At 45.2% G+C, this 959,383-nt stretch overlaps 54 protein-coding genes, 10 long non-coding RNA genes and 5 other non-coding genes across 266 annotated transcripts; 40 read left to right on the top strand and 29 right to left on the bottom strand.

Annotated features, from left to right (window-relative positions):
• Positions 1-4,756: 4,756 nt before the first annotated feature.
• On the top strand, positions 4,757-14,649 carry ADORA2B (adenosine A2b receptor). Its single transcript, XM_015880429.3, has 2 exons — positions 4,757-5,503; positions 12,109-14,649. The coding sequence occupies exons 1-2, from the start codon at positions 5,175-5,177 to the stop codon at positions 12,800-12,802; spliced, it is 1,023 nt and encodes a 340-aa protein (XP_015735915.2). The 5' UTR covers positions 4,757-5,174; the 3' UTR covers positions 12,803-14,649.
• Positions 14,650-14,802: 153 nt separating this feature from the next.
• On the bottom strand, positions 14,803-24,584 carry ZSWIM7 (zinc finger SWIM-type containing 7). 10 transcript variants are annotated; one of them, XM_085522105.1, is made up of 8 exons: positions 24,435-24,459; positions 23,586-23,683; positions 21,838-21,859; positions 19,779-19,888; positions 19,530-19,632; positions 17,673-17,838; positions 15,353-15,457; positions 14,803-15,128 (listed from the first exon to the last, which is right to left on the bottom strand). In XM_085522105.1, the coding sequence occupies exons 3-8, from the start codon at positions 21,851-21,853 to the stop codon at positions 15,071-15,073; spliced, it is 558 nt and encodes a 185-aa protein (XP_085378231.1). In that variant the 5' UTR covers positions 21,854-21,859; positions 23,586-23,683; positions 24,435-24,459; the 3' UTR covers positions 14,803-15,070. The 10 variants fall into 10 exon arrangements, 8 of the variants coding, with proteins under 8 accessions (XP_085378231.1, XP_085378232.1, XP_085378230.1 ...); XM_085522106.1 differs by lacking the exons at positions 19,779-19,888; positions 24,435-24,459 and adding exons at positions 19,947-20,011; positions 24,164-24,203; XM_085522104.1 differs by lacking the exon at positions 24,435-24,459 and adding an exon at positions 24,164-24,203.
• Positions 24,227-27,866, top strand: TTC19 (tetratricopeptide repeat domain 19). 6 transcript variants are annotated; one of them, XM_085522090.1, is made up of 10 exons: positions 24,227-24,451; positions 24,530-24,587; positions 24,722-24,832; positions 24,906-24,944; positions 25,348-25,404; positions 25,672-25,733; positions 26,263-26,357; positions 26,538-26,692; positions 26,992-27,154; positions 27,560-27,866. In XM_085522090.1, exons 3-10 carry the CDS (start codon positions 24,731-24,733, stop codon positions 27,691-27,693), a joined length of 807 nt encoding a protein of 268 aa, XP_085378216.1. In that variant the 5' UTR covers positions 24,227-24,451; positions 24,530-24,587; positions 24,722-24,730; the 3' UTR covers positions 27,694-27,866. The 6 variants fall into 6 exon arrangements, 5 of the variants coding, with proteins under 5 accessions (XP_085378216.1, XP_015735913.2, XP_085378217.1 ...); XM_015880427.3 differs by having other exon boundaries at positions 24,511-24,587; XR_014936484.1 differs by lacking the exon at positions 25,672-25,733 and having other exon boundaries at positions 24,511-24,587; positions 24,722-24,944.
• Positions 27,867-30,480: 2,614 nt separating this feature from the next.
• NCOR1 (nuclear receptor corepressor 1) lies at positions 30,481-86,135 on the bottom strand. 7 transcript variants are annotated; one of them, XR_014936457.1, is made up of 47 exons: positions 86,008-86,135; positions 73,950-74,127; positions 72,026-72,168; positions 70,172-70,367; positions 68,894-69,076; positions 68,004-68,117; positions 65,485-65,541; positions 64,662-64,714; positions 63,713-63,779; positions 62,679-62,851; positions 62,360-62,450; positions 61,658-61,836; positions 61,135-61,189; positions 60,264-60,365; positions 54,692-54,822; positions 54,226-54,443; positions 52,705-52,767; positions 52,063-52,202; positions 51,205-51,331; positions 50,278-50,839; positions 48,861-48,987; positions 48,297-48,492; positions 46,434-46,607; positions 45,562-45,722; positions 45,076-45,196; positions 44,851-44,952; positions 44,598-44,695; positions 43,779-43,947; positions 43,114-43,254; positions 41,949-42,032; positions 41,215-41,471; positions 40,494-40,854; positions 39,764-39,988; positions 38,899-39,108; positions 38,116-38,265; positions 37,639-37,812; positions 37,034-37,199; positions 36,397-36,753; positions 35,685-35,792; positions 35,352-35,512; positions 34,885-35,108; positions 34,337-34,474; positions 34,061-34,203; positions 33,854-33,907; positions 32,336-32,557; positions 31,968-32,150; positions 30,481-31,736 (listed from the first exon to the last, which is right to left on the bottom strand). XR_014936457.1 is itself a non-coding variant. In XM_015880409.3 (47 exons), the coding sequence occupies exons 2-47, from the start codon at positions 74,055-74,057 to the stop codon at positions 31,549-31,551; spliced, it is 7,617 nt and encodes a 2,538-aa protein (XP_015735895.2). In that variant the 5' UTR covers positions 74,058-74,127; positions 86,008-86,135; the 3' UTR covers positions 30,481-31,548. The 7 variants fall into 7 exon arrangements, 5 of the variants coding, with proteins under 5 accessions (XP_015735895.2, XP_015735897.2, XP_015735896.2 ...); XM_015880409.3 differs by having other exon boundaries at positions 35,685-35,813; positions 36,257-36,753; XM_015880411.3 differs by having other exon boundaries at positions 32,336-32,524; positions 35,685-35,813; positions 36,257-36,753.
• Positions 86,136-86,397: 262 nt separating this feature from the next.
• On the top strand, positions 86,398-142,386 carry PIGL (phosphatidylinositol glycan anchor biosynthesis class L). Of its 16 annotated transcripts, none has more exons than XM_015880432.3 (9): positions 86,950-87,034; positions 92,233-92,332; positions 123,382-123,472; positions 124,634-124,781; positions 125,902-126,031; positions 129,007-129,074; positions 136,854-136,885; positions 140,488-140,621; positions 141,779-142,386. In XM_015880432.3, exons 3-9 carry the CDS (start codon positions 123,409-123,411, stop codon positions 141,911-141,913), a joined length of 711 nt encoding a protein of 236 aa, XP_015735918.2. In that variant the 5' UTR covers positions 86,950-87,034; positions 92,233-92,332; positions 123,382-123,408; the 3' UTR covers positions 141,914-142,386. The 16 variants fall into 16 exon arrangements, 10 of the variants coding, with proteins under 10 accessions (XP_015735917.2, XP_015735918.2, XP_085378225.1 ...); XM_085522094.1 differs by lacking the exon at positions 86,950-87,034 and adding an exon at positions 87,558-87,649; XM_085522095.1 differs by lacking the exon at positions 86,950-87,034 and adding an exon at positions 90,571-90,709.
• Positions 142,387-143,404: 1,018 nt separating this feature from the next.
• Positions 143,405-146,313, bottom strand: CENPV (centromere protein V). Its single transcript, XM_015880436.3, has 5 exons — positions 146,042-146,313; positions 145,170-145,268; positions 144,282-144,351; positions 143,933-144,047; positions 143,405-143,647 (listed from the first exon to the last, which is right to left on the bottom strand). The coding sequence occupies exons 1-5, from the start codon at positions 146,278-146,280 to the stop codon at positions 143,523-143,525; spliced, it is 648 nt and encodes a 215-aa protein (XP_015735922.2). The 5' UTR covers positions 146,281-146,313; the 3' UTR covers positions 143,405-143,522.
• Positions 146,314-146,346: 33 nt separating this feature from the next.
• On the bottom strand, positions 146,347-151,650 carry LOC146757392 (uncharacterized). Of its 4 annotated transcripts, none has more exons than XR_014936496.1 (3): positions 147,659-147,797; positions 147,250-147,351; positions 146,347-146,486 (listed from the first exon to the last, which is right to left on the bottom strand). It is a non-coding gene; the product is annotated as an uncharacterized LOC146757392 (long non-coding RNA). The 4 variants fall into 4 exon arrangements; XR_014936497.1 differs by having other exon boundaries at positions 146,453-146,587; XR_014936495.1 differs by lacking the exons at positions 146,347-146,486; positions 147,659-147,797 and adding exons at positions 146,518-146,657; positions 151,511-151,650.
• Positions 148,690-158,347, top strand: LOC146757391 (uncharacterized). Its single transcript, XM_085522103.1, has 4 exons — positions 148,690-149,241; positions 150,192-150,340; positions 157,403-157,557; positions 158,209-158,347. The coding sequence occupies exons 1-4, from the start codon at positions 148,989-148,991 to the stop codon at positions 158,276-158,278; spliced, it is 627 nt and encodes a 208-aa protein (XP_085378229.1). The 5' UTR covers positions 148,690-148,988; the 3' UTR covers positions 158,279-158,347.
• UBB (ubiquitin B) lies at positions 151,704-153,839 on the top strand. 2 transcript variants are annotated; one of them, XM_015880426.2, is made up of 2 exons: positions 151,704-151,794; positions 152,546-153,839. In XM_015880426.2, the coding sequence occupies exon 2, from the start codon at positions 152,552-152,554 to the stop codon at positions 153,695-153,697; it is 1,146 nt and encodes a 381-aa protein (XP_015735912.2). In that variant the 5' UTR covers positions 151,704-151,794; positions 152,546-152,551; the 3' UTR covers positions 153,698-153,839. The 2 variants fall into 2 exon arrangements, with proteins under 2 accessions (XP_015735912.2, XP_015735911.2); XM_015880425.2 differs by lacking the exon at positions 151,704-151,794 and adding an exon at positions 151,925-151,985.
• Positions 158,325-184,416, top strand: LOC107322411 (transient receptor potential cation channel subfamily V member 2). 8 transcript variants are annotated; one of them, XR_014936469.1, is made up of 24 exons: positions 158,325-158,462; positions 160,117-160,413; positions 161,052-161,185; positions 161,436-161,588; positions 162,036-162,176; positions 162,726-163,024; positions 163,267-163,443; positions 163,757-163,915; positions 164,036-164,131; positions 164,651-164,721; positions 165,431-165,596; positions 166,100-166,166; positions 166,249-166,556; positions 166,858-166,976; positions 167,774-167,868; positions 172,871-173,095; positions 175,061-175,193; positions 175,851-176,004; positions 177,383-177,520; positions 179,063-179,183; positions 180,265-180,624; positions 180,735-180,846; positions 181,135-181,235; positions 184,278-184,416. XR_014936469.1 is itself a non-coding variant. In XM_032448425.2 (16 exons), exons 2-16 carry the CDS (start codon positions 160,172-160,174, stop codon positions 168,724-168,726), a joined length of 2,358 nt encoding a protein of 785 aa, XP_032304316.2. In that variant the 5' UTR covers positions 158,325-158,462; positions 160,117-160,171; the 3' UTR covers positions 168,727-170,506. The 8 variants fall into 8 exon arrangements, 5 of the variants coding, with proteins under 5 accessions (XP_032304316.2, XP_032304319.2, XP_085378174.1 ...); XR_014936468.1 differs by lacking the exon at positions 184,278-184,416 and adding an exon at positions 182,806-182,930; XM_032448425.2 differs by lacking the exons at positions 172,871-173,095; positions 175,061-175,193; positions 175,851-176,004; ... (4 more) ...; positions 181,135-181,235; positions 184,278-184,416 and adding an exon at positions 168,596-170,506.
• On the top strand, positions 169,820-170,717 carry LOC146757390 (uncharacterized). The gene is made up of 2 exons (XR_014936505.1): positions 169,820-169,956; positions 170,661-170,717. It is a non-coding gene; the product is annotated as an uncharacterized LOC146757390 (long non-coding RNA).
• Positions 182,046-185,915, bottom strand: HASPIN (histone H3 associated protein kinase). Its single transcript, XM_015880414.3, has one exon. The coding sequence runs from the start codon at positions 185,771-185,773 to the stop codon at positions 183,338-183,340; it is 2,436 nt and encodes an 811-aa protein (XP_015735900.2). The 5' UTR covers positions 185,774-185,915; the 3' UTR covers positions 182,046-183,337.
• A 37-nt stretch (positions 185,916-185,952) lies between these two features.
• On the top strand, positions 185,953-204,348 carry P2RX5 (purinergic receptor P2X 5). Of its 16 annotated transcripts, none has more exons than XM_085522073.1 (13): positions 185,953-186,343; positions 191,572-191,653; positions 193,324-193,474; positions 195,214-195,285; positions 196,306-196,381; positions 196,728-196,824; positions 197,262-197,342; positions 197,909-198,047; positions 198,523-198,659; positions 199,002-199,095; positions 199,605-199,670; positions 200,533-200,615; positions 201,044-204,348. In XM_085522073.1, the coding sequence occupies exons 4-13, from the start codon at positions 195,235-195,237 to the stop codon at positions 201,117-201,119; spliced, it is 900 nt and encodes a 299-aa protein (XP_085378199.1). In that variant the 5' UTR covers positions 185,953-186,343; positions 191,572-191,653; positions 193,324-193,474; positions 195,214-195,234; the 3' UTR covers positions 201,120-204,348. The 16 variants fall into 16 exon arrangements, 14 of the variants coding, with proteins under 14 accessions (XP_085378199.1, XP_085378200.1, XP_032304330.2 ...); XM_085522075.1 differs by lacking the exon at positions 185,953-186,343 and adding an exon at positions 194,107-194,262 and having other exon boundaries at positions 191,438-191,653; XM_085522074.1 differs by lacking the exon at positions 191,572-191,653.
• A 281-nt stretch (positions 204,349-204,629) lies between these two features.
• EMC6 (ER membrane protein complex subunit 6) lies at positions 204,630-205,461 on the bottom strand. Of its 3 annotated transcripts, none has more exons than XM_015880407.3 (3): positions 205,405-205,461; positions 205,260-205,318; positions 204,630-205,175 (listed from the first exon to the last, which is right to left on the bottom strand). In XM_015880407.3, exon 3 carries the CDS (start codon positions 205,131-205,133, stop codon positions 204,801-204,803), a length of 333 nt encoding a protein of 110 aa, XP_015735893.1. In that variant the 5' UTR covers positions 205,134-205,175; positions 205,260-205,318; positions 205,405-205,461; the 3' UTR covers positions 204,630-204,800. The 3 variants fall into 3 exon arrangements, with proteins under 3 accessions (XP_015735893.1, XP_015735894.1, XP_085378240.1); XM_015880408.3 differs by having other exon boundaries at positions 205,260-205,315; XM_085522114.1 differs by having other exon boundaries at positions 204,630-205,318.
• Positions 205,462-205,541: 80 nt separating this feature from the next.
• Positions 205,542-209,183, top strand: TAX1BP3 (Tax1 binding protein 3). The gene is made up of 4 exons (XM_015880404.2): positions 205,542-205,616; positions 206,940-207,059; positions 207,332-207,409; positions 207,686-209,183. Exons 1-4 carry the CDS (start codon positions 205,578-205,580, stop codon positions 207,821-207,823), a joined length of 375 nt encoding a protein of 124 aa, XP_015735890.1. The 5' UTR covers positions 205,542-205,577; the 3' UTR covers positions 207,824-209,183.
• A 203-nt stretch (positions 209,184-209,386) lies between these two features.
• On the bottom strand, positions 209,387-217,192 carry CTNS (cystinosin, lysosomal cystine transporter). 2 transcript variants are annotated; one of them, XM_015880389.2, is made up of 11 exons: positions 217,026-217,192; positions 216,568-216,677; positions 216,120-216,198; positions 214,860-214,944; positions 214,666-214,769; positions 213,604-213,735; positions 212,514-212,613; positions 212,300-212,419; positions 211,138-211,308; positions 210,645-210,762; positions 209,387-210,290 (listed from the first exon to the last, which is right to left on the bottom strand). In XM_015880389.2, exons 1-11 carry the CDS (start codon positions 217,028-217,030, stop codon positions 210,160-210,162), a joined length of 1,155 nt encoding a protein of 384 aa, XP_015735875.2. In that variant the 5' UTR covers positions 217,031-217,192; the 3' UTR covers positions 209,387-210,159. The 2 variants fall into 2 exon arrangements, with proteins under 2 accessions (XP_015735875.2, XP_015735879.2); XM_015880393.3 differs by having other exon boundaries at positions 216,604-216,677.
• On the top strand, positions 216,565-224,850 carry SHPK (sedoheptulokinase). Of its 7 annotated transcripts, none has more exons than XM_015880385.3 (7): positions 216,565-216,699; positions 218,846-218,987; positions 220,828-221,026; positions 222,010-222,162; positions 223,089-223,264; positions 223,354-223,554; positions 224,432-224,850. In XM_015880385.3, the coding sequence occupies exons 1-7, from the start codon at positions 216,673-216,675 to the stop codon at positions 224,824-224,826; spliced, it is 1,293 nt and encodes a 430-aa protein (XP_015735871.2). In that variant the 5' UTR covers positions 216,565-216,672; the 3' UTR covers positions 224,827-224,850. The 7 variants fall into 7 exon arrangements, 5 of the variants coding, with proteins under 5 accessions (XP_015735871.2, XP_085378185.1, XP_015735870.2 ...); XM_085522059.1 differs by lacking the exon at positions 216,565-216,699 and adding an exon at positions 217,246-217,605 and having other exon boundaries at positions 220,843-221,026; positions 221,542-222,162; XR_014936478.1 differs by lacking the exon at positions 216,565-216,699 and adding an exon at positions 217,444-217,605 and having other exon boundaries at positions 220,843-221,026; positions 223,127-223,264.
• An 11-nt stretch (positions 224,851-224,861) lies between these two features.
• TRPV1 (transient receptor potential cation channel subfamily V member 1) lies at positions 224,862-238,593 on the top strand. Of its 4 annotated transcripts, XM_085522037.1 has the most exons (19): positions 224,862-225,689; positions 226,748-226,910; positions 227,556-227,590; positions 228,906-229,221; positions 229,762-229,928; positions 230,158-230,310; positions 230,707-230,847; positions 231,318-231,616; positions 232,266-232,442; positions 232,648-232,812; positions 233,077-233,172; positions 233,708-233,778; positions 234,324-234,489; positions 235,212-235,278; positions 235,714-236,030; positions 236,564-236,691; positions 236,944-237,059; positions 237,612-237,768; positions 238,441-238,593. In XM_085522037.1, exons 4-19 carry the CDS (start codon positions 228,920-228,922, stop codon positions 238,451-238,453), a joined length of 2,535 nt encoding a protein of 844 aa, XP_085378163.1. In that variant the 5' UTR covers positions 224,862-225,689; positions 226,748-226,910; positions 227,556-227,590; positions 228,906-228,919; the 3' UTR covers positions 238,454-238,593. The 4 variants fall into 4 exon arrangements, 2 of the variants coding, with proteins under 2 accessions (XP_085378163.1, XP_085378162.1); XM_085522036.1 differs by lacking the exons at positions 224,862-225,689; positions 238,441-238,593 and adding an exon at positions 227,707-227,769 and having other exon boundaries at positions 226,773-226,910; positions 237,612-237,954; XR_014936464.1 differs by lacking the exons at positions 224,862-225,689; positions 234,324-234,489; positions 238,441-238,593 and adding an exon at positions 227,707-227,769 and having other exon boundaries at positions 226,773-226,910; positions 237,612-237,954.
• A 5,781-nt stretch (positions 238,594-244,374) lies between these two features.
• On the top strand, positions 244,375-264,652 carry TRPV3 (transient receptor potential cation channel subfamily V member 3). 8 transcript variants are annotated; one of them, XM_085522042.1, is made up of 19 exons: positions 244,375-244,794; positions 246,637-246,892; positions 249,936-250,058; positions 252,713-252,817; positions 254,319-254,405; positions 254,765-254,922; positions 255,575-255,751; positions 255,853-255,993; positions 256,365-256,645; positions 257,305-257,481; positions 257,572-257,730; positions 258,070-258,171; positions 258,697-258,770; positions 259,349-259,514; positions 260,009-260,075; positions 260,443-260,714; positions 261,166-261,278; positions 261,879-261,949; positions 263,794-264,652. In XM_085522042.1, exons 3-19 carry the CDS (start codon positions 249,940-249,942, stop codon positions 263,850-263,852), a joined length of 2,328 nt encoding a protein of 775 aa, XP_085378168.1. In that variant the 5' UTR covers positions 244,375-244,794; positions 246,637-246,892; positions 249,936-249,939; the 3' UTR covers positions 263,853-264,652. The 8 variants fall into 8 exon arrangements, 7 of the variants coding, with proteins under 7 accessions (XP_085378168.1, XP_032304323.2, XP_085378167.1 ...); XM_032448432.2 differs by having other exon boundaries at positions 262,528-264,652; XR_014936467.1 differs by lacking the exon at positions 263,794-264,652 and having other exon boundaries at positions 260,443-260,608; positions 261,879-262,012.
• ASPA (aspartoacylase) lies at positions 262,209-271,815 on the bottom strand. Of its 5 annotated transcripts, none has more exons than XM_015880401.3 (8): positions 271,614-271,815; positions 270,932-271,025; positions 270,055-270,317; positions 268,338-268,533; positions 267,264-267,357; positions 266,523-266,630; positions 266,065-266,174; positions 264,584-265,753 (listed from the first exon to the last, which is right to left on the bottom strand). In XM_015880401.3, exons 3-8 carry the CDS (start codon positions 270,291-270,293, stop codon positions 265,541-265,543), a joined length of 960 nt encoding a protein of 319 aa, XP_015735887.1. In that variant the 5' UTR covers positions 270,294-270,317; positions 270,932-271,025; positions 271,614-271,815; the 3' UTR covers positions 264,584-265,540. The 5 variants fall into 5 exon arrangements, 4 of the variants coding, with proteins under 4 accessions (XP_085378219.1, XP_015735887.1, XP_032304336.1 ...); XM_032448445.2 differs by having other exon boundaries at positions 270,932-271,015; positions 271,614-271,629; XM_085522093.1 differs by lacking the exons at positions 264,584-265,753; positions 270,932-271,025 and adding an exon at positions 262,209-262,346 and having other exon boundaries at positions 271,614-271,768.
• A 446-nt stretch (positions 271,816-272,261) lies between these two features.
• SPATA22 (spermatogenesis associated 22) lies at positions 272,262-284,635 on the top strand. Of its 10 annotated transcripts, none has more exons than XM_085522085.1 (9): positions 272,262-272,331; positions 272,915-273,007; positions 273,360-273,482; positions 274,167-274,227; positions 274,364-274,459; positions 274,843-275,197; positions 275,495-275,624; positions 276,146-276,243; positions 276,629-276,945. In XM_085522085.1, the coding sequence occupies exons 2-9, from the start codon at positions 272,965-272,967 to the stop codon at positions 276,818-276,820; spliced, it is 1,098 nt and encodes a 365-aa protein (XP_085378211.1). In that variant the 5' UTR covers positions 272,262-272,331; positions 272,915-272,964; the 3' UTR covers positions 276,821-276,945. The 10 variants fall into 10 exon arrangements, with proteins under 10 accessions (XP_085378211.1, XP_085378210.1, XP_015735880.2 ...); XM_085522084.1 differs by having other exon boundaries at positions 272,912-273,007; XM_015880394.3 differs by lacking the exon at positions 272,262-272,331 and adding an exon at positions 272,410-272,497 and having other exon boundaries at positions 272,912-273,007.
• LOC107322403 (LHFPL tetraspan subfamily member 7 protein-like) lies at positions 278,611-334,114 on the bottom strand. 2 transcript variants are annotated; one of them, XM_085522102.1, is made up of 4 exons: positions 333,758-334,114; positions 325,256-325,394; positions 286,126-286,242; positions 278,611-281,594 (listed from the first exon to the last, which is right to left on the bottom strand). In XM_085522102.1, exons 1-3 carry the CDS (start codon positions 334,043-334,045, stop codon positions 286,157-286,159), a joined length of 513 nt encoding a protein of 170 aa, XP_085378228.1. In that variant the 5' UTR covers positions 334,046-334,114; the 3' UTR covers positions 278,611-281,594; positions 286,126-286,156. The 2 variants fall into 2 exon arrangements, with proteins under 2 accessions (XP_085378228.1, XP_015735888.1); XM_015880402.3 differs by lacking the exon at positions 286,126-286,242.
• LOC146757389 (uncharacterized) lies at positions 303,232-314,385 on the top strand. The gene is made up of 3 exons (XR_014936506.1): positions 303,232-303,326; positions 311,979-312,081; positions 314,284-314,385. It is a non-coding gene; the product is annotated as an uncharacterized LOC146757389 (long non-coding RNA).
• Positions 334,115-335,031: 917 nt separating the features above from the next.
• On the top strand, positions 335,032-350,114 carry AKAP10 (A-kinase anchoring protein 10). Of its 7 annotated transcripts, none has more exons than XM_015880373.3 (15): positions 335,032-335,639; positions 338,162-338,209; positions 339,079-339,261; positions 339,586-340,137; positions 341,304-341,402; positions 341,801-341,885; positions 342,211-342,334; positions 342,874-343,010; positions 343,703-343,847; positions 344,318-344,491; positions 345,889-345,998; positions 346,825-346,907; positions 347,452-347,504; positions 347,956-348,051; positions 348,671-350,114. In XM_015880373.3, the coding sequence occupies exons 1-15, from the start codon at positions 335,564-335,566 to the stop codon at positions 348,674-348,676; spliced, it is 1,971 nt and encodes a 656-aa protein (XP_015735859.2). In that variant the 5' UTR covers positions 335,032-335,563; the 3' UTR covers positions 348,677-350,114. The 7 variants fall into 7 exon arrangements, 5 of the variants coding, with proteins under 5 accessions (XP_015735859.2, XP_085378178.1, XP_085378177.1 ...); XM_085522051.1 differs by lacking the exon at positions 335,032-335,639 and adding an exon at positions 336,327-336,531 and having other exon boundaries at positions 339,590-340,137; XM_015880374.3 differs by lacking the exon at positions 335,032-335,639 and adding an exon at positions 336,327-336,531.
• A 729-nt stretch (positions 350,115-350,843) lies between these two features.
• Positions 350,844-358,495, top strand: NLE1 (notchless homolog 1). Of its 6 annotated transcripts, none has more exons than XR_014936475.1 (13): positions 350,844-351,312; positions 351,395-351,612; positions 351,697-351,776; positions 352,034-352,110; positions 353,167-353,264; positions 353,356-353,494; positions 354,899-355,091; positions 355,226-355,361; positions 355,755-355,785; positions 355,965-356,167; positions 357,062-357,221; positions 357,312-357,382; positions 357,489-358,495. XR_014936475.1 is itself a non-coding variant. In XM_032448435.2 (13 exons), the coding sequence occupies exons 1-13, from the start codon at positions 350,868-350,870 to the stop codon at positions 357,499-357,501; spliced, it is 1,449 nt and encodes a 482-aa protein (XP_032304326.1). In that variant the 5' UTR covers positions 350,844-350,867; the 3' UTR covers positions 357,502-358,495. The 6 variants fall into 6 exon arrangements, 3 of the variants coding, with proteins under 3 accessions (XP_032304326.1, XP_015735863.3, XP_015735862.2); XR_014936474.1 differs by having other exon boundaries at positions 355,755-355,801; XM_032448435.2 differs by lacking the exon at positions 353,356-353,494 and having other exon boundaries at positions 350,844-350,876; positions 351,169-351,312; positions 355,755-355,801.
• A 36-nt stretch (positions 358,496-358,531) lies between these two features.
• LOC146757388 (uncharacterized) lies at positions 358,532-363,525 on the bottom strand. The gene is made up of 3 exons (XR_014936504.1): positions 363,325-363,525; positions 360,719-360,865; positions 358,532-359,035 (listed from the first exon to the last, which is right to left on the bottom strand). It is a non-coding gene; the product is annotated as an uncharacterized LOC146757388 (long non-coding RNA).
• A 137-nt stretch (positions 363,526-363,662) lies between these two features.
• Positions 363,663-400,642, top strand: ULK2 (unc-51 like autophagy activating kinase 2). 2 transcript variants are annotated; one of them, XM_015880366.3, is made up of 28 exons: positions 363,663-364,330; positions 365,574-365,666; positions 366,841-366,882; positions 375,419-375,451; positions 375,818-375,854; positions 377,693-377,866; positions 378,958-379,031; positions 379,821-379,922; positions 380,240-380,298; positions 380,585-380,667; positions 383,168-383,218; positions 383,566-383,654; positions 384,011-384,182; positions 384,634-384,694; positions 384,944-385,036; positions 387,601-387,738; positions 388,843-388,988; positions 389,351-389,431; positions 391,923-392,209; positions 392,356-392,549; positions 393,014-393,123; positions 393,777-393,929; positions 394,672-394,880; positions 396,168-396,346; positions 397,100-397,218; positions 397,588-397,745; positions 398,586-398,721; positions 398,808-400,642. In XM_015880366.3, the coding sequence occupies exons 1-28, from the start codon at positions 364,241-364,243 to the stop codon at positions 398,873-398,875; spliced, it is 3,231 nt and encodes a 1,076-aa protein (XP_015735852.2). In that variant the 5' UTR covers positions 363,663-364,240; the 3' UTR covers positions 398,876-400,642. The 2 variants fall into 2 exon arrangements, 1 of the variants encoding a protein (XP_015735852.2); XR_014936463.1 differs by lacking the exon at positions 394,672-394,880.
• Positions 400,643-402,829: 2,187 nt separating this feature from the next.
• On the bottom strand, positions 402,830-404,062 carry LOC107322407 (uncharacterized). Its single transcript, XR_004309315.2, has 2 exons — positions 403,929-404,062; positions 402,830-403,168 (listed from the first exon to the last, which is right to left on the bottom strand). It is a non-coding gene; the product is annotated as an uncharacterized LOC107322407 (long non-coding RNA).
• ALDH3A2 (aldehyde dehydrogenase 3 family member A2) lies at positions 403,165-411,659 on the top strand. 7 transcript variants are annotated; one of them, XM_085522056.1, is made up of 12 exons: positions 403,165-403,344; positions 404,575-404,759; positions 405,204-405,435; positions 405,528-405,613; positions 406,363-406,571; positions 406,711-406,828; positions 406,957-407,098; positions 407,215-407,381; positions 407,832-407,931; positions 408,074-408,309; positions 408,819-408,942; positions 409,263-410,339. In XM_085522056.1, exons 2-11 carry the CDS (start codon positions 404,598-404,600, stop codon positions 408,897-408,899), a joined length of 1,533 nt encoding a protein of 510 aa, XP_085378182.1. In that variant the 5' UTR covers positions 403,165-403,344; positions 404,575-404,597; the 3' UTR covers positions 408,900-408,942; positions 409,263-410,339. The 7 variants fall into 7 exon arrangements, with proteins under 7 accessions (XP_085378182.1, XP_032304327.2, XP_085378180.1 ...); XM_032448436.2 differs by lacking the exon at positions 403,165-403,344 and adding an exon at positions 404,173-404,313; XM_015880381.3 differs by lacking the exon at positions 403,165-403,344 and adding an exon at positions 404,409-404,447.
• A 603-nt stretch (positions 411,660-412,262) lies between these two features.
• LOC107322584 (multidrug and toxin extrusion protein 2-like) lies at positions 412,263-417,888 on the bottom strand. 2 transcript variants are annotated; one of them, XM_015880760.3, is made up of 18 exons: positions 417,528-417,888; positions 417,167-417,313; positions 416,957-417,058; positions 416,742-416,810; positions 416,430-416,578; positions 416,304-416,346; positions 416,177-416,221; positions 415,814-415,911; positions 415,556-415,653; positions 414,783-414,896; positions 414,631-414,698; positions 414,316-414,424; positions 414,151-414,226; positions 414,012-414,081; positions 413,611-413,743; positions 413,236-413,330; positions 412,860-412,989; positions 412,263-412,768 (listed from the first exon to the last, which is right to left on the bottom strand). In XM_015880760.3, the coding sequence occupies exons 1-18, from the start codon at positions 417,864-417,866 to the stop codon at positions 412,566-412,568; spliced, it is 2,088 nt and encodes a 695-aa protein (XP_015736246.2). In that variant the 5' UTR covers positions 417,867-417,888; the 3' UTR covers positions 412,263-412,565. The 2 variants fall into 2 exon arrangements, with proteins under 2 accessions (XP_015736246.2, XP_015736247.2); XM_015880761.3 differs by having other exon boundaries at positions 417,400-417,634.
• On the top strand, positions 414,108-417,049 carry LOC116654238 (uncharacterized). The gene is made up of 3 exons (XR_004309284.2): positions 414,108-414,246; positions 415,803-416,024; positions 416,912-417,049. It is a non-coding gene; the product is annotated as an uncharacterized LOC116654238 (long non-coding RNA).
• A 508-nt stretch (positions 417,889-418,396) lies between the features above and the next one.
• LOC107322585 (multidrug and toxin extrusion protein 2) lies at positions 418,397-426,190 on the bottom strand. Its single transcript, XM_015880762.3, has 17 exons — positions 425,959-426,190; positions 424,697-424,798; positions 424,149-424,217; positions 423,743-423,891; positions 423,488-423,530; positions 422,918-422,962; positions 422,401-422,498; positions 422,062-422,159; positions 421,613-421,726; positions 421,305-421,372; positions 421,086-421,194; positions 420,619-420,694; positions 420,371-420,440; positions 419,993-420,125; positions 419,783-419,877; positions 419,460-419,541; positions 418,397-419,163 (listed from the first exon to the last, which is right to left on the bottom strand). Exons 1-17 carry the CDS (start codon positions 426,067-426,069, stop codon positions 418,925-418,927), a joined length of 1,701 nt encoding a protein of 566 aa, XP_015736248.1. The 5' UTR covers positions 426,070-426,190; the 3' UTR covers positions 418,397-418,924.
• LOC146757387 (uncharacterized) lies at positions 422,491-423,352 on the top strand. Its single transcript, XM_085522113.1, has 2 exons — positions 422,491-422,650; positions 422,945-423,352. Exons 1-2 carry the CDS (start codon positions 422,491-422,493, stop codon positions 423,208-423,210), a joined length of 426 nt encoding a protein of 141 aa, XP_085378239.1. The 3' UTR covers positions 423,211-423,352.
• Positions 426,191-428,022: 1,832 nt separating the features above from the next.
• On the top strand, positions 428,023-428,927 carry LOC146757386 (uncharacterized). Its single transcript, XR_014936507.1, has 3 exons — positions 428,023-428,126; positions 428,215-428,286; positions 428,790-428,927. It is a non-coding gene; the product is annotated as an uncharacterized LOC146757386 (long non-coding RNA).
• Positions 428,928-429,772: 845 nt separating this feature from the next.
• NXN (nucleoredoxin) lies at positions 429,773-477,067 on the top strand. The gene is made up of 8 exons (XM_015880764.3): positions 429,773-430,118; positions 460,953-461,070; positions 462,435-462,568; positions 462,945-463,045; positions 463,313-463,419; positions 470,568-470,747; positions 473,184-473,308; positions 475,868-477,067. The coding sequence occupies exons 1-8, from the start codon at positions 429,801-429,803 to the stop codon at positions 476,048-476,050; spliced, it is 1,266 nt and encodes a 421-aa protein (XP_015736250.1). The 5' UTR covers positions 429,773-429,800; the 3' UTR covers positions 476,051-477,067.
• A 1,813-nt stretch (positions 477,068-478,880) lies between these two features.
• MRM3 (mitochondrial rRNA methyltransferase 3) lies at positions 478,881-481,480 on the bottom strand. The gene is made up of 4 exons (XM_085522082.1): positions 481,211-481,480; positions 480,694-480,938; positions 479,729-479,884; positions 478,881-479,546 (listed from the first exon to the last, which is right to left on the bottom strand). The coding sequence occupies exons 1-4, from the start codon at positions 481,459-481,461 to the stop codon at positions 478,978-478,980; spliced, it is 1,221 nt and encodes a 406-aa protein (XP_085378208.1). The 5' UTR covers positions 481,462-481,480; the 3' UTR covers positions 478,881-478,977.
• Positions 481,481-481,560: 80 nt separating this feature from the next.
• Positions 481,561-485,245, top strand: GLOD4 (glyoxalase domain containing 4). Its single transcript, XM_015880767.2, has 9 exons — positions 481,561-481,671; positions 481,862-481,911; positions 482,435-482,555; positions 482,966-483,110; positions 483,318-483,454; positions 483,714-483,800; positions 484,040-484,153; positions 484,234-484,320; positions 484,588-485,245. Exons 1-9 carry the CDS (start codon positions 481,582-481,584, stop codon positions 484,651-484,653), a joined length of 897 nt encoding a protein of 298 aa, XP_015736253.2. The 5' UTR covers positions 481,561-481,581; the 3' UTR covers positions 484,654-485,245.
• A 49-nt stretch (positions 485,246-485,294) lies between these two features.
• GEMIN4 (gem nuclear organelle associated protein 4) lies at positions 485,295-492,668 on the top strand. 2 transcript variants are annotated; one of them, XM_015880759.3, is made up of 4 exons: positions 485,295-488,725; positions 490,881-491,008; positions 492,170-492,398; positions 492,477-492,668. In XM_015880759.3, exon 1 carries the CDS (start codon positions 485,430-485,432, stop codon positions 488,631-488,633), a length of 3,204 nt encoding a protein of 1,067 aa, XP_015736245.2. In that variant the 5' UTR covers positions 485,295-485,429; the 3' UTR covers positions 488,634-488,725; positions 490,881-491,008; positions 492,170-492,398; positions 492,477-492,668. The 2 variants fall into 2 exon arrangements, with proteins under 2 accessions (XP_015736245.2, XP_085378150.1); XM_085522024.1 differs by having other exon boundaries at positions 492,160-492,398.
• On the bottom strand, positions 489,136-493,926 carry TLCD3A (TLC domain containing 3A). Its single transcript, XM_015880768.3, has 5 exons — positions 493,754-493,926; positions 493,563-493,646; positions 491,694-491,907; positions 491,135-491,230; positions 489,136-490,981 (listed from the first exon to the last, which is right to left on the bottom strand). Exons 1-5 carry the CDS (start codon positions 493,873-493,875, stop codon positions 490,712-490,714), a joined length of 786 nt encoding a protein of 261 aa, XP_015736254.2. The 5' UTR covers positions 493,876-493,926; the 3' UTR covers positions 489,136-490,711.
• A 163-nt stretch (positions 493,927-494,089) lies between these two features.
• Positions 494,090-542,038, top strand: VPS53 (VPS53 subunit of GARP complex). 5 transcript variants are annotated; one of them, XM_015880699.3, is made up of 22 exons: positions 494,090-494,204; positions 495,729-495,809; positions 496,760-496,809; positions 497,620-497,686; positions 507,983-508,069; positions 508,300-508,415; positions 509,403-509,522; positions 513,936-514,014; positions 515,096-515,239; positions 515,927-516,069; positions 516,378-516,519; positions 518,002-518,103; positions 520,894-520,988; positions 524,677-524,919; positions 526,020-526,167; positions 526,324-526,406; positions 528,471-528,549; positions 532,601-532,749; positions 536,134-536,203; positions 537,570-537,707; positions 539,287-539,391; positions 539,748-542,038. In XM_015880699.3, the coding sequence occupies exons 1-22, from the start codon at positions 494,121-494,123 to the stop codon at positions 539,916-539,918; spliced, it is 2,496 nt and encodes an 831-aa protein (XP_015736185.1). In that variant the 5' UTR covers positions 494,090-494,120; the 3' UTR covers positions 539,919-542,038. The 5 variants fall into 5 exon arrangements, 4 of the variants coding, with proteins under 4 accessions (XP_015736185.1, XP_085378164.1, XP_085378166.1 ...); XM_085522038.1 differs by lacking the exon at positions 497,620-497,686; XR_014936466.1 differs by lacking the exons at positions 536,134-536,203; positions 537,570-537,707; positions 539,287-539,391; positions 539,748-542,038 and having other exon boundaries at positions 526,324-526,650.
• Positions 542,039-544,465: 2,427 nt separating this feature from the next.
• RFLNB (refilin B) lies at positions 544,466-547,859 on the top strand. The gene is made up of 3 exons (XM_015880712.3): positions 544,466-544,738; positions 545,322-545,431; positions 546,122-547,859. Exons 1-3 carry the CDS (start codon positions 544,517-544,519, stop codon positions 546,450-546,452), a joined length of 663 nt encoding a protein of 220 aa, XP_015736198.2. The 5' UTR covers positions 544,466-544,516; the 3' UTR covers positions 546,453-547,859.
• On the bottom strand, positions 547,258-549,479 carry LIAT1 (ligand of ATE1). 2 transcript variants are annotated; one of them, XM_085522111.1, is made up of 3 exons: positions 548,907-549,479; positions 548,661-548,762; positions 547,258-548,368 (listed from the first exon to the last, which is right to left on the bottom strand). In XM_085522111.1, exons 1-3 carry the CDS (start codon positions 548,944-548,946, stop codon positions 547,962-547,964), a joined length of 549 nt encoding a protein of 182 aa, XP_085378237.1. In that variant the 5' UTR covers positions 548,947-549,479; the 3' UTR covers positions 547,258-547,961. The 2 variants fall into 2 exon arrangements, with proteins under 2 accessions (XP_085378237.1, XP_085378238.1); XM_085522112.1 differs by having other exon boundaries at positions 547,511-548,365.
• A 59-nt stretch (positions 549,480-549,538) lies between these two features.
• Positions 549,539-575,457, top strand: RPH3AL (rabphilin 3A like (without C2 domains)). Of its 9 annotated transcripts, none has more exons than XM_015880710.3 (9): positions 549,539-549,620; positions 553,483-553,566; positions 554,354-554,497; positions 555,433-555,562; positions 558,459-558,545; positions 564,423-564,597; positions 568,631-568,738; positions 568,903-569,034; positions 573,872-575,457. In XM_015880710.3, exons 2-9 carry the CDS (start codon positions 553,490-553,492, stop codon positions 573,904-573,906), a joined length of 888 nt encoding a protein of 295 aa, XP_015736196.2. In that variant the 5' UTR covers positions 549,539-549,620; positions 553,483-553,489; the 3' UTR covers positions 573,907-575,457. The 9 variants fall into 9 exon arrangements, with proteins under 9 accessions (XP_015736196.2, XP_085378196.1, XP_015736195.2 ...); XM_085522070.1 differs by having other exon boundaries at positions 549,618-549,718; XM_015880709.3 differs by lacking the exon at positions 549,539-549,620 and adding an exon at positions 549,778-549,872.
• On the bottom strand, positions 571,410-572,285 carry LOC116654259 (uncharacterized). Its single transcript, XR_004309353.2, has 2 exons — positions 572,155-572,285; positions 571,410-571,590 (listed from the first exon to the last, which is right to left on the bottom strand). It is a non-coding gene; the product is annotated as an uncharacterized LOC116654259 (long non-coding RNA).
• Positions 575,458-584,244: 8,787 nt separating the features above from the next.
• Positions 584,245-601,850, top strand: DOC2B (double C2 domain beta). Of its 2 annotated transcripts, XM_085522081.1 has the most exons (10): positions 584,245-584,789; positions 590,607-590,686; positions 591,500-591,523; positions 593,115-593,189; positions 594,204-594,313; positions 598,163-598,289; positions 598,430-598,587; positions 599,164-599,245; positions 599,402-599,498; positions 600,304-601,850. In XM_085522081.1, the coding sequence occupies exons 1-10, from the start codon at positions 584,459-584,461 to the stop codon at positions 600,438-600,440; spliced, it is 1,221 nt and encodes a 406-aa protein (XP_085378207.1). In that variant the 5' UTR covers positions 584,245-584,458; the 3' UTR covers positions 600,441-601,850. The 2 variants fall into 2 exon arrangements, with proteins under 2 accessions (XP_085378207.1, XP_015736186.2); XM_015880700.3 differs by lacking the exon at positions 591,500-591,523 and having other exon boundaries at positions 584,259-584,789.
• A 788-nt stretch (positions 601,851-602,638) lies between these two features.
• Positions 602,639-604,594, top strand: LOC107322561 (pinopsin). The gene is made up of 5 exons (XM_015880711.3): positions 602,639-603,025; positions 603,126-603,308; positions 603,487-603,632; positions 603,846-604,085; positions 604,451-604,594. Exons 1-5 carry the CDS (start codon positions 602,683-602,685, stop codon positions 604,592-604,594), a joined length of 1,056 nt encoding a protein of 351 aa, XP_015736197.2. The 5' UTR covers positions 602,639-602,682.
• Positions 604,595-606,458: 1,864 nt separating this feature from the next.
• Positions 606,459-639,074, bottom strand: TEX14 (testis expressed 14, intercellular bridge forming factor). 13 transcript variants are annotated; one of them, XM_015880905.3, is made up of 31 exons: positions 638,713-639,074; positions 626,666-626,780; positions 626,264-626,429; positions 625,930-626,066; positions 625,328-625,409; positions 624,820-624,950; positions 624,319-624,432; positions 623,836-623,959; positions 623,283-623,461; positions 622,780-622,931; positions 621,851-622,041; positions 621,475-621,625; positions 620,151-621,136; positions 619,477-619,583; positions 618,977-619,056; positions 618,150-618,416; positions 617,536-617,636; positions 617,047-617,214; positions 616,656-616,698; positions 615,892-615,982; positions 614,516-614,578; positions 613,904-614,031; positions 613,525-613,715; positions 612,423-612,474; positions 611,910-611,981; positions 611,031-611,108; positions 609,557-609,674; positions 609,244-609,357; positions 608,476-608,585; positions 607,650-607,713; positions 606,459-607,443 (listed from the first exon to the last, which is right to left on the bottom strand). In XM_015880905.3, the coding sequence occupies exons 1-31, from the start codon at positions 638,840-638,842 to the stop codon at positions 607,407-607,409; spliced, it is 4,542 nt and encodes a 1,513-aa protein (XP_015736391.2). In that variant the 5' UTR covers positions 638,843-639,074; the 3' UTR covers positions 606,459-607,406. The 13 variants fall into 13 exon arrangements, 9 of the variants coding, with proteins under 9 accessions (XP_015736391.2, XP_015736392.2, XP_085378143.1 ...); XM_015880906.3 differs by having other exon boundaries at positions 609,244-609,354; XM_085522017.1 differs by lacking the exon at positions 638,713-639,074 and adding an exon at positions 627,448-627,565.
• Positions 627,776-627,988, top strand: LOC116654260 (small nucleolar RNA U3). The gene has a single exon (XR_004309354.1). It is a non-coding gene; the product is annotated as a small nucleolar RNA U3 (small nucleolar RNA).
• On the bottom strand, positions 628,917-629,129 carry LOC146757385 (small nucleolar RNA U3). Its single transcript, XR_014936614.1, has one exon. It is a non-coding gene; the product is annotated as a small nucleolar RNA U3 (small nucleolar RNA).
• Positions 631,998-632,210, bottom strand: LOC146757384 (small nucleolar RNA U3). The gene has a single exon (XR_014936621.1). It is a non-coding gene; the product is annotated as a small nucleolar RNA U3 (small nucleolar RNA).
• Positions 634,893-635,105, bottom strand: LOC116654268 (small nucleolar RNA U3). The gene has a single exon (XR_004309364.2). It is a non-coding gene; the product is annotated as a small nucleolar RNA U3 (small nucleolar RNA).
• LOC146757383 (small nucleolar RNA U3) lies at positions 637,993-638,205 on the bottom strand. Its single transcript, XR_014936620.1, has one exon. It is a non-coding gene; the product is annotated as a small nucleolar RNA U3 (small nucleolar RNA).
• Positions 639,075-639,134: 60 nt separating the features above from the next.
• Positions 639,135-655,296, top strand: RAD51C (RAD51 paralog C). 11 transcript variants are annotated; one of them, XM_015880915.3, is made up of 11 exons: positions 639,135-639,278; positions 639,973-640,231; positions 640,411-640,577; positions 641,119-641,252; positions 643,879-644,010; positions 646,248-646,314; positions 648,068-648,158; positions 649,494-649,554; positions 651,490-651,550; positions 651,669-651,709; positions 654,985-655,082. In XM_015880915.3, exons 1-9 carry the CDS (start codon positions 639,161-639,163, stop codon positions 651,541-651,543), a joined length of 1,083 nt encoding a protein of 360 aa, XP_015736401.2. In that variant the 5' UTR covers positions 639,135-639,160; the 3' UTR covers positions 651,544-651,550; positions 651,669-651,709; positions 654,985-655,082. The 11 variants fall into 11 exon arrangements, with proteins under 11 accessions (XP_015736401.2, XP_015736398.2, XP_015736400.2 ...); XM_015880912.3 differs by lacking the exon at positions 648,068-648,158 and having other exon boundaries at positions 654,985-655,296; XM_015880914.3 differs by lacking the exon at positions 651,669-651,709 and having other exon boundaries at positions 654,985-655,296.
• On the bottom strand, positions 644,929-663,859 carry LOC107322656 (uncharacterized). 8 transcript variants are annotated; one of them, XR_014936498.1, is made up of 5 exons: positions 663,729-663,850; positions 662,702-662,779; positions 660,006-660,102; positions 656,851-656,885; positions 644,929-645,061 (listed from the first exon to the last, which is right to left on the bottom strand). It is a non-coding gene; the product is annotated as an uncharacterized LOC107322656 (long non-coding RNA). The 8 variants fall into 8 exon arrangements; XR_014936503.1 differs by lacking the exon at positions 663,729-663,850 and adding an exon at positions 663,377-663,631; XR_014936499.1 differs by lacking the exon at positions 644,929-645,061 and adding an exon at positions 652,974-653,104.
• Positions 663,860-663,886: 27 nt separating this feature from the next.
• On the top strand, positions 663,887-721,693 carry PPM1E (protein phosphatase, Mg2+/Mn2+ dependent 1E). The gene is made up of 7 exons (XM_015880615.3): positions 663,887-664,446; positions 709,932-710,050; positions 713,005-713,204; positions 714,668-714,856; positions 715,622-715,765; positions 716,077-716,170; positions 716,419-721,693. The coding sequence occupies exons 1-7, from the start codon at positions 664,064-664,066 to the stop codon at positions 717,480-717,482; spliced, it is 2,193 nt and encodes a 730-aa protein (XP_015736101.3). The 5' UTR covers positions 663,887-664,063; the 3' UTR covers positions 717,483-721,693.
• Positions 721,265-743,559, bottom strand: TRIM37 (tripartite motif containing 37). Of its 6 annotated transcripts, none has more exons than XM_085522023.1 (25): positions 743,345-743,559; positions 742,982-743,083; positions 741,813-741,853; positions 741,199-741,315; positions 740,493-740,580; positions 739,308-739,430; positions 738,497-738,620; positions 737,134-737,201; positions 736,831-736,955; positions 735,450-735,500; positions 734,951-735,032; positions 733,861-733,937; positions 733,218-733,397; positions 732,914-733,028; positions 732,502-732,714; positions 732,011-732,147; positions 731,235-731,335; positions 730,083-730,283; positions 728,272-728,583; positions 727,715-727,840; positions 727,022-727,202; positions 726,253-726,371; positions 724,539-724,691; positions 723,641-723,725; positions 721,265-721,349 (listed from the first exon to the last, which is right to left on the bottom strand). In XM_085522023.1, the coding sequence occupies exons 1-25, from the start codon at positions 743,363-743,365 to the stop codon at positions 721,265-721,267; spliced, it is 3,027 nt and encodes a 1,008-aa protein (XP_085378149.1). In that variant the 5' UTR covers positions 743,366-743,559. The 6 variants fall into 6 exon arrangements, with proteins under 6 accessions (XP_085378149.1, XP_085378145.1, XP_015736100.1 ...); XM_085522019.1 differs by lacking the exon at positions 721,265-721,349 and adding an exon at positions 722,557-723,238 and having other exon boundaries at positions 727,022-727,226; XM_015880614.3 differs by lacking the exon at positions 721,265-721,349 and adding an exon at positions 722,557-723,238.
• Positions 743,560-743,790: 231 nt separating this feature from the next.
• SKA2 (spindle and kinetochore associated complex subunit 2) lies at positions 743,791-750,523 on the bottom strand. 2 transcript variants are annotated; one of them, XM_085522101.1, is made up of 7 exons: positions 750,460-750,523; positions 746,785-746,874; positions 745,924-746,147; positions 745,596-745,682; positions 744,842-744,881; positions 744,309-744,441; positions 743,791-744,225 (listed from the first exon to the last, which is right to left on the bottom strand). In XM_085522101.1, exons 3-7 carry the CDS (start codon positions 745,996-745,998, stop codon positions 744,099-744,101), a joined length of 462 nt encoding a protein of 153 aa, XP_085378227.1. In that variant the 5' UTR covers positions 745,999-746,147; positions 746,785-746,874; positions 750,460-750,523; the 3' UTR covers positions 743,791-744,098. The 2 variants fall into 2 exon arrangements, with proteins under 2 accessions (XP_085378227.1, XP_015736107.1); XM_015880621.3 differs by having other exon boundaries at positions 745,924-746,100.
• Positions 750,524-750,529: 6 nt separating this feature from the next.
• Positions 750,530-754,926, top strand: PRR11 (proline rich 11). The gene is made up of 10 exons (XM_085522429.1): positions 750,530-750,669; positions 750,835-751,166; positions 751,308-751,573; positions 752,081-752,203; positions 752,433-752,684; positions 752,816-752,914; positions 753,376-753,485; positions 753,621-753,683; positions 753,771-753,864; positions 754,537-754,926. Exons 1-10 carry the CDS (start codon positions 750,530-750,532, stop codon positions 754,603-754,605), a joined length of 1,548 nt encoding a protein of 515 aa, XP_085378555.1. The 3' UTR covers positions 754,606-754,926.
• A 392-nt stretch (positions 754,927-755,318) lies between these two features.
• SMG8 (SMG8 nonsense mediated mRNA decay factor) lies at positions 755,319-759,951 on the top strand. Its single transcript, XM_015880612.3, has 4 exons — positions 755,319-757,028; positions 757,636-757,781; positions 758,132-759,007; positions 759,535-759,951. The coding sequence occupies exons 1-4, from the start codon at positions 755,324-755,326 to the stop codon at positions 759,730-759,732; spliced, it is 2,925 nt and encodes a 974-aa protein (XP_015736098.2). The 5' UTR covers positions 755,319-755,323; the 3' UTR covers positions 759,733-759,951.
• A 466-nt stretch (positions 759,952-760,417) lies between these two features.
• Positions 760,418-773,887, top strand: GDPD1 (glycerophosphodiester phosphodiesterase domain containing 1). The gene is made up of 10 exons (XM_015880620.3): positions 760,418-760,644; positions 763,975-764,017; positions 766,115-766,250; positions 766,727-766,772; positions 767,431-767,549; positions 767,987-768,076; positions 768,628-768,761; positions 769,463-769,522; positions 770,318-770,369; positions 770,785-773,887. Exons 1-10 carry the CDS (start codon positions 760,509-760,511, stop codon positions 770,905-770,907), a joined length of 939 nt encoding a protein of 312 aa, XP_015736106.1. The 5' UTR covers positions 760,418-760,508; the 3' UTR covers positions 770,908-773,887.
• Positions 773,888-775,103: 1,216 nt separating this feature from the next.
• YPEL2 (yippee like 2) lies at positions 775,104-805,235 on the top strand. 2 transcript variants are annotated; one of them, XM_015880937.3, is made up of 6 exons: positions 775,104-775,182; positions 782,498-782,686; positions 785,214-785,526; positions 798,791-798,834; positions 799,390-799,498; positions 800,824-805,235. In XM_015880937.3, exons 3-6 carry the CDS (start codon positions 785,410-785,412, stop codon positions 800,911-800,913), a joined length of 360 nt encoding a protein of 119 aa, XP_015736423.2. In that variant the 5' UTR covers positions 775,104-775,182; positions 782,498-782,686; positions 785,214-785,409; the 3' UTR covers positions 800,914-805,235. The 2 variants fall into 2 exon arrangements, with proteins under 2 accessions (XP_015736423.2, XP_015736422.2); XM_015880936.3 differs by lacking the exon at positions 782,498-782,686.
• A 467-nt stretch (positions 805,236-805,702) lies between these two features.
• Positions 805,703-827,286, top strand: DHX40 (DEAH-box helicase 40). Of its 8 annotated transcripts, none has more exons than XM_085521995.1 (17): positions 805,703-805,721; positions 814,006-814,151; positions 815,415-815,534; positions 816,650-816,880; positions 817,074-817,140; positions 817,729-817,860; positions 818,528-818,627; positions 819,079-819,165; positions 819,673-819,855; positions 820,298-820,378; positions 820,973-821,130; positions 823,158-823,272; positions 823,561-823,669; positions 823,986-824,080; positions 824,594-824,663; positions 825,057-825,285; positions 826,809-827,286. In XM_085521995.1, the coding sequence occupies exons 2-17, from the start codon at positions 814,059-814,061 to the stop codon at positions 826,946-826,948; spliced, it is 2,010 nt and encodes a 669-aa protein (XP_085378121.1). In that variant the 5' UTR covers positions 805,703-805,721; positions 814,006-814,058; the 3' UTR covers positions 826,949-827,286. The 8 variants fall into 8 exon arrangements, 5 of the variants coding, with proteins under 5 accessions (XP_085378121.1, XP_085378120.1, XP_085378123.1 ...); XR_001559021.3 differs by lacking the exon at positions 805,703-805,721 and adding an exon at positions 813,690-813,910 and having other exon boundaries at positions 825,136-825,285; XR_014936446.1 differs by lacking the exon at positions 805,703-805,721 and adding an exon at positions 813,690-813,910 and having other exon boundaries at positions 820,646-821,130; positions 825,136-825,285.
• Positions 827,287-828,517: 1,231 nt separating this feature from the next.
• On the top strand, positions 828,518-857,836 carry CLTC (clathrin heavy chain). 2 transcript variants are annotated; one of them, XM_015880464.3, is made up of 33 exons: positions 828,518-828,693; positions 835,603-835,810; positions 837,332-837,600; positions 837,694-837,855; positions 838,631-838,744; positions 839,143-839,316; positions 840,228-840,425; positions 841,092-841,292; positions 841,567-841,719; positions 841,996-842,118; positions 842,380-842,517; positions 842,797-842,961; positions 843,079-843,259; positions 843,721-843,884; positions 845,162-845,287; positions 845,851-845,993; positions 846,336-846,570; positions 846,919-847,041; positions 847,131-847,276; positions 847,443-847,626; positions 847,960-848,152; positions 848,615-848,772; positions 848,962-849,126; positions 849,216-849,323; positions 849,436-849,603; positions 849,761-849,910; positions 850,177-850,308; positions 850,476-850,586; positions 851,293-851,463; positions 851,769-851,990; positions 853,110-853,130; positions 856,074-856,149; positions 856,826-857,836. In XM_015880464.3, the coding sequence occupies exons 1-33, from the start codon at positions 828,652-828,654 to the stop codon at positions 856,948-856,950; spliced, it is 5,049 nt and encodes a 1,682-aa protein (XP_015735950.2). In that variant the 5' UTR covers positions 828,518-828,651; the 3' UTR covers positions 856,951-857,836. The 2 variants fall into 2 exon arrangements, with proteins under 2 accessions (XP_015735950.2, XP_015735951.2); XM_015880465.3 differs by lacking the exon at positions 853,110-853,130.
• Positions 857,837-859,322: 1,486 nt separating this feature from the next.
• Positions 859,323-860,583, bottom strand: PTRH2 (peptidyl-tRNA hydrolase 2). Of its 2 annotated transcripts, none has more exons than XM_015880479.3 (2): positions 860,380-860,583; positions 859,323-859,963 (listed from the first exon to the last, which is right to left on the bottom strand). In XM_015880479.3, the coding sequence occupies exon 2, from the start codon at positions 859,942-859,944 to the stop codon at positions 859,429-859,431; it is 516 nt and encodes a 171-aa protein (XP_015735965.1). In that variant the 5' UTR covers positions 859,945-859,963; positions 860,380-860,583; the 3' UTR covers positions 859,323-859,428. The 2 variants fall into 2 exon arrangements, with proteins under 2 accessions (XP_015735965.1, XP_015735964.2); XM_015880478.2 differs by having other exon boundaries at positions 860,530-860,583.
• Positions 860,584-860,696: 113 nt separating this feature from the next.
• On the top strand, positions 860,697-916,030 carry VMP1 (vacuole membrane protein 1). Of its 8 annotated transcripts, none has more exons than XM_085522007.1 (13): positions 860,697-860,808; positions 861,740-861,926; positions 867,256-867,357; positions 869,054-869,189; positions 871,192-871,282; positions 872,621-872,731; positions 883,353-883,520; positions 887,858-887,989; positions 898,761-898,841; positions 901,728-901,844; positions 904,207-904,268; positions 913,923-914,025; positions 915,217-916,030. In XM_085522007.1, the coding sequence occupies exons 3-13, from the start codon at positions 867,282-867,284 to the stop codon at positions 915,358-915,360; spliced, it is 1,221 nt and encodes a 406-aa protein (XP_085378133.1). In that variant the 5' UTR covers positions 860,697-860,808; positions 861,740-861,926; positions 867,256-867,281; the 3' UTR covers positions 915,361-916,030. The 8 variants fall into 8 exon arrangements, with proteins under 8 accessions (XP_085378133.1, XP_015735956.1, XP_085378134.1 ...); XM_015880471.3 differs by lacking the exons at positions 860,697-860,808; positions 861,740-861,926 and adding exons at positions 864,719-864,955; positions 865,497-865,586; XM_015880470.3 differs by lacking the exon at positions 861,740-861,926 and having other exon boundaries at positions 860,697-860,766.
• Positions 876,967-877,776, bottom strand: LOC146757382 (uncharacterized). Its single transcript, XR_014936456.1, has 2 exons — positions 877,560-877,776; positions 876,967-877,272 (listed from the first exon to the last, which is right to left on the bottom strand). It is a non-coding gene; the product is annotated as an uncharacterized LOC146757382 (long non-coding RNA).
• A 905-nt stretch (positions 916,031-916,935) lies between the features above and the next one.
• Positions 916,936-946,079, top strand: RPS6KB1 (ribosomal protein S6 kinase B1). Of its 6 annotated transcripts, none has more exons than XM_085522001.1 (15): positions 916,936-917,071; positions 934,470-934,519; positions 935,556-935,676; positions 935,839-935,907; positions 936,307-936,454; positions 936,658-936,715; positions 937,332-937,432; positions 938,212-938,302; positions 938,443-938,533; positions 938,848-938,955; positions 939,221-939,283; positions 939,767-939,844; positions 941,422-941,529; positions 942,123-942,235; positions 942,759-946,079. In XM_085522001.1, the coding sequence occupies exons 2-15, from the start codon at positions 934,488-934,490 to the stop codon at positions 942,994-942,996; spliced, it is 1,419 nt and encodes a 472-aa protein (XP_085378127.1). In that variant the 5' UTR covers positions 916,936-917,071; positions 934,470-934,487; the 3' UTR covers positions 942,997-946,079. The 6 variants fall into 6 exon arrangements, 4 of the variants coding, with proteins under 4 accessions (XP_085378127.1, XP_085378126.1, XP_015735952.1 ...); XM_085522000.1 differs by lacking the exon at positions 916,936-917,071 and adding an exon at positions 930,654-930,792; XR_014936447.1 differs by lacking the exon at positions 916,936-917,071 and adding an exon at positions 932,142-932,461 and having other exon boundaries at positions 941,236-941,529.
• TUBD1 (tubulin delta 1) lies at positions 918,210-931,981 on the bottom strand. 8 transcript variants are annotated; one of them, XR_004309289.2, is made up of 11 exons: positions 931,858-931,981; positions 931,439-931,633; positions 930,648-930,795; positions 930,036-930,252; positions 929,193-929,424; positions 928,265-928,429; positions 927,460-927,600; positions 926,763-926,946; positions 925,612-925,775; positions 924,283-924,413; positions 918,210-920,621 (listed from the first exon to the last, which is right to left on the bottom strand). XR_004309289.2 is itself a non-coding variant. In XM_015880468.3 (9 exons), the coding sequence occupies exons 2-9, from the start codon at positions 931,608-931,610 to the stop codon at positions 925,673-925,675; spliced, it is 1,362 nt and encodes a 453-aa protein (XP_015735954.2). In that variant the 5' UTR covers positions 931,611-931,633; positions 931,797-931,981; the 3' UTR covers positions 925,389-925,672. The 8 variants fall into 8 exon arrangements, 6 of the variants coding, with proteins under 6 accessions (XP_015735954.2, XP_015735953.2, XP_085378129.1 ...); XR_001558945.3 differs by lacking the exon at positions 918,210-920,621 and having other exon boundaries at positions 923,130-924,413; XM_015880468.3 differs by lacking the exons at positions 918,210-920,621; positions 924,283-924,413 and having other exon boundaries at positions 925,389-925,775; positions 931,797-931,981.
• A 1,164-nt stretch (positions 946,080-947,243) lies between the features above and the next one.
• On the bottom strand, positions 947,244-952,955 carry RNFT1 (ring finger protein, transmembrane 1). 6 transcript variants are annotated; one of them, XR_014936450.1, is made up of 9 exons: positions 952,874-952,955; positions 952,346-952,751; positions 951,963-952,039; positions 951,509-951,609; positions 950,927-951,080; positions 950,088-950,182; positions 949,252-949,317; positions 948,311-948,412; positions 947,244-948,121 (listed from the first exon to the last, which is right to left on the bottom strand). XR_014936450.1 is itself a non-coding variant. In XM_015880476.3 (9 exons), the coding sequence occupies exons 2-9, from the start codon at positions 952,707-952,709 to the stop codon at positions 947,987-947,989; spliced, it is 1,158 nt and encodes a 385-aa protein (XP_015735962.1). In that variant the 5' UTR covers positions 952,710-952,751; positions 952,874-952,955; the 3' UTR covers positions 947,244-947,986. The 6 variants fall into 6 exon arrangements, 3 of the variants coding, with proteins under 3 accessions (XP_015735962.1, XP_085378138.1, XP_015735960.1); XR_014936451.1 differs by having other exon boundaries at positions 952,878-952,955; XR_014936449.1 differs by having other exon boundaries at positions 952,914-952,955.
• Positions 952,956-959,383: the final 6,428 nt, after the last annotated feature.

Here is a 959,383-nt window from a genome sequence, read left to right as displayed (position 1 = left end):
GAGTTTAAACTGGTTAAAGAGAAACTAACAAGACAAGAGAATTAAAACGAGAGCAAGTGTTTTTCCAAACCTGCTTTGTAGCAAACAGCCCAGCACAGAGGAACCTGCTGTAATGCCACTGTGACTGGAAAAGGACAATTGCTGATATGAGCCGCAGGGAGTGGAATCCAGCAGAAAACACCTCCTAAGGATGGCTCTCCTTAAGGACACTGCTGCCCAACCCCCTTTGAAGGAACCTGCAAAGATCTGAATTTCTGCTTACAGTTTCCTTCCCTGGAGGGCAGTTACAGTGAAAGCAGTGTGCACAGTCTATTCCTATTTGTAATGCAGCTTCTGGTGTTTGGTTCCCACAGCCCCATGTGTCTGAATAGCACAGCAATATCATATGCATAGCTTAGCCCTTGAGAGTAGTTGTACTGCTGAGACCCTGGAGAGCCATTCAGGGATGGAAGAGTTCATTTTGAAGCTTTGCAAAGGGACTCGTAATGCCGGTAATAAATAACACGCTGGTCCACGTTCCAGGTTCTCCCCTTCACCTGGGATTAACACAGCACTTTCTAAGCAATTAAATGAGGGTCTGAAAAGTCATGCAGGGACAGACACCAAGTTACTGTGTCCTGAAGGTGTTTAGCAGCAGGTTTATGTAGTGCTTTTGCAAATGGACAAACAGGGTCTAGAGGAACGGAGGTTTCTGCATAGCAGTGCCCAGCCTTTGAAGGAAGGTGGCATTCGGTGTGTCACCTCCAAGGGCTGGACCCTCCCGTGCTGGGCACATTCTTCTTGTGATGGAGGAGCACAACAGGGGCTGTGCTAAAGATACTTGGAGTCAAACAGGTTTTGAGCACAAATTCAGTGTTTGCCATGTTGAAACAGTGAGACAGGAAGGCTGTGGTACTTCCTTCATGTTGCCTGACCTGATTTTTTGTGCCTATCCTGCAGATTTCACTGTGTCACAGATAAGGCACCCTTTAACTCCTTAGAGGCTGCATGGGTCTGCCTGTGAAAAGAGAGTGGGCATTAGATGGCTCCAAGGTCTCATGGGACTTGGAACATGATGGGCTTCTATATTCAGGATGGCTGTGTTGCATTAATTCGAGTTTCCTCAGCCTGTTCAGTTGGAACTCAAATGTCCCGTTTTTGCATAAAGCTGAACAGCTTTGATCTCTGGTGTAAATTTCTGTGCCCTGTCAGAGTTTGGCAAGGAGCAGAATCACTTCTCCTTATTGTTACCCTGAAGTGTTGATGGAAAGCAAACTTCTGAGTTATGCTCCTGGAGCAAACCTTTAGCAAGGCTGCGTTGTTAGGGGCAAGAAGCCTTGAAGGCTTTGCCCAGGAAGCGCTGCCTGTGAATGAGGCAATGTCGGGTTGTTTGAATTGCAAACTGCGTCGCTGCCTGTCCTGCTTCACCCTGGGCTTTCCACTGCTGCTGTTGGCCTGGAAACAAAACGACACTTCCTATGGATTTCTCTGGGGAAGTTGCTGTACCCTCAGCACAAGTGAGGCAACCCGCACCCTGCAGCTTTCGGTTAGAACCACTGCTGGGAAGGGTGCTTGGCTTTGTATCATACAAGGCACTTAGTAAGTAAAATGGAACACGAGGGGAAATGAAAATATACTTCCAAATGCTGTCCTCGCTGCCATGCCCCCGCTCAGCCAAACTCCTTCCTTCTTAGCTTCTCTGCTCTTAATAGTTTATGTTTTCCAGTCTTGTGGTGACTTCTTTTGTTTCCTAATGAAAGGTGTAAGAAATAACTCACCGTTTATGAAGAACTCGCACACCTGTGTTGTTGTATGGATGCAGGTAATTTAGGCACTGGTTTTATATTCCAGAATAATTTCCATGGATTATCTGGATTTCTATGTATTATCTGCAGTGACCCCAGATCTTGGAAAACCCAGCTTTGTTGATCTGCACTTTACGATCTTGCCATCGTTTTTAGTTTTATTTCCCAAGCACTTTGCAGACTTACTGAGGTCTCCAGCATGGAAATAGTTTTCTCTGGAGTTTTGCTCCCTTTTGCTTTATTTTCCCTTCTCTTCTGGAAAAACACCCACAGCAACACAAGGGAAACCTCACCTTGCACCATGCACATCAAGAACTTCAGAGCTCATCCGGATCTTTGACATGCACAGAGATGAATATTCTGGCAGAGCAACACTTCACCTGCTGCACACACTGTATTGCCATCAAAAATGGTGTTTCCTTCCCCCAGCTCGTGCAGGCAGCGTGCAGCTCAGACCATCAGTGGAAGCTCCACTTTGAAGAGGACTCCTGTACCAGCCGTGTGGTTTGCAGGTTATATTATGCCTTGGGAACCTCTCCTTGGAGCCAAGATCAAGGCAAGCTGTGTCTTGTCCTGCAGAGCAGTTCAGAAGTGCCAGTGGAGACTTGAGAAGCAGTGGGGCCTCAATTCAGAAGGCTGTGCCAGTTCTGCTGGGCTGGCAGCTCACACCAAGCAGTCAGACACAGCCTCACACAATCATTAAGGTTCAAAAAGACCTCTGAGGTTCATCTAGCCCAACCAACCTAAAGCCAGTTTCGTTCACTAGTCCATGAGCAGCGCATCAGCACAGATCCCACTGGGTAATGCAAGCAAGTCAAAGAAATGTCTCTCCCCAGGAGGTGTGGACGTGTTTGGAGATCTGTGCTTGAAGGCTGGGGGGAGAGAGAGAACCTCTAGGTCTTCGTGGTCATCAAACTTACGTGTTCAGCAAGGGACAAGGAGCTGTGGCAGTGTGGCCATCCGCAGCACCTCAGCCTATCTGGCTCACTGCCTACATGTCCGAGGGCTCACTAAGCCACGATGCAGGGCTCTGACCAGGCTGAGAGCCCCAAAGGTGTTAAAACAGAGATGACCAGAGCAGCCCTCAGCCCCAGCCTTGCACAAAAGATCACAGGCAGCTGCCTCCATCATGGCGGCTCTGCTCCCCTGGGAGCGCAGCGACAGAGGAACGGCACGTAGGAGCTGCAAGCCCCTGCCAAGCCATAGCCCAGCAGGGTGCTGGGTTTGTCTCCCACTGTATCACACTCGGCACGTGTTTAAAGCTGCTTCCCTCTGAACAAAGGAGCCCGAGTCGTGCTGGCACTTGAAAGGAGCAGCTCACTGCTGGTGTCACTTCCTATGGGAGCACTGAGCAGCCAGGCCCTGGAGATGAATGAATCCAGGATCGTAATGGTGGTGATGATTTACTTGTCACTCAGTGACATCTTTGTGCCAGACAGTGCTCTGTTCTTACTGCGCTCCAGCTCTTGAATGGATTCTGTAGCCTGTGGGCTGCATTTACCTATGTGGCTGCATAGAATCAGAGTATCCTGAGTTGGAAGGAACCCATAAGGATCACTTACAGACTCCTGTAAACAAACACACACGTTTTCATCTAAGGATCCTCATCCTCATGGCCACGGGAATGAGTTTCACAGTGCCTGCTCGGCTGGTTGCTTTACAAGGCCAGCATGCCCCAGTAGTGTTTGATGGTAGGTTCTATGGTGTTAAACTTCTTAAAACGTGGCTCAAAGAATGTGGCCAGAGGGCAGGGGCTGGGAGCTGCCTGTCTCTGGCTGGGAAGGGGCTCATCCAGCCAGTAGGTTTAACTGCATTTGCACAGCAGAGCTCAGCACTCTTTGGCCATGCTATATACAGCTATATAACAGCAGCAACAGGCTTCTGTTGGCACATGTCTTAGAGCTAGGAAAACAGCGTGTAAAAACCCTGATGTAGATCCATTGCTTTGGGGTAAAAAGTGCTTTTCCATGACTGTTAACCTTTGTTTACATGATTATAACAGCCTCCCCACGAGCAGAGCTCCACTTATCCCCAAATAACAAATAAACCAAACCAGTGCAGGCAGGTTCAGGACCCAGGCAGGGCTGGGGAGGACCTGAAGCACACGGGAGTATTTCTATTCACTCCACAAACTAAGCAGTTATACAGTATTTTTCCCACGTGTTTTTGCTCTGCTTCAGCTTCGGATCCCTAGAAATCTTTCCCTCTCGCAGGATTTACTTGCAAAGTTTGCTTTAAAAAGGCAACTGCAGCTTCTTTTACTTTCTGTTTGCTATGGCTGGACCTGAGGTTGAACATCAGTGCAGTTCTGCGGCATCCAGTAGCGCTCAGCCAACAGGAAGGACAGAGATGCCGACCCCAGCAATTCAGTTTGCTCAGCCCCAGCTCTGGCTGCGTTTTGATGGCAAACACAGCGTATAGAAGGTGCAGTGGAAAGGTGTTATTGGGCAGGTGCTGTATTTCAGCCCAATGCTGCAGAACAGCCCCTTTGCTTTGGCGATTGCCTCCAGGTTTTGATGTGTTCCGCACTCTGCAGCCCCACACTCAGCCCTGTGAGTAACAGTCAGTTTGGTAACCGTTATGTCTTACCACTTCTTACATCATGGAACGTTACGCTGTGTGATAACGAAGCGCTGTCATGATTTATGAAATACTTCTTGGTTTGGTTGTTTTCCCCCCAACTCATCGCTCCGTTCGAGGGGATTTTCCTCCGTGTGGCAACACGGCGCGGCGGTGTCAAAACGCGTTTAGCAAAGCGCGGAGCTCAACGTCGGGGAGCAACTTTGTGCTCGGGGCACCTGCGGGGCGGCCGGGGGCAGCGGCCGGGGCCGGGGTCGGGGCCGGGCGGTGCGATGCGGTGCGGTGCGGTGCGGTGCGGTGCGGGGGTGCCGGTCCGGGGCCCGCCCGCCTCGGCCAATCGTGGCCGCTCCGCACACTCCCCGCCCCGCTCCGCTCGCCCCATGTGCAGAAATAGCCGCGGCGGCGGTTTCCGCACGGAGCGGGGCGAGCGGGCGGCGGCGGAGCATCTCCGGGCGGAGCGGAGGGACCGTCCCGTCCCGTCCCGTCCCGTCCCGTCCCGTCCCGTCCCGTCCCGATCCATCCCGTCCCAACCCGCCCCGATGGCCCCGAGGCGGCCGGGCCCCGCGGTGGAGGGCGGGCGGTGATCGCTGCCGGCGAAGCTCGGATGCCCCCCGGGGGACGGGGGCTGCGGGCAGCGGGGGGCCGAGGCGCGGGGCTCGGCGCGCCCCTTCGGCCCCCCACGGCCCCATCGGTGGGGCCGGACATGGGAATTGGGCTCTGGGAGCCGCTGCCCCGTGGCCTGCCCGTACCTGCGGCGGAAAGTCCCTTCTGCTCGTGAACCGTTGGAGCTCCTCGCCCCGGGCTCTCGCCATGAACACTATGAAAACCACCTACATCGTGCTGGAGCTCATCATCGCCGTGCTGTCCATCGCTGGCAATGTCCTGGTGTGTTGGGCCGTGGCCATCAACAGCACCTTGAAGAACGCGACCAACTATTTCTTGGTGTCTCTGGCGGTGGCCGACATCGCCGTGGGTTTGCTGGCCATCCCTTTCGCCATCACCATCAGCATCGGCTTCCAGGTGGATTTTCACAGCTGCCTGTTCTTCGCTTGCTTCGTGCTGGTGCTGACCCAAAGCTCCATCTTCAGCCTGCTGGCGGTGGCCATCGACCGGTACTTGGCCATCAAGATCCCCCTGAGGTAAGAGATCCCACACCTGGCAGCTGCCCCATCCCACCTTTCCCATGGGAACGTCCTGTCTCTCACCTTTCCATGCTGTCTGCTGCCCAAGGGTGATGATGGTGAAGGTGTTGGTGATTCGCCATCACTTGCTCTGGGGTCGGGTTGTCAGTGTCCCATCTCTTGCTCAGAGATATAATTGTGAGCTTGGTTGCTGCAAGTTATTTGCCTTGGGTGGGTGGCTCTGCAGTAGTGCAGCAGTGAGGGACAGCTCCAGCTCATCTATGGAGGTATTTGTACAGCCCCCATTCCTGTGGTATCCAGGCTTCTCTGGCTCATTAAGCACGAGAGCAGCCGCTCTTTCTGCCACTTCCCAGCCTGATAGAGAGCAGCTGTGCAGGCTGCTCCCAGCTCGGGTCATGATACCTTCAGCAGGGATGAAATTCCGCCCTAGGATGTGGTATAACACTGTGCATGCTTCACGTCATTAACTTGGACTGAATCTAATGAGGCTTTTTCCACTTAGAAAGTGCAGTTTGTTGCAGCAGGCGCTGGGTGCTGTGTGTTTCTGCACTCACACATGGGCCTGTTCCTTCCCAGTGTGGACACCAGGGAATATCAGGAGCTGTCAGCTCTGCTGCGAGGGGGGAGCAACAGGGGGGCCACACTGTGGTTTTCAGAAACACAGAGTTTATGTTTTTATCCAAGCGTAGTGTCAAAGACAAGAATCAGTTTCCTTCTAGTTCATGGGACGCTGCAGTGCACTGGGAGAGTGTGTGAAATATATTTTACAGGTGCTTGCCCTAAGTGCACCAAAACCTCAGAGTCTGTAGCACAACTGACCACAGTCTGTAAGCCAGCCCTCCTGCCCCCCCCCCCCCAGAATCAGACATCAATGCAGCCCCATGAGCCCCAGGACCGCAGTGTTGCTGTGCTCAGAGCAGCTCCGGCACAGGGACCTCAGCTGAACTGCACCAGCTGCAGCTTCCCTGGGCTCTGCTCTCCTCTGGCTTCTCTACACTAGTGATGAATTCATCCTAAAGTGACTTAGGGGACTCCACCCTCCCACCCTCTTCTGGCACCTTGCAGCACACAACTCCCATATGTGGGGCAAATCTTAGTCATCGGGGAGATGACAAGACTGGGTGATGGAACTGCGTGTACCCTGAGTGGTTCTGTGTCACTAGAGCCTGGAAATTCCATGGGATGCAGAGTGTTGTACAGGGGCAGCAGGGCTCAGCTCTTGCACACCACTGGCTCTGGTTGCTGAGCTCCCAGCGTCCAGAATGGGGCTCTGTCTGGACAATGCTTCGGTGCCTGATCCATCTGTTGGCATCGGGGCTCTTGTAGTGGACTTTGACAGCACAGAGCCCCTCTGAGTAGGGTGAGAGTGGTAAAACCTCATTACAAGGATGGGAACAGGGCAGTGCCTCAGCAGCAGCAGGTTTAGGGTCTGTGCTGAAAGGCTGTATTAGTGCAGCACAGGTTGGTGCCCAGCTGCAGCCTGCATCACTTGAGCTCAGCACACCACATTCCCTCTGGAAACCTGTGCAGGGACGCTGAGGACGGAGCCTGCCCATAATTCAGTATTATTTAAGGGATGTGTCGGCCCACAGAGGCCAGGCAGGGCTGCGGGCAGAGCCGTGCATTGCAGCCAGGCTTGTAATGGATTTTTCAGTTCTGTGGCTGAGCCGAGAAATCCCATGGGGGAAAAGGCAAATTGCTTCAGTGCGACTGAAGCAGCAGCAGTTGGGGGTGGCAGTGAAGCTGAGGGTCCCAACCCACCGTGCAGGTCACATTGGAGCTGCTTGTCCCTTCTGCTGCTGCTTTCTGAAATGGAGGCACATGAGAAGGAGCTGATGAGCCCCCACCTGGAGTGCAGCAAAACAACTGTTTTGTTGAATCTCAGACTGGTGTTTTGGAACCGTCCCTTGTCTGGCTAAAAATATTTGCTGGATTTGGCCACAAAGTCATGAATTCTTTCTGTCCCTTGAAACTCTATTTTTTATTTGTTTGTTTCTCAAATTTACTATTTCCCGAGGAGCCCCCTGCACAGTTCCAACATGTGTGGCCACAGCCCTGAGCTCCTTCCCAGCTCCTTTCTCCCCAGGATTCAGCTTTTGGCTGCATCTTGTCCTGTTGTCCCTGTGCCCATCAGGGCTGCCCTGGGGCACACAGCAGCGCCTCTGAGTCCTGGAGCGCTTGCTTTCCCCAAGCAGAATATCCAAAGCTGGTGGCTGAGCGTGGGCCAGCAGCAGCAGATCTGCCCTGCAGAGCCTTGGGCATAGAGCGGAGCCAGGCTTTGCTCTAAGGGTTGCATTTCACCCTGGGATGACACCGACCCCCATGTTTCCAGCAGCCCAGAGGAGACTGCAGAGGGGAACCTGTGGCCAGAGCGCGGTGTCCTTGGCTGAACTGCGGTCGCCTTGTGGCATCATCCTGCTCCTGGATCCCAGACCCCGAGCAGCACTGCATACAGTGCTCATATGGGGCAGTGCAGCTCCTGCATCCCCTGCCTGTCCTGTTGGTGTCCAGCCACCATTACTGCTCATTTATAACCTCAGCGTGCAGCAGGCCTGGAGAATGTGCCCAGTGTAGGGGGGAAATAGCAGCTATTTTTAGGTGTGAACAGTCTGATTTCCTAAAATATGTCCCAAACTTTTCTATTTTTCCTGCACCTCAGGGGTCACTTCCCTCCCTGGCAAAGAGCAAAATCCCAACAGGATGTGAATTGTCCCCGGGACCTCTGCACTCCTGGAGCAGCTGTGGGGGCAGCAGGGATGTCAGGGAGCACACAGCTGCTTCCAGGCTGCAGCTCAGGGCACAGAGCTGGGCTGAGCCACGAACCGGAGCCTTGGGGTTGTTCAGGGCTTCTTTCAACTCAGGTCAGCTCAATCTGTTATAAAAAACCCCACACAAAATAGCGTTAATTCTAATTCTGTTGATTTTTGTGCTGTTACAGACTGTCTCTTAGGGCTGTGCTGCCCTGTCCCTGGTGGCAGTCACCCTGCAGTGGGGTGTAAGGCTCCAGCGGAGCTTCGTGCAGGGTCAGTTGCCAGCTGTGCCATCCCCATCTGCTCTCAGTGTGCCGAAGGCTGGCGGGGCTCAGGGAATTTGCACGCGCCCAAGAGCGGATTATCCCCCCATAATCCCACTGCTGCCTTCGGGCCTCCATGAGCCATAAATAACCCACGTCCTGCGTTGTGTCCCTGGGGAATGGCTGTGCCTTGCCAGCACCGCCTGGTACTGGGGAAGAACTCAGGTGCTGAGTTGCAGGGCAGCTATTGTACCCCTGTTCTGTAGGGGACAAGGGACAGCGATGGCCACATCCTCGCCCCCCAGTGCGGAAGTCCCTGGTGCCTGCTGTGTTACACAAGAAGCATCTCACTGCCTTCCACCACCTTGCCCTTATCTGCTATCTGCATGTGCAGGGCTCCCATGCGTGGGAGGGGTTGCCTTGCTGCCCTATATACGGGTTTGCACTGACACAGGAGCCACAGCTCCCATCTCTCTTCTGCACCGCAAGGCGTTCGTGGGGGCTGGGAAATCCTCAGCCCCAGGCACAGAGGGGTTGATAGCAACACCCCAGGACGGCCGGGAGGGGGGATGCTGCAATGCCAGCTGCCACATGTGGGCATGTACTCAGCACAGCGCTCATTGTTGGCTGCCCTCACCGTGCCCCCCTCAGTCCCATACCCCCAGCAGGAAGGCCGAGAGCACAAGCGGGGGATGCTGCCGCCTTCCCATGTGCACAATGGGGACAGATGCAGGAGGAAGTGATTTGTCTGCCGCTGGATGTGGACGCGCACAGATGTCCGGCTTCCTCGGCTGATGCTGTAACTCCGATCCGATTTCTCATCCTCGCCGCCAACTCCTTCCTGGTTGGACAGCACCGCTTTCTCCTTTTCTTTTTTAGTTTCTTCCCTCTCATGTGCAGTTTATGATTCATTTAACACGTCCTGCCGGGCTGTGCTGCCTGCTGGGTGATCTCCAGCAGCACTGGTGCTTCTTTTGTGCTGAGAACTAAATCATAAGGGAGCGTGATGCAAAGTGCAGCTGCGAGTGGCTGACGGGGACACAATGCTTGGCAGCCCGGCAGCCCTCACCGTTGTGAATGGAGGTGTCTGTGTGTTTTTCTTCACACTTAAAATAGAAACATGTAAATTATCACCATGTGTTTGTATCGGAGCACCTGCATGGGATGAGCTGCGACTCCCAGCTGCTCGTGTCCCTGCGGCCGGCCCTGGGCACACAGCACAGCACTGCAGGCATGGCCCAAAACAGGGACCCAAAGGGCAGGACAGGGGCTGGGATGCTCCTGGCTTTGCTATAAAAGGCAGCGATGTCCCCATCAGCAGCAGCAGCCCCATGGCACAATGTCATTAGAGAAATTCCTCCTGATGGGAAAGGTAAAGCTGCAACGTCAGCAGTGTGTTCCGTACACAAGAGGAGCATTTAAACACTCAGCGGCTCCACGTGGCTTTCACATCTCAGGTGTTCAGTGCAACTATTTGAGAACAGGTACCAGTAATGGGGTGGCACTGCAGCTCCTGCAGTGTGCAATGGGCAGCAGTGGGCGGGAATTAATTAGCAGTCTGACACTGATTAGGCCAGGAAAGAGACTGTGCCTGCTCGTGTGAAGGGAACTAATGCATTGCTGGGTTATTTAATCTCAATAAATCACTTTAAAATATTCCGCTGTTATTTACATTCGAGCAGCACTTGATGCCTTTTGGCAGAAGCATAGAGGAGATTCAATATTTGTTGTCCATTAATTGAGCAGACTTCAGCGAGTAAATTTACTTTAATCGTTTCTTACCTAATAATATTAAGCCTAAAAGAGCAAAGGAGGAATTTAGAGTGGAAACGCTTTGGCTCCCCACTGCCTGCTCACATTCAGTGTGCCCAGGGATCAGCTCGGCCTTGCAGTTGCTGCTGCCTTTGCTGCTGCTGCCACTGGTTTATGGTGGCTCAAGGCTTTGACCTTGACAAAACTTCCAGGGTTTTGCCTCAGATTCAAACCAGGTTTCAGAGCAGGTTGAGCTCCTGAAAGTGCAAGCGCGGGGCTTTGAAACAAAGGGCTTGGCCTCACAGCTGCCCGCTCTGATAACTGCCCAGCTAGAAGGAGAGGAAGGTGCAGGGGCACCCAGAGCTGCCCTGTGAGCTCCATGGGGTGTGTGTGCAGCCCTGCAGAGCTGCTGCCTGTGGCGGTGGCTCCCAGCAGGGAATGGCTGCGTGTGCACGGAGACAACGGCAGCGTGATTCAGATGCACAGCTGTGGGTCTGTGGGAATCCAGCCCCCCCCGCCTCACGGGCCGGAAGAAAATGAGAACAAGCGTTCTTAGGAAAGGAGGAGCAGAGTAATGGAGCCAGAGTAAACAAGCACTGAGAAGGGGGTGTGGGAAGGGGGGACATGTATGTCAGCCCGTGGATGCTGGCTGGCAGTGGACAGGACAATAATGGGTTTCTCATGTTGTCTTTCTGGCACTTACTGAGCTCTTTGTATCCCCCAAAAGAGAACTGAGCAGCGCTTTGATGCTGCTGTCTGTTCTAATTGCACCCAACTAGCCTGTCCTTCCTGCTATTCTACTGCTCTGTGCACCTGGGCTTGGGGGAGCACTTGGCTTTCCTAACCCAGGATTTGGGGTAAGGAGGTACAGGGCAGCACACGGCTCTGTGCCCCTCAGCACCACACCAGCTCGGCCCTCTGCCATGGCTGAAATTACTTATAACTCATGAGAGCCCAAGGAAAGCATCTGCTTAGAAATCCAGCTTTGTGCAACCACACAGGAGCAGCCCTGGTGGCCAGGGGAAGCTGCCCACACTGATGAGGGGGGCAGGAGGAGGGAGAAGAGCCCAGTGTTCCTGGCTCCCTGCTCCGTGCCTGGATGCAAGTCTCAGAATAGAGACACAACTTCTAAATCTGAGCAATCCATCATTAGCAGATGCTGGCTCAGAGCAGTCTCCCAGGGTGTTTGTTATCCAGCCACAACAGGCTTGTGTGGGATGCAGCCTGGCATGCGTAAGCCAGCAATCGCCTGTTTGGGAAGCTAATAGGATCCGTGGTTTCCAGAGACACAGATACTTCCCACGTTACTGTACGAGGCAGCACGGGGACGGACATCACACTACTGCACCGTGGCAATCTCCAGTCAGCCAGCATTGCTGCAGGCCTAAGAACAGCCCAAGCTGAAGCAAGCAGCCCATGGTACAGATGCTGTGAGACCATGTGGTGATGCTGGTTGGATTTTAGCTGCCCAGTACAGAGTGCAAGTGAGAGCCAGCAGCAGCTCAGCCCCACAGCTCAGGTAGCCCAGCAGCAGGCTGGGACGTGCCTGTGCTGGGTGCTGGGAGCCAGGTGCTGTCTGCAGTGCTCTGCACCCTCCTGGTGGGTCAGGATCACACAGTGACAAAGCCTTTTTCTCAACTCTCAGTCCTTACCTCCAGCTGAAGGCCGTGCTGGACACCCCAGATCACCTCATGTTGGGGCAGAGCTCAGGGCCATCACAGAGATGAGGTTTGTGAGGGTACACATAGGCCTCTCCCAAAATGTCCATGGCTTGAACTGCAGTGAAGTCACGAGTGCTCCTTTAGTTAATGGCTCTGTCCTGGTTCTGATGCTGCAGGTACAACAGCCTGGTGACCGGCAAGCGGGCGAGAGGACTCATTGCTGTGCTGTGGCTCCTGTCCTTTGTGATCGGGCTGACCCCGCTTATGGGATGGAACAAAGCCATGAGTGGTTGCCCCAACTCCACCAACGAGACAGGGGCTGAGCGTGGGGCAGGGCACCACGGCTGCTTCATCTCGTGTCTCTTTGAGAACGTGGTGACTATGAGCTACATGGTGTACTTCAACTTCTTCGGCTGCGTGCTGCTGCCGCTCATCATCATGCTGGGAATCTACATCAAGATCTTCATGGTGGCCTGCAAGCAGCTGCATCAAATCGAGCTGATGGGCAACTCCAGGACCACACTGCAGAAGGAGGTTCATGCGGCCAAGTCTCTGGCCATCATCGTGGGACTCTTTGCCTTCTGTTGGCTGCCCCTGCACATATTGAACTGCATCACTCACTTCCACGAGGAGTTCTCCAAGTCCAAGCCGGAGTGGGTGATGTATATGGCCATCATCCTCTCACATGCCAACTCGGTCATCAACCCCATCATCTACGCCTACAGGATCAGGGACTTCCGCTACACCTTCCGCAAGATCATTTCCAAGATCCTCTGCAAAACGGATGACTTCCCCAAGTGCACCACTGACAACAACCAGCACCTGACCGTCACCAACGTCAACGCTCCAGCCGCCTCGGTGACCATATGATGTCGCACGTCCCGCTCCTAGCCTGTCCCCAGAGCCACCCTTCCCTGTGCCTATGTGAACAGTTACAGCCGGCTCCTATGGGAGCGCTCAGAAATGACCACTGTGCAGTTCCGCAGCTGTATTTTGATGTTTGTAATTAACACAGTGCCTCCTAGGGGGATAACCTGACCGGGGGGGACTGAGTGCAGTTCACTCTCTGCTGTTAACCAGGTTGCGTGAGCGCTGGTGACCGTGCTGTACTTCCTTGCCAGGTCAGGTGCTGCCTGTGGAAGTCCCACCTGCCGGGGGTGTTTCCCCAGTTGTGCTGCTCATGTCAAGTCCTCGGATCTTTATTTGAATTAATGTTATTATTTTTTAATCTCTTGATTTATAGGAGTTATAATTTAGTGTCTGGGTTGGTTTTTTTTTGTTTTTTTTGGGGGGGGTTGTTTGTACTTGACAGCACTTTGGTAATACCCTAATTATTCCATCAATTGTTTGATGCAGCTAGTATTCTCTGATGGGAAAAAGTCTTAGCCCAGTTGCTGGTGAGAAACCGGATCCGTGTTCCAGCCTCCGAGGGACACGACTGTGCTGATGGCAAACAGATCACACCTGGCCATATTTTTGGCCTCAGAATGAGAGCCCTACTTACTGAAACAGAGAACTTTAGGGAAAGGGCTGAGTGAAGTTTTAGAACAGTTTTATTGCCTTTGAGTCACTTTGTTCTATGGTATATACTAACTCGTGCAGCTGAATGCATCAGGTTTGATTTCTTGTTATGCAGAAGGCAGATGTGCCCCAGCAGTCATGACTGCTCTGCTCTGAAGACACCGAGGGCTATGGAAACACTTCCTTGGTGACAGGACCTTTTTTATTTCCTTCCAAGTCAGTCCCAGTGCTCACCTCGCCCAGAGGCCAGTTTGCTGGAAGTGGTGGATTTGGCTCCTGTACAGCAGCCGAACCATCAAAGCCAGCCACAAAGCTTGGTGAAGCACCAGTGAGCTCTGACGGGGTCTGTGCAATGCCCACACTTGGCTCAGTATCTTGGCATTTTCAAGGTGAATCTAAACAGTTAAAGCAAGTCTGAAGGATTTCTCTTTTAGTATCTCCATTCAGTTTTGCTGCATCTGCCTTGGTCACGGTCCAGCTAACACGTGTAGCCACCTCCTGCCATTTAGGCAGACTTTGGCTCTCCTTTTAGTCCTTCCCTTCACTATTATCTTTGGCTGCGTTCCTTCCGTTAATCATGGCTAGGAACAAGTAGAGTTTCACCTGCAGGTCTGGCAGTGTTGCAAAGTGGTTGCAAGCCACATTTATCCTTACAAAGAAGAATGCAATCCCTCCTCTCATGCGGGCTGAAAACGAACCAAACTCTAAATGTTACAGAGCAGAGACAGAGCCAGTCCCAGGACACTGCCTGTGTGTGATGGCACTGCAGAGTGGCACTCACTACTGCTACCTTTCATGTGCCACTTATGAGCCAACAGTCCATAGACAGACAGGTTGCTCCCTTTATATGAACGAGCTACTGAGTTATCAGCCATTGTTAACTATGGCCTGGGTCACCATGGCGTTTAGGCACACCAAGTGCCTTCGTGGATCTGAGCCAAAGTCATTTCAAGGACAATAAGAACAGGACACCCTCTCACCCCTCCTCAAAACATGCTCTGAACATTACTATAAAAATGTGAAGTGAAAATGGCAGAGGAACTTTCTGTAGAGTGTAGCTGTGGGCCCTCAGCTATCGCTCCTTACTGCTCTGATGTACATAGGACGGATGTTTTCCTCACGTTGCTCAGATTTTGTATTTGCCCTAACTTTGTTATTTACATACAAAATGCTTAATTTACCACCTACACAACCTGTCTCAGCCTGTGTGCAGTCATTGTGTTCGCATGGTGTGTCACACAAATCTACACTGGACCTGGAGAGGAGACCAACCTCAGAGCAGGGCCAGGAGTCATAGAGCTCCTTCCTGAGAGAACTGCTTCAACACCTCCAGAAATCCCAAGAACAGCTTAATGAAACTGAAGCCAGCACTGGCTTCTTACCATTTATTATACATCAGTGCAAAACTACTAATTAAGTCACACTTGGTTACAGCACAGGAATAAACCTAGCATCCGCAATGGACATCTGACAGCCTTGTAGACAAGGAAAGAAGCTGGCTATGCAGCCAGGAGGTACACAGAAATCACACCTGCATGTGATCCAAATCCTTCATCCTTCATCCTTCCTCCTCTTCCTCAGCCAGTAAGATGCTTGTGAGCTGCTCCTCAGAGACAGTCAGCTCCTGGCAGGCTCCCAGGGCCCGGCTGAGGTAGACAGCCAGTATATGTTTGCACTGCAAATAACAGCATGGAAAAGTTAATAGCGAGAGCAACACAGAAATGTCAGGCCAGAATGCACCTAATGAAGTTCTCAGCTCGCAGGAACACAGCTCCCTCTTGTCACACCAAACCCTGGTACAGCCTGCAGTTCCAGTTTCCCCAGGTCAGCCTTCCCAGGCTCAGGGGGGAGAGATCACCCCGCTCCCTGCTGCTCCCCAGGTTAAGGCAGACAGCTTACCAGAAAGCTCTCACTCTTCTGCAGTACAGTGAAACCAAAAGCGGGACACGTGCAGAAGTGGCAGGAACTGTAGCAGGTGTAGAGTTTGCCTGAGCTCCCAAGGACCTGAAAGAAATGCAGTAGGTGGAACTCAGGATGAGCATTCAATAGAATCTGACTCTCAGCCTGTGTGTGCCCTGATGTCCTTTCTACAGAAACTCAGAGCACGCAGCAGGAAAGCAGGGGCCACAATATAGAAGGGGCCTCAAACACTGCAGATATCCACACTGAGCTTGAAACTTCTCAGCTTTCCATACCTTCATACACTTCCCTCCTTGCAGAAAAACACTCCTGTATGTACACCCACAGATACATACAGATCCCTGTATGTACACCCACAGATACATACAGATCCCTGTATGTACACCCACGCTCCCACCAGATCTCAGGTCCAGTGACTTGTCTGGGGGAATAAGGTAGTGCCACAAAGCACTGAGCCCCATCCCAATCATCCAGCTTCCCTCCAGCCAGCCTCCTCCCTGTACTGGTAAACACTGGATGGTCAAAGGTGACCAAAACTCTTTGTCGCAAATTCCCATGGGTGAATTCAGGGCCACTGATGACACTGGGACTGAGCAGTAAGTACTTGCACCAAGGCTTTTTCCAACCAGCTCCAGGGACTGGAGGCTGCTGTTCTGCTCCCAGAACAGCTGCAATGACTGGAATCCAGATTTGTCTGAATAAACAGAGCCCAAGTCTCCAGAGAAGAAGCCTCCCTGCTTCATCTCTGGTTTGGGAACAGCACTGCCTCCTTTTACCACATGCAGCTCCTCCACAAGGCCGGTGCTGAGGCATATTCCCTCCATACCTTAAATGCAAACATTAAACTTGACAAAGGAAAAAGCACAATTCTGCAGAGCTTTGCTCTCCTCCAGGAGGTACCAAACATTCTTACAGCCTCACACTGTGTTTGCTGTCCCTGTCCCTGCATTTCTCTGCAGCCCTGGCCTGGTGGTGTTGTCAGGTTGGAGCTCTCCCCCCACAGGTGCCTTTGCCTCTTATCCCTCATCACTCCTGGCAGATCAGGACATGAGATCCACACGATAATTTCAGGGGAAACCAGGCTTTTTTCAGAGCCTGGCCTTTACCCTGGGCCCTCCTTAGACTCCAGGCTGAGTTTGTTTCACTTGTAATAACTCCGTTTATCTCTATCTCCTTTGATTGTTTTTTCCAAGATGAAGTATTCTGATGCTGCTTTTTCTTCAGAAGTGTTTTCCTTTGTGGGGGAGGGAGGAGTCACAGACTGCTAGATTTGGGCTAAGCTCAGAGATCCCCCATTCTGATCTAGATGGCAAGAATAGAGCTTCTGCCTAACAAGGCAGAAATTTAATCTTCAAAAGTGAAGAGAAAAAGGTGCTGTTTCTGCTCAGCTGTGGTCAAACCAGGCACTGAGTGGCTTCCTTAGCCTTGAGATGCTGTGAGATTTCCTCCTGTGCCCTCAACTCCACGTGCTCGTTGGATGCAGAGAGAGGAAAAGCCATTTTGAGGTGTCCCTGCCTGTGTGTGGGGATGCAGGAGAGCCAGCTCTGCCCCTGTGGCAGCTGGTGCTGCCCTCACCGCACTGCCAGGCAGCACCATGCTGTGTGCCAGGACCTGCTGCTCTAATCCTCATGATGGGACAGGCTGCCAGAGAGTACTAGAAAATCAATTTTAAAAGACATATTTAAGAAGAAACCAGGATGTGAGCAACAGAAGTGACAGCTGACAACAGGGCTACAGCAGATTCTCTCTCTGCTAACTGCCTTCACTCCTGCAGATCACAGCTTTGTCACAGTGTAGGCAGAGCCAATGTGTGCCCTGACTGCTGCTCACCCTATAACATCCAATGTGCTCCAACATCAGCCAGCAGTGGCCGCTCTGCAGCAGATCAGCTGTATCACTGACCTGGAACACATGGGGCTGGCTATAGCCTGTAGTATAGGCAGATGCTATACAAGCCCTTCTAGGATGATTACCAACTGCGAGGTAACAGCCTTCGAGTGCCCAGTCAGCGCCACTCTTCTATTAAGTGGCAAGAGCATTAATGTCTGGGCATTGAAAGACAAATCAATCTTCACTTGAATGAGGGTTTTTTCTACTCCCATCTCTGTTCCTGAGGGCAAAAAGCTGCCTACACTACAAAGCGCAGTCTTAAAGCTTGTCTGAGCAGAGGTATTTTCCCCTGAAGCAGTGCCCGAGATGTGCTGTGTGATATGGAACGCAAACAGCATTTTAGTCTGTGAAGTATCAACATCTCAGATTTGGCTATGAGGACCCGGAGGAGTTTCACAACAGGACCAACCTTATGGCCACAACAAATAGAGCTCCCTGGATCCAGCTGCAAGTGAAGGCACATTCCAGTTCAACCACATCTGGGTGCAGCCGGGAGGGCAGAGCTTTCAGGGCAGTGAGATGGATGTGTGCAGTCACAGACATCTTTCCACCCCCACTGTGCTGGGCGTGCTTCTCTGCAGAGGGAGAAATGCACACAGCTGGGATCTGCACCATACACAGACAAGAGCTGAGGGCCGATGACATTACCCAGCCACCATGTGTCCCACTCAGAGCTTCGGGTTCTACAGCCCCAGCCTGCACTTCTGTTAGAGCTCCAGCTAGTGGCCCTGGGGAAGGCTCTGCTCTGTTTCTGCATCTCAGACAGATGTGCTGTGGAAGAATTGTGCAACAGGACCAGCCTCACGCCTCCAGAGAAAATAGCTTTTCAAATTCTTCTCTAAATGATCTCATCAGAGTGGCCTTAATCAGCAGGGTGAAGAGGAATGCTGCTCCAAAGCAGCACAGCACAGCTGTGGGCAGGGAGCACTTCCTGCAGGCCACAGGTCAGCCCCGGGGGTTGCAGGCACACACCTGGATGATGCTGGACACCCACACCAGAACCACAGTGCCTGGCTGAAGGCAGGGCCTGCCTTGCATGTTAAGAATGGCCCCGTCCAGAGCAGAACAGCCTATCAGGGCAGTATGTGGTACACCAAAACCCTCTCACCATGCTTCTCTGATCTTCTCCCCATCTCAAGAGGCTTCCTCCATCAAATTTCTTCAGATGCAGATAACTCTGTCATGATGCAGAAAAGCCAAGTGTATGTGGGCATACACGAGATGACCAGAGGCTCTAAGTGGTCCCCTTTGTCCTCCACACAAAAAAGGGGAAAGTGATGACTGTACATCCCCACCTGCCACGCTCTGCTTTAGCCCACAAGGCCTGACAAAGCCCTGCCAAAAGAATGTGGCCATTTTCTGCTCAGTGACATATTCAGCTGAGAAACAGTAAAAAAAGAAAAGCCATTAAGCATTCAATTAGGCAGCTGCTTCTTAGGCTTTACCAAATACCCACAGGCAAGCCCTCATTTCAGATTGAAGCCTGTGTTCTCGAATCCTGTGTGCTTATGAATCATGCCTCTTTGGAGGGGCAGATGCCCCCTCCAAGCTCCCAGGAGAGATGAGGATTCCATGCACAAAGTAAGCAATGCAAGCTCTGAACACGTGAAAAATCCTTGTTTCATTACCCAGGACCAGTTTCTCAACAAAGCCTTTCCCTACAGCTGATGAGCCTCAGCTCCACCTCCATCCTGTACAAGGATCTTTATCTTCAGGACTAATATAAGCTCTTCTGTCTACGCTGCTGTTTTATGAAGATGCTTCTGTGATCCAAAGACTTTGCTACAGTGAAATAGAATGAAAGCCACGGGCTTGGCCTTCACTGCTTCCTTCCAGGCAGCGAGGATCCTACTGCCAAGTGGAGGTCACTGGTATCTGGGACAACGAGGATTTGAGTGCAACAAGGAAAGAAACACAGTGACTGCAGATAACACTTCATTGTATACAGTTTGTCAGGAGCAAGAACTGCCTTTGCTGGGTAGGATGAAAATAATGCAGCAAAATCAGCAAATCCTGGAAAACCTCTCTCCGACCCTGATGCTCACACACTAATCAGAAACCACCTCTAGGCAGGAGCTGTACAGAAAACTGTAGTGCAACATGCTGTTCTTGTTCCAGTCTGTGGTTACTGCTCTCTGGTATCACTTGAGGAGTTTGTAAGGCACTGATATTGACTCTGTTTATCTAATTAGTCTGTAGTTGTGTAAAATGTCAACTGGAAACCATCCGAAAGTGAGACTCAGGAGGAGAAAGATGGTGTGCATACCTGATACACAGTCCTTCCACTCGGGGACACGACTCGGGTGACGGAACGTTGATCCACCAAATCCAAAGCCGGGACAGCAGATGGGCCAAATAAGAACTTCAACCTGAAAGAGGAAGTGTCTCTGCTTAGGTCACACCACTAAAGGAGCCCACCTGGCCTAGTTAAAATCCATAGGACTTAGCCCTATAGATGTCTGTAGGCAGAGGTTCTCTCTGCATCCCCAAATCCCACCAGTTACAGCTCCACTACCTGCACTACCAAACAATGTGTCCGTTTATCATTCTCAGCTTTGCTGCCTTTCACCATTGACTGCCAATCCTGGCCCACCTCTGAGACAGCCCCAGATGACAGCCTTGCTCCTAGAAGACACAGTTCATTCCTTTAGGACTGAATCTGACCATGGTTCTGAGCACCTACGTGTTTTTGGATATTCTTAAGAGAGCTTCCACAATTCCAAGCTGCTCCCAAGCAGTCCCACATCTCTGCAAAACCCAATGCAAATTTAGTTACAAGGTATTTTGAGGATTTGTGTTTACATATAACATTATAGTTCATGTGTTTCTTCTTGAGTCCTATGACCCAAGCACAGCTGTGACTGACTGCTGCACTGACAGGACATGCAGCGGTTCCTGTCCTGAGCTAAAATGAGTCAAAGTGCATCAGAGACACAGCAGTGAGGTTTGTACCTCAGCCTCTGACTGCGAGGCAGAGTAAGCCATGCAGGTGAGAAGAACATCTGACAAGCTGTACCTTTAGTCTATTGTCCAGACAGCTCTTATTGTAGTTATTGTAGGCCTGCACATGCAGCTGCTCTGAGAGCATTCCAAAGAGTTCAGGGGCAACTGAGATAATCTTTACAGTCCTTTTAGATTGGTTGCAAAGGTAACCAACAAGAGAATCAGCAGCGATGAAACGACAGTACAAAACACGAGCAGGAGAACAGGAGAAAGGAGAGGAAAGCTTCCAACTGCCAAGGAGCTGAGGCAGAGCCGTCCCAGCAGCGTGGCTGACCTATGAGGCTGAGTCAATCTCACTGATGACAAGCCAAGCAGGCAGATTTATTCCAGGAAGAGCAAAACTTCAGCCCCATTTGAAGGGCTGAGCAGCGGTGGGTGGGAGAACACTCAACGTAAGACATTCCTTAATGATTAGGTTTGGGATATAAGAGGGCTGAGTTGAGTGAGTTTCAGTAACTCAATTTGAGGGAATTCTTTTTTCATGTATATAATGTGATCGGTCTAACAGGAAATAAGGAAGGGGAATGCCCAAAGGAAACTGAAGTTCTTTAGGTATCTGGAAGAGATTCAGAAATGAAATCAGAACACTTCAGATCCCTTGGTTACAGATAACTGATGGAAATTCAGCTGCCAAGAGCTCCCACCCCAATGTTACTAAACTTAACAAGGGAATTTATCTTCCTCTTTACTTTCATGACAAGAAGGAAACAAAAAGCTGAGAGCTGTCAAATGAAATCATTTGAAGGCCTCAGCACAAACACCTTCCCAAAGGGAGACCTTTCACAACTGTTATATTAAGTAACTTCACACCCAAGGTTAGTAAGGCCTGAAGGGCTCCTGGTGATCTCCTCCCCTGGTTAACCTACAGGCGGGCAGGGACACAAAGTTAAATAGGATTTGAAAGAAAAGCTTTTCTCATTGTAGTGCTGCCTTCTCTCTACCTCTGTCACCAATTAGCGAGGACTGGAAAATGTCCTTGTGTCTGCCTGGGTCTGACACATTCATAAGCTTCAATCAGTGCATGGATAATGAAGCTGACCTAAGAATTCCTCTAGAGAAGAAACCTCCCAGTGCAATCCCTGGTGACAATTCCCTGGTACTGAAGGGTGGAAAGTTGAGCTTTCCTTTTCCATCACACGTATCTGTATGACTCAAACACATGAGGGGATGGCAGGAAGCTGTTGTGCTCACAGTGATAGGAACACAGAGGAGATACAGTGTTCCAGTGGCATGAATCACTGAAACACTGAATCGCTGCCACGGAAAACTCATTATGGATCTGAGGGTGGACTCAGAGCTCAGGTTAAACACTCTGGGTTTCTGCACGCTTTACTCACCCAAATCAGTGCACATCATCACAGGAAATTCAGTGATACAGAGATAGTTTCACACATGTGGAAATACCCTTGACATACCCTCATTCCTACTAGAGGCAAGAACACTCAGCAGCTCTGCACGAGAAGCACTACTAGTCAAACACAGGGAAAAAAGAGCAGTGCTGCACTGACAACAGATTATCAGCTGTCCTTTAGCAGAACACATGGACAAGAAGCAAAGCAAAAGATACTCACCCCAGCAGCAGATCATCAGGGACTGCAACAAAAAGCAAACAGGGTGATTTTGTTAGCATGAGCCACTGCAAGAAACATCACCACAGGGAAGAGAAGCTCTCCCTGATCTGCCCCCAGAGGCCTCACAGAGCGCAGCCCTTCCAGCCCTGAGCCTCCCACATCCTCCTCTGAGACCAGACCCTCTTTACACCACAGCACTGTCTCTTCCCAAAGCACATGGAATAAACCCACATCTTGCTCTGCTGCTTTAAGAAGTTGGTTAAAAATACACGCATTGTTTTCCTTGAAACCCTCTTGGCATCAGCTGAGAACTCTGTGGCATTATAACTTTAACAGTGTTGTTCTTTTCCCAGCATAGCCTTTGAGGGCCCTGCTAGTTTATAGCCCTTATTACAGCACACAGAAACATAACATTTTCACTTATTAGAACTTCTTGTGAAGATGGAAAATCGCACTTAGGAAAGCAGCCCCTTTTTAGCTTACACCCTGACCAGCCAGTCTGACGTTGCTGTTATCATCACCAGCACACAGTGTACCATCTCAGTACTCCACTATGAGGCTGGAGGACTCCTAACTCTTAAAGTCCTTTCTTCCAACAGTTCAAAAGGTTTTCTATGACTTTCGCTGTTGATTTGACTGTTCCCACTTTCTTCTGGTTTTATTCTCCATAGAGGCTGCCCAGCCTCCTCCCACTGTCACATCCCAGCACTCTGCTTTGGTGCTGTAGGGAAAAGTGCTGAAGGAACACGGACTTTTTCCTTGTTTACAGAGGGGCCTATAAACTGCTTTAGAAAGTCACAAGTACATTTGGGATCTACTCTAACATGATAGGAGCCATACAAGTACAATAAAGAGCAACTGAGGTGACCACTCTGTTTTCATACCAAGTCTTTTTCCTTTCTGCACTCCAAAGCAGTACACAGCCAGGCTTCCCTGAATGTTGATTTGGTTGGTTTTAGCACAGCTAAATCACTCCTCACACAGACACTTTCCTCAGGAAGAACCATTTTGCACTTTTTACCCAGCAACAAAGATCAATCTTCTTCCAGCAGACATTACAGAACTGATTCAGTAATCCAGAACACGAGGAAGGGAACAGTTCTTAATTGGCTGCTAGAATAGACCAAGGTGTTGGCTTGTGCCTTCTTTGTGCAACATGAAAGCTGCTCTTTGCCAGGCGATGGCCCATATTGTACCCTCTACTGGTCTCATGAAACACCATCATTTTTAGGAAGATTTCCCTTTCAGTTCTGACTTTGACTCCATAAAAAGGAGCACTGTGGTAGGAATGACAAAAAAAAACAAACCATGGGAGGATGGAAATGATCATCTATCACACTACAAGCTCTGGGCAAGCAGAATTTCCCATGGTGGAAAACATCCAACTGAGTGTTATTTTTTAAAGGGGTGCTGCTCCTCATTATCTCTACTTCAGAGCCCTTCGTGTTGGTTCCAGGGTGGGACACAAAAGCTGGGAACACCCCATATGTGACAGCAATGGCCACTGCTGTGTGACAGCATGCAAAGGACGCAGACAGGGCAGAGCACCAACACTGCAACATGGGGCCCTGGGCAACCTGGTTTAGTAAATGTGTATGTTTGGTGGCCCTGCTAGGCAGGGGGTTGGAACTACATGATCCTTGAGGTCCCTTCCAACCCGGGTCATTCTATGATCCTGTGCTATGGCAGGTCTGACAGCACCCAGACTGCCCACCAGTGCTGGGATGGCTGTGCTGCTCTTTACGTACCGTGGGAGGTCTCCTGAAAAGCCTTCCTGATCTCTTTCAGAAGCTCTTGTGCCACCGCTGGCAAGGTGCTGTCCATCTCACAGGCACTGCCCTCGGGACTGGAAGTGAGACAGAAGAGATCAGGGAGGTGCTGGGAAACCATTGAGGTCAGGGCAGATGTTGTAAGGCAGGAATGTGACCGAGCAGCGCTTCATCTCAGCCTGACACGAGGCCAAGGAAAGGGCAGCCCCAGCAGAACCCTGAGCTGTGCTCTGTGCATGTTCTCAGCACAAAGGGCTCCTCGAGGTGACAGAGGCCTTTCGGACGGGCCTCACGCATAAACACACTCCGTGGGAGGGAAGAAGGATAACGGATAGGGAGAGGCCCACGCCTGGGGCAGCCCGGCGCGGGGCCAAGCCATTCCAGGCAGAGGCGGCCTGGAGCAGTCCCGGCTGCCCCCGGGGAGCACGGGGTTGTCTGAGGGGAAGCGGGCAGATGGCGGATCCCAGGAGCCGCGCTATGGCCGCCGCAACGGAGCCATGCGGGGCGGCCTGGCCTGGTCTGGGCCTGCTTTAGGCCTGGGCCTGGTTTAGGCCTACCTGCGGCCTCGTTGCCATAGGAACAAGAGCGCCCCGCTCCGGCTACGCAGCGCCCCTCGTCACGTGATGCGGACGCTCTCTTAAAGGGCCCGCTCCCATTAACGATGCTGGCCGCCGCTGTACCGCGGGCGCTGTCCCGTTTAACCCGGCGCTGCCCCGCGGGGATCGCGCGACCCCGGCCCGCCTGGAACGGAGAAACCCGACAGCAGCGGGGCGGCAGCGGGACGGGGTCTGCCGGGCGGCGGTGGGTTCAACAGGGCGCCGGGCTCACGCTGGGATTCCTCGGAGGTGAGGCCAGGCGGGATGCGGGCGGGCCGGGCCGGGCGGCGGTCACCTCCGGCCCGCAGCTTTCTCCTTGTCTCCCAGGGACGACGAGCAGGACGGCGGGGAGGACGCCATTATTGTCCTGCTGAAGAAAGCCAAGGTGAGGCGCTGAGAGGGACGGAAATGGAGGCCAAGCGGTGTCTCCTTTTCTCCCGCCGGGTGGGCCCGGAGCCCTGCAGGGAAGGGCCGGGTATAAAGGGTTCCGGCCGCTCTGTGCCCGCTCTGTGCCCGCAGCTCAGCGTCATGAAGGGTGAACTGAGTGAGGCCGAGCGGCTGCTGCACCGAGCGCTGCACCTGGCGCACCAGGCCGACAACAGGAGAGCCATCATCTACACGTACAGCACGGTAACGAGACGGGTTGGAGAGCGGTGGGAGCCCAGAAGCAATGCCGAGCTCCAGCGCTGTGTGTCTTTTCCAGATGGCAAACGTGGCCTTCATGCAGGGACAGCTGGACAACGTGAGTAGGGCTGTCGGCTGTCGGTTTTGCTTCTGGAGGGGCTGACATGATATTGAGCCTTGGGGCCGCGGTATCGCAGAGCTGCTGAGTACAAAGCTGGGTGTTGAGCTCCAACATCCACCAGGATTCTTTCTTACTATTGAATGCCACAATCCTTGGCCGCAGGAGAACCTAGGGAAGTATTAAAGAGCCCCAGATGTGATAAGATTGTGGGCGTCCTGCAGTAAGAACCTCAGCAGCTGGCAGTAGCTCCAGGCTCTGGTTGGCCTTTCACTTCTCGCCACTCTTGCTAATAACTGTGGCAATACAAATGGCCAGAGTTTGAGGCAGGTTTCTCACAGCAGTAGAGATGGTTTATCATCATCATCATCCTCCAATGTCCTCTTCAACGTTCTCATTTCAGGCAGAAAAGCTCTACAAAGCAACGATGAGCTACTTGCTTGCAGGAGACACGAAGGAGGTGGGTTCTTTCGGTGAAGGTTTTCAGCCGGGAGTATGAAGTGAGGTGCTCAATCCCTCGCTCTGTTTGTTGCGATGCTCTGCCTCCTACCGGTCCCTGGCAGCACTAGCTGTGAGCCTGCCAGCTTTAAAGGAATTTCTTTAGTGGAAAACCGCTCTGGAAACAACAGGATGAGCACACTGAAAGTCTAAACTTGTTCTCTGGCAAAGTAATGGATCTACGGGGAAGATGCAAAAGGAGTAACAGTTGCATTGTGTGTCCTGGCAGGATGACAATGCAATCCTTGAGATGTCCCTCAAGCTGGCCAGTATCTATGCTGCTCAGAAACAGTGAGTTCTCTGCTAAAGGCATGTTTTGCTTTAATCTCAGCTACACGGTGGTAATGGTGGCCAAGCAGAGGCTCGTGCCTCTAAGAACAGAGTGTCTGTGGAAGCTTTGATGTGATAAGATCCCATCAGTGTATGAAAGTTCTCACTGGCATGAGGTTGCATCGTGCAGCACAGTGATTGCTATAAGGACCCACCCAGCTTAGGGCAGGAGTAGCTGTAGAGGCCACACTAAACAAGACATGCTTTTGAATGCAGTTGGTGTTTGGTAATTTGTAGTTTCTTTTCTTCACAAAAGAGAGCATTGATGTGGGCAGCCTCTGTTGGCCTTATTATTTTATTTCTTTTTGATGGGGCTCCTTCCTCCCTCTTGGTTCCCTTTGCATATGGGTCAGAAGGGCATAGAACATAATCGAGGAGCAAGCATTGAAGGCAAGAATGGTCTGGTGGAAGAGTAAGGGATAAGGAAGGTATTCACATCCATCCCTCTAGGGATGGAAGAAGCCTTGCACTGCTGACTTGTACATTGCAGGCATAAATTAGCCCTGGCTGGCTTTGAGTTCTGCATCCTGACCTTAGAGGAGAAGATCGCCAAGCAAAAGGACTTGCCTGAGGATGTCTTGTCAGGTGAGAGTGCCTCATCTGCCAAAGGCTTCTTTCTTGTTTCTTTTCCGTTTCTCTGTCCTTGCTTAAGCACCACCTTTATGCCAGTCCCTTGTCTTCATACTGCTTGGTTTTCCAGCTCTCACAGGATGTGAACTCATGTTTCATATTGCAGTGTTCATTTCCACTCCCTTCTATTTGCAGCTGAAGAAAAAGCCAACACTCGTCTCTTGCTGGGGATGAGCCTGGACTCCTACGCTCGCTATCTGCAAGACATCAACCAGCTCCCAGTGGCCCAGAAAATGTATGAGAAGGCTCTGCAGATATCAAGTGACGTTCAGGGAGAGACTCATCCACAGGTAATGTGTACAATGGGAGTTAGACTAGTAAGTAAAGAAAGGCATAACAGTTATGAGGGATCAAACAGGGGAAGGCAGTAGCCTTAAGAGCAGTTTTGCTGGCATTGAATGTAGACAGTACTGTTTTCCTGACAGTAACAGTGAGCATTTATCATGTTAATATACAGGTAAGGCACTTCCTTACTAAAAGCTCCACTATGAAACACTTTCATTAGTGTAATATATGAGTGGGGTGCTGCTGTTGGCTCAAAGTTCTACTTGAGTTCTGCTCTGAGGATTCCTTTTCTGTCCTGCTGCAGACTGTGGTCCTCATGAATGACTTGGCAACTGTATTGGATGCTCAAGGACACTATGATGAAGCATACTCTCGTGTGAAGAGGGCAGCTGAACTGGCAAAGGTGACACAACACCCTGAGGAACACATGGTGCTGAATAACCTGGCAGCAATTCTGATGCATAAAAGTAAGTAAATGAATGTCCAGTGTCTGTCACTTTTGTGCATTCCTGTTTTTAGCTTAATTAGTGGGCCTGCTGACTTGGGGTAGGCAACCCGTGTTGCATTCAAACCAGTCAGCTGCTGAAAGGTCTGGTCCAAGGTGAACCAGAATGTCACCCAGAGGGCCCTTGTTTGCCTTGTCCTGTACGCACAGTAGCTGTTTGAAAAAGGACAGTTTCAGTGAGACTTTGGTGCTGAAGCAGCACCTTGTGACACATCATTATAGTTGCTATCTGGCTTTCATAGTTGGTGGCATATACTGAATGTTTTCCAAATCCCCCTGGTTCTCTAAGTGTTCCAGGTAAGTCCTTTGCTTGTCCCCTGCATGTGGGTGATGTGGCTGGTTATAGACGTACCACTTCTTCCTACAGAAGACTATCTGCAAGCAAAACAAGTGTATAAAGAAGCTCTGAAACAGGCAGAACAGAAGGGAGATGCTGATTCTGTCCGGCACATTCAGGAAGAATTAGCTGAACTGGCCAAGAGGAGAAAAGGCTCCAAGTGAGTTTGGCCAAAGAGTCCAACAGCAGCAATGGTGGGTGAATACAAGCAGTCTGGGACTAGTTTGGTACAATTCTCCAGAGGAGCAGCAACTTGGAACTTAAGGACGGCTTAATAAGAAGGGCTGTTATTGCCTAACTGTTAAGCCCAAAATAAAGTTCTGAAATCTTAACAGTATTTGAATTTGTGGTGTAATTATGGGTATAGTGATCTTAACTGCCAGCACCCGCAGTTAGTCAAACAGTAGTCATTTGCTATTCCTGACTTCACAGTATTCAGTTTCAAAACACGTCTGTCCTAAAGCTGTGTTGTGAAGAACAGAACAGCCTGCCATGAGGTAGCACTGGCTTAAATTTCAGACTGAGGAAGGAGGATCCAAGCTAAGGCAGGATTTCTCACTCTTCACATTGCAGCCAGCACAGCAGGGTGTACTTACCAGTGCTACAGTTCTCTGTGTATTGCCTTCAGTAGAACACTTTCCACCACGTACCTACATCATGACAGAGCTGCAGCTTCCTCATGTTATTTTCAGGCAGATTGCCTGAAGATCAAATGTGTGTCTTCAAAACACTTAGCATGCAAAGATGGAGCCTGCCTTCTCAGAGGAATAAGACTGTGTTTCTAAACCAGAGCTAGAATGCTAGGGCTTCCTACTGGAAAGGATGATATGTGACAAGCATCAGGCTTATAAATTACATGTCATCATAGGGATTGTTCATCATAGTATGAACAGCCTGCTTAATCAACAGCATTTCTCAGTTTTTCCCTGTAGGGAAGCCTAAGGTGAAAGACAAAGGAGAATTAAACAAGGAGTCAGCAAACTGTTGTTTATCTAGGGGTACAAACTACATGTTGCTGTCACTGATCATTTCAACTGCTCAGCTGTAGGAACTACAGATGTGCAATACAACTCTTAGTGTTAATCACATCATTACTAATTTACTTACAGTAGCATTAGTAGTGGCTCCAGCTCTTTGTAAATGTAATCTAAGAGGCAGCACATGAGTTGGTGTTCACTGAAGCCAGGAATTCACTGTCACATATACAGCACTGCTGTCAGCATGCTAGGAAATAAGAAATAGAGATGTTACAGGCACACTTCCACCAACGAAGAGGCTCTAATACATTAGAGCCAATTTTTCTTTACTATTTGGATTTTGTTTTTAGGCACCAGCAGTGCCAGCTGGGAACCCTGCAGCATCCCCTAAGGGAAATGTTTTTGCCAGTTCTCATGAGCACAACTTGATGCTGCAAAACAAGAGGGAGACAGGAAAAATCAAACTGAGAACTGATCCCCTTTATTGATTGGTCTGAAGCCAGAAGTCACTGTCTGCTAGAGACACTGCATGGGAAATAAAGCCTGGAGATACGAAGCATGGGTTTTTCAAGTCTTAACTGGTTTCAGATCAGAACGATGAGGTTAAGAGAAGATGACAGCATTGCAAAAGCACTGACCAGAAACAAGCTAAAAATTCATAGCAGACCGCAGTTTGTAAACGTGATTTATAAACACCTCCCTGTTTGAAGCAGGTGAGATGTAATTCTGTTCATGAAGACCACTGGAATTCTGTTCAACTCTAACTTTGGCTCTGGAGAGAAGTTAGAACTTGGGTAACAAACAAAAGCAGCAGCAGCAGTTTATGTGCAAACACCACTCATGTTGAATCTTAGGACTTTCCTATTGTGGCTATCATCACTTTGCTGCAGCACAAAGAGTTGTGATGAACGTGCTGTTCTTACCATACAGTTAGCAGCAAAGACTTTTGTCTGTTTGTGCCTCTTTTGTGTTGCATTTGTTACACTAAGAAAATGAAAACAATTGATTTTAGAATGAAACTTCACTCTCTGTTCCAATCTAAAAGCTCCAAAATAGGCAGACGAAGGGTGTTAGAGAGCACGTGTTGCTGGGGGAACAAAAAGGGTCTAAGACCAGGATGGAGAAATCAGTGCTTTAAGCCAGAAGGGCACTGCCAGCTGCTCTGTGCTCATGCAGTGTTTAAATTAAAAAACAGAAGCAAAGCAATTCTGTATCGTCAAGTTTTCAAATGAGTTCCCTTCTCATTTCCCTACACTTAGGGCAAAAAGGCTTTCCTCTATAAAACAGTTTGCTTGAATAGATTTGCTATTGGTAGCAATTCTGTCTTGGTTTTTAACTGGACCATTGAGCTGTACGTCTTATGGAAAGCCTGCACACAGGCTGAAGGTTACACAGATACATGATACCTTCCATAAAACACATCACAGATACAGGGTTAAATTTGTTTTGACTGGAAAGTAACTTTAAGCAAAGACTGCTCTGTGAGGTGCAAAAGCAGTTTGGAATCTGCCAGGCCACCCAACCCCCCCAGCTCACTGCTACCTGTAAACAGTCCATCTACCCCAGAGATTTAAATCCATTTTCCTGAGGTTAACGTAGCAGAACAGAAGATGCTCCTGAAGATGGATGCCAGGAGACTCTGTAACATCAGACCCAGATGCACACACACAGGAGCTACAAGCAGACCAGAGCAGGCAGCGATAGATGAATAATTGACTCTCCCAGTACCACATACATGATTAAGAAAAGAGAATAAATTCACCCTAATATGTATTGCACACTTCAGGAGTTATGCCAAGCGTTTGTAAGGACTTCCACCAAAAGTTTCCTTATAAAGTTAGGAACTGGGATTTGAACACAGGCTTCAAAATTATTATTACATAAAGATTTTAGAATCAGACTGAAGGAAGGTAAGAATCACAGTACCTATTTCAAACTGGTCGTAACAGAAGCCAAGTAGCTGACTCGTGTTGCTCAATTATTCTATAAAAGCATTTTGTTTTTATTTCAACTTGGGATGTCGAGTTTATCCTTCTTGAAGGACTTATCAATCCACCCAGAGCCTCTGTCCAGGAAAACCATTCACTGTGGTTAAACACGACAGTAAGATTTAGTAGCCTATTTCAACTGCATACAATGCAGAAACACAGAACACTAAGGTTGGCTTTGGGGGCACAGTTGAAATTCCCAGTGTGCATAACAGTGAGGTACAGCCTCCAGAAGCTGCTCTTCTTGTTGGTTTGTTTTTTTTTTATCCTTTTTAAAATTAACCATAACATACCCATGCAATAATATTTCTGCAGTGTTGCTAAATAAAATCAACTGCACCAAAAATGTACAATGTGGCAGAATTCAAAATTCAAAAGAAATATATCATCTTATTCCAGCGAGCTGGGCTATGTTCATGTACAGAGTTCAGTACGGGGTCAGTCTTAAGAAAAGAAAAAAGAAATCAACATCTTCACAAGAGCTTGAACACCACTGAGAAAGTGTGCCTAGGGGAGAAAAGAGAAAAGCACAACGCCTGCAAGAAGTGGCACAGCATTAAACGGGCAACGATGCTAGGCTGGCTGGGAGGTTTGGGTCTGGTTAAGGGTAAGCTGGGAGGGAGGCCACGGTTATGAGGAGTACACTGAGAAAATGCTTAAAAAAAAAATTACAAAATGACCCCCAAAGTTTAGGCAATGATTTGAACATAAGTACACCAGATACTATAGCAAGGGAAAAAACACTGCAAAAAGTACTCTCTATTTACAGAAGAATGATTTAAAGACATTATGGTTTTCTTTACAAATAGATGTAGAACAGGAATAGTCCACATTTTTAAAAACTTTGTACATATTTATCTTTAGTAAGTCAACCTTCTTGATCACAATCCTCCAACACACAGCCTGTGCGGAAGGCATTTAACAGACTCTCCATTAATTCTTCATTGTGTGGCCCTCGCTCTCTTGGAAAGTCTCTCTGGGCACAAGTCAAAAATAAAATCTTTTGTTTTGACCCGCAAATTAAAAAAAAAAAAACCCAAAATATCTGCATAGTTCAGTCATCACTGTCAGACAGAGTCTCATATTGTGCTGAAAGCAGTGGTGCTGGCTCTCGTTCCCATATCCTGTTCTGTTGGTGAGTGGTTGCTTGGCTCATGGACGGTGGGGCGCACGCGATGGATGTTGGCGGCGTACTGCTGAGCATCCGCATTGTCAGTGGGTTGTAAGGAAACTGTGTTGAACCTGGATGAGAGAGTATCTGCAAGTCAAACATGTGCCATTCTGAGAAGTTATCAGAGAGCTGCATATTCAGAGATAGTATGGCTTTGGTTGTGATGACTATGAGAAAACAATCAGTTTCAGACAATGAGTGCGATCTTTAGATGAATGCACCAGTGCTGTATGTCTGCATCTGGCTGTTCCATAATTAACACATCTAGTTCATCAAGCTGAAAGAAAAGCTGCATTTCTCACCTGTTGATGAAGGCCTGTCTTCCCAGGCCCACACCGGGGTCTGTCTGTGGTAGTCCCCTTCTGAATGTACAGATGAGACAGAAGAAGGTCTTTCTGATCCTAGATATCCCTGTCCAGGAATCGGAGACTTTGACTTCCTACTATTTGATTTGCCAATTAACTTCTGCTTGCTGACTGCTCCTCCTGGAAATAGAAGGGACAGGTTTTCAAAAAGCACTACACTGCATTTTAGCCTCTGTATTTGTTCCTATAAATTATCACTTAGCACCAAACAGGAGTTGATGCCTCCAGTCACTAAAAACACTGCTGATAGATATGTTTTACATTATTTTAAGATCATTGAATTTTAGGGAGCTGAAACGCCTCACCTGAATTTGGTGATGGATTGGCTTCTTCCCTTCGTGTCTCATTGCTTGCTGATACCACAGCACTGGAATTGCCAGGTGCTACTGCAATGGATTGTGACATTACAACTCCATGATCCTCACTCTTGTCATCAAAGTTTCCCATCAATGCTTTCCTAATAATGTCTTCTAGACCCAGATTACTGGCAGGATCTGCAAAGGAATGACCCCTAGAGCTGACTGCACCTGGGAGATAAAAAACATACATGGAAAGGTGGGAGGGGAGGCAAAAAAATATATCTCAGAAATTACAAAGGGATGAGGAAGATGATTTTAGAGAGAGGCAGAAAGTTAGGAGAAAAAAAAGATTTATTTTTTTGAATGCAAAACAGCTTGCTCCAAAGTAGCTCACAATGGCTGCAAATTATATGTGCCAGCAAACACCAAATATCCACAATAGAGTACATTAAACATTAATGAAAAAAAAAAAACAAACAAGCAAATGAAGCTGAACATGCTGATTGTAAAAACAGTTTAGGTCAAAATCTGCAACTACTCATCAGCTGTAAAAGAAGAGACAAGAACACTCCTCACATTAATGATCCGTGCTAACTCATCTTATGAAGTATGACTTGTGGCAAGCATTTATTCCAAAAGCCTGTCTTTCCATCTAATTTGATGGCAATCAGTACCTTCACCACTTGCATGATAGAATCGCTTTGTGAGAAGGGAAAGTCGCTGGCCAAAACCACTTACATGCAATCTGCAGTTCAACTCAGACTCAGATTTACCAGTTCTTATCTCCCATATTTCCGTTCAGTTCTCTTTCACTGATCACTTTATCACCATAACGCATGGTTTACATTCAATGTTCTTGTGACAGGAAGTTGGGGATTTTAATTTATTTTATTTTCCATAGGAAAAAACAAAAAAACCCCAAATCTATGTATTTAATAGAATCATGGAATTACTCAGGTAGGATAAGACCTCAAAGATCATCAAGTCCAACCACAGCCTAACCATAGTACCCTAACTCTAACAACCCTCTGCTACATCATCTCTCTGAGCACCGCATCTAAATGGCTCTTAAACACATCCAGGGAGGGTGACTCAACCACCTCCCTGGGGAACCTATTCCGGTGTTTAACTACTCTTTCTGTAAAGAAGTGTTTCACATATCCTGGTTTATAAACTACACTTCATTTGATGAACTAAGCTCAAGTTCTGTTGAGCCACCTTGTATGTAAATTCTTTTTAAGTTAGATGCTAACCAATTTCATGGCTTCCTCTCTGTAAGATTTGCAGACAACACAAAACTAAAACATTACGTTCCCAATTTAAATATTTTCTGAGATCTTCAATAGGTTTCTGCTCCTTCCTATAACATAGGAAACTTTTTTTTTTTTTCCCACATGGGACATTACTTCCCAAGTTTTATTTCATCTTCTCACTTCCTGCATTCCTCAAAGCAGATACATTCAATATATTGCATTAGTTTACCTTTTCCGAAACATAAATAGTTTTCTTTTCTGAAAAGCTCACCTGAGGTAGTGACTGCTGGCAAATTGAATATTTCAGTCCCTGGCTGAGCAGTTGCTGCAATTGAAATACAACATTTAAATGAGTTTTCCAGTATATATTTATGTTCATTCACGTTATTTGAAACATACTGATGTTAGAACATCCGTGGACAGCAGTCATACAACTTTCCAGTTGGAAACATTCAGTAAAAATGCAAGTTCTGCATACCCATGTCAGAGTCGCCTCCACCAGATGAGTTCAGCTTTCGAAATATCTCTTGTTTCTTGGATTTTACCATGGGTGAAGTGTTCTCAAGTTTGGTGAAAAACGAAGGCAGGTAGCTTATACCGCCCGGAGAGCGAGAGTCAGTCCTGTCAACATCAAGTGCCAAAGAAATATTCTTATCATCATACACTTAACTTCTTTCCAAAAGCAGTCACAAGTAGAAACTTCCAATATTCACATGCTTTAAGATCTCATTTAGGATCTCAGTTCTACACATACCTCTGTTCAGTAGGCTCAGCTCTTTGGGAAAGCAATAGAACATTTTCCTGTTTCTCATGTACAACGGGGACCTGAGGGGGTGAGATTGGCTCATAGGGCTCTGAGGAAACATGACTCCTCTCCGGAGATTTTCCAGGTCTACATTTAGAATTCAGAGATGGATAAGTAATCTTAATGCATGTAGTACAGCAGTTAACACACGTAAGTGCATTTTGACTGTTAAGTAACTATTTATGTGTATTCATATGTGTTACATACTTCAGTATACTTGATCACAAAAATATGACACCGAATTCTCTATAATTATTCCAGTAAGTTCTAAGTGATTAAACATCTTCACTTCTCTAAAGATTGGAAAACAAGCATTGTTAGAGAAGGGAAAATGTTTACAAGTGTTATTATGGAACCAAACAACTGTCAAAAACATTGCAAGACCAAAGGTTACTTCTATTTCTGATATTCTGATCTACACAAGGATTACCACACAAGGTTTTGTATTTACCATATTTGAGAATTAAATTTGCAGTTAAATCAAGTACACACATTACCTTCCCCGGGACTTGTCAGATAGATTCTCAGGTGACACTCTGGCACCTGGCCGCTGATGGTGGACAGGCTGTGACTGTGACTCAGGGCTGTAGCGATTTGATGTTTTTGCTCTGGTAGAAACAGGCGTTGGAGCAGGGGTAGAGTTCTGGAATGTAGTGGTGGGAGGCTGCAAAGAGGCCTGAGAAGCTGCCTGGTTCCGAGCAAAGTCTTGTGTAATAATTTGCTGATTGCGTCCAAGAAAAACAGAGAGAGAATTTAGTCAGACATTGGTTACAGCACAGTATTCAAAATCTGTGAACAAGACAAGTATGAGACTAACTGCAACACATGAAACAACTGTAAGTTCAGATACACTATTGTCTAGTATTCCCTATACCAATTCTATAATTACTACTTTTTATTAATGTTCCAAGATGTATGTTTTCATAACTGAAATATAACTTTTCATATCTGCAAATAAACCTACACAGATGTGATCAGCAAGGGTGATAAGTCGGTGTGTCCTGGGCACGTGTGCCATCCCTTCTGCCTGGGAGGAAGGAGGTGGAGGTTGCTGGGGTGAAGGAGGAGGCTCCTGTTGTGCCCTGTAACGGTGAATCGTCCCCTCATACTGCCTGTTTGGGTCGCCTGGTTGAAGAGGAAAAGGGCAGTCTTAAAGGTCAGTATTACTAAGTTTCAGGGTTTCATAGCTCTTAATTCTCTTGAGTTAAAAACTGACATATTTTAACTATGTTTTGAGTTCATGATAAAGATAAGGAAGATAATTGTCAGCACGTTTGTATAAGCAGATAAAACTTACTCTCTGCCTGGCTTGGTTTAGGTGTCTCCTGTTGATAGGGTTGTAGCTTTTCTTGAGTTGGTATCGGTGAATTTGCAGGACTGATCACCTCAATGGCATCTCCAGGAGCTTCATACCGGTGAGAAGATACTGATTATCAAGCAGAGGTTATGGAATAAGGTGTAAATATTACAGATTTTTGTTGTCTATAATGTAGCAAAAGTAATGCTTCCATCAAAATGACACCAGTAAAATGGAAGTCAAAATACTGTCTCTTTTCCTAATTGCAGTGAAACACAATTTTCCACAACAGAGCATTCTAACAGAAACTTGGTTATTTTACATCTCTTGACTTCTGATAAGGTTATTTCTAATACCCCACACTTCATGATGCAGCATGGAATCTGAAGAAAGCTATCAGCTACAATTTTGCAAGAATCTTCAATCACTACATGCAAAAATTGTATTTGTCTATCAAGCACATGATCTGTGCAAAGCTGAATATTCTATCATTAAGTGCCAGAATCACTTCACATCTTATCTCCCTAAAAGGCTAAGACAGTAAAGAAGTAGATAGTTACTAAGATACGTACAACTACTGGAAGAATCTGAACTTTGAGAGCCCCTATCTCGTGCATCCTTGTCTGAAGCAATCTGTCGAGTGATGATCACATCTATGAAGTTAGCAGCAGTAATTGTGGTCTTTCCTCGAGTTCTCAGCTCTTCCTCGTACCTGGATTTAGGAGGAGGTCCTTTCTCTTTACCAGCCTCTGAATAGACTACTGTTGAAGACTGTCCCTGGGATTTGCCACCAGAAAAATTTGCAGATGTATAGGGGCACTGGACAGCCCTCTTTTCTACCTCCAGTGTTTTCTGTTCCATCTGCTGCTGCTCAGTAACCACAGCTGATCTGCGTCCCACGTTCTCTTCTATCCTGGTTCCTTCATGCTTGGCATCTTTTGCTTTGGCGACTTCCATCTGCGGAGCAGAGGCTGCAGCATCTACTAGTGCAGCGAGGGCATCAGCAGCAGTATTGTAGCGGGAAGCAGGTAAACCTTGAGTTATGGAGGGAGCTCCAGGGGTGAGCTGCCTGTTGGCAAACATTGAATATTCCAAATTATATCACATTGAATATTTTGAACTATATCACACAAAAAAGGACCAGAGTCATTTCATGAAGGAAACAAAAGTAAAGCTTTTGTGACACTAATCTCTATCCAAACTGAACTGAGTGAAAATATAATAAATTTAAGAGCCATAAGACAGCAGCACATCCTAGTCTCTTGGAATCTTCCTCAGACTAGATGAACCTTTTAATAAGCTCAAATCTTAGAACAAACATCACTGGAATAGTAACTTAAGAAACATACATGATACGAAGCTGAGCAGCAGGATCCAAAGGTGTGATTACGCTTGTCCCATTGGTTCCTTGGAAAATACTAGGCCTTTGCTGCAGTATGTTTTCCTGGCTTCTAACTGAAGGAGATGGGGACCGAACATATCCATGACTGCCAGGTCTGCCAGGCTGCTCTGTTCCTGCAGAACATACAGAAGAGAAGGAAAGACAATATATAACTATTAATAACTCTTAGAACAATACAGAACTACATATCAATGTTTTCTCCTCAACATTCTTTCCCAACTGTCACCACTACTGTAGATATAATAAACTGAAGTTCGTTATTAAGGTTTTAAATAGCAGCAATTTGAATGCAAGTAGGAATAGGCATGGCTGAGATTAACACCTTTCTCTGGGTTCTTCATCATTGTGACAGAAAGATGAAGCAGCCTGGTAGTTGCTGAAGTTTTAAATACAATCAGAACTACAAGATGTTCGAAATCACCATTCAGTTTAAAGCCAAACAATACTGAGCAATTGTGTTGTTAACAACTGCATATTGTTTACAGTTGATATAGAAAATGAGCAGTAACAGTCTACAAGAAGACTGATCCAAATGCAGCAATGCACACTCACCTGGCCGAAGATAAAGTTCAGCAGGGACTGAAGTTATTCTCTCCCTTTCTCGCTCCCGTTCTCTTTCCCGCTCTCGTTCTCGTTCCCTCTCCCTTTCCCGCTCCTTCTCCCTCTCTCTTTCCCGTTCCCTTTCAGCACTTGCAGCTGCAGAAGCTGCCAGGTGTGTAGGGTGTCCTGGAACATCCACAAGATAAGAAGTAGCAAAAACAAATACTCAAGCTAAGTTTGATGTAAACACTATCCGATACATTCCACCTACTTGCAACAAGTTTCCCAAATCCATATTCTTTCCAGTCAAGTCTAACTGCTTATTTAGGAAAGCAAAAGCTTAACACAGAGCCAGTGGAAAGCTGAACAACTTTTTACTCAAGGGTTTTCTCTATAGTTAGAAACTAGACAGATTAGAGACCCAAGTTCCACCCTTTAACACACCATTTGATGTTAGTGAACATAAAGTCAATTTTTAACAGATTATACCTGGTGACAGAGAAGCAGGATTGTAAGGCCTAGGGGGGAATGTAAGCTGAGTACCAGGGATGTAAGTGATTCTCTCCATGGGTGGTGTGCTTGTTCCTCCAGGATGAGGCACTAAGATAGTGGGAGCCATATTGTTCAGGTCAATAATTCCTGTCAGGCGATAACACACATAAAGACTTTACAATGACAGATCAAAGGCCCACATGTTGAATACGCTGTTCATTGATAACACCCTTTTCCAGACTTCTTATATTCAAAAAATAAAACAAAACATTAAAAGGCACAGGACACACTGGAACTCCAGTATAACTTCTACTATGAAAAACACTTATCCCTTCTTTTCCAACTAATTAAATCGCTGCAAGAGCTGGTATCTTATCCCCAAGATAATTAATTATCTTACTGGACTAACTCCTTCACATTTGTTATATTCCATTCTATGAATAACTACCCAAACTGATTTAAATGACAGGCAGATTACCACATCCAGTAGTCAGGCTCATGGCTGAGCTGTTTCCTGTTATATCTCTAACTCCTGGAATGCCACATAATCCCAGCAATTAGTAACTATTTGTTTATTACTTTGGTCTAATATTGCACTTTACATTTCAGTGTGAAACTCTTCTTCAAAATCACGTTCCATCTGAAAATTGTCACAGAAACCTATGCATCTAAGAAATCTAAATCCCTCCACAGTGAACAGAGCATTACTTCTGAGTTCTGATCATGCTGCATATCCAACATACGTTTTAAATAACACCAGACAAAATCCCATAGGCATACCTCTTGCTCCTGCATATGGGAGAGCTAAAGTTTGCTCTCTGGGAGATAATCCTCTGGTCACATCAGGACGTAAATTGACTTGCATTTGCTGTGAGGTAATGTAGTCATTTAGGATTGTCTGTCGTGTATTCTCCATTGCGTAAAGCTGATACTGGCTTGGGTAGCCTGGGGTGGGTGAGAGCTGCCTTTGGAACAGGTAAGCAGCAGCAGCTGAGGGTGGAGGAGGAAAAAGAATATTTAGTGCTCAAGACACAGAACCAAAGTTTCAGATGTTTATATAGTTTCAATTAGAAGCGCTATCAATTCTCTCAGCACCAATGAATTGAAATAGCATTTTAATGCTAGTATTTCATTGAATTTAAGCACTGAATGTGGACAGAAAAAGCTAAACAAATCCACAATCTCCCAGAGAAGAGACCTGAATAAAATCATATAGTTTTGGGTATGAAAGGCTGAAACACCTGAAGAAGGTTACAGCACCCCACGAAGGTAGACTGATAGAATATATTAAATAGAGATCTACTGACTTAATATCATCAGAGACAACCTGGTAATCTCTCAAGTTAACAGCAGAGTTCAGATTACACCTTCATTCTGTGGCATCTTCCACATCCTTATTGGCACAGTTTTCCTTAAAGCTTTTAGTACATTTCATAAATACTTTTTAAAAAATACTATCTGAAGCTTCCAGAAGAAATATTACAGTAAGTTTCCTGGCTAGATGTCAAGCCACAGTAGTGTATATATAACCCCTTCTAAATTGTATCTGCCCATCAATAAGAGTTTTGTTAAGACATCTTTCCTGTGCCAAACACACAATATTTCCAAAAACAAACAAACAAACAAAGCCAAAATACAGATTTACCAGGATCCAGAGCCCTGTGAAATGGCATAGCAGGATCTAAGTGAGGAGGGAGGTGACTCCTATAGACTTCAGGAGTAGCCCCTCTATGATGAGGGTCAAAAGGACTGTGAGCCACTACAGGATCAACCCCTGGGACTGGAGATTTTGCTGGCACGCTCTCTCTCTGTGTGGGAGTAAGTGTGTTTTTCCTTTCATGATTTGCTGACTTCCCAGAAGATATTCCAGCTAATAAAAATAAGGAAAAATCCAAACTCAAAATACATATTTTCAATAGGAGATACGGCCATATGCATACATGTTGCAATTAATTACAACAAATCACAGAGAATATTTTATATCACAAAATATCTAGTGAAAATTCTAAACCCTAAAACTACATTTGTTTGCACTATGTCATATTATCTTCCTCTCGTAGGCACTGCTAATACAGGAGTAGTTTCTGCCCTCAGTACATTATGCTCTTAGATAGATAGCATTACCATAAATTCCAACAGAGACTGAACTACTTTTTGGTGTCCATGTTACAATATGGCAGGTTTTCATTTTCTTATTTCAATTAATAAGCTACAGCCTTCTTAAATTCCTTCTAACAAACCTCCAAATCAAGAGGAACCATCAGAGTAAAAATAAAGTACAACAGATTACAGGAAAAAAAAAAAAAAAGAATTAAAAATACATTCAAGTGAAATTATTCAAAGTTGTTTTCTTACTGTGGATCAGAATAACATACCCTCACTAACTCTATTCATCATAGGTGAACTCCTAGACATTGGACTCTGATAGTTCACAGGTGTTCTCCGTGCATTGGTATCATCATAAATCCCAGGGCTCAGTTGTGATTTAGGAGTTTCATGAAGAGTTGACCTGAGAACAGAGGGACCAGAGCTGACTACTGACGTGTGACGGGAACGTACTGCATCCCCGGTCTTCACATCTTCGTATTTTCCTCGCTCCACCACCTTCACATTTTCTGGCACCATTTCCAGCTGAGGCATTCCACGGGGTAGCTTGCTTGGTCCAGTGATTAATGATTTTACATTGTGTTTGATGGCAGACTGGCCAGAATTGCTTTCATATTTTATGGGTGTACCCTGAGAAGGAAAGAAGGATCACGTAAGGTTATCCTGCTAAAAAAATGAAAGAAACATTTAAAAAAAAAATAAAAAAAAATCACATGGCTGATTGCTGCTGTCACAGCACAGAACACAATTGGATTTTAGCCACTGTTACTTGTCAGTTACATCAGACTTGCTAACAAGTGTGCTCCCTGCAGGTCAAGTGTCAAGATTTCTCTACTACACAGATTCTTTAAGCTTCATACAATAGCAGCTTTCTTGGAAAAGAAAACAAACAGAACACCTATACGTTTGTCCTTACTCAAATATCTGGAACTGAATCACAGCTGACTGTGTAAGCAAACATAAGATTCTATTAGTGCTTTCTATATTTACCTGAGATATGGAGCCTTCTATGATTGGCCTGGCTGTCTGCACGATTTCAGGAGTCTTGCGACTCTCCTGGCTTAACAGGTCCTGTCTTGGGATCTCATGGATGGAACGGCCCATTTCTTTGATGGTAGTGACTCCATCATATGGCTTCCCTTTAGTGATGGCTCCTTCGAATGCCCTTATGGGAGGTGACTCCCTCTTAATCTGTTTAGGATATTTCAAGCCTTCCTCGAAACTTTCAGATGTTGCTCTCGGTGTGCCTTTTATAGAAAGAAAGTCACATCAACTGTGTTAATTATCACTACAACTCCTTTCTCATAAGCAAAGTAACTAACTATTAGAATTCTGATTGGCTGAGTCTACAATAACACATCACAAGACTAAAACTATGTCACAAAAGTAACAATGAACAAACTTTCAAGTTACTCAAAGTGTCCCAGGTTATTTCAGATGCTGAAATAAAAGCAGCACCTCACATCCTCAGAGGTCTGAGGGAATTATTATTGTCCATTAAGAAAAAAAAAAGCAAATAGGAAAAAGTGCTAAATACTGACAATTTGTACTAAAAATATGTTTGTTTAAAAAAAATAATCAATACTTATATATTAGCTTCACATATGGTATATAAGAAAGTGTGCCTAATATAACGAGCTCTACCCTTAGCACAGCTACCATTCTTAATAACGGATTTCTGGGAATGTAAATAATGCCTGCCTTCCAAACTAGCAAAACTTTACCTTGCATTATAGAGCCAGACAACACTGTTCTTTCTTTAAGTTCAGCATGTGGGCTACCCCTAGGCAGTGCACGGCATATTAAACCTGAAATTAAAATGAACATAGTTTAGAGAATTAAATAACAAGTGTTCAAAAATACCCTCCTCCTTCTTACATAATTACAGATATTATCTGTAGAGCCCAGAGCTTTGCCTCATTATGCTAGAACGATTCTGCACGAACATGTTAAAAGACCATCTTGCCCTATGAAGTTCTTTGGTTCAAGTATTCATGCTATTACACCACTGCAAGTTTTAACATATTTCAAATCAGAAGGTTATTTTACAATTAAGCTTAACTCTTGTTATAAAAACTTTTCTTAACACTTCCCTTTATTTTCCAGAAGACAAACCAAGTGCATGAGAAACTAAAGGGCATCACTGAATTTTTACACATCGTTTAGAAACCTCTTATTCATTGTTCAATCTGATGAAAACGAACCAGAATGTTCTTCAAGGGCTATTCAAAGATGGGACAAAATGCATCGCAGGGGTAAGATTCCAGAGTTCAGGTAAGAAACATTTTCTTGATATTTTGTATTTTACAAGACGACCATGAATGTTACATAATGGTCTGCCTTGATCTTCACAAACATAACCTGATTACAATTTGTTAAATCAAAATAACGGTAGGGATGCCCAGAAACAGAATACAGCAGCTGTATAAATCTGCTTGGCATAATCTAGGGCATCTAGTGAAGGAATGCAAAAGGTCATAACAACAAGTTATGCTACTATGCCCACAGCTGAGAAGTAATATTGAATTGAGGAGCTGTTCATCCATGCAGTCAATGCTAGTATGACTCAGTACTATTTGAACTTTGCAACAATTCATTAGAATTGTGAAGTCAGTTACCTCTCTCAGAAAACCTGACACCTGTAAGTGCCAGCTGAATCACCTGCAGTTATGGGGACCATTCACCAGCAAAAGAAATAGGAAATCTCTAGTGCATTAATAACTAAAGCATGCTTTTATTGTAGTGGTTATTATACGGATTTAGTTAATGTCTTAAGATGTAAACATAATTCCTCTTCTGATTTGCCCCGTAAGACAATTCTAGGTTATCTTACATCAACACAGAAGACCTGAATAAAATACAACACAACTCAGAACAAGCTGCTTCTACCTTCCAGTGGTGCAGATACTGGAGATTCCCGCAGTGACATTCCTTGTTTTATATTTCCTTCCATTGTATCATAACTTCTTTTTAAACTAATTTCATGGGTGGTTCTTGGGCTCCTTGTTCCTTCACGAACATTTTTAATAGCTGGCAACATTTACAGAAGTGTGGTTAGAAAAAGCAGAAAATAAAAAGTCATGAGCATTACATTAAATGAGACCAGAGGACATTAATACTTTATTAACAACTTTGATGTAATACTGAAACATTAATTTTCAAGCTTAATGATCTTTCATGGTTTGTTAAATAAAGTACTCCCAGTTACCTGTGTTTCAGTACTTCAAATGAAGCATGAAGTTTAAAAAAAAACAACAAAAAAAAAACCCAAACCTGTGTCCTTCATTTTAATATAGAGTATTTTAAACTTAGTTGTCTCAAAAATATTTCAGGACATAATAAAAATAAGCAGCACAGCAATTGAAGTAACTATATTTTATCTAAGTATACAGGATACTTATCAGAACACAGACAATTTCTGGATCATTTTAGTCTTTATACCCACAAAAACACACAGGTAGGTCAGTGCTTCTTCCAGGAGGCACCGCAGCGACTGAGGTTTATATCTATACATCTGGAAGCACACAGACTTCAACAGCACAACAAATACTTACCATCATAGGATAAAATATGCCCACTTTTGCCTTCATAAATAACATGGCCTTTGGCTGAAGCTTCCTCTCTGCACTTTTCTGGGCTGCTGTCTTCTGTAGCTAGCCGGGTAATAGTCCCCTTCAATAATGCATCAGCTGCTATGCCAGACTGGGACAGAGCTGGTGTACCCTGCATTTAAACCAATCAAATATAATTCAGACTATGTGCATTTATACAAGAAAATAGGCAGCCATGAAGGAAAGTGTTTTATTTTCAAGATCTAGAACACCAACCACAAAAACAAGCAGCATCGCTTAAAATTCTGCCTATATTATCAGAAATTTAACCTAAATATTAATAAGATTATTTGTAAGCAATTCTCACCATTATAAAAAAGCACATAAAGCAGAATAGGGAGTACAATATTACGGAAGTATTTAATGACCTAGAACATTTAAACTATAGTACCACCTGGGGGAAAGACAGCATACTCTACATGCTTCCTGGAGCCATTAAGATGTATCTCTATCTACAGTAATGAAATCTACCCTTTTGAGAATAGAATTGTTCCTAATGCTGCCTGTAACTAAGAGAGATCCCAAATCAGCATTTAAAACAGCTTAAATATCCCTTGTGCAAGACATGCTACAACTGATTTTAATACTCAAACTCAGGGATGATGCTGTTTTTCACAGAAGACGCTAATGATGTAGGTTGGATGATACTAAGAAGCCCTCATGTATACTAAAGGCTCCAGCAATTTATTTGACAAGTTAACAATCACAATGATAACTTAAATACACTGTCATGCTACAGCCTTCTGAGTAAGAGGAAAATACCTGAGTTATGGAGCCTCTCAAAGAAGGAATGGTCTCAACAGAAACTTTATTGGTTGGAGTTCCTCGTGTAATACTTCCCTCCTGTATGGTTGCAGTACCTGATTTTAAATAAATATATATATAGATAAATAAGCCTCAGAAAAGAGGGAACATATTAATGTTTAAAAATAAGACTTGAGAAGCTTAGGCTCAAATTTTCTGTTCTACCGGGCTCTTACAAAATTTCTTTCTTAAACTGTATGATTGATATTACCTCGAACAACACCTTCATGCTGTGCCCTGACCAGAAGTCCCTCAGGCTGGGAATTCTGACTTCTGGGAGAAAATTCTTCTTGTTTGATATAGGGCAGAGAAGCTATTGAAAAGAAAAAATATAAGGGTTTTTTTTTTTCTTTTTTCTGATTTTCTCCCCCCAGTCATTTAGTTACAAATCACTAAACAAGCCACACAAAACATATGTCACCTTCTCTTTTCTTACCAGATTTGACTGACTCCTGCTGCCTTGGCAGTCCAAGTGATATGGAACCCACTGATGGTTTCGCAGTTTCTTGTGTATAGGAAGCTTGACTGTGAGATGTTAAGTAAGTTCCAGGTGTTCCCTGAAACAATACATTATGTTTATTGTTGTTTCTGGAAAAAAGATTCACTTCTGTGTTTGAAGGAGACTGCTAAAACTACTATGATCCTAAAATGCTACAGAGCATTACTGCAAAATAAGCATAGAACTATAGAAGTCCAGAGCAGATATGCAGTTCACCTGAACGGTGCATCCTCAACTATGCTAATGAGCATAAACAACTGAAGCATGTTTTATTTTATAAGACACCTCCTGGATTTTTAGAGATAACACGTATAGTTCTTTAAATGTTAATGCTGTGAACATGTAACTGAATACAAGATCTTGAAGGTTGGCAAAAGGGAAGAAGTGTTACAAGCACAGACTTGCAATGAATAATTCTCTTACTTGTGAGATTGAGCCTCCCATAATGAAAGAAGGTTTTTCTGATGGCACACTTGTTTTGGAGGATGGAATGAGTGGTGGTGGTGGTCTGGTAGGTCTGGTTGTAGGAAGGCGGACTCCTTCAGGGATATTGGTTATTACTTGGTGAGGAGCTGGCTGGAGAACTTAGGGAAAAGTTGTACATTAAACATGACAGTCTGTTTCAGCTCTATTAATCAGCACAGAGACAAGAATAGAAATTGTATAGCTCATCTGAAATTTCCAGTAAGAACAGCCCTGCAATACCCAAAAGCTATCATGCTGTATATCCAGCTCTGTAACTCACTATGTCCAAATATATGTTATGCTTTAAAAATCAAATGGGTAATACCTAACCTTGCAATTGCATTCAAAAAAGGCAGAAGCTGCCCACTAGAATCACAAACTCTTAAAAATGAATTTTTAAAGCTAACAATCCAGGCTACATTCGTGTTTTTCTTGTTTTCCTCTCTTCAGATGAAGTATTCTATTTAAAGAATAAGAACAACTGAGCAGAGTTTAATTTAGGCTTCTGTCAGCTCTACCTGAATATGACAGTATTTGTATCAAGCTGAAAAAACTCTTGATGACTTTGTCCCTATGCTGTTCTAACACTTTTCAGATCATCCTAATTGTTTAGTAAAATACATGTTAGCTAATAAAACAAAAACCAGGACAAACAAAACTAAAACCTCACTGGAGACAGAAAAATACAGAACACCTATCTACATACACACAAACAAACCCTTTCTTCTGTTAGTTCACAAATCGTTTAGAGAATAATTTGATACTGCAGAAAGTAAAAAAAGTCCAGCTTCCAAAGACCAGACATTGCTGATACTAAACCAAACATTTACCTGGTGGGACGCTATAGCGAGCTGCATTCATATCAGGCTGAGGAGAGGCTTTATTGACTTCTCTTGGAGATAGCCTGTATGGTGATGCTGACCTTGTTGCTGTAGTTTGCACTTGTGCTTCCTGTTCTATTGCTCGCTTGACCTCAGCGTAGGGCATATAGGCCACTGGTTTTCCTATTGGGGTTAAAAACAGAAAAGAATCCTAAGATTAGAAATTGGAGCCAAAAGGTCCAGTAAGCAACACAATTTTAACAAAGGGCCTATTACAACAGTCAGGCTGTACTCAGCAGGTATAGATGTTTGAGTGCAAAGATGTAATTTGACTAAAAAGGAAACAACTGCTTTCAAAACATCACTTGGCTCTGAAATAACAGAAAAATTCCAAAGTTGGGCATATAGGCTCTTTCTGAATGAAAGGGATAAACAGTTCTACATTTTGAGGCACAAGGATAGCAATTCCCATGTCAGTTTCCTGGCTTACAACAAGTAAGCAGCAACCTGAAGCAGAAGAGGAGTGTATTTAGCACTGCTATCTTTCAGGTAATCCAGATTCGTGCATTTATTTTGAAATCAATGTACACATATACATACATAAATTCAACCTAGAATACTATCCTTGGCAAAGACTGCTGGCTCTTTTTAATTAAGTTACACACTGGTATCAGGCTGCTTTCCAAAATAATTAGAAAACTGGATTAAAGGTACAACTTTAATTTATTATGTTCTTAGGTCTGTACCTTTATGTCCAAAATTTTGAAGAACTCTCATACTTTGTGGAAAAAAAACCACAACAGTACTTGGTCCCTTTAAGTCTCTTAATTGTCATAGTTTCAGCAACAGGTCCTTTAGTCTGACTGAAAAATCTTAAGATTTTTAGACACTGTGCGCTCCCTCCTACATACAAGAGTGGAAGGACAAACTCACATGCAGAATGTATCTTAGAAGTAGCTACTCTAATGATCTGATGACCAGTCAGCCTCTTTAATTTGCAGATGAAAACGTCCAGGCTTGTAGAACCCATTTCCATTAACCACATTACCTTCCCCGTCACTACTTCAGTAATACTCTTGACTTTTGTGGGCAGACTTAATGCTAGAACTTTCCCACAGCTTATAACGTAGTACTGCCAATGCCAAGATTTATTCAGGTAATATTTTAGCTAAATGGTACTTCTGAGCAAACCCTGACTTCCCACCTAAAGAAGCAAACTCCCAAACCCACAACCTTATATCCACCTTCTCAGTGCACAAACTCCTTTCTCATTTTAACACAGAAAAAAATAGAAAAAAGAAGGTATGTTTCCTTCTTTTTAGGTAGAAGTAATTAAGATGAAGCATTTTCATAGCATATTTTTAGAACTTATGCATGTTGAATATAAAATACTCAAATTTAAAAGAACACGATAGTCTCTGTTGCTAACACTGTGGAGCCACCAGGCACAATGCACAAGGATATTAAATCAAAGAATGGAGAATTAAACATTGACGAGGGTATCTCTAACATTGTAGTGTTCACACACTGGCGCCTTACTGGTTTTATTTCTCTGTTACAGTGTATTTTCTGGACCATTTCCTCCTCCAGTAAAGAATGTTGGGTATTTAGAGGTAACAGCTACAGGGCAGAACTGGGGCTCCCATCTCACCCCAACGGAGCCAGTTTTGCCTTATTCAATGAGGCTGTGAGGAAGTTCCCTAACCTCCCTAACCCTAACTGCAGCAGGATCTGTTATAATAGACTAGTTCCTTCAATCAAATGCCTTAAGAAAGCAGGATTTAATCAACAGTACATTCAATTTCCCTTCTTAAATGAGGCAGAGAGGTGAACGCGTGATATACAGCAGTACAGAGTTACTAAACCACCTACCTTCCCACTCAACATTAGGGCTTTTGGAAGTGCCACATGGGCTTACGGAGCTTCGATACTCCATGTCCAGCTGTTCTTGCCTCTGGCGCTGCTCCTCCAGCAGTGCTGACTCGTGCATTGCTTTAATGTGCCGCTGATAGAGTGCATAACCACTCACCGGTGTTCCAACAGGAACAGTACAGGGACTGCAAGAAACCTACAAAGAGGGGAAGATGCTCACAATGGGCAAATTAATACTAAGTATTTTCTGAAATATCTTGTTCAACCGCCCCATTGCAGCAGGGGTATAGTCTATGTATGAGCACTTCAAATGGTGTACTCCTCTTTTTAGGCCAATACTTCTCTACTTGTTTCTATTTAATTTAATTCACTCTTGAAAAGTAACATGATAAGAAAGTAAACAATATATTTCTTTGCTTGTTTCAGAGCTATTTGCTGCTTTAGCAAGGGGGGGTTGGACTCGATGATCTCTAAGGTCCCTTCCAACACGCATGAGACTGTGATACTGTGAAACTAGTTATCAGGAAAACAAATTTTCTATCAATCACTTAAAATAACTCATACCATAGGTGGTATGACAGCTGCTCGGTGATGAAGCTGTTGTAGGTCCATCTGCCCTTGCTTTATTGTAGGTGACACCAGTATTGATCCAGCTGGGTTTAACAATGAGGGCTTTGACTCCCTGAAGATACTGGAAAAAGAGAGAGAGGGAAGGGAAAAAGTATCACCAAAAAGACCAAGATTCAACATGCTGGACAGCACTGAATAAATAAAATAAAGACTATTTTGTTTGTCCCAAAGCTCATCAGGTAGAATAAGCAAGAGATGTTTCTATGCTGTAAGATTCACAGAAATAACAAAAGTGTTCAGAATCTTCAGAACTACATATTTATGTATGCAGTTTCCATATGTCAAGAATGCAGCCTTCTTTATAAAGCCTTGAAAAAAGAAATAGATGGGAAACACAAGATCTATACATAAACAGTAGCACATAACAGTATTTCCACCCAGAGACCTAATACACTTGTGAAGTGGAGAGATATCTGAAGAGGCAGAGAACAGAAACACCATCAACTGCACTCTTCAAAACAGCACATGCAGCACAATGACACTGGATCCTTTTGACATTTAGCAGCTATCCTTGGTACTGCGTGTATATTAAGACTGCTGGCATGGAGGAGGCACTGGCTCTGAAGCAACTCTATGGTTACAGGGGAATCTCACCAACAGAACACACAGGGATGGATGAGGAGCAGACCAAGCACTTATGGGTCAGGATTAAGGAAAGCAGAGACAGGTGACATTACAGTGGGAGTCTGCTACAGGCCACCTGATCTGAAAGACCAATTGCATAAGGCTCTCTTTAAGTGGAGCAGTCTCATATCCACAAGCCCTGGTCCTTACTGGTGACTTTAACCACTCCAATATATGTTCAGGGGACAATACAAGAGGGTATATGCAATCCAGGATGTTCCTGGAAGACACTGATGTTAACTTCCCTTTTCAAGTGATAGAGAAGCCAACAAGGAGAGGTGCACTCCATACCGTGTTCTCACCAACACGGAGGGGCTGGTGGGAAATGCAAAGCTCAGGGACAACCTTGGCTGCAGTGACCATGAAGTGATGTTCAAGATTCTTAGGACAATAAGGAGGGCGCATGAAAAGTTCACTACCCTGGGTTTCAGGGGAGAAGACTTTGGCCTCTTCAGGGACCTGCTTAGCGTAGTAACATGGAATAAAGCCTTGGAGGTAAGAAGGGCCCAAAAAAGCTGGACAGCATTCAAGAATCACTTCCTTCAAGCTCAGGAGTGATGCATTCCAACAAAGAATTTGGGTAAAATTAACAGGAAGTTTGCATGGTTGAACAAAGAGCTGAAAAATGTCACTCCTTATGACAGTTCTTAACCACTGCTAAGTAAAACCATATTTCAAACAGCTTTTTAAATATGGAAGTTTTTGAATACTAAACAATCACACTCACTCTTGTCTGTCAGGCTCTCCATCAACTTCCTCATCAGCACTACAGGTGGCACTTGAATCATTATCTGAATGGGATTCTTGTCTTGCTGAATTAACCTGCTGTGACAGACTATAGTCCATTTCTTCAGGTTCTGACTTCTCCTTGGGTTTCTCCATTTCTCTCTCTTTGGTATCACTCTCTATTTTCACTTGAATATTTTCTGGTAGCCTCATTTCAGTCTCTACAGGTTCAACTTTGGTATGCACTGGAAGATTAAGCACAGGCTTAGCTTCAACTGAATGGCTTCTACTGTCAACCTCCATAGGTTCTTCTGCTTCATTATTTATTTCTTCCTTAACCTGCGGCTCAGAGGTCTGACTTTGACTTTCAGCTGTTGATACACTTTGGGTTGTTAAGGAGGGAGATGTGCTGGCTGCAGGTTTAACAGTAGATTCCTGTTCTGCTGCCTCCTCAGTGGCCATTTTTGAAGCAGCACTCTCAGATGGAGTTTCTTCAGTCGGTTTAGCAGTTTCTGCTGGAGTTGGAGATGGAGCACTTTCTGTATCAGAACTATTTTCAGCACCTGAAAAATAAAAAAAAGTTTTAGAATAAAGACTCAACATTAATGAAATCCAACTAAACTTCAGTCAACTGCTGCTTAGTATTTACTATACTAACGAAATATATGTCTGCTATTCCAAAAGACAACAAGATAATTGCCTTAAGAGCTAGCAATATTTTATATATATATATAAATAGCTAGCAATGATTTGCTTCAATTTCCAGGCTGCTCAATACCAAGACTGCTTTTTCCTCTCCACATACAACTAGTGAAGTCAGTTCCAACAGCTGAAAATCAACTGTTTGACATTATGAAATGGAATACAGCTTTCTGATCAATATCTTTTCCTTTCAGTGTATACAGGTGTTACCTTCCCATGAAGTTACCTTCACTGTCTTCTGGATTCTCTTCCTCATTAGATGCTTCTATGTCTTCATCCTCCTGAGCTGACACAGTCGAAGCTACGCTTTCACACTGTGATACATCTCGCTCCTCACGGGGCCTTCGTGAAGACTGATAAATACATGGCATTTATATTACACTGAAAATTTAAAAGTATTCTTTCTTTCTAGATGCAGTCTTATTTTTTAGCCTCAGGTTGAAACAAAAGGCACAGAATCTCTTTAGTACAGACTCATCTACAAGGACAAACTCTTTCAACCTCTGTACTGCTTTTGCTTCTCCTGACCAAAACTAAGTTTGGGAACAAACCAATGTCTCCATACTTAATTATTTAGGGGGAAAAAAGGAACTACTGCAGCAAACAGAAAAACTGATGGTCTTCACTTCAGTGGAGAGAAGACTAGGACTTAGTCTTAGGACACTACAACTTCCATTTTAGATGGCACAAAACTTTCAGCTCATGGTCTTCTATTAATTCTTTTGCTCTGTTCTGTAAGGTTAGTGCTTACTGTGCACTGCGGCATTATTTCAAGGTAACTTTTCCACAGACATATCCTGAACTTTATCTATAGTTGCTGGTGTGCAAATAAAAGCACTAAGGAACTCTTCAAGCTTGAGCATCCCACCCAACAAACAATTTTGTATCTCATTTTAAAGCATTAAGTGTCTACCATCATAGGTCAGTGAGCATCAGTCGCCTTCTCTAGCCTTACACCACAACACAAAAACAAGCAGTAATGGAAACAAGTGGTGACTGCAAAATAGTTTTAGTGAAATGCAGTGAATTACTTCAGAGATACTAAGCTTTTCTCTGCAAAATATGCAGTGTCCACTGTATTTACCTTCTGTTTGTGCTGTTGAAGGAGACTATCCAGATTATGCCTCCTTTTATAGTTGAAGTAGAAGTTTTTACACTGAGCTTCACTTTTCGTCCCAACCATTTTGGCAATTGCTGCCCAGTTGCGTCCATGTTCCACAAGGCCTGTTCAAACAGAAAGAAACAGGCATTTGCTATAATAAGTAATTCAGAGATCCAAACCCTCATAAATGGAGCAACACAACCAGTGGGAAAGGAAGGTATTAAAGGATTCCTGCCCTTACACATTGTCACAGTGAGAATCCTTATGTGACCATAAATCATGGGGATAAAAAAACAAACACCTGTCCATCAAAATGTCTGCTAATGAAGCCTTCAGATTTAACTCTGCTGTTGCCAGTACATAATACAAAAACATTGATTTCATGGGTAATATTTACAGATGACATTATCTGCCAAATAAATAGACAACTTCCAAAATACACCAACTTTTCTGTCAAAGGAAAGGAATTTTTCTAAGTTGTAAACACAAAAACACAGCAAATTTCAAATTTACTGTAGTGCTGCACAGAATTGCAGCACTTGTAGAATTCAGAAGTAAATCTGCAATAATTCAGTAAATACTGCAATCAGAACTAAATCGTTTTGTTTTTTAAACAAAGTTTACCTTTTTTAGCAACTTCCATTTCTTCTTCTGTCCAGCGGGATGTCTCCACAGGCTCCGTAGAAGCTGAAAGAGCAAATGACAACTGATCAGAAAAAAAAGAACAAGAGTTACTTGCATACATCCTATTATCTATTACACTAATGCTTATTCAAGTCACACGGGAAAGCTGCTCCTGTCAGTGGGAAATATTCTTCATTAAACCAAGACAGAAACATACACTCCCAGCAAAACCCTTTTCCCTCCCTGTGATCCGTTTTTTTCTATTTACCCACCAGGTTTCCACAAGTTCAGATGTTATTACAGTAATATAAACATGTTACATCTTTTAAAAGATCACAAAAGAACTTCCTGCACTCTTGCTGCCCACGTGATTATCTAAGTTTTCAGCACATCAATTACTGCAGTGGCTGAACAACAACAACAAAAAAGCAACAAACGTTCTCAGTTATAATTTAACCGTGACCTCATAAACCAAGTATATAATAAACTCAGGGTAAAACAAATCAGCAGTATCTTGTTGTTTTAATATGCTTCACAACTGGAGGGAAGCACAATACTGCAGCTTCTTTAAAAGGTGTTCTCCACATTTCTCACAATCCAAGAAGCTATAGAATGGTTCCATCTTATTTCACTGATTACTATGGAATGAACTGAAATATCTGTTTAGCAATTAGCAGTTATCAAACCTACTATTCTTATACTGATAAAGTTTTCTACTTGAGAAAGAGAAAAATAAAAGAACAGAAAAAATAAAAACAAGGAGGAAACTAACTATGACTCATGGCAAAATATTTTTCATTCACTTCTCCTGATTTGACAACATTCTGCTTAAGTTTTTCAATGGCATTAAGTGGCAACATCCTCCATTTCCTTTTCATAAAATCTGCCATTAAATACAGCATGCAATGTGGACTCTCCAACAGCTTCCATTAACGATACAAGTAAGATGTTACGAGAGGATCTGACCTGCCACAAGGCATCCTGTTTGCCAGTATTTCTGCACCACCACAAATTATGTCAGAAATGCAGTCAGTTCTCTTTTCTAACATGCCACTGGAGTAACATTTCTATTTCAAAGAATTCTCTTGCCATCTAATGCAGAAATGATAACAACTTGCTGGGATCTATTTCAGACTATGAAACTTCCCAACATACTCAAATAACAAGTCTGCTTATTTAACAATAAGTTCTATGAACTATAGCCTCTAAGTCAATCTCTGCCAAAGACATTTGGATCTGCATGGATCCATCAATAAGCCTGAAAAACAGAAAAAGTAGTTAACACAAAAGCTTAATTGGCTCCTACCATACATGGTTTTAAGAGTCATCTGAGTACAGCTAAGACATTCAGTTGCATTTATGAAATTTAACAGTATCAAACAGACATAAAACTATAAGCAGGCTTAAGAGTAAAGATGTAATACTAAACAAACCAGTCCCAAAATGTACTCCACGTATAGAACACACAGAGATGAGCATGACCACAGATGGGTCCCCAGGTGTCCTATCAATGCTACTCACAAGGTTCTGGCGGGGGTGGAAGAGGCGGTGGTGGCTCTTCAGTGGCTGCAGCTGCAGCAGCACTTGCTTGTGCAGCTTCATTTGTCATTGATCTGGTGATTCTGCCCTTACGACGACCTTGACTATTTGCAGTTTTTCGGCCCCTAGGAGTGGCCTGCTCCCTTTCCTCCGTTTCCTCTGTGGCAACCTCAGTTTTGTCCTTTTCTTTGGTATTCTCCCTGAGAATAGTTTAAAAATAATAATAATACATATAAATAAAGTTATTATTTACACTTATTCAGGTTGCCATTATGAACAGTCTGATCAGATCAGTTCATTTTTCTGAACTATCTTGTTTGATGCATGAGAACTAAATAGGAGCAAGGTGTCACTGCTGGACTGATGGCAATTCTGTTCTCTATTAAAAAGAAGCTACATAAAAGCTACTGCAATCTAGATTAAGTACGTTTTCTGTACATAGACTTACTTAGATTCCTCCTTCTCATCCTTTTCCTCCTCATCTTTCTTTTCCTCATCTTTTTTGTCTGCTTTTTCTGCTTTATCCTCTTCTACCTTTTCTTCTACTTTTTCCTCTTGAGAAGGACGAGCAATTTGTTGCTGAAATACAACAGAATTTACATGTTTTAATCAACAACTGATACACAGAGGAAGAGAAGCTCAGAGAAGCACAAATGCTGATGTTACCCTACCTGCAAATTATATTTTAAGCTATAATCACCACACATCTGTCCATATAACAGTAAAAGTGGGTCAGGAATTTAGTTCGGTTCTAGTGAGTTTATGTTGTGTAGAAGGGAAAATACAGTCCAGATTATTATCTTTTTTAATGCTACCCCTGTATCGAAATTATTGCTCTGCAAGCACTTAAGAACTGACAAAAGACAAAAGGTAATTACCATTACCCATTATTGTTCTACAGAGAACAGCACAAAATACTGTTTACGTATAAAGGGACACTCACTCGTTCAGAGTGAATCCAGATGACTGCTACATGGGAAAATCTCATTTTAGAAAGCACGTAAATTTGATTTAAACTTTCCAGAAGAAATAATCTAGTTCAGGACAGGAATTAATGGAAGAAACATCTGTTACTTCATATGATCACATGGAATTTTACCACTGCTAGAAAGTAAAAATTTCATTTTTAAAAAGTCTCAGAATTGTGATGAGAATCCATGGCATTGGTTTTGCTGTTACCTTGCTTTGCTGAACACTTCCCTTCAGACCCTTTTTAAACCACTGACTGCTATCCAGGTAAAATGCTGTTCAGTTCAGCAGCACTCAACTTTGCTACACAGGCCACAAGTCTTGTTAAGCATGACGAGGAGCCTAAATATTGTTTTTGCCACCCACAGTGCTCAACCTGCACATGACAAACACATCTTATGCTTTTCAAGCAAGTCATGAATGCAAAAATTCATCAGTGTTGGAAATTCCTTCTTCTCCAGATTAAAGCATCAAGCAGCAGTTGGCTGCCATGAAATTAATCACGTAACCCACTCCCAAAATTCACAGAATTCCTACATGCAATCAATGGCAAGTGAGTGATTTCTCCTGATGGGCCTCAAAAGCCAGCAAGTCCACAGGGAGTACGGAGAGCTTAACACCGCATCCAGATATTCATGATGAACCTTCATTGAAACAAGGTGATCCTCCAAGTGCCACAAGAAAATCCAAGCCTGCTTTATTAGGCACGATACGTCAAAACTGGGAAAATAACCAGCTTCAGACTGCAGACGAGTTGGAGCAGGAACAGCTCCAGCCAAAGGTGAGGAGGGGAGAGGGAAGAATAAAAAAGAAAACAGAGTTTCTCTTCCTCCTCTCTGAAAACAAGTGTTTTCATAACGTAACTTAAATAAATGATTACAGCTTAAATGCTTTTGTAAGAAAATGTAATATATACACAAAGAGTGGGAGTTAAGAAATAGCCACACAGAGGGAACCATCAGCTGGAATTTACACTGAAGGAGCTTGAATGGGTTAAACAGACCACCTCGGCCAGAGTCACTGATGCCAAAGAACCACTGCACCGAGGTGGCTTTCCACTCACATTTGGGTTATGCAGAACAGAGCCGGTCCTTGTTGGGTGTTACACTCTGCAGATCAACTTCAAAAAGCCAAGTACACATAGTATTTATATACAGCTAATTTTATATGGGGCTACTTTTCACATAAATGCCAAACACTCTCTTGGAAATCCATAGAAAGTCAAGGACGGGGATCTAGAAGATGCTGATTTAGAACCAGCCATTCAGTAATTGATAGCCCACTGAAAAATTCCTCAAAATAAGCTTTTTTACTGAAGAACCTTCTTGTAAGCATAGCAGCAGGTGTCACTGTTCCATTAGCAAAGCTGAGGCTGGAAGTAGTCAAGAAAAGGGTTTGTTTTTGACATTTTAATAGCGAGAACTGGAGCAGAAACCCCGAACACTAACCATTATTATCCTGCAAATTAGAAGCACTTAAGATACTAGTGTTACTTGGTGACCCAAAACATTCCTTCACAAAAATGTCAAGAGACAGGTACTAAGGTAATAATTTCCACTGCCCTACACAGAGCAGCCTTGAAAACAAGAAGTTAAAATCTGCATTTTCAGAAGAAAAATTGTATTTTATAATTAATCTAATCATAAAACAGTTGCTGAAAACCCTCAGCTCTTTTTGCCATTTGGTTAATATCGTAATTTTTTTTAACATGCATAATTGATAGGTCAAGGGCAGGTTAAACACAAACCTTCAAACAGCTGAAGCCTCAAGTCAGCGACGTACCTGCACATTCATCTGTTGATTAAAACTTTTACTATCCAGAGAAGGGGACGGGCTTTAGTTCAGGGTAAGATTCAAAAGGACAAAACCCCCAACAGCACCGACATCACACGGCTCCTGAGCAGCAGCTGCCTGACCCAGCAACATGTTTATTCCAGGAAATTGTGTCATTCTGCCACTTAAGCTGCCCGCAGAAGAGTTGCCCATCTCACATACAACCTTCTAATCTCGCTGGGGTCACGCGAGGCGATCCCATCAGCTCGGCATGATTGGCGGCCGCAGGAGCACAGTGAATTTCTGTCTAGTCAGGTCACCGGGCTGGGCCACCTGCTGCAAACCACAGCCTGCAGACACTGCTGAGCAGGCAGCCTTAGAATCACAGCCCGGCTGCTGCTTTGCTGCTGAATGTCAGTGAGAAGCTTTACTCAGATCCTCCTTTCAACGAGCTATTTAAGGAATTAGCAGTAATGAAACCAGTGCAAAAACACTGACTTCTCTGCTCCAATTCCCAACTTGCAAAACAACAACCCTACTAACCACCTGTACCTGGAATGCAACTCCCAAACAGCCAAAAGCGTAGTCAGGGTTCGCTCTTACAGCCATGCTTCCTTTGAATACTATGTTAAAAGATCTGCACTTTGTTTAATAATTCACATTTGGTTTAAGGCACACCATCTCCTTGCCTCTGTGAGCATTCTGGGACAGTTCATGCAGTATTTGATAACAAGATCCTTCTAAGCCTATTCAAGGACAACTGTATAACAGAATCCAATAATCTTTACTTCTCTTGACTTTATGTGCCTTAACCTAACAGTGAGCTTCCGTAAGTATAAGCCTCCACTGAAATTTGAGTCAAGCTGTACTCACTGAAGTTCTCATAGCAATTCCAACATTGTTACCATGATTAATATATTCTCCACTGCAACATTCTGTTTACTTGCCTTCTACGTGATAAAAATACATGAACTCTCAAGAGTTTAAGCCGAAGCACCTGCTATTGGCATAAGCATATCTTGGAGCACATCATAAATCTTCACACCTTGGGTTTGCCAATCAGCAAGGAAGTTTCAGGTTGCCACTCAGAGATAGGATCAGCTTCAAACAAAGCTGGAGTGAGGGAGGGACAGGGGGAATTAATTACATTCTGCAGCCGTAAGGTAAGAGTTCTGGCAAGCAAGGCACTTCAACACTCTCAAGTCCTCTTTAACTAGTTTACATAGATGTCACTAATCAATCATCAATAAAATTAAGAGCTGGAAATATGATTCCTTACTTCAGTGTTACTAAACACTAACTGTAACACTCCTGAGTTTAAGCTTCAAGAAACAGTAAAATGCCCACATTTGGCATGTTTAGAGTATGTCCTAGTCTTTACATGTATGCTACAGCAGTCATCAGATCGGTAAAGTCTGACACTTATCCATGTCCTTACCACAGAGCACATCTTAAGTCTGTGCAGCAGCTGTCCATTGATCTGCTGTTGTGTTTTGTGGAGCAACAACTAGCAACTAAGATCCACACGTGTCAAAACTCTAAGAGCGAGTAATCTGAGTCCAAGAACCAACTTCAACAGCTCCTGTGCTCATCTATGTACTGTGACTTACATATAGGTGGTATTCACAGGAGAAGTCACAAAGCCAGGCAAGAGCACCTTCATTTTCCTTTTAGCTAATTTCACAAATCTGTGCACTTTTGTACCAGACTGTAATTCAAACCTTCCTAGTTTATACATGTTATTTGAGGAAAGAGATTTATAGATGGAGAAACCTGTTCAAATTTTGAGTTCTACCAGTTTTGATGTTCTAAAATGCAGCAAAGGAATTTAAACACAGTTACGATTTTCTGAATACTTCAAAACTTAAAGTTCTGCTGTGATACAGATGGAGCCAGCTATGTCTCCTCCTTCTTGTTATAGCTGCAAGAGAACAGCTTATGGCAAAGATATCACTCAATATACGTGTACTTACTAACACCATGCCAAACTCATACTGAACTCTAAAACAGAGCCATTTATAACAGCAGTGTTATCTGTATTTACTTCTTACAGCAAATTTTGGACAAGTCTCATTTATTTTCACCTTCTTTGTATTTGCCATACAATCGTAACTAATTTTTTTTTTGCCTTCACTAGTCACACAACAATACATTTTTCTTATTATTAGGCCAAAGAAGTCTAATGTAAGTTCTGGTAAAATACAGAATGTATTTCATTTATTTCCAACCACTGCCATTGTCAGAGCTTCTACCTGGGCTAACTGCCAAGTCCTCTACATAATGAAATTATTTTCTCCCATCAATCCGTAATTTGTGGGGGTACAGAGAAATGAGTCCTTGTTGGCACAGCCTCTTCTGTCAGAGTATCAAACAATAAGTTAAAAGGCTTAAGTGCAACAGCATCATAGAAGTACAAAGCATTGTTTTTAGCCAACAAGATCAATTTGTCAGCTGAAGTTGCATTACGCTTACTGGGACTTGCACAAAACTTATTATTAGATAAGAGGATATGTACATATATAACCTTCTTTCCTAACCTCATTACTCTGTCATTCTATTTTCAGAATGCTGTTAGATGCAAAAGGAAATCAAAACAGGATGAAAAGGAACACGTACAGTGAATATACAGCACTGCTCCTTTTTCTAAACAAGTCTGAGCATTTTTGTTTTCCTAATATCCACATTAAACCCAGCAGCCTAGCAAATATATATATTTTTCATTATATGCTGCTCTTTCCCCTTGAAAACCCTTCCAAAGGCTTCCAAGACTTCCAAGTGAATTATTCCCGAATCAGTAGAATTTTTAATTTGCATTCATTAAATTTATCTCTTTCTTCTTGCTATTAAGTTCCAGTTTGACTTTGAGCCTGACCACCAAGAAACCAGCACTATTAATTTCTGCTTTTTGACAAACGCCGGCATTACAAAGTGATTATATATTTTCCACTGCAAGTCACATTCAAAACCTTATTTCTGTTGGCTCCACCATGGAATTTAATAATTATGGATTTGACCTCCATGTCTATGGCAGAGTCCTCAAATAAAATGAGTAAAAAAAAGAGAGAGAAATGTGCAGAGGAAGAAGACACTGCACAGAATTAAGAACTAACCAAAAAACCTTTGATGACAGGATTTCTTAATTTTAAAGGGAGGTAAGAATGAACTACTGGAAAAGGAGCTTATTTTTTTCAACCTCATCCCTTCTATATAGGATATCAATATAGCTATAAATATGAAACAATCAAACAATATTTAAGTGAAATATCTATTTTAGATACCTGGTTTCTCCCTCTGCGTTTACCATAATTCCTTCGCACTAGGGCTTTGTAATTCTCATTCTTCTTAGTCAAATAATAGTAGAGCACACAGTCAGGAACATTCTACAATGCAAAGAGAGAAAAAAAGAATATTTTTATAACAGCAAGAAAACCCCCACATTGTTACTACTTAATTTCCTCCAACATGTAAAAACACTCATCCTCCATAGACTACGAGCTACTAGATTTGATAGTTACATCAGTAGAAATGTAAATTTATACACAAATGTAACAAAATAACCATGCATAAAATTACCATGTTTTATAAATACAAGTCTCATATTCATAATACCCCTCAACTATGTCAGCTAGTACAATTTAACGCATACAAGTCAGTTTGCAAATTTGTGAAAGCCTCTATTTATAATAGTAGTCCTAAATAGTCAAGATTCTTATGTCTTAATAAAGCACAATTCTCCATTACTTCTTACATGATCTCTGCAAAGTCAGTTCTAAAGACTAATTCAGCCAGTAGTAGGATTCCACTGACCTGAACTGTGGAGGCAAGTTTCTTAGTTAGCAAGGTGGCACAGCAGATCCCTTAAAGATTTATATCACTAAAGCAGCTTCTCTTTCTCAAAAGTAAAGTAAATCATAACTAATCAAAGCGTCACTTACTGCAATCTATAGTGTCATTTCACTAACTTTTGTTAGATGCTTGCTTGTGCTGATCGCGTTACTGTTCAAGCACCACAAAATCCTGTCAAAGCAGTAACTTTTTTCAGAACTGCAATTTTTTCCAAGATGATAAAACAATGCTGGAATAAACGACTTACATTTGGAAAGTTAGGGATCCCACCCTAAGCTCTACATGTATTCAAAAAGGTCTTACCTTTCGTTCCAGGTAGGAAGCAATTAGACCAAAGTTCTTGGGATGTTGGACAAACCTTTTACAAATCAGAAATTATTTATGTTTAACAACATAATACATATCAAATTAACAAAGCAGTCTTCTAAACAATCTGCACCATCAGCAAACTCTTGATTTCTACATCTGAAATGAGTCTATGAAGTCTAGTTTTCAAATCGTTCAAACTTAGAGCAAAGCACTTAAAACCAGCTAATAACTAAAACAATGAGATCATATACATAATCCACTAATTTTCATCTTATCAAAAAACTGAAGCGTTTTAAAAAATAACTTCTGATGTACAGCCTAACTGGATGCAATTGAAAGAAACACAGAGCAGTCTAAAACTTCCTGCAGTGTTTCATTCATCCAACTAAGAAAGTTATCAATGAGTACTGCATAAAAGCTTCAGTTTTTCCAGTTTAACTGAAGTTTACTGTGGAGTTACAGGTATTTGTCTGTCATCAGCAATGCATAAAAATTAAGAGATAAGAAAGCCCATTACTTTTCTTTAAAAATCTCTTTCTCGTGGTCCGTCCAGACATTCATGAACTGTCTGTCTTTATAAACTTTCATGGGATCCTCCATCAGACCATTCATATTAATAAACTTCACTCGTCTCTGTTCTGCATCAAACATCATGGGAGGAATGACTGAGAGCTGACGCATTTGTTTTTCATTATTCTACAGGTAAAGAATAAAAGAAAAAGTAAAAAAGGCAAATAAAAGTTGTTACAAATGTTTACATTTCTCAGTTTACACAATTCATAGAAGTTCCACCACAGCAGACATTCATGGAAAGATCTTTCTGTTGCCTTCCTAACTTTTCAAGTTGTTCATTGGGACAGTAACATTTACACAGTCAGCTAAAGGAAAAGGAGAGTGTCTCACTACAGAAAATACAGAAAATGAAATAGGACAGGGCTTTAGAATGGACGACTTTTCACGTCTCCTGCAGCTGTGGAAAAATTGGGTTGTAGCACACCTGAAGTGAACAGACAAATGAGAAAAATCTAGGATGGGTACAATTAGGAAACACAGTCTTTAAAACAGAAGTATTTCTCAGATTAGTTTTAAGCCAAAATTTGCATTGACTCTCCCAAACCAGTGCCTCAAAATGTTTCTCTTCCTATAAAAAGAACAAAACAAACCCTCCGAAAGAGACCTTTCATTTGCATAGTCACAAAGCAAAGCACAATAGCCTCACCTCCTGCTCAGAAAGCCCATCAATGATTTCAGAAATCTCATGTTCGCTTCTAGCAATAGTTGCTGAAAGTCCAGCCCCTCTTTGACCAACTCTAGAATGAGGAGTAAAGAGAAGTAGAATTGTGCTCAATGCCATGAAACACAGTGAACAATGCACTTAATTATAGAACAAAAAACGTTTTACTTTGAATGGTAAGACACACTTATACGAATTACCACATAAGATAACCATTAAGCAAAAATCGATTTCATTATAAATAATTCTAAAAACTAAGTTGTTAGAGATGATTTACAAGAATGTTCCAAATCCACAGTAATACCTCTGAAATCGTTCTTGTTGTTCTCTCTGCTTCCGGATTTCTGGGAATTGTTTCTCATAGTACTCTCTTGTTTTGCTCTCCTTAGCTTTCCTGCGTGGATTATTTTCTATCCTGTCAACTTTTTTCTCCCATGCTTCCATCAGCTGATCATAACGTTGGCAGATTTTCTGTTCCTGTTAAATTCCAAAAGCAAAGGTTGAACTCAACAGAAACACACTGAGTGATCAGTACCCCTAAACTGGGTAGGCTCTAGGAATTAAGAGAAATTCTTCCTGCAGCACTGACTTTCCATTTTGAAAATGACATACAGCCAGTTTTCAACAGAATGGTCTTCAGAACTTATACCAGAGAAAGATACACTATTGTTCTTCCTTATATATCATAATGATACTTAGTAACTGCAGTTCTTTCTAGAAATCTCACATCTCCAGGAACCATGCTTTGAGTTCATGGAACAGAATTGTTGTGACTTGTTTTTTTTAATATTTAAACTTTTGCTAAACTTAACAGAAATATGCCTTTGGATGTCACCCAAAACAACTTTGCATGCCACTTGCTATAACAGTACTCAGGGTTAATACTGGTGTTTAACATGCAAACATTTGATTAAAAATTCTGTCAGACGTCAGCATCAGATCTGCTCCTTTTCTTTCAGATACTGTAGCTACTATACAAGATAGGTGCAGAGAGAGGCCAGGATAAGGCCAGTTAAGGATTCTTCACTGGCTTTCTTCCATTCATACTCCAAGAAAAGAACAGAAAGGAAAAGCAGAAGAGGGGGAAAACAAAACAAGACAAAAAAATATATATATATATACCCACAATATTTACCTAATTGCATTTTAGGATGGGTTTCAGTTAAATAATTAGCAAATTGCATCCATAAAATATCAGTTTCTTTTCAAATAACTTGATTTAGTTTTAAGACATTTTTCTAATCAATTGAATTTACATGACACGCTGGATAAAATACAGCAAGGATTCAGATAGAAAACCAACAACATCCTCTTTTCATAAGAACACAATAGCATTACCCGTTGTTTTCTTGCGTGATTTCTTCTTTTAAAAAATAGTATTAGCTTTTTCCTCATCACCTGGTTTCTGGAAAACAAAATTTGAGATGTGAACCACATATGATACAAGAAATTCAAAGTTACTCAATCAACTCCCTGTGCATTACGGATGCCAGATTGTTGTTACAAAGAATATTTCCAGAGGCAGAAAAACTGGGAAAATTCCTAATGAAACAATCACTGAACTTACACGGTATTTTATCTGAGAGAAAATAATCTCGAAGATGGCCTGAGAGAGACATGAAAGCTCCCAATTTCAAGCTGGATGCTCTCCTAGAGATGCTAAAATGATTAAGTTTGGAAAGATTTTGTGCCTTGGAAAAAAGAAAAAATGCATATTTGCAATTCAACCCAAAACATCATAAAAATTTGGTAGAAGACAACCAGCTTGTTTTGGTAGGTGATTTTTGTTTGCCCCAAGTAACAAATAAGCATAGCAACCAGCAACCCTGCTCTCACAGCAGTTGACATGAAACAAGTATGTGATGAAATCAATTAATAAATAACAAAAAGGCAGGACTCCTGCCACTTTGTGACAGCAGTAACTTTTGAAACAGTTCTTTGAAACAAGCACCCTTGGGAAAAGTTGACAAGGCACATCTAGGTCAAATGTGGTATTTCAGGCTTTGAAAAATACCAGTGTTACCAACTCGAAGAAAAATAAGTTTTATGACTTATTTTTGTCTTTAAGTTACAATGCAAAGTTACTGTTTGCCATCACCTGCAGTAAATACAGCTAATTCTTTGCAACACTGTTTTATAACATGAAGTCTGAAGGTTACATGGGCTGGAAGAATGTAAATGCTGCTGAAGCATACATGTCACAATTGGAAATAGAAGCAATTAAAAATTTGAATCGTTAAGTCCAGATCATTTAAAAGGCACAATAAGAAGATATTAAAGCACTCACGTTTTGATGTTTTCATGGTAGACCTTTGTGTCTGACGGCTGGTTGTAAAGCGGCTACAATTTTGGAACAGAAAGATAAATTTAGTACTTTCAAGTGCACATAAAAGTCTATGTAATACATTTCACTGTACTAAAATATTCTGCTCACCACGAATTCATTCTGAGTTGCAGCAATCTGAAGTGACAAGTTTAAGATGCTCAATGCCTACAGCACTGATTTTATTACTTTAAATTAGATCATTATAATTATTTACATTTATAACAGTATTTCAGTGTGGTTCTATTTCAACCATGTCCTCTGAAATAGATTCAAATCTATTTTTAAAAGTCATACTTACACATCCAGTTCACTCAAGCCCTAATCCATGAGTGTATTTAAACACATATTAACATATTAAAATAAAGACTCCAGAGGATTAATTGCTTTCTTCAGGATTAAAGATGAATACAAGATTGAACAAATCTTTTAAAATGCATTGTCTGCGATTTCAGGAAGACAACAGGACAACACATATTTAATCTACACTCTCATATATAGCTACACTACCTAAATCCCTGATTCCACTGTTTAATACCTGAGACGTTCAAACAAATTTTTGACTGTGAAATAGACAGGCAAAGGACTTCCAAACTTCTATAAAATATCAGGCACCAAGTGAAAAGGAAAACAAGTCTCACCCCCTCCCTACCCAAACCAAAAGATTGAATCACCCTATAATGTTCTTTTATACACAAACACAAAACAACATATTTACCACAGCAGAATTACAGATGTGAAAGCTACACTGGCAACACAGTAAACAGAACAAAAACAAACCACTTACCAGTTCAACTTTGGGACCAAGACCTTCAAAAATCTTGTGAGCTTCTTCTGCTTTTTTCTGTAAACAAGATTTATTTATTTTTAATATGGTCTCTGTTGTTCATGTGTGAAAAGTATCTCTGAACTTTCACTCAGTCCAGCTGCTAGACCCATCTCAGGACATTACATCCTCTTTCATCTACTCCTGCAATGCTGCCTCAGTGAAACATGAAGCCTCTACCTGAACTGTGCTGCTGTGCTCTCACAACTCAAAAGCATTGGAAGGTGTTCAGAAAAATAGAGTATACTTCTGAATTAAGGACAAAAATTCTTCAATTGCAAAGTCTGCGATTGTTAATTAACATGTGCATGCACATACAAGTACTACACCAAAGATCTTCTTTCTCTTAAGGTAAGCAAGGACTCCAAAGTAACTCCAGCCCTAAAGGAGGCAGCACTGGATAACACAGTTTGCTTTCAGAAATTCATTTCAAGCCAGTACAGTTTCCCAAAGCCCTTTGTCAGAAGACAAGGCTGTCAGAAAAGACCCAGCAGACTAATTCACATTTGCTTCTTTCCCACTAATGGTTATATGCACTAGCCCTAAAAGCAGATGCCTGCAAAGAAAAATATAGGATAACTAATCCACAAAGTAGTTATTATTAGAAAGAGTTCTGCGAAGTTCTAACATCACATGTAATTTAAATCTTGAGATGTTCTTTGGAACTCACAGCTGAACACAATAATTGCATATGGCAATATTACAGCATAACCCCGCTAGAATGGTTTGTTTGGTTTGAAAAGCATTTAAAAATGAACTCCAGCCCTACTACACCAATCAAATTTTAGCCAACTGTAGTTGAATATTAGAAGTAATTATCCCATACTGCATTCTTTTAAGATGAAAGCTGCCAAGGAAACTGTCCTCCTAGTACGACTGCAGAAGACACCAATCAAGTATTGTGTACAGGAACGGCCTAATACTTCTTTAATGACCATTTAAAATAATATAGTGAGTACTGACACACTATGTCCGTATTAAGTCTCAATGACATTGTCATTGTACAGTAAGAGCAATTCTTGATAACAAGGGCTTAAACCAAGTGCAAAGTGGACACATAATTGCATCAAGCCTGGTACTTCCCCTGCTACAGATGTTACTACATGGAGGGCTACAAGGACAGAAGCAGCTGGCACATGAACACACTAACACTACTCCACTCAGATAAATGGATTTCCTTCCACCTACTGACATATACACAACACGGGACAGCAACAGTAACTTCAAAATTCTCTGAAGCCACCAGCAACCACAGCTAGCAAAGGAAGAACTTATGCAGCCCACTGAGGCTTCTTCAAACATGACCTAGTTCTGCCAGCTAGGCATGACAAAACTCACTTTAAGAAAGTTTTTCTAAGGTGATTATATGTATTTAATGCTTTTTAATTACATTAGTGTGAAAGAGACTTAAAACAGCAGAACTGTTTCATAATCAGTACTTAAGTGATTGCTGTATGTTGGTTATATCAGTCTGTGTAACATAATATATGTCCTCCTGTATTAAGTAAACACAACAAAGTTCAGAGACAGACTAGGGGAAAGGAAGAAGAGGAACACCTAGGGCACAGTACTGCTACGTATGATCTAGTATTGCGCTGTGTGTTTGGTGTTCCACCATCTCAGATTGTCAAAAATACTCTACTGTGAGAAGCTACTTATTCCTCTGCACTACAAAATAGAATTAGGTAATTAAACATTAAACAAATGTCTACCAGTCTCATAAAACCTCAGAACACTTATTACTTTTAAAATCAACTCCCCAGCCCCAAACTACCATGAGGAAGCACTTTGCTATCACTGCTGACACTACTGAGCTCCTATGCTTTATTCATCCATTATGCAAAACAAGCTCAGAATTCACCTAGATACTTCTTGATATTTGCTCATTTATCCCAAATCTAAGTATAAGAAAACAGAGTTTAAAAAGAAAGCAAAGAATCTTAGAACACCATGCAGGTTTTTATTTCCTTCAGCTAATTTAAATGATGGGTCTTCATCCAAACTCATTAGTATTCAGTGAGTAGAAAGGAATTCAAAACAAATTCCTACAGCATTTATATATGTATATATATATATACATACCCACATATATGTATATATATATACACACATATATACCATATATACATACACACACACATATATATATATACCCACACATACACATGGGCACACATACACATTCACATAAAAATATACACAGATGTACATATACACATACAACACATAGGGTTAGAGATGATAGCCATCAATGTATTTTCAGTAGACTATTTATAAGATAGGATAAGGATCTCACCATCAAGAACAAAGATTTTGTGCAAGTTTTTAAAATTAAATAAGTAAATAATATAAAAGGAGGGTGAAGACAAAAATCTATAAAATAGAAATAGTAAAAACCGCCCCACAGTTGTGGATTAATGACTTCCAGGAAACTTGTTAAGACTCACAACTACACTCAGTCAACTGAATAACATGCTTACCCGATTTTCATCATAAATAATTTGGACAATACTGCGGTGCTTCTGTTCCACTGGAGGAGGGGAGACAGGCCTCTCTGGCTCTGGTGGTTTAGCAGCTTCTTCTTCGAGTTGTTGCTAAGAAACCAAAGAAAGAAAATCAGCCATCCGCACCATGTTACCCTTACAGTAATTAGTCACCAGAGATAAAATATGCATCTGATCAACAGTTTGCACTGTCTGTTATTCCTCTTTTTAACTGACTATGAATGAAATGGTTTTAATGTCCATAGGGATGGTAACAAGACTACTCTGAGCTATCAGTAAACTGAATTAACTGTTTACAAGATTCGCCTCCATTGAATCAGACTTGTTTCAGCTTGACACGTAAAGCCACTGCAGCATTGTATTTTATCAGTATTTAACTTTAAACAAGAACAAGCTTCAGAGAACATTTGCATCAAACCCATCTTCCCATTATCTACAAGACAGAAAAATTTCTAGGGGTCATTATTACTATTTTCATGCTTTATAGAAAGGTATATAAGAGATTCTCCACTTGCACAGGCCATGAAATAAGAAAGATGATAGCCATCCCCTTAACCAGTAGTCATTCCTTAAAGCTGAAATTACAGTCACAGTGCCCTTATTTCACTTGACATCTAACAAGAGTTTAAAATACAGTCATCTGCTTTTGGTATTCCTACATGGCTTTCTCTTATTTTCACATGTTTAAAATTGCATTACATACATCCAGCCTATTTAAATATTCCAGGTAATTTGTATACACAACCTTCCCTTTTTAATCTGCTAATTTGGTTCACATAACCAAAAAAAATCATCACTAACACTAGAGAAGTTTTCCCACATACTTTGCACTAACAGATAACAACAGTAGTGCCTGCTGTGCTTACTTGCTTTTTCTTCAGTTTAAGGATTTGCTGTTCAACCTTCGCAATTTCACGATCCACGCGGTCCATGCTCTGTATCAATTCTTCCTTTGACAGCTTTGAAGGTGAAGCATTCTGGTCCTCCCCACACGGTTGGCCAGAAATTGGAGAAGATGGTCCCTCATGCTTTCCTCCAAATCCTGGGTCCTTTCATTGGGACAGGAGGCGGGGCAGAATTGAGCAAAATCAGTCATATTAATAACATGCAAATGAGTGCTCGGTAACTAAACTAGCATGCATGAATTAAACAAGAATTTCCAGTTATTTATAGCTTAGGTAGCTCTTCAACAGAGATAAAGTTTAAGATTTCAGATTATCAGTGCTCTAATTATCTTAGAATTAACTGACAGCCCATTTATGTCACTACAATTTCAAAATCTATCTTTTAATATGGAAGCATGATGTTTATTATTTTTCCTCACAAAACGAAAATCAGATCAAAACATTTCCCTTTTAAAAACATATCCTCTTAAATATAAATAGTAACTTCTATTTTGAAAGGTAGGGTTACTTGAGAGACAACCCTCAGCACTCTGCACATATACTGATGAAAATACACTTGAACATAAATGTGATGAGATAAGAGTACATCTGGAGTTATGTGCGTTCCCTTGGGGAGATGCTTTGAAAGGACAGGTCACTATTCATTTGGCTTTGCTTTTTCATCACTGTTTTTCCCCATGTGTTTCCAAACAACATTAGAACATGGAACACACAGAAATATGTCTGCACTATTGCACCTTGATTTTGTTCATATCCTCAGGAATCACGCTCTGCAACTGCTTAGCTGGTAAATGATAGCTCAGTAAATGCATCACTCACTCAAGCCAATCTAACCAAAAGACTGTTCCTGAATGCCATTTCTCAAAATAACACTGGGACATATTTCTCAACTGAGGCAGTAGATTTCTACATGTAGTATCTGGATAAAAATTCAGTAACATAAATGCATGTTAACACTGTATGCCTTAGTTTGGTTTCTCCAGCCCCATCTGATCTTATCTTTGCTATGCAGCCCAGCAAGTTACTAAGAGATAATGTGCTATCATCATTTTACTTTAATTCCCAGATAGCTTTACTTACTTGATAACAGGAATGGTGAAGACAATGCAAGACAAGTATTCTACTTTAAAATCAGAATCCACGTGCTAAATGTTTTCTTTAATGATAGGAGCTTAGAAACTTGAGCTCACCATAATGCAGAATTTATACTTTCGGTATTATGAGAGAAAATGCCTTTACCTTCTTAATATCTGCAGATCTCAACCCTTCCTGCAGAGGATGTACTAAAGGCAAGACAGTAGCAGCACTGACACGTTGAAAATGGGAATCAGAAACTTGTTCAAGACGCGGTCGCTTAGATTCCAGTGAATCATGATCTGTCTGAGATGGACCTGGATGAAACTGCTGTTCATATCCAGTTCTCCTTTCCTGAGGCCTAGCACACAGAAAAGATTGTACACTATTAAAATACATATTTTTATGCAAGAAATGTGTTTTTTGTTCCTCAATCCTTACCAAATGTACAGGAAAGGCAATTTAGCAGAACTCTTTCTGAACAGTAAAGCAGAAAAATGTTTTTAAATGCAGTCTTCAAAAATGTAATAGTTAAAAATCCATTGAAAAAGAGCTGAATCTTAAAAGATGCTGTTTAAATGCATTCCTATCATTGCAACCACTTAAAGAAACTGCTGCTACAATGATATTGTTCAAATCAAAGCCTTGATTCAAATTATAAACATAAAAAATCCATGAGATAAAGATAGCACTACATTCTATGAGCACAGATGGCTACAACAGCTCCTTTATTTCATTTTTGCAATCAAATCATTTTAAACATACACAGAATGCTTGAAATGAACCAGGAGCCTATGTGGAATTTGATCTACAGTCAAATACTATTCAAATGCAGATGGAACTAGGGATCTTTAAGGTTCCCTCCAATCCAAGCCATTCTATGAATCTAGGTTTCTATGATATAACTAAAATAAACTGCTAAAACTGACACAGCACGTGAAACTACTCCTAGCAGATACATGTACTAAAATACCAGGAAAGAAGGTTGCTACAATCAATAAAACCTGCTTAGACTTTGTACACCAGCATACTAATACACTGAAGAATCGACATACACAGATCATGCAGTAGCTTCACCCTTAAACACATACATAATCCTGCTGATTTACTACAGCCCAATTCATCTCACTTTGATCTGATACATGCCAAAACCTTTTTTTTTCTCTTTTTGGAGTCTATCAGCTCTATATAAAATTAATGATTGAACATTCATCAATATTGATTGTAAAGTAACCTATTTTACTGAGAGGATATTGGCAATCTGACGCTAAATGACAATATGTGATTCACTGTAGCTGTTCACCGTATCTGTCCTCAGTTAACCTACCAGACTCAGATCATTTGCATGCATTTACACAGACACAGGAATGTTACACCAGACACGTTCTTATCATTTAACACAAATGATAAGAAGCTGTCAAGTCTCATGCCAAAAGCAGCATACTTTAGTCCCATTTTTGTGCCACAATTTGGTGTTCTATGATTCCTGTAACTCAAATACCCAATTAGCTCCATTGTTTATTTCTTACCCAGGAACACAAGTGCCATCTGTTGAATATGCAAACCTAAGAATTTATTCCCACTGTAATCTAGGAAATACAACTAGTCATATTCACACTGTTAATGATTCTTGCATTTGTTACTCTGACTTTGTGAAATCAAATTATCCAAAGATGATATTTTGCATACTTTTGGCCCGAAGCTTTAGAAGCTTGCAATATGCAGCTGTATCCTAGGAGCTTTCTGCAGGCAGAGTGCAGCAGATTGTTACTTCCTGTCTGTGAAGCAAATGTAATTAAAGCAAAGGAACTAAGGAATTACACAGCAGATGAAAACCAGGCAGACCTACAACACTCAAACTCAGGAGACCATAACTGCTCAGCAGCGGAGCACTGATAACTAAGATCATGTGCTCAGGCAAAATTGGAAAACTCGAGATGTTTCTATTCAGAAGTTACAACTCACTTCACAGAGACACAGAAGATTCCTCTCCACACACATCAAAAAGAGAATCCTCACCTGTCAGAGCCTGGGTGAAATTCCGAAAGCAAAGAAGGCCGGCGCCGAAGCTGCTGCTGCTGCTGTTGCTGCTGCTGCTGCAAGAGTTGGGTTGCCTGACTGACTTCCAGGTGAGACGAACGATAATCAGGAACTGCAAACTCCTAAAGGAAACATACTTCACAAGTTAATGAATGCAAACGGCACAAAAGACAGGATTAGAAGTGTTTGATGTTATGGAATGATCATTTCTCCATACTTTAAAAACAGACCAAGACCAGATCAGCAAAGCCTTACTGAAGCTCAATAAGTTCAATATATAAAAGGTGGTGCTGAACTTTAAATGAACACATTCTTTGAAAAGAAAGGAGGAGAAAACAAAAAAGCTTCAGATTTTGAATTTCCTTTTCTAAACACAAGAGCAGAGCAAAACAGATCCAAATTATCTGTAGCAGGAGGAGAATTTCATTTAAATAAGGGAAACCTGAGCTGTTCTAGAGGCAACAGGCAATCCTCCAGTGTACAACGCCACAGAGAGCCCACAATGACAGAGCACATGCTCAGAAGAAATGAGCAAGTCAGAGATCCTTAGAAATCCATTCCCCCAATTCTGGCAAGCAGAACACAGCTGGCTGGAAGCACTATTGCAGATGCAGAAATAATTTGGGGTAAAACAAATTGGTACGTTTTAGATTCACATTCTCCAGCTTGAATATTGATTTCTGTCAAGCACAAGATCAGCTTAGAGTAAATCTAACCCAATGATCCTTATGTACAGGTTTACTTTTGCCCTCTCGGAACACTCCTGAGCCTAAGAGGAAATTTCCCATATAAATTCAGCACTTGCCAATGCCCCAAGAGTCCATCCAGAGATCTGTGACACCCAGAACCCTTCATTCATATTAAACACACAGTGACTGGAGACAAGTTATTTGCAGATTCTTGGAAAATTACTCCCATCAATGCATATGGACTCAGCAACACTTGCATTGGCCAAATTTAGTACAATGACTAAACATTACTGAACTGAAGCAAAGCTAAACCAAAAGTTTATGAAAACAATCCACAGTGAATTTATTCAAGCCAGGAGAAACCAATGATAAGAACAGGAATTTAATATTAATTCTCCATGGCAAAGATACAGAACTACAAAATTCAGATTTCCAATGAAATATATACAAATAAATAAATGGAGAGAGGCAGGGAAGACATTTATATGCCTAAATAACACGAGCAGCAGTTCTCCTCAGCAGGAAATACACTTCATTTGCCACTTCAAAATTATTTCACTTCTGATTTCTCAACATTAAAAAAGACAAGGTATTTTAAGACAGGCCAATTCTTTACAAAGTGTTTTGTTAGTTTTAGTAGTTTCATAAATGTTAAATAGTGCAGGAAATGCTGTCAGGCCAAAATACTGGCCAGGGTTTTATTTAGGGTACCTTCATAATTTTATGGAGAATTCTTAATTTTAGTCTGCATAAAAACAGCTGGAAGGGAGCAGAGGGGGAACAGGCCAAATGTAAACTATAAAGAGCCAAATCTGAAGCCAAGGATTTCAGCAATTTCATCTACTGTATTGCAGCAAGGCATAAACCAACAGGTAATTATATCCTTTCAAGTTAATACTTCAGAAGGAATCACAGTACCTAATTACTACAGATTATACTTTCCAGAAGTTATACCATAGTCAGACCCTCATTCAAGGAGGAATCGACTTGAACAAGGTGGTCTGTCAGCCTGGATATAAGAGCCAAATTTCAAGGCTACAAACAACATGGGTGCACAGACTTCTTCAGTCAGCTTTACCTGGGCGTACTGGTCAGCAACTGCTTGGTTTTCGGATGTGAAGAATTCATATGATAGGGGTAAAAAGAAGCCCCATTTGGCACAACAAACACCTGAATTTCTTCTTGCTAAAATTGTAACCCTTGTGGCTCCTTACCTGCTGGTGTCGGGTGCTAGGGAAGGTGTACTGGACAGAGTGGGTAGGGTAACGACTCTGTTCTGTGCTGAATGCTCCTTGGTTAGGAGGGTAGCCTGAACTTGACATTATCAGAGAAGAAGTCTTCACAAAGCTGTGAGATCAAGACCAGCAAGCAATCATGTTTCTAGGAAACCGCCTAAAGGAAAAAAGATCACTGATAAGCACTGAAGTACCAGATGTACCCACAATACATTACAGCCATAGTCACCTAAGCAAAACAACCATTACCAGTAAAAGCTTTTTCCTGATGTATTTATTTAATAGGTTACTCTAGTCTGAAACATGTTAACGGGTCTTAAATGGGCTCACAAACAGGTATGTCAGCACTGTCTACACAAAGATTTGAGGATTATACTGTCAGAATACATCGTTTTACCAGCTACCAATTGAATTAATAGGATTTTAAAGAAAAGTAGGTCACTTAAATAGGTGTTATAGTAGTCCATAGATGGAACCCACAATATATAGTAAGTTTCTTTAGCTCATTATGAAGTTCACTTTCATTTCTACTACAGTTTTTGGATTCTATGAACTCTTTCCTACTTTCAGGTAGACTTAGGGCTGCTTGACTCAGTGCTGCCTACAGTTCATTAAACCACAATGCATTAGTCAAGCCATAAAATATTATTACTACCTAAGAGTGGCTTGACAGAAGTAGTACTCAGAAAAGAAAAAAAAAAAGCAGTCACAGAGGAAAAGAAAGCTCATTCAGTTCACAGCATGCATAGTGTGCCCCATACGGGATGCCAGCAACTGAATATACTATGGAGCCTTGAAACAATCCTGTTTAGTAGACATTCAATGACAAATTTTCCTCTACTGCAAATTAGCTGCAAATCAACAGTGGAATGTACTGACAGGAGGAAGATGAAAACACTAGGGAAAAAGGAAGGCCACTACCAAAGTTCAAGCGTCCATAAAGCAGCATATAGCTTTATCTGCCCAAACCATCCACTGAAGATCAGAATACAGCAACCAAACACGAAAGCTGCCCATCAGTGCTTTGAGCACTTCACTATGCAGGAGAATTACAGGATTTCTTTTTTTTAAAGCATAAGCTGTTTCTTCCTGACAGCACAGAAGAGCTGATCCTTGGAACCTTAAGTAGTAAATACAGAATTCTATCAGACCTGTAGCAGCCTCTGGTCTGGAGCCCAGCAAACACGCAGACTTTCAAACAAAGTAATGCTGTTCCCTGCCTAGATGGCTTCACTTTTAAGCGCGTTCAACTGCAACTTTTCACAAACACCAACATAAAGTTGTACTTCTGAACTGTGTTTTCCATTAACAGTCAATAGACAAAATTGGCTCAGGAAAAGATCTGACACAGCAAAGCTACACAAACAGATTTTCAAGTTTATCTAACATATTTGGTCACTACTACCCTGATTACTTTCTTTTCCCACCTCTTCATCAAAGAAACCACCGGAGTTCAAGCCTTTCTGTCTACTAGTCCTTAACAGCTTTCTCTTCCACTGGTTCATGCAGCTGTTTGCTAAAGCAGTACAAGTTCTAGGCATGCACAATCACTCTTTGCACTTCTCCAGCTCAGTGACATCTTGCATGAGAAACCACCAGCTTTTGTTTGCTTTGGACCTGCAACCTTCATTTGGTATCTGCGCTTTTGGCATTGGAACAGACCAAACATCTAATTTCTATTTCTTTTTCCCCACCACACATGGGATTCTGCAGAATTCTTTCATATCCCTTTAGTCATATCTTTTCCACATTGAACAATCTTAGTCTGCTTGGTTCCTTCTCAGCTTGCTTCAAAACCTTCTCAATTTGCAGGATGTCCACTCTGGAGCACAGGGTGCCAAAAATGCTTGCTGTGTTCTGGGAGAGCAACAAAAACCATTCTCTATTCCATTCCCTGGCATGCTGGCCACGGGCAGATCCAAAGAATGTGGAAAAGCAGACAGGGACCAGGGGAACAGCCACCTGAAAATAATGCATGAACATTGGCCAAGTTCTGTGTGATTCAAGGTCCTCTCTAGTTCATCTCTGTCATGTCACATCTTATTTTCTCTACATTCTGGCAAACCAGCAGGTTGATCATTAATTCAGGTGCTGAAAGTTCAATTCAGGCTCACTTTGTATGATACTGTAAAGGCTATTTCTCCATTCATAAGAACTTCAGTGTACAAGTTGTTAGGTTCGTGTTATAATTGTCAGTCCTGATATCTTCCCACCTGCCTATAGCTAGTAAACCATATAGTTATCCACTGGGAATAACCATGAGTGGTAAAGACACCCAAGACCCCTTTGCTTATCTAACAAGTATATTTCACCCAGGACGGGAGGAGAAGTAGAGTAATTTACTCATTCAAGAGCAATGAGAAGTCCTAACTGTTGCTCCAGGGGCAGCATGGGGACACAGCACAAAAGTGTGAGCACCCTTCATCAACCTAGCAACACAAAAAATACCCCACACATACTACATAAAAACTTGTAGATCAAGAGATACGAAAATATGCAGTCTAATGGCCTTCCAGTTGAGAACTGGGCCTATGAGCACTTTTGTAGCAACAACTCAAAAAAAAAAAAGAAAGTGTGAAACAAAATCTGCCAACAGCAGAAGGCAATAAAAACAGCAATACAGCTTGGAATTGAGGTCAGTGGGAGGTGGAAGTGAAGAAAGACAAAAGAAAAGCAGAAGCTTTCAGCAGTGGGGGTGCACCACCCGCCCTCACTCCATCACTGGAGGAAGAGATAAGGGCAGGATCAGCAGAGGAAAATGTGTGGTTACATAGTGATGCTGGAAAGGTGCAGAGGGAACCAAAGGATGAGGATTCTGCATAGGACTTCATTTCATTCAGGACAAAAATGACATTGTAACACAATACATAAAGAGACACTCAAGTACAACATTCCTGCCTCTCTACACCTCCCATTCCCATTAAAAACATTTGTGTGCCTGCACACTCTCCTCATCTGACCTCTTTACATGCCCTGCAGACCCCACTTTATTTGCTTATCTTAGTATAAGCACGTTTACATTCTGTCATATTGGGCCATGGGAGCTTGCTGGCATTTGCCCATGGAATTACCACCAACATTGTGCACCTCCCTCCCTGTTTTATTACCTTAAGCCTGCAATCGTGGATGCACATACGTGAGCTCAGCTATTATTTCTCTGCAGACCACTCTACAGCCGCCCACCTGCCTCCCTCTTCAGTGCTTGCTTACATGTGTCCAGAGCACAGATTATTCCTCAACAGCCCATATTCTGGTCAGTGAGGGCAATGCCAGCCTTCTGCTCTAACTTCTCCAAGTCCCCCACATTCAAACTAGATTTAAATACAATCTTGTTTTGCATCAAATTATAACCATGTATACAGACCACAAACAGTCCCATCCACGCTTCCCTCACTGCTCTATTTTCTCTTTACTCATGACAAGTCACATCTCAGTCTATACAAAACCAATCAGAACTCTCCTGTAAAGCCCACTGTTATCACGTACATCTGCCCCTCAGATCCTTCCACCATTTCCTTCTTCCATGCTGGACCAGAAGCTGCTCGCCTTCATTTTTAGCATCCTTGGAAATCAAATTCCAAATCTGCTCAGTCAATGACAGCAAAATTATGTGTTTTCACTTAGTACTTTCATACCTTCCTCTCATGTTCTTCTGCAAATCTCAGAACTTGCTCATAAAAACATTCATAAGAATCACTGTAGACCTTGGAATTGTGCCTTAAATGTCTGACAACGATAAAGCCAGGTCATGAAAACTTCCACACAGCCGCCATCCATGCTGGCCAACTGTCCGTCTCACTGACGGTCAGAAGGGAAAGAAATACATATTTCTTGTTTTCTACTTCATAACCCAGTCCATTCTTCTTGCATCCCAGCCCATGAGTGACAATCTCAGACTGAACGTCCAAGAGAAGGGGAAACGCAGTAGTATCAAATAGCTAATATATAAAATAAATTGAAAAAATACAGAGGAAGTCAGCATAAAGAGACCAAAAAGATACTGTTAAATCTAAAGATACCTAGCTGAGAAAAAGCAGTGACACCTTTGGGAACTGAGGGTACACCCAGGAAGTGTGATAATTCAAGTTTTTCAAGCAAGGAATAATTTAACATTGTTCATATCCAAAGGTATGACAACATATTTATTCATCCAGCTCTTACTGAAACTTTGCCTCGCACTTACATTTGTCCTATGCATAAAATATTGAGTAAGTCATAAACAATCCTGAATATTACCCAAGTTATTATCGAAGTTGAAGGAGGGAAGATTTAGGTTGGATGTCAGGGGGAAGTTCTTTATTAGGAGAGTGGTTGGGCCCTGGAACAGGCTGCCCAGGGAGGTTGTGGATGCCCCGTCCTTGGAGGTGTTCAAGGCCAGGTTGGACGGGGCCCTGGGCAACCTGGTTTAGTAAATGTGTATGTTTGGTGGCCCTGTCAGGCAGGGGGTTGGAACTACATGATCCTTGAGGTCCCTTCCAACCCGGGTCATTCTGTGATTCTGTGATTAGAAGAGCAAGAGTCACAGTGTAATTTCAGAGTCGGTTCTGAGAGGCCACACTAATTTGAACAGTACCTCTAGATCTGCAGGCCTGGAAATGCTTCAGAAAGAAGCAGAACTATGTAGTAGCCTCAGCACCCGCATGGGAAAATGAGTCACTGAAAGGTCAAGGCATCATCAAAGAGCACCCACGAAATAGTCAATGACTGAATCAGAAATCAGACTCACATCCCCAGGCCTTGGCTTGTGGATTCGTGGCATTTGAAGTGGACAAAAAGGTGGCAGTGCCCCAGAGAAAAGTAGTTCTTCACTTGGAAAAACATGGTTAAAAACCGTCACTATTTTTAGCAGGCCAGTTCCCCAATTCAAACCATTCAACACGTGGCCAGACAGATGTTTAGGGCAACAAGAGGGAAGGTCAAGAGGGCAGGAGAAGGGCAGCCATCTCCTTGCTATGGAAGGTCTGCTCTCCGGTCCTCTAGGCTAGACTCAATTTTTCTTCAGACATACAAAACAAGCTGACACTCCTGCATTCAGAATCATTTCTGTGCCATCTTGAGTTACTTAACCAACATTTGCTAATTAAATTTCACATTCTTTGGGGAATTTTTCTCATCTTGTTTTTGAGCAACCTAAGCGTGATAGCGAACACAAGGGGTGAGATTCCAGCCACAGAAAGCTTCTATCAAGTTGTTTAAAGAAAAATCTGCAGCCTCATTAAAGTGTGCTCTGATGTAACAAAGCTGGGGCAAAACAAGGAAGGCTCTGCCTGGGGCAGGGGGTCTACGATGTAACACAGAACTCATTCAGGGTTATCTAGTCAAATTTAATCCAGCAAGAAAATGAAGAGTGAAGAGAATGTTTCAATGGTGGTTATTCCAGTGGTGGTTAAAAGGGATTTATCCAAAGCGTCCTCAAAGCTTGAGGCCTCTTCCACCCTTTAAAAATCTCCTTCCATTCTGCTTTATGTTGCAGAACACTCTGACAAAGCATATGAGCACACACTGTTACAGCGAGTGAACAGAAACAACAAATGTTTTCTTTAGGTTGAAAACAATTAACTGCCAAACATTCATGGCAATTCTTCATGAGCAAATGCTTTTTTTCTTCTCTAAAGAAGTTTTGAATATACTATAAATTCTTGAGACTAATCTCGCATAGTTGCACTCCCTCTTTCCATAAGACTCTTGACGTAAAAAAATTGCTATTTCTATCCCTACTAGAAACACATTTTTAAAGAAAAAACATCTGTAGGGCTTCGTTTTACTAGCAGCTCTAAATAGCATTCTCTCCATTAATTCCTAATGTTGTGAATCGAGCCATAAATGCTGCAGTGGGGATATCTGGGGAAAAAGAAGAAATAAAATGCAGAGAGAAGCCCAAACATCTGAATGGGACCTTTCCTCGTACCCTGAAATTTCTACTTGCATATGTTATTGCCTTATTTCTGAAGGTCCGAGGCATTAACTCATTGCACCACACAGTGTCTGACTTATATTCTTTAGGCTATGGAAGCACAGGATACTTTAATTCAGCCAATTAAGGAAGTGACAGAAGTCAAGGAGCATTACAGTGGCCAATTCAAGATGTCACATTCACTCTCTATTAGTGTGACTTTTCCATCTGCATCAAGGTAGAGCAAAAATGAAGACAGAATTTTACACCTCAAGTGTTAATAGAAGAAGGTTTTCCATTAAGAGTCTTCCAACCCCTCAAAGTACTTTAAGTAATAGCTTTTGGAAGATTAAATATTGAATATGTTATAGACGAGTACTTCAAAGGGATTTCTGTTGCCATACCAAAAGATGAGTAAATCTTACTTAATTGCTCATGCGATTTGCAACCAAACTATGTCACCAAATCTCAAGATCACATTTTGATAATTCATCTTTAAAAATCAGTTTCCCCTGTTCGTAGCTACAAATACAAATAGAATTAGTGCTCTTCTAAATGGGGTTGATCAAATTCAGCTGACAAGCTACTCTTTTCCAGGAAATTCTATTTTAATCTCTCTTCTGTAATTTATGAGCCTAAAGAAAAGTTGCTAATAAGTGATACCAAGGCCCAGGCTATGCACGACTTGGCTATTATACGGGGGATCAGAACAGGACAAACTAAGGCTGCATTAACATTTTAGGAAGCTTCTAATTAGCTACCCACTGCCCCACAAAAAAGTAAGCATTAAAACGGTGCAGAGCACGTAGGTTTTAAAGAAAAGCACTTTGGTTCTGAGTCTGCTCACAAGTTGCTTCAAATCTAACATACAAGTGGATCGGATTCATTCTCTAATTTCTCGCTTGCTGAGATGAGAACTTCTCCCTTCTGAGTTATGTCTAGGAATCACACTTCTCAGTTCTGGAGGAACAAATCCAGCTCTCTTCTGCCAAGGAAGGTCAAAGGGACACCAAGAAAGAAGGAAGTCTTCATTCACAAAATGAAAGCGAGGGACTTGCATGTTCCTTCACTAAAAGAACTGTTGAGAAACAAATTAAACCAAGGAAGGTTACAAATCTCATTAGGTGTCCCGGTTTCAAAAATGTATCTTCAGAATATAAACTGCCTGCTTTTCTCCTGAAGACATTTAAAGCATATTTTGGTTTTCTCAGAACCACCAGAGGCTGATTCCTGGTTGTCCCAAAACAGCAAATATGAGGCACTTAGTGAACACCACAAGAAAATGCCATGAGCCAAAGACCAGAAACCAAACCTCCAGAGTTGCCTGCTTAAAATAGCATATTTTCCCTCTCCTAAGATGACTGCAGCAGCTCCGAAACCCCCTTCTGAAAGATCCCATCTCTGTCACACGGTAATTTGACTGATTATGAAACATCATTCAAACTTAACCCACAAAGCTGTAATATGAAACAGAAACCACCCCGAGCATCCTCCAGTGAATCAGTTTGTAGAATGCAAGAGGTTCAAGAGATTCTACGCCCACAGCAGTGCTAAGCACCACCACACCTTCCTCAGCAAGTCATCCTCACTCAGGAGACTGTGCTGAACAGTCACTGAAGTTTACTTCAATGCATCCAATTCCTCCCATTTCACTTACAATTAAGATTATCTCAAATTTCATGGCTACCATACACTGTGCATAAAGTATTATTGCAAGATGGCAATTTTTGCTTCTTCATCTGGGACTGAAAGCATAGGTGCCACAAAAACAGCTGCTGCACATTAATTTGTTCCTTCACTGTTAGGTCTGCTGCAGCTAAAACTGCTCTTTACATCACTTCGCATGCAAGAAATTGTGGCCACAACTTTTCATTTCCAGCCTCTTCATGCAGATCATTCATCAAAAGTGTATCAGGAGCAGCAGCTTTCCAGAAGAGCTTTGGTTTGGAATAGGAACTACAACCTGACTAATCCATACTAACTAAACCCACAGCTCACAAAATATGATGTATTGAAAGAGAAACCAATCCTTCTATCTAAAGGGTTCAACTCCCTCCTCAGTCAGCTGGGTTCATACAAAAATTGCTCTCAATGTGAACTAAAAGGACAGTAAGGTTAAAATAATCTCCTTTTACTGTACACAATAATGTCTAGGTCTATTTAGATCCTCCATAGGATAAGTAAGATGGCCCTCTGGAAACCAAATTTGTGATTTATTTATGTGTAATTGTGATTTATTGACATTTACAATGAAGTTTGAGATGTTCTACTACACAGAGAATATGACAGATAAAAATACAGTCCTTGCTGAAGCTCATAGAACAGCCTCTAGGTCACAGAAAATGGCAAAGAATGGAAGGGATCTTGTATTACAAATGGTAGAACCACCTCTGTTTTAGGGGGAGGGTTCCAGATGGGTACAAGACTCTTTGAATCCATGGTGAAATATCAGCACCTACAGAAATAACAGCCAGAGGTAAGCGGCTGCTTCTATCAAGAAAGGTATTGATAATAACACTCGGAGAAAGGTAGAGTGTATGGGGGAGCTCCCACCCTCCTGACACCCCTCCTGTGTCAACAAAGCATTTTAAACAGCATGAAGAGCAGAAAAATGTAGGTGAAGACTCCAGCTGAACTGTAATAATACACTCTGGTTTGCTGAACAGCACTTGAACTTCTAATCAACTTTATCTTTTGGGCTTAATTTTCCAATAGTGACAGAGATGAAAAAATAGGTTCATGAGAAGAAAGGGGCAAGTGCATTTCCTAATGGATTCTCTGTATGAAAACATGATTTACATCCACATTTGTAGGACATCCTCCTCACAATCTGAACGCACATGAATTCATGCAGGAGAGCACTGCCCAGGGATGCCACACGCAGCCCATGCCCCACAGCCAGGACAGATATGCCCGACTGCACAAGGGCTACAAACAGAATTAACCGCACGTACTTTCCCCGTAAGGCACAACTAAATACATGGCACGAGAGGAAGAATTAAAGAGACATTCTATTAGTTTAAGCATATTTTATAATTTATCTCGTCTTTTCTCATTTATGGGTCATGTTCCCCTCGCTGACTTTGTGAATGCAGTTTTATTTTCAGGTTTACCCTGGGTCAGTTTACACACACAATTTCTAAGTCCTGGTCAACAGTCTGCCCAGATAATGTCTGCACAAAAACTTAATTGCCCAGGTTTCTTAGTGCTGAGAATTACAAACAAGAGGGTTTTTCAGAACGGCTTACCTTCCTCTGTACCAACACAGCGACTTAATTTTGCAATAGCCTTTGAAATCATAAGCAGGTGAAGTCATTGACTTCAAAACCACACAGACCAACATCCTCCTGAAGCCTGAAACAAAACTGCCTATCAAATCAGTCGGGGAGTGGCAGCGCTACATGAGCGGTTTAGATGTGAAGCTATTCAAGGACACAGAAATCTCTCTCAGGATACTGGGAGGAAACATAGCTCCAAGGTAAGTTTGAGCTTTCCGTGTGCACACCAACTTAAGCCCTTGTAGGCCCAGACTGTGGACAACACATATCAGACAGCAGACAAAGGCTGATCTAGCACGGAAGAGGGAGGAAGCATCACAAAGCATCATCATTCGATGGAGACTCGTTGAAGGAGAAACTAAAACTGAAGATAAATTCAGCACGTTCCTGGATATTTCCATAATTTTAGAAGTAGTCCAAAGTAAATATTTACAGCCAGCATTCTAGGCAGGTCAGAATTTTTCCTTCAAACATTTATAGTACAGAGAGCAGGTAGCAGGTTGCTAATTGCTCGCCATCTAAAACACTGATTCAGATTCGACTGAAGAACATAAATGACACGAAGAGTTCAAGCCTGCATCCAGGAAACGTTTGTTTGCATTATGAAACCGCTGTCTGGTTAGGAGCCTGTTCTCAGGATTGTACTGTGTTGCACAGCACCTGCGTGAGGCAAAGATCTGTTCCAACTTAAACAACTGTTAATATCTTAAACTTAAGTGACTACACATGCAAGAATTTCAAATAGTATTTGTGGCCATACAAGTAAACCTTCACTGAAACCATTTTGTAGGAAAGCACAAGGAAAAAAACAATAAGGATTTCAGCAAAACTTTGGCTGACAGCTTTGAACAAATTAAATATCAATATTAAAAATATAATTGTAGAGAAAATGAATACTTTTCTCTGATACACAATATTGTCCTGTTACTTTCAGACATTTAACAGTAGTTGAAGCAGTCGGCTTCCCCTCCCTGTAAGCATCTCTCACTCATGCTGTAACTGAGAAATCAGATAGCTTAGAGGATGCAGCAACACAACCACAAGGGCACCAGAGGGAGGAAACTGAAAGGAAGCATTTACATCTGTCACTGCTTTTACCTCCGTTTTTGAGGCTCCTCACAATGAGAAACACCCAGAAAGAGCAACTGAAAAGAGTGATTATGAGACTAAAATGTATTTGGAGTAAATCAGCAGCATAACGTAGGATAATGAATATACTTTATACATTTAATCCAAACTGGAAGAGTTAGTTTTAGTTAGTTCGTACCTAAAAAGCTAGAGAGAACTAGCACTTGAGGAAGCAAACACTTGCAGTATCCTCTCCATACACATACACTAACAAATGGCATTTAGAAAGATTTCAAAGTGCCACCCTCTCCCATATCACAGTGACCAACATCAAAGAGCGTATTACAAACAGACAAATCAAACTGCATACAAAGCACAACAGAATTTTGTTTCCTAAGCAGCCCATATTCTATCACAGAGAAAAGCAATGTCAAGACAAAAATTAACCATGCTATTGCAAAAAGGGTCACTGCAGTTGGCTTGTTTCCTCTGAACTTTTGAGAATGAAGGTCTTTCATCCCCCAACATGAGACACTAGATTTTAGCTGGTTAGAAATCCACTTCAAAGATTACATACTCCCTTTCCAAATGTCAAGGCTCTTTAGTTAATCACGAACGACATCCTGCAGAGTAAAACTCCAGTGCAGAATTTCAACAGATCTGCACGGTCCCTACGTGCAGTGACACAACGCTGAGTTTCCACTTGTTTGGACACCTCAGCTGTACCCAGGGCCTTCTTATACACCGCAATAATATTCACAATAGAACCATTTTCCTCTTAAATCAAGCATCAAATGAAAAGCCATACCTGAGCTCGAGCAGTATCTAAGTGTATTACTATACACAAAGATACTGAATAATACAAAAATAGTGCCACAAAACTCAAAGCTAGACATCCTTCTCATTGCAGCGTTATCTTTATTATTATTACATTACAAATATATTTATAGACCATATAACTGACACATGAAAAAGCCCATTTTGGACAACAAGATGGCTCAGACTCACAACTTACTTACTTGAACCTGCCTAACAACCCATGGTCCATCTGGAACCTCGTCCAACCAGACACTGACCGTTCTTTTAGACACAGAGAGATCAACAAGCACAACGTTCTCTACCACTGAGGCAGAATGACTCTAGAAAAGGCCACTTCCCCAGTGCTCTCCGGTAGCCCTGAGATGATGGGGGCTGTGGGATGTAGAGGCTACTGACAGGTCCTAATGGGGTAACCCAGCACAGCAGCTGCCCACTGACAGCCACAGCGCGAGCAGAGCATCCTCGGGAACTCCTCAGGAACGAACTCACTCCTGCCCCACGTTCCAGAAGACCGACTTCCAAGAGATTCTAAAGAACGGCCCTTTTGCTTTAATTATTATTGTGGTTGGGTGTTGTTTTTTTTTGGTTTTTTGTTGTTTTTTTTTTCATATAGCGCTTCTCCCCGCAGCAGGATCACGGCAGCCCCCGCCCCATCGCTGTGCACTTCACCCCCAAGTTCCCCCCTCCCGCAGCCCCACACACCCCCAGCCCCAAAGCAGCACCGAAGCCGCCCCCCCCTCCCCATCCACCGCCCCCCATCCCCCACCCGGCCGCTCCCTCAGGACCCCCCCGTCTCCAGCGCCCTCCCCTCGGGGCTCTGCCCGACGAAGGAAGGAGGAGGGAGGATGGCCGTGGCCCCCGCCTCTTCCCCTTCCCCCTCCTCTTCCTCCTCCTCCTCCTCCTCTTCACAGTGGAGGCTCCAAAGCCCCGCTGCTCCCCGGTCCTCTCCTCGCCGCCCCGCCAGGCCCCGTTCCCTTACCGACAGCGCTGCGCTGGGGCGGCGCGGCCTCGGGTTCCAGCGGGGTTGGGCGGTCGCGGCGTCTCACCTCCGCCTCAGCTCCACCGCTACCGCCATCTTGCCTCCCCTCCCCCGGCTCGGAGGACTCCGCCTCCTCTCGCCAGGTCCTGGCAGCTACCAAACAAACGGCAGAGCGGTGTTTCGGAGATATCTACCGATCGCGAGGACTCGCCCCCTTTTTCTCAACGTGAGGCCAACGTAGCGTTGCACTGGAGCTGTCGGCTCGCTAGAAAATGAGGGCGGGCCCTAGAGTAAGAAGGAGGGTTGCTATGTTCCTTCCAGGACCCGCTGGCCGGTGCGGCGGAGTACGGCTCCCTCCCCCCTCCCCGCTGAGGGGCTCTACAAGGGGGGGGGGGGGCGGTCGCCATGTACAGCCGTGTTACTGATCGCAGCTCCATCCCTTTATCGGCTCTATAATGGGAGCACGCACCGTCAGCCAACATTTAAGGCGTCCCATTGAGGAAACGTGCTCATGTTGCACAGCTTCCAGCCGGAGTCACAACGCGGGTGCTCTCAATGTGGCAAAGAGACTTTCCCTCGTTAAACTCGCGTTTTATTGGCAGCACAGCTGAGCTCCGCTCCGTTAACTGCTACATCAACACAGCTCCGGGCTGTTTGTAACCCCACTTACAGCCCGCAGCTCCCTTCCAGGTATCCAAGTGAAGCCCGTGAAGGAGCCGCCTGTGTTTTATGAGCTGTTTGTTCTCCAGCTGCTCAATTCCTCTCATTTGCTCTCCCAGTTTGACTCTTTAAGCCGAGGACGGCCGAGCAGCACAGCTCCCCAGCCACTGTTATCTCATTGCCTGCCCCTATTTATTCCCTGTCTCCTTTGGCTCTGTAACACCTCCAGCACTTGACTTCACCCTGAGCCGCATCCAGACGCTTTTATTCTTATTCCGCAGCGCTCAGCACAGCAGCACAACCTGCCTCTACAGTCGCTTCTCTCTCCCCGCTCTCCAGATCTCTCGCTTCCCACAGCCCCGCACAGGTAGGGCTGCCAGAGCTCACTTTATTTCTTATCGTCCCATTTCTCGTTAACCGGATCGCTCCCAGCTCACCCCCAGCCCCCTCCCGAGTTGAGCTCCAGCACGGCCGCACGTTTCCGTGGTCGAATGGCCCCGCCCCGAGGCGGGGAATGAAAGGGGGGAAGTGAGGAACCCCCGGTAGGGCGGAACCTTTGATAGGCCGGAACCTTTAGTAGGCCGGAACCTTTGGTAGACCGGAACCTTTGATAGGCCGGAACCTTTAGTAGGCCGCAACCTTTGATAGGCCTGAACCTTTGATAGGCCGCAACCTTTGGTAGGCCGGAACCTTCGCGCTTGCCGTCCCCGTTTCCCGTTGGAGCAGCTCTCGGTGCTGTACGCTGTGGCTATGGCAGCGGTGCCGTGGTGTTTGGGCCTGGCCGTGCTGTTGCTGTTGGCCGTACTGCGTTCCGCCGCTCGCCGCCTGCGGAGCCGTTCCGCCTCGGGACTGTCGCGGGATGATGACGTCAGAGCTCTGCTGGTGACGGCGCACCCCGATGACGAAGTGATGTTCTTCGCCCCCACGTTGCTCCGCCTGGGCAAGGCGGGCGGCCGCCTCGCGGTGCTGTGCTGCTCCGCAGGTGAGCGGGGACACGGTGAGAGTGACGTATCAGCGCGTGGTTGGTGCGGCCTCATCGTGGTGTGACGGTGTGACGTCACCGCGGTGCCACGCGTGATGTCATTGCCGTGCTGAGCCACGAAGGAAGGAGGGACAGGAAGATGATCAGGGGGCTGGAGCACCTCCACTATGAGGACGGGCTGAGGGAGTTGGGTTTGTTCAGCCTGGAGAAGAGAAGGTTGTGGGGTGACCTCATTGCAGCCTTTCAATACCTGAAGGGAACCTATAACCAGGAGGGGAGTAAACTCTTGGAAAGGGCTGATAATAGCAGGACACGGGGAAATGGTTTTAAGTTAAAAGAGGGAAGATTTAGGTTGGATGTCAGGGGGAAGTTCTTCACTAGGAGAGTGGTGAGGCCCTGGAACAGGCTGCACAGGGAGGTTGTGGATGCCCCGTCCTTGGAGGTGTTCAAGACCAGGTTGGACGGGGCCCTGGGCAACCTGATCTAGTAAAGGTGTATGTTTGGTGGCCCTGCCAGGCAGGGGGTTGGAACTACATGGTCCCTTCCAACCCGGGTCATTCTGTGATTCTATGATCCTCACAGCGCTTTGGGTTTCTGCAGTGACTGTGGGCATCGCTGAGACTCTGTGTGTGTGTGGGGGGGTTGGGAAGCTAATGCAGCACTGAAGCAGAGCACACAGACTCTGCAACCTCCCTGGAGGAACCGAAGCACAAACCAATTATCTCTAACAAATAGAGACATTGTTGATGTTGCTTTCGAGCTGGCTGATGGGCAGCACAACCTCAGGTTATCTTCAGAGCTATTTTTCCATGATTAGACTGTTTTGCAACCAACATTTTTAGATCACAGAATTATCAAGGTTGGAAAAGACCTAGAAGATCATCTAGTTCAACCATAATAGATGTGTTACTGTTGGGGTGTCCTGTCTGTGCCTGAGGGTGGCCTCACGTGTGGGTCTTCAGCCAAAGTGCTGCTTGTGACAGTTTTGTTAGCTGTAGTTAAATCTTCTGTATCTGAACCATGCACGTGGTTTCACAGTCAATTCTCACGCTGCAGCACTGAGATACTTGGAAACTGCATGGAAATGTCATTAAGCTGCATAAAAGCACTCGTTGCTAAAGTTTTTGCATTTTGTAATTCTCTGGTCTTTTAGAGAACTTGCTTTGGATGATCCAGTTTTGATATCATGTTATATTTGCAGTAACACACCTAAAAATGTTGGAAAAATAGCTCTGAAGATAAGCAGAGGCTGTGCTGCCCACCAGTCAGCTTAAAGACTAGACCAGACTAAGCTGCACAATTTCTTTCAGTCTTTACCATAGTAATATTCTCTAAACTTCTGATCATACTCTTTGCACTCCTTTGGACTCTCTTCCATTTGATTCACATCTGTTTTTGAAGCACAGTAACCAAGAACTGAGGCCTTTCTGGGCCTGAATCAAATGAAAGACTCTCATAGGAGAAATCTCACAAGGAATTTTCACAGCATACTACACTCCTATCTTGTGTTTCTCTTATTATCTACTAAAGCTTGAGATAATTTATTTTTTTTAATGCACAGCCTAATCAGTTATTCTTCCTGTGAATTCAAGGCTGTACTGTTGTGTTTGATGAAACACTGCAGTTTTGTATTTCATTATCATTACTTTTTTCAGTTATTTTGGATGTAGGAAGCAGCCTCGTGTTAACTGATTTATCAGGCCATACATATGGCTGTACCTGAATTAATGAGCCTATGGTGAAAACTTAGTGTTTTAATGTTTGTTCAGAGGAGTATTTCAGGCTAAAAAGATGTACATCTCACACTCACAGCTGCTTGTATTTGGGAAAAGGGACTGCTGTAATGTTGAAATCTTCAGCTTGTTCACTGCCAACTTTTGTATTCTTTGTTCTCACACCTTTCTGTCATAACAGGCAATCTAGGTGAGAAGACAGGGATTAAGCCATTGTTGAAGTCTAACCGTACATTGATTTTAATGATCGCTTCATGCTCCCCATTAAAGATTTAGTGCAGAGCTTTCAATTGTCTTTCCTGAGGGACAAACGTCTGTTGATCCCACTTGGCATTTTCACAGCTGTGCTGAGATTACTGACATGCAGGTCTGCCATTTCAGTTGTCAGGTTTAAAATAGTGCTGCCAGTAGTGAACTTTCCAAAGAGGAGTTGTGTTTCTTTTTTATTTAGTTCAGATTCTCTTTTTTATTATTTTTACAGTAGTCTTGCTTCAATGCCATGATACATTAAATGCGCTTGAGACTGTCTCCTGTTGCATGTCTTGCACATCTTTGTAATGGATCTAGCAACCCATATAGGAAAATGCATTCACTGAACTAATGGTTTTCTCTCTGCCTCTTAATGGCCTTTTGGTGATTCAGGTGGTTTATCCTCATTGTTTGTTTGATTGATGGTGGCAGATGAGTTGATCAAAGACTCTGCAAACTGTGAGACTGAAACAAAATGACGTAGGAACTGTTGTATTTGCAGTTCTCACATATCAGTCAAAATGCCACAGAAATGAATCAGAATTACAGCACCATAAGGGAAAAAAAAAACCAAAAACAACAGCCTTCTCCATACTGAGTAGTCTTTGAATTAATAACTCCATATAAATGTGTTTTGTTCCCTGTAGTAGCTGACTCTCTATTGTGAGTGCTCAATGGATGAGTTCCAGCAGCATTTGCTATTCAGCTGGTTTTGCTTTCAATAGCTGCCCGTTTTTTCTTGTTAGCATTTATATATTCCTAGTGTCCAGACACGTTTCTCAGGCTGGGGAAAGTGGATCTGTTCCTCTGAGTTCAGTAGAAGTTGGGTATTTTGAGAATAATGGCACCACTTGGATCAAACATCACCTGCAATCAGTTACTGTGCTGTGTTGCGGCATAACTTATCTTACATTAAAACACTAGTATGGTTAATTCCCAAGCAAGAAATCGATCTAAAATGAAGTACTCATGTAGTCCATCTGAGGAAGGCACACAGTTAAATTTCTTCTTCTGAAGCTGGAACTTTTGATCCAGGCTGCAGACTGCCAAGCTGATGTGTTTCTCAGCAAACCCACAGGTAATGATTGTCACAGTCTTATAAAATCATTCACTCACAGCTTGCAAGAAGAGGAGTTGTTTTTTCTTCTGGCTGTTGTTCACCTCTTTGAAAACTGTACAAAGCTTCCAGTGAGTGCTCAGATTGCAACATTTCTTTAGAGAAATGCTAGATTTAGATGAGTCATCCCCAAAACAATACAAAAAAATTCTAGTGTAATTCAAGACAGCTGACTGCAGACTGGAATCAAATGTTAATACACAGCTAAGTTTTATCATCTTGTTGCTTCAAAGTTAAAGTTGGGCTGCAAACATTGTCCTGCATAGGGTAGCATACTGAAAGGGACCATTGCAGTGCTGGCATAGACTTTGCATGACTGATTCTGAGGGGGAAGAAAATAAAAAATAAATTGTAATGTGAGGACAAGATGAGAAGAAAAGATTTCAGAGGAGGAGACAGTGCTTTAAGTGTTTCCCTACTGGCTGTTGGGCTCCAAACATCGATCACATTTTAACTTTTCCAAAATACCTTGTATGTAGGACTCTGCCTTTTTTGGTTCTGTAAGTTCTTTGCAATTGTAGCTTCTGCTGGAATTTCCTCTATGAATGATGCAGATGTCTGAGAAACCATCACAAAAACAGATTTTTATGTTGGAATTCTTCATTCCCTAAAATCCTCTTAATTTCATCTCTGTTCTGTTGCAGTGTCTTAGTGTTACGTGGTGCCTACTGTTCATTTGAAGTGGTCCAGAGTATACTATAAACTTTAACCACTTAAAGAATACATCTCAGGACAAGCTTTCCAAGTGTTGTCCCAGCAGTTTTTTCTGAGGACTTTGGCCTTGCTGCTCAGCCTGACTCTGTGGGCCTGTGCTGTTAAGAGCGCAGGAGAGAGCCCATGGTACCATGCCTAATAGTGAAGGAGTTCTTTGGCCCTTTCTGAGGAGGTTAATTATGACTGATTTGTTTTGAATACTTCTCTTTAAAGTGGATGAAGGTCCCACTAACCTCTTTCATGGAGACAACCTGGAAATTTGCCGGTGATAACAGTTTCTAGTCACCTCACTGGAAAGGCTGTTTCTTCTGTGTTTATGAAAAGATCTTGCACAGTTGTTTTGTAGTATGTTGGTGACTTGCATTCAGATAATTTGTAAAAAAGCGTGTCCATGTTGATGCCCTTAGAAAGCTCCTAACCACCCCCCCACCCCCAAAGCAGAGTTAGCCTTTCGAATTCACAAAAAAGAGAAAAAAACAAACCCAAAACAGAAAGCCCAAACAACAACAAAGGAAGAGCTAAAATGTTGGTGTGAGCTTGATTGGAAAAGGCATCAGAAAGGGCAACATCTAATCAGACCAGTTGTCCAAGCAGCCCATTATCTTCCTTTTAGTAGTAGTCAAAGTCATGCTTCTGCTCAAGACATGGGAGATCTTCCAGACAGCAGTTCTGGAACAGCCTGCTTGGGCAACTGCTTCTAAATGTCTCTTTGAGCAATAAATGTCTTTTTTTCTCCATGCTAAACTAAACAGCATTGCTGTTATTTGCAGGAAACTATTACAGTCAAGGAGAGATTCGTAAGAAAGAACTGGAACAAAGTTGTTGTCTTCTGGGGGTTCCTGCATCCAGTGTAACAGTCATTGATCACAGGTAACTAGATTTTATTAATAGTATTATTTCTATGCAGGTTTTAAACAAGAAATGAAGTTGACTTTCATGTTCTATGACAGCTTATTGTATCACTCTATATGTATCGTTTTGAGGACTGTCAAAAAAGATCATATGAGATATTTATGTAAACTGTTAACTAAGGAAATCTAATTAATTCAGAAGGTAATTCAAGAATATAATGGGGATAACTGCCTTAGAGTAAACTCTGTTAATACAGCATTTCAAGTGATAAAACGCTCTTGTAGGGGGTCTGGACAGTGTGTTTGAGCAACATGATCACTCTTTGTTACAGTTTTTGCAGTGCTATCCAAGACACTTAAAAAGAAATCTCTGAATTGCCAGAGGCAAGTTTGTGCTGAAAATAAAACTGTTCGGAGGATTGGCAGTACCATTACATTGCAGTTACTCTCCCACGTGATTATAACATAGTTGCAGATAGTTGAAGTCTGTGTTCTATGATAAGATAACCATATAACACATCAGCTGTTGTGCTGTCTGTAAAACAATGCAGTGCCAGTGTTATTTTGATAGTCATCAGAGCACTTTATAAACTAAGAATCCTGTCAACTTTAGCCAAAGAAGCCATCCTGACAGCAGAAATTCCTGAGGGTGTATTTTGGGGAGACAGAAAAATAGAATTGTTTGGAATCTGTTTGTTCATGTGTTTGAGTGGTTTGTTAATTCCCAACAAGTTTTTCATCTGCGGGTGAGCTGGTGATTGACCACGTTTAATGGGATGGTCTGAAATGGATAAACTCTCTTCTCTGTCTTTTGCAGAGGAGGCTGCTGCTTGCAAAGCTGTGTGTAGTATTTCCCTTGCTCCTAAGCGTTTTATTTTAAGACTTCAATTAATTGTAAATTAAATTATGTGAATAGTTTGAAATCATAGGCATTAGTAGAAGACTTTGTGAAATGCAACATAACATTAATTAGATTCATTTAAGATTTTATTTTAAGTAAATGTTTTAAGTCATGAACTTGTAGTCACCTCTTTCATAGGCTAGTCCTTACATGGCTAGTGTGTGATACTGTTATATATATAATTTGGTTTAGTACTGGCTAAAACCAAAATGCACTGTGGTGTTAAAGGCCGTACACAGTAGTAGGTTTCTTTCAACTGAAGCCTTGCAGTATTTCTCTATGGTTTTTTTTGTTTGTTTGTTTTTAATATGTATTTTTTTAGCGCTGACTAGTTGTGGAGGTAGGTGATAAAGTTGACGCTTCTTTGTTTTGGAACTAACTTGGAAACTGCATTAATGGAAGGTGATTTGACACTTGGAATCAGTAGAACTCAGAAGGTAACATTGCAAGGCCTCTGAAGTTGCCCAATCTCTGTCCATCTGGGGTTAATGTTCATTGAAATAGTGATTTCTAGCAAACACAGTACAACCAGTTGTTTCAGTTGTAAACAACTATCATGAAATTCATAAAGAACGTTTTTGTTTACAAAGACTCTTTAATAGAAACAGGCAGTTTTAAAGCCACAGCAACAAGAAAAGTCAGAGTTGAAAAAAGCCTGGCTCCAGGCAGGCCCTTTTCCCATGAACATATTTTCCCTTGAGCTAAGGCAACAGAAACCACAGTCCAGAATATGAATCCTCTTGAGTTCTTTGCTTTTTTTAGCTTTAGGTTTCTCTCCAAGTTTTCAGCTCAGTTAGGAAAACAGCACAGGAGTTGTTTTTCCTTTGGAATGGAAAGAGATGTTTCCGTTTGCTTCTCATGTTGGGTATCTTCATGTTTTGTAGTACAATTATATGATAATGCCTGGAACAACTTCTGGGGGAATAAGGAAATAAAAGCTGCTAGGCTTTGCTGAGCATAAATTTGCTAAATGAACTGTCTTTTGCAATTTACACCGAGCCCATAAGCCCACTGGTCTTTCATCCTCTAAAGCACTGTGAGGTTGGTTGCTCTGTGATGCAAGTTTCCTGATACTGCTTAAGCATCTCCCAGCACACACAGTCCACTGGACTGCTTTGTGCAAGTAGTACTGCGGTTTGCTCAGTAGAAACGCGAGGGTGATTTCAGAGAAATAACTTTGTATCATTCCCCTTTAGTACTTTCCTTGTTAGTGTTATGCATGTTTATGAAATTAGTGACTAATGTGTGATTTCTGCTAATAGATGCATTGCTTAAAAAGACAGAGCCACGCCATCGCCCAGAGTTCTGAGGCACAGGCATGTAGTGGCAATGCTAAGTCATGTCTTGAAGCAGTGATGGAGCACCTGGTAGGAAGGCAGGGCCAACCCAGGGGAGCTCAGGTGCAAGCAATTCTCCTGAGTGACCAGGAGGGGTAAAGCCTTCTCAGACCTTATTTAAGGGCTGGCAGTGGAGGGCAAGGGTGTCTTGTTGGAGAGCCTTGCCAACCTGAGGCCTTCTAAGGGTAAGCAGCTTTTTTCCTTTGTTTCTTTGTCCTTAGCTGCTGCATTTGGGCTTATCCTCACTTGCTGCAGCCTGAGGCTTTGCTACCCCACTATAATTGCTGTGCTTTCTATTGCATCATAGCATTACAGGTATATGATGCTGTTCTGAGAAAGAAGTTGAGATATGAGGCCTTTGTCTGAGAGATTAGGTTGCAGTTAGATAACCATCAAATCATCTAAATTTGCTGTGCATTGAGGGAGCCAACCTGAAGTTCTTTCTGTATTTAGATCAGAGCTTGTTTATAAAGAGAAGTTAAGTGTGTTTACAGTGCATCATTTGCTCAGCAGTAACTTGCCATGTGGAAATGCTTCATGAAAAACATCTGTGGATCAGGTGTTTGCAGAATGGTAGGAGATGAGGAATAATTTTTAGATGGCGCTGAGTTTTTGAAGTAATTATATTTTTGGAGGTTTAGGTAAAGCACTGGGACTACGGTTCTTTACACTTACTCAAAGTTTTCAGATTCCTTATGGTCAGTAGCTTTCTTGTGCCTCTGCTACCCCTTCTCTAATTTACACATAATACAAAAATATTTGCCACTATGGTATGATGAGAAACATGATAAATTTCCATGGAAATTAACGTATAGGGAATACAGATTGTTAGACTGTTCTTATCAACGTTCTGCCATCCATATGCATTCTCTAAGATCCAGAGCCCTTTGGCTTTTTTTCATTTTCTTTCTGACTCTTCAGAAGATAATTTTGCATTTGTGTAAGGAACTAGTACAGTGCTTAAGGACTGTAGCTGGCATGCTACCAACTAACATTGCTTATGCAAACACTGGATGCTTTACATTATCCAAGCTGCAGACTTGTATTTTGGAAAGGAAAGCCCAAAGGATTGCTAGGTCTGGATCTGCTCCAGCCATTGTAGTGCAGAGCTGAGTCATGCTGTTCCCTCCTCGCTTTGCATAATCTACGAGTGAGCGAGTAGAAGTTTCAAGATGTAGGAAGGAATGTATCTGAAAGACAAGGTGATTGATTTGCTCTGTCATCTCATTCGGCCAGGCAGATATAAAGCCAACGTGACACTGCAGTTACATGTGAACCTGTAAAGAGAAACCTTCAGTTAGTCTGTCTATGATGTAATCCATGTTAAAGACCCAGCCCTTATTAAGCAGTCACTTTCCTTAAACAATGACTATCTCAAGTGTAGCCAGGATTGATAGGGCAGGACTAGTTCAGTCTCTATCAGACAGCTGTTTTGCATTGTTTCTTTAATGGGTGTTTGATATAGTTATGTTTAACAGCGTTTCAAATCTTCTGCACAGAGCAGCAAACTCTTCCTCCTGGTATATGGAAAACATTAGCATCTAATTGATCTAATGAGAGGAGTTAGTTAAGCTCCCATTAATGTTGGGCACATCTGCCAAAGCCCTTCCAGTCTGGAGCGTAGCATGTAAGCAGGAGATGTTTTCTAAGCTGTTTTCACTTTCTGAAGAGGATAAGCAAAAACGAAGCCCAAATGACTGATTTTTTTTATTTTTTTTTTCCTAATGTCTGTTTTGGGTTAATGGAAAGATAAGTATCAGGCATTTTACTGCAGCTTCTGAGTCTTTTGTTTGTGATTGGAGTGGACAGAGAAAGTAGGACTAATTGCATCTTTTATATGACAGAAAAATATTTGGAGCTGTATAAACTTACTGTCAAGAAAATAATAGCTAAAAATGGTGTTAAGTAGAAAATTTTCCACTCACAGTACAGAGACTTATGGCAAGTAACATTACGTCTGGTTCTGTGTTCCCATGGAAATGGCACCGCATACACTTCTCTTATTACTTCACTTAGGTTCAGAAGGGCTCTGGTTAGACTGCACAGTAGAGAAGGCATCTGCTTGTACAGAATTACAGGTGAGCTGTGAGTATTTTTTGAGGCAGCACAAAAGCTCACACGTTTTTGGGATTTTTTTTAGGTTTTTTACTAAATAAAAATTATTTGGTTTTGGCCTTGGGTTTTCTGTGGGTTTTTTTCCCCATACAAGGTAAACAGGCTGTATTGCACTTCCTCGTGTTTGACTTGTAACAAACTTCCTTCTACAGGCTCCCCATGTCAGAGAAGTCAGTCTGTAAGGTCATGGGAAAAATATACCCTTAAATAAATAGTGGGTGTGTCTGACTTAAACAATGAGGAGGATACAAAAATGCCTGAACCTTTCAGAGAATTAAACATGTAACAGCCCTTTGATTAGAGTTTGATAGCTTACACATGGACGGTACGTCCAGTTGATCCAGTTTGGTTTTTGCTGTGCTTAGGTTGTTTGTTGATGGCTTTATGGATTTGTATGCAGGGTGCTGAGTGTGTGAGAACTGTGTGTAAGCTGTCTAGTGAGAATATGTACCGTAATGAAGAAAGCCTGCCTGCAAATGGAGGACCTGAAATGCAGCAACAAAATCCTGGCCTCTGAGTCTCCTGGGAAGACTGGCAGCAATTTCATACCAGTTTCTGACTCACTCATTTGCAGACCTGTGTCATCTTGCTAAATGTATCTGGGATTTTTCTTACAATTGCTTTTATTCTACATATGGTTTTCTAATCAGGAAGTTTATATTATTCCCTGATCCTTCTTCTTTCCTTGTTCTTATATTTTGGGCTCAGTATTTAATAGTTTTTATTCTGCTATAGTAATTGTGGTAATTAGTTACGTGATGTCTTCCTACGTTCCTCGTGGTATTGCACTTAGGCATTCTGTTATGCTGCTAATTTAGAAGCACTGAGCTATGTGCTGATTAACAGTGCTGCCACGCAGTTCTTCTAGGAGAGCTGTGTATTTCAGCAGTGAATGATGGGATTCTCTTGATCTTACTTATGCCAGAAGCACTGGGAAGGTCTTTTTTTATGGATTTTTCTCTAATTAAGAATGGCATCAGGGAATCAGAAAAACTCAGATGGAGATTGGTTGCATATTCAGAGTGTATTACAGTGAAATCAATCTATATTTGAATACAAACCCTCTTTATCATCACAAGAAGGCTGTGTCAGTCAGATGGCTGCCTTGATGTTTATGTAAAGACCATGCACAAATTTCACTCCTATTTACTTATGTTCTTGAAATTGCTGTCTTTCTGTGGAGATAAAATAGTTGGCCACATGCTCTTTATTTACTTTCAAATCAATAGAGTTTTCTAAAACGTTTACCACATGGCAGATTATACTCATAATTTTAGGTCATTGGAGCACTTTATGAAAAGGCTTACATAGCAATCAGCTTTTGGGCGTCTGCTATTGTAAGTGTTGCTCTATGCAATAATTTAAGAGGAAATACTTCTGGGGATTGAGATGTCTGCCTGCCTTCCAGGAAAGCTGCTTTCTGAAACAAAGTCTTGTATTGCTGTGTGTTAGGTTTGGCTGTTTTGTCCTAAGTTAGATATTTTCCTCAACAAGGAAATCTGCCCTTCAGCTTCCTTGGGGCTTCTACGAATCAGGTCCTTTTTCAGTTTCGTAGCATAATTAACTTTCTTACAGTATATAAAGGGGGAAAGGTCTGTAGTGGAAGGGAAAATGATCCTTTTGTTGCTAAAGGGATTTGCCCCCCAGATCACTTCTGCAGAGGGATGAGCAGTGGTCCTTCTTAAAACATCGAAGGATTCTCCTTCATGTGTCAACAGAGACCTGTCAAGCCACATGTCAGTGTTGTCACAGCAGGGTCTGATTAGGAGCAAGAGGCTGCCTGAAGAACCCAAGGAGACTGAATAAGTGTTGAGGGAAGGAAAGAAGTGCTGGTAAAGGACGAAATGTCTTTATGGAATTCTAATCAAAATACCAAGTGTCAAGATTTATACTTAAAATGTTCAAGATTATTTTAGCAGAATGAAAACTTCGGTACTGATCCCAAAACATGAAATATGGGAGTAGGGATCCCAGCCATCTCTCTAAGCTGATGGGATTTGATTCTATTCAAAAACCATCAGTGCTGGGTAAGCTGATAGTGAGAAAAGAAGTCAAACTTAGTAAGTTATGATTCAGAAGTCAAAAAAGTGACTAAGGCTGGAGACAGGAAGATCACTAGAATGGGGCGAACCACTAGGAATCACTTTTTTTTTTGTTCTTTCCAAATTGTGCCTTCAGAAATGCCTTTTCTTATTCTTTTGCTCATGGCTTTTAGAAGTGCCTTATATTCATTAAAGATGGGTGTTTTCTTGGAACAAAGCTTCAGTGACCCATGCTGAATTTGCTGGTGGTTTGTGTCCTGTCCTGGCTGTATCCTGGTAACACAGATATGTTACCAGGACTAGAGCTGCTGTGTAATGAGATCGCTTGTGTCCACACAGAAGGAGGTGGCCATGTGTTTGCTGGTTTCCAGTATAAAATGTAAGTTCTAAATATTTTGAGTGGACTTTGTTCATTGGTACTAGTAAACTGAGCTACCAACACAGACGAACACGGTCATTAGATTAAAATTATTATCAGGTTATACCCAGAGTCAGCTTTTAAACATGATAAACTATCTCAGCCTATTTATTTGCCAGTTGTGCAGTGGAACAATACAATGTGCTTTGCCAACAGATGCTCTGAGGGACTAATGAAGAATGACAAGCATTTCCCTATTGCCCGTGGAAGGTTTGCTTTGATAATCCATACTGCAGTGCCCAGCACCATCTCTGCTAATCACTCTTTTAACGTGCTGCTGTAAATGCCTTGCTGATCGTTATGGGCAGACTGGGGTCTTTTATGAGAGAGGATAAAATGGTGAACTCTTTCTTAAAGAGGAGCAGTTAGACAGGAAATTAATTAAAGAGGAGAAGCAAACTAAAGATATTAGCATGAATTCACCTTTTGAATCTCTACATTGGACTCGGTTTACTTAAGGAAAGTGTTTGTTTTTTTCTACTGAGAACGCTTAAAAACTTGCTCACAGTGATGGATTGAGGGTTATCACCTTGTTCGCAGGAGCTGTAGTTTCTTTCTGTTTTCACGTAATGTTGCTTTAATTGTAGCTACAATACAAAATGCTGAGTGCCTCAATTACAACAGGGCTGTGACAGCTGAGGCTATCAGTGACAGTTTCAGTGTGTCCAAGGGTCTCACAGCATTAAAAACTTGTTGTTTTACCCCTGTTTCCTTCAACTAACTTTGCTAGTTCTGGCAGCCACCAGAGGAATGACGGAATAATCAATATCTGAGTCTTGGGAACTTTATTAGGCTTATAAAGCACTGAATGTTTCCAATTACAAAGCACAGCACTGAAGGCAGTTGGGCCACTTTAAATGCCGTGATATTCTGTCTTGCTGAATGCCAGCAATATAATCCTCATTTCTTCAGCTCAGTTTCAACATCCCGTTGAAGTCAGAAGGCATCTCCTCCATTGGCAGCCAGTAAGAAAACTTGAGAAGTGGTGTGTGCAGTGCCTGAGGGATGGGTGGGAAGCATCCTCTTCTGTGATAGACTCAAAGGGTTGAATTGCTGAACTGCAGAAGAAGGATGTCCTCAATACTGGGGCCTTTGAGACAGGATCATGGTGTGAGAGAAGTTCCATGCTATTTCCCCCTGCCCTAAAAATGTCAGGGCATTTGGTCAGATCTTTCTGTCTCTCTTTAAAAATAAAGATGGTGTGAAAACAGGAAAAAAATAAAAAATAAAAAAATTGCAAAAAAGCATTAGTTACATCTTGATCAAAATCATATTTTTCATAGGAATAGCAGTGTTTGGACTGGAGGTGCTGTAAAGGCTCAGTGGATTTTTGTGATGATGCTTCTGTTTACACAGACTTACAAATTCCTTGTTTTAATACAACATGTGCTTGGGTCTCCATCAAGTCAAATTTTCTGCATAGATGGTAAAACTGGAGCTGTAGAAACTTGGATTTGATTTCTTTTTTTCCTCAGAGCCACCTTCTGGTCCCATCAAAATGAGTAGGAGTTGGCCACTCACTTCACTAAGACCAGAAATTGGCATTGGAACAGTTGACAACAGAAGACAAAGTCGTCCTCAAAAAAATGTTAGGATAGAGAAAGTTGGAAAAGCAACTGTACAATGGGCGTTGTGTAAAATATGTTTCCTCTTAATGACTTTCCAGTTCAGATTGGCTCTGTTTACATACAAATCAAAAGCTGGTTTGTCTAACTGCCAACACAGCAGAACTCAGTCTGGGATCTGAATATCCAGCTGTGTCTTTTGCCTCTGACATCCTCCCAGTAATAAAAGTTGTGTGGATGGGATTTGGCTCGAGTTGCCGATGATGTGTGATCCAGAATTGAATTCAGGCTGCTCTTCCTCTGTAAGACAATGGAAGCTAAAATTTGTTTTTGTCAATAAAATAGGCATGTACAACTCAGAACTCCCCCAGGGATCTGTTATGATGAATAAGATGCTCTTTTTCCATCATGACATTTCTGACCCTGACCCATGTTAGTAATGACTCTATGAGAACTCAGAATTTTATTTTCTTCCTCATTTGGAGCAGAAACTGTTGTAGTATTTACCTGTGAAAACACAGCATCCAGATAACAGGCGTAGTTATGACAACTTCTGCAGACCAATTAATTCCAGTTTCTTTTATTATTATTATTTAACTCTCAAACTGCCTGAAGGGCACAGCATTAGTTGTGATGCACTGTGCTATGTGCTTTATAAGCTTGTCTTCTCTTAACAGCTTTCCTGCAGTTAGACTAAATGAGAGAGCAACTTCATAGGTGAAATGGTACAGTTAGGAGGATGCCTTTTAGTTGTCACTTTCCACTCTTTTTTTTTTTTTTTTTTTCTTTTTTCCAACGGGCTATTAGTAAATGAAGGGGTATCTTCTGCCTTCACAAAGCAAAGCCTCCTAAACTTCTCACAGAGACTGATAGCTTGCCACGACACAGCTGCTGTACCTTGCAGATGCCAATGGACCACGTGATGATGAAGCAGTTTCAGGTCCTGGGGATTCATATAATGTTTGGGGGCAGGAGCTGTCTCAGTTCCTGGAGGAGCAATGTATAAAGATACTATTTACAGCACAGCCTTCTTGCTTGTAATGATGATGAAAGTGCTGGCTGCAGCACAGAGCTCTGTTAGCAGTTTTGCTCGCAAGTTGTGCTTTTGCCACCTCATTGTAAAAGGCTGCTTGTAAAGCTGTTTAGCAGTTAAGCAAAGCATTCTTTTTAAATATCTGTTCTTTCCAAAAATAAAGCCCTACTTGATAAATGATTGAAAGCTTCAGTTGTGAACTGGTGAAGGTGGTCTCAGCAGTCTGAGGCTCTGCAGATATTTCTGACTGACTGCAGTGGGGTGCTGCTTTGTAGGAGTGTGATCCAGTGCTGCCTTTTGAAGCATCCTACAAGAGAATTCCCATCTGTATTTTCTTGGCTCGGTTTGTTATGACATGCCCTGTTATTTTTTGCATTCTGTGTCCATTCTAAATCTCCCCCAGGCATCCCTTTAAATGAAACATTGCATCACTGAGGAAGTGAAGCCATTAAAAGTGAATGCTTTTGCCAAACACTTGGAGCGAATATAATCAACTCTCATCTACCAGAAAATGACTTGCACGTTGACATTGCAGAATTTGAGAACAATAGACTTTTTTGAGTGGTTTGATGGAGCAGTTTTTCAGAAAGCTCAGCTGCACTGGGACTCCTTTGCCACGTCATGATTGAAGGTTTTATACTTTCTTAGAGAATACATAGAAAAGGGTTATCAAGCAATGGTTAAAGCATGGAGTTTAACACTTTGAAATCTCTTTGGAGGAAGAGATGTTTTAAGTTGTGTGTCTCACTTTCACCCGTTAGTAATTACTGGGGTTTTCTTGTAGACCCATGGGGATGGCCTAGTTATTGTTAATATACTACTGTAGTGATGTGCAATGTTGCATAAGTATTAAAGCTCATCATTAGAGTTTTCCCTTCTAGCCAGAGGGTTAATTTCTTTCTCCAAAGAAGGAGATCAGATTTAGATTTGGAATGGGAGGAGGGAAGACAGAGGATTTTGTTCTGCAGCAAACTAGGTCAGCGGGTTTTTATTATCATGCTTGACAGCCCAATGTGGTTTGCATTTAGGAGTGAACTCGGTTGACATTGTGTTTGGTCGATTTCCTCTTCCCAGAAAGCAGGACTCAGACATCGCTCCATACGATGGCTTTCCCAAATTGAAATCAAGATTATTTAGCTACAGGGGAGAGCTGAAGGAACTGTGAGTTTGTTAGGTTCATTTTCAAAGCTGTGTATGTCAGGAGTGTCTCAGAAGCACATAAGGAAGTCCAATATATTTTGGAGATGAAAAACAGTAGGGATGGAATCTTTTCAGCCATTGAAGTGCTTTGGAATCACAGAGATCTTGACTGTTTGTAGAAATCTATAGATAATAGTTCTTACAGTCTTTACTGTTGGTTTGTTGCTTGAATGCAGCCAGATTCTGATCCTCATCCTGCCAAAGTAAATTTGGAGTAATTCCCTTGTTTTCTCTGAAGCGATGGCAGTATGTCGCAGAAATCACAATGGCATAAATAGCATTTGGATGGGGAATTTTCTATTAAAACTCTCAGATCATGGCTGATACAAGATCATATGAAATCTATTTCAGTCTTACAGCTTTCTTGCCCATAAACTCAGGCTGACTTGGAGAACTCTACAGTCTACTACAGTCATGTCAACCTTACTGAATAATCAAAATCCAAGTGCTTATAACTTCAGAAATCTACTTTGTTTTGATCATAGGGATCAGGTAAGATGGAGCTTGGAAAAGCTATTTGTAGGTTTTTAAAAAAATTGAGTAATAGAATGTAAGGCTGAAATCAATTTCCAGTTCTATATTCTTGCTGTTTTATGAACTTTAATGTGATTTAATGGCTTTTCAGTGTAATAGAAACATCCAATTCTGTCCTGTTCTAGTCTTTATTCAGTTCTGGCATTGAGAACGCCAGACATTTTTGCAAACCAAGTTTGGCTTTTAAAGCTGAACAAGGAAAATACGGGCAATACTGAGAACAGACAGCAGTAAATTGCCAGCAATTCCTGGAAATAATGGAGTTTCACAACCGTTCCCTGCAGATTGGACATTTAGGGAGGAAAAATAACTTTGTGGCTTGCACAGACAGAATAATGAAAATGCAAAGGCTGTTGAGAAAGTTTATTATGGTAAAATTGCCATTCTTAGATTAAAACCAAAGAGCAGAATACCTAATGCCTCGAAATAATGATAGCATGGAAATAGCAAAGGTCAGAAAATTGCATACTGTCTCTTCTGAGTGTGCTTTTAGTGTTGTGCTGGGCTGTATATTTTAGTTGTTCAGTGCTTTTGAATCTTTAAACACTTCTGGCTGCAGGAAGTGTGCTCATACAGTCCTCTTTTGAAATGTGTAAATGTTACACAGGGTTGAGAAAAGCTGGTCCTTCTGTAATACTGTTGTATTCTTCCACTGCGGGCATCTATGACTGAGAGCCAAGGAAGTGACAGCACACGTCAGACTGGGAGGCATGGGGAGGGCTTGCAGTAGGCAGGCACGTACACACCACAGAGATCTGCGCTGACACAGCATTTGAATAGTGCCTTCTGTGTGATGAAGGTGGGAGGGGTTGTAGGAGAATCTCCACAGCTTCATTCAAGGATGAAGAATTCCTCCATTCAACTTTGTAGCAGCTCAGAAAATGTCACTGAGTTGCTGGAAGGCTTGGATCGTGTTCCTTCCTGTCTAGATTGAACTAAGTTGAATTCAGCTCTTAGCTCAAGAAACGTCAGATGGAAGAGACTTTCTGGGCTGTTTATCTTCTGTGCTCTCCTGCATAGTCAGAGCAGTGTGATCTCCATCCTGCTGAGGATGGGCTGTTAGGGGAAAGCTCTTAGAGGCTGTCAGTTATGTGAAGCTTCTGGGCTGTGACTCACAGGGTATAGGAGTTTGGTTGTTCCTGCTGTGAATAACAAGCGTAAAATCCTCTTTATTTACACAGGCTTTCTCCCCCCCCCCCCGAAATTATTAGCATGTTGGAGATATCACTGAAAATACAGTAGCTTCTGGGTTGAAACAGCAATCGTTAGTAGCACTCAGTAATACCATCCATATGAAAAATGCTGTTGTGTATTTGTGCTCTTTCAAATTAAAAAACTGAAGTTTCTGGGCTGAAAATGAGGTTGGTAATGCAGAAGAGCAGAGCATCTATGTCAGCGAATGAACAGATGCATGCAGAAGACTGCAGGATAAACAGATGCCAAGTAATGCTGGTGTATGAAATAAGCCATTTGTGCCCATTTGGGAGCTCTGCTGCAAAAAGGATGCAGTCTGCAAATTTAAGTAGGTTATGATGTTCTCTCCTATGGCTGGGGTTAGAGGCTAGTGCAGTTAACTGCAGAGTAGTTGCTCTGTGGAGCAAACATGAGAACACTAAACTAAAATTGTCTTTCAAGTGAACAATGGCTTCATATAGGTGCATTTCTATTTTGTTGTTCAGTGTAATCTTTTAGCAATTAAACTAACTATTTAATGGTTAGAATATGATTTCTGAGCCAGGAGCACTTTGTTTATCCCTTTTGTAGGATAAAATATATTTAGCCTTGCATTATTTGTAGTTGTTACTCCTGCTTAGCATTCTAACCGGTAATTAACCCTATCCTTTGATAGTTGTTTACAGCTGGGAGCGGGCTGACTAGAATGGTGCTCTTTGTTCTGCAGTAAGGAGGGAACAGTGCCAGGTAACTATCCTGTGTCTGTTTTCCAAACCCAGGTGGCCATCTCCTGGGGCACCTCCTGCACTGGGAGAGAGGGAACAGTGCTCTTAAACATGGCTGCTTGCTGCCAGTCTGTTCTGAGACTGGGGATCGCTTGGGTGTTGATTCTGGTGAAAACCAACTGCAGGTAAAGGTGAAAGCACAGGTAAACTGTAGGTACAGGTCTCACACAGTATTACTCACAGCAGAGTAACACCCACACTGGTGCTTTTTGGTATATTCTGTCATTACTTCAAATTGATTGCTTGTATCTGCAAGAAGATTACCATCCAGTGTGATACAACTTTCAGCCTCTTTCCTGGATGACAATAAGAGGATTAATTAGAACAGGGCTAAAAATGTTTTGGTATTTAAGGGAGATATATTCTTTCCTGTGCTGTCTCATCTCTTATTCCACCCCAATCATTTGTGCACTATGTTTAAAGAGGAATTGTAGAGCAGAGCTGAAGCTGTATAGACCCTTTGTACAGAGTTCTCAGATAGCTTCTGCTACATTTAGTGCTCTATCTATCTACAGAGAGGTAGGGAAGGACTTTTTGTCACATATTCTAAGAGAACAGATGTACCAGATTATTCTTGCAAGAGTGTAATGCTCTGCCAGAACAGGATGCTTGATGTACAATGCGTTTTGATACACGCTTCTACTCTGGCTCATTCTGTTGATACTCGCTGTATCCTTCCACAGTATCCTTTCTAGCACCTTCATGCCACTTAGAAGTGAAGCCTGGCTTCACAGCAGCAGTAATACCTGAGCAATCTCCAGCCAGTCTTTGCAGCTGGACTTTCCCCGTGACCTATATTAGTTAGAAATGGCTGGGGAGTTTTCCTGTTTCCACCATTCTGCTTTTGCTTGCAGCTACAGTAACCAACTCCTGACATTTGTACCCAGCATGTGCTTTGATGGCTGTAGCTTGGTGCCTGTTTGCACACGGGGCCTTCTGATAAGGCAGGCATTTGACCTTTCTATTCTTGACTCATTAACATTTAGAAGAGCTGCTCTCCTCACCTCTAGAGGCTGTGCTCCTCCCCCCAATATCCCTGTTCCTAACAGATAAGATTACTCCTGGGTTATATATTGATCTAAGAGCGGAGTGCCAAGTGCAGCTCGCACCAGTTCAAGGGCAAATACTGAATCCATACGAGTGAGTTCACGTGCTTCAGTTCAGCAGTGGAAAAGTAAAGACCAATGGCTGTTTTTGCCCTCTCAGCAGAACCAGAAGAAAGATGCAGGGATATCAGTTCTTTATCTCACCAGTAAAATGAACTTCATGGCTGCAGGAAGTACGTATCCAATCTGCTGATGCTGCATCTTGGAGCTGTTTTCTCTTCTTCACCAGCACCCACAAGCATTTAAACAGATAAAGGGGTTGAAGTGATGATTATACACACATTTGCTTGTGGCAGTGTTTTCAGTAACCTGAACATGGAAATGAGAGCCAAAATTCCTTTATTTTTCAGCCAAGCTTAGCTCAGTGGATGTTTTGCACTGTTGCTCTTAAACAAATCTCTTCACCTGTGCGTCTGTGTTTCCCCTGGGTGCACTGACTATATGAAGTGACACTGAGAAGCTCTTAGGGAGTAATTGCAGATAGGCAGTCAAACATGGTCTCCCAGTGCTGTAATGATGATTGTGGATGAGATCATGAGAGCAAGAGAATAACAGAAGTTAGAGGGAGCAAAGGTAAGAGGGCTGGGGAAATGGTAGGAACTCTTCACATGTTTGGGAGTCTCTTGTTCTGCTTCTGCAGAGGATCACAGAATCATTAGGGCTGGAAAAGTCCTCTAAGATTGCCTGGCCCAACCATCCCCCTTCCACCAATATTGCCCCCTAAATCTTGGTCTAAAGTCTGTATCTCAAAATTATATGTTGATGTTTAGATGGTACTTGGGGAACAGTCATCAGGAGGATGATGGATGTGGAAAATGAACTTAATAATGGGATATCTAAAATGCTTGATCTGTATCCGTGAAATGACCCAATAATGATACAGGAGAACTTACATGAAGAGATTTGTTGGCTGAGGTCTGCTTGGCTGTTATGTAGAACACTGAGTGAAAGATATGACCACAGTGGTCCGAGCTAGCTTTAAAAATCAAAGGTTAACTTTTTGTAAGGTTTTCCATCTATTTCTACAAGTCCTAATAGAATTTTAACTCCAGCTTCCATCTCAACTCAAAACTGTACAAACTGTGAACAGGAATTTGCCTAATGGAGAAAAATACAACACTCCCTGCTTGCTAATAAAAGAAAGCTCAAATTCTATGCTTAGCTACTCCTATGCTTAGTGAACTTTGGAAAAATCCTAAATTTAAAATGTGTGGAACTGAATCGTCCTGCATTGCACACAGAGGTAGGTCGGAATTTTGGCTGTGTGTGTACTGCTGGATTAATCCCAGTGTTTCTGAATTTCCTTGTAAGTGAAAAGCAGCGTGGCTCATTGTTGTGCTTTGCACTGATGTTGCTGTTGGAGTCTGCCTGTAAGGCACTTCTGCAATGTCACAGATGATTGCTGGCCATGCGAGCAGCCTGATGGAGACAGACAAGCTAGGAGCTGCCATGCTCCCTGCAAGTCTTTTTGCTTGCTTTTAGAGATTGATTCACGCTGGCTGTTTTTCTTTCTTTTCCCTGTTCTTCTTCAAATGTTCCATGAAGTAAATTTTTGCTCGGTGACTCAGGGCAAAAGAAAATTTCAGATTTTTGTGATAAGATATTAGATGTCTGGGCAAGCCTTCAACTTAAAATCATTTTTGGCTTATCCTGTGAACTGTACATGCTGAGATATGAGTGTGTGATCCTCTAGCTATGATTAAATACTGAAGGCACAGACATGGGAAGCAATAAAGTATTATGCTGGGGAAGATTCATCATTTTTGTGACTTTGTTTAAAGAAAGCCCAGATGTGGGAGTAGATATCTACTGCATCAATCGTTTTCTAAGCCACAGATGACCGCAAAATTAATTAAAAAGAAAAAAAGAGGGAGATTAGAGAAGTAAACCTTCAGAACTTAATGTTTAAACAATGTAGCCCAGATTAGGTTGGCCTTGAAGCGATCTTCATTAGCAGTAATGTATTTGGGAATGTTTAACCCTCGGGATTTAAATTTAGGAGATAGTTGTGTTTGATGGTTGTGGGCTTAAAACTAAGCAACAGCACTGCTCCAGTTTGCTTCTGCTGTTGAGTGTGTCATGTGAGACATGCGAGCCTGTGAGCAAATCTCCAGGACGGAACAGAATGTTTGCCTTTGGCTTCAGTGGTGGTAGGTCTTCTGTCCTCTCCAAGTCACATTGTTGCCATATAGCAACATATATAATGTCTGCTCTGTCTCAAAAGGAGGGTGGTACAGTGGCTGTGTATTCAGCAAAGCATTTGGCAGTGGCACATTATTATGGAAGCCTTCCTTACTCCTATGAGTGCCCTTTCTCTGCTGCATTAGCACAGCTCAGTGCCCAGCTGCCCTGTGCTGCTGCAGCAAAACTGTCCTGCAAGAACTAATTATGCTATTAGCACACAGATCTCTGTGCCTCTCTTCATTAAGAGCTTTTTACATATTCTTTCTGGTCTTGTGTGTCTAAAGCAAGATGGGCACAGAAGATGGTCATTTTTTGTTCTATAATTTGGATATACTCCTGCTAGCAACAGGTAAAAAGAGAAATAAAATACTTAAGAATACTTAGTCAGACTGTCAATACATTGCCTGGGTCAAGGTACTTCCTAACAGCCCAATAGAAGCACTTCTAATAATACCTTGTAAATTTTATTTTCTTTTTTTCTTCCTGCCTGCCCTATTTACAGTCCTTGTCCTTGCCCTTAATGCATTTCAGAAGATGTTTTCATTTTGATTCCGAGATTGCCCAGCAGCACATTTGCCTTAGCACACGAGGACAGCTGTGTTGACAGTCTCTCCTGCCTCAGGGCGTTACTGGGCTCTGCAATCAGCTGAGATCTGTGCATGCTTCGGTGCCTTGGCAGTGAACTGAAACAACCTTTGTCTGTTTGGGATGGTAGAGGAGAGGTGGCCATGTTGAGAAATTTGGCAGTAATTCTGTGAGATCCTCTAAAGGATCTGCAAAGCCAAGTAAAGGGGACAGGAGTCAGCTGTATGAAAGTTCATCATGCAGCGCTTTCCCAGCCGCAGAGCACAGCTCTTTATGTATGCATGAATGAAATTCGGATGATTTGAAGTTAACTTGTAAAAACGTGTGGAGGAGTTTTTGTGTAGCACCTGTCCCCCCATACTCAGGGTGATGGTTCTACAGCAATACCTGTCTGTTTTCTGGAATGTATCGCTGTCACACAGCACAAAGGAAGAACTAGAAAAGTGCAGCTCTTTCAATTTGAGGAGTCTTAGGATTTATTTGTAGTAACGGGAGGCAGAAATGAGATGTGCCATTTAAAATGCAGTTTGCATAGCAATAGCAGTGATCAAATCTCCTTTGAACAGTAGCCAAAAGTATCCATTGGAGTGCTTTATTCATGCTGCGTGACAATGCAGTTGACTCTAGCCTGTATTGATTCTATTCATTACAATGTGTAAAGCATCTCCACTGAGCGTTTGGGGTGATTGTTACAGGGATAATGTCCACAGCTGAATTATTGTACAGACAAAGGTGGCCTTTAAATGTTACCAGATTTGAACATGCTTTAACTTAATAAATAAAACACGTGCTTCACCTTGTGCCTTGTAACCAACAGACCATCAGAAGAGATGCTGGAATTGTGACGTATTGACAGTAGGTGTTTATAACCTGACTGCTGCCGGTGAAAACCCCAGGGAGTCTGTAAGCAATAAAGATGTAAAATCAATGGCACATAGTAAATGTTTATAAGTTACTTAGGTGAATAAACGTTCAAGGCAAAGACAAGGTTATGAACGTGATATGCAGAAGTTTGAGTAAGTCTGTTTAGTGGAGTAACCTACTTTAATTAGCTCTGCCATGTGCTGCAATTATCTCCTCCTGCTTATGATGATTAAGTCACTCTGATCCAGGGTTATTCTCACCTGGGTCAACTACAGTGTCACCAGTACAGCTAAGTAAACTCCTCGCTGCCCTTGGGTATTGTCAGCCACAAGGCAGAGTGCTGACAGTGTTTGGGTATAATAGCATTAAATGTCTCACCTTTCTGTTCTATGGCTTTATCCAGTTGTTGGAAAGGAGATGTGATGGATCAGAACCTCAGTTCTTTGTACGTACAAACTCTTGTAATAGCTAAAGTATTGTTTAGGTCTCCTTGACAGCAACACCCAAAGTGGATCAGATTCTTCAAATCGGGCTGTATGGGACCACACAAAGATCCTGAACAATATAGTATGTGCTTGCCCATAAGCTTGCTTACATGCCGGAAATAGAAAGCACTATCTGGGCCTACAGGCACTGCTTGCTACTTCAATCGGTTTCAGGAAGGAGTTAGAGCTGCAGGTGGGCAGAATAAGAGTGGTGGACCTGTGGTGAAAAAACTCATTGACACATTCCAATCCAATTAAACATCTTTCTGTAACAGTCCCAGTTCCTGTCTGGTAAGAGTTTTCTTGATGTATGCTGTTAGATGGGAAGCAGTGAATGAAGGAGAGCCCTAACTATCGTTAAAAAAGGGAAGGGGGGGAAGTGAAGTCTAATCTTTTAAATCCCTGTACTTCATTTCCTCTTAGATCTGTGCACTCTTAATTACATTGCTAAGGAAGCCTTTCGTTTGTACTCATGGAAGCTAAATGGTTTTATTTCCTTTGGCCTTAGTTCAGTTGGTATACATGAAATTACAAAGTTTTTCTGTAGGCTTGAAGTAGAAATTGGTGGGAGCAGTTCTTCACATTAGAGCAAACTAATCAAAAGAATAAAATCCTTAAAGGAACAGTTGTTAGGCTGAAAGTAAATTTAACGTGGTTCCATCACCAAATAGGAATTTTGTTTGAGAGAATCCAAAGCACCAACAGAGTATGCCAGCAATGTAGAATTTCCAGTATGAAACAACTATGAATAGAACCCAGTACTCTATTAGGAGGTAGGAGGTGCTTGATAAATTGTTAAGAAAACACAGATGTTTTCTTTATAATGAATAGAATAGTACAAAAGATACCTAAAATAACGTCAAAGGAGCGGGATTGGATTTACTGGTTTGGTCATGGAGTTTTACTGTTGTCTTGAGGGAAATACTAAAGCCAGTTTTGAGTATTTGCACAACTCTGTGAAAAACACGATTGCTTTGATGATGCAACAGCAGCTTTTTTTCAAAGGAGAAAGCAGAACTTGAAGCCAATGGGAAGTGTGTGTGTTTTTGTTTGTCACAGACTCATGGTACACATTAGGGAAAGTATTTTGCAGGTTAGTGAGTTTTATGATCCATAACCTCAGCATTATATGCAACTTACAGGAATGTGGGGAATGAATTCTTCTCTGCACACCTTTGAGCATCTTTCCTTGTTGTAACTTCTTCAGTCATATTTGATTAAAAGGAAGAAAAATCTATTTCAGACTGCAGTGTAGGAAACCAAAGTAGGTTTGGGTTGAAGATTTTGTTTTCTGATCCTTCTGTACCAACTGAAGTGTGAAATGCAAGCAGTTTGATTATGGTTCCATGCCAAGTCATGCCCCTTCTAACAAGTCATGTATTAACTCTCACTCTGCCATACTCCTTGCACAGCAGTTTCAGTGCTCTCTCATTTCAATGCTGCAGTCTAATTCTCTGCAGTTATTATTTGCATTGCATTCAGTTGATCACATAGCATTCCCTTCATGCACATTCTTTAGTTTCTGTGACTGTAAGCTTGACAAATCTTGGCTGAGTTATGTGCATTTTCTCTTCAATAGTTAATATCTAACTGACTTGTACTAGAAGTATTCAGTCTGTTTTCAGATGATGGATGAATGCTTTCCTGTAAATCAGTCTGTAGGTCTTCTGAGCACTGAAAAGTCTGGCAAATGTTTTGTGATTATTTTTTTTCAAGCATTATGTGCTCATTTTGGAGTACAAAATGGCAGGCAATAGAAGAGGGCAATTCACTATTTAGTCTGGATGTATTCTTCATTGAGTTCATGTCATTGCACAACATTAGTGAGATTAGTTCCTCATATTAGAAGGGTCACATCTGTAATAAATTATGGTCTCGTTTAAACAGTAGCATTGCTATAAATGTTTTCTTCCTCTATTCAGAAGCCAAATACTTGGCATTTCTCATATTCTCATAAATAGCCATAGGATGGGCTGCCAAGGCTGCTTTATCATTTGCCTTGGAAAAAAAATATAATATTGCGAGATGAAACATTGGCAGCCAGTGGTTTGGTCTGAGCTGCAGAATATGTGCTAAGAGGGTTGAATGGGAGTGTTACATGCAGAAACTCATCCATCACTATCTGAGAATTCAGCTGGCCTTACTGGTAAGGGGTGGAGAATGATCCTCTTTCGGTCACAGACTCTCAATGTAAGATTCAGAGTTTTGCAGTGTTTAGGTCTGTAGCCAGATCTAACTTAATTTCCTTCCTATGTTTGTAACGAAACATTTGTATTTAGGTGTAACTATGGATGAATAATTACCATAACATCTAGCTGCCAGGGAGAGTTCTGCTACCAAGGGGTTCCTGCTTTTCAGTGCTGTGTCTGCGGAGTCCAGCCTTGTTATAATGAATTGGTCATCACAGCAAAGGAAAGAAATCCATACAACTTCTTATGGGTATAATTGAGTTTTACTGGAGAATGCTGTATTTCAGGGCCAGGCTACACCTGGGTAAAAAGAACACAAGACAAAGCAGTCTAGAATATTAACAGAAACAGTCATCCAGGGCTGTGTCTTATTATTGCAGCCCAGAGTGATGCAGAGGTCAGCATGCTGACCACTGATGGGCTTTTGGGGGGTACTTTAAGTAGCTCCTATGGTGTTGGTGCAGCAGTGGTTAATTTGCAGCTGGAAACATGTGGTGATTAAGAGATTTTCTGTGCAATCTGCGTACACAGGAAGACATGAGCTTCTGCAGAGCTTGTTGAAAAGTGGGTTGTTGTTTGCCCTAGGCAATACAGTGTATTCCTGGAGTGAGTGTGGGTGTTGCAGCTCTGCTGTGTGGGGACTCCTGCTCCAACCCGGGATCTGCTCCCACTCAGTTCTGTGGCCTCAGGCTCTCAAGGGAGAGCTGTGTGAGCTCTTTAGTTCCTCGTTATAAAATGTGGAGGTTATTGCATGCTTACTGCCCTGTACCAGACTTGTAAGGGGTTTAGTTAATGAGTGTCTGTTAACGTGTGGAAAGAAATGATGTGCTAAAGTATTAGTGCTGTTCACACGGCTGTGTGGCTGCAGGTTGGTTATCTGCAGCCTTTTGTTACAGGATTGTGCTGTAAGGTTGCAACAACTGTTTTAATCAGGTGTTTGCTGAGCACAGCTTTGTCTCCAAGGAACTCTGTGCCTTCTGGTATTGGTAATGTGCAGCAGAGGCCAGGGCTCAGCCACTGCCATTCACCAATAGTTTCCTGTACCCCCATACAATGCAGGTACGTGCAGTTCCTGGCACGCAGTGCTCTATAGTGTATTATTATGTTCCCAGCTCATTATCCTCGCTCATCTGTGACTTATTAAGAAGAAAAGATACTGTTCCCTACTTTTAAAGCTTATAGGTTTCCTTACCGCCACCCCTTGCTGAGCATCTTTGTGGGGGGAGCACGGCTCCCGCTGGGCAGCTTCCTTTCTCCGGGCCCTTTGCAGGCACCGCTGGATCACAAAAGCCCAGTTCCCAAGAGTTAATCATTTCAGGCCTTTGGCAATGTTGGCCTGGTCCTAGAAATCCTGCTGGCTGTTGGGAAGCTGCCAGGAACCTCCCACTTGTGAGCAGCGTAAACAGGCCGGAGCGCGGTGCCAGGCGGGTGGGAGGCTCGTACCCGCGACTGGGCCAAAGTTCAGCGGCTGCACGGCGGTGTGCGGTACCGACGGAGTTACTGCCGGTCATGGAGCCGTTGCTATAGCAAAACCATTGCGTAACGTTCGCATTAAGTCCTAGCGAGGAGGAGAGGAAGGCCAAACGATAAAGGTCATCGCATTGTGCTGGTTTTGTTCATTGTTGCTGAGTCCCACTTAGCTGCTGCAAATTGAGTTCCGAGCATAGTTTCTGGGCTGGCTGCCGTGTGGGTATTCAGCAATTCCAGGGAAAGAGAAGGGACTGGCTGAGAGCTTGCTCATGTAATCGTTTAATTAGGGCATGCACATGAGTGGGGCTGACAAGACAGTGCCTGCAGTTTGCATGAGTTGGAACTTTGCATGTTGGTAAAGTTTGTGGGATCCGGCTCACAATTAGAGAGATGTTTAACTTCTAGGTACAAGCTGTCTTATAAAAGGAAGTGAGTTGATGGCTGTAACAAAATTAGCACCTAACGAGGCAGCTCCAAGTGTCCTCAGCATTACATAGTGTGATTACACCAGGATTTCAATAAAAAATGCTCCATTATCATTGCTGAGGTCAGAGGGGTTGTAGGAGATGGTTGCTGTGGGAGCCTGGGGATTCGGGAAGCCTCTTTTTGGATGGGATTGGTATTGAGAAGCTGACATGTTGTGACATGGGAAGCTGCATTTGGAATCAGGCCATCGTCCCATTGAGATCTCTGCTGAAGTTGCAGATACATGAGTTTTGGCATGAGAAATAAATGTCCCTAAAGCAACTATTCTATGTTTGCTTTCCTAGATGATTAACTGAGGTGACTGAGGGACTGATTTGGCTGCAGGCTTTCTCTGGTGGTTTCTGACTGCTTTGCTTGTTACATGGACTAGATCAAGGCCCATACCTTCAGTAAAGGTAGTTATACTTCCAGCCTTCCTTGTTTAAGAGTCCAGCCTGTGCCATTAAGGCAGCGTCAATGTTCTGATTGACTTACTGAGGCAGGATCTAGACTGCAGTTCTTGGCTGTACAACACAAGAGCAAACAGATTCACTATTAATGCTGTGATGAAATGGCACCTACGTGTTGGGGTATTTCAGCCATTTGCCTCTGAAGGATTTTGCTGCAGGGAGATTTTCTGTTCCTTCCCTTGGCTTTGTATCCTTTCCACTGGGCACGATGTGATGTGTGTCAGGAGCTTCATGTGCCAGTGCTGTAGTTAAATCCAGGCTTGGAAGAACATATTGCAGCCTCACTCCACCTGTCTGCTTCCTGCAGCCCTGCCAGGAGAATGAGCCCTCCTGCTCAGCGTTCTGAAGCCGGGGCTCTGCCCTTGATCCAGCAGTGCCTGGATTTGTGCAGGCAGCTTCTTGATGGTAGGAGTTGGCTACTCAGTGTATGGGTTAATGCTCCCTGTCCTGAGCTGTGCTGTACTGCTCTGTTCTTCTTTCAAACCATTTTGCAAATCAAAAGAAATGAGGAAGGGAAGATTGAGGTCCTGTGGTCTGCTCCTCAGAGTCCTCCTGTTGCTGGTGGTTCATATTTCAGATGTAAAACATAAGTTAGAATTGTAGGGTTGCTGGACCTTTTGTTCCCAATCAGGGCATCATAGACTATCAGGCTCCAGATTAATTCCAAGGCACTATGGCAAGGACATAGTATTAATGATGAGAATGTGAGCACTGTTATGAGCTATTCTAGAGCTAAGTAGTAATTCTGTACAGGCCATGTGATGCTTGTTAATATAGTACAGGAGATGATTTGAGGAAAATGTGCTGTGTTTTTCTCTGTGTTGGAGAGTTCTTGCTTTTCTGGGATGTTTTTCTGAACTAGGTAGGAACTTTAATGATCTACATGCCTCTCCAAGATATGAATGGAATTGACTGCGTTTCACACTGTGCTATTGTCTGCTGCCCAAACCACATTTCAGTGGGCCAGAGGAAGAAGTGCTGACTCATAATTCAGCATGGCAGCCCCAGCTCTCCTGACACTACCAAGTCTGGCTTCTGACTGATGTTTTCAGTGAACTCTCTAATGACCCCCAACGGATCATGCAGAAGTCCAGCTTCTATAAAATGAAAGGGAAGCTTCTTGCCCGGCACTTGGTAAAATACTGCAGGTTCACCAGCAGTACTGCAAACTGCAGGTTGTGCAGGAGCCACGTTCAACAGTGACTGGGTGAAAACGTGCTCCTTATGTAGGATAGGTGGGCACCTATCTGGTACATGTTGTATATCCTGGTCTCATCATGGCTATCAGGGGAAAAGGGCTGTAAATGGCCTGGGTTTGGCAGGTTGTGGATGTTCAAAACGCATGCAACTCATATGTGAGTGAAAATTGGGAATGTAGCTTAAAACAACAGCACCCAGCTCAAGGGTGAAAGATGTCTTGATTTTTGACTTTTGTTACAGTCAGTGTCACCAGGGTTCCTGATACACCCCATTGTACCTCATTATTCTCTGCGTATTTCTGCTTAAGCTGAAGCTGGGGCTTCTCAACATAGGTTGAAGCAACTGAACTAGAGGCCTTTCCTTTTGCTGGCAGCTGTATTCGAAGCTGAGCTATTTGGTGCTCAGTGCATTGGGCAGCTGGTCAATCAGTAATGATGACTACAAAGTTCCTGAGCACGTTCAAGCAGCACGGCTAGAACATGAGTGTCATGCACTGTGTGTGACTATTGCACAAGATTCCCAAATCATGGATCTCTTCTTGCAGGTCGTGTATTTGCATCCACAGCTTTGCTCCATCCTAAGTGCATGTTTTCCACTTGTGTGATTTGCTGCGTGGGGCCAGACAAGGAGCTGCAGACAGAACTCTCATTCTCCAGCAGTATGACCCTGAGGAAGGCAAGTTCCTTAGCTGCAGTGTTGCACTGTGACACTTTGCAGTAGGTGATACACCCAAATTGCCATCATGTGGTTTGGCAAGCAGGGTCTCCATTGTTGGGATAGCATTTGGCCCAAATAACTCATGTTTCTTATGTGCACTGAAGTATCTGGGGAATATTAAACTGTAAGTAGCACTATGTTTCTGCTAGGAAGGATATGTTCCAAGGAGTATTACTGATGTTTTGGGCCATAGCACTTCTCTTAGAAGGTTCTCAAACTTAGGTAAGTAAGTGTGAATGTAGTATTATTATTTCCATTTCACAGAACTGAAAAGTGGGAGATAGGAAAGCTGAGACAAAATCAGAGGTTAACTCACAATTAGTTGAGTTGAATGTTGTTTCCTGTCCTTGCACAGCTGGGCCTGATGCCATCTGAAAACTAGGTTTAAACAAGTTACTTCTTTAAAACTAGCTTTTGCCACTGTCGTTTCTATGCATTTCTGTTCTTGAAAGGTACCATCAATTGTTTTTGATTAAAGGCACTGAATATGAACTTGTTCCTACAGAGCTTTGTGCTGTAATTTATCAACAGGGCACCGAGGCACAGACGTCAAATGAATACCAGATTTCAAATTATGATAAGCAATTGTGTCATCTCTGTGAATAGACATTAAACTCTGCTGAGAAATCATCAATAATTCATTAAAAAAATACTGAGTACAGGGACATTTGGATAGACCTTGCAAAGAAGCAGTTCTGTATTCTCTAATAATTCCTTTGGATTTAAACCCAAAGGATTCTTATTTCTCAAACAGGAACACATGATTGTGGCCAGGTCAGAAAGTTTGCTCCCTGGTCACCCAATTGCCATTGACTGCTGGGGAGTAATGGAGGTGCTTGCAATGCCATCTGCAGAGATACAGCCTGCTGCAGGAGCACACAGCTTGCCTGGGAGGAAGCTGAGCTGAGTGCTGCCTGTCTTTGCGTTCTTGCTCTCAGTGCATGACTTCAGCCTCACATTAGTGAGGTCAGCACTTAACCTGTCTTCTAGGCATCTAAAGTTTCTTAATTTGCCTTTGAAATGTGTATCAAGTAGGTCTAACATTGCACATTGCAGAAGTTAAGCTCAGGAGAGGAGGAATATGTCTATTCTGCTTTCTTTGTTTTTAATATTTGAAGCATGTTTTATTTCTAAATATTGCAGTCTGTGATTGTTAGCATCCTGCCTTATTCTCTCACTCTCCTAAATGGTAGATTGTTACATTCCAACAAGCACACAGCATCTCTTCTCTGTTTTACGTGATGTTTTAAGATGCTGGTCATTTGTCTAAGTGGGATCTTTTCATTTGAATCAGAGATGTACATGCAGCCAAATAGCACTATTTCCCTCCTGTCTGATTTTGTTCATTACAGGAGAAATTGATGAATATAAATTATCAGTGTAAGGCTTTAGATGCTCTGCTTCAAGATCTGGGCCTAGTATGACTTAACTTACAGTAGCATGATCTCAAAACTAAAAATTCTCTACTCTACTTTATGGAGCATGAAATTATTTCTGTTTACTTGTGTTTTTTATAATTACTTTGATGCTGTGATATAAAGGTCACTGATTGCCTCTAGTCATCATGTGGTTTTTTCACTGATTGTGAGCTCACGTCATTTTGTTCTGTGGGATCTTTTGCTTTTTGATCCAGTTTCAATTGCCCAGATGTTCATTTTATCCAGTTAAGTCTACACAAAGGACATGCTTTATTCCAACAAACACATTGTGGTCATTGTTCTTAGCTGGGAACCCATTGCACAGCAGTTCACCTGTTTCCTATGTAATCCACCATCCATCTCCCAACCTTTATGCTGCCTTAATGTACAACCATTCACTGGGGAGGGGAAGGCTAAGGAGAAGAAACCATGCAAATTGTTTCCTGGTCCCTAGCTTTGGATTGGTTAAGATCATGGATGGAAAAGCAGTCAGAAATGGGAAAACTCCTTCATCTTTATTTCATTGGTGTGTAGTGGAATGGAGGATCATGTAAGTACCTTGAAGGATTTTTTTTCTTCAGAATGTATTAATGGTGGATAACTAGGCATCTCCCAGAAGGAATCCTGCTGCTGCTGCTATTCTTCCTTCTACATAGTCACCTGCAGAGGCTTCGCTTCAAGGCAGGGGTGGTATTTGCCAGACCCCATCAGAAAGCTGCCACACAGTGGGAGGCACTGCTTCATAGTGCACCCAGGGGCCTGAAGATTGCCCAGTTCAGCAGCTTACAGGAGGGACAGATCTCTTGCTGCAAGTATCCCTTCCAGGACAGCCCCTTTGGTCTTTGCAAAGTTGTGTGGATGTCACATTGACTAACTGTTCGTTTAACTTAACCTTCAGAGTAGTCACGAGAGCTTAGTTCACAAACAGAATGAATTCCATGGAGGACTTTGAAAGAGGATTGAATGTTATAAATGCATTGGCTGTTGCTAAAAGACCTGTGGAGGATAAGCAATGGAAAATTGGACGGGGTGGAGCAGTATATCATATAAGAAAGGTGTCACTTGGCAGTACAGACCTTGAAGGTGTTTAAGTTTCTAAAGACACCTTCCCAATGACAGGAACGTAGCTGTCTTCAGCCTAAAGATTCCTAGAAAGATGACCGAACAAAACTGTCCAGGCTACTGGCAGGGACAGTGTTATTGGCAACGTGCACAGGGTGTTAATGGCCAAGGCTGAGGCAGAAGATGAGCTGTGCTCCACAGCCCACAGCAGGCAAGAGGAGGCGGCCTGGAGAGGAGCTGGCATCAAGCAGAGATTTTTAACATTGCTTTCATTCAGCCAGCTGTAAGGCTGCTGGGCAAGATCTGCTCAAGGTTGAATGTTGCTTTAACTTGCAGAGGGAGGCACAGCAAATCATGTGAGCGTTGTGCTTCCTATGCAGACCTTTGGGAAAGGGACTGTAGGTACCAGCACCTGCTTTGCTGGTCTAGATTGGCAAGGAGGAAGAAAGGAGGTGTGAGAGGAAGAAAACCAGAGGTCTTGTCTGGTTCCCACTACTGGTGGTGGCATTGGGTGGACAAAGGCAGAGTATCTGTTTTCAAAAGCACAGTGTTTCCTGTGACTGGGTCTGCTGAAATCAGCAGAAACCTTCACTGTTCTGTGCTGCAACTGCAGAATAATTCTGTTTCTCTCTCTCTTCAGTCTATAGATCACTTGGCACAGCTGTAAATTCCCTGTACAGTGCGCAGCACAGTTTTCACTGCAAACAGCTGGTAAAACATTTCTGGAGGGAAATCTCATTTCATTAACAATTATTTTGTTGCCTCTTCTATGCATCACTCTATTTTTCCCTGGTGGCCACCTGTGCTTGCCGTCAGTCACATGGAATGCCCATAAAGATCGCTTCCAGGCTGTATTGGTTGGTGGAAATGAAGCCAAGTGACCGAACCTTCTTACTTCCCCCAGTGGTGCTCTCCAGCAATGACCTGGGAGTGCTCTGCAGTGCAGGATTTATATCTCGGTCTGGTTCAGTGACTAACAGCAGCAGCAAGAAGCTCTCTGAGGCAGAGGATGGGGAGATAGAGCACAGGGAATGATTCTTCCTGGGACAAGCTCCAGTCAGCTCCAGGGAATGTGCTAGTTTTCACTCCTTTGTAGTCCTTTATCTCAGCGCTTTGACCTTGAGCTCAGGGGCATTATCAGCCTTAGCCAGAAAGGCAGTGTGGAATTAACTGTTGAAATGCTGAATGTTCTTGTACTAAGCCCTAATAGTAAAAATTAAAAACAAACAAACTAATGTAACTTATCTGAATAGTCCAGGTAGTCAGTGGACCTTTCAGATTTGGTGAGCACTGATTTAGAATATTAGGAAGAATGTTTTGTACACAAAAATAGGTGATTTTTGTGAAGCACAGCAGCTGTCAAACTTTGTCTGCTTCTACCATGCAGAGGCCTCCTGTAAGAACATCCCTCATGCACTGCTATAAAGGGTGTATGAACTTGGTTTTCTTAGTCACGTTCATCCTTATGTGGGCTGAACTTTGTTACTGATTTCCAGAGCACAGGCAGAAAGCTGTTGAGCTCATGCTTTCAGCAGGGTCTCTACTATCGTGATAACACCCAAATATTTGACTTTACAAAGTATTAAACTCTTAGCAAAAATAAAGAAGAATAATCTCGAAGTGATTTAGGTTGATGTGTTGGCAGTTCTACTGCTGACTTCTCTGGGTGACTTTGGACATGTCATTTAAATTGTGTGTCACTCTTCACGTTTGCTGAATGAGCTAAGGATGTCTCAGTGGACTGTCACAGCTATTAGTGAGTTATAAATATGCCTGTGTGTATTTGTGTCTGGTTTTGCAGGAGTGGCTTCTCTAACTTTGGTGCTTGATGAATGACATTATGCAGGGAAAAAGTTTCTTTTTCTTACTGGGAATGAATGAGCAGCAGCAAGTGGGTAGAAGCAGATTGTTTTTCTTGCAGAACATTCCCATTTAATCACTTTGGTGTTCACTGAGTTAATTTGCTCATGCCTTCAGATTGTTTTGTTTCCAGGGATTTTAAACCCTTGCCTCCAGCTGTTCATTTCCATTGCAGGAGGATGATCTTTATCTGTCTGAACTAGTTAAAACCTGCTCCATTACCCGGCAGCCTTTTTGGAGGCAGCCCAATAGAGAGCAGCAGCTACAACACCAGGAGCCTCCTGGACATTATAAACACCAAGCCCTATTTTTTTCTGACCTCTTGCTTTTGGAGCACTCCTCCTACTTTAATGAGACTTCCTCCACAGCTCCACTTATCCACTGTCCAAAACAGGCAACAGTATTTGCATTCTACATGGCCAGGAGAGAATCCATTAGACACTGATTTACCACTCCAATATTATCAGATTAAGCCTTGACATAACCTCAGAGGTAGCATTCAATCAACTGGGGCACTCCTACTCTTAGACTCCTCTCGGTGTGCACACTCTTGGGATATTTTGAAGCATGTATTAAAAATATGCTCCACTCAAAGCTTGCTGCATTGTGGTGGGACTTGAAGTGGCCCTGAAGGTACTGCATCTTCAAACAGAAGATGGGAAAGTTTTTTGTCTTGAGCAGATTGGTTGCAGCTTTGTTAACTGGATGAGACCAGCACTGGATGTACTGAAGGATCTCTTCTGTGATGAGAATTAAATGCCTTGTGTAACATGCTAATGGTCAGTTTGTCCTTCAGGCTCCTCCTTCTACTACCACTGCTATCAACAGCAGTGGGAAGATTTGTGGCCAGGAGTTTTCTCATGAAGACCAGGGCTGGGAATGAGCCAGGGAGGCACTGTCCTGTTTTGCTGCAGATGTTACAATCCTTCCGTCTTGGGAGTCAGTGAGGCACGAGAAGGGAAGTGGCTCCCCTGCTCTCAGCAGTACACAGCTGGATTGGTTAGAGCTGAAACCTGTGTGTCTGTGAGAAGGCTGTGAAGCTGCTTTTCTGTTCAGCCACCTCATAGCAATTATCAGAGTATCAGAGGATGGAAAAGGTCTGAGAAAAGGACCAGTCATCATTGGTATTCAGCAGCTGCGTGTTTTGCTATTGTTACAAATAACCTTTTTAACTTTGCAAGCAATGTTTTCTTGGCATCATTCATGCGTAATTACTGAGAGGTCAAATTCAGCTGTCAGTTGTGTAAATATGGAATAATTCTGTTGGCTTTCTTGTTTTGCATTTGGATTGTGGTCCCTGCCCATAGGAGCCTGCAATCTGTAATACCTAGGTGGAGCATTCTGTCATAGATGAGTTAGTATGCAAAGCAGTTAAAAACAGATGAGCTACTATCAAATCCTCACGATATAATTACAGCTGTGTTGTCCTTTGGTTGAGGTTGATGATTTATTCCTGTGAAAACAAGAATAGACTTTTGTTAGTTGTTTTTCATATGTAATTCGCCTGTAGATTACGATTAGGCCTTTTGGGAAAACGAGTTTTAAAAGAACTTCTAAATAAATATCTGCTAGTTATTTCTTTATGTGTAGAGAAATTTGACTGGGACAAATACAGAACAAGAATCATGTGACAGAATGGATTCTGCTTGAAGTAGAGCAGCCAGGAAATCTACCATAGAGTTCAGAAGAAAAGGAGAGCTTGGCAATGGAAGGTGTTGGAACTGCTGTTTCCCTTCCAGCCCCCCCAGTATGTAAGCTTGTAGGACTCTAAGTAAGGTTTAGTGGTTTTATGTGGTCAATAAATGTATCTTGATTTCAGTCTCTTTTCTGGCATGGTTCTTATTAAGTTTTTCAGGGTTGAGGTGACTAATTGCACTTGTCTTTTTTTAGGGATCTTCCAGACAATCCATCTGTTGAATGGGACACACAACTCCTCGCCTCCTTTGTGCTGAAGCATATAGAAGCCAACAACATCAACCTGGTAATGTGAAACTTCTTACCACATAGGCAGCACTTTTGAGCTGGTGTTTTAGGCCTCTCCTAGCTGGAGATCTTTCTTTGTTTCTCAGTTGGAAATAAACAGTGGAGAGGTTTTGTTTTAGTAACTCCTCAAGTGTTTCTTATATTTGTAAAACTATTGTTTTACCCTGTGTTGCTAAGTTTCCTTGCTAAAAAGGGCCTACCTGGGCTTTAGGCATAGGTTTAGGCTTAGATTTGAAGGACATTGGCAGACATGTGTTAGAAGGCAAGATTAGTGAGGTCAGGTTTGAAGGTTGTTAAACCAGAGTTCCTACGAATAGAGTTCTTTCCACCAAACAGGGAGGGGAAAAAAAAACAAAACATGGAAAAAAATGCTGTGTTCTTTCCTGTTGACCCTTGCTGTGATCACACGTGTTACTGTCACACACTGATGAGCAGCAAAATCACAGAAAACTTCAAAGTGTTTCAGCGGTGTACAAAACAAGAAGCTGAAGCTCCTGCAGCATGGAAGCCCCCTGAGCATGAAAAACAGCATCACGTATCCAACTCTCTATTGATTCTGTAGCTAATTTTCCATGAAATACATTGCTGTGCACAGTGACAAATCCAGTTTTCCTGCAGTCCTTTTGTGCCTTTTGGTCTGGTGAATAGATAGGTTTTAATCTAATCTGAAAGCTCCTAACACAACAGGATTTGTATTGCGTTTTAGTGACTCTCTTGGGCACTAGGACAAGTGCACCAGAATCCCAGTAGAAATTCTGAGAACACCAGAACTTTCTACAGATGGTTAGAGAGGGTTAGATCTTTGCCTCAGAGGAAATTAAACTCAAGCTGTTCGTGCTGGGAAGCAGGAGTCTGGCACTAACATAGCGTGAGCTGCAAAATCAAGTGTGGGGAATTGGAAAGCAAGGAACATGCCCAATTGCCAGTACTTGCCCTGCTGTGCTGCTGGTATTATAGGGTGTAGCTGTAGTAATGAAGAGCGCTGTCTCAGGGCCCATTGCATTCCCCTCAGCAGTTCCCTTGGTGGCAGTGAGGACAAATTATTCTAGCAGAAGCATCTTCATGGGAATGGTGGTAGTGAACTGCCCTGTAAACTTGCATTACTTTCAGTGTCACAGGTAATCACATGGTCTCAAATGTCTGCTGTAATACCTTTCAGGAAAGAGCAGACCTAGTTTGCCAACAACAGAAAGCAAACGCCAAATTGCCTTTGTCCAACTTCAGCATTCTGAAACTGTAGACTTGCTATCTGTATGCCAGTCTGTGCTCATCTCTACTTTCCTGAGACAGAAACCTTGTCCTGAAAGGTAAACTGAGTCTCTTTCAGTAATGATGGAATTGATAGGATTATCTTAATGTAATAGAAGAGCTTTATCAAAGTGTAAGTTAACAGGCACATCCAGCCAATTAATTGAATTTAACATGATTGGAAGTAATATATTGTCTTAGCTATCCCCATGGGAAAAATTTCTCTAGCTTTCCCTGTAGTCTTATCATAGAAAATGGTATTTTTTTGTTTACAGAACATGTGTCATGTGGCAGTGGAGAAGCATGCTGCAATTCCAGCATGTCTGAAAGGGAAGATTGCAAGGCACCATGTTAGGCATCGTTTCTTTCCATTGCGTTGTTACTCATTTCCGCAATTGTGCTGGAAGTCCAAGAGTAACTCAATCTTGTTGTGAGCTACAGGGACATATTTCATGAAGCTTCACGCTAAATAGAGCAGACACAAAAATTAATGGCTGGTGTGTTCAAAGCCAAAACTAATTTATGGACTAAGGAAATTATTTCCTGCCTGCTGGATTTATAAGCAAAAGCCAGTGGTGCTGGGGGAGCAGCCAAGGATAGTCAATTTTGATCCAGATTAGAAAGTATTTGGCATATAAAGAATGAGGCTACAGAGTATTGTGTGGCCCCCAGATTATGAAATTCTACTCTTCAGGATTGTAGGTTTGGTGACAGCAGAGCTTGGATTACAAGGTGACATTCAGACTGTGCATGGGGCAGATGCAGTGCCAAGACCAGAATTGAGCAATACGAGGTTCTCATAAGATGCCTTCCACCACAAACTGCTGGAAACATTATCCATTCAGCTGTTTGCAGACAAGTCTCATTGTCTTTGCTCAGCTCCAAATCAGTCTGGATAGCCAGACCCTTGGGCCTATGAAATGATGCCGTTAGAAATGGAGGTTCTTGCTGTTGCACTTTATGGGATGGCCCTTTTTAAAAAGAAAAGACATTTCTATCCCTGGCAATGTACTTGAGTAGATGTCTGCTCTGGAACACTGTATGGTGCCAGGAAGAGTGAGGGAGACCCACAGCTTCTCCAGTGCACATAGCGTGTAGAGGGAGCATGGACTCCCGACCTCTCAGGGGTTTTCTGTTTGTAACTGAGTAATTTCCTCTGTGCTCTCCCCACTCTGGAAGAGATTTCTGGACCTGTTTGTCTTGGCTACTGCTCTGGTTTCCATTAGTGAAAGCTCCGTTTCCTAAATACCAAGGTCACCCAGAAGAAAACCCAGCAACACCAACAGCAGCAGCTCCCATTTCAGAACAGGTGTGTGTGGGGGGGGGGGGGGGGGGACTCCCTCTTGCCCTGAAGATTTCATTGAGCAATAATTTCCACATCAAGTGTATTTCCTATCCTACCCTTTTGCTCCCAGGACTTGCTAAGCCTGTTTTTTAACCCTGAGTTTCAAGATGTTCCGGTTTTTTCATCCTGCCCTGATTGTTTGCTTGATTTCATCATCCGCCTGGTTCAGGTTATGTGTTTAAAGGAAGCACACGAGCTGGCTGAACCGTGTGGAGGAAGTGAATGCTCCCATGTGAAAATCTCTTCAGCATGTGAGAAAGAAATTCAAATTTTCTCATCAATGAAATTAATCCCTGAAGCTTAAGGAATATATTTACATGTGATTGCTGCCTGCTATAAGTCATGAGCACCGCAGTGATGCTGTGAAATCAGTGCTCTGTTTTAGAACACAGACTTAGAAGCTACACATTGGATGGTGCCTCAGTGAGCCTGAAGGGTCTCTAAGAACAAAGGTGACCTATCTGCACATAAGGTAAATGCTGCTATGGCCAGGTCAGTGTGCAGGTACCTTAGGAATTATGTTTACAGATTTCTATAGTTGAGGAGACAGGCTATTCAGTTGCAATTGTCCTAACAGTAAATTAGACTGTATCAATTGAAAGTGAACTCTTTGTAATCTTTTTACTTGGTTCAGATGTTACATAACCACAGCAACACAAAGAACAGCAGCTCCTATTTCAAAACAGATGTGGAGAAGGAAAACCTCCAAAGGTGTTTCTGAACAGATAATTTCCATGTCAAGAACATTTCCTAACCCAGCTTTGTGCTCCCACAGTTGGCCTGAGCCAGCTTTGTCAAAATAGTGATTAGCTTATTTAGTCTGTTCACTGTAGTCTCTTATCTTGGTCTTTTAGTTTGTTCTCCTGCGCTCGCTATAGAAGGGAAAATGTGTGTTTTGGCTTGCCTTGAGTTTATAGTTTGGTTTCCCAAGGAAACAAGTGTAATGCAATTGTATTTGTGTGTGTCATTTGTGTGTTTCAAAAGACTTCAGAGCCCATTGGCTGATTTCAACCACATTTTACAGCAGGGTGGTAATCTGGAAGATGTTTTACTTATACAGTTTACATGAACATAAATTATCAGGTAGAAGAGACAAAGCTCACTCTGTCCCCGTATAGTTAAAAGGTTAAGTGAGAGTCCAGTCCCTATCAGACTCACACTGTTAATCACCTGCTTAAGAGTTTATTCTGCCTGTGGAGAGTGGACACGTTGTCATGTTAGGAGACTTTCTCTATAGGAAGAAGTGACTTCAGAGCATGCTTTCTCTTATCTGTAGAGTGCAGGGTGCCGTGCTGGTTCCTCAAGCCATACAGAGTTTATTTAATAACATCTTTCCCAGATGAGCTACTCAAAAAGCTGATAATCTTAAGGAGGGCTGAGCACTATTCTAGACTGTGCAGTCTCCTCAGACAGCCTGTGAAATAGTACAATAAAGCAGCCAAAGCAGAAGATGTTTTTTCTTGTTATAGAAGGGATAACAAGGAAATGCTTCCTTGTACCTGAGCAAAACCAAACTGTCCCACAACTTCCTGCTGGCAACGAATAACCATGCTGCTTGATGGCAACACAACTACAGCCACTGGGCAAAGCGGAGAGTCTGTCTGTGAGCTCGTATTTGGTGGATGGGCTTGTCATCAGGTTTGCCTGGAGTCTGTGGGATTTAAAGTGTTTATCACTGTCTTTGTGTTTCCCACCCTTTACATGGTATCTCCTGTGTGTGAGAGGGCCTCTTCTGTTGGAGGGTGGAGTAGAAAGTTGCAGGATGGGCAGGGTGGTGTTAGATCTTCCTTTGATCCTTAACCCAGTATTTCAAGCCTTGCTTAGAAAATAGATTTTGAGGAGGGAGCTGTGGTGACTAAGCAAGGCCAGTAACATTTTCTTCCCTCGTGAAAGAATGTGCTGGCAAAAAAGCAAATATTGATTGAAATGTAGGGAGTTTGATTCCTTCCTAGTCACAAAAAAAAAGGAGCTGTGAAGAACTCTGCTGCTTGGCCTCTTACAGAGTGAAAGCCTAACCAGGTGCTGTTGAAGGGCTGTCACTTCCACCTTATGGAAACCATACCAGTACCAGCATATATACCCTGTCTGCTCTACACTTTGTGCTGCCAGTTTGTCTTCCAGATTGGTAGCAGAAGCCTTTTGATACCTACTTCTTAGTACCATGCAGAATGAGCCCTTAGGGTGGATACTTTGCCCTGATACATTGAGTGGCTCTGAGGACTGAGAGCCAAGGGTATTCCCTGCTTTGGTTAGTGACTTGTTAATGCTACTTTCACATGTTATTTCTGCATTAAAAAGTCCTTGTTTCTTCCTGTAGGGAAGGGTAAAGCAACATGAACTTCTCATTCAGCTGCCAGCCTGACTTTGCTGTACAAAAATGGCAGTCGGCTGATTCCTTAAAGGTTTATTCTCATATCAGATTATCAACTATTGCTATTATGTGATGAAGTCTCATTCACGACAGTAGTGCATGGCTGTGTTGCTTTTATTAGAGCAGTCTGTCCTAATGCACAGCAAGCTTATAGTCTCACCCTGCAATTCACAGGCATTCTGGTATGCTCTCAGATCCGGGATAGAGTGATTCATAGAGCTGGACTACTTGGGACAAGAGCGAGTTTGCGTGAGGTTACTTTGAAAGTAACCTTTTGGCTATGTAATAAGTAACAAGAGCATCTTGCCATTGGGAACGTGATACTTATCATTTCTCTCTTGTTTAAGCTATTAGACTGTGTAGTCTTTTAGTTCCAGACTGTCCTCACTTATTTGTTTAGTTGTGTTTCTGTAACTTGAGTTCACGCACAAAGGCTACATTGTGCAACACAAAAACAACTCTTTGGAGACAGTGGGCTGGGGCAGTGCTGTGTTGGATGTCAAAGCTGGTTATTGCATTGTCTCTTTATTCTTCAAAATGTTTACTGTTCTGTGGTTTTATTTTGCAGGTGGTAACTTTTGATGCGGGAGGAGTGAGTGGTCATGCTAACCACATTTCTCTTTATACTGCTTTAAGGTACAGTGTTCTGCGTGATTCGTTGGATGCCTCATGTAATGTTACAGAGTGAATGAGGTGTTTGTGTATAAGCAGTTAATTACTAGCTAGAGCCAAGAGCAGTATTAACTTTGTGCATACCTGTGTGCCAGACCATGGATATGATGCTATTTGGAGCAGCTCCTACAGTGTTGTAAATGACCTACAGCATCCCTTATTATTCCACCTGCTCGTGCTTTGCTAGTCTTCCTTTCACTGAGGCATCTCTTGAATTTTGGAGAGGCCTGTACTGTTGTTCAAGAGGATGTTGCTGTCCCATCCGATTATCTGAATTTACTACTCTGGGCAAAGGACATTACTCGTTCACTTAAACTGTCCCTATTTACTGATCTTTCTAAGACAGTTCATTGCTTTATCACTTCATTCTTTAAATTCTGAAAGCCTTTTTCTCTGTGTTGTGATGTAGGAAGGGTGCTAGACAAAAACTACCCTATTTTTTTCCTGGCAATACAGCTAACCATATTTTATTTTAACTCTGCTCATTCAGATTTCATTGTGTCCTAGAGTGATTTCCCTTAAAGCTGTCCCTGCCTTTTCCAGGCGTGAGAAGAACTCTTTGCAAGTTTATCTTTTTAGCATCTATTTGTTTTCTAAATCATCTGTGCAATTCAAGTGACTCTGAGTCTCCAACATCATAGTCATTTCTCTTTCTTAATTGTGTGAAGAAAACTACAGAGCTTCATAACCCCTACTGGGACTTACTGAGCACCTCTGGGAAGATGCTGAGAATCTTTAATCCTATCTGATGGCTGGAACTCGGTGTTAGAGGAGATCATGGCTTTTTCCCAACACCTTTTGAAATATCCTAAAAGAAAGAAGGGAAGTAAATGATGCATTTGTTTGGACTAAGTGGTGAGATGCTTTCCAGCATGGTGGTGTTTGAGGGGTGAGTGATGGACAGAGGTTGATGGCTGATGCTTACACATTGGCACAGACAGAGCAGAGAGCTTCCGGCTGCCTGGACCCCCAGTGTTTGCTCAGACAGTTAGTTGCCATAGGGCTTGCAAATAGAAATAGAGGATGGACTGTTAGATATCCCCCAATGTCCTGAAGAGATTTGGGGAAAACAAGGTAGCAGCTGATTCAGCTATTATCTTAACTCTGCTTTTGTCTCACTTTGTACCTGTGCAAAAACCACTTTCCCACCTACACACTGTAGGTTTCCTATGTAGGCACTGAGGCTGTTAACCTTTTTCTTGTCTCAGATTGTCTTCCTGAGAAGTATTCTTTATCTGCAAACCCCCTTGAACCCAGATCTTTGCATTAGTCCTTAGCCTAAGCAGAATATTGCCCTGAGCTGATGAGGTGCTCTTGCTTATATCAGCGTATGTAAGCAGCTCTCTTTAAGGGCCAGTTTGTGTCTCATCTCTTTTCTGGTCCTGAATTAACAGAAATAAGCATAGCAACTCAGTCATCTGTATGTGGCAGGAGTGGTGCTGTGGTCACTGAAAGGTTAAATTTATCTTTAGCATCTTGCTTGCTCTCATTATTTTTCAGTCTGTGTCATGGAGGAAGTAGAGCGTGACTGTACCACTCCTGATTTTCAGTGCCCTGGTGAGTTCTTGCTTACTGGCTAGTGCAGGCAGCACCGGGAGTATATGCTGGGGCTTCTCACATACCCCCTGCTAGCAGGGCTTTACAGAGCAGAGGATGCTGCCCCCAGGGCCTGAGTGCTACATGGCAGCAAAAAGACAAATGAACTCATTTCTGTAGGTATTGTGGATTGCATTTATTTATTAGCCATCTTTAAATGAGGACTGCAGGACTCTGCCTCCACTATGACAGCAAGTAGGAAGGGTGAAGCAGAAGCCTGATGCAGCAACACTCAGCTCTTTTGGATGCTCCCAGTCTGTGAGACTAACCTTATGCACACTAAGAAGTTGCTTGCTGCAACAGCAGAGGTAAAACAGGTCATATGATCCATCCCATAGGTCCTTGCTTCAGGAGATGCAGATTATTAAACAGCTGCAAGGAGCACAGCAGTTCAGGAAATGGTCATAACCGAGCGGATTCTCAGCATTATCTGCCAAGAATGTAAATAACCTTCCTAGGATCTGGAACAGAAGTTATGTTCAGAAGAGCAGGAACTATTCAGAAGCAATGTTCCCTTCCACGTGCATCAAACATCTTTTGTGGCACCTTGCAAGGAGTCTAGATGCTGTTGTATGCATAGCCTTCAGATCTGTGAAATGCCAAGGTTTGAGGGTGAGTTTCTTATTTTGCAAGGGAAAAATACTAAGAACTTCCCCTTCCCCCCACCCCCCAAAAAAATAATAGGATGGGGGAGGAACACAAGTTGCCATTTGATTTTGGTCTCCCCTGGGAGTATTTCAGTTCTGCCTTCCAGACTGGAAAAAAAAAAACATCAAAAAGCATCAAAAGAAACAACAGAAAGAAAAAAAAAAAAGGCAGTATAGCAAAGAAGAGGGAATTGAACACAATTCTCTGTAGCTCTATTTCTTTCCCTTTGGCCCTGATTTGGCAACATAATTCTCCTTTATCTTCAAAGTAGGAGCTTTCCCTGTGGCCAAGACTGGACCCTATACACACATTCACAAGGATGAACGGGTCTCAAGTGACATCAAGGTCACTTTATACCCTTTCTCAGTATTTGGTCAGTCACTGAAGCACTACAGTGATAACCATGGTAAATAGTACGTGACAGGAATATTTGAGAACCTCTCTTTCCTGCACTTTGAAATGACAGTGTTTGCACTGAGATCACATGTAATATCAAGGAGTTTTAGTTTAGCATGAGTCATCTTGCAGTTTGATTTTTATACAAGCCTTCTCGCCTAGCAAATGGAAGGCTGTTGATTTTGTTGTTTGCTTGCTTAAGGTGGGGAGAAATGGCCACTGTGAGGGGGAGGAAGGACTGTAACGCTTGTTTTCTTCAGTGAGCAATCAAATCCATTTCATCCCAACTAGAACAGAAAAGAATAGTCCTTGTCTGCTTAGGGCAGAGCAAACTGAGTGGAAAATAGGAGCTACTATATTTAACCGTGCGTTATGTTGTTATAGCAACTGCATCCATAAAACTTATATCAACGATGCCATATAAAAAGCTACATCAAAGAATCATTAGCTGAGCCTATTCTCATCAGTTCGATTTAGAAAAACGCCTCTTAGTCTTGCAGGATGTTTCTTAACATCCATCAGTTCAGTGGTAGGTTGTAAATGAGGCTGTGATATTGCTGCAGAAGTGATATTTGGGAACTTAATGCTTTATCTCTCTTGAGTTGATTGTGATGCAGTTTGAGTGCCACCAATGCCTTTTTGCACTTACGTGTCACAGCTTGACTTCTGAGTGCCCCATTTATGAATGCTGTGGTACATAGCACTGTGAGGGTGGATTGCACCAGGATTTCCTCAAAGAGGAGGGCTAATTAAATGCCAGTTTCAAATAAGTGTATCAAAACAACGATCAGTGTTGTCCAGCTAAATCCCATGTATTTTGTGGGTACTTATTCCAAAAGCTGCCAACTGGATTACACCTCTTCAAAGCATGGTTGTGCTTGTATTGAATTATTAAGTTCAGGTCTTTAAGAACATGTTGAACAGGAAACAAGCTGTTTCTATGATAATTAGCTTGATGATAGTGTATGGGACCCATCTACCATTTTTATTGCAGATCAGTGCCCCTACAGTCCCCCCCCTGCAGTGCAGGGCTGGAATGGGTCTTTTATCCCTCATCCCATTTAAGCAGCTGAAGCCCACATGTTTCAAATGGGTGACATCCCATTTATGTTTTCAAAGCAGACTACAGTCTTGTTATTACCCTTGCTTTCTCCCAGAAAATCATTCTTCCAAACCAGCTTTTATTTGCTCCACCTTGGAAAAGGATTTTTTGTGTCACTGATGTGTATGTTTGGGATTCTTTAGGCCCTAACAGAGTTATAGGGTTCCTGCAAAATAAAGAGGATTGAAGAAATAACAGGTTGCAGTATCTTATGTTCCAGTCTGAAACTTCACAGTCCAGCTCACTTCTGGTGTTTTTATTTTAACAGTCAAATGTCCTAAGTAATGGAGGACTTTGTGAATGGTAGCTGTGGTTGGACCCAGTCTCTGTCTGTAAGGTCAGGAAAGTTATGTCCTCTAAGTCTGTCTTTTCCCCTCAGATGACTGCCCTATGCTTGCCATACATTATTTTGGAATCTAGCTGGGTATTTCCTCCTAGATTTCATCTCATTCCTTAATTTGACTAAGCTCGTTTACCCCAGTGCCCTTAGTCACCTTAATGGTGAGAGCCATTAGGGTAAGGTTGCACACAGGGTTCTGAATTGTTGGTATCCAGCAGGGATTCCCCTCCACCAGTAAGTTTGGTTTGGTTTTTTTTTCTTTGCTGAAGAAATGGCCTCAAGGAATGTCCTTCCCAGCATCACTAGACTGCTAGCAGCGTGACTGGAGCAGTGACACTGCACATTCTTCTCCCAGTGCAGACACCTAAGCACAGAGCCAAAGAGAAGCTCTGTCAACTGGAAAATCTGAGTCGCCGCTTTTTTTTTCCCTGGATGATGGAACCATCTTTTACCACTGTGATACATGTGAGTACTGAGTGCCTGAATAGTGTTTAAAAACCTGCATGTTGTTACGTGGTGTAGATCAGGGTGCATGGAAAGGCAGCCAGAAAGTCCAGTTAGGGAGGGAGGAGGTGTTCCAGATAGTAAACATTCAGCATCTGGCAAGTATATCCCTCTAATGGCTCAGTGATTCCCAGGAGACTGACTGTTCTTCCTCTTTCACATCTGTTTCATCAGATTAATTGGGCAGATTAGGGGGTTAGGATCCTAAATGGAGCCCCAAAGTATCTTTAAGGCATCCATTCTTTTGCCTTGCTCTTGAAAACAGCATTTCCCTGGGGCTTGACAGCATCCAGCATAGCACAGTGAAGGGTTTTGCCTTTGGCACCAGATTCTAATTGGAGAGTGAAGTCATTGATTTCAGTGAACAATTTCTCACTGAAGAGAACATCACCAAAGCTGTGATCCACCCCCATGAGCATCAATCCCACTTGTAACCCAGAGCAGCTCTGTGTTCCCTGAGGCAGAGGTCCCAGCTCCATCTTGACCTATTCCTTTTTGCCTCCTCAGACTGGTATCAGGGGTCTGTACTTTAGAGCTTGCTTTGCTGAATAAAGGCAGAGAATTCAGGAGCTGACTCCATTCAGCAGTTTGCAGAATGGGATTTGTTGGCCACTTCAGTTTTTCTGCTGGGCAGATGCAGCTGATAGCTACAGCCAGGAGTAGCTTTCAAAGCTGCTGGTCCTCGAGGGATGGTCCTTGCAGTGAAGAAATGGTGAGTGCCATCACAAGTCTCACAGTATTTTGGAGTTCTCTGCAGAGAGTTGCACTTATTATTTCAATCTGAAACCCACAAAAGGTCTAACGGAGGGGGTGCAGTGAGAGGTACCTTGAAATCATCTGGCCTTTGGGATTTAGTGAGTGGATGGGAATGAGCTCTGTATTTAAAAGAAAAGAATTTTTATAAAAGGCCTCTTTGGAAGAAAAACATAAAAACAGTCCTAAAAAAAGAGCCTGTTTGTGTTTGACTTGTCAAGATTTTATGCCAAACTCTTTCATTTCGCCCAAACCACAGCAAGTCCAATCTATAAAACAACATTCCCAAAATGGCAACAACAGACAGCTGCAACCTCTCCCCTACTTGGAAGTGTCCCCTGGAGAAAGCTTCAGCAGGGTGGAGATGGGAGCAAGAAGATTGATCTGGGGGAGGTTTGGCTGGTTTTATGAACGTGTTGCTTTCTTTCTCTCTTCCTCTGCTTCTCTCTCTCTCTCTCTCTGCAACCACACAGTTCATTGCCAGCTCTAGCCTGAGAAATACAAATGAGCAAGGCTGCAATTCCTCTGCACCTGGGTGGAGTCCATTCCGAGTGCTCTGCACAGAGCTGGCTCAGGACTAAAAGGATAAGGAAACGATCTGAGTTTTTCTATGCCTGTTTGTCCTGATCAGTATTAAGTCTCTCTGGCTGCAGTGTTGATTCCTTAACCAGAATATGTAGTTTGTGCATCTCTGAATCTTCACATAAACCCCTTATTTTTCTACTGGATCAAACCTTCCCTGCTGAAGGTGCTCCCTGCTCCTGCTGAAACATTTCCATATGAACGGAATCTCTCTTTGTTTCTATTTCTAGTGGCCAGAAATGGTGATTATTAGTTCACTCTTGGAGCAGCTCTTCACAGCCTTTAACTTGCTGTCAGTTAGTGCTTTGACAGTCTCTCCATACAACAGCAGCGCACCCAGAACAGGCACTAGGATTTGGGATAGGTAGCCAAATTTCCCAACCCCTCATTGCTTTCTCTCTTTGAGTTTATTTTAAAATAAGTTCCCACCCTGCGAGCTTTACCGAGTGCTGAATCACCACTTTGGGTGGCCAGATTCTAGCTGGAGGGGAAGAAACTTCTGGCAGAAGAGCAGAGCACACATTAATGGAGATATTTAAATCTTTCCTTTGCCTCTGAAAAATTGCTGGTAGTGTTTGCAGAGCAACACTGACAACCCTGCTCTGTACAGTATGACTTGAGTAGTAAGGTATAGGGGGCTAGGTCAGTATTACAGGGCAACTGTTTAGTAGAAAATGCTTGTTGATTTTCAGCTCTGGAGGAGAACATTGGCAAGAGACTCTATTTAAGGCATGTGTCTTCTGATTGCTGTTTGAGTTCTGCCATGACCTGCATTTCTGGCTTGGCTTTTGCTTTGAATTGCTTTGGCTATTCATATCTCAGCGCTTCCTATTTTGTCTACTCCTGTGTAGCTAATCCTTTTCCTTGAACTTAACCAACAGCGAGAGATAATCCTAGTTTGAAAGTGACTGGAGAAACATAACAGTTTACATATAATGTATGTTTTATCCTGGCTGATTTACACATGAACTGTCATGTTGTCCTTTGTTAAATACACCGCTATAAGATGATAACAATCTTTTTAAATATTACTCAGGGTTAAATAACTTTCCTTTTTTTTCTTTTTTTTTTTCTTTTATTTAAAATTTCTTTTCTCTTTTTGGAAAATGTTCCGTTGTTTGGATATATTTTTTTCTAATGGAAGAGTAAGCCTGGGTGTGGGACAGCTCTGAGTGCCATCTGCTGGAGATCTGCTTCCTCCCATCCCTGTGATGGGCCAAATCTGGAGGCATTCAAATGGTGATGTGAGCATAGGTGCTGTGTCACCACAAAGGTCAAAGCAGGGAAAAAAATTGTCCTTTGGAATGGGATGAGGGGACGTGTTTTTGGCACAGAAATTTCCCAGGTAAAAGTCATGAACAGATCAAAGTCTTATTGAGCAAAAAGTTGGAGTAAATTCTTGGATGTCCCAATGCCAGCATAGGTTAGAAAGAAGGAAGCTGGTCCCCAAACAGGATCTGTCAGCTGTGTTCCTGGTCAGCAGATAGAGACCCATAAGAGCAAACTCTATCAGAGGTAAATAACCTTTGGCAGCCTCCTACAGTTCCCCTTAGTGCAACAGAAGTTTGAGAGTAAATTGGGTTTATGAAGCTTATTTGTGCTGTGTCCCCAGCAGCCAGCATAGAAGTGTCAGATTAACGTGAGGATTGAGGCTTACTACTGCCTGACATACACATCCAATGACTGCTCCTTAACTTTCTTTTAAGTTCAACTGTTGTCAATGTGTATTAAGAGAAAGGGGTTAATACAGAGTCCGTGTCTGTAACAGCAAGATTTGAGTAACTTCATTATTGTTTACCTACACGTATCTCTTCATTCACAGGTACCTGCATTCAGAGAGGAAGTTACCTGAAGGTATGTCACACAAAACACCCATGACTCTGCACACATTAGGCAATCTTTCACATGCCTGTTCTGTCCAGGGCTTCATCTGCCAAACCCACCTCTATTTGAAATGCAAATGAAGCCCACAACTGAACTCTTCGTTGCTCTTTGATCTCCCTGCAGCCTTTCACCAGCTAAGGCTCCTCTGCAGTCACTTTCCAGTCTTGTTTGGGGAGTTTATGCCTTTCCTGTCCTTTTGGGTTGTCCTGTATCAGCGGTGTGATTCTGCTTTGTGATTCTTGTGATCTTGCTTGAATACAAGTGCAAAATGCATTTTATTCGCTAATAGTAGCACTTTGCAGACCAAGATCCATTGGAAAGAGCTGGGGCCAAGATGGCAAAATGCCCTATAACTGAGCTCACACTCTAGTCTCTTCAATTCTGCCATCTAAGAAAAGTGGTGTTAATGCCAACTCCTTTCCTAGGAACACTGAGATAACAGCAAAGAGCTGTGTTTGTGCCGTATGCAGGACAGAGAGAGAACAAGGAACTGCAGTGGTAGATATTGCTGCTAGATGTCAGGTATTATCTAGACCAAACTAGCTCCATGCTCAGTTCATGCTGGTTTGTTAGATATACTGTAGTCCTGAATAGGCTGGATGGGCTGTGCCTCAAATTGGTTCAGGTTTGAAACTGACCCACATGTAGATAGCATTTCCATTTCTCTAGCAGCATCATGAAACTCCTGAAGCTATATGAAAGCCTTGCTGCTCTGATTACATCACATCTGACATGACCTACAAATGCCAAAGGAACGGGGAGCTCCCATGCTGCTGCTTACGCTAAGCCTTTCCAAATATAGTTCCAGTCTCATTGAAATTCCTGGTATTTATAATTCGATCTGGCAGGCGTGCAGGGCTGTGCATCAGAGGGGCTTAATGAAACAAGACTGATGCTGGGATTGAGGCTGTCTGGATAGAGCTGAAAGGCATGTTCAGGCCATGGAAATGTCCTGCTCTGCTGTTGGTAAGAGGGAAGTATTTGTGGCAGAACCCGTGTAAGCTCATGTGATCAGGGAATCCAGAGAAAATCTCTCTGCAAATGCAAAAGCCAGCTAAGCCTTGCATTGCCTCACTGATATGCAAATGAGCACCCTAAATATCCTGCTTTGCTTTCTAATGCCCTTAGCCAGCATAAAGACAGCAGGCTTTTTATAATCTGTAATCAAGTTGTCCAGGCCAGGCACAAGCACGTAGGCTTGTTTCAAGAAGCCAAGACAGCTGCTGGTTTGAATCCACCCCTTTTGCTGGCCCTGTCTGGCTTTAACCACCACTCTTTCAAAAGAATTGGTGTGCTAATGTCTGTCAGGAGCAGTACAAGCCCTTAGCATGTGTAGATCTGCTAATAATCTCATGCTAGGCATACTTGCTGCATAAGCAATTTGGAAGTAGAAAGCCAAGCCAAACAGGCTTCATGTGCTTCTATTCTAGGCCTAATCCACTAGCTATATTGATCTTGCCCTTTCTGCCAACCTAGAGAGGTTGTATTACACTGTTAATCCTGTCCTGCCCAGGTCACAGGCACAACAGGCTCTGAAGAGCTTCACCTGCTGGTGTCACGGGAGTAGACTCATCAATGGCAGCACTTCTCTTACCCTGCTTGGCAGGGTGCAGTCTGTTTCTCTCAACCCTTTTCCATCCCTCACTGAACTGTACATTCCTTCCCTGCTTCACTTCATCTCACGTTCCCATGCAGAGCAGCCCTTGCTGTCAGCATGTGGAGATCCTTGTCATATCACTGACACAGAAGGCTCTTACAGTGCCCTTCATTTGGTGAAGCTTGAATGCCCACGGCTTTGCCTGATCTGGCCCATGGGGGCCCAGGAGGCCCAAGTGATGAATAGCAAATATTGAATTTGGTCGCAGCTGTTTGGGGAACTTACTGCTGAGATTTGGGGAACAGCAGGAAAACAACCTGCAGGCTTTGCTGCTGTGAGGAAGAGGGCTGGCGTGTTCTAGAATTAAAAAGAACACAGATTTGCTGCTTGGAAACAAGAAATATCTTTAGTGAGAGTAAAAGCTGTCAGGACTCTTCTGCATGGAGCAGCAACACACTTGTCACTGCAGGGCATCCTTTGTGGCAGCAGGCTGGAACCTTATGGCAGCTAAACAGCAACTGCTCAGTCTGTGACGTGTCAGGGGGGGCTGTGAGCAGCCAGGCCGTCAGGAGGTGACACAGGCCACCCGGTCACCCAGCTGCCTGCGTTCCCGCACGTCCCAGGGACACACTGCAGGGAGTTTGGCGCTGCTGTCGGTCCTTTCAGACAGCATGGCACAGCTGCTGCTCCACAGGGACCCACACGGTGACCTTGCAAGGTTGAGCAGCTGAGGCTGCAGCAGGGAGCAGCGACGTGGCACAGCAACAACACTATTCCGACCACAGGGCCACCAGCACAGTAAGGGACTGCAGTGACCCAGCCAGGCTGTGCGTTTGCAGCTGCCTCGGGCCGCCATCTGCCGGCAGCTGCAGGAGGACTTTGCTCCCTTCTTTTGAAGGAGAGAGGATGGAAAGGGATGGAAAGGAAAGGAAATGTGTTGGAGTTGGTCAGGGCTGCCGTGTGCTGTCAGCGTGGGCTTTGGTTGGGTTAAAGCAAGACTCGTTGCAGCAAAGTGTCACTAAAACGATCCATTACGCTGCCTTAATGGCAATTCAACATTGTTCTTTGTCTCACTGGAGATCTGATGGCTTATCTGACTGCATGTCTACAAAGCAACTTTGGCCTTTCTTGTTGGACTTCAGTACAGTGTGTAAAGCATGGAGTGTGATCACAGCAGGTTCTGAGCACAAAGAAATCCCAAAGCAGCTCTTTTGAGAGCTACAAGCTCTTACTGGGACCATCAGTAGCTCTGAGCTCATCAGTGAAGACAGTATAACCATAGTTTAAAAAGAATAAGAAATTAAAAAGCAATTAACCTTTGAGTTCAGTGGTCTCTTCAAAATTAGCAAAGAAAAGAAAAATCTAGTCAATATAATCTTTATACACTCCATTCATCTACTTCAGCACAAATATCTGAGCAATGAATTCAAGAACTCTGATGAAGTGTAACTGCCACCCTGAGTTAATGTTTGATACAGCCCTTCTGGAGTCTTGTATCTTTTTTCTGTAACTAAGAATTGGAGTGGAAAGAGGAAATCTTGTGGTGGTGTTTGTTTGTTTGTTTGTTTTTAATGAACCAGAGACAGCTATTTTAGATTCCCATTGTATCAGGCACATCCGACCTGTAGCCTGCTTACCAGGGAGATGCAGCCCTCCCTTTGCAGTCACACCTTACTCCTGGCACTGCTTTTTGGCACTACATAGGTTTGTGAACAACTGTTTTCAAGGGCGAAGCATAGGAAGAGTAAAACTGCATCAGAAATCTGACAGGTGCTGTGAGAGCTCCCTGAGAATTGCAGCCATTGCTGTTGAACCAGGCTGATGTGTTACTTCCTCAAAAGCAAAATTACGGAGCCCTTTTGTGCAAAACTCGAACAATAAAGGGGAATCTGCAAAGACCTGCTGAGCCTGGAGAGATAGATAGTTGCCTTACAACAGTTCTGTTCTGAAATATTTATCCTCTCTCTCTGTTTAGGGTGCCGTGTGCTTGTCCTTGAGTCAGTAAATCTGCTGCGGAAGTACATCTCCATCCTGGATGTGCCCCTTTCCTGCCTCCTGCCCAGAGATGCGCTCTTCATACTCACAGAGGAGGAGACTGAACAAGCCAGGGTGAGACTCTTTGCACTTGCTTAACCTGTTTGAATCACTCATCATCACTGCAAAAGCTCTGGTCAGAAGGTTCAGGTCATCATCACAGAGAGCTTCACAGATAATTGTACCTGTAGGTTATAAATGTCACTAGTGGGGGTTATAAATGTAACTAGTGGGCAGTCTTTAGTGATTTGTGAAATATGAATGGGCGAGTTGCTTTGCTTCATGTGCTGTGTGGATCGTAGGACAGGGCCGAGCGGATTTACAGCTCAGAGATGTTGTGTTATCAGAGTGCACTGAATTTTGTGGTGTCTAGGATATTAGGTGTAGGATGACACTGAATCCAACATGCAGTATTCTGAACATGTGAGTGACCTGTCTCAAAATGGTAGGACTGCATGCCAGGAACTGTGTTCTTGGATCGTAGCTCTGACTAAAGATGGAGACAGCTCGTGGTCCAAAGCTCTTAACAGGCCTCCTTCTCCACTGTGCATTTTTACTAATTATTTTGCTGCATGTGATCTCAGAAAATCAGTCTGCAGTTCCCATACGATCAGCTCCTCTTCCATCGCATGTTATCATTTACCCAGCAGTCAGTCCTGTTAGTCCACAGATAACATACACAGAACTTATCTATTTCTGAGGCTCCTAAAAGGTTATGCTGCGTATGTAAATTGCTCTGATAAAGGTGGCATTGTTCCCTTGTGTTTTTTGTTTCTGAAATCTGACCATTTCAAGCTGGCACACTATAAACAGATAAAGTTTAGTTTCAGCTGACAGCATGTGATCAGAAGCAGCATGCTATGTGTTCACAGATGCACACCTATCATATTTCTGCTTCCCCAGTGTGTGAACACCCAGGCATGAGACCATGCAGGAGGGAGCAGTTCCATTACAAAGAAGCTGTCATAGCATCCACCTGCAGCTGGTAACATCCTTTCTAGCAGGACCTCTCAACAAGAGGCAGCACAGCACCAGTCACATAGGAGCACAGCTCTCTTCCTGCCCTTTTGCCTCAGAGTAGACAACCTTGCACTCCTACTGCTGCTTCCTTGCTCACTGAAAGCAGGCAGTCCTTTACATTGGCAATAAAACTAATGGGAGGCCCTGAAAACTGCAGTCATATTAGGTCAGGAAGGTGTCTCTAATGGTTTCTTAACTGTTTTTCCTTCTAGAGAGCAATGCGGTGTCATCGCAGCCAGCTCCTCTGGTTTCGCCGCATCTATATGCTTTTCTCACGTTATGTGGTGATCAATTCACTCCACCTTCTAGAAAAGACAACGCTTACAACTTCGGGAGTAAAAGAATGAGTCAAAAAAAGACTGTGCCAGGACAACTGCTAAAGAAATCTCAACTGTTAGGCACTCAAGGGCAGGATTCTCTCTGTGTAGTGTTCTTTCAGACTACGAAAAGCAGGTTGTACATAGACTTTCTCCTGTATTTTGTTGCTTGAGACATTAAGATGAAGATGGTTTAACATCTGCTCTATTTTCTCACTTTATAAGCTTAAATAGAATATGAACATTGAATTAGCCTAATTAGGAGTCAAAAGAAGGAGTACTCTGCGTTAGAGAAGATACGGCACAAACTATTTTTCCTCTGGAAGACACAGTTAAGAAGACAGCTTTGGAACTTTATCTCTGAGTACTTTTGTAAAATCCAAATGTTAGGAGTGACTTTTATAAGATCGTTCTATCTTCACAGGTATATACAGAACCATGAGACCCGTCATACTCAGAACTTTAAAAAGCCAAAGCTTATGAATAAAGCATTAGAAAGTGTACAGTTTTCTTTAATTGCAGTGATCTTTGCTGCTGCTGCTTTGAGATGCATTGTGTTGCAGGCTCCCCTTTCCCAGAGCGTCCCTCATGAAATACAAGCATTTCTTCTTGCTTCAGAACGTGGGGCTTGAGATCAACTCAAGAGTCTTATCAGGATCTAAGAATGAGTTGGAAGAGACCTAGACTGTAACTAAGTCTTTTGTAGAATACAGCGAGAAAAATAGCAAGTGATGCTTCAAAAGTTGTTCTGCATATGTGAAACACAACTGCAGGAGTTATAGATCCCTCACCCTTTGCATTAAAAGGTAAGTGAAGATGTCAGCTTTCAGTGATTAATTCCTTCAGATACACAGGGATTTCAGGAGTGATTTGGGATTCTGTTGGTTACAGTGTAGAAAATTCAGCAATATTCCATGTTTCTGTGGGCTTGTCTGCTGGCACATCTTCCCTGCATCTACACTGCTAGCCATTGCACAGTGTCAAGATGAGAACTCAAATTGCCAGATCCTGCTCCTTAAGACAGCAGATGAGTTCTGGGTTGTACTGGAGCACGTGTCCGTTGTTAGAAGAGTATGACTACTGAGTTCAGTTTGCTGGCCTCGTCATTGCTTAAGCATATGCTGACTCAGCCTTTAAACCATAAGCAGGTTCAGACTTAAGCAAATCAGTACTTTTAATCACATGGATAACTTTAGTGGTCCTTCTACTGCATGCATCTAAGCACCTGTATAACTGCTTTACTGAACCTGAGCTTAGTAAGCTCTTTCAAACCCCCTTTAACTCTCAATCCATGTTAAGTTCACTGAAGTTAATAGAGAAAACACAGCATAAGCTAGTACTATGTCCTAAGCAGGAGATTATCTTATATAGGAGACTTTACATAGGGCATTTTTGTAAGCCAGACTTCATTATTTTTTAAACTTTGCTCTGTTTATAGTGATTAAGCTTTACCATAGCTAAGGGTGAATTACCAAAGTCCTGGGGTGGTTTATTGGTAGCTTTAAAACTCAGAGTCACAAATGAATGGCACAGGCAGAATAGAAATATTTATTTAAGAAACAGAAAAATAACAACACTCAGAAATGCCTGGAGTGCAATTCCATGGCAGTGCTCCAAGTTCAGCTGTTTGAAGAGTACATCAGGGTTTTGACATGTCTCTGATGGTCTTATGTTCCTTTACTGCCTTCTCCCATTCTTTGCCATTGATATCCTCTGTAACAATGCTGTGCACAGTGCCATCATCCAGACAATGGGGCGCTATCCCTGAAGAAAAAGAGAGTACCCAGAAACCTGCTTTTCACTGCTAAAGAGTAGGAGATGCCTGCATCTCTATGCTCTGCAGATGGGGCACCTCAGAGATTATCAGTAGATGCTGTCAGCTCAGCTATTGTTGTTAGGGCGAGAAAACTGTCATGGGCAGAAGCCCACGAGTCACCAGACACACTGCTCACAGCTCTCATGTTAGCAGCCAGTGGAATCTCCATCCAGGCTTTGCTTGGTGGTCAACTTTTGTGACCACAGTTTGCCAAGTTTACTCTTTCTACCTACCGTAGCCATCTGGATTAGAGCGAGGAGTGTAAAAGCTTTGTACGCCACAGGTCTTGCAGAATGTGTGCTGGGCACGATGTGTGTTGAAGGTGTATGTTGTCAAGTTATCAGCACCCTAAGCAGAAATAAAAAGCAATGCAGATTTTCCACATAAATAGGTGTATTCATTACTTTCTATGAACTAGCTAAGACATAAACATCACCTAATTGTCTCTACTCAAGATAAAGAATTAGGGCAAGAAAACTGGGGAACCACTCACATCTTGTACACTAGTAATAGATTATATGGATTAGGTAATTTCTTTCTGTTAGTGTTTATAGGCAGGTTCTTACTGTATTCTTACTCTACCTTCAGCAGCTTGAAACGTGAAGCTGGGACAATGAAGTGCCTGTTCTGCTTCTTTGTGCAAATGCTGCAACTGTAAAAGAAAGAGAAGGCCTTTCTAGAAGCAGCAGATGAGTTGTAATACAGGAATCAGATCAGATCTAGCTCAGACCTCTTGATGACGGATATTCCACTAAGAGCTAAAATGCTTCTTTAGCCTCAAAGAGGTAAGTGACAAAAGTGGACTCGTACGTATCAGTAGTGTTTGCTAAGCACGCCCATAGAACAGACTGACCCTATGCAAGTAAGCAATACGGCATTCACCTCTAGGAAGCATTATATGCTTTATTTTTTCCCCATGTGCAACTTTCAGTAGACTTACCAAGGATTAACTGTGGCCCTGAGAAATGCGTTTAATCTTTCAGACCAGTATGCCAACTTTTCTAACATTAATTAACTTGCAAACAAGAAAGTGAGATTCAAAGGTTACCCATGAGCTGGAAGCAAACTAGTTGTAGGTGGGGGAAATGCTGTTGAAATCAGACACTGCTGTAGTGTGCACTCCTGGTCAGAAATGTAACATTTGCCAAGTTAAAAGGGGATTGATGTGCCTTGAGCACACTGAGCTTAGAGGAACGGAAAGCAGGTGGTTGATTATGTGTTGTCATTAGATCTTTCCCAACACTTTCTGCATGAGCATGGATGAGGGGACATGAAGTCCTGCCCATAAGTGCATCATCTGCAATCACCTCTGCTGGTCCCATATTGGATCAGCACATAATTAGGCACATACTGTATGGAAACAGAGCAGAGGATGTCCTTCCATTTTATTACAGTCTTTTGTCTATGACGTTGACTGGAAATGCATATAAGCTCTTATTTATTTATGAGGACAGTGAACCAAAAACTCACTTGCAGTTAAAAACATGCAGGTCTGCTGAAGCCCAGACCTCAAAGCGGACGGCCCCGCAGTGACATCCTCCAGTGTGTTTGACCAGACCTCTGTGCTCACTGCAGAGAAAAGCAACAGGCAGGTTATGTGAGCAAAGACTTTTTTATTGGCCAAGGAAACATTTGGGCTACTCTATTACTCAGTTTTGCTTTGAGCACTTGCAGTGCACCTTAAAAAAAGCACCTCCTTAAATGTATTAAAATTAAGAGCTCCCAGGTGGGGCAGAGAATCGGTTTTGTCTATGGCCAGAACAGCCCTGGGCAGAGTTCTGGCCTCAGTTACAGCACTAGCCGTGTCCAGCAATGCATAGACAGCAGCATTCTCACAGTGCAGCCCTCTTGGAGCTGGGAAATGGCTTTTCCCACGTTTTTTCCCCCAGCTCTAACGCTGGTCCATGGTAAAGCTGGGAGCGGCAGAGATAAGCGCATTCTGCGTCCTATTTGAAACGTTTTATTTTGCATGTTAATTGTAGAGGAACTTTACGATGAAGGAATCTCTGAACCTCTCCCTCTCCCCCAGGGTGCATCCATAGCAACTCTGCAGCCTGAACACGGTCGACTCAAACATTAAATGCAGAGGAAAACCCATTTCCTTTCAACTTTCCACTCCCGCAGGCAGTTACTGGTTACAGCCCAGTGATGATGTGCTGCGGACCGAAAGAGCAGGAGCTGGGTGCGCATTTAGGAGACCCTCGGCTCCCACGCGAGGGAATCTGATCCCCCAAAGGCATTTGTGACAGGGGAGATGTGAATTAGGATAAAAAGCCACTTTGTGCGGGAGGACCCACCCCCTCCCCGGCCCCGTGCTGGGCTCTAACCCGTCCCGTACTCACTAGGCGTCCAGCAGCAGCCGCGCCGCTTCCTCGCAGCTCAGCCGGTGCCGCTCCTGGAAGGCGGCCCAGCGCTCGCTCTGCGCCCCTAAATCGAAGGTACCGGCGGGCAGCGCTCGCTCTGCTCCCCGGCAGCCGCCCGCTTTCCTCCCTCCATCCCGGCGGTTCCTGCCGCTGGGCGAAGCGGTGGCCGCGCTGCTCCGCCGGGAGCGCCGCGTGTTGCCCGCCGCAGCGCGACCCATGTGCTGCTCCCCGCGCTGCTGCCCGCGGCCGCCAGGGGGCGCTGTCGCTGTGTGGGATACGGGGCGTCCCGGGGGGCGCTTCGTCTGCGGGTACAACCGGGAATGGCAGCGAGGAGAGTCCCGCCCTGTGCTGTCAGCTGGTTTGCCCCAATGGAAAGCGAGTTTGTGCTACGTTTGGTAGAGATTTGGGTGCAAAGACGAGGCTTCTGTTAAGAAAAACAGCCGAGGAATGGTCCAGCTGAGGGTTCAGGGCAGCAGGTGAATGTGAATTCATCCCGTTTGTGGAATCTAAGCCCTAAACCCAATGCTTGAATGAATATGGTTAGTTTGGATCTGCAGGTTGTGAGCTCAGGGTGCCAGCTGGCCTGTAACGTACCCTACAGTGGTAGAAATGCTGGTTATTTGCAAGCATTAGCGCAAGGTTTTCTCTTTAATTATAAACACTGGGTGCCTCGCATAGTCAAGGTTGTCAACTGCTTTGCGGACCTGAACGTGTTACGTGACATGTCAGCTATGCGCCCTCCCTCCTTTAAAAACAAGGCTGCTGTTCAACAACACTCCAGTGCATCATTATGCACGTTTGAAGTGCAGCGAGGCTCCATCCTTCCTGATCTGTGAATCATGATGGCAGCTCTGCAGAGAAATGGGCTCAAAGGCTCCTTTTTTTCCCCCCCTCTGTCACCAGAGTCATTAAGTGAAAAGGGAAACAAACAACATAGTAGAGCCCCTAAAATAAACACAACCTCTGCTGGTAAGTGACCTAGAAGAGATTATTTACAAACATCTGTAGGACAAAGCTGCTTCTGGAGTGAAACTATTCAACGTGGGGTAAAGGAGAAGAACTTGTGTCACTCTGAGGCTGAATTTGTTTTGTTGGAGCGACAATCAATAGCTTGTATTGGCAACAGTTCTTAATGCCTCACTCTTCTCTGGAAGTGGAACAGGGTGAGATGTAAACAAGTGAGTTACCAGTCTGGTATGGGGTAGAACGGGCACCAGGGGGTCACGTCTCATCCAGGAATATAGCAAAGCAACTGGACGATGATGAAACGTCCATCAGCACTCTCTGGTCTGGAAAACAGCATTAAAAACACGCATCTGCAACATGTGGGCTGCCTCTCGAGTTGGCACGTAGCAGGACTCAAATAACAATCCAGTGGCTCAGCATCACCCTTCACTGATGATAGGAAGGGATACTGAGTTACAGTTTCCTGTTATTCCCCATCTGAACCTCTGGACTCATTAGTCACTCTAATAGAACCATTTTAAACATGCTGCTGTATGTGACAAATTCTGGCCCGTGTCAGCATGTTCTTCAGGAACGCCTGATCGCGGCCCCTCCCAGACCTTTAGTCACACTCAACTTCATGTTAGTCACCTTATATTTTGGGAGGAAACGTCACTCAGGTGAAACTGGAGACTGTGAGTTGAAACCGAGTCTGTAGTGTAGTTTGCAGTGTGGTTTTATCTGCCCTAGGTGTGCAGCTTCAGCCTACAGCGGTCTGTCCTCTAAAAACAAGTAGTAAAAACACAAGTAAAAGGCAGAGCATGTTCTGGGAGCTGCTGGTGGATCAGTTCACAAACAGCCACCTGCCTGCTTGGAGGGAGACACATTTGTACACCCTCCTAAAGCAGTTCCTGGGTGAGAACTGGAGAGTGTAGTTTATGTCATATGCACAAATCTGTCACTTTCTACTTACCTCCGCTATTAATTCACTGTGTTTTAAATGTAGAAAGCATTTTGAGAAGCTAAATTCTGTTCCTTATGGTGTTTCAAGGTAAATAACTACAAGAAAAGCAAAATGCAGTCATTTCAGGAGGTTACAGCAAAAATATTCTTCCTCCTTTGTCACTTGTTTCAAAGGACTCAAAGCTCAAAATTGGGCCCTACAGAAAGAAACAGTGTTAGAAGGTTATAGCAGATCTGTGGCTGATGTTAAATTTTACTGGTATTTTGATTGCAAGTCCTAAATTTCAGTGGCTGCAAATAGGATTGGGGGTGTATGTGTATGTATGGCTGTAAGGTGTTGCCCGGTGCCTAAAGAGTAACAGACCTCACGCTGATTATTTCCAGCATTTACCAAACGTTAATGGCAGGAGAAGATAAAGATTGTTTTCTTCTAAAGCTTCTGAAACAAAACAGAGAAGGAAGAAATATTCAGAAAGAGGATGAGAAAGATAAGAGGAAGAAAAGTCCAGTAAATGACTGTTCTCTTTGGGTGTATGGTGATGTTCAAAGTCCAACGGCTGACGTGTTTTAGTGCTGAAGTACAAAGGTGTTTTTCTGTGCCATGCAGCTCTGCTTGTATAACAATGACTCAGCTATGCAGACCTGGCTTGCAGCCTGCATGGAGATTCTGCCTGTAAGGGCATTTTCACTGCAAAAGCAGCACTAAAAGCAGCAAAATGTTTCTGGGTTTAAGAGAAGTAGAAACTGCAGGTGCTTTTCATTTAACAAACAGGGAATTAGAAGCATTTTATAGCTAATACCATGCTTACAGGTGCTTTTCGTCTAACAAACAGGGAATTAGAAGCAGTTTATAGGTAAACACCTTGCTTAAAAGCACTGAGGCATTTAGATTACACAGTTTGTAAAGGGGAGAAAAATATCAGCATTTGGATTTTAGTCTTAATGTCATGTGGGGGGACCTATCCCTTAATTAGGGATCCAAGAAGACAAAGGGTCTGACGGACAAAGGCCATTCAGAATGGCCTTCATGGTGTTTTTGTTTGATAAAAAAACGTTAATGATTATTCACAGCATTCTAAACTTGCTTCTTTCTGTTTTTCAAGATGCTTCTTTGCTATCCTGCTGGAAATTCCCAGCCCTGAAACCACAAGCTAAATCAGCTCAGACGCAGCAAAGAAAACACAAACAAAGAGAGCTCCTTCACTGCAGTGCAGCTTGGACCAGCTCCAACAGGCTCGTAAGCAGGAGACAGGCTGCAAAGACACAGACATGTAATTTTTAGAACAGACCCAAATCTTGTCGCTTTCACTGGCGCTGTGTGCAGGCACAGCGCTGGGATCTCAGACCGATGGCGTCTTTGGAAAATGCCCTATAAAAGTCTCCTGACATCACTTCATGTGTATCATTAAGAGGAGAACAAGTCCAAGCAGGTTTATGGTAGCAACACAGCTCTTAAAACAAAGCTGTATATCCCATGTCCTACAAACTCAAGCTACGCTTTAAACAGACAGGGGGACAAAAAAGTATTGCCCAATTTCCGTATTTTATTACAAGCCCAGCTGGTTCTTCTTATGAAGTTTTAAGCTCCCGAATTTGATGGCTTATTAAAAACTTTGCTTATTTAAGTTATTCTTAGCATAAGGCTTAGAGAAACAAAACAAAACTCAGAGTTCTTTTTTTGGTAATGTCATAATATTACAGTCCATCTTACAGTGCTTTGAACTGTGACTTGTTATTTCTGTAACACTCGAGCTTGGCTGTACAAGGACAAGCAGTAACACACCATAGCTCTGTTTGTCTTGTGACCGGGCCTTATTGCGACATGGCAGGTTTGGGGAGAAAATATCTTATCTCCACAAGCATAAATAGATAAATGTAATTATCCTATGTCATATACAGTAAGGTAAACCCGAGGTACATGTGAGTAATTTTATGAGGTAGGGCAATACGCTGTTTTTCCTTATGGCAAGTAGCCCATTTTTATCTGGACAAAGGAAAAATACTGATCTTGCCACGCATACATGAGTCCTGTGATTGTCCAGCTGCCCCGAGTTAAACTCTTGTAACTAAAGATAAACAGATTGCTTCATTTCGCATTGCTCTTGTGGCAATGCTATGCTGTTGCTAAGATGGTAGCGTACATCAAAACAGACACCGTGTTCTAGAATGTTCAGATTCATTGGAAACATTTCTTTGACCCCAAGTTTTTCTCTTCTGAAAGCAGGTTGCTTTGTACTGCTGCCCAATGACCTACTTCTGAAATTGCTGGCAAGAAACACGTGTCCTCAGCAGCAGGCCCTGCACCCTGGCAAAGGCTGGAACCACCTGTGCAGTCAGTCCAGTCACAGGATACACGTCCTGTATTTACAGGTTTGCATTTATTTATACACAGTCCAGTCAGTTGCTTATTCACATGGAGCTACTGGAGGAAGCGCAGTATGTGTGCTAAGTACTTAGATATATTTAACTAGAAAACAACTGCTTTTGTAAACAGTCATAGGATTTGGCAATAGTTTTTTGCTTGTTTGTTGAAGGGAGGGCTCTGGCATTTTCTGAAAGTGCCGAAATCCTTCATGCAAACCCAAAACACCCAGGGCAGACTTTAGCTTAGCGTTGTGGTTAATATCCAGTTTAGCAGCTGTGGCCTTTCACATCTGTAAATATTATTGCTAGTTTCTCATGGCTTTCCTCTCAGAGCTCCTTGTTTAGCTGCCTTGGCTCTAACCTCTGCTGCTTTGGTGCTATGTACACGAAAAGAACCTATTGGAAACAGTGAGCAAAGCTGGCAGTGTTAAGGAAACAGCGTTGCTTAAGTACGGCCTTTGTCCTAAATCTACATAGTCCTAAATCTACGTAGTCCTAAATCTACGTAGTCCTAAATCTATGTAGCTGAATAGTATCTCCGAGGTTTCCAGTTACTTTTCCTCCCTTCCCGTCTACATTCTGAGTAACTGCTGGGAAGATTTATGTCCTTTTTACTGTAAACCAAGTGCTGAGCAGTCTCAGGCCTTGCTAAAAGAAATGAAAGCTCTCTTTTTAACTGGGGGAAATACAGCTCTGTGTTCAGTCCTGCTATTCACACACACGTTCATGCTTCCTAAGCAGAGGATTTACCAGCAAGTTCATCTGTGTTCACCGAGCAGTAAATGAAACAGCAGGGAAACCTTCCTGCTTTCTGCATGCTCTGGTTATGATATAAGAGCTGTTCTGAAAGGTATAATGAGCTTTAATGAACACAAAACACGCCGCCACGTCGGCTCAAAGCAGGAAGCTGCTGTGTGACCTGTTCAGTGCTTCCTGTTCTGAAAGCAGCAGGGGGCCTGCTGTGGTTACAGGGTGTTTTTGCCCCCTTTCTCCCTGTCAGACCCTTCCCTAAGCAAATAACAGGCAAAAAGACGCGGCCTAAACACAACGTCCCCATGGGCGCGGGGCCTGCACGGCCTCTCCCTGCCCCCACTCTACGGCACAGCGCATGCGCACACCCCCACCCCACCGAAATCTGCCCCCACAGAGCAGGGCCGCCCTAGCAACAGCGCTGACCTCACCGCGCACCAATCAGAACGCTGCAACGCTGGAATCTTCCAGAGCTTTCTTTACAACGGATCTCTCCTTAACAACCAATCAGCAGCCACCTTTCTTACTGCTGCGCCAATCAGCGCCGATCTTACCACCGTTGGGATTAGACCGTTTCATTAGGCCGTTTCACCGCAGCTCCAGATCCATCCGCGCCCTTAGAACTTTTGGGGTTTTGAAGGGTCTCCTCTCTCTACCGAGGACATCACGGACCCCATTACTCCTGGAGGAGGGATTGGAGCGGTAGAGAGGTGAGTATTGGTGGTACCGGGGGGGGGTTCGTTTGGGACTACTTTGAGAGGCGGAGGGATACGTCAGCGCATTGAGGGCGGGGACTGTGCGGCGCAAGGAGCATAAATAGGGGCGGCGCTGCGTCACAGCGCAGAACACAGCGACTGGGATCGGGATTGCATTGATCGAAGCGGAGCTCAGGGCCGGAGACGTGAGTTGTGTGGGGGGAGCGCTGAGGGGGGGGAGAGAAGGGACGGTGGTTTTTTGTTTTCAAGGAAGAAGGGGTTGGAGTGAGTCCGCTAGGGGTTGTATTTGTGAGGGGAGGTGGTTGTGGACGGTCTAATCCGGTCTAAGGGCGCTTGAAGAACGGTGCGAGGGGGGTGGGGGGGCAGGGGAAGCTTGTGGCTGAGGAAGGGGGGTGTTATAAAGATGGCGGAGCGCGGCGCTGTGCGGCCCGGAAGCGGGAGCTGAGTCAGCGCGGCTGCAGCCGTTGTGCCAGTGTGAGAGCACTGGGGGGGGGGAGGGGGTGCCCTGAAGTTAAAGGAAGGGGGGTGCTGGGCTCGGCCAGCACAGGGCATTCAGAATTATAGGGTCCTACCTCAAGGAAGAGGTGGGGAACAGGAATAACAGGGTTAGTTATAGCTTACTGAAATCCTAAACGACATAACGTAACACAAATTAGTAAGTTGTTTTTTTTTTTTCTTGTTTGTAAAGTGTATGTGGACTTCAAGTGCTTTTTAGCTAAGGCTAAAATTTCTGTATGTTTTTCAGGTAAACATGCAGATCTTTGTGAAGACCCTGACTGGCAAGACCATCACCCTTGAGGTTGAGCCCAGTGACACCATTGAGAATGTGAAGGCCAAGATCCAAGACAAGGAAGGCATTCCTCCCGATCAGCAGAGGTTGATCTTTGCTGGCAAGCAGCTGGAAGACGGGCGCACCCTGTCTGACTATAACATCCAGAAAGAGTCCACCCTGCACCTGGTGCTGCGCCTTAGAGGAGGGATGCAGATCTTTGTGAAGACCTTGACTGGTAAGACCATCACCCTTGAGGTTGAGCCCAGCGATACCATTGAGAACGTGAAGGCCAAGATCCAAGATAAGGAAGGCATTCCTCCCGATCAGCAGAGGTTGATCTTCGCTGGCAAGCAGCTGGAAGATGGGCGCACCTTGTCTGACTACAACATCCAGAAGGAATCCACCCTGCATCTTGTGCTGCGTCTGAGGGGAGGGATGCAGATCTTTGTGAAGACCCTCACTGGTAAGACCATCACCCTTGAGGTTGAGCCCAGTGACACCATCGAGAACGTGAAGGCCAAGATCCAAGACAAAGAAGGCATTCCTCCCGATCAGCAGAGGCTGATCTTTGCTGGCAAGCAGCTGGAAGACGGGCGCACCCTGTCTGACTACAACATCCAGAAAGAGTCCACCCTGCATCTTGTGTTGCGCCTCAGGGGAGGGATGCAGATCTTTGTGAAGACCCTGACTGGCAAGACCATCACCCTTGAGGTTGAGCCCAGCGATACCATTGAGAACGTGAAGGCCAAGATCCAGGATAAAGAAGGCATTCCTCCCGATCAGCAGAGGTTGATCTTCGCTGGCAAGCAGCTGGAAGACGGGCGCACCCTGTCTGACTACAACATCCAGAAAGAGTCCACCCTGCACCTGGTGCTGCGCCTCAGAGGAGGGATGCAGATCTTTGTGAAGACCCTCACTGGTAAGACCATCACCCTTGAGGTTGAACCCAGCGACACCATTGAAAATGTGAAGGCCAAGATCCAAGACAAAGAAGGCATTCCTCCCGATCAGCAGAGGCTGATCTTCGCTGGCAAGCAGCTGGAAGACGGGCGCACCCTGTCTGACTACAACATCCAGAAGGAATCCACCCTGCACCTGGTGCTGCGCCTCAGGGGTGGCTATTAGTTGTTGTCAGCAGTCTTGTCGAGCAAGATGCACAGCACTTGTGTTTGCACTGTAGTCTTTCTGATGTCTTAAATTAAACGCAAGCTTAAGTAACTGCTGATCTGTATGTTGAAATGCTAATAAAGTTTTCTGTTGCACATTACGTTCTGTTGTCTGTCTCAGTTCAAGCTAGTAAACCCAGTATATATAAATGACACATTCCTTTTGGCTTTCTTCCATGGTGGTTTAAGCATCTTTATGTGGGTTGTGGAGGTATTTGAGGGTGAATCCTAACACGGATTAAAGTCTTAAGTCTAAGCACTAGTACTGTGTCACTAAATCTTGCTAGAATTTAACGTGATTCTGTATTTTCAGAAAGGATACAGTGTTCCTGTAAGGACTTCAGAAGCTGCTGTCCATCATTAAGGCTGTAGGACTAAGGTAGTGGGAGTGGGTTGTACACTGCACTGTGTTACAATGGGTGGTGCTGAGGTTCCATTACCTCACTCAGGTGTGACTTCTCAGTGTCCTTGGTGCAGTTTTAGACTGGTGCAGCGTTTAAAATTGTGTTGTCTTTTGCAGTCACATGAAGTGGAAGGAGAAAGGGGTGTTTTGTTGTAGGCTTAACTACATCAAACCCTTCTTACCTGGGGAAGGCCTGTTTGGGAGGCCTGCTTGAATTGATTACTCTAATGAAAATGGCTGCCTTAAATACTGCATAGCAAAGGGGTGGGAGCAATGGGGTCTGTACAGGTTAAACACTGACCTTCACAAAATCATTTGGAAATGATTACCCTCCAAGCAAACATTGGGAAACATGAGGTTTGGGTTGATAGTTCAGCCACGTCATAATGGGCCTTACAGCATGGATGTCATTGACCAAGTGCCTTTTTATGGAAGCTTAAGCAGCTGTAAGGGTCATGGCTGTCAAGACCTTCATCTGTTGAATATTAAGAGCTGCTTAAGTGTTCAAATGGAGCCAGCATCCACATACTCAGTGCACTTTGTTACTGCTCATGTAGATGGTGCATAGTGTGGGGTCTCGTCTCCCGCTGTGCTGCAGCTTCCTCTCAAATATGATTCTCACTGAACAATGACTGGCACAGCAGTGCTGCCACTGACAGTGCATTCGTAATATGGGTGTGAACACGGGGAGATTTAACCTGCTGATTGTAGGTGATTTAAACGTGCTTCTGCTGGTTACAGCTGTGGTTGGTATTATTTGCAGCAGGTTTTGATTCCCTGCTTTCCTTAGTACATAAATTCCCTGTGTAATTCACAGTCCAGTGGAGACGTGGCAGTAAACAGATTTACTTTTTTTGCTGATTATTTGCTCCACAGTGAAATCAGCTGCTTTGTCTTCTCTGGTTCATAATTAAGCGATGTCCTTTCTCAAGTTCTTTTAATAATTAAACAGTGCTGCGTGGTAGCAGTTACAGTAGCTAACTGATCAGATAGGCAGACTGGGGGTTCAAGGGGGGGTTGTTTTCTTTGGGTTAGGAACAAGTCTGTAAGGGGCGGGTAGTTCTAGAGCCAGTTACTGAACGAGAGCTGTTGCTGAAGTGTTTGAGTGCAGCGTGGAACCCAGATTTCCTAATTGCCATTAGGTGCAGCTGGCTTCATGGAGAGCTGAGGTTGGGGTCCGGCCTGCTCTGCAAGAGCAGAGATTCTGAGAACGTGATATGTAGACATGGGTGGGTCTGCACCAGCTTCCCCTGTGTGCACTCACTGACCACAGTGCATTCAGCCCAGACCAAGCTGTGGTGGTGGCTGGGGAGCAGCTCTGGCCTGTTCTGCACAGCCTGGACTGGTTGTATGAAACAACCTGTGTCCACGTGCTGTTATCCCAGCCCACCAGCTGAGGCTCATACTGCAAGTTAGTTATGGCACAGAACAGCGGAGGTACAAGAAGTGAAATTCAGAGGTGCTGCCGTGTTGCAGAGCTTCCCTGGGTGCAGGACGATGTTTTTCCTAAGTGTGTACACTTGCAACTGCGTTTGCTGTTTTTCGGTGTTAAGCAGCAGAAATTCAGGGTCATGGAGTGACCACCGGGTGTCACTGTTGCTACATAGAAGCGTTAATTCGAAGCGGATTTGGTGTTGTGTTGATTGTGTGACTGTCAGTGCAGCATTTCTTCAGGCTGTAACCACGTAGGAAAGGATTCATTGAGTACAAAGAGAGTCCCGCTGAAGGAATGTGAGAAGCTGACAGTTCCTTCAAAGGCCTGAATGGTGATATGGACAGGAGCATTTAAATGAAGCGATGCAAGACCAGTAGTTATCCAAGTGCTGTTGTGTATGTAATTGAGTTAGTGGGGCAGTAGCAAGTTTTGAAAAGTAATCATATTTAAGAATATTTGGACTTTCAATTGGGACCTCTAACGCTATAAGGTTCCATCTGTGCCATTATAATAAATCACAATTCATCCCTCCAGTGTGAGTTTGGTGTAACAGCCGTATGACAATTCGGCACTGCAAAAATACCTGACATTTCCCCAAGTCTGACAGAGCACTTTTAAGAGTAACAGTCTTCTCTTTTAGCCTCGTGACCTTCATGAGGTCAGAATGAAATGCTCACCCACCTGTTGCTCCAGAAGCCTTTTAATGCTCCTCTCTACATGCAACTCTTACAGACTTCTTTCTTTTGTGAGGGTGATTTTGAGCTGCTGCCCCGTACAGTGGCTACAGATCAAAGCTGTAATTAAACTACAGACAAAAGTAAGTGACTTTTTCTGTTTGCATCATACAGAAAAGATGATATTAATTATAAAAGCATTTTTCAGTATTTGGTACAAATTGGTGTGTTCATCTCTACTCAGTGTATGATCAGAGAATACTTCAGGCGATGCTTGTTTGCATCTCTTCAGAAAGCTGTCCTCCCTTCTGCTTCCTGTTGCATTCTGTTTGATCAGGTTCGAGTCATTGTTTTTCCTGCCATGAGTTACTGTGCTTCTTCATACAACATGTATCATCCATTCTTGTGCCTCAGCTCTCATCTTGAAATGCATTCTTTCACTCAGAGTTTAGCTTCTCTCTTCATGGTTTGGAGTTTATTTGTGCCTCGCTATTCCCTGCTCCGAAATGGAAATGCAAATGTCTGTCAGTGTCCTCCCTATGAAACACTGTGCGCATGTGTGTGTGCATACCAGTGTTTCTGTGTTCTCCCAGCAGCTCCATGTTTCTGTTTTGTTGACCTCCCAGCTGGCAGTGATTCCTTTCCCAGCAAACTGCACATTCGCCTTCCTCTGTGTAAACTATTAAAACCAGATGAGCAGAACCAAATCTGTTATGATGCACTTTTGTAGGCTGATTTCATTCCTGTGTTATAATGGTGGGCTGACTCATGAAAGCTGGGGGAAGGAAGTTTATGCTAAACTATCCAGCCTGGTTCTACATCTCTTGTTTCCCAAGTAAATTCATGTTCCAGGGAGCCCCACATTGTCCAGCCGTCCTGTCACATGAATATTGCTTTGAGTTCTCTGTAGGCTTGTGGTAGCTTTGGAAAAAATCCATAGCCAGAGTTCAATATGTCACAATGTGACGCATCTCAACATCTTTGGAGAGCTTGTTAACTAATGCGTAGCTGCCAAGCTGTTGGTTAAAAGAGTTATATATCATTTGTTCATTAACGAGATTTGCTAGAGGATTTCTAGATCACATATATGGCTTTGTAAACCATCAGTACTTCTCAGAGGGTGAATGACAACAACTCTTTGTGCTTTGGAAGGCCATTGAAGGTGCTGAATATCATCCTGCACTGTTGCTACTGGGAAGAATGATGGTGCTGTGTCCTCTGGCCTCAGTTCTGTTAGGAGAGAAAGCACTAAGACACTTCATGTTGTCTGATATCTTCTGTGTCCCAGGGGTCCTGTTTTCAGAGTGGTAAGTGAACAGTTCTAGTGCATGTGTTAGCTACAGTCTGTTGTGTGGATGGCCACCTGTGCTCCCAGAAAGAACCTTTCTGAGACTTGGTGTTCCTTCTGAAGAACAAGCCCATCAAGAACTGAGCACCAGTGGCAAATTAAGTAACCAGTGGTGTAAGTGGTTGTGCAGTGGGTCTGCTTTGTGAAGGCTCTTGTCCTTGTGATGAGCAGCTGATGCTTGCTCTAACATTCTGGCTAGTTTATCTGCTAGGGTTTGCTTTGCCACGTAACGGTGCTGTGTGAAATTGTGTGAGAGCCGACTTCCCACAGGAACAGTCGACTTCAGATGTTTTCATGCATTCTTGCTTTTCTTGGGGCAGTGTCTTGTGACAAACCTCACAACTGAACCACAGGCTCTGGCATTGCCAGGGTTTGATCATCCCCTGCGGTCTAAATGGGCTGTTGGAAGCCACAAGATGTCTCCTGTGCAGGAAGGAGTTAAGCATGATGAATTTGCAATAGCCAGCCTGCTTTCCCATATAAGAGCAGCACATTCATTGGCTCTCTTTTACTGAGAAATCTATCTAGTCATTTCCTGTGCAAGCCCTTCTTCACTTTGCAAAAAGCTCTACAGTTGAGTAAATAATCAGTCAGTTATTCCTTCTTGCAGGCTGGATTCTTTGATGGACCACCAGCGACTAGGAGTTCAGTGCCGTGCCATCATGAGAGTGCTGAGATGAGTGTGGTGGTCTCTGCAGAAGAAAAGAGTCCTCATGCATGGATGTAAATAATCTGTGGGCTGCTTTCATGCTTATTAACACATGTTATTTGACATCATTTCTACGGGGAGGCTATTTGGCTTCTGAAGGATCAGTTGGGACTCCCTGTGAGATCAGTTCTTGGGTGGAGCTTGCAGTAACTCGGGTAAGTGCTCTGTGCTCTTCCTCTTTTGACAGCGGGGCTTTTTTTCTATGCTGCACTACTCAAAAAGGCTCGGTGAAGTTGCAGAAGGGGACAACTCAGTTGATGAGAAGTTAAAACTGAGCTGACAAACACAGAGTGCTGCCTGTTTCCTAGGAAAATGTGACTTGGATGTCTTTTTTATAGGGTCTTCATTTTTGTTTTGTTTTTAAGGACCATTTTGCTTTTGCTTTTAAGCCAGACACTCTGTCTGTAAACAGCTGTCACTAAATAACTTTCTTGAGGCTGTGGAGAGGTGGAAACTGCAACTGAGAAATGACTAGGGGGAAAGGAAGACAGAACAACAAGCAAACTATTATGGATGTACAAATAGCACTCTGAAGGATTGGCAAATGTACCAGTAAGTGTTTCTGGGGGAGAAAATGAGACTGAAATGGGATTGTAGGGCGTGAGCCTGTGCGTGCAGAGGAATGTTTGTCAGTAAAATGCAGACTAAACAGAATGGCTGAATTGTAATGGTTTGTCATGAAACCAGCCTTTGGACTTCTTACTGTGAGCTGCATAAAGATATTCTGCAGCTGCTTTCTGCTTAGAGCTAACCATGCTGCCTTGCATCTAATCTAAACCAGAATCCTTATGGTGTGTCTACGTACCTCTTTACTGGTATAGTCTATGGAGTCTGGCTTAGTCTCAGAAAGGGAGAGAAAATCTGTTAACCATTTGGAGGGAGCACATGTGAATAGGACAGAGTTATTAAGCTCTGGTTCAGGCTGGTAGTTTTGGATGTTTCCTTGCTGCCTCACAAACTGCAGCTGTTCATCTTGTGCTGGCTGGAGACAGCTTGCACTGGGTGTGGATCTGGGATGTATCCAGAAAAGTATGAACAGATGTCTCAAAAGGGTAAAAATACGAGATGAGGCAAGTGAGCTGGCTGGGTGCTGTAATGGGTACTTAGGTTCTGTGCACAGCACATCTGGGTACAGCATTGCTTATGGGAGAGCTGAGCTGTGTTCAGGTTCTAAGGGCTATAAGTGTCCGCATGGCAGCCAGCGTGTGTGTGTGCCTGTGCTATGGAGCTGGAAGTTGGAAGCCTGCACTCACATGGATAGCCAACATTTGCCCCAGTGCAATGCAATAATACAAGAGAGGAACGTTACGTTTGCAAATGTTTTCCCCTTGGAAACAGTGCCTTTCTTATCACCAGAGAACATGAACAAGCTTATTGCTCTGTTTTTAAAAAGTTAATCTATAGTTAATGTTATCTTTTGGCCACTTAGTGACTGGCCTGTATTGGCTGCACTGAGACGAGAACAATGATCGTAGTCTCCTAAAGATCCACTCTCTTTGCCTTTTATGTAAGGAACCCGTGCTGCTGCCAACAGGTGAGATCATCTCACAAAGGGGGTTCAGATGATCTATCAAGGATTTGTCTGTATTTCTTGTACTACTGTTCTAGGTGTTTTCATGCTTAAGACATTGATCCTTTACTCAAATGCCCCCAATTGTGCAGAATTTTATTGAATCTCTTTTCTCAAGATACCCACAGCCAGCTGTAGGAACACTGGACCTGGAAAAATGCTTTCCTCTCTGTCTGTGCCATGTGGCTCACATTCTAGGTTTGTGAACAACTCGTGTTAATTCTCCCATGCCCTTGCAGGTTTGTTCTCCCAGTGGGGAAAATCTGGTGATCTTCAAGGCCATCTCTGCTAGAAATGGATAACTTCACAAATAATCCAGCAGGCCCATGTCAGAGGAACAGGTTGGCAGGACTGCTAGAAACAGATGACAGTATCCGGGATAATAAGCCTGCATCTAGTACAAAGGAAGAAAGGTCAGGACAATATGGAAAGAAGGGAGAGCCCCGGCCCTTGGAGACACCTTACCAGAAGGAAAGCAGTGACTACTCTCCCAAAGTCATGATTAATCTGAACTATCGGCCAGGACTCGTAAGCAAGTGAGTAATCATTGATTGTTTGACAAGGATGGGATTGCTGTTAATCTGTACTGACCCCTGCCTATAAACTTTACAAAAGCTGAAACTAAAAGTGGCAATGCAGAAATATTGCAGCTGTCTGATGAGAGGTAAATAAAGGTAGAAAGAGGACATGTTAGTCCTTCCTCTCTGCACTTGGAAGGTGCAGTGTGTGTTGTTTATTTGGGGTATATTTGAACCAAATCACACCAAATAAGCCAAGCTGGGTGTAAGAGCAACTTAGCACGGAGCTCTATACATCTGAACTGTTCTTGCCAGGAAGGGATGTAAATGAGCTCATATAGTGCTTTATGCCATGTGATGGGACGGATTCTGATCCTGCTGCTATCTTGGGCTTGTCTGTGCTCTGGATACATTCCAGGACTGCACATCAGATTGGATCTGGGAAGAGCTCCAGCTGATGGAAACAGCAATCACTTAAGAGCATTATGGGAAATAGCTGTCTCTATTTTTCCTTTGACTCAAAAATACGGTTGTTGTTATTTCTTGACAAACTTTTTTACCTCTTTCCTCTTTTCTTATGCAACCAACTAGAACTTATTGCATGCTCTTGTTTTATAGTCTCCGGAACTTCTTAACACTGTGCATTTCTTCTGCAGCCAAAAGGACCCCAATCGCTTTGACAGAGACAGACTCTTCAATGCAGTCACAAGGGGCTGCCCTGAGGCACTGGATGGCTTACTTGAGTACCTAAGGAGGACCTCGAAATTTCTCACCAATTCTGAATACACAGGTAGGTTCCTGCTCAGTACATAATAAACTGGGTTAGCGGAGGCAGAGTTTGTTTATACAGTATAGGGAAGTGCCATGAGTTGCATATTTCCTAAGGCTTTTGCCTCTGCTGAAGACTGAAAATACCAAGGCCTTTAAAATTACTGGGTTTGGTCCTACAATGACAGTTAAGTTCTGGGCGTGCTGAATCGGGTAATGTAGATAAGTGCAAGGCACATCCACAACCGACTTGATACTTTTTTCCCTACTAGATGCAAAGACTGGGAAGACTTGTTTAATGAAGGCCCTGATGAATTTAAAAAATGGAAGGAATGACACAATCCCTGTTTTGCTGGAAATAGACCAGAAGACACAGAATCCCAGGCCTCTTGTCAATGTGGCGTGCTCTGACTGTTACTACAGAGGTAAGGTTTCAGCTGATGTTGTGCCAGATGCACCTTCCCACCAGAGAGGTGAGACACAGGTACAAGAGAAAGGAGATTTGGTGTTTATGTAGCACTGCCTTTCCAGAGCTCTGGTGCAATTACAGTAACAGCCTGCTCATCTTTCCACTTCTGATTTCTGATTCTGATACTGTCTTCCTCAGCCTTCACTTTTGCATCTTTGTTCTTAGCCTACAAAACAGAAATAATGCGTGTTTAATACATCCACAAATATGAGAGAATCTGTGTAGCAAAGTTTAGAAAGCATTTCTGAAAGTGAAAAAGAAATACTATGAAGCTGTTAAAGAATGAGTTCTGCTAGCTGAGTTATCCTTTACTGTTTTAAGAGTGCTTTGCCAAAGAGCCCTTTGCTTGTTCTCTCTGATATTGGTACTGATTTTTTTTACTGGTTTTTGCTTCTTTCCTTAGGCCAGACAGCACTCCATATTGCCATAGAGAAAAGGAGCCTGGACATAGTGAAAGTTCTAGTAGAGAATGGAGCTGATGTCCATGCCAGAGCTCATGGTGAATTCTTCAGGAAGAAGAAAGAAGGAGTTTGCTTTTATTTTGGTGAGTCTGTGTGGAACACATTTCTTTGGGTTGTTTTAATGCCTTGCTGTGTCTGATGCCACTTGTTCTAGCTGGGTTTGTCCATCTGTGCACGACTTCCCTGTCCTGTTATCAAGGAACTCTTCACTTATTTGAATGGCTGAATACTTTCACAGACCAAGGTGTCCTAAAAGCACTTGCTGTCATGTTTGATGTTATGTATTTGATCCTCTCCTAACATCGGGGTTGGGACTAGATGATCTTTTAAGGTCCCTTCCAATCCAAGTCATTCTATGATTCTACCTGAAGGGCTTCAGATAGAGACAAACACAGGGTTTGTGCAATCAAATAAAAAGACTGGAAAAATGTTTTGGCTGCTCCCTAATATAAGGAATTACTGTTCACTGGGGAGCTTTTACTAAATTCAGGGATGCTGGAAATTAATTTGTTCTGTGTTCCAATAATAAAACTACAAACTAAATGTATTTTGCCAGAGTTGTGTTGTTATTGCTTTCAATTTCTTTTCACATTTCCTACTGCCCCTCCCAACTACTGTCTTCATCTCTTCAGGTGAACTTCCCCTCTCTTTGGCTGCCTGTACCAACCAGTTTGAGATGGTAGAATATCTTCTAAACAACCCTCACCAAAAAGCCAGACTCCAGGAGCAAGATACACTGGGCAATACAGTCCTCCATGCCCTAGTGATGATTGCAGATGACACTGAGGAGAACACCAAGTTTGTGAGCACAGTATATGTTGAAATCCTGAAGGCAGGTGTGAGGACTGACCCAACAGTGAAACTGGAGGAGATCGCAAATTATGATGGATTAAATCCCCTGCAACTTGCTGCCAAGACGGGCAAAGTGGAGGTAAAGACACATAGAGGGAATTCCTGGGAAACAATGTGACAACTGCAGCATATATCCTCAGCATAACAGCAGGGTCTGATGTAGCAGCATCTTGTCAGATTTTAACCACATAGTCTGGTGTTTGAATACAACTCAGTATGTAATGCAGAAAGCAAGGTATTTATCTGAAGGTGATTTGGATATGCTTGGGTCATTTTATATCTTAATTGCATACACATTTTTTCTGATATTTCTCTCTTCAGATCTTCAGACACATCATCCAAAGAGAGATCAAAGACCCAGTGTACAGGCACCTGTCCCGCAAGTTCACTGAATGGACCTATGGACCTATCCATGTCTCCCTCTATGACCTGTCTTCTCTAGACAGTTTTGAGGAAAACTCTGTGCTGGAGATTCTGGCATACAGCAGTGACACACCAGTGAGTACTTTATTCACTAAAAGTTAAGAACAGCAACAGTTTTTGCACCACCTTGAGGTGGTTTTGATCCTATGGTTATCCTAAGCTGAGGTTTATCCTAAGCTGCTTGGCTTTTCTCATGAAGCCAAACAGAATTAATTTCCAATGGGATGTTTAATGTTTTTCATACTGACAGCCATAACTGAATAAACCCTTAGGGAAAGCCTAATTTCAGCCACTGAACTCCAACCCTGAGAAAGATAATCCTCTGGTGAATTCATTTTCTGTTGATACTTTGATGTTGTTGATGGTGGCTTTTCTACCTTCTTCGTAGAATCGGTACAAAATGGTGGTTCTGGAGCCACTGAACAAACTGCTTCAGCAGAAGTGGGAGACATTTGCTTCCAAGAGATTCTACTTCAATTTTATCTCGTACTTGTCATTCATGATCATCTTTACAGCCATTGCCTACTATCAGCCATTAAGGGTGAAGGTAAGCCCGATGTTCTTTTATCTAGAAGGCTTGAATCAATGGTGCTGAGTTTTAATAGGCTTGGGGTTTTTATCACAACTACCAGTGAAAGCATTTTGCTTCTTTGTCTTCATTTTGCAGCCTTCATTTCCAGTGGAGTTCACAGCTGGAGGCTTCCTGTGGGTCTCTGGGCTGATCATTGTCTTGCTTGGAGGTGTATACCTAATTTTGTCTCAGGTATGTGGCTCTCTTATCTAATCTCATTGTGAGAATGAAAACAAGGAAAAAAAGCTGTCACTGATGTGGAGGCAACAGATTTGGTTCTCCTGAGGTCAGAACATGTGTGAGTGGATGGCAGGAGAGAGCCCTGCTCTGAAACACAGATCAGTGTGATCCTGTAATGACAGGAGTGGTATAGGCCAGGCTCCCGGGCAAGAGGAGGAATAGGCTCACAGCAGTAATTAATTAGGAGTGACTTGTGATTTATGGTTATAAAATGCATCCCTAGCATTTAATGCTATTAATACTATTAATAAGGACACAAGGCTGAGCCATTATTTAGCCTTTGTTTGTACTTCTCCTTTTACAAATAAGGCTGTGGAAGAGCGACTAGCTGAAAATTTGGATCTTGAAAGCACGAGGAGGAGCTTATGGAGTGAAGCTCTCTCCCATACAATAGGCTATGCCAGGCAGGAATCGATCTTCATGATGTTCTGTTGCACTGATGAATGGCTACCATTGATTTTTTTCAATTAGAGTCTGTATCTGCGGAGGAGACGCCAGTCCCTGAAGACTATGTGTTCTGACAGCTGTGTTGAGATCTTGATGTATGTCTCTTGAGGTTTTTTGCGCAATGAAAGCACGGGTGAAATTGGTTCTCTGCTGTGTGCTGCTAAGTTGCCCTAACATTACTAGAGAGATGGTGAGCAGGAAAGATTGATTCTCTGCCGCTGTCTCCTCTTTCCATCCTTTCCCTGCTTGTTTCTCCTACCTGCTGCATCTTGTCATAACCTGTTGCTGTAATAGACTTAGTGGGGTAGAGCCTGTCTTTCGATTTGTGGTGGAACACAGCAAAGGGCAGATCTTCAGTTATTCCACAGTTTAGAGCATGTACCTGTTAGAAAAAGAGCTCAAGTTTTGAATCATGTCATCACCATGGATCAAATTTGATCAAAAAGAAAAGAGACTTTGTATTTGTTGAGGACAGATGTGTAGATGCATGTGTTTGCATGGGTGTGTGCATGTATTCAAGAGCTATAGTTATTTTATTTCCTATCGGTTACATGAGTTGCATCAAGCTGTTAAGAGCTTCCATACTGTGAGATTAACCAGTTCATAACAAAACTGCAACAATACGCACATTTGGTTATAACAGGATTTGCTTATATAAACTATGTGCCTGGTTAGCTGTCACTTTATATGCTCTGTGTAGCCTGGTAAAACGTGTTCACTTTCCCTCGCAAAACAGAACCCAAACTGCAAAGGGGCCGTTTTGTTGAAGCACATCACTGTGTCACTCATTCTGCTTCTCTCCAGCTTCATCCAGGCTTTCGCATTGCTGTTGTCAGCAGTCCTGTATGGCGCAAGTTCAGAAAACTACGTGGTAGTGATGGTGTTCTCCCTGCTCCTGGGATGGGTGAACATGCTGTATTACACTCGGGGCTTTCAGCGCATTGGCATTTACAGTGTCATGATACAGAAGGTCAGTACTTGGGAGACATTTTATGTAAAAAACTTGTATGTGTCAGGAGCTAATAGAATTCCTGCCATTACTTTTATTCTCTCAGGACCGTGAAACATAAAATGAATTGATATATGGACTTGAAATAATTTGCAGAAGGATTTTTTCATGTTTTTTTCTTCAAGGAAGTGCAGTTGTGGCAAGCCACTGATTTGATATCTTTGAATCTGGCAAGTTAGAGCAGCTGACATTTACATGTTGGTCAGAAAGTGATAAAAGCAGCAGTCAAAGCCAGTGTAAGTTCCCTGGAAAAGTTGTGCTTGGACTGAGAAGTGTTTCCAGATCCATGTGAGAGTCTGGGACTAGAAAGGCAAAACAAAGCAGAGGTGAGATGAGAAGGGAAGGAGTCTGATATCTACTTGTGTGAAACCCAGTGAGGATAGAAGAGAAAGAGCTACATGCATTGACATAATCTGGAAACGGCTGCTTGAGAAGGAGTGATGCTTCCTTCTGCTTTATTTCAGACTATCCTGAGAGATCTGCTGCGTTTCCTCTTGGTTTATATGATCTTCCTCTTTGGCTTTGCTGCAGGTGAGGACTTAATGAGCATCATGTTATAGGCTGGGCTGCAAGAAGTAATGCTTATCTGAGGAGGATTCTGTTTTTCTCGTAGCTCTGTTTACGCTGATGGGGGACGCTCCTTCGCTCTCTCACAACAAGTCTGTTGCTCAGATGGAGAATGCTGGGAGCCATGCTATATACGGTGGGCTGCTCAATGTCTGCCTAGAGCTCTTCAAGATCACCATTGGGATGGGTGACCTGGATTTTCACGAACATGCCAGATTCAGATACCTTGTCATACTTCTGCTGCTGCTTTTTGTGATCCTCACTTACATCCTTTTGTTCAACATGCTCATTGCGCTCATGAGTGAGACTGTCACTGATATTTCTGGTCACAGCAAAAGTGTTTGGAAGCTGCAGGTGAGACACAGTGTTGCTCAGCAGTTATCATGGTCCAGATGATAAAATCCAACATCATTTTTAAGTATATTTAAAGCTCATGCTGTTTGCCTGAGTACTGGCCTGTTCAGATCCAAGTGTACAAGTAACTTGAGTGAATTACTATTTTGGTCTGATACAGTTAAGCTAAGGAACACTTTGAGGCTGAACTCCAAAGATTTTTCCAAGTCAAAGTACTTGCTGAGTGGGGAAGATTTAATGAAAATGAGGGACTGGGCTCTGCATGGCCAGTTTTCCTCCTGACATGGACTTCTTCTTTCAGAGGGCTATTGCTATCCTAGAAATAGAGAAGGCCTGGCTGTGGCGCCAAGGAGGAAAGAGGAGATCCGGCTGCTTGATGTCAGTGGGCCTCAATAAAAAAGATGAGAGGTGGTGCTTCAGGTAAGACAAATGTGCTGTTACCCTTAAACTTAAACTTCACCATGGTGATGGATTCCTGTGAGTGATAAGCTGGTAACCTTGCTCCACCACAGGAGTTTCAGCATTGACTTGGCTGAGCGACTCAACCACATGTTCCTGGTATATGCACACTATCTGGTGATTTCACTGCTGAAAGTCTGAGAGCAAGTCACCAAGATGCGTGCTGTTTAACCCACATCTGTGGATGTGGTTCTGGTGGCAGGCTGTCTGCAACAATGCTTTCTTCACTGCTGCAAGTAGCTGTGCCTGGAGTTGGCTGTGGTGGTAGAGGTGTAGGTGTAGGCTGGTATCCCCTTCCCTCAGGAGCACGCAGTATGAGTGCAACATGAAAAGGCAATTCTTCTCCACCTACAGAGGGGCACAGGTAAACTTTTCTGTACTCGGAGAAACAAAGTGCCAGCAGCACTTCTGTAGCTCCAGGGCTTTCTGTGCAATGAAGCATGCAAAGAAAAGAGAGTGTAAGAGGTTCTTCTGTGTTAAGTATGGTCCCTGGGAGGAACTGGAGTATTTTAGAACAAACAAGTGGCATAGGACAGCAAACCACATGCAGAGGGTAGATATTTACCTCAGAGAGTAGATACTGTTAGACTACAGAAAGTCTTAGCTCAAGAAAAAGCTCTGTAAGGTGCTGTTGCTACAGCCAAAGTATTAAACCTGTGTTAACAGGATGGGGTTGAACTGGGATGCTGCAGGACAATGAGACCTGGATGAAATGCTGTGCTTCATGCATCTGTGTCTCTTGCGTTTTGTTCCTGCAGGGTAGAGGAAATAAAATGGACAAGCTGGGCAAAGGAAGTGGGAGTTCTTAAGGAAGAGCCTGGAAACACCAATGATTTGGAAATAAATCCAGAAGGTAATGTCAAATAATGAAGAAATGTCCTGTGTGTCCTTTTGGCTTCTTGCTCAGCCACATTGTTCACATATTATGTCTTTTGGTAACAAATTTTAGGCCAGTTTGCTCAAGCAATTGTTTCAGAGTACTGAATAGTAGCAACATCACTTGTGAGCTGAGCACATAAAGAATTGGTTGGAGTTCAGAAAGAATAATGGGAACAAAGGGGAGGCCATTCCTATTTATCTCTGTTAGAAATAGGCAGGAAGCACTGCTGAGAGGAGCACGGGCTCTTTTTGCCTTTGGCTTAGATCAGTATCCCAAATGCATGTTGCTTTTTGTAGATAAAAAAGCCAAAATGTGGACACACTCATTCTACAGGTGCTAAAATCAAAGCTTTTACTGCATAAGTCAAGGCACTCACGACTTCGTCAAATTCTGCCTTAGATCTAATTGTTTGCTTCCCTCATTATAGCTGGGAGGCAGCTCTGTGTGCAGAAAGAGAGCTGTTCATTTCTCTGTTTTGCTCAGCTCAGACAGAACCTCCATCAGAATTACACAGCTTCCTGCTCTTTCAGCATAGTCTCTTCCTAGATGCCAGCACTGCAGGAATGGGGAGGTTTCAGCACTTGAAGAACTTAATTGGGTGTATGTTGGGTTTCCCTAAACCTGCATTCTTCTTAAACCTGGATCCCTTTGTTAGCTTCCTGCTGACAAAGGGCTGCTGTTTTTATGTCTCCTGCTATAGAGACGAGATCACGGAAGCAGGTGCCACAGAAACAACTGAGATCAGCTGTTTCAGAGGAGCAGTCACTGCTGCAGCCCCAGCTATCAGCAACTGAGATGATGCTTCTAAAGGGACAAACCAGAAACCTTTAGCATGTTTTCTTGTTTGCAACTTTGCTTCCATCTTCAAAGGAGTAGTTCTTCCTGTAGCAGCTGGAAGAATTGAAGGCATTATCAGTGTTAAAGTGCATTTCATCAATGACTGTGGTTCACCCTGTGACTTTAAATGTTTTCATGCACTTTAATTATGAATTTTCCTCTGAAGAAACCGTTTTTTTCTCAACCTTTTCTGACTGACACTTTCCTATTACTATGTTTAAAGGTGCAAGAGAAAGATCATAGGGGCAGTGGGGAGTAGGCTTTGAGAAGGCAATGCTTTCTGAGCTGCATAGAAATAAAGTTGTTTGCCGTAGAGGAGTGAAGAATGGAGTTCACCTATTTAAGAATGGGTTAACTTATTCTTTTATCACAACACAGCAACCTGCACTGAAGTGCTTTGGAATGAAGAGTATTTTGGAGGCATAACAAGTTGTTAATGGCAGAACTGGCTTCTCTGGTGTGAGATGTGAGTGGACAAATATTCAGGTTTCAGTCCTTGTGAGCCATGCTAAGTGTTTGTCTCAGTACTTGCAGTGCTGGGATCACACCAGAATTCCCATTTTACAGTACAGTAATGAAATCATTTGCACAATGTGCACATTTGCTTAAGAGCACAAAAGTGATGTGAGTTTTCTGGGCCTGTAGCTTCACCAGGTGAATTTCTGAAGCATTTGTCTTTTAGAGATTGCATAGTTTCTGCAGAAAGCAGCAGCAGAATTTAACACATTGCTTCTGAGGGATAAGATGGTGCAGAATGCTTCATGTGGTTAACGTTTCCTGTCAGTCTTAGCGAGCTTCTTTCTGTAATTGACTAAAAGAACCTCATTGCTTTCTTGTGTTGTGCACACTGCCTCAGGGTGGGAAATGTCTTAAGCTCTGAAGAGGAGAAAAAAATGAGCTGCCTCACTTTTAACCTACATTTAACAATAATAATAATGTACTATTCTGCAAACTATAAATATAGCAAGTTTACTTAATTGAAAGTGTTGATCCTTGGATGTATTTTCAGAACATCAACCTCTCTCAAAAAGAAGTTGAAGAAGTGATCAGTGTGGACTACAAGGTCTAATCGAATTCCTGATCATAATTCACCCAGTACTGTGCTGACCTCATTGCTGTGCAAGTTAACTCTTGTTCTTTATGACCTCTTATCAGTTTGTGCAGCCACATCTGAAACTGTAACAGGCTGTTGTTGCATTGGATGCATCTTTCATAGAAGGAAAGGTTAGTGAAAAACCTGAAAAAGCTGCAGTCTGCAAATGGTGGTGGCACCCTCCTTTCTGTAAGATAAACTGTGCAACTCAAGATCTCTCTCTTGTTTCTACTTTGAGCAAGTGAATCTAGAAGACTTGTCTTTTGGATACAACCATTTTAATCCTGTTGCTTATTTACATCGATGTGACTGGCAGCAAAAGTGCTACTTTTATAACCTGCTCACTGTCAAATCAAATGGATTCTTCCCCTGTGCTGGATGATTTCCTCTGCATCTTCACTGTGTTGGGTATCTGAATTGTAACTGACTTTTCTCACTCCAGCTTCTGATGTTTTCTTGCTTTGTAAAACCTTCAGCTGCTTTTTCCATCTATGGCTTTGTCCTAAGTGTTCCCAAGATTTGGCAAAGTGCTCATGTTGCACAAAGAGATCATCTGACATGGTAATATATTGCTGTGCGTGGTGCTTTGCTGTAACAGGGGCACTTTGAGATTCTCAAGGAGTGCAGATTCAGATATGCTATCTGTTCCTGGAGTCTTAATAAACAACGAAAGAAAATTCATGCTTGTTGGTAGTGGTTTTGATAGGTGTGGGCTGTGACAGCTTGCTTTCAAGGTAACCTGCTCCTTGAGCCTATTTATCTTTAAATCACTTTCTTAAGCTTTTGGTGTTAATATTTTCCATCTGCATTACATTTTTCCCCCCAAAAAATGTAGTGCTCTCTGTGAAACAGGACCGTGGTATTCCTTGTGTTCCACAGTCACTGCACAGAACAGCAGCCCTCTAAAACTCACAAATGAAGAATGATGGACAGCAAACAGAGAGGGGCAGATGCAGCAAACCACTGCATCAAGTTGGTCTGAAGGTTTAGCAGTGCCCAAACTGGTGTACACAGTTCTTTTTGCTTGTGGACAAAGGGAGAATTGTGTGGATTTACTTTTCTGCAGGGGGGTCCTTCCTATAAAGCTGAGGTGAGTCTGTACTACTGAGGTTAATAGCAGTAACCTTCCATTTTTGTGTGTCCTCAGTCAATGGATAAAGCTCCTCTTTCATTTTACCAGCTGAGCCACTTTGCATTTTGGTCATGTAGCAAACAGGAAGGCTGTCTGGGACTGACTTTGCGAGATGTCTGCTGTACCTTCCATAGGAAGGACTTAGAAGGTGGTTCATGGCTTTGATGGCCCAGCAGAATTTTGGAAACCACTCTTAAGAGAGCGTAATGTTTTGTCACTGAACCCTTCAGTCACAAGAAATTACCCAATGGTGATGTACCCCTTCCCTTCTTCTCCTTGTGTTTTCCTTCCCACCTGCATCAATCCTGCATCTTAAATCCATCTGTGTGCTAAGTGGGAGGCTTGGCATTGCTCTCATCTGAGAGAAAAGAGAGAAGATATTCTCAAAGCCCAGTGAATGACCAGCTGCAGTTTCTCTCCTCTGTCTACTCTGTGTGTGAACCAGAAGACCCTGAAGGCCCATCCATGCTATGGAGAGAAGACACCAGCAGCTCTCATTATCTTCCATGTAGGTTTGTGGGTACTGCAATCCTCTCCTGTGCTATTTGGTCAAGGTTGCCTGGTCCCTCGCTGGGATGGGGGGTGAATGCAGACTGTATAAGCTCCCAAACTGCGTCTCCTCCATCACACTCTGCCAGGTCATTGCTTTCAGTGGCACCTATACCAGGCTTCAAACATTTCCCACTGCTCAGTAATCCTTCTCACTGCTTATCAGTGTCATTTTCTTACAATAAGCTTTGCTCCCAGTTTGTGTGGCTCCTAAGGGGTGGAGGTTGAAGCAAGTTTCTCCTACTCCCCAAATACTTTGTACATTTTATTGCTGTTCTTTTCCCTGTGGCTGAAGCCAATATAAGGAGGTGTATATATCTGCGTCCCGCCTGATTCCTTCTCTCTTCATGACCCCATGTGCATCTGAGCATATTTTCCATTGCCTCGTTAGCTGGTTGAAGGAGTCTTTGAAATGTGACAAGCAAAAGGGCTCAGACAAAGAACAGATACTTTATATAGCGGCTACGTGAGCTGCAAAGAGTTGTTTCCAAAGTGAGGAGGCTGGTGGATTTGTCAGCTGGGCTGTTCCTGTGATTAGTGATTACATTTGTTCTTCTTCACTGTATTTTAAAATCTAAATATCCAATTTATTCCTCTGGGATTAAAAAGTAAAAAAAAAAAACCAAAAAAAAAAGGCAGCCTTTTAAAGAAAACTCTTCCTCTTTTCCACTTCTTGGCTGCTCCAGCAGCAGTGCATCAGAACAGTGTGTGGCTGTGGCTGCCTCACGGCTGGCTGCTGTCATGTCAGTCTGAGCCCAGAGTGTTTGCTTTGCTCCTGGTGTCGATGCCATCTTTGTCAGGTCTGATATGTGAGACACTGAGCATTGCAGCCTTTCTGGACGCTCAGGCTCTGATGGCTGTCAGATGTTGTAAACAGAGAGAATCCTTTGAGGATGGGAGTGGGAGGCAGCTGGGAGACTATTTGTGACCTGTTGTGCTCTTGTCTAAAGGAGGCTTGGAAAATGTACGTCTACTGGGCGAAGAGCTCCACGTCTCTCTGTTGGTTCTTCTTCCCTTCCCCAGTCCTCACATTCCCAAATGATTTTCTACACAGTTGACTTCTCTGATTGCTCAGTGTTTGCTCATTCACCTCATTTGTCACTTGTAATAACACACCCTGCATACAAGTAGCACTTGTTACGCAGTGCTCAGTATGAACTCTCTGGGGGTAACTGTAGACTGCTCTGCACCAAGTGAAGGTCAACAATACAAAGAGATGAGGGATCAGTAAAAGCCCAAGAGCTGTTGGTAGAGGGGGCCTTCCCAGACATACCCTTTCATGCTGGGTGTACTAAAGGCACTGACAGATGCTAAGGAAAATGTGAAAGTGTATTTCTTGGTAACACAAGTTTGCCTTTCAGCAGCTCTTTGCACCTGCAGTTTTATTTAAGTGGCACCACTGAAACCTTAGACACTTCAGCTGGGAAACCAACAGTAGAGTCCCCATCCCTGTGAGCAGTGAGGTGTGCTGAGCTGGGAAGTCAAAAGAGGAAGAGAGCTGCTTCTGTCTGGCATCTTCAGTCCTCCTCCCTCCTTCATCTCAGAACTGGGAGCACTGATGTCACTCTTGCACCTGCTCTACCTGATGAGTGAGTCAAACCCAAAGCCACGTTTGTCCTTTTGTCCTTGTGTTTGTTTGTCTGCTCATCATGAAGTAGGTGAGAGGGGGGTGGACTTTTCTGTTCCTCTGCTTTCTTATTCAAAAGACTTGATGCTGCATGTATCTACTCCATCTGTCCATAAGGAACACTGGTTAAGTATTCAGTGCATGCCTTGATCAGCCTCACAGACTTTTTGGCAAGCTTTGTGCTTCTGATGTGTTGGGGAAAAAATATTATCAATCTTAGTATTTCATTGAGATGTCTATCAAGGTTCTCCGGAACTTCCTTTACTATTTTAGATTTAATATCAGGGTTTATGCTCTGCTCTTTTCCTTCTTTGCATTTGACTTTTACATGTTAGATGGTGGTGTCTTATCTCTGCTAGTGCCTCTCTTCTCATGTTTGTCCCAGCTTTGTAAACACATTCTTAACAGAGATATCCACAGAACTTTCAGATCTTGACCTTTCTCGATTTGGCTTATGGGAAATAAAGGTGGAGTAATGGGTGGAGGCTGCTGTCCTCGTGTACTTCAGTACTTCACTCTTCCTTGTGGCAGCATTTTTGGCATTTGGTAGCTCTGCTGCTGAGAGTTTCAGTGCATCTGCCTGAGCTGGTGGGTCTCAGGTTCTTGAAGCTTATCTAACAGATCTGTGCTGATGGTGTCTGCATGTGAGCTCCACAAATAATTTGCTGGTATAGTTACTTAATCTGCTGCGTGCTTCTTTTTCACCCTTGCTTTTAAGTACAGCACATTTAATTGGAATAACTGAAGTGCTAAAAACTGAGTCATCTGTGTTGGAAATCCCTGTGAGCCAGAAGTTTAAATGCCTTGGCTTTGCAGCATGACAGCAGCAGAACTAGGTGCAGAGTTGAGGAGTCTTTTGTTCCCAGACCAAATTCCATGTGAGCGCAAGAATGTTCATGAGGGAGATTAGCCCCATGGTGATCATTTTTTCTCCTTGTTGCTGCTTGGGAATTGCCAGTTACTCCAGAGACAGATGAATGTTCCAGGGAACTTGGTCCAACATATCTGGAGCTCCGTTTTTGTTTTGCTTTGAAGGAATTTTGCTGGAAGCCTTTGTAAATGTATGGAGTTGTGAGGCTGTTACCAACTTGGAGGCCAACGCCTTCAGCCTGGTGATACCTCCAGCCTCTCTCTTTTCCTCAGCTCAGAGCTGAAGCCCTGGCTGACCTGATGGCAGGGGGGCCTCATCAAGGGAAGCACAGCTTGCTTTCTTACTCTCACTAGGAGGCTTCCAGTGCTGTGCAGGGGACGCTGAATGTTTATTTGCCAGATGGCATCTTCAGTCATCCTCTGTCTGTGACTCCGCTCAGCATTTGTTGGCCTTACCCCTGCCCTACAGGCTTGCCTGCAGAAGCATCACCAGGCCCTCACCACTGCAGAAGACATGAATGGAGTCTGTACCCTTCTCACTGCCAGTAAGATGTTAATAATACAAGGAAGAGCAGGGCAGAAGAGCAGTTAGGAGCTGGTCTTCATGCCAGAAGCTTGCCTAGATGTTCTGCTGGGTGAATCTCCCAGGGCACCTTGAAAGAGTAGACCTAAAAATGAGTGAGGCTTACAAGACATTACTTTAAATCATTTAAAATGAAGCTTGATATTTGGGGACAAAGTGAGGCTGAGCCGTATGGTCACAGCAGGTCTGCCCAGATAGATAAATCCAGAAAGTTATGACAGAGAAATCGTTGTTGTGAGCCAAAAAAAAAATAAATTAAAAAAAAAAATTAAGTCAGTTCCAAACAGGATCACCAGAATACAAATGTGTGATAGAAACGGGGATTAAGATGGATTGTCTGCACAGCATTTGCAGCTGGTGCTTTCTGCGTCCATGCAGTCAAGTTTGGGACTAAGCTCAGTGCTCTGAGGGACTTAGGGAACCAGCCTTACATCTTGTATAATCAGCTCTGGCTTTGCCATCTTCTTCCTCCAGATGAGGTTTGCTGTGGTGCAATATGGAACACAGACCTAAACTGAACTGAGCCTGCAAGAAAGCTGCAGCAGATTAACTGCTCTCTTTGAGGTCCAAAACATGAAGCAGCAGAGCTCACACTGCAGCAAGTACTGTAAGTTTTCGTGTCTCAAGAAGCTCCAGGAATGCTCAAGTGATTCCATGTGTTTCTTATGCATTATGCAACCCTTAGTGCCTCCTCTCTGTTCTTGATCTCTCACCTTCAAAGCTCTCACTTTTAGTTTTCCAGTGCTTTTTGTAGTGACGAGTTCTGCCAATAGAGGGCTGTGAATGAATCTGGCTGGTGGTCTGTCAGATCTGACTCTGGCATCCACAAGGAGAAATTGCCAAGAGGCAAAGTGTGTAAAGTCCATCCTATCTGACATGGGGACCTCAGAATGAAAATCTTGCTCAGGGCATGTGTTCATTCCTGATCTGCTGCACATTCCCCTGGGAGTCGTGCTTTCCTCCTTGACTCCTTTTTCTTCCCAGTAGCATGGCTCTAGTAATAACAAATACTTCATTGCAAAAATGCCCCTTGTGCTGCTTGTGAAGGCAGAGCTGTCAGCTGTGGAAAGCCGTCATCTCTAGGAAGCATTAACCCTTGTGCACGTGAACGTGCACGTCTGCCTTGCGTGTCTGTGCTGAGCAGGCTCTTGTGTGCTGAGAGCTCAAAGAACATAAACACCCTTCAGCAGCACTGACATTTCTAGCTCTGAACATGTAGTTTGTCCCATAAAACAACTCTCTTATTTATTTCTTTCTTCCATAGGGATAGAGTCTTTAATGAAAGCCATGACTCCAGACTGACTGATGACAAGATAATCATTGCCATGGTATCTGGGCAAGTGTTTCTGGAAAACCATTGACTGAGAAATGTGCTGAACACCCTTGAAATGGCTGAGGTCAAACTCTACGTGCCTGGGGTGAGTAGGGAGCAACATCAAAGCCATGTTTGTTGTCTCTGAGCTCACATAAGAAGAAATATGTTTCCATTCAATCCCTGTGTCTGCTTTTATGCTTTAGTGGTGGGTGGAAGAAAAAGTAGTCTTGCATTAGATATGCAGGATGTCCATTCTGAGATGCCCTGGCTCTCTTGATTCAATTAGGCCTCTGTCTTCTTGATTCCAGAGAACTTACTTTGAAGGCAGTTAAGGAGTAAGTCCTAAAGATGCCTACTTTGTACAAATCTTGTCACTCAAGCTTTTTTATTTGCAAATAAGGTTTTTCTGTAGAATCAAGGATCCCAGCTGCATTACCCAGCTTTCAGAAAACCCCCTTTCAGATTGTCATATAATCACATGAAATATATGAAGTGTCTGCTCACTCTCTTCAATGTATCTATTATGATACTTACACTTCTGCATGTACTCAGAGCAGTTTGTTGAACTGTAGCTGTAGTTTTAAGATGAAGATCTGATCCCCACAGCCCAAAACTCACAAATACTTCCATAGCACCCATTCTCTTGAACCTATTTACTGACCCACAATATTCTGCAGTGGCATTCAGGTCAAGTGGCTACACACACCTTGTTTGTTCAAACAACAGCCATGTTTTCTCCTCCAGACAAATGTACATGCTTTGAAGAAAGAGTAAATCCATTGTAATTGTTTGAATAACTCAATTAGCTTTACTATTGCTGTGAAACAGGCTGTGGTCAGGCAGCCTCCACTCATTCTTCCTGTGCACCTCCCTGGCTGAGAGCATTTCCTGCCTTTTTTAAATGAGATCTGTTGAGGCCTCATCTTCTGGGAGATGCTGCTCAGCTGGGTAAATGATCAAAGCTCAGCTGCTCACATCAGGCTGCTGGAGGCCACGTGCTGTCACTACACCATGTTTTCTTTGGTTAGATACCCCACAAGTAGCAATCAGGGAGCTGCCAAGCATCTGGTTTAGCTAGATGTGGATTATACAGCCATCACTCCATGATGCTTTGGGAACACCAGAAGAAATAATCGAATTTGAAAAAAGACTGGGAAGGCATTTATCTAAATGGAGCTCATGCTCTATTTGTGTTATGTTCTCATGGCTCATGGGAAAAGACGTCACCAACGATGCTGTTCTGCCTTTTATTCTGTCAGATTTTTGAATAATGATTTGGGTTCTGTTACGTTGGCTACAGGACCTGTCCCTGAGGATGGCAGAAATGTAATAAATAATAGGGAAGTGATCCACATATAAGTAGATATGTGATGTTTTGTTCTAAAAATTGCCTTACTGTTGCACAGAGCTAATTCTACAAAGCTATATATAGAGAATTCCAGTGAAGGAGCTGCTTGTTTGTTTTTTTTTCTGGAGCCCAGGTTGGATCTTATTTTGGCCCTGAACTTTGCCCATTTGGTGTGAACTGTGATGGGGTGACAGATCTCCTTGTTGGAGCTCCGTTTTATCACATCCAAGGAGAAGGAGGAAGGGTTTACGTCTATTGCCTGGAGACAAAGGTAAAAACACTGGTAGCGTAAACAGTCCATGTTGGGGATTTTCCAACCATGCCTAAGTAGTGACAAATAAAACATTCCTCCTTTGTGCTCTCACTGAATGTGCTCTCCCTGTATGGTAGAGGACTGCAGGATGAAGCCAGCGATCCTATCTTAGCTGTTAGAGTATAAAAAAAAAGGAAAGAACTATAGAAATAAAAGCATTCTGTACACGAGATATACAGATATCACAGTGTGATAAAACCATTTCTCCTGCTTGTATGTGGGTAATTTGTTGGTGCTGACTTTGATCTGCCAAGCAGTGTTCTTTGCAGCGTTTATAACAATGTGTGGGTAGCTGCTGCAACTTTGCCTCTTGAGGCTCGTAGAAAACAGAATGTTTTGAGGGCCCAGCTGATGGATCCAGTGTAAAATATGCAGGAAATTATTAATTGCATCATTCCGAATGACAACTGAACCTTCTTTAACAACAAACCAAGAGAAACCCACTTTGGTGCTCTGCTAAGTTTCGTTAGGGGCACGTTCCAAATGGTGGGAAGCAGAAAGCAGCCTGAGCATCCATTCCAAGTCGAACAACTTGCACCCTCTGGTGGTTTATTTCTGTTATGCAGTGGAGAAATAAGCTCGTCTCAAAACCAGCCAGGCATCGACTCCATCCGTGAACAGTTTACATTGAGTACTTCAGCATGTCCTCTTGTGTAGGGCTGTCTGGCCCCCTGCTGCTGATGGAGGGTCTGCATGTAGTCAGTGCAGAAGGATCGGCCTTCTGGCCTGAGAATTAACTGGTATGTGGAACCTCCAATTATACTGTTTAGAGCTTTATTGTTCACCTGTAAGCATTGTGAATGTGCAGTGAGGTCTGTCTTTTTTTTTTCATGTATGATCTACTCCAGTTATAATTGCTGTGAAGGGATTTGGTTAGTGGGTGTTTTGCAGTGGTTCATTCCCCTTGGAAGGATGCCTAAATGTGCAGTGACCACTCCTTTCACAAGGTTTGGGTTTACTGTGGCCAGTGTTGGAGACATCACTGGGGATGGATATGAGGATATTGTGAGTGGAGGCCCCATGAAGATCAGCTTTCAAACAGTTCCTCTTTCAGCACCATTGATGTCTCCAAAGGTGATAAAGACAAGATGGAGAGCTTTTTCTCTGGTGTCTTGTTGGGGGTTGTGTCCAGTATGCTTTGAGAAGGAAGAGCTTGTGTTTCTGGAGCAGGAGGCTGATAGGAAGGACTTCCACATTCCATTACCATTAATGAATAAGAAATTTGCAGATGTTGGATGGTGTGTGGGACTCACAGGTTCCTGCAGCAGAGATGCTCCTTATTGTAGTTACTTGTCTGTAGGGAAGGGAGCAGGAATCATGTGCTGCCTGGAAAGCAACCCACTCTTTGCAAACCTGTCCACTCATTATAGGATAGTCAAAACTTTGCAAGTCAGGAGCACCGAGGAACCAGCCTGACAGCAGCTTCATGAAAGGAAGTGTGTTTTTCAGTGGATGAGAAAGAGATCTCAACTTCAATTTGTTTCCCTCCCCCCATTAAAGAGTAAAAGCCCGTGACATTTCATCAGTGCTTTGGACAACCCACCGATAGTGGCTTTGATTGCACTAATGATGGTCCCCAAGATATCACAGTGGGATGACTGGAGGATGTAGCTGTGCTCTGGTAGGTAACGAGTGCTATTTTTTAGTCTATTGGGAAAATGGTTCAAAGACAAATTTAGAACCTGCGTTCCAAGCACTGTGTAATGATTCTATTTATAATGTGGTATCAGAGCTACGTAAAAAAAAAATCTTTCCCAGTGCTAGAAGAAATAATAATAAATGTAAAGTGCTCAGCACGCGTTGCTTTTGCCTTTGAACTTCTAAAGCTTTGAGCAATTAATGAAGTCTAACAGATTAATGCAGGTCTTAATGTCTGCAGTTCAGCAGTGATGGTTGAAATCAGTTAGACACAGGAAAACCTTCTTGGCTGACCATGCCTTGTTTTCAATCAGATGTCTGCTAGCAGAGTGACTGGTGGAGTTCACCAAGGAGAGGAAAAGATGGACGGCTTCAGTTCTGTTCTTGCATTTTTTATTTGAAAACACAGTGCAGATAAAGAGAATTTGTACCACTGGATAATGAGTTTATCTAATGGAAACATAAACAGAGGGCTTGATTTTGAAACTCTCTCTCCATCCTGGTGTATTTTGGCTGTTCGTTCCTTCAGACTGACGTGGTTTTGCATTCCCAGCAAAAAGTGGAACTTCTGTAAATAGACCAGAATGGCCCAGGTGAAACATTATGGAAAAGCTGAGCACTTCTTAGACTTGCTGCCAGGATTTCTTAAAGCCTTTTTGATAAGTTTCTTGCTTGCTCTTCATTGACCAGTTGTTTGCTCTCAGCCACTTGAGATTCAGTCCTGAGCGAATGCTAATGTTCCAGAACAGCAGCATCATCGAAACTACACTTCAATATAATCCCAGCTTTCCTGGTGTCTCAGCAAAGTGATAAATGGGAGCTGTGATCAGACTGCAGTAACTTCTGGTACCTCCAACAAAGCATTCTGTACATCTCAGAGCCTGAACTGTCAGAGCCTCTTCATTTCATTTCATTTCATTTCACTTCACTCACTGCATGGGAAGCTGTTGGGAATCTGTCGCCATGTTTTTTTATCTCCTCTGTGAATGCTGGAGCTGCAGATCAGAACTGTTACCCTTCATTCATTGCTTTGCTCTGAGCAAAATTCCTGTTTGTTCTTCCAGTGTTTTCAGTTTCCACAACAGCTGCAGTCGTCCTAAAAGCACAGCTCTGACGTTTGATTGGCACCACGTGGTTCTGTTTTAGCCTCATGCTTGGCACAGCTCTTCAGCAAAGAGTTGTTTGGTGTTCACAGCTTTGGACAACAGTGCAGACATCACTTCATTGTGAAAAGCTACCCCAGAGATTCACAGAACAGCAACTCAAGTGGAACAATGTTTAAAAGCTGTGTTGATGTAAAACAGAAATGGAAAAATGTTATTTGAAGTTTGGAGATGGTGCTTTAATGTTAAGAAGGAAGCATTTTCCTCCACACGTCTAATAATACTGAATAATCATCTGGGCTGCCTCATTATCCGGTTTGTGTAAGTACTTGGAGGGAGCAATTAGCAGAACAAGATGATTTGGGTCACTCAGTTATGAAATGAGATTAGAAAATACATCTAACCCATCTCATTTTTCTGTCTGCTTCTAGAGAAGTAGTGGTGGGCCACTCTGAGGAAACGAATGCTCTGCAAACAGTGGAGATGACCCACACGTGACAACCATGTCTAGAACCATGTCCTAAAGAACTCCATTTTAAGAAGGTGATGGCTGAGGTCAGATTGCAGAACAGCCAACTATTAATTTAGGGGCAGAATGCTCAAAGAAAACAGCTCAAGCTCTTGATTCATTTGCTACCCAAGTAAATGCTGAGGCAGGTCAGTGTAAGGACAGCATTTTGGTTGTTAGACTACAGCATGAACTTCTGATTTAAGACTCCCAGTCTTTTATTGGGCTACATCCACCTAATTCATTTTATGGAGGCAGACGCAGTTGAATTTCCCCAATCTATTTTTATTCAACATTAAAGAGCGTTCCTATTCTGTTGGCAGCCATCCTCTCCTGCTTTCACTGTGGCCAACCAATACCATTCACTTCTGCAGACTTACCCTTAAACTGCGGAGTTGAGCATCCAGCGCTGAAGAAAACAACTGTAAGTAGAGATTATTACTTTCATTTTTTCCTACCTCTAAATGGTACTTTGAGTAGCTGCTCTTGCTGCTGTATCTTTACAGTTAGGCCCTGTGTTTGTTCACGTTCAGCCTGGCACTCTCATGCATTTTCTCAAGGCAAGAGATAATTCCTTAATTCCTGCACTTTAATGTTTGTTCTGGAAGGGGATGCCAAACACAAAATGCATCGTGCTTTAACAGGATCCTAGTGAGTTAAAGAGTATTTACAGTGTAATCAGTATTCTGCTGTTGACTCCTTTTCCCTTAAAACTGCCCAACTCCTCAGTGATTTGGCAATTAGGTGAAAGCGTATTCTGAAGTCAGCCTGCAATCGTTTAATATCACTGAGTATTGCTATTTTCACCCCAAAACATGCTGAGGACTGAACAAGAAAGGCTGGATGTGGCTCTGGGCAGCCTGGTCTGGTGCTTGGTGACCCTGCATGTAGAAGGGGGTTGAAACTGGATGATCATTGTGGTCCTAATTATAGCTCAAACTTCATTATTTCAGTAAAAAATAGAACAGACTTTAGGGTCAACATTTAAGAGCAGTGCATATTTAAAAGCTTGTGCTTACTGAACTGGAAAAGCGGGTGCTCAAATCCTCCTTCCAGCTTAGCAGAGAAAACAGATGAGTAACATAATCCCGTTTTGTTCCAAATAGAGCTTTGATTCCAAATGATTGGAACAAGAACAGAATTAGGGCATTTTTCTTGCTCAGGGGCTTCTCTGTGTGTTACGGTTCAGATTCCTTCCTTGTCACATCCCTCCTATTAAAATATATGGAGCTGATTCATACACAGAATTTTATTAAACAGAAATTTTAGAGGAAATGCAGACTCATGTGTGGCAGCTGCGCCTCCCTCCAAGCACAGCTGAAGGCAAAGTTTTCTACATCAACTTAAAAGTCGAAGCTTCCAGTTTTGATGAATGAAAGCAGCGTTACACATCGACAGATCAACGCTGCTTTGTGGGGAAACATCTCAAGGCAATGGAAGCTTTCAGAGACCATGTAACAAACAGCAACTCCAGCACTGCTGTACATCACCCTGCAGGGCAGCAGGCTGGCTCCTCTCCCTTTAACTGCCACTTTCCATCCTTCTTGTACAGCCCATGCTGGCAATTCTGAAATAAAGGACCAATATGGGCAGGTAATAGTTGTTTTATCCATTCTGCCTTTTTTCTTTTCAAGCCTAAATGGCAAATAGTACCATTCTGACTGAAGAACGCGTCCTTGATGTCAGATACGCATTTACTGCAGCCCTTACTATGTTTTAAAAATATTCAATTATGTTCCATTAATTCAATCAATTAGAGGAAAAAGGATGGAGAGGATTCCTGGTAGGACTCCAATATAATTTACACCTTCATAATTCCAAGCAGTGCAGATTGTCAGGTTGCTTTCTGTAGCTTAAGATAGCAAAAGTAAAAGCCTAGAAGATGGGGAGGTTCTTCTTCCTCATTCCTTAATGCACCTGGCTCATTGGAGGGACTAATTTTCAATAATAATTAAATTGAATGTTCACTTAGATTGATTTATCTTCCTCTGCAGGCCAGTCTCTATAATGTATGTGAATGTTAGCCAAGGACTTCTTGAAAACAAAGAATTTGATATGACTTCAGACTTGGTTTGTCTCACCCAGCTGCCATCAAGACTAAAGAACCCCCTGCGCATATTCTTCTCTAGATAAATGGCTTAAATGCCGCCATCAGGTTACAGCTTTGGGGTCCTGTCAGCATTCAGGGTCACAGCTGTCAAAAAGAAAACCAGCAGAATGAGGAAAGAACTTTTAATAACCTAAGTGGAACTCAAAATGTGAACTGGGCCTGAAGGCATCTCCCCCTCCTCCCTGAGGTTGAGCCCATTTCCTTTCCCCCCCTCACCCCTCAAAGACAGTTTATATGGGAATGTACCAGAGCAGAAGACTTTTGTGTGTGTGGTTTTTTTTACACATTTGATAGTTTACTGTACACACTGCTAACTGATGTTAACACCTCATTCTGCTAACATTCAAAAGACCGTACATAAAAAACAGCAAAGGAGAAGGGCAGCATCAGTTCTTGGAAGCCCTGCACTGCCTCACTCACTGGAAGAGGCTGCTGCTGCGTAAAACTTCACCGGCAGACCCAAAAGTCAGTACTTCTTTATGAAACTTTGTGAGCTGCTGCTTTATTTTTCTCATGGCAGAAGTCGATTCCTTTTTCTTGTACACCACATTTTTCAAAAGTTTATCTGACAAGTAGTGCAGCCAGAGGACGTTGCTGTGTGGATGATAGTCAGTCCAGCTGTTGGAGTTCTCCGCTTTCATTTGCCTGTAGATATCAAACTGGTAGTCCCCTGTGCCTTCAAACAGCTCTTCATCAGTGGAAATGTCACAGAAGACAGTTAACCCATCTTTCTCCAGCCTAGACAAGGTATAATCGATGATGTTGACGTGGATCCCTGCTGTGGGGATCGTGCACGTAGTCCCATTCAACACGTAGTTAAGCTCCTTTTTGTCCGTTTTCTTTACCAGCACGTTCCCCCAGTGCAAGTCTCTGTGCTCAAAGTGCAGTTCCTGTTCTGCCACAGCCAGTGAAGCAGTCACCTGGTGCAGAATGCTTTTTGCTGAAGCCACACTAGTCAGTTTCTTTCTCATGTACTCCAAATCGTTTCCTCCAAATTCAAACTCCAGAACCATGAAGAGCTGCTCTTCCCCAAACAGGTCTGGCCGATCATTTTCTGATCCCATTACCTTTTTGTATGTGTCCCAGGCTTTTAGGAGATATTTAGGATAAGCCCCTTGAACACAGTGCACGGAGTACAAGCTGATGAACCCTACAGTCCTATTCGTGGACTCTTCAGACAGAAGACTGAGTTCCTTTGAAATGATTATTTCAGGTAGAATCTCTCCAAAGCTCTTTTGAGCTTCATCGTTCACCTTTTCCGTTCCTTCAATGGGAATTATTTTTAAGGCCACAGGTCCTCTGTCACTGTCTATCTGGAAAACCTCTCCAAACACCCCTTCTCCAATTTTCTTGCAGTTTTTCGTCTTATCTAAGGGAATGCAATCCTCAAAAGCAATGGGTCCCTCCTGCTGGCATTCCTTAAACACTTTCTCTGCGTCTGTAAGCGTGACCTCCAGGACTGAAGAGGAATTCATGGGAGCCAACAGGGCCACAGAGGAAGCAGACAAGGAGTAGCTCTCAGCCCTAGAAGACAGGGTTGCTTGGTGCCCTGAAAGCTGGGAAGTCACAAAGGGGTTACAAAGGATGCTGGCATAGGAACTGTCATCTGAGAACACTTTCTTTTTCCTGTGGAAGGACAGAGATGCTCGAAATCTACCCCAGCGGAGGGAGCTATTGAGGGACGAGCAGTCGGTGTCCTCTGTCCCTACTGACATCTGAGCACCCTTGTTTCTTCCTCTTGGTCTTAATCGCGGTCTGAGCACAGAGGTGCCCGTCTGCTGCTGCCTCTTATTTTTGCGCCTGATGGGATTGAGCCGCGGTTGCCTCCCCCAGCGGCTGGCACTGAAGCCGCTGATGCAGGCTTTCCTGCAGGTGCTGCCCTCCCCGGGAATCACTTTGGTACTTTTATGTTGGTACTTCGTGGTTCCTTCTCGGCCCGGAGGGGACGCCGCCTTCCGGCCGCTCAGCCACAGCGGCACGTCCCCTCGGTCCAAAACCACCACCGGCATCAGCTGGCACTCGGCCGCGTCCCCGTGACGGCCCGGGCTCCCCGCTGTGTCATCGCCCGTCACATCCCCGCGGGGCTCTTTCGACAGCCGCGGTTCATCATCGAGGTGAGCGGCGGCTGCGGCTCGACGCACGGACGCCCTGAGAACCCTCCGCGCCGTCGGTGACCGCGGTCCCGGCTCTTTGCTCTCTCCCGGTGCCTCCGCACGGGCCGCTCCCGTTTCCCCGTCCCTCCCGCTCCCCGTGCGCGGCGACGGCGTGATCCGCTCCGGGCCGCCCCGCGATGCTCCCGGCGAGTCTGCGGCGCTGCAGAGCGAGGCGTCGTGAGACGAGAAGAGCTCCCGGCTGCAGCACAGCGCCGGGCCGCGCTCCAGGCTGCCGCTGAGCTCCGGGAGCGGCTCTACCGGGCTGCGGGACGGGCGGGCGGCGCCGCCGGGGGGCGCCCAGTGCGGGGTGCTGCAGAGCAGGGGGCGGCTGGAGCCGGAGGGAGAACCCTGGAGGCGGCGGCGGGAGCAGCGCGGCAACGGGGAGGGAGACGGGGAGCTGAGCGCGGCCGGGGGACGGTTCTCCTTCTCCGCCCCGCGCCGGCTCCGCAGGTACCGGGGGCGGGCGGGGCGCTCACCCAACGGCTTCAAGCGGCGTAACTTCGGCGGAGAGAAATCGGGATCGTCCGAATGGGCGGAGGGGGCGCTGGACAGATTGTTGGCGGAGAGAGCGCTGGAGGCGGCCGAGGAGGAGCTGAAGAGCTGCCTGCGGTCCTGAGGGGGAGAGATCCAGCGCTCGGGCTGCGGCAGCGCGCGGAGGTACCCGCCGCGCCGAGAGTACGTGCGCAGCATCCGCGGCATCGCGGCCGGGCCGCACTAGGCCTCAGTAGGCCGCACTAGGCCTTACCGGGCTTTACCGGGCCAGGCCTGAGCGGGGTTCCGCGCTCCCGCCGCCGTTTCAAACAAGATCTCGCGAGATTGCGAGAGGTCGGAGGGCGGATACCGAGCGGTCGCCCCGGGCGGTGCCGCCATGATGCCCCGCCCCGGCGGGCTGTGGGATCGGGGATGGGGGAACCGAGGGACCGCAGAGGTGGGGTCGGCTGGAGCTGCTCGGTGTGCTGCCACGGATGAGACAAGAAAGGCCGTTTTGTGTATACACACGTATAGTGATGTATGAGCATATATATGTTCTGTAGCACAATGAATTGCGTCTGTTTTTGAGAATAAAGTCTCGCAAAAGATCCCAGCCTGTGTAAGAAGAACGCCCTGATGGCTGCAGGCGGCCCTAGTGTCGTGTTGGACCTTCCCATGACGGTGTGTGGCTGCTGCCCTTCACTGCTCACCTCACAGCAGCCGGCCCAGCAGCCCTTCCCGTTTGGTACTGAAGTGGTAGGGAAGCACACCGAGATCTCTGAAGCCTGACCATACTGGGTAAGTCATGGCACAGAACAGCTGCTGGGAGCTCTTTGATGGCTTTCCCTTAGGAGAGGTCATTAATTATGATATTAGGAGGAAGTTTTCCACCCAGAGGGTGGTGACGCACTGAACAGGTTGCCCAAGGAGGCTGTGGGTGCCCCATCCCTGCAGGCATTCAAGGCCAGGCTGGATGTGGCTCTGGGCAGCCTGGGCTGCTGGTTGGTGACCCTGCACACAGCAGGGGGTTGGAACTGGATGATCATCGTGGGCCTTTTCACCCCAGGCCACTCTATAACTCCATGAAGTTGTCAGAATCTGTGCTATGAATTAAGTTGCAAGTAAAGTTATCTCTTCTGTCATACAACCTCGTCATACTCCCAATCTCTCTCTTTTTTCTTCTAGTTTCTTCTCTGAATTAAGAATCATTACTTAATCTCTTTTGTCGTCCCTTATGGCTCCCACAAAGGTCAGCCTTTGCAGCGGGTTATGATGTTTTCCTTTTGAGATGTTTTGTTTTCCCTTAAATGCATCGCAGAGCTCTGTGACTTGTAATTTCCAATGAGTGCCATTCGATCATTTAATTCTTCACGATTGCTGTAGTGGATGCCAAACGCATTTGCAGTAATTGGATGGCACTTAAGGGATTAGTGAAGTCATCCAAACCACAGATGGTTTTTTGTGCTGTTCCCATGGAAATCTTGCCATGTCTGCTTCTAAATTTATTTGTGATCTGAGTTTTGAATAAACCCCCTGTACAAAAGCCTTGTTGATGGTGTGGCCGCACTGTGTCGCCTCGCCCTGACTTTAATTCACTTCCAGTGGCGCAGTTGTGCCGTCTCTCTGAATGAGAAGATTTGCAAATGACTCATTTGGAGTCATTAATATCTGAGCCCAGCCAGGCTTGGAGGGATCTGCTGCTTTGCCTTTGCCTCGCTCTCTTGGGGAGAGACAACTGACTGATGTTGAGTGGTCTGGTAGTTCATAGGGGGTAAGTAAAGTGTAAGTCTGTTCAGCTTATCAGAGAAACACCATAAGTAATCCTTCATTTAGTGCTGGGTGCTGATGGAAGATCAGATAAAAGCAATGAAGTGTTTTACTTGAGAGCCTATTGGGGCAGGTTTGTTTGGAAGCTGGCTGGATTACAACCTCACTAGAGATATTTCCTGGCCCATATAACAGGATAGATGTGCTGGAATGGAGTTGTGCTGCTGCAGGTAGGTTGCTCCTACTCTGTTACTGCTGTGTGCAGCGTGGCTCTGTGTGCCTGCACACATCAGCCTCTTGCTGGTGGTAACAGGGAAGAGCTTAGATCAGCATGTTTTCCCAGTAACTCCTGATAAGATGATTTCCTTTGTGGCTGGGTATGCAGGGGCACATAAGAAAGCTGCATTTTTGTCACTGTTTCATTGGCAGGTAGTAACCTATTTCTTATTTACACTGCAAAGTCAGCTTAAAAGGGAAGCTGAACTGAGCAATTTTCACTGCAGGTGCCAGACGTGTGTCTCGATTCTTGCAATCAAGTTCATCGTTTCCTGAAGGCAGTTTGTTTTCTGTGTGAAGGTGTGAGTTCTGTGGTTTGAGAGAACTTCCTTCCTCGACCTGTTGAACTCTTCACCTTGTTTTTCTTTGACATTGTTCTAAGGCTGTTTACTGTGAGAAAGAAAAATAAAATGCTAATGAAGAGAGCTGACCTGGCCTTTTCCACTGTTCATTTCCTTACTAAAATAGTTTTATCTATTTACACCCTGTACTCTTTGCCTCCTTTCTATTTTCAGTACCTGCTCTGGCACCTCTCTGGATGATGCATTTGCAGCATTTGGAGCACTTCCAGTGCTTTAGAAATGGCTTCGTGTTCTATGAGTCAGCTGTCCTGCACATGGGAGGTGATGTTTGCTGCTGCACTCAGTAGCTCAGTAAAGAGTGGAGCGGGGGTCACTGGGAGCAGCAGTGTCTGGAGGGCCATCGTTTGGAATTGGAAGGGAACAAGTGCCTAAAATGGTACTTCCAGCAGCAGATTCCACTTGTGAATCACTGCACTGGCCAAGGTTGTCTGCCATTGCTCACTGTCCTCTGGGTGTGACTTAGAGGTAACGTTATACAGTGATACTGGGCTGAACATAAAATATTTCTATCTTACCATGCCTTAAGGAGACAGGTGTGACCTTGTTACGTTCTGAATGCCTTCAGGTCAGGGCAGGGATCAGAGGCTAATTTCCTCAGTCCCTGTATTTGGCTCATGGCTGGACTGAGCTCAGCTCCGGGATGGATTAACACCAGGGAGCTACTGACAGGTGGAGAGATGTGCAGAAGGGTCTGAGCAGAAAATAGACGTGCATCTTATGACTACCTGTGAGTAACAAGAATGCAATTACTGTATGCTGTACAAGTAGTTATGTGTAGGTGTAACGTGCCAGGAATAAAGAGAGAAGAGAGAGAAAGAGACAGAGAAAGAGAGAGTTTCAGTACAGGACAAAAAACCTTCCCCATGAGAATTTCCAGATGGAGTAAATGGCCCTCATGGGGAAGGAGCAGAACTGCTGGTTTCCATGGGAAATTCAAAGTGTTGGACTGGAGAAGGGAGATATCGTGCAGAAGCAGGACAGCCTGAGTCCCTGGAGAAGGACAAACTGTGTTTTTGCCTTGAAGTGATGGTTAGATTTTAAGTTATTTTCTTCCTCCCATGTGAATTAGACTCTAACTTTTGAACAGTTCACAGACTCTGAGAAACACACCAGTAATTTTGCCTTCCAGGCAGGAAAAAAAAAGTAAGGGAATGAAAACTAAAAGATGGTGAGAATGATACCTGCAAAAGGATGCCAGCAGCACTGCTGTCAGCATTAATTTTGCCTACAAGGAGTGATATTCAGGATGCTCTGAGGTTTGCTTGATTCAGAATGAAACTTTGTGTTTAAAAACAGCATTTGCAGCAGTGCTTCTGTTTGATGGGTCCAAAAAAACTTAACAGTCCATGAGAACAGATGGGGTTGGTGTTAGATGGTTGTTATGGTCTCTGCCAACCTAAGATGTTCCGTTAGCTTTACATCCTTTTTTTTTATGTGTGATCAGATCTCATTGATGCCTTCAGGTCACAATTATAACAGGAAAACCTCTCTGTCAAAACGGTGTTCTTTTTCTAACCTGTGTAAATCCTTTCTTAGTTTAACTGACCTGGAAAGTAATTGCAAACACTCACAGCAGACCTTTGTCTGTGTCACAGAGTAAAACCAGGCCAGGAGGCAACACAGTGCTTAACTCTTAGCGAGTCTATAGTCTGATCATAGGCTGTGCAGTCACACAGGCAGATAAGGAGGTGGCTCTGGGGGAGAGAAGGATGGACAAAGAGATCTTTCTACAGTGCTATATGGGCTGGCTTGTCTTCACTGATGCTTTGCTATGAACTTGCATGCTTTTATTGTAATAGGAGCAATGCTGGACGCAGCTGTGAGAGAACAGGGTACGTATCACCAAGACATGGGATATACTTGATATCTGCTCCAGCCTGCAGGACCAGGATGAGCAGATGGTGTTCATGTGGGGCTGTGGCCCATGATAAGATGTGTTGCTCAGCTGTCACCCACTAGATGGTACCTGCAGAAGTGTTTGAACTCAGAGCAGAAGGTCAGGTTCCTTTAGGATGCTCCTGTCTCCCAGCCCCACCACTCATCACTTGGCTGTGGGCTCCAGGCAGCAATGGGGCAGGTAGGCTGGGCTTGCATTTCTTACTTGGTTGCCTTGCGCAGAGCTGTGCTGTGAAACCCTCGTGCTGTGGAGCTGGAAGCAGGGAGTGCAGCAGCTGCTGGGTTAAATTGCTCCCCAGCAGATTTCTGTTCCAGTTTTGCAATTGAGGGAGAAAGCTTTAATTCACTTTGTAGTAGGAAACTCTAGGGATGTCTGTAGGATGAGGGACAAAATGAGGTATTCTGAGGATAGAGGGAGGAGAAGCGTGTGCTAAAGCAGCCTTGGTAACGTGGCAGTGCTCTGCATATGCAGCGTGTATCTGTGACCTGCTCTTTGGTCCTGTGCTCAGCTGTGCATCACAGGTGTAACGAGTGATCTCAAGAGCATTTCTGGTCCTGGCAGAGCCCTGTGGGCTGAGTGTGTGCTCAGGTGTGAGCTAATTACACAGAACGTGCTCCTGCCTGAATGCAGAAGACCCTGCAATTGATACCTACTACAACACCTCACATCTCTGCTAAATGTTTTCTAACAGATTCAGCCTATGGACAGTCTCATTCCTGAAAAAACCTGACACTAATCCCCCATTAGTGCACCTGAATGGGATCTTCCTTGCAAAGGACATGCTCTGGTTCACATCTCAGATTGCTGCTGGAGCTTCTGGTGTGGCAGGTCAGGCTGCGCTGCTGGGAGATCCCGTCTTACTTCATTTTCTACCTCAGAGCTCACTCTGTTCTCTCTGTAGCCAGGGGGACAGTGTCCTCCATCCTTGCTTTCAATAATGGTTACTTCATGTTCTTGCAGACACAGGTGTCTCTGTTACACCAGGTGTCATCTCTGTGCTGCTGGGTAGTAAACAGCTCTCATGTCAGCGGGGTTAAATCTGCCTCTCTCCCTTCGGTTCTGCACCAGGTGACACGTCCTGTATCTACTGCACCTGGCTCAGCACTCGCTGTGCATTTGGATGATTGTGAGTGATCTCTTAACCACATCCACGGACAGAATTTAGTTTCTAGTTTAAATCGTTTTCTTTTGGCAGGATGGAATGGCTAAGCAGGCATTTTGAGTGGTAAGGGCTCAAGTTCTTGTCACTCATGAGAACGCTTAAGTAATAACAAATTTAAACTGCTGTTTTGCCATCATGCGAAGGCTGAATGCAGGCTTTAATGCTTACCAGTGAGATACTATAGCTCTGCAACACAGCTTCATGCTATAACGTGTTTCACTATAAACATTTGGTGACTGGGGGAGAGAGAATGAAGCACATGAGCTGATCTGAGGTGGGGACTTCCCCAGAGAATGGCACGTCTGCAAAGCAGTGAAGGAAGGATATGGTGTTATTGCAGCTGCTGGTTTCCAGCCTGAGTGCTGCTGCTGGCACGCAGCTGACAGGAGGGAGGAGATCAGCCTTTTGCTCTGAAGGGTTGGTGCGTCAGGTTTCCCCGCAGAGCACGTGCAGATAACCGAGCTGCAAACACTGCTGCTCCAGCCCTCAGTAAAGGGAGCTGGGAGAATGGGGCAGGTGTCCTGGAAGGGTTTATTCCTATCGCTTTTTGATTACAAAACAGAGAAATACGTCATTGCGAAGAACAAGAAGGTTGGGATTCTCTATCGAGTGGTGCAGCTCTCCATCCTGGCGTACCTGGTGGGGTAAGGATCACCCTCTATTAAACGAAATGCTGTGGTTGCATTTGCTTGCTGTGTAGTGATAGAGATCAATGTGAGATACTTCAGCATGCAGTGATCGCTTGCTTTGGCGTATGATTTTAATACAGATAACTGTTTATTTCTAACGCTGGGATTTTGTAATACCTAATAAACTCTTATCTGATTTTTTCACTGGCTGGAGATTGCTGGATTTATCTCTACCTTCCAGATTAATGTATGATTAAGAATGGATCAAATGCCACCATAGCTCTGTACTGCATTATTTACTCTGTTATTTCTGTATTTGGTAGGAAAGGTGCCAAGCCTTAACAATTGACTTGTTAGAGACAATAGCGTGCAGGGCCAAGGTTGCTGAGCCCTGGGACAAACCAAGCTTGTCTGCATGAAATGTTTGAGTCTGGATGAGAGGGAACCAAGCACAAAGTGACAGATCTGCTGGAGTGAGCTGCAGCAGCTGGGATTGTGGAGGATGCAGCAGCGTGCATGTCAGCTGCCTTGCATTTATTTCTGAGCATGGTTGGCATGGAGATAGGCAGAGCACTTCTCAGAAGAGATTCTGCTGGAGGCAGACACTGATATGCACTGAACACGGCCGTACTCCTTGCAGCACGCAGGCTGAGATGTGGGCTCATCCGGCCTGTGTGATGCCTGGGCCATCGCTTCCTGAGTTTCTGAGGCTTTCTAGAATGTGACTGATAAGTTTTTACCCTCTGTTTGAGCTTTGGAGTCCTCTCACTTTTCTTTCGCCTCACACTTTCACCTATTAAATATAGTAGAGTTATTTTTGCATTCCGCATTTATTTATGGAAAGGTGTACAGTTTCAGAGCTTCAGTTAGTGGGACAGCAATGCAGCCTCAGTGGTCTGGTATGTATTAGCTGCTAAAGGAGGAGTTCTATAGATAACATTGCTGAGACCATATCCTGCATCCAAAAGGGACAGTGCATGAGCAGTGACTCTGAAAGTCCATAGACATCTGCCGAGCTTAGGTGCTGCCTGCAGTACTGTGCCTGCAGTGCCTCCTCTGTGGCTGGGGATGTACAGTTTGTTATGGAAGTGGTTGGTATTAGCCTGGTGCCTGCCTGGCTGTGTACAGCTCCCTGTTCGGAAGCTGTCTGGCCTGCGACCATCAAACTCCTCTGGATTGTTCCTTATGTGTAGCTGCCATTTCCTCACAGATTCACTGAAGAAAACTTAAGACTCTGCTTTTGAGCCCTTCTCAGGGAGTAAATACAGTGTTCTTGGAGACACAGGGAAGTGGGATGCTTCATAGGAGTGGGGAACGTTATTGCTCAGGTTTGGCACAAGTAGAAGGAGAAGAGCAGTGTGTGTGAATGCTGCTCGGCTCCTGAGATGGCTGCCTTTGCTTTCTGCATGCCCTAGTGCAGTCCAGGTCTGTGCACTGCAAAGGGGAGCTGTGCCAGCAAATGCAGCCTGTGTCCCTCTCCCAAACTCTTCCTCCAGAGCTGTAGGTAAGTGCAGCCTGTGTCAGTTCATTCTGAATTTAGGAGTACATCAGTAGTAACAGAGGCTTTGGTGTCATTCACATGTTTTGATCTGTCCTTAAAGATTGCTTGGCCTTGGTTTAAATCTCTGCCTAGATTATTCCCTGGTTGCACTCACTAACATTGCTGCCTGCTCTGCTCTTCCCAGGTGGGTGTTTGTTGTCAAGAAGGGCTATCAGGACACGGACACATCCCTGCAGAGCTCTGTCATCACCAAGCTGAAAGGGGTAGCGTTCACCAACACCTCGGAGCTGGGAGAGAGGCTGTGGGATGTTGCAGACTATGTCATCCCTCCACAGGTGGGAATCATGCTGCTTCTGTTGTGTCTGCCATTCAGGTAGAAGGGCATGTGGCTGCTGGTGCAAAGGCTACAGTGTTGTATTCAGGTCTTTCCGTGGAAAAAAACAGGAGGTGGGCTACAAGCCAGCAGTGTTGTGCCTCCTCTTTGGTCTTTTGAGCAACTATATAGGGAGCCTGTCTTTCCTACAAAGGACAGTATTTGATAAACTGAGCCCTTCAGCAGCAGCCTGGTGGATTTCAGTGGGACTGCTCAGCTCAACCTCCCCGAGTGGGCTGGAGCAGGCAGACATGCATGGGGCAGCCCAGAGGAGGGAGGAGATGGAAATAAATGTGTTGCAATTTGGGTGATGAGGCTGGATTGAAATGGATCTGGTTAATCTTGCCTTGCTGCTTCCTTGGCTTAGACATAGCAAGATGCAAAGTTGATGCTTTAAGGGAAAGATACCAGCAGATGGGGCTTGGTCTTATGTTGAAAACTGCTCAGCTGCGCTTGCTAGGGGCTGTTGTGTGCTTTCCTGCTAGCAGCTGGCATGTGTGCATGAAGGGATATGAGAGGGAAATCAGGGTTTTGGGCTGAAGACTGCAAACCGAACAGTTTGTCTGTACGTAAGACTTCACCTTCCTTCTGCAGCTCACTCAGATCTGTGGGTTTGTGCTGCATCTCCACCAGTTTTAATGCAAAGCCTCACTGTCAGCTGTTGATCTCCAACCAACACGTGCTGTGCAGCAGGAAGGCCGGGCAGCAGGCTCGTGCTGAAGCTGTGTGGGACCGTGGGACCCTTTGCAGGTGGCTGGTTGTGCGTAACCAAAAATGAAATGGTGATGCTGACCAGTATTTTAACTTGTCAGATGTTTCTCCTGTGACTCAAGTACTGGGTTCTTTATCGTGTGTTGGCCCGCTGGGAGTCATTGTAGTGTGGCACACTAGGTAAAGATAGCTAGCTTTGCTTCTGGGCTCCCTAATGTGGATAACTTGTACTGTGGCATCATGAATTCATATGTGGCTGAGCAATCAGGCTACAATATTGAATCCAATATAATAATAGTGATGTCAGTCTTTGGGCTCGCAGTGAAACATGGGAACTTCCATAGGCTGTGAATGCAGATATGGATATCTCGTGGAGCTTTGTTCTACGAGCTCAGGCTTGTAACAGCGCAGCTGGGGCAGCCAGCCTGACCCTGCCTTAGAAATGTTCTGCAGTGGGATGGAGCCTGTGGTCCCTGGTCAGGCACTGTGTCCCTTACTGAGAAGGATGGTAAGTGCTTGCTGAGCAGACAGGCCAGGCTCAGCAGTGCTGCTCACCAAATTAATGCAGTTTCTGAAGCAAAACACCTAATGCCACAGAGACCCACTAAGCTGTATGTCCTTCCACACAAAAGTTGCCTGATAAGACTTTTCATATATAATATTTCACAAGGTTCAAAGCTGTATAATAGAAGCAACTTAATCTAGTGGATGATAACACCTTAACTAAGACAGCTGCAGCTAGCTTTGCTTTCAGCCCTCACCTGCTTGTTTGTGACTAATGAAATCACTGCTCCTCTCTGTCAGAGCTGTGTGTGAGACTGGCAGTATCCAAATTCAAGCAAACAAATACTGAAACAAACAGCTCTGCTGTATCCTACCTTGAAAAGCACCAGAAGAGAGGAGGGAATTGTTACTGTTCTGCAGAGAACTTGCAACAGGTTCTTTAAAATAGGTTTTTCTAACCCTTCTGCCTTGCTTTGTTTATTCTAGGGTGAAAATGTCTTCTTTGTCATGACAAATTTGATTGTGACCCCAAACCAGAGACAAACCACGTGTCCTGAGGTAGGAAGAACTGAATCCTTTGGCTCCCAGACCCCTACAAAACTGGGGGTAAGACCTGGCAGAGGACACAGCAGCGAACATGGGAAGGATAGAAGGCAAACACTTTTTGTCTGTAGTATACGTCAGTTAGGAAAACTGCACTGATCACTTAAAACCTGGATGGTTTGTCTCTCTTAACTTCAAGGCACTGATCATGTAGAGTCTTTAACTAAAGGTGCTGGATGTCTGCCTAGCTGGAGATGAGACTTGAACAGTGGTAGGTCAGGGTCAGAAATGGCTGTGGGAAAACAACTTAGAGGTAATTCATTTTGGTTATGAGCAAAGGAGACACTGTTAGAAAGCCTGCTCTGGGAAGGGCTGAACATTCAGGCTTTCACTATCTTCAGGATGTCTAAGAATGCTTAGTGCTTTCTGGAATGTGCCTTACATTTTAACATGTTTACACTTAAATATTTGTTTAAATATCCTCTCTGGAGTCATGGTTCAAAATGGGCTGGAGCTGGGGGGGAAGGATGCTGGCATTGCAAGGAGTGTTGCTGGTAAGGGGCAATGATTAATTTTCCTTCACAGAAACATGGGGTAATCCAGGCTATCAGCACAGCTTGACTGTAAAGGACACAGCTGTCCCCTAGTGGCTGCATTAGCTCAGCATGCAGCCAGGAGCAGTGAAATTTTGGGGCTCACAAAACTTGCAACTTAAATCAAAGATACAATAGTTTCTTAAGGTGAAATATGGTGGCTGTCTGCTTATTTTTGGTAAGAAGTGGAAGATGTTGCTTGCTTGGATTCCTCCACAGCTTGTCCTTCTTTAGATTGAGCAGAGACCAAAAGCAAGACTTCATAGCTGAAGCATGATGTTGCTGGTAGTGTGACATAACCATGTTATTTGCACACTGCCTACTGCTAGTGCTCCAGCTGCATGTTTTCACTGATCACCATTCTTTAGAGGATTCAGTGAGATGAACATAGTTCTGTCGTGTCCTGCCACAGTTCTCACTTCTGTCCTCTTCTGCTTTGCAGAGTGCAAACATTCCTGATGCCTTGTGTTACGAGGATGAAGACTGCCCTGCAGGGCAAGCAGTGGTGGCTGGTAATGGTAAGGAAAGAGCCCCTCCTCCTGTACTGCTTCTGGTACAGGCAGCTTCCTTCAGAGATATCAGCCGGGTTACAACCCCAGAGATCTTCGACTTCAGACAGCAACAATCATTTTCTTTTCTTTAAGACAGTTGCCTTATTTACAGCTCTCTGATGGCTGGGCAAAAAGCACCCCAGGCTGCTTGTAGAAGCAACAACAGAGGGGCTGTTCCAGCTAAGAGGGGCTTTTCACAGCAGGGAGGAGGGCTTAGGTTGGCAACAAAAAGCATCTGATTTTCATTCTCCCTGCAGGCAAGGAGAGGGAGCAGCTGCTTTGAATGACCTTTTCTGTACTGTCTGTGCTACAGGGGTTAAGACTGGCCGTTGTTTGAAAGACAGGGACAGCATCAGAGGTTCTTGTGAGATATTGGCCTGGTGCCCAGTGGAGAAAAGATCCAAGCCCAAGTACGTGGCTGTCCTATGCTGTTTCCGAGCTTGAGTTGCTTGGCTTATGTGTCATTCAGGGCGATGTCTGGGTTCCCTCTGCTTAGTTGCTTGCTTGAATATTGGCTGTTTCAGTGCAGGAGGGAGCCCTGCTTGGCCCCCAGCAGGACTGGCTCTCTGCTCACCTGCTTGGCTCACTGCTATCCCAGGGCTGTGTCCAGCTGCCAGTGCTACCCCTCACCTGCATGCTCCGCACTAACATCTTGCTGGCACTGTTGAGAGCTGGGACCAGTCGTGGAAGTGCAGGGTGTGTCTGCTGAAGCCCTGTGCTCTGAGCAGCAGATTCACCCTGTGGAAGCAGCACAGGATAGTACTGAGCTGTTTCTTAAATGGCAATGTCAGTCAAACATGTGAGCAGAGTACAAATGTCAAACATGGAACAAACCCTTCTGTTCCAGGAAACCACTTCTCGGCAGTGCAGAAAACTTCACTGTTTTCATCAAGAACTCGATCCGGTTCCCCAAGTTTAAATTCTCCAAGTAAGTGCAGGTGCCCAGAGGTCCCTGTATCTTCTCCATCGCAGAGCCAGTAGCCTCGTTTTGCTCCATTGTTCTTCTCCTGCCTGTGGCTGGAGTGGGGAAATGAGTGTTTCCTCTTCTAAAGCTTAGAGGGAGTCCTTTGGCTTGGGGTGGAGCATCTCGAGGAACAACTCAGATAAGGATGTTACCAAATGTGGTCTGTGACAGCTCCTGCAGCATGGGATGCAGTTGGGGGAGAGCTCCTAAGGCAGTGGGTATGTTTACAGCCATAGTTAGGGTTCTGAGCTGCTTCTGCTCCTGGATATTCCTCTTCTGTATAAATGAGGATGTGGCCAAGGTTGGGGAAAATGCAAATTTAAAGAACTGTTTGCATTTGCTGCTGCAGCTCTTGCTCCATTAAGACAGAAGTTAGGAGAGTAGAAAGAAGTGTGGCTTTGCTATTCTGACAGCCTCAGACAGACTGAAGTATGCTGAAGAAATCTTTTGTCTCTGCAGCCTTGGGGTTGTAGGCTGTGTGGGCAAGCAAGGAGGGAGACAAGATGCCTTCCCCTCTTCCCCACATGTAGGATGAACGTGCTGGCCACCAACAATGAGTCCTACCTAAAGACCTGCCGCTACAGCACGGAGCATCCCTACTGCCCCATCTTCCTTCTGGGGAACATTGTCAGATGGGCTGGGAACGACTTCCAGGAAATGGCTTTGGAGGTAGGAGTGCCCTTTGAGCTTGAGTTTCTCCAGCTTGCTGGGTGGCTGAGGAGAGCCACTGGTGACTACCCAGGGATCTTCTTTCCATCCAGGCCCAGGGAAAAGCAGAGATGCTGTTTCTTAAAATCATGCTGGTTCCATTTATGCTGCCCCTGGGGAATGGGAGATGGGACAATGTGGCTTTTCTGGAAGAAGTAGAAGGGCCAATTTTCTGTTATTTAGAGCTTACCACCTGAATTGTTACAGCCACTTAATGAAAGCAGGATGAGAAGCCTCTTCCTAAGATACCAGACCAGGGTTGTGCGTAAAGTAATGTGCTTATTATTATAAATATGAACTTAGCCCATCCAGAAGCGTTTGACCAGAAATGCATCCGTTCTTGTCCGTGGGGAAATCTCGCTCAAAGACTGGACAAAGTTGAAGACAGACTAACTGAACTAAGCTTAAACTTACACTGTCTCTCTCTTTCATTAAGGGTGGTGTGATAGGAATTCAGATTGAATGGAACTGTGATCTTGATAAAGCCCCTTCTGAATGTAATCCCCACTATTCTTTTAGCCGTCTGGATAACAAGTTTGCAGAAAAGTCTGTCTCTTCTGGGTACAATTTCAGGTAAGTAGAAAGGAGAAGAGTATCAGTTATCACTTCTGGCAGCCCCTTCATAATTGGTGTTACCCACTGCTCATCTGTCTGACTCCCAGTCAATTAATTGCAGACAAAACCCACAGGCTCGGGCTGTGAAATCTCTGTTGCAATACATTTTCTTTCCATGCTCTGTGTGGCAATGAGAAAGGAATGTCCAGAGAAGTTGTAACTGCTTTAACTATAGATAGACACTTCCCAGTCTGAGTGGAGGAGGAATAGATCCATTGGCACTGATGGGCGAACTCAGATGGGTTCTTGTGTGTGTGGGGAGCAGATGATGGAGTTAAAACTGGTATTCTTCCATTTCAGGTTTGCTAAATATTACCGGGATGCTGAAGGGATTGAGTACCGGACCCTCTTTAAAGCATATGGAATCCGTTTTGATGTGATGGTGAATGGCAAGGTGAGGTTTCAGGCCAGAATATTTATTAGTCTGGAGAAGAAGCAGGGAGACATTTCTCCGTTACAAAGCAACACTGGGATGAGAGCAGCCTGTCTGGCTTGTTGTAGAGCGCTTGCCATTCACCGTGTATAATGAAGGAGATGACCAGGAGTGCAGACGAGGTAAAGGTCAGCAGTCTGCACCTCTTATACCTAAAAACATTCTCATGTGAAGTCCAGCAAATGTAAAGATGCCCCACAGACTTGTTTAGCATGTCTGCACTAGTGAAAAAGAAGCCTAATCCAGGGATGATGCAAGCTCAGAAATGCAGCCATGAGCAGTTGGAGCTGAGACAGGCAGACCTTTAGCCTTGATGACTGTTCACTGCAAATCCTTCTATGGCTGTGCCTGCCTGTTGCTGACATAACACACCCACAAGCACCAGCAGCTTCCCCTGTCTCATACCAAACCCTTACGTTTGTTTCTTGGGTTGTTTTCAATGAAAACTTCATGACTTGCTTTTCTTTTAGGCAGGGAAATTTAACATCATTCCCACTGTCATCAATATCGGTTCAGGGCTGGCTCTCATGGGAGCGGTAAGTCAATATATTTTCTTAAAATAACATATTGGGACCCAGAGCTGCCAGTTGGCTGTTCTGAGGATAAAAAGGGACAATTTGTTTAAATTCTCCAGCAGCATTTTTGCTACTTTGGCTGCTTGGTGAGGTTTGTGTCTCTGTCCTGTCTCAAAGGCATCTGTTAATGTACTTTGTACTCTAAATACCCCTGCTGTTACATGGTACATGAAAGAAAATGCAGCTCCTACAAGTTATTTTTCTTTAATTTTCATTACAAATTAAATCTGAACACTTCCTTTTCTACTTTAAAGATGAAACATGTTAGTGGGGATAAAAAAAAACCAAACCCTGAACTGTGCTTATTGATTACAGTGCTACCATGGTGAGGGCAAACAGAGTTAAGTGTGATGCACTCAAATACTGCATCCTGATGACCCTGAAATACTGCAGGCACAGTTTTTCTCCATGCCTGCCTTCCAGTTCCAGTTATGCATAATCTCTGAGATATTCCAGAATTTACAGCTCACCTGGAAACTCTGGCTTTTTCAACGATGCCTTTTTCAACACAAGCAATTGAAGAGAAGGTTGAGGAAATAAAGCATTTGTATAACAGCAGGTCTAAACTGTCCCTGCTTGCTAAAGTGATCTTCAAATGCAGCGCAAAGACTGTAACATCTAAGCAGCTATGGAGAAAAAAAAATGCCTGAAAGAGAACCTGGAGCAAGCAAGGATGAGTAACTGCAGGCTGAGCATGATAGCCAGGAGGAGAGCTTGTCAAATGTACAGGCTGGAGAGTTTGGAGGCAGGGATAGTGGTGGCCATTGGGAGAGGGAGATTTGTTCCTTGTTAGTAGCCATGACAAATTCTTTCTGTGTTGCAGGGAGCTTTCTTTTGTGACCTGGTGCTGCTCTATCTGATTAAAAAGAGTAACTTCTATCGAGGCAAAAAGTATGAGGAAGTAAAGTAAGTGCCCTTGGCTTTTGTATTTAAATGTAATGGCTTTGTGACTAATAGAAATAGAAGGAGATAGTGGAATACAATAAACATTAATGGCAAACAGAGACTAATTCCAGGAAATTACATTCCTCCAAATGAGTTTAGCCAAGTTACCTCCCTCCCTCCTCAATTCATCACTGCAATTAGCAGGGAAGAAGGGAAGTTGCTGTATCATGGTTGGTCTATAAATGGCCTTGTGTTGTCAGTCCATAATGACTGCGGATGGAACTGGGCTGGCTCCAAGGTCTCCAGAGCCTCATGAAACAGAACTGGAGCTTTAGCTGTGATTGGTTTTGTGGTAAGGGGGGACAGACCGGCTGGGAACATCCTCCTCACATTGTCTCCTGCAATGGAAATAGCCTGCTTGCTTTTGTCGTCTTTGCTTGTTTCCTCAGGTCCAGCTCCAGGAAGTCATTAACTAGCCCCACTCTGAATGGGAGTCAGAGCCCAGACCAGCTTGATGGGCTCTAGTCATGGTGATGGGTCGGTCAACTGGAATCACGTTCCAGGAAAACTACACAGGTGTGAAATGACGCTGGGACTGGGAGGCGGAGCTACCCCAGATCAGATCTACCATCTATTATTGGGATTTCCAGAGGAAAAATGTCCTTTAAAGAACACCCTGTTTTCCCTGAGATGTTCTCTGGTATCTCGAGCTTGCAAAGACTGTGTTCATCACTATGGATTTAGAAAAGGATTTTGTAAGAGGAAAAAGAAGGCTCCAAATGAATGTTTTTATATCTACTGATAGATATATCCGTGCCACTGTTATGCTGTGGCTGTGCTTTGCTTCAAGTGCAAAAGAGAAGTGTTGTGAAACACCGCTGACATTTTGAGGAGGGTCATGGCCAACAATCAGCTCTTCTCCTGCTCCGCTGGCTTGCAGCCACAGCTCCCAACTCTCGCTTTTGTTATGTGCAAGATTAGATATAAAGCAGCAGGACTGCTCTTGTCAGGAAGCGCAACGAAACGCAGCATTGCCGAATTACAGCAGCTGTGTCCAGAAGAAAGTGGTTTATTATCCTGTACTGCTCAATTAGTTTTACTGCCCTGTTTTTGTTGTAACCATCAGAGTTAGGAGCAGTGCTCCTCCAGGGAAAGCCTCTACAGCTGCTGTATAACAAGGTGCTCTGCTCGTCTCTCCTGGGAATGTCCACAGCAGAGTCTGCCACAGCTCTGAATGGAGAGTCAGTTTCAGCCATGGCTGACTCCCCGCTACCTCATCTGCCACACAGATTCTCCATTTACAGTTATATCCAAATAACCATTACTTCAGAGGACAGATAACAGCTTGCAGAGGAGTATTTTATGGACAGGGAGAGTATTTTAGTGTACTGAAAAGCAACGCAGCTCTGAGCGTGTGCATGGAGATGGTCCTCGTTTCTCCTTTCTTGGTTAGTGGCTGGTTTTGTTTGCTAGGAATTGGTCTTTCTGTGTTGCTCGTGGTGGGCAGAGATCTGGACAGGCCACTTCACATTTCTGCCATTGCTTGATGTACCTTGGAAGTATTAGTGGTGCTGTAGAGATTGAAAAGCAAAACTCGTCAGGTCAAATAGACTTTGCTGGGTTCTCCCAAATGTAACAACAGAAGGAAAAAGTAGAAGACAGACATCCATTACTCCAACACTTCAGTATCTTCCAAGAACCACAGGTGCTTTGTTGTTTCTCAAGAGAAAACTAAGTCACTGCAACCCATCTTGTGAACTTATGCTCAAGTGGGGATGCGATTACTCTAAGAGGAGGAAAATGCTTACAAAATAATGTTATTCTCTTTTAAAGTTTGGATTTGTTTGAGCTGATATGAACCGACTCACTAAGGCGGTAGGTGAATATTCCTCTCTTTGAAATATCAGCCCTTTCACAAGGTTTAAAGGCCTCCTGCTGCAGTGTCCTTGCAGGGACAGATGTAGAGAGGATGGCATTGCAGGTAGCTGCTGTGATCTGCTGTTATACGCAGCTGGAATCAGCATGCAACACCTACCTCTGCTCTAACATCTCAAAAGCATTTGTTCTGAGCAACATTTGGGTTTTTTTCCTAAATGAAAACTCACCTTTGCTAGAAGTGGCAAACTCCCAGTTCAGCCATTAATAGCAAACCCCACGCAGTCCAGTCTGCACTTCCTGCTCCCACTTCTGAGCAGATGTGAATGAATATCAACTAGTCAAACATTCAGCTGGGAAATGGAACTAAACACTGGAGTGACAAGAATTTAGGGTAAGCTGTGGGCAAATGGTGCTGAAATTCTCCTCTCTGACCCAGAACTCTTGACAGATATGCAGCACCCTGCATATAATGGACAGATGACACTAGCCATGCCAATGGAAAAGCACAGACCTTTTTATCAGGGTTTAATTGTATTTAAATAGCTTCTAGATGGTAAAACACGTAGTAAGCCCCATACGTGACATCAGGCCAAGGTGCAAATCAGAGACATGGCAGCTCACCATAACACATAGAGCTGACTGTGCCCAACTGAACCCAATGCTTCAAATTGACAGAACAATGTCCTTGTTAGACGACCAAAGCTTCTTCCTGAATTTAAGTCTACAGGGGATTCAGCATCCCCAAAACTCACTAGAATAAATATCTCCCTTAGTTTTACCATTCAGTTGCAGTTAATAAAACATAAACAGCTTTCCCCTCAGGATCTTGTTTGATATATATATATTTTGTGTTTGAAGTACAGCAATAAGGTTTGTCACAGAATCACAGAATGACCCGGGTTGGAAGGGACCTCAAGGATCATGTAGTTCCAACCCCCTGCCTGGCAGGGCCACCAAACATACACATTTTTTGTCACTTTGGGGCAGTGCTCTGTTAAGACTCTGTTGTAAAACAAGTTATTGAGGTTACAGATGCCAGCTTCCTTTGTGATACAGGCTTATGCAGAACAACCTAATGAAGAGTTCAGAACGTATTTCAATAGCGCAGGTGTCTAAAGACATCAGTTAATGTGCAAAAAGCAGCAGATGGCATGAAAAAGCAAAAACTAATGTACTAATGAAGGAGTTAAAACACTGACTCTCATTTCTTCCCCCAAAAAGAAACATGAGTGAGGCAATGCTTACAGTACCAACTCCCCCCCTTCCCCTTTGTACAACCCTGTTTTACCAGAACTTTGTTTTTCTGTAAAATAATTTTGAATACAGAACCTGATGTTGTCAGATCTTTGTATAACACACAGGTCATATTTTATAGCGTTCTGGTAAAGCAGTGACAGACCCAAAGAGGAGATGGCACCAGGTGTGGTTGTAGAATACTTGACAAAACCCTGTCATTGTACAAGCGTTTGCCTTTCATCTGAAAGCAGCGAGCACTAAACAGCGTTTGAGCAGCTCCAGAGCAAAGTGACTGACCTGCTCTAGGAGGTGATCAGACAGAGCACAATGGGAACAGCTGCAGAAAATACCAGTGGCTGTAACAAGTGGGTTCAGCACAGACTGAGCTGCAGGTAATCAGACACTGGGTGTATTTGGGTGCCTGTATTTCACTGGACACAATGGTATTAAAACACTGATTGACTTGGCAGAGCATTACTTAGTGACTTCTGTACGTGCAGTGAGGAGCATCCGTGACAATGTCATTTATTTATAGTGTGAACATACAGCAACTGTGGGGGTTAACGTTTACACTCGCATTTCAAATACATCTGTACCAAACCTTTGCATACATTTCATTACATGCTACTGTGAAACCCTTCCTCGTGTCAGTGGCTTATTTTTATAGTGCTCTATTTGCACGTAGGGGCAGGCAGCAATTGGTATTTCTTATCCATAATGCACAGGACGCAGGGAATGAAGGTAGGGAATGAAGGTAGGGAATGAAGGTAGGGAATGAAGGTAGGGAATGAAGGTAGGGAATGAAGGTAGGGAATGAAGGTAGTCAGAACCTGCAGCTGTGGCTGCAGTGAAGGGCAAAGAGTCATTGCTCAAACAGTCATTGCTCTGCCACCAAACAGACATTCATGGGAGGCATCCGAGTGCTTTCACATTCAATTTAATGAGACCAGTGCTACTGATTCATTGTACTCGGACATAATGTACAGACAGCGTTAAGGATACAAGCCATGAACAGGTTTAAAAGGTGGCCCGGTTGTGTGGGTGATGTTTGGCAACAGTCCTCCTGCTTCGATAAAATCCACCGTGGCTGCTTTAATAGACGTGAACCATCCCGTACAGGAAAGTCCAGAACAAGACGTATGTGAATAGCCCTCCTATCAGCCCCCCCGTGAACAGCGGCCTCCTGGATTTAAAGTACTTATTCCAGCGCCGCCCGGCCTTCAGCACCAGCAGCACGGAGAGGAGGACGGACGCCATCAAGTAGAAGATGAAGCCGTGCAGCCCCGTCAGGCCCAGGATCCCGGCCGTGGCTCCGGACAGCGCCGACACGGACGTGCGGCAATAATCCAGGATGGCCGCGTTCCCTCGCACCGCCGCCTCGCTGATGAACTGCGGCCCGTCGCGTTTGGCCACAACCGCGGCCATGGCTGCCAGGCGGGCTCGGGGAGCTGCGGGCCGCCAGCCGGGCTGTGGGGAGCGCACACGGGCTGAGCCCGAACCGACACCGCACACTGGGCCCAACCGGCACCGCCCGCTTGCCCCGGCCCGTACCTCTCATCCACGGCCGCACGATGCTCCGTAGAACTCTCGGCCTCACGCCTCGCGCCCTGCTGGGAACAGCACACGGTGTTTGTTACCACAGGCCGGGCCCGGATTTATGGCGTTGGGAACCGAACCCGCTCCGGGCACAACTCACCCCCGGGGCGGCACCGCGCGGCGCCCTGCAGGAAGCTCCTGTCCGCCATCTTGGAGCGGGGAGCGCCGGGAAAGCGGGCTCACTTCCGGAGCGAGCTGCGAGGCGGCGCCAGGGGCGGGGCCGGATCAGCAGCTTTTGTTCGGGCGGCGGCAGCGACGGGCGGGAGTGGGGTCATGTCGTACGTGCCGGGACAGCCCGTCACCGCTGTGGTGGTGAGAGCGGGCGGGACGGGACGGGACGGGACGGGACGGGACGGGGTTCGTAGTCTCATAGTCTGGTGCGGGTTGGAAGGGACCTGAGAGATCATCGAGTCCATCCCCCTGGGGTTCGAGCCTCTGTGCAGCAGAGCGGCACTTCGACCACTTGTGCCACAGGGGGATTCGAACCCGGGGCCTCCGGTGTTGTAACGCAGCATTCCTACCACTGCGCCACCGGGGCACAGCGCTGGTTCGGTTCGGTTCGGGTGGAGGGAGGGAGCGGGGCCGTCCTGGGCGCAGGAGCGGGAGGAGGGCGCGGTCGCACGGGCGGTGTCCGTCTGTGTGTCTGTCCGTGTCTGTCTGTGTGTCTGTCCGTGTCTGTCTGTCCGTCCCGCGGTTGGTGCAGCTGAACCGTCCCTTCTGTTCCTCCTTTGAGACCCTTAGGAAGGAGGAAGCTCCGAGCGGCCCCGTCCCGCTGGTTGCTGTACTCAGAGCGGGGAGTTGGGCTGTCGCGGTGCCGGATGAGCCGCTGGTTGAGCGCCGTGTGACAGCTCCCAGCGAGCGATGCTGCTGCTTTGTCGTGTAGCCGCAGGACGCGGATGGACCTTAATTAAAGCGATACAAGCCCGGTCTGTGCGCGGCTTGTGCCCTCGTGGCTCCGGGCACGCCCTGCCCTTCGGCTGCGAGTTACGGCAGGACTTTGTCGCTGTGTGGGTTGTGGCTGCGCCCTCCCGTGTCAGTGTGCAGCCGCAGGAGCCGCCCGATGCACCGTGTTATGGGCAGCTCTGTGTTACAGACACTGATAACGTGCCTAAGGGAAAACATCCTATTAATAGGTCGGTACTGACAGGGGCAGGGTGAGGAGGAACGCCGGGCAGTGATAAAACCAACGCTGGTTGGGATGTGAGTGATGACGGGTCGATGTGACTCATGTTTAGAGAGAACTGTCTCCCCTTGTTTCTCGGGGTGTTGGTGACAGGCTGACTCAGCTGTATGTAGTGTGAGTGCCCTCCTGCTTGCAGATGGTTCCTGCCCTGCTGTCTTAGTGTAGGGCTGAGAACGGCTCGGAGCCAGTCGTCACTTCAAGGCTGTATGTGACCAACACGTAGCAAACACTGTGTGATAGTGCTGTGCTGTATATGGCTTTTAGATCTGTTAGTCAGCCATCAAACCTGCAGCTATTGTAAGTAAGAACTCCAGCTGAGGCTGTGGTACAGCCTCCTCTCCTATAGTTACCTGGGCTTTGTGGTGTCTGTGTTAGACAATAACAGTCTGAAGAGGTGTTGAGATTTCTGTCTGTAATCACAACACAGTTACTTTGTCATCTTCTCTTTTTAGCAAAGAATTGAAATACATAAACTTCGCCAAGGTGACAATTTGATCCTGGGATTCAGCATTGGAGGCGGCATTGACCAGGATCCTACCCAAAATCCTTTCTCTGAAGATAAGACTGACAAGGTCAGAGCATGTCAAATTCAGCCAGCAAACACATTCTGTCCTCTCACCTTGTTGGCTGCAGTTATTTTGTTGGTATCCTTTGCAGACTGAGCCCATATTTGTTATCTCTCCTCAACTTTTCTATTCTGCATCACTGGACAAACCTGTTTTTATCTAGAATGCTGTAATATCCTGCCATGTATTTTTGCACTGTTAGTAGAGTGGTTCTTCTGTAAAGTAAGTTCAGAAGTAATTCACAATAAGTCAATGGTTTTTTTTTTCCTTTTCCTCAGGGTATTTATGTGACAAGGGTGACAGAAGGAGGCCCAGCAGAAATTGCAGGACTACAGATTGGGGATAAGATCATGCAGGTAAGCACAAAGACAAGTGCTAACCCAATACCATGTGCACACTACAGGCAGATTTCTGTCTTCTGGGTACTTTCCAGGGCAGTTTGTAAGGCTTACAAAGTAGTTGTGGTCTAGAACTACGTACTAGATATGCTTATAGAGCAGTTAATTACAGGACATCTATAGGTCCACAGCTTCTTTCCATAGCCTGGATTTTGAGAAGAGCTGCTGGGTGTAGGTCATCGACAGGCAGCCAACAGCCTCTTTGTGTTCTGAAGCCTCATGTTGTTCTCCTAGGTGAACGGCTGGGATATGACAATGGTGACCCATGACCAAGCTAGGAAGAGGCTGACTAAAAGAAATGAAGAAGTGGTCCGGCTGCTGGTGACCAGGCAATCTCTGCAGAAGGCTGTGCAGCAATCCATGATGTCCTAATTGGGGATCAAGCTGGGGAAGGGTTAGGGTGGGAGATGCATAGACTGGATATCAAGTGAGGAAGGATTGTCTGGAAAAAGTACATGTTCCAAACTGTGGTAAACGCTATTTTTACTTTCTCTGGTATAATTAACAGTAGTTAAATTTTAGTCACCCCCCAGAGTGCTTCTATAAAGTTTTCCCTGCAGGTACATGGGAAGATCTTATTATAATCATGGCTTCCAGGAAGACAGACCAAACCCTAACTGTCTAAGGAAGCGCACAGAAAAGCTTCAGTTCTGGTAGGATTCTTCTATAGCACAAAGATTTCCTATTCAAGAGGAATTTGGCTTCTGCCAAGCAAGATAAGAGGATTTACTGTACTTAAGCTTTTAGAATCGAGCTGTCCTGTCCTCCCATGTTATCTAATTAAAATGCCTGGACTAAGAGTCGCACGCTGCTGTAGGAAGGAGCACTGTACTCATCTCACATTGTGTGCTGGTTAGACAGAGTATGCTGAAGGTTTGGGGCATTGTGGCTTACTGCAAAGAATTGCTGTCCAGACCAGCCTACTCAGCCAAACAACTGAGCATGTTATTAATACCTGTTAGATTTAGCACACTAAGCAGGTATTAAAAGTTTTGAGACACTACAGTTCAACTTTGGTATTGAAGAAAACTTAATTATCCTTGTTCCTAAGTAATTTGTAACAAGTGAATCAAGTTAAAATAAAAGATGAACCAGGATGAGCAAATTAAGAAAATGCTGTTGCTAGACTTACCAAAAGAGCTGCTTGTATCCAGAGTCTTCAGTTCTTCGCTTCTATTGGAGTTGAAGTGGGAAGGAATTTTAGTCTTTCTATCTAGAAGATTGTTTAAATGACTGATTTATTGATGGAAGAGATGAATATGCCAGTAAATTGTCCAAGTGCCTCTTGACCAAATTTAAACTTCTGCACAAATAAGTTAATTACGTGGCATATCAGTGGTTCATTAGGTAGCTTTACAATCATCCCCAAACTGGAGTTTTTAATCCACCTCAGTTGATTCATTTATCTATACTCTCCTTAAGCAATCTTCAGGTAAGCTTGTAAATAGAACTTGAGGTGGTAGTCTAACTTATTCAGTACATTACTGCTGTGCCATATAGGTATGTTTTATTACTGGATCTCAGACTTCTGTACACACGTGCAGATGCCTGTTTACCATTTTTATATCTATTGAATTACTCCAATACTGCTTTTGAACTTTGTAACTTAAGAATTCAGTGGTAAATTTTAAGGTTTTCAAGCTGAAGTTATTTTTGTTACTGTAAAAATCGCTCCTATTTGTACTGCTATTTCACTTGACTTTACACAATAAAATGAAGTTGGATAACCTGAGCTGTTTCTCCTTGCATTTAATAATGCCATATCACTCAAGTGCCTCCAGCTGAAGCATCAATTCTGCCTTCAAGTGAGAGGCTTTGGACTACATCATTTCAGTGCAATCAAGGTTAGCAAGTTCTGATTTCATTGTTGGGTTTTTGTAGCAATTTCTTCCTAGAACACACAACATGTTGCAGAAAGTTGCACAGGAACAAAAATGTGTTTAAGACCTTTAATTAGTGGGCTGTTAATTAACACGATCCACTTCAAAACAACACCTTTGACAGTCTAATCCATTACCATCCACAGCTTAGAGTTCAAGACGTGTCAGTGGAACCAAGTAAAGTTGTGTTAGTGCACTTGTCTTAGCACCTTTGAAAGAGGCTTACGTGAGCTAAGAATACAGTTTCTTATTATCCTCAGTGCTTTTTTTTCTTCTTCCTAGTGAAAAAGTCGTAACATCTGTAGTTGTGTTTTCTTTTTCCCCCTACCAACTTCATTACTCCTTCAGTTACCACTACTGCTGCTGCCAGCCACTCTGAGTGGTGTTCTACTGTGGTTTGGTCTGTGAAGAGTCAGCAGCAGCAGAACTTAAATCCACAGACCTCCTTTGGTTCTTAAGATATTCAGTGGTTACTTTAATATGATCTCAGATTTTTGGAAGCCCAAACTTTGGGAGTGGTGCACAATTGGAAAAAATGCAGTTTTGGTTTCTTTCCTGTTAGTTGAGAAGATCCGTGTGCTGCTTGGACAGCTCAAGCTAAAGCTGGCTTTGCAGCTTCCACAGGCATGAGTCTTCCATCTGCAAATGGAGGCTAAATAGCTTGATGTCCTTAAAGGTATTTGTCAAGGCAGCCTGTATTCCAAACCAGTGCAGATTAGAGTATAAACAGATCAGAATCAGTATTTCTGATAAGTGGTAGTAGGCATCTTCAAATCCCTTGGCCAGGAAGGGGCAAGTTCAGTTTAAAGTTTTTAATCTTCAGAGATGTTATTCACAAGGTTCATAGCCCCGTCTCCTATAAAGGCAGTAGTGCTGTACCATAAAAACAATATCAAAGATGATGGAGAAGACACCCAGGCCAAACTTGGTTGGATCTCCAAAGATTAATTTCCACTCATCTGTCAAACACAAGATTAGAGGTTAAGATTAACTTGATGAGTTAGTGTCATCTCAAGACTGCAAGACCACACCATACGAATTAGAGAACTTCACGTTTATTACCTACATTACTTCAGTACTTGAAGACTGACTAATAGACAGTTGGTACAAAGCAAATACTCTTCCTGTTGTTTCTTCAAAATAGCTACATTATTTTCTATCTTCCAGCAATAGAAACATTCTTAATACTTAGTACAAGGACAGCTACCACAGCACAGTCTTCCAAGATAAAACTCTGTAGGTTTTTGTTTGCTCTGTAGCAAGTTTCTCCCACCCCACAGAAAGAGGCCCCAGCAGCAGAGATTCAGCCTTACCATTGTTGTATGACTGCAAAAACATCTGCAGAAGGCTAAAGCTTCCACCGATGAAATCTAATAATACGTTTCCAATGCTCCATCCCTCTGTACTCTTCCGGCGGAAATTCATGTATGCCTGAATGTGTAACAAGAAGTTCAGTGTGCCCATTACCTGTTTGTTTCAGCACCTAACCAAGACTAAGACAACACAGGACTCTGCTGTGGTATTGTGTTAGAGGAAATCTTATTCCAATCTTCAAATAAGGTAAAGATGTTCCTAGCTGGCAAGAAAGTTCACAACTAAGGTAACTTTGGGTTTTTTAGTAGCTGGGCCCTGGGCAATCCTAACAAAATAGTGAGCATTTATGATACATACTATGTAGGAGCTTTACATTATTTTCTCAGTAGAAGGCCAAAAAACAATTGCTCATTTAGTTCTGGCTTTCAAGAACATGTGCTTTAGACTTATGTTTCTATCACCCTAACATAAACCAGGAAAGGTCAGGCTTACCTGTGGAAAATATTTTATCAGTGTGACTGCTAACTTAATGTAAGAGAAGCAGAATAAGAACTGTAGCCATGTCATCTCCTCAGCTGCAGCAAGAAACAATGTTGTAAATGTAAAAATCCATGCAAGTGCCAGTAGTCCAACAACAGTTTTGGATACTTTCTGACCTGCCCGCTGAAAGAGAAATGCAGATATACTTAGACTGCCCTTGGTCGTACATTCCCAGCAACTTGTTAGATAGGAAACAAGCTCAGTACTACAGAAGGTTACAGTTCAAAACCCAGTAAGGCTCATACCACAAGGGAATTCTAAGCAATCAGCTGTAGGTTTGCAGAAGCTTACATGCAATATTCAAAAGCATTATGCAGAATGCTATTGTTCATAAGAAAGTAGAGACATGTTGCTGCAGTATTTTTGAAGATTTATGATGCCTCTGATTCAGTGCCACACCTCTTGTATTTAGTCTGACGATATCAACTGTTCCTGTGTATGCAAGAGGCCGCTAAACACTGCAGTAAAAGAGTTGCTGTCTCCCCATTCTGTATTAGAAAATGATATTGTTTTCAACAATGGTGATAAACATGCTGATAGAGTTTCAGGTTTAGCATCAACAGAGGAAGCACCTCAAATCAGAAACAGTTACTAAGTAAAACAAATCACCTGTTCAGATCAGAGCTTTTATGATGACCAACTGTTAGTGATCAGTCTCACCTGAGAAGTGGGTGATAATTATAAATGGGTCTCTGCAGCTATTTTAGGTGGAGTTGAGGGAAGTTAAGCTGATCTGCCTATCCAATTGTAGGAGATCTCCTAGTGCAGAGAATGCTTTGAAAGGTGAGGAATCAAAACATGCGTGAGTATTTGTACTGTGTAAAATTATGGTCTATGTGCTGGCTAGAGGCTGATGTAGAAACTTTATAACTTGCCTATTTGCCTTAGTTATTTTGGGTCTTTAAAGAGTTAACTTGTAAGCTTAGAATGTTCATGAGGCTGAAGTAGCAAAGCTTGCAGGAGTGGCTACTGGCTCGAAAATGATAAGGCTGCTGGACTGTGAAGGCCACTGAAGGGGAGGGAAGACAGATGGCTTTGGAGTAGGCTGTATAGAGTGAGTCCAGCAGAGGGAGCACTGCCAGAGCTACCCGAGCAGTACAGCGTTGAGTCTTACCTCATAAATACAGCACTGGATTATGGTGAGGAGTGTTAGTGCTACTGCATGGAGACTGAAGAAAACATCATTGATAGCCACGGGGTTCAATCCACTGGGGTAACTGTGCAAGAATTCTTCCTAAGTGTAAGAGAAACCAAAACCAGCTAAGTGTCATAAGTCTCTTATGTAGATACCTACACTCCTAAAAAACAGTAAAGAAAATAATAATGACCTTAATTAAGGGAATCCAGAAGAGTCCAACGTTAAACACACTGTATGCTATGAAGCCAGTAAGGTTTAGTGCTATATAGTCCAAGCTTAGTCCAACAACACTAGAGAAGGAGAAAAATACAATTAAACTTAAGGGATTACTTATCCCTAGAATAGGGATACATAATGTAGGCAATTATTTTTGTTGAAAGCCAAAGCTGCAGGTGTTGTGACAACATGATGCTGAGTTCATTAAGTAGTAAGGTGAAATGCACTGGCATTTACAACTGCTCTCACTGCCAAGCTTGTTACTGTCTAATTTTACCTCTTCTTGAGCTCAGCTAGCCTGATAAAAATCATGCCAGTCTGTATGAGAAATTGGTAATCACAGCCTGAACCTCTGATTAATCAGCTGAGGTAAGTGTTGGGTCAGCTGTGGGAGCACAGGTGAGAGTAATTTAGCAGCTTGACTCCACCTCCTCTAGACCTCATTTAAGGGCTGACCACCACTAAGGCAGCATCTCTTGAAGATCATTTCCTGGTGGAGATTGCCTCAGCATTTCCCAGTGAAGGCATCCATATTGGTGAGTATTGGTTTATTTATTCTTATAAATAACCTTCTGAATATTGGTTAATATCTTTGTATCATTCCACCTTACAGAGTCTCAACTCACAAAAGCAGCAGTGCATCTTTGCCAAAGTTACTGCTTCACTTTTCACACTATAGTTTTCCTACTTGCAGCCTTTTTGTTTAAAAGGGAGTTAATCTAACGATAACTCTACAAATTGCTGCAAGCAGCTCACAAGGGAAGTAAAGTTTAAGCATGTCAGCACAAGTGACTTGGCCAGATGATATGTACAACATGACATCACAGGAAATATGGAAGCCATCCTCTATCAGGAGTTAATACTGGATGGCAAACTTCAGAATTAGTTTCTCCTGATCTACACATGTAAAAGCTCACTGGTGCTGCATAAATTTAGGCCCAATCCTTATTCTTCTTTTCTTCTGTCTCAGTTTTTTCATGTGTTAATCCCAAGAACAAAGACTGTCTCTGAACCTATGAACTTGATTTTCAGAAGTGTTAAAGGGACCTGCAAACACATCTTACCTTTTTCGTCGCCAGTTCTCAAACAGTTGAGGATAGAAGGAGATAGACCAAGCAAGGAAATAGATCCATCCAATCACTTCATCAGCGTATTTCACTATGATGCTATGAATCACTTGAAATTGAATCCTTGGTCTGAAGGTTAGTACAAGCAAATGGTTAATTTGTCTGCTCCTTCATGGTCTTTTGACTTGCTCTGCTCATAGAGGAAAAGCAAGTAGAGTCCAGGCACTGAGACAAAACAAAGATTTAGAGCTGGTTTCCACTGGTTTCTCCCTTTCTTTAGTGCTCCTGTTATATTTAGGTACTTCCCATTCCTATACTCAACCTATCCTTTCCTTTCTCTTCCACTCTTTCTGTTCTACATAGAAATCTTCAAAAAGGTCATGTTGTGCATATGGTTTCCACAGTCTAAGCACAAGGTCTATTATGCAAGAGCGGTTTCAATTTTTATGCTCTGCCAGCAAAGCCCCATGATCATGTCTGGCCTGTTGATCACTTTGCAAATGTGGCTACCTCTGCTTTTATTGCAAGTCTTAAAAGGAGAAGTAAAATGAGGAACCAACACAGGAGTATCCTGTTGATAAGTAGCATCTGGGCAATGTGGAATTAGAATGTTTTCTCCCTTTTGCTAGACTGTGTTCCTTGTAGAGAGGACTGGAACCTGTGAACAGAGGGCTCCCCTAACCAGAGAGCAGAACACCTGCACCTCCTGATGATTATGTGGGTATACAGCATTAGCTCTCCAGAACAAGCTCTGCACAGTTTCCTGCTAAACATTGACAAATGTTTCCTGTATCAGAACATGTATTTTTGAGATTTTGGGGATAGGTTATTAAAAGCAGACTAAGAAGGCATAAGAGCTCACAGTCACCTTGGTATAAGTCTAAAATATCATTATTACCACTCCTCATAGTTATCTGGCTACCTTGAGAGTTGCTGGAAAGTCACTACATCTTCACAACTATATATTATCAATGTCCAATTAGCTACAGGGAGGGAGTTCTGTGAAGTCCAGTTTCTACAATGCAATATATTAAGCAGAACTAAAAACCAGTTTCTCACCCAGTCAAGTTGGAATTACTGGTATAAAGATAAACTGTTACTTGTCCAACATCATCTGCTTTTGCTTGAAAGTCTGCCTTAGTGTGACCTGCAGGCAGCTGAACCTGCAAGGCAGAGGAGGAAAGAATGAGGAAAGTTGCACCATGTCAGCTACAGGCTTTTGCATAGAGTCAGAAGTCTGTTCTATCACTTACTTCATCTGGTAGCTCAACAATGGTGCTGTGTTTTGACGAGTGTGTGATATTAAGAGTTATCATTAATGTCTCATTTAGTGGAGCCCTGTAAAGATGGAAGAGTTAAGTTAGAATGGTGCCTGAGTTCAATCTCACAGCCCTGAAACAACCTTTGCAACTGCTAATTCCTCAGAGCTGCAATGAGCACAGCAAACAACTTGTATGTAGCAGTACCTACTTAGTACTTAAAATAACAGCAACACCATATCAGTAAGCACTGTACTGATTTTTTTTATCTGAACTAATGACAGGCACTGAACAGTTACATGGCCACATTTGGTCTCTGTTCCATACAAACGGCATAACAAAGCCATTACCTGAAGGGGTAGGATTTTGGGGACTATGAGAGGCACAAAGGATAGACAGTATCGAGGTAATAATAAGTAGAAATTACAGTAGTGATATAAGATAAAAGTTCTGAACAGCTTCATACAAGAATTCTTCCAAGCATTTGTCCAGGAGGTCTTACTGTATAGCAGTACATGCAGTATCATAAGGTTCAAACACCTGTAGCTGTCTGTGAACAAAATTGCTACATACATCTTTGCAGAAATAAGAGTTCTACACTATCACACCCATGATTTGCTGTTTTCCTCTTCATTGCACTTACTACACTATTATCTGGATATTCCCTTCACATTCATCTCTGCCCTTTGGAATCTTTAAGTGTAAGCATTTAACATTCTTTTCCTGGGAAAGGCCCAAGATAGCAAAAACACAGCTAGAAAATGTGTTGTATCGAACAGTGAGGCTGCTTCAGTTCCTAATCTGAAGTAACTGAGTTTCTTTGCTAAAAACAGCAAGTTCTGTTTCTTGGTGAAATTTTGTGGTCTTACTAGTAAATGTAACTTTCTCTTCAACTTTAAGAAGTGGAAGAGCTGTATGTTCACATATGAAAGGCGTTTCAATCAGCTAATACAAGGTAGACAGTATGAAATACCTTCTGCTCAATTTTCCATACAAATGGTAAAGGACATTGCCAGAGACCAACTATATACGGCCATTTCAGATGCTGTGGCTCTATTTTGGTCCAAAGTGATACCTAGTGAACTCATGGTCTAGAAGTGGCCAGTCACACACGCATCAGGTTCTCTAAGCACAGTTAACCGAGTCTGTAGGGAAGTTTATGTACGTGGTGAAGTTCTACCTTCTTTCTCCTCCCAGTTTCTTCAAGAAAAAAAAAAAAAACCTACAAAACAAAGTTTCCATTCATCATTTTACCTCAGAGATATCGTGACGTTTGTTGAACTGCCATTTTCTAACAAAACCACCTCGGGGACAGAGAGTACAGTGACTCCACCTGAGGGGGGGAAAAGAAATTGGTCCATTACTATTTGCAGGGTGATGTTAGAATAAGTGAATAAATAAATCAATACTTCAAGGAGACTAAAGAACTTAAAAGGGGAACTAAATAACTGTCAAACACATCACGAGGAAGCAATCTAAATAGTTGATTTGCAGTAAAAGTTCACTACAAGAGGAAGCAACAGGGCACTTTAAACAGACACTGTGATGTGATCGCAGTAACTTGGTGGTTATAGTGCTTAAAATTTAGTTTAAAATTACTGCTTGATGTGCATGAGGTGCCCAGATGTTCAATGGGAGCTGATGGAGGTGAGGTCTCCCCTGTTGTGTGAGGTGGGTGATGCCTTGGAGCCCCCTCACCCACCTCCCTGGGTTGGAGCGGTGATGACCGAGCACTGACCGCCAGATCTCAGCAACACAAGTATGAGGAGCAGCACAGGAGGGAAGAGGCGTCCCATCCTCATGGTGGATGAACTGCAGGGGAAAAATAAACCCAGTGAGTAGGCTTTTCTCAGACCCCACAAACTCTGGGAGGGCACCAACCCATTCACAGCTCTAAAACAGCCCCAAAAGGCGCTAACCCTGTCCATCCCCATCTCCCCACAGCTCTATCTCAATCCCCACCAGCCTTTACCCTCCTCCCCCTTCTCACCCACCGCCCCCTGAGGGACCACAGCCCCGGAACTACAAATCTCAGCAGCCACCACAGCCCCGCAGCGCACACTGGGACTTGTAGTCCCCTTTCTCCTCCCCTTAGGGGCACGGTGAAGCGGAGCCATCCCACTCTTTATGGTGTATTAATACGCGGGAAAGGGCGCCTACCTCATTCTAGCAGCTCCGCTCGGTCCCACACAACCCGGCTCTTCCCTTTTCAGCTCCTCACGTGAGGTGGCCGCCTGTCTCCTCCTCGCCTCACGCCCCGTCACGCCGTGTCCCGCTGTGGCAGCTCGCGGGCGCCATCTTGGGCGCGTCCGAGCTCTGTGGGCTCCGGGCTGCGGGGGGAGTTGAAGGGTTTGAAGTTGGGGCTGTGAGGTGGAGCTGCGCTTTAATGATGCGTAGGGCGCTCGGCAGGGCTGGGGAAAGGGGAGTTTTGCGATATTCAAGATGGAGGTAGCACCCATGCGCTGTGAGGGTGAGACGTGCTCGGCCGGAGTCTTGAGGGCAGAGTCCAGGCCGTTCCCTTAGCTGTGTAGGCTGCTGTGTGGTGGGCAAAGTGAAGGCTGTCTGTCTGCCAGCAGCCATGGAGGGTGGGCCTGATTCTGCCTGTGTGCTGGGCATAGACCTGGGTACAACCTCTGTGAAGGTTGCCCTGGTGTTAAGGACAGAACAAGGGCTTGTGGTGGCAGAGAGCTGCTCCAGGGAGACCCAGGCTTACACCAGCAGTGTGGAAGCTGGGCTGCAGGTAAGGGTTGGAAGTGCTGGTGGTTCCAGGATGGCTGCCTTGTATTGGCTGGGTTGTGTTGCTGGCTTATGGGGAATCTGATGGCTTTCTTGGATTTTTTTATTATCATTTTTGTGCCTGGAGTGATAGAGATGCTTGCTATGTGTTTCTGGGTATCTGGAATTAGAATTAAAGTGCTGTTTGCTTGCTCTACAAGTAAGCAAAGCAAAGCTATTTTAAGGGAAACACAAACTTCTGGTTAAGTACTGAAATGGTCAGGTTACAATAAGAATAGTAGAGTCTGTGTGAATAGTAATTCTACAAGAATTTATTCCCTCTTTTTGTTCAAAGTGGAGGCAGCTGCTTAAGTGGCACCATAGAGGCAAATGAATTGCCTCTGCTTGAGCCTCCCACATGTCTGAGATAGTAGCCCAAGCTCAGTGTTCACTTCAGAGACATTGCAGACCTGCAGAATGTCTGCTTCTGCTTTTGCTGTAGTCTCAGGTGTCACAAAGCAATCTAAACCTGTTCTCCTGTAAACCATCGCCTTGTCTTTGATGCTGTGAGTCAGCAAATACAAGCATTTGCCAAGTGGGAGGGTATTTTGCACTTCAGTGTGAGATGGAATCCTAACTGGAAATTCCCAGTGGAAATAACCAGGAGCACATACACCTGTTAAAGGTCTTTAGTTCCATTGTGTTGGTCAATCAAATAAAGTATGAATCAGGATCACAAACATGAAGTATCAGGGTTCTCTGGGCTAGTGCTGTGCTTCCAAGGACTCATTTCTAAGTAGAGGCACCGAACAGGCCAACCTTTCTACCTACACCCATGTTTACACAGCTATAAGCTTATATGCATCCAAGAATGCACATCTGTATATCTATAAGTAGGCTATATTTAAAAACTTTGGCTTATAATCTTCATTCTGGTCTATCAAAGTAATCTAAGTCTTCAAAAGCATGACTTCTTTTTCTTTTTAAAAAGGTAAATTTGAGTATTGTGTCTTAAGAAATTAAGAATTATTTGACCTGCGGTGCAAGATGTAGTTATCTCATTCTCAACTCACTACTATTGGTTTCGGGGTTTTGTGGTTTATTTTGTATCCTTTCTTTCAATTTAGTAGTGAATATTATTCTAATGCATGCTATTAAGCTAAATGAATTCTGTTCCTTGCTTCTGACTAGAGTAGCCTTGTTTAATAAATACACTGAGTGAGTCCTAATGGCTTCGTGCTCAGGATAATGTTTCATGATTACAGGGAATGGAGCAGGACAGCCGGAGGATAATAAGAGCCCTGAATGAATGCCTTGCTGCTCTCCCTCAGCAGCAGCTTCAAAGAGTCAGTCACATTGGCATTTCAGGGCAAATGCACGGGATTGTATTTTGGAAAAGAGATCAAGGTAACATTAATTTTTTGGCATTCCTGTGTAGTGTATTATGTTGCAGAAAACAAATGTTGAGCACTGAAGTGATCTGTAGGAGACTGCTGCATGTTCACCTTCATCTTTTTCTATGGGGAATTTGTTTTAATTACTGTAATTGCAGCTACTGACTATAAATAACCATGTTGTTTACACAGACAGTTTGGAGGGTTTAGTCTTGTGAGATCCCTGCAGAGTGAGTGCAGTTATAAATGTGAAGGAGGAAGTACCTGTATGTGAACTGTTAATTGTTTGTCCATCATATGATACCTGTGTTATCTGCTGCTGTTTGAAAGAACTTCTAGACCACATGAATTACCTTTTTATGAGGTGAATGACATTAAAAAGAGCAACACTTACCTACTTGTTCAGTACCTCAGTACTTCTCAGTGATTCTGCAGAAGCAGTATTAACAGTTCCGTGTATGCCTTGGAAAACAAGCTATACTTGGTCTTTATGCTAGAATGTGTATAGCAGTAGCTATTCAACAGGGAATATTGCTGTGCTAATTTGAAATGCTGCTTGGAAGCGCAATAAAAGAAAAACTGAAAATCAGTAGTGAGGAGATAAGCAAAGATTTATTGTAAATTGCAGAAGAAATTTTCCAAAAGTGCCTATCAAAAGTTGTCAGAGTTTTAATTGCTTAAAGAGACACGGTGCTATTCATTACTGGTTGCAGTTTTACTTTAAATACTAAAATGATTGCAAAGAAAAAAAATCCAGAGGCTGATGGATTGAAGGAGCTGTTGCTTGCTTTCCAGCTGTCCCAAGGGCTGTATAACAGAACCTCCTGGGTTTGTGATAGACACAGATGTTTATGTGATATTAGTTAATATTTTATTTCCTAAAGCCACATGCTACTTCTGTTTCATTTCTATCTTGTGAAAGAGGATGTTTGCTCTCATTTGTTTGAGTAGACTAAGTGAATTCATGCACTTTGGGCTACAAATTAGATTTTTAATAGCATCCTTTAGGGTTAGATTTATGGTTAATAATATTTCTTTGAATCCATTTAGGACTGGGCATTTTGAAAATTGTTTCAAACGGATTTGATAGAACAGGGAATTAAGGCAGCAAGAAAAGGCATCCATTTGCTTGTTGTGTTTCTTGTAGTACTTCCCAGCTTTCATTGCTGCTTTTTACTGTGTGTGTGTACATTCAAAGCCCTAAGTCACTTTTTCAGTCATATTTTTCTAGTCAGTTAAGCAGCCAGGTCTCTACTGTGACCTGTAGGAAAAGTGGCACAGCACAGCTTGAAAGCCTCCTGCCACACCTCCAACAACACAACCGAAACCCTGCCTTGCTTACAGGACCAATTGAAGTCAGCACATGGCCTGTCCCATCCTTACATTGTGGCCCAGCATTAACTGGGAGAGCAGTAGCTGGCAGAGGCTGAAGCTGTGCTGTGGAGTGTACTATGTGCAAACATTACAGGCAAGTGCTGGAGCTCAGCCTCTGCTTGGTTTGCTGCTCTGAAGTGTCTGTAATCTGCCTTAGGAGTGCTGATGGGAAGCAGGAACCAATGCAGACATTGCTGAGAAGGCTCTGTGCAGCAGCGAGAAGTTGCCATAATTTAACTGATGCCTTTGCATAGAAACATCTGACAGCTTAACAAAAGGTGTAGTGGTCTCTGTTGAAAACTAAAGAAGTGCTGGACTGATAAAACCGAGTTAAATCCTTTTCTACCAACTAATTTGATTATAATCACTATTGGCTCTGTTTCTGCTCTTTTTTCCATTATATTTGACCAACTCAGAGCATCCAGAAGTAAAGAACGCCAGGCAGAGAGTGCGTGGCTGGTAATTACTGGATCTCTCAGATGCTGTTGTTTCAGGTTGCAAGTGGACAGAGGGTGCTACTGGCCCTGTCTTTGAGCCGGATGAAGTCAGTCATCTCATTACTTGGCAAGATGGCCGCTGCAGTCCTGCCTTCCTCTCTTCTCTTCCTCTGCCACAGTCACATATCAGCTTGGCTACAGGATTTGGGTGTGCCACCATCTACTGGTATTTGAAGAAAAGGTACATTGTTTCTCAGAAGGGTAGCTGTGTCAGCCTGTTTCACTTATGGTTTCTCGTCTTGAATTTATGTGACAATTAGCATCCCTGTAGCGTGTTAATACAACTATGAGCTCAGGGGCTCGTAATCATAATAATAGGTAGTCAGAGAGTATTTATAATGGCAGTTTTTAATATAAACTGTGCAACTGAGCATGCAGGTCTCTCTGACCTCATTAAAAATACTGCACGTCTTTTTAATAAAAGGAAAATATTTTGACTACATAGAAATAGAATAATTATAGTCCAGCCTACTGCTCAAAGAAGGTCTGCTAAAATAGCTTGAATGCCTTAACTTTGGCTTGTGCAGATCACGCAAAGTACAAACATGCCTAAAACAGTAACAGAGGTGCTTTGGCTGGTTGCTGCCAGATGTTAAAGAAACAATCCCTAAATTAATTTCAGTTCCTCCCTTCTTTAGACACCAAGGTTCTTATGAGCTGTTACTGATGCTCTGCTTTGTTGTGGCATTTTTGCAGAGGATGCAGTTTTTCAGTTACGACATTGCAGCAGAAGGATTTGGTCTTCAGTTTCATCTGCAGGATGCTACGTTTCTCAGAGATGATGTCTTCCTCATCCATAAGTTGAGGCTAAATAAACAGAGGCAAACCTATTAGATGTTGTTTACAGTCAGTATGTTTAGTAGACACCTGGAATGTGATGTGATTTTGCTTTAGAGCTGTGCAACTCACTAGCCCAATGTCTTTGATTTGTTGCTGTTCTGTTTTTCTACTTGGTACACAACCGTTTGTATAAATGCTATACTACAGGAATTTACTTATTTTTCTCAAATGCTCTGGAATGTGACATTTTTGTACAAGTAATCATTAACCTCCTTATATATTTTTATTTTTTATGAAGTTCCCTGTAGTACTGAACATAACCTTGCTTCCAATGTCTAAAATCTTCCTTTGCTGATTTTCTTTTTAAAACATTTTGTTTAAAAGTCCAGACTTTCTGAAGTCTTACGATGCAGCTGGTACTATCCATGATTATGTGGTTGCCATGTTGTGTGACTTGAAGAAGCCACTCATGTCTGTCCAGAATGCTGCCAGCTGGGGATATTTTAATTCCAGAAACAAAAGCTGGAATACTGACATGTAAGTGCTAAGGCCATTCCGGTGGGTTTTATGCCTTGTGTCAGGCAAAGTGAATGCCATTTTGGGCCCTAAGTATGAATGTGTTACAAGTAGAGTGATTCAAAGTTGTTCTTAGTTGCGGTGTGGCTTGTGCTGTTGGGTTTTGGAAGTTATATATGTCTGAGTTATGTAAAATCTGGCATTGTGTTTTTCGAAATATCTAAGACAGCATAGCTGGGAGGCTTATTAGAGTTGTTCTCTCTTTCTGTTGTGGTGGGATGGGATGGGAATGCTGCATCTAAGGATGTGATAATAAAACGCTGTTAATACTGTTTACTTCTTTTCAACTGAGCTCTCTTGTAACTGTTGAGATTGATTAGTGATAATGCTTTCAATTTTCTAGGCTACCGGATGTCTTGAAAGAAACGGGATTTATTTAACTGTGTATTTAAGGGCATAGGTTAGGCCAGGATTCCAAGATCTTCTCATGAAGGTAAATTAGCGTCTAATAGTTTGAAAGAGTGTCAGAAACTTGGATTTGGCATGCTGAACTTCCACTAACCTCCTGTTTTTGCTGTAGCAGATTAGTGTGCCTTGCCGTTTATTTAGGTAAGGAGTTTGTTGGACTTAACTCTTTGTGATTTGGTTTGGAACCACTAACTGCATGACAGCTCAGAATTCTGTTGAAGAGTTTAAAGCTGAATTTTTATGATTGTCTCTTGACTGTGGATCTGCTTGTCTGTCTGACTTTTTACACAGGTATTGCTATATCATCTCAGGTAATTACACTGTATGTAAAGAAAAGCTATTTGTTCTTCCAGACTCTTCTATTTCACTCAACCTATTGAACTGGAACACTGCACAGGACTGAGCTTTCTGAACAGATGAAAGCATCCGTAATTCCAGCAATTATATTGTTTCCTGCAATGATATTGTTCTGATTGCAGATTGAAAAAGTCTGGCTTTCCTGTTCACTTGCTTCCAGAGGTGGGGGACCCTGGCAGTATTGCAGGCAGAACAATCTCTGCATGGCATGGAATACCCAAGGGAACAAAAGTAGGAATTGCTCTGGGAGACTTCCAGTGCTCTGTTTACTCATGTCTGACTGAAAGAACTGATGCAGGTACGATCATTTGGTATCTTACTTAGTTTTTTCATTGTTCTCTTTCAGAGTAGGACTGAAAACATTTAATTTTTGACTTTTTGCTTTAGTTCTCAATATTAGCACCTCTGCTCAGCTGACTATCTCAATGCCCTCGGGCTTCCAGCCTCCAGAGACACCAGATCCTTCCTCAGCTGTCACTTACTTTCCTTACTTTGATGGTGACTACTTGGCAGTGGCAGCATCGCTTAATGGGGGCAATGTGCTAGCAACATTTGTGGACATGGTGGCACAGTGGACAGCAGAGCTAGGTAAGTTAATTTAAGGGTAATTAAGGCTTAAAATTGTGGTTGATCAGCAAAGTAAAGGAACAAGCTTAGGGCTGCTTTGTCATGCCATGTAAGGAGCAAGGATGTAGTGCCTGGGTCATGCTTTCTAGATGTTTGGAATTCCTTTTGGAAGATAGTGAATGTGCTTCGACAGTCATCTTTGGGCTCAGTGTTCACATTGCCTCTAGATTTGGGGGTTTATTTTGTTTTAATAACAGAAAAGTATGGTTTTTTGCAAGTTGTTTTTTAAAAGGAAAGGTCAGTAAGTTCTAGAACAGCCAACGTTTTTGTATGGCTGTAGTCCAAAGGAGTCCCTTGACTTTTGTCTGTTGATTTTAATGCATATTTTAGAGCAGTCTGGATTTTAAGATTTAAACCCGTATATTATCATCTAAGTGCTTTAAATGTGGCGTTTATGGTTGTGGTTTTCTGGTTTTCATTGTTGTTGTCTATTTTTTCTAATCTCCTGGGTTCTCCAGTACAGAAATAAGCTCTGAAATCATTCTTTCAGTGAGATCTTGAAGTGAACTCAGCATTCAGCTTCAGTGGCTGAATTGTGTGTGAAGGCTGCTGTTAGTGCCTTTAAGACGTGCTGTTTTCTGGGACTTTGCACAGTGTAGGCAGAGATAGATAGTGTATTACTAGAAACAGCCATTTCTTCAGTCAGAAGAGGTTTTCTGGTGGATAAATTTGCATGAGAGAACTGAGTTTGTAATCCTGGAAAAACAGTTACCTTTGTCACAAAGGAAGAAGGTATACACCATTTTTCTGAGCAAATAGCTCAATATCCATTTTAAGTCTCCATGTGTAACATATACCAGCCTCTTCAGAGTAATAACATGGTGTTTCTGATCTGCAGGATTTCGGATTCAGGAGTCTGCCATCTATGCGAAGATAATCAAAGCAGCCTTGGGCCAAAACGACAGCAGTCTCTCAGTCCACCCAACCATATTTGGAGAGAGACACACTCCTGAGCAGTTGGCTTCAGTGACCAGCATCGCTGCCTCTGAGCTCTCCCTGGGCCACGTAACCAGAGCTTTGTGTCGCGGTGTCATTGAAAACCTCTGTTCCATGTTGCCAGTGCAGCGCCTGATGGAGACAGGAGTGCGGAGAGTTCTGGGGAGTGGGAGTGCTCTTGCCAGGAATGAAGTGCTGAGGCAGGAAGTGGAAAGGATTCTTCCATTCCCTGTGGTTTATGGGAAAGATGTTGATGCTGCTGTGGGGGCTGCCATGGTGATGTTCCACAGAAAATAAATTACTGTTTGGAATGGCCTGAAATGTCATCCTTTTTTTTATTATTATTTTTTATTATTGTTATTTTTGTTCTTGGCTGCTTGGTGTTTCCTTTCAGTTCCTTGCTTTTTCTGGAGTTGTATTTAATCTGCCATCTAACTCATCACATTGGAAAAAAAAAAACAACAGCTTGCATTTATTATCTGTTTCTGTGTGTGCACAGGGTCCTCCCTTTCCTTGTTCTGTAATTCTCGTTTGTGAACTGACAAGTAATTATCACATTCAATTTGACTGGGTGACTAGGAACTTTATGCTTAAAATAAACTAGGACTATAGGACTTTATGCTTAAAATGATACTTCATGCAAGGCTTATTTTCCTGGTAGGAAGTACGTTTGAAAGGACTAGAAGAAACAAGCAGCAACTTAATACGATACTTTCATTAGAGACTTTTGATTCTCAAGGTCTCCCATAATATACAATATACACAGCATGACACCAGAGCAGGATCTCAATCTTATTTAAGGAGCTCAGTGGCACCATATAAGGTTATGGGATGCAGACCCAAGGAGAGGGAATAAATTTCTTGTTTGTTACTCCTGTTTTTGATCAGCTTTGGCACATTCTGATGAGCTTACACCTTTTCAGATGGTCCCTATGGAGGTAGAATATGTCATCTCTATTGCAGAAAGTAATGGAGTTGCTGCTGGCAAGAAAGAAGTAACATCTTCACAGGGAACAGAAATCGAGCATGCTGATGAGGGAAGACATCAAAGCTCAGAAAGTGCCAGAAAGCTTCCCAAAGTGCATACATCAGAGCATGACAAGACTGAGGAGAGCTGATGCTGGAAATGGGAGGAGAGAAGGAACACTTAGCAAAAGCAAGTATCTAGAGACTGAATAAGATAAACCTTTGCTGGGCCATGTCGTTTTCTTACTAATCCCCGCATTGAAGATAATGAAGGAGTTAATCATAATGCTGGAGCAGATGCTCAGCTCAGCAAAGTTCCAGGAGGACCATTGGTAACCTGTATTTATGCATTAATATATAGGCATTATATTTTGTTTGAGTATGATTCCACAGGGTATTTTAAGTAGTGTAATTATTTTGCTGTTGAATAGACAAATATGTTATTCTTTTATATATGGGTAGATGGTAGAACTAGAAAGATCTCTTACACTCTATAATTTCATTGAATAATTTAATTATCTAACTCCATAGCTCTAGAGATGGAACTTTGGAGGTTTTTTCTGGCCTGACAGCTGTAGCCTATCGACTTAACCTTCTGGAAAAACTCTAGGCAAGTCTGACAGAAAGATCCTATATGAATGATGCATTTAACAGTATTTGACATTGTTCTTCATTTGTGAGGGTATTAGATCCACTTTTGTTTCAGTCTTTTTTGTTATTGCTGTTGTTTTCCTGATGACAGTGATATTTGAATGCTTACTGCTCCATATGTATGATTTAAATCAAAGCGCAATAGAAATATGGAATGATAGATCATCCATAGGACTTACAGTTGGGTTCTCCCTCAACTCTTGAGAATCAGCTTGTACTTTGTAGGGCTTTGCTGCAGCCACCCAAGAGGGCCCAGAAAGATGAAGAATCTCACAGAGGAACTGCGGCATATTTTACAAAGTTTTATAAAGTGAAATGAAGCTGTGACCCACAGGAACAATTGCTGTTTGATGGTTTGGGTTTTTTGCAAGCTTGAGTGTGTTTACAAAGAGGAAATCTGTAGAAGAGGATCCATTACTAAATGCAATTAGTGGGGGGGAAAAAACAACAGCAACTTGCTGTGATTCTTGTAAAGAGCTTTGCTAAGCTCCTGGGAATAGAAGCTACTGATGCTTCTGGTTCCAGCACTGTTCTTAATGGTTTTATTACTCTATTCCCTCTTCTACTGAACTTTCCTTGATTCTAAAAAAAAAATAATCAGCTGCGCATAGAACGACTTTGCAGACAAATGAAGTGGAGAAGCAAACTCTGGAGTCTTTGCAGCCCAGGAGCCTAGGAGGAGGAATCTCTGGCACCAAATTCCTGTAGAACAGAGGGACTTCACTGGACTGTTTTGCAGAAGACAGGAATTTTTTGCAATACTTGTAAGTTCTGTGCATGTATTTGAGCAGTATGCTTGTTAGTTATTTGTAAGCTCTCTGTATTATTTATCTGAAGTTGTGACTCAGACATTCTAAAACGGTGCTTCCTGATTTATTGGCTCAAGCTTTGATGTACGTAGGCTTTGAAGATTTAGGTGGGTTACCAGGAGGTATATATTTCTTCAGGAATATTTCTCTAGCATTTAAATGTTATCTTTTTTTTGTGCAAATTCAAACTTAAAAGGAAGCGCAGTGTTGTCTTCATTATCAGAGATACCAACAATGGGCATTAGAAATAGAAGCACGTACAGTAATTGAGGCAGGTTTGAGTAAATGGCCAGGAAGACAAGATTGAGGCTGTTTTGCTTTGTCTAATATATATTCTATGGAAAATACATGGTGCCATTTTTCATATCCATCTCCCTGAAGCTTTTGGCACAATCCACATTGATTTAAGTGAGACTAAAATTAAAAGTCATACATGTCTGTACTCCTACTCTTTTTTTCCATTTTTCATGGGAGTATGTAACTTTTTACTTGCTCTGCTTGTTCTTCTGTACTTCTGGCATCATAATCTAAAGGAGAATATTTTTCTATAGATAACTTCTTACTTGCAGAACAGTTAATAAAATGTTGTTATTCTTTCAGGGTGACTGGATACGGGGACACAGAAAACTTGAAAGGTAAGCCCAGAAGATTCAGCAATTTAAATTGCAGTCATTAGTGTTTCATCTGTGTTGTTTTGCTTCCAGTTACTCTAAATGTGCAAATTGCTGTTTTATTTTCATGTATGTTGCAGAAAATTGTAGGAAATCAAATACCTGACAAATGTCTCTTTCCCATCTTGCTTGGAAAGGAAAAAGTAAGTGATTCTTAGCGTAAATATTAATTCATGACGTGCATGAGTTAAAATGCAGCTTTAGTATACGCTGTAGGTTTGCAGATGATCCCTCAGAAGATTTTTGTGAAAAGAAACAGCCTTGAAGCTTATTTATGACATTGTTGATTTCAAGCTGAATGTACAGAGATAATTATTGATGACTGGGATTGGTTTATGATTGAAAGCCTTTTGAAGATTTTGTGACACTGATGTTCAGAGTGTTTGAAGCTGTAAGATTTTGTAGCAATCTAGAATTTTAGAATTTGATTCTCAATCTACCCAGCTCCCTCTTAAAGCCAGCTACGTAGCAGCTCTGGTATGATGTATTCCTGCCTCCATCAATGGAGTTCCAGAATATTTCACATTCAGTTACATGAATGCTGATATCCCTGTTCTACCTTTAGTACAACATATTTGTTAACTTGTGTCAAGCTCTTTGTGGTTGTAAATCAGACAAGATCAAACCTGTGGTCTTACAGTCATCTTTTATCTGTGGTAAACTCTTCTATTTCCTAGTCTTGTGTTTGAGGCAACCCCAATCTCACAAGAGTTACAAGCCCCAGTTTTCATCTAGCACTGCTGTAACCCCAGTGAAGCCACTAAGTGATACTCTTCCTATAAACAGGAAGCCTCTGCTCATGATCATTAAGATACAATTACAGCACAATATATCAGGCTTTTATCACAGGCTTGATGTACTCCTGGAAATATATTGTGGCACAAATCAGTTAGAAAAGTGCACATAAGTGCAGAGATTATTTGTGGTCTGAAGTTGTTCAGGCCTTGACAGAAGTTGGAGGAGGATGAGGCTGATTTTAAGCAGAAGTGACTGACTTTGCAGTGAGGTGACTGGCAAGCTCTGCTACACTCTGGCTTGCTTTCTCTATTCTGAAACGAATGGGGCAGTGGTAAAAAAAACAACCAACTAACAACAGCGTAGGGATAACAACATACTAACCTGCTCGAACTCTTAAGCATAGTGAATTTGTGTCCTGTTTCATTTCTGAGATGAGAACAACCTATTAATTCCCAGCTGTTTTGGGAGCATAGTTCTAGGCAAAAAGGGACTTGTGGCACTCTGAAGTGCTGACTTGAAGTGTTTGTGTGGTATGTTGCAGGCTGTCTGTTCATCATGTCTTCTATTCTTGAGAAGATGAAGAAATTTGGCAGTTCTGACATTGAAGAATCTGAAGTGACAGATGAACACACAGATGGGGAAGACTCTGCTCTGGAAACATCTGACAACCTCCAGGGTGCATTCAGCAGCAAGGTGCAGCCATGCAAAAGCAACATCTTTGCAAGACGTGGACGGTTTGTGATGGGGGATAGTGACAAGGACATGGCTCCAATGGACTCCTTTTACCAGATGGATCACCTGATGGCACCGTCTGTCATCAAATTTCATGCCAATTTGGAGAGGGGGAAACTTCACAAGTAAGTTTGCCTTTTAAAATGTGGTTGAAATGAGTACATTTTGGCAGTTGTAGGCTGTGCTACTTAAAGCAGTATTTATTGTCTGCACATTTGCATGCCTGTCCTCTCAGTTTTGCTATTTTTGGTGCCTAAAGTAAGGAGTATTTTACCTGAAATTGATAGTAGCTCTCATCTCTTGGCATCTCCAAAAATCCATTTTGTTAATCTTAATGATAAGATTTAGTTCACATGCTTGAAACTGCTCAGTTAATGAACATTGCTTGGAATAAGAAGCTGGAACTGCCTGGATCCCACTCTTACAGTTAGACTATTGTATTTCAATGCAACTCGAAGTCTTGCTTTCAACATTTCAGCAGTAAACTCATAATTTTATCAGGACAGTTGCTATCAGACATTATTGATCTTGTGCATTTTGCAGATCCATCTGTATTAATCAATAGTACTTACTATTTCACACAAGCAAATGAAAAATAATATTATGGTAATTTATTAAAAGCCTGCTAAATGGCTGGTTTCGGTAACTAAAATTTACCCTGTTAGGCTCCTGTCAACAGATTCCATCACAGGCTGCTCTGAAAAAGCTTTCAAATTTTATGACCGCAGAAGGATCTTTGATGCTGTAGCCCGTGGTAGCACAAAGGACCTGGATGATCTGCTGCTCTATCTTAATAGGACCTTGAAGCATCTCACAGATGATGAATTCAAAGGTACTACATAATGTCACCTACCTTAAATTGCCCTCTGACCTGTAGTTCCTACTGATTAGGTGTTCCATTGATTGTAGGTACAGGAGAATGCAGAAAAGCAGAAAATTTCTGTGGAACTGTGGCTAGGTTTTCTTGTCTTTTCAAAAGAACCACATTAATTCTTGCATGCTTGGAAGTGGATGGTAGGTTCCTGAGCATTTCTGTGTAGCTTTGATTTTGTTCATTATAGAACCAGAAACTGGGAAAACCTGCTTACTGAAAGCCATGCTGAATCTACATGATGGGAAAAATGATACCATTCCCTTGCTGCTGGATATTGCAAAGAAAACTGGAACTCTGAAGGAGTTTGTAAATGCAGAATATACTGACAACTACTACAAGGGTAAGAGAACAGTGGATACAGTTGAAATAGTGAATACTCCTGCAGATGCAGATAAGACTGGAGATAGGGATAGGCAGGGCTCTCAGTCTTCTGTGTGAGGTGTTATGCTTGAGGAGGCAGCACCCAAAGTTGTAGTTTGTGATTAACAACCAGTGCATTCATGGTCAGTCTGTTTTGTTAGACAGGTGCAATATTCCACCCTTTGTGACAGTGATTTAACAGCAAGTTCAAGGGACTTTCACTTGCTGTTTGTGCCATCTTTTTTTGTTTAATTCTAGAGTTTTTTCAGTCTACAAAGATCTCAGTTCCACCCTCTTATATGAAACTGAATGAATTGTGCTGCTTGAAAGCTCTCAGTTTGCTTTAAATGTTGAAGATTTCTGTCTGTCTCTGTAGGCCAGACTGCACTCCACATTGCCATTGAGAGAAGGAACATGTACCTGGTAAAACTCTTGGTCCAGAATGGAGCAGATGTTCATGCAAGAGCATGTGGGGAGTTCTTCAGGAAAATCAAAGGGAAACCTGGTTTTTATTTTGGTAGGATTAAGCACGTTATGAGCTTTATTGAACGAGTTATCCTATCGTTATCCCAAGTGAAAGGTGTTAAATAATCCTGTTTATGTGAGACTGGAGGCCTAAAAGTTGTAAATGATTTGATCCATTACTTATTCCAGATATTTACTCCCCAAACATGAGTTTATAAAGAAACACAGTTGGTAGCCGATGGTGTTCATTGTCAGATTGGTGTCTACCTCATTTTATTTTTTGAGCACTTTTATTTTGAGAGATTGTAACCTTCCACCAGTCTTTATTTTGTAGTATTTTTATAAGCATCCATGTTTGTGTAGTGCAGTTAAGCTGAAGAAAAAGTGGTAGCTGTTTGAACCATAAGAATTCAGCAGAGAAGTCTACCTCTTCTTGTCATGGTGAAAGCTGAAAATAAAATGGTCTCTTTTCTGTTTAAGTATGCATACTAGGCGTTCTGACCCCTTCTTTCTTGTCCATAGGAGAGCTGCCCCTGTCCCTAGCTGCTTGCACCAATCAGCTCTGCATTGTGAAATTCCTCCTTGAGAATCCCTACCAGGCTGCTGACATTGCTGCTGAGGACTCCATGGGCAATATGGTCCTGCATACTCTGGTGGAGATTGCAGATAATACTAAGGATAATACCAAGTTCGTTACCAAGATGTACAATAACATACTGATCCTTGGTGCCAAAATAAATCCTATCCTGAAGCTGGAAGAACTCACCAATAAAAAGGGGCTGACTCCTTTAACATTGGCAGCCAAAACAGGGAAGATAGGGGTAGGTGAGCAAATGTGTCCAGCTGTCTGTTACTGTGTCAGGTCATAAAGAGTACAGGAGAAACATTTATGCAGGATGGATATTATCACTGCTTGTTGCTGAGTCCTTTCTATTAAGAGGAATCAATATTGCAGTTTAACATGCAAAGCTGCGTAGTGCTTAAAACCTTTGAGGAGTGTGTGTGCACGCATGCATCTGCTCAGGTGGCATTACGTATATATTAGCAGTATATAAGACAGCCCAGTGGAAACAGAAAGTGGGTTTCTGCTATCTTCTGAACAAGAGGCCTGTACTTTGATTGATGAACGGAACTCGCCATCTGACAGACTCTATTCAACATGACTGTATGCTCAGATGTAGAACAGATATCTCTTTTTTTCTCTGGTAGGTTTGAAATATGGATAATTGCAAATTTTATGTGGTAGAAAGCAAAGAAATGAGCTTTATTCTACATCTGCATTTTCCTCCAGCATACAGTGAGAAAATTCATGTTTTTTACTTCAGATTTCAGTCTCCTTCATGGTCCAGTGGATTGACTTCAGTATAGTTAAAATGTGTTAATCTAAAGTATTCTTCTCTTATGAAGATACCAAGGAATTAGAAGTCTGTTAGCACTGAAATGTTGGTTGTATTGTTCTTTTGCAATTAGATTTTCGCTTACATCCTCAGACGAGAGATCAAAGATCCTGAGTGCAGACACTTATCTAGGAAGTTCACTGAATGGGCTTATGGACCTGTCCACTCATCTCTTTATGACCTGTCCTGCATAGATACATGTGAGAAAAATTCAGTGCTTGAAATTATTGCCTACAGTAGTGAAACACCAGTAAGTATGTACTTCCTTGGAGTTTATTTGCAGGCTGGGGACTGCTGGAGATGAGCTCTGTGCTCTACACAGTGTATTTTTTGTACCATTTCTGTAAAACAGTGATCTGTATTAGAGGAAACGTTTGCTGAAGTGTCATTTACTATTTTTAAAGCTCAGAGCATACTGAACCTGTCAAGATTCTCCTCTTTATCCTTCCACTTAGAATCGTCACGAGATGCTGCTGGTAGAACCCCTTAACAGGCTGCTGCAAGATAAGTGGGACCGGTTTGTCAAGCACTTATTTTACTTCAACTTCTTTGTGTATGCAATTCATATCAGCATCCTCACCACAGCTGCCTATTACAGACCTGTGCAGAAGGGGGAAAAGGTATGTTACTTTGTCACACTCAGTGCATGATATCCCAGAGCAGCCTCCTATTTGCATGCGTGCTCCTAAGGTCAGTTTTCTTCCTTTCCTGAACGTGGGAGGAAGACTTTGATCTTGCTTGCTTTTTAGGCAAGCCTTGAACCATTGCTGCAGCACATTCAGAAACCTGTTACCTCAGAAATGTAATTGTTTTTGGCCACTGGGAAGGACAGGTCTGTCCTATCTCTAGCTCTGCTGAATATCTCTGTGCTCTGTTTTACACAGCCTCCCTTCACTTTTGGTCACAGCACTGGGGAATATTTTCGAGTGACTGGAGAGATCCTGAGTGTATTGGGAGGACTGTATTTTTTTTTCAGAGGGGTAAGATATTTGAAACTTTTCTGCTGTAAGTGCAAGTGAGAACCAAGCCTGCCTTTTGAATTGGTTGTCAAGATAATCCACATTTTTAATCCAGAGCTACAAAGCTTTTTCTTTGCCCTGGTTAGGAGATATCAGGTTGCTAACAAACCCTTGGTCTAAGTAAGGTAGAGTTTTATCTGTTTTACGAAGAGAGACCTAAGAAGGCAATGAGAATGAACAGTTAGCTTGGCCAAAATTTTAGGAATGGAGTATTGCAAATAGCCAAGCCTACATTAAAGATTAACTGTCCTAATTTAAAGTCAGTCACCCTCCTTCTGTTAACTAGTAGAGAGTATGCAGTGATTCAGATATCCTCAGACCACTAACTGAATAGACAGGCATCACCAAGTGTTCTTTTAACTGTTCTTATCAGATGTTGTATGGGTACCAGCTCCCTGGTATAGATACCAACACTTAGCTGATGCATTCACATGGGATGTTTACTCTTTCCTTTTCCTTCATTCTTTTTTCTTTTTTCTTTTTTCCTTTCTTTCAGATACAGTATTTTGTGCAGAGACGCCCATCATTGAAGACACTGATAGTGGACAGTTACAGTGAAGTTCTTTTGTAAGTGCTTGTGTCTGTGATTGTATTTCAGTGTGAAGCAGAGGACTGCATGAGATCTGTTGCTTTGGCTTAAACAAAATACTTGCCAGTGGCTACTGTAGCACCTAAGCAAGTGTGTCTGGATCAGTAATGTCCTGTGGAGGTAAAGCAGATCAAGCGTTTAGAAATGTAGTGATTTCATTGTGCAACTGAGTTAGGAATAGATCTCCAAGAGGGACTTGCCAATACAGTGTATGCACTGGATATGCAGATATACTCCCATTCCTGAGAGGAATTTTACATGATTTGGGCCCTTTGTTTCCTTTGTTTCATTCTGTCCAGTCAGAATGAAGAGCAAGAGTATATGGAAGTTCGTACATGGGGAAACTGAGTAGCTTGCAAAGGAAACTGTAGGACTGGCGAAGGAAAGGAATGAAGGGAAAAGAGGAGAAGGTTCTGCCAAGGCTTTAGTGTGTTCATTATGCTATATGTCTCATGTTTCTCCTCTGTTCGTACCACTTATAACCGTCTCAGCACTCTGCATTCAGAACATACTTGCCTTTCAGCTTCGTTCACTCGTTACTCCTCCTGAGCTCTGTGGTGCTGTACTTCTGTGGCCAGGAACTGTATGTGGCTTCCATGGTCTTCTCCTTGGCTCTGGGCTGGGCTAACATGCTATACTACACCCGTGGCTTCCAGCAGATGGGCATTTACTCTGTCATGATTGCAAAGGTCAGTCCAGTGAGTGGGTGGTGAGACCAGCAAAGTGCTCACAAGAGGAAACTGCCACCAGTACGTGGGTTTCTAGGAGAGAAGTCACCAGGTGCTTTCATGATGCCATTGAGGAAGGGCCCATCAGACAACCATGCTCAACTTGTATTTTCTGAGCAAAGAGATACACTTTTTAAGTCACAGAAAAGAACACCTGTTCCACATCAGGGCATTTTGTAGCAGTCTTGATACCTTCTGTTACTGTTATGCTTCAAAGTAACTCTACAGTTGAGTAGATGTGGATGTAAATTGACTGAGAACAGTATAGAGCTTATCTGGTGTGAAATAGCTGGAAATTTCCTTAGGAATAGTCTACACATTACCAAACAGAGCAATTAGGTAGGAGGCAGTAGCTGGATGATAAACCTCTGTGTATGATCTAGCCAGCTAGTCTGAAAGGGGAAGAAATAGACAAATAACTTAATGTGGTTTATACTCACAAAGATGAAACTATTTGTTCAGCATATGTCTTGCACACATGTGTAAACTATTGCTTGAATAACAGAGAAAAATGTTTTCTGTATTAAAGTTGATTATCTTGGCAGGAAAAACAGCAGCTTAATGCACGAGCAGCCATTTCGCAGCAGTTTCCTTCTGGAACTGAAGGAATATTTTCTACTGATTTTTTTGCAGTTTATATTCAAGGTTTTGCAATAGAAAAATGTTCCATTTCTATGTTACAGATGATCCTAAGAGACTTATGTCGCTTCATGTTTGTCTATCTAGTATTCCTCTTGGGATTTTCCACAGGTAATATCAAACTTGGTGTTGTTTTTTTTCAGTTGTCTTAATGAATCTCAGAAAATAATATTTTTCAGTTGACTTAAAATTTTTATTTTCAACAAAAAAACTAACAAATCAACCTTGCTACAAAAGTCTTTTCAGAATAACAACTATATTATGTGTATATATGTGTATGACTGCTTTTCACCCCTGGGTCTCAGACTGCTTAACAAAGCTGAATGGATAGACAGTCATCCTGTTCTACATAGGCAAACCTGAGACAATGCTTACTGAAATGTGACAGTTATGGGGACTATTTTATATAGTGATTTCATTGAGTACAAGGTGCCGTGAAAATATTTAGTCTTGTCTGATACTTTTATGCTCATTTTTATTGTTTGTGATATATTTATGATCTCAAATTATATTTTCATCTGCTGTGTGATTCTTCTTTTGCTACAGCTGTGGTGACCTTAATTGAAGATGACAATGAGGGGCAGGACACAAATAGCTCTGAATATGCCCGATGCAGCCACACAAAACGAGGCCGCACATCCTATAACAGTCTGTATTATACCTGCTTAGAACTTTTCAAGTTCACTATTGGGATGGGAGACCTGGAGTTTACAGAGAACTACAGGTTCAAGTCTGTGTTTGTCATCCTTTTGGTTCTCTATGTCATCCTCACATACATCCTCCTGCTCAATATGCTTATTGCGCTGATGGGAGAAACTGTGAGCAAAATTGCACAGGAGAGCAAGAGCATCTGGAAACTCCAGGTATCTTGGTTCTGTGAGGCTATTCAAGATGGAGGTTGTGGAGAATCGTAAATTTCACAGAGAGTATGTAGAAATTGACATGTTTCAACATAACAGGTTCCTTTTGTGCACATACGTGATATTTAGTCTGAGCAGATGTTCTCTGTGTTGCACACATGTTCAAAATTTAAGAAGAGGACTTCTGCATTTACACTGAATTATTTGAGCTCTTAATTATGGAAAATCCTGATCAGAGTATGAAGACAGGATTATGAAGGGAAAAGTAAAACAATCTTTTCCAGAATCTCAAAGGCATACTAACTTTTGTTTGGGGGTGAGAATTGTAGCTTGATGGTTCTAATCACAGGGCAATAACTCAGAATTTTAAATGTCACGCTAACAGAGGTGATGTTTCATAGATGGGTATGATGCATGCTTTATGGTGGTGATAACAATAAAATCTCAAGGTTTCTTTTTCTAATTAAGGGCAGAATTCAGGATTTGCATGAGTGAAACATCAGGTTCTTAGTAGTCTGCTTTCTTTTCCCTATTAGAGAGCCATCACGATCTTGGATATTGAAAACAGCTACTTGAACTGTTTGAGGCGTTCATTCCGATCTGGAAAGCAAGTCTTGGTGGGGATCACACCTGATGGCCAAGATGATTACAGATGGTGCTTTAGGTAACCTGCTTGTATGTCAAATGAGCAATCTGTTATAGACAAACAGTATTAAAGTATTTGATAATGGATAATGGGAAGAAGATCTTTCCCCTTGGAGCACTCCTCCAACAAGTCCCATACTACAGCAGTCAATTTAATGTGTTTTCTGGGTCAGATCTGTGGCTTGAGAGGTGGCAGTAGGTGATATAAACTAATCCTGGGGTTCTCTCTTAATGCTTAGAATAGATATTGTTTTTGTTGTTCTCTCCTCAGAGTTGATGAAGTGAACTGGTCCACGTGGAATACTAATTTGGGCATAATCAACGAAGATCCTGGGTACTCTGGGGACCTCAAACGAAATCCCAGTTACTGTATTAAGCCTGGTAGAGGTGAGGGTTTCAGAGATGTAGTTTCTAATGATAGAAGCCGTACATTCTGTTTGTTAAAGGGCAGTCTGTTTATACACTTAAGTATAATGATGGAAATTAAGTTTATGTCTTTTTCAATCAACAAAAGAATGTAAAGGACAACATGGGCTTACTGTTCACATAGCAGCCTTATTCTCTGGAAGGAAAGTACTATGGATTCAGTGTTCTGACAGTTGAGTTTATAAGGCCAATAATATGTGCAAATCCTGAGGGCTTGTGACAGTGTATGTTGGCAACCACCACATAGCCAGAAAGCTGCTTTGGGGGCTGCAAATATGGCTCCTTTGGGAAGCTTTTTTGGGATTCCAGCATCCAGCATGGCATTATTTAACTCTAAGACAATCTGCTGTGCTTGCCAGCTGAAGTATGGAAAACTTGGGGAACAGAATGTGGAAAGAATTCTACAAAGCCCTTTCTTCCTGCCTTTTTTCTTTCATCAGCTTCCTGTTCAAACCACTTGTATATTTCTGTTTTTGTGGAGGAGAAGAAGTTAACCATTTCTTTCCTTCTTAGTTTCAGGGAAAAACTGGAAAACTTTGGTTCCACTTTTAAGAGATGGAAGCAGGAGAGAAGAAACACAAAAACTACCTGAAGAAATCAAACTAAAACCCATTTTGGAACCTTATTATGAACCAGAGGATTGTGAGACATTGAAGGAATCGCTTCCAAAGTCAGTCTGATCTTCTCTTGTTTTTAAGAAGGTTAATTCTAGTTGTTTGTGTTGGTTCTTACAAGGAGGACAATTAAAGCACTTCCTTCATAAGAACAGGGATTTGTGGAAAAAGGCCAAAGAAGTTAGGAACTGACTGTGTGCAAGGATTCATTAAGCATCTTGAATAAACTACCAGTTGTTTAAGCTCATGTCTTCATGGTTATTTTTAATATAAATCTGAAAGAAAGTAGGTACTTACTGCTTGATTTATATTTACTTGGCTAGATATTTGTAAGTCAGCCTACATGTGAAGTGTTAGATAATTCTTATAGTTTGATGTGGGTTTGTTTGCTTTCTTTTGCTTTGCTTTACGTTAAATACACTGAGAATTTCCCACAGTTCAGAGCTGTCTGAAGTGAGCAGTTTTTTCCTGCAGATTTTTTTCCCAGTCTTCACTTCTTTCACTCTTTGCAAATTCTCTCCTGCATTTCTGAGGTCAGAGCTGACATTCTTCTTGTTGGTCCTTCACTAAGTTTTGCAGATTGGTACAAGTGGCCAGTAATGGTGAATGTTCTGTTGATTCTATGAAAATAACAAAAAGGCCTATAGTTATCACTTGCCTCTCTGCACATAGTAGATTTCATACTTCGTCTACTTTTAGATTCTTTTAACAAGTGTTTCTCTGAGCAGCTGCAGGCCTTGATTTCATGATTTTCCAGCCCTGAAAACCAACTAACTGCGTTAAAATGGAAATGGGTAAGAGCAGTAAAAATTACCAAGCGACCAGAGGTAGGTTGCTGTGAAGAATGTTTCTTGGAGAGGAGATAAATGGGGACACACTGAGGGTAAGTAATGAATCATCTAAAGATGTTGTTAGTCTTATAACAGAAGAACAAACATACTCTGAAACTGTAAATGTTGGGTAGTCAAAATGAATAAAATGTTTCTTACAGAGTCTGAGTAAACACTAGAATACACAGTTACTGTTACTGAGGCTGAAAGCTTAACAGTATCCCAAATTTGACATTTATTTATATAACAGATGAACTTTGCATAAAGTAAGAGAGCGCGGCTATATAGACTGTATGTTTCAAAGGTCAGGTTTATAATAATGAGTAACAGTAATAATTTTGAAATCAGAGTTTTTATTCTTGGCTTCAACAGCAATGGGAGGAAAGCAGCTGGTCAGAAAGGAAGGATGAGAAAATCTGTGCTCAAGAACTGACCCAATGATCCAGTGCTGGATCTATGCAGCTGTGATGGGCAAGAAAAGGTAAATTACCTTCTTTTCTTTCTATGTATCATTAAAGCACATATACCTAACAGATTTACTGTGCAAATACGGTATGCACATACAAGTATCCTTAAGCCAGTTTCAGTTTGAGCTTGTGTGTTGTTTCTGTGGCTGTGTTCAAAGTACATCTGTTCTAAAGTGGTGTGCTGGATAGATGAGTTAGGAAAACTGGAATTCAAAGAGAAAATTGTGGCAGCCTTTGGAAGATAATTTTCATCAATTCATCTCCACAGTAGTGCAATACGAAGACATTCGCTGCTCTTAAAAAGAAGCAATTATATTTACCAGCAGACTTTTCTCCACTGCTAACACTGTCAGGTGAACAACACAGGGTGTTTCTAGTTAGTTCTTTTACTGGGGTCAGGACTTCTCTCAGTGCTAGTTTCTCATAGGTTACGTGTAGACTTCAGTAAAGTTTGCAGGCATCCAGCTTATTTGAAATGGTAGCACCATCTAGAGGACTATTAATTCTTGATCCTTCTGTTAACCACATCGTTCAGTGTGAATGTTGCTTTTTTCATAGAGTTTTGCAGAGTGCAGCCACAGAAACTCACTAAAGAATTTGAAAGAATTATTTAACAAAAATCAAAGTTTAAACTGAACAGGCTTTGTATCTCGTGAACAGGGAGACTACAAAAGGTGTTCAAGGCAGGGATGTTGATTGTCATACCACACTAAAGGTGCGTCTCTGAACTACTGCTAGCAGGCTCTAGAGGTTCCAGTCAATACTTCCTTATGTTTCTTACTGAATATAGTAAGAGACCATCTGTATGTAAAACAAGTACAGCTAAGTAAACAAGACAGGCCGAGACAGTGAAACTCCAGCCATTAATAATAAATGTAGAAAGGGGCCAACAAGAAAAACACAGGTCACTGTCTCCATGCCTCTCTGTGCCAAAGCAAATTTACACTTGAATGCACACAGGGAACTTAATGTAGCTGGAAAGCATTTGTGAAGTTTCTGTATTCCCTGTGAGGGACCCATTTGTCATAATTATCTGCCTGTATAGAGACCTACTCCTAGTGGTTAAATTCCATCTTGATTTATATCAGGTGCCTATCCAGAAGGATTTATTTGCTTCCATGGGTAACCTGAACAGAAGGTTGTTGGCCTGTGCCTTCCTGTCTTTTTCTGCTCCAGCAAAATTACAGGGAGTGCAGGGGACTTTTTATTAAAAGAAAGATTGAAATGCAGGGTGAAAACACACATCTGTATAATGAAAATGTAAATGTATTTGTGGGATAGGGTTGGTTGGTTTTTTTTCTTTAAACCCTCAGCCGCCTTTTGGAAGCAAAAAAGAAAAATCTCATTTTTCTCACATAAGTTATTACTAACCTATCAGAATTTCTAGCTATATCACCACTCAGTTACTGCTGGAGGCAGGAATTTGTTTCCCACAGCTGGGGCAATATAGCCCAGCAGGGTCTCTAACCCAGTATCACACATGTTTATTTGGACTCAGCTAACCATGGCTGTGCCACAGTTTACTTCCTTCATCTTCGTTCCATCTAAATGCATGGAAGTGCTTTGAAAATGAAGGTGCGTCTCTGTTAAGGCAGACTGGGTGGGATGCCTACGGGGGACACGCTGGTTCTGAAGAGACAAGGAACACAAAGCCTTAGTGGAGGGCTGTGGCTAACCCCCAGGGAAGAGAGGTGGCTTGTCAGGAAGTATTTGTGCTTTAAGAATAGCTTTGCTAGGAGCAGTGCACTGCCATTGGTACTGCTAGACAATTCCACTGGCTGACAAGGAGCATGGCTTTACAATAAATTAATCTTTATTTCTATTTCTGGAGTGTAGGCTCAGCTCACCTTGCCAGTCATGCTGGCTCAGAAGCAAAGGAAATGGAGTTGATGTGCTCACCTCATCTGTCTGTGAGTGACTGTAATTAGCAGTAAGTGTAAATAATGAGTGTAAATGTGCATATGATGGGATTCAGCAAGAAGTGGGTTCATCTAAGGTGAGTTGGGCTTCATTTTACTGGGGATAGAAAATGGGCTGATTAACATGTGTAAAAGCCAAATGTTGATCTCAGTGTGCTACAGTGCTGCCTAGTCAGTCACATAAGCTGCTGCATCTTTCAAATTCCAATAATTTCTGAAGAATTTGAGGAGAGTATATATATTACCTGAAAAATGTGGAGCCACATAACCTGTATTATATATTGTTGCCTAAATATCACTTGTCCTAATTAAACTCTCAGTGTTAATCCCTTCTCAGGCGGCACTTTGTCAGTTTTTGGTGGGCTCCATGGGAGACTGCACAGCCCACCAGGGGGCTCCCACGCTGTGTGCAGAGATCCTTATGCAGTCCCGAGGTACCCCATAGCTGACTTGCCCCAGGAAAACCCCTCTTGCTCTGACACCTCTGTCTTCCTATACTGCCTCCAGTCATATTCATCATGCAGGATCACATTTATCTTTGCCAAAAGCCAGGTAATCCCACTGCCCTTGTGTGGCAAACATTTGTGAGGACAAAGGTACTTATGAGTCTTTCTTGCTCTGTTAGGCAGTAGGCAAAGATGTAGCAGGGCCTGAAAGGAATGTCTTAATCAATGCTGCCATATGCAGCACAGGTACTCTGGGTCTTCTGTTGTGGTTACAGAGCTCTGAAGTGCTTCCCATCACCCACACCATGCGGACTGGGATTGCTTCTGACTCTGGTATAGTTTCTACGGAGAAAATATGGACCCAGTTTCATCAGATATTAAACTGTACAAAACACTTCAGAGTGGATGGTGGAGAGTATGCTATTTTTTGTGAAGGAAAGGAAATCAACTAAATGATCTCATGAGACTTCTGCTTTTTTGATACTGTGTTGGTGATACTGTGGCAGAGCTACATCACTATTAGTAATGCTTCCTGTTTCAGTCTGCAGAAAATGAGTGGGTATGAGGAGACATGAATATTTACAAAATCACTGAGGTTTTCAGACTCCATCATCAACCGAAATTGTACTTGTCTGTCATTGTTTTAATCGGCCTCCCTGAACAGTTTAGTCACCTGAATGTTGACAGGAAAGGTCATGACACCTGGAATTGCCATGTCAGCCGACTGTGGAGCAGCCAAGGAAAGCAACTCCCAGTGACAGGAACCGGGAGGAAGTTTGTCCTACTCACTCAGCCAGTAGGAGCAGTTTTAAGCAGTGTCATCAAGTGGAAGTCATTTCTTTCCAAGGTGGTATAGTAGGTGTAGCTCTTATTCCAAAGGTGAGTGTGGATAATGAACCACCCAGGGAAAAGGGATTGTGTCCTCAGTTTCTGAAACTCAGGAGTCTTTAATTGACATAGAGAAAGACACAAAAAAGCCAGTGTTCCTCATTAGCAGCAGGATTCAGAATAGTGAAATTGAGGGCTGGAAATGGGTAGAGGGCTCTCAAGAGGCTGGTTTGCAATGACAGATGGAATGTCTGTATTTTAGCTTAGGGACTATATGACAGAAAATGGAAGCATTGACAAAAGGGGACACAATCTGCAAAATAATAAAAGATATTTTAATGGGAATAATGGTTTGAAATTGAGACAGGAAAATGTATCCTGGAAAGATGATATGTCTATGGGGCACATATGATGTGTATCTGCTCGGAGGACGCCCTTTGGAAACACTGGAAGGTTCAAAGCTCAGCTCATGTGTACAAATACATGCAATGCCATCCTGACTGCAGCCACATGGGACCTACATCTTTTAGTTCTCTTATTCTGGGGGTTTATTTCAATTGTTCAATGTTCTCCTTGAATTGTGCTTCATTTATTTCCCAGGAACAGCTTGACAGCAAGTGAAAGGGGCCTGCAGGGACTTCATTTTGTTGTAGTTAGTGAGCATCTGATAGAAGTGCTACAGGTGATGCGAGGTTTAGCTCTCAGTGGAAGACCTGAGAGTGGGTGAATTTTTGTTTCCCTCGTATTATCTTTATACAGCTTTAACTAGATCTTTGAAGTGGAAGGAACTGTTCCCCAGGCTTAGATGGGTGGAACCAATGAAAGTACTTTCCTTTTAAATGAGGAGTTTTGATGCTTCTTTGACTGAAGCATCAAATGGACAAGCAACAATTCAGCCTAACATTATTGTAATGTTACTGTTTTCTCTTCAGCTTTGGTGATGAGCCCCTAAAGGCTCCTTGAGTCAAGCAGCAGCAGAACAGACTTGAGTAAAAAAACTGTAGCATATAGGTGGGGCATGCTTTGTTCACAGTGTATTCCTTGAGGCATCTTCATATTGCTTAATTCCCCAGTGCTGTTTAGTGTTACCAGAAACCGTGCACCACAACTGAGGATTGACTGAGGGTACAAACTCACTCTGAAGGAGCTGGAGACCAACCTTGACCTAGTTGGGACTTTGAGGCTCAGAACAGCCAAGTAGAGTTTTTTGCTGTTGGTTTGAGTTGGTCTGAGTTCTGTTTAGAGTAGCAATGTGACCATGCTGTTGTGACTTTCCTATCACTCTTTAATGTCTCTTCATCTGGTTAAAAGTCAGCTGGAAAATCTATGGGAAAGTGATAGTATCTTCTCCTTTTTAGCATACCCTACAGAAGTGCTCTTCATGTGGTTCTTCATTAAGTGTGTATACATTCTTTTAAGAGCATGGTCTGTGGGATACCTTGTGGAGCCTTCCCACAACAGACCAATAGTGCTTGAATCCTTTTCCACAGATACAACAAGAATTTAGGTTCACTTTTTCCATTAAATCATGAGAGACCCTTGTGAATCAATCAAACACTGTGCTCGGGGGAACTGGGCTGATATGGGTAGTTGGTGTGCACAGTGCTTCAACTTAGAAGGACACTGGGGAATGGAATACTGACAATAAGTAATTTACAGTTACTTACGCTGTTGCCTGTTAATGTTAAGAATGTTTTTTAGATAATAGCTTTTCCTCCCAGTCATTACCAGCTGGAGTACCAAGATTCACAGAATTCAATGTGAAATCAGAATAACTTCTTAATGCAAGTTTGACTCGGATCGTGTCAGCAGAACAGAAAATGCAGTTTGCTGCTGTCAGATGGCGGATCTCCAAATCCTCAATGCCTCCCATCTGGGGCTTCCTTCATCTTGTTCGTTTTGGTTTCTAGTGAGTCTAACAGTTGCTAGAAAAACAAAATAACGAATGCCAGATAGGGCATCTGCTGCTTATTGGTGCTGTGCACGCCTTCCAGAGCTAATGTGTTCCAGTCAGTTTTCATAGGAGATACATGTCTAGTTTTTAATGTTTTTAACCTTTATGGTGTTTCTTTAAGTAAGTGAGACAGCTGGTAGCTGATGTGAAACTCTATAAAGTGATCTGCACAGCCATGATCACAGAATCACAGAATTATTAAGATTGGAAAAGACCTAGAAGATCATCTAGTCCAACCATTACCAATACTTCCCAGCTAAATCATATTCATCAACATGCCTGCAGCCATGATGCAGCCAATTGCAAAATCCTCATGGCTTGTAAGAAATCTGAGTGGAACAGGTCTGGGAACATAAGGCTGAGTGGGTTAATGATTAAAACTGTAAGGAAATGTTTGCACAGATGTGACTTTGTGTAGTTCTGCTTCTTATTTCCTGGCTCTTTAGTCTGCCCTTGAAGTAGTTCTGTTCAGGCTCACAACACCCATGTGCAGCACATGATGTTTTTACCTGTTTTCAGGAAGACCAGCTAGGAATAATCTGTCCACACGTCTTCTAAATCTGACAATGACATGGAAAAGGCCACACTATCAACTTAATGTCCTCATAACGGAGGGAGAAGCTGTTAACACATTTCAGGTAAGATGAAGTGTAATTCATGGGCATGTGAATTGTTAGAGCTCTCATAATCTTCTATACTTTTTCATAGTCAGATCTGATACAAGGCTCTGACTCTTGCTGTAGCTTGTCCCTGGTTTTCTTTTTGGCTAACTGCCATGACATTGTAAATAGACCACACTGATAGGTCCTGTGTGCTGCTAAGCCGCGCAGATCTGGGTACTTTCAGATATAGCTGCTTTCTAAGTTCAAAGTACAGCTTGCTGCTGAACTAATTTTCCCTTCTTTGCAAAGGAATTTAATTGCTCTTCTACTGTGGTTTTTAGGAGAGTTAAAGCAAGAGTCCTTAAATGCACCTTCACCCAGATTTAATCTAACTTTGCCTATTTTCACATGCAGTACTCCAGCCTCAGAGTGGCTGCAATTAAACAGTTTCTCGTAGTTAGCGTGGAGAACAAAGCCGGTGTTCTTCCAGGGAAGATTAAATGCCATTATTCAGTTCTTGAGTGGTTAGACCAGCAGCTAGGAGACCATCAAAGCAACTGACTCCAGACTGCAGCATATTAGCTTAGGCAGTCATTTGACAAGGCGTGAACAGCTTTGCCCAGCGCAGGGTATGGAATATATCATCACTGGTTTGGAATATATCATCATCAGTTTGTGTCAGGCAGAGCTGGATGTGTGCTTGGCTCATCCAACCAAAGCTCTCCTAATGCCAAATGGAACTGGTGTAGACATGGACCTTTTCCCTGTGCTGTACTGTGGAAGCTGATTCATTACCAGAAACAGCTCAGTGTTCCTGGTGTTTCACACCAAAGGGCTGGCCTTGATGTGGTGTAAAGATAAAACCCAGCAGTCCTGTTCTTTAAAGAGATCTGCTTGAGCAGGAGAAGTTCACCTACACTTTGTAGATGCATTTTAGAGTCTTTTTTTTTTCTGTTTCCAATGCCTGTTCTAAATCTGAACATCCTGAAGGTATTTTATGTTTTCATTTCCTTTTCCCTCAAACATGACTCTTTCTTCCCCTTTTTACAGTGGAGAAATGTTTTTGTTTTTCTGGCCTGCATTATTCCCTTGAACTCCCATTTATTAATCAAGTGAAGGAAAGGAGAGTTCAAAGTTTGTATTTTAGGCTTGCAAAGACACGCAAGTTTTTAAGTGCACCATTTATGCTGGTAATGGAAAGACTCCGTAGGGAGAGCAGAAGAACTTATGGTTCCTTTTCTGGCATGTCCCAAAACAGAAGTGTGCAGCAACCATTGCTTAACAGCTTAAAACCAGCAAAGCTGGAAAACACTGTTCCCTGTAGTTGGCAGAGCAAGAAGTCACATCAGTGCTGTTTCTGTGAAACACAGGCATGTTGTATCCTCACAGTCCCTAAGGGGACACATTCATCAGAAAACATGCAGACAGGGAAAGATCTAAACACACCCACCATGTTTTCACTGACATTATTGCTATGAAAGTAGAGGATTTGCTTAACCCATCTCTACTTTTTCATAGTAATAGCAGAAATATTTGCTTTCTGGAGCACTTGGTATGATTGTTTACTCATTTTTGCTTTGTGCTCTCTGAATAGTTCCATAATATATCATAAACTAAGCACGACATAAAGGGATGTCATTTACAACCCAAATGTGTGCACATAACCATTTTCTTTTGAATACAGCATGTAAACTGCAGAGTGCTGTGATCATTTTAGATATTCTGCTGCTACCATTAAGTCATCCGTGAGCGACTCAGCTTTAGTAATAATTTAGTATATAATTATTGCGTGTGTGTATGTGTGTGTCATCCCACTTTGGCAGCTGTGAAGTAAAGAGTTTGTTGTCTAGCAAGTTTCTCTCTGCTTCCTAATTTCAGATGTAAGAAATCCTGTAAGGCTTCAGTGCTCCAGTGCTGCACTTACGTGTGCTTTCCAACAGCCGAGGAAACCCAATGACTGAAGAGGGGGTTTTGTGCACTTTGAGAATCGTTTTAACCCTGAATCTGGTTTTACTCATTTGGAAGATTCCTTTTATTGGATGTTGTCGAAACATCAGCGGGCCCCAAATCTGAGCTTCAATTGTACAATTTGGAGGCGCCTCCTCTACGCTGCCATGCAGGTTTTGTAAACAGGGTAAGTTCTCTGAGGGTTCTGTGGGTGTTCGGAGTAGATGGGATGCTTTTCCAGAGAATGAAATCTGCTAAGCTATCCTCACTAAGCCCGGCTTCCAACCAGAGAATGCTGTTGTGGTTGTTGCTTTTTTCTAACTTATTAATCTGTTTTTCTCCCAAGGTGTGCCGCACTGACTCAAAGGCATTCAGATATTAAGATGCAGCTTATTTCATTTCTATTTCTCTGCTTGATGCACTGTGACACTTTCTGTGCTGAGGGCATCCTAAATATACCGGCATAAAGGCTGAAGTTAAAAATGATGTGTTTACCTTCTACTGAGAGATTCGCTCACTGTAGTAACTGTCAAAGGCAGAATAGCTGGCGTGGTAGAATAGTCTTTATTTCAACTCTCTATGATGTCCTCTTTTTATCCAATTTGGAGATAAGCAGGAAAATAATTTTGAAGCATTTTCCTCACAGAAAAACATTGCTTTTCACTGAGACTTCTAATATTTCAGTTAAGAAAAACTCCTGTGGTAAAATAATATATTCTCCCCAAGAAGAAAATGACATTTTCGTAGTGCCTGATGTCTACCGCAGCCCCTCAAAAGACTGAAAATCTTACAGGAAGGTTAAATTCTTTCACTGAGGTGTGACTTTCTGCTGATTGGATGTATGTACCATAAATAATGCACAAAAATAAAATGGAAGTTTTATCATCTTTCCTCTGGGGGAGAGGACTGTTTTATGGGTTAGTAAGGATCAGCTGTGAATGAAACATCTCTTGGTGGTCACTGCCTCTCCTCTGCCCCTGAGGGAGAAGACCTTTGTCCCACGATAGTACAAATAATTGTTTATGGTGTCATTGAGCTGGTGAGGTATAAAAATGTATGATTTTTCTCAGATAAGTGGAAGGTGAGTCTGATATTGTAAAGTCCTATTCAGCATTACAGACAAATGCATTTCTCTTTTTCTCCCTGCCACAATGGAGGTGAGATACTACATCTATAGAGTCCTCAAAATCTCCTCCAAAGCAGTTCTTAATGCTGTAAATCAACACAGTATTTTTGTCTCACTGCCCACTTCAAATAAAGCACCTCTCTGATGGCGTGTAAGTAACAATTAAATAGATAATGAGACTCAAAAATAGTTACAACTAAAGATGACACTCTGTATCAGGTTCCATAGACTGTAATAATTATGATTTGACATTCTCCAGACTGTTCCAATATTTTTCTCTATATGTCATAGATTACATGAAATGATGATGAAAGCGGTTAGTCATTAAAATAACAAGACAGAGGGAGGAAGGAGCTGATAAGCCTAAAAAAACTCAATTTATTTTCATGACATTTGTATGAATGTACCCAAATAAGAACTGAGTTCAGTAAGTGCTATTGTCAAAAGCCTGGGCTTAATTTTCATCTGGGCTTGCAATTAATAGTGATTAAAAATGAGGAGCAGACACTACATCAGCACTGCAGAAAGGTACTTTTACTGTTACACCTGCAGTTATTTACTTGTGCGGACTCTGATATCTCATCTGAAATAGTCTCCATCAGGTCTTCAATGTGGCTTTGGAAGTAGTATATAAAATGACAAGAATATACAGAAATGAACCATTCCTCTTTTTCCTCTTCAAACTCTTCCCTTAAATCACTGGTGGTTCAGTAGTCTTCCGTCACAGACTGAGAGATCAGTGTTATCTTTGATTACTTTCACCTCTCTTAAATGATGTTTCCTGCTCTCAAGACAGTGCTAAAATGTCTGCAATGACAATTGCCTGCAGGTGGGGCTTCTGACATACTGCCCTCATGGATGTCCCATGCAGAAATGTGGATCAGCTCTAGCAATGCTCACCATTACAAGCTCTTCCCTGTGTTCATTGCTTTACAGATTTTAACTTTAGCTTTTGCTTTTTCCAGCTCTGTGACCGCTCTCTGACCCCTCCAACTTTCACACATGTACCAAGTGTGTTTTTCTCAAATCAACAACTCCTTTTGCTGACACATTTTTTGACCTACTGGTCTGTTTCCAATGATTCTCTTCCTCTAAAATCACTTATTTTGTAAAGCTGTTTGAAGCCCATCTCCATTTCATTCTAAACCCATTGTGTGTGATTTATGCCAAGTATCACGTTGCCCAGCACATTCAAGTTAAGGCTGTGATGTGCCTGTCCCCTTTTTCATCTGTGTTGTCAGGTCTTTTCAGACATGCTTCACAATCTGCCTTCTATATGTCGAGACAGGAGTAGAAAATCTGTATGTAATTTTGTCACATTAAGAGAAGTGGATGTAGGAGGGGGAAAAATCATCGTACATGGTGTTCAGATCTGTTTGGTTTGTCCTTAGCTTTGGAGAGCACTTCTGCAGTCTGCTTGGGAATGGATCCATGACCTTGTAAAACTTACCGTTCCTGCATTCAGTTAACTTTACGGGATCCTAAATCCACCTTCCTGCTTTCACGTTATTGTTGGTGATTTAAAATCATGCCCGTGAGTGTTCTGTTGAGAAATAGGAAGATGATGATTATTATTACTTACAGAAGTGGTGTTGTGAGTGTTCTTAGGCAGAGAACGTTCATCTGCATCTTTTTGTGCCGCATGGTGTTGGTGGTTCCCATTCAGCAGAGCCACAACTTATTCTTTTTTTTTTTTTCCCCTAAAACATTGAGAAATGTCACCAGCACACAAAGGTCCTCGATGTCACCCCGTGGTCATTTGTTTAGCTGAGATCAGGCTGGACACTGTTCCCAGATACTGTCCTTGTGACTGATGAACTCACTTCAGTTTAACTTAGGCACATACTTATGATTACTGTTCTCCTGGATTTATAGTATCACTCTTAATGGCCCTTTTCTTAGAATGTAATTTAAACAGTCTTGTCTATAACCCTCTGGCCTTGACACATGAAATGACACGTGTGTGTGCCTAATAACTGAAAAATGAAGAACTTTGATAAGAAGATCAAGAGTTTTGTGCTTACTTGTAAAGAGATTGTAAATGGGTAATTTGTTCCCTATACTTTCTTGAAGTGTTGAGTAACCGTGATTCTACTTACTGCAGAACCATGATTAAAGATAACAAAGAAGCTGTTCCACTAATGGGCAAGAAAACAAATCCACCTGGTGCACCTCCTTCAAACCAGCAAGAGAAGAAACCAGCTGAGAGCACTCCCACCAAGAAAAGGTAGGACTCTAACTCAGTGTAAAACGTTGTATCTCCCTTTTAATCTCTCTCAGTAGATATTTGGAATGCAATATCCCCAATATCTTTATTCATGCTGTATGTATGAATGAGATAGACCAGACAAAAGAAGATGTTTTCAAAAAATGGAGGGCTTATGCTGTTTGTAAGTGGAAGAATATTCTCTTTAGGTAGACATATGTGTTCATCCTAATAACGCTCTATCTTAGAGACATTGGATGTAAGCACTGGTCTGTTAAAGTTTTCTGCCTATCAACTGGACTGTCTGCATCCATTCTACATACCTTTGTGAGCTTACAAGAATTAGGTCTAATGATGATCAGCATTTCAGCAGGAGAAGGTAAAATGGGCTTTTAAAATGGATGACATGGCGGGGCACACCAGGTTTTGTAGCAAAGATGTATGGCCTGGAAAAAAGGAACATTGCAAACAGCAGCACAAGGAAATACAGCAGTTTATGGGGGGGCAGAGGTGGAATTAAAGAATGAGAGCCATTAGGGCAGGAGGTTTGGGATATCCTTATTACAAACAGAAACCTACGTTCGTTCAATTTTTCATGATTCTGATTAATGAGATTTCTTACCTATTTTATTTTATTAAATAAAATATTCCCTTTCATTCATATTTTATGCTAAGGACTTAATGCAGTGATTGAAAGTTTTAATTCAATGTGAATACTGTAATAAAAGCAGTAATTCATCCCTGGTTCTGTGTTATTGAAATCACTTAAGTTACTACAGACTGAGGATGAATTTCATTCATAAACTTTTCACTCTGGCTAATTATTAGCTATTATAGCAACCCATGAAGGTCCAGGCAATTGTGGCTGTTCTAACATTTATAATTTCTTAATAATCAGAGGAATCACTTTCTCTATAGAAATGCTGTTGGAAGTTATTTGAGACCCGCTGCCTGGTTGGCCCAATTTCTCCTTCCAGTGCTATATTCAAAAAGAGAAACTCTTTGTTTGAATCATTTCACTTTGCTTGTCGAAGGGGTCGGTGGGGTGTCTGAAGAGCTCATAATGCAGCTGGTACGGCAAAAAGGGGCGATTCCATGGAAGATTTTATAGTTAAAACAAATACTGGCAAATACTGCACTTAATTACTTAATCTCCTAACTCCCATTCTGCTTTGTGGTATCAGTAACAGTAACCCTGGGGGTTTGCCATCTCTCAACCAAGAGCTCAGGGTGTGGCCAACAACATTCCTGTAATAGAAGGAACGAAGATCACATGAATTTTAATGCAGTGGTTTAACGTGTTCTATTAATTACATGTTTCTAAGCTGCTGTACTTCTGTGGGTTCAGAACTTTTCCTTCTGGCGTATGGTGCCACTGCGCATCCAGTGCAGCTCCATGGGTAGCATTTCTCACTTTGACAAGTATTGTCAGTATATACTTGATGAAAATACATTTACTTCCCGTTCCTGAAGCCCCTGGTGTCTGAGTGTACCAACAATATGTGTACAGGAAAACCAAGAGACAGGATGGGAGGAGCACTGCCAGCATTGTCAGAACCTGATAATGTCTGTGGGCAGAGCTCCTGACAGTGTGCACCACGGCCACGTAAGCACTTGGGTATTTTTTGGTAATTGTCCACTTGCTTTGCTTGGTGGATCTTGCTTTTTATTCTCCCTGTGGTATCCCCAGATAATCCACATGTTGGCATAGGGTGGGTATGTTGGTTTCCAAAACAGGCACCACTTCATAGCTGCTGTACAACTACTGCATGCCAAAATCTTCCTTGTGAACACAGTGCTGGGAGAGATACCAACCTGCGGCACAGCGCTCCTGGTGTGAGCAGCTGAGACAGCCCAGCTGAGCCTGAAGAGCAGCACTTCTGGCTTTCTGGAAATGCACTGTAGCCTCCAACAGCTTTTACCTGTTGGGGCAGATCCTGCACATTATAGTCAGGGAATGCAGAAAGCAGCATGAATCCTGGGCATTTTTACTCTATAGTCTTTCTGCCAAGCTGAGATCCCATTGAAGCAACAGTGATTTACAGCAGCTGTGAGTGTGGCAGAAATGATGGCAGTGGTCCTCCTTCTGTCCAGACTTTTCCTGTACTATGAGGAGCACCCCATGTGTAGGTAATTGCAGGGATGCTCTGCTGACACATCTTAGATGTTAAAAGGTCGTGGAGTTTGAACAGCTATACAGAGTGAAATTAACACTTGGATTGCTGTCTGTCACTGCTGATGGGTTTGAAATGATCTACTGTGATGGCTACTGGCTGGAGAAAGAGGGACTAAAGGTAGCAGATGAAGAAGCATAAACGTACATGCGTGAGTGTTTATGCGTCTGTGTCTGGTATTGCATTCAGCTGTGGGCACAGAAGTGAGGCTCCTTCTGGGCTGCTGGTGTCAATGTTCAGTCATGTCAGGATCTGATGTTGTGCCCTCTAAAAATATCTCGGGATCTTTTGCCCATCTGCCAACATGGAAGTGTTCAACTGAGGGCAGAGGCTGGGATCCTTCCAGGGAAAAGCAGCCAGCATTCTGTTAGACAGGTGCGATGGCAGAAAATATGGTCAGTGTTGTTCCAGGTACTTACTTGTTCCAGGTATAGAATTCTGCACTTTATGGTTGAATTTGATCTTTTTACTAATAACTTCTCAATGCAATGTGTCCGACAGTTCACATTTTTTTCTGGAGATCGAAGGTTTTGAAAGCAATGCGACTCCAAATAATACATCTCCCCCTGTGTTTTCCAAACCAATGGATTCAAATATTCGTCCATGGTAAGTTATCGATGCATGTACAACAGTCATTCTGCGGGTATATCTATTTCATTCTCAGCAGCTGCTCCTTCTCCCTCCTTAGAGCTGAAATTTCACATGGTTTTATGTAGATTTTGGTCACTTCAAGGACAGAGATTTGTTGTTGTTGTAGTTCAGTTGTTGCTGGGTTATTTATCTGTATATACTTCTATCATTGACACTGAATAAATCAGGCCTCAAATACGAATACATTTAAAATCAATGCTAACTTTTCTTTCCTAAGCATCTGTTATTTGTGATAGATGGGGACAAACTCCACGCACCCAATTTTCCGATGCAAAAACAGCAGTTGAATTTAGCAGGCCGTGTTCCCAGCTCTGTGTGCTGCCATCCTCACTCTGCTGTTCATTAACAACAGAACAACATGTAGATGTTGAGTCTGAGATATTTAAGGCAGTTATTTATGCTGAATGAGTAGAGAAAAATGATGAGTAGAATGCACCAGATATTTAAAAATGAAATGGTTCTGAATGCCAGAATTATGAATTAGGGAAACGTGAATCAAATGGAGAGTAAGCTCAGAATAATCAATTGTTTCTGTGTTTGAGAGGTGACTGCTCAGCTTCCTGCAATTGTTGATGGTTTTATTGTTGTATCAGAGGAAACGTACCCAAATTTTTCCTTCTCATTCAGGAACAAACCTGCATGAGCCGCACATGCACTTTGTCACTGGATTTTCTGCAGAGAAGTGATGGTCTGAATAAGAATGGACCCTGAGCTTCCAGCTTTGTTTCAAATAAATATCTGCAGAGCAATGTTGAATCCTTGCATTCTGTCCATACATCCATCTTGCCAATAACTCAGAGTCCAGGCTCCCTAATTTATTGACCTGTGAGAGTTCATCAAATCCAAACCCCATAGAAAACAAAAATACAAGTGAGAAAAACGACCGTCGGTCAATTCTGCTGTGAGATCTGTACTTGGGAATGTCTAGAAATGCCATACAGAAATTCCATAATACCAATGCCACTGAAATCCTTTAAATTTATTACCTAAATATGCAGATAGGGCCCAGGCTTTAGTTTCTTTTAGCTGAAATCTCCATTTCAATCAGCTGCAGAATGTTCTTGAGTTGCCTGCAGTGCATCGTGTAGTAAACCTTTCAATGACATTCATTGTGTGCAACCCGTGCAGGATTACTGCTTTAACTCCTGCTTTGTGGTAGGGGACAAATTAAGTCTGTGAGGAAGATGGTGCGTTTCAAGGTGCAACACCGAAGATGTTGCACAAAAGGTGTTAAACACTGAAGAAAAAGATCCTGCAGCTTCAAGATTTCAAATGAAGTAATGCAGAGTAAACACAAACAGGACTTTGTAAATGTAATAAGATTCTTTGTGTCTCTTCCTATTTGCCACTCCTTTAAAACAGTCAGTCCTGGCACTGACTGGTTCTTAGTGCAGTTTGCCACGATGTCTTCCAGGACCTTCCTGTCTGAGCAGTGATGCTTTTCTTATTCCTACAGTGCATCTGCAAATGGGGAAGACATGGATTCCCCACAGTCTCTTCAGGACGACGTGACTGAATACAGCCCTAACGCAGACAGTTGTTGGTGAGTGGAGATGGGGAGTATTTCTTAGTGCCTTTTCTACAGCTGAAATCTACAGTAGTGTAGATGTTACCAATTGTGCTTTCTTTTTTTTTCTTTCCAGAAATGAGGTATAAATGCTTTTCTGGATCTTCAGTAATTAAACTTTGAAATAAGCAGCTGTAACCTTTGCTTTTTCAATAACATTTTCTCAGCAAATAAGCAATGTACAGAAACATATTGAGAGATCCATACCGGGACACCCATGTGGAAATGGGGCAAGTCAGTGTAGTCTGGTGCATGTTATTGTGTTTCCTTTTCCTCGAATGCAGAAAATAAAGAAAAGCGACTCAGCAATTTCATTATTGTTTTTGATCATTCAGTGCTAACACGGCACAAGGACCTGATCAGACGAGAGCCCGGAAGAAGCTGAAAAAATACATATTTCGGGCAGTTTCTGAGGGGAATATTGAAGAATTGCAAAGTCTGCTCGCAGAGCTGAAGGACAGATCAAATGTTTGTACAAGCATGACTGTGCCAGGTGAGCTGTGGAGTTATCTGATGGAAGACTCTTCTTCTGGCATTGCATGTGTGTTCTGCCAGGAGATACCTCAGTGCAGCCGTGACTGGTGTGTGAATCTGAAGTCGTTTGTTTGCAGTCAAATGGATGTCGTTTCTTATTTCTAAATGAAAGTGTATTCAATCAGCTGCTTCCTTGCTACCTCTGAAGCAGCACTGGGGGGTATTTGTCTCTTATTTATGTTACCCTGTGCGCTGTATTCCCACAGCCATACCTGAGCTGGCTTCTGCAGCATGAGACTCAAAGCTGATGTGTCTGTTTATTCTGCAGTCAGTCTGGTTGTGGTACAGCCACAGTTTGTGAGGTGTGTAGCATGGCAGAGCAGGCAGGGAAGAAAAGAGAGTTTGGATCTGTCTGGAGTTACGGTGCTGGTGGAATAGCTGGAAAAGAAAGCAAACACACTGGCTGTCTAACTAAGCACCACCACAGCTCTGTACCATCTCACAAAGTACACATAGCTCAAACACAGAGTGAACAGGTAACTGCTTACCAAGTAATTTCTGTTGGTATGTATCCCTCAGGTTCTTCTCCAAATAAAGATTCAAACTATTTTCCATCCATTTAATAAATAACGATGGATGCCGTGATCTAATCCCAACATTTACTCTTACAGATTATCTAATGAAAAAATTCACAGCTTCAGATACTGGGAAAACTTGTCTGATGAAAGCTCTGCTGAACATAAACAACAACACAAACGAGGTAGTGAATATGCTACTATCCTTTGCAGAAGAAAATGGTATTTTGGAGAGGTTTATCAATGCAGCATACACGGAAGAGGCATATAGAGGTACTGCTGTCTGAGACCATTTTCAGGCATGTGACTGAATATGCCATCAGTAACGGTAACATCAAATAATTAATGCTAAATACCTGTGTCTGCTGTTTCAGGTCAGACAGCTCTGAATATTGCCATTGAAAGAAGACAATTTGAAATCACTCAGACCCTCATAGAAAAAGGAGCTGATGTCAATGCTCACGCCCAGGGTATTTTCTTTAACCCCAAACATAAACATGAAGGCTTTTATTTTGGTAAGTAGAAATGGGATTTCTGCAGCAGTTAGGAAGGAATACCCAGAAAAGTAAGACAGCATAGAAAGCAAGCAAGTGTGGATCATTGCTGTCACTGAACCTCGATTAAGGAACTTATGGCACAGTGCCTCTTGCAAAGAGATTTGCTTGAGTCCAATGTATTATTAACACTTGGATGTACTGGTAAAACGGCTGTTGAATGCTGAATGGCAAATTGTTTTAAAGGTTTTTCTAAACCAAGAGCTAAACCAAAAATAACCTATAGTGATACATGCTTTTAAATATGAAGATATTTAATACTGTCATTCCTATAATAATAGTTTGATTGCTTGTAGTAAAACATGAGTACATTTCATATTATAATTCTATAGGTGAAACTGCCCTGGCTTTAGCTGCGTGTACCAATCAACCAGATATAATCGAGCTGTTAATGGACAACACCAGGACCAACATTGCTTCTCAGGATTCCAGAGGAAACAACATCCTACACGCATTAGTTACTGTTGCAGAGGACTTTAAAACTCAGAATGACTTTGTAATCAGGATGTACGATATGATCTTGTTGAAAAGTAAAGACAGAAATTTGGAAAAAGTGAAGAATAAGGAGGGTTTAACACCGCTACAATTAGCTGCAAAAACTGGGAAGTTGGAGGTGGGTGTTATTTCAATGGTATCTTTAAGTGTCAGGAAAGCATCCAGACTGACCATGTACACAGATGTCAGTGCTCTGTAATGCAGTTTTCCATGCTTGCTGTACTGTATACAAGTATTAGACCAGTTTTCCACTGAGCTAATTGGGTTCAAAACAAAAGCAGTGTTGCTTCTACCCTCCAAGGTTTTCCTCTAAGAATGCCCCTCTGTAGAAAATATACACATGATATTAAAGGCAGCCTTCAAATCCTTTCTGTTGTACAGAAACTCAGAATACTAAATATTAATGTTAAACGATGAATTAATGAACGATGAATTCATATTAAATTAATATTAAATGAATGAATATTAAGTACTAATTAAATATTAAATATTACTCTTAGACAATACAAAATCCTCAGATCATTTTAGAAGACTTTCCAGGGCTGCTCTGTTACGCTGCTGTCGCATTTGTCTATCATAGATCATCTGTGTGTATGTGGTAATGAGCTGACAATGCGATCATTTAGAGAGTAATTCATTAAGTTATAAATGTGAACACCTGGAAAATTGTGCTTTAGAGAAAAAAATCTCTTTGAAAGAAAATCCCGAGACATTAAGAAAACTGTATTTATTCATTAGAAGTTTGTGATCTCCAACAGCATTTATTTAATGTTTCAGGTTCTGAAATACATCCTCAGCAGAGAGATAAGAGAGAAACCCAACAGAAGCCTGTCAAGAAAATTCACAGACTGGGCTTATGGTCCTGTCCAATCTTCTCTTTATGATCTGACAGAACTGGATACCACTGCAGACAATTCAGTACTGGAAATCATTGTCTACAACACGAATATCGGTGTACGCTGCCTATTAATAACACACACACGTTATCTCGGTTTTCTTACAGGTGGAAAGTTCCAATCTAAAGAGGCTTTTTTCTTTCTACAGAATCGCCATGAAATGCTGACACTGGAGCCCCTGAATTCACTCCTGCGAATGAAATGGAAGAAATTTGCACGGCACATGCTGTTTATGTCATGTTGCTTTTATTTCCTGTACAACGTAACACTGACGTTAGTTTCCTACCACAGACCTAATGAAAATGAAGTGAGTACAGTAACTTCACACATTTTACTGCTTTAAGATGCAATAGTAACTTCTGGTTTGTTTTTAAAATGCTGGTCAATACAAAAAACAATAAGAAAGTGCCCCAAAATGTATCAGAATATCAGACTGTAGTGAGAGCAGGCTCTCCCACATCAGGTTTTCTTATCTAGAAGGAACCGTAGGAGAAGTTACCTGTGAAAGTAACCTGAAAGCTGCATAATACAAAGACAGATGGTTAAATTGATTACCCAGAGAGCTACGCACATGAGGCTCCCACTTACTTTGCCTTTTACCCTTCAGATATGGAACTCAGTCCTTCATGTTGGCCTTGTCTTGCAGGCTCCTCCTTACCCTTTAGCACTGACTCGTGGTGTGGGATGGCTGCAGTTATCAGGACAGGTGATGGTTATGATAGGAGCGATATTTTTAGCCATCAAAGAGGTGAGCCTTTGAAATAACAAATACGTGACAAAATAGGTAAAGAACTTCTGTAGGTGGATGATGTTGGCCGTGTGTTTGCAGTATCGATATCGTTTGTCTGACATCTGAAAGTCTGTGGTGCAGTGCATCGCTCATTCTGAATGATCCTGAGTACTGGTTTGGTATAACTGTGTTCTCTGTAGAACAAATAGGACTTTTTCTTTTGAACTCTCAAGGCAAAATGATTTTACATTTATATAACACTAAAGTTGACAAATGACCAAGTTTAAGGACAGTGTAGATTTAGAGCCTTTAATAGAATAACATGGGTGTAATATTTAAGAAATTAGAAGTTGTTAAATTATGCCAAAGATGACAAATTGAGTCTCTCAGGTTACAGCCCTATTTTTAATTCTGGAAGCTATCGACTTATCAAAAGAGAGATTTCTATAGATTAACTTCATATTCATGATTCTGAAGGACTGATTTTGACCCCTGCTTTCTCTTATTTCCATTCCTGTGTTCCTTCTTTACCTCGTGATGTAGAGTGTTGCCATCTTTCTGCTCAGGCCCTCAGACCTGCAGTCAATTCTTTCTGATGCGTGGTTCCACTTTGCATTGTAAGTCTGTCATGCATATATTTTATATGGTATATATCATACGTATCTAATCCATGGTTACAGAGAATCATTCCTTGAGCAGATGCACAATTTGCTTTAGATTATCAGTTTGCTGAGAGATGGATGTAATCTTCCATGCAGCTTTTCCTGAGCGCGTGCTCATGCTGTCACTGCTCAGTAGTAACACTGGGGATTGATGTGTACAGGCTGCTTTCCACAAAGTGCAGCACTGTCTTATTTCCTTCACATGCTGCATCTCTTCATGCTGAATACAGACAAATACGTTTAAGAAAACTGATTAATAAACTGAATTTAGTTTTCAACTCCTGGAAGAAAACACAGCGTAAAGCTGGTTCAGCTGGCTAGTGGCAGAATCCCATCAGCTGGTCTCCAGAAAGCAGTCTTTAACTTATTTACTTTATTGTTAAATTATTTTGGTTACATTCATAAGGGAGAATGGGAAGCGATATGAAAGTAGAGTTGGAGCTTAAGAAGCAGTTGTTGTTGTATTTCTTCATTACGCTGTTGGTTTTGTGTTAGCAGTTTCCCTTTTACATACGTGTGTTTTTTCTTAACAGTTTCATACAAGCCATGCTTGTGATCTTCTCTGTCTTTCTGTACTTGCTTTCCTACAAAGAACACCTCGTGTGTCTTGTTTTGGCAATGGCCCTGGGATGGGCTAATATGCTCTATTTCACCAGAGGTTTCCAGTCCATGGGAATTTACAGTGTTATGATTCAAAAGGCAAGTATGTTATTTGTTATTTATTATCGGTGCTTGCTTAGCTGTACACTCCTAATGAAGCTCGTGTAACAATTCAGGGGTATCATTCATATTGAATTTTCTGATGTTTTTTATTCTGCTGAAATATATAAAATTTACCATATGACTTCAATAGCAGAAAGTAGCTTATATCTTAAAGGCGAAGATTGTATCAAATATATGAGTAGTTTGTGGGGTTTTTTCTGCTTAGAGACTTCTATTTAATTGCATCACATTCCATAACACCTGTTGTGCAGTTACTGTCTCTTGGAGGCACACAACTCACCAGGCTCTCATTCACAACAATAGGCAGAAACCTCCTGCCTCAGTTTGCTCTGGGTTTCCCAGGGAGGCAGCGATCACTGCCTAACGAGAGTGATCTGATGCTGCAGTGTGCATCACGCCCCCACAGGATACATAAGCATAAAGGTAGCTCTCAATTTTAATTCCTGATAAATGTTCCATTTAACTTTTAGGTCATCCTGAACGATGTGATAAAATTTTTAGTTGTCTATATCGTGTTTTTGCTGGGATTTGGTGTAGGTAAATATCACTGGAGAAAAGCACTGATGCTCTGTGTGAGTAAACATTTTGGCATCTTTGACTAAGAACCCTGTTATCGCGATGGGAGCTTTCTTCTGGAAATAAAAAGCCCTGTTTAGAGCTTTAAACTGCCTAGAGACTATCTGAACAGATAAGTAATTTGGCTCTTGCTCAATTGCTTGCAGTTTCATTTGGACGTGGGCTCTTTCTGCTTCCTTTTGGTTCCCTCTCATCTGGCTGCTGCTGTGGACGTTGCTGGGTAGCTGTAGCTCTTTATTATGTAGCTCATCTTGAATTCTTTAGGTTAGAATGCATTGTATACACAAAGCATTATCGTGATGAAAATTGTCTCATGCTTTTTTCTCAGCTCTTGCTGCATTGATTGAAACTTGCCAAAATGGTGGTGAATGCCATTCCAACAGCAGTCTGGGACCTGTTCTGATGGATCTTTTTAAGCTCACCTTAGGTCTGGGTGATCTGGAGATCCAGCAAAATTCCAAGTATCCTGTGCTATTTCTTCTGCTCCTTATAACGTATGTTGTGTTGACTTTTGTTCTTCTCTTGAACATGCTGATTGCATTAATGGGAGAAACGGTGGAAGATATTTCTAAAGAGAGTGAGCACATCTGGAAACTCCAGGTTTGTTTGTGGTTAGCTTGTTTAATGGAGTGCAGGAGCATTGGTCAGGTCTAAGCTGTAGCTTTGGTCACTTATCACACTGATAGAAGGGGATGGGTGTTATCTGTGAGAATCTCTGTTTGCGTGTGTGTACAAATAATGAACATCTGTAGGTTCAGTGTAAGAGTATCCTAATAACTTCACAATGACCAGCTATCCTAGAGCCAAGCTTATGTCTCAGATTTTCACCCTCATGTAGGGACACTACAGACCTTTGTGACTTTAATTCCCTTGGATGTTTCACCACAAAGGTGTGTTTCATAGTCTGACCAGGAAGCCTGCAATGCTATTTCCTTCTGTTGCTGTCTCTGCTGATCACTGGTGGTGATCTGGTCTGTGCTGGTGGATGAAGGATGTGACGTAAATGCTGAGTATGGTTAACCACGTTTCCGTTCCTGTTCGTTGTTAATAGAGAGCCAGAACCATTTTGGAATTTGAAAAGTTCTTACCAAAATCCTTGAGGAAAAAATTCCAACTGGGAGAGCGGTGCAAAGTGGCTGAAAACGACACACGGGTTTGCTTGAGGTAACGTTTGAATGCTGTGCTATCAGTGCTGTCCTATGTGCCTCCTCAGGGTTATTCCTCCCCAAAAGAAGCTTTAAAATACTTTGTCTATTTTGGCCAATTATTTTCTGCTTTGAGCAGAATAGAGAAAAGACACAGGATTCTTATGTTGATAGTTTTTAATAAGAAAATGGGTTTTGAACCTCAGAGATGATTTTAGTATACAAGCTCTGCCTGCAGGAGACGGCATTTTTCTCATAATCCCCTGCAAGTGGTAGCTTAAAAGAAATTCTATTTAGAATTGCCGGCTAATTAACATGGTTATCACATTGAAGATAATGTTATTGTGCTGTTTAATGAAAAATGCTCTTCTATCTAATGTGAGTTTCAAGACTGTACTCATAATGTGTGAAACTGCAGAACAATCTGAGTACCATTCCCATCTGCACGCGGTACCTAACACTGCAAGGCACTCATTGCAGTGTGTTTCTGTACTGGTAGGGCAGGTGCTGATGGCGAACGATGGCCGTCACAAGGAGTGAGGAAATAAAAGGGGGAGTGCAGCTTTGTAGCAGGGTAATAACGTATACTAATGACTCAATTTATATACACCGTAAACAGGATTAATGAAGTGAGATGGACTGAGTGGAAAACACATGTTTCGTTTATTAATGAAGATCCAGGGCCAACAGGTACTGCTGAACTTCACACCGCCGCATTTGTGAAATCCCTGTTCCTTAGAATTCCTTTGGTGTCGTTTTTGACCTGTAAGAATGTCAGTGTACCTAACTAGATATACAGCTGCTCTGCTTACTGCTAGGGGAACTCACGGCCAGCATGGGGGGGTGTTAAAACATTTGAAAAGGGTAGTGTGCTGTGTTTCAGCCCTAGACCATTCCCGGTGTCTGGGATATGCACTGGATGACAAACTGCTCCTCGGGAGTGGTAGCAGGAAATTCAAGACAGCGTCTGCTGAGGGTGCTGGAAGAGGTGTCAGATGTCCTGGCAGCAGCGTCAGGGTTTGCAACAGGGGCATGTGAGGACCTGAGATGTGTTTGCAGTTTGCTCTTCAGTCAGTTAGCACTTACACTGCGGAGCAGAATGAAGAGAGGCGGAAAGAAAACGTTCAATATAAGATATGGTAGCAAACTGACAACTTGCTGTTTAAATACATGTGTGTTTTTTAACATAAATTAGGTGTGCAGAAGCTTGATCTTGCATATACAGTTTCTACCATATCCTGTTATGTTTACAATGCATTTTCTTGCAGATCCAAGCAAAGTTCAAGATAATTCAAGAACTAATAGCAAAAACACCTTGAATACGTTTGAAGAAATGGATGATTTGCCTGAAACTTCTCTTTAGTTGTTCTGTATTTGATATGTAGATGTTTGTAAAGTTAAAAGCGCCAGCGGCTGATGTTGGAAGGTTCTTTGTTATTTTGGACAGCTGTAAGCAGCTGGAGCACGAACGGACAGGGATGAGGTCTGGGGACTTGAACCCATTGAATCAGGGCAGCTGAGCTACAGCAAAATGGACTATTGCTCTGGTTCAGATCTAAGCCTGAAAGCTGCTGCTGTCCCAGCTCATGTGCCTACTGAAACTTGGCTCTAGACTGCTCCGAGATGGGTCAGATGGGAGATATCTCTTCCTTTTGTGGGAAATTAAGATCTTTGGGATCCTGATCTGCTGTCTGTTGGTGTGGAATCTTTAACTCCTGGGAAATATTTTGTATTCTGAGAAAAGAAAGGCATTTCAATAGGTCTGCTGAATGAAGTCTGTTGTTTTGAAACAGCATTTGCAACTTTTCGTTTTGCTGGTCAGTGTTACCGGGGGTTTATCCTGCAAGCTGGAGAAAAGCCTCTGTGCCAAGCGGCCTCTCCAGGTCTTCTTTCCTTGTGATCAGTGCGTGGTGCCTGCAGTGTCACATGCGCTGCACTGCTATTTGTTCATTATTTGTACAAAGCCTTCCCATGAAATAACGGGGCAGAGACAGAATTCATGATGGAGAACATTTCAGAGGCGCTTCTGAAGTCAGTGGTTTTGTTTTTCCAGTTGCTGCCTGGCTTCCCCACACTTGTGCATCTTGTTGTGCACAAACTGCTGCGTTAGAAGATTTCAGGTGTAATTAATTTCTACATTCAGCTACTTCAGGAAAATTAGCAATCAGCATTTCTCCCCCCAGAGACAAAAGGAGTTCAGTACAGTGCAATGGTGGAGTTCTTATTGTGGTTATTTTTTTTATCCAGAGGACAGTAATGCATTTCTGTAGCACTCCTTATTTCATTACTTGGGACGGTCCACTATTTTAAGTTATTTTTTGTTGTTGTTTTCTTTTTTATTTGTGTATGTATAAAAAAGATTTGCTCTGTGAACCTTCAGATTTCAATTAATGCAATGCATGTCTTCCTTGTCCTGGGTTTTCTTCATATGCATGTTCCTTTGGTGCCTGTTTTAAAGATGCCATGTAGGAAACGCTCAGGTAAATTCTGTTCTGTGTTTGAATGATAATATGAACTGCATTGAATTCCTACAGCTAAGCCTGAAGTGCGCAAACTGACCCCAAAGACTTTCTTAACACAGAAGAGAGCGTGAGCGAGCTCTGCAGAGGAAGGATGAGTGCAAAGCAGTTTGCAGGGATGTGAACACGGTTCTCTCTACCAGCTCATCTCCTATAGATGCCCTGTCCTTGTTAGCTACCGTGCACGGCCCAGACGGACGGGATCAAACTGAAATCTTCAGTGACTGTCTTACAGTGCAGAGGAATTATAGTGGAAGGACGTTCATGAGTCTCAGTAGTTTGACCTTCTCAGTAGGATATGTGAGTATGAGAAGAAAAATTCCTTTCTTCCCGGAATCTTTCATCTCTGCTGGTTAATTTTGCATTGAAGCTGCCAACAAAGAACATTGCCATAGGACAACACGGTTCTGTTTGGACTCTTTCCAGTGCCAGTTTCTGTACAAAAAAATACCTCATTGCATATACTCAGGAGCCAGGAAGAAAGCCGATCTGCTCTGTGGTCCATATTGCTACGGACAGACTTGTCACTGAAAACGGGTTCAGCTGTCCCTGTACTGTACTGAGGTCACTCTGTAGGCACAGCCATAAACAGAGAAGGCACAAAAAATGTAAGGAATGTTCCGTAGCCGCGTTCAGGTACAAAGCTGTGTGCTAAAACTGAGGGAGGAGGCAGGGGTTATTCGATCTCAAAGTCATTCAGTGAGAAAATACCCTGCTTTCTGGCCACTGAGTCCTGCCAGAACACGCATCCAAGCATCTCTCATCTCAAGGCTTTTTTCAAGAACACTGTAATGACTGCAGCAGGTCAATCTGTAATTTTTATTCAATATTTATCTGAGTATAAAGAAATAAAACGTGTAATTCGATAAACATCTCTTTCTGTCCTGTATTTTTACTGTATTGCCATAGAGTTCCACAAAGTGAGCTAAAGAGATTTTGGCTTAGTACTCTTCAAGGTGTGTATTTTTGGGGGTTGTGTGGACAATGAACCTTTCAGTGCTGAATTTATTCATTGGATATGCACTTCTTTTTTCCCCAGAATACAGCTTCGGGATCTTTCAGACTGCTGGAAACTTCTGAAATTCAGCCCCTTTTGTCTTTAAATGATAAATTGGGATCGGTTTAATTGATCTTGTAATAATTCAATTTACACAGAATTTATTTTAGTGTATTTCTTTGTTGGAAATCACGCTCTTAGATATTCTTCTTCAGTACAAAACCAAAACAAACCCTAAGGCCTCAGCTTCTGTGCAGCAGGAAGTAATAACACACACACCTCTCAGTGTTTCTTTCCCTCTCACTTGTTTCCTTTGTCTCTCACTTCATGTGGCTCCGCTGAACAATTAATTTATGAATGGTTGATTGCTGGATGTTTTGGCTTAGCAAGTTAAAATGCTGTCATTTTTATGTTATTTAGCTGGGTGATAAAGTTTTACTTTCTATGTAATTCTGCATAGATGCTTTATTGCTACTCATTGGTGTATGTGTTATGTTGTTTAATCCTTTTATATAGCACAAACTATCAAACTTCATAAAAATAATGTTCTTGGTATCTATAGTGATCTTTACAAACAAGTGAATAGAAGCCATAATTAGCATTATCTTATTACAATATAGTGCATATTAGAAGTTCCAAAACATTAATTAAATTAAATTTTAAAATTAGATTCTGGGTTTATTTAGCCCGTGAATAACCACAGACTGATACTGGATTTCACAGAGAAGAAACCCACTTCTTGTATGGAAAATCTGCCATGAGCTTTTAGGAGGTGTTTGGAGCTACGACTGAGGATCTGATGTGTTCTGCAGTGAGTTCCATTTTAACTGTTTTTACAAAAGCTTGTTTCTTTTCATAATACGCAGCTTCATTAATAAATGTTGGATAGGCTGTACAGTCCCCTTTATAAGTAATTACTTCTCCATCAAGAGTCAAAAACAGAGGATCACCATTGTTCAGTGGCTGCCAATCTTGATCCTTAGATAAAGAAAATAAATAGAATATGTTTACTTTCATTTTTCCTTAAAAGCTTCCAGGTGTAGAAATTTAGAAATAATTTACGCTCAGTAATTGTATTTCCTGCAGTTTATGGCAAAAGCTTCTAAAATCATTCCTTGCAATTTTCATTACACAATTTCAGGTTTGGGGGGGAAGTGTGAAGGCCTCGAGTATTTGGTGAACCCATTAGCGATAGTCTCATTGTAAGTATTTACTGAATATTAGAATGTAGCAGAAGCAACACAGGAACACTTAAAAATGGTGTAAATAGAAGCTACTGTGGAATTTACCTGCAGGTTTGGGTGAATAATAGCAATAACTTCATCGTTTTTATTCCTGGGATAATCTACTTTCTCCATTATCTTATAAACCTCAATTGTACAGGGTGGAAATTCTTTTCCTAGAAAGAATAAATGCAATTGAATGTCAAAATGAGCAACTGCTTGTTAGAAAGCACAATGCATTCCTAACTCACTGCAGAATAGCTTAAATTATCAGGTTGTACACTGTTAACATTTACACACTGGTGCGTAGCTCATATATCATCAAAACGCGTAGATCCACATCTTTCTTTCCCTAGAATCCAAGCTGTAGAGAGATAATCTTGTCATATATTGCATTTTGTTGCATTCAAAACGCTGCCCACCCCCGCAGTGTTACCTGTTCAGCTGCAGAGAGCTGTAGTACAACCTGCTTTGGGAGAAAACACTCATGACATGATGCAGGGAGCTTGCTTTACTTACTCTACCTTCATTAAAAAGGTGAACAAAATCAAGGCCATGCTTGACAATCTTCCTCATTTTGTCCAAAATATCAGCTCTGACAACACCTTGTGGCTGAGGCCCCACCTCCACACCTGTTTACAGATGAGGGAGATTATTAAGTTAGCTGTAATATATCACCTTAGATCATACAAGAAAAATACATGTCTGGTTGTGTCTGAGTTTTAGACGTTAAGATGGATTTTAAACTACAGCTGTGTTATTTGGAAGGCAAATAGGAATGTAGCTCATGAGTAAGAATCAGTTCAAAGAACTATATAATCATTTCTGTGCGTGCTACCAGGATGTGGGAGAGTCCCTCTGCATGCTCTTTGCCCTTTTTCTCTTCCTTTCTTTCCATGATGTCTTTTACAGAACTCATAAAAACCAAATGTTGTTGTGCTTTTTTTTTTCCTCCCTGCCTGTGATTATGGTTTTGTTTCTATAAATGTAAACGTTGACAACTTCCATGTACCAAATCATTTTCTCCTTTGCTACATATTTTCTATTCCCCTTCCTGGCTTGCATCCAATGCTTTGTATGCAAATGACGGATCAGTGCTCTTTAGAAGAGAAAATCATAAACATGTGATTCCGTAAATGCACCGTCAAACAAACAGCAATTAGTGATCAGAGCACACTGCAAAATGGAACAAACTGATCTGGAAACAGGCATCATTTTAGATTATTTCCGATAGGTTAAAAACGGTGTCTATATTTCATATTTACCAACAGGATGTTTTGCTACAGATCGGGTTGTTGCATATTTCAAGTGAGGATGTTCAATCAGCAAAACAGGAACGGGCTCTGGAGCCAAAGCGTTCTGTGGAGATCGTTGTAAAATGTTTTTGTTATGCAAATGCTTTAAAATGTTGCGCCTTTATGATGCAGAAGTGATTTACACAATGTGTTCAATATGTTGCCTTTATTTCATGGTGCTCAAAGAAGTAGGACATCTTTAGAAAACACACAAAGCTCTGTTTGTTGGTCTCCCTTTCATTAACTCTTGCCAGGCATGGTCCAATGAACTTTGCTGTCTCCTCATATAAATGAACTCAGTTCAGTTCTTAAATTGCTAACAGGAAGAAAAACTAAAAACTACCCAGCGGTGCTGCAGAATTTATTATCTAAATACTTTAAGGCAGATTTCTATGCAGATTTATTTCTTGTTATGCTTAGATTATCTTGTGTGGACCAAGATTGGGAGCTAAGCCTTCTCTTCTTCAGCATTTTTTATTTTTTGACAAAGAATCCCATTGCAGATCTCCTCCCAATTACTCATTTCTGGGCCAACAGCGCTTCTGCAAACATCACTCTACCATTATTTATCAGGAACAGCAGAGCCAAACAGGTTTCAAACACACATCACTGTTCCTGTAGGTAGTGATGAAGGGAATGTTTGTCATTACTTAATTCCATCACTTTTTCCATGTCTTTATTTCATGAAATTAATGTCTAACTATTTAGCATGTGTGACCCAAATGTATCCACGTTCCTGACAGATCAGTGAGGAAGCAGATGAAGTTACATTTATTTTCATAGATGTTATTCTAAGCATTGCTCTCTGCCCATCAATCTTACTACAGTCATTTTAATACATGAATATTATGATGAGTTGAAAGCTGAATTACCTGATATTATAATCAAATTATTAATTACCTTTGATTTTAAAAAGCCATCAGTGATTATATATTTAAAACGGTTTTGCTGAATAAAAAATAGAACATTTGAAGAAATGACATAATATATAGTCATACGCTACAAACAGTAATCTGGTTTAATAGTTCATTAAAGGAGTTTTACCTTGATATAATGACACATTTGAATTGTAAAGTCATCCCTGGAGTTCTCAAGAATAAGGGTACCACCCATGTTAGCAGTGGTGTTGTGAAGGTCAAAAATAAGGTCATAGGCATCATCACTGCCTTTGGGACCAAATATATGGTTGATTTCCTGAGCCCTTCTCACTTCATATGGAATATCTTCCACCACTGTCTGTCTGTTAATATTAGTACAAAGAAATCAATCAACTCATTCCATGACTTTACATTCGACAAAATATCTCTATCCTTTTCTTTCACTTTATTTCCATAACTGCCCCATTACATTACCTGGCTTAAAACAGGTAATAACCTTAATAATCTTTGTGCTGGAACAAAGTAAATACGATTATGAGTGGAAAACAGTCTTGTTTTTATGTATCTTGTGCAGAAAGGCATTACATGTTATTTAATCTGATTTTTGCAATAGGGTTTGTACTTCTCTTATTTGTATTTAATTCTAGTACATACATCTCAACATTTCCCTCTATCAACAGCTTCAGCCACCTTCAGGCCTGAGTTCAGCTGCTGGTATGGGTATGCCCTATGGTATTCTGGTATGGGTTCATGCCCTTTTACCTTGGACCTCATTTACAAGCTCTTTCATAACCCTGCTTCTCATGCTCTGCTCAGATTTTCTTACAGTCTCTTGATTCTAAACCTCTTGGATCTCAAAGAAGATTTTCCACCTCAGGTGCCTTCATCCAAAGTTTTAATGCTTCCAGTCTCAGGTACCAGACTGGCACATAAGACATGGTCTTAGCCTAAGGAGTGGTCTGAGATCATCGGCTTCCTGTCTGTAGAGGGAACATGTAAGTAAGCAATGAAGGAATGGTCTTAACACTTCAGTGTTAAACAGTCTGACCATCTTCTATGTTAAATCCAATGACAAAATTGTTAGATGAAAAGCCAGGTGAGAAGGCATTCAGGGTAAGAGTAACCATGATTACAAAGTAAATGTGACACCTATTTCTCTCAGTAATATTCACTTTTACAATTAAGGCTGTTCTGATACTTAATTACCCTTTCAGCTTACAGCTCTACCAGTCATTGAAAAACGTTGTTTCATACAACAAAGTGCACCTCTGGCATTATGGATGTCTCAAAGCAGAGAAACATAATATCCCATTAAAACATGAACTCAATTACGACTGTACAGTAATTATAGATTACGTTTCTTCTAAAATAAGGAGACATTTCTGACATTTTGCCATAGAGCGCTTTAATTCTAGCTTATAATTTCAAGTTTTCATTTTTTATCCCATATGACTGTAATTAAATACACTTCCCACCTTGTATGTCACTTTTTCTGTACTGAAGTCTACATCTAAATTGCTTTGTGTCTTCGTATTTCATAACTGTATTCAGAAGAGCTCCAAGGCTGAATTGCACAAGAAGGCATGAGAAACAGTGACTTTGCAACTCAAAGCAGCAACTGAAGTTTACACAAGCACAGCTGTCCTCTCACACGGGTTTAAAATACTCTGTTCAGGGGTTATGTGTTGGTTTGAGGCTCATTCTACCAGTTAGCTTTAAAATGAAACAACACGCACAATTTGTTCTTTTTGGGTAAAAGGTCAGTAATTTCAGTTATGTGACTGCCTGGATAGCACAGAAGTGGAATGTTTTAATCTGGAAAGGAAGCTGCTTGCAATATTAAAATAAAGAAAATTAAAACAACAAAGTACAGCTATTCTTACCCAAGATTATCAGGGTCAAAAACACGGTTCAGATCACAGTCAATGTATCTAGTACACTTCTTCACAGCTCTTGGGTTGGTGAGAAATGGTTTCACTTCCATTCCTGCTCTTTGAATCTCAGCTCCATTCTCTTGCCAGTGCTTGACCAAAAATATCCCTGATAACTCATTGCCATGAGTTCCTCCAAAGATAGCAACCCTTCTTACAGGAGGTTTTGGAACAACAGAACAGGAAGTCATGCTTTTCAGCAGCTTTAAGGATTGCTGAAAGCAAAAGAAAACAATAGTGAAGTAAAGCTCGTGTCTCCGAAAAAGAAATAGATTTTTCTTTTAATGGGAAATTCTTTATGTCTGTTTAGGTCAGACGGGAATGGAAGGGAATTAACATTTCTCTAAGTTTCAGATTCCGGTTGCAAGGCGGGGCGTTGCTCGTCCCACTCTCCTCCCTCCCCAGGAGCCCTCCCTTCATTTCCCATATTTAGTAATCCTCCCACTCTGTTACTGTACTGCTACACAGTTCAAAAATTAACTTCTCTAGGCGATCTCTATTAGTATATGAGATATGGGTAAATACTGTGCCAAAGAAAGGGTGCAAAGCTTGCAAACTCGGTGTGACAGGTCAGTCCGTGTACGCTTTAAGTCACAAAATCATTACCGCACACATGAGCAGAATGATTTAAAGTGAGTAGAAGCAGTAAAATACGAATCACATCTTGGCTCTAGATCAACACGTAGTGCTGAGACATGGAGTGCTTTCATCTAAAGAAGCACAAACAGCTGAGTTCCTCAAAGCACGCCGTGGCTCGTATGATCTCTGTTTCAGACTATCAGAACAGTGCTTAGGAGGGACAACAGCTGAAATAAAAGCTGCATTTTACCTGGTATTCCTGGCTCTGGATGCGTCTTGGGATCTGCTAACACAGACCTCTATTGGAACAACTTAATGGTGACCCTTCTCAATTCTGCAGCCCCCTTGCAAATAAAGGGAAATTGAAGCAGGTCACAATGGGACAAAAGTGGTGTTCATCCCTGAAAGAAACCCAGCCAAGAAGTTGACTTCTGCCAGTTCAGAAAGCATTCCAGTGGGTTTTCTGGACAGAAACTCAAGCTAAACAACAGCCAGAACTTCCATCATGAGGGCTGATATGTTTAGATTCAAAACCAAACAATTTCACTGATATTAATGATAGAATTGTTCAAAATGGGCATCTAGCACACAAAATAAACATAAAAATGTACTCCTGTTGTACTTCAGGCTGTCAGCTATTCAGTCACAGTAAGTAATGTATTGAGCAAAGCAGCAGAGCCGTGTTGTACAGCACAGGACAGTCTGCACCGTCCTTTGACCTTGGACCTTAAGCAAAGGTGGGTGCCTCCATCAGGAGGAACAGCTCATGGTCCGAGTCATGCTCTGTTGAATTTAAACACCACAGCAGTTTGAAGAATAAACTGCAAAACTCAGCTACACAGTGCTGGGCTCATTGCTATCCTGCAGTGCCAGCGGGGATCGGTGACCATTCCTCACAGAAAGCTGAAGCAGAGCCAGCGCTGTGCACTTACCTCACTTAGCATGCACGGAGTTTGTCTCCTGAGCGCTCTGGTAGGGCAGACACGGTGCATTTCAAACACGAGGTTTGGAACCAAAGCTATGGAGGCTTCTTTTATACCCTTGGAGCAAAGTAACTTGCAGGCAGCGTTTAACTCCTGGGCTGCCAGCACATCACGGGGGGCACGATTCCCATTTTCCTATGCTTGGCCAGTGCTTAATTATACAGGAACATATTTGGTTTATTAAGAATTCAGCACTGATTTTGTGGAATTTGCAATGAGTGTTTTGACTTTATCACCGAGAAGAGGAAAATATAATGCTTATAAACAACATCACACAGCGCACAGTTCTTAACACTCCCCTCCTTTCTTCTGAGGTGACCTGGCCTAAAAGCTCCAAAAATAGAGATTTGGGAATTAATCTACCTACAAGCTACTATTCAACACAGAAGCCCACCAGACGCTGCCAAAGCGCCTCACGAAGCCCCACAGCCGCTCCTGCTCGCTCACTCCCTCTCGCGGCCAACGGCAGCTGCAGCTCATGGCGCCTCCCGCCCCTTCCCGCCCTTTTCTCCCCTCACACCTGAGGTGAGGGAGCGGCCGTTTGGGCCGTTATTTTTGGCGGGCTTCTACTCAGCGCTGTTACCTCAGCGTGTGGGAGGTTCGGTTCGGTTCGGTGCTGCTGTGTATGAAGCAGTGCACAGTGTTAGCTTGCTGTCACCCATTTCTTGTTTTATTTATTTTTTTTTTCATTTTACTTTCTTTTCCTTGCATGTTTTAGCTCAGGGTTGTGCTTTGCTCGCCTTCAAGAGAAGGATAAAAAAAAACCAACAAAGCCGTGCAGAAAAAGCAATCTTATGCAACACAAAAATTGGCTTCGGGGGCTGCAGCGTCAGGTGTGAGAGGTTTCGTTTTACAAGCGCTGCCAAATATTTGCTAACACTCATTAGCCCTTTTAGCACCTCTATAGGTACAAATCAGGTGGCAGCGATGAGCTGCTGCAGTGTTGTCACAGTGCGGTTAACGTGCATCGCTGAATGCTTTTAAATTCAGCAGTGAATTCAGTATTATTCCTGCATGCTAAGAATATAAAGAATGTAACTTTTGCTTTAATGATTAACATTTCGGGCTATGGATCCGCTCGGGATCCCCGTGAGCCTTTTAAATTCAGCACAAATCCTCACCCATTTGAGGTTTGTCTTGAAGGGATGCATGCAGCAGGTTAAAGCACTAAGACAAACTGCTGTAAAGTTGCGGGTAATTTGAATGTGTTTACAGCATTAATTAGCTCACTTTACTTACCTTTCAAGCAGTGAATTCGGAGTAACCAATAAAGCGCTGGCTATTAAAGAACAGCACAGTCATGAAAAGGAGCTCAGCTGATACTGCAACCCGCAGCACAGCAGGTATTATCCATCCTTTTACGCTCTACAGCTTATTCATCGTTATGCTTATATCCTAGGGCCCGTTTCCCAAGTAGACTTGTATGGATTTCTGTTATTACAGCACAGTGTAAAGTTTTAGAGGCATGGGGTAATATACATATTACTGAGGTAATATGTACAGCTCACAGGCTAATCTGCAGGATAAAGGGCTAAGCCTTGTGAAGCAATGTCTGGGCTATGCTATGCCGTGTGCTTATGAACTCCAAATGGTAACGTAAATAAAACAATTGTTAGATAATCACTTTTTACATACTTTAAGTATAGATTGCGTAGGCTCCTAGTGCTGGTATTAACATGTGAGTTTTAATTTTAGGTTGTTTGCCTGTGCCTCTCTTCAATCAGAAAAAGAGAACTAGGCAGCCCCTCACTTCAAATCCTCTTAAGAACGAGCCAGGTTCCAGTTCTGCGACTCATGACTTTTCTTCCACACCACTGGGTAATTAAGATGCGTGTATTTCTGATGGCTCTATATCCAGTTAAATGTTAATTTCATTCTTGTATTAAACGAGATATTGTCCTTATCAAGAACTATATGCATCCTTTATACTTATTTCTGAAAAGTCCATTGTTTAAAACATGTCCTCCAGGAAGTTTCTTTCTGTGCTATACAATTGAGCTTTTTTCCTTCATGCCTAGAGGGAGGTCAGTGCTTTGTGTGCTACAGAATGAAGTAGCACTGGCATTTAAGTGGTCTCTTGGATATCTGACCTTTTGTTTTCAGTTGATTTCAATCAAAATTCAAGTCCACTGTTACAAGAAGAAACACTTACAACATGTCTTTCTTTTAATTGAGAACTTCTGTTCTTCAAATTGTGTTTTGAAAGAATGGCGCAGTTTTCAATCACTATTATTTTCCTTGCGTTTTTCTTGTAACAAAAATGTGCCTGTGTTGGTTAGAAAGCAACGTCTAGCAAAGCAATCTACTTGCTAGAAGTTGCCTTATAATTGTAGATATCAAAAAACACATTCCTTTTTCTTATTTTTTCCTTTTATTCCTCCCTCCTGAGACGATTTGTGGAACATAGGTAGGGTCGGAGCCAGAAGTAGACTTGGTAGCTTTCAATCTTTTCACTTTGTATCTTTTCACTTTGTATCCACACTCAATCTCTTGTCTTTTGAGAATCAGGTTGGGGAGCTACAAATCCAGAAGTCAATGAACTACAGAAAGCAGCAAATGATGGGTAAGTATGTTGTGTTACTCGTTGTATACCTGTTTTTATTTGGGCACTGTCATTTGTTTCACAAGCTATGAACTATATGCCTGTATGAAAATAAAGCTGCTGCTGTGTCACTGATATTTTAACTTATCTTTGAAAGCAGAGCAGATGACCACATGGCTCCTTCCCTTAAGAAACCAGCAAATGCACCAAAGTCTAATTTAGTCAAAGCTGGAACAAACACGTTTACCTACAGGTCAGTAAAATTTTAATTATTTTTAACCAAAATCATTCTTACGTGAGAGTACATCTCGTTGTATATTCTAGTGGCATTCAGGAACACCCTTTTAATTTCCAGGTAATAGTTGTAGTTCTAAATGATTACATTCTGCCTAGGAACCAAAATGAACTGAAATGGAGCATCAATTCCAGTGTACCTAATCCTGGTTCAGAAGGATTTAAGCAAGTGTGTAATGGCTGCCCTGTACATGGATAAATTTAATTGTTTGCTCTTTGAATCTAAAGAGGTATCAGATGTTAAAACTAGAACAATACATACTGCTTTTGTATACTGTAATTGCTTATTTGAGTATTCAGGGTAGATGTAGATACTGAATCATATCTTACATTACACTGCAGGGCAGAAGAGAAGACTCCCAGTACTAAAATTTGGAACAGAAATGAGCGTACCCCTGCAAGTAACAGAGCAGGTTCAATATCTGATAGTGGAACTACTCAAAAGTTTGAGAGCCGCTCAAATAATTGGAAACCTCGTCAGCAGCAGAAAATACCTGATAGCTCTAATTCATCTCAGCATATCAAAGCAACAGAAAGTAGCCAAACACGTTCCACTAAAGGACAGTGGCCAGTGAAACCTAATGCTACATCAGGAAATCGGCAGGATTATGGCCTGGCATATAAATTTAACTGCAATAGTCAGCAAAATAGCATGAGTGAAAAGCAATTTGATTGTGTTCCAGAAGACAAAAGTCAGGTAAGTTTATGGAGAAATGAAGGAAACTTTAAGTGAAAATGTGGACAGATGAGGTTTCTCTCAGTCCCAGCTGCCTTAACAAACCCTTAAGTTTGTAAATATGTAGAACTCAGATTTTCATATTTTACTGACCTCCAGTCCATGTCATGATCATATAAATTGGCAGGGGTCATGTGCAGAGTCTGAACAAATACTTTAATGGAAATATTGGATGTATAATAGTACATGAACACCTACATGCTTTTAGAAGTCTTCAAATGCATATCTCTAACTCAAGTCTTCATCCTCCTCTGGAAGGATATTTCTTCATTTCAATTGAAACTTAAAGAAAAAAGGAATTCTTTGCGAATCATATCTGCAGTCATTGAAAGTATGAAGCATTGGAGCCAATATTCTTACAAAACTGCGCTGTTATTTGAAGTTCTAGGTAAGCACGTAGTGCTTCTAATAGCAAGTGTCTTACTGTGTTTCACTTGGCATTTTAACTGACATTATCTGAGAAAAGAACACGGTAAAACACAACAGAAATGACTAAACATTAAATTGAGGTGAACGAAAGACGCAATGCAGTGACATCTCAGGAAACTATTATTGTGACAGGGCCAAGATATTTGTAACGCTTAATGTTGATTGGCTCATGAGGATCAATATGAGAATTGTGTTCTACTCTCGTTAACAAGGGAATAACCCATTTACCATGACTGTTATGAAAATGACGTTCTGTCACTCCAGTTAGGCAGATTTAAAATCCAGTTTTACTATTAGAGTATGCAAAGCCCATAACATATTGGAACTTCAAGGGCTGTCAGCACAAATTGTGACAGGAAACTAATGCCGATTGATACACCTTTGTGCTTTTGTGAAGTAAACATTGTCATGATACCTTGATATCCTATTTTGTACTGCTCTGATGTTCACATCATGGCTTGGTTTCGTTACATGCTGTAGGCACGCTTGATTCTGCAGTCACATCTGGAGGATACAGAGCCAAGAATTTTCTTTTGAGAGATGGAGAGGAGAGCCTGCCTTGTGTTTTTTATGAAATTGTAAGTATTCCCATGTCTATACATAACAAAGACACCACTGCATGCAATGCCTTTAGGAAGTTAATAATGCACCATTCTGATAAAACAGAAAATTGTTTTGTAAAAGGAAGGCTGGGTGGTTATTGTTCCCAAACTGTTGTAGGGCAATAATGCAGCCACTAATTAGGCACCCACAGACTTTGGTTTCACCAACAATATTGAAGCTACAGGTGGGGCTTTCAGTTCAGCTCCTAAGTAAATGTTAATAGCAAAAAAGATGACGTAAATTCCTTCAGTGTTTGATGCAGCTTTCAGAAATGCACTAATAACTAGAAGTCAGACATCTAGAAAACTGCCATGTTAGAAAGGTGATGGAGTTTCTTTGTTTATTGTGCTTTTGTTGAAGGATCGTGAGCTTCCAAGACTAATTAGAGGTCGCGTGCTCAGATGCATGGGAAACTATGACGCAAAAAGGAATATTTTCAAGTGCGTCTCTGTAAGACCAGCGACTATTCCTGAACAAAACACTTTCCAAGAATTTGTTAAAATTGCAGATGCTGAGATGACAGCCTATGTAAAAACAATGAATGAAATCTGAATGTGAAGGTTGTATAAAATTCATTTACCCAAACCAGTGCTGAAAATGTGATCACATAATTGAAAACAGTACTCTGTTATTTTGTTTCCACCATCACTTTCATAGTTTATTTTCTCTGGCTATCTGTGCCGTAACAGCTTTTGTTGCGTAGTTCATTAGATTTAATGGAGAAATTCTGAATTAAAATGTTGAAGTTGTTTATATGTACATAACTTATTTATATGAATTGTTCCTGCTTAACTAGAGTGAGCCAAATTCTATTTTTTTGGAAAGGAATAGACTGTTTAATTAATTTTATTTAAAAGCAAACAAAAATCCATGGAGCTTTTCTGCTGTGAAAGCTGCAGGGAGTGTCCCTCATATCTCTTTCGTCTGTGTATGCATCATTAAAAGCAGACCAGGTTGATTTGTGGCCTACTATCTCCCCCAGTCAGTGAAGAAAAGACTTGATAGTAAAACTTTCTCCTCACGCCCCAGTGAAAGAAATGAGGCAGAGTCACAGGTGGTTAACGAGAATGAAAATGATATCTCCTTTTTCAAGATGGCCTAAGCCTGCAGGAGTTCTCCAAAATGTTTTGAGCATTTCTAAGGGGATCAAACACGCGCTTCTCTTGTCTTCTCAAGTAAATTATACTTGAAGTATACATGTACTACCTACTACATATATTATTGAATAGTAATATACATAATATAAATTATATTGTACCTTCTGGTGTGGTTGGTATTTGTTTGTTTGTTGGTATAGAAACAAGCAGTCAGCCTGGACTTTTACAAACAATTTGCTGAGAGTGAACGTTTTATTTCTAACGTCTTTAATACTTGGCCACACAAACTTGACTCTGACAGTAGTTCAAGTGTCAGAAAAAAGATATTGTCCGTACTAATTCACACTGCCATTGCTTCTTATCTTCAGTTATTAGAAATACCTTTGGTACCTGTTTCAGATTGTTGACTGTGGTTGAGTGTATGGTCAAAGTTTAGTGGCTAACAAACATCAACAAAGATTTTTTCTGTGTAATTTCATTAAAATTGCTCTTTGGTAGAAAGCAAGATAGTGTGTCCTGCTTCAGTTCCAGTTTCCTTTGAATAGCAACAACATGTGTAAAAGCTCTTCTAGGAATGAACATAACAGACATAGCCAAAAGATTTCACAGGATACAGCTGTATATATTAGGTATTCATATGGTTCCCATTGCTACACCATCTAATTATTCTTTTCTTTAAAAACAATGAATCATTATAACACTTGTTTAAACGAGCAGCATACCCTGAAGCTGGAGGAACATTGTTCAAGGGCACGTAGGAAGCTGGAAAGAAATAATTACTTGAACACAGAACTTCCTTGCCTTTGCCATAGGAACATCCTGTGAGGGATGGTCCACATACATTTGTGTCTTTGCCTTCGAACATTTACTTTCATGGCTTATTCCTGTTGTTTCCATTTCCTTTTCCCCTTACTTCAACACTTTGTTCTGAATCTGTTGGATTTTTTTTTTTTTTAACTAAAAACAACAAAAAGAGATGTTAACAGTGACTTTTTTTTTCAAATTTTTTTATTATACAGTGTTGGCAATTGGAAATTTCACATTTAAAATAATTGAAGTATTGTATCCAACAAGTCAAATACAGAAAACAGTTAATATTCTAAAAAGGAGCCAGCTAGTCAATGCAGAAACACATTAATGGAAAATACAGCTTTTAGTTACACTTAGAAAATTATATATTTAGAATAAAACTTGAACCTGATCCCATAAATTGTTTGACTTTTAACAAGAAAACGCTTTACACAGTTCAACTCGCAGACAGTCTTTATTTTAAAAAGTGATCTGTCAGTGTTAGCATATGTATTGTTAGCAACACCCTACCAAAGCTGTCACTTGAGGAGCTAAAGCATATGCTTGACTAACTGTGCTAAGAATCCTTTGCTTTATCTCCATCTTCTGTGCCAAGCTGGTTCTGAGCATGGATGTTCAAAGGAAGGTTTTGCCTATCCGGTTATGGGGGTCATTTACATATGCTCAATTTCTTTAATATATGGTAAAATATTAATAAAATTTCTAAATGGAGGCATTAGTTTGGTTCATAGTAGGAAATAGAACCTGACAGCTCTCACAGCAAAAGGGGCTGAGTTTAAAGAAGTAAAAGACATGGTACAGCAGTGTTGTAAATTGTAGAACTCCATTAAAACGGTAAGTTATAAAAATTACAAAGGAAGTTTGAGCAGTGGGGCCAGAATTGCAAGTGTGTGTGTGTGTGTGTGTTCAGCATCACACAAGTGCTGTAGTCCTTAGCAATTTTGGTTGAATAATGGTTCCAGTTCTGCATATGTTAAAGTTAATAAGCAATGACAGGAACTGATTGTTTGTGTTTGGCAGGTATGGCATGGATGTTAAGAAAAATATAACATTTTACTTTTGGTGTTTAGGTCCTTGCAATTTTTCTGCACACTAACAAATCACTTTTCTAGTGGAACATTAAGTGACAGTCTTAAACATTACACAAAACAGAAAAAACCCTACGTAATACAGTTTATACACATCACACGTTTCAGATGTTGATTCTTTTTAACCATATTGATCCTGTCTTGTCTAATGGTTCTAGAGTAAAGGCACAGATTGGTTAGGAAAGAAAAGCCTGCATCTCTGTCTCTCTCTACTTTGTGGTTATCAATTTCATTTCACTTGTTGGTTGTTATTCCTCACTTTTCTGCCTTTTAAACAAAAACGGTCTGTTTTAGCTTTTCATTTAAAAGATGTTACTGGGAAGCATGCTACTATACAGAAATGATGGAAATCAATTCTGCTTATTTTTGACATTCCTTCAACCTAATTTGTGAAGTATTTGGAGGATGTCATCTCTTATTCACTGAGAGCAAAAACGCAGTATTTCGCTCTCAGTTCTTATTGTCCTTAATTCTACTATGAAATCTGTATTTCTAAAGATTACTGATGAAGCTTATTTCGTGTGCAGAATTTGCTTTTGGAGTGCATGAAAACAACAGATCATTATTTAGGTAAAACAGTGCAACAGTCCATTGAAGTTCAGAAGTGTGAGGAATGTAAACCAGACTATAGAAGTCTTTAACGTATTAAAATTACACAGTGATTGTTCTATCTGTTTGCATTTTCTTACACATCCTCAACGTGTCTCTGTCTGTTCCTTCATGTACACTTTCCATTAGCAGAACAACATAAAAACAACACTAACTTCTGGAATTAGTTGGGCTCAGATAAGTGAAGAGTAAGGAACCTGATCACTTAGGTTGTGCCAAAATGCAGAACTGAGAAGTACGGCTCTGAATTAAATATAATCTATGTGATTGTTAATAAATAATACAAAATAAAATATAAGATTAGAATTCAAATTTTTTTAAATGCAACACATAACAATGGGGAGAGTTTGGAACCCAATGTTTCCCTTCCTTGAGGAATCAAGTGCACTTACTTCAATCTTTGATAGTAATGAATCCAATGCTAGTGAGGAGATTAGATGGATTTCCCACATGAGCCCATGAACTATGGCCATGTGCTGGTTCTGATGTGGAACTGGATTCTTCTTAGTACTATGCAGTAACACTTCATATGTATGTGTGTTACAATAGCAGGATCTTAAAAGGATTGGATATATTAGAAACTGGTTAATTCTGGCTTGTTCTGCCATTACACATATGGGCTATAGGGCACATACTTTTTGCAAATAGAGATTGTTGTTTATTGCCTTAAAGAGCAGCAACAACAAACCTACAGCTGTCATAGTTCAAATCATTTGGTGAAATTCCACTTAAAATGAGAATTGAAGAAACATGGGAAAAAGAAGCATTTTTTTCTTCTTAACCTGTTACATCATCATGAGCCTTTGGATGCAGCTACATCTCTCTCTGTGTGATCTTCATGAACATGACTGTAAATCTTGAGGATTAGATCAGAATGAAAGTGTCTGACAACTGACAATATGGAGGTACTACTAATACACAGAGATTAAAAAGAAAATTTTTCTGTTACACACTTTTAGTTATCAGGCTTAATTGTAGGCCATGGCTACTAGTAGGCTTTTTTTTTTATTTTTAATTAACCAAAATAATTATAACAAAATATTGTCATTGGTTTTAAAATTATTGGGTTCACAAAAGTTTTCACATCTAAAATATATAAAAAGTGGATTGAACTTTTAAAAGTCTTAAGGTTTAGAGACACAAAAGAAACAGCCTGGGAGGTAGACAGATGTTTTGAGGATAAACAGATATTAGTTTTTGTCTCAGGCCTGACGCTGTGTGTTCAGAGCAGTACAAAGGCTGCTGATTCATCTTAGTTTAATTCCAGAGCATTTGCTACTCGTGTGTACGGAAGACTATCAATGCACTTTTGGTCTTTGTGAATCTGACCTTCTCTCCCCATCTCCTTTTTTTTTCTTCTTTTCTTTTTTCTTTCTTTTTTTTTTTTTTTCTTTCAGTTTTTCTCTTTAGCAATACAGCTAAATGGAAGTGCTATAATAACTGCTGCCCATTGCTTGTAGACAGGAATGTTCTGTTCTTAAACAGTAATAAAATACTATAAAATAGTAGGTATTGGAGTCGGAGATATGTGCTCTTTTGGTGCATATTTTGCAAAGAATGGTAAAAAGACAGACAACATGACCCCCACAATTGCCAGCATATACCCCCATCCAATCTGGCAGTCTCCTGCATAGTAGATGTCTGAATTCTCACAGAATCTCTTCACAGTAGCAGAGTTGAAACCAAAAGGGTAAACCAAAAGCCCAGAAGCCATTATGAACACTGGAGAGGAGAAAAAAAACCACTGTTACTACTGAGCTTTTAATTCCTTTGAAAGAATTCTTTGTTTTAGAAAGGCAAATGTGTAACATTAAAAACAGCGAGCAAAGTTATAGCTTAAAAATTGCCCTTCTGATTGTCAGAGCATTTTTCATAATTATGTCTGATAATTAGGAGTCGTTTCACAACGTGGCCGTAAGTCAGCATTGGGATTTTTTTGCGTGAGAACTGTTGCTCATTACATAATGTCTGGAGTGTTGCAGTAAACATCATTTAGCCATTTAAAAAGTGAGATGATCCTCAGATATAATGGAATCCAGAGAAAAGTTCCTAAACCTGCAAATCTTTTGATTTTTTTAAAAATTAAGGCTGAGGGTTGCCTTATTATCTCATTTGACAGCTCAGGGACTAAAAACATGGAATAAAGATACGCTGTAGGAATCTCAAGTTTCAGTGTCAAGGCACAGAGTTAGAGGAAATCTCTACTCCTTCAAGCTAAATACACCAGCAGATTAATCCGGTGTATAATGAGGAAATATGTCTAAAATACAATAAAAGCTTAAGCTGCTTCTTGATGTTTCAAAGCCTGACGCCCCCTGCAATTACTCTGTCTGGATTATCTTTTAATAGAATTTTACAGATTTTAGTCATTAATGAATGTGTGTTATGTTTAAATGTATAGTGTGCAATTAATGAAGAGCAGAACTATTTTTCCTGCTTTGAAAATAGGACTGCCCGAGGTATAGATGATGCCTCTGATACAGATATACTAAAGTACACGTGCAGTGCTCAGAGTCTGTTTTTGTCCACCATGCAAGTCAACAGGGGCTGAGGCTGATACAAAGGGCTGTGTCACCCCTGCCCCTCTATGTACCTCTTGTTGGAAAGGACACTGAGAAAGATATATTTTTAGTTTTATGGTTATTTTTGCTGGTGGTGGTTTTTTGTTTTATTTTGGTTTTGCTACTAAATTAGTGCTGTATTTACTATCTATAGCCTATTTTTATGCTTTATTTTATGCATCAGAAAGATATTTTGAGTCATTCCTTATTCCCACATTTATTAAAATTCAGGGTGAATTGTTAGTAACTCAAGAATAAGAGTAAAGATGAGTAAATAGTTAATCCCTTGTTAATAATAATAATAATAATGAAAGCAAACAAAAACAAAAGAAATAATAAGACCAAGAAAACAGAAATTCAAAGGAGAGAAACTGGAACAGAAGCAAACTTGCATGTCTGTTTCCCTCCAGGGTAATTCGGGGAAGGGTACAAAGAGAAACTGCCTGCCGCTAAGTGGAGTTCTCTGAGAGCGAGGCATTTACCTGTGCTTGTTCCCATCACCACTTTTTCCCTTTAAGCCCTTGAGAACATTAATTTTTCAGAGGTTCACAAGGAAAGAACGCTCTGGCCTTCCCCTCCTTCCAGGCTTAAGGTGCAGCAGTTAACAGTTCTACATGCAAGGTCTTCCCCAGCACACACAGCACCTTGAGCACACCGGGGAGCACAAGATGTAGAGCACAGCACAATTCTCAGCGGCTGTGTTTCTCTAATACAGAAACTGAAGCTAAATGCAAAAAAAATATATTGTATGATCCAGATCTACCTTAACTGCTTATGTATTAGACTGAAATAGCCATGCAGGAACATCTTGTCTAGCAAAGATTACTGAGCTTTCCCAAAAGAAGAAAGAAGAGCTAAGGGCCAGCCTGCTTCCTTTGCTCAGCAGCACAGCCTGCAAGTTGAGTGACTCTTGCACACCCAGGAAAATTCTGAGAGCACCACTTCCATGGAGAGGGATGGAAAAAGTGACCTTGGAGAATAAACAGGAAAGGACTTTTCCTACTGGTATTGTAAAGTTTGAGTGTTAAACCTGAGCAGAGCTACAGACTAAACCACAGCCGGTCCTCAGATCTATGTGTTCTATAGCTCTGTGCTCTGAGCAAGAAGCAGGTCTGAAAATAAAATTTCTGTTATTTCATTTGATTCATCTTTTCAAAGTCAAAATAGTCTACACATCTCATCCAGCTCCAACCCATCACACACAATTGTAAGCAATCTTTTTACCATAAAATCCCTTTAAACTTTGCTGTTAAACTTAGCTGTTTTTCTGTTAGTATCTCAACCCCTTGCTCTCCTCCTTGTCTCTGTCCATATGTATGTTTTCTTTTTGGTTGGGTTATATAGAATATTTTGAAGGCTGTGCTTTACAGTGATGTTAGTGTTTTGATTACCACTTGGTGCTCATGTTTTATAGTCTGGTTTAATGGAAGAAGCTTTTCTTTTTTTTTTTTTCCTTTTGTTTTGAACGCTAGAAATAATCTGTCACAGCAGAATGTAATGTGTTCACATATCAAACGGGCTAAAAAGTTACCCATGGTTTCATATCCTCAGGCATGTCACAGAATGACCTCATTATTCTCATTTAGGTGCCCTCTTTCTTACAAAGGCTCCAGATATTGAATAGCCTGTTATTATCAGCAGAAGCCAAGCTTTCAGACGTGGTGCTAATGACAGCGTAATAGTGCTGTCCATCAGCAGTGCAGTTAGCTGGGAGAACACACAAAGAAACAGTGGGGCTCCATTTAGGCTACTCATAGGGCACTTACACTTCTGCACGATTTTCCAGCAACAAACAACTCTTTACAAGGTGTCAGAATACAGCAGTGAGTTTGCATTACCATGATGTGTAGTGTAATCTCACTGTCAGAAAAGATGATGAGAAAGCAAGACAACATACTGGGGCCTTTTCGATAAGTGAAAGCATATGGAGTTTAGAAAGGCCTTGCTGGTAAAGTGGATAGCTGGATTGCTTCTTTTAACACAGCTTGACTGGTCATTTGGTTCCTCAGACTGTTGACACTCATGTCCCATAACCCACTGGGTCTTGCTAAAAACATGCACTTTTAATTGTTGCTTTAGTATCTGATATGTGGTATTTGTTATTGCTAGGACACCATCAGCTGAGATCTCATCAGTTTACTCACAGCCACAGCTGAATACAAGGCAGTTTATAGTCAAGTCGACGTGCATCACTTCAACTGTAAGTAACTTTTAATATCCACTTTTTAATCCTCTGCCCTGTCAAAGAGTTACAGTCTCACCTTCTCCTTTCATTCTTACTTCACTGGTGTCCTTCAGTCAGATGGCAACTGGCAGTTCTCTGATGGCTTTGCCAGCCAACACAGTACTTTACAAGCTGTGCTCTTGCTCCCCTGCAGACCTATAGCTTAATACAATGCTGGTTCCCTCCTTTTTAAAAAAGTTACCTGAATTTGTCAATTTCTAAGTAGAGTAGCTTTAATTATCAGGAAAGAGTTATTATTAGAATGGAGGGTCCCTCTTCTTATTGAGAACAGAGCATTTATTCTAAAAAGTTGTAAATTGGTGGTGGTAATAATACCAAACATGTCACTGCCGCCCAGGGGAATGCAGCTTTTGCTACTATTTAAAAATATACGTATTACAACTTGCTGTCATTGCTCAGGTTTATTTATTTCATTCAGCTCTTGAAATACCATTCAAGTATTTAAACCAATTACAATGTGTTTTTCTGTTTGTTTTAAACCAAACTAAAGTAATGCAGTTCTCTCAAATATGTGCAGAGGGCACCAATGTACAACCATCTCAAATGCCACACATAGAAAATGGCTATTTCCATTCCCACTTCTTTCCCCAGCATTCCTGAGTTATCGGTGTAGAAAACAAATAATTGAACCATTGCCTGTACAGTGAGGCAGGAGTATGAAAACTTGGTTAACCTCAGGTATATGCTACAATATTTCTTATGTTTAAACTGAAAATAGCTTGGGATCAAAATCTAGAGATGGTCCACAAATATTAGAGACCAAAAAGAGTCATGGAGGGGAGATTGTTTTATTTTATTGTATTTGTTAATGTGCTTAAATGATGTGTAATAGTAGTAATGGTTACACACTGTGCATGAATTATCTTGCTGAAATTACCTGCTTTAAGAAGATTATTTGGTCTTAGAAATTTAAATTGCATATTTTAGGAGTACATTGTATTCCTGACACTTATGACTATGATGGATTAATTACGAGAGTGTGGGATATCTCAGGCAATCATGGGAATTAAGGCTGAATTGTAGGCCCGCAAGAGTGTTCTTCCAGACCTATTACAGATTGCTTTACAGTCTTATCTATTCTTGGAACATTTTTTATTGACAAAGTTTAATCTACCAAGGCAGTTTCTCACTCATCTCATCAAGAAGTTTCCTCTCACACATAATCCATTTTCTTTCTCCTTAAAGCTGGCAGTTCTTACACACACTCAATTGACTTTGAATAACATTTCCTTGAGCTCATACAATGTTCTCTAATCATTTTATTAGCTCATCTTAAGCTTTTATTTACATTTATTTTATTTTACTAATATGATTTTAAATGAGAAAGCAGATGCTGATTGAAAGCTACAGATACCCTAAACACAGAGCCAGAAATGCAGCTCATATCTGAGCAGCACTGGGAAAACCCTTTAACCAGAACTCAGCCAGAAATCTTCAAAAACATCACCTCTTTTCCTGCTGCATTGGCTTGACTATTCTTAATAATTTCCAGCACTCTTCCTAAGCAAGTATTTTTGTAGCATGCCTGAAGGGTCGCCAAATATCAGATATTTTGCAAGTTCCCCTGTATGAAAAGGAGATAAATATAAGTCTCTTCCAACAACTGGAAGCCTAAAGACAATGCTAAGTAAAACCCAAGGTCAAAGCTATTGGTCCCTGTGATAATAACTGCACCTGAGTGTGCAAACAGAAAGAAGGCAAGGAGGAGTGAATTTGATAAAAAACTGAAATATGTCTAAAATCAGCAGGCACCATTTAAATGCCATTTAACTATTAATAACATGGTGAGGGAAGTGACTTGTCAAAGATAAAACTGAAGCAGACAAAATCCTACTGTTATGGAAACAAATCATTTTGGGGAGTGAGATAAACAGGAGCCATCATTACATTCCCTTCTTTATGGAACTAGCAGGTGCAGGTGAGGTACCCATAATTCAAACTCTTGAAAGCAGCCCTAGCAATTATTCCCTCCAAAGAAAGCAAAATGGAGAGCTGGGAAAAGGGATAATAGCACTCACACACGTGGTATGAAAATCAAGCTATCTTTCCCCATACAAAGAACTGGAAGTCATAATAAGGATACAACTGCTTTAACATACTGCAGTTCAGCTCTTCTCCTTTTTTAAGAATTATTCCACTGGCTTCATTTCAGTCAAACACGTTGTGAAGAGCTCACATCAGTCCCAGACTGCTGCCAAATATGCAGAAGATTATAACAATTCCTTTCCTGTTGTTTTTTGTTTGTTTTTTTTTTTCCTAAGTGGTGCAACTCACAAGTTAGCACTTAGCAGCTGTAAAATGGATGTGGATATAAAGAAAGCTACATAGCTTGTCAAAACTCTGTCTTAGCTAACAAAGGAGATGTAATGGTTCGTACAGTGTCTCAGGCTATTTAATTAAATGCTAAGTATGTGACTACACCTGGGCAGGCAGGGTACTGCATTAGGCTTGTGTTTCTACTGGGAGACACCTGTGTGCAAAAAGCTGGACCATGTTACTACAGTTCATCTGGATTCAGCTGAGGTGGAATAGGAAGGAAGAGGTTATTTTAAATAAAACACTGAAATGAGTGCCCACACACCTTCTTGCACACATCTCATTAGTATTGCTTAAATACCCTGTTCCCATTCTTTGGCGCAGCCTCCTCATTCAGACAGGCCCTTAGTGCACAAATAGCCTGTTCCAGAAATGTCTGGCAATTGTGCAGATAGCTAAATCTACCCCACATTTTAACTGAAGAAAGTGGAATCTAACTACCGAGACTACAGAAAAGAAATCCTCTGAAGGCTGCACAGGGGTAATTGGGCTTGGTAATTGCTGCATTAGCTACAAGTTTATTGAGGGCCACAAAAGGAAATGCCATCCTGGTGACCTTTGAGGTTGCATTTCACAGCATGTTTTCTACACAAGAACAAATGATGATACTTCACTATTTCTGCCAAGCGAGTGGTAGCTACGGGGAAGATTTATGGTTGTAATCTGGTAATCTATGGGCCTAATCATGCAGTTATAGAGTTGCATGTCGTTTACTCAGAAAGGCTGAAATGATATGGCGCTGTGTGGACTACAGTGAAGGAGTGCATTTTGTCACCTGCAAGGTTAGAAGATATACAGCCTATTTAGCAGACTGTGAAAGGGGGAGACAAGAGCAAATGTTTCTCAGGATAGCAGACTGTTAAACAAAATTTTAAAAGACTCAGAGACTGAAGACATGGGGACTATTGGATGCACTCTAATTTGGAAGCCAATACAATTTTTCATTATTTTATTGCTTCAGTAATTATATATATTTTCTATTTAATTCATTGGGAACCATGTAAGTTATGCTCACTCCATCTCTTTCAGAACTCCAAACATAGAAGCAGAGTAGAAAAATAATACTGACACATTTAAGTGCAGGATCCTTTAGATGACAGCAGCACATTCAGCATGTATTGTACTTGCAGTGTGCCTGTATTCCATTCTCTCTGTTACATTTTATTCAAAAATTTAAAAGTGCTAATAAAAAATGCATATTTCAATTGCTCTATTTTAGGTAAACATAATATGGTACACATTTTCTAAGCGAGTCAAATTGGTTAGCCACTCAACTCCTTTTCTACTAATAGAAATAAAGGTGGCAAATGCCTTGCTTCTTCTCTTAATTAACCTATCCCTGCCAGAACCAGCACGCTCTCCAGCATAGACAGGCAATGAAACTGATAACTGAAAATTTAATTAATGCTTCTTGTTGTGATCCTTTGGCTAAGAACAAATGCAGCTTCAATTCATCATGCAATATGTTCCCTATCAAGAGCAGTATTAACTTGAGTCTTAGCAGTGAAGGAGCTGACATGTCTCCTTGCAGCATTATTGTCTCTGCAGAGGAGCCAGCCCACTTGGAAAGGAGAGATTCTGCCCAGCCTACAGCAGGTCTTTGCTCCTGCTCTTTCTGTCAATTCCAAGTTCATAAATAGCTATTTAGAGCAGGGGATGTGGTCCAGAAGACAGGCGGTGATGTGTAGATCACCTGAGATGTCATGATTTGACATGACACATTTGCTTCCTTCTCTTCCCAACCTGCTCACCTCACAGGACTGTTTTAAATCACTTTTTTCACCTCTTCCAGGACTCCCAGATGCTCATGAAAACAGATTTCTAATGAAGCTGCTAGCCATTAAATGCTAGCCTAACATAAGAGGTGACCTTACTGCGAAGGTGTTTTACAGTGAATTTATTTTAACTTTTCACATTCTGTATCTTGTCTCCCGCATCACTGAGATGTGCCATGCAGAGCTGCGTCAGGCTGATGCCTGAGAGCAATGCCCAAGTCTCACATGGTTACAGTCGCACTTCGCATCCCAACAGTCTTTAAGCCTCAGGGATACTGCATTCATTACCTCTTTCAGAGACAGGAATTTTACATAAATGGCTGAAAGGTGACTAGAATCCCTGACAGAATAGCATTTTATCTGGGATGCAACCATGAAAAATACATGCTTAAAACAAAAAAGGCATCCCTACATGCTTCTTCTAATTGATTTATGCAACAATGACCAGCTTCCATTTCCCCAGGACACATGAACTACCAGGAAGACACAAATTACATGTTTTCATATCTTCTAACAAAAACTCTTTGACAGGGGGTTGAAACCAGAGTTCTCTGTTTCTCAGACACTCTAGTCCTGTGACTGTCATCACTCAGCAGATACACACGTACTGCCACCTGATCATAACAGTTCTGCAGCAGCCCTCATTTCACGCTACTGACTTCAATGCACCACCAATCAGCAATGCCACAAGTAATGTTGGGAAGAATTGTCTTCTCCAGAGCTCCCCCTTTTTACAGCCCAGGTGTCACACAGCTGTAGCCATGTAGTTGGATACATCCTACTGAAGTTGGTTATAGCTGCACATCCCAACTTTGAACACTACCTGTGTGCTTGGAAGGTTTTTAATACTGCAAACTGGAAAGGTGCCACTTGTACCCAAGCAGTGGTTTTCCTAACCTTTAAAAATGTTGTAAAAAGAATCACCCATAGCTTAACCCTAAGTATTCTATAGGTAGGAAATGAGAGCACAACTGCTAATTCACTGAAAGCTGCCAGCTCATCCCATTCTGATCCTCTGATCCTCTGATGCCAGACAAGTCTGGCAGCATGCTGCACTCTGACCTCTCCTCCCTTTAGTCAATGGACTTTTAGGTTAGAAAATTAATGGAAAAATCCACAGAAGTGATAGGAAGGCTGAAAATGACAAGCTAAATAAAGCTGATTTGGGATATATGATCGTCTTTTTCAGGTAGGCTCTGTTCCACAATTTCCCATCTTCAGTTATAATAAAAGGACCCATGCTTCCTCCTTCATTATCGTGTTTGAAGGATTTAATGAGTTGCTTCATCAAGTTAATAAATCCCTTCAATAACTTTATTACACTTTGATACAATTATTCAAGTGGTGCAGCTAACAAACTATCATCATTTATATTTTTTGACGGAATAAATTAGTGTATATGTATTTGGACCATGAAATGCAAAATCTATAAATAAACCATGGGGATGACTGAAATTCTTTGTGGAGGAAGGCTTTTTCTATCTCCACTTAAGATAGCATTGAAAATCCTCTCTCTTTTGCAAGTGACTACAGGCACGAGCTAAGGAGGCCTGCAGGAGACTTCTGGCAACACTCTGCATCCCACCGAGTGCTTAGGAAGGAGGTGAGCTGCTGCAGAACGTGTATCACTGCCTGTAAGCAGATCAGATCTCTTAAAGTCAGAGGGGACATAACCTGTATTTAGTTATTTTTAACACTTTATCATCTTTAAAATCCAGCTTCATAAAGACTGTTCCATTTCTTAAGGTTAAGATCTTCAGACAATGTTTATAAGGTGCAGTGACACCATCAGAAAATAACATCACATTCTGGAAATTATTTGAAAACTAAATTAAATTGGTTGCCACGCCATTTGTTTCTCCTGTGGCATCATAGTAAATGATCACATCAGGAGAACAACCTAAGGGGCAAGGATGTTTTCAGAATCTTGGACCTCTAAATGGCCAGCAGTATTGCATCTTCCTATTACCAGAGTAATAATATTTATGGTGGGTAGACTGCAAGAATGGAACCATCCCATTTATTTACTTACACTTGATAGCCACCCCTGGCAAGAACAAATTTGCCATTAATCACCATCTTATCTCTGTTAGAAACAGTTACTTTCAAGGACATCTGTATTATTACCTTTGTTTTATTAATACAGGAAATAGTGTTGCCATGGATCTTCTGACACTGAAATGTATTTGTTTTCTAGACTTTGTTTTTTAAGAGAGATGACATTCTTAAATAAAACAAGCATCAATCTTTCCTAATAAACAAACTACTTAAGACCCAGACCACAGAGAGGGACACGTACATTTGGAAATGTCTGAATATATTTATAAGTAAAGAAGCAGCAGATCATTCTCTTTATTCTTTTTTATCTGCTGCAACTCCAGGTATGAATTCTGAGTTTCTCCTGGGAGAGCAGATGACCCTGTTAACATCTGAGAATGCCAGAGATGCAGTGCCCTCCAGGCTGGGAGGTCAGGGAAGTGAAGCCAGTTTTTAAGCTCAACCTTTAACTTGTAATAAAAGTCTTATTTCTCATCTCTTATAGACAGCCTTTAGTTAGCATCTATACGATGGCCTATTACATTGAGTTCCAGGTTGATTTGTTTTTCTAATATTTCAATAGCACTGCATCAAGTATTTTTATCTTTTTAAAAAAAAAAAAGAAATCAATATCAGCCCAGCAGGGAACAATATCTGACAGCCAAATTCTCTTTCATGTGAGAAAGACATTAATGGAAAGACTTCCACGAGATGAAATTTGTGGAAGATTCTCTCAGTCAGCAGATTTGGTTCTGTTCATTTTCCTGAAACAGAAAATAATCGCAGCTGAGCAGAGGTCTCGGGTCAGCTGGGAAGGAGCAGAGCTCTTCCTCTAGCAGCAGATGAACTTCTGTGCAATCTGCTTTGAAATAATGGAGCTGTGGTTTCCCATTTCCTTTCATTTTGGCTCCAAGTGCCCCACAGAGCTGAGGGTGGCTGGGCCACTCAAGCGCTGTGATTGCAGAGGAGAGCAGGCAGCATTTAATGGCTGCTTTCCTGTGCAGCCCCCTCCCAGCTCTGTCTCAGCAAGTCATAACTGTTGGCAGCACAAAACAGTGATGCTCACATATGTTAGACACAGGAAAGCAAATGTCCTGCTGCTAGCCAGCCCTCTGCCCTCTTTCTCTCCACCTGTCTCAGCCCAGGACACAGAACTTGCACTAGCTGTCCCATGAGAGCCTGCTGAAATGTGCCTGCCCACCCTGCAGGCCTGAGTCCTTTCCATAGAAACCAGAGCTTGAAAATGGAAGAAGGGAAAGAAAGAACTGCTCTGTGCACTCTGTGGCACAATGGCTCCTCTTCAGAAGTGATCAGGTTCTTGACAGAGGAACAATATATGCTGTTTCCCAAAAGCAAATAGTCTGTCTTGCATTAGCACGAGCCATCTTGCAGCACAAGAATCAGGCAGTTGCACTACTGCAAGGTGGATCCATTTCATTTGCTGTTTAATTATGTATCCAGTGCCTTGCAATGGTGAGATGCTTCCTTGGATGGGATGAGCCATCTAATTGTCAGCCAAGCACACAGACATGCCTTCTAAACCCAAGTGCTGCTCATACAGCAATTACTCTGGAGTCTGTCAAATGTGATTCAACCAGTAATTTGCTTGCAAAGTGAAAGCTGTTCTTTGCAGTATAGCAAAGGGCTCTGTCCTTTATCCTGCCCTTGTGCCTGGGCTAGGCTCAAGCTATGCTTGTCTTGCCAAGGATGCTGCCAACCTCCACTGTCCTGTGTGAGATTTCAGGTGGACAGGACAAACTGAGCCAGGAGCAGTGGGAGCTTGGGAAACCCTCCTGTGAATCTTTGCTGGAGTCTGGCAGGTTACAGCATGTCAGCAGGTGTGTAAAGATGCTGCTGGGAGGATCACCTGAGATGCAGCTGGGTTTTCCTGACTATTTGGCGAGCAGATCTTAGCCTAAGGCAGCTGTTTCTGCTCAGCTCCCTGCCACCCTACGGAGAGCTGGGACCCCACTTTGCTGCAGGCACCTGCAGTGACACTGCCAGCCACCCTACACTGCAGGGAGAAGCACTCCAGGCAGGCACTTCCTTTAGGGATGACAAAAATAACTCCACTGCGTCTCCATCTTCCTGCGTGTAAATGTTTGAGTTAATAACATTTATGGTGAAGCACAGAAAAAATAACTACATCATTTGTCATCTCAGGACACCAAGTAACACTGTAACTGTCTGAGAAATAGAGAAATGTTTCTAGTAATATAGTAAATTTTACACAATTTACTTTGCATTTTCCATATGCTGTAGCAAGCACAGGACAGTATGGCTTCTTAATGATCAGAATGGATGTCCAAAAAGAGCAGTTCCCTGAGGACTACTGATTAATCAGGGCAATATTCATCTGTTCTGCCAGGAGTGATGTGCATCAAGGAAGGACAAATGATGAATCCTAAGTGCATACTGCAGCCATCCAGGGCCAAAAGTTTCCATTCATTTAACTGTTTTCCTTTCAAAGAAGAGAAGTTCCAGCACAGCACTAAGACATAACAGCACTTGTTCTCCATCTGAATTCCTTTAGGGTTTTGTCTCATAAGGCATAAAGAGGCCCCACATTCATTTCAGAAAGTATAAATGCATGAGAGTCAGCTTCCAAAGTAAGAAATCACTGCCCATTGCTTAGAGACACTGTTCAGGGGATGACATAAGGTCCCCACTGCAGAATCTGATTACAGGGAATTAGGAACAAGTTAGAAGATTTGAAGGATTTTTTATCAGATTTTTAGTACTCAGGAAACCCTCCATGCCTACTGACCGCAGCCCTTTCTACACTCTTTCAGTCTTACTGATGTTGTGGTTTGGCACATGTTTTGCCACCTAGAAGTTTGCTACCTGGTGTTTGCCGGTATCACCTCTCAATTTCTCTTGTGTTCATTTGCAAATCAACTACAAAAAGAACAAACTAAAAGCAGATGCGTCATACTTTTATCTGAACATTTGGAAGCTCAATCATGGAAATATCTTCATCAGAAAGATGAATTCCAGCTCACTGGGTAAAATAGATGCAATGAAATACTTGTTTGTAGAAGAAGCCCCTACAAAAATGTGATCCAATAACTCTTCAAGGAAATTGCTGTGTAAGAGATCCAACTTTGAGGCTTACCTCAGGCTTTTACATAAGATGATAGTTAGTACTTTAAATTGGAGAAAATGGGATGGGATCTTTCAGCTTTTTTCCACTCACTTTTTTCACAATTTCGTGGAATCAGCAGAAAGTGAAGGGAACCAAAGCTGAACAAAAAAAAGCTAAGCTAAGCTTGTGGCTTCAGCACCGCCTGAGCACACAGCAGGGATCCTTTGGCGGGGAAAGGAGTACGTGTTCCCCCTCCTGAGAGCATCTCAGAATTGCCAGAAAATGTGGATTTGAGCTGTTTTCAAAACAGTGTGAGAAAGTGGAAAAACAGAAATAAATGGGAAGGCTGAAACCTAAGTGGAAAACAGCAGTTATTTAGTTTGGCTACCGATTTATTAATGTGTTATAGCCATGCACTCAGGAATAAAACCTCACTTTAAAATGTTTTTCAGTTCTAGCAGGGATTATTTACAGGAAATAAAAACAGTTTGAGGGTTGGAATGAAACCCTGGCCATACCCAACCGACAGAAGTGTTGCCACTGACCTCATTAGGCCAGTTTTGCCCCCAGATATCTACAGAGAGAGCCCCGATTCTCTCGCACTGTGACGAGCAGATTAACATTCAACAACAGCAGAGGCATTTTAGAAGCCACAGAGACAAAGTACTAACAGCTTATCTTCCCTGCACAATCCTTTGTTTTTCTTTGGCTGGCCTACAAACTCTGCTCCACCGTTTTGCTTTTTAATGCAAGACAGACACTGATCTGTGCTGCTTTTCAGCCTGTTTGCCTAACATGGCCACTCCCACTTTGGCTTAAGCACCTTCAAAAATTATTATTTTCCCTCTATGTTCCCTATAACATTTTTTCCCACTGAGGTATCTGCTTTTTCAGCAGCAACTTTAAGGCATTTTGGGCTTCTGAAGAACTACAGAATCATCAGTGTGCCCAGAGATGCCATTTAGAACAAGCTTCTTTAATCCTGTTTTTCAAAAACCCATAAGCGTTTGCTGTACTTCAACAATTTGCCATATGCTTTTGCAAGGAACATTTTGCACCTGTCACCATCATACAGGAAAAGCTCCAGCTTTGCAGGAAAAAACATTAACTAATTTACACAAAGCCTTAGGTGGTCTATTAGCCCTGCATAAAAACAAGAACATATAATTACTAGATCTACAGACAGAAGTACATTTGATTGACTACAAAGAAGGAAAGAGTGGAGCAATTAACAACAAAACCCAAGAAAACTCCTTTGATTGGGAAACCAAGACCTGGCTGAAAGATGCTGATAGCACATATCTCTCTCTGCTGTCCCAACAGATGTGTCCAAGGAAAACATTTAACTCCATGCAAACGGTTAAATTTATATCAACAACAGTGCTCTGTTATATGCAGCTATAGAGGACTACTGTGGATTATGGAAAATACAAATCAATGACCATACTGCAACTGGTCAGACACAAGTGCATTTTTCAACTTGGGGTGGCAAAATCCATCCAAAAGAAAAGCATCGCCAATTTCTAGCTCCTTGGCCATGTTAATTGCACATATTTTGCTGGTGCCTGCGGTAAGGCAGGGAGCTGGGGTGTTTCTGTCACAACTTCCATTCACGATTTGATTTAAGGCCCCATGTGAGCAATTGCATCTCAGTGCTTGTAATAAGAAAATGTCATAAAGGTACATGCTGCCTGGTCCAACATCTTTCGGCTCTGACAGTTGAAATTTACAGCTTTAATTCAGCGTTCTGGAAGCCTGGTATTCTGTACACACTTAGTGAAGGGCTGCAGGAATGATATTTTACAAAATGACTTACCTGTGTTCAGTGACCCATGGAGGATCAAAGCCCTCAGCCCTCATGCCATGCATTGCAGACAAATTCATAGTCCAGATTGCCCAGTGCCAGATTACAAAGTTAACCTCCCACCTGGAGGCCCTGACTCAAATGTGTTGTCTCCATATAGTTGAAGAGCTGAACTTTCAGCATCTTCATTGAACAAGCCCTGCTTGGGTTCTACCAGCCTCTTACATGACCCTCTCATGCTTGATTTCTTAACTATGTATACTGGAATACACAACTTTCAGTAAATCCACCAGCACCTGAATTACCCTCGCTACTTTTTTTGGACAACTTCACAGCAGGATGACTGAGCACACAAACCACTCCTTGCTCCTTTTTGCAAATTCAAATTTGAATCCCACATTGTTGTTGCTGTGTTCCCAGGGGTGACATTTGGGGCTGTTACAAAATGCAGGCACACCAGCATTTCAGGTGTCCCCAATCATGCAGCTGTTTAATGAGGCCTGCTGTCATTACAGCAAAATGACTCACGGACTTTCCTAAAAAAGCCCTGTATTTATAGTGTCATAGATTACCTTAATGCCTTTTTACTAGGAGAGGATTGGAAATACTGTGCAAACATTACGAGATGGTCCTGAAATAATGTGAATTTAAACAGAACCCAACAAGGAAAGCACAAATACTCGATGGAAGAGAAAGCATTAGCTGAAATTGTCTGAAATCTTCAGCAAAGGAATAGTTTTATGAAAATAAGCACTTCTGATCTGGAGTTTTATAGGATATCTTCCACGTGGGATTCAGGGTGAATGAATTCCTGAAGGAGAGATCTATGTGCTGCGTGTAAAGATTAGTTTGAATTTTTGCCTACAATCAGAACTGCCTACAAAACATCACAAAGCACTGTCATTATTCAGCCCTAATCTTCCTGCAGTGGATGATTACAGGTGGAATCTTAAACGGAAATGTATTTATCTTCTGCTGGTACCCTTCCTGCCAAAACTCAAACAGCATCAAGGAAATGAAGTCATAATGAGAGGTTCCATTTAGCCTCCAAATATTTTTTTCTTAGGTATCCATATTTTAATGAAATTGATATGGTTTTTAATGTAGGAGACATTTTGATGATCTTAAATACAGTCTCTAATTACACATTCTGTAATTAAACTTCTTGCCGAGGAATTAGAGCAAGCATTATGCCTCCAGCTTAAGCCGTACTTGAACTCAAAGACACACTGGGAAGATGGTTTCTAACAGCAGATCTCATCTGATAAAGCAGTCCTGGGAGCAAAAAGCTGCCTCTACACCAGAGAGCCCATACAGCTGCAGTGGGGTAAGAGCTCAGGAGGGCTCCCACACTTGTACCAGTTCCAGCTCTTCTGCCACAGGCAAGGCTGCTAGCCACCAGATCAGGCTGCCCAGGGCCCCATCCAACCCGGCCCTGAATACCTCCAGGGACGGGGCACCCACAACATCTCTGGGCAGGCTGTGCCAGTGCCTCACCACCATGTGAGTAAACAGTTTCTTCCTAACATCTAACCTGAACTCCCCTTTTTTAGTTTAAAGCTTTTCCTCCCTGTCCTATCACTATTAGACCATGTGAAAAATCAGTCTCCCTTCTGCTTCTAAGGTTCAAGTACTGGAAGGCTGCAATGAGTCTCCCCGGAGCCTTCCCATCTCCAAGCCGAGGCCTGAATGTCTTCATTCTCGTGCACCAGTGTATGCTATTTCATCCCAGAAAAACACATTTAAAATAATAATTTAATTCATTTGTGGAGGGTCTGTCTCATAGATAGATCTATGCTATATTCACCTTTGTTTGCTTTATCTGTAAAACATCCAATATTTTTCCATGGTACGGATGATCTTGTTTCTGTCACTTTACCTGCAACACAGCGTTATGTTCATTCCTCCTTATAAAATTTCTGACAGAGAAGCAATTTGTAAGAATGACAGAAAAATGGCTTCTCATTTGTGTACCCCACAGCAACCTGACACAGAGAGAGGCTCTGGTGAGATACACAAACCCTAATTCTTACCGAGTTTCAGGCAGCCCAGATTAAAATAAAATCACGTCAACCAATTTGATCATAAAGATTCTAATTCAGCACAGGTTAATTGAGAAGTCAGATTTCCTGCTATCACTTCTGGAGAGGAGGGAGATAAGCGAACACAATGACTCTTTATCAACAATATGGGGACTTCATTTAGGGAGAGAGCATTAGGTTACAGGCTAGAAGATTAGTAGCAATCAGACTGCTCTCAGAAAAGAAAATGCACTGGGTAATAAAGATAGAAGGCACGAGGCTGGATGCATAGAAATGAGGTCTGATGCCAAATATTACAGGTCAAATCTGAGCTATCTATCAAGTTGGCACTGATCATTGCCAATGCACAATTATTATTATTCATCTGTGATCAGATCATTTACCACCATCAAGTCAATGGCTCCTCCCACGTATTCCATTTGAGAATGACATTTAAATGAAAAAAAAAAAATCCATCTATTATCTCTTTGCAGTCCCTGACCATTGTGTTATAGCATGAAATGCATTTACTTTCTCCCAGTCACCCATAAAAAGATATCCGCTGTTATTCTGTTTCTTAGCCATAACCCCATAAATCTGAATGCAGCTTTGCATTTAAAGGTGGCAGGCTTATTTTTCCTTTTTCTTTGTGTGCCATGTGTTTTCCATACCAAAAAGTGCCTGTTTTGTTACAAGTGACAGAAGGAGAATTTAAAGAGATGCTGGAGGATCATAAAGGCTCCCTTCAACCCAATCCCAGGATTCATTCACCTTATTGTTCTGCTGACTAAAGAATTAGAAATTGTTAATATTGTCTCCGCTGGCAGGTCAAAAAAATACTTGTTCTGTAGTCGAGTAGATTACTCTGAAGGGGGAAATAACCCCACAGAGCCCTGCAAAAGCTGCCGTCTCACCAATCTGTTTTCTAAACCCAGATGTTTTCAATCTGTTAAGTGTTAATCTCATGATATTTCTTTTTATGCCTATTGAAACAATTTTATCATGTGCTGAGCTGTTAGAGAATTTGTACAATTACTACAGTTATTACTCTTTATGAAGGGGACTTTTAAAGGAAACCCTTTCTGTGACTTTGTCAGTCATTTGTTCCCATTAATTATCAAGGCATGTTAGGACCTCTTGCCATTAGCATTCTGATGGGCTCTGGATGTGATCCAATTTCAGCTACCCTTTTCAAGGGAACACATAGCAAAGTCAGAGGCAGCGCAATACTAGGTAAGTACAGATTAAACACTGGCATTCTTCCATGATGAGAGCCCAAATGAACTGAGATTTAGGCTTCAAAGAAGATGACTGAAGGGCCTGGTCCAGGGAAGACAGCAAACACTTGTCCCTTCTGCACAACAGAGAATTGTAGATGCTCGTTGCCCTCCCTCAGGGGGTGAGCCAAGCAAAAAAGTTAAACTACAAAGCAGTTATTACAACACTATATCTGATAACTAACTGAGGTTCTTGGGCAGATCAGAGCAAGTGGGCAGAGGTTGAAGTTAGAGGTACTATTCTGCAGAATTCGTGACAGGCATGTAAAACAGGTTTGCAAATGAAAGCACTGGAATGTAGTCTTGAATTTACTCCAGCAAAAACTGGGCAACTATGAAATGTAGTTCACCATTTTTCCTGAAAACTTGAGAGATTTTTTTTCTTCTTCCACACACTCATCTTACGTCTTATCTTGGCATGACTTTGGTCTCCTCTGATAAAGAGCTGTCTTGAAATAAGACAGCTAAACTGGAAGTTTTAAGCCAAGACCTCTTGCGTGACAGGTGCTGATGGGCCCTGTTATCTGGGCTCACTGTGTGAAGAATAATGGCTTGTGAAAGGAAGGTTACAAATGCGGTCATGAAACAACTCCGGAAGCCTTGTGTTTCATGTCAAAGATCTTAAAGGTTAGGGGAGGGCTGCAAAAATTTTCCTCTGGGGCTTCTAACTGATAGACCTGTGTCATGATTGTAACCTGATTTTGATTAATTATGCCGATCTGCCATTGGCAGAGGCTTCAAAAGCACAAGTCATGCATTCTTGTGAAATAAGAGATCAAATCCATAGGAATAAAAAAGCATCAGAATAAAATAATAAAAAAGCATCTTAATAAAATCCCAGATAGCTGCCCAACCTGCAAGTTCTGCACTGGGAGGTTTTGCTCCAGTTCCACAGAGGCAGAACCTCTTCCAGTTTTGTGACCCTACACTGGCACCCCAGCTGTCCTCCTGACCCCTTAAGCAAAGCCCCTTCGCATGGCAATCAGGCCGTCCATTTTGTCTATGGGAACTGACTAGTGGAGAACAAACGTGGCTGCAGGCAGCTTTGCTTGCTCATGCAGGGTGAGGGGCTTATCATGGGCATTATGCATGCTTCTTTCATAAGTTTGGTGTGAGATGAGGGTGAGGAATCAGTCTAGAAGTAAAACACAGATTTTTCAGCTTGTCTTTAATATTTATAGGGCTTGTTTTGCTTCACAGACAGCTCCTTAAAGAGAAGATGGAAAGCTGTTTGTCCTTATTTCTTGTGCCTTTGGTTCAGATTTTCATTGTTTATACCACTCTCAGCAAAATAACTGTTGTGGAAATGCAGTCATTTACAAAATCCAACCTGCTAAGCCTTAAACAGCAGAGATGTGTCCTGCTATGTTTGTTCCTTTGTTGTTGCTATGGCACTACCACACATTTTTCTATGTAGGAAAGGAAATCCCAGGGAGACCAGATAATAAAGGCTTGGATTTCCAGGGCACAGAGTCCGTCTCGCCTCTTGACCTGTTTGACACCCTCTTTCACCAAACCTCCTTTCACTGAATCCAGATAAACAGCCAGCCTTCAAAGGAAATGTTTTAAAAGCATTGCTTATGGCTAGCCTTGATGAAATATACATTGGGAAACCTGCATTTGAATCATGTTTGGAGTTCTGCATTTCAAAAATGGTTTTTGTTTAACTACATCAGACTTGTCACTCAAGGAAGTTTCCTTCCATAGGATGCCTGCTTTGAAAAGTCAAGTTAACCAAACTCAAACAAATTTCCCAGGAGGCTGTAACAATTCAGACAAGCATCTCACCCGCTCAACGTCTGACCTCTGCATCACAGCAGGTTTATCTGCCTGCTACTGCAAGCTTCCGAGATGCTGTGTGTTTATACAACACCACCAATTCCCAGCAAGGTGCCATGAGGTTTCATTGAGATATCCTCACTACCCATTGCTTGCTGGGACAGCCTTGGTTTAGACTCTTCATTTGGTTTGATGCTACTTTACAAAGATTGTCCCTGCGTCCTGACCCAAATATGCTCTGCTTAAAGCCCCTGGCCATTTGAGGTTGCACAGGATCACTGTGCCTTGTTTTATTTTAGCAATAAAATCTTGATTTTAGCTAAAATTATCCTTTCTTATCCCTTGAAATCGATGTGTTAACACAAATTCATAAAATGGTCTGGGACATTAATCCTATGTGATTTTTTATTTGGACTAATGTAGAAGGAAGTTGTTACACCCAGTACCACTGATCCTCAGCTTATTTTATTACACATTGTATGGGAAATTAGTAATCACAGCCTGAACCTCTGATTAATCAGCTGGGGCAAGTGTTGGGTCAGCTGTGGGAGCACAGGTGAGAATAATTTAGCTGTGCTCCTGGAACGGGTGGAGCTCAACTCCAACTCCTCTAAGACCTCATTTAAGGGCTGACCACCACCAAGGTAGCATCTCTTGGAGATTGCTCACTGGTGGAGATTGTCCCAGCTTTTCCAGCCAAGGTATCCATATTGGTGAGTTTTCCTTTACAAATAACCTTTTGAATATTTGCCAGCATTTTTTGTTACTATCTTCATATCATTCAACCTTATGCACATATAAATGTATGAGTTGTGTCCTTTGTTGAAAACAGGGAATGGAAGGACAAACAGTTCACAACTCACTCAAGAGTGAATGCTTCAGACTCAAAACTGCTCAGGTGCACAACAGCACAGTGTATTTTGGCCTTCAATTTGTGTCTGTCTTGCACTGCTATCATTTTTGCATAACATAACCCAAAGGCACTGGCCTAGCAATCCAGGTATAGTAACAGTGCCTTGTATTCTCTCAGCTTTTGAAGCCATACATTCATATTGCATGTAGAATATCCAGCCAGCACAGGTTAATTTGCCACAGGCAAGATGCAGCTTGTGGCCTTCCAAATTCTTCAGATAGCACATGGAAACAAAAAGCAGTATTACAGACTTAATGGACTTTTAATGGATTTGATGGATTCTGCATCAGCAGTTTCTAATGGAACATCTAAAGAGGAGGAAATTCTTCCCCATAGAGATTCCTGGGAGAAAGTGAACTGAGAGCGTAAAGGCACTTTGCTGTGCAAGAGAACTCAGTGACAGGACCTGAGGTCTTTGGAGAAGTCAGTGAATTTTCAGGGGTTAGTAACTGAGCCATGTCCGTGCTATAGGCTCATCACATACTGCAGCACCAGAAAACCCCACAAAGCCCTGACCTTGATCAGGGCCATTTGACTCAGCCCCCTGTGGCTGGTGAGGAGGGACTGCAGAAACTGAAGCTGGAGTTCTGCTGCTGTTCCGAGAGGGTGACTGAGGTTTTAGACTGAGAGTTGTTCTGCAGTGATCAAAAACAAGTCAAAGGCTAAAATTCCTTTGAATCCAGGCAGAAGAATTAATATTTTCCTTCTAGTCATATATCTGTTTACTTTGTTATTCCTGCAAAATCTTTTCATTTCAACCACTGTTAAATAAATTGGTTTACAAATCAGAGAGTAAATCACCATTCACCACTGAGCCTATCATTTGTAAGGCAGCTTTCAGGCTTGCTTTTTAATCACTTTGTTTTGAGGTTCTATTTTCCTACTATCATCTGAATGATTGTATAAAATATTTTAAGTCTAGTTGTTGCAGTTTCTTGGATGCTGTTGCTCTTGGAGGTGCTTTCTCCAAGTAGAACATTCAGGTATAGATTTTGTTCTCAGTTGCGCTGATACAGATTCAGCCATCACCCACTGAGATCAAAAGGGCTTTCCTCAGATTTACAACTGTTATGAGTGTTTAAGAAAACATCTGAACAGTACTTTACACTGAGTATGCCAAGGCACATCACTATCTCCCAGCAGCACACTTAGGAGATGGGGTTAACCCACTTATCCTCAGCAACTGAACCTGCTACTTCTTGTTGCAAGGGATTATCAAGTGCATTCAGCTGTGGTTGGGCTGCTTTAGCCGCAATATGTCAGTAACACAGCCCTTTGAGCCGGGTGGATTTTCTAACATTCACTTTCCAAGCTTTCAGATGCACTCAGCCATTTTCAAGCAGCTGTGTTGGATATACTAAAACCTCAGCAACTAATTAAAGCAAGTACATTAGTCCCTTTTGATGGCAGGTGTTAGCTGCTTTTTTTTTTCCTTCTTCTTGTGAGAGAGCAGGCTACCACTGATGCAGACCTGCAGCTTTTAAGCCTTTGCTTGCAAAAACTGTCTCCATATGCCAAAAACCTTGCCAGTTATTACTCTCCATTTCACAGGTTTCTCTGATCTCTCAGCAACTGACTTCACACCTGAGTTTGGAACAGAGAATGTGTGAGAACAAGAGCTTTGTTGCTAAGGAGCCTTTGGTATGTAATTTTGCTATTTTTTTCCTCTGTACTAAGTAATAGTTCTTTTCTCAGGAAAAAAAATGTGTGATGTGGCCTGAGGCAGTTGTAGGTGATGTGTAGTGGTCACATGAAGGAGAGAGAGAGAGCAGTAACTGTAATTTTCTGTTTGGCATTAATTTAATTGGGTTATGGCTGCCTGGACTTGGGTCACTTGGTCTGGTGCTCAGCTCCTCTGTGTGCACAGTGTCTCGTCAAGGCCAAAACCAGTGCCAGAGCAGCAGCAGGACGGGGGAAGCCTCGGCAGGGAGGCTCTGCCACTTGCAAGCCAAGCAGATTTCATTTTTCATCTCAGCACATGGAAATGGTATGGTTAATTTGTATGACATGGTTGTGACAACAGAGAGCTGTGAAGATGACGGATGTCACAAAAGCTCTTACAGGGCAGTTTGTCAAAGATGACTACAAACACAGCACAAGGCAAAAGGTACGCATTTGTGTGTGTGTAAATGAGGCAATTACAACCAGAGGCATGCAGGGTGCATGCCTGCAAAACTACACCTCTCTTGTTTGAAGCTGCACCTCTCAGCTGTGTTACACGGGGCTTTCCAGGCATGTCTGGCTTTGCATTCAGACCAAAAGGAGGCGGGACCTGCATTGCCCTGATTGATGCTTGCACCACTTGGCCAACACGTTTTGCAGGTGCTCCACAGAGCCAGGCACCACTCCTCCCTGTCTGAACCACAAAGGTCTCAAAGACCAATCCTTTCTTGGGGGCAGGGAGCCATCCTGCACAAGGCCTTCAAGAACAAATTGTCCTTATTTAGAAAAGCATGTTACTCTAATGGTGTACCATGCTAGGCATGATACAATTTAAATGTTCTTCACTGGTTACAAATGTGACCTTCATTAACTCATCTTTGTGTGCCTAGATCTACAGGAACAGCTCATTGCATTTTCAATTTAATTTAATTTGAATGATAATTTAAAAGTTGTTTGATGCAAATGCGACCATCTGCATCCCTGCAGCTGACACAGTTTTTAAAAATGAGTTTGTTGGTGGGGTGAGGGAGAGCTTTGATAAAGGATGAGAGCTGGGGGCCATGCAGGCACCTCTTGGAGCCCCCCAGGAGCAAGCTGTGAGTGCTGGGGGCACAAAGTCAGTGAGAGGAGCTGTTACGGGTTTCTAGTGCTATGCACAGCCATGTAAGTATGGAGGTATGATTGCAAGTCATCCAGCAGTTTCAACTTATGGTGCTGCTCATCGTGAGAACTGCCCTATGCACCTGTTAGCCAGAGCTGCTCTGACCCTGAAAAGTTGAACTGACTCTTCTAGAACTCAAGTCTGGATTGACTACTGACTTTGTCCTAAAGTGGAATGATAAAAATGGCATCTGTATCCAAATTAAGCTCTTGAAAAGGAGCCAGCGGAGCCATCTTGCCTCTAATGCTTCCTTGCTGGCAGAATTACTCATATAGGTTGGTTGGGCAGCTCCTCATATAAGGTAGGAGCACCAATACCCTGCACCTCAAGAGCCATGCTTAGAGAGCAGCACCCCATGTGGGTCCACCAAAGCTTATGGGAACTCCACTGAAAGGGCTAGTAAAGGGGAGGGAGCTGTGGAGGAATTTGAATGAACTGCTTTCTGTCCTGTATTCTGTATTTCAAGTTGTGCCTTTTTTTTTTTTTTTTTGGCACCTGTTTGCAACAGCCACTAAACTAGTGCTCATGGGAATGTCATCCAAAGCTCTTAAGTACATTTGCATGCATCATCTCCCTTGCCACTGTGAATGTGAATGAAGGAAATGAGAAAAATGACCCTTTCTAATAAGGAGTGGTCAGCATTGCACCGTCTGTGGCTCAGGAGATATGGGATTAATTCCAAGTACGGCCCTATGTTCCTGTGAGGCTGAATTCTCTCTTCTGCAGCATTACCTCTCCTGCAAGAGCTGACCATGCCCATCTCTGCTCTGTTTTAGGGATAGCACTTTGTGCTGCTTCTCAAAAGCAAAGAAAGTTGCAATACTTCAGATTACAGAGCTATTAGTGGGGTGTATGCCAGAGCTCCATCAAGGAAGGCACAGGTCCCTTATTAAAATGAGCATGCATGATATGAACAGTAGCTTATTGTCTTAAACTTGGGTACTGGATGAAATATGGCTAGGAAAATAACACATCAGCTTTCTGTGGCAAAGACTTAACTACCAATGCATTTATGCAGCATTTTTCTTGCCTTTCATTTAAAGCCACGTTTTCTGCCATTTCTCTCGTGCTCGCTAAACTGGGATGTGAGAAATTACAGCATTTTTTGACAGCAAGAGTGATTGCTGAGAGCTCCTCATACGGCTTTGTTTTCTTGTTGTGTGGTGTTTCAGGTCCCTCTGGGACACGTTAGAAGTCGCTTGGGAACAACAGAGCTTGGATATGCCTGCCTGGCTGCGTTTTAGGTAGAAAGATGCACAAATGACTCTTAAAATTGATCCTCCTTAAAGTTCACTTTACAAGCAGTCTGTCAGTGCCATTGGCTCTCAAACTGGCAGGAAAAAAATTGGAGCAACCTGATTTCTTCATTTGGAATGGATGGCTCTTACTCTGTAAGTTGTATTTGAACTGTACTTAGGAGCATTAAAAAAAATGTGATCTAAGTCAGCTTTTGGAAACAGGCAAGGGATGCTCCCATTGTTTTTCTAAGAGGGATCAGACTGCATGAATAAGGCACATAGAGTGGCTACGAAGGTGTTTGGGAGCACAGGCTGTGAGCTGTGACTGTAGGGCTGATTTCTGATCCTTTTGCTCTATGTCAGTATTGCTTCTCACTGAACCCATCAGAGAAACACTTAACAGAAAAGGTGACCCCCTGGGACAGCCTGCTGCCTCCTGTTGAGATTTGGAAGAAGGCTCACATCTACCCATTAGGAAAAAGTACTTTTAGCTTTCAAGTTCATATTATGGATCCAAACAACATATGCTAGAACTGAACACAGTCTTGCTGGGAGGGGACTTGCCAAATCAAGGCTGCTCTAGCAATAAATAATAAACCTAATTAGGCTCCTTCCCTCTGGAGCATCCAATTTTGCAGTAGTGATACAACAGGACATTGGCGCCTCTCGTAATAGATATTGGGAACAGCACTGAAGCGTAAAAACAAAAAACAACACAAAACAAAAGCAAAATAACCCCACGCTCCTCTCGAGAACAGCCGGTTGTAGGCAGTTATGTTATTTGTGGTTCTGTTTCCCTGCTATTGTATTAAACAGCAGCTGGTCTGATCATGGTGCATTGCTATGCAGGACAGGGAAGACAGCTATTTTGTATGAATACTGATTGCAATGTGAGAAAACTATGGATACCTTATTTTTCTCACAGTCCTTAGTTTCCTGGTATCAAATATCTCTTTGATAGAAGCCTTATAGTTTGGCTTTCAAGAGGCAAAATCACTTTAACTGGTGTCTTAGAAGGACTGCAGTTTTCATCCATCACTGCAAATCCTTCTGTGCTTTCTCTACCAATGCACAAACATCAAATGGTGGAGCTGTTCCAAGGCTGTCAGCTCACATAGCTTTTCTGGCCTAGAAGATGCTCAAAATGGGGAGTTTCAGTGAGAAAGAGGTTAGAGGATCACATTTCACCACCTTCACTTTTGCTGTGAAAACTTCCACTATGTGCATTGCCCCTTGCTGTTGAAAGATCTGTTGAAAGAATGTTTCCCTTTTTGATCTCCAAGCTTTGGCTCTTCCTTCTGCACAAACCTTGAAGCCAGTCAGAGGAAATGAATGGTGCTTTTCCATTTACAGATCTGCCAAACTCAACCTTGCAGCTTAGTCCAGTGAGCAGCCCCCCAACAGCTTTGTATCTGAGCCCTTTCCCCCTTTGTGTCCTCATATATTAAACATAACAGCTGTCTCCTGCTTCTGCAGACAGCTATATTCTAATAAATCATGTAAATAGAGTCTCAGAGACTCACTGCCCTTTATTTCACTCTAGTCCCTTAACTCAGATGTTAATTGGATTTGAGTTATTTCACCACATGTTAGCAGTGAAAGCAGGATCCAGGAAGGTCCTCTCTGGAGCACTAACCTATAGCATGGCCCTCTTTGTTTTGCTTCTCTCCTGCCTTCAGGAAGAGAGTAGTGAGGCAGCACAATCAAGCTAAAGACCTATTTCTTTCCTTGCAGCTCTTCTGGGAAGCCTCTTTGGGCCAGTGGTGCTTTGGTGCCATTTTAGGCTGTTTTTTGCAGCAGGGCTGTCCCTACCTCCAGTCCCAAAGCAGCAGCTCCCAAGGAGCCTGGCAACGTGTAACCCCTTTGGAGCAATTACACCAGGCTGCTGGGGCTGCTCTAACCACCAAAGGCTTCATCTTAACAGTGACCCTGTTTTTCAGAAAGATATCAGAATGTTCTGGTGGTATAATTAACATAGTGCTGCTTTTCAGCTGGGAGTCTTGGAGACAGAAACAAACATTGGATATACGGTCAAAAAGGCATTTGAAGATCCTTTCTCTGGGGTTAAATGCTACATCTTCTGTGTCATCTCTTGTCTAGAAATCTGCTTCTCTGGCTGTGTCCTGTCAAATGAGTGGCTTTGGCTGGGATGCAGAGCTCCCATCCTGCTGTGCACAAGCAGCATCAAACACAGGGCAGTGCCTTCAGCTGCCCCACACCCTCTCAGGTCACACCAGCCAGCCTGCAGCGGCTTGGCTGCTGATCTTTGTGTCTGCAGCCTACCATGAACCAGTATCTAGGAGCAACAGCAACTTAATTAGCTTTAGCAATTAGCACTGCTTAACTGAAGCTGCTGCAGAGTAAAGGCACTTTTTTTAGACTGCAGAAGCAGCAATTAACGTTTCCTTAAAGTAATGAGCCTAGCTAGACTTCTGAGCCTGACTCTGTTCATCTAATTTGAGGATCCATCAATAACTCAAGGGAATCAAGAGAAACGCATTGGTTCTTTCTCCACTGTGACTGAAAAACCCAACTGGGAAGCTATAGGAAGACTTATTTTTGTCTTTTCTGGGCTGGTTAATGGTCATAGACATCTTGGTTCATGGGAGGCACTGCTGGAAAGCACTGACTGTAGGAAAAAACAGATGGGCGCAATTGGCTCTGTATGATTGGAACTGGGGCCTTTCTTGGAGGCAGAGGTGGCTGAGGGAGGCTCTTCCAGACCTGGCTTTCAAATCTCATGGTAAAGAAAATATAAGCAATGTCTTGGCTTATTTGTGAACATCCTTTTCATTAGTTTTCTGAAGGAGACTATTTGGTTTCACGTTTTAGTTCTCATTCCTGTTTGAAAAATGTGTGCATTGGGAAACAGGCTCTTTTTTCCCTTCCCTCTTGAAGCCTTGCCTGCAGCTGTGCCCTGGTGTTCTGTTCACCTGAAAACTGAGCTCAGTTCTGCTGGGAGGGGCAGGGGCTGGGACCTCTTAGCCAAGAGTCACTGCTGTGCCATTGCTGGGCACAGAGGAGCTTGGATGGCACTTATCTATTATTTGCACTAAGACTCATGCACAGTGCACAAGTGCCAGGTTTCAAAACCCATTAGCTATAATGTGGTGATTCACATCTTGTCAAAACATCTTTTGGATGCTTTCATTATTTTGCATCCGTGAGATGAGTCAGTGACCTTAAGAATATGTTAAAGTTGTTCCTGCTCGTACAGTCTTATTTTCTTAATTGATTGCTTCTCTTTCCTATCTTTCTTCCTTGAAACACCCAAAACATGAGAAACACAATACAATGTATTCTTTTTCAGTGATTTTCATGATGAAAATCACAATGCAGCAGTTCCTGTCCCACATTTCCCACAGGCTTTATGATAGTATATGCGCCACATCACCTTGCCTTGTGAAAAACACGTTGTCCTTTGGCTTACTGATAGACTTCAAACTAGACTGGACAAACAAATGAAAAAAACTCCTGCAAAACATAACGTTTCCTGATAGGGGGATGAAATCTATTTTAATAGGTATTTCTGGTTTTGAAGGTCCAGGATAAACACTTACAACATCCATCCCTCCCCATTACCATTCTCACATATTAAGCTCCTGCTAACAAACCAAACAGTATTTAGTGGTTTTGCTAGGAAATACCATTACAGAATCAGCATAACGTACCTCTTCTGACCTCTGTTTGCCATAATAAAAAACAAAACATTCTGCTCTGAAGCTTTCTTGTATTTTAAGGGTTGGTTCATCTGATTAGATAGCAGGTTGTAAGGAAAAGAGACTAAAAAGTTCTGTGCTTTACTATAACCAGTTAATCCCCGTAACTTGGAGGCTTGCTAAAAAGAAGTGGGCGCAGAGCCATGCTCCCAGCAGCCTTCTGCTAAGGAAATGGACGTGTCATATCAGGAAAGCGTTCTGGTTGCAGCCAGTAACCAAGGAGGGCTTTGGTGTCTCTCTTCTGAATCAGTGCTTCTTGGGTCTGAAGAAAGCATCCTCTGTGTACTTTGTGTTTCCATAAGGACTTTCTCAAAAGAGCGTATTTCTGGATATGCCAGAGAACTAGGAATGCTTTCCTGTATACAAAAACTTAAGGAAGTATGTTCTGCCATTCACTGCTTACTTGCACAAGAGGTTTTTATTTGTGGCTCCACATCTGACTTGTGGGAATTTTCAAGGGGGAAGAATAAGCCAAAGGCATCTCCTCTGGCTCCCATGAAGTTTTTGCCACTGAGCAGAGCAAAAGGAGCTTGGCAATGGATGCCCATTTTCCATCAGGAACAGTCTCCCTTCCTGGGACGTTTATGTTCAACACCCACTAAAACTCTTTGACCTCAGCACTGGTCACCATCAGCAGTGTTTGTCACAGCTAATTACACAGCAGGCATTTGGAAGCCCAGTGACCTTTCCCAGGAGAGAAAAGCAATGACACAGGCAGAAAAGCAATGACACAAAAGAAGAGAAAAAAGTGTTGTAGGCTTTAGAAGAGAAATAATTGAATGTTATCATGATGGAAAACACTGGGTAGACAATAAGCAGAGACAAAGATTTTTGTTTTAGTGTTGGTTTGGTACGTGTGGGGTTTGGACAAATACCCAGGTTCAGTTCCCCTTCCTGACTATGCTTTGCTGCCATGGAACTTCAGATGGGGAATGACTCCCAGGTCCCAGGGACATTAGGGCTTAGGGGACCTGAGCACCTCTGTGATGTACTGGAGCAAGGATCAGAAGTGGGAAAACTAAGGCCATGTTACATAGCTTCCTTCTGTCAGGCAGAAGCAGCAAGAGCCCTAAATGTGAGATTTCTGTTCCTATTCAAGGATTTGAGACACATTTTCAGCTTTTCTCCTCAAAACTCCCCAGCTTCCATAGTGGAGGAAGAGAGTTTGAGGGTACACCCAGCTGTGCCTCCAGAGCTTCTTCTTCAAATAGGTCCAGGTTTCCAACCATCTTTTTCCACCCTTCATTTCTCTTCCAGTTTTTATTTAATCTGACTTCTCCAGTCTCCTGAGACAAACTGATTAATTCTTTTCCCCTTCACCGTCCCCTGAGTCCGTTGTTCAATCTTTCCTGCCTCAGTGAGATCTTAATAAATGCTGTCTGTGGCTGGAAGTGAGATTGGGTCTCGGAACTGTAATTAATTCTTTACTTCCTCCATTGCTTCAGTGTGCTATTTGCAGCCGTCAGCCCATGCAGAAGCCGAGGTGTGCAGACTGCATCCAACTTCAGCTGCCGATTAATATGTTATGTTCACTGTTCTTCCTCCTTCCTTTCTTAACGTTTCTTGCTTTGCTTTGTAGCCACTTTGTTCTTGGCTAATGAAAATGCTGATAGGCTTCCATTGAAAATGTAATCCCAGGGACAATAACTGCCAGTGTTCTTTGTCCATGCAGTTTTTTGAAAATAGCAGTGGATTTCAATTAACACAGGTATAACTGTTGAATGTGGGGAGCTGCTGGCCATGGGAGCTTCCTCTGTCAGGGCAACAAGCCCAGCACTGGCCATGCTTATTACTAAAGCAAGTGCCTGGCCCTCCTGCCCCAAACCTGCTCAGGGTTTCAGCAGTGAACTGGAAAACTGCATTCAATATGCCAGGAAGGGAATGAATGCAAATTTCCTTCTCTCTTTTTGGTGAGATTTATGCCACCTCCACATGCGCAGCCTCCTGGCAGCAATAAATCACAGAGGGGGAGGGAAAACAGCGAGGAAACAGTTACCCTGCAGTTTCTGTATGAGGGGCAGAGAGATGGGATGTGTGGGAACTGCATGTAGACCCCACCTCGCCAATCCAGTCCAGTTCTGCTACTTCCAAACAACCACACCAGAGACCATCTCTCTGAGCCAGGGAAACAGATAAGAGATTTGCTTTTCAGTCAGCCACCTTCCTTTCCCTCTGTGCGAGTGTTGTATGTGTGCCAAGACACTGGAGGCTGGGACAACCTCAGCTTGGCAGATGGGTTTATTAGAGATGATGAGCACTTTGCATGCTCTGTGCCAAAGTCCTCTCCAGTGTGTGATGAGCTGGGCACCCCCCAGGCTGAGGCTGCATCACAGACCTACAGCTAGTGCATCACAAATCCTCTCACCCCTTGGGACTCATAAAAAAAAATAAGTCTGGAAGTTGGAGGTCCTGGTTCTGCCCAGGCCATAGCAGAGCACAGCCCTGGTGTGAGTGGAAAGATGGGAATGCTGCTTTGCCCTGGTGATGGGCATTAAATCTGCTCACCCTGCAGGTCTGCACAATCTCCATGATCTCTGTGCTGTCTGACAGAGTTGTCTAGATTCATCCTGGGGAAAGCTGAAGAGCCACAAGGAGCAGAATAGACATAAAGCAAAGTAAGTAAATACACTTGAAGAGTTGCTCTCATTTGGGACTGGAAAAGCTCCAGTGACACCTCTCTTTGTGCTCTGTCAGTACTGCTTTCTGCTCTGCAAAGGGGAAATGGAGGTGAGCAAGGTCATGGATGTACTCAAAGCAAGGCAGGTTCTACAGGAAAGCTCCTAGTACCATACAAACCCTGCAAGGCTCAATGCTCTGCTCTGTTTCGTAGCTGCCTGGCAAAAAGTGCCCAGCTCATATCTTTTCTTGTCTTTCTGTGTTAGTCTCAGCCATCTCCCAGCCTTACCTTGCAGCCCCCTGCTCCTGGGGCTGGCCGGGCAGCTGTCAGGACTGGAAATACAGGAGAAGCTGAGTTCCCTTCACATTGGCCAAAAGCAGCAAGAACAAGAAGACACAAAAGGGACAAGGTTTATCCACCATGTCATGCTGAGCTCAGCACACTCTGCTGCCCCACTGCTGCTGCTGGGACTGAAGGAGCAAGCCCTGCTATGCAGGGTCTAGGTTCAACCTCGAGAAAGGTATTTGGCTGCTGCCTGTAAGCACCTGACCGTGGTTTAATCCACTTTCAGAGCAGAGCTCTGATAGGCCCCAGCAAAACTAGGACAGCTAAAAATACTCAGTGCCTGAAGAAAATAGTCATTGGGGTAGGACCAAACCCAGGTGATTTTTCTCCATCCGGAAAGTGCAAAAGGGCCAAAAGGTGGCCTCACAGGTCAAGCATTGGAAAAGGAACAAAGACATGAGCCAGTCAAGGGCTAAAAAAAGCAGCAAGATCACAGCAAGAGCAGCAGAGCCTGCACTAGTGAAGCTTGTGAGGGAAGTGTATGCCCATTTCCCCACCATATGCTGACTTTACCTTTACTGTCAGTCTAAATTCTGCCAGTTATTAAATTATAACTTGCAGCAGGAATGCAGTTAGATGTGATCCAAATGGTGTCACTACAATTATGGTAATTATCTGAAAACAAGCCAATTACTTCCCTCCTTCGTGCCAGTTGGTACCAAGATAGCAGCTGTTCGAAGCAAATTTGTTATCGCATTACTGTACATTTGTGAAAGGTTGAGGTTATAGATTTTAGTCTTCTTTTAATGCTATAAAGTCACAGAGAGTATAACTTACTAGGATTATTTTTTTAAAATGTCAGGGAGAGAGAAATTTCATTTGTATGCCAAGAGAACTGATGAAAAAGTGATTTACTAATGACTCCTAGCTGGAAATGTATACTTTGCAATCAGCATACAACTGAGCTATAAATTAACCTGTGTCACTTTGTTACCTCTGCCTATGTAAAATGAGCCAATGCATTTTCATAGCATCTCTTACACTCCTTCAGTTTTGGCATTTGGGACCACTCAGCACATGGGGAGGCATCTCACAGGGTCAGACCCTCCACTGGATTTGTGTTCAGCAGTTTGTTTGGCTTGTCAGGTGTTTGGACTCACTGACTCACGTGAGAAGCTGCCACGTTCTCTTATGGGGACTGAATGCCAAGGATGGTTCAGCCTCACCTCAGTGCTGGGACCAGCAGCTCTGCCTCCCAGCATTGCAGATCTTGGAATCATTAACTTTGTTGTGTGCAAAACATTGTTTTCAATAAATGTCAAGGGCAGATTAAAGAAAATTAAACAGCTGAAAAAAAAAGAAACTACCAACTTTTGGCTGGAAGAGTATTTTCGTGACAACTGAATGAATCATCTCTAAAAAATGTGTTTCCCTCTCTGTGCTTCAGGTACATGCCAGTAGGTTCTGTTTATATCTGTGGGTTTAACGTACACCTTCATGCACCTATAACTCCCTGTAGCTCATGTGCAGCTATGCAGCCAAAGCACAGGGTAGAACCTGGTTCCTGGAAGAAGGTTCATGGTATAGGCCTGCCACTCTGCTTGAGATAAGTAACCTTGCTTGCAGATGACCTTCACAGCAAGCCCTAAAGGCTGACAGATTTGGGCTATGTTGGAGCAACAGAGAAGTGCATTCCAGAGTTCACCTCCTGGAGCCATCCTGTCTGCTCACCCAGCTGCCAGTCCCCAGGAGCTGCAGCTGGGCATCATGGCACCCACCCTGTGCAGCAAGAGAATTCCCCATATCCTGTGGGAGAGGCTTGGATAGCAATGGGCTCCAGCGCATCCCTGGACATCACTGGGACCTTCATGTTGTGCTTAACTGACACCATCTGCTCTCTATTTTCCTTTTCCAGAATGCCCCCTCTGTTGTGAGAGAAACATGCCAAGACTCCTTTCTGTACTTGGGGTCATTCCTATTAATTTGGCAACATGTGAAATACTGCTTCGCCCAAAAGAATGTAGGTATGTTGTTCCTTATCACTCGCTTCTTGATTCTAAAACTTTATCGTTTGCCATTTACTTATTGCCTTTGTCCTTCTGCTTCACATGAAGCCAATCCTATATTTGTATATCCATTTAAAACTGCCCTGTTCAGATTTCTCCCTGTACAGCAGCAATGAGACCTTCAGCCCCAAGGATTACATTTGAGAGAGTGTTAAAAAAATAATCCTGGCAGTCCCCTGCTCGACTGCAGCATTAGCTGTGAGCGTGTAAACAGGCTCCTGCTTATCAGTCCTGCTGCTATCTTCTACACACAAATTGCTCAGCCCACGAAATCCAATTTCCAAGCGGGTAGAAGTAGTGTTTGCAGAAACATGGCAGTACAGATCTCCAAAGCTACGGCCCTCGTCATGCTGATGTTGAAGGGAGAAATGCTGCTTGACGCCTCCTGGCACACAAGGGTGACATTTACTGTTCTGACTTTGGTCAGAGTCAGCTCAAATTTGTCACGGAATCATTTCCTCATTGTTTTCTTCACGATCATCACCTTCTGTATCCCCCAACCAGCCTGGAAACAACTTAGAAATGCTGGTCACACAGGCAGGAGATGCAGGAACACAGGCATCCAACACAGGGTGTGGAGTGAGAGGACAAGCTCCCACATTCAAGGCTGCGGTATTTTGCACAGGATCTGTTGGTGGACTGATGCTGCAGCTCTGTCCAACAGGAGCTGAGCTCCCTGGCAGTTGGGAGGAAGGGACGCAGCACTGGGAGCACTGCAGCCACTGACCCCACAGTGGGAGGAATGCAGGCAACAGCACTCTGCAGCACCCAGCAGCAGCAGGGCAGTGAGATGCAAAAGGCACGAGCTCTTTGTTCATTTCCAAATTGAGCGATCAGGCAGCAGGCAGCCTGCCTCCGCTCCAGCGCTCCTGTAAAGGGCTGTTTGTTGCCCAGAAGTTCACCGCATCGCTAAAAATGCAAACTGTAAGCTGATTAGCTATTCATAGTCTTTCTTGATTAGCTCACCATTAATATTTCAATGTCAGAACTGGATGCACAGTGCCTCCCAGCTCTCTTCCTTCCTGCTTAATTAATTTTGACCACCGCCAACAATGGTTTCCGACAGATAGCAGAAATTAAAGTGGGCTGTTCCGTGACTTTGGTTGCTGTAAACAGCTATTTGCAATTCCTTTTCATACATCACCCACCTGCAACAAAGAGATCACGGCAGCAGAAAATGAGTCTTCCTCATAAGGACTTCAGAGCTCCGAAAGAACATTTGCTTATTTGATGAAAATAATCAAAATGACAATGAGACAGGCACGACTCAACAACAAGGTTTGCATCTCACCTAGCAGTCAGATGGGTGTTATGCCATTTAAAAAAAAGAATAAGGAAGGGAGAGAATGGTTAATTTATCTCTAAACAGAAAGGGCCTTTGATTTAGGGGAGCTCATAAAAGCTGCGGTTTTGCCCAGCTGTGCGGGATGCGATGATTGCTGCAACTCCAGCACTGGGACGAGAAGGTTGCCTCATAAAATGCACAGCACACACAGCTGATAGCACAACAAGCTGCTGATAGTTGGTCTGATTTTACCGCCTTGCTCAAAATGTGCCTACCTGGGACCACAGCAGCACTCAGCCTGAGTTTACAGAAACACAGTTTTTGCCTCTTTGCTGCTACATGAGCTGTATGCCGATGCTGCAAAACGAGCCCTTCTACTCTCAATCCATTGCTGCAAACCATCCTGCCCCATCCTCCAACCTCTCTCTCTTCACATGGAATGCACCATGACAGCAGCCCAAGGCAAGCGGAAAGGCAGGAGCAGAACAAGGCAGCCATACTCAACTCCATCCCCTCCACACAGTAACTCAGGCTGTTAAATGCCTGGCCAGAGCTCACCATCTGCTCCCAGTCTTCTAGGAATACTGCTGCGTAATTCAATCAAAAAGGAGAAGGTCCTTGTTTCACTGAATTGTAAGTCACTCTTCAAGTAATTATATTTTTATGCCCCTATCAGGAGGCAACAGGGGCTGTTCATTTTATGGGCTCAGCCAAGGTCACGGCTGGGTGGGGAACACAGCATCACATTTCCTCAGCCACCAGTAAGGGCCAGCTCCTGCTGCTGTGTCCTGGGCTGAATGCAGTTCCCAAACCCCAAGGCTTATTTATGTTTTGACTTTCTGGTTAGGCAAATGAACAAAGCCTTGCTGGGGCAGGGCTGTAGTCCAGGAACAATCAGAGTTGTCACAAGTGCTCTGGGTGAGATGAGAAGAGCTGACCAGCGTGGTCCTCCCCTTCCCAGTTGCTACCCAGAGCCTGGATCTCCTGCTGGCATTATCAGGATGGGAGGTGAAAATCAGAGAAGCAAGACTAAACCATCAACACAAAGCTGATCCTCAGTGGCACAGACGTGCCAATCCTGCCCCTCCAGGGCAATGCACATAACAGCTGCTGCAGTTCAGTGATTGCTGCCCAACTGGGAGCAAAATCCTGCTTATCCCAGCCACTGGGGGTACACAGGGCTGCATCCGCTACATGCTGCCTTAGGAAGGTCAGATGAGATTAGTTCAGGGCAAAAATCTACCAATTTGCTCCATCTAAAGTGCCCAGTATACAACTCATGGGGGACACAAAAAAATGAATTAAACTTTAAAAGATATAAGTGAATAATCTTGCTGGAGCCTTCTGTGTAATTCCCTCACTGCAGACACTTCTGTTATCCTACAGTTTGTGCCCTCTTCTCAGACAACTTTCCCATAGCACTGCTGTCTGTTCTTGGGTCAGCTCCCCACCTGCTCTTTCACTGCCCCAGTATTTTAAGCAGATTTATTCACTTGACTTTGAAAAGGGCTTCACCAACTTTCCATCTGTGTTTACACTGTGTGGGATAAATTTATCCTCCTAGCAGATCTATTCCTTACCAGCAAAGAAATACATCTCAGACTGGAAGGCAGAGCAAAATGCTTCCAAACATCACTCACTTGGGAGCTGCTCTACGTACCCACACACAGATGGAGTCCTCTGCCAGGCCTACCTGCATTATCAGGCTGTGCAAAAAGGAAGCTGGATCTGGCCCAGAGCCACCACTCACACATTTGCTGTCAGAGCTGGCTGCCCAGTCACCCAGCAGCCCAGGTCACAGAGCTCAGGATGCTGCAGCCAAATGCTCATCTACAGCAAGTGAGGCAGCACTGAAACATCTCACGTCCCACCAAATTGTTTGACCCAGCCAGGATTGTGCTGCAGGCCAGACGGGGCTGTAACTATTAGAAATACCCATTTGTCAGCTCTCCCCAGCTCCCTTCTTAGGGAAATCCTGTATCTGTGCGTGCCTCCTCTCAAAGCAGGACTGACTGATGCATTAATGCGGCCATTTCTAACTGCCTGGGCAATTTGCGACACAAAGGACACAGAGCAGCTGCAGCTCAGATTTATCACCTTTCTCACCAAGTCTAGCCAGCACTTCTCTGATGAACAGCAAGAGCTACCAGGGCTGGTAATGACTTCCCACACAGATCTACAGATCGCATGAGCTTCATCTAATCTCAGGAAAACAGATTTTGAAGCATTCAGGGGCTTCACCTTAATCTGATATCAACCTTCACGTTTTGGGACATCATGTTGCTGCTGGTTAATGCATGTACGTGCTGCTCTCACTGCTACATGCTGCTCCTCTGTACACTGACACATCCCTGCCCCCCTGTTAAATTACAGCCAGAATCCCACCGGCCCAGCAAACATTTGTCTGACACTAAGACTAGAGACTGTCTTCTCTGGTGCTAATACCAGTTTAGCACACCATACTAAAAAGCCAAACACTTCCAACATTGACAGAAAATCAGATGGCCAGGTTGACAAAGGCTGCCTAAAATTAATGCATTCTTCTGAGCAAACCAAACTGCAAACAGCCCATGCTGTTCTCTATCTCAGAGAACTATCTTAGCCTCAGAGAGGATGAGAATGGTCTGTTCCTGTTTTACAGTATATGTTCAGTCCAGACAGACGAGTCAATAAAAATGATGTGGCCTCTACACAATTGCTTTGAGATGCAGGAAGCTCAGCTAGGACCTCCATTCATACAGCAAGGAGATTAGGGTGACCCTGCAGGGCTTTGCAAGGGTCTGTGTCCATCTTCCCAGCAACAGGAGATACAGATGTGAGCCAAACCCAGGGGAAAAAGCAAAAGTCAGATTCCCCCAGAAAATGAAGCACGGAGTTTCTCACCTGAAACATGTCTGGCACAGTGCTCAAAGAAGTACTTTTGGAGCCCCAGTTGGGATGGTTTCTTGTTGTTTCCATTTATTACAAGCACTGCTATTTCTAACAAAACATACACTTTAAGTACAGTTACAGCATTCAAGTGCAATAACTGGTCTAAGCTCAAATCCCTTGGAGAACTGTTGAAAGAGAAGCTATTCTACCACATATTAATATGACAAGGATTTCCCCAGGTTTAAGGGAATAGAAAATACGTTTCGTACAAGTGAACTAGTCTTTCTTATGGCACGAAACTGCTCTTTTCCAATGATAGCAATGAAAGGATATTGCTTCTGTCACTGATGCCACTGGAAATGTATTGCCCCTCTCCAAGAAACCAATGAAAGGACATGGCTGGTTTATTCTCTGAATGAGGCTATTGAGAAATATGCTGCTCCCGGCACTAGTCCAGGCACACTGCTGCTGCTGCATCCCCAGCCCAAAGGGCGGGCAAAGGCTCTGTGTAAGCATCTTTGTGTCAGATGGCAAAACTATGCCTACAGATAACCAACCCAGAGTTTGAGGTCTAAGCAGAGGAAAGAAGCTGTCCAGGCATCAGATGGAAATGAAGCCCTGCCTTACCTCACGAGGCTGGGATAGGGCTCAGCTGCTGTACAGCATGGCCAGGATCTGTCCCCTTCTTCAGCAGCTCAGCACCTTGTGTGAAATGAGCATACAGCCCAGGGAAGGCCAACCCAGCTTTACCCTGTGGCAGAGAGCCTGGCTGTTAGGAAAGCTGCTGGCCCCTCTCTCTTTTACTGCTAAGTTTAATGGTCTGGCTCTGTGCTGAAAATTCCAGATTTTGAAAGTAAAATCACGAAACAGCTCTCAAACCAAAATGATCTGTCACTTGAATGCGCACACTGAAGTGAGCGTGGAGAAAGAACTCTTACAGCAGCCAGAAATTTCCTTCAGTGAAAAGCCGGAGGCAAGTCAATGTTTGTGGTCCCACTTTCATTGCTCATCGAACTGCAGACCTGGCAAGGTTGTCCTGCTGGGTGGCACCAGTTGGAATGTAGATGGAAGAAAAGCCAATTGTTTACAATGTGGCAGTCACCCTGTCTTTAAAAACACGGAGATTGATGAACCTACATCATCCAGGCCTTGGCACTGGTGCCCGGCACTACTGCAGGGCTGAGTGCTGACCCTGCTCCAGGACATGCCATCTTCAGGCCCATGATGGTGGGAACATGAGCAAGACAGTGGAGTCTTAGGCTGATAGAATGGCTTGGGTTGGAAGGGGCCTCAAAGATCACCTTGTTTCAATTGCCCTGCCATGCAGAGGGTTCCTGGGCCTTGTAGTCTGCTTTTGGCTAACTGAATGCTTGAGCAACTTGGCAAAAAAAACCACAACCCAAAAGCAGCAAACTGGAGAACTGCATCAGTGTGAGTGAAAATAGATGAGCGGGGGTATGTCAGGTGTGAGTGACACCAGAACCAGAGTGAAGTAGCACATGGCTGCACTGCAGCGCTGGGGCTCAGCACAGTGGCATGGGGCCCTGCCCACAGGTATTTATCAATTGTGTCAGGAATCAGCAGGAGCTCACTGGCTGAATAATAATGTGCCACAGGCAGTTCTTCAGCTTCACTAACGTAATTAAAGCAAGCAGGGGGAAAAGCCTTGTGCAGGGAAGGAACTGGCACGTCCAGTGTTTTTGGCTACTGTCACTATCACAAGGATGAAATGGGAAATGTGGAGGGGAGAGGGTGAAGCTGGCAATGGGGACCTGAGCAGTGGCAAGGACCCTGCCATTAATTACTCCCAGCTGTCATGGGAGCACTGCTCTTTCCAGAGAAAGACAAAGGAAAAGCAGAAGAGCTGTCCTTGGGATGCAGGAACTGGATCTATCTCTGGGTTCAGATGTGAAGCTGCTGCCTGGACAATGCCAGGACATTAGGGTGCTGCTCCCCTCTGCTGCCACCACCAAGTTCCTAATTAGCCTCCTAATCCCAAGGCTGTCTGCCGACAAACAACCCTCAGTGTCAACAGGATGGGGCTCCCGGGCTGCCAGATGCCAAAACATCCATCAGGAAACCAGTGGCGTCAGGCCTGGGCTGGGCTGCGTGGGAGCAGGGTGGGAAAGGCTGTGTGGTCGGCGACTCTTCTTGAATATTTTTAGCCCTGAGCATTTCTAACGTTGCTTGAAGCTTTGATCCCCCAGTCTCAACCCATCCCCTGTCTGGACAACTGCTTGCTCCCTTTATATCTCCTCAAAGAGGTGCTGCTGTGACATTGCTGGCACTCTGGGAGCAGTGAGCATGTTCCCACTGTCAAGTGGCCCCATCAGGCAGTGCTCCAAAAGCATTTTGTATGGTATTGAGGGCAGCAGGGAATGAAGGATCTTTGGTTTTAATAATAGGTCAGCAATTAGGAGGCAGCCATGCCCCCCCCCCCCATTTGCTGCCACCCTGGAGATTCTAGCAGAGGTTGGAGTACCCACACACAATCTTGGTGCTATTGTTATCTAAGTCACTAATTACACATTACCTATATGTCACCAGGCTGATCGATACTAGTCTGAGAAATCAATAGGGATGTGGAGGACGGTGCTGTTTGCCATTCTGTGCAAGCTGGGAAAAGCAGGGCACCATCGATCCCAAAGGTGCCACTGCACTGCTTCCATCAGCAAGAGGGACTTCAGCTGCAAACGCAATCAGATTTTGCAGGAAGAAGCTCTCAGAACTGCCACGAAACTTGGGATTTAAATGAGGTTAAGTAAAGGAATTGCATAACTAGAGGCTTTTGCCTGTCTTGTGAGCCTCATGACTGTCCTGATTCTGTCGTAGCAATGCTGGGAAATGGCTTTTTGAAACTACAAGAGCCTTAGAAAGGCACAGGGAGGTCAGGATCATTTGCCCTCAGCACTTGGCTTGTCTTAAGCACTTAGCTGATGGTGGTGGGATTAGACAGGGAGCAGCGTGGGGTGAAAACAAAACCCTCCCCAAAGGCTTTGCTTGTGCTCAAACGTGCCTGTGCCCTCACCAAGGTGCAGAGTTCTGCAGCTCCCTCCTGCCATGCTGGACAGGTGTTGTGCTTTTAGGGGTTGACGTCAGTATTCCACATCATAACATCTTGTAGTGTGCTGGGAGTTAAGGAGTTCCCTCCCAGCTCCTTGGCCACTCCACCTATAGCCTTAGAGTAAGGACTTTGGTTTTGGAAACTGTCTCTCTTTTGCATTTTATTTGTTTGCTTCAGTTTCAATCTTACTGTATTATACTGTATTATCTCACATCCTGCTACTACATCTAGTTATCTTTTTTCCTTTAGCTTGTTTGAGGCCCATCCTCACCCTCACCATCCACATCCTGACCTTTTCCCTTTTTTGCCCCTCCCTCCCGGGGCATGGACCCATGGGTCCCTTTGCTTCCTCATCATAGAAACCATGCCGACCTGTGACAGCAAGCAATGGGAGAGCTGGGCCAGGTGGGGGTGCAGCCAGGCCCCAACCCCCAGCAAATCAGCCCCTGCTCCCTGGCAAAGCAGGAGATCTTTGCCTGGAAAGCATAGGATGAAAAGCTTCCAAGCAGCCGCACTAGGGCTCTCATCAAGCTTTTAGGACAGAAGGCAGCAGAATGAGCTCTGGGTAGAGGCTATTGGTCCCCACATCCACCTACAAAGACCTGTTGCTTTTCCTAAGCAGCAGATGCAATCCGCTTTGGTGCCAGAGCACGTCTGCCAGGAACTTAATCCAACAGCAGACCCATAATCCTTCCTTTAGTCCCACAAGCCCCAAAAGCAGAAAGCTGACAGATTTGCTGTTTCATGGGGTTTACTCAGCCTTGGTTGCAATCCTTGTTCCTGCTGGCAGCCCGGCCTCATTCCCCACAGCACTAGAGAAGTTTGCTTTGGGAATGATGTAGGAATACTGTCGGAGGGGGTCCCTGCCCCACAGCTTGCACCACTCTGCAGCTCAAGCTTTTGGCACTGACAAGGGGCTGTGTTCAGCAGAGCAAAACCTGCTTCCAGTGTGGATAGAAATGGAGAAACACTGCAAGTTGCAAGGCTTTAATTTTTTCCCTGATGCGGCAATGCTGCTGTGGACTATGTGGGCTCTCAGACCGGGAGCTCCTCAGGACATGGCTGATGAGTGAAGCTGGCATCCCCCAGCCCTTCCATTACAACTTATCTTAAGAGACATTTCCCCCTGGAATTAACCCCTAATTTTAAAATGCCAGCAAAGAGGCTTTTGCTGATAAGGGACCAGGACAGGATTTCAGCTGTGCTCTCAATTTGCTCTCCCTGCCCCTCTCTACCAGCAATGATGGGCTGCAGCTGGGGAGCTGGAACCACTCTACTGACCTCATATATAAATGGGGCCAGGTAGCTGCCTGGCTCCTAAAGATGCTGCAGTGTGGGCTGGAGATGAGGCACTACAAGAAATTGAATTTTAGTGAGATGGCACCATGCTTGGTGAGTAAGCCACGTCTCTAATCTCACATAGGCAGCTTTGGCTTTGTGCGAAGGGTGTGAGAGCTGAGCAAATATTCCTCTCCCTGTTGCTTTGCTGCTCATTTGCCCTTTCATTAGGAATCATCCTCTCATTATTTTTGTGGATGTGGATTTTTCTGTTGTTGTTTTTTGTTTTGTTTTTATGCAGTGTGTACCAAGCATCAGAAGTCACGTGTTCAATGAATGGTGGTAATTAGCCTCACTCTAACCCTTGATGGCATGCCTGTGTCTGCAGTTAATACCCTGCTCTGTGTGTATGAAGTTTCTATCTTCCATCTAGGGCTGGCAAGGCTGGCTCTCTAAAGTTAGCAGGAAAGCACTGAAGGTGAAACCTAAGTCCCACTGCCCTGTGCTGTGAGCTGCTCTCAGGCTGTGGTTTGTGTTGCTCTGTGTGGCTCGGGATGCTGTGCGATGCAGTACAGAGGCTGTGGGGCTGATTTGGCTCTGCTGGTGCCTCTGCTCATGCATTTGGTGGCAGGCTTTGTGTTCCTGGCTAAGTGCATCTAGGATATTGGATGGAGCTTGTGCCTTTAATGATCTGCATAATTCCCCGAGGTGGGAATATGGGAGCAAAATTCTGATTTCAGGGGGAATAACTCAAGGCAGACAGGGATGGCACCTGTGGAGTTTATGATGCTGAAGGGAAATCTGGGGGCTTGGGAGAAATACAGCCCTATTCTCTGTCCTACCCTGTTGGCATCTCACAGGGGTTTTACTCCAGCACTGCCAGAAAGTTGCTCTTATTCTGCTTTCCTTCTCTGCCATGTAAATTCATCAACCCCCCCTCCCCCCCCCTCCCCCCCCCCCAAATAACTGCTGTGCTCTGAGATAATGTGATTTTTGGGGAGGAGCTTCCCTCGCTTGTCACCCAGCTGCTTGCAAAGCTGCAGCTGATTTTTAATGAAGAGCTTCCTTCTGGAGAGAGGCAGAGGGGGAACAGGGATAGAAATTACAGCAGAGAAAGGGACAGCGTTTCTGAATCCAAATACATTAAACCACTTAATTCTGTTGACTCAGGGCTGCTTACTCTGAATAGGAATTAATCCGCAGTGAACCAAAATTAAAAAGTGCAATGCAAAATGCTTAGCGAGGCACCACCAGGGCTTAAAGCAGCCCATTAGCTTGCTCGAACGTACCCAGTAAATTTTCATTTGTCAATAATGCTTAGAGCCTACAATTTATTTACAGCCTGTTCAATACTACCAAACCCCCTCAGAGTGCCTCATCTGTATTTATCTGACACAGTCAGCTTCCTTTTCAGGGATGCTTCCTCACCGCTTGCTTTGCCCCTGGTTTGTCTCTCCTATTGCAGATCCAATCCCTTTGGGCAAAAGAGGTGTAGGATGTGTGAGCCCTTTTCCATCTCAAATGGAGATCACCTGCAGGGCTACCTCAGCCAGCTGCCAGGTGCTCAGTGCCATGGCTGGGGCTGAGACCTCCCCCATCCTGCACCCAGGGAACAGGGGGAGGTGATGGCAACCTCTAAACTGTGGGATGTGTTGGTCAGCAGTGATGGGATGATGGGGAGGGGTGTGAGCAGCTGCCTCTGCCTGCCCACGGTGTGGCTGAGCTCCAGCAGGGCCCTCCATCTGTTCCCAAATCGGCTGCAGCAGGGACAGCACCTAACAGGATTTCCTCCAGAAGCAGCTTGAGTGTTGTGGGGCTGATAACAAAGCCTGGCCAGCCCAAGGACTCTCCAAAGAAAGGAGTCATGCTTGGGCACAGACATGAGCGGGTGCTTTGTATTCCCAGCACAGGTCACAACCAGTTGAGCAGGTGTGAGGTGGTGCAGGAGATGGCCCATCTTGGGTGTAGAGCTTATGGAAGGAATTTGTCCAGAGGTTTAAACAAGAGGGGCTGCACAAGTGGGATGGCAAACTTCCCAGGGGGCACCAATCGTACCCCAGGAGGTGCAGTGGCAGCCTGCTCTCTGCTGCTCACCACAGTCTCCTACATAGGAGTCTGTACAGAGGGCAGTGAGCAGGACCTGCAGCCCAGGCTCTCTTACTTAGAGGCAATTTCTAACAGATATAAGTGTGCATGCAGCAGTCAGTTGGTAAAATGAAGGTCCATTTGCTTCCCTCCCAGCATTGGCTAGTGTTTGTAGGCACTTCTTGCTGTTGGGGAAGCCCCGTCCTTCCACCCCAAAGAGCAAATCCCCATCACTTGCCTGCTGCTGTCTGCATGTAGCCGGCCAGGGTGCAGACTTTCCTCTCACAGGCTCCGCTGGGCAGCAGGATGGCGACGATGGCCAGCAGGGAGCTGAGGGCCAGCAGGGCACAGCCACCCGCACACAGCACGGCGCTCGTCTGGAAGGACACACAGGGCAGTCAGCAGGGCAGTGTCCTGCCATCCCCACAACACCTCCCCGCCAATTCTCTTTCTTCCATCTTGGGGTAAGAAGTGGGGGTTCTGTGCGGGTGCTTCTCCCACTTCTCCCTCTTCCTGTTGCTCAAATTCACCATTGAATTGTGTTTACTCATCACATGGTCCCAGCGCTTATTAGTGTTTGGGTGATGGTGATAATGGCAAATGTGTTACATGCATGGAGGGCTACGTCACTAATAGAAGTGCCATTAGATGCCTGCAATGCGTGTCAGTGCCTCCACTGAGAGCTGAAACAAATCTCCTGATGGTGCCCGCCCCTGTGAGCCCAGCAATTAGAAAGTGTTTTGCCAGTTGATGCTCCATGGTGGGGAACCCATTGTCACAAAAGCTTAATGGCAGTTGGTCCCACCAAAACACTCTCTGGACTTTGATTTAACTGCTTCTGCAACAGAGCTTGGATCTTTAGGGCTGGTATTCAACCCTGTTCATGCTGTGTGATGTTTGCTGATGGCCAGGGGAGTGTCTGGTTAGCAGTGTTCTCTGGATGGGCAAAGAGGAGGCAGCGCGGCCTGCAGCTGGTCCCAGCCACCACCCAGCTCTATCTCATATTCTGGCCATTACATGCAAATGGCATCAGCAACTAAAACTGGGAAAAGCACTAAATTGCAACAAAAACAGCTGAGCCTTGCACGCAGGTGCCTGATAGCTGCACTGCTGCATTTTCTGCTTCCACTGCAGGTGGTATTTCTGCCTCTGTCACCAGGGTGGTGCTGGTAGTGAGGCATCCCACAGCATCAGGGACATGTATGTGCCAGCATGGTGTGGTTGGGGTGGGGAGGATCCACGGCAGCTGCCTCCAGCACTCAGCTCCTGGCAGCTCCTAACACTGCTGCTGGGACACTCAGTCCTGTTATTTCACAGCCTACATCAGCTCTGCTGTGCCACAGAGGCGTGATGGCTCTGGTGAGGGTGCTGCCAGGCATCACCCTACTGAGAGCACTTCCCCAAGTGCTATGAAGCTATTAAAAATCAGCATCTTCTTTATGGGCTATTTTTACACAACGCAAGCAATGCAAATGCTATCCTGGCAATAAATTAATTCCTGACGTGTGATGGAAATGACACAGCAGTGCAAGATACAGCTACTAAAAGGAACGGGGAGGGTGTTTAGGCAGCAGTGGTGCAGTCTGCTCCTCTCTGGTGCCTTTGGAGACACACAGAGACAAAATGCTGCTTTAGGGCACATAGCCATGGCTGACTGCTGGCCCCGTGCTCACCCCGGGAGCGCCCAGAGGGCAGCAGAGCTGTGGGGAAATGCGAACTCATCAAAATAGGACTGCTCTGACCGGTGCCTGAATTTTATCCTTCACCCAACAACATGCAAACCACCCTCCTTTGCAGGGACCATTAATTATTTAGAGCGATGAATTTTTCAGCAGAAAGGGGTCTTGTGAAGCAGGTCTGCTTCTCTCCTGTGTGAAGCACATTGTTTTTAATGATCTGGGTATATAATTATGTTGGCACAGCTCCCCTAAAAACTTGCAGCTCCTGCTGGAAGCGACCTACGAGCTGCTGTGGCTGCTAAACCATGCAAAAAGGTGCAAGGGCACAAAGTATTTTCCAGTGCCAGCAGAAAAGGCACAAACTGGGGCCATGCAGGTGTGTGCTGTAATGAAACAGGAGCCAGGTCTGGTCCAGGAGCTGCCACTGGGGTTTGTACAGGTTGAATACACCGATGTATCCACTGAGCAGCCAAAAAATGACCTGATCCAACCAGTCCCTTTGCAAAGGGGATTAAGGTCATGCTTTGAATGAGCATGTTAAAACTCGAGAGGGCAGGAGGCACGGGTAAATGGTGAGCAGGCTGACACTCAAGGGCAAGGGATGCTGACCTCCTTGGGGCAGAGGGCATAAAAGAACAGAGCGGTTTTGTGGTGTGTTACAAGTGATCACAGTGCTGCAGCTGCCCAAAATAGGTGGCAAAAGGAAAAGGCTGAGGGAATTCTGGGGCAGGTTGTGAGCAGCCCCGCTGCAATCTGCTGGTATGCAGTACTCAGAGCTGCTAAAACACAGGCTGTGAGCTTCTTTCTCCAACACGTTGGTGTTATCACCCATAATCCTGGATATGTTCTTGTAAAACAAAATTTCTGCTTTTATTGTTCCCTTTGCAGGTGCCTGTCTGGGAATGGAACCCAAGTGCTTCTGCCTGGTGCTGGAATCGCACCTGTGCATCAACAGCTGCTTCCTAAGGAAATTAAACCCAAAGCTGCTAAGAATTCATGGAGCAAAGGTACCAAAGCATAGCAGCTAAAATGCCTCACCCCTAATGCACAGCACGCCCTGTCTGCTCTCCGTGTCTGCTGTGTTTTGAGAGGAAAGGAGAGGATGCAGGAAACAGGACGCGAAGGCTGAAAACCAAAAATAGATGGGAAGCAAGGAAAACAAACACCACGCATCAGGGCCAGCGGGCGGCGACAGGAAAAAGCCCATTTATCACAGCAGAAAGCACAGCTCCCACCGCAGGGCTGCACATGCAGGAGCAGCGCCTCGTGCACTGCAGCTTCCTCACCCCGAGCTGAGGGCAGCTCTGCCTCCGCCGTGCCGGGATACAGAAAACCACGTCGGATTTTCTGCTCCCACCCCGGGGAGATTAATTGTTTATCCCCAAACAAATGAATAGTCCCCTGGCGGGACTGTAAATATGCCTTTATGTAGCGTAGTAAATTCTGATTAACAGCGATTCCCTACACATTATTTTAATATTTTACAGGTCTGACACGCGCTGTAGCTGTGCCGTTCGCTGAGCGATAAATCTGCTGAAGGCGCCATTTCATTCACCAAAAAGTCACAATTAAAATGTCACACAACAGCCACCCTGGGAGAATCGCTTAATGTCCTTAATGAAAAGTTTAAAGTACAGTTAGCTCATCTTCTGAAACCAGCATCCGTGATCTTTGCATCTTCAAGTGAAAAGGGCAGAAGGGGAGAACAAATTCCAGTGTGTTGGTGCTGAGAAATGGGATCCAGTCTTAGGTTTGACAGAGATAAACAGCTCTGTCCTTTGCATTGGATCCTTCCTGCTGAGGGGGAAGCTGGGCAGAGCTCCTGCCATCGTGTCCTGCGTGCTGGGATATGCCATGCCATGCATTTGTTCATTAGTGCCATTTATTAATTGCAGCTTGACCATCCCGAGGGCTGTCATCTCCAATGGGGGCCGTGGTTTGCAGCAGCAGGCTGAAGGCAAGGTCACAGCCCTGCTGAAGTGCTCAAGCATCTTTGAAAGGAGAGCAGAAAGTAAATGCAGGTAATAATTAGGAAACAAAGCCAGCTGAGAAAAGGAAAGAAGGATGCTGAGCAGTGGTTGCTGGTGCTGGCAGCAGGGCCCAGCTCTGCTGTGGGGCCTGAAGTGTTGATGGGTGGAGGGAGAGGCACCAGCAACACTGTTGGAGAGCAAAGGAAGAGGGTTGAGGGAATCCACTGCAAATGCTCAGACTGACTGGTGTCTCTGCAGGGCAGCAGCAGCGCTGGAGCAGCAGAGCAGCCTTCTCTCCATCCCAGTGAGCTCTGCACACTCCTGCACCCTGTAAGTTGCTGCCACCAGCACCACGTGGCCGTGAGCTTTGTCACTTCTCCCAGAAGTTTCTGTGAGTTTTGTACTGGACTGTGAAATCCCCGCTCTGCATCCAGAGCAAAGCAGGTGAGGCTGCCCTGTCCTGAAACAGCAGTGCCTTTAACTTGGACAAATGCATGAGAGGGGGTCTTGGTAGGGAACTGTGAACGTCCACCTGGGCACAAGTAGGAGACATCTGTCCTACGGGTGGGTGAATCAAGGCTCACAGCTTGTTTGTGTTTCCCCACACGAGTCACAGAAACCAACATCCGCCATCTGGCCAGCATTAAAGCGGCGGCTGGGAAGGATCTCACATGTCCTCATCTTTTCCTCCCCAGCAATTACATCCTTTTTGCACCATCTGAGAGCTTTCTCCTTCCTATTTGATATTCCGGCTCCATCCTGCTCCCATGCAGATGCTGTTCCCTGCCCAGCAGCACTGGCAGTGCCTGGTGTCATCCAATGGGGATGTGGGAGCAGGTCCAACCTCCCCAAACCGGCCCTGCAGTCACATGGGGCTCGGGGCGGACTGGTCTGATATGGGGCATGTGTTGAAGCACAGGGATGGAGAGGAGGCAGTGAGTCTCCAATCCTTTTTTCTTTCTCTCTGACTGAAGGTTTTGGTGGATGGGTTCTGCTCCACAGCCCCAACTCAGCTGCTTGCACTCAAAATTCAGCAAAACCCCCGACAGGAGCTGCTCAGCCAGTCCTGGCCTTTCAGGTAACCTTCCCACTTGTAAATTAATCAGGGCTTTCAACAAAGCCCCAGAAAGTTTAATGCTGATTGAAGAAAAAAAAAAAGAAAAAATGGCGTTATTTTAATTAGAGAGAGAGTAAGAGACAGATAATAAGTCTGATGAATTGCGGCTGTCTCTCTTTCCAGTGCCATTGCATCTGGGGACGCTGGAAAGCAGCTCCTAATGGCACTGCTTTATCTAAGAGGATGATGGATAGTAGTGAAAGAAGGGAAAAAAAGGGGAAAAGTAAGACATTAGCACATCAATGGTGCGCCTGTGACCTCCATCAGGGGATGCGAACCAACTTAATGAAATTTTAATTAGGCAGCAAGCAGTGCGCCGTGGCTGGGTGCTGGATCAGACCTTCTCACCCTCACTCAGTCATTATCTTTCCTTGGGATAAGCTCTTTTCCAGCACTGGCAGCAAAGCCGAGCTCCTTTTCTGGGGCCGGGAACACCCTGCGGGTCTCCCAGCTCTTCCATCTGCTTCTCCGTACAAAGCTGGTGGGAGAGCAGACCAAAGGCAGAGGTGCTGCAGCCTCATGGGAGATGAAGGGAATGTCATTGCCATCAAAGCGTCCTGCCATGTCACTGCTGTCCTGTATGTGACCCTACTACGGGCCTCATGAAGACCAAGGGCAACGTTCAGCCCCCAAACATTCCCAGGTTATGCCCTACCCTAAGTGTGAGGCCCGGGGCCCACTGGGTTTGTTTGTCCCAAAGGCAGCTGAGCCAGAGTGAGCTGCTCATCACTGTCATGAGTGGCCATTTCTCAGCTGATCACATTGGACAACCCAAGTGCACATCAGGAATCCAGAGCCTGAGCTGAATAAGAAACTGGAAGTGAAGGTACATTCAGCCTTTCGGCATCTTCTAACAGAAGGGAAAGCAGTTGTTCTGTGCATTTTCACGAGGCTTCCCTGAATCTTTTCAAGCCCTGCTATGGATGAGAACCCAGAAAACACCCACCCTGAGAGCTCATTGGGCTGTGCAAAGCCCTCACCTCATCCTAAGTGGGTTATTTTGTGCTGTGTTCCAGCAGGGCACTCACTGGCTTCATAAACAAATGGTCAGTGCGTTTTTCAACCTGAATATCATGGGCCGATCAGCTCCTGTTATTTTAGATTATGTGCTTGGCAAAGCCTGAAAATAATTGGAGACTATCTGGAGAAATAAAAATAGAGATTTGAAATGAAGCAGCGCTGGCTTCAGAAGTGCAGCACTGACAAAGGAACGCATGAGCCAAATGCTCCCACTGAAAGAAAAAATAAATGATCCCCGCCTAAAGCACTACTCTGTGTGCGCACACATGCAGACGTGGATCTGGCACAGAAAAAGAAGCAGTGAGATGTGGGGAAGCAGCTCAGGGCTCCAACACTTGCCTGTTTTCCCCAGCTCTATCAGTTGGGCTGCAAAGAGCAGCCAGTGCCCAAACCCTCACAGCATCCAACAGCTCCGAGTCCTCCCACAACAGATCCTCCTTTCCATCCCTTGTTTGTACACATCAGCATCGGTCCCTGCATTGTGCCACCTCCTCGCCTGGCTCCCACCAGCCCCCTCTGGTTTCCATCAGCCCCTGGAAGGTCTCATCCTGCGTGAGCTGCCCCGTGTCATCCACAGCATCTCTGGGTGTTGGGGAGGGTGTAACACCCCCACAGCCTGAGCAAGGAGGGGGTTAATTAAAGGTGCCCCTCACATTATAAAAGGCAGCAGAAAAAAAGCCAGCAACCCTAAGCAGATATGAAGGCCCTCTTAAGAGAAAAAAAGGCATGTTAATTAACCTCTAGACATGATTCAAAGCATCATTTGTAGCATGATTACCATAATCCCCCAAGTGCAAACACACAACTAGCATTAACCATGGCTGGCAGAGCTGAACGCTCCCCCACCCCTTCCTCACATCAGCACGTTTGAGCAGGGGATGATGTGACACGGGGGACAAAAAGAACCTCATCACCCAGAGATGAACATCACAGAGTCACAGAGCTGTAGGATCACATCCCAGCTGTGAGCTGCTGTCACCCTACGCACTGCATGTGGCTGTGCTCCCAGGTGTGCTCTCGGCATCCCCCCAGGTGAGCCACCATCTCTGCACTGGAAGCCCCCGAACCCAGTGTCAGTGTTCTTTGCTTCACTCCCCAGAGCTGCAGCTTCAAACCTTTCTTGCCAGGCTCTGCCACTCCATCAAAGAGCTGGCGGTTGCTATCAAAAGCTCCTAGATTCTCCTCCGCATGAGGATCTTGGCTTTCACTTAAAGGAGCTGCCCACAGGATTGCTTAAAAGGATGGAAATGGATGTCACGAGTTCTGAAAGCAAAGAAAATAAGAGCCACGGATTCCCTGAAGAAGAATCTCCTGCCTGATCTCACAGCTCTGCTCAGCTCTGCTGGGCACCAACACATGCAGGCGCTCACACCAGGAGCCAACGCCAGGGTCTGCCAGAGCCAAACTGCCAGGGACGTTTTACAGCGCACACCACCACGCAGCCACCAAGCTGGGAGGGGAGCACTTCTCCCTGCAACAGACAGCGCTGCTTGTTGTTCATCCATGTTTGGGTGGCGTTAATAAAAGGTGACAAAGACACATCACCAAAATCCCCTGTAAATCCACTCGGTACCACAGCATTGCTCACCCCAACCCGGGCAGCTCAGGGCTCTGTGCTCCATCCCATCCTGGCTGCGGGGCCGTGTGATGGCCGGGGCTGCGTGGAGCTGATGCTCATTGCAATGAGTCACTGCTGAGCTTCCTCCTTATCTTGAAAGTTTGTTATTGTTCGGAAGTGTTTGTCTGCATGACGTTCAAAACAACATCTGAACAAAGGCCGACTATCGGAAAGGATGGCATCGTGGCATGGTTTTATATGAGTAGGAGGGATTGGAAGCAGCCGGTTCTTCTCTTACAATTCACAACATTTGTTTTTAATGACAATTTAAGGACTGTGACAGGACTGAAGCATCGCACGCAGACCTGGAGAACAGCAGAGCTTCACAACAGCTGAGGAACTCGGCTGCTGACACACATTGTGCCACAACCTCGCAGGGATTTCAGCCCCGCAGTGGGATTTGCACAGCACTGCGCCCTGGGCTGAACCGGAGCTGTTTGCCTGGAGCAGCAGCAAAAACCTCTGAGTGAGAAGCTCGGAGTAAAAGAGCAGAGGAGGATGAAGGGGCAGAGGGACGAGCAGCTGTGTGTGCTGATGGTCCCTGAGCACACAGACAAGGGACAGGCAGCTCTTTGTCACACCAGGACACCACACGGCCATACAGCCAAGGGGGGCAAGTGGAGGGACCTCGGCCTCCCAAAGCTGGCAGAGGGGGTTGGACGGGCAGAGAACAGCGGCAGCCCCCACACCCAGAACTGGTTTGTGGATCCGCGTGTTGTGGCCGGCAGCCCCGGGCAGCGTGCGATGCCCAGAGCCTCAGCGGGAAGCACCAAACCCGGTCAGTGCCCGACTCCCTCCCACACGAGATGCAGCAGCTCACACGGGCAGTCGGGGTTTGAGCACCGCGCGGCGCTGCCCGCAGCCTGCACCAAGGAACACGGCAGGTTTCAGTGCGGTGCCCCGAGCGCAACCCAGAATCCCACCACGGAGATCACCCCGAGGTGATCGGGGACACGAGAGGGGGCTGCGGGGGATGGACAGATGGTTGGGAGCGGCACGGGGAGATGCAGGGATGCTCAGAGGAATCAAGGGGTCTGCAGGAGGTGCCGGCGTGCTCGGGGCAGCACAGGGATGCTGGGGCAGGTCCGGGGAACGGGATGCTGGGGAGTCTGGATCGGAACGGAGAATGGTCAGGTGATGAAGGGGAGAGGATGGAGCGGCGAGAAGGTCAGAGAGATACCGGAGAGCCCGGGGCAGGTCCGGGGGGACGCAGAAAGGATGACAGAGGGGACGCCGGAGAGCCCGGGGCCGGGCTGGAACGTGTCGGGGAGGCGACGGGAGAACGGCGAGGAGCCCGGGGAAGGACGGCGGGGCGCGGCGGGGCGGAGGCGCTCACCTGCCAGGAGCCGGACGGGATGTCTCCGAAGCCGCCGGGACCGGCGGAGCCGTGGCAGCCGCGGGGCGGCCCGGAGCAGCGCCACAGCAAACCGAAGCCGGCGGCGGCTCGGCCGGGAGGCAGCAGCCAGGCCGGGGAGAGGAAGGCGGCGGCGCAGGCGGCCAGGAGCCCCGCGGAGAGCAGCGCCCAGAAGCAGCCGACGCCGCTGCACATGGTGCGTCGGCGGGGCAGGGAGCTCGGACCCCGCGCCGCCCCCGCGCCCGACACCGGCACCGGCACCGACAGCATCGGCGGCGCCGCAGCGCGGCCGCGCAGCCGCCGCGGCGCGGAGCGGCCGCCGGGGCCGGCAGCGCTGCCCGCGCCCCCCGCGCGACTCTGCGCGTCGCTCCCCCCGAACGGGGCGCGGCTGAGGCCGGGCGCGGCTGCGACACCCGCGGCGGGCGGGGCGGGGAGGGGGGGAGTCCCGAGGGGGGAGCGGAGCCGGAGCCCCGTCACCTGCGCGATCGTTCGGGGGGGTCACGGCGCCGCGTCGCCGGAGCCGCAGTTGCCGTTTGTGGCGATAGAGGTGGGATTTTCAGCGCTCAAAGCGGCTCCGGGGCTGCACCTTCCCGGGGGGGCCGGGGGGGATCCCCGCTCTGTGACCCCGCACCGCTCAGCTGTTCGCGTTCCTCGCGCATCGTGAAGCGATTTTGGGGCGCTCACACGGAGCTCGGTCCGCTCGTCCCCAGCGCGGAGCAGGGACGGCGCTACTTGACTACAGAGCGCCGGGAATCGGGGCTTTGAATCCCAGCGCTGCGGCTCTCAGCGCTGCTGGGCTGTTTGAGCAGCCACTATGAAGGGAAACTTCTCGGATCGGGCAACTTTGGTTCTGCCCCGCAGCTCCCGCTGAATATCAGCTCCGTCCCGCAGCTCCGGCCGCTCCCATCGCCCCCCAGGAGCCCCCAGCCGGGCGGAGCGCTCTGTAAACACGGCACTAAATGGTTTATTCTGCCCCACGCTGCAGGCGGTTATCGCACATAGAGACGGAACAGAGATGGGGGCACATGGACGGATTGTTGTGGAAAGGGAAGGGAAGAAGAAAATAAAACAATGGGAAAGAAAGGAATGGGAAAGTAAAGAAAAAAGAGGAAAAGGAACGGGGGAAACGGGAGAAGGGAAGGGGAAAAAAAGGACCTTTCCCTTCAGAGCTGGGCGGGTCGGTTCGGTGCCCGCCGTGCAGCCCCGGTACCGCCCGGCGCCGCGCTCCCTCTGCCGGTACGAGACGGGAGCGCCACGGAGCGGAGCGAGGAACCGACGGCGGGACGGGACCGGGGACACGGAGCCGGGGATGCAGCGCCGCGATGCTGCCGGGGACGCGTCCTGTCATTGAACAGCGCCGTGCGGGAGGAAAGTTCACAACCTCCTGCGGCACGAGACGAGCGGGGACCGCGATGTTTGAATGGAAGCGCTTTGGGTTTAGTGGGATAATCGCCTCCCTCTGAAATCACTGCGGCACCGGATCCCCGGCCCCATCAGGGCAAACGGGCCGAGTAAGGCGGGCTGGAATCCAACGGGAGCGGCACGTGGGCGCTTGTTTTGGAAGGGCTGTGGTTGCAGGGGCAGCTTTGGAACCACATGATCCTTGAGGTCCCTTCCAACCCGGCTCATTCTGTGATTCTGTGTGATCACCGCTGTGATGGTGGCACCGGGACCGTCAGCCGGGTCCTCTCAGCTCCACGGCGCCTTTCCTGCCCCCGCCATCAATCCCTGCCTTGACTCACATTTGAACGGCTCGTTTTATAACGGCTCCGTCTGTGACGCTGCGCAATGACCCCATCCCCGTTACAGCCACGGGGGGAGAGGGGGAGGAACGGGATGGGAACCCGACAGCGGGACGGCAACGGTGAGTGAGTGAGTGAGTGAGTGAGTGAGTGAGTGAGTGAGTGAATGAATGAATGAGCTCTGCCCCGTCCCGGCTCCATTCACCCCGTTGTTTCGTTCCCCGCAGTTCCGAGCTGTCTCTGTTGTGCCGGCAGCGCCGTGCGGTTCGTTATGAGTCAAAGCTCCGTCCCGTCACACAAACAGCCGCTTTAATAACGGCGTCCAACGGGCGCACCGCACACAGCCCGTCCCCTCCATCTCTCACAGCCCCGTGTCCCGGCGCTGTCCCACAGCCCTTAACGTAACTCGGCCCGTTCTGTCCGCTCAGCTCCCGGCTGTTCCTTCGTTACCGACCGATTAATTCATTAATTCGGCTCATTATGGAAATCATTTCCCTCGAGCCGCCCCGGGGCACATCACGGAGCATCAGCTGACAGCAGCCGGACCCGACCCGACCCAACACAGCCCGTCCCGTCCCGGTCGCTCCGTTAACGCCATTAACGCCGTTATCGCCTCGTGCTGTTCCGCCCGTTTCCCATCGGACATTTCCCGCCCCCCCCGCCCGGGCCGCGCTCCGCCCTCAGCCAACATGGCGGCCCGGCCGCCGTGCCCTCAACCAAGATGGCTGCCAATCACCGTTGATTGGCGGGCCGCCCTTGGGCGGGGTCGGCGGCCGCATCCCGTCACGCCCCGCGCGCCGCCGGCCGGAAGAGGCAGCGGGGGTTGTTGACAACATGGCGGCCGGCGGCGCGTCCGCGGGAGGAAGAGGCGGAGGGAGCGGCGGCGGCGGGCGGGGGAACGCGCCTCATTCATAGACAGCACGGCTCGCTGCGCGCGGGCACCGCCACAAACAGCCCCGTCCCGGCCGCCGCCTCGGCCCCTGCCCGGCACCATGTCCTTCTTCAGGAGGAAAGGTACGGACGGGCCGCGGGGGGGGCGGGCGGGACGGGCCCCGAGTGGCGGCTGTGCCGGTTCTGCCGGCTGCGGAACCATGAGGCCGGAGCGGGTCGGGCGGAGCGACGCGGGGACGCGGTGCGAAAGAGGAACCGCGATGTGCTGAGCTCGGGATCACAGCGACAGGATCCAGCGCCGGGCGGGGCCGGGCGGCGTTGGGCGGATGTGACACGGAGCCGGTCGGGGCTGGAGGGGCCGCAATAACGGGCGGCGGGTCATTGCAGCTGGTGTGAGCGCCACGATTCACTATGGAGCTGCAGGTCGGTGCTGTCTGTAAGGAAACTAAACAGAGCTGCTTCTGCTGCGCCCTCAGTGCCGGTGATGTGGGGCCGGTGATGTGGGGCCGGTGATGTGGGGCTGCTGGTCCCTCCTGTGCCGAACCACCAAACAGCCTCAGCTTCAACGAGAACTCCCCCCCCCGAGCAGCGCTGTGTGTCAGTGCCTGCACTTTGCTTTGGTATCTGAATGCCCCACAGGGACGCTGTTAAAGGCCGGAGCTGAGTGAGCTTTCATCCAGGTTATACACGGGGTGGGGTTGTTTTGTTTGTCTGCATTACAGATACTTGAGGGAAGGTCTCAAACTGCAGCAGGGAGAGCAGCACCAGCTAAATGCTGATGGTGACAGTGCAGGTGAGGGCCAAAAACAGACAGAAGCCGTGCAGTCTTAGTGTTGGATTCCCATTCTTTAAGGGGATGGATGCAGTGTGGGCTATAAATGAAACCAAGTGGTTTGTTCTCAATGAGATCACAGCAGCACTGAGGGGCCGCAGTGTGACCAGGAGGTTGTGTTAGCAGCGGTGTCAATGAGGGAGTGCTGGGAATGAGGGAGCAGCCGAGGGAAGGGATGAGCTTATGAGTGCAAGGTGCACGTGGAGGGTCCCTGCTGGAACATGGGGGTCGTTGTCTGAAGTGAAGGTTCAGTTTGATGAATGAACCCTTTGAGTCCTTAGAGACGGAGTTTGTGGTGCTGCACGTGGTTGCCTCATCTGTGTTGTGGCTCCGTGTTATTTCAGATGTGGGGATTCTTAGTGATGCTTCTCCTGCACATCAATGCGCTCCAGGTTATGTAAGAGCTGGTTGTTGTCGCTGCTCGTGCTCAGGTTGTATTTGGCTGCAGGCGGTTGGTTCAAAGGAATCCATCTCTTGTGGCTGCAGCCAAAGCTTTTCTGTGTTCGGGAATGTGGAAACCTCCAACTCCGACCTCCCTGAGCTGCCCCTGCGTCGCCTGCATCACCCGCTGCCCGTTATGTAACCGGAGCTGATGGTTCCCTTTCAATTATTTAAAACACTTTGGTAGGAGCTGGAAGCAATTTTTTCTTTGTGTCCGCTCATGTTTTGTCGTGTAAATGTTTGATGGGGTCAGTTACTGTCTGTGGGTCTGTTCGGGAGCTGCCCATAGACTTATGAATGAGAAGGGTTTGCTTTGGAAATCCATTAGTTCTGAATGTGCAGGTTTAAGGTCCTTTTGAACAAGGTGATGGTTTACATCTTCCTCTGACACTTGGTGGAGCTGGAAACTTTGCATTCATTCTCTGTCGAATGCTATTTGTCGCCCAAAATAACAGCAATGTTTCCCTTTGTGTTTTACAGTGAAAGGCAAAGAACAAGAGAAGACCACAGATGTGAAAGCAATTAAAAGTAAGATCAATATTCATTCCATGTGTAGAATCAGATCTGTACTGTCATCTGCCGCTTTTGCTTTGGCTGGTGGGATGGCTTCCTTATGGGTGAGCCTTAAACACGGGATGGGCCCCGCTTGGTTCTGTTCCTCACTGCTGGTAGCTCTATTTCCCAGCCCATCTGCTGGATCTGTACATATGAACGTGTCAGATGTGAGTTTTAATGCGCTCACCTGGCGAGGAGCAGCTGCTCCTTGTCTGCACTGAATTCCATGTGAATTTTCGTGCTTATTTGTTGTGTCCTGTGCAATTTCGATGCTTAGATTCAGAACAACTTTGTCTCAGCGATTAGTAATGGATGTTTCAGTGCTCCTGCACTGCTGCTTTGGGTTATCTGTCACAGTGCTTCTAGGTGTGAAATCATCAGCTCCCATCATCTCACATCACCGAATGGGGAATAAAAATAAAGCGGTGCAGCATGGAAGCCCAGAACACCAACTTCCTGACGCCTCGGTGGGGCTCAGTGCTGAGATAACGTCATCTGACTGGCTTTATTTTTAACAGCAGAGGTGTGAGGTGTCCTTGCCTGACAGCCGGATGAAATGCTGCTTCCCAAGAGCTTTTGAAGCCGGTGTTGCTGTGCCATGTTGCTTTTATTCCAGCTTTGTCACCGAGCAGTGATGAGTTGATGCTTTAATATGTTTAAGTTCTGAATGAGGAAACTCTTAGTGCTCTTTTGGCTCAAGTAGGCGGCCATGTTCTAAAAGAGCCGAGGGACGTTATACTCTTACAGCCTCTCTGCTTCGTTCTGGGAGTGCTTCACGTTGGATAATGCATGGAAATGGTGCTCGGGTTCTTCTCTTTTAATTGCTGCTGTCTTGATTCCAGCTCCAGTACCTGTACATTCCCCTCAAAGAAGCACTAGGAATCATGCCTTGCTGGAGGCTGCAGGACCAAGCCATGTGGCGATCAATGCCATCTCTGCCAACATGGACTCTTTCTCTAGCAGTCGGACAGCTGCCCTTAAGAAGCAGCCAAGTCACATGGAAGCTGCTCATTTTGGAGACTTAGGTAAGGCTTCATCTGTTCTGCAGGACTGTCAGCAATTCCTTGTCTCTTTTCACTTTCCTTTACTGGCGTGTTCCTTATTTGTTGGTTTTCAGTCAAGTAGGTTACATAACTAAAAACTTCCTCTGCCATTTCAGTAGTGTCTGTGTGAGCCTGGAAGGGTTCTGAGCAGGCAGTAAATTCATCAGCTGTTTGGTTTCTCTTACAAGAGGTTCCTTTGCCTTGTGGACCATTGGTTAGAATCACCTCTTTGCTGCCCGTGTTTCTGTATTGAATACAAACATCTGTAGCACAGTACGGAGTCATTTCCTTGCTGTTTTTCTTTAGGCAGATCGTGTCTGAATTATCAGGCTCAAGAGACCAAATCAAGCCTTTCAAAGACCCTCGAACAAGTTCTGCAGGACAGTGTAGCCCTCCCTTATTTTATCCAGTTTATGGAACTGCGCAGAATGGAACACTTGGTTAAGTTCTGGTTAGAAGCTGAAAGCTTTCACTCCACGACGTGGTCCCGTATAAGAGCACACAGCCTGAACACAGTTAAGCAGAGTTCACTGGCAGAGCCGGTGTCGCCCTCGAAGCAGCAGGAAGTTGCATCTTCTCCCCCTGGATTGCTCGAGGAGAGACTGGAGGATGTTGGCACTGTCCGTCTGCTCAGGACCAGATCAGCGTCTCCAGACAAGAACGTCAGAACTCGCAGCAGCCAGAACCACGTGCTCTCGGGCCAAGAGAGCGATGGTACCAGCGTTCTTTGTCTAAGGAAATCCGAGACAGGGACACATTCTGTTCCAGCTGATCCTCAAGAATCTTCCAAGCTTACAGTATCAAATAGAAACAGTCCCTCATCCGCACTAAAAGACTTGTCGGGAAAACTAATGAAAAGTAAGTGGTGTGTGTTCCCTTTCTTGAAAGAGGCGAGGAGTTGGGGGACGTGCGAGGTGAGCTGCCTGGCTTCTCACATCTCCTTAGTAAGCACAGTGTGATGCTGTGAGGAGGGAGATGGTTCTGTACGTCAGTAAGTCGCTGTGTGAGAGTCCATGTGAGCGGTGTGTATTTTTTGACTGGTTGTTTAAAAATAAATGTGCTGCTGAAAAATCATTTCATCCTCTGAGCCTTCACGTGTGACCGTAAGAAACAAAGATGAACGTTGTGCTGCCTCGTGTTTCCCTCACTCATCCCCCTCCACAACTTAAGAGAACTGTAGGAAATGTGGATAATGGGGCTGAGAACTGATGATAGACTTTTGATGGAAGGTAAATATCCCGTGTAATGTGAAATGCTGGTTACAAAAGTATTCGCTCCTACTTGTTTGTTAGAAAAGACTGGTAGGATGTTGTATGGAGCGTACTGTGCTATTCTCAGATTTATTCAATAGAGCTCTTCCCCTTGTAACTGATTATTCTCATTTGGAGTCCACCTCTTCAGAGGCTACTGGAAGTAAGGATGCCCTTAAAATACCTCTATTTCATAGTAAGCTACATGCACAGTAACCTGTTTCTTTACTCTGCGTCTGCTAGGTCTTCCCTCGTATTGTGCAAGTCCACAGTCAAAAAGGAAACACTCCTTTCTTCATAGTGGTTCCTTTTGTTTGCTCAGTTGTTTCCTCGTGTTGCATCCCTTTCTCTTACTGCTTGCCTTTCTCATGTAGCTACTTGTCATATCCCTTCAGAATACGTAACCTCAGCCCCAAAGTATCTTAAGCAAACAAAGATACTCTAGAAAGCAGAGTTGTTACTGCTGGGACTGAGGGGTGCAGCCAAGGTTGAGGGCACTCTCCTGTTTGGTGGTAGGGAATTTGGAGCTGTGCTGCTGCATTCCGCCCCACTAGATAAGTGCTGGCTTTGTTGTGGCCTGGCTGGAGATGGCACAGCCACAGCAGGTTGCTGATAGCAAAGTGTGGAGAAAGGAACTGAAAGCTTCAGGGGAAGGATGCTGTCACTGCTGGTTTGAGACTCGCTTTTCTGAAGAGCGGGTTTGTGTTTGTTGTCTGCTCCTTTTTCAACTTGTGCCAGTAACACAGAATTTGATTCTGTGTTTCTTTCTTGTAGGTATAGAGCGGGACGCAGTTAGTACTTTTACCAAATATATTTCTCCAGATGCTGCTAAACCAATACCTATTACAGAAGCGATGAGGAATGACATAGTTGGTAAGGCTGCATTCTGCTTATTCATTTTACACAGAATCACAGAATGACCCGGGTTGGAAGGGACCTCAAGGATCATGTAGTTCCAACCCCCTGCCTGGCAGGGCCACCAAACATACACCTTTACTAGATCAGGTTGCCCAGGGCCCCGTCCAACCTGGCCTTGAACACCTCCAAGGACGGGGCATCCACAACCTCCCTTTGGGATTTTAGAGCTTCCCCATAATGATCTGTTTCAGGCATCTTCAGAAAGTAATGCCAGTGTCTCTTGAAAGGCCTTTTTGCACAGTCAGGCCCAGCTGATTCTAGCAGGTTTGAAGTGCAGTATTTCATGAATGTCACCTGTCTTTCAACTCAGTAAACCAGCTGTGTGTTACAGCCAAGCTGTTCTTCCTTTACAGCAAAAATCTGTGGGGAAGATGGACAGGTGGATCCTAACTGCTTTGTTACAGCACAGGCCATCGTGTTTAATGCAATGGAGCAAGAGTAAGTGGCGTGTTGTCCTTTTGCAAAAGGTTTCCCATTAATAATGCTTATGAAGACATAAGGCGTTGCATGATTGTCATCTGCACTAATAACTGCCTTCAGATCTCTGCCTCCAAATCTGTTCTTGTGATTGCTTGCTGGAGTTGTGTTTGCGTGATATTACTGCAGCCTTTGTATTGTTCTCATGTTGTTTGTGCACCCTGTGCTGTTTATGGGCAGTTTTACGTTTGTCTGGCTGAAGGTTTCTGGGGCCAGAATGGAACTGGCTCATAAAGTGCATTTAACGCTGTTGACCCTTAATAACAAATTGATGCTCTGCCTGCAGGCACTTTAGTGAGTTTCTGCGAAGTCATCACTTCTGTAAATACCAGATCGAGGTGCTGACCAGTGGGACTGTTTATCTGGCTGACATACTTTTCTGTGAATCAGCTCTGTTCTACTTCTCTGAGGTGAGTGTTGGGCGTTGGGTTTGTGTTCCTTTCTGTCCCTTTCTGCTCGATAGAAAATAGCTCATTCCTGGATAGCTTTGATAAAGACACCTTAAATATAAGCATAGAGATGAGGTGTATCATTCTTCTGGATTATGTTTAAATGGAGTTGCAATGCACTGTACTGTTCTTGTCCACGTGTAGAACAATTTCATGTGTCCAAAACTTGATGTTGTATTGTAGGATAAGTATTTGTATGTTCAGTGTAGTGACCACGTTCATGTGACTGCGCTTTGTAGGAGCTCTGACGTGGACTTCTTAATTGTGCCGTATGAAGCAGTGACTTGGAGAGCATTGGATGTAGATAAAGAAAAGTTCTAGTTTTACTGTTTGAGGAGAGTCCTGGGCTGAATGATTGTACACTTGTGTGGTCCCGTGCCAGCCCAGCATGAAAACAGATTGTTGTGTGTCTTTCATACATGCAAGCAAGCAGTGGGATGGGATGGGTTTGTGTTTCTTGTAGTTGCTTGCTGAAACTTTTCTTTACCTTTCCCTTCTAGTACATGGAGAAGGAAGATGCAGTCAATGTATTGCAGTTCTGGTTGGCAGCGGATAACTTCCAGTCTCAACTCGCTGCCAAAAAAGGCCAGTATGATGGGCAAGAGGCACAGAATGACGCCATGATTTTATATGACAAGTGAGGGAGTTTAACAGTTATCTCTCTGAAGCTCTGATTTTGTCTCATACTTCTGTGTTGAACAGAGAAAGAGGAGCTTTTAATTTTCAGGCAGCACTCTGCAGTTTTGTGCTGCTTTGCTGAAAGGTGTTATTTAGATGGTCTCTGTGTGTTATTACGTTGGTTTTCAGCTTAGCAATAGTGCTGCTGGAGGATGGGTGTAAGAACTGCTTCTGGAAGCCTACTTGTGAGCCTTGTTATCAGAAGCTTGTTGAGAACTTATTCTAATATGAAGTAAAATTGAAGAAGGAAAGAACATGCTTGTGTTAATTCTGCTCCCTTATCCCCCCCCTTCATCAACCAACTCAGTTTTTAATGAGCAAATGATGCTTCACAGTTGTGGATATTTTCTGCTTCATGCCTGTTTCTCTGTTGCAGAACTGTTTAAGATTCTGCTCATGATAATCACATTATGCTCCATTTATTCTATCTGTACCTCCAGGGAGAGGCTTTATCAAACCTGTTTCTGTGAACTGGGGACTTTTTTTCCTCCCTGCCCTCAGTTATTATGAGTTGTGTGCAGGTTTTTGAAGCCAGCACCATCTAGTGGCTGCAGCGGCGTTAATGGCCTCTGGTGGAAAAGGGGCGGGTGTTCAGAACTGGCCAAACTTTGCAAAACCTTCTGTGTTGTCTTCTCCTGTCTGGTGCTGCAGGTACTTCTCCCTTCAAGCCACGCATCCTCTTGGGTTTGATGACTCTGTGAGGTTAGAGATTGAATCCAACATCTGCAGGGAAGGTGGTCCTCTCCCAAACTGTTTCACCACTCCCTTACGGCAGGCCTGGACCACCATGGAGACGGTGAGACACCCTCAGACTGGTGTTGGCAGTTAGTGGGGATGATGGGGAGATTCCATGCTGTCAGACATTCCTGTTAGCATCTCTGCCTCATCCTGTTATTTTAATGACTTGTGTTTGCATAGGTAATACAGCACTGTTAATGAGGTTTGATAGCATGTTTTCCCCAGCAAGGTGTGGGTTGAGCTTTGTAGCAAACTGGCTGTGAGCCTGCTGGGTGCTCTGGCCTTTCCAGAGGAAAGAAATGGGAACTTCAGTTCCTGTTTGTGGGGTTTGGTTTGTGTAGCAACTTGTTTCATTTTGTAGTAGGACTGAAAGTAACACAGTAATTAATCCAGCCTAATTCATTGTGAGGACACCTGTACCATCCACACAAAGGGCTGAGGTGTTCCTGTGTCCCTACTGTTCTACAAGAGACCTATGGGAGTTGTGCAGGACAACCTTGATTAAAGAGGACTTCTTCTGTCTCTCAGGTTTTTTTGCCTGGTTTCTTGTCCAGCAACCTTTATTACAAATACTTGAATGATCTTATCCATTCAGTTCGAGGAGATGAATTTCCAGGAGGAAACATTGCACTGAATATTCAAGGGCCCGGTGGCTCTCCGGACAGCGATTCCATGGGGGGCCCGGATGGCTCTGCCTCCCAGGTAGGAGGAGTTTTGTTCTATTCCCTTCTGTTGAACACTGCTGTCGTGTTGCCATTGCTGGGCAGGGCACACTGATAGTTTGTTAACCATAACTGGAGCTGTGTGCTTGTTCCTTTGCAGTACTGTGTAGAAAAAGAAATGTGACTTGGTTTCTATTGACTTTCTTACACTTTCTTACACAGTGCACATCTCAGTGACTCGGGGAAGGCATCTGCCCTATGCAGTGCCTTCGTTGTGGGTCAGCATCTTTTTGTGTTACCTTTTGGGGTGCTGCTTCCTTAGAACCATGTTCTTCCATGGGCCCAACTTAAGACACAGGCAGTGGAGCACATCCCATTCTGAAACCATCCAAATAGCATCAGGGAAATGTTTTCAACCAAGGGTTGTCTGTTCCAAAAGTTCTAGCTTTTCTTAATTCAAATGTGGATAAGTGAGAAAATGAGCAGATTTGAGATTATCTGTAACCAGGTCAGCTTGCAAATGCAGGCCCAGCTGAGAGCAGAAAAGCCAAGCAAAATCTTCTGCTGAATTGAATTCTGCAGTGCTACCAGGGGGTTCAGTCTGGTATGTAGACCAGCCATCCTGACATGCTGTGTTTCCAGCAACCCGGAAGCAGTAGTGAAATTAGACACTAATTTTGTACCTCGTGGTGAAATGGAAGCAAAATCTTTGTTCCAACCATCTTAAATTATCCTGCTGTCTGATAGAAGGAGGAGAAACTGCTTGCAGCTGACTTGCTTGGAGGGTTTAGGGAGTGCTGTGTCTTGTGCTGTGCATTCCTACATATCTGAGCAGGAGAATCTCCAGTGCTCTGCATGTTTCTGCATAAAGAACAGCACTTACACAGACCAGCAGGGAAGGAGTTTGTGGGGCAGCTGCTGTAATGTTTGTTCTGAGTTACGGTGCTTATAGATTGCTGTGCATTCATGTTCTCTCTGCTGGTGCTCAAATGTTTCCTTATTTTATTTTTTCATAATCTTATATAAATGCTCCAGGCTAAAAGATAAATCTTTGTTCTCTGCTTATGGGGGAAGCATAGTGTGTTTGGGAATTGCTCACCAAGGGCAGCTTTTGAAGCAGACCAGTGTTAATACCCACAATCAAATAATGGCCCTGCACACACAGATCTGTTTGGTTGATAATGCTTAGACAGCAACCTGCATGTATGTGTGTGCAGACCTACACGTTGGCTCTATGGAACTGCCGTCTTCTGTTTAAAAGCAGTGCTGTGCTGCACAAGGGACTCACCTTGCTGTAGGTGCTCTCTAATTCTGCTGTGCTTGTATAGAGATGTCTGGAGGTGTTTAGCTAAGTGTAAAAGCTCTAAAGTGGTGATTGTGGTAAGAAGCTGCTGGTTGTTTGCACTGGGCACTAATGCTTAGAATTCTTGTTCCTAGTCCAATGTCAAAAAGGCTAATGTTAAAATCCTGAAGAACTTTGATGAAGCAATAATTGTAGATGCTGCAAGTCTGGATCCAGAATCTTTATACCAACGAACATATGCAGGGTAAGGTTCATTCAGTGTCTCATTCTTCCTAGCATGTGTTTCTTGTCTCTCTCATTTTTGCCATGTCGTTCTGCACTGAGAATGCACCCAGACCCAGAATGTTGCAATCTTAGTGTATCCCAGTGTTTGAAAGCAAATTCCTGTAGTGTTTCAACACCGATGTCACAGTAAATGCTTCTCTGACCAGAATGGCAGCCAGAAGTATTTGCATTCGGATTTTCCTCCAGCTGTTACTCCTCTTGGAGTCAAAATATAGCAAAGCAGTTCTTGTTTGGATTCCAACAACAACAAAAAGCATTTGATGCTGTAATGTACCTTTGATTTCTCCCTGCTTCCATAGCAGAGAAGGGCTCGTACTTCATTAGTGGGTTGCACTGCTGTTTTTCTGTTTAAGTTGTTGTTATAAATCTCTTTTGCTCTGTGTGTCTCATGCAGAAATTTGTTTCTGTGACTACTTTTGCTTTTCTATTCCTTACCGCTCTTCCATCCCCTTAAGTACTGTAAGCTGTTTGCTCCTTAATAACATTTTATAAGAACATAGAGCGCTTGCTGGCACTGCCTGCTGATAGCATTGAGTCACAACAGCATTTGCTTACTTCAAGTTTTAGAATGATTTTAAATATAGACACTTACGTTCAGATACACAGGAAGAAAGGGAGAGATTTTTCCCCAGCGTATCAATTATAGGTGGTAACTGGTAAAATGCCAGATTTTCTGGCACAAGTCTGTATAGCGCTGACCTCTTTTGTTTTCCTGACGGATAACTTTCCCTGTGCTGAAGTTCTTTTGGAGACCTGTGTGGTTCCATTCTTCCTTCTCTCTTCAGGAAGATGACATTTGGACGAGTCAGTGACCTGGGGCAGTTTATCAGAGAATCTGAGCCGGAGCCTGATGTCAAAAAATCAAAAGGTTTGCTTTCAATGTCAGTAAACATCCACAGCACTTTTCCTTCAGTCGATTCTTGACTCTTTCCAGCTCTGTTTGGAGCCAAATAGAGATGCTTAGGGAACTGTCCTGCAAAGCCCATCTCCAGCCCTGTTACCTATCCAGGTCCTGCTTTTCTGGTCCAGCTGTACAGCTGGGAGTGGGAGCAGCCTGTGGGAACTGGAGCTCTCCATGGAACCTGGCAGGGATGAAAGCCTCTCGCAGCTGAGCTGATCAGACCTTCAAAGGTTTGGTCTCAAAATGAAAAAGAACTTCAGCTCGCCATGTGTCCCACCCGCTTTGGGATCTGCTGTTAATGCTGCTTTTCAACTCTGCTCTCTGGTAAAAAGGAATGATTTGGACTTGCTGCCTAGAGAACCGTGGCTCCCTCTGTTCCCTTGTCTTTCATGCCTTTCTTGTGTTCTCTGACACCAGCAGTGCAGGCCCTTCAGAAGTGTAGAGGGAAGTAGTTCCTATAGGGATGTGCCACAGAGCTTGCTAATAGAGCTTTTTTTTTTGTCTCAACTAGGGTCCATGTTTTCACAAGCAATGAAGAAATGGGTTCAAGGAAACACGGATGAGGTGTGTCCTCTTTTGTCTGGTCCTCGTGACTTACTTTACGGTTTGGACTGGGGAATTTAAGTGTTCAGGTTCAGCAGGGGGAGGCTATTGTAGTGTCTTTATTAAGAGTAGCAGTGCTCATGTTTTTTTGCTTTTTGCTGTGAAGTGACCACTGTACGTGGGTTCCAGGCTGCATTTCTCCCCTCCAGAGGGGCTTGGAGAAGTCCCCAACAGATAAATCTAAAAAAATCACCAAACTGCATCAAGCAGCAAATATTCCTATTAATTGGATTGAATACAGTACATGGAAGCCAGGTCCATTTGCATCAAAGAAGGATCTGCTTCCTACAAGTCACTGTATTGCAAATGTTAAGTGTGTGTCTGAGGTTGAGAACATGAATTTTGCTGAGAATGCTGTATTCTCATTTAAGATTTTCACCTGTCTGTGTTTGGGATGTTTTTTCTATGGCAGGCTCAAGAAGAGATGGCTTGGCGGATAGCAAAGATGATAGTCAATGATGTCATGCAGCAGGCACACTGCGAGCAGCGCCTGGAGAAGGGCACCAAGGTAAGAGGTGGAAGGAAGGCTGCGCGCCTCTGTCTGGCCTGAGCCAAGGTGCGGGAGGAGCAGAGCTCTTGCTTGCTTTCCTGGTACCTCTGATATACACACTGCCAGGAGTTCAGACCTGTATGATGTGAAGAACCAAAGGTTGCACTCCTTTCAGCCTACATGCAATGCCGTAGGAGTTTTCTAATAGACAACTTCAGTGGTTCTGTGCAAGTCTGTAGCTGTGCTGATAAGCAGTTTAGTGTTGCATGTTGATGCCTACAGACTAGGCTTGATTCATTGGTCCATAGTTTCACTATGTGACTTTTTCTGCAGCAGTTGTTTAAATAACTTGCATAATAATTTCAGCTAATAGCTTGGCTGCAAATCACATAACTCCAGTCAGACTAGATGAAAAGGTCACTCAGCACAATGTTGGGAAATGTCAAGTGGCTGCAGATGTTCTGGATTCAATTAAGCAAGTTACTGTAAGCTGAAGACTGAGAGGAGCTTTTCTTTCTTTCCCTCACTCATACGCATACCTGGCTTTGACATTTATGAACACAAAATGTCTCTGTTGAGTGACTGTTGTGTGTGTTTTAGGGTACGATGAACTCTAACCCTGCTCTTCCTTTTCCAGCTATGATTTTAGAAATGCCAGAACAGGAAATCCGGTTTTCTGCGTTGAGAATGAGTGAACTTTCCCATTTGGTGGATTCTTTAACACAGCCAATAAAAACAAAGCACTGTTACTCCAACTGCTGATAACTCCCTTGTTTATAAGGAAGAATTAAAGGAAGCAATCCTGTACCTCCACTATAAAGCGTGAAGAAACACTTTTTCCTGTTGTATGTGGCATTTACCATGATGGTTTTTAGAGATGAAGAGGCCGTTGCTGAGCGTGTCACTGAGAAACTGTGATCAGCTTCACAAGTACTTGATCCTGTCTCAAAAAGACTCCTAGCAAAATATCTGGAACAGGCCATGAGCTGCAACAAGGAGGGGGGAGTTTTGCTGTAGTTTCTAGTTCTGCAACCTGTGATTCTGAAACACGTCACTGCAAAGGCCATGGAATGTGTCCCTGATATTGGCCATTGGAGGAGCAAACCTGAAATGGTGAATTCATTCGGCATTGAACGACCTAAAAAGTTTGAAGTTTTTAGTTTTCCTTACTTGAAGTAGATGAGTATTCAACTGTAAGATAAATGTATTTTACTTCATAACTACATTAACTTTGAAGGCAGCGTAGGATGATGAGGAGCAAAACCTGGACAGTGTAACTCTTCCTTGTCAAGCTCTGACACTTGCACACACACAGTCATCTCCTGCTTCTAAGACGCAGCAGACTCGAGCAGACTCTAAATCTTACGCTTGTGCAGCCCTCTGCTCCTGAGTGCTGTGAATGCTCACCATGAGATTCTACCCGGTAGACTGCTCCATTTTTTTTCCTTTCCATCCCCTTAGCAAGGAAAAAAGTAATTGCTGCCATGTGTTACTGCCATTCTGCATAGCTTGTTGTCCTCAGACCAACGTAGTATCTAATTCCAGATGTTTGGTTTACAAAATAACTTTAATGGCCTCTGACCGCCTTTTTCCTCACACTGTCAATACTTGCAACATGCAAAATGTTTAAGTAAAGGCACAATATGACACAGCACCTCCATTTTTCCCAACAAATTGATTTTTAGAGTATCAAAAGCACCGTGTGCAACTCCGTTACCACATGGCTGCATTTTTAGTACACAACACTTGTACTCTGGGACTTTTATTTTACTCACGATTGCTTTCTTTTTCCTGAACTTGTGCAAAAAAAATCACTTTGCAAAAGAATTCAAATCATCTCCAGTGTTCCGAATATTTTGATTGACTAGCAAGTGTTATTCTGTTGCAATATTTGATTGTATAGAGAGACACTGTATTGTCTATATATAAAAAAAAAAGGCAAAAAAGGCTGTGTATAGGTTTTTGGTACTATGTACCACCTCTTATTTCTCTCATGCCCAAGTATTCATGTACTTAAAGCAACTATATTTAATTGTGTTTTGATTTAAAATATATAAATATTAAAATTTGTGTCAATTTTCTGCTTGGATTGGATTTGAATTTACATGTTGGATTTTTCATGTAGATAAAACACTGTAATGTTTGCCCTTTATGTTTGCAAACATTTCTTAATCTTGTCATGAACATCTATAAATATTAAGCCAGTTTTTGGGTTGAGGAGGCTGGGGGGAGCTGTATTGGGTGTCTCACTGTTACCATGCCTGATATCTTTTGATGTGTGGAGAGCTGAGAGAGAAAACCCAAGTCTGGGAAGGCAGAATTCTGGCTGCTCTGTGGTTCTGCATGTTACGGGAGCACTGGTGGCTCTGGACCTGTTGTACTGTGAAGTACTGAAGGAATCCTTTCTTTCTCGACCCGTTTTGCATGACACCACCGTTATTTCTGTTTCTTACCTTGGCCGCTTTGCTCTCCTAGCAGAGCACGTTTACAGATTACAGGCCCCAGCTCTGGGCTCCGATCACGCATTCTTTCAGCAGCTGCGCTGCAGACGAGACAGACAACACGGAATGTATCGCTTGCTTCATGTCGGGTTTGCACAGCGGGGCTGAGTCTTTTTCCAGACCAGCTGAACCGTATTTCGATGGAACCTCCCAGCACCGCCCGACCCGCAGCTCCCACCGCCGGCCACGAGGGGGCAGCAGCGCCGCGCCCGGCGCCTCTCTCTCTCTCTCTCTCTCTCTCTCTCTCTCTCTCTCTCTCTCTCTCTCTCTCTCTCTCCCCTCCCACCGCCCCGCACAGCGGCCGCTTCCGGCCCACGTGGGGCGCTCGGGCACATGGCCGCGGTGAGCGGGGCCGGCGGCGGGACCGGGGGGGGAGGACGGGACGGGACGGGACGGAGCTGGGTTGGACGGGCTGCGCCCGCACACAGAGCCTGGAGTGGGGCGGGGCTGTACGGGACAGCAGGGATGGGGCGTCCCGCTGATTGCTATGGAGTCTCCTACAGGGCTCCTCCGGTCTCTTGGGTGGGTCCCTGCCGGTGCAAGGCTCCCCCGGAGCGGCTTATCTCCCTGCCTGGGGCCGAGCGCTGCGGAGCTGCCCCTCCCCCGTCCCGGCCCTGAACGCGCTGTCCCGCAGAGCATGGAGCCTACCGAGGATGCGGAGCGGCTCCTGATCCAGTTCCGCGATGAGGCCGGCGAGCCGCTGGGCTCCCCCTTCGACGTGCCCGTCAGCATCACGCCGGACAAGCTGCAGCTGGTGTGCAACGCGCTGCTGCAGCAGGTGAGGATACAGGCACGGGGCGAACTTATCTCCTGGTGCCCGGAGCGGCCCCCTGTCATCTCTGCTGCGATTTCACCTCCAGGACGAGCCGGTGCCTTTGGCCTTTTTCTTCCACGATGCTGAGATCGTCGTTTCACTGGAGAAGACCTTGGCAGGGCAGGCAGTGGAGACGGAGAAGGTTCTCGACATCATCTACCAGCCTCAGGCCGTGTTCAGGGTGCGGGCGGTGACGCGCTGCACCAGCTCCCTGGAGGGTCACACTGAGGCCGTCATCTCCGTCGCCTTCAGCCCCACGGGAAAGTACGATATTCCGGCTGTGGGAGGGGCATGTCACCAGGTAACAGCCCCCAGCGCCCTGCCCTGATCCTACTTCTTCCATCCCAGGTACCTGGCGAGCGGCTCTGGGGATACCACCGTCCGCTTCTGGGACCTCAGCACAGAGACACCGCAGTTCACGGCCAAAGGTGGGTGCAGGGTGTGCTGGGAGGGCAGCCCCTCATCCCACTCAGTGGGATAAACACAGTGGGCTTTGGGTGCTGTGTGAGCTGGGACTGCTCTATGGGAGGGAGCAGCTCTTTTTGCACCGAGTTGAGGAAAAAGAGGAAGAAGGTCCGGCTGGGAGCAATAAAGGATTTGCCCAACTCTTGTCCTGCTGTTGTAGCTGCTGCATCCCGGGATGGTGGGTGCAGCTCTCTGCTCACACTTGTGCTCTGTCTGCCAGGTCACAGACACTGGGTGCTCAGCATCGCCTGGTCACCTGATGGCAAGAAACTGGCCTCGGGCTGCAAGAACAGCCAGGTAGGTCCCTTGGTACGATGGCAGAGGGTCTGCAGTGGTCAGCCCAGGAGATGCAGCTGTCCTGTGGCAGACCCTTTTCCCTCTGTATAGAAAGAATCCAGGATCTGGATGTGGTCCTTGGCAGACAGTTCCATCACGAGGGAGATGTCTGGAGCAAGAAGGGGTATTGCTTAGCCAAGCCGGGGTGACTGTGTGTGACCCAGACCTGCAGCAGCCTGTTTCAAAGTGCTCCTGCTCAGACACAAGCCAAATTCCTTCTTACAGGGATGCTTTGGGGAGCTCTGCCCCAGTTATGGGGCAAAACTTGTGTGCTAAACATGCTTCCAGAAATGCCTGGGGAAGGAGGAGCAGGTGGGCACAATTAAAAGCAAGTCAGTAACTTGCCAGTCTGCGGCAGGATGTTGGCTTTTGAACTGCCCGGGAGTGAGGACAGCAGCCACAGAGTTGCCGAGTGCTTCTGACCTGGGCTCAGTGTCTGAGCAGCTGCCCTGTGAGGCCACCGTGCTGTGAGCCCAAAGAAACAAGTGGGTTCTGGCTTTAACCTAACCCAGGGAGCTGCTTGTTCTGTTTTTGTTGTTTCTCCGAGTTTCTTGCAGCATATGACTAATGCCTTGGCTCTTTTGATGAGCATTTATAGAGAGAGAGAAAAAGCAACAGAAAACCAGCATGTGTCCCACCCACAGAATCCGATAATACAGAGCGTTTAGCCCGCTCTGGCTTTCATCATGCTCTGCAAACATTCACCAACTCTCTGGCACAGGCTGTAAGGCTTGGGCTGGCTTTCTGGAGAGCTGGGTTGTTTTGGGGCTGGGACAGATATTTTTGTAGCAGCAGCATCTGAAACACAGAGGAAGACGATCAGGTCTCATGCTTTGAGGTGTCAGCTGATTGTGGCTGGGATCAGCAGAGGCATCCAGTTCTGTTCCCCTCCCTTTCTGCTCTGTAAATCCCCACAAGACTGAGGATACCTATCATTTCTAAATGGAGCCCAAACCATCCCTGGGATTCACATGACACGCAGCCTGATGCAACCCTCTTGCTTCCTCTCTTGGGCAGATATTTCTCTGGGACCCAGCCACCGGCAATCAGATCGGCCGCGTTCTCACTGGCCATTCCAAATGGATCACGTGTCTGTGCTGGGAGCCACTCCACATGTAAGTGAGGGGCCAGCCCAGCCTTCCTTCCCCTTTACTTTTAAGGCAAAGATGAGCTTGATCTGAAGGGCATTCCTCTTGTTTGCTTTAGTCCTGTTATGGTGTGCAGAGAGAGTGTGTTCGGAAGAAATGGCTCACAAGGTGGGGCAGGAAAAATGCATCCAGCTCTGGAGTCCCAGCTGCTGCTTGTTGTTGAGCTGTGCCTCGGATTCCCTCACCCTCCTATAAAAGTGAGACCTGTTGATGCAAACTGCTTAATGTTTTGATAGTGCTGCACAAGCTGCCCACAGTGCTGACCTGCAAGCAGGAAAGCCTGTGGACACAGAGCCTGAGCTCAGCTTCTGCAAAGCTCTGCCTTTCTGATGTCCTGCATCCTGATTGCATCTGTTTGTCATGGGCGCTGATTAGCTGTGCAAGCTCCTTATCCCAATCAGCTAAAGCTCTGTCTGGGAGAGATGAGTGGAGGGGGATAGTTGTAGTCTATAATCCAAGACATTACAGCAGTGATGGGGAAAAAAGAAAAGAGGGGGGTGGGTCCTGTTAGAGCAGAGCCCTGTAAATTGAATTTGCCAGTAGGAAACTCCAGCAAACAATTAATTGGATTTGCAAAAACTGATTATAAAGGAAGATCAGGAAATGGAGAGGAGGGAGATGCCCTTGTCTGGGCTTGACTTTCCTGCCTCCAGCTGGCTGCACTCTGCTCAGTTCCTGCACGAAAGGATGGGTTGTGCTCTTCCTCAGCCCTGCACTGCCCTCACGCTGTCCATGTGGCCGGTGGTGCTATCAGTTGTTACTGCATCTCCTGACTGCTTGGCACAGTGCTGTGTTGCTCAGTTTTGCTTCTCCTTTGAGGACAGTTTGTTGTCAGCAGCCAGCTAAAGGAAAACAAAGCTGGTGCTCTGGCAGCTCCCACTCCTGAGAGCTGCGATGCAGCAGGAGGCAGTGAGTGTCCTTTTTCTACCAGTGCTAAAGTGCTGGTGGTTATAGGAGTCGCTGCCCCAGGGAGGTGTGGGAACTGTTGCTGGTTTTGGAGCAAGTCATTAAAAAGGTGTTGATAAAAGTGCTGTGCAAAAGACTGGGGGCCATTTGTTCCCCTGTTCTCATTGGGTGCTGCCCAGCAGCTTCCAGCTGTGTCCAGTTTGCTCTTTCTGAAGTGTGAGGATGGACTTTTCAGCTCTGTGTCACATTGCAGGTCAGCACATCTCCTGCCAGACACAAAGTGTGGTGTAGACAGGGGATATTAGATGGTTTGTTTTCGGTGGTCTGTGCTGCTTGAGGAAGTCTCCGTGCCCAGGGTAGTTGCCAGTTTGTGGTCCCCTCATGTCAGTGGGCTAAAGCTGCCTTCTGTAATAACAGAGTAATTACTGAAGGCACAGGAGCTGGATTTATACTGGATCAATGCTTCCAAGATGCAGCCCACCAGTCAGTTTGGAAGGATGCATCTGCCTGCTGTTCCTCTACCTGCAGAATCTGGCTCTCTGTAGCCCACTGCCTGGCCTCTCTCTGGTCCTAACCCAAAAGAGAAAGCTGACTTTACTGACTTCTGGGCCCTTAAATCCTCTGGGGCTGATGCTGGGAGATCTCTGTGGAGAAGTGTGTGCTGTGCAAATGGATTTTGTCTTCTTTTTGCTCAGAAACCCAGAGTGCCGCTACCTGGCCAGTGCTTCCAAGGATGGCAGCATCCGCATCTGGGACACGCTGATGGGCAGGTGTGACAAAATCCTCACGGGCCACACGCAGTCAGTGACTTGTGTGAAGTGGGGCGGCGATGGTTTGCTCTACTCCTCCTCCCAAGACAGAACTATCAAAGTGTGGAGAAGCCAGGATGTAAGTGGGGCAGGTAGCCCTGCAGCCTGCCAACAAAGGTGGCTGGATGCAACTTTGCCTGCACTTCCTGGCACAGGTTATAGCTGTCTGTCTGTCTTGCCTGTCCCTCTCTAAGTGTGTGGTTTTGTTTCCAGGGTGTCCTCTGCCGCACCTTACAAGGCCACGCTCACTGGGTGAACACCATGGCCCTTAGCACCGATTACGTTCTCCGTACTGGTGCCTTTGAACCTGCTGAAGCCACCATCAACCCACAGGATATGAGTGGCTCCTGTAAGTGCAGCCTTGTGTTGAAGTGTGGAGGAGATGACAGGGAAACCTGACATCACTTCTTAATGCTACCGTGAGCGGAAGCAGTCTTGAAATCCAAGAGGAGACTGTGTGCTAATGTTGTTCACTCTGTCAGCCATGATCTTTCTGGTGTGTGCATGGAGTTGAGCAGTATGGGAGCTGGGGAGGCCATCATGAGTTCAAGGCTACTCTGGTCTCAGAGTGGCACTGGTCCCAGAGTGGCCCATAGCAAAGAGAAGCAGGCTGAGAGGTCACAAATATGTCTGCTTGGCCTACAAAACCGGGACCATATTTGTCATCACAAGGTTATAAAGTTGCTTTTCCCCCAACAATTTCCAGTCTCCCTTCTTACCCTTCTCCTTTTCTCTCTTCCAGTGGCAGAACTGAAGGACAAGGCACAGCAGAGGTATGATAAAGTCAGGGTAAGTCCCGTTACAAAGTTTATCCTTGCTGTGGTTTGGTAACGCTAGTGCTGGTGGAAGCAGTAAACACACAGAGTTAGCTGTTGACCCCAACACTGGGTGTGTTTCTAAACATTCCACAGCTGGATTGTACAAAAATTGAGTTCTTTCATCCCTTTCTCAGGGCCAGGGACCAGAACGACTTGTCTCAGGTTCAGATGATTTCACCCTGTTTCTTTGGAGGCCAGCAGAAGACAAAAAGCCACTGGAGAGAATGACAGGTCACCAGGCATTGATAAACCAAGTCCTCTTCTCACCAGACACCCGGATAATAGCCAGTGCTTCCTTTGACAAATCAATAAAGCTCTGGGAGGGCAGGACAGGAAAGTGAGTTTTCTTCTTCTGTTACAAAGGTGGTGTTTGGGTCTGCGTGTGATGCACAGGTTATGCAGAGATCAGCAGTGGTTCAGCATCTCAAAGATATTCTGCTGCCTCTTTGCTCTGCTCCTGTCACTCTCTGCCCTTGATAGGTCCCGTGTCTGGCTCCTCATGTATTGCGTGGTCTGTGCTTGGCTGGGTGTATGTGGCTCTGCTTTTACCCAGGCACAGCACTGCATCCAAGTGGCACATGCTGTCTGCTGCAGGGATGGTTCTCTGGGGCAGGCATGGCTGTAGCAGGGTGGGATGTTCCACTTGACTGCTCTCCTGAAGACATGTGCACATTGCACATTGTAGAGTGACCCAGTTTAAACAGTGTCCATGCCAGGGAACAGCTTGTTCTGGATAAAGGAAATCTGTGTAGCTATGAGTGATGCTGTTGGTGTTTGGATGCCCCAGCAATCCACCTTTTAACCTCCTGACAGATTATTGGTGAACTTCCTGGGACAGCAGTCCTTCCCTTGTTCTGTCTTTGTACCTAAGATGTCTGGTTTTGTGTCAGTAATCTAGTGGTCTTTCTGAGTCTAGGTATGTTCTTGTTAAGCTAGAGGGAGGAAGGACACACCAGTACAGTGAGGCTGCAGCATTGCCTGCTGGTGGAGGAATTCAGGTGAAAAGTCTGTCCTCTAGAATGGTCTGAAGCTACCTGACAGAGATATAAGATTCTGCATTGGCTGCCCTGTGTATGCAGGATTGGAGTGTGCCATCCCATGGCAAGCCTTGATTGCAGCTAGAAAACAATGATTCTATGATGAAAAAGTATGAAGGCAACACAAGAGTGGATTTGAGACAAACCTGGGTGCCTGCTCCTCTAACAGCTTGGTTGTGCCATCTCTGCTTCAGGTACCTGACATCACTGAGAGGGCACGTCTCAGCCGTATATCAGATTGCCTGGTCAGCCGACAGCCGCTTGCTGGTAAGTGGGAGCAGTGACAGCACGCTGAAGGTCTGGAATGCTGAGACGAAGAAACTGGCCATTGATCTTCCTGGCCATGCAGATGAGGTGAGTGTCCGGTCAAGATGGGGTGCGGGAAGTGGGGATGACTGTTCTTTCCAGGACAGCAGGACTAACTGGGTCTCTCCTTAACTCTAGGTTTTTGCAACAGATTGGAGCCCCGACGGACAGAGGGTAGCGAGTGGAGGGAAGGATAAGTGTTTACGGATGTAAGTAACCTTTGCTCCCTCCATAGAGGCACTCCACAGGCACTCCATGTGTCCTTCAGAGCTGCAGTTTCCTTGCAGAGACTTGACAACTCTTTCTTATCTGCAGATGGCGTAGATAGGAGCAGCAACACGAAGCCACCAGCACTGTGCTAAGCTGGCCTGCCTGTCGACTCAGTCTGCCTGGGAGATCTGCAAGGCAGCGGACAACATGAACACGTCTCGTTGTTCCTGTCAGCTGCTATCCCTCATGGACTCTTTCCTTATATTTATTTAAGGAAATTTTAATTTCTGTTCTTAGCAAGAGCTGTGCTTTGCAGGATCATTTTCCTCTGAGCATTACAAAAAGGATATCTCATCTGCCTCCATCTCAACTCCTTTTTATTGAAATTTCAGCCTTGTAGTAGCCTCACCCTTTGAAAAGGAAAAGCATAGGGTGGGGATATGTCATGCTCTTCCTTCCCATGTGAAGAATCCTGCATGCAAGATGGCTTTTAGTGGGAACAGAAAGGGCTGTCCTTGCGTGACCTTCAGAGGGGGTGAAGAGGAGGAAAATACACCACATCATTACAGTGCAGACTTGAGCTCGGCTGCATGCCTGGGACAAAGATCTGCTGAGAACATGGTCTCAGGGCTTCTCATTATTCCAGTAAGGTTTTGCCTTTCCACACGGCCTGTTTACTTGTGAGCTGTGCCAAGCATTATCTGACAGTGATTCTCCACATCCACAGCAGCTAACTCATTCACCCATCCATTCGGGCCTGAGTGCAACAAGCATCAGCTTCAAATTGCTCCAAGAGCTGCATGGAGTTTTCAGGTCTCAGTGGCTCTTGGAAATGCAAAATGGAATCACTAGTGCCTTTGAATAGGGTGCTCTTTCCCTTCCCTTCTGACTTGGGGAAGAAGGGGTGGGGAGGGGGAAAGATGGGGCAGCATGTTGGGTTTTGTATGGCCCTTGCCCTGGATACGAGCTGACAGCAGGGCTGGGGCTGTCTCAGTAAATGGCAAAACTTACACTGCACAGAGTTGGCTCTGGAATTTCTCAAGTGTATTTATTTGCCCAGTGGGTAAGAGGAATTCACTCTATCAGTAATAAATTTGTAAGCTTGCCTGTGAGCCTTTTTATAAGTCAGTTCAGTCTTCCAACAAGCATGAGGCAAATAGATCTGGATTTAATTATTATTTCCAGAATGGTTATAAAACAGTGAAAATTGGGATATGATTAATAGAGAGCAGGGAATATATTAGAGAATATATTGTCAGATTTCATTGCAGCAAATTAGCGTGAAGACCAAAACATTCTGCATAGCTTTCATACTGTGGTTGATACCCAGTGATTACTGCGGCTCAGGAGTTTGTTTCCCAGTTGTAGAAAATGCATTTTAGAACTTTATTCCTGCTGACAGGATTGCTTGGGATAATTAAGAGTGGATTTTGCAGTCATGACTATTTGCATCACTGCAAGTGTTCAGGTCAGCAAAAGACTGGAACAAAATGTTGCATCTTTAGTATGACTGAAAACATGGGTTGTGGTTCCTTTGGTTGTATCTTTTGGCTCTGTCTTTTGGGAAGAGCTCAATATCCTGTACCTGCTTGTTCATCCATATGCTTCCTCTGGCTGATTCTCGCTGGAAGTGAAGGCCATGTTGTGTCCATCTGTGTAAACAAAGCCTTTCAAAATTTGCTAAGGTAAAGGTTAGGGCAGAGGGTGATGTAAAACTGTAGCTGCTAATTCTGCCCCATCCAGACTAATGTGCCCTTGGGAAGGAGGAGAGCATACTTGTGGCTGGCAGAGCTCCTGTCACTGCCAAGAAGTCTGTTATGCATTTTCATAGGGGAAACAACTCTTCTTCCTGAGGCTGGCTCTCCCTTTGTCCCCTGTGTTGACTTGCTGAAAGCAGTACCTTCTGCAGCTCTTTCTGTAGAAAGAGCATTGTTTTCTACCTCCTCTTGCAGGGAACCGTACAAGGTTGCTATGCCCCACAGATCCACAATGTGTTTTGTGTTAGAAGTGGTGATTTATCCAAGTTGGGGAAAGTGTTTCTGCCTACCAGGCTTGGTTGTGTTTGATCACTTCCATGTCCTCCAGCTCCCAAACCAAAGCCAAACTCTGTCCATGCTCCTGACCTAGGTTAGTTCCTGCCATCCTTTCAGCGTCCAATTCTATGATATTTGCCATAAAACAGAGCCCAACTAAAAATCACCTCCTCAGTAGTAGTGAAAAAAGCTTTTCCAAAGCAAAATGAGACCTCTTGAAAAAAGAGAGGGCCTGCAAGTTTACACCAAAATGTGCTACCTCAGTCTTAACTGTTTTTTGATCTAATAGTGTGTAGATTTTGAATAATACCATGTGATGAATTCACACGTAGACAAGCAGTATTTTCCTATCTAAGCAGCTGCTCCTATTTCTATCATTTATACAGTACCAGCCTTCATGCATTCTAAGTGCTGGCTCATTTCCAGCTGCATTCCCAAGCAATCCCTTAACACTCCTCCCAGTTTCGTTTGAAAGCAGCATTTCTTGGGCTTTGCTCTGCAGTTTAATGACTTCTCTTAAGTGCTGGGAAACAGCTGCTGTCTTTCCCTTCGGGTCAGCTCCTTTCTGGCTGGTCACAAAGTAGCACTTGCTCCTTTGGTGACTTAGAGCTTTAATTAGCTAGTTTTTAGAATTACTGTTGCAGGTTTGTGTTGATGGTGTTGTTAAACAGGAAAGATGTTACTTCTTATTGAAGGACAAATCTAGAATGTAGGCTTGAGCTCTCTGATTGCTTTGTACCTCCTCAGAGATCCACCTAGTTACACTTCGTAAAACTACACCATTGTACCTGAAGTTTTCAAATGCTGTGTGTGTGATAGTGGCATATACTGAATTTCCTGTACTTCACTCAGGTTTCTTATTCAGTGTACCACCTGCATGTGCTTACCAGAAGGACGTTATTTTTCACTGATGCTGTAAGAATAGTTTCAAGGATATTTAGCTGACATGGTGCTTCTCCCACAGAACCATCTGACACTTTCTCCTTTAAAAGCTGTGATAGCTCAGCTTATGCCACCATTAATATTGTTTGAAATCCCCAATAGGAGGACAGTGATGATAAGGACTGGGAAGCATGCCAGTCCTCTGAGAAAGGTTTAACTGTTTTGATTGACTTCCTTGGTATGCTGGAAGGACAGGAGAGAAGAAAACAGTGAGGCACCTGGAGTGAAGTACATTGTCTGGATTAGAGCTGTATGGAGTATGATAGGTGACAGGGTTCTGCCTCTTGGATGTAGATTTAGATAAGTGAGACCTTTAAAATCCTTCTGAAGATTGTTCTCAGGGCTGTGTGTTCTGCTTACCCAGGCAGGAATGCTGGCTAAGTGGTGTGCAAGTTGTGCTCCTCAGATCCTGGTTCCTTGCAGCTACGTGTTTATGTTCTCTTCGACTCAGCTGATTTCTTGATTATTTTCCCAGATCAGTTTAACTTCCATGTGCATACTAATTGCCTGGGGAGAGAAGCAGAAAAAAACCTTTTGAATGGGAAGAAAGTCAACATCATCTTTATAGTAGGTGAGCATTAGGAAAGGCAGTCTTCTCTCTGCTTCTTGTTGGGACAGCCTGGGCACTGTTCAGGTAGTGTTTCTCTCTCAGAAATGGCTGTTTTGTTGGTGGAGCTGAAAAGGGCTTACTGTAAAGACCATTATTGCTTTTGAGGGTAAAAGGAGGTATGGAAACTCAGAACAGCGATTTCTGTATAGTGCTTTCATCTGGCAGGAGTTCCTCACATTTCCCTTGTGCATTCAGACAAGCAACTTGGACCGTGCTATCTCCCTCCCAGATCTCTGCCTTTTGTGATCAAGAGTCCCACATCTGAGGGGCTAATTTGGCCAAACCAATGTACCGCAGCCAGGGAAGAGCTGCAAATGCATTTTCAGTAATGTTATTTGATGTTTTCTTTTCCTTGACCCTGTAAGCTGGTTGTCCTTGCTGAGCTGCAGCTAGCTGATGGTCTGTATAAATGTGCTCCTGCTATTGCACAGTGTGATATTAAAGAAATAAACTCAGCATGCAGCACTTTGTGCTTTTGAAGAATCACTGTGGTCTGTCTGACCGCAGTGCTGGTGCCCATTGCCTGGCCATGCTATTTGATAATTTATTGTCCTGCTGCATGGCTTGTCAGAGCAGAACAGTGCATCCCTCTGAGTGCTGCAGGGCTGCTGCCGCCTGTTAGTGCTAAATGGTGAATATCTGTGTGTATTCCATGGGGGAGGGAGGAGCAATGTAACCCTGCGGGTTATTGTGCACTGCTCTCCCAACATCTCCAGTAATTAAGCTCCCTTTAGGAGAGGCGGGCAAATACTGTCAGCTCCACATCCATCCTCTTTCAGCATCAAAAGCAAGCAAAGGTGCTGTTTGTAAATAGGTTTGCTGTAGTCTGATAGCACCAGAAACGTTGACACCTAGAAACTCTCCCAGAGACTAATCGAAGAGCCAGTTCAAACGAGTGACCTGTATGCTAATCTCACAGCCCTTCAGATCCTGTTCAAATCCCAACGTTATGCCGATGTATTTAGTTATTCCAGTCAAACCTCCTTACTGTTTTGTCCTTGCTGTGCTAAAACAAACCTGCTCGAGGGCTCCAGCCTGATTACGAGGACGAAAGGACGGCAGACATGCTGCTATCAAAGGGAGATGTGTCTCATTTTTGAAGTGTAATGCAGACCGCGTGGCTTAGAAATCCCTAAGGTGGCTTTCTCAGGTCAGAAGGGGTCAGTCTAAATCTTTTTAATATTCCATAAAAAATGCAGTTTGTGTGTTAGAATTTGGGGGTGAAGATACATGCTGATACTGGGAGAATTGATGCTGAATGTGAGAGTCTGTGGATGGCAGAAAACAGCCAGTTCTGAGAGAAATCATTTTCTGAGTCAGGATTTTTATCACATTGAGACCTGGGTTTCTTTCCTGTTTTTAAGGGGGCATTGCAAATACTTACTTGGTCAGCTTCACTTCTTGTTTATTTGTTAACGTTGCTCAGAACTTCAGAAATTTAAAGTGGGATTTGGTCTTGAGGGTTTGTTAAAGCCCTTTACTTCTCTGTGGCAAAAATAGAGTCTTATGATCCCTCTGATGCCTCTATACAACATATAGAGCTTAAAATGTCTTCCATGAAGCTGTCAATATTCCCTTAAATATCTTTTGTTAAATATATTTTTTTATCTAGGTCCATTGCCTTTGGAGAAGTCTTTAGCTATGGAGATTTTGGCACACTACTCCCATAGTTCTTGGTTTTGAGTTACAATAAGCAAAGCGAGATACAAAGAATAATGAGAGAAATAACTGCATAACTCTGCTCGGTCACTATTTCCATCCAGCAGCACTGAGCACAGACCTTATATTATATCGTGGGAGTGCTGAGCTCTGACCCTGCAAGCTCATGAAGTGCACCGTGTGATGCCTGTAACTGAGTACAGCCAAATGCGCCACAGCAAAACCCAGGTAGTGCCAAGGCATTCTGCCAGGAGGGTTAATCATTGTGTGGCAACTGGAGTGCCAGCGGGATCAGGGCAGATGGGGATATCTGGAAGGCCAGAAGCGGCTGGTACACGTGAAGGCTGGATGCTGAGGTGGCACAAGGGACAACACACAGTGGAAGTGAAAGTAGCAAGGAATGGAAAGCAAAGGAGCACGGTTATGTAGAGCTGGAGGTGAAGGTCAAAGGCTCCACATGACTGATGGGTGCTGGTGGTAGCTTTGAATGTATTGCTGTAAGTGGCCCAAGGCTATAAGTGCTGTGGAGAAAACGAGTGGCTGTTCTCTGTGTAAAAGGAGAGAGCAACCTGAGGAGTGTCTATGCCTGACAGCATTTACGTCTATTAGCATTTTCCCTGTATATTCCCTCTCCATTGAAGCTCCCTGGGTTAGGCCTGACGCTTCCCGAGGGAGCAGCGCTGGGCTGCGCTCCTACCTGCCGTACTGGGACCAGCCGCCTCACAGGGCCCCGCTCCGCTCCCGGCCGCCCCTCAGCTTCACCCTCCCGCAGGTGGAGCTGAAGCAAAACGTACGAGGCGTTAAAAGCCGTTTCCATGCACGGGGAGGGGGTTGGAACTCGAGTTTGGGCTCCCGCAGGTGCCGGTGTGAGGATGGAGGTACCGACCCCGCGGGCCGTGAGGTGCGGAGGAATTCCCGCCCCGCGCTCCCGCCGGGTTACGCGGGGTGAGGCACTCTTTGCCGCCGGCGGAAGGAGCCGAACAGCCGAGCCTGCGCGATGCGGCCTACAAAAGGCGCGCGGCGGAGCGGAGGTGCGAGCAGTCGGAGTTGGAGCCGCTGGGTGCCGAGGGGTGGCGGAGCGCTGGGAGGAGGCCGTCGGCGGCCTGAAGGACTCCGATCTCCCACCTCGCTTCTCGCTTCCTTTCCGTGGGGGTGCGGCGACAGCCCCGGAGCCGCGGGCCGCGCCTGCCCCTGCCCTGCTGCATGCTGCTGGGCTCGCTCCCTCAGGGGACCCGCAGTCCCCGCGGTGTCGGGGTGATGGGGGCGGGCGGCTGCAGGGCGTGGGGCGGCTGAGCGGGCCCTGAGAAGGCGGCCGTGCCTCCTCTCGCACCCCCGAGAGCCTCCCTCCCTTCGTCTCTATCCTCCCCATGCCAGACGGAGCCCCTCGCCTCGGAGACGCCCCGCTGCAGCCCCTTCGGCCCGGGGGTGCGCGGCCGCCCCCGCGCGATGAGAGGAGCTGCCCCGCTCTCCGGGGGCCGCCAGGACCGGGGCGGGCTCCCCCTGCTTCACCCTCTGCCCTGAGGAGGCGGCTGTAGTGCCTCTGCCGGAGGAAGAACCGACCCCTTTTGTTTTCCCTCCCCATCCCGGGGCTTCATGCCCACCCCCGAGGGAGGATGGAGGTGGTGGGAGACTTTGAGTATAGCAAGAAGGACCTGATCGGACACGGAGCCTTCGCTGTGGTCTTCAAAGGTCGCCACCGTAAGGTAAACAGCGATGGGGCGGTTACACAACCCCTGTGGGGAGAAGCCCCGGCTCTCGTTGGGGACCCGTGATGGTGGTGGTGGGGTGTTATGAGATGGAAAGGGAGCGGGGTGGCTTGAGGGATGGGATGGGGTGAGGGCGGTGGGGCCGGGCCCGAGGCCGCGGCCTGCGGCGAGCTGCTGCCTGCCGGCCTCTGAGCACGGTCATTTCTATTCAAGACATAGATCCATCAGCTTAGCTGTGTGCTCAGCTGTTGGGTCGCTCCTCGGACGTAAGGGCCAGCGGAGAGGTGCAGCTGCAGGGAGGCTGAGCCCTTTGTTTGTCAGGAGGTCATGTTTATTTCGCTGGGTTAGGAAGGGATCTGATGGCAAATTGTCTCCTTTGGGTTGGGCTGAGGATTCCTGAAGTTCACAGGGGTCCGGTGTCCTGCTGGATATTCATAGATAGGCAGTGGTTTCTTGGTGCTGTGTGAGTTATGTGCCTTAAATGCAATGCTTCCACAAAGCAAACCTCTGCTTCCAGTCCTTTGGAGCATTGGGAGAGCGCTTGCAGCTCCTATGGACACAGCACAAACAGAAAGCATTAGAAACTTCAAAGGTTAACAGAGATGGTTCCACCTTACACATAACTAAGCATTACAGATAACTTCAGGTTGGATAGTAGGAAAGATTTCTTAGAAAGAGTGATCAGGCACTGGAATGTGCTGCTCAGAGAGGTGGAGGACTCGCTGTCTCTGGGGCTGTGTAGATGCAGTACATAGCAGGATGGTTCAGGGCACAATTTTGGTGGACAGTTTGACTAGAGCTTAGAGGTCTTTCCAACTTTAATAATTCTCTTAACAGGCAGTAAGCAGGCAGTATTTCTACTCAAAAACCAAGTGCTTGTGTAGTTTCCAGCTGTGGGGATCAAGAAGGCTGAAGTTGGGAAGTCCTTAAAGAAGAATAAAAGTAACTTCGTCATTGGGAGGGGACTGAAGGACAAACGGGATGTGATTATTTATGTTGTAATCTTTTTTTTTAAATGCTTTTGAACTCATGAAAATGCAGTCTGGCAGCAGCTGGATTTTAATAGCTGCCTGAACTACTGTGGAATGAAATAGTTTTTGATGGTGTCATGTGATGGAGTAATCAGTGGTGGGTAGGGTAGGGATGATCTTGCTGTTTCTTTAGTGCTTTGCTAGCTACTTGTTAGTGGATGAAGTCAAAAATTAAAGCTGATAATACTTTTCTGTTTGTTTGCTTGCAGAAAACGGATTGGGAAGTAGCCATAAAGAGCATTAACAAAAAGAACTTGTCGAAATCACAAATCTTACTTGGAAAAGAAATTAAAATCTTAAAGGTATGTTAATTGCAGTGATTTTTAAAGCTGCTTTTCTTGAAAAGGAGAAGAGGCTTTTGATGCAGTTCATTTTGGGTCACGAGTGCTATCACTGTAATTGTTGCTTTACCTTTTGCATCTTTTGTTTGCTTCAGACAAAATACAGAATTCAGGGGGCCAAGAAAAAAAAAGTTCTTTAGTTCTGGAATTGGTCTCAGAGCACACTGAGGGCATGTTTTTATTACAGGTGGAAGATTGCTGTAGAATCAGTATCTGTGCTCCACTTCTTGCACATACAGAAAGGTTTGTCCTTCAGGATGGGTAGTGTTGCATCTTTCCCAGGCAGTCCCTGTAACAATAGTTATAGCAGAAGTTAAAACATCAGTCTTCCATCATTCTTCATCTTTTATTTTTGGTCAGAGATGCCTTGAGACCTGAGAGTGATGTACTGAATGTGATTCCTGGGGCAGCCTTCCCATTTCTGAGTTAACTGACTTCTTCATTAGTGCCCCACTAAACTCTGAAAATAAAACAGAGTGTCATATAGTTCTAAAATTCTGCTTGATGGAAACACGTTCTTAGGTATTCTATTATTTTCCATTCTCTAAACTTCACCACATCTCATCTTACAAAGCTTTGTGGCAATAATTAGTGCTAATTTCAATGTTTATGATGTTTCTAAGCTTCTTGAGGTGCATTATTTTTTATATGATAGTACGTATATTCTAGTTTATATGTTATATGCTAGAAATAGTAGTGTTGGATATGTTAATATGCAACCAGTGCTTAACAAGGAGAGATACTTTTGTTTTAAGCAGTTTCAGATAATCCCATGAGTTGTCACACAAGTTGTATTTGGTGTTATTTGGCTTAAATTTCATTTTATTGTAAAAGAAGAGGGTTGGGTTGAAAATAGTGTTACTTCCATAAGCACGAAATGTATTAGACTATAAATTCAGCAGTCATTGGAGGATTTTGTGCTGTATTACTTTCTATAACAACAGACAGAAAATGAATTCTGGAAACAAATGGTATTTGACCTGTGAATATATCATGTAACTTCTTATTGCTGTGAATACAGTCTAAAGATTTCCACCATCAGATGTAGAATGTGGTTCTTTTTGAGCATTACCTGCCATATTACATTTAAAATAAGAACGGGCTATTTCCATAATACAAATATTTTCTTCTACAGGAACTTCAGCATGAGAACATTGTAGCTCTCTATGATGTCCAGGTAAAATATGTCTTGATGCTTTTTTCTTCATTAATTTTATTTATGCAAATATGAAGCATATATGTAGTAAGATCTTTTTAAGTGATCAGTTATTTTCTTACTGCTGTCACTTCGGTATTTAGAAAAGGAAATCCAGTTCCCTAGCAGTGGCAGGGAGGGTTCTGTCATATTCAGCATGCTACATGCTTGTTTTATATTGACTCTGTTTATCCATTGGGGTAGCTGTGAGGAATCTGGTTTGATTCCAGGCAGCAGGGGCAAGTGGGAGCCTGCTTATCTCTGCAGAGGGCTGTTTGTGGAGTCTGGTCCTGTCCCCAGTGAAACAGCACCAGCTGCCTGGGCTGGGAGCTGGATCAGTGGCCGTAGCTATTCTGAATTAGCGTTGTTTCCTTGGTTCTATAATTTAACTGGGAAGTAGGTGTTCGTGGCTGGCAACTGAATACAACCAAAGGAAAATGTACTAGTAGGAGTTGATCTGAGAGGATGAGGCAAGTGACATTTAGAAGTCAACATAACTGAAGATACTGTTGTAGAAAACCATCTCTACTGCTGCAGAGATGTCTCAAAGGCAAGGAAATGTATTTTATTGCCCTTTGTTTTGGTGAGGGAGAGCCGAAGGAAGCAGGAGATCATTACTATGCATGTATATGTTGCTGTTACTTAAACTGTGTTCAGATGGATGGCATAAAGTATAAAAGTCAAGCAGACATATGGATCTTTTCCATAGGTGAAATGATGACTTACATCTAGACTTTGCACTGTCTTTTTATTCCCAGGTTCTGTCTGACTAGGTGAAGGAGTTACTTTGCTCGCCTATGCAGGGCATTGCATTCTACTTATCAGGAAGTACATTTCTCATATTGTAAGGCTTGCAAGTGCTGAGTAAAGCTAAATATGAGATTATGTAAGATATGCAGCCCTTTGTTCTATTTGAGCTATACGTTTATCTCCTGGGCTCGATTCTCATCTTAAATACAGAAATACATTTATGAATAAAATTACTAAGAACCACCCTCGGGGCACTGCATAGTTAAGGTGGTGCAAAATAGACACTTCCACGTTCTTCACCATTGTCCTTACATGTTTGCATCCTAAAAGATTTTCAGCTTATGTGTAGTTATGTGTCTTGTGTAGCTGCAGAAAGCTGTGTTCATGGGATATGTGCTTGGCACCATCAGGTTTCACTGTTTATAATGCTGTAGGACACGAATTAACTTTTGCTGACCTATGATTAAAAGTGGTGGTTTCATGTGGTGACAGACTGTGCTTCAGAACTTCCCATTTGGACATGTAGACTCTTTTCTGAGTCCTGGCTTCAGAACTCTGCCTTTTGAGTGATGCAACTGAGGGGGAAAGTGCATTCTCTTGTAGAGACCCAACCTTCCTGAGTAATGCTAAATGGAAACAGTGTCTCAGCACCCTAAATTTAGTGCATCTGAACATCTTCAAAGAAACGGGAATTGTTGACTGAGAGTGCTGGTGTGTGAGTAAGCAGCTGAATTTTGGATTTCTCATTTACGGTTGTTTGTATGTTCAGATTGCTTTTTAAGCTTTGCAGCTCAACTTGAAGGTAGTTGACTAGATGCACTGTGTTTTGATGATTTAACATGGTTCATCTTCCAGCTTTGCAGAAGCTTTTGCTGCTTTTGATTTCCATACAGGATGCTCACAAGGGAAGAGAGCACAGATCTGTGCTTTTATTTATTTACCTAAAAGTAATTTAGAAACAACTTTCATGCTTCACTGCTCTGCCACAGGAAACAGTGCCTACAGAGTTACACTCCCTTGTGAGTGTTTGGTCCTGTATTCTTGTTTTGAGAAGGGGATGGTCCTGCTTGTCACTGACCATTGCACCTCAATAAAAACAACAGTTGAAGCAAAGCGAAAGGAAGAACTCTCATAAATTGGATATGTTTCAAATAGGTTCATGGCAAACATCAAGCAGTATGGTGCTACTTCTGCAGAAGAAATGACGTTGTAAAATGTAGTCAAGAGAATATGATGCTTGCACAAATAAGTCTTTCTGCACAGGGCTTGGTTTGTGAAATATCATTAACTTATGTGATTGCATTAACTTATAACCCAGCAAGAATGAGCACCATGCAAGGCTGGTAGGCTGTTACACCTACAATTTTTCCTTAGCATTTCATGTCCTAGCATGTACTGCTGTAGTATTGTAAATGTGAACATAATACAGTAGGTAAGACTTGAGGAATCCAGGCAACTTTTACAGTCTTTCAGACAACAGTACGAGAACATTTGATGCTGCTGTTGCTTCAGCCTAGGTATGAACACCACTTTGATGCATTTCTTAGTACGTATAGAGCCATTTCCATTACTGGAAATAACCATTTGTCTGGAGTCACCCCCAGATGAATTAGTGCACTATTAGTGTTGTATATGTATCAGTCAGCATTAAAATCTTTTGTTCTGATGCCAGCACAATAATTGTCCTTGATTTCCGTAAGGTGGGTACATGCAGTGCTGACAGGTTTGACCTGCAGTTAAGAGATTTATGTAAGCAGAGCATATTGCAGTTTGTGCCATTGCAGAAGTCTAGGGATCTGCACAAGGCAGTCTGGAGATGTGTGGTTCTAAGGCTTGAGGGTGTTTGTGCAGATACTTATGTATGAATTTTCTACCTATGAGAGGCAAATATCGTGCTGTAGATCTTTGAAAAACAAACACGTGCAACTCACCTCTAAATTACTTGTTTTCTGAAGCACAGTGCTCATGCAATAAATGGATTGCAGGACAGAAGCTCTTGAGACATTTTTACTCATCTTTTTGGGCGAGAGTTTGGTTTTTTTTCATTCAAAGAAAAAACCTCCTGAATTGCTAAAGTGGTATAAAAATGGCATTAAAATGAAGCTCTTTGTCATTCATCCTGCAAAAGAAGATCAGAGAACCTCGGATCATATTAACTGGGGAAATGGAGCCCTGTTTCTCAAAAACAAAGAGTCTAAAATAACCTTTAACTCACCGGTATGAAGTGCATTGAGGTCCATGGATAGAGTAATATGCAGCAGCGGGAAGGTGTCAGTAAGTTATTTGGAATGTGATATATTTAGGCCATGAATTTATGGTGGTTTTTTTTTTTTTTGCAGTTCATGATCCCAAGTGCATGCTGAGTAGAACTAATCTCACATGGTGCCAGACAGTGCCTGTTTTAGCAAATAATTTGATTCAGAACCTCTTTAGAATGTCAGCCGTCAGAATGAAAGCCTGTGATGTATCTCAGGGATAGCGTTTTAGAAGAATGAATTAATCTTCACTGCATGGAGTCTGAGGTTTGCTATTTGAACAGTAGTTTAGCAAGAACTAATTTCTAGTTTGTTATTGGAAACAGTGTCTGAACAGAGATTGTTTCTTGTCTTAGTTTGTTGGCGCAGAGCAGACAAAATAGCTGCAGCTGCTTCTGTCTCTGAAGGCAGTGAAAGCAAGTGGGAGCCAAGCCAGCAATCCCTTGGTACCTATAGCTCAGTCTTTCCCTATATGCAAGTGCCCATGATTTCTTACTAGGGGTGTTGGTGGATGGAGTGGTGCGTATCTTTACCTGCTATTTATCGGTGTCATTAAGTACTCCTGTTTGCTCAAGGACTCCAGCTGGTCTGGTGGTATCATTGCATGGTTTCTGAGGCAGTTGCTTCGAGTGTTCTGGAGCATATTCTTTATCTTGGTGTGCCACAACTCGTGTTGCCTCTCAGCAGAGCTAGTTCTGATCCATCATTACGGGTGCCTCAATTTTATTTTTTTCTCCAACTCTTTTTATTTATCAGTATCCATCTTTAACTGCATATGAAAAAAATAATCCTAACCATTTTTCTAGGTTTATTCTCCCCTGCCAGGTGACAAATGTTTTCATACTAAAAGGGAAAACAGACCATTTAGAAAATATAAAGGTTTTGAAATACTCCTCCATGCCTTTCACTTAACAATTGGTGCAAAGTGAAAGGCTGACAACAAGCATATTGGATAGCCAGGTACAACACTAGCACAGGTGCTGAAGGGATAGGGACAGCCAATTAGCATTTGCTTTGACCAAACAGTTTACTTTCACCATCTCTCTTACTTGTTAGTGAAGTGCAGCATTTCACATACCAGGAAATGAGTGATGCTGCTATTATGGTACATTTCCTGTGGTTGATTGCTCTTTTATGTGAATTGTAGAATCACAAGGTTGGAAGGGGCCTACAAGATCATCTAGTCCAACCATCCTCCCATTACCATTCGTACCACGTATCTCGTAGCTCCTCACCCAGATGCCTCTTGAACACTGCCAGGGACAGCGACTCCACCACCTCCCTGGGCAGCCATTCCAGTGCCTGACCACTCTGAGAGAAAAAGTTTTTTCTTATGTCTGCTCTAAACCTCTTCTGGTACAACTTGCAGCCATTTCCTCGGGTCCTGTTTGTTGCCTGGGAGAAGAAGCCGAACCCCTCCTCATCACAACCTCCCTTCAGGAAGTTGTAGAGTGCAGTGAGGTTTCCCCCGAGCCTCCTTTTCTCCAAGCTAAACAAACCCAGCTCCATGAGCCACTCCTCATAAGACTTGTGCTCCAGACCCCTCACAAGTTTTGTTGCTCTTCTCTGGAGCTGTTCCAGGGCCTCAGTGTCTTTCTTGTAGTGAGGAGCCCAGAAAGGAGCACAATACTCAAGATGCGGCCTCACCAGAGCTGAGTACAGGGGGATGATTACTTCTCTGCTCCTGCTGGCTGCACTATTTCTGATGCAGGCCAGGATGCTGTTGGCCTTCTTGGCCACCTGGGCACACTGTTGGCACATTCATCGAGTCACTCAACCCCAAGCCTATAGTGCTGCATGGGGTTATTGTGGCTGAAGTGCAGGACCTGGCACTTGGCCTTGTTGAACCTCATCCCATTCACCTCAGCCCAGTGATCCAGCCTATCCAGATCCCTCTGAAGAGCTTCCCTACCCTCAGGCAGATCAACACCACCTCCCAGCTTGGTGTTATCTGCAGACATACTGAGGGTACACTCAGAATAATTGGCAGCATGCAAACTATGTGAATCCTACAGGTACATCAACTGACATTCAGTCTGAGATTACATGTTTAGTAAGAACCAACAAAATGTTCAGTCCTTTAGACGTCGTAGGAGCTGAATGTGTTAGAAGCTGCTGCTGCAATGCACTTGCAGAGCAAAATGAGTGTAATGTAACATGCTGAGAAATAGTCTTAAGAATATGGACCAGTCCATTTTACTAAGTCATTAGAACCTTTGCCAATTGTATCTAATGCTCAAAAAAAAAAAAAAAAAAAAAAAAGAGAGGAGCATTTCCCTAACCAGTAGATAAATAAAGCAAATACAGCACAAGTTAATGTCAGGAAATCAGGTAACAGCAGTGCACAAGCTGTCATGTGAACTCTCGTTCTCTTGGGACTGGGATCATAAAGTGCAATTAAACAGAATCCACAAAGTTGCATTGAAACCATAGTAACTGTCCTCACCACAGCTCCTCCTTCTGCAGCTCACTAAATGCTCATTGCAGACTTTCATCTTTTTCTAAAGGAGGGCTTCCTAACCAGAAAGAAATTGAGGGTATGTTTCTGCCGGTGTGCTGGAGTTCTAGCAGCAGCTGTCACAAGCAACCATGAATGTTTTGACTTCTCTTTCAATTAATGTCTTTTAAGTGGAACTATTGCACTGAACCTGTGATTTGGGTTGGAACTTCACATCCCCTGAGAGAACTGTGGGAAGTCTGGGATTAAAACACAGCAACTTATGGCAAATATGTGGCCTCTTCATCTTTTTCTAGTAGGCTTACCTGTTGTTTCCTATTAACCTTTGCTATCTTTTACTTGCAAGTTGAAATGAAACCTGGATTCAGAGTAAGAGGAACAAAAGTAGTCTTTTTGTCATGAAAAATTAAAATAAATAAAGCAAGATGTGCTGAGAAAACAAACCCAAAAAGTTCCATAATTGTTTCAACACAACATACATTTGTTTGGCTTGATTGTTTTTCTAGGTAGGAGTATTGGCCAGAACAGCTCCAGTTGCAGTAAGTTTATGATCTGTATGTAAATGTAAGTTTTTGTAAGCTTTGCTATCTGTTTCAAGAAGCAGTTTAAAATAGCTTGCTAGGTCAGCTCTATTCCTGAATGTTCCATCTGAAACGTGGTGGTTTGCTCATCTTTTCCTTTTTGAGCGCTCTTCTTTGCTTAGCAAGTCACCAGAAATTGTTCTTCTGGAGAATGATGATAGTGCTAGCTTTATTTTTCAGCAGAGTAATTCAAAGGAGAAAAATGCATCTGCAGAATTGCCTCGTGTTTTCTCCCACAGTGGAGACCACGTTCCCAGTCAGTCTGGCCAACAACAGTAATCTGAAATGGGAACAACTGTGAAGGGATAAACAAATTCAGCCATTTTGAACTAAAGCTTCATCGGTGGGATATTGAAAAGTGTGTGTGGGTATGAGTTAACTGGAGAGGAAGGGGGGATGAGGGTTGTTGTGACAGCTCATCAGCTCCTTGTTTCTTAAGGGAGCAGCTTTGTGTGAAAGGACTTTGTTTCCAAGAGAGTCCAGAATTCTCTTAGTTCTGGGATGAATAAATGTCTGTCATGAGCTGAGCATTACAGACTGCTTTAAGCTGTTGGTTTTGTACAGTGTGTTGTGTAGCTGAAGCACTGACGCTGTGGAACATCTATTTCTGATTCATGGGATTGCTATGTTTGGGTGGAAATCCAATAGCTGAGCTTTCTCCTTGTCACTGGAGAGCAGACAATTTCCATGCTTCTTAGCTGTGTTATTCTTTTACTCAGCACAGTTGCCCTTTAAGTGAAGTGGTCCCCAGCTGCCAGAATTTGCAGTTTGGTGAAGGAGGATCTCAGAGTATCCACTGTGATCAGTTTGAAGAGAGGTTAATGAGTGGTGATAGCCTTTTGTTTTCTTAGTATCAGCTGTGTTCCACTTTGCATTGTGCAAATGCTGAATTTCTTCTCATGATGTCTTTGTGTTGAATTTAGAGCAGTGGAGATGGGAGTGCATGCAGGTGTCTTGGCTTCTTCCTTGTTTCTTCAACTCAGGACCAGCCTTTGCTGGACAAACTGATGCAAGTTATTTGGAATTGGTTTAAATAATGCTAATAGACAATTTGGAAGCTGTGGTTCTGGATGTGGATTGCTTTTTTGGAATCCTTAGACTTCCTGAAAGGCTGTGGGCTTCTGTCTTGGAATAAATGGTTGCACAGGATGAGTGTATGATATTTACACAGTGGGTAGGATTTTTTGTGGTGGGCATTGTTTTTTTCCCCACTAACATATTACCTTCCCGATAAAATGCTTTTATAGGATTTCAAATTATAGTTCACGTTGGCCACAGCTGTTAGAGAAACATTGAACAATCAGGACTTTGTGAAATGTGATCTGCTGCTGCTTTAGTATTCTATATTGGTTGGAGTTCACCCTTCGTTCCCAACAGATTTGCCTGACATTCCTAGAAACTTGCTTTCTTTGAAGCTAATTTCAAAATGTAAACAAATCTGTAAAGTGCTTGAATGTTCGGAGCTGGGAAAATCCTCCAGAGCCTTTCTCCAACGCAGATGAGAATGGCTGAACTAAATGCTTCCAGAAATGAGGCAGTCTCCTATAATCTCAACCTTAAAATGTGGGATTCGTCTTACACTGCTTAAACTCAGTCAGCTCTAAAGAGGGGAGAAACATTTTTTACTTTTTTTAAGATCTCTGAATGTCTCCAGCTTTGTAGGCGCAACAGAATTACATGGGAAGCTGGAGACCATCGTGTTTATTATCGACAAAAGCACTTCACACACAATTTGTTTTGTTTTGTAAAAGAATAGTTACAGTCAGACCTCAATACAGAGGGTTTTACTGCATTCTGTGCAGTGTGTAGCTAATTTACAGTAGTAACTCATTTGTCTTTTAGTTACCTCTCACTCAGTTATGAGGGGGAATTCAGGTTGCAGATGGGTCAAAGAAGGTCGTTGCTTTGGAAAATCTCAATGGGACTGCTATATCAAATCACATCTTTCCATAAAGCATTCAGGTCCATGACATGGGCATGCTTCTGCCTATGACTCATCGAGGGTGATATTTTACAGAAGTGTGTATGAATCATGATAGAAGCATCCTACAGAATAGCAGTGGGAATCACTTTATGCCAGGCACAACTGTGCTGTGATTACTACATGAGCTTCTGCTTTTCAGATGGCAGAGCTCGTTTTACCCAGGAGGGAACATAACCTTGGAAATCCTCCTCTAGAAAAGTGGGTTTTGTAGCCAGTTTGTCTTGCTCACCCTTCTAAATGCTATCTGGTGTGATGAAGCATTACTGCCCCATTACCAATGCATTTCAGTGATGTACAACAGTAAAGGTATACTCACTTGTTGGGGCTTTTCATATAGAAGATGCCTTGATAGAGAAAACACAAAGCAGATGAAATCTAAAGGAAATGTGAAAGATTATTTTACTTCACGATGTTCTTCTTACACTTGGTTAATGTAGGTATTAAAGGCTCTGTCTCTTCACATTCTTAAATGGCATTTCTTTTCTTTTAGGAAATGCCCAGCTCTGTCTTTCTGGTGATGGAGGTACGTGTTTGTATATATGTTTCCTTCTGGTTAATTTTTAAATACTTTTTGGAAAAAGAAATAATATCCTTTGCACAGCTGCAAAATAACTGGTAATTAATAATAGGTAATTAACAATAACAAGGTTATTAATTTTCTGTGCAGTGCTAAGTTTATCAGCAGTGTTTGTACCATTTTATGTTTTATGATACTATAAGCATTAATGAAGCATTACACCTCAAATTGGTAATTAGAAATAGTTGAGAAAACAAAATTAAACAGCTGGAAAGGGTCATCTAGTTGCAGCGACAGGATAACAAAGTAAAAATTAACACACAGGATTTCAGAGCTTGTGTTTTAAGTAAAAAAACTCTTTCTTTTTAACAGTACTGCAATGGTGGGGATCTGGCAGATTACTTACAAGGTAATTGTTTACTGTGTTACCTTATTGGGAAGCTGTTGCATTACATGTTTGTATTTGTGTGATCTGCTGCTATTTCTCTGAATTCGTTTCTTTGGATTTAAATATTTTCCTGTTCATGAAACGTTTCTAATTCTGCAATGCTTCCTCTCCCTGGTGTGATTTTTAGAGTATGAGATAAACTGAATGCACTCATCAGTTCCATATTAGCTGTTTGTATGACTGGTATTGAACTGATGCTGGGAATGTTGTATTCAGAGGTTTTTCAAGATAGAGTGGATTTGTAGAAATTTTGGGTCTGTCCTTCCTGCTTTTTTTTCCTCTCTCCTCAGAAACATAATTAGAAAGAAGGTACAGCTCCTGTATATTATAACACTCTGGTTGATCTTCAAGGTTCGTGAATGCATTCTACGATGCCTACTTCTTGGCCTTAGCTCTTATGAGGGTGAAAGGATGAGTGCTTCAGAATAGCAAAACTCCAGTCGTACATGTTAAACCAGAATTGCAAACTGGGGTTGCTTTGTGTACAGTTGACAGGTAAACAGAGGTTATACATATGTTTCGTACAAAAGACTATTGTGATAGAAAGATAAAGGGAAAAACGCTCACTGATGTTGAAGGTTCGCAGAAAATTCCACAAAGGAGCAATTTCCAGAGGAAGAGAGATCATGCCTTAATGGCAGTCAGCCCTTAAATGAGATCTGGGAGAGGTGGAGCCAAGCTCTACCCCTTCTGTATCACAGCTGAATTACCTTCATCTGTGCTCCCACAGCTGACTCATTGATTGCCTCAGGTGGTTAATCAGAGGTTCAGGCTGTGATCAACAGTTTTCCATACACTTTGTCACTTCTGTCACTCACAATTTAAAGTAAACACCATTAAACTTGCAACAAAAAATGCTTCTTGCCACTATTTAAAAAACAACTGAATGTGACATTCCCATATTTGTAAACGAGAGAGATCTGTATACGTAACATGCTGAAAAATGTGGCAAGTCTCTGTTTCTTCAATTGCATTTTGGGGACTGCTCCCTGTGTTTGATTCCACCTGCTTTCTTTCTCACCCTTCAAACTAATCCTTATTACAAAGAAAATTTTGAACAGTTATGTTAATCTCCAGATTTTTTCTGACAAATATATTCTGCTTGCCTCATGTCTGCAGTATGTTGAAGGGATCTTTTTGTGAGCAGCTATTGTTATGGTAACTGAGTATATTAAAAGCTTAATTCACTTCCCATTAAAATCCTTGGAAAGGCTCATCCTGCTCCAGCATCCAGTGCTTTCTCATACTGCAACATGAGCTAATACCTTCTGAAGAGACTTTGAAAAGTGCATCTTAGCTTTTCTCCTCAAAACAAATTTTGTCATGGATGAAATTTGTGAGTGGAATGGTTTCTGTGTCCCCATATGATTTGCTGGAGGAAAACTAGGTTTCCAGCTTCAGACTGTAATGTGATTTTCAGATAAACTTAATGTTGCAAACTGTAAGAGTTCCTTAATGTTCCTGGCTCCTGTGGTTATTTGCCTTTCAGAGACTTTAAGATTTAATAGTGGTTAAGATATTGTAGAACTATTATGCTACTGGGTTGAATAAACTACCATAAAAGCAGGTAATTCAGGGTACAGTAAGTAATGTTAAACTGCGGAGATGGGTATGTTATTTAGAACACATGTTTTTGTAGAAAAATATTGGAAATTAGATTGTTTTGAATAAAATTCACTTTAATTTGATCATCCTTATTGTTTCCACAATTGATCACTGTGAATTTTTTTCTGGTATTTTATTGCCCAAGGATAAAAAATGCTTATTTTGTCATTTACTATTGTGTGTGTTATTTTCAGCTAAAGGAACTCTTAGTGAAGACACCATCCGAGTGTTCCTCCAGCAGATCGCTGCCGCTATGCGTATTCTACACAGTAAAGGAATCATTCACAGGGATCTTAAACCACAGAATATTTTATTATCTTATGCCAGCCGTAGGAAGTCAAGCGTCAGTGGCATACGCATCAAAATAGGTCAGTACACTTTACTCTGGTATGAAGGTAAATCATCACTATTTGGTTGTTTCCCTACTCATAGAGTATCTTTGCAGTTAAAACATAGAAGCTGTTTTGGCTGTGTTAGATGTTAAATTGATGTAAATCAGGACAGTGAGCCCAGAATGATCAGCTTTATGTTGTGATGTGGATTTCCAGTGTAAAACATATCAAGTTACAAAGTCATTTTGGGTCAGCAGAAAAAGGCTGCTGCTAAAAAGCTGATGTTTCTAGTACTAACTGTGTTAACTGGGCACATTTGTAAGCTTTGAAACACTGAGTAGCCTTTAGCCCGTTTCAAAACATCATGCAAGTTTCCAAGCACAATTCTACCTGGGCTTTCTTGTTGTAGACCTTCCCAAGAGTTTTAGAAAGGTTTTAGCCATGTAGGTTATAACCTATTTTGTGACAGAAGGAGGTTCAGCATTGTAACTGAGGAGAGCTGTTAGTTGTTAAAGATGCAGTCAAGCTCCAATTTATGAGGAACTTCAGGAGTTTCAGTCTCTCATTGCTCTCTCTGTTATGTATCCATATAAAAAGACTTTGGTTTTGCCTTGTTTCTTTTTGTGCTTTTCCTTAAGCAAAATCTGAGGTCTGCTCTAACTCGGTCCATCTTCTGAACACCACAGAAGAGACAAAACTTATTTCAGATGCTGTTCCCTATGTGGAAAATTCAGGCATCGGAAGCTTAGTTTCTAGAACTTTTGCCTGCTGTGATTTCACTGAAGCAGATAGTATGCTCATCACTCTTACTGAACCATTTATCTTTAGAAACTGACTTTGATCCTTGCTTACTGATGCCAGACAGCATGTTCTGCAGCTGTGGAGATGGCTGAGCAGCAATTTGTACAAATGATGCCACTGCTGCTTTCTTGTCTTGCTATTTGGAAGATGGTACATTATTCTTTCAGTGTTTAATATAAATTTTGCTGTTCCAAGAAGATGGTTTGTACCTGTTTTCAGCTCTCTTAACTGATAATTGTAGCAGGTTTCAATAAAAGATGATCTTTGGATTATAAACATTTGAAAATTGTCTTTCTTTTTGTTGACAAATGTGTTTCTTTCTATAGCTGACTTTGGTTTTGCTCGTTATCTGCATAGCAACATGATGGCTGCAACTCTGTGTGGTTCTCCAATGTATATGGTGAGTGATTGCATTTCACTGTTAAAGGCTTAAACATTCTACTACCAGAACAAATAGTTGACTGCTGGCAGATTGCCAAATTCCTGAGGTTATTTTGGAATCATTAAGGACTGTATATAGTTTTTCTTTCCATACTTTTACTAGTTCCCTTTTATTCTTGTGGTTTAGAGATCATGATTGTTAAAACAAAAAGAAATGTGAAAGACACTGAGTGTTTTTAGTGCTGTTTTCTTAACATGTTCTCTGTGCTTACCCCACACACATACCTTTTCCTTTCTTATAAAACAATTTGGAGTTACTTGCCATTATTTTTTGCTAAGTGGTGGTATTTATTTCAGCACTAAGATGTCTGTCTTTGCACTGACACTCCCATGCTATGTGGTCGTGGGAAAATCATTTTGTTTTCCCTTGACTTGTTTTTTATGTGTGAAATGGTGATGATGGTATTCCTTGTGAAATCCTTGCTTGTTTATCTACAAGAAGGACTGCATAACCAAGTAAATGCTGCTTACTTTGTGTGTTCCCGTACATGCAGATCATTAGCTTCTTTCTTAAGAACATTGGCATTTCTAGTTTTTTATGTTTCTGATACATAACTTTCATTTTAGATAGTGTAATATAATTACCTTTCAAGTAATGATGCAGACTAAAATCCCTTCATTTCCTATTAAATATTTTACTCTTTACAAGTTTATCTTTTAATACCACTCTGACAGAATTATTGTGTAATTCATATTGTAGTGGCTTTGTCTTTTGCTTTGCCTTCTGAGATCTTCCTTTACTTTCCAGGCCCCTGAAGTAATTATGTCTCAACATTACGATGCTAAAGCAGATCTGTGGAGCATAGGAACTGTGATTTATCAGTGTCTTGTTGGAAAACCACCTTTTCAGGTAACACTTTAATTTCTGTTTCCCTCTTTATATTACCCTTTACAGTCTCATGGAAATTCCTAGAGCTTTTACTTCCAGGCATGAAAACAGAGGGAAATTGGGATGTTTGAATGCTGGTGCTTGAAATGCCATATAGCTTGAGGATACCAAAGGAGAAATTGCTTGTGCTTCTTTTCTGACAACAGTGTGTTCAATCCAAGGCAAATGTAGAAGGACACTCATACTGAAATCAGTGCTGTGCTTGGTGTATGTGTGCATAGGTTCAGAAGTTACTGTTAAACTGAGCTTATTAATTAATATACATTTTTGTTTGACAGGCCAATAGTCCTCAAGATTTGAGAATGTTTTATGAAAAGAACAGGAATTTGATTCCGAGGTACGTCACCATGATCTTTCCTGTCACTTATGTTTGTTGACTGAACACTTTTTCCTCTTTGGCAATGCCTGGGATGCAGACAAATATTTTGTGTTGCTGTCTTGATAAGGAAGCAGTATGATAGCAGTGACTTACATTGTGTCTTACCTTCACTACATTGATGAGTTGAGTGTCCTGTACTAAGGCTATGGAGCACATGTAGTGAAAATTTAGGGACATGGCAGTATGCTGACTTCCTGAAATTTTTGTGAAATGTAATGCGTGTTTAAATTCCTTTTGTTTACAGTATACCTCGAGAAACATCAACTTACCTGTCTGACCTGCTGTTGGGTTTGCTTCAGAGAAACCAAAAGGACAGAATGGACTTTGGTATGTAAGTTTTCCTTATGCCCTCTTGGCTTGACGTGTTAGTTGTTTACATGTGACGAAAGCAATTGTCCTCACCTTTCGTCTACAGGCTATCACATGAAAAATAAAGTGTATTTTTCTTCCATGTTACCATGAAGGAGGCACTGTAATAAGAAACAATCAAAAATCCTCAACACAACAAATAAACATTGTTAGTCAATTACTGACAGTAATAAGTGAAGCATATAAATTATTACTTTGTTGTTGAGAAGTGAAATACAGTTGTGGCCTCCCTCTGTTCTCTTTACTGGTATATCTTAAATTTTGTCAGTAATTTTTGCTATTTTTATTGTTTTATCCAAAATCAGACAGGTATTATATGCCAGGTTATTAATGGTAATTGCTTAAATTAATTTGTTGCACAATTTTTTATTGCAGTTTTATCCCAAATCCCAGGAAATGTTAATCTTAAACATTTAACTAAATGAAATTAACTTTATATAAAACAATGTGTTTTATATGGAGATTTCTTTTAGCAACAAGGTAGATGATCTATCAAATTTAATTTGTGGGATGGCGAGAGAGAGCCTAAACTTAGAATCTCTTCAGGCTCTGTGTAGGTGAGGCAGAGTTCTCTCCTTCCCTTTACCATTAGATCTCGTGATGCTGAGATCCTTGGATGAATTACAACCCTGAGACATGCTCAGTTTCATTTCTGCTCACAAAGGTTCGCACTGCTGTTTAGTTATGCATGCAAGCTTAGTTTTGTTGCAGCTCTGAAATGCACAAAGTGGCTCATTCACTTGTGGTCCTCGTGTAGTTGTGAAAAGATTGTATTCTACAGGCTGCAGTGAGAGGAGGATTTGAAAGGTATCTGGGATGTTTACTTCAAGTTCAAGCCTTTCCTGATTGTGTTGTTTTAAACTTTCCAATTGCTGATGCTCTGGAAACATCAAACTTTTAAAAATAATTTGAAATTAAAAGCACTGATTCTGGAGTAATTGAATGTTGCTACTTTGATAATTTTGCATGGTTTTTTTTAATGTAGATGTAACACGATTTAAATACTGTACATAAGAACTTTGTTAGAAATTAGATATAGAAAAAAAAACAACATCTGAATATTTGGTCAAAATGTCACAGGTGACTCTGACAGTATTGGATAAATAGAAGAATTAATGTGTCACAAACATGGATTTTGATTAGTGAATTGAACCCACACTATTGGCATGCTGATCTTCATAGTTTCTTCAAACCTGGGAAATACACTGTAGCATTAGGGTACTATGAGAATGCATTTGTGCTAAGAAAGAAAAACAGAAAGCAGAATGGTAGTGAAGAAAGTCGTGTTTCCCTTGGCTGAGTCGCTTGAAGGGCCTCAAAGGGGCTGCTCTGGAATGTGCTTAGCAAGGGGAGTGAAAGGGAGAGTGTATAACTGAGCCCAGTTGCCTGTTGTTCAAGTAAAAAATAGCATTGGAAATCTTGCTTATCTTTTAGTAACATCACGTAGAACAGCAGGTGTTGTAGAAAGGCTCAGAACACCTGATCCTGGTGTTAATCATTATATTGTTCTGGTGTTATTGCTAACCTCCCTCCCCTATCAGTTTGTGGAAGAAAGTGTTGTTGAAGGAAGGAGAGTGCAGACTGCAGGGTTTTTTGAGGTACTGGCTTGTTTTTTTCTTTCTTTCTTTGTCCCCATTGTTATTTGCTTAGGTCTGATAAACAGTGTTGTTTTTCCTCAGCTGTTAGAACATTAAAGCTCACAAAGTTCAGCAGTTAGTTTTCACTCACCATCAATTCTCCCTCATTTAAAGGTCTCATGTTTTAGATGTTTCCATGTGAACTGTTGGCCAACTGGTTACACTAACTCATCCATTTCAGAGTATCCATTTACAACAAAAGTAAACGTTTCTATTGTTTGAACAATAACAAGTTAGCTAATGAAATTGTTCAAGAAAGTGGTGTTTACCCCTTCTTTAAACTGAGCCAGCTGCACAGGTTTCTGTTCTTCCATTGGTAATTTGGAAGGAGAATGGCTGCTGCTCTGTTGTGATCTTCAGCCTTTGAAGGAGTGTCATTAAATTATTTGCAAAAAATAAGCATTGGTTTGTGGGAAAGGCAGAAGTGAAAATACTTTCAATGTTTGATGCAAAAGATGCTTATCATTTTGAAGAGCAAATCAAAACCAAATTACTAACATATTGTACATAGCAAATGTAATTTGTTATGAGTATTGGAATGCCTCTTGTATACATGATCCTTAAGTTCAGTTACAAAATGTCCTTTAGTGATTGTATCTGATTTGTCTTGCTGGCTGTTATTGGAAGTTATTAAATTGATGTCATTTCCTTTCCAAATGCTGTAGCAACATATAACATGGAAGGCTTTAATCTGTTGCAAGCTTTTCATCCTCTGGCTATTGATTGTGGGAAGGCAACCATTTACCACTATTCGCATTATAGTCTAAAAATTGTGTCATTTGTACATCAATTCTCAATGGTGGTTGTTTCTTGTTCTACAGAAGCGTTTTTCAACCACCCATTCCTGGATCATATTTCAGCAGTCAAAAAATGTAAGTCGTTTTGGTATTTCACTTATTTTTGTAAATGAATGTTGAGGCCTGGCAGAGAATTAAAGTCTGCCGTGTTCCTGAGATGCTTCCTTAAGTCTGACTTTTACATTCTACTGAGAGCCTCAGAGTTGAATCTTTTTTAGTACTGAGCTATGCTGACACACAACACTTACTTACTGATTCACATTCCAGCTTCACTTAAAAACCCATGTGTGTTTAAGGATATGTGCTGTTTATAAGTTCATATAAGTGTTTATAGAAGAAAAGTAGCGAGGAAGTGAGTTTGTTTGCAATTCAGGCTTTTAGAATGCTAAACCCATGTTTTTGTTTGGGTTTTCCCCTTTTAGCCTGTCCCGTACCAGTGCCCACATATGCAGGCTCAGTCTCTGGCAGTTCCTGTGGTAGCTCACCTTCCTGCCGTTTTGCTTCTCCTCCAGTAAGTTCCCTTTTTTACAAAACAATCTCTAGAAAATATTTTCTGTAACGCTTGGCCGAGAATTAGCTCTGTAAATTCTTGCACACAGAATAGCTCTCAAGTAAATCATGATCTTTTTCTAGAAAAATTCTTAATGTTTCGGTTCTGTCTTGCTTCTTGTGTTGTACTTTATGGATGTTTTTTGTTGTTGTTTGTTGTTCTAAAGATTTAAAACATGATCCAAAATGTAAAATTCCGTTGCTTATTTGGCCTATGCTGGTGATAATTCCTACTTCAGAGGCTTTATTCAAGCAATTTAACCTTATGAATCAATAGATTTGTAGCAGAGGTTTCTTACTCCTCCCTCCCTGCTTCAGTCTCTTCCGGACATGCAGCATGTTCAAGAAGAAAACCTTTCCTCCCCTCCATTGGGTCCTCCCAACTATCTTCAAGTGTCTAAGGACTCTGCGAGTACCAGTAGCAAGAACTCTTCCTGTGATACAGATGACTTTGTTCTTGTCCCACACAACATCGCTTCAGACCACTCCTGTAAGAACCTTCCCTATTTTTATAGTTTAAAATATTTTTCACTGATCGCATGTCTTTGTCTTGCTACTGATTGTCTCTCTTTTCTCTAAATATGTCTCAGTTCATATTGGATCTAATTTATTCAGTTTTATTTACTTTTTGAAGGAAGACTGTTTGGTATTTGACCATGTCCAACTGGGACATTTTTATCTGCAACTGAGTGACCAGATACGCCAAAGGTTTAAGTAATGCCCATTTTGAGTCATGGGCTATGCTGGGCTTTGCCAGTAGAACATTTGTTGTAGGTCACATTTGAGGCATTTTCTAACGTAAAACAACTTATAGAAAAGTTTTATGTGTGTACACAAGTTTGTCAGAGGTGTTTATTCTTGTATCAGTAATATTGGGGAGGTTGTTTTTAAGATTCTGCCTCATGATGTGGCTTTTCAGTGTGTTCTTCTTTTTGCTGTAGATGATATGCCATTGGGAGCAGCTGGCAGGCGGGCTTCAAGCGAGTTCTTGATGTGTGGAGGGTAGGTGTGCTAAACTTCATCCAAAAAAAGTCTCATGTTCTAAAATGGGTACTGTAGCTGTAGAAGATGTTGCTGGGGTTTTTTGGCATTTGATGGGTTTACATAGCTGTGAGTGAACTAAAGATTAATACAGCAAGTTGAATTTAATATGAATATGTAAACAGCTTAAATCCAGAAAGCTTTGCTGCAAAGCAGGTAGTTTCTCTGATGTGAAGAACAGCCTTTTGACAGCATTTCTTGTTTTCGCAGTCAATCACCATTAACTATTTCTGGAAGCTCAGGAACTGTACAGAAACCATCCTCAACCTCTTCTCGGAGTACTGCTTCTGGCACAACTAACAGGTGAGCGATGAAGGCTTAGTATTTCCTTCTTTAAATACAGATTCTTTATTACTGTATGTTTGATTGCTGCAGCAAACTGGGTTGATATGGCTACATGTAATTCATTGTAGTGGTAATGGCTGCAAAACTGACTTCTGGTTCAGATACACCCCAAAAAGATTTCCTTGATGAAAGTGAGCGCTATTCCATTTGATTATAGTTTGAACTGTCTAAAAGCAGAAACTTCAGAGACAGAATTAATTTGTCCTTTTTGTGTGATGGAGCACAACATGTTCCTGGTGTAGTGAGTCAAGATGTTAAATGTAGTTTACTTTTCAGGAAGTAGTTGTGAGAAAAGAGGAATTTAAAGCTCATTTTGCAATGGTTTTGTGTCTCGTGCATAGATTGTCTTGTGCTTAATACTTGCTTGCCGGGGTATGGCTTCTGTGAAAGCATTTACTGTGGATTTCACATCTGTGGCTTGCAAGATACTGAAGAAGCTACATGAAACATGTCTTGCAGCTTTTTAGTTGGCAAGGCTATTAACAAGGGCCCTTTCTGCCTCACTGCAGACCGACTTTCTAATAGTTTGAAATGAATTTCATCCGTAGTGACTGATATCTTTTGTGTATTACATTGGAAGCTTGATTCTGATGTTCAGCTATTTATGTAAAGCTAAACAGAAGGTGTAGATTTGACTAAGTAATAAACTCATAATGTTTTCAATACAAAATAGAGGGTGAGTGACTAAATGGGGAATAAAGCTATTACATTGGGTGTATTTTTGGCTTGCACTACTACTAGGGGGCTGAAAGTCAGCATTATTTGTGTAGAAATGCTTGTCACAAGATAAGTTTGCTACTTTGCGCTGATCTTTTTGCAGTTTGTGAAAAAACTGCTGACATGGGCTATCCATGGAGCTGTGGTCTTACATTGTGTGTTTAAGGGCAAATAATCTGAATAGTTTGGTTGTGAAGATCCATTTGCTCTGGATTGACCATTTACAAAAGAAAAATGCATTGTAATTTTTTATTTTAAGTTGTTACTCATCCCAGTTTCTAGAATTGCAGGTATTATGAAAATATGCAAGTTACATTTTCTGCATGTTACTAAGTTAAGAGCTGAATGGTTTGTGGTTAGAGACAGGTGCCTGCTGGTCATATTTTCAGTGGCTGTATTTACAACAGTTTGATTTAGTTATTGGTTGAATAAATGCAGTAACTGACTGCTTGGCACGTCATCTCAAGGCGGCAGTGTGTGTATCTAATATCTACCAGATGCTTTGGTTTTTGGTTATTTTTTTGCTGTGAAACGTTCTTTCATAGCATGTGATTTTTTTTCTGAATGTTGTTATGCACTGCAAAACAGTGAATTTTTCTGATTAGCTGATGAAACTCTATGAATCGTATCCATAATTAAGCTGCTCTGTGGCAAGTAGAGGAAGCTGAGATGCTTCTCAGGCTCCAGGCAGAATAAGTGGAGGCAGTTCATTCCTCTGTGGTTAATTCCTGCTTTTATTCTCTGTGCTGACAAACTTAGTGAGTATGGATTTAAAATCAGTGTTACTCATGAGGCTGTGAAAAAGTGTTGGTGCAGATTAATTCAGATGTGTTCAAGCTGGCTTTCAGCTTACTCAGTATCTAGGAACTGGGTGGCAATAAAAGGACAAATTGTTTTCTTTTGCTAAGGGAGAACTGTGTGCATTAGGAAGTTGTAATTCATTCTCAGAGGTCGCAAAGGGAGTATGACAGAGTCATAAATCCAGATTTCTGTTCAGCTGTATCCACATAGTGGTGTAACCACTTGTTTTCTAGAGCTCGTGGTAGAACTTTTTCCATATCTCCTCTGAGAATCACTGACCTTTGCCTTTCTATTCTCTGAAGTGTTGATCAATACAGGGCCAGATACTGAGCTGATTATCTTCCAAAAAGTCCTTGACTTTGAAATTCTTTTTGTCTAAATCTTTTAAAAGTGTTGGTAACTGATTACACTGTGGCGGTTTCATTCCCTTATCTGGCAGTACACTGAGGTGAGCCGGGTCACTGACATATAGTTGAACTTGGGTAATACTAATCTGCAGTTTGCGTCTGTGGATTAATGTTCAGGTGTGTGGTTCTGGTCGTTTTGTCAGGGGTTGGTTACATAACATGTTTTCTTTTTGTGAGTTCATTCTGTCTCATGGGATATCTCTGTGCTTTAGTGGCTTTTGTACACATTCCAGCCCTGCTGCTGAACTTCCTGTCCTTAGTGCAGAGGGTTTTCCTAGAACGCTATTTTGAAGCGTGGTAAACAGAGCAGGCGGATTGGCAGGAAGGCAAAGGAATCTGTAGATTGCTGTGATGCATAACAAAGTGTGCAGCACTTTCAGCCTGTGTAAGAAAGGCAGTTAGTAACAAACAGTTCTCAGCTGCCTTCTGCGAAGTGCCGGAGCTAGAGATCAGGCAATAAGATCATGCTGCATGCAGGGAGCATTGAGTCAGATTTTCCGTTTCCCAGATTTTTCTTGAAATATTGAGGATGGTCCAATTCAGTGAAAGACCTGCCTACCTCTGTTCACCTCCTCTCTTTGTACCTTCCAACTTCAGGCATTGCCAGCCTTCTGTATCCCCTCGCAGCGAAACAGCACCTATCCCAGTTCCTACTCAGCTACGGAATTACCAGCGTATAGAACAGAACCTCTCCTCTACTGCCAGCCCCGTGTCAAACCCCCACGGATCACCAAGGTGAGTTTTCAAACTCCTTTCCTTTGGTTCTAGTTAGTGTTTGTACCCTAACAGATGTCCATGCTTTCTTATGTCACTTTTTTCCCAACACAGCACCATAATAGAAGGGCATTTTAATGAGAAATAATAGTCTTTGTTGAATGGGCAGTTGACATTTTTCAGTAAAACAAAATGAACTTGTTCCTTTGCTCAAATGCAATGCGAGAAGATAAAAAGATGAAGTTTTGCTCTTTTTGGCTTCTCTTTGTGTAATATGTGGTGTCACATCATATACTAGAAAGTCAGTAATAAGTTGGGTTCTGTTTTCATGCATGCAGAGATGAGTTGAATGCATTGTTTTGTCAAATATCAAGGAAACAATTTTTTTTGCATGCTAATTAACTAGCTTGTCTTAATACAAAGCTCCAGTGTGCTAGACTTATTCTATGCCTCACAATCAACAGAACGGGGATGGTAAATGTCAAAGACTCAGGAACAGACTGCTGAGAACTCTGGAGTTCTTTACAAAAACACAATTCCTTCCTTTTTTTTTTTTTTTTTTTTTAAACTTCTATTTTCATGATCTGATTTTGCAGTTATTTCTACACTTGAGAAAGTGCCTTTCTCTAAAATATCTCTTGGCAGTGACTGAACTTTATACCAAGTCTAATACTTAAAACTTTGTTATAATCTTTACTGTAAATTCCTTCCTTTTCCTACCATAAAGATGAGCATTTACCTCAATGTGTGTCACTCAGTAGTAAAATTCAGAATTTCATGTCTGAATATCAGGAATCCATGTCCTCAGAGAGAACTGTTTAAAGTTTCTCCATTTAACAGGCAGAATGCTGTGACTTAGTTTATTTTTGTTCTAAAAAAGGGCAGCAAAACCTCAGTATGAACAAAGGGAATGGTATCTTGTTTTCAGAATTGGAGGCTTAACATATTAGCTTAATAAGCCTCAATTTCAAAGCTTTCTGTTTAAATATCAGTGTTGTTTGTTATATGTTGTTTCTTAAAATTGATCATTATACTCCTATGGGAATTCAGAACCTTATCTCAGGAAACAACAGTTGCTACAGTGTGTTAAACAACTACTTTCTTTTTTTCTTTTCTTTTTTTAAGAGCTGGGGTTGTGAGGCGCTCAAATACCAGCCCAATGGGCTTCATGAAGATGGGCTCCTGTTCTCCAATACCAGCTGACACTGCGCAGGGCGTTGGGCGTAGGTTATCCACAGGGTCTTCAAGACCGTATTCTCCTTCGCCACTAGGTAAGCTCCAGTTCTAATTCTTACTCATTCTTAGTAATTAGTGAGATTTTAGGTGGAGCAGTGATTCAGAAAACAAATTCTTGTTTAAAGCTTAAACTAAAATTTGCCCAAATAGATCATAGAATCGTGTAGATTGGGAAAGGCCTTCAAGATAGTAGAATCCAACCATCAGCCTGACCTACCAGATCTCATCACTAAACCACGTCCCTTAGTACCACGTTTACATGTCTCTTAAACATCTCCATGGCTGGGGGGCACCATTTCCCTGTACAGCCCATTCCTGTGTTTGATCACCCTCTCTTTTAAGAAATATGTAGGTGAAGTATAAAGCATAACTTCACACTTTGCTTTTATTTATTTAGTTGGAACTATACCTGAGCAGCTTGGACACTGTTGTTGTGGACAGCTTCAAGGACATGAGTCTAGGAGCAGAAACTTCTCAGGTAAGAGACTTTAGACAATAATGCAACCAGTACAGTTTGGATTAAACCTTGGTAAGCTGTGCACTGAGTTTCTGCAGAAAGGGATGAAATGGGATAGATGAGATTATAATGAATGATCATAACATGTTCCTCAGAATCTGATTTTGATAGACCAGCATTCTCATGCCAGCACTTAGAAAAGGAAAGAACTACCAGTGTACAGTGTATGGCATGTTCTCATCACTACCTTAGGGAATTGCCAGGAATCTGATGTTTGTATTGTTAAGCTTTGAGTGAGCTTTGCAAGTTGTACAGGGTAGGAGGGTACTTTTACTGCACACACAACTTAGATGCAAGCACTTCTTTGTCTAGAATACAAGATATGCTCTTTATTTTAACCTTTTAAGAAATAGTGTTTAAACTACAATGTGTATTATTTTTCCTGCTTTGATGCTTCCAAAATTCTCCGGAGGTAATAACCTTCATTTCTTGGAGTTTATATTTCAAATATCTGGACATTAAATAAGTTTTATGACATGCCTTAAAAATGTCTCTCGTAATTGTTATGTCCCTGGCAATCTCAACAAAAGACAAGGAATGAGTAAAGCCTCAGATTTGAAATAGTCTCTTGTATTTTAAAAGAAAAATAAAAAAGCTTAGGGGAAAATGAAGAGAAAACAAAGCAGCGTGTGCTCTTTTGTTCCATCTTTTGGGATAGCTCTGTTTTTGTGTCTCTAAGTATATTTAATGTTTCTTTTCTTTGTTTCCTGCAATCTATTCCTATTTGATTTTATTGTTTCTTAATTTCCAGTGACTGCAGTGTTATTTCTGTTTGTAAAATACCACAAATTGCAGCATGTCTGCTTTTCAGCATTTAAATGGGTAATTTGTTTTTGCTTCAGGGTGAAGTGAGATCATCTGTACAGAGATTTTCTAGGGACTAAAGATGTCTGTCTTAATACAGCTTCTGAACTAATTGAGTTACCCTTTGCCACTGGCAGCAAAGGAGAGAGTCTGAATTCAGTAGCCTACCCAGTGGTGGGAATGGCGCTAGAACAGCAACCAGGGAAATTTAAGGCTGCCTTTTGAAACAACAGCTGGAAAGTTTAAATCTTCAGCTGGCAATATAGTTACTGCATTTTATTCCTGTTTTAAATGGAGACTGGTGAATGTCGCTTCAGACTGTCTGTGGGACAGTAGAGTAGACTGGAATACTCTGCTGGAGCTTCGGGCAGAAAGTCAATACTAAAGCACACTGTTTAAATGGAGAGGAATGGAATCAAAATGGCTTATATTCAAAGTCTAACTACCAAGAGCAAAAGCTTAAGAAGGTTACAAAATGTGGCTTAACAGCTGGGCACTTACTGAGCAAACTGCAAGAACTTTGAGATTGGCTCTACTTCACAAATATATGCTTGAAGAACAATCTTGGAAGGTTGCCTTGGCCAGCTCTTGAGAATTTTGCATACTAAGTCATGGTACAGCCTAGGAACGAATAGTTAGAATAGTTTAAACTTTGCCATTTTTGTTTCAAGGCAAGTGGAATTTTTTTCACTTCAGTGTCAGGTCTTTGAAGTTACAGTGGTATATATTTTATCTGGAAAGCTGTGACCGCAGAGCTGAAGTCTTATGTGTTATTTGTAACTGCACCGTTCCTCTTCTTGAAACTTAAAAATACCACAAGGAAGAGATACCATTTTAATCAAATACTGGATTCTTTATATTGAAAGATGGAGAACCTTTTGGGTAGACAAGATGTTCATAGGAGTGTTTCCCTAAAGTTCTCTGCTTACATGTTTGACTATAGTTCTTCCATTTGATTTTCTTTATGTGAAACTTTGCATTCATACTGAAGTGTGGACTTTCTTTGTACATAATGAGCTTTCGAAAAACATGATCTGACAACCTAAAAATAAATGGATGCCCTAAGTAATGATCCCAGAATGTTTCATTTGAATAATTTGTTTAAGGTTTTTGCTTTTTAATACCTATTTTTCTTAAAGGAACGGTGAGAGAAGCAGCTTTTTATGTCTGCAGATCAAATTATTACAAACAAAAAGGATTCATTAACATGCAGCATTGTATTCATGTGTTGTTTACAAGAATACAATTGCAATACTTGAGAACCTCTTTTCAATCTAGATTCTTGGTGGCTATGCTTGAAATTTTAGCATTGGTTATGCCATTCTTGCTGAATCCAACAACTTTACTTGTCTTGATGTAGGTTGCCAGAGGTACTGCAGCTGCCAGTACAGCTGTCACCCTGCAATCTTGCCTCTTTGGCAGCTTGAATATGAGTGTTGTCTCATCAAGTGTATGTAGCCCTAGTCCATATAGTCAACATGATAAATCCATTCTGTTTGCCATTTAGTGAGCTGATAATCAAACATGTATCTCAGTAGAGCATCCCCACCTCCTTCCAGATTAATGATCTCTAGTATCTTTGAGTTTGGTTGATATGTTTCCAAGAACTGCACGTAGAAATCTTTTTAATTGTTTTTCATTCCTACAGGTTCTCCAATACCACCATCTCAGTCTCCACAGTCACTTCTGATGGGAGCCAGGTTACAAAGTGCACCTACTCTCACAGATATTTACCAAAACAAGCAGAAGCTCAGAAAGCAACATTCAGACCCAGTATGCCCATCCTATGCTGGGTACGGATACAGTCATTCTCCACAACCAAGTAGGCCAGGTAGCTTGGGAACATCACCCACCAAGCACATGGGATCATCACCGAGGAGTTCAGACTGGCTGTTCAAAACTCCATTACCAACGATCATTGGTTCTCCAACTAAGGTTGGTTAAGTTTACCACTGTTTGTAAAATACAAAGTGGTAGCACCTCATTGGGAATGGTTTCAGATGTGTTAACCTTATGGTTTTTGTTGGTGGTGGTTTGTTGTTTTTTTTTCTAATATATTCTTGGTTTTTTTATTCTTTAAGGCAACAGCTCCTTTCAAAATACCTAAAACACAAGCATCCTCAAACTTGCTGGCCCTGGCTAATCGACAGGGATCTGTTGATGCTCCATTGCAGCCTAAAGACATCAGTGAACCAAGGGATTTTGCACACTTTCACTCGACACAAGGAAGTGAAAAGCATGCGGGAGAGCAGCACAGTAAAGCTACATTTGGCAGGTAGGCATTGCAGTATTTATGACCTGGAAAGCAGAGTAAGTAATTTGAGAGAAGAATGTACATTCCATGCTGTGAGGAGATGCTGATATTTAGTATATACAACAAACTTTTTGTACTGCATATAAATATTGCAGAGACTTCCTGAAGCACTTTGTGTTATCTAGTTTGTTATCTAGTCCCTTTTTGTTTTGATCATCTGACTGTGCAAGTCGCATCAACTCTCAGAAGTCTGTTTAGTTTTGCTTCAAAAGTATATATTTGGAAAATTGGCAATATTCTTTTTTAAGATGAAAGGGTTCCTCTATATTTATCTCTATCTCAGTATGTCCATGATTAACAGTGAGGTTTCCAGTCATTTTGTACTTCTGTTGAAAGCTTCGCTGTAACAAATACCAAGAGTCTGCTGCAAATTAGGAAAATTTTACCCTAACTTTTTACTGAACGTGCATGTTTTTTCTGCCTAGATCTGTTAGTACTGGGAAGCTATCAGATCAACAGGTAAAGACTAACCTCGGTGGCCAGTTATACCAAGGCAGTACAGACAGCCTGAATACAGAGCGACCAATGGATACAGGTAAGGAACAGAGGGATGAATTTCAGTGGTCCATATATAGTATAGATTTTTTTCAGCCAACCAGATAGTTTTGCTTCCAACTTCAGTTGTTGAGTGAGACACTTAAGCTTTTTTAATTATTATATGTTCCAGTTCTTTAATATAACTTTTAAAATAAGGGAGACAAGAAAGCATCAATTTCTGTGTTAAGTAAGAAATATTGCTGCGTCGTGGATTGGCTACAGGGTTTTGTTTTTCAGTACATTTGTGGCTGTTTCACTTCCTAATTCCTACTTGTTTTCATCTGAAAGTCAGCTTAGGTAATTCTGGTTCTTTTTTCTTTACTTTGTTACCTTCTCCTTCCTCCCCCCAAACAGCCAATACCTTGCCACAAATGGCCAACAGGAGATCTGGTTTTGAGCAGTTGGAAGGAGTTCTGCAGACAGGGCTGTAGTCTTTAGACCTGCCAGACCTGTCTTCAGAGTTTTTCTGCTGCAGCTTTTGCTGCAGGACTGATGTCACTTGACTTGTTTTATTTGCTGTCAGAACTCCTTACTAGAACAAGTCTTGGATCTACATGTATGTTGCCTTGCAGTACTCTAGTTTTCTATATATAATTGCTAGTCTGCGATTGCATGTAATCGGGACTAACTTGTGGAAATTTTCTCTTCCAGCCCCAGCAGGGGCCTATGGCATTGCAGTGGCACCTCCCTCCATGGGAAGTGGGGCAGGTTCCCGGGCTGTCATGTTTACTGTTGGGTCCCCTCCAAGCAGTGCCACCCCTCCTACCTGCACCCATATGGTCCTCAGAACAAGAACCACCTCAGGTAAGTCTTCCTGCTGATGGCTGTTGTCAAACATTGTTCAGACTTGCCCATCTCTTGGCAGCAGTAACCTGCTTGCTGCATTGCACAGCAGGTCCTCTGGGCCATACAAGAAAAAGCACTCTGAAAGAGTTGAGATGTACATTAGATTTCTTCTGCCTTCTGTCTCCTTAAAAAAAGGGCCAGAGGCACCATTTACCATGCAGCGGTGCGTAACATCTTGAGTGCGCTGTTTTGTTCCCCTATAGGGATGTTTTAACAGCATTTATGGTAAAAGTGGAGAGAAATGATTAGATTGTGTATTTTTGCCCACTGCAGTACATTATACTAGAAGCAAGATGAAAGATGTGTGAGCTGACTTCATCTCAGCACGTTGGCTATATTGTTAAATAACAAAAATGTCAAGGTAGAGGCCTGAATCCGCTCAGGATGAGCAGGACTCTATATCTGCAGCACTGTGCTTTCGTGAGCTGTAACAAAACCTTTGGCCTGTACTATTGGACTGTCTGCCTTGGAATCCTTGACAGCCAGTTTTCCAGAATCCATTTTATAAATCATCACTGTACGTTAAAAGCTGTAGCCCTTGCATTATCTACAGAGTGATGCAAGGAACAATGAAGAGAGCCTCCAAAGAGTGAATCTGTGGTCCCTACTGATTTGTCATTTGCTATTACCTGCAGCCCCAGAGCTGTGAGATGGAACAACCTATTAGACTGAATGTGTGTGTGTGTTATTTTTCTTGTAGTTGGATCAAACAGTTCTGGAGGTTCTCTCTGCTCTACTAGTGGCCGTGTATATATGGGTTCGCCTCCTGGTATTTATATGGGTTCTTCTCCTCCGGGAGCCGAGGCAGCTCCAAGTCTGAAGTACATGCCTTATGGTACTTCGCCTCCCAGCTTAGAGGGTTTTATCACTTTTGAAGCTCCTGAATTGCCTGAGGAAACTTTAATGGAGGTATAGAAAAACAATTTAATGTTTTATAACGCAGTTAAAACAGAGACCTGGTAAAAATGTGACTGTTCAGTGCGCTTGGTAGCTGCTGCTTCTCTATCTCAGATACTCCTCATTAAAATCTTGAAAATACTCCTGTGTCAATTGTAACTGTTTCTCTTTGGTAGTTATTCCTGGCATTTCTTGTATTTTAATAGGTAACCAAAGGAGCATAACTGCTTTTGTTCACCAGAGCCCTCCAAAGAGGCCTCTGTTTTAATGCCAGGTCTCTGGGTGTGGGTGCTGACAGAAGCAATGTCCCTCTGGATGTTGTTTCTAACTGCTTCTTCACAGTCAGTAGATGACGTTACATCCTACTTGTGGGAAGAGTATTCTATTTTTATTTTATTTTATTTTTTAATCTGTGGTGGAATGTTGCTTTAAAAACACACATTGGTGTGGTGTTCCACCAGAATACTAGCCTTGATCTATAAATTTCTTAGGACGGATCGCTGTTCTATTTTCTTATTCACATCTTGCTGGAAAGTGTTTGGATACTTACCAAATCTATATTTTATAATACGGATGTTTGACAATACCCTGTATTCTTCCCACAGACAGAGCTTAAAATGTATTTAGACCTGCATTGCTCATGAAAAGATGACAAATACTGCTTAGATGTGTTTGCTTTGTTTTGAAGGTTGATTTATTATTTTTTAACAGAATCAATGCATGTAGTGTCTGTTTTAGATGTCAATAAACAGTGAATTGTTGGCTCCAGTTTAAGTGGCAGAATTTGGCAACAGACGCTTTTCAGTACAATGTAATTCTAGATTTAACTGTAAATTAGAGCAAAGCAGATAAGTAAGAATCTTCAGATTGATTCTCTTATAGGTATCAAGTCTGTTGTATAATAAAAGTCGAATGTTCCTCCTGGCTTCTCACACAAGTGCTAAGCATACTTCTGGGTTGCTGATAATATAATAACAAGTAATACATCCCACTTGTGATTCTCTTAGTTGCTCAGGTTTCAAGAAACACAGAACTCTGTCCCAGTTCCTCTGGCTTTTTAGAAAGACTCTGAAGTATAAGCTCCAGTATCTTGAAATCATTAACAAAGGAAGAACAAATAAGTATCTGTTGATCATTTTGGACTCGTTTGATTCTGACATCTCTGCTCCTGACTCTGTTTTTTTTCTGCATAGAATTAGCATACCAAAGGAACCTCAAGTGGTTAAAAAGAGTTCTAAGTGTACTTACTTGCCTTATGACTTACAGTGGTTAAACTGCTGTTTTGTTTCCTTTTGACAGAGAGAACATACAGATACACTGCGTCATCTAAACATGATGCTGACATTCACAGAATGTGTTCTGGATCTAACAGCATTAAGGGGTGGAAACCCAGACCTGTGTACTTCTGCAGTGTCACTGTACCAAATCCAAGAGAGCATAGTTGTTGATCAGATCAGCCAACTAAGCAAAGAGTGGGGGTAAGTGCGTGCGACTGAAAGTACATTAGAAGTATATAGCAAAGAATACATTTGCTAGCAGATAAATAAGAGAATTCTGTTCTCTGATCTACCACAAAGCTGGGGAAAGCGATGAGGATTTGCAGGTTTGTGCAGTAGTGTCCTTCTGAATCTGGAAATAAGAGTACTATCTGACTTGAAGATCTGAGCCCTCTGTGGTCCTGCTGACCAGGCTGAAATAGCTGTGCCGAAGTAAAGGCTAAAAAGAGGAGAGTTGTTTTCAACCTTGCCCTTAAATCAGTGTAGCCCTAAAATAAACTCAGAAACAAGGAGAGACAGGAGAAATTTGAAGTGGTGGGAAAGGGCAGTTCCACTTCCTGCCTTCTTCCTGAATTAAAAAAAAAAACAAACACACTGCAAAGTGTGTTTGCTTTCCACAGCTGTGAGGATTCCATGGGCATAGGAAATGACAGTGCAAGAAAAATACACCCAGCTGCTTGTGGTACAGCATTGACTTCAGGCAGTGAGCCACCACAGAGATGTGTTCCATTAAAAAGTGCCTACATTAAAGCAGATGTACTCTCAACCAGTGACAGGGTGTTTGTGGACGGAAAGGAGGGGTGGAGTTGCATTCTCAATGTCTTCCTTTTCTGCTGCTGTTGGGTCCTGTGTAGGATAATGATAAAATTGGAGTCTGCCTGAGGCTTGAATGGCTTGAATGTGTTCAGGAAAGGGTGTTTTTTTTAATACATAATTATTTTTATTTCCCCCCAGACAAGTAGAGCAGCTTGTGTTATATATGAAAGCAGCCCAGTTACTGGCATCTTCTCTGCATCTTGCCAAAGCACAGGTCAAATCGGGGAAACTGAACCCATCCACTGCTGTTAAGCAAGGTAGGTGCAGCATAACCTCACGTGCTTTACTTGAGAATTTTCTTCAGTGATACATCACTCAAAAAGCTTAAGTTGCAACATTTTTGTTTTTCTTCTATACAAGAGAATAGTGGGATATGTACAGTTGCACAATTCTGATAGTAAACAAAGATACAGCTAACAACTGCTAAGAAATGGACAGTTATTAACTTGAAAAGGAAATGGTTTGATATGTTCTTCATTATTAGAAATGGCAGAGTAAATAAATGTTAGGATAACAAGTTTAAACAGATTAACTTTGCCCAGTGCTTGAGCAAGTTGAACTTAGACTCTGTTTTTTGTTTGGGCTTTTTTTTTTTATTAATTTCTTTCAATTTTTTTTTTTTTCAGTTGTGAAAAGCCTCAATGAAAGATACAAATTCTGTATCGGTATGTGCAAGAAGCTGACTGAAAAGTTAAATCGTTTCTTTTCGGACAAGCAAAGATTCATTGATGAAATCAACAGTGTAACTGCAGAGAAACTCATCTACAGCTGTGCTGTAGAAATGGTAGGTCACTCCTTTTACCTAAATAATAGCATGTTGAGATCAATTTCTGTTCATGGCCATTTTTGTTAGTCTTTCACTTTCCTTCCTGCCCTCCTTTAACTGTGGCTGAAGTCCTTGGCAGATTCTGTCCCTCAGGGACCTTTCCTCTACATCAGCACATCTGATACATAAACACCAGGAAATGAAGCCATACAGTCTCTAAAAGTGTGCCCTCTGTGCTGACGTATCATCCAGTGAGGCATACTGAAGCACAGAAACAAGTAGCTTCCTCAATCCACCAAGTCAGTTTGAGGAACGTTTCTCTTGTCCCTACAAAGCAAAACCAGTACCAAGCACATAAAAGATTTTTGTGTGTGTGATCAAGAAACTTTCTACCCATAATGGAGAAGATGCAGTGAGTTTAGAGGAAACTTCATCTAAAAAAGGAGTCAAGTCTTTTTTTAATATAGACATCACACAAAAAGTACTGGCAGATGTTGTGCTTAACCCTGACAATGGTGTGATCTTGCACAGTTGATTTATCTTCTTTACATGAGAATGTAGGGATTAGAACAAGCGTAATTATTCATTTGTTGTCATAGTTTCAAAATATGTTTTAACACACATAACCACAAGATCAAAAAGTACTTTTACAGCTTATGTGCAGAATATCCTTTGCTAACACAGCATGTGGGCTCTGTTTTCTCAGGTTGTTTTGTTGTCTTACTGTCATAAAAACAGATTGGCTTATTTAAGGCTTAATAATCATTTATGATGACACCTTAATATAATCCATTTTGAACTTTTCATTTCAGTATTTGCCTAAAGCAATTTATGTAACAATCTGCTGAATGATTCTAGGTTCAGTCAGCAGCTCTAGATGAGATGTTTCAGCAAACTGAAGATATTACATATCGATACCACAAGGCAGCCTTGCTGCTGGAAGGACTGACTAAAATACTGCAAGACCCTGCAGATATAGAAAACGTGCACAAGTGTAAGTTTAAGCTGAACTGTTGAAAACTAAATGGAATTATGAAATAACACTGAAGTCATCGTTATTTTTTATCATTCTGTTTTCAGATAAATCTAGCATTGAGCGAAGGCTTTCTGCACTCTGCTGCAGCACAGTGGCTGTATATGAGCAGTAGAAATATCCCAAGGACCAGATGGTGTGAGCATAAGGGACCACATCAGTGATACTGCACTTTTATCACTACGGTTTAATTGTTGTCCTTGTTCTGCCCCATGTGGAAAAGGATTCTTACATTTCTGTGGTGACTTACCAAAGAAGCAGCAGCGTATTCAAAGAGGAGAAATTCCAAAAGTACATTTGTAGAAAACCTGCCTTACAGATCCAGAAGCTCCTTTTTTCTTCCTAGCAACAGAATTTCAAAGAATCTGTCTTCACATTTCAAACTGATCCTTGAACGTGTGCTTTGACTTGAATGATCAGGGTTTTTTATTTTTCCTCGTGAATTCTATAGAGAGTGGATCCTTCTGCATCAGGTACAAAAAGACTTTTCCCTCAGAAGAATCCATCAGAAGTTTGTGAGAAATGTTTTTAATTTGTCAGTATAATGTGGTCAAGTGAATTTGGGGAACCTGAACCTTGTGCAAGAGCTGGTTGGAGCTTTTGGGGCTAAGCTGGCTTGTAGCCTGTTGGCTCAGCTTGTCATATGAAGGGATGATGAGAAAGCACTCTTTTACACGGGGGAAAATGGTAATGGGAGAAACTGAGCTCCATCTTTGCAGAATCCCCAGTGGGTTTTCAGCTGATGTGGATACAATTTGAAGATCTTCTTCCAAAACACTTTTATTTTGCACTAATTTACTAAAGCAACTGTATATTCATTTTTGAAGAACTATACTAAAAAAAATTAAATAGAAGGCACAATGGACTTGGCTGAGTTTCATGTACATAAAATTCTTATCAGAATTTCAAATGTAGCTTCTAGAAGACTTTCAAACAAACTGTAAAAACTTGTATTCATGTGAACCTTCCCATTTTATACCTATTTGTCTAATACTTGAGTAACTACTGCTCTGGACTTTTACAGTAATAGCAATGTTGAGTTGCTGGTTGTTCGCTTTTTATATAGATTTGGTTGAATCTTTTGTGCATGCAGTTATGTGCATTAATGCCTGCGGTCCCTAGGGGTGTAATGACTCTCTAGTTTTGTCTCTTGGGCAGTATTACAATAAATACTGTAAACTGAGAGGTTCCGCGAGGAACCACACAAAAGCAAAGTAATGTTGGAATTTGAGATGCTGATTAATTGATGTAGAGTATCTACATTGTGTGTGTGCGTGTGTGTGTGTGAAAAATCAGGATTATTCTGTGTGCATTCTGAGGGAGAGGTGGGAAGCTTCATTTAGCCTTATAGGCATTATCATTTCAAGCATCCCATGCGATTATCAGGACAGTGATTTGCAAAGCATTTAGGCAGATCAGCTTCTCTGGAAATGGTTCCTGTACTTCATTTCTGGGACTTTTTTTGTTACTCAACTGCTCGAATACTTGAATAAACCATTCTCCAGGACAGAATCATTTTAATCCTCTTAAATACAGTGGTCTGAGCTATTTGACAAAGTTGTACAGGGCTTACACATCAAGATATTCTTTCAGTGTTCGGATAACCATGTGTTTCCTTTTCTTTGACAGAGTAATGTACTTTTTATCTTATTTATCTGTATGAAATTCCAACAGTTAATTTGAAAGTGTTTGTTTATATAATGTTTGTATTTTTAGGTCTTTAATACGGTGTTTCTACCTCTCCTTTGTAATTGCATGCATTATTCTTGAAATTAGGTAATAACTCACTGAACTGTTGTGTAATAGCCTTTTTATTATGGCCTGTATAAATGTATATTAAGGTAAAATAAATACTGACACTAGAAGTGTTTCTATGGTAAAAGTGAGTTTGTGTGTCTCTGTAACCAAAGATCAGTGGTGTTAAATCAATCACTGAATGCTCATGTGCCTCAACAGCTGGATGTACCAGCAGGGCTGGATAGGGTGTTTCCTTATATCTGAATAGCTTTGGAACAAGGTGTCCCCAGTTCTGTTTTTGGTTGCTTTAAGAAAACAGCAAGGAATGCTAATGGTATGTCTGAATGTGAATTGAGAAACAAAGCAAAGTCTTACTGCTCACGTCTAAGACATAGGCTACTTATCCCCAAAACTCAGCTTTTCTATTGGTGTTCTTTTTTCCCTCAGGATTCAAGCTCCTTCTTCCATTCCTGCCAGCAAGACTACAGGTACACAAACAGGATGAGAAGGGCTGTGTTCGCTTGCTGTCTTCATGGGGAGACCAACAGTCATGGCTTGTTTTTCTGCATAAACTCATTCCACCAGGATCCTGAAGCTGCCCTCTGTCTTCAGCTCTCCACACTGAACAGCAAGTGCTTTTTTTTCTACCGAGTACTTTTCTTTCAGCCTCTTGGAAGCTAGAATTGGAAAGGAGATATTTGATGTACTGCTTTCTTTGCTCACACAAGAGCACCATATTCTGTACTTCCACGTTTTCACTTTCTCTATAGCGTTTAATGTCAACTGAGGAATCTAAAATATATTTAGATTCTGACATTTACTGCTTTTTATATGCAAGCAGTTGAATTTCTGAGCCCTTCCTCTGATACAGAGGATAAAATCTTGATAATTTAACTTGCAGCTAATACATTACTTTAAGAAACGTTTTTCATCTGAGCTGTTGGTCCTGAGGCTTGCATTGCTCTTGCTACTCTCTCGTAGAGCACCATCCATTGTCACCTATGAGTCCAGAGGCAATAATTACTGTGATCCTGATGTCACAACACTGCAGTGTACAGCCCAGCTGCACTGAGAGAAGAAGTAGATCAAGTAAAGCTGACTGTTGTTGCTTGCAAGGCTTGTTGTGGCTTTAAAATTCAGCCAGGCTGGCTTGTGACCTGTTTCTTCTGACTCCTGCTTCCTCTCCTGTTTTTGTTTATTTGTTTTGCTTAATTGTGATCCTTTGACTTCTTCATCTGCTCTGAACTCTGCTTGCTGCTGCCTATTTTCACTGTCTAAGATGCCTTGCACTTTCCTGTCCAACTTGAGCCATAGTCCTGGCTCTGGCTCTTTAATAAGTGCACACTTAGCTCCTCCTTTCTGCAGATCAGTGAAGTATATCTTAGTAACCCCTAGGAATCACTTGGAGCCCAGTCTGGCTAACTATTGTCATTGCTGCTTTGGACAAACACCTTTTGAAAAGCCTTTTGTATGTTGCAGGCTCCCCCCTCCGCTTCAGCTGAAAGCAAACTAAATGCCAGTGGTGCTGTTGAGTCCTGTTGCAGTCTTTGTGCCAATCAGTTTCATTGTTTCTTTGTGGCCCTTTCGCATTTTCCACGCCCCAGCTATGTCTACAATGCAGCCCACAGACCATGGCTTTGTACTAGAAAGTATCTTGTTCTTGCAAATGTGAGATCAGCAACAGCTTACACAAACAAGCAACGCCATAAATGAACTGAGCTGCATTTATTCTCCTAGGTTGCTTGAAGCTGCTCCCTGTTGTTAATCTTCTGTAGCTGCTTTTGTTTTGATGGAGTGCTGTTTGGGCTTCTGTGTCTGTCTGTCTTGTGCCTCTGGCTGTGGATTTTGTGACTTTTTGTACAACACTTGGAGCTGTACGTGGACTAGCCAGATATTTAAGCAGAAGCTGAGCATTGCCAGCTTTGCTGAAAACTTGGCTGTGTCAGCATGCTGTGTGAGCTAATGAAACATTTATTGATTAGCCGTGTCATTCTGTGGACTCCTGAAATGAGATACTGCATCGCTTATCTCTTAAACAAAATTCCTCCTTCACCAGGCTCTGCTGAATGCTTTGAGAGCAGGGCAAGGAGCAGCACAAAGACATGTTGTTCAAGCCTAACACAGGGTAGGAGTCTGCCACCGTGGTGCCTATAATTGACTCCAGGAGAGAAGCAGGAGCAGGAGGCTGCTGCAGTGGAGGGAGGAAGGGGGGATCTGAAGCTCGGTTTCTCAATAAAATGTCTTCTGCTGCTTTATGTAAAGCCCTAGGGATTAGACAGCCCCCAGTACTGCTTACCTCCTGATTCTTCTGGAGTTAATTACTTTCCCCATAAATAGTTCCCTCCTTATTGTTTCTTAGTGACTGAATAAAAATAGCAGATGCTGTCAGCTCCAAGGCGTGAGGAGCTCGCTGCAGACCACGCGTTGTGCTGGGTGCTGCCTGCAGGGTTTCTTCCATCTCACTCCAGACCCCAGGCTTCTCTTCAATCCATGCATCTCACCCAGCTGCTCCAGGGAGGCTCAACTGATATTTTGCACTGCTGAGAGAACACTCTCAGCTTGTCTTCTGACCATAACTGGCTAAATGATGGCCCTGTCAAGGACCAAAGAATGGCATCATACTTCTGTTCTCTCTTTCCTGCCAATGCCGAGGAGCCTTAAGACCAAGTTTCTGCAAAAGCATGGCACAAGACAAACCTGGATTAGACAGGAGGGGGGACGTTTGCCTGCTACGTGTGATGCCAAGCACAAGAAGCACTGCAGTGGGAATGGAAATGCTCAGGCTGGAAGCTGAGAATTCTACATGCAGAAGGGCAGACTGGAATACGACCATGGTGGAAAAGAGAGGTAGGTAACAGCCTCCCTGATCTTGCAAGCATCCCCTTGGGGGTGTGCTGACTGCAGAGGGTAAGTTGCATCATTGCCTCCCAGGGCACAATGTATTGCCCCACTCTGAGAGTTCAAAGACTTTGACTCGAATTGCAGCAGTGTTAACTCCTTATCTCATTACTGTTGGACTTTCAGACAGTGTGGGGCATGTGGCAGAGTCAGTGTCACCTCTGTGCAGGGATGCTAACAGGAGCAAGGCGAGCATGTTCCCATCAGGTGATTCTCCAGCAGGGAAAGTGGGAACTTGTGTCTTTGTGAGTGCAAACCCAGCTCCTTCCCATGTACCACAGTGCGATGGCTCCATGCAGCCCAGCCTGTTTTTCTCTCCTGCAAGCAAGTATTGCCAGATGCTCTTGTCATTCCTTTCCCCAGCAGCCTGTTTACAGCTGAGATTTGTGCAATAGCTTGTGCAACGTCCCCGTGCTGGCTGGGCTGCAGCGATGCCGTTTGCAGAGCCAACAACAGCCATCGGGGGAGCAGCGCAGAGGGGAGGGAGCGGCTGTGGGTTCAGCTGGGCATGGGTTTGGCTGAGCAGCACTTACAGTGATAACGTGGCCAATGTAGGTGTGTCAGATACGTGGCCTCAGGAGCTGCTGGGTCTGAAATGGGAGCGTCGTTTCCAAATAATCCCCGTGCATTTCTCAGAGGAACAGGTCGGGGCAGGACTAAGTCACTGGAATAAGCCCAGCCTCGGCTCCATTCCCTGCCCCGTGTATCGCACACGGTGCTGCATTGCGGTCATTAACCCGGCCGTGTCACTGTTGGGGCCGTAGCACAGCACGGAGGGGGCGGCCCGGCACTGCCCCATTGAGATAACGGGCCAAGGGTGGAATTTGCCCCGGGTAAAAGCACCGGGAGCTCAGCCCGGCGGAGCTGACGGACGGAACGAAGGGAGCGAAGCCTCACGGTGCGACCCGAGGTGCCGAGGTAGGGCAGGGTGAGCAGGGGCCAGCACCCCGTTCGGTTCCGTTCCGTTCCGCTCCGCTCTCCCTTCCACTTCAGCTGGGGGGGTGGTGCGTGCTGCTGTCACGTGACCGGAATACGGAAGCGGCCGCTCTGAGGTGAGCGGGGCGGGGGGCGCTGAGGGAACCCCGGGCACCGAGGGACCGTCCGGTCCCGGCACGGCCCGGAACTGTCCGGAACTTTGTCCTATATCTCGTGTGATCAATCCTTTAAACTTTCTCCAAGACACCTGACAGCGCTCAGCGGTCATGGGGAGGATGGCGGAGGTCGTAGGCCGGGCCAGAGCCGCCTTCAGGTCAGGCCGGAGCCGGCCGCTGGAGTTCAGGCTGCAGCAGCTGAGGAACCTGCAGCGGATGGTGCGGGAGAAGGAACGGGAGATCCTGGCGGCCATCGGGGCGGATCTGCACAAGGTGCGGGGTTGGTTTGGGCTCGGAAGGGCTGATAACAGCAGGACACGGGGAAATGGATTTAAGTTAAAAGAGGGAAGATTTAGGTTGGATGTCAGGGGGAAGTTCTTCACTAGGAGAGTGGTGAGGCCCTGGAACAGGCTGCACAGGGAGGTTGTGGATGCCCCGTCCTTGGAGGTGTTCAAGGCCAGGTTGGACGGGGCCCTGGGCAACCTGATCTAGTAAAGGTGTATGTTTGGTGGCCCTGCCAGGCAGGGGGTTGGAACTACATGATCCTTGAGGTCCCTTCCAACCCGGGTCATTCTGTGATTCTGTGGTAGTGCTGCTTTAAGGTCCCCTCCTATACCCCCCTTTCCTGCTGTAGGGCAGCCTGGTTTCCCCCGTTGGGCCCGTTTGGCTGTGGGAGGTGGGGGCCTTTTGGGTCTATCCTGCTCCGTGTCATTGCAGTGCGGTCACAACGCGTACAGCCACGAGATCATGGGGGTGCTGGGGGAGCTGGCCCTGACCATGGAGAAGCTGCCATCGTGGGCGGCTCCTCGGCCGGTGAAGAAGAACCTCCTGACGCTGCGGGACGAGGCGTACATCAACCCCGAGCCGCTGGGGGTTGTGCTGGTGATCGGAGCCTGGAACTACCCCTTCGTGCTCGTCATGCAGCCTCTGATAGGAGCCATCGCTGCAGGTGGGAGCCACCAAACCCACATCCCACATGGGGGCTGCATGGGGGCACCAGAGGGGCTTGAGAGGAGCACGAGGGCTGTGCGTGTCTCCTAGGCAATGCGGTGGTGGTGAAGCCGTCGGAGGTCAGTGAGAACACGTCCCAGCTGATCGCCGACATCCTCCCTCAGTACCTGGACCCGGTGAGTGCAGTTCGGTACCTCGAGGAAATATCTGCCTTGGTATCATGTGGTTGATGTGGGTTAGAGTTCAGTTATTTGCCCCTTATCAACAAAAGGGCGTAGGTCGGTGAAAGGGAAATATTTGAACTGGTTGTAGAGTATGCAGACATACTGCTCTATTCCTCCTACTTTCGTGTAATTTATTGTGCCTTCATAGTCTTGCTGCAGCAGGGCCCTATTTTGATGCTCATCATGGCATTAAGGGCTGTGCAGGTGTTTCTGTCTGCACTAACTCCTTTTTGGGATGTGGCTCTTAGGCATGGGTTGGTGCTGTTCCTGTGAATTAGGCTTCTTGCTTAGCAGCACTCGGCTCTGGCATTCACATCCTACTGTGCTGGTAGCCTGGTGTGTTTTCCCTTCTTCTTATTTGATATCTGTTGCATTGTTTCACTCAGACTTTTCCTCTTGACGGCACAGTCCCAGTATGTGTGGTTTTTTTAGGCAGTGAGAGTTTAATCTGGGTGTGGAGTGAGAGCTGAGGAAAGGGAGTGCCTGCTGGTCATTTATGCTCCAGGTCTTAAAGTTTAGAAGCAGCTCCTCAGCCTGACTCAGCTCTGCTCTTGAACTCAGGGATTTTTTTCAGTTTCTTTGGGATAAATGAAATTTTATTTACCATGCTAACTGGAAGGAGCAGAAGGTATGGCCTTATGGACACTTGATCTGATTGCTTTAAATCAAGGTACATGCATGGCTCTTGTTTGTCCATACAGGAGCTGTACCCGGTGGTCACTGGGGGAGTGCCTGAGACCACAGAACTGCTGGAGCAGAGGTTTGACCACATCCTTTACACCGGGAACTCCACTGTGGGCAAAATTGTGATGGCAGCGGCTGCCAAGCACCTGACACCCGTCACCCTGGAGCTGGGTGGGAAGAGCCCCTGCTACATCGACACCGACTGTGACCTGGCCGTTGCTTGCAGGTCAGCCTGCTGTGGGGCTGAGCTGTGGGGCAGGGGGATGTGTGTGGGCTCTGAGGGACCGTAGATTGCTGAGTGGTGCTGCTGACATTGGTGGGATTAGAAGGGATGAGGCAGAGAACCCCTCTCTGTTTTTCTACAGGCGGATAACATGGGGCAAGTACATGAACTGTGGGCAAACCTGTATTGCTCCAGACTACATCCTGTGCCACCCGTCCATCCAGAGCAAGGTGGTGGAGAACATTAAGGCGACGCTGCAGGTGAGCATGGTGGTTCTCATGCTGTGGCAGTTGTCCCTCTCACCAGAGAGGTGTCAGTTTCTGTCCTGGCAGCCCCGATGCTGCTGCTAAGCTGAATGAGTGTCAAGTGCTTGGTTGTGCTGTGGCAGGAGTTCTATGGCGAGGATGTGAAGAAGTGTCCAGATTATGAAAGGATCATCAACAAGCGTCACTTTAAGAGGATCATGAGCCTGTTGGAAGGGCAGAAGATCGCTCATGGGGGAGAGACTGACGAGGCCTCCTGCTTCATAGGTACCTGTACTGGGTGTTGGCCGGGGGAAGTGGGGGTTGGCACCCAGACAGCAACCCCCCAGTCCTGTGTTGGCCCCATCTGTGGCCCTGCTCAGTGCCTCTCCTGCCCACATCAGCACCCACCATCCTCACGGATGTTACTGCGGAGTCCAAGGTGATGGAAGAGGAGATCTTCGGGCCGGTCCTGCCCATTGTGTCTGTGAAGAACGTGGATGAAGCCATCGAGTTCATCAACCGTCGGGAGAAGCCGCTTGCCCTCTATGTCTTCTCTAATGACAAGAAGGTGGGTCAGGGCCGTGCTTCTCCAGAACGCTGGCTCTGCACGCTTTGGTTCTCCATGCAGCAGTCCCAAGCACAGCTCCCCACAGGACCTGCATTGGTTCCTGTTGTTTGTGTGTGGATTGCAGTATTTGTCTCATGTGTTGTGTTCCCAGAGCTGCCTGGTGCATGCTAAAGGACTCTGGATTTGCATGACATTATGAAACAGAAGGATAGCAGCTGAATTTCCTGTTTGGTGATCAGCATGTTGTGTTCATGATTTTGATGTTTTTAGTATCTTGCTGTAGAGAAGAGCTCTAGTCCTTCCAACTTCTACTTTTCAGTTAGCATTGCATGGAGAGGCCTTGGCTTAATTGTCAGCAAGAGAAAACGTGATGGCCCATAATCCCCTTCCAGTCCTGCTTGTCTCTCCTGGACCTTTGTAATTTTTTGCTTTTGTTTTTTCTTCTTTCAGTTAATCAAGAGAGTTATCTCGGAAACCTCCAGTGGAGGCGTTACTGGAAATGATGTCATCATGCATTTCTTCCTCTCAACCTTACCTTTTGGTGGTGTTGGTAAGTTACCGGAGCTCCTCCTTAAGCACTTTGACTTGCTGCCTGTTGGAACAGCAGTGGCTGATTTGCTGGTGGCCACAAGTGGCCTAAAGTTGTGACCAGCTGAGGCCACAGTGTGACCTGGCCATGCTTTGTGTCTCAGGGAACAGTGGGATGGGTGCCTACCACGGCAAACACAGCTTTGACACCTTCTCCCACCACCGCTCCTGCTTGATCAAGGACCTGAAGATGGAGGGCACGAACGCAGTCCGGTACCCTCCCAGCAGCCAGAAGAAGTTGGATTGGGCCAAATTCTTTATTCTGAAGCGATTTAACAAGGGCCGTGTGGGACTGATCATGGTGGCCCTGCTGGGCCTTGTAGCAGCAGTGGTGATAAAGGTGAGCTGTGGCTCTTTGCTTTCTACTTGAGTGCACGTGCAATTTGTTTTACCTTCTGCACTTCCTCTCTTTGTGATTTCAGCCCTATATTAGATCCTGGCCTGTTTGTTCTTTTTTTCTCCTCACGTTTATGCTTGGCCCATCTGAAATGATCAGCATCTGTTTCTCACTCTTGCTAATGACACCTAGAACAGAAATGTCCTCAGAGAAATCTCCCTGCCTGCTGTACTATTTCTGTCCTGGATGGTGACACCTGTGCAAAGCTCCCTGCAGAGGCAGATAGGGGTGGTCTGTTTTTCAGACAGCTCCCCTAGATGTGATTGTGGTTTCAGGGCTTCCTTTATTAGGGCCATGCAGGAGGAAATATCAGCTTCCATAGCTGAGTCCAGGAGGAGGTGGAAGAGCCAATGGCTGGCCTTGAAGTAACAGCTAGGGAAGCAAGGTCTAGGTGAAGGCTTCAGTGAATGGGGGGAGCTCACAGCATCTTGAAATCATTTGGGTTTTCTCAGAATCACCACTCTGTGCTGAAGAGAAAAGCTCTCTTGGTTTTGCTGGCTGTTGAGAGGCGGGGCTGGCTCAGTGTGTGGTAAGGAGGAGCAGGTTTCAGAGCTCTGCTGTTGCTGTTACAGTGAGGTAGGAGCCTTTCTCTTTTCCCGTGTGCAAACGTAGTTGAGGTTGGGTGAAACGTTGTTAGAGCAGTGGATGTGGGGCATGGGGAGGCTCTTCCTGGCACTGGGGAGCAATGCCTTCCCACTCCCCAGCTCACATAGTGTCTGATATAACCAGCAGTGTGTGCATGCCCAGGGGTGGAGGCAGGTGAGCTGGATGTGGTGACACCCTGGTGACATCAAGGGGAGAGAGGGAGGGGTTGCTTCAGACTGTTCTAGGAAGGAAATTGGTCTTGTTTCAGCAAACCCCTTACAGGTGGCTGGTGTTGTGTTTTGCTTTCACAGATGGCTTTCTACTGAGGAGAGGAGAAGATGCCATAACCTGTGTGCAACTCGTATTTTGGGTGCTCACTTCATGTCTATTTCTTTCACTTCAATCCTGTTTTTCTTTTGAGCTGGGTTATTTCTGTGAGCTGCTGAGCGCACAGAGCAGCCTTGGGGAAGGCACTAATCATGAGGAGGTCTGGACTCCTGCTTACTAACAAGCCACACTGAAACAGAGGGACTGCACTGAAACAGAGGGACCAGTGGATACAAGCTCTCAAAAGGAGAACTGAAGAGCAAGAAATAAAGCACCTGACACCACCCTGTGTGCTGCAGAGCCCTGCTTCCAGGAACACACACCCCATGTCTTACACCAAACTGCCTGACTCCATCCACTGACAAACAGGAGCTCGTGTTTCAGCTGTAATTGGTCTGGCAGTGTTTTCCCTGCAGATCTGGGGACAGTCTCTTCTGTTGTGCTCCAGCCAGCCTTGCTCTTGGTGACAGGTGTGAGACAGGCTGTGCTGCTGGTGTGCTGGCTCATGGTTGGTTCTGATAGCGTTGGTTATGAATAACTGGGGTGAGGTTCCTGCTTGCCATCTATTTGGGGTGAAATATTCCTGGATCCCCATCAGCCAGAATCATCCACAGCTGTTGGGTGGTGTGGGCTGACTCCTTCTGGGGGCTGTGGGGCACATCACAGCAATTATTTGCTAATGACAAGACTAGAAAGAAGATACGTGCCATGTCTGTATTTTACTAATGACAAAGGACCCCCAAACAGGGGAAAGCAGTTGCTGAGAGTGTGTCCCCCAATGTGTTTGAGCTTCTGGCTCTGCTGTGGTCTTGCACTGGGTTATGACATGGGACCTGATCTGACTTGGGGAGATGACAGTGGGGAAATTGAATGTGGAAGGACCCTGCAGACATTCTCTAAATGAAATCTGGAAGTGATGACTGAATGCATTTCTTAGCAAATTATGATCCCTGCGCAGTAGGTGGGATTTCTTCGCACCTGGTGGAAATCCACACACGCTAAGGCTTTGTAACGAATTATTTTACAATTACAAAATAAATACTAAGAATTTAAATAACAAAGCAGGTGTGGTAAGTGACTGCAATCTCCTGTGGAATCCTGCCTGTCCGGTGCCACCCCATGGTACGTGTGTTCAGGTGGCAGCTGCTTCACGTGCACCTACAGCAGCACAGCAGCACAGATCACAGCGTGGTGCTCTCCTGCTGTTGGGAAGGATCACTAAGACTGGCTGGGTGCTTCTGCCCCTGTTCTGTGCCAATCCATCCCATAAGTGTCCCACCTGCACTCAGTCTGCCCTCAGCAGTAAGCAGTGGTGCGGCTGGGTGCGGTGCTGGAGAGTCCCCAGTGCTTGAGCAGCACTTCCATCACACAGAGCAGCAAGCTGTGATTTGATGCTTGTGATCTCACAGCACGAGGGGATGGCTGGGTGAAGGGAGCATTGTATGGGGCAGAGCCCTGGGCTGGGGCCAAACATCCTGCGGTGGGAGGAGAGCGCTGTGCAGGAGCAGGGCTTGTGCCTGCTTGCCTGGGAAGACCTTGGCTGGCGCACAAACTGCTCCAAGGTAACTTTCTTTTTCCCTTTCTTCTTTTTCTTTAACCAATCAACCACTTCCTTGGCCAGCATCTGTTAAGCAGCTGTGGCAGAGGATGGGGAAGGGTGAACTGGGGTGGGTGTGAGGGAAGGAGGAGAGCGGATCCTGGCTTTGCTCCGTGTGCGACATCACTCAGCGGTGGCATCATGTTGAGTGTTCCCTGTGCTGCCCTGCAGTTTGTGCCCAGAGGCTGCGGTGTGATGGGTTCTGATGGGTTCTGCTGCTCTCCCTGCAGCACTGAGCAGCCATGGGGAGGGTGGTGGAGGTTGTGGGCTGGGTAAGAGCTGCCTTCAGGGCCAGAGCCGGCTGCTGGAGTTCAGCTTGTAGCAGCTGAGGAACCTGGAGCGGGTGGTGCAGGAGGAGTGGGAGATCCTGGCGGCCAATGGGGTGGATCTGCACAAGGTTTGGGGCTGTGCGGTTCTCCCTTTGGCTGCACGTGGCTGGTGGTCAGCTCTGATAGGGCTGCAAGGGTTCAGACCCACTGAGGCTGCGGTGTGACCTGGCCATGCTCTGTGTCTCAGGGAACAGCGGGATGGGCGCCCACTATGGCAAGCACAGCTTTGGCACCTTCTGCCACCGCCACTCCTGCATGTTCAAGGACCTGAAGATAGAGGGAGAGAACAAAGTCCAGTGTCCTCCCATCTCTCAGAAGAGGTTGGATTGGGCCAAGTCCTTTCTTAGGAAGCGACGTAACAAGGACCACACAGGGCTGATGGTGTTGGCTGTGCTGAGCGTTGTGCTGGCAGGTGATACAGGTGAGTGGTGGCTCTTTGTGTTCCTTGAGCATCACCTGACCCCCACCTCCACCCCATTGCCATGTGGGGCTCTGCTCCCTCAGGGGGTGCTCAGCCTGCCTGTCCTTCTGGAATTTGTGGCTCTATGGTAAGGATTTCCTGCACCCAGCAGATCCATAACCCATCATTTTCATCCTGCGTTCCTATTGCTGAACTTTTGATACAGTTTCTTCTCTAAGAACTGACCAGGTAGAAGTGAAGGAACCCCAGGTAACTCAGTCTGCTGCTGTGCTGTTGCAGCCTGAAATCATTGGCCATGCCCCAGAGGTGCAGGTGGAAGGGAGCAGTTCCTGCCCCACGCTGCAGATAGGAGCCCATGGAACCTTGGGCATGGGGGAATTGTGTCGGAGGAAGCTCAGTCATTACTGAGCCTGGCTGTGTAACATGTCTATGTGATCCCTACATAAAGCTGCCTCTCGTCAGCAGTGAGCCCAACAATGTGTGCTATGGACAGGACAGCCCTTGGCTGAGCAGCTGGCAATCTCACCTGTAATGGGATTTCTATGGACTGCAAGCCTGATCCTTGCTGAATAAAGCCTTGTTTCACCACAGAAGGTGTCTGGGTGTCCCAAAGGCAGTGCCTAAAGGACAAGCCCGGCTGAGTTCATTCTTTATTTGGCACTGTCAGAGCAGCGGTGTGAGCCACACTCAGCTCCGATCAGTGGGTGAGAGCTGCAGCATGGGCAGGAAGGGGACGCCTGCATTGCTCGGTGTAGCAGCCTGGAACGGTGCTTCTGGCGTTGGAGCAGCTGCAGGGCCGTTCCCAATCAGGAGCCGATGAGACGCCGCCAAAGGCTGAACCCTACGGGACGTGAAGGTGCAGCCCGGTCTGTGCTTTGCGCATCCATCAGCCAAGAGGGGCTTCGGTCCCCAAAGCCAAGTCCCTGAGCCCTGCTGCAGGTCAGTGTTTGCTGGTCACGAGCTTTATTACAACGCCGAGTGCGAGCACTGCGATGGACGCTGCCGCCGCCAATGCCCGGCGCAGGATCAGCCCCCGGCTGAGCTCAGAGCCCCGCATCGCTCCCCGCGGCTCCTCCTGGAAGTTGGCACCCTCCGTCCTGGTGATGCCCGTGAGCACCACGCCGTTCTGCGCATCCACTCCCGCTGTAACGAGATGGGAAGGGATCACCGTGAACCTCCGCCAGGGATCTGCACACCGCAGGCACGTTGCCGTCATCCCCAGACCCGGCCGTACCTACGCAGCCCCGCACCGCTGCAGCAGGAAGGTGAGTGTGGGGCATCAGGGATGGTCCCTTGTTGTGGGGCTCGGGGTTCTGGTGCTGCTCCTCAAGCTGCTGCGGGGTCACTCCTGCACGGCGCTGAGCCTGAGGGAGCAGAGGGGTCAGAAGGGGGGGATCCCCACCTGCAGTGCCTATGTGTGTTTTGTATGTCCAGAAATAGGGAAGTAAAGGACTCCCCCTGTGCCCCAAAGCTGGTGGGAACCTCAGAGCTGGTAGCATAGAGGGGCAGCTCGAGGCACGTGCTGGGAGGAAGCAGAACATGTGGTCCCAAACACAGAGCCCTGGGGTTTTGCCATCCCGTCCCACTGTGTGGGTGCAGCACACGGTTACCTCCTCGGCTGCCTTCCTCCAGTCCATGCGGCAGATGTAGATGAGGAAGCAGGTGCAGAGCATGGAGACACAGACCAGCATGCTGAGCCACAGCCCTGCAGAGGGCACGGTGCTGTCAGCTGGGCACTGTCACCAGGCAGACCCAACTGAGGAGGGACAGCGAGCCAAGAATGGGGAAGTCACCAGGGACGTGGGGATGGGGATGCCCAGCAGAGCTGCAGGGTATTTCCCCAGGGTGATTTAAGGCACTCAGTGGTGCACTGTGACTGTCCCAGTCTGCCCCGGTGCTTCCAGTCCCCAGCAGCACTGCAGAGCCAGGCAGAAGGAGCCATAGGGAGCTGCATCCACCTGGAAGGGTTGGGGGGGAGGCAGTACCTATGACACCGATCCTGGCCACGAAGAGCAGCACGGCCCCCAGGGGCAGTCCCACACCATAGTAGCTCACAGCATTGAGGATGGCACCGAATTTCTGCTTCCCTGCACCCCTGAGCACCCCACCACAGGCACACTGCGGGGAGAGGGAGCAGGATGGGACTGAGTTTGGGGCTGTGAACCAGCCCTGAATACAAGACTTCCCCTGCCTCCCATCATAGAATCGTTAAGGTTGGAATAGGACCTCTAAGATTATCTAGTCCAAGCATCAAACATCACCACCATGCCCAGCAAACCATGTCCCAGTGCTCATTTCTCTTTGCCCCATCCTGCAGGTTGGTCTCTTTTCATACACTCAGCACCAAGATCCCCTCCTGAAAGTAGCAGCATCCCCAGGGACTTACACACGTGGCTTCAAACAAGTGGAAGACGACGTAGACAGGCATGACCCAGGCCACCAAGTCGATGATCTCCCTGCAGACAAAGAGCCAGCAGTTTCTTTTTGGGAGCAAACATCCATGGCCAGGAGCTGGGGGCACTCACTTTTCATTGGTAAAGATATATCCCAGCACGTCCTTTGTGGCAGCTAAAATGGCTCCTACAGCAATGCAAAACCCCCCTGGAAAGCAAAACAAGGAGGTGAGTGTATCCTGATGGCAACAGGGAGCCTGGGGTAGAGAGAGAATGGGGCAGAGCATTGCTGCTGACCTGTGCAGAGCATGCTGGTGGAGGAGGACCTCTTGGCCACCTCGATGTCACCGGCACCCAGAGCATTCCCCACCTGCACACTGGCAGCTGTGCCGAGCCCCAGGGGGATCTGCAGCCACAGGGGGTAAAGACAGTGGCAGGAGGGACAATGGAGCATCAGGCTTAATTTTGGTCATCTACTCCATGGGAAGGGGAGGCAGGATCAAGGAGGGACTTGAGCACAGGGAGGGGGGATGTAGAGAATGGAGCTGAGCTTTGGCTGTATCTGAGCTGGGACTGACCCTAGGGAGCCTGATCTGAACCCCCATCACTTACCATGAAGGCAACGACAGACACCTCATAGATCACAGACTGTGCTGACAGCTCCACGACACTCAGCAGCCCTGGGGGCAGGAGGTTCAGGTGCTCAGCCCCTGTGATAACCGCAGTGCCCCATCTCACCCTGGCAGCCCCCCCTCTCTGCTGACCTATCAAGAAGCTGCCGATTTCATAGGTCCACCACTCAATGCACATCATGAGCATGCTGGGGATGGCCAGGGAGGTGAAGCTGTCCCACTCCAGCAGGCACTCTTTGGACCAGCCTATGGAGAGAAGAGAGGATGGAGGTTGGATATTAGGTTGGATATTAGGAAAGGTTTCTTCTCAGAAAGAGTGGTGATTTGTTGGAATGGGCTGCCTGGGAGGTGATGGAGTCACTGTCTCTAGAGGAGTTCAGGAAAAGATGTTGCACTGAGTGACATGGTCTAGAGCAATTGCAGCCATGGGTTGGTAGTTGGATGTGGTCTTACTGGTCTTTCCAACCTTAATGACTCTATGGAGGAGATGGTCCATCCTGATGGAAGCCAGACTGGCCAAATATCACCCCCAGGAGCTATTAGCAGAGCCCCCAGCACAACTCTCACGGGCTCCATGTGACCTCTAGCTGCGAAGCATGTACATACAAGCTGAGCTGCAACACTCAGCTCATCCTTCCTGGACCAGAGCACCTGAGGACAACCTCATGCCTACGCCTGCGCTCATCCGGCTCTGGGGCCAAACCCTACAACGCCTCGACAAAGGGCTTCCTTCCTCCCCAATTAATGGTTACCGCCAACGCATGCCAGGCTGCCACTGGAGCAGCACAGTGTCCCCAGGCTGGGGTTAATGTTTTCCCTCCAGCACTAACAGAGCTCACTCAAAAGAAACAGCAGAAGACTGATGAAAGCACGTGTAAGGCAGAAACTGAAGGGAGATGCCTTACCTCCCCAAGTCTTCTCATGGAGCTTCTTGCCTACAATGTACAGGAACAAGAAAATGGTTTGAGAGTACTGAGCAATGGTGTTGGCCCAGGCAGAACCCCTGGAAAGGAAATGAGAAAGGCTGTTGGCATCGTGCTCACATCTCCGGGGTGTGGGGTGTTGGAGCGTGATGGCCCTGGGGGCACCGGCTGTGGCTGGTGGTGTGGTGTCCCCAGAAATGACCTTTTTGTTTCATTTTTCCCCCTGCAGGCATTACTCACACAATCCCCAGGTGGAACACATAGAGGAAGATGGAGTTGGCGATCACATTGACTATGTTGCCGATGAGCCCGCTCAGCACCACAGGCCACATGATCATCTGTAACAAGGGGTGAATGGGAGCTGTCATCTGCCATAGCTGAGGGAAGACCCCACCAGCCAGCACCCCATCCCCACAGCTTTAACAGCGAGAGGAATCTTCTGGCATTGAAGGTATAGCTCCGAGATGGGGACATTGGATGGGACGTCCATTGGGAAGAAGGATGGTTTTCTCTGCAAGGGCTCCCCATGGTGTTTTATGGGTGTGGGGTTATGGGAGCCCTCAGCTGTGAGGAGCCTGGATGGGCACGGGGTGTGGGACTCACCTGGTTCTGCAGGTACCTGGTCTCCAGGTTATACAGAAATACCGCCTAGAAAGCAAATGGGTGCATGAGCTGGGGCCAGTGCTGGGACAGAAGGGTGTAAAACACATGGCCAGCAGCCAGGGCTTACTGGGAGAGCAGGGACGAATGCCATCACATAGAGCTGGGTTAACCTGGGAGACACGAGAGGCACAATCAGCGAGGGACATGGCCACCAGCACCCCACCAAAGCAGCGTCCCCTGGAGTCTGCCCAACCTGGAGACTTCGGGGTCCTGGCGGATGAGCAGCAGGAGCTGCTCGATGTTGATGAGCACAGCACAGCAGGGGAAGCAGCAGAGCAGGAGGATGAGGATGGCACGCTGCAGGATCACCCCCACGCGCAGCAGGTTCCTGCTGCCATAGGTCTGAGGGTGAGAGCACGGCGTGAGCTCTGCTCCTGGGAAGGGCTCAGTATTTCCTCTGGAGTTCAGTGCTCCCGGTTATGGGATGGCTGCTGGAGCTCAGCAGCATCAGGTGATGCTTGAAACCCCGGTGGGTGGCCCCAGGGCACGTGGCAATGACACCCACCTGCGATATCAAGGTATCACATGCTGAAGACAGACCGTATCCTACAGAGATGGCAGTGACATTTATAACCTGGAAATGGGAATACAAACTGAGAGGAGTGAGTATTGAGGGCTTTTAAGTGAGCACAGTTTAAAGGAGGCTGAAATCTCCTCTGTTCCCTCTGCCTGCAGGTCTCAGCCACCCGTCCCCATATCCCAGCCCCATAGCGTGCTCACCGCGATGGCCAGTGTGACAGAAGCCAGCTCGACCTTGCCCAGGTGCCCACAGAAGATGGAGCTGACCAGGTGGATCAGGAAAATCAGCAGCTGGATCAGGATCTGAGCGTGGAGAGCGGAGATGCAGAGGTTAGAGATGGAGATGGGTGGTGGGGACGGGAAGGCAGCGTGTCCTGTAGCCCTCGGCTGCTCCCCTCCCTGGGTCCTTACCAGTGGCCCCGCCAGCACCAGCAGCTTCTTCGCATCCTCCCAGAAGCTGGCTGGGATCAGGCGCCGCATCCAGCGGCATTTCTTCCTGCTGCCACCAGCTGTCCCGTCGCTGATGCCGTTCTCCTCGGGCCGCTTCATTCTGCCGCTCTGCCGGGAGTGAAAAGTTCCCTTTTCTCCTCGCTCTGTTAAAGCCGCCGGGTGTCACAGCCCGGACAGGGCGAGCAATGTGTAACCTGGGGGTGAACTTCAGCCTGGCCGGCAGCGATGGGCAGGGCAGGGAGCGGGGCTTTGGGCAGCGCAGATCCCGTGTCCCACTGCAGAGGAGCCCAGGAGCGCAGTGCAAACCTGCGAGCCCTCGTACCCTGCTCTGCTGTGTCCGGTGGGCAAGAAGGTCGTCCTCCTGTTCCAGCAGAGATGGAGTGTCGGTGGGTCCGCCCGCTGCTGGCTGCTGGCTCTGAGTGTTCTGGGCCGTTCTCATCCCAGTGCGGCGTTGGCCAAGACGAGGCGGCCCCATTGGCTCCAGCTGCCTGCCCCAAACAGCGCGGCCGCGTCGGGTTTCAGCAGCACCGCTCTGCCAGGCCAAATATAGAGTCCTGCCCGGACCCAGCACAGGGTGCTGGCAATGGATGGGAGCTGCTGCCCTGGGAGCTGCTGCCCTGGGCGCAGCCCCTGCTCTGCACAGAGCAGATAGTGGCTCCATGCTCGTCCTACTCTTCCTGGGCTGTGACGCCAAAACAACAGTGACTGCAAGCAAGGCACGACCTGTCGCATCCTCCCACACCTGGGGACAACCCACTGAGGCTCTGGTTAATGCCTGCTGAGAGCTCCTGTATGACCCATCTCACCCACAGGCACCCGGTGCTACATGCCAGGAGATGCCTTGCACCGCTGGAGGTGCTGTTTGCTTCTGAGGGCTGAGCACCGGCTGCACACAGCATCACTGCTGCAGGTAGGAGAGCTCATACAGGGGGCAGGCAGTGCTGTTAGCACACATGGCATCCCCTTGGCAGCACCACACCACCATCCCCAGCTAGAACCAGCAGCAGCTGAGGCGCACAAATCCCTGACTGCTTTTGCAGCCTGAAACCCCGAGGCCAGGAGTTAGGGGCCGTGTTTGAGGTTATTCTCATGAGAACTGGTCATGCACACAGAGCAGCACACGCCTCCCCTCAACCAGCTGGGCTGTGCCAATGACCGGGGTCATGCTCACACCCTGTTAACAGCACAACATTTACTCAGAAAACTTTTATTGTATCAAAATCCCACTTTACAAAAGTGCAAAGAGTTGCTCTAGGCCGTGTGCCTGTCATGCAGGGCTGGCGCCCAGTGCCCCAACAGAGCAGTCAGCCCATTTCCAATACAATGGGCCTTGCACAACAGTGGGCTCCGACAACCTGAGGTGCTGGTGTGCAAAGGACCACACTGAGTCTGGACCTCTGCCATTAGCAAATGATTTGGACAATAACTCCCAGCAAGAAGAAAGCAGGATGGCAGCACGAGGTCCCTGTCTTCACCCCTGGCCACCCCAAAGGTAGGTTCCAGCCTCCCAGGGTGACATCCCCCAGGCAGTGCTGGAGAAGGGACCAGATCTCAAGCTCAACCCCTTTAAAAACCATGTGCGTGGGATAAGATAGGATCAGAAATGGAGCAAAGTGAACTCTGTAAGGGGCTGAGGGAGAATTACTTCCTGCACCATCCTCCTGGGGCATCACTGTGTGCCCTCCTGCACAGTTCCATGGTGGCACATCAGTACAGCCTTTAGCTGTGGGCTGTCTGGAGCCGGACCAGCACACCCACCAGCAGCACAGCAAGGGCAGCAGCAGCAGCCAGCACCCTGCAGACAATCAGGGCCCTCCATGCCACAGCAGGAGGAGTAGAGACATTCGCTGACTCTTCCTGAGTGATGAGCTGGTGGTCTGGGTGCCTCTCACCTCCTCCCACCATGCTGTCAGGCAGCACCATGGTCTCCACGTTGTCTGTGTCTACAGAGATGTAATCTGTGCAAAAGAGGTGAGTGCTGTAGGGAAGCTGAGCTGCAAAGCCAGGAGCTCCCATCTGCACCCCACCCAGTCCTGAGGGTCCTCTCCAAAGGCTCCGGGCTGAAGGGAGATGCAGGTGTGTTCTGTCTCTCCCCTGAAGCAGCCAGGGTGGTGATAAGGGTAACGGGGACCATCACCAGACACTGTGCTCATTCCAGCTATTGGGGCTGGAAGGACAGACAGCACAGCGAAGGAGAGGAAGGGCTGGGTGGAGGATTTGTGCTCATTCCCTGTTGTGAGGTGTGGGTACGTACCTATAGCAGATGTTTTGTTAGCAGCTGTGCCATTGGAGTTCACATCTTCCAGCTGTTTTTTCAGACCCGCTCGGACCTGAGCCTAAAAGCACACACAGAAATGTTGTTCTCAGAGCAGAGATGTGCTGCCCAGCCAAGCAAACCCGAGCCTCCTCCCTGACCCTCCCAAAGCAAGCACGCTTAGCACCAAACTGCTCCAGCACTCCAGAAGAGGACAGATCTGGTGTCACTTTAGCTCCCCACAGACAACTTCACTGCTTTTCTGGGGCAAAAAACTGGTATAACACCTACTAAGAGCTACTGCAGGGAAGCACAAGTCTTACCTCTTCTGCAGCTTTCTTCCAGTCCATGCGCATGACAAAAGCAGAGAAGGAGAGGGATTGCAAAGAGATACAAACGATCATCCCTACCCACAGACCTGCCAGAATGGAAATGAACTTTAGTGAGCGCCGATGGAAACCCCACTGCTGCCAGTCAAGGTCAAAATGCCATAGAGAGCCAACCCTGCACTGCTGAGCAGAGGGTGCACATACCCAGCACCCCCATTTTGGCTGCAAACATCAGTGAGATGCCGATGGGCAAACCGACAGCGTAATAACCCACAGCGTTGGCGATGGCACCCAGCTTCTGCTTCCCTGTGCCCCTCAGCACACCACCACAGGTTGCCTAAGGAAAGCAGCAGAGAAGAGGGAGAACTTGAGAACTACAGAAGAGTTGTTTTGCTGCAATGCCAAGAGGCACCTGCAAACACAGGGGACGTTTTGGTGCTATGGGTGATGCAAGCTGCTGCTGGGACTGTTTTTTTTCCATCTTGCTTCTCTGTATCATTGTAAGAGATTAAGAAAGAGATAAAGGTAGCTTGGCACGCTCCATTGTGCTCTACTTGCAGCTCCCTGTGCTGGGATACTCACTGCTGCTGCATCAAACAGGTGGAATGGAGCAAAGATGATCATCACTTTGGACACCAATGTAACAATCTCCCTGTTGGAAAGAGGTATGTACTGATCAGGGAAAGCAGCACGGCATGTTCTCAAGGCACTCTGGTTCTCACACATCCCCTGGGCCAGCTGCAAAGCCTGATCCCAGCCTCTGAGCTGCTCCTGGGCAGATCGTGTTACCCCAAACGGTAACAAAACTCCAAAGAAAGCTGCCAACCCACTTGTCATTGGTGAAGATGTAGCCCACCACGTCTTTGAGGGTGCCCAGTAACGTTGCAACCACCACAGCGAAAACTCCTGAAAGAAAAAGAAAGAACTGAACCTCAAAGGCTGCATGTACTGCTCCGGAGCAGGTCCAGACCTCAGGGGCTCCATGTGATGGGGACGGGGCTTGGCAGACCTCTATGTGTTACTGCAGAACAGGACAAGGCTGCTGTCCTTACTTTTCCCCTAGATACTCCATCCACCAGCTGGAGGTGGAAGACAGAATGCTCAAGTATGTTTTATCTATCCAAGCCTTTGCACTGGGTTCTAACAGTGCAGAAGAGCCAGAGTCTCACCCTGTCCAAACAGAGTTATTTGAACAAGTGGGCTCAGGCTGCTGGGGGTGGTCACCAGCCCCGTGAGAGGTGAATAGAACCTGTTGCTAATAATTCTTTTATTCCCCTCAGCAAGGACCTGGGCTGACCTGCGCACAGCAGAGCAGTGATGCAGGATGTCTTGGCTTGCACTGCATCCCCTGATCCCAAGGCATTGCCCACTCTGACACTCACGGCCACGCTGAAGCCCAGAGGCACCTGAGTAGCAGCAGATAAAGAAGAGGTGAGTGCCAACATCCTGCAGCAATTGTCTTCTTCCCCTGTAGGGAATCTGCAGCTGATCCCAGTTCTATGCACCCAGTCCTTACCATGTATGCTGCAGAGGAGAGCTCATAGATGATAGACTGAGCACCCAGTTCCACCACGCTGAGCAACCCTAGAAAAGATTGAGCACTTTGTTAATTAGGACAAAATTAGCTTCATTAATTTTTCCTTTGCTGACAGGGATGCAGTGACCATAGGGTTCCCATCTAACACGTGTAGCAAACTGCAGAATCAGCCCTGCAGAGGAGGCTGCTGGCAGGAGATGATCAGGGACACACTCAAGAGACAGCCACCAGAGCAGGCATGGCTGGAAGATGCCCTAATGAGCCACAGAAAGACAGTCTGGACTCACCGGCCAAGAAGCTCCCGATCTCAAAAGTCCACCACTCAATGCACATCATGAGCATGCTGGGCAGCGCCAGCTGGATGTAGGAGCCCCAGTCCAGGAGGCAGTCTCTGGTCCAACCTACACCATAGGGGTGAAGGAACATGAGTGCATGATCCTCTGTTTCCTTGCTGAATGGGAGCCATGAGGTTATGTGGATGCTCTAAAGACAGCATTCCAGCCACAGCTCCTTGGGATACTGTGGGACACCAGCCTAGAGCTGCTGTACCATGGAGCATCCCAGAGGTGGGATGATCAGGAATGGTCTTGAGGCCACAGTAAAGGACCTGAGGACTATCTCACATAGTGAGGAGATGGTAATCCCTTTATCAGACCCACACCCTCGGTGCTGGTGACAGTGCCACATCCCCAGGGCCAGGCACTGGTCTATTGAAGGGTTAAGCTCTGAAGAGTACCTCCCCATGTCTGCACGTGGATCTTCTTCCACCACACAAAAAGGAAGAGAAGGATGGCTTGAGTGTACTGTGAAGCAGTGTTGGCCCAGGCTGAGCCCCTGGGGAGAGAAACAGGCTGATTATTAACAACACCCTCACCCCCTGTTCAGCTCCAGCAGACCTGCTGGCAGGCACCTATCCCTTGTGCAGATATGGACCAGACCCCCCCTGGCTTGATCTTTCCATGCTGATTGGCTGGGGACAGCAGGTTGCCGCACATGGTACCCAAGGTAAACCCCACAACCCAAAGCAAAGCCCTGCACACAGAGAGAGGCTGTCACCACCTCTGCTCACACTTACACCATGCCCAGCTTCAGTGCATATAGGAAGACGGCGTTCATGGCCACATTGAGGATGTTGGCTGCAACTCCTGTCACTATCTGAGGCAAAATGATTGCCTGGAAGATAAGGAGAGACTTTAGACTTTGCTTCTCCGGCAATGCCCAAGATCCCAAGCCTGCAGCCATGACCCAAGCTACCATCCAGCAAACACTGGGAAGACCTTCAGCAGTGTCTGAGGAGAAAGCCAAGAAAGTGGCTCCTGTTTCAGGTAAGATCAGATTGTATTAGACATGCATTAGACAGTGTGCAAGGCTCAACAGCTGGTACAGTCAGCTCAGTGCAGAGTTCAGAGGTAGAAGCAAGAGAATGGAGCAACCCAAAGGCAATTCCCACGAGCTCCTCCTGCCCTGCAGAGCCAGCTGGAGGCTGTGGATCTCACATTCCTCAGCCCAGCTCTCCCCAGGACAGGATGAACTTAGATCTCCAGCCTTATCCACGTCCCTAGGAACTGGCCCACAGCCCGGTTACACAATACCTGACTTAGTAAATATCTTGTCTGCAGCTGGTACAGAAACGCCGCCTGCAAGAGTCAGAATTCACCTGGTCAGCACTGCTGTACTACGGTTCAGTGGCCAGCTACAGTTTAACACCTACAGAGAGGTACTTCCCACTGCTCTTGCACAGCTGTGTCAGGGTGCCACAGCACAGCATGCTGCCCACGCTCCCGTGCCTGTGCTTGATTTTAACCTTGGAGTACAGCTTCAGCTTAGAGGAGCTTCTCCAGAGAGGCAGATAACAGCTGAGAGCTCAGTGGCTGCATGCGTGTGAGCTGCAGCCTTTATCACAGAGCTGACTGAGCTTTGCAGCACTCAGTTCCAATGTCCACAGCTTGTAACTTGTTGTGCAGAGACGTGGCCTGCAGTAAAAGCCTCTGCACACTAATATGAGGGAATGCATGTTTGCTGGTCCAGCAGCTGCTGGCCAGTGCACATCCATTAAGGCTTAAGAGACTCAAAATCATGCTGCCTTGTGATCTACAGAGCAAGGACCCTTCCTCCTTTCCCCATTTGTTACTAAGCTTCTAAGAGTTTCAGCAGCAACTTACAGGAAGAGCTGGAATGAAGATCATCACGTAGACCTGCGTTAACCTGGAAAGAGAGATGTTCAGCCAGTTAGTGAGGCAGGAAAGCAAGAGCCAAACCAAGCAGAGTTGTATTTGAGCTCCACAGAGCCTTGATTTCAACACTATGCAGCAACCCAGCCACAGCCAAACACCCAATGCAGATGGGCCTGACCTTCAGGGCCTGCAGGGCTGATGTGCTGCTGGTAAGAGAGGGGTCACACTCAACCTTGCTCTGACCTGGAGACCTCGGGGTCCTGCCGGAGGAGCAGGAGGATCTGCTCAGTGTTGATGAAGATCGCCCAGCAAGGGAAGCAAAACAGCATCAGGATGAGGATCCCTCGCTGCAGGATGGTGCCCACTTGCTTCAGGTTTTTGCTGCCATATGTCTATGTGAGGACAGAGGACCATAGTAAGAGCTGTGGGGAACTAAAGGGTCAGGGCAAATGCTTGAGGCTGGGACATCAATGTAATTCCCCTTCTTGCTCCCGGCAGTGGCCACCACCAGGCTGGTTGGGTTTATCTGGCTCTCAGGTGGATTGTGCTTCCTTCTGCTACCCATCCTCCCACCTTTTGTGTCTCAATCCACACTGCACAGGAGGTGAGACACTGCCAACCCAACAAGGAACGGGGAGCTGCCACCAACCTGGGACATCAGTGTGTCACATGCTGAAGCCAGACCAGAACCAACGGAGATGCCGATCACATTGATGACCTGGAGGAGACACAAGTGAGTTGGGTAAGTGAGAATCACAGGGAACGTGGCCCAAAGCACCACGTCCCTCCCAGCTGGGAACAGAGACCGTCCTGCTGTGAGATATTTGGGAAGCTTCCAGACTTCCTCTGTTTTTCACAGTAATACCTTCGCATGACCTAAATAGTCCATTCCCTGTTATGATGTGAAAAGGAACATCTAGCAAGGGATGAACAGCTAAAGGTCTGCAAACAGTGCAGCTCCCCACCACACACACAACTAGGTCTTGCTGGCCTTGCACAGCTCACATCTCCTGCCTCTGCTCAGGGCAAAGGAAGGAATGATTTGGTGGATGCAATCTTCGTGTTGCATCAAGGCTGTGAGCAATGAACCCTCAGATCAGCATTCCTACAGGACTTTTTTTCCCCCCCTTCTTCTTTTCTATTCCCCTTTTTTTGATGTCTCACCATTTTCATGTTTCAAAGCAGAGCAATACGTACAGACACAGCCAGAGTCACAGCATCAAGCTCAGCCTTCCCCAGATGGCCGCAGAATATGGAGCTGATGACACTGATCAGGAAGCCCAGCAGCTGGGCTACAAACTAGAATGGGAAGAGGAGATGGAGAAGTGAGCACCATGGGCACAGAGGAGCACTGCCCTTCCCCTGCAGCTGGGCCACGACCAGTTGGGTTTGAACCAACTGCAAGCTTCCCCAAGGCTGCTGGTGGCTTTGTCCTTAAACCCCAGTGGTATTTTGGTGTTACAAAGCCTATCTGCTACATGTCCTTGTTTAGCTGAGGCTTAATGGCTCCCCTGGAAAGTTTCTTTTCTGTCACAGAAGCTGAGTAGAGAAGGAAAATGACAACTCCCAATGCTTTCTTGCACTTCCATGCATCTAGGGAAAGCTCAGCTCCACAGAATTCAGTGTCCTCTCCTGCACCTTCCTCTTCAGCAAGGAGTGGTGATGCTGTCACAGACAATGAGCTCAGCACCTCACTTTTCCTTGGCAAGAGGTCAACCCCAATGCAGCACGGAACTGCTGGATGTTAAGAGCAAGAGACCCTGAGGCAGGTGGGTACGGCTGGGGGCTGCTCACACTTCTGTCTTCCTTGCAGGCTCCAGAGCTGCTGGAGAACTGGCTCCTGTGAGCCCTGAGGAAGAACCAAACCAAACCAAACCAAACCTCTCGCTGCTGCCTGCGGATGCTGCACTGTCTCAGGCCTCAGCACGTCCAAGCAGCTGTGAGTAATCCCTGCAGCAGAGCTCTGTACCTCTGTGACTGCTCCAGCACAGGGCTGGACATGAGAGCTACACCTGGCAAACAGCACTAGGTTTGCTTTGAGGTTCTCTGTGCCCACCAAGCAGGGGATGGAGGCATTGAGGGGCTGATGGGCACGGAACGGAAACCGCTGTGACTTCCTCTGCTGCACCGTCGGGTCGGGGCCACGTGAATGTCAGCGAGGACATCTCCCCATTTGGTCCTCGTCTAACGGTAGGGCTGGAGGGCTCGGGACACGCAGCATCGGGCCAGCAGCAAGGCCGGGGCTCCCAACGCACTGCCGGGGGGGGGAGATGGCTGGAAGGAAACCCCCCGCGGCTGGATGACGGCTAAGGGATGAGCCGCAGCGCTTTGACTCCAGCCGAGCCCCGTGTTGGCAGGCGGCACCGAAGCGTCTCTCAGCAGCGCCGGTTCCGCTTCAAGCTCCGTTCGGGCCCTCCCGCACCCCGCGCCGCTCCCCGCCCCGCAGCCCCGGCTCTCACCACCGGCCCCGCCAGCCGGGCCAGCTCCCCGCTCTCCCGTCGGATCCCCGCGGGCAGGAGGCGCCGCGCAGCCCGCAGCCACCGCACCGTCAGCCCGCCCGGCTCCGCCATCGGGCCGCACCGCCGCTCCGCCGGGGCCGCCCGCCCGCCCTATGGGTACGGCCTCTCCGCCCCCGGGCCGTGGGGCTGCCGGCTGGGGGCGGTGCGGGTCGGCACGCTGCGGGGAGCGGGGCGTGGGGCTGAGCCATCCCCCCCCTTACACACACACACACTCACGTGTAGGCGGAGTCAGAGCCCAGAGGGCTTTATGGGGAGGGGGGCCGTCCGTACATGAGGACCCCTATATCTGTGTCCCCCCATCCCGCAAGCAGGAGGATGCGGGTTTGGTGGCCAAGGTTTGCCCATGGAAGACAAAGGGATTTATCAGCACATCTCCCGGCAATGTCTCCCCTGCCATCATCACCCCGTGGATTCCCCGTTGGAGAAGATGTCATTACAAAATTACAAAACCATGACAGAAGTCCTCTAAGAACCTTAATTCCAACCCCACTGACCACGTCCCTTAGTGCCACATCCCCACGGTTCCTGAGCACCTCCCTGAGCAGCTGTGCCACTACCTGGCTGCTCTCACAAAGAAGAAACGTTTGCTACTGTCCAACTCTGAACATCCCTTGGTACATCTATTGCCCTTCACCTCTCATCCTCCAAACCAGGGATCCCCCATCCACCCAGCTGCTGTTGCCAGTGGTGGGATCATACTTGAACTGGGATGATTCTGTGCTCCTACAAAGGTGAAATTCTGCCTGCATGTGCTTGGAACCAAGTAGCTGTTCCTGAATCTATTTCCAGCACATGGAAAATTACAGTGGGAAGGGAGGATTGCTTATACGTAGAAGCTGTAGCTGCTCATACGCTGCCTCAGTGACCTGCAGCTGTGATGTCAGCTCCCAGAAATGGAAAGGCTCGTTAATGTTTCACCTTCCCCTTTGCTCCTTTGGCTTAGGTGTGACATCATGCAGTGCTGTGCAGCGGTGGTGAATCACAGCCTCCAGGACTTTATGTGCCTTAATAAAATCTGGGCATCGCAGTGTCTGATCCCACTGTGAGCTGATCCTTGAGATGGCAGGATCTGCAAATCTGCACCTTTGGGGCAGCTGTGAAGCCATAGAAGTCAGCAGTGGGTGATGGCCGTCCCTCCTGGAAGTCACAAACCCACTGCTGGATGGACAGGGGGTTCCTGTGGTGCTTGGAGGTAGAAGGGATATGGACGGTGCCAGCAGCCCCATGGTATTTGTGGGGCCCATCTGCTGGACCCCCAGCCAGATGGTGAGGGTTAAAGGTATGCTGGCCTTGAACCCGGCTCCCCCAGCAGCCCGGATGTGTTGCAACACAAGGGAGATGAATTTGTAGGGTCAAATTCCTCCAGAGTGTAACGTCATTGACTGTGAGCAGCTCAGACCCCCAGCACTGTGCTCAGGCAGCCTGATACCTCAGCATGGACGTGTTTAAAGGAATTAATGCGTGACTGGTTGGAAGGAAGCCCCTTTCCTTTAAGGGACATTGCTGCTGGCTGATGTCCAGACACTGTGGGTTAATCCTCCCCCCACCCTGAGTTCAAAATACAGCTCAATTAGAAACTAAAGAGCCCTTTGCAATGAAATGGAGTTATGTTTAAGCATCATGCCCTGGCTGGGGATGGATGGAGCACACAGGTTTGGCACTGCTGTACAGGGGACATCCCAGAGCAGCCATCTCCTCATGTGTAACAATCTGACTGCTGAGAAAGTTGCTGTTTGTATGTATATGTATATATAGCAAAACATGCTAATGACTGTAGGCTACAGTGAGCCCAGCTGCAGGGCAGCCTCTTGATTGGGTAGGAAGGGGCAGTTCTTGTATTTAAACTCACATAAGTGCTCTCCCATGACCTCCAGCACTGCTGAGGCTGCGCCTTGACTATGTGTTCACTACAAGAAAGACTTGGAGGCCCTGGGATGCATCCAGAGAACAGCAGAGCTGTGAAGGATCCAGAGCACAAGACTTGTGGGGATGGGCTGAGGGAATTGGGATTGTTCGATGTGGAGAAGAGGAGGCTCAGGGGAGACCTCACTGCTCACTACAGCACCCTGAGAGGAGGCTGTGCTGGGGTAGGAGTTCTCTGCTCCCAGGTAACAGCGGTGGGATGAGAGGGAATGGCCTCGCGTTGCACCAGGGGAGGTGCAGGTTGGATGTAGACTCTATAAGTTCACCCTGCAGGTCTCCTGGCTTCTATGGATCCGGATGAATTGGTGTTCGGCTGCTGCTCGCACCGCCAGCTATTGAATAAAGGTCAGAACATCCGACAGCTCAGTGCTCGGTTCGGCTCCGCATGTGATCCCGGTCTCAGTTCCGCCTGCAGCCGCGAGGTGACACCAGAGGACCGGGGACTGCGCTCCGTGCGGAGCGGGCCTGACCGGGGTCCGTTTCCGAATGGATCCCATTCTTCCTTCGATCCGGTTGCTGTTTTAAGAGCAAGAAACGCTTTTTAGTCGCTCCGTGTCCCTCCAGCTCGGTTCACTGGGTGCAGGTCAGGCCCATTGACTGCAGCTGTAATTCTTTCCAGCAGAATCTTTATATCGCTGCATGGGTTCATTTGAGTTCAGGGCCACAGGCTCAAAAGCAGCTCCCCTGCCCTAATGAGCCCCGGTCCTTAATTAATGCAGATAAGGCAGGACAAATAAAAACAAGGCAAAACTCCTCCGGCTTTGAACCACCCCGAGGGAGCGGGGCTTGGCGCAGGAAAAGAGAGATTGTAATGCTGTAATAACAATGATAATTAATTGTATTTATAGAGCATCCCTTGACGGTTCTGGATGCCGTAGGATTTTAAGCACCGCTGGAAGCAGCAATAACAGGAGGCCCAAGAAGGAAGAGCTGTGGGAATCGGTGTCTGCATGGCAGCCACTGGGAGCCGTCCCAGGAAAGTGAATGGGGATAAATGGGGATAAAGGGCCAGGAGGGAACATCTGGGCTGTGAGGAGCAAACCTGCTCTGGTTCCTGGGTTCTGTGTTATGACCCGTGTGTTGCTTCCTCTCTGTACTGAAACCAGGTGGAATAGAGACTGGAGGAGACCTCTGGGTCCGATGGTGCCCCTAGCAGGAATCCTGCCTGCTAACTCTGCCCCTTAGCACCACATGGACCCGGACCTGGAGCACCCGCACGGATGGGGCTGTCCCAGCTCTTTGGGCAGCCTCTGCCACCACATCAGCACTGATTTGGAGGAGAAACGTTTCCTAATATCCAACCAGATCCTTCTCATCCCTGCAGCCTTCCAGCCACTCTGCCCTGCGCATGGGGCACCTATTGCCATCCCTCTAACTGCGGGCAGAACAGTGGCTGGTCACTTGGCTGCAGCCCATCCCTCCATCCATCCCTCCATCCATCCCTCCATCCATCCATCCATCCATCCATCCATCCATCCATCCATCCATCCATCCATCCATCCATCCATCCATCCATCCATCCATCCATCCATCCATCCATCCATCCCTCCACCCATCCACCCACCCACTTCGGGATTCCCTTTCGGGTCTCAGGCTGTGCTGTGTCCGCACCGCACTACGTGTCGCCATTTGGAAAACAAAAGAACACTTTCCAGGCTTCCCTCACCCCTCACCCTGTCCGCTCCGACCCACCGGGCCGAGCAGGTCCGTCCATCACCCCCCCATCCCCACCGCCCCCACCCGATACCCCGCGGGGGCCGGGCCGGGCTCGGTGGGGGCGGGTCTGTCCGTACAGCAGCGCCCCCTGGCGGGCCGGGCGGAGCGGAGCGGCGCAGAGCGGGGTCGTGGAGCGGCTCGGGATGGCGGGCGCCCTGTCGGAGGTGCTGGGCGAGGTGCTGGTATCGGCGGACGGCGAGGAGGTGTCGGTGTCGGCGTTGTCCGCCCGCGGGGTCTCGTTGGTGGGGCTGTATTTCGGTTGCAGCCTCAGCGGTCCCTGCGCTCAGCTCGGCGCCAGCCTGGCCGCCTTCTACGGGCGCTTTAGGGGGGAGGCGGCGGCGGCCGGAGCTCAACGACTCGAGATCGTGTTCGTGTCGGCGGAGCAGGAGCAGCAGCAGTGGCAGGACGCCGTGCGGACCATGCCGTGGCTGGCGCTGCCCTTCAACGAGAAGCACCGCAAGGTGAGAACCGGAGCCGGGGGGGGGAAATAGGGGCTTTGTCCGGGGGGGGGCGGCGGGGCCGGAACGTGGCGATGGGGGGGAGGAGGTTCCGGAAAGTTCTGCGCCCCCCGAGGTGGGCGGTGGGGTCCGGGGAGCTGCGGTCTGTATCGGCTGCAGGGGGGGGTTGGGTGGGAGGGCTGGAGCCGGGCTGGGTTTGTTGCTGGAGGTGGATGGTTGAGCCGAGCCGGTGCTGCTCGGTGTGTCCGTGTAGCAGCTGGTACCTGCCGTGTGCTACAAGTTACGGCCCCTCGTCTGCAGCTGAAAGAAATGGCAGACACGGCTCCGTGCAGCACGCACAGCTCGGGTTAGAGGCACAGAGCAGCTTCTTACATACAACGAGTTCCCGGCTTTGGTATTTAAGAACAAAACCCACCGAAGCAACAACAACAACAACAAAAAGAAGTCTCTACAAACCGAATCTCCCCTGAAAGCCATTGAGCAATAAGGAGAAAGATGGAGCCCCGCCGTGTCATTTCCCAGCGTCTTGCTGGAGTGTAATTGCAGCTCCTGTCTGGGTGCTGTGGGCGATGGGGAGCTTCACCCCAAAGCTTTGGGGCTGGGTGCTGCAAGGTGCAGCTGTGCTGGAGCATCCCCAGTGCAGAGGAGGCTCCTCCATCCCAAGTGGGATCTGAGCCCTCTGTCTGTATCAGCACAGACATCTTTGAGATGTTGGCTGCCATCTGGGCTCGCTGTTGGGTGTCCCCTTATCCTTAGAGGCGTCAGTGGTGACATTTCAGCTCCGTCTCCTCCCTTCAGTGCTCCTTGTTTGGGTGCTTCCCCTGGAAGCCAAAGTGCTGCTGTGTGAGCTCTGGGGTGGGTTTGTACAGCGAGGAACTTGCTTTGTCCCTCAGAGGAATTGCAGCCGAACGCTGCTGTCTTTAAAGCCAAAAGCTCTCAGTGCAGGGCCACGAAGGGTTGTGGTTCCAATTAGAAGCTGGCAGTTTCCTTGCAGAACAGCACACATTGTTTACACGGGGGGTCTTTCTGCCTGCCATATTTGCTTCAAAGCTCCCACTACAACAGAGTTCAGCTGTTGGGATATAGGCAAAGTGGAAAGTGTGGCATTAGCTTTGTATTCCGGTCAGCACTTCCATCTATTATTATATATTAAAACATGACATTAAAAGATTGCAGGGTCTTAAATTCTTATTCTAAGAAACCCCGAGTTAAATTCAGGATTATTTCTGTGCGGAGTGTAAAGTAATGGAAGCTTGTCTGTGTGTTTTCAGAGCTAAGCAGATGTGATGTGGCTTTGGAGGAAGTTTAATCTGCGGATAACAGAGAACCTATTTGTAAGTTATAAGGGCAATTACGCCAGGAGATCAGATTTCTAAACAGGAGATTTATAATCTGTAGCTCAGGCAGCTCCAAGTCTGCTGGTATAATGGGCTGATTTGTCAATATTCAGCCTAACGACCTGGCTTGTCTAGAAAAGCACAAACTTTCTATGTTTCAGATGCCAGCAGGAGCCAGGGGTGTGCGGTGTATGGGCACAGCCTTGCAGGCTTTGTTTGTCTTCAAACAAAAGCATTAATAACCAAAATGCGGACCGTCTTCTTGTGTTATGGCTCTTTGGCTCTGAAGGCTCTTCTTAAGCTGGGTGTGAGACGAGCCCTGGTAAGAATTTTGTAGTTTTAGTGGCAAAATGGCATTGTGTGGATACAAAACAGGGATGAGAGTGAGGGAGATTTGGGCAGGGAGCTGAACCTCATCCCTCAGTGCTCAGCCTTGGCCTCAGTGCATTGCTGGGCAGTTTGGGAGAATAACTGTGTGTTGGTGTGTTGGAGGCTTTGGCAGCGTTGGGTGGAGATGAGTTACTGTCCATATTGCTGCTGCTTGGAATTACTGAATATCCTGCCTTCCTGCTTGTCAGACTGCTGGTTGCCTGGTACATCTGTGGCTCTGGGCAGCCTGGGCTGGTGGTTGGTGACCCTGCACATAGCAGGGGGGTTGGAACTGGATGATCATCGTGACCTTTACCAACCCAGGCCGTTCTGTGATACTCTGTGTTTTATTTTTCCCTACATTTCTCCTTCCTCCCAAGCTCAGGCTCTGGATGCAGATAGGGTTGAAGGACCAGCTTCTTTTCAGGGCTGGCAGTAAAATTCCCACAGCCTCAGAGGAAAACAGCATCTTGCTCCCATGGCAATTGGAACAAGCAGTGTGGGCTGTGAAAGGAAACAGCCACTCCTCGTGGAATTCCTCAGTAACTCAATAATGCCAGGCTGCAGATAGCAGGGGTGGAACGGTCCGCAGCGACCGGTTGAATTGGGGTAACTTCAGCATCTAGCAATTTCTGTCTCCAAACGAGTAATAAAAGAGAGCGGCAGAAGTCAGCAAACATGTGGATGTGGGGAAAGCCTTTGATTAATGAGGAGGATGGCACCGTGCCTCTGTCTGAGCCACAGACAGCCACGTTATTGGCTTTTATCAAGAGCACCGAATGAGATCGGAGGCCTTGGGCTCTTTATACACATCCCTCAATGAAGAGGTTCATGTCTGGCTTTGGGGACAGATACGCAGCTGTTGGTGATTGATTTGTCTTCTGGTAGTGCCTGGGGTTGCTGAGCAGAGCATGAGAGAGGGATGTTGATCTGTGCCTTTGTTTTTTTGGGGCTTTTGGTTTAACATCACCCTGTCGTTATCTGCTTGCATGAACAGCTGCTCAAGTTTTGGAGAATTGCTTTAATGATGGCAGTAATTGCTGACCGCTGCCCCAGCTCGGTCATGTCAGCAGCCCCATCTGCCTACGTGCCTTGGAACGGAATGAGATGGGATGGGATGGGGCAGCAGCCCCACCACCTCTTGGGACCATCTCTATGGTCCCCCCAGCTCCTGTCCTGTGGGGTGAATTTAGGAGCTCGTGGGATGTTTATGGCACAGAGCCTCATGCAGGAGCATGCCATGGATATCAGGAAAAAGCAGGAGGGGTGCTGCAGTGGCACAACTGCCCAAGGAACTGGGGGAGCTTTGACCCTGGAGGGGTTCAGTACCCATGGGGTTGCAGCACTGATGGATGTGGTCAGTGGGCAGAGTGAGGAGGGTTGGGGTTGGACGTGGGGATCTGAGAGGTCACTTCCAACCTGAGTGATTCTGGGATTCTGTCGCCCCCATCTGTGTGTCCTCTTAGTGTTTTTTGCTACAAAACTGCCCTGTTTTGGTGTCAGGTAGGTGCTGTCACACATCCCTATAGACGGAAGCATGGCAGACTGCCATGACTGCCAAGAGACCATCCAAGTCATCACTGGGAGAGAAGCGCTGCATTTTTTGCTGTTGTTTATTTGCCCTTGCTTTTGTTTTTACTTGTTACTTACTTGGCGCAGTCACTTTTCTCACTCCTTTTAATCCTGGATTTCCTAATTACACTGTGTTGGCGCAGCCATTCTGAGCACAGCACTGTCTGTTCTGTGCTCTGCCTCCCAGTCTCTGTTTTCTTTCCACTGTATTTCTCCATCTGCTTCAATGTTGCCCATATGAGTCCTGGGAAGGCAGAACTGCTTCCAGCAGTGCTGAAAAAGTTCTTTTCTGGTATTAAATAAATGCAAAGCACATTTATTACATTTCTGTGATTGCTCTGTAAAGTCTCTGAAAACAATTTGAAGCTCTTTCTGCTCGTGCTGGTAAATATGTTTTGCTTGGTTTTCCTTTATGCTGAGGCTGGATTTGTGTGTGCTGGTCTGTATGTTATCTTCCACACCAATATGAAATGTGTGTTCCATGGCAGAGAGGCGTGTGGTCTTTCTCTGTATGAGAGAAAAACCTCTTCTCTGTTTAGCCGTAAGGAGGTGGAAGGAGCTGAATCTTCCTTCTGGATGCTGCTTTAGTGGCTGGCCAAATGCAATGGACTGTCTGCTTGCTTTCTGGGGAGGTGGGGAGCCTCCAACCTTTGCATCCAACTTAAGATATAGCCCAATTTTCAGGCACTTTCCTCTTTGCAGTCACCATCTGCTGAGGTCTGGGAGGCAAAGTGGTCAGCACAGATGTGGGATTTGTCTGACAGAAGATTTGGTAAATCACTCGAAGCAGCTTTTGAGTTTCATCACATAAAAATATCGAGTTAATAACTTTCAGCTGGATCCCTGACTTTGTGTTTTCGGGGTGGGAATGTGTATGAAATGGTTGGCTCGCAGAGACGTAGATTGGAAAAATATGGACTTTTCATGACATCAGGCTGTTGAGTAAGAAACGAGGCATTTGCAGCACCAACTGATTCTTTGTTTGCTTTGAAACTGACCAGTTCTGAAGCGAGGGAATGGGAGGTGTATGAGAGCAGCAGTGAGAAGCTCATGAGCTTGAAATGAAAACACTTGTTAACAAATGCAAGCCTGACAATTTCATTTGTTGCTTTCAGGTTGCAGAACTAAGCGAGGCAGCTTTACTCTTTAAACTAATCAGCACAGTTCCAACAGTTGTATTCTTTTAGGAGCTGAACTGCTTGACAGGAGAAGGTGCAGAATTAAGGTCAGTTCTCAGAAGTACAGCAGTGAACTTTAACTATGACTCAGGAATGGCGATTCAGTATTTCCACATGGTGAGGATGGCACCAAAGCCAAAACATTCCCTAATTTCTGTTGATGATGCTTTTCCAAATGAATTCTGAGCATGTTTTAGACAGCTTCGCGGTTCTGCACTGACCCTCACGGTTGTGCAAAGCCCTTCATCTTTCAATGGAATCCTAGCCAGTGTTCTCAGGCTGTGGATATAATCCAGGCCCTGCAATACCTCTTCTGAAGTCCTTGGAGGTTGGGTTTTGCCATACATCCAAAACGTGGCTGTCTGAGCACTCGCCCAGGGGAAAATCCATGTTGTGCATGTCTCACTGATGTGTCATCTGCTGTGTTGTTTGTTGCATCCTTCAGTCGATAAGCGCAGATAGGCGAGGTGCTGCCTATGGGCACCATTCCATAAACCTCAGGGGTCTCTGGATAAGGCCCACGCTCTGCTCAGATCCTCCAATCTCTGCTGGCATGCAGCTGGGTCTCGTGCTGGCCTTTCCTTTGCATTGTGACCCATCCCCACCGCGCTGGGCTTTTCAAGCAGCTTGATAACATTTAGATTTGAAATGCTCATTTTTCAATACTGAAAACACTCCCATTGTACCATCACCTGTATCTTTCTGCAGGTACTTCCTAGAGCTGTACAAGGTCTGTGTGAAATGTTCATTGTTAGCAGATAAAAGTTTGGAGAGTGTCGAGGGATTGGGGGAGTTTTTTTTGATCCTTTCTCATGGACATATTTGTCATGTTTCAAAGCAGCTCATGGTGAGGTTAGCTCACGCTGGCCGGGATAAGGTTTCACTTCTGTGTTTTGCATTCTTGCTTTTTCAGCAACGTTCCCAGCATAGAAGTTGGGGTATGGTTTTAATCGAAGTATAGTCGAAAGATACAACACTTCATGGTGAGCAGACCGGCCCTCCTCCCCAGCAAGGCAGACTGAACAAAGCCGTCATCTGCTCTGCATGGTGCTGCCGGATGGAGGGGTGCAGGTGAAGCGGGGTGCTGCTGGGGCTGCAGTGCACCCAGCTGAGCCCAAGAGAGCAATTTTGGGCAGCATCTGCCTGCTGAGAAGCTGCTTGCTGTGCTGCTCTATGTGGGTTGCTTCCTCCTCCTTTTTTTCCTTCCCCTCCCATTTTTATCAGAGAAATAAGTTCCAAGCAAAATATTCCAAAGTGATACTTAATTACTCTTTAAAATGCAACTATTTGTCTTTATCAGCCCTGTGGATTCGTGTTTGCTGCTTTGATTTGACAGTTAGTAGTTTGTCATTTCTAAAAAGCTTACACACTCCAGGAATCTGTGATTTTTATGCTTTTGAAAGGGAGAGATGTTGAATTAACTGCTGCTTTGAACTATTCATGGATAATTTCAGGCCCCCTGCTTTCAGCAACTAACAAGCTGACTCCTGAGCTTTCAGGCTGGGTTGAATACTGAATAATCATGACTTTGTAGCTGTATGTGTTCTTTAAACCAGTTCCATAACACATCACAGCGTAGCGCGCCGTGCTTGAGACGCTCTCTCGACAGATCACTTTGTGCTAATGCCATCTCCATGCACTAACAATTAGGGAAGGGAAGAGTAACGCAAACATGGTGAGGGTGTTTGGATTCCTTGTGACTTGTGCTTTCTATACGTTAATTTCCTTTAATTTCTTCCCCCCTCCCCGGCCCTTTCTGGTCTTTACGCCTTAACTCTCTACGTTGGGTTTTATTTTAACTTTCAGCAGGGGACATCTGATTTGTTTGAATTCCAGCCGTGCCATACAGCCCTGCTATGGGATGCACTTTATCACAGTCATTTCAGAAAGGAGCAGCTGCAGTTGTAGGCACTTGAGGGACCCGTCCATGGCTGCAAAAAGCAAATCTGTGCTGCTGTGACACTTAACTGCCTCCCAGCCTTGGTGAGTCTGTGTTTTGAACAGGCAACAGGAACAAAAGGCATGGAGAGATTAACAGCCCACAGAAGTCATACAGGAAATCCATTCCAAAGCTGGGCATCTAATCTGGATACATTCCAGACTTGTGCCTTCAGCCCAGCATTATCCCCTTCCCTTGGTTCCCTTCCAGGGGATCTGGGGTCTCTGTCCCATTGGGCTGCAGCAGTGCTGGGAGTGAGGTGAGGAGTTGATGAATGGGCAAAAAGACCAGTGGAGTAGCTCTCTTTCCCACTAGAGAATTTATACAAGTATCCAGAATAAAGCATGAGCATCTTGTGCATATGTTCTGCTGTACGACAGCTCAGCAGATCATCATCTTAAGTTTTCTGAAGAAAATGTAGTGTCTTGTTTGGGTTTAGAATACACGGAATTAATGGAAGGGTGGAACTAAACAGATGCAGGAATGTTTTCAGCATATTCTCATGCCTGACTTTCAACGCCATCAACAATTGAGATCAACAATTAATATGTAAAGAATTTGTGGTCTTTATTTAGTTTGACTGCCTGCCTGCTGCTGTTGCGTCAGAGCATTAGTGGAAATGTTGCAATATGATCAGCCCCCTGCCCGGAGCACAGCAAGCCCTTCTGCTCTCAAAACAAAGACGAGAGAGCTCTGAGGATGCTCCTGCTCCCTGTGCTGGCATGGTGAGAACCTGGTCTGTGGAGCGAAGCCCTGAGTGCTGCATTTCAGGTAAGCTGTGCCATGGTCACTGCAGGGCAATGGGCTGTGCTGCCATGCACATGAGTGTGGGAGCCCCTGCACTGGAAAAGCAAGCTCAAGGTAAAGCAAATCCTGCAGTGCTTGCTCAAAGCCCACGGAGTGCATGGAAGGAGGAATGCAGCAGGGTGAGCGGAGCCAAAGAACTCCTATGCTGCCTGGGGCAAGGGCAGAGACAAGTTTCCTTGGCAAAGCAGTGCAGCAGGAGGGCAGTGTGTGATTTCCACCCATGCAGGGCTGGAGCTTGTGCTGTCCAACCAAGGGGGAGAGAGTTCAGAGTCCTCTGGAAGCATTTTGTCCATCTTTACAACTGGGGCTAAATGAAATGTGACTTTAAAATATGTTAATGGAGGAATAGTGCAAAGGTCTCTGGTTAAAATCAGTTTGCCAAAGTTACCAGCTTTTTGTTTAGTGGCTGAGGTATTCAGAAGAACTGGCTGGTGGCATCCAGGTGTGGTTGGGGACAGCTCAGAGTGACCCCATAGGGCACTGAGAAAGGAGCCTTGTTTTATGTCTCGGTGCAAGGATTCAGGAATCTGGGTGAGAATTAGGTAATAGTTGCAGAGGAGGGTAGACTACAACTGGAACTAATTGCAACTGTGTGATTGAGCTGCTGAGAGAAATTCTACTTCTCCCGTGTTCCCAAGAGACTTACACTGGAGAGATGAAGTCATAGCCATTACTTCATGAGCTTTAACTCGGATGCTGACAAATGAGCGCTGGTAATTAGTGCCTGACCAGTTGGAGAGAGTGTTGCCCCTGGCTTTTCCCCCTGCCTCTGCTTGGAGGCTGCTGCCCTCCGCTCAGGGCTGGCAGAAGGAAGTGCTGACGCCCACGACGAGCTAATTCCCAGCTCAGCATATTCTTCTGAGCTGTCAGTGCTTTGTCAGGCGTGCCAGCTCTCAACCGGGCAGCTTCAGAGCCAAGTCACAGCAGCTTCCAGCAATTGTACAAGGCAGATGGAGCCTTGGAGAGACGGGTGGGCAGGCAGGCACGAGCAGCTCCCCTTGTAATGGCCCGAGTGCGACTTGCCAGAACATCTCCTTCAACACCCGAGTACCCCGTGCAGGGGGTGTTAATTGTACCCAGTGGTCTGAGCCCAGCTTCCAGAGCAAACAAATGGGTTCAGGATCTCACCCCTGCAAGTCGCAGCATCGCTATGAGGGTCCCTTTTGGAAAAAGTGTGAAATTTATGGTAATATGTGCTGAGGATCTTATGGCAGGTCTGAGCTGCTAAGTCCTCTAAACCTGAGCCCGCAGCTTCATTGACAGGGCCTCTCACTTTGCTCTGCTCCAAGCTTATGGTTTCACTGCTCCAATATTTTTCCATACATGGAAGCATTCCTGCCCCAGCCTGGGCTAATCCTGACATGCCACTGTATCTGGATGTTAGCTCATTTCTTGCAGCTGACACTGTACAAAGGCTGATCTCTGAACTGGCTTTTGTTTAAATAGATTCAAGTCAACCAGCAGAAGTCTCACCCCATAGGTAAGCAGGAAGAAAAAAAGACAGTGTGGTTATCTAGTTTACCTACCTTGCAGGGCTGTTAGGTGGATGAACTGGTCCACAGTAATGCTGTGCTGTGGAAATGTGTGGTATGTAAATGCCAAAGGGAACATGGCTTGTTCTATCCAGATCTTAGTTCCCTGGCACAAGGCCCCCAGTTCTGCTGCAGCAGCTTTGCTTCCCTCTTCTCTGCTCCGAGCCCATTCCTCACTGGGTCCATCCCCTTTCCCCACCTTCCTCCTGCTCCCCGAGGCCCCCCCTGTGCTGCTTGGGCTGTGTTTGCTGGGTGCAGAAGACATGGAAGTAGAGGAGCAGAATCCAAAGGGCTGAGTCTGAACCACTGTTGGTTCTCCCCCACCTTCTATGGTGGTTAAGAAGGGCTATTCTGACTCTTCCAGAAGTGTCAGTCTGATTGTCTGAGCTGTGAAACAGCCTAAACCATCTCTGCTTGATCATTTCAGATCTGGAGAAGTGGACCAGGAGGAGTTTGTGGGCAGGGCTCCTCCTTTACCTCATTGTGCACAGTGTGGCTGGATGATGTGAGGGGCAGCAGCGCTCCTGTGTTTGTGCAGGAAGGGACTTTGGAACTGTTGCTAACGTTGTGAATTATTATTTTTTCCCTTCATCAGGTTTTTCTGGATACAGCTCTGGTGCTCTTAGAACAAATGGAAGGGCACCAGGCTGCAAATCCTGCCATACAAGTATTGCCTGGCTGCTTAGCTTACAGGAATGCACTTCTTTTATCAACTGATAGCTACTGTTTAACAGGGCGAGGAGCTAGGCTGATTTTACTCTAAGCTGATGACTGTATGATCTTATTTTTAAGGGTGCTCCCTCTTTAATTCTGGTTTGTGGCTGTAGGGCAGAGATTGCATTGCTGCCACATTACAAGCTGCTTATAACTACCTCTTGCCTGTAATCTTTGTGCTCTGGGAGCTCTCTTGGTGCCATGGGCTTTTCCAATGTTGTTGTAGCTTCTCCACTGCATGCAATGTGAGCCTGGCCAGCACTGTCTGCTGCCCCCCGCTGCTGTGCTGCACGCTCCCCAAATCGCTTCGTTCCAGGGTTAGAAAAGACCCATTTTTGTGTCCTAAGCACTGGATTTCACAGATACATAAGGGGAGAGGTCTTAACGCCTTGGGCTTGATCGGCTAATCGGAAAGCATGGGAAGTTTTTCATAGGAAGATTTGCTGCCCGGCTTTGCGGTGCAGGTTTGCACAGACATGTTTTATTCCTGTAATGCAGCAGAGCAGCTGGATGCCTCCCACCAGGATCACTGCTGTTCAGGTCTTTTGATTTTGGTGGAGACACAGAGAAGTAAATTAAATGAGTTGGGGGGTTCCAGGGAGTAGTGCAGATGGCTGGAAATTAAGGGCAGAGGCTACTTAAGTACTAATGTATGGCGTAGTTTGGACTCCTTTTTATTTAAAGGAATGGAAGAGGCTGTGTGCTGCTGACCGGCAGCTCTCCTTGCACTGAGCCTCAGAGCTTTGCAGGCCACCTCTCTTGCAGTGCTTTCTTGACAGTCACTCTCATGCTTCCTGGCTGCAGGTTTAATTATTTGATGTGACAGGAGCACGCAGGGCCTCATTTTGCAGAAGGTGCCTGCGCACAGCAGTCTGCTCCCAGGACAGGTTTTTGCCTAGAGAGGCAGTTTCCAAGCCAGTTAATTGCCATGTTGTGAAGCAGAAGGGGATGGGGCTGTCCCTGCCTTTCCCTGCAGGCCAATTCCTGCTGTCTGCATGGTGACAGTGGCTCTGGAAGAGCCTTGTCCCATTGCCAGGACAGGCTGGGGAAAGCATTTTGCATAGCAGCAGGAGGAGGGTGGCAGCAGTGCCTTGGCTGGGATGTCAGCCTGACTCTGAACTGCAAGGAGATTTTAGTCTGTTTTAAGAACAGAATGCCCCATGAGCCGTGTGTGCTGTGTGTTGCTGTTTGGCTTTGGCTGTCTGACCCTGTTCTGGGCCCCATCCAGCATCTTTTTGATGTTCGTTCTCTGTGAGTTTTACTGCAGCTTTCACAGCTGAAACAGTGGAGTCTCTGGTGTAAAAACTTTGCTGGGATAAAACTTGATAGGATGAGAAGCCTTCGAATGCCACCTCCATCTGTGGCCATCCTGCTAATTACCAAATTAACACCCTGAGGCATTTTGTTACCTTTTCTTCTTGGTGATTAAAACTGAAGATCTGATTTACAGCTCTGGGGGGATGCTTGGGGGAAATAAGTTCCATAAAAACTGCTTATCTATTGGTGATGTATGGCTGATGGCACAAAACACTTTTGTTACAACAAGAAGCAAAGGATCTTCATAGCTGCCGTCTGGGCAAGTGCATCCTGAGCTGCATCTGGCCATTGGGTCCTGGAGTGGTGACTGACTGTAGCCAGCCTTACAGTGAACCACAGACCCCTGGGTTGGGCACCCACCATGTTACTGAGTGATATAGAGCAAAGAGCAGAGCCCAGCATGACACAGCCATACTGCTATTTGCAGATGGTGCCCCAGGTGAAGATAAGGAGTTTTTAGGGTTTCTTTGCCAGGAAGTAGCAGCTCTCATTACCAAGCTTAATAGTGAAGGATCTAAAAATGTGATTCATCCCTCAATCGGCGTCTGAAGGATGTGGTGGTAAACTTAAATCTGTGTATGTTTTGAACGCTTCCTCTTAGGGGGTTGAGAAACCCTTGGGTGCAGCATTTGTTACTTGACTTAATTGGGATTGAAATACCGAATGCTCAGAACATGCTCGCTCATGTCTGTGGTAGGAAGAGCTCAATTGCTCAATAGAAATGGCTTTTCATCCTGCCACACTAAAGAGAAAATAAGGTCAAACCTATTGAGAAGAAAGATTATTGATAGATTATTTTTTGTCATCCGCTCAGATTGCTGTTCAGAGCCGTGGGAATGGCCTCACGGGTACAGCTTGTGGTGAGGGAAGTCCTGTGTGTGAGACAGCAAGGCAGTTCAGTGCTGATGCTCACCCCTCTGCTATTTAGCCTGGTCTTTTGCTTTTTAATTATTACAGCAATTAGCGCAGTTACAGAGCGTGCCTTGCCATTGGTGTTCTGTGAACTGTTAGCAGTTTTTGCCAGCCATGGGAAGAAAGCAGCTTTCAACCAAAGGACGTGTCCACTTGGAAAAGGTACCATCAGGTGCCTCACTGTCCACACTGTGTGTGCTCACATCCATGCAGCCTCGGATCTGAGTGGGATGCTGACAACTCATGCTCTGTGCAAGGACATGGGGCTCTGGGAACTGAGCACTGCCAGAAAGGTGTCAAGAAGCAGCCAAGCATGGGCTTTGGCAGTCACTTCTATTGTTGTTCTGTTTGTTTTCCCTTGTCATTATCAATGGTGTTTGCTTTGTCCAGAGTTTCCAGCCACACAAAGCATGGGTGCTGTGCAGGGTGAAGATGCAGCAGTGCACAATTCCCATTGAGGTCATGTCATGCTGTGCAGAGCCAGCAGACAGACAGCCTCTGATTCTGGACTTGTCACTTATTTGCACTTTTCCAATGTCTTGCTTCTACCTTTGAAAGCAGAGAGATGGCTATTTATGTGGTAAGCACCAGCTGCAGCGCAGAGCTTGTTGTTCAGCACATCCTGCACTTACAGCTCTTGTGCGAATGAATGATTGTGCTCCAGCCTTCCCTGCTAAGAGCCATTGAAGAGCACAGCAGGTTCTTTCACCTTGCTGAACTAAACGTTACTAAAGAAAATAAGTTTAATCAAATCCAGACCTTTTTGCAGGAGTTGCTGTGCTCTTCCCATTGCGCCGTGACATCTTGGGCTGCACTTCCCTGTTGTGCCGGTTGAGCCCTGCCTGTTTATGGGGCTCAGAGCCCACAGAAGAAAGGAGCAAAGCCCTGTTAGTCTGCTTGCCAACCCCCTGTCCCCCTGCCTGTCCAAGATCAGCCTGGCACACCCCAGTCGAGCTTTGTTCTTGTTCAGGTATGAGCTTTTTTCTGTTCTGTTTACGCTCCACTTACCTAAAGAGCTTGGAGCCAGATGGTTTTCCTGCGGAGGATATAATTTCATTGGAGAGAAGCAGGGGTTTGTAAAACAATCCGTGGAATTAGTGGCACCTCAGCTCCTGCAGGGTCTCCCCGCCCCCCTTCTGGAATCTTATTTCTGTTCTTTGAAAGCTGAAATTTCCATTGCTGTTGATGCCCTGCCAGGCGCTCTAGCAGGGTTGCTTTCCCTTGGATGCAGTTCAAGAAACCATTGTTCCTTTTCTTTATCATTTGTCATCAAAGCGAGAGGAGTTTTCCCTGCACTTCCCTGCTGCCTCCAGCACTGGGGAGTGCAGACGGCGTGGCCTCTCTTCAGACCTCTGACACCAGGAACACCAATTTGAAAAGATTTCGGTAATAGACAAGTCAAAGCCTTCAGATCCTCAAGAAAATATACTTCAGTAATATAAAAAATATGAAGCAAAATGTGCTCAGGGTATTGGCAGAGGTCTTGCTGAAAGCCCTCCTCCACAGATGCAAAGATCTGAAGGTGAAGACTTCACCCAGCACTGGGTTTAGGATTTGGGCTGACCCTCTCACATGATCATAGCGTGTAGATTGTATAAAAGCCAGAAGTATGTTCAGGGAGAAGAAAGGCTACAGTTTGCTTTGTGCTGCATGCAGGAGGAGTTGGCTGCAGGACACGCTGCTTTCTAGCTTTGATCTTGGTAATGTGTATGATTGAAGTATACTGCTCTGGTTGAAAGCATTTGGTGGTGTCTGCTTCTGCACGTCCACTTGGATATCCCTGCCATCTCCAGATGCCATTTCACATTGGCATAAGGAAACTACAACAGTGGCGTTGGGTGGAGGAAGAGTTTTCCTAGAGAGAATATAAAGGCTCCCTGGGTGCTCAGAGGAAATGTATGAGCGTTACTGACAGGAGAACTGGCTGAGCAAGTTAGCAGTGGGTTTGAGATAATAGCTCTGTGGCTTTTGTCTACCAGAGCTTGAGCAGTATTTGATGTGCAGACATGTTTTCAGCCGGTTTCTCATAGTGAAGGTGTTGGCAGGTCTGTTGTTAACACTCCAGCCTTTAGGCCAAACTATTGAAATTTCAGGTTCAGCTTGAATCTAATTTCAAATGGTTTGGAAGGCTGCAATCTGATGGGCTGAAACATCTTGTCCAACTCCAAACCTTATTAGAAACGTGGCCAAAGCCAAATAAGGGGGAGGGCAAAAAAAGCAGTAGAATGGAACCAGAAATGTGCATCCAATTTACAGTATTCCTCTGCAACCTTAATTCAGCCCCCTGCATGCATTACGATTCGGTTTCTAACTATGGGATTCCGTCCTGTTTTTTTCCATGGCACTCCTGCCCTTGCTGCTCACAGGACAGAGCTTGGGGAAGGAGATAAAAGCAACCCAGAAAGGGATTCAGCTGTGTGTGTGGGATGTCTGCTCTGGATGGTGCAGCATTTGGGGTGAGCTGTGGGAAGCGAGGAGGGATAAAACCACGGTAAAGGAGCCTGGAGACCTGTTGGCTTCTGCCACAGGGTTCTTGTGCAGCGTGGGGCTCTTCAGGCACAACCAGTGCCTTCATTTCATGGGTCCCAATCCCAGGGCTGCTATAGGAGTGCTGCGTGCTCCTGCTGCAGATGATCTCATGGGAAGTTGTACGTCAGACATTGAAGGCACCGCTCGCTGCTGTTTATTTTATAAAAAGCAGGCTGGAGGCTGCTTCTGGAACTGCCTCTGTGCCTCTTTTCTTCAGCTATAAAACGGAGGTGTTATGAACACAGCTCTCGAGGTTTTACTGAAAATAAATGTACGGTCCTTTGAGAAGAATCCCAGCTCTGCAGTAGCAAAACGCCTTCATTTTTTACCTTGGAGCAGCACATGAAAAACCTGAAGATTGCTGAGCAGCACACAGCGAACAACTGGAAACAGCTTTTGTTTTCTCAAAGCAAACCTGAGTGGTTCCTTGCTTCTGAGCTCAGTACTGAGTGCATCAGGGCTTCGTGCACACGTGGGCTGTGTCCATGCTGTAAAGACCATGCACAAGTGCACCAGAGTAAAGCTATAGAGAAAACTTAACTTCCAGCTCATCCTGCCTGTTTAGGGCTTGGCAACCTTAATGCAGCCCTACAGATATAATATGGTATAAATTACAGGGCTGGGTGAGTGAGAAGTTGTGTGTGGAGGGTACGGGCATGGTACGGGCATTACAGGGAAGCTTGATCCTGAGGGTGGTAATTCATTTGCTTTTCTGACCTGTAGCAGAAAGTGGGATGGTTTTGGACCCTCCAGGAAGGATCCTACGTGCAGTTGAGGTGGCTGACGCCAGATGTCTGCTTTTGGCATACTGGCTGTGGTGCTGGTTTCATCTTTAGGCTGGGCCACTGCTGCGTGTTGGAGCCTCGCTTGCAAAGCAGCTCATGTGTCCATCGAAGTCAGAGGTTGAGGAAGTTATTTTTTCTGTGGTTTTCTGGAACTTTATACTGTCGTCTGTCTCTAAGGAAGATGTGACGCACGATGGCTTTGCAACTATGCAGCTCGATGGAGAGGCGCACAGCTGCTGATGCTGTAATAGGGATACTATGGTGAGTGGTTTGCTAAGTTGAGGGGCAGCTGATGCTGTCATAGCAAACCTCTCACCAGAGTATCCCCAAGTTGAGGGGCAGCCCATGTTTCTCCTCTTTCATCCCAATCTCCTTCTCTCATAGTGTGGGTTAGGAGCTGCAGGCTCTGTACAGGAGAAGCAGCACTGGCCGTGCTGCTGGTTGAAGGGCAGCACTCAGCTGTGCTGCTCCAGGGCTACGTGAGGTTCTGGGCTCAGTGCTCTTAAATCAGCAGATGTTTTCAGGCATGCACAGGCAAAACCTTGCTCTCATTCACTAATTACAAAAATTCCTGGCAGAAGCTCGGTGTGAGTCAGCTACAGAAAAATTACTTAGGAAAAAGAAAAGTTGATGGTATGAGGCTGAATTTAGCACACAAAAAGGGAAGTCGGGGCTTTCTGTAAAAGCCAGAGTTAGCCCACCATGTGCATGTGTGGAGAGAGAGGTGATGGGAGAAGCTGGGAGGGGGCAGCTGGAGGGTTTGTCCTGTGTTCTGCAGCTGGTGGTGTGCAGGGATGGATGGATGGATGGATGGATGGATGGATGGATGGATGGATGGATGGATGGATGGATGGAGGGGTTGTCCTTCCTATGGCCACAGAAGAGCTGGTGCTGCCCAATGAACCAGCAAAGCAGGCTCTTCCCTGCAGGCTTTGGGGCTGAGCAGGAGGCTGTTGCCCACTTGGGGTTCTTTTCACCTCATGAACAGCTCACCCACAGCTCTGCAGTGGCCAGAGAGAAGCCTCAGACTTTAACAGGTCTGGAATGATCTGCAAACAGCGCAGTGTATTTGCAGCACGGTCGGCTACAGACGTTGTGTTGGGTTTTCTTTTTCCTCTATAGAACTTTGGATTTTATTTTTGTTATGAAAACCACACAACTAATTTCCCTTGGAATCTTTTGCAGGCGTCTGTTCTGAGTGTGTTTTGGCCTCACTGTCCATATTGCTGGGTTTGAATCCCAGTCCCAGCGGTGAGAAGTTTTAGAATTAATGCCAGTTGTATTTTTATAATAGAATCGCAGTGTCCGCCTGTGGGGTTTAAACAAATATCCTTCACTTTGCATTTTTTCCTGCAAGTAGACAGGATCCAAAGGATATGCAGCCAACAACAGTGCTTTGGCAGGGATGCAGCATTTCCCCTTTGTCAGTAATGTCTTTGTGTGTCTTTCTGTAAGCTAGCATGCACTGCTTGGGTCCTGCTGCTCTACCTGGCTGCTGCAGTCCCTGCAGGATCCATGTGTTGTTCTGGGCTCCCAGTGGGAGGTGTGTGCAGTCCCCATGGGTGAGTGGTTGAAGGTTACACTGTGGGGAGCACAGTGTGGTCCCAGTGTGGTGTGGTGGTCCCAGGAACACTCAGTGGTAGCAGTTGGTGTTATTATGGAGGAAGGTGGGGGTATAAAAACGCTCGGATTTGGAGTGTTAGAGGGAAGCAGAATTCCTGCAAGCAATTTTTTTTAGCTTCTTGAGGCTTCTGAACCCAAAAAACCATCTGTATCCTGGAGGAGGTTTGTATTTATTCCTTGGAATCCAGAGTTTGCAGAGCATGTGCTGGCCATGCAGAATCTCAGCTTTGCCATAAATCTGCTTTTTGGCAGTGCTTGTCAAAATGCCATATTATCCAGATAGGAATAGATAGGGGATTAAAACAGAATCCTTCACTATTTATGGACTGCCCTTGGGAATATGCTGTATTATTCTTTTGAATTGAATAAAAGGTAACCACAACAACCTGCTGCACGTGCTAAATCTTTTCAGTGACCCTCCTTAGAGCTGTGGAGGGTGGAAGGGGGATGCTTTGAGAGATTCCAGCCCACAGACCTGCAGCCATGTGCGTGGTTCAGACCTCAGCAGTATGCCACCTGCTGAGTGCATGGGAAGCACGAGGTGGAAAGCCTAATTCAGAGCAGAGCTTGGGATGTGAGCTTGTTTTTTGTTTAAATTGCTTTTGTAAGTCTGAGCTTAGAAGAGATTAATCATTTGATTCTAAGGGGGAGGTGTGTAGTTGGACCCCTTGTGCCAGTGGGGCTGCTGGCTCCTATGGCCAGCAGGAGCTGACCCCAGAAGTCCTTTCTCCTCCTCTGTTTGGAAGCTGTACGTGTAGGCCATCAGTGTTGCACAGCAGCTGGCCCCATTTGGGTTTCTAAGGGAATTTTCTGTGTTTGGGTGTTTGCATGATGTGCTGATCCCATAGCAGCCGCTGGGGCACACACACATCTGCCTGCTGCAGGGCAGGTGGGAGCACTGCAGAATGCTGGGGAATGCTGCTTTCCCTTACCAATATCTAAGTCTTGTTTGTATTCAGGAGCAGCAGGTTTACCTGTATGGGGAGCACACCTCACTTCCTTCATGGTCCTTTTATCTGTGTATGCTGTGAAACAGTAAAGCCTGGAGTACCCGCTTGGCCCAGCACTCTTTCTCCTTCTCATGCCTGGTTAATTGGATAATCTGCTTGGCCTTGCCTTTCTGTTTACCTTAGCATTTGTTATGACAAAGAAGATGGATTTTTCCTGGCTCTCGCATGTACTGTATGTAAACCAACAAGATGCAGTACATGGGTCAGCATGCAGTCTGCTGCCAGCAGGGAATTGGGGCACTCAGTGCTACGCTCTGCTGTCAGTGTTTACTCACTGCCTTGTGCCTGTGGTTTGCATTACACCTCCGCAGCTCGGCTCCTCCACGTCCCCAGCCACTCACTAGCACACGCAGGGCTGTTCCAGACAGCTTTTTTTCCATGGAAATAGAGGAATCTAGGGGAAGAGCTACAGCTAAACCTTCAGTGTCCGCCAAACCCTTTAGACTTGATGAATTCTTGGAAATGAGAAGGAATTTGTCTTCGGCTGTGTTCATTCTTCACTTATAGTCCAATCAAGTTGTCCCTGAATCTCAGGTCAGTTTTTGCACGGACTTTCCTCCATTGTCTTCTTAAATCCTGAGTTTCTCAGCTCTTACATCCCACATAGGGAATTCCTTTTCTTTTTCCCCAGACCTCTTCGTTATGGGTGTTTGTTGTAATTTATCAGCGCTAGCTTGTCAGTAGAGGCTTGGAATAAAAGGCTTTGTGGTGTGCTGCTCAGCTGGCTGTATAAACATGAAAGCACTGGGTCTTTAACTAGCTGGCTCACACGGCTTTTCCCTACAAAGCTTTTGCCAAAACACTTTGCTAGATAAAAGGGCTGCTGAGAAAGACCAGGTCACTACCAGATTGTCTGCAAAGGAGGATAACAGTTGATCTTTGTTTTAGTTTTACTTTGGTTTCCTTTAACGTCTCAGGAAGAGCAGGGACTGAGTATGAATCATGTTCATCTCTTGGTCAGAAGGGTGCTGGGCTGCCTGGCAGGAGCTGGTGAAGGGGAGCCCAGCTGCATCTCTGCTTCCTCACACCCTGGCGTTTCCTCCTGGCAGCCTTATCCCAGCTATGGGGCAGTAGGATATGGGGGGATGGAGGCTCACCCAGCCTTGGGCTGCTTCCTATTCAAGTTGTGGGGCAGGTCAGGTAGAGCAGGTTGTACCAGTGCTGTGCTTCTCTTAAACAGGGGGGTCCTTTCAGACAGCCAGTGACAAGTTATGCCTGGCTCTGTGCTTGCTGCAGTGAGAATGAGGGAAGCCTTGTTTCCTTGATGTTTAGGTTGTGATGATGGTGCACTGTCTATTGCAGAAGGACACAGCAAAAACTGATGTTCCCAAGTCTTTCTTCCAGGCATGTACTGAAAGAACACAACCATTTCTACTGCAAACCATGCCACCAGCAAAGCTAAATCTTTCGTGCCTCTTCAGCATTTACCAGGGAAAGAGAAGTTTGCACAGCTGTCGGGTGGCTGTTTGGAAGAAGTTACAACTCAGCATCTCTTTGATCTGGCTTCTCGCAGAGTGCCAGCTCTGCCTGTGCTGTGCCAGTCCCTGTCACAGCCATCTCTTGGTGCCACCAGGCTGCAGGACCAGAGCACGACCTTCCCCAGGAGGTACAATTGGACCTGGGCAATTGTAAAACTGCTGGTGCTGCGGGCTGAACTCCAGTTCTGCTCAATTGTTTGTGATGGGCTGAGCACAGTTGTTGCAGAGCCCTGCCAAAGCACGATGCTGTTTAATAGCAAAGTAGCTCCAGGCCCAAACAAGTTTCATGCTTCCTGCTTCCCTTCCCCAAGCTCCTCTTTAAATATCTGAGCTGGTGACTTATTGCCTTGAGTTTGCTGAGCTCTTTGAACTGGAATAAATGACAGGCTCTGGGGATGAGGTCTTTGATCAGGCGCTCACCTCTCACCTCTTCGGGCAAGGCTTTGAGTCAGGTGTGGGATTAAATGCGCAAGGTTTGGTGCCCTGCAGGTCACATCCTGAGCAGTCTGCAGAAGCTGGATGGTGTTTGCAGAAGCTGGCTTGGATCTGGAAAATGTTGAGTTTTAGATCCCAGTATCATTCTGGAGAATTTGAGGGTAAACCAAAGGCAAAGGGGGCTTTGGGTAAGAAGCAGCGCTGTGTTTGTGTTTAGACTTTAGGATTCCAGGGTCTTAGTTTGCTCTTTTTTATGCAAGATTTCACAGAACAGGGAAATATTTCTGCATCCTGTGTCATGGTGAAGTGCAAAGGGATGGGAGCAGGGCTGGCTCTCACCTGCCTGGTGTCCATCAGCAGTGCTTATCACTGCTCTGGGTAAGTTGTTCTGCTACTTGTGCGAGCAAGTCCTCCCTGTCCTGCCTCCTGGATCAGCCTCTTGTAAATGATAGAAAGGTTCTTGGCACCGATCTCTTTGCATAATGTTCTCTTAATGTTTTTGTTTCATTAATGAGTGTCTGAAGGTGCTTTATTGGAAGGTACACACTCTCGGCGCAGCTGGGGAAGATGCAGGTCGCTCATGTTTGGCTCAGCAAACCTGGGTGCAGATCCTGGGGGAAGTGCCTTTCTCATCCCAGAGAGATGCTTAGCATCCAATGCATGGGGCTCCCTGGGAAGGCTGTAATAGCAAAACTTGGACTGTGAAGCATCAGGAGAATTCCCTACAGAAATACATTACTGCTTTTTACTGTCACTATCTCTGTTGGAATAGCCCCTGGCTGCCTGCCTTGGTAGCGTCCCTGAGGGGACAGAGGTTGCAGAAGCCACATGGCAAAATAGGGCACATTGGGATCTCTTGGTGGTGTTTATTTTCTGAAAGTCTGAGTTGGAATCAGAGTTTGAGCCTTGGCAGGACAGAGACCTTTCTGACTGTCCCACTGATGGCAGGGTTACCATTCATAAATCCCAGCATCAGGATGTCCCCAAATGCCTGACCTGTATCTCTGTTTCATAGTCCCTGTTGGTTACAGAGTGGTGTTTTATGATGATGGGGTCCCAACCCCATTTAATCTGCTTCTGACTGGGATGATGCTGTTTGGCATTAGGGCAGATTTAACAGTGATGCATCCAGAGCACTTTGTCCTCAGGGTCCCCAGTGGGACTACGGAGGGCTGGAGCCCGATCTGAAGCTGGACAAGGTCTGGGGGTCTCCTGCTGAGCTCCCTCTGCAGCCAAGCCGGTGCTTGGAGGTGAAAATTGAGCAGCAGCTGCTGGATAATGAGCCTCTGGATTTAAGAATTTCTTCTCTCTCAGAAGGCCAGTGCAGGGCTATTGCACAGTGCAGCTTTGGGGTGGCTGTGGGCAACTCCAGCAGGATGTGTGCTGGTGTGCATGGTGGGATGACTGTCCCAAACTTCCTGGCCTTTGATGTGCTGTGTGTGTAATGAGCATCTGCCCTCTAAGAGAAAACACATTGGAGTTATAAATTTGGAAAAAAAAGAGGGAGCAATTTTGCTTAATCATTTTCACACAGATCCGCAGGCATTTCTAGGAGAGTGAGCAGCATCTGGTTCAAGAGTTTGGGCTGCTTTGAACTCTCGTGTAGCTTCTGCTGTCTCAGGCAAAGAACGATGCTCCAGATGCTGTTCCCAGCAATCAGATCAATGACATCCTTATTCTGGTTTAAATTTCTTAAAAAAGGAAAGAAGTAGATCACACTTTTGAAGCTAACCTGAAGTACTGGGGGTCTGCAAGCATTTCTTCCCTCTCTTACTGGAATAGAGCACTGCAAATGATTTCCCCATTTATAGGCACCATTTAGGAAGCAGGAGAAAGTGAGCTGCCTCCTTTTATAGATTCCTGTTCCTTCCAGGTTCTTGTCATTGCATGAAATACAGGAATTTTAGTACTTAAAGATTTGACTTCAGGGAGAAAAGATGTAATGCAGCAGTTCCCCTTGTGTGCAAACTTTTGTGTCTGTGTGGGAAATCACTGAGCGGCAGGGAAAGTGCTTTTGGGAATTGATTTAAGTCCATGAACACCCCTCCTGGTCAGCTGCTGGTGCAGGAATGTGACTGCTCTGTGCCACTTTGCCAGTGGGATTTGCCAAATTTACTCTATACCTGCTTCCCATCTGTAAGAGTGCTGCCAGCCTCATGGCATCAAGTGTGTTATTTCTCAGGCTGAGAGGTCTTCAGGGTCACCAAGTCCAAGGTTTGGATGTAGCATCTCTACAGTGGATCTGTAAGGATTTCCACTGGACCTGCTCTTTCGTCTCCTGCTTCAGCTGAGATCACAGCTGCAGGGTTTTCCTTGGGATGCTGTGGGATGCTTTGGTTGTCCTGGAGAGAAAGTTTCTGATTTCTTACCTGTAAAAGCCTCTGGGCAAGAGAAGAACCCACACCTCATCCCTCACAGAGCTGGTGCTTGTTCATAGTCTGATGGCTGCACAAGATACAGAACAAAACTCCACAAAATAAACCCCAGATTTTGTTCTCATTAGTGTAAAATCATCAAATCTGGGTGTTTCTGATGTTGCTAGAGAGAGAAGGAGAATTAACTCCTGGTGAATGTAACCAGAGGATACTTAAAAGGCAAATTGTTCACATACTTTCTTTAAAATTTGCATGAGTGTAGTAAAAGGTCATCCTAAGTGCTGAATCTGCTCCTCAGATCCTCGCCTGCTGGCGGCTGATTGCAAGAGCCTGTTGCTAAGTGTTCCTGGAAACGGAATAAAGATGAAGCAAGATAATTGAACAAGAAGGAGGGAGAGGGGAAAAAGCTTGGAGCTAATAGTCTAACTGCAGAGCTGCCAAACGAGATGAATATGTCGGAGTTTGACTCTGTGGCTGCATCTAATCAGCTCTGACTGAGGGCTGGGTGGGAGTGCCCAGCCTGGAACTTCATGGTGGAGCCTTGGAAGGAGCTGCTCAGACGCCAGCAGCAGATCTGGTGCATTTCCCAAAGCTCATCCAACTCCAAGCGTGCTGCTTTCTAACGCTTAGTTTAGAGCGAAGGGCGAGAGAGCAAAACAGACTCGGAAGATGGTTTGTGTTATTTCTGTGTATAAATACACTGTTCCTGCGGTGTGCATTTTGTTAACCTGGGATCTTTATCTAGACAATCAGTAATCACAAAAACCAACAGGACAAAGCAAAAACACAAACAAATCCAGAGCTCGGCTGAGCAGCTGCAGCTCCAGGTGACCTTGGAGGGGGGTTTTCCTGCTGGTTTTGCAGCAGGCTCCTTCACACTATGTCAAATAGGGATCAGCCTGCCTGGAAAAGCACTCCCTCCTCAGGGTGCCCAGTTTGTCCCAAGGCTTCAGCTTGTCTCAGGTCAGTGGTTTGCATTTCTGGAATCAAACCCCAGTGCAGCTCCTGTTTGTTGCCGAAAAGACAAAGAAGCAAAACTTGCTCATCTGTGCTATTTCTCTGGTTGTAGCTTTTGTGAAAGTGCAAAACTTTCATTGTCTCCGTGGATCGATTTCCTGGAAATAGTTTTAGGAACTGTTTCTGGAGTGATTTTTATCAACCCAAAGCATTTTACAACCTCTGAATTTAGTAACAGCTGAAAGACAGCCACATCTGAGGGAGGCTGCTGCCAGTGCACAGCAGCATTAGGCATTCCATAAAGGAACACATGCTTGGCTCTCTTTTTTTTTGTGCAGAATCCTCCTTATTCTGCCAAAAAGACAAGGCTGTGCTCTACCATTCATCCCCTTTGGGTTCAGAGCTCAGTGGAATTGCGGCACACCGAGCAGGCTGAAATCTTTCCCCCTAGCTTCCAGCTGGGTCTGGCTGGCGGAGCAGGTAATGAATACGCTGCATCTTATCTGACATTTCAACTGCCCCTGTGGGATTCATGGTGTCATTGGTTTCTGACAGCGGCGTCTCGTTCCTGGCAGGTTCCCTTCGCACCGTGCTCAGTCTCTGTTTAAAATAGCAGCCTGGGGAGAAGGAGGCTGCTCAGTGGAGTCAGTGGTGGGGGATTGGTGTCCCAAATGCCATGTTGTGTCTGCGCACTGACTGATGGACTCCCTTCTCCAAGAAGCCATCAATCTCGTGACTTCATGACTCAAGCCAGGATGGAGCTGGAGCTTCTGACCTTGCTACTGATTTATCACTGCTCCTTTTCTTCTTTTTAATTGGTTCGGCAGTCTCAAAGCATCACTTAAGGCTGAAAATGGAGGTTTTCAGCCCCAAGGGCAGCCCTGATCTCTTGTCAATGGATATGAGATTGTGGTCCCCAGCCCCACTGCTGGGTGTTGCAGGAGGGCTCCAGGTGCCATGCACAACTGCAAAGCAAAGCTCCACCCTGTCCCTCATTGCTTTTGGCTTCTACTCTTAGCTGAATCTGTAAAGAACTAGAATAGAGGGTTTAATGGGCAAGCCTGTCTTATAGAGGAGCAGTCAGGTGAGGAAAGGGTTTCTCTTGTCTTCTCTACACTGGCTTTTGCTGCTGTTTTGGTACTAGCTTAGCCAAAGCTGTGTTTAGGGTTATTCTGGTCTGGTTTTTAACATGTGCAGTTGATTAATTACTAATGCTGGCCTCGCGGTTGCATTTTCGTATTTAGACGTCACTGGCTTGGCTCCTGTCGGGTTTACATTTCCAACCTGCAGCCTTACTGAGGAAGGATTGGATTTCAGCTTGGGACAGAGGAGGAAGAGGGGAGTGCAGCAAGCCTGCCCCGTGCATCCTGCTGCAGCTGCTGCCTTGAGGTGATGGCTGAGCCCCAGGTTACAGCGTGCTGTCACTGAAGGGGATTGTTTGCTGCATATGGGGCTGGTTAACTGAAGAATACTGAGATCAGAGTATGGTTGCAGAGTGTATTTCTTGGGGAGGCTGCAGTGGATGTGACTGGTGGCTGGACCCAGCGTGCTGTGATCACTGAAACTCCTGCAGGAAGCTATTTTCCCTGTGTCCCTTTGGCTAGACATTAGCATAGGTGAAGATGCTACGGCTGGACAACCTGATCTTATTGTAGCTGTCCCTGCTCATTGCAGGGGACTAGATGACCTTAAAGGGTCCCTTTGCGGCTCATATGATTCTGTTGTTCTATCTAGCAAAATACTCCTCCCTTGCTTTGGTAGCATCCTCATTCTTCAGAGGCCATGTGAGCGTGGGAGCGGATCTGTGGAGGATGCTGGTCTGTGGCGTGTCCTGGGGCAGCTCGTGGCATCCTGAGGTTGTGGCTGCCCCAGGTTCCTCACAGCACCAACAAATGCTCTATTGTCTTCTCAGAAGGGTGTTTTTCTGTTTGTTTGGGTTTTTTTTACATAGATTGATTGTGTGAAGTTCCCTTTCGGATTAAGTGTTAAAAACAAAACAGAAACCACACCAATACCTCATTGTGTTTATTAAACAACGACAAAAGATTCCTATGTCCCTGCCGATTTCAAAGGCTTTTGTGTTTGGTGGGAACTCTATCTAAACTTTGGGCTTTTCAAAAGTGTTTTCTTTCTTGATGATCTGGGATTGCAGGGCATTCAGCCTCCAGATTACTATCTGCACTACATACTGGCTGCCTTCAACTGAACAGTAGCAGCAAAAGCGAACGTGACCGATAGGAAATCTGTGCTGCAATGCTGAGGTAACTTTGTCAGCCAGATGATAGATGAGACCTGGGACTAGGAGAGACTCTGAACTTGTATTTGACGTCCCAAACCAACCACCCCACCCTTTCCCTTTCCTATAAACGGATGGAAAAATATCCCTTCCCCACAGAGAGAGAGAAATTATTATTTTTTCTTATTACCTTTCTGTTTACATAGCTGTTTCTTACTTAGCGCTAGTCATCCGGGGGCATAATTTATAGGGGCCATGTATGATACACTTCTGTGTGTGTCTTGAATTTGTCTCACAAACATTAGAACTCCCTCCATCCTCACTGCTCTTTGTGCACGTGTCCTGCTGCCTCCTGCTTAGAGCTCTGCAAATGGGATGGCAGAGAGCTGGCAGAGAGCTTAACCAGAAAGCATTGAGACCCTTTGGCTGCCAGTCCTGGCATGTGGCTTGTTTGATGGGTGTGCTGGGACCATGAGCAAAATATCTGGGGATACTTGGGTATAGACCTCCTGTTAAAAGGTAAAGTCATGCATGTGAAAAAATAAGCCATTTTTCGTGGGGAATGCTTGTAAGAATATCTCGTGGTGTATGAAGCATGGATAGAGCAGCCTGTCCTATAGTATCCTTCCTAAGTGAGCTGCTGGCTGTGTTGTTATCTGGGCATTCAGATCTACCCTCTGCTCACTGAGCACAGCCACTCATTGAGGCCTGCACACAGGGCAGGCTGTGGCTCCAGGCCCCGAGGCTTTGCTTGCCATAGATCATGTTAACTGCTCTTAAGTCCTGCTCAAATTAAATGTTTTCATATCAGATGTGGGTTGTGGAAGATCCAGTCTGTCAGCCTGAATGTGTGTCAGGAGGAAACGAGGCAGCTTGTGCTCATAGTCTGGCATGTGCGCCAAGGGCCTGGCAGCCATATGCTGCTCTGCCCCGACAGAAAATGCTCAGATCTCAGCCGCCAGGGCTGCTTAATCCTGGAATTACTGCAGTAAGTGGGACACTTGGTTGGGAGCACAAACATATGTTATCACCTTGACGAAGGACGGCAGGGTGACTGAGGGTCCAGGTGGAGCTGTGATGCAAATCCCATTGGGACTTAATGTGTGCAAAGCAAAGCGTGGTTGTCCGTGGCCTTGGGATGGGGCTGGTGGTGGGGACAGCTGCCATGTGCAGAGCCTTGTGATGGTGGTGCTGGAGCAGTGACTGGAAAGCAAGAGTGGTCAGAGAGAGGAGAATGGAGGGAACGATGCAATGGGAAGCATAGGGTTGTGCAAAGAGCCCCTCTTTGTTCATGCACTCCTTGGAAATGCATAAAAAACAGTGCTCTGCTGGCAGGGGCTTGGCCAGAAAACCCTAACGAAAGGGATTCCTTCCACTTCACCTTGGAAGCTTTTGGCCTTGTGAGTGGCAGGGAGGAACAAATGCTGCAGGCAGGCAGTGTGGTGGTGCTGGGCTCAGGGCTGAGGCAGCCCCACAGCTTGGAGAGGGGCAGCTCTGACATGCAGCCTTTGGGGCTTTGGTTTTGGTTTTTGCTTGCACAGCTCACGCAGTTGGGCCGCAGCCAGCAGGGGAAGTGCATACAGTTGCATTTACAGCAGTCTTGTTGACTGCAATTCCAAATCCTCTCTCCTCGTTTTATTAATGGAGGAGACAACATCTCTCTCACCATTGTGTTTTGTAATTAGGTTTTAATTTCCTTTTAGAGAGAAGCAGCAGCACCACAATCATGAATTTATCTCAAGCCCACTTGTTTGGTCTCCTGTGTGACAAGATCAGACCCTGGCAGGCACCATCTGCCCTAAAACTCTCCCTCCTTTACTCAGCTGAGTTTTGTTCCCTCACCATGCCCCCTTCCTCCAGACTGGAAGGGAAGGGGAAGCCTTCTCTTGAGCTCAGCCTGAATTGCTGGGACAGGCGTTAAGTGGATTTAAATCCATGGGGTGAGGGAGCTGCCTGTTGTTCTGCAGCCTGTTGCTCTTTGCAGAGCCTGGGTGGCCCCTGGTGCTTGTAAACCCTTTAAGGCACGCTGTAAAAGCTGTGATTTAACATGGAGAATGAGCCAGGACAGAAGGGTCCCTGCAGCGCGGGGCGGTGGGGAATGAGGTTGGTGTGGGTTCCGAGGGGCTGCGATCTCCACACTGTCCCTCAGCCACAGCAGGTTTCCTGGTTGTTATTCTCATTTGCCATAGGAACTTTAGTCACCTTGAATGGCATGTGTTGGTCAGCTTTACCTCCTGGTTCACTCATTTGTGAACTGATGTGCTTTGGAGTGAGGACTGGGGAGGAGAGGAGGAAATCCAAACAGGATTAGTTATGGTATCCATGAGAAATAACGAGAGCTGTAAGAGGGCTGCAAAACACACAGAATTAATCTTTCTCTTGCTGTTGGCACAAGCAGGTATCGCTGAAAGCTCCCACTTCTGGCTGCAGGCAGCTCTTTAAGCTATGGAGGATGGAAGTGCAGCATCTGTTGCAGTCCCAGTTTGCACAGCAGTGGAAAAATGCAGCTACCAGGGGACTGGTGAGCAAACCTGTGAAAGCTGTGCTGCATCCCATCCCCTCGTGTTGCACTGCTAACAGTTGTGTTTTATCTTTGCCAGAGTCAACCACTACATCTCAGGGTTTATGTTCCTAAGTTAATGCGACCAGGGCTGATAAATCAGTCAGCACAACCAGAAATAGCGACCTGCAGCTGTTAGGAGAAGGAGTTCCCTTTCCCAGCAGTGTGTGTTGGAGGGGATTTCATCTGCTCCGGCCAGATTCCAGCCATTTTGCTGTGAACAAAGAACAGTGGTTTGCTAGTGGGGAGACCTCTGGTTTGACACCTTTGTTAGGAAAAATTACTCCATCGTGCCTCAAGGTGAGACATTTCCAAGTCTTCCAGGGATGAAGGATGTGGCACTGGTGTGTAGAGCTGCTTGTGACCAACGTGGGTACTTTGTACTGCTGTAGTGCCTGTAGTCTGAGATCACCATCACCTGCCAGAGGGTAACGAGAGCTGGTTACAGCATTGCTGGTTACATCCCTCCTCAGGTCCCAGATGGCTGGGACCCTCAGACCTCAAGTAATAACTGGTGGTTCTAAAGTCTCTCACAGCTGGTTGTGGATGGAGGCACGGAGAAGCCCCAGGGCTGTGGTTTCCAGCTCTTCCAGCATGGCGTGGTGATGCTTTGCATTACGGATAAAGTTACTAGTGGAATCCAGTGACTGTTTTTTCCACTGGACTTCTTGACTTAACCACCTGCACAGGAGCCAGATAGGTTTCTGTAAAGCCAATCAGCCTACATGGCATCTTAAGAGAGGCTCCTTTTCCAGCAGGCGTTTGGGGTTGAGTGTTGAATTCAGCAGGCGTGCACAGTGATCAGCAGTGAGGAGCGCTCGGAGAACCAGCTGATTTCAGGCTGAGCAGTCTGTAGATTATTTCCACATCTGTGTTAGCTTTGGCTTGATCCCCCAGATTTGCAACAGCTGTTGGGAAGCGGAGCAGAGATCCCCTCTTTAAATGCATGATCAAATCCTCTGAGTGTGGAGTGTGTTATTTCTATGTCATCCTCTTCAAGACAGGAAAAACAGCTTTTAAATGTTGCTGAGGCAGCACTCAGCTCTGCTGCTGAGCTATCACCCGATCTCCCTGCGGTTTCAGAGCCAGTTGTAATTTGCGTTCTGCATCCCATGCCTTGCCTGACACTCGGCCCTTGGAGAGGTGTACATCAGCCTGTCTTTGCCCAGGTACCTGCACAACAGCTGCTGCTTTTCTCTTGAGCTCACCTTCCTGCACATCACCGACATCCCATGTTGTGCTTGGAGAGTGACCAGCTTCATGTCTGACCTGCGGTACAAAGAACCATTAGGCTCTGGAAGGCTGAGCCTGTGGGAAGGGCCATCTCCATGGGAGTGGTGATAAATCTTGGCCGTCATCCTTCAGAGCATGCAGTTCTCATTTCCAATCAGCTTTCCTAATACACAGGAGGACCATCAAATCAGACTGCTCCAATATTAACAGTGCATTCATGTGCTTTCTGATACAGGCATCAAAATTAATATGGTTAATGCTTTAGGACCATTAATTTGCAATTCAAGGCTTTTATAATTGGCCTTAAAATGGCAACTTGATTCAGGTCATCCTACAGGCAGTTATGTGTTTGTTCATCTGTGTCAAATAGTGGCGTAAATGACAGCTCCAGGGGTGTCTATAGCTGAACAGCCTTTCTTCAGTGGGTGGTTTGTGTCCAAGCTGTTGATGTTGCATCCTCAGAAGCCCCCAAGGTGGTTGCTTGATAAGAGCTGTCAGGTCAGCTGGAGACTGAGGACCAACAGCCAGGTGTTTGTGCTCTGTCCGTCCCAGCCAGAGTGGGTTTGGTTTGGTTTGGTTTGGTTTGGTTTGGTTTGGTTTGGTTTGGTTGGATTTGATTTGATTTTACCCCCTGCTCTGGCTGCTTCATCCCTCTTCCTTGGAAGCGCTGAGCTGATTCTGCCAAACCAAACTACTACAACACACAGCAGTGCCCTAAGGGAGCTCCTTTCCATATACAAAGGGCTTGGCGAGATGAAGTGAAATGTAAGCAACTCTTTGAGGAGAACTATCCAATTGCTAGTTGTAATTTCCTTGTTGTTTGCAGCACCCTATTATGTGCTTGTGATCCTTATAAAGAGCTTTCCCCCACCCTTTAAACTTCACAGGACTGGATTTTACCTTCTGTGGTTTGACCACACTCACTGCAGGGGGCTGGTTTGCATTTAGTATCTTTTATTTTTTCCCTTCTATATGCCCAAAGCTATTTGGTTTGTGAATGAGGATTATGAATGAGTTGGCTTCTCCAAAGAAATGTGTCTATTGGAAATTCAGGGCTGGTGGGCCAAGCACAAAACCATATATTTCTCTAGATCCTGGTAAATGGAGATCAGTAGCATCTTCTTCGATTGGTGTTAACACTTTCCTTCAGAGCCAAGAGGATTTGGAATACACTGAAAGTGTGTTACTTCTTGTAACTCACTCAGATAGCTTTTATAAAGAGATGTTGGAAAAACTATTAAGTATAGTGCCAGTGAAACCTAAATGTGCTGCATGGACTCAAGTGTGCTTTTGCAAAGCAAAATGGCCAGGAGACAGCAAAATCTAGATTGGGACTTGCAGTGTGCAGCTGTTCCAGCCTACAGGGCTTTTGTTTGGGATGGGTAGAGGACTGCAGGCAGGCTGGCAGCATGCATTGCAGCCCCCAGTCCAATGCCAAACCCATTGAGTGGCTCCTGGGAACAAAACTGGGGAGCTCCAGTTAAGCAGAATTGTGTTTCTGTGTGTTGGCCCCTTGTTTTCAGCATGGCTGTGTCTTGGCAGAGGTTATTAAATTTACTTAATGAACATCGAAATTGGAGAAGAGAAGCAGCCAGGAAAGCATTACAAATTGCTTCAGAGTGGTGGCATTAAAAGTATTTGTGCTTACCATATCTTCTAAACAAAGCCCTCAAAGGACAGTACAGGGCTGGTAAGTATTATCCCCTTTGACTCACAGAGAGGCAGATGTGGTTGAAGAAGCCTGTACCTACATCCCTGCTCAAGCCTGCAGCAGGAGGCAGGCAGCGTGCAGTGGCTCCAGCATTGTCCTGCATCAGCTCTGTTTCTTTGCTTATCTCTGAGCCCTTGTCTAAAAGATGGTAATGCCCCAAAGTCTTCCTGTTCACGCTGCCAAGCTTATCTCTTTTCTCTCTTCTTCTCCCCTCCCTCTGTGTTACAGCTGAAACTGTGGAACAAGTACAGAGTCTCCAACATTCCTTCCCTGATATTTATCGATGCCTCTACTGGGAAGGTGGTTTGCAGGAACGGCCTCCTGGTAATCCGTGATGACCCAGAAGGTAAGACCTGGAGTCGTGTGTCCTAGAAACATGGGTATGCAATTGCCTTGTTATTTTAGCACGTTCTGCATTGCCTTGGAGGTTTAAAAATACAACAACAACAACAAAAATGGAAACAAACAGCTATTGTCATACTTGACTAATCAAGGCACTGTATTATTTTCAGTATAACATTTTCTGCATCATTCCTGCCAGATCTTGTGTTTTGGTTTTCTTGTTGAGAAGAACAAAGACTTCCCCTGCAGGTTTTTTGTCTGAAGTGCTAATGAGGAAAAAGACTGAGTGAAACACAAAGTTTAGGTTTTCTGTGATGGAAGCACAGGGATAGACCCTGACTTTCTGCACCTCAGGAGCAGTCTTCCCTAATAGTGAGTGAGTGGGTGCTTATCACCAACATCACAGCCTGACAGGGTAATGAGTTCCCCATTATTTGTAAATGAGGCTGAAAAATGCTATTGTTCTCATTTCCCTAAGTTGTGTTGGGAGTTAATTTTAAATCCTTCCTAATTAAATTTGCAAAGACCTACATGTGCAAAATGCGTGCCCTCCCTCACAGATTCTGCAGACCTGATGTTCAGCTGTTAACCTGCCTGTGCAAACGTTCCTTCATGCAGCAGATACTGAATATGGTGTCTGCTGGCAGGAACTGTGCAGCAAGTACCAGTTTTGGCCTGGGCCATCTGTGATGCTTCCTCATCTCTGGCTGAATATCTCAGATCAGTTTCTGGCAGCAGATGATTCTGAGCTTGTGTTTGCATGTATGCACACATGCTTTATGTAGAGCAAGTTCTAGAAGTTCATGTGTGTGTTCAACAAAAAAAATCAGTCCAGTGCTATGGTTAATTGGTATGGTTAAAGCCTTAAATTTAGAGGAATTAGGGCTGTGATGATGTGTCCTGCACCATCTGCTTCCCTGTTTAGAAGGGCAGCTGGCTGGGAGGCAGGGTGGGTGCAAGGACTGCAATCAGCAAAGTGGCTTTATCTGTAAGTGGCAAACAGGCTGCCTGCATTCCTGAGCACGTACCACCTTGCCTCAGTTGTTAAAACAAACATTGTGGATAAGGAAAAGATGTGTTATCAGGCACAAAACCAGAACCGGCAGAAGTTGCTCTGACTTGGGCAAGGATGCAGGTACTTGTGGAGCTGAGGTCACTCTGGATGCACGAGGCAACACTGTGGTGGTGCCAGGGCAGCTGAGTAATTCTACATTCCCCTTTAATGGAGTGAACCTCAATAGGATCCCTCAAATAGCACCTCAAATGGCAGGATGGCTTTCAGTGGAACTTTTGAATTTGTAAAGGCTCCGTATGCTTCCTGTTTTGTGTTTTGTTTTTTATTCCCACTCCCATCCCAACCCTCTCTAGGTCTGGAGTTCCCATGGGGGCCAAAACCCTTCAGTGAAGTTGTTGCTGGACCTCTGCTAAGGAACAATGGCCAGACACTAGATAGCAGTGCTCTGGAGGGCTCTCATGTCGGGGTCTACTTCTCTGCACACTGGGTGAGTGGTGGGTGCTCTGCAGAGCTATTGGGGTGAGCTCTGGGCAGCCCTTGGGTGAGGTGAGGAATCACTGCCAACCTCTGAAGGAGGCTGGTTGGTGCATAAGCAGTTACGATGCCCTGGTCCTTTTGGAGGAAGCCAGCAGCATTACAATTGCTTGACATCCTCATCTGACCCTGCAGAAGGGGAAGAATTTTCGGATTTTCAAAGTGGGAGAGATTTTGTCAGCAGTTTCAGGAGTCAGTGACCTCCTGCCATAAACACCAGCCACATCCAAGGCCATTTCCTGGCTCTCCAGAATAGAAGAGATCACGTTTGGCTTTCAGTGATGGCTCCATCATTTAGACAGTGTGCCCATGTGTGTGTTGTTTTGCAGTGCCCACCCTGCCGAAGCCTCACACGGGTTCTGGTGGAGTCCTACAGGAAGATCAAGGAAGCTGGCCAGAAATTTGAGATACTCTTCGTTAGTGCAGACAGGTAATGAAGTGGTGCCTCCTGGTGCAGGCAGAGCAACCAGTCCTGGAGATATTTGATCACAAAATGCATGCTGCAGACCCTTTCTTAGGAAATTTGGGCTTGAAATTTAGTCCAGCTCTCCCCATGTTTGTGTGTCCTAGCAGCAGTTGCTGGGGGGCTTAGTGCAATGGGGAAAGGTCTTTGTAGGCTGAGTCTATGAAGAAAAGGGGAAATGGTGCTGCAGGTAGAGGGGCTGCACTGAGGATCCTGCACTGCTCTGTTGCACAGGTCAGAGGATTCCTTCAAGCAGTATTTCAGCGAGATGCCCTGGGTAGCTGTCCCGTATACGGATGAGGCCAGACGGTCACGCCTGAATCGGCTCTATGGCATACAAGGTAGGAAAGGCTCTTCTGATGTGCAACTCTCCCTTCTGTTGCTTTTGTTGAACATTTGTGATGTCTCCTCTTGTTTAACTAAAATAAGAAAATGGTGAAGCAAAGCACAGTGCCCCCAGGCTGAGCTGCTTCACGTTTCTGCTCTCCGCAAAGTCACATTCCTACCACCTGCCAGGCAGACTGTTAATCGAAACAGGACTTCCATAAACAACCTAATTCTTCCTGGAAACTTGGAAGCTTTTTTTGGCTTGGATGTTTTTTACCTAATTACTGATTTATTTATTTTGTCTTTTCTTGAAGGTTTAAGTTTCATTTTCTTGCTGTTTTATGTAATGCAAAGGCAGGCGATCATTCTCTGCAGAGGCTGAGGAAGATGGCATCTGGTTTATGTTAGCAACATGAATTACAGAAGAGTGCATGTTTGATGTAAACCATGGCTTTGCCTTTACTGTATGCATCTGTGCCAGAATCCAGCAGCCTCAGCTGCTCAGAGGGCAGGGGAGAGGCTCACTCTGTCTGCGTGTTTTGAGAGTGTCCCAGAGATGATAGAAGTTCCCAGCAGCCCTCCTGGGAACCAGTATGTTGTTTGTACAAGAGATGTGGTGCACTGCAGAGATGTGCAAGGTAAATAGCTTGCAAGGAAGCTTCCATGTATACATAGAATTTCTGCTTGTGCTTAAGGAATGCAGAGATAAAGAGCTGCCAGTCTCGCTGCAAACTGTGTGTTTCTCATTGTTTCAGTGCAACATCAACCAGGTGGGTGCAGGCTGAGGCAGGCAGAGAAGCAGGAGTATTACCAAAGGTGCTCAGGGGCCTGGGGACATCAGTGGGGGTCTGTGGACCATCCTGGTGGTCACGTTTTGCTCTCCTGTATTTGCCTGCATTGCTTTTGCAAAGCGTCATCAACAGAGAGGTCCCGTAGTGGCCAAACCTTTGAGTGTGTTCATTTCAGCTTATTTGTCTGCGTTGACTTTAGTGGGATAGTTTTGCTGATATGAGCATTTGGCAGAAACCCAGTGAGCAGGAGGAATAATCTCTCTTCAGAATCCTCCCTGAACACCCCTTGTGGGGTGAGCTCAGGTGCCATCGCTGTGCTCTGTCCTCTAACCTCACATCAAGAATAACTGTTAGCCTGCTTTAAATAGCCATCATTTTGCTTCTTAATGACCTTCCCATGAGGCAAAAGCTTTCCAAATTCATCTGTCTTTTCCCTGGCCTGCTCACAACCTTCTCCAGTGCTGGTTTCGGCAGAGCCCTGCAGGACTGCTGCCAGTTTCACTGGGACTTTCTGTAAATAAGGTGTCCAGACATGGATACTCAGCACTGAGCATGCTGTAGCCAAGGAAACAGTAACAACAGCTTTCCCTTTAATTTCAGCCGCTGTCTCCTTAAATGTCTCTCTTGGTTGTGTGCTGACCTGAAAATGTAAATATTTGCTGTTCCCATGTGCCCTGACCCTTTCCTCGCTGACATAGCTCCCATTTTACCCCTCGTATTTCCACATGATAGGGATGCTTTACTGGGGACACTGACATTGGGATTTGGGCGTGTTTGACTGCAAACCCTACTTCATCACAGCTTTTGCATGTAGTAGGAACCTCCCTGCAAGGATGAAGTGTGATGGGCAGTCACACTGAAATGTAGAGGACTGGTTTATACTGTTTTGGGTTAAACCTTTTCTCTGCTCACAGTGGCTGCTGGGTGGTTGTTGCTTATTCCTGCACAGGCAATAACTCCTCATTCTCACAGAGCATTCTAGCAGTTGTGCTCTATGAGTGTCTGCTTGGCTTTCCACATTTCCTGCTAAACTTGGACAACACTGTGCTGCTCCTGCAGCTGCCTTTGTTCTCAATCCTCACAGCTCTGCACAGGGAGCAGCATCCATGCAGCCCTGTGCAGCCCTGCTGGCCTCTGGCACCAGGCAGCCCCAATGTAGGAGCACGTGCCTCAGGTTGTGTCTGCAGGGTGGCTTTTCCTCTGATTTTTCTAAGGCCAGCAGAGCCTTTCCTGGAGCTGGAACAACAAAAGAACTTGTCTTCCTGAACAGTGCTATGCTGCTGGAAAGCAGCAAGACAGTCAGACCTCATGTTGTTTTAGTCCTGTGTTGGCCCCTACAGCACTCAAAAAACTCAGTGTAAAATGTAAGTTGAGTTATTGGCCTTTATTTGGGTTGACTTGAATGCCTCTATTCATAACCCACGTGCAGTCAGTGGGCTGTACCATACCCACCTATATTAAATTGCTTCTGGGTGCAGCACTGTCTTGAAAGAGAGTTGTTTCTCATATCACAGCTTCTTATAAGAATCCACCATTGTGTGCTTCCATGTGGCTGTCATAGATGAAGTCTCCTAACTCTCCTCGTTGGGCAGGGGGTGGTAATGAATGCTATACACAGATGGGAATTGCCCTTTATTGCATCTCCTAGGAGAGATGTTGTGATCCTATGAGTTCCCTGTGGGATGCATTACAGCACTGTGAGATTTGCAGTTACCTGGGGGAACTTCACAGACCTGTTGTTTCAGCCCTGGGCTCTGTTCCAGACGCCCGCTGGTCACTCCACAGCCCAGCAGGGAAGTCATGGCCAGGAGAGGTTTCCTGTGCTGGGTTTGTGAAGCTTTCTGCTAAAGAGGTCAAAAAAAACCCCAACCCAGCTATAAAACCCAGTGTTGTATTCTCTGAACGTTTTATTCACGGTGATTTTGATTGCTCAGCCAACAGACTTAATGCAGATGAGATTTCCATGTCGGATATGGGTTTTAATATATAAATAAATGCGTTGCCAGGTTCAGTAACAAATCATTTGGCCCCCGTGTTTTCGCAAAATGCTCATCTCGTGGGAACTGAATCCATTTTCTAATGCGTAGAGTCAAACTGAGCCCGTCTATGCTAATTCTCATCTAAAGCTTATACAATATTCATTGCAGAACGTCTGATCTATGATTCTTCTTGATAACTAAATTCTGGTGTTATGACTCACGGCAATTACCAGAGCCCCCAAAAGGCACTAAAATAACACGTAGTGGCTGTAGGTGAGTAGGGAGGGGGGGAAGCACCCGGCTTAGCAGGTGTGGGTTTGGTTTAAGGCTTGATGGTTAAGGATGCTCAGCCGGAGATGCAGGGGATGGAGCTTAGGAGACCAAGAGTCAGTGTGCTCTGGGGTGGCTGTGGCAACAGGGGCAGATGCACTGCAGCAACCTCAGCCTTCACCACATGGATCCAGAAAGGAAAGCAGAGCTTTGTGGTCGATGAGGAGCCTCTGATGCCAGATGAAAGGTGAAATTTATGGATCCTGCACGTCACCTGCCTCTTAACAGGCTGAAAATCATGAAATCAGCCTCGAGTTTTCAGATGTGTTATTGGCATTTCCAAACACGTTAAACACAGGGTGATTTATCTTAGAGTCTTATTTTCTGAGTCTGGGAAGTTTTAGCAGCTGGGTGCTTTGGTGTGTGTCTGCATATGCAAATCTAACTGCTCCGAATAGGAGATTAAATCACTGGTGTCTGTGAGATAGCACTGACAGAATGACCTGTGTCTAAAGCAGGCCCTGAATATTCCCAGGTCAGACAGGCTCCTTTGCAGCCTGCTTCAGTCTGCTGGATCTCAGGGCTGGCTGGCCAAAGGAGGTGCAGGAAGGGCTGTAGCCTTGCTGAGAGCTGATCCCACAGACCCAGTGCTGTGGGCTGGGCTGGCTGCATCTCAGATAATGCCTGTCTGGAGGGGACCAAATGGCATCCTGGGTGGGGATGGGAATCGTAAATGAATAAAGACCTGAATTATGTGGGGTGCTGATCATCATGTGCTTCTCTTGGCTTCAGTAGTATTTTGTGATGCTTTGTGCCTTGCAGGATAGGGCCAGAAAGAGTTTTCCTAATTCCTTCCAGTCTGTTTAACCTCTCCCTGCCCTGGAGCTATTTTGAATACCAGAAGGTAATGAATAAGCCTTTCTGTGATAGAAAATCACTTTCTTGGCATTCCCTTAGGATTTGCAAGCCCAGCCATCATGCTGTGTTACTGTGCAGCTCCTGCAGCTGACCCAATGAGTGCAGCCCCGTGCATGGGAGGAATGTGAGCAGCGCTGTCTGGGCTGGAATGAGGGGAATGCAGCTGCTGCCTGGACCTGCAGGCAGGCTGGGACAGACAGACAGCCGTGTATTTCCTAGAGAAATGCCTAGGATTCAGAGGGTTTGTGAGTAACCCACTGTTGTACAGGGGGGCAGTGCCAGGAGGCAGCAGCAGCATGCTGATTTCTTCTGCACAGAAAGAGAGTTGATGGAGTATTTCTAACAAATGTGGCTTAAGATGAACCTTTGGGCTGAGAGGTGAGGGTAGGAAGGTCTGTTGTCTCAGTTTGCTGCTGTTATTCAGAGGCTGTTGCTGGGTGGATGAGGAAATGACTGATAGCAATTGGGTCAAGCACCGAGTGATGAGGATCTGACAGCAGAGCCTGGTGCTGACACTGGCTGCCTGGCCGCTGTCTCTTGGGGCCCGGTATCAAATTGTCTTCCTCTTCCTTCCTTTCGGGATGTTTTTTTGTGTCCTTGATGACAGAATAACAGTGTTTTTCCCAGATGAAGTCACCAGCGTGAGCCATTCCTGTTGGCTTTGACTGCCAGCTCCTGCCACTCCATCCCCCCACAGGTCAGGGGCAGCCATCAGCCATCAATGCAGAACCAGCCTTCCCTGCAGGTGTGTCCCAAAAGCAGCATCTCACTGATACTCAACACCATTCACCCCCAGGGCCACACTGCAGGAGCTGCCACAAATGTCAGTTCTGGAGCCTGGAAGCCTCCTCTGTGTGCTACTGGCTGGGACAGTCACCAGCTGGTGTCCCCTGCACAGTGCCCACCCAGACAGATGTCAGGAATTGACTTGTGCTAAATCTCAGCTGCGTGCAACCACTCCTTGCTTTGTCCCAGGGCCGAGGTCCCGCAGCCTGCAGAGCCAGCCAGCCCTTTGCCTTCTGGTGAAGCCTTGCTTCTATTCCCAACAGTTTGACTTGCGTGTTGTTAGTGCAGAGCTGCAGCTGGTCCTGATGTGGAAAGCTGCAGTTCTTCTGAGCCTGTGTCTCATCTGCTGTGTTTTTGTAGCTCGTGCTTAAGGCTTCATGGGAGACCAGTCTTAAGACTGCAGCCAGGTGGAATGAATGAATGCCTCATTAAAGCCGTGCTCTTTGTAACCAAGAAGAAAAATCTCTTAGCTATTGCTGGGATCCCTTCCTCTTCTCACATCCATCCTGGCTGGGTTTTCAGGGTCTTGTTTTAGTGTAGTACTCGAAAGGCTTTTATTTTATCCTGGGGCTTTCCAGCCCTATAGCTCTGGGCAGAATGGTGCTCTGGCCTAAATGGGGACTCCACAAAACCCATAGCCTTATTATTCTCAGGAGAGAGGGGCTATGCCACATCTGCCCTATCCCTCTTTATATAGAGGGACATATTTAACTGATTATTTCTCTGGTTTTGGTTTGTTTGTTTGTTTTCCCTGGGTGAAGCAGAACACGTGTTCCTCCCTCTTCCCAAGGGCTGCTGCAGAAATAAACAACTCAGGACCCCCATCCTGCAGGAAGGAGGGCACTCAGCCTGGCTGTAATGGGGCTGGAGGAGCTGCATTGTGCTCAGCAATGAGAAGCTCTGGGCCCCAGCTGGGGAAATCAGCTTGGATGAGTGCCAGTGATCTGCAGGCTCGCACTGGTGTGAGGGATTCTCAGTTTCCCCATCTGCTCCCATGTTGTCCCCTGGCAAGGATGTGGCCCCTGCCCAGAGGTGCTGGCAACATCCTATGGGCTGGCAGCATGGCCAGGGAAGGCTCAGTGCATCCGTGTGCATGCACTCATCCTGAGTCTTGTAATTCTGGTGTGCACCTACATCTGTTTGTTGGATGTCAGCTTTCTGCCCTAGACAGAAGGCACTTTTTTGGGTTAAGGGCACAGCTCTGCGTGGTCCCCAGACCATCTGGTGTTGCTCAGCTCCAGGGGACTGCAAATAATGGTGTGTTCTGCGGTCTGAGCAGCTGCTGGTGCACACACAGCTGGAAGTGCAACATGCAAACCCACCAAGACAGCATTTTTAATAGCTTAGGAGCTGGCTCCAAAGCAATAAAAGGTGAAATAATTACCTACAGAATTGATTTGAAGTGCAGGAAGTATCCAGCAGCTCTGCAGCTCTGTGCCTGCTGAGCTTTCCCCACAGCCGCAGTGCCGTGCTGGGGCAGGAGCTGCACAGTCATTGGAGCAGGGTCACATCCCCTTGGTCTCCTGGGGACTTGAGGAGGGAAGGAGCAGCACAAATGAATTAGCACTGAGCTTAGCTTCCTCTTCTCTTAACCACTGAGCTGGGCTGATGGTGCCGGCAGAGCTGCCCAGCTCTGTTCCTGCTCCTTGGGGTTCCTTGGGGTGTTCCCAACAGGGACTAGTAGCCCTGTTTGGCCATTCAATTCAGTGAAGGCTGTGTTTGTTGTGTAGCTGCCTTCTGTTCTGCAGCCTTTCATCAGCTGGGGACCTCAGGTGTCCCAGCCATGTAACATTCACAACCTGCTGGACCCAGATGTGTGCTGTGAAAATGATGGGACAATTGCTTCTATATTGGAAGGGGTGTGGGGGTTCATGGAGGAGTTCATGGCTGCTAAAACGTGTGGGTTTCTGCTGGGAACAAACACACCCTGCTTCCTGGCTGCTGCTGCTTGCAGTCTGCTCTGCCACAAGGTTTGTTTGTGATGCTTTGGACCATGTGTCTCCAGGCTGCGGTGGTGGTGTCTGGCTGCTGAGCTGTGCCATGCATATGGGAGACACTTCAGTCCATGCTTTGTGGGCTGCAATGAGCTTCTGAGCAGGGTCCTGTCTGCTGTGCCACAGTTTGTGTGCAGGAACATTGGCGTCAGGCAGCAGTGAGTGAGCTCTCCCTGTAGTCAGACAGGGAAGGAAGGCGATGCCAATGCCTGTCTCCCAGCTTCCTGCTCTGGCTCCTCAATTACAGCTCTCCTTGAACAGAAACAGGATCTGGGGATCCCACTTCCCACCACATAAGCTGCAATGGCAGCACTGACGCTGGCCTCCTGCCAGATCAGAGGCACTAGGATGGATCCTTTTCCCCCACACCCTTTTACTCCCATATTAGCACTTTGGCACTAATCCCTGTTTTTCTCTGTCACAGGCATCCCAACGCTCATCGTGCTGGACTCCCAGGGCGAGGTGATCACCCGGCAGGGGCGGGTGGAGGTGCTGAATGACATCGAGTGCCGAGAGTTCCCCTGGCACCCCAAACCTGTGCTGGAGCTGACAGACTCCAATGCCGTGCAGCTCAACGAGGGCCCCTGCCTTGTTCTCTTTGTAGGTACGGAGCTAAATCCTGCAGGGAGGGGTCTGTGTGCTGAGAGGGCTCTGCAGCTTGCTGCCTCCCCTTCAGGGACTCAAGAGAGTGACAGTCCTGCTGGCTTCCTAATGGAGTGTGAGCTGCTTGCAGCTCACAGGGGTTTGCCAGAGCTGTGCCTGTGACACAGCTTGTCCATGTCTGCACCTCTGCAACTCCAGCCCTGCAGTGAGGGATGTGGTGGAGCAGCTGTTTGCACTAGAGAGGAGCTTCAGTGGTGGCTGTGGAGAGGCATGCTGATTAACTCTGAAGAGTGCTAGAAATGCACTGGTGGTGGCTGGGAGGAGGAAGGCCTTTTCTGGAGCTTAGGAGGCAGAAGGGTTGCAGCTGTATGCTGGCAGCTTCAGATCAGGGCTTGAGTTCTTTGGCTGAGCAAAGTTCACTGGTTCTTGAGTGTCCCCTCTAACTGGGGGGCTGGCTGCAGGATAGAACAGGCTTCCCCTCCCAAGCTGGTGTCCCTCTGCTGCTGCTTACCCACCCATTTACTCCAGCTGTGGCTGGGGATGGGCCTGGAGCACAGCTGGGTTGTCCCAGTCCTTCCTCTCCAATGAGAGATAGTGAAATCTCACCAGTGCTTTGACTTCTGTGGTCTGTGCTCCAAGCACAGCATCCTGATGAGCAAGAGAGCCCAATGGGAAGCTGCAGTTGCTGTGATCAGAGTGCAGTGAGGTTTGCTGAAGAGCCTGTGTTACCCTGAGCCTACTTGCCTGGCACTGGAGTGTGCTGGGGGCTGCTGTGTCAGTCAGGGCTTGTGTCCTGCTTCCTCACACACCCTTTGTTAGCAAAAAGCCCTTTTCTGCAGCGTTTATGGTATGTCTCTTGCTCTTTCCCTTCCTCCCTTTCAGATTTCCTTTTGACCCTGATTATTTATTCAGTAGAACCCAGCAGGGGATGTGAGCACAGAGCCAAAAATACTCTCTTCAAGCTGGGAGGACTCGCTCTCCACGCTGAGTGTGATTGATGGGGGCTGTCACTGCAGGCCTCGAGAAAGAGTTATTTTTGTCTTGCTCTGAGCAAAGTTTTTCTATCACCTTTCTGCAAAAAGCGGCCAGGGCTCTCGCTTGGATCCAAGAGGATGCTCAGCCTTGGTGAAAGCCGCTGGTGTTGCACTAAGTCATGCACTGGGAACGTGGGGATGGAGGCTTCTGGCCAGCCTGTGTCTTGCTGAGAGACCCCCAGCAGCAGTGTCCTTGTCCTTGCTTTTTGGGGCAGTATGGAGCTCACTTGTGCTTCCTGTGTTTGGCTGATGTTGGGGTCACCTGGAGGCAGCAGCACCCCCAGAAAGAAGCAGCCCGAGGCACTGGGAGGGATGTGGGGTTTGCTGAGCGCAGTGTGTGAGGTCGGGGCTGTGTCAGTGGGCTTAGCAAGAATCGGGGGTGAATAAATGCTGAGCGATGTACATCTGCCACTGGAGAGTTTAGGGCTGGGTTAGCCAGAATGTCGAGGGCTGGCCTGGAGTGCAGCCAACAGCGTTTGTTAGCAGAAAAATCAATCACTGCATAAGCCCCACAACTCTATGTATTTATCTCTGTCATCCACACAGGACTCATCCAGCAATGCAGCGTGCGGTGTCCTTAGCATTCCTGTCTTTGCTTAGAGAAGCAAAGGGAGGAGGTAGGGAAGCATTGAGTAAGGGCAGGCAGAGCTCTGGGAGTGGGCATTGCCCGCCAGGTGGTTCCAGGGGCCCACACGGGCTGCACACTGCCAGGCAACCAGGAATCTGTTTTCTTGAGGGTTTTTTTCTTTTCAAACTATTCATTATTTTTTTGTCATGCTAAAAGTTGTCCCCAAATTGAAATCCTTTCATCTGGGTGCTGCTCAAGGACGCTGTCTCTCTTCTTTCCAACTCAGTATTTGAACTTCAGTGGTGGCTGGCATTTGATTGATGTTTCCATCTCTTTCTACTCTACCTCTGGCAAATCAAAGCTGCCTTTACAGAGCTGCCGCCGTGGAGACTGGAGCAGAAAAGCTGCTGAGCTGCCGTCCCAAGGCGGAGGGATGTTGGGTGGCGGGCAGGGTGGCAGGCAGCCTCAGCACATTCGTTTGGTCTTCAAAACAGCCCAAACCTTTTCAAGCTGCACGTCGGCTTTGTTGCATCTGTTTGTCCCTATGCTGCAGCAGCAGCACCAAGGGAGCGAGCAGTGAAATATTTTGGGAGCGGGCGCTGCTCTTCTGTTACATGTTTCCCTGTCTCACATGAAAAGTGCAATTCAGCTGCTCCCTAATTGCTACACAGCCGCGTGGCTTTGAAGTTGCTGCTGTGTGTTCGGACTCCTATTTCCTCCGTTGTTGTTGCTGTGGGGTAGAGCTGCCCGTGCCCCGGGCTGTTTGCATCTGTTTGATCCTAACCTCCTTTTTGTATGTCTCTTTGCTTCGTCTCCCCACGTCTGTGCCCTGCAGATTCAGAGGATGATGGAGAGTCGGAGGCAGCGAAACAACTGATTCAGCCCATAGCTGAAAAAATCATTGCCAAGTACAAAGCCAAAGAGGAGGAGGCACCGTTGCTCTTCTTTGTGGCAGGCGAGGTAAGCGGGAGGGGAATGTGAGAGCTCCCTGCAAGCACAGGGCTGCATCCTGCACTGCTGGGGCTGGTGGAGACAGGGCAGCTTCCATCCCTTGTGCTGCTGAGCCACGGGCCTCAGGGTCTGAGCTGGGTTGGGTAATGTCATCTCTGCTCTCTGGGTGCGTAAACTGAGACGTGGAGCTCAGCTGAGCTGAGTGCAGCCTGGGCTGGATTCTAGTAGCTGAGGGGTTCTTTCCCAAGTTTTGCTGTAGGTCGCCCTCAGCACTTTGAGTCTTGGGCTTGTTCAAAGGTGGAAAAGCCTCAAGGCCAGGAAGGGAACTGGTGGGGACAGGCAGAGATGAGTACTGGGAGACAGGAGCGGGTGGCAAGCTCCCACGCTGGGGCTGCCAGCCCCGTGCGGCCACTTCAAACACTGGGGCTGTGTGTGCTGGCTGCTCGGGCAGCAGTCCCAGTCAGCCTCTGCTTTCAGTCCGTGTTGGCAGGCAGGTTGGCCTGGCTGTACTTCCCACCTCACTGCAGTGCTGCTGCTTTTCTTGCCACCCTGAGTGGAGGGAAGGGACCAGCACTCCAGCCTCTTCCCTAATGGGTTGGCAGCCTCCCAAAGTCATCGTGGTGGTGCCAGTGCGAGCTGGCGGCATGGGCTCTGCTGGGAGCTGGGCCAGGCCAGCCTGGGCTGCCTGGAAGGGGAGAGGCTACAAGACCAGAGCCCTCCCACGTCGCTGGAGAGGGGTTCCCTCATTACAGCTTTGAAGTGAGGGACCCCAGGGTACACTCGCCCAGCTGATGGGACAGCCCCTGGCTGTGTTGCAGGGGGAACCTGGCCTGCAGTCGATTTGCGTTCTGCCTGCCCAGTTCCTGTGGGGTTGGATGATTTCTGTGCCGTGCAGATAATGTTGGATGAAACTCCCTTTGGGAATGGGCAGGGGCTGCCTGGGGAGCAGATCTGCAAGGCCTGAGGCTTGGCTGCTGTGCTGTAAGGTGCTTTGTCACAGCTCTCCCTCCTCTTGGGCTTCACGTGCCCTGTGGGAAATGTGTGCATCCCAAGCTGCTACAGTCCTGGTGGCTGGACTGGTGCTAGGAATGTGGTGCAGAGTGCTCAGAGCCAGGGTTCTGCTGTTGGCCTTCAAGCAAACGGGACTCTTTTGTCCTGTGTGTAGTGCTTCACCCTTCTACAGGCTGCAAACCAGAACGGTTTTACGTGAGGCTCAAAAAAGCTCCTGGCTCCCCTCCTGTGGGACCCAGGCAGGTGGGAGCCGCCAAGCTGCTGTGCGCCTGCTCGGCCTCCACGCTCACGTCACAGCCGCATTGCGCACCAGCGGGTCCCCCGGAGCCGCCCAGCGCACAAAGAGTCCTGCAATGCCGCAATGGGCTCCCCCCTCACTGAGCCCCCACCACCACCCACAGCCCTTTGGGCCCCTTCCATCCAGGCACTTGTGCTCCCACGGCCGTGTCAGGTCTCTGAGTGGCCCAACTCAGCCCCTCACCCTTGAATGAGTCCCTTGTTGGAAGGGCTCTATGGGGAGGGTCTGGGAGCTGCCCCCCTCCCCCAGAGCCTGCGAAGCGTTTTCCTCCTGCTCGCTGGCTGCAGCTGAAACATTGCTGCTATTCATGCAGCTCCCGACATCCCTGCGGCAGCAGGGCCAAAGAATGGGGAGCATCCGGCACGTCCCATTCATCCGTCACCTCAATAGCCCTGGCTGCTGGCCTCGGGTCTCCGCCGGCCCCAGTGCACAATGCAGCCAGGCCGCGGCCGGAGCAGGCGCCTCCCATTCCTCTCCCAGCGCCTTTGGGCCGGTTTTGCATGGATTAGAAGGTTTCAGTTGCTTTGCAGCGATCGTATAAAGGACAAGGCATCCCAACACCTCGGCTCTGGGCTGGTCCCAGAGGTGGGAAGTGTTGGGGGCCGAGGTCACGGGCCCATCCCTGCTCTCCCTTCCCTGCCACGTGGTCCTGCGCCAGAAAACCCTGCAGTGGAAGGGGAGGCGCGATAGGAACCACCCTGCCGGCCACCGCCCTGTGCTGCATTGCTCCCAACCGCCTCTGGATTCCTTTATTTCCATTGCTGCTGTTGGAAAACTGCTCAGAGGAATGCCTGGTTTCAATGACCGTGCGATCTGGACATGGCCCCGGTGTGTCCCCACGTCTCCCTGCCATGCTCAGGAGATGAATTGCCCCAGCACCAGTGTTTGAATTCCACAGCCCCAGCAGTGACAAATGAGTTTTCCCCTTTGCCCAGAGCTGTGATTTGTCTGGCTGCTGAGCACGTTGCTTGAGTTTGCTGTGTGTTCTGGGCCTGCACTCACACACTGTGGGTCTGCCTGTGGGGTGAGGGGTCCTGGAGGTGTGAGGCAGAGGAGGGAAGAGGCTGGAGATGGGTAAAAAGTGGTGCTGGGTGAGAGCAGAGCCTGGGTTTGCTTTATGGGTAGGTGGTGGGGCTCAGCACAGCCCAGCAAGGTGCTCTGTGTGATGTGTGTGGGCTGCACCACTTCATGGAAGCAGTGCTGCTCCTGGCTGTGTAGCTCTGCTGATGCTCCTCTCTCCCTCTTGTTTTGGCCTCCAGGATGACATGACTGACTCTCTCCGGGATTACACCAACCTGCCTGAGGCTGCGCCCCTGCTCACCATCCTGGACATGTCAGCCAGGGCCAAGTACGTGATGGATGTGGAGGAGATCACGCCGGAGATCGTGGAAGCCTTTGTCAGCGACTTTCTAGCAGACAAGCTAAAACCCGAACCCATCTAAGGCAGCTTCTGCACCAACAGACATTATTTAAAACTAGGTCTCTCTTCCGCCGCTCATGGATTCTCCAGCGTGTTCTCACGCCTGACCCAGTATCCAACCTTCTTGTGGTGCCTTGTTCTACGCAGTGAATCCTTCTCCTAAGCAAAACTCCTTGAGATGCACTTTCAGCAGGGAGTCGTTGGCGTTCAGAGACTTCGCTTGTGCTTCATGGTGATATATTCTCTAATAACCAGGCCAGAACTGTTACCGTACTTATTTTATACATGGCACTAGCTAGCAGGCAGATCTTTTTGCATGGTGTTCTTCCCAACGTATGCATCAGGCGGTGGATGGGGTTCTCGGGGCTCTTTTCTTTTCCATGTCCCCTTTCTTTCCTCTCCTACAACCTCTGCTGACTAAATTACTTCAAGGAAGCAATAAGGAAATGGTCCCCTTTGCCCCCGCCCCACCTTCCTTCCCCCACTCGAGTAACAGTGCCCTGATGAGGCCAAACAAAGTCTTAACTGCTGACAACCTCTGAAAGACCACAACGCAGCCAGGCTTCTCCTCGGGGTGAGAACTTCCCAGGTAGTTTTCCCACCCCACACACCGACAGCCTTATGCAGCATTGGCTGCTCACATTGGGGGACATCCAACCCCCCCTGTGGCACACAGATATCCCCTCCTGCACTGAGCCAGGATCAGAACACCACCAGGCTGCCCTCGTCTCCCCGTGGTCTCTCCCTTGTGCTCTCCCCATCCCCTCTCCCTCCTGCTCCTTCTCTCTGGTATGAATTGTCTGCCCCTCTATGTTAGTTGGTTTTTGTAGGTGTGTCCCAAAGCTGACAGTAATGGTGCTGTTCTTTAAAAAAAAAAAAAAAAAAAAAGAAAAAAATTAAAAAAAGAAAAAAGAAAAAAAAGAATAAAAAGATTCCTCCCCAGTCCTTATAGCAGCACAGCCAAACCCCCCAGGAAGTGACATTGTAAAAACTGTACATGGTGATTGGAACTTTGTAATAAAACCGAGCTAATAACTGAGTTGGGAGGTGCCGGTTGCCGCAGCCCCCCCTTCCCCCCCATTCTGTTTCCATCAGGGCGGTGTCCTGGAGCTGAACGCGTTTCCTTTCAGCTGGTTTGTGGCAGCATTACAGCCTCTCCCTTTATCACTGTTACAGCAACCCACCCTGACAGGAGCAGGAAAAGCAACCAAGTGTGGAAAGGCAGAGATTTGCATAAATCTCTCTTGTTGTTTTTGCACGTTTCAGATTCTCTTGTTCGGGGCTGGTTGGCTGAGCTGTGAGGAGGTCTGTTAGCCACAGCTCACTGCCCTCCCAGCAGCAGGCTGGAAGGTGGGGGTCAGCCCTGCATTGTAGCACAGCTTCCATAGCAGCCCTGATGAGCTGAATTAACTCAGATCCCCCTTTACTGGGGGCTTTTTGAAGGAATAGCCCTTTGGGGTGAGCGACCATCCACCTCAGGGTTAAGGGAGTGTGTGGTGCGATTGCAGTCCCAATTCCTGCTGCCTGTGAAGCAGCTGAGCAATGGAATCACTTCCAGACCCCACTGCCACCTAGCGCGCGTTGTCTGTGCACTGCAGGTTCCTGCTGCTTTGGGGGCAATCTCGATGTGTTTGTGGTTTGAAAGACAATTACAGTGAGGCTGGAATTGGAACCACGGTGTCTGTAGTGTTTGGTCATGCAGCAGAGGCTGTTGTTTGTAGACAGGGAGAACCCATATTCGTTTCCCTCTGGACACTGTGGTTTGGGGCTCCCAGAGAGGCAGCAGTGCCTGCCACAGTCAAACTGGTTGTTTGGTAGGAACTGGAGCAAAGCAGCAATTTTCTGCCCTAGAATTGGGTTGTTTGGGGTCAGTTTAATGGGAACCAGGCAAGAGCCAGTTTCTGGGGATAGAACTGGTTGGCTGGAGCAATTTCAGCTGTGAGCTAAAGCCTGCTTAGTCCTCAGCTCCCAGAGCTTAGGCATGGAGGAGGCTGGCTGCCTCTGGGTGTCTCACAAGGAAACCTATCAATGACCTTTCAGAGGAAACAGGAGCCAGCAGTGGGCTGAGCGAGCAGCTCATGCAACACACAGCCAGTGAAGGCAGGTGGCAGCCAGCGCTGTCACAGGAGTTGTCTGTCAGCACACAGCTGCTATTGGAAGCTGAGAGCATGGTGCAACATGGGCAGGAGCCCCCAGTCCTGCATCTAGGGAGGGTGTTACTGCAAGTTACTGCTGTCCTCAAGGAGATACGGACAGGGCCCCAGGTCTTATTCTCCTCAGTTCACAGTGAGCAGCAGCGCCTGCAGCTCCCCCTTCCTGTTCCTCATTCATAATTTATCAGTGCTGAGGCCCAGCTGCCAGAGCTGAGCATCTCATGCTCTCTGTATGGAGCAGGCACTGCCACCTCCTGGCAGCAGCGCAGTTCCTGGTGCTCAGTTACCCTGCACCGCAGTGGTGCGCCTGATGAGGGCACAGGGTTTGTGTAAGCACAGGCAAAGCTGCAGCCGTCAGACATTCCTGACCCGGAGCCACAAGTACAGTGGCTCCTTGTTGTCCTCAGGAGCAGTACTGCTGGTTGCACAGCCTAAGAGCTGCAAGAGGAATGACATGCTTTGCCAGCAGCATCCTGGCCAGGTTAACACTAATGCTGCCACAGCAGCTATATGGGATCTTGTGTGAATGCAGCTCTGCTCACCTGTCTGCAGCCTTCCTGGTGAGGTGCAGGGCAAGCTGTGTCCCTCATCCCACCCTCAGCGCACACACATACACAGGTAAGTGGGGGAGCTTATGCTCTGCTTGCACTAGCACGGAGCAAGAGGGGCTAGCTGCAGGCACAGCTATTTGACACTCTCTTAGCAAACAACAGACCAGGCTGCTCTTTTATTAATTAATTTCCCTGTGGAGTGCCAAAGGAAAGGGGTAATGCTTCAGCACCCAAGTCTCAGCAGTTTATCCCACTAATGGAAACTTCTGCCTTTCATCTTCTTGCTTGTGCCTCCTCTGCTGCAACTGCCTCTTCCCTTCGAACAGCACTATGGCAGCAGCTACAGCAGAGTTCAAACTGTCCACACCACGCACCACAGGGATGACCAGTCTCTTCCCACCTGTGCTGGCTGCGAGGTGAAGCGCGTCTGGGCTTAAGCCGTGGGTCTCTCCACCAACCACAACTGCCGCAGGGGACTGTATCCAGTTCTCATAGTAACACTGTGCAGCAAGCTCCGAGGGGCAGATGCCCTCCGTTCCCTCCTCATCCTCATATTCAGGGGGAGCAGCTTTATGTTTAGCTTTTACAGGAGCCTTTGGGTTGCCAGAATGGGAGCCAGACCTGCCAGCTCGTTGGGACGTGGGTTCTGTCTCAGCCTGGATGCCTTGGTCTTTGTTGTCAGCCACACAGACCCGCACACCAGAAGGAAGGTTGCTGGGAACAGATTCCCAGTCCAGATTGGCAACAATGGGCACACGGAAGTGAGCTCCCATACCTGCACGAAGCACCTTTGGCTCCCATGGATCCACACAGCCTGAGACAGGGGAGGAAAACAGTGACAGTGCAGCAGCTCCAACAGAGACGCACTCAGGAGCTGCTTCACACAGCAGAACCTGTCTGTGCTGGACACAGCTTACAGATTCTATGGAACATCATCTTTAAGCTCTGCCTTATCCCAGAGATATGTCAAACTAACACTGGGAGAAAGGCCCTTACCTTTGGTGAGCAGCACTTTTTCACAGCCTGCTCCTGCTGCAGATCTCAGAATAGTCCCCAGGTTTCCTGGATCCCGGATGTTGTCGCAGATGAGGATTATGGGCAGCTGGGCAGTGGGGTAGGACATCTTGGTATGGTCAGGCTTGGAAAAGATCCCTGAGGAGACAAAGTGCTGATGAGCTTTGGGTGATGTACCACGAGGAGAGGGCTGGCTGTCATAGCTGTAGATGTGCTGCAGAAAACCTTAGGGAATCACTGAATCATTAAGGTAGGAAAAGACCACAAAGATCCGCAAGTCCAGCCCCACCTCATTCCCTCTAGGCCTCCTCAACCATGTTCCTCAGTGCCTCATCTTCATGGTTATCAAATGCCTCCAGGGATGGGGACTCTCCCACCTCCTGAATCAGCCTGTGCCAGCACCTGACCTCTCAGAGAATAACATTCCTAATATCCTGCCTAAGCATCCCCTGGTGCAACTTGAGGCCATCCCCTCCTTCTATTGCTGTTACCTGGGAGCACAGGCCAACCCCCACCTTACTACAACCTCTTTACAAGTCACTGCAGAGAGCAGTGACACCTCACTCATGAGGCCAAGGGATTTGAACCATCCTATTTTCCGCTCCCCCTCAGACTTGTGCTCCAGGCTCAGCACAGCTCTATTGCCCATCTGTGGACACACTGCTTAAGGGACATTTGTGAAGAGTTTGTCACTCCACAGTGACAACTGTTTCCCAGCAGAGCTAAAGCAGAGTGTGGGACAGTGCTGTGACAATCCAGCATTAGCACTGTATGACTCCAGCAGCTGCTTTCACAGCTCTCACAGCAGGCCCGATGAAAGGGAGCTGTCGACTGATGCTGTGTTTGACACATTGACAGAGCTGCTAGAAGCCAAAGACAGCTGCCACCTACTTATTAGCCATGGAATGGCATCCTATGAGCACTGCTGTCACTCTATCACATCTCACCTATCATCCCCTGTGGGGCGACCACGTCGGACCAGCACTTGATGTCCTCGAACCTCACCCTGACCAGCCGGGCTCCTTTCAGCGGTGCTGGCGGCAGCTCCCTCAGGTGCAGGGCGGTGCTGAAGAACAAAGCCCTGGGCACGGCACCCGCCTCCAGCGCGTCCCGGATCAGCCTGTGTCCCTCCAGCAGCACCTTCCCGTGGCGGTCACGGAAACTCCGCGATTTCGCGATGGTCACCACTTTTCTGTGGAGAAATGGAGGCATAAAGGTGAGCTGAGCTGAGCGCTGCGGGTTCACAGTATCACAGTATCACAGTCTTGTGCGGGTTGGAAGGGACCTTAGAGATCACCGAGTCCAACCCCCGGGATTCGAGCCTCCTTTGTAGCAGAGCGGCACTTCGACCACTTGCGCCACAGGGGGATTCGAACCCGGGCCTCCAGTGTTGCAAAGTGGCGTCCTTAACCACTGCGCCACCGGGGCACACAGGGTTGGGCCGCTGCCGCCATCACATCTCACCCCAGGCTCTTGTCACCGGGCGACGCCTTCTCGTACCACAGCCCGGGCCCGGCCGAGCCCCGCTCCACAGCCGGTTGGGGCGGATGGTGCTCTACGGGCTTCTGCTGCGCCTCAACCCGCTCCTTCCGCGGGGGCAGCACCCGCACGGGGCTGCGCCTCAGCGCCCGCACCCAGCGCCGCCCCGGGGTCTCCCCGCCGGGCCCCGCCAGCGCACGAAGCAACAGCGGCACGACGCGACTCAGCGCCGCCATCTTGATCCGCGACGTCAGAGCTGCGCCGCGATGTTAGCGACGTCATCACTATGCGCGGCGGGAAAGTAGGATGCTGTGACGTCATCTGGCTGCGCGGCTGAGAGAGGAGGAGGAGGCAAGATGGCGGCGCGGCGGGCCTTGCACTTCGTGTTCAAAGTCGGCGACCGAGCGCAGACCGCGCGGTTCTATCGGGAGCTGCTGGGCATGAGCGTGAGCACCGGGGTGGGGAGTGCTGAGAGGGAGAGCGACCCTCAGCCCTGAGCAGACAGTGAGCTGTGGGAGGGGGGGACCGGGCAGGATGGCGTTTGTTCTGTGAGACAGCATCGCCCCCAGCTCGGCCTGATGTAACATGTCCGTGTTTAACTCGGGTCTGTTACACCTGTGTGTGTTTGAATCTCAGGTGCTGAGGCACGAGGAGTTCGAGGAGGGCTGTAAGGCCAGCTGCAATGGGTGAGTGCATCGCCTGAACTGCTCGCTTCCCATAAGGCACCTCCTAGTTCTGCCCCGTTATTTTATGCGTGAATCCACACAGGATTAAAACAACCCCCCGTGGAGCCAGCGGGGCCATTCCTGTGTCAGCGCGGGGTTTGCTTGGTGTCACCGTGGGGTTTGCATTCAGCACTGATGTAGCTGTATTGTGTTCTAATACTGAGCCTCCAGAATAGAACTGTTGGGGTTGGATGTGGGGATCTCTGTTATCTTCTCCCACCTGAATGATGCTGTGATTCTACAGCTTTAACCACAACAGCCCCAATAACTCTCCCTTAGTGTCTCTCTAAGCTCCTTCCAAGTGGGAGCTGCCAGGTTGGCTGTGCCATTTGAACTGATGTTCTAGGGTACTATGGTTAGGCTGCAGTTGGACTTTATGATCTTCAAGGTCTTTTCCAACCTGTGTAATTCTATGATTCTATAATTCATGGTTGTATCTCTTGGTGTTTGTTTCTCATATTCATTCTGAATAAATATCTTCTAGACCTTACGATGGAAAATGGAGCAAAACAATGGTGGGCTATGGGCCAGAAGACAACCACTTTGTTGCGGAGTTGACTTACAACTATGGTATTGGAGAGTATCGCCTTGGCAATGACTTTCTGGTATGCATCGAGTTCAACAAAACCTTATAACGATAAGTGCTTTTATTTTCTCGTTAGGAGTCTCTTCATTATATAGCTTATAACAGTTTGTTTTTTTTTTAAATTCTGTTTGATTCCTTGAACTCTTCTTATTCCTGCATTTTAACTGTCCCTAAGCTGGAAGAGCAAAAGGTAGAGGAGCTTTGTGTTCATGTAGGATCATGGAAATGCCTCCTTTAGCATTTCTCTATCTGTGGTTGCTGTGTGTTTGTTGGCAGATTTAACTTGGAATGGTCAGCTAAGAAGGATTGTGCTGTACAGAAACAGACATTTGTTATTACTTATTCATTTGGTTTTTGCTTGCTAGGGAGGTGGCTTCTCAGCTGTTGTTGCACCAGTGAATTTAGCGTTGTCTTTTCTGTCCTTGGCAGGGCATAACCCTGGTGTCCAGCCAGGCTGTGAGCAATGCTAAGAAGATGGGGTGGCCCCTCAAAGAAGTCACAACTGGTGTGTTTGAAACTGAAGCCCCTGGTGGATACAAGTTCTACTTGGAAGACAAGGAACAGAAAAAACAAGGTGAAACGTACACATGCTCTTATTTGTGTCCAGAAGATCTTTACAAGTTGGGAATTACGGTTGGATGTGCATTTGTCTCCATGGTGTTTTAGGAAACAGGGCCTGTGTTGTTATTCCTTTATTACTTTTCTTCTCAAGATTATAAAACTATGTGTTTAAAACTATGATTTATCTTGGAACTGTTCTCCGTTTACTGCACTCCTACAGATCCTGTGCTGAAGGTAACCTTGGGTGTCTCCGATCTGCACAAGTCTGTTCATTACTGGTCTCATTTGCTTGGGATGAAAATATATGAGAAGGATGAAGAAAAACAGATGGCTTTGCTGGGCTATGCAGATAACCAGGTTAGTTCTGTAGAAAGCCCTCCAGTCCTTTAAGAGTCACCTCATAGAAAGCTCTCATTTCATGAAAACAGGATCTAAATCTTATGATAGGAACAACTGTGCACTTCAGAGCCTGCATGCTTTTATTTAACTGCTTTTTAATTATTTTTTTAACCAAAAGCTATGGTTTTCTCTGGGGATTTTGACTAAAGCTGGAGCAAACATGGCACTGAGAGCAGCGTTCCATGCAAGTTAGTTAGGCTTTCTTGTTTTCCTTCAGTGTAAGCTGGAGCTGAAGGCTGTTGGAGGAGCAGTGGATCATGGAACAGCATTTGGAAGGATTGCCTTTTCCTGTGCCAAAGAAGAGGTAATAATCCTGCTTTCCTTACCCCTCTCATCATCCTGCTGAGTACTAGGAGATACCTGTCTGCTCTCAGCCAAATCTCTCAGAGCTGATCAAAGTAACGCTGATCAGATCCTTAGTTTACATTTCTCACAGTGGGAATGCAATGAAGTTGCAGATAGCAGGAAACTATAAATGAGAACAGCCTGAATATGCCCTGGCTTCACCTGACTGAGGCTGATGTTATTTGTTTTCTCTTTAAGTTGCCAAACATTGAAGCACTGATGAAAAAGGAGAACCAGAAGATTTTAATGCCTCTGGTTAGCTTGGACACACCTGGCAAAGCTACAGTGCAAGTGGTCATTTTGGCTGATCCTGTGAGTAGCATCAGAAACAGTAATAAAATCAATGTCTCTGTCCCGTTTATCTGCCTGACCTGCTGTTGAATTGGGTTTAGGATGGCCATGAAATCTGTTTTGTGGGAGATGAAGCATTTCGAGATCTGTCCAAGGTGGATCCCAATGGTGTCAAACTGTTGGATGATGTAAGTAATGCTCTGCCTTTTGTTTTCATCCTGATCACAGCCACCCATAGAATCAAATATTCTTTGCAGCAGAGAATATTGGCTTTCAGTGTCTGTTTTTGTTACTAATATACAAGAAACAGCTTCCTAATCAGGCTGGCTTTGCCCCTTGATTATAGAGCCTTATAATCAGCCTGTTGTTGTGGGGCAGGGTGGTGAGAGTGGGCAGCTCAGTGTTTGGAATGGCAGCTGAGTCAGCCAAACATGCTCGTGTTTTCCTTTGTTCAGGCCATGGCAGCTGACAAGAGCGACACGTGGTTTGCTGCCCGGAATATGAAGAAGGTGTCTGCATAGCTGGAGGAGGAGCTGGGCTGGCAGGTCATCATGCCTTGGTTTTCATCTGAGCTGTGCTGTCCATCCCATGGGAGGGCTCAGTCACGTCCCATGCTGTTCTGTTGGTTCCTTTTCAGCTTGTATCTCTTTCATTTCAAGCTCCTCTTTATTTTCAATCAAAAATCAGGTGCAACTTCAGACGTGAGTGTAAAGCAGGGAGGATGTTGGGCACGTGGCTTGCAATGCTGGAGCTGCAGGTGAATGCCTCTAGTGCAGTTGCACTTGAAGGAGAAGTTGCCAGGTTGATTAGAGTATCCAGATCTGTCATGAATGAGCTGTAGCCGTCCTGACTGCAGCACAGGGCTGAGGTTGGTGTGGTAGCAGCAGCTGCAGTGCCCGGTGCTGTCGGGCAGGCTGCTCGTTATTGATCTCTTGATGAAAAGCAGCAGCATTAGCAATGCCTGCAATGAATAGTCTAAATGGGAACAGTTCTCAACGTGCCGGTGTTGCTTTGGCGTTGATGCAGTCAATAAGTCGGGGTCGGATCAGTGCTGACGGTGATGCCGTTGTTGGAAATGAGCCTTGATGTGAATAAATTTTTATGTGAATTTTATGCAATTTTATGTGAATTTTATGCAATTTTATGTGAATAGAAGCACCGCGCGGCTGTGTGCGCAGCGTCCTTCCAACCGGGGGCAGACACCTCCGCTCCGCCAGGGGGCGCTGTGGGATCGCGGCGGCCGCCTGCTCTGCCGGAGCGGAGCGCGGGCTGCGTTGTCTGCTCCGCGGCGGCCGCCATGGAGCCGGGCAGCGGGGAGCGGGTCGGGCCGTGGGGCGTGTGCGAGGAGACCGCCATCCTGCACGGCGGCTTCCTGCTGGCCTCCAGGCTCCTGCAGCCGCGGCCGTTGAGGGAGCTGCTCAAAGCCGAATGGCCGCTCGTCGGGCCGCCCATCACCGACGCGCTGAGGGAGATCGGGGCCCGCTGCCCTTCACCGCGGCAGCACGGGCTGTGGAAGAAGGAGGCCGTGGCCATCGTGTGGGCCAAGGTGCTGCTGCCCGCCCCGCCCGCCGCCTCCCTGGACCAGGAGTGGAAGGAAGACGCCTTTTTCTCCGTGGGAGCGATGATCCCCGACGTGAACCGCACCGTTCTCTTCGAGCTGGTGAAGGCCCTGGGTGCTCCCCGGCTCTTCGTGCAGTTACTGCTGGCGCTGCCCCCCGACGTGAGCCGGGCTGAGCTGCGGCACCTGGTGCGGTACATCAGCCACGAGACAGCCCCGTCAGATGTCACATTGCTCATGGATGTGTGGTGGGAGGCGCTGAGACAACAGCCGGATCCGGAGGACAGCACGGTGGCTGCATTCGGCTCCCTGGTGCGTGAGCACGGCTGTGAGTGCGCGCTGGATGACGGCTTGCAGCCCCCAAAGAGGTTCAAGGGGGACCCCAGCTCTCTGAATGGCCCTCCCGCTGCAGACAGCCTGCTTGGGGTCCTCATAGAGGGGTTAAAGCAAAGCTACGGCAGCATCACCTCACCCCGCATGAAGTGCTACGCCCTGGGCAACCTGGTGGAGCTGCTGTCTGTGTTCACCGAGCTGAAGCCACAGGGCAGCCCCCTCCCTGTTGCAGAGTACCTGGCCAAGGTCAGCTCGGTGGTCGGCCTCTGGAGCAGTGACACTGAAAGCCAGCACCACCACAGCGAGCTGGATGAGAAAGTGAAGGAAGCTGAGAGGACCATGAGCTTCTCATCCATGGCCAAGCTGTCGCATGAAGAACTCATAGCTGGCTTGGACTTTCTGTACAGCTTGTTGTGTGCCTGGGGAGAGGAGCTGCAGGGCATCCTGAACAGCTCAGAGAATCAATGCTATGAGAGCTACTGGCTCCTTGATACTCTTTCCACCTTCAGGAAGATCCTGGTTCGCTTCTCTGAGACTGGAGACCTGAGTGAGGATGAGATGCGTATTGCATTACAACTGGCACAGACAGTTGATGGCTTTCTCAAAGAGATCAGCACCACCCAGAAGAACAAGGATTTGGACACCAGCCTTGAATCCTCAGTTGCCATGATAATCATTGAGCAAAAGCTGCACCGGCACATGGAAGTGTGCTCCATTTTTGCTTCTGAAAAGACCTGGGCCTTTTCAAAGGGCTGGGTTGACTGCCTTGTGAAAAACAAGGTTCTTTTCCAGAAACCAGAGCTGGTTTGGAAATTGCTGGAGACTCTGGTGAACTTTGCCACATCCTGTGAAGGCCGTGAGGCCCGGGAGATGCAGATGCAAATGATCAAAGCCATTGTGGAGTGTTACAGTGAGCTTCCATTAACAGACAAAAACAAAGTGATCTCGGGTGTCCTGGAGGCTTGGGGTGGGCCAGGGCTCTCCCTGAACTTGCAGGTTGTCATGGATGGGTTCCAGGAGGACCTCAATGTGACTTTCAACCAGATCACTAAAAGCTTATCTGATGAAGGCATTACCAGGGCTGTGGCTGCTGTGGCTAGGCTTGCTCTGCTGCACCCTGAGGCCACTGTGAAGCAGATTTGTAGTCTTGCTGTAGTCAACCTAGGAGCACATCAGTTCCTGGCGCAAATCCTCTGCTCTTTCCCAGCTCTGAGCTTCCTGGAGACTCATGATGGTCCAGGCAGCCTGGTGGTACGGTGCCTGAAGGAGGCAGCATGGGAAAAGCTTTCCTCTGCAAGGGAGGAGGAACAGTTTCTTGAGTTTTTGGCCTTTCTCCTGCAGCCAAGTTCAGCTGCCCCACTCGTATCACCTGCAGAAGTGACCAAAGCTTTTGTCCTTCCCTATTTGAAATCAGACTGTGCTCAAATTGAGCTGAGCCTGCAGATCCTCAGTAAAGTTTTGGGAATACAGTCCTACCCAGAAGAGCACTGGATCAAGTCCTGCCACCCGTTCCCACTTCTCCTCAGCCTCTGCAAGCTTCTAGATGGCTACACAAAGTACTGGCATCAGCCTAAGGACCAGCTCTTCCCATCCCTGGAGATCAAAGACTTGGTGCTGAGTGTCCTCAGCCAGCTCTGTGAGGTCGTGGCTCCAGAAACTGCCCCTTCCCCAGAGGTTTGGGTCCAGTCTCTGGCCTGGCTTCACAGGAAGGTAGCATCGCTGGACTGGACCATTGGTCTCCGACTGAAGAAGTTTTATGGAGACCACTTCAAGAATGAGGTCCCAGCGACGCTATTTGAGATCTGCACGTTCCCTGAAGATGAATGGACATCCCAGCCTTTGCCAGCCTACGGGCCGGGCAGTGGACTGCTGGCATGGATGGAGTGCTGCTGTGTGTCCGCTGAGCTCAGAGAGACGATGCTCTCACTCCTCATGGTCAACGTGGACAACCCTGAGGAAGTGAATCTCTTCAGCAAAGGCTTCCTGGTGGCCCTCATACAGGTCCTCCCTTGGTGCAGCCACGGTGAATGGAAGAGGCTTGTGCATGTGGTCACAAACCTGCTGGAGAGGCAAGTGTTGCACGTGCCGTACACACTGGAGTATGTGCAGTACATGCCCCTGCTGAACCTCCGGCCATTTGCCTGCTACCTCCAGCTCTCCGTGCTCTTCCTGCGGGGCTTCCAGCTCCTCTGCAGCTCCAGCTGTTCCAACTGGTTGCCACCACAGGCTTGGCTCCATGTGGTCCAACTGTACTGCAGCAGCCTCACAGACCTGCTGAGCTCCATCAAGAGCACCACAGGGCCCCCCTTGCACCCTGCTGAGCACAGGAGCTCTGGGGAGGAGGTGTCCTTTGTCTGCATCCAGGTGTTTTGCCACCTCCTGCACATTGCAGCCATGCTGCCTCCAGACAGTGAGTGTAGTGAGCCGCTGGTGGTGGTGGCCTTGGAGGTCCTCTCTCAGTACGAGGTGTTTAGCTCTGCTGATACGTCCCCCAGCAACGTACTGAGGAGAGCCAATGAGAAGCATTTCCTGGAGTCCATCACTGACAGTATCAGTGACAAGGCTTTGCGCAGCCCCCTCCTGCAGAAGCTCAGCAAGCTGGGTGCTTAGGGCAGCCTGCTTGGCCAGGGACAGCATGAAGAGCCGAAGGGAGAATCAGGAGAGCACTGACCCTGCTGCAAGGGACCACTGTGTGGAAAGCTGTAAGATCCGTAATAAACCTCATCTATTTTTCACTTTTGAACTAATTTCTTCCCTGCTCTGTTCCCTCCAAACCTGTCTAAACAGCAAAGCAGCCACATAAACAGCTGTAGACACAACTATTGCTGCTGCAAGCTGCCAGTCCCTTGGCCCCAAGCTTGTCCAATAGTTGTCTGGAGTTTCACTGTGCTCACAAAAAGCCTCTGGCACCAGGAAAGTACTTCTATCAGGCTGTCCTCTCCTCACTGTGGCTGCACTGCTGTTTGTGCCAAAGCAGGATGCTCTGCGGGATGAGCAGGCACCTTGGGCAATAGGTGTGGGCTGCTGCCCCAGGGTGGGTGCACAGTGGCAAACTGCTGCCTAAATGCCTCCCCACCCAGCAATGAATGGCACGTGGGAGGGAGGCATCCGGTGGTGTGACTCAAGAAAGAAGTCTTTATTGATCTCTTCTGATAGGTACAGTAGTAAATAGGGCAGTGTTAGTGCAAACTGAGATGCCTCAGTGACTGTCTTTACATAAGGCACATTATCTGTAATAAAAACAGCAATATACAAATATTTGCAATGGGTAGCAAGCGGTTTATAACAGCAGCTTGTCTCAATGGTTAATGTAACAGTAGTGCTTGTGCAATAACCGACTGCATGCTGGAAGGGGCTTTTGTAAAATCATTATTATTCTTTCCAGCCTGTACAGCCATGGCTGGGACAAGATCTGACACCCACAAGAAATGGTTCTCCCAGCCTGGGCCCCTTCCAGCCATCCTTTTTAGCTTTTAGACAGAATGAAAGGCACAGAGTGGGTGCTGGTCTATCAACTGCTGGTGCAGCTGGATGCTCTGGAACAGAGGAAACTCCAGGCTTGTGCAGGAGGCTGTGGGGAGGACCTGGCTGCTCAGTTTTATGCTGTGTTCAGAGAAAGAAGGGCACCTGTCCAGTTTGTGTATGTCTGCTGGTGGTGCTGGTTCCTCACGCACTGAGCAGTTCCTTCCCTGCCAGGTTCAGGCAGGTCTCCCTTTGTAGGGGACCAGGATGGGGCAGGAAGGACAGAGCTGGAGCTCAGGCTGTACCCAGAGTGCTGCTGGTGTCAGCTGAAGGGAGAGCAGGGGCAAGGAAACATGTTGGGCTTTCAGTTACCTGATAGAGGTAATGAGGCAGATGAACCCATCCCCTTATGCAACTGCAGCCAGGCAAGGGGGTTGAAACCAGCCATCACCTGCCATAGAAGGGCTCTGTGTTGGTGGGATAGGGACTTTGCAATCTCCTGCCCTTCAGTGATGGCTCTTGCCTGCCTGGCTTGCTCTGACAGAGTGCAACCAATCCTTGGATCCTGCTGGGGCTCCAGAGCTGCCCTACTCCCTGTCAGCCACAGACATCACAGTGGTACTGAAAATCCCCTTCGAGTTAAGTGGAGAGTCCTAAGTAAGCTTGAGCCCAGCAGCAGCGAGGTGTGGGCAAGTCAGAAGCTGAATGCAACTGTAGTGTAAAGGCACCATTGGGGAACAGGCTGTGCAGAATCACAGGGCCTGGTTTTGCTCCCTGCTGGAGGAGCAGATCTGAGCCCAGCAGGGACAGCACGCAGCTCCCACATCCCCAGCACTGCTGCTTGGGGCTGGGCATGCTCCAGCATCGCCTACACTGCTGCATCCACTCCACGAGATCCTTTGTGCAATGCCTCACTCTGTGCTGCCATCAGCCCTGAAAGATGAGGGATCTGTAACAGTCCCTTCTCATGTAACCATTAGTTAGGTGCTGCAGCATTGAACCCTAGAAGGAATGTTATGCTTATGGGGAGACCTCTTCCTTGCTCAAGGTGCAGGAGCAGCGTGGGAGGAAAGTCCCCCTAGTTGAGACCAGCACTGCTGACTGCAGGGCTGCCGCATGGTATCGATGCTGCTGTGCTCCCACGATGGTTCCTGCAGCTCTGACTTTGCAGGCAGAAGAGCTGGGGGGGGAACAACCCTTCTCCAGCCCTTGTGCTCCGCCAGCCATTACCTGCTCTTGTCAGCAGGTGAGCTGCCGTAGAGGCGAATGGCTTTGCGGCAGATGAGTGTGAACCAGTAGAGCTGCGGGGCGATGAGGGAGGCGTTGGCTATGTTGCAGTGCAGGGGGATGCGGAAAGGCACCATGTAAACAGGGATTCCCATCTGCCTGCCATAGGCTGCGTACATGAAGGGGAAGAGGAGAATACGGCAGAGGAAGAAAGTCACCAGGATGAGGATCCCGTTCACCTTGTGCAGCAGCGTGTCCTGCATCTTCAGCTGGGAAAGGAAGAAGGCGAGCATAGGGTGAGTGCTGTGTGAGCAGTGCAAGGGGGGGATCCTGGGGTGGGGAAGGGGTGCAGGCTCCCAGAGTCCCCTGGAGGCAGCAGTGACCCAGGCACCCACCCCATGGCACCCACCCTCCTCACATACCTGCATGAGGATTTTGCCCAGCGATACAAAAGGAGTGCTCAGCTCTGCTGTGAAGATGCAGCCCACGAAGAAATCCCCCAGCTCTCCCCTGAAGTGCTGCAAATAACAAGAGTAAGCACGGGACCTTCCCCACTGTGACATGTTTCATATACAAGGCTCTGCTAATGGATCTTGCTGCTTTCAGGTTAGCTGGGAGCTGATACTGAGCACCTCCACATCTCCTGGCAGGCAGAGATGCTTTCCAAACTCAGCTGAAATGGTGTTGACTGTGATGCCAGCCAAGTAACAGGCACAGATCCAACACACACAGCTTGAGGAAAGCTTCCTCTTGGTCAATGTATTTGGTCTCTGCTGATGTCAGTTCCTTGCCCTGGAGGCGTTCATGAAACAGGGAGATGTGACACTGTGGAATATAATTAGTGGGCATGGTGGGGGTGGGCTGGGGTTGGGCTTGGTGATCTTAGAGGTCTTTTCCAACCTTAATCTCACAATCCCCCCAGGCAGCTCAGTGTTGGGCTCCCACCTGTCTGGGTTCACAACATCCATGCCTGGCCCTCACCTGGGTGATAGGGGTGAGCACGATGAGGATGAAGAGGTGGTGGGTGACCATCAGCCGGTCCTGCAGGAGGAAGCTCCACACACTGGTCAGCGAGTGCTTCCTCTCTACTATGCCTTTCTCTTGGCTCTTGTGCCAGTGGCAGAGGTACATGACGTAGATGTCATAAGTCATGTAGGGAACCAGGACCCAGACGTATTCCACAGCCAACCAGTGCCTAAGGAGGGAGAGCACAGAGGTGTAGCAATGGGTCTGGGAAGCCCACAAGGTAATGTTCTCACACTGTGTGCCACGGGAGGTTCAGGTTGAATATCAGGATAATTTATTCTCTGGAAGAGTGTTCAGGTAGTGGCACAGCTGCTTAGGGAAGGGGGGAGACCCCATCCTTGGGGGTGTTCAGGAACTGTGGGGATGTGGCACTGAGGGATATGGTCACTGGGCACAGTGGGGTTGGACTTGATCCTTGAAGTCTTTTCCAGCCTTAACTCTGTGATCAATGAGCTCGGTGGGTTTATCTGGACAAGGAGCCTCAGCTCAGCCATCCCAGAGGAAAGCTATGTGAAACAGCAACAGTACAATGGGTGATTCCTGAGTGCAGGCACTGAGTGGGGCACGGCTGCCTTTATCGAGTTGGTGCCATTCAGTGCCTGCCCGAGCCATGCAATTAACCCTGCATCAGGAGCAAAGCCACAGTGCAAACAGCACGAGGTGAGGAGCACCCTGAGCCTGGGGCAGGTGTTTGCTGGGGCCGTGGCACCTCCCCAGATCAGTGCTCATCTGCTGCAGGTAATCCTCTGTGCCCTACGCCCTGCATCCGGAGCTGATGGTAGGAACAACACCGTGACCGTCTGTGTCAGCTGCCCACCCAGGTGAGTGTTTGTAACACACCCAGAAAGCTGAGTTAATGAAAGATGCCCAGGCTTTGGAGAGTGAAGTGCAAAGCTTGTAATAGCGGCAATAAATCCCTGGGAGACGTTTTGTCTGTTGGGAAATAATTGCACGCAGATGCCTGTTCCCAAAGAATGTCGGAATCCCAGTTGCACAATGTGGCAGCTGTAACCCCTGCTCTGCAGGAAGCCTCAGAAAACACCACGTGAATAGGGCTGGTAGGGAACTGCTGCTGGAGAAACGTTGCTCGGGGCCCAGCGAACCTTCCATTGCCTTCCTGCCATCCCAGAGAGATTCCCCTGCATGCGTTCCTGCTCTGAATCTATTGGAGATGCAGAGCAGGAGGGCTGAGCAGACACCGCTCAGAGGGTTTTGGAGGGCAGAGGCAGTGCCAGCAACGTGACGGCTCAGCCTGTGTCAATAAGCTGGCAGCCTTCGTGGTGCTTCCTGTCCCGCTGCCATTCTGAGCCCTCCCCTGCTGAGCGTGGAGCTGCAGCTCGTCCAGATTCAAAGGAAATCTGGGGCTCGGGTCACGCTTTTGCACAGAGCCACCAGCCTTATTAGCAGCCGGGCTGGGGCTTCTCATCTGCCCTATTGGTACCGCGTGGGGCTGAGTCCAACACTGCCGCAGCAACGGGACCCTGCACAGCCGGGTACCACCCCACCTCCAGCTCTGCTGTTCTTAGACGCCATCGGTGTCGTTCCGTCCCCACCAGCAGCACACACAGCCCGGCCCGCTGACCTCCCCCATTTCATCTCCTTTTCCCAGCAGTGATTTCTCATCCCGGGCTGCTCAGTGCGCAGGAAGCGGGAGCTGCCCCATTCCGCTCCATTGTCACCGGGCCTCCTCCATCCCCATGGCCGGAGATGCTGCACTCCGCGCTCCCTCCGCCTCCCGCACGGTCCCGTTACTCCCTCGGCACCGTTTTCTATGTGTTTCCCGCACTGACCCCGGAGGGCAGGAAGGTCCCCCCGCCCCGTTACCTGTCGTTCACCACATCCCGGCAGCTCAGCACCACGGTCAGGCCCGACACCGTGGCCATCGTGGCCTGCACAGTCGACACCAGCCTGCAAACAGCAGATGGGAACCGAGTCAGGGCCAACCGGGTCAGAACCAACCGGGTCAGAGCCAACCGGGTTAGGGCCCATCCCTCCGTTCCCCGCCGCTCCCGTACCTTCCGCTGAGCAGGACGCGGTCCTTGATGCTCCATCCCGGCGCTGCCCATCGCAGTGCCCGCACACACAGAGCGAACAGCCCCGGGAAGAAGGCGGACGCCACAACCAACGTCCGCCACATGGAGCCCGAGCTGCCGCCACCGCCCGCCGCGGGACCACGGCACCGGTCGGCGGGAGCCCCGCCCCAGCAAGCCACGCCCCCTTGATCGAAGCCACGCCCCCTTGATCGAAGCCACGCCCACTTTGGAGACGCGGCTTTTCTATAGGCCACGCCCGGAGCGAGGCCACGCCCACAGCCCGGCACGAGGCTCCGCTCGGTCCTCCAGTATCCCAGCGTGCCCCGCGGCCCGGAAGCGGCGCGGCGCCATGGAGGAGGACGAGCTGGAGCTGACGGCCGGGCTGGAGGCGGCGCTGGAGTTGGGCCCCGCCGTGCAGGCCGCCATTGAGCAGGTGCGGGGATGAGGGAGCCGCTCATTGCGGGGCCGGGAGCGGAGGGGCAGCCGGTAACGGGCAGCCGGTAACGGGCTGCAGGGCTGTTAATGTGCGGGGCCGCGCTTGGCCTCGGCCGCTCGTCGTTGTGAGATGAGGGGCAGCCCCGCTGTGCTGTGGGCCTGTTGGTAACGCTGAGCTCTCTCAGTGCCATTTAAAGCCGAGTGGCTGCGGCTCACACACATTCAGGCTGAACCTCAGCCTTGGTATTGGTGTCTGTCTGAGTTCTGAGAGCAAAATCCCTGCTGGCCTTTATCTCCCCTCCCATCTCCCTGCTTCAGCTGCTGTTAGTGCTTATGGAGCTTTGGGATGAGCTGAATGTGCAGGGCTGGGTGTGTTCCTGTGGTTGTGCTCTTGGAACAGGCTGATGTCAGAGCACTTTCTGACCTCGTGTGTACTTAACAGGTTCTTGTTTCTATTTGGCTGCCACACAGATGTTGTATTGGGCAGCTGGGATGGCAGCAGTCTGTCAGTAGGTTGTGGAAGGCCATAAATCTTAGAATCGTTGGAAAAGACCCTTCAGATTCCCCAAGTCCATCCCCAGCCCATCCCACAATGCCCACTGATCATGTCCCTCAGTGCCACATCCCCACGCTTCTGGAACACCCCCATAGAAAGGGACGCCACCATCTCTGGGTTCTCCTTTAAGCATCCTCGTAAAGACACTGCTTTTATTCTCTAAAGGGTGTACAGTGTAAGCAGTGCGTGTGCCCAGGTAGCAGGGCTTTGTGGAGGCTCTGAGTGCCTGCAGAGGGCTGCTGTGTTTGCTGGGTGTGATTTTGGCCTCAAAGAGCAGAACTGATGGCTGTGTAGAATGGACTAAATATGGTACTAGAAAAGGGAATGCAGCATGTTTTAGCCTACGGAGACAAAGAGCAAACAAAGCCTGGCAGCCGCATTGGCATTGTTTGAGCTGTTCTGAGGACAGATCAGATCTGTTTGCACTACAGCTTCTCCCTTCCATTTCCCATAAGCAGCAGGAATCACTCAGCAGATTCTGTTTCTCCCCTTTTTCATGTGAGAGGGGCAAACCCAAAATCTCTGGACAACTTGTACAACCATTTCTCAATTTATCACGTTCTGCATTACATGACTGCAAAAAGGAACTCCTATCTGTCAACATGGAGCCCCCAAAGCCCAGGCAGAGAGAAGGGCAAAGCCTCAGCAGGGCTGTCACTCCCAGACAACAGAAAAGCATTGGAAGATGCATAATTAATGGCTCATTTGTCCTGGGAGTTTCTTGCACATGATGGATTGTGCTCATGCTGGCTGTAGAAGCATTCATGTGCATTATCTCTGTGTTATCAGGTGTTATAATAGGTTGGGGACCCCTGGAGAACACTGCACTGCTGTTTGTGCAGCCTTGTCACGATGGTGCTGTTGCCCAGCAGTGCTCCATAAAGCAGTGGGTACTCCATAAAGGTACAAAAACTAAAGCTGATGTGGTGTTGATTGTTCTTTTTTCCCCTTCCTCTCACCTTTCAGGTATTTCCCAGCCAAGACCCCCTGGACAGAGCAGATTTCAATGCTGTGGAGTATATTAACACTCTCTTTCCCACTGAGCAAGTAAGTTGTGCTCACAGCATGTTCCTCTCCTCAGTTTGAAGGGTAACCTGGCATGATTAAACCTATATCTAAGCATTTTCTTCTAAATGATACTGTGTGTAGGAATACTATGACAATAATTAATTCTTAAATTTGCATTTAACGATGTTCACTCATTATGTTGTTTCTTTATATGCAAATTGTTTGCTGGAATAAAAGTTCTGCTTTGATCTGTAGACATAAATTAGCTTTCTGTACATACTTTGGCAGTACATCTCATAACTTCCTTTGTGTTATTCATTAGGAATCCTCAGTGTTTTTTCACCAAATGAGGCAGTTGTTGGGTGTGGGATGTCACCAAAGAGTCATCTATGTTTGAAACCTGTTTCTTCTGTGGTGTAAAGAGTGAGGTGACCACGGGGTCTTTATCCACCCTTGGTCTTCCCCACATCAGCCCCAGGGGCAGTTATGAAAGGAGGCATTTCCCAGCTGAAGGCTGGACTGGGAAGCAGCTCCATTGCAGGTGTTACCGTGTTTAAGACCCTCTGCAGAGCTGCCTCTTTGGTTTCCATCTGTCTCTGTTCAGTTTCCTGGTGGTGCTGGCTCATCCTTTTTCCCTTTGCCAATGAAGAGCTATATTTCCTCCCAGTAATGCCCCCATATCTCCAGCAGCCTCCTGCACCCAAGTGCTGGGTGTTGGGGTTCAGCAGGAGGCCAGGGAAGGCCAGAGCTCTGTACTGTCCACTGGAGGTCACTGTCACCACAGCATTTCAGGGCAGCTCCTGCTGAGACACAGCAGGAATCACAAGGGCACCCTGCAGCTAAGTTGTTTTGTGTCTTTTTCTCCACATGTAAAAATCATTGCTCTCCTTTTTGTAAAGTGTGGTGCATGAGAAGGGGTGAAGTGTCACAGCTGATGTGGGTTGGAAGTTTTCCCCTTGTAATATTCCTTTTTGTTTTTCTTCTTGTAGTCTTTGGCAAACATCGATGAAGTTGTCAACAAAATCAGGTTGAAAATAAGGTAAGTGTTTCTCCATTTCATTGCATCTCAGATGGAGAAGCCACCGAGGCCTCATAAGTACAGCCTATACTGTAGTTAATTGGAGTTAATTTGCTTAAAAGACAAAGACAGGATCAACCTCAAGTCTAATAGAATAAGAAATGAAACTGTATCGCTAATTGTAAAATATTTTGCTCCTCTTTGTAATGTGTCCCTTCAGGTTATTTTAGCTGGTGAGTTGCAAAGTAGACCTTTGCAAAGCAATGAGTTGGATAGCAACATATACCAAATTTTAATACAATTGGAGGTTGGAAGGACAAACTGTCCAGAATATTTGGTTGCTGAGAAGTTTATTCTGTTTGTGAGATCAAAATAGGAATTGTTAAAAACTCTCCTTTCATGTGGTTATTGTTGTTATTCATATTGTAAATATAAAATGCCAGCAGGAAAAAAGCCTTAGATTTTCTATTTAGTTTGGCATTGCCAACCTTAAAGAACTGAGACTGCTCTTTGCTATATGGAAAGAAGGAATTGAAACTGACAAGGAACAACGGACAGTATTGCTTAAGGGGGGAGAAATGCTAGAAGCTCCAATTAAGTTAGGTAATGGGGTTTTATTTTTGCAACAGGAATTTTGTATTGTGTAAGATATTGATGTCCCACAGAGAGAAAGAGGGAGGAAGAAATATGAGTTTGCCGTTAGTTCGTAGCAGCAGCTTTTTGGTTTTTAATCCCTTTTGTAAGTCTCAAGGTTCCCAGAAATTGCTCTGATCGGGCATATTGAGAATGGATTTGACATGATAGGGTTTTGGGTTTTTTTTTTTCCTCCAGGAAGTTGGATGACAACATTCGAACTGTTGTGAGAGGACAGACCAATGTGGGGCAGGATGGCAGGCAGGTATGTGCACCTCATCTCAGGCAAAGCCAATAGTTCTCATCTTCTAATGCTGAACTGAGGATTGCCTTTGGCGGGCAGAAACCTGCTCTTATCATGAGGGGGGTGTTTCTGCTGCCTTTTGCCCTGCTGTCTTCCTGAGGTGCTTATGGAGCAGCTGTTCTAACCTGCCTTGTGATTACCCTGCAAAGGGAAGCAAATGAGAAATCAATTTCAAAAAGCAAGTGTAAGAACTGGAGGCTTGTAGTTGTGCCATTATGTGGCTAATTATAAACTAACTGGATTAAACAGGTACAAACACATTTGCTATTGAGTAAGAATCAATAAAAGGATATTTTGCCTTTTAACTAGGTTGTTTGCTGAAGTATCCTGGGCTGCTGTGACTTAGCTTGATGACTGACTGCCAGTTCATCTTATGTATCTTATTCAACTGCCAGGTTTTCATTTGGCTTTGTCTTGACAAATGTGTTTGCTTAGGGTATGGTATTGACCAGCACAGCTATTGCTGTGATGTTTGTGAACACTGAGCTTGGACTCTGTGATATTGGATTCTGAGTTATCATTTGGTGCATCTGTATTTCCTGTATCTGCTCAGACCAGGAATATTAATGTCTCGAATCATCCATCATTCTACTTTCTTCTGTGTAAACAATGATTCTTGTGTTTTAGTACTGGATTTAAGAATAGGTTGCTGGGTTGGGATGGTAATTACCTATTCAGAAAGGCTTCTCCAGCAATTCCACTCCCTGTTGCAGTAGAAATTGGTGTATATTTGTTCTTTTCTTGTGATATCCCTGGCTCCGGTTTCACTTTCCTTCCCCCTTACAAAGTCTGTTGTGTTGAAGGAATAATTTCTGTGCAGACTGGATGTTAAGGCTGAGCAGGTAGTAGTGAGAAGCTCTGTGTGAGGAACAGAAACAACTGAGATTAAAACATACCTAATTGGCTGACCTCCAAGAGGCTGTTTGTGCAGCCCTGTAATCCTTTGTTTTGACATATTTTCACTCCTTGACACACTGGGGACCCAAAACAGTGCAATCCATCCTTTCCTTGGAAACCTGTGCTGTGAACAGAAGTGCCCATGAACCCTGCTGTTGTATCTGCTTGAGCTTAGAATGCTGTGTGGTTACTGAGAGATCAGATCTGGGAGATGTTTTGCAAATACTTCTTGCCTTCAGTGATGTTCTCAGCATGCAAATGCACCATGCAAATGGTAATCAGAGTTATCTGGCTGCGTGGTATCAGAGCTGAAGGAGCTGTACTTGTCTGGTGGGGGAAACAGTACCGTTATTGTAAACATCCTTTTAATCTCTGACTTCCCAGGGAAACAAACCTCCGATGCAGGGGTAGGACAGCAAAACAGATCCTGTTTGACCCCAAGTGAGCTAGCAGAGGTTCCCTGCCTTCTGTTCCCTTCTGTTCCCTTCTGTTCCCTGCCTTCTGGTTCCCTTCTGTCCTGTGTTAGCTGTGCTTTGCCAGCACTGGGTGTGTGTGGGGCACCCAATCTGAGCACACAAGCAGCTACTGTGCTTGCAGAGCACATGCCATGGAAGAGAAGCTGATTCAGGGCACTCAGCCTTGGCTTTTCCATCTCCTGCCAGCTTGTACTGCCAAATGGAGGACTGAGAGCCTCAGGCAGGCTGTTGGTTCAAGTACTATCCAAATCCCTGGGATTATATATAATTTTGATAGCGTATCAGGAAACCAGTGATACCAGGCAGGTCCCTAGTAGACAAACCAAGGCTGTTTAGCCTCTAACAGCTTGTATTCTCTCTGGTTGTCATTTACCAAAGCTGTCAGCAATGTAGCTTTCCTCAGCCTTGCTGAGAGCTGCACCTTCACAGCTGTCCAGGAGAGGGGAGCCCAGCCTTGCTTTTCAGAGCAGAATGGTGTTTTGCTGATAATTGAGTGCTGTCTGAATGCAGAGCTGTCTGAATAGCACTGTGTGCCGTTCTCCCAGTTAGAACAATCTGAATCCATCAGGCCCAGTGGTGAGTACCTGGAATGCAGCTGTGGAAATGTGCTCTCCGTGCTCCTTAACCAAAAGGAGACTTCAGGGTTTGCAAGTTCAAAATCAATTGCAGATTGAGCCCCTGCACCACCAGTGTTTGAGTCCCCTGTGCTGGTGGGGTGGCAGTGGGTGACATTTGTGCCCCATCTCTGGGGTGAGACAAGTGAGCAAGTCTGGGAGGTGAATGGTTGGTGTGGGAAGGATGCCAGAGCAGCTTTTTATCATCAATCTTTTAAACAGTTTCCCAAGTAGTCTTCATCACGTGTTCGTATCAAATAGCATTTAGGTGTTGGGAAAAACACCTTTTAAATCCACCAAAAAAAGTCAAATAAATGTGGCCCCAAAGAGTTACTTAAGTGGCTCTAAAGACAGGAATGCTCTCTCGTCTCTGCAGAGCGTTATGTGTCTCGGTTCAAAGCATCTGCCTTTGAAATTTTGCCCTAGAATTTCCTCCGAGTGCAGGAGCCTTAAAATAGTCTGGCTCGTTTGGCTTCCCCTTCCTGGTGAGATATTTCAGTGGAGAAGTCTGCAGACAATACTGTGAACTCCAGAAATTAACTCACTAATAATCCTTCTATGGGAGGAAACAACAGTCGTGGGTGGAACATTCCTCTGCAGGGTGTAACAACGTTTTCCTTGGGAGTCCCAGACTTGGGCTATTTCTGATGCTTTGGGAGAGGCTGGGAATGCAGAAGCTGCCATGGTTCTGCTGTAGCAATCCATGGTTCCAGCTGTGCCTGCAGATTTTGGGAGCCAGCACTATCCTGTTTTCCCTCAGTAAGGTTTTTCTCAGCTCTGCTGCTGAGCTGGAGTCTGAGCTGACCTTGCTGAGAGCCCTGGTTGTTGTGGCATAATTTCCTCTTTGCCCCAGGGTGTAGTATAAAAAGTTCCCATAGCTTTTTCCACTGGATGTGTAATGTGCTCGGTATGTTTTTATTTGTCACTGTTTAGTTGTGTTTATTGCTGAACCTTCTACATCGCCTGGCTGTAATTTTTTTGACAGCTGCTGACATGCCTGTGCTGTTTGTTTGGCTGAAGCTGCTTCACCTATCATGCACTGCCCTTGTAACAAGCAGTCTCTGCATTTGCCATCTAGCTTCATTAACCCTTGGCTGCATCTGCACAGCCAGACACAGGTGCCCGCATCAGCAGAGGTGAGGCAGCTTTCTGTGCAGACCATCTGGGGAAGGAAATGAGAACCCAAGGGGAATTCTAGCATCCCCTCTGGTTTTGTGGCTTTATAGTTTGAATCTTAAAACAATAATAATAATAACAAACCCTTTGGCTCTGGTCCACCTTCCCTTCCTAACTCGTACTTAATTTGAGTAGGGAAAGACTGTTCTAAAGAAAAGCTTCGCCATTCATAGGATGGTTGCATTGGAAGGAGCCCTCCAAGACCACCTAGTCCAACAAGCTGAGCCCTGCAGGGCCAAGCAGCAGTGACAGCAGCACGTTGCTCATATGCCTCATAGCACTTTGCATATCCTGGTGCATTGGAATCCTGGCTCTGTCAGTGCTGCACCAAAGTGCTGAAGAGGAAGTGGAAGTGCCCTGGGCTGGGAAAGCCTTGCATGTTTCTCATGGCTGAAGATAGTAGCTGATAGCTCAGATTGCTTTGCTTGGCTCCCGCTTCTTTGCTTTGCTTCATGAGAACAGCTAGTTGTGTGTTGTTATTTTTTCTGAACTACAACAGCGCAGAAAAGAGGTGGCAGCTGCTGTGGTTAAAGAATACAAATATATTCTTGCTGCCCAGCCTGAACCCAGCACAGCAGTAGACGGCTTAATTAGTCATCCCATACTTCGGTAACCACTGCTGTCTTCCTTCACTGCATGTAAAAATAAACATGTCTGAGCTCTGCAGCTGTGCTGAGTCCCAGGCAGCCCTGTGTGCTGCAGCCTCTGTGGAAGGAGGAGATGCGTCTGGCATAGAGAAATGCCCACAGTTATTGGGATTGACAAGGTCATAGATTGGAATGATGTGAAATACTTCTTTTTTGTTTTAATAGCAAGCAGGAAATGTATTGCAGAACCAGTACAGGGAGGAAAGGAGAAATGAAGATGAGCAGCGAGCAGAAAAAGAGGGTGATGTGCAGATGCTGAGGATGGCAGCAGGAGGATGGTGCTCCCCTTCTGGTCATGTCAGCCTGGCTACCCAAGTCCTTAGTGACATGGCCACTGGTGGGTGCAGCAGAGAGCAGGCAGAGCTGCCTTTGTGCAGTGCCTGCATTGCATAACCATGCTTAGCAAGCAGCACTGTTGCTTCAGGTCCCTTACCACCCCCACCTGTTTGTGTTGGGGCTTGGTGATCTTCGTGGTCTTTCGCAGCCTTAGTGGCTCTTTGAATGTATTCTGAAACATGAATAGTCAATTGATAGGTTTCACTGTGTGTTTTGAGGTGATGGATGGATGAGGGTTAAATTGCTGTGTCATTTTTATATATTAAAAAGGAAAAGTCATGCCACAGGTTCTCTAAGATTCCAGCCAGGCAACTGAAGTCTCGATGTTCTTTCATAACCAGTGAATAATCACCAGAAATTGAGCTGCCAAAATGAATAAAAAGTGAGAATCATTTACAGCCATTTCCCTAGTGAGTTGTGACAGTTGGGCAATGTCCTTCCCCTTCAAGAGGCGTGGAGCTTTTTCTAGCCCAGAACATGTTTACTGAGAAGGATTTCAGGTGGATGGCATGCCAAGAAGAAATAGTGCTGTTTATTATCCTTCTGGCTCCTGGCCATTAAAACTGGCATCTGCAACTGCCCAGAGAGGTCGGGCAGAACTTCTGCCATCTGCCATAACGCTTGGTTTGAGGCAGGTCTGTGCATGACCTTGCCTTGTGCTCCTGTGTCAGGAGGTGGTGGATACCTGTGTCACTGCCCTGCCGCCCTGGGCTGGGCATCAGGTTGTGTTTTGTGCAGGCAAAAGGCATTTTGTTTGTGACGGTGCAAGCTGCAAAGTGAGGCTGGGCTGTGCCAGCAAAGCGAGAAACCCAGTCTGGAAATAGCAGTCCTGACAACAGGCAGGAGATTGTGTTACTGTGGATCTTATTAATTTTCATCTTTCCCCCTTTCTTTTCTTTCCTTTTTTGTTTTTTTTTGTTTTTTTTTGTTCTATTTTTGATGTCTGTTTAGGAGTTGAGCACTATGTGAGCTATCACCTCTTGCTTCACATCTCATGTCTGCCAGCGTTTGTGCAGCTGTTCTGAGCACAGGTTTTGATTTCTAAGCATGATTCAGGGGTTAAGTGAAGGGACAAAAGCAGCAATTTTAAGCTTGGTGCAGTCTTGGACATAATCTGTTGATTTGAAGCATCCTTAGTGCAGCCTCAGTGGTCAGAACTAGAACTGATGACAGAAAATTGTATTCTTTAGCAGGGACTGTGGTAGTTACATGGTATTTGATGGAGTCCTAGGGTTGAGATTTGCTAAAATCAAAGCCAGGGGTGCTGAGCCCATCAGGTTTGTCTGCCCAGTGAAGGATCTGGCTGGCTGTGTGCTGTCAGAGGGCGCCCATAGACCAGCCCCTCTGCTTGAGTGCTGCAGCTAGAGCTGCAGTGGTTTATTCGTGGCTGTGAAACTTAAAGTCTTCTCTAAAATGAAATGAGGATGAGAATAAAAAATGTATTTCCGTGCTTTCTCTGTCTGGAGGGATTCTTTGTATGAGATTTCAGTGGCAGAAATTAGGAGTCTGGTCACAGTAAGCACGAGTTGCTTTGAAATCTCTGCAGCTGAGGCTCTTTTGAGAGTTGGGGATGGGAACTTATTTTCAGTCATGGTCCATAGACGTTCATTGATCAGGGCTGTAAGCGTGGCAGCAAATGAAAGGAGCGTTAATACACTGTGTTCAGGAGTGGGGACCAATCCAAGAGCATTAAATTCTCAGCATCCTGACCACAGCCCGATTTGTAACATTAAAAATACATTTGAATGCTGTGAATTTGGCAGATGTGTCAAGTGTCTATAAAGTACTTAGCAGAGGGCAGCTTTCTGATGTGAGTAATGACATCCAATTGAAATATATATTGGCCAGAATCAAATAAAAGGAGCGTGTTTCTAGCACACTGCCAGTGAGCATATGGAAGCTGTCAAGGTATTTTAACCATTACTGGGACAGAACAAAGCTGACTCAGTCCTAAAGCTCAGAGTTCCCTAAGCAAGCAAACTGCCTTGGAAAATGTGCTCCTTCCCCAAATGAATGACATCTGGTAATAACACTCTCCTTTAATTGCTCTGTTGACTTGCTCCAGTGTAGGGACACGCAGTGCATGGCTGGGAGGGATGGGACAGCACCGTGGCAGATGGTGAAGCTGTACCTTGGGTGGAGTGGGGGATCATAGAATCATAAAGATTGGAAGAGACCTCCAAGATCATCAAGTCCAACCATCGCCCCATCACACCCAATAAACATGTCTTCAAGTGCTGCATCTACATGGTGTGACCTGGGCCGTATCTGCTGCCCCACTGTGATGACAGCCACCATGGCTGTGTCCCCCTGCAGAGCTGTGGGGATTTGCAGGCTGTCACTCAGGCTTTGTTTTTTGGCTTTACCATTGTTGTTATGGCTGTAAATCCGTGCAAGGTTAACTTTCAAAGGAGCTTCACTTTGAAATACCGAATTAAAGTTCATGTTGGTGGTGCACTGTTAGACTCGGTCTCTTCCCACCTCTCATTCAGGTTATTTAATTTCCCCATTTTGCTGGTTGGGAGATCAAACTGAAAGATGCTACAAGAGATGATGCCCTCAGAACTGCTCGGGTCAGTGCCAGCGAGGATGTTTTGTAGGCAATTTTTTCTTAGTGATTCATGCTCTACCTTTACTCCCCTATTGTTTTGTAGTGTGTTTGATGGGCTCGCTCCTGTTGCATGTCAAGGTGAAGAGGTTTAAAGAGCTGTGGCTGCTTGGTTTGCTGTGTTTTTTCCCTCTTGCTTTACAGAATGTGATGACTTGTGGAGCTCACTGTCTGTCTGCCTTACCTGGGCTCTATGCAGTTGTGCTTTCCAGGTGCTATGTGAATTTCTCAGCATTCTGCACCTCATCCCTGCTGTTAACCCAGGAGCAGAGGAGCTTTGTTTCATTAACACGGAGTGGCTGAGAAACAGGGCTGGGTAAAAGTGCGTCATGTTAAATGGAAAGATCCTCTTCTGCACCTCAAGAACTGGTAGAAGAAAGCCAGAGCTGGAGAAAAGCAGAATGCCCAAAGCGTGTTGCTTTGCCTTGCATGCTCTCCCTGCAGACTATTGCTGTGTTGCTGACCTCTTTCCTGAATGTACCACTGCTGGGTGCCCTGGGACGAGCAGCTGTGGCCTCTCTGAGCAGTGGGTTCCTGTCAGGGCTGTCCTCAGCTGCTGCTGAGTGCTCGGGGAGTGCAGGGGTTGCATCAGGTTTCATAAATAATGCCGATGGGTTAATTGTAGCTTGCAGGCTCAGTTGCTGATTAGAGTCATATGATGTTGTTCCAGTACATTGCAACCCTCATTTCAACATCCTCGTTTCATATAACCATGGGTAATGACGTATCTGTGTATCTCTTCCCTTATTAGTAGTCTTCAGTCCTCGAGATGCTTTAGGAGAGAAAGAGCAATAACTTCTGTAAGTCAGCTGGGAGTGCCATCAATTTGCACATAGGGTGAGGAGACAAATTGGTGCGGCACAGCATCAAGCCACTGCGTAAGGCTGGTTGCTGCTCTTGATCATGTAAACCAGTTCTGTCCTTGAGAGCAATTCCTATTCTCTTGGTATTGTTCTGCTTTTAGAATTTCTGTCCAAAAACAAAAGTGGTAACAAAATGCTTGTAAAGTTTGTGATTTGCTGCCTTTACAGGAGCAGAGCGTGGCTTTACTGGAAGGGAAATGCATTCCCCTATATACTATATGCCAAAGTATAAAGTGTAGTCTTTAACACATCTGCAGTTTCCCATGTCCCATTTTTATAGCCAAGAAAATAATAATTTATATAAAATGAAAGAAATTTCTTTATTACACCTTAAAGAATTAGACCTGCTTTCCTTCCTTAGATTGTCAATTCCTTCTCCGTGAGTAAGGAGCACCACTGATCAAATAGGAGTTGGTTTTGCTCTTCTCTGCTTTTGCACTCAGCAGAGCATTGGAGTGATTTGGTGTAATTTATTTCCTTCCCACACATGCAGTCTTTTACTCTCAGATGCTGCAGTTGAAATGTTGCAGCCAACGTTTTTCATTGGTTTCCTGAAAGAAGAACCATTATGAAGTTTAATTAGGCTCTGCAAGCTGAGTAACGCTTGCAGTTCATTCTCAGCTTCCCCTCAGATCTGTCTCAACAGTGCCCTTCTGGTTAAGAGAAAGGGATTTACGTATGGTGTCACCTTGGGCAGATCTGCTGGATGCTTCAAGACAAATATTTTCATCTTTATTATATAAGCTGTATTAAAAAAACACCTGCGAGCACATTGATGAATTAGTTTCTTCTACCTCGAGTAAGGAACATACAGCTCATTCAGGGGAGCAGCCCCTTGAACTAGTTGCAGCTTTATGTCTCGATGGCTGGACAAGTTTTTGGAAGCAAGTTTTCACGAAATGAAACGGGTGTTTATGAGCAGTTCTGCTTTACTCAAGCCTGCTTAGTTCTCTGCTGGGTTCTGTGTGTGGTTTTAGTTTTTCTTAGCAGCTATAGGAATGCATGTCCTCCCTTGAGAGATGCATGCACAGCATGGATCTGTCTCTCCCCATGTTCTGGTCCTGCTGTTTGCTCAGTGGCAGGAAGCCTCAGGGCATGTCATCTCCTTTGTGTTTATCCAGAGACTGTGAGGAGGTAAAAGCAACGAATGTCAGGACCAGGTGATGACACTTGTTTGCCTTCTCTTTTCAATGTACAAGAACAAAACCCTGTTTATTTTGCCCAGTGCAATGTGCTTGTTTCCTCTGGAGCGCAGAAGGACCACATGCCTCAGGTACGGAGCTGATATCTTAAAGCAGACCCTGGGAAAAGCAGTGCTGAGTGCTCAGTGGCCCACACAGGCATGTGCTGCAGCTGGGGGCTGAGACCAAGCGCAGAGGCTGTGGTTAAATATGTTGAAAGGAGAACTCTTTGGCTTGTGTTTAATCCACGTGCCTTCAAATGGGATAGCAAACCTTATTCCAAGAGGGGGCCAGGCTGGAGCCAAATGAGAGGGTGGTGGTGTTCATTTCTAATGGAGCTGTCCCTGTACCGTGGTGGAGTGCTCATTTCACTTATTGAACATGCCATGTGATATCTTGGGACACTAACAGATAAAGTGTTAACTTTCACATGATTCAAAAGATATTTCAGAGGAGACTTCTCCTCTGGAAAATGAATTATCAAGTGTTTCCAGCTTTTAGACTTTTTATTGTAATGCAGCTTCATTCCAACAAAACCTCCTGGCGGATAGTTTGCTTATGCGTTTTTAAAGGAAAGTGTGCTGTGTTTCTTTGCTGGAGGAGCCTGCAGCTAGCACCATAACCTTGGTCATGGAGCTGGATGGAAAATGAGGGACAGAAGCCTTCCTTACAGCAGGAAACAGTGGAGCTGGAGCTGGAAACATTACCAGACCAGGAAAGCAAAATGGGATGAGTTACTGCAGAAGGCAGATTGTGAACATCTGATTTTTGGATGTGTGGCTCCACTTTCTGAGTCCACATGGATCTTTGTGGTCTGGATGAGGGCAGATGCACCATGGCTGCGTGAGGGGGACCAGAAGCTTGCAGGAAAATAGCACAGAAATCCAGACCAGCTCTTTTCCACACTGGACCTCTGTAGGTACTGCAAAACCGTCCTGAAAAACCTTTGCTTGCATGCATGGAATCAACAGAATAGGCGCTGGTCTTCCAGCAGGATGATATCCTGCTAACAGTACTCTGTGCTGTGTATGCTGTGTATTTTTGATTGAGAATTGATTGAGCGTAGAGCTTTTGTTTGGAGGTTTCGTTTCCTTGCTCTAAATGCGTATTGATCAGGAGTGAGCTCTGCTTATTTTTCCGCTCTTAGCGAGTGGACATACACTGCAGTAACCTTAACCCTAATGGATTGTATCACCAAGGTGCTCCCATGGAGTATCTCAATCAAATTTTACAGAGCATTATTGTGAAGTGGATACGGAAGCACCAGTCCACTCAGGCTGTAATCCCACCCTACACATGGTTGTAGGTTGGCTTTTCTTGCGCTGATGATCTTTTCTTTGTAACAAAACAGCTCCCCTCACTGACCCAGCCCAGGCTGCTGTGAGGAGCAGCTGTACATTCTAAAGGTGTAAACTATTTGTGAGCTTTCTTTCTACTCTGACCTTGTTTCTTTTTTCAGGCCCTGGAAGAAGCCCAGAAAGCCATTCAGCAACTCTTTGGTAAAATTAAGGATATTAAAGACAAGGCTGAAAAATCAGAACAAATGGTGAGTAACAGTTTAGCCTTTAAAAGGGATAGGACACTGATTTTTTTTTGCTTCAGTCATTGTTAAGAAGGGAATGTTTTTGTCTTTGGTATTGAACCTGTACATTTGTTCTCATGTTAACTTGACTGTAGAGCTAAACTGGAGTTCCTAAGTGAAGAGAGAGCCCCGCTTAGCTCCCTACAGTTTTAGTGCTTGATATTTAGCCAGATTCCTGTTCTTTCATTCACTAGGTTAAAGAAATCACACGGGATATCAAGCAGCTGGATCACGCCAAGCGCCATCTGACCACCTCCATCACCACCCTCAACCATCTGCACATGCTGGCAGGAGGAGTGGACTCACTGGAGTAAGCACATGAATTTTAGTGGCACTTTGACCCCACTGAGTTCTTGATTTCAGAGCAGGCCTATAACAGCTGCTTGTATCTTTGGAGGGAAGTTTATTTAATAGATTGGGAATGAGAGTCTGGCTTCATGAAAGTGTAAGGCAGTCTGTTGAGTTAGGTGTCATCACCAAGGATGTGCTTTGGGTGATTCTTAGCAGTCTTAAACTACAGTGGGATCCTGTTTCTGAGAGGTCTGCTCTAGTTCTGAAAATGAGTTCAGAGAAGCCTTGCAGCTTGTGCTGTGTACAAAGTGGGATTGGATGTTTCTAATAATCCTTCGTGGTTGTCTTTTTTATTTTTTTAATGTGCTTGAGGAACGCACAGGCTGAGGAAGTTCAGCTTTTACATGTTGCATCTGTGGAGCTGCAGAACCCAAGCACAGCCTGTTCTTGGAGTGTAGCAAACTCTGCACGAACGCTGGGCTGTCAAGTGGTCAGGATTAAATTTTACTTGGGCTGCTGTCTCGGATGGAATGATCCTAAAGGTTGAAATAAAAATCAAGTTTGTTCTTCTATCAGTTCCCTGTGAAAATTATTAGCAGAAAAGCCAGTGCTAATGGCTTTTCAGTGTAGCAGTTCTCCCTGTGAAGCTTTAAGTCACGCTTTGTGTGCCATGATGAACGGCGTAACTCAGGTCATTACAGTGAAATAGCATTTACTGCTTCCAGACCCATACTGGGAAGCGGATGCATTTGGTAGTTTACACGTTCTTTGCCAAGTGTTGGTTTGGACATTTATGTTTTCTGAAGCGTTGTTAGATGTGTGCTGGATTGGTTTATTTTAGCATCAGTTAAGTGAAGTTTTAATGCTGTATTGGAATGTTAATGAAGAGTTGTGTATTTTAGAAAACTGAATGTCAGTGGAGGCTGTATGGATGAAGTAACTTGGGGAATTACCACCCAAGATTTTTATCAAATCCCCCTTTGTAAACCTTTAATTTCCTCTGCAGGGCTATGACCAGGAGGAGACAATACGGGGAAGTTGCCAACCTTCTACAAGGCGTCGTGAATGTGTTGGAGCACTTCAACAAATACATGGGGATTCCACAGATTCGACAGCTTTCTGAGAGGTAAAACAATCAAGCACTGAGTGCGGTGCTGGCAAGTTAGACAACACACTAGGCAGAAGCACTTCCTAAGGGTGGTGGCCCTTTGAACCCATGGTTGTGGTAAACCCTGAGGTGAAGCTTTCTTTGCTTTCTTACCCTGAGGGGTGCAGTTGGTTACAGGGTGAGTTGTTGTGCAGATCCAGCAGCAAGTGTCCACCGCTCTCAGCAGTGGCATGTGGCATCTCAGTGTGACAAAGCCACCAGCTCTCTTGGGCCTTGGTTTTGATTTGTGACTTTGCATTTGGGTTTCTCAGGAACAGGGCCATCCCTCTTCTAGGTCAATGTGTCTGTCCCAGCCCAAACCTACTCGTCCTGCTTTACAGCAGGCTTCACTTTGCTTGCACCACATCCCTGACGTTTACTTAACAGCCTGTCATAGTGCTGAGCACAGCTCAGAGGTAAAACCCACTTATTAACATTAGGGATGAGCCTTCTTAATAATGCAATCATATCTGATAGCAGTTCTTTTCAGCTTGCAAATTGCACATCTGTCACCATTATGCTGTTGATACGTGAGGTTACTTTGCTCATTACAGAGGTGGCTGGAGGAGTCTTCCAGGCACTAATTAATAAAGTGGTGACTCCCTTTGCTAAGATGGCAGCTGCACTGCGATGTGATAAAAACATTGTTTGAGTGATAGCTCTGTAATAATTCTATGTCAGTCTGCTGGACTTCCTTTGCGTTATGGATACCTCTTCCAGAAAGCCCAGATGGAATCCGTGACACTGAGCGAAATAAAGATCCACCCTAAATCGAGAGGGAGAGGTGGAGCCTTGTTTTAGCAAATTAAGCATTTGCTTAAATGAGCATCAAAGAGAGATAAATTCAAAAGAGCAATGACATTTGTTTAGGTTGTTGTCTGTTCTGACCTCATGCTCAGGAAGATAACTCGATTAATTTTCTTCCAGATTGGTAGTGACAGAAAGCTGCTGTCATTGGCCATGGCAAGGCCACAGATAATTGAAGCCTCAGTGCAGAATTCTGGCTGGCTTTTCCCTTCTAATGGACAATTATTTAATGCTTTCATAGTTGCTGATAATTAAAGAGGTATCGAGTCATGCCAGAGAGACTGGCAGTGGCATGGAGGAGAACTTCTTTTCTTTTTGTCTCTTCAAGCTGAGGATCTGAAGAGCTCAGGGAAGTCCATTCTCCTATTTTTAGTGCTGCCTCTGCAGGGCTTTCCTTCCAGTGTTTACACAGCACGAGTTGCACCATCTGGTAGTGATAGAAGACACTGCTGGTGGGGTGAGGAGGGCTGCACTGGTGGTGCTGGGAGCTCTGCACTGCTGACACCCAGGGCATGTTCCTGCAGGGAGGTCTGCCCGAGGCCGTGCCTGGTTGCAGCTTGTCTCCATGTGGAAGTAGGAGGGCCCAGCTTGGAGCTGACTTTCTTCTCTCTTTGCTTGGAGACACTTTCCTGATTCATGAAACATCAAAGGAAGTTTACCGGGCTTCACTCAGTGCTATTTTCAGGTTGAAATTGCTGGGGTTTGGTATCTCCTGGCGATGGTTTAGTAGTGCAACTGAAGGCTCTTGTGAAGGCAAAAGTGCATGGGTAGGTTTTGGCACAGACAGTAACCAAAGTCTATTAGATACAGTAAATCTATTATATGCATTGCTGAATGAGCAGATTCTCTCTTTATTAAAGAGCTTCTCTTCCTTGGTGTGGATGGAGCAAAGCCAAATATAAATAGGAGGCCATTGGAAGAAGTGCCTGCTTGCTGTTGTTGGATGGGAGCTTTGTCATGAGGTGCTCAGTTCAATTGAAGTTCCTGCTCCTGGATTTTGTAAAACTAATGATGTGTTTTCAGGGTTGCTTTCCACCTGCTCTGTCCCCTTGAAAACAATCAAAAATCCCATTGTAAGTATTCATTGGAAACCTGGCTCAGTTGGGTTCTTGCGGAGGTCCTGTTGGGTATTCATGTAGAAAATGACACAGTTCACATCCGAAAGTGAATATTTTCTTAATGATATTCCTAAAACAACTTCAGATTTGGTGTAATGGAAGTTGTTTGTCACAGAAGAAAGTGATATTTGGTTCTCAGTTCCCTTCTGTTTTCCCTCTGTAGAGGGAACATACAATTAGTGGTCACCAACCCACCCATGCACATTGCTGAAGCCTGGCAGAAAGTGGAGAAAAGCTTGGAAAGTATTTCCAATAAAGATGATGCTAAGTTTGCCCCAGCAAAATGGGCTCGCTCAGCCCCTTTGCATCCCAGCAAGCTGCCAGGCATGGTTTAAGATTTCTGGTAGCTTTGGCTGAAGTACTTGTGGTTTCTAATAATTTATGTCATTTGAGATTTAAGTGTGAGGGGTTTTTTGTTGTTGTTGTTTTGTGGGAGCTTTTTTTTTTTAATTTGATATTATTATTTTTGTGGTAGAGAAGCAGAACAAAAGCCACTAATAGTAAAACAAAAGGCAGGAAAACCAAAATGTCAACCCTCACATCACCAAATGCTTCAGGGGGGAGGTTGGCTGCATGTACCTAAAGCTCTGGCTGCTTTGATTTCCCTGCCCTATCCTTATTGTGCAAAGCATGCAAAAATATGCTGAAACTTATTTTGCCGTTTTGCCATCAAGAGATTATTTTTAAGCTCAAAAGCCTTAAGCTTTAAGGTTTAAAAAAGATATTTCTCTTAGCGTCCCAGCTCAGCAAAGCATTCGTGCAAGTTTCTTAATTGAAGAATATGAGAATCCCCAATAAGAATACCCTTAAGTACTTTCCTGAATCAAAGCCTAAAATAACAAAGCCTGTGGACAGGGCTTTTAACTGCCTGACCGTGCCTCTTTTGGGTTTGTTGAGTCTTCAGGAATCTGGCTGCTCTGCTGTTCAGCACTTGCACTGCAGCTGCTGCCTGATGGGGAGTTCCACAGCTAACGGCTTCAGTTGTTTATACAAACTCATTCATTCCTGTGATATTCAAGACTTCTTGTTTCTTCATTGAAAAGATGCACTTTTTCAGTCCGTGTTCAGCATTTGTTTTGCTTTGTTTTGGAGGAGGATGAGAGGGCTTTGTTCTGTGATGCTTTCTTACATTAATTGCTGGGGTTTACTTGTACGGTCTAAGCAGGATTAGGGCTGTAGTTGTGGCTGCTGGGCTGAGTTCTCCTTGCTTCAGTTTCTTGCTCCTTCTGTTTCAGCATTTAGTAAATCTCTTTTGTTTTGCTGCTGTGAAGTTGTTAGCTGTGGATCTCTACCTGGAAGGATATTTGGGTTTCTGAACATTCCTGTGAATCAGGGAGCTTAAATGAGATTTGTGTCTGACATCACAGGCATTTTCAAGCAGAACCTCCACAGAGAAATCCCAGATAAGACAGGTCGTACATACAGCTGAATGACTTGTAAAGTGATATTTCAGCCATAGCTTTGGAAGGACTAGAACTTTCTGTATTTGGCAGCAATCAGCCAGGCCTTTCTCCAGCATTGTCAGCTCAGCTCGTGGTGTTCCACTGCAGAAGAACCTGAAAGGGGCAGATTAAACAAACAGGTCATTCCTTGTTGATGTTGAGGATTCATAAACAAAAAAGAAAGCAAACAACAAATTCTTCCCACAGTCTGAATAAATGCCTTCACAGAAGCCATCCTTTGAAACATATCAGTCTCAATGGAAAAATCTGCTGTTTCGAGTAATCAGTTCAGTCCTTCAAGTGTTTCCAGCATTATAAAAAGCGATGGAAGAATTCAAGGGCTGCAGAGGGGTGTGAGGGCCTGACTGTTTGTTTTGGCTCTTTCCAGCACGTGTAGGCATTTCCATTTCCCTCGAAGTATCAATTAAGCCGTATTGACTTTTATTTCTGGAAATTGGAAGCCTTATTCTCTCAGCTAAATAAAGAGCGTGATTGTGGTCTCCGTCAGACCTCTTCATCCATTTCATACCTTTGCTCTTATGCTTCTTAAGTTGGGATTTATAGGATAAAACTGCAGCCAGCACTACTCACATGGATGCATTTAAAAATAGCTTGGTGCACCTGGAACTGTGAAAGGTTCGTTATGAAGACTGAGGCGTTCGTGTTAGAAACATGCTTTCTGAAACTCGATCAGCATCCACAAATGTAAAGATCTGGCATTAAAGGCACTGTGCTGATTTCTCAGCTGATTAACTGGCTGTTATTGAAAGACTAAATTTCAGCAGCACGAGAGCATCAAGGACTTGTGTTGATGCTGTACAGATGGAGTTGTCATCCAAGTGTCGTTCAGGGAGGAAATACTTTCACAGTTTTGACATAATGCCTTCTTAGCGTGGGTGGTTTTTTCTTTCACGCTGCTTTTTTTGTCCTTTAAGAAAACCTTGTGGAGCTGCTAGCTTTTTCAGTCCCCCTCATAGCAAGGTGTGCAAAATGGAGCAACGTTGTGTTTCTTCTGTCTCCATCAGGGTGAAGGCAGCACAAAATGAATTGGGACAGCAGATCCTGGCTGACTTTGAGGAAGCCTTTCCTTCCCAAGGTACAAAGGTAAGGTTCTCACATACTGCAAACTAGCCAACAGAACTGTCCTCAGCTTCTATCTCATTTTACTTCTGGATCATCATGGTGACTTTCAAAGTCAGACTATTGTTAGAACACACCTGTTGCAGTGAGGCCTGCAGGCTAGTCAAGGAATACCCCAAACACTGTGTGTGACCATGTAGACCACAGTGGGGCCATGAACCCTTAGCATTTAACCCAGGTGTGTCTCCCCACATTATTGGTTATTTGTCAGACACAAAAGGTCAGTGCATATCTAAGGGAAGCCAAGCACCAGCTGTCTGTTGACACGCTGCCATCAAATTCATCTCTGGTTTACTCAGCACAGATACAGATCTGGGCTAAGGCTAAGGCAGAAAGTGTGCTTCCCACAAACTATGAATCCAAACGTTTGGAGCAATATGGGGGTAGGTGTGAAATAGAATTTATTCTAAAAAAAAAAAAAAAGCTAGTTCTGTCTTCCAGAATACCAGCTCTGCTGCTTTCTTCACAAGTCTAACAGAAGCACAGAAAGGAGGAAACTGGTTGGAACAGACTCTTGGTGAAGGGCAGATCTGTGTGTACATGGAACAGCTTCAAAAGAGCATTGTTTTAGTTGTTTTTTGTAATGCTTCTAAATCTTCCACTATCATCATCATATGGGCCAACACAGACCAGCAGGTGCTGCTTTGTATTGCAAGCTGATCATCCTTAGGCTATATTTTCCACATTTACTTGGCCTTCCTTTTGCAGAAAAGAGGTTGTCCCATGGCAGCCCCTTCCCTTTAGCTGCTTTTCAGAATATCTAGAACAATGAAAGGATTTGCAGAAGAGATGGGATGACTGTTCTTATTTGTGGAAGGAGGTTGCGGTACTTCTGCAGTAGTTGAGCTGCAAAACAACTTTTATGGCCAGGGAAATGGAGGGAGCTCAGTTTTCATCCAACAGAAGAAAGATGCTTAACTGATAACGCCGAGAGCATGAAAAGAGGATAATGGAAAAAGGATTTAAACAAGATAACTTGGATGCAGTACGATTTACAATCATCCGTTCAGTTGTTTAACCTTAAATCATTTGTTTGTTTTGATAGAGACCTGGTGGACCCAGCAATGTCCTGCGTGATGCATGTCTTGTTGCCAATGTCCTGGATCCCAGAATCAAGCAGGAAATCATCAAGAAATTCATTAAACAACACCTCTCAGAGTATCTGGTCCTTTTCCAGGAAAATCAAGATGTAAGGAAAGCACTGTGAGCTACATTGGGGTTTTGTAAACGCTCCTGCAGAGCAGAGCAAAATGCAAAGCTCGTGTTTCCGCAGCTTCCTGTTGGCAATCTGGGTTTGACCTGAGAGCTGGGAGCACTGACACGGACAGGCTGATGGGTTGGGAGGCTACCAGAATGACTTCCTCTCCTCTTAGAGCTTAAGTTCAGAGATCAGCACTGTGACAAATAAATAAATTCAAGTTAAATGTGCTTTCTGCCCTCTGAAGTGTTGGAAACTTATTCTGATAGTTGCAAACCCAAAAATCTTAAAAGTAAAACAACAAGAGGAGGAAAAGGGGGGTCGGGGATGCCAGGAAATGGATCGGTCTTTGTAGCTAATTTTTAAGCTTCTTGTCCTGATGATGGAAACATTCCATCCTGTGCATGTTGCAAGAGCTCCTTTAGAAGTATGTAGGAACACAACCCCAGAGTTTGAAAAACAGTTGGGTTTTGGGAATCCAGGAATTCCTGCATTTTCATCCCGCTGTTCACTTGAACCTCTCTGCAAAACAAAGCGGATGGTAAGACTGAACGGATTATTATTGGGCCGAGTTTTCAGTGGTACCTTCGTGCTAGAAGAGATTTTCAGTCTGTCATGAATTTGAGCACTTGAATTATTAGCAGCTGCTGCTGTTAAAGGTGGTGCTCTCCTTCTCAGGTTGCCTGGCTGGATAAGATCGACAGGCGCTACGCGTGGATCAAACGTCAGCTGGTGGACTATGAGGAGAAGTACGGGCGCATGTTCCCCCAGGAGTGGTGCATGACGGAGCGCATCGCTGTGGAGTTCTGCCACGTCACCAGGTAGGCTCGTGGTGCTCCCCAGCAGAACCACCTTCCTTGAGAAGAAGATTAGCTTGTCTTCAGCCAAACAGAGCACACAGTCATATGGCTTTCAAGGTAGCGTCCAAATAACTATTTAGAATTGCCCATGGTTAAGAGCAAGAGTGGGAAAAACCTGAGAAGTTGTTGAAGAGAGCATCTTAAGAATTAGCTTGATTTATGTGATGAAAAGCGTTGCTAGGGAATAGAATGAGTTACCATCTTAAGTTTTGGATCTTTCTCTTTATAGAAACCCACGTTGTTTTTCCTGTTTTGTCACTCTTTTTCAGAACAGAGCTTGCCAAGATAATGCGTACAAGAGCAAAGGAAATTGAAGTGAAATTGCTTTTGTTTGCAATCCAGAGGACAACCAACTTTGAAGGACTCCTGGCCAAGCGCTTTTCAGGCTGCACTCTGGCTGATGGCACAGTGGTAAGGGGATTTCTAAAGAGCAGACCCACAGATTCCTAGGGGGGAAAGAAGGGCCCAACTCACACGTAGCTGTGGTAGTGGGAGACCTGAGAAGATGTCACCTGCATCTTCCCTTGGCAGCCTGAACGTTTAGTGTGACTGTGCTCAGTGGGTTGTAGTTGGGAAGGTGATTGCTGACCTTAGAATGTGGCAGAGAGGATAGCACGAGGCTCACAGATTGTGTACTTTTTTGGTTCTCCTGGGCACTGCTGTTTGCAACTGAAGCCACATTGGTATGGAGAGCCATATATATACAAAATAGTCGTGGTGTGGTGACCACATCATAATGTTTGTTTTCTGCACGTTGATGACACGTTATAACCGAAAGTTGTCTCTTGTCCATTTCTTGTTACCACACGTTTACCACAAGGTACCAGCTTTCAATCCCACATTCTCTTGGGTTAGTTTTTCTTGTAGGGCCATTGGTAACTTCCATTTTTCAGTGTCTCATTTGGCAGATTGTAAAGGCAGAGCCAAGAGAACCTCCTTGGTGAATATCTCTGGGCTCATCTGTGCTTTTTCAGCCTGAAATCTCAGGCAGGTGCTCTGCCAGCTGAGTGCCCTGGGAGAATGGAGCACACGTGTGACTCAGAAGCTACTGCTTTGAGGTTCACTGCACAGTCCAGCTGGTGTCTGGAAGCCTACTTGGATGTGCTAATTCTCCCTACAAGATAAGCCTGCTGGGCCTGGTTGTTATTTGCTGTGGATCAGTAGGTGCCACTAATTAAAAAAAGGAAGTCCTGTAAGGTTTTCCTCCTGGCTGAATTTAAATCTCTCAAGAATGCGGCCTTACTTTTCTGACAAATTTCATACCAAATTTGCAGCTTTAATTAGATTTACTTCACTGGTTTGTTGTTATCCCTATGGAAAAGATAGGCACAGAAGCTTTTGTAACAGAAAAACAGAAGGGGGAGGATATAAGTGCCTTGAAAAAAAAGAGAAAGAAGGGAAGCATTTCCTCTTCCCTGGATGTCTAACTGCTTATTTGCCACTAGCCCACACCAGAATTGTTTCCTCATGAAAAGGTGCACCCACAGCTCTGAGCACTTGGTCCCCACTTGGTTCAGTGCTGCTAGGCAGCTTGCTCACAGTTGAATGCTTCCATAGCACTGGTTCTTTACTAAGGAAAAACCACAGGCCAATGCTCTGCTGCTGCTTCTTGAGCATTCAGGACTGTGGAGTGTGGGCTTTGAGGGGGTGGAAATTTCTCATTCATCAAAATGCTCCTTCCAGGGATGATTAAGTGAGTGAGTGTGAGCACAGAGAGCTTCACAGCTCAAATGCTGAAGAGGAGGTCTGCATTCGCCTCTGTGCTCGGAGAAGTCTGATTGCTGTACAGTACTTTGAAGGGCTCAGTAAAGCAGCATGCAGCTGCAGTGTGTGGACAGGAGGCAAAGCAGGCTGTTCTCTAAGGAGCTTCCTTTTTTGGTGTGTTCTTTACAGAAGAAGCCAGAAGCACCTCCTCCTTCCACCAACCCGTTTCTAGAGGATGAAACTGGGACAGAGACAGATGAGATCGTAATTGAAAAAAGCGATACGGATAAAGTAAGTCTGCAGAGCTTTCCACTTGTCTGCCAGTCAGTCTCTGTGTCAAAATCTCTGGTGGTACCTAAGCTTTTCCAATGACATTGATTGGAAAGGTTTGTTTTCACAGCAATTAATTTAGCGCAGTTTTGGTTCCCTGGGAAGCATACTAGCTCCCAGTACAACCGATTTGCTGCGGCTCATTTCACTGAAACCAAAACAATCTTTATTTCAGTTAATAGTGCAGGGACAGTCCCACCACGTGAGTGGGATTCTGTTCTAGCTCATGCAGCAACAGCTCAAATGTAACTGCAGGATTTCTGTTGAAGAAAGAGGATCTAGCATAGCTGGGTTTTCAGATCTCAGAAAGACCTCCTACTATATGGAGCTGCAATTCATATTTTGCCTTGTCAGCCAAGGAAATCAAGTCTGGAGTCATCAGACAGCTCACTGAACTTTCAAATGCCAGTTTTAGGTTTTCACTCCAAAGATAGTACTTCTAGGATTTATATTTGTGGTGTTTTTCATCCGCTGTCTCTGTGTTGCAGGTAACACCTAACTGCTTGTAAAAGCACTGAGTTTCCAAAGCCCTCTGCAAATGTTAAAGGAGTGGATAGTAAGCACTTTTGTTTTAATTGGCATTGATATCAAAGCCTGTCAGCTCTCTTGTTTTTTTAGTCAGCAGACGGGCATTTTCTAAGCATTCAGTTCTGTGTTGCTTGGGACAGGTAAACTCTGTGCTCAGTGAGTTCACAGTGTATTTCCAGGTGGTATCCTGGTCCACGATGAGGGCTCTAGGACCAGCTCTCACATCCATGTCCCAGTAATCCCTGGGGTGGTAGCTTACCTTTCAGCAGAGCTGGGTGTAATCCATCTGGGTTTTCACATAAGCAGGGCAGTCTTCTGCCCTCCACCAAACACCTCAGTACTTAATTCCAAAATGCCAGCAGCTGGTTAGTGCTGGTGGGTTAATGGTGGACGACTCATCTGCTGCTGACACCGGCTGAAGAAGAGAAGGGAGAGGAAGGGTTGAAGATGAGGAGTTCTGAGTGGTAGAGCTGCCCCAAGACACCAGTCCTGAGAATTCACTTGTGAGTGTAAGAGGGAACACAAGAGTGAGGGGGGAAAAAATCCGTGTTAAAAAGAACCTCGTTGAGTGATCCTAGCAGTTAGATTTAAACTGTTTACTTTGGATGGTAATGAAAGGAAACTGGGCCAGCTGCAGCCCTCCTTACTGTGACAACAGTAACCTTTTATTATTTCCATCAAACTCGAGGAGGAAATAGCTTAAACATCTGCAGCTTTTGGACAGGATTGCACGCACCAAAATACAGCTTCAGCGCTACTGTTAAAAGATTTAGTATTCTCTCCACCAGCCGTGCTGGGAGCAGCGTGATGCAAAGACACGCTCACTCACACAAAAAAGCAGTTATGTTTTAGGATTCGGCTCTTCCAGCATGATAAATCATAAACGTAATGAATGGGCGACCTTGTGCTGGCACTGCCATTGCTGAGTCTTGGCGGCTGGAAGGTTTCTGTAATTACCACCTATTGTTTTCTTTCCAGCTTTGATGAGCACGTGCATCTGGCAGGAACAGGCAGGCACTGGCAGAGGGCTGGGGTGGGCAGTGCTGGGCAGTGGCTTTCTCCCACAGCTGTAGAACCCCCATTCTGCAGTCCTGCTGCTGCTAGAAAGGTAAATGAAGCCAGGCTGCAAAGGGTGGTCTGGCCTCCATGAAGCCATTCTCTTGCTTTAAGTTTGCAGCCATATGTTCCTATCTGTTGTGTCTTTGAGTCTTAATTATTCCTGAGAAATCTGCACCACCATTCCTGTTATTGAAGAGAGGATGTCCTTTAGGCTGCCTTGTTTTGCTTTTTTAATGCTTTTTCAAAAACAGCAACAAAAGAAAACATCAGCTGGAAAAATCATATCTTCATTGGCTGGGAGCTGAGCCTGTCTCTTTGGAATGGAACTCTTGCCTCTCTGCACAAAGTTCTTTGCAGGCAGTGAAAAACTGTCAGCTCGCCAGCAAGCAACGAGGAGAATTGTTTGTCATCTCAAAAATGAAATGTGGCTGTAGGGCGAAGCTTAAAGCCTCTGTCCAGTCTGATGCTTCAGCATATGCATGTTTCGGCATGGGAGCAGTCCTAGTGGCTTCAGTGAGATGTGCTTGGCCACTTTACAGAGCACAGTGCTAAACTAAAACTCAACTGGATGGCTCCCAAATGGCGTATGTGCTTAATACTCTAAATGTGACTTCAGAGTGGAACTCTGCATCCCCAGAAACATGTTTTACAGTGAAAGCAATCCTGTAATGTTGCCTGGATGATTCCAAGTGCAGTAATTACATTCCGTTTATCTAAATAACATTCATTCAGATGAAGTCTGTAGTGTCAAGTTATTTTCCTTAATGTTCCAAAACAGGGATTTTTCAAGGTTACTTGCAGATAACTGCTGCATTTCATTTCAGAGGTGACTACATCTGCTTGAAAAGTGCAGTGTGGTTTCCTTATTTACAAACTGCATTAAGCTTTTATTCCCTACTGAAATCTGTTAGCATGGAGAAGTCTTTCCTTGAAGGATAGAGGGTACTTTACGAGTAAAAGAATAACTCTCTGGAATGCTGGTGGCTCTTTCAGAGCAAGGGAGACTGGGACACACTGACCTTGTCTATTCTGCCTTTGGTTATTTGTCAACAGATTTCAGTGCTGTATTTCTGAATGCTCAGATCCTCCGTGCTGCTGAATTACGCTCTCTCATAAGTCTTGTAGAGCAGATTGGAAACCAACACTGTAATTGCTTTCTTACAGCCAAAGAAGCCAAAAGTCCCGGACAATCCTTTCCATGGCATTGTTTCCAAGTGCTTCGAGCCTCACCTTTATGTGTATATCGAGTCCCAAGACAAGTGAGTAATGGCATCCTCTTCCAGTTTTGTTTGCTTTTGAGCGTGCTTTGCCATTGCATTGTTCTGGGTTCTGTACACAAGCTGCAGAAGGTGCATTTCTTGAAAGTTTGCTTTCTGATTTTCAGTTCATGAGCAGAACTCCTGGTTGGAGGACAGTAAAGAAAAACTGAGCATTCCGAGGGCCGTGGATGTTGGTTTCAGCTGTAATTGCCAAAGCCTGCAGGAATGATGCCCGCTGCCTGTCTGCGGAAGAGGCTTAGTGTTTCTAAAATTGCTTCTGTTGCCTCTGCAATTCCCACTGCAGACACAGGGCTTCCTTCTGTCTCACATCTTCCACAAATAGTAGGTTTGCAATTTCTGTAAAATACACAAGTGGCTCCGTGGCAGAGGAGCTTCGAGGTTTGCTTTAAAGAAAGAAGTTATTTGAGATTTTCAGATGAAAGCTGCTGTAGATGAGCTGGCTGTGAGATAACATTATCATTGGTCGCAGATTAGGGCTTTGTCAGGGCTTTTAATCCCTAGAACCCTACTTCATTTTCCTCTGACTTACAGCAAAATAACTTCAATGAAAGGAGCTTTCAGTTGCAACTCAGAGAAGTTTTTCAAACTCTCACCACATTTCTTTTTTGTGCAACTCGATTCACACCAGGATTTAAAATCCATCTCTGTGACAACTGCAGTGTCAGCTGGAAGAGGAGATAGCTGAAAAAGGTTGAGTGCAATCATTTAGTCCGGATTAGTGGCTGGAAGAATAAAATCAGACGGCTGCCTCGTGTACCTCAGCTACCTGTGCCCTTCTGTCTTCCATGAATTTACACACAAGTGTGCAGAAGTCAAAGCTCAGTGTCCTGATTTTGTCCAACTGTGAGATAATCATCTTGAGAAAGGCTTCTCGTGCCCCTCACACCTTTTATGCCCACTAATGAAAATTACAATTGCACACCATTGTTTGTTGTGCTGAGGTTGGGTTTCACTCTCTTGTAAAACAAAAGGAAACAGATTTTTTTCCTCCTTCTCAGCAATCCAAGCACCAACTTGTTTGAATATTTCTGCCCATCTCCCTGGGGGCCATTTTAATCCCTGTCTTGGTAATTCTACCCCACTGTGCTCCCAATCCTTTCAGTTGCTTTTATTTTTTTTCCTTTTCCTTCTGAATCCTGAGATGTTTTATATTAGCTTTATAGCCACAGGCTGCAAGGAGTTCAAAGAGAAACTGCCACAGCATTCCCCCATGCTGCCCCGGCTGCCAAAAATTGCTTTTCTTTGATTCTTCACTCTTCTTCCCCCTTTGAAATCGTGAGGAATCTGTTGCTGATGTCTGAAAACAAGGAGTTCCTTAGATAACTGTATGCTGGGGTTCTGGATAGAGGAGGCGGTGTGGCAGTTCACTCTTGGTTTAAGTCGGTGGCAGAAAGCTGCCTGGTCTTTTTCTACTGAAGTTTTTTTTCCATATCAATTGAAAGAAACACGGTGCCAAAATCTTTCAGGTGTCTCCTGTTAAATTGCTATAGAAGAGCTTTAAAGATGCTGTTCTCCACTCGTAACTGTGTTATAAATGTCAGATTTCTTAACAGTGAAGCAGATTTCGTTTTCTCCCCCACTGGGATTCAGCTCTTCTTTGTGATCTGCTGGAGCAATAGATGTGTACGTGTGTGAGCTAAGCCCTTCTGCTGGAGCAATGGCTCTGTCAGCTCTGCAGTGCTGAGAGGATGCAGAGCTGTGTGTAAGCATGATGAAGTGCTTGTGTTCATTCAGATTGTGTAGAAAACTGGCACTTTCTCTTTGCAGCATCATGTGCAAGGGGACTTCCATAACACCCAGCCTGTGGAAAATATGCTGCCATTGATCCAAGCTATCTCAGTGCTGTTGCCCTTCCCCCTTGCCCAACTGACGCCAACTGTTCACACCACTCAACAGACCGAGTGACTGAGCACTGTGTTCTTCTTCCTGAGGAGCTGCACAGTTCCTCTTGTGATGGCCAGAGAGGCAGAAAAATCACTGAATAGATTGAGTGAAATTTAGAAGAGGAATCATAGGAATGGAAGGGCTTGGGAGGCAGAGTACAGTTCTGTTCATTTCATGTTTTTTCCTGGTTGAGTTTGGACAGGTCTTGCTCCCAGGAGATGCACTACTGTTAGGAATATCACGTCTGCACTACCAGAGATCAGAGCCTTTTTGCAGAAACTGCATGGAGTGAATACTCATTTTCTGTAGCTCTCCTGCTTTCTTTGTGTTTCCCAGTAGGTTTTTCTGCCAAATGGTTTATGCTTCCGTTGTCCAACCAACACATTCACAAAAGGCTGTCAGCCTTCACATTGTCTTTGGGCCAACTGAAACTAAGGAGAAAGAGTCATTGACATCAGAATGGGGTGTGCACAGTATCCTGATGTTTTGCTTGTTTCCACCTTACAATAAAATGAGCACGTGCTTTGCCTTTGCCAGGCACTTTGTCCAGGTTAGATCAGAAGAAGCACAAAGCTCTGGCGTTTCTCTCCCAGCTATTTTGGACAGCTGCGTTTGCTTGTGCACCCCATTGACAAGACCTCAGGGGGGGAACCAGAAAAAGGCAGATGCATTTCACTTTGCCTCAGAGTGGAGGAGAACATGTGGAGTAAACATAACGAAAAGACATTGACATTCCTCACTGTGCCTTGAGAGCCTGAAAAAAACACGTGGCTGGTGAGTGCTAAGAAAGCTCTGCTTTGTTGCACAGATGGAGAAAAGCACAGATGCAGAGGTAGAGATGCAGCTGTTTAATTTAGTGGGACTTTTGACAAGGGGTAAGCCATGTCTGCTTTGCTAGGGAACCTGAAGGAATGCTGCAGCTCACAGCACATGGGAGCCCTCCTGCAGCACCATCTGTGTGGTTGGCGTACAGCCATGGGGGAAGGGAGATTTTGCTTCGTTGTGGTCAAGTGCAATCAATGCTTTAGTTCAGTGTTCAATTGCTTGTGCCAGCGTAGAGATCTATCGCGTCAGTTTAGCAGCCTGAGATGGTTTTACAGTTCTTGTGGGAACTGGAGTCAGACCTGAAAGAAGTCCTCAAAGCAGAAAGCAGCCTTCAAGAAAGAGGCTACCTGAATAGCTTCTGAGCCTAGTTCAAGCTTGAGAATCTTGCTTCATGCTTTGGAGCCCTGGTATTACCAGCACAGCTCTGTAGATTAGCTTGGCCAAGGCAGATCATCCGTGGCAGGAGCTCATCCTTTTGGTATATCAAAGTATGTTTACTGGGAAAGTGTCACGTCACCTTTTCCTTCTGGACCTCTGCCATACTTAGAAGCCTTTATATCACTGTGAAACATTGGAGAGAAGCTTACTGTTGCCGAAAGACCGCAGTGTTTGAGTAAGGACCAGGTTATAACAAATCACTGTAGACAATAGTAGGTGGTTCCAAGCAGAGCCATGTGATGGCCAATGGTGTGCCATCCCAAGCACATCCCTTTGAAAGCTGAGTTCTGGGAGCCACTGATCTGTGAAGTTTGCCTGCTGTTTCTGCTGGTGCTGTGAATTAAACCTGAGCATGACCTTCATGCTCTTGCATCAAATGCAGTCCTCATTGCTGCACGAGGTTTGTGCTGAGATGAGAACGGGCTATAATACTGGACTGCTAGAATGTGTTTATTGGTGTCATAAGACAGGGCATCTCCCCAACATTTTAAAGTATCTTTCCATTGTTTCTCTGTGACAGAAATCTCAGCGAGCTGATCGACAGGTTCGTGGCTGACTTCAAGGCCCAAGGGCCTCCCAAACCCAATGTGGATGAAGGAGGAGCCGTCCTGCCCAGCTGTGCAGACCTCTTTGTGTACTACAAGAAATGCATGGTGCAGTGCTCCCAGCTCAGCACAGGTGAACCAATGATAGCCTTGACCACCATCTTCCAGAAGTACCTTCGGGAATATGCCTGGAAAATCCTGTCTGGGAACCTGCCCAAGTGAGTTGAGCTTCCCAAATGCTGCAGCACAGTCTGGTGAGACATTCCAGTGAGGAGCAGATACTTTGTGAAGATAATTAACAAATACAGGCTTGTTAACACTTAGTTTTTGCTGTCACAGAAACCACGTAGCAGCAGTGTGGCTACGTTTACAGCAAGGGACCAAATGGTCACTCATGGCATTGGGTTTCTTTGTTCATTTTAAGGTTTACTAGAAGTTAGCTTCGTATTTGGCTTTCAGATACAGTCACCTTAACTACAGATAACTTTGTGTGCTATTTGCCATCTTCAGTTTGTTTCCTTGTAAACCGGAACCATCAGAATGAGTTTTATGAAGCCAATGAAGTCTTTCATAGATGGAAGGGAGAGGGTTGCATCCAGAGAAGTGGAAAGATAAATTTAATGTGCATTCTCCATCAGACATCAGTTGCATTCTTTGTGCACATATTTTTGGTGTGCTCCATTTTTGCTGTCCAAGATAAATAGTGGTGTCCTATTTATTTTTTAATGGATTTGGATTATTAATCATTGAGGGGTAGGGAATTTCTTGACTCTGAACTGTTAGAGTTCTTTGTTGATACACAGCAGTTAATCACTGGAGCAGAGTGGAAAAAAGCCACATCTTCTATCATCTACTGTGTTGATATCATCAGTTTTTTTAAAATGGATTACCAAAGTTTCAAATGTGTGTTGACATCTGTTTGGTATTGAGAAGATAAATACGAGAGGGAACCCGATAGGCATTGAGATTTCCCTGTAATCTTTAATTAGATTTTGAGTAACTGACAGCAAAGGTGAAGTTAGCTGGAGAAAGCTGCATTTGATCTACATCCTCACCTAACATGTTGTGAATAAGTGAATTGTCCTTTTGCCTGAAGTTTTGATATTAAGTTCTGTCTGTCTTTCTAAAAGACACTCCCTAACCAAAATAGCAAATGCATGTTTGATGCACGAAGAATTACACAGTGCCCTTTGTTGCATGAGGCATTGGATTTGATGGTCATGAAGACTTTATGGCACTGAAATCTGTGAAGTAATTTTGCAGCATGTATCTATCTGTGTACACATGAAAACCTTACAGCTTTTGTCTTTTTTTCCAGGACAACTAGCAGCAGCGGCGGGCTCACCATCACTAGTTTGCTGAAAGAAAAGGAAGGCTCTGAAGTGGCCAAGTTTACTTTAGAAGAGCTCTGCCTCATTTGCAGCATCCTTAGTACTGCAGAGTACTGCTTGGCAACCACACAGCAGGTGAGCTTTCCTCTCTAGCACTTCTGAAGTGACACCCAGGGTTCATTGACTGAGTTGTGGATGCAGTTTGATCACAGCTTAGGTTTTAAGAAGCTGACTTTTCCAGGATGCAAGTTGGAATTCTCATCTTTCTGTTGCTTTTTTGTTTTCTAACAGTTGGAAGAGAAACTCAAAGAAAAAGTGGATGCAAGTCTGGTGGAGAGAATCAACCTGACAGGAGAGACAGACACTTTCAGCATGTATGTAGAGCAGATGCATCCTCCCACAGTGTATCAAACATCCTCGTTTGTCAGCCAGGTGGTGCTGGAGTAATACAACCCAAAGATCCCCGTGTCATAGGACCCACCCAGACATGCAGTCTAGGTCTAGGCATTTCCTCAGTGAAGGAATGGTCCAAAGCTGCAGTACTACAGACATCAGATGTAGTTGTTCCCCATCATCCCAGCCAAAGGAACGAGAGCACTGGAAAGAGGAGAGGAAATAGTGAGTTTCCATTTGAAACATCATTTGCATCTTGGCAGCTCTGTGAGGTAGCTGTTACATTTCAGAAAAGGAAGCTATTTCAGTACATTCCTTCCTGCTTGAACTTCCCACTGTTAATCAGCAGCCTTGTCAGTATGATCAAACCCCATTTCAGATGACATAAAGGACTGATTCAATCTTACATTCAGGGATAGTAATTGGGAGAAGATTATCATTCATTAAAATAACTTTTCATGTAATGATGCTAAAAATATTCTCCTCTAGCATCATCTGCTCTCCACTACCACCAACATATAGAATATGTTTTGAGAGAAGTAAATTGAGGCAAAAAAAAATATATTGTTTTGCCTCATGTCAGACAAAAGCAAACCTTGGCAAAGATGGGATAATAATCTGGATTGCCAGTTCTAAGATACAGCCCCAGTAGCAGCAAGATTATGGTTTTTTTTTTCAGAAGGCTTCCTTCCTGTGATAGCTCCTGTCTCACTCCAGTGGGCAGGATCTACTGAATCTCCATCCAGATTTTTCACGTGGTCTTGGGCTGCATTCCATGCTGCACACTCCCTTTCCTCTAGATAATTCTCAGACCTTTTTAAGAGTGAATCCCTGACTGCAAACTAGGACTGCTATGTCTTCTGAGCCGAAGCAAGCGAGGTAAATGGGAGTAGAAATAAAATAACACTGTACAATGGGATTTTTTGCTAGCATGAACAAGGCAAGAGTGAATTTTGCATTTCCTTGTTACCTGTCAGGAGCTATTTTGTGTCACTGCTCAGTTTCAGCAGTGGCTGCCATTCAATGAAGTTGGTCCTAGGCAACTAATACTGCATGTTTTGGAAGCTGCTTTAACGTACAGCCTGTATTTGCTGTTTTTAGACATCTTTAAACTGTCAGGCCTGATGTGATGTATCTTGTAGCAAAGACCTTTTAATTGAGGTTCAGTCTGTTCCAGAGGAGAGCACTTTGTTCAGTCTGCTGTCAGTTTAAGTCATAGCTATAAAACTCTCTTTGGCGTTCGCTCCTTCAACATCAAACAAGTTGTTTCTCCTGAGATTTGACATCCTGTTACTCAGGGTCATAAAGAAAATAAAATGTTGCTGCTTATGTACCCTGGGAAGGGTTTATTTCATCACAGATAGTGTGGAGCTACCACAAACACTTTAACAGCAGCAGGCTGGGAGGGTTTTACCTGCTTAGTAGGTGAGCATTTTTGGGGGGAGGCTCCTCCTGAAGCTCAACAAAGGGAAAATTACTGTCCTTTAAATCTGTGCCCTGCTCTCTTGTGAGGCTGCAGGTGGCTTTTAGAGCCCCTTTGAAGTCCCAGACTTTGTAGGCTCTGTTAGAATGCAGGCTGCTTGCTTGTGGCCTGGGCTTCCCTCTTTACAAGCTCCTACGTATCTGCCTGGAATTGTATGGGTTTCATTCCCTGTTGCTGAAGTACTGCTTGGTGCTGTCTGGAGCAAAGTTTTCAAGTGGCTTCCAGCATAACTAGCATCAAAGCTCCTGTGGCTTGTTGTGATGCATTGCATTTACAGCACATTTACTCCTTTACAGCAGGTGTGTTTATTTTGAAGTGTAGGCAAATAGGTTTCTCTCCCCATTTGCAACCTTTTGGTCAGCTATTAAAATATCCTCTCTTGTGCAGCTCCTGATGAACAGCATACAAATTTTCCTGGGTTCTTTTCAGTACAAGTTGTAGCCCTGTGAATTCACAACATAATGCCAAATCTGTCTAATAGGTTTTCTTCTTCCCACAGCCAAAGAAACCAGTTCTGACACTGAATGCTATCCTAAAACTTATGCTTGTTTTTTTTCCCCAGTGTGATTTCCAACAGCATACAGCTGCTAGTGCAGGACCTGGATGCGGCCTGTGACCCTGCCCTGACTGCTATGAGCAAGGTAAGGCTGGATTTGTCTGGGGGAGGGGTAACCTTAACATGCACATCATGTACTTAAGGGTTTTGTTTGCTGCAAGTGCTTGACTTCCTTCTTTACACTGAGTTTTATCCATATATATATATATATATATATATAAAGCTTATTACTTCTTGGAGCTGCAATTACTGTAGCTATAAATACATCTTCCACTCCAAAACCTAAAATTCATGTTAGAGCTATCATTCTTTTGCAGCACATTAAACACACAAACAACTGAATACTTGTGTATCTATCTCAGACTTCCCAGTGCTAATGCTAGTGAGAGTCCTTAAGATGCAGAGAACTTTTCTGAGCATTTCAGATGTACATTCTTGTTTGCTGCCCTGCTTGTTGGCTGCTGGTTTGTGGCTGTTAGGTGGAGGCAGTCAGAGGGTAACGTGGAATTGGGGTATTGAGCCCTATTGCTTCTGTGCTCATCCTGAGGATGTATGGAGCCATTCCTAGAGAGGCCCACAGGAGCGGAGCTGAAGGTTTTGATTACAGTTATGCTGTTGGCTTTTATGTGTTTGAAATGCAGAGCTGTCTTTTCTTGCCAAAGTATTGTGAAAACCCATAGGGCTCTAGACAAAGGTGAAGACAACAAAAGCGAATTGAACTTTTTGTTTTTATATCAGAGATATTAAATGTAGATCTCCATTTTGTTAGGATCGTGCCTTGCTGCCATGAATTTTACTAACTTTTTGCTTTATGATGTATTCCAGCTGTCACTAGTCCCACCACCTCCAGCTAATCTTGGAAGTGGAATGCAGCAAGCAAGAGAGCTTGCACATGTCCCCCACAGAAAGGGGTGTTTTTTTTCCCAGTAAAACAACACCATTAGGAAGGGCTCAGAGCTTCAGGTGTCGCTTGTTTGCCATGACAGCTCCTTAGATCCTCCTGAACCCACCCAGCATAGCAGTGCTGGAATCACTCTGCTCTGTTTATACCCAAGTAAACCACAGCCTTGGGAAAGCAGCAGCTGGTGAGCCATTTATTTTTGTCTTTGGAAAACTAGTAAGATGCAGCATATGTGACGGGACTGTTGATTTATAAACAAGCGAAGTGCTATGAAATTAACTAAATAAATACTTGTCACTCGTGCACACATTCCCTTATTCGTTTTATACGAGTTTTACTAGACCTGGGTTTGGTGAAAGAGTTTTTCCTTCACCATTCTTTTCCCTTTCTTTAACATTTGGAAGTGTGAAACCTCAGTCTGTATTAAAAGGAGTAAATGCTGTTGGGCCGATCCATCCCAGGTTTCTGTAACTTGAAGGTGTGTCTGTCTCAAGGCTGCTGCTCCACTAGGGCTCTCCTGTTGTTCAGTGCCTTCTCATTTACCTTGCTCTAATGTCCAGCCCTGATGCCCAGGACTGAACACTGCTGATCCTTTCTGTGAATCTGATGTACATTTGTGAATAGGTGATGGAAATTCTGCCAAGAAATGGCTTACTGCCACACAGTGCTTCTTGTGGATAACAAGGCGCTGTGAACATGTTGTGGCATTTAATTACCTGGTGTGCTTTTTAATTGTTGGGATGAGGAACGGTTAATCTGCAGGAGGTAATTTTGCCCCCGTTAAGCTTATGGATTGCACTGGATAGGGTTTCATTTATTTGCAGAATTAAACATTGATTTATATGTAAAACTGTACGCATAACAGGGACTGGGGAATATTTTAGTGACTTGAGTAGATCGCTTGCTGCTTTTAGATTTTGCTGAAAGCCTTCTGGCACAGCTGTAATTTCCCACTTCCTTACAATGGAATGGACAGCAGCGAGCCTTTTAATATCTGCTTTTAATAACTCCAACGCATACAAGGAAAGCCCAAGAGCAGAGCGATCAGTGCTGCCAGCTTCTAATTAAAGTCAACATGAGCACCTTGCAAGCCTGGATCCAGATGCTTCCTGCCCCCTGCCTTCACTTTGCTGCCTCCTTCTGCATTGACCCAGGGCTGTAGGTGCTCCCTGTGCCCAGTAATGCTGAGATGGCAATGGGATGCTGCATAGAGAAATGTGGTTCATCCCCAGTGAACCCACAGAGTAACCCGTTTTGCTGCAGACACAGGATCTGGTGGTTCCTCTGCTTTCATCCCCTGGGTGATTTTCAGCTAGTAGTGTATGTAAACTATGGATATCCCAAGAAAAACATGGGATGGGGGAAAAAGAGGTATAAATTGAAAATGTCAGGAACAAAGCTTTACCAGAAGAGTTGGGCTCATATTTCTTTTGATGACTTTTCAGTATGCGTATGATTTCTTGCATTGCAGCTACTGGGTGTTTGTCTTTTTTTTTTTTGCTGGTAAAATGCACATGCAAAGAACTATTTTTACTGTCCGTGCTTTAAAAGTCTTGGTTGTAAAGTATTGCTTTTGGAGTGAAAACCAACAAAATGAAAAAGGTTATTCTGTTGTTGCTGTAATCATTCAGCTCAGCAGTCCCTTCCCACTTTCTGGCCATTCCTACATATGGGGATGTTCATCTAGAACTGCTGTCTGCTGAGAAGGGCCAGCACTGAGAATGCCCAAGTCCTTTAGGAAGATAAGTACTTCTTCTCAGAGCAGTGCTGCAGTGGCACAGCTGCCCAGGGAGTGGGGATGTCCCCATCCCTCAAGGTGTTCCAGATCTGTGGGGATATGGCAGGAAGGGGATGTGGTCATTGGTGCACAGTGGGGTGGGTTGGGGTTGGCACTGGGGCTCTGAGAGGTCTTTTCTATTCTATGAAGCAGTTGTCTGCTGAGCAGCCTTCCAGAGAAAAGGAAGAATTTAAGCCTGCAGAGCAGGTGATAGGAGAAATATCCTTTCTGAGTATGTGGCTCCTGGGAGATGAGCAGTCTGGGTTGTTGCTTGGTTTATTTACATAAGGACAGCCTTGGTAGGATGCGTGCAGACTGTCAGACACTGTGGTTTTGTAAAGAATTTGGCTTCTTTTGCCTGTTAACTCACTGCTGCTGCATGTTGTTTGGATGGGATTGAATCAACTGGGTGGCGGGGGACAAAGGAGCTGTAATTAAATTAAAAACAGGAATAAAAAAAACCTCTTTACATGCAAAATTCAGAACTCGAGGAGGAATATTTGAGAACAAATGCCCAGTCAAAAGAAAGAATAGTCACCTTCTGCATCTGTCCAATAGTCTGTCCCGATGGTCTCATTTTCCTCCTGTTCCATCTCCAACAGAGCTCCGTGGAGCACCGTATGGGGTGCAGCACCTTTGAACAGCAGCCGTGCTGGGAGCACTTTGCTTGTGTTCCTCATTGAGACTCAGTTTTGTTTGCAGATGTTTTTCCAGGGCCATCAAGGTCCAACCCAAGTGCTTCTTTTTTCCTAACATCTCACACTGTGTGTTCTCCCCATGTTTTTTTCACATAGAGCTCTGAGAAAGCCAACAGAGTCACATCTTGCTGACAGGGGATGGTCTGTTGTGTTTCTGCTGACAGTAAACGAAAACAAAATGAGAGCTTGAGTAATTTTTTTTTCCTTCTATGCTTGGGCTGAGCTGAAGTTGGCATCCCAACTGGTACAATGAAAGTGTTTAGTGCGAGTTGTATTGCTCTATGGTGTTTTGGACTTCGTTTCTACCTCTTCCACCTATCTGTCATCAGTCTCTCCAGTATTAAAGCCTTGGCTGCCATGCAGGAATCCAGACTTTGCAAGCTTGCAGTTATTTTCTCAAATGCCTGTAATCAGGATTTTTATGGGCACTTCATCCCAAAAAACTGGGAGCTGTTAAATATTAAGGCAGCCCAGGGTGCTCCAAAAGCTTCTTTTAGTGCTGGTGCTTCCCATTACCAGTCATAATCTCTCTGCTCTGGTGCAAAAAGGACTGTTCTGGGTTTTCCTTTTTTGTATTTGTTCTATTTTTGCATAGTCAATACAGTGATGAGGGGTATGACCTCAACGGTGGTGAACTGCAGAGACAGTCTCTTGATAATTCCCCAGAGATCCTTCTGTGCAGGAAGCCTGTACAGTTTTCCTTACGTATTGCTTGAATCCTGATGAGCTAAACTGCTTGTTTTATCTCCTCTTTGTGCAGATGCAGTGGCAGAATGTAGAACACGTTGGTGACCAGAGTCCTTACGTCACCTCAGTGATTCTCCACATCAAGCAGAACGTCCCCATCATCCGTGACAACCTGGCGTCCACCAGAAAGTATTTCACTCAGTTCTGTATAAAGTTTGCAAAGTAAGTTATCAATATGGCACGGAATTCCTTTGGTTTTCACCAGTCTGTCTGTGCATGACCATTGTTTGTTTCCTAATGTGCAGGCAGTGCTTGGGTGAAGACCCTTACCATCCAAGAACATGGGGTAGGGCAACAAATGCCTTCAGGTTGCTGGCAAAGTTTAAAGATACTTCAATTTCATGTCTCAGGAAAGGTCTGGAAATGTCATAACCCCCAAAATGCGAATGTCCCAAGTGTCTCTGAGGCAAATTGTTTGATGCTGTGAAAGTAACTGGAAAATGAGACAGAAAATTCCTCTTGCCTTTGTATTCGGGGCTGGGGGTGTAGTGCTCGAGCACTTCTGGAAATCTAAACTTTGAAGCTGTGTATCCAAAACTCAAATTCAGTTCTCTGGGAAGATGCTTTCAACTCTTCCTTGCTTGCCTGAGGCCAGTTGAGCTCTGCACAGAGGAGGCACAGGAGGAGCTGGCCCACTGTGGCTGCACGTGGCTATCATGGTAGAGCTTTGGGACCAGCACCATACATATCATGTGTCTCCCTTTAAAATACTTTTAACATTTCATTCAACCATAATAAGCTAATCATCCTGAAATAAACCGTATGGCCTGGCAGTTACTGTGTGGGTTTGAGAGCAGCGCTCCAGTTCCTGCTTCAGCAGGAAAAGCTGCAGTAGGCTCTCCTGAGAACCATTAGCTTTCGCAGCGGGGAGGCTGGCCTCAGAGTTTCATTCCCCCTTTCTATCTCTGGGTACTCATTAGTTTGCATTAAGGAGCAGTTACTGATAAATCATATTATGACATTGGCCATAATCACTGTTTGAAAAGCTGTCCCAGTGAAAATGTATTGCACTTAAGCCTTTTATGTGGTTACGCTTGAATTTTTATATTGCTCACATAGTGATAAATAATAATAGAAAAAAAATTTACTCAGCTGTTCACAGCACACTCATAATACCTCAGCTTAGTTGTCTCCCTTTTAACTTTATTGCTAAGCACATACCCAGTAAGCTCCGGATAAAATACCTCACTCTCACATACGAGAGGAGTCCAGATCTGAAGTGTGTGCTTTCATCAGAGCTCATTCCATGGAACGCCACAGAAAGTTGCATTCTGTATGTGTTAATGCCTGCATCTTTGTGATCTGCCAGCCACTTCTCAGCTCTGATGGATTGCATTGAGGGCTGGGGTTGAGTTACAGGACCACGGGGGAGGAGGCATCTAAAGTCACCAAATTTAAAAGAGAGATGTGAGCCAAGTCTGGAAGCAGAAGAATTACCGTCAGGAATTGCATCAGTCCTCTCATCTCATCTGTCATTTTTGCTTTGTTTTGACCCATGTGCAACCCTCGCTGCCCTGAATTAGCAAGAGGCGTGCAGCAGCAGGCCCTGGGGGTTACATGAAGGAGGGCTGCGGCAAGGAGCTGTGTTGGTTTGGAAGCAGAAGGCTGAGCTCAGCCTGGGCGAGTCCACAAGGGCTGGGCATGGCGTAGTGCAGCACTGCGGTGATGCAGTGACACCGGGCTGCTTGGGATGACATCCCATCATTGCTCATCTCCCTGCCTGCCCTGCTCAGCACATCAGCGTGGGGGATTGGGAAAACGCAGGCTGAGCCCCTCCCATTGAATGGGAGCCTCTTGCCTGCTGTGATTTCTGTGCTTTAGGTTCCTCATCTGCTTTGTTGTTACACTGGGGACTTGCCTGCTTCGATGGATTCGGTTTTACAGCCGAAGCTGTAAATGATTTCTGGCATCCAGTGGAGCTCTGTGGATGTGCAGGGAGTTAAAGGCATTCAGAGCACAAAACTCTGTGCTGAGCACTCACTGCTGAACGTGCACGTATTGCTCACATTGGGTTTGCCTGCAAGAGCCAAACTCCGAGTCCTACACAAGGAGTAGAAGTGATTTTTTTTTTTTTCTTTTTTTCCACTTTAAATGCAACTGCTCTTAAAAAGAAAAAGCCTAAAAAACCAGAGCAGCCCTTGGATCTCATGGTTTGTCTCGTCTGTCCTGCCGGAGCTGAAAAGCTGTTTCCAATAAGACAGCATGAAATAACAGGCATGCAGGGATGGAAGGTCGCTTTCTCCTTCTGCACTGATTGTGGGTGGCCATCCTAAAAGGCCTGGGAATGGTTTTATGTGAGGCTGAGTTCTGGCTGGGGGATACCACGTGGTTATACAGTGCTAAAAAGTTTCTCATGCACAACGTGAGCATCAGCTCCATGCCTGACCTTACAGAGAACATGAGCATTGGACCCACATGCAGATCAAAGGTACAGGAACCTTCTGTCTTCTTCCTCTTGGACACACTGCTGCACCCGGAGCTGCTGGCATTGCCTGAGCTCCAGCTGTGCTCAGCACTCACTAATTGCCCTGTGGGAGTCATTCACACACCTGAAAAATGGACTTCTAAGGTATAAATCTACCTCCAATGCTATCTCTAAATGCTTTATTACAGGAGGAGACAGGGCTTGTTTTTCTCCTCTTATTTACATTCTCTTGCCAAGGCTGTTTCTCCAGTGGCCAAATCCAAAGTTGTTTGGGGCAGCCCAGTAGCTGGTGCTCAGCAATGGTTTGATCTTGTTCTACTTGATGCCTCTCCAGGAAAGGATGATTCAGTGAGAGAGGTCACAGCTGTGTTTGAGTGAAGGGAAAGGGAAAGAGATTTTGCTTGAGAAGGCTTTTCCTTGAGCCATTTCATGCTCTTTGCTTAGCAGCTTGGCATGTTCTATGCCTGAATTATGCTTTTGTCATTCGTTCATGAGAAAGGGTGAAAAATAAAAGCCCTGGCTTGGAAAACAGGTGTCAGGACAAACAAGATGCTGGCCGTGCTCCTTCCCGAGTCTGAAAAAGAGTAAAATAGGAGAATGGCGTTTTCCTTTTCACAAAACTTTGTGCTGTCCTGACTGTGTTGGCTGGAAGCTCTCTGGAAGGATGCCGTCCTGTGTGTGTCCCTACAGACCTCCAGCCCTGGCTGGACCTCAAGTTCAGTTTGTAATATGCATGTTATGGAATTACTAGTGTGCAGTAAAATGTCAGTTCTGGATACAATCTAGATGCTTCCACTCCATGTCCATGAATAGCTGTACTAATCCTGGTGTATAGAACATACCATAGTTTGTTTGCTTGTTCTCCAACTTGTGCTGTAGTAATTCATATGTAATTTATAGCGGTTCATTTATGTGCAGCTTCTCAATTTAATGATCATTGTGGATTAAAGCTGAATAATTAATTTCTATTTATTATTCTTAATGTGCCTAGAGTCAGCTAGAGAACCATGCGCTACTGTGCCTTTGTGGAAAGCCATGTGCTGTTGTGGTCCTGCGTGCTTTGTTAGCCCATATGATCCAAGTACTGACTTTAATTGTCATTTTGTGTCTCTTCCCTGCAGCTCTTTTATTCCCAAGTTCATCAACCACCTCTTCAAGTGCAAACCAATCAGCATGGTGGGAGCAGAACAGGTAAGAAGTAGCAGTTGTCTTCTAAGTAGTATTTCACCACTTCTGTGTTCAAGAAGTCCATACAGATGTTGGTAAAAGTGGCAGAACTTGTGTGCAGCTCAGTGCCTGTTCAGCCATTGAGCAGAAGGATGCCACATCCTGCAGGGGCTGTGCCCACTGGCCCCAGTTGCTGGCCCCTTCCCCTGTGAGGAAGTGAAGCTGCAGGAGCCAGAAGGCTGATGACAGAGTTTGTGTCCTGGCCAAACAGATTTTTGCCTCCTACTGTTTTTCTGCTATGTAGGAATGACCATCATCTTCTCTCCTCAGAATTACAACAGGAGGTTGGGGTTGTGGTCACAAAGTGGGATGTTTTCTCTGTTTTGTCCCCAAAATTGCCAAACCTGAGCTTGGTGGGAGTCTGGAGTCTTGCTAAATGGGGGCTGCTGAGGAGCCTTAAGGCAGAATGGTTTCCTTTCCATGTAGGTGAGCACGAAGTCTATGTGGGAAAGAAAATTCCTCAGCCAGGAAAAAAATCCACAGGGTCTGTTAGGATCTGCAGGAATCCTGCTCTGAGGGACAACCCAACACAGCACCAGGCTCAGCAGCTCTTCTGTGCGCAGAACTGCTCCTTTGTGCTGTGGTTTCCTGGCTTCCCAGAACCATACTGATAACATCAGTTCATCTCCTGCAGTTTCTGACCTTCACCTCTTTAGACATATGGGAAGAGTCCATTACTGGGGCTAATTTCACTCTGAGACATCCTAATCCACAGGACTTGATTGTCAGGCAGGGGCTGAGCAGTCAGTGCTGAGCACAGGGGCTGCTGCATGCTGCTGGTCTGCTAAATCCACCATGCAGCAGGCTGAGAGCTGCAGTTAGCACAGGATGTTGTGCAGTTCTTAGGGTAGCAATGTTGTGTTGTAATTTTCTTCAATGTGGAAAAACCATTGGTTGAGTAAATGCAGAAAACTTGATGTAATTGCTTGTTAGCTGCAAGAGGAAGTGTGGTGGTAATTCATTTGACCTTGGTTTTTAAATAATGATCCTGCTACAGGTAATCAAGATTGTTTGTGCTGTTTGTAGATCTCAGTCCATACTGTCAGAAGGAAGAGGAGGGAGGATTGCGGGCTGTGTGTGCCAGGTGCTGTGCTGCCCCAAGGCCACAGAGCAGTGCTGTTAGAGTCAGCAGCTGGTGCTGATAAATAGCTGTGGGTGATCTTGTCTCCTTGAAGTGCCATTACATGGGTCAGCCCCTCCTGTCCCTGCAGGCCCATTACCAGGATGCTTTCAGCGTGAGAAGTATTAAACTTTTGGCGTGTTGGATTATAGGAGCTAATGGAGCTGTGTAGAAGGGAGCCACGTAACGGGGTGTGATTAACTATTGCAGCTGCTGCTGGACACTCACTCTCTGAAGATGGTCCTCCTGGATCTGCCCTCCATTGGGTCCCAAGTGGTGAGGAAGGCTCCTGCCAGCTACACGAGGATAGTGGTGAAAGGCATGACTCGGGCTGAAATGATCCTGAAGGTAACTCAAGGCTTTTGATAACCTGCCAGCCAGACTGCTGGCCTGGGAATCTGAGCGAGCAAATTCCAGGGGGCCCTTCCTCTGAACACAGCACTGCAGATTGCACGTGAATGTATGTGTGCTTGTATGGGTGTGCTGCCAGCTGCTGCAGAAACCTGGCTCGTTGGCCTTGGTTCTGACACTGCTTCTCTTTTAACACCACATTTGGGGTTTTGTCCTCATTTTTCAAGATAACTGAGTGCTCAGGTTCTGCTTGCTGGGAGAGCTGAGGCAGCAGGTTCCCTTGGGAGCTTGTGAAAATCAGAGATAACATCCATGAGTGTCTGTCTTAGGGCAGACCCTCCAGTTCAGGTTACTCCCGGCCTTTGTGCAGACTTCATCCCGCAGGGGAGCCAAGCTGTGCTTGAGTCACCTGTTTACTGTCTAGTGCAACAGCCAGTGCAAACATGTCTGGGTTACTGTATTCACCAGAGCCCTTTTTCATTTTCCAGACCTGGTGCCTGGAAAATGACCCAAAAGCTGTGTGTTGTCTTCATAAAAAGTAACGAGCAAAGCAATCTCCCCCTGCTTCCCCTTCCCCCTCGTTGTCTTTCTACAGCAGGAAGGTAGGTGTGAGCCCAGGAGAAGCCAAGGGAGCTCTGCAGCTGTGCTGTGCTGGGCAGTGGGTTTGTCCCCTGCTTACTGACCACACTGTGAAGATGTTTCTGACAGTACTCAGTTGCTTCTCCATGTTGCTTTGCTCACACGCCCCAGGCAATGTCATGGATGAGTTTGTGTTCTGGATTCCTAAATCAATTCTGAAGTTCTCTGCTATTGGGATGAAGTGACTGAGGTGTTGGTGGATAAGTGAAAGCAAGTCTAAATTTTTGTAGAAATAACCTGAATAAAAATACCCTTTTATTGCCAGCAAGAGCAGGGAACGGTGATACCTCTGTTGTACACAGTGCCACCATACAGCACTGTGTCCTGGCTTGTACCCATGGAGCTAATTCAGTGGGAGGATCATTAAGCCCATGGATGGCACAAACAAGTTAATTCAGCTAAGCTGCAGAAAGCTCAGATGTGAGCATGGAGGAGGGAGTCAGGGAGTGCACATCCTGCAGAGCTGTTTCCTTTCTTCTCTGGCTGCAGTGTCTGAAGTTCCAGCTTTTCATCTTAGCATCGGATTTTTACAAGGGCTGTAAATTAAGGATTTATAAGTGTATACACGGCTATGATGTTTCATTGGTCTGAAGTGCAGCAGAAGAAAGAAATGTCTCGGTGACAGAATGCAGCGTGGGGTGAGATGGGTCAGTGGAAACATATGGAAACGTTTTCAGAGAAGGGGAAGAGTCTGGTCCTGTGCTCTTCCTGCCCTACATGTGTGCATGCACATGCATGCATGGGCTCCTGCTGCCTGATCCCCTGCTGGGCAGGGGACTTCCACTCACATTTACCTATTGGCACATGCAACATCTTACTTGTTCCTTAAACATTGTCTTTGATGAGAAACCAGTCCTGCTGTCACTCTCATGCCTGAACTCAGCACTGCCTTTAGTTCTTAGAATTTGTCTGAGCTTCTCTGTTCTTGCCTTGGCAGGTGGTTATGGCCCCGCATGAGCCCCCAGTTGTGTTTGTTGACAACTACATCAAGCTCCTTGCTGACTGCAGCACAGACACCTTCCAGAAGATACTGGACATGAAGGTTAGAAGCAGTCCTGCAGAACTTCTGCTTGTCTTTAGAACTGCTCTGAGATTGTTGGTGACTCTCTCAGTGGAAATAGAAGGGATTTGGGAATGGGAAGGATATTTTTGAAGGCAAGTGTGTCCTCTCTATCATGAAAGTGTGTCAAGTTGCTCCTATAGAACACCTCCTCAGTTTGGTTAGCATGCTTATAGCTATATAAGCTACATATAAGTGGCTGAGCTCAGATGTTGCTGTGTCACTGAAAGATCTGCTGTTTGGGGGGTGAACAAAGATCTGAAATGAGTTTTCCTGCGGTCACCATCTCATGTGCCTGCTCCTAGATCTAACCTCATTGCTCCCCTTTGCTCTGGCAGGGTCTGAAGAGGAGTGAGCAGAGCAGCATGCTGGAGCTTTTCCGCCAGCGCCTCCCAGCACCGCCTTCTGGGGTGGAGAACAGCAGCTCCCTCTCACTGAGCACCCCAACACCTGAGCAGGAATCCTCCCGGATACGGAAACTGGAGAAACTCATCAAAAAAAGACTTTAAGCAGAAGAAAACTGTTGCTCAGGACTAGCTGCGGGCACCGGGAAAGCACAACTCTTGGGAGTTAATATTTACAGAATGCTGCTGGAAGATCTGTGTCCCGTCACTCTCATGCCGTGTGATCTGTTGCCCGTTGTGTGCTGTGGCACTGCTGCTCCATTCAGACTGAGGGAGAATCTGACCATGGTGTTTGCCCTGAGATAGCTTGGCATGGATGAAACTCAGAACACTGCGGTGGAGAGAACAGGAGCACCTGGAAGTCAGCAGCTACAAAAGGGGTTTAGGTGCACAGAGCATCTGGCTGTGACGTGCTTGTCCCAGCCACCGGCCCAGTGATGCTCTCCTGCTGCAGCACTATGGATTTTGCCTGAGAACTTGGTGTTACTGCTCACTCCCTGTTGCAGAGCTGCTCCTCTGTTTCATTATTTATTTGGGGATTGGGAGGGGGATAGAAAGAAACAAAACTAATAATAATGATAATAATAATCTTTAAGAACTGGGATCCAGGCATCTGAATGCTCCACTGCAATGGTTGGAAAGGCCCAGGTCAGAGATGTGATGCCAGCACACAGTAAGATCTGTTGGGGTGTCAGCATCCCTGCCCTGCCCATAGTGTGTCCCAGAGGAGGCTCAGTGCAGGCACACGTCACCTCCTCTACCAATGCTGGATTTCCTCCTGGACTCCTTTGTACCCTTCTACTGGGACTCTGAAGCTGTGTGCCCACTCAGTAGATGATTGAATCCCACACAGACTTCTGGGCCAATAGACCAGCTGTGCCTGCTTTACATTAACTGAAACTTCACAGGTATTTGCAGGAAAAATGTCATGTAACGGTTCTGCAGGTGAGGAGTGAACGCACTATCAGGTGCCTTCTGGGTGGGGTTCCGACCTCACTGAGTTTGGGTCTTATGACTTTAATTTTTAGGGGACTGGTCACCGTGGATGTGTCACTGTGGACATCAGTACTCACTGCTGCACAGCTGGGAGGGAGGGGATGGGCAGACTACAGGAAAATGAGCTCGGTCCACCCAACCCTTGAGATTCACTGCAGGGGGGGAAGTGAGAAGTTCCCAGCACAGCTGCCATTCCCTGCAGGGGCCGTATTTTTGGGCTATGGCCTGCACCCCTTCCTTCTGGCCATTTGGTGATGGTGGGAAGGCAGAATGTGTGCCCAGCATGGTAAAACCCTGCATTCCCTTCTGCACAGCCAGCAAGTCAGCCTGCTCCGAGCAGTCAGGAGATGGTCACAGGATTCGAGCAGAGTGAACAAACCCACAGAGAGGAGATCCTTGCTAGGCAGGTAGATACCTAACAGCTCCATGCACCCTGCAGTGAGATGCATGCCAAGAGGTGAGGTATCACTTGTCTCTTTTGACTGTGTTTCTGTGGTCCCCAGGCCAGGATCCTGCAGTGGGAGGTAGCAATGAGGAGGGACAGGACAACATTACAGATCTCCTCAAGCCCATTTATTCACTTATTCTCCTAATTTCACATCAGGTGACAAAAGCAGAAGGGTGTTGGAATGCTTGTTGGGATTGTGAGCAGCCCTTCCTAAAGGAGGACACATTATCTCAAGACACAGCACAAACTGTTGTTGGATGCAGTGGTTGGGGTGGGGGGAACGTGGTGCTGCAGAGATTCATTATTCCCAGAGGGGGGGAAAATAATTTATTTGAGATACATTTTCTCTTTGCTATGTCTGTGGATGACTCTCTCTCTGAATTATGAATAGCTAATGATGATGTTCGGGTTATCGTCATGTGTCTTTCCCTGAAGGCTTCTCCTGTTTCATTCTCTGTGCTTCATTCTGGAAATAAGAGGAAATAAAAGTTATAACGGGTTTGTAGTTGCAGCCCTTGAGGAGTGCTGCAGGTCTGGATGTTTTGAGTTCCACTTTGCATTTTCCTTTCCAGTTTTAAGGATTTTGTCCCCCTGACTTTTGGGTATTGATGGGGTTTGGCACATCTGGGTGTGCAATGTGTGTCAGCTTGTGGCATTTCCATCTCTGGGGAATAAAGGAAGGTGTTTTTCCTGTGTAAAGTACCACTTTTAACGTGCTTTGGCCGAGGTGTAATTCTGGCTGTATGTTGGACTGTGACACTAAATTAAACGGTTACTGGTGTTCCGCTTCTGGATGCTTTCCGTGCAGCTGCACACAGCAAAGTGCAGCAATTCCTCACCCAAAATGTGTTGTGTGCTGGGGGTGATGCTCTGCATCGCTTTGTCTCCCTGGCAGCTCTGCTCCCTCCTGGCTTTCTCACCTTGCTGGCCCCAGCTAGGACCTTGCTGCAGATTTAGCCTGGAGAATTAGTGCCTCATTTGCTTTTCTCTGCAACTGCTGGGTTTGACGCCTGTGTTCGTTCATGGATCTCAGCCAGAGCAGCTCTGCTGGCCCTGAGCTCCCAGGTGTGAGCAGATGGGGTTGGATTTGGGGCTTTGCCAGCTTTTGCTTTGCAGAGAGCTGGTGCCAGCACGATTCAGTGCCATCACCATCATCCTTTGAGAGAAGAACCTGAATCCCAGGGCTGTGCAATTCCCAAATCCCTGCAATTCCTGCTGCTTCCAAGTGTGCCTGCGAGCAGAACTTGGTGTCCAGCTCATTTATGATCTGCACCCATGGGAGCAGCCTGCTATTTCCCATCATTTGGAACTAATTTGCTATCGTTATCAAATAACACAGCATCCTTCTGATTTGTTTCACCAGCCTGCAGGGATGGCCCCCCGGCTTGCTGTCAATGCAGCTATTGTTTGATTGCTGATTACGCTGAGCTGGCCCAGCCCTGGTGGAAAGTCCTTTATAGAAAGAGGATCTTGATAAGAGACTCAGATCTGCTTTGTCCCAGCCCTGGGCAGGCAGTTAAAAAGCAAATAATGTGGACAAACAGGGAAAAGATTTCCAGTGCCATTGGGTGATGCACGGATCCACACGGTATGAAAGGCTTTCAGCGAGTGTATCCTTGTTATCAGACAGCTCCAATTCTGCTTAACCCTTTAACTTTCACCCTGGTAAAGAAGTAATCAGCCCTGGATGTGGGCTGCAGGGCTGCTCAGACTGCTCTGCTTTAGCTGCCAAACCCAGAAACAAGAGCCAGGAGGGGCCCAGCACCATGGGAGCAGCACTGGGGACACCTCCAGCCCTGCAGGCAGCTGCTGGGGTAATGCCACAGGTCGTCCGTACTGTAAGCAATGCTGGCTCTGTTACTGGCAGAGCAGTCATAGCCCAGGAGCTCCACAGCAGCTCTGAAACAACAATTGTGTTCATCTGGAAACTGCTCCAGAAGGTTTGGAGGCATCTCGTTTCATAAAGGGGCTTTTATGGGAGGTTTTGGAGCGAGAGGAGATCGGCTTTCCCCTTCCTCTTCATGGGGAATGTGTTTAAATGGAAAGGAACCGAACACCTGCCCAGCACATTTGCTCAGACCCCAAAGATTTCAATCAATTCTTTTTTTAACATCCTTTTTTTTTTTTTAGTTTCCATCTGCATTTTTCTTTCTTGCTTTTTTTTTTTTTCCAGCAAAGACAAACAGCCTCATAGTATTTCTTCAAAGGAATGTAAATTCCTTGAGGAAGTATCCGGAGTTCCCAGCACAGCATAACTGCAAACCACAGACGCCTACGGCTGCGAGCTCTGCTCTGCTTTCAATTTGGGGGCAGCAAAGGAATTCTTTTTAAGGGGTTGGGTTCTCTGGTGCTGGGCCCATCAGGCCAGACAGCGCGTTCCTGCACGGGGCTGTTTGCTTTGGCTGCATGCAGGCATTGCTTTCCCTCCACACCGAGTATTCCCCCACCGAATCTGATGACACGGCGCAATTACTTCATTAGGATTTTCCAGAAACCCTTCCTTGAGTCTCATTGAGTGCTGGAAAGGTTTCTTCTGTTTTCCTCTTTCACCTTTATGCAGCTTTGCCTGAATAATGTGGATGAGGGCGGTAGCGCTGCCCTGTGGCTCCAACCCTGAAGGCAGCTCTGTGATGGTTTAAGGCTCTTTGTTTGAAGCCTGTCATTGATTCCATAGCTCCGGGACACCTTATTGCTCATTGTGGCTGGGTGGAGGTTGGTTTGTTCTCCCAGGTAACAGTGATAGAGGTGATGGCCTCATGTCACGCAAGGGAGGGTCATGTTGGGTATGAGGAAGCATTGGCTCTCAGGAGCGGTGCTGCAGTGGCACAGCTGCCCATGGAGGAGGTGGGGTGTCCCCATCCCAGGAGCAAATCAGATGTGACATTGATGGCTGTGCTTAATGGGGTGCAGCAGGGCTGAACCTGGGGATCGGAGAGGCCATTTCCAACCTGAATCACGCTGTGATTCCCCGGTGCTGAGCTGGATGTCCTGCATGCTGGATGTGGGAGGCTGGTGGCTGGTGACGCCCCGCAGCGCCTCGTTCCGTGCCCGCTGCGGGAGCTGCGAAGCCCACGCCCGTTTGCTGTATCCACGCCCCCTTTCCTATTTAAACGCCGTTTCTCATGGGCTACGCCCCTTCAAGCCACTCCCATTCAATGTAACTACGCCCCATTTCGTGACCGCGCCCCCATAGCCCACGCCCCCTCTCGCCGCTGTCCGGGCACAGGGTGCGTTGCGGGGCCGGGCTGGGGGCTCCAACATGGTGGGGCGGCTCAGCCTGCGGGACGTGCCCGAGCTGCCCGACGCCAGGAAACGGGGCGACGCGGGGCTCGACAGCCCCGACTCCGGGCTGCCCCCCAGCCCCGGACCCTCCCACCCGCACTGGCCGCTCTCCGCCGGGAGCCCCGAGCGCGCAGCGCACAACGGACTGACGGAGCCCGAGATCCCCGCAACCATCCCCGCAACCATCCCCGCGGCTGCGGTACGTGCTGAGTTCGAGAAGGGGAGGGAGGTCCGGCCCGAGGGAGCGGCCGGTGGGGCTGGGGCTGGGGTCTGGGGTCTGGTGCCGTGGGGTGTTGGCGGCCCCCAGCCCGGGGCAGCTCGGTTCCCCCCGTCGGGGTTGGGGTCGTGTGACCCCGCAAAGCCCCGTGGAAAACGGCTCGCGGTGTCCCGAGACCGTCCCGGAGCCGGAGCCGATGTGCCAAAGCGCTCCCAGCCGGCAGCAGCATCCGAGCGCGGCTGCGGGCAGCGCTGCTGTGCGTTACTGCTGATCGATCTGCAAAGGGAGTCGGTCCTTCCCGGTGTGGGACCGTACGGGACCGGCACTGCTTCGGTTTAATGCTTTGGGTCGGTGCTGTGGCACGGCAGCCACGTGAAGCTCGTTCTCTGCCTTCCCTGTGCCCTGTAAGGAGCACTGCACCTTCCCACCTCTTCGGGGTGGTGTTGTGCCCTATGGGCTGCACCCCCAGCACTCTGCCCTGCGGATTCTCCTGTACAAAACAGGAACCGCTACAGAATATGCCAATGCTGTGACTTAACAGGCTTTATTTTTACTTTCCTTGCAGAATTCCACGTCCTCTCCCAGCCCTGCTCTCTCCAGCTGCCCTCCAAGACTGTGTCCTTTATCCTTTGGCGAAGGCGTCGAGTTCGACCCTTTACCACCAAAGGAAATAAGGTAAATACCGTGTTACACCATCGCAGGGTGGAAGGAGTCAGCACGTAAAGGAGTAGCTGGGCCTTATCAGTGCTGTGAGTCAAGTTAATTTATTTGCAGAGCTGTTGCTCACGCAGCTGTACATTCCTGGACCTGGACATTTGCACAGACCGAAGGAGTGTTCAGCCTCTCTTTAATCCCATATGGTTTTTTTCCAGGAAGACTTCCTGTGTTTTACAGCCCTGCTTTCACTCCTAAATGCTGCCTCTCAATTCATTAACCAGGAGAGGACATTCATAGAAGCCACCTCTCTAGTAATGCTTTATTAGGGGGAAGGAATCGTCCTCTGCCTGGTGCAGGAGGGGCTGAAATCTGCAGGCCTGGAGGTGGGAAGGAGCCCAGCGGGGCTGTTTGCACCCAGTGAAGGCCAACCCAGAGCTGCTGCAGTGTAAAGGTGAAAGAAGATTCTTAACGGTGGAAAACAAAGAGAATAAAGTATGGACTTGGCACTGCACAGAGTAGGGATGCTTCTGTGCAAAGCCTAAGGGTGAATGCAGTGCTCCAGAGTGAGGCACTGATGGCTGTAGGCTTCCCACACTCTGACCTGACAGTGGGGGTGGGGAGGTGATTCTCAGTGCTGGCAGTGGGGCTGAGGAGCAGCATTGATATACGGAGCTCTCCCACGTCTCTCCCACCCTCTCTCCACTCCAGGTACACCTCCTCAGTTAAATACGACTCAGAGAAGCACTTCATCGACGACGTCTACATGCCCGTAGGCTTCAGCCTTTCCTCCTGCAGCCAAACCATCGTCTGCGTCCCCGACTGCACGTGGCGCAGCTACAAAGCCGAGGTGCGTTTCCAGCCCCGCAACAAAGCCCAGCGCTTCACCAGCACCACCATCGTGTACCCGAAGCATGCCAAGACTGTGTACACCACCACCCTGGATTACAACTGTCGGAAATCCATGCGGCGTTTCCTCTCCAGCGTCGAGCTGGAAACCTCCGAGTACTTCGGGAGCGACTGTGTCCTGGATGGCTGCTGAGCGGCGGCCGTCCCCGATGCTCCGATCCATCCCGGTCCCATCTCACCGCGCTATCCGCTCTCTGTTTGCTGCGCTGGGTGCAGAGCCCACCTTTGCAGTCCTCACCTCTTGCTCAGCTCCTATTCCTGCTTTAAGCATCAGAACAGCCCGAAGGAGGTTTCCAGTGGGGGTGCGACTCAGTGAGGGATTTCTTTCCCTCCCCTACCCTGCAGTGCAGATGGAAAGAAGGGGAAGGGTTTTCCCAGAAGAAATAGAATAGAATGTGGGATAGCATTGGGCTGGGGGAGGTGCACTGGATGCTTTGTGGGGATGTGCAAAGATAAGGGCAGTTCACTCTTGCAGATAAACCACCAGGTCGCCGGGTTTTGTACAGCTGGAGCTGTCATTCATTTTGGTTTAGATTGTGGGACTCTCCTCTGGCAGGACAGTCTCCTGGAATCTGCTGGGAAGAACTAACAGAAAGATCTGTGCTGAGCAGGTCTGAAGTGTTATCCAATGGCAATTCGTGTCTGGTCTGATTGTGTCATTTGGAAGGAAGCATAGAGCAGGAGATAAACTGCTTTTGCAGCTTCAGGCAGCAGAGGAGGGATGAGGATGGGGCAGCAGCTTGGGCTGCAGGGACCCGCTGCGATGTGCAGCAGGAGAGTTGTGGGGCCAAAGGGAACAACTTCAGGTGCAATGGCAGCTCTCGACCTGCATCTAATGAGGATTTAATGAGTTAAGAGACCCAGGAGCATGTCCTGGAGCTGTGCTTATGGTGTGGATGTGCACGTGGGGTGGATGGTGTGGAAGTGTATGTCAGCATGAACTGATCTGGGAGACTGCAGCAGGGAAGCGGGCGTGAGTTGGTGCTGTTTGATCGTCCTTTTGGTTTTGTCCTTATTTATTAGCTCAGAACAGAACGTCCTCCATCTTTGCTCCAGATACCCGAATCCCAAAACACTTCCAGGTTGGCACATGGGCTCTGCTCCAGGTTGAAGAGCAGCACGGTGCTGTCGTTGAACACATCGGCTTCACACGACAGCATTTAGAGGGTGCATCTGAAATCCACGCTGCAATGCTCCCATACCCACAACCCCAAGGTCCACTTGTGCACGAGGTGGTTTTTATGAAGCAGGCTGATGCCTTTTAATGTATTTTAACAAATCGAGATACTTTTTACACTATTTATGCTCCAACATCTGCAAAGCTCTGGTCAGCTCTGTGCAAGCGCTCTGATGGCTGTGGAGTTTGTCCCCCCCCTCCTCTCATTTTCAGTTGTCTTTTACTTCACTGTTAATAAACCACCTGAAAAGCTTAACACGGGGAGGCCTCGTCATCTTTAGTTCTTTTTTCACTCAAAGCTTTTCTGTGGTTATTACAGTGTTTGCATAGAAATAAATACATAATCTATCCTTCCCCTGCAAATCTCTCATTCTTTGTGTGCTTGTAAACCGGTAAGCAATGGGTGCTGAGCTGCAGAGCTCGCTGAGAGCTGCTGAGGCTGAAGCTCAGGGCTATGGGGCTTCCTTAGTATTTAGGAGCTGTTTGCTGCCTTGGAAAAGAACTGCAGCAATGCTGTGTGTGATGGGAGCGCGGTGATGGGGGCTGCCTGGCTGTGGGGTGGTGATGCTGCAGGTACAGCCCGTATCGCTGCCTTCTGTTCAGCCTGTAGGTTTGCAGCCTCTCCTCCTCTGCTGCAGGGTCCTCCAGGATCCCATCCCACCGCAGGCTCTCATTAAACTGAGCAGAAAGGCTGAGCTCTGTTGGGCCAGAAATGGTGGAGGCTGATGATGAAACCGTGCTGACCTTTGTGCCCACCTGAGCCCCTTTGCTGTTTCTTCGGGCTGAGTCAGAGCCCTTCCCATGGCTGAAGTCCTCATGGTGTGCAGCAGAGCGAGCTTTTTGCTTTTTGGCTTTGCCGTGGTGTTTCCCTGCTGGTGTGATACCAACCCCATTAGCCCAGATGTAATACATTGCACTGAGGCTTTTCTGCTCTTCCATTCTAACAAGGATGATGAAACAACCCAATATTGGCTCACGTGTCCATTAATAAGGAATCAAAAATGCTGCCAGCGTTTGGGAAGCACAGATTTGTCTGCTAGGTTAACCTAACAACTCCTGTACCGTGCACTTACATACCCACATGGCCATGGATGGAGCTGTGTATGCCCACATCTGGCCCTGAGCTGTGGCTGTGTGATCTCTCACCTCCCCAGCCCATCTCACCTCCTCGCATGGCAGCGCTGCTCTGCTCTGCTGGCATCTCCAGGCCCCGTGTGCAGCCCTTGGCTCCCCGACGCCTGCCTGGTACCGTGGCAGCCCCTGAGCCTGGGAAAGGAGGGGGGGGGGTGTTCAGTTTTGGGGTGTTCCTGCCCCACAACCCCAACCACCTGCCCTCAGCACTTCACCTCCTCTTCCCCAACCCCTCCATCTCAACCCATCCCCTTCCTCCCCATCCACCTCTCTGCTCACCTCCCCGTTTTGTTCTTCTCCTCGGTGCTCTCCTCTCCATCTCTCTGCGTCCTTCTCCTGCTCACTGATGTCTCCAGGACGGCCATAGAGACACGGCCGGCCTGGGCTTGTCCTGTTGGCTGGGACCCAGCGCTGGTCTGCGCATGGCAGTGACACACAGAGGGACCACAGCTCAGCCATGGGGCACCAGGGGGCTGCCATCCCCTCGGTGATGGAGGGCTGCAATGGCAGCTGGGGGACCACAATGGGCCTGGTGGAAAAGCATGCTTTTTAATTGCATTTATTGAAGCAATGCACCTCCAGCCACCGGGTTGGCATGAACTCCTTTCATTGTGACAACATCCAACTTTCTGGCCCCATTCCGAGCCCTGAGCTCTGCACAGAGCCCCATCAGTCGTGCACACAGCCAGCACGCTCCCACTCAAGCCGCCCTTTGGAGCTTCATAAAGTTGCTTTGCTTCCTTCTATTTGCTTATTTCGGTTCTCTTGGTTTATTTTGATTCTGTTCGTTTATTATTTGCCTTCACTTCGTTTACTTCGGTTCTTCCCCTTCTTTCCCTCCCTTCTTCCTGCTCCCCCCCTTCCCCTACAGGTGCCCTTCCCTCCCTCCCACCTCCGCCCCGCCCCGCTCCTGTCCGGGGCGGTGCAGCAGCGCGGTGCCGCCAGGGGGCGCTCTGCTCTCGGGGGCTCCAGGAGCGGCACGGAGCGGTGCAGGTGCGTCCCGTTCGTGCTGCACCCCCGAGGGGACGGACGGACGGACGGACGGACGGACGGACAGACAGAGGCTCCGGGAGGGGCCGGAGTTGCGGGTGGTGGGGCTGAGCCCGGCGCTGGGAGCGGGACTTCGGGCGGAGCCATCGCGGTTAATGGGCGGGGTGCCGGTCCCCGTGCTACCGCTGGGAGGAGGCTCCGAGGGCGGGAGGGTGTCCCGTCATCTGCTGCCAAGTTTGCCTGCAGCGCGGCCGGGTGACGTGCACGGGGGCTGGGAGGGAGCGGCGGAGGGTCGGGGAATGGGCGAGAGGTGCGGGGTGGAAGGCAGCGCTCCCCGCGAGGCGCTGGGCTTCGGGGACGGCGGTGTGCGGGGCCTGTCCCGGTGCCGCTCCTGCTCCTTTGGGCGCTGCGCTGTGCCCGTCCCGGGGTGTTGGGTCTGCGCGCATCCCCAGCGCTGGGTCAAAGTCCGCGGTTCCCTCTCGTTCTCCCCGGCAGCGGCCGGGTGTCTCCAGCAGCCGAACCCGGCGGGGATGTTGTGACCTCGGGGATGCTCAGGTGGCGTTTCCCCAGCGGCTGGCGGGGCAGTTCCTGGTTCGTGCGGGGTCAGCGCTGGGATGGCACGCGGTTCCTTGGCTCTGCCTTCACTGTCTGCGTCCAGTTCTTTCTAAGAAACTCGAGGCTGGAGCTGCGGGTTCTGCCCGGGCCTCCCGTGCTGGGCTGAGTGTATCAGCATAGAGAAATTAGTTTCTCTAATTGGCCGTTTAGATGCTAATTTGCTTCTCGGAGCCCTGTGCCAGGTCAGCCTGCTCCAGGACGTGACTCAAATTGCTGAGCAGCGTGAATTATGCACCCGGCAGAGCCGAGGCTGGATGGGTACGGACCCACCTTGGCAGGAGCGGTGCTGGCTGCCCTCCCCTGCACTGCTGGCTTCAGGGTAAGCAGATCTGCTTGGACAGAGCCTGCTTCTTTGTGGCTCACCATATATCAAGCAGCCACTTTAATGGGCGCCTCTCATTAATACAGGCACGTTGGTACCGTGTGCTGCTTTTCCTGTAGAGCTGATTTTATCTTCCCCCTCCTAGGACTGGCATGGACCCGTAGGGCGTTTTGCTTTGTAATGTCTTTAATAAGCACCGTCTTAATGCAGTTGGGCTTCTGCCATTGCTGCTGTGCCTGGGGAGCAGCTGTGGGGCATGGGAACCTTCTGTTTTATTCCCTGTTTGGAGGTGTCTCAGAGCCGTGGGGATATGGTCGGGGGGGGGGGGGGGGGGGGTTGGACTTGAGGGTCTGAGAGTTGTTTTTCAGCCTTAATGATTCCATGGTTCTGTGACTATGAGCAGCAAAGCCCCTGATTGAGGCTGGTGTTTGGGCATAGTCACACCACTTGTTGCCTTCATGCAGCCTCATGGCCAACCAAAAACCCTTCCTGCACCAATGGAGCCCGGCCCGGTGCCCTTATCTCCCTCATTTCTCCTCTGTCATAGCAACGGGAGCGAGCACTCACTCAGTTGCTAAGGTTATGGGGATAATGGGGTCTGGTGCCGGAGCAGAGAGTAATTACAGCACGTCTCTGAGGGAGTGGCTGGAAGGGACACGGGGCTGGGATGGCACCGATGTGTGTGATGGTCCTGGGGGAAGCCATGAGCTTGGAGCAGGAGAGGTAATGAAGGTAGATGGGATGTGGGAGCTCAGCCCTGTGTGACTGCTTCGTTTTGGTTTCATTTTAAAGTATTTAAAAGAAAGAAAAATAATTGCCTAATTAATTTCCTATAAAAACAAATTAAAACAGATTGGGAGCTGCTTAGCTGAAATAACCAGGCTGTGAAAGCTGGCTGGGGAGCTGCTGATGGGTCTGTGGAGGGTGTTGTGGTGTTTGCAGGGCTGTGAGTTCATGCTTGTGGGCACCTGCAGGCAGCTCAATGTCAGCAAAACCTTTCAGCTTTTGCCGTGATGTAGCCACTGTTTGAGGTGGAGGATGGAGCATCCCCAGGGCTGCCCAGCAGGAAGGGACCCCAGCACAGCCCTGCTGCTTCCCCTCTGCTCTCCATTGGAGCTGCAGAGCAGTGTGGTTCTACATCCCCCCCTGATGCTGCCAGCTCACTGCTGAGCACAGCCAGGTGCACGCAGCTTTAATGAGGATTTGTTCCGCCTGATTTCTTCCATCAGAGGGAAAGGAGCAAACAGGTGGAGGGCTGTTCAGCAGGTCAGAGGATGATGGGAAGGAAAGGACTCCCTTGCAGGTTGTGGAGATGGCTCCCCAGCCCAGCTTGGTTCTGCTATCGGTGTTTCTGATTAGGCTGATTGTGCTGCACTCTGTGTCCTGGACGGAGATAAGAGGGAGGATGCTCTGTGCTGTCCCCATTCTGGTATCATCAGCCCTTTGGCTGTGTGTGTTCCTTTCTTTCCAGCCCTGTTACTGTTCCTGTTCCCACCCAGCAGAGCCTGCAGTACTACAACGTTCTCATTTCCTCCACTGATACACTTGCATCCAACTGGGCATCTTGCAGAAGCAAAGTGCGGAGCCATCTGCAACATTTTGACTTGCCTTCAGCCCCGCTGGAGCAGATAAAGCTCTGCAGAGCAGGGTGGGATGCATTCAGCTGTTTCCCACCCTGTCTGTGCAGCTGCTGGCAAAGCAAAGTGCCCATCCTGGGGCTGACTTCCAGATGGGCACCTGCAGGTGCTGGGCACTGTGGTGCATGGTCTGTGCTTTGCCCCACATGTGCCTGAGCAGGAGGGCAAGCTGGGCTGGAGCAGCTCTGAGCTCCTGATGGAGCTACGGGTGTCTCTGCACCTTACAGTGAGTTGGACCAGAGGGCCTTAAAAGTCCCTTCCTACAGTGCTGTGATCTAGGGCTGACCCTTCAAGATGGGCTGCAGGTCAGCGCTCTGTGCCGGGGCTGATTGCAGCATAGGGCTGGATCGATCTGCACGAGCTGCTGCTGCTATAAAAGGGCCAAGGCTGTGTGTGCTGCGGGGCTCTGTGCCTGGCACGGCAGCTCGGTGTCAGCAGCAGGCGTGGGTGCAGGCGCAGAGCCACAGTGCTGGGTGAGTGTGCTGTGAATTGAAGCTGGAACATGTGTTTTCTTGGGAATTACGGCACGGTTGGCAGGTGGTGGGACTCGCTGCTGTTGGATCTGATGTGTTGTTTGCCAAACAGCATTAAGCGCGTTATCTCTGCTCAGCAGGTATGGTTACAAAGCTGGCATGTGTCTGTTCTGGGGAAGGTAAGTATTAATACTTGGAAATGTGTGCATTAAGGAGCAGATCCAGCTGGAGGAAGGCTCGGTGCCTCGCGGTGCCTCTGCTAAAATCTGCTGGCTGTCCTTCAGGGTGCCGGTGTGACCTCAGGAGGAGCAATGCTGGGAGAGGTGCTGCCTCCAGCACATGCAAACAAGCTGCTATTGTGGGCTGTGTTATAAATATCTGGCTCTTAACAGCAGCAGCTTTAACGAACGGAGCGACTTGCCACTGTTTGTGCTGATTATCGTGTGGGCTTTTGTTTGTTACCCCCATTAAGAGGTGAAAACCCAGCAGCCGCCACGTCCTCCTGTCCTTCAGAGCTGCTGCAGTGCTGGGGCTCTGGAGGTGACGGGGCAGAGATCGTAGCAAACACCACTTTCCTCTGGCTTTGAAATGAAAAATGGCAGCAGATCTTGACAGCCCGTGGCCTTTTGCAGAGCGCTATAAAACCTCGGCTCCCGGCTTTGTCTTCGGTGCGGCGTTAGGAGCTATTTATTGGCGTGTATTTCATGGTGATGATGGCATGCTTTTATTGCTGTCTGCGGGTGTGTGACGCCAGCGGGTCGCCTCTGGGACGTGGCTTTGGGACGGGTTGTGCCTCACGGTGCTTTTTCTCCTTCCAGGTGTGCCATGGCCGACACCATTTTTGGCAGTGGGACGGGTCCCTGGGTGTGCCCCAATGACCGGCAGCTGGCTCTGCGTGCCAAGTGAGTCCCAGCTGGCTGAAGGGAAGAGCAGCACTTCTACAGCTGTATATATACACCCTCTGTATTGCTGGGAGCATCCCCCCAGTGCTCTTTTGTTTTAGGATCTTGTCACTTGATCTAATTTCCCTCTGAAGTTAAATGACTGTGTAACCTAAAGATGAAGGGATGGGGATGAGTCAAGCGCCACAATTGCCTTTCTTTCTCAGATGCTTTGCTTCTCTGGTGCTGCTACTGCACCTGGCTGAGCCCTGGGGTCAGCTGCTGGAAGATTATGGGTCGTTCCACGTCTGTCTGAGTACTTCTGCCTCCACCTGAGTGCCTCATTACAACAGCCAGGCCTGATAGTGCCATAGTTCTGCCAGCAGCCCTGACTTTAGCCAGTGACCTCTAAACTCCTACTAAACAGTAATTAATTGAGCTGTGAAAGCTCTGAGCGAGCCAAGGAGAAATGTCAGCTTTGTACATAGGCACGGAGGGAAGTTCCTAAAGGCTTCAGACACTGGAAGGAAGACAGTGCACATAGTCCTTGTGTGCTGCAGTCTACTGAGGGTGTATGTGGTATTCAGTGTCCATCCCTGCAAAGACAGGCTGGGTATCAGGCAGATTTCTTCTCTGAAGGAGCAGTGCTGCTGTGGCACAGCTGCCCAGGGAAGGGGGAAGCCACCATCCCTGGGGGTGATCATGAACTGTGGAGCTGTGGCACTCAGGGATGTGGTTGGTGGGCATGGCTTGGCACGGCGGCGTTTTGCTTTCACAGCTCAGTTTCTCTGTCCATCCCACCCCACAGGCTCCAGACAGGCTGGTCGGTGCACACATTCCAGACAGAGAAGCAGAGGAAGATGCAGGCTCTGAGCCCACAGGAGCTTGAGGTCATTCTGGAAGTCATCCGCAAGGCAGAGAAGCTGGACGTTGTGGAGCAGCAGCGCATTGGGTACAATTGCTTTTTCCTTCCCTATGGAAACAGTGCAGATGGAGGTGCAGCTCTCCCATCGCCTGAGCTCAGCCTTCAGCTCTTAGAGCATCCCTTCAGCTCATTTTCCTCCTGCCATGTTGCTTGTTTAGAGGCAATGGACACTGGCAAGGATGGGAGATGGTTTCCTTTGCCCTCCTGGAGCCTTGGGGCTTGCTGTGGTTGCAGCCACTGACCCAGTGCCTGTGCTGGGGCAGTGGCTGTGGAACGTGCTCAGGGAACTGCAGAGCTGTGCAGCTGCATCATCACTGCTGGTGGACAGCATGGCTCCGTCCCTGGCAGCACGCTCAGGTTTTCCCTTGCCTGCAGCAGCAGCCCTGTGGGATTTTGCCTGGAGCAGTGAATGGATTTGTGTTCTACTTGGCTGAGTTCTCTGGAAGGGGTTTGTTAGCTTGAATTATTTCATTTACTGGCACCCTTCCCCTTTTTGCTGCTGTAGATTTCTATTTGCTCTCAGTCCTGCTGGAGATCTGGCCTCAGCTGGGTCTGCAGTCAGCCCAAAGCAGGGACACCAAGAGCCAGCTCATAGAATCATTCAGGCTGGGAAAGATTTCTCATATCCCCAAATCCAACCCCACTCCATGTGCCCACTGACCACCACCACCCCCCTCACTGCCACATCCCTGCAGTTCCTGAACACCTCCAGGGCTGGGCACTCCTCCACCTCCCCGAGCAGCTGTGCCACTGCAGCACCACTCATCCAAAGGCAAAATACTTCCTAATAACGAGCCTGAGGAAACAATTGAGTACAGAGACTGAAGAGAAAGCACGTTCAGTCCCAGCCAAGGGCCCAAAGTTGCACAGGGGAGGCTGAGTGGGGCACATACCCACAGGTTCTTGCCATGCATTCTTCCTGTAGATCTGGAATCGCCTCTGCTTGGCTTTGTTCCCTGCAGGCGCCTGGTGGAACGGCTGGAGAACATGAGGAAGAATGTGATGGGGAACGGCCTGTCGCAGTGCTTGCTGTGCAGTGAGCTGCTGGGGCTGCTGGGGAGCACATCAGTTTTCTGCCAGGATTGCAAAAAGGTGGGTTTGCTCACAGGGGATCCTGCCTGGATCCAGCAGGGCTCTGTGAAGGTGGATAGATGGATCTGTCAGTGGGGTTCTCATAGTTATTGGTGCTGTCAAGCTGTAGGGTTTTCTCTGCTTACCTTGTTGCTCATGATCCTGGAATGCCTGACCTATGAAAGGTGGAGATGTGGCTCATAGGGACATGGTTAGTGGGGATGGGTGGGGATCTGAGAGGTCTTTTCAACCTTCATGATTCTGTGATTCATGTTCTAAACTAGTGTGAAGTTTCTGACCCTGACACCTGAATTGCTGGGTGTGATGACGGTGGGAAGGCTGTGCAGATGCTGGAGAATCAGCATGCAGAGGAAACCACTGTGTTTCCCACCCCCTGCAGGATGTGCACTGCTGCCTGGGATCCCAGACAAGCAGGGGTTAAGCTTCACTGCTGTGGAGATGATGATCTCCAAGGCAACCACCTGATCCTCCCTCCGCTGGGAGGCTGCTCCTCCAGCACTTGAAGGCCATCTTTGCCAGGGGAGATGTCTCTGTAAGTGGCTTTTCCTCAGTGTGGTGAGGGCACTCTGTGAGTCCCAGAGGAACTACAGCTAAGGGAACTCTTGCTTATGCCACCCACCTCATCACTGAGACAGTCTGTGGATGCTCTGAGAATATCTTGTTCCTGTCCCATGTGCTGGGAACTCCGTGGTTGGGCAGCTGTGATGGAGAAGCTCCTGCAAGGTGCCAGCATCCCTCCATACATGCTGCATTTGCCGGACTGAGTCTGCTGGCTCCTGCTTTCAGAAGTGGCTGAGCCTGGGGTTATGCACAGGATCAGGCATAAGGCAGTGGTAAACACCCAGTTGTGACCCCCTGGGTCCTCAGCTGGGAGGGAAGCAGATCTTATAGGAAGGGCTGGGAAAGGAAGCAGCAGAAAGGTACTGGGGAGCAAAGGGTCTGGCATAAAGGGGATCTTCAGGACAGCTCTTGGAGAGGAGCGTGGGCTCTGTGCAGACGTGCCTGGGGAGAATAAAGGGCTGCTGGGCAGACAGGAGGCGGCTGGCTGCTTCCTGCTTTTCAAGCATGCAGAATAACAGGATGTGCTGTATTCCTGCCTCCTTCCCGTGGCCGTTCTGCTCTCACCTGAAGCCAGCTAGGTCATGTTGCTGCAGAACTTGCTAACCTCTGCCCTGTGAGCCCTGTGCACTGATGCATGGAGGCAAAAGCTGCAGGGTGCCCTGGGCTCGTCCCCTTTCTGCTTTGGTGTCAGCCAACAGCAGCCCATCCTTCAGCAGAGCACGCAGAGCAGGCTGGTACTTAAAGCTCATCCCCAGCCCAGCAATATCCATCACTGATGCAGTTTTAGCACTATAAGCAGTGGATTTTATAAGTTGGTATTTTTCTTGCTAGCTTTGCTCTGTTACCATCTCATTGGAAAGTCATTGCAACCCATTTAGCCCAATGACAGGGACTGCTGTAACGATACATCTGAGATGCAGCAGAGGACTTATCTTCCATGAGTCCCTTCTGCTGAATAGGGGCTCTATAGCTCTTGTTGCCTGATGGATTTTCTGAGTGCCACTTCCTGCTTCAGCATTTATAGGTCAAAATGAAGAACGATTTTAATATTGTTTTTTTATTACCTCGGGAATAAATGCATTATGGCAAGACAAAGATGCTTGCTAACACAGACGTGTTAACATTAGCAGTAGTTAGAGCATAATGTGCAGTTTACCATGCGGAGGGCATCAGGACCACACATAAAAGAAGTAGGAGAAGAAAGTGCTTTATCTTGTGTTTAATTAGGAATAAGGCTGTATTTAGTGCCCTTGGTTTTTATGTCTTCTGAGGCTGTGGGTGACACTCAGTTTTCCAGCTAGGCTGCACAGGGAGGGGAGGTTCCAATATTTATGGCTGGGAATAAAAGCACTTGGAAGCTCCCACTAGAGGGAGTGTTTGAATGTCCTATATGTGCAGGATTTGGGATCTGTTGGGTATTTATGGCTCAGGAGCTCCCTCAGACTTTGATTTGAAAAAGGGAGAATTTGGGGTAGTTGTGAAGGTGCCTCATAGTTGCAGTACCACTTGCAGCCTGCACTTGTTGGCTTGGGCAGCACCATGTTGAATATCCATGCACCAAAGCACTTAGGCTTCCCCATATTCCTCTGCCATTGGATCTCTCTAAGCCAGCCTTTGCTCTCTAGGCTGTGAGCAGCTTTTGCTCTGTGAGAACCAAAGAATTCATCCCATTCCTCACCCCACTGCAAGCCAAGCATGATACACATCCTCTTCATTATATGATGTGAAGCGATTGGGGTTGTAAATGGCTCATAATGCTGGTGGAGACGTGAAAGTTCCCTCGTGCAGCAATAAGCTGCCATGTGCTGCTATCAAGCATTCTGCTCAGGCAATGTGCATCCGTGCCCGCTGCCTCGGCAGCCACAAATCAATACTGCCAAGCTGCTGAAACCAAAGGGAAGCTGGGGGGTTTCAGGCTGTACGTAGGGAAGGGTGGAGAGGATTTATGGTTCTGCACAAACTTGTGCTTGTTTTGTGCTTGGTTGCAGCTGCTTTCCTCACCACAGCGACTGGGCTTTAGGATTTGGAGGAATAGAAAAAGGCCCTGGGAGTGTCTGTAGGTTGTGAGGATTGATTTGTGCTGGTTCTCTTCTCACCCGCAGCCAAGGGCTGTGCTGTAAGTTCGCCTTTGTCTTGCACCTCTATTGACATGCAGCATCTTTTTAGATGCTCTTATCCAGGATAAATAAGAGAACTGTGCAGTGTTTATTTACTTTAAGGAATGCATTAGAACAGATCTGGTGGGGCAGGTGCTTCTCAGCCTTTCTCTGCTGAGGGCTGTATGGATGTGGGCAGTCACTTACACCACCTTTTTTTTCCCCCCCTTTTCTTTCAGAAAGTTTGCACCAAATGTGGCATCGAAACCTTTGGAGCCCAGAAACGTCCCCTTTGGCTGTGCAAGATCTGCAGTGAACAGAGAGAGGTAAAATGCAGCAGTGTGCTGAGAGAGCATGGGCTGCACTGGGATAGAGGTTTGGATGGGGCCTTTGGACTCAGGCCATGCACGTGGTGGTGACAGCTCTGAGATGGGATGGGGACAATAAATGCACTGTCCCCTGCCCCATGTGTTGCTTTGTGGAGTTTCCTGTTTTCCTTCTGGCTCCATGCAAATAAACCTGGCTAACGTTGGTTCTTTAGTACATCTGGAGAGATCTATAGTGTAGCTGTAATATTTGTCCCTCTAAAAATAACTCAACTGCTGCTTTTAGCTCTGTCCCCCCCACCCTCCCAAACCCTGCCTGTAAAATCCTATTGCCACTGTGTGAGAATTCTAATGCAGGTCTCTGCATTTCTATATCCTTCATCCTTGACTTTGCACTGCCAAAAGTAATGGCCTGCCTCACCCTCCTTCTTCCAGCCATCCCCAGGGCTCGCTTCTCTGTCATTTGATGATCACAGAAGGATTTTCCCCTCCTGGTCCTTCAGCATCCACCCAGTCCCATCTGTTTCTGAAGTGCAGTGAGATCATTTCTGCAGGTGTTTGAGACAGAGAATGTTTCTGTAGGAGTTGTGGGAGCGTAGCAGAGCTCAGGTTTTAAACAGGAGGAGATGATCTGTGTGGGAGCACCTGGAAAGCTGCTGTGTGGGTAGGATGAGGGCTGTGCCCACCTTTGGTTGCTGGGGCGTACAGAGGGCATCCTGCTCCCTGGGTGCTGCTAATTGCTTAATGAACTGACTCATCCAGATGTTGTGCAATCCAGATGGCCATTCTGAAGTGTGGTAGGTCAGGGCAGTTTCCATGTTGTGCTGGGAGATGGGGATGGAACTGAAAGTTACCTCATTTCTTTTTGTATCTTTTTTTTCCCCTCACTCCTCAATGTTTAATTGCTTTTTTTTTTTTCCCTTTCTTTCTCTTTTGTTCCACTTTCTTATAAAAATTATGAGCAGCCACAGACAGAGAACATTATCCAGTGTTATGTGTGGCTGTGTCAGGGTACGGTAACCTTCAGAGATCTGGCCAGAGCACTTCTGTAATGAAAATAGATGGAACTTTCCCCCTGAGACAAGCTCAAACATACCCACATCTTACCTCACAGCCCTCGGCTTCGTCTGTCTTTTTCTGAGTCCTTTAAAGGTCAGTTCAGGTCAGTCTCCTTCCCTCTTTGCAGTGGCCTGTCTCATCCCTGAAGCCATTTTGGGTGCCACAATAGGACAGAGTCCATGCAGAATAACCAGGTTACTCCTGAGCTTTATGTTCACCACCAGTTCCTTGTCACTGTCTGTCGCTGTGATCTGGATCTGCCTTGTGTTGCCATCTGCTCTGGACCAAACCCATTTGGCCATGCTCATTGCTGAAGGTTATATTTGCCATCAATGAGTGCAGATGGACACCTGTTTTTTGGGATCGCACAGTCTTGTTTCTGTCTGGCCTTTGAATTGGCCCAGTTTTGTTTCCTGGGATCCAGACAGGAGCCCATAAAAGCACCTGGGGTCATGTGATGCAGTAGCAAGCCATTGTTACCCTTCACCACTTGGACTATAGCAGTCCCTTCAGCCCCTGCCATGCACCGAGGGAGCAGGTTGTGGCCCTTCTTCCTTCCCTCCCTCTGTGTTGTATTGCCTTCCTTGGCTTTGCACCTTGCATTGCCTTTCTGGTGACCAAATGTGGGGGCTGATCCTCCTGGAACAAGTCAGACTCTGCAGACAGGGAGGTGGTGTTGGACATTCACATACATGAGCTAACAGCCAGAGCATTCAGCTCTCATCCTTCCATCTTCCTTGTTGTTATTTATCCCTGTAGGCTTGGCTTAAGCTGGTGAAAATGGAGTGACACGGTAATTTGCTTCGCTCCTTCATTGTGTGGACAAAATCTGTGCTGGCTTCAGTTGTGATTAAACCATCAGTGTGTGGCTGGGGTCAAAATGAAGACTAAAGTAACAGGCTGTTGTTTACATCAGTTTTTCAGTGGGAGTCAAGTGTTCGGTGCCCACAGATCCCATTGGGAATCCTGGCCTCGGCAGCTCCAAAGTGTTCTTTGCTGCTTTGTTTCCTTGAAAACCTCCACTGGGAATGCTGTGCTGCATAGCAGAGAGAGCTGAGTCGCTCTGACACTGTCTGATTTTCTGAGTGGAGGTGATGAATGGATTCTGCTCACTGCCCGCATCCCAGTCATCCAGAAGGGAAACATTGTGCTGGGTCTGCGTGGTGTGATGTGTGCATGTAGAGGGAAAGCACTGCATTGACACCATGCTGGGACCTGGCAGAGCCTTCTGGCAAAGGGAACGTCCCCAAGGGCAGCAGATTCCTCTGAAATAAGACAGTCATGGCTAAGCCAGGAGCAGCCTATTGGAGAAGTTGCTTGTCCAAGTGTCTACAGAAGCATTCATTAAAAAAACCCTTTTGTTCTTCTAGGGCTCTGTGGGCATTTTCCTTTGCAGCATCCTCTGAGTGTGGCAGAGCTGTTGCCTCCATGGCTTGTGTTTTGTTGCTCATGTGAGTGAGGGAAGAGAAGCAAATTCCATCCATTAGAAGTCTGCTTTTGAAGGGATAGAACCTTCCCTGTGTACTGCATCGTCTTTCGTGGCTTTGCACCTTACATTGCCTTTCTGGAGACCAAATGCAGAGGGTCGGGCATGCATTGTTTGCTGCATGTTTTGGCTGATAGCAGCAGGCTGTGCACAGCACCTCACTGAACCACCGCTTCATATAATGGCTTTTTTTTTTCATATCCATAATTAGCGATGCTATCATCGTAATTAAAACCCTCTTGGAAGCATTCATACACATTTACATTTGAATTGACACATCCAAAATTGTAGTGATAATGAAAACAGTTAAAGTAGGGTGGGGGGAGATGGCTTTTTTTAAACCCCATCAAACATGAAGGAGAGTGTCAGCTCTCGGGACCTGCTCAAGTTCTAATTTGCCCCTGTGTTTCGTTTTCCCTTTAATTTCTTCTCCTTTGCTAAATGACATTTTCATGGCTGGCTGCATCTCTGGGTTTATCAGAATAAACCGTGCAGAGGAAAGGAAGATTGCTGTGCTGGAACAAGGAGCCGTCAACTCCCCTTTTGCCCCCAGGGTTTCCCTTTTCCCCATGTACACTTTGAACATCATAAAGTAACTTAGCTCAGGGTTATTCCTGCCTGGCATGACCAAGCACTGTGCTGATAGAGGGGAGTGTTTATTTCAGGTGGCTCTGGATGGAATGGATGTGCACCTGTTTGCAATTCAGAGGGCTCAGCAGTAGATAGCCATGTTATTTTGGGGGGGGGGGTGGCAGCAAGTGGGTCGACTCAAAATAGTGTCCTTAGAACAGAACCACTGGGGGGGGGGGGAATGGAGTGTGATTGAGAGAGGAGTGATAAATGGTTGGAGGATGGCAGGAACTGCTGCTGGAGGGACGTTGGGGTCGGAGGTGAAATGCGTTCTGCTATTCCAGAAACAAAGCTCCAAACAATTGCAGCTCCTTTTAATTTTCTTCATCCTCAAGTGCCGAATGTGGGAGTTGACAACAGATTGCTGTAAATAATGTAATTGGAAAGCTCTGTGTTATGGAAAAGCAGATGAATGCAAATAACGAGGCTGAGGAGCGCGCTCTCTTTCTCCCTGCCAGCGGTTTGCTGCGTGCCGGAGCCGTGGCAGCGGGCGGGTGGGATGTGCTGCGTGAGGGCAATGGCAACGATGTCCTCCTGGGCTGCAGGTGTGCTTTGTTCTGCTGACAGAGCCCATAGGAACTCACAGCAGCATATTCCCTCTTGCATGATGGGGGCTGCAGAGCTGGGGGTGTTGTTTGTGGGCACAGTGGGGTTGGGTTGCTGGTTGGACTGGGTAGAGGTCTTTTCCAACCTTAATGGTGGTGTATGGTAGCCCGAAGGCTGGGCCTGGCTGGGAGCTCATTCAGCGCCCACATGTTCAGAGGGGGTGGGGGGAAGGCAGAGTTCTGCAGAGCCCTCAGTGGGGTGTCAGCAGGACCCGGTGATTTTCCATTTGCCGGCTGTGCTGAGCATGCTGGATAACGTGTGCATCTGCTGCTGAGTGCCAGCATGCAGCCTCATCCTGTGGCTGTGCTGGTGGATCGGTGCAGCTGTGATGGGGGTGTTGTTGGGGTCACAAAACGCATTGAGCTCTCCAGTCTCGTCATGGCTGTTGAATCGTTCAAAGCAATGCAAAGAGGATCTCTTGCTTAAGCAGTTCCTTTCCCCCACACTTTGTTTTTGGGTAGATGAGGCATCAGGGGAGGCAGAAGGACAGCAGCCTGCAGGCAGTCGATATTTAGCATGGATTTCTGTTGTGCTTGGCTGGGAAGCAGCAGGATTGCTCCTGAGCCACTGCGTGTAAGATCCTCTGTGCTCCGGGCTTCTGCGTCCTGGGTTGGGGTGGCACTGATGCACATCTTTGTTCTGTCAAGGACTGGTGAGAGCAAAACTCTTCTCTTTGCAAAGAGCAAACCTGCTAATAAACAGGACTCTGAAGCACCGTTATAGATGTATTAATTTAAAATCAAGTAGGAGCTTTGCTGTTGGGCCACTCTGGCAATCAATGAAACGAGCATCACGAGCAGTCAGCGGCATCGATTCGTTGTGATGGATGCAGGCTGAACCCAACCTGCGTGCCCAAGTGCAGAACAGCACTGGAAACGTGTGTTATTATGTGGGGGGAGATGGGCTGGAAACCTGAGGGGAGCAATGTGCTGAGTTACTGCAGGGGAGAGCATCTCCCTAAAGCTGCAGCTATTTCAGAGCTGATCTGAAAACAACTTCAGTACTGCTGTAATGAGAGCGAAGTATTAGAAGTGAGTCTGTATGCATGGAATTGATGTTATATTACTGGATAAGAGCTGGGCGTGTTGTATCACTGAACTCTTTTTCTAGCTGGGCTCGCTTTGGGGGTAATGGGAGAAGCCTGGGGGTGACCAACCTTTCCTTACCGCAGTCCTCGCTGTGTCTGATTGGTTTTATGTTCTGCTGAAATTGTAGTTCGCCTGGAGATAATAGGTCTCTCCAGTGCTTCAAATTAAATTACAGATGTTGCAAGGTCTGTTTGGATAACAACTGTCAAGAAAGGCTGCTTCCTCCCCAGCACTGCCCTGCAGGGACCGCGCATCCCTCTGCTCAGGGTGCACACTGCTTTCACCTGGGTTTCATGACCCCGACCATTCTAGCTCTCTGTGTTGATGGCTCTGCAGGAGGAACCAGGCAATCTGCTGAGTGATCTCCTCCCATCAGTGAGATGGTGATGGCAGTGCTCCACTTTCTGTGCCTGTGTTGAAAGAGCTGTTCGTGAGCGCCAGGTGTTGTCGCTACCCTCTGCTTTGATTAAGCCCTGTGGTTAAAATGCAAGCCGCAAACTTATTGCTGTAATTAGGGATATCTGCATTTATACCTGCTGCCATCGTGGTGATGCTACATATAAAACGCTTTGAGAACTTGAAGTAGAAACCCTTATGATCTCCTTTGCTCTGAACAGAAGTACAAGGCTTCTACACCCTTGCATGAAATAGTAATATTAACTTCTTTTTACCCTGGCTGCCTCATTAGCTCATTATTAGACTGCTGGAAGGCACAAAAGAATTAGGTTTTTGGAGACCATTTCTCCTTGTCTGAGCTACCATCTTCTCTCCTTCCTCTTGGCTCGCAGCAGGCTCTGTATTAAATATACTTAATAGAGCTTCTTCATCATGAGCCGCATTAAAACTCAGTTGAAGAGTAGGGGGTGTTCTTACAGGATATATTATAGTCCAGCTCTCAGCTCACTTTGTGCTGCAGGGTCAGATTGAGTGTTCGTGTTCTGGGGGTTTTCAGGCGTGCTCAGTACGTACAGCACTTGTTCATCCTGGTTGTGTCTCTGTCTCCAACAGGTCTGGAAGAGGTCCGGCGCGTGGTTCTACAAAGGGCTGCCCAAGTACATCACACCTCTGAAGAGCAGCAGCAGAGCTGGTGAGGTGCCCTCACAGCCCTGGCAGAGCGAGGCTGCTGTGCTGGAGACAGGGAGCGTGGGGACAGGCCGCTCCTTCACCTGGGCCAGGGGTAAAGGTTGGTTGTGTGCTCCTCGAGGACAGCAAATGGTAGGGACCTCGGGGAGGGGGCTGAGCTTTGCAGCTGAGTTATTCTCCATATACACCTTGGAAAAGCTGTTTAACTTATCAGGGCTGGGGCTGGAGTGCCGACAAGCCTGAAAATTTGTCAGCTCCAGCACTCCCATCCTTGTTCTTTGAGGTAGACCTTGATTGAAGTAGACCGATTTATCACATGTGGCATCTTGGATCGCTGCCCTATCGGTTCCCATTCACAGTGCTGCCTTGTAGGGCCTTTCCCCCCCCCTCGCTTCCATCTGTCCGCCCTGTCATTGCTCGTACACCCACTCCAGTGCTGTGCCTGGAGTCAGCTGGGGGGAAGCAGCACGGCATTGAGGAGCTGAGCATTCAGGGTCATTAGCACAGCGGTGGATGGATGCTGCCGAATTAAAGCTGCTGCCAGTCTGCTTTGATTTCTCTTCCTTTCTTGCTGGTGTGCATTAACAGATCTGGCTGGCCTGTCTCCCCTTCTGTCTTTTGCTATTAGGCCCCTTCAATTGGAGAAGACCTCTCCAGTGTACTGGCAGCGTACGCTCTTCCACATCAAGCTAAATCTTATCAGTGTTGCAGGGGGAAAGAACCTTTTAATAGAGAGGACTCCGGAGGATCAGGTTTACAAGGCTTCTCTTTAGGCTCCAACTAGGAAAGCACTCCCAACCCGACTGTAACTTTTGTAATTAAAGGCAAATTAGATCAACAATAGGCGGTTGTGCTTCCCTCCAGGAGACACTTGGAAGGGGCTGTCTTAGCAAATGAACTGATTGATGAGGCATTCTGTGTGCACATGATGAAGAAAACATCACGAGTCAAAGATCTTGAGCTCAGACTTGTCCTGAGTTGTAGCTGAGCCTTGTTTTGGGGGAATACTTTCCCATAGAAGGTGCAGGTGGGGACAACACAGTTACCTTTGGTAAGCTTTGGTGTGAGTGCTGAGCTGTCTTTCTCCCTGTGCTCCAAGTTTTGGCTGGCTGCTGTTTTATGGGTGGGATGATACTGATTTATGGGCTTATTTTGTGGTGTTTTCTTCCCTTATTATTCTCTACTAGGCTGTCCGTCCTCTGGGTGGCTTCCAGTGGACATTGGTGGCTGTAATTCATCCCTGGGATACACAAGCTGGGAGGTTGTACATGTCACTCCTCCTTTGAACCTGCTCTTTGGCTGTGATGAGCAGAGGAGGTTTTCCTTCTCAATGTAGATGTGATGTAGCTCTGTAACAAGCAATATGAGGAGAAGTAGTGGCCTCACGTTGCATCAGAGACGGTCAGGTTGGATATTAGGAGTAAGAGTGGTGCTGTAGTGGCACAGCTGCCCAGGGAGGTGATGGGCATCTCTGGAGGTGTTCAGGAACTGCAGGGATGTGGCACTGGGGGGACATGGTCATTGGACCTGGGGATCTGAGGGGTCTTTTCCAACCACCTTAATGATTCTATGATGTCCCCTGGCAAGCCCAGGAGAGTGGAGCAGTGATGTCCCTCCACATGCAGCCTTTCAGCAGGGGCAGGATGACACTTAAGTGCCTCTTTTTTAGGGGAAGTGATGGTTGTGGTGTTCAGGAAGTCCCCACTGTGCCTGCTGCTGCAGGACTGAGGGACTGCAGGAATGTGCCTATTGGGAGCAGAGCCAGCCCACCAGGAAGAAGTTTTATTTTTATACACCCATTATTTCTCTCGCTCTCGCTAACGCTGGGATTTGCCATTGCCTTGAGTTTTTCTGTAATAAACAAGCAGTTGCCATGGGAACTCTGCTATTAGTTAAGGCACAAATGTATTGTCGTGGGGAGAATAGCAGTAATATTTCTGGTGCTGGGGGAGCAGCTCTGCTCCATGTGGTGGAATGTGGGTGGGATTCTGCACCGGGTCAGGCGGGATGGGGAGCAGCCAGCAGCAGGGCTCCAAGCTCTGAGTTCTGCAGGAGGATGGGAGGCAACTGCATGGAAACAGGAAAATAAGGAAGCATGATCCCTAAGCTGTTGCAGTGCTTGGCATGAGGACTGCATGCAGCCATACTCATGCCAGATGCATGCATTTAACACAAGAGCTGAACCCCAGCTTATTTCTCCCTTCCCTGGGTGCTGCCTCCCCAGCCCAGCTGTCCCCATTGCTCCCTGTGCTGCTGGAGGCTGAGGTGTGTGTTGGAGGGAGTTGTTCCACTGTTCCCAGCTCCGTGGGGATATTGCTTTTGCTGCAAGCTGAATTTTGGCTTTTTTAGCATTTTTTTTTTCTAATTATTCTTATTTTTATGAGCTTTTTTTCTCCATCAGCTGGAGATGGAGGGGAATAAATCTGTTCTGTTTTCTAAAAGTACAACGACTCTTATTGATACATCAGCAACTGCTGGTGGAGCAGATTTATGACTTCTGGGCTCTGGGAAGTGCCAGCAGAAGGTCTGGGAGCTTTGGGAGAAAAATTACCTTAAAGGGAGACATCGGTGCAGTGGGTAAAACACATTTCTATTGGCAGCAGAGGAAATGAGAGCAGGCAGGGCTGCTCCTGTGGTGCAGGTGCCTCCTTGTCATTAATATCTTTCTCCTCTTGCGCTGGACCACTCTGAACTGCTGAGTGGCAGAAGGGTAGGCAGCTAAAGTCACCTCTATTGATTCATTGGGGCCTTCTCTAAATAAATCCTGACTTCCAGCATTTTTTGAGAGATTCATGGAGGAAGGAGCTGTTGGGAAGTGATGGGTGTTGTGAGTTCTGGAAGCAAAAAAAGAAGAGGATTGGAGTCAAGATCAATCTGGATGCCTACCTGTGTAGGACCTACTGTAGGGAGCCTGCTTTAGCAGGGGCTTGGAGTGGGTGACCTCCAGAGGCCTCTTCCAACCCCTACAGTTCTGTGGCTCTGTGAGTGCTGGGCTGTGGTAAAGGGCTTGCAGCTCAGCAGGCTGCATGTTTAGTGCTGATGAAGAGGGGTGAACTGACGCCTCTACCTTTGCAACCACAGCCCTGCAGCAGCATGAATCCAGGCTGTACCAGTTACAAGGTGCAGGGGCAAAGTGGGTACCTCCATCCTCAGCACTTCTGTTCTGAGATCAGGCTGTTAGCAAAGCCTGGGAGCTGATGGGAAACACCTTTCTCATTTTGCACTGAGAGCTGGCAGCCCAGTTATCTGTAAGGAGGGGAGAGGTGCTCACATAACAGCATGGAGAAGTGGAAGCAAGTTGCTGGTCTGGGGGTTGTGTCTGTTTAAATGAAGCTGTCAGCCTTTGTAGAAACCATGGAGGGCAAGAAGCAGCAGGAATAGGGCTGGGATTCATGGAAGCAGAGAGACCTTGGAATGGGAGGAGAGTCACCTTGAGGAAGAGGAGATGCTGTTGCCTGGGGGGCATATGAGCTGGGGGGCATATGAGTAATGTAGCTCTGGGCAGCATGCAGAGAGGGGTGGGCTGATAAGGTTGGGTTCTTTGTGTCATCACTGTGGGGTTTTCTTGTTTGATGTGCTTTGTATTTACCTGGTGCCTTCCTTTTAGATCTTGGAGCCTCTGCAGGGGTTCTGCAGCTTAGAGGAGCCCAGGGCTGGATCTGCAGCCTGAATTACCAACTATAAATCCTCTTGCTGTGGAGCCAGGACCCTGCCTTGTACCCAGTAGCATAGAATGATGGAGTTATTAAGGTTGGATCAGGCCACTAAGATCAGACAGCAAATTGCAGCAGGAAGGGGCTCTCTGGTGTGCATGTGAGTCAGTGGGAGCAGTGAGATCCTGGATGGGACCACGAAGGGAGCATTGGTGGTGTGTGCACCTGCTGCAGGTGCTGGCACCGCTGGGGTGTGTGCTGCTGAGCTGTAAATCATCTGGAAAAAATATGCCTGGTGTTTGAGAGGAAGCACAAACAGCTGTGGGAGAACTGCAGGTAGCGCTGCTTTTGGAGAGGGAGATGTGATCAGCGAGTCAGCATTTGTTCGTGTTTTATTTGGATCCATCTGGCACCCTCTTGGTAAGTGTTATGAACATTGTGAATAACTGTCTCTCTCCTCCCCCCTCATCTTTCCCACAGTGGTTTCTAGCGACAGCGACTCAGAGCTCAGCTCTTCCAGCCAGGAGGACAGACCTTCATCTGCAGGGTCAAAAGACTCTCCAGGAGGAAAGCAGCAAGCAGGACAGGGTGAGGAGCTAATGTTCCATATGGGCTTTGCCACTTGGCTGCCACTGGTTGCAGGAGGCTGACCTGTTATCACTCAGCAGCAGTGGGTTGGACTGGTGGTGGGTCTCTTAGGACCTGGCCCCATCTGCTTCTTTCCCTGCTAAACTCTATGTTGTGTCCCACAGTGCTCTCCAGGGAGCCCGGCTCTCCCATGAGGGTGTCTGGGAGCCGCAGCAGTGCAGGCAGCGAGCAGGGAGAGAGCTGCCATAGTGACCAGGCAGCAGATGGGCATGACAGCAGCGGCAGCAGAGCCCCAGGTAAGCAGAGCATTCCCTCTGGGGCATGTCCCTGACTGGGGTCTGCCGTCCCCCTAAGCTGAGCCCACTGTGAGGTGCAGCTCTGTGGCCTGGCATCATCTCTCCCTGCTGTGCTGGTGGCAGGCGCTGTCACGGTGTTACAGCTCACTCCTTCCCTCCTCCTGTTGTGCAGAACCTATTCTGCAATGTGAGTAATGGCCCGGAATTAGAGCTGCCTGCAGCCAGCCCAGGGAGCACCAGGAGCCTCGAGCTGTCCCCTGCAAGGAGCTCACATCTGCACAAAGCAGAGCACAAATCCAGCAGCTGTATGAAACTGAAGGAAATTCTTCCTAATGTTACATAGCTCTTAAAGATGAGCGTGGCTACTTCCAAAGATCTGCAGTGAAAGGGGAAAAGAATAAGACACCTTTCCCCCTTGACAACCTTGGAACAATTAAGTGACTGCAAGAGCAGAGCTGCCATCACATCTGATCTGGAGCAGCTGAAAGAGATGCAAATGTGCTCTCTCTGCGGTTCCTGCTAATGTATTCCATAACCCTTTGAGTTATCATTTAGCACTGCTCCCTCCAGAGTGCTCCTGTACCTTGTGAGCTGCCACTGCTTTGTTCTTAAGCCCTTCTTGTGCTGCACGTGTTGGGGTATAAATTGGATTGGGGAGCGCAGGTTTATTTATCCATAGAGCTGTGGTTCCCCTCCCCATGCTGCCTGCTAGGAATAGCCAGCATCAACTGAAGGCAAATTTCAGGGATTTGCAGTTCTCTTTAATTTTAGGGGGTGGTTTTTGTTGTTTTTCTTTCAAAGCAATTCAGCTGAGTGGTACTTTTGCTCCATCCATCCTCTGGATTACATTGCTGCCCCAGACCGGTGGTTTATTTTTAAGCCCTTGCTGGCTTTAGGTTCCCATGGAGTGCTGGTCTGTGGGCTGCTCTGTGGGACGGAGGGCTGTGTGACCCTGCTGGTGGATGTTCTACTTCGTGGTGCTCTGTGGCTGTGCTGTGATGCGGGTGATGGCTGTTTTGGGTGCTGTCTGTACAGGGTTCAGCACTTCGGAGCTTTCCTGCTGCTTGAGCTGGCTGCTGCCTGGCCATGACGGTGCAAACAGCAGCTCATAGGCAAAGCTTGGCAGAAGGAGTCAGTGCTTTCCAGTGGGATCACTCATTGCTGGCAGGAGGGAGCTAAAATGCCATGCAGTGTGGATGTACATTAAAAAACCTGAAAATCGTGATGCTCGCTTGAGTCGAGTTATAACAACCCCTGAAATGCAGAGGGCACCCTGCTGGGGAGAGGGTTAAATCAGCCACAATATTGGTGGAGAGCTTCATTCTGGCTGGGGCTGTTTATGTCCCAGATGCTGCAGAGGGGCTGCTCAGCCCAGGGCCTGCAGGTGGAGGTGCATCACACTTTGTGCTATGTGGCACCATGAGGATGTTAAAGGCAGATCTTGCTGTAGCTTCTTGTCTCTGAAACTTTGTAGTGCTATCTGGGGAGCAGTTTTTGCTTTATATTAGCACCTCAGGTGTTGTTTTGGTAGTGATTTTCTTCTTCCTTCTCATTCTCACCTCTGCTCTCATTCTGTTTTCAAGCACAATGTGGCAGAACCATTCAGCACCCTTAAATCTGAGGCTGTAGGGAGTGATGCTGCAAGCAGAGTCCTGAGCTTTTCAGGTCCAAAGGCCAAGACAGCAATGTGGTCACGCAGCCAACATGGCCAAGGGAAGACAAGGAGCTGTTAGGAAGAGTTCTGCAGGTTTCCAGCACGGTGCTCCAGCCCTGGATTGGTGAGGCAGATAATGAAGCCTGGGCTTTGTCATGGAGTGACTCACTGTCAGCGCTGCACTGGGATTTAGGCAACCTCAGCCCTTGAGCCAAACTTGGAGAAGAGAGCAGTGAGTTGAGAAGCTGCCAGAGGCTGTTGTGTTTTTTTTTTTACTGCTTGTTTTTAGAGGCGTTTTCTGGGTCCTGATGTCTCTTCTCATTGTGAAGCTCCAATTCCTGCAGGTGAAGACCTGCGGATGTGCCCTCCAACCTTAAGCACTGTGCCTGCTCTCAGGCTGTTCTCCCTCTTTCTGTGGCTCCTGCCTTCCTTTCCATTGAGCACCATGGGTGGATGGATGTAGGGGAGGTCATGCACTGGTTTTGCTGAAGAGTGTTTTATCATGAAGAGAAGGAAAATTGCAGATAAGAAATGCCTGTTCTCCCTTTTCCCCTTCCTTGCCCCTGCCTGGCTGGGTAAGACTCCTTTTCCTTTGGCTGCACAGCTGATGTGTTGTTCCCTTGATGGGAGAAGAGCAAAAAACCTCCCTGTTCTTAATTACGACGTTTTTATTAACGAAAGGGAAAATTAAACAGCATTAAACAAAGAAACCAGCCGTATATTTTGATGGATTTCATTAGCCCACAGAGAGCTTTTAATGGAGATTACAGCTTTGGGTTGGGGCTTGGCTGCTGCACGGAGCTGATTAAGAGCACAGGGGATCGGCTGCAGTTCTTCTTTGGTGGGTCCTCACTGCAGGGCACAGGAGTGGGTGAATCCCAAGTGGGGGTCACTGAGGTGGTCTGTGGGCAGAGTAAAGTGAGAGGGTTGGGTTGTAGGGCTGGAAAAAGGTGAATTTTGTACTTCCCCTCGGTGTGGCAAAGCAGCCACAAGACGAGCTAATTAGTAGCACGCATCTGAGTGCAAATCACAGTCTCTCCATCTCTGCTCCTGTGCCAACATGTTGTCTAAATCATTAATACTTAAAGAGCGGTGCTGCAGCTGGCGGTTAAACAGAGCCACATGAAGTGTATGGGAGCTGAGCACTGATGGCAGAGCCAGGTGGGCTCTGAGCAGAGCCCTTCTCCCCATGCACTGAAGCTGCAGCTTGGGGTGCCATCCCTCTGCACGGGGCTGGGCAGGGAGCACTGCTCCATCACTCATCCATTGGGGAGATTTACTCCCCACCTTTCAGGAACTGATTAGGTTTAGGAAGGAGGTGGTGTCACTCCCTCTGTGCCTCAGTGCCTCCTTGGTTGGGGTCAGAGTCAACATACATGCTGCTAATACAGGAGATGGGCAGAGCTGCCCTGTCTCATTGTGGCAGGGAATTCTCAGACCACGTTTGAAGTTTAAAGCATTACCACCTTCTTTGCCTTCTCTTCTGTCTCTCAGGATGCCCGGTTTGCTCCCTCAGGGATGATGGGGAGGTAACATTTCATTCCATTCATTCCATGCAGGGGAAAAAAAAACAACAACAAAATTATCTTGAAATTAGGCTCTAAATGAAAGAGTAATTTCTGTAATGACTTTCTTGGTGACAGTCTTTGGGGAGGTGACTTTTGTTTTCCTGTGCTTGGCAAGAAAGTTGCTGCCATCTCTTCCCCATTTAATTGCTCTCCCACCCCATTTGTGTCCCATTGTCATGGGGTTGAGCCTTCCTGCTGCTGAGGATGAACCATCCCTCTTCTGCAAGCAGAAAAGACTGAATTGTGCCTTCATGGCTGAGAAGCTTTGAGCTGTGTCTGCCTTCCCCTATCGGTGCTGCAGAGCACCAACCCACCCCGCTGTATTGATAAATAAAACATGTCTTCCAGTAGTGACAGAGCTAGGAAGTGATTCAGGGTTTGTGCTTTAGGTACAATGTGCTGCTTAATAGGAACCTCAGAAGAAGCCAATGTCCCCCTTCCATGCTTTAAGGAATTAAAATGCTTTCATTTTCCAGTGGTAGAACCAAAACATTTCCAGTGCTTTGAGCCTCGCCTTGAAGTCAGGTTCTCAAGCCTTTCTTTGCTTAAAAAATAAATGAATTACTTTCACCATTTCTGTAATTCTCCATGGAGTTTTAAATTGAAGGCTTTTCCCTTGAAAACAGAGGAATGACAAAGACTCATTCTCTCATCTCTTTCACACAATATATCTGGAAAGAAGTCTGCAGCTGGAGATTAAGCTCCTGTTTTTGTGCCTCTCCCATGCAGTGCCTAGTTGTCTCTCCTTGAACCAGCCTAATTCATGTCCCATTCAGCTCAGAGAAGGGCCCTTTGGGCTCCATGTAGAAGAGGGAATGGTCTCAAGTAGCCACTGTGGAAGCTTCAGATTGGATATTGGCAAAAACTTCTCTGAAAAGTCACAGTGGGTTGGCACAGCTGCACAGGGATTTGGTGAGGTCCCCATCCCTGGAGGTGTTGAGAACCATGGGGGTGTGCAAAGAAGGCTGTGGTCAGTGGGCATGGTGGGGTTGGACTTAGGGATCTGAGAGGTCTTTCCCTACCTGAATGATTCTGTTATTCATGAGCCCTGTTGTCCTGTGCCCATCATCCCACACACATGCTGGCCCAGCTGGGGCAGGGTTGGCTCCCTGGGTGCTGTTTGGAAACCTCAAGGGCTGAGTTTTGGATTTCTGCCTGCCCTGAGTGATGTACCAGAACACCAGCTCCATCAGCACCGCTTTTTCTTTCTCCTCCTTTCCCAATTTGCCTGTCTTTTCTTTCTTTAATAAAGTTTAATGGGCCCTGACTGCTGACAGCGTGCAGAGTAATGATGCACAGACATTCTCTTCATTATTATTTTTAGGAAGCTCTTAAAATGGCACCGAGGAGCTAAAAGCAATCTCAGATAACTTTTATCAACTCTCTCCACTCCTTCTCACACAAAGAAGGGTAACAAGGCAGGCAAAGGGGCTGGAACATAAGAGTGGGCGACAAAGCAGTGGCACAGCTGCCCAGGGAGGTGGGGTGTCCCCATCCTGCAGTGACCACTAAGGACTGTGGTCACTGCATGGACCAGGATCAGACATGGGAATCCCAGAGGTCTCTTCCAGCCTTAATGATTCTACATTAACTTCTGCTTGTCTTTATTTTGAAGGCAAACGGCGCACCCACACCAGAACACGGTGCTGACGGAGGTGAAGATGGAGCTGAGCTGCCTGAACCCAACACTTGCCCCCTCCTGTAGGCCTCACTGTGGACATTGCCTGGTGCCAATGAGGACTGTGATGAAGCCAACTCTGCCCAAGCACCAGCAACACAACAGCACACATCTGCCTGTCCTCCCTGCCCCAATGCCCTGCCTCCTGTTTTGGCATGGTGAAGCAGCTTCATCACACCCTGCACTGTAGGTAATGCAGCAGGACCAGGAGCAAAGCACACGCTGCAGCTCTGGGTGGGAGAACACCCCCCTACACACACACACACACCCACAGCTGGCTGCCCAAATCAGCTAAAAGCTTTTCAATTACTTTACCTCTTTAAGCTCTGCAGATTCTCCTCCCACGTGCGCACCTTGTAATCTCCTGCACAAACAGGGGCCTGTGTTGTGCCTTTTTCCTGGAAGTCTCGAGCATCTGGCTGTAGTGGTGGTGTCAAGATGAGTCAGGCTGAGAGCTCTGCCCCAGTCCTGCTGCTTTCCTGGGATGGACAATCCCCCTCTGAGACCTGGCTGATGAAAAGAATCAAATTACCCGACATTTCTAGAGCAATTAGATCCTTAAAGGCTTGAACAAAAGCTCACTCGAAGCAAGTAGGAGTCTGTGCATTTTGATGAAATGCTTTGGATCTGACCTGTGTTTTGCTGAAGAAATGAAGGATTCCAAAAAGTTCCCTCTTCAGTCGTGGATTTAAAAGCAATTCGTGCCTGTTAATGTCAGCCTGTTCCCTTGGTTATTACTCTTTTGTTCAGTACTCTTTTGCTGCTGGGCTCTCCGTGTGCATGTAGTATATGCTCTTACAAATGGCTGCAGTATGAAGATAAATGAGATCGGGTGCTGGAATACTCTAACAGGAGATTGGAAATCAATCCTTGACTTTCTTTCTAAACAAACCTGGTCCAGCAGAGCACTGTTCCCCTACTGCTTTTCCAGCTAACGCTTCTGGGAAACACCTTCCAACTATTCCTCCGTGATGCTTCTGCCCTTTGGTAAATGAAGGTGAAGCCTTTGGGTGACATAGATTGCAGGAAGAGAAATGTCTGGACATGGATTTCACAGCATTGGTATTGAAGAGAGCAAGGGATGAGCTTGTTCTCCACTGAGGGATGCTCCCAGTGATGTGGTTGTTAAACCTGGTCATCAAGACCATTCTGCCATCTATAGGAAGATTCCTCGTGGGTCAAGGGAAGGATCCAGCCCAGGAGAACATGACCTGGGCCCATCCCAATGGGACTGATGCACACACTCAGCAGCGTGCGTATCATTTCTATTTTAAACATCTCCTTCCCTTTTGTTGCAGCTCTCTCTGTATTATTCTGTAATTCTGGTTGGAATATTGTCCTAAAGTTGCACCAGTTGATGTCTTTTCACTTGGCTCAAGGGAGGCAAGAAGGGCTCAGCACATGGTGCTCAGTCTACTCCAGTTGTTTGTGTTGCTTTTATTGTTTTGTTGTTCTCATCTCCCTCCCTTATAACCTTTATGTAGTGTTTTACTACTGGAAACAATAAAGCTTTAGCTCTGGAACAACTGCTTACCATTTTTGAGACAGGAAAGCACTTTTTCCATCCCCAGGTTGCAGATGCTCTCCAAATCCTTTGACTGGCTCCAGCAGGGAAAGAGAGCAGCCCAGCCATGGAACAGTGGTTCACACAGCAGGAGTGTAATTGAATTCTGCACTGAAAGTTGTCCTCTGTTGCATTGCCCCTCTTTGGTGCCTTGGCACAGGTCTGCTCCTCAGCCCCTCTGAGAGAAAAGGTTTGCCATGTTGTCACTGAGCATAAACCAGCACTGGATGTCATCCTGTCAAGTGCTGTCCCTCGGCTTTCCAACACTTGTCACTTGCTCTGGTTTGGCAGTCAGCTCAGGGTAGTGTCTCTGCATTGCTTACTGAGCATTCACAGCCCTGGTTGCTCAATCTTCCCTTCCACCCTGCGTTCAGCTTCAAGATTTCACATGGCTTTTCCATCTGTTTGGCTTTTCCCATTCTAAAAGCACCTCAATGTTTTCTGTTAGGATTGTTTGTCCAAGGATGGAGAACTCCCAGGACCCTCCAGCTCTTGTGCCGTTCTGTCCACGCTCTGCTTGCTGTGACAACAACCAGCATGTGAGAGAGTCAGCTGTGGGATCTCAGAGCTGAAAACACTGGGTGTGAACTGCCAAGTTCAGGTTTGCATTGTGCAGCTACAGACTGAAGGGAAAGGGAACCCTTCCTATCCAGGAGCTGCACATGGTTCAGCATAGTGGGGCACATAAATCCCAAATGGCATTCAGACGGTGTGATGGAAGGTTAGGAAGCTGCAATCAGTAACAAGCTTTCCAGGAGGCACAAGATGCCAGGTGATGGGTGAGTATCTCACAGGAGGCTCCTCTCTAGAGCTGTTGATTCTCATTCCTGACCACAGGCTGATTAGCAGTATGTTCAGGTAGCACTGAGATGCCTGCGATGCTCGAGAGGCAGAAGATGATGCTATTGCAGCATACACCCACAGCAGCCTGGAGGTGGGAGCAGGACGTGTGCTGCCTGCCAGCACCCAGGCAGCCACACACCCAAACCCCTGCTCTGCACCTTCACACTGCAAGAGTAATTCCTCTTACTGCCTTCATAGCAGAGAACCAACAGAGCCAACCCAGCTGTGTGACACCAAGGTCCTGAGCTTTAGTTTGAAGGCATCCCCATTGCATTTCTTTTCCTTCCCCCAGTCACTGCCTGGCACTTGGAGCTGTTTGTATAACATTAGCATGCATCAGATATGCAGCACCTCCACCCTTCCCCACTCTCATCACTTGGCTGGGGGAGAGCGAGAGAGAAGCACCAGGGTACTGCCAGTGGGCCTCCCCATAAGGGCTGCAGCTCCGGGCAGTTCTCACTTCTCCTTTCACGCAGTTACAGACTCCTGCCCCATCCTGCTGTTCAACAGGAGCTGCTGCCGCCTCTGGGCTGGGTCTGCACCGTGGCCATCCTCACACTGCCTCAGAGGATGGAAAAATAGACTGAGAAATGCAAATGAAGGCTGTAAATCTTCTTGACGATACCTGTTTAATTAGCATCACCGAGCTGCCTTGATGTAGTAAGTGCTAAGTAGGAAACACCAATTTCTCCCTGTTTTGATGGCAGATGACTTGCGAGCTGTTTGGATTCCCACCTTGTGACTGTTTTTTTTCCTGCTCTCCCCATAATTGCTGCTTGCTATGCAAGGAATGAGCTGCCAGGCTCATCAAATGCCTCTGCACCAGGAGGAGCTGCCCCAGCCCTCTGCACACCTGCATACACAGGACCTAAGGGGCTGCAAAGCTCTTTTAACACACCCAGGACCCCACTGCAGTCAATGTGGTGCTCTAAGGGTGGCTCCTGGGCACAGCTGCTTTCTATGGATCTTTTTAACACCGATGATGCCTTGAGCTATGGGATGCTTGGCCTTGACCTGCTGGAGCTCCCAGCACTGCATTGCACTGCTCCATGCTGACCCATCTCTGCAGGAGGCAGCAGGATTAGGATGATGGAGTGCTCTGAAGGGATAAACAATAATGATGCTACATCGGTGCCGCCCAAACAATGCCTCTCTCTTTCATGTTTTCTTTTTCTGCTCATTTGCCATTCGAGTATAATAAGATCAGCGCGGATAATTTGTGTATTCATACGGAGCATCATTTTCCCTCCTGTGCCTCACCAGCTGCACTGCAGTCAGAAAGGCAAATGCGCACTTGCTTCGGCATGGTTATGAATGGGTGCATCTGTTTCTCAAAGGCAGGGAGAGGAGAGCAAGAGGGCTGCAAAGGGAAGGCAAAAATCAGATGTAGCCCATCTCAGTGCCTCTGGGAAGCGTACGGGACTCTGATTTTTGCAGCATGCTCCATATTGGTGTTTGGTGCCAGTTCTGCTCTTACCATGGTGACTTGTCTACTCCATGCAAGGCTTTGGGAAGAGCTGGGCTGGGCTCTGACCTCCCCCAAGTACCAGTAGCTGTGTCCCCTGGTCTGTGTCCACCAGGCTCTGTCCCAGGGCCCTCACAGCATCCCCAGCACTGCAGAAGGAGAAGCAGGTTGTGAAGCAGCAGGTCTGATTTACTAGGCTTGCCTCCCTCCCTGCTTTTTCTTTTCTGAGATGTCCAATGCAAAGGGGAGGGAGGGGAATGGGGTTAATTTGCTGCTGTTATCTGGTGCCTCCAGCTGGGAGCCATTCTGACAGCCCCAGGCTGATCAAACACTCCAATGGTCAGCATCCAGCACCCCATCTACACAGCCATAAATCACATAGGTGCTGTGCCCCACATCCCAGCAACGATGTAGGAGTGCATCCCCTGTTTCTGGTGCCGTGCTCCCATCTTCACTGCCTGCAGCCCTCAGTATCTGGTGGCAGCCATGCAATCATGCTCTTCCTTTGAGCCAGAAATTCTGGTTTTCTTCCTCTCTCCCATTAAGATCAGGTCTGTCTGACCTCTCAGACAGGTTTGTCTCCATTTCTCATACACAAGTCCAGAAGTTTCCAGGTACTGAGGCTGTTTTGAGGTGAAGTACCATGCATGCCAGCAAGAGCGTGGGCTGCAAGCTCACCAAAGCCACGTAGAGCTCCCAGCTGCCCTCCAGCCACTGTTCTTGACATGTTTGTTTAAAGTCTTGAAATATCCCCCACTTTAATAGCTTGGGTCATTAAAGCAGAGGGATGCTAACTGGCAGGGTTTGAAGGCTCAGCGGAGGCTTAGAGCAGGTGGGTGGGAGATGCTGTGGCTGAGGCTAAATTCCTCTGCTCTGTGCTGCAGCACCAGGGCTGTGCTTCTTTGCTGCTGGGATGCAGTGCAGCACAACATGCTGGGGAGTGGGGTTCTTCCACCCCTGAGATGCTCAGAGCACAGCACTACATTCCCTACAGAAATTGCATTTCATGCCTTTTTCTTTGCTTTTCAATTTCTTCTAATCAAGAAGAAAAGATAAGACAAGCAGATATCTCTAGACTCTGTTCACCCAAACCAAGTACATCAAGCAATGGGATTGGAGAAGCTCTCCTGTCTACATGGCAGCATTGTTACCTGCAGCAGCTGAGCACTGCAGGCTGTACTCACACTCTTAATCCCAATAGCCTTCCATGTGAAGCTGTGTGCATCTCACAGGCCTGCAGATAACCCCCTGTTATTTGCAAAGCATGCAGTGATGTCCAGGCTGCAGGTTGCATCTGGAAATAGCCTGGACAGAACAAGTTGGTCCTCTTGCCCAGTTTTATCAGTGTTTAAAATAACCCAGGAGGAACACAGTAGCAGCTTTGGACCAGGGCTCTATAGTGTGATAGAAATTACAGCAATACCAGCAGGGTGGCACAACCCCAGGCTACAGCAAATGAGAACAAACACCAACAGAGCATCCACAGAAGTACAAACAAAAGAAAAAACTCCGCTTACCTTTGGAAGGCCTCTGGTAGGCAGGGATCTCCAGCAAGATACCTTCACCTCCACAGCCAGCCCTTAAATGAGGTTTGGGAAGGGGTGGATCCTGGCTTTACCCCTTCTGGTTACTCAGGCATATTGCTTGCACCTGAGCTCCCCTAGGTTGGCCCTGCCTTCCACCAGGTGCTCCATCACTGCTTCAAGCTGTAACTCAGCATTTCCACTACAAGTGTATTAGAAAGCACTCAGGGATACTCTGGAAATCAGGAATCAGGAATCAAATAATAGAATCTCATTCTTCCCTTCCTATACAATCAAATCATTGAATCAAAAGACACAGGTTAAGATTCCAGGAAGAGCTGCCCACACATATGGGGCTGTGCTGACCCTGTCCCCATCTGGGCATTCCCATGATATGGTCAGAAGAGCTTCATTGGGATGCAAATGGATGTAAATTCATGTCAACATATGTCCTGGTGCAGGTAGTGACTCGTGCCCAAATTATGCAAATGTTCTAATCCAATAATGCTAATGTCATGATTAGCCAGCAACACGATGTTCATTGTATGGTTCCCTGGCTCTTACGCCCATCACTGTCAGTGTGATTACACCGAGCAGAGACCTGTGATGTCTGACCAGAGTGGTGCTGCCCTGGGGATGCTGGGAGGGAAATGGTCTCTGGGAATGTGGTCCTTCCACCCCCAGGGAAGCTGGGAGCAGGGAACAGGCTCAGGAGAAGCCCTCAGAGCATCAACATGAGCATTTCAAAGCATCCATGCTGTGATCCGATGAGCAGGACTAGCAGGTCCATCTAGTGACTCCTCTGTCTGCTTAATGACCTGGGAGGTGCCTCCCAGATGGGTTTGTTAGAACATCTGGTTGAAACCTGCCCTCCTCTCCCCCCATCATCCCACCCATGGGACCTTGCAGGTATGACACTGAGCTGGGAGGGAGCCCTGCAGCGTGGGGCCATGCAGCACAATGCAGCACAGAGCTCTGGGGCTGTGATGGGAACCTTCAGCACCAGCCAGGGGCTCAGGTTGGATCGTTTCTGGCAGGATATCAGCCTGATGTGTACGTGGGAGAGGAGCTGCTATAATGCTCCGTAATGCAGCCCAATTGCTCTTTAACTCTGCCAAACTGATACGCTGTCTCACAGATCCCCAGAGCTCAGGATGCTGCTGGTGATGGGTGGCCTTTCCCTCTGCTGGCATCCAGCTCCCTGCCCAAAATGTACGACGCCCGAAATGCCTCCTCCCATCGAAATGCCAGCAGAAAGTCTATCAATTTCCATGGCAACAGGGCCAGGCCCTAAATGCTGATGTTAACTCTGCTCCTGGACACGAGCTGAGCCTGAATTGCAGCCCCAGCTGAGGCTCTGCTGCAGGATGGATGCCAGCTCTGCTCCCCATCACCTGATCCTGCTGGGAGAGGTAAACAGGGACCAGCATAGAGGCGAGCCGGCTGGATAACCTCAGAGGATGCTGACTCCAGCTCAGAAAGGCACTGGGAGCAGATAACATTAGCCTAATAGGAGTTGATGCAGCACAGAGCTCTCCCTTTCCTTGGCAGTGAGGGATCAGCACTGGGTTCGGTGATGCAGCAGGTGGTGGCTGTGCTTCCAGGTAGCAAAGTGCTGGCACAGCTCTGTACCTGACCCCAAATCCCAGTGTGCTGCTGTGTCCTGAGCCCATGGAGTGAACAAGGCACTGCTGCCCTGCATCCTCACAACCCGGTGCTTTGAAAACCACAAAACGAAACACCAACTATTTTGGGATTCACATGGAAATGGCAACATATGCTGCATGTTCAGCATCACACCCTGCCTAAATCAGGCTGTTCTGGGCATCCCAAATGGCTCTGGATACAGCCAGGGAGCAGCCACCCCTGCTCCTCCAGAAGCTGTGACACCAACCAGGATGGAGCTTCTCAGCACAATTCAGCCCCATTTCCTGGTTATCATTACCATCGTGGCTTTGTTTAGAACACACAGGGGGTGATGGAGCAGGTGGGGGCTGCAGGATGTGACACACACTTCCCTGGAGCTGAGGGCAGCATCTCTCACTGCTGCTGCTGCTGCTGTGGGGCTGGGCAGTGGGCAAGCATCACCCATCAATTAACCCCCTTCTGCAATCATTTGAGGAAAACCAAATGTGTTTTGCATCAATTAACAGGGCAGGCTGAGGATGAGGCAGGTCCTGAACACCCCAAGGGCATGGGGGGGCTGGGGGCCTGGTGTCCTCTGCTCCTCCCACCTTGAGCAGGCAACCATACTGTGCCTTAAGTCAGGCCTAAAACTGATGGGGAAAGAGCAGAAGGGATGCCTGAGCTGTGCAGAACAGGGCTGCCCTGTGTCACAGCTCTGGGCTCCAGCAGAGCTTTGGTTCTGAGCTGACAGAGTATGAAATAACCACAGGGTTGGTTATTGAGTCTCTGATAAGCGATGGAGATGTGCTGCTGCGTCGCCGCACTTTCCATTTGGAAAGGAATGGATTAAGCAGGAATCAGCTCTCAATTTTGCCGACTTAAACCTGGAGTTTGACAGCAGAATTGGATGCTTAGCACTTGCTACAGCTTTGGCTGAAGTGTGTGCTGAGGGCAGGCTGGATTTTCGGGTGCTTGCTTCATTTATGTGCTGCCTCCTCCCGTCTGTGCAGCACTGCAGAGCTGTGTGGTGCAGGGAGAGGCTGGGATGTGTGTATGCCATGCTTCTGCTCCTTGCTCAGAACAACAATGAAATTAAGCTGAAGCCATCCCAGGACAGGATCAATCCCTGTGCCAGCACTGGAGCTGGGGCAGCTCCTGCTTTCGCTCTGCATGGGGAGGGGTGAGGGATCACAGCAAGTCACATTCCATGGCATTAGACAGACGGTGGGAATTAAAGGCTTTACCTGGCAGTGGGCTTTGTGTCCCCAAGCCCTGTGGTTGTCTCCCAGCCCGGTGCTATTTCTGTCCCATTACCTGCTGGCCAACACGTGAGCCCACATGTGAGAGCCTGCAGGGCTGTGCGGCCCCCAGCAGGGTGAGCAGGTGGGAAGGGGCAGCTTAGCAAAGGCAATCTGCTTTGGTTTGTGAGGTGGGGACTCATTAAAAGCCAAAGAAATTCTCCTGCTGCTTTTAGGAGGCTCGGGACCTGACGGAGACTGGAAATTCCCACCTGGGCTATTAACCTTGTTTTTGTTTCTTTCCATCTCTGTGTCTGGGGATGGGGCAGCCCATGGGACCGGTCCTGTCCTGGCAGCAGGGAGCTCTGCCCACCCCAAGTGCTGCCTTTGCTTTTCCCCACATGCAGCCTCCCTGTATGGCTGCACCCCAAGGAGCTGAGCATCCCCCATTGATGCTACCGGGGCTGTGAGATGGGTCAGAGCTCAGGGCCTCACCCCAACCCCACAGCCTCTATTTCCTGACCCAGCAATGCAATCCTTCCTTATTTGAGTCGTAAGCTATTGGAGAAAGCATTTGAAATAATGATGCTCGTGTAATGGCAATAACGACATTAGGCGCTGGTACGTAACTCGATTTTATTTATTTATTTATATGCCCTTTCTTTAAGAGGGAATTTGCTGTTATTTTCTGGGCATTGGGCCCAATTTTTGCTTCTCTCTGCCTGAGCCACATCCTGAAGGCTGAGCCCAAAGATGGAAACTGAGTGTGGGAGCACCTCCAGGCCGGGCAGCAAGAAGCCTCCCCCCTCACCCCCACCACCACCTGGCTGCAAATCAAAGCACTGGGTATCCTGGCCCAGGATGCTTTATGGTCCCAGCCCAGGCTGGGCACTGTGTCCATTTACAGGGCAATGACAAGTTTGGATGCTTCTGGAGCAATGGTTTGTTTCCAGGAGAGGAACGAATGAGGGGAGTTTGCTGAGTGTCAGAGCACTATGAGTCAGGGAAGTCCATTAACATTTACCAAAACCTGAATGAGAAATGGAATTTTTCATTAGACAAAGAGGTGCTGCGTCACTTTGCTGGGTTCGGGGGGAAGATCTCCAAAGAACGAAGCTTTATTTTTAGGAGACATCTGCACGCCAAGCTGCAGGAGCCCGCAGTTCTGTGCACATTGGTGTGGGCTCTGCATGCTGTTGGGTCACCTGGAGGTGTTACCCATGGTCAGTGTGACATGGCTGTGACACCTGGAGTGTTCCCATGTCACACCAGAGCCAGCAGTGCTGGAGCTGCCCTATCACACGCAGGGGGAGCTTTGTGTGCCACGCTCTCATAGCTGTTTTTTTCCCTTGCTCAAAAATCCACTCCTGGCATTGCATGGATGTATCGATGGAGTGCAGGAGTTGAGCTGGAAGCACCAGTTGGGGCAGCTTGGGCAGCACGCTGCAGTGCAACCCTGCTGCTGCCTCACTGGGCAGCCTGTCCCTGTCCCTGTCCCTGTCCCTGTCCCTGTCCCTGTCCCTGTCCCTGTCCCTGTTCCAGTTCCTGTTCCTGTTCCTGTCCCTGTTCCTCCCCAGGGAGCATGGGGACATCACACCACGATGCTCTCCCTTGTTCTGTGCCACGAGCATCCAAGCACCACGTGTTGCTCCGGCCCCTGGTGCAGGCATTGCTGCAGGGGGCACAGACAAGGCTGAGCGCTCAGGACGTGGCATAGCTCCTCCTGGGCACTGCCGTGGGGCACAGGGACGGTGCGGTGAAGCCGGGTCAGCTCCATCCCCGGCCCACAGCCGTGGGGACGCAGCACAGCGGGGACGTGGCTCCTTGCGGTGCACTGTGACCTTCCTTCTTCGAGGGGCCCGGGGAACAGCGAGTGCTGCAACCGAGAGCCAGGGGAGTCTATGAGGGCTCTCAGCCCCCCGGGGCCGTGCTGGGGAAGGAGCAGTGACCAGATGCCCACCCCATCGTCCGGGTCCGGCCACAGCCCTCATTCCTCCGCTGCCGGTGCCGCTTTGTTGCTAGCTGGTGACATCACCCAGAGCCCACCCCCTGCCTCCCAGCCGTCGCTCCGTCTCGCTCACTCCTTCGCAGGCAGAGCTGGCAGGATCGGGGCTGTGCGAGCGCCAGGGCGAGCGGCAGCAGCATGCGTGCGGCGGCCGAGGCTGAGGGCACGAGAACCACGTAGGAGCCCGGCGGAGCCCGTGCCCACCGCCACCACCGTCGTGGCCTCCTCGCTTCTCCGGGGACGCCGGGACAGCCGCATGCATGACACTCCGAAAAGGAGAGAAAACGACCATAAGTATCCAGGAGCACATGGCTATCGACGTCTGCCCCGGCCCCATCAAACCCATCAAGCAGATCTCCGACTATTTCCCCCGCTTCCCCCGCGGGCTCCCCGCTGCCGTCGGCCGCAGCGGTACGTTGCGTCCTGCGGTCAGTCAGCCGTCGGTCGGCCCCACCGAGACGCCCCGTGAGGATGACGAGGATGTGGACCAGCTCTTTGGGGCGTACGGCACGACGCCCGCCCCGCCGCCAGCCAAGTGCCCCCCAGCCGAGGAGGCGGTGGACCCGGAGGGCTACGAGTCCGACGACTGCAGTGAGTAGCCAAGTTGGTGCGGGGAGTTTGCGGGGTGCGGGTCTGTGGGTTGGTCCCCATCTCTCTGCCCTTCCTGGGTGCCCACTGCCTGTCATGGCATTGCACTGCCGCGGTGACAAACCCTGTGCTGTCACCGTGCTGCTGCCCCTTGGGGATGGGGGGTGGTCCTGGGAGCATCCCTGCCGCAGCCAGGCTGGGCGCTGGACCCAAACTGGGGAAGTCTCTCGAGAGCCACCAGTTGCTGCATTTGCCGGTGCGGCCGCTTCCCTGCCTCAGCCCCGCTCGGCTCCTTGCCCTCCCCGGTGGCTCCTGGCTGGGTTTGGACCCTTCGCTTCATCCCTGAGGGGTGCTCAGGCAGTGATGGGCATTGCCCGGCTTGGAATGGCACCCACTGGGAATCGCTGCCCTCAGCCTCTGCAAACTCTGCTCACCATTCCTCACCCACTGACACAGCGGCTGCACCACAGGGGCTGGGGGCTTCCAAGCCCGGCTTCAGCAGATGCAGGTGTTTGCAGCTCGGTTTAACCCCTCCCCACCCAAAATGTCCTTCCCACCCAGCTCGGTGCAGCTTGCAGGCTGCAGAGCAGCTGCTGTCTGGCTCTTCCAGCCGTGGCGGTTGGGGTAGCATCACTGCCCTCCAGCTCAGATTTAAACCAATGTCTCCACTCAGCCCAGCCCTTAGAAGCCAGATCCTGCCCAGGGCTGAGCACAAAGTTTGCAGCCTGGAGGTGATGGAGAAAGCAGGCAGTGCTGCTGAACGGTGCCGTGTGCCCATCCAGAGGGAAGGGGCAGGCTGAGCTCCCACTGAGCAGAGCTGTTTACGGCCCCATGCCAGGCAGGCGCTGGCTTTTCCTGTGCCAAATATTCCAGCCCCACCTGGGCATCGGTCCTGGTGCTGGTTGGCTGCCAGTTGGGTCCTGAGCACTGCCCTGACAGTGAGCTGCTGTGCCCTGCACTGCCTGCAGCTGGGGGATGCTGGGCTGCGGGTGTGAGCCCCACACAGGCACTGCCTCCTTCCCAGCCCCGCATTGGGGTCGTGTCACCCTGTGAGGAGGATGAGGAGGAGGAGAGCAGCTGTATGCCCGGGGAGCCATTCCCCACTAAGCCACCTTTGTCCCAGCCGGGCAGTTAGCAGCGACTTTAACCGGATTTGGGTTATTTGCTGCTCTAATTATCAGATCGCCTTGGCTCGTGCTGGCAATAGGAATGGAGACAGCCAGGCTGTAGAGCAGAGGTGTGTGCAGGAGCTGGTGTGCTCAGGGCCACGTCGCTTCCACCAGCACACATGGGTGCTGCCATCCATGTACTGGTGGTGCTGTGAGCTGTGAGCTGTGTGTGGGGTGCTGGCACTGGGAGCAGCGTTCCCTGCAGTGTAACAGGTGTCAGCCACACTGCTGGGCTCCTTGGCCAGATGTGCTGGGTCCTCTCTTGGCATGGCAGGCTCTCAGCTGAGGCACAGAACAGGGTGGACCCAGCTGCTATTGGGACAGGAAAGCATGGGGTGAGCCTATCCCTCCTCTGGGGTCAGCAGCCATCCGCAAAGCCAGACAAGGGCTTGCTGGCCCTGTTTCACCACCGGGGAGCTGGGTGGGGATTTGTGCTCAGCTGGGCTGGGGAGTGTCTTGCAGTCCCCCACATCCTCAGTGGGTGATTCAGGGCTGCATTAGTCACCTGCACTGCGCATTCCCTGGGAGCCCATCCCAGTGTGGATGGCAGGCTGGTGGCAGTGGTATGGCCCCCATCCCTGATGGGTATATAGCAGTGCTGGGGCTGGGACAACACCCATGGGCTGCCCAGTGCCCAGGTGACACCTCTGTGGATATCTTAAGTGCTCACATCTCCACCTTGGCCTTTGCTTTGGTGCAGCCAGGCTGGGATGAGCTGTGTATCATTCTTTAGGGATGCTCCAGACATCATCCCAAGGGATGCTCCCTGCATCACTCCATAGAGATGCTCCCTCCCAGTGCAGCCCCACAGAGGTGTGGGGTTTGTCCCATCTCCCCACGGGTGTCTCTTCCTGAGCACAGAAGCCACAGTGCTGGGAGGATTCAAGCTGCCTCTGGTTGGGGAGGTACAGCATTTATCCAGGTTTTCCTACACATATTTCTGCCTGGTGTAACATCCACAGCTCCAATCCATGGCCGCTGTCCCTCTCCATCCCTTTGCCCATCCACCAGCTGCCAGCCACGGATCCCACCCCATGGAAGCGAGGGGGCTTAGTCTGCAGCTCATGTCTGGGATCAGGGCACTGGGTTTATTTAGGAAGGCTCTTCTTTAGCACAAAGTTATAATTAGGGAGGCAAAGTGATAACGTGGATATTAATTACTGGCTGCTTAAGGACAGGCAGGATAATGACGGTGTTGTGGGGCGCCCAGCAGACGGGGGGAGCAGGGGATGCACGGAAGGGAGACGCGCATTGTGGGCATGGGGATATTTACTTCTGATCACAACTCCTTCATGTATTTATAACCTTTGAATCATCTTTTCGATCTGGAGAAGGGCAAAAGAAGTACTGGGGTTTTGCTCAGCAAACTGAACCAACCCTCACCCGGCTCAGCCCAAATCACACCCTGGTTCTGCTGATGCTGATGGCACATGCGCTGTGTTGGTGTCATCCTCAGCATGGGGACTAATGGGGTTCTGGTCAGCATCCGTCCTCCAGGGAGGGCTGGTGCCAGCAGCAGGGGCTTCCTGCATCTTTCATCTCTGTATTTAACTCTGAGAGCAATTTATTTATGTTTTTTTGGGGGGGAGGTGTTATTAATTGCAATACTGTATTTCATTAAAGGGAGAGAGAGGGAGAGATTTGAAGGCCATCTCCAAATTGAAACTGCTGAAAGTCTAATTGCTGCTGACATCAGGGACCATTTAGTGCTGTAAAACATAATTGCATCTCTGAACTGTTCTGAGCAGATAAGTGTTCCTCTGAACACTCCTCCTGGAGAAGACAGAGGGGCTGATGAGCATCCATCAAACAGCTTCAGGAAGGAGCAGCTCCCTGTGCCAGGGATGAAGAAATATCGATTGCTGTCAATTTGGGGGGGGGGGAACACCCCATCAAGTGGGCTGTTGTGCAGGGGTGAACCCAGGGGCTCTCAGAACCCACTGGCCATGGTGATCCATGGCTGCCCAGCTTGGAAATGGCACAAATCCTTTCTGTTCTTCCTGTGGAGTCATTTGCTGACATTTTGCAAGGGGCTGGAAGCGCACAGAATCACTCGCTGCCTTTCAGGACCTTTAAAGCGATCTCCGTCGCGGAAGGAAATGAAAGCAATGGAAGAATGGGGACTGATCTTTTATAACACATTAAAAAATACCCAGTTTGAAGGTTACTGAACCTGTGCCTTCTGTAAGGGAGCCCTAATCCAGACAATCCCCTGCCGTCTCTTTACCGCTCCGCTCTGATCTCCCTGGCACAAAAACCATGAGCAGATTATCTTGGGAGCACCAGTGCTGATAAGCAGAGGGACTTAAGGCCTTTGGACTTCTCTTTAATTAGTCCTGTAGTGGGTTTTTTGCACTTTTTCGCAGCGCGCCGCTTTGCTGGTCTTCCTAATGACAGTGGCGATGCAGAAGGTTCCTCAGTTTTAGAAGAGAAAATATCATCACTGCCTTCCTCTGTGAGCTGTGCCCAAGTTTCTGTGCTGCTCTGGGTTCACCTGCACCCAAAGGTCTGTGGTGGAAGATGCCACATTCCATACAAGTCAGATTTGGTTCTCTTTCTAGCGCCGTTGGTGGCACTTTCCCATCCATCTCTCCCACTTCGTGGCTGAGAAGTAGGGTCGGAACCTGCTAATGAGTTCACAGCTCCTAATGGTTATTTTATCACCGGAGCAGAATAATCGTAATAATAACGATACCTCCTGCCTGCTGTCTGGTGAGCGCTAAGCTGCCTTTCTAATGCCTGACAAAGGCATTTATTTACTTCTTTTTTTGTATTATTTGCAGTCTGTGTGATTAGAGGGCAGCATTCAGAATAGCCCAGCAGAGTTAAATATGTCTGCTAACAGTGTTTCTTGTCTAATTGCTGCCCTTTTCTTTTTTAGGCACTTGCTCCCCTAATTAAAAGCACAATCCACTTCCATCTCTGCTGCGAGGATGGCTGGGAGGGGGAAAGCAATAAGCACAATAACAGCAGCGAAAGCAATAAAAGAAGACAGCTCAGTATCTTGGGAATCAAAACTGACTTGCTCCTGTACCACCAGTGCTCATCCTGCAGTGTGAAGCCACAAACAGCATCTTCTGCAGCACTGCATGGCTGCAGCCCTGGGGCAGGTTGCTGCACTGAGGGGACAGGAGCTCCATTGGGATTTCCCAACCAAACCCATTTTCCATCCCAAGCCTTTGATTTGTTTTATCATTTACCAAATCCAGCCGTCCGAGCTGCAGCCTCTTTCTGTGATCAATAACAGTGTGTGCTGGGGTTGGGTGAAGGGCAGATGGGGATGGAGAGACTGTGAGAGTGGAGGGTTCATCTTCCATAAGGAAAAGGCTGGATTTGTAAAGTTTGGCTTTGGCATAAGCCCATGGTTTCGGTGTCGATGTTTCAGATGGTTTGGATAGATTGGGTGGTTGGGATGGTGATGGCTTGTGGGGTTTGATGGCTTGTTGGTTTGAGTGGTGATGGTGTGGATGGTGGAGTGGGTGGTGATGGTTCGATGGTTTGGGTGGTGTGTTGGTTTGGGTGGTGGTGATTTGGGTGGTGATGGTTTGGATGATTTGGGTAGTGATGATTTGATGGTTAGGGTGGAAGCATCTTTTGGGCTAAACCCATGGGGGACTCAGGAGTTGTCGTGGGTTCAGCCTCGCCCTGCATTGCTGCCATCTTCCTGAGCCCTGTGAGCAAACCCCACTGATTTATGACTTACCTGAACTGGCAGCTAACGTGCCATGAAATTACTCCAGAGCAAAGGAGGTGCATTACTCTGGCAGAAACCCCTCTGAATATTTGCTTTCCTTTGAAGGAAAAATATTTGCTCATGATCTGTGATTTCTGTTTGCTAGCAAGCAAACCTGTAGCTCGCACGGGGCCGGGCTGGAAGATGGCTGTGAAATTGCAGCACAGTGCTTTCGGTCCCCTGCATGGCCACCACCCCCACAGAGCTGCTCTGCAGAGGCTTTGCAATGGGAAGAAAAACCCCAATTTCCTGCCACACTCTTTGTGCAATTTACCTCCTGGGCAGCGAGCCCTGCCTTGGTGTTAAGCAAAATTGCTCTGGTTTTTTGGTTGTTGTTTGTTTGCTTTCGGGGGGATGCAGGGAGGTCGGTTGCTGTGGTTTTTTCATTGCTTCCATTGGTGTGACTTGCTCAGTACAAATCAGTTCTCAAATCCATTTAAATCCTGCTGCTGAGGTCCACACATTGCCCTCCTGCCCCCTCCCCTTGGACCCATGCACTGCTGCAGCCAGGTTGCCAATGCTGTAAGGGAACACCGCTCTATTTGAAAGTTTTCTTATCTTAATCATAAAAGTATTTCCATTCTTGCCGGGTTTAATGTACAGTTTGGAACTGAGAGTAGATCCCACTGTCAGCTCATTTATTTAAAGGTGTCAGCATGCAAATATGTATGAGGGGCATGGCAGCTGCGCTGCGGGATGTGTTGAGTGTGTGTCCCCATGGTGACTTGGCCACACTGCCCAAATCTTCCCAGGAATGGGGAACAGCCCCCCAAGAGCCCGTCTGCTTTGTCCCAGAGCTCGTTGGATGATGCTCTGCGTCCTTCCAACACTTTCATCCACTCCTTTTGCACTTGTTGGGTGAGAAGCCAGGTCTTACTGGACCTCTCTGGTGAATGACACCCCATGTCTCTCTCACAGCTGCTCTGGGGACACTGGATTTCAGCTTGCTCTATGACCAAGAGAACAACGCCCTGCACTGCACCATCAACAAGGCCAAGGTACGTCTCGGCACCGGGTGAGTGAGGAGCAGTGCTGTGGTGGGCACTATGGGGCCATCAGAGCCATGCTGAAAGCATGTGGCCCTTCCCCATGCCCACATCCCCTCCAGCCCCAACTCCATCCCATGCCCACATCTCCTCCAGCTCCATCCCATGCTTGCACCCCCTCCATCCCAGCCCCATCCCAATGCCTCACTGGCTGCAGCAGCTATTTATGTCTTTTTTAGCAAAGCGCCCAACCCGATGTTGTTATTGACTTAACGCTGTGACCGGCTGTCAGTTTATAAATGGCTCTTTTAAATGCTGCTAATCACTGCCACAAAGTGCTCTGCCTCAGCTCCTTTGCCGTCTGCGTGATTGAAGCAATTAGAGGTTGGGTGTTTTGTGGTTCTTTTTTTTTGGTTTGGTGTGGGTTGTTTTTGGTTTTGTTGCTTTTTGGGTTTGGGTTTTTTTTCGGCACATTTCAGAGCAGAACATCCAGCAGAAGACCTGGCTGTGCCTATGAGTGCTATGAGTGCACCGAGGAGCATTGGAGCACTGCTCAGCTCCTGGCCTTCACCCAACCCTGGGGCCTGGAGGGGTTGGGAAGGGCTGGGGCTGCTGGGTCAGGATCCCCTTCCATGCCCTGAGTTTCCCTCTGTGCTGACCCTGCTCACGGCATCACCCCGCTCATGGGGCGGGACACCCTCCCGCCACGCTGACATTCAAGCATTGCAGTCCTGTTCATTTCCATTCTGCTCTCATTCTCCCATTTTTCTCTTTTATTTACATCGCCATCTGCTCGCTCTCATTTCATCTCTCGCCTGGGGAAAGATGCCAAAACTTGACTACAAAAAGGTAAGGGCCAGGACCCCGCGGGCGGTGCTGGGCAGGAGCTGCAGAGCTGTAGGGTGGTGCCGGGACATGCATTGCCCTGGGCTGGGCTATGCTGTGCTGCTCCAGCATTTATCTTCCTCCCATAGACCACCACCCCCAGACACTCTTCTCTCTTCCTTTTGATTCTCCTGCTTCTCTAGTTTAATTCCCAGCAGTTTCATATCAGCCAGTGTTCCTCCTGAGTCCTGTTGTTGCTGTGCAGGGGGTTCGTGGGCTCTTGAAGGCACCAACCTGGGTTAAACCCAACCATCTGTGGCCCAATGCCCCTTTTCTGCTCTGCAGACATCAACTGTGCTGTGCTGTGCAGGAGCTCAGGGCTCATCCTTACAGGCATTGCCCTGATGGGGCTTTTTGTGCCTCGGTTTCCCTAACAGGGCACAGTGATGCCTGCCTTGCCATTAAATCCAACTGATAATCCCTCAGCTCTCTCAGAGCAGTTTTATGGCCTTCCATGCAGTAAGGATGATGGCATTGTCACCCCTGGGGTCCTCATGTTACTCCCAACCTCTCACTGAGCTAGATATAGCATTGGGACCCATTTTGCAGGCTCCTGTCACCCCATCCTCTATAGCACATCTGTTAAAAAAGCCTTTAATAGCCTCCTCAGAAGGTAATTTAATTGCACTGAATGGATGGGTGAATTACGGAGCTGCCTCTCTCTCCATCCATTTTCATGGGAATTCGCTTGCTCGCTTTATGATTTCATTTGCCATGCAGCATCCGGGCAGGTGGGGCACGGAGCAGACAGGCAGCACCCGCTTCTCTCTGCTGTGAATGAGCACTCAGCCCTATATTAGGTGCTGAGCGCATGTTGGGGCCATCCCCATGTGCCATGAGTGCCCACGGAGCTCTGTTCTCCCTGACCTCCCCATGGCAGAGCTGGGGAGGTGACCTGAGCTGTGGTGCTGTCGAGGCAGAGCCATGCAGCCTACATTCGCTGCTGATATTTTTATCCTGCTGGCTCTGGGTGAGAAGCCAAATCCTCTTTGCTGGGCACTGTTTGGCTGCAGGGCAGAGCCCTCCCTGAGGTCAGCACATGGTCCCTGAAGCCCCAGGCTCAGCAAGTTGCGTTTGGGGCCCAGATAGTGTTGAAGTGCTGCCCCATGCACCTGGATCATGCAGCCATTTACCCATCTCCTTGCTTCCCCCCACCCCAAAGCAGCCCCTGCCTGTGCTCTCATCCCACACGGCTGTAGGGGCACAGCTCTGCCAGCTGCAGACATGGAACAGCCCTGCATGGCTCCCACACAGCCTGGGGCATTTCTGTGGCTGATTCCCACCTGGGAGCCGAAGCTCTGTTTGTTGTGCTCCTGCATTGCTTCCCTTCCCTGTGGAAGTGGCTTTGTGCAGGTTTGGGGCATCACCCTGACATCACTTTCAGCCCCATGGAAGCCACACACAAAACCCATCACCAGTTGGCACTGTGAGCACAGCCCGGTGACCGTGCCATGGCTGTGCTACTCTGGTGAGGGCAGGGAGCAGCAGCACAGCCACAAACAGAACTGGGGAATGTTAGCTGCTCTAACCCTGCTCATCACTCTCCCCCTCCCAGGGCCTGAAGCCAATGGATCACAACGGTTTGGCTGACCCCTATGTCAAGCTGCACTTGCTTCCTGGGGCCAGCAAGGTGAGATGCACTCATTTCTCCCTCCCTTCCCATCACTTTCCCCTCTGGAGCAGTGAGGGTTTCCCTGCTGGGAGCTGGGAGAAACCCTGCTTTGCTTTGGTTTCTTCTTTCATCTTTTGCATGTTGAGCCCCTCCGATCATAATAACGCGTGGTATCACTCGTAAGGGAAATATTTCCATCTCCCAAAGTTCAGCACTTGCTGGAGAGAAGAGTAATTAAAGATATTGATGTGTAGTGAGAGCGTGGTGTAACTGATGGGGATGCGGAATTTAAATGCTAGATGTATGTGTGATGAATATTAATTACGCTCTCAGTTTACCACCAAAGGAAAGACCTTTTGGGAGGAGGTGTGTTTACTCCTTACGGTTTAGCCGTATTAATTCATAACGTTCAGGGCAGCAGAGGGAGTTTTTAACCACATTCTGGGTTCCACGGGATATAGGAGAGCTGTCAGCGCTTCCATTGCGCACCGCTCCCCTTCTTGCAGGCACACAGCTTAGGGGGGCTGGGCAGCACTGGGGCCATGCAGAGGGGAGAAGGAACACACACCATGCCCTACTCTTATCCCTCCAATCCAGGGTGAAGTATCAGGGTCTGTTTTCCTCTCCCCCGCCCCCAAAGTGGGGGTCCCACGCTTATGCTGCTTATGCGCAGAGCTGCAGTGCTGGGAAGCGTTCCCCCCGCTAACAGAACGCATTAGAAGGAAGTTATTTACAGTTCTTATTTTGAGTCAGCCAGGGCTGGGAGCTGTGCTGGAAGTGGGAATGCAAAGTACCAGCCAGAACTGCAAATTGGTCGTTTTTAATGAACCTGAAAAGACGTGGTGATTTTTTTTTCCCACCCCCCCTCCTTGCTCCTGCTGTATAAATGCAATCCCAGCTCCCGCTTGCCTCTGCCAACACTCTGCTGCTGGGCTCCAGCAGGGGCAATGCAAGGCTGGGTGCTTTGGGAGGGGATGGGGGGGGCTCCCTGTGGGTCTGCCCGGCTCCCACTCACCTCCATGGCTTTTCCAGGCAAATAAGCTGCGGACCAAAACGCTGCGCAACACTCTGAACCCCACCTGGAACGAGACCCTCACCTACTACGGCATCACCGACGAGGACATGATCCGCAAAACACTGCGGTAGGGCCTTGGGGACCCCCGGCACCTCTCCCTGTATCACCCATCATTCCCCTTTAGAGCCATGGGTTCCTCCTGTCCCAGCTTTTGGGAGGGAGCAGTGAATTGCTGCGATAAGAGATGTGCATTTGGATGTATTTCTCATCATCTGTGGTTGAGGTTTGGTCCCTGCATGCTCAGCATCGCAGCGCTGGGAGAGCATCCCCATGCAGGCTGGGAGATGGGGATCTGTGTGCAGACATATCCCAGCCCCATCCCATCGTGGATCCATCCCACAGCCAGAACCCAGCCTTGCTGCTCCAAAGCTGCCCTTGGAGCTGATGGTTTCCCCTGTGCCCGCAGCGCAGCCCCGTTGGGTGAGCAGAGCCCACCTGTTGTCACAGTGTGTGTGCAGATGAGGAATTCAGCGCCGCAGGTTATTATTTCACATGGAAAATATTAGTCATGCTGAAAGTGCCGCAGGCTCGCCGGGCTGGAAAGCCTCTGGTTTATTATTATTAGCAATGGGGACTGTTTTATTATTTTTATTCCACTGCGGGCTTTGAAGTTTGTAGCCTCTCTCAGGTGTGGAAATCGGTTTGGGGGAGATGTTTGCTGAGATATGTGCTGAAATGCAGCAGGGAGCTCAAAGCCCCCACCTGCACATTGCAGTGCCGGCTCCCTGCATGGCTGATGCAGGGATGCTGTGTTCAGTGCTGTGATGTCCCTTCCTGCAGCCTCCTGTGGTCACAGCTGCACCCTGGGATGGTTTTTATGCCAGGAGAATGGAGAGATGGAGTGGGGCTTTTGCTTTGCCTGGAAGTGGCTCTGGAGAAGAACAGCATTAGGGTAGAAGAGGTGCCCTGGCTGGGGCTGCTCCTCTGCTTAAACAAAGCTTTGGGCTCCCGTGGCTCCGTTCTTAATCTTGCATGGAGGAACCAGCACCCAAAATTGGAGCTGTTTCCCATCCTCCTGTTTCTTCTTCTCCACCTTCACAGCAGAAGGTATTGGTGTAGGAGTTTTTCTTTATCCAGAGGCGCGTTTAGATGAGGCGCAGCTCGTTACAAACCAGGCACAAGGTAGAAAGTGCAGCTTTTGGTGTAACTCCTCTCTGGGATTTCCTGCTTTTTGGAGGAGGGGATGTTCAGTCAGGCAGAAGGTGCACATTGCAGTGGATATGGAGGCAGATGTGTCTGGGTGGCAGCGCTGATGGGATGGGACCGATGGGCTCTGGGCACATTGATGCTGGGGCTGCAGAGGGGCAGAGCTGTGATTGTGGAATCCCTTCCATAGAAAAACAACAGTGTGGATCAAAGCACCTCAGTCTTTGCCTCCCAGCTGCCTGGGGAGCATGGGGCTCCAGGGCTGGAAAGGGACTCTCAATGTTCCCTGCCCAGCTGGGCTGCTCCTGGCTGGGAGCCCAGCACCAAACGTGGCCCCGTGGGGCAGCAGGGATATACGAGTGATGAGCAAGCAGCATTTTGTTAATGAAGCAGCCCCCTCAGACTCCTCCATCCTTTGGGTTTCAGGAAATGCAGCAGGTGGGAGGATCTTGAAAGGTCTCATCCATTCATCAAGCAAAGCCCCCACGTCCAGTCCCAGCCTGAGCAGCGGGAGCTTCCTGCTCTATGGGGCCGGGAGGACATGCAGGGAGCAGTGGGGCTGTGGGTGTGGGAAACCAATAGGGGCATCAATGTGGGCAGAATGCGATTTAAATAATCCCATGTAATAGGCAGTAAATAGATCGCATTGGTAATAAATACCAGAGCTGGCCGGGGACAGGATCTGATTATTCATATCTAGATATATTGGCAGAGCAATGCATTATTCATGTGCTACTCAGCGTGCCCGCGAATGCCAGGAATTCTTTGTTTAATCATGTGTTTGACAAACATCATGACTCATTACATATATTATTCAGAAAATAGTACTTGATCAGGTTTGAGAGACACAGCACAGCTCCATGGGCCGTGGGGTCCCGGGCTGCTCTGTGCTGGAGCTGTGTGGGAATTGCACTGCTGTGGTTTGTGTGCTCAGATGCAGAGCTGTTGGGATGGAGCCCAGCAATGAAATCTCACTTTGTTCCATGGAGAGCTGGGCAGTCTCGGGTCGCTGTCTCTTCCTATGTTCTTTATGGCATGTAGGCATCATCCATGTCCTGCACATCTGCTGAGAGCCAGCCAAGTTGCTATAGGGACTGCACGGGATCTTAGAGATAGGCACAGCATCTCCGGCATCTGCTGCCTGCTCTGTGCATGCAGAAAAGGGTGGGGGGCCCCAGATGAGATCCTCACTGACCTCACCCTCCTCTTTCTGCACCAGCAATAAGGCCAGAACCGCTCCTTATGCAGGATGATGCTGTGAGTCAGCAGTGGGGCGGCCAGAGCTGCAGTGAGTCAGGGCCGGAGCAGTGGGAGGGCAGCGAGCGGGGATGCTTGTGGGTAACCAATGCCCCATCACAGTGCTCCCACAACCTGGAGCCCCCACTGGGAGGTGTCAGAGCATGAGGAAGGGGGTTGTGCTGAAGGGAGAGGCGTGAGGGGGTGATGTTCTCGTTCAAGGGCTCACGCAGGGAGTGAGGGCGGCTGCTGGATTCGCTGTTTGTCATAGAGCTGATTTTCTAACCCAGGGCATACGAATTCCATCACAACGATTCCTTGTAATGAAATTCAAGCTGGTGTAATTGCATTATGCCCATTTCCAAGGGCAGGGCTGGGCTGGGAGCTGCACAAATCTGACTCACATTTCGGCGCTGATGGGGCAAGGCACCACCAACCCAACATGGTTCAATAGAGAAGAACCAGGGCTGGGGATGGCAGAGCTCCTTTGGGTGCTTTGGGGAGGCAGTCAGGAGGGTGTGGGCAGGGAAACGTGTTACTCACATTGTCAGAAGGTAAAATCTGCGTTGGCTTGGTGTAAGAATCACAGAGCAGAGCTGGCTCTGCTCTCAGTGCTCCCTCCCCACACACACAGGTGATTGCCTCTTGTCTGGAGTTGCTCCTCTGCTGGTTTGGGTCTCTGAAAGACAGAGAGGAGGATACGGAATAAGAAATAGCGTGCCTGCATTTCAGATTCTCTTTGAGGATTCGGCTGTTGCGGTGGGGTGTTCTTCTCCATGAGTATCTATAGTAACGCTGCATTTGACACTGGTTTTCTGGAGAGTGCTTTCCCGGTGATAAAAGCCCTTGGCCTTTCTCCCCAACCCCTCTCCCTCTGCCCACTGCCCTGGTCTGGTGCTCCTTGTGCAGCACTGCTGAGCCATCCCTCGCTGCACCTCTCCAGGTCCTTGTCCTCTGGTGATCAAACTGCCAGTGGATGAACCACCCATCCACAGTGAAACAACCCATGGATAAACAGCCCACACGTCAAACTTCCATGGAGAAATCATCCATGGGTAAATCAACCCTGAAGAAACCAACCATGGAGAAACCACTCATGGATAAACTACCCATTGATAAGCCACCAACAGAGAGATCATTCACCCATGGATAAAACTCCCATGGACAGATCCTCCACCCATGGACAAACTACAGTGTGCTATGTGTTCCACTGATGTGGGATTGAACGGCACTATTTATCTGTAATTAAGTTTCCCTCACCCATATAGATCCCATTTACCAAAAGCTGTTAAGGCCAAGAGCAGTCCTGCTGGCAGAGGTGAGAGATGGGCAGCAAGGGGAATGTCTGACAGAGAGGTAAACAGGCAGTGAAAGGATGGGAAGCTTGTAGGAATGTCTATAAGGGGGAAAAGGAGAGACTGGAAGAGAAGGGAAACATTGGTGGGAGAGGAGGCAGAGGGACCCCCCCCAGTGCTGTCCCCAGTCGCATGGACACAGAGTTAGCCCTGCTCATGATGCCCTGTGCTCCTCCCAGGATCTCTGTCTGCGATGAGGACAAGTTCCGCCACAACGAGTTCATCGGGGAGACGCGGATCCCGCTGAAGAAGCTGAAGCCCAACCAGACCAAAAACTTCAGTATCTGCCTGGAGAAGCAGCTGCCGGTGAGTGGGGTCACACTGATGTCCCCATGGGGCTGCGTGACACCAAAAGTGCATTTCAGCAGCTCTGGGGCTGGTTTTGATCTCGGTGCACACACATGGAGAGGGCGAGCAGCCCCAGACTGGGCACATTCCCTCCCCAGATAGACAAAACAGAGGACAAATCACTGGAGGAGCGCGGCCGGATCCTCATCTCCCTCAAGTACAGCTCGCAGAAGCAAGGCCTGCTGGTGGGCATCATCCGCTGTGCCCACCTGGCTGCCATGGATGCCAACGGATACTCCGACCCCTACGTCAAGACGTGAGTGATGCTGGCAGTGCACCCCCACCCTGCCACTCCACAGAGTGGAAATTAAGTGATCTCATTAAGGGATGTAACTCACACCCATCCCTCAGCCCTGTCCCCTGTGCTCTGACCCCAAAATCAGCACTTACAGGGATGGTGTTTGTTGGGATGATGCTACTGAGATAAAATGCAGCCTGTGGGAGTGCAGTGATGGAGTTTGTTGGCAGAACGCTTCCAGATTCCTTAATTGCTGTTCAGGAGTGGAGACATTTATATAAAAACCCACCCCTTCTTTTCTGAATGCTCGTTGGAGCAGCTCCATCCCTAAAGCAAAAGAATGAGTCCTCATTTTTCGTGGCATTTTGGACGCTGCCGTGCACATCACAGGCAGTAGATCGTGTCTGCAGGGCTGGAAGCTGAGCAGACAGACAAGGGATGTTCCTCAGTGCAAGCCCTAATTTTTAATGATGAGCATGAAGTGGAAAGTGGTGGTAGCATGGGAACAGAGCTGGGGCACAGCGATGGGGAGGATGCTCCTGCTGCCTACTGGCCCTGTGGCTCATGCTGATGTGGTGAGCCATTTCCTTGCAGTTATCTGAAACCAGATGAGGACAAGAAGTCAAAGCATAAGACGGCAGTGAAGAAGAAGACGCTGAACCCTGAATTTAATGAGGTGGGTCTGCGGTTCTCACCCAATGGGCTTTTCTCAGGGATGTGAGTGAAAGGGAAAAATAAACCAACTCAGTCGCTGTGGGAAGGGATGGAGATGAGCTCCGTGGGCACTGGGCTCTGTGTGGGTTTAGACTGAGCACTCGTGGTCTCCCTGCAGGAGTTCTGCTATGAGATAAAGCACGGCGACCTGGCCAAAAAGACCTTAGAAGTCACTGTGTGGGACTACGACATTGGGAAATCAAATGACTTCATAGGTGAGTGTGGCCCCTTGGAGCACCAAATGTCTTACAGCTGTCAGGGAACAAACATTCCTTGTTTATCACTCCTTTCTTCCCTGGCTTTTCTCCCGATGGAGAAGCTGTCCCAACTCTTCCCCCTCACCTGACAACTCCCTTTTCCTTCTCTTTGTGCTCCTGCTGCCCCTGTGCCGTGCTGCTCTCCACATCACCCCCCTGGTACCTCCCATCCTGTCTCACCACCGTCCCTCTGTCCCAGCTGCTTCTTTCACGCTTCCATTCTTCCTCTTGCTGTTCTCCATCTGAGGTTCCTCTCCTTTTCCCACAACCTTTAGCTCTTCTCACACTCATTTTTTTTAATCTCCATCTCATATGCCTTCTCCTTTTTCACCTGCTGCCCTTCTCCATCCTCCCACTTTGTGCTCCATCCCCACATGCCTTCCTGCTGCGTTTCTGCTCTGCTTTCCTCCTCTTGTGCACCTGAGCCTCCTCTCCCCGACCTGAGCAGGCAGCAGCAGCTCATCCCCCCCTCCTTGTTTCCAGATTATTTTTCCTGGAAAAAAAAAATAAAGAAAGAAAAAAAATCCAATTGAACAGGGAGATTTCATTTGTCTCTGTTGGATGTCTGGGCTTCAAAGTACCACCGAAGCGATGCTGTTAGCAGCTGCGGTGATGTGTTGCTAACAGGAGCCCGCTACCTCTGCTGCTACAACTGCAAATGGGAGCTGCGAGTGGGACCCTGGGGAGGGCTGGCATTGCTGCGTCCTGCTGTGCCCCAGTGTGTCCTGTCACACACCCACCTCTTCTTGCTGTCTCTCTCAAGGTGGAGTCGTGCTGGGGATCAACGCCAAAGGCGAGCGGCTGAAGCACTGGTTTGACTGCCTGAAGAACAAGGACAAGAAGATTGAGCGCTGGCACACGCTGACAAACGAGCTGCCGGGGGCCGTCCTCAGTGACTGAGCACCCCGCACTGCTGGGGCTCGCGGGGCTGCAGGGCTCAGCTCTGTGCTGGAGAAGGGAGCGCTTCCCAGGGAGCAAGGTGGAGGCAAACACACTCTGCTCGGTGGGTCCCAACCCCTACAGCTTTTCCAGAACACCTCTGTGCACCTTACACACACACACACAGGCATGCACACGCATGCGCACACACACATGCACAACCTCGTGTTTGCACACACACATGCACTCAGCACACACCTGCATGCACACAGGTCTGACTTCTCTCCCAAACTCGTCGCTGTACTGACTTACCTTCTCGCTGCCTTGCAATTCAGTGGCAAAAATGAATGCATCCAGTCTTCGTTTGTTTATCTACTACGAGCAAAAGGCGTCACTAAAACATGAGACTATTTTATTGAGGCCGCTGTGCCCCATCCCTGGTGGTTTGTCAGTCTTTGTGGTTTGGGCCTAAACAGTCTTTTATGCATTTAAAGCTCCTCCATTGGAATGACTGCGTTCTCTGCTGACATGGGAAGGCTGTTTGCTTTTCTTCCAGACAATTTGTGTTCATCCTCTCTGACAACGCAGCTCGGCCTCTCTGGGATCTGCCACGAGGAATAAAGCAGGAACCGCTCCTGCTCCCTTCTGCTCTCCCCTCCAACCCCTTCCCCGGAGCCTCCCAGCACATAGAACCCAATGAGGCACCGGCGGGTGAGAACTCTGCCAAATGCTGCACCTTGCCAGGAATATCAGAAGCCTTTAAACCACAGAAGAGCTGCTGCCCCATCCGGTCTCCATCTCTTCCCTACAGCTTCAGATCCGTGTAGCCGTGTGCGCGTGGGTGTCGACGACTTCCTTTCTGAAAGCAATCAGATCTCTGCAAACCTCTGTTGACTTTTCCAAGTTCCGATAGCGTTACACCATGTTTGATATTAGGGGGGAAAGAAAGGGGAGAAAAACGTTCATAGGGTCTTTTATAATAACTTCATATTTGTAATGCATTCTAACAGATATGCATGGATTTTACTGGGATGCCAGCAGTGTGCCCATTGGGATGCTCCTGCTGTTCCGGCCCTGTGCTGCTGGGGCTGATTTTGGGGTGCAGGAGCTCATGCTAAGTGGCTGTCAGGAAGCGATGGGATGGAGCACATCCTGCTGTGGCACGTGGGGTTCCTCACTTTGTACTTAAGCCTTTTCTAAGCGGACTGTCCGTGCATCCCAGCTGCATGCAGAGCGGTGGTCGTCGCGCCCGCCTTGTGACATGTTTGATACCGATGTTTTGCTACCATGTGAAGGCTGCAGAAATTGTCCTTACCTGCATCCTAAAGGGATTTTGTATTTCAGTATTATCTCTCTGTGTACTTTTTGTCAGATTTGTTAATATTTATAACGAGAACCCAAAATAAAAAGGGGAAAAAAAAGAAAACAAAAGAGGTGCAGCTTATGAGTCTCACTTTGGCCATGTCACCTAATGCTTCTAAACCCATGCACGGGGATTGTTCTGCACTGTCCACTCCTTTCTGCTGCACAGATCCCCAAAGGGGACTTTACAGGGTGTGGGATTAGGCAAGGGAGGGTTAGATAACAAATCTCTGAGCTCCCATTAAGGTTGCATCGCTCAGAAGCTCTGCATGAGCAGAAGGCCATTGGGGATGAGCCATGCAATGCCCTGTGCTGCATTCAGGCCACGTTCTGCATGAATTGTTCCATTGCAGGTGTTGTGAAGGAGCAGACATATCACCCCAGCCCTGTCCACACTGTATATGTAGAGCTATAAATATATGACTTCATGTATTTGTAGCAGAGTATATATATATATACGCTATCTATTTGTACTCTATATCAAACACAGCGTGGCTATATCAACTGTATACAGTGTGCTTATTGCATGGCTTTACAGGCTGCCCCAGCTGTGGGCTCTGGACCATCACCCCACACCCTGTGCCTACAGCACCGGGCTGTGTTGTCACAGCAGTGCTCACGTAACCAAACCTATTTACTCGATTAGATGAGGCAGAAGGCAGGCAGCAGGTTTTTGGCTTAAGTCACCTTTTATCCCCTCTGGAATAAAGAGCTGATTATAAAAAAAAAAAGAAAAAAAAACCAAAAAAACAACACACAAAAGGAGGGTGAGCTATTTGGATTAAAAAGAAAAAGCTTAAGGTGTTTCAACACAAAGCTCCTCTCTGGGGCTTTATAAAGAGGCGGCTTTTGGGGAGAGTCATCTGTTGGGCTCCACAGGCGCAGTGCTTCAGGAGCATCCATGTCCTCCAACAGCTCCCAGGCACCTCCCAATGGGACCCCAGGGCCTTTTGATGGCCCCCAGTGGCCCTACCTGGCTCCACAGAGCACTTATGTGGGGGTGGCTGTGCTGATGGGCACAGTGGTCACCTGTGCCTCGGTGGTGAACGGGCTGGTCATCGTGGTGTCCATCCGCTACAAAAAGCTCCGCTCCCCATTGAATTATATCCTGGTGAACCTGGCCGTGGCTGACCTGCTGGTGACGCTATGCGGCAGCACCGTCAGCCTCTCCAACAACATCAATGGCTTCTTCGTGTTCGGCAGGAGGATGTGTGAGCTGGAGGGCTTCATGGTCTCCCTGACAGGTAAGGACACGGAGCTCAAAAGCCTGGGCTGGGTTGGTACAGCCCACCCATCCCAGCACAAGGTCTGCTGCTGGACCACTACCCCTCCTCCTCTCCCCAGGCATTGTGGGGCTGTGGTCGTTGGCCATCCTGGCCCTCGAGCGCTACATTGTGGTCTGCAGACCCCTGGGAGATTTCCGTTTCCAACGCCAGCACGCGGTGAGCGGCTGCGCCTTCACGTGGGGCTGGGCACTGCTCTGGAGCACCCCACCACTGCTGGGCTGGAGCAGCTACGTGCCTGAAGGTAGGAGGTGGACATCGGGTAGTACCAGCACTGCATGGCATCCATCGCAGCTGTCTGCAAGCAGGGAAGGGGTTGGAGAGCACACAGCAGCTCATGTATGGAGATCGTTTGGAGAACTGAGAGGTGGTTTGGAGCTTTTTCACTGCAGTTTGTTAGTGTCAAATTTGGTTTGTTCCAGGGTTGAGGACATCGTGCGGCCCTAACTGGTACACGGGTGGCAGCAACAACAACAGCTACATCCTGTCCCTGTTTGTCACCTGCTTCGTCCTGCCGCTCGGCCTCATCCTCTTCTCCTACACAAACCTGCTGGTGACCCTGCGGGCGGTACGTGCTGCTGTGCAGGGCAGCTTTGGGGCTTCTTTAGCCAGGGTTCACACCCCCTTCCCAGGCAGCGCCCAAATAAACACATTATGTGATGCGATGCTTTGGGTTCTCTCTTGATACGACACAACCCCGTATCCCCTTCTCACTGGGGCTTGCAGTTCTATCTCTATGGGCTCTCTGCAGCTCCTCTCCAACATCCCCAACTCCCCGCAGGCTGCAGCACAGCAGAAGGAAGCTGACACCACGCAGCAGGCAGAGCGGGAGGTGACACGGATGGTGGTAGTGATGGTGATGGCCTTCCTGCTCTGCTGGCTGCCCTACAGCACGTTTGCTTTGGTGGTGGCCACCCATAAGGGCATCGTCATCCAGCCGGTCCTCGCCTCCTTGCCCTCCTATTTCTCCAAGACGGCCACCGTGTACAACCCCATCATCTATGTCTTCATGAACAAGCAGGTAAGAAAGCCTTTACCTGACAAAAAAAGCTTCACTGGAGCTCCTCAATGGTCTCATAAAATGAGGAGGGACTTCCCACCCTATCTGGAAGCACAGACAGGTTCAGCCCATTTGGAATAAGATGGGACAGGATTGTGCCTCCTAACCCAAACATCAGCTCATTTTCTGCTTCTGCAATTTTATGGGATCAGACAATTTTGGTTTAGACCACAAACTGCTCCCTGAACATGCAGAACATCACTTCTAACATCAATAAACTGCTAAGTGTCTGCAATTAATCCCAAATGAGTCCCCAGCAAACGCAAAACACGATAGACTGAAGCCAGATCCCATCCCAACACCTAACCCTTCCCTTCCCTACCCAGTTCCAGAGCTGCCTGCTGGAAATGCTGTGCTGTGGTTACCAGCCCAAGCAGACAGGAAAAGCCTCCCCAGGGACACCCAGGTCCCACGCAGGTGTCACTGCAGGGGGCCTGAGGAATAAAGTGATGCCAGCACATCCTGTGTGACCGCTGCCCACTCCTGCCTGCAAAAACCTCTGCTTCAGCACAGCACGTCCTGCACAACCTCACCAATGTGGGCACAACGCAGGGCCAGGGAGCAGTGCCTCATGAGGACCCAGCAGCCCAGAAAAGCACAACATTGCCTTCTTGTGTCAGAAGAGCCCCTGGCACAGGGTGAAGCACAGGCCTTATTTCACCCCTCTCCTACAGCTTCTCACCTCAGCACATCAGGAAGACAAAAACTGCTGCTGCTTTTCCTCCATGCAACAAATCACAAGCTCAGCTTTGTGCAGTCTGGCTTTATCTGGCACCTGCAAAGCATTACATAGCAACAAGACATACATCTGCTGTCTCTCTATAGACTGAGTTGTATATTTGTTTTGTCCAAGCTTGCTATGAAGCCTTAGGCCACAGTACAAGAGTCAATCAGGTATGTTTAGGGGCAGACTGCATTAATAAACAGTAACAAAAACTTACTAGCTCACCTTCATCTGCTTTACCATAGAAAATGTTTTACCTCCAGCTACTACAGCCGGCATGACTGCTCTCATAGCAGGTGCCACAGACACTCACAAAGGGAAAGATCAACATGGCAAGTTAGATACAAAGGTATTTATTTATATTTAAGGCAGTATGGAAAGCTCACTGATCTCCCAGCAAGGTGGACTAGCACAGACTATGATGAGATTTGGGGTACAGAGCTTTTTCTTCCCTGAGTTTCAGCTTCAAAACAAAAACATAACCAACCAACAAAACCACACCTAGAAAAAAAACAAGTACAACACGGTGACAGGTACAAAGGAACTGAGGACATGGCTGCTGCTTATGGAACAAGCAACTGCTTCTGTCCTTGCATGCCTTCACTCAATGAACTCCCTGCAGGGCTCTGCAAGGGCCTCTAAAGCTACATCAGCAGGGAGACAGGGCGCCCATCCTCACCCAGTTCCAAGCCCCCTGTCCCAGCTTCCCCCTGGGAAACCTCCCCTCTGGAGCCTCAGAGAGAATCTGAACAGCTCAGCATCCTGTTTTAATTTAATTAATTGGCCTCCCATTCTCAGGGAAGCTGAAAAGCAGCATTAGATGGGGCCGCCTCTGATCTTTTCTGCTGCCTTTCGTTGGTCCTTGTTTTATGCTTCCTGTTAATTACAGCTTTTGTGTCCGTGCTTTATGTTATTAGGATGATTTACATTCATGCTAAACTTAATTCTGGAAAAGTACAAGCAGCTTAACAACCGAAATCTCCAACTGCTGTGTTCCAGTCTTGATAAGGAGAGCAGACAGGCTATGGACTGCTAGAAAGGTTCTCTAGCAACAGAAATAAAAATTCTCCACATTAAGATTAAAAAAAGATAGGAAAATGGTTCACAGTCTGCTCACCATTTGGTCTGATAGATAAAGCAGGGGGGAAAAAAAAAGAATCCAAGGAGCCAAGGAAAATCTCACATGTTGCAAACCAAAGTGTTCTTAATTACGTGCATTAGAACTCACGCGTGCTTGCTCCACTCCGCTGCACTGCTGCAGACCAGCAAGTTTTAGCTGTTTTTCCTTTAATTCATACACAAAGACAATGCATAAACATTGTCCAAAGCAAGAGGTAATGGTCCTCAAGCACTTCTCAGCTATGGGTAACAGGGGCAGGATCACACAGCAAACTTGTGATTTAACTTCTGCATGCATTTGTCACTACCATACATTCCTTGCTGCCACACAGGGCCCCCCACAGCCCCCTGCCTGTGCAGAGCAAGGTCTTGTTGCAGCAGTTTGTGTACCAAGAGTATGATGTTCCTCTGCCTGCAGCAAGGATGCAGAACCCCTTGAATGTGGAGGAAACTACAAGTGAAAAACAGAAGAATAATCACATGGCGGCACATTAAGTGTAAAGATTTTTATTAGTATCATTAAGCCAAATTAACTAACAGTTACAGATTGGCAAAATTTCCCTCCTTGATCAAGGAGGAAAGGGAAATACATGGTACACAAAACTGTAAGAATGCCCATAGAATCGCACTGTGTTCAATATAGATAAGGACAATCCTTACACGTTCTGCACCCAGACAGTGTTAATCAGTTAAACATGACCTCGCTGTGCCCAGCAAAAGCCTGATCCAAAAGTCAGTTACTTCCCAGGGACCTTTTTTGGACCAAAGAAGCGAGGTTTAATTAAACAACAGCTATCTAGTAATGCTAACTTTTCTATCTTCTTGTTGAATGCTGACAGGGAAAATATCATATAATGCATCTCTGAAAGAACACTGCTTTTTTCTCATTAACTTTCTGCACAGCAATTAATTCCCTTTATCAGTCAAATCGGTTCAACACTAGATCACAAAAGCACTAAGAGAAGAGAAAACAAGAAATTAGCCTTGTTAAATTTAATGAGCAAGGAAAAACATACACCACGTGGGCTGCAACACAGCACTCCACACTCCAGCAAGGAAAAATTAGATGAGTCTGAGCAGTAACAGCAGTTACAGAATTACAGTCATTTTGTCTAACACTGAAAACTGTGTAATGCAAAAGAGCGAACAAAGTATTTTGCTTATGAAAGTGTGCATACAGAAAAACAAAAAGCCGGCTTACTAGGCTGCTCTGTTCAGGAAACAGATCACCTTTGCAGTGTAACTGATATAAAACGGTGGCAAAAAACAGCATAAACTGCACTATAAAGTAAAGCACTGCTATTTTGTTCAGTACTTGCTGCTGCAGATAAAACAAGACTGAGCATTAAAAGTCTTCATGACCAAAATAGGGCTGCAGTTCGCAGGCTGAATACTGTACCAGCAGTGATGTATTAAGATGTATTCACTGTCCATTCTAATCACGTAGGAGAACCATCCTGATCCAAAATAATTACCCTGTAGGAACAAAAGGAAGGCACTGCTAAGGAAAGTTACACAGCTGTGGTTTTTTTTTCCCCTTGTATCAGACCAAGCGTGGAAGAGAATGGGATTTCATATTGCCCCTCCTGCCTCCTGGGTGTGAAAAACAAGAATGAATCTCACAGGGCCAGAGGACACAAATTTCTGTTTAAATCCCAATTGAAGTCATAGAGTTTCCTCACCTGAATGGAGAAGCTGAAGACTGGTGTTCCCGTAAGCGGAATCTCTGATCTTCAGAATGCTTGCCTTAAAAAACAAAAATAGACAATAAAATTTTACAAGCACATTTAAATAAACCAAAACCACACACAGTCACAACACTTCAGAGAGAAAGCCCCGGTTTCATCAGCACTGCAGATTCCTTTGGTTAGGCCAGAAACCTGCTTGCAGAATGATACCTTAGCTGCCAGCCGTGTAAAATGACTTCACCTCTGACACAGACAATAGAGGAAGCTCTTCTATTTCATCTCATGTCCTCCCTCCCTGCTTCCAGTTTCTATTAGAGGAAAGCCTGGAGAGACTAGATTGAAAGACAGCTGTTTTAGGGATCTGATGGCATTGGCACATGCCACACAGGTACATACCAAATGAGGGTGCTAACAGACCAAAGTGCTCACAATGTGAAGTCTTTAGATGCCTAAACCAGGCAGGCTGAGGACTAAATGGGACACAGGTGCAGTAATGTGAACTGTCCTTCATTGCTCTGGAGAGGTCAGTAGAGGAAACTGCACCCTCACAACCAGACATACATACATTTCTGCAAGCATTCCAGAGCACTGTCAGTCTAAACTGATTTAAAAAACAAAAGTTTCTAAGCATCTCTGCAGAGCTCAAGCCTGCAGCAGCTTCCTCTCTTTCAAAATCATGGGGTAGAAGCAATAGCCAGATGGAACAAATGAGGAAAAGCAAAACACTACACTGTGCGTGCTTGACAAATTCAATGCTAAGAACATAATAAATGAGACACTGTCCAGTACAGCACCCAGCAGCTTTACAGATGAAAAGGACCTTCTGAACTCCCAGCGCAGCCATCTGCCCCACTGCTTCGTGCCCTGGCTCCACCTTCCTCTACTTTCTTCTTCCTTCCAACATCTTGAGGATCTCTCAGGCTTGCAGCCCTTAAATGACAGAGATTTACATATCATCTCATTTTCTTTTAGAGAGGATGAATACAGAGTACTAAAAGAAAAGCCAATGGAGATGAAAGATGCTTTTTTACTTTTGCCCTGGGCTGCAATGGGCATCTGACCCCACCCAACCTTAAAATAATCTCTTCCAACTAAATCTGCACGTGTGTTTTACCTTTACATCCATAATCAGGCTCCAGTGATTACACAAACGTGGTTTGACTGTGAGTGAGAATGGGCTTTGGACTGAGCCATTTATGAATACAGACGCATATAAAGATATGAAAACAGACTGCAGCAATCACACTGCCCTATCAGGGAGACTCTCCTGGTTACCCTGAGACTTGCCTTAAAAATAAATAAATCCTAATCCTGAACATCAGACTATCTTGTGTTGCATAGTAAGACGCGCTGCCTTCCAGGCCGATTGGAAATGGCTGCTTTCCACTTACAGGAAATTATCTTAACAAAAATACCCTTTTCTCTCTCAATTTAGTACTGACAGTTCTGATGGATGCCTCCAAGCAGACTTCCTCGACGCTTTACTGCCTAAAGAGCAACAGCCCATTTTCTGACAAGTCCAACACAGGTCTGAACACAGAACATAAACAAGACAAAGTTATGAATAATGTAGCAATTATCAGCTAACCCGAGAGCATAGCCCTGAATTTCCTCATCTTCTTCTTGTTCTTGAACTTGCTCATCTGCAGGAACAGCACAGAGCATTCTTTCTAAAGCGTCATCAAGAGTGGAGTGAGCCCTGCTGAATAAGAGAGTTTAAATGCATGCTGCTATGTTTAATACTACACCTTTTCAAAGAAAACAGTCCAAATGATCACAGTTCTTACAACAGCTGATTTACTACAAGCACTGGATCCTGTTAATGATACATTGGAACCATTATTCTATATCTTCGCAATACAAAATGATGTACGCTGTTATCATCCTTGTGTTTTTCATACCTTTCTGTTTCCTCTGCTAGATTAAATGTCTCCATAGACTGCACACCACAATCACACTCCTCCTTTATCTCCATTTCTTTTTTCGTCTCTGTGCCTTCCATTCTAATTTGACCAGAATCTGCTCACAGAAAAGATTTTAAAGTCAAAGGGATGAAAGGAAAACAGTAAATAAACTGTGGTTTTATTTACTATGCTCAGGAAACCTGCAGTTGTCTGCTGTTGAGCTACTCCTCCCTCAGCCATCTGATCTTCCACCAACTAAGGAAATCCAAATTATTTACAGTGATAGATGGCCAACAGCAAGATGTATACAAGCATTTGATGGCAGTGCATATTTTAGGCTTGCAAGAGCGAACATTTTGCTTCATACTTAAATGAAAAATGCATGTGGAAATTAATCTTTAATCTTCCCCCTTACAATCCTAGATACGGAAGAAAAATCAAAAGAAAACCTGTGGATGTTAGCTTTGTTACCCTATTTAGCAAAATCCTATGATATTCTCAACTCCCCGTACTTATCTCACTAAGTTCTGTTCTCTACAGCATGTGAATATATTCAGCCACCTTCTGCTAAGCTACGATAAGCAGGAAGCAGTGGGCTGTCACAAAAATGGAGTCTGAAATAGCTGTACTTTATGCAAATACAACAAAACCTCCGTGATTGAAGAGCGAGTAATTCTTTGCCACCTAAAACCAGGGAACTCCTATGAATAAAGTCCCAGTAGCTTCTACCCTTTGGGTAACCATTTTACATGGGAGCAGATCCAACCAAGCTGGAGGATAACACAAACAAGTACCATTCTCAAGTGACCATACTATTCAGCCAACTTTCTGACTCATTAGAAACAAACGCACAGTGTAAAGACAGGTTTTCTGACATTACTACACCTAAAAATGATTCCCACTACTACATGCAGTTTCAGAAGCAACATGCACCACTATCTTTGGTACCTTTGTAACAGAACAGGAAACACAACACTGATTATCCCAACAGATGCTATTTCCTTATGCCGTAAGACCACAGGCATTATTTCATTACGGTGAATCAGGAGCATAAGCAGTTGGTGTGCGCTGGCTGCTTTCAATGGAGCATCTTACATCAGCTGCACATCACCACCACCTTTGTGTGTTTCATCACCTACGTTTGAACACAGCATGTATTACAGTGATGTAACAAAAGCGGATTAATTCTGATAGTTCAGAACTCAAGCCTCCCATATCAGAACTCAAGAGGTGATTGCACAGAGAAAGCCACTGAACACTGGTGGAGGAGGCACTGTTTGTGCAAACAGCCAATATGGTCTTACTGAGCAAAGGGAGATCCTTCCAAGTATCTGATGCATTTTCCAAAACAGCTACAATTCATAAAATAATCTTAAAATCTGGATATGCCATGACAAGTATTCAAGTAGTTCTGCAGTAACACAGAAGTTATTTGTTAATCCATAGTATTCACTTTAGGGCTCTTACTAACCATTCCTTTGCACTCTGCAGTCACACAATCCCTCTTCCATGAAGTCTCGAGCATTGGAATCTTGCTGCTTTAAACACTCTGTTAGAAACAACATTTCCTTACTTCATACAACCTGACAAACCACTTGTCTTTATCCACCCAAACACAGATTAGAATTACTTTGTCTATTGATGTTATAAACTGCCTCTGATCATTATTTATTTACTTGATGACAGTCTCTACACGTTCCTGTTTTGCTAAAGGAGGAAATAAAAGGATCAGAATTGCCCAGGTGCCTCCTTTTCAAAAGAGCATAGGATCTATGCACATTTAATTATCCTTATGTTTGCTTAGGAAGAGTTTATGGCTGCAAAATAAATCAATCAATGAAATTCTTTCCTGTAATTTACACCAAAAAAAAACCCCTTTTTGTTACATCTCCAGACAACACTGTAAAAATATGTGACTACAACAATAAATGTAAATCATTGAAGCTAAGCTCTGCAAAAATACCTAAGGGATGCAGCTCCCTCGTCTGCATTGGTTTTAATGAACAACACACGTAGCTCCATGACACCTTTGAAAACTTCAATCTACACAAAATTTGTTCCAGTGCTTAATTACATCTGTACTCAACAATCAAGCTGCAGTCAGCAACAGCAACTAACCATTATGTGAGATGCAGAAGCTTCAAGGACAAAAATAACCGAGGGTTGTTTAAGCTGTTGATGCCTAACTTCCTTTTCTTATCATGACCTGACTGCAACTGATTTGGAAGCTCTTGTATATTTTAGTAGAGAATGATTTGAGGAAAAATCGTGATTGTGTACTGAAGGACTGTCCTTGGCTTTAAAACGCAGCTGGCACATCTTGTATCATTTTGGGTGAAGTGACTCTTACCAATTTCATCCAGCAGCTCTTGGGCTGGTGCAGGGAGCTCATCCAGGAGGTGGATAGGTGCCTGAGCGAGCACTGAAATGGGGGGGGGCGGTGGGAAAGTTAATTAGCAGTGATTAATTCTTAATCACTGAGATATAAACTCAGACTGTGACAGCATCTTGCTGACACATTTCATTTATCAACCTTCACGAGCCCAGCTCATTCACACTTTATCAAATATCTTTAAGTACTATCAGAAAGGAAAAATTATTCGGAGCTGGACTTGCACATGCAGTTCTCAATTTTGCATTGCTGATTTTAAGCCAATAAAAGGTCAGATTAAAGGTCACAGTTCTTAGCCTGCAAGGGCAGCCACATGATTCCTTATGTCACAGTCACTAGCAATACACAACTGAGTTACCCTTACAAAAAGAAATGCCCAGAAATAAAAGAAATTCTACAAAACTCCTTTCAAATCCATTTACCCATTTACTGATCACTCTATTTGGGCTGGGGGTGGGTTGAAAGACTTACCAGGTGCCTTCCTGGTGCTTCTCGAGGATGAAGCAACAACTGACAATCCATCCTGTAGGACCATACAGAATGGAACACAAGGTAAACTGAAGAACTGCCGCTCCCCAACTACCACCTTAACATACCAAGTCAAAAATGGGATAAGATATTAAATAAACTCTTATTTAAATTTCTAAATAAGCTTTGCAGTTATTTCAGAAGATGACAAAATAGAAAGCATTCAGGCAAGCCAGACATGTCAGAAATTCTGCTTAGGCTGCTTGTTCCTCATCTTTTTGCTAGTCATAAAGATATGGTCAGCTACACAACATTCATTTAGTTTGATGTTCTGTATGGGAAGTTGGACAGCAGTTCTCTGGAAAGACAGTTCTGACAACTCCTATTTTCTCATTCTGTTTGGAATCTTTACTTATTGAAGCCACATACATTCATTTACCAAAAGAACCCCCTAAAAATCTGAGATTTGTAATCAAAGGTCAGACTTCACAGACTTCAAAATGGAAGCAGCTACTTGAGGCACTTGGATCCTAGAAGCCAATTCTAGACAAAGAAGCAACACAATCAATTGTCTGTATAACCAGTCAAGGCACAATGAGATGCTAATGGGCTTAATGAATTTCAACAGTTTTCTATGCAAGCCCAAAAACACAGAGCTGACCTGATGACACTGAACGCAGTCACTACTGTTCTGGCTGAACAAATGCTAATTTAATAACTAAACGACAACTCCATCACAGAATAAGAAAAACATACTAACAGGCAACTGTTTTATATACAAGCTGACTGGAAAGACAGTTAAGATAACGCTGTGGCTACACCATACCTTCAGTGCACATAATGCACGGTTCAGTTGTGAATTCTGAATGGTTCTGGTAAGCCACCAGCTGCTGACACACCAGAAGAGCACTGTGCCAACTCCCTCCTCCAATAAAACCAGTCTTTTCTACCTCATAATTTTGCCAATTTGCATTGCTTTGGTATTGCAAGATCACTGGATCTAATGCTGAGAAGCAGCAATTCTTTATCACCAGGTAAGGCCGCTTTGATGCTGGTCAATGTTTACACTGAGTTAAGTGCAATTTGTTTCATTTCCTAGACTTACAGGCTCATTCAATCCAGAGGAACAAACACCTGGAGAGGCAGAGAAAACTTCAGTGCTCCTTTCCCCTTCATAGGCTGTGTTGAACGTCCTGGACACTGCAGAGGAAACCTCTTGACAAACACATGAGGAAGAATCCAGAACTACTTCATGGCAGCATCTGTGCTTCTCAAAGGCTACTGGCATTTTTTCCTCTAGCATTAAAAGGAAAAAAGAAAATAAGATGGTAGCAAAGCTAGAAAACGACATTTCTGCATTGGTGCTACATGAGTGGAGATGTTGTGATCCATACAAACAGTTTTTACTTGGCAGAAAGGCCTGGCTCCTGGCATAAAACACTCAAGCAATTAACTTGTCCCCTACTCCCCTGTTCTGCAGTTACCTGCGCTGATGGGAGTGCTGACACTTGGTGGTGCACGACTCACTCCAGGCGTTTTACAGTTGATATCCCCGTAATAGTTCTCTTCCTTACAGGGAATACTTGACAAATCCTGAATATCTGTCACTGATCTGAAGTATGGAAAAACACTCTGTCAGTTACTACAGCCAGTTCTTTTACTTGTAAACCACTAAACGGTGCTATTTTCAGGTTCTTTATGTTTCACTTTTGTTCAGTCCTGTCCAGTCTTAGAGAAGACAATTGCTTTGATATGCAATTTATTTAACTACAGACTAACAGTGATTTTATTTTGTCTTTGTAACATGCATGAAAGAACCAAGGAATCACAACACTAACATAAAGAGGTACATGCAAATTACACTGGGTTAATTACTTGTTACACTGATTTAATTACTTGTAAATATGAAAGTATTCTGAACTACGCTAAGGACAACTACACGATGGCCCTTCCACATCCATCTCCCAACTTCTTCCAGCATTCCAGTCTTCCAGCTCCCAGTTTGTCACACCTTCCTGCTACACGTCAACACTGAACTTCTACAGTGGCAAAAGCCAATTTGCAGCAGTTTCAGCATAGAATGCTGTGGCTCTTACATGTCTTTTTCTTTGGAGTCTTCCTGCAGCTCAGTTGATATCATTTCTTGTGCTGCTTCAGTACTGGAATAAGGGAAGAGAAGGTCACTGTCATCGATCTTCTCAGAAAAATTAGGAAAATAAATGTATTTTGTTTCTTCTGAGAAGTTTAAAGGATGACCTTCACCCTGAGGCAGGCTGCAGCTCATACAAACTTTTTGCTTAAAACCTTAGATATCAGAGAAAGAAAGCTAGGAGAAAGACATTACCTTAAGCACACTGCATCCAGTAAATAGAAAAAAAACCTACATGGCATATATTGCTTTCAAAGCAGACTGAAAGTGAAATACACATCTGCAAACATACATCTCTACGCTGCTTTATCTTCATTTGGTTAGTCAACATTATAAGCTGTTCTCTCAAACTGTAACGATCCCATTCAGGGTCAAAGAGGCATCAGTCTGATGGTAAGAGAGCAAAAGGCCTCTGTGTCCTGATGGCCAACACTCAGTTCCTAAGTGACAGAGCAATTGGGAACATTACCTTTTACCTTTAGGCCAATTATTTATATTCTTGCTACCTACCTACAACCTTAGACACTGGACATTCATTTCCTCCATTGAAGAGGAGCGAGTACAAATACTGACAGACAGTAAAAGCAGTTGTCACCCCCACACTCCTGAGGAACAGAAGCTGCAAACTGGGGGAACACAAGGCAAGCTGACTACAAGGAGGCTACAAGCTTTTAAGAAGCCCAAAAACCACCGCTGAAAGGCCTTCAGGGGGAGGACTGTTTCTTTTTAAGGGACAGCACTCCTTGCAGCACGGAGCGGTGATTCTGGTGGACATCTCTGCATACTGCTGGAATACAACATTTACAGGAGTAATGGACAGAAAAACCTCAATGCTTGACAAGTGAGACTGCAAGTCCCCCAGCACAGGCTAATGTTATCTGCAGGCAAGATGCAGTGAGCGTACTTGCATCAGACCCTTCCCAGACAAGGGAAAAAGGCACATCATCTCCATGCCACTCGAGCTCTGAAACCACAGCAGAACAAAATTAAAACAGATGACAGAAGCCATAATGTGAATTATCTTTGCTCTGTTTAAAACTGCGTGAGTGTAAAAGAATTTGTTATATACATGATTTACTTTTCCTATTTTACTCCTTCATTAAGCAAGCAAACAAAAAGAAACAGAGTGAACACAGTGAAAAAACAAAACCCCACGAGACTCATGAAAGCCCTTTTATTATATTTTGGCAATGAACTACGTTGTGTAGATGATGATTAAAAACACCCTATTTGAATATTAGATATTTAAGCAGATTTAGTAAAGAGAGCAGACTTTATAACTCAATTTATGCTTGGAGTAACAATGAAAATAAGTCTGTCTACCTGGCTACAGGCATATGGCTAAGCTGATTCACTCCTCGTGTGTTATTGCCAGAGTTCTGTGCTGCTGTGCTGCAGAATAATATTTTTCCTCCTGAATACAAATAACAAATGTTCCCAGTTATTGGGTTTTGCAAGTACAAAGGAAAGTGACACAACTCATTGAACAGGAAATTGCAGCTTTATTAAATTTTTTAGCTCTTCTGACCTTTGTTGTTGTCAAGAGACAAATGTGTTTTAAAGATGCATTTTCATAAACATACCACAGCTGCCAGACAGTCAACCACTAAAGCACCAGGGAATATCACAACATTTACACGTTTGAGCTAAGACAAGCAGCAGCCTGGAGAAACAAAGATGATCCCTACATTACTCTGCACACAGAATGTCAGCTCTTAAAGCTTTTATGCTCAAGATACTTTTAACAATATTAATGTGTGAATACAACTCAAATTCATTTCCCAGCACCACAGCAAGTTGCATGAAAACAATAAACTTAGCCTTGAGGTATAAAACAAAGAGTAGGATTTGCCTGCTTGCTTCATCAAACAGCAAGAACATAATCATTGCATTAAGTGATATTTCAGTGACTGCAAGGTCCAAATTCCATCTTCCAAAATCCTGAGCATTCTGAGCTCTCAGTGTAACAAACAGAAGACTCCAAATGACCCCAAGCAACCCAGCTTCACCTTTCTAACAGGAACGCTGCTGACAAAAAATGACTGCAACAAGATTTGGTCTCTCTGACTTCTGAAGAGCAAATTTACCTGATACCTGAATACCTGATCCTGCCCCTTCAGGCATCTGTTTCTGTTAAAAAGAAGAAAAGAACAAAACATGAGTGCCTGCTGATCTGCCTCCAGGATTTGAGGTCTAGAGCAGGGAGCAAAAGGAAGCAAATGCAACTTCTCACTGGGAAGCTGCAACAAGTAGGACGACTCACACAGGATGATGTTCACTATAAGCAGAATGGAGAGAGCTTTTCAAGAGCTCACCAGCAAACAGCAAGGACCAAGGTCAGAATTTTCTGACTTTTAGATCCATTTTCACTTGTAGATATTCCTTCAGGAGACAACAAAAACCTTACTCTCACATTTTCTACAGCACTTCTTCAAATTAAATGGGAGCGTAAGATAAATCACATGCAATTCAACTTACATCCAACTTTGGTGACACAGACCTCGTTCCTGCTGTGTCTGTGTCTTCTACCTTTAGTTCTGAGCGTTCCTGAACAGCAGGAGGAAGGAAATAATCATCTGGAGTCAGGAATTCTTCAGACTCACTGGGATATGAATTTAAGGAACAAGGTAATTCTCTTGAATGCCCCTGTGAAAGACACTAGCATGTAAGATGCTGTCTCCACTCTCTATTGAATATACATTTTAGTCCATAATGTCAAACTGCATTAAATGCTATGATACATAATTTGATCATTATGCATTTCAACCTCATTCCTACTCTTTGTGTTACTCTGACAGCTCATAGAAGAGGAAAGAAAAGAACAAAAAAAGTCAGGATGACTGCTGGTCAGATCAGAACTAAAAAGATGGCTGCCTCAGTAGCTTGATGAGGAACAACAGGAGACTGTTCTAAACTGTTTTACAGGTGAATAGCAGCAACCAGATTTGTTGGAACACTTATACATACCCTAGAGACAATCTCAATTTGTTGAGAAATGACTAAATTCTTATGATTAGATGATCCAGATTCTGCCTGTTCATCTTGCAATGATGACTGGCAACTTCCCCCTAGAATGTCAAAATAGAATACAACGATTAGGGCAAGAATAATAAGAAATGAGTGGTCTGATGGAATAAAACTGCACTGTCTCAAAAAAATATGAAGAAATAAGTTAAAAGACATTAATCAAAACGGGCAAAGTTTTTCTTATTCCTTTATCCATAACCATTACAGAAGCACTGTCCAATACTGCTGATAAAGCAGAAAATTGATAGCAATCCAATAGAAAGAAATAAGAGTGAGAGCATATTCAAAGATTTAAAAGCTTCAGCTCTCACATGCTGGTATGTGGTCATCAATGATCATGAATGGTCTCCAAGCTCACTGAACATTTCATCCATCTATTAATGTACAATATTGAAGTGTAGGTTGCATTCACCACTGACTGAGCCACTTGGCTTTGCTTTTGGGGAATGACTCTGGAAGAGAAATGGCCAATCATTCTAACAAAAATCACAGAAGCTGAAATCTGATGGGAAATAGAGACCAAAAAAAAAAGAAAATCGTTTTTTCAGTCTTACCTCCAGAACTTCTGAATAGAGAGTCCAGATCACTCTCCTCAGATTCAGATTCATCCTCACAGTCCACATTCCAGGGCTCAGCACTGTCCCTTGTATACCATCTATACCTGTGTTGGTCTTGACCTTTTTGGGCTCTACTTGTGACATGTTGAAATGCTTCCTTAATACTCTCCACTTCACTTTCAGACGTACAGTCACTGGCTAGATGTGGAGCAATCAGTTCTAGTCGTCCTGAGGCCACTTTTCTAGCCATTTGCCTTACTTCAGCTACACAAAAAGAACAAAGTTAGCAGCTCACACAACACAGTCTGGACTCTGAAACCTTTCCCTGTGTTTCTCTGTGTCTGCATACTTGAAAATGCTGAAGTTACAGCCTGTGCGTTCCTTTATAGTGAAAAGAGCTGGAAGCTTCCTTCTATTTAAGTTTACAACCTGCATAAACCATACAGATAAGCCTCTTTTTATGAGCAATCTCTGTTAGTTTGCATTCTCTATTATTCATTCTGTACTGCCATCCACTGGCCATTGCTATGTTACCCATTCTAAACTCATGTTCTCCTACCCTTACATCCTTCTAAAAAGAGACATATATTCTTCGAGCTTTATAATCCAACTGTATTAGTGTGGTTGTGATTACTCCATCTTTCCAGTGTGTAAGACACAGGATTCTACTAATTTGCTTTTTTCCTCCAAAAACAGACTCACAGAGCAACAGCAATCAAGGCCAACAGACCTTTCTTAGACGACAAAAATGTATTAAGTTTTAATGCACTCCACTGCATTAAAGTTTGCTGCCGTGAATGCTGAGTCAACACTGATTTACTTACTTGTCCATTCTGGTTGCATCATCCTTCTCTCCCCATTTTTTTTCGCGCTGTGAATTTCAGGTGCTGGTTTTGGATAGCAACTGTAATAAACCATAATAAGACATGACAGGTTTTTGTCCCCCTAAGGTAGGGCCGAGTCCTACACCTGTGAAAGCTACAGTGTTCCTACTGAGAACTGAATGAGGCTGTGTACAGAGAGAAGAACCCTTACTACTAACTTCAATATTAGATTATTCTCCTTAAGCACGGTCACACTTCCATAATGCTGACCTCCAACAGCAAAGCATTTGCAATTTGAACATCATTTTTAGAAGTGCTTGCCCAGTTGCAGCAGTTACCTTCTCAGCCCAGCAGCTGACAGTGAGTCACAGAGCAGTCCTAATAGGACAGAAGGCTTTTGCCATCTTCAATCCTGGATGTATCCACTCCAGGGTTAGGGTTGTGGCTGTGGCAAGATGAATCTACTACACTTAATTTTTGTGAACACAATCAAAACTCACCACCTCTCTTCTTTGCTTCCACTTGCAGCAGAATGTGAGTTGTTCCCTCTCTGATACCGAAAGTTGAACTTATTTTCCCATCTAGCAGATATACGTGGGAGTAAATGCTGAAATGAGTCCAACAAGCCGTGATTCAGCACACTGGGCACTCCATTACTGTCTATGAGATATACTAAAAACTGGACGAGACAAACTTCATTCCCTATGTTTCTCTTTGCTGAAAGGACAGCAATTCCAGAACTTAGCCTTGCAAATACTCTCCTCTAGATTTATACCAGCTTACATACACTTAAATGACCCAAGATTAGTCCCATAGCAGACAACACAGACTTCTCCTTCTTTTTTACTAAGCATATCAACTGTTTATTCTTAATAATGAAAATGATCTAGAAGTCTTTATGAAGTGACAGCTTATATGCTTGTATCTCCTTCAATAAAAGAATACCAAAAGAAAACCAAACAAAAAACAAGCCCTCACACTTTCCCATTTTAACACAAGATTTTATTCCCTCCTCAGCCACTGTTACACATCTATCTATCTATCTATCTATCTATCTATCTATCTATCTATCTATCTATCTATCTATCTATCTATCTATCTATCTAACTCTTCCCTCTTCTTGAACACCATTCATAACCACATCCCTTTACCATAAACCTGCTCCAAGTTCTACCTCGTGGTCCAGGTCCACTTGATCATCGAGGCTTTTCAACTCCCTGAAGCTGAGATCATGCTGGCTGTTTTCATTTTTACTTTCACTCCTCTGATGAAAGCACTTCCACTTTTCATTCTGAACTGCCCACATTTCTTCTGTCACATTTGAAACAGACTGGAAACTATCTCCACACAGAGCTCCTTGTGAATGGCACGTCACCAGAGGTGGAATATAATCCCTTGATGGCGGACCTTCTGCCTTCCATAAAGAAGTGTTAGCTGCAGAAAAAGGGCTATTGGTATTTTGATAAATACTATCAGATCTGTTACAGGGTGTGTTGTGAAAAACTTGCTTAGAGAGCCGACTGTTCCCAACCTCCTGCAGAAGCTTCTTTTGCTTTTCAGCTGCCTCTAATTTGTCCAGGTTCTTCTCTGTTCTGGACAGGGACTCTGCCACCTGCTGCAGCATGCTCTGAACAATCTTCAAATCAAGGACACATTTACTGATGTGATGTTCATTTGAGGGCAGAGTAATCCTCCTCCTGCCAGCATCACCTCTCACCTGTGCCAGCGTGCTCAGGTCAGAGGCCTCACTTTTTCTTTCCTCCTCTTCTGTAGTGTATTCTGCAACTGACTCTGAAACGCCTCCTTCCTCATCAACTGGCTTCTCCTCACAGTACATCCCAGGGGACAAGAACATGTCTCCAAGGACATTCTCATCTTTTTCCTTTTGCTGCCTTTTTTTATCATCTTCTGTTCGATTTAATTCAGCTCCTTTTTCCAGGAAGCCTTCATGAAAGTCAGGACAACTGGCAAAGACTTCATTCATTTCGAAGCTACAGAGGCTGTCATCCACATCACTGACGCTGCAGGTCATCTGGGTTTCAGAAGCTGCATCATCAGTGTTTTCCTGTGCATCCAGCTGCACACTGGTGGGTGCCTCAATGTCCACTAAGGTATTATTCTCTTCAGGAAAAGCAGGGCACCTTGGGGCAGCAGAACTGGCTGGAAAAATGTGATGTTAAGGTTTAGCTATTGCTCCAGATGTCCATCAGACACAATAATTTTATACTTTTAAGGAATCGACACCTTTGAGACATTACATAAGCAGCACTTAACACCTCTGTTGAAAGCAGTGTGCCTGAATTCCAATTATTAACCAGACAAAGAGCCTTGAGTTTACATTAATTATTAACTAGAAGTCAAGTCTAAACGCTTTCTTTACTCAAACTATGTCACAAAATCTCAAGATGCTCACACTTTAATTATCCACATCAGATCTCCATGGACTGGGGGAGCACACAAAGTAAAGGACACACAACACCTTGCTAAAAGAAACTTACCAGCCCCTGTTGACCCTCCTTTGTTCAATTCCAGTGTTCTCTTCCGGTAGCTGAAAGTTGACGACAAACAGATGTTTATATCTGCAAAAACAGCAGGTCTCTGGGCTTTTGCCATTTCATCAGCATGACAACTCTGAGACTTACTCAAGTCCTGTAACACAAGAATCACTATTAAAGACTTCTACATTTGGAAACCTAGTGCCTCTACCTTCTATTTTCAGGTGGTTGGCCTCCATCATCAAAGAAAGATGCTCAATGTTCAGATTTCACATAAAAAAAAAGCTTCCCACGTAGATTTAAGCAGAACAACTTAAATCCGAATGGACATAAAACCACCATTCAAAAACCAGAAAAAGGACATAATTCTACGAGTCACCTTTAAATCATTTTTCAGCGTGAACTGAATGTCCTGAAGGTTCATGGTGCGGTTCCTCTGTTTAGATTCAAGCCCTGACTTTACAATGTCATAATAGGGTACAGGAAGTCTGACATCTGCTTCCAACTGCTGTCCTGAAATCACGAGCTGTTTAATTACTGAGTCTTCAATACCATTCCAAGGAAGGGTCTCTGCAATACACAACCAGACACTTCATGTCACAAGTTGTATCTTAATGTTAACGGAGAGAGGGAGAAAAGAATCAAAGGATTATTACTGTCTGCACGTCCTGTAATTTATAATTAAAACTATATAAATCTAATTACTATTTGTAAAACTACTACATTTCACTAAAATAAGAACAGCACTCAGTCCAGTCTGGCATCTCCTCTCTATCTTAGTCAAACACAGACCCATACAGGGAGCTGTGCAGAGGACAGTAACACAGTAACCCACGCTCTATATTGTTCATTCCCAACCAGCTCATCTTCTAGGTTTAATTTCCAGGCTAATTGCTCCACTGTCAAAACAGTCAAAGGCAACACATATTAGAAGTTTTCCTATATGAGAAAATCTATAGAAGCTCATCTTATACATTGCAAATAATTAACTGAATGCTTTGCTGTCCTTGCACAAAGGAGATAAACAGCCCAACAGCACACGTAAGATTTTATCTCTGTAATACATGCCATTAATCTCATTCTTTAGTTAAGCAATTTAAAGTTTTTCAGTGCACTTTACAAGTCTCCAACAGTCCTTGCCACTGCCATCGACATCTGCTTTTTGCCAGGAGTGTTTCTCCCCCACCTTAGCTCTATATGCACAATAACTGCAAGGTTTTATGCAGCAACATAGGGAAAATAAACAGCCTGCTCTGAGAACATTCAGTGAGCTACCCTGCTGACAAAAGCCTAAGCCTACACACATACCTGTCAAGGCTTCTTGCATTACTGTACAGAAACTATAAATATCTGATTTCACTGTGACGCTCTTTTCAAGGATTACTTCAGGAGAGCACCATTTATACAGCTGGGCTGGCACAGGAATGCGGGTCAGATCACTGTGTTCTCCACCATCCTTGCTACATGAAAGGGAAAAAAAAGTCAGTAAGTGTTTTTGCTCCAATGGAAATATGCAGAAAGGAAAATGTTGTTTATTGCCTATTTTGCTCTCAGTGAAGTCTAACTGATCTTTGACTTCCTTCCTAATCAGACTTCACCGCAGGAAAGAAGAAAAAAAAACTAAGTATAAAGTAGTTTACCTCAATAAAATGTACAGTGCCCCTCAAAAACTGAGAACGTCTCTCTCCTATAATTCTTTTGCCTGACTCAGAGGCAGAAGAACATCCTTTTTGATGATTAGATATCTACTAATCGCTTTCAATTTAGCACTAACTTTGTCCTTATGTTTCCACAGTAAGGCAATCCTCTACCTCTCTATCATGTACTCCATGTTGCATAGCTTTGCTTCACCAGAAGAAACAATCTGAATAGCATAGGAGGAAATTGTACGGTGGATAAATCCACGGGAGTGCAGGAAACGCAGAGCATCATTAATTTGAAGGAGAATGTGCAGGATTGTCTCCATGCGCAGCACTGGGAATTCTGAACGCTGAAAAAAACCCAAACCAACACTATCATTGATTTTGCACTGCAGGTCTTCGAAGCCTGATGTAGTGAGAAACCACTGTTGTATGTTAGGAGGCAAAGAAAGCAAAATGAAACATAGTACTTGAAAAAATCACATGAACTGCACCTGCTGAACAGTGTTCTGGGTACCAAACTATACCAATACATTAAGCAGTAATTAAGATAAGAGATACTGACTATGTCAAAATTCACCCTGTAGCACAATCTGCTCTTCAACGCTTCTGCCTTTAGCTGCAGGCCCTGCAGTATCTTACAATATATATTACAGTAGTAATACAGCTGCTTCTATTCAAACACTCAAACAAGTACTGTTTAAGAAGCAAGTATTCCAATTACCCTTTCATGGAGGATGCTGTACAAAGAACCAAAGTTGACCCTCTCATACACTAAACGGGTTTTCTCCAAATCACTGGACAGACAAACAGACATCAACTGCAGCAAATGGGGATGACGGAGTTTACTGCAAAGGGAAAGGAAATAAGCTGTAGTGAATCTGAGATCAAAAGAGACAGTCCTGCCCTTCTAGGTCTTTTTAACAATAGTACATGAATCCTTTCAACTTATCATCTAAACAGACACACTGTTGCTTCTAGGGGAATCTAAGTAAGCTTTGAATGAAACATGCAGTGAAGCATTTCCTCTGTATTTTACATAGGGGAGGAAATGGAGTAGGAAGAGATAGAAGAAGAAAAAAAATACTGTATCTCTCATTTGGAGAGAAACCAGAAATGCAGCCTGACAGCTTGAGGTTAATCACACTTTCTCCCATTCACACACCCCAGGAGCACTGACAGCCACTGCACATTCATTGCCTCTTACCTACTGTGCTCCTGCTCTGCAATGAGAAGATCAGCTAAGCGTAGCTTACTACAGTTCTGATGGGGCTGAAAGCTGAGTTCCTTCACTGTCACTCTGCTGCTCCCCCACATCAAGCTACAAGGAGAAGAGTATCTGCAATATGCTCTTTATAGAAGTTCTTTTTTTATAAGTACCACTTATAAAGACCTTCGTGAGACTCCTGATGTTAGAAACAATGCCCTTATTTTGATCACCCATGCAATAGTATGGGTGAAACAGCAATGAAACACTGATAACAGTGAATAACCACCTATGTGCTGGAAGGAGCAAGAGCAACCCACAGATACCAAAGGAGTCTAAAGACAACCAGTGGACTGCAAAGTAAAAACATTGTGACAGAAAGTAGTGGAATAGTATAGAACACACAATGAAAGCAATCCAAACAAAGCACCTGTTTGACAGTTTGCTGCTTTATAGTAACAGCTGCACACAAAGGGCTGAAGTCCCTTTGATGCCACTCACTTTGTCATGATCATGTATGGTCCAACACGGTAAGAAAACGTTGGTTCATCATCTGCCTGAACCACTTCTTTTTCCCCAATGATAGGGAGAGATGCCAAGTACCCCAGATGGCTGCTGCCTGCAAGATAGAACTGAAACAACACCAGCACATAAACCAAAAGTGACATTCCAGAGGCATCACATCTACCACAACGCAGCAAAACCTTTGAAGCAATCAATGCAATGGGAACGTTAACCAAAGCACTGCAATAAGATCTTAAGGTATCTAGTCTAAAGCTTAACTTTCTGGTGAATATGACATTAGGAAAGCAGAAACAGTCACAGCAAAGGTTTTATTCTTTGTCCTATATCAGCTTCCTCCAGTAAGGCTAATTAATTAATAGAGGTCTGAATATCAGATTTCTACAGCTTTTTTCCCCCTCCACAGGGCTTTCCTGTGAAGAACACAGAACTAAAAATAATAGAAACACTATTATCATTAGAAAAAACATTACCTATAGCATCTTACCTTCCCAAATCCAAAGCTATAGATGCTCTTAGCTGCATTAACTCCACCTTTCAGAAATCTACCCAGAGGACTGTCAGCATTCCTAAGTATCAAAAACATACAAACAACAGGAGTAACTAATATGTTGAGGCAAAGAAAGGGCACAGAAACAAAGCAGCAGCCACGTATTTCCAACATCATGCCTGGTCCCACACAGCAGGTGTAATGCAAATGCTGAAATCCCAAACTATTGTGCAAGTAAGTAAAACCTTGAAAAGTAGGCTGTTATGATAAGTATTTGTATATACCATATATACGTCAGTAGTGCACACACATATATATAGACACCCTGCACCACTTTTTCTTCACTAGCATGTATTCTTCCTAACATCTGAGATAAAAGCTCATGAGTGGTTGGAAACAGTGGCCAAAAAGGTCAAGAAATAAGTGGCTGGTTGACTGTAAAGAGGAAAGGGAACTGGGGTTTCCTTTTACCTGGTGTAGGGAACCTGCTTTGGCAGAGGGGTTGGACTTGATGATCTCTGGAGGTCCCTTCCAACCCCTAAGATTCTGTGTGATTCTTTTATGATAACACGGAGGAAAACAAGAGAATATATTCTTACCCTTGAACAAGGCCACTAAACCTGGATGGGCTGGAAACCAGGGCTTTAGATGAGTAAATCTTTCTCACTGGATCATAGGGAAAATTCTGAATGGCAGCCTGCATGTGGAATGTGCAGCGCTGTATGAATTCCAGCATCTGGGTAGGGGAGGGAAGGGAAAAGGTTACTTGAGAAGTTCAAAACCAAGGTGCTGTCATGCTCCTCTCATACAGGTACATGTGATGGTCCTAACACATACAAGCCACCTATTTCTCCCTGAAACGCTGGAAATTCTTCACTTTAAGATGTGAACCCAGCACATACTCGACGTACACACACTCCAACCAACACCCACCTGAGCACTGCTTTCTTTCCCAGCTGACATAGCCCAGCACTGCGGATTTCTCCCACCTTCATCGTGCACTCTCAGATCACCTCCTTCATCCAGTAACTTGCTGAGAATCCACTGACTGCCTGAGAAAGCTGCTGCGTGGACTGGAGTGCTTCCATCATAACAGCGACTGGAGAGCAATGAAGCAGAAATGTTACAGCCAGGACATCCCACAACCAAACAGCTGAGGGGAAAAAAGCCACATACCTACAGTGTTTATGTATAGCAAAGCAGGAACATGTACCACAACACAAGGAAAATTAAGCGTTTGCTTAACTTTGAGGAGCTTTGCATAATGCAGACTAAAAAATCTAACAGATTCACTATTAGCTTCAATTTAAATAGAGAAATATTGGTGTACTTAACTGGTTAGGGTCCGAGCCATAATCCAACAGCACATCCACTATCTTACCAAGGCCCAGCAATGCAGCAGTGAAAAGAGGGGTCTGGCCCAGGGAATTGACAGCATCAACAGAAGCACCTGCAAGGAAAACAGACCTGAATGGGAGCGAATTGATCCCTATAGGAAAAAAGCAATGAGTGGATTGCTAACAAGGAAAGTGACTGTTGTGCCCCTGTTGAGATACAGGGAACAGCCAACAATGACGATCTCAAGGTCTGTTTTTTACCACTTCATATAAGGCACAACCCACTCAGCCTGTGTTCTCTCCCTCCCAGCCCCAACTCATGGGACAGGAACGGTCATCAATGACGAGCGGCTCCCGCACAAGGGAGACCCGGCATTTGTTCTTGTTGAACCTCATCCCGTTGGCTTCAGCCCAGCTCTGCAGCCTGTCCAGATCCCTCTGCAGGGCCTTGCTGCCCTCAGGCACATCCACACTCCCAGCCAATTTGGTGTCACCTGTGAACTTACTGAGGGTGCACTCAGTGCCCTCATACAGGTCATCAATAAAGATGTTGAAGAGGACAGGTCCCAGCACCGACCCCTGTGGGACACCACTCGTGACCGGTCACCAGGGTCCCTCTGTTCTTTAATTCCTGTGCAATTCCAGCGAGTCCCCCCGTCCAACCCCCAGTTCAGGGCCCATCCTCGGGCTCCTGCCCGCACTCCCGGCGCCATTTCCCAGCCCTGTGGCTCATCCCGGCTCTCGGGGCGGCTTTAATCCCGGCTGTCCCCGTTATCTCACAGGGTTGTGGAGCAGCTGCTCGCTGTCAGCGCAGCCCCCGCTCCCGGCTGGCTCAGTTCCCCGCCCCATCCCGAGAGCGGCGCTCGTGATTGGTGGAGAGTGTGATGAATATGCAGATGAGGGGGCGTGTCCCCGCCCCAGGTTCCCGCGCCGCTGTTGCGCGGTTCCGTTGCGGGGCCGGGGGTGGCGGGAAGCGGCGGGAGCGCGGGTGTGTGCGGGGAGGGGCGGGGCCGGGCCTGGAGCGCGGCTGTGTGGCGGGGCGAGCGGCGTCCGTGAGTTGTGGGGCGGTGGTTGTGGGTGGGGTGGTTGGTGCCGGGGGTGCTGGGTTAGGACTATACTTTCAGGGATCATTTCTGTAGTTGGTAACTAGAGGAGTGTGATCGAAAGTGTCCGGCGTCACAAGCCACGAGGAGGAGCAGCGTGTTCTCTCCTGAGCGCGAAGCGGGCGGGCGGTGCTGCTTGTGCGGGAGCCGCTCGTCATTGATGACCGTTCCCGTGCCACGAGTTGGCACTGGGAGGGAGAGAACACAGGCTGAGTGGGTTGTGCCTTATTCGTGGTTGAAGAGCAGATGCAGTTGGGAATGGGATTGTGGCGGCACGGAGCTGTGTGCTCTGCTTCCTAGTACAGAACATGGAGCTGCACAACAGCGCTCATTCACACTCCCAGCACTAACAACGTGGGGTAGTTGATCTCTGCTCTTGTGAGGCCCCATCTGTTGTACTGTGTCCAGGTGTGGAGCCCTCAGTACAAGACATGGAGATTTTGGAAAGGGTCCAGAGGAGGGACAGGAAGATGATCAGGGGGCTGGAGCACCTCCACTATGAGGACAGGCTGAGGGAGTTGGGTTTGTTCAGCCTGGACAAGAGAAGGTTGCGGGGTGACCTCATTGCAGCCTTTCAATACCTGAAGGGAACCTACATCCAGGAGGGGAGTAAACTCTTGGAAAGGGCTGACAATAGCAGGACATGGGGAAATGGTTTTAAGTTAAAAGAGGGAAGATTTAGGTTGGATGTCAGGGGGAAGTTCTTCACTAGGAGAGTGGTGAGGCCCTGGAACAGGCTGCCCAGGGAGGTTGTCGATGCTCTGTCCTTGGAGGTGTTTAAGGCCAGGTTGGACGGGGCTCTGGGCAACCTGATCTACTGTATGTGGGAGTTTGGTGGCCCAACAGGTACTGAAAGGCTGCAGTGAGGTCACCCCACAACCTTCTCTTCTCCAGGCTGAACAGGCCCAGCTCTCTCAGCCTGTCCCTGCCAGGCAGGGGGTTGAAGCTTCATGATCCTTGAGGTCCCTTCCAACCCGGGTCGTTCCGTGGCCGGTGAGTCTCACCTCTGTGCCTGGGAAGATGAGGGAACAGATCGTCCTGGACAATATGCTCTATCACATAAAGAATGAGCATGTGATCCGAGACAGCCAGCACGGCTTCACCAGGGGAACGTCATTCTGCTCTTGAACCGCGAATAAGGCACAACCCACTCAGCCTGTGTTCTCTCCCTCCCAGTGCCAACTCGTGGCACGCGAACGGTCATCAATGACGAGCGGCTCCCGCACAAGCAGCACCGCCCGCCCGCTTCGCGCTCAGGAGAGAACACGCTGCTCCTCCTCGTGGCTTGTGACGCCGGACACTTTCGATCACACTCCTCTAGTTACCAACTACAGAAATGATCCCTGAAAGTATAGTCCTAACCCAGCACCCCCGGCACCAACCACCCCACCCACAACCACCGCCCCACAACTCACGGACGCCGCTCGCCCCGCCACACAGCCGCGCTCCAGGCCCGGCCCCGCCCCTCCCCGCACACACCCGCGCTCCCGCCGCTTCCCGCCACCCCCGGCCCCGCAACGGAACCGCGCAACAGCGCCGCGGGAACCTGGGGCGGGGGCACGCCCCCCTCATCTGCATATTCATCACACTCTCGACCAATCACGAGCGCCGCTCTCGGGAAGGGGCGGGGACAGCCCTGTCAGCGCTGTTCAGGCCGCACGGAGTTGCTGCAGTTCCCGCACTGCGCATGCTCACTACACACAACGGACGCTGTGCTGTGTGATGTGCCCCGGGGAACAACCTGCTCTATGGGGTGCGGGATCCCGGAGCTTCTTTAGGCCCCTCCATGTCTGTGATGGTGATTCTGCCCGAACCCTCCTGTGTCACCAGCTCCAAAAGCTGCCCCGATCCCAGGGCAGCGTTACAAGACCAGGAACAGCCACAACAGCCCCCAGGCGCTGCCAGAACACAGCACGTTCCAACCATCCGTCCCTCTGCAGAGCATAAAGCACCACACAGCGGCCATACAACTGACAGCCTGAACAGAACCACCCGGGTTGGAAGGGACCTCAAGGATCATGAAGCTCCAACCCCCTGCCTGGCAGGGCCACCAAACTCCCACATACACTACATCAGGTTGCCCAGGGCCCCCGATCAACCTGGTCTTGAACACCTCCAAGGACGGGGCACCCACAACCTTCCTGGGCAGCCTGTTCCAGGGCCTCACCACTGTCATCAGAGAATCACAGAATCACAGAATTATCAAGGTTGGAAAAGCCCTACAAGATCATCTAGTCCAACCATTCCCAATACTTCCTGGCTAAATCATATTCATCAACACAACATCCAGACGTTTCTTGAACACTCCCATGGTCGGTGACTCCGCCACCTCCCTGGGCAGTGCATTCCAATGCCTGACCACCCTTTCTGAGAATACTTCCTAATGTCCAGCCTGAATCTCCCCTGGCGCAGCTTAAAACCATTCCCTCTAGTTCTATCATCGACTACACTTGAGAAGAGGCCAAGCCCCAGCTCACTGCAACCTCCGTTCAGGAATTTATAGAGAACAATGAGGTCTCCCCTGAGCCTCCTCTTCTCCAGGCTGAACATTCCCAGCTCGCTCAGCCTCTCCTCATACAGCCCCATTGTGCTCCAGACCCCTCACCAGCTTCGTCGCCGTCCTCTGAACACGTTCCAGGGCCTCAATGTCTTTCTTGCAGTGAGGGGCCCAAAACTGAACACAGCACTTGAGATGCGGCTGCACCAATGCCGAGTACAGGGGGACAATCACCTTCCTGTTGCTGCTAGTAACACTGTTTCTGATGCAGGCCATGATGCCATTGGCCTTCTTGGCCACCCGGGCACACTGTAGGCTCACGTTCAGCCCAGCATCAATCAGTACCCCCAGGTCCGTTTCCTCTACACAATCCTACAGCCACTACACCCCAATAATATTGCACCGCCTGGGGTTGTTGTGGCCAAAGTGCAGGACCCGGCATTTGTTCTTGTTGAACTTCATCTCGTTGGCTTCAGCCCAGCTCTGCAGCCTGTCCAGATCCCTCTGCAGGGCCTCGCTGCCCTCAGGCACATCCACACTCCCAGCCAATTTGGTGTCACCTGTGAACTTACTGAGGGTGCACTCAATGCCCTCATCCAAGTCATCAATAAAGGTATTGAAGAGGACAGGTCCCAGCACTGACCCCTGGGGAACACCACTCATGACTGGTCTCCAACTGGATTTAACTCCATTTACCACCACTCTCTGGGCCCGGTCCTCCAGCCAGTTCCTTACCCAGCCGAAAGTGTATCCATCCAAGCCACAGGCTGCCAGCTTTTGCAGGAGAACAGCATGGGAGACAGTGTCGAAGGCTTTGCTGAAGTCTAAGTAGACCACATCAACAGCCTTTCCTTCATCCATCAGATGGGTCACAGTATCGTAGAAGGGGATCAGATTGGAACAGGAACAACAGTTTCCAGGCACTGCCAGAACACAGCACGTTCCAACCATCCGTCCCTCTGCAGAGCATAAAGCACCACATAGCGGCCATACAACTGACAGCCTGAACAGAACGACCCGGGTTGGAAGGGACCTCAAGGATCATGTAGTTCCAACCCCCTGCCTGGCAGGGCCACCAAACATACACCTTTACTAGATCAGGTTGCCCAGGGCCCCGTCCAACCTGGTCTTGAACACCTCCAAGGACGGGGCATCCACAACCTCCCTGGGCAGCCTGTTCCAGGGCCTCACCAATCTCCTACTAAAGAACTTCCCTCTGATATACAACCTAAATCTTCCCTCTTTCAACTTAAATCCATTTAGCCTTGCCCTGCTGTTATCGGCCCTTTCCAAGAGTTTACTCCCCTCCTGGATATAGGTTCCCTTCAGGTATTGAAAGGCTGCAATGAGGTCACCCCGCAACCTTCTCTTGTCCAGGCTGAACAAACCCAACTCCCTCAGCCTGTCCTCATAGTGGAGGTGCTCCAGCCCCAGATCATCTTCCTGTCCCTCCTCTGGACCCTTTCCAAAATCTTCATGTCTTTCTTGTACTGAGGGCTCCACACCTGGACACGGTACAACAGATGGGGCCTCACAAGAGCAGAGTAGAGAGGGACAATCAGCTCCCTATCCCTGCTGACCACCCCTGTCCTGGTGGAGCCCAGGATCCCGTTCGTGGCTGTAGCTGCAGCACAGCAAACAGGGTCAGGGAGCAAGACGGCCCCGCTGTGACCTCCAACACGAGGCAGCAGCCAAACCCACTCTGCTCTTTCACCGTGACTAAGGCACAACCCACTCAGCCTGTGTTCTCTCCCTCCCAGTGCCAACTCGTGGCACGGGAACGGTCATCAATGACGAGCGGCTCCCGCACAAGCAGCACCGCCCGCCCGCTTCGCGCTCAGGAGAGAACACGCTGCTCCTCCTCGTGGCTTGTGACGCCGGACACTTTCGATCACACTCCTCTAGTTACCAACTACAGAAATGATCCCTGAAAGTATAGTCCTAACCCAGCACCCCCGGCACCAACCACCCCACCCACAACCACCGCCCCACAACTCACGGACGCCGCTCGCCCCGCCACACAGCCGCGCTCCAGGCCCGGCCCCGCCCCTCCCCGCACACACCCGCGCTCCCGCCGCTTCCCGCCACCCCCGGCCCCGCAACGGAACCGCGCAACAGCGGCGCGGGAACCTGGGGCGGGGGCACGCCCCCTCATCTGCATATTCATCACACTCTCCACCAATCACAAGCGCCGCTCTCGGGATGGGGCGGGGAACGGAGCCAGCCGGGAGCGGGGGCTGCGCTGACAGCGAGCAGCTGCTCCACAACCCTGTGAGATAACGGGGACAGCCGGGATTAAAGCCGCCCCGAGAGCCGGGATGAGCCACAGGGCTGGGAAATGGCGCCGGGAGTGCGGGCAGGATATCAATGCTGCGTTGCAACACCGGAGGCCAAGAGTTCGAATCCCCCTGTGGCGCAAGTGGTCGAAGTGCCGCTCTGCTACACACAGGCTCAAGTCCCGGGGGCTGGACTCGATGATCTCTAAGGTCCCTTCCAACCTACACGAGACTGTGAGACTGTGATGATGATGATGATATGACCTGGGAGGAGTCACGCTCCTGTGTCCTATGTTATTCTCCTGCAGAAGCTGCAGCACGTGGATTGGATGGATACACTCTGGGCTGGGTAAGGAGCTGGCTGGAGGGCTGGGCTCAGAGAGTGGTGGTGAATGGAGCTAAATCCAGCTGGAGATGAGTGGTGTTCCCCAGGAGTCTATCGGTGCTGGGACCTGTCCTCTTCAATACCTTTATTGATGACCTGGATGAGGGAATTGAGAGCACCCTCATTAAGTTTGCGGATGACACCAAATTGGCTGGGAGTGTGGATCTGCCAGGGGTTAGCAAGGCCCTGCAGAGGGATCTGGACAGGCTGCAGAGCTGGGCTGAATCCCATGGGATGAGGTTCAACAAGACCAAATGCTGGGTCCTGCACTTTGGCCACAACAACCCCAGGTGGTGCTATAGGATTGGGGCGGAGCAGGTGGAGGATTGTGTAGAGGAAATGGACCCGGGGACACTGAGTAATGCTCGGTTGAACACGAGCCGAGAGTGTGCCTGTGTGGCCAAGAAGGCCAATGGCATCACGGCCTGCATCAGAAACAGTGTTGACAGCAGGAGCAGAGAGGTGATTGTCCCCATGTACTCAGCACTGGTGAGACCGCACCTCGAGTGCTGTGTTCAGTTTTGGGCTCATCAGTACAAGAAAGACATTGAGGCCCTGGAACGTGTTCAGAGGAGGGCTACAAAGGTGGTGAGGGGAGCACCCCCAGGTCCTTCTCTACAGAGATGCTCTCAAGGACCACTCCTCCCAGCCTGTACAGGTGCCTGGGGTTCTTCCAGCCCAAGTGCAAAACCTTGCACTTTGCCGTGTTGAACCTCATTAGGTTCACCCGAGCCCAGCTTTCCAGCCTGTCGAGGTCCATCTGAATGGCATCTGTTCCTTCCACTGTATCAACCGCACCACTCAGCTTGGTGTCGTCAGCAAACTTGCTGAGGGTGCACTCCATTCCCTCATCGATGTCATTAATAAAGATGTTAAAGAGCACCGGTTCCAAGACAGACCCTTGGGGGACACCACTCGTTACCAGCCTCCACCTGGACATTGAGCCATTGACCACCACCCTCTGTCTGCGGCCTTTCAATCAATTGCTTATCCATCGAGTTGTCCACCCATCAAATCCACTTCTCTCCAATTTGGAGATGAGGATGTGATGGGGGACCATGTCAAAGGCCTTGCTCAGGTCCAGCTAAATGACATCAGTTTCCTTCCCTTCGAACACCAACACCATCACACCATCATAGAAGACCACAAGATTAGTTAAGCATGACCTTCCCCTGGTGAAGACGTGCTGGCTGTCTTGGATCACATGCTCATTACTTATGTGATTGAGCATGTTGTCCAGGAGGATCTGTTCCATCATCTTCCCAGGCACAAAGATGAGATCACTGGGCACAGAACGACCCAGGTTGGAAGGGACCTCAAGGATCATGAAGCTCCAATCCCCTGCCTGGCAGGGCCACCACACTCCCACATACACTAGATCAGGTTGCCCAGGGCCCCGTCCAACCTGGCCTTGAACACCTCCAAGGACGGGGCATCCACAACCTCCCTGGGCAGCCTGTTCCAGGGCCTCACCACTCTCCTACTAAAGAACTTCCCTCTGATATACAACCTAAATCTTCCCTCTTTCAACTTAATTCCATTTCCCTTTGTCCTGCTGTTATGGACCCTTTCCAAGAGTTTACTCCCCTCATGATTATAGGTTCCCTTCAGGTATTGAAAGGCTGCAATGAGGTCACCCCGCAACCTTCTCTTGTCCAGGCTGAACAAACCCAACTCCCTCAGCCTGTCCTCATAGGGGAGGTGCTCCAGCCCCCTGATCATCTTCCTGTCCCTCCTCTGGACGCTTTCCAAAATCTCCATGTCTTGTACTGAGGTGGAGCACACCTGGACACAGTACAACAGATGGGGCCTCACAAGAGCAGAGATCAACTGCCCCACGTTGTTAGTGCTGGGAGTGTGAGCGCTGTTGTGCAGCTCCATGTAGGAAGCAGAGCACACAGCTCCGTGCCGCCACACTTCCCATTCCCAACTGCATCTGCTCTTTCACCGTGACTAAGGCACAACCCACTCAGCCTGTGTTCTCTCCCTCCCAGTGCCAACTCGTGGCACGGGAACGGTCATCAATGACGAGCGGCTCCCGCACAAGCAGCACCGCCCGCCCGCTTCGCGCTCAGGAGAGAACACGCTGCTCCTCCTCGTGGCTTGTGACGCCGGACACTTTCGATCACACTCCTCTAGTTACCAACTACAGAAATGATCCCTGAAAGTATAGTCCTAACCCAGCACCCCCGGCACCAACCACCCCACCCACAACCACCGCCCCACAACTCACGGACGCCGCTCGCCCCGCCACACAGCCGCGCTCCAGGCCCGGCCCCGCCCCTCCCCGCACACACCCGCGCTCCCGCCGCTTCCCGCCACCCCCGGCCCCGCACCGGAACCCCGCAACAGCGGCGCGGGAACCTGGGGCGGGGACACGCCCCCTCATCTGCATATTCATCACACTCTCGACCAATCACGAGCGCCGCTCTCGGGATGGGGCGGGGAACGGAGCCAGCCGGGAGCGGGGGCTGCGCTGACAGCGAGCAGCTGCTCCACAACCCTGTGAGATAACGGGGACAGCCGGGATTAAAGCCGCCCCGAGAGCCGCGATGAGCCACAGGGCTGGGAAATGGCGCCGGGAGTGCGGGCAGGAGCCCGAGGATGGGCCCGGAACTGGGGGCTGGACGGGGTGTGCCCCGGTGGCGCAGTGGTAGCAATGATGCGTTGCAACACCGGAGGCCCTGAGTTCGAATCCCCCCTGTGGCTCAAGCGGTCGAAGTGCCGCTCTGCTGCACACAGGCTCGAATCCCGGGGGTTGGACTCGATGATCTCTAAGGTCCCTTCCAACCCGCACGAGACTGTGAGACTGTGATGATGATGATGATGATGATGATATGTCTTGGGAGGAGTCACACTCCTGTGTCCCATGTTATTCTCCTGCAGAAGCTGCAGCACGTGGATTGGATGGGTGCACTCTGGGCTGGGTAAGGAGCTGGCTGGAGGGCCGGGCTCAGAGAGTGGTGGTGAATGGAGCTAAATCCAGCTGGAGATGAGTGGTGTTCCCCAGGAGTCTATCGGTGCTGGGACCTGTCCTCTTCAATACCTTTATTGATGACCTGGATGAGGGCATTGAGTGCACCCTCAGTAAGTTTGCGGATGACACCAAATTGGCTGGGAGTGTGGATCTGCCAGGGGTTAGCAAGGCCCTGCAGAGGGATCTGGACAGGCTGCAGAGCTGGGCTGAAGCCCATGGTTCAACAAGACCAAATGCCAGGTCCTGCACTTTGGCCACAACAACCCCAGGCGGTGCTATAGGATTGGGGCGGAGCAGGTGGAGGATTGTGTAGAGGAAATGGACCCGGGGACACTGAGTAATGCTCGGTTGAACATGAGCCCACAGTGTGCCTGTGTGGCCAAGAAAGCCAATGGCATCATGGCCTGCATCAGAAACAGTGTTGCCAGCAGGAGCAGAGAGGTCATTGTCCCCATGTACTCAGCACTGGTGAGGCCGCACCTCGAGTACTGAGTTCAGTTTTGGGCTCCTCAGTACAAGAAAGACATTGAGGCCCTGGAACGTGTTCAGAGAAGGGCGACAAAGCTGGTGAGGGGAGCACCCCCAGGTCCTTCTCTACCGAGCTGCTCTCAAGGACAACTCCTCCCAGCCTGTACAGGTACCTGGGGTTCTTCCGGCCCAAGTGCAAAACCTTGCACTTTGCTGTGTTGAACCTCATTAGGTTCACTCGAGCCCAGCTTTCCAGCCTGTCAAGGTCCCTCTGAATGGCATCCGTTCCCTCCATTGTATCGACCGCACCACTCAGCTTGGTGTCGTCAGGAAACTTGCTGAGGGTGCACTCCATTCCCTCATTGATGTCATTAATAAAGATGTTAAAGAGCACCGGTCCCAAGACAGACCCTTGGGGGACACCACTCATTACTGGCCTCCACCTGGACATAGAGCCATTGACAACCACCCTCTGTCTGCGGCCTTTCAACCTATTGCTTATCCATCAAGTTGTCCACCCATCAAATCCACTTCCCTCCAATTTGGAGATGAGGATGTGATGGGGGACCATGTCAAAGGCCTTGCTCAGGTCCAGATAAATGACATCGGTCGCCTTCCCTTCGTTCACCAACGCCGTCACTCCATCATAGAAGGCCACAAGATTAGTTAAGCATGACCTTCCCCTGGTGAAGCCATGCTGGCTGTCTCGGATCACAAGCTCATTCTTTATGTGATCGAGCATGTTGTCCAGGAGGATCTGTTCCATCATATTCCCAGGCACAGAGGTGAGACTCACCAGCCTGTAGTTCCCCGGGTCCTCCCTGCTCCCCTTCTTGTATATGGGAGTGAGAAGAAAAAGACCAGTGAGACATGTCAACATTGCTATAGTTACAGTACAGCTGGGATAACACAGCTGGGTGTGTAGTTAAGACAATACTGCTGCGTACACATAAGGGAAAGGGAGCCAAACTCCCACATACACTACATCAGGTTGCCCAGGGCCCCGTCCAACCTGGCCTTGAACACCTCCAAGGACGGAGCATCCACAACCTCCCTGGGCAGCCTGTTCCAGGGCCTCACCACTCTCCTAGTGAAGAACTTCCCCCTGACATCCAACCTAAATCTTCCCTCTTTTAACTTAAAACCATTTCCCCGTGTCCTGCTATTGTCAGCCCTTTCCAAGAGTTTACTCCCCTCCTGGTTATAGGTTCCCTTCAGGTATTGAAAGGCTGCAGTGAGGTCACCCCGCAACCTTCTCTTGTCCAGGCTGAACAAACCCAACTCCCTCAGCCTGTCCTCACAGGGGAGGTGCTCCAGCCCCCTGATCATCTTCCTGTCCCTCCTCTGGACCCTTTCCAAAATCTCCATGTCTTTCTAGTACTGAGGGCTCCACACCTGGACACGGTACAACAGATGGGGCCTCACAAGAGCAGAGTAGAGAGGGACAATCAGCTCCCATCCCTGCTGACCACCCCTGTCCTGGTGGAGCCCAGGATCCCGTTTGTGGCTGCAGCTGCAGCACAGCAAACAGGGTCAGGGAGCAAGACGGCCCCGCTGTGACCTCCAACACGAGGCAGCAGCCAAACCCACTCTGCTCTTTCACCGTGACTAAGGCACAACCCACTCAGCCTGTGTTCTCTCCCTCCCAGTGCCAACTCGTGGCACGGGAACGGTCATCAATGACGAGCGGCTCCCGCACAAGCAGCACCGCCCGCCCGCTTCGCGCTCAGGAGAGAACACGCTGCTCCTCCTCGTGGCTTGTGACGCCGGACACTTTCGATCACACTCCTCTAGTTACCAACTACAGAAATGATCCCTGAAAGTATAGTCCTAACCCAGCACCCCCGGCACCAACCACCCCACCCACAACCACCGCCCCACAACTCACGGACGCCGCTCGCCCCGCCACACAGCCGCGCTCCAGGCCCGGCCCCGCCCCTCCCCGCACACACCCGCGCTCCCGCCGCTTCCCGCCACCCCGGGCCCCGCAACGGAACCGCGCAACAGCGGCGCGGGAACGTTGGGCGGGGACACGCCCCCTCATCTGCATATTCATCACACTCTCCACCAATCACGAGCGCCGCTCTCGGGAACGGGCGGTCGCAGCGCCCTCTGCTGGTGCCGCTCGCTCCGACACCCGCGTTGCTGTGCGGGTTGATGTGGCTGAGCGGCACCGCCAGGGGCCGGGTACGGGTGAGTCACTGAAACAGCACAACGTGATTTAACGGCCCAGTAACATATAGGAAAACTTAACTTCAAGCCTTTTTCCCTTTTATCATCAGACAGGAGCATACGGCTCAAAGCAGAGCTTTCCCACAAGTCCCTAACCGCGTTCTTACCTTTCTTCAGGATCTTCCTCACCGTCCCGCAGTTCCCGTCCCGCACACTGTGGTGCAGCTCCGCTTCCAACGAGTCTCCTTTCAACGTGCCGAGCTGCACCGGGCAGGGGATGGGCAGCGGGTGAGCCATCCTTAGCACCGCAAGGCGAGGCTGCACAGCGCTGCGGCTCCACTCAGGCTCCAAGAACCTCAGGCGGTGTGTCCATCAGCAGTGCCAGCCCTGCCCGCACACACAGGATCGCCATCACTGTGCTGTGGTGCCCGCACACCGAGGCCCCGCCATCCCGCACCGCCTCGCACCCAACGGCCGCGACCCCCGGTCACGTGCCCACGAGCCTCGCGCCTTTACAACCCGCGCGTGCGCAGACACTTCCCTCACCCCCCCATACACACACACACCGCGCATGCGCACGGGGCGCTCCGTCAGCGCCGTGTGTGTGTGTGCGGGATGCAGCGCGATGTTGGCACTCTGCCGCTCAGCCCCGCGCTCCGCACCCGCCTCTTGGCCGCCGGGTTTCAAACAGCGCAGGAGCTGCTGGACACCGGCCCGTGCGGGCTGAGCAAAGGTACCGAGCGGGGCGGGCTGTGCCCGGCTGGAAGCGGAGCTGTGCGGGATTCGGGCCTTAATGCGCCTTAAGCAGCTTCAGCGTGTTATCCGTCATGGGGTTCGTGCTCTGAGAGCTGCCCCGGGGCATGGGGCACCTCCGGCAGTGAGATGGTTATTGGTTGTACGTGTGCTGAGCGATAAGCTGCACACGTTGCACTGAATGAACATATGGGAGGTTATAGGAGCTGCTTTTCAGGAGTGTGGCCATCAGTCTGTTCTGTCCGCTTATACATTATAAGTATATGAAGGTAGGAGCAGGCGTTGCTGTGTTGCAGGGTGGAGCTGTGTGCTGTGCTCAGCCCTGTGCTGCTCACATTGATCCTCCCAACCTGCAGCCCAGCTTCTCCCAGGGACTTTCTTGCTTCAGACGAGGTTAATCCAACGTCACTCAGTGAACAGGTGAATTGCTCTCCCTGAAGGGCCGCTTTAGCATCCATTTGCAGATTGCTCATGTCTCAGTGCATCCCTGCTCCAAGTAGTGCAGATCGGATGGTTAGTTCTGCATGTGTTGGCACTTTATACTAAAAAGATTCATAGCACTGTGTCACACAGCAGAAGTACCAGGTCCTGCCAAACAAGCTGTGTTTGCTGTTTGTGTTTCAATAAACGCCTTGTAAAAACCAAGTAACATTTTGTGGTGTTGTCTCTTGTAGAAATTGGGATCTCCAAAGAAGAGGCGCTGGAGGCGTTACAGGTTGTCAGGCAGGAATGTGCTGGTGATGCTGCAAAGACATCAGGGGGGTCAGGCAGCAGCAGGATGTGCACAGCTCTGGAACTTCTGGAAGAGGAACAGGCTCAGGGCTTCATCATCACCTTCTGCTCGGCGCTGGACAACATGCTGGGAGGTGGCGTGCAGCTGACAAAAATAACTGAGGTCTGCGGAGCACCCGGTGTGGGGAAAACACAGCTCTGGTATTTCTTTCTTAGATTACTTGTGTGCAACCAAGTATCGCTTTTCAGTGTTGAATTTGAGTATGGTGAGAGTTTGTCTTGTTATCGTGGCCCTATTCTGTAGCAGAAACGTAACTAGTTTGAAGGGGGGAGATTTGTAAGGTATTTATTTAGCGTTTTGCCTTTGTTTCCTATGACAGTATGCAGTTGGCAGTGGATGTCCAGATCCCGGAATGCTTTGGGGGTGTAGCTGGGGAAGCAGTGTTCATTGACACCGAAGGCAGTTTTATGGTAGACAGAGCAGCGGATATCGCAGCTGCCTGTGTACGGCATTGCCAGCTTATAGCTGAAGCTCATCAAGAAGAAGGTATGTTGCTAAATCACTTCTTTCTGTCCAGTGGGCTGCTTCCAAAGAGAGAATTGTTGCAGTTGAAGGGTTTCAGCAGCAGTGCTTGCTTAAGCAGTTCTTGCTGCCAGCCTTTTACTTTCATCTCTATGTATCATACCCAGAACTGCGTCAGTGTGACTGTAGAGCCGTACTGCACACTGAGCTGATCTCATCTAAGGGTAACTATTTTTTTCTGTGTGGCGTTTCATTGTGCTGTTCTGGTTTGAAAGTGATTGGAAGAGTTCCTTTTTCACAAGTTAATTTTTCATTTCTTGAGCGCTCCCTTGGAGGCTCCAGCATGTGTGTGTGCTAATGCTGGGAGAGCATCTGCTCGCTGCCTTCCTGACTTTCAGACCAGATGGAAGATATGTTTCCCACACTCTTTACCTTCGCTGCTTTATCTTAACAGTGTTTCTGGGAGGTTTGCTGCTATTGTTGCATGGAATGGTAGCATAATAAGGGTAGTGGTATGATGGTACCTACAGATGTTTGACTTGGATATTCATCTGTTTATTCTCAGATCATCTAAAAGCTTTGGAGACTTTTTCTCTTGAAAGTATCCTTTCTCACATATATTACTTCCGTTGCCGTGACTACATAGAGCTTCTAGCACAGGTCTATCTCCTCCCAGACTTTCTTTCAGAGCACTCAAAGGTAAGAATTACTGCGGAACTTAAAGATGAGGGTTATCATGGAGTTACATGAAGATAAGAGTAACTCATTGGTACTTCATCAGCTTGGCAATAATGTATTGGTTGATGCCAGAGTACAAACATAAAGTTTGCTTTCTGTTCTGGTCCCAGTGACTCTTGAGAGTAATTAACTTTGGTTGCCAATGCTGCCACCATCCTGAATCTCAACTTTCAGGCGAAGGTACTGGTTCTGTGTTGCCACAGAGGTTATATTTCTTCAATCAATAAGTTATAAATCAGCACAAAGCTTCTCTACAGGAGGCTGAGCTGTGTGTGTGTGGCCACTGTGCAGGGGATCACAATGACCTGGTGCCAGTTTTTCCTTCCCAGAAGATCACACAGAACCAAATGCACCCTGCATATCTTGGCATCCAGAAAGTGACTGATTTCTTTCCAGTACATCTTCTGTTGCTACAAGCAACGAAAGCCTGCAGCTTAACTCTTGGGTGGACTACAGCCAAAAAGTTGCCTAGTATCTCATTCTTAGTGGAATGTTAAAGCAAGGCAGATTTTCTCCACCTCCTTTCCAGATTTCTAGATTCTACACAGCAGATCTCTATATAGCAGATCACTCCCTAGCAGGATTTGGGGGAATAAAATGGCTGCCTCATTGCATCAGAGCACAGATCAGTGTTGTTTAGTTAAATTGGTTTTTGCATCTCATTTCCATTTTTGGAAGCTGTTATGATCTTGAAAGCACAGATGGGAGTCTTACTTTTGCTTAGTATAGTCTGGTATTTCCCTTTCTCTGCCAGTTACTAACGGTGCCCTGTTGTGTTTGCTCTTGTGGAAAGTACATGGCTTCATTAGTGCAGTTATACTGGGCTGCAGTTCTTTGGTGCCATCTGTGCTGATTATCAATGCTTGGCCTGGAGCCTGAAATACTGAAGGTTGCAGGAAAACCATAAGACCTTCTGGTGATTCCTTGGACAGGCTATGAGTGACTTGACAGATTGCTCACTGAAAACCAGATCTCATTAAAATTAGTGTGATCCCTCTGTAGATCTGGAGCTGCAATTGGAGCTACTGGAAAACCTCCAAGGAGAGGAGATGTAGTTGTTACCCATTGTCTCTCCCTTACATTCATTACTTTGAGATCTTGTTGGTATGAGAAACACCAATAATATGAAAAAATAAGTTAGAAAATGTCATTGTCATAATAAACAGAATTCATTAGGTCATTAAGACAACATGATGTGACAGGCGTGTGTTATCAAGCTTTCTCAAGTAGATCTAAGGCATTCAAAAAGTAGGCCATATTATTTGCTATTTTGTAGCAAACGCAACCAGGAGAAAGTAAACCAAATTACATTTTACCTCAGCACATTAATCTGATAGGCAAGCAATTGAACTATGTAAACATTCCATTCTCATTTGAGTCATGCTCAGATTGTTAAACTGATTGGTTTTTTTCCAGTCAAAAAATTACAGCAGAGGAAGATGAACAGGTTCCTAGAAATGAATTTGCAGTAAAGGAGACAAAATCGATCAGCAGAAGGTCATAGTTGAGTTCCAACTGCTCCGTGTTCTTTGGTTTTTTGTTGGTTCTTTTTTCAGTTGGAGCCTCAGGACCATTTCACAGTGTGATATTTGTTGCAGGCTTGTATGTTCCAGCCACAAAGCTACTTTTCCAGTAACAAGTGAAATCAATAATACAGAAAATCAGAATGTTCTTGTTTCCAGCTTGTCTTGTACGTTAATGCAAGAACTTGCAGATATTCAGGATTTTAGAGACAACATGTGAATGCTGAAGCAATCCATCTCCCTTCTGTATCTCAGACAAATTTGGGTCATCAGAACAGCTACAACAGATGAAGTTAGTATAAATCAAAATCCCAGACTAATGTTTGTGTGGTGTCTCGAGTGTGATGAGCCTGCAGCAGCGTTTTATTCTACCTTCAACTAACGATTACTACAAAAGCAATAATTCAGCACAGCAAACATCTCCGGGCAAGGCAGATACTCAGCTCCATTACACAGCATCTGCAGTATCTTAAGGCATCTGTTAAAATGCATGTTTCCAAAACAGACGGGACCCATAGAATCTGATGATCTTAACAATGACTGCAAACAGCATGTTTTCTAGCTATGGTTTGGGCTTTGTTTTTTTAAGGGAGAAGGTAAAATTAAATAGTATTCGTGGAGAGCTGGCAAAAGTAATCTGATTTTTCTCTACAGCTTTTCTTCAAGGCCTTAAGTCCAGCTTTGTCATTTTGTATTCTGCACCAGAGATAAGTGAGCTTTAAGTGAATGAGATTTGAAACTGGAAAGAGTTGGAACAGCAGCTCTGTTCTGAGTTAAATAATGGAGAGGCTTAGAGCAACATTTTGTTGCTTGTGTCTGCATAATGCAGTACTGCACTTACCCGGTGTGCTTGGAGCTTATGGCTCTTTACCCTGCACTGTTTCGTGTGCTGCTGTTTGTCTCCAGTAACAGTAAGTGTTATGTTGCCACACACATCAGAGCATCAAATAACATATTACCTTATATTAAACATTCTGAAGCTCTTAAGAAGGAATCTTACAGCTCTTTATTATCAGTTCACAGGAAAGTAATGGTTGTTTTTTTTCCTTTTATTCCGTGTTTAGGTCCGACTGGTGGTAATTGATGGAATTGCATTTCCCTTTCGCCATGACTTCGAGGACCTCTCACTTCGAACACGACTTCTGAATGGTCTGGCACAGCAGCTGATCATCATAGCAAATGATCATAAATCAGCGGTAGGTCTGGGACAGGGTTGCATTATAGAAGAGTTACTTTGGAATAAATGCATAACAAAAAATGAAGCCACTGTGATCTGTAATGGTCTACAGACAGCAAATTAAAGCTGAAGGGATGGCCTTTACTATAATGTTTGTCAGTTTGATTGGGAGTATAGATAGATAGCACAGGCAAAACTGGATAGATAGAAAAATTGTGGTCTTGCCAGAATAAGTAAAAAATGAATAAAAAGCATCCTGGGAATTTTAAATCATTTTTTTCATGGTTTCATATAGTCTTCTTTCAGGACATGGTTGGAAATAGAATGCTTCTTTACTATTTTCTACCTGTGAAGCACACACAATGAAATACATTGGAATATTTAGCCGTTACAACTACCGTTAGTTTAAAAATAAACTTTCTTAGTGGAAGATCTGTTCTTAGGAAGGAAAAACAATCTGCTGGAGTTTGCTTTGCTGTTTTGGCACCCATGGAAACCCACTGCTTCCTTCCTGGGCATTGTTGCCATACCATTTGTGCTTGGCCCACCAAGGTGCAGCCAGGTAGCCAGCAGATGGCACTCAGAAGCTGCATCTGTTCCAGGGGTTGTTTTGACAAGTCTTTTGAAGTACAGGAAAGCATTGTTCAGGAATTAGAGCTTACACAGTCTCAAAATGGTGCTTGCTCCTGTAGCTGTTTCCAGGTGATTTGCTTCCTTGTCGCCCACAACTCTCTCTTTCAATTTGCTTTTGTTCATAATTGCTAAAAATAAGCCTTCCCTTGTGCATCCTCTATTAGCTGCAGGAAGAGAAGGAGCTCCACGTTCTGCTTTGGTTCAGTGATTGTGCTTACTGCTGGAAGTGTTCCCCCTCTCCTCCATGATGTGAATTACGAAGGTTCCTCCTTTTGGTGTGGGCACCAAGGGAGACAAATGTTACGTGACAGCTTCGCTTGCACAGCCTCTTGTTTTGAGTGCTTTCACTCATAAATTGGGTACCTGGTGACCTTGAAAGGGAGTGGTTGTCATTGTGTAGCCTTTTTTCTTCTTTGTTCAAGGGAAACATAAATTTTCTGTTGAACAAGTGAGCAGTTTAGCACAAACAGTAGCTAAATAAACACTTGATAAAGAAGTGATCAATCACAGGGCTTCAGAAATGGTTTAGTTCAGTGACCTTCTTGTTAGTATTTGAGTTAGACTGTTTGCAAGCTATGTGGAATTCAATTCAGCTGGCATGCCAGAAATTGTTTAACTGGAAGCAAAGCTGGGCAGCGTAAGTGCTCTGATATGGCACCAAGTGGGTTTCTGTAGTTTCTAAAGCTGAACTCAGTGGGCTGTGCTGGAATGCCCAGAACAACCCTTCTCCAGCAGTGAGATGGGAGACTTGGTGGAATTGCTATCATCTGTTCAGGACGAGGAACCTCTCTCAGATGTGCAGTGTATGTCTCTGGGCTTTCAGCTATATAAACATTTTGGCATGTGCCCTGTGTGCTCAGTGCTGTTTTTTGACTGTTCGAGGAAGAATCATACAAGCATATCAAACAGTGAGAATCCCTAGAGTTTAAGATAGATACCAATTTTTATTATTTTTCATTTTTAATGAACTTTGCAATTAATATTCCTGGCTCTTTTCTGTCTCACCCACCCTCATTTCTACCAGAGATCTAACCTAGACTGTCTGTGAACCTCCTACGAGTGATTTGTGCTGCGAAAACACTCCCCCGCTCTGTCTGTTCACTTCCATCCTGCTTTGTATTGTACTCTCTTGTGCATTTTTAGACTATAAGGTGCAGAAATTCTGTTAATCACTAGGTTTATACACGCTTTGTGCAGCATCAAGGTCATTTAAACCACAGTGACTGAACTGTTATCACTTTATAAAGGGTTAGGACAAGACATGTGCATCTAAACGCAGATCCAAATGGCATTCAGTACAAATACAACGGAAGATACAAGTTATGTCCCTTGGAAAGGGGGAGTTGATTTTGTTTTTATTTTTGTTTAACCCTGAAAGCAATATGTGCTCCTTTCGTGCAAACTGAAAATATATCTTACAGAGCTTTCTTATTTTGTTTTGGCTCTTGAGGAGCAGATGAGGCAGCCTTATATTTTCTTGTTAACACAAATGCTTCATTTCAATTGGCAAGAGTTTTGCTCAAGTAACTACTTGATTGATAAAAACTTCTGAGAAGTGGCAGCCTTCCCTCCCAGTGCTGTGTTTGCTTTCTGGAAATGTTGTTTGTTTGTTTCCTCTTTCAGGTTGTTCTGACAAACCAAATGACGACAAGGTTTGGACAAAACCAGTCCACGTTGGTGCCTGCGTTAGGTAGGTGTTGAGTTTTGCATTGTGTGTGACTTTTGGCATCAGGAACAAAAAGTTTACTTGTAAACTCTTAGATCTCTCAGTATTCTTTAAGAAGACAGTATCACACTCTAAAGAGAAGCACGTGCTACTAAGAATAGTAGCTAGATTTAGACCTGCAGCAAATGTGTTGCAGCTTTCCCCTGGGGCTCGTATGCTGTGGAGGTATTCCAGCTGCAGCAGTGTCAGCTAAGGAGGCCACCAGCCCTGCTGGAGGTTGCTGCCACATCCTTTGTGCTGGCTGAGCTGTTTGTTTGATTGCATCCCAAACCATTTCTGCCACAAGTGGGCCAGGTGAGCTTCAACTGTTTAAATAATAAGTAAGCTGCTGGTAGATGACGTCATTGAGATGAAACTTGCTGGTGATGGATCATACAAAGAATGTAGGAATGGAGGTAGGGGCTTTAAACTTCTACCAGGACGACTGTGATGAATAAGTTAAACAATAACAGAAGAACACATGTCCACAGCTTAGTGGTCATACATGTCAAAGTAAACTGCAGTTATCCTGAGAATCATCCACTGCCTCTCCAATGCATTTTAAATTGCTTATTTTGCCATTAGCTTGAACATATTTCCATTTATTGCTTGCAAAAGTGTTTTATATTTGGTGCACAGCTGGAATGATCTACCCGTTAACCTCTGCAGTTAAGATACAGAGGAAAGTTCGGTGTGGGATCCTCAACTGCAGCCTGCCCATAGTGAATTTAAGTGCTCTTTTTACAGACTATTTTGTCCTATAATGAGCAGAGTATCTCACACCTCAGTCTTCTGCTGTGGTCACAGGGGAAAATAGAACAGTTCTTCTGAAGTAAAGATCTAGACAAATTAGGAGTTAAATGCTGAGCTTTTCCTTCTTACAGGTTGTAACGACATTATTTTGTGATGCAGTCAAAGGGCACAAATTATCTGTCCACTGCTTCAGTTTCTGTGAACTAAGTAATGAACCCCTTGTTCTGGAGAGGAAGGAGAGAAAGGAGATGGAACAAAAGCAGAGTCGTTTTCAGTGTCTGTACAGGCATTGAACCATTTGGCACAGATGTAAGATAAGATGAACAAATACAGATCATCTCCTTGGAGAATGTGGAACTTTGAGCTGTGCATGCAGATAAAGAACCAGCTTTCAGTACCTGACCCTTTTTGTCGTTTTTGCCTCTTGCTCTCTGAAGTATTAGTTATTTTTGGCAGCCTTTCTGGCTATAAGCTAAACTAAAGCTGAATAACGAGCAGTGTTTGAGATCTGTTGTGTTTAAGTCATAGGGGCAGTAAGGAGTGTGAAAGGATTCAGTGTAGGCTGTAACTGAAAGACATCAGGTATTGTCTGTTGCATGTTTTTATTTTTGCAAACGTGTAATTTGACATAACTTCCTATTGACCATAAACTGACGGTGACTCTCACCAGAATATGCATAACCACACGGTGTAGCTAAACTAAATAGGATGTGCTCTTACAAAATTAAGGGTTTGTAGTAGCTGGTAAAAGATTCAGGCGAGGAGGTATTTGGCTCATCCTAAACAGCAGTATCTCACATTGAGTACTTTGGAGTGGTCCAAAGCTGTTTTCTCTTGGATGTGAATTTATTCCAAAGACTCAAGTGCAAGCGTTGAGCTGATGGATTACAGGATGGTTTTTATGACCCATTCTTAAGGGAGGCTGCTTTAAAAACCTCATCATAAAGGCTGAAGATCCTCATACTTTTTCTATGGTTCCTTTTAGCCAAAGCTGTTAAGGGATGGGTCAGGAGCCAAACCCCAAGTAAAACCAATCCTATTGCCTCCCCTGCGTATTTTTTCCCCCTCATTGACTGGTAAGCTTTGGAAATTTCTAAGATTTTACAAGAACATTAATCTCTAAACTCTTACTCATCTTCCTAGCAGAAGGGAAGTTCTTAATTATGATGGGGAAAAAAAGCACAGATGCTGCAAGGTATTAAGTCAAAGCCTTATGGAGGGCAGCTCTTTCTCACTAGTGATAGCTAAGCTGGCTGTTCCTAGACATTTCTGCTTGATATATTTAGAAAAGAGGTCAAGTATTAATCTGCAAGCAGTTTTAACTCAGAAATGTCTCATTTTACAGTAGCGTTTTTTCTCCCATATTCAATATAGTTGGAAACATGCTGGTGTGGAATTTATACCCATTGTAAAACGTGTTTTGATCTCTGACTCAGAACCGTATCTGATAACCAAAATCTCTAATCTCAATTTCAATATAATGGAACAGAGTCTGGCAAGATGCCTAGAGGGTCCAGGTCTTCCCTATCATTGAATCGTGTTTTTTCTTCTCCGTGCAGTAACGAATAGCAGAGCACACAGGGCATCTGGGCCTGTTGACGTGATGGAGATCCAGCAAATAAGTGATTTAGAAGCTAGAGCTGTGTGCAGGCTTGCAGCACTTGACCCAAACGACTCTTATAAAATCTAATCCATCTTCACACTGCTGAATGTCTCATGGGATAAACAGAGAAAAACACCCAATAAATCTGTCTGTAAATTGTCTGAGCTTGCCAGGTGTGAGCTGAACCCGTAGGACCATTTCCCATGAAATACAGCACCATTCCAAGTGTTCCTCTGTTTTCTTTTCCATTCACTTATGATTGTGTTCGTTTGCATTCTTCTGTCAGAAGTACAAGACTGCTTCAGGGGCCCTTAATACTTTGATAATCGTTGACTTTCTCCCAAAGCATGTATCCCAAAGGGAGCAATGTTTGCTCATAATTACGCTTGAGAGACAGAATGCCACGATTTTGAAGTAAGATTTAGACATACTCCCTGGACTTCTTTACGGCAATAAGGAAGATCTTTTCTTCACAGTGCCTGTTTCCAGGCTTCATCTAGTACCTGTCCTTTATTAGGCACACATACATTTCTTTTACAGATACTAAGGCACTGCATCAAGCTTTCTGTAAAACACAGAGATTATTCATTGTTTTGGTCGATGTGATGAATTAAATGTGAAATCCGTGTATGTATGAAAAGGATGAGAGTTGTTACTGCAAGAAAGATGCATGTGTTTAATCATGTTTTTTTTTTGTTGTTGGTTTTTTGTTTTATTTTTTGAAGACTGGTTTAATTTTGGTTCAATTTATGAAGCTGCCATTTGTTAAAGGAGATGAATAAAAGGGCCTGTCATTTCTGTTATGCAGGAGAAAGTTGGGGACATGCTGCTACCGTGCGTTTAATCTTTCACTGGGACAACACTCAGAGGTGAGTGAGGAGTATAGGCCAGTAAAGGTAACGCAGTAGGACTGACAAGTGTGACACTGGAGAATCTTTTTCAAATAGGCTTTTATGGCCAAGCAGGGTATTATTACAAGCTTATTTCTATTTCTTGGTCATTTGGGTTCATCTTGCGTTATATCACAACGCTACAACTTGGGACCTATGAAGCCTTTGTTTGATTTCTTAATCCTTTTGCAAACAGTGAGCAAAAATGTTGCTGGAATGTTGTAGTGCACGGTTCTGCTTGTTGAACTTGAAGGGCAGTGACACTTTCTTGTGGAATTTTGTTTTTTTAAATTCTAAGAATTCCAAGGGTGAAGGCAATGCAGCACCATTACAGCTGGCTGTTTGGTTTAGAATTGAATTAACACTGATTAGCGAACAGTCTTTATAAGGGAGAAATTGCATCAACATGATGATGATTACAGAACTAAGAAAAGTTAATTTTGTATATCAGAAGCGAAGAGCTTTCTTTTCTTTCCTTCTCAACACAGCCAGTGGTTTTGGAGGTGTAGGCTCCAGAAATAAAACCTGAGACAGGCAGACATGTTTAATTTACTGCTGTAAATATGCGGCTAATATGGAGCAAGGCCTGCCGAAGCATAGCACTTTGGATTACAGTGATAGGTCTGTAAAAAGCAGGAGTAGGTAGATTCTGCTGCATTTGTAACATAAGCTACTTGGGTCTTATCGTCTGTTGTGGTGATTCTTGTTTTTATATTAGGTTACTGAGGTGCAAAGATGACCATTTGAGAATCCATTTGTCTTTTTTTACTGCGCTTTGACTAAATATGATACCAGTCTCTTTTCTTTGCTACTGGAAATGTCAGAGCTTAATTACAAGGGTTCTCAGTGCAGTGAGGAAAGATCCTTTTGAGTCAGAGTTCTGCGGCAGAGCTCCAGCTGAGTGCTTGTAAAAGCGTGGCTTCTGCAGCTTCGGATTTAGGCTGTTCTGCAAAGTACAACCCACCACTTAGATGTTCTGAGGAATTCCCTGTGTAGCTAATAGGAAGTGGCAGTGTTCCTCAGGCTGTAATTACGTGCTCTCTAATAGAATGGCACCTCAGGGAGGAACAAAAGAAAAAAACAAAAATAATTAACAGGATCCTTGGCAGGCTGTCCTGGTACAGAGAGAACACTTTCTGTATTGGCTTTGCATTGGAGTAGTTTTGTGCAGGTGGACGCGGTGCAAACTAACAGCCTTAGAAATGGTTGGAAAATCTCTTGCTATTGAGGTATTTTGCAATCTTCTCTCTGTATTATGCAAGTACCTGTTGGGCTGCGTGCTGCATAAGCTCAAGTCAAGATGCATTGCTTAGACTCCAAATACATGAAGTCAAGGAAATGTTAAAGAAATAGAAGAAAAGCTATTTACTCCAGGTTATGCTGTATGTTGCTGGCAAGGTCAGGCTTAGAAATAGAACATTTTGTTCTCGTTCTGCATCTGCTGGGTTATATTGCCAGGCTATGAAACACCTCGGAAAAAACACTCCCTGGAAGCTTTTGAATTCTTGAGGGTATCTCCCAGCGTTGAGAGGCCAAGCAAAGAACAGTTGCCTTATGGAGTAGTACTGTGCTTTAAACAGTTTTTGTTTGCATTTTAAGAAAGTGGCATTTGAAATTAATTCAGAATTAATATTGTTCCAAGAATGTGAGGAATTAACTGTAATGAAACAAGGCCAATTAATTGCTCTTTGGTAGCAGGTCTGAATTGTATTTGAGCTGACAGGTCGCACAGGGATGGGATTTTGGCATCCAGAGGTTACACGACCACTGTGAAAATACATGCAAAAATTCCACTGGTCACCTATCAATTAATGGTGGGAAAACTCAGGTCTGGTTTTTTGGTTACTTATGATTATGATTAAACAGACAATAATTATCTTCTTTCTTTCTTTCTTTCTTTTTTTTTTAAACCAGGTTGGCAACATTGTACAAATCCCCGAGTCAGAAGGAGTCAACCATACCATATAACATTACAGTTAGTATTTCTTTTGGGATGGAGATACAGAGATGGGAACAAAGTGTTGGAAGTAAAGAAATTGTCAGACACAGGCAAACCTGAGAATGCTGTTTGCTTTCTTCAAGTTGCCTTTCAGCTTCATCCTGAAGGTAGCCAGGAATACCAGGATGTCTCCAGGTTAATGATCAAATTTACAGGCAACCTGTTCCCATTTCTGCTTGTCCTACTGCTGTGTATTTTATCTGCCCTTCATGTTAACTCTTGGCCTAAGTGCAAGTATAGAGGAGAATCTTGTACTCGAAGCCTTCCTTCAGGAAGCCAAGCTGCTTTCTGTTGTCAGGTTGTTTGTTTCCCTAGTGGCTCTTCACTGCATCGGTTCCAATTTGTCATTTTTAGGACAAGGGTGACCAGAATCATTCATAGCATTCTAGAGATCTCTGCTTTGAGTACATTGCCTGATGTAACAGAAGTCTCTCGTAGCCTTGTCCTACTGCTGACCCTATGACCAGGCCATATATACAGAAGCATATATTATTTTCTTCTGTTGTTACTGTGTGATGATATTCCAGCTGAAGTCCTTATTCAGCCCTAGGTAAATCCTGTGATTGTTTTCTTTTGTTGAGTGCTAAGATACATATTAAGAATGTATATTGTTTAAGCTGTTAAAAAACAAGCACTCAGCTCTTGTGTCTTCAAATGACAGATACATAGGTACATGCCATAACTATTTGCTGTGTGTCCTCATGGAAACACGTTGCCATAGCATTTCCTGCAGATTTTAATGCTGCCCTAAAATGAGGCCCTCAAGCTATTGAGCAGAAATCAAGGGTTGGTTTTCTTTTTTCCACTTCTAAATGGACCTACTATTTTTATTTATTTATTTGTCAGTTTTATAAAGATTGGACAAGAAAATGGGACCTCATCCCAAGGTTGTTTAGATCATGTGATGCAGCTGCGCAGCCTTCTCTGTGCAGCTGCCAAACAGATGGATTCTCTTAGTTTAATTGCCATTTCAGCTTTATACATATTACAGAACAGCTATGCTGTCTTCACCCATGTGAATGTACACAGTCTTGAAGTACAGTTGAGAGTGTGTCCTAATCAAAGATTAGTTATAACTTCAGATTATCCCTGTGTTTTTTCCCTTAATCCTGTTGAGCTGCTTCAGCAGATGTTTCTGGAAGTAAAAAAATGTATTATCCCTGTTTCTGTTATGAAAGGCAGGTCTGATAGTAATTGTTTGCTGTTATCATTTCTCATTCTCATCTCAGTAGTTAAACTGGAAGATGTAAATATGCGTTCAGTGCTTCCAAGTATGATGCTGAATATCGTGTATAACCAGCAGACAGTTTAAAAAACAGACATCCAAGATGCTTAGGCTTATAACTGCTATTAAATTCAATGCAAATCAGATGGTTTGGTACTTCTGACAACTGGCTGATCAGTTCTTGTAGACTGGTGGAGAAGTACGGGACCAAGTGCCTGAAGCTCCAGTTCTTTTCCAGCTGTTTCATTTCCAGCACATTGGTAGGTCAGCCACCAGTCCGAGCAAGCGTGGAAGCTACGGAACACCTATCAAATGAAATAATAGTTCTTTCACAGGCTGGTGAGGATTCATTCTTAAGAGCAGAGTATAGAAATGTAAATTGATTTAAGCACAAGGGAGTAAATGGCTCATCTGATTCATCTGAATTTCCCAGGTAATATGACCTGGTTATTTGATGATGAAAAATAAGGATCCAGAACTTGTATTCTGAGTAAGAATTGTTCATATTTCCCTGAATTTTGGAGGGTCTGTCAGACTAACAATGAGAATGTCCTCAAAGTAATAAAGGCATCAGTTTTGATGCAGTCTGTGGGTGCAGGAAACACTGAAGAACAACCCAAGATGAGTGCAGCTATGCAGGTCCAAGTGAGCTTTTCTCCAGCCTTAATTCTGTTAGCCATGTTTTCTCCATATAAAACTGTTAACAAGCTTTGCATGTACCTACAAAATTCTTGTTTTCTTTCTCACTGGAGAGAGGCTGTATACATGCCTTTAACTAAATGAAAAATGTCCATACTAAGCAGCCTGCTTCATCATGTTCTGGCCTTTATAGCCACTGGAATGCTTTTACTGAGAGTCTAGCATGCTAGATTAAGTGGATTCTTGGCTTTGATCCACCTTTGTGCCTAAGGGAAATAGCAGAGATTAGATGCAAGCAGCAGTGAAACACTAAACTTGAAGATTTCCCATTATGCTATTTAGAATAACACTTGAGTTGCTTAAAATAGCAGAGGGACCTCACAGGTTCTGCCCTTGTGGCACCTCTTGCTGTTTGTTCCTTTCAAAACATAGGCTACGTGAGGTGAGGCATTTAGAAATAGAAATACAGAGATGAGACACAAGCAAAACATTCTGATTGGTTTTACCTTGGATTCATCTCAGTGCAGGACATAGTGGCATTTGGAAAAAGTCACACATCTGCTGGTAATTCGCCCTGATTTTTCACACTGCACTAAGCTGAAGCGTCAGCCTTCCTGAGGTGTGCTCAGCCCTGCCTTGTCTCAACCTGAGCACTTAGGATCCTCACGACAATTTCTGATTAACACTTTTTCCTCTCTTAAGTCTGCAGTACAGTGAGTCCTTCACTGAGCTGTCAGCAATGCTCCCTACACAGCATTTGGAGATAAGGCAGCTGAAGGTTTCACATAACATCTCAGTGTTACGTAATAACTGATGACATTTAACTAACTGATGTTTCAGATCTTCCATCTTTTAAAATCTTTTAACATCATCAAACTGTGAGGTAATGTGACAGAAAATACCAGTGGTACCAAGCAAAATAGATCACCCTAAGCTCTCTACTATGTAGCAGCATCTAGTTTTCAATTCTGCATTTAGGTTTTGGCAGTTAAAGTACTTGGCCCATTGTGTCCCATAAATCACTATGTTGGGACTGTCTCTGCTGAATGCAAAGGCCAATTCAAGTATCCACTTCTCTTACACTGTCTCCTCAATGTTTTCAGCTCGTTAAATAGATGCATGAAAAAGAAAGAGTTCTTTGAAGATTTTCAGTGTTGTTTCTGAAAATGGCTGAGGCAGTGAATCCAGTGGTCATCTCCTTGCTGCTGCAGGACTTTGGTTTGAATCCGGGCTGAAGGATTTGACGTTTAGTTTATTTAAATAGGCAGCATAAGTTAATTTGCAGAGGAGCACTGCTACATAGTCATGGGGTTGTTATAGTGAAATGGAAATGGTAGCCTCGTTGGTGAAAGGAAGCAGACAATAACCAGTGGCCACGTGTGTGGAAAACCTTTCAGTTCTGAGCTTAACCTCATCTAGAAGCATTCATCTATTCATCTAAAATAAATGATAGCATCATGCCTCATTCAGATCTTTTGGGAGCTAGAGTTACTCATGCTCTATATCTATAGAAGTAATATCACCTGATTTTACTTATATATTACAGCCCCAGGGCTTCCGAGATGTGCAGCCTCCACCTGTCACCCAAAATGCAGAAGGTATTGAAATGAACCCTCGCAAACGGCCACGGAGAGAAGAGGAAAAATAATAGTGATTCAAAAGAACTATCCCAGAAAGCTGCGCTGAATGGGGACATCCATGTGGAGAACATGCAGCCAGAGGCAGCCTGAGAGGTTCTTTAAATTCCCACTCTGGACTTTATTTTATTGTTAAAACTATAATATGAAATTTTTTGTGGCAGAAAAATTATTTGTGTATGGCATAATTTTACTTTTATAATAAAATCTATTTTATATAACGAGGCCTCAGCTTTTTTGAGATGAAGGATACAACTACTTGGGGTTAAAATAAAAACAACAGGAAATGTGAGCATCCAGTGCAGTATGTTTAATGACACCGTTCTTGATCAGTCATCTGTTTCTGTGTGCATCTGAATTTTAACAAGGTTTCATGCAGCAATCTGCTCAGGTGCCTCAAATCAGGGCAGAAAGCTGTGGAGCTGCTGAGAGATGCTTGAAGATGAATGCACACTTTAATGCTATGCCAGATTGGGGCGTTAGCCCTTACCTGCTGCAAAGTCCTTGATCAAGGGCAGTCAAGCACTGTTTTGAACTTCTCATTTATCTTGTGTTGATAACAGCAGAGACAAAAAGGCTCGATTGGAAGGACAAAAGATTTAATGCAATTTTATGTTTCTATTTTGGTGAGAATGTTCTATCACTACTCAAGCTTGAACCAAACTGCTGTTCAGCCCTTAGCTTTCCATATCCTCCTTTTACCAAAGCATCCAGAATGAAAAGTCTGTAAATGGAACGTGCTTTGTTTGTGGCTTTCATTTAACAAAGAGGAGACCTGGGCTTCCTAGCAGTATATTAGCAGCTTCAGAATCTCAACTAAATGAATGATTATCGACTGAAAATAAACAGCTGGGATTTGTCCTTTTTTATTAACAGAAAAATAATAAGTTTTATTAGACGAGAAGGAAGGGACTATAGTGCAAAATAGTAATTTCTTCAGTTGTGGGAAGTGTTTGTGGGTACACATGCACACGTCTGACCCCCTTTCTGGCACAGTTTGATGTTGTTATAGCTGAGGAAACTCAGCCAGAAGAGTAAATGGAAAATTCAAGTTGTGGGAGTCGCTATCTTTAATTTTTAATTTAGTGACGCTAAACTGACTTTGCCTTGAAACAAAATTCGGTGCAGAAGCTGAGTCACAAAAGCTGCAATAAGAAATAAATAAATAAATAAGTGGCAGTGATTTCTGGCTCATTATAGTATTAAGATGTGATTTACATAACAAAATATTAAAAGGAGAAGCAGTCAGCTGCCATGCAGCAAACTGGGCTGTATCAACATTTTAAAAGCATGAGTCAGGGAGAAGCTCTCAAGCAAACATGACAGAGAGGAAGAAAGACAGCGGGATGCGTGACTCAGGCAAACATTTCAATGCAGGAGACACAGGCAGACAAAAGGGTCCTTCTGCATGTGATGTCAGCAAGCAAATGCTTCATTTGGGAATAATAGCTTCCTACGTATTGCAGCGCAGGAGGGGGAGCCAGCACAGTGCACATGCCTACGTAGCCACAAGGAAAACCATGCACTACGAATGGCGTAGCGATATTCAAGGAGCGCTGCTGGCTGCTGGTGATGGCTGCTACCTAATCTGTTGGGTATTTATGAAAAAATCCATTTCTGTCAATTTATTGTTTTGATTTAATATCCTCAGCATATACTTCCATGTGCGAGGACGTATCCAATATGCTACTCATTTCATCCGACTGTTCTTTTTATTTTGTTTGCAGTGGAATAGCAGCCAGAAGCCCCAGCTGAACGCTGATCCTGTTACATACCAAGGCAGATCCTTTTGTCCAAGCAAATGTTACATCTTCCAGTATTCCAGATGCCATAGATGCCATTGTTAAAAATAAATAAATAGAAATAGTAGTTATTTGCTTAACGGAGGGAGTTATGAAACATCCAGAGAAATATTAGGAGCTGTCTAGGCTGAGATTTATTTATATATTTACTTTAATTGAAGTTATAATAAAAATCAGCTCTGCAGACCAGAACTAGAGAGAAGGATCTGTTGGCGGAGACAAAATTAGATTAAATGAGCCAGATTTTGTTCTCATCTGCTGGAGAGAAGGAAGGAAGCTGTTCCAGGCTTAGAATTGCGTATAAAGAAATAATTTGACCACTGTCTTACTATAAATCTTCCATGGCAAGTTGGTATTTTCTTACATCTGCCTGGAATTCTGCATTTCAGAACATCAGTGCACAACAGTGAGCAGCAGAAGAGAATCCTATGACTGCACAAGAAGTAAGATTCTAGCTAGTTACTTCGTGGCAATGAATCAAAACTAAAATAGGTCGTCGGGTTTGCTGCAAAAGTTGCACTGTTCTGAAAAGCAGCAGCTTTAACTATCATGCTGAGTTTAATATTGTTCAGTTTGGTAGGGTTGACATTTACTTTGTGGTGCAGGAACTTACTCTGTCACCACAACAAGAACACAGTATGTACCACAAGGCCTGGCAACAAGAAAACACTGTGGTTAGGAGATTCTTCTTCTCCAGCCCAGAATCCTGCTCTGAAACTCTTTGGTTTGGATACGGAAAATAGTTTATTTCTTCTTGATTTCATGTGTTCTGTGCCTTTTCCACACTCAGAATCCAACCAATTTCTTTGTAGAAGAATATTAAGAAAACCTGGCGAGGAAATAGCCTAATGGAAGATAAGAAGATGTAGCCAAGGTTCAAGTTACGCAGCCAAACAGCCTTGCATTAAAGTCAGTTACAAACTAGTTGACTAATGTGGATGGTTGCTCAGCTGCTAACCCAAATGGCAAATACAGCTTGGAGAGAAACATCTATTTTTCTGCTGAATTTCAGTCACTGTTCCTTCAGTCATTTTGAGTGAGACTAAACTCAAGAGTGAGATTTATTCAAAGGCATTTCATGAACTAATGACAAAGGTGAAATCTTTACTGCCTACTTTTCCATGTCCGCCCTTTTTCTGAACAAGAAAAGATACGTGAGCTGGAAGGACAAGTAACTGTGTTCCAGCTTCTCAGAAGTGACTGCCTCATGTTCAGGATCATAACGATTTAGAAAGGCACATTAAGTTATATTATATTGTTTTAACATATATTAATTTTATATGACTTAATTTTAACTTGTGGTTTGATGCTTTCTTGCCCTATGATGGAGTTCCTAGAAGGAAATTAAAGAGTGCTTACGTTGCAGTAATACAAATATTACAACAGAATACATAAGGGAAATAGTACTTCTCTTCACAGTACTAGAACTAGAGAAGTTAACCTGTGGTTCCCAACCATTCCAAGTGCCACGGTAGGGGAATGTGAGCCACCGGCTGCAGAATTTGGCAGTGTCACAGGGCTGCCAAGCAGCCTGCCCAGGCCTCCTCCGCACCAGCCCTCCCTGTGACTGGGAACCAGTGCCAGCTGCTCCCTGCTCATGGTCTTCCCCTCTCCCTGGCTCCCAAAGCTACGCACTCAATGTCTTGTGGCTCCCAGCCATAGAGTGATTTTGGACCATTAGGGTCAGGAAAGCTGGCTTGCGTTCGCAAGGAAAGATTTCTGCATTGATGCTCTATACCGAAAAATGAAATCACTGGGAACTGGCTCACTTCCCAGTTCTGAATTTCACCCATAAATGCACCCACTGTTAAATTGTAAGCTACCATTTTGCTCCCTACAAGCAAGGAGTATTTGTACAGTATGCCCAATCTATTTATTAGAGCTAATAAGCTCTACGCAGTTGTAACAATCTACAGAAATAATAAATGGCATTAAAAGCAATCATTCAATCACTACATAAGCATTTAAAGTTAGATTATATGCCAAAGGGATGCATTGAAAAATGCATATTTTACTGAAGTCACACTTCAAGAATTACAGCTAGTAATGTTAATTTATTTCAATTAAAAACTTGCCACTGATTTAAATGGAGCTTGAGAAGCATCAGGATAAAAAAATCATTAGATTTCATTTTCAAACGATGAGAAGGGATGGTGTTGGAATTATAAAATATCAAGTAACGTAGATAGGAACAAAAAGCAGAAACTCTCTGGGCCACACTAAATGGTTCTAACTGGATGTGGGTGTTTTTTTCACAGCCTCCAGGCACGTTGTTTGAATACACACTCAGCGTGGTATCTCACATGGCATTATTTTGGACTTCCCAATTTACAACTTGTGTACTTCTAATACTCTAATTTATTTAGCGCGAACCGCTGCACTTTTAGCAACGTAGTTACAACTACATTTCCTTAGTGATTCAGTTTTTATTACATATGTTGCTAAAATAAAACGTTTTGGGCTGAAGAACAAGTTGTCTCCTTAGCATAGAAATGATGCCTATACAGTCAGCAGGAGATTGGAACATTATTTGTCACACCTTTTCTCACTATACAGGCTTGCTGTGCATTTGGCTATAAAATGTTATGGGAGGCAATACATAAATGTCTCTCTTTAAAGTCATTCATTCATTTATTTCGTGTAGTTAATCCAAACTCCTATCACTGAAGCGTATTATTTGAGGTTGTTCAAAGGAAATTAGCATACCCATTTTCAAGTCTGTGAATCCTGTTTTTTTAACTATACTTTTATAGCATGCATATTGTAAACATAATGCTTGGAACCACAGTAGTAGTAGTGGTCGGTGGTACTCACGTAAGTCAACGATATTCTTTCTGTTCTTTCCACTTTTTAAGAGGCATTTCTAAGTAAGTGACTGTAAAATTTAAAGTCTTGCGACAGGAGGAGGATATCACGGAATCAAGAGTTGAATCTACAGTAAGATGTCGATAAGTCATTTAAAGTAAGCCTTAAATCCCACTAGGCACCTTAACGAGTCTGGCTTACACTTTGTTTTCATTTTAGGTTGAACTTCACCTCTATCCTGAAAGGGCAGAATATGCACACACTGTGAAACCCCCAGAACAGAGTGTAAATGTGATTTAAGTACCATACAGTCTTTTTATTACCTCTGCTGAAGAAAAGTGTGCTTCAGGCTTAGACATTCCAGGAGTGCCACATTCACACAGTATGGTGCTGTCGGACGTCAGCTGCAGATGAAGTATGCTACAAAAATGGAAAGTATAGGGGAAGAGCCTGGCACAGGAACAACGTCAGTGAAGTCTGTTGTTTGCTGATATCCAGGAGGTCTGCGCCCTTCAGCTCCATTTAGCAGTAAAAGGAAATTATGATAATGAAGAGTGACTGATAGCTGAAGTGGATCAACCTTAACAAGTTATTGGACTGTGGTGTGCTCCTGCCTGCAAGATATCTCATGATTTGACAACATCCAGACCACATTATTGTTACGTAGTCAGCTGTGTTTTGCTGAGGTAAATCCATGGGCACTAATCTACATGCACACTTCAATCAGTCAGTCAAAGATTTTATGAGGTAACAAATGACCTTTGTTAATGGGAAATAAGGTATGTTGTGCTGTATCTTGCTGTGCCTGATCTGAGTGTTCCAGACACGTCCCATCGCTGTGAAGGGCCCAGCTTTTCATTGGTTCTTTATCGCACATATTTTTCTCCAACAGATTTCCAAGTCCAACTAAACAGGCACAGAATAATATCCTACTTCTCATTAGGAACCCCTTTCCTAAGCAGGGGTATGAGTGGAATACTGAAAATGGAATTTTCCTTTAGAATGGGACTGGAAATTTCCATGATAGCTGGAAGTGGGATTCAGGCCTGAAATCCTGTATTTTGCAATAAACGTGGTTATCTCAAAATAGTCAATCAATAATAAACTTAAAAAGCTGACTTGGCCCCAAAAACCATTAGAGGGAGAGAGACTGTGGTTCATAAGAACATCTGAATAGAATAACTGTTAATTTATAACTGTTAAGTCATTCTATGATGAAGGTTCCGGTGCAATTGTGGTGTCTGAAGATACTGTGCTTTTTCAAATTGCAAAGGAGCAAAGGCTGAAGCTAAGAAAATCAATTAGAGTTTGATGAAGCTTGTTAACGCGAGCCTTCTCACTGTATTCCTTCTAAATTCTCACTGTTCTTACTCTTAAACAATGAAATTATTTTAGTGAAGCTGAACAATAATAACATCGAGTTTTAAGGGCTATAACAACAATGCAGACTTGTATTCACATTCACAAGGTGACAGATATTGATCATATGAATACACAGAATTTTAAGCTCTTTCAGCAGCATATTACAAGTATAATTTCATATATTATCCCATATACAGCACTGCAGGAAATCCAGCAGTGGAATTGCCTTCAAAATGAGAGCAGTCAAAGGCTTTGAAATACATGCATGGTTTTATCTGACCAGGAAAACAGAACATAGCTTCTAAAATTACCTCTGGTTTACTACAGAAGTCCTGCATTTTTAAGAGATCCCCTTTGACTGCAATTTATTCACCATTAGGTTTTCCTATTATACTCCTTTGTACAGTACCAGAACATACAACATAGGAATATTATTGTCAAACGCTTTTTAACAACCCGTCTTTTTTTTCCCCTACTTGTCAGTGCAGAAGAATGACTTCCAAAGGTTACACAGAATTAAAAAGCACTTCTCCTTGCACTCCATACTATTCAGGTCACCTCCCAGAGGCCTGCTTAAATCCTGCTTATTTCTTACTAGTATAACGAGAAAGAGGAAGATACGTTTTCAAGACTAAAATAAAAGAATCTTTTTTTTCTAACACAGGACCATAAAACCCTCTTAAAACATGACATGATGAAACTTTTCAGGTCAGGTATGAGCCTTATCTTCTTTTGACAGTAGTAAACCAATTATTTCAGCCTCAAAACTTTATGAATTGTGAGTTTCTTCCATTCACCTGACCTCAACACATAGGAACCATTCATGCTGCTGCTACCCAGCAACCCAGAGTGCAGGCAGGCATTCTAATTTTAGCTTCCAGAGTTACTAAACACTAAAAGCATTCTATAATAGTACCAAACTCACCTCTCACCGATTAGAGCTTTACTTGATAATACGTTGCACATAGAGCTTCCTATTCTGGACAGAGCACTGTGGTACCTTCTGTGGCAATTGCCCACCCTGCTGTCTCTGCACAGCAAAGTGAGAGCAGGTTCCTGGCTGCCTAACTCAGCCCAACCACCCACAGTCACCATATGTTCCACATTGCAGGTTAATAAGTATGGTTTTTCACCTCCCCTCCCAGAAACAAATGTGGGCATGGCTTAGGGCCATAAGTTCTTGACTGAATACCAGATCAAAACAACACTAACGTGACCACAAGGCTAAAACTCGCCAAAGCATCCCGAGTACAAAGTTCTACTCTATTTCATTTTAATTAGTGTCCTCAGCAATCAAATGACAAAAAGCACATGGGACTGCCAAGATGAATCAAGGACATCTGGTAACTAACATTTCAACATGAAACAGAGTAGGTATTTACTCTCAGATACTCTCGAGTTTCAAACAATTCAGAAATACACAATTAAGAAATGGAGACTATCTGAAATGCTTTTAAATTCTTTTCTTGGGTAGGTTAATTGCTTTTTGTCATAAAACATGAAGCTTATAGATACATCTTGTGCTTCCTAGGAAATCCTTGTAACCAGAGATTTTGGAATTAACACCATACTCCTTGAAGATCATTTAGATCACAGTTTCTTGGGAACTCCAAGTGCCTCCGAATTACTACTGAGTAACACCTAATAATGAACTTACAAGTGTTATTTCGGATACTCGCACTGAAACGCATTCATTCTCCTGAGGGCTGTGACTCATAGATGATGCAGTACAAACCTAAAGGAAAAAAAAGAGAGAAGAAAGCAATGATGTCATCAGCTGCAGCCACGGGCTGCCTCTTCAGAAAGAGCTGCAATCATTTGTACCCCTCAGCTCGACCTCAAAGTAACGCTACACTGAAAATACGTAACTGGCAGAGTGACAAACATACTCCGAGATCCTTTGGGGAGCAGCCGTGCCATTTGCTGCCGCGTTAAGAGCTTTTGGCAGCGGAAAAACCAACTGTGACGGTGGCAGTTTTAACTCTCGGGGCTTTTACATATTCACAAGATCGCAGTGCGATCAGTCCGTGCAATCACTGCAAACAATCTACAATCAGTTCGGCTCTAAAGTAACCGTGCCCAGCACGGAACAGGGGCACCACAGCAACTCCTGCCAGGCGGAGAACAGGTCCCTCACCCCGATCCGTTCACAGTTGGGCACAGTTTTACAAGTGACCATTATTTCAGGGCCCAACAGACTTTCGGGCTGTCATCCAATCCCCCGTGAGCGTGTTGTTTCAACCGCGCGACCATCAGAGCTGCTCAGCTCTGCTATTTACACAGCTCTGTACAGCTTTCTGCCGGCACTAAATAACAACAAGCCGACAAACACCTTCCACGAGCGGCCGGCGCTTCTCAAGCGGCAGCGGAGAGTGAGAGCGCCCGGATCGCGTCACCGCCGTCCCCTCAGGCGGAGCTCAGCGGGGCGGCCGCTCTCCGACCCGGGGATGTCCCTCAGCCCCCCAGGGCCTCCAGAAAGGCCGTTTTTCCTCGTACTGAACGCTCTTTTTCCTCACAAACTCGGCTCTGCTCGCACAGCCCGCTCTGGAAGGCGGCCCTGAGGGGCTCCGCTCCGCTCCCCTCCCCCGCCCCGTCCCATCAGGGCCCGCGGTAGGCGACAGCGGCTGCGGAAACGATGAGCGTAGGGAAATCCTGAGGCGGGGATTAGGTAATAAGGAACGCACTCTCATGTTTCCTCCGGGTTCCTGTGAGGAACCTACGCGTCTGGCTGCCTTGGCGTGACTCATCACATCGGCTCGGCCGCGCTCCGTCTGCTCGCCCCCATCCCTCCCTCCCCTCCCTTCCCGCCTCCTCCTCGCCCCCCTCAGCTCTCGGCCGCGTTCCCGCCTCCGAGGCGCGCGCTCCTCTCCCCCCCCCGCGGCGTGCGCGCCCCCGCAGGTCCGGCTCGGGAGCGCGCGCGCAGGCGGGCGGGCGGGAGGCGGCAGCCGGCGGCGTCGGGCAGGAGCTCTCTGCGGGCGCAGTGCTGATCCGCCGGCGGGCGGCTCGGGAATGCGAAGCGATGGCCGCGGGCGGCTCGGGCAGTAGCGGTGGAGGAGGCGGCGCGGAGGAGAAGAGCTACCGCCGCTTCCTCGAGCTGTTCTTGGGAGAGTTCCGCGGGCCATTCGGGGCAGAGCCGGCTCCGGCTGCCCCCCCTCCCGCCGCCGACACCGCCGACACCGCCAACACCGAGGAGGATCCCGGCGCTGAGGGAGAGGGAGAGGGACAGGCCGCCGCCGCCGCCGCCGAGGCTGAGGAAGGAGACGCCGCGGACCCTCGGCCGCCCACCCCGCCGCCGCCCCCCCCGCCGCTGCCCCCGCTGCCCCGGCCGCTGTCGGAGTACATCACGGAGGAGGAGGTGGAGGGCGAGTGCCTGGACCTCTGCCTGCAGCAGCTCTACAAGTAGTGAGTGCGGAGCGGGGGGGCGGGGGTCCGGCGTGTGAGGGGCTGAGGGAGCCGGGGGGATCCCAGCAGCTCGTGGGGAGGGCGCGAAGCCGCCCCGAGGGGCAGCGGGGCTGGAGTGGCCGCGGGGCGAGGGGAGATGAGCGGAGGCAGCGAACCAACACCAACCCCTGAGCACAACGAGCCGGGACGGAGCGGAATGAGCGGGGCTGGTGGCTGGTGGACATGGAGACCTTCCCTGTCTGAGGGATTCCCAGTGGGGAAACCTCCCCAAGAGCGACGGGAGGGGAGAAGCAGGGCTGGGCAGTGTCCCCAAGGCAGAGCCGTGAGGGAGAGCTGGCCGCTGCTCTGCCTCCGATCTGCAGTAACGAGGGAGCGGAGGGGATCCGAAAAGTCGGAGAGCTGAGGATGAGTTGCGTTGCTTTGTGCTGCGCTGGGCAATGAGGGCAGCAGGAGCGGCTGGCAGGAGCGTTTCTTTGGGAGCCCTGTTCGGCTGATGCCACAGGATCGACAAATGAACCTGTGACAATCCGCGCAGCTCTATGAGCTGATCATTGTAACGGGGAGGTGTTACTCGGTGACCAAAAACCAAACAAACAGGGGAAGAATCGGGTTTTCCAACTGCTAGATCCGCTTCTGTTCTGTCCTGCCCTGCCGGCGGGTCGCACAATGGGAGCTGAGCACAAAGCGCTCCGCTCGTCCCAGCGCAGCAGCGAAGTGTCGTGTAGCAGCCGGGGATGGTGCAGGGTGCGTGGGGAACGAGGGCGCATCCCACCACCTGCTCAGAACGCTTGATTTCCTTTAAAGGCTCCTGTGAAACCAGATCAGTCCCAATAAAGTTTTAGATAGAGAACCTATTGTTTTAAGATGCTGTTTAAGGTGCGTCTATTTCATAATGTTGAATGTGGCTCCGTGTGTGTCTTTCACTCTGCGTGTCCCCACAGCCCAGGACAGGCAGACTCCGCTTCCCCATGTTCTGGGGTCCCTCCTTGTTCATGCATTGAATTACTGAGCAAACGACCTTTTGAGAGGGTTCCTTATGTAGGAGCAGTTCTTGCCGGGGCTTTTGTGTTGTCGTTGTGGTTTTGTTTCCCCCTCCAGCATTTATATGATGGTTATTGAATGACTGATCTTCGTGGCTTTGTTTATGGTGAAACCAGAGCGGGCTGCCTTCTGCGGGCATCTGCCTCGAAATAAAGGAGCAGAGGGTCGTTTGGGAAGAAGTTGTTTGCCAGAGGCTTCAATACTTTGTTCATGTTTGGAAAACGCATTTTCAAACAGTAAATTGATGCGTTTTATCTGGTGATCAGTAGGCATTGATTTGTATACAGCCAGCTGAGATAACTGCAAAATAAACCGAATCTAATGCAGGGAGCTACACTGAGGTAAGTATGAGTCTGAAGAAGTGTTCTGCAGGTGAAGCTTTGACTGTGCTCATCAGAGTAACTTACGGCCCTCAATGCTGACAGGAGGAGAATGATTCCCCCATTTACAGCACGGGGTTCCAATGGTCGGATGGCCACAGGGATGAGAAACTTGGTGCATGTGAGCAAAGCCTCTTGTGTCCAAACGGTTGTGGTTTGGTTGAAGTAAACAGCAGAACAGAACCCAAGCAAACTACAAACAGTGCCCACGGAATGCGTGCAAAGGGGATGTTTTATTTGGTGTGTTAATAGCAAGGCGGGCTATATTGGGAAGGCAGCTTTCTGTGGCTGTAACAATGTATTAATCAAATGGCTGCTGTGCATGGTGTGTATTATGAGCACAAATCCTCCTTCTGTGACAAACCCAACAGCTGTTTTTCAGCTATTTTAAGTGCGCTCCTTTGGTTCTTTTTTTAAGGCAAGTGAAACTGCTTCAGGAATGGAAGCACATTGTCAAGCATGACAAACATGTAATAGTCGAGTGCTACTGTGCAGATCAGTATGAGGAGTTCCTATCTGTGACATTGTCCTGCTGCTTTCCAAAGGACTCACAGCCCCCACTGAGATTTCCGCTTCCTGATTTCCTTCTAAAGGCAGCATATGCTTGGAAAATTAGATTAATGTAATCTTTGTGCTGTCTAAATGCCACAAAATGTGTACAAGCATGTGAGCTTTCTTAGTGATCCTTAGCAGCGTGGAAGTGATTAATAGGGAGGATGGTAGATGAAGGAAATGAGCAAGAAGGGAATAACTTTGAGGAGTTGCATTGGAACATTGGATGATAACTTGAAGGTGGGGTGTGTTTGTGTGTGATTGTCTCGTGTAGAGTCTTACTGCAGAGAAAGCTGTGTGTTTTACACCATGTCAGTGCAGCAGCCAATATATTAAGGACTTAATCCCACATCTGTTCAGTGAGCCCCCATGGCTTACTTGCACTGAGTCAGGAGTAGGCGTCATTACTGGCTTCTTTTAAAGGGAGAAGTTACTAACTTGAAGTCAAGTTGCTTGTTATGATCTTTTATATTCCTCCTCCTATGCTGCTTTATTAAGAGCAATGCATTGAAGAAGCAGCTTGTTCACAGGTCATCTGAGGAGCTGATCAATGAAGCTGTGCTTGCTGAGGCAGGACAGGGCCAGGCTGCATGGAGTCACACACCCTTACAGGCCGTGCCATGGGGAGGAACAAATTTATCTTGCTGCTACATTTTTTCCTGTATGAATGACATTAAAATAATTCCAGTGCTGTATTTTCCGGTCTGTCCCTCAACTCTTTTTTTTTTTTTTTTTTCCCCCTCCTTTTTTTTTCTTCTTTTTCCTCCCTAAGCTTTGCTGGGAATAGAATCTGTGCCATTTGCTGGATCAGGTTTACTTCCAGTAACAATGGCGGTGCTTTAAAGCATTCATTCAGAACCGTCTTTCTCAAACTGAGGGAGCAGACCTATTTCTGCTGCTTCAAATCTGAAAAAGATCACTTGGTTAACAAAGATTTAAAAGTCATCTTCATTGCTTAATAAAGAGCTGGTGGCAGAGAGCTGATCTTACTATTGGAAAATGAAGAGAGGTGGGCATTGCTCTCCTAGAGCTCTTGGCAGAGTGCTGTGCATGAATCCCAGGGTATCATAGATCCCAGGATAGGGATTAAAAACAATGAAAGAGTTGGTGGGATTTTTAACATCAATCTCTTTCTTTCTAAGAGCAGGTACATTTTTACTTAGGTCTGAGTAATCCGTTTAGCCTTGCCATGAAAGATCAAGCATAGCAATGTAGGCTTGGAGTTATGTCAAATATGGACACTGAATCAATGTCTTTTTTTCCCCCCTAAACTTGCAGTGTTAAGTTAACAAGGAAGAACATTTCACGGTGTGTGTGAGCAGAAATCTTTCTGTAAAGCACACTATTGAGCAGAAAGCAGAAGTTCTCTCAGCTGCCTCCATCACTGGTGAGCAAAGAGGCCGTTTCTTTCCTCAGAACAAAGCAGACGTGCATGTTTTTAATTTACTTTCTTAACTGCTGTTGTATGAAGCTGGCATTGCTGTCAATAGCTGTGAGCTGCAATTCAGGAGTTGTGCTGGATTTTTTTGAACTTCACACTAAATAGGCTGTGATGTTCTACTCTTTTATTTGTCTTTCATCACCTCTTCTATTGATTGCAATCTAAAAGCCCTTATAGGAAATATAATTATGCTACCAGCTGCCTAATATTTGTCACACACACACACACACACAGTAAATGCCATCCTTTTAGGATGGTATTTATTTACTCTTCCTTTGTGTGGTTTTACAATGGAAACCATGATAGTGGTGTTGGTCCATGTTCACAAGAATGACTGAAGTAACTATTGGTTGCGCCTCTTTTGGGGAGTTTCATGCTGGTTTGTGTGGAGGTTTGATAAACCAGGGCTTCACCCACAGCCCTGCTGCAGTCCCGTCTGTATCTCAGCCTACTCCTGTATGGCAGCAGGGCTGTGCTGCCCTGTAACCATTAGGAACCAGTGCTGGGCAGCAGCAGCAAGCATGCAGCTCTGCTGTTGAGGTGGGGACATGGCTGGGCTGTGTGCCTCACACTCATGGGGTCTTGGTCCTATAATTCCCTGTGCTGCTACTAAATTCTATCCATGTTCCAGATGATGGTGGTGTGTTAGAGTTCAGTGGTGAGCATGTTTCACACACCTTAAACTGGAAATGATTATACTCTGCAAGTAGCTATTTAGTGATAATCACATTCAGAACCCAATGATGATCCCCACAGCAAGAGATTCCTGAAGTCAGTTCCAAGGCATCTTCAGTTCACGCTCCCACGCGTTCAGAGATACGGAATGGAATCAGATATTTTGATCTGCCTTCTAAAAGAAGTGCATCCGCTAAAATGAGCTATTTAAATTGCAGATTTACACTTTGTAATGGTTAACATGTATGGTGACATTTCCAAACTTCTCGCTGATTTATGAGTAAAAGGATGCAGAGCTTTTCAAGTGCAATGGTGACTGCCTGGAAGCTGCTTTATATAGCACTCAGAAAACTCACTCTCAGTGAACAGATTATGGGACTCTTTTACTTCTCTGAATGCTTCTAGTACAACAAACCAAAGGAAATTGGTTTTATGAGGAACCAATTCACACCAAGGCTTTTTGGCCCAGATACAAACAGATCCTGCTGCTCCCAGTGATGCTGTTCGCCTTTGCACATATATTAATTAAGCAATTAGTCCCATGTTTATGCATTCTTTTGTTCAATCTTGTATAAGCACTGTCAGAACTAGCTTGGCTTATCAAGAAAAAACGTGTTTTTGAATGTGTGTGATAACATTTATTTGTGATATGGTACTTTCATTTGGTTGGGTACTTGGAGACCTTAAACTAAAATCTGCTGTCTGTATCCTGAAACAGCTTCTAACTGATGCTGGGATGTGATGAGCAAGTAAGGCTCCATTCCTTTGGAGTTTGTTTGGTGATTCAGCTCCACTGCACAAAGCTCCATGTGCAGAATGTTTTTGTCCTTGAATTCCTCCCTGTGGTTACCTTCACCCGTGGCAGAGAATTTCTCCACCTCAATCCCTATTTCTCCACCATCCCCTTTTCTGTTGTGGCTCTTTGCACAGAAGACCCTTTAAAATTATATTTCTTGATGCTGAAATTAAATTCCAGTTTGCTTTTTGTTACGTTAATAGAACTTTCAGTGTCTTGACTGCTCTGTCGCTGCAATGTGTTTGCATTCAGTTTTGGTTGTCTTGCTAAATTGCCTACATGATCGCATTAAAAGCAAAAGCAACAGGGCATGTAGTAGACATAATGAGAATTCCATTTATTCCTCTATTTGATGTCATTCTGAACTGATCTCTGGCTGTTCTGCATCATTCTTTTCTTCATGTGCTTTTATTTTTGCATTGTTTTCTCTTTGTAATATACTCACTGATTAGCAAAGATAGGTGAAAAAATGAGATGGGGTGGAATGAATGCTTTAAAATATCTTTGTACCATGAAGCAAGGCTGCCTTATGCAGTGCATCCATAACTATGTAATGCCAATGGTTACAAAATTAAAGTGCCCTGGTCAGTTTGTGTCCATGACATGTTGGGATCCTATGACAGCACCAAACTACACATGGTCATTCCTGCATATCAGCGCGTGGCTCCTCATCCTCCATTGAGATGAAATCAGCTGCTAAGGAAATATTTTAGATTTTGGTTGTTACGACACATTTAGTGATTAGATGAAATGAATGCAGATTGTGGCCTTGTTTGGCAGCAACGTTTCTGCTGTGCCTTTGTACTTCATTAGGAAGAAACAACATCACCCACAACTAATAAGGCATTTTATAAAGAAGCAATCATCACTCTCGTGAATTAGAACTGGAAGGGAAATAGATGCCCCTGGGTACTTCAATAATTAATACAGAAGTTAAACGAGCTCTCTAGATTGCAGGATTACCTCGGTTTATGTTTATATTGGATGGAAAACAGCTCAGGGCAACCAGTGATTGAGTAACTGAACCAATGTTTCAAGCTGCAGAACTGCTCAGCAGTTGTGAATGCTGCTGGGGAAGTCTGAGATGTGCTGTGATGGAGCACGATTCAAAGTTAGCTGCTGAACTTTAGGCATCGGAAGACTGTGCTTGAATGCAGGAGAGTTTGGATTAGGAAACGTTTGCACTTTCCTGCAGCAGTAATTACAATACAAGGAATATTAGATTAATTGGGTGAAATTGTGGGTAGCTTCTTGAAGTTCATTTTCCCAGAGGGTGATTTTGAAACTATTTTTGCTGATCTTTTACGACCCTATAAGTTCTGCTAAGTTGTATCTATTATTATTTGTTTTCATTTAGTTTCTTTTGCTCCTGCTTTGCACAAAGAATTTGAGACCTTTCACTCGTTTGAGAGTGTGGTTTTGTATGGGCTAAAAAAAGGAGCAGTGTATAAAAATAGGGCTTGGCATTTGGAATTCTTGGCGCTGATTCTGGGGCTGTTCCTTTAACCTCAGGCTGTGACCTTTGTACTGAGGTTCAGCAATCTGAGATGAACACGATGAGTTATTTCTCATTAGTGTTACCAAAACAATGCATTCTGTGCGTTATATTAATTAGCTTCCAGTGGGATTCTTTTACTCTCAACCCTAGAAACTAGAAGAGGGCCCAAGCCCCCACACTGCAGCCAAGACTTCAGCAAACAGTCATGCTTTGCTTTTCCTGTTTCTCAGGAGATAACAGATCAGGCAACTACATTTTTTTTTCCATGTGTACCAACGTTACACACAACACATTTTGGTCCCTCAGCAATTGCTTGACTCCTTTTCCTTTCCAGTGAACGTATCCATGTGTCTGCACTTTATGCACACAATGTGGGCTGTTCTGACTCGTGCTGTCTCTCTGCATGATACTCCATGAGGAAGAACGGAGGTATCTCTCAGCGGATGAGTTTAATCTCACCTCTTATGCTCCCAAAAAGTTGAGTCAGATTTTACAAGGAAATAAATGGTTAACATTCAGATGTGAATTGTTACTCAAATTACTCCGGACAGAAATGAGTGCTGGTGTAAATACTGCACCGAACTACCAAGATTAGTCCATATTTACTTGAAAAAAACATCTCTGACAATGTCTAAAAGAGATAGGTCTTAGATTATTATTGAATATTATGTGACTCATAGGAGTGATCCCAAATATTGAAGGCTTCCATTAGTTCTCATGTACCCCAAAAGGATGAAATCTGAGTTAGATTTTCTCCTTAGAATACAAAGTAAGATGTGCTGTCGGTTCATAAGGTCTCTCTGTCAGAACAGCTTCATTCTCTCCCCCAGACCAAATACTGAACATCTTTATTTGTTATTTGATTTTTAGAGTGAGCTCATCTCTCTGGCCTTTAACCTTTTCCCTCAATATTACCAACCACGTACAATTCATGGAAAGAGTCATCTCTCAGCTAACTAGTCTAACTAAGTTAGACTTATCTCCGTGCAACACTTGTGCAGTTCCCATTGAAACGTGGAGAAAAGAAGCTGGGAGAGAAACCCCCCAGCCAGAGCTGCTGGTGAGAACTGGGCCCACATGGAGCAATCTGAGCATCTCCCCGGTGCGCGGCTCAGCTGAGAATGAATTTTAAGTGCTTTAAATTTTCCTCTTTGGTGTCAACCTTTTTTACTTTGGCTGATTATGAATGACCCAAATGATCATATAGAATATTTAAAATCTTGCTAATTACACTGTACACTAATTTTAGGATAACGATTGTGGGTATTGGATTTTTTTGATGTAGCATCTCACAAAATCGAGTTGGTGCCATTTGCGCTCAGTTTGTAAGTGTTGCTGATGTTTGACGTCCTTTTTAACTTGGGATCTCAAAGTTAGAGGGCATTAGAGAAAATCTACTTTATCCAATGAAATACCCAAACCTCCTAAAATTATTTTCCCCCACAGTCGTACAAACTCTCAGCAACTGATCAGCGCCTTTATGAACAGAACTGACTTAACCAAGCAGAAATTTGGAATACAAAGGGAGTGAGGAGCTGTTTTCCAGTCTCATCCTCTTTATGATGGAGCAGAACAAAGTGTTAATTCTGGGACTAACTCCTTGTATATGGGGTTATTGGCTGTTATCAATTCTGAGAACACTGGCATCTGAAACAGAGATAATGAAAAACATCTGTTGAGAAGCGGAGAAAGGAAAAGGAAAGCACTTTGAGGAAGTCTGTTTTATATTTGATTAGGTGCTTTTTGTATCTTTGCAGGTAGCATGAAATAATAAAAGAGAAAGAGGAAGAAAGATGTAACTGATATCAGCATCTGACTCACCCGTGGTCCTTGCATTCATTTTTTAGAGACTTGTTGTCAGTCTGTGAAATGGACCTGTAAAACAGCAAACCTCATCAAAGGTCCATTTGACAGGCTTCAAGAGCTGGTTGTGCGCTGCTGTATTTATGTTTGCTTCAACTGCGTGGAGATATTCGGGCTGTGCCATTGCTCTAACTTCTAAGTTAGAGATCTGATTCTTCCTCATGCTCTTGCTTCTCTGTGGGGTTGCTCTTAACACCCCGTTAGCAGTTACAGATGCTTTTCAAGGAGCTGTTGTAGGCCTCAAACTTTTCTTTGGAAGGACTGAAAGGCAGCTCAGCTGCTTCCTCGTAGTGCTGAGAGGGGGGGCAGTTCCGTTCTGCATCGCCTGTGGCTATTTAGCAAGTAGAAAGGAGAGTGTTCTGAGGTGTTAAATCAGGGGAGGAAAAACAAAGGCTGCTCCTGCGTGGGAGCGAACCTCGCATTTCTGTAGGCTGGAAAATGAAACGTTAGGTTTGTTGGAACTAACAAGCAAATACTAGCATAAGATCACATACCATTTTAAATACAGTATGGCAGCAGCATGTTTTCCTCATTTTCCAATATGTTCACTGCTGCAAAAAATGAAAAATCCCGTAGGTTCATGTTGTTCTGTTAGCCCTGTGGTGTGTTCTATAATGGGATCTTGTGATGATAGGCATCTGAAGGTTGTATTCATACTTTCAGTAGAATAAAGAGTCAGAGAGTTTGCTAGAAAAAAAAAGAAGAAAGATTGGTGTAAAATAGATCTTGTGAGGATAATGAAGGGAATGGATCAGGCTAAGCAGATCTTTCACTAGAAGCAGTGTCACACAATTGGATCTAACTGGAGAACCTGTGCAGGCTCTTCAGAACACTGAACAGGAACCGGTGTATTTACTTTTCTTACTTGCTCATTTTTGGTAACCAAGCAATGCTATCCGTGCAGCAGTTGCTAGTCTCACTTAGAACAAGGTTAAGTGGCACGATAAAACCATTAGAGTGAGAAGTCTAAAACAGCCACCCTTGTAGTAACACCGGTGGCAGCAATAAATGTGGAAAAATTCAGGAAGGTGCCAAACTAGAAAACGTGTGTGGAGCTTAATTTGCATTTTCTGCATGTCAGCAGCTTCCAAGTTGTGTCAAAGGAAGTTTGAGGTAGATTAAAAAGGAAGAAGATGAGACCCTCAAAATCTGCTGCTTTTGAATCCGGGAATAAACGAACGTCCTGGAGTTCCATGAACTTGCATGTTTCAGAACTTCATTAATTAATCTCCCACATATTAATCCTTCTGCTGGAGTAAAAGATATGTTTAATTTCTCCATTCTCTGAATAAGGAAAACTGAGTACATAAAGCAGGGCAAGAGGCTGAGAAACTTTGTAATCAAAGCAGAGCACATTCGTCTTGATTTGAAAGTAACCATTTCTAACAGTTCATCTCTACTTAAGAAAACCAGTTTCTTTCTGAATCTTCCCCCCCACCTTCTGCCCCTCCTTCAAACATGTTGTGTCTTTCTGTAGACATGATATGCAGTGCAGGTACGTGCCTGTGTGCCCCATGTGTTTGTTTGTGGCTAAAGATGAAGGTCACTTTCTGCCATGTATTGATGATGTGGGGAGCACTGTAGAAATGGAAGAAGATGATACGACTCAAGGTTCTGTATAATTCAGGATTTGGGAACTTTTTTGGATGTTTTTCTGACCTGTAGGTCTTGCAGTGACATGCATTTTCAGTGGTATAAATTTAACTCACCATTTCTGTGCACAGTTAAAAAATCAATCCTGGTGCTATCCATGATAACAGTAGATAGTGCTGATATGAGTAGAAGTTACAAGCTGTTGCTCTCAATATAAGGGTAAGTGACATGGCAGAGCACAGTGTGGTGTCCAAACTACATGACCACAGGTGACTTTAAACAACATCCCTGTTTTCCCCAGGTTTGAGTTTATCCTCGACCATATTTGCTACTTTGATGATGCACAGAGCTGCTGCCTTCCTCCTCCTGGAATATATCTAAACTTGAAGAAACAAATCTGGATGGTGTATAATCCTAAGTAGCCACATGGAATTGTAATTCTTCTATCAGTTATCTCTATTTGTATGAGTAAGTTTCATTCAAGCCCTGTAGGGTTGAAATTATAGATTCGCTTTCATTAGCTCAAGGCAAATTAATTTCAAGGCACTGCAGTGGGTTGTACTTGCATTCTGTTAGCCAACTTGACAATCAGGTTCAGTTGGAATGCAAAAGTGCAGCAGCAGGACTGTATCCCAGTACCTTCAAGTGACAGCTAGCAAGGGAATCAGTTCTTGAAGCAGAAGAAGGGAAACTGGAAACATTGAGGGGGTGGATGCAGACAGATATGACAAGAATCTAAGAACCTGGGATTCCTGACAGCGTAGGCCTTCAGAGACCGCCCACTGAGCTTTGGCAGGTAATAATCTAGGAAATTATAACACATTTATTTTAAATGAAGCTGTTGAGATGTTTGATCTGAGATCTTCATTACACATACAGTAATGCTTTTACAGCTAGAGCTCTGTTATTTTACCAAATGGTATTGAGGTTGAGAAGAGATTTCAGAATGGGTTTTGTAACGATGGAACATTCAGTTTAGTGAGGAAAAGTGTGACCAAGTTCTATCAGAGCTGGCATTATAATACTCTTACTGAAGAGGAGGGTTCAGCCAGCTTGATCTCTTGCTGAATGGTACTGGTGAGAATCCTCACGCCTTTGTGTTCTGTTTTGGATGATTACATTGTAATAATGTTAAAATCTTTGCAACTAAAGATGTAAGACCTAATCCGCCCCCCAACTCTAATGTTCAAAATAACCTATCAGAGGAGAAACACTATGCAAAAGATGAAAATTACTGCCTTTTTGTAAACACCTTGTGTTAACATTGTATTCTGTAGCTTTATGCCTTTGTCACAAAGCCACCAGGCAGATTTTCCTTGTGCAGCTAAGCAGGTGAAGTGTGCTGGCTGGAACACTGCATGCTATTACAAAGGATCCCATCTGCTCCCCCTCCCATCCCACCATGCCTGATCTCTTCTTTTGGACCTTGAATATAAAGCAGCATGTGCTTAATTGGGGAAAGGAATATATTTATTGGTGGCAAGGGAGTTCAGCCTCTACCGAGGGCAAATGGTAACGTACATAATGAGGTTCATAGTGTAAGATTTAGTAGCATTTTAAGGGAATTCCTGTCAGACCATTGCTGTGATAGGACTTATCAAAGAGTACTCGCTACTTATCTATCTTTGGCAGAGGACTCTTAGCTCCATTTAACTGTCAGTGCATCTATAATCCTTCCTAGTCTGGAATAGTTGATAGAGCACCAGCTATCTTGGATTACATTTTGTTGGACAGAGTAAGAACTGTGTTTGTAGAACCAAAGAAGGCAAATCTAACTCTTTAACCAAATAACACTGAGCTTTTAATATGGCATAGCGTAAGCTCAGACTTTTTTTTCCATTTGGTAATGAGCCATTTCAGTACTGTATTGGAGATAAGATAGGGAGATAAAGAGTGTTGCAGACACAAACCAGCTATTTTGTAGTTGTTCTTGCAGGGTGGAAATCTTAATACACTGACCTGTGAAATGTTCTGGCCATTGAGTACCTGTGTGGTGTTGTGAAAGTGGTGTTAAGATACACTGAAGAGAAGACAGTGTTAGAGCATTCAGCAATTAAAAAGTAACAGAGAAGAACAAAACAACCCAGTACTGAATGGTGTCCTGCAAGCAGGTCAGTTCTTGCTCTCCATCATGTCAGCTTGCTATCTTAGTTTTTAAAACATACACACATGCTCTATGAAGAAAAGCATTGTAATGTAGGGCTGATAGAGACAGTTGTTTCTTTCTTGAAGCTGATGTTTTTTCTTCACCTGTATCACAGACCTCATGCAAACAGCTCCTACAAGCTCAGATATTTCTACATTTCCTTTTCAAGTCAAGTGTAATAGAAGTGAAATCTAGTAAAGTAAATGTTGATAGATGGAATTTATTCCTCATGTCAAACTAAAATTCCTCATGTCAAACTAATGAGGCATCACAAATATATTTCTGAATGTGTAAAATCCATTGGGGGTAATTGCTGCAGTTGGAAAGGAGATGCAGAGCCTTCCTGATGCACTTGTCTTTAGTCAGGAGCTCACAGAGCGAGTCACCATTGATGGAGATTTTTTCATCCTGCAATGGTACAAATAGATTCTTCTTCAATATTCTCCAGGGAAGAGATGTGACAAAGCAAACCTTTTGTTTGTTGGTTTGTTTGTCCCTAAAGATGCAATAAAACTATGGAAATGGAACCGTGTGTTGAGAAATGCAATAGATTAACATTCCCATTTCTCTGCAGCAGACATCCATTGTTTACATGGTCTTGGCTGAGAGTGCTTCTGTGACTCATCAGTGTAGTTGCTTCATAAACTGGATTGCCATCCAATGGATTTTTCTTGTGAAAAACAAGCAAAAGGTTACCTGGGTGTGTTACAGAGTATATCGATAATGAAGCTGGTCTCCATCTATGCATTGATGTGCAAGTCTGCAGTCAGTGATTAGAAAATGTCTGCTAGTGTTTAGAAATGTTTGTCATAACACAGCGAATTACAAAAGCAATGGGGAGGCTGGAGTTCCTTTCATATGGAGTTCTCATTTACATCTAAACAGGACACTTCTCTTTAGAGGAAGAAATACAGGTGAAAAAAACTGGTTAAAATTAGTTTGTTTTGCTTCTGTGCATTGCTGTTCATTTCTCAAAAACTTGGATTGGTTGAGTGAATATTGCCTGTCAATTATCAGTATTATTTCTGCAGTGACAAGCAAATTAACCTTTAATTGCAAAACCTCACAATGGTGCATGTGTATTAAATCAGCCAAAGGTTTGTTACTCATGTTGGTATCTTATGGGGATGTTCAAAATTCAAAAGAATAATAGTTTAACATCACATTCCTTTAGATACAGTGGTCTTTCTTGCTAGTTAAAACTTCCTGCAAGTTGAAATGTAACTTTTAATGTCATTGTTTGTTATGCGTAAGTATGAGAAGAGGAAGATGATGCATTTGTAATGGAAAAGAGCATTGCCATGAAAAACACCAGCAGAAATTGTTCCTGTCATGTATACAGAGGTTCTGATGTCAAGGTAAATATCCTGGTATTAAATGCTGTGGAATTTATCCAGCTGTAGCAAATGCTCTTAGTCCCAGTTATTATCTCTGGGGATCGGCTTATCTGACTTGGAGCTAAATTGTGAGAACTTGACGCTAACATTTATTGTGGACAGGAGACCCAGGAGCAAAATCAGTGCAAGTGGCAATGTCCTGACTTGCCAAGAAAATGTCCTTGCTCTCCTTCCTACATTCAGGTTTTACATCATTGTCCTGTCTTGGGGAGAGTGTGCAGGTGTCCTCCTAACCACAGGCATAGTATGGACAATTACCTGTTATAATAACGTTCCTTCCATTAGTTTCATTACCCCTTTCTGTACTTTTTCTTGTTCTTCTGTGTGTGTGTCCATTCGGTGGGGGAATGAGGGCAATTGAAACTGAGTCCCAGTCAGACATTGCATTCAAGCTGCTTGCACACTCGAGGTTTATTAAGCTATATAATCATGTTTCTATTTCTAGTGATTGCTACCATTCTATTGCTTTCTTTTGCTTTAGTGAAGAGTAAGCTGGCATTTTATAGAGTTCTTTATTATGGCCTACAAGATGTTTCTCCTGCGTGGTAATAGACAGTTCAGAGCCCACTGTTTGCTGTATGCAGTTGGATATTTTCCCCCATGTGCATCCCTTTACATTCTCCAAATACAGAATTGTCTGTCACTTTGTCCCCATCCTCTCATATCATGACATTGCTGCATCTAACATTATTCTATGCCAAAGAAACATTGTATTAACATATGTCATTTAAGAGCAGGTATATATAGCGCTGATTAACTTTCAAATGCTAAACAGATCAAAACAGTGAAAATAAATTGCTCCTCTGTTAAGTATAGGAGAACGCCCATGAATTTTAAACAACCGGCCTCAATTATCCTTCCTGCTGCGGTGCGTTCATTCAGATAAGCCCGCAGCGAAGCGCTTGGCCTAAAGATGTTTCTGCGCTCTGGTCTCTCCATGGAAACAGTCTTAAACCATAGGAAACAATTCAATTCTAAAAAAGCCCAATCTCCTTTCCTGTTGGCTCCTAAAATAGCTTAATTCAGTCTTACATGTGCTGATGGCAGGTTAACCTGGCAAAGGCTGAAGGATGAGGTTGGAACCATTTTAAAAGAGAAAGCTCAGGTCGTGGTTTTCCTGCCATTTCACTTATACCTCAGCTAGGGCTCTCTAAAAGAACAACCTGGCTGTTCAGTGCTGAGTTTTCGTGCTGCAGCCCTTTAGGAAAGCTGAGGATTGTGAGCTTTACTAAAGCTGTATTGTGGACTCCTGCCCTTAGCTGGCTATTGCTGTTTGTTGGTTTGCTTTCCCCAATTGTAGAAATGACAGCAAAGGTTCCATTTTCAAGCTCTTTTGGCAGCTGTGTGTCTGGTTGATCTGAACGCAGTTGTTTGTATTTTCCTGTTCTCTACAGACCAAAATATTTTTTTCTGAGAGATGGAAGAAGGAATCAACAGTTCGTTTTAGTCATAATTATCCCAAATGTGATCCCCAGCAAGCAGTTCAATCACTATTACAATTGCAGTTGTCTGATAGGTTCCTTTGGAACTGCATGTTTGTTAATTTTACATCCTTTATTTTTTTTTCCCTGTATATCTCTCACATGGTACATTTTCTTTGAAAAATGATCACATATGAGCAAACAAACCCAATTATTCTGGCCATATGTCAGGGCTGCTCAGCAAATTATAGTTTGTTAATGTGACAGCTCGATCCAAAGGCATCAGAAAACCATTCCTGCTTTAGTGATTGTAGGTAGTGATTACAGCCGTGAACAAATGAGGTATTTTGCTGGTATGCTGATGTCATACAAAACCCCCACTATTCACAGGACTGGAGCTGGGACAAAGAGATAAGTCAGGACTTCCCTGAGCGAATGCCAAATCCTTTGTGAACGGTCTGAAATGCTGCTAGTGAAATGACTAGATGATGCTGATTCCTTATCACGTAGAGAAACAGCAAATGCTATACAATTGTTCCAGTCATGTTGCCATGACATGACCTCCTTTGGGTAAATTATGCTCTCTTTTCCAAATCAAAACTACTTTTATCGTAATTTTCAGCGCTCTCCTTATCTTAGTCATTTAGTCATGTTTTCCCTCTCTGTTCATGGCCTGTCCCGCCCCCCCCTGCAGTCTGATGTTGCCTTGTGCAGCGGTCCCTCTGTTCACCTTTCAGACCCTCTGTGCCCATTGCATTTACTCTGCCCTTGAATGATGCTCTGTTTTCCTCTGGTATGTCAGCTCTCTCTTCAAGGTTACTGTTTCCATCCTCCTTCTAATACTCTCTTCTGATCTCTAAACTGACTTGCTCCACAACTGTAATATGCCAACCTGTGAAAATTTATTTACTTGACAGAGAGAACAACCAAGAAATATACAAATAATTAAAATAACATAATTTCCCTTACTGCTCCGTGTCTGTCAGTTGTCCTCCTAATTAAGCTAAAGATTTAGCCTATTTTTGTATGGATAACTGCATGTATCCTGTTATGGGCCAACAGCTGAGGCAGATGCTGAATTTCACTCTTTTTATTGAGATAACTGCACTTTCTTCAGAGGGTCCATGGCTACTTTCCCTTCTTAAAATTCTGTGCATTTTTTTCTAGTGGTTTTTCATCCCTCAGTTTTCAAACTTATCATACATCTTCCTGACTATTCACACTTCTCACATATATTAAGGTTTTTTTCTTGAGTCTTAGCATGGGAAGAAATGTAATTCCACAACTGACTGATTTACCAAAGCCTCAGCACCAGCCTGGGTTATCCTGATTTCCTATTCCTGCTGTGAAAATTTCTCCCTTTGCCAAGCTAAGGCATGGCAAAAATCCAAAGGGTTTCATGTTCTCAGTTACACAATTTTTAGCATCTTTTTGGTATCATAGGAATATTTTTTCTTCTACTCTGAGATACTTGAAGAATTAAATCATATTGTTACCCATTCCTCAACCTTGACCGCTTCCTTCTTACTGAACTTCCGTAACTGCAAGGTAAATCTGGGCAGTACAGCTGTCAGCCTGAAGTACGTGTTGGGTCTGGGTACAAGTGATGGATGATATGTTTGTGAGTAAGAATAGATGCTTCATGTTCTGGTTGTATTGCACAGATGTGCTGATATCAGAACAGGACATGGCAGCAGCCAACGATGTTTACATGTTTTCGGGGTGTTTTTCCATCCATATGAGCTGCCTGGTGGCAGAATGTTCTGCAGGATGAAGAATGTGATTTATCTTCACTAAATAGATTTCCTCAGTGGTTTGCAATTGAGAGGTAAAAAACTGCCTGGTACTGTCATATAATGGAAGGCAGAAGCCAAAGTGTTTGATCTCTGATAGTTACTGTGGCAGCTACAGCCATCTGGAAAGAGAGATTTCAAGTCTACAGCAGAAGGATCAGCAGAAGACTGCTGTATCTGCGAGGAGCCTGAGAGAGTGGCTGACTGGAGGCACCAAAATGTCTTGCTGCATCTCTGCATTGGGCTGTGAGTAGAGTGCTGTGGAGGTAAGAGGAAACCTGTACAGCTGGAGCTGCCCTTTAGATTAGTATTGTGTTTTTCAGGACTGTCAGACCAGTGCTTTTCACATGCTGTAAAACTTAAAACAAATTTGGAAATATTTCAGATTTGTGAGTGTACACAGTCTAATCTGTTTAATTGCCGCCTGACAATATGAAATCAGTTTTGAATGTATATCATTCAGTAAAATAATAATTACCATAGCAACACACACTACATCCGAAACATAGCACATCCCTACAAAAGCCCAGAATCAGAAAGCCTGAACTCTTCACACAGCACTAAGAGCAATTAGTGAGGTTTCTTCTCTTTTTTTTTCAAATCACTGTATTTGAAAGAGGCCAACAGATGTTGAAAGGTAAACAACAATCAAATGTTCTTTCTCTCCTTCATCTTTAATTAGGCAGAAATCAGTATATTGCGTCTCTAATGGCAGAGATTGTGAGTGATTTTTGTGCACTGAAGATAAAAGCTCAGTACAGACAGGAAATCAGCGGGGGGGCATCGTGATGGTGTTTAAGTCTTTCTCACCCTCAGCCCAAAGGATCAGACAGTGTCCTGAGGTTGTTTCCCTCAGGGTTCTTTGCTGCAGCCACCCTTCTGGCTTGGAACCAGCAGCAAAGCTCCTCAGCAGCAGGATTTGGTACAGGGACTTTCACTGCACGTTAGAATTTTAAATTTGTTCTTAAAATACGGTGGGTCAAATAGAGATGTCACAGTATTTTATTGTGGCTCTTCTGCGGTCATTGATATACGGGCACTTGGTTCTATGAGTGTGTAGCTTGCAAGTATGGGAAAAATACAGAGAGGCCATCTCTGAGCATCCTCACTAAATGCGGTAAAATCTTGTTTGGAAGGGGAAGAAATTGTCGAAGAAAGAATAGAAGGGTAGATGTGGTCTTAAATGCTTAATTTGTTCCCTTCTGTAGTTTAAAATGACAGAAGTGAAGATGAACAGACCATGCCCTGCAGGGAGTAAAAAGCTATGGAGGTGCTTGACTGATAGATGACTACACTAAAAGTGGTTTTCTTTCTAGCATTAATTTAGAGGTCACTGGGTCTATAGTATGAAATCCATGCTCTGTTGCCTTTGGTTTTATTTGTATATGTCTGTATTCTATTTTTTAAATATTACTTTTGTGCAGAGGAGAAGCTATTTTCAAAGATGAGCGTATTTACAAAAGCATTTGGTGGATGTGAAGCTGCTTTTTTGCCCATTCCATCAGCAGCAGAATTGTTCCATAGGTGCAGCCTGAAAATACATACTGAAATAATGGAGGATGTACTTGCAGTCGTTGTTGCAAATATTTAGGAACAATGAAAAACCAACACTGCAGCTTCTAATTCTGAATTTATATAAACATGTGATCATTGCTTCAAGTGAAAAATCTGTTTCCTTTTTTCTGGCACTGCACAAAGGTGCTTTAGTGAGACCCAAAGGCACTTGCATTTGCTGCCTGCCTGTAGCAGAAAGTGCCATTTTCCCCCATTCTTCAATAAAGAATCCGTCATGAATGCTTTTCTTGCTGTCATTGAGAAGTTCTGGCATACCTGGCCACTGTAGATGATACAGGTACATCAGAACACACTGCTAGCTTGACTCATTTGTACCATCTCATTAAGCATTACTTAAGGACAGAATTAGAAGTTGAAATTCAATTCTGTTGTCAGCTGTGCGTGTAAAATTATTTAAGGTTATTTGTTGATATAAATAAGGACTGTGTCAGAAAATATTTACTTTCTTTTTAACGTGAAAAGGGCTGTGGGCTAATAGATGGTGTCAGTGTTCACGTTCTATTCTGGACAGTCAGAGGAGCTTCATATAAATCTATCTAGCCACTTTTTAATAAGTGTTTTATATTCAGAGAAGGGAATTATTTCCTTGGCTTCCTGCTCAACGTGTATGAAATGCAATAACAAATGTGAGGGAGGAAAAAATAAGTATTTTTATCCAGGTGAATGCAGAATTATGTTTTTGTTTTTTAACATAATATTTAATTCACCAGCTCATGACTTAAAACAAGCATCCAAAGTTATTGCATCTCAGCAATCAAGTGTGTGTGTGTGTGTGTGTGTGTGTGTGTGTGTGTGTGTGTGTGTGTAAAACCAGTTTGATGACTGTAGTGCCAATGCTGTCATGGTTTGAAGCAGTGATGGAGCACCTGGTGGAAGGCAGGGCCAACCCAGGGGAGCTCAGGTGCACGCAGTCCACCCAAGTGACCAGAAGGAGTAAAGCCAGGATCCATCCCTTCCAAAACCTCATTCCAGGTCTGGCAGTGGGGTGAGGGCATCTTGCTGGAGATCCCTGAGTACCTGAGACCTCCCATAGGGAAGCAGTTTCTTTTTTCCTTTGTTTCTATGTCCACAGCTGCTGCTGTTGGGCTTTTCCTCGTTTGCTGCAGCCAAAGACTTTGCCACCCCACTATTATTGCTGTACTTTCCATCACATTATAGCATAACAGTGACTCTCCCTGGTTCTTTGTTGTTTGTCCTGTTTGTTATGCTGCTGTGGATTTCTTATTTTAATTTGTGTTTCTGTGGGGAAGGTTTGTAGTTTTCAGTTGCTTAGTTCCATAGCAGCAGCAAAATTCTTTGGAAGGACTTTTTTGGGAAGCAAGAGCATGCTTATATTTGCAGCCTAAATTGCTCCTTTATTCACTTCTCTTTTTCCTAGCCTTTACTTTCTGTGTTTCCATAACAACAGGAAAACTCTTTCTTTAGTAACTTAGTATTTTTCAGCAAAGTACTTGTTTTGTTTCCCCTCTCTTTGCTCTTCTTTGGATTGATATCAAAATGGGTACAAATTGGAAGCGACAGTGGGGAAAAATGGTTCTCTTTTCTCTCCTTATAGAGCATTAGTAAGGTATTCATAGGTCAGGATTGCTTCTGACTGCTGTCATCAGATCTGCCTTTTTTCCAGGGAACATGCCTATGATCTTCACATTTTCCACCGTTTTTCCTTCTCATGCTGTAGATGTAAACCATGGCAACTCAGCCTTCAGCCAGAGAGCGCTGCAAAGAGCTGCCAGTGCCTCCCTGAGCTCTGGCAGGAGGTTGTGCCTTGGAAAAGTAAGTGGCAGGTTTCAGAACACCCTCTATGCATTGTCATATTCCTAACGGGCAGATTGGCCTGACCTTTGCTATCAGTGGCAAACTGTAGTGAATGCACCTCTTGGCCGTGCTTTCTGATTAAAAGGGTTTCATTATATTATTTTTAGGTGCAGTTGTCAGTTTGAAAGCATTAATTTAATTTTGTGTGTGTGTATTTCTGTATCTCTAGGGAGACCATTAGTGACACGAAGGATAAAATGCAGAGAAATTTCATGGCTTTTCATTGTTGGGCTTTCTTTTTTTTCTTTAAGCCATTCCGTTGCTATTTTTCTTTGAAATGTATTTAAGCCTTAGCTTTCAGAACTATTAAATTTTTATAGCAGCTTTCATCTGGTCTTATGAATCATACAGTAACTGCAAACAGCGCAGGATCACATCGAAGTTTACCAGGTTCTAAACTTTTGCTTTTAGATATTTACCAAATCACCTGGAAAACCATATGAACAAGACTGAGTGTTAAATATGATTTTACTTTGATCACTAAGAACTGATTCTGTCTATGAAAGGTGACTTTTTAGGATTTCAGCTTGTAGGAGATCAGTGTCACTTATCATATTTGGATGCTGGTGCTGAAAAACTGTGGTGTGTCTGTAGTGTGTTCTGTGGTATCCAGCAGTGCGCTGTCATTGCAGTGCCCTGGCTTTTGATATCAAACATTTGAAAAGCAGAATAGCTAATGATATGTAATTCTGGGTTGTTTTTTTAATACCGATTTGAACGTGGTGTCTGTTTATTTTCTATTGCATAGGGTCTGTTTTATACCGTACCTTTAATATCGAGTAAGGCATCCACCTACTGGTCAGAAAACCAGTTGGGAAGGCTGTGTTGACACAGTAATATTTTTCCTGATGCTTTTGCATAGTTCTTACTTTTTATTTTTGAAATCTTCCATATAAAGTTACTGAAGTTATGTACATAGGCCTGTCCTTTTGCTGTCCACTTCCTCCTCACTTTATGTGCCAGAGCTGTAAGCCCACAGGCTGTATATTACAATGTTTTGTTTAATAAAATGCATCACAAGATTTCCCTGGATGCAGATCTTATTTCATCTGGTAGGAAAATGTTTCCCTTTGGTGTAGTGGTTATTGAAACCTTCTCCACTGGACTTTAGCACTGATCGTTATTCCTTACCCCATTTTATTTTCCACTTTCACTAGCTTCATTAAGTATCTCTATATGAGGTTTAAAAAGATGGGTTGGAGGTCACATCATCCTCACCAACTTGTAATTATGTCCCTATTATCTCTAAAATCAAGACTTATCTTATTAAGTAAGGAGATTTCCCTCCCACTCCCTTGGGTATGCTAACCTGATTAACACAAGGTCACTCTCATATTCTTTAAGTTGCTTGAACTACTTGTTTTTTTGCCTTATCCTAACAAATATTTTGCCTTCTGTTCTGTACAAGTAGGTTGCCCAATGTGTCACACCTCCAAGTTCTGCATACTTTACACACTGGCCTCATATCACTAAGATGGGTACAGCGTGCTGCAATCTCCAGGTTGATTGGTGGTCCTTCTGATCAGCCTGAACATGGATGGTGACCCCAGAGCAGAAGCATTCTGTTATGTGTTGTCTGTGTTCTGAGGCTGTTCTGTTGTGGGCTTCCTTTATTTCCTTACCTAATAACCGCACAGCATCTGGGTGTGCTCATTGGTATTGCAGAGGTCACAGAGCTGTTTAGCTACCAGTGCTTCCAGGCTGGCATCATTTCCAGACATTGGGTTTCAACTGTTTCAGTTTTCTGCTCTCTTCTGTTTTGTTCTAGAGAGTTGTGGAGAAACTACAGCCTTGGGCCATTTGGTCTGTGCTTTCTGTGATTCTTCATGCTTTGTATATTAAACAGCGTGGAATTTGTTCTTAAGATCAGTACCGTGTCCAATTCTCCGGCATACAGCTTAAACACAGATTTCAGAAGGTCTGCACAAAAGATTGCCCTTCAAAGTATGGAATTCTTCTCCGAGAGAAGAGCAACACCAAGAATGTTCTTTGATATTTACCGGGTAATTGAACGCTTCTCTTTTCAGGAAGCTTTCCAATAGACTAAGCTTAGAAAGTGTGAACAAAACTATTGTCCACCCCTGGGCTGTAAATACTCCAGGCAACCAAGTTATATCCAGTAAGCTTCTCCAGCATATAGCAGGGCATTTGACTGTGCTGGGCAATCAGCTGGAAGCAAATTATTAACAAAAAAAACCTTAAGACTGGTTTTGCCTTTTTTATTGCTAACTGTTGCCTTAAGCTGTAGGCGTCTGTGTGAATGTGAAATGTCCCAGGCTAAAGCACTGGCAATTTACCTGTCTCTGCATGACATTAGTAATTATTGATCAGCAGATGCAATATGAACAATTCGGTGCTGTTTTAGAAGCAGTGTAGGCGTTGGATGCATTTACAGTAATTGCGTATTTACAGCTAAAATCAGAGCAGGGAGAAAATAGATTCAGGAGGACCCTGCTCACAGAATGTCATGCCCTCCCCTTTTGTGACTGAAAAAGTATAGCAAATATTCTTGAGATCTGCGTTCAACAAAAGTACTTGCACTTATTGCCGCTGTACAATGTACGCGTTGCCTATTTCCAACACCGCAGTGGAATCTCTTATTTGTGCTTTCTGTTCCAAAGTAACAGGTCTTTTTGGAAGCAGTGGGATAGGATTTTTCAGGAGTGCACACAGTGCTTTGTGACTCCTGGTGCTCCAAAAGACTTTGCACTGCTGGAGGTTACCTCTGCTGGAGGAGGGCAGGGCTGTGGTCTCACCAGGCTGCTCAAAGCCCTGCTGGCTATGGGAGCAGTGGTTTATAATAAGCACTAGGATATAATCATTCCTTCTCAATCTTCATAGGCAATGAACAGTTCACTTTAGCAATTTGCTGTAATAATAGGATATTCCTAATTATGGTGTGAAAGTAACAAATACGTTGCTACGTAGAAAGTTTTAAAATGAAGTTTTCAAACTCAGACGTCAATTTTTGCATTGCGTAGCTGTCTGATCTCCATTTTATGTATGATTAAGACCAGAGCTCCTCATGTCTATTTCCAGCCATAGAGATATATGTGATTTGGGGGCCCGATTCTGCAAGGGGATGTGGTATATCAGCTTCTCTTGCTGTGAGTTTCACACCTCCCCTATGAGGAAGCATGGTGCTCCACAGACACACTTGGTTGTTAGCAAATATACTGACACAGAATTCCCTATTTCCTGTTGCTACGAAATCTGTTGAGCTGTAGCATGTATGGAGCATCAAACTTTGTAGAGGAGACTTTCCTGAAGCCTGTTGAGACGTGAATCCTAAAGACAAGTTTGCTGCTGTATTATTGTGTTCTCAAATATTGATCTTCTCAACTCTGATGTAGAAGTAATTCACAGAGCTCTTCTTTCATAACTTCTCTGGATTTTAATACAGTATTTTTCAAAATGATATAGTATTGCTTTGGGTCTGTATCCTTCACCTGGCTGGTAGCACTCAGAAGCAAGGGCTGAGGGATGCATGAGGTGCACAGGAGGAGGATCCCTTACTGCAAACTGCTGCCTACATTTCCTTATTATTTTGAGCACCAAATATCTTGAAACAATTCTTTTGGAGAATTCTGGAAGTTCGATGCACTTTTTATTTGCCATTTTTAATCGGATGGGAAAGTTTTGTAGAGAAAGCTGAGAATGGTTTACATTTGTTTGGCTGGCACAGCCAAATGCTGCTTGTCTCAAGCTGTCATGCTTTGTTCTACAGAAAATCACACATCAGCTTCTTGGTGCTCTCCTGTATTGCTAAACTTTAGACAAATTTAGAATGTGAAGGTGGTATCTCTGAGATCAAAGATCTCAGTTATGAAGGCTTGTTGTGCCCTTGTTGTTCCAGTGCCAAACTGGAGAGGAGGAGGTGTGTTTGTATGGGGAGAGTGTGAGACTCTCATTGCTCCGAGCCAAATTGTTGCTCATTTTGCAGTTTTCTGCATGTTTTCTTTTCTACCAGAGATTATTCAGCTCCCGAACCTGCTGGACTCTGACATTTATCATTATATTAAAAGCTTATTCAAAAGAAGAAAATAAAACACCTTTTTTCTTATGAGTGAAATTCAGACAGACAAATCCAGCTGTTGCATGTAAAAATAACTGCAGATGTCCTCAACTATAAAAGGTTTTCAGATGTTGTTATAGCAACTGAGATTCAGGAGAACTTTAAGATTAGATGTGGTGTGTTTTTTATATGGTGTGGGTTTTCCCCCAACTTTTAGTTTGAAAAGCATGCCAAATAATCAGCTTTTTTTTTTTTTTCTTACAGATTACATGGAAAGAAATGATTCGGTATATTATGTAATTTCAACTTTCAGTTGATAGCTGCTATTTTTGCATGATCTAAAACATGAGCTAACTTCTGCTAATGTGTGGTCAGCCTGAAATATGCTTCCCATTACCTGCGTGGACCTCAGAGCATCTCTTGATGTGGGACATCTGTGGCACTATGCACGCACAGGGAGTTGCACAATCACACTCTTAAAAGAAATAATGCATCGTGGCTGGAGGTTCAGAGATGTGTTGAGGAATTTATTCAGATACTTTGCTTTTAACAACTAGGTTTTTTGGCTTGAATATATAAATACTGCTCCATGATTAATGGATTTCTGTAGCAAAGCAGTGAGCCTCTGTTCTTCATCATCATGGTTTGCATCTGGTGCACTGTCCTGTGGTTCCCTTCCCTAAGTTCAGAGCACTGACACATGACAACAAGGCACAATTTCAGTAGAAATCCTTATCATTCTGAGTACTTATTGTTATCATTGTTCTTGTATGTTTTAGGCCACTGTGTTTGTAAAGTGCCACCCATTATTGGCTTCCATTTCCATCTGTGCTTTATCTGTGCCAATTTACTAATAATATAAACAACATTTAAATTAAAATCCCATGTACCTACCTGTGGAACTAGTTTGAGTGGCAAATCATTATCCTTTTCCTGCTGTTAATACTTCTTGCCCTTCTTTTTTCTTCATTTGACTGTCAATTTAAGTGTTTCAACTATGTGCTCTTTGGGTCAGGAAACATTTTCTGCTGTGCATAGTAACTATTATTTGAAATTCTACTGGAGTATAAGAAATGACTGTCCAGACACTGAACCTCCTGATCTGTCTTGGTTTATTTCTGTACATTCATAGGGGACTAAATATAAGCGTTGCCACTGAGGACTGTGTGTTAAGTAAGCCCTTCATTTCCAGTCACCACCACACTTCTGTTACCACCATTTGTTGCTTCGTGCTTTGCTTTTGCTGCTGCTTCATCCTGCTCAGCCTTTGTGCCGTGCCTCCAGACTGCCCTGCTTGACATGCTCTTTCAGTAGCATGGTAGTGCCTGGAATGCTGTCCTCAGCAGCACTGAGCAACAGAGGAGACACAATGGGGATTCTAGTTACTTGCATGGGATTGTGGAAGGAGCTGAGCAGCAGCTGGAGGAGAGCACAGGTAGAAAGCAGCGTGCAAGGAGGGTGAAGAGGTAGCATAAGAAATGGGCAGTGCTCTATTTCATTCCTGCAGTGTAATTTCTTTGCTGTGGCCCTTAGCTATGAAGACACCTCAAGAATTTGATGGGAGGGGGGAAAAAGTACCAAAAAAACACCAAAAAACAAACAAAAAAACCCAACAAATTAATTCCTCTGAAATCTGCAGTTGCTGTAACTGAGATGATGAATGGAGCGAATGGTAACGTACCAAACAGTTCTTTAGATGTTCTGTTTGCAACAAGGGTCAAAACCCGAGGAGAGCAAAGCATGGCGTTATCTCTTCGAACTTCTCAGACCTTGAAGTCCCAACCTACTTAACATTTTCTGTTTCTTAAAGCGTACGCAAATCCTGAGTAAGCACAGGAAGCCATGGCTGACTCATGAGATTTCCATCAGTGTTTAAGATCTGGTTCATATCAGGATGGTCCATTAAAGCCAGTCGTCCCAGGCATGTGATAAAATGGTATCCTGTCTGCAAAGTGTCCCAATTACATAGAAAATGATTTTATTCTGTAACCTGGGGTGGATTTTACCAGGTTCAGTTCAGGAATAGACCATCTTATTCTCAATCATGCATTCCCTGCTTTTATTAGCAAACAATAGTCCAGTTTAAACATATTGATAAATATTCCCATGAAAGCAGCAGCCAGTAAGTCAGTATTAAAATCGCTTACAATTAAATGTAGTTTCAGTTAATACCATCATAGTCTATCAGAGGGACCTTGCCCAATACTGAACAAATGGATGTGAGAGCTTTCAGAGCAGAGCTCTGAATTGTCTGCCAGACTTCCCATTATTCATAATAGAGACTTTTTTTTTTTAATAAGTTGACCTGTTTAAGGATAAAAATGCCTGTGAGTATAATTAAATTGAATTCAGTGCTTCGAGTGACCCTCTGATTCATGGGCATTTGCAGTAGGAAGAACAAAAATAAAATTAAAGCCTTATTGAAAGGTGCAGTAATTAAGTCTCTCAGTTACCAGCTGGGATGAGAGAAGTCTATAGACAAAAGAATATTATTCAAGCAAAGGGCTGCCCCTGTGATGTATCTAACGTCTGTCTACATGGGGGGGAATAAGTTCTTATTACAGAGTCATGGTGTTGTGTTGTTTTTTTACAGACAGATAGAGAAGTGTTGCTTCTAGGCTTGGTTCTTCACAGTCTCATGTCTTTCTACAGCCACATATGAGGAACCCCATCTGAAGACTGGCTGTATCACCAGTGTTAATGTCTGGTAGAATTTGCTTTGCTAGAAAGAGAGTTGTGTTCTCTTTCTTTGAGCGTTAAGTGAAAGGCTGAGACAGGGAGGCTCTGCCCCTGAGAAAAAGGTGCATTTTTCCCAAGAAGCCAATCTATTATTTGGTGCCCATTTTGAAAGATAAAGCAATAGGAATCACTTAAACTGATTCTAAAGGCATGTTTTTCTGCTGCTTTGGACTAAGGGGCTGGTTATAATTCTTAGTTACTTGCTTAAATACCCATTGATTTCAGAGAGAGTTAGGACACACTGATATCTTTGTTATCGAGCTCTGAATTCTGTATCCGGAAGACACTCTTATATAGGACAGATGCTGGAAGGGGCACACAGCATTGCACAATGTTACTGCAAGTTACGTTATGAGGTTAATTAATAAGGGCTATGCTCTGGAGATAACCTGTTTCTTGAATTACCCTCTTTCCTTCTAAGGAAAAGAGCTAAGGGAAATTTCACATGTTTTTAATAGAATAGAAAAACCGTAGAAAATAGGGCTGAAAAGAAGCTCAGGAGGTCATTTCTCCACATTTCTACCTCAAGGTAGAACAAGCTGAATCTAAACCATGTCCTGAGAGGTACTTCTCTGACCTCCTCTGAATTTCTGGCAGTGGAGATCCCACAGCCTCCTTATGTGGGATATTCGCTTCTCGGTGCTTTTACTTACAGATGGGAGGTTTTCCTCGACACCTATTCTGAATCTCCTGCTGTTTTTATTTATTTATTTCAATAATACATGCCCCTTTCTCACTAACACAGAAGGTTATATAAAGTCTGTATCTGCCTTGTTGTTTTGCAAGTGAGTTTTCACATTTCCCTGTGCCTTGTCATGGGTGATATGTTCTAAACTTTTGGTCATTCTCATTGCTTTCCTTTTATTGTCCCTCTGCCATGTGCTGTTCTTAAGCCAAGCTCTTGCTGCTGAAGTAGCTTGGCCATTATCTGACTGAAGGAAAAAAAAAAAAACAACAACCAGAAAACAGACATTGCTCCTTGAACCCAATGGGCATTACAGGATGAATGCATGTATATCCAGAGTGGCTGCAGCTTGAGAGTTCTTTTAGTGGTAACTTCAGCACAGTCAGGAAAACAAATGACTGAGCACTGGCTGGGGGGGGCTCTGCTGGCGTCACTGCTTTGAGTGCTACCAGAGGCCCAGAAGTGAACTGAGGCGTGTGTGCTCTCCTTGGCCATCTGCTGCTTTTTGTCACTGCCTCTGAATCCCTCATTCTTTGATGTTTTTGAAAACTTTTTTAAAATGATCCTCTTATTTTCAAACTTTGTGCAGTTTCTCTCAAATTAAGTTAGTGTTTTAGTGATGTGTGTAAAAGGGGGGGGTGGGGGGGATAAAAACCTGGTGGTCAGAAGTGGCATGGAGTCAGATCTCAAACTTATGTGCCAAGGATGGGATGGACTTCATGTTTATTTGATTACATCAAGATAAAATAATAACACTGAGATAACATTGTGCATGAACAACTGTGAATAATGTGCCTATGGTAGTAAAATGATATCTGTAGAATAGCTTTAATAATGTATTCTGAAGTTAAATTCAGTGTTTTACCTGAGACTGAGGGCACTTCCAGAGGAAGCCTTGCCCACCTCCAGGCAGGTCTGGCTGGGAGACTCTGCTGGAAGGCTCAGCCCCGGTTCAGTCTAACAGCAGGTTTTGGTCTTGAATGTATGTAAATCTAAGTGTCTCCCACTTACTGAGGGATTCATCATGTAACAATCTGTTGTGAGAGATCTGCTGCCTTAGATTCTTAAAAATAGGATACTCCTGCATGCCCTTCATTTCCAGTGCTTAAATGTTGAAGGATTATGGGAACACCCCATAGTACAGCCAGCACTTTTGTTCCCCTGGTTTCCTCTGGTTCCTGAGCACTTTGTGTTTCTTTTCAGTATAGCACAGCAACTGCATTTGTAGGAAACACCTGGGGCATTCACATCATAAGAAAGATGAATTTAATTCTTATAGTAGCAGGTATGCAAACTGATCTCAGTCATTCTATTAAAAAAAACTGGTTTTCTTTCCATGGTCAGGCATGGGAACTCTCTAACCTGAAGAGATTTCAGTCTTGTCTTACTGTACACTGCTGTTTTCTTTCCTTGCAGACCTTCTGTAATCACTGCTGAACACAGGAGGAAACTTTGATCACTGAGGTGTTAAAATCAGTAAGGCTCGCTATTGTTTTCACTTGGGATCACAGTAAATTCAGCATATGGACTAAAAAAAGGCAGATATAGTCTCATCCTTTTCCAGCCTAAATGCATTTTGCTGTCAACACAGACATTTTCTTTGTACCAAGACTAGATCTATACTTTAGAAGTTACTGTAAATGCAAATATTTGTTTGCAGTTTGTCTTTTCCTTCTCGCCATTTGCTAGGGTGGTTGGGGCAATATAATTTGCAGGAGGACATATATTAAAGGAGCATTCCTTAGGAGGAAGGAGCGTAGCTGAAATCCAAAGTCCTCCATCAAATGTAGAAACTGCTTTTCCTTCTGTCCAGGACTAGGAGTGTTTGTCACACCACCCACTGGAGATTAATTAATTTTTCATAGTTTATATAATAAGAGGAAGATGAGAGAAATGAGTCAGTTACTTAAAAATATTTATTAAACTCCCCCCCCCTCCTATCCCCCTCCACCCCCCCAGATCAGAAACTCTAAAAAAAAATAAATAATAATAATAATAATAAGAAACTCTTCTGTGTTTACTAAACTAGGCTCATTTTTCCTGTTATAATGGTGACTCATAGCTAAAAGGCAGAAGAGACTCCGGAAGAATTGTGAGGTACTGCATTGCCCTTGACAAGCCATGCTAAATATCAGGAATTAATATAAAGATATAAACAGGGGACCCAGGCAGTTTTCCTTATTGGATTTTTCAGACTTCCTGCCACAGGCTGTCCTTGTGGGTGGAAGAGCACATTCTGTCCTGGCTTTTAGCAGCAGAGCTGGTCCAATTTGCATTCTTGTGGGCACTGTTTTCCCTTTCTTTGTTTTGTGGTTACTTGAGCTTATTTATCTCTTTTATTGTCACAACCATTTTCTATTCCCACCGTCTAGCCTTTATGAAAGTGTATCAGCACTGAGGCTCCAGCCTTTCTGTATTTTATTTGGGAATGAGTTGATTTTCTATCTGTCTTTGGTACTAATAAAAATCTATAATTTAAATGAATGATTTCAGCAAAAACATGGCATGGCTGATGATTATGTAACCAGTTCTGATCAGAAAGAACAGATTGAATATTAGAAAATGCAGAGTTTTGGTACAAGGATGACATATTTGTCACAGAGCATTATTGCTTTATAACAGAGCTCTGAAATACTTGTTTAATTTCCCTGTCTCTGAGGGGCTCCCATTGCTTTTGCATTCCTTCACCTTTGGTTTACTACTCTAATTTGACTTAGTATTTATGTTTTCAAATAGAAAAGCCGAGGTAATGGCTGTATGTCTAACCAGTAAAGGCAATGTAGGATTGAATATGCCCTTTTTCTAAAGGCAGGAAAGTCTACAATATTTTACACTTGTGAAGGTTCTGAAGGTTTTTCTTTTTGCTCATACTGAAAGGAAGAACTGAGCTTAATTACAGCAGGTGCTTCATTAAGATTTCTGGAAGCTTAGAGCATCAGATCCAGGCCTCTTTCCTGTCATTCTCAGTAACTTCAGGGAACATTTGGGCCCACGTGACTCCCTTGTAGTTTTTCTATCTGCTTTTCTAGTACTTTTTATGGTAAGATTTTAGAGTATTTGTGACTATGTGGACGAAGCAGGTTTCTTCATACATTTTCCTTATAGGTCTAGAGCAGCTGCATAGCACTCTGCCCCACAGTGCACTCGTCCTACAACACAACCTGAGCCAAAGAAAAGTCCTGAGGCATTGTGGGGCCTGGAAATTGAAGCAGGAGAGCATGAGAGAGAGATGAAGAGATCACTAAAATCAAACAAAGGAGATTCTCTGTTTCACTGCAAAGGTTGTCCCTCTTTGCTGCCTGCCACTGCTGCACACCAAGGATCCTAATTGCCACCTCTTTACTATCACAGCTGCACATGCTAGTGAGGTGTTGATAGTATTTGTGTGTTAAAATCTCCCACAGTCATGCGTGGATTTGGCTGTATAAAAATAACTAGTTTTGTACTGCTCCATATGTGATACACAAACAGGAATTATGCAGTGCTTACCGTGTGCAGTTGGTTTATGAGGCAGTATATTAGTAGTGTGGTAATATGGTGTCCTTTCCCATCACCTTCTAGCCAAGGATTAAAACACAGTTTCCAGGTATTAATGAATTAAATTTCATGGTGTTCCTCCAAAGCTTGAAGGCAATAAACTTATTTGACACCCAGATAGATGGATGTGTGGAGATTAAATGATTTGCTGGAAGAAGTGTCATTTGTCAGATGCAGAACTGGGAGCAATGCTTAGTCTCCTATCTTGTTACATCTTCCAATTTACTACTGCTGTGTTATTATAACTTAAATCTTGCTTTAACAGTTACTTCTCCTGCATTATCTCTGAGCTCAGCTGGTGTTCCTAATCTTTCTTTTCTTGGTGTATTATTTTCAGTCTAACCAATTGCAGTTGGTCGCTGTCATATCTCTTATGCTGACTCTGCATCAGTAGGAGCTCACTGGTGCAGGTGCAGCACCTGTATGTTTGTTTGAAAGCTGCCCTCAAGGCAATCTTTGTACTGCCTGACTGTACTTCTGATACATCCAGTTGCGTGTTATTAGCAGTCTCTTACAACTACACCCAACAAAATTCATTGCTATTTTTCAGTATGGATTAAAATACCAATTTGGGGTTTTTTCATGTATTTGGTGCTCTGTTGGCAATGAGAAATTCTCACAGTCCTGGCTCGTTTCATGGCCTGTCTACAGTGCCACAGAATTCTCTGTTCCAACAAAGAAACCGCATTTGGATTTCATCTGCATGTGATTACTTCCTCCTGACTTGGCATTTCATGGTTATGTAATTGCTATTTTAATTTACTGTTATCCTTAGTCCCAGTCTCTGCTTTTTGGAGCCCTCTATACATTTCTTTGTCTCATAAAGGCTGCTGCCATTGGTGGGGTTGGTGCTGCTGTGTGTTTGGGAAGCAGACTTGATCCAATTTCTTCATTTTCAAAATACTGCTTGGCACAGTGTCTTAATGGTGTCATTTCCGAGCTCACTACGTGCTTTTGTGTGACCTGATCTTCTGTCTGCTTTAATAATTTTCCTTCTTGTCCCACAGAATCTGTGCTGACTGATCACATTTAAAAACACACCGACACAGATGTGTCTGCCTGTGTTTCAGTTACAGATGCTGAGTGTTTACTTTCCAGTCAGTGTTAATAAGAACGATGAGAGGATGGTGATGTTGTTTGGGGGATGAGACATCAAGGGATGCACGAACCTCATTGTTTTCATTTCACGGAAAGCCCTATCATGGAGTGTTCAATCACGGGACATTCACATTATTGGGTTAAACTTTAGCTTGGAGAAGTCCAGTTCCTATAGAGATTCCCTCTTGTTTCCAGTGTGGACTCTTTTTTTGCTGGTTGTTCAAAAAAGCTGTGTTGTTCCCATCCATAATCAGAGATTTGCTGTTTTTCATCCAATGTAACCTGTGTGTCTGTAGAAAGTACAAGTGATCACTTCCCTGTAGATTATAAATCCTTTGGGTATACATAAGGCACTGTAGGTGTAGAAGACAAACATTTGTCCCCAAAGGTCCCTTATTTTTTGTTAATATTTTGATTTCACATCCTCTCTGCATATCACTCCCTGCACATGCAATTGACGATGTGACTCCTAAGCACCTCTCCTAGCTGCTGATTCTGTGATGTGTCTCCATTTGAAGAAGCTTTGAGCCCACTCATCCCTGTGGGTGAGTCAGTCCTCAGCAGTGTATTATTTACAATCATGCTTCATGGAGCTTCAGACAAGTTCTTGTTTGAGGAAGATGTCTTCTGATCTGAGCAAGTTTGTGCTAGATGCTGAGCCAACCTCCAGATAACATTGCTTGTTTGCATTTGTTTATCTTCTGTAAAAATAAAACCCAAGTCTTACACACACGTTATGTGATTCCATGTTCTGCTCTGCTTGGCTGTATGCAGCATGGATGCAGGTCTAGGCACTTGGTGACAGCAGGACAGTAACACAGACCTTCACCCCTTCCTACCTTTCCATTACACAGGGTCATGTTGTCTACAGGCAGTTGTGTGCTGCTGCCTTTCTTGAGGTATTATGTAACAGAGTCTTTTTTATATTTAGAGCTTGTCTGCCTGCTGAAGAGATCACAGGTTTAATAATAAACTTAATGGAAAAGACAACAATCTTCTTTAAGAGAAGCAGAGAGAAAGACCAAGTGTTGGGTTATTTTTGTCAGCTGCCGTGGAATGGGGGCAGCTTTATTGCCCTGCAGTGGGTGAGATGAGGGGGTCAGTGCAACGTGGCTCATACAAAGAAACATGCCACAAATGCCACTTTAAGAAAAGACTGGTTCATCCACTTTGTGATGAATGGACAGGTGGAATACGAGTTGTATTGAGCAGTCCGATATAGGAGAACTATGTCTGTAATCATTACAAGATTTACTTTGTAATGCCATTGCTGTGAGAGATGGTAGCTCTTATTTTCACCTGACCTTATAACAGATTTGTCTTTAAGTGGTGCTGGAAATAACTTTGGAACATGTTTTCCGAGTTTTAAATAATTCACTGTCTCTTTCAGGACAGGAGCGAGGCTACAGCACAGCAGACTTGTTGGAAATCCTCAGCTTGCTCAGGATGGATACATGCAGCCTTTGTGCACAAAAAGAGCTATATATAGATGTACGCTGCAGGCGAGCTGTTATGCTGTGCAGGCTCAGGACCTGCTTTACCCAAAGCAAAAGCCATATTCTTCTTCTGAGCGTGGTCACTCCTGTGTCGTATGGTATCCTCAGCACAGCTGTCTATGAAATCACAGCACAGGTTTTAAATGAGCCTTTGAACAGGAAGATTGGAGGCTCAGCTGTGGAGGGGAGTGGGGGCAGCACAGAGAGCTGTGTCTCTTGAGCCTGATGGTTTGGATACCGTGGCTTATCCCTACAACCTACATGTGATGGAGCCAGTTTCAGATGCCTTATACCCTCACATGAGCTGAGATTGACTTTTTCCCCCTGTTTCTTTAGTATTTGTGTAGATAAAGATTACTGTTCTTCTTGTATTTGTTTAGGGTTGTGGTTTTGTTGGTTTTTTTTTTTTAACCTCTCTGGATTTTCATTTTTTTTCTTCTTCTTACTCCTCAGAGATGCCACAAATTGCAGCATTTCCTGCTATAAATAGATCCATATAGAAAACGAAGGTGAACTATAAAAGGAAAACTGTTTGGTTTAAGCTTATGGTGCTACAACTACTCCCCCAGTTCTTCTCTCTGCAGTATCCAAGTGTAAATCTCTCCTTGTCATTTGTGGGCACGGCTCTATTGATCCTGCATAGTGGATTTCACATGGGCACAGTCCCCTGTGCATACATGGTGAGAAAGCAGGATGTTCCCCAGACACAGGTCAGCAGACATATACTATCCCATCAGTCACTCAAGGTAGAGCATTTCAATGCATTTTTAAGCCACAAAGAGCGTAACCTCAGCTGCCATGTTTGACATAATTTGTCAAGAGTAGCCAAGATAATTTCTGTTCCTGTTGTTTTTTATGTGTGCAGTGTTTCATGATGTGGTCTCTTAAAAACATAGGCAGAGAGGGGAGATGAGGCTTGAGATTTCCACATTGCACTCTTGAATGTGAAATCAGATTTGCCGTTGTGAAATGAAGGTGATAGCTGGGCTTCTTTTTGCAGCAGAAAGATGAAGGAATAGAGGTAAAGGAGATTATTAGATATGTAACTCATTGCATGGATTTTGATCTGATCAAATAGGTCATGTTCAACTGATATGCACATATATATATATATTTATAAATATATATATAGAACTTCCTCTCTTAATATATATATGTATGATTATATCTGGGGAAATCTTTCTTACCTGCTCTTTGTGAATATGATCTTTGAAGATGGGTAGTGGTCGGTTTGGCTGTTGTATTTTCAGGAAATCTTCTAAACCAGCATTGGAAGCAGAGTATTTTACAGCACCAGCCTGTGGAAAAACATCTAAAGGCTGCCATTGTGTCATTCAGACAAGAACAACTGAAAGCCCTTATGCATTTCATCTCCTTTTCTGTTCCTCAACACTATAAATAATTCAGATCAGTTGGCTTAACTACGACTGGCAACTGCTATTTATTAAGAATGACTGAAATAACTATGTAGCTCAGTAGAATAGAATGCATTTGGGACTTTAATGTGAAACAGAGTGGCTAAAACATTTTGGTTGTCCTTTTGAAGAAGAAAAACTTAAAATCTCCTGCTAGTATCCCCTACAACTCTGCAAAGGATAAGTGTCAGTGGGAATTAGGATGTGATCTTTCCAGAGTAAGCAAGGCTTTGTTCATATACAAGAGCATGCACACTCATCTTGTAGCACTATTTCCCTCTTCAGTATCTTGTTGTGTGCATCGTTGTTGGTAATTTCAACACTGAGGTTACAGTTAAATCTTTAGCTTGCTCCGGTCTATAATATATGTATGTATTTGTGGTTATGTGTTTGTCTGTAAAGTTTTTTTAAATGCTTTGTATAGATTTTATTTATATTAGTAGACAAAACAGCGGCAGTATTTTCCAGTGATCAGTGCCAAGTGAATTGCAGTTCTCATTTCTTTCCTGATTTAGGGTTAATTAACAATGCCCACCCCTCCTTGGTGCTATTGACCATTAGAGTTGGAATGGCTTTCTGAAGGTCAATGTCATTATCCCTATCCTACAGACAAAAAATTAATCCATTGGAAGGGCTAAATTCAGGCAGGGTATTGCTACAGCAGAAATAGAGCGTGTTGCTGTGGAGTGGCAGATATTTGGCTGTACATCATAAGATGTATTACTGTATAACGTGAGAACGCTTTTGCAAGTCAACTGATTATAAATGGTGCATTTGGAATAAATTCTGTATCACAAAAGAGTTGACATCCAGGACTGAGATGACTAATTATCTAATCTCACATCTGGCATAAACACCCAAGCCATTTGTACAATGAACTGCATTTCATGAGAGAGAGAAGGGAGAAAGGGAACATTCTCTGCTGACTCAGTGGTCGTAAATCTTCTGGGGTGTGTTTTGCTTATATTTGATATTTGTCCAAGGGGCTGAAAGAAGTAAAGTGATCAAATGCCATTTGAAAATCCTGGCCTGCAGCTTCTATTTTTCTCATTTACCTGAAGCCAAATATTTCAATACAGGCACAATTATGTGAGGGATAACTCGGTGCTATCACTGAATGGGCGCTGTAGATTTATTGCCTTCACCCTTTATTATTTTTTTTTGAGAGCTCATTTTACATTTATTTGCCTTAATAACATTCTACACTGGAGATATAAAGGAGGAGAGCAGTATGTTCTGCTATGAAGCCTTTTGTTTCATTTGCATGAAATAAAGCTACAACACAGCTCAATACGTTTTTCTTTCTTGGCCAGCAGTCAGAGAGCTTTGGCATGGGAATGTGACCTGAAATAGAGTAAATGCTTTGCATGGGGTGACGCTTAGTGAGCTTTTGTTTGTGGACGTGTTGATGTTATACGGTATTTCTCTTCAAGGTAAGGAAAACATCAGTGATAGTTTATTTATAACAGAGAGAAAAATAGGAGATGAATCAGCGATAAGTAAATGATATGCACAAACTTTTCAGGGCAAAGTGTGCCTGCTGCAACAAGGCTCCTGCAGCACCAACTTTTCTAGGTAGCGTGACATGAATATGATTTACAAAGGAGAGATCATCAAAAACTCCAAGTAGGGCATAAAATACCAAAATAAAAGGAATATAGGTAAATGACTTCGGGACAACTTCAGACACTCTCATTGATTTTAGTTGGCATCTCATTCTGGCTGGACAAAATACAGAATGTATAAATTAAGTTTTATGTATACCGTGTATGGTTTTGTGCTGATGTTGGCACACTTTCAGATGTAGAATTAAATTACTTTTTCCAATAAGGCAGCGTAGATTGAGGCATGGGTTCCTTTCTTTGCTAATGGAACTAGTAGAAAGATATTGAATTATGCTGACTTTCAAATTGACTGAGAGCCAAAGAGAGGAAAAAATCAATGACATTTTTGATGTCCCTTAGAGCTTTTTAACAGGCCCCAGCCAAGCAGGGAAACTCAGTGTGAGATAATAGCTGTTGACATTGGTTTTCCAGTTAAGAAATGTGTTTCTTCAGGTAAGCATGCATCCTGCATAGTCACAGACATCATTATCACTCTGAGCACAGGGTTGCTAAGTAGGCAGTGGCTGGTATTTGGGATGCCAGTCAGAGGATCTCGGTTACAAGCTATGCACGTCACTCAAATGCTAAGCACCTCTGTCTGAACAGAGAATGCACAGTGTGTATATTCTTTTACAGAGATTAACTTGAAGAACAACAAATAAAAATGGAGAGGGATCTTTTATTTCATTATAAATTCTTGAAATTACACGTGACTCAGGTGATTAGAGACCAGCTATGTAAAAACAACCAGAGATCTCATCATTATAGTAAATGTCCATCAAATAGGTGACTTGCTGGTATCCTTAAATATTTGTAATATTTTTGCAGCTTTGTAAAAGTGCACTTGATAGCAGCAGCTGTAATTTAATAGAAGATGGTCTGATCCCTCAGAATCTTGCTGCTCAGATGGAAAAGGTTCTGATTTAGATAGAAAGACTAATGCATAGATACAGCCTCAACGGCTCCGTGTTGTGACTGAGATTCATGGATGCTGGTCCATGTCTGTAATGAAATAATTTCTCTTTGCCTTCCTTCAAAGTTCAGGTTTGCCTTTCATTTAATAACAGGTGGGTATAATTCACCTCTGAAGGACTTTAGTCCTGGAATGGGATTTTGAGAGCGAACTCCGAACCTCCAGCTCTTTGATGTAATGAAGAAAACTATCATATCATCACTTCTGGGAATTCAGTTTCTTGCAGTAATTTTGCTTTCTGCTCCTTGAAGATTCATCTTGTTTTTCTAAGGGTTGTTCATGTAATCATAGGCTTCTGTCATTTTAAAAGCAGGCTTCAATGCAGGTGGCATCAGATCTGCAGAGACTGAAATACAGGTAACCTCAGAACTGCCTTGTTGTGAGAATGAGTGAGAGAAATCAAAGAATTGGGCTTCAAAAATAATATACAGATAATCCCTACAGCTCTGCAGAGGCTGTTTTATGTACTCTGTATTCTTCACATTTCACCCCTTTAGCATCAATCGTTATTAGTGATAGTCATTAGATCACAAATATTTGTGCGAATGGTTTGTGATCAGTAGCCATTTATTTTTGTTTTAGATGGGCACCAGTCTATGTGATGTTATTTATACCTCGTCACAGAGACACAGGTGTGAGCCTGTCATTTTGTCTTGCTTTTAGCTCCTGGCTTTCTGCACTGTCATTCACACTTACCCCTCTGGAGGAAGGAAGGAGCAACTTGCTGCACTCAATCTAATTCACGTGCTGAAGACAGTATGCTAAAAGTCAATGGTTGCCTCATATGACCTGTGCCACAGGATAAAACTCTACTAATGCCATTCTGAAAGTTAATTTCAAAAGTCTGGTTTGTAATGGAAGAAGGCTGTGATGCTTGCATGTCCTGCCTACCTGCCAGGTTCCTCTCACACATCAGCCTAACCTTGGGGGCTGTCCTCAATCTAATTTCAAAGAGGAACTGAAGGCTGCAAGATGTCAAAAAAAAAAAAAAATTAACAGGTATTTAGTTAACTGAAGGCAGAATGGGTGTAAATAGCCACTCCAAGGTAAGGATGGGCAGGGCTGAGCCCCGATGCATTCATCAGGCAGCCTCCCAGCATGTGTCCTTCTGCTCCTGCTGCTCCTGTCTTTCACTTGGCCAGCAAGAACTTCTGGTGAGCCAGATGTTGGAGTAGTGTGTTATGAAGCCTGCATGGGAAGTGTGCTGAAACACGACAGAGAGGGGGAATTTGGATGCAAGTCAGCACAGCTGGAAAAGTGCCTGGTCTTGTGTTTGGTACTCACTGGCAGCTCTTGTACCAGCTGCCTTGGAGGACAGGAGTCAGCACAGCCCTCCCTGCAGTGCCTGGCTGGAGGGGCCAGGTGGGGTGTCCCTCTGTAGCCAGCTCTCCAAAGGGTTAATAGAGAAGAGGATACAAACCATCATTTCCAAACACACTTTCTTGAGTGACTTTATTCAATGTAGTGCCGATGTTTTAATTTTGCTCTCTGCCCTGTATCTTTTTAATTAGTTTGATGTCCCCTGCAGCACAGTGGTTACTTTACTTCCTTATTCACAAGTTCCTATCAAAAAGCCTTGACAGATAAGGGCAGCGCCTGAGCCCTTTTGTGGGATTGATGCCAACACGCCCTCATTGAGTTGTGTTTTTGCAGTTGTTTTCCATCTGATAACCAAACATAATTTCCTAGAGTTTTCCATTCACACCTATTTCACACATGCTTTACTACAGAGAGCAGTTTGTTGCCTCTTCAAATCTTTCCCCCAGAAAAAGGAAAAAATACAAATCTTATTTTCTTAGGTAAGGGTGGTTTATCTCAGTTTGTGAACAAGACAAACCCCAATGCCTCTGAATGTCCTTATAATGGTTAGCAAGCAATAGGTTGTTTCTAATGGCATTTTTAAATTGTTCATTGTTGTTTTTTTTTTTTAAGGAGGGTGCCTGAAGTATTTTTAACTAAGTAATAATTGCCACATATAAGCTTAATAATAAGGTTTTATTCTATTTTGTGATGCAGGGTTGCAGTGATTGCAATTAAGGAGAACTTGTCAGCAAAAATCTCCAAACCTAATAAAGATTTCCAAAGAGAAATTATCGTTCTCATGATAATAATTTCATCCTTGTTCACTATATTTATCTGTGGAGTCTCTGGGACATTTCTGAGATCATAACCTCCCTAAGTGCCTTGACAAGTAAGATGCAGCTATTACAGAATTAATACAGCTTTAAAACAGTCTGCTGAGCATATTATTGAAGTTTCTTAATCCAGCTGTTAAAGGCACTGTCTGAGCAGTAAACCGTATCTTTTTAGGTCTAGTTAAGATAGACTTAATTACAGGAAAATATCAGTTTCTTCATGCTCTCTAGAAGATGGCAGTGAGTACAATCCCAAAGGTTAATTATTGAGTAAATAAAGACCACTGCAGTTTCTGTTTAGAATATGGGCTCGTCAAAAAAGGTGCATTTCTTTAATGGTTTGTATTATATTTCTGTTGCTTACAACTGTCAACACAAGGACAGAATCGTTTTGAATGTGACCAGGCAGCTGTCTGTGTGAAGCCTATAGATAGCAGCTTCCTCGTGTGGAACATTTTCAGCTCCTTCAAACAGATTTATCAAGCATCTTTACTGCCTCAACACTGCCAGCTCAAATGACTTCTCAAGGAGCTTTGGTTATGCAATCTTTTAAGTGCCTTGTTGTTTTTGTTTGTTTCTTCACTTGTTTGTTTGCTTTTTCTCTGTTTTAGTAACTCACTGCAGCAGCAAAAATGTAGCGCGGAGTTTCTGTGTCTTTTAGGGAAAACAAATCCATTTGTCCACCATGACAAGGCTTTAAATAATCTTCCAAGCTTCCACCTGCTGTGCAGAGCAGCACGGGGCAGAGCAGAGCAGTGAGCTCATGGGGGAAGCGGTGCTTTGTGAGTGAGGAGAGGAGAACCTTCAGAGACAAGAGCTGGAAACAGCATTTGTCCTGAATAATTAGAATAGCCCCCGTAATTGTTGTGGCATCTGAGGACTGCTTGGTGGAAGGAATATTCCTCTCTGACATACAGGCATTGGGAGACAAACAGAAACCTTTGGCTTGTGCCTTGTTCCAGTGGCTGTCCCCGCAGACAGGAGGTGGCTGAACAGAGCTGGGTAAGAAGCAAAAGGATCTTCCCAAAGAATTTCTCTGTTCATTATTGCTGCAGTTCACAGCATGGGAACTTTCAGTAATAAAGACTTTAAAGGTTTCTTTAAAGGGCTTCCAGGCTGTTTGAGAAGCTCCATCTGGAAAAGGTCTCATGAGACTTCGGAGTGTTTTGTAAATACAGGCTGGGGACAAATGAGGGTTTTCTTAAATTGAATTCTTGCAAAACTTGCTTTCTAACAAGAACTTGCAGCAGGCCACATTAACACAGGAATGTTTACCAAATTGCATCCCTGGTGTAATGCTTTTTGGAAAGGGTACAGTTAGCTTGTCATCTCTATAAAGACTTTTACTAACATAGTAAATTAGAGGTCTTATGGGAATGTGCTCTAGTTGGTTCTTTTCAGGTCGTGTTCTTGGTCTTGGATTACTGTGTGAAACTACGTGTGATGCTTTATGCTGTTTGCCTCTGGATTTGTTTTGTGTTTCGGCAGATTGAATAGCATTCCTATTTAAATCGTGTTTCATTCCAACTAAAACAATTGGTGCTCTGCAGTGCCAGGGGATTCTTGAGGTAATAGGAACACTGTATGGTTTGTGATTTACTGGCTATTTCAGCCTTTGAGAGGTATCAGTACATTTCAGTCCATTTTTCTTGCTTTGTTTGAGCCAGTGATGCCTCATCAGTTACACCACACCATGGCAGTGGTGTTCTCAGCACTGGTGGCTCTTGATTGTGATTCGGTCCGAGGCAGCTGTATGCCTGGAGCGTCATTTTTCCATCAGCAGTGCTAATGCTCCAGGAGCACCAGCAGTACCAAATCTAGAGACTCGATGTCTTACTTTCACAGTTTTCCCATCTTTGAAATGCCTCAGAATTTCTTAAAATGTGTTTACTTTGTGCATTTGTTTATGGCTGTGTGTTAGCTGCCCACACCAGGCAAAACCTGCCTGTCTGGAGCTCTTAACTTGTCTGTGCATTCCACTTAGTGCTTCTGGCAGCAGATGAGAACAGAGAATGTGGAGCAAGAAAAAGCTATGAAAGCTCCATAAATCTTATAGAGATTGAAAATATCACCTGCTATTATCTTGATATTTTTCCCTTTGCCTGTGCTCTTATATTGAAATCTCAGATTTTTTCCTGAACATTGAATTAAGCCTCCTACAGCCTTCCTCCATCTCCTTCTCTCCCCCAGGAAATAACATTATCACCCTCTCTTTGTAAATGAGGAATTGAAGGTCTGAGTAGTGAAGTGGCTGGTCCAAGGTCAGCTCCTGAGCTGGTGGCACAGCAGTGAATAGACAGAGACGTTCTTGCTTTCAACTGTGCTAAACAAGACTGTGCCCTCCTGGTTTCAGTTCATCATAACTTGATGACTGTTAGTATTTGAACATAAGAACGTGGCAGAAGAATTTATTTTCAACCAGCCAATCCTTTGTTATGCCAGCAGCAGACATGAAGTACCTTCCATGCCCTCATAGATCTTGTCTGCTGTTTCTTGCCTTGTGTAAGGGAAGGTGTGAGGACAGCTGAGGACTATGAGAAAGGGTTATTATTTGAGCGTGGGTCTTTGTTGTTTAGTGGGATGTGGTAGGTACGTACCTGAACATTCTCTTTCATGATAAAAATGAAGATAATGAACCTAATTCTTCATCTGTCTCATTACTGCAATAATGAAGTATCCTGATAAAAGACAGACTTCAAAGTCTAATTTGTTTTAATAGCAGGCAGAAGCTCCAGTGCATTCAGCTGCTTGTTGAAGGGGAGAAGTAATTCCACTAAAGTCCTCTGAGAGGAGAAGTAAGAGAAGTGAACTTTGCGTTGTGCTGAGCAGGAAGAGGAAGTCATCTGTCTGCAGCTGGTCGCTTTGCTGCTTACATGGCATAGCCCTATAAAGGCTACATAAGAAGCTTTGTGATGAACAAATGTCAAGGGCAATTAATTCTTTGGCAGGCAGCTGTTATTATTAGGACAAAGAATGGCCAGACATAGAAGGAAAGCCTTCAGCCGATTTTATTATTCTCTACCATTTAAAAAAAACACAGTTAAGTCGCTCAAACCCCAGTGATGAACTTTTCTGCAATGAGAATTTGAAACTTGCCATCTCCCTTTTCTCATTAGGAGGCCTTGTACCAGGTTTAGAGCACAGAGAAAACACTTGGAAGTTCTTCACCACTTCAGTGCTATCAGCAAGAAGAGCTGTGTGTTGGGTTGGTAACATCATAATACGTGGGCCGAGTTAAACCCACTTCTGACTGTTTTTCTCAGAATTAATTGATGGAAACTGCCCGCTTTCAGGCTTGATTTATTACCTTAGCAGAGTTATTCCAGGATTGCTGCAGAGCATCTGTGGGTGTTCTAAACACGCCCACAATGCCAGAGAATCAGGAAGGATGTACTTAAACCCCCCTAATTTATCTAATGACATCCCTAGCAGTTTTTGTGTGTGTGGGTTTGGTATTGTAGTGAAAATACATTCTTTGGTTGGATAAAGAGTTCCTATGTGAGACTGCTAGCACTGGCTTTAGGGATGTGTAAATAGCATTTGGAGCTGATAGGGGCAATGCTCTGACTGGCTGCATAACTTGTAAATGTATGCTTTAGTTTCGTACTTAGCATACTTAAAATAACACCCCAAAATTGCAGATATGGGCACTCACGATTGTGTCTTACAGAGGTGGCCATCCCATCCCAGCCCATTTTGGCAGCCATTGTCTCAGTTCTCAGCAGTGTTCCCTCTTTGCCCAATAGAGATTCTTGGCGGCTCATTTATAAGGGGTACGAAACAAATATGGCTCTTCCAACATTTCCTACACTGACTAGTTGAGGGGGGATCAGCTGGGATTCCTGCAGGTCCCACACAGCCTGTTCTGTTTGTGCCTGAATCGAGCTCCATCTGAGGGAGGTGTGTTTGTAAGTGCTTTCAGCGTGGATTCTTCTGCTGTGCTTTATTTAGGCTGTGCCGTAATAAATAATCTTTCTCTGGCTTTTTTTTTAGGATGCTGTTCTCGTGGTGTTGCTAACTGCAGACATAATTATCCCATCCCAGGCGTCACAATCTCTCACTTTTGTTGTAACATGAAAATTGCATGTAACGTGAACAGCAACCAGTATTGCTGCTCCGGAGTATTGAAGCTAATAATAGAAATGAGAAACCTGTTCTTTGTGAGCTAAATAAAGGCAGACGAGACTCGAGAGAAAATCAGCTTCCACACGCACCCAAAGTAAAGGAGGCCCTGGTGTTCCTCCTGCTGATCGCTCTTAGCACCGGGCACTGCTGAATGTAAATAGGATCAGAGTTCCTGTGCTGTGCTGGGAAGAGCCAGTCCTAAGGCAGCTGATTTCCTCAAGCCGTCGTGCTTCATTAGTGGGCGCAGTGCTGAGGCCTGGAGGTGCTGCGTGAGCAGAATACTCAGCTGCTAATTCCAGGAAATACTCTTAGTGATGGTGCAGTAACACAGCACAAGTGGCTTTCGGCCATTGCTTGGAGGGCTGGAGCTTGTCTTATGATGACATATCATTTGCAAAAAGATATTTGTTGCTAATCTTGTATTTAAGTAATTTATAGGTGTGTTGAATTCTGAATAACAAGGATTGGAGGATGCATTTCATATATGTTTCCTGGATCTGTTGGATAATCCTACTGCTTGTAGCAACATTTGGTATCAATTATCAGAAATCCCCAAGTGCGGTTCTCTTTCCTGGGCAGCAAATCAAATGTGAACACAAGGGATGGTTGCCACGTGATTTTTGGGCTCCAGAACTAGTCTGATAGGTCCATGTTTTGTGTGTTGAAGTTTGTGGATGCTTCTAGGCTGATGCCTCTTCTCCATCCTTGGTAAAAGTGTGAGCACAGAATTCCTGGTCCTAAGTAGAAGAAATAGGCTCAGTAAGGGTATTTGCTCATTACCTGCTCCCTGGACTAGCTGATGTGCAGTTCCATTGCTGATGGGCTGTTTCTGAAAATGAATTAGCTCATATAGTGTGGTCCTGCAATGGTAGACACGTCTTATGCAGGACATCATTACCCCTGCTGATTACTATGGAAACTGGAGGTTTCAGGCTGCATCAGCAAGAGACACCTGGAAAAGCTATGTCACACAAATGGGAAATACAAAGGTATGCATAAATTAAGGAGTATTAAACTCCTCTCAAGTGAGAAAATGTACATTCAAGTGGCCTTGGTTTGCTATAGATTAATTAACCTCAGGATTTATCAGGTTTAATTAAGCTACAGTGAGTTAAAGCCACTTTACTCTTGATGGAGAACATTCACAAGGGAGCTTAATTCCCTTTTAACCTTATGCAATGCACACAAACTTCATGTATCCTGTGAGTTTGCCCTAACTTTCCTTGGCGTTGCTTAGGTTTTGGAGACTTTGGAACCTGAAGAGTTCTCTTATCCTTTGGAATCCTGGCCCCATTTCTTAGGAGGAGCTAGACAGAATGGACTTGTGATCAAAGTGTAAAATGGGCACTCAAAATACGCAGTACACAAGGATTGTGTGACAGACTGCGGGGGGTTAAAGTCTAGATTTGAGAAGCAAATTAAGGGCAAGAAACAAAACTTTAAAACTTAAGAAATGGGGAAAATAAAAGTGAAATGGGGCTGTTAAAATCTATATGGTAATCTTGGGAAGGTCCTGCTACTGGATTGTGGTGCTGTCTGACAAAGACTCAGAGGTTTTACAAGTCTTGGACGTGTCCAAGCTCCAGTTTTTCTATAGAGAACGATTGTGATGCATTACTGTGACTGAATTGCTTTGATAAATACCTTCATATGGGTTTCTTTTTTTCTCTTTTCCAGTAATTGCCCTTCATTTCTTGCTGCTGCTTTAGCTAGAGCCACTTCAGATGAAGTCCTTCAGAGTGATCTTTCAGCACACTACTTACCAAAGCATGTGGACAACGCCGATGGGATTATACGTAAGTACACCAGTGCATAACAACGTACAATTGTATGCGGTGTGAATCTTTCTTTTACACCATCTACCACAGTGTCCTATGGATAATTTGTAGATTTTAAAGTCATCAGTGCCTTAAATGATCCATCTAGTCCGACTGATTTGGTATGAGATTTTCCCCACATTAGCTCCTGCTATCAGTTAACTAAATAGGGCTGGACTTTAGCAACATCATTGTCCGTTGTGACATAAAAAGATTCATGAAGAATTTATCCCACTCCAGATAGCACTAGTGGCTCATTTCTTAGTTACAACTTTCTTGGTTTTGACTCTTGTCTAATTTCAACTTGAATTATCTTCTTACATCTTGTTCCTTTCTCCAGCTGTACTTGAGTCTTATATTGAATTTTTGCTCTTCAGACCAGATCTGTTACTCCTTTATTTTAAGAGCATCTCTATAAGGACTAGGACTGTATCTGGTGGCCCCGGATTTCTTGATAAGCACTTGCAACAATGCGTCCTGCTGCTTGCTGGCAAGCACAAGTTGTTCTTCTTCATCCTTAGAGGAAAGTCAAATATGTGTAGGAAGAGATTACTGAAAATAATTTAGAATTAAGTTTAGCTTTTACTACAGCTCTTTATTTATTTGTTTCTTTCAGCAGTGGGTAATGCAAACATGTTTAGTGCTGAAGAGGGAGATTTCCTTTTATCCATATATCCTTGTTAGCTATCAAGGTTTTGGCAGCATTCAGCTCAAGGCTGTGTACTTTCCATGCGTTAAATAATTTCATAATTCTGCTGACTAAACAGTCTTGAAAAACTTTCTGGGATGCTCATTACAGCAAAGAGCAACGTTCATCATACTTGCTGAGAGGAATTCTGCCATTCCATCTGGAAAGTACTGTTGCCAAGCCACTTTGCCCATTTCCTCCTTTCATGACTTAAAAAAGAAAAAGAAATGATTCTGGGGATAACTAAGAAATCTAAAACTGGCTATTTGAAGATTAAGATTCTGGTGAATTTCTCAGAAGCCTTTGGAAAACTGAGAAAAAGAAAAAACATGCGATGGGTTCCTTTTTGTAGGTATTGCTGCCTCCTCCTGCTGAGCAGGTAAATGGAATAGATTTGTCATTGTTCTGGCTGAGCAGCCTTCATTAATTTCAAATTGAGATCTCAGAGACTTGCATAAATATTTGACAGTCTCCAAGGAAATGTTGACTAAGCCTCCACGCTGAATATCTAAAGAGTTCAACAATAAAAAAAAATCACACCCACAGAAATTTCCATTTAAATCTATTTAAATCTGTAATACACAGATGCAAACAGAGATTGGGTGGTATGTGTATGGGCTGTGTATGTAGCAGACACTAAAAATCTGAGTCTTCAGACAGTGTGTTGAGCTCACTTGTCATAATGAAGGTACTCAAAGATGAAATATACCTCTGCAGACTCATTGTAAGATATTATAGTATGAAAATACAGAGGGAGAGGAAGATGGAGAACGTATTCTGGTCCATGGTTTTATATAAATATTGCAATTTCACATAATTTCACACCAGAAATGTACAAGGCTTCTCTAACCAAGACAAAAATTGGTTGTTGACTAGTCAGAAACCAGAGTTCTTATGATGAAGGTTTTCCTTAATCTCATCTCAGTGACGTGTCAAACCTGAGTTCTGATCCCTGTTGTCACACTGCCCGGATTTTCAAGAGAGGTCTTAAAATTTAAGTACTAAAAAGCAAAATCTGATCACTGGTATTCTCTTTACTCTGATTTTCCTCTAAACCGTGTCAGCGGTCTTTAGGAACAATGATGCCTGAGCTGGATTTCCCACTAGCTGTGGTACAATTAAGCACTGCCTCCAACACTAGGGATTTTGGAGCAGCAGGAGGGAAATGAAATTCTCCATGACACAACCACAATGACAGCTGAGTCAGCTCTGGCTCAGTGCTGCAGCATTAACGAGTGATGAGTAATTTACAGCTGTGAGGGGGTGGTTTGACTTTTGTGGGCCTTTCTCCTGTTTTAACCTCAGGAGCAATTATTGATGAGGCTGACACTACACATATTCCCTGCTGGGGAAAGGTATTTAGGATCTCAGCACAGCAAATCCATTTACTGCACTCTTCCTTTGGAGTCATGCTCTGAATTGTAACAGCTGCCTGACATTGAGGTGTGCAGTGTTTCCCATTATATATGCTCATTGGAAAAAGAAATGGAAGAGTAAGTCTCCTGCTGGAAAAATATAATTTGGACACTTCAGGCTGTATGTGTTCCCTCTTTAAATACATTATTCAGCTGAGAGGTTTCTAGTGACACCGGTGGGAGTGGTACAGGTGTTATGGGAGAACTGATATGCATTATTGTGATGGTGGTGGGATGACCTGGTCATTTGCTTTTACTTAATTTTATTTTTTAAGGCTATGTGACCAAAAAGACAGGACTCCTTCCTTCATACACTGCTAAAATAACTTAAAGTAATGCTATTATTTCTGCAGCTCATTATCTGTGTTGCCTCGGTTCTGCAGCAAGACATTGTTTTGAATGGGTACTTTGGTCTCAAACAGTACCTGGCTGTAATGGTTTGTGCTTTCTGTAAGTGATCCTGTGTGCCATGATGAAGTCCCTGTTGGAGCTGCCATAGCACGGCTACACCACCCTGTGCAGAGCTACACAGGGGATCAAATGCTGCAGGAAACGCATTGCTCTTCATTTTCCCAGTTCTGCAAATGAGTTCCCCAAAGGGATGGCAGCTTGTTTAAATTAAAAAGACAAACAATGAGCTTCTCACTGATGAATGCTGATTATGATAAGTTTGGCTTCCTCTTTTCATGTATCAGCAGCCAGAATTTCCCTGCTGACATCCATCTCAACTACTTGGCAAAAATGGTTTTGTTTCATCTTTGTAATGTATGCAAGAGAAAAACTCTCAATAACACTCTCAGCCTTTTATTTGTGGCTTTTGTTTTCCCCAGAGATCGAGACAGTGAAACTGGCCCGCTTAGTTTTTAGCAAACTCCACGAGATCTGCAGCAACTGGGTGAAAGAATTCCCACTCCAGCCGAAGCCACACCGCTATTATGAGACGTCCATCCACGCCATCAAGAATATGCGGAGGAAAATGGAAGACAAGCATGTCTGCATTCCAGACTTCAACATGCTCTTCAACCTTGAGGTAAAGTGAGATGACGTGGAAGATAATGAATACAATTGCCATTCATGGGGGGACTAGACAGTCTTCTACTGTGAAAATGAAAACCATACCTGTGATGGACCTGGGAAAGATTGAATGTCAGAGGGTAAGCCAGGTCACAACTGAACAAAGTTCAGTTGATTCTGTAATTATAGCAGCTATATGACATGCAGTTTCTATATAGTGTATATAGAATAAAAGAGCAACATCTGCTAAAATGCCACCTAACTAAACACTGTATGTATTTGCCCTGTCCTGATGTAACCAGACATGCAATGGCTGAAGAAGTGACCTGCTGTCATGCAGAAAGCATGATGTATTATTTGGTGGAACTCGGGTCCAGACTTCCCTTCTGTATCAGCCATCAAGTGCTCATGCTTGGTCTTCCTTCAGATATAAAACTGGACACTGTGGAATATCAAGAAGAATCTGGCAAGAATTTTACCGCTGGAATCAGATTGCTGCATAATTGATTCTTTATTACATTCTGTCACTTTAATAACCATTTTCTGTGCCCTATCCAAATTCTTACCTTTAAATGATACTAATGCAAGCAGAGGCAGATGTTTCCTCTGCCTGTCAATTGTCAGCTTTCTTATTCCAATTTGTGTTGGAGCCTGTTACTTAAAAATTACAATGTACAAATACTCCAGTCAGTGAGATGGCTGTCAAGGTTGAATTGGCACTGACAGTGGGTTGGTGTGTTATATGTATGAATAGGCACAGGAGCTGCTGTCTCCGGCTGCAGAGCATTGTTTCTTTGTTTGAACAGATAAGGGGAAGCAGAGAAAACTTGACTCTAAGATGAGTGATTTTGCTCTACTTGATTTGTAAATGCAATCACATTTAATTATCTGATGAGCAGGTACATATGAGTGTTTTAAACATGGGCATCTAAAGTGATGTGGATTAGAATTAAAGAAAGAAGGAAAAGAGAAAGCAAGCAGAGGTTATCTGGCTTCACATTTTAACTGTTCTGGCATTTTATCCCTGGTGGATTTCAGTCTTGATGGAGACTTCACATGAACTGTATCAGATGTTCTTCTTCACTCTCTGTGATTTTCATAGTCACAAAAACTTCTGCTCTATTTGATGGGAATGGCACTTCCTATTTGAACTGAGTGACTGAACTGTGGCAAATGGAACATAAGGAGCACTGAGAGAGCTGTGCAGGTGATTCTTGCAAGGCATCTGCTGCCATTTGCAGGTAGAATTCATTAGCAATGAAGCGGGAATTTTTGTCCATATTTCCCTTTGATGCAAGTGAAAATAGGTCTTAGTTCTTTGTTGTTCCAGTGGAGATTGCCCCTCAGTGCAGTTTAATGCTGGTGAATGCTCACAGAGGACGTAACAAGTCTCAAGTTCAAAAGTTTTAAAGACAAACCAATTAACTGTTTGCACCGCTTTCTCCTTCAGTTGTTTTCTCAATGTGTTTCTATTGACAGGATCAAGAAGAGCAAGCCTATTTTGCGGTGTTCGATGGCCACGGGGGAGTGGATGCTGCCATCTATGCCTCCATCCATCTCCACGTGAACATGGTCCATCAGGAGATGTTCCAGCACGACCCGGCAGAGGCGCTGTGCCGAGCTTTCCGGGTGACGGATGAACGCTTTGTCCAGAAGGCAGCCAGAGAGGTGACTGTGTTATAGGGGAGACATAGGCCTGACTCTGAAAGTATTGATTGACTCATTAAACAGAACAAAAATACAACCAGATTTGGGTGAATGAGAGAGACAGAACAAGTCTCTGGCACATTGGGCTATTGGACAGGAGCCTTGTTAGCAGGGGTGCACTAAGTGCTGTCAGCAGAGGGCTGTCCATGCAGTCCATAGAGCTGATCCCACCGGTGGTCTTCGTGTTCCATAAAACCTCACCCCATGCACTTCTTACAACATCCAGTTCATTAAGAAGGATGCTGCTATTCTTACATTCATATGCTAACTAGGTTTAGTCCTTGGGGTGTTGTGGGTTTTTTTTCCCCCCCTCATTTCTACAGTGTAAATATTAGCTTTAAAAAGCTAGAATAAAGTGATTGATTCCTCAGCCTCCTAAACTCATATAACGGCTGGGTTAAGTGGAGAACTTGAGATGCAGATAGGAATCTGGCATAGGAAGTCAACTAGAACAGCAGCAGATCTCACTAACTGAGTCTGGCTTCTGAAATGCAGTTCCAGTTCAAGGCAAGTCCCAGGGCAAAAATTAGTGACTTGCAGTGGCTCTGAGGGGCTCTGAACAGTCAGAACAGTAGGAAAAGTGCTGCCCTGTTTCTCCTTGGGAACAGACTGCGTGCACGTTAGAAAATCAATACGTTCTGTTCTTGAGTTAAGCAGGAAAGTGTTTTGAAATGGATCTCATTGTCTTGCTTAAAACTATAGGCTTTTGTTTTTTTTCCCATATAGAGCCTGCGTTGTGGAACCACTGGGGTGGTGACTTTCATCCGAGGGAACATGTTACATGTGGCTTGGCTTGGGGACTCCCAGGTTATGCTTGTGAGGAGAGGCCAAGCTGTGGAACTGATGAAACCCCACAAACCAGATCGAGAGGTGAGAATGGTCTGTTTTAAGCACACCTGGGCAGTGTTTGCCATGGAAGCTGACAGGGGTCATCGTGATGTGGGATTCTGGGACACTGCGTGTCATTTTCTCAGTGTGTTTCAGAGAGGCAGAGTGTTCCAGTTCATCTGATTTGGTTGGAAGTTAGTATGAATTTGTGTGCAAACCCTTTGCTCTCATCTCAAGGGGACTGCAGCCCTCACCTCACTGTGTTTGTGAAAATGCCAGGTACTTGTTGAAATGTTCAGAGGGAAGTACCAAGAGCTCTATTCAACCAACTCCCGTGTTGTCTTGATGTTTAGGATGAGAAGAAACGCATTGAGGCACTTGGTGGCTGCGTGGTCTGGTTTGGAGCCTGGAGGGTGAATGGGAGCCTGTCAGTCTCCAGAGCTATTGGTAAGAATGGGCTTTAATTCCTTTTTCTGCCTTGGTTTTTTTTTAATGCAAACTTTTTTGTAGCAACCAAAACATGAAATGCAGCTGAAGACAGAACTTCTATATTTGCCTCTAGTTTGAGGGGCTGTTCCGAGTAATTTCTAGCCTGAGGAAGGGAGAGCCACTTGCTCCATGCTGTGTTAATTAAAGGTCTTCCAGATGCTGCAGCTGCAAACCCATGGTCTTGTGTACATGTTGTATTTCCACAGGGGATGCTGAGCACAAGCCATACATCTGTGGGGATGCAGACTCTGCCTCCACTGTACTAGATGGCTCTGAAGACTACCTCATTTTAGCCTGCGATGGTTTCTATGACACGGTCAATCCCGATGAGGCGGTCAAAGTGGTGGCTGACCATCTAAAGGAAAACAATGGTGACAGCAGCATGGTAGCACATAAATTAGTGGCATCCGCTCGGGATGCCGGTTCCAGCGACAACATTACTGTCATTGTGGTATTTCTCAGGGACATGAATGCAGCAGTCAGCGTTAGTGAGGAGTCGGACTGGACAGAGAACTCGTTTCAAGGTGGGCAAGAAGACAATGGGGAAGATAAGGAAAACCATGGAGAATGCAAGCGACCGTGGCCCCAGCACCAGTGCTCAGCACCTGCTGACCTAGGCTATGAAGGACGAGTGGATTCCTTCACTGATAGAACTAGCTTAAGCATAGGGTCCGGCATTAACCCGTTTGATGATCAAGGTTATTTAGACCTGACAAAAACAGAAACTAGTATGCCTAATAGTGCCAAATACCTGCCACCAATTCAAGTGTTTAGTCCTGGTACACCAAAGAATGCAAGCTTGATTAATGGTTTAACAGTGAAGAACGAGTCACCAGAGAGCACATCATCATTGACCTGTGGACAGAGCAATCCCAGGGCGTACGGCTCTCCTCTCGGTTTGCATGCTGCAGGGCAGAGCATCTACAGGGTGAAGGGTTTAACCCCCATCTTCTTTGGGCTGGAAGATGAACTGTTCAAGTCGTTGGGAAAACGAGTTGCGTTCTTTCATTTCCATAACGGGAAGAGGCGACGAGGAGCCAGGCTCAAACCAAAGTTTCACACGCCGCTCTTGGCTCTTGAGCCTTCCCATAGAGAGGGGTCGGGGCTGCCCTTGCCTGTCCGACGCCGTGGTAGCACCAAGCTGTTGGTAAGACACTCCCCGTGGTGGAGGCTGCCTAGTCCTAACGCTTACAGTGAGAGCATGTTCTTGACGCGAAGACAAAGTCATTGTATACCAGATGCATACCTTCATCAATGCTGTAAGATGTAACTGCCTCCCTTGTGTTTCCCCTTCAGACTCCCAAAATATAGACATTCCCAAAAGAAAAAAACTGGCATCATCAGGAAGCAAAAAAAAAAAAAAAAAGTTAAAAAAAAGATAAAAAAACAAAAAAAAGTTTTAAAAAAAAAAAAGTGGGCATTTCAGAAGTGTGCTCCAGTCCCCTGCAAAGCTCCAACCGTGTGTAAATAGATCTTAGGAATTAACAATTCTAGTTGTTTCGGTCTCCACAAGGATTGCTGGTGGTGCCAGCAATGCCACAGCCACCCGCACGCACAGTGTCTAGTCACACTCACCAGTGAAAGCTGAATAGCTGGGTCCTGGGAACAGACATTGGGAAGGAACAGCCCTTGAAACTGCAGGAAGGTGAACCCACCTGAGGTGCATCTATGGAGCAATATGTCGAGAAAGGTTCTGGTTTAGAACTATTATTTTTTTCTTAAGAGTGGGGAGGAAGTTTCCATAGAAGTCCAGGGTTGTGTGGGTTATTTTGTGTTCTGCTGTTCTGCTTTCTGTTTATTTCAGGCTATCATTAAGATGAATCAGAGAATTACATCCACTTTTGCAGGTAAAAGACTAAAAGCCATACAGGGTTTTACCAGGTAACTTAGGAATGGACAAACTAAGCTCCTGCTACTCTGTTCTCAGACTCCGATTGAGGTACAGACTCATAATTTACCTATTTTTTTCTTGTAAGATAAAATGTGGAATATGAAGAAAACTGTTTTTGTAGTTTTTAAAGAAAAAAGAAATCATTTCCTATGGCTAGAGGTGCAGCATAGGGAATTTCGTATATTTCTGGTGCTTTTAGTGGCATTTTTCTTGTTTGTCAGTTTAGGAAACTGTTCTCAGTTAGTTTTAAGCAAATATGATTGTGCTTCATGCTTTGAGCCAACCTCTCTCCACCGTAACTTCATCTCAGGTCTTAAAAGAAACCACATCTGTGGAGGTGTTCAGCACAGTCCTGCTGTCACTCAACAAGGCAGAGAACGGCTTGCTAGGAACAACAAGCAATTCAGGAGCTGTTGGGTGTCAGTGATCATTTCTAGATGGCAGTGGCATAATTGAATGCTGGGTTGTAGCATGAAGGACAGTCAGATGTTGCATCTACAAGGAGTTTAGTGCTGCAATTTGATGCTTTCCACAATGTGTCCGAAGGGCTGCAGGAGCAATCCAAAGCAAATGGAAATGCCATGGATGCCTACGAGCAGGGGATGTGCTTGGGGTTCAGTGCAGGAGGTAAAACTCAATGACAATCCCCAGCTCTGCTTTGGTCAAACCTGAATTCAGAAGGACAAGGGAGGGATGTCAGCAGACCTTACACTAATTAGCAGAGTGCTGTTGATCAAACCTGGAATCAAACAGCACCCACCAGCTCTGCTCTGCTCTTGAGGGGATGTTCAGCCCTTAAGGGAGCACTGGATTAGGACGTAAGCAAGCAGGCTATTCCCATCAGCTCCACTGAACAGGCATCCTGTTACTATTATTTGTTACAATAAGACATTTGGAGGAGTATGAATAAATAAGTCTGTGTGAGCATTTATTGTACAATTCATATCATTTAGCGGTAATAATTTAACAATAGTATTAGTATTTAGCTAGCATTTGCAAAGTATTTTAATATTAAGTAGTCAGGAGATTATCCAACACAAAGAGATGGCGAGGTTTGAATTCTGCCAATTTCTGCTTCTTCTGTCTTTGATGCACTATTTTAAAAGCAATTCTGTCAATAGCAAAAAGGCTTTGTGAGCAACCAGGAGTTGGAGTGTGGCTTCAGATTCCTTTGATCTCATTCAGATGTTTTTCTTTTTTAATCTTGTGGGATCATTGGCTCTTATCTGTCATCTTAGTAAGCCTTAGCCATTGTCTGCGTTCTCTTTAGCTGCAGCATATGTTCCAAGTCACATTTACTAAGGAAATTTGAGAATATATGCAACTCTGGGGCATCTCTATGGTGCCTTTGTTTTAAATTATTCACAGTAATAATAACGCATTGAAAGTCCATCTTAGAGCTGACTCGTGTGTCTGAGAGGATGGTTGGTGTATAAGTGCAATTCTTTGTATGAGTACATCAGAATGACAAACCATTATGGATGACAAAACTTCTTCCCAGCCTGCCGGAGCAGTTGAAGAGCACTGGACTGCATGTGTGCTGTTTGGGGAAGGTTATAGCTTTTTAGGTGTGGATTCATCAGTGATAACTGCTACTACTCGTACCATTTGTCTCGCTAGGAGAACAATCTGCCATCGTAGTTCCGGTGTGGTCAGGTTAAAAACAAAAAACCCCACCACAAACCATTGTATAGATAGCAAGTGTTCATTTCTTCACTAAATGCATATTTATAGAGTAGATAGGAACCATTTGTAAGGTAAGTCCTTTAAAGTTCTATAATATTAAAGTAGTGGTTATTGGTCTGATATATGCTGCTCTTGATTCTACACACTAGACAAAAAAAGCAGTGCTTTGTGAAATGCAGTGTTTTCTCTTAATGCCACTGGTGATAGGAAGTAGTTCTCTTCAGTTCAGAATCCTGTGCCCTTATTTGCTGCTTGCTCACGTAAGCAATAATCCCCCTCTAATGGTATCTAAGTGTTCTGTATCTCGTACTTTGATTGTCTATCTGGTGACGATGTAAAAAAATATTAGGCTAATATAAAAGTATTTAATTGTATTTATTAACTGTTGATACTGAGATCGTCTGTGACCTGTGTTTTGTATTTTTATCGTGTATCTTAGTAGTGGTGGAATTTGTATAACAAATCTTTCCAATAAAGAGCTGAAGTATCCCTTTTCCGCATCAACACAACCCGCATCAGTTTCAGTTTACGTATTGAGCGTGTCTGCACAACTAGGAGGTAGGTAGTGAAAATGTTCCTTCTTGAATCCACGCTGGTTTTGAGCAACGGGCTTCAGGCTGCCTGAAGCTGCTCCAAACTCGCTCGTATTGCTATTCACTGTGAGTGCTAGAGGGGCTCCTCAATCCCCGCTCTGACAAGTTTCCTGTGCACGCTTTTTAAATGTGCAACTCAGAGGAATGCCTGCGTTGCAGAGAGCAGTATAGCACCAGACCAGGGAGCTGTTAACCCACGTCGATTTGCACTAAAGGTGGGTGGAAACGCATGTATGTAACTTTTCTTTTACCTAGAAGTGCCATCAATTGTCCTTGCAACTTAAAACCATTCAGTATTTGATTTAGATTGTGTTATTAACGCTGAAGGACAATGTCAAAGCAGACTAACTTACGCCACATTTATCGTGGTGCGCTGTCATAGAAACTCCACTCTGTATTTGGAACACTGTGTGTCAGTGAGAAATGCATTGTCCTATGGGCAGATAAGATGAGGCATAATGAATCCCATGTGTAGAGAAATGACTGCTGTAGTTCAGGTCCGCTCTCTCTTCACTAAATCCTCCTACCCTGGCAATGGTCTGCGGGAAAAAATACGAGAAAGATTGGTCTAAATTAGGGGCTGTTTCAGCACAATTTATTCACTCAGCACTAGTCCCATTAACAAAGCCATTAAAGGGGATACCCCAGCTTTGTTCATGCCTGTAATTTAGGGCAATCTTTCTTTAATTCATACCTTCTTTACAACAGCAACAAAAACTTCCTACCCTTGTATCGTGCAATAAGTAATAATGAAGCACCAACACAACCTCCGAATGTTCATATTCTTCTCCAGTCCCTGATAATCAGGCGATCGCACTATAATACTTGCCAGCATTAAAGCTAAAGAAAAATATAAATCCCACCTCTTAGGGTCTAGTACAACTATTGTATGTCGCAACTGCATCCTGTTAGTGGTTCTTTTGTTTTTTGTTTTGTTCTCTCCCTCTCCTTCACTCCAGAAGAGATCCTGAAACGGGAACAGGGGAAGCTGGCTGAGCCCAACCTGAGGGCCTCCATGCGTAGACAGCCAGGTTGTGGGTCAGCTGCAGCACTGGGTGCTGCACTGGGTGCTCCTGTCGATCCGTCTGTAGTACCTGTTTGTGAAACTAACATGTTCTTTATGCCGTGAATAAATCAAAGCTCATCATTTAGCAGTGTCGGGACTTTCCCTTTGCACTTCTGTTCTACAGTTCACATATGAGTTTATAGTTATAACCATGTATTAGTCATCCATATTTTATTTATGAAGCTGTTTATACAAAAACTGTTGAAGTTTTACCAATATCTTAATAAAACAGTAATTTAAACCACGCTCCAGCTAGTCTGTTTCTTTAAAAGCTAATAAAGACACCTCACCCAGATGGTGGCTGCTGTCCTCATTGTGGTGAAAGATTTTCTTTGTGCTAGAGAAGCAATTCCATATAGAGGAGAAAACACATCTCAGTGCTGGGCTACAAGGTGTGGTTACTGGGAGAAAAACTGCTCATCACAGCCCATGAGCGATGTGTTTTACAGGCACTTTCAGGACCAGCTCCAGCCACCAGTCACTCCTCTAAGGCTTCTGAACCCATTTCCCTAACACTGGTTTAAAATCCAGCAGCGTGCAAGTTGTTCATGAGATCAGCAAGGCATGACAGTACTGCTTCCTCCTGCCCCTGCAAGTGCTGGACACCAACTCCAGCACAGACCATGTGGACAATTCAAATCATTCCCTTCAGCTTGGACCCTTACTAAGAGTAAAGCATCTGTGAGTGCTGAAGAGGCAGAGCTCTGCCATTACTGCTAATTGAGCTGTGTGCAATAATCAACGTGCTACAGCAAACGTGCTTCACTGTCACAGCGTGCAGCTCAACACAAACCCCCTCCAGTGCTCAGCAGCAGGAAGAAGGTGTGCATAACCCACAGCAGAGCTGCAGCTCCTTCCTTCAGCTAAACAGCAGAGGACGGGCAGAAACTGAGGAATCAAGGGGGTTTCTACATGAACACACAGCTTTAGAATTCTCTATGGACTGTCATCAAATAATTCAGGATAAAAAAGGGAGTTCTATACTCAGCCAGGCATCGCCACCATTCATTGCTGAAGGACACGTCAAGCTACTAACAGTGTGCTGCTGCTCCCAACTGATCTCTGCCATCAGCTCCATCTTCACACACAAACGTCTCAAACTTCAGAGCAGATTTCAACATTCATTTTATTAACAAAGTGCAAACAGTTTTAAACTATGAGTTGTACAGCACTTACACTGTGGAACACTCATACAAACATGACCATCAGTAGTCAGACGAGACGAGGACAACTATCAGATACAGTAACTCATGCTTTTAAACTAATCAGTTATTCGGCTTCCATCATAGCTTCACGAGTAGTTTAGCAGCTTAAAATGCAACGCACGGCGGCAGAAAGTTTGGCAATGAGTTCAGGTTGGTCCACATCACAGACTGAGGGAAACAACTTCTGTGCCCACTACTTCAGCCACCTCCACCCGCTGCAGCGCAGGGAGGCAGCGCTCTCACACCAGCCATTCATACCCCTTACAGAGAGGACATTCAGATGTAGGCATTATTCCAGTGACAGCAGAACACATCCTGGAATACAGGAACGGGGCTCCAGCACCTTCTGGATATCATTACAGAGCATCTGGAGCTGGCAGAGCCAGCAGGAATGCAGCCTTTACAACGAGGCCTTCAAAGGTCGTTTTGCCCCAGTAACGGACTTAAGATGACTGCAGATGAACCACAATGGTATTTGACAGAACGGAGTGCACACACAGCCATGAACAACAGCCTTGGACTAAGCTCCAGTGAATAAATGTACGTCTTCCCAGAGAGTCTTCAGGCCCCAACGCAGTCCTCTATCTGGTGCAAAGAAAGCCAGCATTCAGTGACACCCTCGTGACAGGGCACTCCTAAGGCTTCAACAGGCACAGCACAGCCTGACAATCCAAAATGCTACACTACATTCCAAAACCCAACCAGAGCCTATTGGCCATTACATAAGCATGCTCAACTCAGCTGCTCCCCCTGTAGCACCACATCATTTCTAAGGACTGCCTTAAAAACACAGATAGTTGAACAGCCCTGAAGAGGCGGGTCAGCCACACATCCCCCTGTGGCAGGCTGTGCAAACACCCATCTGTCTGCTGGAAATAAAAGAGGAATGTTTCCTTTAATCTCTGCAGCTCTAAGAGCAGCAGCGAAAGCTGCATCCCTGGGCTACAGCCACCCCAGAAGCCAGCTAAGGCAAACAGTTAGAAATACCTGGTGGTGTCTTCTCCATTAACAAAGCTGAGGTCATCAGGACCAGCTTGATCACCCCCTGGGAACACTGAGCACCGCTCTGAAGCTGAAAACAAACCAACCAACATTTGTTACCTTCATCAGGTGAGCAACTGGAACAGAGCGAGTTCACTTTCCATCAGCTGCAAACACTGCTGTATTGTATGTACTTAATCAGCAACGCTGCCGTACCCGATGGCTTTGACACTGCATTAGGGCAGCCACGGGGCTTAAATTAAAGATCACTTCAGTCAAACACAGATATGAGCGATGCTTTGATTATTCTGATGAGCTGTCACATTTTAGAGCCTGCTGTAGACATACAGCAAAGCAGTAAACCAATTACTTAAATGAGCTGTTAGGTCATCCTGCTAATGCAGTGCACAATGCTTATTCAGGCCAAAAGCCAGCTTCATCCAGCATCAGATGTCACCTTAGAGCTTTTAATTTCATCAGAAGGTTAAAGCTTTTCAGAAAAACATCAGTGCCGTTTTAAAAACTCATCTCAAGTGCTCACAGCACACTCCTGCCAATTAAGATGCAAATTCATGTCTAAGGCAGTGGTTACGTCCCTGAAGTTGCAGCCTACTTAGTGTCAGTGCTGGTACATAGGGAGCTCCAATTCAGCTATGGGTTTTCAACGCTTCCCCAATGGGAGACTCACCTAAGCTGACATTTCAAGGCTACGAAGAGTTCCCCTCTGCTGTTTTGATCTGCTTTTAATTAGGATCCCAAGAGAGGAGATCTAAATCTTATTGGCTCTTACTTGCGCTCAGTACCTCCACAGGTACCACCAATAATCTTCGCTTCAATAGCAGCCTGCATTAACTGATGCACCCACAGCAGCATCTGGGAAGGTTTGCTCACACAGCCCATTTACCTTCACTTGAGGACTGCACAGAGAAGGCATGGTTAAACCCCTCCGATGTGGAGTTGGCATCCTCCTGCTCTTCGTTTTCTGTGTCACATTCAATGTCACTGTCACTGCTCATTCCCGGCAGGAGATGAAGGACGTGCTTCTGACACGACCCACCTGCCAAAGAAATAAAACAAATCAAACAAAAGCAAAAACAACAGCAGTAAGGTCTCTATACCTAAAGTATTTGAGTTTCTCAGATGTAAGAGTTATCGGATACCAAGAACTGGAGGAAAAAAGAAAGAGCACATTCAGAAGTGACTGCATTTACTGACAGGACAGCAGGGAACAGCTTTGGAACCAGCCTAGTTTTTCTGTGCAGCAAAACTGGAGAGGAGCAGTTCCAACATGTCACCAGCTGAGTGCAGACTTGGGTTCCTTCCTGTCTGAGCTGCTCTGCCTACAAGTAGGACAGACAATAAAGGTGGCTTTTCAACAGCTAACAAGCACTGCAACCATCTGCTCGGCTACACCAAGCAGGCTGGTCAAGCAGCAATACTCTGTTACAAGCTCTTCCTACAAAAGGGAACCACAGCTCTCAATAGTCAAGGTAGCTTATTTTGTTTTACCAGAGCACGAGAGCACATTGATTATCAGCCAAAGACCTCCACCTCCCTTTCAAACCATTTCAGGGGTGACCAAAGGAGTTTGCTTTGCTCTTCTACTTCTCCAGAGTTGATACTCAAGAGAAAACAAGCATTAACTGAGATGCCAACTCCACTGTAGTTTTTCCTCTGAAAGGAAAAAAAAAAAGTAACATTTGTCTCCTGGTGTTTTTAACAATGAAGTCTTTTAGTTTTTAAAACATTTTCCTGTTAAGACTCTCTGCTATTATAGGAGAACTGCAGGAGCACATCGTGATCACGCTGCAGTGACTAAGAGCAGAAATTCAGTTTTGTCACTGAGAGACCTTCTGCAAATGCCAACTCCCACACAATATTGCACACTGCAGATAGAGATGGATGCTGGCACCTTAATATAGGCTTTGTGCTACAATTCAGTCATTGAAATTCAAATTAGTGCAGGGGTGGAAGGCAGGAGAGTTTTAGCAAGATGAGAAAAAAAAAACTCTTCTACGTGGACTTTCAAAAAGAACGCCAATAATACTTTTTTCCAGCATGGAAAAGATGCAGGAAGGGAGTGGGGGAAAAGTTTCCTCTGGGTCTCTAAGGAAACCAGATTATGTACCACAACACCCAGTACAGTTGGGCTGCTGAAGGAGGGATTCCAGTGCAAATGTGGAGGTAGTTACCACTGTGGTGTGTCCCTGAAAGCACAAGACTTTAAAGCCAAGGTCACTGACCACTGGTTTAACTAGATAAGTTGTTATTTTCAAGGTCATGATAAAAACCAGCACAGCAAGAGACCATGAGGTACATTGAGAGGTAAAGAGGCAGGTCCAGAGAAGCAGAAGGCACCTTGTCACAATATCTGCTAGATCTTTACATTCATGCTGTAACGTAATATCACTATTCATGGACAGTAGTGGCAAGAGATACTCCCCTCTCATTTAGATTTATACCACAGCTGCAAAACGTTACAGCAAAGTTCAGCAGCCACAGAAACAGCTGCTGTTTTTTCCTCCTTTCCCCTTCAAGCTACTTCCATTACAGAAATAAATGATCACAGATCGGAAGCATTGTAACACCGCATCCACCCTTCACAACATCCAGGTTACCTTCCTCTGGTCCTGCTGAAGCACCCTCAGGAAGCACACCCTGCAGCTCACCAGGTTCAGAGCCTTCATCCAAACTACCCAACTGCGTCCCCTCCGTGCGATATCCTTTAGAATTTGATCTGAAAGAATTCAGGAGACAGACAGAAATCCACATTAGAAACCTGGCTTTCATACAGCTCTGGATAAAAAACCAAACAGCTCCTTTCGGTGCCACATCTTGTTCAACTCATCAAGTTGTATCCACTTCCAGCTCTGACTAATTTCAAAGTACTTAAGAATTTCAAAAAACCCCTCAAGGTTTAAGGTGAAAATATATTAAAAAAGTGATTTTTTTTCCCCTGTTGTTACGTAGAATAAAATGTAAGTACTCCATTGCACTCGGCTTAGTTACACAACAGTTATTATGAAACTGCTGAGAAAGTCACAGTGAAGAATTTTCTCTGAAGAAACCTGAAGTGGAAACCTTCAGAGAGATGATATTATGGCAAGGAACAGAGGGACAGGAGACGGTGCCCACCTTGCAAATCAAAGCAGCAGACTACATCAACGGCTGATCAGAATGAAAGAGAAGAAAAGTACAACTTGTGCTCAGGTTACTGAGCCAAAAATTGATACCCATATGGAAACACAGCCACCAATTAGGCTTGGAAGTAATTCCTCTTCTGTGTTACAAGCACCTCATTTCAGCAGATTGGTATTTTTTTCCTCACAGATCAAGGGAAAGGAGAAAAAAAGGACAAGATGAAGGAGGGAACACACAATTCCTTACCCCAGAGCACCAGCTTTTCTGGTCTTCTCCACAGCAGCATTTAAGCCAGAAGCTCCCACATCAGAATCTGACCCTTCACAAGGCCTTTCCTCTGGCTTAGGCAGTGCCTCGGAAGCATTACTGCTGACCAGGGGCCTGGGACAGTGATGGCGACTGCTTGACTTTGAACTCCCAACTCCACCTGAAAATGAACTCCCAACTCCACCTGAAAAAAGAAGGAGAAATGCTCAAAGCACAACCCACTTTAAAAAGAATAAATCCAGTCATTTTATATCACTGGTGCGTTTCCAGATGTGTACGAGCATATCCTCCACTCCAACCTTATGCTTTCTAAGCATCGCACAAGATGCACATACCGTCTGTGCATGCTCTGACCACACACACAGTCTCTGTTTCCCATCTCACGCAGTTAAAGTTCACTTTCTAGTAACACAGACACTCTCTTCACTATTTTTCCCAGCTACAGATGCAAGATTGTTTGGCAGCAGCAAAGCAGCCACTCATGTTGTGGATGAGGCTGCACTCAGGCACAGCAGCACCCACAGCAGACCACTATCAGAGCTCTGTGCTGGTACAGCAGCATTAATTAGGTTTGCAAACAGATCCAGCCGAGTTTCAAGCAAACTTCAGTTGCCACATCCACTTCTGTACAACAGATACAACACACCTCACAGTACAGAGGACCTTGCTTACCTTCACAAGTTTGCCCGTCCCCCTTTAACCGAAGATTATCCCCACAGTCCATAGCTCTTCGTAGAGACAGACTCCCTGCTGCTCCAGAGCGAATAGGTTTGGGTGAGTTACTCTTCTTACCCGCAGCTGCAAACACAGTTGAAGATGCAATAAGTATTTAACCAGAATGCCTGCAGCATTCTGTGCTAATTTTAAGGGAAGTTAATGACCAATGAGACTAACATAGGGCTTAACTCCCCATTGTGCACACAACTCCTCCACACTTCCTGTCAAAAGACATAGGACAAAGGAAAGCTTAAGTTGGGAGCTTCCAGCCCCCAAGCTGGAAGGTAAGAAGGTGAACTAAAACCACCTCTCATGCTGCTTGTGACTTCTCAGATTCACGGTTCTCTGAGCTTGTGGCAGTGCTGCAGGAACTTCTCTAAGTGTAGGAATGGAGGACTGATAACTGGAACAGCAAAATACCAAGTTTTGCTGTCACCATGTTTCAATGCAAGTCATAAGATTGCTCCTGTTTCACAGAGCATCCATGTCCCACTCTCTCCGTGAGTACTTACAACTCCTTATGTAACAACTGGTCACTGAAGACTTGGTCAGCAGCTCCATTCCTATTTCTTGCAGCTTGCTGCAGCTGTCTGTTCCACAGGCAGCTAAAGCACCTTGCTCAATGGAGAAGAAGTTGGGCTGCCCATCGCATGAGCCAGCATTGCTGCTCCTTACTTCTGAGAGTTGGTTTTTTACGTCAGACATTTTGCTTCGTACTTCAGCCATCTGAGTTTTAAGTCTCTTCAGCATCTTCAAGTCAGGCGGCACACGCCACATCGCCTGGTGCCTCCGCAGGTCTCGATCCTTTAAGGAGTACGATGATGCTTTACCAAAGAGAAGAGTTGAAGAACAACAGGTAAGTAACACTGTCCTCAGATAAAAATGGACATTACTTTTAATAGCCATAAGAATTCTACCTTTTGCCCTGCTGTAAATACAAGGGCTAAGACGCTTTCTTTCATACTCCTACAGCACTTTAATTTAGGATGCTGGTATTGCACAACCAAGGGACAACAGATTTCTATCTGCCTGAGGAAGGGCATAGACCTTGCTCTTTAAAAAGAGCAGGAGCTCTGATACCATGGCATAAATTCTGATGATAGCTGAGCTCCCTTATACTGCCAGATAAGCTTGAGTTCATGAGCCTGGCTGCCAGTTAAAATGTCAAATTTGTTACGTGTTTTCTGTAAAGCGTGTTAAGAGCTCGTCTAAGATTCCCATCCCACCACCATCTCACATTACCACATAAAAATCAAAGAAATCTGGAACTAGGGGAGAAATTCCCTTAAGTACATAAAATTGTGCCAAAGAGCCAATACCTGAGAAAATCTGCATGCTGCTTACACAGAAATCGATCAGCTTTGATGTCTGTTTGAAGTGCTGTAAGTTCTATAACTGTTTTATTGCAAATTCAGCTCTTCAGAGTTTTTAAAAACCTTCAACTTAAGAAGTGAGGCTCAGCAAACTCCAAATGTAACAGCAGCTTTCTCTTATTTGCATGACTTGTATAAGACTTGGGAACAGCCAAACCATACATGTACCTCAGCAGCGGGTAACTCCAGCTGCAGCCAGATGAGCTTAAGATCTAGCTTAAGATGACCAAGAACCCATTAAATACAAAAGATGAGCCTGATCTTGCCTAAGTATTACAGCCCAAAATGCAGCATCTTCTCAATTTGAGCTGTTGGTTTTCATCATTCTCCTGCTTGAGCTTATGTCTCTTTTGCCCCCCAATTACTTTTTACAGTTTTCCAGTTCAAAGTGCCTTTCTCATATAGAAGTAGATTCCAGGATTTACCTCCTCATTCACATACACTGTGCTCCCATCCCAGTACTCTCAACCACTATACATACAAACTGTGTGAAGCAAGAGCTGTAACTGCGTTTCTCAGCAGATAGCTGTTTTGAGTTGTTTCGTCTTCCAGTGCTAACCCCTTCTAGAAAAGGGCCTTTCATTCATCTCCCACAGCGGCTTTGAAATGAACTGCATGAAATGCATCACTACAATGTTACTACACAAAACAGCCAGCCAGATCAGTCACATCCCCCAAGACAAGACAAGACGATACTCCCTGATAAACACTTCTGTTTTCAGTTGAGTCATACAGCGTTCTCATGCTGAGGTCACCCATCAAGACAAAGAACGTGTTAAGATGCAGCATACTGATGAGCACAGATGAGGATATGAAAGTTTAGCTATCAGGGAAAACAACGGCCCTTCATTCTCTTTCTCCCTGTCCACAAACCTACTTCTAACTCTGGCACTGCATTCTCAAGAGACACTTCCAGTTTGGAATGAAATTGAGATCTGATGTGCAGTTACCTCTGTTCTGTAGAAGAGAGGCAGGTGGACGTGGCTGGAGGCCCCAGAGGTTCTCCATACCATTTCTGTCTTTCAGATCCAACAGGTGGATTAAAATCAAGGGATCAATATCAAGTAAACTGCTGCTAGCTGCTGAGCCCAGGGCGCTTCCTCCTCGCCTTGAAGGTCTTCCACTTGCACTGGTGTAGCCATGGCTGGTACCTAAGGAAGAGTTATGAGGAAATAGCATGCATTTAAATGACAAGAGTTGGAAAGTTCATGTAGATGAGGCATAAAAGCATTCTAAGAAGTGTAACAAATATCAGTATTATTTCATGGATTTATGTTCTGAAAGCAGTCAGATGTACTTCAATAGTCTTTAAGCAAAGTGACACCACAGGAGAGGAAGGGAGGGGAAAAAAAAAGTGTTTGGCTCATATCTTCCATGTAAATCTCTTAATAAATAGATTGAATAGATCAATTAATAAATCAATCCAAAGAGCATTTATTCTCAAGGCACGCACATAAACTTCCTACTTTTTTTCACCCTTCCCATTAGATTTCTCTGCAGCATTTCTAGTGAACATTCGTTCTGATCAGGTCATCTCTATGGCTATCTCCACCATATATAAATACGCACATATTCAATATTTCAGTCTTATTAGCCTATGGCTCACAGTTTGTGTGATAATAATCTCCAGAAGGCTCGAGATCTTAGAACACCTCCCTATTTTAACAATTTCAATCTCTTTCTTCTTGACTCTTAAGATTATTCACTCCCTTCCACGTAGCTGAGATTTCATAGTGCACAAAAACCTGGAGTGATGCATCACACGTTCAGAGGCCACACAGATACGAGTAAAAAGGAAATGCTTTCCAATTTCATTTTCTTGAAATTGAAGGGTTTTCTGAGAGGCACCTAAGTCCCCCTCCTAACTTCACATCCTTTTAAACATCTCTGGATTTCCCCCTGCCCCTTTTATCTTTATTTGAACCAAACCACTGAGATGTTTCTGCTACGCTGCAATAATCAGAACAAACTGCATGATGCAGCACTTCCAAAAATAGCAATGCCTGCAGAACACACAGTTTGACGTCGCTTCCAAAAAGAACAGAGGAAGAAGTCCAGCAGTGCTTTGCCTACATAGGAATTCTGAAGGCTATTTTTCATACCTGACGCCCCAGGAGCGGCAGCAGCAGCTGCTGCATCTTCCATGAGATCGCCTTCTTCCAACTCCATATTATTACTGTATTCCACATCGTTTTCTCCAGACCTTAAGAGAAGATTGGGGAGAAAATGGCAGAATACAGTTATTGGATTCTGGCTGCTCCTGTTAAACACGATGGCACATACCACTAAGAAAAGCACAAAGCACCATGAAGCTCCTGCACTCTGAGCTACACACAGAGTGTATTAATAAAACAACGGACTCCCTAACAAGGAGCCTAAAAGTTTCACACAAATCCAGACTGTAAAATCTCATCCTGTAAACTTTTGTATCCGTACGCGTTACAACACATTCTCACGTTTTAATGAATGTTCTCAGATTTGACATTAGTGTGTCAGCTAAGAAAATTAAGCCCTCTGCTTTTCAGTAACTACCTGTCCTTATTAACACTCCTACTGCATCACTTTCTAATACCAAGCTCTATTTCATTGTGACATAGATCAGTGTAGAAACAAATTCCTTACTGTTTTGTCAGAGAATCTTTACAGACTACCAAAGGTAGAAACACCACAAAAGCAAAGGAAGAGACCAGAAAGTAAAGAACCAGTGCCTGAAAATTCTTTGTTTAACATCAACTCTATCAGCTTATGTTACTTCCAGTACAGGAAACATCCCTTATGTTGCACTGACTCCCAAATGCACTGTTAACAGTGATATAGCAAATGAATTTTTACTGCTTGGGAAACACAAGGTGATTATCTGGGACTTGAAGTTACTCACATAGTCTCTTCATCAATGTCATTCTCTTCAGTGTTGCTAGTGGCTGTGGAACTAGCTGAAGAGCTGCTGCCATCAAGATGGTTCACCTCATCTTCTCCAGCAAGATCTACATCCAGATCACCATCAGAGAGTTCGTGCTACAGAACAAAGAGAAACACTTAACTCGGACCTCACTGCTTCTGCCAAAAGCTACAAACCCAAACCTTCTCCCCACAGAGGTGTCACACTGGAACGTAGAAGTTGGGAGAGTCTGAAAGCACAGTCAGAGCTACATTTTTTAGCTGCAATTGGGAAACCTCCTTACAGTGGGATCAAGTAGCTCTGTTCCACAACATCGCGTAAGATACCTCTTGCTAACTGTCAAACCCACTGTCTCCTATTTCCACAAAGAGATTAAGTCTCACTTACAATTCAGAACTTCACAAAAGTTCCTACTGCTCATCTATTATAAAAGGCTACACAAAAGAAGGTAAAATAAAGACTGCTCCTACACTGAGGTCTTCATGCTGGATCTTCTCTTCATCCTCTTCCTTGTTATCTCGCGCTGACCCCGGAGCAGTAACATTCTCAAGCAGTGCCACAGTGCTTGGTCCAGACTTCTTTGATCTTGTTTCTGGTCCATCGTCATTCTGGGGACTGAGGTGAGTGTCTGGAGGTGAAATACCTCGTGACTTCTGAGTCCGGGAAAGTTCAATTGTGAGCCTCTTAATTAGGGAGACACACAGAAACACAACAATGGAGAAGCACCATTGAATCAAGTCCTTCTGGTTTATACAAATGCCATCAAAACACAGCATGTGTATCTATCCAAGTCAAAAAATGCCAAATACAAGCTTCATAACCTAAAACAGTGAATTATTAGGCAATACAAGGTGTTTTTGTATTGATACACATCCAACTTACTTCTTTGAGGTTATTGATTTCTTGGATATAACTTGTCTGAGCAGCTTCCAGCTGAGCAATATACCAGTGTTGGTCCCGACACTTCTGGAAAAAGGTTGGTGAGCGCACCTGGAACCTTCAAAGCAACATTTGAGAAGTTTCAGTTTTCTGACAGTCTGACCAGCCCTGTGTAAGAACATTGGATGACCTGAAATGTCATCTCACAGACATCCTGCAAGGGCAGCTCAGCCCACAGCAGAAGGGATGGAACTATGATTCTTATGAAATAATAACAGAACCCCCCCACACACAACATCTTTCTTACCTTAGGATCACAGTGTCATTTTGTCTGTTTAAGTAGCCTTCGTTGGCTAACAAGTCTAGACGAAAGAATCTGTTGTAACCCCAGCACTCTCCAACTTCAAAATCAGAGGCAAACTCCCTAATGATGTTTTTAGTGGGATCATTGGTGGACTGGTGAACCATTTCTACGCGGTACTCATACCTATGCATAGGAAGATCACAAGGTAAAGACCAAAACAAAGGAGTCAGAACTGCCGAATGCACCAAGCCAAAGCAAATTGCCCTTTCTGAGAAGCCAGCGTGTCCACCCAGAAAGGTGACTCACTTGTAAAACGTTACTGGGGAAAGAAGGCAGAAGCGGGGAGTAAACCATGTCTGAATGCTAGGAGACAGATACTCCCATCAGGTGTTTAGCCAGTTTGCTTTCTTCCTTGAGCAAGCCACTGAGTAACAGCCTGAAAACATCTTCAGGCTCAACAGCCAGCAGGAATCTCACCAGTCCTTTTAGCACTGACTTCACCAGTCGCATGCAACACTACAGGACCTGAGGCTGCTCTTTTCCAAACCCTTCAGATGCTTTAGCAATAAAAAAATAACAAACCCACCAACAAAAAAAGCACAACAACATCAAAAGTCACCGCTGCTCTCAGAGGAGGTTTGCTTACTTGGATGTCTCTGGCAAGCCAGCTGACAGCTCCAAGAACACAGACAGGTAGTAGCCCCGTACGACTCCATTTCCATCCTTGAAAAAGTATAAAGAAATAAGTTGATTAAAACCAAAACCAGATAAAACGCACCTCTACGCACTCCTGAAGTAGTTTCAGGAAACAGTTTCAATCAGATTGTCAGTAGTAGTCCATTGCATACACTACAGCTTTCATCTTTTTAGTCTTCTGTGACCTAGAACTCTGCCTGTAACTTGAGTCAGTGAAGAGTTCACATCTGGAAGTGCGTAAACACCTTATTTGTATCAGAGCTTTAGTTAATCTATTAATAATTAGAAGTTCACTTAAGTGGTGGATTGAATAGACAAGTAGTTGTCAGTGTACTGGAAAACAATTCATATCAATGAAAAAGCAGTAAAAAGCAGCTCCAAATCTACGCATTCGTTTGTAACTGTGCAGTTTCCCCTCTAACTCTCAAGATGAAAACAGCTCAGGTTAAATATCAGTTCCAAAGTACTTTATGTAAAGCTGTATTTCAAAGCCGCTTCATTTTTGAAGGAAGGGTCATTTTTACTTCAGAAGAACAAACAAAGTGAAAAAGTTATGTCAGTTCACAGAGAATGTGTCTGAATCACCAGAAAAAAACATTACGACAGAACTTGTTTTACACTCATTACAATCGAGAACAAAGAACAGCTCAACTTCAACCCTCTGGATTGAAGAAGTGATTCAACTCACCATTTGAAAATCAGTTTTAAAGCCTTTCCACAGCACACCTCACATAGACAATCCTTAATGTGCATTACACTGAAGACTTACACACCAGCCCACCTATGTACTACTACAATACAATGCTGTGCAGACACATTAACCAGACTGAGTTCACTAAGAACATTCAGCAAAGGATATCTGGAGGCAGAGAGGGAACACCCCACTGGCTCATGATTAATTCTGCAGCCTTATGTTCCTCCCCTCCCCCATCCTTCTACCTATGTCTCTCAAAGAGAAATTGATATTTCAGTCAGAAGCAAATGCATGTCACTCAGGGAGTTCAGGTGTGATAACAATTTTAGTTGAAAATGTAACTCACTGGGTAAACTTTTAACCTCCAACACAGTCCAGACACTTCAAGAGGTGGGCTGTAAACAGGATCTGCTCGCTGTCGCAAAGTACTATTGAGAGAGGAGAAAAAACATTTGCTATTGGGACAAAGCAAAACCCTCCATGCACTGCTCAAACATTTGCACTCTGTAGGTCCATCCTTCTTGCTGCACAGTCGTGTAGCAGCATGAGGCCACGCGTAACATTAAGTGTTCTTAAGAATACATGCATTCCTTGCAAAATGATCCAATCTTTTGTATAAAGTACAATAAGTATCTCGTCTTTATCATGGAAAATCCTTCCCAATTTCCAATTTAGCTACGGGTTATAACTGCTGCTCACCTGGGAAATCACATCTTGACCAAGTTTGTCAGATGCAACAGCCTTCAATGAAGACTATTTGGTGTTTAATAAAATATCACACGTGAACAGAAGAAACAGAAAGTGGCTCTTAGGAGTCACAGAAATATCATAAGTTCCGTTCTTACCTAAAGTTTTCCAATACAAAAGTAGTTGAGTCATAGGCTGGAACCAATTCACTGGGAGGAGAAAAATACATGAGAATACACTGAATGAGGCGACACTAAAAATCCCAACTTTCTGAATCTTCAGAAGCCCTTGAGATCCCTCAGCTCACCAGAGCCACTGATGTTCACCAGGACCCCACCGGGTTCATTCAGCACTTCTGAAAACTCCATTTATAAACCACCCTCCCCAGGTGATAGCACACAAAATTGACTATTTCATGTTATGAGGAAAAAGCAGCTGAAAGTATTTGAAGATAGACATGAGACTTTGCCCCATTACATGCAACGCCTAATAATCTCTCAATAGATTGAATTTAGCTTAAAATTCACTGCTAGTTCTAGGAGCATGCAGCTGTTGCTGTTAAGTATAAAACTGAAATGTTTCTGCTTCAAGAACACGGGACACCTCATTGGAAAATGAATCATCAGCTTTAAGTTTACCTTAGAGAGATCTTTATATTTTTTTCAGAAGACACTTCAGGACAGTGAAACCATTGCAACCTGACACTGCATTTAAAAGCAGCCCAGATTGATTCGAGGAATTCTTCTCACATTTCTCATGCTTGCAGTTTTATGGAGATGATTTATTTGCAGCCAGATATCTTGAACTCTGCAACCTCCTCAGAGCCCAGCACTAACAGCATTCTCTTTACAAATGAGTGTTAGGAAGTGATTTTGTCTAAATATTCTGAATTAAGGTGACCTGCAGAGGCATCTCATGAGAGCCTTGCAATTATACACTGAACCACCCTATTAATTAGAGAAAAAGGACAAACCAGTAAGCTAAGTGTAAAAGGGAAAAAAATAATCTAGTCAGCTCGAACCCACTGTTCTGAGTCCCCAGCAGGGATACAGACTTATGACAAAGGTCCTGCAGGAACAGAAAATCTATGTGAGGTGTATGCTGCTACGGGAAGGCACACAGTCAGATATTTTTGGTGTATAAACTTGGACACAAATTGAATCAGGGACATCAAGTTCAACAGCAAGAAATGAAAGGAACCATGCTACCAGATTACTCACATGGCAAAGTATGAGTCCCCTTCACCAGAGGTGGTCATCAGGGAATCCCTCCAAAACCAACCTAACCATCAGGAATTTATCACCCATGCTTTTAAACCACACATAAAATACAGTCATGCCCTCCTGCTCTTGTTTTACATAATGCTTATGCACATCAGCATACACCCTGCCTCCCAAACTCACTACAACAACCTCCTCCATACAGCTGAAATCTGTTTCATGGGACATAGGATGTTCTCCTCTAATTATTTTGTAACTAGCAAAGCAGTTATAAGACACTTATGTTCAAACTGCAACAGGGAGGAAAAGCAACACTTACCTTGTGAAGTCAGGAGGAACAGGAGTAGTGACAAACGAGGCCATAGGTTTCCGGTGAACCTGCTGGAACATCATCAGGATCTCTGAACTCTTGGATATCAGCTCACTCTTACTGCACGACCGTAACTACCAGGGAACACAGAAAGAAGGATGCTGACAACAGCTGCTGAGCGCTGTGGGTTTTAAACAAATAGCTCTATCAATTAATACTTGAAAAATAAGCCAAAAAGAAAGAAGGTCAACTGAAGAACTACCCATGTGGTTATACACACAAGTGTTACATTTCAGCTGTTTTCATAATCACCTGATGTTCTACTTCTTGAAGCAGAGATTCCAGAAGTTCAGTTTCTTGGGTAAGAGATGTCTTCTGACCTGTTTAAAGAAAGGAGGACCTGTTTAAAAACAAGATGACACACTCCCAAGGTTGATTGAGAAAGCATTTTAGAAGCAAGCCTACGTTTTTAATTAGAGCTGTAGCAATGAACTCATTTGAGGTTAAGACAATATTGAAACATTCTCTGTGTCCCAGAAATGGCAGGTTTGTTGTTTCAGGGCACTTCTTTGAACAGGAAAAAAAGCAGGACTGACTTCACTGCATTTGCTTTCCTCCAGAAATCTCTCTTATATTAGCAGACATTTTGCAAGTCCACTTTCTCCACACTTTGATGATTGTTTTCTTCATTAAAAACAACAACAATAAAAAGAGCAGCCAAACAATGTTTAAATGCATTCATAAACATCAATTAGCATGAAGAATGGGACAAGGAAGAACGGGACAAGGAAGAACAAAAACCCTCTGTCACATTTCTGTTTTTCTCTCATGGGGATTTACTTTGTCCCCATCACACTTGAAATGTCTGAAGCACACTTGGTAATCCTTAGGAAAAAAGGGGTTACCCAGACAAAATGTTAATCTGTACATGCAAATAACCAAGGCGTTCTGCCACAACACTAAGACTGATCCTCAAACCACACACCTTAAAGCAGGCCTTATAACACAGATACAGGACCAACAACGTATCTATTTGTTTGCTCTGATGTAAGGGTTGTGTATCCTGCAAGACTGAGTTCATACGTGTAACATTTTGAGACTGGTATCTCAGAGAGCTGTCATCTCCAGTATGTACTGCTATCTATGAACTCAGGTGACCAGCCTCCAGTCAGCAAAAAGCATTAGAAACTAAACTAGTAACTCTGCTTCCAGATGCCATACTCTTCACTTGCAGACTGCCCATACACACAGCTCTGAATGGCTGCTTAGCAGGAAGCAATAAAGACTTCAAGTTCTTCCAATTACAGTAAGAGGAGACACCATAACGAAGATTCCTCTCTTGGCTAACACCAACGATCATGGTAACGTCACTGTGAGAAAAAGCACCAAATATCTTCCAACTAAGCTTTAGTTGGTATTTTTAGTATTTTTAGTTTAGTATTCTCTGAGCTATTTATTTTACAGGAGTTTGAAATGAACAAAACAAGCTACCTCCAGCAACTCAGGGCTGCAATGCAGTAACTACAACATTAAATACAACCACTATTGTAGGTAGTTTTCTGTCCGCTTCCAGCTTAACCCCATTAAATGGCACGAAGCAGCCATGATCCCAGGCTGTGAAAGTTCCTCAGCAGATTTACACATTTTGAATACATCACTCCCAATTTGTACCCACCCATCAATGTTATAAGCTTATTCTTCAGCTGTGTGTCCAGACGGGCAATCATCATCTCCACCGCGTTCCTGATCTCCCGAACCCGTTCATCCTTTGCACTACGCACTGCCTCCACGTTCCTCTCCTAAAAGAGAAAAACAACAAAAACCCCATGCACAAAGATGGAGTGCTCACACTTCTGTACATTTCACTTATTTATACAACCCCAGAGATCATACAGTGATCTCCCAGACCCCAGAGATCATAAGTCCATAAAATGGGCTGGGTTGGAAGGGGCCCTAAAGGACACCTTGTTCCAACCCTCCTGCCATGGAGTGGGCTGCCACACATTATATATGCAAGGACGCTTTCTAGAGCCTCTTCCAGCCTTTTCCTATGAGAAAAAGTAAAAATCCTGGTCTTAATGATTGAGTTCCATGTATTGAATAAGAAAACAGGAATGTGTTTTTAGATGAGCTGCATTACAGGTTATTCCTGTTGACGAACTAAGTACTTCATTATGATGTTATAAATATCCCTCAGCTCTCATTGAACACATAAGTGTGCCCTCTGGTGGGTGACCAACAACAAACCTGAGCAACATCTTCTCAAAGGAAGAGGAATAAGATCTGCCAGAACAAAGCACTCACATACTGGTTTGGCACAGTGGTGAAAATCTCTCTATATAGAGATTCATGTTTACTTTCACACAATCAACTGTGCACAGGTACCAAAATTATCTGTGAGCATATGAAATAGTGCACTACTTCATCATCCTCTGACAATGGTACACTGCAGGAAAACATGGTATCATTTTGAGTCAATTTCTTACCACTTCTTGCACTAAACTGATCAGTTCCATGAGTCTCCTCCTAAGCTTCGCCACTTCTTCATTTACTTTTGTGACGTGTTGTTCGTATATTTCTGCCAGTGGCTTAAAAGTATGTCCTCCATGCTGTTCAAAATGATAATAAATAAATCAAGAGAGGAGAAGAGAACATCATTTTAACTTCAGTCTGCTCCTATTAAATTATTGACAGAGGGGAGGAAAGCCTCCTCGTGTATCACTCGTTCTGGACAAGCTCCAAAGCAGACAGCAAGTTGCAAGTCTGCCCTTTGCTTCCCTTCATAAGAAGTCATGAATTTGGCTTTCATAACATCCAAACTTCCCGTCAAGAATTGTCTGAAGTCCTCCAAAATTAAACTGCTTTCTTCACTGGGCAGCCCTAACAAGTCAAATAGAGATGGAAGGTTTACTACTACTAAAACACCCTTCCCAAATAAGAGCAGCAGGCTGTTAAAGCAGCATTCAACCACCTATATTCCAAAGTGTTACAGCAGCCTTTCCCTGAAATATTCCACTGAGAGGATAATAAACTGTGATAGACTGCAATGCTGATACATACTACTCAGAACGCATTACTTAAATACTGAGAAAGATTTTTCCTTGGCCCATAAAATCATAGAATTACCCAGGTTGGAAAAGACCTTGAAGATCATCAAGTTCAACCGCAGCCTAACCAGAACCCTAACTAAAAACCCTACAGTAAATCATATCCCTGAGTACCACATCCAAACGGCTCTTAAACACAACCAGGGATGGCGATTCAACCACCTCCCTGGGGAGCCTATTCCAGTACCTAACTACCCTTTCTGTAAACAAGTTCTTCCTAATATCCAACCTAAACTTGCCCTGGTGCAACTTGAGGCCAAAATTCCCCCCCACCACCTACTGTTTGTCCACGACATCCTGAAACTCCTTGTTATTTTAGCTTCCTTGTTATTTTAGCTTCTTTTTAGCAGAAATTCACCTTGCTTCTCTAATTAGAAACACAAGAGATTACCCTTCAAAACCCACATCCACGTTATGTTGTAAAAGCACACACAGCTATAGCACTGACATGCTAATAGCCAAATCAAGCTTCATAGCTTCCCTGCTTCCTCAGCCTGCGGCTGGACACGATGCTGGCAGCTCCTCACTGCAGCAATGTGCTGCATTCCAGCAGGCTGCTCTTACCATTCCTCCCCAGAGCGCACACTGGTGGCAGATGCACTTCTTACAGGTCCAGCAGAACACACTGAGCTTTTCATGATGATTTTCACACCTCAAATAAAACAGAAAAACAACATATCAACCATGGAGGGTACACATCATAAAGCCCAGAGCTCCAGTAGAGCATAAAGCATTAGCATAGATTTGCAAGAACAGTCAACAAAAATCTATTGTAAAGTAAACATCCTTAGTATTGTCAGGAAGGATTCCACAGAGAGAGAGTGTAGTCATCAAACCAGATTTAAGCCCAGCAGGTGGAGATTACTGCCACTGAATCAAGGTCAGTTCTATGCACAAGCACAGCCCAGGGAAACCTCCACCGTGTCTCTCCCTGCTCCTCCACCAAGCTTCAGGAATTGGAGAAGGCACAGAACACACATTTAGTCTCTGCCCATTTCTCAATGCTTCTTCTCACATTTTCTCTCATGTAAGCTCTACTCATCCAAATGAGAAATTACAGAATTTAGGAGTTTTGTGTGCTATTGCAACAGAAATTAACTCCACCTTTCAGAGAGAACACTGATTACATCCATTAAGCAGTGCCACCATTCAGCTTTTCAATCAGACAACTAAGTTTGTTCCCTGACTCAAAACAAGAACAAGATGAAACTAAAAGCTCATTCCCATGCAGCGAACTGCAAACCCTTCACATGAGGAATGCTCTATTTACTTGTCTTTCTCGTTTTCTTCGTGCTTTGTGAGATTGCACAGTTGAAGGGTATCCAGCTGCTGCGTGACCTCCTCTGCCCAGCGGCAGTTGACAAGCTCCCGGAGCTGCAGTGGGGCTCTGCAAGAAGCATTGCTAAGAGTTACAGCAAGAACTGTGCTCTGGGAGCTAGAAGAGCACAATGAGATGAGATCAATTCGCCAAGTCCACGTCACTCAAAAAGTCAACAGTTGTTTCAGAAATACAGCACTGCAATTGAAGCTGACTTGTTCTTACTGGAGGAAGGAAGATCAAACCAGCCCACAGCTACGCAGGGACACCAGAACTACCATTATGTTCAGGTATTCCTGGGTAACACTGGGAAAATACTTCATTTCTCAGCACTTCAATTCCGCCCATTATTCAGCTGTGCCTCAGTGAACACCTCCATAAAACACAGAAATACCACCTTATGAGCCTTTCTATTTAAACTATCGATTAAATACCTTAAAAGCTGAATATGAACTTCTGCAAAAATGACTGGCTGTTTTCTCAAACACCTCCCCTTCCTTAAGGGAAAATACCCCCCACCTTCCATTCACACAGATAACACATTCCTGGCATTCAGAATCCCTTACCTACAATGAGGGCACTGAGCTCTTTGTTCTGTCAGCCAACGCTGGAGAGGAAAAAGGAAAGATATTGAAGAAACAGCAGGGAAAGAACAGCAAGCAAGAACAATCTATTGTTATTTACGAGTTAATTCTTCCCATTAATTTTCTACTTTCCCTTCTGTAGAGATTGGAAATCGAAGCATTCAACCACTTGTTACAAAAGGAACTGCTGTCTGTGTCATAGAAACAGCTGCAGTCCTCGAATCTACCTGGTTCAAATGAAGGCAGGAATTCTGCAGCACCCAATGATACAGCAGAAGCCACATACAGACCTGGTGCAGGTTCCCAGAGCTACGGGCCAACAAACATATTGCAACAAATAGATACCTCAAAGACCAGCTTACAAACAACTTATTTCCCCCTACTGGCACACGAGTTGGACACCTACAGGCCAACAATCAAACCAATCACAGAATCACAGAATGACCCGGGTTGGAAGGGACCTCAAGGATCATGTAGTTCCAACCCCCTGCCTGGCAGGGCCACCAAACATACACCTTTACTAGATCAGGTTGCCCAGGAGACGCCATAGATCCCCATAGACCCAATAGATCCCCATAGAGACCCCATAGTCCCCACAGATCCCCATACAGACCCCACAGATCCCGTTGCCCATGGCCACGTCCAACCTGGCCTTGAATACCTCCAAGGACGGGGCATCCACAACCTCCCTGGGCAGCCTGTTCCAGGGCCTCACCACTCTCCTAGTGAAGAACTTCCCCCTAACATTCAATCTAAATCTTCCCTTTTTTAACTTAAAACCATTTCCCTGTGTCCTGCTATTGTCAGCCCTTTCCAAGAGTTTACTCCCCTCCTGGGAGTAAGTTCCCTTCAGGTATTGAAAGGCTGCAATGAGGACCCTGTGGATGTTTCTCCTCCAGAAAGCTCCACACAAAGACAGACAGTTGAGGAATGAACATTGAAGGAAGGGTCACAACGCAGCTGTTCCTTAATAGACCCTCACACAGCCCCTGCAGTGAGGGCTGCTGAGCACAACACACTGCTGGGAGCACTGCGCAGTGACACCGAGTGCTCACAGCACAAGGAGGGCCAGAAGGAACACACTGCATTGCCAAGAGCAGTTCTGAGCTGATAGACTCGCAGCAGTTAATGATAAGGAGGAGCACACTCACCCGAATGCAGCTGAAGCAGCACAGCTTGGAGCAGTGCGGGCACAGCCGCGCATCGCGCAGCTTCTCCATACAAATAAAACATCGGAACACCTCGGCGATGCTCTGGAAAAGGGCAGATCGGGGTTGTTGTCACCGCCTGCTTCACACACACACACACACACAATTCACACACACACAACGCCCAGCTCAGCAAACGCAGCGCCAGGCCCCGCACACCTCACAGCCGTGTAACGATGGGCTCGTTCCTTGCACACACACACACACACACACACACACACACACACACACACACACACACACACACACACACACACACACCTGGGCCGCGCCCCTGAGGAAGCGCAACCGCCGCCCGCCGCTCACCTCCACGCTCTGCTCGTCCATGACCGCGGTTCTCCCGGAGGGACCGGGCTCCCCCCGCCGCTTTGCAGACCGCACGGCCCTCGAGGGGCACAAGGCATAAGCGTGGAGCGCTCGGAGCGCTACGAGCCGCCGCCGCCGCCAAGCAGCGCAACGCCGCCCCTCGCCCGGCCGGCCGCAGCCATAGTGGCGGCGATGGGGAGGAGCCGGCCGGCAACGAGCCCGCCCTGCGCAACGCACTGCGCACGCGCGGAGGGGCCGCGGGGCGGGATGAGGTGGAGGCGGGAACGGAGGGAACGGCCGCGGGGAGGCACGGCGCCATGACGGTGAGGGAGAGGGGGGAACAGCTCTGCCGTCATGGCAACACAGCATGCTTCTGTTCGGTGCGAATCGACCACCCAAACGCAGCACTCACACACAGCACAGCAGTCAATCTGTGGACACACCGCTTTGCTTTCAGCGTTTATTCAGGAATGTGAGCTCAATGAAGTGGCCTGAGGTATTCCTGAGGTATTCTCGGGCTATTCCTCTTCAAAGCCCCGCTCAGGAACGCAAGCAATACCACAGCCCTGTAAACATCCACGTTCAAATGCCAACCTCAACAGGCTCCACTCTGCAGCTCTTTAAGTCCCAGAACCAGGATTAGTGCACAGCTCCCACAGCCCCAGCAGAGCTCTGCAGCTCCCAGCCACCAACACCCAGCCAGTCACACAGGAGCTATGGCTGAGGCACAGTGTGTCACAGACCAGACCTTCCCTTACACGACCAATCTGACATTGCCTTGTTTGTCCAGCTCCACAATCCCCAGCTCTTTCAGGACCCGTATTCTCGTGTCAGTGACTTTCATGTTCATTTTCTTCATCTGGGAGATGCTCAGCGCCGCTCTGGAAGGCAAGAAGGAAGCGCTGAGCACGGCAGGACACAGAGCAGCAGCTCTGATGGGAAATGGTTAAAAAAAAGCACTTACCTGTTCTTATTTGTGACAAAGTGGTTAAATAGATGCCTGTACAAGTTGTTCAAGTCTGCTAATTTAACGGTGCTTCTGATACTCCTGGGCACACTCTGAAGGGTTTCTTCAGTCAGCGGTTTGAACTGTGACTCTGAAAGGTTACAAACAGAAGATAGTCGGTGCTTCAGAAATCAGGGCGAAGGAGGAGGAAACCTGCACTGCTCATGAACAAAGCTCCCAACAGGCTCAAGGAGGAAGGAGAGGAGGGAGATTCTCCCCCCAGACTGTTGTTATCACTACACACACAGTGAAACACAAGGAACTGATGATCTGATGTGGATGTGAGATGTGATGTGTGTTAATAGACGTTCTCTGTCAGACACCAGTTGGACAAAACAACAACAAAGAACCAAGAATTAATTTCTGTGAAGGATAAATGGATTAAACAGGGGTTATTTCTGTGGTAAAATAGTACACCATCATCTTCCAGACCACAAACATGAGACAGAAACCCATCAAATCACAGACACACACAGAAGGAAGGAGCTCACCTTCAGCTGTGTCAGGGTCTACAGATTCTGAACAGAGTGGCTGAAAATGAACAAGAGAAGGTCAGAACTTCAGCATTTCTTGTGAGTTTTGATGAGAAATTGGGTGTTTTTTTACAATCTCATTTCTGTGTGAGCAATTACATCTTATTTGGATTACTGAGGATCCTGCAGCCACTGAAGCCAGCAGCAGAATCTCAGGTGTTAAGCACATCCTGCTTTCAAATAAAATATGCTTAAAATACAGCACTGACCAAAAAATACCCCCAAATCTTCATTGTTTTGCTATTATTATAGACCAAATCTTTGCAGATAATTCCATTACAATGTTGTGCTATAAGTAGATAGGGGAGAATATCCAACTTTTTAACAAGTGTTAGTTTAGATCTGAGTTCTACTGCATCACAGTTAAGTACACTGAAATCATTGCTAGTCCAAACTGCACTGAGTTAAATCAATTATTCTTTGCTGCCATCCAAAGTCTTCTTAAATAATGTATGGAGAGAACATTTCCCAATGAAAACAACAACAACAAGCAAACAAACAAGGGGAAAAGTCTTTTGTCTACACAGGTTTTCCTCTATAGGCAGTTTAATGGGGACAAAGAACCAAGTTAGCCAGTAAACAAGAAGTTTGTTAGAAACTTCAGCCCCATTTCTGCAAGGTTTGATTCAAGACAGGAAGGTACCAGCCCAGCCCAGCCCTTGTGATATCAGCCGAGCTGCTTCTGCAGTCCCAGTGCTCTGTGCCTCATTACCTTTCCAACCAGCAATTCCATCTCTTTAGCAGCTTGGCATCCTAACAGCTGTGCTGCCGCCTGTTCTTCTTCGGACAGAGGCGAGCACTAGAAACAAAAGACATTTGTCATATTAGCCACTTACAGTCTAACTTCAACTAAATACTACTGGCTTAACCACTGAGCAATGGATCAGGCTGGCTTCAATCTTAGCCACATTTCTACTGGTAAACTTTCTTATCTCCGAAGCAACCATACATGTAATAGTTCCCAACAGACCCGTGTCTACCCAGAGGTTACACAAATGTGTAGAGCAGTGAGGCCCAACTTAGTGACATGAAAACACTACCTGGAGATCAGCGCGTTGCTGCAGTGTCTGGATGATCTTCATGGTGCCCTCCAGGGCAGCACGGATGCCGTTCATGGATTCTCTCTGCTCTAAGGAAACTTTTTCCAGCTGTGTACATAATGCTTTGTAACGAGATTTCACCACGGAGATTTCTTCTAAGAGAGCAAGTGGGTTTTCCTATGTAGAAATGAAAGGTCTGTTTGAACTGTCCAATAACAGAAGACCTGTCAGCACATTAGAATTAAAAGCATGGGATTAAGACCAACCCTTTCTGATAAAAGGCGCAGTTGAGAGTATCTTTTTTTTCACAGGTACAAATGGTAGATGTCAATAAACCAGTATAGCTCCATGGTTCCATAATAAATACAGCAGGAGACCTTTATTGTGACAGCAAATATGATATGGCTGTTTGGATGTGGAAGAAGGTAGAGAGTTTGAAACAAAAGGATTCTATATCACAGACTGTATGTCACAATGCACACAGCAACAAGGGCTTTCTATGAGATTTTCACTTGCTGCCATTGGTTGTCTCCCTCCCCAGCACAGTACCTGGCACTGCTGGCCAGCAGGCTCCTCTCTGCTCTCACACTGGGGCTGCACTTCAGCTGAGATAGGGAACCATCCCTAACATCAGGTGCTCACCTCATTGCTCACCCCCCAGCATCAAACATGGGACAGTTTCACTGTAGCAGAAATATACACTTTCTCATTGCTGCACTGCATTGATACTATGGCAGATACCTTAGTGTACACACAATAAACATCTCACATTCATGTATTTTCAGCCTAAAGAAAAATAAGTTTATTACCAATTTCATGTAGAACGCCATAAAATCTATTCATTTAATTCGAATACACTACCTCTGCTGCTGGATTATCGGGAAGACTTTTCATTATCTCAAATTCCAGTCTGTGTTGAATATAATCCAGATCAGACTCCGCCTTCTGGAACTGAAACATTTAGGGTTAGCCACAATGTATTACAAACAAAACCCCAAGACGGAGCTCAGCCACGTGCCCGTCTGTATTCAGGAAGGCAGTAGACAGGTGCCTGCATTGTAAAGGTTGATGAGTTTCCAGCCCTTCAATGCAGACCCCTCAGGACAAAGCTAAGTGCTGCTGCATGGGGAGCTATCTCAGGGCACCACCACCATGCAGCTCTTTGATACTGATCTCAGCTTGCAGGAGCTGTTGGATTTATTCTCCCCAGACACAAACATGTTTCCTGTTGGTTTGTAAAGCTTCTCCTCCATGAGCTGCTTTGCTTTTCATACCTTAAGAACTCTGTTAGTAAAACTGTAACACTCCATTATTTACACAGCAGAAACGAGGAGAAAAAAAAATGGAGGAGTGGAGTGTACCAGAGATTTGTCTGTTAATTACATTAGGAGTTAATTCTCTCCGATGATTACAGTGACTGTCACACACTCCATTATCCCCCACTAAAACAGATAATACAACTGATGAGAACACATTGCTTTCCTTGGGATAAATAAGGCACGATGTTCAGTGCCTGCGTGCAGCCTGCTGACAGCATCAGGGCTGCAGCTGCAGCACCTCTGGAAGCCTCTGCGTGAAGGAAAGGTGGTTTACTGAGCTCAGTGTAATCACTGGGGGGTTCACAGTGACGGTGATACAATGAAGTCAGAACTCTTGGTGTTCACTTCGCTCAGTGCAGTTGTCACTAATTGTATTGAGCTTAACTCTGAAGTAATCAATACAGCTTCAGTAAGGATCAAAACAAGGCTGTATTTGTTAAAATCTGATTATTAACTGTTGGGAATGCAGACAGTGAAGATGGATGGATTTCAATATTATCCATAATGATCTGTTCTTGGAATACTTCAGTATCAATCACTTGGGGATGCCCAGCTAATGGTCAGCCATGAATGCTGTGCTGCTGCTGGCCCTCAGGACAGGAACGGGACAGGAATGTGCTGCGTGTCCATCCTGCAGCCCTGCCTTCCCCCTTTGTGCCCAATGCAAACACACACGCAGTACCAACATTCCTGCTTCCTCCTGAAACTGTTCTAACTAGAAGAGACAAAGGTTATTATCAGCAATTACAGAACATTGCTATAGGCCCAGGGATGCATTATGATCCGCATTCCTTTAATTTGTAAGCGTTTATTTCTTGTAGCGTATATGGAAACACACACCTCCAACACCCCCAAGTGAAGCTTATGGGCTGCGTGACCAGTTCTGCCCAGCAGTCAATTGGGAAATGCAGCTTCTGAGCTGTAACTGTGTAACTTACTGACAGGCTGAGAGGAAAAGCAACACAACCGCAGGCACCACGCACGCCATCGCTGCACGCTCTGCTTTCAGATGCTTTGACAATACTATTGCACTGCTAGCTGTGAAGTACAGTAGTGCAATAAAGTCAGAGCATTCGTTAGCAGCAACAGTTCTCAACAAGCAGTCAATGCACTCAAAACACGTGTTGGGAAGAAGTAAGTTGAACCAGGCGGTGTTTGCTGTGGGTCGTGGGCATTTGGGTAAGGGAACTTGTTTTTCCAGTCACCTCCAGTCTCAGCCACAACAGCACTTATAGGGAGCACTGCAGACAGCACTGCTGGCCGATGCCCTTTTAACATTGCACTGCTTTGTGTATGATCACTAGTAGTACAACATAAAAAGGGCGCCGGACAGACACCGCTCAATGGGACAGGAGGGCTCAGCCTTCCACAAATGGTAGCAGAAACCAATGGAAAGGCTCTGAGTGCAGCACCTGCCCACTCCTCCACTTGTACTAATTGCACTGAATGGATGTGTGCAGAATTGAAGTTCCTTTCAGTGCAAACTGCTGAAGTGCACACTGAGAAGCACTGCAAGTGAGTCAGCTCTACGGCTTCTTGCATAATAAATCTCACACTGGAGATGCTGAGGTTCATTCAACTCTTCGTGTCACTGCGCTTTGAGCTCTAGGCTCCATTAACTGGAGATTACCGTTCACATTGTTCTTTGTAAGCTCCCACAAGTTATTTATCCCTGGTTCCACGAAGCTCTGCACAAAATGTGTGTCAGAACCCCTGGGGAAATAAGAAGTGTTATTTCAGCACACTACTGTATGGAGAGCCAACCCCATGGGCAGCCCAGGAGGAAGAAGCACCAAGCAGAAGGGAAAGCAAGAGGCAATAATCAACACAGACGCCATTGTATATATATAAACTTATTAACAAAGAGTTATTACATTCCCATAAGAGGTTTACATACAGGAAATCAGTTCCCAAATGGATTCCCCAATGGATAAAGACTCGGCTATAATCTCAACCCCCCTATCCTCCATTCTGTGTCTCTTCAGCAATGTCTCTGATAACAGAGACTATTAAACTCCGTTTTTCTATTCTTTAATTAGGAATTGAAGCCAGAGCTTCCAGAAGGGGGGAACATCAGGCAGGAGCTGGCTGTGCTGCTTCTCAGCGTGTGCATTGAGTGATGTCCTTTCATTCACGTGGAGCCCCTTTCTGCTCTGTCAACAAAGGTACCTAATGGATAATTGAATGATCATTGGATGATAATTTATAGTAACTTTACATGTTTGGGATTCCAAGAATTCCTGGAAGTTTCCACACAGAGAAAAGCCCCAAAGGAGCGCCGTGATGAGAGCAACCCCAGCGAGAGAGAGAGCACTTAACTCGTGTGAGGAATGAAATGATCTCATTAAGCATTTACACGCAGAAAACATTCCCAAAAGGTTTCGGATCGAGGAAAAAAAAAACAACAAACTACGCGTGTAACAAAACTACACGAAGCCAAAGAGAAAGGCACCAAATAGAACTGCAGCTGAAGGGCTGCGCTGCCCCTGTGGGTGTGTGAGGGCACAACATCGCTTCCCTTCGCTCTTTAACTTTCTTTCCGCTGTCGGAGGACGGGCAGCGTTACATAAGGGCGCTGCGACTGGGAGCAGAGGAGCGCGGTGAGGGCCCGGACTGCGGGGCCCGGGGGGAAACGGAGCCGAGAGGAGCCGAGAGGAGCCAAAGGGAGTCGAAGGGAGTCGAAAGAAGCCGAGGGGAGCTGAGAGGAGCTGAGTGGAGCTGAGTGGAGCTGAGGGGAGCTGAGGGGAGCTGAGGGGAGCCCGGGTGGCGGCGCCGCCTCAGCGCTGGGCGGGAAACCGCGTTCCCGCTCCCCCCGCTGTGCCCGCCGATGGGAGCGGCCGCCCGGCCTGTACCGCGGGGCCAGGTGTGAGCGCTGCCCCCCCCACCGCTCACACAAAATGGATCCGTCCGAGCGCACCGCGCTCCACGCCCCCCCCAACCCAACCCAACCCATCTCCATCCCATCTCCATCTCCATCTCCATCCCCTCCTGAACCGCCCGGCCCGGCCCAACCCGCCCGTCCCGCCGATGTGCGGCAGCCGCCCCCTGCGGGCCGCGCCCCCGGCCTGCTCCTCCCGCGGGCTCCGCTCGGTGCCCGGCTCCGGCCGCTTTCCTCCCTCACGGCCCGGCCGCACCCGCTGCTCCTCCCCCCCCCCCGTCCCGCAGCCCCGCTCCCCTCCGAGCCGCCGCCGCCGCCCCGTCCCGGCCCCGCGCTCACCATGGTTTCCAGCCTGGTGACCGCCGGCTCCATGTTGAATAGTTGACATTCCTCAGGCGGCGGCGGGGAGATGCCCACCCCCCGCCCCGCAGGGTGGGAGAGACGGGGGCTCCCATTGGGCAGCTGTCACTCGGCGCTTCCTTCCCGTTGGCTTGCGGCTGACGGAGGGCGCTCGCTATTGGTCGGGAAGGAATGTAAACCCTCTCTGAGGTAGAGGGAAGGCTATTGGTTGGTGGAAAGGCTGCGGGCGGTGAGTGGTTGGGGGAGGGAGCTTCGCGAGCTGCCATTGGGCCAGAGTGGAATCCGGCTGTGATTGGATGGAAAAGAGAGCGCCGGGCCGCTATTGGCGAGAAAGGGTCGCTCCTCGAGCCGCAGCCTATCGCAGCGCGGCGAGGGCGCGCCTCGGTCCAATGGCGGAGCGGAGCGGCGCCCGGCCCACGATTGGCCCTTTCTTCTCCCGTCGAGCTCCGGCCCGGCGGCCAATCGGCGCGCGGCTGGAGGGGGCCGCGGGTGGAGGCGGCGGAAAGCGGCGCTGCCATTGGCTGAGAGCGGCGCGAGGAGCGGTTTGAATCGGCGGCGCCGGGCGGGAGGTGAGAGCGGAGCGGGGAGAGGGGACGGGAGGGAAAGGAGGGGGGACAGCGCGGGGATCAGTGAGCGCCGGGATCGGGACCGGGATGAACCGGTGCGATGTCACGGCGCCGCGGGAGGTGGCTGCGTTGGGTGTTCGCTGCGGGCGGGGCCGTGCCGTGCCGTGCCGTGCCGTGCCGTGCCGTGCCGTGCCGTGCCGTGCCGGCTGCCTGTGTTACCGTGTACCCCCTGTGTGTTAACGGGTACCTCCTCTTTTCCAGCAGCCATGGCCAAGCGCAGACAGCGCCGCCTTCAGCCGAGCAGGCGCTGTTTGAAGGCCTTCCGCACGACGCCTCCGTGCCCAGCATCGCTCCGAGGTGGCGCTGATCGCAGCGCTGCCACCCGCCCCGGCTCCAGTCCCCTCCCTCCGGCCGCAGGCTCAGCCCGCTCCTCGCTCCGCGCTGCTCCCTGCGTTAAACACATGGTCAGGCCTTTGGCAGCGGTGGTGTCGTTGCTGTACTGCTGGTGCCGCAGCGCTGTCACGCAGGTACGTGCTCTGCTTTGTGCCGTTGTTCTGCTGCACGGTGTCAGGGTAGAAAACTGCTGTAAGTGCAGCCTTGTACCCTGCAACACCCGGAGTATGGGCTGTGTTGGCTGCTGGAGGAATAGCTATGAGAAAAACACTGAAACATCATCAAACACCTGAATGCCTGGAAGGTGTACGTTAAATGTGTGAAATGCAGCTCTTGTATTGCAGTACCAAAAGGATTTGCAACGTCTGAAGGCACAGCCCTTCATTAATAGCAGAGACAACTGCTCAGACAGCTCATGTTGGATGTGAATGGCACCTTAGAGTTCATAGATGGAGTGAGCAGGTCTGTGTGATACAATCACTCCTTGGGTTCCTGCTGTGTGGTGAAATCCTGTATCATCTTCATGCCATGTGGTTCTGGGACCTCAGTGAGAACTTTGATCACTGTCGGCAGCTCCAGTGCGGAGCTCTCTGCAAATGCAGCTTAGTGAAAATGTTCTTGTGGTTTCTCTCTGTTTGCAGGGTTTTCTGGCGGTTAAAGAGATGATTTTTCCATCGCAAACCTACTTAAAGGAGCTAAATGCATTCAAAGAGCAGCTGGAAAAGCTGGAAATAGAGTTTTCCAGACTACAAGGAATGCTGCAGGTCAGTCTCAGTCCCAGTGGGGTGGTGGTTTTTTGCCTCAGTGAGGAGTGTTTCCCCTCTCTATAATCAGCATCACTAAGCTGCACTTACTTCATGGCAAAATGGAGCTGGTTTTCCAGTGAGACCTTCTATCTCATTCTTGATCAACTGAAGCCAGAACCTCCTTTCTTAAAAATCCCCCATGCTTTTAGCAGTGGTTTTATTATTCTCTTATTTGTGTTGTTTTCAGAAGAGTGGAATTACGACTTCAGAAAGCTCTCATTGTCAGAGGTGCAATAAAGCAGCTCTGGGTGCTCCTGTAGAAGTGCAGCCAGACCCTCCACCATCAGTTCCTGGGCCTCCTGCAGTGCAGCTACAGCCCACAGCTGTGCCACCACCTCCTCCTCCTCCTCCTCCTCCACCACCACCACCACTGCCACCACCAAAACTGCCTGCAGCACCTCTCCTCCTCAAACGTGGCAATGGCTCTAAAGCACTTCTGGTAAGGACTGAGTTGGTCCTTCTACTTCACTCACAGCTGAGTTCTTTCATGGGTTCATGGGGAACATATCTTTGTGAATGAGCAGCCCCTTGCTGATCCTAATCTCCCTCCCAACCATGTTTTGTTCTTAGGAGCCATCAGTAAAAAAGGATGCACCGATGCACATCACTCTCAAAGATCTCCTGAATGTAAAGCTAAGGAAGACAGACAGCAGCCTGAGAACAGACAAGGTAACCAGAGGGCATGTGGATAATGGTGCACTGGTTCCAACTGTACACTGGAACCAGTTCATTTCTTATAGTGCTTGTTTTGCCCCCTTGAGTTGTTCAAGAAGTTAACTAGCAAAATCTCAGTGACCAGCTGTAATGAACCCTGATTCTGTATGTTGGCACTGGAAATGAACAAATCAAATGGCTAACACCAATGTCAGCTCACGTGCAGCACAGCTCTTCTGATTATAGATGAAGGGCTTTGCAGCATCAATATGTTTTGCTCTTTCTTTTGCCTAATTGAGATCTTGTTTGCAGTTGTTTGCTTTTAAACCAATAGAAGCTTATCCAAGGTGCATTACAATCTCCATCATTCAAAGCCATAAAGCACTGAAATCTTTCAGGATACAAACGTTAAATGGATCTGTGATCACTGAGGCCTTCTAAAGTTTATCTGTGATAACATTATTTTCTATCTTCAGTCAGGATCTCCAGCGAGGACACGCAGGGCATTAATTACGGTCTCTGATCTACAGAGTGTTAATCTGAGATCCAAATCCAAGCCATCAGCTCACATTACAAGCTCCTTAACGTAAGATGCTTTCAATCTTTCTTTAACATTAAATTCTTCCCTTCAAAATACATTTTTCTGTTCAGAGCAGTGACGGATGCTTTACACAGTGGAAAATGTTTCATTTAAACCTGTTTCTTTTGGGTTTTTTCACAGCAGTACCCCTCCTAAAAATCAGTTTGATCTTCGGAAACATCTTAAGAAGGTCAATGTACAGAGGTAAGCTGCACTCTGTCCTCTTGCTTGTTTTTTTCCTAACTAAAATCAGAACAAATCCCAATTAACCTCCATTTCCAACCTTTTCAGAAGTCCTGGTGGCACTCCACTAAACAAAGAAAACACTGAATGTGGGACTGGGCTGACACCAATTATGACACAGGCACTACGGCGCAAATTCCAGGCAAGTCATGGTGTCTGTATGGGACAAGGAGCTGGCTTTAAGATCCATGCACTTTCATATGGATTTTTCCCCTGCAGTGCAGTGGTATCAGTGCCCAGTCCATAATTGTCACCCCAACATGCTCAGTACCCACAAATAAAGGTGTGTGTTCTATCATTCCCATTTAATAGTCAGGAAACTTCAGGATGTGGGTGTTGCTGCCCCTCTCCCAGCAGGTGATCTAACCTGGCTAAGCACAAAAATGGCTTTATCACCATCCCAGTACTGCCAGCACTACCTCTAAGATCAGAGCTCTAATAGAACCTGAGGATCCACCATCACAGAATCACAGAATGAATCACAGAATGACCCGGGTTGGAAGGGACCTCAAGGATCATGTAGTTCCAACCCCCTGCCTGGCAGGGCCACCAAACATACACATACACTAGATCAGGTTGCCCATGGCCCCGTCCAACCTGGCCTTGAACACCTCCAAGGACGGGGCATCCACAATCTCCCCGGGCAGCCTGTTCCAGGGCCTCACCACTCTCCTCCTTATGGAGCCTTCTACCTTAAGGCTTGGCCATGTCTGTTTTCTTTTATGAAGCATCAGTGAAGGGTTTACATTTGATCTCAATAGCAATTAGTACCCAGCTCACATCCCAAGGTCTGACCCAGCCCTTGTGTTAACAGATGGCACATCCAAAGAGTCCCTCACCGGCCCGGCTGAGCACTGCAAACAGCTTTGATGAGCACAAGTAAGGTTGGCACAGCACCTTGTTCTCATTTATGGCCATGGAGCTGCTTGGATCACGTTTTAATGTCACGGAGGCACAATGGATGTGAGTGTGTTATGAAGGGGACATTCTGAAAACACTTTATCCAAAGCCTGCCTTGCTTTAAAGGCCACATCGTTGCACTGCGTCTCAATGTGGATTTGTATCCTGTATGGACTAAATGAGGCTTTTTCAGTATTTTAATGCCTTGTTGCTGCTGAATCAGGGACTGTTTGTTCCTGGTGCTGGTTCTGTTTGTAATATCCGTGTGTTTGTTTATGGAAATGCAGTATTTTTTATAACAAGACCCATCTTGACCTAATTGCCCACACTGAAAGCAAAGCAGCACTGATGCCCTCTGGTGCTCCTGAAGTGAACGTTTCCAGCCTTCCACAACCAATTACATGGTTAAAAGCACATGAGACAACAGCGCTATGTATTGCTTTGGGACCAGATGAGCTCAGCTCTATTAAAGTCCGCGCTGCTTGGAGGCTGAGCAGGGCACAGCAATGGAGCGCAGTGCTCAGCATGGACACGGTGTGGCCTTGGGACAGAGTCCTGCAGTACAAGGGCTGGGTTTCAGCCTCACTCCGGCTTCTTTCCCACGGCGATATCGGTTCATTCTCCCCGCGTTCAATGCTCGCTGTGCCCGGGGCGGGGCGGCGCAGGCGCGGCGTTGGCGCAGGCGCGGGGCCGGGCGGGGGATGATGGCGGGGCCGATCGCGGGGCCCATGGCGGGGCCGGGCGGAGCGATGTTGGGGCCGGTGAGTCTGCGGGAGCTGCTGCTGGCCAACAACGAGCCGAGCGGGGCCGCGGCGGGGCCGGGAGCGGCGGCGGCTCCCGGGGAGGAGGAGGTTTGTGTGGTGGGTATCTTCGGTAAAACAGCCCTGCAGCTGTGCTCAGAGAAAGCGGCCCTGGTGAGCACCGTGTGCGACCGGCAGGTGTTCCCACTATTCCAGCGGGAGGAGGCCGAGGAAACGGGCGGCGGAGCGGGGAGGGACGGCGAGGCGGCCGGCAGGGATTACAACCAGCTGCAGGCGTATTACAGCCAGGAGAGCCGCGTGCTGTACCTGGTGCTCACCTCCATCTGCGATACGCCGCAGCTGCTGCGGGCGTGCGGGGACCTGGCGGCGGCCGAGAGCCGCGAGGACGGCCCCGCTGTGCCGCTGCCACACGCCGAAGCGCACGAGTTCTGGAAGCACCAGGAGAAGCTGCACTGTCTCAGCCTCCTGTACCTGTTCTCCGTGTGCCACATCCTGCTGTTGGTGCACCCCACCTGCTCCTTCGACATCACCTATGACCGCCTCTTCAGGGCGCTGGATGGGCTGCGGCAGAAGGTGCTGCCCTCCCTGAAGGCCGCCATCAAGGACTGCCCTGTGGGCAAGGAGTGGAAGCTGAACTGCAGGCCCTGCCCGCCCCGCCTGCTCTTCCTCTTCCAGCTCAACGGGGCTCTGAAGGTGGATCCCCCCCCGAGCAGGGGCCAGGACCCCTGCGGCCACCTGGAAAAGCCCCCCCCTAAGAAGCATTCCCCCAAGAGGAGGCTGCAGCACGCCCTGGAGGACCAGATCTACCGTATCTTCCGCAAGAGCCGAGTGCTGACTAACCAGAGCATCAACTGCCTGTTCACCGTGCCTGCCAACCAAGCCTTCGTGTACATCGTGGCCGGTGGGGCGCAGGACGGGGAGGATCCCGTGGCCATGCTTCTCGATCAGCTCAGGAGCAACTGCACCATGAGAGAGACGGACTCCCTGCTGGCTCCTACCCTGTCGGGACCCCGGAGGTACCAGATGATGCGTCACGGCAGGCAGCAGCTCTCCTTCTATGCAGAGAGCAGCAGCAGCAGCTCCAGCTCCTCGGGGCAGCTGGTGGACTGTACCCTGAAGGAGTTCTTGTGGCAGCACGTGGAGCTGGTGCTCAGCAAGAAGGGCTTCGATGACAGCGTGGGGAGGAACCCGCAGCCCTCCCACTTTGAGCTCCCGACCTACCAGAAATGGGTTGCTGCAGCCCTAAAGCTGTATGAAGTGACTATCGAAGGCAAAGACGATGATCCGACTTCTCTCACTGGCGAACTGAGCTCGAAAATCATGGGCAGCATCAAAGTTCTGGAAGGCTACTTAGATATAGACACCAAGTTCTCCGAAAACCGTTGCCAGAAAGCCCTCCCCATGGCCCACAGTGCCTACCAGTCCAACCTGCCCCACAATTACACCATGACGGTCCATAAGAATCAGCTGGCCCAGGCCTTGCGTGTGTACAGCCAGCACGCCCGCGGCCCGGCCTTCCATAAGTATGCTATGCAGCTCAATGAGGACTGTTACAAGTTCTGGAGCAACGGGCACCAGCTTTGTGAGGAACGAAGTTTAACTGACCAGCACTGTGTGCACAAGTTTCATTTGCTCCCCAAAGCAGGTAAAGAAACTCATTTGTGATCGGTTCTCCCTGTGTTCTGAGCAGTGTATTGCAGATAGTGGGAGCGCATAGAATACAATTGCAGTGCATGGATCAGGCTATGGAAGAAGCTGTAGGTGGTAAGGTGTGGTTTCACGCTGTCAGTGTTGCAGAGGCATAATGCCCAGTGGCTATTCTCATGTCCTTATGCCTTTGCATCCTCTGAATTCTGTTTAAAACAGACACCACCTTCCCACTCACATTAAGTAACGATTAGGAGCAAGCCTGCTGTCAGTAATAGCTTTGATTCTGCATTGCTAATTGGAGGGGTTACACTGGACTTCTTCCTTTTATGTAGCTCGATTGGGTGCAACCAAGGGATGAAAACTGAGGCATAAGTATTGCAGGCAGAAGGACTATTTATGCCTTGCAAGAAGCTTCTGAAAGCAAAGACAGTGCAGTTTAGTGGTGTAATCTACACTGGAGCTCTGTATACAGCGGGGGAAAGAGGGAAGGAGTTGCTGGTGAACGGTTTTATTGGGTAAGTAGCAAGGAATAACAGTGGGTGAAGAGAATCAAGGAATCTCTAGAAATAGTGAATGTTTTATCTGATTGATTTCCCTTCTAGGGGAGAAGCCCGAAGCAGACAGAAATCCCCCAATCCTGTACCACAACAGCCGGGCTCGTTCCACTGGCGCCTGTAACTGTGGTAGAAAACAAGCTCCTCGTGACGACCCCTTTGACATCAAAGCAGCTAATTACGACTTCTACCAGGTAACTACTGAGCCTCCATTTTTGCTTCCAGACGTGTTTTTGCATCATCAACACAGTCTGTATTCTGAAGGGACCACAAATCGGTCCTCTTAACCTTATCAACTTGTAAACATTGCTTAGGGAAAATGGAAACACGATGGGCTGAGGGGGCAATTAAAGTGCATTTCACTACATGCTAATTGCACATGGTCCACTTTGCATCCATCATGCTTAGGCTGTGCTCTATTTGCTGTTTTGCTTCTCGCATAGCACGGATCTCTTGAGCCTGAATTGTACCTTCTGAATGGTTTGACTGAACTCTCCCGTCTCGGTGACGAGTTGGGAAGTTAACCACATTTTGTTTTTTGTAGCTGCTGGAAGAAAAATGCTGTGGGAAACTGGAACACATCAATTTTCCCATCTTTCAGCCAAGCACACCTGACCCAGCACCTGCGAGGGACGAGGCATCACCTGCACCTCCAGAGGGTGAAATTGAGAAACTTAAAGAGAAAGAACCTCAGACTCAGGGTGAAAGCACAGGTCTGAGCTTAGCCCTCAGCCTGGGTCAGTCCACGGGCAGCTTGGGCACTTACCCACAGGATGCCCAGGGAGGAGGGGACAATGCAGAAGGTCAGGGGCAGAGTGGGGAGTCCAAAAGTGAGAAGAGGCCGAGTCTGGTGGATCGCCAGGCATCCACTGTGGAGTACCTCCCTGGGATGCTCCATTCCAACTGCCCCAAAGGCCTTCTGCCCAAATTCTCCAGTTGGTCACTGGTGAAGCTGGGGCCTGCTAAGGCTTATAACTTCCACACGGGCCTAGACCAGCAAGGCTTTATCCCGGGAACAAACTACTTAATGCCTTGGGACATTGTCATCAGGACGAGAGCTGAAGATGAAGGAGACTTAGATACCAATTCCTGGCCTGCTCCTAACAAGGCTATTCCTGCCAAAAGAAGTGCGGTTGTGATGGGAAGGGGAAGGCGGAGGGACGACATAGCTCGAGCTTTTGTGGGATTTGAGTATGAAGATGCACGTGGAAGGAGGTTCATGTGTTCAGGGCCTGATAAGGTCATGAAAGTGATGGGAGGGGGACCGAAGGAGTCCGCCCTCAAAGCCCTCAATTCCGACATGCCGCTCTACATCCTGTCCTCGACTCAGGGGCGGGGACTCAAGCCCCATTACGCTCAGTTCATGAGACTCTTTGTGGTGGTTCCTGACGCTCCACTGCAAATAACACTGACACCTCAGGTAAGAAATGGAACCTGTTACTTGCAGTGCAAAGGTTGAGTGCTGCAGTGTAAACTGCAAGGCCAGAAGGTACAAAGTGGGAGGCAAAGGGTGCCGGGAATTTTTCCTTGAGTTCCTTAATGCTGAATCACAAAACAGTGGGACTCGCTTCGGAGATGGGATTGCCATCAACTGCTCGGATATGAATCAGTTGGTGTTAGAAGTTAAGGAAGAATGCTCATTGAGGCTTGACTCAGCACCAGGATTCCAGCAGTATTATGAAAGCACGCGGTTTAGCTCAACAGATACTTAATATTGTTCACGTCTCACTGATTTCTGATGTTTATCTGAAAGCCATCAGACAGGGGGTGTTTCAGTTCATCCCATTAGAGGAAGCTGGGATGCAGTGGATGCAGTGAGCAATTTGTGTTTGAAACAGGCAAGAACTGAAGGCTTTATTTCTGCTGGTGTCACTGGCCTCCTCACCCCAGGCCATTCTATTACTCCAGTGATGAGTGATAAACTACTCATTTGCTTCTCGTTCTCAGGTTCAGCCCGGGCCACCTCCTTGCCCTGTGTTCTACCCCGAGAAGCAGGAAATCACGCTCCCATCGGACGGGCTGTGGGTGCTCAGGTTTCCATATGCCTACGTGACGGAGCGCGGGCCATGCTTCCCTCCAAAGGAAAGTCAACAGCTGATGAGTTATAAAGTTCTCCGAGGGATCCTGAAAGCGATGACGCAGTGAGGAGAGCTCTGGGAGATGGGCTGGAGTTTAAGATGATGGTCCCAATCCAAATTATGGATTTAGATTCACGGGTATCACTGATTTTTGTGACTCCCACTGTGCTTCCCAGGAACACAGGCTGGAAATAAAGCCGAAGTGAAGAAGGGAATCCAAGAAAAGAGTGATTTTTCTGTTTATTAAGGTTTTGTATGTAAAAAATAAAAGCTGGTTATCATGATACACTGAGGCTGTGCTACTGCTGTGTGGGTGATCATGCTGCTCCCTCTTCCTAATACTTATTACAGGGTGGTGACGCACTGAACAGGTTGCCCAAGGAGGCTGTGGGTGCCCCATCCCTGCAGACATTCAAGGCCAGGCTGGATGTGGCTCTGGGCAGCCTGGGCTGCTGGTTGGTGACCCTACACACAGCAGGGGGTTGGAATGAGATGAGCACTGTGGTCCTTTGCAACCCAGTCCATTCCATGATTGATTCTATTAGAGAGCACTGAGCCATGAGCACACTGAGATGGAGCGGTGGGACCTACCGTCGTTTCCCCACTCCTGGTCCCCAATTATCATCCACGCATCCTTCCACCTCCCTCTTTACATCGCTCCTTTCGCATCTTTGAGCCCCGCAAAGCCCCGCTCCGCGCCTGCGCTCTGCCTCCTCCCCGCGGCCCGGGGGCGGAGGGAGCGGTGCGGCTGCGCGGCCGCAGTGGTAGCGGATCCCGCGGGGAGCCGAGCCGGGCTGTGCCGGGGGTGGGGCGGGTTGTACCGGGCGGACGGAGGATCGCAGGATGTCGGCCACGCTCTACGTGCTGTCCACGCTGGGAGGATACGTCCTCACCTCGGCTCTGCTCCTCAAGTGCCCGGGGCTGCTCCACCGGCCCAAGCGGCAGCGGTTCCGCTGCAGGCACATCTCGCACCGCGGCGGTGAGTGGGGCGGGGGGCGCGGGGTTATGGGGGGGGGGTCCCTTATATCTCAGCGCTGCCCCTCCGGGCGGATCTGGGCCGGGCCGTGCCCGCTGCGCGCCGCTCTCAGCCCTCCTCCCCCCGCCTAATTTTAGGTGCCACCTGCTGACCGCCAATTCATTTCAGAGCAGAATTAATCCCAGGGCAGCCGTGTCACCGCCATCAGCTCCGTGCTCTCCGTGCCGTGTTTCCCCCCATCCAGGCGCTGCGCTGCCGATCCCGGCTCCGGCGATGCGGGCATCGCTCCATCCTCAGCGGCCCTCAGCGCGGTGATCAAAGCGCTCCTCTAAATGACCCCGAAATACTCGGGAAGTTTGGGGCTGGGGGTTGTTTTTCCTCCTCCCTTCTGCAAAGGGGAACCTACAGAGCAGGTTCCGTCCCGCTGTGTGCTGCTGGGGGTCGGCGCCGAACCTTGCTCCGTGGGTAGCAGCACCAGCCGCTGTCTGCTCGGGTTTTGCCCTAAATTCGATGCTTTGTGTGGGGTTTGAGTGCAGTCCCATCGTTCCTCCTTTCCTGTGCCCGACACTGTGAGTTATTACAGCACACGACACAGGGCTCCGAAAGCTTTTCCTGCTTGGATTTCTTTCATTTGTTTTATGGGACGCGCTGAGCTTCTTTAGGACTCATCACCTTAAATACAGCACAAAGCAAGCATTGCTCGGTGCGTGTCTGCTGCTTATTTCCTGCTGGGTAATTTTGATTGCCACCCATCCATTAATTGGGAAGCCATCGCAAACTTGTGGGTGACTTTGCAGCCACTCGCTGTGACCTCCTTAAGCTGCTTTTGTGCTGCAGCCTCAGCTCAGACACAGCCCTGAGCCCCTGGGGGGGCACTGAGAGCCATGAGAAGGGCAGGAGAGCTTTCCCTAAATGGAGTGTTGGCACATGGAGACAAAGTCCGGCTCTGGGAGCTGCCCAGTGTCTGTGTGAGCAGCAGGAGCTCACCTGGGTGCAAACACAGCCCTGGGTGCCGTCTGGGTGCATTGCTCATCGCCTGCTGCAGGGCTGAGGATCGCTGACATTTCATACCCTGCAGTGTTTACCCTGGGATGGATTCCTGTGCGACTCTGCAACTCATCCTGCTGCAGCTTCACGTGCAGTGTCAGGTTTCTTAGTGCATTGCTCCAATTGACTGCAGAGCTCCAGGTAACACTCGTTTGACTTTTTCCTCCCCAAGGTGAGGCTTTGCATGCTTCACTTTGGCTCCTTTCTTTGTGCAGGACTCTCTTATCTCAGTTTATGGTTCCTCTTTCATACAGGAGCTTTCTTATCTCAGTTCATAGTTCCTCTGTGGGTGCATCCCTGAGTTATTTCTTTACTTTTGAAATTGCACATTGCCTGGGTCAATAATGAGATCCTGATTCTCTGTGCTGGATTCCTTTGTCAGCAGCAGCTGCACAGACCTGATGGCAGAGCTGTTGTTTGACCCAGGTGGTTTGACACAGGTGTGTGTGTGTGTGTGTGTGTGTGTGTGTCAACCTGCAGGAGATGCTGTGCAATGGCAGAGTGGCTGACGTTGGAACATGTCTTAGTGATCAGGTACTTTCCTTTAGCATTTGTGGGTTGGATCTTCTGGAGGTTGCTGTGTCCAACCCCGTGCTCAGAGCAAGGCCACCCTCAGCAGGTTGGTCAGGACCCTGCCCAGTTGTGAGTACATCCAAGGATGGAGGCTCTATAGCTCTCTGGGCAACCTGTGCCAGTGTTTGATCACTTTTCCAATAAGAGGGTTTCTTTTTCATTATGCTTAAAGTGCATCCCAGGGTTTCAGTCTCTTCCCATTACCTCATGGCATCTCAGTGGTGCCCCATGGCAGGGCTGGCTCAGCCTCCATCCCGTTGTGTGTTTGTACTTAGGGATAAGATCTGCCCTGGGCCTCTCTCCTCCAGGCAATGATCTCAGTGCTCTCAGCCACAGATTTCTCACTGCTTAACTTTCACAGCCCTTCTCTGGTAGTTCCACATCTCACTTGTACTGAAGAAACCAGCATTAGTGAGGGTCATTTTCTTGAGCCAGCGGCTGACTTTGCCTCATTCCTGTCCCACTGGGATGCTTGCAAAGCTTGCTTCCCTTTTCTGAGGGCGGCCTACAAAAGCCATCTTGCTGATGTGCAGCTCCCATTTCAGCTGATGTCTGAGTGCTGTTCCTCACTTCCCCATAGCACAACTCAGGCTTTTTGCATCCAGCTGCTTTGACTCCCCACTCCTCCCTGCCCAACACACTATTTGTCCCAGGAGCCATCAGAAGTTCTTCTTTCTCTACATTTCTGCCCATAAATGTTGAGATAATGTTCTGGCTGCAGTTTTTTTCCCCTCTCTCCCAGCTCAGGATGCAGGGCTGTATTCTCACAGTTGATAACTTATCTAAAACTTTTTAATTGTAGTTAATTTATAACTAATAATCTGTGTGCTATACGGAGCTTTCCTGTCTGTTAGGCACTTATCAGTGGTGTCTGATGGGATTCTCATGCTCTCCTTTATCCCTTCTGCCATTTAACCTCTTCCTAGTGTTAAAGCCAAACTTCATCAAACATCCCTGAATGCCAAACTGCAGAAGCTGCAGTGGATTTACCATATATTAAACCACAGAGGTTTGGTTATTTGGATTCTGTCAGCTTACCAGCACAGGTAACCCGATGGAAACAGCTGTGAATTGCTAGTTGTGTGCACATAGAATTGCATTGCTTTGCTGGCTAAACACAGCCTTAGGTAAGTGTGCATTGGCAAATAGGCAGGGCCTTCTGCAGCTCCTGTAATTGCTGTTTACAGAGCCTGTCCTTCCTCACTGCGGAGTAGTTGGGATTTGTGTAGATATCCTTCCTCGTTGCTCTCTGTAGCTTCCTGCAGTTCTGCTTCTCCATAGGTAGAACCTTTGTGAGGCAGGGAGAAGGCACAGCCCCCACCGTGCTGATGCTTCAAAGGCTTTTATGTGAAGAATGATGAGTTGCAGGGTTTATTCCTGCCAGAGAGAGAGATGGATTTGCTTCCCCTTTCTTTTCTCTGCTGGAGTTTATGTGCTTCATTCCCCATGTGTGAGACCCCCCCCCCCTTTGCCAGCAGCATTGCCCCTTGCTGGCAGGTTGGAGCTGTTTCAGGAGCACTGTGTTTGCTCAAATAAATGCTCTCATTTGTGTATTCAAAGTATGCAAATCCAAGGTGTCAACATGGACCCTCAGTCAGCTCTGGCTTTATCCTCATTCCTCAAGATGTGTTTCTAATCTGATAACTTCGTATTTCTTTCCTCTATTGAGGTGAAGTAAAAGGCTTTCACCACCTGTTCTTGTTATTTTTATAGGTGCTGGGGAGAACCTGGAGAACACGATGGCAGCCTTTCACCAGTGAGTACAGATGGAACCTGTATGTCTGTACCTGTCATGTCCTCATTGTCTTTAATGAATGAAGTAATCACCGATGATCTGACTTCCACCACTTTGGGTTACGGCCCTGAAGTCATCTCCTATGGATGACTTGCATGGGTTGCTTAACATTGCTCTCATTTCACATGAGGAAATCTGGGGTCTCATTGCTTCATCTTCCAGCAAATTAAACAGTGGTGCTTCCACATGTGTTGGAGGTTATGTCTACTGGGTTGTCGTTATGAAGCTCTTTTTGTAAGTAGCACCACATGCTTTTTTACCTTCTCAGAAGGTATTTCAGATCAGTGCTACACCATGTGCTGCTGCCCTTCAGGTCCTCTGAGTTTCGGCTGCTGCTCTCCATGCTCTGTGGTTTAATGTCGTTCATTTCCTTCCTCTGTACAGAAACTTAAGAATTCATCTCCCACCAGGACTGCGACTGAAGTCTTAATGTTAACGAACTTAATATACCATCTGTAAAGCTATTAAGGAAGGCTTCAGTTATGTTTTCTCCCTGCTCACACATAATTCTTTTGCACAATGTGTGAAAGCCTCTTATCTGCGGGTTTGCAATCGAGTTGGTACTGGAAAGCCCTTTAAGCCTCCGAGCATTAAGAAGCAGCGCATTCTAACAGCATTCTCAAAAGCCCTTGGAAAAGCAGCACATCGAAAACCACAGCTGCCAAAGAGCAGCAACCAAATCATGTGGGCTCCTCTTTGTTCCTATGGGGCTGCTGTTTGGGTTTAACTGCGTGGAGTGGGCTCAGCAGTCTGCACTGTGCCTTGCAGGCAGAGCCGTGCCAGCTTCCCCATCCAAACAGTGCCATTGAAATTGCTGCAGTCTTTTCTATCTCCATGGAAGCTGAGCAGAGCTGTGTTTGGCTGCTGCCTGCCTGCCTCTCTCCAACTCTGCTACGACGCTTTCAGAAAGTGCTCCTTTTTCAACCATGTCTTAATCATGATGTAGGATCACATTGGTTTAATATGGACAGAGCTCTTAAAAAGAAAAGTTAGGCCACAGCTTATTTGCATTTAATTCTCAGAGGTAAACTCTGTTAAGGGCTGTCCTGGGACTCAGATCGTGCTGTGTAATAACACCGCTTCTGTTCTGACCACTTTAATTACTTTATGCTCATAGAGTAACACATGCTCTGAGGTCCAGATCAGTTTTAAACCGATCACAGCTGCCAATTGCAAATAGCATCACTGCATTCTGGAGAGCTATTAGCTCTTTGTGCCAGAGTGGTTAAAAACATCCTTGTGGACTTGTTGGGCTCTTTTTTACCACTGTACGCTGTGAACGCTTCTGGTTTGAGATTTCAGAGTAATTGTTGTGAAGCTGAAGAAGACATTTGCAGTGTCTTAAAGTACCCGGCACAAAAGATATCCCAGCAGTTCATTCACTGACACAGCTGTCCTTAATGCAGACGTGGAGGGTAGTGTTGTCCTGACAGGAAGCTGCTAAGTAAACTCTCCAGATATTTTTATCTTGCTTCATTTCCATTTCGTTTTATGATCAGGCTTGGTTTAGAGAGAGAGTTTTAAGCGCTGTGTTTACAGCAATGAAAGTTCCTGGTCGGCCCAGCATTTATAAAGCCCATTGTGCGTTATTAGGCCTTGCCGTGTGCCATGGCATGAAAACAGTTGAACTTCAATGAGCAAAGAGCTCTGCCATCCTGTTGTGCTTTACAACCTCAATTCTGTGCTTGGATCAGAACATGCTTTACTGAACCTGGAGCCTTCTCCGTGGTGAGACAGATCTCACATTGGTAGAGCCAATGATCCATTAAAGAGTGATATTTCTATATGTTGGGTGGTAGGCTGCAACAGACAAAGTGCCAAGGCTCCCAATCCAAATCCCAGCTCTGATTCACAGTGCTTCGTTTATTCTTGCATCAGCTTTCTGCTGCAATAGAGTTGTTTGTTCCTTGCTTGGCAGTACAGTTGTGAGGATTCGTTGCATCATAAAGCATGCAAAGTGCCTTCATTGAGTTTAGTTCAGCTGAATAGCACACATGTGTTAGGCCTGGACCTGTACAAAGTATATGTGTGCTTCAAGGCAGACTTCTTTGCTTCTAGTGCTGTTAACATAGGGACGGACATGCTGGAGCTGGACTGTCACCTGACCAAAGATGAGCAAGTGGTCGTGTCCCATGATGAGAACCTGAAGAGATCGACAGGAGTCGATGTCAACATATCCGACCTCAAATACTCTGTAAGTTGGAGGAACATTTTAGTGCTCAGTGATGCTTAGGAGTGTGTTTGTAGAATGGTTGGGGTGGGCAGGAAGGCTGTGTGTGCATGCAGAGCCTATGGAGAGGAAGCTTAGCCTACAAGTTCTCCTATAACCAGCTACTTGATGGGCAAACTGGAAGAGGAATCCCACCTGCACTGTTCTGCTGGGCTGCCTTTCCATCCAGTATAAGTGGAATTCTCAGTTCTTAGGGGTGTCTGGACACACTTTGCCTTATTCAGCAGCAGGTAGCAGAGCTCCAAGGATGCCACGTAGTTCCAGAGTTAAGGAACAAAATGCATAATTGCTGTTTAGGCAAGAAATAGAATTGATTTATTTTGTCTTTAAAGGCAGTTTACATGGCTTATGAGTTAAAATTTCTATGTGTTTTTCAAGGAGAGTCATGAATATATCCCTGCATTAAGTTAGTGGTGTTGTTTTTTTTTTGTCCCTTTAAGGAACTTCCACCGTATCTCTGCAAGTTGGATGTCACGTTTCAGAAAGGTGAGCTTTTATCCTTTGCTGCTTCAGTTTGCAGTCCTGGTAACTCATTTTCCATATGGCAACGTCGTATTCTGGTGAAGGGAGTGGAGAAACATGTGTTTGCTTCTATCGGGATCTGGACAGGAGAAGGCGAAAAGCAGATACAACCATTTTGGTGATGTGTGGTGATACGTAGACCCACAAGCAGCTTCAGACATTAAAACTGGGGGGATTTGGCCATCTGTCCCCTCTGCTCAAGGAGTGCTTCTGCGGTGCGTTTTCCTAGAAGGAAAGATTCTTCTGGTTGCATTTAGTCTGCATTGGCAGCTGAGCCCATGTTGGCACATTCTGGGTTTTAATGATGCCTGCACTCCTGCTGTTGCAAAAATAATGACTAAATCTCATGCAGTTTGGACCTAAATACCAAACTTATGTGACTTATGATGACTGAGACATTTGTCTTCATGTATTTTCCTTGTAGGAATGAGCTTTTCACAATTACTTACAGCTGTGGCTGAAGTTGGTGCTGGTGTTTCATTGGATGGTTGATTTAATATGGAAAATATGCTTATTTCTGTGTGTTGCTTTTATTGTTAAGATAATAAATGCTGACAGCTCAGCTGATACCTGCAGTATGTCATAAATGGCCGCAGCAGCAACAACTCTCTTGTTTCCCCAGAAAGTCACTCTGAGGGTAAAGATAACCGCATCCCTCTCCTGAAGGAGGTGTTTGAGGCATTTCCACAAACTCCTGTCAACATCGACATCAAAGTGAACAACAACGTGTTGATCAGGAAGGTGCGTGTAAAGATGTGAGGCTGAACAGTGTGTGAGGATGTTGATGTTCCAAAATAGATTCTTGGAGTTGAAGTCTTCCTAGAACATGGATTTCAGGCTGCTGGCATCCTTCACGTTAGATCTTGCACCATGCGTGAAATAATGTGGAACACAGAGATGTAGTGCAAGATCCAACCATGTCAGCAGACAAGGGGAGAGCCTCTGATGTTGTCTATCTGGACATCATTTGGCTCTGCTTCCAATGACGTCCTTCTCTCTTCATCCTGAGTGCAAAGTAGTGTAATTATCTTAAAGTGGGAGAGGATGTAGAAGATCTATCGTTCCTGTGGTGACGTATGTAGTAAAAAAGTAGCAGTTTAAATTAGAATTAAATTATTCTGTGGGTAATGATCAAGGAAAGCACGTTGGATTTCTGCTTTTTGGCTTCTATATTGCAGGTCTCAGAGCTGGTTAGTCAGTATAAACGAGAGCATTTGACAGTATGGGGGAACGTCAGTTACGAGGTGGTGTCCAAGTGTCTGAAGGAGGTAAGAGTGGATACATCTGAGTTTTGTTCTTGCCCTCTTGTTGCTGTATGATGACATGCACAAAAAGCACCCTGTAAATCAAGGCTAGTGGAGCCATGCCAGACTTTCAGTAGTGATCTAAAATCTTTCGTTAGTATTGTAACCCCAATAAAAAGTGTTAGAATAAATCAAGTGCAGTTAGCACCCATATAGTCTGCAATACAGCGTTTAGGGAATAAAGCTGAATTGTTTTATAATATATGGGATCTTGTGATTTTTATGCCTGGAATTCCTATTGCCAGGGTTGTGCATCATTCATCTGGTGCAAAAGCAATTCTTAAGAAGATTGCTTGTTGCATGTTTCTTTTTATTAAAGTAATGGGTGTTGATATTAGTTGCTGTTCACTTATATTGGCATGAAGCTGTTTTACAGCTGTAACTGCTATTCCTTTTTGTGCTAAGAAATTATACAGTTTCGAAGTAAATGGATTTATGCTTATTCCAAAGGGAAACTGATAAAGTTATCTTAACCACAGTGAGGTGTAATTAATTGTTCATTCCTGGTCCTGCAGAATGCTGACATTCCCATCATCTTCTGTTTGCAACGTGTCCTTCTGCTTCTGGGCCTGTTCTACACTGGGCTGCTGCCATTCATTCCTTTCAAGGAAGAATTCTTGGAAATCCCCATGCCTTCCATCATCCTCAAGTGAGTTGGAGTTGGTTGGTGGGTGCCACGCTGGAATAGCTCTAACACAAGTGGGCGATCATGGCAGCTGTCCTTTAGGTGGAAAGGGTGACTGTAAAGAGGATGCTCAGTATCTTTTTTGAGTCTATACCAGAAAAGAACAAATAGTATTTATTTCCTGTTAGGAAAGCTGCTTTTTAGTATTCATAAGTGAAAGTGATGCAAGTTTTGTGGTCCTCTATGTTTAATGTGTCTCTTGCCAGCTCTGGGTTAAGCTATTGTTAGTGTGGGGTACTTGTACATATCAGTGTTTGATAGCATCTCCTGCTATACCACATTCAGGCAGCTGGTGCTGGTGCCATCGAGATAGCAGTATGTTGCAGTGCTGGACAAATAACTGATTTTTGCACGTTTCTTCTTCTATCTTAGATATGGAAACAGAACAAATTAGTTTAAGGCTGAGGTGAAGTCAGTACCGGGGTAGATCTGAGATTTCCCATGCACTGTTTCTCATACCATACTGAAAATGTAACACCCACCTCTGCACTCTGTTAAGTGTGGCACATTTCTCTTCTGTAACCCAGTTCTAAGTCCCTGTCTTGAAGTGAAAGGGAAATTACTGCTCTGAGGAACTGCAGGACTAATTCATCATGCTTCTATTGCAGAAACATCTCAATACTTTAATCAGCGCTCTGCTAATTTTTTATCTTCTTCCTCAACAGACTGAAAGAACCAGAAAAGATGTCAAGAAGCCAGAAATTTATTATCTGGCTGGCTGACACGTAAGATTTTAATCTTATTAAATGTTTAATCATATTTAGTTTCAGTATTGACACTTGGCTTGAGCAGCAAAGAGCAAATGATTGCGACGGGTGCTTGTTGGGTTGTCATTTCTCTCAGATTCTTCCAGCATTTTTGTTCCTCTACACTTATTTTTTTTCATGCACACACACAGAAACACACTGAGATACTGGAACAGTGCAGAGTATTCCAGTGTGACTTAAATACTTGAGTGTGGGTTCAGTTGTTTGCCATGCAGGCAGATGAACAGCTTTGATGTGTTTCACAAGGCTGTGACTGATTCCTGGTGTTGTCAGAGGAGATGCTGTTTGGCTCACACAGTGTGTTGCATTTTAAGGCTATTTGTGCTTCAGAAAGGAGCTTGGACACTTGCAGAAGATGCAGTGAGTGCTGCTGCTGCTTCTGGGTTTGCCATCTGTTTGCTTTATTAAGTGGCAAATCAGTAGAGTTCTCTCATCTTCTGATGTAAAGAACGCAAATCTCATCTGAAGGTGAAGGGATTGGGGTATTGGCCATCATACAGGAGTGTATCTGTACAAAGAAGGAGGATTTGATCTTCAGAACACTGATACAAATGCCCATTATTAATTCAGGCTGGAAATGTTAGGCAGGCTAGAGTTGCTCAAGCTTTCTGCAGTTGAGTTTTTAATCCCTTTCTTGTGAAAACCATTGAATCTAAATGCTCTATGGAAATTGTGTTACAGAACATTTAATTGGTGTTAAAAATCCCATCTATGCTCCTTGTTCTTGAACAAATGTCTTTCTCTGTTCTGCAGACTCCTAATGAGGAAAGCACTTTTTGACCACCTCACTGCTCGGGGCATTCAGGTACAGTGTGGCAAAGCTATAGGAAATCTGCTTTAGGTCTGGGGAGAATCTGAACAAGGTAGACGTGGCCTTAAGATGGGTTTGTATTCTCTGTCCTTTTCTGTGAGGGTTCTTTCAGTTCAAATCCTTTGTAGATCTACATAAACCTGAAGCAAATCTTCATTATATTGGGGCTCTTACTGAGTTTTGGAGATGCCTGAGGATTCAGGTAATACCAGAGTTGAATTCAGCCAGAAAATGCCTTCACATGCCCTGTTTCCCTTTGAAGAAGGATACATTCGAGTGTTTTGGCATCACAGTGTAATGCTTTTAATACATGTGGCATCATCTCTGTCACATATGAAACAATCCAGGCCAGCAGCCGCTACTCTTTATTTGAGTATTTCCTGCTATAATGTATCCTCCCGTATTGCAGGTATATATTTGGGTACTGAATGAAGAACAAGAATACAAGAGAGCGTTTGATCTGGGAGCAACCGGAGTCATGACAGACTATCCAACAAAGCTCAAGGAGTTTTTACACAACTACCCCGTGTAAATGCAGGAAAACAAGGAAGACTTTGCAGAACAGCTGGAGCCAAGACATTTAATCAAAAAATACGTTGAGCAACGTACACAAATCATGTTGTTTGGAAGGTGATCCTTGACCTTGTCAGGTCGCTACCTAATGTAAAGGCTGTCTATTTATTTTAGGACTTTAATTACATAGTTTACGTTTGTAAATAGATCATGTAGCAAAGGTGCACTTCACTAATAGTCATGACTAAGAAGAAAGTTGCTGGATAGGATACCTGTAGATAATAAGTGTTGTTTGACCAGTCACAAGTGTTCCTAGGCAGATGTCAAGGCACGTCGATGACTCCAATTATATTGTAGTGTGCAGAAACTGAAGGGTTTCTGAAAGTGTACCCTTTGTGTACATATTGCTCGTGTGGCTTTTACTTTTCAGATAACTTGTAGGGTGAGAAAGAGAAGCAACGCACAGGAGAAATAGAAAGCAGAACCTGCGGACGGCCAGGCAGTTCAGCCTGCAAAGTGTAGTAAAAGCAGTCACTTTTTACTTTCCCTCTGTTTTTTTGTCCCCAAACCAAAATGAACCCACTTGGTCAGTGTAGGTTTACTCAATTATTCTTACCGATAAGAATGTTGAGCTCCACTTCCAGCTGTATTTAGACTTCTTTTTGATGTGATGGTAATACGGTGACTCACTGGTCAAGGTCCAGACACAGCGTTTATTCTTGCTGCTGAGTTTGCTTTGTTCTTCTGCAAGGATCTTGGTTTGCCCCAGGTTCTGAGCTGCCCATCAGGCTGCCATGGCCTGGCAGTGAGCTTCCCAGAGAGGAAGGTTGCACTCGGTATAGATTACACTTCCTTTGAAATGCTCTTTTCACAAAGGAAACTGATGCTTTAGGAGCCTTTTGCACTTTCATAGTTCTGACACCTCTTGGCTTGGATAATGGGAAGCTGTTTTTTAAATGAGGGACCAAAGACTTCACATTTGGTCAGGAGTTTTAGGAATGGTGTAAAAGATTTGTTGTAAATGAATTCACCCAAAGCAGACATGTTTATGTGCCTGTAAAAGGAGCAGGTATCAGTCTAGGATGTCTGTAAGTTTTAGTCTCTTTTTTCTCCACATTCAATATTGATGAAGTTTACTGGCATGGACTCAGAAGTCATTTTACCAGCAAAAGCCAGGGATCCCCAAGTGTCATGGAATGGGGAAGGATAGAAATGTATTTATAGAAGCTGAGTGCTGTTCTGCCCCTCTGAACAGATGCTGTCAGCCTGTGTTGCCTCTGCATTTTGGTGTTGTCATGTTAGGGTTTTTCAGAAAGAATTTGGCTGTTTTAGCTTAATTATTCACCATGATATGCATAGAGCCCAGTCATCAGGTGGTACTGCTGGAACACAGCTGTTGTGTAGTGATGATGGTATCTAATTCCTTACGGGCCTAAATGATCTCATTTAACAATCAATGCAGTAGCCAGAACAAGAGAGAGATTCACTGCAAGATAAACTCATTGTTCTAAAAGTTTGTAAAGTAATGAATTTATTCCCTTCCACTCTCAGACTTGGAAGGGCTCCTGTTTCACCTGTACCTGTAGTCATGGAGCATCTTTGCTATTTCATTATGCCACCTGAATGGATAACATTCGTTTGTGTTGTGCACAGTCACATTTGTGCAGTGTCCATTTAAGAAAAGGGAAATTCCTTTCCAAGGAGTTCTTATGGATGAAGTAGAAGACATAACTGCATTTACAGTATAATTGAATGTGTGACAGTGGTGGCAAGTGAGTTAATGGTGTCTTTCTCAATGTCTGCCTACTTAAGATGGCTGTAGATTCAATTTCCTTTTGATTTAATCAGGCTTGTTGTATATTGAATGGCTGAGAGGAAAATGTAACTTCCTACCTGCTCATAGGAATAAGGATTACATGATTTATCATGTGCTGTGCTTGTTTCCACTTCAGACTAGTTATGCTGGTAACTACTAATAATCAATCTAATCATATTTCTCCCTGTTTTCTAATATTCATAGAATACTTTCAGAATAGGCTTCATGTGGATCTCAATAGGCAAATGAAAAACTTCTACCCTCCCTGTTTGAATTTGGTTTACATCATTTCTTTCCCCTTAAGTTTTCCCCATTGCTGCATAAGCAAACTGTTTTGCTTTATTCCCCATTGACTGACAAAATACTGCTGTTGAAATGGACTTTATTTTCACACTATAAGCTACCTGTTTTGCTGTAGCAGTGCTGTTGGGAACTTGTGCCTTCAAAGATGCTCAACACATACTTCAACCGCTGCTCTTCCTACGTCTGCTGTAGCTTTTGACTGTGCTGTTCATACACGAGCTCTCTTAGTGACAGATCTGCTACTTAATACCTGATGTTTAAAGAAGATACATAGGAAGGAGGGGCTCAGTGCTGAAAAAAAGACCTGCTGAATTTGTTTGATCACTCATTTGGACCACAGTAAAGGAGCTGAAGTTCGACCTCTTGATACAGACAGAGTTGACTGGAAGAAGCCATGAATCTGAGCACCAGTTCACAATAGGCCCCAATAACTGCGTGTAACAAAATGACATGGAACTGAGGGATCTTTGTAGGATCTTTGTTCTGAATTGCTTTATTTGAATGTTCCATAACGTGCTGTGGGATTTCACAACCACTTGGACAGAAAACCACTCGTTGAGGTGTTGCTCAGCCGTCCAGAAGGATGCTCAGTTCATCTCTGCCTCCCAAGAGAGGTTTCTTATTTTCCCTTTGGATGATTTTAACTCTAAGTATTGTTTAATACGTACCGTGTTCTCAATCCTTTGCTAAATACTTTATGTATGAAGGATGATGCTTGTATTCCATGCACTTTTAATCTGCAGAAACAGTTTTGGACCTCACTAGCTGAAAACCTGTGATTTTTATTTCTTATAAGGACAGATTGATGCTCTGGAAATGTGGCACATTCAGATATCTTTGCTCACTAAAGATCTACAACTAAATACTACTTCCTTGTGAATTCTTTGTCTGAAGTGTGATTTCTATTCCGATACTGTGCTTAGACTGCATTCAACTTCCAAATCTCAATGGTGGCCTTTGGATGGATGCTCAGAAAAGGTCTTTTGATATACACTGAACTGCTTGGGAGGTTTTGGCCCTTATGTTGGTTTTCCCATAGTAACCATAGCATCTGCCATTTGACCCTTGGTTTTCCCATAGTAACCATAGCATCTGCCATTTAACCCTTGGTTTTCCCATAGTAACCATAGCATCTGCCACCACGTATAGCTAAACAGAACCTGCCGAGGAGGTAAACCTGCCTTCTGTGTGCAAAGCCTTCAGTAATAAACTTACATCAGTTCCTATTTGATTTATGAATGCATCCTCTGCCCCTCCAATGTTTCCTCCAAGTACGACTGCAGCTTTCCTGCTGGGCTGCCATTGATTTACACTTAGTGCTGGGTATTAAGGTCAGAGCCTGGAGGCTGTGTATTAGCTAAGAGGTGAAGCAGGCTCTTTGTAAGCAACAGCGTTTAGTAACCTGGAAAGAATTCAGGCAGGCCGATGGGAGGCGGCTCCGCGCTGCCCTTCGTGTTCTTCCCGCACCTGCAGTACCACTGGTGGCCGCCAGGGGGCGCCGCATCCCTGCGGGAACCCAGCGGGGCCGGGCAGCTGGATATGGCTGGAGCAGCGCTGTGTGCTGTGCTGCGAGTGGGGGAAAACGTTTATTTGCTGCTAAATTAAAGCGTCTTTCTTTGACCAGCTGCACCTGGTTAACAATCCTACGGCTGAGAACCCCCTGGATAATGGGCCTTTCCCACGTTTATCACCCAACAGCTCGATTTATATATCGCTATTCTATATCGCTATTATATACCGCTATTACATACCGCCTTGCTGCAGGTGCCTGCCCCTTTAAGAGCCCGCGGCGCTGTTTGTTATTCCCCCTCACGCTGCACCCACAGCTCGGCTCTGATTGGCTGCCGCCTCGCGCTCCTATTGGCTGCCGCCTCCCAGCTGCTGCCTGCGCGAGCCCGACGGCGGCGGGTTGGGGGGGGGCGGGAGCGCCCCTCTGCCCCGCGCTCTGATTGGTGGGGAAAAAATGGGCTGCGGCCGGCTCTAACCAATCAACTGGTTGTTGCTATGTGCCAGCGAGAGGTGATTGGTCAGCGGAGGTGCCGCTCGCAGCCGTCGGGGAGGGCGGGCGCTCTTATAAGGTGAGGACGCCGGTGGGAGGGGGAGTGCGCTGCGGGGCTGCGTGCGGCGGGTGGGCCGCGACAGAGCGACGCGTTACGAGGGGCCGCAACGCGGAGAGTGAGTGAGGGGGGACGGGGATGGGAGCGGGGATGGAGGGCGAGGGACCGAGAGCTGCGCCACAACCAGCCGCTTCCTGCAGGGGGGAAAGAGGGGCGGGTGGGAACGGGGGAGAACGGCTGTGGGGGTGGGAGCGCGGCGCTGCAGCACGGCTGGGCTGTGCGGCCTGTAGGGCCCGTGTGATGGGCTGGGGGTGTGGGGGATCACAGGGTGTGAGGGAGGAGCCCGCAGGGTGTGGGGTGAAGGGCCGGTCCTTTGTGTGCTGGAGTGTTGGGTTCGGTCCGGATACACCATTAGGGGATGGCAGGAGGAAGCACCGGGTCTGAAGGTTGTGGTGTTGAATCTGGAATCTAAAAGAATCGGTGTTTTGTTATCGTTGTCTTGTATTCTACTTGATTTTATTTTATTTTTTCAGTTTCAAGCGCAGTTGCAGGTGTAGGAAAATCACAGAATGACCCGGGTTGGAAGGGACCTCAAGGATCATGTAGTTCCAACCCCCTGCCTGGCAGGGCCACCAAACATACACCTTTACTAGATCAGGTTGCCCAGGGCCCCGTCCAACCTGGCCTTGAACACCTCCAAGGACGGGGCATCCACAACCTCCCTGTGCAGCCTGTTCCAGGCCCTCACCACTCTCCTAGTGAAGAACTTCCCCCTGACATCCAACCTAAAAAGGAAAAGAAGTTTTGCCCTCTGTCCCTACAGCTGAATCTGACCTCGCTGCTCCGTCACCTCTGCTCCCTCTGTGTGCTCAGGGCTGGGAGCTGTGCCTGGCCTCACGCAGTGCCTCCCAGTGCTGTGCTCCCAATAAGGATTTAATGCTAATGCGGTTACAGTTACTTAAAGCTTAGGCTGGGTAGCTTTGCTGAGTTAGGAGGTTGGAAAAGAGCAGATGCTGAGAGCTGCACTTACGGTGCATGAGGGGATTCTGGATAGGATGTGTTTGGTGACTTCATGCTTGCAGAGCACCCCTGTGTATTTTGTTGAAGCCTTCACTGTGATGGGATCCACGCCTCTGGTTTCCTTTAAACCCTGTTTGCTGTGTAATGGCAGTGCTTGAATGGGGAATTGAAAGGATGTTCATTTCTCCTATTGGGGGAGTGGAAGAAAAAACCCAAATATTTAAAAGTGAACCCTTGGTACCTTCAGATAACACTGGGAATAGCAATGATGTCCAGCACTTCTTTATTATTATTATTATTTAACTTTTCTTGCAGGTTCTCTTTCATGATGCCAGTGTTGGAACAGCTGGTAAAGCTGCTGGTCACTGATCTCCCTTGTGTCCTCTGGATCACAGATCTTGACTAAGTGATTTCCTTGCTGCTTGGTGTGGGCAGTTGAGTCAGGGCTGCTCTGCAAAGGCAGCGTTGCTACCTGTAGTTCCACATTCCCTCAAAGGCTCGTGGATGAATGAATACCTGCTGCTGGGAGAGGATTTAATTAAGAAACTGGTCACTCTGGTGTAGCTTTTTAGAAAGTGGGAGCTCCTCGATCTGGTGTGATGCTATACAAGCATTACGAGGATTGCGGAGGAGTGGAAAAACATTTGTTTATTGTTCTTGCATCATGGTTTTACCTTTTGCCATGTGTGTAAAAGGCTCTTGAAGAAAAGTCAATAAAACCAGGCCTTCACTGTGCTCTGGTTGTGAGCTGAGCTGGAGGAGCTTTGTTAGCTTGAAATTAAACAGAGTGGAATTCATGAGTGATCGCAACGTGGAGCTTTAAGTGGAAAAATTGAGTTATTGAGAGTTATTTGTTAGCTGCTTTGAAGCTGATTGTTGAGGTGCGAGGCAGAATTGCAAAGCAGAATGTGTTTATCACTTTGAAACCGCTGCAAAACATACGGCTTCCTTTCTGTTCTCTAAGCCAGTCCTTTGGTTTGTTCCCTCTTTTCTGTGCTTGTTACCGCTGAGGTCTTGTCTTCTAGATCTAATGACAGCAACAAAAGGCAAGGGGCATGTTTTCTTTTCCTTCCTGAAGTCAAGGCAGGTCCACAGAAGAGACCTGACTACTCTCACTTGAGGACTTTTCATTTCCTTAGAACACATCTTTATCTGAAGATCAGCGCATCAGCTGGTGCTGCGATGCCAGCTGAGCACCTGGACTACTTCTTACAGAAACAAAGCCTTTCTGTAGCTTGGCTTCTGATGGGAGGAGAAAATGCTGCCCAGGCAGCGGCCCTGCAGTGTGTGAGCTGCTTGCTGCCTTGTTCTGGTTGTGCCAGACCTGTCTGAGCACCCTCACCGGGGCAGGACGTCGCATCGGAAGTGTGGCTGGACTGGCCAAGCCACTTAAGGCTGCAGGAAGTAACGTAATTAATAAGACTTAGCTCTCCCACATCTTGTACCTGACAATCTCAAGTCACTTGACAGTGCTAATTAAAGCTAATCACGCTCCTCTGTTTTTAGTAAATAGCTATTATCCCTACTTCACTCTTGCTTTAATGAATGGCAGTGTCAGGCGATGTGAGTCACTGGCAGTGGTGGGAATGCGACCTGTGCGTGCTGCCTTCCGGTCCTTGGGCCTGCTTACATGTCTGCCTGGACGTGGCTTCTCCACGCCTGTTCCAGCATTGTTACAGCGTATTAGAAGGAGGGATGTTCTGCTGACTCACAAAAATACGTACCTTTTCAACTGGCTGTGGTTGCATTTGTGCAGAACTGACCTCCCCAGGTCTTGCTAAGGCTATTCAAAGTTGGAAAAGCTGAGGAGGATGCTTTGAGTTTGCCCTTCAGAGGTTTTGATCCTCTGAGGGGGAAGGCAGAGCCATGTCAGGGCTGCGCTGTCGCTTCTCCTGTTTCACATTGGCAGCGACTTCGTTATGAGGAGAAAAATGTAGAGTGGTGTGACCTGGGGATTGCACAGCTCAGCCTCAGAACTCTGCCAGATTGAAGTTTCACTGATGAAATATTAGTAGAGGATGGCTCAAGCTACGTGGTATTAAAAACGGATTGTCCAGCCTCACATACAGACACACAAAAAGAGTTAATTATTAACTAAGGAAAAGATTTAATGAGAATCCCAGGAACTCCCAGCAGAAGCATTTGTCTGTGGGCACAGAACTATGGGGAGGCGAGTCAGCTCACATACCTTGGCAGCACTGCACAGGCTGGTGAGGATATCCAGGAGGAATTGAACCACAGACTGGTAGGGTAACAGCTGACTTGACCATTTAAACTCAGCTTGGTTATAAAGTATTTGTCATATGTGAAGATTGGAGCTGTAAGCCTTCACTTGAATTTTCTCCCTTGCTGTAGGTGCTTTGTGCTGCCAATGGAAATGTGAGCTAGAAGAAAGATGGCTGAGCTGCCATGGGAATAAAATATGTACCTTGTTAATGTGGCTGCTGCATAGAAGGAGGTGTTTCTGAAGGAGGTTGGTCAGAATTTGGGTTGTTATTCTTTGCATTAGTTAGGAAAAAAAGATCTGGTTAAAAAGTCATTGACTCTCCCATAGCACACATTAATGGGCAGTGCAAGCCCAAAGCGACGGGGCCCTCTGTTTTGTAGGGTGTATATGTATGTGTGACATATATATATATAGATAGATATGTATAACTTTAGCAGAGCATAATATTTTCCATGTGCACCATCGTGTTGAACACACAGCTTTCTTCAGCAGGAATATGGCTGTGGGTTGAGAGCTGCATCTTGCTGTGTGCATGAGCTGAGGCTGCTCCCTTGCCCTGCTGCATTGGATGTACCCGGCCAGTCTGGAGGCAGGACGTCCATCCCTCAGTGTAGGATGCTGGTATGACTTCTCTTGAAATATAAAGGAGGAAATAGGGAGTTGTTTGTGTTTTAAACGGGTTCAGCGTGCAGCTTTTATTTATTTGTGGCACAAGTGGGATTTGCTGGTAGGAGCAAAAGGAAGCGCTGCCTTGTTCCAAATCTGTCCAGGCTGCCGTGCTGCTTTCCTGCATCTATATGTCCTCCTCCAGCTTGGCAAAGCGATGCTGGTATCTGTTGTGACTGATGGTGGAGCTCAGCCATGACGGTACCTGCCAGGCGCAGGTGGGCAGCGAGCAGCTTTGATGCCTGATGAGCTGCCTGTCCTCAGCAGCGCAGGCTCTTCTGCATTGCAAAGATGCTGCTGCCAGGCAACTCGCAGGCAAGTGGGATGAGAATTCAGGCAGGAGTGTCAGTCATTCTCCTGGCAGAGGCTGAGCCTTGAGAGGCAGGCCCAGAAATGGTGGCTAATTTTGAAGGCAGCTGTGTGAGATGGTGTCTGTCCTGGCTTTCCTGCATCTTTTTGAACTGATGACATTGTAGAGAGAAGCATTTTCTGGATGTTTTTTTTTTTCCTTCCAGGTTTATTTTTCTCCCTTGCCTTTCGTTGTGGTGCCCATAATGCATTGGATCGGGTTGTTTTGATCAGGATGCTTTGTCCTGTTGTGCAGAGTGAGATGAGTTAGCAATTCTGATGCTTGGTGGGCCAGAATGGGCTGAGTCCAGCCCTGTCAATAAATCCAGCAAGTTCTCCTGCTCGTCTGCAGCCACGTCTGTACAGCATCTTGCTGAGGTACTTTAACCTGTTTGTTTTGTTTCCAGTCAGTCATGGGCTGTAGCTCAATACAAAACAGGTTCTGCTGAGAATGCAGCCATCCTCTGGAGCTACTTGTAGTGACACCATTGCATCTGGGCTCCTAAAAATGCACTATTTTGGATGTTGGCTTCTTTTATACCTTCCCTCCCCCCCATCTAATTTGATTGAATCTCCAAACTAACAGGCTTTTGGGGGGGGGGGGGGGGGCAGTGTTAACCTAAGTGAGATGTGAAGATTTGCTGTTTGCTCCTTTGATCGATACAAGCACGGTGATGTTGTTAGCACGGATAGCAGAGCTGTAACCGAGGCTTTTCCTGACGAGCTGTGTGGAACATGGCAGGTGCAGCGTGGTTGATGTGCTCATCCCTGATTCATGATGGCCAGGCAGCACCGGATTGCTGCTTTCTGCATCTCCTCTCGATGCCCTCTAGTGGTTACGTGACGGTTGTCTGCGGTGTTTTTGGTGTCAGTGTGGTTTATTTCCATCCACCTCTGCAGATGCTTTTTCCCAGGGTCACAGAGTGCTTCCTGGGGTGTGGACTGGCTGCAGACTGTGGGTGAGGGAGTCAGGGCCCTCCGAGATGAGTGGCTCATGGGGATGTGTCCAGAGGAATAACAGGAATGAGGTCTGTTTTCCATTGAAGGTGATCTAAGGGAGAAACCTGCTCCGTGCTGTTCTGTAGTGCAATTCTGTGCTTGAATCTGGACAAAGTAAAGGTAAATGTGGTCTGTTGTTTCACTGTTAATTTCCTTTCTCTGTGGGCTTGCAGGGGTTGGAGAATGAGCTGGAAGAGTATCAGTAATGATTTCTATTGACCATGGCAGCAATGCTGGTAGTTCTTACCAAGTGTTTGAAATTGGTGCATTTCAGATGCTGAAGAAGTAGGGGAGTGTTACCCCCATATTTTACTTAAGCATATTTTATTGTTTTTCCATCATGTCCCAAGTTTAATGTCAAGATGGTCACCCTCTCTTTCAGGGCCTTTGACTACATATATAATCTATTGCTATCTTCACATCTGGCTTCAACTTTCCAAAGCTGATGCTGTGGTGTGAGTCTCCCAGACCACCCCAGGATCCTCACTGCAGAACTGCATCATCTGAGTACAAACATTCCCAGCTCTGCCAGCTCTCTGGAGCTTCAGCATCTGCACTTCTGACACTGATCCTGTAGGGAATGGGAGAACCCAGCCCGCCCTCTTAGTGTGTTGTGTTAGAGACCAGCCTCTCTCAAGCTGCAATGCATTAAGCACTGTGCAGGTAGTTTCCACGTGAAGAAAGCACTGATAAGTACATGTGCTTGCCTCAAGCCTTTTATTAAAACTGTGCTAAGAACCTGGAGCAGTGTTGGCTGCTAAGGTTGGTGACCTCGTGGAAACAAAGAACTCCCTAGTCTGATTCCCCCGTGCTCTAATTACACTCAGCATAAGTACATCTCTAGTTCTTCCTATGTTAATGAGAAGAGACACCAAAGGAGGAAGGTTGGGTTTCCAGACAGATGGGCTTTTTCAGCACAGCTCCAGGCAGCTTTCTGTGGCATTTGCTGTGTTCTGCTAAGCATTTTACCAGCTAAAGTCTTAAAAAGCAAATAATCTGTAATACAAACCCTCAAACCCAACAGACCTGCTGTTTGTCCTCTCGGAGTGAGCAGGAACACTTGCCTCTGGGCTGCACTGCACATGGGTTTCATGCAAAACGAGGCTGTATAACAGCCTTTGTTCTCTGCTGCTGTGGCATATGGGCTTGTACCAACAGTAACCTCACGTAGCCAGCATTTGGCACAGCCTTCGCCTTTCTCCTTTTTTGTGTTTCCTGAATTACTGAGCAGCTTAATATGAGAAGTGGCTGCTAGGCAGATGAAGGGTGAGTGCTGAGCTGAAAGCTGGCTGAATAGCAACATGTCATGGGGTTTTTTCTTCATGGGTTGATATCTGACTTTGCAGGACTAGGCAGGGCAGCTGTGACATGCGCAGTGCTCTCCAGTGCTTCTGTGGCTGATCCTCACTGTTTGCCTCAGTAGATGATGATGCAGATAAGCTTTTCCTTAGAATTCATTCCTTTTGTCTCAGTTTTCTGACTGCTTGCAGGTTAATTAATACATACAAATTTCTGTTCCACTGACTTGGTTGCATACATTCCAAAATGAGATTCCTCTTGAACTATAAAAGACAAATATTGGATTATGCAGAATGCAGATTCTCATCTCTCTAATGGTAATGGGCACAATAATTAAGTCATCAAAGCTTTTTTATTATTATTCTTTTTAAAGGCAATGCTTGTATGATGTATGGAGTTCTTCTCGAGTTTTTAGTTGTTTATCTTCAAGGTGGTTTCTTACTTAGCATCTCAGCCAGGTTTCTCATCAAGGCTTTACTTCCCAGATCTGTTTTCTCCTCTGCCTTTAGCGAAGCCACCCTTTTGTTTTGCCTTCTCAGCACAGCACTGAGAACAAGAATCACAATTCATCTCAATCTGTCCCCAGATACCTTCTCACTTCAATTTGTCTCCTTCTGACAGGCGTGTTTTTGCTGACATTAAAGATGTTATGAGGTCAAATGAACAAGTTCTCGTGAAATATTTGTGCAGAAAGGAGCATGCAGCAGGTTGTGTATGTGCGCTGTTGGTTTCTCTATGATACCATATAGCTGTAGTTTTTCCTGTTCTACTCATTGTTCCAGAGCACTGATGCTTAGGTCAGCAAACAACAAATAAGACATTCCTCTGACGTTATTCTGGCTGGGAATTGTTTGTGTCTCCATTTGGCTTGCAGGGTTCCTGTGGAGTGCTTTCAGACTGTAGTGCTGCAGCACTGAGTTGTTACAGTGGTGGGCAGCTGATGGGGAAAAGAAATGTTTGGCACAGCAACCTGGGAGAGGAGTAGTAGAGCTGCTGGCTGGTGTGTTTACCTGCTCATCGTGTAGAAGAGGGAGGAAAGAGAGAGATCACACTGTTTGATGAGGTCAGTGTAAACGTGGGTTTTGTCAGTCTGTTTGCTCATTCAGAAGTCAGGTGAAATCTTGCTTGTTCCTCAGCTGGTCTGTCTGCTGCAAGCTGTTGCTTTCTGTCACCGCTTTGCCTTGGAATCTGGTCATTTTTGGCCCCCGTTCTGGTCTGCTTAGGTCCAGAGATGCAGCTGTGCACCAAACAGGGCACAGGATGGTCAATTCCACCCCTGACAGAGCCTTTCTGCCTCAACAGGGACAGGTTTTGTTTCTGACAAGCTGGGGAGTGAGCCCTTCTGTGTCAGGATGGGCCTTCCAGAGCTCTAGCTATAACTTTAATTGCAAAAGGTTAATCTGATTAGTTAGAGTTTGCAAAGAGCTTTAAGGATGAAAAGTGCCATGTAAGTGCTGACTATTATGATGGTGATAGATGGGCTTTATCAGCAATTTGCAGGATGAGTAAGAATCTTTCTTCCTATTTGAGTGGAGGAGGAGCTGCCTTCTGAAAAGCAGGAAAAAATATTTTTTTTGGGGGGGGGGGAAATAAAGCCTAAACCAACAAACCAAGTATCAGGTTGGCTTACCATGCCTACCTCCTGTTGACCATACTGTGGTGAGTGTTGGGCTGTGCTAAATGCTGGCTATGTGTGTCTATGGCAGCTCCCCAGTGTAATGCTTGCAGTACTGTGCTGGGAAGCTGTGTACACAAGGCAGGTTCTGCAGGGCTGCCCAGCCTACAGTAGGTCTGGAGACTAATGCCTTCAGAAGCATAATAAGTCTTGGATGCCTTGAATCTTCCTTTTCAGCAATGACAAGAAGATTTAGGAACAGAAGTGTTAAGAGACAGAGCTTTCCATAAATGGTGCTTTGGTATCAAGGTGATGAGTTTTGGGTGGATTTTTTTGTTGTTGCATATGTGTCTGACAGTGCTCATGCATGAAGCTTTCCAGCAGGCAGCAGTAATGGATTCACAGCCTGATTCTTACTGCTCTTTCAGTCTGATGTGCTGCTTTGTAAGTAGGCAGGAGTTCTGCAGGGCCACGTCCTGCTGCAGTTCTCTTGGATCCTGCCTTCAATTCCCCAATAAACATATTTGTTTCCATCTCACTCTGATGGAGCAGTTTCCCCTTTAGCAAACAGAGACATACATTTGCTTAAAATTGTCTGAGCCCTGCAGTGCTGTGAACCCTGAGCTTGGTGCTTTGTTGGGGCTGTGCCTGGGGCTGCCCGTCCTGGTGGGCTGCAGCACAGCCAGCTCAGCATGCAGGCTCCAGGGATTTCTTCTGGTGCTGTAGGGACCTCAGCTGGCTTTACTGTAACCTGGAAGATAATCAGATACACTTCAGGGCAGTTACACACGCTGGCTTAGAGACCAGCTTTAAGCTTTTCTGCTTTTCTGTTTTGTTCCCTTCAGAAATTTCCGTTGCAGGTCAGGTTTAGGTGATGGGGTTCTTTTGGGTTTTTCATTTATTTTAAGTGAGGGGGTTGTTGCAGTATTTGACACACAAAGTGCAGACTCAGGAAGTGAACACAATCACATATTGTATGGAAGGGAAAATCCTCAGGGAAGGAGCAGCCAGAGCCCATGGTTGGTTTCTGGAGCATGCATGCACACCATGTACTGGGCAGGGAGGGGAGATGCTTCACTTCTGCTGCTGCCTTCATCCTCCAGGGAGGTGTTTGTTACCTGGTAAGGTTTGTGGGTGCAGGATCTGAAAAACTGATTTCTGCCAGCAAAATGACCCAGGCTTGAGCTGCCTAGCAGATTCTGTCGGATAATGTTGGGTAGTAAATGGGTGTTTGCATCCTGAATAGGATTCGTAGCTGTGTCCCCTGTTATTGGGGTAGTCTTGGAGGCTGCTCCTCACTTTGGCTGCTGTCAGATGTTCTGATGGGGGGGGGGGGGGGAAAGCCACTAGAGTGCAGTTGGTGGAGTAACTCCTGCCTTCAGAGCTCACAGTAAATTACAAAGATGAGCACAATGAAGTAATCCTCCATTTCCCGTGTGGAAGCTGGAGCAGATGGGAGGGCAGAACTGGTTTGGTGAGTCGTGCACTTGCTGGTGGCAGAGGAAGCCCAAGCTCTGCTCCCAGCCTTCCTGCAGCCCAGAGTGCTGTGTTGCACAGCACCGGGCCCAGCTTTCTCAGGATCTGCTGGAGCCTGGCTGCTCCCTGGGCTGCTGCAGTGCTGAGCCTGGATGTGTGCTGTTCCCTGGGGCATCTGGGAGACAAGACTTGATGAAAATGAGCTTTTTAGCACCTTCCTATTCCTGTAATTCTTTCCTAATCCATTAAGTGTTGGAAGGATGAATAGAGACTGTGAGTGCTTGAGTGATAGGAAGATGGTAGATAGCAGCAGTGGGAAGATATGAGGGCAGGCAGCCAGCAGGCATGAATGTGTGTTGGTCTGACCCACAGACAGCACACTTGTCCCTGGCAGCTCACTCCTCCATGCTTGCCATCCGACTCTTGGCCAGGAGACCACCATAGCTCACATTACAACACCTGTGCTCAGTGTTCCATCTCTGCTCTGTTTTAAACACAGGTTTATGTGAAGTTCTCCGTTCCCTAGACCTGAATCTCTTCCTCTGAAGCTGTCACCAGCGTGTGGAGCCTGCCCCACACCCATCCCCTGCCAAACCACGGCCTTTACCTGTGTCTTCCGGTGTTTCCCGTGTGACCCGTCCTGCGGCAGTGCCTCCTGGGCTACCCCGGAGTTCACGCAGCGCTCGGTGGCTCCAATGGTGAAGATGACAAGGTCCAAGACTTTCCAGGCATATCTGCCTTCATGCCACAGGACCTACAGCTGCATTCACTGCAGGGCTCATCTTGCTAACCATGATGAACTCATTTCCAAGGTACGTACGTGACCTCACCCTGTGGGTGCAGTCCATTTGCTCATGCTGCAGATCAGTCTCTGTATATGTGCCTGGCCTTCACCAGTGCTAATGGTTTCTGCTCAGAAGATGGGCTTTTAGGCTACAGGATCTGTATATGAGCTGCTGTTTTTGTTTTAAGTCACTTGGAAAATAGCTGCAGGGGATGGGTTTCCAAACTGGGAGTCCTTAGAGTGCTTCCTGGGGGGGAAGGGTCTGTTTGTTCCCATGATATTGGCTTCTCCCTCATTTCCAGCTGTAAAACTGCATTAACTGATGGCTAGGACTGCAAGTTGCCTTCCCCCTGTACTTGTTTGTGTACATGCTTGTCAGCATTGCCAAAGGGTTGTTGCATGATCAGGAGTTGTAGAAGTGCCTGGAAGTGTTTTCTCTGTGGAATATTGATCTGTTCCAGGCAACTTCCCTAAAGCCTTTACTTAAGGGAAGATTTGCTGATGCTTCTACTGAAATGTTAGATGTCTTTCCAAAGACTGTTGAGTTGTTGCTCAAATCCACATCGTTTTGACAGCTTCCAAACTAAAAAAATCTGCAGAGAAAATGCAAGGGATGGATGCTGGGCTGTGCTCTGTGCTGGTAAGGTTGGAAGGATGCTGTTTTGTCTTAAGATTTCTCAACCACAAAGGGAAGAGTCTTGAGGATAAACTGAATGAGAAGCATTCAGAGCCAGTAAGTTTAGGGGTCTTTGCAGGGGGAGCAGCGAGTTAGAGAAGCTCAGAGGTGCAAAAGCTGCTGCTAAACTTTTCTGGAGCCTGTTGTGCCTGGCTGTGGTCAAGCATCAGGTTTCCAGCTTTTGGCTGCCTTGGCAATCAACTCTTCCATAAAGTTTATTCAACTCATAAAGTATGTGTTCAGAAAAAAAGCAGACACACTGTAAGATTTATTAGCTGAGATGAGAGGAAATTGCACTCGAGCTCTGTGTGTATGTATGTGTGTGTGCAACTTAAATGAGTTTAGCTTCTGGAGCAGCCTTAAGAGAGAGGGCAGGATCACAAGGCACAGAGGTGCTTTGCCTGGTGGAAAGGGTGTCATGCTTCACCCTTCCTGTTTGCACAGAGAAGATAAGAATGTGTCACCTTGCATCAAGGGCACTGCTTGTTCAGCTGGAAAGATCCTCTCAGATTCTTTATGTTAGGTGCTCAGATGTATGGCCTTCCATTGGAGGCTGCCTCTTTTTCTTTCGGTTGTTGCCTGGTTGGGCTGATGTGCACCTCTGTGATGTTTTATCTCTGTGCCTAACAGTTGAATTTCAGCATTCGGCTATGAATTATTGCAGACTGCTACAGTTTTGGGTTTTTTTTTTTCAGCTTCTGTAGGCAAGCCTCCTCTAAGGCTACCACATCTGAGTCATTCTGGGCCTCTTGGGGGCTCTTCTTGTTCCTGTACAGGGGTAGTGGTTCTCAGCAGAGGAGGGCTGTAAAGCCTCCAGGTTTTTAAGAGGAGGAGGTTGTACATTTCCACAACAGAAAGAGGTTTTGAAATGTTAATGTCAACAGCAGAGTTAGCAGTTTGTGCCCAGGTCTGGGTGTGAAGCACAGTCTTCCTCTCAGACCAGCAGGGTGCCTTCAGGCCTTTGCTCCTGTGCTCAGTTCTGGTATTTGTGAAATGAGGTAGTCACTCCCCTGCCCCTTCACTGGGAGAGTTGTTGCAAGCTGGATTTTGTGCTGAGACTCATATAAAGAAGGAGATGGGTTTTACTTTCTGCGTTCATTGTAGGTCAGAATTTGTGCTTTGCTCTTCCCAACATGCCTAGTTCTGAGCAAGGGAGAACACATGGCAATGTGTGCCCACTGGTTTCACCTTTGACACTTACTTCTCCTCCTTGTTCCACGTCTGTGCCCCTTATGTTCCTGTGTGCAGTGCAGCCAGATTTGCAGGTAAGTAGCTTCCAGCAGGGCAATACCACTACACCCTGCTTGGAATTTGAGCTTCCAGTCATTAAGACATGCAGGATCTGCCCAGGAATGTGACTGCTAAAATATGAATGTAGAAGAAAAGATCTGAAAACACGAAACAAAGCTGTGTGTTGAATTATGGCAGTGTTAGCTATAGCGTGCTGAGGTGCTTGTAGCTGCTCATTGTGGACAGGGGTATAGCCTTGTAGTAGTGTTGGAGGAGTGTTGCTGATGGGGTATTAGTGGGTTGGGTAGCTCGAATCCAAAGGCTTTGGGGTTTTAGGTTTTATTTCTCACAGTTATAAACCTCAGTGAGATACATTCTTAGTGTAATTGAAAACTTTATAAAAATAATTGTGCAATCGTAATTTGTACAACGGACCATTAAACTGAGAACAGAAGGGCAGTCCCTGCCTCAAGGGGTTTCCAATATGTGCAGAGACTTTCCCAGGCAAACTTAAATAGTCATCTTTTTATCTGTTTGAGTTAGGATTTAAACATCTCCCCGAGGCCTTCTGCAGTGCTTTCATCACAGGCTTATGTTAGCATCTGAGAACCAGGAGGTGGAATTGCCCCACACATTTTCCATATGAAAATCTAACAAACTGAAGGAAGGAACAAGTACTGCAAGGACTGAAAAAGGAACAGATTATTTCAAACCGGTGTGTCTCAGGCTGCAGTCTATCCATCCCATCTTGAACCTGGCTGTCGCTTGATTCAGAGCAGCCCAAATGACACCATCTTTGGAAGCGCTCCCTGGAGAACAGGCTTTTATGTAACAGCAGGGTGTTGGTGGTTTTGCTCAAAGAAATTAATTCCTATATTCGTTTTGCCTCCAGTTGTACAAAGACCACATGAGAGCTGTGCCGCTATGCGTGCTGTGAGCCTTCAGCTCCTTTGGCGACATACAAATGGCAGCACTGGCTCACGCTGCTGGCTGAATCTCTAACTGGAGCTGAATCCCACTATTGTTTTGGGTCAACCCATACTTTATTTCCTTTTCATCTCAGTATTTCTCCTCTTAGTCCTTCAGCACCAGTGCTAACGTTGGCTTCAGTGTTTTGCTAGGTCTGGATATCAGAAACTCTTTAACAACTGTGTCTTTGCAGGACTGATTTTCTTGCTTTCTTCTTCAGGAAAACCTTGTGCATTAAAATGGATGGAAGGTTTCTCAATAACCCATTGCTATTTAAAGAAAATAATCAATGCTGAAGCTTTTAAGAAAATCTGAAACTGTTATATGAAGCCAGTTACTAAAATGTTGCCTGTGCACTTGGCCTTTTATCTTTTGCAGCCAAAGGGAGAAAGTGGTTTAGTATGTCTGATTTGTAATGAGATCCCAATTGTGGGCTGGGTCGTCTGGCCAAGAAAGGTTTTACTGACTTAGGAAATAGAAGGTGATCAGATAGATGGGTGGAGTGAATAACTAGTTTTCATTTATATTTCCTTCAGTGCCTCGCATTAACATGAGTGGAGGTTCTTGTTCCCTCGTAGCAATGGATGATTTAGGAATGAGTGCCAAATATAGCTCATACTCTTATTTCATTGCTTTTTCCGATGCCTGAGTGGGCTGAGGCTCTGGGAGCGCAACCCAGACCTGAAACAGGTTGCTGTGTGACGCTGAGTAAGTCACTAAATGTCTTTGTTCCTCTTTTCCCTGCTGTACCATTGAAATGCTGCTGTTTTCTCCAGTCTGCTTGGAAGATAAAGCTCTGGAGCAGGTGCTGTCTGCTCTTGTGAATTAGAACGGTATGTCCTAATCCCCTTTGGCTTTACTGTAAAAACCAAATATCATGCCAGGCAGCTGTAGTTAAAAAGCATATTTCGGTGCTTTGTGTTTCCAGTTACCAAACTATAAGTGAAAGTACTTGCTGGTTTTCTCTTTCTTAGGCAAAACATCTCATGGTTTTTAGAACCTTTAAGAAGAAAGTGTTCTGTAATCAGCAATGGCACAGCCACTCTGGGAAGTGGGTGGATGGGCTTCTCTTGAGATGTTTGCCTTCTGCATCACTCCTTAGTGTGGCTGGAGGAACAGCTGACATGATAGACGTTCAACAGCGTAAAGAGCATTTCCTCTCTCAGATGCAGTGCTGGTTTCTACCTGCTGCGTGCTTTTCAAACTGTCAGTCCTTTTCCATAGGAGTTCGTATGTGTCTGGTGAAGAAGGATGGGAATGAGCAGAAGGGCCAAATAAAGCCACACTGGTGTCTTGGTTGCTGACTTTTTTTTTCTGCCATGGGAACAGTACTCCAGCAGAAATGTCCCTGATTATGGAAGTATGTAGGGAATGTCTTGTGGGCGTCTTGCAGTTTCTTTTTCCATGCACTTCTGTGATCCAAATGCTAAATATTATGCAGTGATGTATCCTCTGAAGTTGGCCTAAGGCTTGCCTAAGAAGTTTAATGCTTTCCTTTGATGTCTGCTTGGGACCCATATGAACATGAAATCCTTCAACACAAAAGGCTGTGGCAATGCCAGCAGAGAATTTAGGGAAAAAAAACACACTTGTGTGTGCTTGACTTCCTCAGCTGGGTTGGGTGGTTAGCTGGAGAGTACACTTATAAGCTCTTCACAGTCTTTTGAGACAGGAGTTGTGTGATTCTCAAGCAAACCTCACTCCCAGTCGCTGTGCATCCCTTCACATGTGCATGCCTGGCAAGCAGGTTGCTGAGCTTGTTGGTACAGTAATCTCAGTGATCCTTATGGCATATTGAAAGCATCAAACTTTGCTCTGTGTTACAACTGTGGGATCTTAAAGCATATGAGACTTTGGTGCTAGCTTTCAGATAACTCATGTATGAATTTAGCTCCTTCAAAGCATTCCCCTGCAGCTTGTATAGGTGTTGTGTGTGGCAGGCTCTGTGGCTTTTGTCTTTCTCCTCTGGGCACATGAGGAAGGCGGTGTGTGACTTCCCAGAGCCTCAATTCTCATTCAGCAGTGCTGCCAGGACAGCATTTGTTTGTCAGTTCACCTTGAAGACATGAAGTTACTTGCTTAGGGAAGGGGGAGGGAGAGCATGCACTCAAGCTGAAGAATAACCCTAAGATGGTGATGTGTCTGTAAAATGTATTTTTAACAGGAAAAGAAGCATTTAAGTTCCAAAACCAGTCAACGGAAACAGTCCTACATTTCTAATGTGGGGAATAGTGAAATACTGTGGGGTAAGGTGTATGTTCCCTTTTTGGGATAAAGTTCTTACCATTTTCCATCCCACCGCGTTTCTTCTTCCTTTAAAAGTAGGTCTTGTTTCTTCCCAAATATGAACAGCTCCCAGCTTGGTGCTGAGGAGCTCTTAAGGTTGGAGGAGCTATCATTTCTAGCACAGGCCAGTGGGTTTCATCATGATTGCAGCATGTCATCCTGGAAAAGCATTTAGTCTTGATTTGAAGACTTCAAGAGAGAAAATTCACTGCTCTCCTTGGTCACATATTCCAGTGGTTAATCATCCTTACTATGTTACAGGTGGGAGACATCAAATTTAGACTTGTCTGGCTTGTGCTTCTAGTCAGTGACCATTCTTTTTATTATTAAAAAATATATAAATAGATATCCACTGCCTACTACTTCTCACTATAAAAGCTGCTGGTATACAGTAACCCAGGTCACTCTTCATTGCTGTTTTGATGGGCTAAACAGATTCAACTTTTTCTGTTACAATGAGATATTGTTTTTTTCCAGTTCTTTATCATTCTTGTGGTACTTTTCTACATTTCACCCTCGTTTTATAAATGGAAACAGGGCTGGTCTCATTGTTCCAACCTCAGACTGAACAGCATACAGCAATAATGTCTCCACAGTGTATGCATTTCATAATTGCATTAGTCTTACTGGCTCAGCTCTTCACAGTAAGCTTCTGTTCATTTATTCTGCTGTTAGCTCCTTATCCACCAGGTTTATCCATTTTGCACACGTTTCTAGCAGCTGTCCAGGGGCTTTTGCATCCTGCTTTTCTGCTTTTGTTCCCTAATGAATTCTGCATTGGATATTATTTGAAGCTTTGTTCTTAGCTGTAAGTATTGCTGGAATTCAAGCTGTAAGTGGTGAGCAGTAAAGCTGTTCTGGAAGAAGTCACAAGTGGGTCTTGGTTTTGTTTTGCTTTCTGCTTCCTGTTTCACTGCTGTAAACTTTGAAGTAGGTTTCCATGCAGCTTAAAATAAAATGGGCACCTCTTCCCTATGTGTGCTACCCAGGAGGCAGCCCTGGCTGGGCAGAGCTCCTGCAACCAGGGTGCTGTTAGGGGCTGGGCTGGTGTCTGCTGGCCTCTGTTGCAGCCTGGTGACAGAAGCTGGTCTTGGCAGCTCTGGAAAGCTTGTGTTTGAAAGGGAGAGGGAGAATAAACAAATAAAGGTGCCCTTTGCTGGAAAAAGTCAGAATATGAAATCTGAGCAGCGTAATGAGTATTTGTAGTACCTGTTCCATAGCACAGCTACCTAAATTAGATTTTTGTCCTGTGTAATTGCTTCCTCTGGGGCTTAGCCTGCGAGTCACTGTGCTCCCTCCATTCTGGCTGGCCTTAATGGGAGTGGAAGGCGGTCAGGATCAGGTCTCTGATTGAGGCACGATGTATCTGCTGAACAGAGAGAGCCCAAGGAAACTCCTTATGTAATTGTATTTATACAGCAATTAATTGCTGTGTGATTTTCAAAGTATTTCATTCTGTTTCACTCCCCCCCAAAAAAGGTAATAATTCAAAATGGTTTAGAAATCCTTGTCAGGGAGGATAAAAATGGATTTCCTCATCAATCACTTTCTTTATGGAGGTAACTCTCTTTTCACCTGCTGCTTCCTCTGCCTTAAAATTGATGACCTGAGCAGAAATAAGAGTTCCCATTTATTATCCAGGGGACTGCTGTGGACGCACTGGTTTTGCTGAGAAGCAGATCTGCTCTCTGTGTCAGCTGTGCTGCTGTTGTGAGCTCAGTGGCTGCATTAATGGAATATGGTGTTCTGCTGATCCATGGACGGTTGCTATTATGCTGCTAATTAAATATCTGTTGCATTAGCAGTTTCCATCTTCCATTCCAGTTCTGTCTTGTGTTTATCTCTAAAGCCCATATAGTAGCAATAATTAATGTGGAAAGAAAGGGCACTACCCCTTCCCTGCCACTCCTTTTCCATATAGTTTTTTTGTTGGTTGCTTCAAGCTGCCGTCACCATCCAGGAAAACAGTCCCACGTAAAAATGAGGGGAAAGAAAAACACACTGCTGCTGTAGCAATTGTAGGTTCACTGGAACATACATATTTCTTCGTCATTCTGTATCCAGGAAGAAACTGCTGGGCTTTGTTCTCATCCTGTAGGTTTTTCCACATTAAGTAATAAAGTGCTGCTTTCTTCTGTACCAAACCATAAAGGGTTGCATTGAGTGGATGGTGGTGGTGGCTGAAGTGCTGGGGATTCTATTTTGACAGAGGGGAGTCGTGCAGGAATGTGGTAGGAGTCACTCCCTGCTCCCATGGGACTGTGTGTGTCTTCTCCCATGTCCATCACCCTCTGCTCAGCTCACATATAAACCCTCTTTTTGTCTCATGGAGCTGCTTTGGTTTAGTGTGCCTCCCTATATGTGAAATCAAAGATTGTCTGCTTCATTCTCTCTGTATTCCCATCATTTTTAATTCCAGTGTCAAGTTTTGAAGTGCACCAGCAGCGACCTGAGGCCACCAGAGGTGGCAGAAGCCCCAAAATACTGTGAAGTCATATAGGCCTAATAAATTTGGTATACTTATTTGTCTTTTGTTGTTTGTGTATTTAGCATTCACATTTTGAAATTTCCCTTTGAGGTCTGTGAGCTACGAGCAGTTTATAGAAGCCCAGGGCTTATTAAAGGAGACTGAAATGCGCAGGGCTCATGGTAACCTGTTGGGACTTCAGGTTGTATTAGGGCTGTCAGGGTAATGTTGGGAGCCCAGTGGAGGGAGAATGAGGCAGAGCTGTTTTCATATAGATTCTAAATGTTGAGGTGCTTTACAGAACTTTGGCTTTAGCTTAGCAGTGTGGTGGTTTAAATAGGTATTGGAAATCTGTGTGCTACGGGGAAAAAGAAAAGCAAAAAGAATGCTCACTTGTCTCAAATACTGATTTTTTCATTACTGCAAAGCAGGGTAATCTCTTGCTCTCCCCACTGCTGGTAATGGGCAGTCTCGGTGGTACACTGCAGAGCACTCAGTTCCCAAGCACTTTTGGAAGTCTTGTGAACAATGCTGGTTTTTCTTAGCTTGATCTCCTAGAAACATGAAAAGATGAAAGCATCTCAAAAAAAGAAAATTAAAGAAGGCTCCTGTCTGCAGAGGGAACGAAGGGCTTCAGTGAGCACTGCTACTGGCAGGGTAGGAGCTGATAACATCTCCTATCAACATGAAGAACCATTGCAGTGACATCATCCATCTCTGAGCTGCTGCTCCCTTCCCTTCCCACAGCCTGTGTAGCCTTTCCACAGCCAGGCAGTAGCAAGCTGCTGCTTTGAGGGTGAAGCAATAAATAGTTATTCAGTGTGCTACAGCAGTGTAGGCTGCTGGGGAATAAGGCTGTGCTGAATTAATTGAATTTACTTCAGAGATGAGTTTGGTCCACTAATTCCATATCGACTTTGGGCTTTAAATAGTATTAAGGGCCTGTGTTGAAGCTCAATGAGAAGTCATGAGAGCAGCTGGAGCAGGGCAGGGGCACGGCTGTGCACCAGGTGGAACAACGTAAGCTGTTCCCTTGACGTGGGTCCGTATCCAGCATCAGCAGAACAAAATTGAATCTCAATTAAATCAGATCATTAGCTGTCCCTTGTGGGGTGAGCTGGGTGCAATGAATGAACCCTGCACAGCCTGGTGGTTGTGGGGGTTGGCTCACTGAGCTTGTGCTCCCCCAGAGCTGCGGCGCCTCTTCCTTATTCCATGTCCAATTTCTTTCCACTACACAGTGACTCACAAGTGATCTCCTGTTAGAGCCATCCTATACCTAGTGCTGTTACTAGGCGTACTGGTTGCTGTAAACACATAGCAAGCTTTGTTGTTTTTTTTAATCCATTCATTTTTGCTGTAAATAATAGGGCTTGAGAGGTGCCATTCAAGCAGAGCTTTCAGTGTGATGTTGGTTGTTGGGTGGGACGGCAGCTGAGAGGAGTTGGGGTTTAGTGCCAGGGACAGTGAAGTGGAATTGCTGAGTGTAAGTTGCTTTCTTGGTGTAATGGGGCTCCTTGGGTTTCCACATGTTCTTTTTGGGCACGAGGAGCCTGTGTCCTGTAGCACAGCTTTGTGGCAAACTCACTCCAGTTGGATGGATGTTGCACCTGGGCTGTTAAAGGTTTTCTCTCCCTTCAGACTGTGTTTTATGCTAACAGAAATCTCATCCTTAGTTGTTCAGAGCCTGAATGTGCCTGGAGCTGCAGGCCGGCTGTGGTCTCCAGCCCTGTCTGTGTGCCTGCAGTGAGAACTGTTTGCAGCTCTCCCAGGGGTAGCTTGCAGGGGCACGCTCTGTTCCTTTTTCCCTCCCTGGGACCTTTTCATTTTTGTTTTATTGGTTTGCTAAAGGGCTGCCAGCTGGACATAGGTAAGGGGCAGCACTCTCTGCAGTCTGCAGAGAGCAGGCAGCGGTATGGAGCCATTTAGTCCTGGCAGCTGCTTCCTGGTTTTCCAGATGATTCCAGCCAGCTCTTTTTGTGCTCAGCCTATTGTCAAAGCTGTCACAAAGACTTGGGACATTAATCCTGTCCTCTGTTTGCTGAGTGGGCTGCAAGCATGGTGAATAGGGAGCTGTAGGTACAGAGGGATGGGGCTGTGCTGTGTAGGTGTGGGCACATTCAGTACCAGTGCTGTTCCCTGGTTGTGCTGATTGAACCTGAACATCTCCTTCTGTTTCCAGTGGTCACCAGGGACAGGAAGGTGCGAGTGCAGAGCTGGAGGTGGAGGGGCACAGCCCTTCTCACATTTGCCAGGGTTTCCCAGGGCTGCAGCTGCACTGAGTAAGGCTTGGAAGGACTTGAGCATCTTATCCAGGAACCACAGACAGTGTGAACAGAACGGTGCAGTCAGCACTTCCACTTGAGGTCAGAATATAGCAAATGAACTGAACTGAAATGACAGCTCCCAAGGTTGTGGGTATTGAATTTATATGGATGCAGCTCTGGATCCTGCAGGATGAGTCTGTCCCTGCCATGGCAAGCAGTGTGTACCTGCCACAGTGAGCTCCCACTTTAGATGCTGGATCCACACTACACTTCCTTCTGCAGCAGATCCGATCTGCTGTGAAGCCCCAGCTCCTGCCCTGCATTCTGCCTCTTGCTGGAGCTCTCCTTCTGCACTGTGGTTCTCTGCCAGCAAATTTAGATTAAGAACTCCTTGCTCAGAATGACTTTTCTCTGCCTTCATACTGTGATTATTTGGCAGTTTGTGTGATTGTCCTTTCAGCTGGATCTGTGTTGTAGTACAGCAAGAAAAGGATATTTTAATCCCTGCATGCACAAAAGAGGTATTTGTTTTTAAAAATAAGGATTTCCCAGATCTTGTGTGGAATCAATGTGGCTGAGGGGCTGTAATGAGGGTCTGTAGACTGAATGATAGGAGCTTCTTCAACCACAGCAGCTGCCAAAGGCATCTTCACATGGAGCTCCTGCTGGAATAAGAGGCAGCTCAGCAGCTGGGAGGTGTTCCCACCTGGGTGCTCAGCCCTGCAGCTCTTGGGTGCCACTGTGCTGAGTGGAACAGCAAAGGGTTTAGGATGTGAGCAGTCAGGAGCAGTAAGCTGTTGTGTGCTGCACATCACAAAAGCTTGTTTTGTTTTTTAGAAGGCTCACAGAGAACAGAGAGGGAGCACTTTATTGCTGGCATATACAGATGTGTTTCCAGCCAGACATTCAGCGTTAGCAGTGCAGAGAAAAATATGTGCTTGGGTTTTCAGCAGGAAACAACGACCAAAAATCCTTTCCGTTTCTTTCAGCTAAAAAGTGATGCCAGGAGCTGTTGCTTTAGAGAATGTGAAGTCTGGATTTATATGCGTGTGAGATACACTTTTCAATGTATACCTGGAAAATCTACGCAGAGAAAACATACAGCATAGAATGCAGGTCTTATTGCTGACCTCACTGTCCAGCAAACACCAAGCACGTTGCAGAAATCTTCTGTGTGTGTTTAAAACAGTCACCTCACTACAAAGAAAAGGACATCTGGTTGTGTATAAATAGATCAGCTTCTCCTGGTTTTGTAATGCCCATTACAGCATGTGCCATTTTTGTCTGGAGCCCCAGCAGAGAAGGGACATCTCCAGAAAATGCTGAGGTTGCAACAGCACCCAGGTGAAACTTGTCCACGTACCTTTATAAAGATACTGACAGTTTGCTCTTGTGGACAGCAAAAGCATTAGTGAATTTGAGGTGGCTGCCAGACCTTCCTCACTTCTTTTTATGTGATTTGCCAAGTCCTTGTCTAGCTGGAGGGTGGATATCAGGACAGGCAGCAGCACTGAGAGCTGCGTGATGGCACACTGAGAGGTCCTGCTTGGGCAGAAGGTAATTTGTGGGACTTCTATTTGGTGACCACCTCAGATGCCCTGGAGCCCTGGCTGAGCTGTAAGGAAAATCATCTCTGGGGATGCCACTGTCCTCTGGGAGTGCCCAGGGAGCCCCAGGCACAGAGCCAGTGGGTTTGGTTTTGTTGTTTATTAAAGACAGGCATTTGCACAGCAGTAATGGAAAATCCTATTTCTGTACCAATAAAAACTTTGCTCCCATGGTTGTTTTTATTGGCAAACTTACTCTCTTTGGTGTTTATGGAAAAGTATTTACTGGAAGGGCTGGATGGCTAGCAGGCTACATCTGCTTTCATTCTGCTTTGATGGCACACATGTGCCTGGGGGACCTGATGTTTCATCCCATACCCATCCGCAGCCTGAGGGCTGCCAGGGCCCTGCTGTTCAGGACAGCAAGGTGGGGTGTTGTGTGGGTCTGGCCTCTGTCCCCCTGCCCTGGGGAGCAATGAACTTCGTGCTGTTCTCATTTCCCACCCAGGGTGTTGAGACAATGCTGCCTGCACCTTGGAGCTGCCAGGTCAGCCCTACTTGGTGTGCGGGTATCAGCCAGCTGACAGCAACAATAATAAGGGGCTTGAGGGCTGCAGAAAGATTGAAAGAAGCTTCTCTAACAAATGCAATTACACAAACATACTCAAGCCATGTGTCCTATTTAATTCCTGCCTAAGAAAAGAGGCGTTCCTCAGGGCACTGCTTTTGTCTGCGAAAGAGATACCCATGTGCCTCCGGCATCCACCCCTTCTGCATCCAAGTGACTCTTCTGTGCCCTAGGTGGCAATAACGTGGGGCTCCAGACTCAGCTGAAGAGCAGCTTCTCCTCCAGGACTCTTCCTGGCAGTGGCTTGTTCCTTGTCAAAGTGGTTTTAAATTGCTCCTTCAGTGAATTGTGACCTCTTATGCTGGTCAGGACAGGAGCTGTGAGTGCTGCTGGTGTGGATGGAAATGGGACTAACTGCTCCTAGGGTGGCTCTCACTTTGCTTCTCTGTGAGGCCATCCTTGGTCATACAGAACTCCATCTGCAGAAGCTGAGGGTTTAGGAAAACCATTACATAGCCCAAGGTTCCTGGATAAAGGGTTAAATGATCCTGAAAAGCTTTTCTTCAGCTTTACCAGCTCCTCAGTCCTTGATGCGTGAATTCCCTGAGGTGTCTCCTAAGGTAACTTGTGCTCAGACAGCACCTGTGCTCTTGCTCATAAGCACCAAATGTTTAATTCAGCATGTGCTTGTCAGAGCGCATTAACGTCACAGGTAGAACTTGCTGCGTGCGAGCTGCTGCTGCCTGTGAGGCTCTGGGCAGTGCGATGGGACAGCAGAGCTACCTGCTGGCTCCCAGCCACATGCCAGCTCTTTAAGACCACCTGGTTTTGCAGCGAGGCCCTGGAAGATGCAGGGCAGGGGGGGATGTGCCCAGATAGAATGAAAGCAGATGTGTGTGCAGCACCTTATGCAGAGCTTCCAGGCTTGGTTCAGTTCAGCATGTGCCCATGAGAGTGAGAACAGCTGAACTCTTGGAAATAGGCTCACGCTGCACGTAGATGCTGGAGATAGCAGGTGATAAAGCAGGTGAGGCTGCCAGCAACTTGTTGTGTGGGCAGAGGAGCCTGAGGCAGCTGCTGCCTTCCAGGACAGGGCCTCTCCATCAGTGCTTGTTGCCTGATGATGGCTTTGTGCCTCTTCCACCTGGAGGCACAACTCAGGCCCTGGTAATGGGCAGTACTGACCATCTGTGGTCATTAATTAAGGTGTTGGGAGTAGTTCCTGGTTTAGCCATATTTCTGCCAACCAACCCACACTGAATTTTGTTTTCTTGCCTTTCAGTCCTTTCAAGGAAGCCAAGGACGAGCATACCTCTTCAATTCAGTGTGAGTAGAACTCCATGCATGTTATCTTTGCATGTCTTTAAGATGCACTTAAGAAAACTCTCACCAAGTAGTGCAGCAAAGTTTTCTTGTAGAAAACCTCTGCCCAAGACTTGTGAGCCTGCTGCAAATGGGCAGAGAAAGGCAGGAAATAGCACTGATTCACATTTGATTGTAAGTTCGAGTTTCAGATAAGCAGCTAGGAAAAGGTGTGCTTTTTCATCATCAGTTTGAGAAATCAGAGCTAAGAGGTGACTCATCTCTTCCCAGAGAGGGAAGTTGGACAGAGAGTCAGGGCTTTATAAATGCAGAGAATACGAAATATCTACATGCAAACTTTTTTTTGTAGAGCCGTGGCATAGTTTGGAAATGAAGATCTTTCTCAAGTGCACAATTAGTGTGATGTACTGGAATGGTATTGATCTTCTGCTCAAAACTTGTACTCAGTATGCTGAATTTCCTGCTTGTGCTTTCAAACACTGCAGTACCCTCAGCTTCACAGCAGGGTCTTGCTGTGGGAAGATGAACTAACAGGGAGCTTCTCTCCGTTTTCTCCAGAGTTAATGTGGGTTGTGGCCCTGCAGAGGAGCGGGTGTTATTGACAGGATTACATGCGGTTGCAGACATTTACTGTGAAAACTGCAAAACCACACTGGGCTGGAAATATGTGAGTATCAGCATCGCTTGTTTTTCCTATGGATGTCTTTGCTGCAGCTCTTGCTGAAAGTTTGTGTGGCAGAACGTGGTCTGGTGGAAAGAACATCAACTTGGGAACCAGAAATGCGGATTTTGCTCTGTAGCCATTCTGCATTTCCATTTTCCCTCCTGTCTTTTGTTGAGTTCAGGCTGTGAGCTCTTTGTGACCAATGTTTCATCTTTCTAAGAATTGTGTGTGGATTTAGTTTTGGTTGGGGGTCCCTCGGTGTGATGTAAAATTCAGCCAGACTTTGTGTTTTGCTTGCTCTGTTTTTCCAGAACATCTCAGAATAACAGAGTGGTTCATATATTGCTAATCCTGTGTCCTTCCTACTAGAAATGCTATTGAACATGAGTTGATCTGTTTGCTGTCTCTCGTGCTCCATAAATTCAATTATCTTCAAATAAAGGCTTATGCTACGTTCTAATTTCTGCTCCAGGAGGCACGCAGCATTCTTGTTTGTCAGAACATTCTGACCAGTCTCTGAACAAAACATCTATTGCATCTGTGGCCTCTGGACAGAAATATTCTTCAAAGTCAGTCAAAAGGCTATAAAAAGCAAAGCATCAAAAATGAATGTGGTGGGAATCCGTGCAGAAACACAGCGTGGATCTCACAAATGGAGAAGAACGCTAAGTGCATAAATTGAGTTTACTGTAAAACTAAATACAGAATTCCATAAGCACAGCATCCTCTCTGATGCATGACACAGATGTGTGTGCAAACAGTGAGCCTGAGATGGGGCTGAACTGCCTTTGAAAATGCAACCAGAATGTGCAAGTGGAGTCCGTCCTGCTTAGAGATCCCATGCTTTGTTCATCCCACCTATGTAGAATGGGTGCTTCCCAGGATGCCCCTCAGCTCCACTTCCAAGTGAAGCTGCCCGTTAGCCCAACTCACTCCCAGAGGCAATGCCTTTGCGCCAAGTTTTGCTGGAGTAGCTCTGGATTCCTAATTTTAATAAATCCTCAGACTGCTCCAGAAAGAGGCAGATTTCATCAGTGATCGTTCCTAAGGCATAGTTCACAGAGCAGTTGCCATTAGCCTGCCTAAGGCCACGTGCTTACAAGGTGCTGGTTGTGTCTTTTCAGCCTATGGAGATGACTAGAATCAGGTTTAAGATCATTCCAAATGCAATCTTTGCAGAACCTCTTCAGGAGCTCCTGCAGTTTGACTGTCCTACCCAGCAGACAGATCTCCTTGCCAGGCTGGGGCCTGGACCAGCATTCCAGGTTCTGTCAGTGCGACCGTACCTTCAGATATCATACTGATGGCATTCGTTCTTCTCTTTTTAGGAACATGCTTTTGAAAGCAGCCAGAAGTATAAAGAAGGCAAATACATCATTGAACTAGCTCACATGATCAAGGATAATGGCTGGGATTGAACGGAGGGAGCCCAGCCCTACCAGTGTGTAAGAGAATGCCATCCAACCGAACATTATATCCAAGAGTGAGAGAGTGACTGAACGCTTGGTTCCATGCATTTAGAGGCTCTGCAATCTGGGAGCATCTTCACACCCTTCTCCATCTTTATTGGTGACTGGCCTCTAAATTTCTGTCTCTCTGTCTCTTTGCTTTGTATCTGTTTGTGAGTTGACCCTGGCTGCTTCTCTCTCTGTTCTGGCGTTGGCTAAGAGAATGCACCGAATGCCCGACAGCCATTCCATGTTGACGAATGCTTACGTATGAACTGAAGTTGGCTCTGTGGTGGCATTTTATCAGCAGGTCTCGGTGCAGGAGGAAGACATGAGTTTTGGGCAGGAGAACGTGATAGCGGGTGGGGAGTGGGCCCAGAGGGAGGTCACTGGGAGTAATACTGCACTTCTCCTTTAAGTCCTGGTTAACCAAGGCTTGAAACTGTCTACTTGTCTAAATGGACAGAAAAATACCTCACGGCTGCGTTCTCTCTGAAGCATAAAACTGCTGCTCCGCTGGTGGAGCTTCAGTCTACGCTGGCTGAGCACAAGACATAACCAGTTCTCCCTGCAAGTCGCAGATCTGTGTTTTGTTTGCTGTTTATGAACTTGTTGTCTAGGGGAGGAAGGGGAGACCTGAAGGCTGGAGAGATTCCCTGCCTCTCCTTTTTCTCTCTGTTTCAGGGTAGGTAGGCCAAACATCCCAACAGAACACAGCTGTGGGAGCATCCTCACAGCTGGAGAAACCAAATCCTGACACTTGAGCCCTTCAGAGAGAAGGAAAAAACCACTTAAGGCACAAGGAGGCTGGAACTGAAGCTTAGAAGATACAACAGGGGAAAAAAAATCCACAAAAAAAGAAGGCAGGTGCTAAGCAAGAAAGAGGAAATTGTGTTGGAGAGGATGGAGACAAACTCAGTAATGTAGGGCACCCTTTGACTTTCTTTACTCCCCTGGGTGTTCTTGGGGGTTTTTTACCAAGCCTTCATGAGTACAAGTAGAAAAGTGCTGTTAGAATATCTTTCAGTCCCATGCCCCAGCCATCAGCTCTGCTTTGGGAGCCTTTCAGAGAAATGATGTGAAAGGGGGGGAGAGGAAGGAGCAGAGGAACTGTGACAGTTTAGCAGTATTGCACAGGTGGATATTTCAAGCCATGAGGTATCCCCCAAACCTTCCCCCCTTTTTCCCACTCCCAGAAGCCTGCTGGATGCACAGGAGAGATGGGATGGAAAAAGGAAACTAAAGTATCCTCCCTCTACCCCTGAAATTGTGCTCTGGAATTTAAGTGGGAGAGGTGGATGTGGTTATTGTGACTGCAGAGGATAAGTCCTTTGCTGTGAAGTTTTTCAGGCTGATGAGCGTGGACCTTCCCGAGGTGATGGGTGGGGAAGGAGCACTGTGTGTGAGCGGGGAGCTGCGCTAGATGTAAAAAACAATGTGAAGTTTGCTCTGCAGCAGTCCAGCCGCTATCTGGTGCATGGCTCAAAGACTGTTGGACCGAATTAGTGTTATCTCTCTGAGTGAATTTTCTTTTTGTTTGTGGAGTTCTTTCAAGTAGGTTAATCCACTGGGGGAAAATCTTTCTTAATCCAGAAAGAAAGAGTATTGCACAGGGGTTTGTAGCTCCTTATGAAACCGAAGCTTTGGAGCTGTAATCTCTTGTCTCTTGTCCCCACCCCAAGATCCCACGAGCTGGGGACCAGCGTGGAGGGGCTGGTGACAAAATCATTTGCTGTTCATGAAGGAGATGTGAGCAGAGATGCTGCTTATGGGTTGGGGTAGGCTTTACGTGTTGGACCGAAGCCCCAACCTGCTGGGCCATCGAAGCAAAGGCTGCTTTTCTCTTGAACCACTATTTTGTGACAGCGCGTTGTTACACCTGGCAGGGGAAGGTGAGCTGAAGGCTGCTGGAATGGGTGGAATTGGCTCATTTTGTGGCTAGCCTGTTTGGAGATAGCTTCTGCCTTTACCCTTTCTGTTGTGGTTGTGTAGCGGTTGCTTCAGCTTTCATTTCTGATTGTCTCTGCTTCCATCATCCACATTGCCTTAAGCAGTAAAATCCCAGTCAAAATCATCACAAGCTCTGCAGTACCCACCAGCTTGTTGGCACTGGCCTGGTCCCATTGTCCTGTCCTTTGGTTGTTGATCTGTGACAATTGGTTGGGTTTTGCCTACTGGGAAGTAATTTGCATTCTTCAAAGAGCTCCTGGTCTCCCACATGCACAGCCCTCAGAGGGATCTGTTTGTACCTTGGGGGGAGAAGTAAGGGATAACCCCAAACTGTTAATATGAGATTGAGAAAAATACCTTGTGTGGGCTCATGGTTTTAAGTTGGTATCACCTATAAATAAGATACCAGATACTAATGCTTTTATCCTTATATTTGGGACAAGAAAGGATGATGTTCCATCAATCAGGCTGTTTTTAACCGTTCCCAGGGGTTACGCTTTTAATGGCAACCAGTCCAAGCCTGAATATGGCAAGATCTTAATCTGGTTTTAATTGGCTTTGTCTCATCAGCATCCACAGATTTACATTGCCCAGAATGTGGCCTCACGTCCCAATAGGAAAACATGAATGTGTGCCTGTGGGAGCCCACATCGTGTACAGAGTAATCCACGAGCTGCCCCATGGCGTGGAAAGCAGCGTAACCAAAGACTGCACCCTGTGCTGGGGGCTGTGGGTGGCTCCAGAACTGCCCCCTGGGGAAGCATGGGCTGTAATGTGGGGCAGCCTCAGCCCTGTGAGCTGAGCTTCCATCACCCTGCACTGCCCCAAAGCTCAGCCTTCACCGAGTCCCAGATTTGCTGTGCTCAGGTGGATTATCTGCTGTGAGATCCCCGTCCCCGTAATAAATACCCAGATGGTAATATATACAAAGCAGGAAGGAAAAAGAAAAAAAAGAAAGAATCATGTTATCTTGTGAAGTATGCTTTTGTAAATAATATTTAATTTAAAAATAATAATATATTTGGTGCCGTTTTCTCGGAGCCCCTCCCCGCGAGCACTTTTCTCATCATTTATAAATGATCCCCTTTCCTTCTGCATTGGTTGGGAAATACATTGAGAGGGATACAAACACCCACGTGGATGTTGTCCTGCTGGGGTTGTGACTATGGGGGTTGGGGGGGATACAGGGGCTGGGGGGGTGGATGTGATTCCTGTGCAGTGCTGGGCAGGGATGTGTATGGCTCTGGATGCAGGAGCACAGATTGGCTGTGAGCTCAGCATCACCACTTGGAGGTTTGTAAGGAGCTGTTTTTGAAACTGAAGGAAGTCTTTGGACACAGGTCCTGGTTTTCTTTTCTTTTGTTCTGTTTTTCCTTTCTTTGTTTTTCAACCAGGCTGCTACATAACAAACTAGAGCGCAAGTTTACCTCTCGGGCAGCAGAGTTCGTTCCTTTGTTTTCCCTTCTGTCCCTGTGCCCTGCTCCCCACTCTCTGTTTTTATCTCCTTGGGTCTCTGTTTGATCCCAAAGCGGACCAACAGCGTGCACAGCTGGGCTGCATTGCTGAGCAAGGAGCTGTTTCCAGCACTGAACCTCTGCTGCGCGCTCCGTGATCCTCTGATGCTGGCACACATCATTTAAAGACAGACAGGAAAACAAAAATCAACCCACTCACAAAACCTACAGGTGAAATTTGTTGCTCTCGTGGTGAGGATTTTCTCTGCGTGCGTTTTCCTGCCTGGTGTGTGAGCACACAGACAGCACTGTGCTGGGTGGGAGCTGCAGCTCTCAGCAGGGCCGGGCCTTGGGGACCGAGCACCCAGAAACAATGATGTTACACATAGAGGCTGAAGAATCCTGTTTAAAAGAGGGGAAACAAAGAGATCATAGTGAATTCAAAAAGAGAAACGGACGTATTTAATGCAAGCAGAATGGCACTGTGTGGTACAATCACCAAGAAGCTGTTCTCATAGCTATGAACTGTATTTATCCTTTGTTTTGTTCTTGTAAGGAAATGGGAATGCTTTCCCCGCTGACAAAACTAAAGGACAGTGTTTCCAATACCAGCCTGTCTGTCGATGCTCTCGTGTTTACAAATTGTGTATACTTTGATTTCTTTGATCTTATTTTAATTTAATTTTATTTTTTATTTTTAGCATATTCTTTCAGGTCATTCGCTTCAGTAATAAACGCGATTGGTTGTTTTCCAGTACTTGGTTTCCACCTTTTCATGTGTTTGTACACTGTATATAGCTCTTCAGTATTAGAGGGAGCCGTATTGTTTGTCATATTTACAAATATGTGTTGGTGCTCATTTGAGAAAATAAACTTTTCAAGTACTAAGGCTGCTGCTCTGTGTTGCTGCGCCCATCTCCTCCCGTACTGTGTGCAAACTGAGGGTGATGGAAGTTGGCTGTGGGGCAGGTGGTGCATTTAACTCAGAAATAGTCCGACTGCGCTCCTTGCTGTGCTGTCAGTGCTGCAGCACCAAAACCCCTTCAGCACACAAAGACTGTGCTCATGGAGCTGCAGCCCCTGCCTCAGCTGTGCTGTGCAGGTTGTGCTGTGGAGCAGCCCCTGTGGATGGCGGGGAGCTGCTCCATCCTGTGCTCACTGTAACTCCTTTCTGAGCTGTCTCTTACAGGTGCTGGTGCTCCCATCTGATCCCTGAGACCTGATCCACGCTGCCCACCCCTCTGAAACCCCAGTGAAGCCCTATTTGGGTCAGGAGCAGCTCTTGATTTCAGGTGTTCCCAACGAGCTGCTGCAGGCACTGTCCTGTACCCTCACCCTGTGGCTGCAGCTCACTGTGATTCCAGAGCTGGCCAGGTAAGCTGGGAGACCCAGGTAAGCAGATGTAGTACCAAGAATGATAATGTTTCCAAAACACAAGGCTGTGCTTCGTGCTCATCATGACAGCCTGGAAGTGGACACAGGTGTGGTTTTTCCACCTTGGTCAAGATGAGCATTTCCTTCATTAAAAGAGAGCTCACCACATCCCATTGCCCAGCGGGTGCACGCATGGCAGGACAGACCAAGGCCAAAATCCTGGAGCTGCTGTGACCTTTCTGTGCAGCCAGAGGACGGCTATAACGGGAAACACGGCTCAGTGCGGGCAGCCCCCGTCACAGCCACAATGATTTCTGGAGAAGACAATCACGGAGCTATAAATACTGCAGTGCTGTGGCCTTTCATCCTGGGGCAAGAGCAATCGGACACCCAGGGGCAGCCGGAGCCAGGCTGCTGGGTGAGCAGAACAACCCTGTTCCCATTCCTGCAGGGACGCGGGTGATGCTGAATGTTACTTCCCTGCTGTCCCTTCTCTCTCTGTGCTGGGTACTCTGTGTCCCCTCATGACATCCGGGCTGCGTGTCCTTTCCTCCCACCTTTCAGCCATCACATGGGGATTCCCTTTGCCTCGTGGCACAGGTTTAGGGCAGCGCTCTGCTGGTGGCACCAGGAGCATTTGCTGCACTCACAGCACGTCAGAAATGGCTTCAAGCTTTGCTCCCTCTGAAACTTCACATGAAATCCCTGTGATTTCTGCACAAAACTCCATGGGGAGACATCCCAGCCCCACTGCTCGTGGCTCAGCCCTGGGCAAGAGCTGCCCCTCACTTTGTTCTCCATGCATGGATATATTGGCATAGATGCAGTGAAAGGTTGGAAAGAAAATACAAGTTCTTCCCCAGGGGCTCAGCTTCACCTCATGGAAACATAAAGAATTTCTGTGCAACCTTTTGGAAGCTTTACAGAAATAACAGAGCCAGTATAGGAGTGTGCTTTTATATAGCTCTGCTTCCACGTCAGGCTCTGGTGGTGTTTGTTTTCCACTCGGATCAGGGTCGTCCCAGAATGGTGTTATTTTTGCAGAGGTTCCAGGATCGGGGCTGAGGTCTGAGTGTCCCAAAGGCTGCAGTGTGTGGGTCCCGGCTGTGCCCACGTCCTGCATGGTTGGGCATGGGGTGCTCCATGCGTGCATTCCCCGTGGCTGTAACACAGACCTCACCAGCTCATGGTAAATCACTGCAGGGCTTTCCCTACCAGGCAGGGTGTGAAGGTGAAGCTGACCTCGTGCATGGATGCTGGGTGGGGATGAGCACCCACACCCACAGTGCTGCTGCTTTAGCAGGGGCCATTAGCAGGGCAGTAACAGCATCATTCACTCAGTGCCACCTATTTAGTCACAGCCCCATCACGCCCAGCAATCCCATGTGTGACCACTGGCACGTCCCATCCCATCTCATCTCTGCTGGCACACAGACACAGCGCAGCCTCCTCCCAGCTGCAGCATCCCCAGCCCTGCAGTGCACAGCCTGTGCTGGGCTGCTCTTCTCCCTGTGCCCATCCCTCCCTGAGCATCCCATGCCCCCAACGTTGCAATCAGAAAAATCCAGGGACTGGACAAGGTTCAAACCTGAGGAAACAAACGTTGCTGGCGAGGCTGATGGAGGGGAGCGTTTGGTTTGGATTAGCAAGAAAAGCTATTTTGAACTCACGTCTGGAACTGTTGGAGCTAATCCCAGGTGAAAGCTGATTAAGGGCTGGATGGTGGGAGCGCATCCCGCCGCTGTCTGTGGTTGTGCTGGGGGAGTTGGGGCTGTAGGGTCAGTGAATGGGCAGCACGCATCCCTGTGGTTCCCAATGGAGCCCCTGTGCTGGCACTGAGCACGTCTGCTCTGTGTGTATCCAAACAAAACACTCAGACTTTGGCCACTGCTTTCAGGGTCCTGTAAATGAGTTCTATGGGGCGTGTGCCCTGCATGGGCAGCGCTGCCAATCACTGCTATCTGCAGGCCCGCCTGCTTTCATCCTTTTAAATCTTACTCCACCTCTCCCTCTCAAAGCACCCACAGCAGCTCGGTGTAACAGCAGCCCATTGGCAGAGCCCTGCAGCCTCCATGGGCAGCACAGTTTGTGCATCGCAGCTGGAAAACCACAGCATTTCCTATAGGTATCAGTGCTGCTTTCTTTCCTACATGGCTCTGCGCTGCCAGCACTGCTTCTCCAGCTGCATAAACATGGGGCAGTGCTTTGGCACACAGCGTTTGGGGTAAACACACGTCGTTTCCCTTCCAGAAAAATATTTACTTGCCTCTCTGGGCACTCTCACATTGCAAACACATTCAGAGCAGGCTGGGATGGGATGGCTTAGAATGGGTTTGTCAGCTTTCCCCCCCAAATATCACTGCGAGGAACCTCGGGGCAAACAGGGCTTCCTACAACCCCGGCTCTGGGGCTCTCAGCACAAAGCACTGCTGAGCTCAGGCTGCCATCAAAGCCCTGGGTAAGCTCTGCATGCAAATCCTACACGCATATATTTGCATACATCCAAATGCAGCTGGTGAGGTGGGAGTGTTGCCTCTATTCAGTGGTGCCCGACCACCTCCCATAGCCACACAAAGGGCACGGCACTGCCCTTCCCCTAGTATCTACACCCTGCAGAGGATCAGCTTTCCCTCTCCTCTGCAGTTGCTGTGCAGCACTTTGGGAAACACGGAGGGCAAATTCAGCCCTGCTCTCATTCAGCTGCGTTCAGTACTGTGAAGCCAACACTTAGGGTATATTCATTCTTGGACTCTTTAGAAGCAGCAAGCTCTGACCCCTCCATTTCTTTTCCAGGGCATTGGAGCAGTGCTGGTCAGGCTGTAGTTGGAGACGTGCAGGCTGAGCCGTGCCCATGCAGCCACGTCACTATTTCTGCTCAGATTAGAGGGAAATTACAATTAATCCTCAGAGTTCAGGGAGATCTGTGGGGCTTAGCATTATTTTTTGTCCTGATCACTCCTTATTTTTAGCAGCTGGGCCTTATTTATAGTGGCTCACAAGCGCTGCCAGTCCTCGTGCTCCCCAGCCCTGAGCAATCACCTCCTTTCCTTGTGCTGCACATTAGCACTGTGCTCTTCCTGAGTTCATTCTGCTGTGTTTCACCCCTCCTTCCCTTACCTGGAGAGGAAAACCCTTTCTGTGAGCCCCTGTCATTGTGCTGCTGCATCCCTGTAAACCTCAGGTCTATTTGGAGGTGGCTGCAGCTGCTGTGCTGCCAAGCACAGGCCCCGCTCCGGGATGGCAATGAGGATTGATTTCTTGATTACAGTCTAACACGTGGTGCTATAATTAAGGAAATCCTCCTGCTTCGGAAAGTCATTAGGAGGCAATTAATTGGGATGGGGCTGGAGGAGATGTGTGGCATCTCTAAAGAGCTACAGCCCTGTGAGCCCTAACCAGGCCTGCAGGGCTGCAGGGACATTTGTTGGGTTTGGTTTCACAATTTACTTCCCCCCCTGCTTTTTTTTGCTCATTATTACATACTCCAAGTTAGTCTGTGTGTCCATACACAGCATGTCCTCCTGCAGGCTCAGTTGCTGCCCATTATGGGTTATGGATGCTCCTGGTACTGGCCATGGGATGCTCCTGCTGCTGGTTATGGGATGCTCCTGGTACTGGCTATGAGATGCTCCTTCCTGCCTTGGCAAAGGTAGAATTCAACTCACAGCCCAGCAGCTCCTCATGGTTTGTTCTCTTTAGTTTTATTCACCAAATGTGAACTGCACAGTAAACTGCAGCTCTGCCAAGTAGACGGGGTGAGAGGATCGACTCACGGTCAGATGAGGGAAACATATTTTGAGGCAGAAAGAATTAATTAGGGAGAAAATCCATATCTCTGTCGGCGTGTGCTGGTGTGAGTTATTAACGCAGGGAGCAGACGTGTCTGATGGGCTTTTCGTGTGAGAACTGTTACAGAGAGATGAAATTTCACTCTCCCAGATGCGAGTTGCACCAGGCTGGATTTTCACTGTGCTTTTTTTAGGAGCAACGAGGGTCGGAATGGGAAGTGATGGCAGCTGGGCCATCACCCTACAGCATCCACGCACCCATTCCAGACCTCCCTTAGCTCCTACGTACGTATGTGTGAAGCAGAGTGCACAGCATCAGCCATCATTGGGTACATCTGTTTCAGACACAGCCATACACACCGGAGCCATTAAACCTCTGGCCAAGCTATAAAGGCACGGTGAGTCATTTTTTTCAGCATCTCAGGAAATCCTCCACTTCAGATGAGATCAGAAGAAGCCATTAGCGAGGAGGGATGAGGATTCATCTCCAAACAAAGGCAGATACGGAGTAATTGCAGTTCTATAAACACAGCATCACTTAAAGAGCTCAACGGTGCACTCAGCATCTGGGGAAACATCCAGACTTTGTGTTCCATCTAAAGAGAGATGGGTGAAATCCATTGGGACCCTCACTGTTCAGCACTAATTTGCATCATACGTTTTAGCTTGTCCATTGTACAAATAAGGAACAGGTGGGGTCTGCAGGCCTGGCTCAGGCTCCACTCTGCCCATCAGCGCTGTTTAAGTCAAATCAGGTTTTAAGTCCAATTCATTTCTGCTTGTATGGCAGAAATTATCCCAGGGCTGGAATTGTTTAAGCACCACATCTGCTCTGTGCAGCTCAGACCATGACTGCTGGTTCCGCAGACAGTGTGAAATCAGCAGCAACTGGGAGCGTTTGTAGTCAGGGCCAGAAAGGCCCTTAGCATGCATTGACAGATCAAAGTTCCCCTATTTGAAGAGCACGATAGCTGAGGGCTGTGCAATATCCCCTTCTCTGTGCAGTGCGTGGAAGTGCAGTGCTTGCTGTACCCGTGGCCATTAATGGGAAGCACAGCACAGCTCCTGGCAGTGTGCTCAGCCTGCTCATCCACTGCCTTCCCTTCGGAAGCATCACTTCAGCTGAACAAATCACTAAATTTAGCAGTGAGATCACAGGCTCAGGTTGCATTCTGCAGAAGGTCAAGCTGGAGAATCTTATGGTCCTGCCTGGCTTCCATGGGGAAATGCCATTTGGAATACAGCCGCCCAGCACCTTTCCATGTCTGAGTGCAGCTGAATTACACCCAGCTGCTTTTGTCATGGGGACACAGAGTGGGAACATCCCATGCAGAAGCCCTTTGGTGTCACTGAGCTCAGGGGCAGTGCCTGGGGACAGTGCACTGCTGGGGGACAAAGCTGCACAGGGCAAAGGCTGGGGCTGGATGCAGGATTAGTGGAGAGAAAAGAATGTCCATTGAAATTAATGAAGGACTGCAATTAAAGGTCCATGTATAACAGGGCTGTAGTAACACAGGGACGGGGCTTTGGGTTTGTTTTTGCTTGGCCATTGGCAGGACGTGTGTGGCTCTGGCCTGGTCACTCACAGCTGATTTTACCAAGGGGATAAACAAGTGGAAACTGGGAAATACAACCTCTGCTCCATATGGTCATAAACAAAATACAAGGCCTGCTGTCTTGTAGTTTCAGAGGACAATTCCAGGTCAGTGCTGGTGCTCATTTCAACAGTGCACCCACTCAAGCTCTAGGGATACCATCCCCATACGCCCCTTCTGCATGGACCATTCCCCCTTTTGGTGCCCCTTCATTAAACCCCATTGGTGCACATTGCAGGGCAGCAGCGCATAGTAGCACTGTGGGATCATTTCCAACATTCCACCCTCACCTGTCCACAGTGTGTGAGGACGGATGGGCCAACAGGCAGTGCCCTATATGGGAATGCAGACAGCTGAACCCAGATCCCACTGCCCACGACCTTTCCATGCAGCCACTCTGAAACAGCTGCAGCTCCAGCACTGTGCTCAGATATACAAAGGGTGATGGCTTCTTTCTGCACTGCTCGTCCTCTGCTTTAAGAACAACACTTTTCTGATAAGGAATCAGAGCTGGTGCCACAGAAATTCAGCTGACAGAGCTGCTGGGTGGCAGGAAGGAGCTTCGTGCTGCACAGCTGGTCAGCACTGAAATTAAAGCTCTGGGATCTTCCTTCTAGAAAGTGGCCCCACTTTGAGATCCCAGGCACAAAGCAATTATCTGCCTTCACTTGCTCAGTGTAATTAATAGCTGTGCTAAAGGGATGCCACACTCATTGTGACACGCTCTGTCCAGAGCAGGAACTTGGGCCTTTCCTCTGGGAATGGCAATGGACCTGGTGTATAACAAGGGATTAGAATGTTTCCCATATCCCACTATAACTCATCAGAAGAGAAGAGATATCCTCTGCTCAGGAAGGAAAATAGATCCCGGGGAGTAACTGAGCACAGGAAGCTGGCAGAGCTACAGACCTTTATCACCTCTATGTGTAACTTGCAACTCTGCATAAAGCTCAACCTTAGGACAAGTGCAATCCCTGACTTCTTTCCTAGCCTGAAATTCACCGAGTTTCCCCATGTAGCACAATGACAGGCTGAGCAGCTGTGTGGGTAGAGAAGCATTTTTACAGCTCTCAGAGCAGGGCACTGTGCTAAGATTACTGGGTTCCTCTCCCAGCTCTGCCTTTGATTTGTGCTGTGCTCAGCCCCCTTCATTTCTTTGTTTCCCCCATCTGTGACACTGAGATAACATCACAAGGGAATCACAGAGCGTGATTCATTAATGTTTATTAGGCAGAGGGAAATCCTTAAATGAATGGCACTGTATTGCAGGAGGACAAAGTTCAGGGCTGCTGGGGGTTGATTAGACCCAAACCTGTTATTCCCAGGCCAGGAGGATGAAAAAGAACTGAAAATCCTTTCATCCCCTGGTGTGTGTCAGCACAGTCTGCATCTCCCTCAGCACCCAGGGCTGTAGTTCGGTTACAACTGGGCTGGTGGCTTCGAGGGCTCACAGAGCAGCAGTGAAATCACTTCAGGTCATTGCAATGTCAATCTGGAACAGCAGATTTATCCCATCAGAACACCTTCATGTTGTCCAAAGGTGGGATCTGCACTGAAATGGCTCTTCCTGCAGCGGGTGGTGGAGCTTTAGGGAAGAGATTTGTCTGTTGGTTTCTTTTGCACGAGTTGTTTCAAAACAGCAAATAAGCAGCAAAATGTGTAGCTGTAGTGGGACAGTTACTGCAGTGACCCCCTCCCCAGCTGTAAGTAAGGGCAGGAAGGCAGCCATGACTTACAGGCCGGGTGCTGCACAGACCGAACAAACAGCGGGTTTAGCAACACCTGACTCGAGCAGAAACAAATATTGACAGTGTTTAGGACCCGGCTTTGGCAGCGGTGGGGCCGGGGTGAGGTTTGCCCTGCAGGTGAACCTGCCTCCCATTGCACCAAGCGCTGTTTGTGTGCTTGGTGCGTTGTGCGTGCACGGCGTGCCACCTTCAGGCTGCGTGTGAGCTCGGTGCACACAGCGGCTTTGGATGGAGCACAGTGCGGGTATGGAGCACAGTGCGGGTATGGAGCACAGTGCGGGTATAGAGCACAGTGCGGGTATGGAGCACAGTGCGGGTATAGAGCACAGTGCGGGTATGGGGCACAGTGCGGGTATGGATGGAGCACAGTGCGGGTCTGGAGCACAGTGCGGATATAGAGCACAGTGCGGGTATGGAGCACAGTGCGGGTATGGAGCACAGTGCGGGTATGGATGGAGCACAGTGCGGGTATGGATGGAGCACAGTGCGGGTATGGAGCACAGCCGTGCTGCGGGCTGCGCTGCTGCAGCGCTGCGGGCTCCTCGCCCCGCTGCCATCCACCGCACCGCACTAAGAGGCATCTCATGCCACGAAGCGCTGCGGGTGTATTGATGGCACATCAGGAGAGCGCTGCCCACGCTGGGCACCTCGCACCGGCTCTAGAAGGGAAAACGTGGCAGATTTGAGGCCAAAAACAACGGGTTGGGCTCTAAAGAGGCGTGATGCGGATAAGGCAGGGGGCGTGGCTTAAACCACTAGGGAGGCGTGGCTTGAGCATGGGGGCGTGGCTTGATCCGGAGCCCGGCGCGTGTCCCCGGCCGCTCTTCCGCGTTGAGTGACGTAGCGGGGGGCGGGGCTTACCTGACACAGCGGGGGTCGCTGAGGGGTGGGTGGGTTTTTACCCCCTTTCCCCCCCGCCATGGAGGGCGCTGAGCTGCCCATCCGCCGCCACCGGCGGGCCCTGGTGCGGGCCGTCAGCGAGCGGCCCTTCCTCATCGTCACCGGCGAGACGGGCAGCGGGAAGAGCACGCAGCTGCCCAAGTATCTGTACGAGGCAGGTGAGGAGCCCCGCGCTGAGGCCTCAGGGCGGGGTAGGCCGCAGCGCTGTGTTGGCCCCGGCCCTGTCAGTGAGTCCGTCCCGTTCTCCCCTCAGGCCTCGCCGAGCACGGAGCCATCGGGGTGACACAGCCCCGCCGCGTTGCCACCATGTCGGTGGCGCAGCGTGTGGCCGAGGAGATGGGCTGTGAGCTGGGCGGCCTCGTGGGGTACCAGGTCCGATTCGATGACTGCAGCTGTGAGGTACGGCCCTGCTGGGTGGGATCTGTGGTGTGGGGCGGTGTGTAGGGGGTAGAGCTGCTGTTCTGTGGTAACGTGGGGAATGGTTTGAAGCCGGGAGGGGGAGATTTAGGTGAGATATTAAGGGCAGCTGCTGCCCAGAGCTGACAGGCTGAGGGAGTTGGGTTTGTTCAGCCTGGAGAAGGTTGCGGGGTGACCTCACTGCAGCCTTTCAATACCTGAAGGGAACCTGTAACCAGGAGGGGAGTAAACTCTTGGAAAGGGCTGACAATAGCAGGACACGGGGAAATGGTTTTAAGTTAAAAGAGGGAAAATTTAGGTTGGATGTCAGGGGGAAGTTCTTCACTAGGAGAGTGGTGAGGCCCTGGAACAGGCTGCCCAGGGAGGTTGTGGATGCCCCGTCCTTGGAGGTGTTCAAGGCCAGGTTGGACGGGGCCCTGGGCAACCTGATCTAGTAAAGGTGTATGTTTGGTGGCCCTGCCAGGCAGGGGGTTGGAACTACATGATCCTTGAGGTCCCTTCCAACCCAGGTCATTCTGTGATATCCCATCCCTGGAGGTGCCCCAGGCTGAGCAGGGCTGTGAGGTACTTTTCAGGCCAGGCTATTCTGTATAGATTGCTCCGAAAGTAATGCCTTCTGTTTATCTAAGTGGAAGCTACAACATATACAAAGAGCACAGCAGCACTGTTTAAGAGAACAAGCTCTCAGCTGTGAAATGCCATTTTTCTATGTAGTCACCACCTTTAGCTGTGCGTTTTTGCCGGTGATGGCCTGTGTGCCACACTCATACAAATCTGCACCAGCCGCTGTCACCGCTGCTGAATGCTCCACCCACCGCCTTACTGTGCTCACATCCACTTCTTGGTCTGCGTCCAAGTTCAGCAAGTGTCATGAATGTCAGTGGGCAGAGTTATGCACTTCCATGTCAGACACTGTTCTGTCTGTCTGCCCCTCTGCTGCCATCTGTTGCATGGCAATAGCATGTAATGGAACAATGGTGAGACGTTCTGCCAATATTTTGGGGCAGCATAATAAAACAGGAGGCATTACTTTTGGAGCAGCCCTGTGTCATTCTGTGATATGTATTGTACAGTTCATTTTGCCAGGTTTTTTAACACGTAACAAATAAATTGCTGTCAAGTGAGAGTGGCGATGTGCCTGACCCTGTGTGATGCAACGTCAGTGTGTGTGTGCTGAGTAAATAGCTGATCTGTGTAGCTACAATTATCCAGCACAGCAGCTGAATGTCTAATTTAACTTCTCAGGAGACTGCCATCAAGTATATGACCGACGGCTGCTTATTGAGGCATATATTAGCAGACCCCCTTCTCAGCAAGTACAGCATCATCATTTTGGATGAAGCCCATGAGCGGAGCCTCAGCACTGTGAGTGTTGCCTTCTTGAATGCCAGTTTTATCTGGTATATTGCTAAGGGGAAATTTGGAACTCATTGGTAACAATAATAAATATATGGTACTCTTTCCTTCTGGTCTGTTTTCCCACAAGAGCTTTACCCTTCTGTTCTCTGAGGACCATAGGATCACTGCTTGGCTTATTACATGCTGTGTATCCTGGAAGTAAGATGCTGCCCGTAGTCCAGTTGGAATTGTTGTAGCTGTTGTTCTGTTTGACAACAGTTGTACCTTGGCTGGTATTTTGCACTTGCCCCAAACTGTCAGGGTTTTGAGGTCAATACAGTTAGTGCTAACTCCACTAGACTTTTAAAAACAACAACAAAACCCACACACTAACAGGAAAGTCCCTAAAACATCTCTCTCAGTGCAAGGCCTAACGTTTCATAGGGTGTGTATGTGACTGCTCTAATAGATTACAGTCATTGGGTTCATAAAGTATCTAAGCTGGCCTAAGTACTAAAATGTCAGTCTGACCCTTTTGTGACAAGCAAAGTGGGATTCAAGTGACCCAGTCCTCAGGAGGCTGCGTTGAGAGTCACAGATGTTGGGTGGGAGAGATAAAACACAGAGAAACCAAAGAACTGCCAATAGCAGGAAATCTGTCTGCAGAGTCCTAAGGAGTGTGCCATGAGAATGGGAAAAAGCAAGCAACCCACAGCTCAGGCTGGAGAAAAGGCAAAATGCTTTCTGAATCCTCATTCTGTCCTTGGCCTTCTGAGGGTAGTGCAAGTGAATGAGCAAGAGTGGTGTAAGAAATCACTGCTCCATCACCTGGAACTAAAAGGAGCAGATTTTTAATATACTGTGGTGCACAGCAAAATAGATCTACTGAAACCATAATATGAAGTAGTAGAACAAAGGAGGGTTCACACTCAGGTAACATCCTGGGTGAAGATGATTACTTTTCTTAATTGGTGTGGTATATTGCTTGCAATTAACTTGACCATGGGAATATAAAAATGAAAAGCAAATAATTCTATGTATAGGCTGTGAGAAGAGCTGACGAAACAAATTCTGGAAGCCTTTCATCAGGCACTTCTAGAACCACTGAGGAACTAATATAAATTGCTTCTGTTTTCTGTTAGGATATTTTATTTGGCTTGCTGAAGAAGCTATTTCTACAGAACAAGCCACCAGGCAGGAAGACAGAAATGAAAGTGGTGGTGATGTCAGCCACCCTGGAGGTGGATAAGCTCTCAGAGTTCTTTGGGCATTGCTCAGTGCTGCATATTCCAGGAAGAAGTTACCCAGTAAAGGAGATATTCTGCAACCTGCTCAGCCCACGGGACACTGGAAGCTCTGCGTATGTTACAGAGGTTTGGCCTGTTTTGCTTGATTTCTGTGTCACGTTCTGTGCTCTTGGTTATTGTCAGTTGTAAGACCACAAGAATTATCTGTTGGATTGTTGCATTCTTAGCATCTTCCCATGATAATGGGGAACAATTAGTACGATGAGGATTTTGAAAGAGTATTCCCAGCTGATGCTGGCTTGTTTATTGCTTGTTTCAGGCTGTGAAAGTGACGTTGGATATCCACTTAAATGAACCAGAAGGTGACATCTTGGTTTTTCTGACAGGTGGGAGATTTTATTTCAACAACTGATGGTTATTTCAGGCAGAGTATTGCACTGTCAGCAAAACCAGTACAGCCTTCCAATGACTTTCCAGTTAGTCTCAGAGCAGTAAGTAGAGGAAAGAGAGCTGCAGATTGACAGACAACTCTTTCAAATGATAGCTCTTAGAGCATGTGTAGGTATACCTGGCCCTATGAGATATGAAAAGTATTTACAGGGTTGGTGCATGTTATTTTCTTTTTTTGACAGATTTACTTGGCATTTATATTGTGCCAGATTTACTCTTTATTTGTGTGGTTTTGCTTTGATGTTAATTCAAGAAGGTACAAATTTTGTATCTCCAAAAAACTACATCAGCATATGGACCAGGCACACACATGCATTTATTTATTAAGGAAAATCCTCAGTGAGAGGCACTGTGGAAAGACTGGATTGTCATCGTTTAGCTAAATGCTGCTTCCTCCTTACAGTGGGCTGGGTGCTGTAATATTGGCAAGTCAGTCTTGCAGAGGTGTTGCAACTGAGGAAGAGAATGTTGTAGTTAAATAGGCCACTTAAATGCTCTTGTATGTGGTTTGGTTTTTTTTTTAGGTCAAATTGAGATAGAAAAAGCCTGTGATCTCCTTTTCAAGAAAGCAGAGTCTATTGATTACCGATATGAAGTACATGATCAGTCTATTGAGGGACTGCTTATCTTACCATTGTATGGGTCAATGTCAACAGGTAATCTATTTTGTTTGTTGTTTTTTTTGTTTCTGTCATGTTCATAAGCTGAAAAAACTTGAGCTTTCTCTGAACTGGCACAGAAGGCTCCAGCCAAAATTCCTATCTGCTTGAAGTGGTGGAGATGGCAGGAATGGCTTCATATAGTATCAAGGTTTCCAGCTTTAAAATGAAGTGTTGCAACACTGAAAGGTCAGATGTCTTATTTAGGCCCTCGCATTTCATTTTATATGGGAAAGACACCACCAGTATTTTGTCAAAGACAAAATTTGACCTGTAACAGAAGATTGAAATAATACAGTTACACAATATAGAAAGTATAGGTTATCAGCATGAGTCACTCTTATATTTGGCAGCAATACAACAGATAATTTTGAAGAGTTAAAAAACAAAGCACTTTGCCCTTTGCTGAACACAACCAATGTATTTTTGGATGATTATGAGTGCAGTGTTTAAATGTGTAAGTGCAGTTTGTAGACCAGGAGACTGAATAAGTGTTCAGAAACTCTGTGGTTCCTAACATACGCTAAAATCTTGAACTGCTTAGTGTTTCCTTTTCAAATTTCATTGAAATGAATTTCACTGAGCATCTGAGGAAGTTTGCCTGGTGTCAGAGGCTTGATTCCAAGAGTCAGAGCATTGTTTTACTGACTGCCTGTCATTTTAGATCAACAGAAGAGAATATTTTTGCCAGCTCCCAAAGGAATCAGAAAATGTGTGGTATCTACAAACATTGCTGCAACGTCTCTGACCATTGAAGGAGTAAGGTATTGTTTCCTGTCCCTCACAATAGGTGCAACAGCAGGAATAATTCAGAAAGCTGTACCAGGTTTGGAAAAGCTTATCTGAATTCCTTCTGCTCCCATACCTGACCAACAATTACCTGCTGCCTGTGTGTGTGTGTGTAGTGGATTAAAAAAAAACACCTTGGTACTATTGGATAGTCTTACAGATGACTAATATTGTTGGAACCTAGTTTGAAATTGAATTTCAGCTCCACTCAATCAGCATAATCTCACTGGGTGTGGGGAGGTATTATCTGTAACATCCTGTAGACTAAAGCATGGCCGGGCTGTAGCTAGCCTGCAGATTGCAACTCCCTTTTTGCAGCAATTGTAGCAGAAATGTGTTCTGGCTCTCACTGTGTGTGTGTGGCAGCTGCATGTCTGTCTTTTGAGACCTTTGTTGGTTTCTTTCTCTCTGACAAATCCTTTCCAGGTACGTAGTAGACAGTGGATTTGTGAAGCAGTTGAATCATAACCCCCGAGTTGGCTTGGACATATTGGAAGTGGTTCCCATTTCAAAGTAAGTCTGATAAAGGTAATTTGCATGGTGTTTCTAGGAGCTGATCTGCCAGTATTGTGTATCAGATGCTTTTAAAAATAATAAAACAAAAAAGAGGGGGCACAAAACCATTTCATTTGGTGCTCAAGAAGAAGTGGTTCAGGACACATCATTTCTTAAAGATACAGGCATTGAGAAGGAGTTGAGAATACACCGTCTGTCTCCTGAATAGTGTCCTATGTTTGCAGAAAATAACAGTCTGATTCAGAGGAGTTAAAAGCAAAACAATAAAAATCTTCCTTTGCATAATAATGCTTCTTCATTCTGTTGTATCTTGTATAGCTGGGTTTCTCAGTTGCCGTACATCGTATTATGTCGTATTAAAGCACAGAAATTGATTGTCATAATTACGTGTGCTGTTTTGGATAATACCAGAATGGCTCAGGATTGGTTTTTGTTTGTTTGTGAGTGGTTTCATTTCTTAATTTTTATTATTTTTTTTCCCTCCCTGCCTTTCTGTTTTGGCAGGAGTGAAGCAATGCAGCGAGCTGGCCGAGCTGGCAGGACATCATCTGGGAAGAGCTACCGGCTATACAGCACAGAATTCTGGGAGCAGTGTATGCCTGATCACACAGTTCCCGAGATACAGAGAACCAGCCTGACATCTGTGATCCTGACCTTGAAGTGCCTTTCTGTGCATGATGTCATAAGGTAACCTCTCTGAGGAAGGGGGATTAGTGTTTTCTTCCTGAGCCTCAGAGGCAGGGCAGCACAGGCACTGGCTGCCTGTTGGCAGGAGCTGGGATTAGGTCCCTGGCCAAGTGTGATGGTGCAGTGCAATCAGCTTGTCAGCTTTTCTGTTCCTCTCAGAGTCTTTAATGACAGATTGGAGCCTGAGCTCAGGTTCATTGTGAGGTTCTGCCAAAACTGCCTCTTTATCTCTGAAATCATTAGCGTTCCATGTGTTCTTTTGTTGTAATTCTTTACTGTGAGGCTGCATGTAGTACTACACCCATACACTCAGACTGATAATGCATACTGTGGTCAGTAGTTTCTTCTGGAAGGTTTCAAAAGTATTTTAATAAATATGAAAAGTAGCAAAATTAAACAGTATCTGAACAGTTAGATTTTTTTACTTCATTTTTTATTATAGATTTCCCTATTTGGACCATCCTGAAGAAAGGCATATTTTAGAAGCTCTCAAACAACTTTACCAGTGTGATGCTATTGACAGGTAAAACTGGAGGGGTGTGGTAACTACATGAATTGAAATGTAGTGGTTCAATTATTGTTAATGAGTTATTCACATGGACTAAAGGACTTCCCCTAGCAATAGATTGTTTCCTCATTTCACCAGGAAGTTAGCTACTGGATTTTAGTACACTCATTGTAAAAATTAGGGTTAGAGCATGGCTTAGAACTTGAGAGAGATTAATTTCTTTGCATTGCCCCAGAGTTCCTGAGTAACCATGTACAAATTATTTCAACTCCCTGTGAATAGTTCCTGATCCCAGAGTGGTGTGATGAAGATGCTGAGGCAATGGCTGGAGGCCCATCCAAGAACTCAAGACAGGAAGGGAGATCTTATCCTTAGCTTCCAGGAATTCTTCTTGCAAATAAATAAAAAATCTTAAGCATCTGCTATGCTTAAAAAGGCAGCTTTGCTTGCCATGAGGGAGGCATAGGCAATCTGAAGGAAGGTGATACTTTTTTTGTCTTTCCTGCTTTTTATCTCTATATGGTGGCTGACATTGTACCTGCATGTTATGATTTACGTTTAACCCTACTTCTGTTGAATCTGGTGTTTGGATCTTTTTCCTGGGATAAGGAGAGGCCACGTGACGAGATTGGGTGAATTCCTGGTGCAGTTTCCCCTCCCTCCCAACCTGTCCTGTGCTGTCATAAAAGCTGCTTCTCTTGATTGTGAAGATATGCTGCTTCCCATTGCAGCCATGTTGTCTGTGGAAAATGTCTTCATTCGTCCAGGTAGGAACTCCTGTACCTCAAAACAGCTGTGGGTGGGTGGGGAATTCTGCTTGGATGGGACTTTCTCAGACAGTGGCTAAGCAACACACAGTGCTTCATTTGGAGACCTTTTCTACAGATTCTTGGTGCTTGTTTGGGGGCTTTCTGCCCTGTATTACCATGTATAGTTTTCTGTGCTAATAGTTTGAGGCCATTCGTATCTTAGATGTATCTCAAGATTTTAAAATGGGAGCTGATTCTGCAGTTTGAACAATGGTAGAACCAGCCTTTACTTGGGGGCAAAAAATATCCTGCTGAGGAGCAAGCTGGTATTCTCAGTTTGGTCCAGCTTTGTTGGAGACTAAGTATTTGCCTTAAATGAATGCCTTAAATAGCTTATATATTGCAAGTGCAGTGCCTTGTCTCCCATAGGCAGACTTGTTGGGAAGAATGTTAAGGTTGGGACAAACATTCAGGTGCCCGTAATGTTGTACAGCTTTCTGTGCTCTTGGAGGCAGGGCATGCCAGGAATTGAAGACTTTGGAATTGCCACTGTCCAACGTAGCATGGAATTGGGTCGTATTTTTTCCAAGGCTGTGAGCTGTAAAGTGACATATGGGTAACTAATGGGTTGCTGAGAGGTCATGAGAGGGAATGCTGTGCTACAGGAGGTGGGGAAAAAAGAAGAAAACAAAAAGCACACCGCAGCAGATGTTTTGTTGGTGGTGTTTGCTGTTGGTCTAATTATAGTTCAGATAGACTGGTTAATTACATGTTAAGGAACGGGGTCACCTACAGATTGGTTTATTTGTTCAAAACTGTTTAACTGAGTGAAGCTTTCAATTTACTGTGGGAAGCTCAGTATGCTGAGAACTGCCTCTGTTTCTGGTGTTTTTCTAAGTGGGAAAAGTGATTTTGCTGCCATTCTGACCTGGTACCTTTCTCAGATGTTAATCTCAGTCTCCCTTGTCCTCGTTCCCATCTCATTTTCCCTTCACCTTGATTCTCCAGCGTGACATCCCACCCCCAAGTGAGTAAAGACTGTATGTAGCACAGTCTTTGTGGGAGACCTTTGTTCCTTCAAGTCACTCGTTGGCTCATGTCCAGTTATCTCTGTAGTCTATTAACTGTGCCAGTTAGTGCAGTGGATGAGGACACTGCTGATTGTATAGATAGTCTGGTTCTGTTCAGGAGTCTTTCCCAGTTCCACAGATGTGTGTTTGCTTTCCCATCCTCTGTCTGGCATTATGCACTTGTTATCTGTTCAACCAACACATGCACACACGGTCATCACTCTCCATCACATTAGGACACAAACACACTTTCCATTCTGAAGACAGTTGCTCATGTGTGATATGGATATGAACAGGCCCCCTTACTTCATCAGTATTGCTCATTGTGCCCACAAACTTCTGACATCTGTAATACAGCCATCAGACAATGTGTCCTAGCCAAGCACTGTGCCAAGGGGAATACATTGTACTGGGGAAGGAATTCTTTGAGTATTCAGAACTTGGAAGAACACTTTAGCAGTGTTTTTTTACCTAGCACATTCCTAGTGTTTAGTGAAGGCAAATTCCCATTAAACTCATGGAAGAATATTTATCTTTTTTTTTTTTTAACTTATTTTTTTAAGACCTCTGTTACTATGGTACTTGAGTAGTGGAACAAAAGCTGAGAGTTGTGGATTAGATGCTATGCTGGGGTGTTTGCCTCAGGGCAAAGCTTTTGCTTGATCCCTGTGAGCTGTTTGTTCAACATTGTTGCTCCTTGATCTTTTCATGTTGGCATCTGATTTGACTGCAAGAAGAGAGCAATACGTGTGACTTCTCATAGAGGCTGGTAGTCTTCATCTCTAGTGCTGGCTGATGAGATTAATGACTGATTTAATAGCATGTACATATTCTTGTTAGTCTGCAGTAGAAGGGAAGGAAGAACTGTAAGTGCAGCAAGACTGTGAAACACACTTTGGAGATGGGCTTGTAGGAGAAAGAGAAGTGATAAGTTATAACTCACTTCAACAAAGTCATTTCTATTTATTTCCTCAGGTGATCCTCAGAAGCAAAAGGAGGCAGAACTTCAACACCAGGAGCTCTCCTCACAAGTGGGAGGATGCAATGACTTCGCAACCCTCTTAAACATTTTTGAACAGTGCAAAGCAAGGTATAAAATGATTCCTGACAGAAATTGGCTTTGTGTTGCTTAAAACTCCCAGCTGCCAATGGTTTTAAAATATATGCCATATATGCAAGTGTATGTGCTCATTTGTAATTGCAGATTTATTTCTTATTGTGATCTGTAATTTGAATCAAAACACCTATTATTTAAACTGACAAAGTGTCTGGTTGTGCAAGGTTGCCTTCTTTGTACGATTGTGACAAAAAATACAGGCAACTTTCTGCCTTCACTTTACAAAGGGCTGCTTTATAATACAAGTATTTCTGTTCCCAGCAAGTCTCCTTCAGCTTGGTGCCACAAATACTGGATCCATTGGAGAGCTGTAAAATCTGCTATTAGTGTGGAGAAACAACTTCGGGAAATAACCAGCAAACTGAAACAGGTAAAGAAATACAGTATTTATGAACTATGAGTTATGCAAGTTTTATTTAAGATTTGTACTGAAACTTGGTCAGATGGTTGATACCTTTCTCCAGTAGAAACCAGCTCACATAGTATTCATTAGAGCATCTTGCAGCAGCTGTGTAACCAACATGTTTAGGGGTGGCCACATGCAGGAAGGAGTATTTTCTTCCTTTCCTTGTGGTTTCTGTGGGGATGAGAAACCTAAGGTGTAAAATCTGTGGGATGGAGACCCCTCCATACAGAGATTTTCTTTGGCAAAGATCCTTACTCGAGTTATTTTCTTATTCATCTAGCTACCAGACTTCCCTAAAGAGACTTTTGAAGGCTCTAGAACTGAACTACTAAGGAGATGTCTGTGTGCAGGATACTTTATCAATGTAGCAAGAAGGTAAGTAATAAATCTTGGAAAACTTGAAGGGAAAAGGATACTGTTGAAAGATGTAGCTGCATGTTGAAACAGTAGCAAGAGTGTGCTGTTGGTAAAAGTAGCAAACTAGTTGCATGGGGCTAGAGGTCTGCTCTGCTTTCTAACCCTTGTTACATCCCTGGGCGAGTTGCTTATTCCTTGGAGCAGTAGTTTGTAAAACATCTGTTGAATGAGCTTACAGGTTGGTGACTACTTCCAGATATTGAGTTAAAACACTTTGAAGATGTCAAATTATCATGGCTGTCAAAGGCTGCAATCTCAAGCCCTGCTAATCATTGTGTTGTTACACCTGCAATATTACTATAGTAAATTAGATGTATTTTATTCCTCATCTGTTTTGTGCACTTAATTCTGGAAGGTTCTTCCTTCTAAATTTGAATACAGCTTTGCTGCTGCTGACTTGCTTAGTTTGTGTTGCTGGCTAATCACAGCAAAGCAGGATTCAGTACATAGAATTGTTCACAACCCTTCTAGATCTGCAGCCAGGACCTTCTGCACGATGGACGGACATGGCAGCATAGTGTATATCCATCCTTCATCTACAGTAAGTTGCCAAGTTCTATTCATAAAGTAGCAAAGGGTCTTTAAAAGGAGTCCATGTAAACTCCTCCTCTTGTGGTAACTTGTGTCTGGAAGAAAAAGTATTGCAGTGTCACCAGAGTAGAGTATTCATTTTGAGAGTGAGGAAGAGACTTTCATTTTCAAATCAGCTAAATGTTTGGTTTATGAAATGAGTACAGTATAGGCTGAGCTTTCCCTCTGGCTGTTCTTGGATTTCCTGGGCAATTTTGAACATGTCTTGCTGCAGTTTTTCTCTCTGGAAAGTTAAGGTAATGTCAGCTTTACCTCATTCCTGCGTCTGAAGCTTTGCAAGATACTGTAGTGGAGAGTGCCTTTGAGTTCTTATCAGTTCTGAAATAATCTTTATATTTTTAAGTTATATAACCAGGAGACTCGACTTGAGTGGATTATCTTCCATGATGTCACAGTGACATCCAAAATCTATGTCCGGACAGTGTGTCCTGTTCGCTATGAGTGGGTCAAGGACTTGTTACCCAGACTGCATCAGATTGATGCCTATGAGCTGAGCAGTGTGGCACGGGAAGAAGTAACCGAAGAGGAAATAACCAGGTGGAAACATAAGGAGGACCTCAGAAGGCAGTGTGGTAAGGACATCACTAGTGCATACTTGTGTCACACGTAGCTTGTTGAACACGTGTGTGTATTGTGCCATGAAGTGCATTCTGGACCAGTGTTAATCTTGATGTGCTTAACATCTTTGATACATGTTGTTCTTGCTGTGTTCTTGTCTGACTGCTATATAATCCTTGTTTTGTGCATGTAGTGGTGTTTGCCTACTGGTCCTTTCCGTGCTCTTTCTTCTGGCTTAGTGTTGCTGACAGAAGCAGAACTTTGCCAAGAGTAGAACAAAAGCATTTTGTCTGCTTTTTAAGTTTGCAGAGGATATTCAGTGATAGAAACTGGGAGTTGCTAAAATAACGCTGACCTGAGGGAGAAAATCCCAAAGGACTATTATAAAAACAATCTTAATTTGGCGAAGATCTCTTTCTAACAATAAATGCAGCGCTATATGTTTGAATAAGGTGTCATTTCATTAAAGCTGGTGTGTTCTCACTGATCTGAATGCTTGACATTCTTTGAATTTTTCTGTCAGCAGGATTGTAGAGCAGCCAGATGTTCAAAGGGCCTCTTTACTCTGGAGCTGACCCTTCTAAAACATCAATGTAACTTACAGCACTGCACTACTAGCAATCTAAATTCTCTTCAGTTTCCTTAGAATGGAAAGACTGTAGACTCTTGCTGGGACCAGCAACTGTTTCTCTCCTGTGTTACTGTGTAAAGCAGGCACTTTAAGCTGTAAAAACTGATGGAAAGGATATTTGAATTGCTGGAAAACAAAGGGGGGGGGGGGGGGGGTCCCATCTATTAATACTAAGTCCAGAGTGCTGAGGGTATCCTTAGTTCTCCTTAGCTTTTTAACTTTACCTGATGATTATAAGTGAGTTTGAGATCATCCTTAGAAATATTCCAGCTTCAAGTAAAAATGGGTGTTTGAAGGGCTGACAAAAGCTTTGAATTGGTGCTTTTTCTAAAACGAACAAACAAAAATACCCCCCAAAACCTGAAAGGTGGCTCCTTTTCTTCTGGGAAAAAATATGTTCCCAAGGTCTTTGCTCAAAGGATGCATTTCTAAGGAGGTCTAAGCAGGAGTATTCCCACTGCTTTATCTGTGTATTTCCTTCCCTCCCTCTCCCTCCTATCTCCAGGAACTTATAGTTTATTCCTTATACTTCTCTAAACTTTTGTCCTGTTCCCATTGCTGTCCTTCTACCTAAACCTGAGTTTGAGATGTGGAATTAAGAGAAGAAATGACTGCGTAGAGTACAAAGATACACAGTAACTCTTATAATGAAAAACAAGATGTACTTCTGGGGGTAGGATGAGCCCAGCTGCAAATACTGACATGGGATTTAAAGCATGATTGGTTTATTTTTCTCCCTTTTGTGGTTCTGTCTGCCCTTTCTGAAACACATCTGAATGACTGTCTGGTGCTTGGGAAACATCTGGAATTCCATTGGGTTTTTTTGGACATTGCACAAATAGGAAGAATTGGAATGCTCTTTTTTTTTTGCACACAAATAGTATATGTCTCTCTTTCTCCCCACAGAAGGAGCCAAAGACAACCCTGCCAAGAAGCTGGAGAAAAGGAATGATGATAAATCCATTCAGGATGCCCGAGCTCGATATCTTGAGAGAAAGCAGCAAAGAGCACAGGGTTTAAGTGGCCCATTGAAAGAAGTGAGCTAACGCTCACGGCTGCTCTGCTCTCAGTATTAGGACAGGCAGTCGTTCTGACTGTGTTTGCATAGAGCAAAATGGCTACTTGGAATGATGGAGAAGTTCTGCTCTGTGTGGTGAGTTGCACTGCTGAGGTGTGCAGAGATGATCATCTCTCCTGCATTTTGTAAGGAAAACTTGCCAAGCTGAACTTTGTTGCCATGTGTCACAGGCAACAATCTCGTGGCTTCCAGTGTGGACGAAGACACACTATGTACCTTGGTGCCAATTCTGTGGCATTTAATTGACTTAGGAAGGGCTCGGTGCCTTTTAATAAAACTTCCTTAAAGTTTTTCTTGTTATTTAAAGCTGGGAGCTGTCACTTTTTGTCCATGTTACCTTGTATGGCTGCGGCTGCACCCTCTTTATTGGATGCTCAGGAAAACATATAGGAAGTGCTGTTTTAATGATAGATCAAGATGATCCCAAATTCAAAAGGACCTTTGCCATGTGTTCTCTTCCAACTATATGATCCCAGCAATACAGCAATGGGTTGGGGTGAAGATATCTTTGTACATAACACACTTTATAGATGTTTTTGTATTCTTTTGCTCAGGGATGACTTAGCATCGTGCAGTGTTTTCCATTCTGCTACATCCCAGCAGTGCAGCCCTCAGCCAGGTTCCACCCTGCAATCTGGCAGCAGGCTGCAATTCTCAGCCACCCAGTGCCTGTTATTTCTGATCTCTATGGATCCGTCTGTAAAAAATGAGTTTGTATAAAGAACACATCAAGAACTGCCAGCACAGCAAAGATGCTTTGTCATCATCAACTTCACCTCCTCATCTCCCCTCAATCCCAGGCTGTTAATGCTTCAGTAAATCCAATCCCAGGCTGGTAATGCCTCAGTAACTCGTGTTCTAAGATGATTTCCCAAGCAGGAGCTGCTGCTGTTCCATGCCTTGTTTGTGTGGCTGTGTCAGCTTTGTGGTTCTTGCTGTGGGTGTTATGGCAATGTTATTGTAAAGGAAGCAGTGGGGCTGTGCCTCCCTCCTTCCACCACTGTATTAAGATGGATGGAAGGGGAAGGGGCACGCTTCATATCTGGCCTTGTGTTGGATGAAAGGGCCCATCCACGGCTGCCATTTTCTCGTGTCTCTCTTTGCAGCACCAGCTGCTTCTCTATTAAGGCCTTATTTTCAATGGGGGGATTACAAAGGCCGGCTGTTCCCCATCGTTATGCGGATGGACACGGCGGTTCGTCGTTACGCCGCCGCCTCGAGTCACCTTGCCCGGTACGAGCTGCCCCACATCACGTGACCAGCCGGGGCGGTGAGCGCGGACCGGAAGTGACGCAGCAGCTGCTCGGTCGCATGATGTGGCAAAAAAAAAAAAAAAAAAAAAAAAAAAAAAAAAAGGAGTGATGAGGTTAAATAGTCCCTTCCGGCGGCCGAACCTTCCGCCGCTCCCATTGGTGCGTTGATGGGTAAATAACGCAGCGCGGTGGGATCCTTCCGCGCAGCTCAGGCGGTGCCCGGCAGGTGAGGCCCGGCCTCTTCCTTCCGCGGCGATATCCTTCCGCCGGCGGGGGCAGCTTCCGGCGCTCCGCGGCTGTGTCCTCCCGCTGTGGCCCGTTCCGCCATTGCGGTGCCGCTTCCTCGCGCCGCCCGCATCCCGCTGAGGCGCGACGCCGGTCCGGCCCCGGCCTGGAGCCCCAGCCCGCAACCGCCACCATGGCCCAAATATTACCGATCCGCTTCCAGGAGCACCTCCAGGTGGGAGCTGAGGTGTTGTATGTGTGTGTGGGGGGGGCGGGCTGCTCCCTTGGTGGGGCTGGAGAGTGCGAGTGGGCCGCGTTCGTTCGCTCCGAGCTTCGAAGGGCACCTTCGGGATCCATCGGGCACCGCAGCGGGGCCTCAGTGCGGGCGAGGCTGGCGCTGTGCCCCCTGTCACCTGCAGGCGGGAGGGGATGAAGGGGGGGGGGCGGGCGGAGCGAGGCCGGGGCCTACGAGGGGTCGGGGGGGGGCCCGCAACCTTTGGTCGTAATGCGGGGTCGGCCCTCGGTGAGGAGAGCCGAGCGGTGCGGTAAAAGTACCGCAGGGTGCTCTGCAGGGCGCTCTGCAACGCGCCGGGTGCGGCCGGGTCGGATCCGTGCTGCTCCACGAGCCGCCGGGGGGAGGGGGGGGGACCGAAGGCAACTCCGGGCCGAGTATAGCCGGGTATCCCGCACACCTCGGCCCGGAGCTGCCTTCGGTTCCCCCCCCCCCCCCCGGCGGCCCTTTGAGTGCTTCAGAGCCGGGTCTGTGCTTAGCGCTGCGGGTGTGGGTTGGGGGGGTGGTCGGTGCGGCTGTCGGTGGAGCATCCGTGTAGTAAAGGTTATGGGGTCTCCCGGTGAATGGCTTTTTACACAGCCCGGCTGTCACCTTGTGTGTGTGTGTGTGCCACGGCGACTTTGGTAGATGCTGACACAGCGATGAGTTTGCAGGGTTGCGGTGATGTTTCTTTAATCTAAATGGGAAGAACTTACTTTGTGGATACGCTGTTAAAATAGATGATGTTCAGATATTCATTCCTATAGATGTGTTGTTGTTAGTGGCTGGTGGGGTCTCTGCAAACACAGCCCCAGTGTCTCACCACTTAACGCTGTCCCTCACTGTGATAGGAGCAGGACACAGGCTGGTGTTGTGAGCTCTATATGCCCAGGTGAAACCCAACCCTGGCTCTCAATACAGCATTGTGGCAGCAGGGCTCACCTCTGGTGCATTATTAAAGATACAAACACTGCGTGGGACCCGGTGCTGGGTCTCTGATGACATGAGTGCAGTTACATAACGGGGCTCATCTGCCACACTCCAGGGGGTGCTGATAGGTTTCAGGCCATTGTGATTACAGGATGTGATGGTTTGGGGTGAGAATGATTTATTAAACAGTTTATTCTCATTCCTACTTAATGCAGAACATTGACTTAACCAGCATCTCTTACAACTGCCTACATGAGTTGGTCTTTTGCAAGACTTGGTGCCCACCCTTCTGGGCCTACACGTGGCTCTTGCCTGTAATGCTTCAGTTTGCTGCAACTGCTGAACTTCCTCATTTCGTTTCATTGAAAGACTCGGAGGAAGTTGAGATTTTGGGGGTGCTGTTTTTTTGTGCTGAGGTATCTGCTTTGCTGTTGGAGTAAACTTGGAGAGTAGGAGCATTGATATTTCTTCTTTTTTGCTGTGCAGAATGGATTTAGCACGTCAGGCTGCTGGTAGGAATCTCTGCAGGCTTCAGTTAGAGAATGGCTGGAGCTGAGCCTGACCTACTCCAAGTAGGGAAATGCTGTACAGGCATTGGGCAACACTTGCAAGTTGTAGCTAATGTTTAACAGAATAGTAAGGCACCCAAGCAGTGCTTTACTCATGAAAAGGCAGGTGGTGGATATGAATGGGAACCTTCCCATGAGGCTGTTATTGGAAGGTGATGTGAATTCATCTCAAAGAATGACAATCAACGCTGAGTGTGGTATGATAATAGTTATCCATGGATCCACTCCTGCAGGTCAGGGTATGGTCAGACTGCTGTATGGAGCTTGTCCTGATGTGCAGCTCCAGCCCTGCTGCATTGCATATTGTGCCTCTCAGGGGATGCTGGCATGCGCTGTCACTGCCAGCATCTCGCCAAGGTGATGTGGGAATGAGCACAGAAGGGCCCCAGAAGCTCTGCATCATTCTGCTTCTGCACACCATGTCTCTTGGCTACCCAGGACCTAGTGCCTCATACCCACAACTTGAACTGAAGAGTCAGAGTGCTCAAGTGAGATGTGGCTAGTTCGCTCCCTAGGTGTAAGGAAGCGTTCAAGGCAGCAGTTGAATGTAAAATCAAAACATGTAGTCAGGCTTCAGGCTTTGTTTGCCAGGCTTGAGTCCTGCTACAGAGCTTTGAAATCTCAGCAGTTGCAAATATGTTGGATGTTATCTGTGTATTGTCTGTGGTAGGTGCCTGCCGTGCCACAGTAACATCAACAACACGCTGTGGGGAGGCTTTGCATGGGAACTTGCAGGGAGAAACCTTGGGAGATTTCTCTGCTATCAGAACTACCGCGCTCTGCCATAACATCTCAAAGTGAAAGTCTGTATTTCAAGTAGCTTTGAGGAAGGAGTCCAATGGGCATGCAGTGGGAGATCAGAGTTCAGTATGTTGAATGATTGCAGATCTGGCTGCTCATATCTAATGCTTATTGTTTCCATAAGCTGCTGCTTCTGAATTTAAGGGATGAAAGAAAAGCCCAGCATGGAGAAGCTGCCTGTGCTGGGTGAGAAGGAACCAGGCAGGTCAGCAGGTGATGAACCGTGATATAGCTGAGCTGTACTATCGTGTATTTCACATAACAACTGAACTTGCACCAGGCATACTGGTGTGACTGAGGGCATTAATAAATATTTTTCTGAACCTGAATATATAAAGCACATTTAGAATTATTCTGTAAGCTTGTCTAGGCAGTGCAGAAACCAGCCAGTTCATGTTATGTACCTTTGTAACTAAGGAGTGTGTTCCTGTGTCTGGCCGCTGGTGGCACAAACCTGGCTGCCCACTGTGTGGGCCCAACGTTTGTTGGCATTTTAAGAAGGTGGGAATGGAAGGCAGCACTGCTGTGCCTAATGGTGTTACCATGGGGCTTCCCACTCTGCTTCATGGATGTGAATTCCTAAAGCTTGGAATGTTCTGATAGAGGTTGTGGGGGAAAATCTGTAGTGAAGAATCCAGACAAGCTGACAAGTGTGCGTGCAGACTAATTGGATAGGAGCAATTAGTTAAGCAGTTGATAAGCTAGGCCTCTCACCAAGCCCTTTGCACTAGAATTGGAGGCAGCAGTCTGCAGCAGGGCTGTGTGCTGGGGTGGGGGGACCTCCCCATAGGGACATGACCAAAGCAGCAGTTCTACCCTGGGCTGCAGGGCTTCTAACCTGAACAGTGTGTTGGTAGCAGTGGGGACCACAGGGCTACTTTGGTCAGGCAGAAAATAGGAAGGACATAGAAGTCTTCAATATGATGAAGGTCTCTAGTCTGTTGAAAGCATGACTTCCCAGTCTGCCTCAGGCTGTAACTCCCACCTTGAAGCAGTAAATGTGGGCTGTTTCAGAGCTGTTAGCATACTGTGCTGCAGCTACGTGGTCACTACCTCCAACAGATCAGTGTGGACTTGAATCTTCTGTGTGACTCAGGTTTGCTTCGCCAGTTTCATGGATGGAAGTAGATTAGTGGCTGAAATGTAGCCTGGTGCCTTCTGGGCTCAGTGGCCAATTGCGATAGAACCAATGTGACTCACTGCACACCAAGGTGCTTTACTTGTAGAACAAAACAACCACTAATAAAGCTGCAGGTTTCTCGAAGGGCTGAGAATGCCTCTGTCGATGGGCTCATCCCAGGGATGTGACTTCCAGCAGCACACAGATAAGGGCTCTCTGGATGGGGACACTGCAGCTGCCTGTGCTGCATCCTGTTGAGTGTAAAGCCGAGGTGGAATGCACGCTCAGCACTTCTGCACCCTTCCTTGTAGGCAGAGGGAAACTATTTGACAACTAAGCAAACTGTCACAAGAAAGCCAATGTTCCAGGAAAGGGTCATCAAAGTGACTGCTGTCAGCAGTTTTACTATTCAGTTTGATGTCAAACATGTGTGTGCTACCACAGCTTCCCTGGGTGAGTTACCCCTACTTGAGGCATACTGCAGTAAAAAAATCATCTTACTAATCAGGCTTTCATTTACTGTGTAAGAAACATTTCCTTCTTAGCACTGCCCAGATAAATGCCATCATGGAATTTGATGGTTCAGTGCAGCCCACAGTTGACTCAACTCTCTAACCTCGTGCCTGGAGGATTCCTTCAGGACCCAGTCTGTGCTGAGCAGAACAGATCCTGCTGTCGGTGGCAATCCATCGATGGAGCAGCTCCTTCACAGAAGCCTTTCTTTCATTGTGCTTTCAGGGCACTGCTGGAACTGAGCTCTGCCACAAACGTTAGTGAGTAAAACAGCCTCAACTGGAAACTGGTTGCTCAAGCACTCCAGCAAGTTCTGCTTTTATATCTGTGTGAAAGCCAAGTGTTTTTCATAGCATAATGTAAGAGTATTTAATGATTCCTTCTTTTTAGACTTGTTCCTGAATTGGTGAAAGCTGATGGACCTGAATGAGTGCCGTATTAAATGATTGCTTTTGTTCATTTATTTTTTTCCTCAATAGTAAGAGAAGAGGAAGAAAAAAATCTGCTGTAAAACCCTTTTAGTTGTGAACTCTGGAGCTCATCCATGGAGCAGTATTGAAATCTTGCTAATAAAAGCCTACTATTATGTTCCCTAGTAGTAAACTTAGTCTCTGTTTACTTAACTTTTAAACTCTTGTGCCTCAGTCAGCTGAACTTTAGCCTGTTTGGGGAAGGGAATTACCAGCGCTGGGAGAAGTGGTCCATGCTTGAGGAGCTGTGGGCAGCAGGTCTGGGTGGAGGCAGGGGAGCTCCTGTAAGCTTTACCAGTGAAGCAGGTGGCGCTCAGGCTGGCAAAGCTCTCATGCAATCAAGTGCAGAGATCCCCACCATTGGAGTAAACCCTGTCCTGGTGCTTAATCATGCACATGGATCGGTCTGCTGAGGGACAGAGATGAACTGTAAGCAAAAAGACTCTTTGTGCTTAAAGGGCTTCCTAAAGGTCATGCCTCCATTAGAAAGCTTTCCTGGGTTTGCTTCAGAACTCCAGTGCTAACTCGCTTTTCTTTTTTTTGCCCTTGAAAATCCTCAGTAAGTTTAAGAACAACCACATCTTCCATGATTAACCAGGGCTGCATGCCTCAGGTGTGACACCTAGCAGATGGCAGCTTCATCACAATTCAGATCTATTTTTCCTGCACTATCTACACTGCTTTGATCCAGTGGTCATGTCCAGACCTCCCTAAGATTTCTGCCATCTGCTTGGACTTGCTGCTTTGGTTTATTCTGCTTACCATGCCCATCTGAATGTGGTGCTGTGAGTCACAGCCAGGCGGAGTGCCTGGTGCTCTCAAACTGCTCTCCTTGAACAAGGAAATGGAGCCCTTTCTGAATGAAGCAGCACTTGCTCAGCTTGCAGCCTTAGAAGGAGGAAGCGCTGCATCCTTGTGGTTCTCTTCCAGAAGAAACTATTAGTTGGGTCTCGAGACCCCCTCTACCTGCAGAGATACGGGCAGGTCATGTATTCAGGTGTCACTCTTGGGCTTGGAGGATCCTACTAATAATGGTGTGAAATGGAGATGTGAACCAGCTTGCCTGAATCAGTTTTGCTTCTAGTCTTACCATCTTGCCAGAGAACCATAATGAAACAGTGCCCTTTGAGACAAGGGACTTAATGCAGAGTGACTGTAGAACCAAACACAAAGGCTGAATCATTTTCCAGAAATATTCTCCTTCAGCACACTCAAAGAGATGGAGCTGACTTGCTCTGAGCCTCAGTGCAAGCTGTGCTGAGATCTGCCATCCCCAACCCTTGGCTGATGTGGTCCATCCATAGCAATGCCTGTAAGCAAAGTTTGCTCTGCTAACTCTGTGCAGTGCAACTCAGCTTCTTCTCCCATGTGCTGCCTGAGAGCCAGGGCAGAGGGAAGTGGAGTAAAACACCCTCTTTATCCGGAGCTGCAAGTAGGCTGAGACAGCCTGTCTGGGGTGTGGTCACCTCCAACCCTGTGCAGAGCAAGGCTGATAAGGACTTGACTGTTTCTTTGAATTAGAACAATGCTCTGAAGGAACCATCCCTCCTTGGGGGTGTGAAGGGGCAGAAATTCTCATGGCCTCCTCAGGAGCATGAGGAGCTTGCTTAAAGTCTGTGCTGAAAGCTGGACATCTGTGTGCAGTGTGTAACCAGGTTGTTTTCCCCTGTTCAAAATGGAGTAAACATTGTTTCGGTACTGCCGTGTTGATACATTAGTCCAAAAGCGCATTGAAAAGCCACCAACTGAAGTGCAGTTTGTTGCAAGCTCTGTTAGAATTGTCCTTTTAAAGTATGCGTTTAAAGGTTTCTAGAAGCGGACTGGCTCAGCAGTAAGGGAGATGGCTTGTGGATATCTTGAGTATTAAATAAGGCTGTGATGAGCCATTTCTGATTGCAGTAATGTCCGTCCTGTTGGTTAGATCTGCTTTCTCAGTGATATACAGCCTCACTGCTAGACAAGGCTAGGCTAAATGCTAGACAAGTAGCTTTTTTTAACTCCACAAGGATAAAGATAAAGCTCAGGCACCTCACATGTGGCATTAAGCTTGAAATAGTGATAGATGCCAAGCTCAAATGGAGTGAGATAGGACTCTGGAAGCAAAGCTGATGGCAGTCACTGTGCTGAAGCTGTGACCCAAGCACTGCACTGGGAGCTGCCAAGTTCCATGTCCCTTAAACCATCGGAGGGGTTCAAAGTCTGAACACTTGAAGTGAGTTGTACCAGGCCTTGTAGGCAAGGACCCAAGTGCTTGAGCACTGCAGAGCTTCTTCAGGAAGCCAACTGGGTGTAACTGAGGATGGGCAAGGATTCTTATGTTGTGCCATTTATGGGATGTGTGCTTTTAGCTGTGGTGTTACAAAAAGGTACAGGAAGGTCTCCTAACTCCTGTATCTTCTTTGTCCCTCACAAAAGCTTTTGGTGATTATGCTGATGCAGTAACTTAATGCTAAACCTTTTTGTTTTCCAGCTCCAAAATCTGGGCATCAACCCAGCAAACATTGGGTTCAGCACTCTGACGATGGAATCAGACAAATTTATCTGCATAAGAGAGAAAGTTGGAGAACAGGCTCAAGTGGTGATCATTGACATGAATGACCCTAGCAACCCAATTCGAAGACCAATTTCAGCTGACAGTGCTATCATGAACCCTGCCAGTAAAGTCATTGCGTTGAAAGGTATGTAAGTCCTGGTAAAGAAAGGTCTGAGGTAGCTGCAGAGCTCTCTGTAGTGCTAGTTTATGACTGACTTAATTCTCTCGGGCAGCTTATGTGGGAGGATGCCTTTCCAATTTTCCACTGCTTAATGAAAGCTTGAGTTCAATTCTGAAAGTAGCTGGGTAATATTTTTTAGTTAAATCTTGCTACTATTTTGTTGAACATCAAGGGGAACCTTTCTGCTTTGCAGTCAGAATGTTTACAGCTTCAGTGCCCTGCAGAGAGAGCTGGAAGGAAAGCTCAGGCTTTAGCATACTTCTGGAATGATCTTGGAGAGAAGTGAGATCTGATCTCCTGAGCATACAGGGTCTGTTAACAGACCTTCTCTTTATAGAATGGGAAACAAAGACCAGGGAGGAAGGGAAATATTCCCGAAGGCCATAGTCTGGCCTTGCTGGAAGAGACTGGTGCACTGATCAGTGCATATTTGTTGTATCAGTCAGAGATAAGAGGGGTAAAACTACCCATGGAAGACTTGTTTAGTCCAGGAAGCACAAGGTCACCTAACTTGGTATCTCTGCAATACAGTGAACAAACATGCCTCTGAAGTCTCCAGCAGTGTCGTTCTTTTCCTCCCAAGAGGCTTTGAATGTTCTGTTGCTTTCAGAATGAATGTATTGCTAATGGAAAATGTTTAAATGTGTTCAATGTTGTGTAAGTTTGACTTTAATGCTGTGCTACTGTTTTGTCACAACTTTAATGCTTTCTTGTGTGTGCAGATGGTGAGTTATCTCAATTGACTGTACTAGTTGCTGTCTTGTCTTATGAAAACAGAAAGCAGAATCAAATAGCTCAGGTTTATGGTGTACGTGGCTGATCAGGCGTGTTAAACAACTGAAAGCCTGACATTCTGAGGTTTTTCATTCACCATTATGTGTAATTAAAGTAACTTGTCCTTTTACCTTTTAGAGCTTGTGTTGGTTGCTAGATTCCTTTCCTTGCACAGTTTGTGTTAGTCTGGTTTGCAGCCAGTAGCTCTGTGTATCCCGATAGCGTTACTTAAGGGTTTTGGTTAATGAGTCTGAATTATGACAGCTGTCTAACAGCTCGACTTTTCCATGTTAGGTTGTGTTATTCTTGAAACAGATGTGGACTTCATTTTGAATGACACTGATGTAGTTCTCCTCATGACCTCTGAGAGACTCAGCATTACCATAGCCTGGTTTTGATGTACATAAGCATCATGCAGCTTGTGTAGCTGAAGCTTTTGTCTTCTACCAAGCTCTTTTCCACATCTGTTTGATTGGCCAGTGAATGGCAAATTCAGACCAAAAAGTGTACGAATATGTGGTTGTAAAATTAGGAAAGCAGTCTGGTTAAAAGTAATAATTAATCATGAAATGATGCTGCCAATATACAATAGCGTGGTCTAAAAAAGTCATGATAGATTAACATCACAATGCAGCTCTTCTACTTTTAACCAGGGCTTGAAGTGACAGGTGGAAACTGCAACAACCTGGCTAACAACATTATGTTTTCCAGCTGGGAAAACGCTTCAAATATTTAACATTGAAATGAAGAGCAAAATGAAGGCTCATACAATGACGGATGATGTCACCTTCTGGAAGTGGATCTCTCTGAATACTGTTGCCCTTGTAACGGATAATGCAGTCTACCATTGGAGTATGGAGGGGGAGTCCCAGCCTGTGAAGATGTTTGATCGCCACTCTAGTCTTGCTGGCTGCCAGATCATCAACTACCGCACTGATGCGAAGCAGAAATGGCTGCTGCTAACTGGTATATCTGCACAGGTAATTCAGCTTAATGTACTTAGTAACATTAACTTATGTGAAATTGCTGGCCATGTGCTTGCTGCAATCTGACTGTTGTTTTGTCTCATCTAGCAAAACCGTGTTGTGGGAGCAATGCAGCTCTACTCTGTAGACAGGAAAGTTTCACAGCCGATCGAGGGGCACGCAGCTAGCTTTGCACAGTTCAAGATGGAAGGAAATGCTGAAGAATCCACTCTCTTTTGTTTTGCAGTAAGAGGGCAAGCTGGGGGTAAGGTAAGACTTGGTTCTAAACTTGTTGTAATCTTCAGCGACTCATCCTGATTGCCTGCTTTCAGGAAACAAAGTGGTTTAATAGACCAGGTTGCCATATGGGAAAAAGTGAAGGACTGTCTGTTAGTCTGAATGCTGCTTCTGTAGCATGTACAAAAACTGGGGCATGTACAGCTTCACAGCAGGACTACCTGATCTGGAAGTCTGTTTCCAGTCATGAAGTGAGGTGCATGTTGTGACTGCAAACCAGTTAGCAGCTTGAAGGATGTGACTCCTGGTCTCACAAGTAAAGCTGAAGTGAAAAACTGCCATGGTCTCTTTGCTGATTCACAGTATGGGACTTAACTTCCAAATTACTGGATGGAAATGAAACAGTGATGTTGCCACAACCTAATGCCAACACTATACTTATATAAACTACTGCAAGTGAAAGTTGAAACAAAGTAGAGCTAAAGCTAGATTCAGAGAAACATTTTCTGAGCTGTCTCAGTAAGCCAAGTTGATAGAGTGCATAAAAAGTGACCTAAGAGAATCCTTAAGCTTCTAAGTAGCTAGAGGTAACTAAAGATCTCAGTTGTTTTTGTAGTATATGGAGCATGAGTACGGTGTGCTACACCTTACACCTATGCTAATTTTCAGGAAGACTGGTTTAACTCTTCTGCTTGCATAAGCTTTGGATTTAGGCTTGGCAGCAAGAGAGTTACCGTATCTTTATTGTTAAATCCCTTGTTACATGTATTACATGGTAACTAACAAACTGATCTTACCTGTTACACAGTTGCACATCATCGAGGTTGGCACACCACCAACTGGGAATCAGCCCTTCCCAAAGAAAGCAGTGGATGTCTTCTTTCCTCCTGAAGCACAGAATGACTTTCCTGTTGCGATGCAGGTATGGTGGCTGTACACAGGAACCAATCTGCAGGTTCTCTTGGTGGATATAACTGAGTAGCAGAGCACTGGGAGCCAGGTGATCATTATAAACCTGCAGCTTGGTACTAAACTTTGCTACTGTGATTTCTACTCTTGCTTCAGTAGTGCTAAAGTGAAAATGGGGACTTAAGTAGTGTGTGAAGATGGCTCACTCTTATTTATAGAACAGATATCCATGTATATTGAACAGACTTCTGAGCTATTAAAACCTTAGTCTACTGTGAGAGCACTCAAGTATTCAGTAAAGATGTAGCAGCTCTTGTAGCAATTTTGAAGTGATGTAATTATCTGGTTCTCATAAGCATCTAATCATTTTATTCAATACCAAAATTGATATAATCTATTCCTGTCTTGCAGATCAGTGACAAGCATGATGTGGTGTTTCTGATAACAAAGTATGGCTATATCCACTTGTATGACCTGGAAACTGGCACCTGTATCTACATGAACAGAATCAGTGGAGAGACCATATTTGTTACTGCCCAACATGAAGCAACAGCTGGAATTATAGGAGTAAACAGGAAGGGACAAGTAAGAAATGGAAACTACTTGCTTATCCAATCTTACTGAACTTTAATGATAAGGCTACAGTGTTCATATTGGTACTTAGATGTCTTCACAAATGAATGAGACAGAATACAGAGGGAGCAGTATGGTAATATCATTTATCTGAACATGAATGCAGCATGTCTGTCTTCTAGGTTTTTTTTATAACTCTGGTTCTCATTGCATAATTTTAATATATATATATGTGTGTGTGTGTGTATGTTTAATGGCAGTCAGTGCATCTAAGCACTGTCCTACTGCGGGGAGAGAACTAAAATATACTTCCACTTAGGTAGATGACTTATTACAGAACACACATTAATGCAGTCTTAATACGCTGTCATGGTTTTATAATGTTGCTGTCAATATTTCACATCATAACATCATGTGCAGTATGGAAATTCTTCATTTAGGACATTTCATTTCTGACCGTGTTGTGAGCCCCATTGAAAATGTGCTACCCTGTCTCCATATATATCTTAGTTGAACCAATCTGCTGACATTATGTGGCTATGTCTCAGGACTGAACTATTTCACATGTTGTTTCTTGTATTGGTAATACTGAGCTTAGTTGTTCCTATTTCATCCTCTAGGATTCGTTACTTAAGATGCTGAGTACACATTACAGAATAATGATTCTTTGAGCTCTGTTATTTCTGACTTTTATAAGCAGTTCAGACAGACTGTCATTTGTCTCCCTTGATGCAGTAAATGGTTAAATAGAGGTTCTTTCCAACTAGAGGTATGTTTCTCAAATAATGGCAAAGCGTTGCTGTTATCAAGGGATGGAAGAGCTTTCAGTGTATGCTATAGCTTTTGTTTTAGAGATTAACTTAGCAGTTGCCTTTCTTCTTTTATTTGAACTAACTGGGAGCTTTCCTTGATAATTTATTCAGGTGTTATCAGTCTGTGTGGAAGAAGAGAATATTATTCCCTACATCACCAATGTTCTGCAGAATCCTGACCTAGCTTTACGAATGGCCGTCCGCAACAACCTGGCTGGAGCTGAGGAACTTTTTGCCAGAAAATTCAATGCATTGTTTGCACAAGGGAACTATTCAGAGGCAGCAAAGGTGGCGGCTAATGCCCCTAAGGTAATGGTTGAGCATTCAGAACAGTACTGACCTCTACTGACTTAAGCTTTGTGCATCAGGAAAGCTCACTGGGTTTCTTTAGTGGCAGGACTAGACACCTGCCCTAATGTAGTACTCCTTAACATACCTATGAGAAACCTGTACTCAGTGTTCTGACAGTACTCGCATGCTAGAAGGTTCTAAAACTGGGATAGATCCTGCAGAGGGAGAGAGGAATAACTGCAGTAATGTCTGTGTGGCTTAATGCTTCTAGTTCTTACTTGAATCCCCAGTGATAGGGAAAGTCTCTGTGAAAGGACAGCCTCCAGTAGGGGCCGTACCTAGAAATAGGGTAAAAAAGAGCAACTAAGTGCAAAGAGTATTTAGCATGAAATTCAGATGAGAAGAAACTGAATGCAAGGACAGGAGTGTCTTAATTTTGTAGGAATGTCCTCTGAACTTAAGACCAGTATCAGTAGCAATACACATTTAATAGGCTGTTATTGCATGTCTTCTGTCAAAACATCTCCAATGCAGTGTTCAGCCGTGCTGCTTCTGACAGTTTTTCTGGGTTGGAAAAACATAATGTTGCCATAGTAAGCATTTCTAACTTCAGCTTTCTGGAGGAACTCTTGCCAAGCCACAATAGCAGAACAGAAAACTGAAATGCATCTCTATTTCTGGCAGGGAATTCTGCGTACTCCAGACACCATACGCCGTTTCCAGAGTGTTCCAGCACAACCAGGACAGACTTCCCCTTTACTCCAGTATTTCGGTATTCTACTTGACCAAGGGCAACTGAATAAATATGAGTCTCTGGAACTTTGCAGACCAGTGCTTCAGCAGGGCCGCAAGCAACTTCTGGAAAAATGGTTGAAGGAAGATAAGGTATGTTTGGGATGGATAATTCAAGGGACTTAAAGGGACACAACTGCCTAAAAATGCTTTTTTTGAGAGGAAAACTCAAGCTGGGAAACTCTTCAGTTCACTAGAGTCATCAAACTGCTGATAGGATGAACATCTGTCAATTTTCTTCCAAGATGATGCTATCGATATGATTCTAAATGTTTGTTTATTTAATAAACAAAAAGAAAGGAAGAACATAATAATGCACTTTAGTATAACACTGTCAGAGTTGACTTAATATATTTATTTTTAACAGCTGGAGTGCTCAGAGGAGCTGGGAGACCTTGTGAAATCTGTAGATCCTACCCTAGCACTTAGTGTCTATCTGAGAGCCAATGTTCCAAATAAAGTCATCCAGTGTTTTGCTGAAACAGGACAAGTCCAGAAGATTGTTTTGTATGCTAAGAAGGTAAGAGGAAACTTGAATGCTATATCCATTCTCTGTTTTAAGAATAATTGGTATCTGAGATTCTATGTAGCATCTACTGAGATCTAAGGTTCTGTTGTTACTAATTACTCCTGGACTTCATACGTGTATCCTCTCGTACTTCCCTATGTAGTAGCCTCCTCCAAATGAGGAAATTGTGACTGGGTTGTGTAAGCTGCTGACAGAAGCTTTTACTGAGCTCTGTGTGTAGCAAAGCTTCTTCTCTTGCTGAATTTCTACTTTTCACTATTTCTTCAGGTTGGATATACTCCAGACTGGATTTTCTTGCTGAGGAATGTAATGAGAATCAGCCCTGATCAAGGACAGCAGTTTGCCCAAATGCTTGTTCAAGATGAAGAGCCTCTTGCGGATATAACACAAGTAAATAATTTTACTGCTATGTAATGTTAAATCTTGAGTACTTAAATTGGTAAAAGGAGCCATATTACATACCATTAGGGAAAGATTTTGAACTGTACTTTAGGGCTTACTTCAATGGGGCAGTGTGGTTTCTTGGTTAGTTTTAAGAATGTAAGTGGCAGCTTAATGCAGTAGTAGCCATAATTGATGTTACTTTGTCTAAGTGTGCTTCTAGGTCCTAATCAAAAGCCTATTTTTAAATATTTTTAATTTTTTTTTCAGATTGTGGATGTTTTTATGGAATATAACTTAATTCAGCAATGTACGGCCTTCTTACTGGATGCACTGAAGAATAATCGCCCCTCAGAAGGTCCCCTGCAAACACGTTTACTTGAGATGAACCTCATGCATGCACCCCAGGTATGCTTTGAGAGTTATACTAGTTCAGGTTTGTCTGTGGCTGGACTAGCCACTAGTTTGTGGTCTGTATCAAATGCCACTGGTAAACAAATAGTATTATGAAAGCATTTATGCTTTAACTTTAAAATTCTAATTCCTTTTTATATTTAAGTACTTAAAACCCCTAGATAGTTTCTCTTCACTTCAGATAATTTCTTGATAGAATTTGTGTTGATGTTTATGTGGAGCTAAGCAATGAATTGTGGCAGTGCTGTAGCAACTGATTATTATTACTTCCAGGTTGCAGATGCTATCCTGGGAAACCAAATGTTTACTCATTATGATCGGGCTCACATAGCTCAGCTGTGTGAGAAAGCTGGCTTGCTGCAGAGAGCACTCGAGCACTTCACGGACTTGTATGACATCAAGCGTGCAGTAGTTCACACTCATCTTCTCAATCCTGAGGTATGAAATCATATCCTGAATCTAGCAAAAACCAGGCAATTGTTCATTTCTTTCAATGCTGATTTCAGCTTGTACAGTGTTTCACTTGGGTCTGAAATGGCTGATGTGTTTCTACAGTGGCTAGTGAACTACTTTGGCTCCTTGTCAGTAGAAGATTCACTGGAGTGTCTGCGTGCTATGTTATCTGCCAACATTCGCCAGAACCTGCAGATCTGTGTCCAGGTAGCTTCAAAGTACCATGAACAGCTGTCGACACAGTCACTTATTGAGCTGTTTGAGTCCTTCAAGAGCTTCGAAGGTGAGTTCATGCTCCTGTGTAGCAAGAGGAACTAGTGCTCACCTTTGTACAAGTGTATATGAAGGACTTTCTTACCTGTTGAAAGACATATTTTTCTTAAGTACCTCTTCCTCAAAACTACCTTAAAACCTGACCAAAAGCTTAAAGCTTCTCTTTTAGATCAGCACCAACACTCAGTATTGTGTACCTTGGTTGTCTGGAATATTTCACTTTGTTTTTTGAATGCTGCTAGAGAGCTTTGAGCTGTAGGCAACCTAAAAAGTCAAGTACTGCAACTGAGGAAACTTCTAGCATTCTTCCTTTGTCCAAAATGCTCATCATAAATTTGTGTAGTCATTGTAAACTTCTGCAGTAATCCAGTTTCAAGTTCTCTTGTAATCAAAACTAGGCAGACTTTCTCAGAAGCTAATAGTTCTCCAATCAAGTACTAGCAAAATAACATGTTGATTGTTTCCTTCAAGGTTTGTTTTATTTCCTGGGCTCCATTGTAAACTTCAGCCAGGATCCGGATGTGCACTTCAAGTATATTCAAGCTGCATGCAAGACAGGACAGATTAAAGAAGTAGAAAGAATCTGCAGGGAAAGCAACTGCTATGATCCTGAACGTGTTAAAAACTTCCTCAAGGTAACATTTGGATAGCGGTGGATGGCCTTGAATTGTTTGGGGTTCTGATAAAACATGGTCTGTGTTGCCAACAAAATGAGACAGCTTTGTGAAGATAAATCTTTTTCTTTGAAAACTTCAGGCAAATGAACTGTGGTTTAGCTCTGCTAGGATATGCCAGTCAGTGTAAATACATGATAACTGATCATTCCTGCTGGGATTCAAAGTATCTCCGACATAGTTCAGAAGAGTGGAAAAAGATAATGCACTCTAAGTTCGGATTCTATAGCCTATTGTCAGTACTGAGCTTATTGATGAATGTAACTTTGTTAGAAATAGTGGAAACAGTGTGGGAGGGGAAAACTTTATCTGGGAACATTTCCTGCCTTCGTGTTTGTCAGTTACATAGTATAGTCTTAGATTTTGCTGATTGTATCTGAAGATGGCAAAACTCATTTGAAATGAGTATTCTATTTAAAAAATACCTGGTTTCACTGAGTTGTAAGGTATGTAAATTGATCAAGCCAGCTAAGTTAAGTTATTGAGCTGTCAAATTCCTGATGAAAGCTATTGTTTTTTGTGCTGTTCCATGTCTGGAATGTGCAGGACATGTACCAGGTAAATCTCCCAGTACAGGCCTCCCTGTGTAAAGTCCTTAACTATGATTTGTATATGTAGGATTATATTCTGGGATGTGCATGTTCAAATAAGTGATCTGAAATACATGTCTGGACTAGTGTCCAGCACATAGGCAAGCTTTTGTGCTGTAACTGTTGTAATCTGATGCTTGGAATGGTTTTAGCTAACTTAATCTGGTTAACATTTTTAGTACTAGTTTGATTCTTATTGTTCTCTAAATCCATCGCTGTAAGGTATCACAGGACACGTGACACTTAAAGTCAATTCTGTTTGTAAGCTTTTTGTTGCGACATACAACTCAAGTCTTGGTTGAATTCTTTCTGAAATCCCAGAGTGCTAATCCTGCACACCAAACACCAGTGGCGACTAAAAATGCTGCCTAGAGCTTAGACTTACAATAGCTGTACTGTGTTGTAAAACTTCATAGATCTTGCCATGCAAAGAACCACTGTTAAACTTCAGAAAGCTTCTTGCTGTATGCCCTGACATGGGTGTGAGTACTCCGTTTTGCTGCATATTGCAAGCGACAAGTTTGAGTAATACACTGTTGTTATTTGATTAACCATTGAATTTTGAGCTTTTAAGTTCAAGTGTTTAGTTGTATTTGTCTGTTTAAGTCTGAGAACAAAATCATATAATGGAAGTTCTTCTCCTTGTAGGAAGCTAAACTCACTGACCAGTTACCGCTCATCATTGTATGTGATCGCTTCGACTTTGTCCACGACTTGGTGCTGTACTTATATAGAAATAATCTCCAAAAATATATTGAGATTTATGTGCAGAAGGTAAGCTCCAACCAGTCACTTGGCTTTAGTGAATCAAACCGATCAACCTTTCTAGTGTTGGATGCAGCTATAAGCATAATGTTTGTAGTTATTTGGTAAAAAAGCCTTGAGTGATGTCTAAGTATCTACTAATGGCCTTTGACAAACTAACCTTTATGGGAGTCACATCTTTAATTTATTCTCCAGTCAAACTGAGCAGTAGCACTGGAAATATGCCTCATAAAGGCGGAAGACTTGATAGAATAACTGTGGGTTTTTTAAGATAGTTTTAACTTCCAGCTTTGGGACAGGGAGGGCAGGCAGTTCTGTACAGTTTCTTGCAGGGACAAATTGGTTCGCTCAGCAGGTCTTCCTATGGGGAGTGAGCACTAATGAGCCAGTGACTGGTTATGACTGGAGAACTGATTTGTTTTCTTGTTATGTGCTCAGAACCTCAGGAGATGGGGAAAAAAAGGGCAAGAAGGTGAGGTCACTCTGAGCAAAGCATCCTTTATGTGTTCTTCTGGGGAGAAATACCTGTGCTGTATGGCAACATGCTGACTTCTTAAAATGATCCTATTTAGGTGAATCCAAGCCGCCTGCCTGTTGTTATTGGGGGACTGCTTGATGTGGATTGCTCTGAAGATGTGATAAAGAACCTTATCCTTGTAGTGAGAGGCCAGTTTTCAACTGATGAACTTGTTGCAGAAGTTGAGAAGAGAAACAGGTATTACATTTCTGCAAGTCTCCTGATGCTGCTAGACATTTGGTAATGGTTATAATGTTCATTCATCCATGCACGTCCTCATTAAGTAACTAAATCTGGTAATGACAGCCAGAAGCTGCCTTTGGGTGAGAAAGCAGCAGTCTGCTTTAATTTTTGGCTGATGCGAGGACCTCTATTAAGTAGCCTTTTGTAGTGGAACAGAATCTGAGCCAAAATGGAGTACTGAAACTCTGGTTTAATTACTGACTCCTTCACACACTAAAGCTGACTTTCACAGTGAAGAAACTATACAAGTGATTACTTACTCAACCTTTAATGCAAGAAAACCCACCTTCCTTCTAGGCTGAAACTACTTTTGCCCTGGCTGGAGGCAAGAATTCATGAGGGTTGTGAGGAGCCTGCAACACACAATGCATTGGCCAAAATATACATTGATAGCAACAACAACCCAGAAAGATTTTTGCGTGAGAATCCTTACTATGATAGCCGAGTTGTTGGCAAGTACTGTGAGAAGAGGGACCCGCACCTGGCCTGTGTGGCTTATGAACGTGGACAATGTGATTTGGAACTGATCAATGTACGTATGCCCAAACTGTGGACTTGTGGGTTAAGTGCTAGCATGAATATCACTGGGATATCAAGCTTATGGATGACAACAGCATTAACTTCATAAAAAGTACTAAGCTAAAAACTGCTCGCTTGCAACAGAATAGGTAGCTGTTTGGTTGGCCCTCTGCACATGAATGAGAAATGGGGCTTTCCCCTGGAAATTCTAGAATGGGGGATGGGGGTAGTATCAAAGCCTGCCATTTCTAGCCTGCATCTCAGGGGAGCTTGTTTGATGTTGCAGTGCAATTAGTTTGTCTGCTAGTAGTAGGCTCAAATGGTTGTGACTTCATTCTGAAAAGCCTTTTCCTTTCACTAGGTGTGCAATGAGAACTCTCTCTTCAAAAGCCTTTCCCGCTACTTAGTTCGCCGTAAAGACCCTGAACTGTGGGCCAGCGTGCTGCTGGAAAGCAACCCATATAGAAGGCCACTAATTGACCAGGTATATCAGCTACAGAGTTAAAAGCCTTTGCTATCCTAACCTGACTTCCTTGCACCTGACTCACCTGACTTGTCAACAACTGCCTGCAGGTTGTACAGACTGCACTGTCAGAGACCCAGGATCCTGAGGAGGTATCTGTCACTGTGAAGGCCTTCATGACTGCAGATCTTCCCAATGAGCTTATTGAACTGCTGGAGAAAATAGTTCTCGATAACTCTGTATTCAGTGAGCACAGGTGTGTAATGTCAAAACTGGATCGCAAGAAACTTGAATGTATAGCTGATGTGAGCATTGAGCTGCTGTGATGTGGAACAGCAAACAAACAAGGAACTTCTCCAGAAGGGAGGGTAAATCTCTTGTTCATTACTTGATTTATAGTAGTATTTTCTTTCTCTGTGTAGGAACCTGCAGAACCTGCTAATTCTTACAGCTATTAAGGCTGATCGTACCCGTGTCATGGAATACATCAATCGCCTGGATAACTATGATGCTCCAGACATAGCCAATATCGCTATCAGTAATGAGCTCTTTGAGGAGGCATTTGCCATCTTCAGGAAGTTTGATGTGAACACATCGGCTGTACAGGTATCTTAAAAACTGTCTGTAATAACTATGATATGTGCATCCTCACATGAAGGCTTTGTTGTTAACTTGTGACTTTGGTACTTAACACCAGTTAGCACCAAAAGCTGCTCTCTGTCTTGTCCTGTGAAGTAGAACCAGTATTCAGTGTGTATCCAATCCTCTAGTGAGGGGAAACTTCTTAAGCATGAAATATTAGTACTGTGTGTGTTGTGTAGCATTGTCTGTTTTTTAAAAGCTACTGTGGATTCACTGAAGAGCTATAATATGAAACACAGTTTTATTACCTTGTAAAACTTAATAGATAGTGACTGACTGTGGTAACCCCTTCTGTAGGTATTAATAGAGCACATTGGAAACCTGGATCGTGCATATGAATTTGCTGAACGCTGCAATGAGCCTGCTGTGTGGAGTCAGCTGGCTAAAGCACAGCTTCAGAAAGGGATGGTAAAGGAAGCAATTGATTCATACATTAAAGCAGATGATCCTTCCTCGTACATGGAAGTTGTTCAAGCTGCCAATGCCAGTGGTATGATGAAGTTTTATATAAAACTTTGCTGTTGAACTTGCTTAGTTCTTTTTTTTGCATGATTTGTTGCTCAAACTGCAGTTCTGCCAAACTTATTTCTTGATGTGAGCAGAAGAATCTGATCCTTCAAAGACTGCCCTAAAGAAGGGTGGGAGAAGATACTGTACTGATTTTGCAGATAATCAGTTGTCTTATAGCTACCCTTTTTACATAGCTGGAGGCTTCTGTCAGAGCAGTTGCTTCTAAGGAGGTCTTTGCATGCAGTTAATATCAGAATTGACTCAATTGGGCCTGTCATAAAGTGACCTTATCTAATGTAGCACATGCCGTATAAAGGCTGGCCTTAATTGTTGGGGAATGTCTGTTGAACTGTTTATGGAAAAGTAGGTTGAGGTGGTAGTATAACTAAAGCACCAGTGATCTCAGTGGTGACAAGTAAATATTCTGAACTCTGTTTGATAGGAAACTGGGAGGAACTGGTGAAATATCTTCAGATGGCACGCAAGAAGGCCCGGGAATCGTATGTGGAAACAGAATTAATCTTTGCTCTTGCTAAAACAAACCGTCTGGCAGAGCTAGAAGAATTTATCAATGGACCCAACAATGCGCATATCCAGCAAGTGAGTGAGGCTGATTTTCAGTGCTGTATCAGCAGTAGGTGTTGTTGATAAACTGGCATTGGATCTTCTATTCCTTTGAATATGTGGGTCTTGAACCTTAAATGCATTTCCATTTTGATAATGGCTTGAATGCTACATATTTTAAGTCTGACTGAACAGCTCTTATAACTTGGTTATGCTCTCCTACAGGTTGGTGATCGCTGTTATGATGAAAAGATGTATGAAGCTGCTAAGCTCTTGTATAACAACGTGTCCAACTTTGGCCGTTTAGCCTCAACTTTAGTTCACCTGGGTGAATACCAGGCGGCTGTGGATGGTGCTCGCAAAGCAAACAGTACTCGCACGTGGAAAGAGGTACTTACTGCTTGAATAAGTTAAAGAACTCCAAAGCTCTAACCTCTTCAGAGGCTTTTTACAAGCTATAACGCATTTGTCCTTTCCAGGTCTGCTTTGCTTGTGTTGATGGAAAAGAATTCCGCCTGGCCCAGATGTGTGGACTTCACATTGTAGTGCATGCAGATGAGTTGGAAGAGCTAATCAATTATTACCAGGTAACTAAGACTGTACAGTCAAAGACTGCGCTGCCAATAGAGAACTTAGGCTAAAGCTGGCCATCAGTCAGATTGGTTCCTAATGTGAAACATCTCTAACTGTGTTTTTTAGGATCGTGGCTATTTTGAAGAGCTGATAACTATGTTGGAAGCAGCACTTGGACTTGAGCGAGCACACATGGGGATGTTTACAGAGTTAGCCATTCTTTACTCCAAGTTCAAACCACAGAAGATGAGGGAGCACTTGGAGCTGTTCTGGTCCAGAGTCAACATCCCCAAGGTGAGATGCCTCAGACTTGTTAAACTTGAAACTTAAAACACATCTGTCCGGGTTGTGTGTACCCTAGATTTTGCAATAGCCACATTTAAGTACTGTTGGATGCTGATAGCAATATATGCATATATTGATTGGAATTTCTAAAATGCTCTTTGCTTAGGTTCTGAGAGCTGCAGAACAAGCCCATCTCTGGGCTGAATTGGTGTTCTTATATGATAAGTATGAAGAATATGATAATGCCATAATCACAATGATGAATCACCCAACTGATGCATGGAAAGAAGGACAATTCAAAGATATCATAACTAAGGTATTACTTTCCTAGTGGGAGGAGGTAAACTTTTAAACTTTATGCACACTTCCATTCTTTGCTTGTAGCCTGCTTAAATTGAAAGTTCTTGGTACTGCCACATAATTTCAGAACAAATCAACTACAGTAGCTAAGAAGACTTCTAGAGACAGTCTTGCATTTGTGGCTTGGCTGTGCTGGAATGCCTTAATGTAATGTCCATATTTCATTTGGATTCATTTACAGTCAAGATTCTGCTCTTAATGTATGTCCTTGTTCATCTCTAGGTGGCCAATGTGGAGCTGTACTACAAAGCAGTTCAATTCTATTTGGAATTCAAACCTCTGTTGCTTAATGATCTGCTGATGGTGTTGTCCCCTCGTCTTGACCATACTCGTGCTGTCACCTTCTTCACAAAGGTAAATTTTCTGCTTCTCAGATCAAATAATAAGTTGCAATTGGAAAAGCATTTAGCTATAGCAGCATTTTAAAACAGTCTGCTACTTCACTGCCTCTCAGAGAGGGTGCTAAGGGGTGTCTAGAAAGAGTTACCATGACTTAAGTTTATCTTTCTGCTTCCTTGAAGGTTAAGCAGTTACCCCTGGTGAAACCTTACTTGCGCTCTGTTCAAAATCACAACAACAAATCAGTGAATGAGTCCCTGAACAACCTCTTCATTATTGAAGAAGACTACCAAGTATGTATTGTCTTGAAAGGGTAATCAGTGAAACAGAAATGGATTTGTGTTATGTGGGATTTAAAACAGAAGGATCTACTTGTAAAGTTCAGATGAGTTCTGTTTAAGTTGGCTTCAGTGTCAGTATTAACCTAGAGTTCTAAGTATGTCTTTAATGTTTAGAAGCACAGGTTTCTCTCTTGTTTTCAGTAGGTTCGGCCTGCTTGCTGTTAACCTACATTCCTTAAGTGTACGTGTTCTTTGTGGCTTCAAGCAGGGCTAGCAGTGGCTAGAGAAGGATTAAGTGAAGAACTGTCAATGGCTTCTTGGGAGCTTTCTGGGTTATTCCTACTGAGGAGAGTGGCAGATTCCTGCCTTGAATGTTACAGATCTAGCATTTATTTTAAGAAAACAATGGATGCTAAAGAAAGAATTTGAAGAAAGGTCAAACAGTTACGTCTAGCTTTTGTACTGTTTGTAGCTTGTACAGTAGATATTCAGAATTTTAACTTCAGCAATCACTACTGAAGACTATAAACTGGAATACTTTGAACTCCATGTGTGTCAAATGCCAGCTTGTCCAAAAAATATAGATCTTTCTGCAGGTCTATTTAGAATTCTTTGTCTTCTTAGAGTTACAGAACTAAGAAGTATGGAAAATAATTGCATCTTTCAGGACGCAGTTGTATTTGTGAGATGTGAGTAACTTTTGTTGTTCTTGACCCAGGCCCTTAGGACTTCTATAGATGCTTATGACAACTTTGACAACATTTCTCTTGCTCAACGTTTGGAGAAACACGAGCTGATAGAGTTCCGAAGGATTGCTGCATACCTGTTCAAAGGAAACAATCGCTGGAAGCAGAGTGTGGAACTCTGTAAGAAAGACAGACTGTATAAGGTAAGACACTACACAGATCTGGTTTAGTATAGACTTATTTGGAGTCTTTCAGCTGACTCCCAGACTCTCAAATTTGATCTCTCTTAACTTTCCAGTCAAGCTGCATCTTTTTGGATGCCACTAGGTGGTGCCTCTTGGTACTCTTGCTAATCTGGCAAATCTTGCTGCAGAATTCTTAGAAACAAACTTTAGAGTGCCTCTTCTCTGCTAATATCAGCAATAAATTGCAGCTTAGTTGAATACCACATCCATGTCAGTGAATGTACCGTGGTACATCAAGCTAACTGGTTTCTCTCCTGTTGTAGGATGCAATGCAATATGCTTCAGAATCCAAAGATACTGAGTTGGCAGAAGAATTGCTGCAGTGGTTCTTGCAGGAGAACAAGAAGGAATGCTTTGGTGCTTGTCTCTTTACCTGCTATGATCTTTTAAGGCCTGACGTTGTCTTGGAAACAGCGTGGAGGCACAACATCATGGACTTTGCCATGCCATACTTTATTCAGGTCATGAAGGAGTACTTGACCAAGGTAAGAGCAGGTGCTTCTCCACCACTGAGAGCTTGTTAGTCACTGTGGTGCGTATGCCTTGAGACTGTCTGCTTGCTACTAACATTGATATGGGCTTTGTCAAATGTCTGTCTGTCCATGTCCACACTTGTTTTTCAGTCCATCTGGGGAGAGACTTCGCCCTCTAAGAGACTGAAACATTTACAGACTCCACCCTTTCTACCAGTTACAGAACATGCATCAGTAGTATTTGCCTGGCCATGGGCAGTGTCTTAAGTAGCTCCAGGATTCAGGCTTTTTATATGCCATGTCAATTAGAAATCCCAGCAGGGAATAAGCTAACTAAATTCTAGACTGTATACTAAAAAAGCTTTTTTATAGCTAGAACTTGAGTTAACTTTGTCTGCTGTGCATTTAACTTTAAAACATGGCTCTGATGCTTAATGACACTAACTGTCTGTTTGACACAGCTCTTGCTTGAAGTTGCATTAGGATGGCAAAAATGCTTGACAGTGTTCTGACAGACTTGAACCAGATTAGTCACAGCTAAATGCTAGCTGTCACTTGCAAAATTTGTCCTGCTGAAGCTGTTAGTGTATGTTATTAGATAAAATGGCCTAAATCCCTTAATGTTCAGAACTCTTTTCTATGAGGAGTAAAAAATGTAGTTCAGTGCTTGAGCCAACGAAGTCCACAGTGCCTGTTTGTCAAGTAGACTTGCCGGGCTGTTACACATAGAGGTGGGACTCTGTAGTCCTATAGAAATCTGCTATCCTTAAGTGCTCTAATTTGGGGGAGGTGGGAGCTATCTAAGCAATAATGTTGCTTATCAGATATGCCTGATGTACTGAGGTAATATTAGGCCTCTCTTGGGACTGGTAGTCCTGGAGTAGGATTCTTAGATTAAAATGTGACCTTCTGAAAGGTTAGGTTATAACTGTAGTTGTAGCTAATGAAATCAATTCAGTACAATTTGGCAACAAGCAGAGCTGCCTTTTTAAAGCAGATACTTCTGGTGTATCTTTATTTTCACTCTCCTGTACCTTAATTATTTCTTCCCTGACACTTTTGTTTCTACCTCTTATATGCTAAATATGGAATTTGATTTTTCTAAGCTGCACCTTCTGAATTCCTTTGCAGGTTGATGCAATAAAGGAAAAGGTGAAAGTTGATTCTTGTTTTCCATCTTTAAGTCTGGAGGACTAAGTCTAAGGATTCTGCATGAGTTTTTTTTCTTTCCTACGTTTATTACACTGCTGCTACTGCTTTTTCCCCAAACAAAATATCACTAAAGCATATGCAAATTGTTTAACTTTATGAGTAGCTAGTGCAGTAGGACAAAAGTAGATTCATTGCTACTAATAAGCTAATAGAACCTCAGGAAGGGCATACAGGTGATCAGCTGGATCACAGTCAGCCTGATAAAAGGGATAAACAAATCTTGCTGTCTGACTGCCAAACTCACCAGAAGAATGACCTACAGTAAGGAATAATCAGGTCTCATCAACTGTCTCCATAAAGCAACATAGCATTTGCTGGTTAAAAGGACTGTGATCCAGTTTCTGATCTCTTGACCATTACTAATGTATGCTGACAGTAGGCAGAATAATAGATACTAGCTGCTTCAGAAGAGACTCTTCCTCATTCAGGTGTCCAGTTCTTATGGTGCTAGTTTAATCCACGTGATGCTCTAGATCCTGTAGTAACTTAAAACCTCAGCTTTTAGACCAAGTCTGTGGTTCCCTTCCCTGTAGCAAATTTCTTGTAGTTGTGCAAAAAGAAACAAGACTGCCTTCCAAGCTCTTCAGCTTCATTAAATTTCTTTTGCTACCTGTGTTAAAAAAAAAAAGAAAAAAAAAGAAAAAAAGTAATTGCTCTTCTGAGGCTACTCTGGGACTTGCCTTTTGCTATGCAGTGTTGCCCCACCTAAGGGTAATCTCTAAGGCTTCTGTCCATCTCCTTCTGTACAAATACCTCTTCAATTCTCCTTAAAACCAGCCCAAGTTTTAGTTTTCCATTGACGTGGTTAAGCAAAGGGCAAACAAACTTGGCTTCAAGATGGACTATGTGCAAACTGCTTCTTGGTGATGAGATGGCTGTAAACACACCACTGGAACTCAAGGCTAACCTGACTAAAATGCATAGTGTAAGGTCCTTCAGCAGCTAGTAAGTGAGGCAGTAAGAAAGCGTGTGTGTGAAAAAAGGTAATTGAACTGCAGTGTTTGCATAAACTACGCATGTGTAGCAGTCATTGCAATTACATCCCACTATCCTTAAGCTACAAGGCATTGCTGTGGGCTGCGTGTGGTTTTTTGGGGGGAGCCTGTATGGCAGTCATCTTCAGACCTCACTCCTGCTTCAGTACTTTTGCCTCTTTTTCATGCACACATAACACAATAACATTGAATGCATGTTACTTTTCCTCTGCAGCTTATTGCAGTCCCTGTGGAAAAGCCTTTAAAACAATCTTGTAACAAGTGTGTTAGGGTACTGAACCTGATGAAGCTCAAGCAAGTGCTGTAAGAACCATCCTGCAGGCTGGTTACAGACTTGTTCTTGGAATTGTTTGTTTAACTTTGAGGAAAGGCATCAAAACTGGGTCAAAAATGCATGGAATGTCCTGGGCTGGAGGCTTTCCCAGTGTATGTAAACCAAAAGCCTCTGCTGATTAGCAATCTCTGCACATTCTCCTTGGATCTGCATCTCTAAACTTGTGCTTTTATGTTCACTGTGTTGCTATTTGAGCTAAAACCAGTGCAGTTCTCAGCACGGTTTCTGGAAATGAGTCTTAAAGGATACACTCATGCACTTTGACAACAGCAAGCCAGATACCGGTGTGAGGCAACAAAAAGGCTTGCCATGGAAGCCAGATAAATGAATGAACTCAGAGCTCAGGACTTTACGCCACTTCCTGGAGTAATGCCTCTAATTGAGGTTACAAATTAACAGGTTTGAGGAACAGATGTTGTAACCTGCAATTAAGAAAGAAAGCTGTTAGTGCTGCCGGCAGATAATTGCTAAGGTAGCACAGTTACACTGAAAACTGTTCAACTCGTGGATGCTGTAACTGAACAAGTAATGCTGACCCTGTGTAAGTACAGGAGGACCTATCTTCAAGCTCCTTTATTAAGGACACATGAAAATGAAAGACTAATCTGGTTTGCGAGTTGTCTTACTGTTTTACAAAGTAATTGGCGTGATTGTTTCTGACTTCACTCTAAATCTTATCTCTCAGGTAAAACATCAATAGCTAATTTATATGGTTTTAGTTTCAGGGCCTGCCTTAGACCATAGCAATGCTGAGTTTCCTGGTATCTGTTTTAGTAGCAAACGATACTTCGCTGCAGAAGAAGTTTCTTCTCTTCCTTTTTGTAGGGGTGGGCTAACAGCACAATCCCACTTGCTGTGCAGCAGGGTGAAGCTGGCTAGTCTTGTCCTGTTGTTGTGTGTAAAGCTCGCACAAGAGGAATATCTGTGGGTTTAGGCTGACTGCCACACAGTTCTAGAGTGGAAAAAAGCAAGTCTTATACACATGCATTCTCTGCATTTGAACTTAAATTGCATGAGTGAATGGGTTTGGAAAGTGAAATCTTGAGGCTCAAGTGACATGTCGGATGCTATTGCAGTCTGCTCCATACAAATACCAACTTCAGATTACTTTGCCTCAGCGTTATATTCAGGGAAACACCTCCAGGTCTGAACGCTGTTATAGCAGTTGCTCCAGCACCAAAGATCTCCAGCTGACACTGCCAAAATCTGAGTTTGTGACTTTAGACTGTTGGTTTGGAGCCACTGGAGCAACAGTCGCTCCTGAGCTTACTGATGTCAAAGTAGCTCTAGTCCAGTATGGGACCTTTCATACAGAGCTTCAGCCTGGAGCCACTTTCAATGAAGTTCCACAAATCCCTCAATTAAGGGTTTTTTTCAGGAAACGGACAATCTTGACTGCACCAGTACCAACATTGCTACTTGAATTGATCTGAATTTGTAAATGGTCTCCTTTTCTTGATGGGTGTTAACATACAACTAAGGCTTTTCCACTTCTCTGCCATGAATAAGTGCCTCATTTGGAGGAGTTGTTTTAATTGTTGGTCTTGATTCCAGGTGGATAAACTGGATGCATCAGAGTCCTTGAGAAAGGAAGAGGAGCAAGCTACTGAAACACAACCTATTGTTTATGGTAATATTTCGGTTCACGTGTTGTTGATATAAAAGCCAAATATATTACACTTTATTTTCTTCTAAGAACTGTTATTCACGTGAAAGCAAGTCGTAAGGAAATGTGTTCTCAAGTACAACTGCAGTAGTGCTGCTAAGTTAGTCCCTGCTATGGGGACTACAGGATTTAAGATTGTCGTGTCCCATTACAGAAAGGTTTTCTGGAGGGAAGTAGTGTGAGAGCTGTCCTAGAAGAGCATTAGTTAGATCTTGCTATTTATTACCTTGGATATTCATATCCAGCTTATTTCACTGATTCTAGTTAATTACTAATAGGAATTCTAAGGAGTGATAAAGGGGCCTTCAGTCTATAGATGGCATCTCCAGTCACTGCATCCTGAAGCAGTGTGATAATTGTGGACTATTGGCTGTAAAGAGTACTAAACTGATGAGTGGTTTGATCTGTATTCTCTCCAAAGCAAAAACAAATCCCATCCCAGTGTTTCTTTAGGCATGCTCAGCAGCTGAGCATCTGAGATCTTTTGGGGAAATATCCATTGCAGCTGCTGAAGACTCTAAGCCAGTCATAGGGATTTACTGTTGAACACACAGAAGTCGGCAGGGAAGCTGCAGGGATCCCATCTGAGCTGTCATTACTGAGCAGTAAAGGTGGAACTTCTGTCTGTTCTGTCTTCCAGGTCAGCCACAACTCATGTTGACAGCAGGACCCAGTGTTGCAGTTCCTCCACAAGCACCTTTTGGCTATGGTTACACTGCACCACCATATGGGCAACCGCAGCCAGGCTTTGGGTACAGCATGTAAGGTGCAGCACAAGTCTGTTTGGAGCTAGCATATTTTCTTACTGAAACTCCACCGTCCCTCCCCGCTTTAACTCATAACAGGGAAAAAGCAAAGAGTTCTGCCTCGTGTTCTTGTAACCTTTATTTCATGAAGGACTGTTTTTTCTAGCGCAAACTATTTGAATCACTTATGTTAAATCTTTTTCACATTCCATGTCATTTAGACTTTACTTTAAAAGGGGGAATAGTTTAAACAACTTTGTTCAAGTGGGCTTTTGCAGGACTGCTTATTACCATTAAGTCTATTGTGAAGATTCTGATTTGCACTCTATAGTGTTAAACTCTAATATTGAATCTTAAGTTCATCGTATGTGAGCAGCTTACAGTATGTACTGTCTATTCTAAATGCATTTAAGTCTCACTGTATATTCAGAGAAAGCTGAAGTGAAGATACTTGTATTTGACCTTGCAAGACTGCTGACAGAGACAACACTAATCAGCATATCCTACCCTGGTTGGATTGCATAGCTCTAAAAGAATTTAAAATGCATACAGACAACCTTGCCTGACTTAAAAATGAGTAAAAGTTTTTCCTTAACCTATGCAGGTTTTTCCAGTTATGCATATAGAAAATGCTAGTGTCTTTTTGCTCACTCCATATGTAACAGATGACCTTATGTTGTGCTGTATCCTGTGCTTTTGTGGGACATTCCATTCAGGAACAGAGCACCATGATTCCAATCTGTGTATTTACTAACCCTGCCCTGAGGTTTGTGTATGTTGGATATTGTGGTGTTTTAGATCACTGTTTTGAGTGTACAGAAGAGAGAATTCAAGCATATTGCTGTTCAGTTTTGTTTGTGCAATTTGAAATTACTCAATTTAAAAATAAATTACTGGACTGTGGACATGCTGCATAGTAGTAGCTTCACTTTACTGTTTTCGAGGACCACCTTCAACCTCCAACCAAGTATTACAGTGCTAGTAGTTTGGGGCATACAGGTGCGTACACCTAAGGGTAGGAGGGGCCATTAGAATAGCAGCAATGGAGACCATTAGTGGTGTCTTGCACTGAGGGGATAATACAAGAAAATACATAATGCTTTTTCTATGGGAAGATTATGCCAGACAGAAGAGAATAGCACTTTTCAGTAGTGGGGCTGCACTGTGGTCAACTGCAGCATCTTTGACCAGATGATACATTAGGATTGTAGTAGGGTGTGTCAGTTAAATCGAGATCATGTTCTAGGTATGTAAGTTGCCTTAAATATATTTAGCTTCAAATAAAATGGACTTAAATGTTTCTCTATGAATACTGTCATATTTGAGTGTAACGGATATTAGAGCATTGATTGTATTAGTGCTATAGACGCTCCTGTCCATTAACCAGCTGTTTTCAACATTAGGTTCCAGACTTGAGGCTCAGTCTGCTTCCTGCTTGCTCATGTGAACATCAGTTGAGCAGAGGTAGAACCTACACACCAGTGTGACTTTAACTCTGCCCAGTTAAATCCCAGAACTGAGCGCTTCCTGAAATCCTATCACGGTGAGGATTAACAGCAACTCAGAGGTTAAAATTAGTTCTGTAGGATGAGCTGTTTAGGTGTGGGTAACTCCCAACACATCGGCTGAATTGGGAACACCGACTTGCCTGTGTGCAGCTTCCTACAGGTACCTAAGCTGCACAGCCTCATCCAGAGAGGAGTTCAGCTTGCATCCTCCCTTTAGAAGTGTTTACTGGCTCTTAAGCACTGAGCTGCAAACCCTGTTTAACTTGTTCGGTCTCATACCACTTACAAGGTATTGCATCAGCTGCTAAATTGGAAACAGCATAATAATTTAGCTACAGCTCCCTCCGAGTGAGGTGACATTCAGCCTTCTCTGAATTCAAGAATGTGTCTTTCAAAAAAGCAAACAAAAAGTCATGCAAAGGAAAGGGTAGAAACTTATTTTCAGCACAAGCCTTATTCACTTATGCATCCTTGGAGCTGCTGTTCAGCCAGTGAACTTCACACAATGCAAAATCCTCAATCCATTGCACAAGCTTTACAAATATTAGGTTCCTTCTTTTGGGTGGTGAATGTCAGCTCTACTTTACCAAGCTGAGAACCATCGAATGGCCTGGGTTGGAAAGGCCCACAGTGCTCATCCTGTTCCACCCCCCTGCTGTGTGCAGGGTCACCAACCAGCAGCCCAGGCTGCCCAGAGCCACATCCAGCCTGGCCTTGAATGCCTGCAGGGATGGGGCACCCACAGCCTCCTTGGGCAACCTGTTCCAGTGAGTCACCACCCTCTGGGTGAAAACCTCCTCCTAAGATCTTCTTTCCCCCTTCAGAATGCAATATACAAGCTAGAAAAACCCATTAACAGTATTAAACTTTGCAAATGTACATCTTTTACAAAAAATGGTGACTTTATTTCTACTGGGAGAACACACTGAAACATCCCTTTAGTGCTCACTCATCTATATCGGTGTGCTCAAATTTCTTTGGTCCCCAGCTCAAAAGAGTTTTAGATGACCAGAAACTTTATCTACTACATCAGCAGGTCCCGGCCCGATACCGAGGACAGTCTGAGAGCCCGGCGCTATTTGAGTGCGCCCAGCATCCTGGATTAAGCTCACAGTCAGTCCCAGGCGCTTGGCATTAGCCAGGAGCTGAATCAGAGTCTCTTCATCGGGAGCTTTGAGCACCACCTTGGGCTGCCCGCAGTACTCCCACTGCTTCAGGAGCTCGGGGTTCCTCCTTTGAACTTGCTTATAGGCAGAAACGGCCGCGTGGGAGCACTGCGCCGCTACTTTCCCCTTCCCCATCTTCAGATCGTTGCGGACGACCAGCACCATCTTGAACTCCCCCGACTCTCCCATCACGTTGGGTTCGGTCCCGCTGCCGCCCGCAGCCGCTGCTACAGCGCGGTGCTGCCGCAGGAGCCGCCCGCGGATGCCCCATCCCAGGCACACACCGCAGGCAATCCCTGCCAGGATGCTGAAGAAGCCGGGTTTGGAGAGGTAATCCATGGCGGCTTTAGGAGACGGGCTATAGAGAAACACAGCTGAATGTGATCATTGCCATCAGTGACTGGGAGCTCGTGTTTGCTAATCACAGAATGACCCGGGTTGGAAGGGACCTCAAGGATCATGTAGTTCCAACCCCCTGCCTGGCAGGGCCACCAAACATACACCTTTACTAGATCAGGTTGCCCAGGGCCCCGTCCAACCTGGCCTTGAACACCTCTAAGGACGGGGCATCCACAACCTCCCTGTGCAGCCTGTTCCAGGGCCTCACCACTCTCCTAGTGAAGAACTTCCCCCTGACATCCAACCTAAATCTTCCCTCTTTTACCTTCCCTCACTCACTCATTGCTAACACACTATTGAAACGCACGGAGAACGGGCACAGCACGCGGCCTGCCCTGCTCCCCCAGCACCAAACGGTGCTGCACAACCTCCTACCGGCTGCTGGAGCACGGCCCGTACGGCAGCAAAGCACCGCAACGGCTCCGGGCCGGGAGGAACCGGACAAATCACGAGGATGAAAGGAGGCCCAGCAGCACAAACAACCCGCTGCTCTCCGTGCCCTCAGCCCGGTCCCGCCCCGTTCACCTGCCGCCTCCACGCTCCCTCCACGCCGTCGCCGTCCCGCCGCCGTCCGGAAGTGACGTCACGGCGGCGCGACAACGCGGCTCAAACACCCCCCACATCCGCTCTGCAGCGGCACGGGGGCAGAGCGCGGCGCGCCGGAAGTGACGCACTCATTGACTTCCGGCAAAGAGGCGGGTTGGCTCCGCCCCCACTTCCGGGTTGGCCCGGGCCCAGCGGGAGCAGCCGGAGCGCGGCGTGGTGAGTGCGGGGCGGCGGGACGCGGTACCGGCTGCGTGCGGGGTGTGTGTGGGGGGACGGGCTGCCCTTATTGTCACAGTCGGCTCCGCTTCCTCGTGCTGCCCCTCAGCGCTGCGGCTGTTCAGCTTCGCTCCCCTCAGGCCCCAGCCCCGAGCCCTCGTCTCTATGGCGCCAGCTCCCCCTCATAGAGCTGCTGTGGGGCAGCGCCCGATGGGCCTCGGGGCCGGGGCGGCCATCAGTGCGTCCTATGGGAAACGGCACCGGAGGAGGAACGGGAGCGGAACGAACGGGTGGGATCCGGGACAGCACGAGGGGCCGCGGAGCTGCGGGTTGTGGGGCAGTAAGTGCTGGGGCAGCTCCTCACAGCTCGGGATCCGCTGGGCAAAACCGGCAACACTGTGATAGAATCAGCCGGTACCGTCCCGAGGGACGAGTGATGACACAGGGAGAAATCCGTCCTTTGAGCTGCGGAGGGGCGAATTCCGATGGTGTTTAGATGTTTCTTCGTGTGCTCTGCTCCCCTGCTGGGCTGCCCTCCCTGTCATCTCCCCCGTTATCTGTTATAGTTCTTCACTAGGAGAGTGGTGAGGCCCTGGAACAGGCTGCACAGGGAGGTTGTGGATGCCCCGTCCTTGGAGGTGTTCAGGGCCAGGTTGGACGGGGCCCTGGGCAACCTGATCTAGTAAAGGTGTATGTTTGGTGGCCCTGCCAGGCAGGGGGTTGGAGCTTCATGATCCTTGAGGTCCCTTCCAACCCGGGTCATTCTGTGATTCTGTGATTATCTCCATTCCCAGAGCACAGCAATGCCCTTTCCTGCCAGCTTGGTACATCCCTGAGGTGTCTCAGCGTTACCTTCTGTTAATAGGAGCTAACATTAACATTTACACGCGTTTGCCTGGTTCTCAGCTTTCTATCTGATGGCAGCTGACGATGGCAGAAGGTACCGAGCAATAAGATTCCCACTTTCTTCCAGTTTTGCTGCTCAGACGTTTTGACAAGTCATGTAGGTGAGCTGAGGGGAGCTGCTGTGTGTGTCACTGTGTGTGACAGTGCAGGTTTATCTGCAAAGTGCCATGAGAGCAGGTTATCCGCCTTGAGCAGCGTGTGAGAAACATCCTCAGGGTCCTCTCATGCCCTTGTTCTCTCTGCTCTGCCAGCAAGTGAGTATCCTGGTTTAGTTCATGTTAATTAAATGGCTTTGAATGCTCTGAGGTTGGGAGGGGGTGCAATGTTACCCTTTGATGCCTTGGAGTGTATGAAAAAGGCTTCGTAATGACATTCCTCTTTCTTATAGTCCTTTGTTTCTGCAGCGGGGAATGGACTTTATTGTTATTCCTTATTGGCAGTAGATAATCAAATATTACTTCATCCTTTGTTTTCAGATGAGAGTTTGAGCAAACACATTTCCAGTTGAGCAATGAGTGGTTAGTGCTACTTGTTAGTTTGAGCTCAGCTCCTTGTCCTACTTAGCAATGAAATCAGTGGGACTTGTAACATCTGTGGGGAGGGAGAGGAGAGCACTCCTTGGCTTTGAAGTGGGAATTGGGAGTAGGAAAGGTGAGTGTGCTGGGGATGCCTTTCTGCTTGGAAACTTCACCGTGTCCACTTCAAAGCTTTCTGGGTTGTTTCTTTGAATGCCTTTCCAGTCTGTCATAACTGTTTCTGACTGCACTGAGTGAACACTATTTGTTAGAATGTCTTAATGCATATCTTAGGATCTCTCTGTTGTTTTTTTTCTCCTTAATAAGTTCCATTTCTATAACAAAACAATTATTCCGTATCTATATCAGGACTAGGCTGTTTTCTTCAGGTACAGCTTTGAGAAATGATCACCTTCCGTTAGAACTTTAACTCCATTTGGCTGGAGAAGTGTCAGCTGGATGGACTTTGTGCTCTTTGTCTTCCTGGAACAGCAGCCTTTGGGCTGTTGCAACACTGTGCTATTGCTGTAGAGGGTTGTAAGCACAGCCACGAGGTTTGGTGCCACACTGACCAGGCAGACCTGCATGCTGATGGGTAGGTCAGTGTGTTTTGGAGCTGTAGAAAGAATGTTCCTCCCACTTAGAAGGCTCAGAGTCAAGCTCTGTGGTTCACGTTACAGGCAGGGTGTTCTTACTGGATAACTGAGGCAGCCCTAGTGTGACCTGTACTGGTTCCATTAGTCTCTATCTCCGGTTCCTTTCCTAGCTGCAGCCTGGCAGGCATTCTGCTTTGTGCAGATGTGTTTCCTTGTGGCAGTGACCTTCCTTTCCAGTCTGGGGCACAGGCAGCTCATCCACAGAGAGCTGTGACCCTACCAGGATGTGTGTGTGTGTGTGTGGCACCACTGCAACTTGTTTGACTTAACGTTAAGCCATTCTTTCCTAACAAGATGTTCCAAAATCTTAGTGGAAAAGTAGAAATTTGATCTCTAAATTGTAACATTACATGGGTTTGGTGTATTTTTTTTTTTTGGTAATTTCCTCTGGCCAGGGATTGGAAAATAGGGCTGGTGCACAGAGGCATAACCCACAAAAATGAAACGTGTGGTCTTTAACCGAGTTACTCGCTCTTTCCTTTGAGGGATTAAACTACTTTAGTTAGAAAAATGGTTTTTTTTCTTCATATGGGAATAAATGTGCTCCTATCAGAGTAGCCCGTTATAACTGTATCTGTGGAGGCTCCCTGCATCTCTCAGATGTGTCCTAATTTACTTTAATTGAATGCTTCCCCTGAGCGTTAAAGGACTGGAAAAATAAAGCAGTTACTTTTTATATATTCTATGGCTTTTAGGAGGGTTATTAACCTTCAAGTCAGGGAGCCTGCCAGCCTTGTGTCTCATGGTGAGCAGCACTATCTCTGTAGGGAAGGAAGGTTTGGAAGAGCCCTCACTTTGGTCTTGAATGCCTCCAAAGCTGAGGGTGAAGTTTTTCCACTGGCTTTAAAGGCAGAAGAAGTAGTGAAGAGTGGCAGAGTTTTACGGAGCCAAAGGGGTATGTAATGCTTTGCTTTGAGATCAGTCCCATCCCTTGTTTAAAGGTGGTGTGCAGGCAGGCTGCCAGCTGCAGGAAGGTGCTCTCAAACTGTTGCTATGCCAAAGAACTGTGTATGTAATCCCCGTGTAAACTGCTGCCTTTGTTGGGATGTTTGATATCTGGAAGAGCTCCGTGAAAGCCCAGCTTTTGTTCTTTGTTTTCTTATTGTGTTTGAAGAGTGGGGAGGCAGGTGAAGAAAAAATCGTTATCAGAGAAGTTGAGGAGAAGGAAGAGGCAGAATATGGACTGAAGCACTTGGCTTAAAATGGGAGAAGTGAGAAAAGGCAGCAAATAATGTGCTGCTGAGGTGTCCTGGGGGGAACATCAGCAGGAGGAGAGTCGGGGCACCAAGGTTCTGCAGGGGGAGAAGTGGTGAGAATTGGGTATTCAGACACCATGTGGGAAAGCAGTGAGATCACCATGTTAGTGTCACAGCTTCCTTGCTGTTCCAGAGCTGTAGCAAGGAGTCCTCAAAGCATCCTTAGTGCAGGAATAAGGATAGTCGGCTCCTGCCAGCACCCAGCTGCCTCATCTTCAGCTCTTTCCTTTGACGTAAGTGCACCAGCACAGAGCAACCTCCAAACAGCAGGAAGAAGGGACTTCTGTCCTCTCTGCTCACAGAGTGCAGAACTTGCAGTGCCTCATGCTCTTATGCTCCAATAGCTTGTTATGCTTTCTTGCACTGACACTGAAGCACCAGTCACAGCCTCGATAAGCCCTTCTCGTTGGCCAATTTACGTTTTGCCCAGTGATAATTGCCTTATTGTGCTTAATGTTATGGATTGCACTACAGCTGAATAATGCATTGTGGGCTGTTTGTTCAGCCCCACAAAGAAGTTCTGTGTGACTGCAGCTCTGACACGATCTGAACCGCTCTGACACAACAACAGTTCAAAGTTGTTTTCCTCACGCCTTTAAATAGTTTATATCTATTTTTGCTGGCAATTGCTCAGTGCACCAGGCGTATTATTGGGATATGAGCTGTGGGTCTCCTGAGGGTTCATGAGGAGTGATGGTCTGTTTAGCAGCTGGGACATGATTTTCTTTGGTGTAGACATGAGGACGAGGACTCAGTTAATGGCTGGTCACTGCATTTTGGCTCGGTCTGCTGTTCCAGTTGATCTCCAGGTGAAGACATCCCTGCAGGACCCATAGCTCTTCCTGGTATCAGAGAGGTGGGCACACTGGGGTGCTGAGCTGTGTGCACACCCTCCTTCCCTCACGCTAATATACTTTAAGTATAATTAGGCTGTGGTAAATTGAGAAGGGCTTTCTGCAACCAGGAAGGGGCTGGTTTCTGAATCACTGCCCTTTGGGTCTGACCCTGTGATGGGCACCAAATCTCCCAGTCACCTGTGTTCTCAGACAGGAGTTTTTAGGGTAATTCTGCAGAGTGGTGGGACCCCGGGACCTTCTTAACAAGTGCTCAGCCTACCTAAGTGTGCAAGGGGGTTATTTATCTTTGTTGTAAATACTGATTTGTGTACTTGAGGTAGCGTTACGCAAAGCTAATCCCAGATTAGGGCCTTCCCAGGCAGGCAGGATGCAGCTGGTTCTGCTGGCTGGGGTCATAGAGGCTGCGTGTAGGTAGCAGCACAGCTCGGAACTGCAGAGATGGGTGGGTTTAGTGTGGTAGTTGTAGTGAGTGCATTGCAGAGGGAACACAGTGCACGGCTGAGACCTTCGTGTCCAGCACAGAAAGAGTTTCTATTGCAGTGAACTGTTTTGCTTGAAATGGAACGAAGCTGAATGCAGAGCACAAACTGAAGCTTCAGTTTCAAAGGCTGGATGTACACAAGGATAAAGGTGAGCTTCACAACAAGCAATGTGTGTTCACAATGTGTGACTTCCACTGAAGCTCTGAGTAAAGCCTTTCAGTGTTTGTTATCTTTAAAAATGCCACTGCAGTTCCATAGCCCTGAACTCTCCTGCGTGGTGCCCCAGGAGCAGCAGAGCTCTGTGCAGCTGCTAACTGTGGATGCCCACTTCCAGTAATGCTGTTCACAGATGGAGCTTTCTGTGTGCAATATGTGCACATCTGATGTGTGTGTGTGTGTACATGGATATGATATATGTGCATAACTACGTATCATTATGCGTATACAAAGCAAAACCCCCGAATACCATCACTAGAAATAGAATGCTCCACAGCCTTCAGGGAGCCGGTGCTCTGATGAAAGCAGGAGGTGGCTCAGCATATGATCCATACGTCACTGCAGCAAGTGGTCTGTGCCCCACAGCAAGGTGCTGGGATGGCTGTGCTGACTCCATCTGCTGTCTGGGGGGAAGGAGTTTTGCATCTGTTTGCTGTTGGACAGGCAGCTGCTGTACCATCTTAGTCCTCTGCTGCCCTGAGCTCCTTGGGGAGCCCTGCAGTGTTGCTCAGAAGCTGCAGTCTGAATGGGAGTGAAGGTCTCTGCTATTTACCGAACATAAAGTGCTGCTTTGGCTCTGAAGGCTGATGTAAATCAAAGGGGAAATATATTTCTTTTTGGCATAAAATTTTAATTTCCTGCACTGTGCTGTTTTATATGACCTGTCATTTTAATATCGCGCTGCTTCCTAACAAAAGCAGCGTATCAAACTCTGTAAATCAAGTTTCCTCGCAGTGAGAATTGTAATGCAAACGAGTTGCTTTAGCTTTGTGGGTTTCTCTTCTCCAGAATAAAATCCCAGAAGCTGCTTTAAGATTCAAGGGAGGATGTTTAACTCCGTGGTTCTGACTGGCTGCTGCTTGCATTCAATTGCACAAGCACTGTCAACTGTGCAGAATAAAAGCAGCTCTTGCAGTGTTCCGTTTTATGTTGGCTTTCAGTTGCTGTGCTGTTTCCTTTCCTGGATAAGGAAAACCACAGCACATCTTGTGAAACTTTAAGGCTGATCTCATCAGAAGAGAGGCTGAACTCACAGAGAACATTGGCTTTTCCAAATGCTTTCCATCAGGCAGTGCAGAGCTTTCCTTTTCTGCTTTAGAGACATTAGACCATACAACATGAGATGCAACTCTGGATCTTAGTTGCCACATTAAGAAGTTCTTTTCTTAATCTGTGAGCATTCTGAGGTCTGCTTGCAAGGTATCTGGAAGCTTAGCCACAGAATAGGTGCTCTATAACATGAGAATCAAACCCTGAGCCTCACTTTGGGAATGAACAAGAGCTCATGCAATGCTCTGCTCCTCCTGGAGTGCCAGCATTGGGCTGGTGGGTGCAAGGGCTGTTTCACAAGCTTTTGTTCAGTCACAGAAGTGAGGGAATTTGGTCACTGAAGTGCAAAAATTCAGATTTCTGAAGGTAGAAATGGTTTCAATTGTGTCATTTGTGGCAACGGAAACACTTTCTGCTTTTTCACGATGTAATGTGGGATAACTGTGGTTCTGGGGGGCTGCTGGGTGTTTGTGCATCCTTTGACTACTGAGTAAACATGGTCTTTGTAACCAGCAATGGAGACATGATGCTCTTTGGTTTTGTTCTGTTAGATCCCTGTACGTGAGTGATCTATGAAATGGCAGAGAATGGAACAGATTGTGACCAGAGACGTGTAGGAATGAGCAAAGAACAGCACAATGGAAACTTCACAGGTAGGTAGGAAATGTCTTCATGTTCTCAGCTGATCAGCTTGATGTGAAAGCGACCAGCACAGGATTTGAAAGGAATTTATGTTGGTACACTTTACACCCAGATAATGCAAAAGGAGACACCTGAAGTGCTGGAAACTTCAATCTGAAATGTGGAGAACTTAAGTAATGTAAAGCCAGAGAAGCTTCTTGCTGTGTGTTGCCATTCAGCTTCTTTCTTTTCCTTTCAGTGTTCTCAGCTTATTCAGTGTAACTTGTATGCATTTGGGCCTCCCAGGCTGAGTTGGGTACTACAGGGGCTGTCATCTAAGAGCTGAGCTGTGTCGAGGTCAGGTTGTACAACCCCACCCTTTGGCACTGAAGAGTTTGGTATTGGTAATGAAATCTGTTTTGCTCTTGGAAGAATCCAGTCTTCAGTCTCCCCGTTTCTAGCTTTTCTGTTGACAGTTTGACACTATAATTCATCATTTTCCATTATACATTGCTGGCAAAATAGTTAACAGCTTCATCTCCTGCCTTGCCTCTGTTTTTCTTACTGGTATGTCTGAAATCAGCTTGGATTGGTGTTTAGAACTAGTGAAAAGTAACCTGGGAACATTAAATGAATGCTATTGTGTCACTGAATGCTCTGTGCTGTGTGTAGCCTGGAGATGGTTATCATCTCAGTTTGTTTCCTGTCAGCCTTGAATGGGCTGGTTCCATATTTAATTAAGTTTTGTAATCAAGTGATTTCTCAAGTTGTACACAGGCTTACACCACTCTGCAGTCTCTTACGACATATACTAAAATCATATAAAGTTACAAAAAACCCAGGGCTGAAGCATTTTTATTAAGTGGAAAAAATGGAGGACACAAAACTTGCTGAGCAAGGATATGAGGTTAGGTTGAAAGAGAATTGTTTGCTTGTGTGTATGGAGCAAACCAAGGCCTTCCTGGGGAAGGTAGGTGTCCAGTACTTGCTGTTGTGGGATTCCTGTTAGTTCATCTAAAGCAACAGGCACTAACAGCTGAAGAGCACAATTAGATGGGCCCTGTGACTGAGGTACAGCTGGTGTTACAGTGGAATGGGGCACTGCAATGTAAGATTACTGCCGTTAGAAGCAACGAAATGTGTAATGTCAGTTTAAGTGAAGGACTGTGGTGTATGAGTAAGCCCTGATCACAGGAGCACTTCCCGTCTGGCAGGCTCCTTTTGGAGAAGCTGAACGGTGTGGCAAGGCTTAACATAGCCCAGGGATTCTTACTGGGAGGATAGATAACGTTATCCAGTTACACGGTGACTGGGATGTGCAGAGAGTACATGTAATTCAATCCGCTTCGATTGGAGAAGTCTGAGAATAACTTTGGAAGAGAACCAAATTCGAAAGTTCAAAGTAAAATGTGGTCGGTGTAGTGGGCAATAGAGATGCCTTTGACGTTGTATATTAACTGATCTGAAACTCATGGTGCATAAATGCTAATACATTTAACAAACTTCTTGCACCCTGGGCCAATTATTGAATGGCTGTCAGCTACATGGAGGAAGAAAAAACACATTTCCTTTGCTGGAGGATGCATTATTTCTGATGGTTTTGGAGCAAATGCTTTGTGATCAGTGATGATGACTAACAAAACAAAGAAGTATCAGTATAAATTTGGGTGGGGTGGAATCTGACCTGTCAGCCTGTGCTTTCATATTTCTGTTGCTTTTCATTTGCAGATTCCTCTTTGTTGAGTGAACGGAAACGAAGGGACCGAGAAGAGAGGTTGAATATTGTCCTCTGGAGACAACCACTTGTTACCTTGCAGTATTTTTTCCTGGAAACTCTAATAAACTTGAAGGAATGGACCATAAAGTAAAGATAATTTCTTTAACTTCTAAGCATTCTGGGGAAACCCATGCTGTGATTCAGTGGGTCACTCTGACATCTCACTTTCCCTGATGATTCATAGATTTCATATTCTTTTTCCAGAAAACATATTTATTTTTGTCCCTTAAAGGTGGCCACTGGAGCATGCCCCACTTCCAGCTGCATGGCCAGACCTCCTGCCTAAGTGACATAAGTGTACATAGGGACAGGTCTCAATGGAAATAATTGCAACCTTCCTTCTTGAGAGTTGAATACTTCCATTTGAAAGAATGGGACAGTGTTTAGGGATCCGGAAGGCAAGAGATATTGCAGTTAAGACTGAAGTGTTAAGCACTGATCTTTTAATGTGTTTGTTAGTATCGCTTAATGATCTTGGAGTAATTTAGCTAGGGCAAGGTTCAGGATTACATGGAATTTGTGTTAATGTTTATGGTGCTGCAAAGAGAACTTTGCTTCTAAGCTGTGTGGTCCCTGTCCGTAGCAGGAAATTACTTATTAAAGTGCTTCTCAGCATCATTTGCACCCTGGAAGGAATGGGCTTGAATTCTAGTTGTAACTGCTAATTGCGTATTTCCAACATCTCCTGCTAATGCTCCTTCAAAGAGAGCTGAGATTGCTGATAGTGGGCTCTGTTCATTGACTCTACTGGGCTACGTTTGAGGTGCTGACACATAAGTTCAGTTGATGATACAAACTTCTACTTTCCATTTTCATCTTCTGCAATGAAAATCAGCAGATTTAATTTAAGCTTGATCTCATTTTGCACTCCACAAAATAATCTATTCCCCAAAGCCCAATAATTTTACATTCTTTCAGCTACCAACTGTTTCTTTGAGCACTGCTTTCCCACATCTTGCTTTAGCTGTTTCAGACAATCTCCAATGGTAACAGCAATAGAATTTGAGGTGTTATTTTAAACTATTTCCCAGCTGTCTAGATATTAATTTTTATTACAGGTAGTATTTGCATCCTGAATTGCACAGCACATCTATGCTATGTACCACTACCCAACACAGCACTGTACAGCCACAGCTGTGTTGTGTAGCATGATCATGTCTTTGCAGAAAATAACAGACCATGTACCACAAGCTGTGAAGGTGACCTCAAATTGAATCTTAATGGTTTCCTGTGTTCCACTTGAGTAAATTGCTATCTAAGTGATGACAATCACTTGAGTATCTAATTCTTGTAGTGAAATGAACAGCTCCTTTTTTTCAGCTTGCTAAATGTTGAAGCATTTCTGAATGTATTTCTTTATTACGCCTCTCGTATTTCTGTCTTCCACCTAAATTGATAACTTACACTTAATTTGCTGTCTGTGATTTTATAGCATTAAATGGCAGAAAATAATAAATGTGTGTGGCCACACAGTTAAGGAATATGTATCAAGCAGGGTTATTGCAAGCCTGTAAAATTAGCCACATGCAGATGTAGCTGGCCATCAAATTACATAGGAAAACACTTTTCCCCTTTACCTGTATTATCTTGCTGATACTTCAGTTAAAATGTACACGTTAAACTTTGAGCTGTCACAAGAGATGTTCTCTTCAACAGATCAAGAGAAGAACAGTGTGTAGATGTTGGCTGTGGCTGTGCCCACCAGCACGTGCATTGAAATTAGCCCTTCTGTTGCCCACTCACATCCCCTCCCTAGGGCCAATGCCTTCTTTACTTTGCGTGATCATGAATGCTGCCCTGGGTATGAAATGCTCTTGTTGAAGCTGAACATTTGATGCTTAGGTTGTGTTTGCTTCCAGACAGCAGCTTTGTTTTTTCTTTAGTTAAAAACAAAACAGTGAAGTAGAGATTTTCCATAAGAATAACAGCTCCCCATGTATTTTTGGGGAGGTTTGTTTTTATAACAGCAGACTTTTCAGCTGCCATTGTGCCTACTGGCTACATCCACACAATCCCTCTCCATGAAGATAAGTTACTTTTAGATGAATGCTAAGTTATGAAGAGCTCTAACTGCCATTTGTCTTTTAAGATTGTGGCATCGGCGAAGTATCCTGGTGTCTTTTTTACTGCTGCTTGCAGTGCTTACAGCTACGTATTATGTTGAAGGAAGACATCAACAGGTATGACGTTTTCAAGTGACTAATGCTTGTCTCTGTGCTAAAGTGGATATACTGGGAATTGAATGGGGTCTTCATGAGATTGTAGCGTGTCTTTTGAACCCTTGTTTGATAAGAATTTTTTGTAGATCGTGTCATGATTCACCTTGTGTCAAGTGTGGGTGGGTTGTATTTGAAAGATGAAGGAAGATCAGCTGTATCATATCATCTATTCTGTTGCATACGTAGGTGTTCCATTTCTCCTCTATTCTTGACTGAGTAAGCACACCTCCGATGCTGCAGCACTCCTTCGCTTCAGTTGTGAACAAGTTTTTAATAGTGGTGTGAGCTCTGGGGAAAATGTTAAACTGAGTCATCACAGAACTTCATGGGTTTCCAAGAAATGTTTCTTCTGCTATGGAAGGGTGTCCTGACCGAACAGGGAAGGCATAGGCGTTAACATAAAGTGGCTTCATGGCTCAGATCTCTACCTCTGGTGTATCTTATGTGCCTGTTGTCTTAAAATGGCTGTTTAAAAAGCTTAGTTGTTTGGGGTTACCTGACAATTGATGCTTTTGCATCACTTGAAGAAGTGCAGGCACTTGCCCCATGCACAAGGAGAAGATGTCTATACCTTTCCCTTCTCCATTTCTCCTTGAGTTTCAGATTTTCCCTGGAGGCAACTGCCCTTGTTAACCCAGCAGGGCATTTCCTTGTGCAACTGAATCATCTTAGCACTGTTACTCTGGAAATCAGCAGGTTCCCAAACTCGAGGAACTTGTTTACTTTCATACTGCTATGGTGTGTTTCTAACTGGTGCACACATAGATCTGGATCATGAGTCTTGGCCTCCTCAGGTCTCGTAGTGCAGTGAAATGATGCTTCAGCTCATAGCATCCTCCCTCAATCCCGTGCTTGAGCCCTAAGCAGCGCAGAGCTGGATGCTCATCACCACTAGATGGCTCTTACTAACTGGTGTTGAGGCGCTCTGCCCTGAGGTTGCTACTGGCCTCGTGCTTTGCAGGGCTTTGCAGGGCAGTGCCTCCCCAGGGCTCTGCAGGAGGCTGCTGGGAGAAACCTGCATCAGTGGGACTGACAAAGCTTGTGCAGCCTGCAGGGTCCTCAGTTCTCCATCCCTCTCTTTGAAAACTTGCAGATTATAAGTCCTATAGGCTTTTCTTGTCAAAGAGCACTGATTTCTGTACAAGTCTCTGCTGTAATTGTAGTAAGTTGCAAATAGAAGAACCTGGTTCAGTTATTACAGTGCAGACAAACACCTGCATTAGCTTGTAGCTTTAATGTTCGCTTCTGAGAGACATCACCTCAAATTGTTTCCTTTCTCTTGTGTGATTTCAATTTCAGTATGTGCGGTACATGGAGAAGAAGTTCTTCTGGTGTGCCTACTGGGTAGGACTGGGCATCCTGTCCTCTGTTGGACTTGGAACAGGTCTTCACACCTTCCTGCTCTATTTGGTAAGTGTATTTCTGTCCCATGTTTTATCTGAGTCATGTATTTCAATTGCTGTGTGGTTTTAAGATCTTGTGAATAAAGGATCTTCCATAAGTCTAAATGTCAAGTAGTTCTGAAGGGAAAGAAGTACTTGGTGTAATGCTGCAGTGCACTCATCTTGCTCTGTACTGCATAGCCCTGCTTTGTAGCTTGAATGCTGTTAACCCTCACTGTGAAACCCAGTCAAAATCAGCAGTGCTCTATGCTGTCATTTACTGCTATAAATAAAATGTTTCATAGTGCATGCAGCTCAAAGTTTGCATTAAAAAAGCTCTTCATAGCTTAAAATGACCACTTTGCTACTAGAAAGATGAGGAACATGCAGCTGCTTGGAGGTTCAGTCTGTATTCATTTTGCTTTGATAATAATAGCAAGAAAAATGTTTCTCTCTACAAAGAGAAAATGCTCAGTGTTGTTTTGAAAGTGTATCTGATGTTGTTTATCTCAGCTCAGCTAGGAAAGTTTGGCCGTGTTTTGCTTTTGGCCATTGGATTAGTTCCTTGTTTATGAAACCACTGTCCTGGATTTAAGAAAAGGATTCATGGCCACAAAATAATTAAAACCAGTTTACGCAACAAATGTCATCTTGTATTTGGGACAATTACAGATGTTTACTTTCAGAACTGCTTTAATCATTAACAATAACACAGAAAGCACTGCAGGAAACAAGGAACTCATGTTTTTCCACGCAGCAAAGCAGTGCCTATGAAATCCAATGGCATTCGTATCACCTGTGTTTGCAGCAGTGTCAGCCTGTCAGCGTGGCTTCCCTCCTGAGGGCTCAAAGTACAGGAGAAAGGAAACTGCTGCTAAACAGAAACAAGTTAATGCACACACAGCCTTGTAGGCAAGGTTTCTTCGAACCAAAGGGATGGTGTGTCTGGGCATCTTCTTGGGAGCTGTTTGAAGAGCTGATGGTACTGTTCCTAGTCTCAGTTTTAAGACCATTGTATCAGAGGTGTAGTGATGTTTTACACTGTTTGCAAACTGAAACTGGGTTATGTTTTGTTGTACATTGATTAGAAACAGAATAGGAAGGGCTCCCATTTGGTACCACAGGCTGCTCCCACATTGCTGTCCTATAAGGAAGTCTTTATAAGCCAGTGCTTTTTACTTATTTATTTTCTGGAGGAAGGTGGGATGGGCTGACCTTTCTTTTACTCTGTTTCCATCGTTCTAAGTTACTTTCCTTCAGTGTCATTGCATATTACTTCAGTTTTCCTGTGGGGTCTGTGAATGTAGTGTCTGTGTTAGGCCATGACCTGCTCTGACATTTCAGTCATGTATGTACCTGCCGTTATTTCTCTGTTGGCTTAATAACAAGGATGGTAAGTTCAGAACAAACACGCTTCTGGTGGTTCAATACATGTCTGGATGTAGAAGGGTCCTTAACGTGCTGGAACACACGTGGCTGTGTGCCACTAGATGGCAGTGGGAGTGCAGGAACTGCTGATTGCCCTGACTCTGTTGCCATTTTAAGTACCAGATCTGCTAATATTGTCAACGCAACACCCTCAGCAATTCACACATGTAATACACCCAGTAATATAGTCCAGTCCTTGATACCCACTGAGGCTACACCTTGTGTGAAAGGGAACAGGGACTTAAGGCAGTCGCTGTCACTTTTACAGGTAAATTATTTCAGACCTGTGGATTTAACCCTGTGTGAACAAAGCAGTCAGGAGCTCCAGCTTTCAAAAGGAGTTTTAAAGTGATTTACTGTTCTAATTGTGCAGCAGCCTCCTCTGAAAGTACAACTGTAATAACTGTGGTGAAGTCTCTGTATTAACTTTCCCATTAACACATACCTGTTTTCCATGTTCCATATACTTCAGTTATGTTTCTCAACTGTGGCAAAACTCGTTCTTCCATTGATTCAAAGGAATTAAAAGTTGAAAAAAAAAGAAATCCTCCTGTTTCAGTGCCTGGATTTGCAGGCAGCAGAGAACAGATTCTGTAAGTGTTTTAAAATTGCTCATAATTAATTGCTCATTTCAAATCTGTGTGTAGGGTGAGATTGTCGGGAATGCAATTACATGCCTGGAGAACAATGCGCTCGGGCCCACCCATGAGCTGCTGGGCTCTTGTTGGTGCTTGCAGCATTGGATGTGTCTGCCACCCAGGGCCGAGGGGTAGGAATTGCTGGCATGTGGGCACCTGTTGGTGCTGTGTGTGGAGTTGCTTCAGCTGTGACACAGGTGCATGTCTTGTAAATACAGCCCTCCTGGTGCGAGCAGCTCCTTCACAGCACACTGTGAGCACAGCCTTGTCGCTGGGCACTTCCCTAGTTGTGCAATAGATGCAGTGAGTGACTCTGCTTTCCTGGCCCGATGAGCTGTTTTTCCAGTGTTGAGAACTATCATTTATCAGGATTCTTCAGAGCATCTACAGCAGCTGCTTTGTTGCAGGAGAGATCCAGGGGTGAGGGTTTGGAAACAACAGGTTGGCTTAAAGCAGAGCCTGCAATCTTGAGCAGCCTCTGTGTGGGGCACAGCGCTGCCCCCAGTGCTGTCAGCTCACATCTGCTCCTGATTGTGTTGGTCACCAGAGCACTCTTGCTGAATGTGTTTTGGTCTGAGAGGGAAAGGTGGATTTTGGCAATAAAAAGCCTGTGACCAAGCTGATATTTCTGCAGTTTAAGGACTTCCTATACAAAATAGAGGATCTAAACGTTATCTGCTTCCCAGCTCAGTGCTGTCTGTTCAGTCATAGCCAGCAGTAAGTGTAAAATTCAGCATGGCTTTTGGGAAGGGATCCTCCAGCTGCAGCTGGCACCGAGCACAGGGCTGGCACAGAGCAGGTTTCAGCACAGCAGTGTGGAAGCCGGCCGCTCTTCCAAGAATCCTCTTTATTCTGACACATTCAAAACAAGTCGTCTGGCTTTTATTCCCAAAGCCCATTAAAGTCGTTTCAGGATTCTTTAAAAACAACACTTTAAAAATAGAAATCACGATGTGGTGCTGTAGGAAATAAAGCTATTAGGATTAATGACTCCAAGGGTTTAACAGCGTACAGGGCTGTCATTCTGGGGGCAGAGTTTAGTCTCGATATGTTTGCTCTTGTATTGCTGGTATATTAAGAGACAAATGGCATGAATCGCTTAATTGCTGGGAGATGACTTCTTGTGCTTGTGGGGTGGAGGAGCAGGCAGTGCTGGGTGGGGTGCTGGGCTGGAGCTGCCCTCTGCCACCTTCATGCTGCTGCCTGACTTGGTTTCAGTTCAGCTCTGGCAGTGAATTACAGATGATGTGATCGAGGGAAAGGAGATCAGCGTGGAATTCGTGCCCATCAGAAATCCTGGTGTGAGAGCCAGCCGATACGTGTCCCTTCTGTATACATGCTGTGTTACAGTCTGTAGTGGTGGGTGATGAATGGGAGTGAATTCCTTACAGGTCAGAAGTGCAGCAGGAGTTCTGGCTGTCTGCAATTGTTTGTGTTTTTATTTTTCTAAATCCCCATCTCTGCTCCTTTGCTGATAGAGCCAAGTGGAGCAACTGCCGGAGAGCAGAGCAACGCAAACAGGAAATGTGAGGTACAATAGGAATGCTGTGTGCATGGAGGTCAGAAAAGGGCTGGGATTTTTTCAGTTGTGTGGGTTTGTCACCCAATTCTTTCTCGGGCGTTTTGCAGCAGAGAGAAGGAGCTTGGCAGTAATTTCAGGCCTTGAGAAAGGACCAAGAACTGACTTTAAAGAGAAGCGCATTGCAAAGGCTGTGCCTTCATTGACAGGGCTGACTTTGGAGAGCTCACTGGGGTTTAGCTGGGCTGGAGGGTTCAACGTCTTGTTTTTGTTCTGAATTGGTTCCAGGGCTGGGCTGTGGCCAGAGGTCGTGTTTTGGCCTCTGGAGAGCACAGCAGCACACAGCCAGAGGGAGTCACACTCTGGTCCTGTGCAAAACGAGCCGAGCTTAGAATGGGAGCACTGGAAATCAGACACATTGTGCAGTCGTGAGCTTGTTAACATTTCCCCCCCAAAAAACCCAAAGCGTTGTTGGCACGAACAAAACAAAACAAATCCCTCCACACCCCCCTTTCCTGCCAGAACTACCGAATGCTTTTTAAAATCACATTTGTTTCGGTGATCCAGGAACAGGAGCCAAACTTGTGAGGAGACCTGAGGTAAAATCACACAAGTGGTTCTCCAAAGAAAAGCTCACACAGCAGGGTTTGCTTTATCACTGTGAACTATGTGTTATAATTTGGGAATCCACACAATTTATTCTCGTTCTTTCCCCTGTTAATTAGTGACTTCATTACAGGAGTATTTTCACAGTGATTTTCTGCTTCCTAAAATATTTGTTTCTTTTTTCTTGTAGAGGGATCATTCAAAATGATCCTGAATAACCCATAGGTGATGTGTTCTGTGTGTAAAAAGGCCAGGAGGAGAACCTGAGCTGCACAGCCAGGTGGGGGACACAGCATTGCTCCCCCTCTCAGCACTGAGTTATTGTTAAGTGTTCATATCCACTCCTTGCAGCTCTTGAGTTCGCATCAGTTGGCAAGCCTAAAGCAAAGGAAATAAAACCTGGTTTAGTCTAATATCTGTGATCGGGTTACTGCTATTGAGCTGAGGCACTTAAAGAAAAATACATGGCAGTGCAGAAGACAGGAATCAATTGTAAAGCAAGTTGAAATGGAGCCTGTTTGTGTAAGGCTGGCATGCAATGTACTTTTTCATTTGTTTCCTCCATGCCTTTAAACCTACTTCCTCCAGCTGTCCTGCACTGTGCACAATGGAACATCCTGGAATACATGAATCAACACCGTTTACAAAATCACTTCTTTGCTTACCATCTCTTGTTGGGAACTGCTGCCCGCCGTTCACATGGGCTCTGTTCTGCGTGAAACTGCAGCATTTGTGTTTGTAATGTGCTGATGAAGAGGCAGAGCCCGATGGGTTGAGATGGGCACTGCTGCCTGATGAGCTGAGTAGTAACCTGGGTGCCTTCCTTACATTTAAAAACATCTGTGCTTAAATGTGGTATTTGCAAGGGGAAAACGTTCATTTAGAGTCTGAAGGCTGTGAGTGCACCCACTGTTGTTTTATATGTTGAAATACCAATCGATACAACCTCTGTTTTATGTTCTTCTGGATTATGCTGTGGAGGTAACAACTATTGCAGCCCAATCTGGGAGGCCATGACCCCCACCTCCCCTCCAGCCTGGTGCCTGAATACAGGGGAAGCTGCTTGTCCTGCTGTGGGGGTGACAAAGCCTGGCAGGGAGCTGGGGGAAGGCTGGAAGCAGGAACCTCCTTCCTGCCCCACTGTGAGCTGCTGGGCTGCCCGAGTCAATGCTCGAAGCAGGGTGACTGTCAGTGCCATATATGGCCTCCAGAGCTGCTGGAATCAGGGCACGTCAGGAGCTGGACAGTTTATCTCAAGCTGGAGCTGTGGTAGTAAATATCTAATGGGAAGCTCCTCTGGCTGTGTGAAGTTAGCTCCCTTATTACGACTTTTCAGAAGTCTGTGACATTTTGATGTCATATTAATGTTTAAACCATATTGAGCCTCTTGTGCAGTTATAGGGATCTGAGCTTGCCCCAGGCTGCAGGATCAGTAAGGCAGTCAGGGCACCGTTCTCTTCCTTCCAGAGGTTGATGGACTTTACCTTTCAGATGCTGACACTTGGTTTTCATTATCTGCTCTTGATTTCCTTGTGGCTGCTGGGAGGTCACATCCCACTTTCTCCTCACTTGCTCTCCTGCAATCTCTGTGCTGTTGGTTGTTTTCTCTTTCCAAGTGAGCAGCCTGAACTTTGTGCTTTTCTCCTCCCCGCTTCCTTGAGCCGGCTGGAAATAATGATAACAGTGCAAGGCAATCTCTAATTGGAGGCATTAAAGCCAATCATCACTGCTGGTGTCAATTTGAGCAAATGCTGTGATTTATTCCTTAGCAATAATAAATAGCTGACTAAGGGAGGGCGAGGAAAAAATGTTGACAGATTATTTTTGTTTTCTGTCAGCACCAGAATATGAACTTGGATTCTTCCACTTGTGCCTTTTCCTGGCGTGGGTCTGTGTGGCTGCTGCTATAGAAAGCAGTGTGGGCATAGCTTTACAGTGTGTGTGCTTTTCTTGTTACTCCTCAAAGTAGCAACAAGGTCCCATTCTGCATTCCGTGGGACCACGTGCCTGCTCCCTCCGTGGTTCTTGTTCAGTCATATTCGGAACTTGTGGCTCATGGGTTGGAATTTCCATCAGCTCTGCAACTGTGGGGCAAAGCTTGACTGAGTGGGAATGGAAACTTGCTAACAGACATGTGACTGTAATGTATTAATACATTGCTTGAAGTGGCAGTGTGCTAGAGCCCTGCTGCCCGATGGATGCTTGAGTCACTGGAGGATGCTGTAGAGATGGGATCCTTCTTCATTCTGAGACCCTTTTTAGTCCTATTCTGCATACCAGACGACACATTAAATCACGAGACATTTTAATCTCATCACACAGACAGACAGACTGGTTCAACATATTTCCTGACCACCTCTGGGCCCAGTTTTCCTCCTGTGATCACAGAGCAGTTTGCATTGCGGGCAGCTGTTCACTGCTCCTGGAGATAAAAAGGTGCTGTAAGATGGTGTTACTTTCTGGAGAGGTGTAGTGACTTCATAGATAAGTATGAGATGAGACACAGCCTGGGGCAACACTTGCAGGATGTTTCCCATGTGAAGCAGCTTTTGCTTTTCTAATTTATCTTAATCAAATGTAGAATGACATGTTTCCCCCCTCTGGAAAGGCTGAGTCTTGAGGCCAGTATGAAAAGCTCCGTATCCATGGAAGAAAGCAGATTTTTAGTGCATTAAGTTCAGCAGTGAGTTCAGGGTAATATTTCTCTTGCTGGCGGACGTATCACTTTTCTTTGTGGAGTATTTCTAAATTAGCATGAGTCTGAAGTTATGTCTTCTCCAAATACAAAAGGTTAAAATTAGATGCTGTTCTTGTGCTTGCAGCACTCGAGCAGGATGGCTGTTGTGTGCAGGGACACGTGAGAGTACGGCCCTTGAGATGTAGTTTTGTTTGCAGTCTGGATGCACAGAGTGACTGATAATGTGAAAACGTGATTCACTCTTAATTGGATCTGCAGTCATTTCTCCTCCCGGTAAAGACTGCTGTAAATAAAATGAACATCAGTGTGTTTTTAAAGATCAGAGCTTTGCCTTGCAGTGGTGAATTTCCAAGTGTGATTTATAGATTAAAAAATACCGTCTACTTTCTAGGCATTTCATAACACATTAGAAATAATGCATTTCTAAGGATTAGCAGCATCCATTTTATCTGGGGTGACTTTAGTCACTGAAATTCCAGGTTCTCTTGAAGGTTCAGGTTCAGGAGTTTGAGGCTGCCTGAACTAAGAGTTGTCCAAATAGGGATTTGCAGCCCTCCCCCAGATCACTGTTACTGAAACACAGATTGATTTTGAGTTAGTGACCAGCTCTTGTCCTGTTTGATTTTAAATGGCACAGATATTTCTAACAAATGGCATTCCAGCCTGACCACAGGCTCCTGCTGGTCGTTAGCAGTGGCAAGCAAATGCTTCTAGCCCGAGTCAGCAGAACGTTTCTCAATTTCTCCTGCGTTGGCCCCTATGAGTGCCTCCTGCAATGGGGAAAGAACTTCATTGGAGAGGTGAGGAAGAGACAGTTGTGTTCAGGATCTTACATGCCTTGAATTTCTGTGACTGTTCCTGGTTTGGCAAGCAGCACGTCTACTGAGTCGGCTGGTTTTAGTGCTTGTTGTCTGGTATGAGGGTTTGAAGTAGTTTTATGGAGCTATTTTTAAAGGTAGGGTTGCGGAGGAGATGTTTTGGAGGTTTTCCTAAGGCATTGAAAGAGGCAAAGCTCACAGTATGTGCACAAGAGGAGAAGGTGGGAAGGTACTGCTTGGAGAGGGTTAAAAAATGGTGTGAAAATGAATCCTTCTGACTCGATGGAGCATCTGAGCGATGGAGCATCTGAGCGTGTATTGCCTGGGATTTCCCAAGGGTGGCACCTGGAGTTGGTTCCCCATCCTGTTAAAGCAAAGTTAAAGCAGCCCCACTGCTGCCTACAAAGCAAAATGGTGCCTGTTCTGCAACACGCAGACCCTCCCTGCAGCCACAGTGCCGGTCAGCCAGCCATTGTTTTGGGAGGTGCTTGGTAACCGGGCTCTGTGGAAGTGTTGTGCTCTGCGTGAGCTCTCAAAGCAGCACTCGAACAAAAGCAGATGTGGGGGGTGATGCATGCGGCTGCCAAGCTGTGAGCTGCTGGCCCTTGGACTAGCAGGACAGCTGGGCTGCGCTGCAAGGATACGGGATTGTTCTACTCTCCTTTGGCTCTCTCTGAATTCTAAGACCCCGCACTTTGTCGCTCTAAAATGAACTGTTTATGCTTTATTTCTTATTCCAGTTAAAATGTGAGTTCAGTGGGTTCCATAACTTCTTTCTGTTACAAAATTGTTTACATTGCAGCAGAAGAATTGCATTCAATTGATGTAATCTTCAAGTGGCTCATTGGCCATTTTACAGCAGCTTTGCAAATGCCTTTTCTTTTCCCCTCTGGCTGCCACCAGTAAGACCTTTCATTTGCAGACATCTCCTGGTTGAGTTCTTAACAGGAGGTGATGCTTTGGGACTGTTGGGCCATTCTAAGGGTGGTAACCCCATTGGGAGCAGCAGTTGATGGCAGGGAGCTCCCAGAGGAGGCATTTTGTCTTTCTTTACTTCCTCTTGGGAGCACAGAGCCTTCTGCACACCACAGTGTGAGAAGAAACATGGCAGTGCTCTGAGTGGAACCTTGCAAAGAGGATGGGGGAGCTTAATTACAGCACAGGTTATATTTTACTGCTATAAAACTGAAAGTAACAGGCTGCCATCACAGCTGGCTGTAGTTGTACTGTATTGTGGTCGACCTGCCAAATTTTGTGGAACTGAAAATCGTACTTCTTGATTCACACACCGTATCGCCCTGCATCGGCAGCGAGAGTGCCCTTACCCTCAAGGGAACATAGGAAATGATCATTTAAACTCAAGTGCACGGGGATTTCCTCCATGCAAATTGCATGTTCAAGAGACTTCTACTGCCAATTTCTGCAGGTGAAAACAGTGAGTTAAGGAGGATGGCTTGAGAGACCTTCCTCTGTCCCAGCTTAAGTAAAATAGAAACGCATTATTTGTTTAGATCCAAAATTGCTGGAATGGGGGGGTATAGGTCTTGTAGCTGTTACCAAAAAGGGGTCCATTGTCAATGTGACTTTTCATGGTGTGTCTAGCACGTATTCCAAGTTGCTTGTTCATTCTTCCTTTTACATCAAAATCACTTCTTGTGGTTCAAGTTCTGGATCTCTTCTTTCTTATTTTACATCAATGAACTTCAGAGTTTGTATCTCACTGCCATGAGATGAGTTTGTATCTCATTACCATGTGATAAGTTTCCATGTGGTTGTGGCTGTGCAGGTGCTCTGGTCTCTTCATTGAGGCCTGTAATGTTGGCATGACTGAACCCAACGAAAATCTTCTTCCCCAAGTCTAGGAAAGGCGTTGAGGCTCCACCTTTGGTGTGAGGCTGCAGCATCTCACCCTTTCATGTGCAAATGAAGACTGTAAGATTCTCATACCTGAGGCTCTTGCATTTCAAAGTGAGCTTTGGGAGCCTCAAAAGGGGAAATGGCAGTGTTGGGTTCTATCATGCTTTCTCTTTTCCCTCGTTATTTTGTAAGAAATACAGCCTTGGGAGGTATTAGGCTCCCTTAATGGTCTAATAAACCTCATATAAAGGATTTCTCTTCTACAACACCTAGTGCTGGGTTTGGAGGGCTGAATGTAGCTGTAGGATTGCCTTGTGACTTCTTTTGTATTAAAATAACAATGGTTCTTTAAGATTGAAGGAGTTGAATTCCGTAGTTGACACTGATGTTCCTTTTTGGTGGTTTGCCCCAGAAATCATTTGATGCAAGATGGAAAGCAGGAGAAATCCATCTGTATGGCATTTGATGATCAGCTGATGATCATCTAAAAGCTGCAAAGCTCCAATGGAAGATATGATAAGGTCTGGTCATTCCAAAAGAAAACTTCATACAGAATTTAAATGCTTTCGTCCTCTAAAAACAACAGCAGGGAGAACACCTGCACCAATAAAGCTGCTGCCTGTAAACATCTGAGTCACACAGAATCACCAAGATTGGGGATTCCAATCCACCAATCCAATTGGTGGATGGTTGGACTAGATGATCTTGCAGGTCTTTCCCAACCTTGGTGATTCTGTGCAATGAGACCATTTAAAAGCTTTGATAATTTTCCTGTTTTAAGAAGTGAGGATTCTTACTGTGCCTTGGCAGCACTGTCATGCTGTGAGGTGCCATAGCAAAAACTGAAAGTCTCCTTAACGTTTTTGCTTGATGACAAGGAAGAGTTTTTTGAAAGAGTATGAATAGCTTACGTGGCACTTCAGGTGCTCTTAGAAAAACTCTGTCTGTTATTTAACATCATTAATGGCCTAAGTGAGAGAAGGTAAGTTTCAGCCTACATTCTTTGCATCAGGTAAATGCTGTTTTTAAATTTTAATCTTTATTACAACTCACGTGGTCTGTGTTTTGATATTATGTTTTCCCAGGGTCCACACATAGCATCGGTTACTCTTGCTGCCTATGAATGTAACTCTGTTGATTTTCCTGAGCCTCCGTACCCGGATCAGATCATCTGCCCTGACGAGGAGGTGAGCGGCGGATCCATCTCTCTGTGGGCGATCATCTCAAAAGTCAGGCTGGAGGCCTGCATGTGGGTAAGGCTTGATTCGTAAAACTGGAGCTGCTTTAATCTACACACTTGATTTCTCAGTGATTGCTTTCTTGAGCCAAATAACAATGGCTTAACACCGCTGCATTTATATCTGCTGTACAAAGTGCTGCTTTCCTGATCAACCTTTTCTGTACTGGCCATGTAGTATTGATCCCCTGTAGAATTAATTTTTAAGTTCTTAAAGGACAAACTGTTAGGAACTGCAGTGTTACACAGCAGGCACTTAAACAATATGTTTAAAAAAATCTGAGTTTATAATGTGAGAGAAGTTGCAGATGCTCTTATAAAGGATTCAGGCCCTGATACCACAGCTGAGATATTTATTCTGGCATCTGTTGATGAATCGGATTACATACAATGCTGTGTTGCATGTTTTTGTATATTATTTCCTTTTCATTGCCTGTTTCCATCAGGGCAAACTCTTTACTTCAAGCAGGAAAAGCAGGTTGGCTTCTAAATGGATCAGGAAATGCTGTCGTTGGAGCTTCCTTTCTGTTTCTTTTATTCCCTCTGCAGTTTTTTTATAGTTTTCTTTTTGGGTGACTTTGGTCCATCTTTGCCTGTTTCACTCTGGATAGCTGACTTTAAATCCCAGTTTACACGGACGTATCTGCTGAGATCTCTACACCAGATTCACTTTGTTTTCACTGCTGGATTCCTGTTCTGAGCATCCACTTCATTGTTAAATCTGTGGTTGTCAAATTCAGATGTACAGAGGGGAAATCCTGAAAACAGATAGCATTTGCTGTCTGCCGTCGTGTTCCCACATACCTCCTCGTGGCACAAAGAGGTATCTTAGGGCATCTTTGGTCACTGTGGCTTTTAAAATGATCAGCAGCTGCACTGCCTGCAGGAATGAGGTTTGGGCTGTGCGCATTGTGGACTCAAATCGTGTCAGACAAAGTAATGTACAGATCACAGTGTTCATGTGGAGTAACGTACAAAATCCTTTGTGATTTTAATAATGGCAAAAGTGGACTTGGAGCTCTCTTGAGAAGCAAAGTATATCTTGATTTCCAGTCTTTCTAATGAGAGGATATTCAGATTTCCCTGAATGCTTGATGAGTGGCTGGAGATACAAGTACTTATAAGATCATAAATATCAACTTTTTTCCCTCTTTTTTTATTTTACTTGAGTTTGTTTAAGGCAGACAAAAAATGGCATTTATATCATGTTTCTAGGGTTGCAAAATATAAACGCAACTCAGGGTAAACACACATTGCTTAATCTTCAGCATCTAAAATAATTGAACAATGATGAGAATTAAGCTCAGAAAAGAATTAATAGTGCTGCAAGCATTGAAAGCTTGTGTCCTCCAGAGGAGAACAAGCAGTACCTCCAGTCTTTCATGAGAGCAGCATTTCTTGGTCCAGGCTGTGGGAAGGAAAAAGGCATTGGAGCAAACCATCCCCCTCCCCACCTTCCCTTCTCGCCTTGGAGTTCCCCGACCACCACCTTTCTGCTGACCTCTGTCTCCACTCACTTTTCCCTTGGGAGCATCCCCGTCTCTCAGTGGTGTCTCATGTAATGTTATGCTTTCTTGGAATGTTTCAAGAGTACATAAACATTGCTTGCTAATTTCCTGTAAGCCAGATCACGTTGGCGACTGCTGCTGCTTCTTCCAGTGCATTTCTTTTGTCCTGATTCCAATTCACATTTCATGGAAGCTGTTGAAGAAACTTGCTCTGAGTTCTGTCGTACCTGATCCAGATTCTCCTGCACTGGAAGGCAACAGCAGCCTCCATAAAACAAAGCAAGATGAGCTTTTATAACTCAGAACCTTCCTAAAAAGTCTTGATTTGAATCCGATTTCAGCTTCGAAGTGAGATGGGGAATAATCAGTGTAATTCCTCATCTGAGTTTCATTGATCGAACTTTGAATGTATCATGAGAAACAGTGGCTGAATGCAAAAGCAAAGGACTGGACAGCACATGGAGCCCCATGAGGAAGTAGTGCAGTAGCACTGCCAGCTTCTTTCCTTCAGCCTTGTAAAGTGAAACGCTGTCAGAAGGCTGCAGAGCGAAAGCTGGCTGATCTCCCTGATTGTTTGGAAGGAGACAGGAGAGGGGCACGGATATAAGATTTCATGTAAAATGTTGAAAGCAGGACGGTCCCACCGGGGCGCTCTGCAGAGCTCTGCCTGTAAAGCTGCTTAGGCTGAGTGTATCCTGCAAGGCTGGAGTGCAGGGATTGCTCTGCAGAAGGGATTGGGTTCAGATCACCGAAACATCAGCATCTGTTCCAGCTGACTTAAACCAGGTACAGCTTTTTCCAGAGATTAAAATCATTACAGCTCCCCTGCACGTCAGTGATACTCATTCCTGTTCATAATGAGTGTTGCTGGAATTAAATATCACTGTATCTAAGGAATTATTAGGTGAAATGGAAATGGTGGTTAAAGAAATCACTCTACAAATTGGCTCCACCAGTCCTGGCCTGCAGAAAGACTCCCCAAAACAATCTGAGAGGTGTATGCCAGTTCTCACAGCCTGCTATCCCATGGGGATGGGACATTCAATAGTGCCCTACATTTTTAATGCGTTACAGCTTTCTTTTTTCTTATTTTTTATAAGAAAGGAGGGGAAAGAATCAGAACTGCTGGGGATTAGCAGAACAGGCTGCCTGTGTCCTGACCGGGATCAAATCAGTCTGAACGACTCTTTCTAGTGGAGTCATTTCCCCATTTCCTTTCCTGAATGTGCTGTGTAAAAGAATTTTGCTCAGCATCCAGCTTTTCCAATGTGCCATTAGCAGAACTTGCATTCAGTGTTAAATAGAGAGCTGATGGTACAGAAAGCAGTTAAATAGTTACTGGGTTGGCTCCTTAATAGCTTGCTTTATATTTTTTCCTTAAACACACTTAGGGAACCTATCTTGGGTAGCCCTGAAATCATATGATGCTGTTGCAACTCTGAGATGTTTTGTAATGAGCATGTGACTGATCCGCTTTAATGAAAGTTCACGTCCAGTACACGCATGCAAACCTCTTCCTCAGCTTGCAGAACGAAGCCAAGGCGAATTGGCAGAGCCTGGAGGAGCAATGTGACTTTTTGTTCTTGCATCACCCTGAGAACATAACCTCAAGTGAATTCTTCTGAACCGTTGTTGCTACTGTGTGCAGGCTGATCCCCCCCCCATGCCAGCAGCAGGCAGATTAATGAAGTTCAGCTTCTTGCACCCACTTGCGTTTTTCTGCTATACGAGGCGTAAAGGTGTGATGCTGTGCTTGGAGTGAGAGCTTAGCAGTTGGGGTAACTGCAGAGGGCAGGATGGGAAGCCATAACCTGTTGGTTTGGAGTCCCCGTGGCAGCAGGAGTTCTCCCTCGCATGCAGCTGCGTATAGAGTGGGAACAAAGGAAATTGAAAGGTTTTTACATAGCTTCAAAGGGATAGAAAAGCATATGTTACTCACTCCTGACCCTAAGAAAGAAAAGCCATCTGTGTGTGGCTCAATTTTAGCACTTTTCCAGTGTGCTGCCCGACTATTGTGTGTTACCTGTCCTATATTTAAACTATTCTGAGTTTAATCCAAGTTCCTGTTTCGTTTGCCTCTGTTTATCCATATGTTCAGTCTCGGTCATCTTTCTTTTCTATTCTTTTTCTTTGGTTAAGCTGAAGTTGTATTTACCCACAAGACTCAAATGAGTCATTTGATGTCCTGAGAAAACAAATATAATTTTCCTGTGGTGAGAAAGGAGCCATGCTTTCATCACTGCTTCTCTTGGCTTTCTTTATTCCATCTTAAGGAGAGAGAAATCTCCAGATCAAGCTTTGCTTAGCCTTATTTTCCTTGCTCGTAGCTGTAGTAAAACTTGACCCTGTTTTCTAATAAACACTTGCACAAGATCTCATGACTTTGTGAACCGTAAGTAAACTGCATGACGGCACAGGGGAGGAGTTCCCACATCGTTCTGCAGGCTGTGCAGGAGCTGTCACATGCTGCCAAGTGTGCCTGGCTCCATGCAGGAGGCGAGATGGCTGGGCCAGGCTGGTGTGTGGGATGGGGATGGGCTGCAGCCCCCCATAGCAGCACACTGCTGGCCCCAGGGCAGGCAGGGCTCACAGCTGTGACCTCACAGTGTGGTACTCTGCATAGAGAAAAGCTGCATTTCCCTAACATGGAAATAAAGTGGATCTTGAAGCCAATGGCTTTATATTTAATGTCAGGAAAAAGCTGATGCTCAAAGCAACTGCTTTCCACAGCTCTGCAGTTATAACATGGCACACGTCTCTGGCTTCTAACATTTTGAAATGTCTGCGTATATTGTGTTTCCCATTTGAGAACAGAGAAATAAATCTGGGTTATTCTTTTTCCCAGGGTGCTGGCACAGCCATTGGAGAGCTGCCTCCATATTTTATGGCGAGGGCGGCCCGACTCTCTGGTGCTGAACCTGATGATGAAGAGTACCAGGAATTTGAGGAGATGCTGGAACATGCACAGACTGCACAAGTAAGAACAGTGCAAACCAACAGAATTAATAAAACACAGAACAACTGGATGGAGCAAATAACCATTGCAATGAAATGGGAATAGGCCAGAGATCGGTTGGTGCAAGTACACAAGGGACTTCCCAGGGGTGGAGGGAGATTCTCCATCAGGTAGAGATACCTCTGGGGGTAGGAGATTGAGAATCGAGCTTGTTGAAGCACGTAGAGTGATGCAGCCAAAGCATCTGCTACAAGTACTGTATTTATTTACTGTTCCAAAGGCAGCACAGTGTAAAGACAGGGAGAAAGCAAGGTAACAGGTTGGTGACAGAGGAGGGGCTGTAACAGCTATGATTATGGAAAAGCTGCATTTAAAACCTCTGTGGGCCAGGTGGCTGTCAGTCAGCTCATCCCTCCCCGCATGACCTCGGCCACCGACAGCCCCATCAGTCAGAGGAAACATATTTTTCCTGATGTGAAAATGCAGTGAAGCTGCCCCGAATCCCTTTATGTTGTTGGTCTTGTGATTTGTTCTCTTGACAGATGAAATACCATTTGTGTGATAACATGGTTTGTGACTGATGCTGTACGTCAGTCAGATGTTCCATTTCTGCATTCAGGACCTTTGCATCTTTTTCAGAAGCCATCCATAGCCATTAACTGTTCTGCTAGGGAACTTTCTTGATAAAAACAAATACCTCTCTTCCCTCCTCCCTAATTGTGGATGAAGCTTTTAGACATAGAGTGTGCAATCCAGTAATGCTCACAGTGAACACTGTTTTATGAAAGCCTCCCCCTGCTAAAACGTTCCATAGGGTTTTCCTGCTATTTCAGTAGTAAATTCTTCTGTTTCTTTGAAGATGTAGTGGAAGGGGGAAAAAAAAACGCTGCTTTGGTCTTTGTCCTGCTGTCGGTCTTTGCTTGGCAAATAATCCCTGTATAAAAAGCACGGCCCATTTAAAGGGAAAAAAACCAACAGTCAAATGCATGACTCGAGAGCTGAGACGTTATCTGTGTTTACTGAAACTCTCCCAGCAAATGATGTGCACATCAAACTCTGGGAGCAGCCGGAGCCGCTTCCAGAATGAACAGTGAGATTCTTGGGCAGAACGTTTTTGCTAGAGAGCGATTTGTCAGGACGGGCCAAAGCTGTGGGTTACTGCAAGGGAACGGATGGCGTCGGGTCATTCATTGAGCAAAATGGAGGTGTTAGTTAACAGTACTTTTGATTTTAAACTGAGCTGCCATTGAGATGCATTTTGTGGATGGACGGCCAGGAAAAAAATACCATCTTTTTGAACTACATTTGTGGTTTGGTTTCTATAAAGTTCTCTTAACGTGAGGCTTTGACAGTCTGATTAAATTCTATTGTGCTCATAAAACTGACAGTTCAGCTTTTTCCACTTAATAATATGACTTCCTTTTGGCTTTTGGCACTGATTGTGTTTTTGCTGGATGTCTGTGGGAGGCAGTCCTGCCTTTTCCTATGACCTTGAGTAAATCCCAATCGTTAGTGTAGCTTATCACTATTTGCTCTGTAATTGCAACTCCGTGACCAGTTATAAAGTCTATTTTTAAATTGCTCAATAACAGTCTTTATTACCTGCTTCAGCTTGTGCCGTTCTCCAGGTTTAGGTCTTATGAAAGCAGGGAGTGTGACAAGTGTCTCACACCATGGGTGCTGCTGCAGCTGCTTGACGTCAAGTGACAGAAACCTTCTCTCAGCATAAAGGTCTGGCTTCAGCCTGCCTTATTGAAGGGCGTGAAATCGGGTGTGTTGGATTTGGAAGAATTGCCTCCCCCTCTGCTTCTGCTGAGTTGAGAATGCCTACAAGGCACAGCCAAACGGCTCGACTTGACGTTCTGCCTGCGTGTGTTTTGTTTAGAGCTGCTTGCTGCTGTTTCTCAAGAAACAATGGTAATTTTGAGAACCAGATGAGGATCTTCTATGGTGAGAATAGAGCGTGAATTGAACACCCAGCCTGACTGATCTTTGAGGGGGGAATTTTCCTGCTAGTTGGGCAGCTTAAAAAACAACAGCCATAAAAAAAGGGAACTTAAAATTTTACACCGTTTATTCCTTTTAGTCCTCCATTCCAAACTGCACGGAGTGAAATAATGTTTATTTTAAAGAGACTTTTGGGTGATAGTGGGTCGATTGTAAATCCAAGTGACCTTTCTCCTTGAGCTGGGTATTGAGAAAACCCATTATCCTGCAGATGATGTGGGTCTGCCTCGTACTTTCCCCATTGATGTACTTGGGAAAAGCCCCTCGTTTTAAAGCACACTCACTTCTCCTTTCCAAGCATCTGTGCGTGCTGCTGAGCCAGACCTGCTTGCATGCGCTGAGCTCCAGAGCTTCTCCTGCCTCCTGTTCTAATTGAGTGGCTTTGCCCTGGAGAGGGACTGTGGTTTACAGGCAGGGCTGTTGGTTCTCAGGGCTGCACACAGTGCAGAGCCCAGCGTGCTATAGGAGCAGAGCAACTTGCTCTGATTTGTTAGTACTTAGATAGTGTTTTAGAATTCTACATGTTTAAAATGGTGTTCAGTTGCTCTGGGTTCTCTCTCAGTCAAACCCCAGAGCAGTGGTGACTTTTAGCAGAGCAGTGGGGTATCTCCAGCACTGCATTCAAACCGACCTCTCAATTAGGGGAAGTGAATCTGCTGCTTAGTGCTGGGGCAGCATGTTACTAATCAGTGTGAGCAGAGCTCTGTGCAGCCTCGTGGCCATGCACCCGGGTGCAGGGCTTTTCCTTTTCTCCTGATCAGCGGCTGCTGATTGTGAATTGCTTTTCTGTTTTCTCATTGTGCTGAAGTGCCAAAAGCTGGCAGAGGTTTCTGGTGCACGTGCAGCTCAGTGCCAGCTGCCCTCGAGGTTCCTGCTGGAGGATGCTGTGTGGGCCTTGCTGTGCCATGGCGCTCTTTGCTAAGAGGAGAGAAGTACCAAAATCTTTGCTATCTAATCCTTAATGACTCTCAGTGTTTGGATTCATTAAGTAGCATAGCCTTAAGAACTCAGTCCCTGCTGCCTGCTGACTTCCCAGGCTGCATCCTGCCTCTGCAAGGACACCAACTTGACAAGGGGTTAAATGTGCAGGACTGCTGGGTTGCAGCAGGATCCCTGGTAAATGACCCCGTGCCATCTGCACAATGGCTGCCCGTTGCTGCTGGGACCTGTTTTTGCCTCCACTGAACCTTTACTGGTTGTGGTTTGTCTGGCCATCACATGACTTCTCTGAAAATTCCCCCTCCCCTCCATTTCCAGTAAACTGTTTGAACAGGAGTGACTCAGACTGAAACCAGCTTCCCTGTAACCACAGGGCTTGTTAAAGAATTTGTCAACGTGGACTCAAGAGGGTTTGTATTAAACTAAGCTGCAACTGCTTCGGTTTGCATTGCGTCAGGAGTTCCACCGAACAACTTCCTGCTCGGAGAGGCAGCTTCTTGTCTGCAAGGAGTTAAAGAGATGAACTTTGTGATAGTGGCAGTTGGACACATGCAAAACCCATCTCTCCAGCCCTGCTGAGAGGTCCCGTGCCTTGAGCTGCATTGCTTTTCCACGTCCTAACGTGGGTCTCTCAGTGCAGGAACAGAACAAAGTACGCTCACCACACCCAGCCGTGGTAACTCAGAGAACCCAGCACTGTGTTCTGACACGACACTGTGAGTTCACTGAAATGGAATGATTAGTTTCAACTAATCAGCAAAATATTACTTAATTAGCAGCAGAAAGATGGCCGACTTAAAAAATGGATCTGTCCCATGATTAAACTAACAGTTGGGATCCAGTGAGTTCCTGCTTGGGGGCAACTGTTTGGCTGCTGCTGGTTTAAGCAAAAGCTTTTGAGGGTGTTCTTTGCAAGAAGGAAGAAGCTGAAGCAGACCACAGAGAGCCTTCTATAAAGCACTTATCATAAAGATGGAAGTGGTAAATTCACATACAATAACTGGAAAACATTGACTTCTCTTTTTTATATTCCCCCTCCCCCCCCCCCCCCCCCCCTCAGAAATAACTTGTTGAAACCCAAGATCAGATTCTGTTGGTCGTGTTTCTTGCTTGTTCTTTCAGTCTCCCCCTTTTCTCATCAGCTTCCTCTGTTAATTGTCAGTGTCAGGTCTGGGCAGCCAGCAGGAAGCTTGTCTGCATGCAGATCAATGTGTGCTTTTGTTAATGTATGGACAGAGGTCTCTCACCTCCTTATCATTAAGTGTAAATTCACAATGAATCAAACTTTGGAGCTTCAGTGGCTCAGCAAAAGCTTTAAGTAGGGGAACTGTTACTAGAGGGAGCTTCCTCAGGAAGGGGGGAGCAAAGAGTTAATATATCAGCATGGGGCAGACAATGGGAGCTGTGAGTAAGAGATGTAGGAGCCACCTCCTTGCTGCATTGCTTTGGACACTGGCAGTCTTGTGCCTGCATTGTTCCATTCATTTGCACACCTGCTTACAGATAAGGGAAAACCAGTGTTAGCTTTGCTCACGATAATCTAGAGATGACTTTTTCACATTCTTCTTTGAGCTTTTCTTTGTGGTACCTCTGTTAGCTAAAACTCACTCACGGGACCTTCTGCCTTCTTAGCGTTCAGTGAGAAAGTACATAAATCAGTCAAAGCACTGAGGAAATCGGGATTGCTTTGCAGTGTTTTCACCCAGTGTTTGGCTGTTGGCTCAGAGCAGTTTTGCAGTGCTGAATAAGTCACACTGCAACAGAAACTGGCCTCTTAAGAAAGAATATATCCAAGTTTATTGCCAATCTTGCATGCTGCTTGGTCTAGAACGCTTCTGTTCCACTCCTTCAGAGCCAGAGCATTCTGAGAAAGGCGGATCAGAAGTGAAGTGTCACATAAGCTGCTTCGGATATTTATTTTTCGGGGAACACCTTCAATAACTGATACAAACTAATTATGGTGTCATGGCCCTTTTTTTCCCCCCTGCTCCAGACACTGTTTAAATATCTGTGTTGTACGAGAGTCTGGTATGCAGACCACTTCTCTAAGCTGTCTGGGAACCTCTGCTCCTTCCCAGGGCAAAGCAGCAGAGGTATGCTTAGCTCTGCACATCTGCTGCCTAGGTTGAGTAGGAAGACTGGTGTGTGCAAAAGGATTTCTCAGCTGTGTATGGAATGGTTTGCTTTTATTAAACAAGTGGGTTTTTTTTCTGTGCATGGGCTTCTTCCTTAAATTATTTCTAAGTTCCCCATAGGGGAAGAGTGTGGCTTTTTTTTCACTTCTGGTGACTGTGGCTCTGTTTTGTAAAGGATTGAAAAGGTCAAGCTGTGTGTCTGGTTATCACAAATTGCTTCTTTTCTTGATGATGACGGCTAAAGTAAAGTAATAACTCGCTTAATTCCAGCCCTTTCGAGCCCCTCCTTGCAATGCCCGCATCTTAAACCCAGCAAAAATAGGATTTTATAATATATAAGGGATTAAAAAATGAATAAAGTCAGCAATCTCCTGGAATGCTGCAGTACACGTCGTGCTCTGTAAGCAGGCTGACGCTCCTGTGGCCATAGTAGCCAACTGCGATTGCAGCTTTGAGATAAATGAGCACTCACTGTGCAGCTCAGAGGTATTTTAAGCAGCCAGCACGTTGGTGGGGGCAATGCCAGCGCATGCTTCCAACTGCAGCAGCAAAGGCTGCAGAGGTCAATGTCTGACGTCTGGGAACTGGAGCGATAGGATGCCCCTTTGCTTCATTCTTCTCTCTGTAGGTGGCTGCTAGTATCTCGTTATGGAATCACAGAGAAATTAATCTTGAAAGGGACCTCAGGCCGTCTGTAGTCCAGACTTTTGCTCCAGGCTGGGTCAGCAATGAGATGGGGTTCCTCAGCTGTTATCAGGTCTGCTCTTGAAAACCTCCAAGGCAGGAGGCTGCACAGCCTGTCTGGGTGCTCTGATCCAGGGCTGGCTGATGAACTAAGAAATGCTTACAAGTTGTGGATGCTGATAGTCTGCTTAATCCTGGTAAAGCCTGTGAAGTTGAGGTTGTCTCGTTCCTATTTCATACTGGACTTCTCATAATCGTGTTTTCATTTTTACCTTGGATGTGTGTTTGTCTTTTAACATTCCTATATGTTCACACTTTTCCTTTTCCCAGATTTCATGTCACTGAAGACCCAAACCTATTGTGAAGATTATTTCCTCCACTTCCCTTAATCTGCAATGGCTGTCCTATGCCTATCACATATAAACACCTTTTATCAGACACCAGCACTGCTTTGCTCTGCCACCTTCCCTTTGCTGCTTTCAGTAAGCCTTGAAAGTCTGCAACTTTCTAACAGCCCAGTTCTTATTAGAGGGCCCTTCTTTCCAGTGTGAAGGAGTGATCAGTAAGCTTAAACCTTACCTCCCCTGCCGTCTTCTCTCCAAGTGTCAACATGGAAATATTCTTTCTTAGTTTCCCCTTACTTGCATTGACCTGGAATTAGTTTGAGAAAAGGCAGAGATGTGGGACCGTGTTCCTTCTGAGCACATGAAGATGCTGAGAGTCATCACAGCTGCAGGAGGGGAGGTGAGGGGAGTATCAGAATGTTCCCCTTTGCAGCTTACTGGAACCTTCCATCTGTCACCATTGATGTCATGCAGGAGAGGTATGAAACAGCATTTCTGGTCCTTGAGTAAGGATCTATTTGCAGCCATAGGCAGTGGCTGCCGACTGTATCTTCATCTCTGTTCTTCTCATCTTAATTCCAGATTGCTGTGCTGACTGTTAAACATAGACTGAGCTGCTGCTTCTGTTGCATGGATGTATGTTGTAACCTCACAGCCCATAGGTAGCTGTCTGTCTTGTTTAAAACATCCCTTATGCAGTTAATGTGTTATTTCAAGGAGTTAATAATTCTTCCCGGGCTTCTGAAATTCTAGAGTTGATTGCTTAACCACAAATGGTCATTCTCCCATAAGCTGTGTTTGATTCCATTGTGCTGTAATAGAAAGCTGAAGAGGCAAAATATTGCGCAGCTCATTTTTAACATAACTCAGATTTTTACATAAAAAGGAGCGCTGTCTCTGTAGGCTGCTCTTTAGATGCTCAGGAATTTATCCTTTTAATAATCTGATGGTGGTTTCATACGGTGCCTTCAGCCTTTGGAGAAAAATGCTCTCCTGTGAAGTTTTCTATTTGTATTATTAAACTTTGTTTCTGGTAAGAACATATGATGAGCACAGTGTATATAATGCTCAAATGTTGGAGTGATTGTCTGTTCCTCACGTGGAAGCTGTGCTATCCCACCCTTCCCCACCTTTACTGGCCTTCCTCTTCTTGCTTTATTGCTGCCTTTAGCACAGCTGGCACTGAATTTGTGAAGTGTTTATTGTGCTGATAGCAGGCAGAAGTTGACAGAGCAAATGTTCTTGTGGCCTCAGCTCAGCCTCGGATCCTCTCTTTCAGAGTCTGACTGCTGCCATCACGGCTGGTTTGGGGCTGGTCACAGCTTTCCTGATGCTCCAAACAACAGGTTGCAACTTCACGATGGCAATTTCTTTGTGAACAATAAATTGTGACCTTTCTGTGTTCTGATACTAAGGCAGCGTGATAGTGGAAAAAGGGTCACAACTTCACGTGTGCTGGAGTTTGTTAACTAAACCCAGGGAAACTTTCAGGGCTGAAATAACTGAGAAGTTATGTTTTATTTTACAGTGAAGGGAGAAAGAGGAAGTAGTGATTGAAGTGATAAAAGGAAAGCGAGGTGAAATAGAGAACGGGGAGAAGCCTTGCAGTTAGGACAGAGATTGCCCATTCCTTTTCCCAGAAGCAGGGCTGTCTTTATGGGAGTGGATGCTCACAAAGGCCGATGTGAAGCAAACTTCCCGAGGCCGCCGGCTGAGACGCGTGAATCAGAATTGCAGCTCTGACCTTTCGATGCCTCTGATTTCCATCCCAGTTCTTGGGATCTTATGATTAACCCAATGAAGTAATGTTTAATCATTTAACCTTCCTTTGCCTGTGTTGCAGCACTCACAGGAAATCTATTTCCAAACCAACATAACAAATCATCTTTGAGAGGGACGTAGTGAGCAAAAGTGTCCCGAAACGCTGTAGGGAATGAATCACGTTGAGCTGAGAGTCGGGTCTGGTCCGTATGCTTTAATTCTGGGGGATATGTTGTGCCTGTAAGTAGCTGATTTTTATGGCTTTCTTTGATTTCTTTGTTAAAGCAGTAACTAATGGAAAATGGTTGGCTTTTATTTCGATGCTCAGGAAAAGAAAAAAGCTGGTAGTGAAAAGATTGTTTGCCGTGCAGGGTTTGGAACAGCGAAGGATCTGTTGTGAAATAGGTAAAAGTTGTGAAACTGGAGATCGTGTGCTCTGAGAAATGAAACTTGGAAAGTTTTTTTTATTACTGCAGCTTGTCACAAAGGTTTGGCTGGTGAAATGTAGGGGAGCAACCGAGCAGAACTGAACCCCTTAACTGTGAACTAAACACAGAGACTCAAAGATATACTTATATTGTGACCCCGTGGGGTACATTAGCATGTAAGTTATCTCTGTCTGTGATGACACCACACGATGGGAAACGGGGGAAAGATGTCCTATGTTTATCTCTTGTGGCTTATTTAGAAAGTTAGGAACAGGGAGAGAAGTTCCCCACTGCAGTTTGAAGGACCATCGCTGTGCTTTGTGTGGGTCACTGTGTAACAGATAAGGAATGTGGAAAGAAAGAAATGGAACAACAGCAGAAAGATCACAGACTTTAAATTAAAACAAATATGAATCTGATTTTTAAATTAAAAATAGAAACTGATAAATTAATGAGGTGATGAAAAATAATCCACTGAATTCCACTGTTTTCCACTGAAATACATTGTGGATGCATCTGAGTGATGGGATTGTTTTCTTTTAAACATCCCTTATGATGAGGTTTACGGAGCTGTGGAAAAATTCTGGCTTGCCTTGTGAAAGTGCAGGTAGTTCTGATAGTGAGCATCGGGAAATGGTCAAACAGAATTAGGAACTGCAAAGACCGAGGTCACATTCAGCTGGGTTAGTTTGGGACAGACATGAAACCCCTGCAAAGGAGCCACTGCTTCTGTTCACCATGGCTAAATTCTGTCACTCTAAGGACAGCGTTACTGTTCTGTTTAATAACTTTTTCATTTTAAATAGCCCTGAATTGCTGCTTTAGCTTTAGGCATAGGAATAGGAATACATGTTGCCTTCTCCATGTCTGGAGTTTATTTCCATTACTTCTAGTTGCTATCACACCACAGTGCTGCATCCTTTGCACTTCACGTCCCAAATGCTCCGTGGGGCTGAGTGCTGTGTGCTGCTCACTCCATCAGCACTCGTCTCTCCTTCACTTGCTTTGGGTTGCTAGCTGTAAAACCATGCTATATAAATAATATATACCCTAATTGTAGGAGCTGCCCTCGATGTTGCATGATTTTTGGGCTAAGCTGACTGTTAAGCTACTGGATTTTGTTCTAAATAGCAAAGTTTGTCACAAAACGCTTGTAAATGGTTGCATTCCGTTCTGCAGTGAGACATTCACAGACTGGGATGTGTCACCCCGAGCTGTTGCTCCTGATTAGAGACAGCAGATCTGTCCCTTTGGGGATATTCTAAAAACATGTCATGTCCTACTCAGGTTAAAAATGTCCCAAGATGTGGGAAGTCTCATTTCTTTGGCTTTTTCCTTTAAATTGCAGTGTTTAATTTATTGGATTTTACTATGAAATCGAATGCTGGTGTCACTAAGATTTTCCTTAAGAAGATGTTAATGATTTTTACAGCTTTGAAGTGTTGATAAGCTGCTGCTTCAAGAGGGCATGAAAGCACAGCAGATGGTGTTGGCTCAGGTCTTAACCTGGTGTGAGAAGTGATGTCTGTTGTGTGGTTTGGGATTCAAATAATAAGCAGCAGTGGTGGGTGATTTGCTGGTACTGTAACTGGAGTGAACAGTTACAGCTGCACAAGTTGAATTGTTCTGCATTCTTCCATAGCTGACTCTCAGTGGAAGACTGAGAATGTTATTAATTACTGATCAAAGTTACTTATCTTTGATACACTTAACAAATAACAAAGATATGCGGGTTTTGTAACTGCTATTGCAGTGCCTGTGCAGGTAATCCTCACCATAATTAAATTCGTGGACAGTTTTGCTTTAAAGAACTTTTCCTCTCCCCTGATTCAAATGAACCTACAATGATTGTGAGGATCTTCACGTTTCCTTTTGAAAAGGCAAATCTCCCATGTTTACATGGCAGGTGCTGAGACTGGAGTTCGCAGGGAGTAAAAGCAGGCGATGCATTCTGAGCATGGCTTCATAAAGAGGAGCTCAGATCTCTTGCAGTCCTTCAGTTCTTGCCACTTTTCCTTTTAAAACACTCTGAATGTAACTCTGCAGATGGAACGAACTTTGCAGCTCTGGTTTGGAATGAGCTGGGTTTGCAGGCAGATAATGGGATTGCTGCATCCTGGTTTTGTTTTGAGAAAGTAACTTTTATTGTTGCAAATGATATGGAAGGAATTAATTCCTTTTGCTTGCTGAAGGAATAAGGTGGTAGGGACACTGGGAATACAGCAAAACAGGGAAAGAAGCATTAGAAATGTGTTTCTGTAGTAACTGAACTCATCATTGATTGCAGAACTGTGGAGAGCCATCTCTGGAAGGAGCACCAAAAACTGAAAGTGTGTGAAGATTTGACACTGACCATCTCTTTCTTCCCTCTGATTGCTTTTTGTTGTTAATGAGACAGTCCCAAAACAAGGAGGATCCTGCAATCACGTACATTTTGAGCTGTGTTCGGTTTAGGGTTTGTCTCACTAATAACTTTCTCCTGTTTCTTTTGCAGGATTTTGCTTCCCGGGCTAAGCTGGCTGTCCAGAACCTGGTACAGAAAGTTGGGTTCTTCGGCATTTTGGCCTGCGCCTCCGTAAGTGCCCTGCAGTGACAGAGGGGTTGTGATCACACGCTGTGGGCTGACTGTGGCACAGTGAGGTTAATGCTCTGAGCTGGGTTTTGTTTGAGTCCATATGGATCTTCGCCTCTTGTTTGCTATTTGTGTTCTCTGTGCTGCGCAGAGAAATGGGATGGTTGTGGTACAGCAAGTACAATAGCATGGAGAAACTCCAGTCCTAGATTAGTACCAAACACAGCGAGTTCTGCCTGAATGCACAGCTAACATGTTACCCTTCCTTCTGCTTTACCTTTGGGCTTCATGACACTAGTTCTCCTGATAAAACAGTGCCTTTGGAATAGCAACATACCTATACTTACAGTTTCTGCTATTTCTTCAGCTGTTTGTGTTGTGTGGCTTGATGTTTTCAAATTCAAAGATAAGACACCAATTGAAAATGACCTGCACAGAACCTGACTGGCATATCCATCCATAGAAGTTTTCCTAACTCTGCTCAGGAGGGTCTGTGGGTTATTAGGAGCTGGGAGCAGCAGAATGCAGCAGACAGTTTCAGCCATGGCTATCTGAATTGCTCATAGATTTCTTTCTCTAGGACAGACATGGTATAAACGTTTCCACTGATGCTATTTTAGTGCTTGAAGGAGGCTAATACTGTTCTTTTCAGTTAAAAAAATTCTCAACTGTCTGAGGTTTAAGTCTCTCTGGAAGCTCCAGGACGGGTAGGAATGATGTGCTTTACTCTCCCATCCCACACAGAAACGCACAGAAATGTGATTACTGCAAGGAGGGGAATTGTTAGGTCCCCTGTGATCCCATTCTTCTGGAATAACCACAGCCATTAGCCAGCTGCTCAGCTGATGAGGTATTAATTCCACACTTGTCTAGCATCTCTCTTAGTTTCCTAAATTGTAGAGATGACAATGTTAGGTATTTGTTCAAATGTAAGTAACCTGTGTTAGCTGGAAAGTATTAAACTGATTACAGCTGCTGGCACACAACTTCTGTTTACTAATCTCTTGAACTGCCTTAATGTTTAGAGTTGAAACGTAGGTTACAAGCTGTTCCTTAAGTCTTTCTGTCCGGTGAGCTGTGAGGCTGCTCCTGTGCTCTGACTCACTGCTCTGCAGTCACCATTTTGTGAGCCATCCCCTTGTCTGGTCTGTCTTGTGTAATGAGAGCAGCTCATGGTCAGCAGGATGAGTTCCTGGGGGAGCTGGGCAATGTGGAATGTGGACAAATAGGGAACGTGAGGAAGGGATTGCTGGATGGGAGAGGTGATCTGTACGCTCTGTAGTTCCTGCTTTAGAGATAAACATTTGCTTAACTTCTTCCCTACTTGGTGCATTGTTCCTCGGTGTGCCCTGAGCTTCAGCTTCCTTCTGCTTATATGCAGGCTGCCCTGGGCTGGGGGAGGGATGGGAAGTCGTGGATCCACCGCAGTGCACTTGAGGACTTGTAAACGTTGGTTGCAGGATAAATGCAGAGCTGCAGTGAGCGGGGAGGTGAAGTGTGGGAGGAGAGGCATTAAAAAAAGCCATTGGGATTCCAAGCTGTAATGGCTTGTAAATGCTACATAAAAACACAGTCAAATAGAGTTTAAAACTTCGCAAATGTATGTCAAGTGAGTGTAACGTGCAGTGGCAGTAGGAAAACCATATTGTTGTCTTAGGCCTAATTGCTATGTAAAGGCAGCTCTGGGAAAGGAATGGAGCAAGGAAGAGATCCTCGCTGTGGTTGGTGGGAATTTGTGAGTGTGCCCTCCTGTCTGTGGGTGTTTTTGGCACTTCTCAGTATTGCACATGTGTGTGATTTTAAAATGGAGAGAGCCTCTCACTGGCCAGCTCTTACAACCCAACGTGCAGCCACGTCATCTCTTTACTGTGACACCTTTAATGTGTTGGTGGCATGCGCAGGTACCTGTACCCAAAGCCTGCTGCTCTCTCTGTGCTGACAGCAACGCAGTAATTAAAACACACTGTGAATTTACTGAGGTGGGGAAACCCAAAGCAACCAGCCAAAGAGATCCGAGCCCTGGAGCAGGCTCTGGTGTGCGTAACTCATCTACCATCCTGCTATGCCTCAGACAGATGTCAGAGGTGAAGAGGATTTGAGTTAAGCAGGGCATATTTAGAGACTGTTTCAGATTTCTTCCTATGCAGGTGGTGCTGTGGGTGCTCATAGATTTGCAGGTCTCTAACAGCTAAGTATAACCCCCGGGGCTTTCTCACAGCTTTCAGATTACCATTCTCTATTTTTTATGATCTTAAATATCTACACTCTGTATTTGTTAGTACAGTTGATAGTGCTACTGTGAATTAAACATCCCTCTGTGTTACCCTGACCAAGTGTGAGAGGTTGGAACTTGGATACTTTTTGGTTTAAGTTCAGAAATATTGCACGGATAGCATCACAATACCAAATGTCAAACCAAGGGCTTAACAATCAGAAAATAATTAAATGCATATGCTTAATAAAATCTAATCAGTGTTTTTAAACTGGATACATATGACTCTGAATGCCAGTTTTTAATGCACTTTCTCAGATGGAAATCACTGGAGATGGTTTGAATGTTGGCTTCCAGGAGCGATGGGTTTGTCGGGGGGGAATTTGATAAATCACTCAGAATGGCTTTGCTGTGGTTTCTGTGCATTTCGCAGGGAAGGCTTCTTTAAAATCAAGGGGTAAGGAGGGGCCTTTGGGGTGGAATTGTCTGCGACATGTCTGGCTGAATCCCTCAGACTTATGTTATGGGTCGTGACCTTCTTTTTATAAGTACTAAGACACAAGAGTTTGGGATCAAGTCAAAATAAGGGGAAAATGTTCATTTTTAAAGTCTGTATTATTCCTCTTCTCTAAGTAAAACACTTCAATGTGTGCCCTTTTCTCCTTTGTGCTTTCTAGATTCCCAACCCTCTGTTTGACCTGGCCGGGATAACATGTGGACACTTTCTGGTTCCCTTCTGGACCTTCTTCGGGGCCACTCTGATTGGGAAAGCAGTAATTAAAATGCACATCCAGGCAAGTACATGCGACACCTCCCGCCGACCTCTGGGCTGAAGACTTTTCTTACTCTTTTTCTTTTGTCTGCCACACTGTGTTACTTCGTAATGAACTGCGGAGTCTCCTTTCCTGACCTGAAGTAATGGAAATTAATTTGGTGGAGAGGATTTACAATACAGGATCTGCAAGGCTTCTTACACTCGAAACTTAGGCAACTGAATAATTTATAGCTACAAACTAATGAGCTCACTACCCACACCGCTCAGGAAATTGGTGGTTAGCCAAGTTATTTACCTACGGTTTTTACCAGACTGGAAGGAGTTCGTACTCATAATGAACTTACTTTTTGGTAAGAAATATTCATTTTGGAGGGCAGTGGAGCCTGCCTTTACCAGTTAAGTGGCACTTTTAAATGGTCCCTTTTATCTGAGTTGAGTGTATAGGGAAAACCCCGCTCCCCTCCATCCCTGCCCCCTGCAGAAAGCACTCTGGGTTATATCTCTGAGTGCTGACCATGGTTTCCAGGCGTGGTTGGCAAATTTGGTGTTCTCAGTCTGTTCTTTTGAAAGGGCCCAATTTCAGAGAGGGCCTCTTCCATTTTTTATCTTGCAAACTCAGAGTCTAACCGGATGTTCTGAATTTGGCAATCAGGATCCCAGATTGCTTTCAGTGATGTTGAGTCTTACTTTTAAGATGCATCACCGTTTTGTCCAATGAAAGATGAGGTATCAGTTCCCCAGTGATTGTTCACTTGTAGCAGCATGGTTAGCACGAGATCATGAACTACAGCACTCCATTTGTAATGATTAGAGCCTGAGATTTTAGCTGGGGCTTTTTCAAAGCATCTCCATAGGTCTGTGCCTGTAGCTTTGTTGCTTGGAAGTCTTTGCTGTCACTGCTTTAAAACAACAGAGACTACCAGCAGATTACTCATCTAGCACCAATACAAAGCTGCTTAAAAATCTCTTCCTTTCTCCCTAAACAGAAGCTTTGTACCTCCGCCCTCTCCTCCCATCTTTTTGTAAATGGTTATTTTACTTTACACACTTTTCCAACAGAAGATACCAAAAAGATGGGAGGATTCCTTCACTTGCTGTGACAGAACTGCATTTTTTTCCCATATTTATTCTTTCTGTTCCCTGAATTCTTCTCCATTGAAACACATGGGCTGTTAGAATTGGCAAATTGAGAATTGAAATTTCATTAGTAAAATACTCCTTCCATTTGCTTCAGTTGGGTAGGAGGATGTTTGTAGTGTAGCTCACGGTGCTCTACACGGATCAAACGTAGGGTTAAATGAAATCCTTCCTCTTGCAGTGTTGGAAAATCATCCTATTTTGTAATAGTTTTGTATTAGAATTCTCTGCGATGTTTGATTTCAAACATACTCTTGTGCAATAGCCCTGATTTTTGCAGTGATCTTGTTGCAGTTTGGAATTTAGGAAATGTAATGATCATTGAAGAGGTTTTTGATGAAACCTTTCTCCGGACAGGAAGGAAGTGAGTACAGTGGCCGTCCTGGAGCTGCCTGTAACTGACCTCTTCCTCTGGGCCACAAAATCTTTTCATATAGTTGTGGTCGCTGCCCTTATCTCCCCACTAGTGAATGCACTGCTCGTTAGATCATGATTTAAGGAGGCTGTGGGAACTGTTTGCTTGTATACACACCTCCACACGCGGTCTCACTCGCTCTTTGCGAACAAACAAGCTGTCAGATATAACAGAAGTGAAATAAAAAAAAGCTACTTTAGAAAAATTCTCTCTTTAGAAGGGAGAGGTAAAATCACAGATATTTAGACTTGGTGCAAACGAAGCCACGTGTTCCAGAATTATTCTGTTTCAAATTATCTGCTGCCTTACAGACAGTGCTAATCCAACTGTTCTGAGTGGGTAGGCAGCCGGGGGCTCTCGCTTCATTCTCCATTTGGTGTTTCCTTTGGTAGGGTTCTCACATGAACAAGGGGGCTAAACGATGTACAATGTTCAGTTCTGTGATCTTTAAGTACGTGTGTTTGTGTAAGGGGATGTGAACTGTTCTGTGCAGTGATGGCTGTTTTTCCATTAAAACATTGTTGATGGAGTAGAGTGACCTTGAGCTTCTGGGAATGTAAGCTTGGGGAGGATGCGTATGGCTTGTAACACAGGCTATGAAAACATTGCAAGAAATGACATCCATGAGGAAATAGAGTAATAAAGCAAATAGTTCTCCTCTCTTCTGCCTATTTTTGAAAAGCATATTGGAAAGCAGACAAATGAAGGGAGAGCTGTGTCTTTGTGCTGGAGAAGCTGTTTGATCAGAAAGGAGCACAAGTTGTCGTGCTCCATTCTCTGCTTGCCCTTCAATCAAATATTTCTCTGACTGATGTTTTCTTTCCTACAGAAACTTTTCGTTATTATAACATTCAGCAAACATATAGTGGAGCAGATGGTGTCCCTCATCGGGTGAGTAACTCTTTAGTACAATCATGTCTTTGCTCAGTAGGTGGAAAAGTACTGGAGGAGTCACATCAGATGCACTGAAAATGGTGCTGTGCTTCTGGGTTAGGTCTCGTTTGTCGCTTCATTCCTCAACTCGGAGGTTTCAAGTGCTTCAAGTGTAATAGCACTGAAGGTCATATGGCCTGGATATATAATACCTCCATTGAGCTTCCACCCAGCAACACGATACCACTGTCCCAGTTATAGATTGTTACACTTTGAGCTGCCAATGCTGTTTTTGATGGCTTTCCTCAGTGCTGATGTGATCCCACAACAAAAAAATTGACAGAATTGTTGGGATTTATGCAGCATTCCAATAATAATAACAGTCACCTTCTGAAATTTAAGCTGCATTGTATCTATAAAATATATTGAATCTCTCATAAAATGGCATTTCCAGTCTGGTAATTCAGTAGATGAGATCTCAGCAACACCTATTTAACCATGGAGGAGTTTCTTAAACTGCTTGAATGCAAACAAACGTGCGACTTGTTCATCTTAAATGCATTAAATTAGGATCAAATTAGAAGGATTCCATTTTAAAAACTGGGCTTCATTCTTCAAAGGGAGCGGGTGTTGTGCTCAGATTGAAAGCTGTGACCCTTTTTCATTACACCACTGGATTTCTGTGCTATCAGGGATGCAGGTTTACAACTTCGAATGTGATTAACATTCAGATAGAAAACTTCTAGTTTTGGTGAAGGTGGTTTTCTTTTTTAGTTCCTGTTTTGTGGATATCCCAAGCATCAAATACACTCTTAGCAGTGTTTCCTTTTCCAGAGGCTTTCGCTTTTCACATGTAACAAATTGATGTTTTGCACCCAATATTTAATAGCTCTGTTCACATTGAAACAACAAAACAACAACAAAAAGCTGCACTGCTCAGGAACGTTTTCACAAGAGGAGTGTCTGGAAAGGATGGCTCTTAAAATATGTAAACTTGAAGTAATAACACTGTATGAAGGAAAACGAGTGTCGAAAGAAACGTGGTGGGGCAGCTTACTAATGAAACAAATCCCAGCTTTATTGCTTCCAGGTCTTCTGATTGGGTGTCTGCTTTGTAACAGCCTTCAGAATTAATTTGTGGCTTTCAGCATTTTTAGAAAGAAAACAAGGGAAAAAGTGGTGACTTTTAGCAATCCTTAGTTAGCTTCTCTTAACGTGCATCCCAGCAGATAATTTAATAGTAACACTGCTACAAATCTAGGTACGTTTCCAAAGTTTTTTTTTTCTCCTGCAAAAGCTTTGAGCCAAAACTGGTAGTTTTTTCCTACTTCATCTGTCTTGGAGATAATTTTACATCCAATTACATAGAATGCATTCACAAGACCTCTGCTGGATTTGGGTTTTATGAGGTGGTTGATGTCAGAGTTAAAAAATGTCTTTGAGAGACAGTAAGGTTTTTGGAATGTCCCGGTACCCTTGACTTTTCTCAATCTGTCTGCTAGCATTACCTCATCAATTCCTTCCTAACGTGGAGTAAGAAACGTATTAAACAATAGCTTTCAATAAATCCCTTATTATTAAGTTAAAGTACAGATCTATTAAAATATAGATCTGTGTAATGGTCTGTAACTTTATTTTAATCAAATTCAACCCAACAGTGTGACTTAAGACTGGGTTTTTTTCAGTCTGAGATATTGCTTTTACACCACAGAAAATGTCTAAACTCGGTACTTCAAAATAGTGAATCTTAGTGTGTGGAATAACTAGAAAGAAGATGAAGTTGGGATACAAGATAAAGCTTCATTTGAGGAAGAAAAAGGCCCAGAACTGAGAAGCTTTTTAAAAGCTGTTTTGAAAACATGGGCCTTATCCAACATAAAGTAAGGATGAGAAGGGTTGGGTGGTAGCAACAGCACCATGCAGCAGCTGTAGTACCAGAGAGAAAGGGATGGAAAGGCAGCGGGAGCTTTGCAGTCAGAGCTGGAGAGAATTACAAAGACTCGGGTAGCTCACATGGGGCTGCTAATTATCAACCTGTTCTACCAGTTAAGGAAGTTGTATTATTGCTGTCTAAAACGCTGGAAGAATAATGCTTTTTGTGTTGTATTACCTTCATAGGCTCTTGGTGATGAAGGATGGTCTGTAAGTTTTTTGTCTTGCATTCTTGTCACTGAAAAATGAGGTCAGCTTATTGATCACCCACTTAGAATACTTGGATCCTTCTTTTAGCCCAGACCTAGCTCATTTAGTGTTTAATCATCATGTGTGTTGTGGGTTTTCTTTGGGCTCTTGAAGCTTTCCTCTTAATTTTTTCGTTACCTACAGCTGCGGGATTGTTTGTGCAGTCACACTGAGCCTATTGCTTCTAAGCACCGTCATAGTTTCTTTGAAGTGGTAGTTTCAAATGCGGATTAAGAATTCCCAGAAAACTACTAAAGAAATAGCACTCGAAGCACACAACACACATACCATCCCCACAGCCGTCTGCCATCAATTCTGGGTAAATATTAAGAAAAATGCTCCTCTCTTTTAAGTTGAGCGTGGTTGGTTCATATTTTGTGAAAACGAGCTGGTAACTCCACAGCTTCAAAAGAAATCTCGAAGGCTCAACAATGTGTTTTATATAGCACCAGGCACCCCGTGGCCTTCACCCCCACGGCAGCTGAACGTCACCGGCAGTGGTGTGGCTCCATCTCTGCGGGATAAACCTCACCCTTTGGGCACAGCTTCCTTGGGGTGAACCCACAGAGCACAAGGGGAGGTGTCACTGCTGCTTTAGGTTCGTGTGGTGCAGTGGTTGAGCTCTCTGTGCAGCAGGAATAGCTGCTGTTTGTAGCAGATCGTTTGCTGATGGTAAAACTCATGTAGCTGACAAATTAATGAAGTTTGGTTTGAAGCCATTAAAATGCATGTAAAAAAAATCAGAATTGCATGCTTGCTGTATTTTAGAAGTTAAATTTTAGTGCTGTGTTCCAGGGGTGAGACATGTAAGCCCTGTTAACACTGCAAAATTCAGTTCAACAAACTCACACCTGGAAAGCTGCCCCAAAATAGCACTTTCTGAAGGGCTTCTTAATCTGATGTTTTTGGGGAACAAATTGTTATGCTCTCCAGTGATGCGGACTGGTGTGAATGATGGCATGTCTTAAAGGGAAAAACATTTCAGTAATGGGTTGTTGAAGCACTGCCTCTGCAAACCACTTTGCTGCTATTTATTGTGCCATAATTCTTTGCTTCACAATTGGATCTCAGTTGATTCTTGTAAGGAGCACCATGTTCCTTCTGTACACGTGGCATTATGGTGACTGACGTAATTGGAAGCTTTGCTTAAGGGTCATTATGTTGTTGTTTCTTTGTCAAAAAATTGTATACAGCACAGATTTAGATGAGTTCTTTAGGATATAAGCAAGGCAAGGAGCTGCAGCGATGGGAAAGGGGCTGCACCAGGGATCAGTTGTCCTGAGGTGGAGAGGTCCTGTTTGTGATTCACACTGTGCCATATGATTCCCCTTCCCATTGAGAGCACAGCTCGGCCAGGTGAGCTCTGCTGCTCCCCAGTGTGTTCCCCACAGCAGATCTGCCAGCCGTGCCTTCCGGCCCCGTGGGCCTTTGTTTTGCATATGCCATAAATTCCATATCCGATGACTATATCCTGTTTTTGTCAAAAGGGTATTTTGAATTACAGTTTCCAATCAGCATTTAAATTAAAACCGGTGTAGTGGGAATCAATGAAAATACCCCAAATTGGCCAAGAACGCGGATAACTGAGCAGTGATTTCAAAATCTCCTGGGCTAAATGCTTCTGGAAGCATATTGCCACACACCTGATGTTTCTTGGGACAATAAAGCAATGGCTTTCCTCCCATGGGTGTATCAGAAACCTGTGGGACCGTGCCCTGTAATACACCCTGCGTACAATAGATCAGCTCTACACACAAAAAAAAAAGGCTTTAGCATCTTGAAAGGGACGCGGATGTAAGGGAAATTTGAGCAGCTTTGGTGTTGAAAACCTTCCAGTGGATCACAGCAGAAGTGTAAGAAGTTTATTTGCAGAAGGCTTGTAGGATTTAGCTCTGAACAAGCAAGGTTTTTTATAAAGCGCGTACAGAAATAGCGCTATATCTTTAAAGTACAACCAGAAGCTGCCTTACAAAGAGCAACATTGAGCAGAGTTAGGAACGAGCCGTTCAAAAATGTTGCAATTCCTATTTTTGCAAGCATTAATTTTAACATAACAGAACGTCCCTAGAAGTGCTTTGCAGACAGCCTTGGTCAGTGCGGGTACCAGAGCGTAGCGCCAGGTAAACGATGTCAAACGTGTAACCATTGCTGCTTAGTAATCTGCAAGAGAAATGTTTTCTTTCTTCTTTTTGTAAAACCAAATGAATGTGCCAAGCAGCCCTTTAACCCCTAAAATGTTTCTCTTGGTCCTGACCGTAAAGGAGATGTATTTCCGCTGTTTCTGAACACTGGATGCAGGTGGCATCTAAGTTTCATCCAGTGTTCTGAAGCTGAAGTGGCAGCAAGGAGCTGGAGCTGAGGTTCCTCCCTCTGTGCTTTTCAAGCCCAGGTTTTGCTGTGTGTGAACGTTCTCTTTGAGCACCTTGGGAGCCTGTCCAGATCTGCTGCAGCACAATCTATCAGGGCTGAGTCAGGCCTGGAGTCTGAGGTCCGCTGTGAGTCACCGCAACAGTGTCCGGGTATTGGTGGAGCCTCAGGGAAATGGATGGTTTAAATACTGTGAGAATCTTTATCAGCACAGGAAATGACAGCTCATTAAAATACTAACCGTTAAGCCTGTTTAGATCACTGTCTGGAAGAACATTAACCATTGAAGGCTCAGATAACTTGCAGGAAGAAAGGTGCTCTATTTGGAGAGCAAAGGCAGTATGCAAATCCATCGGCTTTGGTGATTGTCCACTGCCGCATAAATATTTCCACTGCAATCTATTTTTCAATCATTTATACAATTTTTGAAGAAGTTAATGCCGTATTTGAGCAAAACTTCTGGTTTCTTTGAGGGGAAGAATGGCTGAAGTAACCATATGTGGTGCCTCCTACACAGTGCCTCGGTGCTTTTTGGGATGGATTTTGTGTTCCTACAGGGGAAGGTCAAGCTCGAATCTCTCCTTCAGCTCCCTGCATTCTCCACTGCCACGTCTTTGTAGCAGGAGATATCTCTGGCCTCAGGCCATGCTGCTCGTACAGCAGGATGAGATACCAATGTGTGCATCTCGTGCTGACCGAGCATGCCATGAAATTTCCCTGTTAGCTGGGTTTTCTGTTGTCTTCATTTTGAATTGTAGTGCTGGCATTTCCTAAAAGGCTGTTTTTCCTTAGTGGGATGAGCCCACTTAGCTGAATCTGAGCAAAATGTGACACCACGTTGTGTCTGCAGACCCCAACAGGGCTCAGGCAAGGACAGTGCCCTCCTGGAAGCTGAAGGGTCTGGGAACATCAGCCTTGAGTTTAAGGGGTTTTCCAAATAAAGCTGTGGATCTGATAGATGATCCACCAAGTGGGGTAGTGACTCAGTGCTGCATCACCTTCCCAGTCAGGGCTTTGGGGTTTCAGCCTGGGAACCCAACGCTTTGTTTGCCATGGCTTCAGTCATCATCTCTCTGATTTCCCTTCCACTTATGGAGGGGCTGATTCCAGTCGCTCCTCTGAGCTGCTGAATAGAGTAAGGATTTCAGAACTGAATGCCACTGAAGTCATTATTTACATTTTTAATTTCCATCACAGTAAATGGGGTTTAAGAACTGCTTAATCAGCTGCTTAACCATTTGTGGGCTCTGACAAATGAGAGATTTCACTAATGTTAAAAACAAAACTCACCACGTTAATGTTCTTAAGTGTGAATCTACAGCGGCAATGTTGCTAATTCTAACATTTCCCTTCTGGTAAAGCACAGAGGTGCACACGAGTAGAGACTTAGAGAAGATGAGTGTTCTATATCCTGAGTTTTAGACCCATGGATATTATTGAAATGTTAGCACAGGGATTGAAAATCACAGCGTTGGTACAGAGCTGTACTGCGGCATTTAGCACAGCTCATAATGATCTGTGTGTTCCCAAACTCTGGAGGGATAGGTTGTGAAATCAGCAGCTCGAGTAACCCACACTCTTTAAGATCACTTCAGGAGGAAAATAAGTGTTTCAGAGTGCAAATATCGTGATTAAATGGTTAGAAAGTATTCTTAGTAATACAGAGTTGACTAAAGTCCTGAAGAAGGTAATGATTAGGGTTAAGCTTGCATAGGGGAATGGTTTATGCTCTTGGTTTGGTGCTTATCCCATCTGCATTTGCAAAGCTCTCACCTGTAGTTCAAAAGGCTCTGTTACAAAAATAAAGTCCCTGAAAACCTTTCCCACCCTCCAAACCCAGTGATGTGCCCTTGAGGTTCAAATATTGGTGGTCCTTCTTTTACATTTAAAAGCAGATGAATACATTGCAGAGCAGGCTGTAATAAACACAGCTTTGCTGTTACAGGAGTGGAAGTTTTAGAACTAACTAACTATGGATTTCACAAACGGTGGATAGCAGCTGGGGAAATCAGATCGTTGCTCAGCAAACGATTTCTAGGGAGTGACTTTATCTTTGATTTGAAGTCCTCCAGCAGTTCGATGTTTTTAGCCCTTGAGGAGGGACATGGGTTGGTTACTTCTTTGTTTTGTCGGTGTTTTCTTTTTTGGCAAATAGAGGCTACAAAGTGTGGATCAATTCTGCTGTGCATTTCGGTTCTTTTATTTTCTTGTCCTTTCCTATTATTTATTTGTTCTCGCAGGGAAATGCAAAGAATTCCTTGTAGGTGATTCTGCAGGCAGGGTTATCTCGCAGCGTCTTCCTTCCAGTCAGATGTGTCAGTGCCTGTGGTTCCATTGCCTTCCTGACCACTCGGCAGCTTTTGAAGATGTACTTTAAGGTCTTTGCTAAGTGCTGCAGAATTCTAATGTAAATCTGTTCCTTTGGCATTTGTACCTGCATCTTCCTTCAGTCTAATACCAAAAACTCTGTGCCAAAGTCCCCTCTCTCAGTCCCCTCTCTCCCTCTTTGATGGGAGCTGAGTTTCACTACCTCTGTGAGGGGCACCTCTCATTTCTTAGTATTTAAAATGAAAACGGGGATTCTTTTCTAAAAAGAAATAAGTGAATTCATTCTGAAGCAATCGCTACCCTTTGAATTTTAGAAGATGAATGAGCAAATCACCGAGTTTTATCAAAAGACTGCAAATAACCAAAACTAAGTCACTGAAATGGGAGTTCAGATCTTATTTCTAGAGCCGGGACTGCAGTGTGAGCTGGTTTTCTTGTGCCATTCTGCCTCATTGTATTTGTTATTTGAAATCTATGGTTTGGGGTTTTTTTTTGCCTTTTTTTTGCCTTTTTTTTTTTTTTTTTTTTTTTTTTTTGGCATTTTTTAATATTGAAGCTAACGTGAATGTGCAAAGAAACAAAAGTCCTTATATTCAGGATTTTACAGCTCTTTGAAATCACTCTGATAGAACCAATGTCCCACATTTCACTGTTACTCATGCCCACAAAAGAGAAAATGCTGAATACTTTTAGTGGGGGGAAAAAAGAATTGAAATGGTGGCAATGCACAAAATCCCTCCGAGCCATCCAAGTGGGTTTTATGATTTAGTTCTGTTGTTTAACCTTAATTTGGCACTGATTTGGTTCAGCTTTCCAAAAAAATATGGAGAATTTGACTAACTTGTGTTAATCATTCATCTCTCGCAGCTCTCGTGCTCTCCCTTTCATAATCATGCAAAATGTTAGAAATAAAGTATTACCTTTTAAGATCTTTCCTGAGCTTCCATTTGCAAAAGGAAAGAAACCCTGAGACGTAACCGCTCTTTCCAGCGGTGACTCGTACTGATCGGCGAGTCACTCCGAGAGCGTTTCACTGCAGACACAGTCAGATTCTGAAGGGTGGGTTCCAAAAAGCTGGGATCTGTTTGTAGACGTTGATATGCTCTAAAGCAAAATGTGTCCTCGATGTGCTTTAGTTTCAGTCCTTTCTTTTTGGCTGGAAATGTACCGGCCGGGCGCAACATTTACTCAGCTGTTGGTATTGGCCTATGGTGAATCATGTAGGACACAGTCTTCTTCTGATAAATATGTTTAAAAAGCAATTTGTCCTCTTGGCAAGTGGAGGGAATAGGAATAGAGTGGGGAGAGTGAGCTGTTCTGTTGCTTCACTCTGTGCGTTTTCGTGAGTTTTAAAGGTTAGAAAGCTCTTATTTAAGGATTGGGGTTTAACGTGGAAAATATACACAGTGTCAACATGGGAGGCTGGGGGAAATGGCTGGAGGGGTCGGGGTCCCCCCATCATGTAATTCAGAGAGGAGATGATGGTTTTTAGCCCTGTCTGCGTGTGGCACAGTGAAGCAGATGTTACTGGCTTCTCCCTGAGGTGGTGGTGTAAAGACTCAGAACTGCAGCAGTGAATCATAGGTGACTTTTGTAATGTAGAAGACTATATTGATTTCTTTTATAATTAAAAAAAAAAAAAGAAGAAGAAGCTGATGTTTGGCAGCAGTGGGAGATCTCCCATCTTGGCTGCTATTAGCAGCGTTGGTGTATAGACATGGCTCAGCTTGTGCCTGGCTGTATTACCACCAGTTGCTGCTGGTGGTAATTTCTGCTGTGTAACGTTTAAGCTTTTTTTGTTTGTTTGGTTTTGTTTTTTAAGTGTAATGACAGTTTCTTCTGCTCCTCAATCCTCTTGTTTAATAGTGTGGTGTTCAGATCTGCAGGGAAATCATCGGTGTTGGATGTGGATGGGTGGTAGCGTTAGCAGGTTGGAAGTTGGTGGCTGCTCTGTGCAGCGATAACACCTTTGTGCTTCGGAGAGCCTTCACAGCTCCAAAAACCTCTTGGCAGTCTTTATAATGTGAACATAGGAACAAGGTGTTCAGTAATGTATTGCAGTTTTTGTGCAAGTCATCTGCCATAAAGCATGAAATGATTCAGAACAGGGTTCATAGTTCTCTCTTTGTTCCTTTGTTAATCACTGACCGATGGGAGGAGCCTGCAGAATTTGCTAATGCATTCTTTCTGGATAAGGATGACGCACAGATTGTCCTAATAAGGACTTAGTCTGAGAAAGGGGCCGTCTCCTTTGAGGAGATAGGGGCAAGTCATAGGGCGAGCAGTTTCTTTTTTAACTGAGGGATGACACAAGCACAAGTCATTTCCTTATTAATCGGTTCAAACCAGTTCTTACAGGAACTGCTGGTGATAAATGTGGGACTTCTGAGAAGTCATTCATTTCATTCTCAGCACTACATCAGCACACAGCCCTGGCTGCCCTCTCCCAGGCTTTAAGGAAACTTTGCTCACTGCTTCTTTCTGTGTTACCAACAGTGAATTATCACTGATTCGCTCTGAAATATTTTTCTTTTACAACACTTGGAAGCTCTGGGGAAACACGTCCCTTTCAGAAGTATCAGATTAAAGATAAAATACACTTTATTTTGTGCTTATCTGTTTTCCCAAGCGGCAGAGCCCTTCTGAGCTGGAGCTCAGTTGGAACTTTGTTCTGTTTGGGTCAAGGTGGTAAGTTTTGTTTTGTTTTGTTTTTTAATATGTCTGGTTTTTGTTTTTTGTTTTTTTGTTTTTTCCTCCTCTGTTTTGCCTTGTTCCCTGGGAAAAACTTGGCATCAGTGCTATTCCAAGTATAGGTCCTTCTCTTCAGAAGCCATTTCAAGAATATTTGGAAGCTCAGAGGATAAAACTCCACCACAAATCCGATGGCGGCGCGCCGCAGGTAAGAGCCTTTCAGCCTCCCCCGTGAACTTTTCCTCTCTCTGCCTTTTCCTTGGGTCAGCTTTGCAGGTTTAACTCTTTATTCTTCTTCGCGAAGGGTTTTGTGATGGCACGGGGAAGAGCTGAATATTAATTTAAAGAACAGCTTGGGAATTACTATAAGGGTTTTGTATGTAACTGGGTACAAACTTCCTAAATAACAAAGGAAACAGTAAAATAAGACTGATGGCTCAGCTTGCCTCTCTATTAGTGTGTCTATTTTGAAGGAGAAATAGAAGCAGAAAGTTACGCTTACACAAGAAGTGATGTTAAACTGTGTCATCAGCAGTGCTTGGGAAGGCAGTGGGTTCTGTCACTTAATGACCAATGGGTGACACAGAACCCCCAGAGATCAGTGTCCAAAAGGGAAAGAAAGATGCGGTGTTTGGTGTTGGGATGAAGGGGCAGAAGTACCCTTTCATGCAAAGCAGTGAAAACAAGAGTTTTCAGTGGAGATAGAGCAAGTTTGCAACATGAGCTCCACTCACCCAAAGCCATTAATCTAACTAACTGCTCACTAATTGTCGGAGCTCTTATGTTTCTTGACCCACTTCTTAATAGAAAATAGGTTCAATTAGGGAGAATCAGTCTGGGATAAGTAAATGTTGAGATACCTCCCGTGCACTGATGTGAGTGTTGTGCAGTGCGGTGCTGCCCTCCTTTGACTAAAAGCAGCAGTGAGGAGCAGCAGGGAAACAGAGAGGGACTGTGGAGGTCATTGCATTAACTTTTAGAAGAAGATGAATCTGATACTAATTGGGAGATGCTCAGTTTAGGAAACAAACAGTGTTAACCAGTGACCTTCTTGTTTTCTTTGCAATGAGGAAGGCGGTTGGCAGTCGGGGGTTGTTAATTCCAAACTCTCTGAACAGAGACCAACCAACGCTGGCAATAATACATCACTTCATCAGCACAGGATGGGCAAGCAAGGGTTCATCGTGTGCCCTGCATTGTGGGTGGCAGCCCCCAGTGCCTTGTCTTTCCAGGCACCAAACTCAGCTGTACAGACAGCTTGGTTCCTGTTTTCAATTTGAAGAATTAGTCCTAAAAAGATGTTCAGGTTTTTCTCTTTCACTTACAAAATGGAGAGAACCTTAGTGCTGTCCGCTAATCTCTGTTTTCCTTTGTTCTGTTTTGTCTTTGTCTTCTTCAGGGTGAAAACTGGCTGTCGTGGATGTTTGAAAAATTGGTGATTGTCATGGTTTGTTATTTTATCTTATCTATAATCAACTCCATGGCCCAAAGCTATGCCAAACGGCTGCAACAGAAGATGTACTCCGAAGAGAAAACCAAATGAGCCTGGAAAAAGAACTGGGAACGGGCTTTAGCTGACACAAAAAGTGACGCTTCTTTCCATACATTTAAAATTTGGCATTATTCAAAATGGGGAAAAACTTTTTAACATCAACTTTGAACTAAGGCAGGTCTTTATTTTACTTTGAAAATAATTTGACTATTAGGACAGACGTTTCACTGACAAACTTAGAGGTGTTAAGGTAAGGTATGGATGCTTTATACGTCTGAGTTGTATTATATGGCATGGACAAGGTCATGTTAAATTGTGTTTAACACAGATGTTGTCCATCTGAATTACTTCCAAAACCGATGGTTTAGTATTTCCTCATTTCATTTCAGACTGACCTAAGGGTAACCTTTATTTTGAAGGGCGGCTCTTTTGCTTTTTTTTTTTTTTAACCTTAACTTTCAAGACTATCAAGATGTATATAAATGAATTACAAATTGGGTAAAAACTGTTGCATGTCCCTCGTGGTAAGGTTATTCCATTTGAATTCTCCGGTGTCCCATTGCATTGCACGTGCTCTTGGTTGGAAAAGCCGCCCTTTAATCGTCACGATGTTAGCAGAGATGATTGATGTCAAAATGCTGAAGCTGACGTTTTTTTATTCTGTATATTTAGAATGAAGTTAAGATAAAACTTTATAAAGTCATCTTTGATCATTCCAGAATTTCTTGTGTCAGTCTTTTTAAGCTGTTTCTTTTCCTTTCCCCTTTTGTATGCTGAGTGTCGTTATTAAGCTTTAACCCCTTGGGCTGCATGCTTTACTCATCCTTCCTGCACAGACGGTGCTGAAACCACCCTTTATTCTTTTTTCCCTTTTTCTTAAGAACTTCTTACTTAGCAGAACATAGTAGAAGGCACATTACTGCTCGCTGCTTAAAATAGGCGAGTTCTGCTGTGATTGTTAGCATAAAATCTTGGTCAGTGTTTGCTACTGGTCACAATACTATGAGCTGTGAAGGAGAAGAGAAGGGGGAAGTGTAAAAATTCCAGCTGAACAGAGAATTGGTGTCAAACCCAGCAATCGTATGTGGAGCCATAGAAAACCTCACATTTAGGCTTGAAAATTCAGGCATTTATAAAACATGGCTTTGAATCAGTGTTGCGATTTTAATGTATGTGAAGGTAATCTGTATTAAAACAGATCTCTTCCCTCTTTAGGAGGTAGGCAGCCACACTGCTGCTGCTGTGTATGTATTACTACTTGTGTAATTTTAGAACTATTGGTTCTGATTTTTAGCCTGGGGGGGATTAGGAATTAATTTGACTTTCAATTAGTGTTATCAACAGGTGGCACACAAGCACAAGGGAGGTTTGATTTTGCTCATGCTTGGGTTGTATTTATCCCTGCATTAGATTAGAGCAGATCATGAGCAAGGTGTGAGAATAAGGACTTTGTTCAGTCCTGCCTGAATGTCCTCCTGTGTTGCCAGCCGTCGTGACATCCCCATGGCTGTACCATCCTGTCGGATAGCTTATCAGACTGATGTTGACTGTTGGATCTCATGGCAACAACAGTCGGTAGGCTGTCTGACATTTTGGTATCTCTCATCTGACCGTTCGCTCATCCATCTCCAGCTGTTTTCATTGAACATCAGTGGCGTATCAATGTCTTTCAGTTTTGATGGAAATGAATACACACCAGCCATGCAGTGTGACAAGCTGCATCCGAAGCATCTCTTAAAGCTCCATCTTGGTTGTGTGTCAGGTTTGTAGTGTTTATCTTGTATGCTTCGTGTTTAACTTCAAGCATTATTCAGTTAATGGGGAAGCTATAAATATGGGATTTTCTTAATATAGCTGTGTTTAAATATTTAAAAAAATATTCAAATATTTAAATATTTGAAGCCCTGAGTGCTGGGAGGTAGTTAAAAGCAACAGGAGGGGAGGCAGCATGAGGCCCTTAAAAGCAATAAGGCAGTTCATTTGCCTCTGCTGAGTTTTAAGAGGTGAATAGTTTTTCCGAATTCTTGGCCCTAGCAGCTTTTTCTCTTTTGGGCCCAAATAAGCTCTTGGCCAATTACGTAGCAAAGAACTTGTTCTAATGCAATATACATTCACAAAATAATAATAATAATAATAATAATAATAATAATAATAATAATAATAATAATAATAATAATAATAATAATAAAGTTCTTTTGGGTACTTGCTTTTTTCAGTCTACTAAAAGTTTGATTTTGCACATCGTTATAGCTCATGTCAGCAGCTCGTGGCTGTTTCATTTTCCTTCAGAGTGTCTGGGTTAGTGGAACAGCTGTTTGCAACCTTCCTCGCTTCTGTGCCATTGGTTTTTTTTCTTCCAATTTGCCATTTGTTTGCAGGATGCTGCTGTTTACTTTGCAGTTCCAGTAGTGTCTTAAGGCCTTTTGTAGGAGTCACTGAAGTTAATGCCATGCTGAGAGCACCTTGAGATTGTACTAATAATTAAAAAGGGAGGGAAGAAGCCCCTTGAGCCAATAAACGATGACTTTCTGAATACCCCAGCAGTCTCCTTGTAGTGATGCCTCTTTGCCCATTGATTAGTGAAAAGTCACTGACAGCTTCCCCCCTTCTATTTCAACCTGTTTGCACATTGAAAAGTAAAGTGAGAAATATACAGTTCTTCCTGCCACATTGTACTTGACCACTCCGATGAGCTGTGCCATTGTTTGGAATCTTTCTGAAAGTATTTAACAGAGGAACTGCTTGTTCTCCTTCCTTCTACCTTTTCAGCAAAGGGAGATAACAAGGTTTGGTAAGAGGTAGTACAAGGTAAGGTTGTGCAAATGGAGAGTGCTGTGTTTGCTTACATAAACAAGTAACAGATTGCTTGTCTTCATTCCAGCTTGATTGTTTCTTTTTTTGTGTATTGAATTTGGTTACACTGTGAAATTTGTTATCTCAAGTGTTCTATGGTGAGTGTGAAGGTAGAAGGTGTGTTTGCAGTGCATTTTTTGGCTACAAAAAGGCCCCAGAGCCTTTCACATCTCATCTGGACGCGTTTTGCTGCCTTAACCCACAGGTCTGTCAGGAATACCTTTAGCTGTGTGCTGGAAGCAGTTGATCACAGAGTTTGATATGGGTTAGGCCCAAAGTGAGCTCTGTTTGCTAAGAGCAACAGCCTCAGTAGCTTCACTATGCTCTATCTAATGGATAAGTTGAAGAGGTCACACTGCTCCATGCTAAATGGAATCACCAGTCCCACACTGCTCCATCACAGTGAACTTGGAACTGCTCCATCTGCAGTTCCCTACCTCCATCCCAGTGTCCCACTGGTTCCCAGTAATGCAGCAAGCTGAGCTCGCCTTGCTGCTGCTTGTGCTGACAGACACCTGCCACTGATACTTGAGGGGCTCAGTGCTGTTCCTCAGTGTTCGCCTCTGCTGTGTTTTGGGGTTTTGTTATTTAATTCATTAGAATCAGCTTCCTCGTCGATCCAAGCAGCACTAATTGCAAGCAAGAACACTGAAGATCATTACATGGTTATCAAGCACAAACATGAATGGTAGTGAACAAAGTGTATTGTGGGTGTAAAAATAAGTGGTGGCAGGGGTTGGTCCTGAAGGTAAAAAATAATGGCAGTTGTCTTTGAAGCACATGGTTAAAAAATACTTCATCATCAGCAGTCGAAGGTTGAATGTAGTCATGCACGAGGTAATGGAAATGGCTCATCTGGGATTGTGAGTTCTGAGGGTGGTTCTGAGGGTCCTGGAGCAGCAGAAGGAGAAAACCTCCCGACAGTGACTCCTTCTACCAATGTGATTATGGGACTGCAGCACTGAGGGCAGTGTGAGGGGAGGATGGGGGTCTGGTCCAGGGTAGGGTTTGTTGCTGAAACCTCTCTGGGAAACGGAGTGAAGCGATCGCTTTCTGTGTGGAACACCCCCAATGCCCCCTGAATCAGACAGAGAGTAGAGATTTGCCTGTGTTCTTTGCAAACTCATTTTTAAAGGGATTGTGCAGAATCTTCCTTGTCCTGCTGTGACTTTCGGAGTTCACGTGTGTCATTGAGGGCAGAGCTGCAGTCTCACATTTCTTCTAATGTTTGGCTTGGTGGCTACATGCACTCAGCATTCATAAGAGGCAGCTGTTTGGTCACAGTGTGAGCAGGAGAAGTGTCAGAACCCAAGCCAGTGAGAGGAGCTCAGATGTAGAAATGGTCATCAACGTCCAGAAAACCATCTGCCCTTCCAACTAAAAGCAGGTAGGAAAGGCCCAGCAGTCTGTGATGGGCTTTGGGAATGCACTAGGAATTCAGCACGATGGTATTTTGGTCAAACATGCCGCAGGCAGCTCTGTGTTGGGCAGTAGGCTGTCGGGCTCTGAAGTTCTGTATATTCACTGCTGGTGAGGTTCAGTTGTTTGAAAAATACACGTGAACCTGTTAAACAGGCTGTGCTTTGTTTTAGTTTGCCTTTCACGTCGCTCTTTAATCTGCTGGAGGGGTTTTTATTACTGATCACTTAAGGAATGATTCACAGCATTGACTACATGAGCATTAAATCAAAGGTCGCTTCGCTCCAAACCCCATTTAAGCTGTTCAGATACGGATATGTAAGTGTGTGGCACCTCCCATGTTTCAGGGGGGTTGCTCCCCCCTTAATTGCTCCAGTTTCCCAAGAAGCTGAAATGTGATTCCCAGCCAATTGGCAATAAGGAAATGAACTGCTATTTCCTGGTGAAAGGCAAAAACAGTAGATTATGTAAAGTAATCTTTAAGTAGATAGGGCTTGTCAGCTCTGTGTGTTGTTCCTGCTCTGATAACTGCTCCACTCCACACCTGCCTCCTGATGGCCCCAGAAACTGCTGTTCAGTCCATGTAAGAAGTACAGATTGATGTCTTGCATTCTCCTCCTGCTTGAGAGATACTCTGTCCTTAACACCGTTGATTTAAGTCATAATCTGCTTTTTGTTTCCCGGTGCCATTGGTGTAGCGTGCCTCATTTCACTGTCCTTGCTATAATGGAGAATCACACCTGTCTGAAAGATATCTGAGATCAAGAAGAACTGTGAAATCCCTTTCTCTTTAAGCTGGAAATCTCCTGTGCTGTCTTTTGGCAGTAGGGTTAGTCTGTGACAGAGAGATGGCCGTTCTGATTGAGTAATGAAGGTGCTGGTGTTGATGGCAGACTGATGCTCACTCCTGGTGAGGACGATGGCTCTTTGCTCAGTCTTTGCCCATCATGCTCAGCACTCTGTACAAGTCGAGGTTTGGCTCTTGAGTGGAGATTTCTTCAGTTTGAGAGATCCCACATGGAGGTGTAATTTCAGGTTTCCTTTGTTGATGAAAAATAAGCTACTTTGTCATAGGATGCATTTGATTCACATCTATTTATATATATTTATATATATAATAAGACTTTACCATGAAAATACTGACTATGGAGGCCGTCTTAGAGAGGAAAATAGTGTGATAAAGTGAATTAAGGTCTCACAGGGAGGGACGTGATTTACAGCATCAAATATCTGCATGTATACATCTGTGGACCTGGTGACTCGGTCGTATTGGAGCTGCTCCATGTGGGGTGAGAAGGAAAGAAGTGTCCCAACGTTCTCTTTGGAAGTGGTAGAAACACAGCGATCCCACAGCATTCTTACATGGGAGTTTGTAGTGAACCCAGTATTGTTCAGAGCTGTCTGGATAGTGGCAGCTCTGAACTGTTGCCTGGCTCTGTTTGTTCTTTACTGAGGCTGCCACAATGACTCTACCGCTGCCCCTGCCAACCAAGAATTATGGAGTCAGTGTTTCATTACACCTTCAGTGTGTGGAATGAGGCTGCTTTCCATTTGGCTCCTTGGGTGGTGCACTGCTCAAGTGCTCCGGTCACTGATCTGTTACATGTAGGAGCCTGCTGGGCAAAGGCTCAAATTAAATCATGTCATCTGACCACAGTTACACCATTCTCAGGCAACTGAAGTGCACTCATGTGAGCCTTTGAATAAACATTACACCGTACGTGTAATCAAATAGGTACAATAATTGCTTCTGGGGAATTTGCTCATTTAAGTGCACATATACTTTTTACAGTGACATTTGCTTCTCATCATATATCATTAGTGAAGGGAGCTCACAGCTTCCTGAAGTGAGACTAGAAATGTTGAGAGGAGTCTTGGTCAAGAGAAAGTCCTCATTTTTCTTATTTTTCTATCTGATAGAACCTTTTTCCGTTGCTAATCTCTTACCCCTAACCATCTCCAGCCTCTTCCAGCTTACTCTGTATCATTGGCAATAACGTTTGTTTGAAACACCACTCGATGTGCAGCTGTTGGTGCTTCTGGGAAGGGGTTAAGTATGTTCTGCTGATTCATGGAGGTGGGTGACTCATTACCCACCCGGACAGAGGGGAAGTGGCTGTCTGGAAGGAGAGGATTCATACAATGTGTGCTCAGAAGGGGCCATTGTGAACATCCAGTTTGACTGAAAGAACCGGAAAGGCTCCACAATTAAAATTTAGGATTATTAGCTCTGCACCCAGGCGGGTTAAAGTCTGTTGGAGTGTCCAGGCTGTGCTGCTGGCTTGAGGAAGAAGCCTACACTGGAATTTGGTGCACTGGTAAAGGTGTGGCTGGGGTGCCCTTGAAAGCAGTAGAGGAATGGCAGCACCTCCACTCTTTTTGAAGCCTTTTGAAATACAGTAGATCTGTGAATCACATTGCTGGTGGCTGTTGTTCAGTTTTAAAGCAGTGTCCGGCAAATCTCAGGCTTCCTTAGAGTATTCTTTGACATCCGAGAGTACTTCCTTTAGGATGTTTGGGTTGTCATTTCATAGCACTTATACTGAATTTATTAACAAATGCCATAGGAAATGAATGATTCATTCAATACCTTTTTCACCCTAACATTTCCCAGTCATGTACCAGCTGCTAGTTTGCACACAACTTCCTTTTTTCATGTTGGCAGAATTCTGGTCTTTGTGGAAACTACAAGTTTTTGCCCTTAATCTAGAATTGTTCGTGTTGCTAACTCCATGCTGGTAAGTCCCTAAGAGTTCGCTTTCATTGTTCATATCCTTTCTTTGCTGCTATGGAGTCTTACTTTACAAGCAAGTTGGAATAAATTGCATCAGTGCCTTGTCATGGGCCAGTCACTGTCTTTAAAGTACTTGCAACTTAGGTCCTGTTTTTCCAGGTGACCAAATAAAGTTATCCTGTTCACTCAGTATTTCTGCTATAGTTAGTCCTTGAGTCAACTTCCAGGGGACCTGCACCTGCCCATGACAACAAACAATAGTGAGATTTGATGCATTGTTCCTTGGTTCATGGACTTCCTGTGGGTAGTTTGCCTAAAAGCAGTGGGGTCAGGGCCACTGGTGCTGCCATCCCTCAGTTCACCATTGCCTTGGGATGGCCTTTGATCTATCTTGCTCATTTCAGCTGCTAATGAAGCAGCAGCCCTCTGCCAGGCTCAGGCTCTCATTTACACAACTAATTTTCTCCACAAACAATAATAAAGAATTCACCACCTTCTAATACAATTTGAGATGATGTACATTTGAGAATAGTTATTCACTTCCTGCCACTTGACCCTCTGCTCTCCACATCCTGGGGAAAAAAATAGAGGAATTCAGCCACAGATGAAAAAATGAAGGCTTAGTTTGGGAGAGGGTGTAAGTCTCAAAACTGAGGTCAGCAGCAAAAAACACTGACAGGAAAAGACCTGGAGGAGCTGAAAATAATTCCTCCAGTGAAATCAAAGTGATTGTAGGAGCTAATACAATGGTTACGGTTCTGTTTTTACCTTCAGTTTTTGTAGCTTCAAGAAATCTGCATTGTCAGCATTCAAAATTTGACTGGCATCTTGTTAAGCAGCAATGAACTTAGTGGTATAACTCTGCCATTAAACATAAACCAAAACTCAAATATGTTATGTTGTTAACTGAAAGTGACATATTCCATTAAAGAATAGATGCAGCTGTAAGGGATGGGTGAATGGCTCTGTGGCATTTGTGGCTTCAGTAAGTGCTGCTGCATTTGCTTCATGCTTGGAATTGTAAATACACAGACATAATGCGGTGTTATTTCTGCAAGTTACTTATATAGCAGTACAGTAACATACCGCTCTCTTCCTTGTTGCTAAGAGGTTTTACTGTCGTGGCTTTTTAAAAGCTAACTTGTAACAGTGTCAAAATGAGGAAGAATGTCCATCCCTGGGACCCAGTCACTGGAGTTACCTGTTTTCATTTCTGACACTGGAAGAAATCTTTAGTCTGACAGCAGTATCTGTAGCTAACACTAGGGAAAATGATTTCTACCTTTGCTAAGTATCCTGTGTCTTTTGAAGGAGGGAAGAAGGAGAACCTCACTGTTTTTGCTTTCCTGACCCTTTGCTCTTTGCAAACTTGAACTGCCCGAGCTGGTTCTCTTGATGTTTTGTGCAATCTTTCCTCCATTTTCTTGTGTGAGAATACCTGCCCAGCTTAATGGTTCAATTAACAAAAACATAACACCAGAAAATCCCTTTTGATCGTAACAGTCCCCAGTCTCTGAGCTGACAGGGAGTAATTTAGTGAAAAAAATACTAAATAATCAGCTATATGTGGTTTTAAATGTAGTATATCTGGATAGTTGAACCATGATTATTGTGCCCTCCTTTTGAGAAGGAATACCCAAAACAGGAATTAAAGCAGCTGATTGAGAAGAGAAGGTAAAGCGAGGTAAGTTGTACTGTGTACTGTGGTCTGTAAGAATAGTGTCAAAATGTGTTGTCATACACATCAAGCATCTTTTAATATGAAAAGTCACTTGAGTGCATTTACCCCACCTGCTTTTTTTGTCTTCCCTCCTGAAACTTTTTTTTCTGAAAGCATTAGGGATTAACATTGTTTATCTATAAACTCCCATGACAGGTATCAGAATCTGTTATGGCTTGCATTGAAACTACAGCCATGACAGTGTTCAGCTGTTGCTGCTTCTGTATTTGAACAATTGTGAACTTACCCCAGTACTTTCTCCACAGTCAGTTGTACAGTTACTTGGATTGTGTCAGATGTATTTGCCTTTCCAGATCTCATGCTTGAGCTACTTTGAACAGCTGTTCCTGGATGGATTTTAGTGCTTCTGTTCCTGACCTGTACAAAAATGAAAAGGTAAATGAAACCAGGAAAGGAGGTATAGGTAAGAGCAGTGTGCAGTGTCTGCTGTTCTCTGAATGAAGCCCAGCAGAATTAAAAGGGCATTTCTGCATTTACTGCTGTGTTAAGTCACTGAAAATTTAAAATCTAGATTAGAATTTCTAACAGGGCAAGGCTTCTGTGCAGGCCATGTTGCAAATGTCCTTAACGTATTTACTGTTCTATGTGTTTGCTCATCTTTTAGTTAGAAGCTCAGAAGCCTGGAGTGAACTAGGTTTAATAGCCTTAAACTGAAACTGTGATCGGTCCACTTTTCAAAGGAAAAGTCCTTGAGATTGATCTGTTTGGGTTTTTTTTCGGAGTGCTTTTTGGTCACTTTTGTTCCTGTACCTGGCTGCTGTGTTTGCAGGCTGCAGCTTCACTGTGGCACCACCTTGTGGTCGTGGTAACATTTGTCGGGAAATTAAAAGGCATAGTTCTTAAATTTTGGAATTACGTAACATTGCAATGTAATCCATCTGTAATCTAACAGCAGTTCTCCTCTCAAATCTTTTTAAGTACTGAAAAATAGATTTAAGAAAGAACACTTGTTTGCTCTCCTAAAAAAGGAATTTTTTAAGAGCAGGAGTTGCAGTTTTCTCTGTAAATGAATGGAATCTCTAATGTAACTGGAAGATACCAAGAAAATGAAGACCCCTGTTCACAGGTGCTTTGTTGAGGTGTTTTTTTCATCCCAGATGGTTCAGAACCTCCAGTGTTTTGTCAAGGTATGACCCTTAAAGTAGAATTTAAGCCCTACTTTGCTTTAAAGCACCGTGTGGCAGACTGTTTTCTCTTGAATGATACCCAAATAGAGTTTGAATTAATAATTCTGATAGTGTGTGCTTTTATCAATATTAAAGCATCCCAGGGCAAAGTGTTAGCATGAAAAATTGGAACTGGGGGAACTCTAGGAATGCCTAGAGAGAAGCCTTTTTGTATAGAAATTCTTTATTAAAAATATGCAAGCTCTGAAAATCACATTCAAAAATTAAGCTACAGATATCAGCTGTTTTGGAAAACAGCCACTAAATCTGTTTAATAAGAATAGTATCCATACATATAAACATACTCAGTTCTCATCTAGTTTGATTCTGACACGTGCATGCCCTGCTCACAAGATTAACAAGTAGATGTACTCCAGTAATTTATATACTTGATAGCTGATGGAAGGCCTTCCAGTGCTGGGCTCTTTCAGGAAGAAACCATTTCCAAAATCAGAGGTTGGTGTAACTGGAGATAACTTGTTCCAGAGCTGTGAAACTGTCCAAAAAATTCTCCTCTTCAATTCCAAAGTTGGTGTACTGGTGAACATAGGCTCTGTGTGTCCAAGTCACAACAGAAAAACAGACAAGACGTTAGAAAACTATGAAGAATCTGATACATTCAATTAGACCCTATAATTGCCAAATTCAAATAGATTTTGGTTTTCACCCCATAACCATGCTGGTTAGGTTTTACCTTGCTCTCTTGAACTCGTTCTGTAATTCATACTTACTGATAAATCATGACTTCTTTCTAATAGCATTTGTTACTTTGTATATTGTTTAATAAGACAGAATTGCATGTTAAAAAATACAGCTAACTGGGAAATGGAAGGAGCTGTGATGATTAAATGAGAAAAGTAATTTATAAAGTTGAGATGCAAAGCCTAAACCTGTGTGTACAGGATAGCTTGCTTCCCATCAGTGCTGTTTTTGGCAGCAGGTGGTAAAAATAGGAACACTGCTAGTAGATGCAGTATTTCTCCTTTGACTTTTAACCACCAAATTCCTGTTTATCAGGTATCTGCTGTGACACCCAGTAACCTTGGTGGGTTCATGGCGACCAAGTAAAGAAGCAATCATTTTCTAGATTTCTTGACTCTAATGTGGAGCCTGAGTAAACACAGAAATCCCCTCAGAGTTTTTGAACTGAGCTAAGGACTTGTTTCCTGGAATGTAAAGCACGTCTGTATATAATTTAGAAACTGTATGATCAGTAAAAGAGTTTTTATATATTATTTTTAGAATGGGCAATCTGGAATGCACAAAGTTTAGGGAGCTAGAATACTGAGAAAATGGCCAAATTGACAGCCCTAGAATGTGTGGTATTGCTAATCCACAGAAAATAAGCACTGTTCTGTGCAAGGTAAGCACTTTGCCATCATGTTTCAAGTAAAAAAATGTTTCTGCTGAAGTGTGGGAATGGTATTCATGCTCATTCACTATTACTTTGCTGAAAAAGAGACCTTTCTCTGCAGTGATTTTGCTACCACTGAAGATAATGTCAGCTATAAAGGAAATGAACAGAATTATTTTCACTTACTTGGAAGCAAACATATTCCAAGCTTTTCCTACAACATTGTCAAGGGGTTTCAGCAGGAACTGGCTATTGCTAACCAGAGAAGCAGACTTTTCATACTTATTAAATGCTCTTGGGGTTTTCCATGCATTAAAAGCATCCTGAGGATTTAGCCATGAAGTATATAATGAGGGATCTTGGAAACTTCCTGTAGCAGAAATAAGATAAATGTAAATATTGTGATAAATGTAAAACTACAAGGTCTTGCATCTTGATCTCATTAGTCTCATGTGACCTAATCAGTGCTCAGTGGATCAGTTCAGCCCTTGAGAGAAGTCTGCAGACTGGTCAGCCTGCTTCAAATGTACTGAATGTTTGAAACAGTTATACTACCTAGGAGTGTACTCTACTGTCAGTACTTCCTATGTGAGGTATGCTTGTCATTCCAGAAGCAGCAAAATATATTTTCAGACAATATTCCTAAGAATTCTACTGTATAAACACACTTCAGTCTCTTTGTCCTTCCCTACAGCTCTTCAGTTAATATAGAAGTCTTAGCTGTAAATACAGCAGTCCTAACTAATTACACATTAAAATCCTTCTAGAGGTAATACTGACTTTATTAGTCAAGTATGTGACCTTGTTTTATTTTCACTTTCATGCAAAGAAAACAGTTGAGATGAGAAACAAATGACTGAGTTGTTGTGCTCTTCCTTCTCACCTAAGTCTACACTGTGCGTATCTTTTCCTCGCAGGATGACCAGGTTGGCAATGGAAGTATTGAAATGCAGCAGCTTGTTTATGGAATGACTGGAGGAGATGGAGGAGCCTGGACATGGCGGCCGTACTTGCCAATTGATACCTACAAGATTTTTGCAAACAAGATATAAAACAAAGTTAATGTTTCATAAAATATGGATTCAGACTAAGTCTGTGTCCCTAGCTGAGTTCACACTAGGGTTTGTAGTTTCTGAATGTTGGCTAAGCAGTAATTACACAATTCTAAGAGGAAAATCAAGCTTGGCCAGCAGTGTTTTCCTGGTAGTCACTAATCTTAGCAGAGAAATTGATACTTTTTTTTCTATAGTTAGCAATCTGCCAGCCCATTCTTTGCATACGTGGAAGCTTTGCTGAATTCTCAATGTAAATGATATCGGAAAGCTGAGCATATGATTTTTATTAGTAGGTGTACCAAGAAAAAGCATAGCAAAACAAATGATTCAAAGAATGTTCCAAATTGAATCATGTAAATTAAGTGCACGACCAAAAACTGTCGTTTTGCATATTTTCAATAGTTATAATTAACTGAGATGTCTGGGAGCAAAAACATGAGCAAGCCAAGAGTGGCAGCTGAGTGAATAGTGCAGAAGCAGCTGGCTATGTGGAGGCAAATTCCTGCTGTCTGAGGGCAGCAGCTTGCTTCTGAACAGAGCGACTGAAGTCAGTGAGCACCACAAAACAGTAAGCTTTATTTCAGCTGTAAAGAGGGATACTTAAAGAGTGATGGATGAATGAGTGCTTCTTACCTTCCTCCATTTTAGCGTTAGCAATGAGCATTTGCCTCAGATGTTTGAGGAGCCCAGGCCAACTGAATGTGCTATATGCGAGGGAGTTTTCAGGCATCTGAGGTATGTTACGGAGACCCAACATCTTGAATTCAGGGTGTGGAACTAACGTCTCCATTAAGTCTCCTGAAAAATAAATAGAAATGACAGATACTCAAGTTTGATAGAAATATTGCATAGGCTACTTAAAAAAGGAGAAGAGCATGAGGAATTTTAGAGAGATCTAGTAACTTAAGGTAAGAAAGCAGAATATGTACAGATTAACAAATACACAGACGCATCTGACAAAATGCAAAGATTTACAACCTGCCACTGAGTTTCATACAAGCAAGTTAACAGCTCTTATTTTCCAATTTAGACTTGTCCTCCTTTGAGTCTGACTCAAATCTTAAAGACCTTCTATACTTCTGAAGAGATGGAAAGGAAAATGAGAGCTTCATTTTACAAGCAGATTCTTGGCAAGCCAGTTGCTTGTTGCTACCAAGTCGCATGCTAGTGTGTCTTCTGAGCTAAACACAAAACTAGCGTTTTGTTTGTACAAACTTCTAATGTTAAATGTTAAAACTCAGTCTAAAATTACTGCCTGGCAGAAATTTCCTCTGAAAGGTAAGTAAGTACAAGGGGGGTAGTCATTTGAAAAAGGAGGAACATGAGTCTTTTGGTAAAGAATGAAACCAGAAGCTGGGTGTCTATTTTTGACTCTGTTATAAAATTAGGGTTGAATTACTAACTTAGTCTTTTGCTTTCCTATCTTTTTTTACCATCTTAAGCCTTGGGTTATATCCAAATACTTGAGTAAAAGAGACTGAAGAACTTAAATTTCCAAAAATGAAATGATTACAGAAAGATGTGTGAGAAAGCCTTAAGTATCTATAGTACAGTTAGATACCTAAGGGGTTTCTGCTGTAGTGTAAGCCAGATTCTGCTGTGTGAGCAGGCTGGAAAACACTCCCCAGTTGATGTGCAATGACTTGATTTACATCCCTGAAGGAGATGTGTTTAATATGCATCAGCTGAGCACAGATCTTGTGGATGACATCATTTTCATGAACAAGAAGAGCATCTGATGACTGATACAGATGTGACAGAGTCAAAACAGAGTTGTAGTTTTGAACAATGACCTGGAAAAAGGAAAAAGAAAACCAAACAAATGAGAGTCAAACCACTTGATCTCTTTCTACATTTTAATATATTACTCTGGCTACTGTCATTTACTCAGTTGTGTTTAAGGAAGTGATTCATTTTCTTTGCCAAAGGGCAGAATAAGGTCAGGAGCTGGCACAGTTTTTTCATGGAAATGGAGCAAGACCTATGAAAATCATGTTACTCATCTCAGTTCAGAATGAAACCTGTCTAGGAACTGATTGCCATGCTCTGATACTGTCATAACAGGAGATTTCTAGATAGCTAGTAGAGCTTCTCATGAAACTGCATTATACCATAGTGCTTTTATAAGTAGATTTTAAATGTTTTCTTACAAGCTTGAGATATCCATGATTTTTAGATAATCATTTGGATTTTTTAATGAAACAACACATACCAAATATGAGGCAAACAAATTGCTTTGCATCACATTGAACGTTCAAAGAATAAAGTGTTTCTCTTTTCTAGATTATTTCAGTTGCAGATATTTTGTTTTACTCATAAAAAGCAAACAGTTTATTTAAGTTTCCTGTCCTCTGTGATCACAATTGTAATCTTGCAAAATATCTCTGGGAAAAATGACATTCACCTCACCAGTGCCATAGGGCCAGATAACGTGGTTTAGTATAAACGAGGTTGGAAAAGCATCTCTTAAACACTGAGTCACAAACGCTCCTAGGCCAGAACCTGTACCACCAGCCATGCTCATTATTGTGAAAAATCCACTGAGTCGATCACATTTCTCTACTTCTTTTTGTATCAGATTCATGATTACTTCTTTGTTTCTAGGCCCATGAACAGAGTAACTGTAGAATAAAGAAAAAAAAATTGCAGGTGATGTAGAGGCAGTAAGGTCAGCCTATTTATAAAGGCGACTTTTATTTGTATTATGGATATAACCTGGCATTGTGTCACTCATTCTACTTGGAGTAAATAATCCTCAACTGTGGCATTTATTTTGCAAAAGAGCTGTTTATAACCTATTGTTAAACATATTCTAAGCCATTACATTTTCCCTGTAAATACCAATTTCAGTTTACAAAAAGCAGCATAGTAATGTTGCTGCTGTATGTACTGTTTCTCTACCTTAAGTTGTTAAACAATGTTTCCCATACAGCTGCAACAGTATCACTCCTAGAGAGCACAGACAGTTCATATCCCCTGCACTTCTGCTAGTGAAGCTGGAAATGATGATTCATACCCATTTGCCCAGTTGTTCCCGGACCCTTGTTTCTGACAGAAGTGTGACTGATCATCGTATTTCCAGTGGCCAGACCGGGCAGCTATTGATAAAGTTTGGCTGATTACTTTAGGTTCCATGTCAACAAGCACAGCCCGGGCAACAGGTACTGTATGGGGAAGAGAAATGAAACTAAGTGCTGATATAACAACTAGTTTATGTGAGATAGACAGACTTGCATCATGGCCCAACTTGTATTCCATCCACCCACATAAGCTCAACTAGAACAGAAAACAGGATGTGGCAATGTCCTGGATTTCTAGAGAACCACGGATAATACTAAAGATAGATCCAAGTAACAGGGACATGGATATTTTGGGAAAGAAACGTCTCAATTTGTTTGATAACACTAGATTCAAACAGTCCAGGCCCTACTCAGCGGTGCTATCTGCCTACAGCAGGAAAAGCAGATGTTTGGAAGGGCAGATCATTTATGCATACACGTCCTGTTTCCAGCTCTGTTACTGGCAGATGTGCTCTGTGGCCTCAGGCACTCTACCAGCTATGACTTTGCTTCTGTAGTTGTAAGCAGTGTCAGGAAGGCAGAAGGTTGGGACAGTTCTTCCAGACTGAAGGTAGAACTTGGATGGTGTCAGTACCAGGCAGGAAACCAGACCCTCTGTGGGACACAGAACACCTAAAGGCTGAACCCTCTATGGGACACAGAACACCTAAAGGCTGTACCCTCTGTGGGACACAGAACACCTAAAGGCTGTATCCTCTGTGGGACACAGAACACCTAAAGGCTGTACCTCCAGACTCTGCCTCGCTGAAAAACCGTTCTGTACAGGCATGGTGGTAGGCTTCGTTCTCCTTCTTGGAACACAATCCATGCGTGCCACGGACATCACCACAGATGGTGTTAAACACCTCCTGACCTATTTGGTTACCACACTGCCCAAGCTGGACTGTGACTATTGACATTCTAATTCACCTCGTGTTTGGCCCTAAAAAAAAGAAAAGCACGATGGGGGGTTAAAAACCCGATGTTACAAAGGTTCTCTCCCCGCGCAGGCCGCTCCCGCCACCCTGGCGCTGACAGGGCCCCTCACAGCGCCGCGATCTCCCGCCCGCTCCCCACAGCCGCCATATTGTCGGGCCGCCCCTCACGTCTCTCGGCCGCCCTTCCCCTCCCAGCTCCTTCCTCCTCGCCGTTCCCTCCCTCCCCGACCTCCCATCAGGTCGATGCCGGCTCAGGGGGTGGGTTGGGCGGGTTCCACACACTATGGCCCCTCCTCAGGGCTGACGAACCCCCTGCCCGCCGCGCCTCACTGGGGGCAGCCCGCAGTGCGCATGCTCAGAGGGAACTCGGCGCAGTTCGGGCACAAGCGTCGGGCTGCGGCGCTTCACGGCGCGCACTACGCATGCGTTACGCACGCGGCTTCGCTGCGCAATCTACGCAAACTCCGTACCGGGAGCGAGGGAGGTGGGCTCGTATTGCGCATGCTCAGCTTCAGCTCTACGCCCGCCGCCCGGCCGAGGCCCTCGCCGCGCATGCTCAGTGCGGCACCTGCCGCCGCAGGATGGGCTTGTGCGCACGCGCGGCGCCCGCAGCCGGGGCGGGGGCGCATGCGCAGTGAGGCCGGGCGGCCGTGATGGCGGCCGTGGCGGAGTTGGGGGGTGCGGGCCCATGAGGCGGCCCAGGCCTCGGGCACTCAGCGCAGCGAGGAAGGGGCGGCCACGCCTCGGCTCACACCCGCGCCATGGCGGGCGTGTTCGACATCGATCTGGACCAGCCCGAGGACGCGGGTTCGGATGAGGAGCTGGAGGAGGGGGTGAGAGAGGAGAGACCGACCGGAGCGGGGAGCGGGCGGGTGGGGGAGGCCGCAGGGAGGAGCGGAGCCAGGGGGAGGAATGAGGGGGGCGGCGGGGCTGGACGGGGCGGCTGTAGGCGGCTGTAGGCGGCCAGAGCGGCTGAGGCGAAGCGAGGCGGAGGCCCAGGCCTGGGCCCGCGCAGGTGAGGCCGCGCCCCGCCCCGGCTGCGGCCCGTCGAGCTCCGGCCCGTCCCTGCGGTGCTTCCATCGGTACCTCCGCTGCACCGCTCGCTGATAGCGGCCTTGTTCCGGCGGAGAGTTTTACCCTGAAATGTTCGCGGTGGGTTTTGTAGCACGAGCGTGGCAGCGGGGTTTGGTGTCACATGTGGGGACGTCAGTGCGGCTGTGCTCTCGTCTCTCTGGAGCTGCGTGCAGGCATCGCTCTGGCGCCAAAATCAAAAGCAAAGCTTTGAAATGCTGCCCCGGGTCTGAGCGTGTCCCCAGATGGGTCACTCCGTCATCTGTATTTATTCTTCTATCATACTCATTTAGATGCTTTTAAGGTCCCTTCGGGTATCCTCTTGTGTGGTCGCTGTTAGTATCTTGTGTTATTTATGTTAGCTCTAGTGCTACCGTTGCTTTTATGTTGTTGTATATATTAAATGTTTGCTAGTGCTTAAGCTGCTGCTGCATTCATGCTATGCTATTTGAATCCCAGTCATTGGGATTAGCAGACACCCCAAAGTACAGCTGCAATATCACACTGCATGTGAGCTGCAGAGTCTGCTGGCTGAAGGCAGGGCAATGCTCAGGCTGTGGGAGAAATGCTGTCTGCTATCCCAATAATCAATACAGGACCTGGCTTACAAGCGTCGGTTGCAACACAGCACCTGCACTGCCAAGAACAGGTTCTAAGAGTAGCACAAAAATCCTTGTGGCCCAGCTTCTGTGCACAGTGGCAACCTAATGCAGTACTTAGGTGCCTCTGGGGAGATTAGGATGGACTTGAAATTAAAACAGAACTGGGGAGAGGGGAACATGTGAGCGTGAGGAAAGTGTGAGTAAAAGGTGTTTTTTTGTAGTGATTGTGCATATCTTAGAAGGATCTGAAGGACACTGAAATTCATCTGGGAACGCGATGGGTGTTTATTCTGTTTGTTGAGTTGGTGGCTGTTTTGAATTTGTTCGTTGTTGTCTCATGGTTGGGTCAAGGGCACATTTAGCTGGTTCTGTTGTGAAACAGATGGCAGGGGGCTGGGTTTCTCTAATAAACACTAGCAAGGGGGTGTGAGCAAGCAAACCTCTGTCCTGGAATCAGACTCAAACTTCATTCAGGACTCTGGCTGTGGATTCCAGGCTGTGGATTTGAAGCTGTTCATCACTGACTCGCAGTTGCTGTTTTATGTATATATTTTTAAAACTGAAAATGTAACCTGTCACAGTCTGAAGTTTGTTAGAAGCTTGCCCATTAAATTCTATTTGTATTCCTTCCAGCTGTCTGCTTGCTTTGCACTTCTGCCATGTAGAGCCACATTTAGAGCGAGGTATTATCTTGCATTAGGGGTCCAGCTGAAAATTGTTTGAAGAAAATATGCCTTCAAAATTGAACTGCATTCTTTTAATGGCGTCTGGTCCTGCTGTTGAAGTGCTTGAGCCTTTTTAGAAATATTTGTGCATTAATCTGCCTGAATGATTGTTGATCAGAAAATACATACAGGACCAGAGTGTGTTAGTACTGCTGGGATATGATTACCACCAGACCTCCTGCATCAGAATTTAAGCTATGTGGAATCATTGCAACTCTTGGACTGGATTTTGTAGGCTTGTTGTCTTCTGCTCATAATTAATGATTCTTGATATTTAAACTTGTTTAGTTATATATACATAAACATATATGTGTGTGCACATGTAACAGAAACTATATGTGTAAACATACTCACACATGTAAAGAAGCTGTAAAAGACATTTATTTTTAACTATGCTTTGTTTCTTATGTTGCATTTAATCTTCCTTCTACTCCTGTCCCCAGGGTCAATTAAGTGAGAGCATGGACCACGGAGGAGTTGGCCAATATGACCTGTAAGTTGCTGCTAAGAAAATGTTCTGTACCATTCGTGCCAACTACGTGTAGCCTCTACTTTGGTTACATTGTTAAGCTGAATAGGAAATTTTGTCATTCTTGTTCAGTTTGAGTTGCTTTAGTTCTTTTGCTATTTCTTCACATTAAAGTTTGTGATTGTATGTAAAAATAATAATAAAACAAATTCTGGCAAAACTTGCTGTTGTCTTTAATCCTTGTTTCTCCTAACATAGCTGTCGTATTGTATTTGAATAATACTTGCAGTATGAGTGTAGTGCCCTCTTTGCAGAACATTCTGTGTTCTGTCGGGCTTATAGAGGCTCTGGCTGCATATTTGCACAGCAGTCTGAAGTAGATGAGAATTCAGTTCTGATTTGATTGCACAAGACAGCTACCTTTAGCCATGCTTTATGTATAGATACCCAGTTTTTCAGTGTGCCACACGTAACAAGAAAGCAGCAATAGTTCAAACAGTTCAGTTACCTTTTCTGTAGCAGGGTCAGGTGTTGGCCTCACCCTGTCTTTTATAGAAGTTTAGTATGATTTAGAAACATCCTTAAGTTGTGGATCAGTCTTCTGTGGCATGCTCAGAGTTGTGACTTCTTTTGTTTTAGCTTTTTCTGCACAGTATTTGTTATAGAAGTTGTATTGTGACTGTGGGGACTGCTGGATGTGATTTAAAACTCAAATACACCTTGCAGCATTGTTATCTTTTGGGAATGTCCAACTCAGTTTGAGTTGTTGGCCGTTCAAACTTAATTCTGGTACAATACAGAAATATATGATGCATTGAAATGAAGGCATCTGAAGGAAATCTTGATACAGGCAGATAGTCTTTTGTGCAAGCTGAAACATAGTGCTTTGCACACACAGAGTTGTAGTTTCTGATGCTAAAAATCCTCCTTGTCTCCAAAACAGTCATTCAGATATGTCAGTTTTAGCGTGAGTTTTGCCATAAGTGGTTTGCTTGCTTACTTTCTCTTGATCATTGTCAAGTACCAGGTAGTCTTATATTCTTGTTTCGGTTTTATCCAGTGGCATGGAACATTGTGAAAAATTTGAGATTTCAGAAACTAGTGTAAACAGAGGTCCAGAAAAGATCCGACCGGAGTGCTTTGAGTTACTGCGCGTACTGGGCAAAGGAGGCTATGGAAAGGTAAGGGACTCTTTTCTACAAAGATAAACCCCATTATACTGAAGGCAGTAAAAGTGCTCGCTTGCCACACTTGGGGAGGTCTGACCTTTCCATCCCATGTTCTAAAAAGTTCCTCCTATGCATTTCATAATGAGTAATTGCTTTTGTATTGGTGTTGTGTAGGTATTTCAAGTACGAAAAGTAACTGGAGCAAATACCGGGAAAATTTTTGCCATGAAAGTTCTTAAAAAGGTAATGTGAGTGTTCACATTTTGCTACTATCTAAAAGAAATTAACCTGTTAGCTGTTACAATTGTATAATTGTTTAATATACTTGAAATCAATATTTGCCTGTGATACATACAGTATTAACAAGGTACACTGGAATTTATAATGGATCTTTAAGTGGTTCTGCCCGCAGAGTTCTTGGTTTATTTAAATATCTCAAGATCTCTTCTGATCTAAATTACTCTGTGAAATAAATAAAAGAACTACACTTTGGCAAGAAACCCACTATGTATTCATAACAGGGATTTTTAAAAATTATCATGTTGCTAACTAGTAGCGTTGTGATTTAGTAAACACACAGGGAGTTAATATAAGATTGTGCAATTTACTGTTTCCTTATGCTCACATTTCTGCTGTTTGTAGGCAATGATTGTAAGGAATGCAAAAGATACAGCTCATACAAAAGCAGAGCGGAATATACTAGAGGAAGTGAAACATCCCTTCATCGTAGACTTAATTTACGCCTTTCAGACTGGTGGAAAACTCTACCTCATCCTTGAGTATCTCAGCGGTCAGTATATGAAATTCTGTTCTTTATTCTTTGTACCCTAAGTAATCTAAAACTGGGATTTATAGTGATTAAAAAACGGAAGAAACAAGGGCAGAAATGCTGGTGGGTTTCCTTTTCAGCATGAAGTTTGGATGCGTTTGGTAGTTCTTTAAGTTGATAGAATGCGCTTTTAGAGAGTATAATACTCATTTTTCTCATGGCAGGAGGAGAACTATTTATGCAGTTAGAGAGAGAAGGGATATTTATGGAAGACACAGCTTGGTAAGTGAAATTGTTTTGGTAAATTAATAGGGTTTCTCAGGTGCTTAGAAGTATCCATTCTGACTTGGAGAACTGCAGTGACTTCATTTTGTAAACAGTCTTTTGAGTAGCAATATTTTACATATAAAGAAGTTGAAGTTACCTCTGCTAGCTTAGGCTTTGCACACCAAATATGGTTGTTATCTTTCCTCAGCACATGCTGATAATAGTTTAGAAAAAGCTTCAATGTGCATATGGGGCTGTATTACTGCACTGTTCCACAAATGGCACTGAAGGTGCTGCTAGTTACCTTCTTAGCTTTGGGTATTTCTTTTTGCTTTTACATCTAGGTGTGGTAATTCAGATTGAAGCATGTTTATCCAGTAACTGTTAAGCTCAGATTCTTCCAAATCCATAAGGTAGCATGGATAAATCTAATGTGAATGGCGTATGTTTGTATTTTATCTTAGAATCTCTTTGCCTTTTGGCAAACCAATCTCAAAGGCATTATTGTTTCTCTGATTTTTTTCTCTCAGATACTTTCGAGGAATTACTGATGTGGACATAGTAACCTTAGTGCTTAAGAGGCTCAGCATGGTTGAATATGTCTAATTGCCTGACATATGTTTTCTTCCAGCTTTTACCTAGCAGAAATCTCGATGGCACTCGGGCACTTGCATCAAAAAGGAATCATTTATCGCGATCTGAAGCCAGAAAATATCATGCTTAATCATCAAGGTAGAAATATATTAATAATTATGTTGTCAGTCATTTAAGCACTTCTTCAGAGGTCACTCTGTGCTTCATTCATATGTGAATTTTCTAGTAACAGTTGCATACTCCTGATCATGCCTGGTGTAACTGAAAAACTGCCAGACTTAATTGCTTGCCTTTGAAACATAGGTTCCTCAGATTTAATAGAGAGGCTCTAGCAAGCTCCAAGTTGTGTGTATATAAGTGCAGGCATTTCTGGAGTGGTTGACTTGCTACTGTTACATCTCTGAGATCAAAGCATAATTTTTCTGGGTCATTGTGAAATACTTAAACGTGTGTCTTCACACGGAAACTTTAAATATCTGCGTGACAGCATCAGTGACATTTCATTAATCAGGTAACAAGGCGTTAGTTAGGGACAAGTTAGGTAAGATGCCAGCCTGCAGCTGAAATGACTTATCAAGCTGCTGATGCTTTGTCTGACAGTAGCAGCAATTCTGGGTCACATTGCTCATTGCTACATGACAGGGATTAGTCTGGCAATCTGTACCATCCAGTATTTTCATGTGGTATGAAACAACTTTAGTCTTAGTATATAATTATGTCATTCTGTCTTATTAACTGTACTGCTTTGTTAGACTATTTACTTCAACTGGAGGTACTTCAGAGTTACTGCATATTAATGTTTATATATATATATATATATATATATATATATATATATATATATATTTAAATGTTGTTTATACAAATCTTGGAATTCTGGTATTTGTCTGTCTTACATATTATTTATTTAATTTCAGGTCACGTAAAATTGACAGACTTCGGATTATGTAAAGAATCTATTCACGATGGAACAGTCACACACACATTCTGTGGAACAATTGAATACATGTGAGCTGCCTGATAAAATGCAGAAGTATTTAAGAACTGATGGTTCAGTCAGTTACGGAAATCATACTTGAAAAGTAGCAGTCAGAACGACTACTAAGCTTATTAAAGTATTTTTATATTTTCAATTTTTTTTATTATAGGGCCCCTGAAATCTTGATGAGGAGTGGGCATAATCGTGCTGTGGACTGGTGGAGTTTGGGGGCATTAATGTATGACATGCTGACTGGAGCAGTAGGTGCACAGTTATAATTGCATGTATTTCTCTTTATAGCTTTTGAAGTTAACTGTCTTTTAATTCAGATGCATGTATAAATATGAATATACTTGTACAGACTATAAGTAACAGATATAACTAAAGTACAACTATGCTTATTTTGACTACAGTCATGAGCTGGTCTTATCCAAAGAATTACTTCAAATTCCTATTTACAGTAACTTTATCTGCTTTATGCATTATTGAAATTAGGGTTTTTGGCTTTTTTTGTACACAAGTAAGAGATCTAAACAAGGCATATTTTTTCTTCCACTGCAATGGTGCTTTCTAGCCTCCTTTCACCGGGGAGAACAGAAAGAAAACAATTGACAAGATTCTCAAGTGTAAACTCAACTTGCCTCCCTACCTCACACAAGAAGCCAGAGATCTGCTTAAAAAGGTAGAATTTTAATAAATGTCAGTTCTGCACATGTATGTGGAAAACAGAAATATAATGATACCACTACAGCTCTTTACCCCATGCTTGTTTTGCCTGCTGCTAACTCAGTCTTGGTTTTGTGTGGCAGACTTGACTGTTATGTAATGAATGCGTATTTTCTGATTGTTCCATATTCATTCTGTGTGGTAGTCGATCATGATGATTCATTTCAGGACTAGTCTAATCATAATGGCATAACTAATTCTGGATGTTATTTCTTATTAAGCTGCTAAAAAGAAATGCTGCCTCACGTCTAGGAGCTGGCCCTGGAGATGCTGGAGAAGTTCAGGTAACTTTTGCTTAACTTCAGAACTCTTAAACTACCTCAGTCAAAATATAGTAGCTTACAGGGAACATCAGGGGGGAGAGTGTATCTGACCTGAAATGCAATGGGCAGAAAGGCAGCCATGCATGACGAGTGCTTTGAAATATAACAAAAGAGCAGCTGTTAATTTGATAATTTGAGATTTGGAAAATAACTTTCTTTAGCTCTGTCTTCCAGTAGATCTTTTCTACTAGTTTAACAGTGGTGAACTGTACAGTCCACTGTGTAAGAGTGAAGTTACTTTAGCAACCCGATGAAAAACCTGCAGGTCCTTGCATATAGTGCAGCTTTCTCAGGGTAAAGGTCTAACTAACTGATGTTGTGTTGCATAGAGAAAGCTTAAGCAGAGGCCTGTTTCTTCTTATTGTAATATCTTTTTAATCTTAAATTTCTGCAAGTTATATCCAGAAGGCTGATACATGACTGTGCTGTTGCTGACCCTTCTAGGCTCACCCGTTCTTCAGACATATTAACTGGGATGAGCTGTTGGCACGAAAGGTGGAACCTCCTTTTAAACCCTTATTGGTATGTACTCAGAGAGCTGTGAGATACTTTTCCTGTGTACCTTTAGGAAAGGTCTTAAACAATGTGCTACCTAAAACTTAGAAACATTCACTCTTAGAAACTGGAGTACCTTTGCTTTCTGGTACTTCAATAGTTAAATGCATCAACTTAAGTTAGAGAAAACAGTGGATCTGAGAACTAGTTAAAAGAAGAAGCTATCTGGTGCAGGTTTCTTTTTTTTTTCTTCTCTTTTTTTTTTTAAACCCTGATTACTGATGGTGTATCAACATTTAAGAAACAAAAAACCCTTTCATGCTGTTCTGTCTTATTAATCTGCAGTCATGGTATTCATCTGTCACCAGGATAGGATATTGTTTGGTATTTTTTTATGAGAGAAGGTGGCAATAACACCTGACAGCCAATTTCTCCATCTGTTCAGCCTCCAAAAGAAAAAAATCTTCTACTTCAGTTTTAATTCCCCCTGCATCTACACTGTAGATTGTTCAGACTTGGAAGTGCAGTTATTTCTAACATAAATCAGTACTTAGTTGAAACTAAGGTGATAGTTGCTAAGCAAAAGTAAATGAAGTCACCTAGTTAAGTTTGGATGTTTGCTTAGTAATGTTTGCACTGCATCTAGCACATTCCATACAGTAATTAAAGTGCACCTCAAGACAAGGACGTGGTGAATAAGCCAGTATTTTTCTACTCTGTTTTGGTGATGTGGAATGTCTTTTTTGTTTTGGGTCCAATTAGCGACAGCGGTGAAGTTGTAGGTATCCTTCCTTGATAGTTCCTGACTCAAAATCTTACTTGAAAGTGCATCACTGGTGTTGAGTGTACTACAATATGGAGACTCCAAAGCTTTTATCCTCTCCTTTTTTGAATGAAATCTGTAATGACACTGAAGACTGGTATATCCAAACCAAATATCCACAGATAGTTTTCTGTTATTAGCAAATTTTATGAAAGCCATCTGTACTGACTTAGATGGTTTTTAAAACCATGCTTCCTTGGTTACACAAAGGCCTCCACAAGTGGGTTACGTATTTGACTTTTTGGTTAGGCTCAGTGAGAGACAATTTTGGAATGATGTCTGTTGTTCTTTGACTGAATTAAAGAGTACTCCCCATAGGCAGTTACTCGACAGTTGTCATCTGTCCCTTAGCATAAGCACTTCTCTGTTTGTGAAACTGGAATTAAATTATTTGGAGAAAGACTTCCAGAAATTAATAGTTGCAGCTGTTCTGTACTGGTTGTGACCAGAGTTAAACTTGAAAGAAACTGCCATTGTATTTCTAAAAGTTTTTGTTTGTAATTTGAGATTTTTTTATTTTTTAAAGGCATCTTTTTAATTTGTGTTCCTTTTTGATCCATGATTTTTGCCCCTCCCCCTTGCCTTTATTTCTCAGTGTCAGTGCCCATAGTGACCTCCCACTGGCAGCGACAGGATTCCGACACCACTCCAGGGCTTTACTACAGCAGAGCTCTGCCAAAATCCTATGGAATGAACTCCATCCAGAGGCTACACTGATCACCGCTAAGCCATTTGGTTGATATCTGTAATATAAACCCTTAATCATTTTGTTTTTGCAAAGCAATCTGAAGAGGATGTGAGCCAGTTTGATTCAAAGTTTACACGTCAGACACCTGTTGATAGCCCAGATGACTCTACTCTCAGTGAAAGTGCCAACCAGGTCTTTCTGGTAAGTGAGCAAGGGAGAAGCATTCGATGTGGACAGTTCTGTAGTGTTACTTGGAAACAGTAGAGCAATTCAGGTAATTAAATTCTATTGAATCTTACCATCTGATACTCAAAGCCAAACTATCAGAATTTTGAAGACATATGCAGCAACAGGTTTAAATATTTGCAGATTTTGAATTACTTTGTTTATTTTCAGCATTTTTTATGTAGATAACTTAAAACCCACCTAAACATTGCTTGCTTTCGGAAATGTTGTCATTCTCATTCAAAATTGCATTAAAAATCCTGGGGATGTGATTGATTGTTTTCATTGACATGCAGACAGTCCATCTTGTAAATCAAAACTAACTAGTTTGAACATGCTTCTGTGAATCTGTGACCAAGTATAAATATCTGGGGTGGGCAGGCACCCGGGCAGGGAATTCCCTAAAGTCCTGCTGTTTGCATCAGGTAATGAGCAGATGTTCAGGTATCTATAGTTACTGTCCTTTCTGTAATTTTCTATTAAATGATGGTATTAATTCCCAAGTCACCACAAATGTCAGTTTCACCAGTAAGTTATTGTAAGTAAGTGCCTTTGTTGCTGTTTTGCAGGGTTTTACGTATGTGGCTCCATCTGTACTTGAAAGTGTAAAGGAGAAATTTTCTTTTGAACCAAAAATTCGATCACCTCGCAGATTCATAGGTAGCCCTAGGACACCAGTCAGGTATGTCTTTTTTTTCTCCTTTTTTAGCAACTTTTTGGCAAGTAGTTAAATAACAGATAAAACAAAACTGCTGTTCTTCTTAGCCTGTCACTTCTGGTGAAGTGCAGTATCAGTCCTATTTTACAAACTGTGTTATTGGAGACAAATTTATGGTGTTTGGCAGTACAGGAAGTACTAATTGGCCACCTGAGCAGTACTGGTGCAGCCTCACAGTCTGGTGACTTTGCTATGTGTTCCTCTAAAACTTTTTCAGAACATGTGAGGTGCTTATTTGCTTCTGAAGAATCATTTCAGTAATGAAAACTCTGCAGTCTAGAAATATAACCCGGTTACTCAAAGGAGAGAATTTTACAAGAGGCTGTGGTAGATACTAGACTTCAGAATTCTCTCAGACTTCTGAAAATAGAAGGAAGAATTACGTGCTTCTCAGCAGGGATTTGAATTCGGCTCCCTGCAGAATGAAGGATATTACTTTGGGCTGTGCGTATCTTCATTTCTGATTTTTCTATTTCTTGTTTTAAAGCCCTGTAAAGTTTTCCCCTGGGGAATTCTGGGGAAGAGGTGCTTCTGCCAGCGCATCAAATACTCAGACACCTGTGGAATACCCAATGGAGACGAGTGGAATAGAACAAATGGATGTGACAGTTTGTGGAGAGGCTTCAGCACCGCTTCCAATCCGGCAACCAAACTCTGGGCCATACAAAAAACAAGCTTTCCCCATGATTTCCAAACGACCAGAGCACTTGCGCATGAATCTATGACAACACAATTTTTTTAAGCCTTTGAAGGTGGAAAACAAAGAATGGACATAAGCCCCTTGAAGTTGAAATATGAGGGCTTGTATGGTTTACTTTTAAAAAGTGACAGTATCAAAGAGTCAGTCCTTGCACAGAGCGACATGGAAAGCAAAGAAAAAATGGATTTTTTTTTTTCTGTCAATCAATGGTGCATAAAAAACTTTAGAAAATGGTATTGCAGAACTCTAGGCACATCATCTAACTGATTCGCAGTGACATCTTCTCACCTTATCAAGGATTTTTCAGCTTGGTAGCTTGATACTGACAGTATTAAGGGGCAGGATGTTGCTTCAGAATCACTGGTCTAGTTGTGAATGTGTCAAGGAGGGTTAGCCCTTTCACTAGGCAAAGTATGAAATGCCTATATGCTTGCGACCGAGGAATAATTAGCATGCAAGCTTGGTTGAGCTGTTTCCTGCAATGGGGTGGAATCAAAGATGAGAGATAAAATTAATTGGTATTTCACATTCAAAACCGAATGAGTTTTTTTTATATATATATAAAAAATATATATTTTTCGAATAGATTTTTTTGATTCAGCTCATTATGGAAAGTATCCCAAAATTTAGAATACAAAATAATTGGTTGCTGTGAAGAAAGTAAAGGCTCTAGTTCTGATTCTCCTCATGAAACAAAAAATCAGTAAGCAAGTTACTCAATTACCAGCTTGGCAACACAGGGTGGGAAAGAACTGTTTCACTTGCTTCCCCAACTGAAATACCTGTTCCTGCAAAGACGAATGGATCTAATCAAATCACAGTGCTGCTATGTTCTAGGCTTAACTGGAAGCCATGGGCTCGAATACACGTCCTGCTTATTTCACCCTTGTCCTCAGCAGACATTTCACTGGGAAACATCATGTTCACTTAGCTGGAGATGGCTGAATACATTCAGATTCTTACCCATTGAAAAGGTTGGGGAAAAAGTGCATCTGAACACGAGGTCAGGAGGTGTGGCTGTACTTCCACAGGAAATGTACACACGTTCTACGTCATGTAAGCAAACAAACCTTTTTGTAACCAATGGGTAAGAACTTCAGGAAATCTTTTTTAAAATAAATTTTTTGCTTATGGGATGGACTTCCCTGCCATTACGTATTTCTAAATTTGCTAATTATTATGATTATGATTATTTTTTTCCTATGCTGGGGCAATAAATTTGCTGATTGTATGAGGCTGAGGAAAACGTCAAATGGCCTTTCAGCGAATGTCTTCCACAGTGAGTCAGAACTTCAGCAACGTAACTTAGCAAACATGTTCTAAGGACACTATTTATGTTTTTAAAATGGTCACAATCTGTACAAATGGCTTACAGGTACAAAGAATAAAATAAAGGTAACTTTACCTTACTTAATACTTCCTGCCTTAAAGAAAGCATTTCCATGAGCATAGCTGGTGAAAGGGTTAATATCTGCAGAGCTTTACACTAGTTAGAGTGTGTATGGTGTGTGCGTGTGTGTGTGTATATGATCATGCAACTGCATACAAGTCCTGTCATTTTTTGCCTGCCACACGTTGCATTATCTTTAGTCAAACTGTGCAAAGTCTACTTCTAGTGTTTCACAACAGTAGGGATTTTTTATAGATTCTGCTTACTCTGTGTATACTGAATCTTTTTGAGCCATAGGATCCAAGCCATAAGACTCTCTACACGTTGAATCCGATCAGAGTTTGCAAGCCAGAAGGATTCAGTGATATCTTGTTGATACTAATAAAGAGCCAACAAAAAAGATACATATGATTGAGCAAAAATTAGTATTTCGTTTTCTTCCTGGTAAGCTTTTTTGTTGGAGGATTTCTTTTTTAGTTTTATAAGGAAAATCAAGTTACCTTCCATTGACATAAACTGTACTGGAAGACTAATGTTTTTCATTAGGTAATATGGCTGCTGGTGACACGTGAAACTGAAATCAGAGTGCTTACACGTGTGTATATTATGCATATTTGCAAAGAGGCAACGCTACAAGCAACGCCTGCTCCGTGTCACATGTTAACATAGGTTTCCTGCCATGTTTACTGAGTATAAATGAACTTAGTTGAATTGAATTTTAGTTTTTGAGGCAGATCTCTTGGTCCTAGTTAGTTACAGCTAACAGTTCCTTTTCGGTTGGCTGGATAGAGTTGTCCAGTAGAGTTGGTTTGGTATGGCTGGCAAGAATGGCAAGAGTTGTTTGTCTGAGTTCACCGCTTAATGACAGATACGGTTCATCATTTTTAAAAGGAAATTTCATATCCTGTCCACGTTTCGTCCCATAGATTGTAAGGTTTAATTCCCTACCATAACTGTGAAACTTCTGGAGTGTGACTCAGACAGCAAGCACACACTATGCAATATGGTTTATCCTGTATTTATTTGTAAAAATATCAGACATAGATCCTCTATATATATATAGTAGTGTCAAAATGACTAGTCACGACCTGAGGGGAGTGGAGTTCTAGCTCCTGTCTGGCTATTTCAGATAAGTGCAGAATGCATTGAATATTGGAGAGCTTAACAAGTGCTTTCTTTTGTTCATTTAAAAATGTCTTAAATTTTTCATTAGAGTATAGAATCTTATTTTTTTTATTTTGTACAAGCTGCGCTTTTTTAATTATAATCACTGAAAAATTCACTATAATTTGATTTTATAGAATTTTTGTAGCATTACAAAAAAATATAGTAAAACTGAGGTTAATACCTGTTTTGGCTAACCATGTGAAAGTATTAAATCTTAAACTTGAACAAAAGTCGTATTTTTTTTTACTAGATGTTAAATAGGGCAATATTTTGTTCTGCGAGTCGTTACCACAAAAGGTTTCTAATAGGTCAGCTGCCTTACAGGCAGTTCTTCTTTTCCCATTGAATGCAGAAATGATTCTGGTATGAGATATTCAGGATTTCATCGTTTTTCTCTGTGGGAGTGATGCATACATTTGATGCCATTTGTGTAACTAAATTGTAATTTTGGGAATGCTGGAATAATTCCTACCAAGACTGTCTTAATTGTGCCATCTGACATCTGAATGTCATCCTGGTATTAGCTCATAATAAAAGATGCAAATAAATGAGTCAGTGGTTCTTTGGAATAGCCCTCATTTCTTAATGTATTTATGTCTAGCTATCCAAAAGCGGAACTGCTGGAGAACACGGGATGTCTGTGTGTCCCCTTACACAGTGGATGTTTACTTTGGTTCTATTCTTTCTTTCTAATGTTAACTCCCAAGCTGCTGTCACTGTTAACTGAGTGTTGCCCATTTCACAGAGCAATCCCTAACCCCTGATACAGATGGATACAGGAGGAAGAGAAGTTCTTAAAAGCACAGCATGTGACTGCAGTATTCTCCCTTCAGATCCTCAATGATCTACTGTATCTGATTTCTATATACGGATTTCTAGAGATTGTTCTCTTCTAGATTAACTTGGCTTTGTGGCTGTGTTCAAGAAACAAACTTGAGCTTGAGGAGAAAAAAAGGTAATCCCTGCTCTGCTTCTCATCTTTCAGTTTGTTGGAAGTAAGATGGATGTGAGCAGCCATTACTGAAAATGTAAACGTTAATCCAAGTGACTTTTTTCTTTTTCAGGAAGTAGAGCTTAAGCATAACTGTGGGTCTTTGAAGGAAAAGGGAGGGAGGGGGAATCGTGTTAAGAACTTAAAGGACCCAAAGATGCTGATCAGTCCATCTTAGCAGGTCCAAGTACCTTCACCTAAGCTCTGGCTCTTGAAGAGTGATCTACTGAATGCCATTTGTCATCTCCTCTGTTCTGTCTCCTGCAGAATCAGCTGTGTGTGTGTCTGTCTGTGTATGTGAAAAGCAGGACAGCTACCCTGGCCTGAGTGGGCTTGACAAGGAAGAACTGCATCTCAATGGCATGATGCTGCCTGGCGGATCAGAGAGGATGCCCTTCATAGATGTAAGTTACTCACTCTTTCTTCTCTGTAACTAAGATGAGAATGACTTGTTTCAATCATGAAATGTAAGTCTAACCTGGCTGATCAAAATGATCAAAAAGCTAAAGGCACAGAACACCTTTAAGGTAAGCACCCTGTTCAGATTGTTTGGTGAGGTCCAAATATGATTGTATAAGTGTCTGGAGATGCCAACGTTATAGGTGTGTATCTCAGATTCAGAACCCAACCTACAGTTCTCCCTGCTCGTTTTTGTTCCACGACAGATTCAGTTCTTGTCTATACCAATGAATCTCATTTCTTTATTCAATGCGCACCAAACAAATAGATTTAAATGCCTTTATTCCCTCTGATTCTCATGCATGCTACAAATGGCATATATAGTATAAAATATTCTCCCCTGTAAGAAAATCTGGTTCCTGCTGTGATAAAAATAGAGTATTAAAAGATCTGTTTTAAAAATACCGATCTCATAAAACACTCAGTAAAAAACTATCATCACCGGTTGCTTTTCTGTGTTAAATCTGTGATGAACTGGAAATCTGCACAAACCTAAAGGAGAAACATCTTGTCTTTATCTCCAGGTGCAGTGAGAGCTGCCAGTACTGATGCAGGAAGAAGTCGCTGTAGCATCATGAGATCATTAATAGCAGATGTGACAGGTAGCTTTTGCTCCCACTGTAGTTCAGAGTATAAAATTCACTGCTAACTGGGTAATGTTAGAGGCATAAATACAATTTAGCACAGCCTGGAACACTGTGTGAGCTTTTAAATTAAATGCTGGTTTAAAAGGCTGCTGCAAACACAGCGTTTTAGAAGGGTTTGATTGTTCTCTGAAAGAATCACAAGAGAAGCAATGCTGGCTTTCCTGCTTTCACTTTATAAGCTTATTTCCCTATACTTAAGAAGTTATTGCTCTCTGCACTGTTTTAAGTATTAGAATATTTCCTAGAAGCAAGAAATCCCATCAACCTTGGACTGGGAAACCTCATTCCCTGTGCCACCTACGTTCCCATTTGCAGTAAGCTGTACAGAATGAGCAAACTAAAACAAGCTGGTTGACATGCCTTAGAAAATCTGTAGGCGCATAGATGTAGCTCCATCCTTCCACTTGTTAACATGGTCTGAAATAACAGTTCTGCAGAGCGGACAAGTTTTTTCTCTATTAAACCATAAAGAGATGCATTCTTCGCAAAATGTGTGCTGTAATGAAAAGAATGAGAGCAGCTTAGAGCTTCTGAGCCCTTCTGTTTGTAAGGAGGTATATTATTTGCAAGCCTGATTTCTAAAGACAATCAGAAGGCAAACGCTAATGTAACTATCCAGTTCTGTTTAGCAGTTCTTAACAACACTCATAACTTTGCAGAAATGAATTCTGATGCTGTGTATTACCTGGCAGATCAGCAGGATAGGCTTCTGGAATTCAGCGTGGCAGATGGAACAAATATCATCTGATTCAGAGCACTGCCTCTTGCTCGCTGTCACCCCGTAGTGCTGCAAGACAACACTTATTTCAGCATGTATTAGTTACTAAGTGGGGGGGAAAAAAAAACAACAACCAAATACACAGAAAGGAATGGGGAATAAGGGCTGCTGTGGCAAGGAAACCACCCAATCCCCTATCCAACAAAGCTGCGCTTTACTTTTCAACAGCTGATGTAGGGCCTACAGGTCACATGCACCCATCTCCTGTAGGGTATGCAGTTAATTAAGTTAATTTCTTCCTGTAGGAAAAACCTGGAGCAGGTTGGTTGGTTGGTTGGTTTTTTGCAGGACTTAAACAGCGACTTCTAAGCAAAACACTTTGATTTGATCACGATAGCACTTACTTAAAGTGCTTAACTATTACTTTAGATCAGTGATACCAGGCTCTAAAATCTTCAGTGTATTTTACCATGCAAACAGCAGGCTAAATAACAATACCTGTTCCAATAACAATACCTGTTCCAACACAGATGACTGAGAAACTTATTCTAACAGCACTTACTTACATGGCAGTTGTTTTGGCAAGCTTCATTTCTCACTTACATTTCTGCTAGAAGCATTGCCTTTATACAACCAACATTTATTCCAGTTAAAAAATAGCAAGTAGTGAAAAAGGGAAACTTTATCTCACAGAAGTGCATCTGAAGAGACGTGGAGAACAGACTGTTAGCCCATAATTATGCAGTCAGAACTGCAAAATGAGGGAATAAGTACAGAGGGGTTACTTTAAAAACAGCTGCCATTGAGAGGGATCTACAAAGCAATACAGGAATGGGGCATTTCAAAGAGGAGCCTTTTCATGTATGTCAGATTTAACTGTTTTTTAGATGAAAGCATTTAATACTCACCGGTCGGGTATAAAATATCCGTAAAACCTGTCTGAAGTTTCTCCATTGTCCAAGAAAGCTCAAAAGCTGAAACAGGAAGGAGAACGCGATGCTGGTTAACATTTTTCCCTGGGAACTGAAGAAAACCTCCAAGTTTTTGTGCAGCTCCCAGCAGCAGAAGTGGCGCTGCCAGTGTGATGTCAGCAGAAAGGTAAGCAAAGGGTTTGGACCAAACCCGTTTTAGTTGCTCTGGATGTAACCCAACTCAGAATTTAACCTGAAGGTTTTTCAGTATTGGGGGGCTGCTCTTGGGAAGAAAAAATATCACTAGTGTTGTGAATTGAAGTGCTCAATTGCAAACCTATTAGAGGTATCATAGAATCACAATCATAGAATCACAAGGTTGGAAAGGACCTATAAGATCATCTAGTCCAACCGTATCATTTTGTGTAAAGCAGTCCTTAGACTCGTGATTAAGACACCGTAACACCATTGTGTGTTTTTCACGTTCAAAGTAGAACTTGCACTGAGTTTGATTTTTGGGGGCAGCTGAGCTATTTAACAAATGAGATGGATATTTAAAATGCTTCTCTGGCTTGTTTAGCATTGCACACCAATTAATTCCCCAGAAGGGAATTACAGCAACAGAGTTATTTGCTGCATAACCCCCATCCATACCCACAGCAGATGCAGGGGAGGGGAAAAAGAAAGGAAGAAATGCATGCAGTGCCCTGAGCCGCTCTTCCCTTTTTCAACCTTCAAGTCACTTCAAATATGGGGACCAGAAATGTGTTGGCTTACACAGCTCTAATTCTCTGGTGCTAATTACAAATGAGAGGACTGTAAAACTTACACACCTTGAGAATGAGGTAGGAAAGGCCCAGCAATGTCCCAAGGGTCCGTCCAAGCACACTGTCCGGCTCCCCATAGCCAATAAGATAACGGAACCAAACTGGTATGGGGACAAACATACGGTAATACTGGCAGAGTTCTTCTAACAGCATGTACCAGTAGCCCTAAGCAAGACATGCAAAAGAATCTCTCAAGATGTAAAATGCAAACACGTACAATGAATTACTAAAGAGAAAGAAGCGTCGAGTAGTTGAACTGTACAAGGAGTTAGATGGACTAAAAATTACTGATTAATAACGTACCTAAGAAATGAAGTCCTGGTATTTTGAAAGAGAAAATCTACCCAAGCTGCCCCTTCAGATGCAATCAGGTGCTACCTACACTTGTTCACACTGTTAGTAATTATACTTATGAGTGGTATTTGCTGTTTGGTTGCTAAAATTGGCTTGTTTTTTTTGCATGTCTTACCTTGGGAAGCAGATACCCACCAATACCCCACCAACCAATGCAGGCTCCTAGCATAACTTAGTAAAAAGCATATTGTCCAGCAGCTGCTGTGATAACAGCCTGTGTACATGTTCTTCTATCACTGCAAATCAAAGGTTTCTTCATCCCATCTCTTACAGCAGAAATAAACCATATATCCAATGAAACAATACAGACTGTAAGTCTTCCTTGGCACCAAGCAGAGAAGAAACATGAAACCCACAGGGTTTTCTTGCCCGTGGTGTAGGGGTGGTTGATGTACAGGCATTCAATTAAAAGGCTCTCCTCTGGGCAGAACTGAATCATTAACTATGTTAGAAGAAAAGGATGTTCTTAAGGAGATGGATGGTTTTCTTACCTTGGATTTAAAGGACATCATAAAAGAAGGCACCAAGAGAATAAAACACTTGAAGCCCATGAAGAGGAACTTTAGGATGAAGTCTGTGACTCCCACAATCCAAAGAACCTCCCAGAAGTTCTTAAAATCCACGGTAGGGTTTAAAAAGATTAAGCTGCAAAACAAAGCACGCAAAAAACCCAACCCCGATGAATCAGAACTGCATTACAGTCTTTGACTGATGCACACCCGAGGCTGTCGCTACAGAATGGTAAAGGAGGGAGATTGCAGATGTAAAGCCCACAGAATTACAGACTGCTCTGAATTCAGTGTGCTGAGGGCAAGGGGAAGGCTTAGAGCTGGGAATCACACCCAGCCACGTCCCCATGGCTCAGTGCCTCTGCTGCATGTACAGTATTACTTTGTAAAGTCAAAGGAACTGCTCTTAAGGACAGCACCATCCAGGTGAGCAGGAGAGGAGTGGAGAGGAAAATGAAAGAGGAACTAACGCTACAACTAAAGGAAAACAGCAGCACCGATAAAAGCATTTCCAGTTCATATCTGAGTAAGCTGTGATGGGAATAGAGGTGTTCCTCTACTTACCTGTAGTACAGAGACTGAGAATGAAAGCTGTAATACAGGAGGAGAGAGGATCCAGTGAGGTACACCAGCAGCCAAGTGCAATGCAACTTGGAGCACCGATCCTGTAAGATAATTAAGGTTTATTACAGTCCTTATCTACGTCTTAAGTGCATCTCCAAAGCACCTGAACGGTTATTGCTGGGAGATTCCATCATATTTGATTTCAGGCCATCAACACAGTTAAGTTTCTCTATAGACTGCAGAAAGCTTTTACCAGATCAGCAACAAGGAAAGGAAGAAGAGCTTCCTGAGTGTTGCCACCTTACCCATGAAGTTCTGCACTGTATCACAGCACTGAGTTTATCAAACCACTTCTGCCTTGCACCAAACAGTGGCAAATACAGCACCTCCATTCATGTTCCTTTCAATAGCTGATGGATGAAGGTTAACTTACAGAGCAGGGGGTGATACTTACTTTGAGGAACACCTGGTTCACTATGCTTTTGTTTGCATACATGTAAGTTGTCAGCAGCCCGATTCCAAGGGAGATGCCTGTAAGGAGAAAAGGGTCTGTTACGCACAATGAATAAATAAGCAAAAAAACACCTGAATTGGGTTAAAATAAGCAGCTAGGCCCTTGTTGTATTTCTTTGTGACCACAATTAGCAGCTCTAGCTGTAACACTGATCGTTCAGCATGTTCTATGTATGCAGGGAAAGGAAACGGCAGCCACAGAAAGGCAGTCCAGTGAATCTGTTTCCCATGAACAAAGCAACGAAGCTGTTAATAAACCGGATTCTACTTCAGGCATTTCTAGTGGCCCATCTCTGGGTGAGGTTCCTCCCTGTTACACCCTACCGACGATGTGCTGCACCATCAACTTGACGCCCAGAATCAAGACGTAGGGCAGACTCCTGTGCAGCCACTGGAGGACGTATCTGAGCTCCGAGATGGAGCTGCCTTGTTCCTCCTGGTCCGGAGCGCCGTCAGCGGATCCCCCTCCCTCGCTGTGACCGTTTCCGTGTGAGCGGCTCTGCGAACTCAGCCTCGATCGCCTCCAACTCGCGTTTTCTCTGCCTTCTCCCGCAGCGGAGCTCAGCTCTATGTGAACATCTCCGCTCTCACGGCACGAGCCCCCTCCCGCTGCCTGGACGCTTTGGGAAGGCGGAGGGTCGTTGCCGGTGCCCTGAGCTCCGTTCGGGTGGCTGCAGTTTGGTTGCATGGTGGGATCTTTTCCTGGGCCGGGATCTCAACGTTTTGTGTCCTGGAACAAAAAAAGTCTCAGTTGGAGGAAGAACGCAAAAAAAAACAGCCCCAAAACACAGCGGGGCGTATCGCACACACGGCGGGGATACAGCAGGGTTAAAGCAAAACCCCGGCAGGTACCGACGTTCACCGCCCCGCACGGCCCCGACCGCGGCCGAACCTCATCGCGCTGCCACCGCCTCCATCGCAGCCGAGTGGGGAGGAGGAAGAGGAGGAGCCGCGAGGAGGAGGAGGAGAGGAAGGAGCTGCCGTGGCGATACGCGGCTCGGGCGGGCGGTGCTGCCCAGCGGCGCGGCCGTTGTGCGGTTGGCGGCTCCGCGCGGCTCTGCGCGCAACACGGACACGCGTGGACGTTCCGACGTGACGCTGTTCGCGACGTTCCCGGTGACCGAGGAAGGAGGGAACACGGCGGTGCTTTGGTGTCTCCTGCTGGAGGAGTCGGGAACTGCAGCCAGAGCCGAACTGAACCCGGCCCAGAGAAATCTCAATTTGGGTTTTTTATAGGGCTTGTGAAATGCAGCATCCCTGGGTCTGCCATGGGGAACACAGCATCCCTATGTCTGTCATGGGGATCACAGCATCCCTATGTCTGCCATTGGGATCACAGCATCCCTGTGTCTTCCATGAAGAACACATCATCCCTATGTCTGCCATGGGGAACACAGCATCCCTATGTCTGCCATGGGGATCACAGCATCCCTGGGTCTGCCATGAGGATCACAGCATCCCTATGTCTGCCATGGGGATCACAGCATCCCTGGGTCTGCCATGAGGAACACAGCATCCCTATGTCTGCAATGGGGATCACAGCATCTCTGGGTCTGCCATGGGGAACACAGCATCCCTATGTCTGCCATGAGTAACACAGCATCCCTATGTCTGCCATTGGAATCACAGCATCCCTATGTCTGCCATGGGGATCACAGCATCCCTATGTCTGCCATGAGGATCACAGCGTCCCTATGTCTGCCATGGGGATCACAGCATCCCTATGTCTGCCATGAGGATCACAGCGTCCCTATGTCTGCCATGGGGAACACAGCATCCCTATGTCTGCCATGGGGAACACAGCATCCCTATGTCTGCCATGGGGATCACAGCATCCCTATGTCTGCCATGGGGATCACAGCATCCCTATGTCTGCCATGGGGATCACAGCATCCCTATGTCTGCCATGAGGAACACAGCATCCCTATGTCTGCCATGAGGAACACAGCATCCCTATGTCTGCAATGGGGATCACAGCATCTCTGGGTCTGCCATGGGGAACACGGCATCCCTGGGTCTGCCATGAGGATCACAGCATCCCTATGTCTGCCATGAGGATCACAGCATCTCTGGGTCTGCCATGGGGATCACGGCATCCTGCAGCAAAGCCCTGGAGGGGGAAATAGCACAAACATTTCTCAGGGTAGACAAAATGGGTGAGGGAGATGATGGTTTATATGAAACTGTAATGAAATTCTTGTTTATGGCCCAGCTCCTCCCTTCCATCCAGAACGTGTCATTTAGGTGATCGGGCCAGCAGGTGGCAAATGTAATTGAATTCAAGAAAATAAACAAGGAGACAGGCTGGGGACCGGCTGCTAAAAAGATGTCATCTCGTCTACTAATTAGCAGGATTTACAGGATGCTGTATTTAAAAACAGATGATTATCAATAGCTCATCTGGATCATGAAAGTTACCTCCGAGGTTCAGCTTCCCATAGCCAACACTGCTGCCACGTGGCTGCAGCTCACACTGTGATGCTGATGTGATAACAGGACCTTAAACAAACCCACACACACACACACTCCGTGGGTCCCCTCTGCTGCTGCTGCAGATCTGGATGGACGTGGATTCCCCTCTTTGGAGACACACTTTGGCTCAACAGTGAATTAATCTTTCCTTATGAACTTCCAAGGTGTTATGAAGGGCGGATGGCAGCAGGTTTCCTTTGAGCCAACCCAGGAGCCTTTTCTCAGTGTGATTCTGCTGTGGCAGAGTTGAACTCCACGCGTCTCTTCCCCGCAGATCATTACTTAATCACCACATGTGAGCTTTCATTGCCCTTTTGACAGATTGGAGCTCATAAAGTTCTCATTGAGCGGATCGGATTTAGCGTTACGCCGTTCCTTTTTATGAACAGAATAAATCAATGTTGGGTACATCCGTGTCCTCAGAACTGTTTATTCTAATGGCTGTTAAAGCTGCATTGAAGGAAACAACACGTCTCCAGGAAGGGGAGCTCTGATGCTCGCTGTTCTGCTGCAGTGCTCATCATCTGGTGGTGCTTTGGGATGCAGCCCATCTCAGACAGCGAGAGCTGCAGATGTTACCCAGAGTCACAAAGCCAGGGAACGTTCCTGCCATTATCTGAATACATTTTTAAGCACTCCTCATGCTTGCAGGTTGTTCTGTTACTGCAGTACAGAACAATTCTTGCAGCAGTGCCATCGTGTAACAGCAGCTTGTGTGGTTTCAGGCTGCATGATGGAGACATTGCACTTGGATTCAGCCCTGATCCTGCAGTCTTCTCCTTAAGATTGCATTATTATCAGTATATTCAGCTTCTAATTACATCTGGTCACATTAACCTTTATTGACAATCAGAAGTAGGCACCTCATCAGCTGAAAAACATCCTTTAAAGGTGGAACGTCTTGTTCTTGCTTGAGTAATTTACATTCACACAGCGTTCATCGCTTGGGCCTGACATCATTTGGAAGAAAAAAACAGGGCAATGCCCAGAGCAGGCTTTCAAATGCTGCACCCATAAGTGATAAAAGAGGATGCATTCCCCTCCATTCTTCTTTATCAGAGAAACTGGAAGATGTCCTCCATTCACAGTTCAGAATATAAGCCGTAGCTTCATGCTACACAAAGACTTGCAGCTTCCTTTCAAATAGCCCACAATACAAGTCCTGTGTGCTGCTCATCCAAACCAAAGCCTTGTTTCTCTGGTGACAATTGTTTAAGTGGGGCACTGTGATGTTTTCCTGGTGAAGTGATGGCTTTTGTCCTTTTTTATTGTTGTTATTTTATTCTTGTCAATCATTTGTTATTATAACTCCGTCCCTTTTGACCTGAAGCCCTATTTTTCAAGTGCTGTATTGCTCATGGGAGGAGCACGTCCCTAAGAAATCCTCCAAGTGCTGTGGTCAGAAACAAAGTGTTGGGACTATGGGAGATCTGCTGACAAAATGCTGTGGCATCGAGGAAGCAAATAGGATGATAAGAACAAAAAGAAAAGAGAAAAGGCACAGGGAAAGTGCTGATACCACAAAACATGGAAGGATCACAGAACCACCGAATCATTAAGGTTGGAAAAGAGCACTGAGACCATCCAGTCCTACCTCCATCCCATCACCTACACCACACACACCTGCGTGTCCCCCTTATGTTCACCTTTTCATTGCTTCCTTTTATCTCTTTCTTTAAGCATCTTCATTGATTCTCACTTCATTGTTTTCTCATCTGTCCCATTCTTTCCATTCTCTGTTTGCACTTTTTCAGTTGTTTTCTTTGCCTTGAACCTTCTCCCAAACCCATTTTACTCTCAGTTAGACCCAAATATACACATTGAAACACCACTTTCACCCCTTCCATTTCCACTTTTCACCCCCCAGTACCCATATTTTCCCCTTTCCTACCTAATTTCACCCCCAGGACTGGTTGATATCTGTCTTCCCCACATACTTCTCCTGCAGACTGAAGCAGGATTTGGACCTTCAGCTATTAATGATGCAAAACCAGGTAGGAACGATGTTAACATCCTTGTGGGAGGCTGTTAGAACAAAGCTGAGGTATAACAGAGGAGTTATATACAATGTAAGGTAAAGCTGTTTGAAGCCATTACGATTTTCCTCCCCTGGTTGTCTCACATTTATGTACTTTTTAGAAAGTTTCACATGGTTTTTGGGTTGTTTTTTCTTTGGTCCTTTCTGCACATGATGAAAATTGTACTGAGAGGAGTAAATTCATTTGCATAAAATTGACTGCAAAGAGCAATTAGTCCTTCATTAATATGCAAATTCAGCCCGGTGCAAATTCATCTATATATGAGGCTTAAATATGCAAGTCAGTCTTGCTGTGCGAGAAACCCAGATGCTTTTATTTACTTTGAAATTGAGGGATTTGGTTAATGATGTTGTTGACAGGAAAACTTGAATAAATTTGATGATCTCCATCTTTTATATTAGACGAGGCCCACAGTAAGAAATTACCGAGTAAAATATCAATTTTATTTGGTAATTTCCTATCACCAATCTGGTAATAAAATATAAGATACAAAGTAATAGAGCTAGATTTCCTAACGTAGTTATCTCGAGTCTTAAACTGTTCCCCAAAGATAGAACCATTTTTCTTAAACTTTGTTTATTCAGAGGGTAAAGATGTCAACATGAGCTGTATGAGTAACTCTCTGCCTTGAGACTTCATGCTGGAAAGTTCTCTCCATTGCTTGTTTCATTTGGGGAGAGCTTCCAGGTCTGGGAATTAAAAGCAGGAGTTTGGGAATGGCTGTCGTCATCTTCCATTAATTATCCACTGAGTCTCCTCAAGAGTAGCACTGAGGTCTTTGCTTTGAACCTGTGGAGTCAGACTGGACTGAACCCATGCCTGAACCCATGGCCAATTTAAGTTGGATCATACAAGCCAATTCATAAGCACTTTCCTTTTTTTTCTCTTTCTTTCCGATATATGTATGTACATGTTTAAGTCTTCCCAGCCCTCAGTAGCACAGCTTTCACACTGTCATCACTCAACACGGATGGGCGCAGAGAAGCAGGACCTGTGACTCTATGATTCTCCTTATTCACAGATGGACAGCGTGGTTTGTCCTACTCCTTTTGCCTGCCTCATAATGTGGGTTTCCCTGATTTTATCCACTGGTGCCACAGCAGTCATTCTCCTTATGGGTTCCCTTGCATGTCTCAGTCTTGCTTCCTCGGTACTGCAGACTTTTCCTCTTGCTTTTCTCCTCTGTGGTTCTCTCAGGCCTAGTTTTAGCTCTGGCAGAAGCAACCCACTCTTTTACTTCAGCTGTACGCCCCTTTTGCCAGAACTAAATCTGATCTGCCTCATCTGTGTGGCACATTGACACCTTTAACATAACAGAAATGTTCCTTGGATGAACAGAACTGTGGCAATTCATGAAGCTCTGGTTTTGACTGTCTGAGGATGAGTTAATGCATTGCACCATTTGATTCCTCCTTTTTGGCACAGCTATTTGGGATGGAAATCCTCACGGTGGCCAACAGTTCGGTGTAGCCTTGAAAGGAGAAACAACAAGCAGAAAATGGAGAGAATGGAGAATTCAGAGAATCATAGAATTACTGGGGCTGAAAAAGAACACTAAGATCATCCAGTCCAAACGTACCCCAAATTCAAGGGATGTGGGGGATCTGTTGGACTTGTTCAGGCTGTGGTTACTGCAGGAGGAAATCGGTCCTTCCTCCCCATCATGGTAAGACTCTGGCAGCCATCAGAAGACACGGTGGGCACCTTATATGTGCGGCACAGAATAGTCTTCTAATACCCTAACATCTTTGTAAGCGTTAATAGTCTCTGCCTATGCGAACACAGAGTTGCTGGATGGTTTCTCAGTAGCATCCATAGCACTCTTGGCTCTAAATCCCAAAAGAAGGAAAATATCAATTTGTGGAGTCAGTGGGTAAACAACAGCAGCTCAGCACAACCTGAGCGTGTCTCCCACCAGCTTTATAATCTTTATATTCTAAATAAACAAACGTTTCAGCCTCAGTGTTTATTAGTCCAAAATATACTTATTACCTCGTAAATTCGACCCCCCCTTCCAGTGAACACCTAATTAAGCAGCAGCATGGCGCGTGCTGTCTTAGGGGATGTATTCATAATGAAATTACATCGTGAAAGAATCATTACATACTTCAGGCATTCTTCTCCTTACATCACCAGTGTGATGAGTGGGGCACACAGTGCCCTGTTGTTCCGAGCTACTCTGCAAGTATCTGAGTGTGTGGGGGGTTTTTTCCACTTAGTAAAAGAGAGAGAAAAGTTTGTGTGTTTTTGCACTTGGGAAAAGGGAGGACCAGCGCCACTGGGTAGGCACAGTTATGCAACGTGATTGTGCAAGCAATTTTAGCTCATGTTTTCCCCCCTTTGAGGAGATTACTCACAGGAATAAAGCCTACTTACAAGATCTGGGTATTTTTTAAGGCAGTTCTCCACTGCAGTGGCAAAAAAGTGAAGACAACAGCTTTATTTGCAAGGGAGCATTCACCTGTGGGGCTTCACTGCTTCGTTGATATGAAGAAAGGGAAAATAGTGTAAAGATTTCCTTAGGGGAGAAATTTCTTTCAGTTCTCATTTTTCCAGTGCTAAGTGTACTTTCTGTACTAATTTCTACATATATTGGGTTTATCTGTGCTTGTGCTTCACCAAGGTTGTCTCTCCATCTCCTCACAACACCCTGATGGTTGTGTGCTGACAAGACTCCCCTTACTCAGTTTTCTTCTCTTACTACAGAATAAGGAACTCAGATTCCCAGCTCCTCTACAACGACGGGATTGCACAAGTTTGCACACACATCCCATGCATTCCCTAAGTGTCCCTTTTATCTCTCTAGTCCAAGTACCTCTGTTGAGTAATAATTTGAGCATGTGATCCTTGC

The sequence above is a fragment of the Coturnix japonica genome, chromosome 22 (genome assembly GCF_054131305.1).
Source record: "Coturnix japonica strain WE chromosome 22, WE-NBRP24, whole genome shotgun sequence".
Classification (NCBI taxonomy): domain Eukaryota; kingdom Metazoa; phylum Chordata; class Aves; order Galliformes; family Phasianidae; genus Coturnix; species Coturnix japonica.
This window is presented reverse-complemented; position numbering and strand designations above follow the sequence as displayed.

What these genes read in the sequence shown, in the direction of transcription:
- ADORA2B (XM_015880429.3), top strand. Translation starts at nt 5,175, where the DNA reads ATGAACACTATGAAAACCACCTACATCGTGCTGGAGCTCATCATCGCC. An exon ending in GCCATCAAGATCCCCCTGAG is followed by an intron (nt 5,504 to 12,108) that starts GTAAGAGATCCC and finishes CTGATGCTGCAG; the next exon opens with GTACAACAGCCTGGTGACCG.
- ZSWIM7 (XM_085522105.1), bottom strand. An exon ending in CACATTGTTTGGTAGTGCAG is followed by an intron (nt 19,633 to 19,778) that starts GTAGTGGAGCTG and finishes TTCCTCTTTCAG; the next exon opens with GTTGAAGTTCTTATTTGGCC. An exon ending in CTATTTGTTGTGGCCATAAG is followed by an intron (nt 15,458 to 17,672) that starts GTTGGTCCTGTT and finishes CATTTCTTTCAG; the next exon opens with GTCCTTGGGAGCTCAGGCAA.
- TTC19 (XM_015880427.3), top strand. Translation starts at nt 24,268, where the DNA reads ATGCTGGCCGCCGCTGTACCGCGGGCGCTGTCCCGTTTAACCCGGCGC. An exon ending in ATCTATGCTGCTCAGAAACA is followed by an intron (nt 25,734 to 26,262) that starts GTGAGTTCTCTG and finishes TGTACATTGCAG; the next exon opens with GCATAAATTAGCCCTGGCTG. An exon ending in AGCAATTCTGATGCATAAAA is followed by an intron (nt 27,155 to 27,559) that starts GTAAGTAAATGA and finishes TTCTTCCTACAG; the next exon opens with AAGACTATCTGCAAGCAAAA.
- NCOR1 (XM_015880409.3), bottom strand. Translation starts at nt 74,057, where the DNA reads ATGTCAAGTTCAGGCTACCCTCCTAACCAAGGAGCATTCAGCACAGAA. An exon ending in AAAGAGATTTTTAAAGAAAA is followed by an intron (nt 61,190 to 61,657) that starts GTAATGGGCTTT and finishes GATTTGTAAAAG; the next exon opens with GTTTGTCCAACATCCCAAGA. An exon ending in CCCATATGCAGGAGCAAGAG is followed by an intron (nt 38,266 to 38,898) that starts GTATGCCTATGG and finishes ATCGCCTGACAG; the next exon opens with GAATTATTGACCTGAACAAT.
- PIGL (XM_015880431.3), top strand. Translation starts at nt 87,418, where the DNA reads ATGGCAGCGGTGCCGTGGTGTTTGGGCCTGGCCGTGCTGTTGCTGTTG. An exon ending in AGAGAGGAAGTTACCTGAAG is followed by an intron (nt 136,886 to 140,487) that starts GTATGTCACACA and finishes CTCTCTGTTTAG; the next exon opens with GGTGCCGTGTGCTTGTCCTT. An exon ending in AGGAGACTGAACAAGCCAGG is followed by an intron (nt 140,622 to 141,778) that starts GTGAGACTCTTT and finishes TTTTCCTTCTAG; the next exon opens with AGAGCAATGCGGTGTCATCG.
- CENPV (XM_015880436.3), bottom strand. Translation starts at nt 146,280, where the DNA reads ATGGGTCGCGCTGCGGCGGGCAACACGCGGCGCTCCCGGCGGAGCAGC. An exon ending in CGGCTGCTGCTGGACGCCTA is followed by an intron (nt 145,269 to 146,041) that starts GTGAGTACGGGA and finishes TTTTCTCTGCAG; the next exon opens with TGAGCACAGAGGTCTGGTCA. An exon ending in CTGCATGTTTTTAACTGCAA is followed by an intron (nt 144,352 to 145,169) that starts GTGAGTTTTTGG and finishes TTTCTTTTACAG; the next exon opens with TTGCAGCATTTGCACAAAGA.
- LOC146757391 (XM_085522103.1), top strand. Translation starts at nt 148,989, where the DNA reads ATGGCCTTCATGGTGTTTTTGTTTGATAAAAAAACGTTAATGATTATT. An exon ending in TACACGTCCTGTATTTACAG is followed by an intron (nt 150,341 to 157,402) that starts GTTTGCATTTAT and finishes GTGCTTTGGAAG; the next exon opens with GCCATTGAAGGTGCTGAATA. An exon ending in GGGGTCCTGTTTTCAGAGTG is followed by an intron (nt 157,558 to 158,208) that starts GTAAGTGAACAG and finishes TCCTTCTTGCAG; the next exon opens with GCTGGATTCTTTGATGGACC.
- UBB (XM_015880426.2), top strand. Translation starts at nt 152,552, where the DNA reads ATGCAGATCTTTGTGAAGACCCTGACTGGCAAGACCATCACCCTTGAG.
- LOC107322411 (XM_032448425.2), top strand. Translation starts at nt 160,172, where the DNA reads ATGGATAACTTCACAAATAATCCAGCAGGCCCATGTCAGAGGAACAGG. An exon ending in AGGAGTTTGCTTTTATTTTG is followed by an intron (nt 162,177 to 162,725) that starts GTGAGTCTGTGT and finishes TCATCTCTTCAG; the next exon opens with GTGAACTTCCCCTCTCTTTG. An exon ending in CATACAGCAGTGACACACCA is followed by an intron (nt 163,444 to 163,756) that starts GTGAGTACTTTA and finishes CCTTCTTCGTAG; the next exon opens with AATCGGTACAAAATGGTGGT.
- HASPIN (XM_015880414.3), bottom strand. Translation starts at nt 185,773, where the DNA reads ATGCCGCGGATGCTGCGCACGTACTCTCGGCGCGGCGGGTACCTCCGC.
- P2RX5 (XM_015880386.3), top strand. Translation starts at nt 191,517, where the DNA reads ATGGGGCAGGTGTCCTGGAAGGGTTTATTCCTATCGCTTTTTGATTAC. An exon ending in AGACCCCTACAAAACTGGGG is followed by an intron (nt 195,334 to 196,305) that starts GTAAGACCTGGC and finishes TCTGCTTTGCAG; the next exon opens with AGTGCAAACATTCCTGATGC. An exon ending in TCTTCTGGGTACAATTTCAG is followed by an intron (nt 198,660 to 199,001) that starts GTAAGTAGAAAG and finishes CTTCCATTTCAG; the next exon opens with GTTTGCTAAATATTACCGGG.
- EMC6 (XM_085522114.1), bottom strand. Translation starts at nt 205,133, where the DNA reads ATGGCCGCGGTTGTGGCCAAACGCGACGGGCCGCAGTTCATCAGCGAG.
- TAX1BP3 (XM_015880404.2), top strand. Translation starts at nt 205,578, where the DNA reads ATGTCGTACGTGCCGGGACAGCCCGTCACCGCTGTGGTG. An exon ending in AGCCCGTCACCGCTGTGGTG is followed by an intron (nt 205,617 to 206,939) that starts GTGAGAGCGGGC and finishes TTCTCTTTTTAG; the next exon opens with CAAAGAATTGAAATACATAA. An exon ending in CTGAAGATAAGACTGACAAG is followed by an intron (nt 207,060 to 207,331) that starts GTCAGAGCATGT and finishes CCTTTTCCTCAG; the next exon opens with GGTATTTATGTGACAAGGGT.
- CTNS (XM_015880389.2), bottom strand. An exon ending in AGTAATTCCAACTTGACTGG is followed by an intron (nt 213,736 to 214,665) that starts GTGAGAAACTGG and finishes ACTAACCTTCAG; the next exon opens with ACCAAGGATTCAATTTCAAG. An exon ending in TCTGGATTCCCTTAATTAAG is followed by an intron (nt 212,420 to 212,513) that starts GTCATTATTATT and finishes TCTTACACTTAG; the next exon opens with GAAGAATTCTTGCACAGTTA.
- SHPK (XM_015880383.3), top strand. Translation starts at nt 217,444, where the DNA reads ATGGAGGGTGGGCCTGATTCTGCCTGTGTGCTGGGCATAGACCTGGGT. An exon ending in TACTGGTATTTGAAGAAAAG is followed by an intron (nt 221,027 to 222,009) that starts GTACATTGTTTC and finishes TTTGTTTAAAAG; the next exon opens with TCCAGACTTTCTGAAGTCTT. An exon ending in ACAGTGGACAGCAGAGCTAG is followed by an intron (nt 223,555 to 224,431) that starts GTAAGTTAATTT and finishes TCTGATCTGCAG; the next exon opens with GATTTCGGATTCAGGAGTCT.
- TRPV1 (XM_085522036.1), top strand. Translation starts at nt 227,736, where the DNA reads ATGTCTCTTTCCCATCTTGCTTGGAAAGGAAAAA. An exon ending in GAAACCTGGTTTTTATTTTG is followed by an intron (nt 230,848 to 231,317) that starts GTAGGATTAAGC and finishes TCTTGTCCATAG; the next exon opens with GAGAGCTGCCCCTGTCCCTA. An exon ending in CTGTATTAAGCCTGGTAGAG is followed by an intron (nt 237,060 to 237,611) that starts GTGAGGGTTTCA and finishes TTTCCTTCTTAG; the next exon opens with TTTCAGGGAAAAACTGGAAA.
- TRPV3 (XM_085522041.1), top strand. Translation starts at nt 249,940, where the DNA reads ATGATTAAAGATAACAAAGAAGCTGTTCCACTAATGGGCAAGAAAACA. An exon ending in CCTAACGCAGACAGTTGTTG is followed by an intron (nt 254,406 to 254,764) that starts GTGAGTGGAGAT and finishes TTGATCATTCAG; the next exon opens with TGCTAACACGGCACAAGGAC. An exon ending in AGCACATCTGGAAACTCCAG is followed by an intron (nt 260,715 to 261,165) that starts GTTTGTTTGTGG and finishes CGTTGTTAATAG; the next exon opens with AGAGCCAGAACCATTTTGGA.
- ASPA (XM_015880400.3), bottom strand. Translation starts at nt 271,673, where the DNA reads ATGCACCGTGTCTGCCCTACCAGAGCGCTCAGGAGACAAACTCCGTGC. An exon ending in CTCCGTGCATGCTAAGTGAG is followed by an intron (nt 270,318 to 271,613) that starts GTAAGTGCACAG and finishes TTTTGCTTTCAG; the next exon opens with CAATCCTTAAAGCTGCTGAA. An exon ending in TGTTCACCTTTTTAATGAAG is followed by an intron (nt 266,175 to 266,522) that starts GTAGAGTAAGTA and finishes TATTCTTTCTAG; the next exon opens with GAAAAGAATTTCCACCCTGT.
- SPATA22 (XM_085522085.1), top strand. Translation starts at nt 272,965, where the DNA reads ATGAAAAGGAGCTCAGCTGATACTGCAACCCGCAGCACAGCAG. An exon ending in ACAAACACGTTTACCTACAG is followed by an intron (nt 274,460 to 274,842) that starts GTCAGTAAAATT and finishes ATTACACTGCAG; the next exon opens with GGCAGAAGAGAAGACTCCCA. An exon ending in GCTGTTATTTGAAGTTCTAG is followed by an intron (nt 275,625 to 276,145) that starts GTAAGCACGTAG and finishes TACATGCTGTAG; the next exon opens with GCACGCTTGATTCTGCAGTC.
- LOC107322403 (XM_015880402.3), bottom strand. Translation starts at nt 334,045, where the DNA reads ATGCTGTCGGTGCCGGTGCCGGTGTCGGGCGCGGGGGCGGCGCGGGGT. An exon ending in TCCCGTCCGGCTCCTGGCAG is followed by an intron (nt 325,395 to 333,757) that starts GTGAGCGCCTCC and finishes GTGTCCTTCCAG; the next exon opens with ACGAGCGCCGTGCTGTGTGC. An exon ending in CTACATGCAGACAGCAGCAG is followed by an intron (nt 281,595 to 325,255) that starts GCAAGTGATGGG and finishes TCTCCTCTCCAG; the next exon opens with TGTTCATAATGGCTTCTGGG.
- AKAP10 (XM_015880373.3), top strand. Translation starts at nt 335,564, where the DNA reads ATGACCCCATCCCCGTTACAGCCACGGGGGGAGAGGGGGAGGAACGGG. An exon ending in TTTAATGCAATGGAGCAAGA is followed by an intron (nt 341,886 to 342,210) that starts GTAAGTGGCGTG and finishes CTCTGCCTGCAG; the next exon opens with GCACTTTAGTGAGTTTCTGC. An exon ending in TGATGTCAAAAAATCAAAAG is followed by an intron (nt 346,908 to 347,451) that starts GTTTGCTTTCAA and finishes TGTCTCAACTAG; the next exon opens with GGTCCATGTTTTCACAAGCA.
- NLE1 (XM_015880376.3), top strand. Translation starts at nt 351,022, where the DNA reads ATGGAGTCTCCTACAGGGCTCCTCCGGTCTCTTGGGTGGGTCCCTGCC. An exon ending in TGGGAGGGCAGGACAGGAAA is followed by an intron (nt 356,168 to 357,061) that starts GTGAGTTTTCTT and finishes TCTCTGCTTCAG; the next exon opens with GTACCTGACATCACTGAGAG. An exon ending in TTCCTGGCCATGCAGATGAG is followed by an intron (nt 357,222 to 357,311) that starts GTGAGTGTCCGG and finishes CCTTAACTCTAG; the next exon opens with GTTTTTGCAACAGATTGGAG.
- ULK2 (XM_015880366.3), top strand. Translation starts at nt 364,241, where the DNA reads ATGGAGGTGGTGGGAGACTTTGAGTATAGCAAGAAGGACCTGATCGGA. An exon ending in AAAGGACAGAATGGACTTTG is followed by an intron (nt 380,668 to 383,167) that starts GTATGTAAGTTT and finishes CTTGTTCTACAG; the next exon opens with AAGCGTTTTTCAACCACCCA. An exon ending in TCATTGGTTCTCCAACTAAG is followed by an intron (nt 392,210 to 392,355) that starts GTTGGTTAAGTT and finishes TTATTCTTTAAG; the next exon opens with GCAACAGCTCCTTTCAAAAT.
- ALDH3A2 (XM_085522054.1), top strand. Translation starts at nt 404,598, where the DNA reads ATGGGGAGGATGGCGGAGGTCGTAGGCCGGGCCAGAGCCGCCTTCAGG. An exon ending in GATAGGAGCCATCGCTGCAG is followed by an intron (nt 405,436 to 405,527) that starts GTGGGAGCCACC and finishes CGTGTCTCCTAG; the next exon opens with GCAATGCGGTGGTGGTGAAG. An exon ending in CTTACCTTTTGGTGGTGTTG is followed by an intron (nt 407,932 to 408,073) that starts GTAAGTTACCGG and finishes TTTGTGTCTCAG; the next exon opens with GGAACAGTGGGATGGGTGCC.
- LOC107322584 (XM_015880760.3), bottom strand. Translation starts at nt 417,866, where the DNA reads ATGGAGCCACTATCTGCTCTGTGCAGAGCAGGGGCTGCGCCCAGGGCA. An exon ending in ACCGGACACAGCAGAGCAGG is followed by an intron (nt 417,314 to 417,527) that starts GTACGAGGGCTC and finishes CACTCCCGGCAG; the next exon opens with AGCGGCAGAATGAAGCGGCC. An exon ending in TGTCTGTCGTTGCCTTCATG is followed by an intron (nt 414,425 to 414,630) that starts GTAAGTGATGGG and finishes CTGTGGCTGCAG; the next exon opens with ATCCCCCTGGGGCTCGGCAC.
- LOC146757387 (XM_085522113.1), top strand. Translation starts at nt 422,491, where the DNA reads ATGATTGCCTGGAAGATAAGGAGAGACTTTAGACTTTGCTTCTCCGGC. An exon ending in GAAAGTGGCTCCTGTTTCAG is followed by an intron (nt 422,651 to 422,944) that starts GTAAGATCAGAT and finishes TCTTGTCTGCAG; the next exon opens with CTGGTACAGAAACGCCGCCT.
- LOC107322585 (XM_015880762.3), bottom strand. Translation starts at nt 426,069, where the DNA reads ATGGCGGAGCCGGGCGGGCTGACGGTGCGGTGGCTGCGGGCTGCGCGG. An exon ending in TCTCCTCTGCAGCATACATG is followed by an intron (nt 421,195 to 421,304) that starts GTAAGGACTGGG and finishes GCTGCTACTCAG; the next exon opens with GTGCCTCTGGGCTTCAGCGT. An exon ending in AGCCAAAATGGGGGTGCTGG is followed by an intron (nt 419,878 to 419,992) that starts GTATGTGCACCC and finishes CCATTCTGGCAG; the next exon opens with GTCTGTGGGTAGGGATGATC.
- NXN (XM_015880764.3), top strand. Translation starts at nt 429,801, where the DNA reads ATGGCGGGCGCCCTGTCGGAGGTGCTGGGCGAGGTGCTGGTATCGGCG. An exon ending in TCTACTTCTCTGCACACTGG is followed by an intron (nt 462,569 to 462,944) that starts GTGAGTGGTGGG and finishes GTTGTTTTGCAG; the next exon opens with TGCCCACCCTGCCGAAGCCT. An exon ending in TCTTCTTTGTGGCAGGCGAG is followed by an intron (nt 473,309 to 475,867) that starts GTAAGCGGGAGG and finishes TTTGGCCTCCAG; the next exon opens with GATGACATGACTGACTCTCT.
- MRM3 (XM_085522082.1), bottom strand. Translation starts at nt 481,461, where the DNA reads ATGGCGGCGCTGAGTCGCGTCGTGCCGCTGTTGCTTCGTGCGCTGGCG. An exon ending in CGCCCCACAGGGGATGATAG is followed by an intron (nt 479,885 to 480,693) that starts GTGAGATGTGAT and finishes TTGTCTCCTCAG; the next exon opens with GGATCTTTTCCAAGCCTGAC. An exon ending in AAAAGTGCTGCTCACCAAAG is followed by an intron (nt 479,547 to 479,728) that starts GTAAGGGCCTTT and finishes CCCCTGTCTCAG; the next exon opens with GCTGTGTGGATCCATGGGAG.
- GLOD4 (XM_015880767.2), top strand. Translation starts at nt 481,582, where the DNA reads ATGGCGGCGCGGCGGGCCTTGCACTTCGTGTTCAAAGTCGGCGACCGA. An exon ending in GGGAGCTGCTGGGCATGAGC is followed by an intron (nt 481,672 to 481,861) that starts GTGAGCACCGGG and finishes TTTGAATCTCAG; the next exon opens with GTGCTGAGGCACGAGGAGTT. An exon ending in GTGTCAAACTGTTGGATGAT is followed by an intron (nt 484,321 to 484,587) that starts GTAAGTAATGCT and finishes TCCTTTGTTCAG; the next exon opens with GCCATGGCAGCTGACAAGAG.
- GEMIN4 (XM_015880759.3), top strand. Translation starts at nt 485,430, where the DNA reads ATGGAGCCGGGCAGCGGGGAGCGGGTCGGGCCGTGGGGCGTGTGCGAG.
- TLCD3A (XM_015880768.3), bottom strand. Translation starts at nt 493,875, where the DNA reads ATGTGGCGGACGTTGGTTGTGGCGTCCGCCTTCTTCCCGGGGCTGTTC. An exon ending in CGGGATGTGGTGAACGACAG is followed by an intron (nt 491,908 to 493,562) that starts GTAACGGGGCGG and finishes CTCCCTCCTTAG; the next exon opens with GCACTGGTTGGCTGTGGAAT. An exon ending in TGCTCACCCCTATCACCCAG is followed by an intron (nt 491,231 to 491,693) that starts GTGAGGGCCAGG and finishes TGTTATTTGCAG; the next exon opens with CACTTCAGGGGAGAGCTGGG.
- VPS53 (XM_015880699.3), top strand. Translation starts at nt 494,121, where the DNA reads ATGGAGGAGGACGAGCTGGAGCTGACGGCCGGGCTGGAGGCGGCGCTG. An exon ending in GCTTGGCAACCACACAGCAG is followed by an intron (nt 526,168 to 526,323) that starts GTGAGCTTTCCT and finishes GTTTTCTAACAG; the next exon opens with TTGGAAGAGAAACTCAAAGA. An exon ending in AGAAGATACTGGACATGAAG is followed by an intron (nt 539,392 to 539,747) that starts GTTAGAAGCAGT and finishes TTGCTCTGGCAG; the next exon opens with GGTCTGAAGAGGAGTGAGCA.
- RFLNB (XM_015880712.3), top strand. Translation starts at nt 544,517, where the DNA reads ATGGTGGGGCGGCTCAGCCTGCGGGACGTGCCCGAGCTGCCCGACGCC. An exon ending in CAACCATCCCCGCGGCTGCG is followed by an intron (nt 544,739 to 545,321) that starts GTACGTGCTGAG and finishes CTTTCCTTGCAG; the next exon opens with AATTCCACGTCCTCTCCCAG. An exon ending in TTACCACCAAAGGAAATAAG is followed by an intron (nt 545,432 to 546,121) that starts GTAAATACCGTG and finishes TCTCCACTCCAG; the next exon opens with GTACACCTCCTCAGTTAAAT.
- LIAT1 (XM_085522111.1), bottom strand. Translation starts at nt 548,946, where the DNA reads ATGGAGAGGAGAGCACCGAGGAGAAGAACAAAACGGGGAG. An exon ending in GAGAAGAACAAAACGGGGAG is followed by an intron (nt 548,763 to 548,906) that starts GTGAGCAGAGAG and finishes CTCCTTTCCCAG; the next exon opens with GCTCAGGGGCTGCCACGGTA. An exon ending in CAGCGCTGCCATGCGAGGAG is followed by an intron (nt 548,369 to 548,660) that starts GTGAGATGGGCT and finishes GTATCACACCAG; the next exon opens with CAGGGAAACACCACGGCAAA.
- RPH3AL (XM_015880701.3), top strand. Translation starts at nt 552,486, where the DNA reads ATGGGCTGCAGGTCAGCGCTCTGTGCCGGGGCTGATTGCAGCATAGGG. An exon ending in TCTGCAGTGAACAGAGAGAG is followed by an intron (nt 558,546 to 564,422) that starts GTAAAATGCAGC and finishes TGTCTCCAACAG; the next exon opens with GTCTGGAAGAGGTCCGGCGC. An exon ending in AAAGCAGCAAGCAGGACAGG is followed by an intron (nt 568,739 to 568,902) that starts GTGAGGAGCTAA and finishes TGTGTCCCACAG; the next exon opens with TGCTCTCCAGGGAGCCCGGC.
- DOC2B (XM_085522081.1), top strand. Translation starts at nt 584,459, where the DNA reads ATGACACTCCGAAAAGGAGAGAAAACGACCATAAGTATCCAGGAGCAC. An exon ending in TGCTTCCTGGGGCCAGCAAG is followed by an intron (nt 593,190 to 594,203) that starts GTGAGATGCACT and finishes TGGCTTTTCCAG; the next exon opens with GCAAATAAGCTGCGGACCAA. An exon ending in TCCGACCCCTACGTCAAGAC is followed by an intron (nt 598,588 to 599,163) that starts GTGAGTGATGCT and finishes ATTTCCTTGCAG; the next exon opens with TTATCTGAAACCAGATGAGG.
- LOC107322561 (XM_015880711.3), top strand. Translation starts at nt 602,683, where the DNA reads ATGTCCTCCAACAGCTCCCAGGCACCTCCCAATGGGACCCCAGGGCCT. An exon ending in CTTCATGGTCTCCCTGACAG is followed by an intron (nt 603,026 to 603,125) that starts GTAAGGACACGG and finishes TCCTCTCCCCAG; the next exon opens with GCATTGTGGGGCTGTGGTCG. An exon ending in GAGCAGCTACGTGCCTGAAG is followed by an intron (nt 603,309 to 603,486) that starts GTAGGAGGTGGA and finishes GGTTTGTTCCAG; the next exon opens with GGTTGAGGACATCGTGCGGC.
- TEX14 (XM_015880905.3), bottom strand. Translation starts at nt 638,842, where the DNA reads ATGGCTCACCCGCTGCCCATCCCCTGCCCGGTGCAGCTCGGCACGTTG. An exon ending in ATGGAGTACATGATAGAGAG is followed by an intron (nt 622,932 to 623,282) that starts GTAGAGGATTGC and finishes CCTTTCATGTAG; the next exon opens with CAAGGATGGTGGAGAACACA. An exon ending in CTGTGTCACCAAAGTTGGAT is followed by an intron (nt 616,699 to 617,046) that starts GTAAGTTGAATT and finishes TCTTTTTAACAG; the next exon opens with AAACAGATGCCTGAAGGGGC.
- RAD51C (XM_015880911.3), top strand. Translation starts at nt 639,161, where the DNA reads ATGCAGCGCGATGTTGGCACTCTGCCGCTCAGCCCCGCGCTCCGCACC. An exon ending in CACTGGGACAACACTCAGAG is followed by an intron (nt 649,555 to 651,489) that starts GTGAGTGAGGAG and finishes TTTTTAAACCAG; the next exon opens with GTTGGCAACATTGTACAAAT. An exon ending in CCATACCATATAACATTACA is followed by an intron (nt 651,551 to 651,668) that starts GTTAGTATTTCT and finishes GTTGCCTTTCAG; the next exon opens with CTTCATCCTGAAGGTAGCCA.
- PPM1E (XM_015880615.3), top strand. Translation starts at nt 664,064, where the DNA reads ATGGCCGCGGGCGGCTCGGGCAGTAGCGGTGGAGGAGGCGGCGCGGAG. An exon ending in CTGCAGCAGCTCTACAAGTA is followed by an intron (nt 664,447 to 709,931) that starts GTGAGTGCGGAG and finishes TCTCTTTTCCAG; the next exon opens with TAATTGCCCTTCATTTCTTG. An exon ending in CAACGCCGATGGGATTATAC is followed by an intron (nt 710,051 to 713,004) that starts GTAAGTACACCA and finishes TGTTTTCCCCAG; the next exon opens with AGATCGAGACAGTGAAACTG.
- TRIM37 (XM_085522023.1), bottom strand. Translation starts at nt 743,365, where the DNA reads ATGGACGAGCAGAGCGTGGAG. An exon ending in GAAGAAAACGAGAAAGACAA is followed by an intron (nt 740,581 to 741,198) that starts GTAAATAGAGCA and finishes GTTTTATTTGAG; the next exon opens with GTGTGAAAATCATCATGAAA. An exon ending in GACATTGATGAAGAGACTAT is followed by an intron (nt 731,336 to 732,010) that starts GTGAGTAACTTC and finishes TCTTCTCTTAAG; the next exon opens with GTCTGGAGAAAACGATGTGG.
- SKA2 (XM_015880621.3), bottom strand. Translation starts at nt 750,492, where the DNA reads ATGGAGCCGGCGGTCACCAGGCTGGAAACCATG. An exon ending in TGGAATTGCTGGTTGGAAAG is followed by an intron (nt 744,882 to 745,595) that starts GTAATGAGGCAC and finishes GTTCATTTTCAG; the next exon opens with CCACTCTGTTCAGAATCTGT. An exon ending in TTTGTCACAAATAAGAACAG is followed by an intron (nt 744,226 to 744,308) that starts GTAAGTGCTTTT and finishes CTTGCCTTCCAG; the next exon opens with AGCGGCGCTGAGCATCTCCC.
- PRR11 (XM_085522429.1), top strand. Translation starts at nt 750,530, where the DNA reads ATGCCCACCCCCCGCCCCGCAGGGTGGGAGAGACGGGGGCTCCCATTG. An exon ending in GACTACAAGGAATGCTGCAG is followed by an intron (nt 752,204 to 752,432) that starts GTCAGTCTCAGT and finishes TGTTGTTTTCAG; the next exon opens with AAGAGTGGAATTACGACTTC. An exon ending in CACTACGGCGCAAATTCCAG is followed by an intron (nt 753,865 to 754,536) that starts GCAAGTCATGGT and finishes TTGTGTTAACAG; the next exon opens with ATGGCACATCCAAAGAGTCC.
- SMG8 (XM_015880612.3), top strand. Translation starts at nt 755,324, where the DNA reads ATGATGGCGGGGCCGATCGCGGGGCCCATGGCGGGGCCGGGCGGAGCG. An exon ending in TCATTTGCTCCCCAAAGCAG is followed by an intron (nt 757,029 to 757,635) that starts GTAAAGAAACTC and finishes TTTCCCTTCTAG; the next exon opens with GGGAGAAGCCCGAAGCAGAC. An exon ending in CTAATTACGACTTCTACCAG is followed by an intron (nt 757,782 to 758,131) that starts GTAACTACTGAG and finishes TGTTTTTTGTAG; the next exon opens with CTGCTGGAAGAAAAATGCTG.
- GDPD1 (XM_015880620.3), top strand. Translation starts at nt 760,509, where the DNA reads ATGTCGGCCACGCTCTACGTGCTGTCCACGCTGGGAGGATACGTCCTC. An exon ending in GCACATCTCGCACCGCGGCG is followed by an intron (nt 760,645 to 763,974) that starts GTGAGTGGGGCG and finishes TTATTTTTATAG; the next exon opens with GTGCTGGGGAGAACCTGGAG. An exon ending in ATTATCTGGCTGGCTGACAC is followed by an intron (nt 769,523 to 770,317) that starts GTAAGATTTTAA and finishes TCTGTTCTGCAG; the next exon opens with ACTCCTAATGAGGAAAGCAC.
- YPEL2 (XM_015880936.3), top strand. Translation starts at nt 785,410, where the DNA reads ATGGTGAAGATGACAAGGTCCAAGACTTTCCAGGCATATCTGCCTTCA. An exon ending in ATGATGAACTCATTTCCAAG is followed by an intron (nt 785,527 to 798,790) that starts GTACGTACGTGA and finishes CTTGCCTTTCAG; the next exon opens with TCCTTTCAAGGAAGCCAAGG. An exon ending in GCATACCTCTTCAATTCAGT is followed by an intron (nt 798,835 to 799,389) that starts GTGAGTAGAACT and finishes CGTTTTCTCCAG; the next exon opens with AGTTAATGTGGGTTGTGGCC.
- DHX40 (XM_015880989.2), top strand. Translation starts at nt 813,772, where the DNA reads ATGGAGGGCGCTGAGCTGCCCATCCGCCGCCACCGGCGGGCCCTGGTG. An exon ending in GCTCTGCGTATGTTACAGAG is followed by an intron (nt 816,881 to 817,073) that starts GTTTGGCCTGTT and finishes TGCTTGTTTCAG; the next exon opens with GCTGTGAAAGTGACGTTGGA. An exon ending in TTTATCAATGTAGCAAGAAG is followed by an intron (nt 824,081 to 824,593) that starts GTAAGTAATAAA and finishes CAACCCTTCTAG; the next exon opens with ATCTGCAGCCAGGACCTTCT.
- CLTC (XM_015880464.3), top strand. Translation starts at nt 828,652, where the DNA reads ATGGCCCAAATATTACCGATCCGCTTCCAGGAGCACCTCCAG. An exon ending in CTCATCTTCTCAATCCTGAG is followed by an intron (nt 842,962 to 843,078) that starts GTATGAAATCAT and finishes GTGTTTCTACAG; the next exon opens with TGGCTAGTGAACTACTTTGG. An exon ending in AGAAAGACAGACTGTATAAG is followed by an intron (nt 851,464 to 851,768) that starts GTAAGACACTAC and finishes CTCCTGTTGTAG; the next exon opens with GATGCAATGCAATATGCTTC.
- PTRH2 (XM_015880479.3), bottom strand. Translation starts at nt 859,944, where the DNA reads ATGGATTACCTCTCCAAACCCGGCTTCTTCAGCATCCTGGCAGGGATT.
- VMP1 (XM_015880470.3), top strand. Translation starts at nt 867,282, where the DNA reads ATGGCAGAGAATGGAACAGATTGTGACCAGAGACGTGTAGGAATGAGC. An exon ending in TTGAAGGAATGGACCATAAA is followed by an intron (nt 869,190 to 871,191) that starts GTAAAGATAATT and finishes TTGTCTTTTAAG; the next exon opens with ATTGTGGCATCGGCGAAGTA. An exon ending in ACACCTTCCTGCTCTATTTG is followed by an intron (nt 872,732 to 883,352) that starts GTAAGTGTATTT and finishes ATGTTTTCCCAG; the next exon opens with GGTCCACACATAGCATCGGT.
- TUBD1 (XM_015880468.3), bottom strand. Translation starts at nt 931,610, where the DNA reads ATGTCAATAGTCACAGTCCAGCTTGGGCAGTGTGGTAACCAAATAGGT. An exon ending in GGCCCTATGGCACTGGTGAG is followed by an intron (nt 929,425 to 930,035) that starts GTGAATGTCATT and finishes TCCTTTTTCCAG; the next exon opens with GTCATTGTTCAAAACTACAA. An exon ending in TGGAATATGTTTGCTTCCAA is followed by an intron (nt 925,776 to 926,762) that starts GTAAGTGAAAAT and finishes TTGGACACACAG; the next exon opens with AGCCTATGTTCACCAGTACA.
- RPS6KB1 (XM_015880466.2), top strand. Translation starts at nt 932,390, where the DNA reads ATGGCGGGCGTGTTCGACATCGATCTGGACCAGCCCGAGGACGCGGGT. An exon ending in CCATGAAAGTTCTTAAAAAG is followed by an intron (nt 935,908 to 936,306) that starts GTAATGTGAGTG and finishes TGCTGTTTGTAG; the next exon opens with GCAATGATTGTAAGGAATGC. An exon ending in GAGATGCTGGAGAAGTTCAG is followed by an intron (nt 939,284 to 939,766) that starts GTAACTTTTGCT and finishes TGACCCTTCTAG; the next exon opens with GCTCACCCGTTCTTCAGACA.
- RNFT1 (XM_015880476.3), bottom strand. Translation starts at nt 952,709, where the DNA reads ATGCAACCAAACTGCAGCCACCCGAACGGAGCTCAGGGCACCGGCAAC. An exon ending in GATGGTGCAGCACATCGTCG is followed by an intron (nt 952,040 to 952,345) that starts GTAGGGTGTAAC and finishes TTCTCCTTACAG; the next exon opens with GCATCTCCCTTGGAATCGGG. An exon ending in TGATGTCCTTTAAATCCAAG is followed by an intron (nt 950,247 to 950,926) that starts GTAAGAAAACCA and finishes TGTCTTGCTTAG; the next exon opens with GGCTACTGGTACATGCTGTT.